This window comes from Microcaecilia unicolor, chromosome 3, assembly GCF_901765095.1.
Source record: "Microcaecilia unicolor chromosome 3, aMicUni1.1, whole genome shotgun sequence".
In the NCBI taxonomy this organism is placed as follows: Eukaryota; Metazoa; Chordata; class Amphibia; order Gymnophiona; family Siphonopidae; genus Microcaecilia; species Microcaecilia unicolor.
The window spans coordinates 374795379-375948811 of NC_044033.1; the positions used below are offsets into that span (position 1 = coordinate 374795379).

At 43.2% G+C, this 1153433-nt stretch overlaps 5 protein-coding genes and 1 long non-coding RNA gene across 19 annotated transcripts in view; 1 reads left to right on the top strand and 5 right to left on the bottom strand.

Moving 5' to 3' along the window:
• CAD (carbamoyl-phosphate synthetase 2, aspartate transcarbamylase, and dihydroorotase) overlaps nt 1-6614 on the bottom strand; it is a 448399-nt gene extending 441785 nt beyond the window's left edge. Inside the window, exon 1 of the mRNA XM_030198598.1 lies at nt 6198-6614. Coding sequence (XP_030054458.1) covers nt 6198-6279 — 82 coding nt within the window. The 5' untranslated portion in view covers nt 6280-6614. The remainder of the gene's footprint in view (nt 1-6197) is intronic.
• Nucleotides 6615-37617: 31003 nt separating this feature from the next.
• LOC115464768 (exostosin-1-like) lies at nt 37618-658086 on the bottom strand. The gene is made up of 11 exons (XM_030195122.1): nt 657089-658086; nt 127127-127220; nt 123998-124105; nt 107949-108068; nt 99269-99401; nt 97631-97749; nt 82331-82426; nt 66682-66771; nt 56397-56557; nt 52317-52488; nt 37618-38977 (listed from the first exon to the last, which is right to left on the bottom strand). Exons 1-11 carry the CDS (start codon nt 658084-658086, stop codon nt 38792-38794), a joined length of 2277 nt encoding a protein of 758 aa, XP_030050982.1. The 3' UTR covers nt 37618-38791.
• Nucleotides 200379-208479, bottom strand: LOC115466988. Its single transcript, XR_003941627.1, has 3 exons — nt 208467-208479; nt 205976-205983; nt 200379-200455 (listed from the first exon to the last, which is right to left on the bottom strand). It is a non-coding gene; the product is annotated as an uncharacterized LOC115466988 (long non-coding RNA).
• A 276761-nt stretch (nt 658087-934847) lies between the features above and the next one.
• LOC115466989 lies at nt 934848-992930 on the bottom strand. Of its 13 annotated transcripts, none has more exons than XR_003941629.1 (7): nt 992435-992930; nt 992070-992263; nt 990801-990891; nt 976744-976894; nt 960917-961057; nt 942962-943013; nt 934848-935792 (listed from the first exon to the last, which is right to left on the bottom strand). XR_003941629.1 is itself a non-coding variant. In XM_030198610.1 (7 exons), exons 4-7 carry the CDS (start codon nt 990816-990818, stop codon nt 935167-935169), a joined length of 936 nt encoding a protein of 311 aa, XP_030054470.1. In that variant the 5' UTR covers nt 990819-990891; nt 992070-992142; nt 992223-992263; nt 992635-992926; the 3' UTR covers nt 934848-935166. The 13 variants fall into 13 exon arrangements, 12 of the variants coding, with proteins under 12 accessions (XP_030054470.1, XP_030054464.1, XP_030054469.1 ...); XM_030198610.1 differs by lacking the exon at nt 942962-943013 and having other exon boundaries at nt 992070-992142; nt 992223-992263; nt 992635-992926; XM_030198604.1 differs by lacking the exon at nt 942962-943013 and having other exon boundaries at nt 992070-992142; nt 992223-992263; nt 992435-992926.
• A 19447-nt stretch (nt 992931-1012377) lies between these two features.
• On the top strand, nt 1012378-1045056 carry PREB (prolactin regulatory element binding). Of its 2 annotated transcripts, none has more exons than XM_030198613.1 (9): nt 1012378-1012875; nt 1022962-1023163; nt 1024206-1024426; nt 1028398-1028478; nt 1037116-1037240; nt 1039442-1039615; nt 1041777-1041849; nt 1042180-1042339; nt 1043245-1045056. In XM_030198613.1, the coding sequence occupies exons 1-9, from the start codon at nt 1012741-1012743 to the stop codon at nt 1043337-1043339; spliced, it is 1266 nt and encodes a 421-aa protein (XP_030054473.1). In that variant the 5' UTR covers nt 1012378-1012740; the 3' UTR covers nt 1043340-1045056. The 2 variants fall into 2 exon arrangements, with proteins under 2 accessions (XP_030054473.1, XP_030054474.1); XM_030198614.1 differs by having other exon boundaries at nt 1012832-1012894.
• A 10849-nt stretch (nt 1045057-1055905) lies between these two features.
• On the bottom strand, nt 1055906-1132539 carry ABHD1 (abhydrolase domain containing 1). Its single transcript, XM_030198615.1, has 9 exons — nt 1132167-1132539; nt 1125443-1125603; nt 1121880-1122062; nt 1106341-1106386; nt 1101427-1101539; nt 1086693-1086866; nt 1077220-1077268; nt 1076915-1077080; nt 1055906-1056918 (listed from the first exon to the last, which is right to left on the bottom strand). The coding sequence occupies exons 1-9, from the start codon at nt 1132284-1132286 to the stop codon at nt 1056701-1056703; spliced, it is 1230 nt and encodes a 409-aa protein (XP_030054475.1). The 5' UTR covers nt 1132287-1132539; the 3' UTR covers nt 1055906-1056700.
• Between the last annotated feature and the right edge of the window lie 20894 nt (nt 1132540-1153433).

Genomic DNA, 1153433 nt, shown 5'->3' on the forward strand with positions numbered 1-1153433 from the left:
AGCAAAAAGCAAGCTAGAGTAAGAGAGATATATGGTACCGCAACAGGAAAGAAACTGAGAAAATTAAAACAAGCCTTATAGTCTACCATGTGTTTTTCTGTTTATATGCAAAATTATCAAGGGACCCTTTTACCAAGCTGCATTATGCTCATAGCCCATGTGTTAATGTTAGCAAACTAACATCTAACCCACACTAGTTGTTTAATGTGGGAATGGTTGGTGTGTGGCTGTGATAAAAGCAGTGCGGGAAGAGTGGCCAGCTCTGACAGGTAGCACATGGGTCACTGCTGTAGGCTAGCTGTCACAGCCCTGCCCCATGCCCCATTGTCTGATCCCCCTCTCGACACCCTCCAACAGCTTAACACCCCATTGGTATAAGAGCCCAGCCCCACCACCCAGGTGCAAGCCCCCTCCCTCAATCCTCAAGGACCTACTGGGGGGCTTCAATGGTGTTTTAGTGGTGCCTGGGAGGAGTAGTGCCCTTCATTCCAATTAGAGAGCTACACAGGAATAGGGTTAGTGGGGATCCCCTCCAGGTCCACGGGTCTCCTGTGGGATCCCACAGGGATGGACTCGGGTCCTGCAGGGTTCCCGCGAAAGTGTGGTGCCAGGCCAGACTACCAATCATTTCCTTGTCTTTCTAAGCTAACTTAGCAATTATAAAGCACTAAAAAAAAAAAATAATAATGGATATGGTTGATAGCATTGAAATCTCCATAAGAACTGAGAGGGGGAAGATTACTTGCGGGGTACAGGCAGGGGTGGAAGTGATTCCAGTGGGGACGGGCAGGGATGGGTTAGATTCCAGTAGGAACGGGCAGGCACAGGTGAAATATCTGTCCCCATGCAATTCTGTGATTTAAGGTAAAAATTCTTAAATTATACACTATATATTTAACTCAGCTTAGTCTCCGATTTTGTCTTTGCTCTCTTTCTTGTCTATATGCTCTTTTCCTGTACATATACTGCCACACAACCTACCCTATCAATTAGTACAAACTTACTTTAGATTAATTATCTAGAGAATTAATCTGTCTCTATATTCCTCTCAAAATTCTTTCATTCAAATTCCAACATTTAACACAGATAATGATATCATCCCATTAATTCAATCAAATCGGCTGAGGCCAAGATGGCATCCTCCCAGAGAAAACGTTTTTACTTCCCATTCCAGAACTCTATGTGGAAATGCCCAATTATAATTGTGGGATACAAATGTCAAATAAATAAATAAATAATTTCACCAAAAATCAGCTTAAATGATATCAAATACACTAAACATAAAAATGAACCATCAAGTAATTCAAATAAAACCTCACTCAATCCATGATCAATCATACATACCTATTCCCATAGGTTATGTCCACACTAGATCTGTCATAAATAAAACAAATATTGTCCGTGATTGGATAGAAGATGAACAATTGGGCCTTGCACTAATTACAGAAACTTGGCTAAATTCTAAAGAAACCCCAACCCTGTGCAACATTTGTCCTCCAGGATACAAAATTCATCATCTGACTAGAAATAAAAAAAAGATGGGAGGGGAAAGGAATAGCAATCATTTATAAATTATTTTTCAAAATTAAACTGATCTCACAGAACGTAACCCCCCTGGCATGTAACATTACTGATGAAACTTTATCCAATTATGTCTTATCAACCTCCAGGAAACTGGAATGATGGATACAAAATCTGAAAATTCTTCTACAATAACATCTGCACCAACTTTGACAATGTATTGTTAATAGGTGATATTCATCTTCATTTAGAAAAAAAAAAAAAAAAAAAAGACGATATCAAAACAAAAAAACTGTCAAAATTTCTTGAACCATGGAGCTTCATAACTCCTAAAGGTACTATACTATAAATCACACTAATATCTATATATCCGAGATAGAATGGGAGCCAATTTTATGGTCAGACCACAGTAAACTAAAGTTTAAAATAAACTAGAAAGTTAACCACAAGACAGATCATTACAAACTTAGGGCCCTGTTTACTAAGCCGTGCTGTTAACTGCACTAACATTTTAGCATGCGCTAATGCTAGAGACACCCATATATTCCTATGGGTAACTCTAGCGTTGGCGCATGCTAATTTTTAGCAAATGCTAAGAAGTTAGAGTGCCTAAAGCGCGGCTTAGTAAACAGGGCCCTTAGTTTATATAATACAGTACATGAGGCAAAAATCAATACAGAACAATTTTGGTCTAAAGTAGATGAAAATCAACCAATTTCTATGCCTATTTCTAACAACTTTTTGGTAACTTGGGATGAACCCAGTAAAAACATATTAGATGATATAGATCTTATTAAAAACAAATAAAAAGCTAACTGGTTCAATCAAGACATCTCAAACATGAAGAGACTCTGCAGAAAATTAGAGAGATTAAAAAAGCCAAAATTAGATACTTTGAAAATTTGATGAGGTGAACGCATAAACACCAAAAAACTATATGCCTTGGTTAAAAACCTTATGAACACTCAGGATACAACATCTTCAAACGAAAATACTCCTCCTGCATCACAACTGGCACAACATATTTTGAGCAAAAAATATGAAAGCTTAGACAAAATGTAATCATCCATCTACCACGTGAGCTAGACAATTATTTAGAAGAACCCAATATGCTATCCATTGCTGCAGATCAAATATGGTCTGACTTCTTACCTCCAAATTTTATATAACCAAAACACTTCTACATAAATATTCTACCTCTCATTGCATCTTAGACTCTTATCCAAGCTATCTCCTGATATCAACTCCTTACTCCTTCATTGAATGCCTATTTATTCAAACATGGCATCTTTCCTGAATCAAAAGGTAACTTCACATTAACTCCCATCCCTAAAAATCCATCAGGAGATAAAAATGATGTGACCAATTACAGACCAGTAGCATCAATTCCACCGATTACTAAATTAATGGAAGGTATGATGGCACAACAACTTATGTAATTTCTAAACTCCTTTTCATTATTACATAAGTCACAATCCGGTTTCAGACCCTGTTGCAGAAAAGAGACAGTCTTAACTTTAACATCTAATTTTAGGAGAGAAATTAGAAGCAGAAAAATTCTTATCCTACAATTCGATATGTCCAGTGCCTTTGACATGGTAGGACCATGATATATATTAGTGAGAATACTTGACAACATGGGAATGTGGCAAAGTCCTTCAATGGTTCAAAGGTTTCCTCGAGTTAAGAGCATATCAAGTGAAAGTCACAGGTCTCATCTCCCCATCACTCCTGTATGTTGTGTGCCACAAGGTTCTCCATTATCTCATATCCTCTAACAACATCATAGCCCCACTTGGGAGGAAATTAGAAAAAAATAGCTTCAACACCTTTATTTATGCAGATGACATGACTATTTACATACCTTTCAACCACGATTTAAGCGAAATTTTGAATATTCTTAAAGAAGAACTAGACCTGATGGAATCGTGGACATCTACCTTCAAATAATAGGGGGGGGGGGGGGGGGAATTCCTAGTCCTTACTGATCGATTCCATTCATACCTTGCAAAAGAATTTGTATGCAAGTTCCCACTAGAACAGAACATGAAAACTCTAGGTATTACAATCAATCAACATCTTTCTTTTGATCTGCAAGCATCTCTAGTGATAAAGTCTTTTAAAACTTTATGGAGGTTGAAAATAAGTAGACCCCCCCCCCCCCCCCCCCCCCCCCCTCTTCTCAAAAGAAATTTTCACAAACTTAGCCCAAACCCTAATACTACCCAATTTGATTATTGTAATTCAGTGTATGCAGGATGCAAGGACTGGGTCATAAAGAACTACAAGCTGCCCAAAACAGTGCCACAAGACTTGTAAGTAACGTCTTATGATTTAACAAGCATCACCATTCCTTTTCTCATTACACTGTGCCTTTGCATTCCAAATTAGCTATGGTATGGCCCCTGACTATATGGTCCCTTTGATTGACCTCCCTACATGTAAATCCATCCCTGGATCCACAGAACTCCTAATTCTCCATCATCCTAACTGTAAAAAGACAGTTTACAAAACAGTCCTCTCTGCTGACTTCTCCTATCAATGTGCTAATTGGTGAAATCTTCTTCCAAGGGCTATTAGATCTGTACATGATTACAATTGCTTTCGGAAATTATTAAAATCTTTTCTTTTCAAAAAGTTCCTGCAACAAGATAATGGAAGACAGAAATAACCACTTTAATGTGAAATGCTGTTTCAAACTTTATCCTGTATAACTGCTTATAATTTGATGTTTGTTACACAATACAACCTTGTAAAATAATTCATAAACTAATTTCTGTAAAGTTTCATATGGCCATATAAAGAAGATTTACTCAACATTTTTCCTTTATCAGAATATGTATGTACTAAATTGTCTGGATTGTAAGCCACATTGAACCTGCACTCTGTTTGGGATAACACAGGATACAAATGTAATTATAAATAAATTCTCTAACTCCAACCCAGGTTCAAAAATGGCCATCATAATCCCTAGAAGCAGTCTCACAGTACTACCACTAGGGGACATCACTCCATATAAGCAGAAAATATCTTTATCTGGAAGGATGCCCCCCCCCCCAAGTGGTAGTACAAGATCATCACTAGGAGATCATTGGCTCCATTTTGAAAACCAGAGCCAGTGGGACAGGAGCAGAGGAGGTCCACTCCCCCCTCATGCTACTCGAGAATAAAGAATTCTCTGAGGGGGGGTAAATTCTAGGGGTGATTGGATGGTCCTAGGGTCCAAGGGTGGGTTTGGATTGGGGATAATGTGAGAAGGGCTTTGCACCAGGTAGGTGCTTGAAGAGGGATCAGATGGGGAGTGTTTGGGGCAAGGAACAGTTGTGTTGCAGTGGTAACTATAGTCACAAGATTGTGTGTGGCCTGCATTACATGTATGGGCAGACAGCACAGATGCTCCCATGCTATATGCCCAGATATGTAATGCAGTACCTCTGTTGTAAATGTCTGCCTTGTGTGGTAACTGCAATACAGATGTTGGGCATGCCCCCTGCACTTGTTGTATAAGCCTACTTACTGCACTTTAATAAAATGGCTCCCAAGATTTTTTTTTTTTGTTAACATTTGTACCCCGCGCTTTCCCACTCATGGCTGGCTCAATGCGGCTTACATGGGGCAATGGAGGGTTAAGTGACTTTGCCTGTGGCAACATATATATATCACAAGGATGAAACAAACAGCAATGGTGATGACAGCAACCTGGCGCCAAGTGTGTAACTCACAACTCCAGAACTGAATTAAAAACAGTCAGTAAATGACATGGAACAGGGCAAAAGGAAAAAAAATGTAACTTCATGGGAATATACTATATTAGACTTCTTTTCACAAACTTCCAGAAAGTGAAGGGCCTTTTATGCCATGAACCAGGGCAGTGAAATGTTACTTTAATGTTAAAAAAAATAGTTACACAGCTGGTACTTAGCTCCTGTCCCTTTCTCACAATGCTAGCAAAGTACCTGCCCTCGTGTACTATTTACACTCCCTCAAACTTTTGTAATACACACTGAGACGGCAAAGGAATGCATCAGTCACTTAAGACAGCACCTTTAACAACGATCACTGCTAAGTTACATTCTTGAAATAATGAATTGGGGAGGCCTTCAACCCGTTGCCAAACATTTCAGGCATAAGATGACCCTGTGTTTAAAGGGCTTGCAGTCAAGGGGCATGTTGGTTCATCAATTATTTCCCATCACCTCCAATCTCTGTTAAAGTACCTGCAATAGAAATTGTAAACCGCATCGTCGCCTTTAGGGATCATTTGCGGTATATCAAGTACTGAAAATAAATTAATTAAAAACTTGAGAACCGGCACATTGTACAGCACGACAAAACACAGCGCTGGACCACTAGGGAACTCACAGATTTGATTGCCTGCTCTCATTAATGCATCAACTCTATAACCCTTTACTTTTCCGGGACTCTGTAGGAAGACCTAGGCTCAGGCCACTTTCTGAAGTATGTCCTATATACGAACACCGCAGCCTCTACTGACGCAAATGAATTTTTAAGAGCCAAAATTTATTTGGTTTGGGCGAACGGAGATGTGAAATTTCCGCTGACAAGCGGGTCTGAAATGAAGGCAGTTCAAGTACCGAGACCCGCGGCAGCACAACCTTTCCCAAGCTCACTCCCCTTTAATTACTATCCCCACCGGGGCCAGCGTCGTTACTCACCCACTTCCCCGGACACCGAGGCGATGGCGCCGAAGAGGCGGCCTCTATACACCGACCCATCCTCCAGCAGCAACGAGGCCATTGCCCCTTCTCCAACCGAGGTGCCGGGCCGGCTCCGCCACCTGGGGGGCTCTAACTGCCTCACAGCACGTGAAGGTGTTATGTGTGCCCGCGTGCGATCCCCCCCACCTGACGCACGCTTCGCGCCGGCTCGAGGCTCCTCAGCACAACGTGGGCCCGGGACTAAGTTGTGCGCGCGTGCCACGTGCAGGGTTGCCCGACCAAGGAGGAAGGCACGCGGGCGGAGCTCTCCAAGTTCCCCGAGAGCCGCGTTGAGACAAACGGGAATCAGTAGCGGCAGAACGCGCTAGGAGTAGGACTATATAGGGATGCTTCAAAAATATCAGCTGCCTCTATCCCGGCCTGCCCCGTATGGTATGCGTGTGTAAGAGATAGGAGGATGCCAGGAGGATGCGTAGACCAGGGGAGGAGCCATCCGGGCCGGCGAACTGACGGGAGAAGAGAAGGCGGGCTAAAGCCAACCTGAGCGACTGCAAGAAAGAAGCTGTGTACCTACAGTATGATTGGTTCTGGGAACAGCATATCATTTAGTTATGCCAGCCCCCTCCCCATGCCCCTTCCCCTCAGGTTTGGGAAAGTACAATTCGTTCAGGTCTTCTTCTTCTCATCTCTCTTCTTAACAAAGCTTTTCACTGTTATGGAGCACATCGTTCTGTAAATGGGCTGCGATGTACTGGAGAGACTTTGCAGGCGTTCCTTAACAGTGAAAACAGATGAGAAGACCAGTACAGCGCTCCCAGACCGAATTCTACTTTCCCAAACCTGAGATAGGGGTAAGTTAACTAAGGTACAAAAAAACTTTCATTGTGAGCCCAGAAGGGATAGGGAAGCTGCAGGTTTTTATGTATAGGTGCTTTCTGAAAGCACCTATACATAAAAACCTTTGGTTGTCCACTGAAAGGCCATATTTCAAATGCAATTACCCCCTGCCCCTACCTACCCTAATTGGCTTCCCCATCCCACTCTTCCTACCACCACTAAAAAATGACTTGCAATCTCAACCCTAGCTGCTATGGGAGCCAATTTTTCAAAACGATAGATGTCCCAAATTCAACACAAACTACTCTTTAACAAACCCAGTAAAGAAAGTTTGTTAATCACCAGTACACCCACAGAACAGACACCTATACTTGCTGTTTTGTTTTATTTATTGTTTTTTTTTTAATTTCTGAGTACTTTGGGGAAGAGGCAGTGGCGTAGCCAGAAGGCAAATTTTGGGTGGCCCAGTGGGTAGGTTGGGTGGGCATGCATGTCCTCTTCCCTTACCACCCCCTCCCCAACTTTAAAAATTAAATACCTTAGCTAGCAAAGATATCCAGCCCTGCCAGCTGAAGACATTCACAACCCACCAAGCCATGTTTAGAAAAGTGCAGCAGTTAAAGGCAGTGCTCTGAGTCACTGAAACCAGCACCCCAGGCATGCTTAGTTCTCACACATAAATTGAACAGACATGAGAATTGAGTATGCTTGTGGTGACTGTAAACTAATAGAAATATATAGATAAAAATTCAGCTGAATCCCCAAGAAACCAGACTCTAGTGTGTAGTACAATATGAAAAAATATATATGTATATTTCCCCTTGTACTGTAAAAAAATATATAAAGATAGCAAGATGTCAGGGGCCAGCACTTGGGGGGGAGGGGGGAGTAGTTACAATCAGGGCAACTGATCTGGGCCCCAAGCCTGCCTGAAGCTAAAGAAGGAACATCCAGGTAACAAGCTTTGGGGCCCCTTCCCAAATTTCTACCTTGGGCCCCAGTGATGTCTGACATATTCTAATCACTAAATAGAAAATAAAATAATTCTTTCTACCTTTGTTGTCTGGTCATTTTATTTTTCTGATTATCCTTCTCCATGTCCAAATCTCCCCCATTCCTTCCCTCATGCCCTGGATCCCCTATGGCCTGTCTCCCTGTGTCTGGAATCTCCACCCATTCCTTTTCTCATCCAGAATCTTTCACCATTCCTTCTATTGTGTCCAGCAAACCCTCTCTGTGTCCTCTCCCTCCCTGTGTCCAGAATCTCCTCCATTCCTTCCCTCAGGCTCAGCACCCTCTCTCTGTATCCTCCCTCTCCCCCCCCCCCCCCCCCCCCAATCTATCATCTCCTTTTTATTTCCTTATCCTCCTAAACTGCTTACATCTTTCCTCTAGGTTGTATTTCCTGGCTGGACAACCACCCCTCCCATCTCATTACATTACTTCCCCTCCCCTCTCTCCATCAGCTCTCCTCCAGATCTTTTTGTCCCCTACAACAGCTCCCTTCCCTGCAACACCGCCAGCCCTTCAGCAGCAGCTGCCACTGGATCACCCAAAGATCTGCAGGCAGCCGCGATGTCAACCTCAAAAGCAGCACAACACCACCTCCCAGACACATACGCGCTAACAGCTCTGCAGGATCCCGACCTTATGGAAACAGTAAGTTTGTGTTCTAAGGGGTGGGATGCTGCAGATTCGTCAGCATGCATGTAGCTAGGAGGTCCCGTGCTACATTCAGATGATGAAATCGCTACTGCCTGCAGGTCTTCACATGATCTGGTGCAAACAGCGACGCCAGCAGAGGAGGGAGTGAAACTGGCAGTCGGCAGAAAACCAGCTTGATTTGCTGGCTTCTCAAAAACCGTCGAGATCTGGAGGTCCCGTTCTCAAGGCTCAAGCAGACTGTACGCTCCACTGCAGGCAAGAAAAATTAGACAGATTGGAGGACAGAGGGCTGCTGTTACCAACTGATGCTGATTGAAGGGTCAGAAAGAATGGGTGGACCTGAGCTGTGATTGGATGGACCTGGGCCCACCCAGGCCCACCTGTAGCTATGCCCCTGGGAAGAGGGCAGCAAATCCAGTAGCAGAACCTGGAGAACAGAGATGTCAAGGGTGGCTCACCCCAAAGCTGGAGATTTATCACCGCTGTGCTGCAGATTGAAGGCCAATGAGTGAGGTTTTTCTTGTGGGGCCCTAGCTATGTCTAAACCAGCTCTGGCAGATGTACATTCCAAAAACTAACATTCTAATCTCTGCCTTTGTCGTCCAGTTATTTTATTTTCCTAATCGTATTGGTCACAATCTCTGGTTTCTGGTTTCTTCTTTCTTCTCTTAATTCTCTTGCCTGGGTCTCTTTACCCATTTATCATCTCTTCTCTCTCCATGATGTGCACCATCCACCTTCCTTCTGTTTTGCTATCATCCTGTCCAGTATTTGCCCTGTGTTCCTGCTCCTATCCTTCCACTATGTTAAGTATCCCTTTTCTCTTTGTCTGTATTCTTGCCCTATACAGTGTCATCCTTCTGTGTACTCATCCACCTTAAGGTGTCTATCATCATCCCTCTGTGTCCTTATCCCTCCATCATCACCACCATCTGTCTAGCATCACCCATCTCTGTGTATCCCTCCCCAAATCTAGCATCTCTCCCTCTCACCCCCCTTCCTCCTGCCATCTTCCCCAGAATTTCAGCAAAAGTGTGTCTCTCTCTCCTACCCCCACCTCTACTACATGCAGGTCCAGTATCTCTCCTTTTTTCTTCTTCTCCCTCAGGTCCCGGTATCATTTCATTTCCTTCTTCTCCCCCCCCCCCCCCCCCCATTTTGTATCTCTCCCTATTCACTTGCAAGTCCCACGTCATTTAGCTCTCCTCCTCCCTTGTGGTATGGCATCTCTCATTGCCTTCCCTCATACCCTCCCCCTCAGTTCGACATCTGTGACTCCCTCCTCTCCCTCCAGTTTGGCATCTTTCTCCCACTTCCCTCCTGGTTCGGCATCTGTCACTTGCTCCACCCCCCATCCTGGGGTCCTTTGAACTTGCCCTTCATCCTGGCTTGCACCAGCAATCTCAGCGCTGAAAACAGGCTGCCTATGGGTAGTCTGCAGGGCCTTTCTTCTGCTAGATCCGTCTCCTCTGAGTCTACCTCCTATTTCTAGAGGAGGCAGTACTGGCAGAGGGAAGGTCCTATTTTCAGTGCTGTGGCTGCCAGTACTGGCCAGGATATAGGGCAAGTTTAAAGGACCCTGGGGTGGGTGAAGGAGTGAGTGACAGATGCCGAACCAGGAGGGAAGCAGGAGAGAAATGCAGATCTGGAGGAGAGGGTGAGAGAAGCCAATTCTGGAGGAAAGGTGCTTTGGTATGTGAGCTGGAGAAGGGGGAGGGGGAATGCGTGTGTCACATGCCTAATGCATGTGGCGTGGCATGTCTAGGAGAATTTGGAGGTGCCTTCCCCTCTCCCCTAAGTAAGCTTGTACTGGCATCTTTGATTTTGTCTACCTTCAACTGCAGTTTATAGCTGTGGGTGCCCTGTACCTCCTGTAGCCATGCAATTGAAACTACAGAGGTGTTAGGGGGTGAATGGGCTGTAAGGACCATGTGACTGTTTTCTGATGCACAGCAATTACAGGCATGTGATTGGGATGAGGTTTATAGATTACATAAAACATTGATTAGGGCAGAGCTGCACTCAGCCGCACTAATTGAATACTGTCACGTTCAGCGCGTGCCAAGGGGGCTACGCATAAATAAGGAGCCTAGATTTTTAGGAAATGACCAATATGTGGCTAAATGGAATTCTGTGGTAACCCAATGTTCGTTATACCTTATGTTGCTAACGATAGAAGTTTTATAAGATGAAATTAAAACACATAGCAAACAAGATAGTATTAAACAGATACAGGACAAAGTATTGTTTGAAAAACAGCTGCATGAGCATAATTCTAAAACTGAACAATATCGTACAGAACAAAGGGCATTAAAAATAGCCAAGTACAGACGCGACAAGTATGATTATACAAAGGGATACGTATATAGTTGGGTGGATAAATGTAATTGAGGTCGTAAAATGCGTCCTGGGGGCAGGAGAGTTAATTTTAAACTGTCCTCCAGTGACTCTTCTGGGGAGGACGATAGTAGGAAGAATAAATCACAGAGGGAAATAGTGCTGCCACATAGTAAATCTCAGAAAGCTGACACCATATTGTCTAACTCTTTTTTACGGCCCAAAATGGAGGCGGTCAAATTACCAGGCAAAATGAGGAAAATGACCAAGAAAGCAGTAATATAATTAATATATCTAGTATGAACCTGTCTCTGGAGGAGGAGATTTTTTAGAAAAGGCCTCTCATTTGTTCCCTCCAGCAGGTATGATGCTTTTGCAACCCGTCAGGTTCTATTTCGATTTTTTCGGGAGTTACGTCTGCGTCTGTTCTTTGGCAAGTCACAATCAGATATAGGTACAGATGAATTCTTACCCCACACAGGATACAAATCGAAATGGGTCCCACCAGGCCCCGTTGATCATTCAATTATGGCTTTTCAAAAATGAGTGCTGACAGAATTATCTAATATAGAACATTTTGATGGAAAATCTGGTAGCAACTTGTCCAATCAGCAACGTCGCTGTATCCGTGAGCTAGCCAATAATAAACATTTGACCATTCTGAGGGCAGGTAAGGGTGGGTTCACGGTCATTATGGACACTCAAAAGTATATTTCTGAGGGACTATGACAGCTTCAACAAAATCAATTCTATGGCCTTTTGGACCATGACCCTACAAATGACTTGGAAAAAAGCATTAATGAATTTGTAAATAAGGCAGTTTTGGATGGCATTTTGACTGTTAAAGAACAAAGGTTCTTATGCTATCCGTACCCTAGGATTCCCTACATTTACTTCATCCCCAAAGTACACAAATCCTTGTGCGACCCTCCGGGGTGCCCTATAGTGTCCACACGGGACTCAGTGCTTGAGCCCTTGTCTAAATTTTTAGATAGGCTTTTAAAACCTTTTGTAAGCCAGGCAGAACCTTACGTACGTGACTTGATTCATTTTATTCAGTTATTGGAGCAAATAGAACTGCATGCAATAGATGATGAAGATTTGTACATGATTGGATTAGATGTAACAGCCTTGTACACAAATTTGCCACAGGATAAAGTGATCGAGTTAGCATGCTAGTACCTTGCTCGGGTTACAGTTTCAGAATCTAAACTTGCCATATTACGTCAATTATTATCTTGGGTTATTTGTCAAATTTACTTTCAATTTCAGAATGATTTTTAAATACAGAAATGTGGGGTAGCAATGGGTGCGACTGTAGCCCTGTCCTTAGCCTGCCTTTATATGACTCAATTTGAGGAGAGACACGTCTATACCTCTTCTTGGTATGGCAATGTCGTGCTATGGAAGAGATATATAGACGATGTTGTAATGTTGGCGGGGGTCAAAAGGAGAATTGTTAAAATTTATTGACACTCTTAATGCAGCTGACCCCCACATAAAATTCACGTTTCGCATTGCTAAACATGACATAGAATTTTTGGATATTAAAGTAATTAAAGCAGAACAGAATGTTTTCCATACCACAATTCATAGAAAGCAGACTGACCGCAACACCCTACTTCACTATACCAGTTTTCATCATGGGGCTCTTAAAAGGGGTGTTCCAGTCAGTCAGTTTTTAAGATTGAGACACTTAAGTTCCACAATTGGAGAATTTAAGGCTCAGGCAAAGAATATGACACAGCGGTTTCTCCAAAGCGGTTATCCGATGAGGGTTATTAGGAAGGCATATAAGAGAGCATTATATACCCACAGACCTTGGTTATTTTTACCTAAACAAAAGTCTGCATATAATACTGTAGCATGCGTGCTCCTGTTCTCCCAATGTGCTCCCAAAATAGGACAGTTGATACACAAATTTTGGCACGTCCTTGCTGTGCACCCAAAATTCACCGAGCATCCCAAGGTCGCTTATTCCCGCACAGCAAATTTGGGGGAGCTTTTAAAAATACCCACTTTTGACAGGGGGGATGGGCAGCATTCCCCGTGCGGGAAATGCGTGTACTGCAAATACTCTCTCTCTACCAAGTGGGTGGGGATACCTGGGACCACCAAGAGGTTTTATTTGTGAAATAATACAACATGTAATAGTGAGAGAGTTGTTTATTGTATAATGTGCCCATGTTCTCTATATTACATCGGACATACTAAACGGCAGTTAAAAAATAGGCTGGCCGAACACATTAGTAATCTTAGAATCTGTAAAAAAGATGCACCACTGGTAACGCACTGGACTATGTATAAACATACCATTGAAGATTTGAGATGCTTAGTATTGGCACAAATCGCCCCCTCTAGTTGTGGAGGTGACGTCAGCACGCAACTGTTCGCTATGGAACAGTGCTTCATCTTTACGTGGGATACGGTGGCTCCCAGGGGCCTCAACCTTGAGGTTGAATGGATATAATTTTGGGCAATTCTCAGTAGGTGTACAGAGTTGCTTGATGTATAAAAAACCCGCTTAACGGAAGTTCCAACATTGAAGTTTGGAGGTGGAGATTGGAGGTCCCACTTGGACATCTATTCCCAAAGGTAGGCAGCCACAAATTAGATTTATATAGTATGATTAATTATGGTAAGGGTCGAGAAAGTAATAGAATTTGGTTTAGTTTTGAATTATTGCATTGTTATAGGTTTTGGCAGTTGTTCCTCCTAATGAAGGACAATACGAAATGCGGTCTCGCATCAAGGAGCTAAAGTGAAGTCATTCTGTTTCTTTTATTGGCTCCTTATGGAAGCTCTCTGCAAGCCACGCAGTGCCGGAGAGGGAGCCTACTATGACATTTAGCATGGGAAAGACTATCTACACTTGCAATTGGAGGCTTCAAGTTTGTGTAAAATAGCGGAAGTTTACCACTCTATGAAGAACAATTTTGAATAAGTTGCCCGCCCGTTGGCGACACATTGGGCTGTGGACTATTAATCTGATACAAAGAACATTTAATAAATTATTGAAAATGTGCCGTGCTCCATGAACTTGAACTGTTTGTATTAACATCATAATATCTTATTGACATGCTGAAGTATATGCACAACATGCTATGAATGTAGGTACCAAGGTGGATGGCGGTGTGAAAGGCCTGTATGAGTGAGTTCCTAAGGTACCATATTAGTTTGTGATCTATGTATGTGTATGTAGTTTATTTATTAAAGACTGGTGTTAAGCAATACTAGGATACCTCTGTGTTGAAGTTAAAATTTAATGCCAAGAAGTGAGAGTGATGCATTTGAGGTACAGAAACCCAAAAGAGATATACCGAATAGGAGGAGAGAGGTTAGTAAGCTCGACTCAGAAGAGAGACCTTGGGGTGTTGGTGTCCAAGGATCTGAAGGTGAAGAAACAATGTGACAAGGCAACGGCCATGGCCAAAAGGAAGTTAGGCTGCATAGAGAGGGGTATAACCAGCAGAAGAAAGGAGGTGTTGATGCCCCTGTACAAGTCATTGGTGAGGTCCCACTTGGAGTATTGTGTTCAGTTTTGCTAAAGATGTAAAAACACTGGAAGTGGTGCAAAGAAAAGCTGCAAAAATGGTATGAGACTTGCGTTGCAAACCATACGAGGAGAGACTTGCTGACCTGAACATGTATACCTTGGAGGAAAGGAGAAACAGGGGTGACATGATACAGATGTTCACATATTTGAAAGGTATTAATCCGCAAATGAACCTTTTCCGGAGTCGAGAAGGTGGTAGAACTAGATGACATGAATTGAGGTTGAAGGGGGGCAGACTCAGGAGTAATGTCAGGAAGTATTTTTTCATGGAAAGGTTGGTAGATACGTGGAATGTCCTCCTGCGGGAGGTGGTGGAGATGAAAACGGTAATGGAATTCAAACATGCGTGGGATAAACACAAAGGAATCCTGTTTAGAAGGAATGGATCTACAGAATCTTAGCAGAGATTGGGTGGCAATGTCGGTAATTGGAGAGTAAAACCAATGCTGGGCGTACTTCTACAGTCTGCGCCCTGATCATGGCTGAATAGATATGGATGAGCTGGAGTGTAAATTTTAAGGGGCTTTGACGTTAGCTTCAGAACTTTTAGTACAGGAACAGTGCTGGGCAGACTTTTACGGTCTGTGCCCTGAGAAAGGCAGTGACAAATCAAACTTGGGTATACATATAAAGTATCACACACCATGTAAAATGAGTTTATCTTGTTGGGCAGATTGAATGGACAGTTCAGGTCTTTATCTGCTGTCATTTACTATGTTACTATGTTATGATATTTAAAACATGACAACCAATAGAATATCGGTAGCAGCATTTCTGTTTTGCTTCAATATGATAACTTTAGTGTCAAGAAAAATAAATAATGGGAAAAAAACCCTACCTGACTCTCTTGTGTGAATGTAACTTTTGAGTGCCACACTTTAATATCTGTTAAAAGGTTCAATTCAATTATTGCATAGGCCCTGTTGCATTCTTTTTCTACTTCTTGTTTGTTTTTATTATTCCTGTCAGGGCCGGTTCTAGGGTTTCTGGCGTCCCCCTGCAGCCTATTGGTCGGCATCCCCTACCCATCCAGCATCTCCTCTCTCTCCTTTCTTCTCCCAACCCCTCCCCTCCCCCTATCTAGCACCTTCTCTCTCCCCTCCCCTCAGTGAGAGGAACACAAACTCCCCCACTGCCAGACACCTGCCCCCAGTGCTTTTTTTTTGTAGGAAAAAAGGTACTGGTACTCATTATGGGTAACCTACAGTAACCACACCCCTTTTACAAGCCATGGTGCATATAAACAGGCATCATTGAAAGTATTACACCAGTATAGGAAATTATAAATTATAAATAATTTCTGTAAGCTCCAGTATACCCAAAATGACACAAACCAAATTAGCACACAGACTAGAAATTAGGAAAACAGTCTTGCCAAATCTGAAACACAACACTATTTATGTTATCAAAATCTCAGAACCTAGCAAACTTGGCCTATTCAGACACTTGACCTTGCAGTCACACATGCAGAACAGAGATAGCCTCTCTTCAAATTCTTCAAAAATTAACCTGAAATCCTAAGAAGCTAGACTATACATGCAGCACAATACCAGAAAAATAGAAAGAAATATGTTTCCTCCTATACAGTGCAGAATAAGACAGCAGATGTAAATTCTCAAATTGGACATATTCCAAACACTAAAATTAAAACAAAATGATTTTTTTCTACCTTTGCTGTCTGGTAACTTTGTTTTTCTGATCATGTTGGTCCCAGTCTCTGATTCTGCTGCTCTCTGTTCCTTTAACTCTGTTTCCAGGGCTTCCTTTCCATTTATTTCTTTCCTTTCCTCTTTTTTTTCTTAATTTCTTGCCCTACATCCATAAGTAAAATCTGGTTCCTCTGCGAACCTGACTGGAGGAAGTAGAGTGCATCCAGCTTTTGCCTATTTTCTCCATTCATGTGCATTTTTCTCCTCTCTTCCCTTTCCTTGATCTCCATCCATATGCATCTCCTTCCTCTCTCTTCTCTCCCGTCCATCCACTTCCAGCATTTGTCCTCTCCCCTCCCTCCATTCATGTTCACCATTTCTCCTCCCCTGCATCCAAGTTCATCTCACTTCCTCTCTCTTCCTTCCCTTCTATCCAGTAATTCTTCTCACCCCTCCCCTCTGTCTATGTGCATTTCTTTCCTCTCTCTTCCCTTCCCTCCATCCATGTTCAACATTTCTCCCTTCCCCTCCATCCATGTGCATCTCCTTCCTCTGTCTTTCCTCCCCTCCATCCATGTCCAGTGATTCTTCTCTTACCCCTGCCATCCCCTCTATTCATGTCCAGTGATTCTCCTCTCCCCTCTGCCCTCCTCTCCATCCATCCATGTCTGGTTCTTCTTCTTCTTGCTTATACAATCTGCTATGAATGCATGTTTTTTAACTGCAGCTTTTGGCCACTCTGGAAATGTCGGTCAAACTGACACTGTAAACAGCTTCATAATTTGTCCTCAGAATTTACTTCATCTCTGAATGGGGAACTCTGTGGTGGGGGTGCTTGGTTTAGATGAGCTAGCTATTGAATTATGGATGGGGCTGTTTGCATAGTGCACTATTATGATTTTACCAGCCTGTACCCTTTTGTAAATAAAACTAAAGAATATCCAATCAGTCACCCCCAAAATTATCTATGAAAATTTCGGTCCCCTCTCTGATTATTTCAGGCTTGTGAAAGTCAAGGTGTTCCCTCTGCATGTACTCTTTCTCCATACAGTCCCTGTTAGGCTGTACGGTAAACGTATATTTCCATTGTGTCACAGGTGTGCCGTAATGGGATCAGTGGAGAGAAATGCGCCCTCAGTGACTGCAAGAGCTAGCTATTGAAATATTGTTGGGGCTGTTTGTGTGGCCCGTGCGGTCTGTTTCTTCTTCTTCTTGTTTATACAAACCGCTGTGAATGCATCTTTTTACTGTAGCTTTTGGTCACCCTGAAAATGCCAGTCGAGCTGATGCTGTAATTTGTCCTCAGAATTTACTTCCACCCTAAATGGGTAACTCAGTGGCTGGGTGATTGGGATAGATAAGCTAGCTATTGAATTATGGATGGAGCTGTTTGCATGGCTCTGTCGTATTAAAATAAGTTTGCTGTAGAATAAAACCCTGTGCTTCAGTTGATATTTTCAAAGAAGCTGAGCCGCTTGTGTGTGAGCTCCATATGCCCCAAAATCAACAGGGGTGAAACAGAGAATAAGTATGCCAATGTTTAACCATGAGGAACCTGTGCAGAGTGTCAGATTCCACTCTGGCCACCTTGGATTTGAATCACCTGGGAGGGGAAAACGCAATCTTTGAAAGTAGCGGTTGTGGAAAGGCTACCCTTCCCTCTGATATTAGGTTGGGACTGGGTGAGAATGCAGGAGGTGCTAACCTCAAAAGAGGTTTGGGTGTCTACTCGGGCGAAGGACTACACCCTTGAGGATGTAAGCATTCTGTAATTTTCCATAGAAAGCTGTCTGTAATTTTCCTTAGCTCTGGACATGATGAGTTCAAAGCCTATAAAAAGGGAGGGCTTGTCACAGTAAGGTGGGGTTTATCTGTGAGTAACGTACGGACTGCGCAGAAGGTTTGTTCCTGGTCCAAAAAGCTCCTGGCTCTCGCTGTGTGAACCGGGCTCCCCCAGCTGTTGAGAAGAGCCTGGATGATGGAGACCAGTGATGTTGTATGTATGTATATTATTGCTTCTTTTCCTGGTCTAAGAGATGTAGAAACCAGTGATGTAATGATTGTTTTTATACAGCCAATCATTGTATATGTGCTAACCATTATATATATGTATATATCTTAATCATTGTAGAATTTAGCTTCCCTAATAAAGGTTTCATTTTCTTATTACGAATCCAAGAGAATCCACAGTAATTATTGAGCAGTCTGTGTTAGTGAGACAGGCTGTAAATCCATAGCAGATCAGGGGGAACAAAAGCAAGTCATGATCCTGGATTTTTTAGAAAACCCCTATTAATGCTAGCACACTCTCCTTTATTAGCTGGGCACCTGGCAGAAACAGGAACCATATATAGGCTTGTTGCCTGATTCTTCTGTCCAGGCATATATCAAGATGTAGGGGAATATTGCTGCTCTTGCCTAAAGTGTTAAAGGTACCACAGAGGGTACCTGAGAAATCTCCCTTGATCTATTATGGAACAGCCTCTAGTTAGGGTAGCTGTAGATAGTTTGGGGCTTTTGGACCACAGCCCCCGGATACATTAGTACATTCTAGTCATTATGGATTACACCACTAGATATCCATGGGCAGTTCCTATGAAGAAAACTACAGCCCAAGACATAGCTCGGGAATTGCTGGGAATGTTTTGCCAAGTAGGATTCCCTCAAGAGGTCTTGACAGATAGGGGAACCAATTTCCAATCTAGGATACTAGATGGGATGTTTAAACTGTTTGGGATAAAGCATGTAAAGACTGTAGCATACTACCCCCCAAACAGATGGTCTTGTGGAATGGTTCAACCAGAGTTTTTAAATTAATTAATTAATTCATACTTGTATCCCACAATTATCCAAAAATGAATTTCGGTTCAATGTGGCTTACATTTAACAGTTGTTATAGATTACATTGATTCAATTACATTTACAAGGTTGTTTAATGCTGTGTTTTACAGTGGTTAGCAAGATAACTATTAGTGTGGTATGGAATAGCCATTGGATTTCATGAGAAGATATGTCTTAGTTAATTTCTTAAATGAAAAGTTGTGTTACAGTTAGAGGTCGTGTTATGTATTGTTGTTCCAGAATGATTAGTGCATATTTTACTCATAGAATTTCCTGAAGAGGTAGGTCTTTAGGTCTTTTCTGAACTGGAGGTAGTTTGTGATGCTTCTTAAGACTATGGGAATTGAGTTCCACCATTTTGAGCCCAGGTAGCTAAATCCCGCAGTGTTGGTGAACTTGTATAGTATGTTTTTCCAGTTGGGCAGGTGAAGTATTTTCATTTCTTGGTAATAGTTTGATCATGTCTAGCATATAGTCTGGTGACATGCACAACAGTATTTTGAAGATGATTGTGCTAGTTTTGAAAAATAGCCTGACCTTGATTGGGAGCTAATGTAGCATCTCCTAATCTACTATCTACTAATAACGACACATTGTAAGCCACATTGAGCCTGCAAAGAGGTGGGAAAATGTGGGATACAAATGCAATAAATAAATTATGAGTAGTGGGGTTGCTCTATCATATTTCGACTTTTTGAATATCAATCTTGCTGCTGTGTTTTGACGGTCTGCAATGATCGTAGTAGGCTTTCTTTGCAGCCTTACTGCATTACAGTAGTCTAGTTGGGACAATATCAGTGTGTGTACTATAAGACGGAATGACAGAGGAAATATTCTCTGATTCTTCTCAATTATCTGTATGATAAAAAAAAATGTGGAGAGGAGGTCGTTAATGACTGGGATATGATCATTCCCTATATTCTATTCACTTATCGGGAGGTGTCCTGAGCATCCTTAGGATTCTCTCCTTTTGAGCTCACTTTTGGGCAACAACCCATAAACTTATTAGAAAGTAGTGAAGGAAGCCTAGGTAGTGTAAGACAGAGAGGTTATCTTAGTGCCTGAATATGTCCAGAAGATGCGAGAGAAGTTAGTAAAGATGGGAAAAGCCACCAAAGAGAATCAAGCACGAGCTCAGAAACACCAAATGATATATTATAATCAGAAAGCTAGTGAGAGAGGATTTGATCCTCAGGACAAAGTATTTATTTCCACATCAGCAAATAAACTGCTAGCAAAGTGGAAGGGCCCCTTTGTAGTGATCCAACAGCTAGGCCCGTTGACTTATGAAATTGATCAGGGAAAGGGGAAACCCCAAGAGTATCATGTGAACCTTTTAAAACCCTGGGTATAGAGAGAAGGGCTGGTTGGACAGATAGTAGGGGAGGAGGATGGGAATTTAGGACCCTATCTAGGGGAAATATTAAAATCATTAAAATCAGGGAATCTCTGCACCCCCAGAAGAAACTGCAAATCCAGCCGTTAATACATTGGTTTGGGAATGTATTCTCCCCTATGCTGGGCCATACCCACATAGCAACTCATCGAATAGTGACCATGCCCAGAAAAGGCAGAAACCTTACTGACTTCCCGAGGCTAAAAAGAAAGAGGTAGAATTGGACATGGCTGAATGTTGAAGCTAGGAATTATTGAAGAATCAACCAGTGAATGGGCTAGTCCCATTGTTCTAGTGCCCAAGCCCAATGGAACTACCCGCTTTTGTGTAGATTTCAGCCGGGTCAATAGCACATCCCACTTTGATGCCTACCCCATGCCTATGGTAGACAATTTGGTAGACCAGTTAGGGGGAGCTCAATTTTTGTCTACAATTGATCTCACTAAGGGGTAAAGGCAAATTCACTTAGAAAAGGATTAAAAAAAAAAAAAAAAAGACTGTCTTCATTATTCACCAGGGCCTGTACCACTTTAAAGTACCTTCACTCAGGCTCCATGGAGCTCTGACTACTTTCCAAAGAATTATTAACCAAATCCTGAGGTTGCATCAAGCTTATGCCTGGGCCTATCTGGATTTTATGGTTATTTTTTCCAGTAACTGGGAGTAGTTAGGAGCTGTCTGTGAGGCTCTTAGGCAGGCAGAGCTTATTACCAACCTGAAAAAATGTGTCCTGGGACAGAAAGAAGTATAATACTTAGGCCATTGTGTGTGTGTGTGTGGGGGGGGGGGGGGGGGGGGGGGGGGGGGGCTGAGTAAAAGTGGATCACACTTTTGTCCAATATCCCGTGCTGAAAAATGTAGATTTTAATTTGGAATTCATTTTGCAAACTGATGCCTCAGGGGTGGGTTTAGGCACAGTACTAAGTCAGGGGGTAGGAGAAGAGGAACACCCTATCCTATATCTCGGTAGAAAGCTGACTGAGATCAAGCAATGATATTCTACCACCAAAAAGGAGTGCTTGGCAGCATAGGAGCCAACTTTTCAAAACGATTGGAGGTGCTGAAATTTTTTTTTTACAGGTGGTGCATTCCCTCCTCCCTCTCGTCCCCCTCCCCATCCCCCTCCCTCGTCCCCCCTCCACCTCCCTCCGAGTTCCAGGCCCCCTCCCTCCCTTCGAGTTCCAGGCCTCCCTCCCTCCCCCCTCTCTCTCCTTTCCATCCCCTCCCTCCATTCCAGGGTCCCCCTCCCCTCCCTCCCTCCCTCCGAGTTCCAGGGTCCCCTCCCTCTGAGTTCCAGGGTCCCCTCTCTCCGAGTTCCAGAGTTCCAGGGTCCCTCACTCCCTCCGGGTTCCAGGGTCCCCCCTCCATGTTCCAGGGTCCCCTCCCTCCGAGTTCCAGGGTCCCCTCCCTTCCTCTGAGTTCCAGAGTTCCAGGGTCCCCCTCCCTCCGAGTTCTAGAGTCCCCTCCCCCCTCCCCTACTACTACTACTACTATATATCTTTTCTATCCCTCCAAGTTCCAGGGTCCCCTCCCTCCCTCCCAGTTCAGGGTCTCCTCCCTCCCTCCCTCCCTCCCTCCCAGTTCCAGGGTCCGGTCCTCTCCCTCCCACCCTCCCAGTTCCACAGGGTCCCCTCTCTCTCCCTCCCTCCCTCCCAGTTCCACAGGGTCCCCTCTCCCTCCATCCCTTACCCCCTCCAAATTCCAGGGTCCCCCCTCCCAGTTCCAGGGTCGTCGTCCTTCCCTTCCTTACTCCCTCCCTCCCTTCCTTTGAGTTCCAGGCCCCCTCCCTCCCTCCGTCCGAATTTTAAAAGTAATCTCTTGAGTTGTCTTACCTCTGGTCCCGCCTTCAATTCCTGTTTCCGCAAGGGCAGGACCAGAGCTGAAAGACAGAGAGGGAGAAGGGCCGAGCCTGCACGCATTTCATCATCGCTGCTGCCGGCCACCGTAACCCGTCCCCGAAGATGTAAGACAAGACAAAGAGACTTTTTAAAATTCGTTATGGAAGGAGGGAGGGAGGGCCAGAGGGGGCCTTGAACTCGAAGGAAGGGAGGGAGGAAGGGAGGGACGACGACCCTGGAACTCGGAGGGAGGGAACGAATCTACTTCCGGTGGGTGGAATATTGGGGGTGCTCGAGCACCTACAGCACCCACGGAGTCGGTGCCTATGCTTGGCAGTAAAAGTGAGCTGTGGAGACCATGAGATATTACCTCTTGGAAGGCATTTACCCTCATAACAGATCATGCTCCACTAAAATGACTGAGCTAATGAAAAATCATACTGCCAGGCTGATAAGGTGGTATTCAGCCCCCAAGCCTATGAATTTGCAGTGGAACATCAGGTGGGAAAGAACCATATCAATGAGGACTACCTGTCCCAGGAGGGTGGAACAGTTAACACCGAGAATGAAGGACTGGAGAAGGGACATGAAGTCCTTTAAAAAAAAAGGGGGGGGGGGGGTTCATATAGAAGAAACAACTTGGGTATAGTCCCATGGCCCACCCTTACAGTTAGGGTGTGGTTGTAGCTTAACAAAGAAGGCTACGTGGGAGGTGGCAGGGGGGGCCTAACCCTTCTGGAGTCTAGCAACACAAATCCCTGCATGTTGGGAATAAGAATCTGAATGGAACTTGTCACGAAATACCTAGCCACCCACCTGGGGTTACCCCATGGCCAATTAGAGGGTCTATCCCCAGCACAGCTCAGGTCCGCCTGCATCTGCCGCTTGTACTCTACACTTCTCCCACCTACTGGGTCACAACTGCCTCTGAGCGAGTCTCCTGCTCTCAAATTATCCCAGTGATTTCTAAGTTACGGAGGCCACACTCCCAGTGGTCCAACAGTTCCCAGAAGCACTCACAGACCCAATACACAAACCACAGGATTCTATATCAGTCCATGACAAGCAGCTGCGAACAAACAATTTGTTTATTCTCATAAAAATTGAACACGAACAAAAAATATAGCAATTAGCAAACAATAACAGGTAACCGAATATGTTATAACATTAACTAAACATTTGCATACTCCTAGAAAAGTACCTGGGAAGATCAGGATATATATAGGCTGTTTCAACAGTTATCAAATATAACTGTTTTTACAGTGCTTCAGGAAAGCTCTCTCTCTCTCTCTCTCTCTCTTCTTCCGGGTGGAAACTGAAGCAACAGCCAGCAACAACTGCTGAGTATTTCAAGCTCCAGCCAATCAGCGCCCACCCAACAAGATTCAAATACATGCTACTTCTTGCACTTGTTTGTGTCAAACTAATAAAAAAACACTCAGTTTTCTGTACACAGCTTTACAGCAAAGAAACACCACCTGCTGGCCAAACAGAGGAAATATACTTCAGAACATAATTAATGCAGGAAAATATCCAATACATTTTACAGGCTTAAAACACTGTTTCTTCACAGAACTAATAGCATATAATTTGCATAGGCAGATGGGCTGAGAACTTTGGCTTGCCCACGAGACCAGAGAAGAGGAGACATGATCCTATTAGATCCAAGAGGGGCAGGGTAGGAATATTGGTGTCCCCCAGGACTGCAGTGAGCCCAGAGATGGACTCACCCTAATTAAAGAGGGGAACTAGATCAGCACCTGACAGCAGGGTGGCCAGAGGATTGGAGATGGATGTTTTTCTTTGTGCAGGTGAGAGAGTGTCTCTGCTGGATTATTGTGGAGCAGCCTTTTTGTTGGATTGTTGTATGGATGGATCTTTGGCTGTATTGCTGAGAAGTACCCCTGGACTAATATTTTGTTGGATTATTGAGGATTGCTGTAACCTGACCCTTGGTTGAAGAAGCTGATCTATTGTGGATGGTGGTATATATTCAGCCTACACATTTGGGCAGGTGGAGGATGGCCTGCAGTGGATACTCAACCTACACCTTGCATAGGTGGCAGCCGCCACAAGTCTCTTATAGACTTTCCTGTCTTCTCGCTTAGCAGAATACCCTGGTCAGTCATACAAGGCATTAAGGCACCACTTCATGGAAGATTTCATGGTTCAATTGGTAGGTCACTTGCCTACTGACCCACAGATGAGTTCAAATCTGCTTTGGGATTTCTATCAGGTAGTTGACCTGTGGTCAACTCAGCCTGAGCCATCCATACACCTTCAGTCAGTAATGATCACCCAGCCTTAGCCAGAGGTAAAGAAGACTGGGGAAGGCAATGTCAAACCACCTTGCTAATAATCTGCCAAGAATCTCACACAAATATCAGCCCCCATAATGTGATTTAGTACTTGCATAGAGGAGCTATCCTCACCTTTTATCTTTGCTTACGCTAGATCTTTCCGTCGCTTCTGAATCTAGTCAATCACTCTGCTCTACTTCATCATCTGAAGAAGCTGATCTATTGTGGATGGTGGTATATATTCAGCCTACACATTTGGGCAGGTGGAGGATGGCCTGCAGTGGATACTCAACCTACACCTTTGCATAGGTGGCAGCGCCACAAGTCTCTTATAGACTTTCCTGTCTTCTCGCTTAGCAGAATACCCTGGTCAGTCATACAAGGCATTAAGGCACCCCTTCATGGAAGATTTCATGGTTCAATTGGTAGGTCACTTGCCTACTGTACCACAGATGAGTTCCAAATCTGCTTTGGGATTTCTATCAGGTAGTGACCTGTGGTCAACTCAGCCTGAGCCATCCATACACCTTCAGTCAGTAAATGATCACCAGCCTTAGCCAGAGGTAAAGAAGACTGGGGAAGGGCAATGTCAAACCACCTTGCTAATAATCTGCCAAGAATCTCACACAAATATCAGCCCCCATAATGTGATTTAGTACTTGCATAGAAGGAGCTATCCTCACCTTTTATCTTTTGCTTACGCTAGATCTTTCCGTCGCTTCTGATCTAGTCAATCACTCTGCTCTACTTCATCATCTGAACTCCATCAGTCTTTCAGGTACCACTTTGGAATGGTTTAGCTCCTATCTCTCAAATCGGAAATATATTGTAGCTTTTCAAATCTCATCTTCTGCTCCACTTAGTCATGGGTTAGGAGTTCCACTGGGATCAATTCTGTCACCTACTCTCTTCAATATCTTTCTGGCCCTTCTGCTGACTTTGGCTCAGACCCTTGAGTTCACTATGTAGATCTACGTAGATGACATACAAGCCCTCTGCACTCTAGATTCTTGCACTGCTGTAGAAGTCGCCAAGATAAACAAGAAACTAATTCAGATAACAAACTGGCTTCATGAACACAATCTTGTTCTAAATCTCACCAAATCAAAGTGTATTCTTTTCTCCAGTAAAGGTAACATAACACTACCTACATCTATTCTTTCTAACATACCAGTTTCCCAGGTTGACACAGTATGCATCCTTAACATCCTCCTAGATTCCACTTTCTTTCAACCCCAGGTTCCACAAGTAGTCTGAAGGTCTTTCCACAAACTCTGACTAATTCGCTCTGTCCATTCCCTGATTCATCCTCCAGCACTAAATATCCTAGTTCACTCCTTAGTTATCACCCAGTTGGATTATTGCATCTCACTCTATAAAGGACTCAGGTTAAAAGAACTACATTTACTTCGCATTATACAGAATACAGTAATTAGGCTCATTCTTAATATTAGAAAATTTGATCATCCCACTTCACATCTTAAAGTAGCTCATTGGTTGCCGCTTGCCTATCGTGTTACCTTCTACTGGGTTTCAAAGTAATGATCTCAGGGAAGCCTCTGTATCTTTCATGACATCTCATTCCATACAGCCCTGTCAGAACTCTCAGATATGCCCAATAGAACCAACTGGTGATTCCCAGTTATTGTGATATAATTCATTAACTTATTAGACACTGAATTTTCTCTGTTCAAGGCCCCTAGTTGTGGAATGCCCTCCCAACATCCATTCGCTTGCAAACTTCCCTAGCTCAATTTAAAATAGATCTCAAAACTTTTTTTTTATTTCAAGATGCTTTCTGTTAATTTCACTTTACCACTGGCACAGCTGACTTGGGTCGAATCCTGATTTCTCCGAAGCCCTCCTTTTTTTCCTCACCTGTTGTCCTATCAGTTTTTTGGAGTTCCCACCCTTTACCCTCGAAACTGGTGTCTTGTTTGTTTTTTTTTTAACTTTCTTCTTGCCTTTGTTTACCCTTCTTTTTAGATAGTAAGCCACCCTGAAGCTTCCTCCATAGGGCGGGATAGTACATTTTAAATAAACTTGGTAAATTTGGTAAAGTTTAAATCAAATCTACCTTACTGTTCCAGTAGTTCCATCTTTCCTTATATAATGCCTGCTGGATGCCCTTCATTGCTGAATAAAGTTTAAAATAAGAAAGGTCTTTTGACCACAAATAGCTAGGCAAACATTAAGTTGAATATTTCAAAAATTATCAAGTAGCTCCTTTTCAGCCTACCATTGATAAGAGGGCTTGTGGTTTAGCATTGGAATATATGCAAGGAGAATTTTTGGAAAGTGCCCCAGGGGAGGTAGACTTGACAGAATGTATTGTATTTAGAGAAATGCATTTTAAAACTTTACATTGCCTTTATATGTATCCCAAGAAGGGTGAATACAATTTGGAAAGCTTACCCAGCAAATTGTCCCAAATGTGGGGATGTAGATGGGACTTACTTTCATTACTGGTGGACTTACCCTAAAATTACTCATTTTTGGGTGACCATTTGGAATCAAATAGAACAACTCTTGAGACAGACCATTCTTTGAAATGCAAAACCATGTCTGTTGGATATGGATGATGACTTGGAACTGGAGAGAGATGAACATGTTTTCTTTATCTAAAGTCTTGCTTGATGGTGAATTGCTGTATCTTGCTCCAATGGGCACAACCTGACCCTCCTCCAGTAATGTTAAGGAGAAATCAGGTGCACCATCTCCTTCATATGTAGAGATATCTATTGTAGGACTTGGAAACAAAAGATTACTCATTTTATACAGTTTTGGGCTCCCTTCTTGGACTCGTGTGTCTCCAGACTGAGAAGCCTGTGTTGAATGTTGTACAGTGCTAATGGGGTTAAAGTTTTCCAGCTCTCTGAGTTGTTGTTCTGTGGCTTTTTGAGATATTGTTATAAACACTTTTTACAGGCTCATTGCATGGAGTGGGGTGAGGGATTCTGGGTGAGTAGGGGGTACATTGGGAGGTTTTTGGAGACATTGGATTTTGTTGAGCGGTTGATGATGTATTGCTAAGTTCTTGTTATATTTCAAAATCTAATTTAAATGACTTTTCATAAAACCAGAGAGGTCCTGTAACAACATGGGAGGCTGAGGGTGATGCAATACCACCTTCTGCATTAGTGTTTTCCATTATATCCTCCTCTCTAAAAGCCAGATGTCTATCCACTTTTTTGTTTTAATTTCACATCTATACCATACTTGTATACCTTTTACAAGATGGCCCTGAAATTGTGATTGGTCAGTTATAAATCACACTGAGTTACTAGTAGATGCTGGTTGATTTTTAACACAAAATATAAAAAAAATTGCCTTAAGAATTGACTAAATAGGATCAGCTCATCTATTCCACATGGTGACTATAGATGATGTTCACGTGTTTTTTCACCTTAAAAAACAAACTACTATATTATGCAATATTCATATGATTTTGACCTGTACATAGTTATTCTACAATGTCCTGGTTGAAACATTACCACATCAAATACAGTGCATGGCTGGGTGACCAAGAATAGAATATCTCACTAAAACTAAAACTGATTAGATAGACCAATTCTACTGTTATCAAATATGTTCCTATGATAGGGTAGGAGCCAGGGATTAGGTTGTCCATTAAAAAGAAAGACAAATACTCAGAGGGACTTATCAATCTATCTCCAGCCTTTGTTTAGTTTAAAAGGAATCTACATCCTCCCTGAGTATAATTGTTTTATTACATGAGCCTACCCAGACATTTGCTGTGTTAGCAGTAGAGACTTGCACGGGAACGGAGTTCGCGGGAATCCCGCGGAACCCACGGAATTCCCGCGGGGACGGAAGCGGTTCTGCGGGGATCCCGTGGGGACAGAAGCAGTTCCTGTGGGGTTCCTGTGGGGTTCCCGTGGGGACGGAAGCAGTTCCTGTGGGGTTCCCGTGGAAGTGTATGCTGCACTTGTGCCACCTACCAAGTTCTTTGAGTGTTGTCTCCTCCTCCTCCTCCTTGCTTTAACAGCACAGATGTGGAAAGCCTTCATTAAGGAGGTGGTAGAGATACAAATGATGACGAAATTCAAAAAGGCATGGGATGAACACAGAGGATCTCTATTTAGAAAATGGACGTTATAAAAAACCTAAACTTATATGGCTGCATGTGTGTGGATGTGTCGTGTGAAGCTTACATGGTGACTCTGGCTGTGATGAACTAGGGCCGATACCGGGAGACCTGTACGGTCTGTGTCTCATATATGGCAATCTGGTTTTGGATGGGCTGGAAAGGGTTTAGACAGCAACTTTAGTGTCTGGAACATGAGGACAGTGCTGGACAGACTTTTACGGCCTGTGTCCCGCAAATGAGAAGATGAATAGGCTGGAGTGCACTTTGAGGGCAACTCAAGCAGTTGGAACATAAGGATAGAGCCAGGCGAACGTCTATGGTCTATGTCCCAGAAATGCCACAGAAAGACCATAATCAAGTATATAATATCACATTCATTGTTGATGTAATCATGAATTGATAATGATTGTGACTATTGGGCAGACTGGATGGACCGATCTGGTTTTTATCTGCTGTCATTTACTATTACTATTAATCCTCTCTGCTTCCAGGCTGATGTGCAGACCTCAGCTCTGACATAAGCATGAGCATCAGATGTCACCTGACCTACTGGCGCGTGCATGTAGTGTTCTCTTAGCACACAGTGCCAGTGAATCAGAGAAGTCTTATATGTGCGCACCAGAGTGTTCCAACTTCCGTTCCTTCCTTGCCTGCAGTGCTGCGGCTCAAACCCAGTGACTGAGAGAACTGACAGGAATTTTTTTTAATGTATCATTAAATTCTTGTGGGTGAGGACAGGTTAAATTCTTGCGGGGACGGGTAAGATTCCCCGTGGGGACGGGCGGGGACGGGTTAGATTCCCTACGGGGATGGGCAGGGATGGGTTAGATTCCCTACGGGGACGAATGGGGACGGGTTGGATTCCAGTGGGGACAGGTGGGGACGGGTTGGATTTCTGTCTCCGTGCAACTCTCTAGTTAGCAGTTGCACATTACTCCCACCAGTGACCTTACTTTTCTTAGAGAATGCATTAGGGCAGGGATTCTCAACTCAGTCCTCGGGACATACCAAGCCAGTCTGGTTTTCAAGATATTTACAATTAATATGCATGACATAAATTCGCATGCACTGCCTCTATTATATGCATATCTATCTCATGCTTATTCATTGTGGGTATTCTGAAAACCTGACTGGCTTGGTGTGTCCCAAGGACTAGGTTGAGAACCCCTGCATTAGGGAACTGAGAACTACAAGTCCCTGCATCCAGTGGGGTAAAAACCAGGGTCGGAAAAGCCTATCTTGAACATCTGGAGCCAGTTGTCAACCCTACTGTACATATATGCTGTGATCTCTTGTACAAATTTCACTCTTCTGTCCAGAAATACAGTAGCAGTATAATATAATATAATATAACAATATTAGCAAATCGTGTGGAATTAAAATCAGATGGTAGTCTTCACTTACATTGAATGCCACTAGATGGTAGCACATTCTCATTTGTGGCTCATGCGCCTTGTGCCAGCTATGCAGCATTTGAGACAATTAATAAATTTCTTGAGGCTGTTCATGGTTCATTCAACATTTATTTTACTGAAGCATAGTGCTAAAATCTCTTGGCCCTGAAGCAAGAGCTGCATTAATATTAACAGAAGAGTTACTGTTCCATTGATAGACTCCTGTTTCCTTAGGCATTTGACTGTAGGAGAACTACTAAATCTCCCTCTGCCCATTGATCACTCAGGAACTTAAATGAGGGACCCCTAACTCAACTTCTGTTTAACTGGTGTCTCCAGCGTATTTGACTCACAAGAATTCAGCTTACATAACCTTCCCCCACCACCCACACAAAATCTTTCTTAAAGGAGGACTATCATTAACTTTATAAGAATATTACTGTAAATGAACACTTATCATCTTCCATATCATCTTCCATCTTAAGGGAATCTCTTTTTTTGGGTGGGGGATCTTAGGGGGAGGGGAAGCATTGTTCAGCTTTGTGCAGGTCCAGTACCTTTAAGAAGGCTCCCCAGGAGCATCAGGCTGTGTGTTAGTGGCCTCATGCTCCTGGAGAGCTGAATAACGCATCTTGCATGGCTGATGGCAAGTTGAGTTATGATCAAGTTGAGTCATGATCAAAAGCAAATGCCGGTGCTAGAGGCTGTTAGCGCCATACTAGCGCCGGCGTTTGCTAGCCTCGCATGATCAGAGCCCTCGAGCGCGTGAAACAACGCACTTGAGGGCTCGTAGCGCAAGTAGCATGCAAATGCATGCTAAACAGGGCATTAGGTATTCCTCCCCAATGATCAGTGGCCAGCGCGCCAAAATTTGGGTTGCTGGCTCCAGCTCAGAGCTGGCAGGGTTTGCCGATCATTGGGGAGGAATGGTGAGCCCTGTCCAGCATGCAGTTGCATGCTGGCAGGCCCCCATTCCCCCCCAAGGCAAATGCCAACAGGGGGCTGGAGGTCCGGTGGACCTCCGGTCACCCTGACGATCCCACCCCCCCCAGGTTCAGGGAGGGCTGGAGATCCGGTTGGTCTCCAGCCCCCCAAACCCCCAGAAAATGACAATTGGCCACTGGCCAAACCCTCTCCCACCCAGCGAGCGACGGGGGGGGGGGGGGGCGGCCCACCCCAACTCCCCCCCCCTCCAGCGTTGGCTACCGAATTCCCTGGTGGTCCAGCAGTAGTAGTAAAAGAGACCCCCCCTCCCGGCCCCCCTACCTTGGTTGGAGGAGGGAGGTAGCCTGCCTCCCTCCTCTTCCATGGGTGACCGCGCCACAAAATGGCAGCGCTATTACTGCGGGAGTCACTAACTTGCGAAATAGAGTTACCAGAAGTTAGTGACTCTCGCTGTGGTAAAATGCCTTTTTAAATCTAGTTTTGTAATTTCCCTATAAATAAAAATGGACAGTAAAGTTTGAAAAAGGAGCTAAAAGAAAACAAACAAGGAAAATGAATCAAAGTTATCAGAAAAATAAAATAAATGTTGAAAACATCATTTTGTTTTCACTTAGTGACTGGAATATGGTCAGTACAGAGCAAATGCATTTCTATTTCATATTTCCTAAGAAAGGCAAACTTGTATTTTTAGCTCTCCTTTTCAAGGAATGCTTAAGGCAGCATAGAGCATTGTTAGAGTAAACTCTTCCCCTGCCTCATTGAGTCATTACCCTTAAAGATCATTTCAGGTGTGGGTATTTCCTCAAATGCTGCTCAGTATAGACCAAAGCAAAAAAAATTCATTAAGTGTTTCTGCTATTGCCCTATCCTCCCTAGGCACCCCTTTTGCCATCTAGTCTTCTAGAGGTCCAACTGACTCCATTGCTCCTTGCTTTTGATGTATTTGAAAATAATTTTATTATTAGTTTTTGCCATTTATTGGGTTTTCTGATAATGTACAAGTCCATAGTCTACTATTGAGACAGACATGGGGTCACTTGGGGGGGGGGGGGGGGGGGGGTGAAACACACACAAGGAGTTCCTAGAGGAAAAGTCTGTAGTCTGCTATTGAGACAGATATGGGGTCACTTGGGGAGGGGGGGGGGGGCACAAGGAGATCATTCAAGGAAAAGGGGAACAGAAAATAGGCATGACCTAGCGTAAGACGTCTTCCCACCTAACTTCAATAGTCAGTCCTCTAAACTAACTTTTTCAGGTCCAAAAAAGCCCTAAGTTGTTCAGGAGTGAAAAAGACATACTTACTTCCAGCATATTTAACAATACAATTGCATGGGTAGCTCAATAAGTAGGTAACTCCAAGATCTTCATTCTCCTGTCTCATGAACAAATAAAAGCTTCCTACGTTCCTGTGTAGATTTAGTAACAACAGGATAAACCCAAATTTTCTGACCAAGAAACAACGAGCGATGAAAATAGGCTCTTAACACCACATTCAAGTCCTGCTCAAAAAACAGAAGAAACAAGTAGAGTAGAACACCCTACAGTCTGTAGTAGATTGTTCTAATAAATTAGAAAGATTATTTAAATACAGTCTTTCTTCACAACCTTGTACTCTTGGTTGAACACCTGTTTCTTTTTTGTTGTTGTTGAAGAAATATAGTAGATTCTATTTACAGAAGGAATAGTTTTGGGGGTAAATTTCAAAACTTCTAGGGGATATTTTTTAAACATGTCACCAGGGGTCTTCTGAACTGATTTTACATCTGTGCAATTTTTGTTTGAGTCATCCCTTTATCTTTCATCAAGGTAGCAGATAATGCTTGGAGAGATTTAACTTCATCTTGTACTTGATTAATTTAAGAACAATCAGTCTTTACAAGTTCTATATTAGCGGCAAGCAAATCAACTTTATTCAAGAATGTTGATACATCTCCCATCGATTTCACAACCATAGCTTCCGAACGCCTCAAGACCTTCCAAATACTCTCCAAAGTTATTTTCGCAGGGGAGCCGTTCTCAGCCTCTCCCTGGATCTTTATCACAGCAGCAGCCTTACTAGCAGTCATACCCTCTTCATAGGGCTTCTAACTTTGGGAACAGGGCTCTGCTTACAAACTGCTGCAGCAGCTGTGGGACACGGAACAGGACAGACTGCTGGAGGAGAAAGAGTAGTATCAAGTCCTACAGCACAGGAGGCTCCTTCCTCCGACTCAACAGCAGGACAAACATCTCCAGACTTCTGTGTGGGGGCCCTGACGGTGAATTGCTCCATCGTCTGCTGGATGGGTGAAGAAATCCGAGCCAGTGAAGGAGCCAGGTGAACTATGCCCTCACGCTTAGTATGCGGCATAGATCTCAAAGGTAAAATTCACCAGCAGAAAACAAACAGAGCTCTTCCTGCCGACAGCCTCACATCGACATCTTGTCCCTGGCATATGACCTCTAAACACCATATTGTACAGCATGCAGTGAAGATTTCACAGATCTCTGCTGGCATGTACAAAAGCTCGCCCCCAGAGTGATCTAGACACTGGTATCTGGCCTAAAGAAGGCCAAATGTCCTGTCAATTACTGCCTAGGTAGCATTTTGGATCCTGTTGTATTTGACCTTCTTTGGCTTCTGGGGGTTCACAATAAGGGTCATCAGCCAGCTCCTGAGGGGATAGCCACGGTCACTTGTATTGAGGAGAGGAGAAAAGATGTACACACACCTTTTGATGTGTGTTGGTAGTTTCTATAAGTGTGTTCTGTGTCATCCTCCACAACACTGGGCCCACACTGGCCGCACACTTGTGCAGCAAAGAGACAGATGTAGTCAATGATTAGAAGGGTATATGGGTTGTAGAATGCTCCTCAACTTGTAGCCACCTCCTCTGATTTCTCCACTCTGAAAGGCATTGTTGATGGCAGAGCATGAAAGAGCATAGGCATCATAGCAGGATCTGGGAAAGTTGGCATCTCCAGCACTGCGTTACAGACAACTTGCTTGTTGAGGGAGTGATAGGACCTTCGATTACTGTATTCTGCCTCACTGGCTGCAGGTGTACAATCTCTGGTACCCAGCACAGAGAAGAATTGGGCAATCTCATAAAATGCAGTCATGGTTTCTTGCTGTTCTGCCTCATGCATGGGGAAGTGGATATAAAGGGTGTCCCTTTTCAATAAGACCTTAAGAAAGTGGGTGAGGCAACTGGCTGGCTGATGCGTGAGGCAGCTGGCTGGCTGATTCCTGCTGCAGCTCGTAGAGGTGTTTGGAATGTACCAGTTCCCAGAAATTCCAGGGCTGTGGTCACTCTCACATGGACTGGCAGAGCATGCCCCTCTAAGCAGTAGGCTCCAGGTCCTCTTGCAGCTGTTCACACAGCTGCACTATGGTCTCTTTATTAAACTAGTTCCTAGCTATACTTTGGTCATCCGTCAGGTCCAGGAACCTGTTCCTGGGCCTGTACACCCTCTACACCTGCCCTTGCCCTCTCTCCTCCTCCTCACACTCACATACACAAACAATGGGACAGCAACATCAAACCAAAGAAAGACACAAGTGGCTGCAGCACTCCCCCCCCCACCCCATACACACACACACTAGCACACTAATACTGAGATACCCGACACCCACACACAGACAAACACATCAACTTGCATACAGGGATGGTATACAGGGTAGGTGGGGGGAACAAGGAAGGGGGATAGGGACAATAGGTAGTGGAAAGGGAGGAATGGAGAGAATTGGAACAGGTATAGGTGAGAAGGGAGTAAGCAGGAGCAGCAGGGACAGAATTTAAATGAAATGGGTATGGGATTGGTCAGAGCACACACCAAGATTGCAAAATATCACCAGAAGTACAGTAGAACACATGAATACACTCACGAGTCATAAAGAAAAGTGGACTACACTTGAGAACTAATTACAGCACCTGTGGAGAACAGCACTGACAGACATCATCACATTCCACGACATTTGCAGAACCCAAATTCCATGCCGATAAAATATGTCAGAGCCTTAGTACTGCAGTCGTTCCTAATGTCATGTTAGCTGTGACTCCACTATGAGGTATCACTAATGGGATTTGAACCCACCATTCCTAAATGATTTCAATTGTTCTAACCACTAGACTACCTCAACTACTATATAACATACTCCCTTAGTTATCTACATAGATCTATTAGGAGGGCAGCATGTTCAGGTTAGAGGGTGAGATTGCCATTTCCATATATGTAATGTCCTGGAAATAAGATACTGTGGAATGTGTAGGGGGAGACAGGAGGAGTGATGTAATACACTGTGAAAAACAAGGTAGTATCATGAGACATATGTTACGTGCCTACAACACAACTACTTCCCTCTCCCTCTCCCTCTCTCTCTCACCCCTTGTCTCCATACAGACAGAAGACTTCAGTATGGCAAAATTCTCTACAGACAGTTCTCTTGCAAGCCTCTCACAAAGCATCAATGTATGCTCAGTATACATTTGTCCACCACACCCAGGAGACACATTAAACAGTCTGGGTTTCTCATAACACACATTTCTCCATGGGATGGGTCTATGCTACAAAGAAAACTCATTCTATCCCTTTTGGCCTCACCATCTCACTCTAGCCAGCTAACTTGGGTGAGATGTTTATGTTGACCAGCTCCTACAGCAGGACTTGATATCATCAAAGGTCGCTGTACTAACCATTAGACTATAATACCAGGCTACTCTCCAGCCTTTTAATTGAAGAGACACCTTCCAGCACAGTTGAGAATGTCAGTACAGCTATGACCAGGAAGCTTCCCCAAATAGATCAACCCAGCAAAATGTTGGTATTTGATTGTTGTGACCAGGTGAAAGGCATGGCTTGCACAAGAGGAAATATATCGGAACCCTAAGTTACAACAACAGGCAACTCCACAGGAATGGTATCCTATAATTAAGTCATAGGCGTCATATATAGAACAGTGCCTAGTGCCAGGATCTGCGTGCTCATGTTAGGCCTGATGATATACACCAGTTTCAACAGGTGTAATTTGTCACACCTAATTTAGGCATGGGTCTACCAAATTCTATAATACTGTGCACATCTTTTGGCAATGCCCATGACCCACTCATTTTCCTGCCATGGGCACGTCTTTCCTTCTAGAATTTAGGTGCACATATGTATAGAATATGCATCAATAGATGTGCGCCTAAATTCTAATTAGTGCCAATTAATGCTAGTTGTTTGCTATTGCCTAATTATCAGCGCTGATTAACTCACTATTCAATTAAGTTGCGCAAGCAATTTGGCCGATCAGCCAAATGTGCGCACACAATATAAAGCGCCATATAAAGAATTTGGGGGATATTGGATATCTGGTGATCTCTGAAAATTCATTTGAGGGCAGTTCTATAAGGAGGGCACTAGGAATGCGTGTAAATGAGCAGAACACCGCACATACAAAAAGAACCCTTAAAGACAAAAATCACCACACAACCCACCCAAACAGCTAAATACACCTCCTACACCACCCTATTTAACACCCCTTCTCTATCTTCAAATATCTTCATCTTACCACCGAATGTATCTAGGATCCTCTCATGACTATGTCACAATAACACTCTGTAAGCCACATTGAGCCTGCAAATAGGTGGGAAAATATGGGGTACAAATGTAATAAATAATAATAATAATAATAATATATATTAATGTGTAATGTGTAAATGCCAATATTTCAGCTATGTGCTCTCCTATGGGGTCTGATATTCAAAACTATTTAATTGGCCAGGAATGGCTCATGGCCGGTTAGATAGCATTTTAGTACCTAACCACAGATATTAGGTGGGAGATAACCGGTTATCTCCCACTGAATATCTGCAGTTAGCAACTAGCTGCTAATCGGCTATATTGAGTGACACAGCTGGTTAGGCACAGATATTCAACACCAAATGGGCTATGTTTAGTGGTTAAAATAGGCCACATAAATAGCAGGCCTATCGTTAACTGCTAAGCACTTAACTGGTTAGCCCTGAATACTGGCTGAACCGGTTAGGTTGCCACGGTCAAAAATGAAACCGGATATTCAATGCCAGTCACTAGAAATGGCCTGGCATTGAATATTCGGGTTTAACGCCAGCAATGGACAGCAAAAGTGTTGCTGAATATTGGGGAGATGTCGTGAGTATGACGGTGTATAATTTGACGGTGATCATACACATAGGTAGAGCCTGGGCAGGGTGAACATTTATGTATGCACATGATAAAATACCAGAAGACAGTATGTATTCTCCTTACAAATCTAGGCACGAGCATTTACACCAGCTCTGTGACTGGTATATGTGCTTGTGCCTAAAATATCAGTGCATATCTGTTCTGTTATGCTTGTACTCTATAATGGAGTAGGCACCCATTTTCCTTTATAGAATAGGCTCCAAATAGGTGCCTTGAAATATGTACCCCTTTAAAGGATTACCCAATTTGTGTGTACAACATTATACATATAATTTATGATGTAAACATACAACTGTATACCTTTGACAATTTAGTCCATGTCCAAAGCAAGCATTTTATTTTTACATTTGGAATTTGTCAAAAATTATGCCCATTATTATTAGACAATATTGTTGCTCAGGCTATTGTTTTTAGGAAACCTTGATTTAGATTTCCCATCTTTTGGGGGTCGATCAGGTCTTGGCACACTACTGAAGTGATGTGTTCAGGACTGAAGAGGGAACAAATGGCTGATATTATAATAGCACCAGCTGATTAAAAAACTGCTATTGTAGGTATGCCTTATGTAAGGTTTTCCTTCAGCTCATGGGACAATGAGGATTCTCCATACTCATTTTGGTATGAAAGGGTATTATAAGAGGAGGAATTCAAGAAAGCAGCCAAAGGTGCATCTGAGATCAGGCAGACTCAAATTAGCTTTTGCTCTCAGGTTAGAACTTCTTATAGCTTTCCAATTAGGTGTGACACTTCTCATCCTTCCAGTGTACTCTAAAGCTAGATACACATTCTGGCCTGAGCTTAAAATTTAATGAGTAAACAAAGTAAAACAGTTTATACATATATAAAGCTGATGCTATTCTTGCTCTTTTGGTAGAGTCTGCGAGTTCATAATTTTTCTTAAATCTTCCCAGATTGTCCTTACAGCACTCCACTATTATTACTGAATATGACTAATTTATATACTCATTAGTCTTGTTGGAAGCTCTTTTTTTACTTTCATGAAACTCTTATGTAACGTTTGTTATCTGCAGGGACAACATGTTCATCTGAGAAAAACAGATTTTCAATTTCTGTACTTTCTTCTCCCACCTAGGTCTCTGACCGCTCTTTCAAACAGTTTGTTCCATTCAGGTTTTTTCCTTTTTATTTTAGGGACTCTTCAAAATCTCTGTGGTGTGTCCTGTGCTGAGTGTTCGTCTAGTTAGGGATCTCTTGAGTCTCTTAAAGTCTTGATACATCTGGTAGAAGGCAGAGCATTCCATAACATTTTATGATGTCCTTTCAAATTGAGATTCTAAATGTCCTCTACTTCTTGCAGAAAGTAGACTCCAGTCTATAGAGTTTCCTGATACCTTATCAAACAGATTGATCACAAAATCTTGATAATTTTTATGATAGAGGCCTCAGCTTAATTCTTCTGTCGCCTTATTTTCCACACAGGAGGCACCCTACATTATTACATTATCTTGATATTCCTTCTTAAAGATGATATATGTCATCCTAGATATTCTCAATGTCATCCTGTTTGTAGTGCTAGAGCCTTTCAATATCCCGATACTTCTTACGGAGAATGGAAACCTGGTCTTTGAAGAGAACAGGGTCTAGTCTTGTCTGTGAATGGATCAAGGGCATGAAACCAAACCAGTTAGTGAATGAGTTCATACAGGCCTGACGCTGGGCGAAGTGTTCTGGGTCAGCCCACCGAGAAGTCTTGGAACCCTAGAGATGGAGAATAGGGAATGGGATATAGATCAGGAGACATAAGGAACAAGAAATTACTTTTTAGTTCCACACAAATATTCTTTTCTGTAATGGTGTAACCCGAACTCTACTACCATTCACACCCTTTCCAACAAATGACTGTCCTTCTCTAAATCCATCTTCAATGAAAATCAAAGTATTGTTTAGAATTTCTGCTTTTTCCCCCTTGTCCCCCTACATGTCTATCCTTATTTCCTTTCAGCCTTACCATCTCATCTTTGCTGTTCCTTTTTACACTGACATGCTGGAAAATGTTTTGTCACCTCATTTAAGCTCTTTAGCTAACCTGTCTTCAATTCATCTCTTTGATTTCTTGAGTATTTTTGCCACTTCTTTTAGCTTGACTCTATATTCTTTTCCAGGCTCCTCTTCAAGAACCTTTGTATGTTTTGAATGCTGATTGTTTTGCCCTTCCTTTCCCAGTCACCGATTTTTGGAAATCTCTTTATTCTCTTACGTGTATTTGCTTTCCTAATATAGAAATTTGTTGTTTTTCAGATAGCACTTTCTAGCTTATCCTATTGTTCTTACATTTCTCTTACATCCTTCCACCCTGTCAGTGCCTTCTTTAGAGTCCTTCCTACTTTTGAAACCCAGGACTTTGACTTTTATGTGACACCTTATCAGGGGCAGACTGAGAGTACTCTAGGCCCCCAGGCACCAAGAGTACTCTGTGCCCCCACACTGCTGCTGCCCCCCCTGCCCCCCATGGCCACCCCCCACATGCTACCGCTGTCCCCGCAGCCCTTACCTTCCTCCATGCCCAGCAGCATGTCCTATGATCTCCCCTTTCCCACCTTCTTCCATCCCTGCTGCTGCTGCTGCCTGCGGCGGCTCCACAGTTTAAAATGGCATCTGCGACCTCTCACGGTAGTCTTGCGAGAGTTCACGGCCACCATTTTAAACCGCGGAGCTGGCACAGGATACAGGCAGCGACAGCAGTGGGCAAGGGCAACAGGGCAGAGCCTCTGGGCCCCCAGGCACTACCCAGTTGCCCGAATGGTCAGTCCGCCCATGCACCTTATCATACGGAGTGCTATATAAAGTACTTCATTGGATGATCACTGGTGCTGAGGTGAGCACTACCACTTTCTCCATTTGTAAGAGTCAGGTCCAAAGTTGCCCTTTGTTCATGGATTTCATTACCATTTGCCTGAGGAGAGACCCTTGTAAGGAATCTAGGATCTCTCTCCTTCTGACTCTGCAGACAAGATACTCAAATTCACATCAGACAGGTTAAAGTCTCCCAAAAATACCACGTTCCCTGTCTTTCCCACCTTTTGGATCAACCAGACCATTGATCAGTTCTTTCAAACATTTTGGAGGTACATAGACCACACCAGTAAAGATGGAAGTATCATTACCCCTTTCTATTATAGTCCACAGTACCCCCATTTCTTCTTTCCTCATCATCACCTTTCTAACCTTTCTGCGTCTCTTGTGTATATAACTAATTCATAAACTGAAGGTTCTCTTTTACTTCATCGAACTGTATGGAACAGACATCTGCAAGCATCAAGATGCAACTCCTTTCCTCACGATTTTTCATTTAAAATAACTGCAACCACTTGGAATACTAGTTACTATCATTGTAAACAAAGCTAGCGCCAAGCATAGCATCACTTAGCATTCTGGCACACAGTGTGATCTCTCTTCCTACTAGTACTACATATCATTTCTATAGAACTACTGGACATATGAAATACTATAAGATATAGAAAAACATAAGATTTAGCACATTCGGTCAGACCAAAGGTCCATCAAGGCCACAATGACTTGGCAGGAACCTAATGTAGGTAGATTCAATGCTGGTTTTTCCAGGGATACAATAAGTAGTGGATTTCTCCAAACCACCTTAATGTTTTTTTTTTTTTACTTTTTCTCCCGGAACTTGTCCAAAACCTTTTTGAACCTACACTGACTGTTTTTATCACATCCCACAAGCAATAAAGTCCAGAGTTTAATTATGCCTTGAGTGAAAAAAGTTTGTCTAATTTATTTTAAATACACACTACTTAGTAACTTCATTGTGTGCCTCCTAGTTTCTATGTTTTTCAAAAGAGTAAACAGCTAATTAGTGTTTACTTGTTTCATTCTACTCATTATTTATAGACCTCTATTATATCTCCCCCCACCCCAGCTGTCTCTTTTTCACCTGAAGCCTCTTTAGCCTTTTCTCATTGGGGAATTTTTCCATCAATGCTTTGTGTAAGTGAAAGGACTGCTGCTTGTTGCTCTAATCCTCTGAGCCGCTGGCTACTTATGTACTGTCAAATAGTTTGCTGTTAAAGTACATGAGTGCTTTGAATTGTAGCCTTACATTAATTTTAAAACTGAGACCCTAAGACAGTTGTTTTGAAAATTATTATAAGTATGCAAACTATAAGTGCCGATCTACTCTGAACATACTATTTCGTGTGGGTGACCAAGAAGGTTAAAATAGTATACCTGATTTAAAAGTCACATATATGTGGTTTTCTCCCCAGCCTAATTATGCCTCCAAGAATGCCTCCTGTCAACCCAGCTAAGACCAAGCATGTTATGGAAATCGACAAGTACGTTTAACCAGGCTGAGGAGGACTTAAGTAAGAGCAGTCTAGGTGAATCAATCATTTTAGTAGAGCTCAATTTCAGCTGAAACCAAAACTGGCAGCTAGGGCAGGGCCTGGCCTGGCCCCTGAAAAGGAACAGTCATCCCTCCCACCCATATCATACTGCTGATGGTTGAGTGGCTAGTCAGGGCAGGCGAGATCTCCAGTTGCTCCTACCCATGATGGCTCCACTATCAAAATGGCTGCTGGGACCTCTAGCGATAGTCTGACAAAAATGCCGCTGGAGTTCTCAGCAGCCATTTTGAGACTGGAGCTGGCATTGGCAGAAGTGACTGTGAATTGCTTCTGCCCCAACTAGCTAGTTGTGCAGTAGGTTTGGGAGATGGACTCCTTCTGTTCGGGGTGGGGGGGGGGGGGGGGGGGGGAGGGGAAGGAATTGGGTCTGCTCCAAAGTTTCACTTTCAACTGAAAATGCACTGGCAGTCTCAGCCCATACCAAAACAACACTGAATATGAATTTTGACCTGGTTTCAGCGTTGAAACTGAAACCAAACACGCTGAGGACACTGGGAAATAGATAACTTACACATCCAGTAATAACAGCCATTTTGCAAAGGCATGTATTCAAAAAAGGAGCGGCATCACTCAGTGTTTTGAATTCATAGGTTGTAAAATTGAGCACTTATTTATTTATTTTATTTATTAGGATTTATTTACCACCTTTTTGAAAGAATTCACTCAAAGCAGTGTACAGTAAGAATAAATCAAACATGAGCAAGGAGTGATGCTGCACCTTCTTTGAACACATGCCTTTAAACACATGCATTTAAGTGCTAGCACAGCACTTTTCAAACCAGGTGTGCTGCAGTGAGATGCTGCACGAGAACGGGGTTCCCATGGGAGTGTACGAGCCTTTCAGTGACCAGCTACCTACCCAGAGACCTCCAAGGCTTCCAAGTACCACATCCTCCTCCCTTTAATAATTCAGCACAGCTGCTCTCTGTCCAGGCTAAAGTTTGCAAGGCTCACATCACTGACACATATGAGCCAGCAGCATCAGAAGTCACCTGATCTACTGGCACGTGCATGTGGTGACCTTCACGTGCAGCCACCAGTAAATCAGGTGATGATCTCTAATGCAGCTGGCCCATGCGTGTGTCAGTGTGATCCTTGCTAATCTCAGCAATCTCAGTGGTTGCACTGAATTATTCAAGCGAGGGCTCAGAGGACTTGCTGAACAGTGCCAGTTAACCGTGGTAACTCTTCTTCTTTTTTTAAAAATTTGTGCTGGTTCTACAAATAATTTATAGAGAAAAGAGCTTTTCTACCCAAATCAAAGTAACATAGTAAATGATGGCAGATAAAGACCTGTACGGTCCATCCAGTCTGCCCAACAAGATAAACTCATTTTACATGGTATGTGATACTTTATACCCAAGTTTGATTTGTCCTTGCCATTCTCAGTGCACAGACTGTAGAAGTCTGCCCAGCACCATTCTGGTACTAAGTTCTGAAGCTAACGTTGAAACCATAGATGCCCCATATAAGAGGCTTGGGGAGGCTAAGCCTCCCCAGCCCAACCATGACCTTCCCCTGGCTGCCTCCTCCTCGAAAAACAAAATTGTATCTTCCTCTCCGCGCCGGTGTTCACCCCCCACTCGTGGCGCTGGCTCCTCACTTTGTCAACCTATAATCATGGCTCTCTTTTCCTTCCTGCCCCCCCCCCGCGTGTTTAACCCTTTTATTTTCAGTGGCTGCGACAGCAGTGAAGAAGACAGCACTGCGGGCTCGCCTCCAGCTTCTCCCTTCCCTCATACAATGTCCCGCCTTCTGCGATGATGTATTTCCTGTTTCCAAAAGGGCGGAACACTGTGTGAGGGAAGGGAGAAGCTGGAGGCGAGTCCGCAGTGCTTTCTTCTTCACTGCCATCGCTGCCACTGAAAATAAAAGGGTTAAACGCACGGGGGGGGGGGGGGGGGGGGAAGAAGGAACGGAGAGGAGGGCTGTCAGGGATCTGAGGGAGGGCAGGGAGAATTGCTGGACATGGATGGGAGGGGAGGGCAGGGGGAGAGAAGAGATTGCTGGACATGGAGAGGAGAGGAGGAGAGGGCAGAGGGAGAGAAGAGATCACTGGACATGGAGATGAGGGGAGGGCAAGGGAGAAAGGAGAATTGCTGGACATGGATGGATGAATGGGGGCAGAGAAGAGATTAAATTTGCTGGATATGGGTGGATGGATGAGAGGTTAGGGGAGAATGGAGAGTTGCTGGGCATGGATGGATAGAGGGGATGGCAGGGGAGAAACAAGAATTGCTGGACATGGATGGATGGAGGGGAGGGCAGGGGAGAGAGGAGAATTGCTGGACATGGATGGATGGATGGGGCAGGGGAGAGAGGAAATTTGCTGGATATGGATGGATGGAGGAGAGGGCAGGGGAGAATAGAGAATTGTTGGACATGGATGGATGGAGGGGAGGGCAGGGGAGAGAGGAGAATTGTTGGACATGGATGAATGAATGGGGGCAGGGAAGAGAGGATATTTGCTGGATATTGTCATGCTCAGCCGCCAGATCCGCACCACTCTTTCTCAGTCTCTTCCTTTCTTTACCAAGCACGCCCTTCACTCACGAGTCGACAGTCTGCAATCAGGGTCTCCGGACAACAGGCAAATCACCAGAAGTGCTTTATTATCTCCAGAGTACATTTACTCTGCTTTAAGGCTTCACAGGCCTTTCCCTCTCCTCAGTGTAGCTCCACTTTTAAACACAGTTCATTTGAGCCCTGCTTGCAATATAGTTCAGCTTGGGCCTGCTTTCCACACAGTTCACTTTGGCCCTGCTTTCAATATGGTTTTCCCCAGCACTGCTTCTAATCCAGTACTTAGTAGCACTGCTCTTTCCCACAGTTAATGAGCACTGCTCACAATTCAGTTCAGTTAGCAATGTTTTCCTCCTCAATTCAGTTTTAGCACTGCTTTCAAACACAGTTTAGTTTAGCATTGCCTTCAAACACAGTTCATCTTAGAAATGAAATTAAACAGTTCCATTCAATGGCAATATGGTCTAAGTCACTTTCTCACTCTTAGACCTAATGACCCACCTCCCTCATTTGTCAGCACAAAACCACCTGACATCCACCCACCGGGTCAATTCACCAAGGCTTCATTCACTCCCCCAGTTCAGTTCATAACTCACTTTTAAGAGCTCTCCACCAGCACTTCCATTTCCTCCTCATTCTCCCCTCCTTTCTCCTCCTCCAGTTCCATTCTCTCCTCCCCTTCCTCCCGGTCTAGGGGCTCCTCCCTTCCCCCATCTGATTCCATCTCCCAATCACACCCCGGCTCCTCCCCCCCTTGCATAGATTCTTCTCCCTTCCCCTGATCTGTCTGCTGGTGCTGCACTGCCTTCTGGGGCTTGTAGTTTCTTAGCTCCTGGCTTCTCTGACGTTGCCCTGCCTTCTGGGCTTTGTAGTTCCTTGGTTCTGAATCTCTCTGGTGCTGCACTGCCTTCTGGGGCTTGTAGTTTCTTTGCTCTTCACAATATGGATGGATGGAGAGGAGGGCAGGGAAGAGTGGAGAGTTGTTGGGCATAGATGGATGAATGGAGGCAGGGGAGAGAGGAAATTTGCTGGATATGGATGGATGGATGAGAGGTCAGGGGAGAATGGAGAGTTGCTGGACATGGATGGATGGAGGGGAGGGCAGGGGAGAGAGGAGAATTGTTGGACATGGATGGATGAATGGGGGCAGGGGAGAGAGGAAATTTGCTGGATATGGATGGATGGAGGAGAGGACGGGGAGAATGGAGAGTTGTTGGACGTGGATGGATGGAGGGGAGGGCAGGGGAGAGAGGAGAATTGTTGATGGATGAATGGATGCAGGGGAGAGGAAATTTGCTGGATATGGATGGATGGAGGAGAGGGCAGGGGAGAATGGAGAGTTGTTGGACATGGATGGATGGAGGGGAGGGCAGGGGAGAGAGGAGAATTGTTGGACATGGATGGATGAATCAGGAGAGAGGAAATTTGCTGGATATGGGTGGATGGAGAAGGCAGGGGAGAATGGAGAGTTGCTGGACATGGATGGATGGAGGGGACGGAAGTCAGGAAGGAGATGCACATGGATGGAGGGGAGGGAAGAGAGGAGAAACGCTGGACATGGATGGAGTGGAGGGCAGGAAAGAGAGGAGAAATGTTGGACAAGGATGGAGGGAAGGAAAGACAAAGGAAGGAGATGCACATGGATGGATGGAGGGGAGGGGAGATAGGAGAAATGCATATGAATGGGGGGGAAACTGCTGAATTTAAGGGCTGGATGGGAACACTTTGAGGGCAGATGCTGAAACTGGAGAAAGGATTAGGGACAGGGCTACAGATGGTACACAGGACACTGCATAAAACAGAAGACACTGGGACCAAAGCGAATAGAAAAACTAAATGATCAGACAACAAAGGTAGAAAAAGTATTTTATTCAGAATTTATTAACTGGAATATGTCAGCTTTTGGAAATGTGCATCTGTGATATTTTGCATGTAAGTTTCAATTTTTCTAGTATTGCTGCATGCTGAGTCTGACTTCTTGAGGTAACTTTCCAGTTCAGTATTTTGCCTTCATATATGTTGTGTCATGTGTTTTTCATGTGTGATCAAGGTGCACATGTTTAGTATTTGCAGCCCTTTTTGTTTTGTTTTTTCACTAGGTTGTGTACTGGTGTTTTAGAACCCGGTGTGCTGCCTTTCCACGCATAAGGTTGTAGCTCGTCCTGTCCTTGGAATTAGTGCTGTTATGGTTTGGTAAGGTTCTGAGTGTGTTTTTGCACAAATTTGTGCATAGTGTTTTGCAGTTGAGCGATTGTGGTTAGTATATGCTTTGAGCAACCACTTTATTCTTTGACATATGATACATATCTAATATCTAATTTTAATAAAAGGTATTAATTGTGACTATTTTATTTTTACTTATTTTTTTTTCTGTGTGTTGTCAGACAATTATGAATGTAAGCTCCATCCCTGGCCACACCCCTAACCCCGCCCCTTCAGCCCCCCCAAACAGTTGGGCCACCGACCGTCTATGGTTGAAACCCCTTAAAATTTACACTCCAGTCCATCCATATCTATTCAGTCACGATGAGGGCGTAGACCATAGAAGTCTGCCCAGCACCGGTTTTGCTTCCCATTTACCAGCATCACCACCTAATCTCCACTAAGATTTTGTGGATCCATTCCTTCTAAACAGGATTCCTTTGTGTTTATCCCACGCACATTTGAATTCCATTAACGTTTTCATCTCCACCACCTCCCACGGGAGGGCATTCCACATATCCACCACCCTCTCTATGAAAAAATACTTCCTGACATTACTCCTGAGTCTGCCCCCTTCAACCTCAGTTCATGTCCTCTAGTTCTACCGCCTTCCCATCCCCGAAAAAGGTTTGTTTGCGGATTAATACCTTTCAAATATTTGAACGTCTGTATCATGTTACCCCTGTTTCTCCTTTCCTTCAAGGTATACATGTTCAGGTTAGCAAGTCTCTCCTCATACGGTTTGTAACGCAAATCCCATACCATTTTTGTAGCTTTTCTTTGCACCGCTTCAAGTCTTTTTACATCTTTAGCAAGATACAGCCTCCAAAACTGAACACAGTACTCCAAGTGGGTCCTCATCAATGACTTGTAGAGGGGCATCACCTCCTTTCTTCTGCTGGTTATACTCCTCTCTATGCAGCCTAGCATCCTTCTGACCACGGCCGTCGCCTTGCCACATTGTTTCTTCACCTTTAGATTCTCAGACCCCCCCCCCAGGTCTCTCTCCTGAGTACAGCTTACTAATCTCTCTCCTCCTATCCGGTGTCTCTCTTTTAGCTTTGTCCACCTTCAGATTCTCAAGCTGTTTATAAACTCTTTCTTCCATAAACGGCGCAGTATCCACTCCATTCCCAGATGTTCCCTTGGCAGCCAACCGTGGTCCTTCTCCAGGATTTTCCTCTGTGAACACCGAAGAGAAATGTTTAGCATGTTCGCTTTATCTTCATCACTCTCCACATAGCCATTCTCATTATCTTTCAGTCTCGCAATTCCATTCCTATCTTTTCTCCTTTCTCCAATATATCTGAAAAAGGTCTTGTCACCTCTCTTTACATCTTTAGCCATGTCTTCTTCCACTTTTGCTTTTGCTAGCCATATTTCCCTCTTCGCTTCTTTGAGTTTAATCTGATAATCTTTTCCGTGATCCTCTCGTTGCGTTCTTTGGTATTTCTTGAACAAAGCCTCTTTGCTCTTATTTTTTCAGCTACTTGTTTGGAGAACCAAATAGGCTTCCTGCTTCTCTTGTTTTTGTTTACTTTCCTCGCATAAAGATCAGTCGCCATATTTATAGCAGCCTTTAGCTTGGACCACTGTTTTTCCACATCTCCTATGCCTTCCCACGCCAACAGCTCCTTCTTCAGGTACTCCCCCATTTTATCAAAATCAGTATGTGTTAAATCCAGTACTTTGAGTTTTGTGTGTCCGCACTCCGCCTTTATATCAAACCATATGGTGTGATGATCACTATTACATAGGTGGGCACCCACCTGGATATTGGAAACACTTCCTCCATTCATGAGCACTAGATCCAGCATCGACCCTCCCCTCGTGGGTTCCGTCACCATTTGTCTGAGCAAGACACTTTGACAGGCATCTACAATCTCCCTACTTCTTTCCGATTCTGCAGACAGGACATTTCAATCTACGTCAGACAAATTGAAATCTCCCAACAGTAGCACCTCCCTTTTCATACCAATCTTTTGAATATCTTCTATCAGATCCTTGTCTAACTTCTCCGTTTGTGCAGAAGGTCTGTAGATAACCCCAGTGTGGATACAGGTTCCATCTTCTCTTTCCAGGACAATCCACAAAGTTTCTTCCTTTCCCCAGGTTCCCCGCATTTCAGCCGCTCTGATATTGTCTCTCACATACAGCGCCACTCCTCCACCTCTTCGGCCCTCTCTATCCTTCCTAAAAAGAACAGTGTCAGGTTTTTGAAATGATGGACTCAGATGTACAGGTAGGAAAGGAGCAGGACCTTGTGCCCTAGGCCTTACACAGAAAAGAGGCCTCTGCTTAGAATAATATGTTTATTTGTTTATACACAATGAATTTGGCTACTAAATATTTCATTAATTCTAAACAAGCACTATAAGCAGTTGTACTAGGCGATGACTTAATTTTTATTTCACTTTACTCTTTTGGAAATTTTTTCCTTTTATATATGATCTGCCTTGCCTGCATGAAGATTTCTGTATTGATGTAGTAAAAAATGCAGTCAATTAGAGTGAACACAGATTAAATATGTGGTTCAAAGTAAAGCAACATTATTGAGAACCCCTATGCTGTACTGAAATAATAGTATTATTGACCATCCTATTCCTCATTATACAAAATGCTGTCTGAAAGCTGCGGTATTTCATTCTGTTTTGTGCTGACATTATTATCTTCAGGGGCTTGAAATTTTCTTGTGTTCTAGCTTCTGTTCCTCATGGCAGAATGGTATTTCTGTGATGCCTGGAAGTTGGATGGGAGCCTGGACCCCTGTTCTGCTCTGTAGTTTTGACCATTCCTAGTTGTGATTTCTTAGGTCTACCAGTTCAATTTTTATTTTCATATTTCTATATTTAATTTGCGACCCGCATATGGTGAGGGTCTGAATTTAGTTCCTAATTATGAGCTCTGTTTACTAAGTTCCGATGTAAACATGCAAACTTTGTAGCATGCGCTAATGATAGAGACACCCATAATATTCCTATGGGTGTCTATAGCGTAGCGCATGCTAATTTTAGCACACGCTAAAAAGTTTGCACATCTACAGCGTGGCTTAGTAAACAGGGCCCTATATATATTTTTTTTCAGGGTTTCTTAGACATGGATAGATTTTTTAATTAAAAAAAGCTAAGTTAGATGATGACAATGAATTAGGTGTGGCTGGAACTAGTTCAGATAGTAATGCACAAAGTACCATCATTGTTAGTTGAGGGTATGCTTGTCAACCATCCACCCTCGGACAAGGGGACATCATGAAACATCACATAAGTACATAAGTATTGCCATACCGGGAAAGACCAAAGGTCCTTCAAGTCCAGCATCCTGTTTCCAACAGTGGCCAATCCAGATCACAAATACCTGGCAAGATCACCAAGCTCAGATTTTCCACTGATTTATTATTTTTTTTAAAGAGGGCAGTAGGTGCTGGTTGTGAGGGGTTATTCACTTTAAAATTGTTGGTTTTGAATGCATGTTATTTGTGGCTATACAGATAATACAATGATTAAAATTTTAATTATTGAAATTTAAACACAATGGGCCAGATATTCAGACCACGGGACTTAGCCCAGTTAACTCCCAAAGTTGGCGCTCAGCCTGGATATTAAATGCTGGACCATTTCCGGTGACCTGCATTGAATATATGGTTTAATTTTAGCTGGTTAAAACTTAACTGGCCAAGCCAATATTTAGCGCTGGCCAGTTAAGTTTCAACCAGCCAAAGATAGGTCTGGTATTCATGCGGCCAAATATGGCTGTCAAACTTGTGCTGATAATCGGCAGATAGCTGGCAATATCGTGTGATATAACCCAGGGGCGTATCTGGACTTCGCCGTTAGGGGGGTCCAGAGCTGAGGTGAGGGGGCACATTTTAGCCCCCCCCCGCCGCCATTGCTGCTGCCGCCGACCCTCCCCCCCCCCCCGCTGCCAGAACCACCTCCAACAACTGTGGCCCGCTCGCTGACGACCCCCCCGCCCGCCCTCGCCTACCTTTGCTGGCGGGGGACCCCAACCCCCGCCAGCCAAAGTCTTCTTGCTTCGTTTGGTTTCTGAGTCTGTCTGACGTCCTGCATGTACAACGTGCAGGACGTCAGACTCATAGAAACAGAACGAAGCCCTGCAGATCGCAAGGCTTCATTCTGTTTCTGTGAGTCTGACGTCCTGCACATTGTGTACATGCAGGACGTCAGACAGACTCAGAAACCAAACGAAGCAAGAAGACTTTGGCTGGCGGGGGTTGGGGTCCCCCGCCAGCAAAGGTAGCAGATGACGACGGCAGGTTGACGGCGGGTTGGTGGCAGGAGGTGGGGGGTTGAGAGGGTCATTGGCAGGGGGTCCAGGGCCAAATCTACGGGGGCCCTGGCCCCCATGGCCCCATAGCAGCTACGCCCCTGATATAACCAGCTATTCGCTAGCCTCAAATTTTCATGGTTGGTCCCACTGAAAATTCGCGGATAGACAGTTATGGAGCACTTAACTAGCCAGGTGCTGATCTTGGCCTGTTAAATGCTTTTGAATATCAGAGGAAACCTTAATAGTCATTTGTTAAATGATAAAATCTATCATTAAAAAGCTGGTGTGCCTTGACAATTTTTGCACCTTATAAATGTGCCATGAGATGAAAAAGGTTGAAAATCACTGTGGTAGCAGTTACACACATAACAGTTGTATTTTACAAACCTGGACATCCAGGATGAAGCAGATCAGGAGCTAAGTGATAAAATTCTATTTTTGGAGTTTTGAGGTGGTGTTAAAATGCCAGCCAGGTAAGCACAATTGTCCACTCAGTGGGCCACTGGGCTACGACCCTTTTAATTTTTTGTCCCACACAGAATCAGTAACCAGGGAGACAGGGGAGAGGGAGAGGGAGGGACAGTTTGGTTTACTTGGCCCTTCCTCTCCCAAGCATAAAGTTTTTCTGCTGGCCGTGCCTCAGTCACTCATGCAAACTCCACCCAGGTCTAAATGAGCTGTTAGCTGAGCCTGACACACATGCTTTAGAGCAGGTATAAATGCCAACATCAAGGGTATTTTTAAAGTATTCATTTCTGTTGTAAAATCAGAAATGTATGCATACTTTTCAGTCAAACTATGCATGATACAGACATTCAAATATTTGAAAAGTATTAATCCGCAAATGAACCTTTTCCGGAGATGCGAAGGAGGTAGAACGAGAGGACATGAAATGAGATTGAAGGGGGGCAGACTCAAGAAAAATGTCAGGAAGTATTTTTTCACGGAGAGAGTAGTGGATGCTTGGAATGCCCTCCCGTGGGAGGTGGTAGAAATCAAAACAGTAACAGAATCCAAGCACGCGTGGGATAAACATAAAGGAATCCTGTTCAGAAGGAATGGATCCTAAGGAGCTTAGCCGAGATTGGGTGGCAGAGCCGGTGGCGGGAGGCGGGGATAGTGCTGGGCAGACTTATACGGTCTGTGCCAGAACCGGTGGTGGGAAGCGGGGCTGGTGATTGGGAGGCGGGGATAGTGCTGGGCAGATTTACACGGTCTGTGCCCTGAAAAGGACAGGTACAAATCAAGGTAAGGTATACACAAAAAGTAGCACATATGAGTTTATCTTGTTGGGCAGACTGGATGGACCATGCAGGTCTTTTTCTGCCGTCATCTACTATGTTACTATGTTACTATGTAATATACCCCCTTTAAAATGGTGTGTGCTGCAGTGGCTAAAACCATTATATACATGTACGATAGTTAAACATGTAAATGCTGCTACTTATACCTGTGCAAAAAAAAAAAAGCACGCAAGGGCCTTCTGGGCTACTTATACCTGTAACAGCTGTAGAAGTCTTCCAAAGTGATTTCCTTAGCTGCAAAACTGTATCTAATTCCAAGGGAAATTCACATTTCACAGGAAGGCAGTTCTTTACAGCAAATTGAGATCTGTTTGTCATCCATCTTGCTCACAGAATAGAATTACTCATACACACCTGCTGCATCATGGTCTCCTTGTATTGCTTTTTCTGGGTGACCTTAATTGGAGGAAGCTTGGTGGTGGCTGAAACTAGGAAATTCATCAAAATATCCTCACAGTTAGTCATCTGATCCACCATACTGTGTAAGCTGCTGGGTAAGTAGAAGGTATAAAGGTAGTGATAATACCTGGAATTCAAAGACAAGGAGACGTATTACAAACTATCCTGGGGCTAAATATATTCTAAATTCGTACCTGAATCTTTAGTGTATCAGGTCCCATGCTCTGGAATGCACTTCCAACTATGTTTCGTTTGGAACAGTCTTTTTCAAGATTTAAAATTGCTCTAAAAACTTTTCTATTTAACGATGCCTATAATCCTTGATTTACTATGGCCTCAGTGTTTCTAGACTTTGCGCTCTGTTGGTTGGCTCAGGTTTTTGGCTTCTGGGCATGTGTGGGGCATGTGTGGGGCATTCCCCCCCCCCCCCCCCCCCCCCCCGCTTATCTCTCCTATATTATGATGTAATTCTATTCCTCCTATGTTTTTAAATTATAAATCACTCTGTGCTCTAAGGGTGGTATATCAAATATATTAAACTTGAACTTGAAACCACAAATGCCATTTCAACGATGGCTTCATGGCACACCTAAGCTGCTACACAATACTAGCACAAAGCTGAGTTGGCATGCCAAAATGAATGCACACCTGCTTACATCAGTTCAATGGCTGGAGTACATTGGTGTGCCTAAGTGCGCTGTACAATGCTCACTATACATAGGGGCCCTTTTACTAAGCTGCTTAAGCATCTACACGCGCCCAATGTGTGCCAAAATGGAGTTACCACATGGCTACTGCGTGTCTCTTGTGGTATTTTCATTTTTGGCACATGTCCAATATGTGCGTCTGAAAAATTTATTTTTGGACATGCGCCAAGTGGCATTTGACACATGAAGGTCATTACCGCCCAGTTACTGTGTGAGTCTTTACTGCTAGGTCAATGGCTGGTGATAAGGTCTCAGACCCAAAATGGACGTGCGGAAATTTTGATTTTGCCGCACATCCATTTTTGGCAAAAATTTAAAAAAGGCCATTTTTTACAGGTGCACTGAGAAATGGATCTGCTTGCACCCAAAACCCATGCCTACACTACCACAAGCCATTTTTCAGCACACCTTAGTAAAAGGACCCCATAAGTTGAATGCATCGCTCGTTGACTCGTCCATGGCCAGCCCATGATCTGCCCACATGTATACTCTCCTCGCAGTTATGTGATAAGCAACAATGGCGCATATGTTATAGAACAGTGCCTAGTGCTTAGGCACATAACTGCCAATCATTGGTGCCTCTGATGCACATAAGCGCTATTATTCTATAACAGTGTTGCCCGAGTCGGTCCTGGAGTACCCCTTGCCGGTCAAGCTTTCAAGATAGCCACAATGAATATGCATGAGATTGATTTGCATAGAATAACTCCATTGTATGTAAATCTCTTTCTTGCATATTCATTGTGGATAGCCTGAATACCTGACTGGCAAGGGGTACTCCAGGACCGACTTGGGAAACACTGTTTTATAACACGTGTGCACTTCGCGCCCAAGATTAGGACCAAGATATAGAATAAGAGGGAAAAAGTCGTTACTTAAGATGTTGAGTAAAGAATTTGCATTACAGTTTTTGCAAGCTCACACAAAAAATATTTTTGTGTGAGTTCTATTTCATGGGTTCTTGTCCTTTTGAAAAGTCTAGTGATTAGAGTACTGGGTTAAGCACTAGGGAAGCCAGGGTTCAAATCTCACTTCTCTCAGTGATATTCCTTGTTACCCTGGAAATAACACATGGTAACTGTTAGTAAATGAACCCCTTAGACCACATCCTCTGGGAAGTGTAAATACTCACTGTGCCTGAATGTTACCCATTCTGAGCTTGAATTTAATAAAGTGAGTTACTAAATCCAAAATATGTGGATCTATAATGATCTCCAGAAACAAAGTCCAGTGATTTCTGCATTAATATTACTTGAGTTTCCCTTTGTTAGATTATTGCATAGGGCAGCTCTATTCAGGATGTCTAGTCCTCAAGACTAGAGTGACAATTGTCTAGAAGTAAATATGGAAAATGCTCCTAGTGAAACAAATTGAAGAAAAGTATAAGGGGCCTCAAGAACTGGTATGAGGAAGAATCTTTATTCACAGACCTGACATGGGCCGTGTTTCAGCAAGGAGCTTGTGTCAGGGGTGGGCTTGATTATTGTTCCTGCTCATATAAAACAATAGTACTCTGTCAGGTACGGTGGTCTGAAGTATACATTAACCTCTGTTGCTCCAAGGAGCGCGTGTTAATAAATGAAGCATAACAGCTGAAAGAGTAACAATTGCTACAGATGAGCACTCCTTTCTGCAGGAGTCTGTTGGGCTCATTCACAGTCTGAAATGCTCCCAGTGATAGTAGTTTTGAATGCTGGGAAATTTGCATAGAAATCATACTTTCATTATTCTTCTTTGAGCTTGGGAAGAAGTGGTAGAATTAAACTGAAATTCATTTATAAAGAAGAAAAATTAAAAATTTATGAGATTTTTGTTCCTATCAGGCTTGGTTTGGGAGACAAAGAGGGCAACACAAGGCAACTGCTTGGGGCTCCAGCATTGGATAGGGCATCCTTGGTGAAGCAGAATGACATCATTGATATGAACAGCAGGGCACCTGGAACTGGCTGGGTCTACTATATGAATGCGTATCCTGAAGACCACTCTGAAGGGGCAGAGGCAATGCAATGTGTACTTATGGGGAGTAGCTGGGGACACTATAGATATAGCATCCATATTCCCTATGTACCCTTCTCCACCACCGCCAACTCCAGGCTCCGCTCATTCTGCCTCGCCTCACCCTATGCTTGGAACAACCTTCCTGAACCCTTACGCCAAGCCCCCTCCCTGCCCATCTTCAAGTCTTTGCTTAAAGCCCACCTCTTCAATGCTGCGTTCGGCACCTAACCCTTACCGTTCAGTGAATCCAGACTGCCCCAATTTGACTGCCCCGATCGGACCGACCGTTCACTTGTCTATTAGATTGTAAGCTCTTTGAGCAGGGACTGTCTCTCTTTGTTAAATTGTACAGCGCTGCGTAACCCTAGTAGCGCTCTAGAAATGTTAAGTAGTAGTAGTAGTAGTATGTGGGAAGGAATTCTAAGCATTGCTCAAGAGTGAAATCTTATGAATGGCTCAAGAATCACATGTGCTGGGTTTGAGGGAGCTATAATCCATTTCTCTCATTCAGAGAACTCCTACTATAATGGCTGGGCTACCTGGGAAGGAGAACAACAATAAAAGTGGGGAATATCCTTAGGTAGCTGTACGTAATTCTTTTTTTTTTTGCCTTAGCTGCTTCATGGGACACAAGTTCAAATGCCCATATTGATGTGGAGAAGCCATGAGAAGAGCAACGCATCTTAAAATCCCTGGAGTTGTTAAGAGAAACAGGGAATCCCTGTTGGGACATTATGAGGAAATAATCTTTATGCATTACGATTCATCAGTAGAAAGCTTGAGACACTGTTATTAAGATAAGCGCACTTTTGAGCTCTATTTACTTATATGAATGAAGACTGGATTATTTATTGGTTGTTTGGAACATGGGAAGCCTCTAGTAACATGTTTCTATTTTTGGAAATTTGCTTTGGGCTTTTTTCTGACCAATGATTAAATGCTTCAAATCTCTTCTTGAATGAGGTTGTGAAATATTTAACTGAGGTCTTTTTCTCCATTAATTTTTGTTTACAATAATTATTTTTATGGGATTATTTAAGAGCAACTTTCTAGTTATTTTCTAAGCTGCTATATCCAACATGAACTGTTTTTTTAAGCTGGAAACAGAAATGAGTAATTGGTGAAAGATCCTGGTAGTGACATGGCAGTCCTGTTAATAGGTGTCATGGAAGGATTCATGGAAAACAAAACTAAGAGTGGAGGTGACCATAAAAAAAAAGGTCTTTTCCAGGAACGTGTCATCAGGAACCTTTATTAACAAATGCACAGTTCTCACAATCCAATGCACTACTTGTGTGGATGGATCCAAATTCACAGCTTTCATGCTCACCTATGGTAGAATGCAGCACCAGTTAGCACCATGGAGTACTCGTTGGTCCACTTGGAGGTGTACCCCCACCATCCTTTGCTGTTGTCCCAGAAATGGCTGCGGGCTGGGTAACCCACAATGCGCTCTGGGAACGTGCACCATACAATGAAAGCAAAATCAACCTGTGGAACCAAAGTGACAAGACAGCTGTAAGGAGGCAGTGAAAATAAAATGGGAACAGAAGCCTCCTCATAGTGAAATCTGCAGTAGTTCTTGTTTGTAAGGAATTCCCTACAGTCTGTGCCTAGATTTTTGTATTAGACATATCTCTTCAATTTTATATACTGCTCTGTGGGCTTTTAGTAAGCATTCCTTCTGCCTTTATACATTATCAGTGCTAACATATTGAGAGCCACTAATCTATCACTGGAGCCTTTATTGTCCAGGGAATCAAGATAGTGGCAAGATGGACAATGCTGTTTGGTGACTTTTGTTACTGTTGTTGTAGTGTGCTGCTTTTCCCCCTTATGGTAGTTTAAAAACTTCATTTATTCTTCCAAGGATTTGGTTCACGTTGCAGCAGCAGTTTCTATTCCTATGAATCAATTTATTTCTTTTATGGCAGGTTCTGGGCTGGGCGGCAAAGACAACTCTCAGTCTAGAAGGATAAACTTTTCTACCATTGCGTGCTGAAGAATTGCAGCATCCCTTTTGTCAAGGGCCTCTTGATATCTTTGTTGCTAAACCCCACAACAATGAAAAATGCTATTGCTGGGAGAGCTTTGGGGGCTTCATTAGATTTCACCAGGTCGAGGTTTGATGACAATATTATTTGGATTTGTGACAGAGGACAAGATAACCTTATCTACCTCAGGTACCCCAGAGTACCTTCATATGATTATTCTTGAGTCAATTTGGAAGGCCATTTTATAACTTGAACTGGCTGTTCTCAGAATTCAAAGCATTTTTATTTCTTTTTAAACATGAGTCCAAAATTTCTGCCCAGACTCAAGCCTCTGAGGATTATTTGAAAAAGATCTCAGGACTTGGGGGGGAGGGGGCAGGAATTTGACCTGAATATTTTGAATAATACTATCATTAAAAATAATCTTATCACCCACTGTAAGGTTGCAAACCTGGAAAATGCTGTAAAAGTGAAAAATCTTAACTTTATAAACTTTCCTAAGGTCTGTAGAGCTATAAGGCTAAATTTTCAGACATGGAGCTCTGTACTTTAAAACACATTCTAAAAAAGGAAATGTGCTAAAAAATGTAATCTGTCCATTAAAATACCATGTGGCAATGTGCCTGCAAAGAGGTGGGATAAGGTGGGATACAAATGCAATAAATAATAAATAATAATAGCGGCTGACTCAGTACCTCACCCAAATGTGGCACACTCACATACAGACTGCAGGTAAAAGTCAAAACGCTTAAATCTATGTACACAAAGAGACAGTAATCAGCTCTGTTACTTCACAGGATTAGTCCTTTTAATTAGTCTGTCTCTCTCTCTCAATATAGTCACAGAAAATATGCTTAACAGAGCTCGTTCCTAGCCAGGCCCCCACACAGTGGCTTCTAATGCATCTTGGGCCCCTTCTGGGCATACACCAAAATCAGGTGCTGTCTGGATATACTTCAAGGTTATTTCCTACCATGGCAGTCTTCTTTACTAGTATGGTTAGCTCCTGGAGGCTGAGCTGAACAAACAGTTTCCCACCCCAGGGAAACACCTAGGCTCAAGCTACTCCTCTTCTAGGGCACTTCTCTCAGGTACTATAGCCTTCTCTCTTACTCAGGGGTTGCTCCCTTGGAGGCTTCTTGACTTCTTAGGCCCAGATCCTGATTAAAGTATTAGGCAAACTAGGCACATGCCTTGGGTCCTGTCAGCAGTGCCGTAGCGAGGGCAGCTGACACCCGGGGCGGGTCGCCACTGCGCACCCCCCCTGGGTGCAGCACGGCGCATCCTCCCCCCTCCAGAGCGCACCCCCCCAGAGTGCGTACTTACGAGGGAAAGCGGCGAGGGATGGGCGGGAGGGCCGAACCACCCCAAGTGCATGTCGCTGGGAGCTGCGGCGGCTCCGCTGGTTCCCAGCTCTCTCTGCCCCGGAACAGGAAGTAACCTATTCCGGGGCAGAGGGAGCAGGGAACCAGCGGAGCCAACACCCCCCCAGCGGCGTGCACTCAGGGCAGACCGCCCCACCCTTCCTACGCCACTGCCTGTCAGATGTGCTCAGGACTCAAGAGGCTAGGATTGCCAACTGTCTGGATTTTTTCAGGAAACATTTGTATACTGTCTGTTTCAAAGCCAGAAGGACAGCTGAGTGTGTGGATATTATTCAGAGGTTAGTTAGTCCACTACAGCTCTCTAATATCCCCCCTTTCCAGTTCAGAAGCTGTGGTAGAATCCAGCCAATGGGAAGGCTTCAAGTCACAGGAAGGAGGGGCTGAACTGCAAAGGCTGTGGGAAGCTGAGCTCTGTATAGGGTGTTGAGAGAACCAAGGAGGTTAGATTGAGAACAGGAGACAGCATGAGCCTATCTAGCCGATATGAGCTGAAGCCAGTAGGCAGAGCTTGCTGGGAGTAGGTAGAGATTGCCGCCATTTTCGCTCACCCAAAACAATATCAAACACTATTGAAAACAATAGCAAAAGATTATTAGAAATAATAGACTGCCTATGCGTGGTCCATCTGTAAAATTCTAATGCTATTCCAATTGGATAGGCAGTGCTTTAAAAGGTAGAGGACAATTGTAGCTGGTAGAAACAGCAGTAATAAACTTTTGTGCTCATTTATCTACACTGTTCTGTACAATAATATATGGCCAAATTTCAGTGAGGATATCCTGTTACCTGATGGGTTCATCTTAACTGTTGATGTAATCTGCTTTGAGAAGCCTGGTGTTATAAAGATGGAATATATTTAAATTAAATTGAAGTAAAATTACACTCTGGGGCACACAGAATCACATCTTCAATTCATCTGTTTTGTAGAAGTTTACATTTTAGATACAAAAATGGACTACTCTGTTTTGAGCATGTTTTAGGGACAAGTGGTTTAATAAGTCAAAATAAAAATAAATATTTTTTTCATGCAGATCTCTCATTTGTTAAAACATAGCTACATGGGCTATAAGACCCTAATACAGTCCATTGATTTTCTAATATTTAGTTTTTGTGCTGACATATACTCAGTGGCGTTCCTAGGCTGCCTGATACCCGGGGCGGATCGCTGATGCCCCCCCCAGGTGCAGCACAGCCCCCCACCAGCGAAATTACACCCCCCTACCGGTGAAATTACACCCTCCCCCGGGTGCATTTTTACCTGCTTGGGGGGGGGGGGGTGCCGCGCGCCTGTTGGCTGAGTTTGCTCGTTCCCTCCCTGCTGCTCCCTCTGCCCTGGAACAGGAAGTAACCTGTTCCACACAGAGGGAGCAGCAGGGAGGGAACGAGCGAACTCAGCCAACAGGTGTGCGGCACCCCCCCAGCGGCGTGCACCTGGGGCGGACCGCCCCCACTGCCCCCCCTTGGTACGCCACTGCATATACTGTACCAAAACTGAAAACTTTTATCTCTTCTATCTGGTCAATAATAAAAGGAGCTAATTGTGAACACTATCCACCCTAAAAGGTTGTTTTGTGGTTGTATATGAAGGATTGTGATATTGAATAAATAAGTATATGTTTGTGTTCCTAGTCATGCATCGAAAGGTTATATAATCCTTTCAAGAAAGCCAGTTAACCATTTAACTTATTAGTGAACATAACCACAAAAGCATGGTATGGTCGCGTTTTGAATATGGTAATACTAGAGCCCAGCTAAGGAACAGGTTATTTTGAGTTAGTTAGTCTTCACTGGACCAAACTTGCTTTCCTTGTGCTGTCAACATCCTTAAAAGGTGAAGGATAAAGGATTTTTTTTTTACATTTATATCTCATATTATCCCAAGCAAACTTGGGTTCAATGTGGCTTATGTTTGAAAATACAGTGAGACGGAATGATAGAATTCAGTAAAATCATGGGAGCAAGTAGATAGATAGGTGTGAAACATTTAACAAAGTTGATATTAGCATATATACCCAACTGGGCATTTCAAAGTCTGTCCTTTAATGATGTTGCATGTTCAGAAATCATAGCCATATTTATAGACAGTTATTCAAATATTATCACATCTAGACACAGAACAGGCATGCATTGCAAAAGCAAACAACAACTTCTACAGAGTACATCCAAAACTTAATTTTTATTTTTTTTCATTTCCATCTTCCAAAATTCTAGACAGTAGATATACAGATCAGTCCAAAACAAGTTAAGTCAGAAACAACACAGTTTATACCTAATTGTTCAGTCACCCTTAGGTTTCACATTTTGGGTTTAAAAAGCAATGTAAGCTCTGGATAAATGAATTAAAACAATCAAAGTTTAAAGCAAATGCCCATAATATATAATACTTGGTAGCAATAATGAAATAGTGATGGAATATTCATATAGCAAGCAGCCTGAGCCAACAGATTTATTTTCCACTGAACATAATTAACTTTCTATGAACTTGACAGCTAATAGTGCGCTGAACTACTACTACTACTATTTAGCAACTGGACAATGATGGCACATTTAGACTGCCTCTGGACAGAACTTCTGCATGAAGGAAGCCCTTCCATCATTATTCAGTACCTATGTATGAAATAGTAATAATTTTTAAAAAGCAAGTGCATTTTTATAATATACCACTGCATTCCACAAAACAAAAGGAGCATCTTGCTGCCATCTTGCCATCAAGATGCAGCTTCCTTGCTGCTATCTTGACATGCCCCAAGTTTCTGTATTGAGGCATGACAAGACGGCAGCAAGAAAGCTGGTGCTGTGAGTTTGTGCTCTGACTGAGCCGCAGTTCAGAAGTAATTACCTGGTTTCCTGCTAACCCGATGGCCCATACCAAGAGGAAAGGACAGGTTCGGGCACTTTCATCTTCAGCCTGGACCTCTTCGTCAATTCAGCAGTGCATGGAACAGTACACCATTGGTACCCCTGCGATAATGTTGGAAAATGTGGGAGAGTCTTCTGTTCTGGGGTTGGAGGTTTCTCTTTCTCCTCCTGATGCCAACCCTCCCCCATGTCCAGTGACAACTCCTGCTGAGCTAGCGGGGGCTCAGGAAATGGAAGGTGCTTCTTCAGGTTCCAGTAAAGAGGAAGTTGGCTTGGAGAGTATGCTGGCTGTGAGGTCCATAGAAGGGTTTAGTATTTTTTCGTTATCCCCCCCACGGGGGTTACTCTGGAGCACATCTGGGGAGGACTTCAGTTAATTAACAACACTGTGGCTGAATCTACCAGATTTGACTTCTGCTTTAGATACTATGAAATTGGATAGTGCAAATCAATTTCAACAAATAAAAGAGGATATAAAAGATTTGCAAGAAAGACTGTAACAGTGAAGGCCAAACTATTTCTCCATAGAAAAATCGAACAACTAGAAAATCATAACAGGAGGTTAAATCTATGTCTTCTAAATTTTATTAAGCCAGCTGGTATCCTCCCTGGGGATTTATTTAGGCAATTGAAGTTCTTCATTTTACCCCTGAAACTATTCCTCCTTAGAATAAAATCTACTTCTTACCGAGTTCTTCCAAAGAACCAGGGAACGGTGGTTCAGAAGTGGCTAAAGTTAAAGAAGACTCTATAGCCTTAAATCATTTGTCAGCTTTGTTTGAGGAATTGATATCAGAAGTTGTAGAGAGATTTAATGACCCAACTTAACTTTTTAAACCCACCCACATGATTCCTGCCCCGACGATTATTATACCTTTGAGCATGTCTCACAATTTCCTTATGCTCATTCTTCAATCTATTCCTCTCCATCCTTCCTACTCCTTACCCCTCCCAATCTCTTTTCCTTTTGCTCATCCTATCTTTGTTTACCTCTCCATGCTCAAATTACATATCCTCAAAACCCCACTACTACTATGTTTGCTATAACTTTTAACATTCCTTCAAGACTTTGTAATTCTATTTACTATGTAAGCCGCATTGAACCTACTATGTGTGGGAAAGCGCGGGGTATAAATGTAATTAATAATAATAATAATAATAATAATAATCTACATTGATTATATCTTTTATGTTTGAACAAGATCTTATTTGAACAAGAGATTTTATTTCTGGAATGTTAAGACTCTGTTTCATGGCCAAAAAGTTTGGATGTATCCTGATGTCACCAAATCCACTCAAAATAGGAGGAAAGCTTTTCTGGTCATGAAACAGGAGATTAAAGACACAGGAGTATCTTTTTTATGTTATCTTATACATGCAAGTGTCTAATTAAAAATGGTTGGATTCATTATGGTTTCTTTTGCCCAGAATAGCTGCGGTCCTTTTAGGATGGGAAGTGTTCACCAGGTTTGAAGATCTAGGTTTAAGTTGGATAATGAAGAAGATGAGGGTTTTTTTTTAAAATCCTTGCTAAGCCTTTTCTTTTTCTTTCTTTCTTTTTTTGACTCCCATTGGTTTGCTTTGTAATGCTCTCCCTTATATAGGGGGTCTTTTACTAAGGCATGCTAGTGTTTTTAGTGCACACTAAAAATAGGCAAATGCTAAACGCTAGAGACGCCCATAGGAATACATAGGCATCCCTAGTGTTTAGCGTGCTCCTATTTTTAGTGCATGCTAAAAACACTAGCATGCCTTAGTAAAAGACCCCCATAATGGGCTAAGAAGGCTAAAAAATGTTCTTTTTCTTCCTGTTATTATTGAAGATCTTATTGCATAATTTTGTTTTCCTTGTATTATTTTTTCCTGTTTGTTACTCTTAGAGAATCTTTAAGTTAATTGTTTATTAATGTAAAGTCGTTTTTCTGAACAGGATGCTTGTTTTTTGTAGATTAAAATTATAACTAAATAACTAAATAAATAAATAAATAAAAAGCAGCAGCTTAGCCGGGTGCCACACTCCCGCTTGTATTCCATGTGCTACCAATGCTTGTTTGTGAGGCCACAGTTGCTTCCGATGCCTCATGGTCTCAGCACTCAAATCAGGAAATACGTGCACCCCTCAATTCTCATACTTGCAAGATTTCTGTTTCCTCACTGACCGCAAAATACAGTCCACCTCTGTATATCTCAAAAGTTTTGTTATGAATGCCTGCAGTGGTGAGTTCAAGTCGGGCTTAGGGCGCAACTCCCTGTGAGCACCTTCCACCTGAAATGCTGGTTATCCTGATGAGTCTGGAAAACACTGGCTAAGCAATTTCCCTCAGATTCTATATAGTGTGACTTAAGTTGTGTGCACAAATCCGGTCATATTCTGGATTTGTGTGTGCAGCTCAATTAGTTAACAAGTCAATCAGTGCTGATAATTGCCAATTAACAAGCAATTACTGACACTAATTGGCATTAATTAGAATTTACGTGCACAACTGTCTAATCATATTCTATAACATGATGTGTGAAATCCTAAGTTGCACAGTTGAAAAGGGCGTATGGCCACAGGGCCGTGCCAAGGGTCTGTGGCGCCCCCCTGCAGATGATCAGTTGGCGCCCGCCCACCCGCCCCCCCTGCAGACGAACAGTTGCGTGCGCCCCCCCCCCCCGTGAAGGTGATCGCTGCCCTCCCGCTCTCTGAGCCATGTCCCAACTGCCTGCCCTCTTCTCCCCCCCCACAAGATCCCTTTTAAATTTACCTTGGGCAGCGAACGAAGGCACAGCGTCAGTGAAGGAGGCGGCGCTCCCGACGTCTCTAGTCTTCCCTTTGCTCAATGTCCCACCTTCTTCTGACATCATTTCCTTGACGTCAGAAGAAGGCGGAACACTGAGCGAAGGAAAGACTAGTAGAGACATCGGGAGCGCCGCCTCCTTCACTGACGCTGCGCCTTCGTTCGCTGCCGGAGGTAAATTTAAAAGGGATCTTGTTGGGGGGGGAGAAGAGGGCAGGCAGTTGGGACATGGGAGAGGGCGAGGTAAGCTTGGCACAGCGGGGCGCCCCCCCAGAGGACGGCATCCTCCTGCCGTGCTTACCTCGCTTACCGTGTTGGCACAGCCCTGTATGGCCAGGGGCATGGAATGGACGGGTCATGGGCATTTCTAAAATCTATGCACATTGTTATAGAATACACTTGGTCCATGCCTAATTTAGGCATTGGCATTTACACAATGTTTTACTTGGTGTAAATACCTGCAACTAAATGTATTTGTGCAGATGGACACTCGGTATATTCTATAAACTGCACAGAAATATAGGTGTATTCTATAAAGCACGCTTACATTTAGGTGTACTTTATAGAATACACCCAGGTGTATTTTGTTTCAGCGCCAATTTTTTAGGTGTGATATATAGAATCTAGTCCTTTATGTGCCCTCAGGAATGCCATACATCCAGAAATTTGACCTCCTGTGCTGACCTTATGAGACTGAGAGATTGGGAATACAAATGGCAGATGATATTGAATGTGAGCAAGTGCAAAGTGATGCATGTAGGAAAGAAGAACCCATACTATAGATATGTGATGCAAGATTCCATATTAGTAGTCACCGCCCAGGAAAAGGATCTAGGTGTCATTGTTGATAGGTTGAAACCCTCTGCTCAGTGTGCAGTGATAGTTAAGAAAGCAAATACAGTTAGGAATTATTAGGAAAGGTATGGAAAACAAAAATGAGAATATTATAATGCCTTTGTATTGCTCCATGGTATGTCCGCACCTCGAATACTGTGTACAATTCTAGTCACCATAGAATTAGAAAAGGTACAGAGAATGGGATGACTTCTCTATGAAGAAAAGCTAAAGAGACTAGGGCTCTTCAGCTTTGAGAAGAGAAGAGATGGCTGAGGGGAGATATGATAAAGATCTATAAAAGATTGAGTGGAGTGGAGTGGAATGGGTAGATGTGAATAGCTTGTTTACTCTTTCTGAAAATACTAGGACTAGAGAGGACACAATGAAGTTACTAAGTAGTAAATTTAAAACAAATCTGAGAAAATATTTCTTCACTCAACATGTAATTAAACTCTGGAATTTGTTGTCAGAGAATGCGGAACATGGCCAAACCTGCAAGACCCGCAAAGTTGTACGTGGCAAACTGCACAACAAAGCATTACAATAACCAAAAGAAGGTGACACATAACTCTGCAGCATAGTACAAAAATTCTCCACAGAAAAAAAATGTCCAAAGTCTAGATATCATCCGCAGTTTAAAGAAAATAACCTAAACTATAGCAGCCACCTGTGGTCTAAAAGACAGCTTCGTGCCCAAAATCACCCCTAGACTACGAAGCAAGAAAACCACTGGCACAAAAACAGAATCTAACTCAAATCCAGGAACAGGACATGGCTCTCTTAAATGGGACAACCACAAAATTTAAATCTTCACTACGTTCAACTCTATCCGCTGCTGGCTGAATATTGGCCAGGTATTTTTTAACATATGTGCCTATCTTCTAACTTTATCCCTGCTCCACCCAGCTTCCCCCACCTTTGAGAATGCCTATGCATGCTACATATAAAAGCACATATGAGGTGGAAGCATGTTCTTTTATGCATATTATAGCCCCAGACAATTTTAAAGCACCTGTTTCTGGTAGCCAAATGCTGTTTAGCTGTAAAAAAAAAAAAAGCTTTATAAAATTACTCCCCAAAACATGTAATCTGCCTAACCCCCATGTTTACAAAGCCGTGCTAGCGGCTGCCGGAGCGCTAATGCCAATACAACCCATTTACTTTGAATGGGCTGTGTCGGTATTGCTACGTGGCTTTGTAAACAGGGTGTAAGTTTATTTGGAAGTCCCCGGACTAGATATGTTTTTTTCTTTTCTCCTTTTTCTTGTTATTATTGAGAATGATTCCTTTCCCCTATCCATGGCTCAATATTTTCTGTGGATTTTTAAGACCACAGAAGAAAATAGGCTTTTCTCTTTTTTTTTTCAAAACGATAGTTATTTAATTCTAATTCAACTGTTAAACCTTTAAACTTATGTTTTAGAATATACAGTATACATGCAGAATTGAATAAGAAAAAAATGTATCATGGACACGAATGTATGAATGTTGATGTTTGATCAGCAGCATGATAGGAAGGGATTGGGGACAGAGAAGGAAGGGAGCAGGGAGAAAATGTGAATTAAAGAGACAAACGAACGCTGTACAGGCCTATGGCATTTACAAGATAACTGCTATCCCTGCCACTCCCAGTATTTCCGATTGACATAGGCTTCTAAGCCCAGCGTAAGTGACATCTGTGAGGGTTTAGGATAGATTAAAAAACAAAAAAGTGAATTAAGTATTTTACAGCCATGATTTTTCTTTGCAGTTCAACCTACCTCATTAGTTGAGAGGACAGAGTCTTCATCCAGACTTAACACTGCATCCGTCTGAATCATGTCATATGGGAAAAAACGACTGCTCATCATCTAGAGGGAAACAATGCATGTCAGACAGCAATGCCTCATTACATGGTTCTTGATTAGAGAGTTGTTACACAGGTAAGTGAGGTCTTTAGCTGTTAGGTTAATTAAATGGTGTAGTGCTCTGTTACATGTGCATCTATACATGCATATTCATTTTGGATATCCTGGATAGGCAGTACTCCATGATATCCATAATAAATAAGCTCCTGCCTATGCTGGCTCCAATCTCAAAATGGCTGCCATGATCTTCAACAGAAGTCTTGTGAGACTGCTGCTGAAAGTCTCAGCAGCCATTTTGGTGACGGAGACAGCAGGGGCAGGAGTGACTGTGAATCACATTGGACCATCAAGGCACCTAAGATAGGCCCAGGGAAGGCCTAGTGGTGGTGGTGGTAGGGAATTTGTGGTTTTGGTTGGGGGGAGGGGGAAGACAGACATTGGGCAGTAATTTTGGTCCGGGAGGGGGTGGGGTGGGGTCCAAAACAATGCCAAATTAGAATTTGGGGTTGGTTTTGTTGGATTATTTGTAGTAAATAATTAGCAGATTTTTAGTACACACAGCTTCAGCTTTAGAAATGTTAATTTCTTTCTTCATCTCTCTCTCATTCACCCCTGAATAAGTCACTGCTGAGTCACTTTAAAGTTGAAGTAACAAAACATCTGTTTACTCACAGTTTGCAGTTAGATTATAATCAGACAGGCTTATATATACATATTACTATACATTTGTATTATCAGCTCCTTCCATGTGCTTAGATGGTAATGGATGCTCACACCACCATAGATCCTCTCAGGTTAGGAGAGATCATGAGCTCCATGTGCTCCATGTGCTGCATCTGCTGCATCTAACCCCCACAGGAAGTTGCATAGCTATGTGACCTCTCTAAGTAATTCACATCAGAGGTCACAGAGTAATCACAGAGAAATAATAGGTGACAGGCAATGCATGTAAAATACAATTACATTCCAACAAACCCCTTCTCATGCATAACTGTCATGCAATTATTTATTCATACAAAAGTCCAAGCTTTATACGCAGATTCACAAAATGTTCTCTGGGTAACGGTTTGGTCATGATGTCAGCTGTCATCTCACTGGTGTGACAATAGTGTAGACTGATGACCCCTTCTTTCGCCAACTCTCGCACGTTGTGGTATTTCGTTGCGATGTGCTTGGTGCGTGACTGAACCTTGTCATTCTGTGACAGTCGGATGCAGCTCTGATTATCTTCCATTATCTGGATTGGTCTCTTTTCAGCTATTCCAAAATCCAGCAAAAGTTTTTCAATCCACATCAGTTCTCTGCACGCTTCCGATACAGCCACGTATTCAGCTTCTGTAGAAGACAAACTCACAATACTTTGTTTATGACTGGCCCATGAAATTTGTACATTTCCATACATAAACACATATCCACTTGTGGATTTATAATCAGAATGATCCCCTGCCCAATCTGAATCACAGTAACATATTAGTTTTGGATTACTATTGGCTGAAATCTTTAATTTACAATCAATGGTACCCTTTAAATACCTTACCATCCTTTTAACTGCAGTCCAATCTGATTTGGTAGGTGAGCTGACCCTTCTGCTCAAAATTCCTACTGCATTTGCTATATCAGCCCTGTATGTGGTAGCTAGATATAAAAGCTTACCTATGGCTGATCTATATTGGATGTTATCTGGTAAAGGTTCTCTTACTGTTTCATCCTTCAGAAAATCAGTGATCATGGGAGTGCTTACAACTTGGGCATCTTGCATACCTAAACTTTCAATAAGCTCATTTATTTTCTGCTTCTGGCTTAGAAGATAAGAACCATCATTTTGTTTCTCAATTTCTATACCAAGATAGTATGACACATTACCAAGTTCTTTTATCTCAACATTGAGGTTTAAACATTTTACAATGTCCTTGTACTCTTGCTCACTTTTGCTTGCAATGAGCAGATCATCAACAAAAGCTAAAATGTATGCATATTGTCCATTTGTGCACCTAGTGTACAAACATTTATCTGCTTCACCTTGCTTAAATCCTAAATTTGTCAATATTTCATGCAATTTTTCATTCCAACATTTTGCACTTTGCTTTAATCCATAAAGACCTTTGTTTAATTTACACACTAGCTGTCTTTGTTTTGTATTTATGAAACCTGTTGGTTGTTCCATGTACAAGTCTTCAGTTATTTCTCCATGAAGAAACGCTGTTTTCACATCAATGTGGTTGACTTGCATGCCTTTTGAGACTGCAATGCTCAGAAGTGTTCTTATTGTCGTGTGTTTCACTACAGGTGCAAACACTTCATCAAAATCTTCTCCATATTTTTGAAGATATCCCTTTGCCACTAATCTGGCTTTATACCTTTCCACTTTTCCTTGTGCATTCCTTTTTAACTTGAATACCCATTTGCATCCTATAGCTTTCTTGCCAGGAGGTAATTTTGTAAGAATCCAAGTATTATTTTTATCCAATGCATCAATTTCTTCTTGTGCAGCTTTATGCCATTCAGCAGCTTCTTCTGCTGGCATTTTCTCAATCTCATCCCATGTTAAGGGCTCTTGAGCTTCTGCTGACTTTGTTAGGTAAGACAGTCTTGGGGGTGGAACACCTTTGTTTTCCCTGGATGAGCGTCTGACAACAGGTTGGTCTGACCTTTCCGCATCCTCTAAATCTGAGAGTTCTTCTCCAATTGATTCCCCTTCTCCAACTGTACTGTCTTCTTCAATGATCCTTTCTGTGTCTGCTTCCTCTGCCTGTTCCTCGTTAGATACAGGTGAGTTGCTTTCAGACATCTGCCTTGGTATGGCATTTATATACACTGGCATGTCTATTATGGTTCTAGTTTCATATTCTGGATGATAAGGCTCATCTGGGATAATCCAGCCTTTATCAACCCTTTTGTTTTCATCAAAATATGTAACATGTCTTATGCCAACAATGCCAGTTTTCAGATTCAAAATTCTATATCCTTTGTGTCCTGGAGCATAGCCAACTAAAATGCCCCTTTCTGTTGTGGAATCCAGCTTATGCCTTCTTTGCTTTGGTATATGAGCATATGCTGTACTTCCAAATGTTCTTATGTGTGACAGGTTTGGCTTCCTACCATGCCATGTCTCATGTGGTGTGCGCTCAGCGCCTTTAGTTGGCATTCTGTTTTGTAGGTACACTGCTGTGAGAATGGCTTCCCCCCATAGTCTTTTAGGGAGATTGCTATCTGACAGCATACATCTGGTCATTTCCACAAGTGACCTAAATTTTCTCTCTGCAACAGAATTTTGCTCTGGTGTATAAGCTACTGTTGTGATATGCTGAATGCCTTCTTGTTCTAGAAATGTGCGCATGCTTTGTGAAGTGAACTCACCACCATTGTCGGTCTGAAGAACCTTTGGTTTTCTTTCAAATTTATTGCTCACCATGGCTACGTATTTCTTCAGCATGTCTGTGACTTGACTTTTCTCTTTCAGCAAATAGGCCACACAATATCTAGAGAAATCATCCAAGAATATTAGCACAAATCTGTTATTTCCCAATGATGGGATATTAAACGGTCCACATAAGTCACTGTGTATTAAGTCCAGCACTTTATTACTCCTATTTCCTGTGTATGCAGGAAATGAGGGTCTCACACCCTTTTGAGTAACACAGTCTATGCATTTCTCCATTTTACCAGCATCTGCACTTATCTGAATGCCGGTGGCCAGTTGCTTACTGTAAAGATCCTGGATCACCTTAGAATCACGATGTCCCAGGCGGCGGTGCCAGATTTCCGGACTATATTTACCATCATTCTTCCTTACTTGCGCCATATGTGAGGCTTCACCTGAAATGTTCAGCTTATAAACATCATTATGCATAAAAGCTTCAGCATACACTTCATCATTTTTAGAGATTGTGCACTTACTGTTTTCAAAATGAATCGCAAATCCCTTCTTATCTAATGTAGATACACTAAGCATATTGCAAACTGCTTGGGGAATATACAAGACATCACTTACAGGAATTTCTTTAACTTCATTAGACACTTTGCATTTTAAGAATCCAATACCTTTTGCTTGGATCTTAGCAGTCCCTGTGTTTGCAGTTTTAAGAATACCTTCCTCTGGACACATTTCCTGAAAGAAATCCTTACAATTGGTTAAATGGCATGTGCTCCCCGAATCCAAAATCCAAGTACTTTCATTTGAATTATTATTTACCATAGTCAAAGATTTTTCTGCCATTAGAAAACCCTTGTGTTTATCTTTGTCCTTCATACATTTCCTGGTTTGAAAATTCTTTAGTTCCATTGGCTTAGGTGAGCTAGAGGGAGTGTTTTGTGTTTCCTTACACAATTTAGATACATGTCCCTCCTTTCCACATGAGTAGCAAATCAGCTTGCCCTTGGGTGGAGTTTTCCCATAGCTCCGCCTTCCTCTGTTCTTTGCCAAGAAATTTGTTTCATTTCTCTCTGACTTGCTTTGAGAACACATCTCCTCAGAATCATTTACTATGCATTCCTGCCTTAGTTTTGATGTTGCCTGTTCAAAAGATTGCCCTTCAATGGCCTCATTTACAGACCTAAAAACATCAAACTTCTTTGATAGTGAGGTAAAAAGAAATGCTCTTTTCAATGCATCACACATGGGAATTCCAGAAAGTTCTAGCTTTTGAAATGAAGACATAAGATGCATAATGTGATCATTACATTTACTTTTATCCCTTAATTTGGTTTCATTCAACTCTGCTAACCAAATTTGTTGCTGCTTTGCATATGTAGTTGCATACATAGTTCTCAGTTTACATAAAATGTCCTTTGGTGTATCTTTTCCCTCCACTAATATGGCTTGTTTCTCTGAGAGAGCTTCCAAAAGCATGCACTTCACATAATAGTTTGCATTGTCCCATTCAGCCATATTTTCAGCTGTTCTGTCTTGGTCTAAGCATATATTTAATCTTTTTGCTCGAAGGAGACATATGAATCTTAATTCCCACTGCCGATAATTAAACTCAGTTAATTTAGGCACCTTGAGAGAATAGAACAATGGTGAATTTCTTCCCTCAGCCATTTTCTTAGCCTTCTGTCTGCTGTGTGGGGGGAGAGAGAGACAGACTGAATCTTTCCTTTAAAACTTAAGAGAAAAATGTGGCCTTTTTTCTGCCTGGTAATATTTCTCTTCTTTTTCAATTCCTGGCCCTGGGCCCGTAACCCTTTTGTTGGATTATTTGTAGTAAATAATTAGCAGATTTTTAGTACACACAGCTTCAGCTTTAGAAATGTTAATTTCTTTCTTCATCTCTCTCTCATTCACCCCTGAATAAGTCACTGCTGAGTCACTTTAAAGTTGAAGTAACAAAACATCTGTTTACTCACAGTTTGCAGTTAGATTATAATCAGACAGGCTTATATATACATATTACTATACATTTGTATTATCAGCTCCTTCCATGTGCTTAGATGGTAATGGATGCTCACACCACCATAGATCCTCTCAGGTTAGGAGAGATCATGAGCTCCATGTGCTCCATGTGCTGCATCTGCTGCATCTAACCCCCACAGGAAGTTGCATAGCTATGTGACCTCTCTAAGTAATTCACATCAGAGGTCACAGAGTAATCACAGAGAAATAATAGGTGACAGGCAATGCATGTAAAATACAATTACATTCCAACAGGTTTCAGTGCCAAAGCCAAAACTGAAATTTGGTCAGCACCTAATAAAGATATTTATCTCCAAAATATAAATACATGGGAATTAGGTCTTTTAAAATGGAATGGAGGCTCTGGAACAAGGGGTCATGGATGAGCGTGAAAGGGGAGAATCCAGATCCAGATGTACCCTTGAGTTAGAGTTGACTTCTGCTGACCAAACGATGAGGGACCACCCTCTAGTGCCTTTGACTTAGTGGACAACAATATTCTTTTGCAAATTTTGGACAGATTTGGTATTTTGGATCATCTACGTAGTTGGTTCCAGGGTTTCTTAAAACGATGATCCTATAGGGTCAAAATAAATAACTGCCTCTCGGATGGATGTGGTGTTCTTCAGAGCTCTCCTCTGTCTCCACTGTTGTTCAATGTATATTTACATTCACTTGGTTTTGAGTTAGAGAAACAAAGCATTCATTCTTACAGTTAAGCTGACAACGTAACAGTTCTAATCCCAATTCACTCTTCGGTTCTTTTAGAAAACAATATTATTCACAAAGCTATCAGTATTTTAGAAAAATGGATGTCTACACATAAACTACAATTAAATACTGAGAAAACAAAATTTTTGCTTATTAGTAATTCCTCAGGTATTAATGAGACAAGCATCGCATTAAATCAAACACTGTATCAACTTTCATCACCTGTAAGAATTTTAGGTATACACCTTGGGCCTGATATTCAGACCGCGGGAAGTAGTTGGGGCCATTTTTGGTAATCAGCATTGAATATCTGGTTTATTTTTGGCCACTAAGAACATAGCCGTCCAAGCCGATATTCAGCACTGGCTGGCTAAGTTCATAATGGCCAAAGATAGACCTGCTATTGACGCAGCCAGATTTGGCACCAAACTTATATAACCAGCTATCCGCTAAGTGCTAACTGGGAGTATTCATAGGGAGACAGTCGGCTAGCTATCTCCCACTGACTATCAGCAGATAGCTGGCTAAGTACCATTTAACCAGCTAGGTGCCATTCCTGGATGGTTAGATGTTTTGAATATTAGCCAGTTAGCCTCTAAGGGGCCCTTTTACTAAGGCGCATAGGCGCTTATGCGCATCCAACGCACATCAATTTGGAACCACCGCCCTGCTACTGCGAGCTTGGGGCGGTAATTCCATTTTTTACATGAATCCAAAAACATTTTTTATTTTCTACAGTGTGGCGCTAACCGGGCAGTAATTGGCAGTGTACGTATGTTGGCGATTACCGCTCGGTTAACACACGAGATCTTACTGCGAAGTCAATGGATGGCAGTAAGGTCTCAGGCCCAAAATGGATATGCAACTATTTTTATTTTGATGCATGTCCATTTTTGGCCAAAAAAAACCCGGGCCTTTTTTGCAGACGCATTCAAAAATGGATCTGCACACATCCAATACATGCGCCTACAACAGCGCAAGCCATTTTTCAGTGCACCTTAGTAAAAGGACCCCTAAGTTTTCTTTACAGCCACAAGTTAATACGTTGATTCAAAGAATGTTTGTACTTATGTGTAATCTTAGCCGCACTCGTAAATACTTTGAGCAAGAGCTTTTCCATTTAATTGTGCAGTCATTACTATGGAATCTTTTAGATTATTGTAATATCATATAACATACCATAAAATAACATTTGGTCTTATATCCTGCTTACACCCTGCAGTTCAAAGCGGATAACGGTAACATCAATAGCCAGAACAATCCTCTGGGAGGCAGTGGCGTTCCTAGGGTGGCTTACACCCGGGGTGGATCGCCGATGAGCCCCCCCGGGTGCAGCGCCCCCCCCCCCCATGAAAGGACACCTCCCCCGGGCAAAAGGACACCTCCCCCGCGTGCATTTTTACCTGCTGGGGGGGGGGGGGGGTTCAGCGCGCCTGTCGGCTTCGCTCGTTCCATGCTCCCTCTGCCCCGGAACAGGAAGTAACCTGTTCCGGGGCAGAGGGAGCACGGAACGAGCAGAGCCAACAGGAGCGTGGCACTCCCCCCCCAACGGCGTGCACCCGGGGTGGACCGCACCCACCCCCCCCCCCCCCAGGAACGCCACTGCTGGGAGGACAGTTAAGAAAAGGCAACAATTAAAAATCTTTTTGTAGTACAAATTTCTGAAAGAGCAGAGTCTCAATATTCTTCCTAAATGACAGATAAAAATCAGACAACTGATATGTCCTGGTAAACTCTTTCCAGTGACTGGCAGCTTGAAATGCCAGTGTCATTTCAAACATTTTTAGTCTTTTCTTTCCTCTTTGTGAGGGAAAGGAAAATACAGTTGGACATTTTAGCCTTGTCTCTTAGGCTGCTCATCTCAACTAATGAAAAAACTATAACAATCCAGAACACAGCTTTAAGTTTGGCCTATTCATTGAAAAAAACTGATAGAATTACATCAGCATAAGTAAAAGCTCACTGGCTCCCTATCCTGCTTATAATTGAAAGAGAAAAACGCCTATATTGCGACCCAAATTGGGAGATGGGCGTCTTTCTCCCGTGGGCGCCCAAATCGGTATAATCGAACGCCGATTTTGGGCGTTTCCAACTGCAATCCGTTGCGGAAACAGGTAAAGTTGAAGTGGGCATGTCAGAGGCGTGGTGAAGGCGGAACTGGGGCGTGGTTATCAGCTGAGGAGAGATGGGCGTCTTTACTGATAATTGAAAAAAAAAAAGGCGTTTTTACTGCTATTTTGGGTCACTTTTTTTGGACCCTTTTTTTTTCACGAACATGTCCCCAAAAAGTGCCCCAACTGACCAGATGACCACTGGAGGGAATCAGGGATGACCTCCCCGGACGCCCCCAGTGGTCACTAACCCCTCCCACCAAAAAAACCTCACTTTAAAAACTTTTTTTCCAGCCTGTATGCCAGCCTCGAATGCCGTACCCACCTCCATGACAGCAGAATGTGTTCTATCCTGTGACAGCCTTTCCCTGGTTCTGATGTGGCTCTCGGGTGAGTGTGACACCCTTTCTGTTATGCGCACTGCAGAGTCACATCAGCAATGCATTGTGGTGGGTGTAGGGTATTGGGCTCCGTGATTCCATTAGCTTGTGGCAAATGCTCACGATGTTGGTAGTTGGTAGGCTCTACTCCCATGGTTCTTTTCCGTCTGCTTACTGGGTCAGAGTGTGCCCTGTTTTGTTTCCGGTAGTCCATGAGGTAGTGGCCATTTTTGTAAGCCAGTTTTAGATCCCTTTCACGTGTTAGCCACGTTACAGAACTTAGTTCTTACCTTGAATGTGGCTGAAAGAGGGCATTGTACACCATTCTGCCAGCTCTGACCTACTGCTAATCTCAGTACCATGGAGACTCTTTGCCAGGTGGGCACAACCTCTGATCTGCAGTTAACTGTGAGTAAGCGTGCTTATTCCAATAAACAACGTTTTCGGAGAGATTAGTCTTCAGGTGTCAACTGGTGTGCCAATGTTATATAGCAGCAACAAGTCCTAGAGGCCTGCATGTATGCAGGTCCCTGGAGCACTTTTAGTGGGTACCGCAGTGCACTTCAGCCAGGTGGACCCAGGCCCATCCCCCCTACCTGTAACACTTGTGCTAGTAAATGGGAGACCTCCAAAACCCACTGTACCCACATGTAGGTGCCCCCTTCATCCCTAAGAGCTATGGTAGTGTTGTACATTTGTGGGTAGTGGGTTTTGGGGGAGGGGGCTTGGGTGCTTAGCACCCATGGTAAGGGAGCTATGCATGTGGGAGCATTGTCTGAAGTCCACCGCACTGACCTCTAGGGTGCCCAGTTGGTGTCCTGGCATGTCAGGGGGGCGAGTGTACTACGAATCGTGGCCCCTCCCACGACCAAATGTCTCGGATTAGGACATTTTTGAGCTGGGCGTTTTTAGTTTCCATTATCGCTAAAAAAAAACAAACGCCAAGCTGAAAAATGTCCATTTTTTCAAAAATACGGTCTGTCCCGCCGCTTCATGTACCCGTTTTTGGACATAGACGCCCATGGAAATAGGCGTTCGCGTTCGATTATGCCCCTCTATATCGGCTAGAATTTTGTTCAGATTTTCTTTTTATTGTATAAAGCATTATACACTCTAGCAATTCTGGTCTCTAAAAGATCTTTTAGGAATACAAATTTGTTTGTTTTTCTATCTATAAGGTGGTAAGCAAAAGCTTAAACTATTGGAGAATCTGTTTTCTATTCAGGCTGCTAAACTTGAAATAAAGACATTACAAGTCTATTAACTGCCGCGGACTACAGGAATTTCAGAAGTTGGACTAAAACTTATTTCAGAAATTTTTAATAGAAAAAGGTAGTTTTATGTTATTTTGGATTATTAATAATTATATGTTCTGCATATTGATTGCAGCTTTGTGTGGAGGTGTAGCCTCATGGTTAGAGCACCAGCCTTAACAACCAGAGGTGTCTGGGTCAAAACCCCCACTGCTGCTCCTTGTGATCCTGAGCAAGTTAGTTAACCCTCCATTGCCTCAGATACAATCCCTCCCTTGAGCTACTACTGAAAAAAAATGGTATTACTTTTGTGGTTTTGTACTTCCTGGTAATCACTAGACCTTTTTGATTGCAATCCACGTAGAACTATAAGGTTACCTGCAGAATACAAGACAAATTGTTATGTTTTCTTGGTATGATACAGGAGCGGTTTGCTATTGCCTTCTCCTGAGGCATGGAGGGTTAAATGACTTGCTCAAGGCCACAAGGAGCTGCCAGGGGATTTGAAACCGCACCTTCCAATTTCCAGCCCACTGCTCTAACCATTAGACTGCTCCTCTGCTTCAAAAGAGAGCATACTAAGGAGTAATCTAAGGAGATATTTCTTTACAGAAAGGAGAGTGGATGCTTAGAACACTGTGCTAGATGAGGTGGTAGAGTGATTTACATGGGAACAAATTAGTTTACGCCTGTAGATCAGCTGTCAAAAAATTGCCCATTCTCATTGCAGTTAAAAACATACACATAGTTCAACAGCATGCAGACTTTTAGCCTCATCAAGAGTTTCCAGTGGGCTGTTTAAGTCAGAGGAGGAAAATAATGTGTGCAAACTGCATTTTAACAGTGATGTGAGCTATTTTCTATGTAAAAAAACATATTTGCACAAGGATCAAGTGTATTCTTTAGACCTGAAGTAAGATTGGTATATTTGTCCTTTAAGAAGTGATGCAAAGCCTGCAGGTAAAATGGACTGAAATACTTTGCCCTAGTGTGGGCAGTTTGACGACTGACCTCACACTGCATGGTTATTGCAACTTTAGACAATCACATGGGGTCTTATTTCAGAGCTTCAAAGATTTTTCAGGCATACCACTAATAACCAAAGGACTACATACATAAAATGATACAGTTGCAATTTATGGTTCATATGGAGGGGCATTTTAGAAAGAAATATCCAAGTTGTGATTTGGATGTCTTTGCAAAACGTCGAAATCCGGGGGCGGGGGAAAACAGTATTTTCAAAAAAAGATGGACATTCATCTTTTGTTTCAAAAATACCGTCAGAGACGTCCCTAGATTTGGACGTCCCTAGACATGGACGTCTTTGACTTTCGGCAATTTTCGAAACCAAAGACGTCCATGTCAAAAACGTCCAAATGCAAGCCATTTGGAAGTGGGAGGCCCCAGCATTTGTAGTGCACTGGTCCCCCTGACATGCCAGGACACCAACCGGGCACCCTAGGAGGCACTGCAGTGGACTTCATAAAATGCTCCCAGGAACACAGCTCCCTTACCTTGTGTGCTGAGCCCCCCAAAACCCACTACCCACAACTGTACACCACTACCATAGCCCTTACAGGTGAAGGGGGCACCTATATATGGGTACAGTGGGTTTGTGGTGGGTTTTGGAGAGCTCGCTTTTCCTCCACAAACATAACAGGTAGGAGGGAGTATGGGCCTGGGTCCACCTGTCTGAAGTGCACTGCAGTACCCACTAAAACTGCTCCAGGGACCTGCATGTGCTGTCATGGACCTGAGTATGACATCTGAGGCTGGCATAGAGGCTGGTATGACATATTTTTAAAGATGTTTTTTAAGGTTGGGAGGGGGTTAGTGACCACTGGGGGAGTAACGGGAGATCATCTCCGATTCCCTCCGGTGGTCATCTGGTCATTTTGGGCACCTTTTTGTGCATTATTCGTAAAAAACCACATCCGGGTGAAAACGTCCAAGTCAGGGACATCCTTGCTTTTTTCGATTATGGGTCAAAGACGTCCAAGTGTTAGGCGCGCCCAAGTCCTGCCTTCGCTATGCCTCCAACACGCCCCCTTGAAATTGGGACATCCTTGCGACAGACTGCAGTTGGAGACGTCCAAAATCGGGTTTCAATTATATCAATTTGGACGTCTCTGGGAGAAGGACGTCCATCTTCCGATTTTTGTTGAAAGATGGATGTCCTTTTCTTTCACAAATGAGCCCGATGGTAAATGTCAATACAGAAACCCTGCAGAAGGCTCTACATGTGGATTGTTATTGTTGATTAGTATATTATATATTTTTATTATGATGATGCTATTCCTCATCTTGAATATAATTGAAAAAGGTGGTGTGATGGAGTATGTGGAATAAACCCACTCCCCCCTAAGTACCCTCCTTCTAGCTAGTGGCCTAATGTTTGGTGCAGCAGCCTGAGAACCAGCAGAGCTGGGTTTGATGCCCACTGCAGCGCCTTGTGATTAACTCTCCAGTTCCTCAGGCACAAAAATGAGTATTTGTATATAATATGTAAACTGCTTTGGTTATAACCAACAAAAGGCAGTATATCAAATCCTCCCCCCCCCCCCATTTTTCTCTAAACCTCCATGAGGAACCAGAAGCATGGCCAAGGTAGGAAAGTTCTCAGTTGAACATTATGAACTACCAACCTTCCTTGAGGCATATTTTCAAAGCACTTTGGGAGGCTAAGTTCCATAGGTTTCTATGGAACTTTGGGAGGCTAAGTGCTTTGAAAATATGCCTCCTTGTCTGTTAAATTCTGACCTTTAAGTCGATATGCCTGTGTGCATGCAGACTAGTTGTAGCCTGGTATGAATAGGGTTACTATATTTGTGGAGACAAAAAAAGGACACAAAATAAAATGCCGCCATGTCCATGCCCTGCCCTGTTGCGCCATGGCACTTTGACCCCCCCAAGAAAGCCAGATTCTATAAGCAGTGAAAATACTGGTAAAATTAACAGAAATGCATTTTCTTCCATACACTGCTAAATACAAAAATTAGAAAAGATGCACATTTCCAAAAAAGTAAATACCCATGAGCTGCATATCCCCCTCTTTCCTTTCCCTTCCATCCATAAGCAGCATATCCCCCTCTCCTCTCCTCTTCACTCCATCCCCTTCTATCCATGTGCTGTATTTCCCCCTTTTCCCTTCCCCCCATGCACATGCCCCTCACCAATTTTTTCCAGCTCCTCTCCCTTTCTGCACCGACACACCATCCACTTTTTTTTACAGCCCCCTCCCTCCAAAAACAACTCCATCCATCCATCCACCTCCCCTCCCACCCTGAATCAGGATGCCCTCCCCAAATGTGGTCTAGTGGTGGCCTCTTTGGGGCAAGAACCCCACTGTTTCCTGCCTGAAGCTGCCACTTCAAAATGGCTGCAGAGTCTCAAGGGGTGGCCTTGCAAAACAGTCCCCTGAAAAGGAGGACATGTCCGGGGAAATCTGAAGGAATGATAACTCTAGGTACGAACCACTCTCTTTGCACTGGAACAGAATTACAAGAGTATTATGTTTGTTCCTGAGTTCCCAGGCCAGGGTATATAATTGATGTCCAACCCAATAAACAGTTTTGTTCTCCTTTACACTGTGGCTTGGCTGTGGAGAGTCCTTACCTCATGCCCATTCACGCTAATACAGGTGGGCAATATGTTCTCAAATACATAAATAAGTGCTATGTTGTATTCAATAAATCCTAGTTAATATTAACTACCTTCATACAGGAATTAGCAATAAGCAGTTTCTTCAAGATGAAAAACACTATTTAGCATTGATTCTTCACCCTGTTTTTGTTTCCTGCAGAAGAACCAGTCCAATGTATAAAGGGATAACCATTGATAGGCTTGTGAATTAAGGAATGAACCAACTAGCATTCTCTTTCCTATTTTTGAGTAATATACTACTTTCCTCCACCAAAATGGAACAGAAAGTGTATCCATCTAACAAAAAATAAGGTCAACATAGTACATCTGTAAACATAATAGAACAATAAAATACATCAAAATAGCATAATAAGATTTTTTACAGTCCTTAATATAGTCACCCACTGGCACACAAGAGAGGGTTCTGGATGAATCAATGGTCAGTCAATTATAGGAGTCAGCTAGCAGGTGCTCTAAAGTACAATCAGGCATGCACAATGTGGGGTCAGCCTGCCAAATAAGGGTAATTTTCTCTTACTTGGTAGGCTGGTGGAGAATACCAAATAAGGGAAAAATTCCCTTATCTGTTATACTGACCCCATGCTGTCAGGAGGGATTCGGGGGTACTCTCAGTGGTCTTGGGGAGGGGGTCATGGGTACCACTAGACACCAGGGCTGTTTTCAGGGAGATCAGTGGTCAGGGGTCCACCAGGGCTTTTATTCTTATTTGTTTTGTGAGTGTGTGTGTGTGGGGAGGGGAGGGGAGGTCAGGAAGGGATCAGAGGGTCAGTGAGTGGGCCGGGCCACAAGATCATAGGAGTCATCGTGAGTTGGGGTGGGGGATTGGGAGATATCTTTGTGGTGGCAGTAGGTTTTTAAGAATTGTTTCTCTTCCTGTCAGTTACTCAGGCACTGACAGGAAGGGGGACATTTTAGCAATGAGCTGCAGCTTATTGCTGTGATTTTAATGCAGCAGTAATTTGCATGCTTATTGATTACTGCATCACCACACTATATTTTTTCATTAATTTTGCAGTATAATCCACATGCTCAACCATGAGCTTATAGCTGTACATGTGGCTTTCTGCATCAGTCCCTTGTATGTTCACATGGATGGAGTCTATTTGACACCAAAAGGAGAGAAAAAATCCCCAACAAAAAATACAAACAAAAAAAGAAATAGGGGAGAACCAATATGCAATAAGTTAAAAAAATAACTAAACTCTCTGAGGAGAGTTAGCAAAGAAAGCATTCGTATAGATATTTTCCTTCTTGAGGATTATTTAACCCCCAACAACAGATACTTGTGGTTAGAACTATTCAGATTGGTGTGGATCCTGATGCAGGCGGTTGTGTCGAAACATGGCACCATGTCGAGTGCTTCTTCTGAATTTCCACTGTTTTTGGGAATTGTATTTACATAGCTCTTTTGGTCTAGTTTTTATTATAATAAATTTTGTGTTTGTCATTCTTGGATTCCTGGGCTCCTTTTTATTTATTTATTTTTAAAATGTATTCTTTATTGGTCCTCTGCTATGCCTTTTTTCTTTGGAGTCTGGATGAAGCATGGACAGGGCACACAGTTAAACATGTAATTTATAGAATATTATAGCTTATATGTATATCTCCTGAATATAGGTGAAAACATTTACACCAGCTCTATGGATGGCATACATGCTTGAGCCTAAACACATATTTGCATTTACCCGGTTATATTTTATAATGGACAGTAGGCATTGCATGAGAATAGGGTGAAAGGTCATGGCTGCCATATTGGATTAGGCAGCAGCCATGGGCAGAAGTGAATGGGCAAAAGTGTGTGTGTGAGTGTGTTGGGGGTTAAAGCAAGAAAGGAAGGAGAATGAGAAGTGGAAACACAGAGTGATAGGAAATGAAAGAGGGAGTATGAAGTGTAGAGTGTATGGGAAGGAATCAAAGTGAGTTTTATGTTTAATCATTATTGTCTGTTGAAGTTGCTTTAGAGCTCACTATTCTTGACAACTGCAGACCTAAGCTTCATCTTCCATTGTACTCACTCCTCAGCATCTCTGCTTCTTGCTGATCTGTTCCTACCTTGTTTTCTCCTTCAATGACATTTAGAGGCACTGGTGTAGAGGGCCACTTGTTTTTAGGAGGTAAAGGCTTCTCACAGTTCCACAGCACAACGATCTGTATCAGAGACAATCAAACAAACACAAACAGAAGGCATCAGTTACTGTGTAGAAAAGAAAGTCACAAAGAAAGTACCTCTTATAGGTGCCCTTTTACAAAGGCGCATAGGTGCCTATGTACATCCAATGCATGTCAAATTAGCACTGCCACCCGGCTACCACGTGCCCAAAATATTTTCTGTTTTCTACCGCGGGGCACTTACCTGGCGGTAATCAACAGTTGGTGCACACTGGATGCTTACTGCCTGGTTAGCGCGTGAGACCTTACCGCTAAGTCAATGGGTGGTGTTAAGGTCTAGGTCGAAAATGGGCATGCGCTGGTTTTCATTTTGCCGCAAATCTATTTTCTGGCACATTAAAAAATTCCTTTTCCAGGTGCGCTTGGGAAATAGAAGGCGAGGTGCAGCCACAGAAGGTGGAGAAACCCTCAATCCCTACGTTACGACAATGCAGCAAAAAAAAAAAAAGGAGTAGAACGATTTGGCACCTTCAATAACCCAGGGAGACGTATAGTCGTTTGAGTCGATTGATGCTCTTTAATAAAGACTTTGTTATGCTATACGTCTACCTGGGTTATTGAAGGCCCTCAGGAAACAGACCAGCACATGTCCAAAACATGCACCTACACCAGCGGAGGCCACTTTTGGGCGCACCTTAGTAAAAGGGCCCTGAGTGACTTAAAAATTCATAGACTACCTAAAACCACCAATTCTGAAGAATAATTCACTGAAGGAGATATTTCCCAATCCCTTGGAACAGGCTTTCAAATAATCTCTCAGTCTAAAGCAGAATTCAGTAAAAAGCAAACTGCAGCAGAAACTCAGAAGAAGAGAATGGCAGAAGTCCTTGCAAAACACTGTGCTAGAACACATCACAAGACCCCATTTTTAAGCAGCGCCATTTTCAAGCAGAACGCTAGAACACTCTGTTGGTTTCCAGACTGGACCTACTGAAATAACCGTATACGTAGATCTTTCACTTGACAAAGCTATCAATGCGAAAAAGGCCCCTGTTGGGATTCATTGTATACTTGGGAACAACTTCAGATAAGTGGCACAACTAAAGTTCTGTTTTTTTGCATGATAATATGTGAAGAGACTTTGATAATGTCCTGCATACCATGAAAGCTTTAAGTAGAAGTGCTGCATTTTAAACACAGTTAGTGAACTGGTAGTGTAGTGCACATAGAGTAGTATAAGACAAAAAAATGAAAAAAGACTTAAAATAATATCAAGAACAGCATAGAAAATTTATTGAGTTGTGCACACAAGGAGGTCGGGGGCAGTCGATGATTATAAAGTGGCATGTATTACAGGCTCACCCCCCTAAGCACCCAAAAGAGAGGGGCCCCCTTAAAACTTTGATGAGGAAGGAGGGTGAAAAGGTCCCCTCATTCTAAACACTAGTTAGGCAGTTGTCCCAGGAAAAAAAGAATGCAATTTATATTTCTAAACTATACAAAACAATAACAACAACAAAAACTGCCAACACTGGTTATACTCAACAAAAATTATTTGAATTAAATTGTGCTGCCTGGAACTGTAATATAAAAGTACTGACCCCTGACTCTGCATTGTCACAGTGTTAAATGAAAGCATATATTCTGCATCCACAGGAGCCTTCCTCATGCAACAATGTGTGCAGAGCTGAACTAGTGTATTTCCCTATAGAATTCATCATATAAAATAAGATCTGATTCTGGTTTCTTCTCAGTATCACCAACATAATCCCTCTCCAGTAACAGACATATTGGGCCCGATATTCAGCCGGTGGCAGTCAGTGTTTTGCTGACCACTACTGGTTTTATTCCTGGATATTCAGTGCAGGGCCATGTCCAAGCACCAGTATTGAATAGCCAGACATATGTGACCAGATAATACATAGCTTGTGTGATATTCAGAACTTAATCAGCTAAGATGAACCATATTAAGACAGTACTGTGTTTTATATGGTCCTATTTATGAGGTTATTTTAGCTGATAAACCCTCCTGTTTACAGAGCAGCGTGGCAATGCCAACACAGCCCATTCAAAGCATTTATTTTTATTTATTTGTTACATTTGTACCCCACATTTTCCCACCTATTTGCAGTACCATAAAGGCGTTCGCAAGTCGGTTGATAACAAATACAGGTTATATTGTGGTCGAAGTGAGGTAGGTGTGTATGAGGCACCGTGATGATGGAAGGGATGAAGATTGTATATTGTTCAGTACGATCATTGGTTTTGTTGTGTTGCTGGGTGTGGGGATTTACGTTGGATCAGTGAGGTAAGCCTTTTTGAAGAGGGTGGGTTTTAGTGATTTCCAGAAGTTTAGACGGTCATGGACTGTTTTCACAGCTTTTGGGAGTCCATTCCATAGTTGTGCGCTTAGGTAGGAGAAGCTGGATGCACAAGTTGTTTTGTATTTCAGTCCTTTGCAATTTGGATAATGTAGGTTTAGGTTTGATTGTGATGATCCGATTCTGTTTCTGGTTGGTAGATCTATGAGGTCTGTCATGTATCCTGGGACTACGTCGTAGATAATTTTGTGGACCAAGGTGCAGATTTTGAAGATGATTCGTTCTTTGATTGGGAGCCAGTGTAGCTTTTCTTGGAGGAGTTTGGTGCTTTCGAAGCGTGTTTTACCAAATATCAGCCTGGCAGCTGTGTTTTGGGCGGTCTTGAGTTTTTTTTGCGAGTTGTTCTTTACATCCCGCATAGATTCTGTTGCAGTAGTCTGTATGGCTTAGGCCCATTGATTGTATTAGGTTTCGAAATATTTCCCTTGAGAAGAAGGTTTTATTCGTTTGAGTTTCCACATTGAGTAAAACATTTTCTTTATTACGGAGTTTACTTAGTTCTCAAGGGTAAGGTTGCAGTCGATTATGACGCCGAGTATTTTTAGGCTGAGTTTGGTGAATGTATATCTAGAACAAAAGTGTAAATAATCTTGGTTAACATGGAGGGGCATAATTGAACGAAAACGTCTATCTCCATGGGCGTTTATCTCCGAGAACGGGTCCGTGAAGGGGCGGACCGAACCGTATTTTCGGAAAAAATAGACGTCCATGTTTTATTCGACAATTTGTGAGCTGGGCGTTTTTGTTTTTCAGCGATAACGGAAAATGAAAGCGCCCAGCTCAAAAACGAATAAATCCAAGGCATTTGTTCGTGGGAGGGGCCAGGATTCGTAGTGCACTGGTCCCCCTCACATGCCAGGACATCAACCGGGCACCCTAGGGGGCACTTTTACAAAACCAAAAAAACAGGTAAAAGAGCTCCCAGGTGCATAGCACCCTTCCCTTGTGTGTTGAGCCCCCCAAATCCCCCTCAAAACCCACTGCCCACAAGTCTACACCATTACTATAGCCCTAAGGGGTGAAGGGGGGCACCTACAAATGGGTACAGTGGGTTTGGGGGGGGGGGTTGGACGACTAATAAGCATTAAGCAGCACAATTGTAACAGGTAGGGGGGATGGGCCTGGGTCCACCTGCCTGAAGTCCACTGCACCCCCTAACAACTCCTCCAGTGAGCTGCATACTGCTGCCAGGGAGCTGGGTATGACATTTGAGGGTGAAAATAAAAAGTTGTGAAACATCATTTTTTTGTGGTGGGAGGGGGTTAGTGACCACTGGGGGAGTCAGGGGGGTCATCCCCGATTCCCTCCAGTGGTCATCTGGTCATTTAGGGCACTTTTTGGGGCCTTATTCGTGAAAAAACAGGGTCCAGGAAAAGTGTCCTAAATTCTAGCTACAAACGCATACTTTTTTCCCATTATCGGTGAAATGCGCCCATCTTTGTTCGGCAGATAACCACGCCCCAGTTCCGCCTTCGCCACACCTCTGACACGCCCCCATCAACTTTGTCCGCATCCGCGACGGAGTGCAGTTGAAAACGTCCAAAAATCGGCTTTCGATTATACCGCTTTATTCGTTTTTGTGAGATAAACGTCCATCTCCCGATTTGGGTCGCAATATAGGCGTTTTTCTTTTTCAATTATAAGCAGGATAGTGCTGACCTCTGTGAGTTATTTGCTAGATAGATAATTATCTAAAGTTTTCCATTTTAACAACTTATGAAATATCTGGAGGGTGCAACAATATAAATTATTTTCATAGTTCTTATATAATATAACTCACTTCCACCAGACATGAAAAGAAAGAAGTGAGTTATCCTTCCAGTGATTAACAATAAGTTTAAGGGCAACAGAAATTAGAAAATCAAATAGAAATTTGTCTGATTCTTCAGTTAGTTCAAGTAAGATGCGTGATTTTCAGATAATGAGTTTCAAAGAAATAGTAGTTGCCGGATCAGAAAATTTGGAGATTGCTACAGTCAAATAGCATATGGGAGAGTGTACCAGTTGCTTTGCAGCATGACAAGCATTGATCCAACAGAGATTGACCACTAGCCATTGCTTTCCTGGGAGTCCAGAATGAGCAATGATATATGAAGTATAAGGATTGGGTGATTGAAACGGACATCGAGACTGTAGGGCCATGGCTCCAAAATAAGTGCCATGATTCTTCTGGTATGTAAGTGTTCAAGTCCTTTTCCCATACTTGTTGAGTGCCCAGGCTGTAGTTTCTTTTACGTAATTTAAATCTTTTGTAGAAGAACGAAGCGCAATGAAAGCAGTGAACAGCCTTTAAGGTAAAAACTTCCAGTGTGCGTTCATTAAAAAATGACTTGTGATAGTTGAGGAGATGTTTTATAAAGTGTTCAATTTGTAGGAAATGGAGGAATTCTGAATCTGGAAGGTTGTATTCAGCTTTAACTTTAGCAAATGATTTGCATTTATTATTTAGCAGTAATTGATCTATAAACCAGATGTTATATATAGAATTGCCAGGTCAGCCAATGAATGGGCGAGTTGGCAATTAATATATTTGAGTTATTCCACAAGAATCCCTTCTAGTAACTGAAATGAAGCAAGAGTAGCCTTTAAAACCAAAGGTACATTCAAGTGGGTAGGTGACATGTATGCTAGCATATTCAATGGAATATTCAGAGATAGAGCAGCATCCAATTTCAACCAAGTAGGTGTAGAAAATGATCGGGATGTATGAAACCATTGACTTCTTTGATTTAGAATGAAGGCTGAGTGCTATTGAACAAAATCTGGAAAGTTTACTCCTCCAAGGTGTTTTGGGAATTTTAGCATTCTAGCAGCTATGCGGGGAGGTTTGTGATTCCAGAGAAAGTCTGTTAGCAGTTTATCTATTTGTTTAAAGAAAGATGGCGGAAATGAGAGTGGGAGCATACTTAAGAGGGTATTTACTCCGAAAGCAGGTGTCATCTTGTCTCAAGTCTACCCCACCAACTAAAGGAGACCAGCGTGATATAGTTGTTTTTAATGACTGAAGTAAGATTTCTATGCTTTTGACAATAGTTTTGCATGTTGAACGACAAAATAATATGCCTGGATATTAATTTTGAAGGGGAATTGAGATAATTCTTGAATGCTGATGCTGTCATGAATGGGTAGACATTCTATCTTATCCCAGTTAATTCTGTATCCAGAGATATGAGAGAATGAATCTATTGTTCATAATACATGTGAAAAAGAGGGTATGGTGGTATATAGCATGAGATTATCAGCATAAAGAGATAATTTAATTCCAATGTCTTTTAATCTAAAGCCTGCTATGTTGGGATTGGATCTAAGGGCTATGGCTAATGGTTCAATTGCAAAATTGAAAAGAAGAGGGGAGAGAGGACAACCCTGTCTTGTACCTCTGGACATGGAGAAAGGGGCAGAGAGTTGGTCATTAACATAAATCATAGTGGAAGAGTTTAACTATAAGACTCTAATCATATTAGTGAAAAGCGGACTGAAGCCAAACCATCGGAGGGTTTCAAATAGATATGACCACTCCACTTTGTCAAAGGCTTTCTCCGCATCCAGAGCCAAAGCCACTAGTCGATTAGGGCATCTGTCCTAAAGAGATAAAATATTACAGAACAAACGAGCATTGTCAGTTGTAGCTCTCTTTGGCATGAAGCCATTTTAGTCTGGATGTATTATATAATGAAGTACCTTGACCATTCTCAAAGCCAGGAATTTTGTGAAAATGTTGTTGTCTAAATTAATCAATGAGATTGGTCTGTAATTGGCAACAGAAGTAGGATTTCTTCCTGGTTTAGGAAGGATAATAGTGGGGAGAATACTTTAGAGAAACATTTATAATACTTAGCACTAAAGCCATCTGGCAGAGGTGATTTGTTGATTGATAGCGCCATGATTGCAGATTGAATTTCTGATATTGTTATTGGGGATTCTAATTGTTTGGCTTGAGCTTCATTGATTGTCAGATGTGGAAAAGATGTTAAAAATGTATTAATGTTTTGAGTAGAATCAGTGGATTCTGAAGAGTATAAAAATTTATAGAATTATTGAAATTGATTTCAAATGTCTACATCTTTCACTATGGGAGTGTTACAGGAGGGATCTTTAATAGAAGTTACTTTGGATTTAGGCCTCTTTCCTTTGAGATAGTTTGCTAGGAAGTATCCGGCTTAATTTTGTTGCAAATAATATGTGGCACCTATGTTGACTATTTGATGTTGCACCAATCTACTATGAATAGAGTTGTATTCATTGCAGAGTTTGTTAAGTTCTAGGAATAGTTTAGAATTAGGTGATTTGTCAAATAATAATTCTAGGGATCTGATTTCAGATTCAAGTGTATTAAGTTTGACTTTTTGTTGTTTATGCCAGAAAGCAGTATAGCCAAAAACTGACCCCCTGAGGAATGCTTTAAGAGCATCCCACCAGGAGGCTAACAAAGTATCTTCAATTTTGTTGAATTGACAGTAATCATGTATAGCTTTTTTGACCAGACTTTTTCTGGCTTACCTGGATCATGTTTGCTCAGTGACAAAGGTTAAAGGTTAGCATATTGACTCCCTGTCTCTGTCATGAGGAGGCATCTGAGTTCTGATGTTGTTTGGAAGATGACATTTTGCTAATGCGAGATGATAAATATTTTATTATATTAGTCCATATGATGAAGAAATTAAGTGGAGATCCTATGGAGCGAAAGCTTTATGTGTCCATACTTGTTCAGGCTCGCAAGCTCCCCCTGGCCATTTTTAGTTCTTTTTCACAGCAGCTGCAGTGGGAAGGAGCTGCGGGATTAGGGCAGGTTTGAAGAGAAGAAACGTATGCATGGTAGGGGGGGGGGGGGGGAGATACTGGAACAAATTGGGCAGGGGATGAAGAGTGAGGCATTCAGTTCAACAGTGTTTGGGGGGGCATTGTCCCTCTCACCCCCCCCCCCCCAAATGGATCAAGGGGTTCATCTTCAGAGGTTAAAATAAAAATCACTGAAGCAGTATCTGAAAACAGGTTTATGGGATAGGGATAGGGACAGGGACCAGCAGTAGTTGGGAGGCCTTGGCATAAGCAGTGATTATTTACTCATTTGCACTCCAGTTGAAAACAGCTAACAATCCAGGTAATTTGTTCCAAACCAGAAAATTTTACTGTCAAAAACCAAACAGTAGCATTGTAGGAAAAAAAGGATGAGAATAGCACAGAAAAAATCCACATGCTGTGATGTCCATTGCTTGGATGTTCACATAGTCCAAGCTCAAGCTTCTTGGGCACTCAGTGAAATGAGACTTAGGCCTTGCACTGTTCCCTCTGAAGTTTTTTCTTTCCTCCTTTGGGTAACTGTTAAAAGTCCCTGAATCCTTCTTCAAATACAGAAATCACTTTAATACATTTTTGGTGAAAAAGTCCCATGATCGGGCTCCTATCTTTCTAGCACAGGAACCCTCACCATCTGGAGGATGCTCTACTGAGTTTTCTCTTGTCTTATTCTATACATCCTTTCTCCAGATGGAAAGAAAGAGGCTCCTCTCTTGCCCTCTAGTGGTGCACCTGAGAGCACAGCCTCCTTGGTTGCCTTTTACTGCTCCCTGAGTTCCTCAACCCTCATTATTGTCCATAACCCTTCCTCTGATCAAAGCATCCAGGACCGACTCCCCTCTTTTATATTCCTGCCCTACTTTAGAGAGTGGACAATGCCTCCCTCAAATACAGCAGTAACCTAATGGTTATAGAAGTGGGCTGTGAACCAGGGAAGTGAAGATTCAAATCTCACCTTCATGGGCTCATCTTGGGAAAGTCACTTCACACTCCAATGCCTCAGATACAACTTATACTGTAAGTCCATATTAAAGGGGAACATTTTATAAAACTCACCCTGAGTAATAAATTTAACAGTTAATCAAATCTATATCACAACCTTAGAACCTTCCTATGCCAGGAAAGCTCCTGTTTCAAAATATATAGTCACAAAAAATACACTGAAGGATCTAATTGTCATCTTTTACTATTTTGATCTGAGAAAAGGAATGTTACCTTTTGAAAGCTAGTTATGAAGTATATTTAGGGCTTCTTTTACCAAGGCGTGCTAACAATTCCCATGCGGCAAATGAAAGGAAGCCCATAGGAATTGAATGGAGGAGTGGCCTAGTGGTTAGGGTGGTTGGCTTTGGTCCTGAGGAACTGAGTTCAATTCCCACTTCAGGCACAGGCAGCTCCTTGTGACTCTGGGCAAGTCACTTAACCCTCCATTGCCCCATGTAAGCCACATTGAGCCTGCCATGAGTAGGAAAGCACAGGGTATTTATTTATTTTTTTTTTTGCTTTTGTATCCCACATTTTCCCACCTTTTTGCAGGCTCAGTGTGGTACAGAAAAAAAAGGAAGCCCATAGGAATTGAATGGGCTTCCTTTCATTTGCCACACTGGGAATCGATACTGCTGCTTTGTAAAAGAGGCCCTTAGTTGGTCCAATAAAAGATATCACCTTATTTATATATTTTTGTTTTGTTGTATTTGCTAACATTTATTTCTTTGCACAGAACAGAAAATGACATGAGAAATAGCAATTATTCTCCTCAGGACTACAAACAAAGTGACAGAGGTTTGGAGCTCTCATCTATCCAATTATCCCTGATTTATAATGCATCCCATCTATCTACATGTTCACTTATATATCTAATCTGTGCATCAGCTATCCTATATCTATTAACCATTCCATTATCTGTGTTCATCCTTCCATCCATCCATTGCCCTTTTCTGTCTGTCTACATATTCAATCAACACACATCATCCATCTCACTTACTCTTGTTCCATGCCTGATTCCATCAACCTATTTACCCATTTATACATCTGTATTATTCATCCACCTGTCTCACCAAACTACTATGCAGACTCTAAAAGTCACACATTTGTGTAGAATCCTCAAGCAGTGGTGTATGACAATGGATTATAATTTATTAATGATTGTCAGTATTATTTTTCATCTATCTAACTAATATATCCATTTATTCATCCATCCCAGAAAGCTAGTGTTCACATGTCCTATCCACCCACTTAACCCACTAACCTACTCATCATCTATCACCACTCATGTACCCTTTCATGTACCCATCACAGCCCCCATCCATTTATTATACGTTGGCACCTTCTCTACTAGCCTAATCCACAACACTAACCTATTTTTAAGTTTCCATGACTGCCATCCCATAAACTAAAGTATCCATTCACCCATCTTCCATGCCATTTTATCCATCTAACTCGGTTATCTAAAATTCCATTCAGCCATCCATACAGGCATATGTACATCTATTGTCATCCATTCGTTTATTCATTATCCACATACTCAGAGATGAATAAATGTATCCAGCTCTACACACTGCCCTAACTTTAACACCTGAATTGTTCACTGCTATCTACCCAGCATTTATGAGGTCTAGTGTTCATTCTGTGATGCGTACTGTTTTCTGCCCAGATCATCTTCTGACATAGGTGTCAGTAATATACTGTGCTGGTCAGGGGCTTGTCAAGAGAGTTAGCCTGAGAAAGGCCTCTGGGAGATATTACATGAGCTCTGATCCTGGTCTCATCCTTGGTGATGCCAGTGTACGTGGAGGGGCATAATCGAAAGGGCTGTCCAAGTTTTGTTGAGGATGTCCTCGCAAAAGGTTCCGATGGAGGGGCGGGGAAACCCGTATTATCGAAACAAGATGGATGCCCATCTTTCATTTCGATAATACGGTCAGGGATGTCCAAATCTTGAAATTTTGGTCGTCCTTGGAGATGGTCGTCCCTAGACTTGGTCATTTCTGATTTTTGGCGATAATGGAAACCAAGGACGTCTATCTCAGAAACGACCAAATGCAAGCCCTTTGGTCATGGGAGGAGCCAGCATTTCTAGTGCCCCGGTCCCCCTGACATGCCAGGACACCAACTGGGCACCCTAGGGGGCACTGCAGTGGACTTCATAAAATGCTCCCAGGAACATAGCTCCCTTACCTTGTGTGCTGAGCCCCACAACCCCCCCCCAAAACCCATTACCCACAACTGTACACCACTACCATAGCCCTTATAGGTGAAGGGGGGCACCTAGATGTGGGTACAGTGGGTTTGTGGTGGGTTTTGGAGGGCTCGCTGTTTCCTCCACAAATCTAACAGGTGGGGGGGATGGGCCTGGGTCTGCCTGCCTGAAGTGCACTGCACCCACTAAAACTGCTCCAGGGACCTGCATACTGCTGTGATGGAGCTGAGTATGACATCTGAGGTGGCAAAAAATATTTTTAAAGATAATTTTTGAGGCTGGGAGGTCATCCCTGATTCCCTCCGGTGGTCATCTGGTCATTTCGGGCACCTTTTTGTGCCTTGGTCGTGAGAAAAACATGACCAGGTAAAGTCATCCAAGTGCTCGTCAGGGACGTCCCTTTTTTTCCCAATATGGGTCGAGGACGTCCTAGTATTAGGCACGCCCAAGTCCCGCCTTCGCTATGCCTCCGATACGCCCCCTTGAACTTTGGCTATCCCTGTGATGGAAAGCAGTTGGGGACATCCAAACTCGGCTTTCAATTATACTGATTTTGACGACCCTGTGAGAAGGATGCCCATCTTCCAATTTGTGTCAAAAGATGGGCGTCCTTCTCTTTTGAAAATGAGCCCGATAGTCAGGATGTCTGCAAACCTTTTGCATGATAAAGGACCAGAAATAACAAAAGATACCAGACAGACATTCTACATAGAACTGAACCTTTAAAAGAATTCATACCTGCTTGGAAATAGGGAGATATGAGATCATACAGACCAAATTGTGGAACAGGAAGGTATTCAGGTATATAAACACAGAGACAAACAAAGATTCATATCTATACACATAACACACACCTTGACTTAAACACACACAGAAGGATGGATACACATTCACTAATATACACTCACACACACACACACACACACACACACACTATCTCTCTCTCTCAGAGGGACAAGCACAGACCTATACACAGGACAGACACACAGGCACATACTGCTGCATCCTAATCATCTGTTCCAAGTGTTGTACATTTATAACAAGCTTATTTCAGGGGTCATGTGACACAATGGTAAGGAGCGGTTGCTGATCAGTTCAGCTCCTTTGTGTACCTCTCTTATCTGCTACCCTCTCAGGATTTACTTTACTTGGCTAGCATAGCCCTCGTTTGATGACTTTGAGCCTGCTTTGGAGGTAGCTTTGGTGGGGTTTGGATTGAGCGATGGCTTCCAAATCGCTGAAGAACGATTGGGACAAGCAACGTGCGAAAGACAGCAAGATGGCAGCCCACCGCTTCCCACCAAACCCGACTATTAATTTGGCCTGGACTTTGGAGATCAGTGCTGAGGTGACCGCTGTGGTTGAACTCGCTTTAGATAAAAAACTATAGCAGTTGTATGACCGAACTGAAGAGGCACACAAGAGACTAGATAGCCTGGGTTTGGCATTTGATCCCACCTGCAGAGAACAGGCTTACTTGAAGATCAAACCCAGACACTGACACATACCCAAGGGCAGCTTCTGACGTGGTTGCTGGAGCACTCTAAGTGGAAGACTTAGAGAACCACTCACACCGCGGCCGCAATAATTTGTGGCTTTTGGGATTACCAAAATCTTTGTTGGAGAAAGATCTGAGAGGTTTTCCAGAGACCTGGCTGCTGAAATCATTGCAGGGCTTTTGAGTGGAGAGGGCGCACAGATTGGGAACCTATAGAATGAATGAAGTACACCTACATGCAGTGATTCTCCGTGTTCTCAATTTTGAACATAAGCAACTTATACTGCAAGTTATCAGGATTACTCTGCATATGTGCAGGCCCAGCGCAAAGCTTTCACACCTATTTGTTCTGTGCTTCATTCACGGCAAACACATTAAGTTTGCAGGTCCACTACAACATGCAAAATCTTTTCTTTCTCAGATATCTGGTGACTTGGCAGCTCCATGAACCTGTATGGATATCTCTGGGTTTAGAATCCACTAAACAACTAACTTTGTGGTGTGGATGCACAACAATATTCAAAAAGAGACGAAAAATCCACGCAATACAAAATGACTCACAGGGAAAAAGCCTCAAAGAGCTCAGAGACCAAAACTTGATCTCACGGAGCTGAACGGACACACTGGTCCTTTCTTCATCATAGGCAAAAAAACCCTGATGCCACAGTTCTAAACAAAATCTGTTTGCTGTGGTCAAAAATACTTTTTAATGTGTATATTTTTACTTTTAAAGTGATAACCAATAATAACTGGTTTTCTGTGCATAGATCGCTACAAGAGCATAACAAGCTATCCAATACACTTATCTTAGTTAAGTCTTATTCATCAGATGCTGCTCCCTGCTGTGCGGTCCTTCACATGCTGCCCTGAGCCGACGATGGCCAGCATTTCGCTGCTTCTTCAGGGTCTCAGGCTGCAAATGGGACACCCACACAGCTCCCTACGACACGAACTGCCACTAATGAAGCCAAGCTGCCTTGGGTCCTGCATTCCATTCAGTTCCAGTAATCTCACAATCCTCAGCTTTAGTAGCGTTTCCATTAGCTCGCTCACCACTGAGGTCAGACTGACAGGTCTGTAATTCCCAGCCTCCCAACTAATTCCCATATTGCCAAATTAACAGTTATGTTGCTGGTGTTTACTATATAAGTGTTATTTTTTTTCTCAAAATTTCATTAATGTCATTTTTGGAAGCGCATAAGTGTTTTTTGTTAAGGGCTTCACATAAACTTCACATACATTGCCATTGGGACTGATAAGTGAAAAAGTAAGCCGCAGACAGTATTATCATGACTGCAGCTGCAGCTAATAGTGACGTTTTTTCTCATGGTCCCATTCACGTTAAACTATCCGCCTCATTATCACAAAGATACCAAGTCATATGCATTAGGCTGCTCTCACACGATAGGCACCCCTCCTCACAAGCATTTGGGTACCAGAGGACCAGTCTCCCCCTCTCCTTCCTATCCACGATCTGGCACCTCTCCCTCAAACACCCACCCCACACTCTGCACCACACCTTCAATTGCGTACCAGAGGCTGCCTACTTGCATTTGTGTGCAAACTAAATGTGCACCATATTTACAGAATAGCACCTAACACTTATGCACGTGTTTGCCAATTAAGGGCAATTATAAGTGGTAATTTGGGGATTTTAAAAAAAAATTATTGTGTTTAGTTGCAGTGTGTGATGAATGACATTGGTATTGTGCATATAGGTTAACAGCTCCTGAGGACGCCATAGTGGCGAAACACAAATTTGTGTTGGGCTGAAAAGCAGTTTGAAAGAGTGAAGAAAATAGACTGGATATGACTGTGAGAGGATTATAATCGTTCATCATTTTGGAATAATAGAATGGAGTACAGGGTTGGCCGTATACCTGAATGTTGAACAACTATCGGATATATTCAGGAATTATCATCAAGAAGATTTTTTAGGAGCATCTTACTATGGACTATAGGAAAGTTGGTATAAATTTGAGGGGGTATAAGGCACTTTTTAAAAATGTTTGTAGTGTAATAAAATTTTTCTAGTGTTTGAAATAAATGTGCATTTTGTTTATTATATGTTATTATTTTGTATTGAAATTAGTAACTTATTTAAACTTTCTACTTTTTTATTGATTGCCAATTAAGGGCGCCAATCCTGTGTATGAGTGCCAGTATACTGTAAACATTGGCATGCAATGGCACCTTAATTTAGGCACTTCTTATAGAACTGCCCTTTAAAAGCATTAGGCACTTTATATCAACTCATCAGTCTACAATTAGCAATGTAAACATACAGTACAATCTAACATAATAATAAAACATCTCTAAAAGAAATTGAAATACTAGGGACCATAAGTCTCCTACCACACATTTTCTGAGAAACTCTTAAACATAAACCTCTCTCTAGATTCCATAATATTGAGTAAACAATCAAGCTTAAATTTCTTTCTAAACTGCGGGCAATTACTCATTTTCCTCTTTATCCCTACTAATACTATCAGTGCTACAGACCTTCACAGTGCTTTACAAAAAAGGGGTAACTGTGTTAGTCTGGTGTAACAAAAAATGACAGGGGCAGCTGGCACCTTATAAACGAACCCATTTATCGGAGCATGAGCTTTTGAGGACCAGAGTCTACTTTATCAGATGCTCAAACCTCATTAAATGGGTGAGTCTATAGGGTGCCTCCTGCCTCAGTCATTACAGTGTTGTACAAGTACATATATAAAAGGCAGTCCTTATTATGTAATTGGTAACTCTGCCCAGGCTCCAGCCCTGGACTGCCAAGCACTATCTGGATAATGCTGGGATGGTCTATATAGATTTGTAGCAGCATTATCTTGATATTGTTACTGAATATTCAGGTGTGGACCTGGTGAGCAGGACATATAAATCAATTGGAGGTTACCACTGCTTTAGGTGAAGGACCCACATAATTATTAATACCATTCTTAACACACCACTTGCATGGAAACTGAAGGATAAAGATCATTCCCAGGGCCAAAACCTGTGAACACAGGGTGGAAAAGGTCTTATGCCTCATCTATGTGAACCTAGCAAAAACATAAATACAGAAATTCATTGGCCCCCCCAAAAAAGGCATCTTTATCATGGAAGTACAGTCTCAATGCCCAATTCCTCTCCGGTTCTAAGGCAAAAGTTCTTATTGAAATAGCCTGGGAGAGAGGAAACATGAGAGACTTCCAAAAAAACTGGTCACATCGAACGCTATTATTGGATTATTAGGCGGGACTTTAAAATCCAAGGGCCAATATGATAATAAATAATCACTACATATTGTGAATCTCAGGAATTCTCATGATTTACTGGGACAGACTATTCAGTCCCTACCAGGAATCACACTTTGTAGTACGTACCTGTTTGCAGTACCTGGACTTTGCTACATTGAGGATGAGTTTGAGGATTGTCTGAGACTGTGTCAGCAGGGGAGACACCGCTTGAATAACAGCTGTAAACTCCTTGGCTGTGGTTTGACCTGTAATGTTATCAAAGATCTTGGTGTTATTTCCATGAAAGTTTTATAATCTAACCTTCCTACCAGGAGCCACACAAAAAAAAAAATCCCACCTTTTTACCTGTGGTTGAATGAGAAGTGGTCCTTATTTAGGTAAAATGAAAAATAAGAAGCAACATTCTTGTTCAATACACATATAACATAAATGACTGACATTTTAGATTAAACTATATTCAGGTGTGATTTTTTTGGAAGTTATGACTACAATTTGTACTCTGAGCCTGGCAATGTAGTCAAAGTATTAGAGCATGAATGCATAAATATTTGAGACATGGGTTTCAATCTCATTCATTTTATGAGCTACTCCAAGTATCTCTCTCTCTCTCTCTCTCTCTTTCTCCTTTTATTTCTTCCTCTCCATCTCAGAGGAAATATGAGATTATGAAAAAATAATTGCTGCCTTAGTTTCAACCCTGCGATAGTTATTCATTTACTTATTATATGTGTCAGTAAAGTATGCTGAGATTCATCAGATGTGAAAGGTTATACATAAATCCAGATGATCTAATTTTTGCCTGTGACAATAGAACCTCACTAAGCTGTAATAATTTTGTTCTAATGAAATAAAGAATAAAAGTTCTCTAAATATTGTATGTAGTAGGGTGGCACTTACTTAACTATTAATTATTTTTTGAAGTGCTACTAGATGTATGTAGTTCGTCTTATGCACTTATAAGACAGACTATGCTCCATAAAACTTCCAATCTATTCAAGACAAACATGATAAACTGAGGGATTAGGGAGTTTCATTTATTATGAAAAACTAGCCGTTGTGCCCGTTAAAATGGGCGAGATTTCCAGCTACCCTCCTCGCAAGGTCATCGTCGCCGCCCCTCCCCCCGATGTCGCCGCTACCGTTCCCCTCCCCGGAGTCGCTGCCGCCGCCTCCCCTCCACCCGGGCTGGGCGCTCTGTTCACTACTGAATTTACAGCACCGAAAATGCAGCAGGCCAGCAGATCAGCTGAGCTCCCGTCGGCCTTCCTTCTCTGCCTGTGTCCCGCCCTTGTGTGACGTAAGGTCAGCGAGGGCGGGACACAGGCAGGGAAGGAAGGCCGACGGGATCTCAGCTGATCTGCCGGCCTGCTGTGTTTTTGGCGCTGTAAGTTCAATTGCGAAGAGAGGGCCCGGGCCAGGTGGAGGGGAGGCGGCGGCGGCGACTCCGGGTGGGGGGAGTGGTAGCGACCTTGGCGGTTCCCTCCCTCCCCTTCACGCAGTTTCCCTCTCTGTCCCGCCCCCATCATCACGTATTGACGCGGGGGCGGGACAGAGAGGGAAAGTCTCTACTGCGCATTTGCGAGTGAGTACGGTCACTCGCAATTTATATGTTTGATGGTTACACACAACATGGGGAGGAACAGGATAAGATTTAAAAGCAGCATCAGAAAGGTGGGTTTTTAGGCTGGATTTGAATACAGACAGACAAGGAACATTTCTGATTACAGCACTCTTTAACAGGTATCCAGCATTCTTTATACTCACCAAGTACAGAATAATAGAATGGGAAATCCTCAAGGTGTGTGGAGTATTGGGGGAGAACAAAAAGTCCTCCAGGGAGAGCGTTCCACATCACTGCATTCCGGTTTATGTGGGAAAAGATTCGATCCTGAATAATCTGCCAGGGAGAAAAATCAACACATTTCTTCCTGTTTTATGACTTGTAAGAGATTGGGAACATTTATGTTGATTTTAATCAATTTACACACAAAAAAAGTGTCAGGAGAGCCTTTCCTTCCAAGAATAGAGAAGTGCTGCATACATGTTGCATGATTGAATTATGGGGTTTGGTGACGTGGAGGGGAATAATTGAACGGTGCCGGTGAAATAGATTGCTGGCGATCTATTTTGGCGGCGCCGCAAACAGCTGGCCGGAACCATATCGAAAAAGATGGGCGGCCATCTTTTGTTTCGATAATACGGGTTGGATCGGCCAAATGCCAAATGGCCGCTTTTGTTTTTCAGCGATAATGGAAACTAAAAGCAGCCATCTCAACCCCGGCTAAATCCAAGGCATTTGGTCATGGGAGGAGCCAGCATTTGTAGTGCACTGGTCTCCCTGACATGCTAGGACACCAACTGGGCATCCTAGGGGGCACTTCTAAAAAAATATACAAATAGCTCTCAGGTGCATAGCTCCCTTACCTTGGGTGCTGAACCCCCAAATCTCACTCCCCACAACTCTACACCATTACCATAGCCCTTATGGGTGAAGGGGGGCACCTACATGTGGGTACAGTGGGTTTTGGGGGGGTTTGGAGGGCTCAACACTTACCACCACAAGTGTAACAGGTAGTGGGGGGTGGGCCTGGGTCCGTCTGCCTGAAGTCCACTGCAACCAACAAAAACTGTTCCAGGGACCTGATAACTGCTGTCAGGGAGCTGGGTATGACATTTGAGGCTGGCATACAGGCTGGCAAAAAAGGTTTTTATTTTTATTTTTTTAGTGTGGGAGGGGGTTGGTGACCTCTGTGGGAGTACGGGGAGGTCATCCCCCATTCCCTCTGGTGGTCATCTGGTGAGTTGGGGCACCTTTTTGAGGCTTGGTCGTGAAAATAAAAGGACCAAGTAAACCCGGCGAAATACTCATTAACGGCGCTTTTGTTTTTTCCATTATGCGCTGAAGCTGGCCATCTGTTAGCTACACCCATGCCCGCCCATGTCTCCCCTTCGCTACGCTGCCGGCATGCCCCATTGAACTTTCGCCTGCTCCACGATGGGAAAGCGGCGATGGTGTCAAAAAAGCGGCTTTCGATTATACCGATTTGGCCGCTTTTGAGAGATTGCTGGCCATCTCCCGATTTATGTCGGAAGATGGCCGGCGATCGCTTTCAAAAATGAGTTGGATAATACCCTAATTCTATATATGGTGCTCAAAACTGTGCATGCAAATATGGGTGCATACCCAATTTGCACACGCAATTTAATTGATTAATGAGTCGATTGGTGCTGATAATTGGGTGCTAACAATCAATTATTTCAATCCAATAAATATAGTATCACTTCTTCAATAGAGGGGGTTCCAAATATATATCTCATATAATACCCAGCTCTCACAACTATTCAACACATTTTCACCAATGGTAAAGGGTATTCATATATTGTATAGGATCCCTCAGATGTCTCTGTCACCACCACACAGGCTTAGTAACGTGAGCCAGGCACTTTTATGGTGGGCAGATATTCCTCATTTGATCCATTTTACTATCAAAACAATCACTTTTTTTTCTTTCTCTATTTTTTAAAATATATACAACTGTATTCAAAACAGAAGCACTTAGCTTTCAAAACGTAGTCTCAATCTATACTCCTTCATCTTCATTTCAAAACTGGTATTATATGAGATATAACAATCAATTATTGGCACAAATTGGCATTAATTACAATTTGTATGCATGTCTTTAGGCGCTGGGATCTGCACGTAAATTTTACACACAGATCCGAAAAGGGGGCACGGCCAAGGGAGGGACATGAGAAGATTAGAGGCATGCAGTTTTATAGAAAAAGGGAGATCCGAGTCTAATTTAGGCATGAAAATTCACACCAGCTTTTAGTTGGTATAAATCCTCACTCCCAAATTTGGGCACCATTTATAGAATTGAATAGAAATTGTTTAAATAGGAGATGTATAGGGGAATCTGCTCATGAAGGTATCAAAGCAGTGTCGGCCCTACCATTAAGCCGACTGAGGTGGGGGCCTTGGGTGGCACTCTCCCCTTCCCGCCTCAACCCTCTTCCCCAAGTTTACCTTATTTGTTTCATTTCTGAAAGGTGGCGGTGGCAGCTGCAGTGATTCCCATAGGCTGCCCTGCTGCAGGCACCGACCTCTTCTCTCTACTGCAGCCCGCCTCTTGACGTAACTTCCTGTTTCCTCAGAGGCAGGACACAGTAGAATGAAGAGGCAGGTGCAAGTGGCATCATGGCAGGGCAGCCTATGGGAATCGCTGCCGCTGCTGCTTTTTTGGAAAAGAAATAAATAAGGTAAACATGGGGAAGAGGGTTGAGGAGGAAAAGGGGAGATGTCAGATTGGGCACGATTGGCATTTCTTCTTTGCCTTGGGCAGCAGATTGCCTTGGGCCGCCCCTGTATCAAAGCACTTCATCTGGGCCACCATGCATCACTTTTACTTACAAAGCTATGACAATAAAATTTGGTCAGCCTTTGAAATTATAAAGATTTATATTCATTCACGAGAAGTACTGCGTGTTGAGAATTATTACACTATTGAACATACAGCCTATTGAAACATGTCTAGCCCAAATTATGTGATGTAAGTCTGAGAGGAGGATGCGAACAATCATCTCTCCCTCCCTCCCTCCCTCTCTCTAAGTCCTTAAGCAAGCAAAGGGCAGAAGTCTTTTGACAGATCAAAATGGAACCTAAACGTATATCAATTTAAAGGACCCTCAGAGCCAACAGCCAATTAACATTAATATCTTCACTATATCACTGCTGTATTAAAGGCTCCTACTTATAATCATCAGTCTCATAAATATAGTCACTCAATTTTTATCAAGTTTTATATTGCAAGAAAAAAATCAATTCAGTACAATTACTCATAGGACCAATCATACATCAACCAAGAAGAGTCCAAAATCAATTACTGTAGTTGCTTCAGGATGCATCATGGATTGAGGACACAAATGCTATAATAAGCAATATAAATATTAACTCCAAGTAAAAATATAAGCTCAAGGATAATTTTAAGAACATAAGAACATAAGCGTTATCATACTGGGACAGACCAAAGGTCCATCAAGCCCAGCATCCTGTTTCCAACAGTGGCCAATTCAGGTCACAAGTACCTGGCTGGATCCCAAAGAGTAAAACAGATTTTATGCTGCTTAACCTAGAAATAATGGCTTATGGACTTTTCTTTTAGGAAATTATCCAAACCTCTTTTAAACCCTGCTAAGCTTGCTGCTTTTACCACGTTCTCTGGCAACAAATTCCAGAGTTTAATTACATGTTAAATGAAGAAATATTTTCTCCCCTAATTCTAATATTTTTGGAAAGAGTAAAAAAGTGATTTACCTCTACCCATTCCAGTGGCGTAGCCACAGGTAGGCCTGGGTGGGCCGGGGCTCATCCACTTAGGGCTCAGGCCCACCCAACAGCAGCACATATTTACTGCTAGTTAGTGGGGATTCCAAGCTTCACCAGCTGAAGACCAGGGCCGTGCCTAGAGTCTCTGGCGCCTCCCTGCAGACTATCAGTTGGTGCCCCCCCCCCTGCAGACTATCAGTTGGCGGCGGCGGGCCCCCCCCCCCCCGTGAAAATGATTGCGCACCACTTGCCACACTGACAGGAATTGTCAGCAATATTTTTAGAAACAAATTGCTATACATTGCAAAATAAGATAGCAGATGTAAATTCTCAAAGTGGACATATTCCAAACACTAAAATGAAAATAAAATGATTTTTTTCTACCTTTGTTGTCTGGTGACTTTCTTTTTCTGATCATGCTGGCCCAGTATCTGATTCTGCTGCTATCTGTCCTCTTAACTCCGTTTCCAGGGCTTCCTTTCCATTTATTTCTTTCCTTTCCTCCTTTCTTCTTCATTTCTGGTCCTCAGCTTCTGCCTATTTTCTTCATCCATGTGCAGTTTTTCTCCTCTCTTTCTTTTCCCTCATTTCATCTCCTTCATCTTTCTTCCCTCCCCTCTATGTCCAGCAATTTCTCCTCTCTCCCTGAGGTCTGGCCTCCCATCCATGCTCCTCTGTCCCCTGCCCCCTCCATTCATCCTTTTCCAGCAATTCCTCTCTCTCCCTGAGCCCTGCCCTCCCAATCCATGCCCATCCATGCTCCTCTGTCCCCTGCCCCCTCCATTCATCCTTTTCCAGCAATTCCCCTCTCTCCCTGAGCCCTGCCCTCCCAATCCATGCCCATCCATGCTCCTCTGTCCCCTGCCCCCTCCATTCATCCTTTTCCAGCAATTCCCCTCTCTCCCTTCCATGACCCCCCCCTCGCATCCATGCTCTCGTCTCTCCCCTGCCCTCCCGCTCCCATTGTTCAACTGCCCGGCCTCTTCTCTCCCCCCCAACATCCCTTTTCTTTTTTTTTTTCTTTTTAAATGTACCTCCGTGGTGGTTCCGGCAGCGCAGCATCAGTGAAGGAGGCGGCGCTCCCGACGTCGTTAGCCTTCCCTTCGCTGTGTTCCGCCTTCTTCTGATGACATCAGAAGAAGGCGGAACACAGCGAAGGGAAGGCTAGCGACGTCGGGAGCGCCGCCTCCTTCACTGACGCTGCGCTGCCGGAACCGCCATGGAGGTACATTTAAAAAGGAAAAAAAAAGAAAAGGGATGTTGGGGGGAGGGCGAGCGAGGTGAGCATGGTGCGGCGGCGCCCCCAGAGGGAAGCGCCCCCCTGCCATGCTTACCTCGCTTACCGTGTTGGCACGGCCCTGCTGAAGACCTCCCCCTGATGGTGCTGAAAATTCTGCTTTCCACTTCAGCAGTCTAAGCTTCCTAAGCTGCTAATACTGGCCTCATCGCATTGGGGGGGGGGGGGGGGGGCGGAGGAGAACACTTGGTGCCCACCCACTTCTTGACAAGGCCCACCCAAAATCTGCTGTCTGGCTATGCCCCTGACCCATTCCACTTCACTTTGTATTTTATAGACCTCTTTCATATCAAACCAAATGTAAGGTATCCCAAAATGTGCTACAACTGTCTGTTTTATGGGGTGCAGCAAAGCACAAGCTGCTGCTTGTTGTTTCCCATACCTCCCTACATACCCTGTTAATTCCTTCTTCACATATGCATAGAACTCAGAACTTCCTCTCAAAGTTTTTTTTCATCTGAAGATGTAGCCTCTTTGGCTGTGGGACCAGAAGCAGTCACCCCACTTACCACCCATTAAGGCTGTCAAAGAAGTTGATGGATTTTAGTTGCCTTTCATAAAGTAGCTCGTTAAACAATACCATGTTTATTCTGTTATAAAGGTAAGTCACAGGCATTTACAAGTAGGGCTGCATTTTGATAAAAACTTTAATCGCGATTAATTGCACGATTAAAGGTATGCTGTTTATTTAGTTTTTCCCCACTGCAGCTCCTTGTAACTCTGGGCAAGTCACTTAACCCTCCATTGCCCAGAGTCACAAGGAGCTGCAGTGGGGGAAAAACATACCTTTAATCATGCGATTAATCGGGATTACAAATTTTAATTGAAATGCAGCCCTAAAAAATTGAGGGACCCTTTTACTAAGCTGCATCAGGGCCTACATGCATACAGCGCGTGCCAAATCGTCACTCCTGCCTGGTTAGCGCGTGAGCAGTAATTTCGAATTTGCCATGTGCCAAATCCTATGGTAGAAAATACATTTCTATTTTCTACTGTGGGCCGCTTACCTGGTGGTAAACGGCAGTTGGTGCTCGCTGCATGCTTACTGCACAGGTAGCGTGTGAGACCTTACCATTAGGTTAATGGGTGGCGATAAGGTGTCAGGCCAAAAATGGATGTGCGATGGTTTCAATTTTAGTGCACATCCATTTTCTGCCCCCTTAAAAAAGGCCCTTTTTCCTAGACGAGGTAAAAAATGTCCCAGCCAGCGCCTAAAAGATGTGCTCGCACTACTGCAGGCCACGTTTTACTGCGGAGAAGTAAAAGGGCCTCTGAAAGAATAAAAAGTAATGAAACGATAAAAAATACAAAATGACAAATTAAAGAATCTAAAACTGCATGCAGAATAGCTATAAACAGCCTTATCTGTATCTATATTCTGAAATCCTTATTCTATTAATGTGAATGTCGTTGTAACATTTTGTAAGCCACATTGAGCCTGCAAATGGGTGGGAAAATGTGGGATACAAGTGCAGCAAATAAATAAACAAACAGTTAACTGCTGGTTTATGCACATCTCAGTCACGAATAAAATGAGGGCCTTGGTGTTCCGCAAGAGGGTTGACATCCCAGAACACTGGGATAGTGGTGTTGAAATAACATCTCTATCATGGACAGAACTCTATTTAATCAAATTTTCTCTAAGTGAATACCTGAAATGGATGCGCCTCCCAGAGTTTGAAAGAAGATCATAGACAAGAAAAATCTTGAACAATGCTCATGTGGATGAAAAGACAACTACAGTGTCAGAGCAGGTTGATATTACGACAGTTAGCTAAAGCCCTAGTGAAAACTGCACCACTCTAAAAACGTCATGCCCCATTCACAAATGGTCATCTTGGTTCTCTCAAGAACTTCAGATCGTTAGGCATGAAGGACAGAAACTGGAAAAGAGATGACATAAATCTCGCCTGGATGAGGACAAGCTAAAGTGTAGGAAACACATCACAGTGTTCCATCAAGCATTAAAAACAGCCAAAAAACCCAACATTTCACTCAATGCATTGAACGGGCTCCCAAATCAACCAAGCACCTATCCAGCATAGTAAATGGTCTACTGTAACCCTCACAAAAGAACTAACCTGCCCAGTTGAAACTATACTGCAATGACTTTGTTGCATACTTTATCAATGAAATTAAAAGTTTTTGCCAGGACCTACAGGTAATCTTACCCAGTCCCCTGCCAGTTAACCAGCAGCACACAATCTTGCCTTCTCCTTACACAGACATATGGGACTCTTAACCTGATAACAGAGGAGGGCATTGACAAAATCTTGAAAGGACCTGACAAACCACTTGCTCCTTTGACTCCTGCCTATCAAAGATTGTGCAGCAGGTAAGCAGGTGCCTCATAGAAGAGGCCACTAAAATTGTGAACTCCCCTCTTTCTAATAAGCAGCTGCCAACAGCATTAAAAAGGACAGTGGTGCATCAATTTACCAGCCAGTTTCTAACATCTCATTTCTAGGAAAATTTATAGAACAGTCTGTGTACAGCTCATTGATTGGCGAGATCAATGCCAATCTGGATTCAGAGCTGGTTATGGAATGGAGTTGGTCCACATATCTATACTAGATGATTGTCACAGAAACCGAGACATCTTAGCATTATTGCTGCTGTCTCCAGCCGGCCTGCGGGGCTTTTCCTCTGCTGCAAACTATTTCCTGGAAACAGGAAGTTGCATCAGCGTCAAAAGGGTGGGCTTTTAGCCTAGATTTGAAGACGGCCAGAGATGGAGCTTGACGTACTGACTCAGGCAGTCTATTCCAGGTGTTTGGTCCAGCAAGATAAAAGGAACAAAGTTTGGAGTTGGCAGTGGAGGAGAAGGGTACAGATAAGAGAGATTTACCTGATGTTTTACCTTTGACTGACCCCTAATGCAGGCAATAGCCAAAACATGGGCCATGTTGGATTGTGAATAAAACATTGCTTCCTCTGACTTCTGAATCCACCTGGTTGTTCCATCTGTGGTCTTATACACTTTGGTTAGTTATCTGGGCATGGCACTGAATATCTGCAGCAGATGGACAACTTCCCAGGACCACCCTGGCACAAACTAGATAGCGGCATGGCAATCAGAGAGATATATTCATTGGCACTATCTGGTTACGTGACACTGAATATCTTATTTAGGGTCAGCCAGCATGATTTAACCAGGTGGAAGCCTATACTTATTGTACCTGAATGCAACTCACCTTGAGCTATTACTGAGAAAAGCTGGGAGCTAAATTCAAATTAAGTGGGGATTAGGAATACCCCGGTTACAATTTGATGTTGAAACTGGTGTGGTAAGCCTTTTGTTGGAGGGGCACTTGCCACCTCTTCCAACCTCCCCCCCCCCCCCAATGATGTCTCCCATGGAAATAGTATTCTCTCATGGAGGTCTTATGTGCCATTTGAGGCAAGAAAATTGAGGGCCTCTTTTATCATGCTCCGCTAGTTGTTCCCGCGCGGCAGTGCTGACGGTGCTCATTCAAAGTGAATGGGCTTTGTTGGCATTACCGTATGGGAACTGCTAGCGCAGCTTGATAAAAGAAGCCCTGAATGAATAAATGAATGAAATAATTTATTCATATAACAGAGTTTAGGACTGTTGCACTGATTACTGCAGTTAACTATTTTGATGATAGCAACTGAATCGTATTTTTTTCTTTTGAATATTATGTTTTAGTTTATTTGGTGGTGTTGATTTCATATTTTGTTTTATCATGTATTGTTGATTTTAATTGCATATGCATATTCTGGTACCCACCTAGAACTGTAGATAGAGTAGGCTACAAATTTTAGAATAAATAAATAAATAATAGAAGGTAGGTACATACCTCTAATGTAGTTAATACTATTTTTTCTAGTGAAGAGAAATAGGTGTCCCAAAGAAACTGTGTTTGCTGTCGGAGCACCAGGACCTTGTCAGGATCTATAGATCTGATTATGGATGGAACCTGATAGAAAGCAGGAAAGAGAGAGAGAGAGAGAGAGAGAGAGAGAGAGAGAGAGAGAGAGAGAGAGAGAGAGAGAGAGAGAGAGAGAGAGAGAGAGAGAGAGAGAATGTAAATAGATGTATTATGAGTACATAAAAATCATACATAGAAACACAAATGTTCATGTTAACAGCCTTCAGTTTAACAAAGCATATATCTAATTTTCAGGTATTCTTTTTCTTTAGAGAGAAGGAGCAGAGAGAGCTGTGAGTGGGAGTCAGATGAATTCCCATGACTCATGGTATTTAACTCAACTGCTGTGTAATTTTAGACCACTAACTTAATCTTACAGTTCCTCAGCTGATTTATTTGTAAATATTATGGGGACAAAAATCAAAAGATTTGATGTGGACAAACTCTTGTTTACCTATATACAAATGGGATTTGATTATTGCCCCCCCCTCAAAAAACGCCAACAAGTAAACACACACTGTAGAGGTAAAAACGCCAACATGTTTGCATTTTTACCTCTACAGTGTGCATGTGGTGAGATGGTTTTCTCTGGACTTTCTAATATTGCTAGAAAGTCCAGAGAAAACCGTCTCACCACATGCACACTGCTACTGATAATACTATATAGGAAGCACTGCGCTATCGTGACGTGCAGCTTTGACCCCTGATGCAGGCAGTTGCCAAAACACGGGCAGTGTCCAGTCACTCAATAAAATCTGCGACCTCTAACATTTGGCTCTGCCTTGATGTTCCATCTGAGACCAACTTCACTGTTCTCCAAGTCAAAAACAAGCAGTCTGAGAGTCGATATCCGAAGCAATTTAACTGACCAGAAATGGCTCCTGGCTGGTTAAACTGCTTGTTCAGAGCTAACCGGTCATATGCAGCAGAACTTAACCAGTTAGTGCTGCTGAAAATGTCCAGTTAGCGTCTGACTCAAATCCAGCTATTTTGGGGGTGTTCTGGGGGCAGAGTCAGCAGCACTTAACCGACCAAGTTAACCGCATAAAAGTCAGTCTTATCTTTATATGGCGCCCCATAGCCAGTTAAGTGCTGAATATCACCAATTAACTGGCTATGTCTTTACTGGAAATAGAGTCAGACTCTTCTTTTTCCTTTTCTTTTCTTTCCTGGTGACATGCTAATTACGTACGAGTTAGTTTCTTGTAGTTTATGATCTTTACCCTTCCTACTTTCTCCCTTTGTTCTTGGACTTCAAGGGCTTCTTTCCTTTATGATTTAGTTAGTAGAAGTCAGAGGGGCCAATTTTTCAATTTTATTTGGGGTGCTAAACCCAATGGAAATTACCTCCTCTTGGTCACAGTCAATGAATCTGTTCAATATTGGGGGTGCTCACGCACCCATAGTGCTGGCTCCTATTCATAAAACAGCATAATTCTGATTGTTCCAGAATGCAGGATGCTTATTCTCTGGATATCTGAATTTAATAAGCATTTTAATACAAGAAAAAGAAAAGGTTACCATCCACAGCTATAGTCTTACTTTCTTGTTTGCCTCAGTGAAGTTGGAAGAGAAACCAGGACTGCATCAGCCTGTCTACACTACCCCAAAAAGGACTCACAGACACACACTGCTAAAATCAAATCTAATGCATTGTTGGATACATCTAGTAGCACTATGGAGAACAATTTAAAAAATAAGCTCTGCATCTAAAGCAATACTTTATATTTGGAAATAGGCATTTATAAAATTGCGCATCTGACATGTCCTGCACCTGTAATTAGACACTTAGTATTGGAGTAAGGCTTGCCTTTCTTGTAGTCTTTGTGGCAACTTCTCTTGTCAAGCTTGCATCAGACAGCTGTGGCCTTCCAATAGTTGAGCTTAGATGTGAGCTTGTGGTAAAAGGAGCAATAGTCTTTGGGTTTCAGATCCAGGAAGTCACAGAGCTCTTGGAAACTTTTTAGTTTCCCCTTACGGGTTGTGGCCTGGACAAATTTGTCAAAGAGAAAGTGTTCCTGATTTACCTTCTCATTCACTTTTTCCTCCATGCTCCAAATGAAGTGGAAGGCCACAGAGTCTTGGAGAGCTGACAGACAGCTGAGATCTTACGATGTGCTGTGAATAACCAAGACTAGCCCTGTCATTGATTCCAGTCCACACCAATCGGTTATGTCCAGCAGACGGAGTAAAAAGGATATCCAAAATTATCCAAATCCTAAACTCTCTTCCAACATGTGTAGTCCTTAAGCTTCAACAGCTTCCAATATTCTAAATATCCAAATGAAGATGGTCTTCTATTTCTTTCAACACCAGGAGTAAGGCCAAAGAAATGGAAGACTTTCTAAAGTTCTGCATGTACAGCCTGTATTCATGTGCAATACCCCATAATATGGGTATTACTAAGATACAGTGTTAGAGTTTTCCAGAGGCCCTTGGCTGGAGAGTTGGGATGTCCCTGGGTGGGAGAAAGCCCAGCCCAAGGGAGTGGTGTTGAAATAAGTTGCAGAGATAAAGTGTTTCCCTGTAGAGAGTGACAGCAGGGATGGAGTTCGAGTTTAATAAAAGGGATTTCAAGGAGGTACACAAGGTCTTTGGTTGCCTGTACCCCCACCAGGACCCTTGGGAGTATTGGGGGATCCTGGAGTGCAAGAAATACAGGCTGACTGTAAGAGATGTTGCTTTCCCGTAAGTGGCAATGAAGAAGGAGATTGAGCTTCAGGGGGACAAGGGGAGTCCAGCCTGGAATTGGGACTAAGTCAGGGGAAGCCTGTCCCACGTAGCCCTGAGAGGTGCACTGCTAGAAGGAGGACAGCCTAAAGGTTCTGTGCCTGCAAGAATTGGACTAGAAATCAGGAATAGTGAAAACAGCCTTGGATTTTTTCCTGTCACAACAGGATGGGTAAAGGACAGGAGTCTATGTAAATATGTACAGCTGTGAACTACCTTGAGAGGAAAGAAGAGGGGTCAAGATTACCACAAATGATCTTAAACAGAACTGTATGTATAAAGAGTCTGAAGTGTTTGCATCCTAAAAGAACTCCCAGAGTGGTAAGAGAGTGAGAATGTTTGCTTCTGGACTAGGAGAAGTATAATTACAAAGGTCTTTTAAAACTCCCAGCACCTTTGATCGCTATTCTGGACCATTGACCCACTCCCAAGCTCACTGTTGGATGGTAGAGATTGTAAGAATGATGAGCTGAGTGGGACCAGAGTAGAGTATGAGAGAGAGAAATAAGTTTTCCTTATGACCCAGGTCCAGGTTGTTGCGGATCTGAGCTAATAAAGGGGCGAAACCCGGGTTACACAAAACTGGTGCCCAAAATGGGGTGTTTGGAGTAAAAGGAGAAGAGAACTGCTGTTTGTGGATTACAAAATTGTTGGTCCTCTGACTGGAAAAAAAATTGACCAAGGGGCATAAAGACGAGCCCTGATAGAATGTGGATACAGATCCAGGATTTACAAATACTGTTTAAACCCTGAGAAAGACTGTTGGAGCAGACCCAGGAAAAGTTTTAATTCTCCCGCACAAATGGACATGAGAGATAACATCAGAGCTGTGAGTACCTGGGAAAGGGCGGGAAGAAAGTGTCAAGTCATCATAGTGGCTTTTCCCACACTGGTGAAGTGAGGGAAGAGTAAAGCACTGCAAATGATAGCATGTTGTGTGGAATACTGGGAGCAAATTTCTATTGGACATTCAGGATCACTGTTGTCATGCACCATGTTGGAGGGTGGAGGTCATGCATGGGGTTCCAGGCATTGGCAGCCCATGGAAAGCATAGAGGAGTTGGAGATTGTTATGCTGAGTGGGTTACAGACAATGAAGGAGATGGCCCACCATCTCTGTGTGTCAGTGGAGATGGCAGTGAAAGATGAAGTGGCAGTGAGGCGAGTGGTCAGAAAGCGTCAACTGACGGTAGACAAGTCACTGCGTAGCTGAGGAGGCACCACAGGTGGCCCAGAAAGAGGTGTGGGAACAGGAATGATGGGACTGTAGGCAGAGGCTGCGGAGCTGGAGACTGGAATATTGGCACTGGAACAGCAGAGCTGAGGTCTAGAACAAGCAAGCAAGGCAGGGTGAACTTGGCAGGAGCAGGAGATAAGCAGGCAAGGCTTCACAGGAGATGGAGCAAGGCATGGCTCTAGAGACCTGTTGTGAAGTCAAGGCAGATGGGAGGTCCGAGAGCTGAAATACCCTCCCCACCCCAGGGAATGTCACAGGAGAGCTCCGTCCTCTGCTTCAGCTGCCTGCCCCTTTAAAAGGAGAGCTTTGGCATGTGCGCGCCTAGGGTCGCTTATGTTGCGGCATAAGAAACAGAGGCGAGAGTGCATCGAGGACACTGGGGAATGCTGCCCGAATGACTCAAGACAGGGCAGAGACAGAAGCCCCCAAAATGCCCCGAGGTGAGTCAAGGGGTCAGGGCACAGCTGTGGCCATCACAGTACCCCCTCCCCAAAGACCCCCTCCTTCCACGACCCAATTTGGGTTTGTGAGGAAACATACGATGGAATCTCTGGAGGAGGATTGGAGCGTGCACTTGACTTGCTGGTTCCCAAGAATTTTCTTCTGGATTGTAACTGTTCTAGATAATGAGGTTGTGAAGCTTCCTCTGTATTTTCCAGGGAGTCAAGGATGCTCTGGACTTCAAATTCTGTATCAGAAGCAACGTCAATAGGGCAGGTGCCGGAGGACCTTGACTCTTTCTTCTTAGTACAAGAAGGTTGCAAGAGAGACATGGGAAATGTGTCATGAATTCACAGAATAGCAGGTAATTTCAGTTGATATACTACTAGTCCCACCTGCCGAACAACGAGATATAGCCCAATAAACCTGGGAGCAAACTTGATAGATGGAGTTTTAAGGTGCAGATTCTGGGTAGAGAGCCAAACCATGTCTTCTGAGTGGAATTGAGGAGCAGGGTGCCTCTTTTTTTCCTGAACTAGGAACTCCTGTTTGGTTTCCAGAGATGAGGGAGCAATGTAACAGTAACCTCAGTGGCCAGCATAGAAGGGGATAGAGGCACGAGCAGGGTTATCCCCAAATATTATCTTGAATGGCGAGGATCCAGAAGACTTGCTTACATGATTATTTTAACAAAATTCCGCCCAAGGCAGGAACTGGGACCAATCGTTATGTTGAGATGAAACGTACCTGAGTAGGAATGATGTCAAAATCTGGTTGACCCTCTAGGTTTGGCCGTCTGCAGATGATATCCAGATGAGAATTTGAGCTTGATCTGTAATGACCCACAGAGACTCTGACAAAACATGGAGGTGGCTTGAACTCCTTGATCTTAGATAATAGATTCTGGTAGACCATGTAGGTAAAAGATTTCCTTGAAGAAATGCTTGGCTAGAGTAGAAGCAGAAGGTTGCCCAGTCAAGGGAATAAAATAGGCTATTTTAGAGAACCGTATGGTGGAGAAGCCGTCTAAGTCTGGAAGATCAGTGATGAAATCCATAGCCTCCATGGTCTCTTGAGTATTGGGAGTGGTTGGAGAAGGCCCAGTGGTGTGCTGGAGCCGGCTCACAAGAGCTGTTTGTTTGATTTTTAAAAGTTTTGGGAGCCAGTTGTTAAAATAGGTACTTTAACAACTGGCTCCCAAAATTTGGGCTCGGATACCCTCCTGATGTCAGCATCCTCCTCCCCTGTGTGGTTTAGGCTGTAGGGATTTTCTGTCCACACTCCCCCCCCCCCCAGCACTTCTTTGTGCTCAGTTTATGTCCTCCCTAGAGCTCACTTTAGCTCTGTGTAGGCTCTGCAGAGAATATAGCAGCATATTAGGTTTTGTAGTGAGGTATATTTTTTGACTTGCTCCAGTTTGGCTGAGTTTATATACATTACTTACATGGTTCCTACTACAGAGATATACTGTATAGTATATAACGGGACTACTTAAATTTTGAACCAGATAGGCTATGCCCTTTAGTTGCCTAGCAACACATTCAATACCATTCATGTGTGATTATTATATATGGAGCATTGTTAGGTTGGGCAAGGCTAAGCAAGAAGGATAAAGTACTAAAGTATAGGTGATGTGGATAAAGAACAGAAATAAAAATGGATATAGAGTTTATTAACCTGAAGGATTTGCACTCAGTCTCCTGTTACTGTTGGTGAGATTTAGGGCCTTGTATGGTATAATGGGGTGGGCCATAGCCCCACCAATATTTTGTCCCATATAATATCAAAGGGATGAGGCTGATGATTGACATGTTTGGCCCCTGCAATCAAACCGAAAAGGTATTCGACTGCTCGCATGGCATGGCTGAAGGAAAACCATTGATAGTCTTAATGTTAAGCAAAATAACATTTGGGATGTTAGCAGTTGTATTTCACATTTGGGTTAACATTGCGATTACCATAACAATAATGAACCTCATTTCTGAGCTAAGGTATTTGGAGTATGATCTGAGTAGTGCTGTAAGAAGCTTCTGCTCTCATACTGAGCTCAAGTTTAACAGTGCCAGTTAAGAATATTATAAAATTCTTAAATATTTTCATGTTTACCTTTTACCCTATAATGTACATGCACAATCTACAATACAGATATTATACTTGTTTGTTGTTGGCTAATTTTGGGATGTGCAAGGATAAAATTCAAAAGACAAAGTGGGTTTGTAAGTCTATGTGCTTTGAAATGAGTCTCATTATATCTACTACCTCCCTGAGAAATACTTTCTCTGTCTTAAATACAAAACCTGAACTTTTCTGACACAACAAACCACATTCAGCTCGCCTCTTCTACTTGCAAAATGTCCTTGGACCATGTTTCAAAGATTTGCTCAATTTTTCCTGTGCTCTGTACTGCTCCATTTAGCATGTGTCTTATGCCTGTTACCACTGGCGTTGTCCTGTCAGCCTTTCAACATTCTGTCCCTTCTGACATTGACACTGCTTTTTATTCCCCGCAGCAGGAGCAGAAGATGGAGCAGTGCTTTAATTATCTCCTCCCTGTCTGACACTGGGCCAGACAACCCCATGCTGTTATTAATTTCTGTAATTACCAACCATAAATAACGCACAGTAATTAATGAAGCCATTAAGTCTGGAGTGTGCCATGAAGAAGCACCGTCACATCTGTGGGAGAAAACTAACAGAGGGGAGGGGAGAAAAGAGGATGTTAACTGGAAAGGACTGCAATAATATTTGCACAATAATACAGGGCAGAGTGCGGGGAGTTATTGTATTATTACACATAATTAGGCAATTATGGAGTGAAATTGTGAAACTAGCGGATCAGGTTCCAGTCCTGCCTCTGTCACTCACTCTGTGACCTTGAAGAAGTAGCTCAAGATTCTTGGGTCTGATATTCAAAAGGGTTTAATCGAGTAGGAGAGGCTCCTTGATCAAACCCCACTGAGCGACCCGGCACTTGATATTCGATGGCACATAACTGGTTAGTACCAGTGAATATTACCACTAACTGGTCATCTGCTAACCAGTTAGATTAGGGGTGGCCATGGGCAGAGTGCCTACTTAGCTGGTTAGCAGCAATTCTCAGTACACTAATTGGCTAAGTAACTGCATAAAGTTAGGACAGAGTTTATGTGCTAAAGTTAATGGGCACTGGCCTGAATATCGGCTGGTGCCGGACTAACTTCCGGATGACCGCGGATACCTGGATATTCAATACTGGGAGTCATGCATGCCCCGGCATTGACTATCCAGGGCCAGGTCAGTCTGCAGCTATGAGTGGCTGCATACCGCTGCAGGGTGAATATTGGATGGCTTGTGCTTTAGTTCACATTTCAAGCACACTGTGGCAGGAAGATATGATCATATTTCTCCCTCACTCAAGCTTCTTCACTTGTCACCTGCATCCATGAGGATACAAGTCAAACTTCTCCTGGCCTTCCTTTTTGTTCCGTATAGGTCAAGTTGTCCCTTGAGTTCCCCATATATAAATTAGTTGTCCATTCCTTTGTTGTTTCAAATTCATCTTGATATTATTAGATACATTGCCTTCAGGGGTGTTGCTCCTTCCTATTGGAATGCCCTTTCACCCATCTCAACATCTTAGGCTAGCTGTACCAAATGTAAACAGGATCTTAAAATATTTCTGTTTGGTCAAATTTCTGGAGAGAGCTGAGAGGCTTCCTGGGCTCCGAGTGGGAGGTGAACTTTGGCTTATTTACATTTTTACGGAAATATGTTATAAATTGCTTTCCTGACCTTGAGCTTGAAAAGTGGTATATGAAACCTAATAAACTAAACTAAACTAAACTAAGAAACCTGCTTTCCGTTCAATCTAACCAACCAACTTTGGGCCCATGGAACCAAATTGTGCTCAATTTTATTTTGTAAAAATGTTGAGGGCGATTCTATAATGGTATGCCTGATTTTAGGTGCAAAAAATGTGCATACATAATATTGACCCAATATGGATAAATGTTACATCAGGGAGTGCTAGGGAGGTCAAATTTCTGACAAAGGGGGAGTCATTTTAGATCTCATCCTTAGTGGAATGCAGTATTGGATCTACTGGGAAACAGTGATCATAACATGATCACTTTTGAGCTAACATCTGGAGTGAGGCCACAAAGGAAATCTACTGTAGCAGCACTTAATTTTTGAAAGGGCGACTATGATAAAATGAGGAAAATGGTTAAAAAGAAGCTAAAAGGATCGGCTACAAAGATTAGAACTTTAAGTAAGGCATGGACATTGTTTAAAAATACCATCTTGGAAGCCTAGACCAGATACATTCCATGTATTTACAAAAGTGGAAAAAGGAGCAAATGACAGTCAGCATGGGTAAAAGGTGAAGTGAAAGAGGCTATCAGAGCCAATAGAAAAAATTCCTCAAAGAATGGAAAAATGACCTGAAGAAAATAAAAAGCAAGACAAACTGATAAGTTAGATGCAAAGCATTGATAAAGAAGGCTACAAGATACTAAGAAGAGAAACTTGCCGCAGAGGCTAAAACTCACAGTAACAACTTTTTCAGGTATATCAGAAGCCTGTGATGGTATCCATGGGACCATTAGATCATGAAGGAGCAAAAGGGGTGCTCAGAGAGGACAAGGCCATAGTGGGGAGACTGAATTAATTTATTTCTTCGGTCTTTACGGAAGAAGATGTAAGAGATCTACCTGTATCAGAAATGGTTTTCAAGGGTAATGATATGGAGAAGCTGAAAGATATCTCGGTGATCCTTGAACATGTACTGAGCCAAATCGACAAATTAAAGAGTAGTAAATCACCTGGACTGGATGGCCTGCACCTGAGAGTACTGAAAGAACTCAAACATGAACTTGCTGATCTGCTGTTAGTGATCTGTAAACTGTTGTTAAAATCATCCATAGTACCTAGAGATTGTATTATAAAGAATAAAATTACAGAACACATAGATAAACATGGCTTAAGGGACAGAGTCAGCATGGATTCAGCCAAAGGAAGTCTTGCCTTACCAATTGGCTTCACTTCATTGAAAGCATGAATAAACTGATAAAGGTGAGCCGGTTGACGTAGTGTATCAAGATTTTCAACGTACCTCATGAGAGACTCCTGAGAAAATTAAAGAGTCATGGGATAGCAGGTAATGTTCTGTAGTGGATTAGGAATTAGTTATTGGACAGAAAACAGAGGGTAGGATTAAATGGCCATTTTTCTCAGTGGAGAAGGGTGAATAGGGTGAATAGCAGAGTGGCATAGAGGGGCATAATCGAACGCAAACGCCCATCTCCATGGACGTCTATGTCCGAGAACGGGTACGTGAAGGGGCGGGACAGACCGTATTTTTGAAAAAAATGGGCGCCCATCTTTTTTTTTCGATAATATGGTTTGTGCTGGGCAAATGCATCGGATATGTGCGGATTTGAGCTGGGCGGTTTCGTTTTTCTGCGATAATGGAAACTGAAGGCGCCCAGCTCAAAAATGAACAAATCCAAGGCATTGGGTCGTGGGAGGGGCCAGGATTCGTAGTGCACTGGTCCCCCTCACATGCCAGGACACCAACCGGGCACCCTAGGGGCACTTGTAACAAGTAAAAAAAAAAAAAAAAGTTAAGTACCTCCCAAGTCCATAGCTCCCTTCCCTTGGGTGCTGAGCCCCCCAAATCCCCCCCCCAAAACCCAATGCCCACAACTCTACTGCATTACCATAGCACTTATGGCTGAAGGGGGGAACCTAGATGTGGGTACAGTGGGTTTTGGGGGTTTTTGGAGGGCTCAACGTTAATCACCACAAGTGTAACAGGTGGGGGGGGGGGGGTGGGCCTGGGTCCACCTGCCTGAAGTCCACTGCACCCACTAACAACTGCTCCAGGGACCTGCATACTGCTGTGATGGAGCTGGGTATGGCATTTGAGGCTGGCATACAGGCTGGAAAAAAAAAGTTGTTAAAGTAGTTTTTTTTTTGGTGGGAGGGAGTTAGTGACCACTGGGAGAGTCAGGGGTGGTCATCCCTGATTCCCTCCGGTGGTCATCTCGTCATTTAGGGCACTTTTTGGGACTTGTTCGTGGAAAAAAAGGGTTAAAAAAAGTGACCTAAATTCTTGCTAAAAACGGCCATTTTTTTTATTATTGGCCGAAGGCGCCCATCTCTCCTTGGCCGATAAACACGCCCCAGTCCCACCTTCACCACGCCTCCGACACGCCCCTGTGAACTTTATTCATTCCCGTGACGGAGTGCAGTTGCAGGCGCCTAAAAATGGCTTTCGATTATACCGATTTGGGCGCCTTTGCGAGATGGGCGCCCATCTCCCGATTTGGGTCGAAATATGGGCGCCCATCACTTTCGAAAATAAGGCTGATAGGGATCTGTACTGGGACCAGTACTATTTAACATATTTATAAATGATCTGGAAATCAGAATGACAAGTGAGGTGATTAACCCCCCTGTTTACTAAGCTGTGCTAGAGGCTGTCGTGTGCTAATGCTGACACAGTAGGGAAGGCTACCAAAAGGTCTCTTGACTCCTGCCTGAAGTGCTGAAAGCTCACAGATAAGACTTGTTTTGGCATTTTCTGGTTATTCCTACCTTAGAGCTATGGTTTTGGGCATTTCTGGTGCATTTCTTAACCTTGTCTCCCCCTAATCCTAACCAGTTGTGTTGATAAGTGGCTTAATGCAGTTTTAGAGATAGGTTTTACAGCAAACACATTCCCCAGCAGTGCCGTAGCGAGGGTGCCTGACACCCGGGGCGGGTCGCCGCTGCGCACTCCCCCCGGGTGCAGGGCACGGCGCCCCCCCCCCTCCGGAGCACTCCCCCGAAACGCACCCTACCTTTCAGCGGGGGGCAGGCGTCACTGGGAGCTGCGTCGGCTCTGCTGCTTCCCTGCTTTCTCTGCCCTGGAACAGGAAGTAACCTGTTCCGGGGCAGAAAGAGCAGGGAACCAGCGAGCCGACCCCCCCCCAGCGCATGCACCCGTGGCGGACCGCCCCACTGTCCCCCCTTCCTACGCCACTGTTCCACAGGTTTTCAGATTAAGCCCACCCACCCCAAGATTGGCACTTCCTAAATAGCTTTCCTAAATACACCACTTATCATAAATTAACTCCATCCAAATTACAGCTGTTTATGAAAAGTAAACCATTCGTTATCCCAGTATATCCCCTGCCTTTTGCTGGGCATCAGAGGCCTTCCTGCTCTACATAAAAAGGACCTCTGTTAACATATCCATTAGTTGTTATTCTCATAATATATCACAAAGGATATCAATTTACCTTCTCTTCCTTAAACTCGTTCATCAAGCTTCTGTCACTGTTAGCAGTACTGCATTGGCAGGATAATCAAGAAGTCATTGTTAATCAACTATACCCATAGATCAGGACCAGATTTATTCGGGGTCTTTACTTTGCAAGATTAATCCATTGAATTAGGTCCACAACCAACCAGTACATCAGGGAAAGGAGCAGGGGCATAGCCAGACACCCAATTTTGGGTGGGCCTGGGCCAAAGATGGGTGGGCAGAAGAACCTCGCCCCGTCCCACATGTGATTTGGTCTCTCCTTCTCTTGCCTGCACGCCACATGGTCTCTCAAACATCCCCCCTCTCCGGTATACCTTTTTAAATAGCAGATTTTCACCAGCAGCGAGCAGCAACTAACACACACTGCTCATGTTGGCCCCACACCCTTCCCTCTGATGCAACTTCCTGTTTCCGCCTAGGCAGAAATACATCAGAGGGAAGGCTGTGGGGCCGGTGTGAGCAGTATGTATGTCACTGCTCACTGTAGGCGAAGATCTGCTACTTACAAGGTATGCAAGAAGGACCCTTGTTGGGAGTTTTCGGCTGGTGGGGCTTGGGGATCCCTGCCAGCCACATCATAGGTATGCTGCTACTGGGTGGGCCTGAACCCAAAGTGGGTGGGCATGGGCCCACCCAAGCCCACCCTTGGCTACGCCACTGGAAAGGAGGAGGGGAGGAAAAAATATACCCTGAAGGAAAAAGCTAAATCACTGAATTTCAAATAGCCAGTGACATACATTGAATTCCACCCACTGAGTAAATCTTAACAGATTCTCAGTTCTTACCCTAAATATACATTAACTAGCCCCTATATCTATATCTATATTAACTGCCCCCTATATTCCACAGAACAGGAGCAGGAGAAAAAGAAGGATTGGTAGTTCTTTGACAGACTACACATTTAATTATCATAAGTACAACAGCCCCTACATTTGGAACTATGGTAAAGAAACAAAGAGCCCCTAAAGCTACTGCTTTAATTACAGCTTCTACCACTGTCAAGACCAAACCCTTGGACCAAGACAAGATTCTGGTTTCATGTGATAAATGTACATACATTGTTATTGTGATACAGACTGCATTGGCTTGACCGTACTGATGCTGCTCATGCCTCTCCTGCCTGGCATCATCTGGAACATGTGGTGACTAAGGCATTCCTTTGGAACTCTTTTGGATGTCGGCCATCAGGGCTACCTTATGTCAACATTTTGTTTTGGCCAACATGTGCCAGGCTTGCGCTTTGCTGATAAATTGCAATCTAGTGTAAATGCTCTTCTGCATCCATTTGGCGGCACTCACTTATTAAGATCAAGAACACTTCAATATATGGGAATGACTAGATTCATTGTGGCTCATGGTTTGTTTACCAGCTGTTATCTAATGGTAAACTCTGTAATTCTGTATCACTTCAGTCTTTGTATTCTTTGCCTAGTTCTAAGTGTTTCCAATAGTTTCAACTTAGGCACAGTCAGAGTGGTTTGTAGCAAGATCTTGCACAGATGACACAGACTGCTGGCCTTGCCAAATTGTCTCATTTTAGCAGGCTCTTTGGTCACACTGACTCTTTCTGTTTTAAAACTCTTAGGGATCTTGTACTATCTGGACTGAGGAGGTGAATGTGGACCCTGCTGATGTAGATTGGCCTCATTTCTGGGGCAGTGTCACCTGCCCTACACAGTCGGCTAAATTTATCTTATGCATTGAAAAGCAAAGAGACTGCATAACTTGGACTCCCAGTAAATTGTATAGGTCAGGTCAGGCTTGCTTTCTACGCCACAATGCTGGCACTGTGCGTAGGCTCTCGGCTCCTTTAGTCATATGATCTTTTACTGTCCATGACTCTATCCTTTTTGGTTGGACATTTGGAAGATTGTAAGTGCTTTACTTCCATTGCCATCCTCCCCTACTTCAGTGATTTATTATTTTTTGTTCTTCCTTAAAAACCTTGCAATTATCTCTCCCTCAGGGCCAGTTGCTGGATATTTTAATTTCTCTTGCTATATAACAAATTCTTAGTACACTGGAAGACCTCTAAAAGTAACAATGCCATATTTTGGAGGCACACAGTTCTACAAGTGTCATAAGTTTGAAGAAATTGTTGCCCAAAATCACCTGCAAATTCAGCCTTTTCATAACATATGGTAAACATTTGAACAATTTTTAAAGGAGTCTTAATTCTCTTGTTTTCTTATAATTACTGATTCTCCTTCTGCTTACATTTTCCTTGCCTATGTATCACCGCTAAGCTCATTATATTGTTTTTTTGTTTGTTTGTTTGTTTGTTTGTTGGTATACCACATTATCTTGCTTAATCAATGTCTTTTTTGATGGTCCAAATTTTGTTTCTTTGCTGTGGTGGTGGGTTTGATGTTTTATTTTCTGTTTTGTGCTTTTCTGAAAATTCAATAAATAAACTGAACTAAAAAAAAAAAAAAGAGAAAAGAAAAAGAAAATCTTCAAGAGAAAATAAAAAGAAATTTTTTTGAAAGAGAAACAAGTGAAAAAAACCTCAGAGGGCCAGGCCTAAATCAGGACTGCTGACAGAAATCATTTAAAAACAAACAAAACTTTAAAACTGACAAAAATACTCTTACTAGAGAAGTGGAAGGAAATTAAAAACAAATAATCTAAGGCGAACTAGTCAAAACTGCTGAAAACACTTAAAAGTTAAATTTGGTCAGGAACAGCTGCTGAAGTTGAAAAAATGCATCCATTTAACTGAGTTGGAAACGATAAATAGAAGCATGTTGTGGAACTTCAGGAGTGTGGATTCTGCACATGTCTTTAGCTGTTTCCAGAAATTTCTGGAAAGCTCTAGAAGTGTCCCACCAGGAGGAGCAATGACACATCCCATATGTGTGAAGGGTGATTTGCATGTTATCAGGGAATTATGGGGGTCATAACCGCCACCTGAAACTGAACATGTCCAAGACTGAGCTTATCGTCTTTCCACCAAAACCCACTTCTCCTCTTCCTCCACTTTCTATCTCAGTTGAAAACACCCTCATCCTCCCCGTCTCTTCTGCCCGCAACCTCGGAGTCATCTTTGACTCCTCTCTCTCCTTCTCTGTGCATATCCAGCAGATAGCCAAGACCTGTCTCTTCTTTCTCTTTAACATCAGCAAAATTCGCCCTTTCCTCTTTGAACACACCACCCGAACTCTCGTCCACGCTCTCATTACCTCTCGCCTGAACTACTGCAACTTACTCCTCACCAGCCTCCCACTTAGCCATCTATCCCCCCTTCAATCTGTTCAGAACTCCGCTGCACGTCTCATATTCCTCCAGAACCGATATACTCATATCACCCCTCTCCTCAGGTCACTTCACTGGCTTCCGATCAGATACTGCATTCAATTCAAGCTTCTCCTTCTTACCTACAAATGCACTCAGTCTGCTGCCCCTCACTATCTTTCTACCCTCATCTCCCCTTACGTTCCCGCCCGTAACCTTCGTTCACAGGATAAATTCCTCCTCTCAGTACCCTTCTCCACCACCGCCAACTCCAGGCTCCGCTCATTCTGCCTCGCCTCACCCTATGCTTGGAACAACCTTCCTGAGCCCTTACGCCAAGCCCCCTCCCTGCCCGTCTTCAAGTCTTTGCTTAAAGCCCACCTCTTCAATGCTGCGTTCGGCACCTAACCCTTACCGTTCAGTGAATCCAGACTGCCCCAATTTGACTGCCCCTATCGGACCGACCATTCACTTGTCTATTAGATTGTAAGCTCTTTGAGCAGGGACTGTCTCTCTTTGTTAAATTGTATAGCACTGCGTAACCCTAGTAGCGCTCTAGAAATGTTAAGTAGTAGTAGTAGTCTTTTACAAAGGCACGTTAGTGGTTTTACTGCATGATTAGCATGTGCTAAATGCTAGAGACGCCCATAGAAATATATGCTTATATGCTTATTTTTAGTGCATGCTAAAAACTCTAGTATGGCTTTGTAAAAGGTCCCATATATAATTAAATACAGTAAGTAAAGCTGAAAGGCTTTGAAAAATATGATCCTTCCTGTTACCTGTAGTAAAATGCCTCATCCTATAATGTCCTGAGTCGTCTTTCTTCTTCCCTTCCCTCCAGTTATGCACTCTTTATGTAATGTAACATGAAAGGATCCTTATGTCTCTACTCATCTTATCTACAATATGTGTTCCTCATCCCCATCCAGATTTCTCCAGGATTTCCTGCAGTAAACGTCTCTCATCCATCCAGAGCTCTATGGCTTCCTGTTTTCTTCAGTAAGAATCCCTCATTTTCACCAGGCCCCATGCCCTCCTTACCTGCAGTAAAAGTCTTTCATCTCCAATGATGGCTGCTTTATTCCAATCAATGACTTCTGAAAATGGCAGCTCCCAGCCATTGCTCAGCAGCACAGGGATGCAAGCTGCCTGGAAGCAAAGAAGAGAGGTCACTGTGGTGAAGAAAAAACAGAGTAGCTCCAAAGATGACCCATATGAAACACAGATGATCCAAAAGCCCACCTCTTTGCTTAAAGCCCACCTCTTCAATGCTGCGTTCGGCACCTAACCCTTACTGTTCAGTGAATCCAGACTGCCCCAATTTGACTGCCCCTATCGGACCGACCGTTCACTTGTCTATTAGATTGTAAGCTCTTTGAGCAGGGACTGTCTCTCTTTGTTAAATTGTACAGTGCTGCGTAACCCTAGTAGCGCTCTAGAAATGTTAAGTAGTAGTAAGTTAGAAATGGGGTTGATGACAGTTAAAGTTTTAAAAACATGTGCTGCCTGAGAGGAAACACATATTACTAGATATTGTTAGCTTCACAATATCAGCTACTGCAAAATAACATCCTCATTCTCAGAACTCTTATGTACTATAAGCTATTGTGCTTATTCATTCTCAAAAGTCCCAGTTACTGCAAGCAAACAACTGCAGTCCCATGTTTTTCATTCACACAAGCTAGTGTAAATTCACATCTTCTTTCACAGCACCAGTTGCTGAGTCTTCCTCCTACCATGCAGGAAGGAATGAATGTTTCTTACAAGTTTTGGAGAGAGCTATGCTCCCATTCTAACATGTATGGAAACATGAACAGTTCTTCAGTAATATATAGGTATTAGTTGAAGTAAAAATTGTGTGTGAATTTTTACTATTTATTTATTGCATTTGTATCCCACATTTTCCCACCTCTTTGCAGGCTCAATGTGGCTAACAATACATCATGAATGTTGGAAATGTATAAGAGAATATACATTTAGTATTACATAAGGATCTTGCTTAACATGATAATGATGAAATAAGATAGTAGAGTGACAAGCAAATGCTGTAAGACAATTCTGGGTATATTTGTAGGAGTTCACATTTGTTGATCTTTGTGGTATGCCTTGTTAAAGAGATGGGTTTTCAGTAGTTTGCGGAAGTTAGTTAGTTCATAGATCATTTTCAGGCTGTGCGGCAGCGCATTCCAGAATTGTGTGCTCAAGTAGGAAAAGGTAGAGGCATGCGTTAGTTTGTATTTTAGACCTTTACAGTTGGGGAAGTGAAGATTGGGGAATGTGCGGGATGATTTTTTAGCATTCCTGGGTGGTAAGTCTATCAGGTCTGACTTGTAAGCTGGGGCATCTCCGTGAATGATTTTGTGAGCTAGGGTACATATTTTGAACGTAATGCGTTCTTTAAGTGGGAGCCAGTGTAGCTTTTCTCGTAGGGGTGACTATTGTATTCTAGGCCTGTGACTTGCAGTAAGGAAATCCAGAAGAGGAGAACAAAAGTTCTGCAGAAAAGCAGTACAGTCTACAAAAGCAGGATACACATCTTCTAATAGTTAAAAAAAGCTTTTATTCTTGCCACTTTAAAACACAACCCTTTTTATTACACTCACTACTTCAAGAATTATGAGGGTTCTCCCTACTAGTAAGTTAACGGTAGTAGGAGTCCTTGTATTGGATGGATCCAAGGGGCAAGAGATGACCTCAGAGAATGAGAATTAAGGGTGCCATTGATTCTAGAAGTGAAAAGGAGGATTCAGAAGCCACCTCATGGAGCTGAGGCAACAGCTGGATCCAGGAGGGTCATGGTTCAATATGGAGTGGCTATAGCTTGTGACTGTGACCTACTTGGAAGGAAGGAAGGAAGGAAGGAAGAAAGATGAAAAACATACTGGACTCCTCAGATTAGAAGGGGAATACTAGTACCTGGAGAAGGATAAGGAATAAAGGTGGCTCATACGTTTTACCATACACTGCATCTTGATTGAATAATTTGTCTATTTAAAGATTTTCAGTAAACTTTATTGGTTCTGAACAAATGTTGTACTGGAGTTTGTGCTTGTGGAAGCAAGAATCAGTGTGAGTGAATCCCGGGTGCCTCCCAGCCATAGCTGGTCCTAACCCAGGGGGCATTATTTAGCCAGATACCACTGCCTCCCTTGATGTGCCTCTGGTTTACCTGCAGAAAGGTCATGCCTGGGTGGGTGAGAGCTGTGGGGATAAGTGTGAATCAAACACAGATATTTTAAAAACTATGCTCCTTTCTAACTTTTAAACGCATCAGCTCCCTTCTAGTTTTAAATACCAAAAGATTTTAAAAACTAATCTCCCTTCTAGCTTTTGAAACACACAGAATTTATCAAATTAGTTCCCAATTCCTTTTCTCCCTATGTTTTCAAAACTATTTTTCTTTTTAAGCATTTTCAGCCATAACAGCTTTACTCCATTACAACTCTATCTGATGAAATAGAACATTGCAAAAGCATACATTTACAAAAACAAAAGCAAAAGCAAAAAAGCAAAAAAAAAAACCCAAAACAAAATGAGGGATTCTTTTACAAAGGTGCGCTAGCATTTTTAGCTCATACTAAACGCTAGAGGCGCTCATAGAAATATATGGGCATCTCTAGCGTACACTTATTTTTAATGTTCGCTAAAAACTCTAGTGCGTCTTTGTAAAAGGCCCACTCAGGGCCATGCCTAGGGTCTCTGGTGCCCCCCTGCAGACCATCAGTTGGCGCCCCCCTGCAGACCATCAGTTGGCGCGCACACACATGTGCGCACCCCCCCACCCCCCGCACTTTAAATTTACCTCTCTCCGCCTCCAGCTCCAACGTTTGCGCAGCGTCAGTGAAAGCGCTGCCTGACTGACGTCTTTCCACCAGCCTTCCCTTCTCTTGTTCGTTCCTTCTGTGTCCTGCCTTCTTCTGACATCATTTCCTTGAGGGCGGGACACAGAAGGAACAAACGAGCGAAGAGAAGGCAGACGTCAGAGGCGGAGCGAGGTAAATTTAAAGCACCGGAGAATCGGGGATGGAGCGGAGGAGTAAGGTTTTTTTTTAAAATACAACTTGACGGTGCAGCACCCTTGAAGGCAGGCGCCCTCCTGCGGCGCTTACTGCGCTTACTGTGTTGGCACGGCCCTGGGCCCACTGAATGAGACAAGAATTTCTTGTTTACCTGGAGAGCTTCCAGAAAGCGAAATGATCCCAGCCGCCTGCCCCGAGGAACCAGACAGAAACTGGAATTGTGGAGCAGCTCCTGGTAATCATACCTAGAAAGAGAACAAAAGGAAAGCAATCAGAGACAAGCAATGTGTGCTATGGAGGGAAGGAAATGGAAGAAAAAGTGTTGTACATGTAGAGGTTACAGGGAAAACAATGGATGGTAGTAGATATTCTAATACTTTTCACCATGTGAAGTATATCCTGGGACATCCTTTTGTTACTGCAAAAATATTTTGTTTTTTTTAAATCTATACAATCTATTGAATGTTTGTTTCCGTAAAAATCTTACAAAAAGAAAATTAATGACTGCTCATGTCTTAATACTGTCGGTGCAAAACAATACAATTCCATAGGAGCTAACAAGTTCAGTTAACATTTAAAACAAGTAGAAACTTTGTTATTATTATTATATCTTTAAATTACAATATCACATTCAATGAAAGTAAAAATTAAATAAACGACAAGTTGCTAGAATATTTGCCAAATAAAGAATGTAAAGACCCTATCATATTATGTCATAAATGATTAAAAGAGATAACCATAATCATGCAAGAAATGAGTGCTGTCTTAACATATCTCTGTAATTTGCTATCATACAAATTAAGAAATATTCTAACATTGAAGAATCTTGTCATATTGTCATGGACAGCCACACATATATCTTATTTTTCAAACTTTTCTCCAACTCACCCATTCCATTCAGTCGTTTGGAGCTTAAGGTAATACTCAGGTACTCTACTATCAAAAGAGTCATCATAGAAAGGCAAAAAATATTTAGCTCAAAATTCAAAGTAATTGAACCAGGCAGGAGAGCTTCCTGCCCAGTTATATAAGAGTAGCCATACTGGGTCAGACCAATGGTCCATCTAGCCCAGTATCCTGTTTTCCAAACAGTGGCCAAGCCAGGTCACAAGTTCCTGGTAGAAACCCAAATCATAGCAACAGTCCACATTGCAAATCCCAGGGCAAGCAGTTGCTTCCCATGTCTATCTCAATAGCAGACTATGGACTTTTCCTCTAGGAATTTGTCCAAACCTTTTTAGAACTCAGATACGCTAACCGCTGTTACCACCTCTGGCAAAGAGTTCCAGAGCTTAACTATTCATTGAGTGAAAAAATATTTCTTCCTATTTGTTTTAAAAGTGTTTCCATGTAACTTCCTCGAGTGTCCCCTAGTCTTTGTTCTTTTGGAACGAGTAAAAAATCGATTTACTTCTACTCGTTCTACACCGCTCAGGATTTTGTAAACCTCAAGCATATCTCCCCTCATTCATCTCTTTTCCAAGCTGAAGAGCCCTAACCTCTTTAGCCTTTCCTCATACGAGAAGAGTTCCATCTCCTTTATCATTTTAGTCACTCTTCTTTGAACCTTTTCTAATTCTGCTATATGCAGCACTGAAGGTGTCGCTGCCGCACACTGAGCAGATTTCAGTGTATTATCTACAATGACACCCAGATGTTTTTCTTGAGCCCTGACCCCTAAGGTGGACATTAGCATCAGGTAACTGTGATTTGGATTATTCTTTCCAATATGCATCACCTTTCATTTGTCCACATTAAATTTCATCTGCTATTTGGACACCCAAAGAAGTTTAATTGCTGTATTTTGCAATGTTTGGAGATGCTTTAGAGAATAACAAGGGGATCCTAAGTATATTATTTATTTATTTACTCCATTTATATCCCACCAAGGCTGGTAACAATATTCACATACATAGTCTTGAACATGTAACAATCGTTAAGAATGTTAAGCTAAAACATGATCACTAGACTAGTCCTAACCAAGAAAAAAATAAAATAAAATAAAAATAGAATGAAGGGTCAATCAGCTAAGTCTTCATGTAGCCAAAAAGGTTTTCACAAACAGGTGTGTTCTCAGCAGCCGCTTGAATTATTGAATGTCTTCACATGATCTCAAGTATCAGGGTAGATCATTCCACGCGGATGGGGCAGTGATAGATAAGGCTGGGGCAGCAATAGAGAAGTAACTATACAATTTAGCGGAAGGTAAACAAAGCTGATGGGATGTCTCGGATCATTTTGGTTTATATGATTACAGGGTACTTCAAAAATAAGCTGGAACATTCCCAAATATATGTTAATGAGTCAATACAAGAATCTTGAATTGGACTCTGTATCTTACCGGGAGCCAGTGTAATTTTTTTTAATGTTGGAGTAAAGTGTTCAGACCTTAAGATTCCAGTGATCAGTCATGCAGCTGCATTTTGGATGAGCTGAATAGCTTAGATACGGGATGATGATATTCCCAGAAATAGAGAGTTACAATAATCAATCTTTGTCAGTTCAAAGCTCTGTACAATTGTCAGAAAATCAGATGGTGTTACCATATCTTTCAGCTTGCTCAACACACAAAGTTGAAAAAAAGATGCCGAAATCTCATGGTCTATATGTTTTTGCATTGTCAGATTGGGTTCTAGGAAAACTCCCAAACTAAAGATGCCTTTTCACCCTGATATTCGAACATTGGTGGTAGAGATGATTCCAGAATCCCACCTACATACATTATTTCTATCTTTGCAACATTTAAAGACATCTTAGCCTGTCTCATCCAATCAACAATTTTGTCAAACACATTCTTCAGTTGTGAAGTTAGATCCTGATCATGTTTGTACATCGTCTGCATATATTCTATATGATATGTGTAGATCTTGGAAAACAGCTCCTAGAGATGCCATAAATAAGTTAAATAGTACTGCCGAGAGGACTGAACCTTGCGGTACACCATGCGTCATTGGGAAGCTAGTGGAAACTGTGTCTTGTACTTTGACGTGAAATCTTCTTCTCTGCTGTTATGATTCTGCTGGATAGGCAGGGGAAGGTTTGGGACTCACTCCTGATTGGCTTGTCAGGGGCTGAGCCAGCAGACGTCTGGAAGCTTGATCCATTTAAGCCTGCCTTTCCCTTGCAACCATTGCTTGATTGCCTTGCTGAAGCCAGCCTGTGTTTGGGCACTTGTGTTACTTGGTAGTTTAGCCTTTCTCCTCCTGCTTGCTGTTTCTGTCTGTGTGTGTGTGTGTGTGTGTGTACTGGGTATTCCCAGCATGTGCCTGATTGCCTCACTTCTCCCACCCCGGGTTTGCTTCTCTTGCTCTAACGTTGTGCTGTCTGGGGTAAGCTGTTGCCTTGAATCATCAACAGCACTACTTTTTAAAGCTTCCTAAAACCAGTTTTAATCTATATTGAATATCATGAAAAGGTAACATCAAGGTCACTCTAATTCTTAATCACTTTAACCTTCTCCAAGAGAAACATGGAGACAGAGGCTCCAGGGAAACTGCAAGTTCCTAATCACTTCAACCTTCTTTTACTCTCTCCCTGCTGAAATAAGCGTACACCCTGAAATTGCCAATCTTTCAACCAGTCATGCTTGTTATCGAGCCTGGCAGATGGCCAGCCTGCATTGTATGTGTTTCCATATAAAGGGTTTTCTGAAGCCAAAGAACACCACACAGTATGAATTAAAAAGATGAATAAATCACTGTAAATAATGGATAAGTGAAAAGGTGGCTCTCAGCTATCCTTGGGCTGTTCCACCCTGTTTCAATGGGAGCATTAATTTGAACCATAGAGAAATGACGTTGCTCTTATTCTGCTCCGTTGATACATCCTTGACCACCATTATAAATTTAATTGATAACCATAAAGTGTGTGATGCTAAGGCAAAAGAATCAAAAATCCAAGTGACCGTTCCCAAACTTCAAAATATAATCCCATAAATACTTCAAAATCACATGTCCATTATACCAAAAACAAATGTCCAATTATCAATTAAATTTATATTGGTTGGCCAAGATGGCGGCACTGTAAGTCACACAGGCTGGATGCTTTTGGTTTACCAAGGCCGTTTTCTGTGCCTGGACGTCCTCTAATCTCTAGATATATTGGTGATATGGGGAGAAAGAGGAAGGGGTGTGAGCAACGGGTTCCCTCTGCTCCTGCTCCCCCTTCCAGGCTGTGGCAGAAGACCATCAAGAGCTTTGGCGCTACAGCGGCTTTCACTCCAAGTCCACCTTTGGCTCCGCTTCCGGATTTGTTCAGTGGCAGCATTGGAGACGATGCTTCTTTGAGCCCCATCATACAGACAATGCCTCCGCAGCTGGCGACTGCATATGCTGTGGGTGGACAGAGCCTGGGATCAGCTGGAAGTGGGCCTGTTCCTGACTCCTTAGTGGGATCCTGTGTGGCTGTTTCTACATCGCAAGTTGTGTCATCAAGAGAGGAGGAAGTGCAGCGGATACAACATACTGTGAAGGTACAGCCCCTAGTTGGGGAGTTGTTATAGTTATGCCTCTGAAGTTGTTGGAGTTGGTAAGACCTAATGTTGTCACTGTGAGTTCCATTTGGGAGGCCTTACAGATTCTCAACAATTATTTTCTTAAAGTAACTGAAACTTTTTCTGCTCAGATGAATCAGGTTTCTGGTGCTATCGCTGCTCATGATAAGACTCTGGAGCAGCATACCAACCAGATTGGATCTTTGGAGGCTAAGTTTGATGACCTTCATGTTACCAATAATATGGTTCTGTTAAAAGACAAGTTGTACTCTTTTGAGAAGATAGAATATCTGAAGAATCAAATCAGAAGGAAAAATCTCAGATTTGTGAATTTTCCCACATCTCCTCTGACTTCACCATTTGATATGGTACGGAAGTATTTTATTGAGATTTTGAAAATTCCTCCAGAGATGGTGCCACTGTATGTTCAGGCCCAATATTTAATGTCTAATAATGTGAAGAGTTCAGGGAATCATCAGAAAGCTCAAATGAACTTAACAAAATTCTTGAGTCATGTCTTGAAGTTGTTACTGTACTCACAGAACAACCCTGTTGGTGACTTTTGCTTTAGAACCAGATAGGAATAATGTTTATATTTTTGTTTTATGAATGAGATGTTTTTGGGATCTAAAGTACGTGATTTTCTGGATTTCACTAGAGATAGGCAAAAGAGATGCCAGGAATTTCTGCATTACGTCCCAGAGTCTTGGCTCTGGGTGTGAATATTGTGTTAAAATTTCCTTGTCAATGTGTTTTGTTATTTGAGGATAAAAGTTATTTCTTTATAGATCCTAAATTACTCTTGGATTTTATTCTGGCAAAAGAAGAGTTGAGGGCTAAGGTTTAATATCCACTGTTGAGAGCCGACTGGTGAGTTTCAGTGGAGGATGTGTTCTTACTTAATTAAAAATTTTTTTTTATCCTGTGTAGTTTAAATTTTCTATTTCTTGGTTCTTTTAGTTCCTTTATGGTGGACTAATGGTAAAATTGAATTATTGTAGTAATCCTGTGTTTTTATTTTGCTTTTGTCTTGTTTTCTTAGAAATGTGAAAAATTTGCAGGGTTTGTTTCTTGTGATTGTTAATTGAAAATTCAAATAAAAAAAAATTAGATTGGTGGCTTAAGAATGTATCAATGGATCAGAATGAGAACAACGTCATAGCTCTATCGTTTAAATTAATGCTCCCATTGAAGCAGGGTGGGACACCCTGGTGATAACTGAGAGTCACCATTTCACTTATTCATAATTTAGACTGATTTATTCATCTTTTTAATTCATATTCATATTCTTTGGCTTCAATCAGAAAACCCTTTATATAGATGTAAGTAGTTGTTTTCTGCAGCTGGTTTTTGCCATTTTTGTATATGTTTCCAGCAGACTGGCCCATCCCTGCTTGAAATGAGATGCCCACTATCATGACAACTCCAGCTGTCCTGTCCCACGTCCTCCCAGTAAAGTCACCCAGGATTAGCTATGAATCTGTGTTTACTGAGATGCCCCCTACCTCTGTGTAGACAATGATAAAGAGAAGGCAGAATTGTTTACATAAAGTAAAACAACAAGATCAATGTTAAATTCTGCAGCTCCTGGATTGCTTCCCAGCTTAAGGGACCCTTTTACAAAAGCGCGTTAAAAAGTGGCCTGTGCTACTTTTAGCAGGTGATTTTCTCATGTGCTCAGGCTACCTCTTTGTGCGTCTGCCAAAAACCTGAATTTCTATTTTCGGCAATAATGGCTAGGCACTAAGTCCAAAATTAGCGCCTGGCCATCTACCGCATGAGCCCTTACCGCCTCCTATTTACTTGACAGGGCTCACACGCTAACCTCGCGGTAATTGGGCAGTGCACGGCAATATGGCCACCCTGCTGATTACTGCTGAGAGTGCCCCCCACAGTAGAAAATACAAAATTATTTTCTAATGCCAGAAAGTGCACATGCCAAGCTCCTACGCTACCCTGGTGGTAGGGCCGATTTGGCATGCGCTACCGTACCTTTATAAAACAGCCCCTAAGTGAATTAGAGCCAATGGGTACAAAGGTAGAGATGCTGAACTGTTACTATGGAGGCCCCATTTTTTAACTCAGTCACTTAATTACATTGGTTAAGCTATTTTATTTAAAATATTAGAGGTGTGCAGAGGCAAAAAATTCAGGGGTCTTTATACTAAGGTGCGCTGAAAAATGGCCTGCGGTAGTGTAGGCGCAGGTTTTGGGCGTACACAGATCCATTTTTCAACACGCCTGCAAAAAATGCCTTTTTAAAATTTTTGCCGAAAATAGACATGCAGCAAAATAAAAATTGTCGCATGTCCATTTTGGGTCTGAGACCTTACCACCAGCCATTGACTTAGCGGTAAGGTCTCTCACGTTAATTGTGCGGTAATCGCCTACGCGCGTCAAGTTGGAGTTACCACCTGATTTTTGCTGCGCCAGAAAATAAAATATATTTTCTGGTGCGTGTAGCGGACACACGTAAAAATTGAAATTACCACACTGGCCACACGGTAGCTGGGCAGAAACTCTGAATTGGCGCACGTTGGGCATGAATAGGCGCCTACGTGGCTCAGTAAAAGTGCCCCTCAGTTTTTGTTTGAAATAAAGTTTTTGCCATTTTTGTGCGTTTGTGTGTGTGTGTGGGGGGCGTTGTGTGTTTTCCCAAAAAATAAGTGTTATTTAGATCAGGGAAGGAAAATTTGTGCAAATTGCATTTTCAGATCTATACAACAAGTATGATTTTCTAAAAGACAGAGGCAAATATCCAATTACTCGTGGCAAATTTCAAAGCAAAAGTATTTGCATTGGTACGCTTTGAAAATTTGCGCAAAGTCTGCAGGTAAACATATACTCATGAGCTTTGTGCTAGATAAAGACAATCTGAGAACTGCCCCATTTCTAAGAACATCAGATTTCGTTTTAAATATCTCAAAACTAAAAACTAGTATGTAAAAATTATTCACCTGTTATTCAGTGGGAACTATGTATTGATAACAGAGCAGCCAGCACATACCTAAAATTCCGGAAATCACTAAAAACCAACCTGTTTAAAAATTCATACCCTACCGATCCATTAATCTCTGCAACACAACCAAACTAAAGCACGTAATCAGTGGTGTGCTCTCTCCCCCCCCCACCTCTGCGCCCCTCCCCACCTCTGCGCCCCCCCCCCCCCCCACAAAATATAAGAAAACCAATATGGGCTGCATTAGGGGCTTATATAGCCCATCTACTATAATAAAACTCACCCTCAACATTCTGAAGACAACGTTCTGAAGTCACTCAGTCACTCACTGAAGGGTTCATGGATTCATGGTGGTGAAGCCACAACACTGACCATGTCTCTCTGCCCCGCCCTCGCATGACGGACCAATCAGAAAAAACACCCTCAACATTCTGAAACACAAAGGACCATCACAACACCGTTCCCAGGCAACACTAGGCAACGTAAGACGGACCAATCAGAGGAAACTACGTGACAATAAGGGAGGAGCATTCCCCAGCAGAATGGCTCATTATCTGTGCAGCACGGAGAGCACAGAAATACCGCTGGAACGAGAGAAGAATATTCCTGCTGTGGATATGTGCAAAAATAGACCGGGGGGGGGGGGGGGGGAGAAATTTTTAAATGCCTACTGCAAGTACTGAAGAGTGCCAGAGGGCCTATAGCACAGTCTATATTTGGGATCGCTTGACAAGGAGTCAGAGGAGCCGGAAAACAACGTGCCTGTCACCATCTGGGACGTGGGCAAACAGGACAAGCTGCGGCCCAGCTGGAAGGATTACCCGCGACCCAGCCAGCAGCAAACAGCAACCAAGGAAGGGGGAGGAGTACTCCTTCCCTGCCTAGGAATCGCTGGAGACTTGCTGCCAAACTAACGAAACAACCGCACACCGACGCATCACCTCCATCATTCGAAAGGCATCCACTCTTTCTTCACCAGAAATGCAAACTAATAATACAAAACAAACAAAGAATACATGGTTTCTCAGGTGGCTGCAGGTAACTCCCCACCCCCTTCCTCTTCCCCTTTTGCCGAAGCGGCCAAGGGCGTGCCCAACCATCCCCAGCCTCAGGCAAGCTGTCTCCCACCTCGGGGATTCCCCGAGCACCCGGAAAAAGACGGTGCTGATTCCTGCAGCTCATAAATGTTCCAGCATTCCCCTGCAGCCGGCCTGAAATGGACCAAACATACCGGATCACCCCCCGACGGCCCGAGACCGTGCTCTTCTCCCTTCCGCCAACTTAAAACAACCATCCCCGTCCTCAGGCAAGCCGTCACCCACCTCCAGGATGCCCAGAACCCCAGCCCAATGGAAAAAGATGGCGCTGCTTCCAACAGCACATTTCTCTTCCAGCATTCCCCTACAGCAGCCCTGAAACGGCCAAAAAATACCGACAGACAAAGAACGTGCTCCTCTACCTTCCGCCCATCTAAAACAACACTGCTGCCTCAGCACAACACAAAAAAAAACCATGGAAAAAAAAACAACACTCAACAAAGGCTGACCCCCCTACAACCACATTTACATTTCACCAACAGAAAGACTCCCCTCCACAAACCTCCTTGACAGACAAAACCACACACACACAATACAACAGAAACACACCCTCAAAGCCACACACCAATCCAACCCACTTTGCCAGCACAGCACATCCCCCAACCCCCCAAGCAAAAAACAAAACAAAACAAAAAAAAGACACACATCGACAACCTGCACACACACTGCACCCTCACACACTCACACACACACAAACACACAAACACACACACACACACACACACACAAAATAACTCTGTGACATATACACACACACAAAAAAAACCCCACATGCTAGCGCCCGTTTCATTGGTTTCGGAAATGGGCCTTTTTTTACTAGTTTATGTATAAACAAAAGAAATCTGCATGAAACAAAATATTTATTTTGACTAATAAAACCACTTCCCCCTGAAACATGTTCAAAACAGAATAATCCATTTGTGTAAAAAGGTAAACTTTTACAAAACAGATGAAGATCTGATTCCATGTGTGCCCCAATGAAAGGAGAGTTTAATAATAATTCTACTTCCATTTAATTTCAATATTCCATCAACTTTATAACACCAGGCTTCCTCATGGTAGATTACAACAACAACAACAGTTAAGACGAACCCAGGTATCAGGATGGATTGAAATTTAGCCATTCATGCCCAATGCCATTGCCCTTTCTCTCCCAATCCCTCCAGAGCTGCTACTGTTCTATCTTGCCCCCCCCCCCCGTCCTTCCTTTTCACATTTATGATCCCCCCCTGGCTGAAACTAGCAGATTTGCTTAATTTATTTCTGTCTATTAGATTGTAAGCTCTTTGAGCAGGGACTGTCTTTCTTCTATGTTTGTGCAGCGCTGCGTACGCCTTGTAGTGCTATAGAAATGCTAAATAGTAGTAGTAGTAGTAGCAGCTGCAGAAAATTCCCTGAAAATGTTTTTTTTTTTTGTTAATTAATAAATAAATAAATATTAGATCGCGCCGCTGGATTACCTGGCTGGATGGAAGAGGACAACGATAGACTAGTGGTCCGGCAGGGCAGGGTGTCCTGCACTAGCAGTGCAGGAAGTAGAAGAGAAGGTGCTACTTACTAGCGCGTGGCTGGCTGCAAGGATGAAGAGTGTGGTGGTGGTCGGCTGCGAGAGGAATCACGACAAACACATGTGCATGTCTGCAGGAGCCGAAGCAGAAAGGGTGCACTCACTGGCGTGCACGGTGCTGCAGGGGGAGGAAGCAGGCGTCGTGACGTTGATGGGCGGGACTCGGCTAGAGAGGCGGAGAGAGAGCGAGAGGACAGAGCCTGCTGGGAGGAGACAGCCACTGGGAGGAGACAACAAGTGAGTCAGAGAGGTAAGGCACATGCTGGTGCAGCAGGGACGGAAGCCGGAGCAGGACACACACACATTGGTTTGCACCCGGCCCCCAGCCCCCCCGGCGCTCTCAGCACGTCACTGGAACCAGCCTGCAGTTGGTGTGTGCGGGCATGTGCGTGCCTCCAGCCAGGGAAAAAAAAAACTTTGTCCCGACTCCTGTCCTTGCTAACAACCAGCTAGCAAAATTCTCAAAAAATTAACAACCAGCTCTGCAGAGCCGTTGCGAGCCGGCTCCAGCACACCACTGCATGTAATGGACATAACACAACTCTTCCGTTCTCCGATTCCCTAATGTGGCTGTGCTACATGAACTTGATCTTACCACAACATCACCCTGTATTTGTTCACACCGAAGCCTGCAAAGGACTCTCCAGTACTATGTAAGCCACATTGAGCCTACAAATAGGTGGGAAAATGTGGGATACAAATGTAACAAATAATTAAAAAAAAAAACCTTCCCTAGCATGTTTTAAAAAATTATATGGATGATATCAGGACATTGAAGTCACTAAATAGCCAGATATTATCTGTAAAATTATGGGCTGGATTAGGTGCAAGGTAAAGGCTCCTAAAAATAATCCATTCATCCGCTATGGGCTAGATTCTATATATGGCACCTAAAAAAGCCTGCCTAAATGCTAATCTATAATCCGTGCCTAAAGTTCAGCACAGTTTATTGAATAAACACTTAAGCAGAGATGTCACACATAAACTTAGGTACCCACCATTTGCTCCAATGAAAACATGGTGCAAATCCCCACACCTAAATTTACATGCAGAGCACCGCTATTCTATAATTACACACCCCGAAACACCCATGGCCCTCCCATTTCCATGCTCCCTTTTTCAGGCCACAAATAAATTTTAGGTGCAGATCCCCAATTAAATCTAATTAGTGCCGATATTTGCTTGTTAAAAAGCCAATTTTGGGGTCCCTTTTACTAAGCTGTGTAGGCGCCTATGTGCACCCAACGCATGCCAATTCGGAACTACCGCCTGGCTACTGCATGGCCCAGGCAGTAATTTCATTTTTTACGTACACCCACTATGCGCACCGGAAAATTTCCAGCGCTAACAGGACAGTAATCAACATTGTACGCGCAATTACCACCTGGTTAACACGGGATACCTTACCGCTAAGTCAATGGGTGGCAATAAGGTCTCAGGCCCAAAATGGACGTGCACCAATTTTCATTTTGCCGCACATCCATTTTCAGCCAAAAGAAAAAGGCCTTTTTTGCCGGTGCGCTGAAAAATGAACCTGCGCGTATCCAATACATGTGTCTACACCAGCGTAGGCCACTTTTTGGTGCACCTTAGTTAAAGGACCCCTTTGCTTGTTATTCTTTTAAATTCTGAGTGCAAGTTTTGGTAACCTTTATAGAATGAGGGGGCAAATAGATAAGTTATCTGTTTACTTTAGGCCTGTTGAATAGGCCTAAACTAAATGAATTATGCAAACACACCACTGAACCTACAGGTATATTCAGTGCCAGCATCTATATGGAAAGCAGAACTTAATATATGAATCTAAATGTCAGCTTAATGCTGTAACTGCACGGGCTAAATACTGTCTGGCATGATATCACATCAGCTATGGAAGAGTTTGCTCTGTCATTTATACATTACGGTCTGGTGGTGCAGTTTTATTCACCCTACATGTAGGGGCTTTTGGAACCTTTGCTAAGGTCTGTGGTTCTCCCGGCACAGAACGTATGGAAAGCAATGAGAATGTAGCCCAGGGATTGGTCAACGGATTTGCACAAGATTCTGGGTGAAAAGGGCTCGGGAATGGGTCTGTCCTCTAGGCTGGAAGGGAGCTTGAACCGAGCTAGAGAGTGTGGAAGCCTGCTTCCTGTCTATACTATAGCATTCTGTGGTGGGTGAGAGGACCAAGCAAAAGAGTCCCTTTGTGGGTGCTTCTGGTGTCCAGTGAAGTGGTGGCTCCTGGATCTATGGAGACTGAAAAGGAGAAAGCTGTCTAACAGATGTTTAATACAGGTATCCATGAGGTAGAAAGTAGAAAAGGAGAGCAAAGGAAAGATTCAATCATTGGAAGTAACAGGTAATGAGAACGGAATGGATTTAGTTCATACCTTTTTCAGTTGTAGCTCAAGATTAGTTACATTCAGGCACAGTAGGCACTTTTCTGTCCTTAGAGGGCTCATAATCTAAGTTTATACCTGTAGCAATAGTGGTTTAAGTGAGGTACTGTGGGATATGAACCCTGGCTTCCCACCTGCTACTTTAGCCATTAGGCTACTTCTTGTTTTTGGGGAGTTGGTTAGCAAAGGTCCAGAGGGAATCCAAAGCTGATTGGTAAGGAAGGAGGGGGTCCGAGAAGTGTATGGAAGAAAGAATGGAAACCTCTTTTCTGCCACTGAACCTGATACTATATGCACTCCTTGCTTTGAAGAAACTTTTATTAGAAAAGGTTTTTATTTTGGAACCTTATCTGAAGTGTCTCCAAGAACTTTCAATAATATTCCCTGTAGGTCGTGAAGTGGAGAATCTCTTGTTCTTGTTTAATCCACATCACAAGTTTGGAGGTGGTCCATGGGACTTAGCTTTGGAACTGAGTGAGCCCCTGGCCTATAAAGTGTAATCTGAGAATATGATTTAACAGTAACATGAGGACAGAAGTAATTAGTTAGCAAAAACAGTATAATGGATGAACTTTCGAGCACGGTTTTGATTTAGTTCACTTCTACTCTAGAGAATGACACGGGGACAAAGTTTGTCCCCGTCCTGTCCCCGTGGGTTCTGTCTCTGTCCCCGCCCCGTCCCTGTGGATTCTGTCTCCATCCCTGCCCCGTCCCCGCAGGCCCTGTCTCCATCCCCGCAGATTCTATCCCCGTCCCCGTGGGCTCTGTCCTCATCTGCAGAAGCCTTGAACACATGATTTTATATTTAAATATTTTTATTAAAGTATAAAAAGGAACAATATGCTGTGCAACTGTTGTGTATAAATTACAAATAGAGAACAATAATAACAATGAGCAGCTATAATAACCCTCCTTCCCACCACCATCCAACCCCAACAATAGGTGATTTCTACTACACCAAGGAATCCTAATTCACACTGTTAAAATGTCCAGGGGTATAAAATACAACCCGTTCTATATGCCCTAGAGGGGAAAAATATGCCCTATGAAGTACTGTTATGGTTTTTAAATCTGTGGATAAATAAGAAGTCATCAACACGGGAGAGGTACAATCCAGAAGCAGCAGAATGGACACACTTAGACCGGATATTGGGGCAAGACCTGAATGGGGAGGGGGGGAGGGGTAATGAGCGGAACAAGACTGGGATAAGAGGAAGAGGGGGCTTAGGGGGGAGGAGGAGGGAATGGGTAGGGGAAGAGGGCGGGGGTCAGGAGGGGAAAAAGGGGAGAAAAAGGGAGTGGAAACGGGTTTTGATACCATTTCATGATTACATATTTGTATCCCAAGGTTACGATTTGGTCAGGTTAGATGTTAAAGTAGAGAGGGATGTGGAATTGTAATGTTTTTCTCTCTGTGGAATGATTTAATAAACTTTACAAATTAAAAAAAAAAAGAAGTCATCAACAATCTCAGGATTCAATCTAGCTCTCCTGTCTTCCACAGTCCTTCCTGGAATAGAAGTTGTCTTCTTAGAAGATGTGCTGGTAGCAGGATGTACAGGATCCCCCATGCACATTTTGCTAGTTGTGACCAGTATGTTTGCTTGTTTTTCCAAAAAATCAAAATATCTTTGTAGGCATCACTTAAACATAAAAACAGTCCAGTTCATTAACAGGCTTCAAAGTAGAAAATGACATGGGGACAAAGTTTGTCCCCGTCCCTGTGGGCTCTGTCCCCATTCCCGCCCTGTCCCCGTGAGATCTGTCCCCATCCCCATTCCTATGGTTACTGCGGTTCCCCATCCCTGTGTCATTCTCTATTCTACTCCATACTTGGAGAGGAAGGGGGGAGGGAAATATGCCAACCAAAAAACCTAGGTGCAAGAAATTGGATCAAGAGTTATGTCAGCTCTGCAGTGATAGGCATTCTATGAATGTCATCTTATTATGCCTCATCAATGTAACGTTGCACCGTGGTGAAGCTCTTGTGAAACAAGAATTATATATGCTCCAGGATGCTTTCAGGCTCATACCCCTATATACTGTTTCTTTGTTGATCAAACATTCTAGGAGAATACCACGGATGTTTTATGAGATCATGAAATGCAGAAAGTAGAAGGGCATTGGTGGCAATGAGGGATCAAGAGACATCTGCTAACCCAGATACTGTCATTGTGATCTCAGGCGGAAGCAACATTTCTAGCAAGCTGCAGCTGTTATGGAGTGTTTTTGGCAATTAAAAAAAAGACTCATTTTACTAACACCAGAACAGCAGTTGGCTAATAGGAAATAAAACCAATCGGGGGTATTTTAGTAAGATGCAATGTCTTTCAGCGTAACCAGTGTCAATTAAGAATAGTTTTTTTTCTTCAGAAACATGTACTTCAGCTCAGTGGCAGAAATAGCTGGTTAGTAAATGAGCCTGTATTAGACAAGGAATAGGGGAGCAGGATCCAGGCTAAGACAAGCAGGTTTGAAAGAGTTACTATTCAAACTGGAGCAAAACAGCCAATTATAGCTAGGTACAGGAAGCAAGAAAGAAAATGCCCTGCTCAAGGACAGAGGGTTCCAGACAGAGCACATAGGATTAAGGCAGAGATCTCCAGGATGAGGACAAAAATTGTCATAGCCAAGAGGCAGAATTTCTTCTCTTGTTCATTAACAATCATATAAGTAGGATGTAACCTAAAAGCAAAAATCAAGAACTTGTGTCCCTCTTTCGAAATATTAAAAATTTAGATATCAAGAGACTGTCACAAATGTTGAAACACCACGAATATATAGGACAGTGGTTCCATTTCCTAAGACATGTGGACATGTTTAGAAATTGCTCAGTATTAATGCTAATAATTTGGAGTGTATGTAGTACTTTTATTCATGCAAAATTGCAGTACACTTCACAATATTTATTAATTGTAAAATCTATGTAGCCATCCTAGGGTAGAAGACTAGCCAGCACACTTCTAATATGTGAACTTCAAAAGAAGAAGCAATATTATTATTAATACTCAAATTCAGGAAGCACAGGATAGTGCAGATAGTAATAGGTGGGCTTTTCCTGACATTATTTAAATGCTATAACTACTAGACTACACTTCCTCTCTATGTATAGATATCCTTTGAAAATCGTACATAGTTTTATCTATTACTTTATTTATTTGGGCACATGTATTTATTATTGGGAAGTGAATCCTAGTCCTATTTTTAGTTGCTGTAAAGTGGTAAGTGTGACACTTTCTAGAAAGGAGTACTAAGGGACCCTTTTAAGGTCAAGGGTCATTGATTTGATATACCTCCTTTCTGTGGGTACAACCAAAGCGGTTTACATATATTATATGCAGGTACTTTTTCTGTCCCTAGTGGGTTCACAATCTAAGTTTGTACCTGGGGCAATGGAGGTGCTCAGAGTCACAAGGAGGTGCAGTGGGAATTGAACCCAGTTCCCCAAGTTCTCAGCCCACTGCACTAATCATTAGGCTACTCTTCCTACTTTTTCTTATGGAATAGGCTTCAATAGGTGTCCATTTATAGAATCGTCCTCGCAGGGGGCAATTCTATAAAAGGGGTGCTAACATTAACATGCATGTTAGGTGCATAAATGTTTAGAATACTAACATATACGCACATATGCACATACAAGCCAATTCCTGCCTAAGCATGTATTTGTAAATATGCATATATTTCACATAGCACATATTTGCAAGGGGTGTACTCATGGGCAGAGCATAGGGGAGACTCACACTTCATATTTCAGGTGTTATGTGTGGCTGCTTGGTGGTAGGACTTATGACCTCCATAGAGGATCCACAGTTGAGGGTCAGTTAGTATTGTGGAATAATGGAGGATTGGGGGAGAGAAATGGGGAGTGAGAAGGGTGGGCTCGGGAAGAGAGTGGGGGTGGTATCTTTGTTGGTGATGGGGGATAGGGGATGGGCAAAGGGAGGAGGGTAGGATTAAGAATACAGGTGCAATTGGAACCTTTAAATGCAAACTTGTTACTTGTAATGTGAAAGGCCTCAACTTGCCTAGAAAAAGGGGCTTACTTTTTAAGGAACTCCATAGGCTTTCTTATGACATTACATTGATCCAGGAAATTCACATTATGAGGAAAGCTGAAGGGCTATGTTGAGATAAAAATTATCTCCAAATTTTCTTCACATCTAATAGACAGGAGAGGAAAAAAGTTTGAGTAGCTATTCTAATCAAGAAAGACTTTCCTCTTATGGTGATAGACATGGTGTGAGATTTGGCGGGGCGCTTTTTACTCCTCAGGGGTGAGATTAAAGGGGAGAAAATTACCATACTTAATGTTTATGCACTCAGTGAGTCTCAAACTGATTTTGGAAGAATTGGGTTAGATCCTTTAAAAAGGGGGAACAGTTGCTTAATATTATGGGTGATTGTAACCTGGCCTTAGACACTACCCCAAAATTCTACAAATGGCACTTACAATTGCATGGACAAATTTGGATGCATGCCCAATTTGCATGCACAAATTAGCACTGATTATTGGGTCCTATCAATTACCAGTGTAATTGGCATCTAAATTAAAATTTGTGCATGCATTTTTAGGTGCCGGGATCTGCGCATAGAAAGGGGCACAGCCATGGGTGGGACATGGGTGGATCAGTGGTGCTCCTCCAATTCATGTATGATGTTATAGAATAAGAGGGATCCACACCTAATTTAGGCACAAGGATTTACAGCAGGGTTTAGTTGGTGTAAATTCTTACATCTAAAGTTAGGCGCGGATCCCGGCGATAAGCTCTATATTATAAACGTGACTTAACTTTGAGCACTGTTTATAGAATAGTGCTTAGTGTGTTTATAGAATTTGGTCCTAAATGGAATAGGCAACCCATATGTGATGATGGAGCGAGCCACCCTTGGAAATGGCTAAAGAAATGAATGATAAACAGCTGGTAGACCAGTGGAGGAGTCTGCACCCCAAATCGAAGAATTACATTTTTTTCTCAACCCCCATAACATCTTCTCAAGGCTAGACTTTATACTAAGAGACAAATACTGGTGTCAAAAGCTAATAGATGTTCATGTTGATATCCAGATGTGATGAGACCATGCACCTGTCTGGGCAGAAATTGTGTCAGGGAAGGAGGATAGGGGCAGAGGGGTGTGGCACTTGAATGAATGCTAATTGAGAGATGAGAAAATAGTTTGCAATATAAGAGAGAGTATACAGACCTACTGGGTGAGGTTTGGGATGAGATGGGAGGGGCTTAAGGCCACTCAGTGATAAGGAGGGTTTTAATTAAATGGGGAACCATTAAGAAAAAACAGAGGGTAGCTAAGGAGCAGGACTTAGTGAACCAAATCCAGAAATCAGAGGGAGAACATAAATGGTTTGGAGTGAAGGATATTCATCATAAATTTGATCATTTTAGAATGAAGCTTAATCAATTATACATTGATGATATTGATATAAGCTGCAAGTGATCCAGCAACAGCATTATGAATCTGGCAATAAGTCAGTGAAAATATTGGCACAGAAATTAAGATGAGAAATAGAAAGCTGTGACTAATCCTCAAAATTAAGGGAGACAAGGTTGCTTTTTTTTTATATAAAAAGAAAATTCAGCAGCAATGTGTTAAATTTTTCTGGGCTCTATATAGTAAGGATGCAGATATATCAAGGGAGTCCATACAGCAATACCTAAAAAACATGCCACCAGGCCAGATCCCAGCAGTCCCATGAAAGTGATGGTGCTAACTTTTAAAAAGGAGATGGAGGGAGGGAGGGAGCTGAGAGTCGCCCAGGAGTGCATGGTTCAATGTGGAGTATCCTCGAAGGATACTATTAAAACAGGACATTTAGGGAATTCCAATATAGAGGTTTCAATAATGATGAAAGAAAGCCAGGAGTGTTTAATGGGAGAACAGTAAAGATGTAAATTGTCCCCATCAACTTCAAAGCAGCTTGTAGATGCAAGGAGAAAACACAACTTGAAGTGTCTATATACAAATGCTAAAAGCCTAAATAATAAGATGGGAGAGTTGAAGTGTATAGTACTAAATGAAGAGGTAGATATAATAGGCGTCTCAGAGACCTAGTGGAAGGAGGACAATCAATGGGGCACTGTGTTATCAGGGTACAAATTATATCAGAATTAAACAGTGGATTAAAACTGGGGGGGGGGGGGGGTGTGCAATATGTTAAAAAGGGAATTGAGTCAAACTAAATAAATATGTTACATGAAACAGATAGCAGCGTGGAATCCTTGTGAATAGAAATTCCATATGTGAAGAGAAAGAGTATACTGGTAGGGCTGTACTACCATCTGCCAGGACAGAACCAACAAACAGATGAACAAATGTTTACAGAAATTAGGAAAGCTGGCAAATTGGGCAACATATTAATGTATTGACTGGATAAATGCTACATCAGGGAGTGCTAGGGAGGTAATATTCTTAGATGTAATAAATGACTGCTTCTTGGTGCATCTGGTCAAAGAACTGACAAGAAGGGGAGCTATTTTACATCTAGTCCTTAGTGGAATGTAGAGTATGGTACAAGAGGTAATGGTGTTGGATCCACTGGGAAACAGTGATCACAACATGATCAAATTTGAGATGATATCTGGAATGAAGTCACTAAAGAAATTTACTTTAGTAGCATTCAATTTTCGAAAGGGTGACTATGACAAAATGAGGAAAATGGTTAAAAAGAAGCTGAAAGGCTCGGCCACAAAGGTTATGACTTTAAATCAGGCATGGACATTATTTAAAAATACCATCGTGCAAGCCCAGACCAGTTGTATTTCCCGTATTAACAAATTTGGAAAGAAGAGCAAATGACAGCCAGTGTGGTTAAAAGGTGAAGTGAAAGAGGCTATTAGAGCCATAAGAATATCCTTCAAAGAATAGAAAAAGGACCCAAATGAAGAAAATAAGAAGCAACATAAGCAGTGTCAAGCCAAATGCAAAGAACTGATAAAGAAGGCTAAAAGAGAATATGAAGAAAAATTTGCTGTTGAGACAAAAACTCAGTAACACCTTTTTCAGGTACATCAGAAGCAGAAAGTATGTGAGGGAATCTGCGGGACCTTTATATCATGAAGGAGCAAAAGGGGCACTCAGGGAGGACAAGGATTATAGTGGAGAGATTGAATGAATGCTTTGGTCTTTAAGGAAGAAGATGTAAGAGATATAACTGTATCAGAAATGGTTTTCAAGAATGATGATATGGAGAAACTGAAAGAAATCTTGGTGAACCTGGAAAATGTACTGAGTCAAATTGAGAAGTTAAAGAGTGATAAATCACCTGGACCGGGTAGCATGTACCACAGGGTACTGGAAGAACTCAAGCATGAAATTGCTGATCTGTTTGTGATTTATAACTGTCATTAAAATCGTCCATAGTACCTGAAGATTGGAGGGTGGATAATGTAATGCCAATTTTTAAAAAGGGTTCCAGCAGTGGCGTAGCAGGGGGGCTGCCACCCGGGGTGGGGCGGTTCACCATTGCACCCCCCCCTGGGTGCAGCACGATGACACCCCCCTCCCCCCGATCAGCTCCCGCACCCTACCTTTAAAATGAATATCGGGAGGCGAGGCGCAGCGCCTTGCGCCCGCCCTGCACATAAAAGAAATGTGGACTATCTGGCCTTCTCTCGCTCTGTCTGTCCCGCCCTTGCAGAAATAGGAAGTTGCGAGGGAAGAGCCGATGGTCCACATTTCTTTTACGTGCAGGGCAGGTGCGAGGTGCTGCACCTCGCCTCCCGATATTCTTTTTAAAGGTAGGGTGCGGGAGCTGGTCGGGGGGGGGGGGGTGTTGTCGATTCGCCGAGGGGGGGGCTGGCAGGAAGCACCCCCCCTGAGCTGACACCCGGGGTGAATCGCCTCTCCCGCCCCCCCTTGCTACGCCACAGGGTTCCAGTGGTGATCTGATTTCAATGCCTGGGAAAATAGTCGAAACCATTATAAAGAATAAAATTATGGAACACATAAACAAACATGGTTTAATGGTACACAATCAACATGGGTTCAGCCAAGGGAAGTCTTGCCTCACCAATTTGCTTCATATCTTTGAAGGTGTAAATGAACATGTGGCCAAAGGTGAGCCGGTTGATGTAATCTATCTGGATTTTCAGAAAGCTTTTGACAAAGTTTCTCAGGAGAGACTCCTAAGCAGGTGCGTAGCCACGGGTGGGCCTGGGTGGGCCCAGGCCCACCTACTTTCCCTCCAGGCCCGCCCATCGACATCTCCACCTTCGTTCTGGTCTCCCGCTGAACTCCACTGCTGCAGCTGCCACCGCCGCTTCTCTCCTGAGCAGCAGCAGGAACAAAAACAGGCGCTTTGCCGAGCCACCACTTCAGTTCAGCCAGCATAAGAAGATAAACAAGCACGGGGCCACCCACAGCAGCCTTCAGTCATGCGCTGTCGGCTCTGCCTGTCCTCTGCTCCCGGAACGGGAAATTGACGTCAGCGGGGGCAGAGGATGGGAGAGCCGAAAGCGCATGACTGAAGGCTGCTGCGGGCAGCCCCGCGCTTGTTTTTCTTCTTGTGTTGACGACGACGCTGCTGCTGCTCCTGCTTCAGAGGGCCAGAGTGAGAGAGGAAACGTGGCTGGTAGGGGAAGGGTGTCTGAGAGAGCAGAGGGGAGAGAAAAAGAGAAGAGGATGCTGGAGAGTACAGAGAGAGAGCGAGAGATTGGGAGAGAGGGGACATGGAAAAGAGCAGGGGAGAGAAAGAGGGGAGAGCCATGTGGGAGATGGGGAGAGAAGGGACATGGAAAAGAGCAGGGGAGAGCCAGAGAGAGATGGGGAGAGAAAGAGGGGACATGGAAAAGAGCAGGGGAGAGACAGGCTGCTGGGGAGAAGGAAGGGGAACAAGGGGGATACCCTGACTGGTCAGATGGAGAGACAAAGAGGAGAAATGCTGGATGAAAGGAGGGTGAAAGAGAAAAAAATGCTAGAAGGAGAGGCAGAAAGAGGGAGATGCTAGATGGAAGAGGGGTACAGAGAGTGATGAGTAGAAAGATGGGGGAGAGAAGGAGGGGACATGGAAAATGGCAGGAGAAAGAGAGAGAAGCTGCTGGAGAGAAACTGTTTTTGACATGGACGTCTTTGGTTTTGAAAATCGCCGAAAGTCAGAAACGTCCATGTCTAGGGACATCCAAATTTAAGGATTTGGACGTCTCTGACGGTATTTTCAAAACGAAAGATGGACATCCATCTTGTTTCATAAATACGGGTTTCCCCGCCCCTGGATTTTGCTGTTTTGCAAGGACTCCATATCGCAACTTGGACGTCCCTTTCGAAAATGCCCCTCCACGTCTTTCTGTAGATTAGGAATTGGTTATTGGACAGAAGACAGAGGGTAGGGATAAATGACCATTTTTCTCAATGGAGGAGGGTGAATAGTGGAGTGCTGCAGGGATCTGTACTGGGACCAGTGCTATTTAACATATTTATAAATGATCTGGAAAATGGAGCAACAAGTGAGGTAATTAAATTTGCAGATGACACAAAACTATTCAAAGTTGTCTACATATACTTTATTATAATCAGTATTTTCTTTTGAGGTTTTTTTTTGTTAATATCAGGCCCTAAACATTTTTCTGGGTGATTAAAAATCAGATAAATTGCAAACTTCACAGTGAGCAGAAAAAGGACAAAACTATTTAGAAACTTAGGACTTTTTATTCTTTTATTTTTCTTCTCTGATGACTCTCTCCTTACTGAGTCTTATCCAAGACTCTCCCTGCTTCAGTTGAGGAATCCTCTCCTTTACTCCTATCTCTCAGTCAGGAACTCGCTTCTCTGACCTTTTTTTTCTTTCATCTCACACACAGGTATTCTCTCATCTGGACTGTCAGATATCTCACAGCATTTCCATACTCCAAAACGCTTTTCTTCCTTCTCCAATTTAACTCTCAAGATTTCTTGACCTCAAGAGGAGCAACTGAATAAGCATTCTTCCCAACTTTACTAGTCACATTTCTCAGGCTCCTAGACTGCTCAGGGTAATAATATTGATCCATTTGGGTCTTTCTAATGTTGCTTCTTCAGTCTTACAGGTCAATTGACTTACAGGTCCTATCCTAGTAGTTCAGGCACTCTGCCCTTGTGTGCCGACTCTTCTTAGGCAGTTTTTTAGATCTAGGACTCTGTCCTCCTAAATCCTGGACATCTTCCCTCTGGGTCTCCTTGCCTTGAATAATTAATTAATTAATTAATTATATTTGTATCTCACACTTTCCCACTAAAAGCAGGCTCAATGCGGCTTACATAGTAATAGGTAACACAGAATTTTGTTATGTAAAGAAGGAAATTAAGTATAACATAATAATAGGATGGATGGGTAGGAAGAGACAGGTGATAGAGAGAGGAAGGTAAGGTGGGAGATAGAGTCTGGGCCAATGTCGTTTTCTCTTCAGTATATGTAAGGTAGATGGGTTCTAGAGATTAATCTGGGTCTTTTGGGTAGGCTTGTTTGAATAGAAGGGTTTTTAGTGCTTTTCTAAATGGTAGGTGGTCATGGATTGCTCGGATAGGTCTAGGGAGAGCGTTCCATAGACAGCTGCCCAGGAAGGAGAAATTGTATCCATAATAAGTTTTGTACTTGAGACCTTTACAACTGGTTTTGTACTTGAGACCTTTACAACTGGGGTAGTGCAGGTTAAGGTACTTTCGTGAGGCTACATACATGTTTCTTGCTGGAAGGTCAACCAGATTTATCATATAGTTCGGAGATTCTCCATGTATTATCTTGTGGGTTAAAGTCTGGGCTTTGAAATGCTTATCTCTTTTTCCTTGACCCTAACCAGTTTGGTAATCAGGGCCCAATCATTCCAGGCCTGGATCTCAGAGTTCATTGAACTCACTATCTGTCTTAGGATGGTAGAAAAAAACCCAAAACAAAATGTAAAAGACAATTTCTTTTCCGAATTAGGGCATTTGTACACTTAACTCACATCATCACATTTCCATATCTTCTCCCCTGCTCATTCCCTGAGGGGAAGCCCTCTACATGAACACTCTCACAGTATTTCATTTAATAGTTTCCAGAGCTAGTGTTTCCCTCAACCACCATCAGTTCCATTAATCATTGAGGCACACTACCTCAAAGTACTAGAACATTTTAGTGATCTTGTCATATATTATTTGGTTAATAAATAGATTTAAAAATTGTTAAAAAATGTAAAAGGCCAAATAAGTGAAGAGGTAGGAAAAATTAGAGAAAAGAAAAGAGGTTAAGCAGACTAGCTAGCCAATTCAGTTCCGTGGCTCAGAAGGACTTGAATATTTTTCCAAATATTTTTATGAGTGGAAAATTAATTTTCTTATTTTACTTTATTATGTATAAAATTACTTAAATATTTTTGGTTTGTAGTCTGGGTGAGGTTGAGGCTTTTGCATAAATGACTCTAGTACGGCATAAATATTGCAATTATAATTTGGTAATTAATTCCTGGAGGGCAAGCAGAAGGCAAAGCTGAGTGGGTTATTGGGATTTTGATGGTGATGATTCCAACTAATGAGCACAAATTTCTCTTTAAAGTTGCATCAAATATTTATTGCTGGTACAAAAACATGGCTGCTATTTTAGCACCAGCAATACACTTCTTTAAAATGTTTATGTATCTCGATCCCAAAATATAGGACTCCTTGCAATTTCAGTTTTAGAAATACTTGCCAATAAACCATATTCCTAACCTGCAGCACTGTGCGACGGATTTCTTGGTGGTAAAGTAGTAAGTGCTTTACTTTTTCAGCTGAGATGTGGGATTGTCCTCAATATTCTTCTGAAAGTAGTCAATCAGTATATTCTTGACAAAACAAGTGAGTATGCAGAAGTGAGGAAACTGTTTACATGGGTCTTTATTCAATCTAACCACTCCATTAATGAGTCGTAATGATGCAGTGTGTCATAAACGGTACCTTTTTAACCCAAAAGCTCCCAAGCAATCAGAATCAGGCCTGGGTTCTGGTTCCTGGTTCCGTGACCCTTTATTCATAAGTACAAGATTATTTACCACTATTTTATATCCCTCCCCCCAACATGTCTAATCCAGTTATTGTAGCAATGGCCCTGGCTCTTTCCAGAACCCTACAATCATGGGCCCTCAACCAGCCACTAGGTGTCCCCCTTAATAAATGACCACAACTCCCTCCAAGCCGACCAATTAAGCAAAAGAACTGGCTCTAGCATTGAACTGGGAACCTTCTCCATAGCAATGCACAACACGTCACTGAGGCATAAGGCTAGCCCACATTAACTTTTTTTTAACCTGATTGAGAAACAGACACAGATACATTAACCAACATCACAAAACAGTGCCTGTGCAATGTAGAAAGACTGGTTCCAGCCCTCAGACTTGTTCAGAAAGTCTGAAATTAGATTGCATTTAATCTGTGAAGGTCAGTGATGATAAAAATTCAGAAAGTGCCTGATGGTTTAAATATCCCCATTTAAATGCAGGTTTGTAGAGAGCTTACTCTTTCCCTATCAGCCTATATTTCTCGTCTGCTGTAGAATATTCAGATTTTTATCCCACCTTTCCAATTTGTCCTTCATAAGAGAGACTAGGATCAGCACTTTTCAATTCAGTACAAGTGCTAGCAAACCCACTGTTGCAGAACATCTTCTATTTATCTTCTTGTTGCCTGATCTCTAGAATTTAAGTGTCTGTAACTTGCTAAAAGTCACTTTGGAAAATAGAGACCATCCATCTACCTCCTTTAAATATGAGTGACCGCTGGTTTATGACTTCCTGTTCTAAGCTTCTAAGTTCATTGGGAGTTCTGTCAAACTGGTAATAGTTAATCTGGTAGCTGTCCTTTATTGCTTTCCTAGATGCTGTACTGAAATGACCAAAGTTCTGCTCTGTTGTTTTTATTTGTAGTACAAACAATGACTAAAGGTTCTCCAAGGATGTTATAAGCAGGAGGCTCAGAGCTTGATTGATATGGAACATTTTAGAATACCACATGATATATTTTGAGTATGCAGTATTTCATAAGCCTTTGCAAACAGTACTGAGGATTCATAGGGAAAAATGAGTATTGCCCATGAATATTGATCCAACAGCACCTAATATAATTTTATCTGAGTCAGTATTTGATTTTGCTTGCTCTTTCCTGAGATGTAATCAGGTTGATATGTCCTATGATATGGATATATGATTCGTATTTTTCCTTAATTTTTTTCTTGTTTGTATTTGTTTCCACTTTCCTTTACATTATGTATATATAATCAATGAGGGAATAAATAAAAACAGAAAACAATTATTAATATTTAAGTCACATAAAAGTGCTCTGAGTTCATGTTTTAGTCCAGCATTGAAAAAGATGTCTTAGATAATTCTTTGCATAGCATTGGATCCCAATCAGGGTCCAGTCTCCAATCTTGATTTGCTTGCCTACCTATAGGGATGAACACTGGATAAATGTGAACTTTGCACAGAAAAGTAAAATGCAATTTAATACTTGAAAAATGCCTATGGGTTGGTTTCTATGACTATGGAACTTATTTTCGAAGCATATAGATATCTCAAACTGCCCCAGTGGATGCCCATCTGCTTAAAATGTCCAAATCCTTCAAAGACAGAAAAGAGACATCCAACACTGCAGTACATCCAAATAGCAAGGGGGTGGTATTGTGGGCATGTTTTGGGCGGGACTAGGGAGGCCCCAAAATCAGAATGTCCAATAGCAATCACTCAAGTCTATAAAAAAGGATGTCCTAAGTTAGACCTGTTTCAGTTATGTTCAGGGTGCAAAAAGGTGCTCTGATGGGCAGATGATCGAAAGCGCCACACGGTTCCCAACAGCACTCTAAAAATAGCGCTGGAACAATGCAGGACTTTACTGCCCCTATGATCAGAGAGAATAGCATGCAAATTTAAATATGCTATTCTCTCTGATCATAGGGTAGAAGTGTGGCAGGATTGTGCCTGAGCGCATCCTCTCGCACTTGTTTGACAGGTCTGGGGTGTCAAAAGCCAAGACATCAAACACAGGGGCTGGAGGTCCATGGGAACACAAGACTCCAAGTATCCCCACCCCAAGCCAAGAGAAATGTGGGCTGGAGGTCCAGCGGACCTTTCTCCATCCAAAATAAATGGGAGAAGTTCAAAGTAAGATTGACAACTGGTGCCTGAAGACAGACTGATCAGCAGTCTCCGGAGTAACCCCCACACTCTGGAATGCACTGCCTGAAAGGCTGCGCTTAACACAAGACTATATGTACTTCAGGAAGCAGGTGAAAGCTTGGCTCTTTAACCAGGCCTTTAATGGAAGAAGTAACTAACTCATTAGTCTCTCTCTCTCTCTCTCTTTCTCTCTCTCACACACACACACACACACACACACACACACACGGAGTGACTCAGGCTGCATATACTGCAGCAGGACATGTTTATCCATTCCTAACCTAGCTGAGATAATATTTAACCATTTCTCTGACCTCAAGTGCAACTTTCTTTAAATCAATCACCTTACTTTCTAACTCTTCCTACTTTCTTACCTATCTATAAGTTACATCTTTGCTTTACCCTTTGCTATTAATTATAATGCTCTATTATGTATTGTATTGACATTGTAAATAGTATACCATGCCATACTTTGTATTGTTTTTGAATATTTTTATTGCTGTAATTGTCTATTGCTGATGTTTGATCTATTCTTACTGTACACCGCCTTGAGTGAATTCCTTCAAAAAGGCGGTAAATAAATTCTAATAAATAAATAAATAACTGAAGAACAATAGCTAAAGCGTTCCAAAGACATGGACCAGCCACAGAAAAGGCTCATAGCAGTTTTACGCATATTTTAATTTTTTCAACTTTAACCAAAGCAAAACTTTACTTTTGCTTCAATTGATGAAGTAAAAACACAACCTCCATTTAATATACAGATGGTTAACTTATTTATATCAGTCTCTCGGCTTCTTCTCTCCAGTACATAAAATTCAGTTAGTGATGTTCTGTACTGTTCCCATACAACAAATTAAAGTTTCCATTTTCAGTACCTTTATGGCATAGTAGCAACCAGCTTGACCAGGGGCGTAGCCAGACACCCAATTTTGGGTGGGCCTGGGCCCAAGATGGGTGGGCAGAAGAACCCCACCCCATCCCATAGGGGATTTGGTCTCTCCTCTCGCCTGCATGCCATATGGTCTCTCAAATACCCCTCCTCTCCTGCACACCTTTTAAATTTCAGATTTTCACCGGCAGTGAGGAGCAACTAATACACACTACTCATGTAGGCCCCGCATCCTTCCCACTGATGCAGCTTCCTGTTTCTGCATAGGCGGGAATACGTCAGAGGGAAGGCTGTGGGGCCGGTGCTAGCAGTATGTATCAGTCGCTGCTTCCTGCAGGCAAAGATCTGCTATTTATAAGGTATGCAGGATGGACAGCTTGGGAATCTCTGCCAGCCACATCATAGGTGTGCTGCTACTGCTGGGCCTGAGCTCAAAGTGGGTGGGCCTTGGCCCACCCAAGCCCACCCTTGGCTACGCCACTGTTGATGACAGTTCGCTGCAGTCAGGTCTCAATACTCTGCAACCTGCTTGTGATTTGCTGGGAAATATAAATGACAATCCCCCTCTGCCTGAGATATTACCAGTCCCTTTCAGCTGGTACAGGGTTTTAGCATTGATGGTATACATGGTTCCAAATTTCTCTCTCTCTCTCTCTCTCTCTCCCTCTCCTTCACCTGGATTTTACTGGGGTGCAGTGATTCCCCATACCACCACATAATGCCAGGCAGCAACTTTTCCAGTTCTGGTTCTAGTCCCAGAAGTCCTAAATCCTTGTTCAAGATAAGTGCCTGTGATGTCTTCCCATGGGGGTATAGGCAGGTTGATCCCTTGCAATTCAGTATACCGGTACAGGCATGGCAAGAAAAATAGGGACTCTCTCTATGAGATGAATGGTAAGAGATGGGAGACGACCAAAGACAAATTTGGCGGTTAAATAAGAGCTGAAATTACTTTGAGGGGATTTCAATTTTTCTTTTTTTTTTTTCATTCCCTTATGTTTCATTTTTAGCACGTCGACTGAAAATAACTTAAACAAAAAGAAAAATAAAACAAATTGATCCCTCCCCCCCCACCCCCACATATTTTCAACCTGTTTTGGTTTTTGTTTTGTTTCAAAATGAACATGCATCCCTGTGCTGTACCATAGTTACCCATTGGTAATAATCATTTCATACATTCTAAACTTTCAGAGGCCTAATAACCTGGCATCCACATCTAATTAAGAAATGACTTTAGAAAGATGTGACTTGGGCAGAGAATGCTGCCTCTTGTTTTCCATTCCAGATGACTCCAACTAATTAAGACTTTGTTTTGAGGCAAATGATGCTGCCTGTAGCCAGCTGGCAGCCAGGCACTAAGTATTTGTGAGTGCTAAGCGGGAAAAAAAGACTGAATTATATAGTAGGGGGAGCACAAAAAAAAAAAAAAGAAACATATAAAAACAGTGTAACTAGGAAGAAACAAACCAGAAAATAAAACTTGAGAAATATATAGAAGATTAAGAGAAAGGAAAAGAGAGCTCTTGCTCATGATTGCACTGGAAAGAGAACACAAGTTGCATGGCTACATAGAACAATTTATTGGGTGTTTTCCTGTGCGTAATGAACATTCTCCAGTTAACATTCTAAAAATCTGTCTATGACTTTCTATACTCTGATTCAAACTGCTTCCATGTCCAAACATGCTTGAATCTTGTGCTTCAACTGCTGAAATAAAAGGTAAAGAGGAGCTTGAGAAGAAGAGTGGCCAAACACCTGAAATAGTGTTTGTCTTTGTAATTTACAATATATTATTATTATTATTTATTGCACTTGTATCCCACATTTCCCACCTATTTGCAGGCTCAATGTGGCTTACAAAGACCTGTTATGGCATCGCCATACCAGGGTAAAGAATACAATTGGTGTTACAAAGAAGTCAAGGAAGGGAAGAGGATCTGGTCAAGCAGTTAATGAAAGATATATACTGAATAAAGGTGGATAAGTGTTGTGCTATAGTTAGTTATGGGTTCTCGTGGTAGGCCTTGTTAAAGAGATAGGTTTTCAGAGATTTGCAGAAGTTAGTTAATTCATATAGTTATGTTTCTCTGGAATAGACTACTGCAATTTCTTAAACATAGGGTTAACAAACATTATTATTTAAACTGTGCTTAGTGCAAAATTCTGTGGCATGGCTATTAACAAATACCTCTTAATTTCAACTTATTAACCCGGTGATAAAGGGCTTGTTTACTAAGCTGTGTCAAGGAGCTAGTGCAGGTACTACCACAAATGAGAGAGTTCCAGGCCATTTTGGGTGCCCCGCTGGTGTACCCTGAGCATCAATTCTGTAACGAGACATTGGTGCTAAAATTCTGTTATAGAACACTAGCGCAAGTCAACATTGATATGCCAAAAATGTGAACCACAGAGAAATAGAGGATGACACAATGACAACTACGAGGGAGATGCATCTTTAAAGTTCTTTATCAAAAGCACCAGAAATAAAGACCCGACATGGGCCATGTTTTGATGGATGCAGCCGCCTGCCTCAGGGGTCACAATAAAACTACAAAACAAACAGAATACTTTTTAAGGACATGGTAATACGTGCTGAATTGAGCACCCCCAATCATTCTAAAAAGTTGGCTCCTATGGAATTGAGACTTTGTGTTGAGAAAGCAGTACATTATATATTGATTTAGGTACCTCTGTGTGGGCAGCTCCTGCACTACCACTGCATGCAAAGCAGTGCCCTTGTGGTAAGTGACTGCCCTGTGTGGCAAATGAAGGGCAGATGCTGGGCATGATCTCTGCATTTACTCCCACATGCTGTTCACTTAATGTATGCTAGTTTTGGCTCCTAATGTGGATATGCCACTAAGAGACCCTTTTACTAAATTAAACTCTGGAATTCGTTGTTGGAGAACATAGTGAAGACGGTTGGCTTGGCAGAGTTTAAAAAGGGACTGGATGTTTTCCTAAAGGATAAGTCCATAGACCGCTACTAAATGGACTTGGGAAATATCCACAATTTCGGGAATAACATGTATAAAATGTTTGTATGTTTGGGTAGCTTGCCAGGTGCTCTTTACCTGGATTGGCCGCTGTAGGGGACAGGATGCTGGGCTTAACATTCTTTAGTAAAAGGGCCCCTAACGCCTACTTCAGCTTCCTATCAAGTATGTTTATGTTGCTGCTTTTGACTCCCATGCCTTAGAGGCAGGCAAAGAAACCACAATTCAAAGGTGGGAGAGACAGGGATATATGGCATGAAAAAGAACAATGTCAGACTGGTAGGGGCTGAGACATGGGAAATGGACAGCTATAGAAAGGAGAGAGAAAAAATAAGGGAAAGGATAAGGTGAAAGCAGCATATGAAAAAACATGACAGGCAAAATAAAACAATGTACCTATCTGCTTATGTGACTTGGAAAAGTTTTACACGATTGTCTATGCATTGGTTTTCAAATAGTTTTTAAAATTCTAGGTGTAGGAACTAACATATGGCAGTATTTTACAGCTGTTATTTTATGGCCTTGCAGTTTGTTTAACAAATGCTGGTATTTTTATTACATCTGCTATAAAGCCGTAAATGATTTTTTTTATTGATACATGCTAACATCACTTTTTATAGGGAAGAAATATGAATAAACCCCCTATTTCTCACTTACTGGGGTAGGGGAATGGCAGTTTTCAAATAAGCTTCCTACTTGTAAAGTTTGCAGCTGCTTTTTGAATGCTTACTTTATATTAATTTTCAAAGAGAAAGCATGTGGGCACTTTCTCTTAGAATATGAAAATAAAGTCTGTGCATTAAGGGGTGATTTCTATATATGGCGCTGAAAAAAGCGCTATTCTATAAGCTGCGCTTAAAGTTAAGCGCGGTTTATAGGATAGCGCTTACGCCCAATAATTGCACCTAACTTTAGGCGTGGCCATTTGCACCATCTGAAACATGGTGCAAATGTAGGCACCTACATTAGGCAGGTATCTCTGTCATTCTAAAACAATGCACGTTCATTTTAGGAATGCACCTGTTCCACCCATCAACCTACTATTTCTGTGTCCCCATTTTCAGATTGAGCGTAACATTTAGGTGCGGATCCTTGCCTAAATTTACACGCATAAATGCCAATTAAATCTAATTAGTGACGATAATTGCTTGTTAAAAAGCAAATGATTGGCACAAATGAGCTTGTTAGACGATTAAATTGCATGCAGAAATTGGGCGTGTGCCCCAAATATGTGTGCACAATTTTTGGCAACTTTTATAAACTTAGGGGATAAAAGTGGCTGCATATTTTGTATATGCCCTTTTGTGGAGGAGGCTGTGAAGACTAGAATAACATACTTGTACATATGTCATGTATGCAGGCAATTTACCTCTTTTGACCTAACAGGGCTTCTTGTAGTTCAACTAAAAGCGTATATTGTGGAAGATCCCAGAGTGAGAAGGTAAATTATCAGCTAAATAATTTCACCTGGATGACTAAATCTGAACATAGTTCTCCCCCAGTGAGACAGAAACTGTACATGTTCTATAGGTATGACAATGGATTCACAAATCTATTCTGAATATGAGGGTCTAGAACATTCAGTCAATCTACCATTCCAATTGGACGAATATTCAAGATATATATTATACAATAAAAGGTACAGTACAGGTCCGGTGGCATAAGGCCATTAGTTCACAGTAGTGCATTACACCACTAACCTGAAACAAATGTGTGGCCTAGCGCACTAAAATGAGAGTGTCTAGTCATGACAGTCAGCTTCAAAAAGAGATAGCTGAGAGGGGATATGATTGAGGTCTATGGAATCCTGAGTGGTGTACAATGGATAAAAGTGAATTGATTTTTCACTCTTTCAAAAAGTACAAAGACCAGAGAACACTCAATGAAATTACATGGAAATACTTTTTACACAAATACGAGGAAATATTTTTTTATTCAAAAAAAGCTCTGGAATTCACGTATTGGGGTTTAAAAAAGGTTTGTTCCTGGAGCAAAAGTTCATAGTCTTTTATGAAGATAGACATGGGGGAAGCTACTGCTTGCCCTGGGATTGGTAGCATGGAATGTTGTTACTATTTGGGTTTCTGCCAGGTACTTGTGACCTGGATTTGCCATTGTTGGAAACAGGATACTGGGCTAGATGGACCATTGGTCTGACCCAGTATAGCTATTCTTATGTTCTTATGTACTAATGCTTCAAACTAGCTCCAAGTTTATTAAGTGTAAAGTAAACAGCTCTACCAGTTACTGACGCCACCTCCATAACTTTTGTTTAAATGAAGGCATTTGTAATGAACGTAAAACAAAAAACTGAAAATTGCTCTCTTATTAGATGTATTTACTTTTCTACTTAGTTACCATCATTTGCCACACATTTCTGCCAACGATGGACAAGTTTTTGAAAGCCATGGCAAAAGAACTGTATATATCTTGTCTCTTCAACCAGTTGCTCTTAGTCTTTTCCACCTCTTCATTTGATTTGAACATATGCCCCTAAAGGTATTCCTCCAACTTTGGAAAAAGATTAAAAGTGCATGGTGCATAGCTGTATGCAATTGCCTCTGTGGTGTTTTGGGCAGTGTGAGGCCTAGTGTTGTTATATTGCAAAAAAAAAAAAAAATTCCTTCTTGTGCTGCATAGTCTTCAGGGTTGCAATATAACCCTTTGAATGACCTGCTGATTATTCTTTACGAGTTGTGTTATTTACAGTGCACCAACAACCTAAGGGGTGGCGGATATTGTTTGTTAGATTAAAACTATCTTGTAGGGAGGGGCTGTGTAAGGACTATGATATTTCAAACTGTTATTGTTTGTTTGAGCTCTCCATAATAACATATTAACATAATAAATGACGGCAGATAAAGACCTGAACAGTCCATCCGGTCTGCACAACAAGATAAACTCATTTTACGTGGTATGTGATACTTTATATTTATACCCGAGTTTGATATGTCCTTGCCATTCTCAGGGCACAGACCAAAAAGTCTGCCCAGCACTGTTCTTGTACTACAAGTTCTGAAGCTAATGTCGAAGCCCCTTAAACACTCCAGCCCATCCATATCTATTCCGTTGCGATCAGGTCATAGACCATAGAAGTCTGCCCAGCACTGGTTTCGCTTCCCAATTACCGGCTTTGCCACCCAATTTCTGCTAAGATTCCATGGATCCATTCCTTCTAAACAGGATTCCTTTGTTTTTATCCCACACATGTTTGAATTCCATTACCGTTTTCATCTCCATCACCTCCCGCAAGAGGGCATTCCATGTATCCACCACCCTCTCTGTGAAAAATACTCCTGAATCTGCCCCCTTCAACCTTGATTTATGTCCTCTAGTTCTACCACCTTCCCGTCTCCAGAAAAGGTTTTTTTGTGGATTAATACCTTTCAAATATTTGAATGTCTATATCATGTATCCAGCATTAAGCATTGGGAAAAAGAATGAAGTCAAGAATGGAGAAATAAGACTTTCTAGTGGAGGATTTCGCAGTTTAATAGGGAACATTATCTGACCTGCAGACATGATGGTATTATTGCTTTGAAATAATGTTTGCATGTATTTCTAAAGATAATAGATATTTGGAGTAACAGTTTTGGAGTGGAGAGGAACAGACACTCTCAGCAGTTGGAATTAATTTGCATATGATTCAGGATATAGGAACCAACATTTCAAAATGATTTGGGGTGCTAAATTCAGCACAAATTACTAAGTCCATATAAAAGAAATTAAAGCATGGGGGTTGTGAACACAACTGGCCAGGCTGTCTTTAAATGAAGAGCACAGCAAGTGATGCACACACAGGGAGGTCTTGTGGGTAAAAGAAATGGCTAGGGTTAGCATTGCAAGTTCCACCAATCTCTCTTCCTCCAAACCCCAACTCATCACCACAGTTTACCATCCTACTTCCAAGTCAATCTACACCACAATACTACTACTACTACTACTATTTAGCATTTCTATAGCGCTACAAGGCATACGCATTGCTGCACAAACATAGAAGAAAGACAGTCCCTGCTCAAAGAGCTTACAATCTAATAGACAAAAAATAAATAAAGTAAGCAAATCAAATCAATTAATGTGAACGGGAAGGAAGAGAGGAGGGTAGGTGGAGGCGAGTGGTTACAAGTGGTTACGAGTCAAAAGCAATGTTAAAGAGGTGGGCTTTCAGTCTAGATTTAAAGGTGGCCAAGGATGGGGCAAGACGTAGGGGCTCAGGAAGTTTATTCCAGGCGTAGGGTGCAGCGAGACAGAAGGCGCGAAGTCTGGAGTTGGCAGTAGTGGAGAAGGGAACAGATAAGAAGGATTTATCCATGGAGCGGAGTGCACGGGAAGGGGTGTAGGGAAGGACGAGTGTGGAGAGATACTGGGGAGCAGCAGAGTGAGTACATTTATAGGTTAGTAGAAGAAGTTTGAACAGGATGCGAAAACGGATAGGGAGCCAGTGAAGGGTCTTGAGGAGAGGGGTATGAGTAAAGCGTGAGTATGAGTAAAGCGACCCTGGCGGAAGATGAGACGGGCAGCAGAGTTTTGAACCGACTGGAGAGGGGAGAGGTGACTAAGTGGGAGGCCAGCAAAAAGCAGATTGCAGTAGTCTAAACGAGAGGTGACAAGGGTGTGGATGAGGGTTTTGGTAGAGTGCTCGGAAAGAAAGGGGCGGATTTTACGGATGTTGTAAAGAAAGAAACGACAGGTCTTGGCAATCTGCTGGATATGAGCAGAGAAGGAGAGAGAAGAGTCAAAGATGACCCCAAGAGGGCAACCAAACCAAGAAACACATATAGGTGAAGGGCAGTGAACTCCTTACCCCCTTCCAAACTTCACCCATCTCTACGGTAACGCCTTCCTGCTGTTGTCATGCTATTTCTTTGAAACTAGTAAAAAAGGCCCGTTTCTGTAGGCAAGGAAACGGGTCTTAGGCAGGCAATTCCCCCCCCCCCCACCCGTGCTACGGCCCCCTCAAACCCCCCTTCCGCGAACCTGTCGTTCCCCCCCCCCCGTGCGAGCGAAAACTGCCGCCACCGCCGCTGTGTTGTTCTTCCCTTCCCGTAGGTTCTTCAATCATCTTGTCTGGAAGTTCCTCTGCGTGCGTCTGACGTCAGACGCACGGAGTTAAACTTTCTGAGAAGATGATTGAGGAACCCACCCGAAGGTAGTGCACAACAGTGACGGGAGGGGGGGGTGCAGTTTTCGGCGTTCCGGGGGGGGGGGGGATCGACAGGTTTGCGGGATGGTTTCGAGGGGGGCGTAGCGCGGGGGGGGGTGACAGCTGATTCCGAGGCAGTAGGAGGAGTAGGGAAACACGCGCAGCGTGTTTCCCTACTCCTCCCCTTGCCTTGGAATCAGCTGTGTTGACGTCAGTGACGTCCGTGCGTGTCTGCCTCGCAGACCACTTGCAGCCAGGGAGCCACGGTCCCAAGCATAGAACGTTGGAGGTGAGAATTATTATATAGGATGATACAGCACGATGATTCCACTTAGTCCTCTCCCATAAGATGTAACAAGAAAATGGCTGTTTTATTTTGGGGTTTGTGTGGGTTTGTTATTATATCATAGGGCCTAGGGAAAGATGCTTTGGTAGATCAAGGTCTTGGTGGCCTTGTTGCTGTGTTAGGCAGATGGTAGTTGCAGAAATGGCTGGTACACTGATCTACCCTTTTTCACTGTTCTCCTACCCCAGGGTTGTTATTTTTTTCCAACTATGTATTCATAAGAAAGGTAATTCACAAGTGAAAAGGGATATGAGCATAGGAACTCATTCTCCTCATTTAAATAACTTACATGCATTTAATTGTCTTTGAGCCAGATGGGAGCAGGAATTTTCTGTTCCACCACTAACATAAGAATTTGCCCTAGGCCCATGCTCGTATCTGCTAACTAGTGAAAGCGAACAGCGACACCAAACCTAGACTTATAGGTTCAACTTCCCATTACTTAAACTTTCTTTCAAGCTTCCCATACATGGGTTTCCTTTATTTATCAGTCTTGCATCCCACTGTGGTGCGCTGCTGAGGCATAAATAGTTTCAGACTAATTTCCATTCCAGATCTATCTGAGCTTTCTGTCTTAGTTTGAGATATGGTTTACAACAGTTGCTCTATAAACCCAAATTGCTTTCCTTTGTGTAGGTAGAACAACTGCCTTTGGCAAAGGAATCTAAAGGATATATCTCTGTCTGAACAGCCTGCATAAATGCTTAAGGCAATCGCCATGGGGCAAATAGAGACAAGGCAGATGTGACTGCAGGATGTTACGGATGCATATATTCTCTTCCTCAATTTTGTTTACATTATCACAGTATTATTATTTTTTTAAAATCTTACATCAGCAGAAATGTCTGTCTGTGTTTAGATGAAACAGCATTTGTCTCTGTAATTTACAGTATGTCTATGTTTTTCTAGAATACACTATTGTACAGAGGGAAGGGAAGGGACTTTGGCTCACGCTTTTTTTCAGTTGTAGCTCAAGGTGAGTTACAGTCAGGTACAGTGGGTATCTTCCTGGCCCCAGAGGGTTTACAACAAAGTTTGACCTGAGGAGTCATAGTGGGATTTGAACCTGGCTTCCCTGGATCTCAGCCTACCCTGCTCTAATCACTAGGCTACTATTTATTTTCTTTATTGGGATTTTTTTTTACTGTGTTTTTGAAGGAATTCACTCAAGGCAGTGTACATTACATGTCAACACAATACGCAATAAAACATTTTAATAGACAGCATAAGGTGTAAGCAAAGATGAAACATATATAAACATAATTTAGGGCTACATTTACTAAAAGACGTGTTACTGAATACTAACCAGCTCATTTTCGAAAGTGATCGCCGGCCATCTTCTGACACAAATCGGGATCTCCTGAACCCGGCCAAATCGGTATAATCGAAAGCCGATTTTGGCCGGGTTCAACTGCTTTCCGTTGCGGAGCCGGCAAAACATCAAGGGGGTGTGTCGGTAGGGTAGTGAAGGCGGGATGGGAGCGTGCTCATGAGATGGCCGGCTTCGCCTGATAATGGAAAAAAAAAAGCCAGGCTTGACAAGCATTTCGCTGGCTTTACTTGGTCCCTTTTTTTCATGACCAAGCTTCAAAAAGGAGCCCCAACTTACCAGTTGACCACCGAAGGGAATCGGGGATGACCTCCCCTTATTCCCCCAGTGGTCACCAATCCCCTCCCACCCAAACCCCCCTCCCAAAAAAAACCTTTTTTGCCAGCCTCTATACCAGCCTCAAATGTCATACCCAGCTCACTGATAGCAGTATGCAAGTCCCTGGAGCAGTTTTCAGTGGGTGCAGTGCACTTCAGACAGGTGGACCCAGGCCCATCCCCCCCTACCTGTTACACTTGTGGTGGTAAATGGGAACCATCCAAAACCCACCCAGAACCCACTGTACCCATATCTAGGTGTCCCCCCACTTCACCCCTTAGGGCTATGGTAATAGTGTAGAGAACCGCAGTAGGATCATCCAGATTCAGTGGCAAAGCAGCTCCTTCCTCTGGCTCTTCAGACCACGAAGGCCTGCCAGATCCCTCAGAGTCCCCACAGCCCAACCACGGGGGGGGGGGGGGGGGGGGGGGGAGAAGGGGGGAGCGCCACTCTCCGACGGAGAATTTACCCGTCTATGCTTAACGTGCATCCAACACTCAGGGGCATCCACGTCTGGTATCAGCCCCGGGCCATCATCAGTCGGAGGGAAACCAGATAGCAATGCAGTGTCAGACATCTGCAGCAGAGCTCTTTTCAGCATGAAGTCTTTATGTAAAGTAAGCACAAACTTGGGGGAGAAAAACTCACCCTGACCTCCCGTCTCCGAATTAGGAGCCACGGGGAACGGAGCTCCTCTGGTAGCTTCGGCCCAAGGCGCCCCTCTGCTCTCAGACTCCTCCGCAACCGCGGGGGTAGAGCCATGCGGCGCTTCCAAGATGGCGCCCACTGCCAGCTCCATCGAGCGGGAAGAATCATCGCTCGCCAAGGAAACAGGTCTTAGGCAGGCAATTCCCCCCCCCCCACCCGTGCTACGGCCCCCTCGAACCCCCCCTTCCGCGAACCTGTCGTTCCCCCCCCCGTGCGAGCGAAAACTGCCGCCGCCGCCGCTGTGTTGTTCTTCCCTTCCCGTAGGTTCTTCAATCATCTTGTCTGGAAGTTCCTCTGCGTGTGTCTGACGTCAGACGCACGGAGTTAAACTTTCTGAGAAGATGATTGAGGAACCCACCCGAAGGTAGTGCACAACAGTGATGGGAGGGGGGGGTGCAGTTTTCGGCGTTCCGGGGGGGGGATCGACAGGTTTGCGGGATGGTTTCGAGGGGGGCGTAGCACGGGGGGGGGGGGTGACAGCTGATTCCGAGGCAGTAGGAGTAGGGAAACACGCACACAAGTGTAACAGGTAGGGGGGGATGGCTCTACCGTCTAAACAGCACGTTTTACAGAGCCCTGCTGCTGATCTGCGCTTGCCACAACAGGAACAGCACTTAACTTCCTCAGCAGCCACCACCAAAAAACAGCGGAATAAAATTCAAAATGGTGGCTTCGCGCCAAAATCACCCCAATCGGAACGCCATCTGCGGGCCCTCCCCGGAGGAGCTGAGTACTGCTCTTACCTCAAAGGACTGAGTCTACAAGCTCCGGTCACGCTGCACAGTCAGGAAAAGCCTCAGAAATAGCAGCGCTGAAAAGCGCGTTTTTTTAAAACGCTGTGAGGAAAGTTGGAGGTAAACAGCTACAGAGGTACTCCGGAGGCAGAAGAGGGTGGGAAAGGCAGGGAAAGGGCGAACCTATATGCCTGCATCCACACAGAGGGAATGGTAAGGCAGGGAAAGGGCAAACCTATGTGCCTTTAAAGTGGGCTCCACTTAGCCACAACACCCCTGCTACAACTGGCAAAAGCACAGGAGCCACCCCAGGCAGAATCTTCAAGGAGCTGAACAAGCTGCTTCCAACCCTGCTGGGAGATAGAGAAATACTGAGAGGCAGATGGAGCTAGCCGTCCTAGAGGCACTATGATTTTCAGTGTTCTCTATCTCCCCCTGCTAGTAGGTGGACACAACCCATTTGTAATGGATTCATCTGCTGCTGATGACAAGGAACAATAAGTTTTAAGCAGTTTGCTGGATATATGCAAAGAGTGAGAGAGATGAGTCAAAGATGACCCCAAGGTTATGAGCTGAGACAGGGAGGATGAGAGTGTTAACTACAGAAATAGAGAATGGAGGAAGAGGAGAGATGGGTTTAGGAGGAAAGTTAAGAAGCTCAGTCTTGGCCGTGATCAGTTTCAGATGCCAATGAGACATCCAGACATCAATATCAGACTAGCAGACTGAGACTTGGGCCTGGATTTCTGCTGACTATTCTGGTATGAGAAGTAGATCTGGGAGTCATCAGCATAAAGATGATATTGAAAACCATGGAAAGAGATAAGAGCACAAAGGGAATAAGTATAGCTAGAGAAAAGAAGAAGCCCCAAGACAGAGCCTTCAAGTACAGGGCCAGTCAAACCCGGTAAGCAGGGTAAGCACTGCAGGAGGGCGCCTGCCTTCAAAGGCGCCACTGTGCAAGCAATCAAGCTCTGCTGAGACTTTTGTTTTTATCTAATCTCTGCTGCTCATCTCAGTCTGGCTCCAAAGCTGTCAGCTCTCTGTCCCGTCCCCTACCCCCTCCCAAGCAGAGAAATATCCTCCTTGTGTTTGTCAGAGGACGTCACTGCTCCAACTGAATCTGGCTCTGAAATAACTTGTGGGAGCTCAGCTAACCTCTGCCCAGAGAGGGCTCAGACAGAGACAGCACAGCAGAGCCTGGACCCTTGTTTTGTCAGAGACTGCTGTTTAGTGCTGCACCTGACCCACCCTTTTCCACCCCACCCCCCCACCTCCAACACAGCAACTCACAGGACAGGAGGGCTAGATGACTGCTTTCAATTCCTAACCATCACCTATCTCTCATTCCCACTTCAGTAACTCCTGTTAGTCTGTCCAACTCAGATTGTAGAATATTTTAGTTTATGCTGATTAAGTCTGTCCTAGCTAGATCCTAAGCTGTGCTCGATGGGAAGGCTATTGTGCTGCATGCAGAGTCTAACTTCTTAGGATTTCAGGTTAATTTTTGAAGAATTTGAAGAGGGGCTATCTCTGTTCTACATGTGTGACTGCAAGGCCAAGTGTCTGAATAGGGATCTGTTTGATAGATTCTGAAATTTTGATAACACATTGTTTTTCAGAGTTGGCAAGACTGTCTGTTCTCCTAATTCCTGGTCTGTGTGCTAAGTTATTTTTCTTCTATACTGGTGTAATATTTTCAATGATGCCATGGCTGGTAAAAGGGGTGCTTCTACTGTGGGGGCGGAGCCATAGTGATCCCGCCTCTGGATGGGTAGGGGCGCCAACTAATAGACTGCAGGAGGGTGCTAGAAACCCTAGGGCCGGCCCTGTTCAAGTATACCAACTGAAAGTGAGATAGCAGTGGAGGAGGATGAGTACACAATAAATGTGTGCTTGGAGAGAAAAGAACAGAACACAGCCCAGCAATCCAAATGAGTATCAAGGAGTAGGTGGTGATCAACAGTGTCAAAGGCAGCAGACAGATCAAGAAGGGATGAGGAAAGAATAGAGGCCTTTGGATCTGGCCAGGAACAGGTCACTGGAGACTTTAGCAAGAACTTATAAATTCTCAACCCATTGTATATGGCAGTATTCCACAAGGGAAGACAAATGCAACTCTGATCTAATAAGAGCTTTATTTAACCTACGTACTTCATCCCAATCTACTAACATACCAGGGCATACATTGTCAAATAACCTGTGCTGGATAAAATAGCTGAAATGTGTTCCTCTGTTAACCCATACTTGGAGTCCTAACCCAGAGTGGCCATTTTTCCCAAATCTTTGATAACCAGGTCCGCTATAGGCTTCATCACTCTTAAATTGCAAATGGATGCAGTGGCTACCAAATCAAAAGTTATTTTTTAGTAAACAAGAAGCAGCTATAGAATTTGAGAAATTCAGACAAAAAAAGAAGAGGGAAAGAAAGCTGATGCTAATGCTGCTGTAACTGGCAATGCTGATCTTGCCACTGCTAATGATGCTGCTGCTGCTGCCACTGTCAAGGCTAATGCTGCTGCTGTTTCAGTGGAAGCCACTGAAGCTGCCATCACTGCCACCTCTAAATGCAAGAAGGGAGAATTAGAAATCGCATTGAAACTGTTCTAGCAAGAGAAAGAAGCAGCTGTCCTCAAAGCCCAAATAAAAGCACTTGAAGTCACTGGGCAGGATGGTAGGAAGAGTCAGCTCAGTCACATCATCACTGAAGATTCTGCCCTGCAAACAGCAGAATATGTGAAGGTTCATACCCTGGCTCACAAAAGCACACAGTCACAGTCTGACTCAGAAGAGTCAAGGCTGCTGAGAGCTTGAGCTGAGTCCCGGGAAAGGCCCCTCCAGCCCCCCCAAGGATCGCCACTGCTCCATCCCTGCCCCACCTCTGCCTCCCCCCAATCACTACTGCTGTTGCCTCCCTCTCCTGCTCCCAGGCCACTGGTGCCACAGTCCCCAGTCTCCCACCTACCTACCCTCCCTTCTGTCTGCCATCTGACCACCTTCATTTAAAAAAACAAAAAAAAATCTCGAAATCGGCAGCGCAGCACCTTCTGTGTAAAAGCGGCAGATCGCCTCAGGCGGGCCTTCCCTCACTGTGTCCCGCCCTTGCGGAAATAGGAAGTTACATCAGAGGAGAGCGGGACACAGTGAGGGAAGGCCCAACCAAGGTGATCTGCCGCTTTCACACAGAAGGCACTGCGCTGCCAATTTTGAGATTTTGTTTTTGTTTTTTTAAATGAAGGTGGTCGGATGGCAGACAGAAGGAAGCTGAGGGTAGGTAGGTGGAGACTGGGGACTAAGGCACCGGCGGCCTGGGAGCAGGAGAGGGCGAGAGACCCTGGCACCTGCCCCTCCTTGGAGTCCCGGGCCCGGGGAATTTTGCCCCCCCTCTCAGTGGCCATAAGAAGGGTCATCAGATTCTGAGCAAGAACGTTCCTCTGCACCAGAGTCTAATTCACTTAAAGAAGCAAGCTTAAGGCAAAGCATGCGATGGAGGTGAGCTGCCACCACAGTGATCCATACACTCACATGGGCTCTCACTCCAGGAAAGCACACCAAGGGAAATGCTTCATTTCAACCACAGACTCAGGAATTGGGCTAAGACAAAAGTTGAGCAGTTACATCCAGCAAAATACCCTGTGATTAAACAAGAGCTGCCTGACTCAGTGGCGTTCCTAGGGCGGCTGACACCCGGGGCGGATCGTCGATGCGCCCCCCGGGTGCAGTGCCCCCCCCCCCCAGCGAAACGACACCTGCTCGGGTGCATTTTTACCTGCTGGGGGAGGGGGGTGCCGCGCGCCTCTCGGCTTCGCTCGTTCCATGCTCCCTCTGCCCCGGAACAGGAAGAAAGAAGGGAAAAGGAAGAGATGATATAAGCATTCCAGTATCTAGCAACCTTCAATAGGGTATCAGAATATGCCATTTTTCATAGAACAAAACACTTAAAGACAAGGGATCATTATGTGAAGCCACAGGATAGGAGACCTAAAAGGAATGAGAGGAATAACTTTTTTAAAAAGAAGAATGAGTTACTCAGTGAGGGTCTATCAGAGGCATCTAAAAGTACTAGGAGAAAAGGAAAAAAAGGGTTTTTTTGAGTGACTTACTCCCTCATTCTATAACACGTTGCCTAAATTTATATGCTGATTGCACGCATTAGTTTATAAAATACTTGCACTTATGTGAGTAAGTACATCACGTGTTAGCTGAGTGCTAACTGTAAATAGGGAAGAAGCTGAGTGCTTTCTATAAATAGGGAAGAAGCATGAATGGGGCCTGGGTGGGACCAACATTTTTCCATGTAACTTACAGAATACTCTAAATGTGCTAAATTTTCACATAAGTGTGCACTATCTACATTTGCTAGTGGCATAGCGTAAGTGGGTGTGCCTAAATGTAGGCATGTTACTGCCGATTTATGCTAGTATTCTATAATGGAATTTTGGCACCCAGATTCAGTTATAGAATTGGCACTCAGAGTGCGACATCTAGAGGGGCATAATCGAAAGGGACGCCCAAGTTTTGTTGAGGATGTCCTGATAATACGGTCGGGGACGCCCAAATCTTGAAATTTTGGTCGTCCTTAGAGATGATCGTCCCTAGACTTGGTCGTTTCTGATTTTCGGCGATAATGGAAACCAAGGATGCCCATCTCAGAAAATACCAAATGCAAGCCCTTTGGTCGTGGGAGGAGCCAGCATTTCTAGTGCACTGGTCCTCCTGACATGCCAGGACACCAACCGGGCACCCTAGGGGGCACTGCAGTGAACTTCATAAATTGCTCCCAGGAACATAGCTCCCTTACCTTGTGTGCTGAGCCTCCCAAACCCACTACCCACAACTGTATACCACTACCATAGCCCTTACAGGTGAAGGAGGGCACCTAGATGTGGGTATAGTGGGTTTGTGGTGGGTTTTGGAGGGTCCACTGTTTCCTCCACAAACGTAACAGGTAGGGGGGATGGGCCTGGGTCTGCCTGCCTGAAGTGCACTGCATCCACTTAAACTGCTCCAGGGAGCTGCATACTGCTGTCACGGACCTGAGTATGACATCTGAGGCTGGAAAAAAATATTTTTTTAAATATTTTTTGAGGGTGGGATGGGGGTTAGTGACCACTGGGGGAGTAAGAGGAGGTGATCCCCGATTCTCTCCGGTTGTCATCTGGTCAGTTCGGGCACCTTTTTGTGGCTTGGTCATAAGAAAAACAGGACCAGGTAAAGTCGTCCAAGTGCTCGTCAGGGACACCCCTTTTTTTCCATTATGGGTCGAGGACGTCCATGTGTTAGGCACGCCCAAGTCCCGCCTTTGCTATGCCTCTGATATGCCCCTTTGAACTTTGGCTGTCCCTGCGACGGAAAGCAGTTGGGGACGTCCAAACTCGGCTTTCGATTATACCGATTTGGACAACCCTGTGAGGAGGACGCCCATCTTCCAATTTGTGTCAAACGATGGGCATCCTTCTCTTTCGAAAATGAGCCTGCTAGGAACCTAAAGGGTGGTACCTGGTTTAGAATTTAGAGGCCAACTGAAACTGCTTTTTTCAGTTTTGGCCAAAACTGTCCAAATACTTTCAGCCAAAACTGAAAGTGCAGCTGAAACTTATCACCTGGTTTTGGCCAAAGCTGAAACCGAAAACTAAAGATTAGTTGTGTGAATGTGAACCAATGAGGCCCACTGGGGATTGTCAGAGCTTGTAGTCCTCAGCCCTCTGTTAAATCCACAGAAGATTATTTCCCTCCAGTTCCAAGAACTGCAAGCACAGGCGGACAACTGGGAGAACCATTTTAACAAGGACTTCTCTACACGTCTGGCATGTTTAGGTTTCCAAATCAATGCAGATGTAGTTAAATATCCTTTGAGGCAGGAACTTTGTGAGAAAACGTAAAAAAAAAAAAAAACATGATTACCAGGTTTATATGCTTACACAAATTGTGCACACGTAACAAGAGAAAGTAGCACTGAGATGTTTCCTTTTTTGTATTTAGTTAAAAGACAAGGATGATATAGATTCTTACTAAAATAGGGTAAAGGAGTCCAGACAGTGGTCTACACTGCAGACATCCTGATGCACAACGCAAAATAAAAAAAGCACAATGATATCATTGAATGTGAGGACTGTGTGCTCTGAAAAATTAGAACCAAGTGCAATACATTTATCAAATTATTTTCTGATATATAAACTTCATTTCATTGTAATATTTTACTATTAACACTATAAGCTGACCTATACTTGTGTTTGAAAACAATCATTGCAGGTTCCTTTCTCATAGAATTTAGCTTCTGCATACCACAAGTTTGATTAAAACACTGCATCTTCATCATACCCAAAAGAGCCTGGAAACTCTTTAGAATCACCCAAATAATTTCCAAGCCTTCCAATGAAAGGCCATATTTTACCTCCAAGCAAAACAGCTTCTGCACACAAGGACCTCATCTAATGAAAACTGAAAGCCACAGTGCTTTTAAATTGGCTGACTTTGCACCACATTTGAAGTGACAGCTGATGTCATATCTCCATGGAAAGGCTATCTCCTAAGGAGCTTATTATCCCAAATTTAGGGCTACTTTTATGAAGCCGCAGTAGTGATTCCTGGCACAGCAAATGCTATGAAGCCCGTTCAATTCCTATGGGCTTTGTCTCATTTGCCACATGGGATTCATAACTGCATTACTTGCAATCTCATTACACATATACAGAAAAAGAATGCAGAGTAGCCCTGCTCTCCCCACTCCCCTCCAACTATCTTACAATCCCTAGTGGTCTAGTCAGGGCAGGAGTAATCACCAGTCGTTCTTGCCCACGTCAGCTCTACTTTCAAAATGGCTGCTGTGACCTCTTGTGGCAGTCTTGTGAGATTGTCACTAGAGGTCATGGAAGCCATTTTTAGAGCAGACCCAGCATAGGCATGAGCGACTGGGGATCACTCCTGCCATGACTATACCCCCAGACAGCCAAGGATTGTAGGATAGGCCCGAGGGGAGCATCTATATGTATGGGGAGGGGGAGGCCACTCCTGTTCGAAGGGGAAGGAGAGAGACAAACAGGTCAATGCACAAATTTTTGGCTGCCACCAAATGCACATGGTCAGTTTTGTCCAAAAACAAAATCTTGGCCTTAGCCTTTTGGCTGAAACTGGGCAGAAAAAGGATTTGGGGCCAGTTTTGGCACCATAACTGAAACCAAAACTGAAATTCAGTCGGCATCTATTAGAATTGCCTACTAACCCCTGATTCTATATGTTGCATGCACAAATCTGCATGAATTGCCGATTTGTATGCACAACTTGATTAATGAGCCAATCAGCACCAATAATTGGCTGCTAACAACCAATTATTGGTGTTAATTGGCCTTAATTGGGAGTTACATACACATCGTATTCTATAACACTGTGTACGGAACTACTATAGCTTGTAATTTCAAGGGGGCGTGGACAGGGGTGATTTGGGTGGTGTTCTAGGGGCATTCCCAGAATTTATATGCATTGTTATAGAATAGACTCAATTGGTGCCTGCTGGCATTTATACCTGTTTCACCAGGCATAATTGCCAGTGCCTAAAGTTAGGCATCATTTACGCATTTAGCGTTATTCTATAAAAGATGCGGATCCTTTATAGAATAGCACTCAGTATTTAAGTTTTTCAGTGTCGATTTTTCGGTGCCATTTATAAAGTGCTTAAGATTTGTACCATATTCTTTCTTAAATATCTATAAAGATGTGTCTTGAATTTTCCAGGGAATCAATGTATATTTGTAGAACCAGATCATTTAATATCTTTTCTTAAGGGAACATTTTTGAAACAGATTCCTGAGACCTCTCTGACATCTCTTGGTTTCTTTAATCTAGTAATTGCTCACTAATGCATTTATGGTGGACCTTTGTTTTTATTATACTTTTACATTTTTTTCTTTTTGATTTTTTTTCTTGGGTTCCCTTTATTTTCTGAAGTCATATTTTCATACCCTTCCTTGTGTTGACTTAAGTTGCATTGACTATTGTAAATCTCTCTACAATGGCTTGAAATGCTCTTTTCTAAATAGACTAATTACTCAGAACATAGCTGTTATTTTTTAAAATACTTTTATTTATAATTTTCAATACAACATTTCAAGATAAAATTGAATATGAAAATAATATTGCAAACACAATCAAATCTAAAAAAAAAAGAGAAAATAAATGTACAGGAAAACTTTTACAACATTATATTATAAAGGAAATATGAGAGGGAGGGGAAGAAAAAGAGCTCTTTGTCGGAGATCACAAAGGGCCTTACAAAAGGAAAACAAAATTTAATATGAAAACTTATTAATCAGGAGTATCACATAATACAGGAGGTGGAAGATCCATTAGAGGAGTAATAGTGACCAAATTGGCCAAAACAACTTTTCTCTATCCTATCTCGTTTTTCTTTGCTGTTCCCTCAACTGTCTCTACTGTCACATCTTACAGCCTCTGTCTCTGGAAACATTTTGTCCACCCCACTTGATTCTCTCCGGGGTACATTTCCTTCACTTACTATTCCTATACATCCTGTTTCTCCTTCCACAATTTCTTCCATTCTTCTCAGGGGAGATCTTAAGCCCCATCTTTCTACCTCCTCTGGCAGGGTTAGTTCTTCTTGGAGTAATTTTAACTCACTGCTTTCAGGAAATTGGTTTCTGCTCTACACAAAACTATGACCTCCCTGGATCCTGCCCCCTCTTCTTGGCTTGCAATCCCTCATTACAGTCTCTGGATATGATCTGTAATAGCCTCTGCTCAGGCATTGTGCTGAATGAATGAATGTAAACAAGCCCTTCCTTGTCTGACCCATTTTTAAGTGTCCTCCCCTGGCCAATCTCTAATCTTTGTTTTGTCCCCAACTTGGCAGAAAGCATTGTTCTGAGTCAACTTTATCAGCATGAAGAGGCCTCTAACATCTTACATCCATGTCAATCAGGCTTCAGACCTGGTCATTCAATGGAAACTATACTTACTGCCCTTCTGAATGACCTTCACGCTGGTTTTGACTGTGGTAATGAAGCTTTAGTGGTTTCCATAGACTTAACTGCAATTCCATCCTATCTCTCTTCCTTGATTCCCCTTATACACCTCCCTGAGCTTTACATTGTTATTAGAGTATTATCTTTTAATTCCCCCAGTCTTCTATTCCCGACTGGAGGCCACAAGGCACTCTGCATTTTTCTGCATAGCTTCTTTTTCATGGAACTCTCTGTCTATAGATTAGAACCTTCTTCGTAGAGATTTAGAGCTCTGTTAAAGGCTCACCTTTTTCTCCCAGGTCTTCTTGAGTGTCTCGGTACGCTGTTAGCCTAGTGGACAGTATCGCCTCTGCTTCTCTTTCCTCCTTCCTACTGCCCAGCCCCTTCCTTTGGTTTTCCCAATGCACCTTCTCTAGCACTTTATCACCTACTATGTTAGGCTTTCCTGTAACTAATGGCGTTCTTTTGTTTCCTATTTTATTGTATACTGTTTTGATTTGCTGTGAAAGGTAGTATATAAACATGCATATAATTCCAAAGCCTGCCGTAACCTCATCTCCAAGAATGCGCTCTATGAGGGTAATTTTTTAAAATGTTAATGTTCATGTAAATGGGCTCGTGTTTAGTAGGCATGCTCGGGGATGGAGTTTGAGCAGGGCCATGACTTACTACATAACTACAGCCATACTGGGTCAGACCAATGGTCCATCTAGCCCAGTATCCTGCTTCCAACAGTGGCCAATCCAGGCCACAAGTACCCGGCAGAAACTCAATTAGTAGCAACATTCCATGCTACCAAGCAGTGGCTTCCCCCATGTCCATCTCAACAACAGACTATGGACTTTTCCTCCAGGAACTTGTCCAAACCTTTTTTAAACCCACAAATGCTAACCACAGTTACCACATTCTCCGGCAGCGAGCTCCAGAATTTAACTATTCTTTGAGTGAAAAAATATTTCCTCCTATTTGTTTTAAAAGTAGGGCTGTACATCGCTTGAAACTTTTAATCGCGTGATTAATGACATAAAACGCCCCCTCACAACCTCTGGATATTTAGTTTATTGCTAGGCCTGTTTCCCTTCCCTACTCTTCTCTGTTTTTCACTCTTATAGAATAGCACTTAGGATGCTAACACATGCAGGTACTACATTGTTGTGCATATATGTGTGAAAGGGGCACATCGCTGCAGGCACCTAGTTACAGAATTGCCCCTTCATACATGTAGTTATTAGTTTATGTATAAAGCACATGTACATTATAACTTCTACCCCAGCTCAGCTGAAATTACACTTCTAGGAATGCCTAGGCACAGATAGTCCGGGGGGGGGGGGGGGGGGGGGGTATGCTCTTGCCACCTCATATACTTGCACATATCATGTATTTGCATGTATACCTATGCACAATTTTTAAAGTGCTTGTTTCCACATGCAAAACATGCTTAACTAATGGAAGAAGTTTAATACAATTAACCCCTTATAGGGCAGGCAGTTTTAGAATAACCCTATTTCCATACTGGATTTTTATTTTTTAATGGAAATTGGTTTTAAAATTGCCTTCCTTATCTACATGATGCACTGAGGCAAAATAAACCCTATTGGTGAACAACTGTTGTCAATCTATCACAGCATTTTTTTTTTCCCCAGTCAACTGTTGAAATATAGCTGCTCGAGAACAATACTTTTCTAATATTCTGCAATTATTTTAAGCTTTTTAAATTCTTGAAGGCAAATCTTCCAATTAGAAATCCAACTGGTAGTCTAGTTTCTATACAATCAACCATTGTAGAATCCTTATACAAATTATCCATTCCTCACAAATAGAGAAAAATTGAAATTATCACCATGAATAAGCTAGCTGCCTTGGTCAGGGAACACACTTGGTTGTTACAGGCTCCACAGGCTGATTTCCAAGAGTCATATTAGCTGAGTATTTAGGGTGGATTAGTTAAATAACTCTTTAATTTTGGTTTTACTTGGTGTTAATTAGCTAAGGTGCAATGCATTCATTCTGCTGACAGGAGCATACAGTAGGGAGAACGGATGGAATGCTTTAATGGGAAATGTTGTACAGTTAATTTATTGACTAAGTCCTGCTGTTAAATATGTAACCTTGGGTTAGTGTGATGGATGTAGACTGAGGATATACCAAGAGAACTGCTGCAAAGCCCCAACCTTTGAATGAGTCCTGTCCTGCCATGGACTTTTCAAAGAGTGCGGATTGGATTGGTTGTCTTCTATCATGTCCCCTGAATATTTATGATTTACTGCATCATTGCCTAGATTATGTGAGGCATAACCTATGTCTATTCAGGAGCTAATGTCTGCTCTTATTATGCAGAATAGAGCACAGAGACTGAAAACAAACAGAGCAGACACAGACCCATACAGAGGCTAAAGCAGTAACAAGTGATGGCTGAAACTGAAAGAAAACCATGCCACTGGATGTAGGCAGATAGGTTGATAAACAATAACATGAATAAGAAAAACTAAGGCGCAAGGAAAAAAAACCTAAATTGCTGTAAGGAAAAATGTCCCATCTGGGACTTGAACAATGTAACTTCTCATCTAAAGCCAGCAGCCCAATTTATCAGTGCAAATACATACTCTGCATGAGTGAGATATAGGCACATTCTTGCTTTTCTGCAACTTCGATTTTTTTTTTTCTGCTAGAGGGGGTTCATTACTTATTTCTCCTCTTTAATAACTGCTTGAGTACATAATTTTAGATACTTTCAACTTTTATGTTTCTTTAATTAATCTTTATTTCCAGCACATGTTAACAAAAATAGCATCTGGAGGGTCCACATAAATTTGGCTGTGAGACATTTTATTGGACCAATTTAAGAATTATCCAAAGAGGTTGCATATTCACTTTCTAGACCATATAAATTTCTTTTTAAGTTTATATGTATTTTACATTGAGTCAAGTACGCATGCCTGAAAGAATTTGCTTTCACTTGGACCAATAAGGTCAGTATTTAAAAGGATTTGTTATTTAATTTCAAAGTTAACTACAAATCTTTTTGTTTGTTTTTTGTTTAAATTTGAGGCTGGTAAAATGTCCAGCTAATGTTTTTATCTATGTAAAATGTATGAAAGGGAGGTAGTTATCAGGCTGCACTACAGCTGTAACGCACATTCTTTTCCTTTTAATGTGTGTTAAAGGGCCCCAATGTAAGTTATATTATCATAACACAGAACACCGTAAGCCGCATTTTACAGCTGAAAAAATACTGCCAGCAAAAAGCTGGGGTTATTTTTCTTTCCTGGAAGCATCGGGCTGCAAAGTAATGGCCTGATGCTCTTGAGTACATCTTAAAGGAGCCACTCAAAGTCACAGCTGCCGCCCACCAATAAAAAGCCCATCACTCAGAATTCCCCCCCCCCAAAGGCCTTTGCCCCAAAGGGCAAAAGGTGCTTATAGGAAAACTTGACCCTTCACGGTAGTACTGTGAGACTAACTACTAGAGTTTGCAGATGCCATTTTGGACCCAGTTTCAACAAGGGCAGGAGCGACTAGGAATTGCTTTTTCCTGAACTCTCTAGAGACTAGGGTGCCAAAAGAAGTTGGAGATCTTTGTTGCTTGGGGTCCTTCCCAGATATGAGGTTGTGACTTGGGGGGGGGGGGGGGCTTCCAGGTTGGGGCTTTCTTTTAGTGGGGGGAGGGGCAAGTATAGGGGCAGAACTGTGACTTTGGGCAGCTCCTTTGGATCATATCCAGGAGCACCAGGCTGTAACTTTGCAGCCAAAGTCTTCAAAGATGGCACAATAACACTGCTTCTAAGGTTGCTGAAAAGCTGATCTGTAGGTATTCATTCCCAGTGCTTGAGGGCTGCCAAGGGGCTAGATAAAAGCCTTTGAAAAATGACTAGGCTAACTGACTAAACTTCACTAGTTAGAAATTTTCACACTCATATTCTGGGTGGACATGGAGGGTAGGGTTGTGTTAGGGGATGGTGAGAAATTTCAGTTCACATTATTATTATTATTATTTATTTATTGCATTTGTACCCCACATTATCCCACCTTTTTGCAGGCTCAATGTGGCTTACAGAGTGTTGTTATGATGCAGTCATTACATGATCTTAAATACAGACGATAATAAGCTGAAGGTAAATGAAATTCATACAGGTCAAATAGAAACACAGAAATACAACCAAACTTTCTTCAAATCAATCACCTTACTTTCTAATTCTTCCTACTTTCTTACTCATCTATATGTTACAACTTTGCCTTACCCTTCACTACCAATTATAATGTTCTAGTACATATTGTGTTGTCATTCTACTACTACTACTACTTAACATTTCTAGAGCGCTACTAGGGTTACGCAGCGCTGTACAAATTAACGAATAAGGACGGTCCCTGCTCAGAAGAGCTTACAATCTAAAGGACGAAATGTCAAGTTGGGGTAGATGAGATTTCCTGAGAAGAGATGTAGTGATTAGGTGCCGAAGGCGACATTGAAGAGGTGGGCTTTGAGCAATGATTTGAAGATGGGTAGGGAGGGGGCCCGGCGTATGGGCTCAGGGAGTTTGTTCCAAGCATGGAGAGAGGCGAGGCAGAAGGGGCGAAGCTTAGAGTTGGCGGTGGTGGAGAAAGGTACTGAAAGGAGGGATTTGTCTTGAGAGCGGAGGTTACGGGTAGGGACGTAAGGGGAGATGAGGGTAGAGAGGTAAGGAGGGGCTGCAGATCGAGTGCATTTGTAGGTGAGTAGGAGAAGCTTGAACTGTATTCGGTATCTGATCGGAAGCCAGTGAAGTGACTTGAGGAGAGGGGTGATATGAGTATATCAGTTAAGGCGGAAGATAAGACGTGCGGCAGAGTTCTGAATGGACTGAAGGGGGGATAGATGGCTAAGTGGGAGGCCGGTGAGGAGTAGGTTGCAGTAGTCAAGGCGAGAGGTAATGAGAGAGTGGATGAGAGTTCGGGTGGTGTGCTCGGAGAGGAAGGGGCGAATTTTGCTAATGTTATAGAGGAAGAAGCGACAGGTCTTGGCTATCTGCTGGATATGCGCAGAGAAGGAGAGGGAGGAGTCGAAGATGACACCGAGGTTGCGGGCAGATGAGACGGGGACGATGAGGGTGTTATCAACTCATGCCATACTTTGTATTGTTGTTTGAATATTTTTACTGCTCTAATTGCCTCCTGCTTATGTTTGATCTATTCTTACTGTACACCGCCTTGAGTGAATTCCTTCAAAAAGGCGGTAAAGAAATCCTAATAAATAAAATAAATACATAAAACTAAAGAACTAAGCCATAGGAGATAAAATTTGTATAGGAAAAACTGTATCACTATATTTAGGCCTGGATAAGGCATGTTGCCACAATTATAGATCCTGCAGCTTGTTGACAAGAGGGTTTCTAGAACAGAGGGCACATTTTTCTTTTGCAAGATTTTTTATCCATATTCTTCCTTGAATTGCATTATTTCTAGAAAGTTTTATTTTTAAATTTCCATAAGTTTGCTTCAAGTTTCCTTTTGGCTTATCTGCTTCTTACATGTTTACATTACACAGTTGTGCTAGCGATTTAGGCGCAGCAAATTCGACAAAGCCCATTCAATTCCTATGGACTTCATCACATTTTCTGTGCGGGATTCGCTAGTGCGGCATTGTAAAAGGAGCCCTTAGAGGGATTATAGGTAAAAAGGATGAGGGACACATGAACCACACACCAATAGAAAATTCTTATACTAAAAAAATGATTTAATAATTTTACCTGGTAAATAGGTATTGTGATTCAGAAATGATTTAAAAAGTATTTGATTCCCTTGGCTATAGAAGTAACAAACAGTTTGACAGTAAACAGGTCAAAAGTAATCCAGGAGTTGTAGAGGATTTCTGAACTGAACTATTTAGCAGGAAGGTTGCTAATTCAACAAAGTCTTACTTTAACTTCAACTCTCTCTCTCATGCAAGTTTAGGGAGTAATTTACTAATAGTTAGTGGCATAATAGTTGAGTATATATTGAGCAGCCTGAAGGTAGGTCTCAAGGTGGGGGACTACCTTAAAATTTGGTTGACTGCCAGAGCAGAGGGGATGGCATTAGCTTACACTAATCTTAATAAATGGCCCCCTTAATCTTTCGTTCCTGTACTTTGCAGATAGAAAGTGAATGCTGATATTAACGTTGTTTGAATGATATTTACTAGAAGAGAGATCTGTAACTTTGTATATCTACATTATCTCTCTATTTTGCTAGTACCGTATTGTCAAATATAAAGAACTGCAAATGAATGTTGAAGATGATAAATACTGCAGTTGTTCAGTGTATACCACATTAGTTTTGTTCTGATCACTTGCAGAAAGAAAAGTTTTTCATAATATATAAGCCCTGAATTTTGCTGTTGAACACATATTTTAAGGGGCTGTCGCACCTTCTCCTTTCCAACCTGAGTATGTCTTACATTTTAAGTAGTGCAGTAGAGCACATAATAGCTAATCGTTATGGAGAATCAAATGTGCTTTCCTTTCCGTTCTCTGGTCATATCCATAGAAAGAAGGAGATGGTCATTAATAAAGATGATTATGGGAAATGCTCTTGTACTGAAGAGCGCTGAATAAAACATCACATAATCAGATTAATCCTGCAGAACTCCTGAGAATAAGGCTTCATATCTGATGCTTACCAGAGGGCAGAAGCAGCTGTGCAAGCATCTGGGGAGTCTATACCATACAATACAGAACAGATTGTAAGAAGGGTTGCTTCAGAATAAATTCCACTCTGAAAAGAATTGTTTTATTTGTCATCAATCCGATGACCTGGTTTGCCTTTCTAAGATGCCTCATTCCAAAGTTGCATCTTGTGTCCCATACTCTTGGTGTAATTTTAATGAGTCAAGATCACATAATTCTCCTTGATCTCAAGGATGTACCTTGCTGACAAGTTTAAATTATGATTTAAGGAAAGAATGGAGAAATACAATTTCAAAGGCTTAGTTAGGATCTATGCAAATTAAAAACCAAAGTTGCTTATCTGTAACAGATGTCCTTCAAGGACAGGATGATCAGGCACAAATGAGGTTGATGTCATCCAGTGGTGCTGTGTGGCATCTTCCAGAATGTTCTAACCCCCTCACTCTAATCTATTAGCATGCACAGAAATCCAACAGAACAGGAGGAGGATGTGTGTGATTGATCATGATTGATCCCAAGGGCAGGTCATTGTTCACCTTTGTTTCCCCTCTGCTCTGTCTGTCAGTCAACCAAGTTTTAAGGTAGTCCCCCCACCTTGGGACCTACCTTCAGGCTGCTCAATATATTCTCAAGCCACTTGTTTGAATTTAGCTCATGCCTTTTCAGTAGCAACTCAAGATGGGTTACAGGCAGGTTTTACTGAAATAAAAGTAAACTATATCCAGTGTGTGCCCTCAATCTAACTTGTAAAGATCAATCAACTGACATGATTTGACTCTGTTAAAGACATGCTGCCTCATATCTTGCACCCCAATGATAGCTCACTGTTCTATGTTTCAGCAGTTCTTCATTACTTTTTCCACCAGTGAGGTAATACTTACCAGTCCGTAGTTTTCAGGTTCCTCTGTTACTCCTTTTTATAGAGAGGAACTATAATTGGTTATACAAGACTAGAGAAGAGCAATCTCTAGCGATCCCACTCTGACCATCAAAATAAGAAGATTTATAGATCTCTCACACCCCCCCCCCCCCCCACCAATCCTTCACTCTTGTGTTTTAAAATTCACACCATGCAACTATTTATTGGGCAACACTCCAACATATAGGAATCTTAAAACGCTCTGATTTCATCCCAATCTTACATAACTAGGAGAGTTATTTGAATATTTGTATGAATATTGTGTATGTTGGATTGGAAATCACAATAAACAACCTGTTTTCTGTATGTGTGGAATACAAATGTATTTTACAAAGGACATCCAGAAAGACTATGGATGTCCATGCTAGTCATGTCACATATGGAGGTCCATTTCTCATGTATTTTAGAATAGGGTCTGCCGACATACAGCTGCCTTCAGCTCCACCTCCCTTATCAATCAACTCATAAACCCACTTTCTGTCTGTAACTTATTTCAACACTGCTCCTTTTGGGCTGGATCTTCTTCCCACCCTGGAACATCCCCTGCTCTCCCCCCAGTGACTCTAGGGGAAAGCTGTAACCACTCAGTAATCCTCATATAACGGAGGATTACACTAGGTACTTGTGACCTGGATTGGCCACTGTTGGAAATAGGATACTTGGCTTGACGGACCTTCGGTCTGTTCCAGTATGGCAATACCTATGGTCTTATGTTCTTAAGTTGGTATAGCTTTTGTAAATGAACACTGAACACAGGCAGTCAGTTGATCCTGCTAGGGAAGCCAAGTGGAAGTCTGTTTGCTCTGCTCTGTGCAATACTTAAAGTTATCAGTTTGTAATTAATGCATGGTGAGGACTTCAAGACAGCCCAGTGGAAGAAAAGTTGGCTAGTCTGCAGTGGAAGCTGGGATCTGCAGCCACAGCCTGAACCAATCACATCATGGATCTTACCAGCAGTACAGTTCTGTTTAGTGCAAAGAGAGTATACTAATAGTTGTGCCCCCAGTATGCAATGACAGCCAAAAAAGGAAACAGAATGCTAATGCCTCTATCACTCTATGGTGCAACCTCAACTTGATTGCACTCAGTTCTGGTCACCGTATCTCAAAGATATAGCAGAATTAGAAAAGATTTGAAGAAGAATGACCAAAATGATAAAGGGGATGGAACTCTTCCCATATGAGGAAAGGCTAAAGAGGTTAGGGCTCTTCAGCTTTGAAAACAGACTGCTGAAGGGGGATATGATTGAGGTTTATAAAATCCTGAGTGGAGTAGAATGAGTAGAAATGAATGAGTACAAAGATGAGGGGACACTCAATGAAATTACATGGAAATACTTTTAAAGCAAATAGGTGGAAATATTTTTTCACTCAAAGAATAGTTAAGCTCTGGAACTTGTTGCCAGAGGATGTGGTAACACTGTTTAGTGTATCTGGGTTTAAAAAAGGTTTGGACAAGTTCCTGGAGGAAAAGTCCATAGTTTGCTATTAAGACAGACCTGGGGAAGCCACTGCTAGCCCTGGGATTTGTAGCATGAAATGTTGCAGCTATTTGGGTTTCTGGTTTGGCCACTGTTGGAAATAGGATACTGAGCTAAATGGACCAGTGGTCTGACCCAATATGGCTATTCTTATGTTCTTTTTAAAAATCACTATCTTATGTGTGTAAATTTCCATATGTAAATATGCTTTCTTCACATGCAAATGAAGCATGAATCCTCTAACATTTCTTCCATAGTGTTCAATTATGCTTTCCCACCAGGCTCATCCTAGGAGGCATGATGTTGAGGTGATCCCAATTTTTTCCTTTCAAAATTTTGAGGGCACCTAGAGGCCTGAAAGTTACTTGAGAGGGCACAATGCTTGCTGAATGTTCAATTAGGGCACCTAATACCTTTGTACTAGTCCTGGTTTTATGCATCATGTGACACACAGGTTTGGGTTTCTGTCTGTAACTGCATGCTGACAAATCATGCTTCAAAAATGAATGGGGATAAACAGATATGCCAAGCAGAATCTGTAGAATAACTTCATTAGTGTTGTAGGACAAATGACAGAGGTAGAAGAAATATGGGGATCGTTTTAGACTTTTTGTTTAGTCTACAGTGGAGTTAGACTATAGAATTATTTTACTGTTTTTCTGTCCCATTCATCAAATTTACACCCTCCATAAAGGAGCTGAGACTTAGATAAAATTTACAGCAGCTCTCGTGTAGAGCTTCCAGCAATGTTTCACTGTTAGTAAAACTGGTTTATTAAACCTTGTATTACAGCTCAAATCTTGCCCCTTCTCATCTTACAGAACAGGTTCTGTAACTTGTAAAAATCTATAAATAAAGAGTTGACACAAAGATCCTCAAGACAACAGTAGAGGGATAAAGCAACACCAGGGTTGGAATGAAGACCCCAGGGCACTGGGAGAGATGCAAAGCAGCACCAGCATAGTTAAAAGACCTGAAGGCACTGGGACAGTGACAGTGGCACCAACATTGGCAGGAATATTCCAAGGCATCATGGGAGTAGCAAAGCAGTACCATAACTGGCAAGAGACCTCACTGGCATTAGAGTCCCAAAGCATCAGAAGAGGGGCGACACAGCTCTATAACTGGCATGAGAACTCGCTGGCTTTCAAGTCTCAAAGCATCAAGAGGGGGGCAACGCAGCACCATAAGTGGTATGAGAAATCACTGGCCTTTGAGTTCCAAGGAATCAGGAGAGGGGCAAAGTAGCACCAGTACTGGGATGAGAACATACTGGCTTTTAGGATCTCATTGGCTTTATCCTCAGATGTTAGGTAAAAACAGTAAAATCTTTCATAATTATATCAGTGGTTCACATTTCTTTTCATGTCTTGTGATTAATATTTACTTAGAGCATCTTATTCTGATTAAAATGGTCTAATTTGCAATTTCCCTTTGCAATATTCACATTAGCTATTTGTGTATGTGTATGAGACCATGTTGGCAGAAGCCTATTATCATATATTGTAATACTCAAATTATTGATAGCATTATCAGACCTGGACAAAACTATCCCAGTGGATAAGGAGCCATCTGGTGACCTCGGAGATAATAAGGACTCATTAAGAAGAAATTTATAACGGTACCCACTTTGTTTCCCTTCTGAGTGTAACACAACCTGTTTTCATCTTTTGCCATCCAACATAGGCTTTGTGCTATAACCACGAGGCCTATTAATAATCTTTGATTAAAAAAATAAAATCACCAAAACAAACAGCTCCTCTTTTTTCCCCCATGGTTTCTCAAACATGTCCTAGGGACTCTACTGTTGGTTGCATTTTCAGTATATCCATAATGAATATGCATGACATTTATATATACTGGATATCCAAAGTACGCACATTTATTTCATACATGCTCTATCTATCTATCTATCTATCTATCTATCTATCTATCTATCTATCTATCTATCTATCTATCTATCTATCTATCTATCTATCTATCTATCTATCTATCTATCTATCTATCTATCTATCTATATACACACACACATACACACATACCAGGGGACTTCTGGTTAAATACATAAAGAAAATCGGTTGCATTAAAACACAGGGGTATCAGTACAGGGGGAAAAAAACCTTAAGGAGTAGCCTAGTGGTTAGTTCAGCAACTTTGATCCTGGGGAAATGGGTTCGATTTCCACTGAAGCTCCTTGTGACTCTGAGCAAGTCACTTAACCCTCCATTGCCCCAGGTACAAATAAGTACCTGTACATACTATATAACCCACTTTGAATGTAGTTGCAAAAACCACAGAAAGGCGGTATATCAAGTCCCGTTCCTTTTCCTTTTTATAAAGCCACACTAGCAATTCTGGTGCAGATGGGCTTTGTTTTGTTTCATTTGCAGAGCTGGAATTGCTAGCACGCTTTTTTAAAAGGAGCCCTAAATCAGTTATTGGCATCTATATCAGTTGTAATATAACTGATATAATCTGCTTATTTTTGTTCACCTCTCCTTTAAGTGAATAACTGCCATGCAGGCTGTGTGAATACAAATAAAAACATCTTTTAAAATGCCAGTATGGGAATGTCAGATATCTAACACAAGATTGGAAAGACAGAATGTGTGATGTTAATTGAAAATATAACTACAACAGGTATCTCAAAAAGGTGATGGACGGAGGATAGGACACTGTGACACCAGGGTATAAGGTGCTATATGTTAAGGATCACATACAAATCAAACAGAATAAAGTTCTGCTTGAGACAAAATGTCATGTGGAATCTGGTTTTGCTGGCAGGGTCAACCCCTGCCAGTTGAAGTCTTCTCTAGCGCCGGTCTCCGGCACTGCCGCGTTCCCTGCCCTGCACTCTCTCCTGACATCCTGCATGCTCCTTTGCATCCCTGATGTCCTAATATTATTTTAACTCGGTTAATTTAGTCATCTCAAAGCATCCAGATTGATTTGTTTTATCGTAAATGTATACTAATGTCTCCTTTTAACAATGAGCATTTAAATATTCATTTTCTCTATGATTATTGCTATTACTATTTAGTCTCTAGTTTCTTATTGTTTTTATCTTTTACTAGCTGTTATGCCCGTTAAAACGGGCGAGATTTCCAGCTACCCTCCTTGCCAGGTCGCCGCTGCACCTCCCCCCCGAGGTCACCGCTACCGTTCCCCTCCCCGGAGTCGCCGGCCCGGGCCCTCTCTTCGCGATTCAACTTAAAGCGCCGAAACCGCAGCAGGCAGATCAGCTGAGCTGCCGTTGGCCTTCCTTCTCTGTCTGTGTCCCGCCCTCTTGTGACGTAACGTCGGCGAGGGTGGGACAGAGGCAGGGAAGGAAGGCCGACAGCAGCTCAGCTGATCTGCCTGCTGCGTTTTCGGTGCTGTAAGTTGAATAGCGAAGAGAGGGCCCAGGCCGGGTGGAGGGGGGGCGGCGGCGACGACTCCGGTTGGGGGGAGCGGTAGCGACCTCGGCGGTTCCCTCCCTCCCTCCCTCCCCTTCGCGCAGTTTCCCTCTCTGTCCCGCCCCCATCATCACGTATTGACACGGGGGCGGGACAGAGAGGGAAAGTCTCTAATGCGCATTTGCGGTGAGTACGGTCTCGCAATTTATATGTTTGATTATCATTATTATTATTTATCTATCATTTATTATTATGGTTTTATGTTTGCAAATGTTTTTTTAGTTGTCACATACGTGACTACTGGCTGATTTTATCATTTTTCTAGACTGTATGACTCCTGACGCAAGCACCACCACTGACACAGCTGTGTCGAGTCTGGTTCTTTGTGCCACTTTAACCTGTAGTTGAGCAAGCTTTGCTTGGTATTGCTTCCTGTTGGATTAAAATAAGGAACTTTTTAGAGTACAAGTTTCTTTGACCTATGTCTTAGTACATTTCCTCACTATTCTGTTTCTCACTTCGCCACCACAGACATTTCATCATGCGACACTTGCGTGGAAAACTGTGGCAAAGGAGGGGGGAGGGAGTAGTGTGCCGGTATTTGCAGTCTCTTTGTGCACAGTTTCAGAGGAGACCAGCTAGCCAGCACACATCAGTGCCTGTTCTTTTGTGTCTAAATATTAGACTCTCTAAAATTTCTTAAATGTAAAAATATTTGTGAGGTTCATACTTAGGTGCAGAACTGCATTCTTGCCACCTAAATCTAGGCACCGCTTTAATTACCCTCTAACTCCCAGATTCTATATAGCGCACCTAGAGATCCGTGCCGAAATCCAAGCGTATTCTATAACAATGCGCAGAACTTAATTGGCTTAACAAGCTAATCAGCAATAACAGCTCTTAACAAGCAATAATGAGCTGTAATTGGCAATAATTAGAATTTACTGCACAACTCACTAAGCACATACTATAATGCAGTGTGCCTAACTTCTAACACGTGCAGGCAAAACCAGGTGTGGTTATGAGTGGGGAAATTGGCTTTTTGTGGACATTCTGAAATTTACACGCATAGTTATATAATATGGTCCAATGCAGTGGACTTCGATCCTGGGGAACTGAGTTCGATTCCCACTGCAGCTCCTTGTGGCTCTGGGCAAGTCACTTAACCCTCCATTGCCCCTGGTACAAAATAAGTACCTGAATATATGTAAACCGCTTTGAATGTACTTGCAAAAACCTCAGAAAGGCGGTATATCAAGTCCCATTTCCCTTCCCTTTCCCTAAACCTATGTGCTGAGATTTACGCCACATTTTCGTTGGTGTAAATGGAGGTGTATAGCTAAGATATCAACTAAACATATTCTATATACTGTGCCTAAATCTAACCACCGCTTATAGAATACACTTAGTCGGCACTGATTTCCATGCTGATTTTTTTTTAGGTGCCATATATATAGAATCTCCCCCTAAAGGGGTAATTTTATAAAGGATTTAGCACACTTAAACCCTGTTTTATGCACATAAAAGGCCTCAAAAATTACCCTAAGGGTTACATGAATAAATCTGAGAATTGTGTCAAGAAGGGATGTATTTTTACATGACCCACTTGTAGTCATATTCAGGGGCATAGTTTCATGTGCAAGAAATTTTAGCGAGGCTAATATTTAGGCATAAAGGAAAGGGCATCAATGTGTGCTGGCATGCCTCCCCCATTTACTGCAAGTTTTCTGTGCATTTCAATATATTTAACTTGAATAGGTGATATGAAAGTGTCATGTGATGAACTGGCTTGGTGATGTGTCACATGACGAAATGTAATCAAACTGGTGAGAAGACAAGACTGGAAGAGTAGACAAACCATGTAGGGAAGGAATACGGACATAAGCTTTACCAGGGATATTCTCTGAGAAGATCCAGTGGAATTCCACCAGAGGCGGAAGTATGCCAAAATCCCATGAGAAAAAGATGGTGGGAAGTGGGCCTATTACTCGAGTACCAGGACAACAGTCTGGGGTCTAAAATAATTTTATTATTAGAAACTTGACACAGATCTGTGTTTTGGCCACAGGCCTGCCTCAGGAGTCTTAAACATCAATAAATGTTTATTAATTGAAAATATCTAATATAATAAAACGCACCCTCAACGTTCTGAGGACAACGTTCTGTGAAGCCATGAAGCCATCTGACGTCACTCCCAGGCTGAAGGGTTCGTGGATTCGTGGTGTGAAGCCTTCAAGCCAGCCAGCCAGCCGTCTCTGCCCCGCCCTCGCGTCAAACGTCATGACGTCGAGGGCGGAAAAAAAAAAAAATCCGGCAGCGAAGCGTCAGGGAAGGAGGCGGCGCTCCTGACGTCTAGCCTTCCCTTCGCTGTGTTCCGCCTTCTTCTGACGTCAAGGATGCATGGATGCGAAGGGGGGGGGCATGGATGTGAAGGGGGAGGGGGGAGAAGAGGGCAGGCCAGGCTGGGACATGGGAGAGAGAGGAGCATGGATGCGAGGGGGGGTCATGGAAGGGAGAGAGGGGACTTGCTGGAAAAGGATGAATGGAGGCGGCAGGGGACAGAGGAGCATGGATGGGCATGGATTGGGAGGGCAGGGCTCAGGGAGAGAGGGGAATTGCTGGAAAGGGATGAATGGAGGGGGCAGGGGACAGAGGAGCATGGATGGGCATGGATTGGGAGGGCAGGGCTCAGGGAGAGAGGGGAATTGCTGGAAAGGGATGAATGGAGGGGACAGATGGGCATGGATGGATATGGATTGCAGGGCAGGCCTCAGGGAGAGAGGGGAATTGCTGGATAGGGATGATTGGAGGGGCCAGGTGACAGAGGAGCATGGATGGGCATGGATTGGAAGGGCAGGACTCAGGGAGAGGGGAACTGCTGGATAGGGATGAATGGAGGGGACAGATGGGCATGGATGGATATGGATTGCAGGGCAGGCCTCAGGGAGAGAGGGGAATTGCTGGATAGGGATGAATGGAGGGGCCAGGTGACAGAGGAGCATGGATGGGCATGGATTGGAAGGGCAGGGCTCAGGGAGAGAGGGGAATTGCTGGATAGGGATGAATGGAGGGGCCAGGTGACAGAGGAGCATGGATGGGCATGGATTGGAAGGGCAGGACTCAGGGAGAGGGGAACTGCTGGATAGGGATGAATGGAGGGGACAGATGGGCATGGATGGATATGGATTGCAGGGCAGGCCTCAGGGAGAGAGGGGAATTGCTGGATAGGGATGAATGGAGGGGCCAGGTGACAGAGGAGCATGGATGGGCATGGATTGGAAGGGCAGGGCTCAGGGAGAGAGGGGAATTGCTGGATAGGGATGAATGGAGGGGCCAGGTGACAGAGGAGCATGGATGGGCATTGATTGGGAGGGCGGGGCTCAGGGAGAGAGGGGAATTGCTGGAAAAGGATGAATGGAGGGGGCAGGGGACAGATGGCCATGGATTGGGAGGGCAGGGCTCACACTCTCTCTCTCATATACAATGTCTTTCTGACTCTCACTCTCACACACTCGCTTGGTCTCATACACTCACTCTCACAGAGAATCTGTGTCTCACACACACTCTCTCTCTCGCCCACACACACACACTCTCTCTCACACTGTGTCTCACATACACACTTGCACACACTCTCATTCTTACACACACACTCTCTCACAAACACACTCACACCCAGACTCACTCTCTCTCTCACACACTCACACTTTCACTCTGACTCTCAAACAGTCACTCTCACATACACTCTCCCAAACATACACACTCCGAGGAAAATCTTGCTAGCGCCCGTTTCATTTGTGTCAGAAACGGGCCTTTTTTACTAGTAAGATATAAAACATACAATATCAAAGATAAGAGCATATAAAAATAATTAAATGTAAATTGTAGGAACACATATATGCAAGACTTACAATGCATATGTGGCTGAAATGCAGATCTATGTTGAGTCTTTAATAATAAAATTATTTTACACCCCAGACTGTTGTCCTGGTATCTTGAGTCATTGGCCCACTTCCCGATGTCTTTTTCTTGATATTCTCTGAGAAGAACAGGAAAGAATAAGGTATACAGGAAAAGAAGGTCAGGAAGGAATAGGTTATACAGGAAAATAGAAAGGAACAAATGAAACATAGAAAAATGAAGATAAAGATGGCCTATCCAATCTATCCATCCATGTCATCTACTATCACTTCCTCTCTCTCAGAGATCCTATGTATTTCTCAGACTTGTGATAGAGCGCTGCTGAGCCCGGTACTTGGACCAGGTTCTGCTTGGTGGCTGGACAACCCCGGGTTTCACCTGCGCTGACTGCCATTCCCCAGAGGTTGAGCCCCTAGGTGTGAGCGGCCTGCAGGACTTACGAGACGGAGCTGGAAGCGGGGTGGTGAACATATTGGCCAGGCAGGCAGCAGGCAAGAGAGTGATCCAGGCACAGGCAAAATCAATAGGAAGGCAGCAGGCAGGGGAGTAATCCAGGAACAGGCAATGTCAACAGGCAAGCAGCAGGCAGGGGTTAATCCAGGTACAGGCAATGTCAATAGGCAAACAGGCAAGAGAGTAATCCAGGCACAGGTAAAGTCAGTAGGCATGCAGCAGGTCAAGAGGGTAATCCAGGTACAGGCAAAGTCAGTAGGCAGGCAGCAGGTCAAGAGAGTAATCCAGGTACAGGCAAAGTCAGTAGGCAGGCAGCAGGCAACAGAGTGATCCAGGCACAGGCAAAAATCAGCAACGAGGGACAAGTAGATAAGAAACAAACTACTGAGCAAGTAACACCTACCAAAGTAGAAGCCGAAGCATGGAGTGCAGGTAGAGCTCAGCTGATAAAGTGCTGGCATCTGACTGACATCAGCAGGAACCAGCAGGGAGAAGGAGCACAGCCATAGGACAAGAGCAGGGGAAGGAGGATCCGGAAGACCAACAGGAGAGAAGCAAGGGAAGCCAGGCAGAGGGAAAGCAGACACAGGTGGGTGGAAGCAAAACAATCAAGGAGCCTGGAAGCCAGGCAGAGAGAGAGCAGACACAGGTGCATGGAAGCAAAGCAATTAAGGAGCCTGTAACCACCGCTCTCTGAACAAACCCAGAGAAGAACTACACACACATGGCTCAGGGCAATGCCAGTCAAGTGTGCGTGTCGACGGGACCCCATGCAGCCTGAGGACACCGCTTGCGTTGAGGTAGGGGACATGACAGTACTTGTCTCAAGCTGTCCTGAATTCGGATATAGTCTTCATCTCCATCACCTCCACCAGGAGGCTGTTCCATGAATTCACCACCTTTTCCTTGAAGAAGTTTTTTTCCTTAGGTTACGCCTCAGTCTGTCCCCTTTCACCTTAATCCTATACCCCCTCATTCCAGAGCTTCCTTTCAACTGAAGGACTCTCCTCTAGTGCAACAGCAAACATTTTAAATAAAAATTTGGCAGCAACTTGTCTGCATAGATTTGTTCCTGTGTAAATTGCCACATTTTGCGAGATATGAATCACGCAAAACATCCAAAAAACTCGCCTTCCAGGGGCTTAAGAGAAGGATTAAAAAAAAAGTTAAAAATAAAAACCTCTGCAAAGCTAAAGAGTTTTGACCTGTCTTTTAAGTTTGTTTTCCTCGGCAACTATAACAACATCTGGAGACACAGTAGCTCTTGCAGTTTGATTTTATTCTTTTAACAAGCAAACAAACGAGTTCTGTTTTGAACTGTTCCATTAAACACGTTTCTGCCAGGAGTCATTAACTGAGCAGCAATCCATTAAGCCATTAAAAAAGGAATAGGAAATTTAAAAATTTATTAGCTTTTCACTGTGACTAGGTCAGGCACAGCTGCTCTGGAATTTGAGCACATGTTACAAGGTGGAGGGCTGTGTGCTCAGCATATGTGTGAGTTTTCTCTTTTGTTCAATCTAAGATTCCTGAGAACAAGATAATCCATTTAAAAAGTATGTTTGGGTAGTACATTTCTTCTTTATTTGATATACTGCAAAGCAAAAAAAGATATCTAAGCAGTTTACAATAGTAATAAAAGCAGCAAGGAGATTAGACAAGACATAGAACTATAATAGGAGGCCTAGTTTACAAGTATATCTACTAACATAATAATATGAGACAAAAAGAAGGAAAGGAAACATAAGTAAGTTCACAGACAGATCACAGAATGCCCAGGGCAGGCTAAAAGCCACAGAGGGACAGAGCCTGTAGAGAAAGACCACCTAAAATAGTAAGGTTTTAAGAGCCATTCTAACTTTCAGGAAGGAGGTCTTGGACCATATATCTAATGGAAGACCATTCCAGAGGGAGAGGGCTAACACATGAAACATGATCATCAAGTGTAGTCCAAATGGATATGAATGAATAACAAGGAAGCCATGCTCTGCTGTGTGAAATGACTGTGAAGGAATATATGGTATAAGCTTGTTGAAGAGAAAGGGAGGTAGGCCTAGGTAAAAGACTTGAAGGATGATGATGACGATTTTAAATGGTAACTGGAAATTGGAAGCCAGTGTTCTTCCTTCAAAAAGGAGGTAAGTCGATATATTTCTTGAAGTCTTTGGATTTTGAAGCATTTCAATCATTGGCATAGAGAGTTACAATAGTTAAGCAGGAAACTACTAAGAAATGGATAAGAAGACGTAAAGCCCTCTTATGCAATAGAAAGTGAGCTGCATGGATCTATCTCGGAATGAAAAACTCTTTTTCATTAAATTAGAAATATAAGGGTCAAAAACTTGGCCAAGTTTTGTAGCAGAACTGGGTCTCCATTTTTTGAGAGTTGATATGGAGAGGGAGGAGTATTATGCCAGGAAAAAATATAGCATCAGTCTTAGAGTGGTTTAATTTAAGGTCATTTTCTGCAATTCAGTTCACAATTTTCCCCAATATGGATGAAGCTTCCAAGAAGAAATTGGGGGGAAATAGAATCAATGTCCAATAATAATTGTATATTAGCCTATATTAAAAGGTGAATTCCAGGGATTGTATCAATAGTTGTGAAGGATAGGGCCCAAAATAGAATGCTGGGAGACATAGGAGCCAGCTCTGTGGGTGCTGTGGGTGCTTAAGCACCCCCAGTATTGAGAAAATTCCTTGTATATGTCCAGGGAAGGGTTATTTCCATTGGGCTTGGCACCCCCAATAATTTTGAAAAGTTGTCTCCTAAGGGAGATACCACAGGACAAATCATAAAAACAGGGTAGGTCTTGAAAGCAAAAAGTATGAATGCGTACCAAAATCCATTTCCTTGTATCTTTGAAGCAATTGTCTTTTTCTCTTCATTTGGATTTCATAAAATAACATTGGACTTGGCAAAGAAGTTAAGAGATTTGAGTGATAACAGCAGACACATGAATTACATTGATTTGATTGGCAGATTGTCATAATAATACACACACCTGCGTCCTTGTTCTTGTCATTCAGACCCTTCAAAGTTGTGTGTTTGAGCTCCGTGCACACCTGCACTGTAGTTTATAAAACACGTTTACTCATATAAAAAGAAGTGGAGCCAAAAGACTACCACTATCTTTCATAAAGGTCCAGCATGTTGCTAAGTTTCTGGCCCTCACTCACAACTCTAAAATACAACCGAGTGCTCATTTTCAATAAAATTCTTTCAAAATTACTATATTTCTTGTTCTCTCCACTTTTGCCTCTTCTTGTTCTTTTTCCCTTGTTTCTTTCTCTGGCTTCTTTTTAACTGCATTTCAACTGATTTTATTTTCCTTTCACTATTTTAGATCATCCCTTCGATTTCCTTTCTATCTTCATTTCAGTTGTCGATTTTTGCAATAGATGATGGGAACTGTTGTTGGGTGGTCATCTGCTTGTCTGTCCCAGGGGCGTAGCCACACCCAGTTTTGTTTCAGGCCCACCCAGCAGTGGAGGCAGCGGAGGGAGCAGGCTGAGCTCCGATCCCGCATCTGCCTCCCCAGCCCGCCACTGCCCCGCCGCCGCCGCCCGCCGTACCTTTAAATATTACAGTTTTGCTGGAGTCGCGGGCAGCCGGCATTGAAGACATCGGCAGGCTTTCGCCGGTTCCAGCAGCCTTCCCTTCCCTCGTTGCAAGTCAGATGATGGCTCCGCCCTCGTAGAAACAGGAAATACGTCAGAAGAGGGCGGAGCCATCATCCGACTTGCAACGAGGGAAGGGAAGGCTGCTGGAACCGGCGAAAGCCTGCCGATGTCTTCAATGCCGGCTGCCCGCGACTCCAGCAAAACTATAATATTTAAAGGTACGGCGGGGCCGGGGCCGGAAGGAAACAGGGCAGACAGGAGAGGAGGGTTGCTGGATGGAGGGAAGGGGAGAGGAGGGTTGCTGGACATGGTGGAAGAAGGGGAGAGGAGGGTTGCTGCACATGGTGGAAGAAGGGGAGAGGAGGGTTGCTGGATGGAGGGAAGGGGAGAGGAGGGTTGCTGGACATGGTGGAAGAAGGGGAGAGGAGGTTTGCTGGATGGAGGGAAGGGGAGAGGAGGGTTGCTGGACATGGTGGAAGAAGGGGAGAGGAGAGGGCAGGGGAGAGGAGGGTTACTGGATGAAGGGAAGGGGAGAGGAGGGTTGCTGGATGGAGGGAAGGGGAGAGGAGGGTTGCTGGACATGGTGGAAGAAGGGGAGAGGAGGGTTGCTGGATGGAGGGAAGGGGAGAGGAGGGTTGCTGGACATGGTGGAAGAAGGGGAGAGGAGGGTTGCTGGATGGAGGGAAGGGGAGAGGAGGGTTGCTGGACATGGTGGAAGAAGGGGAGAGGAGAGGGGAAGGGGAGAGGAGGGTTGCTGATGAAGGGAAGGGGAGAGGAGGGTTGCTGGATGGAGGGAAGGGGAGAGGAGGGTTGCTGGACATGGTGGAAGAAGGGGAGAGGAGGGTTGCTGCACATGGTGGAAGAAGGGGAGAGGGCAGGGGAGAGGAGGGTTGCTGGATGAAGGGAAGGGGAGAGGAGGGTTGCTGGATATGGTGGAAGAAGGGGAGAGGAGGGTTGCTGGATGGAGGGAAGGGGAGAGGAGGGTTGCTGGACATGGTGGAAGAAGGGGAGAGGAGGGTTGCTGGATGGAGGGAAGGGGAGAGGAGGGTTGCTGGACATGGTGGAAGAAGGGGAGAGGAGAGGGCAGGGGAGAGGAGGGTTGCTGGATGAAGGGAAGGGGAGAGGAGGGTTGCTGGACATGGATGGATGAGAGGGAAGGGAGAGAGAAGAAATGCTGGACATGGATGGAGGGGATGGAAGAATGAGGAAGGAGATGAGATGAGGGAAAAGGAAGAGAGGAGAAAAACTGCACATGGATGAAGAAAATAGGCAGAAGCTGGATCCACTAGACAGTCAAGTCTGCAGAGGACCCAGCTTTTACTTATGGATATAGAGCAAGAAATGAAGAAGAAAGGAGGAAAGTAAAGAAATAAATGGAAAGGAAGCCCTGGAAACAAAGTTAAGAGGACAGATAGCAGCAGAATCGGATACTGGGCCAGCATGATCAGAAAAACAGTCACCAGACAACAAAGGTAGAAAAAAATCATTTTATTTTCATTATAGTGTTTGGAATATGTCCACTTTGAGAATCAGGTGCTCAACATTAAAAGTTTATATTTATTTACTTATTTATGCCATTTTATCCCACATTAAACATGAATTAAATTGGAACCTGGGATCATTTAATTTTTTTTTCCTGGAGACAGTAATGCATTGCCCCCCCCCCCCTCCAGGCTCTCTCCCCGGCCATAGCCAGCTCTGCAATTTTGAGGGGAGGTAGGGGGGGGGGGCGCAGAGGTGGACCGGGGGAGAGAGCCTGTTGTTAAACATTTACCAGCACACCACTGTCTAGTGCCCACCCATCCAACCTGTTGGCCCACCCAAAAATTGACTTCTGGCTACGCCACTGGTCTGTCCATATGCACACATTTGTGGCAGGAATGAATAAAAGAACTGGGAGCCTCTAGGGTGCTGAAGATCCTAGACCCTGATCCCTGAAAAAGGATTGAAGTACCATCAGCTACCCACAAGAATATCCCTTACCCCACTTCCCACTTTTCTGCAAGCAGAAACCTACCAAAATTGGGACTGGTTTACCACTCAGTGGTGGCAGTATGTTTAGATGAACAGGGTCATCTATTGCACAGAAGGTGAGGCTTAGAAGTAACAAAAAAAGGGGCAAAGATCCACAACAGACAAGCAAAAAAACCAGAGGATCCACAAACCAAAGGTAATGCTTAAGACCTTTATGGAATCAAACTAAACTTAAGACTAGGCTCTGTAATGCTGCAAGTTTTTTCTGTTTAATTCGTGCCTTTACTCACCTATATGGATTAAAAAGTGCAAGGGCGATTTCAAGAGCCTTTCACATAGGCAATTACCGACTCGATGGACAGTTTTGTTCATTTAGCCGAAGTGGCAGCTTCACACACTCTGGGTGGCTTGCATGGGGTGGTGTCAACGTGAGGAAGCTTGGCGTCCCCTCGGAGCTGGAAGTTTCTTTCTCCCTGGAGGTACTGTCTGCCCCATCGATGCTGCATGGTGGTCAACTCCTGAAGCAGGATGGAAGAAGTTCCAAGGACGCGACACCTGATGCTTGCAGTCTTCTGATGCTCTGCCAGGGAGCTCAAAATTGAAGAGGTCATGGGAGTCTCATTGCCCTTCAGATTTCAATTTCTGCAGCAAAAACAAGTAACACTTGCTTCGACACTGGTGAGACCTAATGTTTTTTCTTTGGAAGCTTTACGGGATGGTATTTTACTTTTGGAATAGTCTCTATCAGGTTTGGAAACTTTTCTACAGAAAGTGGAGGTTGCAATGCAACAGCAATGGTCAGTACAAGCTGACAGTAGATTTTTAAAAATGAGCTTCAGAAGTAAAGAAATTTGGCGATTTTTCTTTGAGAAATGTCCGTGGCTAAGGCCATGACTTGCACAAAGAAAATTGGAAGGTTTGGATAATGCTAACAGATGAAGGAATTTAAGATTTATTAATTTTCTACCTATACCAACAATGTCAGCTTTTGATGTGTATAAGAAATTTGTTGTAACCCTTTTGAAGGTCTCTGCTGAATCTGCTCCACTGGTATCTAGAGTTTACTACCTCTCTCAGGTGAACAAAAAAAGAAGGCTCCCCTTTTGGAAATGGATAGTTTTGGACATAACAGATTTCTTGCAAAGATCTGACTCTGACCCTGTGACATCCACATTGTAGATGACTTATGTATTAGAACCTGACAAAGGCTGGTTGCTTAAAATGTTTTTTTTTTTTTTATGTGCTACAGATTCTTCTTTTTTGAATTGTAAAGTGCAAATATTTCCTTATGTATCTAAGGAAACACAAAAAGAAGACATCCATTATTGCTTGTTAAGTGCTGTTTAGGGTTACCATATTTTGTCCCCCCAAAAGGAGGACACATGCCCCACCCCTTTCACACCCCACCCCACCGCCCCACCCCTGTCACAACCCACCCCCTTTCACACCCACCCCGCCCCTTTCACGCCCTCGCTCCGCCCCTGTCACCCACCCTGTCACTCCCCCTCCCCGTCACCTCCCTCCCCTTACCTTACTACTGCCCTGGTGGTCTAGTGACCTCTTCGAGGCAGGAAAGAGCCCCCTCTTTCCTGCTCGGAGCACTACTCTGCATGCATCCTTCCTGTTCGAGATCTCGGTGCTGATTCAAAATGGCCACCGAGAGTTGAAGTTTTGCGAGGTCACTTCAACTCTCGGTGGCCATTTTGAATCAGCGCCGAGATCACGAATAGGAAGGATGCATGCAGGGCAGAGTAACTGCCCCTCACAAGTGTACTGACCGGGATCCCTCTCAATCATTGGTCCAAAAACTCCTAAAAGAAGTGCACAATTATTTTACAATATCCATGTATTTAATCTAAATATAAGTGAAAAATTCAACATTTCAAAAATAACTTCTCTTCAAATAATAAAAATTCCAAATTAAGTTATATGTTCTTCAGAAACTAATCCTTTCCTCTCTGGTCCAAAGGAGGCCTTTTTTCTAGGTGAATTACTGCTGCATCAGGGGCTGATGGATTAAATACCATTAAACAGCACAGAAGGAGCTTTGATTACATCCCTGCATATAACATGCTATTACCAGCCTCCTGCTAACATGAAAAATGTATCGTCCACTTTGGACCACATATTAAAAACTGATTGCAAAAACTATATGAGCCACCAGGTGACCAGAAGAAATTTGTATGAGGAAAATGGGGGCATTTTCTTTTACCTTATTTATAATTTTGCTTGTATTCAATATTATAATGACATTCAAATCGTATAAAGTCTTTTCAGATAGTCACATGGTGTTTCATAGAAGTCATACCAGATAAATATTAAACAGTACTTGAATAAAGAAAAAAAATAGTTCAGGTTGTGATGGGGAAATTTAGAATTAGATTAGTAAATAAAATTGATCATAAGTTTCCCCAAAGGTTTGCAATATATCATGTGCAAGGAAGAAAGTGATTATTATACCCCCTCTTCAGCCTTGGTGCGTTGTAAATAGCTTCCATATTTACAATCATTAAAATATACGACCAGCCTTACTATATGGTTAACAGTCAAGAAACGATAAAACATCCATAAATTTCTACAAACATATATTACATACCAGATAAAAATGAATAATAAGGCATGCTTTAATGTTATCCACTTATCTCTCTATATAAAATGCACCGCCAACGTTCTATGAGGCAAAGTTACCCAGCATTCCAAGTTAAGTTGTCATGGTCCAGATCAGTTTTCCACCATGAGTGCTTGCCCCGCCCTCGTATCACAACGTGATGACGTACAGGGCGGGGCTATGACACTCAACGAATCCCCAGTTCTACCGCCCTCCGATGCTCCACCCCCCCGCCCAACGCACACCGACAAACAGTGACCTAGGCAGACCCTCCTCCCCCACCACGGAGTGCCGTCCGAACAGCTGATCGGCCACAATAACCATGGAGGGTAAGTCCACCAAAAACGGGAGGGGGATGGTAAGGAAAGCGCCTTGCTAGCGCCCGTTTCATTGGCCTCAGAAACGGGCCTTTCTTACTAGTATCATAATGATTGAATACACTAAAAGAAAGGTGTCCATCAGACTTATTTTCGAAAGAGAAGGGCGCCCATCTTTCGACACAAATTGCAAGATGGGCGTCCTTCTCACAGGGTCGCCCAAATCGGCATAATCGAAAGCCGATTTTGGGCATCCTCAACTGCTTTTCATCACAGGGAAGACCGAAGTTCACGGGGGCATGTCGGAAGCGTAGCGAAGGTGGGACTAGGGCTTGCCTAACACATGGGTGTCCTCAATCGATAATGGAAAAAAGAAGGGCGTCTCTGACAAACACTTGGACGACTTTACCTGGTCCTTTTTTTCTTACGACCAAGCCACAAAAATGTGCCCTAAATCACCAGATGACCTCCGGAGGGAATCAAGGGTGACCTCCCCTTACTCCCCCAGGTCCCTGCAGCAGTTTTAGTGGGTGCAGTGCACTTCAGGCAGGCGGACCCAGGCCCATCCCCCCCACCTGTTACACTTGTGGTGGTAAATGTGAGCCCTTCAAAACCCACCACAAACCCACTGTACCCACATCTAGGTGCCCCCCTTCACCCATAAGGGCTATGGTAGTGGTGTACAGTTGTGGGGAGTGGGTTTTGGGGGGGGGGGTTGGGGGGCTCAGCGCACAAGGTAAGGGAGCTATGCACCTGGGAGCAATTTCTGAAGTCCACTGCAGTGCCCCCTAGGGTGCCCGGTTGGTGTCCTGGCATATCAGGGGGACCAGTGCACTACGAATGCTGGCTCCTCCCATGACCAAAGGGCTTCCATTTGGTCATTTCTGAGATGGGCATCCTCGGTTTCCATTATGGCCAAAAATCGGGGACGACCATCTCTAAGGACAACCATCTCTAAGGTCAACCTAAATTTCACGATTTGGGCTTCTCCGACCGTATTATCGAAACAAAAGATGGATGCCCATCTTGTTTCGATAATACAGGTTTCCCCACCCCTTCGCCGGGGCGTCCTGTGAGGACGTCCTCAGGAAAACTTGGGCACCCCTTTCGATTATGCCCCTCCACGTCACCCAAAATTTAAAGCATTTGTCACACAAGGGCCCTTTTACAAAGCATCAGTAAGCCCAAAGCGGACTTACTCCATGCTAACCCGGAACTACCGCTGGCCCAATGTGGCCACCAGTGGTAGTTCTGCCTCAAGCATGCGCCATTTTTGGTGTTCCATAAGAAGTTTTATTTTATAGCATGACACTAACCCGGCAGTAATTGGTTAGCACCATGGGGGGGGGGGGGGGGGGAATTTTACCTGCTGTGGTAAAAAGGGCCCTGGCAAGTGGGAAAAATGCCCCCCCCCCTGCCACTACCGTAGGGTCCTTTTTCTCACTGCTTACTAAAAGGACCCCACACTTCATAAGTTAACTACTCCATAATGAAAATGTCCCAAGCTTTTTGTATCCATTCTATTAAAGTAGATAAAACTGATGGTACGAAGTGACAATCATTATCTAAACTATGGTGGCTGACAGATCAGATGAGTGACCCAATAGTAAAATAATTTCCATAGGCATTTTCACTTTGATGTTAATAACTGTTTCTGATCAAATTCCAGAAGGCATTCAAAAGACGACAGTGCCACCACCCACCACATATGAAAGAAATCGTCAGTGTGTTCAAAACCTTGCCAGCATACAAGAGGCAATTCTGTCCTATCAGTTGAGGCGATATATTTAATAGCATAAGAAGTTTGGTTTGCATAGAGACTCATCTGCATAGATATTGAGCAGGAAAACCATTGAACACCTACCCTTCCGGAAACTACTGAAGACTTACCTCTTCAAACAAGCTATCCAAATGAACCATCCTAACTCTTGTACCCAACTCCACATCACTAGTATTACCCAAACACCAATCCTTTCCCCACATCTCTTACTATTGTCCTACTCTATATAACAATGTCATCTCTGATACTTGTATTAACTCTGTGATACTTTGTACCACACCCTATGTACTATATCTCTGATACTTTGTTCCATACTTTGTATAAACTCTGTGTTATTCTGTACCATACCATGTAAGCCGCACTGAACCTGCTATCGAGTGGGAAAGAGCGGGGTATAAATGCTACAAATAAATAAATAAATAAATAAAATATTGAGCATTTTGCAATGTATAACCAAATCTCTGACCAAAATGCTCTTTCCTGAGTGCCTCTTAGGTTTTCCCAATTTTATACATATTTCTGACTCCTCTCCTGTAATACATCTCCCAAAGCTCTGCACAAATGTGATATCAGATGTCTCAGGGAAGAGGCCAAAAACACAATTTATTCAAAAAGTAATGGGGTCATTGCTACTGCATAACGTATATCCAATTTGTTATCGTATGTTCAGATTTGAAGATATGGGAACCAGGAGAGTCTTATGCTTAACTTCACTTCAATTCGGGATTTAGATACAAAAGAATCTTTTTCAAACAGGCTTGAAATTGATAAATCATTGGACTTAGTTACAGTGGCGTACCTAGGGTAGTTGACACCCGGGGCCGGTCATTTTTTAACACCCCTCCCCCCAAATCCAGTACTAGGCATGCCGAGAATACAAAACACTCAGGACCTATAGAGCAATTCTACCATACCATAAGCAGTCATTTCTACGAGTCACACAAGGAAAAGGAAAGCATCTTAAACACTACAGTGAGCACTAGAACATCAATTCACCTATTGTAAAACGAAACCAGACAGAATAGTACAGATCGTAGATCCTGCACAGTCAATGCCAACTGAAAGCCATGTCTTTTCACAAACACAGATACACCCTAATCCACTATAGAATAAGTAATCATAAACTTTCTATTTAGACAAAAATTAAACTGAACCCCCAATGCCAGACTCTGCTTACAATGCAACACCACAGAAACAGAAACTGTCCCCTAGTACTGTGCAAAATATAAAGACAGCAGATGTAAATTTGAAAAAAACTAACAAGTACCAATCACCACTTTACAAATTAACAAATAGAAATAAAACAAATATAGAAAGTAAAATAATACCATTTTATTGGACTAATACATTTAGCTTTCAGAGGCCAAAACCTCCGTCCTCGGGTCAGTACAGTATAGTGCTGTACAGTATCCTATCCTGACCTGAGGAAGGGGGTTTTGTTCTCCGAAAGTTAGTCAAAATGTAATAAAATTAGTCCAATAAAAGATTACCTTATTTACATGTTCTATTATAAACATTTAACACATCTACAATACTTTATCCTAAAGCAAAAAAAATAAAAAAATATATTTTATTTACAGTTTGTTGTCTCTGGTTTCTGCTTTCCTCATCTTCTTTTCACCGTCTTCCTTCCATCCAGCATCTGTCTTCACTCTCTCTCTCTCTCTCTGCCATCCAGTGTCTGCCCTCTCTGCCGTCCCTTCCATCCACTGCCTGCCCTTTCTCTCTGCCCCTTCAATCCACCATTTGCCCTCCCTCTCCCATCCATCCAGGGTCTGCCCTCCCTCTCGCTCCCCCTTCCATCTAGGATCTGTCCCCTCTCTCTGCCCTTTTTTCAGCCCCCAGTTCCAGCCCCCTTCTCCCCTCTCAACACCCCCACCCCAGTCCCCTTCTCCCCTCCTCCTGTCTGAGACCCCCACCACAGTCCCCTTCTCCCCTCCCCTGTCTGAGACCCCCACCCCAGTCCCCTTTTCTCCTCTGAACACCCCCACCCCAGTCCCCTTCTCCCCTCCCCTTCTCCCCTCTGAGATCCCCAGTCCCCTTCTCCCCTCTGAGATCCCCACCCCAGTCCCCTTCTCCCCTCTGAACACCCCCACCCCAGTCCCCTTCTCCCTCCCCCCGTCTGAGACCCCCACCCCAGTCCCCTTCTCCCCACCCCAGTCCCCTTCTCCCCTCTGAACACCCCCAGTTCCAGCCCCCTTCTCCCCTCTGAGATCCCCACCCCAGTCCCCTTCTCCCCTCCCCTGTCTGAGACCCCCACTCCAGTCCCCTTCTCCCCTCTGAACACCCCCACCCGAGTCCCTTTCGCCCCTCTCCTTCCCCACCTCAGTCCCGTTAAAACCGGTGAAGCAGCATCGCATGCAGTGCCTCGTGCCCTGCTTGTAAAAAAAAATCAAATCTCCTTCCTTCTCCTCGTCTTGACGTCGACTCGGGCCTTCCAATCAAATTGATTGGAAGGCTAGAGTCGACGTCAAGACGAGGAGAAGGAAGGAGATTTGATTTTTTTTTTTACAAGCAGGGCGCGAGGCGCTGCCTGCGACGCTGCTTCGCCGTATTTTTTAATGTGCGGCGCCGTGGGAACGGCCATGGGAGGCGGCAGGAGCGGAGCACCCCCCACCCACTGGCACCTGGGGCGGACCGCCCCCACCGCCCCCCCCTTGGTATGCCACTGCTTAGTTAGGGTTACCATATGGCTCCAGAAAAAGGAGGACGGATTGAGCCAGCCGGGTTTTACTTCCATTGCTTTCAATGGAAAGCAATTGCTTTCAATGGAAAGCAATTGCTTTCAATGGAAAGCAATGGAAGTAAAACCCGGCTGGCTCAATCCGTCCTCCTTTTTCTGGAGCCATATGTTAACCCTAGACTTAGTAAACCCTAGTATTGACAAAGGCAGTGGTTCCCAATCCTGGTCCTGGAGGCACCCCAGCCAGTCAGGTTTTCAGGATATCCACAACGTCTATTCATGAGAGAGATTTGCATGCAGTGGAGTGCCTCCAGGACCCGGTTTTGGCAAACAAGATGATATACATTTTGAGACCCTTTACCCAAATTTCGTTAGGCGCTAACACATGCTAAATGCAGAAAATATAGCTTAACGTAGGACACAAAGCATTTTGCTTTAGTTGTACCATGTGCATACACTAATTACGCAGTATTTATTTTTATTCAGGTGTCCTTTTACAAAGGCAAGCATGCGCTAAATGCTAGAGATGCCCATATATTCCTATGGACGTGTCTAGCGTTTAGCACAAGCTAATCATTAGTACGTACTAAAAACGCTAGCTCACCTTTGTAAAAGACCCCTTAGTTATTTAGAGCTTCTTTTACAAAGCCGCACTATTGATTCCCTTACCACAAATGAGAGCAAGCCTATAGGAATTGAACAGACTTCCTCTCATCAATAGCGCAACTTTATAAAAGAGGCCCTTATTTATTGAGGGGGCTTGTCGGAGGTGGAGAATGGGCATAGAAGTGCTATTCAGCTAGAGTGCTGACATTAGTGCATGCTAACTGAATAACACTGACAAACTTATTTAGGAGGAGCTAAGGGCTTAATTATTTTCATTGACCACATGCTAATTCTAATATTAGTGCATGGCCAGAAAAAACATATAATTGAAAAAGGTCGAATTTACAGCTGCACTAAAAATGGGCTTTGCACGTGGGAAAAATCCCTCATTAGGATGTTCAAAGCCCGTTAGCTAGTACAGATTAGTAAAAGGTCCCTTAATCACATATTTTCTGCCAACCAATATAGAGGGGGGTTATAAATGAATGGGATTTATTTGTCTGGGATACTTTATTTTAGAAATAAAGTTGTTAAGAAGAAAAAGATTCACCTAATTTTCTTCCATGATGGACTTCATCCCTGTATAGACTATCGAGGCCTTAATACCATCGCTGTCAGAACAGGTATCCCCTTCCTCTTATTCCCGAATTCTTTGATAGATTATAAGGGGCCACCATCTTCACTAAATTGGATTTGCGGGAAGCCTAAAATCTAATACGGATTAGGGAAGGGGAGGAATGGAAAACCGCATTTAATACCCGCAACAGATATATCTCGTAATACCATTTGGCCTCTGCAATGCTCCTGCAGTGTTCTGACATTTTGTTAACAACATCTTTTGAGACCTACTGTTTTCCACCTGTGATTGTGCACTTAGACAATATCTTAATATTCTCTAAATCCCCTAGAGAACATCCCGAACATGATCATGAAGTACTTCGGCGACTCCAGGAGAACCATCTCTATGCCAAGTTAGAGAAATGCTTGTTCCATCAGGAGAAAATAAATTTTTTAGGGTATATTATATCAGCAGCTGGCTTCCAAATGGAGCCTTGCAATCCAGCAATGGCATCAACCCACAGGCCATCAACCCACAGCCTTACAACAGTTTCTAGGCTTTGCCAATTCTTACAGGCAGTTTATAGATCATTATTCTATTCTGGCAGCACCTCTGACCGCTCTTAGTAAAAAAAGAAGCAGGTACTGGTCACCAGATGCATGTCAGGCCTTCTAGGATTTAAAAAAGGCTTTTCTTACCACATCGTGCTCCAACATCCAGATCCTATGCAACCATTCATTCTGGAAGTAGATGCTTCCTTGGTAGGAGAGGGAGCAGTTGTCTCTCAAGCCCATTTAGGAGGACACCCACGACCATAATCCTAATTTTCCCAGAGGTTTACCCCCGCCAAGAGAAACTACACGATAGGAGACCAGGAACTTCTAGCTCTTAAAATGGCTTTAGAAGAATGGAGGCATCTCTTTCAGGGAGCAGTTCATACTTTCACTGTCAACACTGACCACAAAAACTTACTGTACCTCCACGAGACGAAGCATCTGAATCCTTGTCAGGCTAGATGGGCACTTTTCTTTACCTGATTCGACTTTCGATTGATTTTCCGACCAGCAGAGAAGAATACCCAGGAGATGCCCTCTCAAGGTTCTTTGGTCAAGAAGAGTCACCCGAACAGGTGCACTTTATAATAGACCTGCTAAAATCCTGGAACTCTAAAACTCTCTATTCCTTTGGGGAAAACTCCTGTTCCTCTTCAGGACAGGAAAAAGGTGATGCACTGGGCTCACTCTACTCGACTGGCAGACCACCCTGGCCTGAATAAAACTCTGCACCAAATATCCCGTTATTATTGGTGGCTTCACATGGCTAAGGATTTTCGACACACTGTTCTATCAAGCCCTTACTGTGCTCAACATGAAAACCCTCGTGCCCGGCCTTGGGGTCATCTTCAACCGTTACCGGTACCAGAAGAGCCGTGGGCTGAAATCTCCATGGACTTCATTACGGACCTACCCTCATCCAACGGTAACACGGTCTTGTGGGTTGTAGTGGACTGGTTTACTAAAATGGCTCACTTCGTGCCCAAGCAAAAGCTTCCCTCAGCCAAGGAACTGGTACAAGCCTTTTTCCAGCACATCTTACTTAGCATACTTAGCGATTGAGGAGTCCAATTCACTTCTCACTGTTTGTGACAACTGTGTACATATCTGGGAGTGAAACTGGCCTTTTCCTCTGCATACCATCCACAAACCAATGGACAGACCGAGCGACTCAACCAAATCTTGACAACCTTCCTGCGTTTATATGTTAACAAATGTCAAGATGACTGGTTGTCTTTGCTCCTGTGGGCTAAATTCGCTTATAATAATCATCTTCATGAATCATCTCACATGTCTCCTTTCTTCGCCCTCTTTGGTTGACATTCACGACAGCCTATACCCATTCCAGTCTCATCCGATGCTCCAGCGGCTCACCAGACCACCCCTGACATGCATAATGTCTGTAACCAAGTGCAGTATCATCTGCATTGGGTGACCATGACCTACAAATGCCAAGCAGATCGATTACAAAGAACCACTCCCATTTTTCAACCAGGAGAAAAAGTATGGCTCAGTTCGAAGCACCTTCAACTCAGAATACCAACCCTGAAACTCACTTCTCAATTCATCGGACCTTTCCCCATTCAAGAATGCATAGGGGCTGTAATCTATCACCTCAGACTACCTATTACCATGAGGATCGCTAATGCTTTCCATGCATCCCTCCTTAAACCTCATGTTACGTCCCAAGCAGTTTATCGCTTAGCAACAGCAAGAAAGCACGTTCCAACCTGCAGCCTATTCATTTAATGGATGGAGGTATTACTCCCCTTCCCCTTAGTGCCTCTGTGAACCGAATTGTTTAAAATTACACAATAACCTTGACAATGGCGGGTAGACATGGGCGTAGTTTGACTGTTTCATTTGGGGGGGAGCAAAGGATAGGGTGGGGCATATTAGCATATTCATTTGCATAAATATATATATACTAGTATAAAAGGCCCGTTTCTGACACAAATGAAACGGGCGCTAGCAATTTTTCCTTGGAGTGTGTATGTTTGAGAGAGTGTGTATGAGAGTGACTGTGTGTGAGAGAGAGAGAGTGTGAATGTGTGGACAGAGAGAAAGTGAGTGTGGGTGCGAGTGTGTCTGTGAGAGAGACAGTGTGTGTGTGAGAGAGAGATTGTGTGTGAGACAGATAGAGTGTGAGAGTATGTGTGCGATACACAGCCTGTCTTTGAGACCGAGAGAGTGTATGAGATTGAGAGAGTGTTTGAGATTGACTTTGTGACAGAGAGTGAATGTGATATAATGTGAGACATTGAGTGTGTGAGAGACAGTGTGTGAGACTGAGAGAGAGGAAGACACTGACTGTGAGAGAGAGAGAGAGAGAGAGAGAGAGAGAGAGAGAGAGTATGTGTGAGAGAGAGTGTGTGTGTGACAGAGATACCTCCCCCCCTCTCTTGTCTGAGGACCCCCTCCCCCTCCCTCTCCTCCCCTCTCCCCCCTCTCAGGTCTCTGGACCCCCTTCACTCTGGTCTCATGACCCCCTCACCCCCTCCCCCTCTCAGGACCCCTTCCTCTTCTCTGGTCTCAGCATCCCCTTCCAATGTGTCCCCTCTTTCTTTCTGCAGCCTCTCACTGCAGGCAGCCATCAGGCATTGGCCGTCGGGTCTGCAGCCGCTCCTCACGCCTCTCACGTCGCTGCGCTCCTCCGGGGTCTGCTCTAGGGGCAGTGACGTGAGAGGCGAGAGGAGCGGCTGCAGAGCCGACGGCCAATGCCTAATGGCTGCCTGCGGTGCCGCGTTTGCTTTTTTAAAGCATTTTTGTTGTTTTAATTAGTTCTTGGGCCTGGGCGGTGACCTCGGGGGGGGCATAGGCGTAGACTGGGGGGGCGAGGGGGGGCAATGCCCCCCCAAACGATGATGAGGCGCCGCCGCGCCATTAGTTAAAAACAAAAAAACAAATAAAAACACATGCACGCACGCGCTCCTCTCCATCCGCTTGGCTTCCCTGCTCTCTCTGTCTGTGTCCCGCCTTCCTCTGACGTCAGAGGAAGGCGGGACGCAGACAGAGAGGGCAGGGAAGCCAAGCGGAGTAACGGACGGAGAGGAGCGTGTCCGTCTACCCCTCTCTCTTCCTCCCTCCCTCCCTCCGCCGCAGGCAGCAGTCTTTTCCAGCGTTCCTGGCAGCGGTAGCGATATACACGCTGCCTTTGGCTCTGCCCCGAAGCCTTCTCTTCAAGTTCCTGTTCCCGCATAGGTGGGAACAGGAACTTGAAGAGAAGGCTTCCGGGGCAGACCGAAGGCAGCGTGTACATCGCTACTGCTGCCAGGAACGCTGAAAAAGCTGAAGACTGTTGCCTGCACCGGAGGGAGGGAGGGAGGAAGAGAGGGGGTAAACGGAGTCACCATCTTGGACCTCGCGGGGGGGGGGGGGGGGAGCAGAGGGAAGATGGATGGGACTGGGAGGGGTGGGAAGCAGAGGGAAGGAGCAGGAGATGAATGGGACTGGGAGGGGTGGGAACCAGAGGGAAGGAGCAAGAGATGGATGGGACTGCGAGGGCTGGGGAGCAGAGGGAAGGAGCAAGAGATGGATGGGACTGCGAGGGGTGGGGAGCAGAGGAAAGGAGCAAGAGATGGATGGGACTGGGAGGGGTGGGGAGCAGAGGGAAGGAGCAAGAGATGGATGGGACTGGGTGGGGTGGGAAGCAGAGGGAAGGAGCAACAGATGGATGGGACTGGGTGGGGTGGGAAGCAGAGGGAAGGAGCAAGAGATGGATGGGACTGCGAGGGGTGGGGAGCAGAGGGAAGGAGCAAGAGATGGATGGGACTGGGAGGGGTGGGAAGCAGAGGGAAGGAGCAGGAGATGAATGGGACTGGGAGGGGTGGGAAGCAGAGGGAAGGAGCAGGAGATGAATGGGACTGGGAGGGGTGGGAACCAGAGGGAAGGAGCAAGAGATGGATGGGACTGCGAGGGGTGGGGAGCAGAGGGAAGGAGCAAGAGATGGATGGGACTGCGAGGGGTGGGGAGCAGAGGGAAGGAGCAAGAGATGGATGGGACTGCGAGGGGTGGGGAGCAGAGGGAAGGAGCAAGAGATGGATGGGGTGGGAAGCAGAGGGAAGGAGCAACAGATGGATGGGACTGGGTGGGGTGGGAAGCAGAGGGAAGGAGCAAGAGATGGATGGGACTGCGAGGGGTGGGGAGCAGAAGGAAGGAGCAAGAGATGGATGGGACTGCGAGGGGTGGGGAGCAGAGGGAAGGAGCAAGAGATGGATGGGACTGGGAGGGGTGGGAAGCAGAGGGAAGGAGCAGGAGATGAATGGGACTGGGAGGGGTGGGAAGCAGAGGGAAGGAGCAGGAGATGAATGGGACTGGGAGGGGTGGGAACCAGAGGGAAGGAGCAAGAGATGGATGGGACTGCGAGGGGTGGGGAGCAGAGGGAAGGAGCAAGAGATGGATGGGACTGCAAGGGGTGGGGAGCAGAGGGAAGGAGCAAGAGATGGATGGGACTGCGAGGGGTGGGGAGCAGAGGGAAGCCTACTGGAAAGAAGACACTGAATAAAACAGAAGACACTGGGACCAAAGCGAATAGAAAAACTAAATGATCAGACAACAAAGGTAGATAAAAGTATTTTATTCATAATTTATTAATTGAAATGTGTCAGCTTTTTGAAATGTGCATCTGTGATATTTTGCCTGTAAATTCAATTCCTTCCTCCACATTAGCATATTCATTTGCATATGTATATATGCAAATGATATGCTAATATGCTCCGCCCATTCTTTGCCCCCCCAAATGAAACAGTCAAACTACGCCTATGGGGGGGGGGTTAAGGGGGGAATGGTGGTGACCCTGGGGGGGTGGAGGGGCGACCTCAGGGGGATGGAGGGGGGAGGGGTGGTGACCTCGGGGGGGTGGAGGGTTGAGCGGCGGCGGCTGCGACCTGGGGGGGCATGGCGTTGCGGCGAGGGTGGCAGGGGCGGGGCCTCATGCTGCTGTCATGCAGTTGGTCAGTGCTCTGGCTGATGTACCCGGAACTACGTGACGTCAATTCAGGAGATGGAGCCTTACAGAGCGCATGAACGCTTCAAGTCTTCAAGGCTTCACTTTCTCGGCTTCAGAACATTGGAGGTGCGTTTTATTATATATATATATATATATATATATATATATATATATGCAAATGAACATGCTAATATGGAGGAAAGAAGGAAAGGGAGAAAGAGCTGGCTTTTTTGGGGGAATTACAGCCAAAGGTTTTTAGGCACAGTGAAGGGCTGTAATTCACTTAGCCCCCTGAGGAAGCTCAAGAGTAGAGTGAAACGGAAAGCCCCATTGGGCGGAGATTTAAAGCTAAGTGTTATAAAACATATATCTTATGATGTGCCTCAGAATGTTATAATCATTAGAAAATATCAAAAAATGTATGGAATGAAAATTTATGAAATGAATAAAAACCTGGAGTTTTCTGACCAATGATAACAGAGTCTAAGCTGGCACTTAGAAAAACATTTTTTTTGATCTGCTGCCAAGCATAGACTATTGAGGTCTTTTTCTCCACAATATAAATTAGAATTATATCATATGGTAACAGCTCATGGTGATTAGTTATTATTTTTTAAAATTTCAGCTTGCTAAGTGTATTTTTACATTTGATTTCACTGAAAATTTGTCTGATTAATTTTTGGGGGAATAACCATAATGAAAATGTATGAGATATCAAGCCAGCTGTTTCTCCCTTCCTTCCTTCTTCCCTCCTTACCCATCACTCCCTCTTCCTCTCCAGTAGTATTTCCCCACCCCCTTTCCCATACCATGCCAGTGTTGACCTTTGAAATGTATAGGCTCTATATGTAGATCCTTCAAGAGGTAGTGTGTCATGATTTAGGTTCTAAAACCCTTTCTGATGTTTTGGTGCCACCTCAGTAAGGCCAACACACAATCTCTTCACTGCAAAACGCTATACACAAACTTGTGCAAAAACACACTCATAACCGTACCAAACCATGGCAGCACTAATTCCAAGGCCAGGACGAGCTACAACCTTATGCGTGGAAAGGCAGAACTGTAATTACACCAGGCTCTAAAACACCAATACACTACCTCATGAAAAAAAACAAAACAAAAAGGGCTGCAAATACTATACGCTAGCAGTAGCCAGTGAATGTGTTACTTCACTCCTTGCCTGTTTTCAAAACTTATATGGATATTATCTATCTATCTATCTATCTATCTATCTATCTATCTATCTATCTATCTATCTATCTATCTATCTATCTATCTATCTATCTATCTATCTATCTATCTATCTATCTATCTATCTATCCATGTCCGAACTCCTCTGGCCCCTGAAGAGCTACGGCCACCAAACCCGGCATGCAGACTCTACCCGAATGGGCGTAGTTTTGGGGGGCGAGGGGGGCAGTGCCCCCCCCATACGAGCTGCTCCTAACTAAGCCTCCTTGGACTAACCCACCACTGTCCAAGACAACTCATGGCATGAAAAAGATACTTTCTATATTCACAAATTAAGTTATAAACACTGCATAAAAATAATGTGTTTTGCATTTTCATAAATTTTGTTCATGTTTAATAGCGCAGGCAACAATCACAGTTTAGTTCAAAATTAAAAATCAATTGAATGAAAAGGGGAATGAGAGCTGATTAAGGAGGGTGTGTGTGTGTATCTCTCTCTCTCTCTCTCTCCCTCTCTCTTTCTAATTTTAGAGTAGGAAAGGATTTTATACTCGATTGCACAACTGTCTGCACATGATCTTTCAGTTTTTCTAAGAAGTCAGAATTCACTTTCAGAGCACAGCTGTTAAGTTGTGCCATTTTGGGTAGTGACATAAAAATAGGCATTTGAAGTGCCCAGCTTTGTTCTAAATTCCAGTTCAGCAATACTCTACCAAAATAGAAAATCTAACAAGTAAGAAAGGAGTGAAACAAAAGTGCTTAGGTTTTCTTTCTAAGAATACAATTTTGGTATTTAACACTCTCCTGACTATATGGTTGACCAGAATTGTATTGAACCGGTGTTGATCCAAGGAGGAGTAGCACTTATGTAAAGTGGGCAATCTGTTCATAAAGGTGGTTAATAAATCCCAATAAATAAATACATTTACTGCAGGTCAGATTCTCTACTTAAACTCCTTTTCATGCAGTTTACATAGGCATAGCCATACTGGGACAGACCGAAGGTCCAATAAGCCCAGTATCCTTTTTCCAACAGTGGACAATCCAGGCCCCAAGTACCTGGCAGAATTCCAAAAGAGTAAAATGGATTTCATGCAGCTTATCCCAGGAATAAGCGCTGGATTTTCCCCTAATCCATTTTAATAAGTTTATGGACTTTTATTCCAGAAACTTGTCTAAAACCTTTTTTTCAACCCTGCTATGCTAATAGCTTTTGCCACATTCTCTGGCAATGAATTCCAGAGTTTAATTACACATTGAGTGAAGACATATTTTCTCCAATTTGTTTCAAATTTACTACTTAATAGCTTCATTGCATGCCCCCTAACCTTTGTATTTTTGGAAAGAGTAAACAAGTGATTTATATCTGCCGGTTCCACTCCACTTATGATAAAGTCTGTAAAATCCTATCTTCCCTTGTCCATATCTTCTCTAAGCTGATGAGCCTTAACCTCTTTAGCCTTTCCTCACAGGGGAGTCGCTGCATCCCCTTCATCATATTGATTGCCATTCTCTATACTTTTTCTAATTTAGCCATATCTTTTTTGAGATTGCAGTAACCAGAATTGTACATAATATTGGAGGTGCAGTTGTACCATGGACCGATATAGAGGCATTATGTTTTATTCTCCATTCCTTTTCTAATAATTCCTAACATTCTAGTTGATTCCAGGTCTTTGTTATGATATGGCCTTCCTAATTGAAAATGTACAAGCATAGTCTGTTTCTGACAACTTAATTGCTCTCAAAATGTAGAAGCTTAAGTTGTAAATAATAGAATGATGCAGATTTGCTCTACATATGCCCATCACAACCAGAGGCTGTGGAAAGGAATGAATACAGAGGATGGCTGAGATAACCAACCATAATTCTTTTTCTTTGAATCTATTTGTTGCTACTTACCTTCTACAAGTTGATTGTAAAGTTGTGGCTGACTTTTAAAAGTGTAGGGATTGATATTCACCAGAGCTTATCCATGTAGGAATAGTTCATATCTGGGGCAGAATGGGGGGGGGGGGGGGGGGGGGGGGGGGGAAGGAGAAGCTAAGACAAAAGTAGATATTCAGTATGCTAACCTGGTAATTATCTGGATAAAGTTAGGACAGCAAAAAGGCTAGCTTTGTGTGGGTAGTTATCTAGGTACTGATCTGTAAGTAACAGTAACTGCTGTATACCCTCAGCACCAATTAGCCATGCTTAAGCAGCAAATCTAGTAGTTGGGAACTAAGGCTAGTGCTGGGCAGACATCTATGTTCTGTGACCTAAAAATGGCAAGGATAGCTCAAGATCACAAGATCAAGTATGCATATGTTGTTTTTTTTTATTTTACATTTTTAAGTTTTTATTGAAAATTATTTGCACAAATACAATACAAGAAATAGGTTAACCAAGGGAACAAATGCTCTTCCGCACCCAAAACTCCATCAAACTCTAAATAATGAGAAGTGCACTGGGTAATGATATAACTACAAATGCAAAATCGCAGAAACACAAAAGTTTGTTGCACCCAGTCTCCCTTCCAGATCCCCTTATGTTATAAACCATCTTCAAAGTGAAAAGCAAAACCAAAGGTTTACATCATCCCCCTTCCCACCCCCCTTCCCCAATCATCTAGAGAAGTATACTAAGCCGATAGGCTTTGCCCGCCAAAACAGGCCTTCTGACAAATGCTGAAGGGAACACAGCCCATATATAGTGACATACTTGCATGGGGTGGATACATAAGAGTCAAATAAGGCATCCTTAGGGTCAGGGGCACAGTCGAACATGAGTGTCACCCTTCCCATTCAACTTGCTGGTAATCTTATCAAATCTTCTAAGTTCTGCTATTGCTGTCTGCCATTTTTCCCTCATAGGTCCCACACTATCACCCCAAGATCCAGCAATGATCATCTTGGCTATCAAGGAGAGAAGGTAAGCATGGAACATTTCGATGAGTCTTTCCCAGTTTAGGTAAGACCACAACATTGGCCTTATACATGGACCCTGGCAAAGCACAGTCCTCTGCCACTTCACTGTACAATCTGGCTAAGACAGAGGATACATTGTGGGTAAGGACTTACTAATATTCCGAGGAGAATACATCCTCCCCTGAGGACTTTCCCTTGGGCAAGTTATCACAGCACTAACCTCAGCCGCTGTTATCTCTGCAGTCAAGTTTGCCATATCTTTTTTTTTTTTTTAAATTAATTAATTAATTTATTTATTTATTATCTAATTTGTACCCCACAGTTTCCCAACAGTGTCAGGCTCAATGTGGCTTACAGCGTACCACAGAGGCAAACGCCAATGCAGTAAAATGAAGCTAATATAGCAGGAAAATCTACAAGAGATAATGGGGAACAGTAGGAATTGACGGAAGGAGTAGGGAAACCAGGAGGGAAGAGGGAAGGGGAATGTGTCCAAAATGTCTCTAGATTGATGCGCATCCAACAGTGGAGACATATGCAGAGGCCGTGGGATATGTATTTCCGAATAACATGGTCTTTATCTTTATTAAGTCAGAAGCAAAACACTGACAATCATAAAAGGTAAACCATAATAACACATTGTAGCCAAAGATAGGTGCCGAAATGATGCACACCAAATTAGTGTTCTGTAAAAGGTGCTCTGCATGGAACGACCTTTACAAAATATTAGCTTAGTACACATTTCGTGTCTAACTGTGGACACAAGCATTTACGTCTGCCGAAGGCCAATGTAAATGTTTGCACACAACTGATGGCACTTAGGTAAGCAAATGCAGGTATTCTATAATATCGTCCTTAATTTCTGGGAACATCTCCTTCTATTGCCCTGCCCCCTTTGGAGTTACACACCATGGAATCCAGGCACGCATATTATAGATCCATGTGTAACTCCTAATTACTGCCAATTAAGTGCTCAACACTAGTAATTATCACCTAATTAGCTAATAAGTTTGCCATTAGTGTACAGCCATTCTAAAAAATTACCACTTGAGTGCTTATTTTATAGATTATAAGGGCTCAAGCATTAACCATATGCTAACCAGTTAGTGTGCGGTAATGTAGATGTGCTAACTGGTTAGCACAGGAACGCCACTCTTTACTCCTGACGCCTCCTAAAAAAAAAAAAGAATATTTAGTGCACGGTTTCCACATGTAAATGGAAAATAATGCAGAAAGTTTTAGCGTGTCCCACCTTAGGCCATTATTTCTGTCTTAGATGCACGTTAGTACCTAATACAGCTTAGTAAAAAAGCCCCAAAGGAAGTTATATTGTACTGTTTTCCATTTTGATTTTTTAAGGGTTTTGATTTTTATTATGTAGTTTTTTTAAATATGATTGTAGATGATCTGTGGCAGTAGTGATATTCTCAGAGGGATTTAGCATTTTTATTAGGTTATAATAATTTGGTTGGAGGCGTTGGTGTAGGGGATTGGATGGGATTTTATTGTTTTTATTTATTGTATTATAAGCATATATTTTATTTTAATGATGATTATAATACACCTTGAATGATTATAGGGAGGAGTGAATCAAATCAAGTGATGTTAAATAAAGAAATAAAAATAAATGAAGCTATGCTGAAACTTGGCAACAGCAGCTTGGGAAGACAGGAGGTAGCCATAATATATAGAACTGTATAAGTGACTCACAATATAAGGGGTTAATTTTATAAAGCATTTTAGGCTTTTAAAATATGTTTTATATGTAGTGTACATGCATAAGCACCTTTTCTACCCCTGCTCTGGTTTACAAATATATCACATAAAAGTAGGGTCTATGTGTCTATGCACTGATTGTGTTCACACATATATACTCCCAGGGCAATTTTATGAGACCCTGTTTGAGCTCATAAAATGCAGTTCTTCTACTGCACCTGGTTGCAAAGTGATAATGATTTTGAATTGATGAAGAAATAAAAATCAGTCATACTGTAATCCGATCAATAGTTTTTCTTTGCTTTGATGGGAAGTGTAATATGTGTAATGTTTAAGTCACGTAAGTCTTTCACCTATGCTCTTTACATAGCCCTCAGATTTGTGTCATTTACTGTAGTACATCTCTTAAATATATTGCAATAGCTAGTACTTGGCTCTTTGACACGTTATGCACTGAAAAAAATAAAACAGAATTAGCCAACATACATCTGTTTTGCCATATATAAAACTTCCAGTTTTCCATCTAGAATGTAGTTTCAATTCAGATCCAATATCTGAGGCCCCATTTTACACTGTTATCCCTCTTTCCATTCCCTTTATCTTTACTTTCTTCATCCTTTTCTCTCCTTGTTACTCTTTTCTTTTCCATCGACTCTTCCCCCTTTCCCTATGTCCCTCCCTCCATCTTTTCTTCATTGTTTCCAGACTGTTAATGTGGCAATTGATATGACAGGACAGTTTCCACAATAAACTCTCCAGGTTTGGAAAAGGATGTGATAATGGTATCCGTAATTATAATACACAGATAAATTCTGAGGAAAACATCTTGTTTGAGGACTGATGTAGTATAAGGCCTGGCCTTCATGATTTTCTGTCAGGAGCATTTTACATACCTTTTTTTGGCTTGCAAATGCAAGATGTTTCTACCCATCAATCAAACAGGAAATGCAGCAGGCATTTCTGACAGCACAATTAGTAGAAAAACTGACAGCTAAAACACAAACCCTACAGCATATTTTCTTTCTTTCTTTTTTTTTCTTTTTCAAAGTGCAGCAGGATCTAACCCAAGATTTTCCTTTTCCTTTCTGTTGGACTACCTTGTCTTGACTTGGGAGCTGTCAGCAGTCATCTGGTAGCAGAGCTTAGACAAGATATTTTACCCAGTTGTACATCAATGTGAAATTACAACAGTGTGTACTTTAAAAGAGTAAATTAAGGTGGTGACCTTTTGAAGTCATCCAGACATGTTGTGAACCTTGTTTTACGTATGATGATGTAATCCTGGGTTCAAGTGTCCTGCATTGGCAGCTACCTAATGCTTGTCCCATTAAGTGGGAACTGGGTACACAAATTTATTGATTTAGAAGGACCAAGGCTAGGGCTGGCGTACGCCATAAGGCCAAATTAGCCGTTCAGGTTTTTGTAACTCCACACTCAATAACTGAGTTGATTCTAAAGATGGTGTTCTAAACCAGGATTTACTTAATGTCGTTTAAAGTCATTTATAATTATAAAAGTGGAAAGGCAACCAACATGTGGCAAACAGAACAGTAACTGAAGTAAAAGTATATACAAAGAGGGGCATTTTTGAAAGAACGTCCAAGTCAGAATTTGTTACATCCTGCTCATAATGTTAAAAAAGAAGTCCATCTCGCAGCCATTTTTGAACAGGAAAGATGTCCAGATTTCCTGTTTGAAAACACGTGATAAGGACATCCTTATGCCGGAGACCTCCAATCCTGAACAACAATTTACAAACTGGAATGTTTAAATTATAAACAGGGGAAAACAAGACACAGAGACATTTGTCTGGCAGCATTCTTATGAAAGTGGCCACATAGATAAATTTAGACTTTTGGTCCAGTCAGAGTTGGACAATTGTAATTTTATCTATTTGGGAAGCTTGAAGTTAAAAAGGCTCCAGACGGCAGGGGGTGTTACCAAGATGGCGGATGTGTGAGCGTGTTCTGTGAGATCGCTCCCTGCTACTCGAAAATGAAGCATTTTTTCTTCTTTGCCGATGCCGCATACAAAACGAAAAGGAGCCGTGAGGCTTCCACCGTCGCCTGCAGCTTCCTCCTCTCCACTCCAGGGTAGCATGGAGCGCTTCCTGACCCGCCCGTCGCAGAATGTAGAGATGGGGTTGCCTGCTGCAGGGGCATCCGGTGGAGCGGAGCCCCTGATGGGCTTGGAGACATCTTTATCCCCGCCCCCCGATTCTAGATGCCCTCCATGCCCAGCTACAGAAGCGGTGAGGGGAGCAGGTATCCGAGAACCCGTTAAGGGGAATAAGGAGCCAGCAGACGGAGGACCCATGCCACAGAAAAGTAGCCAGGAGAGAGAGGTGCTTGGGTTTAAAGGACCCGAAACAATTACGGAGGTTAATCTAGAGAGGATCTGGCTGAAGTTGAGTAAGATGGATTCCACGCTTCAAAATGCTTCAGACAAGGTAAATACTTTATCTCTGAGAATTGAGGACATGGCAAAAAAATTTAGGAACGTTTAAAGAAGACCTGACTACACAACTAAAAGATTTTTAAAAAAAGATATGGATCAATTGCAAGAATTTAAAGTGACGGTGATAAAAGATAATTTGACAATGCATAGAAAAATTGAACAGATTGAGAATTTGAATAAAAGATTGAACCTTCGAGTATTGAATTTTCCTAAAATTCCTGACAAGACACCTATTGAGTTATTTAAAAAATACCTGCAAGAAAATTTGAAAATGCCTCAAGAACTTATTCCTCCTATAAATAAGATTTATTATCTTCCAACAAGATTAAGTGGAAAAGAAGAAAAGAAAGAAGGTTTGGATGTTATAGACTTTAACAATCTGTCTGAAATTCTAGAACAATCCATTGAAATAGTTCCGCAAAGAGCCACTCTTTTGGTTTCATTGGTATTCGAACAAGATCTCAATGCAATATTGAAATTATACTTTAAATTCTCAAAGGTTCCTTTTTATAGAACAAAAGTATGGATATTTCCAGATGTTACTAAAGTAACGCAAGAACGTAGAAAATTATTTTTGGCATTGAAACAGGATGTTCTTAAATTGGGTGGTTCTTTTTTGTTAGTTTACCCTTGCAAATGCTTGGTCAGGTTTAGTGGGATAAAGTATGTATTCTATGACTCAGAACAGCTAAAATCCTTTCTGGACATGAAACAGCTTAATCTAGAATTAGTTAAATGACATGTGACGAATTACACACATAAACCGCATTTTCTACTTATTTATGTTATTATGCCTGTATAAAACTCCACTAAACTGTAACACCCCCCTCAATTTGAGGTCTAAGGAAGCATTTATAATTTTTGTTATTACTTATTTCTTTAACGTTTGTATTATGCTGTTTTTCTGTAACAAGTGATATGCTTGTAAGAAATTGGTAAATCTTATAAATAAAAATTAAAAAAAAAAAAAAAGGCTCCAGACATTACAAAACACTGTGGTACGTTTGATCTGATAGAAAAAGTCTGATAGGATCTCTGGGTATTTTGTAAAATTACATTGGCTCCCATTAGAAGATAGGATTTTATTCAAATTTGCTTGTTTTCCATTTAAGATCCTAGATAAGGGCTGTCCTTAGTACTTGCTAGATAATTCTCAGATTGCCTCATTTTCTAGGAACAAGATAATTATTAACAATTTCCCTTTCCTTCTGTTAAAGGCTGCAAAAGATTGAAGATTCACGGAATGTTGTTAGCTTACCAAGCTCCTAAACTTTGGCAAGAAATCTCAGTATCTTACTCCTAGCCCTTCTTTAGGAATCTTAAAACTTGGCTTTTTCAGAAATATATTATAGGTTGAATTTTACAGGGGTAATTATTTTATGTTTATGTTTGTGTATTTCTTCATTTGCTATACCACCTTTACATAGGTGAGATCAAAGCGGTTTACAAAAGAAAACAAAGGAAAGAAAAGAACTCCCATACAATGACATGAAAGGAACAAACATACCAAAATATCAAGGGTTAAAAAATGCAAGCATACAAATTTAAAAACAGTATCATCACAAAGCCACCGCTGGCAAAGTTAGTCCAGTACAGAATCAAATGCTAACCGGAAGACATGGGTTTTAAAGAAAGAGTATTTGGGGAGAAAGAGATTTCGGACCTGAGAGGAAGGGGAAGATCATTTCAGAGTTTAGGGACAAAGAAAAGAAGGCACAGGATAGAGGAAAGATACTAGGGACTACCAGAGTGAAGCACTGGTAATTCCCGGGAGTATGTCCCGGTTTTTTTCTTTGATATGTGAACTGCTTAGAACCTTTTGGTTATAGCAGTATATAAATACTATTGTTATGTTATGTTAAAACAAATGGTTTTAGCCTTGCCCACAAGTGACCTCCCTATGCCCCACATTTAGAATTGTGCTGAAGGAAATTTTAACTCTGCTGCTTCATGTAGGTGGAAAGGATTAATATGCAAGCCATGATGACTCTCCTGACACGAGCGGTAAATTGTATGAAATTATACAAGGCAGCATTTCAAATTACCACACTGCGATTATTTTCTGGTAAGTATATGTAATGTTCTATATTACAGCTCAGTTAGCAGTGACAAGATGGTGTGGGGCTCATCAGGGGAGAATAATGCTTCACTATTCAAGATTAATCAGCCGTGAAAAAGGAAAGGTGCTTGGGAATAGGAAATAAAGAGTTTTATAAAGCTGCTTTTACAGTACCTCTCAGACTGAGTTACTTTCTCTCATGTATGGCATTGCTTCAAAGGCTCTCTAGCCCCTCTTTAATGCTCTGTACCCTAACTTCTACAATCTACCATTAAACAAACAGCCCCATCTAGTGGGCATTTTATTGCCAGGAAGTTGTATGAAATGGACACGGGTAAACAGTCTATTCCTTTTTGTGCATACCGTGAACTAAACTGGCCTTATACAAAAATATGCATTCAGTCCTGCTAAATAGTTGTTTTTACCTTGTACTGACTGCTGTAGGTTGTCTCCAATCTGTTTTTGTTATTACAGCTTAACTATTCAAATGCAGAGTCTCCTGTGATGCCCCTACTTTTTTTTTTCTTGAAAGACTTTTAGAAGGATGTTTCTGGAGTCTCTGCTCTTAAGTGTGCACCTAATGTGCATGGCCTAAGAGATCCATCATTATCAGTGGGTGTATATCCATATATCTTTGGAACAGAACTAGAAAAGACCCTGTTTAACATGGGGTTGGGAAACTGAGTTGCATAGTGGGAGTCACTTGCTGCTGTAGGATTGGGGCTGCCGAGAGCCAAGGGGCTCAGAGCTGTTGAACAAACAGCAAGGGGAGCTATCTCTCAGAATGGCCAACTAGTCCTTGAGAAAAGAGAATAGGTCCTTTTGGCCAGCTTTGCCTAACAAATGAGAAATGAGATGAGTACATCCCAAAGGATAGTCTCTACTGGTCTTGTGCATTGAAAAGTGGCTGGACAGATGTGCTATTCTTAAGGTTACCATATGGCTCCAGAAAAAGGAGGACAGATTGAGCCAGTCTGGGTTTTACTTCCATTGCTTTCAATGGAAGTAAAATCCGGACTTGCTCAATCTGTCCTCTCTTTTCTGGTGTTGACTGTGTTGATTGGTATGAGAAGGTAGAAAGGGTGAGGTAGGGGTTTGATTGGGAGCTGTGTAGGGGTGAGTATTTTACTTAGTTGGATGGGAGGTATGAGCATCAGATAGGATTTTGGTAAGGGTGAGTAGGTTATAAATCCTTGTGTTGAGTAGATGTAGGAGTCTGTGAGGAGGGAGCAGTGGTATGGGTTGGGGATATAGCAGAGTTGGAAGTGGAGTTTTAGATGAGGCAAGGGCAGACTGACCATTTGGACTATAGGGTAGCACCTGAGGGTTCACAGCAGTAGGGGGCCCACTCTTCCCTAGCTTCCATCTAGTTTAATCATTTTAATAGGTGGTTAGAGGCCCATGACCCTTAGTGCCAAGGGGCCCAGATCATAGTCTGCCTATGAGTCCAGATCCTGGTTCTTAGCTCAGTGGAAGATAGATTTGTAATGGGTAAGGACTGTTATGGGAGGGGTAGAGTAATGGTTAAAGGGAGGAGGCTGTATATAGTTTTGATGACAATTTATTACCAGGTGGAAGAAATGATATCGAAGAGAGTTTAATGTAAAATTTTTGTTCTGTGAGAAATAAAATGGAGTTATTGGCTGAGGAAGTAAAAGCACATATTTGGGGGCCTGTATACATAACAGATATGGTTGAGTGAAGGAGATGTGGAACTTTGTCTGGAGCGTTATGGTTTGTGAGAAGTGCATAGTGTGGGTAAATGTGGGGGAGGGTGTGAATGCTTTTTAATGAATCATTGGGATTTTTGCAGATATTGCTTTGGGAATTACTGGGCGTGGATTTTTAGTGAAGTTAGAAGGGCCAGGGAGGATTAATGTTCTATTAATGTATAGAACTCCCAAAGCAAGTTTAGTAGACGGAAGGTTTGCTGCAGTTGATACAGACTGTTTCGAAAGGTTTTCAAGCTGCTGCAAAACTGCTGTGGGGCACGTATACCCATTACAAGACTACTTCTGAGACTGTTTTGGGCACTTTTACATTGTTACAAGACTGTTGTCAGGTGTTTTTACAGTCTCCAAGACTACCTTAGAAAATTATAATTATTATAAGGTTACTTCAGCGCTGTTCTTATCTATTACAATAGTTTGTGGTTCTCATATTACCAGACTGCTGCAGAGAAGCCCTTATCTAATGTAAGACAGCTCCAAGGTGCGCCTACATATTATAAAACCATTCTTATCTGTCATAAAACTGCTCTGAGTTGCTGTTACCTATTATAGATGACTCTACCTATTAAAAGACTGCTGCAGTGATGTATTATAACATCTTATCTCCTAAATACTCTCTCCTTGATGTTATGACAGGCCTTCTCTCCCAGTTGCAGAGATTAACTTGCTCAGGAAATGTTTTCCTTTTGTCTGCTTTTCAGTCTCAATGGAGCTGTTATAACAGTTGACTCTTTTTCACCTCCTTTGATAATTTACTATCCCACTGCCATTCCCTCATACCACTGTATTCTAAATTTATTTCAATCACCAACTTAAACTGTAAGATCTCTGTGATAGGAAACTCTCTTCAGTGGGATGGACTGATTTTATCTGAAGCAGTAATTTTCTGCACCCTTGTTTTCCTCAGTTTTGTGTCTTTGGGTCTCCAGGCACCTTCCAGAGCATCCAAACAATGCTAGATGAATTTTTATACCGCCTGAGATAGATGCAGGTCTCCAAGCACAATTACAAAAGAAAACCCCATGTAAGCATTCCTTTTAAAAATGCTGCCAAGAGGGAGACAGCAGGTTCAAACTATGGGCCTCTTTTACTAAACTGCGCTAGCAATTCCCGCATGGCAAATGCGACAAAGCCCATTCCAACTGAATGGGCTGCATCGCATTTGCTGTGCTTGGAATCACTAGCATGGTGTAATGTAAATGTACCCACAGAAAGTTCACATGGGGCTTTCAAAATAAAGTCCCTGCACAGATTTCTTCTACCGACTCTTTTCACCCCTTTCCCAACTGTTTTTGGATCGGGGTAAAAGTACACACAAGGCATCCACCACTTAACAGTGCTCATACTGTATTGCATTGTAGAGGAACAAAAACTGTAAATATTACTGGGTCCTGATCTCTATACATCCATATTTGCTCCTAAAATAGGTAACACTGAAACAGAGAAAATGACAGCAGATAAAGACTATATGGCCTATCCAGTCTGCCTATCCACACCATCTGCTAATCTCTACTATCCCTTCCTCTCCCACAGAGATATTCTGAACTTGTACCCATGCTTTCTTGAATTTAGCCCTTCCTTTCCTACTCCTCATCTCTTCAACCTTTTCAAGCCTTCTGCTTCTCTTTTTTTCAACCACCCTTTAGTCCTCCATTTCCACCCTCTTTATCTATCCCAGGGGTGGGCAACCTCGGTTTTTGAGGGCTAAAACCCAGTCAGGTTTTCTGAATTCCCTCAATGAATATACAAGAGATCTATTTGCATACAATGGAGGCAGTGCATGCAAATAGATCTCTTCCTTGTCATCTATACCAGACCAGTCCAGACTAATGGGTTGTATCCATCCACCAGTCCAAGGAGACAGAGAAAGTAGTTCCAAGTAATTCGCCCCTTAAAGGCAGTCTGGAATGTTCAGTATTTTTCACTGTCTCCTAGCAGATGGTGGACGGATCGTGCTGCTTCTCTGGTTGGCTGGCAGTTAGCTCCTGTCCCAGCTTCTTCTGGGTGACAGTAGAGCCATGGGTGTGCTGGTAGCCGTGTTTGGCTGTTTCAGATGATACTCAGTGGTCCTGGGTCTCTCATCTACCAGCTAGGGTGACATCCAGCATCTCTGGTTCTCTCCCCTCCCTTACCTCCCCTGGCAGTCTTTCTAGCAGGATGATGACTGAATGTGGCATGGAGCACTGTTATTTGCCCTGTGGGGCTCCTTTTCTTCAGTTGGAGGCAAGTATGTCTGGGTTTCATCTGCCTCTGAGGTAAGTTGTTATTTTCTTACTGTCCCTTGAAGAAAGGCTGCTCAATACAGAGTAAAAAAAAAAACCAAACAAGAATAAGATAAAGGTCATTTTACTTTTCTTTCTCCTCTTGGTTATTTGTTAGTCATACTATGTTCGGTTCCCTACAGAGCAGTGGTTTTTCTGTGTCTTGTGCAAGGCTTCCATTCTCTCTGTGGTGCATCACTCTGTCTCTCCATGTTTTGTGTGGGTACATCTCTGTCCAGAGGACACGGCTGTCTCTCTGGGCATGGCTCCATGTCTTATATGGTGCACAGCTCCCTTTCGGCCAGGAGAGAGCAGCACCACCTCTGTCTCATCTCTGAATTTTGCACGCAGCTCCCCTTCAGCTCCATTTTTGCATGTTGAGCACAACTCTTTCTTGGCAAGGGAAGTGCAGCCTCATCGCTGCATGTTGGAAGCAGCTCTGTCTCTGCCTGAGGGCAGCTTCACTCTGCATGTTGGGCGCAGTTCCATTTCTGATTGTTGAGCGCGACTCTATTTCTGTAGGTTGAGCGCAGCTCCAGCTCTGCAGGTTGAGCGCATTTCAAAATGTAATGTACATTTGTAATAAATGGTGTGCTTTGATCTTTAAGCATGTGCTTTGTTATGCCACTTGAACCAGTATGTTCATTTCAAGTATCAGGATTATACTTTCTGTAATCTTGGGATTCTTTTGCAAAGCTGCTCTAGTTATTTCCCTTGTGGCAAATGAAAGGAAGCCCATAGGAATTGAATGGGCTTCTTCTCATTTGTCTAGCCAGGAATCAATAGTGCAGTTTAGTAAAAGAGGCCCTTTGTGAGCAAATGCCTCAGGCCACTTAAACCCTGTTTATTTTTCACATGTGCATACAAACATACACAGTCACATACATGTGCTTACCATAAAAATTTAGCCACGCCTAAATTTACATGCGGAGCACCATTATTCTGCAAATATACACATAACTCAAAACCACACCCCCGATCCACGCCAAACCACCCATAACCCTCTCATTTCTGCACCCTCTTTTTTGGACCATACGTAAATTTTAGGTCTGGATCCCGTGCCTAACTTTACTCATGTTAGTCTCAATTAAATCTAATTAGTGCCAATAATTGCTTGTTAAAAAGCCTATTGGCACTACTTGGCTTACTATTCTATTAAACTGCGTGTGGTATTTTTCATTGCCAGTTTTTTAGGTGCCATATATAGAATCTAGTTTTATATGTTTATCTATTCATAATTACTTGTCTAGTGACAAAACCTAAGACCTTAGCTGGAAGCACTAAGTAATTGCAGAGAATTAAAGTATTGCAATGTATAAGCATGGAAAATGAGTTCTTTTATTTGCAACTAGGGATGGGTAAATAAATGATATTTTGAACCAAATTACAGGAATATTAATAAGTTCATTTTGCATTAGTTAGTAGATATTGGTAGAATTTGTTTCCAAAAATTATTCCACTGAAGTTCAAGAATTCCTAGAATTATTTGTCTCAATAACTGAGTAGAGACTTGACAATATTAATTCGCTGCCCATTGAAATGTTTGTGAAATGTGATAAATTTGAATGAACTTCAATCCCATTGAAAGCTTTATCTACATTTTCATAGCACCTTATTTTCATAAAATGAATTCAAATGTTAGTATTTGCAACTTATCTGTAGAAATATTCCTCTCTCTACTAGCACAGCACAGGCACACAAATTTTAGCAATAGAAGGAACAGCTGGCATTCATTGCGCCCCTTCCTCTAAATGCAGTGCTGTACCTGGTATTATAGTTAATGATTTTAGTTATTAATCACATGTAGCTAGGCTCTGCATAGGATATTTAAAATATTGCAATCAAAATGCAAATTGAACAATTATCAAATCTGAATAACTGAAAGCAGTGAGTATGAAAAAAAAATACATTTAGGAGATATCAGAAAATGCCACATAAAAGAGTCCAATTTTATCATGCTGTTAAAGGCAGACAGAGGATAATATTGTATAGATTGTGTAGGTGTGAAAATGAGTGTCTAAGTCCGTGTGTTTAACACTAGACCAATAGTTTATAAAAGGTCAGTGAGCAATTAGCCTTTTATAAGATACATATAGCACTGCCAAAGATATAAATATATATGGCACTACAAGACCATTTTATAAATGCAAAAGCACAAAATAAGAGCAGCTTCATGTGGAGACATACATGCATGTAGCAATATTTCATAATGCACTCCCTGAAAGGCTCTGCTTAACATAAGACTACCTCTATTTCAGGGAGCAAGTGAAAGCTTGACTCTTCACAAGCGGCGTACCAAGGGCAGGGCGGTGGGGGCAGTCTGCCCCGGGTGCATGCTGCTGGAGGGGTGCAGAGAGCAGCCGCGCACCTGTCGGCTCTGCTGGTTCCCTGCTCCCTCTGCCCCAGAACAGGTTACTTCCTGTTCCGGGGCAGAGGGAGCCAGTGGAGCCGAGAACCACGCGGCTGCTCCCAGCAGCCAAGAATGCACCTGAGGGGGGGGCTGATGCGCTGGGGGGGGGGGTCATTGCACCAGGGGGGGTGTCATGCTGCACCCGGGGGGGGGGGGGGGTACGCATTGGCGATCCGCCCTGGGTGGCAGCTGGCCTAGGATCGTCACTTCTCTTCACCCAGGCCTTTAATGGAAGAAGTAACTAACTCGTTAGTCCCACACACACATAAGGAGTGACACGGGCTGCACATACTGCAGCAGGATATGTTTATCCACTTTTACCCTAACTGAGATAATATTTAATCACCTCTCTGACTTCATGTGCAACTTTCTTTAAACTAGTCCCTTATTTTCTAAATCCTTTTACTCTGTCTTGTCTCTATTTTCCATCTTTGCTTACACCCTATACTGCCTATTAAAATGTTTTATTACAGTGTTGACTTTGTAATGTAGTATGCTATACCATACTTTGTATTGTTATTTGAATAGTTTTACTGCTATAATTGTCTATCGCTTATGTTTGACTTATTCTTGCTGTACACCACCTTGAGTGAATTCCTTCAAAAAGGTGATAAATAAATCCTAATAAATAAAATAAAAAAATAATCAGTGACAACATATAACAGTCTGCGGCATCACTTATATGGTGGATTTTACAAACATAAAGCATACAAAAGCCATAAAAAAGAGTCTTCCTAAGAAAGTCAAACTTTATCTCAGGCCTTGCAACCCTTGCCAACAGCAGTACAAAGTCATGTGAATATTAAAGGAGTATGTGTAAATGGTATTTCTGATGTTATTTTTTATTTTTCAATCAGTGACCAACCTCAATCAAATATCTGGTCCAGCTACTAGGTGACTTTAGTAAAATGCCTGTTTAACGTCAGTCATGATGCCCTGTGGCTTGTCACACACTACAATAGTGAATACTGACCCAAAGCCCATACATTGGATGCAATAGTTGAGCAAATCTAACACTAATATCTACAGAACATCCCACAGATTTTCAGTGGAAAGATACTCTCAGATGCTGCAAAAGCCTCAACTTTAAAAAAGCAGCTGAAAGCAAAGCATGAATTTGTGGCTTGAAAAACAATAGAACCACCACATTTCACACAGTCCACAACAGAGAAAAGACTCTGTACCTTAACACTATCGGTGAGCCAGAAGGTATAAGTGTCTACTTATTGAAAAGCTAACGGCTTATCAGAAGGGACCTTGGACTCCACTATAAACATTATCCATAAGAGCTCCATCTTACACATATTAAGCACTAAGGGACAGATGCACTTATGTCCCCGCAAAGAACGGCCCACTATTTCCACCCCGATAAAAGTTACCGAGGTGGAAATAGCGGGTGATTCACTAAAAAAACGCATGCAAATGAGCAGCACAGACTTTTACCATGCTGCTTGGTAGGTGATAGTGCTAGGGCATGTGCATAACAGTCAATTGGTAAGAGTGACTGCTTTACACATGCCCTGAATGTGCCTCCTCAGTGTTTCACACACACATGGAGAAGGGGAGTGAAGCTCCTGCTCTGGTCGTCTCTCAGCAGATGCTCTCGTAAAGAATGGATGTGTTAATAATGATACAGAACACACCGGGGAGGAAAGAAAATATATAGTCAGTGGTTTAAGAAACATCTGATCTGCAATAAGCACTCATGAGTGACTGTGTTTATCTGCCTCACAATAGACAAACTTTTTGGGTGAGAGGCACTGTTCTCTGATCAAGCACTGACCGGGGGGGGGGGGGGGGGGGGGAAGAAGAGTGTTATTTAACTTGCAGTCCCTTCTTGGGAGTGTTGGCAGCCCCTACTTGCAGTGCATAAAGCGAAATCAACTCCCCAGTGTTTTTTGTGGTGGGAGAGACATTTGGCAGGAGAGGATGAGGAACTTCCGTCAGGGAATGTGTGTAAACCAGGCAAGGTGCACAAAAAGAGAAGCTAGAAGATCCCGAGAAGTTAGCTATGGCTGCTCCAAGCCTCCCGTACAATTTTTCTTGGTGAATGTGGATGGGCCTTTCTGTGTATCGCTTGTAAGCGGCTGGGCATCCCTCGGAAATCACATTTGAATACTGATAAGCTCATTATAATATATTAGCATATGATTCCCATTGGCTGCTACCGCAGACAGAAAACAGCCCCAAAACGTCCCTTTTGTGCATTCATCATTGGATTCCCTGCTCGCTAAACTGGCCTGGTAAGTTTAGTGCATTGGGCCCTAAGTCATTTGAGGCCATTCACATGGAGATCGAGCCCAACATTGATTAAGTTTCAACTGGACACTTTCCATATCTTCACTTACAAAAAGGAGTAAGATATCATCACGTACATCTGAAATATCACTCCATATCATCATACAATCGCAACTAGAGGTCATAAAGGTGGAACAAGGGGGCTGAAAGCAAAGAACGCTGGAACACCTCACTGATCACAGGACACCAAGAGAAAAGAAAACCTTTTGACATCACTCTCAGTGTTTTATTAGAAAAGAGTGAAACTCCTGTAATATCATTCTCACAAAATCACATGCCTCAACTTACGAGATGAAAACGGCATAGTCAAAAGCACTGTTCCCTCTAAGCTGAGCGGGAGTCCTCCAAGTGCACTCCTGCCAGTGTGGGGAGCTACTTCAATATTGTATTTTCAATTACTAGGGACAGGCAGTTTCCCTGGAGTCCTGCAGAGCTTATCTGTCCCTCATTATTGAAAATGTGATAGGGAAACAGCATCCCCCACTGGCAGAATCATAGGTAGATGACTCCTGCTCAGTTTAGAAAGAACAGTGGTCAACAGTATCATTCAGAGATACTCAAAGCACAGAGTGACCCCTATCTATTTCATGATAAAAAGTATCCACTACTGAGATCAGCAAGGGTTTGGTTCTGTGCCTATTTCAAAATCCACATTGTTAGGGATCCAATTGAATGTTGTCTATTATAAATTCATTCGTTTGCATAAAAACACACTTTTCAACAATTTTCATAGCATTGATAGGTTGGAGATTGGTTGATAACTATTCAACATTGCTTGTGAATGGTGCCTAAAGTTTCAAAAATTACCTCCATTATAGCAAGGGAAATAGACAAGAAGAAGACAGTTCTCTAATAAAATAGTAAAGAAAAAAACATAGGGTTGATATTTAAAGCCATTTAACTGGGCAGGGGATCCTTTCTTCTTTACACTAAAGAGCCCTAACCGAGCCCTAAGCTATTTAGCCTTTCTTCATAGGGAAGCCATTCCACTGCCTTTATCATTTTGGTTACTCTATTCTGTGCCTTTGTAGTTCCACTATATCTTTTTTTTTTTTTTGAATTGGCTTTTTTATCCTCCTGCCCATTTTTACTTTCCTAATCAATATTACGGTCTAACTTATGAAAGTTTTCCTTCTGCCCTCTGCCTATGAAAAACAATACGTCTTGATAAATTAGACTTTATTGAAGTACTATTGAACTCACGACACTCAGCGGTTTTCAAGCTGCTGACAGCCATGGATTGAATTGAGCCTAGATATTCAATGCCAGGCCGTGTTCAGACTCCGGCACTGAATATTCAGTTAGAGCGGCCAGCTGGAAATTAACCACATACTGGCTGATATTCAGACTGGGGAGTGGTTAAGTCAATGAATAAAATTAGGGATCCTTTTTCTTGCCTAACTTTGGGGCCCTGTGATGGGGTCTATGTCCCGTCCCACAAGAAACCTCCGGCCTGGGAGGAAGGTGGGACCAAAACCAAAGAGCTGGCTTCAGTCCTGCATTGGAAAATAGAGCTCCCCAGCAGTGTGAACCACAAGATCAATTCCCAGAGAAACTACACGATAGGAGACCAGGAACTTCTAGCTCTTAAAAATGGCTTTAGAAGAATGGAGGCATCTCTTTCAGGGAGCAGTACATACTTTCACTGTCAACACTGACCAAAAAAACTTACTGTACCTCCACGAGACGAAGCATCTGAATCCTTGTCAGGCTAGATGGGCACTTTTCTTTACCCGATTTGACTTTCGATTGATTTTCCGACCAGCAGAGAAGAATACCCGGGAGATGCCCTCTCAAGTTCCTTTGGTCAAGAAGAGTCACCCGAACAGGTGCACTTTATAATAGACCTGCTAAAATCCTGGAACTCTAAAACTCTCTATTCCTTTGGGGAAAACTCCTGTTCCTCTTCAGGACAGGAAAAAGGGAGATCACATGACAATCCGAGGGTGGTCCTCTAGTCCTTCCAATAGAATCCGTGGATCAGCAGGGCCTTCAGCCAGGCTGAGGGGTGCATAAGGGAGGAATTTACTGCCCTCCTATAAAAGGGAAGTGCGAGAAGAGCTCAGTCTTCCTGTGAGGAGGCCAAGATGAATGAAAAAAATGAAGCCTGCAATGCTGATAGAAGGTATGGAACTCTTGTTTGTTTTACCTGTGTGGGAGGTGGGGTTGTGGTTAATTTCTGTTGGATTTTTTTTTTGTTCTCCACAAGGTGCCTTGTTTTGAGAGTGTTTTGGAAAAACAAATTTTTTTTTTCTAGGGGGCAGGCCAAAGCCAGGCATAGCCCTAACCTGAGAGCTTTTTGTGTTGGCTATTTGTTTAAGCTAACGATACAATTACTATGAACAGTTTTCTTTTTGTTGTTGATATTCAAACCTCTAACTGTTTGGACTTATGCTGATAGGTGAGAAGGTTTGATTTGGACTGCTTTGGGATCTGCAAGGACCTGAATGGAGTGTACCTCAAGATGTGGAGAAAGACCCTTGGACATTTGGCCCATGTTTACAGGTGGATGGTGTGCACAACTGGAGACTCAGCCCATGCAGTTGGCCGGATGGGAGTGAAATGAAACTGCCTACTCCCATGGGTAGGCAGCGTGACTGGCCCCTTTACTAAACTGCACTAAAAAGTGGCTGGTGCTGTTAGCGTGTGGGATTACCATGCACTGTGACCACTTTTAGCGTATCTTTTTTTGTAATGGCCACATGCTAATTTCCCAATTAGCATGTGGCCATTACCGCGGGAGCCCTTACGACACCTATTTTGTAGGTACTAAGGGTTCCCATACTAATTGGGCAGCATGCGGCAATGTGCTCACACTATCCGATTACTGCAGAGCACGCCTACTCTCCACTCATTGACATGCCTCCTGTATTTTTTTAAACTATTTTTTAGTGTGGAATTAGCATGTACTGAACGGCACACTACTACTGTGGGACGTCTTGGCACATCCTGTGGCAGTGCTTTTTGGCATGCGGTACACAATATTGCCACTAACTGGTTAAGTACTGGCTCTGCCCAAGCTCCACCCCTGGAGCACCCTGGTACTAACTGGACAATGCAGGGGCGGTTAGTGCTGATATTCAGGGACACAATATTCAAAGAATTTATACTTCTAACTTTGAGAGTTATGCTCATGAATTGGTCTCTTTAAAAATGTACTAGGGCTGAGTGCATAACTTTATACCCAAAATTTCAGTAATCTACATTTAGGAGCATGCAACAGGGTAGGAAAAAAAGGTAGGAACTTAGCACTGATTTCAGTACTAGGCTCATAAATTAGGTTCATAAACCTAGGCAAATGAATGACAGCCCTAAATTTATAAGCATATAGTTTAAGCTCCTAAGTTTGAATGAAAATAAAGCACAAAAATGTAGGAACTCGGCTTTTATTGAATATTGGGACCTTAGTGAGTAAGAATTGAAGAGTAATCTTAACTGGGAGAAAGGGAAACAAGGGAGATTTCCCTTGCTGACAGACCCTTGCTCTCAGTGGTGTGTCCAGACAAAATTGTTTGGGGTGGCAATTGGGGTGCAAGCTAGGTATGGAAGGGGGCAAGCCAAAGGGGCATTTCTGCACATCATGCTCTCCACATCACAGCCCCGTCCTCTTGCCTTTAAATGAGCTATAAAAGACAATATAAAAAGTCCAAGGCCTTCTATGCATAAAGAAACCCTCCCTGCCAATTTCAGCCACATAGGAGTGAATTCTACATATGGCACCCAAAAAATAAACCTCACCTAAAGCTAGGCACAGTTTATATAATATGCATAGCGTCTGTTCTCATGATTAAAATTTAGGTGTGACCATTTATGCCAACTAAAACCTGGCGCGCCTAACCCAGGCAGATCGGGCATATTCTATAACACTGCATGTAATTTTTACGAACACCCATGACCCACCCATGCCCCTCCCGTGGTCACCCCCCCTTTTCAGATCCGCGCATTAGAATTTACGATCACCACTTTATAGAATATGCTTAGAAAGTTGCATGCATAAATTCTAATTAGTGTCAATAATTGCTTGTTAGTGGCCAAGTGTTGGTGCCGATGAGCTTGTTAACCAAGTAAGTTGCACGCAATTTAGCTGCACTGTCAAATTTGCACATGCAACTTTAGGCACCATATATAGAATCTGGGGGCTAACAAAGAACTATCATTATAATTATTTAATGACAACATTCAAACAAATTCTGCTGCATGACTAATATTCCGCCAATGTCGCTATGCTCATATTAGCCCTCTCCTCAAGTCACTTCACTGGCTTCCTATCCGTTTCCGCATACAGTTCAAACTCCTCTTATTGACCTATAAGTGAATTCACTCTGCAGCTCCTCAGTACCTCTCCACTCCCATCTCTCCCTACATTCCTCCCCGGGAACTCCGTTCACTGGGTAAATCTCTCTTATCTGCACCCTTCTCCTCCACTGCTAACTCCAGACTCCATTCCTTTTATCTTGCTGCACCATATGCCTGGAATAGACTTCCTGAGCCAGTATGTCAAGCTCCATCTCTGGCCATCTTCAAATCTAAGCTAAAAGCCCACCTTTTTGATGCTGCTTTTAACTCCTAACCCTTATTCACTTGTTCAGAACCCTTATTTTATCATCCTTACTTTAATATTCTCTTGTTTGTCCTGTTTGTCTATCCTAATTAGATTGTAAGCTCTGTCGAGCAGGGACTGTCTCTTCATGTTCAAGTGTACAGCGCTGTGTACGTCTAGTAGCGCTATAGAAATGATAAGTAGTAGTAGAAGTAATAAATTCATCCTGGAAGTCTGAATTCTATACAGTTTGGGATTAGAATCTCAGCACCAATCCTGAACCTCCAATTCTGTAACACAAGAGTAAAGACATTTCCACGTACAACTCATTGCATATCTATTCTTTATCTATTTATTTTAAGTAGTTCGTCTCGCTTCTTCCATTGCTGAAGCACTTGGGGGCATGAGTTCCAGTAAGCTTATTATGAGTATTGTAAGTTCTGTCTACAGGAAGTGAGGGCCAAGAGTTTTCAACTTGTTTGCAGCAGACAGCTGCGTGGATTTAGTCTCTGGCTTCTCCTCCTTGGGTCAGGTTTATGCCACAGGAGGTACATGCATATACAGGCTGCGCTAGAAACATCATGCGGATGCACATGTGCACACACCTGAGAGGGAATAGGTCTACAGTGTCAGCGGGGAATCAGGAGTCCATGTGGGTAAAAACAAAGAGGACTGGCGTACACAGGATCAGATCGGGCAGGGGTTGGGTTATTCCAGGCTTGATTCAATATTTTGAACTGAGGTTGCAAAGAAGTGGCAAGGCATTTTTGAGGGTGGCTGCTGCTACTTTGTGCCACCCTATAGCGATGCTTATGCGTGCACTTTGGTCCAATTAGCGTGGGGTTTTTGAAATGCATTGCATGCGTGTTATTGATAATCTTTTTCAGCTGGCATGCATGCTAACAGTGTGTGATCATTCCAAGTCTATTTTTTATTAGCATGAGCTCTCAGAAGAAATCTTGTTAGAAAGTGCTGGGACACAATCCCTAATACAGCAGAGAGAGGGAGCAAAGTACAAACAAAAGTCCAAATAGCAAAAGAAAAAGTACCAGGAGCCTTCAAAATAGGGACAAAGATCCTTTAATCATACGTATTTGTGGAACAATTCTCAGAAAGACCCGACACGGGCCATGTTTCGGCGCTCAGCGCCTGTGTCAGGGGTCATAAAGAGTAGAAGGAAACTTGCGGCAATGTTGTTTAACTCAACGAGATTCTTGGAAGCAATATGCTGCAACGGTGTGTTTTCCCTCTTCGCACACACTTAAGTAAAAAGACGCTCTAGTAGAAAGACGTTCTCCTTCAATAATGGAGTCCGTGAACAAACGGAAGATTAAAGGATCTGTGTCCCTATTTTGAAGGCTCCTGGTACTTTTTCTTTTGCTGTTGGGACACAATCCCTGACATTTCGGCAGCATTAGACTTCTGGACAACTGGAGACTCAGCCCAGTAGTAGCTAGGAGTTAAAAATATCTGGGATTGAAAGAATGGGGGAAGAGAAGGGAAGGGATTCTGGATTTAGCTCATGCATTTTTTTTTTTTAGTTGCAGTTCAAGGCTAGTTACATTCAGGTACACAGGGCACAGAATCTAAGTTTGCACCTGAGGCAATAATAGATTAGGTGTTGAGTCATCTTTTAATTTTGGGCTTAACTATTCAGTAAACTGATAAAATTATGGTGACTTTTCCTGCCCTTCATTGTAAAGTGAACAGCAGAAGATCCTTAGGTTAGTGGTAATGATAAAAACATATTATTTCATGCCTCATTAGACATCTCAGACTGTGCAGTTTCTTCCAGTAACTGTGAAATAATCTGAGGCCAGAGCCCTTCCTGTGGCTGCCATGGCACAGGTGGCTTCAGCAGTGCATTCTGCAGAACAGATATATAGCAAGGAGATCTTGGCCAGGGATGCAAGGTCCCCACACAGCAATAACTCTATTACCCAATGAGGCTCATCAGTTAAGAACAAACAGATTCTGGAATGCTTCACTGAGACTGTATCAAAAGGACTCTGGTTCCAAGGTAACATTCTGGTGGGTTTTTAAAAATAATATTATTATTATTTGTATAGCGCTACCAGACGCGCGCAGCACTGAACATCTGACACAAAGAGACAGTCCCTGCTCAAAAGAGCTTACAATCTAAATAATACAGACAGACAAGACAGATATGGGGGATGAAAATAATGGGTAATGAAGTAATAGGTGATGAAGAGTATTGGGTGAGAAGGAAGGAAGGGACAAGGGGAGGGCAACTGAGTAGTAGCTAGGAGTTAAAAATATATTTTCATTGCAGCTCAGGAGCTGTTAAAATTATTGGTAATGATACATGCCAGTAACCATATTACAGGGCTGCTGATGGGGGAAGGGGGTACGCAAGCTTCTTCCTGCCTGCTTCTGGGATGGGTCTGTCTTCTCTCAAGGAGGTTGGTCTCTCTCCTGCGTTAATGCAATCATCCGGGTCCTGGGCAGCATGCAGCCGCAGCAGGAGAGGGCAGCAGTTGGTAAGGGGGCGGGCGGCGCAAGTTGGCACAACGGCAGTCTGTGTGGGAGGCGGCACAAGTGAAGGGGCGGGGTGATGGGTGCGGCAGCAGCCCGAGTTGGGGGGGCAGTGGTCCAGTCCTGCCCCAGGCCTGGCTGGGTCTCTCAGTGGCCCTGCCATATTATTCCTAGAGAAAACTGGCTTCTTGGCAGGTTGTAGGCTGGTTTTAGTTTTATTGTTTGATAGAAATGTTAAAATATAATCGGTGTGACTTTGGTATTACATAATATTCTACTTAATGCTGAGGTCTACTTTTGCAGCTGCATTACCATATACAGTACATATGTGTAAGCCAAGAACTTTCATAGCAGTTAACATTCACCTAGGCAGTTGCCTATTATAAGCCCAGCATCAGAGCTTTCTCCTTGGTACATAATAAATTTATTGATTTGGGGCACGGGACTGGGTCATTCCAGGAGGCTAGAGGCAATACCAGACACTCAGAAAGTCTTTCACTCTCTTACTCAATGATGTAGACCACAACAGTTGTTACACTCTGAACCAACTTAATCTTTAATGAGGATGAACAATTTATTTAATGGGACAGTCTTTCAGTAGAGGCAGGCTTAAGGCAGCATTCAACTATTCACAATATTTACACCAATATCCATTCACATCTCCTCTATACTCCATTGTGAGAACGGTGGTGTTCTCTATCTTTTTTTTTTTTTTGCCCATGAAAATTGTATTACATTTTCAATAAAAGGATAATACAATAATAAAATAACAATTACAACAATATAGAAGGTAAAAAATGGATGCATGAACAAGAGAATTACAATTCAAATACACAGAAAGACTATACGTGCACTGTTGATTTATACAAAAGTATAGAAAGAGATGCTAATTAAGAAGTATGAAGTTCACATGACTCATAAAAAAGGGATAGCAGTATTGCCTCTAACCATATTTATTGATATTATTGAGTATCAAGAAATGTATCCAAGAAAGACCATACTTTAATAGAACGATTTGTTCTACCCAGTTTGTCTGCAATAGAGAGTTCAAATCTGTGAATCTGTAGAATGGAATGCCACCAAACCTCAGCGAAAAAGAACTCCATCAGGAGAAAAAAAACGTTGAAGCCAAAAAAAAAACAGGGGAAAAAAAATAAACTGTAGGAAATTCTCTGGGATTAATATTAGAAACCCATAAACTACTGAAATAATGTCCAGAACATGCCACAAAAGCAGAGTAAAAAGTCTGCTTAGCTTTCTCCCCTCAGGTGCTCCTGCGGCACTTTCTGGACAGTTGTTCAGAGAATTGATTGAAACCCATGATAAGTGCCTTTTTAAGGGTAGACCATCTTTGTAGGCTCCCTGGGCTATTGAGGTTTCTTTTCTTTAATACATTAAGGGTCTATAATCTCTGGGGTTACTGTTAGAATCTGGAGCAAAATATTTTTGGTGATTTTATAGTATACTAATTACGTCAACCCAATACATTAGAACATTTTAATTGACAGTGTAGGGTATAAGCAAAGATGGAACATATAGATAGGTAAGAGAGTAAGAGGAGTTAGAAAATAAGGTGACTAATTTAAAGAAAGGTGCACATGAGGTGAGAGATAGTTACATATTATCTCAGCTACAGTAGGAGTGGATAAATATGTCCTGCTGCAATATGTACTGCCCATGTTACTCCTTGTGTGTGTGAGTGAGTCTAACAAGTTAGTTACTTGTTCCATTAAAGGCCTGGTTGAAGAGCCAAGCTTTCACCTTCTTCCTGAAGTAGTGATAGTCTTGTGTTAAGCATAGCCTTTCAGGCAGTGCATTCCAGAGTGTGGGGGTGTCATGAAATGCCTAGTCACCCACCTGGGGCTACTCCGTGGCCACTTAGAGGTTCTATCCCCAGCATAGCTCAGGTCTGCCTGCACCTGCTACTTCTGCTCTGCACTAGCACCCTCCTCCCACCGACTGGGTCCCAACCGCCTTTGGGTGAGTCTCCCATTCTCAAATTATCCCAGGTGATTTCTAGGTTACTGGGGGGCCACACTCCCAGTGGTCCCACAGTTCCTAGAAAGCACCCACAGACCCAACACACAAACCACCAGGATTCTTAGTCAGTCCAGACAAGCAGAGGCAATAAACCAAAAATGTTTGGTCATTAAAAAATTTTAAAAATGAACAGAAAAGGTGCAATCAGCAAACAGTAACAAGTAACTGAATATGGATCAATTATAAAACTATCTAAACATTTGTTTACTATCTAAATAGTACCTGGGGAAATCAGGACATATAGCTGCACACAGGTTATCAAATATAAATGTTCACAGGGTCTCAGCAAAGAGATCTTTCTCTCTTTTCTCCCTGGTTAAGACTGGGGCAAAAGCCAGTCCTAGATGTATTTGAGCTCCTGGGCCAATCAGAGCTCAGAATAACAAGTTTTGAAATTAGCTGGCCACATCACTGCAGGTTACCTCTTATCTGTGTTAACTAAAGAGGGAACAGTCATTTCTCTGTAACAGCTTTAAATATAAACATGCATCACCAGCTGGCCAAACTAGAGAAAAACACTTCAAGAAATAACAGTTTTACAGGCCTATAAACCCACTGTTTTGTCACAGGGGCTACTCTGGAGAAGGCTTGCGGGTATCACATCGTGTAATTTCTTTTGGACAGGGTGTGGTTAGTGATAGTCCTTGAGAGGACAGTGTCCTGGGAGGTGTGCAGAGGATCATCCTATTCTTCAGGTACTCAGGGCCATTTCCTTTAAGGGCCTTGAAGATCAGACATAGAGTTTTAAATGTAGTCCTGTATTGTACTGTTAGCCATTGAAGTTTTTGCAAAAATGGGGTGATGTGGTCACATTGCTTGTAACATTCTATTAGTCTTGTTGCAGTATTCTGAATCAATTGGAGCTGGTGTAGGCCCTTTGTAGTTAGACCATTGTAGAATACATTGAAGTAATCCAGTCTTGATGTTATCAATGACATGCATAACTGGGATAAGATTTACCTTCTTGATGTAAGGAGAGAGGCAGCATAGCTGTCGCAAGTAGTAGAAGCAGTTCTTGAAGGTTGTGTGGATTTGGGGAATCAGAGTAAGTGTTGAATCTAACTGCATTCCAAGGTTCCTGACTTGTGATTTAAGGGGGAGTTCATACTTCCCAAAAGAGATTTTGATGTCAGGTATGTATCCACTTGTGTTAGGGACCCAGAGAAGCTCGGTTTTTACTTGGGTTCAGACAAAGTTTGTTCTGTTTAGCCCATTCTTGAATTGATGTTAGACAGGTAATCAGTTTATTCAGGGCTGTAGGTAAGTCAGGTTCAATGGGTACAAGAGCTGCACATCATCCGCATAGAGGTAGAACTGAGTGTCCATTGACCGAATCACCTCAGCTAGTGGCTTGAGGTAGATATCGAACAGAATAGGTTACAATATCGATCCTTGTGGTACCCCACAGATCAGTGTCCATGGTGGCGATCAGTTGCTGCAAAACATTATGGATTGTTGCCTGTCTGATAGATAAGATCTGAACCAAGCAAGTACTTCCATTGATACCTGTTTCTGTCAGTCATGCTAGCATGATATCGTGATCCACAGTATTAAAAACTGCAGAGAAATCTAGCAGTACTAACACCGAAGTGAATCCCCTGTCTCAGTTTCTTTGAAGATCATCTAGTAGGGATACAAGGACTATTTCTGTTCCATAACCAGGTCTGAATCCAGATTGACATGGATCTAGCGAGTTTTTCTCTTCTAGCCAATCACTGAGTTGAACACAGAATGTTTTTCTATAAGTTTCCCTAGAAATGGGATGTTGGATATTGGTGAGTAACTTTCAAGTTTGTCCTGGTCAAGGTTGTTTTTCTTTAGAAAAGGGTGAACCACTGCCCTTTTTAATGCTGTTGGTAGTTGCCTATTAGAAAGAGAGGTGTTCACAATTTTTGTGGCGCCTTCTATAAGGTCCATACTTAGCTGCTACACTATCTTTAATGGGCAGGGGTCGAGGGAGCAGGTAGTTGGTCAAAGGTCTCTTAGGAGTTTCTCAAGGTTCTCCTCTGTCATTGGGTTAAGTGTCCCATCTGTCTCTGTCAGGAGGCGGCGAGTTTGTGCACTTCTGGTTAAGTGATTGAAGACTGGGTGGGATTGCCTGTAAATCCTGGCAGATAAGAGCCGAATGGCCCATCCAGTCTGCCCATCCCCAGCTACCACTATCTTCTCCTTTTCCTAAAGGGTCCCATGTGCCTGTCCCACACTTTCTTAAATTCAGACACAGTCCTCGTCTTCACCACCTCCTCCAGGAGGCTATTCCTACATGTCCACTATCCTTTCCATGAAAGAGTATTTTCTTAGATTACTCCTGAGCCTATAACCTCTTAACTTCATCGTATGCCCTCTTATTCCAGTGTTTTCCTTCATTTGAAAGAGGCTCATCTCCTGTACATTAACACCACTGAGGTATTTAAACATTTCTATCATAACCCCTCTCTCCTACCTTTCTTCCAAAATATATATATATTGAGAGTCGTAAGTCTGTCCCCATAGGCTTCATGAAAGAGACCACTGACCAATTTTGTAGCCACCCTCTGGACTGAATCTATTCTGTTTATATCTTTCCATAGGTGCAGTCTCCAGAATTGCACACAGCATTCTTGGGGCCCCACCAAAGACTTAAATAAGGTTGTAGATACTAGGTGCACAACGAACGGCAGTTGGGTGCATAAATGACCTTATTCTATAACATTGCCCTAATTTCTGGGAATGCCCCTGACCCACCTATGCTCCTTCCATGGCCACGCCCCCTATTGAGTTGCACACTATAAAATTTAGATTCACATTTTATAGAATAGGGTGCAGGGCAGATCGGCATGCAAACCCAAAATGAGTGCCAATTATTAACACCAATTTTTGCTTGTTTACAGCTTGTTAACTAATTATTGCTTGTTAATGGCTCATTAACTAATGTTGACATGCGGATCTGGAATCTGTGCCCAAATTTGGGTGCCCAGCGCTTCCGCATTAACCTGAAGCAGGTACCATGCTTTAATTTGAATGTTGATGCACAAACTGCAGTAAATATAATGGGAATGCCCTTTCTTGATGCAGAATTAGTTTGGGGCTTGCTGAGCATTAAAATTCTGCGTTGTAGTGTGTTAAACCCAAAACTTAATGCACTTTAGTAAAAGGACCCCTTACCTAACAATATAGTTGGCAAGCATTTTTTTTCTTCTACATACCAAATTTCTGCAAAGGAAACCCCTCCTTTCTCTCCCAAACCCCTTCCCATCCTCTTCCCTTTTTAACAAAGTTTTTTTTTAACCTGTGGTAAGAGAGGTAGAGAATGACATGGGGGCAACGTATGTCCCCGTCCTGACCCCATGGGTTCTGTCTCCATCCCCACAGGTTCTGTCCCAATCCCCACCCCATTCCCGTAGGCTCTGTCCTCATCTGCAGAAGCCTCGAACACTTATGATTTTATATTTAAATCTTTGTATTAAAGTTTAAAAAGGAACAATCTGTTACTTATAAATCACAAATAGAAAACAATAATAAAAACGAGCAACTTGTCTTCTTAGAAGATGTGCTGGTAGCAGGCATGAACTGGATCCCCCATGCAAATTTTGCTAGTTGTGGCAAGCCTGTTTGCTTGTTTTTCCAAAAAAATCTAAATATCAAATACAGTCCAGTTCATTAAGAGGCTTCAAAGTATAAAATGACACAGGGACAATGTGTGTCCCCAATCCCACGGGCTCTGTCCCTGTCCCCACAGTTACCATGGGTACCGGTCCAGGGCCGCCGAGAGACTGTGCCGGGCCCAGGGCAAGGCCGCACCCGGGGCCCCGCACCCGGGGCCCCCCGAGGTCATTGCTGCCGCCGCTCCCCCTCCACCCCCAAGGTCACTGCCACTCCCCCTGCCCCCCTCCGTCTACCACCGGGGTGGGCCCCCTGCATTGAAATCACAGCGCCTCTCACCTCCGTGTGAAAGCGCTGTAGGCAGCAGGGCAGCAGATCACCTCCTTTTGGCCCTCCTTCCCTCCTTGTGTCCCGCCCTCACAGAAGTTATGGGGAGAGACTGGGGAGAGGGTTCTCGGATGGGAGAAGGGGACAGGTGGGGAGAGGACTGGGGTTCTTGAATGGGAGAAGGGGACTGAGGTGGGGAGGGGGGTTCAAGGATGGGAGAAGGGGATGGGGAGGGGGTTCAACATGATATCATTAATTCAAAAGCAAACTTTTAGCTGTATTATTGAAACATTTTTCATCTTCTGAATGTGATCCCTCACCCCCCCCCCCCCCCCCCCCGTGGTCCCTATCCTCTCCAATTACATAAATTGCATAACTTCTTTTCTCCACTGCGTCAAACTGGGCAGGTCTCCATTTTGCCAATTAAGATGGATGGTTTGTAAATAAAAAATGCCTGTTGCCTCTGAGTCTGTTATCACTTCAGGGCCAACAGGCACCATGCTGTCTTTTCTTTTCCAAATTGCTGCTTCTGCTTTTAGACCAGTGCCAGCCTGGAGGAGAAATGGTAGACCCAGATGGGGCCTTGCAGTGGTAGCAACACTGTAAGGCTTATCAAACTTTCAAGCCAGAATCAGGTATTTACACTGCCTGTGCCTAAATCTGGGTCTAAGAACATTATCACTCATACTTTCACTTGCATTTGGGGGATATTCTCTGGGGTGGGATTAAGAAAACACATGTACTTTTCAAAAATATAATCAGTTTTTTTAGTTTAAAAAAGAATCTGTACAAAAAGGAGGTGTAAGTGTTTGGAGTTACGTGTTTTCCTGAGTAACTATCAATGTAAAACTACAGGTACAGAAGTTCCTAGGTAAAAAGTACACTCATCATTTGCAGCTATGCAGGTAATTTGAAAACTGCCTCCTAAAATACACTTAAATGCTATTGTTAGAAAATTGGGGGTTATTTTGTAAAGCATTTTCTATGTGCAAAGTATGGCCGATTATGCCCATCAGTGCATGCAACAAAAGGATCATGCATACTTATGCACACACTAACCTAGGCATTCCTGAAAGTGTATTTTGGACAGATTGGGGACACAGTTGTGATGTATGTACATATTTTATAAAATAATAATGCAACAACAATCTGGTTCCCACATCAATATATTTTACAGTTTTAAAAGACCTCTCCATTTTATTCATTTTGAGTGAAATGCCCACACAGATTTCTCTGCAGATTAGAGGGGCAACCAAGTGGTTAGTGCAGTGGAATGAAACTTACTGTACCTAACTGTACATGTCTGCAATAGCCTTTGAGCCTGCAGGTGTCTCCTATATGTAGGTACAGTAGGTAGTTTGTTGTATTTGAAGAACTCACAATTTCCACCACAAATGTACTAGGCAGAGTGGGATTTGGACCTGAATCCCTTTGTCACAGTCTACTGCACTGACCACTAGCCTACTCCTGGGAGCTGCTTGCTGCTTTGTTGGGTATGCCCATAATACCTGGTGCTGTTATAATGCCTGGTATCCCCTTTTAGTTTCTTAAGAGGGTATGAGGGGGACAGCATCAACTTGGGGGATTATGGAGGGGTCAAGCCTTAATCTCTCCAGTGGTCAGATGGTCAATCAGAGCACCTTTTTATTACTTGGATGTGATTGAAACAGGTCTAAGTACAAAGGTCCTTCTTTTTTGACTTGGCCGTGTCTTCCTGTTCCATTATCACTGAAAGACATCCTAATTTCAGGCCTGCTCTAGTCCCGCCCTAGTTCACCCAAAATATGCTACAGGTGCCTGGAAAGCTGGAATAGCCAGTGGTTGGTGATGGGTGGAAGGGGAAAGCAGGAAGGACTACATATAAAAAGACAGAAACAGCAGGATCCAAACTGGTAACCAAAGGATTTCCTATCATCTCTCCCTGCCCACCCCCCACCCCCACAATATCCCAGCAGTGGCGTACCTAGGTTAGCTGCCACCCAGGGCAGGTCACCACTGCGCCCCCCTGGCACATCACCTCCCCCCTCTCGGTACATCACTCACCTCCCACTCCTCCAAAGTGCATCATCCTCACCACATGGGGGTGTACGGAGCAGTCGCATGGCTGTCAGATCCGGCGGTCCCATGCCTTGGAACAGGAAGTAACATCAGAGGGGGCAGGGAACCGGTGGAGCCAACAGCCACGCGACTGCCCGGTGCACCCCCTTGCTGCCTGCACCCAGGGCAGACTACCCCCATTGCCCCGCCCATATTACGCTAGAGTGTCCCAGCTTGAGGGAGAGAGGATTAGAGAGAGCTGCCGGCACATCTTTATTTCAAAAGCTCTTCCTAGCTCCACAGCCTGTGCCGAAGTGTCCTGGCTTCAAAGGCCATGGATGGAGGTCCTGAGAAGGATTCTGTAGGCCGCTTGCTCCATAGGAGTGAGGTTCTGAATGTCAGCCTCCTAAGGGTTGGCTTCAGTCTTGGCCTTCACATCTCTCTTCAGCTGCCTCCATTTTTACTTAGTCTTCCACATCTCTGTTCTCGTGGTAGACTGCATTTAGCTTGTGGCATATAGCCACCCGCTGTCGCTTCTTTGTGTATGTCCGAACCCTCTGCCCTTTAGGGGCAAAGAGAGTGGCATGTTGTGCCACTACCTCTTTCACTAGGAGTTCCCTTTCCTAGTAGGGGGATTCTTTTGGGCTGCCATGGCAAGTATGGGATGTAGAGGTTAGAAAATTCTGAGATGGGTGTTTTTATAAGGAATTCTAGACATGTCAGCTGCAGACAGATGTTTTGGATGGAGATGTGTGGAATTAGATAATGACTCACATATTTGGATATTTTGTGGAGAGTGACATTTAAATAGAGAGATTTAGATGCAATTTTTGACCATCATTGTTGCCCTAATGTTTCCAAGGAGGAGGTGGCTTTCATGATGGGACATTATACACCCGTGAAACTAATTCATTTCCCTCCTATCCTGTCCCCCCAGCACCAGGCAGCTGAAGACAGGAGGCCAGAAACCAGCAGAACTGCACATGTGCTAGTGTGTCCAGGTGTGCAGTGAGAGTAGAGCTCACCCTTACCTTTCCTGTAGGGAATTCACCAGACACCTTGTATGATTGATTTCTTTTTGTAATCCTAGATTTTTTGCATTTTTCAGGAGCTGATAGTTGGATTGAATAGGGTGCAGGCACTGGTCAGCATGCAATCCAGGGACATAAGTGGACTTTAGTACATAAGTACATAAGTAGTGCTATACTGGGAAAGACCAAAGGTCCATCTAGCCCAGCATCCTGTCACCGACAGTGGCCAATCCAGGTCAAGGGCACCTGGCACGCTCCCCAAACGTAAAAACATTCCAGACAAGTTATACCTAAAAATGCGGAATTTTTCCAAGTCCATTTAATAGCGGTCTATGGACTTGTCCTTTAGGAATCTATCTAACCCCTTTTTAAACTCCGTCAAGCTAACCGCCCGTACCACGTTCTCCGGCAACGAATTCCAGAGTCTAATTACACGTTGGGTGAAGAAAAATTTTCTCCGATTCGTTTTAAATTTACCACACTGTAGCTTCAACTCATGCCCTCTAGTCCTAGTATTTTTGGATAGCGTGAACAGTCGCTTCACATCCACCCGATCCATTCCACTCATTATTTTATACACTTCTATCATATCTCCCCTCAGCCGTCTCTTCTCCAAGCTGAAAAGCCCTAGCCTTCTCAGCCTCTCTTCGTAGGAAAGTCGTCCCATCCCCACTATCATTTTCGTCGCCCTTCGCTGTACCTTTTCCAATTCTACTATATCTTTTTTGAGATACGGAGACCAGTACTGAACACAATACTCCAGGTGCGGTCGCACCATGGAGCGATACAACGGCATTATAACATCCGCACACCTGGACTCCATACCCTTCCTAATAACACCCAACATTCTATTCACTTTCCTAGCCGCAGCAGCACACTGAGCAGAAGGTTTCAGCGTATCATCGACGATGACACCCAGATCCCTTTCTTGATCCGTAACTCCTAACGCGGAACCTTGCAAGACGTAGCTATAATTCGGGTTCCTCTTACCCACATGCATCACTTTGCACTTGTCAACATTGAACTTCATCTGCCACTTGCACGCCCATTCTCCCAGTCTTATTTATTGTTTTAATGCTGTGTCAATGTAGCTGCGGGGATATGTACATATTCTGCTAGAAAGGAGACAGCTGTTTGTTGGACAAATCCCTCATGCCTGAGCAGCTGCAGGGGGTGGAGTCCCTGGGAGTGGTTCCATGCCCCATTTGTTCCCCAAGGGTGATGGTGATGAACCTCCTGTGTGTAAATGACTGCCCTGGCCCTCATATTATGCAGACACTGCTGCATGGGCCCCAGCTGTGGCTGCCGTTGGGCGATTGCAGTGTATTGTATTGTATTTTCTATTTCGCCTTTAACATGAGTTACAAAGTGGATTACAGTAATAAAATTTCTACATTAAGAAGGAATTTACATACAATTCACATTGTCTATACAGATAAAATTCACATTGTCTATACAGTAAAATCTATTTAAAAAACACATAATTTCAGACCTGACAAATAATTACAAGCTCTATAGATTTTCAAGTACTTCCTAAATAAAAGCTAAGAATTAATCTGATGCAATTTAACTGAAATACTGTTCAAAAATCTAATTCTTTGGAAGTCAATAGAACATTCTATAATGAGTTTACAATGAACTTTCTTTATAGATGGAAAATCTAACATTAGTCGTTTCCTGTTTCTTGAATTAGATCTAATGGCCTTCCCAGCTCTGTCCTCAATCTGCTCCCTGTGGTGGCATGGTCCTCCATGGGAAACCTCTGCACCACTAGTTCCCTGCCTTATAGCCTGCAAACACGGCACAAACAGTCTGTGCGCTGCCACCGCACAATGGCAGCTTCATACCTGACTGGTTGTGACAGTGGCATAGCCAGACCTGACATTTTGGGTGGGCCCAGAGCTAACATGGGTGGGCACTATGTATACAGGTATGAGTAGTGCATCATGGGATGGCCTTAAAGTGCACTTGATGGTCCTAAGAAACAAGATGGCAAGCGATCCGCAAAATCCAGCGTGGAGACAAACAAAGCAGGGTGCTTTCCTCAATCAAGATGAGGACATCAGCTCAATGCACAGGGTAAGTCTCTGGTTGCATCTCTCAGCTGCTGAGAGATGCAACCAGAGACTTACCCTGTGCATTGAGCTGATGTGCATCTTGATTGAGGAAAGCACCCTGCTGGTTTTTTACGTTTCAATCTCATGTCCTGCTTGGACTATTAGCCCCTGACGCAGCCCTTGTGGGCGAAACACAGTCTGTGTCGGGCGAATCTCTGAAAATAAAGTTTTGAACCATATCACTGATTGATCTGCTTTGTTTGTCTCCACTTAAAGTGCACTTGGGCAGATTATTTACTTAGAAATCTGTCATCAACAGATGTCCTGCATCAACATAAACCACACACTTTATGGAACACTGACATTTTTTTATTTATTTCAAAAATTTCTATCCTGTATTATCCCGTAATTCTAGGCGGGTTACAACTGTTACATACATAAAATTTTACATGTCAATTACTAGACAAACAACACTTAAACCTGACCAGATATAAGTCTACTATAATGGCAAACATCTCAACACACATCACAGTATCCAACAAAATAATTACAGCAATGGCACATATCCTTCAAACTTTATAACAAACATAAATGCCTGACTAAGCTGTTTTAAAACCACATTTTCTAAAACTTTAGATAAAAATGACAACTTGGACACTGGCCTAAAATTACTTGGCAGGTCTGTCATAGTTCACAGTTAAGATGTTTCCTCTTACAGTTTTTCATAGAAAATTCTGGTAGCAGCTTTGTAATAGCAACACAAAAATCCCTTCAATGCCAGATTCTTTGTTAGATTAACACTAAGTCTTATGAAGAAGCTTCTCAGAGCCTATGTAGCAAACCTTAACACCACCAATTCTGAACACACAAATACCAATAACAATACCTTTAAAAAGGCAGCAGTGAATATACACAACAGCAATACGTGTCCTATTGGAAAAGTCAGATAAGTCAGACTGATTATAGATCCCCACACAAACCACATGCCAGCAGAATTCCTCAGCTCAGTCACATGCAGAAAACAGACCAGCCCTCACTAATTACAGAATAATGGATCAAAATTTACAAATTGTCCTATAGCCGGGCATCAGCCCTGGCCTTCCCTACCTCTCATAGCCTAGCATCAGCCCTGCTCTTCCCTCCAGGGTTGCCAGGTTTAAAACATTTTCCCCGCCCAAAACCAGCCCCAAACTGCACAAAGTCAAACCCCGCCCCTGACATCACTAACCCCGCCCACTACATCACTAACCCCACCCACTACGTCGCCTCGCTCCGACGTCATCATTAGCGGCGGGAGGGGCCGGGGCACAGCATCGCCATCTTTCCAATCCATGTCTACTTCAGGTAGACAGATGATCGTCTTGGTTTCTTTTGAGCTGGAAAACGTGTGATTAGCAGCGAGACAGGCACAGTGCTGCCAGCCATGAGAACAGAAGCCATTTCTTCCCTCTCTGTGCAAATCCCTGGAGCAATCCTCAGCCTAATCTCAAAGCCACACCCTTGGACACATCCTGTAGCCCCTATCTCCATGCTCTAGATCTGCAGTCTCTTTCCCCAGGAATACAATACAATAAGCTCTTATATCCCACACTAGCCCAGTATGAGTTCTGCACAGTGTACAATACTAAGAAGCTAGGAACGGGGGGGGGGGGGGGGGGGGGGGGGGGGGGGTGTCAAGATGGCGTCGAGAGCGGACACTTTGTAAGTTAGCTCCAGCAAGTCCTGCCAAAAAATTTGTTTTCCTCCTTTAAAATGCCTCATTCAAAACGAGTTCCCCCACCTACCGTGACGTCCACGCTGGCACGACCAGGACTGTAGTGACAATAGTTGGTACTGAAAATTGAGATCAAATTCTGTATGAATTTACTCCTGCTTTATCTATTATGTTGTGCTTAAACATAAGTGGACTGGTACCCTGAGATGATAACGAAATCCTAATTAAATCCACCTTACTCTTGAAATACTCAGCTAATTTTATCTGCATGTAGTGGCATTTCACCAGTATCCAGAGATTCAGATGTAGTAGCAAATCTATTCATCACTTGAAATAGGCTTTTTATATTCAAAGTATCTTTCCCTATCAATGATTAATAATAGTTCATCTTTGTTCACTTGATCTTTGCTTTATATTCACTCAAAGCCTCCCTCACTTTGGGCCTTATACCATTTTCTCTCAGGAACTCCGTACTCCCTTTTGGCAGCTCCTTTTCTTAGGTTTCCTGCCTTGCTTCAAATGTGCTATTTCTTATAATATTTTCCAACTAATTTAATTCTAGCTGTCCATCATCCAATCTATATACTGTTGTTGATGTCCTAGGACTAAATCTACTTTTGACCAGAAATCAAAATTTCAATTTTCCCTCTCTTTAAATAGTTCTGTTCCTCTATCTAGTCTCTCTCTTCCTAATTGTTTTCCCTCCAATAAACAGTAAAATTCATTTTGTAATGGTCAGACCACGTTATTGGTTGCCACTCGTGGCCAGCCACATACAGATCTTCAATTTTACCCTTTTATATGCAAACAGATCTAGTTGATGATTTTTTATATGAGCGATATGATTGTCAGTTATTGTTTAACCGACTGAGCTCAAGAAATGAAACACTATTCTAACATTTGGGTCAGTCTGCTTTTCCAAGTGTAGGTTCAAATCCCCCAACAGATAATATTTAAATTATTTACACTAACATTTGAAGTAGTCCATAAAATCATCCTGTGCTGATTTCTACTTGCCAGGTGGAACGTAAAGCAATACAGCACAAGGTGTATATATAGTTTTGTCATAAATTGATGTGCAATTACTGTTTTATACAAAACTGTTTTTATCATTGCATGTCATGTAATGAAAGCACCTTTGAACTTGTATTTATATCAAAATATTTAAACTATGAAACAATAAACATGTTCATAACAACCATGATTGGTCCATTTCACTGATCCTTGGGGGGGCTGCTGGCGCTGCTGCTGCTCCTGGCAGAGGAGTCGTACATCCTCCAGCAGGAGCAGGCTAAAGAGCTAGGCCTCTACAAGCAAATGGCTCATAATAAGAGCTGGGCTTCTCTTAAAAATCCAAAGTCATCTCTGATACAAAATACATTTTTCTGCAGCACAAGCTGAACTGAGTTCTCAGGGAGCTGGCACGGGAGAGGGTCCTTTGCTCTTATAAACATGCCTGCGACTGGCATCAGTGAAGAGTCATGAAAGATGTTTTGGGCTAATGAAAGTAGATAAAGGGGTAGATGTACGTAGTTAGAAAGTACTCAGAGGGAGGGGGGAGCTGAGAATAGCTGAGAAGGGCAGAGTGACCGATGAAGTCATCTCGCCAGCTGTGCTTTGCACCCCTTTTGTGTATAGTTAGAACCTGGGACCCAATGAAGTCACCCTTATCGGTTCCTTATCAGCTGATAAGGGATAGCAAGTTCTGCTGACAAAGCTGGATCCCATTGAAATCCATTGGGTTAAGACAGTATAAAGGAAGCACCCCGAGAGGTGTAAGACACAGAGGCAGACGCAGATGCAGATGCAGATGCTGATGGAGGAGAGAGACAGAGCACCACTGAGAGCTGGTGTGTCGTGTGATTCTGTTCCACTGTATGATTGACTGAATTGCTGGTATCCTCATTATTGGGTAATGTATCAATGCTAATTAATACTAATAAACTATATCTCTTTAACTAATTAAAACTGGGTTCCTCTTTAATTACAGACTTAGCTACGGCTGGGTCTGTACCGAACTGCCATGAGCAGATTCAAGGTTGGGAAAGCTAGATATTTGGAGGGCATATGTAACTTTGCCCAGAGAGATGAGACAGGCCACTGCTTCCGCTGCCTGATTAGCAAAGGCAGATTCTGAGAAAATAAACAATAGGCACAGGGGAGAGGGCCTGATGATCTTCCCCCCAGCAGTCACTGTATCTAACCCTGCCTAAATATGGTGTTTGCACATGCCTGAAGCAGAGCTCCTTGGGGCACTGCTTCACGCTCATTTTTCCAGGGACCTCCTTATACTTCTCCATGTCCTCATGGAGACACTATGGAGGGGCAGGTGGTGATGGCATTTAAAAATCTCCACAGGAGGACAACATGCTCAGAGTCCTCTGCAGTGGCGTACCAAGGGGGGGGGGGGCGATGGGGGCGGTCCGCCCCTGGTGCATGCCGCTGGGGGGGTGCCACGCGCCTGTTGGCAGAGTCCGCTCGTTCCCTCCCTGCTGCTCCCTCTGCGCAGAACAGGTTACTTCCTGCTGTTCCATACATATTCCCAATAAGCACGAGAATTTTTGCAATATAAAAGTACTTTCTGCAGAGCAAGACCAACATTTATTCAGATTATCCTTTCTCAAGACTCTCAGCAATTTGGCAGTGGTCCTGTATGCATTATGCACGATAAAAATGAAGACTAAGTAATAGCAGCTGACAGTAGGTTGAAGAGTTTTATTCCAAAATAATTTCCAGTCAAACCCTGTTAAAGCAATTTTAAACTGACCGTCCCAAAAAGACTATCTTCTGATTCCAGTGACAAGCAGACTCATATAATTTTTTTTGTATAATATTGATGCCTTTCTGTTACCGGATAAGAGTATCTAACAAAAATTTTTAAATTCTGATACAAGAGCAGACTTTATAATACCCTTGGCTCCAATATAAATAGAATTGCAGTAATCGATATGAACCAATATAATTGACTGAACAATCAGCCTAAAAGACGTATGGTTAAAATGAGCTCTAATCCTTCTAATTTCCACAGCAGTCTGAATACTTTGCAGTCATGGACTGTATTTGATCTTCAAATGTTAAATGGTTGTTAAATATGATCCCTAAGATTTTGTGATTTGAGTTTAAAATTCATGCCAACAGATTATTTCAGCTAAAAGGTTTATAGGAACTACTCAATACTAAAAACTTTTGTTTTCTCGCATAGCCCTGTGTTCCAGAATAGACAAGTCATTAATTACTTGAATAATTATGTCAAAAATAACGTTCCTAAAAGGAATGTATATTGTCTGCATATATAAATATATGATACCCTTGCACCGAAAGTCTTGTTCCTAACTGTGGCATTAAGATATTGAACAGAATGGGAGACATAGGTGATCCTGGGGGACTCTGCATTTAGGGACCCATTCGGTGGATTTATTCATCTTGACTTGAATAAGTCAAAAAACCTCTAAACTAGTTCAGCACCATTCTTGTCACTCTATAATAATCCAATAAATCCAGCAGCAATTCATGATCTACCACATCGAATGCACGGGACATATCAAACTGCATAACTAAAACTCTACAACCCATACTAATCTCTCTTCCAATTTCTGACAACAGTGTAATCAATGCCATTTCTGTGCTGAAACCTTTCCTGAATCTAGATTGGGAAGGGTGGAAGATGAGTTATCCAGATAATCCATTAATTGTTGTGCCACATGCAAAAGGGGACTGATAAAGATGTTGAATGGCAATGGGGACAATATAGAGCCCCGTGGAAACCCACAGGGCAGGGATAAGAGGAAGAAGAGGATGAAGGACTGTCCATAGAAAAGGATCTATCACAAAGTAAAGAGGAGAACCAGTCAAACCTCCTTCCCCTTATGTGAATGGTGGAAAATCAACGAAGAAGGAGCACATGGTCAACCGAGTCAAAGGCTGATGATAAATCTAGTGAGACCAGGAGCACAACCTGTTTTTGATCAATGAAGAAATGAAAGTGCTGTTACTAGTGTGTCAGTGCTATGGTGATGCTTAAACCCTGTTTAGTGGGGATGGAGGACAGACAGGCTCTCTACGTGGGACAACAAATATGCAAAGACCACTTTTTCTGTGACTTAAGAGAAAACATAAATTTGAAATTGGACAGTAGCTAGAGGGTGATAGCAGGTCGAGAGGCCCTTTTCAAAATAGGACAAACTATATATACCTTGTTTCCTGACACAAGAGACAGCTCCTGCTGACAAGCTCTGAGAGATGAGAATTAAAGCAAGAGAAATAAGGTCGTGTATTGGTAATTTGAGCCATGCTGATAGCAGAGGTTCAGACAAGCAAGTTGTAGCATGCATGGAAGACAGCAAAAGAGTAAAGGGAATCAAAGATGACAAGGAAAAAGCATCCCATTTAGTGGGGATAGCAAACTCTGAGATGCCTACATTTGGCTGCACAATACTAAGACAATGAAGAGACCAAAAGTTTTCTAAGGCTATCATTTCCAACATGTTCAAGCTCTAAGATAATTTTGCTTACTCTTTTTTTTTTTCTTATCAGGCAGCCATCTGTAATTCATTTGACTCAATATGTTTTTTTTTGTAAGTCCGCTAAGACTATTTTATTTAAGAAATATGTACTTTTAGACTAATGGTCTCATTTTCGAAAGAGAAGGATGCCCATCTTTCGACATAAATTGGAAGATGGACGTCCTTCTCACAGAAACGTCCAAATCGGTGTAATCAAAAGCCGATTTTGGACGTCTCCAACTGCACTCCATCACAGGGACGGCCAAAGTTCAAGGGGGCATGTCGGAGGCATAGCGAAGGTGGGACTTGGGCGTGCCTAACACTTGGATGTCCTTGACCCATAATCGAAAAAAAGAAGGACGTCCCTGACAAGCACTTAGACGTTTTCACCTGGACCTGTTTTTTCTTAAGACTAAGGCACAAAAAGGTGCCCAAAATGACCAGATGACCACCGGAGAGAATTGGGGATGACCTCCCATTACTCCCCCAGTGGTCACTAACTCCCTTCCACCCTCAAAAACATGTCATACTCAGGTCCATGACAGCAGTATGCAGGTCCCTGGAGCAGTTTTAGTAGGTGAATGCACTTCAGACGGGCGGACCCAGTACCAACCCCCCCATTACGTTTGTGGGTGCCCTCCAAAACCCACGACAAACCCACTGTACCCACATCTAGGTGCCCCCTTCACCCGTAAGGGCTATGGTAGTGGTGTACAGTTGGGGATAGTGGGGTTTGGGGGGCTCAGCACACAAGCTAAGGGAGCTATGTTTCTAGGAACATTTTATGAAGTCCACTGCAGTGCCCCCTAGGGTGCCTGGTTGGTGTCCTGGCATGTCAGGGGGACCAGTGCACTACAAATGCTGGCTCCTCCCACAACCAAATGGCTTGCATTTGGTCATTTCTGAGATGGACGTCCTTGGTTTTGAAAATTGCCGAAAATCAGAAACGTCCATGTCTAGGGATGTCCAAATCTAGGGACAGCGAAATTTAAGGATTTGGACGTCCCTGACAGTATTTTCGAAACAAAAGATGGACGTCCATCTTGTTTCGAAAATACGGGTTTCCCCGCCCCTGGACTGGGACATTTTGCAAGGATGTCCAAATTGAAACTTGGACGTCCTTTTCGAAAATGCCCCTCCATATCTCCTATATGAACTTCAACAATTCAGTCTTAAGTCTATTGTTCATGACTGGTTTAATACAAATATTATTGGTTGTACTTCCCAGATTTTATTGCTCGTTCTCTTATAATTTGTAATCCACTTTGAACTAGAAATAGAGTAGGTAGAATATAAGCACTAAGAGGCATATTTTCAAAGCACTTTGGGAGGCTAAGTGGTTTGAAAATATGCCTCTAAGTAATGTAATGAAGATAAAGGAACATGGAAAACAAATGAACAACCAGTAACATGGGATTTAGCTGGCATGTTAGGGAGCAAGGAAAGCGGAGGCGATGAAGTGTGAAGCGAGGTAACCTTGTCCAGGAAAAATCTCACCAAGTCATTGGCCGAGGGCAGAAGAGCCGACCTCATGGCTGATGGATGGGAAGTGAAATGGGAGACTATACTAAATAGTCTTCTAACTGGATTGGAGGATGTATCAATCAGCCAGGAATAGTAAACATGCTTAACAGTTTTAAGGTGAAAATTGTATATATGGTTACAAGGTCTACAGAAGGCCATGGAGGCTGGTGCCTTGTGCCTGCACCACATTCGCTCCACCTGTCTAACTTGCTGTTTAAGTAGTTGCAAACCACTATGATACCAAGGTTGCTTTCGGGATCATGAAGGAAAGGATGGCATTAGATATGCAAAGGCATCAAAGTTGGTGTGAAGAGTTTCATTCCAGCACACAGCCTGCATTGCAGAATCTGAAGCAAAATGTGAAAAAAGTGTGTGTTTGGGGGGTTGGGTGGGGTGGACAGGAAGAAGGGTCAAGGCTATGCAAATGCCTCATCAAAAAGTTCCGAGATGACATAAATGGTTATTGTCCAGGACATAAAACAATTCCAAAGATGAGATGGCTTTTTCATGCTATGCAGCATTACTTGATAAAGCAATGAGGACATTTGTCCTAGCCATAAACAGACCTTTGTGATCTGAAAGAAGGAACTCTACTAAAGTGATCCCAGACTCAAGTCATAAGAAATGGGTTAGTCGCATCTGTTTTTTGTACTTCTATTTTAACATGTTAGTATATGCATAAATTCTCAGTGTGTGCTGAAAAAAAGGTTAGGATAAATTCATCCATATTTATAAACTGGAACCAACTGAACTAATTTACTGCCTAACTAAAAGAAAGCCTTGACAAATGGACTCTTCTCCTCAATAGCTCATGCCTTAATAAAGTGGTCATTTCAGCCACTCCAGACTAGCACAGCTACCCTCTGGAAGTTTCTCTGAAAGTCCATTTACTGATTAGACAGAACAAACACAACACTGCTTGGCTGCAGCTCTTTATCCTCACTGAAAGAATGAGTTCATTACATATGCACATAACACAAGTGATTCAATATACTATCATTTATTTTTTAATGGAGAATTTTTCTAATGAATGTACTGCTTATAAAAAGGTGCCAGTTTGACATCCCTGGAAATCAAACTTCTCCGTTTACCTAGAGAACAGCTCCAGTGCTACAGCCGGTAATTGGAGAGTAAAAACAATGCTGGGCAGACTTCTACGGTCTGCGCTGTGATCATGGCTGAATACATATGGATGGGCTGGAGTGTAAATTTTAAGGGGCTTCAACGTTAGCTTCAGAACTTTTAGTTCAGGAACAGTGCTGGGCAGACTTTTATAGTCTGTGCCATGAGAAAGGCAGGGACAAATCAGACTTGGGTATACATTTAAAGTAGCACATACCATGTAAAATGAGTTTATCTTGTTGGGCAGACTGGATGGACAGTTCAGGTCTTTATCTGTCGTCATTTACTATGTTACTATGTTACAGTCGGTGGCAGCAAAAGTTTTGATAAACAACCCAACCAATGTGTTTCAAGACTTTTCTAGAGGAAAGAGCTCTGTGATCTTTGGCTTCTCTGTTCAACTGTTCAAACTTTGTTCAAAACAGTATTTCTGAAAAAAAAAGATAGACATTTTTCTTTTTTGAAAATGACCTTCTTTTCTATTCAGATTTTGGACGTTTTGAGCAAAACGTCCAAAGTCGGACTTAGACGTCATATCAAAAATGCCCCTACATCATTCATTTGTGGCATAGCTATGTGGGGCCTGAGGGGGCCTGGGCCCCTGTAGATTTCCTCCTGGACCCCCTCCCAATGACCCTCTCGACCCCCCCACAAACCTTCCCCCGCCGTCGCCTACCTTCGGTTTTGCTGGTGGGGGACCGCAATCCCCGCCAGCCGACGTCCTCTTCGTCCTGCAGTCAAAAAAGTCTTTGTTCTGTTGCATGCAACAGAACAAAGACTTTTTTGACTGCAGGACGAAGAGGACGTTGGCTGGTGGGGATTGCGGTCCCCCGCCAGCAAAACCGAAGGTAGGCGACGGCAAGGAAGGGTTCGTCGGGGGGGGGTTCGAGAGGGCAGGAGGTTGTGAAAAGTGTCGGCGGGTTGGCAATGGGGGGGTTGGCAATGGCGGGGGAGGGGTCGGCGGCACCAGGGGGGCTAAAATGTGCCCCCTCACCTCAGGCTCTGGAACCCCCTCCCACCGAAGTCTGGCTACGCCTCTGCCCTCCATAAGATCTACCCAGACTGCTCATGCAAACTAATAGTCAAGGCTCTCTTCTCCATTAAAGATCCTCTCTATTGTCCTGTGCTTTGCTGAGTTCTGATACCATCCTCTTCACCATCATCTCCACTGGGAGGCTGTTCCATGCATTTACCAGCCTTTCCATAAGGAAATTTGACCTTAGATTACTCCTGCTTGCCCCTTTTCACCCATATCCTATGACCCCTTAATTCCAGAGCCTCCTTTCCACTAAAATAGGTCTGACTCCTAAGTATTCATAACTTATTTAAATTTCTTCACCATGTTTCCTTTTTAGGCCAATGTCCTCCATGGTATTTGTGTTTAGATCATGTTCATTTGCTGTTTAGGCAGTATGATGCTTGTTTCTGCACCGAGCATGCATGTAGCATTTGTGCAATGGCCAGAAGTGCCACAGATGCTGTTAATGTTCAATGGTTATTTTTGTCGTTGTTCTACTTTTCAGTTCTCTAATGATATATCTGCAGTCTCGTGTGGTACAGTACATGTTTTTAGAATACTTCATATTAGAACCCCTGATGAAGGCAATTTTTTGCCAAAACACTGCACTGTAGAGTTTTCTTAATCTTGAAATACCTTTTGTACACCGCTTATATCGTTTACTGATATTGGATATTGTTCCTAGAAGACTGTTTTTGTTTTTATTTTTAGTCAATAAATGGAGTCATTTTACATCATCCTGACTTGTGGGTTTGGCTCCTTCCATTCCCCTTTTTCTTCTGTTTGTTTTTTTCGGGAGGATGTTTGTTTGTATGGCTGTCTGTAGGCCAGAAGAGAGGAATGTGGAGGAAGGGCTTAAAGAGCATGGATGAAGAGAGGTCGACTACGGAGAAGTGAATGTGAACCAGGGCATGCATGGGACAGCCTACAATGGAGATGAATATATTTTTGCTGAAAAAAAAAGACATTTCTAGGTTTCAATAATGTAAAAGCTAGTGAGAGGTGAAGAAAATGAGGAGAGGGAAGCCAGCAGAAAATAGCACATTGTGGAAGAAATGTGAGTTTTCTAGCATGACTGATGGAGTGACATGACCCCTCCCCTCAGTAAATTAATATATAAGATAAGATGTTTATTATAAGCAAAGTGATATGAGAAAAGAAAGAGAAAGAATGAGATTAAGAATGAAGGAAGAAAAGAATGAACGAGAGACGGAGGAAGAAAATGAAATTATATTTCTATACGAATAGGGAAAAGATAAGAGGGGAAGATTCAAACATGGACAGAGGGAGGGGTGGCAGGCAGCTATTCTTGTACACCTTTTCTAGTTCTGGCCGCAGCACACAGTATCTCTGGTGGAACCATTCTGAATTTGCATGAGACTCCTAGCAGAAAACCTTTTGCTAGGCAGTGTCTGGAGGCTGCCTATAGGAACCAGGTGGAAAGATGGAGCCCAGCCAATTCAGGAACTCTGTGACACAGAATGGCAAGTAATTAAGAAGGATTGCAGTATTGACTATTTTTATTTTGTTTGGGTAACTAAGAACAGGCTGTAATAATTTTGGGGCAACAAAAAAAAAAGAAAAAGAAATAAAATTGTAATTTATAGCTATGTTTGTTCTCAACATCCAGAAAGACATGAAAAAAAAAAAAAGAAAAAATGTATGAGCAAAGCACTGAGGAGCTGTGAAAAGCCAGATTGGATTTTTTCCTTAACTCATTTTTTTTAACTGCAGTGTTATTTTATCATTCTTTATGGCCATGCAGGAGTGCAACTTAAATGAAATCTGAAGTGCAGGGAGAATACCATCAAGCGAAATCATTCTTGGTGATCTAAATGCTCTTTCCCACACCTACCACAGAGGATAAGGGTTTTCTAACAATTCAACTGTAAGAGGCAATTCTATAACTGGGTGCCTTTAAAGAGGAATATATATGCTGTTATTCTAATGATACTGGCGCGCTAAATTCCATGTAGCCCCAGTGCTTTTTTTGTGCCGGTACGTGACGGTACGGCGTACCGGCACCTTTTTTCTGGGGCTCACCTGCTCGCTCCCTGCTGTTTGTACCCCGCCAATCCCTGCCTCTAAAACTTTTATTTTTTTCGCGAACTGGCAGACAAGAAAGAAAACAAACAGCAGACAGGCTTGCCTCCTTCCATCGCGTTGGCCGCTTCGTTTCCCTGCATTCTCAGCGTGTCCCGCCCTCCTCTGATGTCATTTCCTTTCCTCGAAGGCGGGACACGCTAGAATGCAGGGAAACGAAGCTGCCGACGCGATGGAAGGAGGCAAGCCTGTCTGCTGTTTGTTTTCTTTCTTGTCTGATGGTTCGCGAAAAAATAAAAGTTTTAGAGGCAGGGATCGGCGGGGTACAAACAGCAGGGAGCGAGCAGGGGAGGGTGAGCAAGTGGGGCTGGGGGGATGTGTGGGCAAGTGGGGCTGGGGGTGTGTGTGTGGGCAAGTGGGGCTAGGGGGGGTGTGTGGGCAAGTGGGTGTGTGTGTGTGTGTGGGCAAGTGGGGATGTGTGGGCAAGTGGGGCTGGGGGGATGTGTGGGCAAGTGGGGCTGGGGGTGTATGTGTGTGTGTGGGCAAGTGGGGCTGGGGGTGTGTGTGTGTGGGCAAGTAGGGCTGGGGGTATGTGTGTATGGGCAAGTGGGGCTGGGGGGTGTGTGGGCAAGTGGGGCTGGGGGTGTGTGTGTGTGTGGGCAAGGGGGGCTGAGGGTATGTGTGTATGGGCAAGGGGGGCTGGGCAAATGGGGCTGGGGTTTGAATGATCTCGAGGCAGGTGGAGGCTGGGGCGAGTCACTGGACATTGAAGGGAGGGGGAGGATAGGGGGCAAAAGAGAATCACTGGACATGGAGGGGATGGGATAGTAGGGCGGGGGAGAGAGGAGAATGGAGAATTGCTGGACATGGATGGAAGGGAAAGGCAGGGAAGAGAGAATTGCTGGACTTGGATAGGAGAGGAGGGCAGGGGAGAGAGGAGAATCACTGGACATGGGAGGGGAGGGCAGGCCAGGGCAGGGGAGAGAGGAGACATGCTGGACATGGATGGAGGGGAGGGAAGATAGGAAGGAGATCCACATGGATGGGATGGCAGGGGAGGAAGGAGAAATGCTGGAAATGGATGGAGAGGAGAGCAGAGCAGGAGATAGAGGAGAATTGCTGGACATGGATGGATGGAGGGGTTGGCGGGGAGAGAGGAGAAATGCTGGACATGGAAGAAGAAAGGAGGAAAGTAAAGAAATAAATGGAAAGGAAGCCCTGTAAATGGAGTTAAGAGAACAGATAGAGAGCAGCAGAATCAGACACTTGGACCAGTATGGATAGAAAACAGTCACCAGACAACAAAGGTAGAAAAAAATTATTTTATTTTCATTTGTGTTTGGAATTTGTCCAATTTGAGAATTTATTTCTGTTGTCTTATTTTGCACTGGGTATACTGGAGCTGTAACATCTTACAGAAATGATTTATAATGAAAAAAATCACAAGTTATTGTTTTTCTCCTATACTAGTATATTTTCAATGATGTCTGTTTATATGCGCCATGGCTGATATAAGGGGTGTGGCTAATGTGGGTGTGGCTATCATAGGGGTGGAGCCATATGTGGTGGCCCCGCCCATAATGAGTACTGGAACCTTTTTTTCTACAAAAAATGCACTGTGTAGCCCATAGGAATATAATGGGCTGCATGTAATTTAGGGGGAGATTCTATATATGGCGCCTAAAATTTGGCATGGAAATCAGTGCCGACTAAGCGTATTCTATATGCAGCACCTAGATTTAGAAGCGGTATACAGAATATGCTTAGTTGATATCTCAGCACCTAAAACTATGCACCTACATTTACACCAACGAAAACAAGGCATAAATCCCAGCAGGGGCGTAGCCAGACCTTGGCGGGAGGGGGGCCAGAGCCCGAGGTGGGGGGGCACTGTTTAGCTGCCTCCCCCACCACAGACCACCCCTGCCGTAACCGCTAAAACCCCCCACCGCCCGCCCGCCCCGCCGCATCAGGTACCTTGTTTGCTGGCGGGGGTCCCCAATCCCCGCCAGCCGAAGAGTCTTCTATAGCGCCAGTTGACTCCGGTGCCTTCGTTGTGTGATCTTATGTTTCTGACACCTTACATCCTGCACGGGGCTACAAACAAGGTACCTGATGCGGCGGCAGCACGGGTGGCAGTGGGGCGGGGGGGTCAAATGTAGAGGGGGCCAGGGCGTAATCTGTGGGGGCCCATGCCCCCGTGGCCCCACGTAGCTACACCCCTGAATCCCAGCATGTAGATTTACGCGCACTGGTCCATATAACTTTTGGAACGCTCATGAAATGCCCATTTCCACGCCTATAAGCACTCTCCTTTTGCCTGTACACGTTAGAAGTTCAGTGCACTTCCGTTACAGAATACACTTAGTGAGTTGTGTGCGTAAGTTCTAATTATTGCCAATTAGTGCTCATTATTGCTTGCTAAGTGCTGCTATCAGTGCTCATTAGCTTATTAAGCTTGTTAAGTTACGTGCGTTGTTGTAGAATCCGCTTGGATTTTGGCGTAGATCTCTAGGTGTGCTATATAGAATTAATCGTTAGTGCACCTTAGTAAAAGGACCCCTATGTTTGAAATTGAACATCTTGTTACAGTTTCCTTCTCGTCACACGGTTAACGGTGATTCGCTCTAACCATTGCTACTTCACTTAGGAACTTGGGAAGTTATTTTGGAGCTGATTTGTCTATTTAAAATATATACAGTATATAGTAAAAACTGCATTTTAAAAATGACAGATGTTATGCTGTTTGAAACCATTTTTGAGTTATGAAAACTTGCGCACAGTCTTTCAATTGATGGCTATTTCTTATTTAGAGTTCTGTAACGGTCTTTTGTAAAGGCTTCCTGAAACTATTTGTGCAAAATGCTGCAGTCTGAATGTAAATAAAATACGGACTTCACCAACAATCTCGGTGAGAAATCCTTTTTGTTGGTGAAGACCGTGAAAGTATTTTATTTACATCATTCGTGATCTGACATCCAATAACCTGATTACATAAGAAAGCTTTGCTTTCATTTTTATACAACCTTGGAACCTCCTAAGACTCCTGAGGCAGGTGCTTAAGCGCCGAAACACAGCTGCTGCGTCGAGTCACTTGATGTTCCCTAATAAAGACTAAACTTTTATACGTCTCCCTGGGTTATTGCAAAGGCCAGACCATCCTACTCCTTTTTTCTGTACTATTTGGGTTTCTGCCAGGTACTTGTGAACTAGATTGGCCACTGCTGGAAACAGGATACTGGGCTAGATGGATCATTGGTCTGACCCAGTGTGGCTATTCTTATGTTCTTATGTTCTTTGTCTTTCCATTCCTATGTATAACAAATTGCAAGGACAAACAATGATGTACACCACATATGTAGAGTTGCAATTTGTGGAGTGATTGAGATTTATATTTTTCTTACCAACAGGATGTGTAAACGAGACAACATAAGTGAATGTCGACAAACTGAGCAAGAACTGCACTTGGAGTGCCCGGTGTGCCTAATCACATCTGTCCTCCTTTCAGGCAGTGCAAATGGGGCTAATTATTCTTCAAGGTTCTTGTTCCTGGTATAGGCCACAATGGGATTCTTATCCTTAAAACAACTATGAGTCTGAAGGATATGCCAGTGTTTTCTAATGATCCGTTATATACTGTGAGTGTGATGGGAGAATCTCAAAGAACAGATGACATCAGGTTTAGCCTTGGCTGATTTTTACTGATTGACTCTTGGCCCTATTCAAACCCTGATTTGTACATTTGGTAGGGTAACCGCTTTGTTGAAACCATTGAGACATCAAAACAGATTTGTCTACGCTGCTGTGTTATAGGTACCTTATTTACATAGTCATGTACGCTGTGATTTGCATACCCCATGTTTAGTTCCCATATGGTATAAGTTTCTTGTGAGCATGTGCGGTGTTTTAGCAACTGGTTTCTGTGGTGGGAGAAACTATGGTAGGCTCTCTTTTAATTTAATTATATCTGTGATTTCCAGTTCTGGTTAAGAGTTGATAATTAGCACGCACTAATGCAAGAGACACCTATATATTTCAATGGGTGTCTCTAGCATTAGTGCATGCTAATTTTTAGCATGACCTAAAAACGCTAGTACACCTTAGTAAACAGGGCCCTTAGTTTCTTGTGCTTTTTCATTTGACCTTATTTTACCGTTTTGTGGTTTGTATAACTGCATTACTTAATAAATGGCCAATTCGATTAATAATAGGACTGGTCTCAAAATATACAGTATAGTACTCGATTAGACCAATCCCCTGTCTACAATTATTTCTGATTTTCTTTAGGCGTTATTCAATCTTTATTTACAGTCCATATCATTCTACTATAGTATTCAATTTTCGAATGCCTCAGTGATGTGTGTCGTCCACCACCCCCTCGGGCTTTATGTGGCGACCCCTATAAACATCAATTTCTTCATCAGCCCTATTTTAGGCTACTTCGACAATGCTTTATATTTTATAAACTTTTAAACACTTATCTTATCTGTCGGACTCGGGGGTATCTGTCGTGGGACAGTGATACCCCCGAGTCCGACAGATAAGATAAGTGTTTAAAAGTTTATAAAATATAAAGCATTGTCGAAGTAGCCTAAAATAGGGCTGATGAAGAAATTGATGTTTATAGGGGTCGCCACATAAAGCCCGAGGGGGTGGTGGACGACACACATCACTGAGGCATTCGAAAATTGAATACTATAGTAGAATGATATGGACTGTAAATAAAGATTGAATAACGCCTAAAGAAAATCAGAAATAATTGTAGACAGGGGATTGGTCTAATCGAGTACTATATTGTATAACTGCATGGCATCTTTTCCATATGTGTTATCCTTTCTTATACATGTATATTTTACAGTTTTGTATTTGTTTTTATAACCATAGATATATTACAGCCTTTTGTATTTATGTATGCATTTAATTGTACTATTTCTATCAGTTGTTTTTAGACACCCAATGCAGGCTGCCAAGCTGAAACATGGTGCTCATGTCGGGTTCTTTCAATAAAGGCTGATTTTAACCACACTCCCCTCCAGTATGTTTTGACTCCACTCCTTGTTTTCTCTTTACAACCCTACCTCCCTCAAGATAACCACACACATATGACCCATACTCCACAAGGCCCATATAGAAATATACACCAATACCTATGAATGCTGATCCCCCCATAGGTGACAGTGGCTACCCCCAGTGAACCTGGCTAATAACTTCCATTGTCCTCACCAAAATGAAGCAGAGGAAGAATATAACAAGAGCCACAAGAACACCTGCACCATTATTGAGTGCACCATTGGGGCAGCTAAAAAACAGATTCAGATGTCTGGACTGTTCCAGAAGTTTGCTTCTCTACAGCCCAGAAAAGTCACCAAGATAACCTTCTACATACTGCACAAGATAGACAGCTTCTGCCAGAGGACACACAGCAGCAGGCAGAACAAAAGGATCAAGACCACCCACCCACCCACGGAGCTGACCAGAGACCACACCAGCTGGGGGGTCCACGCCAGAAAAAGGCTCATACAGACCAATTGCCAGTAGAGGTCAGTGCAGTATTTATTTGTGTTCGCCATATCTTATTCTATCCACCAACACTACCACCTTCTCCCCTAGCACAAATACTCCCACATGTCCTCCACCCAGCAAACACACCCTCCCCCGCACATACCACAACAGCATGGTATTTGCCTCATAGCCCTATCTCATCCTCCCCCTCCCCTTCACAATCCCCTCTGGGGGCCCCTTCTTCTAGCTGCTTGGGATGGTCCAGGCCTTGCAGGAGCAAACACACTGTCCCAAGTCCTCCAAAGTAGCTACATCTATAGAGGTGTCAGTGTCAGCTTTTGCTGCCCCATGGAAATTCAGCCACCTGGTTGGCCCTGTGGCTGAGTTGCTGCTGGGTACAGCACCCAGCAAAGCAGTGTGTGCTGCACCAGGGGGACCTGGCTGCAAGGGACCCTGTGAGTCCCATCTGTGCCCGTTTGGATGCTGGTTGCTTGGCTGGAGCTGAGGAGGTTGCTGTGAAGCTGGGCTGGGTGATGTGGGCACTGGAGCCATTTGCGGCTGGTGTGGAGGATGGTGCTGCTGGAATGCCGGCCTCACTGGTTCCTCTGGGAGGGTCAGGTGCCTGCTGAGTGGGCACTGTGTTAGACAAAGTCTCTGTGTAATCATCCAGATCTTGCCGAACCCCCCAAATCTGCAGCCATAGTCTTGTGAATTATTGTTGGATCTTACGGTCTAGAAACCAATGACTTACTTTGTTTCTGAAGGTACTTGCGGGATCAGAAAGTGAAGGACTGTGATTTTGTGCCTGATACTACTGTTCAATCAACAAGGCAACTTTCCATAACTGTTCTATAGTTTCTTATAAGGAAGACAGCTCAATCAGTCAGCAAGCAGGATAGGATTTGAATTGACTGTGCTTGGTGCTCAAAAAGTAATTTTTAGCATATTTTGAGAAATAAAAACATACTTATGATTTGCCATTTATCTATTTGTCCATCCTGTCTGTGATACTGATGTCACAGGCAGGAGGATAAAAGCCAAAACATAAGATGGAACTGTGGTAGAGAAGATGAAGTGGCTGTGCTGGAGGAATTGAATACTGAGGCTGGCTGACTATGCCATCAGGTGGAGATAGAATTTAACACCAGGGTTGGCAGGGAGCCGTAGAGGGGCATAATTGAAAGGGGCGCCCAAGTTTTCCTGAGGGTGTCCTCGCAGGATGTCCCGACGAAGGGGCGGGGAAACCCGTATTATCGAAACAAGATGGGTGTCCATCTTTCGTTTCGATAATACGGTTGGGAGCACCCAAATTGTGAAATTTTGGTCGACCTTAGGGATGGTTGTCCTTAGAGATGGTTGTCCCCGATTTTTGGCGATAATGGAAACCGAGGATGCCCATCTAAGAAACAACCAAATGCAAGCCATTTGGTCATGGGAGGAGCCAGCATTCGTAGTGCTCTGGTCCCCCTGACATGGCAAGACACCAACCGGGCACCCTAGGGGGCACTGCAGTGGACTTCATAAATTGCTCCCAGGTGCATAGGTCCCTTACTTTGGATGTTGAGCCCCCCAACCCCCCCAAAACCCACTACCCACAACTGCACAACACTACCATAGCCCTAAGGGATGAAGGGGGGGGCACCTACATGTGGGTACAGTGGGTTTCTGGTGGGCTTTGAAGGGCTCACATTTACCACCACAAGTGTAACAGGTATTTTTAAAGTTTTTTTTAGGGTGGGAGGGGGTTAGTGACCACTGGGGGAGTAAGGGGAGGTCATCCCCGATTCTCTCCGGTGGTCATTCTGGTCAGTTTGGGCACCTTTTTGAGGCTTGGCCGTAAGAAAAAATGGACCAAGTAAAGTTGCCCAAGTGCTCGTCAGGGATGCCCTTCTTTTTTCCATTATGGGGCGAGGATACCCATGTGTTAGGCACGCCCCAGTCACACCTTCGCTATGCTTCCCCGACACGCCCCCGTGAACTTTGGTAGTTCCCCTTGTCAAAAAGCAGTTGAGGACGCCCAAAATCGGCTTTCGATTATGCTGATTTGGGTGACCCTGGGAGAAGGACGCCCATCTCCCGATTTATGTCGAAAGATGGGCGCCCTTCTCTTTCGAAAATAAGCCTGCAAGTGTCACTAAGCAAGGCTGTGGAAGTGAAACTGAGGATGTCTATTGGCAGGAAGCTCTAACCCTGTCAGACAAAAAAGGAAGAAGAGCTGATAGTGCTTGAGGTGGGACTGAGGAGAAAGGAAGGAGAGAGAAAGGTATGGAAGGAGGAAGGTAGAAACCTCCCCACCTTCCAACCAAAAGTGGACCCTAATCCACCTACCCCCTCCCTGACCAAAGTCCTAATCCACCTCCCTCTGAACAAAATTGGTCCCCCCATTCGTAGGTCCCTGCCGGGCCTACCACAAACCCTCGTGCCACACATACCTCCCTATATAAACCCATTCACACTCACAAGCCCTCCTTGTCACACATCCCATGCATCTTCCTCATGCATCCCTCTGGCATTGGCAGTTCCATGCACTCTCCTAACAGTCTATAGGGATGTACATTTATTTGAAACCTGTGCAAACCATTGTGCTTGTGCAAATAGTGTGTATATGTGCTCACTATTGGGAAAGAGTGTGCACTCTTTCAAAAGAGTCTGCGCTCTTGATGACATACCTCTCATAATGCAACAATGCTTAGAAAACTCTGAACAAAACAAACATTCTCATAAATGACATGAGAAACAACACAAAACAAAAATTTTCCAGCCGCACACCCCTATAATAGTCTATGCATAAAAATGTTAGTTCTTAATGTGAACAAAACCACAGCTTTAGTTAATTTATTAGATCATGCTATCAAGGACAGAAATATTTTTTCAGTTTCCTTACTGGTGTGCAATCTGAGGATTATCCTTGATTTTGCCCTTTTAGTCTACCTGCAAGTGAAATAGGTAATAAAACAAAATTGCTTTTTGTAAGTTAAATATGTTACAATGTCATAAACCATTTCTTAACCCAGATGATTTTCATTCTGTTTTCCAGAAAGCAGTTTTGCTAGGTTTAGACTATGTAATTCTGTTTACTTTGGCTTTCCTGCCCGCTATTTAAAACCTTCACAAATTATGCAGAATGCAACTGTCCAGATTCTTACTGAAATGTGATTTGACCATATCTCACCTGTGTTACATGCATTACATTAGCTTCAATTTTTTGCTGGGTCAAGTTCAAGATTCTTATTTTGATCTATAAAGCTTGGAGTGGTGAAGCACTGATAGCTTGTATTTAAGCCATATTAAAATTTATCATCCTTCTTGCCAGCTTAGATGTGAAGGACACAACCTACTTGATATTCCTTCAATACCATAACTGTGTTTATCTGAGACTTAGGCAAATCCTTTGCTGTTAGGCCCTTCCTTGTGGAATGTGCTTCCACCATAGTTGAGAGCAGAAGCTCAAAATGAAGTGTTTAGAAAAAAAATCTAAACGCCTCGCCATTAGCCTTTGAAAATCTGAACTTAAACTAGGCTCCAGTAGATTAGTGCAGTTAAGGGCTGTTTGTATGCCTTCAAGATTGTCTACCGTTATGAGATAACTTAGGTCAGTCAGATCTTCTCATCACTTGACTTAGTGCTTGGTGGAAGTCCCTTTTGCAGCAAAAACAGCCATGAATCTAGGATAAATGTTTATGATAATACTTATCATTTTTGCAGTTAGTGGATATGTGTAGTATTGTACAAAGGTGCTAAGCATTCAGATATCACATGACCCTATTAAAAGCACTATTTTATAAAGAAAAGTAAATGCTTATAGTACATTTTATCATACACAAGTGCAAGTGGCTGAAAACACATCTTATACCAACCCTAGAGCTGATGTAAATGCTCATGTCTAGATGTTAACAAGGATGTGCAAAAAAATGTGTGTTATTTTATAGTTTCTCTATGCTCTGCCTATACCCCACCCAAACTCTGCCCAGCCTCATGCTACTATCAAAGTACACACTATATAGCAATGTATGCACTTATATGCTGGTCAAAACTTTATAAGAGGTCATTTATGTGTGTATATGCAAATGACTACAATAAACCCCAGCTAGGTGTATACTTTGAGCCTAAAAATGCATACCCCCTTATAAACTTACCCGCATAGGACTAGATTTTTTATATTGCACCTAAAAAATCAGCACCAAAATGAAATTCGCCTAAAGCGCTGCCCTGCATGACTAAATTTAGTCGCAGGCAGTTATGCCACTACTACTACTACTACTACTTATCATTTCTATACCACTACTAGACGTACGCAGCGCTGTACACTGGACATGAAGAGACACTTCCTGTTCGACAGAGCTTACAATTTAATTAGGACAGACAAAGAGGACAAATAAGAGATAAGGGAATTACTAAGGTGGGTACTGAACAAGTGAGTAAGGGTTAAGAGCAGCATCAAAAAGATGGGCTTTTAGTCTAGATTTGAAAATGGCCAGAGATGGCTCAGGAAGTATATTCCAGGAATATGGTGCAGCAAGATAAAAGGAATGGAGTCTGGAGTTAGCAGTAGAGGAGAAGGGTGCAGATAAGAGAGATTTACCTAGTGAATGGAGTTCCCGGAGAGGAGTGTAGGGAGAGATATGAGTGGAGAGGTACTGAGGACCTGCAGAGTGAATGCACTTGTAAGTCAATAAGAGGAGTTTAAATTGTATGCAGAAACAGAGAGGAAGCCAATGAAGTGACTTGAGGAGAGGGCTAATTTGAGCATAGTGACACTGGTGGAATATAAGTCGTGCAGCAGAATTTTGAACAGATGGAAGGGGAGAAAGATGGCTTAGTGGAAGACCTGTGAGAAACAAGTTGCAATAGTCTAAGCAAGAGGTGATTAGAGCGTGGATAAGGGTTCTGGTAGTGTGCTCAGAAAGGAAAGGATGAATTTTGGTGATATAGAGAAAGAAATGACAGGTTTTAGCAGTCTGTTGAATATGTGCAGAGAAGGAGAGAGAGGAGTCAAAGATGACCCCAAATCCTGGCACCTAAATTATGTGCGGACTGGGTGTATTCTATAACAAAGTACATAGATTTTAGAAACGTCCATGACCTGCCCATTCCATGCACATGACCATGCCCCCTTTTCAACTCTGTAACTTAGTTCTGTGCGTAAATTCTAATTAATGCCAATTAGAATTGGTTAACATCCAATTATCAATGCTGATTAGCTTGTTAACCAATTAGCTTATGTGCATTGTTATGACATACGCTTCGATTTCCGCATGGAAATCTCAGCACGATATATAGAATCCCGGGGTAAGTATGATGGTGGCAGCATTATGTTGTGGGAACCTTTGTAGCAGCAGGGGAAAGGAGGCTTGTGAGGACCTAAGGAAAGATGGATGCTGCAAAAGTACAGGCAAATTCTGAAGGTATCTGAGGTAATGCTACACTTAAAAATAGTGAATGTAATCTTTCCTATTACAAATGTAATTCCTTTCTATTAAATGTTATTAGTCTGTAACCCACCTAGCCCTGCTTGGTCAGTTAAGGTAGTATAGTATTTCTCAATAAAAATAAATAAAGTGATTTGCCCAAGGTCACAAGGAGTGACAATGGAGTGGCAGGATTTGAAACCTGGGTTATCTCGTTCTCTGCCCTCTGGTCTGACCACTAGACTACTTCCTTCCCAGTTTTGCAAGATGAAATGGTGCAGCTCATGCCCATTCTTCATAATATGCTATTTTTTTCAAAATGGATAAGGATTATCTGTGGAGTGAAATCTTGAGTCTTCTTACTACAGATTTCTTATTGGATTCAGGTCTGGGCTTTGACTGGGTCTCTTGATGAAATCCATTTTCTTGTTGCTGAGTCACTCCATTGTTGCTTTACTTTAAGCTTAAGATCATTGTCCGGTGGAAAGCTGAATCTTCTTCTCAGTCCCAGGTCTATGTCAGACTAGAACAGGTTTTCCTTCAGAATTTGCCTATACTTTTGCAGCATCCATCTTTCCTTAGGTCCTCACAAGCTTCCTTTTCCCTGCTGCTACAAAGATCCCCACAACATAATGCTGCTACCATCATGCTTTACTAAAAGGATGGTGTTGGCACACCACACATTACATAGCACTGAGAGTCAAAAGTTTCACACTGGTCTCATCTGTCCACAAAGCCTTCTCCTCATACATATGTCCAGTGTCCTGTAAATGTTTTTTGCAAGTGCCATGAGACACATCATATGTCTTTCCTTTAGCTTTGGCTTCCTTCTTGCCACCATCCAATACAGTAATGTTTACAGAATAATCTGTAGTTCTTTTAACACATGAGTAGGCAACCTTCTGCCCGCAGAAAAATGCAGCCCATTATTGAGTTTTATGCAGCATGCTAGACCATGGGAAGTGTAAAGAGACAACATCGTTAACCAGAGTTTTGGAAATTTTAAATACTGTATTTCTTCAAATATATTCAGAATACATTCTAGCAGGTTTTTTTTCTATGATTTCTAGTTACATTTTTATTTATGTATTTATCAGTGGAGCTCTGTGCATTGCTTCTGACATTATGTAAATTAGCAGCTCACCAGGGATAGTACTGACACTCATGTGGTCCTTTGTGTGTAAAGGTTGCCAGCCTCTGTTTTATCAAAATCTTAGACCTCTTTTCGCCCTTCCTCAATGGTTTCCTTAACCTCTAGCCAGGGCCGCCGAGAAACAAAATTGGGCCTAGGGCAAACACCCCCCCACCCCCCAGGCCTGCTTACTTGCTTAATACTTGTCGCCTGCTCCTGTGTGTCAGGACCAAATTAACTCTGCTCTGCTGCACAGGTCCTTCTTCCTGTTGTGTCCCCTCCCGTGTTTGCAGAAACAGGAAGCACTTCACACAGGAGGCGGGATGAGGCAGGAAGAAGGACCTGTGGCCAGCACAGCAAAATTAACATAATAACCTGGCACTGTGGCAGATAGGAACAGGAGACCAGTCAGCCATGCTGGTGCCAGGTGAGCCCCCTTTGGAGGCCAGACCCTGGGGATTCTTGCCACCCCCCCTCTCGGCGGCCCTGACTCTGGCTACTGACTTTGGAGGGATGGCCTGATTGAGGCAGTGTCTTGGTGGCATCAAATGAATTTAACTTTACAAAGATGGACCAGACAATGCCCCAAGAGATAGAAAAACACTGAAATTTTCTTATAGTCTTCCCTCACTCTGTACCTTGGAAATACTTTATTCTGGAGTTTTCAGCAGCGCCATGTTCAGCATGTTTAGACCTTTGCTTCAAGTTCATTTCATACAATACAAATAGCATGATTACTAATGTAGGGCTATTTTAATTAGTTCAGCTACCATGATTCAACACAGCTGAGCTGTGTTTGACATATTATATAGGCCTTATAAATGCAATTTTTGGAAACAGAGCTAATTTGGATTCAGTGGACAAAGGGTATGAAGAGTCACCACCCAGGAAACTGATCTAGGTGTCATCTTTGATGATATGTTGAAACCCTCTACTCAGTATGCAGCGGCAGCTAAGAAAGTAAATAGAATGTTAGGAATTATTAGGAAAGGAATGGAAAACAAAAATGAAAATGTTATAATGCCTTTGTATTGCTCCATAGTGTGACTGTACCTCGAATATTGTGTGCAATTCTGGTCAATGCATCTCGTAAGAACATAAGAGTAGCCATACTGGGTCAGACCAATGGTCCATCTAGCCCAGTATCCTGTTTCCAACAGTGGCCAAGCCAGGTCACAAGTACCTGGTAGAAACCCAAATCATGGCAACAATCCATAATATAAATCCCAGGGCAAGCAGTTGCTTCCCATGTCTGTCTCAATAGCAGACTATGGACGTTTCCTCCAGGAACTTGTCCAAACCTTTTTTAAACCCAGATACGCTAACCGCTGTTACTACCTCCTCTGGCAAAGAGTTCCAGAGCTTAACTATTCGTTGAGTGAAAAAATATTTCCCCCTATTTGTTTTAAAAGTATTTCCATGTAACTTCCTCAAGTGTCCCTTTGGAATGAGTAAAAAATTGATTTACTTCAACTTGTTGTACATCACTCAGGATTTTGTAGACCTCAATCTTATCTCCCCTCATTTGTCTGTTTTCCAAGCTGACGAACCCTAACCTCTTTAGCCTTTCCTCATATGAGAGCCATTCCATCCCCTTTATCATTTTGGTTGCTCTTCTTTGAACCTTTTCTAATTCCGCTATATCTTTTCTGAGATACGACAACCAGAACTGTATGCAATACTCAAGGTGAGGCTGCACCATGGAGCGATAATCCCTAGCATCCTGTTTGCTTTATTGGCTGCCACCGCACATTGAGCAGAGGATTTCAGCGTATTATCTACAATGACACCTAGAGCTTTTTCTTGCGTGCTGACCCCCAAGGAGGACCCTAGCATCAGGTAACTATAATTCGGATTATTCTTGCCAATGTGCATCTCCTTGCATTTGTCTACATTAAATTTCATCTGCCATTTGGATGCCCAGTCTTCCAATTTCCTAAGGTCTTCCTGCAATATTTCACAGTTCGCACGTGTTTTAACAACCTTTCATAGTTTTGTGTCATCTGCAAATTTAATCACCTCACTCGTTGTTCTGATTCCCATATCATTTATAAATATGTTAAATAGCACCGGTCCCAGTACTGATCCCTGCAGCACTCCACTGTTCACCATCCTCCATTTAGAGAAATGACCATTTAACCCTACCCTCTGTTTTCTGTCCAATAACCAATTCCTAAACCACACCAGAACCTTGCCTCCTATCCCATGACTCTCTAATTTTCTCAGGACTCTCTCTTGAGGAACTTTATCAAAAGCTTTCTGAAAACCTAGATACACTACACCAACTGGCTTACCTTTATTGACATGTTTATTCACAATTTCAAAGGAATGAAGCAAATTGGTGAAGCAAGACTTCCCTTGGCTGAACCCATGCTGACTCTGTCCCATTAAACCATGTTTGTCCACGTGCTCCATAATTTTATTTTTTATAACAGTTTCTACTATTTTGCCTGGCACTGACATCAGGCTTACCAGTCTGTAATTTGCCTGATCACCCATGGAACCCTTTTTAAAAATCAGTGTCACGTACTACGGACATTTTTAATGACAGGTTACATATTACTAACAGCAGATCAGAAATTTCATGCTTGAGTTCATTGAGTACCCTTGGATGTATGCCATCCAGTCCAGGTGATTTACTACTCTTTTAATGTGTCAATTTGGCTCAGTACATCTTCTAGGTTCACCGAGATTTCTTTCAGTTTCTCCACATCATCACCCTTGAAAACCATTTCCAGTACAGGCAGATCTTACATCTTCTTCCATAAAGACTGAAGCAAAGAATTCATTCAGTTTCTCTGCTTTGGCCTTGTCCTCCCTGAGCGCACCTTTTGTTCCTTCATGATCTAATGGTCCCATGGATTCCCTCACAGGCTTTCTGCTTTTGGTGTACTTGAAAAAGTTGCTACTGTGAGTTTTAGCCTGTGTGACAAGTTTCTCTTCATTTTCTCTTTTAGCCTTCTTTATTAATGCTTTGCATCTGACTTGCCAGTGCTTATTTTGCTTCTTATTTTCTTCATTTGGATCCTATTTCCATTCTTTGAATGACATTCATTTGGCTGTAATAGCCTCTTTCACTTCACCTCTTAACCATGCTGACTGTCGTTTTTCTCTTCTTTCCACCTTTGCAAATATGTGGAATGCATCTAGTCTGGGCTTCCAAGATGGTATTTTCGAATGATGTCCATGCCTGATTTATGGGCTCATTTTCAAAAGAGAAGGACATCCATCTTTCGACATAAATTAGAAGATGGATGTCCTTTTTCGAGGGACATCCAAATCGGTATAATCGAAAGCCAGTTTTGGATGTCCCCAACTGCACTTCATCGCAGAGACGGCCAAAGTTCAAGGGGGTGTGTCGGAGGCATAGTGAAGGCAGGACTTGGGCGTGCATAACACTTGGACGTCCTTGACCCATAATGGAAAAAAAGAAGGAAGTCCCTGACGAACATTTGGACACTTTCACCCGGCCCTGATTTTATTACGACTAAGGCACAAAAAGGTGCCCGAACTGACCAGACGACCACTGGAGAGAATTGGGGATGACCTCCCGTTACTCTCCCAGTGGTCACTAACCTCCTCCCACCCTCAAAAAACATCTTTAAAAATATGCCGTGTCAGCCTCTATGCCAGCCTCAGATGTAATACTCAGGTCCTTGACAGCAGTATGCAGGTCCCTGGAGCAATTTTAGTGGGTGAGTCTACTTCAGGCAGGTGGACCCAGCACCATCACCCCCCCCCCCCACCTGTTACGTTTGTGGAGGAAACAGCGAGCCCTACAAAACCCACCAGAAACCCACTGTACCCACATCTAGGTGCTCCCCTTCACCCATAAGGGCTATGGTAGTGGTGTACAGTTGTGGGTAGTGGGTTTGGGGGGGGGGGTTTAAGGGGCTCAGCATACAAGGTAATGGAGCTATGTACCTGGGAGCAATTTATGAAGTCCAATGCAGTGCCCCTAGGGTGCCCGGTTGGTGTCCTGGCATGTCAGGGGGACCAGTGCACTACAAATGCTGGCTCCTCCCACGACCAAATGGCTTGCATTTGGTCGTTTCTGACATGGACGTCTTTGGTTTCGAAAATTGCTGAAAATCAGAAACGTCCATGTCTAGGGATGTCCATCTCTAAGGACGACCAAATTTAAGGATTTGGACGTCCCTGACGGTATTTTCAAAATGAAAGATGGACGTGCATCTTGTTTTGAAAATACGAAATTCCCCACCCCTAGATCGGGACATTTTGCAAGGACATCCAAATCAAAATGTGGATGTCCCTTTCGAAAATGCACCTCCACGTGTCCTAACCTTTGCAAATGATTCTTTTAGCTTCTTTTTAACCATTTTCCTCATTTTATTATAGTCGCCCTTTTGAAAATTAAATGCAGCTACAGTAGATTTCCTTTGTGGGTTCATCCCAGATCGTAGTTCAAATTTGATCATGTTATGATCACTGTTTCCCAGGGGACCCAACACTTCCACCTCTTGCAACACTTCCAACACTTCCACCTCATGCATGCCACCAAGGACCAGATCCAAAATGGTTCCCCCTCTTTTCGGTTCCTGGACCAGTTGCCCCAAGAAGCAGTCGTTCATTAGATCTAGAAATTATATCTCCCTAGCATTCCCTAATGTAACATTTATCCAGTCAATATTGGGGTAATTGAAATCATCCCTTATTATAGTGTTGCCCAATTTGCCAGCTTTCCTAATTTCTGTAAACATTTCTTCATCTGTCTGTTCGTTCTGTCATGGAGGATAGTAGTACAGCCCTACAAGAATACTCCTTTCCTTCACGCATGGAATTTCTATCCATAATGATTCCACGCTGCTATCTGATTCATGTGGAATGTTTCTTTTATTTGACTCAATTCCTTCTTTAACATACAGTTCAACTCCTCTAATTGGATCCTTTCTATCATTGTGATACAATTTGTACCCTGTTAACATCCCATTAATTGTCCTCTTTCCACCAAGTCTCTGAGATGTCTATTATATCTATTTCATCATTTAGTGCTATATACTTTAACTCACCCACCTTATTTTTTAGGCTTCTAGCATTTGTATACAGGCACTTCAAATTGTGTTTTTTCCTTGGATCTACAAGCTGCTTAGAAGTTGATGGAGATAATGTGCTTCCTTTATCCTGCTCATTCATTAAGCACACCTGGCTTACTTTCAGCATTGTTGAAACCTCTCTACTGGGATTCCCTAAATGTCCTGTTTCAATAGTATCTTTCAAGGATACTCCACACCAAACCATACACTTCTCGGTGACTGTTGGCTCCCCCCCCCCCCCCCATTCTAATTTAAAAGCTTCTCTATCTCCTTTTTAAAAGTGAGTGCCAGCAGCCTGGTTAAGGTAGAGCCCGTCCTTTCAGAACAGTTTCCCCCTTTCACATAATGTTGCCCATTTCCTAACAAATCTAAATCCCTCATCCATGCACCATTGTCTCTAACATGCATTGAGACTTCTGAGCTCTGCCTGCCTTTTGGGTCCTGCACGTGGAATGGGGAGCATTTCTGAAAATGCTACCCTGAAGGATCTGGATTTCAGCTTTCTACCTAAGAGCCTAAACTTGGCTTCCAGAACCTCCCTCCCACATTTTCCTATGTCACTGGTACCCACATGTACCAAGATAACCGACTCCTCCCCAGAACTAATTAAGATCCTGTGTAGGTGACGTGTGAGGTCCGCCACCTTCGCACCAGGCAGGCAAGTGACCAAGTGATCCTCATGTCCACCAGCCACCCAGATATCTACATGCCTAATGATCAAATCACCAACTACAACAGCTCCTTGAACCTTCCCGCCTGGGCAGACGTTCTTGGAGACATATCCTCGGTGTGAGAGGATAGTGCATCCCCTGGTGAGCAGGTCCTGCCTACAGGAGTAATTCCTATTTCACCAGGGTGCTCCTCTCCTTCCACATATGTAGATAAAGGTTCAAGAAGTCTCACGAAGAAAGAATTCCGATATTTGAACAATCAATTTCCAATCATCCCTGTTCTATACACCCTGCCTAAAGTTCACAAAGATCTTTTGAATCCTCCGGGCAGACCGATCATGTCTTCACGAGGTTCACTTCTTGAACCTTTATCTACATATGTGGATTCGTTTCTACAAGAGTATGTTAAGATCACGCCAGCATACATTAAAGACACAACACATTTTCTCAATATTTTACAGGAATTGCCATTACCCGATACTCCTATCTTAATGGGTACCCTCGATATTAAATCGTTATATACCATGATACCACAAGAAGAACTATTAGACATCATTTTGGAAGTTTTGAATGCTCGCCCGAACCCACACTCGGTCCCTACTAGTTTCATATATGATCTGGCTAAGTTGGCTTTGTGCAATAATTTTTTCAGCTTCCAGGATGAGCTATACATGCAAAAATCGGGAGTGGCGATGGGAGCCACATTTGCGCCCACCTTAGCAAATCTATACATGGCGTCATTTGAAAAGAAGTGGTTGCATATTTCACCTTACATAAAAATGATTGGTACCTGGAGACGATACATAGATGACATCTTTATAATATGGTATGGCAGTGTAGAAGAACTACAAGAATTCCATCAGTGGCTCAATCAACGTCACACCAGGATCCAATTTACCGTAACATGGTCTAATGATAGAATTCACTTTTTAGATGTAGAAATTCTGTTCTCCAACAAACAATTCATCACCAAAGTTTTTACCAAGAGCACAGATCGCAATACATTTTTGGAATTTGGCAGTTGCCATCCCAAAGCATTGAGGCAAAGTCTCCCTTTCTCTCAGTTTTTGAGGTTTAAGCGTATCTGCACTATGGAGGACGATTACAAAGCACATTCTGAGGAATTTGGCACTAATCTGTTACAAAGAAATTACCCACGTAAAGTCATCAAGCGTGCATATACCAGGGCAAAATTTAACAACAGAGATCTACTACTACGGGGACCACAACGACACCAGCAAGAAGATCGTGTCATGACATTTGTTACCAGATATACCCCTGGCGGGGAATCAACAGCAGGGATAATTAGAAAGCATTGGGACATTATTAGATCTCATCCAGTGTTTGCAGACTACAATATTAGAACTGCATTCTCACGCTCCAAAAATCTCAAAGAGATCCTGAGTCCAGCTGTTTTGCCAATTTTATCAAAGGACAAAGAGCAGTCGCTACCCACAGGACATTATAAATGTATGAAACCACGATGCAAAACATGTCCGGCCACTATTGAAGGTACCTATTTTACCTTCAAAGATAGAACAATTACATTGAAAAGTTATACCTCTTGCCGTTCAATAGGCATCATTTATTATATAGTTTGTCCGTGTGGTAAATATTATATCGGCAAATCAACTAGATCTTTACATGAAAGATTGATAGAACACCGCTCACGCATTAACGCTCAAAATTTTGGAGCGCCTCTTGTTCAACATTGGGTGTCTCTTAAACACACTTTAGAAGACTTAAAATGCATGGTAATCGAGCAGATACTTCCCTCCAAAAGAGGAGGTGATCTCAACAGAAGAATTCTTCAGCGTGAGACTTATTGGATTTTCACATTAGATACAATAGAACCAGCAGGATTAAACACGTACATCCAATGGGGCAGTTTTTTCTAAATCTAAAAAAACTTTCTCACATTATCTGAATTGTTATTCAGCTTCAATATGTTTTATTGTTCTATTTAGTTTGTCTTTAAGCACTTTTTTTGTTTTGTTTTTCTAAAAATTCTTTAACTACATTTTTCAAACATTGTATAAAACATTTTCATGTTTTCTTACACAAGCTGCAGACACAGGATTTAAATCCTTTGCCTGATTCGTCAGACCTTTAAGAGCCTCTGACGATCCTCACGCATTGACGTTTGACGTAACGTTACCAGCTGTTCAGTTGAGATTAGATAAAAGGCTATCGCCATTTTGTCCATTTCAAAGGATACAAATCAGCACACATTGAAGCCTGGGGCATGAATCGGGTAAGCCTCGAATCGCTTTTAAGAAAGACCTTGCGATTATGTAGATGAGTTTAACAGTATGTTAAGATATAAATATAAGAAAAATATAAGAGACTTGACGTCTGTTTTCTCTGGTTTTTTCCTTCTCTTCGACAGAATTATAGCCACTCCCCCTTGACAAAGTCTATACGAAACGGGAACCTGTCGGGGTTTTAAGAGGGCACCAATTTGCCTAAGATAAGTGCAGTGTGTTGCTTTTCAATAAATACATATTTACTGAGATTCAATATAAAGAGAACAGAGCAAGTTGCTTTTTGTCATTATAAAAGGGATGGTGGAGGTGGAGTCAATGATTATGACATGAATATATGTAATATATTCACCTATTGAGTGAAAATAATATTACTATCAACAGACAAATCCTTTATGAGACTCCCCTTCACTTTAGTCCAAACAGTATTTAAGACTATCGCATTGGCATATATACACTCTGTGTATTTTGTTTGTTATTTCTAGGATAAGCAGCATAAAATCTGTTTTACTGTTTTGGAATCTCTGCCAGGTACTTGTGACCTGGATTGGCCACTGTTGGAAATAGGATACTGGGCTTGATGGACCTTTGATCTGTTCCAGTATGGCAATGTTTATGTTCTTATGGGTCCTTTTACTAAGGTTCATTCACGAATTTAGAACATGTTAACCATTAGCACGTGCTAAATGCTGTGCAGGTCATTGTATTCCTAAGGGCTACATGGCACTTAGCATGTGCTAAATCCGTTAGTGTACCTTAGTAAAAGGACCCTTTTATTTCTTATTCCCCATTAGTTTTTGAATTGTTCTTTCATATTGAAAGTCTAGAGTATGTTATGTAGATCAGTGAAACAAACTCCTACTTTAATGTCCTTTGATCATAATTTTAAGGTAGCAGAATATGAAAAATGTACAATGTTGTGAACGCTTTTGCAAGATTAGATAAACCAGTTGATCTTTCTCTTCTAAAACCTACTGTTGGAGCCTAGTCCTCCTGGAGGGTATAGAAAACAAACATTGAATTACCTAGAACTTTAACCCAAATGTAGTTTGAATTAAATAGACAGCCCTGCCACCATATCTACATACTTTCCAGCTACTGTATGTGCAGGGAAAGTAGGAAGCAAGATGAAATGCATACATTTTGAAAATTCAGTTACACAAGTATACTTTTTGCCCCAATCCTAAATGCCACCAGGAAAGCCTTTTTTTAAAATACAGCTAAAAGCAAGTGCGTTGTGATCTATGCATATATTTTGTGAGTTATATGGAGGAAGTTTATAAAGGTTTTTAATTTGTAAAGCCTGTTTTCTGGGCACAAACAGGCTTTTGTGGAGGAGTAGCCTAGTGGTTAGTGCAGTGGACTTTGATCCTCAGGAACTGAGTTTGATTCCCACTGCAGCTCCTTGTGACTCTGGGCAAGTCACTTAACCCTCCATTGCCCCTAGTACAAAATAAGTACCTGAATATATGTAAACCGCTTTGAATGTAGTTGCAAAAACCTCAGAAAGGCAGTACATCAAGTCCCATTTCCCTTTCCCTCCCTTTTATAAAATTGTGCTACTGCATACACATGTAAAAATTAAATGCATAGAAATTATGTGCTTTCTTCTATGTGATTTCTGCATAGACATTTCCAGGGGAGAGGAAGATTCCCTAGTCCCTTGAGAAGACATGAATCACATATGCAGCCCAAGTGTTTCTGGTTTGATCCAGCAATATCTGTGATATGGCTTGAAATAGTCTAATTTATTTATTTATTTGCTGCATTTATATCCCACATTTTCCCACCTTTTTGCAGGCTCAATGTGGCTTACAATATAATACAACAATCACATTGATAGAATAAAGAAATCAGAATATAGATAACAGATAAGGTGCATAAGAATGTCATGGCAATCACAGATGCATGCTGGTCTTGCAACAAGATGCAAGTTTTTTTTAACAGACACTTAAACTAAGCATCAGCTCACTGACCTCAGGGCTTAATGGTTGAGTATTAATCTTTCATGTTAGAAATCAGGCACTGAGATTAACACTGGACCCTCTGTACCTCAGGCTTGCTTGAGCAGGGAACATCACAAAGTACTCATAAATCACCTCTTGTTGACCTATTGATGGTGACACATTCTCACAGGAGGATTTTAACCCTCTAGAGATACTGGAAAGGCAGAAGGAAGTAGAGTCTGCAGTACTGTAGTAGATAGAGACACTGGGAAAATTAAAAATGGACCTTCCAGTTTTTATCTGGTCACCTGGACAGCATCAGAGATGCCAAGGGTGGACCATCTCATTACCAGCCCAATAAGTGAGATTGAAGGACAAAATTTTCAGATAGTGTGTTTTGAGTATAGATCAGTGGCGTAGCTACCCCCTCAAATTTCCTCAGGGCCTCTGGTTTTGCTGGCGGGGGATCCCAACCCTCGCCAGCTGAAGCCTTGTCCAGCGCTGATCTCCGGTGCCGCCACATTGCCTGCCCTGCTCTCTCTTCACCCTCGCATCCTACATACTCCTTTTAGTGAAATTTCAGTTTCACTTAAAGGAGCGTGCAGGATATGAGGAGGAAGAGAGAGCAGGGCAGGCAACGCAGCGGCGCTGGAGACCGGCGCTGGAGAAGGCTTCAGCTGGCGGTGGTTGGGGACCCCTGCCAGCCAAGGTACTTTGCTGCAGCAGTGGGTGGGGAGCGGTGAGGCGGCAAGGGGGGCAAGGCGGCAAGGGGGGCGGTGGCAGACTAAAATTTGCCCCCCACCTCAGGCTCTGGCCCCCTCCCACTGCAAGGTCTGGCTACACCCCTGGTATAGATTTAGACACGTGTGTTATATTTCTTTACAAATAGGAAAAGAAAGCGGCATACAAATATGCAGTTACCGTTAAATTCTTTGGGTTGAAAATCACTTTCCAGTCAATGGCTAACAGTGTAACATGCACATGGGTTTCACTGCACGTGTATTTCATATGTACAGGGAAGAAGGATGTGGTGGGGGGGGGGGCAGAGTATGCACAAATTATGCTTATGCTTAGATTCGTTCCTACTGGTAGGACCATTTGGCTTTTCTTCTTTTAGGTTTGCCTCTCATGAAAGCAGTGATCAGAATCGGTGCACTGGCACAGAGGCTCTGGTGAGCGAGAGAAGGGGTTCAAAGAATGTGAATGTGAGATAACCTTCAAATAAATGTGGCACACTCCTAGTGAGTGGAACATGGCATCTCTGCCACACTGCAGATTTCCATGATATTCTCTTTCCTTCCATGTGTTTGGGAAGGGTCTCCACAAAAGAGATTGCTCAAACAGTGGCATGTAGGGAAAGAGAGTCAAATGCAGGGGAATTCTATATATAGTATCGTTCATAATTTAACGTTTATTAAATTTGATATACCTCTTTGTTGTGAACAAATTAAAGTGGTTTACACTAAAACAGTAAATATCATGAAATATAAACAGAAAGGAATGCCAATTTATAACAGGAAAGAACTACTAATCACTCACACAAGAGAAATGAAAGCATACATACAAACTAAAATACTTAAATTATTGTCAAATAAATAAACATTCATACTCTTCTTATCCACCATTCCTGGTCTACTTCCATGCCAAAAAAAGTGTTCTAACGGATGCAAGGCACTGAAACAGGGCAGAAATGGCAGATCTGCCCGAATTACACTTAGGCGCCTATTTATAGAATAGCGTGTGCTTTGTAGAGATCTGCAAAAGGAGTGTGGCCATGGGAAGGGTATGGGCAGATCAGGGGCATTCCCTTAAAATGCATTTAGTGTTATAGAATAGTGTGAATAGTGACGAAAATGATAAAGGGGATGGGATGACTTCCCTATGAGGAAAGGCTGTAATGTTTTGGGCTCTTCAGCTTGGAGAAAAGATGGCTGAGGAGAGATATGATAGAGGTATATAAAATACTGAGTGGAGTGGAATGGGTAGATATGAATTGCTTGTTTACTCTTTCCAAAAATACTAGAACTAGGGGGCACGCAATGAGGCTACAAAGTAGTAAATTTAAAATGAATTGGAGAAAATATTTCTTCACTCAACGTGTAATTAAACTCTGGAAGTCATTGCCAGAGAATGTAGTAAAAGCAGTTAGCTTAGCGGGGTTTAAAAAAATGTTTGGATAGCTTCCTAAAAGAAAAGTCCATAAGCCATTATTAAAATGGACTTGGGGAAAATGCACTGCTGGAAACAGGACACTGGACTTGATGGACCTTTGGTCTGTCCCAGTATGGTAACACTTATGTACATGTGCAATTTGCCCACCAAGATTTACACCTGGTTTCAGTTGGTGTAACTCCTCATATTCCTACCGATTCACATTTGATTGGTGAGTCTTGCCGGCTGTTTTAATTTATTAATTTATTCTTTTATCTATGATATTATTTATATAATGTTTATGTTCAATGCTCCATGCTTTTAAACATTTTAGTTGGGTACTAGTATACAGTTCTAGTATACTTTTTACCCTTCTCCATTGATCCAATAGTTATTCTCTTCAGTTGCTGTGATGACTTTTTGATGTCTAAACATATGGTTTGATTCTACTCCATGTGATTTTTTTTTTAAATTTAGACATAACAACAACAAAGACATACCAGATGTTGACAACCTTGCAAAATACTTCAAGGAGAAAATTATACAACTACGAACTAAAATACCCGCCAGCCCTATTGACTACACCACACTTCTAGACTGTCTAGACCCAGAAGACGGAACATACCCAGCAGACAGAACTTGGACCGAATTTGAACTACTATCAGAAAACCTCATCTCCGGAACACTTAAAAGATTTGCCAAATCCCACTGCAAATTAGACACATGCCCAAATAACCTCATGAAATCAGCTCCTCAACAATTCATAATAGACCTAACGAACCACGTTAACTTCATGCTACAAAACGGACTTTTCCCAAAAGAAAAAGGAAAAATTTTACTCACCCCAATACCCAAAGATACAAAGAAAAACGCAAGCGAAATAACCAATTACAGACCGGTAGCATCCATACCACTAATAACTAAAATAACCGAAGGAATGGTAACTAAACAACTCACAAACTATTTAAACAAACACTCAATACTACATGATGCCCAATCAGGATTCCGGTTGAACCACAGCACAGAAACAGTATTAATTACCCTTATGACTAAGTTTGAACAAATGATTGCAACCGGCAACAATATACTCCTCCTACAATTTGACATGTCAAGTGCCTTCGACATGGTTGACCACGAAATCCTATTACACATACTTGAATATTTTGGCATCGGAGGAAATGTCCTAAACTGGTTCAAGGGATTCCTAACCCAGCGGTCATACCAAGTCACATCAAATTAAACCACGTCTGCTGCATGGACACCTGAATGTGGAGTACCACAAGGATCACCCCTCTCACCAACCATCTTTAACCTAATGATGATCCCCTTGGCAAAACTCCTATCAAATCATAACCTCAACCCATATATATACGTCGATGATGTAACAATATACATCCCTTTTAAAGAAGACATTAAAGAGATCCTCAATGAAATTAACCAAAGTCTACACATCATGAACACCTGGACAGATGCATTTCGCTTGAAACTAAATACAGAAAAAACTCAATGCCTGATACTCACTTCCCAGTACAACACGAATGAATTCACCACTATAAACACACCAAAACTAAACTTTCCAATCTCAGAAATGTTAAAAATCCTTGGAGTCACTATCGACCGCTACATAACACTTGAAACTCATGCAAACAACACAACCAAAAAGATGTTCTACTGCATGTGGAAATTGAAAAGAATAAGACCATTCTTCCCAAGATCTGTCTTTCACAGCCTAGTGCAATCCCTCGTACTCAGCCATCTGGATTACTGCAACTCACTATACGCAGGCTGCAAAGAGCAAATACTGAGGAAACTCCAAACAGCCCAGAACACAGCAGCCAGACTCATCTTCGGAAAACCAAAATATGAAAGTGCAAAACCCTTACGAGAGAAGCTACACTGGCTCCCACTTAAGGAACGCATTACTTTTAAAGCATGCACATTAGTCCACAAAATCATTCACGGTGAAGCCCCAGCCTACATGTCTGATCTAATAGATCTACCACCCACAAATGCTAAAAGATCATCCCGAACTTTCCTCAACCTCCACTTCCCTAATTGCAAAGGCTTGAAATACAAGGCACTGCACGCGTCAACCTTTTCTTACATGAGCACGCAATTCTGGAATTCACTGCCGCGCAACCTGAAAACGACCTACGAGCAAGCCACCTTCCGCAAACTATTGAAGACCCATCTTTTTGAGAATACTTACGGAAAGAACCAAAACACATAAAGCCCACACCCACGGTTCAATAATGCTTCAATACAGCCACTCTGAATTCTCATCCCCTGTAATCTCACCACACTCATACTTCTTCTCACAGAAAATGTATACCATATGCTTTCTTGTTGTTATGTACTGCCCTTTTAGTTTCCCATTGTTCCCCCAATGTTTCACTGCTCTTTTCCATTGTTATATTCCTTACTGATACTCTGAGTTTGTCTCGCTTAACTCCTCACAATGTAATCCATAACCGAGTAGTAACAAATTGTATTTCTATCACTCACAACTATTGTAAGCCACACTGAGCCTGCAAAAAGGTGGGAAAATGTGGGATATAAATGCAATAAAATAAATAAAATAAATATAGATCCTTTTACATTTTAGATTTATGTGTTTCGAGTTTTGTGAATACATATTCCGCATGTGGTGATTATGTGAAGTACATATTTCGCTTGTGTTTTGATATTGTTGTAAGACTTTATTTCTTTTATATGTTTTTAGAATATCATTGTGACCCCTGAGGTAGACGTTTCATTACGCCAAAACACAGACCGTGTCGGGTCCTACTGTACAAATATTGAATAAAGTATCTCTCAAGAACCAGTTCCTGTGGTAGAGTGTTCATTACCCATCCTCTACTCCCTTTTGATTGGACTGTCGATGTGGAGGTTGTTTTCTGCTTGTTTGTGGCTCTCGTAACTTCTCATGTCCAATGTTGGGCGCTGATCCTATAAAGCACATGGATGCTGGAAAGCCCGTTATAGAATACCATTCAGCACTGTTTTTTTTTCAGCACTGAATTTTAAGTAGCATTTATTGAATCCAGCCCATGGTGTGTATGTAACCCACTTTTAGCAAAGGTAATGAAAGTATGCAATAGGAATACACGTTAAGCTTCATCAAGTCAATTTTTAAAAGCTCTTATGTAGTTGGTAGCAGTGCTGATTGTGTCAGTGAAGTTAAAAAAAATCCATGGCACTTATACAGATAATTTTGGCCATGCTAATTGAAATTAACTAATTTCAATGCTAATTGAAAAACTGCTTAAGTTATCCATTTTAAAATAGGGTAGTTTTGACCAGGCCTGGGATAGTGTTGAATTCAGCCATTGAATGGACGCATTATGCATTTATCTCCAAATGCTTGAATGTGAGAAGTAACTTTAAATGGATGAGCTATCCATTTTGAAAGTTATATGTGACTTTTCAACTTCTGCATTTCAGCACACTGACACTCAGCATAACTTCAAATGGATATTTTATCTGTTAAAATTATGCAATCTGTGAACCACTGGAAATTGATCTCTGTTTAAACCAGTGGTATTCACTTTCAGTCCACAAACGCCATCAACAGGTCAGAGTTTCAGCACATCCCTGATGAAAATGTATGTTTTGTAACTCATATGTATATTATTAAAATTGTGCAGTGAATGTGCTCAAAATCCAATGTGACTTAAGTGAAATTCACAAATATAGTCACCGTTTCTTATAATTGCACTTCCTCATTCATTTAAGGCTACAGTTGTAAAGAAGAAAACAAGATTCAAAAATGATGGAAATATTGTAGTTCAAAGCAACATATCCCTGCTTATAATCGAACGAGAATAACGCCCAAGTTCCGACCTAAATCGGGAGATGGGCGTTCTTCTCACAAAACCGAGTAAATCCATATAATCGAAAGCAATGTTTCAGTGCGTCCGTGTCGCTCGTACGTGGACGTAAAAACGCCCAAATAAGAGGCGTGTCGGGGGCGTGTTAGGGGCGGTGATACGACGTGGACGGGTACAACGTATAACGAATAGCGAAATGGCTCTGGTTGAGCGGGAAGATGGGCGTAATCTGATGGACCTGAAATAAAAGCGACCAGAGCAAGGGGGAAAGCGTCTTTAGACTCATTAGCGATTGTGTGTAGTTGGAGAGTGGCGATATTGTTGGTGGAAGAGCTGAAGTGGTGGTTGCAGAGAGAAAGCCGAGCGTGTTGAGTACCTGTGACGGTCGTCTGTGTGCCCTGCCTCTTTTTGTGTCTTACCCTTTCACCGTTCCTTACTCCTACTCCTTTGCTCCATCGCCCCCTTCCCCCTCCCCCTATCCTTCCCCATTCACTCTTCCCACGTGTGTACTCTATTCCCTGACCTCCGTTTGTCTCTGTGTGCCTGTACTGTTTGGCGAGTGAGTGGCCAGAGGGCGTGGTGGCTGGAAGTGACAGATCTGTGTGTGTTGCTGTTTGACTACTAATCCTAATACTTGCACTGGTGGTGGGGATATGGATGCACTTAATGCACTTGTGGCATTCATGCTACACGAAGAGGCCACCCACCGCAGGAGGTATTCACGGCCCCGAGTGTTTAGGCCCCGCACCACCTTCCTACAACTCACTGACCAGCAGTGTCTAACAAGGTTCAGGTTTGATAGGGCCACCATTCGTCAGCTGTGTGAGCAGCTGAAACCCCTCCTTCAGCCCCAGACACGTAGGAATAACCCATCCCTGCCCACCTCAAAATCACTTCCGCTCTCTCTGTCCTGGCCACTGGCAGTTTTCAATCCGTATTAGCTGCTAACACAGGCCTCACCCAGGCTTCTATTTCACACTGTCTCACCCAGTTCCTGGATGCCTTCATAACTCACACCTCACACTACATCACTTTCCCCACCACCCCCCAGGCTCTGCACAACAACATGGCCGCCTTCTATGCTGTTGCTAGATTCCCCTCGGTCATCGGTGTGATAGACTGCACACACGTAGCCCTCAGACCCCCCCGGGCACACGAAGCCACCTACAGAAATAGGAAGGCATTTCATTCTATGAACATGCAAGTTGTATGTGATGCCCAGGGGGAGATATTAGACGTGTGTGCCAGGTACCCCGGCTCCAGCCACGATGCCTACATCCTACAGCACTCGGGCATCTTCCGCAGGTTCGAGCAAGGGGAGTTCACTGGTGGATGGCTACTAGGTAAGTGCAACATGCATGTACCACCCATACTAGACCTCCTCCACTGGGCAACCCTCCGCCCTGGCTTCCTCCACCACAACCCACTATCCAAATCCCCCCGCCCCCCCTGTACCTGCTCCAAGCGATACACACTCATCTATCTCATTCTGCTTTTCTGCAAAGGTGACCGAGGCTACCCGCAGAGGACATGGCTTATGACCCCCCTGATCCACCCACAACCAGGGCCAGAAGAAACCTACAACAGGAAACATCGCAGCACCCGGGGGATCATTGAGCGCACCTTTGGTTTATTGAAAAACCGCTTCCGCTGTCTGGACCGGTCTGGAGGAGAGCTGCTCTACAGTCCAGAAAAGGTGGCCAAGATCTTTGTGGCGTGCTGTATGTTACACAATTTGGCCCAGCGCAGAGGACAGCCTCTCCCAGAGGAGCCACAGCCACCACCAGAAGAGGCCCCAGATGAGCTGGAAGAGGAGCCCCCTCCACCCCCAGCCCACAGAGCAGAGCTCAATGCCTACCAGCTTGGTGTAAGAGCAAGACAAAGACTCATTGAAACAAGTTTTAGGTGAATGTAAGTGAGCATTTATTATTTACATACAGTGCATATGTGTTTGGTCAACCCCACCACCACCACCACCACCCCCCTCCCTCCCACACCCACCCCCCTCCCACCAACCCTCACCCTACAGCATGTCCCATCATTTTCCCCTTCCCTTCCCCCGTCCCCTCCTACCCCTCCCACGCCCTTCCTTTGCAGCTGGTGCTGCACGGGAAGTCTCTTCCCCCTCTTCGGAGCTGCTGCTCCCAGTGTCCTCCTCCCTATCCCCACGGCAGCCTGCGGCTTCGGCTGCACCGTGGAAATCGGGCCACCTTCTTGGTTGTAGTGGTCTGGCCACAGGACCCAGAATGGGAGCAGCAGGAGTGGGTGCAGAGGCTGAGGAGCGCAATGCCCACCTCTTAGCTGGTGGTGGTTGCTGGTGGTCAGTGGAGGAGGAGGTTGATGGCAGGGGCTGCTCCAGCAGCACGGGGGCTGGAGTAGGCGCGGTGCCCTGAGGGTGCAGGTGTTGGATGCTCTGCTCCAGCCGTCTCAGTTGCTGGAGCACCTCCTGGTGGCCTTCACGTTGCGCCTGGAGGAGTTCTTGGTGTGCTCGCTGCTGTGCCTCCAGTGCTTGGCGCTGCAGCTCCAGTTTCTGCTGCCGGTACTCCTCCAAGCGCACGTTGTGGCGGAGTAGTTCCGTGGCCAGCCGCAGGAGTTGCCTCCTTTGGGCGGATGGCCTCTGGCGGGGAGCTGGGCCCTCCTCCTCCTCACCAAAGTCCTCCGGTGCTGGAGGTGCGGCCTCTGCTGGTGCAGGTGGTGGTGGTGGTGGCAGAGCCTGGACAGCTGGTGCAGGTGGTGGTGGTGGTGGTGGTGGCAGAGGCTGGACAGCCGGTGCAGGTGGTGGTGGTGGTGCTGGCAGAGGCTGGACAGCTGGTGGTGGTAGAGGCTGGACAGCTGGTGCAGGTGGTGGTGGACGCGGAGGATGCACAGCTGGTGCAGGTGGTGGCGGCTGGACTGCTGGTGCTGCAGGCTGTGGAGGTTGAGGCTGGACAGATGGTGTAGGGCGTTGGCCTTGCAGGCCACTAGGGCCAGCCTCCTCTGAGTCTTCACCTGTATAGCACAAGAGTGAGGAATAGTGTTGGTGCAAATAACCCACTTTTGTCTTTCAGCATTCATATACATTGGTATGTCCCCCAACCTGATGACCCAGCAAAGAGATGGTGAGGAGAAATGGAATTGACACGGGTACGAAAGAGAGAGGCCCGCAGGCAGCTGGGTAGAGGTGGTGGATGAGCAGCCAAGAGAAGGACACCACTCACAACGTTGTGCACAAGCTGTTAGTTGTATAATTGTTAAATTGAACAACATTGCAGCATGTGTTGTGTTACTACTGACTTGCTAAACTGCATAGAACTGCTTTATGACCCCCATTACAGGCTCCTTCAGTTGAATGCATGTGGCCCACACTCAGTAGAGCACAGAGGTCACAGGAGGAACTAGGCACAGTTTGGTAATGGGAAAATAGGAGGGAGTAGTAGGGAAGGACGGCCCCCAGAGTTCTGCCACAGTAGTAACCTACACACACCCATAGGAGCCAACTGGAAAGTAGTATTGGGGGTGCTAAGCCCAGTGACCAACACTCCTCCCTGCACAGCTACATGATCTTTCCTCAATATTGGGGGTGCTCTCACACACACACAGCACCCACCCTGTCTGCTTGCTCCTATAACACACATGACCACTACCACTACTCAAATAGAGCTTACAATTAATTCTATAAATATGGGCACACAGGACAAGTAAGAGGAAACCCAATGACAACGGTAGGGATAGGGAGTAAGGGTAGAGAGCTAGTGAGTAGGGGTTACCAGGTCACAACAGCATCATAAAGGTGGCCTGTTAATATACAGAAAGACAGCCAGAGATACTCCCCCCCCACCCCCACCCACACCCACACCCACCTCCCTCCTCCTGCCCCCCACTCCTCACCTCCCTCCCCCTGACCCCAACTTCTATAACACAAGTGTACTGCAGCACAACAGATACCCCAACTGCATAATGAAACACCTACCTGAGTCCTCAGCCTGGCCCGAGGTGTCCATGGAGCCAATCCCGTGGATGCCCTCCTGGGGTAGGAGGGAGTACACCATCAGCTCCATTGGTGTAAGGTTGGCAGTGTCATTGCCTGGGGGATTGGCCCCTGCCTTCCTCCGAACATCCCTCCTCAGCTTCCGCCACTTCCTCTTGCAGTCCTCCACGTCTCTCCCAGCATGGAAGACAGCATTCAGGCTGTCCCGTACTGCCTCCCATTCCCGCTGCTTTACTGTTGCTGCCAGCCTCTGCCCTGTGGGAGCAAACAGACTCCGGTGCCGCTGTACAATTTCTTGTACCAGGAGCTCCACCTCTGCCTCGAGAAAATTACCCTTCCGGGTCGGCGGCATGCGTGGTGGCATTGTACCAATGGTGTTTTCGAAAATACGGAGTGGGCGTTTATATAGGCGCCAAGAACGCCCATTGAGACGGGGGAATAGGCGTTTCTGATTTGGGCGCTACTTTTTCAATTATACACATAATTCCTAAGCGTGCCCAGCTCAGATAGCGATTAGGAACACATGGTTTTGATTATGAGTAGATAAGTATGGGCGTCTCCACCTGCCTTCCCTTTCTTCATTGCCATTTTACCTGCCATTTCCTGCACTGAGACCTTGCCGGTTGTTCGTAATAATCATTTACAGGGTTTTACCCTCACTTAGCATGCTTGGGTACACCTGTGTATTTAGGGGGTGGGGGGGAAATAATTGTTGGCCCTCAGCCACCACGCCTTCCGTTTCCTGTCTTCCACATCGCCTGATGCTCCCTTCCTTTCTCCCATTCTCTCTGCCTGGTTGTAGCAGGCAGTGTGTGGGGGCCACGAATTTGCTACACTCACCCCAAATCAAGCACCCCTCGGTAAGGGTCATTTCAATCAGGGAGATGTGCAGCTAATGTTCCAGAAGATAAAAGGCGCACTACACAGTCTTGAAACAGACGTTCATGGTAAGCTCTCGTTTGTCTGCCACCTCTTCTCTTTGTGCTCATAGTCAAGGAGTGTGCATTCACTGTATGTATGTAGTCTGGAGTCAGATGTTAGGTAGCTCTGTTTTCACCAGGTTCCTGTGCACTGTACTGTGGGGTTGGCAGGTCCTCAGTGGTGTGGGCCAGCTGTTGGAGGTGCTGTATTGGTTCCCGGTAGCTTCCATCTTCCTTGTTTATGTGGTGTACCCCAGTCCCCATTTATGAAGTGGCCACCCATTCTCAAGGTCCATAGGCGGGGGAGGGGAGAATGATTAATGCAATGGATGTGTATAGCACTTTATGCAACACCTTCCTAAATTGCTCCATAGGTAGTAGGGTAGGGAACATGCACATTACATTGTTTTTAATCGGTAGCCTGGACAAAATGATCGAGGTGGCTACAGGTAGTGCCACTGAGGCCTATGACGTGGTGGTGAGGGAAAGGGGTGTGTGTACAGGTACCAACCCAAAGTAACTGGTGGTGGATAAAGCCTGGTGGCTGCTGTGGCCTAGTGGTTAGAGCACCAGCCTTATAATCATAAGGTTGCTGGTTCAAATCCCACCTAAGGCAAGTCACTTCAGAGACAAAGTTGGACACAAACCCAGAATACTTGAATGTAACACACCTTGGTTCACTACTGGAGAAAGTGTGATCACACCTGCAAATAATGAGCACCATTGTTATTTGTGCCCTTCCCTAACACAAGTATTACATTGCAACTGTGATGAAGTAACCATCCATCTATTGGGTTTCCCATTGTTTCCCTTTTGCTCCTCAGCATTATATACCATAGCTGATGTATTCAATGTGAAAATATGAGCCAGCTGTTTGTAGGTCCTTCTTGGGCCCCCCCCCCCACCCCACCAATGTGGCTTGTGGGTAAAGATATGTGTCCATCAGACAGCAAACACTGTGTACAGTGGGGGAAATAAGTATTTGATCCCTTGCTGATTTTGTAAGTTTGCCCACTGACAAAGACATGAGCAGCCCATAATTGAAGGGTAGGTTATTGGTAACAGTGAGAGATAGCACATCACAAATTAAATCCGGAAAATCACATTGTGGAAAGTATATGAATTTATTTGCATTCTGCAGAGGGAAATAAGTATTTAATCCCTCTGGCAAACAAGACCTAATACTTGGTGGCAAAACCCTTGTTGGCAAGCGCAGCGGTCAGACGTCTTCTGTAGTTGATGATGAGGTTTGCACACATGTCAGGAGGAATTTTGGTCCACTCCTCTTTGCAGATCATCTCTAAATCATTAAGAGTTCTGGGCTGTCGCTTGGCAACTCGCAGCTTCAGCTCCCTCCATAAGTTTTCAATGGGATTAAGGTCTGGTGACTGGCTAGGCCACTCCATGACCCTAATGTGCTTCTTCCTGAGCCACTCCTTTGTTGCCTTGGCTGTATGTTTTGGGTCATTGTCGTGCTGGAAGACCCAGCCACGACCCATTTTTAAGGCCCTGGCGGAGGGAAGGAGGTTGTCACTCAGAATTGTACGGTACATGGCCCCATCCATTCTCCCATTGATGCGGTGAAGTAGTCCTGTGCCCTTAGCAGAGAAACACCCCCAAAACATAACATTTCCACCTCCATGCTTGACAGTGGGGACGGTGTTCTTTGGGTCATAGGCAGCATTTCTCTTCCTCCAAACACGGCGAGTTGAGTTCATGCCAAAGAGCTCAATTTTTGTCTCATCTGACCACAGCACCTTCTCCCAATCACTCTCGGCATCATCCAGGTGTTCACTGGCAAACTTCAGACGGGCCGTCACATGTGCCTTCCGGAGCAGGGGGACCTTGCGGGCACTGCAGGATTGCAATCCGTTATGTCGTAATGTGTTACCAATGGTTTTCGTGGTGACAGTGGTCCCAGCTGCCTTGAGATCATTGACAAGTTCCCCCCTTGTAGTTGTAGGCTGATTTCTAACCTTCCTCATGATCAAGGATACCCCACGAGGTGAGATTTTGCGTGGAGCCCCAGATCTTTGTCGATTGACAGTCATTTTGTACTTCTTCCATTTTCTTACTATGGCACCAACAGTTGTCTCCTTCTCGCCCAGCGTCTTACTGATGGTTTTGTAGCCCATTCCAGCCTTGTGCAGGTGTATGATCTTGTCCCTGACATCCTTAGACAGCTCCTTGCTCTTGGCCATTTTGTAGAGGTTAGAGTCTGACTGATTCACTGAGTCTGTGGACAGGTGTCTTTCATACAGGTGACCATTGCCGACAGCTGTCTGTCATGCAGGTAACGAGTTGATTTGGAGCATCTACCTGGTCTGTAGGGGCCAGATCTCTTACTGGTTGGTGGGGGATCAAATACTTATTTCCCTCTGCAGAATGCAAATAAATTCATATACTTTCCACAATGTGATTTTCCGGATTTAATTTGTGATGTGCTATCTCTCACTGTTACCAATAACCTACCCTTCAATTATGGGCTGCTCATGTCTTTGTCAGTGGGCAAACTTACAAAATCAGCAAGGGATCAAATACTTATTTCCCCCACTGTATGTGGTACCTGGAGTTATGTGGAAGGGTGTACCTGGCAGATCACACGTGGTACAATATTCATCTCTTATTGATGGCACTCTGTATTGTGGGTCAGTATGGTGGAGGGGAGGGAGGAAGGGAGAGAGAGATGCTGGCTGGCCATTTTTATTCATGAACACAAATATCCAGCCAGCCTCCCCGGCCCAACCCCCCTGCACATATATAGCCATGCAGGTTGGAATGAACAGGTGGCGTTCTGTCTGGCCAACATTCTCAGACATACATCACCTTCTCATTCACACAGCACATTTAATGCTATGCATATTGCTGCCTCCTTCCTCTCAACTCAACAGCACCATTTGGTGATATGTAATGCACAAGGGAGACAAACACACACACACACACCCTGATAGTTATATTATAACAAACATTTATTTGCCCCCCACCCCCACCCCCACCCCTACAAAATAACCCCAACAATGCCCTCCTCCCCCCCACAACTCCCCACACACCCCAACAATTCCCTCCCCCACCCCCCACAGAACCCCCAACATTTCCCTCCCCCCACACACACAACCCCAACATTTCCCTCCCCCCACACACAACCCCAACATTTCCCTCCCCCCACACACACAACCCCAACAATTCCCTCCCTCCCCCCACACACACAACCTCAACATTTCCCTCCCCCCACACACAACCCCAACATTTCCCTCCCTCCCCCCACACACACATCACCAACAGGCCCCCCTATTTAAATTAAGGGTGGCCACGCCCTCTTAGTAAGGCCCTCTGTAGCAGGGCAATGAGCAGCCCCAGCAGTACCCTTAGTGGGCCCTGGAGCTGCTCATTGCCCTGCCGTAGGGCTCTCACCTCCTGCAGCAGCTGGTGCTGGCCAACTATAATCTGCTGCTGGCCATCTACCAGCTGCTGCAGGAGGCGCACTACAGTCACCGGCCCAAAGGCTGGAGGTGGCCCAGGGGACACGGACGATGGCCCAGGGGATGGAGGTGGGCCAGGGGACATTGAAGATGATGGCCCAGGAGATGGAGGTGGGCCAGGCGATGGCGCTGGCTGAGGCGATGGAGGTGCCTCAGGGGATGGAGATGGCTGAGGGGAGGGAGATGCCTCATATGGAGGTGCAGGTGGGGAGGGGTCCTGATGTATGTCCTCATCCTCATCAATGATGAGGACCCCCTCCTCCGAGTCCTCCTCCTCCTCCTCCTCCTGGTGGCCCGCCTCCTGGCCTGGCTGCTCCTCCTCCTCCTCATCCAGGTGCCCCTCCTCTTGCTGTTCCTCCTCCTCCTGCTCCTGCTCCTCCTCCTCCTCCTCCTCCTGGAGGTGGTGGCCCTCCTCATCTTGGCGCTCGGCTTCCTGCTGGTGGAGCCCTGTGTATGTAAAAGCAGTGTGATTGAGATCAGTGCATACAACATGGCTTGCATAGTGCAGTAGCTGGGTGGCGTGAGGCAGGGGATGGGGCAGGGTGTGGTAAGGCGTAGCCTATGCCCATGGGGAATGAGCTGCATCAGATGACATGACACAGAACCCTGGACCCTCCTCTGATACACACCACGCAGGACATGTTGCCATACCAAATTCATTGCTGACCAGCATGTTTGCATTGTGAGATGCAACGAGGGGTTGATGGGCAGTTGTTGTAGGAGTTATTGGGGGGGGGGGGGGCAGTGGGAAGGGTGTTGAGCACAATTCTTTTATGTGAGTTAGGCCATAACATGCAGTAAAAGTAGGGCCTCAGGCAACTGTACCAGGACACACTAATCAGCCACCACAGTAAGGGGAATAGTAAAGTGTGGCATATCATCTCATTCATCTCGGGGGGATGGTGGGACGTTGCAAGCACGCTCATGGGAGAACCCCTGCAACCTGCATCCTTGATCTGGGACAGATATGGTATTACTAGGTGGCTATTAGGCACATGGGAAGTGATATTGTACAACACATTTGCTTTATTCATGAAATGTATGTAGTAATCTGTACAGGTGTCCTGTTTTTGAATACTTACGGCGAGCCCTGAGGTGCCTTCGCACCGCCCGGATGAGGTCGGGCCTCTCCCGCCTCACCCTGCGGAACCGCCTCCGCAGGGACTCCAGGTCCCGGTGGACTCCAAAGCGTCTGTAAGATATAAGTTTGGAGAGCAGGGGTCAGGGGTGTTGGTCCTTTTTGTCCTCTGCACACATTCATTTGCTATTCACATACCAGAGAGAGAGGGTCTACAGTGTTGGGGGGGGGGGGGGGCACCTCCATTGGTAGTGAATCATAGGAGCCACCTTTTTTCCATTTTGGGGGGTGGAACCCCCAGTGGAGATGACCCCTCCCTCCATACATATTTGATATTGGGGGTGGGGTGGTGAAGCACCCACAGCAGCCACCGAGTTGGTTCCTATGCAGATGATGCCAGAGAGGTGGCCATGAGGCCAGACAGTACCGTTTGTATACATTATAATGTATGCTTGTTAAACTACTTTATATGTGTTATCATGACCATGTTATAAAGTATGGTATAGGTTTCATTGGTCTCATGCTTCCACTATTCGGAGGCTCCAAAGAGGGGTTGGAAAATGTGGCCTTCACATACAGTGGGGGAAATAAGTATTTGATCCCTTGCTGATTTTGTAAGTTTGCCCACTGACAAAGACATGAGCAGCCCATAATTGAAGGGTAGGTTATTGGTAACAGTGAGAGATAGCACATCACAAATTAAATCCGGAAAATCACATTGTGGAAAGTATATGAATTTATTTGCATTCTGCAGAGGGAAATAAGTATTTAATCCCTCTGGCAAACAAGACCTAATACTTGGTGGCAAAACCCTTGTTGGCAAGCACAGCGGTCAGACGTCTTCTGTAGTTGATGATGAGGTTTGCACACATGTCAGGAGGAATTTTGGTCCACTCCTCTTTGCAGATCATCTCTAAATCATTAAGAGTTCTGGGCTGTCGCTTGGCAACTCGCAGCTTCAGCTCCCTCCATAAGTTTTCAATGGGATTAAGGTCTGGTGACTGGCTAGGCCACTCCATGACCCTAATGTGCTTCTTCCTGAGCCACTCCTTTGTTGCCTTGGCTGTATGTTTTGGGTCATTGTCGTGCTGGAAGACCCAGCCACGACCCATTTTTAAGGCCCTGGCGGAGGGAAGGAGGTTGTCACTCAGAATTGTACGGTACATGGCCCCATCCATTCTCCCATTGATGCGGTGAAGTAGTCCTGTGCCCTTAGCAGAGAAACACCCCCAAAACATAACATTTCCACCTCCATGCTTGACAGTGGGGACGGTGTTCTTTGGGTCATAGGCAGCATTTCTCTTCCTCCAAACACGGCGAGTTGAGTTCATGCCAAAGAGCTCAATTTTTGTCTCATCTGACCACAGCACCTTCTCCCAATCACTCTCGGCATCATCCAGGTGTTCACTGGCAAACTTCAGACGGGCCGTCACATGTGCCTTCCGGAGCAGGGGGACCTTGCGGGCACTGCAGGATTGCAATCCGTTATGTCGTAATGTGTTACCAATGGTTTTCGTGGTGACAGTGGTCCCAGCTGCCTTGAGATCATTGACAAGTTCCCCTCTTGTAGTTGTAGGATGATTTCTAACCTTCCTCATGATCAAGGATACCCCACGAGGTGAGATTTTGCGTGGAGCCCCAGATCTTTGTCGATTGACAGTCATTTTGTACTTCTTCCATTTTCTTACTATGGCACCAACAGTTGTCTCCTTCTCGCCCAGCGTCTTACTGATGGTTTTGTAGCCCATTCCAGCCTTGTGCAGGTGTATGATCTTGTCCCTGACATCCTTAGACAGCTCCTTGCTCTTGGCCATTTTGTAGAGGTTAGAGTCTGACTGATTCACTGAGTCTGTGGACAGGTGTCTTTCACACAGGTGACCATTGCCGACAGCTGTCTGTCATGCAGGTAACGAGTTGATTTGGAGCATCTACCTGGTCTGTAGGGGCCAGATCTCTTACTGGTTGGTGGGGGATCAAATACTTATTTCCCTCTGCAGAATGCAAATAAATTCATATACTTTCCACAATGTGATTTTCCGGATTTAATTTGTGATGTGCTATCTCTCACTGTTACCAATAACCTACCCTTCAATTATGGGCTGCTCATGTCTTTGTCAGTGGGCAAACTTACAAAATCAGCAAGGGATCAAATACTTATTTCCCCCACTGTAACTAACGAAATTGTCACATAACACTAATATAATAGTCACATACCTAACCTAACGAAATACATTCTTGTAGGGATGTGGGAATGGTGGTCGTTTCAATAACATACAAATTATTGGTGATTGTGCATGTTCCTATATTACTCATGATCCTTGCATGGACACTCCAGTTACTGCTGGTAACATTGATGACGGAGCTGTTATATGTGTAGGTACAGGAGGGGAGGGGGGTTGGGCCATAACCTTACCTCTCTAACCGTTCCCGGATGCGGGACCAGGCTCGCATGGCCTGCAGCCTGGGGGGCAGATGGTGGTGCTGGATAAATAGGCGATGTCGGTGCCTTAGGCACAGCCGGACGAGCATCAAGCTCTCCTCCTGGCCAAAATTGGGCTCTCGCCGTTGTGCCATTTTTCCACGTGTTGGAAAAGAAGTGCCTTATATAGACGACCTTGCGTGAGGGACGTCGTTTCATGCACAGCTCCATATATGGATGACCATTCCATATATGGCCCCTATCAGCACGTGGACGCCCTCGTAAGCATAGACGTCTTTGACGTGCACATGCCTGCAGGAGTGTGAAACGTGCCTTCTATAGATGTGTATGACGCACCCCACCCGACCCTTTTCACATATACACAATATACATTTACTGCATGTTCAGTAGGTGTACAGTGCATGCAGATCCGCACATTCAGATGGGCACATATGATGAATGTATGGGTGGAGCAGCATGATATGTCTGTAGTTGACACATATATGCGTTCGTCATATATTTCCGTACCTGGATGGCCTGAACAACATGTACTGTACTTGCGATACACCTATGTACATTATTTTACACACCACGTGATTTGGTCGTTTGCACCTGCAATAGTCGACCGTGTTAGGGCGCCCAATTTAGTCACGCTTATGCACTCGTCATTTGATTGTTTTCTTACAGGGATAATCGATTGTCGAAAAACGCCCACACTATTTTTCCATTATACAGGTCTATTTTTGGACGTTATCGTAAGAACGCCCTAATTCGTACTTGGACGATCTTTCCATTTTGCCCCTCATCTTCTTATATGTCAATCCACTGTGTCGCCTAGAAGAACAGATCTGCTTTGATAAATCCGATGTCCAAAACTCTATTCAAATCTTCCAATTTTTACCCCAGCTTGGATCCAGGTTTCGCTTTACATAGAAAACTTCATCATGGGGTACAAGCTAACAATCTGACCAGGCTTCTAAAGCAGTAGAGTCAACAGACCCAAGATGGGATAACTGGCTGAGGTTGACAGAGAGATACAAGCAAGCAGACTAAGTTTAATGAGAGTCAGTCAGCTGTGACCCCTGTACAAGAATGCACTCTTTTGTATGCCACTTCTCTAACTGAGACAATGGAGGATGAAGTGAACAGCTTCAAGTGATAGGCCCCAGTGATGGGACTTGAACCCACCATGCCTAAATGATAAGTCAACTGTTCTAACGACTAGGATACATCATGTTCTATATAACGCTCTCTCTCGGTTATCTGTACTGCATCTATTGGAGGACTGCCTGTTCATGTATGAGTGTGAAATATCTATTGCCAGATATGTCCTTACCTAGGAATGAGATCACTAAACCACCCCAAAAGTCTTGTCCCCCATGATGACACTCCCTTATGTAAAGCTCCACTGCAAATAGCAATGTAACATTCTGAAATATCAGTAGCATACCTCACTAGCATTCGTTAAACCTTGATTATCTTTGATTTTGACAGATGACCATGCCTACTTTTGCTTGTGTCAGCCAATCACAATCGAGGATCTGCCCAGACCCTGTGAAGGCAGAGTCTTATGGCACTCACGACTGCTGTAAAGTTACAAGAAGCCAGAAAACTACATGCTGAGCTAGGATGGTCAGAAAACACAAAAATAATGCTGAGCGACGTAGTAGTTTTTGAACAACATCTGGGTGTAAACATTCAAATCCTTTATCATATAGACAGAAACAGCTGGTGTCTTTTTAAAACAAGTGACTGTCAGCCAATCCTCAAGACCATATATCTATTACTCCATCAAGATCATTTTTAAGGCATCTTAGATATCAAACAGTTCTACGGTAAGAAAATTTTCTGTAACTGTGAAAAGCCTTATAGCTGTAACCACACAAGCAAATTATACTGTCATCTATGTTAATCCGACACAGGCGTATGGTAGAGAAAGGTGCCCTAACTGAACTGTACTTCCGTTCTAAGGTATGTTTAAAACAGCATGCAACCCTGGAATCCAAAAAAGAGATAGAATGCTTGTCTAAAATATTTTGCGACAAGTGTGACTCTTACACACACAAAAAAGCACAAATGCAAAGTCATAAAATGTCTGCAATGCAATCCTTACTGAAAGGCAAAAAACATTTATGCTACATGACACAGCTGGCTAGGCCTAAAATCTGCATGGTATATCATTTATGATTATGCAGTGCTTTTCTTGTAGGATAAAAGGTACCGGGGGTGCTAAGAGAAAGATAAGGGACCTGGGGCGGGCTAGGTGACCCCTCTCTCGGAGGGCTCATGGTAGTGGCGGGCGCCCAAGAGGCGGGAGGGGGCTGCAGGAGAAGAGGGTCAGGTAGGGCCCGCTGCAGTGGGAACCCCTCGGGCCTGGTAAATGGGAAGGGCCCGGGGCCATGGGATGTGCTAAAGGAGGGAGGGCTGGACGAGCCTAGGTGGGCGGGGTTGGTGAGACCCAGGGATAGAAAAGGGATGAGCCTGGAAAAGTGTATGCCCTCATGGAAGAATTGCTGCTCCTCAGTGGAAAAGGCTTACAGAGTTGCTGAGGTTGAGCAGCAATTATCTTAAGGGTGGGGGTATGTGATAAGGAGGAGGCTGTCCTACCCTGGTTAGGCCCCTAGAGGGCGCTGTACCCCTAAAATGTCCTGGGAAAAGGGCTGGGTCCTGTTGGGCTAGTGACTACTTAGTACCCCGCCTGAGGGAGAGGGGGAAAAGGAAGAGAGCTGGCAGCTGAAGAAAAGAGCTAGTAGCTGGAGCTGGAGATCCCCATGTGAAGTACTGGCTGAGCCCGGTTGGCTGGTGATGAACTGTGTGCAAAGCAAGGAAGCTGGCTGGGGTAAGAAGGCCCTAGATAACCAGGTAGTAGAACTGTGTGTTCTGAAGAGGTACTGTGTGTCCAGGAACTGAGTAAAAGACTGTCAGTCTAGAACAGTGAAGAGGAACTATATGTCCGGGGACTGTGTGTCCGGGGACTGAGTTAGTACTGAGCCCAAAGGCCTGTGTGAGAGGGCTCAGGGGGAAGAAATCTATGAATGTTGAACTGTGCAAGAAGAAATGTTAAAGGAAGATTGCACTGAGTAGGAACAATGAAATGGTTAAGCTGGAAGAACTGTTTAAGCTTGTGAAAGTGTTTTAAGCTGAAAGAAGTGTGCCCCAGAGGCTGGAATAAAGATGTATAGGAAAATAGCCTGATTGGTGAGATCTGACTATGTTTGCTTTTTGAGAAGCAGGTCACCCTGAGCAGAAAAGGGTGGTAGATTAATTTGCATAAATCTGCATATTGAGAACCAGCTCACCCTGAGTGAAAGAGGGATCTGGGAGCCTGAGGTGGGAGCTCCATCATCACAGTAGCCTCATCATTTTTCACAAAGTGCATCTACTTCCTGTCTTCCCTCCCCTCCATCCATGTCCAGTATTTCTCCTTTATCCCTTCCCCTCCAACCATGTTAATCTCCTTCCTCTATCTTTCTTTCCCTCCAACCTTTCTTCTTTCTTCCCTGCTCTTCCCTCCATCCATATCCAGCATTTCTCCTCTCTGTCCTCCATCCATGTGCATCTCCTTCCTGTCTTCCTCCATCCATGTCCAGCATTTCTCCTGTCCTTCTCTCCATTCATCCATGTCCAGCAACTCTGCTCTCTTCCCTGCCCTCCCTTCCCCTCCATGTCCAGCGATTCTCCTTTGCCCCCTATCCTCCCCTCCATGTCCAGTAACTTGCCGCGGCCTCCATCTGCCCACCTTTTAAGCCCCTATCGAGTTCCAGTACCCCAGCCCCACCTGCCCACCCTTAGCTCCCTGACAGCCCTGTTTTCTGTTCCTGCCGCCCCGAGACGCGTTTAAATTGTTTATTTTTATTTTACCTGAAGTCACAACGCCGACGTTAGTGAAAGGACCAGGCTCACCTCCTCTAGCCTTCCCTTCATTCCCTCTCAGTGTCCCACTCTTGCTGAAACAGGAAACTACGTCAGAGGAAGGCGGGACACTGAGAGGGAATGAAAGGAAGGTTGGAGGAGGCGAGCCTGGTCCTTTCACTAATGCCGGCGCTGCAGGTAAAAAAATAAAAATAAAAGATTTAAACGTGTCATGGGCGGCAGGAACGAAAAGCAGGGCTGGGGAGCTAAGGGCGGGCAGGTGAGCTGGCCCTAGGAAAAAAGGTGCTGGCACGCCATACCGGTGTGTACCAGCACAAAAAAAGCATTCTGATTATTAATGTAAATACACATCTCCAATTACATCTTTGGAATGCATCTTTACTGTGAGCATGAGTAGGAATTCAAGGGGCTGAGCTGCCACTTCAAGTTCATAGGGTCTTTTACTGACAAACGGTTTAAGGACTATACTTTCATAGCTCAGAATTCAAAAGGGTACAACGGCTATTTCATTGTCAGTCAGCTGATGCATGAAAAGGTAGATGTGGGTTTGTTAGCACAGGACAGTAAGCTTTTGCAAATCAGGGTTGACGTGCTGGGCATACGCTTTATCGATTCTCTAAATTTTCTGCCAATGAAACTTAGCAAACTCCCACAAGCTTTGGGGTTTGAAGGCAGCAAAGGGTACTTTCATCGCCTTTTTTAACACCATGGAAAATCAAAGCTATGTTGGGGAAATGCCAGAGGTAAAAATACTACAGTGTTGAGAGCATGATGCCTTATGAGAAAGGGGCTTTCACGTGATGGTACAGAGAGAACAAGCATAAGACGTTTGATTTACAAAAAGAACTTGCCTTCTACTGCAAGCAGGATGTGTTCATTTTGCAACAGGCCTGTGTCCTGTACAGAGGGGAAATTATAAAAATGACAGAGAGTGTTGTGGAAGTAGAGGTTCAAGGTGAGCCAACGACCCTATAGAATTGTATAGACCCATTTTAATACATCACACTCCCTTCTATGTGTATGGCCATGTTCAGGTTTATGTGTTTAAAACCAAAAACATAACTCTGCTGTCGACCGATGATTATCATCGGCAGATCAAGAGATATTCAGCTGCCAGTATCTGTTGGTTAACGTACATCAAGGGCAAAGAACATATACATATCAGGCACTCTCTTAAGGGCAGTGAAATGCAGGTGGGTGACTACTTTCTTGACGATTATGCAGCCGTTAATGGCAAACGCACAGCCTTTGAATTTAAGGTCGTAAGTATTTGGGAACATGAATGCAAAGTTGGGGGGAAGGGGAGTAGATCAGCTGTAGCTCAGGTGGGATTTGAACCCTGATTGCAAGCTGCACCCTAGACCCTCCAGTACACCTAAGTTCCTGAAGTGAACACAGTTAAAACTGATGAAAACACGCTTGAAAGTTTGGAGAAAACAATGCTGAAAACCGCATTGTACAGAATCGCGCTTAACACTGAACAATGTATGTGCCAGCAGTTAGATCTGCTCAGAGCAGGCCTACATATAGGCAGCAAGATTGTACACATTTAGGCTTGATTCTAGAATAGCGCATATAAATTCTGGACTCAACCCCTCATCATGCGCCTTTTTCTGTTGTGCAACTTACAACATTAGCGCATATCATTCTAGAATACGCATAGAGAGATGTGTATATAACTTCCAATTATTGCCAATTAGTTAATTGGTTGATAAATGCCAATAATCAGTGCTGGCTTGCTTGTTACTCAATTAAGTTGTGCGTGCTAATTGGCTGTGTGGCCAAATTAGCTTGCACAACTTTAGATGCCACTTGCAGAATTTGGGGGAAAGTAAATATGTACTTTAACTTTGAAAATAAGTGCAAAATCTAAGGGGTAGGGGTATTTCTTAAGGTGTGTTATGGCAATAATATGCATTATGTTACAGTAACACATGTGTAGTAATCCCCTGTTAAATTGGAGATTACTAGCAGAGTAAGTCCCTGTAATTAAACTCTGGAATTCGTTGCCAGAGAATGTGGTAAAGGCGGTTAGCTTAGTGGGGTTTAAAAAGGGTCTGGCTGGCTTCCCAAAGGAAAAGTCCATAGACCATTATTAAATTGACTTGGGAAAATCCACTGCTTATTTCTGGGATAAGCATCATAAAATGTACTGAGTTTCTCTGGGATCTTGCCAGGTATTTGTGACCTGGATTGGCCACTATTGGAAACAGGATACTGGGCTTGATGGACCTTTGGTCTGTCCCAGTGTGGCAATACTTACGTACTTATGAGAGTCACTGGGAGGTCCCCGGGTGGGAGGAAGGGCTTTCTGCCTGCTCTCCACCCCTGCTCTCCAGCATTATTGACTGCAGTAATAGTGGTAAAAAAATACCTTGCACTTTAGTGAGCATTGATAACAAAACTTGTGAAACACTTCAGCAGGTCCCACCTTAGGCCACTTTTGCTGTGTTAGACACGCATTAGTGCTTGATGCAGTAGTAGGGCTCCTAAATAAGGCCCTGCCCTTTATAGGAAGCCCATGTGATTTGTTTAGGGGCCCTTTTACTAAAGGGTTGCTGCACGGCAATCTGGAACTACTGCTGGACTGCCAGTGGCCAAGGAGAGATGGGCGTCCTCGGCCGATAACCGAAAAAAGAAAGGCGTTTTTAGCGCGAATTTGGGTCACTTTTTTTGGACCCTTTTTTTTCATGAACAAGTCCCAATAAAGGGCCCAAAATGACCAGATGACCACCGGAGGGAATCAGGGATGACCACCCCTGACTCCCCCAGTGGTCACTAACCCCCTCCCACCCAAAAAAAACAACTTTAAAAACTTTTTTTCCAGCCTGTATGCCAGCCTCAAATGTCATACCCAGCTCCATGACAGCAGTATGCAGGTCCCTGGAGCAGTTGTTAGTGGGTGCAGTGGACTTCAGCCAGGTGGACCCAGGCCCATCCCCTTACCTGTTACACTTGTGGTGGTAAATGGGAGCCCTCCAAACCGCTCCCAAAACCCACTGTACCCACATCTAGGTGCCCCCCTTCAGTCATAAGTGCTATGTTAATGGTGTAGAGTTGTGGGGAGTGGGTTTGGGGGGGGGGATTTGGGGGGGATTTGGGGGGCTCAGCACCCAAGGGAAGGGAGCTATGGACTTCAGAGGTAGTTAACTGTTTATTTTAAATTGTTACAAGTGCCCCCTAGGGTGCCCGGTTGGTGTCCTGGCATGTGAGGGGGACCAGTGCACTAAGAATCCTGGCCCCTCCCACGACCCAATGCCTTGGATTTGTTCATTTTTGAGCTGAGTGCCTTCGGTTTCCATTATCGCTGAAAAACGATACCGCCCAGCTCAAATCCGCACAAATCCGGTGCATTTGGCTGCCAGAAACCGTATTATCGGAAAAAAGATGGACACCCATTTTTTTCCAAAATACGGTTTGTCCCGCCCCTTCACGTACCCGTTCTCGGAGATAGACGCCCATGGAGATGGGCGTTCGCGTTCGATTATGCCCCTCTATGTAAGCCGCATTGAACCTGCTAATAAGTAGGAAAGCGCAGGGTATAAGCGTTACAAAATAAATAAAGAAAATAAGTTGGACTACCACAGTGCATCCAGACTTAACCCCTATGAAGTCCAGTGTTTGAGTGAGGGACTGAGCCCTAACGTATCCTTAGCACTCACAGCACGAGTGTTTTGAGAAAAAAAAAGCATATTATGAAATGTTTGGTCATTTTTTTGTGTTTTGGAGAGTAATTTTCCCTATTTTGGTAAATTCTCAAAGGAGCTAATTTTGAGAAGCATTTTGGGATTTTTCTTATTGCGAGTCGATAGCACTGTCACTCAGAATACTTGTCTGAAGTGCTGTGGAAGGGATTTTGATTTTTGGAAAATGTTTTCTCACAAGACTGCCTTGCAGGAGAACATGAAGAGTCTGAGGTACCCAGCCTGGGATCCATGAAGAAAAAGGAGGAGGCATCCATCCATGATCCCAGAGAGGATTAAAAAGTGGGAATGTGAGATGAAACTGGCTCAGGGCAAAAGATTCTGAGAAAGAAAATTATTTTGGCCTTTCTTTGATTTACGCCTTATAATTTTGCCTTTTCCATTTTTCTACACTGTATATACTTGATTTCAGGGTATTCCAAATAACAAAGGCATTTTTATTAAAATATTGCCCTGATATGCAACTATGATTTCTTGTGGATATGGTAGGGCTCAGTCCCTCACTCAAACACTGGACTTCATAGGGGTTAAGTCTGGATGCACTGTGGTAGTCCAACTTATTTTCTTTATTTATTTTGTAACGCTTATACCCTGCGCTTTCCTACTTATTAGCAGGTTCAATGCGGCTTACATAGAGGGGCATAATCGAACGCGAACGCCCATCTCCATGGGCGTCTATCTCCGAGAACGGGTACGTGAAGGGGCGGGACAAACCGTATTTTGGAAAAAAATGGGTGTCCATCTTTTTTCCGATAATACGGTTTCTGGCAGCCAAATGCACCGGAGCAGTTGGGGGGAAGAGGGGGTGGTGGTTGGGAGGCGAGGATAGGGGAGGGCAGACTTATACGGTCTGTAACAGAGCCGGTGATGGGAGGCGGGACTGGTGGTTGGGAGGCGGGAAATACTGCTGGGCAGACTTATATGGTCTGTGCCCTGAAAAGGACAGGTACAAATTCAAGGTAAGGTATACACATATGAGTTTGTCATGGGCAGACTGGATGGACCATGCAGGTCTTTTTCTGCCGTCATCTACTATGTTACTATGTTACTATGTGGAGTTTTTTTTAAAGAGTGCTGGAATTTTCTTGTAGTCACCCAGTCATGGCTTCAAAGCATCTGCCATCTCTCATTCACTGAATCCAGTTACATGTGTTTTTCAACTATTATTTCTGTGCCTTTGGGACAAACCTTCACCCCATTGGAAAAGGTCAGCTATATTTACATGGATTTTGTGAACAAATTTAACAACTTGCTTTATTTCTAGTAAATTTGAATAATTTCATATGCTATCTAGTCCACACCAAACAATATACAATGCAAATTGCAACTTACCCACTGGTTCATCCAACCAGCCTCCATCACCACTGTCACTGAGAGGAAATGGTCCCTCTAAGCGGAGAGCATGAGTGATTGCTCATACATTTTAGGAGTGTCGCTCACAGATTTTACATGATTGCTATATACAGAAATGCATTGCTAATACTGGTGCTAAACAATTGTTGGATTTTAAAACTTCTTGCTCACACACACACAAAAAGAAATTTGTACACACCAGGCAACTCCTTAGAGGAAACATCAGCTGGGACCCTTCCCTATTTGTGTCCTGTGTGGCCTCACTGCTTGCAGAGCCCTTGGTGCAGCCTTTCTCAGGGGCGGGCAACCTTGCAGTGCCCGAGGACCCAGAGGCTCTGCCCAGATGCCTGGATGCCCGATGCACCTCTGGTGATCTAGTGGCCTCAGTGTGTGTGAGTGTGGGGGGTATGTTCTTTCCTGCCCAGCCCGCTGGTCTACCACTATTCCCCCTTGCCTGGCACTACCGTATTTTAAAAATGGCAGCCGAGACTCCCTGTGGAAGTCTCACGAGAACGTCGAGACCCGCGAGACTACCGCAGGAAGTCTTGGTCACCATTTTGAAATCACAGTGGCACTGGCAGGTGGGGAAATAGCAGCAGCACAGCAGGCACGAAAGAACATGCCCCCTGCAGAGGCCACCAGACTACCAGGACCCCTCAGGTAGGACAGGGGCAGTGGAGGCGGCGGCGGCGGCAGGGGGTGTTGGGCAGTGGCTGGGCAGGGGGCCCAAACCATCCTCAGTGCCTTGGGGCCCAGACCACTCTCAGTCCGTCTCTGGCCTTAGTACTGGTTTGAAAGGGCCTGAGGTTTGGAACATTGCATATTCTAGACCCTTGCAGTATATTCAGAATACATGCAACAACATAGTATGATATCTCTGTTACATATAATTTAAGGTTATACATGTGCAAAAAGAAAGAATAGCCCAATAAACTAAAGAGAGAGGTTTTCATCAGTTTCTATAATGCTCCATTTCTCTGATTTATATACAGCCTAATACAACTTTATTGGAAGAATTCACATGCATGCTTGGTGCCTGTAGTATTTAAAAGAACACTACGGTCTGGTGAAAATGAGATTCTTTTCTACCTCACATATACATAATGTATCATCTGGGGAACGACCAGGCTGCTTGCCAGAGACAGGTCAAGCAAACTACTGAAGCAACCTGCCCTAAATTCTTTTTCCTACAGTGTGTCTGTATATCTATCAAAATTCTTTCTTTAACAAAGCAATAAAAGTGTCTGTAGTCTCACTTAATAGCTTTGTTAGTCAGATAGATCTACCTTCTGATTAACAGCTTTGAACCACAGCCAAGCCAAAAACACGGAAAGATTCATTCAGTACAGTCATAAGAAAGGATGACAGCATGATTCTTGTAAAATGATCACAGATAAAAAAAATGTGCTAATTTCATCCCAAGATGCCTTCTGATATTTTATTTACCTTTAACATTCATAAATAAAGACACAGGGGTAGGCCACTGACCCTCAAATTCTATAAATGGTGCTTTACTATTCTGTTAAACTAACAATGTAAGCCACTTTGAACCAAGTCACTATTGGAAAAATGTGGGGTACAAATATTGAAATAAGTAAATAAATAACCAGTGCCTAACTCTGAGTGCCTCATTGAATAGCCCTTAGCACTTTTTTTTTATTCCGTGCTGATTTTTTGGCACTATTTATGGAATTCTGTCTTAAAGGACACAAAAAAAAATTAACACATATACTAAGGGCTAGGTTTACTAAGCGGCACTATGGGCGCGTTAGCGTTTTTAACGCATGTAATTGGTTTACATTCATTAAATGCTAGTGCGCCCATAGAAATGTGTAGGCGTGCTAGCATTTAACATGCCTTAAATTTACAGGTGCGCTAAAACGCTAACGCACCTTAGTAAACATACCCCTAAGATTGCTGTTTAACAGCTAAGTCGCTCAGATAATGAGATGCAGCGCTTATAGATGCAAAAGCGCCATGCTAAAGGGAGCATAGTCTTTTAGGGGCCCTTTTACGAAGCTGCAGCAAAAGGGGCTGAACTGGTGTCGGCGCGTGTTTTTGAGACACACCTAGGCCCCCTTTTACTGCAGTGGGTAAAAGGCAGGTTTCCCTTTTCTTAAAGAAATGGCCGTGCAGCAAGTGAACCACTTGCCGCGTGGCCATTTTTTTTGGGGGGGGGGATCACTTACTGCCACCCATTGTGGTGGTGGTAAGGGCTTCCATGCTAACCGGGCAGCACACGGCACTACTGATTACCACTGGGTACACACTGGAGCTACTTCCCTTTTAGCGAGCGGTAAGCCTGCATTGTGTCAGGCACGCCAAGTGGAGATGAGAGCCCTTGTGCCCGATGGAGGAAGAATTCCCACCGAGCTGTCGGCCAACCCCGAGTTCCCCCTGTGTCTCCCTCTGTTCCCCAGGGGTTGAGCCCCCAGGTGCGGGAAGCCAACAGCAGGAAGAACTGAGTCCAGAACAAAGTCCATGGGGCACAGCCAGGCAGCGGGAAAGAAGGTCCAGGAACAAACAGTGGTCAATACCAGGCAGCAAACAATAGCGAATCCAGGATCAGGCAGAGGTCAAGACCAGGCAGCAGGCAAAAGAAGAGTCAGGAACAGGCAGAGGTCAGTACCAGGCAGCAAACAATAGCGAATCCAGGATCAGGCATAGGTCAAGACCAAGAAGCAGATGTGAAGGTATCCAGAAGCACTGCAACTACCCAAGGAACAGAGTAGAAGCCGAAGCATGGAAGGACTGGTAGTCGGGCTTTAAATAGAACAGGAATTAGGCTCAAACATGTGCAGCTGTCAACAAGATGGCTGCCCCCACCGGAGATGCCCTTACGCCCAAATATGGCCTTCCTTCCTGAAACTGCCCAACTCCAAGATGACTGCCACAACTTAAGTCGCCCACCTCTAAGATGGCCGCCCTATCCTGGAGATACCCAAATCCAAGATGGCCGCCCCATCCTCAGATGCCCATATCCTGAACGGTCAGGGAACATGACACATTGGGCTTACCGCCGCTTCGTAAAAGGGCCCGTTAATGAGTTGACACTCGGAGCAAAAGGCATCAACTGTCTTGATGATCTTCTTTGCCCAACAATGAAGAATGTGATTAACTAGTGTCGTATAGCATTTGGGTAAATCATCCTGATAAAATGATCTGATTATAATTATAATTATTATTAGTTTAGAACATTAGAAATGACTTAAGTAATTCATTACAAGGTAGAGGTAGAAAAGGAGTGGGGAAGGTAGACTCTTTCCAATCAGTGAGAAAGACGTTTTGCACTGGACTTTTTTGTGGGGATCAAGTGCACCTTCACACTTTGTGTGGTTTTTCTCCTGCTTAAGCAATTCATTAGACATTGTCCCTCACAGCTTATTGAAAAGACTAGGAACACAGCAGTATGTCAGAAAATATGCAAGTGGATTCAAAATTGGTTAGATGGATGTCAATTACGACTGTATCAAGCTGGGTAGGTGTTAAAAGTGTCATAGTACAGAGGCTAGTACTGAGTCTATTATTATTTATAACACAACTAATCATATTATACCTACATGAGATTTAAAAAAATATGTGGTCAATTTAATAGTGACATGGATGTAAAGCAGTCGGAGGCTGACTTGGACTGATAAGGGAAATAGATGGCAAATGTGTTTAATATTCTGATGTTTTTCTCTGTTTGTTGTACCTCACCCTAACCCTGTGGTGATGGGGCAAGTCATAAATTTTGTTAAATAAATAAATGTACATGAATCATGCTGCATGTGGATTGGCAGGGAAGGGAAGATTAAATTAGCTGATCTAATATAGTAAGGGATTTTAGTGATATTTTTGATGACCACACATAAAGGTTCACATTACACTGTGCATAAGGAGTAACTAGGAAGCTAACCTCTGTTCCCTCTACAATGGTAGTATTGTACAGCTAATATTCATCATCCAGGTACAAAGAATGATGTTTCATGTGGTGCATAACCCCTACAGCAGACATACTGGTGATCTTCCCAAGGTGTACAATGGGGCTGCAATGTATCATGGTAGCAGCAATAATTTATGACACTAGGACAAGAGAAGATACAGCTATATAGTGAGTCTACTTGACACAGCCCATGTAAAGCCTGACCATTTCACTACTGTCATCCTAGCACTTACTACAGCCATTGCTATCCCAATTTGCCCATGTACAAGCCATATGAATCGGGTACTAACCACCACTGAACTCACTCCCCTCCCCAACTAGCCCCAATCTATGGACATAATGACCACACTGCTGTTGCAGAAAGAGAAATAATTACATGGCTGTGTACAAAAATACAAATAATGTAATCCTTTGCTATTGAGAACATGCATAACAGTAATCATATGGAAGATGGAACTGGCTAAAGATGCATGGATATGAGCTCTAGAGTTACTCTTGTGTGTTGCCCACAGAGGGTCATTTCTTTCCCTATTATTATGGAGGAAAGAAGAGGGAAAACCAAAACTTACCCCTCTGAGTTTGGTTTGACCCCTGGGCTCAAGCAGGCCACTCTTGATGACCTCAGAAACCCCCATGATCCAGGTTAGGCTCCTGCCTTGGCTGGTCTGCCAGGAAGTGAAGCAGATGACACCATTGGTGGGGTTTCTCTGAACCCTGAACAGAGAATGGCTCCCCTGTGACCTGTAAGCAGCCGCATTGTTGAAGAAGCTGGATTATTGCCAGAGGATAGATCTTCAATCTGGCTCTATTGGTTTCAAAGGGATTGGTTAAACCTACTGTTGTAACGCTTGAGATGATATGGGAGACTATCCAGGATGGGAATGCCTCATTAGTGAATGCTGAATGATAAAATGGTAGACACTGTAAATTCTAATGTCCAAAAGATTGCAGAGCATTCTCAGGCACGCAGTCTGCAGGAAGTTCACAGTAAAGTTTCAAAAGTGGAAGATGTGTGTGCTAATATGATTGAAGTACATGGAAAACCAATTAAGGAGAAACAACCTTAGATTTTTGAATTTCCCCAAGTCTCCACTGGTAACCTCACTGGATATGGTTAGAAGATATCTGAAAGAGATTCTGGGTATTCCAGAAGAATCTCTACCACCTATAGTGAGAGTAAACTGGATTGGCCACTGTTGGAAACAGGATGCTGGGCTTGATGGACCTTCGGTCTGTACCAGTATGGCAACATTTATGTGGTAAAATATCTCTTCCTACCAAGGAAACTTGGGGTGATCAGGTAGTAGAAAATCAAAATCCTCTTCACTTATTAGTCAAAATCTTCTTGACTAACTTTTGTGACTCATCACTGGAAATAGTTACCCAGAGACTGATTTTAGTGGTCACATTTGCTTTGGAAATGGATCGCAATATGGTCCTAAGTTTATATTTTAGACATAAGCAGGAATAATTTATGAGATCTATTCATATATTTCCTGACTTTTGAAAAGCTGCACAAAAGAGGAGACAAGAATTTTTGGCCCGTAAGTCAAGAGTCTTGGCCCTTGGTGCAGCCTTTTTGTTAAAATGTCCCTGCAATTGTACGATTATTTTTGAAGATACTTTTCTATTTTTTATCCCAAACCACTGTTTTTGAGGTTGTATGATGTGCACAACTCTCTTAGTGTACCTTCCTGAAATAGTAATGTTGCTTAAAGTCAGCTGCAGGATTTATGCTGGTAAGTTTTAGCCACATAACTCTATTTTTTCCTTACTTGCCTCCTTTACGTTTGTGGATGAATATGAATACGTGTTTTGAGGTATATTTCTCTTTTTTTCTATTGCTATTTCTGTTTCTTTAATCACTATTATGAGATGTGATGTAAGTTTGAAAATTCTGATAAATTAAAAACAAAAACAGTGAGCATATGATAGTCCCCCACAAATCATCCCCCACATCCATTGAAATGAAATAGGCAAACAATCTGTGTCTCACAAATGAATTAGACACTTTGCTGTTGCTATATTGTTGGGAGTGCGCAAGGATACCACCAGCAATATTCCAAGTATGTGGGAGTTAGATTTGTTATATGTGTACCACGTACCAGTTAAAGATGAATGACATGGCCCTCAACTACCCTAGATAAAGATGCTCCAATGCCTAGCTCTCCAATGGTCAATAGCCCTCTGTCACAGTGGCACAGCCCACATATCTGAGTGCCTGCAGGTCATTGGAAGGTGCATTGAGCCACACCTTGAGATTTATTTGTACCCCAATGGATGATGAACATCAACCCCAAAGAACATGATATTTAACAGTGCAGCTGTGAAATTAAGCTCTGGAAATCATTGCCAGAGAATGTGGTAAATAGCACATGCAAATTGGACGCAAGCCCAAATTTGCACATGCAATTTTTGTCAACTTTTATAGAGTTAGGGGGATAGTGTGGAATCAGTTACTTATCTTCTTGAGGCTAATGGCAGATACCACTGTATTTAAAAATGGCTGAAGGCTTTATTTTTTACAGAGGTCTTTAATCTTTGAAAGGATCCAGTCAGCTTGCTTAGATTTAGTTGATGGCCATTAGTTTATTATAGATTTTTAAGATGGCAGAACCTGAAATAGCATATGCAGTAGCAGACACATCTAAAAAGACAGCCACGTTAGCTAATTTTTAATACTTGGTTATTTTGTCAGTGCCTATGTTGTCTATGTTGATTTATTTTTAATGATTTATATGTAATTGATGTATTTATTTATGTTGTATTGTTAACTGCTTCGTTTTAATAGGCAGCATATAAATGATAAGCAAAGTGAGGTAAAAAGTAAAAGTAAAAAAAAGTTAATTGAATTTCTGGAGATCATATTAATAATCAATGCAAGCTTATTCTCTCTATTTGTTTTTTCACTTTAGAAGCACTTAAACTTTGTAGCTCTCACAGCAAAATAAAGCAGTTGCCTGCACAAAGGTATGTCCCAGAGTATTCTATTAACAAATAAAAAATTACAATGTTAATAATCTGTCAGTTTGGTGCACCAGAATTGTTTCCTTTCCCATATTTTTCTGCCTGCAATGCGAATATAAGTGCTGGAAGTCATTTTTATGCTCATGGTACCTGCCCTGACATAATTCAGGGACTGATACCCCTCCCCCAGTGAGAGACTACTATCAAGCACACAGAATATTAAAAGAGTGAAGAAATGGCTTGTCCCTTCCCACCGTTCTTTGATTTCACAGTTTGTTCATGGCACAGCCAACATACTGTTTGCTACAAAATAAGAGGGCTCTCCTGGGACATGGATTCTGTCTGTCACAATGCAGCACTAAAGCCGTAGTGATTTATGTTATTCATTTCCCAGCTTGAGACGCCAGCAATGCTATAAATCTGTGCCCTGTTTGTTGGCCGGCTAAGCGTGGTGTAAGGTCCAGTACAGAGCAAGGTCTCCTATGACCTGAGAAGCTGATCAACTGCAGTGTAGAAAGGACAAAGTTCCTGGTAGACCAGGAAGCATCCCAAGAAAGGAGGATGAGGCAGTATAACCAATATAATCATTAATAAGAATAAAAAGGATAATGATAATGGAAAGAATGCACATGATAACAAAACAAAATAAGGAATGTTGTGGTGTATAAAGTTCTTTTTGAAGGGTTTGTTAGCCCTTGGTCTTTTTGGGTTCCAGGGATAAGGGTCTTTGGACATTTGGGTTTTGCTGAGCAATTGACATACAGAGATCAATTCCAGAGCCATTGGAGTGCACTAAAATGTTCAGTATAGTTCAAAAAAGAAATCTGGGGCTTGTAGAAATCAAAACCACCATAAATGCTCCACTAAAATCTCTGTTGGCCCATAAGAGGTTATTTACCCACATGCTTAAGATGTTTTCATTGACTACCAGAAAATCTCAAATAAATTTACTTCTGCTCAAGGCAGAACTATTTATGAGAGGTCTTTGATTGCAGCTGCAAATGAATTGCCTCAGATAGTAAAGTGCTTGCTCAGCATGCAAGAAGTAGTGGAATCAATGCCCTCATCCTCTGATAATTTATTCACTATTAATCCCTAGGATCGATAGTATGGAATCTTGCTTCTATTTGGGTTTCTGCCAGATATTTGTGACCTGGATTGGCCACTGTTGAAAGCAGGATGCTGGGCTGGATGAACCATTGGTCCAATCCAGTATGGCCAATTGTATGTTCCATTATAGACGGTGAATTTAGAAGAATTACTCACAAGTAACCACTTGCTACAGAAACATTAAGAAGATGGGATTTTATCCATAATATTAGGAAAAGCAATATAACCAAGAGGAAACTAAAACAAAATATTTCCTCCTGCTCCATGATAGACTACAATACAAATTAAGGAGAGAAACAAGGTGCGGCAAAAGGTGGCCTTAGCATGCCCTTAGATGGGGTTTTCCCACACGTTAAGGCCATTTTTACTGCAACCATAAAATGGCCTATTTTCTATTTTTTGTATTAATGGCCATGTTAAAAGAAAACGAAGGAGTAGAGAATGTGACACAAGCTTCAACACAGGGAAGTGCTATCCCAAGTGGAGGAGTAGCCTAGAGGTTAGTGCAGTGGACTTTGATCCTGGGGAACTGAGTTTGATTCCCACTGCACCTCCTTGTGACTCTGGGCAAGTCATTTAACCCTCCATTGCCCCTGATACAAAATAAGTACCTGAATATATGTAAACCACTTTGAATGTAGTTGCAAAAACCTCAGAAAGGTGGTATATCAAGTCCCATTTCCCTTTCCCTTCCCTTTATTGCACCAAACAAAGACCTGACATCAAACCTGCAGAAATTACATCTACACTGAAGTGGTGGACATTTATGCCTGCTCAGAAGCAGGTGTAAATTTCATATGTAAGGTATGTATTTATGCGTGTATTTTATAAACAATATGGGTTAGATTATATAAATGGTTTCCAAAGTTAGGCGCCGGGATGATCAGCACTAAGCTAGAATTCTGTAAAGGGTGCTCTGCATAGAACATCCTTTACAGAATACTAGCTTAGCTTGCATTCTACACCTATCTTTAGGAGCGAGCATTTATGCCTGCTAAAGCCTGGTGTAAATGCTTGCACTTAACTGATACCAAATCAATGGCTAGTTTTCATCCACTTCCAATTTAACCACCGCTCCCAAAATGTAACAGCTAGAAAATTTAGTTCAATGGGATCATGTAGATATTCAATAAGTAGATTTTTTTATTTTTATTCAAACAATAAACACTTAATATTAGTACTTTCAGGTTTACCCAACTATGGTGACCTCAGCGGAGCTCATTGCTCAAGATATATACATGGCAATGTGATTAGCACCAACTTCTTCATCAGCACACCCGATTAATCGATTTTTAATATATATATTTCTCTCTCCTCTACTTATTATACTTATTTTTACTTATCTTTTTATGTCAGACCAAGGGGTTCAGCTGTCTGACATGCATGTTTTGCTCGAATGCAAGCTGTATCAAGGACATTCCCCTCAAGTAGGGTTACCATATGGCTCCAGAAAAAGGAGGACGGATTGAGCTAGCCGGGTTTTACTTCCATTGCTTTCAATGGAAGTAATTGAGCCAGCCGGGTTTTACTTCCCTTGCTTGAAAGCAAAGGAAGTAAAACCCGGCTGGCTCAATCCGTCCTCCTTTTTCTGGAGCCATATGGTAACCCTACCCTCAAGTCTCCCTTTGCGCCAGCTCTGCTATTGTTTATCAGGATCACCCACATATATCTTTCTTTCGTTTTATCTTTATTTGATATACCACACTTATTCACCAAAGGTCAGGAGGTGAAGAATAAAATAAGTTAATTGAAAAGAACTCCAAATTAAGATAGTAAAGACACATGCAACCAGAAATCACTCATCCATAAATATCTATCTATTAAAACAATTATAATCAGGCAATCTTAGCATCTCTTAATACTCTAATACAAGTGCACCATCTATCCCAAGCCCACACTCCAAAACCACATGTGTGTGTAAATGGCTCGAATACCATTCTTTATATGTATACATACTGCCAAACATTAGGCAGCTCCTTATAGAATTAATCTCCAAAATTTCCAACCTGGGTGTTACGCTCAACTCCCAAGTATCTTCTTCTGCCCAGATCTTAACTGTTGTGAAACCAGTTGCTTGTCAATTACCTCTTCTTTGGCAACTTTGCCAATATCTGTATTTCTCAGATTTGGCCTCTATTTTATATTCTCTGTTGATGTTAAAATTAGATTACTGTAATTTACTCAATTGGGATTTGCTAATTAAAAATATGAAAAGACTGCAGTTATTACAAAACACAGCTGGTAACTGTTAATTAGTAAAAAGAAATATGATCATACTTTCATTGATACTTCAGGAGTTTCATTGAATTTTTATAGAAGTTTTAGGAACTTTCAAGGCTTTATGCCTTATATTTAAAGCTCATTCTAAGGACATGCATGATAACTTCAAAACACCTAGATTGGTATGAGCCAAGTAGATCTCTTAGGATAGCCCAGAAAGCTGTGCTGTTAATTTCTTTCCTTGCAAAGAAACACTTCTCTCTCATCTGTAAAATAATGTCAGTTCTTTGGGCCCAATTATAAAAATTGGTGCCTTTGGTTGGCCAGGGTGAGTTAGATAATTTATCTTTCAGAAATAAACACAGAGCATTGCTTTTTTTTTTCCCTCAGTGTATTTATACAGCCATTACTTCTCATAAAATGGAGGTTTAAAGGCCCATTTTACATAGAACACTGAGATGGGAATTGAGATGGTCTTTTCTTGCACACATATTTATGAGTCACAAAATGAGTGTTTCCATATTTGTCACATATATTAATATAATAGTGTATTACAGCATTAGGTGTTTTCTTGACTTTTGGACAATTAGCTACTAGATGATAATGTATAGAATTCTGTTGAAACTGGAAATGAGATGGTGTCATTCTTGAGCAAAACATGCTGGGAAGTATACTTTCAAGGCAATCTGGTCTGAGAAAGCAGGTGGTAGTGATGTGCATTTATTAGCATGTGTTCACTTTATTAATATCCCTTACAAAAATTAATGCCCACAAAATCAAATTAACCTACAAAATTAGGGTCATGGATTTGATATACTGCCTGTCTGTGGTACAGTCAAAGTGGTTTGCATTTATTATGTACATGTTCTTTTGCTGTCCCTAGTGGGCTCACAATCTAAGCTTTCACACCTGGGACAATGTAGGGTTAAGTGGCTTGTCCAGGAACCACATTGGGAACTGAACTCAGTTCTTCAGGTTCTCAGCCTACTGTACTAACCATTAGGCTATTCCTCTAAATTAATGTGTGTACTGTAGAATCAATTTGCTCACTTGAAAAATTCTAATGCATGATAAACAATTTTTATTAAATTCAGTGTGTGAAACGATTTGAAAAAAACAGAAAACTTGGAAAAAGTCCAAAATATCTGAAAAGAAACCAATATTTTTTTTAAACATGTGCATATCCCTACCAGGTGGAAGTAATTAGGTAAACTGAGGAATGAAGAAAAATAAAGAGCTGGTGGAAAAAACAGTCAAACAAAGAAATAAGCAGTTGCTTGTTTGTCATCTGCAAGGTTCTGGTCAGGAAAGACTGAGAGCCAGTATGCTGAGGGGTAGAGATGGGGATTCTTTGAGAAGTCTGTGGCAGGGGAGTAGCCACAGGCCCCTCCAGTACACCTTTGCCAAGAGAGAAACAGTGGTAGCACTTATCTGAAAGTTCCTGCTTCCCTATCCTTCAGTTCAATGGACTTCATATGTGCAGGTCAGGCAGGTCCCACAAAACAATGGGGCTTGCACAGGGTCAAATTTCATGATCCAGCCAAGCAAGAAGCAGGTGGTCACAAAGTGTCCATGGTTGGAGAGGAAAAAATGAATGGATCTGGGAAAGGAAGGTTGGAAAAGAGAATGGAGAGTGGGGGCTTGTAATGGGGGCGCAAAAGTAAGGCAGTGAGCCAAAAAAGGTGAGGGCACCATGAAGGCTGAAACAGGTCCAAAGAGGCATGAAGGCAAAAAAAAACAAAAAAAAAACAACTACTCTGGTTCAGACTTCTATGCCTCATGCCTTCCCCATGTTCATTTTGCCTCCTCCTGCCAAAAAAATAAAAAATCAAATCTGGCTATTCTACTGGTCTGTGGTAACAACTGCTAGAAGATATAGCAGGTTGTTACTTTTAAAGGGATGAGTTTATGGTATTTCCTCCCCTCTACCTAGGGATTGCAACTTGTGAAATTTTTCGGGGTCCCAGGTGCTAACCAAGACCTAAGTTTAAAAGAAAGGATGGTGCTACTGGGTTTTTGTTTTACAAAAAAAGCTAAGAGATTTGCATAATATAGGACTAGATTCTATATATGGTGCCTGTAAAAATCAACACCAAAAAAATTTCCACCTAGGCGTATTCTATAAACTGCACCTAGAATTTAGGCTTAGTTTATAGAATACACCTAGCGGCCATGCCTGTGCCTAACTCTACAGACAGTTGCACCGAGTGGCTTAAATGTCGAGTTGGATTGGGCATCTTTGATCTAACCTTTTTGGAAACTAGGGGGCGGGGTTGATTACATCACTGAACAGATGATATTTAAATGATATTTAGAGACGCCGCTGCCATCTTTGCCTACAAGTAATTATGCAGAGCTGGCGCTAAAAAGATTTCAGGGTAAGTCTTTGGGTAATAGTATTTATAAGGTTTACTTTGCTCAAGCACCAGTTAAATGCTGGTGTCTGGGAGAAGACTATAATATACTAATACATTGTTTTTGTGTTACAGGGGAGTGTCCTTGAGACAGTTCGCTTTCGAGCAAAACATGCATGTCGGACAATAAAACCCCTGGGTCCGACCGAATAAGAGTCTAAAAAGATAAGTTAAATAATTTAATAAGCGTGTTTTCTATAAAAGTGAGTAATACTTCAAAGTGAACCTATGAAGATGTATCGCCATAAAAAACCCATTTGGGTTGTTGGCGGTGAACATCACTGAGGTCACTAAAAAGCTTAAGAAAACTATCATATAAAGTCAATGAAAAGTTAATGAAGTAGATTCTGATTGATTTTTATATGAATAATGGCTATTGAATGTTGAATTGTGACTGGATACCAAGAAGTTTCAGATTGTGCCTAACTCTAGGCACGTCCACTTATGCCAAGTAAAACTTGGTGTAAATAATAGCGGCTAAGTTAGGTGCAGAGCAGGTGTATTCTATAACCCTGCATGCAACCTTTTGGAATGCTCACGACACGCCCATTCCATGCCCATGGCCGTGCCCCCCTTTTGACAGCGCATATTAAAATATACATGCACCACTTTAGAGAATATGTTTAGCAAGTTGTGCATGTCAATTCTACACAACGCCAATTAGTGTCAATAATTGCTTGTTAAGTGACAATTATTGACACTGATTGGCTTGTTAAGGAATTAAATTGCATTCACAAATCCAGGGTATGATTGGATTTGCACACACAATTTCAGTTTTGCTATACAGAATCCGGTAATTTTTAAAGTTTAGGTGTAAAAAAAAAACAGCACAAACCATGTAATAGCATAGAGAAACTGCCTCCTCGCATCCTAATAGTGACTGGAACACACATTTCTCAGGATTTGTTTATAGTAAGGATCAATAAATAGCCCGTGACGCAGCCCTACTGGGCGAAACATGGCCTGTGTCGGGCAGTATATGGACAGTATACTTTAGATATTATCTTATTAATAAAACTTGTTTATATTTACTACTGATCTGCTTCTTTGGTTTCCATCTATAGGTGGAGGACTCCTGCTCAGCTTACAGGTAACAGTGATTGGGACTATCCTAACTTAGGGGCCCTTTTACTAAGCTGTGGTAGGAAATGGCCTGTGGTAGCGTGGCCACGTGGAATGAATTGCCGTGCACTGAGGTCACTTACTACGGAGGCAGTAAAAAAACTATTTTTAATATGGAGATCATAAATGGCTATGTGCTAAAAAAAAAAATTGGCATGCGGACATTTACTACCTGAGCCCTTACCACCTCCTATTTAGGAGTGTAAGATTTATACGCTAACTCAGTGGTAATCAGGCCGTATGCGGTGCTGCCCGATTACCACCCGGAACGTCTACTCTCCTACTAGTAGTAGTACTACTAGTAGTAGTAGTGTTTCGGATTCCAGAATCTTGCTACTCTTTGGAATTCTGCACGGAATCCTGCTACTCTTTGGGATTCCGGAATCTTGCTACTCTTTGTCCTTATCCCTTATTTGTCCTGTTTGTCTGTCCTAATTAGATTGTAAGCTCTGTCCAGCAGGGACTGTCTCTTCATGTTCAGTGCACAGCGCTGCGTACGTCTAGTAGCGCTATAAAAATGATAAGTAGTAGTAGTAGTCTGTAGGATTCCGGAATCTTTGCTACTATTTGGGATTCTGCATGGAATCTTGCTGTTCTTTGGGATTCTAGAATCTTGCTACTCTTTGTCCTTATCTCTTATTTGTCCTGTTTGTCTGTCCTAATTAGATTGTAAGCTCTGTCCAGCAGGGACTGTCTCTTCATGTTCAAGTGTACAGCGCCGCGTACGTCTAGTAGCGCTATAGAAATGATAAGTAGTAGTAGTAGTGTTTCGGATTCCAGAATCTTGCTACTCTCTGGAATTCTGCACGGAATCCTGATACTCTTTGGGATTCCGGAATCTTGCTACTCTTTGTCCTTATCCCTTATTTGTCCTGTTTGTCTGTCCTAACTAGATTGTAAGCTCTGTCCAGCAGGGACTGTCTCTTCATGTTCAAGTGTACAGCGCTGCGTATGTCTAGTAGCGCTATAGAAATGATAAGCAGTAGTAGTAGTAGTAGTAAAATACAAAATTATTTTCTGGTGCCGGAAATGGCGTGTGGCAAAATCAAAACTACCACCGGGCGTCTGGGTGCACCTGGTGTTACTGCTATTTTGATGTGCACTACCTGTGCGGTAGCCCCACCGCTGCTTAGTAAAAGGGCCCCTTAAATGTCCAAATTCCTACCTAGAAGTCTTTTGCAAAATGGGGCTTATGATGGCATGTCAGTTAGATGAATGAACTTTTTTAAGTCACAGTAGCACAATATATATTTTTCTTTGCATTTATATTAAATTGATTGTTTACTGAGCCCTACTAAAAGGAATTCTCCCTCATTATTTCATTAAAAATAAAATAAAATAAACCATTAGTCCTGAGACACAGACTCGAGAATTGCTTGGATCTACTGAGTATTTACAACTTTCATAAACTAGTTTTCTTCTAAAGTCCTGGTGGAAAATATTTTCAGCAATATTAAGATCTGACATGACACAGCTAAAGCACAGTTTACGGGTCAAATAAAGCATCTAAAACCAATGGGGAAGCAAAGCACTACAACAAGCAACATTTAATTTTGTTAAATCGCATGGTATCTCATAGAGGAGAGAAAAGGAGAGGAGCTGAAGCATGCAAAAAATGTATTTTCAAAATTTAATTCTGTTTGTTCACAAATCTCCCAAGGTAGATTCACAGCCATCGAGAAGACAGATCCAATAATCTCTTTCATCACTCTTTAATACAGCTGAAGGAATTTAATAAGAACATCTTAATGAAAGATCCCATGCTTTTTATAAAGATTTCTGGCCAGTGCTCCCAGAACTAAGGGGACAAAAACAGCGTTCTTTAATTAGATGCATCTTCAAGACAATCTCACCGTCCGTTTCTATTAGATTCAGGTGTCAGGGAGGGTAATGTTAATAAAAACTGAACAGGCAAAAAAAAAAAATAAAAAATCTAACCTGGAATAATAAATGAAGTACTGAACACTGGAGTTGTTTTAAGAGGATAAGAAATGTGGCCTATTATTTTCAACTTGTATCTGATGTCTTACTTTTAGTTTTCCTTCTCTTGCATATCATGTCCTTCTTCTACCCCTCAGAGCCTATCTTGCCTTTTTACATAACTTGGTTATTCAATGGTCTCACAGTGGAGAATATTTGCAGACAGATTTTTTGAATGTTGTCTCATAGTGATTAGCATAGAGAGGGCAATAATGAAAACCCATCCCAGGGCTTATGTGCTGTTTTACCCACTGAAATAGCATCTTTGATTATTTTCCACTCTGTACACAAGTGAAAGTATGCACCCGGTTGTACAACGTGTGTCCTTTTACCTGCAGGGTTGAGGAGGCATTCCCAGGGCAGGGGTAGGTTGAGGGGAGGGAAACACCTGCATGCTTTTAAAATAATCAAAACTATATAGAAAGGGGAAAGGGAATTGATATACTGCCTTTCTGTTGTTACAATCAAAGCAGTTTACATATTATGGGGTCCTTTCACTAAGGTGCGCCGAAAAATGGCCTGCGCTGTTGTAGACGCATATATTGGATGTGTGCAGGCCCATTTTTCAGCGCATCTACAAAAAAAGCCCTTTTTTGTCCAAAAATGGACATGCAGCAAAATGAAAATTGGCGCACGTCCATTTTGGGCCTGAGACCTTACTGCCATCCATTCACTTAGTGGTAAGGTCTCATATGTTAACCGGGTGGTAATTGTCAGTACACATACAATGCCAATTACTGCCCGGTTAGTGCCGTGTGCCAGAAAATAAAATATATTTTCCAGCGCGCTTAGTAGATGCGCATACAAAATGAAATTACCGCCCAGGCCATGCGGTAGCTGAGCAGTAGTTCTGGACTGGTGCATGTTGGGCGCATAAAGGTGCCTTAGTAAAAGGGCCCCTTTATGTGGAGGGACATTTTCGATATAATGACTAAGTCCAACTTTGGATGTTTTGCTAAAAATATCCACAATTCAAGTGGGGAATATAGGAATTTTCAAAACAGAAAAACATCTATCTTTTTTTTTTTTCCCCCGAAAATAGCTACAGTGGTGGAAATAAGTATTTGATCCCTTGCTGATTTTGTAAGTTTGCCCACTGACAAAGACATGAGCAGCCCATAATTGAAGGGTAGGTTATTGGTAACAGTGAGAGATAGCACATCACAAATTAAATCCGGAAAATCACATTGTGGAAAGTATATGAATTTATTTGCATTCTGCAGAGGGAAATAAGTATTTAATCCCTCTGGCAAACAAGACCTAATACTTGGTGGCAAAACCCTTGTTGGCAAGCACAGCGGTCAGACGTCTTCTGTAGTTGATGATGAGGTTTGCACACATGTCAGGAGGAATTTTGGTCCACTCCTCTTTGCAGATCATCTCTAAATCATTAAGAGTTCTGGGCTGTCGCTTGGCAACTCGCAGCTTCAGCTCCCTCCATAAGTTTTCAATGGGATTAAGGTCTGGTGACTGGCTAGGCCACTCCATGACCCTAATGTGCTTCTTCCTGAGCCACTCCTTTGTTGCCTTGGCTGTATGTTTTGGGTCATTGTCGTGCTGGAAGACCCAGCCACGACCCATTTTTAAGGCCCTGGTGGAGGGAAGGAGGTTGTCACTCAGAATTGTACGGTACATGGCCCCATCCATTCTCCCATTGATGCGGTGAAGTAGTCCTGTGCCCTTAGCAGAGAAACACCCCCAAAACATAACATTTCCACCTCCATGCTTGACAGTGGGGACGGTGTTCTTTGGGTCATAGGCAGCATTTCTCTTCCTCCAAACACGGCGAGTTGAGTTCATGCCAAAGAGCTCAATTTTTGTCTCATCTGACCACAGCACCTTCTCCCAATCACTCTCGGCATCATCCAGGTGTTCACTGGCAAACTTCAGACGGGCCGTCACATGTGCCTTCCGGAGCAGGGGGACCTTGCGGGCACTGCAGGATTGCAATCCGTTATGTCGTAATGTGTTACCAATGGTTTTCGTGGTGACAGTGGTCCCAGCTGCCTTGAGATCATTGACAAGTTCCCCCCTTGTAGTTGTAGGCTGATTTCTAACCTTCCTCATGATCAAGGATACCCCACGAGGTGAGATTTTGCGTGGAGCCCCAGATCTTTGTCGATTGACAGTCATTTTGTACTTCTTCCATTTTCTTACTATGGCACCAACAGTTGTCTCCTTCTCGCCCAGCGTCTTACTGATGGTTTTGTAGCCCATTCCAGCCTTGTGCAGGTGTATGATCTTGTCCCTGACATCCTTAGACAGCTCCTTGCTCTTGGCCATTTTGTAGAGGTTAGAGTCTGACTGATTCACTGAGTCTGTGGACAGGTGTCTTTCATACAGGTGACCATTGCCGACAGCTGTCTGTCATGCAGGTAACGAGTTGATTTGGAGCATCTACCTGGTCTGTAGGGGCCAGATCTCTTACTGGTTGGTGGGGGATCAAATACTTATTTCCCTCTGCAGAATGCAAATAAATTCATATACTTTCCACAATGTGATTTTCCGGATTTAATTTGTGATGTGCTATCTCTCACTGTTACCAATAACCTACCCTTCAATTATGGGCTGCTCATGTCTTTGTCAGTGGGCAAACTTACAAAATCAGCAAGGGATCAAATACTTATTTCCACCACTGTATTTACTAGATGTTTTTGTGCTCTGTGCATTTATCTTTTTGGTCTATTTTTGAAAAAAAAAGTCCGAGTGAAAAACACGCAAAATCAAGCCATTGGGATGTAGGAGCGACCAGCACACTTAGGGCCCTGTTTTCTAAGCAGCGTTATAGGCATGTTAATGTTTTTAACATGCCTTAACCATGTACGTGTGTTAACTATGTACGTGTCTACAATATCCCTATAGGCGCCTACATGGTTAATGCATGCGCTAAGTGAACGCACCTTAGTAAACAGGGTCCTTATTAGACTGGCCACACAGACATCTCAGCAGAGCAGTGGTGCACCCTAGGGGGCACTACAGTGGACTTCAAATAAATGTTCCCAAGTTCACATTTCACCACTGCTCCCTTATCTTGTCTGCTGAGCCCCCCAAAACCCACTACTTCCAACTACCCCCAACTGTATACCACTACAATAGCCCTTATGGGTGAATGGGGTACATGTATGTGGGTACTAGTGGGTTTTTGGTGAGTTTGGGAGGGCACATAACTTCCACCACAAGTGTAACAGGTAGGGGGAGGCATGGGCCTGGGTTCACCTGTCTGCAGTGCACTGCACCCACTGCTAGACTACTGCAAGGACCTGCATGCTGCTCTAATGGATCTGAGTATAACATCTGAGGCTGGCATAGAGGCTGGTAAGTAATGTTTTTAATCACATTTTTTGGGGAGTGGGAGGGGATTAGTGACCACTGGGGGAGAAAGGGGAGATCATCTCTGATTCTTCGAGTGGACATCTGGTCATTTAGGGTAACGTTTTATGCCTTATTTGTTATAAAAACAGGTGTAGCTCAAAACGTCTTGGTTGTAGTCCTGGACAGTTTTGTTTTGTTCCATTATGGAAAAACGTCCAAGTGTTAGGAATGCCCAGATCCCGCCCTTAACACACTCCTAACACGCTCCCTTGTGATTTGAATGCACTTCTGACGGACTTCATAGAAAAATGAAACGTCTAAAAATTGTTTTTGAAAATACCAATTTGGATGTTTTTGTGAGAAAAAACATCCAAATGCAGATTTATGCCACTTTTTGGATGTTTTTCTCTTTTGAAAATGAGCCCCAGAGGCACTAAATTTGTACCTAGGACAGTGGAGAGTCAAGTGACTTGCCCAGAGTCACAGGAAGCTACAGTAGGAATCAAACGTTGTTCCCCTGGTTCTCAGGCTACTGCACTAACCACTAGGATCCTTTTGCCTTTAAGAGGTTCCTGTACAATATGCAAATCCTCATTGATCCTTACTCATCATTTCTATAGTGCTACTAGATGTACACAGCGCTGTACACTGGACATAAAGAGACAGCCCCTGCTCGACAGAGCTTACATCTAATTAGGACAGACAAACAGGACAAATACGAGATGAGGGAATTACTAAGGTGGGAATGATAAAACATGGATACTGAACAAGTGATTAAGGGTTAGGAGTTAAAAGCAGCATTAAAAAAGATGAGCTTTTAGCCTGAATTTGAAGACGGACAGAGATGGAGCTTGGCGTACCGGCTCAGGAAGTCTATTCTCAAAAGCCATTTTCACAGAAACATTAGATAGTAACATAGGAAATAATAGCAGAGAAACAAACTAAAAGGATTATTTTAGAAGCATCATGAAATGTAAACAGCATTATTTATGTGTATAGGCTGCAAAGCGGTGTATATGGAAATTTCAGAAAGCTGCTATTTACTTATGGAGTTCCACATAATGCGGAGAAATTAAGGGGGTGTAGTTTTGGAATCTCTTAGGAAGAACAAAAATCTACGAGTCTATTCCATATTTTGTTAAGGGAATACACATACATAGGAAACATTTTTCCATTGGGTTTTACATCAACTCAAGACATGCAAAGAGTTTTAAAAAGTACTTGTTTCAGCCACAGCTTTACATGAGGAAGTAATTCTCCTTAAATTTTCCATGGTTTATTTTCACCTCCAAAATGAAAAAAAAAATGTTTGGTGGCACTTACATGTACAGGATTGTAAATCAGGGCAGCTACACTTTCACATGGAACTTGCAAAATCACGGGAAAGCTGTTGGGTTCATGCTGCACATTTTTCTCACATATATATTTGTAAAATGGCTGCTCCTATTATGTAGATACATGTGCACTCCTGTTATATCATTATAGATATTTTACAAAAGACCGCATGTTCAGCAGAACCTGTTGTAAAATATCACTGGAACTGACAACATCCCAACATGGATGTCTCAGTTCTGATCTCAAAGATCTGTTTAAAATGGACCTTTAAATGTTAGATGCCTTGGCATTGGGGCTATTTTCTTTTTGAAATTTTCCTTCAAGTGTTTAATTACTTTATTGGTTGTTAAATATGTACTCTTTGAACCAGAGCAGCTAGAAAGACTGATATTGGATAGGGAAGCTAAGCAAAGTTATCATGAGTGGTAAGAATTAACATTTGTAGTTGTTTAACCAGGTTGAAATGGACAATTAGTCTTGATTTCTAGATCTATTGTTTCCTTTTTTTATTGTCCTTTTTTTTCTCTCGTGACGTGGACTAGAATGTTTTCTTTTGGAAGTGCTTATTTGTACTTTTATGTGAATACTACAATAAAAAAATGTTAGATGTTTTATCCATTTTAAATGCAAACACAAAATCCTTTATGCAAGTCAACATCATTTTCTTCTTTGCCCTAGTCTTTTAGGAGTGGAGTGGAAGACTAGTGGGTTAGTGCTGCAGACTTTGATCCTGGGGAACTGGGTTCAATTTCCACTGCAGCTCCTTGTGACTCTGGGCAAGTCACTTAGGGGCCTTTTACTAAAGCACGTACCTATATGCACCAAATTGAAGCCCTGGGCAGTAATTCCATTTTTGACACGTACCTAAAACACATGGCAGAAAATATTTTCTATTTTCTACCGCTTGGTGCTTACCTAGCAGTAATCAGCAGTTTATACACACTGGCCGCTTACTGCCTGGTTAGTGCGTGAGACATTACCGCCAAGTCAAGGTCTCAACCCGAAAATGGACGTGCGTTGGTTTTAATTTTGCCGCATGTCCATTTTTAGCCACAATGAAAAATTGACCTGCATGCACAGTCCACTTTTAGACATGACTTAGTAAAGGGCCCCTTAATCCTCTATTGCCCCAGGCACAAAATAAATACCTGTATATAGTATGTAAACCACTTTGATTGTAACCACAGAAAGGTGGTATATCAAGTTCCCTTCACTTACATGCCCTTTCAATTCTTTTCCTTTTCCTTCCACCGTCTGTTCAAGGTTGTGACTTTATGTCAGTAAAGGTTATAACTTACCATTATGCGTTTAGCACTATGCACTTAGGTCCTCCCAAGGACTTTCACTAACCACACCCTCTCCAAAAGACATTACACGATGTCATACCCGCAAGCGAGCCTTCTCTGGAGTAGCCCCCACACTCTGGAATGCATTGCCTGAAAGACTCCGCTTAACACAAGACTATCTGTATTTCAGGAAGCAGGTGAAAGCTTGGCTCTTCAACCAGGCATTTACTGGAAGAAATAACTAACTTGTTAGTCTCACTCACACACACAAGGAATGACACAGGCTGCACATACTGCAGCAGAACATGTTTATCCATCTCCTTAATCTCATGTGCACCTTTCATTAAATTTGTCACCTTATTTTCTAACTCCTCTTACTCTCTTACCTATCTATATGTTAACCATCTCTCTGATCTCATGTGCAACTTTCTTTAAATTAGTCACCTTGCTTTCTAACTCCTCTTACTCTTGTATCTATCTATATGGTTCATCTTTGCTTATACCCTTTACTGTCAATTAAAATGTGCTATTACGTATTGTGTTGACATTGTAAGTAATATACCACCCTCATAAAAGGAGTTTGATAGTTATGTATTAAGTTAGTTTGGAGGTGTCCCTTTAAATTGGTGAAAACAATTTTTTCACCCCATACACAGTATATATCTAACAAATGGAACCTCAAACCTCCTAACAAGAAACCATGCCAAAATATCGCCAATCTCTTGTATATATAGGAGTAGGTTAATATCATAGGTTCCTATTTAAGAGAGAAAAAAAGAGAAAAAAACCCCAACGCAAAAACTCATACTATATGAGAAAACCATATGGGATAAAAAACTCTCTCTCCCTCTTAAAAAATATAAATTAAACGGACACCAAAAACCCCAAACTACCCAAAACTGGCCCCAGCCAGAAACAGACTACCTAAAAAAGCCCCATAGGGAGAAAACTTGCAGTTCAATAAACTATAACAAAAAACGATAGCAAGAAACCTATCCAAATGTTTCTAACCTTATAAATAGTAAAGCCAAGTTTACTTAACTTATTGCTGGCATAACTGCTTCAAGGAAATGTAGCTCAAAAAATCCCCCCTAATAGGGCTCCGGAGCCCTACTTTGTATTGTTACAGTGCTGTTAATAGGGCATAGAACCATTTCTTTCCATTGCTAATTTATGACTTTGTAATTCATTGCCCATTTCATTGCTCATTTCTGTCAGAACCACATATGATTTTTTCTGTTCTCAGGAGATCACTTAAGGCAGTTGAGGTTTTTAAAATTGCTCATTGCCTAATAATTATATTTTGATATTGTGGTGGTGTCTGTTTCTTGACATTTTAGTTTTATTATTGAATTTTTTGTTTATTCTTCTTTAAATTGTAATCCAAATAGAACTGTATGGTACAGGATTAGCAGAATAATAATTCAGAAGAGCATTCTCTTTGTCAAGTAATAAACCCTTTGCCTTTTAATTGCACATTCTGATCCATTGCACAAGGGTGGTATGCAGAACGAGGAAAGAAGGGAATGGAGGTGTTAAAAAATTATTATAGTATATCACACTATATTATAGTATATCACACCAGTGTCACTTACTTAAGTACATAAATGTGGAATGCACTACCAAAGAGTATGAAAGTGATTCACGACCATCAAAACTTCAGGCGATCATTAAAGACCTATCTGTTTTGCAAGGCCTACCCTACCGGCCCTACTTAAATGCCTCAACTCTGCAATGCATCATTACCTTACATCACATTGGACATTATATATTCCTTTATTTCCTTGTTCCTTTTTTTACTTGTTTACTCTAACCTTACCTAACCCTATTTTAAATTGTATTTGTTTAACATCTACCGGAATTGGCGATCGCCTTTACGGTATTATGTAAGCCACATTGAGCCTGCTAATGGGTGGGAAAATGTGGGATATAAATGTTACAAATAAATATACCCTCTTTAAGGACCTGCTCACCACACAAACACAGTTTACCTTTTCTCTGTGTTTGTGTTCTTTGTGGTGCTGATTCTATGCACTTTGGTACAGCTCTGGCATCAGCCTGGCAGTGTATCAGACTCTATCTAAGGGCATCTTTCAGCAGCTGTACTTGTCTCTCTCCCCCCCCCCCCCCCCCCCCCCCCCACCAACACACACTTTGAAACAATGAAGGAAGAAAGCAGCTTGCAGAATATTCACTCTTAGGAAGTCATTCTTTACACAAATGTTGATCAAGTGAGTTTACTGCTTTGAAGAGATGCATCAGATTCTGGCTGTACATGAAGTGCAAGCTGGCCCAGGTTCCCTTGGGCATACTGCGTGACTAGAATTGTTGCTGAGAGACAACAGAAGGATCTATTATGATTTACAGTATATGTCACCTCTAGTAGGCCTCTTTAATCTGTTTCATACAATAGCTATGGTGAGTATTTCTATTATCTGAGATCATAAAACTGTCTGAAGCCCACCATGTGCACGACTCTTTTAAAGAAATGTGTTCATTGGTAGTTTCTTGTCTTGCTTTATTTGTGTTCACAAAATTCCTCCAAGCAGGAAAACAGGTTAGCTCTACAGTTTGACCCTTTTATTAGATTACTCGAGTGCAATTAATAGGTGACTAATCGCTAGTGTTGAAAAGGGTCAGTAAATCAAACAGTTAATCAATTATCATTTGGATTACTAATTAGGTTATGAAGGTGGGTCATAACAATTTAGGCCCCCTTTGTGGGTGCGGTAATGCCGATACGGCCCATTCACTTTAAATGGGCCGTGTTGACATTGCCATGTGGTAGCTGCTAGCGCAGCTTTGTAAAAGGGGGCTTTAGTGTGTAAGTTCTTGTCTAAATGTGTTAGGTCTTTCCTGAAATTTTTATGGAGTTCCTTTAATCTGTTCTTATAGACTTATAGTGTTATTTTAATTGAAAACTGCTGTAAAAACTTCCATGTTCTCAAAAAGCTTAGCGGTATATCAAATGTTAGTAAACATAAACCATAATCAAAGATGAAAGCTGAGCTTCTTTCAAATCCTTAAAGTACCTTATTAAAACTGTTATTAGAAAATTAATTGAATACATAAAATCATCAGGATCCCCTTTTACTATGTTTCAACTGTTATTTTGCCCCTAAAGAGAAATGAAAGCTTTTGAAAATGTCTCTTATGGAGTCATTCCTGTGCTGAGTCATTTCAGAACACTAACTGAATATATCACTTTGGGATTGATATTCAGAATATTTATATGTCTAACTGCATTAATTTAACAGGTTGAAAATTCTAGCTCTTCCTCCGCACTTGAATAGCTAAAATCTGTCTGCACAAAATTATTGTGCAAATATGTAAAGGAGCTTTCAAACCCCTTTATTAAGGTCTGTGCTCCTCTCAGCAGAGAGCACATTTTGAGTTTTGAGAGTACAGCGGATTGAACTATTTTGCTAGGGTACTCCCCTTGAGGAGTGACCATGATGGTACAGCCCAAGACTAAGTCATGGATTCATAAGCAACCAAATCCAAGCAACCTTCAAGAGCTGCTTCTACTATTTGCGACAGCTACGTTGCCTCTCTCCTTACATCGAGAAGATAAATCTTGTCCCAGTTGTGCATGCCATGGTAACATCAAGACTGGATTACTGCAATGCACTATACAATGGTCTGACTACAAAGGGCCTGCACCACCTCCAGTTGATTCAGAATGCAGCAGCAAGACTCATAGAAGGTTGCAAGCGACGTGACCACATCACACCATTTTTGCAAAAACTTCATTGGCTACCAGTACAATACAGGGCTAAATTTAAAACTCTATGTCTGATCTTCAAGGCCCTGAAAGGAAATGGCCCAGAGTATCTGAAGAATAGGATGATCCTCCACACACCACCAAGGACACTAAAGTCCTCCCAAGGTCTTTCACTAACTACACGCTCTCCAAAAGACATTACACGATGTGATACCTGCAAACGAGCCTTCTCCGGAGTAGCCCCCACACTCTGGAATGCATTGCCTGAAAGGCTCCGCTTAACACAAGACTACCTGTACTTCAGGAAGCAGGTGAAAGCTTGGCTCTTCAACCAAACCTTTAATGGAAGAAGCAACTAACTTATTAGTCTCACTCACACACACAAGGATTGACTCGGGCTGCACATACTGCAGCGGGACATGTTTATCCACTCCTACCCTAGCTGAGATAATATTTAACCATCTCTTTGACCTCACGTGCAACTTTCTTCAAATCAATCACCTTACTTTCTAATTCTTCCTACTTTCTTACTCATCTATATGTTACAACTTTGCCTTACCCCTCACTACCAATTATAATGTTCTAGTACATATTGTGTTGTCATTGCAAGTAGTATACCATGCCATACTTTGTATTGTTGTTAGAATATTTTTACTGCTCTAATTGCCTACTGCTTATGTTTGATCTATTCTTACTGTACACCGCCTTGAGTGAATTCCGTCAAAAAGGCGGTAAATAAATCCAAATAAATAAATAAGAGATTCTAGTCAGAGTGTGTGTGAGCGAGAAAGTGAGCCTCTTGTTCCTATCAAGTAAACATTGGGAAGGAGAAGGTCACTCTCCTGTTCCTGAGTGTCTTTGTAAATGGAGAGGGAGAAAGTGTGCCTCCAGTGGTAAATGAAGAGTACTACATAGTAAAGCCTTTCAAGAGAACAAAGATCGATGCAGCAGTAGTTAGAAGTGGATGGCAGGTTCCTGTCCAACAGTGTGAAAAGTAGAAAGGACAAAAGAGAGAATTTCAAAACTGATGTTTTACCCAAGTCCAGTTAAGGAAAGGGAAAAAAGGCATTAAGGGGCCCTTTTACTAAGCTGCGTGTCTATGCGCACCTAGCTCGCGCCAAAATGGAGTTACCACCCGGCTACCACATGGCTCTTGCAGTAATTTCATTTATGGCATGCGTCCTATACACGTGTCCGAAAAATAATTTTTATTTTTGGACGTGCATATTGGGCGCACACCAAGTGGCGTTTGACGCGCATAGGTCATTACCGCGTGAGACTTTACTGCTAGGTCAATGGCTGGTGGTAAGGTCACAGACCCAAAATGGGCGTGCAGCAATTTTCATTTTGCTGCACATCCATTTTTGGCAAAAAGTTTTAAAAAGGCATTTTTTACAGGTGCGCTGAAAAATGATTCTGTGTGTGCCCAAAACACATGTCTACACTACCGCAGGCCATTTTTCAGGCACCTTTGTAAAAAAGCCCCTAGGAGAGACCCAGAACAGTCCCCAGGAGCCAGGGATCTAAAAAAAATTTTTTCGGAGGGTGCCCAAAGTCCAAAGAGAGGGAAACAGAGTGTTCCAAAAGTGTGTAGAAGATAAGACTAAAATCCCTATATCATTAGAAATAGAATTAGAAATTTAGTACTTATATCTCTTACCCCACCGCTTAGTATGTTCGGTCTTGAGAGTATATAAACTTTTCAAATGGCCCCTGAAATTTAAAAGGATGACTAGGATTGTTAGCCAGTGTGATAAAGGAATCCCTAATTGATCAAAAAAAAACAAAAGCTGAAAGATCTAAATGTATACTCAAGATCGATCTCCAAACTGTTAGATCTTCAAGATTTTAAATACAAAAATCATATGATGAAAAAAGGCTTTCCACTCACTTTAAACCATTCGGTTGAAGTGTTTTTAATCTGTTTATCCAATATTGTTATTTTTGTATAACTTTTTCCCCCATCCCCTCCTCTTATGGATTCCTAAATTTGATCAATGACACCACATTTAAGATCCTCAAATTAATGCCCTTTTTGAATGCAATGTACCATAAAAGGGGCTTCACAACTATGATGTAATATATTAAATCTGTGCTCATTCAATCTTGTGCGCAAGGGTCGAATCCCTACATATACCATCATACAAGGGCAAATCAAGATATACACTACAAAAGTGCTAGCACAGTCCATTTTAAATTTAAGATGATATTGATATGAGTCCCCTGGATCAACAAAAGTTGAAAGCTGTAACATCACCGGACAGGATTTACATTGTCCACATGCAGAGTATCCCACATTCTTTGAGTCGATATTAATATAATTCCCTTGTAATAGTTCCTTTAAATTCTGCTCTCTGGAATAAGCAAGCCGTAATGATTGTTGCGCTAATACAGGATATGTTTGAAAATTTCTCCAATGTTGTCTCATAATTTTAGCTGCTTTAGCTGAATTTTGAAAGCACCGCAGAACATGTGTTTGTATCTCATTTTCTGTTTCCATTATCTCTGGGTCTTGTAATAAGAGCTCTCTATGATTGTATTTTGCACGATGATAAGCTTATCTCAATCACTGTGTTGTGTCCATAAAGAGCTTCATTTTGGACCACACCACTAACAAGGGGAACAGATGATGAGAGCAAACTGTACTGCAAAATTGTATTATAGGGCAAGAAAATAGACGGTTTGTGAGGTGGGAAATGGGTGTGAACTGCACATTTCAGTTTGCATAAGGTTACTTGCTGCATGCTGTCACTTTTGTAGTTAGAGCAGATGAACTTACCACTTTCCTAAATGGGATTAAGTGCATCCACTAACTATTGATACCACACAAAAATGAATTTTCTATGTGTGTATAGGAATATGCTGAGAATGCCCCAAACAGTCAGCGTACAGACTTTGAACATACTGTTTGGTAATTTGGGCACTTACCACATGGTAAGTTCAAAACTTTCTATAGTAAACTTGGGTTCAGAATAATTTATCTTTTTTTATATAAATATATATGCACTTTAAAAAAATGCTAAAGTGTTTTAAATTTTTTTTAATGTGCTCAGACCATACCGTTTACACCCATTATATCCCCAAGAGGAATATGTGGTGGTGTCACAATGGAACCATCATTGCACATATGATGTTCCACCTCCTAATATTTGTGTATGTACATACAGCTGCGCCCAAGTAGATCTTACTCACCGATGTATGCGTATATCTATAATACATATGTATAAGTCATGGACTATTCACATTAAATATTGTTAGACTTGAGCTCAAACCTCCGCCCATAAATTATGGTACATTCCATATTACCTTCTGATACATGGATAATAAAACATACAGTTCAACGTTTGTTTAAACCTAAAGGAGGAATATGTTAATACATGACACCCTGATCTCTCTTCCCCCACATATCTTACACAAACCAACTCACAATGCGATATACACACATATTCACATAATTATTTCACTTCCCTTGGGGTATATTGTGCTCGTGCTTGTGCTTCATTAAAATCACATATCATTCATCCATTCCAATCTTGCCATCAAAATAACTGCTCCCTTTAACTCTGGCCGAGTTTCAAAAGTCTTCATCAGAAAGGGAAACTAAAAATAGAAACACACTCTTTTACAAACAAACCACACTTACAGGGTGAAGTATACACTCACAATGCTTCAGACAAACTCAATATATTAAAACAAAATAACTCACAATACTAATCTTTTAAACCAATTTGCAGGCATCATAAATCCCCCGGGTGGGATCGCCTCTGGAATCCTTCCTCACTCCTCGGAGAGCATCTGACGTCACGCTCCCATGCTCCTTAAGTACCTGAATTAATGAAGCTCTGGCCTTAACATTTACCAGCTGGAAACAGCTTCCCTTAAAGTAACAGCAACTTTCTTAATCCCTGTTGAGGGATCATTGGAGGCAGTCTTAAAAAAGACTCCGATAGCCCTGCCTGAACCTGGCCCTGACCCTCCGGTGGATTCATCGGGTGCTTAGCCCAGAGTACCTTTTATGGAATAGCATTTAACTGAATCTGGTCCATACTGCTACATGAAAATAAAATTGTCTAAGAAAAGCCATCTGCACATACTTGCACCTCTGTTTCCTGGGTGTGTCCCGAGGACTGGGTTGAGAACCCCTGGTTTAGAGCAATGGGCTGAGGAGCAGAGAGGCCTGGGTTCAAATCCTAATTCTACCATTAGAGCAAGGTGCTTTATCCTTTATCAGGCACCTACTTATTTATTTATTGAAACATTTCTATTCTGCTTACGACTAAGTGGTTCACAATAAAACACACACAATAAAATCGTACACAAATATAACATTGGGTTAAAAATTGGTTGAAAGGAAGGAGATAGAGGGTAGTGGTAAATAGAGCTTGATCTGAAGAAAAGGATGTTGTCAGTGGAGTACCGAAGGGATCGGTCCTAGGGCTGGCTCTTTTTAACGTCTTTGTGAGCAATATTTTGGAAGGGCTGTCTGGTAAGGTTTGTCTCTTTGCAGATGATGCCAAACTCTGCAACAGGGTGGACAACCTAGAGGGCATGAATGACATAAGGAAGGACCTAGCGAAGCTGGATGAATGGACCAATATTTAGCAACTAAGGTTTAATCCCAAAAAATGCAGGGTCGTGCACTTGGGTCGCAAGAATCCGAGGGAATGGTACAGTATAGGGGGTGAAGTGCTTCAGTGTTTGAAGGAAGAGCGGGACTTGGGGATGATTGTGTCTGATGACCTTAAAGCTTCCAAACAGGTAGAAAAAGCGACGGTCAAAGCCAGAAGGATGCTTGGGTGCATGAAGAGAGACATGACCAGCAGGAAAAAGGAGGTGAGGCCCCATTTGGAGTACTGCGTGCAGTTCTGGAGACTGCACCAACGGAAAGATATAAACAGGATGGAGTTGGTACAGAGGGTGGCTACAAAATTAGTAAGCGGTCTTGAACGCAAAAATTATAGGGACAGGCTTATGAACCTCAACATGTATACGCTGGAAGAGAGGAGGGAGAGAGGAGACATGATAGAGATGTTTAAATATCTCAAGGGCATTTATGTACAGGAAGAGGGCCTTTTTCAACTGAAGGAGAGCTCTGGAATGAGGGGACAAATGACGTAGGAGTAATCTAAGGAAGTACTATTTCACAGAAAGGGTGGTGGAGGCATGGAATGGCATGTGGGATCACTTAGAAGAGTTAGGGGTTACAGAGGATGGGCAGACTGGATGGGTCATATGGCCTTTATCTGTCATCATGTTTCTATGTTTCTTGCATCAAAAACAAAGATATCAGTCCCATACTTTAACAAAAAGACGTGTCTTCAACAGTTCATGAAACTGTGCCACAATCTTAAAATTCCAGGTAAAGCGTTCCAAACCTGTGTATCAGCAATGGAAACAGCTGCATTCTGAGTACAAGCATTGTAAGCATTAACATTTTGTACCTGAATCGTTAACACCATTGTGACAGTACCGCATATGCCTACTAGCACTATAAAAATGGTATTATAATTATTCATCTTCTGCTCTCTCATACACACATTATGCCTTCTTTCTCTATCTCTCTCTCTACATACTTATACTACTTTATCACTTTACCTCCACTTCTTAAATACAATTTTACTTAATTGCTATAATTAAAGAACAAGTCTTGCCAAACTTATTACACCATGCAAAAAATTAGCAGTGTATGGCCAAATGTCTAATTAACATGTAATACTACTTTTAGCTGCACGAGACCATTAAATGTATATTTTATTTTGACTATATAATACATTTCAGAACATTGGATTACATTATGTTCATTGACTACACCAGTAGCTAATAATTGTTCTAGATTTGCCTGCTAGAATTTTTAGCTCAGAGTACTTCATTAAGATGTGTATAATTCCTGCTGAAAGATGGAGCAATAGGAAAAAGTTTTAAATCCCGGGCAACTGAATGGGCATCTCTACAGCAACTAAACATTCACTTACCCTCATTCCTTTTTACTCATTCTTACAAAACAAATTTAATCTAATCTAATCTTAAACATTTATAATCTGGGTTAATCCCAAAGTAGGTCCAAAGCGGTTTACAATAGATGTAATAAGATCATACAGTGAGATACACAAAATTACAGCAATGATACATATGCTACAATGAATGAGTATTGAGAGACTTTTGGGTTCATTTGAGTATTTTCCAATTTTAACTCTCTGCTGATGGTTTTCTTTCAGTTATTGATGGTTGCTGGATAATTCCAATGAGCATAACTTTGATGATTTATATTTTATAAAGGAAACAGGCCATTGCAAAATAGGCTCCTAGAATAATCTGCTGTAGTGCACACATCATCCTGCACAAAAATACACCTGTCTTGAGGGTTTGTAGACTACCTTTGCGTACAAGAGCACACAGATATGGAACGCACTACCCATGGCCCTAAAAACCATGGACAACTTAACCAGCTTTCGCAAATCTTTGAAGACACATCTCTTCAACAAGGCCTACAAAAGACATCCTTAACGAAACAAATCACTCCTTATACCACCCAAGTGCTTCAAAAACACTTCTCACTGGACCTTACCTAACACCTTTCCATCTAAATCCTCATCTACCTTCAGCTTATTATCGACTGTATTTAAGATCATGTAATGACTATATCATTATAACACTCTGTAAGCCATATTGAGCCTGCAAAACGGTGGGATAATGTGTGGTACAAATGCAATAAATAATAATAATAATAAATTTAAACTTTGCAACTCTGCCAAAACACTGCAGCCAGAAATCCCTACATATCATCCCTTAAAAGTATGTTAGCTGTTATCAGCACAGGTACTTGTATATGCATATACACATGCCATTCCCATGCAGATACAATTATTTACTTATTTATCGTGACTTTTTATACCACCTGTAAATGGCAATGCCTGTCCAGGCGGTGTTCAATTACAAATATCAACATGAACTTTTAGAAAAGGAACTCAAAAAATCAGATAGGAAAGAGGACACTGGTTGAACATCAAAGGACATTGACTCAACAAAAAAAATCCCAGCAAAAAAAAGGGCCAATTAGCGAGACACAAGGCAGGGAAAATACTCAAAGTAAATTAGCCCACTAAATTAAAAGCAAGTGTGCAAAAATGCATCTTTAAGAGATTTTTGAATTTTTGCAGGGACATTTCACTACAAATATGTGGCGGGAGGTCATTCCATAGTTTCGACAAAAGGAAGACGAAAGTCAAATGCCTAATAGATTCATAACGGGCAATCCTGGGTCTATTTGTGTTAAAAAGAGTAACAATTAAAATTAAAGTTATGGTTAAAAATCTTTTTGTAGTACAAATTTCTGAAAGAGTAGAGTCTTAATATTCTTCCTAAATGACAGATAAGAATGAAATAACCAAAATATCCTGGCAAACGCTTTCTAATGACTGACAGCTTGAAATGTCAGTATCATTTCAAACATTTGTAGTCTTTTCCTTCCTCTTGGCAAAGGAAAGGAAAACACAGTTGGAGAATTTAGCCTCCTATCTCTTAAGGAGATAGCAAATTGGAAATAAGAGTACAAATATTTTGACAAGTCAATTTAAAAATAACTCTAGCCTCAATGGGCAATCAATGAAGTTTAACATAAAATAAAGAAATTATGTCGTATTTAGTTACACCAAAAAATCAGGCATACTGCTGTGTTCTCTTGGTCTGTAGTTATTTTAGTCCAAGTAACAAAGATTACAGTAATCCAATGTAGCATAAACCCACAGTGGTGCACCTAAATTTAGACCTGACCATTTATACTAGGTCAATGGCAAGCGTAAATAGATGTGCCTACATGCACATGTAACTTATGCTATTCATTGTGCACTTAAGGCCCGATTCTATATATGTCACCTAAAATTAACGTGCGTTAGGCAATCATGCCTAAACGTGTTCTAAAAACTGCTCATAAATCTACACGTGGTATTTAGAATACGCTTCGGTGTAGTTCATACTTGTAAATCTACATGCATCCATTTACGTCAACAAAAAGCTGCTGTAAATCCCTGTGTGCACATTTATGAGCACTGGTCTATATTTTATAACAATGTGCATAGATTTTGGAATGCCCATGAAACACCCATTTCTACCCCTAACCATGCCCCTTTTTGCCTGCGCACATTAGAATTTAGGTGATGTTGATCCAATCGAGCTGGTTGTTTTCCTGCCCGCCTTGTGCCGAAAGATGGGAGTTCCATATTGCATTATCAAGGGTAAGGCCAGGCTCGGTCGCTTGGTCCACAGGAAGACCTGCACCTGTGTCGCATTCACACAAGTTAATCCTGAAGACAAAGGAGCCCTGGCCAAACTGGTGGAGGCTGTACGGACCAACTACAATGACAGATATGATGAGATCCGGCGTCACTGGGGCGGTGGTATTTTGGGTCCTAAATCTGTGGCTCGCATTGCTAAACTTGAGAAAGCCAAGGCTAAAGAACTGGCCACCAAACTTGGTTGAATGTACCACACTTTGTTTTCTGTATATACAAAATAAAATTCCAGAAACCAAAAAAAAAAAAAAAAAAAAAAGAATTTAGGTGCAGTACATTACAGAATACGCTTACAAATGTACATGTGTAAATTCTAAGTTTTTGCCAATTAGTGCTTGTTATTTCTTGTTAAGAGCTGTTAACAACGCTTAATAGCTTGTTAAAACAATTAATCTACACATGTAGTTATAGCAGAAGCGTAGCCTGGTTTTGATCTCAGGGGGAGCAGACTTTTATAAAATAGGCGCTGGTTGGTGTCAGCTAGACAGCAGTGTCTGTGTTGTTGCTCAGGGGCTGTGGCGGGCAACGATTAATACAGGCTGTCTGGTTACATCCTGCTTACAAGGAAACAGTAAGTTACATCAGGAGGCAGGACACAGAAGAGGTCGCTGGACTGGCCAGAGCAGGCAACCTGTCTTCTTAACTTCAAATAAAAATATTCAAATTGTGACCATCACCTCAGGAATAGCACACCCAGTCCTTCCACTGCTAGACACCTTGTTTAAATCAAGATGGACTTTTGTTTGTGTGGTGACTCTACAGGATGTGAAGAACACTAGTCTTGAGCATTTTTATTTTGGGTGCCCCAGAGCCTACTTTCAAATAGGGCTAGACACTTTGTGAAATAACATAAACCCCTGCAAAAAGACACCCAAAACCTATACTGAAAACTTTCCACACCATAACAACCCTAACCCATCTATGAAAAGACAGTGCCATGAGAGGTTGCTTGAAAGGGCAGGGACGTCCTAATAAGGGTGATTATTCCACGTTTCTGGCCTTTTGCTGGACAAATGAAACACTGGTCAAACCATTTGCCTAAAAGCTTGGACCCCTCGTGGGCGTCCAGATGAGTTTCCTGCAGAAAGCAGATGTCTGCATTTTTCCTTTTCAGGTAGAGGAGAAGTTTCTTTCGTTTGATGGGATGAACTATCCCTTTGATATTAAGGGATAGAACTCAGATTCAGCATTGTGAATGCAAGACTCTGTAGTTAGCAAAATGAGCCAGATGCAATGTGCATGGAGAGAAGTCTGCAAAGAAGTGCAAAGAATAGTGAGTGCAGAATAAATAAATAAAAAGGTAAAAAAATGTAATCCTATGCTAAGAAAAAACAGGAAGAGAGAGCAGGAAAGAAACTGTTATCACAGTAGAAAGAAAATCGCATAATGGGATACATGTGGTCAGAGTGAACTGAAAGAGGATCTGAACCAGCCAAAAAGCAAGCAGTTTGCACTGCAGCTCTGTATAACAGCCAAAACTAGGCAGCAGAAACCCTCAGTGAATCTGTGTAAATGATGTAGTGAAAGGTGGGTAAATGGGAGTGATAACAAGTAACAGCAAACAAGCCTTTGAACTGCAAATCCTAAATCAGAAAAAAAAATAACCAAAGGAAATGCAGAGAGAATGCAGACCAGCAACAGCATCTAAAGCAAGCAGCGTCAGTTCATGCTGTGCTCATCCAAAAACTTTTGTAATTCGGCTGGATCCTTGTAGTGCTTGGTGCTGTTATGGAGGGTCACTTTTATAACAGCTGGCTATAGAAGACCGTACTGCATACCAATAGCTTTAAGCCTGGGGCGCATGTCCAGGAATTGCTTTCGCTATTGGGCTGTGGGCTTGGAGAACACAAGTCAGGTGCCAGAAAGATCCTATTCCCAGCAAACATCAAGGGGGATTTAGCCCTGAGAAGCCCTCATTAACAACATCAGCTGATCAGTGACCAGCAGGCAGAAGAAGAGATAGCAAAAGATTAAAGACTGGGGAGGGAGCAGAAAAAAATATTTATTGGGTTGAGGCACATAGGCGCCATTTTTTAAACAGCTGTTTAGGGGAGCAACCGCACCCCCTGCGCCCCACCTGGCTACGCTTCTGAGTTATAGAATACACCTAGTTTTATATGCAGAACCGCGCATAACTCTAGGTGCACTATATAGAATGCGGGGGTTGGGGCCCTTTTACAAAGGCATGGCAAGCCCACCGTGGGCTTACCACATGCCAATTCAGAACTACTGACAGGCTACCACAGAGACCCGGCAGTAGTGTCTGTCCCCACCGTGCACCATTGCCAGCGCTGAAAAAATATTTTTATTTTTTAGTGCCGGGGGGCTTAAGGTAATCAGGCAGTCCCTCATGCTGCCCAGTTACTGCTGAGTTAGTGTGGAAGCCTTTACCGCTTCCTAAATAGGTGTTGGTTAAGGGCTCACCTGGGAAATGGCCTTGCAGGAAGAGATTAATTTATCGCACGGCCATTTCCTTTTTTAAAATAAAAAACCCTTTTACCCGCTGCGGTAAAAGGGGGCCTCAGCAGGCAGCAAATCCACATGCCAACTGTACCATAGGGCCCCTTTTACTGCAGCTTGTTAAAAGAGACCCCTAGGTTGAAAACAGACCATGCCCCGCCCATGCTCTGCCCACATATACACTCCCTTGCAGTAACACGCTATATAGCACTTACATGCTCCCTTATAGAATAGCATGTAGTGCACTTAAATATTTCAGTAACGCTTCTCTGTGCACTAAGTCATGTAAGTCTTGCATAACTGTACGTGACTAGTTATAGAACTGCCTCTCACTTCTGTAAGTAAAGCACTGTTTTACTGTAGAAAAGGCTTTGAAATTTGCTTTCTGGATTCCTCAAATATAGCATAGTCAATAGTGTGTTAAACCACTCCCTGTACACTGTTTTCTGGGTGTTTGCTAATGAACACAAATGTAACACCTGTTTTGGATCGGGTATCACTAAGCGTGCTAGTGAAAGGGCTCAGCTACTTGTAGGCCTCAAAAGTTAAGATGAAATGGCAGATGAAATTTAGGGCCCCGTTTACTAAGCCGCGCTAGAGGCACGTTAGTGCTATTTGCGCGCTCTAACTGTGTAGGTGCTCACAATATTCCTATTGGTGCCTACACAGTTAGTGCGCGCTAATTTTGTGCACGCGCTAAAAATGCTAGTGCACCTTAGTAAAAAGAGCCCTTAATGAGGACAGATGCAAGGTGATGCACATTGGAAAGAATATTCCGAATCACAGTTACCTGATGCTAGGGTCCACCTTGGGGGTCAGCGCTCAAGAAAAAGATCTGGGTGTCGTAGATAATACACTGAAATCTTCTGCTCAGTGTGCGGTGGCGGCCAAAAAAGAATGCTAGGAATTATTAGGAAAGGGATGGTAAATAAGACCGAAATACTATAATGCCTTGTATTGCTCCATGTTGCGTCCACATCTTGAGTATTGCGTTCAGTTCTGGTCACCGTATCTCAAAAAAGGTATAGTGGAATTAGAAAAGGCTCAAAGAAGAGCAACTAAAATGATGAAGGGGATGGAACTCCTCTCGTATGAGGAAAGGCTAAAGAGGATAGGCAGTGGTGATCATTGGTCGGCTGCCACCCGGGGCAGATCACCGCTGCACCCCCCCCCCCCCGGGTGCAACATCATCCGTCCTTCTCGAGTGCAGCACGACAGCCCCCTGGGTGCAGCGTCCCCCCCTGGCTCATCATCATGCCCCCCCCCCCACGGCGCATCACCTACAATCCCCCCGGTGCATTCTTCTTATCTGCTGGGGTGCTGGGAGCAACTGCATGGCTGTTGGCTCCACTGGTTCCCTACTCCCTCTGCCCAGAACAGGAAGTAACAGCAGAGGGAGCAGGGAACCAGCGGAGTTGACAGCCGCTCAATTGCTCCCTGCACCACTCCTGCAGCATGCACCCGGGACGGACCGCCCCACCACCCTGCCCTCATTACGCCACTGAGGTTAGGGCTCTTCAGCTTGGAGAAGAGATGGATGTGGGGAGATATGATTGAGGTCTACAAAATCCTGAGTGGTGTAGAACGAGCAGAAGTAAATCGATTTTTTACTCGTTCCAAAAGTACAAAGACTAGGGAACACTCGAGGAAGTTACACGAAAATACTTTTAAAACAAATAGGAGGAAATATTTTTTCACTCAATGAATAGTTAAGCTCTGGAACTCTTTGCCAGAGGAGGTGGTAACAGCAGTTAGTGTATCTGGGTTTAAAAAAGGTTTGGACAAATTCCTGGAGGAAAAGTCCATAGTCTGCTATTGAGGCAGACATGGGAAGCAACTGCTTGCCCTGGGAATTGTAGTATGGAGTGTTCCAACGATTTGGGTTTCTATCAGGTACTTGTGACCTGGCTTGGCCACTGTTTGGATAACAGAATACTGGGTTAGATGGACCATTGGTTTGACCCAGTATGGCTACTCATGTTCTTATGTAAGACAATATATGAGATATGACATTATAAAACTTTAAGAATGGTTACTATTTAAATATATTTGGGGGAAAAGGTTGTTTCAAGTTTATACTTCAGATCACCAAATCAAAATATGGCATCATTGGATCTGCTGCTTTTTCTGTGGCTGGGATACAGCTGTGGAACACTTTAAAAGGCCAATTGAGATTGTGTTCTGGAATTTTGCAGTTTAAGCGGTTAATGCTTCATTGTGGAAGCATTTATGAAAAGATGGCTGCTATAGTGGCGCATTTCTGATGCTTTCCATGTATGTATTTTGCTTTGCATGTTTTTTTTGTAAACTGCTTTGATTTAAGCAGTCTGTAAATGAGTAAAATAAATACAATAAAATAAATAAACAGGTCACTTAGTTTTATGGTCTCATTAGATTTGGTACCTGCAAGCATAAGGTTTATCAAAATACATTTTTGAAAGTGTGAGCTGTCCTATCTTGGGGTGATTGTTTTAGAAGCATCCCCATGTGAGCAGGGAAGAGAAGCAGACTAGGTGATAGGGGAAGGGACTGTGAGTGGAGCTGTGTGAGAAGAGTAAAAACAGACTGTAAGGGTGAGAGGAACTCAGAGAACATAGGCTAAGATGAGGGAAGAGAGTTGGAAGAAGGAGAGGGGAAGAAAAGCACAGAGGGGAAACACATGCTACAAAGGGAAAAAAAGCAGCGACAGGAAACAAGCTACAGAGGGAAGAGACACGAAGAGAATGGAGAGTATCTATATGGGTTGGGAAAGAGGGGCTGAGAAAAAGGTGAGAGGGAAAGGGACTTGATATACTGCCTTTCTGTGGTTTTTGCAACTATATTTAAAGCGGTTTACAAGTACATACAGGTGCTTATTTGTACCTGGGGCAATGGAGGGTTAAGGACTTGCACAGAGTCACAAGAAGCTACAGTGGGACTTAAACCCAGTTCCCCAGGATCAAAGTCCACTGTACTAACCACTAGGCTATTCCTCCAAACCAACTTATGCATTTAAATCGTTCACAAGGAAAGTCTATCAAAAAGTGTATGTGAAAGAAGGAGGATATATCTGAAGATATTCTAATCAATGAATATAGTTGGTGCGCAATGTTCTCAGAAAACAAATCCAGCAAGGCCTACAGTTACGTATTCATATTATTAAACACATATAATACCAACTGACCCCCATCCTTAAAATCAAGTATAAATAAGGTATGTAAAATGTATGTACAAAATATAGGAAGGGAAAGAGAGAAAGGAAAGGGAGAGAGGGGGGAAATAGAGGAAGGGAAAGAGGGGGAAAAAAGAAAAGAAAGGGGAAAGGAAGGAAGAGGGGGAGGAAAGAAAAGACGGAGAAGGGAAAGGGGAAAAGAGGGGAGGGAGAAAGAAGGAAAAGGGAAAGGGAGGAAAGAGGAGAAGAAGCCAGAAAGTACATTGAGAATGGAGAAAAGAGGAAGAGGTGGGAAAGGGGGAGGGAGGGGGAGCGGAAAGGGAGGAAAAACAAGGGGAGAGAAGGAAAGGAGGAGGGGTAAGGAGGGGAAGGGGAAGGGGGAAATGGAGTCAACCCAGTATGGGCGTGAGTCTAGGAGATGCAATCTGCTAGCCAATTGGAGAAAGTGTGTTTACCATTTGAGTCAAAAGAAAAAAAATCTAGGTGGACTGTCTATGGGCTTTAGTTCACTCCAGATAGAAGGCCAAGGCTCACTTGCAGTCCAAGGTGTGCAGTGCACGTTTAACAGCATGGGAATGAAGTTTTGAGAAGAATGTTGGCAGGATAATTGACTGGTTTAGATGGAATTTTAGCACTACCTTAGGAAGGAATTTAGGATGTATACGAAAAACTACTCTGTTATGATGAAATTTCACGTATGGTGGATCAACTACTAGGGCCTGAAGCTCACTGACACTGCGAGCTGAAGTGACTGCCACCAAAAACAGTACCTTCCATGTCAAGTACTTTAGGTAGCAAATGTCAATCAGCTTCAAAGGAGCTTTCATCAGCTGGGTGAGAGCAACACTGAGATTTTATGACACTGTCAAAGGTTTAATTGGGGGGATTTTGTTAATAGCAAACATCTCATAAAGTTAACAACTAGAAGCTGTGCAGAGATGAGTTTACCTTTCACACGGTGATGGTAAGTGCCAGTTGCACTGAGGTGAACTTTTATGGAGTTGGTTTATATACCAGACTCAGAAAAGTGTAGAAGGTATTCAAATAGCTCTTGTGTAAGGCAAGAAAAAGGGTCTAGGGTCTTGCCCTCACACCAGATGACAAATCTTTTCCATTTAAAATTGTATGACCTGTTAATGGAATCTTTCCTGGATGCAAGCTGGAGCTGAGAAACACCCTTATACAGTTAAAGGGATGCAAGTTCTAAGCTTTTAACATCCAAGCTATGAGGGCTATGGATTGGAAGTTGGCATATAGAAGAGACCCCTAGTTCTGAGTGATGATGGTAGAAAACAGTCTATCTCCACAGATCTTCAGATGTTAAATCCAGAAGTATAGAGAAATATATCTGCCTTGGCCAGTAAAGTGTGATGAGGATCATGGTTCCCTGGTCCTGCTTGAGTTTCAGCAAAGTCTTCCCCATCAGAGTTATGGGAGGATATGCATATAGAATATTGTTCCCCCACTCTAGGAGAAAGGCATTTGATGTTAGTCTGCCTGTGATCTCAGTCTGGAGCAGAACTGAGGGACTTTGTTATTGAGATAAGTGACAAAGAGATCCACTGAGGGAGTGCTCTACTCTCGGAAGATCTCACATACAATGCCCATATTAAGAGACCACTTGTACAGTTGCATCACCCTGTTCAGTCTGTCCACCAAACTGTTGTCTCTTCCGCCTAGTATGTGGCCTTAAGCACCATGCCATGGTTGTATGTCCACTGTCACATTCTGACCACTTCCTGACACAACAGATACAATCCTGTGTCTCCTTGCTTGTTGATATAATACATTGCAACCTGATTGTTCATTTGAATAAGGATGATTTGGTGCAACAACTGATCTCTGAAAGCCTTTAGATTGTTCCAAATGGCTCAGCTCCAGGAGGTTGATGTATAGCTGATTCTCCTGGGCAGACCAATGACCTTGAATTTGAAGCCCATCCACGTGAGCTCCCCAATCCAGGTTGGATGCATCTGTCAGCAGCGTCCTATCATCAAATTGTGCTGAACTATCTGCCACAAAAGCGACTCCACAAGCTACGGAGTGACAGTGATGACATCTACTAGGTTCCCTATGGCCTGACACTACTGGGAAGCTACAGTCCATTGGGTGTGCCATGAATGTGACATGTACAGTAGAGGCCATGTGACATAACAACCTCAACATCTGCCGAGCTGTGACCTGCTGGTTCTGCTGAACCTGATGAGCAATGCTGACCATGGCATCTGCTCTGGAGTCAGGTTCGAGCCTGAGCCATGTCTAGCAGGGCTCCAATGAAATCCAATTGCTGAACTAGGAGAGGGTAGGACTTTGGGTAGTTTATAGCAAATCCTAGGAAAGGGAGTCATGGATTTGATATACTACCTTTCTGTGGTAAAACCAAAGCAGTTTTACATAAATTAAATGCTGGTACTTTCTCAGTCCCTAGTGGACTCACAATCTGTTTTTGTACCTGGGGTAATGGAGAGTTAAGTGACTTGCCCAAAGTCACAAGGAGTTGCAGTGGGAATTGAATCCAGATCCACAGGTTCTCAGCTTACTACACTAACCATTAGGCTACTCCTCTAAAAGTAACTCCACCACCTGAATAGTTCTCCACTGAGCACTTTCCTCTGATGTGCTCTTTACTAGCCAATTGTCTAGGTAGGAAAACACATGCACTCTCATCTGCATAGTGACTCTGCAACTACTGCAAGGCACTTTGTAAAGACTCAGAGAGAAGATGCGAGGACAAAAGGCAGGACTTGATACGAGTAATACTGTTTCCCTACTTGAAATCTGAGATACATTCTGTGACTGAGATGTATCTTTATGTGGGTATAAGCATCCTTTAAGTCCAGGTTTATTCAAGTTTCATGTTTATTCAGAACTTGATATACCACAGATCAGAAATATCTAAGTGTTACAATACTAAAAAGAAAGAAAGAAGAAGAAGAAGAAGAGAGCGCATTAGTAGCACAGCAAGGGGAAGAGGAGATGAGGTAGAGTGAAGTAAAGAGGGGGAGGACATGATATAAGAAACTACAGTATGCAATAGGAAAGAGGCAAAGAGACAGCAAATCAGAGGGGAGGGGGACAGTAATTGTGTCCAGCAGGTCCTGCCGAGGGAGGAAACAACACATATCTAGGTAAAGGCATCAGAGAAGACATACGTTTTAAGCCTAGATTTAAAGGTTTATGTAGAGAGTCTAGATGATGAAGGTAGGAGGGAAGCACATTCCAGAGGGTTGGCCCAAAAACTGAAAAAACAGAGTGACGTATATTTCCATGAGTAAGTTGTCTAAAAGAGGGAACAACCAAGAGGTTTTCCTGAGAGAAGCGGAGGACTGGAGAGGGGGAATAAGGGGTCAGGAAGGAGGCAAGGAAGGCAAGGGGGTCAGGAAAACCAGTAGTCCTGATTTTAAAGACCAGGAGGTGAATTTTATAGGAGATTCAGTGAGTCCATGGGAGCCAAAGTGCCTCCTGCAGAAGGAAGGTGACATGATCACATTTTCGTGAACTCATGATTAGCTTAATAGACATATTTTGAATCATCTGTATATGATGAAGATCCCGCTGCTGAATACCCTTATATAGTGCGACGGAATGCAGGTGGAGACGTCCTAAATCGGGTTTCGATTATACCAATTTGGACGTCCCTGGGAGAAGGATTTATGTCGAAAGATGGATGTCCTTCTCTTTCGAAAATGAGCCCAATAGCCTGCAGGTAGGTTTTGAAGCCCCCCCCCCCCCCCAGTTTCTACCCTAAGCCCCTATGTCTCTAGCACGAACCTTGCTTCCAGGGAACAGAAAAACTGAGCTGGGAATCAAATCCAGGTCTCTCCATATGGCAGTATGCAGTACCAGAGGGCTGGTCCTCAAAATACATTATATAAATTATTTTTATTTGGTGTTGTTTTCTCAAGTACTATAGCTTGCCATTGATAGATATAGTTTTAGTTAGGCTTAAATGTTACTTTCATTTGTCAACAAAGAGATCTTTTAGTACCTTCTTCAATCTATTTTTCTGTATCTTTGTTTCTTTCACAATCCTTTGTCATCCTTATAGTACAGCTTGCTATATCTCTAATCATATCTATATATCTGTTATCTATTTTCTCTCTTTTCCCTCTTGCTTTTGCTTCTGTTTCATTTTCTAGAGCTTTATTGATATGACAGTCATTGCTAAATGGAAGACATACAACTGATGCATTAATGCGGAACAAAAAATGAAACCAGTCAGTCATGGTTTTCTTTTATCTCTATCACATTTCTTTCCATAGACATAAAATATATCACGTCTAGGATATACTGGAGAGATCTCAGCCTACTTTATGCTCTACTAAATGTTTCCTCATTGCAATGAATTAAAGCAGAACCCTGTATAATTCACCAGCTATCTAATTTTATTTTAAATACTGTCTTCCAAAGCAATCTGTGCGGCTGTTAACGTTCAGACTTAATGTAAGAATGATTTATTTGCTACTGATGTTCTCAAACTTTTTTGAGTGTTCATTCTATTGTATTCCAGTACCCCCATAGGATCTTTACAGAGTAATTATACAAAGACATTTTCACGCGTATATGGCTATATTAGCACGTAAATGGCCTCTTGTAAAATACCAAGAAGCATAAAAGTACGCACAATGACATAATGACAACTACTTTTCTGGTAGGCATGTAGGGGGGAGGGGAATTTGGGTGGAGCATGAGTGGAGTTTGCAAGTACACACATAGATTATAAAATACATTAAAACCTCCTTGCACGTTTGAATAATCTAGGTGTGAACATTTATATCTGCTTAAGAGCAGGTGTAAATGTCTATATCTGCAAGGTAGGCACAAATCCTGCTGCTTATGCTAATATTTAATAAAAACACATATGCGTCTTTATAAAATAGTACCTAATGAGGCGCCCTCTTAAACCAGGTGCCCTGTTATAAAATGATCCTAAAGGAGGTAATGCTATAAACTGGTCTTCATTTAGGAACCAAGAACATGTGTAAATGACCAAAAATACAGGCGTTTACATGCCTATCTGTGTACACATGTGCATAAAAGCCACTATTCCACCTACATGCTGTTCTGTAACATAGCGCCTAAATACGATGGTGTGTAGGTTGAAGGTGGGCATGTACATGGGTGGGAAGAGCATGGGTATAGTACACACATATGCATATAAATTATAGCATACTATCATTTACATGCTTTTTCAGCAGCATCTACACCAGCTCTATGGCTGACATAAGTGCTTTCTCCTAAAAACAAACACACAGTGGTATGTGAGGATTTGCAGAAGAATCTTATGAGACTAGGAGGCTGAGAATATTAATGTAAGATGAAAGATGGAGAAATGCAAAATTATGCATATAAGGAAAAATAGTCCCAATCACAGCTTAAAAAATAATAAATAAATACTAGGTTCTGAGTTAAGATTTACCACACAAGAAAAAGGTCTTGGAATCATTATGGCTGCTAAAATAGGAAAACAGAATGTTAGGAATTGTTCAAAAAGGGAAGAACAAAATTAAGAATATCATTATGCCTTTGAATAAGTCTGTGGTGTGACTGCACCTCAAAAATTATAGAGCAGAACTAGGAAATATTCAGGGGCTAATGAAAAAACCTACCACAAACCTAACTGCACACTGGGTTTTAACTTGAGCAGAAGAAATGGCCGCACACTCTATTAAAATGGATGGTAATGAGGCCATAAGCATTCCACTGCAATGCATGGAAGGTGAGTTTTCTACGAGGTCCAGGGCAGTATAGGAGGGTTGGTTGAGATGAGTCAGTATCTAGCGGCACCCTCTCCCTCCTCTAAATTCAGATCTGCCTGCTCCTGATAGCTTTCTCCATTGGTCCCTGGTGTCTACTGGCCTTTCTCCTTAATCTGAACCCCTGCCCAAGTTGACCTGCTTCCCCCTTCCGCAACTTAAAAAAAGAATTCTCTAACATATAGTCTCTGCTCAGACTACCAAATAAGACAAAATTACTTTATTTGGAAGACTGACTTTGCCTGGTGCATCCCAGGATACACCGTGGGAGGTCAGATACTGTCATTTTTCAAGATGGCAGCACCAAAAGCAGGAATGAGTGGACATCTTTCATGCCTCTGTTAAGGTACAACTTAGGGAGGCTCGGAGGCCTGGGTGGGAGGGTAACCTACACATCAGGGACTTTTTTAAGTTGGGGGAAGGGGGTAGGGTAAGGTCAGGTTAGGTAGGAGATTGGAGGCCACTAGACTACCATGAATTTTCATTTATAATTTTTTTCGGGGGGAGGGCAGAGGGTCAAGTTGGGTAAGGTTGGATTAGGTCAGGTCATGAGAGAGATCACTAGACTACCAGGGCTTTTGGGGGGCTTATGTGTGTTTGGGGGGGGGGGCAGTGCAGAAAGCCACCAGGGAGGTTGGTCAGGAGCCACTACACTACCAGGAATTGAAAATGAATCATATAAATATTTGTTTGTTTTTTGGTTTTGTTTTACACAGCACATAATTAAGCTTTGAAATAAGTTTCCAGAGGATATGATCAAGGCAACAAATGTAGTGAGTTTCAAGAGAGGTTTTAGTAAGTTCCGTATAAAATTAGCCTGACAGACTTCGGAGAGCCATTGCTCATCCAAGCAAATGAGCTATGAGAAAAAGATCTATATTTTAGGATGTGCTGTCTACTTTTGAGCTGAATTGGCCCTGTCAGAGACAGGATGCTGGGCTCAATGGACCTGAGTCTAACTCAACATAGCTTTTCTTAGGTTTTTATGTGGTTAAATTTTAACCAGATAAAAAACAAATAGCACTATCCAGTTAAAGCTGTTTTGTTGAATTAGGCCACATACATAGCTATCCTTAAGGTTTTTAATTAATATTTATACATTTATGACCCCCCCCCCCCCAAAAGGAGGGGTTTTAGAATATAAAAGAAGTGTCTGATTAAAGCAGTGGAGGAGCCATGAATTTTCAACAGAGGGTGCGTCTCTAGCCGGGTCAAGGTTATTGCACAGATCCTAATCATTAAGCTCTCACACTCACACATAACACTATTATTGTTCTCGTGTAAGCAGTACAAAACAAACTGCCAGTACTAAACTTGTGCCTTTGTTAAATACTTGTGTCAATACATAGCTTACTTGAGTTACTTAGCATAGCTGCAATTGCCGATATTTGAAACAGGCCAGACACTTTGCAAAATAACAAAAAACCCTGCAAAAGGACATTTAAAACCTATATAGGAAACTTACCAAACCATAGCCCTAGCCCACCTATGAAAAGAACATATGAACATGAAAAAAAGCTATACTGAGTCAGACCAATGCTATAAAGATTACACATGGCCCTAGAGCACCAGTATACCTGCTTCTGGGAACTGGAACAAGGTGGACTGTTATAGATTCCTACACAGACACTACATGCTAGCAGAATCCTTCACCTCAGTTGCAGATGCAGAACATGACTCTCACCTGATACAAAACAAGGAACTGCAAAAAACATGAAGATAAAAACTGAAAGCAGAGATACCAGACTCTGCATGTCATGGAACACCAGAGAATTAGAGGGAAATGCATGTCCTTCTGTACAATGCCAAAATAAAGTTGACAGATGTAAATTCTCAACACTGATATAATTCAGTCGCTAAATTGAAAATAAAATTGTTTTTCCTATTTTATTGTCTTATTTTTCTAATCATCTTGTTCTTAGTCTCTGGTTCTGCTTCCCTCTTAAGTGTGTTTCCAGGGCCTCCTGTTCATTTGCCATTTCTTTTCTCACTTCCTTTCTTCTTCACTTCCTGCCCTAGGTCTGTGTTTGGCACTGAACTTTCATGTTCAGCTTTCTTCCATTTTTCTGCCTCAAAGCTATTTAGTTGTCCATCTCCATTCCCTTCCCTTCATGTGCAATATGGCTCTCATCTTCCCTTCATGTGCTACATGTCTCCTTCTACCTTTCCCTTCCCTTTATGTGCAACATGTCTCCCTCTACCTTTCCCTTCCCTTCATGTGCAACATATACCTTCTTCCATTCCCTTCCCTGTGCAGTGTCATTTCCTCTCCTTCCCATCCCCATTCCTTCCCATGGGCCAATCTATTTCCCTACCTTCTTCCTCCTTCCTGAACCGGTCTCTCTCCCCTACACTGTGAGTTAACAAACTTGTTGTGGTCACTGGCAGCCATTAGATCAGGCTTTCTCTCTGTCGCATCCTGTCCGTGTAGCAAAAGGAAGTTGTAGTAGAGCAAAGGACTGCAGGGCTGGCCAGAGGAAAGCCTGATTTAATCGTTGTCAGCATCTGCAACAAGTTTGTAAACTTGAGGTGGTAGAGAAAGAAACTGGACCCAAGGGATGAGGGAGATAGAGAAAGGTAGGGAGGCGATGCTGGAGTATGCCCACTATGGTTGGGGTGACAGAAGAATGGCAAGACAGTTTTTTGGGGTGACACTTCCCCTGTGACACCCACTACAGGGCCCCAATGTGTTTTAAGGAGTGATTTAAATTTCTTAAACGCTGGCTCAGCATGAATTGATGGCGGAAGAGCAATTCATAATTTTGGTGCGAGGAAAAAGAAAGCTGCATTTCTGGTGGACTCATAGTGTGCTTTCCACATTAGCATACAGCAAACCATGTTTAGGTGATTTTTAAGAATTTTTCTGGGAGGGGGCATGGCAGGAGCATGGACAAGTTATCCAATTAGTACGTTATACTTAACATATGCTAACTGGATAATGCAGACTTAACGCAGAAGCACTTAGTGTTCCCATGTTAACTCCTAGAAGGTATCTTATTAATGACAAAATTAGGGCCTCTTTTACTAAACTGCGCAAGCGATTCCTGGTGTGGCAAATGAGAGGAAGCCCATATGGGAACCACTAGTGCAGCTTTGTAAAAGAAGGCCTTAGCTTGCGACCTGAATAAAACAAAAATACAAAATGGCCTAAAAAGTGCCGTGTTAGATTTGTTCATATGGAAAATCCCACATTAAGCTATGTTAACTCCAAATCTTAATGCATTTTAGTACAAGGACTTCTATATTTGTTGTGTACTCCCCCTTTCTGAGTTTAGTTTCAAAGCCAAATATTTGTTCTCATTTTTTTAATGAAAATTTTCCAAGATAATACTTCAGACACACTCAAATTTTTACCAGTAGGCTATTATTTTATAAAATGCAGACTGCCTTAGTCTATTTTATTTATTGCTTTGGATAGATTTTAATGCTGTGTTCATATCATAACCCATAGGGGACATATGCTTAATAATTTGCTCTTGTTATCTAAAAATAATAATTCATTATGTTGGTGCCCAGTTGTATCCGTTTTGTTTCTGATTTATTATGTTGTCTGATGATTTGTCATATTATTTTACTGGTTCTTAAATGTCTGTTTTAAGTGTGTATTGTAAAATTGCTTTATGATCTATAACCTGAATCAGATCTTTATGGGAAAGGCAATATATCAAATTTTCAAATAAATAAGGCTTGAGAGGCTTATGTTTCATAGGCAGTGAAAAATGCTGATATTGGAGATTAACGGTCACTTTGCACACAGTGGTAATGAAAATATTAAATTGACAACATGCTTGGTCTTCCTCTGCCGACATTTACTATGTTATTTTGTTACTATGCCTCTGAAAAGATGTCAGGATGTGCAGTAGTACTGCTCCTTTAAAAGTGCCATAAGTCATCAGTGACTGTTGGAGAGCTGAAGGTTTTTTTCACATTCGATTTGCCCACTGTCACATTAGATACACATATGGATATTTCTCTGTCCCATACTTAAAAAATCTCTTCTCTCTGTCATTCACTTTTCTCAGCTTCTTTGTTATCTTATCTTCATTTATCACTGCTTTTTCCCCAGATGGTCATGGTAAACCCTTGTTCTTCTTTCTATGTGGAATAACAATGCCATCCTGCTCTGTCTGCCATGGGAAATAAGATCTTAAGTTAACATCTGATCAGAGCTTTTGTACCATATGGAGTCCCATAGCCTAGGAATAGATATACATTGATCTGAATTGCTTATTCAAGCAAGTTAAAGATTAATGTAGCATTTCATAAGATGGAGCTTTTAACATTTTATGAATGTCAAAGGAATAAACACTTACAGAGTCCCAAATGTGTATGGAAAGATTCTGTTAAGACAAAGAAAGAAAACAAATGGGGTAGAAAAGTTTGGATTATAAAGCTGCTGTGACTCCCAGTGATGCTGATAACTTAGTTTTTTTTAGTTCATTAAAATATTACCAGTAGAGAAGACCATTTTTAAAGCCATTTACTTGAATGGTGATTTACTTAACTGGCTGTCTGAAAATTGCACTGTTAACTAGGTGGGAGGGATGGTTTAAGGGGTGAGCCAGTGAGTCACTCATTTGGGATGCCCAGGCTTAGGGGGGGTCAAAATCCTGTTGTCTGGCTCACCTGTTCACAACAATGGGTGGGACCATGCTTCCTCATTCCTACCACTGTGCACTGCTTCTGCTGAGTGTCCAAGCCCCACAGCATTTTTCATAAAGAAAAACAAGCATTTCCTGTCTCTCTGCTGTTTCCCCTTTTTAAAAATACTGTGGGGCTGGTAACACTCAGCAGAAGTAGTGCACAGCAGTGGGCTTGAAGGTATACGCTGCCCTGCCAGTGCCACCCTGTGTAAAAGATTACTCTGGGATGAGGAGGTGGCTAACTGGCTGGAGCTAATGTTGGGGGAGGAGATTTAGACTGAAAGGAGGCTGCTGCTGCTGCTGCTGGAAGGGGGTTGGGGGACTGAGATTGGAAATGGGCTGTTGCTGGGAGGCCTGGGACAGGAAGGAGGCTGATGCTTGGACTGAATGAGCTGGAACTAGAAAAGGGCTTCTGCTGGGGGCCGGGAGGTTGCAACTAGAAAGGGACTGATTCTGAAGCTGAGGGCTGACACTCACTGGGGGTTAATGTGGGGTCTGGGGATCAAGGAGACCAATGTGGAAGTGCGGCTGGGACTGATGTTGTCCTCTTGCACCCTCTCCCTTCTCTTCTTTCCTGTATTTATTTGTGCATTTGATATACTGCAAATACATCTTTGACAGGCAACTAAGTGGTTTACAACAATAATTAATATAAAAAATTCTAACACTGCTGGTGAGGGGGAAGAAAAAGGGAGGGAAGATTTGAATTATTGTAAACCACCTTGATGGGCTTCCTAAAGGAAGTATATCAAGTCTTATAAAGTTGGAAACTTGGATTGGATTGGAAGGCTGCAACTGGAAGAGGGCTGGAACTAGGGGACTGATGATGGTGGGGAATGGGGTCAAAGTGAGAGAAAGTGGTAGGTATTTGGGGAGACGCAAGTTTGAAAAGGAGGTGCTTCGGAATGGATAAGGAGGAGGAAAGGCAGGATTAATGAATACTGCAGAACAAAATGGATGGGTGGATGTGGGGGAAAGGGATAAGGAAGCAGGAGGGTAGGTACTGGGGACATGGAGGAAGCAATAGAGCAGGAACTCAGATTTAGCTGGAGACTCTTAAGACTGGGTGGACATCCAGCAAAAGACAGACACTATGACTGGCTAGGAATTGGGATTGTAGGTAGGAACTTAGGACTTGAGTGGGATATTGAGTGAGGACTCAGGGACTGGATAGGGTAGGAGATTTGAGGACTGGTTGAGGGCTAGTGGGATTTAATTAACCAGAGATTAGGAAGACAACAGGAATTAGGTTATTGGGTGAGGGGTTTGAGTAAAGCTGTGAGAAAAAAATGCAGAAAAATTCAGGACTTGGAAGAGTTAGGGAAGGGTTAAGAGGCAACTGAAAAGCATAGAGGGCTATGGAGCAGGTGAGAGATATAGGAAAGGGACAGGTCTTTGAATTTAAAAGACTTTCTATAGGTCCTCTCAATTATAGAGCTGCCAAAGCCAACAAGCTCTGAGGTCAGTCAGTTCAAATTTGGGCCTTGTTTGCAGCGTGTTGACTTCTATTTCTTTCTTTCCCTTTAAGTCTTTCATTGAGAATTCAAACATTACTAAAGTGTGGTGAGACCATGCAATTTCTTGGACGACCGGTGATACAATCATGGACTGAAATAATGCTGGTGATACATATACTAGGTCCAAGGTATGTCCTGCTGTATGTAGGGTCTTTTACAGTTTGTCTAAATTGAAATTGTTCTAATATTAGGTTCCATGCCCTTTGTTGTGGCAACAACTCATCTGCAAATAATTCACCTGGTAAATTAAAGTTGCCCGAAATGCATACTTTCTGGTGATCAACTGGTAATGTAGATAGAAATTCTAAGAATGGTGAACAGTCGGTGGATATTTTTCCTGGTGGACAATAGAACAAGCAAAAGGCTATAAGTGTGCATTCTATGACTAGGAATTCTGCAAATTTGGATGATTCTGCACACAGCATTTTGAGTGACAGCGTTAAAAAAAATACTACTACTTCCCCTCCTCGTTTATACGATCTGCATGACCATTCCCATGTATATTCCTTAGGGCAACATTGTCTGACAACTACTAAGTCTGACTTTAAAAGCCATGATTCTGAAACACAGTTTATGTTTCCTCTCCCTCGCTCCTTCTTCCAACTCTTTTCCCTTATCATAGCCTACATTCTCTGAATTCCTCTCACCCTCACAGTCTGTTTCTCCTCTTCTCACACAGCTCCACTCACAGTCCTTGCCCCTATCAACCAGACTGCTTACCTTCCCTTTAGAGTTGACTTTCTGCCCATTCCAGTCCTTTACAGCAGAAAACTTTCTCTGATTTGATAACCCCTTTCAATTCCCCTTCACCCCTTCTCAGCTCCTTTTAGTCCTTTGCAAAGCTACAGCTGTCCCCATCACCCAACCTCTGTCTGCCTCTTCCAGCCCTTCACAGTAACATTCTCAGAGCTGCCAAGGGGTCCCGAGTTTTGAGATGGAGATTTTAGTACATGCCCCCAGCCCTGCCCCACTCTGCCTTGGCTCCACCCACTACACCTCATGGCTCTGCCTTATGGCACATCTCAATCTCAAGGGCATTCCGGAAAATATTTTATTTACACCAGTGACAGCAGGGATGGGTAACAGGGAGTGTTTCAGTTTACTCTATTACACTCCCTATTCAGCATCTATTCCCCCCAGGGACATAGCTGTGAGGGGGCCTCGCCCCCCCCCCCCACTTTGAGCTTAAACCCACTCCAAAATTGTGGCACTGGTTTCATCGCTGGAGGAGCTGCCCAAGCCCTGCTAGTTGAAGAGGTCCACTGCATGAGCCTCCTACTGTGCTGTTTGAGCAGTGCAGCAGTTGGCAACATGCTTCAGCTGCCGATGCTGACCTTCCCGCATATGCTTAGGTCAGGCATTGAAAATGTAAAATAAGATGATAATTTTTTTATGGTACTAGGTACCCCCCTTCACCCATAAGGACTATGGTATTGGTGTACACTTCTGGGGAGTGGATTTTTTTTTTTGGGGGGGGGGGTTGGGGGGCTCAGCACCCAAGGTAAGGGAGCTATGTACCTGGGAGCAATTTGTGAAGTCCACTGCAGTGCCCCCTAGGGTGCTTGGTTGGTGTACTGGCATGTCAGGGGGACCAGTGCACTATGAATGCTGGCTCCTCCCACGACCAAATGGCTTGGATTTGGTCGTTTCTGAGATGGGCGTCCTCTGTTTCCATTATTGCCGAAAATCAGAAACGACCAAGTCTAAGGACGACCATCTATAAGGACGACCTAAATGCCAAGATTTGGTTGTCCCCGACTGTATTATCAAAACAAAAGATAGAAGCCCATCTTGTTTCGATAATACAGGTTTCCCTGCCCCTGTCTGGGGACGTCCTGCGAGGACATCCTCAGGAAAACTTGGGGGCCCCTTTCGATTATGCCCCTCCACATCTACCCGATTTCTTCTTCAAACACCTTAACTGCCCGGGTAAATCAAAGATCACTTCCTACTCCCTTCCCTCATCACCACAATACTCTTCTCAGGGGTAAGGTTATCATATGCACCTTGCATAAATGAGTTCCAATACTCAACCAGCTGCTATGCTCTCACACTTTCCCTCTCAGCAACATTCCAGATCAATGCATCCAAAACTACTACTACTACTACTAAAAAAACTACTACTCTCCATCTAAATCCTGCACCCCACTCAGTAAACAAAAAATAAAAGAATGGTCTGACCAAGGGACCAAGATCACTGACACATCAAACATTACTTTACATTATGGGTATAATTTTGTAACTCAGTGCACATCATTCGTGAATATATTCACCACATGGATACCAGCACATTTTCAGAACGCAAGTATACACATACTTGTGTTTTGAAAACTACTCAGTGAGCATTTATGCTTTGTTTTTACCTATTTTTGATCACACATATATTTCCTTGGTTAATTTATGTGCATATTTTATAAAGTACACACATAAATGTAAATCCCTCCATTACCTTACTCCTAGGAATGCAATTTCAGGCTGTAAGCATGTAATATTATGTGCATACTGGATGCACAATTTTATAAATGCCTTTTTCTGTGCACGTAGCACTGCTTTGGCATGCAGAAATAGCTTTTACAATTGTCCTTTTGATGTGCAGCAGAAAATAGATTTACTTAGAACAGTTTCCTCTTAGCTTATATTTATTTTATACCTTTGATATTCCATTTTGGTCTTGCTAATGCTAAGTAATGACTATCACATTACAGGAATCATCTGGGACCTAGATTGCTCTATTGGCTTTTTGTACACTGGCAAAACTTTTACAGTACTTTATCTACTAACATTTTTATCTGGAAAAAAAGTCAGTTAAAAGGAGGTGAAAAAAGACGGTAGTTTGAAAGAACCCTTCTAACATTTTAAGGCCAACTTTCAAAGCAATTTCTGTGGGTAAGAAATAATTAATCCATGGGAAATGGCTGTTTGAAAATTCTCCATCCTTGTGTTCTACAATGTATATTGAAAGGGAGCATTCCAGGGGGCATATTTAGGATTGGGGTGGGAAAGTACATGGATAAATTGAAATTTAAGGAAAACTCAAATTGCACAAAAAGCAGGTGAATTTTACCATGCATACTTTGTCCCTGCAGAAATTTTCAAAGAAAGAGTGCATAGATACTTAATGTATGCTTTAAGAAATGATGTAAAGTGTACACTTACAAAGAACATAAGCACAACCATACTGAGTCAGATCAACGGTCCATCTAGCCCAGTATCCTGTTTTCCAACAGTGGACAATCCAGGTCACAAGTACCTGGAAGAAAACCAAATTCCATGCTATTAATCCTGGGGCAAGCAGTGGCTTCCTTATATCTGTCTTAATAGCAGACTATGGACTTTTCCACCAGGAACTTGTCCAAACCTTTTTGAAACCCAGATATGCTAACTGCTGTTACTACATCCTCAATTTCCTCCTATTTGTTTTAAAAGTATTTCCATGTAACCTCCTTGAATGTCCCCTAGTCTCTGTACTTTTGGAACGAGTAAAAGATCAATTCACTTCTACTCGTTCTATACCATTCAGGAATTTATAGACCTCAATCATATCTCCCCTCATCCATCTCTTTTCCAAGCTGAAGAGACCCAACTTTCTTAGTCTTTCCTCATATAAGAGGAGTTCCATCCCCTTTATTATTATTGTTGCTCTTCTTTGAACCTTTTCTAATTCTGTTATATCTTTTTTGAGATGCAGCGACCAGAACTGAACGCAGTACTCAAGGTGAGGTCACACTATGGAGCGATACAGAGGCATTATAGTATTTTGGTCTTATTTACCATTCCTTTCCTTTGTACTAATACAGTCAATTTGAAAAGTTCCCACTTTATAATATTGCAAGAAATTAAAGATATAAGAATCCAGAAAAAGGGGTCAAGTAATATAAGTATAGTAGGACCTCAATATTGAAGAATGACATTTATGCACTGAAATTTAGACATTTAGAGATATTGTCTACTGTACAGCTGTATTGTTCTATGTAAATAGCTCTTGGGAGAATATGATTTTCATATTAAAGTTTAATGAATAGTAAGAGAATGTAAAGGGCTAATAAATACAAGTGCCTGCTTTCGTGCAAATTCCACAGGCACTTTTACCCTACGGTTTGCAGGTATAATCAAAGTACTTAGATAATTTCCTATTGAAATATTCCTTACAGAGATTTGCACCTGCTTCCTTTGCAGTATTCTAGGTGAGTTCCCACCTAGGACAATTCCCACTGAACCAATTCCCACCATACCAGAGAGGACAATTCCCACTCATAACCCCCAAAATACAACACACACTAGGAGAAGTAATCTCCCTCCCTTTTCTCTTCCAGATCATTTGGGGGGGCCAGTACCCCATTACACCCCCCAACATTATCTTTTATACCATCCTTGTCCCTTTCCAGACATGCAGTTTGTATATGGGGAAGCAATGCCCCCAACACCCCCCAAACTAGGCTTCAACCTAATTCATGTTTAATCCAGGATCTAAATGTCACAAATAAGTAAATAAACAAATAGATAAATACAAACTACAGGGGGGCAATCCCCCCACACCCCCTAAACTAGGTTTTAACCTAATTCAGCCCCTCAAAATGACATACTGATTGCCACCGCAAGGCTCAGTTTCCACTCACACTATCAATACTGTAGGGAGTCAATATTTAAAGCGATTTAATTGGGCAAAAGAGGCCCCTGATTGGTTAAATTGCTTGTATGGGGCGATCTGCTGATATTCAACGGCTCTTAACCAGATAATGCCACTGAATCTCAGTTCTAACTGCTAAACATGAAACCGGGTATTTTATGGGCAGTCTGGGGGCAGAGTTAAGTGCCAATATTCAGTACTTAACCACCTAAGGACTCCTTTTACTAAGCGGCGGTAAGCCCAACGTGGGCTTATCTCTTCCTATAACGGAAGTACCACCACACTATCGCAGCAGCCCGGCAGTACTTCCCACCTCTACCGCGCCGTCATTTCCAGTGCTATAAAAATATATTTATTTTTGTAGTGCCGGACTGAACCCAGTGGAATTCGGGCCATGCCGTGCACTGGCTAATTACCGCCGGGTTAGCATGGGAGATCTTACTATCACCTGAATTGGTGGCGATAAGGCCCCCCCCCCTGAAATGGCCGCGCAGCAGGTGCTTTACTTGCTGCCTGGCCATTTCCTGCAGGAAAGCGAGACCTTCCCTTTTACCAGAAGTGGTAAAAGGGGGCCTTGGCGCGCGTGTAAAACACGCACCGATGCCAGCGCCAACACCCTTTTGCCACAGCTTGGTAAAAGGGGCCCTAAGTAAACTGGACAAATCAGGCCACATAGAACACAGTCTGATCTTAGTTCAGTTTCACTTAGAGGCAGTTAAAAGTGGAATATTACAACACTGACAAACGTTCATGCTTTTTAATTTTCTCATATTAACTTTCTTCACTCATATATATGTTTATAAAATTAACTTCTTTCATAACATTTCTCTGCTAATCTTTAGTTTTTGTATCTTGCTGTAGTTTTTTCTTACAAAATTACACTGATTTTTGCATCAATATACTATATTCTCTTTTGTTAAGACCAATTGACCCATTAGCCATTGTGTATTTTAGACCAATTGTCCATTAGGGGGCCCTTTTACTAAAGGGTGATAGGGCTACCACGGGTAGCGTGCGGCAAACCAGCACCATCATGGGGAGCACTGAGGTGTCCTGCAGTACTTGGGCAGCGTACAGGCATCACCATAGGCTGCCCGATTACCGCAGGATTAGTGTGTGAACCCTTACCACAAACTAAAGGGGTGGCGGTAAGGGCTCAGGTGGGAATGGCCATGCACCAATTGTGAAATTAGTGCAGGGCCATTACTGGCACAACTAACAATTCCGACATTTTCCCACCACGCAAGAAAGTGGCCGGAGCGTGCAGCAAACCCATGCACTAATCACAGCACTGGCCCCTTTCTAGTGCAGCTTGGTAAAAGGACCCCTAGATGAACTGTTATTACACCAACTGTCATGGACCCCAAACAAATTCCAATGGACTGTCTGATCATATTGGCTCTCACTTTGAGAGTTCTACTCTAGGCAGTAGTGAGTTGAACATGTGGACTGAAGCTCACATTGCATCTTCTTTGGAGGATGACCTCAAGTTGGCTACTAACGCAGCCATGGCTCTGATACTGTGATCCATGACACGACCCTCTAAAACAATGCTATCCAAACTATGGGAAGGGACCCGAAATGGGGTCACAAAATCTGCCTTTGGGATCTTGACATAGGCGAGCTTTCCATAGATGCATCGTTATTCTGCTGTCTTCAGGGGGGGTCACACAATTTTATTTGGTCACGATTATGGGGTCACAGCCACAAGAAAGATTGGGAACCCCAAGCCTCAGGGAGGAAGTTATCAAAATGGACTACTGTTAAGACAGGTTATTAGTAGCTTAGTTTCCTCTTTTGTGTAGAACAATTGCCATTAGACCAATTGGGACCTGTGTTAAAGATTACCCATGCTATAACAGGTACAGACTGGTGATCTGATCACAGACTAATTGTGTGACCAGAATGTTGTTCAGAGGGAGCCAACATGAGCAAGAGGTGTAAGTTGCTGCTCACTGCTGGTGAAGACCTAAAGGATTTCAAGGTACCAGGGGGTCGAGGGAGTGGATTTAAGTGAACCCGATTACCTGGGTGGGAGGGAGAACTGCCGGGGGGGGGGGGGGGGGGTGAGGTGTAGCAGGGGGCAGGGTTGTCATGCCCACTCATTTTGAGCTTGACAACCTCAACCTGGACATACCATTATCTTTGTCTGAGGTCAGTAAAACTATCAGCCAGGTTTCACCAGGGAAATCCCCAAGATGAGATGGAATCCTGTCTGAGATTTTTAGATATGTAGTTGATTATATGCTCCTAAAATATACTCAACTCTTCCAGTGTATTGGAAATATGGGTATGTGCCTCAGAATTTCAAAGATCGATTAGCTGTCCATCTGTATAACAGAAGGGTGACAGAACCAGTTGCGATAACCAATGTGGAATTGGAGAAGCAGAAAGAAGAAGAGAGGTAAAAGAGTAGAAAGAGAGAAGGGGAATGAAAAATGCACTTGCAAAAAAGAGAGAGACAATGAAAAAGGAAGAGACAAATCTAAACAGAAAAGTATAAGGAAGGTGGGCACCAAAGAGAGAAAAATGAAAAAGAAATAGGGACATGACCAGAGAATGAAATAAAAAAAAGGAATACATGCTGAGTCGGAAAGTCAAGCTTGAGATAGCAAAGACTGGCAGTTATTTTATTGCCTAAAAGAAAGTATAAATTAACTAATCAATATAAAACATCCTGAGACCTGCTTCAAAGTATAATAACCTGGATGTATCTCCCACAGAGATAATTTACAAGTAGGAAACTGCTGAATGTATTTGATTGATTTGGCTTTATCTTACACACAATTAATTTCCTTCTCTGAAAAACATATCTTCCATCTGGCTCTGAAAGTTTGCCTTTGGTCCTTATATTTTATGGAATGTGTTTGTAGTTATCAGGAAGTCATCTGTTTGGAGAAAAAATAACTAAATAAAATACTTTCTCTGTTTTCTTTATAGACTGGTCACTGTAACCACTTTAAATTATTAAGGGCCACTTTTACAAAGCGGCGGTAAGCCCAAGGCGGGCTTACCGCTCACTAAAAAGGAAGTTCCGCTGGGCTACAGCTGCAGCCTGGCAGTACTTCTCACCCCTAGCACACCGTCATATCTGGTGCAAAAATATGTTTATTTTTGTAGCACTGTGCCGTCAGGTTAGCGTGGGAGCTCTTACCGCCACCTCAATGGGTGGCGGTAAGGGCTCGCCCCTGAAATGGCTGCGCTGCATGGCCATTTCCTACAGAAAAGAAAGACCTTTTACCCACTGCGGTAAAAGGGGGCCTTAGTGCACATCAAAAACACGCACCGACGCCAGCGCAGGCCCCCTTTTGCTTGGTAAAAGGGGCCCTTAATTATATAATTTATTGTATGTAAATTACTTGGGGGGGAGGTGCATTTTAGGATTAGGGTGAATTGCTGTTGTGGAGCTAGCCTGGAGAGATGTTCACTCCTCACCTTGCTTTCTGGACCTGCATCTCTCTACACAGCACGATATGAAGTACCCCACTGATGATAACATATGTGATGGTAAGGGTTCCTGTTGCAATGACCATGCGGTAATTGGGAAATTAGTGCATGGCCATTAAAGAAAATATACAAATGCGCCCATTTTACCGCCACACTAAGAGTGGTTGCAGTGCGTGGGAAACGAACGCACTAACAGTGCTGGCCACCTTTTAGTGAGGCTTAGTAAAAGGGTCTCTAAGTTTGTTCCTGAATCAGTGGAGGGTTAAGGGGTCCTTTGACTAAGGTGCGGTAAAAGGGGGCCTGCGCTAGTATCAGCGTGTGTTTTTTACATGCGCCGAGGCCCCCTTTTTCTGCAGCAGGTAAAAGGTTGTCTTTTTGTCTCACAAAGAAATGGCCATGCAGTAAGTGAACCACTTGCCGCGCTGCCATTTCAGAGGGGGAGCACTTTCTGCCATCCGTGGAGGTGGCAGTAAGGGCTCCCATGCTAACCTGGTGGTAAAGCTGGAAATAGCGCGTGCTGGGGGTGGGAACTGCTGCCAGGCTTCTGCAGTAGCCCGGCGGTAGTTCCAGATTGGCGCACGGCAACCCTGTTGCTGCACACCAACCCTTTAGTAAAGGGCACCTAAGCGAATTGCCTAAGGCCACATGGCGTGTCAGTTGAATTTCAATTCAATTTAGGTCTTATATACCGCTAATATCCCCTGTTTAAGGTTCAGTTTACATCATTAGTGGAGCAACTGTTACAGTATTAAAGATAAAACACTGAATGAATACAGTCTTATTGGTTGGATATTCTGTTATATGGCGTTATACGGTATGAGTATAGTCAGTGTTATATTTGATTGTTCTGTAGTCCGTTCGGGATCAGTGATCGGTGATTGTTATGTAGCCGTTTTTGGGAAGAAGAGAGTTTTTAGTTTCTTCCGGAAGCTGAGGTAGTTCTTCTCTGATCTAATAGCCAGAGGGAGTGAGTTCCATAATGTGATCCCTGATACCGAGAAAAGCGAATTAAAGTTTTTCTGATATCGGATTCCCTTGTCTAACAGTGGGGCTAAGATCAATAGTTCTTTCAGTCTGTTGGAGTAAACAGTGTAAACAGATGAGATGTTAATCAGCAGTTCAGATGTAGCTCCTTGGAGAATCTGAAAGATTAGACAGGTGGGTTTAAAATGAGTTCTTTCAGCTATTGGTAGCCAGTGTAGTTTTGTGAGATAAGGTGACACGCTACTGCAGTGGCGTAGGAAGGGGGGGGGGGCGATGGGGCGGTCCGCCCTGGGTGCACGCACTGGGGGGGGTGTCGGCTCACTGGTTCCCTGCTCTTTCTGCCCCAAAACAGGTTACTTCCTGTTCGGGGGCAGAGAAAGCAGGGAAGCAGCAGAGCCGACGCAGCTCCCAGTGACGTGCACTGGTGGCGGATCGGCCCCCCGCCTGCTGCCGCTGAAAGGTAGGGTGCGTTTTGGGGGGGGGGGTTGCGCTCCAGAGGGGGGGGGGCGCCATGCCCTGCACCCGGGGGGGGGGGGGTGCGCAGCGGCGACCCACCCCGGGTGTCAGGCACCCTCGCTACGGCACTGCGCTACTGTATCTATTCAGTTTGAAGATTCATCTTGTCGCTGTGTTCTGTCTGATCTGTAATTTCTTTTGATATGTCCTCTTAATGCCAAAAACCAGGATATTACAGTAGTCCAGCTGCGGTAGGATAAGCGTTTTGTACCAGTAGCGCAAAGGATAACCTGATTAGACAAAGTTGTCTCATGTATAGTTTTCTTCCATGGTTGGTTGATATGGGATGTGAATGATAGGGAGGAGTCAAGCTGGTCTTTCTGGCTCACAGTCTGTTGCTCTCTTGTACTGGGAAAAGACTGGCCGCTAAATTTTAAAAAGCTGAATGATGGCCTACAGAATATAGTAGCATGGCTAAGCTTTGTCTGAACAGTTCTAATTCTGAATTGCCATAGTTGTGTTGTCCTCTTTTAGCATCTGCTTCTGAAGTGAATTTGCAGAACACAGGTTTAGTCCCGAGAGAATATTTAAGGATTCTGGGGGTTTTGATCAAAAAGTATCTGCTCTGTGCTTTTTTTTGAAACCTTGACTAAGATAGTTTTGAGAGGCATTGCAACAGTTTGTGTACTATTAGCAGAACTGTTTATCTTTATAATTTATGTATATTATGTTTGTTTTTTGTACACTGCCTTACAAGAACACTGTTATTTCTATATCTCTGGCATTTAGGCGTGCTCTTATACCAGAACCATGGCTGGTATGTTTGCGCCTAACAGCATATGTGCATATATACTCGGTCACAGTAGGATTCTATAAAGGAAAGTAGACACCTACGTTCCTTTATAGAATAGGCACCAAATTGCTGCCCTCTGAAAATAAATATTAGCTTCCTTTCTCCTCAATTCTAAACCCAGTCCCAGTTTAACCTAAATTTTGACTGCTTCAGTTTAGATGGCTAGTGAAATGTAGGTGGCTACATTTAGCCAGTTGGCATGGTCAAAGGCTTTGATCTAACCAGCCAATTCCTTACTTAGCTAGATCCCTCATAGAATATTACTGACCAAATATGGACAATATTCGCAAGAATTGTGGACACTCACCTTAATCCTGTCTTTAAATCTTAGTATCCTTATGTAAGGAATCTGCCTGCTAAAGAACCTCCTATTTTTAATATTTAGGTAGTTCTTACAATCAAGAGCATTAAGATGCATAGTTGACTTTTACTGATGAGTTTTCAGTGTTATTGGATGAATGTTCAACAGGGCAAGTTTGTGAATGTATATATATATGTAGTTAATCAAATAGATGTACCCGTTACAGCTGCCACGTACAGGCCTGTACATATTTCTTTTGAGGGTCAATGATATGACAGAACGTCACTTTGTCAGTTATAATTGCATTGTCTTTGGATCTAGAGTGACTAAGTAAGTAACCTCCTTTCTCAAAGTAGTTATTTTCTCTTTGTTTGCACAGAAACAATCTGTTTATTTTGGTCCATGGAGGAATCTTCTTGGTGTGATAGATAAAGCATTCAGAAATAATTGCCATGCTGAAGTGCTATATGCTACTGGGGATGCAGTGACTATCCTTAGTACAAATAACTCCCACCTGAAAACAGAGAAATCGAAAGCTGTCACTGCAGTTGCTGCCTCCCCACTATGTCACATAACACCACCTTCACGGAAGCCATTACCTAATGTAGTTTGAAATTTAATGGGAAGGTATACACTACCACCGAAATCTACTTGTTACAGTAACTATTTCCTTAAAATCCCATTATTACACATACAGTTTGGGAAAACAATCCAAATAAGTTATTAGAACACTGTTTTAAGGCAGCAATATAGATTATATATGCATTAATGTATGTTGGCCAGGACGACACCATTATACACAGACTTTAGGGTTGATTTACACATACCCCCTCATTCTGTAAGTGGCCACCTAAATGTAAGTTCCATTTGCACGCTTAAATTTAGAGACTACTTATTCTTTTGATTATGTACCTATAATAATGAAATTTTTTAAAATTAGACAATACTGCCATCCACTTGTAAATCAAATGATGTAAAGCAATCCCAAAACCTCCAGTAAAACTCTAATATAACTTCACATAAAACCAGAGAACAAAGAGTCACCTAATATATATAACAAAACTGTGTGTGAAAGAAGGAGAGGCCCTCAGAGGAATAACTCACCCATGCAACGGCCTAACTTTGCATTGACTGAGTCACTTAACCTTCCATTGCCCCGGTACAAAATAAGTACCTGAATATATATAAACTGCTTTGAATGTAGTTGCAAAAACCTCAGAAAGGTGGTATATCAAGTCCCATTTCCCTTTCCCTTATTCAGGTGGATAATTTTATCATTCACTGGCATTCACCTAACTAGTGACCCCTTTCCATTCCCTTCACCCCTTCCTTGCCCCCTTTGTTCCTCTCCTAGTACCTCTCTGTCTTTTTTACCTTTATCCTTTCCTACCCCTCTTTATTCCCTCTCCCAGTACTTCTCTGTCTTTTTTTTAATCTTAACTGCTATAGGCATTACTTTGGCAACAAAAGTAAAATTGCCATGCTAATAAAATTATCCGAAGCTGTCTGTTCCTTTTGTTAGTGACTTTCTGCTACACTTGCCTTCCCTATTGGCTGCTGGTAGGCTACAGCAACTCCTTCCTCCCCTGCTGCAGTCTATTCAAGGAGGTTAATATACAGGTGATGAAGTGCCATCAGAACACTGAAACCAATTAGGCCAGACTAGGTTTCCCCCTACCAGTGCAGCCGTCATCCCTGTTTACTCGAAACAAAGCAAACAAACCTATGCGCTGCTGTATCCACCTTGTTGTTCTTTATTGTTGTAACATTTTTATTTAATCTCACTTATATTTTCAAACATGCCAGCTTGTGCAGCACACGGATGTACACAGAGGAAGTATAATAACAAAATAACTTGTCAAAGGTAGAGTAGTAATTTGTTATAAATCGTAATCAGTGGTCAGTTGGAGGGGCTGGTTACAGGGACACCCTGTTATATTTGTGCAGAGATTTTTTTTCTCCTGGTAATGGGCCACTAAAACAGACATCATGTTATGAGAATCAGATGCTCAACATTCAGTTTCTATTTATTTATGACATTCATATTCCACATTTAACATGTATTAGGTTGAAACCAGGGAGCATTTGAAAGCTTTTTGTTCCTAGTGCCTAGATCAAAAGAGAAAGATGGTTTGAAGATGTGATTCCATGTGCCCCAATAGTTTAATTCTACTTCCGTTTAATTTCAATATATTCTATCATTTTTATAACACCAGGCTTCCCAAGGCAGATTACAACATTTAAGATGAACCCATCAGGAAACAGGATATCCTCACTGAAATGGATGGTCTAGAAAACTAAAATGCCTGCACGTGTGTTGATGTATCGAGTGGTGCTTAGATGGCGACTCCAGCTGTGCTGAGCAGACTCGTATGGTCTGTTTCCCATATATGGCAATCTGGTTTAAGATGGGCCGAAGAGGACTTTGACAGCAACTCTATTAGCTGGAACATGAGGACAGTGCCAGACAGACTTTTATGATCTTTGTCCCACTAATGACAAGATGGATTTAAATAGACTGGAGTGGGCTTTGATGGCAACTCCAGTAGTTGGAATGTAAGGACAGTGCTGGGTGGACTTCTGTGGTCTTATGTCCCAGAAATGCCAAAGAAAGACCATGATCAAGTGTTTTACATCACATTCAATGCTGGGCAGACTGGATGGACTGTTAAGGTCTTCTGCCTTCATTTTACTGTGATACTGTTACTAATATCCCGGTCACAACGATCATCCAAAAGCTAGCTACATATTAGCCGGTATTCAAACCAGTACACAGCTTAGCAGATAAAGGTAGAACAGCCTTTTTGCTGTCTTACCTTTATCCACTTATTTAGCCTCATCTGTGGCTTTGATCTCTCATGGTTTGTCAGTTTGTTTGTTTGTTTATTTATTTATTTATTTATTTATTTTTGTATTTTCAAGATTTAATATACCAGTCTTCAAGTAAATATCAAAGTGGTTTACAATACTAGGATGTGAGCAGAGCGATGTAACAAAAAAAATTAGCATAAAGAATAAAAACCCACAAAAGGAAGGGAATGTATTATACAGTTCCATCAAGAACTGCCGTATAACTGAGGTACAAAAGGATACAGTAAGTTATCTTGAAGAAAAAAAAAACCCAAAACCTAACTACATAGGTCTAAACCAAGTTAAAAGGCTAAGTGGCTAAGTAAACATCGATTGGTGCTTAATCAGGATGACAGCCTGTTGAGTTTCAGGACTTCTCATGTTTCCATCAGCTGCTCCTGTTTTATGGGATTTGCCTGTTAATATAGTAAGCTCTTTCAAATATTTGGGAATTATTACTGACTTTATGTTTCATTTTTAAGGACCATATTTCTGCAGTTATAAAATCAGGTTTTTTGGTGGCTACATTCATTGTGTAGTTATTTGATTTTGCCACATTCCATATGCTTGTTCTTGCTCTACTTATGGCTCAATTGGATTATTGTAATGAAATGCCAGGTTAAGCATCTACAATTATCAAAGAACACAGTAACTTGACTATAACAGGAAGTTACATCAGACGAGGGCGGACACAGGGAGGGAAGGCCCGAAGGGAGGTGATCTGCCGCTGCGCATTCATGTGGAGGTGAGGCGCTGCCAATTTGAATGCAGGAGGCCCAGTGGCGGACAGAGGGGGGCTGTCGACGGAGCTGAGGGTGGGCGGGTGAGACCAGGGACTACGGTGCTGGGCCCGGGGAATTTTGTCCCCCCTGCCCCCCCCCTCTCAGTTTTCCAGGGTCAGGCTATCGAGAACCAAAAATCAGTTGCTGATCTACAAAAGCATCAAGAAAAGACCATACCCCTTTAAGGGGCATATTTACAAAAGGGTGTTAGGATTTGGTGTTAACACAGATTTTAGCATGTGTTAATTGCAAATCTATTGCTTTTCTTTTGGTATTTTTAATGCAGATCCTGCACTAATGTAGTCACTAGCGTGTGGTATCTTCTAGGATTTAATGCGTGAGCACTTAGTGACTCCTTAGCGACTCAGCTGTTATCCAGTTAGCGTGCATTACCTAGAACAGGCTAGCAAGATAACATTGTCATGCCCCCATGCCACACCTTTTCCCAGAAATATTCTCTAACACGTGCGCTAACAGGTATATTACTGCAGAACATCTTAACACTGTCACACGGTACCTCTGTTAGTGCCCGCTAAAGGCTTAATGCCCTTTAGTAAACATACTCCTAAATTCATGCAGAAGTCCCCAATGTTCAGCTAGAACCCTCTCATACCTATAGATTTGACAATCATAGTTCCACCACAATTATACAGATTATATAGCAGAATTTTTCCACTTATTAACAATCAGTTTCAAAGCTAAAGTTAACAGAATATTTGGCCATTTAGTTTGGCCTCTATGACACACACAAGGTACTCTAGAAGATTGGAAAATCACAATATCATACGTTAATTGAAGGTTCACTGAAAGAGTTTGAATATGCTGCCATATCCCAGCCCTGTACAATGTCAAATTAGCACAGTAAAACAGCATATGGAAAAATGCATCTTTCTCACAGTTACAAGACCAACAGTTTGGACTAACCTCTCTAAATCCTTTAACTGCAGTCTAGAAAACCCTATGAGCTAAAAAAATTAAAAAATAACACATAGATTGAATAACTGATGCTGAATGTATACTACATATCATAGTGACCCAAAAATCATTCCGTTGCTCAGGAGACAGTTGGACTCTAATTTCTTCTACCAATTTTTCCACTCCCACAATCTATTTATCATTTTCAAATAACCTGATGACTGCTAAGCATCAGCCTACTACAACAACTCTCTATGGCAGTGCTTCCCAATCTTTTTGATGCTGTGACCCCATGATTGCAACCAAATAAAATTGTGTGACCTCCTGGAGGTGCAGAAAAATGATGCACCTATGGAAAGCCCACCTAGGTCATGACCCCAAAGGCAGATTTTGTGACCCCATTCGGAGTCTCGACCTACAGTTTGGGAAGCTGTACCATGCAGCCTTACATTTCTGCGTATTAAGAATTACCCTGTGATTTTCAATTCAGTTTTTGAACTTATTCAGTATTATGCTTGAAAGTTGTCATATTTATCATACACAAAAAACAATTGGATGTCATCAGCATAAAAAATGCACACTGATCCCCAAGTCTTGAATCAAGGTAGCCATAGGGGCAAAGAAAATATTAAACAAGGCGACGGCCAGTATGGATCCCTGCGGAAAACTGTAAGTTAATGGGAAAGCTGCAGCAACTGAATTATTTATAGACACTTGATAGGCCCTGTTTTTGGAGAAACAGGACTGAAACCAATTCAGTGCTACTCCTGTAATACCAATCTGCTCTAGCTGTGACAGTAATAGGGACTGATCTACCTCATCAAAAGCAGCACTCAGATCTAGAACATCTCTAAAGCTGTCTTGATAGGTTACAATCTCATTTAATAGACTTCACAATGCTGTTTTAATACTATGTCCTTTATGAAAACCACACTTTGCCATAAAAGGAATATTACAAATTGGATGATAGTTGCTTGGAGAATGTTTATCTAAACGTTTTCTGGTTCTTTTCTTTTTTAAAGAAGTGGACAAGCCCTTGTTTCTGTTTATATGAAACTGTCCCTAAAATGCTGGTCAAACTATTCCTTTCTGCTGAACTTCACAGGGCTCACCACTCCACTATCAGATCCTCTTCCACACAGACTCTCTCCCATGGGAATCTTCACAATTCCTTTACCTGTAGCAGGTGTTCGCCGAGGACAACAGGACAAGTATTCTCACAGATAGGTGACATCATCTAACATAGCCCCAGCACAGACACTACCTAGCGTTCCAACCAAAACTTTGAGAAGGCTTTAATAGGCCCACATCATGCATGAGTGAGTGCATTCCTGCCTGCCCAAGTCACATAGGACCCGCAGTTGGATAAAAAAGCATAAGGTATGCAACTCCAAGGGGAGGTGGGAAGGTATGTGAGAATATTTGTCCTGCTATCCTTGGAGAACAATTGCTACAGGTAGATAACTTCATTTTCTCTGAGGACAAGAAGGACAGAGTATTCTCACAGATGGGAATCCCTAGCTACCAGGCTCATTGAAAACAACAAAGAATAGGGACTTAAATGGCAAGACCAGGAAGAACCAATAACACTAACAACACAACAGGCCTGTTATGAATGTGCAATCTGGAACAGAAAAGAATGGGCCTAGGAGGGTGGAGTTGGATTCTAGACTCCAAACTAATTCTGCAGAGCTGTCTGACTAAACCAGTTGTCATGTTGGGTATTCTGCACTAGGCAGCAGTGAGATGTGAACATGTGGATTGAAGACCATGTTACAGCTTTGCAAATCTCTTCAATGGAGGTTGACCTTAAGTGGGCTACTGATGCAGCCATGACAATGTTGTAATAATAAATTATTGCACTGGTAATGTAGAACTAAAAAAGAAGGAAATTGAAACTGTTGGGACAGTAATTTATGGCAAAGTGGCCGAGTTTGACGGCATCAATGACTGGAATGTGGAATGTTTGAGGCATTGCTTTAAGTAGAACGGATGGAATTGAAAAGAAATAAAAATAAACTGAAAATGAAACAGAACCCTAGTCCTGTATCACCAGACAAATGAAAGCCTCCCTGTCCTATTTCTAGTTTCTCCTGTTCCTTTGATGGACAGAATATAAATTCCATCATATGCACATCTGTACAGATGCTTTGAAGCAGATGTAAATTTATGGAAGAACATTATTATTGGGGATAATTCTGGGAGCCTGTTTATAAGGCATATAATTGCCTATGAAGTCCTTTTACTAAGTTGCAGTAAGCAGCTAACTCGGGTTTTATGTGCAGTAACACATAAAACATATAGGGGTCCTTTTACTAAGGTGCGCTAACAGATTTAGTGTGTGCTAAATGATAAGACACACATATTTATTTATTTATTTATTTATTTATTTATTTATTGCATTTGTATCCCACATTTTCCCACCTATTTGCGGGCTCAGCATAGGCGGTCGGTGGCCCAACTGTTTGGGGAGGCTAAAGGGGGCGGGGTTAGGGGTGGGGCCAGGGGTGGAGCTTAAATCCATAATTGTCTGATCACACACAGAAAAAAAAAATAAATAAATGTCACAATTAATACCTTTTATTAAATTTAGATATTAGCTATGTATCATATGTCAAAGAATAAAGTGGTTGCTCAAAGCATATACTAACCACAATCGCTCAACTGCAAAACACTATGCACAACTTTGTGCAAAAACACACTCTGAACCTTACTGTACCATAAATATTACACTGGGCAGAACCTAATACACCAATATACCACCCAAACGGAAAATGTAGACCGTCAACAATATTGAAACAAGGGATCATAATATCACAATTCTCATGTAGAGCCACAAAACATCCTAATTCATGTTTAATGTGGGATAAAATGTCATAAATAAGTAAATAAACTTTTAATGTTGAACACCTAATTCTCAAAGTGGACATATTCCAAACACTATAATGAAAATAAAATGATCTTTTCTACCTTTGTTGTCTGGTGACTTTGTTTTTCTGATTGTGCTGGCCCAGTATCCGATTCTGCTGCTATCTGTCCTCTTAACTCCGTTTCCAGGGCTTCCTTTCCATTTATTTGTTTACTTTCCGCCTTTCTTCTTCATTTCTTGTCCTACATCCGTAAGTAAAAGCTGGGTCCTCCGCAAACTTGACTGTCCAGTGGATCCAGCTTTTGCCTATTTTCTTCATCCATGTGCAGTTTTTCTACTCTCTTCCTTTTCTGTTATCTCATCTCCTTCCTCACTCCTCCCTCCCCCTCCATGTCCAGCAACCCTCCTCCCCCCTACCCTCCCCTCCATCTACCCATATCCAGCAACTCTCCTCTCCCCTGCCCTCTCCTCTCCCCTTCTTCCACCATGTCCAGCAACCCTCCTCTCCCCTTCCCTCCATCCAGCAACCCTCCTCTCCCCTGCCCTCTCCTCTCCCTTCTTCCACCATGTCCAGCAACCCTCCTCTCCCCTTCCCTCCATCCAGCAACCCTCCTCTCCCCTTCTTCCACCATGTCCAGCAACCCTCCTCTCCCCTTCCCTCCATCCAGCAACCTTCCTCTCCCCTTCTTCCACCATGTCCAGCAACCCTCCTCTCCCCTTCCCTCCATCCAGCAACCCTCCTCTCCCCTTCTTCCACCATGTCCAGCAACCCTCCTCTCCCCTTCCCTCCATCCAGCAACCCTCCTCTCCCCTTCTTCCACCGTGTCCAGCAACCCTCCTCTCCCCTTCCCTCCATCCAGCAACCCTCCTCTCCCCTGCCCTCTCCTCTCCCCTTCTTCCACCATGTCCAGCAACCCTCCTCTCCCCTTCCCTCCATCCAGCAACCCTCCTCTCCCCTTCTTCCACCATGTGTAGCAACCCTCCTCTCCTCTCCTGTCTGCCCTGTTACCTTCCTGTCCCCTCCCCCCCCGCCGTACCTTTAAATATTATAGTTTTGCTGGAGTCGCGGGCAGCCGGCATTGAAGACATCGGCAGGCTTACGCCGGTTCCAGCAGCCTTCCCTTCCCTCGTTGCAAGTCGGATGATGGCTCTGCCCTCGTAGAAACAGGAAATACGTCAGAAGAGGGCGGAGCCATCATCCGACTTGCAACGAGGGAAGGGAAGGCTGCTGGAACCGGCGTAAGCCTGCCGATGTCTTCAATGCCGGCTGCCCGCGACTCCAGCAAAACTATAATATTTAAAGGTACGGCGGCGGCGGGGGACGGGGCAGTGGCGGGCTGGGGAGGCTTAGCCTCCCCAAGCCTCTTATACGGGGCGCCTATGGGGCTCAGTGTGGCTTACAATACATTGTGAATGATGGAAATACAATTTGTTACAGTGCTCATATAGGAGAAGGTTGATGCATGCAGTACTTTGTATTTTATGCCTTTGCACTTAGGGAAGTGGAGATTGAGGAAAGTTCAGGATGATCTTTTGGCGTTTCTGGTTAGGAATATAATGAGCATCTTACCATTTAGCGCACACTAAATCCATTAGCGCAATTTAGTAAAAGGACCCCATAGTGTGGGTCTGTGCTAATGTCTCCTTCACTAAAAAGACAGCTGTTGTCATAAAAATCTTGCTGTTAGCTGCTTAACTAGGGAGTGGATTGGAGATGGACATGACATGGGCACTGTCACAGCAGATGCAGCGGCACTTCCCCAGTCTTTCCCAAGCACAATACTGACTCCCTGATCAGACTGTGATCTCCCCCATGGGTATAATCCTCCCAACCACCCCCCTCCCCATTAGACCCTGATTCTCCCCAAGTACAATTCTGATCTTCCACCTCTCAGAGTACAATCCCAACACCTTCCTTGATCAGGCTTCTGGCCAAAGGTAGAATACTTGTTAGCTGAGGTTATCTCATCCATGCTGTCCCAGTTCTCTAGACTCATCCTCTAGGTGATTTAAACTTACACCTAGAGGATGATGCTGACATCAACATTTGTAATTTCAAATCATTCTTACAAATGAGTGAGCTCAAGCTGTTTACCAAGGGCACAACCTATGTACAAGGCCATACTCTGGATATTCTCACCTTCTATCCCCCCAAGCACGATCAGTTCTTTCCAATGGCATGCTATACCTTGGTCAGATCATTACCAATTAGATTTTACCATTGACATGTGCTTATCACCCCCATCCAAACAATCCTCGCAAACTGATATATACAAGAGGGAGAATAAATGAACTCAGCTTCTGGGCTGCCTTTGGAAATTCTGTCACTCTTTGGTGCCCAACTCAAGAATCTGTTAAATCTTTCAGGAATAACTTTGATGCTGGACAAGTTTGTAACCATCCAGTGGTGTGCTGGAAAATTTTTAACAACAGGCTCTCTCTCTGGGCATAGCAAGCCATACAATGTGAGAGGGGGGAGGGCGAGGTGGATTGGGGGGGCAACACACTTCTTACTCTCCCCTCCGCCCCCCATGCGGGCATGCTAGGCATACCTTTGCTGGCAGGGATGCAGACTATCTTTCTCTTTTGATCTAGGTACAGGAAAAAAAAAAGATTTCAAATGCTCCCTGGTTTCAACCTAATTCATATTTAATGTGAGATATAAATGTCATAAATAACTTAAAATAAGTAAATAAATAGATAGAAACACTAGATGTTGAGCACCTGATTCTCATAACATGATGCCTGTTTTAGTGGCTCTTTACCAGGAGAAAAAAATCTCTGCATGAATACAACACGTGCTAGAGTGTCCCTATAACCAGTCTCTCCTCCAAATGACACACTAATTACGATTTATAACAAATTACTACTCTACCTATGAAAAGCTGGCATGTTTGAACATATAAGTGAGATTAAATAAAAAATGCTACCAACATTAAAGAACGACAACATGGATGCAGCAGCTCAAAGGACTGTTGTTTAGGATGAGGGCTGTGCGGGTTAGGGGAAAGAGACAAACCTCCGGGGAATCTTGATTTAATGCGTCTTCTGTTCTCAATCTAACCTCTTTGAGCTACAGCCCTGCATGCACTGTTGCCGGCTTCCTTTCTCCTCCCAGGCTGGTACTTCGACGGCCTGAAGCAAGAACCCTGAGCTGTGATCCTCATGCTTGCGGTGGACAAAACAAAAAGCAGCATGAAACCAGGCGCAGGGTCGTAGCCCCATGCACGCCACTGCTGGTTTCCTTCTTCCTCCCTCTCCTCAGGATGTAACTTCCTGTTTTGGAGAGGGAGGAGGAAGGGAGCCGGCAGCGGAGTATGGAGGGCTATGGGCCCGCGCACGCTTTCATGCTGTTTTTTGTTTTGCCGCAAGGGTCGGACTCGGAGTGAGACGTCTAGCCACAGGGCAGCTGGAGCTGACGCTGCAAGGAAGGGACCTGAGCCATCACAGCCCAAATTTTAGGAGCCGGTTATTAAAGTTTAACAACCGGCTCCCAAAATTATTTAAAAAATAACAAACGGCTCTGGCAAGCTGGAGTGAGCCGGCTCCAGCACACCACTGCTACCATCACTACCAAATTGGTCAGGACAATCAGACAGTCCCTGTGGTTCTCCTGCGATTTATCTAAATTAAAACTAGAATGTCACCAATTAGAAAACCAATAGAGAAAGATCCATTCGATCATCAACAAAGCATTCCACCTATACAAATTGAAGGTAGCCAACGCCAAGTGAAAGTACTATAGCACCCTAGTAGGCCAAGATTTTCTAAGCAACAAAAATCTCTTCACTCTAGTAAGAAAGTTAACAGCCACCACGTCTACTGGCAGGACACAAACCAGCCACTCCACCTGCTCAAGACTTAGCTGATTAGTTTGCCAACAAGATCATTCAAATCTGGTCCGATGTTTGGAGGCCGTATCTTGCGAAGGATGTTAAAAAAATGGAAGCGGTGCAAAGAAAAGCTACGAGGATGGTATGGGATTTATGTTCCAAGACGTATGAAGAGAGGCTTGCTGACCTGAACATGTACACCCTGGAGGAAAGGAGGAACAGGGGTGATATGATACAGACGTTCAAATATTTGAAAGGTATTAATCCGCAAACGAATCTTTTCCGGAGATGGGAAGGCGGTAGAACGAGAGGACATGAAATGAGATTGAAGGGGGCAGACTCAGGAAAGATATCAGGAAGTATTTTTTCACGGAGAGGGTGGTGGACGCTTGGAATGCCCTCCCGCGGGAGGTGGTGGAGATGAAAACGGTAACGGAGTTCAAACATGCATGGGATATGCATAGAGGAATCCTGTGCAGAAGGAATGGATCCTCAGAAGCTTAGCTGAAATTGGGTGGCGGAGCAGTTGGGGGGAAGAGGGGGTGGTGGTTGGGATGCGAGGATAGGGGAGGGCAGACTTATACGGTCTGTACCAGAGCCGGTGATGAGAGGTGGGACTGGTGGTTGGGAGGCGGGAAATACTGCTGGGCAGACTTATATGGTCTGTGCCCTGAAAAGGACAGGTACAAATTCAAGGTAAGGTATACACATATGAGTTTGTCTTGGGCAGACTGGATGGACCATGCAGGTCTTTTTCTGCCGTCATCTACTATGTTACTATGTATCCAAGGCCCGGGACATCAATCTCAGAGCTATGGTCACAATCTGCCATATGCCCTACTCAGGAGGCTAAGTCTGACCAAAACTGGGCTACATTCTAACCACTTCCACAGGAAGAAGTAAAGTCGCTACTGTTGAAACACGCCTGTTCTCACTGCATCCTTGACTGCTGTCCCGTATCCTTACTTTCGTCAATCCCAACCGAAGTAGTTCAATAGCTGACTGACAGACTCAACGACCTCTTGAAACAGGCTTGCTTCCCCAGACATGAACAAAATCATCCTTACACCTGTGCTGAAGGCCTCAGTCCTTGATCCGACCTCAGCTGCCAACTATCGCCCAGTTGCCAGCATTCCTCTCTTCACGAAGATCTTGGAAACATATGACTGTAGACAATTTTCCACATATTTGGAAAGATTCTCAATTCCACACCAATCACAATTCGACTTCAGACCAGCACACAGCACAGAATCCCTGCTACTCCTTACCACATTCATCAAACAACACCTGTGCAAGGGTAATCAGGTGATTCTCCTACAGTTTGACATTTCAGCAGCTTTCGATGCAGTCGATCATACAATACTGCTCGAGCAATTGGATCTAATTGGAATCTCGGGATCCATTCTCAACTGGTTCAGAGAATTCTTGTCAAACAGAAGTTATGCCGTCTAACAAAATCAACTTCTCTCCCAGTACTGGCTCCCAGAGTGCAGGATCCCATAGGGATCCCCACTTTCCCCAGTCATATTTAACTTCGTCATGTCATCTCTGGGCTCTTTACACTTAGGCCTAGGTGAATTTCTACTATCATATGTGGATGATAAACTTCTACTTCTACCAATATTCCAACATACCCATGATATAACAGCCGCCGGGGTGAATTTCATCCAGAATTGGGCCCTGACAAACAAACTAAAACTGAATCCACACAAGACCAAGATCTTGTGGTTCCAGAATTCAGGAATTCATGTTCCAGCCTCAATAACAGTAGGATCTGATAAGACACTTGCAGTGGAATCCAAGGTCAAAGTGCTCTGGGTACTTCTTCATTCTTCCTTAACCTTCTCTTCCCACATGAATCAGCTATGGAAGACAACACTGTCCAAAATGAAACAGAGCTAACTGATACATTCTTTTTTCGACAAGAAAGCATTCACACTGCTGATCCAAATGTTCATCTTGCCTCAACTTGACTACTGCAATGTCTTGTTCCTTGGCAATAAATCTTGTCTTCTAAAGAAGCTGCAAATAATACAGAACACCATAGCAAGGCTGATTTTCAGGTTAAATAAATATAGCAGTGTCTCATTATACCTGGTCAAACTATATTGGCTCCCTATGAATGAATGAATTAGGTTCAATTCTGTCTGTGTAGTCTTTCAAATCCTATACAGCTTCATCTCAGGCCTATTGATTGATACGTCGTTGCTAAGCCTGGTCCACTCAATGTGACTGAGGGATCAGCTGTTCCTCTCAGATTTATAAGGGAATTAAAGTCCAGAAAATCTTCAGGTCTTTCTTCCCTGTAATCAGAACCTCTCTCTATGGAACTCTCTACCCTTTGGAATTAGAAAGTGAACAATTACCTCAGCTTCAGAAAGAAGCTAAAAACTCATGTGTTCCCTAAACCTGCCACTTAAACCATTAAGATAATTAGGGCAGTCTTCCATTAGAAAACCACTGTCATTGTAAGCTAATCCATAAAAACCGCACTGAACCCTGCCTAGGGGATATTAGCGGTATATAAGACCTTGATCAACTGAGTACAAACCCAACCTGCGCAAACAGACCCCCAACCCCCTGGTGACAAATCCAACCTCCCTGATAACAAACCGCCCAGCCTGGTTTTCTGTCAGAAGCAGGGTTTCTTGAATGGGGTGGGGTTTTGGATTAGGCTAGTTTGATTTTCCCTTGGTTGGGTTTGTGCCTTGATCTTGGGGGTTCAGTGATTGATCAGAGGAGGCTGGGCCATTGAGAATGTTGAGGGTCTGATTGGGGGGATGGGATTGTACTCGGGGAGTCAGGGGTCTGATGGAGAGGATTGGGTTTGCCATCTGAGGGTTTTGGAGTCTGATGGGGGGGGGGGGGTCGGGATTGTACTCAAGGAGTGGGGTCAAGGTCTGAAGGATGGACTGGGAATAGGCAGTGCTGCTGAAGGTAGTTGTCATATTGTTTGGTAATGCACAGCCACCGTGTTACATGACCATGCTAATAGTGCGTAGGGCCTATGCTATTTTCTAAGGCACATAACATGGTAGACGTGCATTAATGCCCTATGCACTAAATGCAGGGCAGATTCGGTGCATGACTCCTGCATTTACTGCACATTAAGTTTGCATTTTAATAAAAGGATCCAATGTTGCCTTTATCAATAAAGTAAGAGTAAAATAGGTGGGTTTTATAAAATTCCTTTCCATGAGAGCAATAATGAAGCTACTTCCATAAGTAAAATCTATTGTCTACCTGATTAAAAGCATACATATATGTCAACAATAGCTGTCAGGCATAAGCCAGCCTTGAACCTATGACCTCCCACAGCTCAGAACTAAGTGTAAAGTTCTGAGCAATGTGTGACACTTCTGGAGAGAAGGTCCAATCTCATGGATATGCAACAGCAACAGGAAAAAAGAGTGAGGTAACAAAAAAAATGAGGATTTCAAGCATACAAGAGTTTGATACTGTATGCTTATCAATAGAAATCAAACAAAATAAAAACAAAATAAAAATTTCTGAATACACACCAGACCAAACCTCTAAAATACTACCGGTACATCGATGACATTTTTATGATTTGGACGGAGGGTGAAGAAACTCTGAAACAATTTTATTCTGCCTTCAATACATACCATCCTACAATCAGATTCAAAATTGACTACTCCCCAGAAAAAGTCAATTTTTTGGACACCACGGTCTCAATCAGTGATGGCTGTATACAAACATCTATATACAAGAAACCCACAGACAGATGCAGCTACCTCCACAACTCCAGCTTCCATCCTTCACATACAAAAAGATCCATCATTTACAGCCAAGCCACAAGATACCACCGTATCTGCTCTGACCCAGGGGACAGAGACAGACACCTTAAAAGCCTGACTGCATCCTTCAAACAGAAAGGCTACAACCCCAAAATAATCTCCAAGAATATTGCCTCCTCCCTCAAAACATCCAGGGAGAATCTGCTACAGTACAAGGAGAAAAAATTCACAGACAGAATCCCCCTTGTAGTGACATACAATCCAGAGCTGGAAAAACTGAGGAAAATCATAAGAGATCTACAACCTATACTCCAGGAGGATGAATTACTGAAAGAGATATTCCCATCCCCACCAGTACTGGCCTTCCGACAGCCACCCAACTTAAAACACAAGCTAATCAGAAGTAAACTTCCATCACAGACTGAAAAGGAACAGAAGGGCACACTTCCCTGTAATTTATCCAGTTGCAAACTATGCCAAAATATTTCACAGGACCCCAAAGTCATCCACAAAGGAAAGATATTCAACATAAAGGGATCTTTCACTTGCTCATCTTCCAATGTGGTATATATCATTCAGTGTAAAAAATGTAATGAAGGATGCTGTATTGGAGAAACAGGCCAGATGCTTAAGACAAGATTCAATTTACATAGACATCACATGAACAATGCTGGTGCCAGTAGGGTTCCCACACCTGTTGGTCAACATTTTACAGGACCAGGACACTGTACCACTGACTTCACAGTGAGAATCCTGAAAGGTAACTTTAAAACCATACAAGAACGTAAGACCTTTGAAGTCAGAATGATTGAATATTTTAACACCCAACAGAAAGGACTTAACAAGGATCTGGGGTTCTTAGCCCATTATAAACCATAAAGCTGTATGTCTCTGTTGATCACCCCACCCCTCACCTATCCACACCCATCCTGTTAGAATATCAATGATATGCTTTGATGTCCCTATGCATACCTCCTACCCACCCCCATCCTCCCACCCTGTAAGACTGTCATAGTAATGCTTGAATGTTTTCACTTATATACACTGTCAGCTAGCACATTTGCTTATTTCCGATCTGACGAAGAAGGGCAACCTTCGAAAGCTAATCAAGAAATGTATTAAGTTATGTCCAATAAAAAGGTATCATTTTATTTTGTTTGATTTCTATTGATAACCTTAAGAGTGGACTAACACGGCTACCACACTCCTATACTGTATGCTTGAAATCCTCATTTTTTTGTCACCTCACTCCTTTTTTTTTTGTTGTTACATTTGTACCCCACGCTTTCCCACTCATGGCAGGCTCAATGTGGCTTACATGGGGCAATGGAAGGTTAAGTGACTTGCCCAGAGTCACAAGGAGCTGTCTGTGCCTGAAGTGGGAATTGAACTCAGTTCTTCAGGACCAAAGTCCACCACCTTAACCACTAGGCCATTTCTCCACTCTAGATGTCAATATGATGCTTTCTTTTACCTGGATTACTTAGTAGACATTCCTGGGGTGGTATTAGGTCAAAGGGCACACATATACTCATTGTATTTGCTTTAAGAAAGTGCTTTACAGAAAGCAGGTCCACATTTTTGTTAGTTTCCTTTTCTTTGGTAATAGCAAAACCAAAATTACCATGTAGCTCTGCCCTGATTATCCCAGCAAACCCTGTGGTTAAAAACTGCCCCATGGGTTGACTGTGGGTAGTTTGATTATTACAGTCTTCATTTTAGTGGTATAATATATGCCATCAAACAGATCCAGGAGAGTGGTTTATCTCTGCATGGCAAGACAGAGAATAGAGAAGAAATCACCCAGTCTCAGAAACAAATTTCCCTTGCTGCCAAAATGCAACCCAGAACAACTCATGTCTTACTAGGGCATACATAATTTCTATTTTTTTTAACTTTTTTTTTTATTCAAGTTTCATTTCAAAAATAGGCATTGCACACATAGATGAAAGCAGCTTATCTTTTCTGGACACAGTCAGAAATGAAAATGTTTGCTGCCATTTAGCAAACAAGAAACCTATTCTTCACTGCTGGCCACTGCCTCGTTTACCAAAAGACATTTCATTTTTTTAATCATTCTTTCTCTAATTGATCTAGTCATTAGCTCCCCTCCTACAGGCCACGTTATCCAGATGCTGCACCAACATTAGAATAGAACAATGCTGAAAAATTTACTATACATTTCGGATCATTATGTGTGGAAATTGACACAGTTCTAGGGGGTGATGCTAAAGTATGTGAGTGCATAGTTTCACTAAGGACAATTTATCTGCATTTTAAAATGTGAAAGAGTGCAGATATACTGCATAAACATTTCATTTGGTTTTCCCTATTTTTTTTCTAGTTGCTTTTTGTAAATCTTTGTTTCTTTTACTCATACCAAGGACACTCAGTTTATTTGCTGAAATATAAATGCACTTATAAAAATAGATGTTGGATATGTAAGATTTGTAACTAAACAAATGATGACTTTCACCAGATAAAATGTATAAATTTCCAAGTTTATTTATACTTGATATACTACTACCTTAGGGAATTCCATCGAGGCAGTTTACAAACACAATAAGGAGGGCAGAAAGGAACTACAATTTGAAGAGAAAGTTAGAGGGAGAGTAAAGCAGAAGGCTAGGGAAGGAGGAGGGTATTAATCTGGGGAGTAGCAAAGAGAGGCACTTTAAGGAAAAGACCTTTGTGATATATGTAATACAGTTCAATTATATGCTTCCCATTGTAATCATCTGTCTCAAAACATCTCTCTCAATTTTAATGTTTTCATCAATATTTAATCTTTGTAATAAATAATTGTAATTATTGTATTCCCAAACATTTTAAAAATTAAAAGGAAATATTTAATTATTTGTAAAGCAGGTACAAAGTTGGAGTCTGTTGATGATGCTGGGTATTCTTTAATGAATTTACAAAAATTCAGATGTTTTTCAAGCTGTAAATTCTGGAACTGTTTTCAATATAATAATGCTTTTTGTCATGTCATTGGTATTTATAAACCATGTGGATATTAAACCTGAAAGCTCAGTAAACATTTTTTTACCAGGTTTATGATTAATTACACATAAAAATACGAGGGTTGAATAAAAAGTAATGCCTTCACTCTATAACTTTTATTAAAGATATATGAATAAAAACTGAAAATAAATGCTTAAAACTTGATCTCCATTACATGTATTTGCTTTTCTACATAATTGCTATCATTCACCACACATTTCTAACAAGTTTTTGAAAGCCGTTGTGAAAGAACTGCACGACTTGTCTCTTTAACCAGTTGCTCACAGTCCTTTCCACCTCTTCATTCGAGTCGAACAGATGCACCCAAAAGTATTCCTTCAATTTTTGAAAAAGATGGAAATTGCATGGCGCTAAGTCTGGGTTGTATGGGGAATGGAGTATGACTGACAGACCCATCTTCGTAACTGCCTCTGTGGCGTTTCATGCTTTGTTAGGCATAGCATTGTCGTGTTGCTACAAAATTTCCTTTATGTGCTTCGGAACTCTTAATTGTTCTTTCAAGTTTGCAGGGTTGCAATGTAATTCTCTGCGTTGATGGCTGTACCAGGTTAAAAGAAATCCATGTCCCAAAAGTCTGCAACTATGATTTTCTTTCCTGCAGAAGGCTGTGTTTTGAATTGTTTGTTTGCAAATGAACCTTTGTGATGATACTCCATGGATTGCCACTTTGTTTCTGGCTCATAATGATGAGCCTATGTTTCATCAGCTGTCACAATCTTGTGAAGAAATTCCTCACCTTCATTCTTGTATCTGGACAACAATTGCTGACAGATTTCAAGCAGTGGTGTAGCCAGAAGGCAATTTTTGGATGAGCCATCAGGTTGGATAGGTGGACACAAGGGTTGCCAACTTTTTGAAAGAGAAAAACCCACCACTTGATGCACTCATGCCCTGCCTCACCCCTACCCCACTCCTAATGATTTCAATGAGGGTAGCAGTGGGCCAATTAGGTACTGTCATTCCCATGATTAAATGAGTCCAGAATAATTGCTTTTATGTGTGATTATCTGTTATAAAAGTACCTTACACCACACTGAGGCTAGGGGAAGTCCCAGAGGCTGCATTCTTCAGTTCCCATTGAGCCATGATCCTCCAACTCACATATGCCTCCCCTATATTAGTGCTAATTAATTCTTTTGTGGTCACAACCCCATAATAGTGGCCAAATAAAATTGTGTGACCCCTCCAGAGGTCCAGAATAATGATGCACCTATGGAGAGCCTACTCAAGTTGCTACCCCAAATGTGGGCTTTGTGACCCCATTTGGTGTCCCAACCCACAATTTGGTAAGCTCTGCCTTATCTGGTATTGAAGCAAAATATCTTCTGCATCCACAGAATCTTCAACAGTCAGAAATTCTATCATGGCACGTTGCTTAAATTGCACTGATGAGTGCTCACTGCATGCTTTCATTTCACAAGCAACAGTAAAACAGCCTCTTCACACAAACACTTCTCGTCAACTGAGGTGAAAAAAGAGATTTCAAAGAACAAGTGAACACGTGTAGCATGTCAGTGCTGCTATCTGTTGAATTATGGAGGTAGAGGCATTACTTTTCATTCAACCCTCGCATTTTACATTATTACCATCTCCCATGCAGGTTATGCTGCTGAATAGTTATTTTAGTAGACAACCTATGATTTTCCTACTTCTTAATGACACTGCAGCATTGATATCCCAATCAACATTCAGCATTACCTAGTAGTTGCAGTTCCCTTTTTATAGCAATTTTGTGAATGTTTTCAGTTAAATCTCTATCGATGTATTCTGCCTTCAAAAGAAGTCTGTCTATCATAGTAGTATAAATAAATGTTCTTCCAGATTAACCCTCAGTACCTACCTCCTCCTTACCTTTTAAGCTCTGCAGTTATGTTTCTTTATTATTATTTTTAATATGTCCACTTGTCTCTTTCTTCCTACCCTGTCCTTCCTGAATAGATTATAGCCCAATATAACTATATCCTAGTCATGTTTTTTATATATCACATCTCTGTGATCACCACTAAATCCAAGACATCCTCTTTGATAACAACCTCTAGATCAGGGACTTTATTTCCCATGTTACAGGTATTAATATACAGATCTTTATAAATGTTCTCATTTTTCCTCATTGCTATACAAATCTATTGGATGTATTCTATTGATGAAATATCTTGTTTACCATGTTTAAATCCAGGGAATTACTATTTTATTTATTTTATTTTTGTTACATTTGTACCCCACACTTTCCCACTCATGGCAGGCTCAATGCGGCAGGCAATGGAGGATTAAGTGACTTGCCCAGAGTCACAAGGAGCTGCCTGTGCTGGGAATTGAACTCAGTTCCTCAGGACCAAAGTCCACCACCCTAACCACTAGACCACTCCTCCACTCCCTAGGACCTAGGGGCTACACTTGCAGCCATTTTCTATCTTCTGGAACAAAGGTGAAGAAAATGCCATATATACTCATGTATTAGTCAAGAAATTTTGACATTAAAATGCCTTCATAAAAACAAGATTGTCTTATCCATGAGTCATAACCATAGCATAGCAGCTAATAAAATTAATCCCCCCTCCCTCACCGCCTCTGTTGGTGGCACACTCCAGCATCTCTCTCTACACTTCCCACCCTCCACCTGCCTGTGATTCGGTAACCCTCTCCCATCTACCTTAAACTTGTCTTTTGGAGAGCAGCAGTGCAATGATACATCTAGGCTGCCTGTGGCCTGCTTCAGAGCATTCCCTTGGGCCTGTCTTACCCATGTGAAAACAGAAAGTTATATCAAAGAGGGTGAGACAGGTCTGAGGGAACACTCCAGAGTAGGCTGGAGGCAGGCTAGGTATATTGCTGAGCTGCTGCCATTCTCTAGAAGACGTTTAAGGTAGGGGGGGGGGAATGAGAGAGTGGAGAAATGCTGTACTGTGGGTAGGGATGGAGGGGAGGGAGAGATGCTGATCTATGTACCAGCGGGAGGGGGGAGAGAAAGAGAGATGCTGGGTAATGGGAGGGAAGGATGAAGGTGAAAATATAACTGGCCCAGAGGTGAAGGGGAGGGAAAGTGAGGAAGCAGTGTTGGCCCAGGAGGCGGCGAAGAGAGGAAAACGTGTTGGATCTAGAGGTGGAGGGGAGGGAGAAATAGGGAGCAATGTTGGATCCAGAGGTGAAGGGGAAGGAGAGAAAGGGAGCAATGTTGGACCTAGAGGTAGAGAGAAGATAGGAAGGGGTGCTAGACCAGGTGAGGGAGGGAGGGCTGGAGGGGAGCCTTGACTATACTTGGGTTACAGCATTTTTGGCCATTTATAGTCCCACACTTGCCCTCAACTTATACATGAGGTAAACTTATACATCAGTATATATGGTGGTTGATGAGAAATCAAAAGACAAAATTTTAATCAATGAAAAGGCTTTGGTACCAGAGGAGAGGCTACACTGAAGAGGTTTGGGGGCCCCAGAAGTACAAAGAAAAAGAAGTGAGGGTATTTTGTGAGGGAGCAACTGTGAAAAAGTCTCTTTTAAAGTCCTGCTGCAGGAGAAATGACATCTAATTACTAGTGCAAACAAAAATGATCTAAGGGGTCTTTCTCAGGTGGTATTGCACCTGGGAAATTCCATATATGTCCAGAAAAGCATGGCAGAGCTTTTCCAGAACTTCCTATGAGACTGCCCCAGTCAGCACTATTGGAGAACATCACTCATTTGTGTAGTTGATATATCCTGCTTGTCCTCAGGGACTTACTGTTTCACAAAATGACATGTACTGTAAATCAAAGTTAAATTGATGCTGCCTCTGCAACTTGTGAAAGGAGATATTCCTCCAATAAATTCTAACTTGCGAGTGCTCAGGAAAGGAAAAGATTAGCATGTCTGCAAGCTCTGTTTCTCCAACTCCAGCAATCAAATCAGTATTCAAAATGACTGTTAATTATACCAGGCACAAAGCATCCTGCTATCACCATGCAGAAGACAAATCCTCATGTACTTAATGGGATCATTTTATTAGGCTATGTGTGCAAAACCCAGCATTTTAGATGCAGAAAGATGCACATATAATTGTTTGAGGGTACTGTATATGTACATTGCATACTATGGATGTACAGCTACTATGGATGTACAGCAAGCTGTACATCCATAGTATGCAATGTACATATACAGTACTTTTATTTGGTATCCCCTAAATTCTATAAGTGGTGCCCAAAGTTAAGTGTGCAGTTGGTCATGCAGATATAGAACAGGGCCAGTTACACATATAGCATAATTAATTGCCACTAAATTGGCTAATAATTGGTCATAAATACAAATAATTGGTGTTAAGCACTAATTGGAGCTAATTTGCAGTTGCATACGTAGCATACATATGCCGCCATTGTATAAACAGTGTGCTTACTTCTCTCATGCGCAAATGCAAAGGTGGCATTAACATGGGAGGGGTATGGGCTTGTCAGGGGTGTTCCGACTATTGTTGCACGCATTTTATAGAATAACTGTACTATTCGCCCACCTGCCTCATTTAGGCACCACCAATTGCACCAGTCATAGACATGGCATAAGTGGTTGCGCCTAAAGTTTGACACTTAATTGCGGACTTACGCTAGTAATTCTATAACAGATTTGGTGCACAACTCTGCCGTTATAGAATGCTAATTTGGCAACCAGTTTTTTGGCACCTTACTTGTGGAGGTGTATTTTTAAAGCACTTAGATTTACAAAGTTCCATAGGTTTGAAAAATGAGCCCCTAAAGTGATCTACATAGAATTTACCCCTATATACATAAGCATTCTGGACAGTGAAGTTTGGGTGAAGATGAGGCAGAGTTGCAAGATACGTGTTTATGGTATAAAATACGTGCATATCTGTGCAAGCTTAGGCCAGTTATTTGCACTTATCTTAGAGCAAATGTAAAATGTCTGCACTTACTTTCCAGTGGGTAATTTTTTAAAGGCACAATAATTTAATAAAAGCATATAGACACATATGTTGTCCTTATAAAATAGGTGTAGCATATGCACCTACTGTATGTGCCTTCACAGCCTGTCACGATTAGGGGAGGTGAGCCCTTGGACCATGACAAGGTTGGCTCTACCTGTGCGATGTAAGTGCCACACAGGACCACCTGGCAGAGTTCAGGAGCTGGAGAAGGCAGGAGCTGATTCAGACAGGCAGAAACGTAGGACTAGGCAGTGCCTAGCAGACTGGTTGGATCGCAACTGGGTTTGTCTAAAGGTTGGCTCTTAAGAGAGCCCTTGGGATTGGCTTTTAAGAGAGCTCATGGGGGAGCTGGAACAGCAAGGCTTGAGACAGGAACAGGCAGGGCTGTTAGGCTGGAAGACTGGAACAGGCAGGACTGGAAGACTGGAACAGCCAGGCTAGGACAAGCAGGGCTGGAAGCAGGAACTGGCCAGGCAATGAACACTGGAGAAGCACAACTCTGGAAGCCTGTTGCGGAAGCACTGGAGGAGTATAGAGCACTTCCTTATATATCACTAGCCAGGAAGTGAGGTCATCGGTCAACACCCCATCTAGGTCTATAAAAGGGAAGTGCAGCAACCTGGAAGTAAATACTCACAAGCCTCTTAAGTATGGCATGCTGCAGGACTCTAGCAGCTTCCTGAACCAGCTGAGGGCCTAGTCATCTTGTTATAAAATTACCTTCAATTTGCCTGTTTATAAATCAATTGAATTGACAGAAATTAAGAATAACATTAGCTTCATGCAGATCAGAATGGCATTAGCATCATGAAGATCAATGTAACTGCAAGCTTATATTCACCTTCCCATTGATTCATTTTTACATTTGAATTAAAACACTATATATATATTTTTTTCTAAGGCTGAAATACCTTTCTGGAAGCACAAGATTTAACCCTTGTCTCTTTCAGCTCTCTGCAGATTTAGTCATGAAATGATTTCTTTAGGAGAAGACATTTTCTTTCAATTAACTTTAAAATGGGGTAAAGTTTGTTAATTTTAGGTTCAAAAGTACTTTTTTTTAATCAGATGTGAGGGGGGGAGGGGGGGCTGTAGTTGTCTTCAAATAGCCTCATACCTGCAGTTATACTCTGATGTTTTCAGGAATATTTGTATCAGCTGCTTTTTAATACAGTATATGTTAGTTGCTCCCTGATAAACATAATTTTTGAAGCTTATTCTGGTTCTTTGTAGCTTTATCTTTGATCTAGAATTTCTCATTTCCTCAAGTAGCTTCACTTCAAGTGCAATATTTTACTCCATCAAAAGAGTAGAACACATATTCAAGTTTCTAGTATCCTAGGACTGGTTAGTCTAATTTTCTAATTCTTGGCTTCCACCTGATGACTGACCCCAGGTCACCTGTATGATACTAGGTGTGTCTAATTTTATAACTCATAGTAAAATGAAATGGCATGAGATGAAGATGAAAATGATTCATCTCCTCCAATCAGTAGAAATGCATTCACTTTGAGTAGATGCACATTTTGTATATGATTTGTTCCCCACTTAGACTTTTAAAGATATCAGTTTTATTATTATTATATGCAACACAATACCATCCTCCCATGTCTTTTATCTGTCTTCTCAACCCTTTCCCCTCTTCTGACCTCCATGCTGGTTCTAGCCATGCTAGAAATCTGGCACAATGGTGGCTTCCACTACTCCTGAGTGAAGCCATTTTAGGTCTTACCATCTTCGCTTCTGCTTCTGAGAAACAGAACCACAGAAAATGACTACAGATAGGGGGAATTCTATAAATGGTGCTCAAAATTTGTCACCAGGAAAAATATATAGAATAGCGCTTAGAGCAGATTCCCATGTTCACCTCTGGATGCTGGACGTTGTTAGCTGAAACCTGGCATAAATCCTGGGGCACAAGTTGGGTGCAGATCTTCCATATTCTGCACCCAACTTTTCAAAACACCCCTACTTTCCCATGCCCCTCCCATGATAATGCCCCCTTTGCACTTGCATCTGGCTACACACTATTCTATAATGCTATGGGATTTGGGCATCCAATGCAAGTGCAAATCTTCATTGATGCCAAGTAACATCAATATTTGGTTGTAAGCCTCCAATTATTGCTTGTTAATGGCTCATTATCCAATTAAGTTATGAGTGTATGTTGGATTGGTACCCAAATGTGAGCATCATATATTGAATCCGGGGGATAAAAACAATAAGGCCTATACAGACCCATCTACACCATAAGAACATAAGAGTAGCCATACTGGGTCAGACCAATGGTCCATCTAGCCCAATATCCTGTTTTCCAAACAGTGGCCAAGCCAGGTCACAAGTATCTGGGAGAAACCTAAATTGTGGCAACATTCCATATTACAAATCCCAGGGCAAGCAGTTGCTTCCCCATGTCTGTCTCAATAGCATTCTATGGACTTTTCCTCCAGGAATTTGTCTAAACTTTTTTTACACCCAGATAAGCTAACCGCTGTTACCACATCCTCTGGCAAAGAGTTCCAGAGCTTAACTATTTGTTGAGTGAAAAAACTACTAAGCTCTACAATCCCTTTCTTCCCTTCTGAGATCCTTTGTGCTTATCCCATGCTTTCATGAATTCACACAGTTTTTATCTCTACTCAGTGGTGTACCAAGAGTGGAGCGGTCCACCCAGGGTGCAAATCAAAAGGGGGTGCTCCGCTCCCACTGCTCCAGTCCCTCTATCTGGTCCACCGCTGTTGCCTCCCCTCTGGAGGGTCCCTTGCCATTCTCTAGCCTCCACCCCTGCTGGGCCACCACTGCTGCCTTTCCTCTGGCTGGTTTTGCGTCTTCTTCCAGCTGCCACTGCTACTTCTCCTCCTGCAGACTAGCAGTGGTGGTGACAAACAAAACTCAGGATTCAAAAAGATTGCTGGGTCTGCACTACCTGTGGTGCTGTGGTGCCGATCCCTCCCCTTTGATGTCACTTCCAGTTCTGTTCCAGAGCAGAGCTAGCAGCCACAAGTAGGTAAGGCCCCATGATCGTGACATTTTTTAAGCCTTAACTTTTGGGGTTTTTTTTGCTGCTGCTAGTTTGGAGTGGGAGCAGGAGCAGCAGCATGGGGGAGTTGGATCAGGTAAAAAGGAGAGGGGACACTGGATGAAAGGGAGAGAAAGAGGACAGACATGGAAGGGAGAGAGGGAAGACAGTGGATGGAAGAAGGGGCAGAGAGAGAGAGAGAGAGAGAGAGAGAGAGAGAGAGGGCAGACAATGAATGGAAGGTGCCCTAAATGACCAGATCACCACTGGAATGAATCAGGAATGACCTCCCCTTACTCCCCAAGTGGTCACTAACCCCCTCCCACCCCCAAAAGTGTGATTAAAAACATTACTTACCAGCCTCTTTGCCAACCTCAGATGTAATACTCAGGTTCATTACAGCAGCATGCAGATCCCTGGAGTAATATAATGGTGGGTGCAATGCACTTCAGACAGATGGACCCAGGCCTATACTTCCCCCTACCTATTACACATGTGGTGGGAACTGTGAGCCCTTCAAAACTCACCAGAAACCCATTATACCCACATATAGGTGCCCTCTTCACCCATAAGGGCTATTGTAGAGGTGTACCATTGGGGGTAGTAGGTTTTGGGGGGCTCAACAGAGAAGATAAAGAAGCAGCGGTGCCCCCTAGGGTGCCCTATTGCTCTCCTGGAATGTCTGTGTGGCCAGTCTGCTAAGAATGCTGGCTCCTCCTACATTCCAATGGCTTGATTTTGTGTGTTTTTCACTTAGACATTTTTTTCAAAAATGGACCAAAAAGATAAACGCACAAAGCGCAAAATAACTATCAAATAGACATTTTCAAAAGATAAAGATAGATATTTTTCTTTTTGAAAAAGCTATATTCCCCACTTAATTTTGGATGTTTTTAGTGAAATACCCAAAGTTGCACTTAGATGTCATATCAAAAATGCCCCTCTAATTCTCAGGTACCCGAATAATAACCCAAAACAGAGTGAATCTGCTTTGTGCCTACAGATTTGGAGGTTCCACTAAGATAACTATCTAGCTAAGTAGATAAGTTATTAATTAATTTGCACCTCGATATTAAATTCTAGGGTCCGAGGGTTGCATCTTACTTGTTTGCTGTCATTTAGCAGCATTAGCCAAGCTATTAGAGGCTTTGAACTGCTTCTCAGTAGCTTATTATCTTTGTTTATAATTAGATAGGAACATGTTTACATAATAATCTTACTTCTGGCATGCTTCCCAGACTTAAGTCCTTGAATACAGTTTCACTTCTGTTAAGTGATAGAACAGTCTAATAAGCTGCTCAAAGCATGACAGCTGTGTTTTAAATTCAGAGACAGCCTGTTTTATGTGTTCATAGGCATGGGTGTCTTTTCACTACATATGAACGGTGAACCACATTGCTCGTGTTAGGCGGGTGTTTCCTAGAAAAGTAATTGGTTATATTAACTAAATTAACACTAATTGACAGTAGTGTGAACTAGAAACTACTGAATAATAGCATCAACAAAGAATCATCTCTATAAATACAGGAAAAGCACCTTAATTCCTTCTTCGTTCTTTTTTATTTATTTATTTAAATTTTCCAATATATCACCACATAAAGTGAATATGCAATCGGCATTATTTAACATTAGGAAACAAAAATGATAAGTATATATCTTTACAGCCCATTTGTCCACAAGTTAAAGAAATTTGATTCCAAGATTAAGGAAATTAAAAAAGAAAAAAAAAGTACAAAAATTAATAATCAATAGATGCTTCCTCTGGTTCAGACCCCAGCCTGCTAAATTAGGGAAGGTTTACTACATTCACATCAACTCTTGCATCAATAAACTCTTTCAACTGTTTTGGATCTACAAACTGAAAATGTTTACCCTCAAGCATCACATTACAAAAACAAGGAAATCGCAAAACAAAATTTGCTCCCAATGCCACCACCCTGGGGCGAAGTTCCAAAAAGGCCCTTCATCTCATCTGTGTAGGCCGTGAGAGATCTGGAAAGATACGGACCTTTGAGCCCAAAAACAGATTTTCTAAGTGTCTCAACGAAAGCCGTAGTACGGCATTCCTATCAGGCTCCAACGCGAAAGTGGCAAGCAGAGTTAACCTCTGAGTAACTATTTCTAATGAGCTTTCTAGGAATGAGGTAAGATTCATTCCCTCCCCTATTAAGGGGGGGTTTCCCACCACCACTCCAGTACTCCCAATGTAATAAGCCCGTGTAATGGGAGGGAGTGAGTCCTTGTCCATTCCCAGGATGTCCACCAAATATTTTTTAACCATCTCCAAAGGAGAAATTATCGGCGATTTGGGAAAATCAAGAAACCTAAGGTTAAGCCTTTTAGTCTGATTTTCAAGGTATTCAAGTCGTTTATGTAGGAAATTATTGTCTTTAACCAAAGCTGTTTCTATAGATCCCATTTCTTGAATTTTGATATCCACACGTTCCAATTTCTGGGTTTGCTGTGCAGTCACTTGTGCTTGAAGCAGGGCAGCCTCAGAAAGAACTTCAATATCAGAAGAATTCTGCTTTAAAGTAGTTTGCATAGAGGTTTGGATATTGTAAACCATATCCCATAGTGACTCCAGCGTCACAATTGCTGGTCTAATCACTCTACTAGCCACAGGAGGAGATTGAGGTAGACTATCAGCCTGAGCTAACTTGGAAACAATAGCTTGAGGCAATATCTTTGAAGCCTGTTGTAGTAATGTTTCCCGAAGTTGAGAATCTATCTCCATTGCTGCAGTCACACCCTCAGACAGGACCAGCTGAGCCACTTCGGCATCTGTCTCTGTTTGAACAGCCAGCAACTCTCTTCCAGGCTGGGGAGGTGCAATTCGCTCCACAGGGCTCAAGGAAGCCCCGTTTCCACTCTCAATCGACTCCGAAGGGCCGAGAGCTGCAGTGGGGGTCGAAGTTCCCTGAGGACCCGGTTGCTGCCTGGGAAATTGCAGGGTTGTTTGTTTCATCGTCGAGGAGGTCACAGGAACCAAGGGAAATTCCTTTACCTTCCCCCTCCGCTTCCCCATGGTTAACGAGGCTACAGAGGCACCGAGAGAAACTCACAAACACAGCAGCCTCCAGGAGCAAACACAGGTGCATCTATTCACAGCGCCATCTTGGAAAACCTGAAAACATGTCTCCTCCTTCTTCGTTATTGAAGCAGTGCTTTCACGTTACCATATTGAGTTACCTTCTGCCAGTATATTGTCAATTCTGAGTAGCAGTGTCCCTGCAGAAAAGTAGAGAAAAGCGCACAGCTACTACTACTACTACTACTTAACATTTCTAGAGCGCTACTAGGGTTATGCAGCGCTGTACAGATTAACATAAATTGACATAAAGGACAGTCCCTGCTCCAAGGAGCTTACAATCTAAAGGGCGAAATGTCAAGTAGGGGCAGTCCAGGTTTCCTGAATAGAAGTATGATGGTTAGGTGCCTAAGGCGACATTGAAGAGGTGGGCTTTGAGCAAGGCTTTGAAGATGGGCAGGGAGGGGGCCTGGCATATGGGCTCAGGGAGTTTATTCCAGGCATGGGGTGAGGCGAGGCAGAAAGGGCGGAGCCTGGAGTTGGCGGTGGTGGAGAAGGGTACTGACAGGAGGGATTTGTCTTGAGAACGGAGGTTACGGGTAGGAATGTAAGGGGAGATGAGGGTAGAGAGGTAGGGAGGGGCTGTAGATCGAGTGCGGGGCTGTAGATCGAGTGCATTTGTAGGTTAGAAGGAGAAGCTTAAACTGTATGCGGTACCTGATTGGAAGCCAGTGAAGTGACTTGAGGAGAGGGGTGATATGAGTGTACCAGTTCAGGCGGAAGATAAGACGTGCAGCTAAGAGGCGATAATCCAGATGGACAGCAATAGATCTGCTCAGCAGGAAAGAACTGCGTCCCTTACAGAAAAAGGAAGGAGTGCCAAATGTGCCAGGAGAGAGGCGCCTGAAACTAGAAAAGGCAAAATCCGCCTTTGCCAGGCTAAAACTCCCACCTGAAAGCAAGGGAAGCAAGGAAGAGCTGTGGCAAACTAGTCCTAAAAAGGCACATTCCCGTAAAGAGACACTGAACTGAGTCCAAGCAAAAGACTGGCAATAATGGCGCTCCCGAGGGTACTCAGAAGAGGAATTTGAGCTAGCAGTTGCAAATCAAGGGCAACTTGGACCCCCACCAGAAGGAAAGTACCCTGCAGACAAACCAGAGCAGACAGGAGGGATCCACAAGGCAGAGTGAACCAGAACCTCCCTACGGAAGGGAGAAAAAACTGCTGCCAAAACAAGAATCAAATAGCAGGGGTGTCTCAAGCAAGATGTCAGAAGCAGCAGAGACCAGACGGTCTGGAAAAGAACTGACCAACAGCCACATAAGGCTGACAGGAATGAAAAAATAGCCCTGGACTAAAAAGACTGAGCCTGCAGCCAAACATAGCCAGCGAGAGACTTCCCCCACTTTGGAAATGGCAGACTAAGACCTCCAAAATGCAAAGGTACAAGTTCCAGCAACGGGGCCGCCCTCTGAACCAGCCGCTATCTAGGACAATGAAGAGGAAAAAAAATGACTGAGTTTTGTGATCCAAACACTTGCCGTATCCCACAAAAAAAATCAAAGCAACTGGTACCAGCTCAGAAGGGTCCAAGATCAGAATCAGATGCCGGCCAGCAAAATTCAAAGAAACTTCACAAGTGGCCCCCTAGAATACTTTGCCAAAGGCGGGAAAATAAATCAGGTAACAGGCAAGAGAAAGAAGGAAAAACAAAGTTTCTTCTTCTTTTTTTTTTTTTTTAAACAACCTTCCTCACTAGTGACAGGAATTAAAAAAGGTTTACCTCAGAGGCAAAAAAGGAGGGAAAAACAGTTTCCTTTTTTTTTTTTTATAAACAACCTTCTTCACTAGTAACAGGAATTAAAAAGGTTTACCTCAAAGGCAGAAAAGGAGGGAAAAACAGTTTCCTATTTTTTTTTTTATAAACAACCTTCTTCACTAGTGACAGAAATTAATAAAGGTTTACCTCAGAGGCAGAAAAGGAGGGAAAAAACAAAGTTTCCTTTTTTTTAATTTTTTTTTTTATAGACATCCTTCTTCACTAGTGACAGGAATAAATAAAGGCTTACCTCAAAAGCAGTAGAGAATCCACAAACATGGAGAACTCAACAAAGTCCCACGGATAGTCACAATACAACAAAGCAGTGGGTAAAAAACCAGGAGTCCCAGAGTGAAGATGAACCAAACTTTATTAATCAGTATATTGGCTCGACACAACGTTGTGTTTCGGCCAAAGGGCCTACATCAGGAGTCTAAACAATGGAGTTAAGATAGTGGTGATCCAGACTTAGCAATGTTGTAAAATGCAGTCTGTATTGTAGTGGTCTTAAAAAAGACCTTTGTACTGAAGCGTGATCTGGATCGCTAGCATGAGCGTCTGGGCTGTGCAGCCAGCAATTTAGAGCAGCTGCACGATCCGTCCACCATCCGCTAGGAGACAGAGAAAATACTGAACATTCCAGGCTGCACGATACCCTTAAGGGGCGGTTTACTTGGAACTATTTTCTCTGTCTCCTTCCGCTGGTAGATGGACACAACCCATTAGTCTGGACTGGTCTGGTATAGATGACAAGGAAATCTAAATTAGTGGACCTACTACCAGATGTAACAAGGTGTATGTCTTCTATTGGTGCTTGGATGGGGAAGAACTGTTTACAGCTCAAAAAGTAAAATAACAAATTTCTGCTGATTGGTAAAGATGTTGAAGTCAATGATAAATCTGCGCTTATAGTAGATAATATAACATATATGTTGGAGAGATCAGTTAAAAACTTATTGCTGATTGCAAGTTGACCATGCTGAAACAGATAAATCATCTGACAAAGAGCTGTTTTTGAGCAATGCAGAAATTGAGCAGAATCAAGAGCAGTTTAGATTGGTAGTCCAATCTTTAATATTGAGTAAATTGGATTACGGTAATATAGTATACTTAGGGATGACTAAGAGTCTTCTAAAATGTTTGCAAACTGTACAAAACACTGCCATCTGTTTGATTTTCACCTTGAATGTTTCTTCACACATTACTGCATTTTATGTAATAATTCATTGGCTCCCAGTGGAGGCCAAAATTATTTTCAAATTAAGTAGCCTAATAGTTAGGATACTGTATGGAGCTGTTCTGGCCTATATGCTGACACTAATATATAGGCCGGCATATGGGAGACCACACCTTGTACAGCATTTTAATCTGTTAACTTTACCTAGCCCTAAGGATGTGTGCTATTGGAAAATATTTCAGACAGTTTTCATGTACCAAGCAGCAACCTTTTGGTCACAGTTTCCAAATGGTATTAAAGCTTTGTCTAGTTTTGATTGTTTTAAGAAGATGCTCAAAGCCTACCTTTTTAGGAAATATGTTTTGAATACAGTAAACTAACTAAAATATTTGTTAGGGAGTCTTGCGAGGCTACTGTTTGAAGTCTCTGCAGTCATTTTAAAGAAACAGCAGAAGAGAGAGAGGTTCAGCGGCAGCGGGCATGAGAGACTGGGGATCTTTCCTGCCCGTAAGAGGCCACTAGACCACCAGGATATACAGAGGTACGGTGGGAAGGGCACCCAGGGCTGGAGGGGAGGGGAGGAGAAGGGATTGTGGATGGATGGGGTTATGCATGGGAGGGCATGGGTAGGAGGGAGTGAGGGGGCTGTAAAAAGGGAGGGAGGGAGCTGGAAAAAATTTTGGTAAGAGGACGTACAAGGGGGAAGGGGAAAGGGGAAATAGACATTTCTTTCGAAAATGCCCCTCCATATCATCTTTGGTGATGACAGGAATCTTCCTCTGGACCCCATGTTGAACCATAAATCTCATGTCCGTGCCAAACCTATTAAGGCTCAAGGATCTCTAACCCACCTACTTGCAACTTGGAACCTCATTGATTCTTGGAGAATTACACATCTTAGTGAATTAGACTACACTTTTCATTCCTTACCACATGACTCTTATTCACGATTAGACTATTTGTTTACCTCTAAAAAGTTGGTCTCTGGTATAATGAAATCTACAACTGAACCCATACATATTTCTTACCATGCCTGTATAACTGTATCTTTGCCTGTGGATTTTCCATCTACCACCTCTAAAGGGTGGAGATTTAATTCTTCCATACTACAAGATGAAGAATTTTGTCTATCTATTTTATGCTGGACATTGGAATACTTTAAAGTTAATGCTTCTGAAGGAATTGCTTATCATACCATCTGGAATGCATATAAAGCTTACTTAAGAGAAGAAATTATCTAGTATAGCTCCCACAAAAACAAAAGAAAAAAGAAAAAAGAAGAGCTTCACAAGATGGAACTTGAAATTAAACAATTAGGATCCGTTTATCTGTTTGAAGGATGCAGTTCTTCCACCCTTCACATACAAAAAAATCCATTATTCACAGCCAAGACACAAGATACCATCGTATCTGCTCTGACCCAGGGGACAGAGATAGGCACCTCAAAATCCTGACTGCATCCTTCATCAGAAAGGCTATAGTCCCAAAATAATCTCCAAGAATATTGCCTCCTCCCTCAAAACACCCAGGGAAAATCTGCTACAGTACAAGGAAAAGAAAACCACGGACAGAACCCCTCTTGTAGAGACATGCAACCCAGAACTGGAAAAATTGAGGAAAATCATAAGAGATCTGCAGCCACTACTCCAGGAGGATGAATTACTGAAAAAGATATTCCCATCCCCACCAGTGCTGGCCTTCCAACAGCCACCCAATTTAAAACACAAGCTAGTGAGAAGCAAGCTCTCAACAGAGACCCATAAAGAAGTGAATGGCACCCATCCTTGCAATATATCCAGCTGCAAGCTATGGCAAGACCTCACAATCATTCACAAAGGAAAAATATTCAACATAAAGAATCCTTCACATGCTCATCTTCCAATGTAAAAAAATGTGACGAAGGGTGCTATATTGGAGAAACAAGTCAGATGCTGAAGAAGAGATTTAATTTACATAGACATCATATGAAAAATGCCAGTGCCAACCAGGATGTTACCTCTGTGGGACAGCACTTTACAAAGCCAGAACACTGTACCAATGATTTTATGGTGAGAATACTGAAAGGAAACTTTAAAACAATACAGGAATGCAAGACCTTTGAAGTAAAAATATTTAAATATTTTGACACCCACCAGACAGGACTTAACAAAGATCTGGGTTTTCTAGCCCATTATAAATCATGAAATTTCACTGCTTTGTCACCCTCTGATCACCATGCATATCTCCCTGTCCCTCATTCTCTCAGCCCTCTCTATTTCTCACCTAGCCCACCCCTTCCTCATACCTTCTGACTGTCACTGAAATAGTTTGATGTTTCACTTATATATGCTGTTACTTATCAAAATGTGCTTATTTCTGATCTTATGAAGAAGGGCTACCTTCGAAAGCTAATCTAAAAATGTATTAAGTTAATCCAATAAAAAAGGTATCATCTTATTTTCTTTTCTATGTTTTATTTTATTCTATTTCTATTGATTACCTAAATATTCATAGATCCTTTTACTAAGGTGCGCTGAAAAATGGCCTGTGGTACTGTATGTGCGTGTTTCGGACGTTCGCAGATCATTTTTCAGCGCACCTGTAAAAATGTCTTTTTTAAATTTTGACCGAAAATGGACATGTGGCAAAATGAAAATTGAAGTGCATCCATTTTGGGACTGAGACTTTACCACCAATCATTGACTTAGCGGTAAGGTCTCACGCGTTAACTGGGCGGTAATGGTCTAAGCCCTTCATATGCCTTTTACTGCCCAGTAGTAAAATAAAAATTATTTTCTGTCACGTGTAGGGGACACGCATAAAAAATGAAATTACCGCCTGGGCCACGCGGTAGCCGGACGGTAACTTGTAATTGGCGCACGTTGGGGGTATGTAGGTGCTTATGCGGCTTAGTAAAAGGGCCCCTCAATGTTGGGCCATGTCCGGATACGTGCACTGAATATCTAGTTTTATTTTGGCCACTAAAGCTTACCCGGTAGGGGGTATAAGCACCTACAATCGCCCAATGTGCGCCAATTTTATTTATTTATTTATTGCATTTGTATCCCACATTTTCCCACCTCTTTGCACGCTCAATGTGACCCTTGCAGCAATTTCATTTTTGGCACGCGTCCTCTACGCGTGTCTGAAAAATACGCATGTCAAGTGGCATCTGACGTGTTTAGGTCATTACTGCCCAGTTACTGCATGAGACATTACCGCTAAGTCAATGGCTTGCTGTAAGTTCTCAGACCCAAAATGGACATGCGTTCCCATTTTCGGCAAAAATTTTTAAAAGGCATTTTTTACAGGTGCGCTGAAAAATGATTCTGCGCGCGCCCAAAACATGTGCCTACACTACCGCATCCTTAGTAAAAGCACCCCTAAGTGCAGTATTCAGTGCTTAACCGCATAAGCTAAACCGATTAAAGCTAGGACTGCTACTTATGCAGCCCAATTTAACCGGTTATCTTATGCGGTCAAGCACTGAATATCAGCACTTAACCAACTCCGCCCATGGAATGCCCCTGTTAGCTGGTTTCAGCGTAGGCGCTAACTGTGAATATTCAGTGGCGGTAACTGGTTAAATGCTCCTGAATATCTGTGGTTAGCCAGGGCATAAGATTTAACCATTCAGTAGCCGTTTCTGGCTGGTTAAATCACTTTGAATATTGACCAGAGAGCATTTATATTTAAAACCATTATATTCCAAATCCTGATCATATGAACAAGCATATCAGTATTAAAACCAACTTTCTAGTCCTCCCTTCCTTCAGTCAGGGAAATATTGGGAAAACAATCATGCCTTCAATGATTTGCCCAACAAAAAATGATCCATCAACCTCATTGTGGGGTCCTTTATCAAGCTGCAGGAAAAAAGACCCTTTGCTAGAGGCGGGGGCCGTTTTTCCCCACACGCCTGGCCCTTTTTACCACAGCGGGTAAAAAGCCCCCAGACAAACATGGCCTTGAGGTAAGAGAACTCTTACTGCATGGCCATGCGGCGGAGAACCCTTACCACCACCCACTGAGATGGCAATAAGGGCTTCCACGGTAAGCCGGCGGTAACTGGGCATCAGTTACTGCCAGGTTACTGCCACGTAAGCCATTTCCGGGGGTTTTCTTTTTCCCCCAGAAATGGTGCAGGCTCAGGGTGGAACTACCATCGGTGGCTGTCTTGGGCTGGTGATAGTCCCAATTTAGCATTCGTTAAGCCCTGGGCTTACCAGCACTTTGCAAAAGACCCCCTGTATGAAGTAACACATTCCACAACACAGAATTACAATTGCGAATTCTTTGCAGATGCACAGTATTTGTAGCCAACTGCACCAGACGTCTGTCTGTTTCTTTTCTCCTTTTAATTGCCCCATAATGTTACAGCGCACATTCTTTGTAATGTATCATTGTCCAACTATAAGTAAACAACCCAAGTTTCCTTTATATCTAATTTTCCTTTGGATTACAAAAGGGGAATACAATTAGAGGTATGGGAATGCTTTAAGGCATCTTACTAGTTAATGGAATTATCACAGTTTCTAATAAGGAGTATTAATCATATGTCATGTTGCTTTAGAAGGTTCTGAAATCTGTCATAGGGTTGTGCAAGTCAGTTCATTCCTTTTATGGGGCTGTGGAATTTCAAAATGATTTTCTGTATTGATTCCATCATTCTATAACTCCCAGAGCTGATCTTATTACAGATCTCATACAAAATCAAATTAATAGAGTTGTAAATATGAATCCCCAAGGTTCAACAAGAGAAATATGAAGTAGAACGGTCTCCAAGTTTCAAAACAAAGCAAGCAGTATGAATTTCAATGAAGCCTCCCCTGAGATGTTATTTCATGAAAGATGATTGTCGCACTACACAATTTGGATTGGTGCTGCATAATTTTCTAGAACACATTTAAATCTTACATTCCAATAAACATTTTTATAAACATAGTACCTCAGCTTCACAAAAATCGTGAATAAATAATATAGTTTTAGTAACCATATATGATATTCTCTGTCTATAAATACTAGCTACAGTACTTACATATTCAGAGACTAACTGCACTTAAAAGTATGGTCATATATTATTTTTCATTTATTAAAACACATTCTACTTAGCATTTTAGCACTGAGAAGCATTTCAGATTGTTTTTTTTTTTTTGGGGGGGGGGGTTACCTTTTAGAATGGAGGAGTAGCCTAATGGTTAGTGCAGTGGTTGAGGAACTGGGTTCGATTCCCACTGCAGCTCCTGGTGACTCTGATCAAGTCACTTAACTCTACATTAGCCTAGGAACAAAATAGGTACCTGTATAAAAGGTGTAAACCACTTTGATTGTAACCACAGAAAGGTGGTATATCAAATCCCATTCCCTTTCTTCTTTTCCCTTTTATGGAAGCATTCCATAAGTGGCAGTAAAAGTTAGTCATTGAGGTGCCCTTTTATTAAGGCACGTAGGTGCCTATGCATGTCCAACGCGCGTCAAATTGGAATTACGCCCGACTACCGCATGCCCCGGGCGGTAATTCCATTTTTGATGCACATCCAAAACACACGGTAGAAAATATTTTCTATTTTCTACTGCGTGGTGCTTACCCGGTGGTAATCAGCAATGTATGCGCACTGACGATTATCACACGGTTAACACGTAAGACCTTACCGCTAAGTCAATGGGTGGCAGTAAGGTTTCAGGCCAAAAATCGATGCATGCTGGTTTAAATTTTGCTGCATGTCCATTTTCTGCCATAAAAAGGCCCTTTTTCCAGGCGCGCTGAAAAATGGATGCGCCTATACCAGCACAGGCCATTTTTTAGCTCACCTTAGTAAAAGGGCCCCTCAGGGGGTAATTCCATAAGAAGCCATCAAGATTTAGGCAGCAAAAAGGTATAAGTGAAAAAGTATGTGCCATGCTCTGATGATCTGTACTTTACCAGTGGGAGTGCACATGGGTTGAGTTTGGACCGAGCACACATATTCGTTTGTAAATGATAAACTACTATCATTTATGTGCTTTCATACATACATCTAAGTGTGGGCATCTAAACAGCTTGTGGAAGTGTTGAGATTTGGGCGTCCACGACCATATTATCGAAACACAAGAAGGCCACCCATCTTGTTTCAATAATACAGGTTTCCCCGCCCCTTCGCGGGGCCGTCCTGCGAGGATGCCCTCATGAAAATTTGGGCGCCCCATTCGATTATGCCTCTCCACGTATACTTACTTCAAAACTAATATCAAATCCAATTGTATTATGATCACTGTTATCAAGCGGCCCCAGCACCATTACCTCCCGCACCAGATAATGCGCTCCACTAAGGACTAGGTCTAGAATTTTTCCTTCTCTCGTCGGCTTCTGTACCAGCTGCTCCATAAAGCAGTCCTTGATTTCGCCAAGGAATTTTACCTCCCTAGTGTGCCCTGATGTTACATTTACCCAGTCAATATTGGGGTAATTGAAATCACACATTATTATTGTGTTGCCCAGTTTGTTTGCATCCATAATTTCCGTTAACATTTCTGCATCCATCTGTTCATCCTGGCCAGTCAGACGATAGTACACTCCTATCACTATCCTTTTCCCCTTTACACATGGAATTTCAATCCATAGTGATTCCAAGAAATGTTTTGTTTCCTGCAGAATTTTCAATCTATTTGATTCAAGGCTCTCCTTAATATACAATGCTACCCCTCCATTCGATTCGATTCACCCTATCACTACGATATAATTTGTACCCCGGTATGACAGTGTCCCACTGGTTATCCTCTTTCCACCAGGTCTCAGTGATGCCTATTATATCTAATTTTTCATTTAGTGCAATATATTCTAACTCTCCCATCTTATTTCTTAGGCTCCTGGCATTCACATATAGACATTTCAAACTATGTTTGTTGTTCCTATTTACATCATGCTCAGTACTTGACAGTATTAGTTTGCAATCTTTTGTCCGAGTTTTATTTTTATTTAAGGACACCTAATCTACTAAAGTCTCTTTTGCAACCTCACTATCAGGATACCCTATTTTCCCTGCTTTGTTGATATCTTTGAAAGATACCTTATCCCGAACCATGTGCTTTTGAGCGACTGTCGGCCTCCCCCCGTTTCTAGTTTAAAAGCTGCTCTATCTCCTTTTTAAATGCCGATACCAGCAGCCTGGCCCCACCCTGGTTAAGGTGGAACCCATCCTTTCGGAATAGGCTTCCCCTTCCCCAGAATGTTGTCCAATTCCTAACAAATCTAAAACCCTCCTCCCTGCACCATTGTCTCATCCATGCATTGAGACTCCGGAGCTCTGCCTGTCTCTTGGGCCCTGCTCGTGGAATGGAGGTTCTGGATTTGAGCTTTCTACCTAAGAGCCTAAATTTGGCTTCCAGAACCTCTCTCCCACATTTTCCTATGTCATTGGTACTCATATGTACCAAGATAGCCGGCTCCTCCCAAGCACTATCTAAAATCCTATCTAGATGGCGCGTGAGGTCTGCCACTTTTGCACCAGGCAGGCAAGTCACAAGGCGATCCTCATGTCCATCAGCCACCCAGCTATCTATATGCCTAATGATCGAATAATCAACTACAACAGCTGTCCTAACCCTTCCCTCCTGGGCAGCACTTGGAGACATATCCTCGGTGCGAGAGGATAGTACATCCCCTGGTGGGCAGGTCCTGGCTACAGGAGTACTTCCTACTTCACCAGGGTGATGTTCGCCTTCTAGGAGAACTCTCTCCTCCAAGGTAGCACAGGGGCTACCAGACTGGAGGTGGGACTTCTCTACAACATCCCTGTATGTCTCCTCTATGTACCTCTCTGTCTCCCTCAGCTCCACCAAGTCTGCTACTCTAACCTCAAGAGAACAGACCAGTTCCCTGAGAGCTAGAAGCTCTTTGCATCGGGCACACACATATAACCGCTCACCAACTGGGAGATAATCACACATGTGACACTCAATGCAAAAGATTGGTTTGCACCCCTCTCGCTGCTGGACTGCTGACTCCATCTTAGTATTTTTGAGGTTTTTAATAATTTAAAACTTGCTAAAGTATTAAGGATATTAGCCTAATATAAAAATGTCTTTTAGTTTATATGGAGGGGCATAATGGAATAGAAACGCCTATCTCCATGGGCGTTAATCTCCGAGAACGGGTCCGTGAAGGGGCGGACCGAACCGTATTATCGATAAAAAATATACGCCCATGTTTTATTCGCCAATGTGTGAGCTGGGCGTTTTTGCTTTTCAGCGATAATGGAAAGGGAAAGTGCCCAGCTCAAAAACGAATAAATCCAAGGCATTTGTTCGTGGGAGGGGCCAGGATTCGTAGTGCACTGGTCCCCCTCACATGCCAGGACACCAACCGGGCACCCTAGGGGGCACTTTTACAAAAACAAATAAACAGGTAAAAGAGCTCCCAGGTGCATAGCATCCTTCCATTGTGTGTTGAGCCCCCCAAATCCCCCTCAAAACCCACTGCCCACAAGTCTACACCATTACTATAGCCCTAAGGGGTGAAGAGGGGCACCTACATGTGGGTACAGTGGGTTTGGGGGGGTTGGACGACTAATAAGCATTAAGCAGCACAATTGTAACAGGTAGGGGGGATGGGCCTGGGTCCACCTGCCTGACGTCCACTGCACCCCCTAACAACTGCTCCAGGGACCTGCATACTGCTGCCTGGGAGGAGGGTATGACATTTGAGGGTGAAAATAAAAAGTTGTGAAACATCATTTTTTTGTGGTGGGAGGGGGTTAGTGACCACTGGGGGAGTCAGGGGAGGTCATCCCCGATTCCCTCTGGGGGTAATCTGGTCATTTAGGGCACTTTTTGGGGCCTTATTCGTGAAAAAACAGGGTCCAGGAAAGTGCCCTAAATTCTAGCTACAAACGCATCCATTATCGGCGAAGGGCGCCCATCTCTGTTCGGGTGATAACCACGCCCCAGTTCCGCCTTCGACACGCCTTCGACACGCCCCCGTCCACTTTGTCCGCATCCGCGACGGAGTGCAGTTGAAAGCGTCCCAAATTCGGCTTTTGATTATACCGAGTTATTCGTTTTTGTGAGATAAACGCCCATCTCCCGATTTAGGTCGGAACTTGGGCGTTTTTCTCGTTCGATTATAAGCTGGATGGTATATTGTGTGATTTATTTAGTGTTTCCTTCTTAGATGGTAAAATCTGTAAGAGCACTCCTTCCTTGTTATCCTAATTACAATAACTGACTGTAAATGAAGCGTTGTCCTAGTGGTGGGCGGGTGTTGGGGAGGGTGGGTGGGAAGAGTAAACTAGATCCCGCAGTGCCTGCTAGAGGCTATCTGTTAATGCTGTGGTACAAAGTTCAAGTTTTAAAACTAAGGGGAAAAGACTATGGAGATTAGTTGATAAAATTTGCTGTTTCTATTTTTATTCTGCCTATCATTAACCTACAATTCCTCCTTTAAACCCCAATCTTTAAGTTCCCAAAGCACAAAGCAAAACAGTGTTCACTTACCAGAGAAATGTCCTCGTCTCTCAGAATTTCTCAGAAAGAAAGTTCAGTGGGACCTTTCCTCTTTATATAGTTTTGAATCTAAGGGGCCTTTTTTAAACAGGCTCTTTGAAGCTAACTCAGCAACCTATGCAAATATTGTACTTCCCCACACCTTAGTTAATACCTAATTGAGGTCACTGGATATGCTTCCTCTCCAGCAGCCAAAGAACAGAAAATAACTGCCTTTTAGAACAAGAGTTTTTGGCTGTTAAGTTTCTACCTCTAGAAAAGGTGTCAGTTTAAAACTATGGGAAAAATTTTCTAGTGAAAATTTCAGTTTCAAACTATGGGAAAAGGGTTATACACTATGGCAACTAGTTAATAATGCTTGCTTTTCCCTCTCTCTCTCTCTCTTTTTATTCCCCTTTAATACCAAACTAGATCCCGCAGTGCCTGCTAGAGGCTATCTGTTAATGCTGTGGTACAAAGTTCAAGTTTTAAAACTAAGGGGACAAGACTATGGAGATTAGTTGATAACATTTGCTTTTTTCTATTTTTATTTTGCCTACCACTAACCACCAATTCCTCCTTTAAACCCCAATCTTTAAGTTCCCAAAGCACAAACAAAACAGTGTTCACTTACCAGAGAAATGTCCTCTTCTCTCAGAACTTCTCAGAAATACTCATCTTTTATAAATCCTCATGACAGACTTTAAATGCTCATCTTTACTTAAGAGACAAGTTGGTGTAACTGACAAACTTTTTCATCTTAACTTTAAAAACAGCACTTAGCTTAAAATCTTGCTCCCAACGGGCCTCTCCGTTTCACTCTCCCTGCGAGCTTCTTCAGGGAACTAAGTGCTAAGAATATTTGTGTGCCGCTTTTCTAAGATGGCATTTCTTCGGCCGTATGAGGGAAGGTTGGCGTCTTATGGCTGAAGAAACGCCATCTTAGAAGAGTGGTTGCGAGAGGAGTACAGAAGGTTTTTGACCAATGATATGACTACAGTCCAAGATGCGCTGGCATTAAGTTCTTATACTTGCCGCCTAGCAAGGAAATTTGAGGTCTTTTCCTCCTTCCCAGAAATAGGATACTGTTCGAATATCAAGGGCAGAGGCACGTTCATCAATTCAGCTTATTATAGAGTGCAGCAAAAAGTGGCCACTTTTTGCCACAACTTAGAAAAAGGTCTCCGTAAGTTGAAAGATGAAACTGAAATACAGAAATTGTTTTGCACAAAATCAGTGGAAAAGAGGAGCAAGAAATTAGGAAAATAAAACAAAGAATAAAGAAAGAAAATGAACTGTAGCAGAGACACTGAACACCATTCATTAATTCCAGTCAGCCACTAATAGTGATCTCCTAAACATTATACAGAATTATTGTTTTTTTTCCCTTGGCCATAATGAATCTAACAGTTGTTTTGGGTCACATGTGCAAGGGGATCACAGGAAAAATGTAGCTCCAAGGGCTAGAGTCCTGGGTCGCAAGGCCAGAAACTCTTGATGCCTTTTTTGAGTCAAAAGTCAATATTAAAGTTGTTGTTTGGGTTAAAATCTCTAATGACGATTCCAAACAATCTGTGAGGTTCATCATTGGAGGAATATCATCTTGTTGGCCCTCTGGCCCATGGCTTTTCACCAAAGATAGATATTGGGCTCTTGTTATAGGTGGCAATGTCTCTGGTGTCATTGTCAATATTTCCATCATATATTTCCTTACCATGTCTATTGGAGATATTATGGGTCACAGGGAAATTGAAAAAATTCAATGTATTCCTCCTAAGTTGATTTTCCATATATTCCAATCTTTTATTTACATACATTTTATCTTTCACTAAAACTCCAGTCACTGACTGCAAGTCTGTTATTTCAGATTCCAAAGAGTTCAGAAGCCTGGTGTGCTGTTCCAGCACTTGATTCTGTACCTCTGCATTATGCATAATAAAAGAAAAAACTCCCACAAACTTAGATAATAGTTTAATCAAGGAGGAAATCATGCCTGTATAGCATCCCAGAGGGAGTCTAAAGTGACTTTTAAGAGTTTTTGTAGCTCTACCACTTCCCTGGAGCACTTCCTTGATTCCATTCTGCAGAGTTTGGAGTATTCTATTGCAAGGTTTGAACCTTGGCAGGGGGAAGGTGTTCCACAGAGTGAAAGGATACCACTAGAAGGAATCTCTTGAACAGCAAAGGTGATAGTAGAGCTACCTCTGTCCCCACTGCATGCTCCTTTGAGTGACACGCAGTTCCTGGTTGAGGTGGAGTCACCCACTATGCAGGGCTTAGAGAAGCCCCATCCACTGCTGCTGAGATAAGAATCTTGCAGCTTGGCTAACGGGGTTAACGATCCTGGTCTTGCTAAAACCCCAAACTGCTCCAATGTGGGCTGTCTCGACAACAGAGTATCAGCCAACAGCGAGGGATCTTGCCCAGTGTTCCCCTCTCTCTTCTTCCCCATCTGGAAAGCTGAGTCGGAGCCAAGAAGAGACAAATCTAACAAGGGAAGGTAAGGAGCATCGCATGTATTGTATTTTTATTCACAATCTGCTCAACCATTGATGGAGAAATCTGGAATCATTGTAGGGTAATTTGGACTCTGTAAGTAACATTTTATGTTTATCAGTTTGGATAATCTAAAACGTTGGCAAGTGTTTCAACAGTTTCTGTTAAGGTGGTTTTAGTGTAAAGAATATTCTGGTTAGAAGAGCTATCAATATGAGTCAGTGAATGAGTGAAGGAAACTTCAGTGGAATTTTGTTCTGTGCCATGTCAATCCAGTAGGGAACTAAGGGGTCCTTTTACTAAGCCGCGTAAGCGTCTACACGCACCCAATGCGTGTCAAAATGGAGTACCCGCCCAGCTAGTGTGGCTCTTGGGATAATTTCATTTTTGGCGCACATCCGATACACACGCCCGAATAATTTTATTTTTTGGACGTGCATAATAGGCGCGCACCAAGTGGCATTTGATGCATATAGGTCATTACCGCCCAGTTACCACGTGAGACTTTACCATTAGGTCAATGGCTGGTGGTAAGGTTTCAGAACCAAAATGTATGAGCGGCAATTTTCATTTTGCCACACGTTCATATTCAGCAAAAATTTTAAAAAGGCATTTTTTGCAGGTGCGCTGAAAAATAATTCTGCGTGCGCCCAAAACATGCGTCTATACTACACAGGCAATTTTTCAGCACACCTTAGTAAAAGGACCCCTAAGATGTATGTTTACTAAAGGGTATTAAGCCCGTAACATGCACTAACAGGGTTACTGCATGACCACATTAAGGCGTTCTGTGGTAATAAACCTGTTAGTGTGCATGTTAGGGAATTTTTCAGGGAGAAGGCGTGATGTGGGTGTGGAATGTGCTGGTGTGGAAGTGTTATCCTGTGTTTCCTAGGGAATGCACTAATGGGATAACAGCTGAGTTAATGCTAGATTACTTAGCGTCTCCTACATAGGAGTTGCTAAGCTCTCCTACATTAAATCCTAGCAATGACTCCTTTAGCACAGGACCTGCGTAAAATCTTCCCTCAAAAAGAATAGTGTTAGGTTTGCAGTTAACACGTGCTAATATCCACATTAATTCAAATCCTAATGCCTTTCAGTAAACATATTCCTAAAGTAGAACAGGCCATTTGAAAGGAACTATTCTTGTTCCTGTTTTTCAGAGACATATATACAGGTTCAAAAGACCTGACAATGTTGTATATGTCTTGTAGTACTATAGAGATGATAAGTAATAGTGGTAGTGATGTTAAAGATTTCTACTTAGAACAAACTGGGAAAGGGGTAGTATTATATCAAAATATTATTTCCCTGTGGCAGAAAGTCTATACAGCACATCTTATGTTTACAGTGAAGAAACTGAGAGCTGTGCTGTATGATCTGATTGGAAATATAGCATGGAAGACCTAGTTTACATGATCAGAAAATAAACAAGTTACCTTCAGTCGCAAAGCCCATTAATTTTTGATTTATCACTTTTTCTAACTTACTAAAATTGAATAAAGCTAAAATACTCAATAATAAATATGCCACAGAGGACTTTAGCCAATAAAGGAAGAAGCTAAACAGATAAGCAATATTAGTTGATTAAGACAAGATGGGAATTTAAATAACTTTCACTGACTGAGACAGTAACTAAAATAAAAATCAATGATTAAATTAATAGGGCCTGACAAGAGTAGTGATCTGTGAAGTATGATAATAAGACAGAAACGGAAGGCAGAAGAAGCTACCAACAGTGAGGACAAAGCACTTGCAAACTGATGTGGTTTGAATTCATTACATAGAAAGAGCAAGACAACAGTAGTATAAGTAACTAATGTATAGGGGTCTTTTTACTAAGTGGCAGTAAGCATTGATTAAAATGCCATATCATGGGGCATGCTCGGGCATCCCTCGGTAATTTTGGCATCTGCGCGCACTTCCCATGTGCTAAAAAACAGACTCTATTTTTTTAGCATTGGGGCAGGTCACGGGTGGAGAGTAGGCATGTACTGTGTTAATCGGTTAGTATAGCTACATTGCCCTGCGCTAACCGATTAGCACGTGGTTAGCGTATGAGCCCTTCCCACCTACAAACTAGGTGGTGGTAGGGGCTCATGCGCTAATGGCCACATGCTAACGGGAAAATTAATGTATGGCCATTACTTCAAAAAAATTGAAAACTCGGCCATTTTACCCATGCGGGAAAAATGGCCTTAGCAAGCAGGAATGATCCAAGTAAGCATACGCTAGGCCACTTTTTACTGCAGTCGGTGAAAGGGCCCTATAGTTTGTTACTGATGTGGACGGGCATTTTTGATATGATGTCGAAATCTGATTTTGGATGTTTTGGGAAAATCTTCCAAAAATGCAGCAGCAAACATGGCCATTTTTAACCAGAAAAATGTCCAACTTTTTGTTTTGAAAATGGCTATTTGCTAGATGTTTTCCATGCATCTATCTTTTTGGAACATTTTTTGCCACTTTGTGCCATTTTGGCCACTTTGGGCTAGATTCCATATATTGCACCTGAAAAATATGTGAGGAATAAATTTCCATCTAAGCATATTCTATAAGCAGCACCTAGATTTATGCGTGGAATATAGAATACACTTAGTTGATATCCCAGTGCCTAGAACTACATGCATCCATTTACACCAAGGATAACATGGCGTAAATAACGGTGCATAGATTTAGGTGCATTCGGCCATATTCTATAACAGTGTGTGTAAATTTTGGAATGTCCATGAAAGGCCCATTTCCTGACACATAACCATGCCTCCTTTGGCTCCATACATTATAATTTAGGTTCCGTGCATTACAGAATACGTATCACGATTGCGGTCATGACCCCTATCAGACTCACCTTATTTTTGGCAGTCAGCTTCTGAGCTGGCTTCTGTCTGTTCTTCCTGAGTTAGCTCTGTCTCTGTCTCTGTGTGCTGGCTGCTTCCAGCATGGCTCTAATTACTCCACTATACTGCACCTGTGTGTATTAAGCCTCTCTGTGCTTCAGTATGCTTTCTGCCTGTGTCCTGGAGTTGCGACATCATCAGTCAGGGCCTTGATAAGGAACTGGTGTGCTTCTATTCAGTGCCTTTGCATCGTCTAAGGTCTGCAGTTCAGTTTGTATGCAGTTTGCATTTCTGCCTTACCTTGCTTTGTTTCCAGTTGGTGTGCCAGTGGCACTTCTGTTTGTTCTCATCTAAAGTTTAGTTGTGTGTTTTATGTGACCTTATGGCTGTCTGCTAGTCTTCTAGCATCCTGCCTTGTTCTGTTGTTTGTATTCCTTGAGTTCTGCCTCCATTTTGCCCTTTACCTTTTGCTTTGGTTCTTGTCCTGTCTGAGAACCCTGAATCCTTTGTGCTTAGTGCTTCAGCCTTGTTCTTGTCTGGGTGCCTGTGGGCACCTTTGTATTGATTCCAACCCTGTCTGCTTTTGGCTTCCTTTCCCTCCTGTCTGAGAACCCTAATCCTGAACCCTGTTTTAGTCAAGCTTGTTTAGAGTCCTGTGTCTGCTGGGAGAATCCTGTTGGTCCAGTCTGTCTTCAGGCTCAGTCCAGTAAGTCGTGCCAGCCGCCTGCACCTGGGGGCTCATCCCCTGGGGAATGGTGGTCAAGCGCAGGTGAAGACCAGCTTCTTTGTCCTGCTTATTCCCTGCTTGTCTACTGCTGTAGATCCAGTTCGGGTGTTCCAGCTTTGCCAGTCTACTTCTTCTCCTGCCTTGCTTGTTACCCAGTTCCTGGTTGGGGTCTTGCCTACTGCTGCCGCTTGTCGGCAGTGGTCCAAGGGCTCACGTGGGTCCAGTGTCCGAGAGCCTGAGACCGTGACAATACGCTTAGTGAAATATGTGCGTAAATTGTAATTATTGCCAATTAGTGCTCATTATTGCTTGTTAAGTGCTGTTAAAAACTTCGATTGGCTTGTTAAGCCAATTAAGTTACGCACATTGTTATAGAATAGGCTTGGATTTTGGCAAGGAACAGTAGATGAGATATATATAATCCTGGGGTTTATGTCTTTTTGAGTTGTTTTTCTCTTGAAAAAATAGTATCTCTTTTTAGTATGCAGAGAGAGGCTTAGTCTAGTTCACATGTTGGATGTACTGTTTGCTTACAGTATTTTGAGGGAGATTCATGCTATCAACAAATTTTGCCTTGAATACTATGAAGGTGAAAAGGCCAAGAAGTTGAGTATGAGTGTGGAGGGTAATTCTAATAGGGGCCCTTTCAGTAAGCCGTGGTAAAAAGTGACCTGTGCTAGTTTTGGTATGTGAAATTGGTGCGTGCTGGGCACGCTATTTACTGCCTATACCCTTACCGCCACCTATTTAGTAGGTGGTTAGGGCTCACAAGCTACTTGTATGGTAATCGAGCAGCGCGCAGCAATGTGGCCATACTGCTGATTACCACCGTGAACGCTCCCCATGGGAGAAAATAGAAAATTAATTTCTACTGTGGGAAACTGCATGTGCCAACTTCAGAACTACTGCCAGGCTCCTGCATTACCCCAGCGGTAAGGCCAATTTGGTGCGTGCCACATGCACAGTAGCCCTTCCACGCCTTTGTAAATGTCTATTTTTCACCACCAAGAACGTGCCTATTTGGAACCTACTCTGTAGAGAAAAGTAGGCATCTACTATTCATTAGAGAATATTAATGTAATAGGTCAAAAACATGCCTGTATTTTAGGTGTGATCCCTTAAACCAGCCATAGAGCTGGAGTAAATTCTCATGCCTAGATTATTAAAGAACATGGGTAGATTATAGAGCTTTATAATCTATGTATAAATGTCTGTCTTGCCCATACTGCACCCAAATTCCAAACACCTATCTGAAAAGTACATGCCATTGAATATTGGTGTGAACTTACAGAATATCGCACATATATGCACATATGTCTGTATACACACATAAACAAATAAAATACCAGTATTTATATGTGTTCTTGTCACCTAAATCTAGGCCTCTCCTTAGGTCCCGTGGAGGGGCATAATCGACCAGAAACGCCTATCTCCATGGGCGTTAATCTCCGAGAACGGGTCCGTGAAGGGGCGGAGTGAACCGTATTTTTAAAAAAAAAATAGACGCCCATGCTTTATTCGCCAAGGTGTGAGCTGGGCGTTTTTGCTTTTCACCGATAATGGAAAATGAAATCGCCCAGCTCAAAAACGAATAAATGCAAGGCATTTGTTCGTGGGAGGGGCCAGGATTCATAGTGCACTGGTCCCCCTCACATGCCAGGACACCAACCGGGCACCCTAGGGGGCACTTTTACAAAAACAAAAAAAAAGGTAAAAGAGCTCCCAGGTGCATAGCACCCTTCCCTTGGGTGTTGAGCCCCCCAAATCCCCCTCAAAACCCACTGCCCACAAGTCTACACCAGTACTATAGCCCTAAGCGGTGAAGGGGGGCACCTACATGTGGGTACAGGGGGTTTGGGGGGGTTGGACGACTAGTAGCATTAAGCAGCACAATTGTAACAGGTAGGGGGGGGGATGGGCCTGGGTCCACCTGCCTGACGTCCACTGCACCCCCTAACAACTGTTCCAGGGACCTGCATACTGCTGCTTGGGAGGAGGGTATGACATTTGAGGGTGAAAGTAAAAAGTTGTGAAACATCATTTGTTGTGGTGGGAGGGGGTTAGTGACCACTGGGGGAGTCAGGGGAGGTCATCCCCGACTCCCTCTGGGGGTCATCTGGTCATTTAGGGCACTTTTTGGGGCCTTATTCGTCAAAAAACAGGGTCCAGGAAAAGTGCCCTAAATTCTAGCTACAAACGCATCCATTATCGGCGAAGGGCGCCCATCTCTGTTCGGGTGATAACCACGCCCCAGTTCCGCCTTCACCACGCCTCCGACACTCCCCCGTCAACTTTGTCCGCATCCGCGACGGAGTGCAGTTGAAAGCGTCCAAAGTTCGGCTTTCGATTATGCCGCTTTATTTGTTTTTGTGAGAAGAACGCCCATCTCCCGATTTAGGTCGGAACTTGGGCGTTATTCTCGTTCGATTATAAGCTGGATAGTGACTGAGACAGGCAATCATATTTGCACCCCACCCAGTGCTCAATTTCCAATCTTTTTCTCTGCTCCCTTTCTCTCTTTCCTGGTGGTTGTCCACCCCTGCCTCTTCCTGATATCATCCCTTGGCCTCACCCTTTATCATTCAAGCTAGCCCCCAATCCCTGGAGGTACTAAAGCCCCTCTGTCTCCCATTAGTATACATCCTGGCCAGGATGAACAGACAGATGTAGAAATATTATCAGAAATTAGGAAGTCTAACAAACTGGAGAACACAATAATAATGGGTGATTTCAATTACCCTGATATTGACTGGGTAAATGTAACATCAGGGCATACTAGGGAGGTAAAATTCCTTGACGAAATCAAGGATTGCTTTATGGAGCAGCTGTACAGGAGTCCACAAGAGGAGGAAAACTTCTAGACCTAGTCCTTAGTGGAGTGTGTGATCTGGTGCAGGAGGCAATGGTGCTGGGGCCGCTTGATAACAATGATCAGATTTGATATCGGCTTTGGAGTAAGCACACATAGGAAACCCATTTAACTTTCAAAAAGAAGACTATGATAAAATGAGAAAAACTGTGAAAAAAAACTTAGAGGAGTAGCTGCGAAGGTCAAAAATTTACATCAGGCGTGGATGCTGTCAAAAATACCATCCCAGAAGCCCAGGCCAAACATATTCCATGTATTAAAAAAGGAGAAAGGAAGATCAAATGACAGCCGGCATGGTAAAAAAGTGAGGTGAAGAAAGCTATTAGAACTAAAAGAAAATCCTTCAGAAAATGAAAGAAGGATCCGACTGAAAATAATAAGAAACAGCAGAAGGAATATCAAGTCAAATGCAAAGTGCTGATAAGGAAAGCAAAGAAGGACTTTGAAAAAAAGATTGCGTTGGAGGCAAAAACACATGGAGGGGCATAATCGAAAAGGGCGCCCAAGTTTTCCTGAGGACATCCTCGCAGGACATCCCGTCAAAGGGGTGGGGAAACCCGTATTATCGAAACAAGATGGGCGTCTATCTTTAGTTTGAATAATATGGTCAGGACACCCAAATCTTGACATTTAGGTCGTCCCTAGAGATGGTCGTCCTTAGACTTGGTCGTTTCTGATTTTCGGCAATAATGGAAACTAAGGACGCCCATCTCAGAAACAACCAAATGCAAGCCCTTTGGTCATGGGAGGAGCCAGCATTCATAGTGCACTGGTCCCCCTGACATGCCAGGACACCAACCAGGCCCCCAAGGGGGCACTGCAGTGGACTTCAGAAAAAGCTCCCAGGTACATAGTTCCCTTACCTTGTGTGCTGAGCCTCCCAAAAACCCCCAAAACCCACATTTACCACCACAACTGTAAGAGGTAGGTGGGGGATGGGCCTGGGTCCGCCTGCCTGAAGTGCACTGCACCCATTAAAACTGCTCCAGGGACCTGCATACTGCTGTCATGAAGCTGGGCATGACATTTGAGGCTGGCATAGAGGCTGGCACAAATATTTTTAAAGTTCTTTTTTGAGGGTGGGAGGGGGTTAGTGACCACTGGGGGAGTAAGGGGAGGTCATCCCCGATTCCCTCCGGTGGTCATATGTTCAATTCGGGCACCATTTTGTGCCTAGGTCATAAGAAAAACTGGACCAGGTAAAAACATCCAAATGCTCGTCAGGGACGCCCTTTTTTTCCATTATGGGTCGAGGACACATATATGTTAGGCACGCCCAAATCCCGCCTTCGCTACGCCTCCGACACGCCACCGGGAACTTTGGTCATCCCCGTGATGGAAAGCAGTTGGGGATGCCCAAAATTGGCTTTCAATTATGCCGATTTGAGCGACCCTGTGAGAAGGATGCCTATCTTCCGATTTGTGTCGAAAGATGGGCGTCCCTCTCTTTCGAAAATAAGCCTGATAGTAAAACCTTTTTTAGGTATAATAAAAGCAAGAACTGGCAAAAGAAACAGTTGAACCACTAGATTACCAAGGAGTAAAAGGGACACTCAGGGAAGACAAAGTCATAGAGGAGAGATTAAATTAATTCTTTGCTTTGGTCTTCAGCAAGGAAGATTTGGGAGAGATACCGGTGCCAGAAATGGTATTCAAAACTGTTGGAATGTAATTGTATTTTACATGCATTGCCTGTCACCTATTATTTCTCTGTGATTACTCTGTGACCTCTGATGTGAATTACTTAGAGAGGTCACACAGCTATGCAACTTCCTGTGGGGATTAGACACAGCACATGCAGCACATGGAGCACATGGAGCTCATGATCTCTCCTAACCTGAGAGGATCTATGGTGGTGTGAGCATCCATTACCATCTAAGCACATGGAAGGAGCTGATAATACAAATGTATAGTAATATGTATATATAAGCCTGTCTGATTATAATCTAACTGCAAACTGTGAGTAAACAGATGTTTTGTTACTTCAACTTTAAAGTGACTCAGCAGTGAATTATTCAGGGGTGAATGAGAGAGAGATGAAGAAAGAAATTAACATTTCTAAAGCTGAAGCTGTGTGTACTAAAATCTGCTAATTATTTACTACAAATAATCCAACAAAAGGGTTATGGGCCCAGGGGCCCAGAATTGAAAAAGAAGAGAAATATTACCAGGCAGAAAAAAAAGCCACATTTTTTCTCTTAAGTTTTAAAGGAAAGATTCAGTCTGTCTCTCTCTCCCCCCACACAGCAGACAGAAGGCTAAGAAAATGGCTGAGGGAAGAAATTCACCATTGTTCTATTCTCTCAAGGTGCCTAAATTAAATGAGTTTAATTATCAGAAGTGGGAATTAAGATTCATATGTCTCCTTCGAGCAAAAAGATTAGATATATGCTTAGACCAAGACAGAACAGCTGAAAATATGGCTGAATGGGACAATGCAAACTATTATGTGAAGTGCATGCTTTTGGAAGCTCTCTCAGAGAAACAAGCCATATTAGTGGAGGGAAAAGATACACCAAAGGACATTTTATATAAACTGAGAACTATGTATGCAACTACATATGCAAAGCAGCAACCAATTTGGCTGGCAGAGTTGAATGAAACCAAATTAAGGGATAAAAGTAAATGTAATGATCACATTATGTATCTTATGTCTTCATTTCAAAAGTTAGAACTTTCAGGAATTCCCATGTGTGATGCATTGAAAAGAGCATTTCTTTTTACCTCACTATCAAAGAAGTTTGATGTTTTTAGGTCTGTAAATGAGGCCATTGAAGGGCAATCTTTTGAACAGGCAACATCAAAACTAAGGCAGGAATGCATAATAAATGATTCTGAGGAGATGTGTTCTCAAAGCAAGTCAGAGAGAAATGAAACAAATTTCTTGGCAAAGAACAGAGGAAGGCGGAGCTATGGGAAAACTCCACCCAAGGGCAAGCTGATTTGCTACTCATGTGGAAAGGAGGGACATGTATCTAAATGGTGTAAGGAAACACAAAACACTCCCTCTAGCTCACCTAAGCCAATGGAACTAAAGAATTTTCAAACCAGGAAATGTATGAAGGACAAAGATAAACACAAGGGCTTTCTAATGGCAGAAAAATCTTTGACTATGGTAAATAATAATTCAAATGAAAGTACTTGGATTTTGGATTCAGGGAGCACATGCCATTTAACCAATTGTAAGAATTTCTTTCAGGAAATGTGTCCAGAGGAAGGTATTCTTAAAACTGCAAACGCAGGGACTGCTAAGATCCAAGCAAAAGGTATTGGATTCTTAAAATGCAAAGTGTCTAATGAAGTTAAAGAAATTCCTGTAAGTGATGTCTTGTATATTCCCCAAGCAGTTTGCAATATGCTTAGTGTATCTACATTAGATAAGAAGGGATTTGTGATTCATTTTGAAAACAGTAAGTGCACAATCTCTAAAAATGATGAAGTGTATGCTGAAGCTTTTATGCAAAATGATGTTTATAAACTGAGCATTTCAGGTGAAGCCTCACATATGGCGCAAGTAAGGAAGAATGATGGAAAATGTAGTCTGGAAATCTGGCACCGCCGCCTGGGACATCGTGATTCTAAGGTGATCCAGGATCTTCACAGTGGGCAACTAGCCACCGGCATTCAGATAAGTGCAGATGCTGGTAAAATGGAGAAATGCATAGACTGTGTTACTCAAAAAGGTGTGAGACCCTCATTTCCTGCATACACAGGAAATAGGAGTAATAAAGTGCTGGACTTAATACACAGTGACTTATGTGGACCGTTTAATATCCCATCATTGGGAAATAACAGATTTGTGCTAATATTCTTGGATGATTTCTCTAGATATTGTGTGGCCTATTTGCTGAAAGAAAAAAGTCAAGTCACAGACATGCTGAAGAAATACGTAGCCATGGTGAGCAATAAATTTGAAAGAAAACCAAAGGTTCTTCAGACCGACAATGGTGGTGAGTTCACTTCACAAAGCATGCGCACATTTCTAGAACAAGAAGGCATTCAACATATCACAACAGTAGCTTATACACCAGAGCAAAATTCTGTTGCAGAGAGAAAATTTAGGTCACTTGTGGAAATGACCAGATGTATGCTGTCAGATAGCAATCTCCCTAAAAGACTATGGGGGGAAGCCATTCTCACAGCAGTGTACCTACAAAACAGAATGCCAACTAAGGGCGCTGAGCGCACACCACATGAGACATGGCATGGTAGGAAGCCAAACCTGTCACACATAAGAACATTTGGAAGTACAGCATATGCTCATGAACCAAAGCAAAGAAGGCATAAGCTGGATTCCACAACAGAAAGGGGCATTTTAGTTGGCTATGCTCCAGGACACAAAGGGTATAGAATTTTGAATCTGAAAACTGGCATTGTTGGCATAAGACATGTTACATATTTTGATGAAAACAAAAGGGTTGATAAAGGCTGGATTATCCCAGATGAGCCTTATCATCCAGAATATGAAACTAGAACCATAATAGACATGCCAGTGTATATAAATGCCATACCAAGGCAGATGTCTGAAAGCAACTCATCTGTATCTAACGAGGAACAGGCAGAGGAAGCAGACACAGAAAGGATCATTGAAGAAGACAGTACAGTTGGAGAAGGGGAATCAATTGGAGAAGTACTCTCAGATATAGAGGATGCAGAAAGGTCAGACCAACCTGTTGTCAGACGCTCATCCAGGGAAAACAAAGGTGTTCCACCCCCAAGACTGTCTTACCTAACAAAGTCAGCAGAAGCTCAAGAGCCCTTAACATGGGATGAGATTGAGAAAATGTCAGCAGAAGAAGCTGCTGAATGGCATAAAGCTGCACAAGAAGAAATTGATGCATTGGATAAAAATAATACTTGGATTCTTACAAAATTACCTCCTGGCAAGAAAGCTATAGGATGCAAATGGGTATTCAAGTTAAAAAGGAATGCACAAGGAAAAGTGGAAAGGTATAAAGCAAGATTAGTCGCAAAGGGATATCTTCAAAAATATGGAGAAGATTTTGATGAAGTGTTTGCACCTGTAGTGAAACACACGACAATCAGAACACTTCTGAGCATTGCAGTCTCAAAAGGCATGCAAGTCAAACACATTGATGTGAAAACAGCGTTTCTTCATGGAGAAATAACTGAAGACTTGTACATGGAACAGCCAACAGGTTTCATAAATACAAAACAAAGACAGCTAGTGTGTAAATTAAACAAAGGTCTTTGTGGATTAAAGCAAAGTGCAAAATGTTGGAATGATAAATTGCATGAAATATTGACAAATTTAGGATTTAAGCAAGGTGAAGCAGATAAATGTTTGTACACTAGGTGCACAAATGGACAATATGCATACATTTTAGCTTTTGTTGATGATCTGCTCATTGCAAGCAAAAGTGAGCAAGAGTACAAGGACATTGTAAAGTGTTTAAACCTCAATGTTGAGATAAAAGAACTTGGTAATGTGTCATACTATCTTGGTATAGAAATTGAGAAACAAAATGATGGTTCTTATCTTCTAAGCCAGAAGCAGAAAATAAATGAGCTTATTGAAAGTTTAGGTATGCAAGATGCCCAAGTTGTAAGCACTCCCATGATCACTGATTTTCTGAAGGATGAAACAGTAAGAGAACCTTTACCAGATAACATCCAATATAGATCAGCCATAGGTAAGCTTTTATATCTAGCTACCACATACAGGGCTGATATAGCAAATGCAGTAGGAATTTTGAGCAGAAGGGTCAGCTCACCTACCAAATCAGATTGGACTGCAGTTAAAAGGATGGTAAGGTATTTAAAGGGTACCATTGATTGTAAATTAAAGATTTCAGCCAATAGTAATCCAAAACTAATATGTTACTGTGATTCAGATTGGGCAGGGATCATTCTGATTATAAATCCACAAGTGGATATGTGTTTATGTATGGAAATGTACAAATTTCATGGGCCAGTCATAAACAAAGTATTGTGAGTTTGTCTTCTACAGAAGCTGAATACGTGGCCGTATCGGAAGCGTGCAGAGAACTGATGTGGATTGAAAAACTTTTGCTGGATTTTGGAATAGCTGAAAAGAGACCAATCCAGATAATGGAAGATAATCAGAGCTGCATCCGACTGTCACAGAATGACAAGGTTCAGTCACGCACCAAGCACATCGCAACGAAATACCACAACGTGCGAGAGTTGGCGAAAGAAGGGGTCATCAGTCTACACTATTGTCACACCAGTGAGATGACAGCTGACATCATGACCAAACCGTTACCCAGAGAACATTTTGTGAATCTGCGTATAAAGCTTGGACTTTGTATGAATAAATAATTGCATGACAGTTATGCATGAGAAGGGGTTTGTTGGAATGTAATTGTATTTTACATGCATTGCCTGTCACCTATTATTTCTCTGTGATTACTCTGTGACCTCTGATGTGAATTACTTAGAGAGGTCACACAGCTATGCAACTTCCTGTGGGGATTAGACACAGCACATGCAGCACATGGAGCACATGGAGCTCATGATCTCTCCTAACCTGAGAGGATCTATGGTGGTGTGAGCATCCATTACCATCTAAGCACATGGAAGGAGCTGATAATACAAATGTATAGTAATATGTATATATAAGCCTGTCTGATTATAATCTAACTGCAAACTGTGAGTAAACAGATGTTTTGTTACTTCAACTTTAAAGTGACTCAGCAGTGAATTATTCAGGGGTGAATGAGAGAGAGATGAAGAAAGAAATTAACATTTCTAAAGCTGAAGCTGTGTGTACTAAAATCTGCTAATTATTTACTACAAATAATCCAACAAAAACTGACAAGTCAGAGAAAATGAATGAAATCTCTATAAACCTGGAAGATGTAATGGCGCAATTTGGCAAATTGAAGAGTAGCACATCACCTGAACTAGATGGTATTCATCCCAGAGTACTGACAGAATTGAAAAATGAACTTGCAGAACTAATGTTAGTAATATGTAATTTATCTTTAAAATTAAACATGGTACCGGAAGATTGCAGGGTGGCCAATGTAACACCGATTTTTAAAAAAGGTTCCAGAGGTGATCCGGGAAATTATAGTCCTGTGAGCCTGACTTCGGTGCCAGACAAAATGGTAGACACTATTATAAAGAAGAAAATTACAGAGCATATTCAAAAGCATGGATTAATGAGACAAAGCCAACATGGATTTAGTGAAGGGAAATCTTGCCTCACCAATCTATTACATTTCTTTGAAGGGGTGAACAAATATGTGGTTAAAGGTGAGCCAGTCGATATTGTGTATCTGGATTTTCAAAAGACGTTTGACAAAGTACCTCGTGAAAGACTCCAGAGGAAGTTGGAGAGTCATGGGATAGGAGGTAATGTTCTATTGTGGATTTAAAACTGGTTAAAAGATAGAAAACAAGAGTAGGGTTAAACGGTCAGTATTCTCAATGGAGAAGGATAGATAATGGGGTTCTCCAGGGGTCTGTGCTGGGACCATTGCTTTTTAACATATTTATAAATGATCTAGAGTTGGGAGTAACTAGTGAGGTTATTATTTGCTGACGACACAAAGTTATTGTGAAAAATTACAAGAGGACCTTACGAGGCTGGGAGACTGGGCATCCAAATGGGAGATGATGTTTAATGTGAGCAAGTGCAAAGTGATGAATATGGGAAAGAGGAACCTGAACTATAGCTACATAATTCAAGATTCCACATTAGGAATCACCAACCAGGGAAAAGATCTAGATGTTATCGTTGATGATATGTTGTAACCCTCTGCTCATTATGCAGTGTTGGCTAAGAAAACAAATAAAATGTTAGGAATTATTAGAAAATGAAAATGGAAAACAAAAATGAGGATGTTATAATGCCTTTCTATCGCTCCATGGTGTGACCGCTCCTTGAATACTGTGTGCAATTCTGGTTACCGTATCTCAAAAAAGATATAGTGGAATTAGAAAAGGTACAGAGAAGGGTGGCAAAAATGATAAAGGGGATGAAATGACTTCTCTATGAGGAAAGGCTAAAGTGGCTAGTGCTCTTCAGCTTAGAGAAAAGACGGATGAGGGGAGATATGATAGAGGTCTATAAAATAATGAGTGGAGTGGAATGAGTACACGTGAATCACTTGTTGACTCTTTCCAAACTAGGGGGTATGCAATGAATCTACAAAGTAGTAAATTTAATACGAATTGGAGAAAATATTTCTTCACTCAGGGTCCTGTTTACTAAGCTGCACTGTAGATGCATAACTTTTTAGCTTGCACTAACGATAGAGACACCCATAGGAATATCCTGCTAGCCTCCCCCGTTCCATCCCCCTCAGTTGTTCTTATGTATCCCTACTCCCCCACTATTTTGCTCAACCTCCAGGTACCCCCCTTTCCATCTAATTCCCCTTCTGTCTTCCCTGGTGGTCTTCCATCCCCAACTCCCTCATGTTATCTTCCCAGTGGCCCTTTATTCTTATCCCACTCCATAACAGTCTTGGAAGCTGCCCCATCAGTGTTCATCCTATAGGTCCTCCTTTCTCTACTCCCTCTTTTTTTTCCTCTATGTGATCCTCCATCTTTCTCCATCTCCCTCCTATATGAACCACCCTCCATTCTTTCAGTCTCACCCCAATTCTTTCAGATATCTTTGTGCCTCCCCCAGCATATTTCAATTTTCTTTACTCCTTTGTCTCTTTCCTGCTGCAGTTTCTACATTCTTAAATCCTACATATACCTCCAGTGTTCACTGAACTCTCTCCCCCAAGCAAAAAAAAAATCCTGTCATCCCCAATTCTCTCTTCCCACAACTGATGAAGCAGTCACCCTTAGTGATCCTCTCTAGAGTTCTCAGATCTCTCTTCTTCTTATTCCTCTTCTCTCTTTCTATTCCTCTCCTTGTCCAGTAGTAGCTCAGCTATTATAATTATTAATACTATTTATGTCTTGCATATCTTAAATTTGTATTTATTTATTTGCTTAAAACTTTTAACTGGCACTATCCCACATTCCAAGGCAGTTTAAGATAAAAACATACATATTAAATTACATAACGTGTCATTAAAATTGACAATATGATCCTCATTACAAACATACATAAACCTGGTATTCATAAATCAGCAAAAAAACAATTTATCTTGTTCTAATTAATAAGTCTTACAAAACAGATAGGCTTTCAAATATTTCCTAAACTGCAAAAAGGAAGTCACACTGCATAATTCAAAAGGCAGAGCATTCCATAACCATCTAATCTGATTTGATGAAAAGAAGGGACTTGTAATAAAGGTTTTTCAGCATATCTGAACAAATGTGAAGGCTAGTAAGCATGTAAGGAGAAGACTAAAGATGACAGAAGATCTTTACTCAAGGCTTTGTGAACCAATGTTAAAATTTTGAATAGAATTGACCAGTAAACAGGTAACCAATGTAATCTCTTCAAATTTGGAGAAATATGATCAAATCTGGTCAAACCCAAAAGCACTTGGGCTGTTGCATTTTGAGCTACCTGCAATGCTCTCATGAAACAAGCTGGTAATCCTACTAAAGAGTATTACAGTAGTGAAAGTCCAGTATGATTGCAGCCTGCAGTACCTTTCTAAAGTTTTCTGAACGAAGTAAATCTCAACATTTCCTAATAATTTTCAACATTTATAAAATAGTCCTAATAGTTTTTTTTTTAATTATTTTATTTATAAGTTTTAACAAATTATTACAAGAACACTTGTAAATTAAAAAATGGAAGAAAATATACATCATTTTCATAGGAAAATCAAAATATAAGGTAATTACTTTATCTCATCCATTTCAAGTCCACAATATGAGAGAAAAAACAAGGTACAATTCCAGGAAAATTTTTTCTCATTAATACATAAGATCAAGAAAGAAAGGGAAGAGAACATAATACTACTACTACTACTACTACTACTTAACATTTCTAGAGCGCTACTAGGGTTACGCAGCGCTGTACAATTTAACAAAGAGAGACAGTCCCTGCTCAAAGAGCTTACAATCTAATAGACAAGTGAACGGTCGGTCCGATCGGGGCAGTCAAATTGGGGCAGTCTGGATTCACTGAACGGTAAGGGTTAGGTGCCGAACGCAGCATTGAAGAGGTGGGCTTTAAGCAAAGACTTGAAGATGGGCAGGGAGGGGGCTTGGCGTAAGGGTTCAGGAAGGTTGTTCCAAGCATAGGGTGAGGCGAGGCAGAATGAGCGGAGCCTGGAGTTGGCGGTGGTGGAGAAGGGTACTGAGAGGAGGGATTTATCCTGTGAACGGAGGTTACGGGCGGGAACGTAAGGGGAGATGAGGGTAGAGAGGTAGTGAGGGGCAGCAGACTGAGTGCATTTGTAGGTAAGAAGGAGAAGCTTGAATTGAATGCGGTATCTGATCGGAAGCCAGTGAAGTGACCTGAGGAGAGGGGTGATATGAGTATATCGGTTCTGGCGGAATATGAGACGTGCAGCAGAGTTCTGAACAGACTGAAGGGGGGATAGATGGCCTGTTATAATCCTTTTTAAGGAGTAGATGTAGACAGAGCCTGCAATTGCTGACTAGAATTAACTGCAAACTTAGAATCAAGAAAATTATTCAATTGACTTGCATCATAGAAAATATATTTGACTGAGCTAACTTTAATCACGCATTTACATGGAAAATTTAACCAGAATAGTCCTCCCAACTGTAGGACCCTTGGGCGGAGCTTCAAAAACGCTTGACGTCTCCTTTGTGTTACTCTGGCAATATCCGGAAATATTCTAATTTTGTTATTCATAAAGAGTTCATCTCTATGACGGAAAAATTGTTTGAGAACCCAATCACGGTCGGGTTCTAACACAAAGGAGACAATCAATGTTGCTGGAATCGTTGTCATTTCTTCTTTTTGAAGTTCTTGCGTTAAGTTCAACATGTCAAATGAAGCATCAGGTCTTTGTTCTTGTTGGTCCACTACACCTTTTTGTTTCTCAATTTTATATGGAGGCAAATAATAAATTTTTGAAATTGGAGGGTATGCTTGTTCAGGAATCTTTAGAATTTCTGATAAATATTTTTTAAACATTATTAGTGGAGCCATTAGTGTAGTTTTGGGGAAATTAATCAACCTAAGAGTTTTAGCTCTTAGTTGATTTTCCAAATTTTCAGTCTTTTGATGCAGAATAATGTTCTCTTTTATCAAATTTGATTGTATTTGTTGAGAAGTTTTTAGTGCTTCATTACATGAAATTAAAGATTTTTCAGTGTTACTCATTCTAGTTTCTAAAGCATCAATTTTTTCCAACGGCAACTGAGTTACTTGTAGCACCTGAGATATCTTCTGTGTAAAAGAGTTCTCAAGTCCTACCAAGGCTTCCCAAATCGAGTCAAGAGTTATATTCCCAGGTTTAGAAGGCAAAAATGACTTACTGGGTATAGTAAGCTCAGTGAAGTCTCTCTTCATTGTCTGCTCCTGATTCCCAGCCAGCAATTCACTGAATCTTTTTCCTCCGACTTCCACAGCCGGTAGTTGTTGGTCTGCTACAGTTCCCTCTGCTGAATGCACTTCCAGGTCAGAGATGCCGAGTGCTTCCTGCCCCTGCTGCAGACCCCTTGCCGGCATCATCGGAGGACTCCGCTGTTCGGGGCTAAGAGTGATATCGGCCTCAAGCTGAGGGAGCAAGGAACCTCCCATTGCTCCCTCCTGCAGCGAGGAATCCTGCCCCGTTGCACCCACAGGCTGCGCAAAACGGTCCATCGGTCCCGAAACCACGGCAGCTGTGGAGGGAGTCACCCGCTGCCTGCCCCTCCGTTTCGGCATCACAAGGTAAAAAATTTACAAAGGATTTGAGGGGAAATGGGTAACGAGCCGTCTGGCTAGCGTTCCCTTCCGGACGCCATCTTGCTAATAGTTTTTTTTTTTTTAATACCCTTGAAATGACAGTGAAGAATCTAACAAGACCCCAAGATAATGCACTTTCCTAACTATTTCCTACCATCAAACCTCCAAAGGAAATGCACGGGAAGTACACCCAGAAAAAAAACTAAATTTGTGTCTTATCCTTATTCTTGAGTCTACTTGATATCATCCAAACCTTTATAGTATGCAACACCTGTGATATTGTACCAATAAAAAGGGTAAAAATTATAATTGTAAGCATATAATCTATATTACAAGCCCAGACTTTTAAAAGCTTACCAATTGGTGTCAAATAAACAGGGCTTTTTTTGAGGGGGTACTTGGGGGTACTGAGTACCAGCACCTTTTCCATTGTCTGCTAAAATTGACCCATGGTTCCCAAGTTTTAATGAAAGAGCTCAGGCCCTACACAACAATTCTGCCTTGTCATAGATTCTGTGACTGGTTGCAGGGGTCCTGGCTATTGTGGGGTGGGTCCCTCAGTGATCACCCCACCCCTGAAGGGTGGCATGGCATTTGAGTACCGGCACCTTTTTTGCTAGAAAACACACACTGAATATAAATATTGACTAATGCTCTGCTCTGTCTGATAGGCTCTCTCTACTCATGAGATTAGCATGCAGTTAACCAGAGTACAGAAGATCATTGTGAAGACTCAGAACTCTTGAACCAAAATCTTTAATGCAAATTCAGACAAAAGGAATTAACTTCCAGTTCTGAAGTGTTGAACAAGAGTCTCTGCCCTGCAGATTTGAGCATGTTCTCAACCAGTCCCCGTCCCAGCTCTATGTTAGTAGTACAGATGTTGTAAATTCTTTTAAAATGGTTAAAAAAACTTGGTTATTTTACAGTAGCTTACAGTGGGAAGCATGCAACAAGGTATATAGCAAGTCAGTTTACAGTTCTGAGAAAGCATACATGCAGACAGTTCTCTCAACCAAGGAGGATGGATGAAAACAGGAGACGGAGTGAGTCTATCTAGTACATGATATGGACTGAAGCCAGTAGGCAGAGCTTCCTGCCCAAAACAATAGCAAACACTATTGAAAACAACAGTAAAAGATTATTAGAAATAATGGACTGCCTATGTGAGGTCCATCTGTAAAAAGTCTGAAGCTGTTCCAGTTGGATAGGCAGTGTCTTAAAAGGTGGAGGGCAAAAGATATATATATTTTTTTACTTATTCAACAGTTTTTTAAATTTATTTGAAAGCTTAGATATAAATATTATGAAATAAAAATTGAATATAACTTAAACAGCTTAAAAGTATTGTAGCTGGTAGAAACAGCAGTTATAAACTCTGTATTTGTGCTCATTTTTGTACACTGTTCTATACAATACAGATGACCAAATTTCAGTGAGGATTTCCTGTTTCCTGATGGGTTCTTCTTAACTGTTGTTGTAACCTGCCTTGGGAAGCCACATAACTTTGGGCCTCTTTTACGAAGCCGCACTTCCAATTCTCGGTGTGGCAAATGAGAAGAAGCCCATTCAATTTCTATGGGAATCACTAGTGCAGCTTTGTAAAAGAAGCCCTTTGTAAGTCTAAGAGCCTTGTTTACTAAGGTGCGCTAGCGTTTTTAGCCATAGGAATATATGGGTGTCTCTAGCATTAGTGTACACTAATTTTTAGCGCATGCTAAAAATGCTGGTGTATCTACAGACTGTGCTCAGAAGAGGAGTTTAAAGTTCCCTTGGAGTTTTCAAGCCCTGCCAAAGGACAGAGCCTTGACAAACTGGCTGCCCAGTAGCTTTACTGGGAGGGGATAGGAAGAGTGAATTATGCCCTCCTTTTGATTTAAACAATAGGAAAACAAACATTACAGAGTGCTAAAGAGACTGGGAGCTATATTGTTTTCTTTTTGAGAAGCAAGACTGAAATCCCAGATTGGAGTTTAAGACTGGCATTGCAGTAGTTTTTTTTTTTTTTGTGGTTTGATTTGTGTTTTGAGGCTTGCTTTGCAGCAGCCTCATATTCAAAGACAAGACAAGACTCCAGCCAGACTTCTACCAGCATTACAGCCAAGAGACGTGTTACACTGTATATATGGAGTTATGGAGTTTGAATCAACTGCTTTTTGCAGAAATTATAGTCCTTGGTATGGCGAGTATTCCTTGAAAGTGAGAGTGAAGAGCTTACTCCCGGACTGATCCAGGGTACGGTAAAGCCCAGCTTAATATCCTATGGCCTTTTGGAGTTTTATCTGGCCCTAGCCTGTGCCGAAGCTCAAACAAGAAAGACTGAATGGTGTGTGTAAGCAGTGTGGAAAGTGTTTATTTGTAGCCTGGGTCTAGAAGGCTATTCTTAATGGACCGGGAAATGGGCGTGCACAAAAATTAAAACTAGCACATGCCCATTTATAGCCTGAGCCCTTACCACCAACCATTAACCTATTGGTAAGGGCTCATGCACTACCCACACGGTAACCATGCAGTGTACGCCAACGTGGCCACACTGCCGATTACCACTTGGAATGCTCCTTGTTATAGAAAATAGAAAAATATTTTCTACCGCAGGATTGGACATGCACCAAACTCTGAATTACTGCCTGGCACACGTGCTACCCCAGCGGTAGTGCCTATTTGGCGCGCACTACCCAAGGCTTTGAAAAAGGGCCCCTGAATGAGGAGATAGATATAATTAGCATCTCAGATACTAGGTAGAAGGAGAATAACCAAAGTAACAGTATGATACCAGGGTAGAAATTATATAGCATTGATGGGATAGATCAAATTGATGGCAGGGTGGCACTATGGGGGTAATTTTATAACAGTATACCTATATGGGGGACATTCTGTAAAGGAAAGTAGGTACTGACTTTCTTCAGTCCAATTTGGCAAAGCAAAAGCTGCTTCATGGGCAATTTTCCAACTACATCTTTCAGCAGACCTTCTATTTGTTCACTTCTTATCAAAGTGGAACCACTGATATATAAACATCTGATTTAAATCATCCATTCAACAAATGCTTGACCCATCAATCAAGCATGACTAAAAGAAACCTTCCAACTAATATAATTATTTAATTCATATGGGTTTTGAGTTTTCAGCATAACAAAAATCCAATTTGTGTTTGAGCTGCAACAAAGCCTTCCCTCAATCCCCTCCATGTTTCATTCTGATATTTTGATATACAGCTATATACTACAATAAAAGAAAAACATGTACCTTCTCAATGCAGTGAGACACTAATGAAACTTAGAAGTTTTCTTATTCTAGATATTTGTGTTCTGACATCTTAAATTCTCAAGTTGCTTTCCTTACATATAGTTTATTACAAGAGAAAAATTAGCATTGCTCCCCCTCAAGTGGCCCAAACTATACCTATGATTTCAAAAGAAGTTTGAAACAGAGGCAGAAATGTTTTAAAGGTACGTTTTAAGCAAGAAACTTGTAAGGGAATCAGTTTGACTATTAGATGATTGTGAGGTATAAGGACACTAAGAGAAAACAAGCCAAAGTGGAGAAAAATAAATGAATTCTTTTCAGTCTTTACTGAGGAAAAACCAAATCCAAATAAACAAAATGTAAGGGAGATGCTAATGTTGGGAATGTGAATTGAAACAAATGTCAGTGAACCTGGAAGATGTTATACAGCAAACTGACAAAATAAACAGTAGCAAATTTCCTTGACAGGATGGTATACATCAAAGTACTGACAGAAGTCAAAAATGAAATTGTAGTCCAATTATTAATAACTAGTAAAAAAAGGCCCATTTCTGAGAAATGAAACGGGCGCTAGCAAGGTTTTCCTCGGAGTGTGTATGTTTGAGAGAGTGTGTGTGAGATTGACTGTGTGAGGGAGAGGGAATGTGCGAGAGTGTGTGTGTGTGTGTGTGACAGAGAGAGTGTGACTGGGTGCGAGTGTGTCTGTGACAGTGATAGTGTATATATGAGAATCAGAGTGTGTGCCAGGGGCCCATCACTCCCTCCTCCCTCCCAGTTCCAGGGTCTCCCTCCCCCCTCCCTGTGCACCCCAGCTGACCTTGTTAATCACCCAGGGCAAGACTCTGGGAGGAGTTAATTGCTTTACTCCAGCTGACCTTGTTAATCACCCAGGGCAACCACTCCAGGTGCCTGAGAAAACAACTGTGGCAGGAGTTAATTGCTTTACTTGCAACTCTCTTTTCCTTTGTGTACTTGCTAAACCGGATATATCTGCCACCTCAAGTTTCCGGCTGGAGGCTTCAATTAGAACGTTGAAGGTGCCTTTTATATATAGAGATTTGTAATCTAACATTAAAATCATCTTTGGTGCCTTAAGATTGGAGGGTAGCCAATGTGATGCCATTTTTTAACAGAGTTCCAGGAGTAATCCAGGAAATAGACCAGTGAGCCTGATGTCAGTACAGAGCAAAATTGTAGAAACCATTATAAAAATACGCAAAACTGTTACACATTTGGTCATGGTTTAACGGGTCAGAGCCAACATGGTTTTAAGTCATGGGAAGTCTTGCTTCACCCATCTACTACATTTTTCAGAAGGTGTGAATAATCCTGACTCATGAGGATATTAAAAATTTATGGGATAGGAGTCAATATCCTATTTTGGATTGGGAACTAGTTAAAAGAAAACAAACAGTAGAAATAAAACGTCAATTTTCTCAGGGATTTAGATTGGGACTGATGCTTTAAAAATATTTATAAATGATCTGAAAATGGGAACAACGAGTGCATTGATCAAATTTATAGATAACACAAAATTATTCTAAGTTTTAAATCACAAACAAATTGTGATAAATTCCACAATGACCTTGTGAGAATGGGAGACTGGGCATTAATGGTAGGTGTAATTTAATATGGAGAAATGAAAAGTGATACTGAAAAGGTAGAATAATCCAAACTGTGATTTACAACTGTATATACAAATCACAAAACAAAATTTTTACAAACATTTCTAATTCAACCAGTTCCACAGACTCTTATGTACCCTGGGTCTTAAAAGGTTTGTAAAAGAAAATGGCAGACTACTATAGTGATTATCAATCCATGATTAGTAGAAAAGGATCTGCCATCTTGTTGAAAGCAAGCCTCAATTCCGTTGTGTTTTAGAAGCTGCGGGTGAACAAGAAAATCCGAATGATTATTGTCCAATATGAAGCATACCTTTTTGTCTAAAATAACAGAACAAGCAGCAGATTGGCAATTAGAACATTACATTGAAAAATAAACATTATTACCTGAATACTTATTAGTTTTCAGAATGGTTTGCAGAACAGACTTTTGGTCTCAACAATTGATAATTGATTGATAGCTCTTGAGATAAACGTGGCAATAAGTAGCTGCATTTTTGGATATTCCAGCACTTTCATGACATTACTTTTCATAGACTTGACACAGTTGGAATTAAAAAGGGTATACTGAAATAGAAGAAGAACTGCTGTGAGAAGACTTCTAGAGAGGAACAGATCTTCATTGGTAAGAATTTGCTGGGAAATTGTTTTTAAACTTGGGGGGAAAGTAGAGAGAATTAAATAGGTAACCTCAGGGACTTTATTTTGAGTTATTCTGCTCACTTAGCAAAGGAGTTTATGGATTACCTTTTCTTAGCATATAAAGTTTCTGTTACAGTTCCATAGGCTAGCATTTAAGATGGTTATTTTCAGTATAAAGCATAGCTAATAGGCACAGGAAGCCTCAGTTTAGACTTTAATTCCTACCCACCCCTGGCCTGATCTCTGATTTATAGACCATTGAAACAATTCGGAAGCTACAAATTCAAATTAATTAGGGCATCTCTATCAGCCAGTAATTAACTCTTACAAATACAGTCCTTAAATCTATAGAGGGGAACCTATTAATACCATTAAAATAATAATAATGACTAAATATTAGCATATCCTAGCATATAACTAGCAATCTTAGAGGACTTTAGTTTACGTATTCCCACTCCAATAGCAACTTAATTAATACATCACCAATAATAAGATACCGGCAGCGGTCTAGCAGCGAGATGGGGGCTATCCAGGCTTTTGCACTGAGTGTCACATGTTTATCTCCCAGTTGGTGAGAAGTTGTATGTGTGTACTCGGTACAATGAGCTCCTAGCACTCAGGGAACGGGTCCGATCTCTGGAGGCTAGAATAGCAGACTTGGAGGAGCTGAGGCAGACAGAGAGGTTTATAGAAGTTGCCTGCCTACAGGGTCATCGTAGAGAAGTCCTACCTCCAGTCTAGCAAACTCTGGGCTGCCATGGATGAGAAAGGTCTCCTGAAGGGAGAGCATCACTATGGAGAGGCAGGAAATGATCCTGTACCTAGAAACTGCCCTTCATGGGATGCCATGTCCTCTCACACCGAGAATGTGTCTCCAGGGGCTTCTGCCCAAGAGGGAAGGTTTAGGATAGCCATTGTAGTTGGAGATTTGATCATTAAGCATGTAGATAGCTGGGTGGCTGGTGGATATGAGGATTGCTTGGTCACTTGCCTGCCTGGTGTGAAGGTGGCAGACCTCATGCAGCACCTAGATAAGCTTTTAGACAGTGCTGGGGAGGATCCTGCTGTCTTGATACATGTGGGTACCAGCGACATAGGGAAATGTGGGAGGGAGGTTCTGAAAGCCAAGCGAGGGAGAGACCAAATCACTTGTGTTACAGGGTGGAGTTCTTCTGCCCACCCATCTTGAGCCCAGGCCCACCCAAAATTGGGTGTCTGGCTACATCCCTGCTTTGAAGGCATGAATAAACCTGTGGATAAAGGTGAGCCAGTTGACGTAGTGTATCTAGATTTTCAGAAAGCTTTTGATAAAGATTCTCATGAGAGACTCCAGAGAAAATTAAAGAGTCATGAGATAGGAGGCACAAGGTTCTGTTGTGGATTAGGAATTGGTTATTGAACAGAAGACAGAGGGTAGGGTTAAATGGTCATTTCTCTCAAAGGAGGAGGATGAACAGTGGAGTACCGCAGGGATCTGTATTGGGACCAGTACTATTTAACATATTTATAAATGATATGGAAATCAGAATGACAAGTGAGGTGATCAACTTTGCAGACAATACAAAACTATTCAAAGGTAGTTAAAACACGTGCGGACTGTGAAATATTGCAGGAAGACCTTAGGAAATTGGAAGACTGGGCATCGAAATGGCAGATGAAATTTAATGTGGACAAATGCAAGGTCTGAATCATAGTTACCTGATGCTAGGGTCCACCTTGGGGGTCAGTGCCCAAGAAAAAGATCTAGGTGTCAATGTAGATAATATGCTGAAATTTTCTGCTAAGTGTGCCATGGCAGCCAAAAAAGCAAATAGGATGCTAGGAATTATTAGGAAAGGGATGGTGAATAAGACCAAAAATACTATTCTTTTCATAAATGTTGTACGCCACATACAGCCTGCCATGGTGGTAATCTGTGGGATATAAATGTTCTAAATAAATAAATAAATAATGCCTCTGTATTGCTCCATGGTGCGTCCGCACCTTCAGTATTGCATTTAGGTCTTGTCGCTGTATCTCAAAAAAGATATAGCAGAATTAGAAAAGGTTCAAAGAAGAGAGACTAAAATGATAAAGGGGATGGAACTCCTCTCGTATGAGGAAAGGCTAAAGAGGGCTCTTCAGCTTGGAAAAGAGATGGAGAAGGGGAGATATGATTGAGGTCTACAAAATCCTGAGTGGTGTAGAACGAATAGAAATAAATTGATGTTTTACTCATTCCAAAAGTAAAATGACTAGGGGACACTCGATGAAGTTACATGGAAATACTTTTAAAACAAATAGGAGGAAATATTTTTTCACTCAACGAATAGTTATGCTCTGGAACTCTTTGCCGGAGGATGTGGTGACAGCGTTTATCGTATCTTGGTTTAAAAAAGGTTTGGACAAATTCCTGGAGGAAAAGTCTATAGTCTGCTACTGAGGCAGACATGGGAAGCAACTGCTTGCCCTGGGATTTGTAGCATGGAATGTTGCCACGATTTGGGTTCTACCAGGTACTTGTGACCTGGCTTGGCCACTGTTTGGAAAACAGGATATTGGGCTAGATGGACCATTGGTCTGACCCAGTATGGCTACTCTTATGTTCTTATGTAGGCTACTGGAAATGTGCTTATGATAAAGGACGTTATTGCATATTGAAGAGTGTAGCCAAGCCAGGGACAGGCTACTGGAACTGGGGCTGTATTTGAGAGACTTTAATTGAAAGTACTAATCCTGTGAGGAAACGGGGCTGATTATTCTCCTTGGTTATACATAAACAAAAAAATATTATGGCTTCCTACTGCAACCTATGTGTGTATGTGCCCTTGGCAGGTGACATTGTTAACAGGCGCCCGAAAGTGTTGATGCAGTAGATAGCGTACTCTAATAATGTCCATGGAGCAAAATGGAGGCAAGTAAAGCTGTCCACTAGCATTCATGGACATGAAAGATGGAAAGCAGAATATAGGTTTAAAGTTTATCATACCTCTCACAGTCAAGACATAAACAAGCAATCTGCAATGAGCACCTCAGGAGTCCTTGAGATGAAGCCTGATTTAGTCCGAAGAAGGCCGGGATGATACTGGCACTAAACTCATGGCCCCACAACCCTGCACAAGAAACTCAGCTACAGCATTGTTTCACAGGCCATCCATTCAGGGAGCTGAGGTACTGCAGCCCAAGGGCACATTGCAAATGCTAGAGATGTTGGACTAGGCAGAACCATCCACTTCCAACACCTCAGGTGCCATGCTAAAACAATGACAAGAAGACATTATCATTATCACATGCCCAACCTAGGCAAACCTGTATGAGTCCAACTAGCAGGACTGATAGACTGTTATAAGATGTGACTCTGTGATTGCAGAAATAGAGTGTCAGCATGCAGCTGGCTACCTAAAATTGCCTCTGAAAACCCTGTCTCTCTTTTTTGTCCTCCTATACCTTTCAAGAGCTACTGCAGCAAAGTCCAGCTGTGGGATTGGCTGGGCATTGGCCAGCTTGCCCAGCAGCAGCAGCTCCTGCTCACTTTCCACCTCTCCTTACTCTCCTTTATTTTCTGCTCCCTCTCTTCTTCCTTCCTGCCTTTCTGTCTAGCTACTGAGCTAACTAACTTTAGCCATACCCTCTTCCTCATAACCCACCTCCTTCTTGCCCGCTGCCAAGCCTCCACCAGTTTGTAGATAGAGGCTGAAAGAGAGAAGCATCTTTCTTCCTTCACTAGAATTTTTTGGAGGGCTGCTATGCATAAGTACATAAGTACATAAGTAGTGCCATACTGGGAAAGACCAAAGGTCCATCTAGCCCAGCATCCTGTCACCGACAGTGGCCAATCCAGGTCAAGGGCACCTGGCACGCTCCCCAAACGTAAAAACATTCCAGACAAGTTATACCTAAAAATGAGGAATTTTTCCAGTCCATTTAATAGCGGTCTATGGACTTGTCCTTTAGGAATCTATCTAACCCCTTTTTAAACTCCGTCAAGCTAACCGCCCGTACCACGTTCTCCGGCAATGAATTCCAGAGTCTAATTACACGTTGGGTGAAGAAAAATTTTCTCCGATTCGTTTTAAATTTACCACACTGTAGCTTCAACTCATGCCCTCTAGTCCTAGTATTTTTGGATAGCGTGAACAGTCGCTTCACATCCACCCGATCCATTCCACTCATTATTTTATACACTTCTATCATATCTCCCCTCAGCCGTCTCTTCTCCAAGCTGAAAAGCCATAGCCTTCTCAGCCTCTCTTCATAGGAAAGTCGTCCCATCCCCACTATCATTTTCGTCGCCCTTCGCTGTACCTTTTCCAATTCTACTATATCTTTTTTGAGATACGGAGACCAGTACTGAACACAATACTCCAGGTGCGGTCGCACCATGGAGCGATACAACGGCATTATAACATCCGCACACCTGGACTCCATACCCTTCTTAATAACACCCAACATTCTATTCGCTTTCCTAGCCGCAGCAGCACACTGAGCAGAAGGTTTCAGCGTATCATCGACGACGACACCCAGATCCCTTTCTTGATCCGTAACTCCTAACGCGGAACCTTGCAAGACGTAGCTATAATTCGGGTTCCTCTTACCCACATGCATCACTTTGCAGTTGTCAACATTGAACTTCATCTGCCACTTGCACGCCCATTCTCCCAGTCTCGCAAGGTCCTCCTGTAATCGTTCACATTCCTCCTGCGACTTGACGACCCTGAATAATTTTGTGTCATCGGCGAATTTAATTACCTCACTAGTTATTCCCATCTCTAGGTCATTTATAAATACATTAAAAAGCAACGGACCCAGCACAGACCCCTGCGGGACCCCACTAACTACCCTCCTCCACTGAGAATACTGGCCACGCAATCCTACTCTCTGCGTCCTATCTTTCAACCAGTTCTTAATCCATAATAATACCCTACCTCCGATTCCATGACTCTGCAATTTCTTCAGGAGTCTTTCGTGCGGCACTTTGTCAAACGCCTTCTGAAAATCCAGATATACAATATCAACCGGCTCCCCATTGTCCACATGTTTGCTTACCCCCTCAAAAAAATGCATTAGATTGGTGAGGCAAGACTTCCCTTCACTAAATCCGTGCTGACTTTGTCTCATCAGTCCATGTTTTTGTATATGCTCTGCAATTTTATTCTTAATAATAGCCTCCACCATCTTGCCCGGCACCGACGTCAGACTCACCGGTCTATAATTTCCCGGATCTCCTCTGGAACCTTTCTTAAAAATCGGAGTAACATTGGCTACCCTCCAGTCTTCCGGTATTACACTCGATTTTAGGGACAGATTGCATATTTCTAACAGTAGCTCCGCAAGTTCATTTTTTAGTTCTATTAATACTCTGGGATGAATACCATCAGGTCCCGGTGATTTACTACTCTTCAGCTTGCTGAACTGACCCATTACATCCTCCAAGGTTACAGAGAATTTGTTTAGTTTCTCCGACTCCCCCGCTTCAAATATTCTTTCCGGCACCGGTGTCCCCCCCAAATCCTCCTCGGTGAAGACCGAAGCAAAGAATTCATTTAATTTCTCCGCTACGGCTTTGTCCTCCTTGATCGCCCCTTTAACACCATTTTCGTCCAGCGGCCCAACCGACAGTTAGGGGCCCTTTTACAAAGTGGTGATAAACCCAATGCAGGCTTACTGCATGCTAATCTGGAGCTACTGCTGGCTCAACATGGGCACAGGCAATAGTTCCAGCCCCGATGTGCGCCATTTCCCATGCTATGGAAAATCGGCCTGTGTTTTTTAGTGTGGTGCTAACCCAGCGGTAATTGGACAGCACCTCACGCTACCAAGTTGCTTCCGGGTTAGCGTGAGAGCCCTTACCGCCACCCAGGGGCGTAGACAGACAGCAGATTTTGGGTGGGCCTAGGCAAGAAGTGGATGGGCACCAAGTGTTCTCCACCCCACCAAAAACATATCTCAGCTGGTGGAAAAATGCTTCTCTCCACCTTGGCAGTCTGCAGCAGGCAGGTGCTGAAAACTGAGAATGTGCAGGTGCCGGTATCATGGTGAGTAGCATTTTCGTTACCATCAGGGGGAAGTCTTCAGCTGGCAGAGATTGGGATCCCCACCAGCTACTGCTAAATGTGTATTAGTGTTGGGTGGGCCTGAGCCCTATGTGGGTGGGCCCTGGCCCACCCCAGCCCACCTGTGGCTACGTCACTGCCGCCACCTCAATGGGTGGTGGTAAGTGCTCCCCCTCACATGGCAACGTGGCATGAGCAATCTTACAGCATGTCTATGGCTATTTTAAGCCTTTTTTACCCGCTATGGTAAAAATGGCCTCAGTGAGCATCAAAAACAGCCCCTGTCACTAGAGCTTTTTACTACAACTTGGTAAAAGGAACCCTTAATGCAAAAAAATAAAAAAGTCGCTACTGTGAATTAACAGCCTGTCCGATATCAAGTGAAGCAGTTAGCTATAGCTTTTTGAAGTGGCATTAATAGCACTGCCATGATAATGACTTCTGCATTAACTGTGCATTTCCCACCTCAAAAATGGTATTTTCCATGTTAGCTGTTTAATGCAGTAGTTAGCATGCACTAACAATTAATGAGCTGTGCTTTTAGTGCATGCTAAATGTCATGCTAAACAGCTAACACAGCTTTGTAAATAGGCCTCGATGTATTAAAATGATCATTGTATGGGTCCTGTTAATTGTTTGCAACTCTTCTACATGTTGATCTCCATCTTGAGATCATTTTTATTCTTCGTTTTCTTTGGAGCGCTTCCTTTTCTCATATTAGTTTTATTCTTCTTTTCTTAAATTTTTCTATATTATTTTAATTCTTTTTTTAGTTCAAATATGTTATTGAATTTTTCAATAATATATACACAAAACCAGATTCAAATATAACAAATATAGCAACAAGACAGTTCTATACACTGTAATATCTCGTTTAGAATAATGGGGTGTTCTCATTTTTTTTTCACTAGGGCTTCTCAACATGCCTGAAAAGTATATATTGATTAGTCCGTGGTTCTCTCTATCCATCTTAAGTAGAGAGGTGTGGTAGCCGTGTTAGTCCACTCTTAAAGGTTATCAATAGAAATCAAACAAAATAAAACATGGAAAAGAAAATAAGATGATACCTTTTTTATTGGACATAACTTAATACATTTCTTGATTAGCTTTCGAAGGTTGCCCTTCTTCGTCAGATCGGAAATAAGCAAATGTGGTGGCTGATAGTATATATAAGTTTCTATCCATCTGAAAGCATAACTTTTGATCAGTTTCAAATGTTGTGTGAAGGCCAATCACGGTCCTGGAGTTTATCCTATTGAAATTTAACTGAATCTGAGCAGTGGTTATGGAAAATCATAGAAAACTTGTCCAAATGAATTTTAATGAATTCTTTGCTATCCTGTGTTGTATTAATGAGAAAAGTGAAAAGTTGAAAAGCATTACAAAGTATTTACATATGTATGAATTTCAGTACCTTGTTAAAAATTCAATCTGTTCTTTTCTGCTTCCATGATCTTGTGTTATCAACCAAGCACAGTCATTATGCTTTTTTCTCTATCTACTTTCATTTCATCTTCAACATCTTTTTTGTTAATCTGTAACCATCCTTTCATATTCTATTCTCTGAACAAGTGTATTTTACTAATTTTGTTTAATCCATAAATTTTCTCCACAGCAGATATTTGAGGCCTGGGATTTGGTTATGTGAGTTATGTGGTTTTTTTTTTTTGTCTGTTTTCACAATCATCTCTTTTAAGAGTTGTGACAAACAATATATATATATATATATATATATATATATATATATATGATTAATGTCTCCCACTTTAGCCTTTTCTGGCATGTGAGATGGGGAGCGTGTAGCATAATTATCTATTTTCAGACATGTCTGTAATCATTGTAATTATCTGGAATACCTTTGAGAAGAATATCGTAAATCTGTTTATTTGGACACTTTATTGAAGAATATAAAAACTAATTATGCAGAAGCCTTTTCACTTTGTGGTGAGGGTCACTTCTGTCTTTCAATAGCTTTGAAAAGTATATGGGACCCTTTAAAAAGCAGCAGTAAACACTAATGCTTGCTTACTGTACTACCGTGGGATGCGCTCAGGCATTCCGCAATAGTTCTGGGATCGGCACATGACAATCACATGATAAAAAATATTAAAGTTTTTTAGTATGGGGGCATGTTTGGAGGCAGAGAGTAGGCATACCCTGTGTTAAGTGGGTTGCATGGTAAATTGCTGCATGCTGCCTTATTAGTGCAGGGTTAGCTTGGGAGCCTTTACCGCCTAGTAAATAGGTGGTGGAAAAGGTTCACACGCTAATGGCCACATGCTAATTGGGAAATTAGCAAGTGGCCAGTAAGGGAAACTCATGTTACTTCATCCACAACACTCGCCTTTTAATCCTCGACAGGCGTCAAATCACTCACTGCTATTAATCAGATCTCCACCACTTACTTGCTGTCACTGCCTTATACTTACTGTCAAAACCATTCAACATCTCTATTCAAGCCGCGAGGCTGGATAGTGTCCCAAGTGAAAATAAAGCGCTGCTCTTTCCGGATCAGTATATCACCCAAAGATCGACCTCTGTCCAAAACCACCTGCAGCAATACTGTATATTGTAATTCAGTTAGTGCACGATGACACTCTTGCCAATGGGTGACAAAGGGGCTTCAGCTTTCATGGTCTTAATGTTACTGATATGCTCTCCAGTACGAGTTTTAATTTTCTGGGTCGTCTGACCAATATAGAGCAGCTTGCATGGGCACCAAACGCAGTACACCACTCCCATAGCATTACAGTCAGTTCTTCTCTGCATATAAAAATGTCATGAGCTGTGGGGTATTTGGATCCGATCCCCCTCAGCTACGCATTGGCAATATGAACACTTACCACATCTGAAGTGCCCAGGGTGCTCCTCCTGTCTATACCAGGGGTTAGATAATAGCTCCCCCAGATTTCAACCCCTCCTATATGCAAACCGCGGGACCTCACACAATGGGGCATGAACCCGCAATATTTGCCAATATTTACAAATGAGAGAGCGTATTGTATGCTACTCGACATTGATGAAAATGGAAGTACACATACCAGAGGCGTGTCTGTTTCCTAGGATTTAGATTTCAATAGCCACTGTCTATCCGCATTTGATGCTCTTTTAAAGGCATTCCGTACCACTTTGGGTTTTCAAAATATTGAAGAAATGTTCTTTAACAAAATGTCTTTATATAATAGTGGGATTTGAGTGTGAATGAAGACACAGTTAGTGCATTATCTTGCCATAGGAGGCAACAGTGTATGTACATACCTGGTTATGGGATTGGAATGCCTAATGTGCAATGTTGGTTCTATCTATGACTCTACCACATGTTCCTTTGGGGATGTAATGGTAGGAATGGGTATGAACTGAGCACATTAATATCACTATTATTTAGAACTATATTTATGTATTGACATTACATTTAATACTGAGGATTATTTGGAAGCCATTACATTTTAACTGCCAGACCCTTGCCCATTCTTCTAACGTTTGGAGATCCCTTCTTATTGTTTCTACTCCCTCCAGGGTATCCAATCTATTGGCTATTTTCATGTCATCCGCAAAAAGGCAAACCTTTCCTTCCAACCCACAAATATATTAAACAGAATAGGCCCCAGTACCGACCCCTGAGGAACTCCACTGCTCACCTTCCTTTCCTCCGCTTGGATTCCACTTACCATCAACCTCTGCCACCTGTCGGTCAACCAGTTTCCTATCCAATTCACTACTTTTGGTCCTAAATTCAACCCTTTCAGCTTATTCATGAGTCTTCTGTGGGGGATCGTATCAAAGGCTTTGCTGAAATCCAAGTACATTAGGGAACACCCAACCTGATAGCACCAGTCCTACTAGCAGGGACGCCCATAACCCTCACTACCTCTAAGAAAATCATGGGTGTCCTTACTGATGACACTATCCCCCCCCCCCCCCCCCCCCCCGATATTCAGAATGAAATGACTGCCTAAACAGCATATAGCCAGCTATCCGGTGATATTCAGTGGCCCAATACCGGCTTTCCCCTACGTAATTTCCTAGTCAATTTGAATAAATCAATTCTTGTTTTGAAGGCATTATATTGTGGAGTCGGTACAAAGGACATACCCTTGTTTAAAACTGAACACTCATATTTGTTCAATTCTCTTTTTGATAAATTGACTATATTTCTATATTGACTGCATGTTTCTTTAATGTGTGTTATTTCCAATAATCCTCTATGTGTTTTGTCTGTTGGTTCATGGTTTGTTTGTTGAAAGATTGTCTGTTGATTGAATTTCCTCTTCCGTTCCTTCCATCCCTCCCTCATCCCCTTCCTGTATAATATGGTAACCGCCCTGTTCTCTTGGTGGTTGCAGTGGATCTGTTGTACAGCCTTTTTTCCATATTCTCCCTAATTGAAAAACCTGTTTCGATAGGTTATGTCTTGGGGGTGAAGTGTATAGTGGAGCTGATGGGTCAAAAACCTCCTCATTGCCACTCCTTACCCTCTTGGACTTTCGTTCCACAATTGGGCTCTTTTGCCCGTAATCTATTTTGTGCTCAAATCTATTAACATGGGTTGTATCCCTATTTCTAAATTGTCTTGGTCTGTTATTTTTCTGGTGCCAAGAGTACACATTCTCATATTTATAATCTAATTCATCTCTCTTGCATTTATCATATTTTATACTTTCAACATCTTTTTTGAATCTTTCTAATTGTAAGTTAAAATCCTCAAATAAATCTTTGAAACATAAATCATTATCCTTAAGAAAAACTAATTCTTTATCCAGATCCTCTTTCAACTTTTTAGTTTTTTTATTAGCTGTTTGAATTATCAGGATCATCAAGTCCAATGAGCACTTGTTGAGGATAGTTTTGCATTTCATCAAAAAGTCTGCATCTTCATTATACATTTTGGGTTCTTTGTTCACTCTTAGTCCTCTAGGTATCACTTTATTGCGACAGTATTCCAACAATGTGAGAGAATGTAGTTCAGTGCGTACTAATCGTTTGTTCAGTTTAATTGAATGGTCCATATGGCTAGCTTCATGACAACTCTTTTCAAAAAAACTTTCTTTAGGTAATAGATCTTGCAGGTGTGCATCTGCAAAACTGAGAATATTGTGCCAAGGCGAGTATGACATCTTGCCTCACAAATGTGTGACAAAAACAAGAGGCGCTAATCTGCCCACTGAGAAATCAACAGGATAAAAGCAGATCACATAAAAACCACAGAAACGAGTGAATAAAAAAGAAGTGGTTTAATAAAACAGTTACCTGACATGGCCACGTTTCACCCTCAGGCTACGTCAGGGGTAAAAAAAACTACAAAATAAAAACATACAAATTGAGTGTACAACATCATTACAAATCAAAATTTCCACACAATAGCTTAATAAATATTAAATAATTAAAATCATATTAAAACTGTAAAATAGTGAAACAATAAAACCACAGAACTTTAATTTTAAAAAATGAATAAAACATTGAATATAACATAGTAAACATAGTAAACAATGAAAGTTTAAAAAGAATATATAATAACAAACAGGCAGAGGATGTCTTCAAATCACCCAGATCTCAGCTGTTATTTTAGCCAGTTCTGATGTTTGGCCTTTTAACCTCCTTTACTCAGTTTACACTTCTTCTACTTGCCTATAGGGCTTGGGATTCTTATGTATATTTGTAAACCCTTATTTTCCCTTTCATCCCCACATGTTCCCACAGGTTTCAGTCAGAGAACTTGTTGGTCATGTCCTTTATGAAGCACCAACAATTTGGTGTGTCAAGAGCCTGTCATATGGACAGGGCCGCCGAGAGACTGGGCCGGGCCCGGGACAAGGCCGCCCCTGGGCCCCCCCCCCCCCCCCCCACTGCCGGGCCCTTGCACTATATGTAGATCCTTCAAGAGGTAGTGTGTCATGATTTAGGCTCTACACCTTTTCTGATGTTTTGGTGCCACCTCAGTAAAGCCAAAACACAATCTCTCCACTGCAAAACACTATACACAAACTTATGCTGTTATGGTTTGGTAAGGTTATGAGTGGGTTTTTGCACAACAGCACTAATTCCAAGGACAGTACGAACTACAACCTTATGCGTAGAAAGGCTGCACTATAATTACACCGGGCTCTAAAACACCAGTACACAACCTAATGAAAAAAAAAACAAAAAGGGCTGCAAATACTACACACTAGCAGAATACTGTACCTTGATCACACATGAAAAACACATGGCAACAGATATGACACAAGGAACTAGAAATAAAAAAATATGAAGGCAAAATACTGAACTAGAAAGTTACCTCAAGAAGTCAGACTCAGCATGCAGCAATACTAGAAAAATTGAAACTTGCATGAAAAATATCACAGATACACATTTCCAAAAGCTGACATATTCCAATTAATAAATTCTGAATAAAATACTTTTTTCTACCTTTGATGTCTGATCATAGTTTTTCTATTTGCTTTGGTCCCATCTTCTGTTTTATGCAGTGTCTTCTTTCCATTTGATATTTTTTCTCTCACCATCCTCCTGTGTCCTTATGCGTCCTGTCTACCATCTGTAACCCTGTCCCTATCCTTCCTCAAGTTTCGGCATCTGTCCTGAAAGTGTTCCGATCCAGCCCTTAAATTGAGCATTTCTCCTCACTCTCCTCCCCTCCATCCATGTACATGTATTTCCTGTCTTCCCTCCCCTCCATCCATATCCAGCATTTCTCTTCTCTTCCTTTTCCCTCCATCTGTGTGCATCTCCTTCCTTTGTCTTTCCTTCCCTTCATCCTTGTCCATAATTTCTTCTCTCTTCCCTGCCCTCCACTCCAGCCATCCATGTTCAGCATTTCTCCTCTCTTCCCTTCCCTCCATCCATGTGCATCTCCTTCCTGACTTCCCTCCCCTCCATCTATCCATGTCCAGCAACTCCTCATTCTCTCCTGGCCTCTCCTCCATCCAACCATATCCAGTAAATTTCCTCTCTCCCCTGCCCCCTCCAATCATCCATCCATGTTCAGCAGTTCTTCTCTCCCCTCTGCCCTGCCCAGCAATCTCTTCTCTCTCCCCCCCTGCCCTCTTGTCCAGCGATCTCTTCTTCTCTCCCCCTGCCCTCTTGTCCAGCGATCTCTTCTCTCTCCCCCTGCCCTCTTGTCCAGCAATCTCTTCTCTCTCCCCCCTGCCCAGCAATCTCTTCTCTCTCCCCCCTGCCCTGCCCTCTTGTCCAGCAATCTCTTCTTTCTCCCCCCCTCTGAGATCCAAGGCCTACCCCCTCCCTCCAAGATCCAAGGCCCTTCTACTACTGCTTATCATTTCTATAGCGCTACTAAACTCCCTCCCTCCCAGATCCAAGGCCCCCCTCTTCTTCGTCCATCCGACTGAATTCCAAGGCCCCCCTCCGTCCCTCCCTCCGAATTGCAAAAGCGATCTTGTTCTTACTTCGTTGGGGGTTGGCGAGAGCAGCATGCAGAAGAGAACGCAGTGAAAAGCGTGCAGGCTCCCGCTTCAGCCTTCCCTCGTTGTCTGTCTCTCAGCTCTGGTCCCGCCCTCAAAGGCGGTACCAGAGCTGAGAGACAGACAACGAGGGAAGGCTGAAGCGGGAGCCTGCACGCTTTTCACTGCGTCTGCGTGCTGCTCTCGCCGTAACCCCCGCCGAAGAAGTAAGAAGAAGATCGCTTTTGCAATTCAGAGGGAGGGAGGGACCTAGGAGTCGCACGGAGGGGCGAGCACCCACGGACTCGGCGCCGGGCCCCCCTGGAGGCCCAGGCCCGGGGACTTTTGTCCCCCCTGTCCCCCCCTCTCGGCGACCCTGCATATGGATTCTCAAGGATCTAGGTTACCTGCTTCCCATCTTTCCACCCAGTCCTAATGAACCACTGGGCTGCACTGGTGCCCCAATGCTCAGAACCAAACACAAACACTAGTCTGTTATCACCGGTCTAGCATCCGCATTAGTGAACACAGAGTGCTCAGAAGTTCTAGTATGGGAGACAATGAGTGCACCAAAGATTAACACAAATATCATGCTAATGCAGTCAAATGGATGTTAATGAGGTAATTTCCTATTCCCTCCTTTATTTTGTGCTCAGAGAACAGCACACAAAACAAAGCCATCTTACAGCTGAAAAGAATAACACCAGCTCTGAGCAGGCATTAGGATGTTTAAAGAAAGGATTTCTCATGATTCTTTCTTTAATAGAATTTGGAAGCATAAGGAAGCCCGTGCAAGTCCCTAAGCGCTGGTAGTCAGAAACGAATGTGTGTGAGTCAAAGCAAACCCAAAAGTGAAAGCACATATTTTCACCTGCTCCCTGCATTTGAATAAGCATTCCAAGTTTTAAAAATTGAAATGCTTATATTTAAAGACGCAGGAAACAGACATCCATGTGTGCTTCACGTTCAGATTTGCCAGGTGTATGCGCGCAGGAAAAGAGCTTACCAAGAAACTCTTCTGCATATGTGCCAAGTACATCCCCCCTCCTTGCTTTTGCTTTTACAGTGTATATATAATTTGAATATCATTTCCCTTGAGCATTGGTGAGCTAGGTGTCAGCGCTATTCCGGTGGTATGGTTTCTGCACTGTTGGCTTACCATGGCAGCTCTAAGCATCGACCTGTGAGTTCTGCCTGACCTCAGTAGTCAGTATTCTTTTTCCAAATACAGATCTGAGAAGAGAGGTAACTAATTTAACAGAGAGTATTATGCACCATGCTGAGTTTTTAAAAACACTAATTAAATGATTTAATTCATTCTGGACTGTGACTTTCCAGATCCTTAACAGCAGTAGATAGCAATTAACCTGTACCAAAACTGCTTCTACAAACCGAGTAATAGCTGACCGGTCCATATCCAAAATCAACACCTCTTCAACTTATCAATAATTACTCTTCCATCATATTATTCTTCTCCTTCATGACAATTTAAAGTAGAATGCTGAGCTGATGTTAATGAGAATGGGAGCTATTCTCCACAAAACACTGAGGAAGACCGTGTCTCCTTGTCTTGATTTGGTCCAGTACCATCACTCTTTTCTGCCATGAGATTCAGAGATTTTCAACCTTTTACATCTCATGGCACAGTTATACAGCACTAAAATTGTCAAGGCACATCCCCAAACATAGTCCAGCATTTTACCTTATCCCCCCTCCCCCCACAGACAGTCCAGCATTTACCTTCTCTTCCTCCCCCCACCCTCACAAATAGTCCAGCATCTCTTTCTCTTGTTCCTTCTCCAGCCAGTGACCGCCTATGTGGAAGCAGGAAGTTATGCCAGAGAGAAGGCTCCAGGGTTGGCATGAGCAGGCTGTATGAATCGCTGCTCAATGCTGCCGCCCGCTAGAGACAAGAAAACTTTTAAAAGATACATTCTGTTCCAGCACAAATTAAGCTGGCCCTACTAATAAATGACCTTCAACTCCCATGGCACACCTGCGGACCAGCCGCAGCACACCATTTGAAAAACACTGAGTTAGAACAATTCTTTTTCAGCTCCAGAGATGCTTCTCCAGACACCCAACAGAGGCAAACATTGGCTGCCAGCCAAAATTAGGACAACTAGAAAAAAACTGCTTCCATGTTCTACTAAAGATGCCACCCCAGAAGTGCTGGAAATCTCTCAAGAGAGTTTGGAGAGCAGCAGTATATCTTGGCTGGGAATCTAGTTTTCCTATAATGCCAAGGTAATTGTATTCTCCCCTAGAGGGATGGACTGAGAGCTCTAACAAGTATCAGAGTTATTTTTAAATTGTATCAAGCTGAAATATGCAAAGAGAAAAACCCTCAGGTCCATATTCAATCACTGCAGTCAGTATTATTTTTGAACATTAGCTGTGACAGTTAAATCAAGCACGGATATTCAGCATCCCTACCTAGATAGCTAGTGGCATTGTATATCCAAGTACAGCAACTAGCACCAGAGCTATATGGACAGCGGCGATATTCAAACCACTCTCCAACTAAAATCAGGACAGTCATTTTTCTGTCCTAACTTTACTCAGGTAGTTACTGGATAGGAATTTAAATATCGCTGCTAACCAGATAACTTCCCACACTGATGTGGGAGCCGACTCAGGAATAATGTGCGGAAGGATTTTTTCACTGAGAGGGTGGTAGATACCCAGAATGTCCTCCCGAGGGAGATGGTAGACATGAAAATGGTAATGGAATTCAAAAATGCATGGGACAAACACAAAGGAATCCTGTTTAGAAGGATCGGATCCAAAAAAGCTTAGGGGAGATTAGGTAGGAAAGCCGGGGCTTGGCAGACATCTATGGTCTGTGCCCTGATCGAGGCTGAATAGACTTGGGTGGGCTAGAGTGGAGCTTTTCAGGGGATATGACAACAACAGAAATTTTAGAACAATGCAAATGCTGGGCAGACTTCTACAGTCTATGCCATAAAAAAAGGGAAGGATAAATTAAGATCAGGTATACATATTGTGTATCACTTCATATGATATGTAATGAGTTTATCTTGTTGGACAGATTGGATGGACCATACTGGTCTTTATCTGCCGCCATCTACTATGTTACTATATGCACTGCCCCAGCAATATCCAGTTGGTTCCAAGGTGGTCTGCAAGGATATGATGTGGCACTATTTGGATAATGCTGCTGTTATCCTTGGAGAGCAGCAGCTAAGGTAAATATGGTGGAAGCTATTTAACCAGGTATCCAACATTAACTATCTGCAGGCTATCTTGGAACTCTAGATTAGAAATGAAACTTAATTTTCTGTTGCAGAACATCAGAGATGTGGAAAAGGTAGAGAAAGAAACATCACACAGCATTGATCAAAATCAGGTACAGACTTTATGTGCTGAAGTTCTATCATTTATACTTTTGCAGTATGCTTGAATTGCTATTGATTACTTTATAGTTAATGAATGTGAAACTTTTCTTTACTTTTGAACATATTGCTACCTAAGAGATGTTGGATCTAAGGCTTACAATCAGAAGTAATATATTTGATAAATGTACTGAATAAAATAGAATTATGACCAGTTGACCAGTGGTGTATTAAAAACAACATAATTCAAGTTCATGCTGCAGAGACACATCATTTCACTCGGTTATAAAATTCACTGCCATTTGGGAGATCTGGTCTGATTCATAAGCCCTCAGCAGTTATGTATACTCTGGAGGCAAATTTCACAGCAACCAGTAGGGAGAGGCCACACTGGTTAAATCCAAAATCCAGTTTTGTTTATAAACCACGGATCCCCTTAAGCCCACAGCAATGTATAACACAGTGAATAATATAGAAAAGGCAATAAAACATTAACAATCCACATTAACATCTAATTAAAATACAACAAATTAGGGAACTATAAATAAAATAATAAATTCCCAATATCAATCTACAGTTTACCATTGTTGATCACCTATAACAAGTGTTTTCTATAGACAGTGGAATTGATCAGTCACACAAGTGGGGGAAGTCACTGCAACGTCCCTGAGATGGAACAGCTCTCACAGAGATCAGAATGCAGTGTAAAGTTCTGAGTATGCATAGCCTTTACTATGAACAGTGGTTTCCTTAGCTCTTCTGTTTGTTCCATAGCTCAAAAATTAATGCAAGCCTTTGGGAAGGTGGAAAATATTGAGTGCCCAATCAATCTGGTTGTCAAGCTAAAACAGCTATTGCAGGTGAAGAACAATGCTTTTTTTTTTTTTGTTAACAAGCAGGGTTGAGTTAAGCACACAAGTGAGTGACTCCTAAGTCTAGAGTTGCGTCTCTTTTCATTTATTGACTTTTGCCAGTCCAAACATCAAGAATAAAAGTGCAAGAGATGCAGTATTACGGACTGGCCAGCACAGCTTGGCCAAATGTACTATTTACTGGGGACTGGCAGTAATGTGATATAAATGTATGAGGTAAGAACCAGTAGCTGTTTTCAAACAGTATCCGGTGATGCAGATTTTAGAGAAGCTACGGTAGCTACAGTTGTTCTGATTTACCGATTTTCCACGCTGCATGAAAAATATCACTTTGCCAGTGCATGCAAAGCCAGCTTAATGTACACTTCCTGGCTGATGACTGTCCCCCACCCCCTCAATATTCAGCCAGCAGTGTGTCCGCTGCCTGTGTTCAACCCGGATATTCAATGTCAGGCCGTTTCTAGTGACCAGCATTGAATATCTGGGGTTTTCAACGCCATCTAGTGGAGGAACGGTTAAGTCGATGTTCAAACTTAACTGGCCATGGCCTAGCGGGCAAAGATAGGCCTGCTTTTTATACGGCCTTACTTGACCATTAAGCCTGGCTGGTTGTTCCAAATATCAGGACTTTTCCAATTAGCTTCTGGAGAAACAGTCTGATTGAAACTACCAATATTACCCCTCAACCCTGCTTGTGTGTGTGTTTATTTTGCTTTCTCTTAGCTTTACCTTTCTTTAAAATTAACTATCTTGCTTTCCTTTATGTTGATGAAGTTCCTTTCCTGTTTTCTAAGTTAGACTGTACACTGCTCTGTTCTGCTTGTCAGCTACAGCGGTATAGAAAGTTTTGCAAATAAATAAAATAAATAAGTAAACTTCCCCAACATTGCTGGTTTTATTTTTGGTGCTAACCAGGTATTTGTAGTGGCAATAACCGGTTAAATGGTGCTGAAAATGACCGGCTATCTGCCGAGACACGAGTTAACCAGTTGGTAGTGTTCCTTGCTGAATATTGGGCTCAATGATGACAGAGAAAGCCTATTAGGCTTAGGAAGAGGTAGAAACAAAACGCTGAGAAAGTTAGACACATACTTGCAGGTTGGAAACAAGCTGGTGAGGTTCCAATTGGATACAGGGGTCACAATAAATCTCTTGCCAGAAGAAATGGCCAGAGAAGCTCTTGGATAGGGATATGGTCCTTGGTCTCCTGAAGCTAATCTCTCTATATAATAATTGGTCAATCTGCATCCATGGATGGCTGGGTTTGTAACCGTATGCTAATGAGCTTACGTCAGCTTGCCTCCAGCGTTCCTTTCCCTCTCAGTGTCCTGCCCTTGCGGAAAGATGAAATGATGTCAGAGGAGGGCGGGACACTGAGATGGAAGGCAAGGGAAGGCTGGAGGCGACGCGAGCCGAGCCTGCCACCGCTGCAACCTCAGGTATGGAGTGGAGGGGAGAATCGCTGGACATGGATGTGATGGGATGGGAGGGCAGAGGAGGGGAGGACAGAATCGCTGGACATGGAGGGGAGGGGAAGGGAAGGAAGAATCACTGGACAGGGAATGGAGGGGAGGAGAGAATCGCTGGACATGGAGGGGAGGGGAGGGCAGGGCAGGGGAGAATCGCTGGACATGAAGGGGAGGGCAGGGGAGAACGACGAGAAAACGCTTAGATGACAGCCTTCCTAGGGTCCGTTTCATTTGTTCCGAAACGGGCATTTTTGCTTGTATCTACATATTTGACTACACAGAGCTACAAACAATGGCAATGATTTTAACCAATGTGATGAAGGCCAGGGACAATCAGTTATAAAATTGATTTCTACATCATGAAACAACACAGACTGCCCTTGTTGCCTTTGCCTGGGCTCGCTACATGTCTACCAGTCCCGCACCCAGCCAGAAGTGACCTAGCAGTAACTGCGCTCATAACCAATACCACTAGCAGCGCACATCATGTAAGCACATGTCATTTAGGAGTGCACACGCCAAAGAAGTGCACACAAGGGGCAGGTCCAAACCACCCGACCTCTCCCTCCCCTTGTCCATTCCCCTATTTCCTCAACCCCTCCGTCCTTTTCCTCCTTTCCTGAGGTCACTGATGAAGAAACATCACTTCTTCTCTCCTCCTCAAAACGAACTACCTGCTCCTCTGATCCCATTCCTACTCACCTTCTTAACACCATTTCTCCTACTCTCACCCCTTTTATCTGTCATATCCTCAATCTCTCTCTTTCCACTGCGACCGTTCCTGATACCTTCAAACATGCTGTGGTCACACCGCTCCTGAAGAAGCCTTCACTTGACCCTACCTGTCCTTCCAACTATCGACCCATCTCCCTCTTCCTTTCCAAGTTACTTGAACGCGCCGTTCACCGCCGCTGTCTTGACTTTCTCTCATCTCATGCTGTTCTTGACCCACTCCAATCTGGCTTTCGACCTCTTCATTCAACTGAAACTGGACTTACTAAAGTTTCCAGCGACCTGTTCCTGGTCAAATCCAAAGGTCTCTATTCTATCCTCATCCTTCTTGATCTATCCGCTGCTTTTGACACTGTTGATCACAGCCTACTCCTTGACACGCTATCTTCATTTGGATTCCAGGGCTCTGTTCTTTCCTGGTTCTCCTCCTACCTCTCGCTTCGCACCTTATTGTACACTCTGGTGGATCCTCTTCCACTTCTAACCCTCTACCAATCGGTGTACCTCAGGGTTCTGTTCTCGGTCCTCTCCTGTTCTCTATCTATACTTCTTCCCTTGGCTCTCTGATATCTTCCCATAGCTTTCAATACCATCTCTATGCTGATGACTCCCAAATCTACCTCTCTACCCCCGAAATCTCAACCAGCATCCAGACCAATGTCTCAGCCTGCCTATCTGACATCGCTGCCTGGATGTCTCAACGACATCTTAAACTTAACATGGCCATCCTCATCTTTGACCTATAAGTGCATTCACTCTGCTGCTCCCCAGTACCTTTCCACTCGTCTCCACCTACGTTCCCCCTTGAGTACTCCGTTCTGTCGATAAATCTCTCTTATTCATCCCTTTCTCCTCTACTGCTAATTCAAGACTCCGTTCCTTTTATCTCACTGCACCTCACGCCTGGAATAGACTTCCCGAGCCTGTACGTCTAGCCCCGTCTTTAGCCGTTTTCAAGTCCAAACTCAAAACCCACTTCTTTATTACTGCTTTTGACTCCTAACTCACTTACCCTGTCCTTTATCCTCACTTCTTTATTCCCTTACCCTTAATTGTTCTGTCTGTTTACCTGTCTTATCTAGATTGTAAGCTCTTTGAGCAGGGACTGTCTTCTGTGTATGGTGTACAGCGCTGCGTATGCCTTGTAGCACTATAGAAATGATAAGTACATAGAAGTAGATAGTATGCACCCTGAGTATGTACCCACTATTTAACATGTCTCCTTGCTCCTCGATTGAGTTTTCAATGCAGCTTCTGCTGATTTTAGTCCCTTTGGCCATGTGTCATGCCAAACCACTTCCTATATTCTGAGGTCATCAGCCTCAGACTAAACCTCTTTGTTTGATACTTCCCAGGTAAGACATCTTTGTTCTGTTCCCCTGGCATTCACTTCTTCTTCTGTAGCTCCACCTAATCTCTCTCCTCAGCTAAAGTTGGGGTTCCTTAATGTACGCTCACTCCATGGCAAACAATTTCTTATTAGAGATCTCTTGTTAAAAATAAATTTGATATCTTCTGTTTAGTTGAAACTTGGCTTACCAATGAGAAAATTGCCTACCTTGCCCAATATGTTCCCCATGGGTACTCTTACTACTTTCAGAATAATATTGACCCTACAGGTGGAGGGCTTGCTATCCTCTATCCCACTCATCTTGCTGTCAAGATATTACCCACCTTTGAAGAAACTCTACTTCTGTGTTCAGTTCTCTTCCCCCCCCACTAGACTTTCTTTCTCCTCTATCATCCTCCTCCCCCATCCACTCACTCAGCACAACTTCTACAACACCTGTCTATGGATCATTGCTTGCATTGTCCTAAACTCATTATTATTGGAGATCTCAACATCCACTTAGATGATGCACCATTCTCCAATGACCTACTTACACTTATTTGTAATTTGGATTTAAAGCAACCAATCAGTGACCTGACCCACACAGCTGGACATATGATAGACACTATTATTTATTCATGTCAGTCGCACATTAATTTCACTTGTCTTCCGCTTCAGTTCTACCCTTGGATTAATCATAGTTTACTTTCCATTTCTCTATCCAATCCCAGAGCCCCTACTCGTCCATACCACCAGACTTCCTTCCATTGAGATCTCACAAATGTTACCGCTGAATCTCTTCAATCACTCTAGATCTTCATCTTGATGAATTTCTCAAACTTCCTATAGATGAGAAAACTACTTGATGAAATGTTTCTCTTACTAAGGTCTTTGACAAGGTTGTCCCTTTACTTCCCAGTTTCCACTCTATCAAAGTAAATGAGCCATGGTTCATACCATCTTTAAAACTCTTGAGATCTCAACTTCAATAGGCAGAATGACACTGGAGACATCACCGTACACCTGCTTTTCTCACTATCTACAATGAATGGGCGCATGTCTACAAATTCTCTATTATTAAGGCACAAAAGAATACTAATTTGAGCATATCAACAGGGCTTTCAACACTGATGCCCTCTATTGTAATCTTGTCCCTTACTACCAGCCCTGTACCACCTGCTATCTTGGCCTTCCATCTATCTGCTCAGACATTAGCCACCTACTTCTCTACTAAGGTTTCTACCCTTCAACATCCTCTAGTTCCCATTGGTCCTCCAGCTTTGCCCATTTCATCCATTCCAACACATAACCCCCCCTACTGACCACAATCTATTCTCCAGTTCTCTCTAGAATGGTCTCTACTCTGAAGAGCATGAAGATGACTACATACCCCTTGAACCCTATTCCCACTACTGTGTATTTAAAAGACTTATAGACCACCTAGAACTAGGTGGTTCCAAGAAATGTTCACAATAAAACAAACATCACAAAATACATACAATACTTATGCAAGTATATATAACAATTTTCTTCTTAAAATCACGAGGCTACCACAGTCAGTCAAAAAAATGAAACGTGTGGGATAAACACAAAGGAATCCTGTTTAGAAGGAATGGTTCCATGGAATCTTAGCGGAGACTGGGTGGCGACGCCGGAAATTGGGAAACAAAACAGGAGCTGGCCAGACTTCTACAGTCTATGCCCTGATCATGACTAAATAGATGGGGATGGGCTGGAGTGTAAATTTTAAGGGGCTTCGACGTTAGCTTCAGAACTTAGTACAAGAACAGTGCTGGACAGACTTCTACAGTCTGTGCCCTGAGAAAGGCAAGGACAAATCAAACTCGAGTATACATATAAAGTATCACATACCTTGTAAAATGAGTTTATCTTGTTGGGCAGAATGGATGGACCGTACAGGTCTTTATCTGCCATCATTTACTATCCAGCTTATAATCGAACGAGAATAACGCCCAAGTTCCGACCTAAATCGGGAGATGGGCGTTCTTCTCACAAAAACAAATAAAGCGGCATAATCGAAAGCCGAACTTTGGACGCTTTCAACTGCACTCCGTCGCGGATGCGGACAAAGTTGACGGGGGAGTGTCGGAGGCGTGGTGAAGGCGGAACTGGGGCGTGGTTATCACCCGAACAGAGATGGGCGCCCTTCGCCGATAATGGATGCGTTTGTAGCTAGAATTTAGGGCACTTTTCCTGGACCCTGTTTTTTGACGAATAAGGCCCCAAAAAGTGCCCTAAATGACCAGATGACCCCCAGAGGGAGTCGGGGATGACCTCCCCTGACTCCCCCAGTGGTCACTAACCCCCTCCCACCACAACAAATGATGTTTCACAACTTTTTACTTTCACCCTCAAATGTCATACCCTCCTCCCAAGCAGCAGTATGCAGGTCCCTGGAACAGTTGTTAGGGGGTGCAGTGGACGTCAGGCAGGTGGACCCAGGCCCATCCCCCCCTACCTGTTACAATTGTGCTGCTTAATGCTACTAGTCGTCCAACCCCCCCAAACCCCCTGTACCCACATGTAGGTGCCCCCCTTCACCGCTTAGGGCTATAGTACTGGTGTAGACTTGTGGGCAGTGGGTTTTGAGGGGGATTTGGGGGGCTCAACACCCAAGGGAAGGGTGCTATGCACCTGGGAGCTCTTTTACCTTTTTTTTTGTTTTTGTAAAAGTGCCCCCTAGGGTGCCCGGTTGGTGTCCTGGCATGTGAGGGGGACCAGTGCACTATGAATCCTGGCCCCTCCCACGAACAAATGCCTTGCATTTATTCGTTTTTGAGCTGGGCGATTTCATTTTCCATTATCGGTGAAAAGCAAAAACGCCCAGCTCACACCTTGGCGAATAAAGCATGGGCGTCTATTTTTTTTTTAAAATACGGTTCACTCCGCCCCTTCACGGACCCGTTCTCGGAGATTAACGCCCATGGAGATAGGCGTTTCTGGTCGATTATGCCCCTCTATATATGTTAGCCACAAATAATCGAGTCTTTAATAATTAACTGTGCAAAACTACCACAGTGGCGGAGCTGATCAGAAAGTGCATTCCATAATGAAATCACTGCCGGAACAAAGGCTGAAGCCTGCATATCAGCATAATGTAGCCACACTACATTATCAGTAGAAAGCTGCATAGCAGCTTCTGACCTCAATACCTGTCTCAACTGATGGACAGGCAGAACGTGCTGTCTGTATATAAAGTCTGATGTGCAATCATCAACACCTTAAATTGTATTCTCTGTAGCAGGTAACAGTGCAGTTGTTTAAGCACTGAAAATAAATAGGAAAATTTTGACATTCCTACTAGGACTCGAAGAGCTGCATTCTGGACTACTTGCAATGCCCTCATACTCGAAGATGAGATTCAAATGTATAGGGCATTGCAGTAGTCCAGCCATATCAAAACCATACTTTGCAGTACACATTGGAAATCATATGCAGGTAGCATTGGTTTCAATCTAACTATCATATGACGAAATTTGAATGCTGTTTGAACCACACTGACAACCTGAGATTTCATTGTAAGTTTATCACCCAAAACCACCCCTAATAGTTTCAATTCTTTCCTCACACTCTTCTTTGCCAGCAATCATTACTTCTGTTTTGGCCACATTCAACACAAGACCATTCTTTCTTATCTATTACTATATCTTCATCATGTAGTTACTCAATTGAGAATCTAAATTGGCACCCCAAGACAAAATCAGGAAAAAAAACCTGAACATAATCTGCAGTGATAGGACACTCCTAAAGACCGCAACAATGTACCCAATGGTGCTAAATAAATGTTAAACAGTAGCGCCAATAATGCCGACCCCCTGAGGAACCCCACAATCAAACTCAACCGATACTAACAGTTGTGCTCCACTGTGAATAACCATAGATCTCCCTTTCAAATAAGAGATGAACCAGCACAAAACTTGTTCACCAATACCTAGATTTGTCAACTTACAAGCAATAATTCCAGATCCAAAAGAACAAGCCCCCACTCCCCCTTCGCCCATTTCCCCACATTTTGGTACCATTGTTGGTCTAGAAGGGGTCCGGTGGGGTCTTTTATTTTTAAGTTGATATTTTATTGAAGAAAAATATATAAAGCAAATAGCCATACAAAACAAAACATAGCATACACACAATAAAATACCCACAATATCAGCTTGTATAATAGTTTTCACCCTACAGAAATCCCCCTTACACCCCTGCTCCCTCCTGCCCCTCCCCCTCAAAGTGCCAACCCAGTAAAAGCTAAGTTAGGCATAAAGGTAATGCTGAATAATCGCCCAAAATGATACACCACTATCTGCCTTAGTTTTCCTAAGTGCTGTTAGTTTCTCCATCAACGCAACATGCTGCAGTCTCTGATGCCATCAAGTGACAGAAAATGGTGAATGAGTTTTCCATTCAGTGGCTAAACAAAACAAGCTGCATAAATGCAACATTTTACTACTAGACGAGTAGTGGAATCAAAATCCTCAAGAATTAAGCTCAATAGACACATGTTCACAGAAAAATCAAACGACGTCCCCAGCAAAACCGAGAGAGCAGAATACACATATATCTAAAAAGTTCTTGTACTTGGACAGTCTCACCACAGATGCAGTAGAGTACCAGTTTCTGCATATTGTTTCCAACATAAGGAATCAGCTTTTAATCCTCTCTTGAATAACATCAGTGGGGTTGCATACCAACGTGCAAGAATTTTCAGTCAATTCTCCTTTAGACAAGTTGAAATAAAAATGCATTAGTACATCTGATCATGATTTGCCATTCAGACTCTGTAAATGTCAAACCTAAATAATTTTCCTGGGCAATCATATAAGGAATTTTAACAAACCTATATTGCTTAATAATTCTGTAGAGTCTAGAGATTATTCCACTCAAGGAATCAGAATGCCTCAAGAGCTCCTCAAGAGGAGACCGTGGCTTCAACATGGCCTCACAATATGAGGCTGTGGACAAGCAATGCTGTATGCACAGATAATAAAAAAAATCTGAACAGCAAAGATCATATTCTGCTTGCAAAGCTGAAAATGTGTCCTTAATGTGACTGTTCCACATGAACCTTATCTTACCACATCATCACTTTGTGTTTGTTCACACCGGAATCTGCGAACGCCTCTCCGGTATTATGTAAGCCACATTAAGCCTGCAACTAGGTGGGAAAATGTGGGATACAAATGTAACAAATAAAAAAAATAACAAATAATTAAAAAATGAGCACAAGTCACCATCATTATATAGTTGGTACAAGCATCGGAGCCCCTTGTCAGCCCATGATAACAAATGAGAATCACATATATGAGCAGACCCCCCCCCCCCCCCCCAAAAAAAAAATGTTTCACCAGAGGCTCAAACCAAGAGCACCAACACTTACTATATAATACAGAAAGCACAGTACACTACTTTTGTAGTATATGGTGAAGGATAGGATTTTCATAGCATGCTAACCAAGAAGGAGCCTAGGATCCCCACATAATACTGTACAAAGGAGTGTGTTTGAAATATGCCTGTTCAATTTGTATATATGGTTCGAGCATTTGTACTAGGTTTCCAGTCTCACAGATGTCATAATTGGGCTGCCAAATATTAAGTCTTGAAGTCAGGCACCCCCAAACCACCCATCTCATTATGTTTGGTTATAATTGCAAGAGCCACTGGAGGTCTTTTACCCCTCCATATAAACTGAGCCTCTGCCACAGCTCCAGAACTTTAGTACTGATATGCACCAGAAGTGCCTGAAAAAGGTATAAGAACAGAGGGAGAATATTCATTTTTAAAATAAGCAATCCTGCCCATTCAGGAGTATAAACCTTTATTCCATTCTCCGAGATCATATTGGATTTGGCGCAGTAGGTGAACATAATTGGCTGCATACAATGCAAGGCATCACCTTAACTCCTAGATATTTAAGATGTTGAGACACCCACTTAAAGGGAAAATTCACCTTAAGCCTATCGAGCTCTCCTGATGGTATGGTAAGCTTAAAGGCCTTGGTTTTGTCAATATTAGTTTTATAACTGGATACTGAACCACATCTCTTCATTTCTTGTATTAAAATCAGAAAAGATAAAGAGGGCAGAGTTAGTGATACATTGTCAGTACATAATGATATCAAATGATTAACATCCCCCAGAATCACTCCTTTAATATCCAAATTTTCTCAAATGTGTTGGGCAAAATGTCCCATAACTAAAGCAAACAAAGAGGAGAGAGAGGGCAACCCTGCCTTGAACCCCCTACCCAGCTCAAACACAAGAGTATAAGCCCCATTAATTTTAATACGAGCTTTGGGGTCTACATATAAAGCTTCCAACCAGGAAGAAAAGACCTTGTCTACTCCAAATTTCTTCAAGACTGCAAACATAAATTGCCAGTACACTCAGTCGAACACTCAGTCGAAGACCTCCATAGCATTGACTTCTAAAAACATAAATGGAAGTTGCTTCGCGTACACTGCCCAAATTAAATAAATTATACATTTAATATTATCCATAGTCTGCCAACCCAGAACAAACCCTGCCTGATCTGGGTGGATAACAGTAGGAAGTCATGATGACTTTTTTGTAGCCAAAAACTTAGCCAATATTTTTAGATCTGCATTGATAAGCGAGATTAGCCTATATGAACCACACAATGTGTTAATCCTGCCCAGGTTTGCAAACTATAGTAATACCTGCAATACTGGAGTGATGTAGTATCACCACTCCATTATGTAAAGAATTAAAGTAACTGGTCATAATGGAGGATACCTATAGGGCAAAGAATTTATAAAATGTATTTGAGTACCCATCTAGCCCTGGTGCCTTTCCACTGGGTAAGCTCTTAATAACCCTACTACTACTACTACTATCACTACTACTACTAACAATAATAATAATTATAATTTCTATAGTGCTATTAGACATACGCAGTGCTGTACACTAGACATGAAGAGACAGTCCCTGCTTGACAGAGCTTACAATCTAATTGGGACAGACAAACAGGACAAATAAGGGATAAGTGAATTAGTAAGGTGGGAATGGTAAAACAGGGTACTGAACAAGCGAGTAAGGGTTAGGAGTTAAAAGCAGCATCAAACAGGTGGGCTTTTAGTCTAGATTTAAAGACGGCCAGAGATGGAGCATGACGTACTGGCTCAGGAAGTCAATTCCAGGTATATGGTGCAGCAAGCTAAAAGGAAGGGAGTCTGGAGTTAGCAGTGGAGGAGAAAGGTGCAGATAAGAGAGATTTGCCCAGTGAACGGAGTTCCCAGAGAGGAGCATAGGGAGAGATAAGAGTGGAGAGGTACTAAGGAGCTGCAGAGTGAATGCACTTGTAAGTCAATATGAGGAGTTTGAACTGTATGCGGAAACAGATAGGGAGCCAATGAAGTGACTTGAGGAGGGCTAATATGAGCATAGCGACACTGGTGGAATATAAGTTGTGCAGCAAATTTTTGAACAGATTGAAGGGTAGAGAGATGGCTTAGTGGGAGACCTGTGAGAAGCAAATTGCAGTAGTCTAAGCAAGAGGTGATAAGAGTGTGGATAAGAGTTCTGATACTGTGGTCAGAAAGGAATGGACGAATTTTGGTGATATTAAAAAGAAACAACATGATTTAGCAGTCTGTTGAATATGTGCAGAGAAGGAGAGAAAGGATTCAAAGATGACCTCAAAGTTATGAGCTGATGAGACAGGGAGGATGGGAGTGTTATCCACAGAGATAGTGAATGGGGAAAGAAGAGAGGTTGGTTTAGGAGAAAAGATAAGAGCTAGTTATTTCCGAGTCTATATGCTGTTGGGCTTCCTCATTAAAAGTGGATAACATAAGACCAAACAAATATTCATCAATACCCTTTGCTTTAATCCCCTCATCCCTAGCATACAATTGCTTACAGAAATTAAAGAATCAACCACGAATTTACACCTCCTTAATCAATAACTCCCCCTCCCCCCTCATCTTTTTAGAATTTGGGATTGAGATTTGTGGTTTTTAAGTTGCCAAGCTAGCAACCATCCTGATTTGTTGCTGAATTCATAACACTGCTGCTGCAGCTTTCGTAGTTGAAACTCTATGTCCACCAACCTGAGGGAGTGAAGCTCGCTTCTCAGCCTGGTCAGCAATTTTCTATCACACCACCTACCAAATCTCAAGTAAGAGTCCCAATCTCTCTTATCTGTTGGAGGATAACAATTTCTTTCTCCACCCTTTCCCTCTTTTTCCTGCCCCCCCCCCCCCCCCCCCCCATTGTATCAGAACCTCTCTTATAACCGATTTTAATCCCTCTAACAGAACTGGCTCAGAAATATCTGGTGTATCATTCAAAGCCTAATACTGATATATCTCTGTCATAACAGCAACTTGTACACTCTCATCCTGCAAAAAGCTTTCATTAAGCCTACAAAATGATCTACCTTTAGAAATAACAATGAATTGAAATTTGCCCCACACAGGACTTGGTCCGACCAAGTGGATGTATCAATGCAGCAATCTCTCAGATTCCAAAGCCAGAAAATGTCCCTAAAAGAACATCCAATCTAGCATAGCTATTATGCACCACAGAATAAAAAGAATATTGTTTTCCCAAAGGATGTTGTGCTCACCAGAGATCAGTAATATGGTCCTTGCTAATTTTTGATGTGAGCTTGGTGCTTCCACCAAATTGTTTCACTGACTAGGCATCCGGTCTATCAGTGAATTAGCAACAAAATTAAAATCTCCCCAAACTAACAGATAACCCTGAACTTTATTGTCAAGGAGTTTATGAACCCCTTTCCAATATAAATGTTGTTGTTCACTGGGGGCATAAATATTAAGTATAGAGATAAAGTCACCATATAGGTCACCAGTTAAAAGAAGAGTTCTCTTTTCTTCATCCTTCACCTCTTCATGAACAGTAAATGGAAGCCTATTATGAATCACTAGTAAAAAAGGCCCGTTTCGAAACGCAATGAAACGGGCGCTAGCAAGGGAAATTCCCACCCATCCTCCCTCCCTGCCGAATTCCATACCCCCTCCCTCCCAACCCCCCTCTGTCCCTCCGTTTCTCCCTCCCTCCCGAGTTGCAGACCCCCTCCCTCCCAGTTCAAGGCCCCCTTCACGCCCCTCCCACCGAGTTGACCCCCCCCCCCTTGGCATTACTGCCTGGCCCCCCCCATGGCGCGACCCTCTGGACACCACCCTGTCGTCCGGAAAACCTCCCCTGAAGCCTGTGCGTACCTCTGCTGACAGAGGCGAACTTCTCTTCTTGGCTGCGGGGCGTTCCTTGTTGAATGAGCATCTGTTGAAGTTTCTGTTTGTGCGTCTGATGTCAGATGCACGCACAGAGACTTGGACGGATACTCCTTCATAAAGCCAGGCCCCGCAGGTGAGAAGAGAAATTCGTCTCCGTCAGCAGAGGTAGGCGAAGGCTTCGGGGGAGAGTTTTCGGAGGAAAGGGTGGTGTCCAGAGGGTCGCAGCAGGGGGGTCCAGGGGGCAGTAACGCGGGGGGGGGGGGGGGTGTTGCAATCGGAGGGAGGGGGAGTGTGTAACTCGTTGGTAGGGGAGTGTGTTTCCCTACTCCTGCCTTTCTGTTGCGTTCCTTTCGTTCACCGAAATTGTTCCACCCTCGACGTCATCAGGTTCGACACGAGGGTGTGACAGAGAGACGATGGTCAGTGGAAAGGCTTCACCACCATGAAGTTATGAACCCTTCACGGAAGTGGGTGGAGCTTGGGGGCTTCATTAGAACGTTGGGGTTGCGAATTATGTCTGGATGGGGCGTGGCTGAGGGCGGGTGTATGAGTGAGAGTGAGAGTGAGTGGTGCTGACAGGCTACAACAGTACAGGGCTTCAGTGTTTCCCTGCCACACAGTGAGCTTCAGAATTGGAGGTGAGAATTATTTATATAGATTATAGAAACTTCACATCTCTTCTTCCCAGTACTCCTGGAGCAAGAATAAACCTGTAAATAATATTTATGTCATAACAATTTCTTGCCTCATTTTGTCTCCTGTACAAGAAACACATCAAGGTTAAGGCAGAGTATTTCCCTGTACAACGGATTCCTCTTTTGTGGAGAATTAAGGCCTTTAACATTAAAAGTGCCTATCCTTACTGAACTACTATCTATGTCCCCTAGAAATCAACAGCTCAGGCCTGAAAGTGGTACAAAACCTCCTGTGAGAAGGTATATAGAATATTGCCCCTCACCCTTAAGAATGATCCCTCAGGTACTGCAAGACACCTTATAACACTTAGTCCCACCCAGAGAGGAAGTATGAAGGGAAGAATGGAGCTGAAAATACAGGAACCAGGAACTATAAAAGGCAGAGCCAGAGTGGGGTTAAGGAGGCCCAGGAATGAAAGAAAGTGATCTCCAGCATACATCTTCACTACATATGTCTATCTACTATGACTTGGCTGAGGTAAGACAACCTTTTCATTGAACACTTGTGAACCTGGTTCTGAGGCCTGGCTGTCCCAGAGAGAGTGAGAAAGAACTTTAGAGACTGTGTTTGAGGGGTAGTACTCACAGGCCGTGGACTGTGTTTGGTCCTTATCAGCCACAAGCCCTTATCAAGGCCTTTTCCCTTTGAATTAAAGATACTTTACCTTTTTGTTCCTGATGCTGTGAAACAACAGGCCTGAGGCTTAATGAATAAAGCAACCTTGGCTAGCTGTGTTATTTGGAGGCCTACCCTTAACCCTTGCTCACAGTATAACGCACCCTATCCCCTCCCAACTCCTACCTCCGACCTCATCCTCTTCCCCCCACCTTGAGATCCCCTCTGCCACCACCTTCTGAAATGATGTATTCATGAGGGCAGAGGGCATTATTGCATATATTTAATAAGAATATTATTTGTATAAACAGCACTTTTTACTGGGGTGCCCCTCCCCCCTATTTACAGTTGCAGTGTCCTATGATTGGCTCTTTGTTAGCTGTTTTCTATTGGTTGTTAGCTCTGAATTAAGGCCAGCCCTCTTTCTTTGCCCGGCAGGCTGGGTGTGAGAAGCTCAGTCTGTGCCTTGCATGCCATGTGCTACCTGCTTTTCTGAGAGCTTCCTTGGTTCCACTGTGGTTCCATCAAGGTTTTTTACCTTCTCTCTCTCCCTTAGATTGCTGTAAAATGCATTTTCCCTTTGTTATCTCTGTTTGAGTTTACAGCTTTGCCTCTCAGCAGTGCTGAGATTTGGCCTCTCCTTGCCTCTGAGGTGGCTGGGTACAAATTCTATGTCGCAATAGGTACAGTTCTTACAGGTAGCTGAATTGTAGATTGAATTCTCTATGTGCATTGGGAGAATTGCAATAAAGAAGATTTGCTTAAGAATTGAGAGTCTAGTGGTAAAGTTTTCTATTCGGGGAGGAAGAGGAGGTTTAACTGACTGTGAGGTCATACTGGTCAGTAACACTGGACAGTAGCACTGGGCACTGACCTGGATAGTAACATCCCCATGAGGTGGTGCCCATCAGCATCCCAGCTATTTCCCAACAGGTATCATCAAATCATGATAATAAACATGTACAAAAAAGTGTTGATAAGAAAGCTCATCCATCCCACCCCTCTTGAACCACAAACTGAACATCACTCAAAAAGGATCCCTCTTAATATCAACCTACTTTATCAATAGAAAACTAACATACATTGAGAGACTAAACAGAGCCCTTTTTATTTATTTATTTGTAAAACACAATGTACAGCATACAATCAAGAACTGCTAATAATAAATGTATCATATATCAAACCAGAAAGAGCACTATCTATCAGGGTTAATGAGCAGGCTTTGCAGATTTTTTGGTCTGAGCTTTAGCACTTGGATCCGACAATCTGTACAGTCTGCTCCCTTTGTCCAGGCGGTTCCACTTAGATGATATCGACACTGGTTTGGACCCACTCTGGGTAGATCGAATTTCCTGAGAAATATTAGCTAGCTGAAGATTCATGTGCTGCTTCCAAGCTGCAGCTGTGTCCTGAACCTTATGAGTCACCTGCACTGTGAACATTAGCCCACACGGACAGATCCATTTATACTGGATTTGCTCTGAATGAAGGAAGCCTGTAACTCTCTTATATTCGCACCTTTTCAGGAGCATCACTGGGGAGAGATCAGGATACAGTTCAACTCCCAAACCCTTCCACTTGATATTGCCTTTGGAGCAGGCTATAGATAAAATTCACTCTTTCAGAGCAAAGTCATGCATGCAGGCCAAAATATCCATCCCTGCCCTGATTTTCTCTCCTTGGGCCTCATACCCAATGGGCACAATCAGGCCTTCCATCAAGGCTCAGTATGCATTTTGCAATATCCAGGACAACTGCAATGCAGTTAAATGCAGATTCTTCATGGATGCTCTTCACCTGCACGTTATTGTGGTGGGGCCGATTCTCCAAGTCCTCCATCTTGTCCCACAAATCCTGCAGATCTTTCTAGAAAGAGTCATGAGAATCACACATTGTATCTATATGGTCCTTGCAGCTCAACACTCTCTGCTCCAGCTCCTCCTGTCTCTCATGGAGAGCACTGAGATCTTGCTTTATTTCGTCTATGGCAACTTTAATATCCTGTCTCACCAGCATAAATTCTGTTTTGAGCTCCAACATCCATCAGGTAATCTTTCAGGAGTGACTAGATAGACCTGTGTGTTCTACATTGGTGCTGTAATCACCTTCAGATTCTTCAGAAAACACCAGCGCCGTCATGACACCATGCGGCAGGTAGGGACTTGAAATCCAATGACAGCAATTAGCCAAAAATGCACCCACACTAAATTATGTTACAGGCCCTTAGTAGTCCTTATATGGCCTCTCTCTAATCACACTAATATAGCTCTGTAAAGACAATGGGTAACCCGATGAGCCTTGATTTGATAGATTGCTGGGACACAGCCTAAGATTCAGGCTGCTTTTTGGAATACTGACATCACTTCCTCCCTGGCGGGGTCTTCTGGTTGTCCAGGGGTAGGGGTCTTCCTGAGATCCATGGGGTCTTTGAGCAGGAGAGATGCCCAGTCGCTCCTGCCCAGTCCTGCATTGGCACCCCTAGCAGTAGTCTTGCACGACTACCGTTAGGGGTCATATTTCTATATGCCAGTATGCCACCCAAGTGCTATTCTGCAAATACCCACTTAACTTACATTGTGTGTATTTGCAAGGGAGGCATGTACAGGGGCACAGCATGGGCAGGACATAGGTGGGGTACGCAACTTACAGTAATTGTAAGTTACATGAATTCCTGGCACATTTAGGCACCCACATTTAAATCAGCTCTATGGCTGCTGTAAGTGCAGGTGCATAAATCTTAGGTGTGCCATTACCGGGTTATCCTAGTATTCTATAATTTCATCTAGGCACCATTGGGGTGTATAAATGGAGGCATCCAGTTATAGAATTGACCTTATAGCTGGAACAACAAATCCTTGCATACAATGGGATTAAAACCAGGACAGAATCAGCATGTCATCTTGGGAAGCATATGGTGATAATGTAGAACAAGAACCGACAGAGTTAAGATAAAATTCCTGTTTATTCCTTTGATACTTCCTTCCTGACTTCTTCAAGTGTACACTTGATTGGAATCTTCCTTTTTTGGGGGGAGGGGTGTTATAGGGAGTAATATATTGTATGGTTTGATTGAGCTAGTCTTGGAAAGCGTTAATTCATGGGCTTGATATGATTGCTTTTTTTTTCTTTATATTTTTTTTCTTGGAAACAGACTGTTCCTTGATATTGTATGTATTAGTATCCTTTTCTATTTATTTGTGATAATAAGGGATTCAATAAAACAAGCATGCTTTTGTATCTTTTTCTGTCTACATTTACATGGAAATTGGATACATAGTTGCAGAAAAGATGTCAGGAGAATTAAAATTAATTTTAAATGGGTATTTAACTGGTTGCTATGTTTAATTCATAGCTAATTCACCAGAGGTTTATCTTTATGCTTTCAATGTCTCTTCCTCTTTACTGCTAATAAGCATCAATTGTGAGTAATAAAGTGTAAATTAGTAGTGACAGGAAAAAAGGTTACATATCAAGTCTAACTTGCCCTCCTACTGATTTGTACAAATTTTTTATGCAAAAATCAAGTAACCAGATGTTAAGAATCTAAAATAGCATTTCGTGATAATGTAATTAAGGTTTTATTAGATTTTTCTGAGGATAGAATAATATTATCAGTTCTTTATTTTTCATTTTAGTTTTATATAATGTTTGCATCATTTCCAAGCAAGCAAATATTGTGGGACATCATGAAGTACATTAAAAACTCAATTCAAGAAGTTCCAATAGTTACAAAGAAAAAAAAAAGATAATTATCATTAATACACAAAAAGGGAAACATCCAGAAAGCATCAAAATTCACAACAGAAAACCAGCCAACAATAGATATCTACTCATAAAACATCAAATAATTAAAGTAACATCTCTACAAAGGAACTAATCTAACAGAGATGGGTGACTTTTTTCCCATATGAAAAGTGCATAGATTGAGGAATATTGTAACATAAATCTAGTGCTCAGGTTTATTTATTTATTTATATTCTCATTTATTTATTGGGATTTCTATGTCATATGCTCTTTTAGAAAAATGAAAGTGATTTAAAATTCAAAGTGTAGTATAAAAATACAATACATTTTATTTATTTATTTAATTACAACATTTCTATCCCACATTTTCCAACTAGTGTTGTTTCAATGTGACTCACATTGAACTAAGAAATATAATAAGATAGGGGATCTGAATTACATAGAATCAAAGTGGCTTAAAAGAGGGATGGGGAAAAGTGAGGCAGGAGGAAATATAAAGGACAGAGGGAAGGATGGCAGGTGGGGAGGTGGATCAGTGAAACATAAAGCATAATAAAACCTGTTGCTAATGAAACAATAAGAATTGCTATGTTGCGGTAAAAGGGGCCCTGCGGTGTCCTCGGCACATGGACTTGCCACATGCCAAGGCCCCTTTTACCGCAGCAGAGTTTTTGGGGGAAAAAAGAAAATGGTAAGTACATACTTTCCGCATGGCCATTTCCTGAAGGAGCCCTTACCGCCTCCTATTTTGGAGGCATTAGGGGCTCCCTCTTTAATGCCTTCCATACTCCATGTCTCATAATCATTCAAGATCATTTGTGCACACTGTTCTGCTAAGCAGATGATATTCAGATTTTATGTCATGTCACTGATCCCACCACTGGCTCTACTATATTTAAGCTGATGCCAGCTAATTTTATATAATGCAGCACAAGTTAGGTGTCAATTAGGTGTTCAAGTGGCAGTTAGGCACCTAACTGCACTTAGGCTCTATTCTATAAGTTAGCACCTAAATGCTTGAGTATGTAACTGCAAAGGTGGTGTGCATGTGGATGGGATATGGGTAGGAATTGGGTGGGTCAGACGCTTAGAGGTGTATTTTCAAGCACGTAGACTTACAAAGTTACGTGGAGGGGCATTTTCGAATGGGGATGCTCATCTCTAAGGGCGGCCATCTCTGAGGACGTCCCCGCGAAGGGACGGGGCATCCCGTATTATCAAAACAAGATGGGCGTCCATCTTTCGTTTCGATAATACGGTCGGGGACGTCCAAATCTCAACATTTAGGTTGACCTAAGAGATGGTCGACCTAAATGTTGAGATGGTCGACCTTAGAGATGGACAACCTCGGTTTTCGCCGATAACGGAAACCGAGGACGCCCATCTCATAAACGACCAAATGCAAGCCCTTTGGTCGTGGGAGGAGACAGCCTTCGTAGTGCACTGGTCCCCCTCACATGCTAGGACACCAACCGGGCACCCTAGGGGGCACTGCAGTGGACTTCACAAATTGCTCCCAGGTGCATAGCTCCCTTACCTTTGGTGCTGATCCCCCCAAACCCACTCCCCACAACTGTACACCACTACCATAGCCCTAAGGGGTGAAGGGGGGCACCTACATGTGGGTACAGTGGGTTTTGGGTGGGTTTTGGAGGGCTCACATTTACCAACACATGTGTATCAGGTGGGGGGGGCCTGGGTCCGCCTGCCTGAAGTGCACTACACCCACTAAAAACTGCTCCAGGGACCTCATACTGCTGTGATGGAGCTGGGTATGACATTTGAGGCTGGCATAGAGGCTGGAAAAAATGTTTTTTAATTTTTTTGGGGGGTGGGAGGGGGTTGGTGACCACTGGGAGAGTAAGGGGAGGTCATCCCCCATTCCCTCCGGTGGTCATCTGGTCAGTTCAGGCACCTTTTTGAGGCTCGGTTGTGAAAAAAATTGGACCAAGTAAAGTTGGCCAAATGCTTGTTAGGGACGCCCTTCTTTTTTCCATTATCAGCTGAGGACGCCCATCTCTTAACCATGCCCCCGTCCCACCTTCGGTACACTGCCATGAACTGTGGTCATCCCCGCGAGAGAAAGCAGTTGAGCATGCCCAAAATCGGCTTTCGATTATGCCGATTTGGGCGATTCTGAGAGAAGGACGCCCATCTCCCAATTTGTGTCAGAAGATGGGCATCCTTCTCTTTCGATTATGCCACCGATTTATTTATTTATTTGTTGCATTTGTATCCCACATTTTCCCACTTATTTGCAGGCTCAATGTGGCTTACATAGCACCATGCTAGCGATCGCCAGGTCCGGTATGACAAATACACAGTGATATCATGGTAGAGATCATGTGTGACAGACACATTATGGAATCGGAAAGGAGGAAGAGTTATGTTATGTCCATTTCGAGTATTAGATTTGTTGTGTTGCAGGGTTCAGACATTTAAGTTGGATCATTCGGATATGCCTTTTTGAACAGGTAAGTTTTTAGTGACTTTCGGAAGTTTGATAGGTCTTGCATTGTTTTCATGGCATTTGGTAGTGCATTCCATAGTTGCGTGCTTATATAGGAGAAGCTGGATGCATAGGTTGATTTGTATTTGAGTCATTTGCAACTTGGGTGGTGGAGATTTAGGTATGTGCGTGTTGATCTTGTTGTGTTTCTGGTTGGTAGGTCAATGAGGTCTGTCATGTATCCTGGGGCATTGCTGTAGATAATTTTATGAACCAAAGTGCAGATTTTGAACACAATACATTCTTTGATTGGGAGCCAGTGCAGTTCTCATAGGGGTTTGGCGCTTTCGAATCTCGTTTTTCCGAATATAAGCCTAGCTGCAGTGTTTTGAGCTGTTTGGAGTTTTTTTAAGATTAGTTCTTTGCATCCCGTGTAGATTCCATTACAGTAGTCTAGGTGGCTTAATACCATTGACTGTACCAAGTTGCAGAATATTTCCCTCTGGAAGAAAGGTTTTATTCTTTTGAGTTTCCACATTGAGTGGAACATTTTCTTTAATGTAGATTTCGCTTGGCTTTCTAGCGTGAGGTTTCGTTCGATTGTAACTCCGAGAATTTTCAGGCTGTCTGACACAGGAAGGGTGTAGTCTGGAATGTTTATGTAGGTGGGTTTGTTCTTGTTGTATTGGGATGAGAGGATGAGACAGTGTGTTTTATCTGTGTTAAGTTTTAGTTGGAATGCATCCGCCCATGAGTTCATGATTTTTAGGCTGAGTTTGATTTCATTGGTGATTTCTGTTAGATCATGTTTGTAAGGGATGTGTATCATGACATCGTCTCCATAGATGTAGGGGTTAAGGCCTTGGTTGGCTACGGATTTGGCTAGTGGGGTCATCATTAGGTTGAAAAGGATCGGTGATATGGTGATCCTTGGGGTACTCCAAACTCTATTTTCCATGGTGATGATATGTTCGAATGCGATTTCACTTGATATGTTCTAGTGGTTAAGAAACCCTTAATTCAGCTAAGCACACTTCCACCAATCCCGAAGTATTCTAGGATGTATAGTAGTATTTTATGGTTTACTATGTCGAATGCACTTGACATGTCTAATTGTAGGAGAAGTATGCTTTTGCCTTTTGCAATTTCTTGTTTGAATTTGGTTAGGAGAGTTACTGGTACTGTTTCGGTGCTGTGGTTGGAGCGAAATTCTGGTTGTGATTCGGGTAGTATAGAGAATTTGTTTAAGTAATCGGTGAGTTGTTTGGTTACCATGCTTTCCGTAATCCATGGAACTTTGTAAGTCTAAATGATTTGAAAATGAGTCCCTCTGGCAACAAACTTATAAAATACAGTACACTGTGCATCTAAGTGCCACATTTTAGGCACCACACTTATACCTGCCTTTTACATGGTGTAAGTGTGGGCTATTAAAGTTAGGTGCCTAAATGTGGGTTTTCCAAATATCAAGTTAGGCTCTATTCTATAATAGAATCTGAGTGCCCAGAAGCCGTTATAGAATACTATCTCAGAACACAGATTTTGGGCACCTCCCCCCCCCCCCCCCCCCCCCCCCCCCAATATTCAGTGCTATTTAACCGGCCAGAAATGACTCCTGGCTGGTTAAATTGCGCTTAACTGGCTATCTGCAAATATTCAGCACATTGCTGTTTATGTTTGGTGGCCAAATCAGGCTGCCAAAATAGCAAGCCTATCTTTGGCTGGTTTAAACTTAACCAGTCCGGGCTGAATATTTGCTTGGTTGGTTAAGTTTAAACAGGAAAACAATAAATTGGATATTCAATGCTGGTCACCAGAAACAGCCCAGCATTGAATATCTGGTCTCATCACTGACAGCGGGAGATAGCCGGGCTGCCTCCCATAGTCTGTACATTGGCCCCTTAATTTTTATCGCCTTTTATAGAATTGCCCCCATGATGGGCAAATTGTGGTATCATCACTTGATGAAACTTACCAGTTTATTGCTTATTTGTTTCCAGTGCATTTCTATATGAATGACAAATCATCTGCTTAAATGAAATTCAGAGAAAACAATCATTCTTTGGGTGGGAAATAAAAGTAATCCTTGTCCATTGATCAGCCCTAGTTTAGATGGTAAATCTATCTCCTTTCAAGGTGTGGTTCGAAGTCTAGGAATCTGGATCAATTCTGAGTTGAATGGAGAAAATCAAGTCCATCAGTTGGTGCCTGTTGAATTTTAAAATTACATTTTCCATGTTACATGCAGGACCTTGTTCTCTTTAGACGATTTGCTGAATTTGATGCATGCATTTATTTTCTCACAGTTAAATTACTGTAACTCCTTTTATTTAGATCATCTCTAAAACTTACTATCTAAGCTCAACTATTGCAGAATATGACAGTTACAATTATCTTTGTCAATATTCAAAGCAGTTTAAGGCCAAAAATGGTTCCTGGCTCGTTAAATCGCCTGTTCAGGGCTAACCACTAGTTTTCAGCAGCACTTAACTGGTTAGTGCTGCTGAAAATAACCAATTAGTGCTGATCTAGAAACTGGATATTTCGGGGCATTCCAGGGTCAGAATCACCACCAGCCAGGGTAACTGTATAAATAACATCACATAAAAGTCAGTCCTATCTTTATGTGGTGGCCCATAGCCGGTTAAGGAGGTCTTTTACAAAGGCGTGCTAGTGTTTTTAGCACATGCTAAATGCTAGAGATGCCCATTGGAATATATGAGCATCTCTAACATTTAGCATACACTAAAAGTTCTAGTGCACCTTGTAAAAGGGGTCTTTTTTATTACATTTGTACCCCGCACTTTCCCACTCATGGCAGACTCAATGCAGCTTACATATTGTATACAGGTACTTATTTGTACCTGGGGCAATGGAGGGTTAAGTGACTTGCCCAGAGTCACAAGGAGCTGCCTGTGCCTGAAGTGGGAATTGAACTCAGTTCCTCAGGACCAAAGTCCACCACCCTAACTACTAGGCCACTCCGCCACTTAACTGGCTTAGCTGACTCTGCAAACCCAGAAATTGAATGCCGGTGTCTGGACATGGTCAGGCATTGAATTTCTGAGTTTGACACCGGCGGCAATCAGCAACACACTGATCACTACCAGCTGAAAATAGGGCCCCATCATGAATAAATCCAAGTTTCATCGAGTTACTCTACTCTTGAAAGGTTTACACTGGCTTGCAGTGGCCACCCATATTGAACTTAAAACTCTCTGTCTTGCCTTCAGGATATTGCATGGGAACTGCCCACCATATATCGTGCCATTACTGAGCATCAGACCAATACCTAGCCTCTCAAGACTTGGAACATTTAAATATGTTTGAACTCCAAGTTGCCTCTAACACCCGCCTTGCTTCATCTTGTAAGAAATTGTTTAAAACTGCTGTGCCTAGTTTATGGAACTCTCTACCTTTTGAAGTTGGAGATGAACAGAACTACCTTAAATTTAGGAAACTATTGAAGACATGCTTATTTTCTAGATAGACTTAGATGCTTATTTTCAAAAAAGATGGATGTCTCAAAGTGGCCAACAAAACGTCCATCTGCCAAAAATGTCCAAATCACAATTTTGGACAGGCAGAATTTAGATGTCCTAAACTCCAGTTTGTACAACTAGCAAGGGGTGCATGTTGTGTGTGTGTTTAGGGTGGGACTAGGGAGGTCCCAAATTTAGGATGTCCAACAGCAATAATCGAATGGGAAGAAACGTCCAAGTTAAAAAAGAAGGGTATCCTAATTTAGACCTGTTTCAATCATGTCCAGGGTATAAAAAGGTGCCTTGATTGAGTAGCTGACCAGTGGAGGGATTAAAACATGACTCTTCCTTAATCCACCAGTGGTTACTATCCCCTCCCTTATCTCTTATCCCTGAAAGTGACATCGGAAAGGGAAACTAGGCTCCCTGACAACATCAGGTTTTGTGGACATTCTCAAGAATAGTCTCGTAGTCAGTGTAGTGGACTGTAAACCAGAGGATCCAGGTTCAAATCTTACATCAACTCTTTTTTTTTAATGTTTAAATTGTGAGTCCTAAATATTAAAGACACCTGCAAGCCTGAGGGCTATTGCGGTGGTGAAAAACAGATACAGAGGTATTTCCCTGTTTTTGGAAGGCTCATCATTTAAAATAACAGAGTTGCAGTGGAATATGAACCTGGGTGCCCTGGATTAAAGTCCACTGCATTGACCACTAGGCTACCTCCCTGCTCTATGGGGTTGTCTGTGTGGCCATTTTTGTTTAAATGGGGCACTTCATCAGACCATGGCCAAATTAATCAGCTTCAATTTTAAGATAAGTGCTCCATAAGAAATGCTTGAAATGTTTGGAACTTTGATGATATGTATAATTCCAGATGCAGTTGGATACAACTTTGGGCACTAAGAAACAATGCAATATAGGTTTGGGCACATTTAATATTTAGACACTTTTAAGTTGGATACAACAGCACTCATATATATTGGGAAACCTATTATGTTGTGATCAAATTATGTGATAAACTAACTGGCTTTTTGCCAGAAATATGTCAATTAATTAAAATGTCCCTACAAAGCTTGTGTGGATTCAGCAAAGTGTGTGTTTGACACACAGAGTTCTCCCACTACACATAGAGGGGCAATTGCGATATAGTAACATAGTAGATGACGGCAGAAAAAGACCTGCACGGTCCAACCAGTCTGCCCAACAAGACAAACTCATATGTGCTAGTTTTTGTGTATATCTTACCTTGATTTGTAACTGTCATTTTCAGGGCACAGACCGTACAAGTCTGCCCAGCACTATCCCCGCCTCCAAACCACCAGCCCCACCTCCCACCACCAGCTCTGCCACCCAATCTCGGCTAAGCTCCTGAGGATCCATTTCTTCTGAACAGGATTCATTTATGTTTATCCCATGCATGTTTGAATTCCGTTACCGTTTTCCTCTCCACCACCTCCCGCGGGAGGGCATTCCAAGCATCCACCACTCTCTCTGTGAAAAAATACTTCCTGACATTTTTTTTGAGTCTGCCCCCCTTCAATCTCATTTCATGCCCTCTAGTTCTGCCACCTTCCCCTCTCCGGAAAAGGTTTGTTTGCGGATTAATACCTTTCAAATATTTGAACGTCTGTATCATATCACCCCTGACATGTGACGTCTAAGTCCAACTTTCGTCCAAAATCTGAATAGCAAAGAAGGTCATTTTCAAAAAAGAAAAATGTCTATCTTTTGTTTTTTGCAAAATAGGTTTTGTGATTTGGACATTTTATTTTTTGGATCATTTTCGAAAAAAAAAAAAAAAAACGTCCAAGTGCAAAACGCACCACATCAAGCCATTGGTGGAAAGTAGGAGGAGCCAACATTTTTAGTACACTGGTCCCCCTGAAATCCCAGGAAAGCAATAGGGCACCCTAGGGGGTACTGAAGTGGACTTCATAAAATGCTCCCAGGTACACATCTGACCATTGCTCCCTTACCTTGTCTGCTGAGCCCCCCCAAAACCCACCCAAAACTCACTACCCCCAACTGTACACCACTACCATAGCTCTTACAGGTGAAGGGGGCACAGTGGGTTTCTGGTGAGTTTTGGAGGGCTCACAGTTTCCTCCACAAGTGTAACAGGTAGGGGGAGGTAGAAGCCTGGGTCCACCTGTCTGCAGTGCACTGTGCCTACCACTAGACTACTCTAGGGACCTGCATACTGTTCTAATGGACCTGAGTATAACATCTAAGCCTGGCACAGAGGCTGGCAAGTAATGTTTTTCATCACATTTTTGGGGGGTGGGAGGAGGTTAGTGACCACTGGGGAATAAGGAGAGGTCATCCCTGATTCCCTCCAGTAGTCATCTGGTTATTTAGGGCACCTTTTTGTGCCTTATTCATTATAAAAATAGGTCTAGCTCAAAACGTCTTAGTTTTAGTCCTGGATATTTTTGTTTTCTTCCATTATAGCTGAAAAACATCTAAGTCTCAGGAACGCCCAAGTTCCGCCCTGAACATGCCCCCGATACGCCCCTGTGAGATTTAGACGGACTTCAAAGAAAAATATCTAAAAATTGGTTTAAAAAATACTGATTTTTACGTTTGTATGAGAAAAACGTCTAAATGCTGCTTTATACCACTTTTTAGAGGTTTTTCTATTTTGAAAATGAGCCCGATAATTTTATTTCATTCATTTGCATACAGTTAAACAGAGGGCTATAGGTGGTGCTGGAGTGGAGTTTAACATTTATTTAAAAAGAGTTTTCTTTGTTTCCACTCTCTGCCTATGACTCGCCCTCTCTAGAAAAATATTTTTTTTTAATAGTTAATGTGCAACTAGCATGTGAGAAGTGGCAAAATACTACAAAACACTTTAACATATTTTGCGGTAGCCTATTTTCCTGCACTAACGTCACATTAAAGGCTTAATGCCCCTGAAAGATTAAAATGATCTTATTCAACAGGTTTAGCAAACACATTGAGCTTCAATTTAATCTAATAATCAAAGTTATTTAAGCAACACAATACAGATCATCTCTGGTTTTGTAGTAAGCAGATTCTTAGCAAGTCAGGCATATTTACTTGCAGACAAAGCAACAACAAGCCCTTGCTAAAAACTAGCTTATGTCAAATGAGGATGTTTTTTTTTACTGCAATCCATTGTTAGTTGGGGTGCTTAAAACCACAGTTGTTTATCTAACCTTTCCTAAATCCCTGAGCACATATACCATAATAAAAATGTGAAATGCGAAAACACAAAAGTTTACATTTGTAATGAACAGCAGTATAAATTATTCATAATTACTGTAGAAGCAATTATCTTTTATCTGTGGTCTATTTGGGGTAAAAGGACACAAGTACTGTAGCAATTTTCTGTAGCATCTCCTCTAGAAATGTTCTTCAGCTTCTCCCTTAGATTAGCACTGTCAATAACTCAGTGACCACATAAGAAACTAATGAGATATGTTGTTTCAGAATATCAGAATAGTTAAAGGCATTTCAGTGAAAAGCTATGTAACACTTACAGGAAAAGAAATCCTCTATGATGTGTGAAATAAATTTCCAGTGGTAAGAATAGGATGAACATTAAGTAAAAAATGCACAACATGGGTTTTGCCCATTTTAGGGTTGTGAAGGTAGAAGTGCAGTTCCTCCTCTTACATCCCTTACAGTGCCAATGCTTCTCCTTCCCTACTTATTTATTTAACACATTTATACCCCACATTTTCCCACCAATAGTAGGCTCAACGTGGCTTACAAAATCGTAGGTCAAACTACATTTCAATTAAATAACATAACAATGTGATATAGTTCAGTAAAATAACATAATAATGTAATTTAAAAAAGTAAACGTATAGGTATCGTAAAGCACAACAGAGATAATAAGAGTGAATAATAAAGGTAAGGGTCCATGGAATTTGCTGTAACAGGAAAAGGTAAATTAAGTTGAGTCATGAAGGTAAGCCTTCTTAAACAGGGTGGTCTTCAGTAATTTCCTGAAATTTAGGTGGTTCTGAGTTAATTTTAAGATTTTAGGTAGTGCATTCCATAACTGTGTTCCTATGAAGGAGAAACTGGATGCGTAGGTAGACTTGTATTTTGAGGCCGTTGCAGTCTGGATAGTGTAAATTTAGGTAGGATCGGGAAGAACTGGAACTGTTTCTGGGTGGAAGGTCAATTAGATTAAGCATGTATCCAGTAACTTCTCCATAAATAATCCTGTGAATCAAGGTGCAAACCTTGAAGGCAATGCGTAGAACATTTTCTTTGTGGTACAATTTACTTGGGTTTCCAGGGTCAGGTTCCGATCAATTGTGACGCCAAGTAGTTTTAAGCTATCCGAAATGGGGAGGGAGTAGTTGGGGATATTTAAAGTTGTAGGTTTATACTTGTTATGCTGAGAGGATAGAATGAGGCAACGATGTTTGCTATAAACCCTCCTCTTTCCCAGGCTCCAGGTGACATGTTTTCTCCCTTGATCCCCTTGAGCACTCAGAGGAGCAGAGATGAAAGAGGTAATGCTCAGCAGGAATAGCCTAATAGTTAGGGCAGTGGGCTGAGAACCTCAAGAACTAGGTTGTTATTATTATTATTATTATTTGTTGCATTTGTATCCCACATTTTCCCACCTATTTGCAGGCTCAATGTGGCTTACATTGTTCGGAATGAGAAATATAAAGTGGTATTGCATTAGAGTTACATGTGACAGAATAAGTTAGGCAGTCAAGTATAGAGAATTCATTTCCGGAATGAGAATAAAGTGTTATTGGGTTAAAGTTCATTGAGTGACATGCTCAACCCTCCATTACCCCAGAAATAAACCTTAGGCTTTGAGCCCACTAGGGACAGAAAAAATGCCTGCATACAATATATGTAAACTGCTTTGGTTGTATCCACGGGAAAGTTGGAATATCAAATCTATGACCCTTTATGTTTCAACAATTTTTATTGATGAGGGTCACATGGTATACAATTCCATCTCAGTCAATATAAATCGTATAACAGCGAAGTCTAGTACATATTACTAAACCTAAAATGTCCATCATCAATGTTTTCCAAACTTTTCTCCCCTATCCCTTCCTTCTTGTCTTCTCCTATATCTATAATGTGTACATGTATAATTAAATATTAACAATAAACTTTTATATGAAACTCCAATATTTATAACTCGTGTTTTACTCAGTGTATTATCCCAACAATATTTACTGGTGGGTCCTCTTAATGTGCTCCTTCAAAGGATTGTTCTCCTATCTAACAAATCTATGACCCTTTATCAGTGTGAGAGAGTAGATAGGGGAAAGGGAAGCTACCTGCATTAAGAAAAGGAAGACGAGGAAGGGTGTCTGGAAATGAAAGAAAAGCATTATGGAAAGGCAATAGGGTAAAACTGTGGGTTGAAACGTCACTGGGGGAAGCAGGGTGGGTCAGTGAGAGGGGACTCAGCGAAGCATGTCTCTAGTTTTTACAGCAGGGAAGGAAGAGGCTTAGCTTTTAGCTGCAGCAATAAGTAAGAAGGAGAATACAGGGCTTATTGAATAGGGTTCTTGGCAAAAGCAGATGCAGGAAGGATGAAGGATTTTGGAAGTAGCAGGCAGTGATGGATGTGGAAGAAATGCCATGATTTTAATGGTGGTGCCAATAGGGATTATTAGGGAAAGAAAAGGGTTCTTGGCAATTGTAGGGGTCATAGAAGGGATATGACAAGGCTGAAGAGCTAAAAGTATTGCTTTCATATTTCAAGAGAGACTGAGATTATCATACTATGGCATGATATTGCTGTATGCCAGAATAAGCTGGTATGTAATGAACAAGAAGGTGGTGACCACAGCTAGATGGATAATGAGATGTCTTTTCATGAATAACACAGGTTGCAAGGTTAAACACTAGCTGCTTTATTCAATTTACATAATAAATCAGCTGTCTTGCATCTCATTATTACTTAATGTGTATCATGCAAAAAACAAATGCATTAAGGCCAAGCAATGGATGATCGTACCACTTAGGGGCATAGTTATAAAACTGGGCAACTATTAGGATGAGTTATTTTACCACTAATTTGGGTTGTTTTAGCACAGGCCCCATTTTATGCAATGAGACCTAGTTCCCAATAACTGGGGTTAACATTAAAATAACTCATCTAAACAGTAGCCCACATTGATAACTTCCCCCCTTAGCTGCAATAATCACTCCTAAAGCACACATTTTGTCTTTGAATTTATTATATGAGTATTTGTTGTGTGTATTCTTTCTGCCTTTTCTTTTTTCATTCATAACTGTTTTATGATTTGATAAGAGAGATTCTTTGAAGATAAGCACATGCAATAAAATCACACTAGTAAGTCATGTGACTCTCCATGATAATAAACATGTTGTCTTTGGACTGTAAAATATTCAAATAAACTGCACATATTGAATTCTCAGGGAACTTATAACAGTGATTATAATATAACACAAAAATACTCTAATGTAATGTATTCTATTTGTTTGGTTTAACACACCATACACAAATATTTGGATTTCCTTTTTTCTAGTATGTTTCAGAAGCATATTTTTATGCTAAAGAAGGGACTTGGATGTTTCTTACATTATTTATGCTCATTTTTAATATTTTATTAGGCCAAAGGTTGGTTAATAAGCAAGCTTCTTTTAGGTTTTATTTATAACTATTGTGTGCACCATCACAAGGGTAAATTGTTGTGTTTTTTTTTTTGTTTACTAACACTTGAGATACAGTAACAGGAGTCTAATTCATTTTTGCAAAAGGATGTCACAATAATTGACCGTAATAGTCTATTGAAACATTAGCAAGAGAGAGAGATTATTAATTTAGTATGCTAGAAGATAAAAAAAATTAAGTGCTCCTAAATATAACTCATTATTTTAACTCTTTATTAAGAACTACAAATTCTGTTGATGACAATAAGCTCAGATTTAGTAGGCCTCTTGTTATTTAAAACAGTAATATAGTAGATGACGGCAGACAAGAGCCAAAATGACTATTCTCTCTGCCCAGTATGATGGTTAGATTTGTAACTACCCCTCAGTACAGTTTACCCCTTCATTGCCTTCTTAATAAGTTCAGTGCTGTTTTGAGCTGAGATGTTCATTGCTTGACTCCATCCGTTTGCCTTTCAGTGATCCTCTGTAAACATTAGAGATGTGCATTTGTTAGTGCACCTTAAAAAAATGCCACAACCAATTATTGACTATAGTTGGTGTTAATTGGCAGTTATATGCACAACTGCCCTTAATTGGTATTCTATAAGTTGCACTCTCAAATTCCAGAGTGTGCAAATCCAAGGAGGGCCTGGACCTGGGAAGGGCATCAATAGGTTGGGGGAGAAGGGTGTCAAACAGTTACATGTATGGGTTATAGAATACTAGCATTTATGCATGTAACTGCCTACAGTTAGATGAGAGCATTTATACCAGCCATTGAGAGTACTCACGCCTAAAGTTACTATTTTATAACAGCAGTTCTGCTTACAACTACCATTATAGAATTTGCACTTAGTACACATCATCCCAATGCATAAATTTATATGACCTATAGAAAATTACCCCCCAAGCCACTTACACACACCCTTACAGAATAGTGCTTGGGTGTGTTGTTTGCACATGGCACCTAAAAATTCTACGTGAATTTAAGCGTATTCTATAAGGTTTAGGTACAGTTTATAGAATACACTTAGTTGATACCATAGCACCTAAATCTACATGTGCCCATTTACGCCAATAAAAACCTGGTGTAAATCCATGCGCGTTTATTTAGGTCTGTGGAAATTTTGCTACACTCACGAAATGCCCATAAACATACCCCTTTTAAACTACACACATTTATTTTGAACTGGGCGCTGTTCAATTTAGGCACAGTTCTTTATAGCGTACGCTTAGTGATTTCCGTGCATAAATTCTGATAATTGCCAATTAGTCCTTAAGTGCTGTTATGAACGCTCATTAGCTTGTTAAGCCAACTAAGTTACTTGCAGTGTTATAGAATATGCACCAATTTCAGCACCTAAATCTAAGTGCACTGTATAGAATCCGGGAGTATGCACACAAATGCTAACATTCTTTACCTTTATGCATTCAAGGGGAGTGCAAATGCTGTTGCCCAGATATCGAATTGCCCTTAATATGTTCTGAGTATATTTGAGTTTTCAAAGCTTGGAGCTTAGATGTTCAATGAACTAAAAAATGTCACAGCTTCAAAACTGCATGCAGAGTTGGACATGTGGCATTTCCAAAGATACAGCAATAACTGTCCTTTCCAAACAGATATTTTGACATTCAAATGTGACATTTTGGGGAAGTTTCTAAAATAAAATTTTATTGAGGAGCATCAGAGTAAGTGCTATACAGACGTTTATGTTCTACATTGTATAAGTAACTGCTGGAAGATATTATAATGGAAATTTTTAGAATGGCATAATTGTTGCGATTCTACAATCAAATTTTTATTGAAAAACCTGTTTTCCTCAGTTTATGTATCAAAATAATACTGTTTCACATTGACTTGTACCTGCTAAGGCAAAGTAAAAAGTCTACCTTGTATTCATCTACAGACAAATTCATGTTTTTTCTAATGTTCCACTACAATTACACATTGATTTGAATGGTAAACCATTTTTGCTTTTACATTATACCAATGAAAAATAAGAAACTTACCAAAAATATATACTGTTTGAATTGTTGCGTTTTTAAAAAGTATTCCATCATATTAACCAGCTTTGAAAAGCTACATATCTCACTTTTTTGTTACAAGTAGAAAGAATGCCTCCAAATTATTCTTTTAACCACAAGGCCATTCCATCTTTTTTTTGAGGGGGGGATGTGAAGTGATACACTCATTCTCTTACATATCCTCCTATATAATAATTCTCACCACCAATGTTCTAAAGTAGCTGCCTGTGTACGTGGCTCCTTCAGCGTTGCTGAGCTAGGCTCCATAGCCAGGCTGACGTCACTCACAGCTGATCCCCCCCCCTGACACACACACTGCCATGCGCAAATCTGGCATCAAACAACACAGCAAAAAAAAAAAAAAACAGGCTTGCGCCCATCAGCTGTCGCGCACCCTGTCACAGGTGCACGTGCTACAAAATGGAGAACCGGGGAGCGGAACGAGCATTTTGGCAGCCCTTCCCCGCTGAGCTAGAAGAAAGGCTTCAGCGCACTGTCTCACCCACCCCCGAGACACTGCCCGCCCCTGCTGAAAACCCTCTCAGTCTCACAAACAATGTCTGTCACACACGCATACACACTTCCCTTGCGATGTCTCCACCCATGGCACTAACCTCCCCCCCTCCGAGTCTGGCCCCGCCGATCCCCCTCCATGCATGTCGACCCACCCCCCTCCAAAACTACCACTACCGCCCCTACCCCTCTGTCTCACACACACACACACAATGTCTGGAAAACCCAACGCCATGAGGATCCAGTGGGGAAACTGGGTGAAACAGAAGGGAATCAAAAAAAAAATGTGCAGCACAGGAAAACTAATCTACAAAACAAACAAGTCCTCCGAGGTGGTGGAGATGAACGGAATTCAAACATGCGTGGGATAAACATAAAGGAATCCTGTTCAGAAGAAATGGATCCTCAGGAGCTTAGCCGAGATTGGATAACAGAGCCGGTAGTGGGAGGCGGGGCTGGTGGTTGGGAGGCGGGGATAGTGCTGGGCAGACTTATACGGTCTGTGCCAGAGCCGATGGTGGGAGGCGGGGATAGTGTTGGGCAGACTTGTAAGGTCTGTGCCCTGAAAAAGACAGGTACAAATCAAGGTAAGGTATACACAAAAAAGTGGCACATTTCTTGGGCAGACTGGATGGACCATGCAGGTCTTTTTCTGCCGTCATCTACTATGTTACTATGATATGTTACAGTTCAAAAGAAGACAGGAGAAAGATCTTGCAAAGCGAATGCTAGAGGAAAGGAACCGAGAAAAGGCAGAAGAAAAGGCAGCCCGGGAGCATATTAGGCAGCAGATTGCATTGGATCGTGATGACTGAGCTGCTCGGTTTGCAAGGTCACAGGAAGAAGCTGAAGCTTTGAAAATAGCAGCTTTGCAGGCACAACAGATTGAAATAGAAGCTAGAAAAGAAGCTGCTCTGAAGGAAAGAAGTGCAATAGCCAGAATTCAGTTCCACCCAGACGGATCATCTTTACTAACCAGTTTCCGTCTGAGTGCTATTGAAAGAAGCTACACAGTTTGCTGCAAAGACAGTTGACAACACTTATGGCAACTTTACACTGGCCACAATGTTCCCCAGAAGAGAATTTACTGAGGATGACTACAGGAAGACATTACAAACCTTACAGCTTGCACCAAGTGCATCAGTAGTACTATTGCCAGCAGGAACACCTTCTATGACTGTAGTACAGTCCTCAGATGGAGGACTTTTGGCACTGCTGGCCACAATATTCTATCCCTTCTTAGCAGTTTGGAGGTTCCTTAGCAACTTTTTATTTGCCAGTCCTTATCCTACAAAAACCAAAACAAGGGCAACATATCGGCAAGAAAATCCTCAAACATCGGCATCCACTGCCTCAGAACCAAAGAGGGAAACAGTCAGGAAGCAAGTGTCAGAGAAACGTGGAAATGAGTTCAAAAAAGAAGGCAAAAATTTATACATTGAGGACTCAGGATGATGACGATGAAAACAACACTTGGAACGGGAACTCTACTCAGCAAATGTAGTTTCTTCCAAGTAATGGATGTGCAATAACTTTTTTCTTCTTTGATTTAATTCAACTAAATTTCTGCAGGATGGGGTATGGGGAGCAAGTTTTGCATTTTGTGCCCTGATCTATCAGTGTAATTTAATTCTGTTGTGGTATGAGATTCCAGCCCAAAGAAGGTCAAAACATCTGTTGTATCTAATTATTATGGCATGATATGGTACCAGTAACAGTACTATGAATGCTTAGGATTAAAAAGCTGTTTCACCTCCAAAAAAATTTTTTTTTTATTTTTAAACTGCTGCACACCAGATACAGGATACTTAGAAATGTATTTGGCTGAACAATGTGTATACTTTTTATTTGAAAACTAAGGCATATTTTTAATCAAACAAATACACTCAACAGGGAGGCGGAAAAAGAATAGGACATGAAATGTTTAATATTTTCCTGAATTTTTTAATGGGTTGGGGGGAATCGATTTTACTCCCCGCTTCTTAATGAAGGTAAAGAAGTCGGATCACACACACACACACACTCTCTCTCTCTCTCTCTCACACACACACATTGCTATGGTGTTTAACACACGCACTCCATCTCTCACACTCCCCCCCTCCGAGTATGGCCCCGCCAATCCCCCTCCATGCATGTCGACCCACCCCCCCCTCCAAAATCACCACGCCCACCCCTACCCCTCTGTCGCACACACACGTCTGTCACATATGCACACAAACTTCCTTGCAATGCCTACACCCATGCTGCTACCCTCCCCACCCCTGACTGGCCCCGCCTATCCCCCTCTGTGCATGTTGCCCCCCCTCCTCGAACATTGCCTACCCCGCACCCCACCTCCTCTCTGCTCACAGACACTTTCTTTGACACACACACACTCTGTCGGTATCTCACACACACAGCGAATCACTCTCTCTCTCACACAGCCTCGCTGCATCTCTCTCTGTGTGACACACACAATCGACATTCTGTCTTTCTCTCTCTCACACACACACACACTCACTCTGTCACAGTCTATCTCTCTCTCTCACTCACACACACACACACACACACACAGTCTCACACACACACATACACTCTGTCACACACACACACACTCGCACATTCACTCTCTCTCTCTCACACACAGTCACTGTCAAACACAATGTCAAACATGCACTCTCAAAGAAAAACCTTGCTAGCGCCCGTTTTATTTCTTACAGAAATGGGCCTTTTTTACTAGTATATTATATAGTTCAGATACTGGGGCAGGCCTCTTTCCTGGATTGCAATGCTTGAATATGTTACTCAGGATCTGCAGGTATTGTATTCATTCCTTCTGAAACCAATCCAGGATAATCTAAGTCAAACTATGCACATGAGGAAAAAGAGAGCAGAGCAAAATCAAGGTCAGAATATTATTTTAAAAATGAAAACATTGGGACCAAGGCACATTTATACTTCTTTATCCATCCACTTCTTTGACTAAATGAGGTCTTTTGTTAGAAACTGTACTAAAAATAAATCTAAGCCTACTGCAAGCATTGTAACATTAATGCAAAATTACAGCAGGGTGTTCAGATTGTTGCAGTTTTAATTGATAAGTGCCTGTTATGGGATTTAGTTTAATTGCTGTTTTTACCTGCGGTGCATGATCAACTAAATCAAAAATTACTATGCCCTGCATAATTAGATGAAAGTTGAGCATGATGAACTATAGTCTTATTCTGAACAATGCAATTATGACTTCCTTGCAATTTATTTTGAAAAATGTATTTTATATGTTCACAGATCTCATTTTCAACCAATAAACAAATTATTTTATTCAAAAAAGTTTATTTATAGAAGATTATTGCATGTGCATCAATAGAGCTTCCAAAAAGGTGCATAAATTAACTCACAAATGTTTATTAGATTTCAAATGTAATTAAGTTAAAACATTTAAAGAGTCATTTATTTCAATTTTATTTTGTAATCCATCATTTCTGTTGGTGCTGAAGAATTTATGATCTGAAAGTTCAGTGAAATTTATATTAAAAAAAAACAGGTGTTATAGGGCACTATTATTCATTTTTAACAGCTTTTTTCTAGTTGTTAATTACATGCTATAGTCTAGATTTTGCAGCCTGTGTATGCTAAGATCATTTACCATGTAGGCATAATAGCACATTATATATAAAGGGAGTAATTGGATAACAGAGGGCCCTTTTATGAAGCGGCAGTAAGCCCAACGTAGGCTTACCTCTTGCTAAAAGGGAAGTACTGCCGGGTTACTGCAGCAGCCCAGTGGTAGTTCCCTCCCCCAGCGTGTGCCATTTCCGGCGCTGCAAAAATATTTCAATTTTTGTAGTGTCAGTGTGTACCCGGTGGTAATTGGGCAGTGCCACAAACTGCCCGGTTACTGCTGAGTTAGCAAGGGAGAACTTACCGCCACCTCAATGGGTAGTGGTAAGAGCTCTCCCCCCAAAATGGTAGTGTGGCAAGTGCTTCACTGGCTACACGGCCATTTCTTGCAAAACACAAAGACCTGCCTTTTATCCGCTGCTGTAAAAGGGGGCATTGGAACGCGCCAAAAACACTCACTGATGCCAGCACAGGCCCCCTTTTGCTGCAGCTTTATAAAAAGACCCCAGAGTGCCTAACCGGTGAAGTAGGTAATAAAAGTTAAACTAATTTTCTAAAGGACAGTATGAATATTTACTAGGAACTTGAATTTTGGTTTCTAACCTGAAACAACAGGAATTAACCCTGAAATTGTTTTCTTTCCAGTGGTTTTTTCCTCACTATTAACAGATGTCAAGCACCAGCCAGCTTTGAACCTGTGATCTTCAGCTTAGAAGGCAGCTCCCTACTAGGCAAAGATATTCTGCCTCTTGAAAGTGCTATACTCAGTCCGTACATAGCTGTGGGGTCCTTTTATTAAGCCAAGATAAAAAGTGGCCTGCAGTAGTGCGAGCATATCTTATGTGGGCACGGGCTGGGCCATTTTTTACCACGTCTAGGAAAAAGGGCCTTTTTTAAGGGGCCGGAAAATTAAAAACCAGCATGTGTCCACTTTTCGGCCTGAGGCCTTACCGCTATCCACTGACCTAGCGGTAAGATCTCATGTTGTTACCTGTGCAGTACGCATGCAGCGTGCGCCAAAGTGCTGTTTACTGCCCGGAAAGCAGACCTTGGTAGAAATAGAAATAATTTTCTACTGCGGGATTCAGCGCACACCAAATTTGGAATTACGCCCGGCCTTCACGCACTTAGCTGGCAGTAGTGCCCATATTTGGCATGTGCTGTGTGCCCGTAGGGGCCCTTACACAGTTTAGTAAAAGGGCCCCTATGTTTTTTATTTCTGGTAATCGTAGTCCCCTATTTTCTGATTGGCCCTTTGCATTCAGTCGTCCTTGTTTGCTCTTTTGAGCTGGATACATTGCTTGGAGGTACAATGACATTAAGATTAGTCTGAACAATCCTACTTCTTACCTTTTTCTAGTCGGTATTCATGCCGCCAGAGTCTTTGCTAGAATAAACTAGCCAAAGTAAAGATTAACTAACCTAAATTCAGTCTAACTCAAAAGGAGAAGAAAAACCTAAATATCAGATTTCTATCCAGTGTCATTAATTTAAGTTTTTATTTTTCTAGTGTTAATAGCTATCACAAACAAACACAAACCTGTGACCCCATTTATTAAAAGGCAGCTGCATTCCAGGAGGAGCAATACTGCCTCTTGAGAGTCTGTTATAGCCAGCCCATTTTTAGCTGTGTTTTGTATTTCTAAACAGAATGAACCAGCCAAGTACAGTTACTGAAAGGTTGACTCAGGCATCAAATATAAAAAGCTGATAGCAGAGCTCAGCTTAAATTTGAGCTTAAACCCAAAATGATAGGAAAAAAACTAAAATCATAAGAGTTTTTTTCAGGTATCCTTTCAGCATTTTCCCATGCTAATTACTGTCATGCAGATCCCAACCTTAAACCTTGAAAACAGCCATCTCCCAAGAGGTCTGCCTCTTGAGGGTCTGCTATAGTCAGCCTATACCTAGCTGTGTCCTGTATTTCTGGTAATCTGAGTTCCTGTTTCCTGACTGGCTCTGCAGGAACCAGCTCACAGCAGGCTTGAGTATTTTTTGCCCCCCACCTCTGGGCTTCTTTCCTGTTGATTCAATATTGTTCTTGTCAGTTGTACCCTAACAAAAATGTATTTAAAAAAATGAAAGGCCTGCAAATGACAGGAAACTAAACAAAATATTTTTTTTGCCTTCACAATTATAATATTATGTTTCTATATATATAGAATGCTTACCTCTCCAGAGTAATTTTATGTGAAGATTTTTATAAAATACACATTTATGTCTGAACCTCAATCATTCTGCAGTATTAAATTGCTAGATACTTATCCTAAATAATGCATGGCAGTTATTGCTGCAAAAGGAGCTTCACCAAGTATTGAATCAAGGGAAGTGAAGACATACAATCAAGAGTTTTTGAATAGTCACTAAGATAGGTCTTGTCAGATTATTCAGTTTCTTTGATTTGGGGATCAGTAATTTGGTTCAGGGGACAGCATTAGGTGTGTATATTCAGGTATGCTGCCAGTGTATGGCACAAGCTCAAGTTTCCCCAGCAATTTCCAATATGTTTCTATAACACTGCAATTGATGAATATGACCTTTTAAGAGAGATTGAAATATAATTCTTCTTATCCTTGTGATGGATCTAATCATATGTATACATTTTTATTTGTTTGTTATTTTATTGGGATTTATTAACCATCTTTATGAAGAGATTCACCCAAGGTGGTGTACAACAGGCCAAGGCAGTGTGAAATAGTTATAACTCGACTTAAACAAATTACATTATGTTAACAGTGTAACAATTTAAAATGATCAAATGTAAGCAGAAAATACAATCAATGAGGTAAACTTGGACATAGGCAAATTAAATCCTAGTAACAGAATGAAATGAAACAGTATCAGAAATATACATATTAAATTAGTGTGGTAGAACATTCATATAACAGAAATATGTATTGTAAATGTCAGCAGAATACACATGATACACCATAATAGGCAGCATGGAAAACATTCATATAGCATATATATAACACTCACAATGTCAATACAGTACAATGAACATCTTAATGGTAGCTGAGATACATGGAGGGCATTGTGAAAAGTCCAAGTGCCAAAAAAGATCAGCAAAATGTATAGGGTATATAGGTTTTACAGAGGTGTCCAAGTAGGGATGTTCAAAATTTGCTATGTATTTTACAGTACACTTGCTGAACAAAGAATCTTTTTAAATTAAGTATGAGACCATGGGAAAAATGCATGTATGTAGTGGCAAGCACACTGCAACAGCCATTTTACTACAAAAAAAAAAAAGAACAGTATCACTCAGGACTTTAAGCACATAAATAGTGGCAATTGCGTGTGTAATCAGAGATTTTGCTATTTACATTTATAAGTAGTTAATTTTGCAAGACTGCATATCCAAGGGGAGCCAATTAAGTAGCCTAGAATAGTGTGGACAGAGCTGAGTTGATATGTATATGCATATTTTATTTTTAAAATATGCAGTACACATGTGGAGAGTAATAAGGGGCACAATATTTTAGGCATTTCAAATAAGAAAGTGCCTATTATAAAGAACAGTTGATACCTACTTTTCTTAATAGAATATTAGCAAAATGTGCCTATATTTATGGCACAAACACTTATACCAGTAATAGAGCTGATGTAAATGCTCATGCCTAGATTGCAAAAGACCATGCATAGATTATAATGCTTTTTGATTTATATGTATAATTATGTGCTTTGACCATGTTCCACTCAAACTCCGCCCCTGTGAATACCCACGTGCAAAATAGGCTGCATTGCATCTAAGCATGCACTTATAGAACACCGCTTAGCTGGAAACTGCACATTTATGTGTATAAATGTTCACATACTGTATGCATGTAAATGACTAGAATATTGGCATTTATGCACATTCTTAAAACTAAGCAGCTCCTTATCGAATTACCCCTTAGAGTACATGAAAACATTTATACCATCTTCGGAGCAGGTCAAAATGTGTGCATTGACATCTGCGCACTATTGATGCTGGTGCTGGGTTACCTATATTATAGAGCAGGAGTTCTCAACCCAATCCTCAGGATACAGCAAGTCAATCTGGTTTTCAAGATATCCACAATGAATAGGCATAAGGTAAATTTGCATGTACTGCTTCCATTGTGTGCAAATCTATCACATAAGTGCCATTGTTGCATTTGTAAATGCATCAATCAATAATCACAACGGAGGCTTTTTATATATTTAAAGAATGGAATGAAAGATACGCATAATACCCTGATGTACAGCATTTATTGAAATGAGATCGTGTCGGTGACCTAGCTCCTCTTGAGGATTTTTAAATAAAAGTTTAAGTAAAAAATTTTTTTTCTGAGATTGCCATTGATTGACACCAATAATTTTTTTTATAGTGTATAAGATTCTTTTGTTTCACCTGTCTTTGGACCTATGATAACAACGTCTGGCACTTTCAGAGATTAGAATTATCTAAATATTCCTATTTAGTCATTGGTATGATGGTTCTTTAAAAAATGTATTTACAACACATTTATGTTGAAAATATTATAATACTCCATCAATACTGGGGTGTGTATTTGGTTTTAGTGTTTTTGGCATAACATTTCATGGAATGGAATAAATACCCTGTTATAAAATCATCCCTAAAGTGAGAGTGGTTCCAAAAATAGCCTGTAGGTAAAAGAATTTGCTGATGGTTCTTTGAGTTATCATGGTTATCAAGATTTCTTGTTTTGCTTTGACTGCAATGAACTTTTTGCCTACTCCTCCCCCCCCCCCCCCCCCCCAGATGCTGACACCATAGGCAAGTACCTAGTTTGCCTAATGATTAAGCTGGCTCTGTTTTTAACCCCAGAGAGTTAAGCACAATTCCCTCCTCATGCTCTTTTCCAAAGTTGGCTGACAATTATGTATTACTTGGAGAAGATGTATAAATGCAGGTGTTGACATTTTTGCCATTCTAAAATATGGAATATATATTTACTTTCAAGGGCTGCCTGCTATGCCTGCATGCTCATATAAGTAGCAGCTCTTCTAAAGTCACTACTTATCTGTATATGTCAATTCACACATGTAAATGGATGTTGTTATATGTGTAACCCTTCTAAAATTGTCACCTTTATGCACTCCCCTTGACCACCAGACAAACAAAAGAAGGTTGGATTTGGTGAACCTCTGGTTTTTACTTTCAAACCTACTTTCTAAGATCTGAAATGCTTAAAATCTCCTTTTCCATTTTGACACATTCCAGAAAGTATTCCTAGAGCAGCTTGGACAAAACACTTTTTAATTTCAAATATTACATCTGTGTCCATATAAATTCAATTAACATTTTGTGTGTGTGTCATTACCAAGCATTGAAAAATAATGTTTCTTACCTGATCATTTTCTTTCTTTTAGTTCCAAAGATCAATCCAGAAACAAATGGGTTATGTCCCCCTACCAGCTGGTGGAGGACAGAGAGAACGCCAGAGCTCTGCCATAAGGGATACTGTGCAGCAGCCTCACTTTCAGTATGATCAATACCAAAGAAGTATGAAGGTCATAATTCCATGAGCAAACTCCTGCTTCTACCATAGAAAAGAAAGAACAAGCAGCACTGTGGTCAAGTAACCGCGGTCTTTCTGCCTGCATCATCTGTCCAGTGAAGGTGTTGCCTACAATAACACAATTCAACTCCTGCAGCTATCCTCAAAACAAGACCTCCAAAGGACGCCACCCCCCCCCCCCCACGTTGCAAAAGGAAACCAAGGGCGGGCCTCTGGGTTGATCTGTTGGGACTAAAGGAAAGAAAATTATCAGGTAAGAAACATAATTTTTTCCTTCCATTACATCCCCACAGATCAAGCCAGAGATGAATGGGATGTCAAGACTTCAACATGCAGCGCTGGAGTCAGGCCCAAGCTCCAGGGCCAAAGCAATAACCACAACCCTGAGAAAGCTCGGCATTCTGAGACGGGGGACTGTACACCATCCTGAGATGGATAAAGCAGTGCCATCCAGCGCCGCAAGGTCGCCATACCAAGGAGGCGTAATCCCGACAACCAGACAGGGAGCAAGCCTCAACCACCTCAAGTAGCATGACTCCACAACCAGAAAAAGTGCAACACTCAGGAACAAATGAAGGAGGAAGACTGGCGTCTGGAGATGCCGTAAAGCATGACCTCCAAACATGTATGAAGATCCAGAGAGGGAAGACAGGTCGGCCTCCAGTGAAGGAGCAGGCTGCAGTAAGCTACAACACCCTGCAGGATTGAGAACCCGCCACGGAGCAAACCCAATAGTCAGAGGTGTTGCTTGCCTCGCTATTCAATGATACTCAAGGCACGTCATCCAGATCCAGAACCAGGCCCGATCCCCAGCAATGAAGGATGACATCATCTCTACAGTTGCCTTGGGCTCGACACCTGGAAACGAGGAAAATCTCGCTCGCCAGAGACGGAGCAAGGCTCCACCATTAGAGCCAGATCCTGGCTTGACAGCTAAAGCAAGGCTCGATAGCCCGAGACAGAACAAGGTCAGAGCTGGGGCAAGCCCGACTGCCAGAGCCGGAGCAAGGCCCGATAGCCAGAGATGGTGCAAGGTCCTGCCTCCAAGGAGGGCGCAAAGCCTGACCTCAAGCAACGAAGCAAGGCCCAGACATCTAGAGACAGCACAGGGCAAGGGAAGACCTCCAAGTCTTGATGTCCTGAGACTGGGCAAGGCTCCACATACAGAATCGGATCAGGGTCTGCCACCCAGCGACAAAGCTAAGCTTGACATCCAGCGATGGAGCCTGGTTTGACGTCCAGAGACAGAGCAAGGCTCAATCCCCAGAGACAGAGCAAGGCCCAACCCCTGGAGATGGAGCAAGGCTCAACCCGCGGAGACTGAGCAAGACTCAACACCCAGAAACGAATCACAGATCAACATCCAGCGAAGGAGGAAGGCTTTATATCCAGGGATGGAGCAAGGCTCGAAGTCCAGAGATGGAGCATGGCCCAATGTGAGGAGATGGAGCAAGGCCTGATGTCTGGAGATGGAGCAAGGCTTGACATCCGGAGACAAAGCAAGGCTCACCGTCTGGAGATGGAGTAAAGCTCAACCTCCTGAAACAGCACAAGACTCGACATCCAGCGCTGCAGAACCCTAGTAGCAGTGCTGCATAACCCTAGTAGCGCTTTAGAAATGTTAAGTAGTAGTAGTAGTAGTAGATGCAGGAAGACCCGACATCCAGAGACAGAGCCAAGTTCAACCTCCAGCAAGGCTCAACTTCCAGAGTCGAAGCAAGACTCAATCTCCTGAGATGAAGCAAGTCTTGACCTCCAGAGATGGAGCAAGGCTCAACATCAAGAGAGAAAGCAAGGCTTGACAGCCCACAAGGGAACAAGCCTGATCAAGGCGCAAGAACCAGTAGTAGCCTCAACCCGCAGTGGAGGAACATTAGCTCACCTTCAACAAGGGAGCGGGCAGGGGTGCCAGCATGTGACAATGTGGTTCTCCCTTGGTCCCCGATGGAGCAAGTCCCCACAACCGACCCTGCTCCACCACCATCTCTAAAGAAATGCTTGCCTGACGTTAGGACCAGAAACGTACCAAAGGAGGATCCAGGAAACAGGGTGCCAGCCATGGTAAAAACCAGAGGTCCGGCCGCCAAGGAACGGCTGCCAGTTCCGGAAGAAGGAAGGAAGACAGTGCAAAGAGAAGACAGGGAGATAATTCCCAAGGATGTATGAACCTGAGTCCCATGGACCATCAGCCACCCTAATATTCACTAGGCCAATCTTCAGACCCGGTATGAGTATAGCAAGAAAGAGGACAATCCGGAATAGAAACAGTACGTGAGTACTGCCAGACAAGACACAATCATGGAAAGAGACAACAGGACAAGCCAGAAGACCTAAGGGCTGCTCTATGAAAGGACCAGTTGGCAGGAGTGCCCAAGAACAGAGTGGCCCCTGAGAGGAAAGCCGACCAAGCACAACAGCCTGTGAGCCCTCAGGTATACAAACCAGACCAGAGAAAAGACCACTGCCCCGTAGACAGCCAGGATGCAGCAGCTGCCACGCAAAGGGACCAGATGGTAAGCATGGGAGCCAACAGAATGCCAGCATCCAGGTTTTGCCAAACCCACACACTAAAAACAAGGGAAGCGGCCTCTGAAGGGGTGGCCGAAGCCCCAGGGCCTGTCCGATAAGGCCAAAGGCAACAGGGGAACCGACAATGGAATTGCTACCAATCTGGAAGAAGAAGCAGAGCATGAATGAACCTCTTGCCTTCTCGTAAACCGTCCCAAAGGGAAACCATCATAGGTAAGGAGAAAAAGAGGGACACTCTGGGAAGTTACCTGGAAATACCTTAAACCAAAGAGGTTCCTGCCAGATACTTGTGACCTGGCTGGGTCAATGTTGGAAATAGGATACTGGGCTAGATGAACCACTAGTCTGACCCAGTATGGACACTGACAGTCTTATGTTCCTAAGAAAGGCATACCCTTACAGCGAAGGAACCCACACATTCAAATTGCCAAGGGTGACCAAGAAAGCCAATGTCAAGGGAGACCAGGAAAACCATATTTCCAGGTCAGAGAGCAAAAACCACCCCCACCCCAACACTAGCAGGGGCAGACCAAGAAACTTGCATCCAAGCCAGCGCCCTGAAAACAGGAGAGACGCTGAATAACAGAGGCTATGGCCATCGATAAGAGACTGTCCACCTGGAATAAAGAAAGAAAGAGCCCCAGAGAAGAAACGACAAAATAAAGGGAAGAAGTGTCCTCCATGGTGCAGAAGGCTGCTGAAGGCCCTGTACAGCTTCCCAGACTCAACTGCCACTGACACCTGTGGGATCTTCCCCCTCTTCCAGCATCACCTGCTGAGGGAAAGGCCCAGGGCTTATGCCCCCGAAGTCCCGAGGCACAGAGCCCAGGAGGACACTGCTGAGAGGGGAGAGGGGAAACGGGAGGGGACCCCAAAGAACTGGCATGAAAAGTTTTAAGGGCCTAGACATGCAGGGCCAAAAACCAGAGGGCCAGCCTGCAGCCCCAAAGAACCACCATGCACTGGACCGCAAGAGAAGCGGTACTCCCAGCAGACACCATAGCAGCTAGAACCAGCTGTATGAGATTCCATGGCGTCCCGCTGTTCTTTTTTTCATTTTTAAACCATAGCCAAGACCGACGGGCCGCCAAGGCGGAGAGAGAAATTCTGCCAAAGTGCTGGCGAGTCAGAAGGAGAGGGGGAGGAAAGGCCAACTGGCCGCCTCCCCAGGATATCTCCACTACCAAAAATGCTGCCCACAGCTGCGATCGCATACAGTTGCCAAAGCAAACGGGTCACTACCGAATCGGAGCCTGACAGGCTACGTAGAAGCTTTTTTTTTTAAAGATGCCACTCAAAAAATGGTGCCAATGCAAATTGCCCGCCAACTGAATGGCGAGAGTCCCAACAAGGAACAGCCGTATTTCATGTACCCACCATCGATCCTGGTGGAGAATCGGTGGCCTTCAAGCCGAGAAACCGGATGGAGGGAAGGAAAGTGCAGGGCCATGCCCTGAAACTGCTCACTAGGAATGTCAACCGCAGCAATTTCTGACCACATTACCAGCTAAACTGGAAGGCAGCAGAGGCACTTACAGTTTTGGAGAGACGAGGAAACTGAGGCAGAGCAATAAATCAGATAGAGTCAAGGCACTTGTTGTCTTCTATTTCTTTTTTTTTTTTTTTTGAAGAGGGCAGGAGAACAGCCATCCAGAGTAAATGTACCAGGGTAGCCAGATTGGAATCAGAGAGGAAGGTCCACGGTGTAGAAGTGGGGGAGGGACCTGGCTTCACCAGGTGTACTCCCAACAGGCAGGCAGAGAAGGCCAAGACCCCCAGCTCAAGTAGACCTGAGGGAACAGGCCAGGAGCAAGCACCATCTTCACAGCTGCACAGAGTATGTTCATCCACCTACTGAGACAGAGAGTATACTGAAAGTGAGGCTGCTGCAGAGTATTCCTTGTGACAGAGCTCTGGCATTCTCTCTATCTCCACCTGCTGACAGGGGGACATAATCCATTCGTCTCTGGGTTAATCTGTGGGACATGACGGAAAAAATTATTGTAATTATAAATAAACAGTTCTGTGAAGATAATAGAGCACTGCTGAGTTCAGTATTGTATGTATTGCTCTGCATGTGACATACCCACATCAAACAACTTCCCATAGACAGAGTAGTTTAAGCAGAAGCGGGAGCATATGGAGTAAGCCACCTTTTCTCTCTCCTACTCTCTTCTTGTCCTCCAGTTTTTTTCTCATCACCTTTCTCCATCTCCTTCATCTCTTCTTTCCCTATGCTGCTTCTTCTCATGCCATTCCTCCTCAGCAGCTGTCCTTCCACTATGGTATCTCCTTGTGCAGGAACTGGATCTTCAGAGCCAATTTTAGACCTGTGCAACCCATCAAGGCATCTCTCCAGTCATGGGGACTAGTATGATCGGCAAATTCACATCACCCTAAAGCTGAAACAAGAACAATATTCAGCTGCTAGCAAAATTGTTCACATTTTCCAGAGAATGATTTACAGTTTTTCAGCATTTAAGTCCCTATACTACAGTTCTAGAATTACTACAATATGTAACTCTTTTGAGTATGGATACCAAATTCTAGTCTTGGTCCTTTGATGAACACATAAATTGTCATACTTTATGTTTCTATAGTTACTAAAAAATAAAAGAAAGCCAAAGAGTAATTCGTTTTATTGCTTTGGCCCAGGAAGTAAAATGGGTGGGACTAAATGGGCCTTGTAATTCTTATCTGCAGTAATGTTCTAAGTTATTCTTCAATTATCCCTCAAAAACAGTGTGCTGGACTAAGATTTAAGCCAACCTATTACAAAAGGAGGTACTTGCCGAACACTCTGTTGTACATATATAATTTTAAAAGGCCTCTACCCCTGCATCTTCCCAGCCTAAAGCCATCTGAAGCAAGCAGGCCAAGAGATCTGGGTCCATGTAATAGAACAGCATAGCACAAGCAGAAATCAACTGGCTGGAACCTACCAGCAGGAAACAGCCAAGTATAGAGCACTTGAGAAGCAGCCCTTGAAGAATTGATAATCTCACAATCACATAAGCAGGTATATAAAGGGCACCAGGAGTAACATCTACTAATCACATATGCTCTGAAAAGGTGAAGCATTGGTGGGGAAACCAATAATCAAATTTATTTACTTATTTATTTAAAAGATTTGTAGCCTGCATTATCCAATGTACTAGGTGAGTAACAGTAAAACATAAAAGTGCCAAAAACAAAACATAATAGAACATAACATTCAAACAAATAATTACAAACATTTCACATTAATAATCAATTATAATCTTCGTATACATATAGGACTAGACTCAATAAATGGTGCAAAAAAATGAGTGCTTAGTGCTCTTCTATAAACAGCGCTCTGAGGTGGGTGTCATTTGAAGAATAGCAAGTAGCGCCAGGATCCACATTCAACTTTGGGTGAGAGGACTTGAACCAACTAAAACCTGATGTAAATCCTTGCATGCAAATTAAGCACAGATCCCCCAAATTTTATAATAGATAGTGAATGTACCCGCCCTGCCCATGCCCCTCCCATAGTTATGTCCCCTTTCCAGTTGCGTGTGCATCTTTATTGAATAGCGCCTAGCAAGATGCGCATGTAAATCCAAATTGGCAACTTTAAGCATCATATATAGAATCCGGTGGATAATGGCCTGTCTCCCCAGGATTGGCTACAGTAGAGCAGTGAGCTCCATAAGTGAGGGGCTAGACACTTACACCCTCCTAATGCCTTCCCATGGTAAAACTACTAATCTGGAAAAACAGGATTTTTTTAGAGGTGTGTAAGAGTATTTTTCCTTAGGCAATGAACAGCTTATATACTTTACCCCTTCAGAGTTATCCCCACTCCTAACATTTCCAATGGCAGGCTGAGGCACTTGAGGTATACTAGTCGCATTCACTTTTTCTGGAAAAGTTAAGAAGGTAATTTCCTTCTCTAGGCAATGATCTTCTCTTTCCTGCTGCATGTTTGTAAATTGTGCTCACCATTTGTAATGGGTCTTTGAAACCTGTCTCTTAGAAAGCATATTTATTTATTTATTTTTGTTACATTTGTACCCCGCGCTTTTCCCACTCATGGCAGGCTCAATGCGGCAGGCAATGGAGGGTTAAGTGACTTGCCCAGAGTCACAAGGAGCTGCAAGGGCCGGGAATCAAACTCAGTTCCTCAGTTCCCCAGGACTAAGTCCACCACCCTAAACCTTGCTTCCAGTTCCTAGGCTTGGATCAGTGAATGCATATTAAGGCTATGGGCTACAATGTTCTGCTTAATACTTTGTCATATGATTCAATCTTTGCAGAATTGCCTGAAAGCAGCTCAGTTTGAGGGCAATATTATGCCACACTCTGAACTAAATCTATTGGCAGTAAATCTTTGTACTAGGAAGTAAAATGGGCAAGCTATAAGGATTTTGTATTCAATATTTGCTATCTTGTTTTATGTTTTTATGTTATACTTCAACAATTTGAAAACCTATTTTTAATAACATTGTGAGACCCTGAGCGAGGGTTGGGGAGTGGGATGGTAAATAACACAACAGGACAAAGGAGTGAAACCAAAGTATTTATTCAAAGGGATTCTTGGGCCTGTTCCTTTCATTGGGCCAAAGATATAGGGTAGAGAAATTTCTGCAGTTTAATATATTCAGTCCTAATGGCCTCTGGTGGTAGGCCAAGCCCAGTCTGCGACTGATGGGGTTGCCATGACCAAACCGCAGCCGATAAGTCCGAGGTTCTCCACTGAGGGTCAAGTCTGTCTCCAGCCAGACCACACAGCAAACTTACAAAGTTCAATCTGGTAAATCAAATGGCTTACCTCAGCCAGGTCACGATTATGAAACAGTACCTTCCATGTCACATGCTGGGGATTCAAACCTTCTCCCCATGGGCATCCTTATCCTCAACCTGCCTCTGTCTCTTATACTCCCAGACCTCCGCCCCTCCCGGTTCACTTCCTCCTGTAGTGGGTCTCGTGATCTCAAGGTGGTCCAGGCTATTGGCGGGACTGTTCTTAAGGTGGCCAAGGCTATCATTGGGACTTTCCTTAAGGGAGGAGGCAGTGTTCTGTAGACCTCACAAGGTAAAATTATGTATCATACCTGATAATTTTCTTTCCATTAATCATAGCTGATCAATCCATAGACTGGTAGGTTGTGTCCAGCAGGTGGAGATAGAGAGCAATCCTTTTGCCTCCCTATATGTGGTCATGTGCTGCCGGAAACTCCTCAGTATGTCGATATCAAAGCTCCACCCGCAGGACTCAGCACTTAGAGAATTACACCCACAAAGGGACACTCTACCCAGCTCACCACCGCCGAAACTGGGGAGGGGAATTAACCCAGCTCATCCCCACACAAGTGGGGGAGGGGAATCCGTCCAGCTCAACCCCGCGGAGCGGGGGAGCGACACCACCCCGCCGATGCGGGGGGATCTGGCTTATCCTGCAACCGCAACCGCGGGAGGAGCTGACTGACCCTAACACCGCCGAAGCGGGAGGGGTACAAAGCTGCCCTACAGCCGCACGAAGCGGGAGGGAGCGCCGGCAGAATTTAGGTCTCAATCCAACCCCGTAAAACGGAGGGGAGAGGAATGCAGCAGCTCACTGTAACACAAAATCGTCTCAACTCCTGAAGAATCCAATTGAAAAAACTTGAACACAAAGTCCTCCTGAACAGGAACTAAAGACTAAACTTGAACCTGAAATGCAACCAGAATAAAACAGTACAGATATCTGGGAGGGGCTATGGATTGATCAGCTATGATTAATGGAAAGAAAATTATCAGGTATGATACATAATTTTACCTTCCATATCATCAACCTGATCAATCCATAGACTGGTGGGATGTACCGAAGCAGTACTCACCCAGGGCGGGACATAGAAATCCCTGACCGCAACACTGAAGCTCCAAACCGGGCCTCCGCCCGAGCAGCCACAGTCAAGCGGTAATGCCTGGAGAAGGTATGAGCCGATGCCCAAGTTGCCGCCTTGCAAATCTCTTCCAAGGAGATGGACCCGGCCTCCGCCATCAAGGCCGCCTGAGCTCTAGTGGAGTGAGCCTTCAGCCGGATAGGCGGCACCTTCCCCGCGGCCACATAAGCCGCTGCAATGGCTTCCTTGACCCATCTTGCCACTGTAGGCTTAGCAGCCTGCAGACCCTTACGAGGACCTGCAAACAGGACAAACAGATGATCCGACTTCCGGAAATCATTGGTCACTTCCAAGTATCTGATGATGACTCATCTCACATCTAGATATTTGAGAGCAGAGTACTCCTCTGGGTAGTCCTCCCTACGAAAGGATGGGAGACAGAGCTGCTGATTCACATGGAAGCGAGAAACAATCTTGGGCAGGAAGGAAGGCACTGTGCGAATAGACACTCCTGCCTCAGTGAACTGCAGAAAGGGCTCTCGACATGATAGCGCCTGGAGCTCGGAAACTCTTCTGGCTGAAGTGATAACCACCAAAAAGACTGCTTTCAACGTCAGGTCTTTCAGAGATGCCCTCGACAAGGGTTCAAAAGGCGGCTTCTGCAAGGCTCTTAGCACTAGATTGAGATTCCACGCAGGTACCACTGAGTGCAGAGGAGGGCGCAGGTGATTAACTCCCTTGAGAAAGCGCACCACATCTGGCTGCGAAGCCAGGGAAGCACCCTTCAGGCGGCCCCTGAAGCAAGCCAGAGCCGCTACCTGGACTTTAAGGGAACTGAGCGACAGGCCTTTCTGCAGACCTTCTTGCAGGAACGCCAACACTGAAGAAATTGGAGCAGTGAAGGGAGAAAGGGAGCCTGCCTCACACCACGATGCAAAGGTACGCCAAACCCTTGCATAAGCAGTAGAAGTAGAGCGCTTCCTCGCTCTCAGCATGGTGGCGATGACCTTGTCTGAAAAGCCTTTCTTCCTCAGATGCTGCCGCTCAATAGCCAGGCCGTAAGACCAAAGGGAGAGGGATCCTCCATCACCACGGGACCCTGATGCAACAGGCCCTGCTCCGCTGGCAGTCGCAGAGGTCCGTCCACTGAGAGCCTGATCAAGTCCTCATACCAGGGACGTCTGGGCCAGTCCGGACCCACCAGGATTACCCGGCCCGGATGCTTTGCCACCCAGTCTAGTACCCTGCCCAACACGGGCCAGGGCGGGAACACATAGAGAAGCTCCTGTGTCGGCCACTGTTGGAGAAGAGCATCTACTCCCAGAGATCGAGGGTCCCGTCCTCTGCTGAAAAAGCGCGGCACTTGGCAATTGGCCGATGACGCCATCAGGTCTAGGCTTGGCTGACCCCAGCGCTTTGTGATGTCCAAGAACGCCTGAGCCGATAGCTGCCACTCTCCGGGATCCAAGGTATGGCGACTGAGAAAGTCCGCCTTGACATTCATGACTCCAGCAATGTGGGCCGCCGACAGCTGTTTTAGGTTCGCTTCCGCCCACTGGCATAGATTCATGGCCTCCTTGGCTAGAGGGGCGCTCTTGGTACCTCCCTGGCGATTGACATAGGCCACAGCCATGGCATTGTCCGACAGGACCCGTACTGGCTTCAACGCCAGTACCGGGAGAAACTCCAAAAGCGCCAACCGAATGGCTCTGAGTTCCAGGAGGTTGATAGACCACTTTGCCTCTGCAGGAGACCAGAGCCCCTGCGCTGTCCTTCCCAAGCAATGGGCTCCCCAGCCCGTCAATGAGGCGTCCGTCGTGACGACAACCCACTCCGGGGTCAAAAGAGGCATCCCTGCGGACAACTTGTCTGTCCTCAGCTACCAGCTCAGCGCCTTGCGCACCGCTAGGTCCAAGAGAAGGCGCACAGCGTAATCCGCCGACACTGGAATCCAGCGCTGCAGCAGAGAGAGTTGTAGTGGTCTCATATGAGCCCTGGCCCAGAGCACTACTTCCATCGTGGCCGTCATAGAGCCCAACAGCTGCACATAGTCCCAAGCCTGAAGAAGAGAGGCTACTAGGAACTGGTCCACCTGAGCCTGAAGCTTGACAATTCGATTGTCCGGCAGGAACACTCTGCCCACTTGGGTGTTGAAACGAACTCCCAGATATTCCAGGGACTGAGTCGGGCGCAGCTGGCTTTTCTCCCAGTTGATGATCCACCCCAGGGAGCTCAGAAGAGCAATCACCTGGTCTACAGCTCTGCCGCACTCTGCATAAGAGGGGGCTCGGATCAACCAGTCGTCCAGATAAGGATGGACTTGTACTCCTTCCTTTCGTAGGAAGGCCGCGATGACCACCATTACTTTGGAGAAGGTCCGCGGAGCAGTAGCCAACCCGAACGGAAGGGCTCTGAACTGGAAGTGTCGGCCCAGGACTGCAAAACGCAGAAAGCGTTGATGAGGAGGCCAGATGGGAATATGCAGGTAAGCTTCCTTGATGTCCAAGGATGCCAGGAACTCCCCTGCCTTCACTGCCGCTATAACAGAGTGGAGAGTCTCCATTCGGAAGTGCCGAACTTTCAAGGCCCGATCGACCCCTTTGAAGTCAAGGATAGGCCGTACAGAACCTCCTTTCTTTGGTACCACAAAGTAAATGGAGTAACGTCCCTTGCCAAGCTGATCTTCTGGCACCGGAATGACCGCACCCAGGCGGATCAGATTGTCCAAAGTCTGCTGCATTGCCACAGCTTTGACCGGAGACTTGCAGGGAGAGTGTACAAACCCGTCTCTTAAGGGTCGGCAGAACTCTAGCTTGTAGCCGTCTCTGATGACTTCCAGCACCCAAGCGTCTGAAGTTACCCTGGTCCACTCGCCCAGAAACGAGGACAGGCGTCCTCTAATCTGCACTGGGCCATGGACCAGGGCCCCGTCATTGGGTACGAGACCCTGGGGGAGGACCGGAGGAAGCACCTCCGGGACGGCAGTCTCTGCGAAAGGAATGCTGCTTGGGGGAGAAATTCCTCTTGAAGGAAGAGGGGGCAGAGGAGCCCGACTTGCCCGGGCGATACCGACGAGCTTCCTGAAACCGTCCTTTGGAGTTACCGGGGCGAGCACTGGCCCGAGCCCTGACCTCTGGTAACCTCTTGCCCTTAGACGTGCCGAGATCGGTCACAATTTTGTCCAGCTCGACCCCAAAAAGCAGCTTGCCTTTAAAAGGCAACTTAGCCAGGCGAGACTTAGAGGCGTGGTCTGCAGACCAATGCTTCAGCCAAAGCCACCACCGCGCAGAGACTGTCTGAGCCATACCTTTAGCTGAGGCTCTCAAGACATCATACAGCAAGTCTGACAAATAAGCCAAGCCTGATTCCAGGGCCGCAATCAGCCCTCAAGGAAGGATCCGAGGGGGAAGCCCGCTGCACAATCGTCAGGCACGCCCTGGACACATAGGAGCCGCAAACTGAGGCCTGCAAACTTAAAGCAGCCGCCTCGAAGGACGACCTTAAGGCTGCCTCCAATCTTCTGTCTTGGGCGTCCTTTAGGGCCGTGCCACCTTCCACCGGCAACGCCGTTTTCTTAGTCACCGCAGTGATTAAAGAATCCACGGTAGGCCAAAGAAAGGCCTCCCGTTCACATTCAGGCAGAGGATAGAGGCGGGACATAGCCCTAGCCACTTTGAGGCTCGCTTCTGGGACATCCAATTGAGCCGAAATCAAGGTGCGCATGGCCTCATGCACGTGGAAGGTTCTAGGCGGGCGCTTCGTCCCCAGCATAATGGCGGAGCCAACAGAGGCTGAGGGAGAGACGTCCTCCGGAGAGGAAATCTTCAAAATGCTCATGGCCTGCACTAACAGGTTGGGCAAATCCTCTGAGCAAAAGATCCGCGCTGCAGAGGGGTCATCCGCTCCATCTGAGCGGGAATCCGTCTCCTCCAAGGAATCCCCAAAGGACCGTTGGGAGAACTCAGATACGCTGCCCTCATCTACATCAGAGGAGACAGAGTCCTCTAGGGCCTGGAAATCCACCCGAGGGCGTTTGCTTCCGGAGGCCTCAACCCCTTTATCAGACAGGGGGGCAGGGGCAGCGTTTTGCATAAGAAAAGCCTGATGCAGCAGCAAAATGAACTCAGGGGAGAATCCCCCCGAACAGTGCACTTCTGCAGCTTGGGCCACAGCCCTTGCCGCACCCTCAACCGGTGCTCGCAAGAGCGGGGGAGAAACGTGCTGCGCATCCAAAATGGCGTCCGGCGCAAAACTCCGAGAAGGAGCCGCGCGGGACAAACGGCGCTTAACTTTTGCCGCTTTCTTACCGTCGCCCGAATCAAGGGCGACCATAGTATTAACGTCTCCCAGCTCGAGGGCGGCCCAAGAAGAAGCTGTCCGAGCAGAGTGGCCGGCCAACATGGAATGGGTGAGCAGCGGGGGATGGGCGCTTATGGCGGGAAAAACCGCCGCACCGGAGGAAGAACTGGGACACTGACCGGCCTCCAAACTGATGCTTAACAAAGGCGATTCAGGTTTTGAAATCCCCGCTAGACGCACCCACGCGGTCCGGGGAGCGAATCCTTGCGCCCTCGCCCTCCGACGCCATAAGCCACGTGGAAACCGAACGGGGAACCCCCTGCCCGCTATAAAAAGGTAAAATTACCTGCTTCTCGCTCCGAGCTGTAACGAACTGGTGTCCCAGTGAGTAGCTGCAATAAACGTTGAAATAAACGTTGAAATAAACGCCCTTAAAGACGTCCAAAATTTTTTTTTTTTTTTTAACGGAGCCAGCGGGAGGGGGGAGAAAACGAGGGACCTGGCACCACCAGGTTTGCACTTGCTCAAGAAGAGCCCTCAACCCCAGGTACTCAACAAAACCTAAAAATTAGGCTTGGAGACCTAGCCAGAGCTGCTGCTGTGTGTGACCACCACCTGCTGAGATAGAGAACATACTGAGGAGTTTTCGGCAGCACATGACCACATATAGGGAGGCAAAAGGATTGCTCTCTATCTCCACCTGCTGGGAGATGGACACAACCCACCAGTCTATGGATTGATCAGCATGATGATATGGAAACATTTTACTATGATTTACCACATAGAAAAAAAAAGAAAGAAAAAAAACTGAGAACAGATATGAACCACTATTTGCATCAACAAGTAACAGGAAAGTATCATAACAATGAAATCCATATATCATCCTCACCTACCCTCTTTCTGCCTTCTTTCAAGTGCTCCAAATATTCAACATTGAACCAACTTAGTGGAGGAGTGGCCTAGTGGTTAGAGCACTGCTCTTGACATCCAGAGGTGCCCAGTTCAAATCCCACTGCTGCTCCTTGTGATCTTGGGCAAATCACTTAACCCTCTATCACCTCAAGTATCAATGTAGGGGCCCTTTTACTAAGGTGCAGGTAGCACATGCCAAATCTGAATTTAGTACACACCAAATCCAGTGGTAGAAAATAATTTTCTATTTTCTACTGCGGGGGTGTTTCCAGCAGTAATCATCAGTTGGCGAGTGCTACATGGTTACTGTGCGGGTAGCGTGTGAGCCCTTACTGCTAGGTCAATGGGTGGCGGTAAGGGCTCAGGGCTGTAACGTGCACTAGTTTTAATTTCAGCACATGCCTATTTCCCGGCCCATTAAAAAAAGCCCTTTCTCCCAGTCATGGTAAAAAGTGGCCCAGTGCGCGCCTAAAAGACATGCCCACGCTACCACAGGCCACTTTTTACCATGGCTTAGTAAAAGGACCCCTTAGATTGTGAGCCCTCCAGGGACAGGGTGTACCTGAATGAAGCGGCGTACCAAAGGCGGGGCGGTCCCCCCCCCCCCCCCCCCCGGTGCACACCGGTAGAGGGGTGCAGAGAGCAGCGGCGCGCCTGTCGGCTCCGCTGGTTCCCTGCTCCCTCTGCCCCGGAACAGGTTACTTCCTGTTCCGGGGCAGAGGGAGCAGGGAGCCAGAGGAGACGAGAGCCGCACAGCTGCTCCCAACAGCCAAGAATGCACCCGGGGGGAGGGGGGGTGTCATTGCACCCCGGGGAGGGGGTTGCGCATCTGGGATCCGCCCCGGGTGGCAGCCCGATCCTAGGATCGGCACTGCCTGAATGTAACTCACCTTGAATATTACTGAAAAAGGTGTGATCAAAATCCAATAAATAAATAAATTTAATATAAAGGAAACATAATAACCAAGGAAAAGGGAAAATAAAAAGTTACTTGCAAACAAGTTAGGACCCAATGTATCAAAAAAGAGTGACCAAACCTTCCAAAACATAAGCAAATATAACGCATTTCATCATATAGTTCAGACAGTATACCTAGTAATGGAGTTTGAATTTAGCTCATGCCTTTCAGTTGTAGGTCAATGTGAGTTACATTCAGGTACAATAGGTATTTTACTGTCTCTGGAGGGCTTACAGTCTGTTTGAACCGGAGGCCATGGAAGGTTAAGTGACTTGTCCAAGATCTCAAGGAGTGGCAGTGGAAATTTGAACCTTACTTCCCTGGTTATCAGACTGCTGCTTAGCATTAGATACAGCTAATACAGATAAAACATATTCCAAACGTGTTCCTTAACTCAAGAATACACTAAAGGCTAGCAGAATCTGAAACCTGTGGCCATTTGGCAACCTATCAAAAAAACTGAAGAAGGCAAATCATTTTATGGTTGCTATTAAATCACAAGATTTCTGCTTCAGTGTTGATGAATGTCTTTGTTCAGATGGACAACAGGAAGATGCTGGACTAGGGGGCTAGGTTTGTCAGAATACTGCAAATATTGTTCTATTTGCATCCATGTAGAGATTACCGCGCCTTTGTAAAAGGGCCCCTGAAATGTTTGAATAATAAATGGGGGAAAACAAGGCACATGGACATCTGTCTGGCAGAAATCTTTAAAAAGGAACACACAGATATCCTTGCTGAATAGAGAAGTAGCCTAGTGGTTAGTGCAGCAGACTATAAACCAAGAACACAAGTTCAAATCCCACTGTAACTTTTTTTTTTTAAATATGATTCTGCCATGAACAGAAAAATACCTACTGTACCTGAATGTACACCACTTCTATAAGCCTTGCAGGTGTACTATATGTTTAAGTACAGTAAGTAAGGCCTCATATGCACTCTGGCCCAAGGAACCACATCTATGCATGCTACCATGGATCCCAAGACCTGTAGATATTCCCTTACACATGGAGCTCCTTTTGAAGAAGTTGGCAAATCTGGCCCTGAATCTTGAGAATCCGGGACTGAGGGAGAAACACACCGCCCTTGAAGAGTATCGAAAAACACCCACCAGATAGTCGAGAGTCTGTGATGGTTGTAAACGGCACTTGAGAGGATTTATAACCCAATCAAGGGATTCCAGAAAATGGACTGCTCAAGCCATGACTTGAGAACTCTGCTGATATGTCTTTGCCCTGATCAACCAGATATGGATGCACTAAGATCCCTTCCTTGTGGAGAGCCACAGCTACAACTACCATAACTTTGGTAAAAGTAAGAAGAACCACGGCTAGTCCAAAAGGCAGCACATGAAACTGATCATTCTTGCCCAAAACTGCGAAGTGAAGGAATCTCTGGTGAATTGGACGGTTTAGGAATATGTAGATATGACTCCATCAAGTTTTCAATGGTTAAAAATTCTCCTGACTGAACTACTACAATAACTGAATGAAGAGTTTTCCATTTGAAAACTGGGCACTTGGAGAGCTCGATTCACTCCTTTGAGATCTAAGATTGGACAGAAGGAACCTTCTCTCTTTGGTATGACTAAATAGATTAAATAGTGACCTGTTCCTATCTGCGAGGGAGGCACCAGACAGATCACTCATAGACTGAGAAGCATGTTCAAGGTCTCCCTGACTGCCCTTGCATTGACCTGAGAATGACAAAGAAATTCTAGGAAGGCATCTGGCAGATTTTGTGTGAATTCTAAGGCATACCTGCCGCAAATTACTTAGAGTACCCACCTGTCTGAGGTAATCTGGGCCCACCTCCAATAAAATTCTTTTAACTGATCTGCTACAGGAATCAGAGGATGGGCCCTGACACCTTCATTGTGAAGGACAACCTTGGGACTGAGAGACCACAGTCCCTCCCTTCACATCTGGCACCATGAAAGGACTGAGACTGCTGGAAGAAACATAACTTCTCTAAGTAAGCACATCTTCCTGCTTTAAATCAATGAAAGTAGTGGCCACTGCCTCTACCAGAAACAATTCCTTGACAGCAGAACTAAGATGATCCTCCAAATCTTCTTTGTGGAAAACTCTTACCACAGAAGAATCCTCTCCAGGAGGAAGCTCATCCTGAGTTGAACAACCTCCTACAGCACCATCTATAGTATTTCATCTCCAGATCCTCAAACCGTCATCCAAAAAGGCTTTTCATCCAGGAATTGAATAGAACAGTCTTCTTCTTCCAATAATAGGAGACCCTAGGCCTCTTTGCAGAAGAAGCAGCTTTCTCAGAGGAACATAGAGAAGTTCCTGAAGAAAGCTTAGATTGTTCTAAAAGATATGCCTGATACATAGTCAATACAAATTCTGGAGGAAAAGTTCACCCAGGAAATGCTCCCTGTCTATTGTCTTGCAAAGCAGAAATTTCTGACTATGGAAGCTTGGACCATGAACACTGCTCACTCCTGGTCTAAAATGGCAGTGGTTCCCACCGAAACAGAAACTGCCATTCTGAGAGGAACCGCGTCTGAAAACCGATGTTGCTGGTACAGACCCAGACGGTGTTTGAGACTCCACTATCTCTGAAAACACTTGGCTCCCCCACTTCGGTACAAATTTTACATATTCATGCCGTCCTTAACCCTCTTTGTTGACACAGCATTGCAACTTTAAAGTACACTAATGAGCTTAATGTGGCTACCGTTGGGGTTGAGGCTAAAACTGGCACCATGCACTGAATGAATTAAAGAGAAAGTGCAAATGCGCAACAGAGGAGAGTGGGAGGGACTCTGCTGCCCGAGTGTAGCATCCCCGAGGCAAACAGAGCACCCCGCGGGGCTCAGCCTCTGGTAGTAAGAACGAGGATGTGGTTGCACACAATTGTAGAAAGAAAAAAAGATAAGATAACCTCTCCTTTTTTTTCTTTTCTAAATGCCACCAGAAATTTAAAAAAATTGAAAGAAAGAGTTTGAGACTGAAGGGCTCACCACCTACCTGCTGGAGACTGAGAATACTGGTTTAGCTCATGCTGAGCAGGGGTCTTATTGATTCTCATGAGAATCAGATTGTCAGTTACCACCTGCTGGTAAGCGTGCACAACCCATCAGTCATTTTCTGGGCTGGGCCGGAGGGATGCAAAGGAAATGGCCTTAGTGTATAGTAATGATCCACATAAGGACGCACTAAGGCCACTTTTACCACAGTTTGGTAAAAGGGCCCCAAAATGAGCAAATATTTGCTTCACCTCAAAGAAAAATTGATTGGGAACTTGTATGGGGAACTGCCAAAATAAAAAGAGAATTTAGGGTAACTCAACCTAACCAGAAAGTGCCATATCTTTCCACTCCTTCGTTCAGATAAAGACAAGTCACTGGAAATCATGATTCCCAAATAGTTAAACTTTTGTTACCATTTGAAAATCTAAGTTCAGATTGGTCTGCTCAACTCCTTTCAACATACTTTCACAAAGTAGTAATGCAGATTTCTGGAAATTAGTGTAACCAGAGACAAAACTGAAATCACTAATAAGAGATTGTACACATGGGAGACACCTAAGCACAAATTTAGGTATCATCTTCATACAGTGACATTTTATGTGTGTTCATGCCAATTCAATACTTTCCATATTATTTGAATTTTATATTGATATTGCAATAGGTTCTATTGCCAGGCAAATAAAAGAGGTGAGATAGGGTTTCCCTGTGTCTTGCAATGTCCTAAATGAAAGGATAGAAAAATGTCTGTTAACCTGCACTGAGGCAACAGAAACACCAAATAAGGCATGAAATTATCCACAAAATTTAGATCATATGGTAATTGTAAAGCACCCAAAAGAAACTGGCCCACTTGATTTTATCAAAGGCTTTTTTTGGCATCCAAGAACAGTATCAAATATGTATGGTCATAGACATTGACTGTATAAAGTATATTAATAAAGCATCTGACATTATTTATGCCATATCTACTTTTGATAAAGCCTGTTTGGTTTTGGTGTATAACATGGGAAATATGTTTGACTCTGAAGTGTAAAATTTAAGCAAAAATCATGTATGTCAAAATTTTAACTGTGAGATAGGGTATTGCTACATAATATAGAATACTTCTTTTCTTTATGGTTAACTGAAATCAGAGCATTATAAATTAAGTAGGTTTGCTCCTCGGTTACTTTATTAAATACATGTAGGATTAGTGGACTTAGTGGAATCTTCAAATGTTTATACTTTTCAGCTTGTAGGGAATCAGGCCAGATGCATTATTACTTTTAAAGTGGATTGTTTGCTCATTTGTTTTCCTGATATAAAGGACTGGTCTATAGAATCACTAAATGAGGGGTCTAGCTCAGGCAAACCTCTCCAAGTCCTCCGAAGAGGCTTTCACTTCAGTTATATACAAATCTTAAAAGAAGTTAGCAAAACAAACGGACATCTGATCAGATTTATAGACCTCTGCATTCCTCAATCTACAGTTTCTTGTATTCACTTTATAATTCTTATGCTCTGTTTACCAGAGCAATAGTTCATCAAATTTATTCAATTGTTCATATAAGTGTCACTAGTGAGTTGCATATGATGACTTATACAGGCCATGCTAAGGATATTTAACTCACCATGAACATTAATCAATTTCTTCAGTATTTCTCATCTATCCCAGACTTATGCATTTTATCTAGATAAGAAAATTCAGAATACAAGGAATAAAGAGGCCCTTTTACTAAACCGCATTAAGTGCTAACGCACACTTAACATGGGAAAAATAAACTAATGCAGCATGCATTAAAGCATTTTACATTACTTTTGCCATCTGCAAGTGCTAACCACACTGTATTTATTCAGTTATTTTTTTTTGGAAGAGGGGGGGAAGAGGCATTAGCACGAGCTATCTGAATAATGCACAATTAACATAGGAGCCCTTAGCACCTCCTAAATAGGAGGCAGTGCTTCCACTTTAACTTTTCATGGTCGCACATAACAAGGCATTCAAATAATAGATAAAGGCCCAATTTACAGGCTCGAGAGAAATGGGCTCATCGTGCAGGCAATATTCTGGGAAAGAGGTAGTCTTTTCCAAAAGGATGGACTCCACCTTAACTGGGATGACACCAGTCTTCTGGCACTAACACTTAAAAAGGAAACACAGCAGCTTTTAAACTAAAATGGGGGGGGGGGGGGGGGGGGGGGGGGGGGGGTGGGGGGCCTATAATCTCCCAGGGGCTCACGGTTTGATGTGGAGTATCCTTGAAGGATACTATTGAAACAGGACATTTAGGGAATCCTAATAGAGAGGTTTCAACAATGGTGAAAGAAAACTAGGAGTGCTTAAGGGGAGAGCAGAGTAAAGGATACACATTATCCCCATCAACTTTTAAGCAGTTTGTAGATGCATGGAAAAAAACCCCCACACTTTTAAGTGTCTGTATACAAATGCTAAAAGTCTAAAAAATAAGATTAACACAAATAGGAAATATTTTTTCACTGAACGAATAGTTAAGCTCTGGAACTTGTTGCTGGAGGATGTGGTAACAGCAGTTAGCGTATCTGGATTTAAAAAAGGTTTGGACAGGTTCCTGGAAGAAAAGTCCATAGTCTGCTATTAAGAAAGAAATGGGGAAGCACTGCTTGCCCCGGGATTAGTAGCATGGAATTTTGCTTCTATTTGAGTTTCTGTGAGGTACAAGTGACCTAGATTGGCACACTAGTAAATGGGCTTAGTGCATCCTAACATGGGAACATAAGAACATAAGAATAGCCATACTGGGTCAGACCAGTGGTCCTCTCTATCTCCACCTGATGGTAGAGGGACACAACCCACAAGTCTCTGGATTGATCTATGGGATGCTATGGAAGAACCTTCTGTTCATGGACCAATGGTAATCTACCCTGGTCCCCTCAGCTCCTGTATTTTTAAGGATAATGGGGCGTAATCTGATATTATAAAATATTCTACGTCACAGGTCTGTAAGTCACAATCAAGACAAGAGTATCAATTATGAACTGCAGAATAATAGGTGTGGTGGGGCAGTTTCGATTTGATGTCTACATTCAATCTTGGACCTTTTTTTCAAAAAAAACAGTCAAAAATCCAGTAGTGAACATGGGCATTTTCACACCAGAAAAATGTCCAAATTTTTGTTTTGAAAATGGCCATTTGGAAGATGATTGTGTTTAGTGCATCTATCTTTTAGGATCATTTTCAAAAAAATAAGTCCAAGGGAGAAATGCACAAAAACAAGCCATTGGGATGTATATGGTGGAGGGAGGGGGTCAGCATTTTTAGTAGATTAGCCACACAGACATCCCAGCAGAAAAGTGAGGCACCCTAGGGGGCAGTGCAATGGACATCAAATAAGAAGTCCCAGGTACACATCTCATCATTATTCCCTTATATTGTATGGTGAGCCCTCCAAAACCCATCAAAAACCAACTGTACCCAGCTGTATACCATTACAATAGTCCTTATGCCAGCAGCTGTCACCTATATGTAGGTATGGTAGGTATTTAGTGTCTTTGAGAGGGCTCGCACACGCCACCACAAGTGTACCAGTTAAAGTGAGATATGGGCCTGGGTTCCCTTCTCTACAGTACACTGCACTGACCACTAGGCTTCTCCAGGGATCTGCTTGCTGCTCTAATAGGACTGGCCATAACATCTGGAGCTGTCATACAGCCTGATATGTAATGTCACTATCTCATTTTAGGGGGCTGGGAGGGAGTCAGTGAAAACTGGGGGAGTAAGGGGGTTATGCAGAATAAAAGTTTGTAAATACATAAATAAGCCAAGCTAGCGGCTCCCAGTAATGCTGACAAAGCCCATTAATATTATTACAATCAGTACTAATTAATTAAAACCTTCATTTGGTTTTCTTAATAACCTTCTGTCTTGGTAGAGGTTTTGGGAAATAATATTCTTGGCGGCTCCTCTCTCTCTGTGCTCTTTCTCTAGAAAAGAACTGCCCTATAATCCCCCCTTTCCTTTGTATTAAGGCTCCTTGAGCCTGAAGGTACAAAGTCCTTATAGATTACCCTTTTCCCCAATGGTGCAAAGCTTCCATTGTTCTCTGCCCTGTTGGTACTCCTCCTGGACCTTCCTCTGGTCCCTGCTTGTTACTACAGGCTTGATCTTGTTACTCTTTCTCCCCTTGTTCCTGTCCAGGCAGGGATGTAGAGCTGATTCCTCAATCTAGATTCCATTTGTGTAATTGCAGCAGCTTGGTGGCCTATGTTAAGTGCACTTTCCTCTTACTCTCTACAGGGTAAGTGGTTTGGGTAATCAACCCTTTTCCTATTGGCTAGATGTATATGATTTAGAGGGGACAGGGTCGCCTTTCCCTTGGCCAGAGGATCTGGAGCCAAAGACAAGGATACTCCCACACAGCTTAGTATTTATACTAGCACAGCTTCCCTCCAAAGGGTTTTCTTCTTCTACTATCAGTCAAGCAGGAAAAAAGATTCCTTATTCTACAAGCTGTGAGAACCTTCCAAGTCAAAACTTTACATTCCTAGTAATGATAGATGCACTAGAGATCTCTGCTGAGCTGTTTCTAGCAGGCACAATCTATGTGCCCTCTACATATGGTACAATTAAAATACCTTGGACATGAATTAAGCTTTTTAGGTGGCATTTGAATATAGTAAAAAATAAACCTTCTAGAACTATTACGCAGGATATGTCAATAGTCCAGGGTTGAGAAGGATAGATGCTTCTTCCCACTGCTGATCTTCTGCCATTTAGGAGTATAGACTTTCACTTTGATGCTCAAGGAGTGTTCTGATGTTTAGAAGCTGATCTACCGCTGAAGTCTTCTACCAACCTGAAGCACTCTTCTAACTCAGAGACATTAAGTACAGCCTTCATAATCAAAGTACAAAAGGAATGGTGTCAAACTTCTTTGCACCAAAATAATTTCATTAGCAGGTGAAAGCTTCTTCTATTTTCCAAAGTATACTGAGAAAGGTCAGTTAATTTCTGGATATCATGACCTTGAAGCTGTAATAACACTTATGTTATGCATAAACATTTGTCCACAAAGTAATGAAGGCAAGTAATGCTAAGTCTAGGATTGTTACAATTCTGTTGTTGGTTATCCAGACCCCTATGTGCTCGATCATATTGGACCATTAGTACAGCACCTGGAACAGAGAGTGTAGAGTATCATTTTCAGTGGTATTCTTAGGTTGTAGGAGTCCAAAGATTCTAATATTGCTTCACCTTTGTCAGTTCTCTAAATCATCTAACCACTTATTTTAATAATATTTTGAGTATTTTAAATTTTATTTGCAATATGGCAGTTGGGTCTATTTCTTCCCTTATATTAATTTCATTTTATGTAATGCAGTCATCTAGAAACTTCAGTTCTGCTTTGAGTTCCCCCTCCACCTTTCGGAAGTCTAATCTTAGCACTTGACTTCTTTATGCAGTTCAACAATATCATATTTGGTTATATGGGAGAGGGGGGGTCATTATGTTCTATAGGGTCATAGAGGCTGTTCCTTCTAGAATTTTAAATAGTGAGTCCCTTCTGTATTTGATCCTTTGGGGCCTAGTTGAATTTAGCTAACACTGAGGAGTAACTAAGTTTAACATTCACAAGATTATCAATCTTAGATTTAAGAAAAGAATGTGTTTTGCCATAAAAATTCAAAGTAATTGCAGTAGGAACGATAAATACTCTGGAGTTCTCCATCTATTATACACACATGCACAGGATGTGAATAATAATCAACCGGTGATCTTACTCCAAATGCCAGAAAAACTGAGAAATCCATCTTATCTCTTCAGTGCATTTGTCTTCATTCACTACTTCCATCAATTGAATCACTGTTGTTAGTTCTCATTCCCTTTTATAATAGGACCCATACTGAAAGAGAAAAGAAAAAAGAGAGATAATAGAAAAAGAAGGAGATTTTTGAACAGTTCATATTGTGAGAAGATATTACACGTAGATAGAAGATGTTCAGATTACTCATCTGTGATTCATAATTGGCAAGGTTGAACTAATGCAAAAAGCTCTGTTCTCCTTTTAATGAAGCCTTGCCACCCAAGTGCTCATTCCCACTAATCTTGGACGCCAGTGACCTCCTGGGCCCAGATTCACTCATAACTTATGAGTGAATAAGTCTTTCCCGACTCACCAAAAAATGGGCTGGTAGTCTGCCAAGTCCCTCTTAATCTTGTCTTGTTCTGCAGCTTAACAGACCTGTTAGGGAAACAAGCCCTCAGCACAGTGTCTGTAGTGCACTGCCAATTAGTTCCCAGGCCTGCACTACTACTTGCGTAGACATTAAGGGCTAAACTCTATATATGGCACCAAAACAATTGGCGCCAAAATATCAGTGTTCTATAAACCGCATTTAGAGTTATGTACACCCGGAAATCATGCCTAACTTTAGGTGCAGCCATTTTCACCAACTTAAACGTGGTGCAAATGCCTGCACATACATTTAGGCATGGATGCCCTTGTCCTATAACTATGTGTGAAACTAAAGGAATGCCCCTGATCTGCCCATGGCCTCTTCATGACCTCCCTAAAATTTAGGCGCAGATCCCATGCCTAAATTTATGCACATACATTTTAATTAATTCTAATTAGTGCCAATAATTGCTTGTTAAAAAGCCAATTATTAGTGATAATTATCTTGTTATTCAATTATGCGTGCAAACTGGGCACATGCCCAAATTTGCACACGCAATGTTTAGTTCTTTTTGTAGAATTCGGGGATGACTGTCTCAATAATGCTCAAACAACTCAAGGAGAAAGAAATCGGGTAAATAGAAAACTGGCAGTCATAGCTATTTTCTTGGGATCACTGAAAACCTGTGTTTTAATGAATCTTTTAAATAATTTTACAGAAGGGTTGTATCTGTGTAGTTGTGTTTAAGGGGGGTATGAAGTTAAATTATGGTTTTTCTTCTGTTTTATATTTTGATGTTTTACTTTTTTCATTTTCAATTGTGTTTTTATTATTGATTATACATCACTGTGAGCTATTGGCTAAAAGGTCATAAAATTATGTCTTACCTGATAATTTTCTTTCCTTTAGGAGCAGCAGATGAATCCAGAGACTAGTGGGTTGTGACCATCTACCAGCAGGTGGAAATAGAGAACGCTGAACTGAAGTGCCCCATGGGATGGAATGCTCCCTGGCCAGTCAGTATTTCTCATAACAAAGCAGAAGGAAACAGCAATATCCCATTTCTCCTTCCCCACAGTAAACACGAATAATTGCCCTGATAACTTGATTGTAGAAAGACCACTAAAAAGAGAAACCTGCAACAATAACCAAGACCGACAGAGAGAACAACCGAGAACAAAGTGGTACAAACAGCTGCTGTGCCTAAAGGAAAGAAAATTATCAAGTAAGGCATAATTTTATGTTCCTTAGTGCCAGCAGCAGATAAATCCAGAGCATAGGCGCCGACTCCGTGGGTGCTGTGGGTGCTCGAGCACCCCCAATATTTTGACCCACCGGAAGTTCCCTTCCACCCAGCCTGACCTGCCCGGTGCCCGCCCTCTTCTCCCTCAACAGTCCTCCGCCCTCGCCTTCCTGCATGCCACCCAGAATTTAAAACTCAGGTCCCGGTGGCAGCAGTGAAAAGCGAGCAGGCTCAGCGCTTCAGCCTTCCCTTCTCTCTCAGCTCTGGTCCTGCCCTTGCAGAAACAGGAAATGAGGGCGGGACCAGAGCTGAGAGAAAAGGGAAGGCTGAAGCTCCGAGCCTGCTCGCCTTTCACTGCTGCCGTCGGGACCCCGAGGTAAGATGAGTTTTAAATTCTGGGCAGCACTCAGGAAGGCGAGGGCGGAGGACTGTTGTGGGAGAAGCGGTCAGGCTGGGGTTGGGACGGGCACTCGAGTTGGAGGAGAGGGGGGACCTGGAACTCGGAGGGAGGAAGGGGGGTCTGGAACTCAGAGGGAGGGAGGGGGGCCTGGAACTCGGAGGAGAGGGGGGCTGAAAAGGGGCAGATGGTGTTTGGGGTGAGTTACTGGACATGGAGGGGAGGGAGGAGAAATTGTTGGACTTGGATGGAGGGAGGTGAAGGCAGGGGAGAGAGGAGAATTCGCTGGACATGGATGAGAGGGGAGTGTAGGGGAGAGAGGAGAATTGCTGGATATGAATGGAGGGGGGAGAGGATGGGGAAGGGAGGGGAGAGGGAGATGGGGAGAGGAGGGGGAGGGGAGGGGGAGAGGAGGGGGGAGAGGAGGGGGAGGGGGAATGCACCAGCTGTAAAAAAAAATGTGAGCACCCCCAATCATTTTGAAAAGTTGGCTCCTATGATCCGGAGACAAGTGGGATGTAACAAAGCAGTCCTAACTAGGGTGAGAAACCGACACTCCCACTGAAAGAACCAACATCCTGAAAGCAGTGTCTGCCTGAGAAGCAACATCCAGATGATAATGTCTGGAGAAGGTATGGAGGGACCACCATGTTGCTGCCATGCAAAGTTCATCCAAAGAAAATAAACGCATCTCTGCCCATGAAGTGACAACCACCTGAGTCGAATGCACCTGCAGACATGCTGGAAAGGGCTTCCCTGCAATCACATAAGCTGAAATAATAGATTCCTGCACCCAGCAAGCAATAGTCACTGTTGATGCCACCTCCCATTTGCGAGGACCGGCGTGAAGTACAAACAAATGATCAGACTGACGAAACATACTAGTAGCCTCCAAGTAATAAATATGGAAACATTCAGAAGTGCAGTGAGTCAAATTCCTGAGGGTACATGTCTGCCCAAAAAGCGGGAAGAAACAATGGCTGATTAAAGTGAAAAACAGACACTACCTTAAGAAGAAAAGAGGCCAAGGAGGAAACACACAGAGTAGAAGACTTCTCGGCCACGGCTGAAGAAGAGCATCAAGACCTTCTGAACCATGCTTGATTCCTGCTGAAAAACCAGGACACTTTGGCATTGTAGTGAGTTGCCATGAGGTCCATGACTAGTGCCCCCTAATTGGCCATGATCAGCTGAAATGCTGACTCCGTGAGTTCCCATTTTCCTGGGCTAAGACATATTTGCTTAGGTAATCCACATATACATTCTGAACCCCAGCAATTTGGAGGAGTGGCCTAGTGGTTAGAGCAATGTTCTTGACATTCAGAGGTGGCCGGTTCAAATCCCACTGCTGCTCCTTGTGATCTTGGGCAAGTCACTTAACCGTACAAATTTAGATTGTGAGCCCTCCAGGGACAGGGAAATATCCAGTGTACCTGAATTTAACTCATCTTGAGCTACTAATGAAAAAAGTGTGAGCAAAATCTAAATAAATGTGTGCTGCTGAGAGCTATTGTAAATGAGTTTCTGCCCAACTGACAAGCATATGAAAATTGAGAGCCAGGGCTGTACTGTGTGTGCCCCCTTGCCGGTTGATGTAAGCCATCGATGTCATGTTGTTGGAGAGGACACGCACAGGGCATGGAACTCTAATAGAGCAAAGGGCACTGCCTGAAGCTGCCCTGGAATTCTAACAGAGCAAAGCGCACTGCTCGAAGCTCCAACTGATTGATCGGCCACTGGGCTGGGCTTCCTCTGGAGGCCACTAACCTTGAGTGACCTGTCAGAGACAATGAGCACCCCACCGTGACAAGCTCGTGTCAGTGATCACCGCCATCCACACTGGAGTCACCAGAGAGAGTCCCTTGCGCAAACTGGAGTCAAACAGCCACCAAAGCATGCTACAATGTACTGACTTCATCCAGCGGTGCATCCACGTGTAATCCTGCGACACCGGGGATCAGCGATGTGAGCCCGTGCCCAGGGCAACACATCAAATGTCACTGCCATTGACTCGAGAACTTGAACACAGTCCCAGAGATTGGAGTAGAAGGTGAACCTGCCTCTGCAGCTGGGTACACTGTTGCATTGGCAAAAAGACCTTGCCCTGTGCTGTGCTATGTCAAAACGAACACCCAGATACTTCAGTGTCTGCGTGGGAACGAGCTGACTCTTGGGAAAATTGATGACCCAACCCAAGGACTATAAGAGAGATATGAATCGAATCGTGGCCTGATGGAAGATGCTCTGATCAGCCGATTGTCCAGATAAGGATGGACATGAACACCTTGGCACTGCAGATTGGCTGTCACCACTACCATGACCTGGGAGAATGTTCACAGTGCCATGGCTAGACCGAATGGCATTGCCTGAAATTGGAATTGTTGGCCAAGCACAGAGAAGTGAAAATATTTCTGATGAGGAGGCCAAATAGGGATGTGTAAATATGCCTCCTTGAGATCCAAGGCTGTAAGGAACTCGCCTGGCTGTAGCACTGTCAGTACTGAATGCAAAATTCCCATGTGGCAATGTTGAACTGTCAGAGAAAGGTTGACCCATTTGAGGTCAAAGACTGGATGGAATGCGTCCCCCTTTTTCTTGGGAACCACAAAATAAATTGAATAACGACCAGTCCGCCTTTTGCCAGGGGGAACTGGAATAACGGCTCCCAATGTTAGCAAAGAGCTGAGCGTCAAATGAATCGCAGCCCACTTGCATGAGTTCCCACACAGGGACTCCAAGAAAAAATCTGCGACAAAGGGCAGCTTCACCAAACACTGCTTAGAAGCAGTGTCCACCGTCCAGTGGTGCAACCACAAGAAATGGCATGCCATGACTGACAAACACATCTGCTTCATGGACCCACAAACCAAGTCATATAAGGAATCCGGCAAATAGGCCAACCTGGTCTCCACATCTGGCAATTCTAATAGAATCCTCGCATCGGCTTCCTGGAAAGAATCTGCAAATTGCTGCACCCAACTAATGCAGGCTCAAGCGGCATAAGAACTACAGGTAGCCGCCTGCATTGACAGCACTGCCACCTTGAAAGAAAGCTTTAGAGAGGTCTCAAGCTTCCTAGCCTGTATATCTATTAAGGCAATGCCACCTTCCACAGATAAGGTGGTCTTTTTGGTGACCGCCACCGCCAAGGTATCTACTCAAGGCAGATGGAGCTTGTCTAGCTCCGACTATGCCAGTGGGTACGGCTTGGACATAGCTTTGACTACACACAGCAGCGCATCTGGCATAGTCCACTGCACCAAAATCATTTTGTGCATGGCCTCATGACCCAAAAGGAGCAAGGGGGCTGAAAGGTGCTAGCGGCACAGCACCCAGACACTGCTCTCCGCTTACCACAGCAGGTGCAGTGCTTAACAAGCTCCACGTCCATCCAGAATGCAGAAAGCAGAAAAAAGAGCACCGACGAAAGTGAAAGTTTTAGAGACACACTCACCACCTACGTAGTGTTGTCAGGAGCCCTACATGATATCCTCAGAGCTGCTGCAATTGTGACCCAAACTCTCCAGAGCCCAGTTCCAAGAAAAGAATGCCTCCACCATCCACCGGGTCACAGTGAGAGAACACTGCCTGCTTCAAACCGATGTGTTTTTTTTTTTAATGTGAGAAAGGAGAAAAAGGCAGGACAGGAGAGTGGTACCGGGTGGGAGAGGGACCTGGGGTGACCAGGTCTACCCCCAAAGGCGGGCGTCATTTAGCCGCACACCCCAAAGCTACACTGAAGCCAAGGCCAGGAGCTAGCAGCAGATAAAGCCAGGAGCATGGAGAGAAACCATGTATCTGCCTGTTGGAGATAGAGAATACTGACTGGCCAGGGAGCATTTTGTTCCATGAGGCACTTCAGTTCAGCGTTCTCTACCTCCACCTGCTGGTAGATGGTCACAACGGACTAGTCTCTGGATTCATCTGCTGCTGGCGCTAAGGAATGATTTTTTTTTAACTTTAAATATTTATTGACATTTTCCAATAAACTATAAAATTATACCTTAATAAGATTCACCCTTCCATTATGCATAAACAAATTTGAATTAATAAATGAATGAAAATATAAATCAAAATAAAAAAATCCCTCAAATTGATATCTTTATTTTATTTGCTAAACTTTATGTGGCAAAGCCAAGGTATTTAAGACAGGTCAGAAGTGAAGGACTATTGCTGTACATTACACTATCAAACCATTTCAGAAAAGGTCTACTGGTACAAAAATGGTACAAAGCCTACACAAAAAGCTATATGAAATTAAACTGAAGGACCCAAATATTTACTCCCTAGAAGAGGAAAATTGTGATAATTGAAACATTTAAATGCCTCAAAGTATTTTCAGTATGACTAACCAATTCATCCCAAACTCACACGGATTTGTTTAAACTGATGATTTAGCAATAGCAGTGCAAATAAGCAACTACCTCAATCAAGCACGCTGATAGTTGAAGCATTCAGGCTGATTGTCTACTATCTAAATAAAGTACAGGTCAGTTTTTTGACCTGTGTAATTGTGAAGCAAATAAATAACAAAACTTCAAATGCACCAGGGGCGTAGCTAGACAGCAGATTTTGGATGGGCCTAGACAAGAAGTGGGTGGGCACCAAGTGTTCTACCCCCTCCCCCAGCAACTTAAAAATATATCTCAGCTGGCGGAAAAACACTGCTCTCCAGCTTGGCAACCTGCAGCAGGCATGCGCCGAAAACTGAGCATGCGCAGGTGCCAGCTTAGGAAGCTTAGACTGCTGAAGTGGAGAGCAATGTTTTCAACACCATCAGGGGGAGGTCTTCAACTGGCAGAGCTTGGGATCCCCACCAGCTACCACTAAATGAGTGCTGCTGTTAGGTGGGCCGACCTGTGGCTACGCCACTGAAATGCACTATTTAAAATCACTAATAATTTGGAGTACCGTGGATTACACATTTTCTTCAAGATCAATAGTAAAAAGAAATGATATTTGTGGGCTTAGAACTTCAAAATGGGGGAGCACAATCACTACAGCAAGAATTACTGGGGCCCTTTTACTGAGCTGCAGTAAGCACTAATGCGTGCTTACTGCATGCTTACTGCAGGTTAAAAAGCACTCAGGCATCCCACAGTAGTTTTCGGATCAGTGCATGCTACCTGGTGTACAACGTGCAGGACGTCAGACTCAGAATTTGAAACTGAGTCTGACATCCTGTGCGTTGTACGTACAGGACGTCAGACTCAGAAGAACAGGAAGCTTTGCAACTTGCAGCCTGCTGCAACGGAAGAGAGGACCTCGGCTGGCGGGGGGTTGGGGTCCCCCGCCAGCAAAGGTAAACAACGGCAGCGGGGGAGGGTTGACAGCGGGAGGGGGGGTGGAGAGAGTCGTTGGTGGCGGGGGGGGGGGGGTTCTGCAATGGCGCCGGGGGGGGGGGGGGGGGCTAAAATGTGCCCCCTCCCTCTGGCTCTGGCCCCCTTACCACCGGAGTCCAGATACGCCTCTCAGCTTCCAATAATACAATAGCCCAATAATCAAAAATAGAAACCACCAACCCAAAAAAAAGGATTCAAATTATTTTTCTAAAAGATGTTTAGAAAAATATAAACAACTCTTATTAATTCACCAATCTATCTATATAAAGCAGAAGCATGTGATTGTTTGTTTGTACTTGTCCGAATTCTGGCCCACGAAGAGCTACGGCCACCAAACCCGGTATGCAGACACTATCTACCATTGCCAAGGTTATTATGCAGTCTGAAGCGATTTGGTCCACGGGGGGGGGGGGCACTTAGGGGAGGGGGAGCAATACCTCCATCTATTAAATGAATAGGCTGCAGGTCAGAAAGTTCTTTCTTGCTGTTGCTAAGGGACAAACTGCTTTCTTACTTTTGCTAAGCGACAAACTGCTTGGAACAGGGCAGTGTTGCCAGGTGGGCGGTTTTACCGCCCAATTGGGCGGTTTTCTGCGACCCGCCGCGGGAAATTTTTGCCCGCGGCGGGTTGCGGTTTTTTGGGCTTGTTTTGGGTCTTTTGGGTGGTTTTTTAAGCGTTTTTTTTGGCCGCGGGGGGCGGGGATAGTGACGTTTTGGGTGGGGTTAGTGACATTCTGGGCGGGGCCGATGACAGGGGAGGCGGGGCCAGTGACGGCAGGGGCGGGTTGATGACGGCAGGGGCGGGGTTGATGACGGCGGGGGCGGGGGTGATGACGCGGGTGTGGGGGGTGTCAGGGGCGGGGTTTGACTTTGGGTGGGTTTTGGGCTGGATTTGGGCTCGTTTGGGTGGAAAAAAAAATTTCCACCTGGCAACCCTGGAACAGGGTGAGGACTGGGACACTGGTAGGGAGAAACATGGACAGCAGCTGTGCAATTGTCCCTCTCTCATCCCCTAATACCCTCTTCCTTAGTAATTTCAGTACAAAGGAGGTTTAGAGACTGCTGGGAACAGGGTAGGGAGAAAGTATTAGGGTCAGGCTGGAAAGTGTGTGCGTGTGAATGAATCCACTACCCTGCCAAGGGAATGCTCCTCAAAAAGGGCGGGAAACTGAATTTGCCATTGAAAAGAAGGCTGTGTTTTGACAGGAAAACGGTGAAAGACAAATGGCAGGCACTTGCTAGATTGAAAGAAACAACTAATCAAGAAACTGAACCTAAACAAATTGATTGGAAAAGGAAAGTTAGTGTTAGGTAGGGATCCAGTCTTAAGGAAGTATTAAACTCAGTGTCAGTGCCACCCTTTCTCACATACCCCTAAGCAAAACACCCCAGTCACACTCAGCCATTCTCACCCCCCCCCACTCACACTCACACATTCTAATATAGCACTCAGCAAAACACCCCACACACCCTTTCTCACACACCCCTCAGCCAAACAACCCCAATCACACACCCAGAATAGCACCCCCCACTTACACTCACCCCTCAGTACTACACCCCCACTGACATTCACCCATTCTCACAAATCCCAGAGCAGCACACCTTCATGCAAACTCACCCCTCAGCAGTACACCCCCACTCACATGCCACAGAATAGCACACCTGCACTCACACTCACCTGTTCTCACACACCCCTCAGCAAAACACCCCCACTCAAACCCTCTTTACTAGTACACTCTCATTCACACTCATTCATTCTTACACTCACCTCTCAGCAATACACCCCCACTCACCTCTCAGCAGTACACCCTCACTCACCCATTCGCACATCCCCTTAGTAGCACACCCCCATTCACACTTATCCATTCTCACACACCTCCTCAGTAGTTCACCCTCACTCACACGTTCTCACTCCCTTCAGTACCACACCCCCATTCACACTTATCCATTCTCACACCTCCCCTCAACAGTACAACTCCTCAGTAGCACACCCTCACCTTCACTCAAACTCACCCATTCTAGCATACCCATTCACAATCACTCTCAGCAGCACACCCCCCAATCAGTCATTTTCATACACCCCTCAGCACTGTCAATGTTTAAGGCACGCTTAAAGTAGAATATATTTAAAGCAAACCATAGTTTTTTGGGCCAGTCATGGATCCAGATACTAAGTAGTTTGTTTTCTATCCAGGGTGGTTGAAACTACAATGGAAAATGAAATACGGCTTGCAGATCAGCGAAAAAGGTAGGCTAAACTAAGAGTTGATGAAACACCAGTTGAAAATCAAAGGCAACTTGAGCACCAAAAGGAAAGGCAAGCTCAAATAAGGACTATTGAAAATCAACAAGAAAATGAAATTCGTCTTCAGTACCAAAGACAAACAAAGAGCCCATACAGTGAAATGCTCAACATTTAGAAAGTAATCATAAAACAGAAGCCACTAGAAGACTATTAACAAAGTCAAATTTACAAGGGGCAGTTTTTTCTTACAACACAATGAACGAATATGAAGAATCTCCGCGTGTTGTCTGCAAATCATGTTGTGCACTAAAATTTAAGGCAGAAACCCTGGTATGTATTGCTCAGAAGGTAAAGATAATAATTACATTGTAAATTATCCAGTTGAATTTCTAAATTCACTGTATCCAAAAGGAATGCCACATCAACTACATTTAAGAATGGGTTCACCAATCATACTTTATACCTAAAATTCCTCTTATTCCATCTGTCAGATACAGTTCAAAAGACTGCAGTTTCCAGTTCAACTAGCCTTTGCAATGTTGATAAATAAGGCTCAAGGTCAAACGTTAAAAGTCACAGGTGTCAACTTACAAAACCCATGTTTTTCACATGGCCAATTATATGTCACCTGTTCACGAGTTGGTTCAAGTAAGTCTTTATACATATATGATCCAAATACAAAAACAAAATAAGCTTGAATGAGAACTTATTACAAATTATATTAAACATTTTTAAAATTTATCTACCCCTGTTTGTTCTATTTCTGTTTGTACAAATAAAAATATATCTATATACATATATCTATACCTATTCTTTATGTTTCATTTCTCGCATTAAAAAAGCGAAGATACTTACCTGTAGCAGGTATTCTCCGAGGACAGAACGCTTCTTATTCTCACAGATGGGTAGATGCCATTTCCGTTTCGCCTGGCCCAGCAAAATTGCCACAATAAAAGACAGAGCTTTGAGAAGCACGAGCTGCGCCTCAGCATGCACCAATGCCTTCCTGCCCATCGCGTGAGCATGCACCTTCAAATTAATACAAAAGCTAAAAGTTTAAATGATAATATGAAAAAGACAACTCCAAGGGGAGGTGGGCGAGATTGTTAGAATAAGAAGCCTGCTGTCCTCGGAGAATACCTGCTACAGGTAAGTATCTTTGCTTTCTCTGAGGACAAGCAATGTTTTACATTTTTACTCACATTAGCATCCAGTCTTAGAATTGCTTGCCTGATTTTGAGCTGCACTCCCTCACTGCTGTACAACTGCATATTTGGTCAACACTGACCGGGTCTTCAGAGGGGTAACCAGGAAATTCACCTTAACTTTCCCCCTACACTTCACCTTCTCAGGACCCTCAATGAAAATAAACACAAAGAAAATTTGTAGGTAGGCAGGATCAGCAAGCCAAACATCAAGCCACAGCAGCCATCTTAGAAGTTCTCCTTCATCAGAGATTCTTATGCAATAATATTCCTGTAGAAACATATCTGCTTTTCAATAAAGATTTTTTGGATCAGGCAGAACAGTTGAAAATGTGTTTTATGGAAAAAGTATACAATTGATCAGTTATTACTACAGCTTATAAGACAGCAATATATGCAGATCAAGAGTGGTTATTATCTACTAGTCTTGGGAGGATATCTCCTAAATAGATCTGTGTTGTAAACATTGGGAAGTGATACAATTTCATCAGGTTTTTCAGCAATTGCTTAAATTTGCTTTTCAATGGAGAAGAATTTGAAAGATTATTTGGTAATACTAGACTCCCTAGCAGGAAAATATCCTCTCAGTTAATTGAAGGGCATAAGTATGGTAAATGTGTAGTTTGTTGTTCACATGTGTTGGAAGTATCTGAATTTCAACACCTCAGATTGTCAGTTAGATAAAAGTTGCATACACTTATGGACTGTGAATCTGAAGGTGTTGTTTATGTAATTCAATGTCCTTGCCCCATTGTATATATTCAGACAACTTTGAGAAAAGTGAAGACTTGCATTATTAAACATTGTTCTGCAAGCCAATGTCATGAGGAGTCAGCCTCTTTCACCCAATACTGGGAGCAGAATGGTCATAGGTTACACAACTTAAAATTCTCTGTTTTAGATCCACTTCCTTGCAGGAAAGGGGTTTAGCCAAATGTTTGTTGCAGTGAGAACAACTTTTTATTTATACGTAGGAAACTTTGATTCTTTTGGGGTTTAATTCAGAGTCTGAGCGGTGCTCTGACAACACAACAGCGTGAATTTTTGGCACATCTTGCAGTTGATAGGCATGCATGCATTGTACTTTTTTTGATTTTGTTATATTATTTGATGCACGTGCATCAGTGCCAATTGTTGACGTGCTTTTGCGGGTAATAAGCACTTACCGTCACCGGTACCTTTTTGACTTTTTGTTATATAATTTGGCGCGTATGTGCCAGCATGGATTTTTTGGTGTGCTTTTGTGGGTTATAAGAATTGAGCACGCATGTGCTGGCAACTTTTGGATTTATTCCATATTGCCCAGTATGTGGGATGAGTGGTGCTGCCTTCTGGCATCGTAAGTTTTTATATATTTGTAATGGAAACATAGTGATTGGATTGATGGTTGATGTTGTTACTTATATTTGTCTATGTCTTGTTTTAGTATGAGATTCCCCGAAGAAGCCTGGGGAGCGTGAAACCAATTACAGAAGTGCTGCTATGGCAATTTTAATGTTGTGGAATATTTACTTTTAAATTTTTTTGTGAGACCAGAGATCTGGATCATGGGCATGCGCTAGATGTAGTCCATTTGGACTTCAGCTTGTGAAAAAATTGAATAGGCTGGTTAGGACCCAAAGTGGTGAATTGGATTAGGAGCTGGTTGACTGACAGACAGATGTCAGAGGGTGATAGTGAATGGAATTAATTCAGAGGAAAGTAAGGTGAGTAGCAGAGTGCCTCACAATTTGGTAGTGAGATTGATTCTGTTCAACATATTTGTGAGTGAGATTGCCAAAGGTTTGAAGGGAAAGTTTGCCTTTTTTGCAGATGACATAAAGGTTTGCAACAGAGTGGTCACCCTGGATGGAGTGGTCAACATGAGAAGTGATCTAAAAACATTAGAAAAATGGTCTGACTGGCAGTTAAAAATTAATGCAAAGAAGTGCACAGTGATGTACCTGGGCTGTACAAACCCAAAAGAGTTGCATTTGCTAGGGGGTTAGAGGCTGATCACAGATTGGAGAGGGACCTTGGGGTAATAGTGTCAATGGAATTTAAGGCAGCACAACAATGTACAAGGTGGTGGGCATAGCCAGAAAGATGCTAGGCTACATGAGAGAGGTATATCTAATATAAGAATGGAGGTATTAATGTCTTTGTAGAAATCATTAGTGAGGCCCCGTTTGGAATATTGTGTTCAAGTTTGCAGGCCTATCTCACTAAGGACATTAAAAGAGGAGGTTCAGAGAAAGGCAACAAAAATGATATGGGTCTTGTGCCAAAAATGTATGAGAAGAGACTTGAAGACCTCAATTTGTATATCCTAGAGGAAAAGAGGGATGGAGGGATATGATACAGTGGTTTAAATACTTAAAAGGTATTAATATGCAAAATAATCTTTTTTAGAGATGGGAAAGCGGTAGAATAGGAGGTCATGAGTTGAGGTTGCGGGGAGGGAGACTTACACGCAATATCAAGAAATATTTTTTCACAGAAAGGGTGGTGGATGCCTGGAATGCCCTCCTACAGGGGGCTGTGAAAACATTAATGGTTATGGAATTCAAGAATGCATGGGATAAATACAGATGCCATATAGAAAAAGGATGGAATCCAATTAAACTTCAATAACCTCATAACTGGAGTGAGCTTTGACAGCAGTTTCAGAGGTTGGGAGGTAGGACCAATGCCAAGCAGACTTCTACAGTCTGGGTTCCATAAATAGCAAAAACAATCAGGATCACGGCTGGAGTTGGCTTTGACGGCAACTCTAGTAACTGGGAAGTAGGACCGGTGCTGGGCACTCTGCTATAGTCTGTGCCCCAAAATTGGCAGGGAGAGACAGAGATTAAGTAAATCAGTGTTTAATCATGAAGAAGTGCAACCAGTGTAGAGTGCTAGATTCAATTGTGCCACCTTGTTGGGCAGACTGGATGGACTGTGCAGGTCTTTATCTGCTTACATTTACTATGTTACTATCTAATACACAGTGGAAAGGGTTCTGGGTGAAAGTAAACAGACCTCTTTTATCTGCATCAGTTCTACTGTCTATTTTCTGAATACATAAAGTGGACAAGATTCAGTACATGAGAGTCAAATTTAGGTGCTGTAAGAATCTGTGCTAAGCGCTATTCTATAAAGAGTGTTAAGGCCTGCTGAAACCTGGTGTAAATTCTGGTGGTCAACTTCAGTGCATAATCCTGGTATTCAATAACACTGCTCCTACAATTTGGGAATGCCTCTGATCTGCCCATGCCCCTACCATGGCCATGCCTGATTTTGGGTTGCATGGGAGACAATTTAGGTACACAGTGTTATACAAGTGCGTATAAGCAGATCCACATGTGAATCCAAATTAATGCCAATTAACATCGATACATGATTGTTGGCGCTTTGTTAACTCACAAATTTGCATGCGCATCTGCCCTGCATGCTCAAATTTGGGTGCCCGACTTTGGGTGACCTTTATAGTATCTGGGGGAATAAAGCGAAGATACATACCTGTAGCAGGTATTCTCCGAGGACAGCAGGCTGATTGTTCTCACATGTGGGTCGACATCTGCGTCAGCCCAGGAACCAGCATTTTACAAGCAAAATATTAAAAAATCTTGCCAGAGTCTTCTGGCGTGCATGCAGTGCGCACCACGCATGCGCAGACCGATTTCCCACCCGTCGTGTGAGCGTTCCCGCTCAGTTTAACCAAAAAGCAAATAATAAACAAACAACAACTCCAAAGGGGAGGTGGGCGGATTTGTGAGAACAATCAGCCTGCTGTCCTCGGAGAATACCTGCTACAGGTATGTATCTTCGCTTTCTCTGAGGACAAGCAGGCTGCTTGTTCTCACATGTGGGGTATCCCTAGCAACCAGGCTCACTCAAAACAATGAACATTGGTCAATTGGGCCTCGCAACAGTGAGAACATAACAAAGATTGACCTGAAACCATAAACAACTAACTGAGAGTGCAGCCTGGAACAGAAAAAAAAATGGGTCTAGGGGGTGGAGTTGGATTCTAAACCCCGAACAGATTCTGCAGCACTGACTGCCCAAACTGACTGTCGGGTTGGGTATCCTGCTGGAGGCAGTAGTAAGATGTGAATGTATGGACTGATGACCACATTGCAGCCTTGCAAATCTCGTCATTGGAGGCTGACATTAAGTGAGCTACTGACGCAGCCATGGCTCTAACATTGTGAGCCGTGACATGGCCCTTCAGAGTCAGCCCAGCTTGGGCGTAAGTGAAGGATATGCAATCTGCTAGCCAATTGGAGATTGTGCGTTTTTCGATCGCGACTCCCCTCCTGTTGGGATCAAAAGAAACAAACAACTGGGTGGACTGTCTAAAGGGCTTTGTCCGCTCCACGTTAAAGGCCAGTACTTTCTTGCAATCCAAGGTGTGCAAACTGCTTTTGCCAGGGCGGGTATGAGGACGGGGAAAGAATGTTGGCAAGACAATTGACTGGTTCAGATGGAACTCCGACACCATCTTTGGCAGGAACTTAGGGTGCGTGCGGAGGGCTACTCTGTTGTGATGGAACTTGATATAAGGTGCATGCCCTACCAAGGCCTGAAGCTCACTGACTCTACGAGCTGAAGTAACAGCCACCAAGAAAACGACCTTCCAGGTCAAGTACTTCAGATGGCAGGAATTCAGTGGCTGAAAAGGAACTTTCATCAGCTGGGTGAGAACAGCGTTGAGATCCCATGACACTGGTGGAGGTTTGACAGGGGGCTTTGACAAAAGCAAACCTCTCATGAAGCGAACAACTAAAGGCTGTCAAGAGATAGGCTTACCCTCTAATCGCACTAAGGTGAACTCTTACGGAGTTGGTCTTGAGACCAGACTCTGACAAATGTAGAAGGTATTCAAGCAGGGTCTGTGTAGGACAAGAAAGAGGATCTAGGGCCTTGCTGTCACACCAGACGGCAAACCTCCTCCATTTGAAAAAGTAACACTTCTTCTTTGAATCTTTTCTGGAAGCAAGCAAGACTCGGGAGACACCCTCTGAAAGACCTAAGGAGGCGAATTCTAAGCTCTCAACATCCAGGCTGTGAGAACCAGAGACTGAAGGTTGGGATGTAGAAGCGACCCCTCGTTCTGAGTGATGAGGGTCGGAAAACAGTCCAATCTCCACGGTTCTTCGGAGGACAACTCCAGAAGAAGAGGGAACCAGATCTGACACGGCCAGAAGGGTGCAGTCAGGATCACTGTTCCACGGTCTTGCTTGAGTTTCAGTAAAGTCTTCCCTACTAGAGGTATGGGAGGATACACATACAGAAGGCCTGTCCACCAATGTAGGAGAAAGGCATCTGATGCTAGTCTGTCGTGGGCCTGAAGCCTGGAACAGAACTGAGGGACCTTGTGATTGATCTGCGTGGCAAAAAGATCCACCGAGGAGGTCCCACACTCGGAAGATCTTGCAGACTACGCCCATGTTCAGTGACCACTCATGAGGTTGCATAATCCTGCTCAACCTGTCGGCCAGACTGTTGTTTACGCCTGCCAGATAAGTGGATGGAGAAACATGCCATGACTGCATGCCCAAAGCCACATCTGGACAGCTTCCTGACACAGAGGGCGAGATCTGGTGCCCCCCTGCTTGTTGGTGTAGTACATGGCAACCTGATTGTCTGTCTGAATTAAGATTACTTGGTTGGACAGCCGATCTCTGAAAGCCTTTAGAGCTCTCCAGATCTCTCATAATTCCAGGAGGTTGATCTTCAGACCTTTTTCCTGAAAGGACCAGGCTACCTGAGTGTGGAGCCCATCTACATGAGCTCCCCACCCCAGGAGAGATGCATCCGTCGTCAGCACTTTCTCTGGCTGAGGAACTTGGAATGGTTGCCCCATGGTCAAATCGGATTGAATCGTCCACCACTGAAGAGAATTCCGAAAGCTGTTGGACAGTTGGACTACCTCCTCTAGATCCCCCGCAGCTTGAAACCACTGGGAAGTTAGGGTCCATTGAGCTGATCTCATATGTAGGTGTGCCACGGGCGTTACATGAACTGTGGAGGCCATGTGCCCCAGAAGTCTCAACATCTGCCGAGCCGTGACCTGCTAAGACGCTCGAACCATGGACACCAGGGACAAAAGGTTGTCTGCCCTTGCCTCGGGAAGATAAGCTCGAGCTGTCTGAGTGTTCAACAGGGCTCCAATGAATTCCAATTTTTGAACTGGGGTGAGATGGGACTTGGGATAATTTATGACGAACCCCAGTAGCTCTAGCACCCAAATAGTCATTCGCATGGACTCCAGAGCACCCTCCTGCTCTTCACCAGCCAATCGTCAAGATAAGGAAATACATGCACTCCCAGTCTGCGTAGCGATGCTGTGACTACAGCTAGGCATTTGGTAAACACTCTGGGCGCAGACGCCAGGCCAAAAGGCAGTACACGGTACTGAAAGTGCTGTGTTCCCAGCCAAAATCGAAGATACTTCCTGTGAGCTGGAAGTATGAAGATGTGTGTGTAAGCATCCTTTAAGTTCAGAGAAAGCATAGCTAATCATTTTCCTGAATCATGGGAAGAAGAGTGTCTAGGGAAACCATCCTGAACTTTTGTCGGATAAGAAATTGTTCAGGGCCCTTAGGTCTAAGATGGGACGCATCCCCCCTGTTTTCTTTTGCACAAGGAAGTACCTGGAATAGAATCCCAGCCCTTCTTCCCCTGGTGGAACGGGTTCGACCGCTTGGGCCTTCAGAAGGGCGGAGAGATCCTCTGAAAATACCTGTTTGTGTTGGTAACTGTAAGAATGAGCTCCTGGTGGACAATTTGGAGATTTGGATTCCAGATTGAGGGTGTATCCTGACCGGACTATTTGAAGAACCCACCGGTCAGAGGTTATGAGAGGCTACCTTTGGTGAAAAAATATCAACCTCCCCCCGACCGGCAAGTCGTCCGGCAAGGACACGTTTTCTGAGGCTATGAACTGGAGCCAGTCAAAAACCCATCCCTTGCTTTTGCTGGGGAGCCGTAGAGGCTTTAAGCGCACGCTGTTGACGAGAACAAGCAAGCTGGGACTGAGCCTGGACAGGCTGCCAAGAAGCAGGAGTGTACCTACGCCTAGCATAGGAATAGGGAGCACTCCTCTTCCCTCCAAAAAACCTCCTAGATGAGGAGGTAGTAGCAGAAGATTCCCGGCGTGAGAGAGAATCCATAGCATCATTGTGCTTCTTGAGCTGGTCAACCAGATCCTCTACTTTCTCACCAAAAAGGTTATCCCCCCGGCAAGGAACATCTGCCATCCGAATGATCCAGGTCAGAGACACGCAGCCATGAGAGTCTGTGCATCACTATACCTTGGGCAGCAATCCTGGATGTTACATCGAAAGTGTCGAACGTACCCCTGGCCAGGAATTTTCAACACGCCTTCTGCTGCCTGACCACCTGGTGAAAAGGCTTGGCCTGCTCCGGAGAGAGTGCATCAACCAAGCTAGACAGTTGCTTCACCGAGTTCCACAAGTGGATGCTCGTGAAGAGCTGGTATGTGTGGATTTTGGCAGCAAGCATAGCTACCTGATACGCCTTCCTCCCAAAAGAGTCCAAGGTTCTAGATTCTCTGCCTGGGGGCACCAAGGCATAGTCCCTAGTACTCTTGGCTCTTTTGAGAGCAGAGTCCACCACCATGGAATTGTGAGGTAGCTGAGACTTCATCAATCCAGGCTTCCCGTGGATCCGATATTGGGATTCAGTCCTTTTTGGGATCACGGGATTAGACAGAGGGAACAACCAGTTTCGCATAAGGACTTCCTTAAGTACATTACGCAAAGGAGCCATTGCAGCCTCTCTAGGCGGAGAAGGATAATCCAGGACCTCGAGCATCTCAGCCCTGAGCTCAACTTCCATAGGGAAGGGAATAGCCGCAGCCATTTCCCTGATAAAGGAGGTAAAGGATAGACTCTCCAGTGGAGAGAGTCTCCTTTCTGGTGGAGGGGAAGGTTCAGAAGGAATCCCATAGGACTCATTAGAAGAAAAGTACCTGGGATCCTCCTCTTCCTCCCACAAACGCTCATCTTCAGTATTGGACAAGACATCTCTCAGAGCAGTCCGAAACTGAGCCTGCCTCAATGCCAAGGAACGACGTCCTCGATGGCGGTGTCGAGAAGTCGACGCCCTCCTGGACTCCGTTGAAGCTTCCTCCACTGATGTCGAAGGGGAGTCAACCTGGGTGGCAGGCGGCATCGAGGTCAGGGACCTCCCTACAGGCGAAGGGCCAGATACCGCTGCAGCAGATGGTACGGAAGGCGCAAGCACCCCCGACACTGAAGCAGACTGGCGCATTAACTCTTCCAGAAGCCCTGATGCGCTCGTCAAGAGCCGCCGTCGGACAAGGCTGCGGGGTCGGTAAAGGAGCAGGTGGCAGAATATGTCAAGGCTCGGGAGCAGGTACCGGGCTGCTAGACCAACGTATCAGCACTTCCTGAATAGAGGGAGAGTGATCCTCTTGGTGCCGGCGCTTCTCAGGTGCCGAATCCCTCGACACCCCGGAGCTCCCGGCACAGTGTGTCGAAGGAGAACGATGACGGTGCTTCTTCGCCTTCACTTGATGCCCATCATCGAGACTCCTCTATACCAATGAGGAAGACGTGGAATCCTCTCCTCGGGGCCGGGTCTGACGAAGGTTGGTCCCAGGGGGCCTGCACAACAGGAGGCCTCGAGGCAGGTGGAGACCCATTTGACGCCATGCTGCTCCCAGCGCGAGTTGGTCTTTCAGCAGCCATTACCTCTCCTCCCGACATCGATGCTTCCCTCGATGTCGACGCCGCCGACCTCGGTACCAACGTTGACGTCGAAGGACCGGACCGAGCCCCAAAAAGCTTCTCTCATTTGGCCTCTCGAGACACTTGAGTCCATTTCTTCATGCGAAGACACAGACTACAAGCCGCTGGACTATGGTCGGGTCTAAGGCACTGGATACACCAGACGTGGGTATTGGTACCCGAGATGGTCCGGTTGCACCAGGTACAATGTTTGAAGCCACTGGGTGTCTCCGATGATATGGAAGGAAAAACGGCTTCGGCGAAATCAAAAGAAGCGATCGTGCCTGTTAAAAGAAAAAAGGGCACGAAAAGAAGGGAACAACATGATCGCGCGGCCTAAACCAGCCGTGTCGAAAAACAAAGGAAACTTTAAAAGGGGAAATTTATTTATTTATTTGTTGCATTTGTATTCCACATTTTCCAACCTATTTGCAGGCTCAATGTGGCTTACAGTGTGTAAGAATAATATATATTTTATTCTCCACCAATTACCTATAAGGTAATATGATAAGCATAAGAATATGTAAGAAAAAGGGGAATTAAATATATTTGTTAAATTACATTAACCTGCACTGCAAGGTTTAAAGACATGTGCTCAGAACATAAAGACCATATATTTAACTTTAAAAAGGTTTATTTACAATACAGGTAATGTAATAATGTTACAAGAGATTGGCAGTTTTTAAGAGTCTTTCACAAGTGGAAATGTGCTTTTCAAGATATCAAGTCTGAATTATAAATTATGCTGGATATGGTAACTCACTTTGATAGAGGCTTCTGGTAGATGGTTGAAGTGATACAGGAGATCCTTGCTGAAATAGAAGTCTTTTCTTGCAGAGGTGTAGTTGTTGCCTGGAGAATTCTTATCAGGATGTGGGTGAAGTCCAGCAGAGAGGCAGAGCGAAGAGAGCCAGATCCCAAGAGAGAGAGTTGGGCATTTTCCAGGCTTTTTATGTTTTCTTGCTGGACCCTAGGCTGAAGTCAGGTGGGGTGTCTGAGAACTGGCTTCATCTGGTTTTGAGATGGGGCATGGTAACTGGTCCCATGTTTAATGACATCATAAGACTTTCTGTCTGGACTTCTGCTGTGATATACACATCCATAAGGCATCTGACAGGATTACCAGAGTCTGTCTGAGGGGCTTCTTTTGTCAGATTAGATAGCTAGATGGGTTTTTCAGTCTGAGTAACAGGTGAAGTTTCACTGTCTTTTGTTAGGTGTAGTCTCTGTGATTGATTCTTTGGAGATGTGTTGATGGACTTAGGTATACACCCAGCTAGTTTTTGTTATCAGTAGTCCAGGTGGAAGGGGAATGTGACCAGTGTATCTGATTCTGTCCCAATAAGTATTTAAAGCTGTATTTTTATATTGGTATCTGATCCAGCAAAATCAATAACTCATATCATGCTACAATAGTACCGTGATGGCGATCGACAATTCCGGTAAGAGAAATACAGAGTGGTCAAGTGTTAATGATCATAGATGAGAGAGTATGTTAAGTATTCAAGGAGAGAAAATTAAGTTTTGTCCAGTTCTGGTAGGAGTTTCGATTGTGATGCAGGTTTCAGGTACTTAGGTTGGATCATTCTGGTATGCCTTTGTGAACAGGTTGGTTTTTAATGATTTCCTGAAGTTTGTTAGGTCATGCATTGTTTTCATGTTGTTTGGAAGTGCATTCCATATTTGCGTGCTTATATAGGAGAAGCTGGATGTGTATGTTGTTTTATATTTTAGTCCTTTGCAGCTGGGGTAATGAAGATTTAGATATGTGCGTGCTGACCTTTTTGTGTTCCTGATTGGTAGATCTATAAGGTCTGCCATGTAGACTGGGGCCTTGCCGTGAATAATTTTATGAACCAGGGTGCAGATTTTGAATGCAATTCGCTCTTTGATTGGGAGCCAATGTAGTTTTTCTCGTAAGGGTTTTGCACTTTCGTATTTCGTTTTTCCAAATATGAGTCTGGCTGCGGTGTTTTGGGCAGTTTGGAGTTTCTTCATGATTTGCTCTTGGCATCCAGGATAAATTGCATTGCAGTAGTCTAGGTGGCTTAGAACCATTGATTGTACCAGGCTGTGGAATATTTCCCTTGGGAAGAAAGGTTTTACTCGTTTAAGTTTCCACATTGCGTGAAACATTTTCTTTGTTGTATTTTCCGCTTGGCTCTCTAGCGTGAGATTTCGGTCAATTGTAACTCCAAGAATTATCAGGCTGTCTGAAACAGGAAGGGTGTAGTCTGGGGTGTTTATGTGTGTGGGTTTGTTCGTGTTGTGTGGTGATGAGAGGATGAGACAGTGTGTTTTTTCTGCATTTTTAGTTGAAATGTATCCGCCCATGAGTTCATGATTTGGAGGCTAAGTTGGATTTCGTTTGTGATTTCTGTTAGATCATATTTGAACGGGATGTATATTGTGACATTGTCTGCGTAGATGTAGACAAAAGCCTCAAAACGAAAGAACTCTTTCCCAGGCCTGAGAGGAGTGGGGAAAAAACTCGACCGCACCTCAACTCAGAGAAAAAAATACCTGAGCGGGAATGCTCACGTGACGGGCGGGAAATTGGCCCTCACATGTGCAGTGCGCACTGCACGCACGCCAGAAGACTCTGGCAAGATTTTTTTATATTTTGCTTGCAAAATGCCGGTTCCCAGGCCAATGCAGACATTGACCCACATGTGAGAACAAGCAGCCTGCTTGTCCTCGGAGAAGTATATATATTCTCTTTTCTGGTAGTATTCAGTGTCTATCATAGCTAAATAAGTGTGCTACCTTTGAATCATTACACATGCACACTATCAAGAAAGAATGTGTCTTCTTTGTAAATAGTGCACACTTTGTATAGATAAGAATATAAGAATAGCCATACAGGGTCAGACCAATGGTCCCTCTAGCCCAGTATTCTGTTTCCAACAGTGGCTAATTCAGGTCACAAGTACTTGACAGAATCCCAAATAGTAGCAAGATTCATTCTACTGATCCCAGGACAATGAATGGCTTTCTTCATGTCTATCTTAATAGCAGACTATAGACCTTTCTTCCAGGAACTTGTCCAAACATTTTTTAAACCCAGATACACTAACCGCTGATACCACATCCTCTGGCAACGAGTTCCAGAGCATTTCTATTTGCTGAGTGAAAAAAATATTTCCTCCTGTTTGTTTTAAATGTAGTACCATGTAACTTCCTTGAGTGTCCCCTCGTCTTGGTACTTTTTGAAACTGTAAAAAAATCAATTAATGTTTACCCATTCTATGTCACTTAGTATTTTGCAGACCTCTATCATATCCCCAGTCTCTTTTCCAAGCTGGACAGTCCTAACCTCATATAAGAGGAGTTCCATCCCCTTAACCCTTTTGGTAGTTCTTCTTTGAGCCTTTTCTAATTTTGCTATATCTTTTTTAAGATTCAGCAACCAGAATTGCACACAATACTCAAGGTGTGGTCGCACCATGGAACAATACAAAGGCATTATAACATCCTTGTTTTATTTTCTATCTCTTTCCTAATAACAATATAAGCAAATGGAAAAATGTGCTTTTTTTTCTTTTCATTTTCATTTGTTAACAGCATGCAATGACATGGGATATGTCTTTGATATTGTTTGATGAATCTCACCAAGATCCTTTTCTGGACTGGGCTGAGATTCAAAAACTGCATAAAGCTTTATTGTGGTCCAAAATATACTCAGTGGCTTTGATTGAATACTGTCACATTCAGAGGGTCCCCAGAGGCTTACATCTTTGCAAAGAACCTTGGTACCTGGATAGTGATGAATATGTACATAAATAGAATGAAGTTATCACCCAATGTTCCTTGGATTTGATGTTACTGACAATTGATGTGCTTCAGGATATAATTTCAAAGATCTGAATTACAAGTGAAATTAGACCACATGAAGCAGACACAGGGTGTTTCTCAATATAAACAGAGTTTATTAGAACATTAGCAAATGATTGACAGCTATAAGTAGGAACAGTGGTCTCAGAAGGTTATCAGATTTCATCGGGATGAATTGGATTATACTAAGGGATATGTGTATCCTTGGATAGATAAGTCTCACCGTGTTCAGAAGTCTCAGATAGGCAATAAGAAAGTATCTTTTCAAATTTCCTTGAGCGACTCATCGAGTGATGATTTTGTATCTGTGGCTAAATCTAATAGCTCTGTGGGCAATACAGGATAGATTCATGAACTGATGGATTCTTTTTTAATCCTCCCTCAGGCATCAGTTATCACTCCAGCAACTGTGATGCCAGTTCAGGAACCGATCAAGCACATAAATCAATATTTTCAATATTTCCTCCTGAGTGTTATCAGCATTGGAACTTTCTGTTTTACAGTGTAGTATGTCATTTGTTCCATCTTTTAAATATAACCCCTTTGTTACACATCAATATTTATATAGATTATTTAGACTGTTGAGATTGAAAGTATTTTTTCAAGATCATCAATCTCTTTCCTCTGATGATGAATTCCCAATGAGGGGTAAAATTCAGTCTTCCTGGGTACCTCCGGGAGTTTCTGATCCATCTGTTTTGGTTTTTGAGAAATTGGTGTTGAGGGATTTGGACATATTGGAACAACAACCTATAAAAGCTGGTCATAATTTAACTCAGGATCAGAGAGAAGTATTGGAGAATTTGATTAATGACACCTCTCTTGTCATTAAGAGGGCTGACAAGGGAGATGCCATCGTAGTTATGGATAAACATTTGTACATCTCTGAGGCCCAGCATCAATTGCTGGACACCTGATTTTACCAGTTATTGGATGAAGATCCCACTCTAAGATTACAACAGCACGTAGGTGCTTTTTTTGGCTCCAGCTAATATTGATGGAATTATTTCAGGTAAGAGTATAAATTTTTGTACTGTCAATACTCTAATGTTCCATACATTTAGTTCATCCTAAAGATTCGTCATCTTTAACTCACCACCTGGGTTATCCTATTGATTTGGGGTATAGCTCTCTGTTGGAACCATTATCACAATATGTAGACCATTATTTGAAATCTTTTGTGTCGTGAACCTTCCTATGTACCTGATTCTCTACATTTTATGAAAAGCAAAAAAAGTACTAGGAGTCTTCACAAGTGGGACAAATCCTTTAATTGCACAACAAGTGTCTTGGACATCAATCTTGTACTACTGACCTGACACAGGCCATGTTTCGGCATGAAGCGCCTGCGTCAGTGGTCATTCAATTGTTATTATTTAGAATGAAGAAACCAGCTAAAAGCTGGATACACATCAAATGTGACTGAAGTCTGCGCAGAATGTATGCAAAACATTCCTGCTTGCTCCACACAGGAGCACAGCGTCCCTCTTTCTCCAATCTAACAAAAAAAGATTGGTGTGTGGGATTGCTGCGTGCCGAGACCACCATTTACTGCAGTGGGTAAAAGGGTTTTTTTTTTTAAAGGAGGCAGTAAATGGACATTTAGTACTTAAAAAATACCACATGGCCATTTACTGCTGGAGCCCTTACCACCTCTTATTTAGGAGGCAGTGAGCACTCCAGCAGTAACCTGGTGGTGTGTGCTGTCCAATTACTGCCAGGCTACCACTGGTGCTAGAAAATACAAACATATTTTCTAACACCGGAAATGGCAAATGGAAGACCCGGAACTACTGCCAGACTCCTTGGTGAGTTGGCAGTAGGGCCAATTCACCACACACAAACCCAGCAGTAGCCCTATCACCTCATCATAAAAGGGCCCATAAGACCAACAAAGTTGTGTTTCAGGATGCAAAATAGGATCTGAGTCCAAGTTTCCAGAAGTGAAAGGGCAAAAACTATTTTGATGTGTAGATACATTTAAAATCTTTCCAAGAAATGCATGCACTTTTCTCTACCTATACTATTTTTTTTTAGAAAATGTAGACTGTTTCCCAGTAGATGGAGGCAGGGAATTTAAGAAAGCAAGGGATAAGCACAGAGGATCCCTAGCTACAAAGAAGTGAAAGGAAAGTCAGAATCAACTGAGGTCTGTGGCATTATACCAAGAAGTCAACTGGGCAGGCTAGATAAGAATTAAACGCCTTATCCAACATCAGCTTTTATGTTTCTAGATGAGCATAGATTTGTAGGTGGAAGACTTACTGGATATCACTGAAAGAATTTAAAAATAGTATTTTCACATTGGAAAATGGTATAAATGGCACTTAGCCTTGATGATATGGACTGTAATAATGTGGTCTTCGGACAAGCATTTCAAATCAAATAGCAACCTTTACTATATAAATATGACTATAGCTGTTAATAGTCAGCTTAAATGACTACAAATCATTACTGTATGATAAAGAAATCAATTTTTTAACATTATCAATTTCCTACTGGAAAGAAATGATGTAATTTGCTAGTAAACTACTTGACCCACCAGTTACAAATGCAGCTGAGTCTGGGCGTAGACTCAATACACAAGTCAATTTAAATGCCCTAATGTACTGTAGAATTTTTTTTTAATTTACAATTTATTCAAAATATTATCATTACAATCATACATGCAACAATTAAGACTACAAAAGTCATCTTGAAACAAGCAATGGAGCATTCAATAGCCAAATACATTAACCAACGATACCCCCAAAATAAGAAACACAGAAAGAGTGGAAGCTATTCCAGGCAATATAAAAAAAAGGTAAAAGAAAATATAGGGGTAGATATTCAACTGGCAGCGGTAGGCATTTTTATAGCCACCACTGGTGTTATTCTTATATATTCAATGCCAGGCCATATCTGGACACTGGAACTGAATATTCAGGTTTATGCGGCCAGCACTCTTATACAGTTAAGTTTGATGTTAAGCACTTAACCACCTAAGTGACATTGCATAAAGATAGGAATGTGTTCTATGCAGTTCAACATGGACACTTAAATTAGGCAGTTAAGTGCTGAATTTCGGCACTTAACTGCATAAGTGCCAACTCTACCCCTGGACCACTCACAAAATAGCCAGCTTTCAGTTTACCAGCACTAGTCAGTTATGTGCCACTGAATATCAACAGATAGTCACACACACATGTGATTTAACTGGCAAGGAGTCATTTCTGGCTGATTAAATCACTTTGAATATTGACCCCATTGATTCTTCATATACCTTAAATCACAGTGTAATGCCTCATAACCTACTCTTTCTTCCTCCAGCCCTTCACTAAGAGGAGGGAGTAGATTCAAGAACTAACTCTTCTTGACTTGAAATAACTGTACATAATTACACTATATCAAAAACAGTCCCATCCAGCATGCTTAACTATGCATTTCCTAAGGAATTTTAAGAAAAAAAAACAATAGCTCAAGGTTTAATTGAAGGAATTCTTTCCTAAGACCTTGCATTCTAGGAGATAAGTCTGGATAACAAAGACTTTATGTCCACAGAAAAGCACTGCATGCTCCTTAAAAAAAACATCAAAAATGGGGATTCATTCATAACAACCAATAGTTACACATTAACACAAAACTTGAATGAATGATGTGCATCAAAAAAGCTCACACCCCACTTTTACAATGCCATGCTAGCAACTGATGTGCGGCAATGCCGACACAGCCCATTCAACAAGCCCGTTGGGATTGTAAAGATAAGTACTTTTTGAACATATTTTTAGAAGTGATTTCTTTGCACAATGATATAGTTGTAAATATTTATGCACTAATATGTAAAAGTACAAAAAATTAAAGGAGGGTTTTGGCCAATGATTACAAGAGAGTCTGTTGAGACTAAAACAAACTGAGGCACATATAACTCCACATACATTTTCTGAGGTCTTTCCTCCTTTCTTAACTAATAGAGTTTTTTGATGCACATCATTCCTTAAAAAATAAAGAAAAACTGGCTGATTCTCAAAAATATTTAATCAGCCAGGAATGACACCTGGCCAGTTAAATACCCTCAAGCCAGCTATCCACCAATATTCAGTGGGAGATAACTGGCTATCTCCCACTGAATATCCCGTCATGACCAGCCCGGTCAGCAGCTATGTCATGTTAAGTTTAGTGGCCAGATAGACCTGCATAAATAGCATGTCTATCTTTGGCCGCTATAACTTAGCCATTCAGCCAATGAATATCAACTTAACCAGCTTTGTTTGCAACATCCAAAAAAAGTAGAAATTCAATGCTGGTGGCCATATACAGCCCAAGCACTGAATTTCTGGGTTCACTGGAGACTGCGGTAGTTAGCCGGTGTATTTCCCGTGGTCTCAATATCGGCCTCAAAGCTTCTGGAAAGTAGCCACCACTGTACCCCTAGTCAGGGCCAGCATTGGGGTGGGCAAACAGGGCAGCTGCCCTGGGCCCCACAACTCCAGGGGGCCCCGTGGGTCTGGGAATCTCTTACCCTTCTCCTCACCACGGTCCATGTCCTCCTTCTTTCCCCTCACCTTCCTGGTGTTCTTTAAAAATCATTTTCTCTCTTGAGGCTAATAAATTTTCCTAGTTCGCCTCTTATTACCCCTGTACAAATGATTAAAAAATACCTTGTGGAAATATTGGGCATGTCAGAAAATTCACTACCACCAATACCTAAAGCGTTTTATTTGCCAACTGATTCTAGAGTGGAGTCAGAAAACCTTCCTCAAGATGGTGCAGTGATGAATCTGACTACCTTTTTGGAGTCATCTTTAGAAGTTGTAACGAAAAGAGCAACATTATTAGTCTCATTTGCTTTAGAAATGGATCGGGATGCAGTACTGAGACTTTCTTTAAGACATTTGGATTCAGTTTTTTTGAGGTCAAAAATAAGAATATATCCAGACTTATCAAGAGAGACTCAGAAGAGGCGTAAAGCCTTTTTGGCTTTGCGCACAAGAACTGTGGCAATAGGAGCTACCTTCCTATTGAAATTTCCTTGTGTATGTAGAATTATGTTTCAATCTAAACAGTTTCAATTTTTTGACCCCAAACAGCTAGAGGAATTTCTACTTAGTAGGGAAGAGGTTAATGTAGTGGTTTAATCCCATATGTACACTGTTTAACAGCCTTGGAGTGAATCACTCGGGACGTGACGCTTCATTAATATAATTTACAATGTATGATTATTTCCTTTAGATTATATGATTAATCTTACATCTTGGAATGATTTCTTATTCTTGTGGTCGATAATTATATGAAACTTAAATAGTATTTGCTTGTTTATATAATTTTTCATTTCCAAATTGTGCATTATCATTCATAAATGTGAAATTATGTTTGTTAAAAAGCTTAATAAAAATAAAGTTTAAAAAATCATTTTCTCTTCTCAGAGAGGCCCCAGAACGGCACCCATTCTCACAAGCTGCTTGCAGCTAACGGGAATCTGTTCCTGTGCTGTGATCTACCCCCGCCCCCCCCCCCCCCCCCCCCCCAATGCAACTAACTTCCTGTTTCTGCTTGGGCAGATCGTGGCAGAGGGAAAAGTTTGCAGCAGCCACAGGCAGAACAGGAAGATGTTGTAGGAACAAGGACAGGGAGATGTCAGCCCACGAGAGGGAGAAGAGATGCTGGGCTACAAGAATGAAGGAGGTCTACTGTAAATTGTGGAATTGTGTAGGAGAAGCTGGGGGGGAGGTGCAAGGAGATGAATGAGAGGAGGATAGTAACTACAGAGATAGAAATGTGGTAATGATGAGTAGAGAGGAGGATAGTGAGTACATAGGTAGAAATGTGGTAATGAGAAGTAGATGAAAGACAGAAGGGAATAGGAGGCTGGGGAAAGAGTGAGACGGGAAATGGGAGAGATAGAGCATTAGAAAGGGAGATGGAAAGTTGGTAGGTAGCTGAAAAGTGACAAATGGACAGCAACCATTGAAAAGGGAATTATCAGAAGACACAGGAAAGCAGAAGAGACAAAATGGGACCAACATGATAGAAAAATAACATGTCCAGACAACAAAGGTATTTTGAATTTATTACCTGGAATATGCTAGCTTTGGGATATATGCATCACAAATCTTTGTACTGTGTTCAGTGGCTTAGCCAAACAGCTGATGGGGGAGCAGTGGTCCTAAGCCGAAAGTTGGTGAGCACCAAATTTTCTCTTCACCCTCCCCCAAGCCTCCTGCCCAAATGCAAAATATAAATACTTATGCTGGTGGGGATTCCCAAGCCCCACCAGCTGAAGACCTCTTCCTCCAGTCTGGTGGCCAGAACTCTCCAACTTCTGTAGCTGGTGTCAGCTTGGGGAGACTGCCGCTAGCTGAAGAGCTTGGAGATTTCTAGCTGCCAGACCCGAGGAGGTGGTCATCAGCTGGCAGGGCTTCAGGATCTCCACCAGCCACAGCAAGGGAGGTGGCTAACTTTGGGAAAGGAAGGCTAGTACTGGGACCCCAGTGTGTTCAGTACTAAAAGAAGTGCATAACTGTATTTATTTTGCCAGTTTTATAGTACTTAATCAAAAAGTATTAAAACATAACCCTTGACTGAAAGGTAAGAGTTGCACCCAGAAGATAGGTCTCTTCCATCTCAGCATTGAGTCTTTTCATAGGTCTTGCTCACAGTTCTGAGATTGTTTCTCCTCCTTCCTTCCGGACAGCTGGCATTTTGGTCCCTCTGCCCCTGGCTCCTCTGGAACTGAATATACAGTAGGAGTGTGTAGCCCAAAATGTGTCATTTTCTACCATTCCCTGTGTAGTTTATGTGAATTTTTGTTTGTGTGTTTGTTTTCTGTCATGGAAGCAACATCATTATGTGTGCACTCTTATTGCCATGGCTTGTGATTATATACAAGGTCGCAATAAGAATTATCATTGGTTGACATTTTATTACTACTAGGAGAGAGTTTTAATTGTATTTTCTATAGTCTGAATAATTTGTTTTAACATAATCACAAGCACCTTATGACAGTTTGATTTTTGTCAATGTGCCATGTTCAAAAATCGAGCCACTCCTCTGTTGATAATGCTTTTAGCTTTCAATCTTATGGCAATAATCACTGGTAATAATAATAATAATGCAAGTAACAGTAGTAACCAGAGGTTTGAATTAAATCTAATGGAGTATACATTGTTTCATATAAGGTAGCATGCTATATCACTTTGAGTTGCTGACTTTAGATATTTTTCTTTAATAGGTGTGCATTTCCTGTGTCCTTATGGCTTGAATACTAAGGTGACACTATAATGTGATTTTCAGCTCCCATGCCTCATATATATGAACATGTATTTGTTTTATTTGATTTACTTAAATAAGGCATATTGATTTATAGCAAGAACAATGTTGTCTTTATTTGATAAATTGGATAGCTGATATTTATTTTTGTTACATTTGTACCCCGCGCTTTCTCACTCATGGCAGGCTCAATGTGGCTTACATGGGGCAATGGAGGGTTAAGTGACTTGCCCAGAGTCACAAGGAGCTGCCTGTGCCTGAAGTGGGAATCGAACTCAGTTCCTCAGTTCCCCAGGACCAAAGTCCACCACCCTAACCAAAACATATGTAAGGTATGGAAGCTATTTTATTATTTTCTATCAAATTCCCCAGTGTTGTATTTATTTTTCAATTTCTCCTCCTAGTCATTCATAGTTTCTAAGTCAAATGGATTTATGATTTAACAATAAACATGCTAGTTTCTGTTTATTTTTTAGTCCCTGTAGCAGGCATGTGATGAAACAAGGTCATGTTGGGTTTTTCTAGGAATTTTATCTGATTTATTTTTATGTATGTATGTAATTAATATTTATGTTGGTGTGAAATAAATTTTATTTGGTGTATGATTTTACTTCTTTTGGATGTGTCTCTTTTGTAATAACTGGCCTCTTCTTTTGGCCTAATTTTATGAGAGCCATTTTACACATTAAAATAGTTTATAAAATTATCCTCTAAAGTACTAAGAATAGATTAAAATGGATTGACAGATTTGAAGGAAAAGCATTTTGGCCTTAATTTTTTTTAAAAGACTAAACTTCTCAGTATGGGTTTAATGATTTAGGGGCTCTTTTACTAAGCTTAGTGGGCGCTATCAGAATTAGCACATGTTAAATGCTAAGAAGCCCATGGGTATAAAATGGTTTCTTAGCATTTGCTCTATCACCACTATTCGAGGCACATTACGCCATCAACACACATAATAATCTTATAATCTTATGTAGTAAGCAGTGGCGTAGCCAGACAGCCAATTTTGGGTGGGCCTCAGCCCAAAGTGGGTGGGCACAACATTTTCTCTCTGCCCAGCCTCTTCCTCCTATTCTCCACCTCTCCCCCAGCACCTCCCAACTCAAAATAGAAACAGAAACACTTTAGCTCATGAGGAAAGTGACATCCACTATGCACATTTCTCAAGCTATCATATTTCAGTTAAGATTCAAAATAAAATAAAATGCCTTTTCTACCTTTGTTGTCTGGTCATTTTCTTTTTCCATCATGTTGATCCAGTTTCTCTTTTGAACTTTCCAATCTTTCTGCTATTTCTTCTTCAAGCAGCTTCTGTCCATTTGTCTTTTTCTCCTCTCTTGTTCCATTCCCTCACTTCACTTGCTTCTGACATATTGACCTTTCCATTTTAGCTCTTTCCTATCTTTTTTTTTCTTTTCTTTTCTCTGTCCACCCAAATTTTATCCTAACCCCTTTTCCTTTGTTTTACTTTTCAGATACCTGTCAGATTTCCATGTCCTTTCCACACACTAGTTCTCCTATTCCCCATCTCTCTACTTCCCCAGCCATCCATTCCCTTCCATATTCAATCTATTCCTCATTACCATATTTCTTTCCCCTGTAATCACCATCTTCCTCGCGTTTATTTCCTTGCCACCCCCTTGGCCTCTCCCACATGGTTCCACCTTTCCCAGTGTCTCTCTCCCTCCACCCTTCTAGCCCAGTATCTGCTCCCTTTCTTCTCCCCACCCTTCACCCCCTCTCAGCATCTTCCTGTCACTTCTTTCTTTCATCTTGCCCCCCTCTCCTATGATCCAGTGTGGCCAGGATTTCCCCCACTCCTTCCCTAATGTCCACACACACGTCCAGAACCTCTCCCTTCCCTTCAGCCGGCTCCCCTTTGTCTTCCTCACCTCCCCCCCCCCACATGTCCAGAACCTCTCCCTTCCCCCACACACGTCCAGAACCTCTCCCTTCCCCCACACACGTCCAGAACCTCTCCCTTCCCTTCAGCCTCTCCCCTTTGTCTTCATCACCCCCCCACAAACGTCCAGAACCTCTCCCTTCCCCCCACACACGTCCAGAACCTCTCCCTTCCCCCACACACGTCCAGAACCTCTCCCTTCCCTTCAGCCCGCTCCCCTTTGTCTTCATCACCCCCCACAAACGTCCAGAACCTCTCTCTTCCCTTCAGCCGGCTCCCCTTTGTCTTCCTCACCTCCCCCCCACACGTCCAGAACCTCTCCCTTCCCCCTCACATGCCCAGAACCTCTCCCTTCCCTTCAGCCCGCTCCCCTGTGTCCCCCCCCCCCCCCCCCCGTGGCAGTGCTTACAATTTGCTACCGGCACTACCTGACACCACAGACGCGGAGCCGACGACCTGCTCCAGGACCTTCCCTCTGCTGCGTGCGTTCTTCTGCCCTGCGTAAACAAGAAGTTGAATCAGCGCGGCAGAGGGAAGGCCCCGCCCCATAGCAGGACGTTGCGCCGCATCAGTCAGCTGTCAGGCAGTGCCGGTAGCAAATCGCAAGCTGCCATGAGAGTGGGAGACGGACTCGGAGACTGTGAGGTAGAGGAGGCAGCGCCGATAGCGTTGAAGACAAGCGCTACGGCGGGGGTGGGAGAGGGTGAGGAGACACGGTGGCATCTGGGTGGGCCTGAGTAAAAACTGGATGGGCCTGGGCCCATCCAGGCCCACCCGTAGCTACGCCCCTGGTAGTAAGCACTTAGGGATCCTTTTACTAAGCTGCGGTAAAAAAGGCCCTGTGTCATAAAGTTCCATCTACCACAGCAGAGGGTTCACTTCCTTCAAATACCTCATAATTATGTCACTTCCAGTAAAGCGCCAGACTTCAAAACTTTTTTTAAAAACTTTTCCATTCAGTGCACAAGTCCAAACCATACTGTTCTTCATTTCTTAAAGTATAAATACAAAATAATTCTCTTTGGGAAATATAAATTTATCACAGTTCATTCTATCTCCTGTCACATGATCTATCACGCAAATTGCAATGTATTATTATTTTTTTATTTATTGCATTTGTATCCCACATTTTACCACCTTTTTGCGGGCTCAATGTAGAAAAAGAATGACCCATTTTCATACAATGTTCAACAATTGGGTCTTCAATGCACTGGCGTTTCAAACAGCTTTTGTGCTCAATCTAATTCTCAAGGGACGTGTGGTTTCCCCAACACAGATCTTCAAACAGGGGCAAATAATTAAAGAGACAACAAAATATGAATTGCAAGTGGTGACATGTTAGTAACCTGCATTTGTGAGCAGCCTGTGCCAAGCTGCAGCTGCTTGGGAACACAGCTCACTGCTTGTGAGCCTAATTCTTTGCGCTACACTGCACTAACCAGTCAGGGAAAACATTAGACTGTTCCTACTGGTTTCATGTTAAGTCCCTGACACAGCTCCATATTGGGCAGTTAGAGAGAAGTCATATGCTGCTTTTATGTATCTGCATTGAATAAATTTTGTTTTATTTTACCATGTGGGTCTGCTTTTCTGCCATAGCTAAAGATGTCAACCTCACAACAAATCCTAGAGAGATCTTATGTACATCTTGTTCCAAAAATTGTTGTAAAACATCCAGTGCTTCTGACTGTGGCATCAATGTATAAAGTGAGTTCATATCCATAGTGACAAGACAGTCTATCCTCTACCTCTAGCAGTTTTTTTTTTTTTAAATCAGTAGAATCTCGAATGCAGGAAAATCCTTTCCTAACTAGGGGTCTCAAAAAAACGTGTCACCATACATTGACAATGGTTCTAATAAAGAACCTTGAGTGGACTCAATAGGACGCCCTGGAGAATTAGTCAATCTTTCACAAATTTTAGGCAGGATGTAAAATATTTGTGTTCTAGGATCTTCCTTGTTCAAAAATTCTACAACCAAGAAATGTGGATATATGTTAAAACTGGCAAGTAATGTTTTTATTTATTTATTTGTTTGTTGCATTTGTATCCCACATTTTCCCACCTATTTGCAGGCTCAATGTGGCTTACAATGTTCTGTCATGGCTTTCGCCGTTCCAGAGTAGAAGATACAATTGGTGTTACATAAAGAACATGGATGATATAATTGGTTTAAGCAAACAGATATAGTAAGAAAACATTCAGAAATAAGGTAGAGTGGTAATGTGTCACGCTTTCAGTTACTGATCATTGTGGTATGCCTTGTCGAAGAGATAGGTCTTCAGAGATTTACGAAAGTTAATTCATTCGTTAATAGATTTTAAGTTAAGTGGCAATGCATTCCATAATTGCGTGCTCATGTAGGAAAAGCTGGATGCGTATGTTAGTCTCTATTTTAGTCCTCTGCAGTTGGGGAAGTGAAGATTAAGGAATGTGCGGGCTGATTTTTTGGCATTCCTGGGTGGTAAGTCAACAAGGTCTGACATGTAGGCCAGGGCGTCTCCGTGAATGATTTTATGAATTAGAGTGCAGACCTTGAACGTGATACGTTCTATGATAGGAAGCCAGTGTAGTTTTTCTCTTAGGGGTTTTGCACTTTCGTATTTTGTTTTTCCAAATATGAGTCTGGCTGCAGTGTTCTGGGCTGTTTGAAGTTTCTTGATGATTTGCTGTTTACAGCCAGCATAGAGTGCATTGCAGTAATCTAGATGATCAAAACCATTGATTGTACCAGGTTGCGGAAGATGCTCCTTGGGAAGAAAGGTTTTACTCTTTTTAGTTTCCACATTGAATGGAACATCTTTTTAGTTGTATTCTTCACATGACTTTCAAGGGTAAGATTTCGATCGATGGTAACGCCAAGAATTTTCAGGGTGTCTGAGACGGGAAGGGAAAAATTAGGTGTGGTTATAGTGGTAAATTTAAGTGTTATATTGTGAAGTGAGTATAAGACATTGTGTTTTTTTCTGCGTTAAGTTTCAATTGAAATGCATCTGCCCACGAGTGCATGATTTGGAAGCTTTGGTTGATGTCATTGGTGATTTCATTTAAATCATGTTTGAACTGGATGTAAATCGTGACGTCATCTGCATATATGTATGGATTGAGGTCCTGGTTGGATAGTATCTTGGCTAAGGGCATCATCATTAAGTTGAAGAGGGTTGGTGAGAGGGGAGATCCTTGAGGGACTCCAAATTCAGGTGTCCATGGAGCTGACGTATTCGAGTTGGATATCACTTGGTAAGATCTTGTGGTCAGGAATCCTCTAAACCAACTAAGAACGTTACCTCCGACTCCAAAGTATTCTAGGATGTGTAGTAATATTCCATGGTTGACCATGTCGAAGGCACTGGACATGTCAAATTGTAAGAGAAGTATGTTGTTGCCATTTGCAATTGCTTGTTTAAATTTAGTCAGGAGAGTAACTAGTACTGTTTTGGTGCTGTGGTTAGATCTGAATCCTGATTGAGAGCTGTGGAGGATTGAGAATTTATTTAAATAGTCGGTGAGTTGTTTGGTCACCATGCCTTCCATTAGTTTGGTTATCAGAGGGATTGATGCTACTGGGCGATGGTTAAGTCACTTGCACATTTCTTTGGGTCTTTAGGTATAGGGGTAAGTAAGATATTTCCTTTATCCTTTGGGAAGAGACCAATTTGTAGCATATAATTCAAATGCATCGTGAGGTCTGATATGAGTTGTTGAGGGGTGAATTTTATGAGGTTATTAGGGCATATGTCAAGTTTGCATTGGGACTTGGCGAATCTTTTGAGCGCCTGGGAGATGGTATCATCCGAGAGTGCGTCAAAGTTGGTCCATGTTCTGTCAGCTGGATATTCACCAGGGATTGGGTCTAGACAATCAAGGAGATTTACATAGTCGATGGTATTGATAAGTAGCGTAAGTCGTAACTTTACAATTTTCTCTTTGAAGTATTTTGCAAGATTGTCTGCGGATGGGGTATATATGCTGTTAGAAGTAACCGGTGTAGTATTTGGTAATATAGTCACAAGTTGGAAAAGTTTATGTGTATCCTCGTAGTTTGGTCCAATTTTAGTTTTGTAATAAAATCTTTTAGTTTGTCTAGTGGTGTACTTGTATTTTCTTTGTAGTTGTTTCCAAGCGTTTAAGTGTGGAGTGTCTTTCTTTTTATTCCATGCTCGTTCTAACCTTCTAACTTGTGTTTTTAGTTTTTTCAGTTCTTCAGTGAACCATGGTATTGAGTTCTTTCTGCGTGAGGTTCTAGATTGAAGTGGTGCTATGTTGTCTAATATGCTTTTGCATCTATTGTCCCATTCTTGAAGAAACTGGTTTGATTCTGTTAGTGCAGTCCATTCATTATTATAGAATTGTTGCCAGAATGTTGTTGGGTCTATTTTGCCTCTCGTGGTGTATATTACTCGTTCCTGTTTGTGGTGCAAATCTTTTATTCGCCATCGAAGGGAAAGGTTTGCTTACTGCTAATTAGTATCTGTTAATGCACGATTTAGGTCTGAGGAGAATTTGTATGCAATGATGTCTAGTGTGTGTCCTTTAGTATGGGTAGGCTGCGTAGCTGGGCAATGAAGACCCCATAGTTGGAAGAAATCCTTGCATTCACGCACATTTATTGAGTTAGGATGTTCAAGGTGAAGATTGATGTCCCCTGCTATAAGAAGGTTAGAGGTAGAAACACATGAGTTTGATATAAAGTCCATAAGGTGTGTTTGGCAGTCCTGCCAGTTACCTGGTGGTGTATACAGCAGGACTACGTTTAGGTGGTCATATAGGTTTGGGTGATTGATTCTAACTGAGGCACTTTCAAGTTGGGGAAGTATGGATTCGGCTATAGTTGTAACGTTGAAATGAGATCTATAGATTATGGCTATACCTCCTCCTCTTTTTCCCTTCCTTGTCTAGTGGGTAATTTTGTAGCCTGGGGGCATAAATCTAAAATTATTGGGTCTTTAAGGTCATGAATCCAGGTTTCACTGATGAATAGAAGATCAAGATTGTCTGTTGTGATCCAGTCAGTGATTGTCGTTGTTTTGTTAACTACTGATCTGGCATTTATATAACCCAGTTGGATTGATTAGTAGGGTTCGGTTGAGGACGAAGATGAGCTAATTTTTATTAGTTGTCTATCCTCTTGGTGTCTGGGTTTATTGTGTCCTTTCTTTCCTTTCTGTTGGTTGTAACTGTGTGTGGTAGATTTTCCTGTTAATTGGTTGTTATTCTTTTGGGTGGGTGGATTGTATTTAGGTTGTCTATCGGGTTCGTGTACTGTGGGTAGTTTATTGTCTATGAGTGGGGTTGTTAGTGCATGGTAAATTAGGGGAAGGAAGTAGATTATTAAGAGCAATTTGTTAATATTCATATTCAGCTTTCTAAGTTTGCTTCATTTGATGGATTGTGTAGCACTGATTTTTATTTGTATGTTCACTACAGTGGGGTGTGAGCACTTTTTATATGTTTTTTAGATAATCTTTTGATCACATCTTCATACAGCATTTTCAGCAAAACGCTGGCCACAGTCGATGTGATTGATATTTGGCAGTGGACAAACACCTTTTACCAAAGCTAAGTTTTTGTTTTTGTGGTTTTTCTCTTGAAGTCACATATTTTGTTCCATTCAAAGCTGAAGACAAGTGGAATTTTAACAATCTTTTTTTGGAAGGGATTTTTATACTGTGAAGACTTTGAACCTTGTTTAAATCCTGCCACCGTTAAAGTAAATATATAGGATAGAGGGAGGGCACTGATGTTTTTTCCCTTCCAATTGTTTGATTGTACTCCATCTTGTGGTGTGATTTGATTAAGTACTATTTAGTCTGAATTAGAAGAATGTTTATTTTGAACAAGTAACATATTTTGTCTCTTTCTATCCTCTTTTGTATTGGATACATTGAATACATCAATATAGAATAATCTCACAAATACAATAATGAAAGTTCTCAGTGTAGACCCTACCATGACCCTGCTCTCATTAGGGAAGTGATAAACCACATCACCTAACTAGACAATATTGTCTATATCTACAGCAGTTCCCCTTCTTGTCTATTCAGGAACCAGCTGCTCCATGAAGCATTCATTTATGGAATCCAAAAACATTACCTCCATCGCATGCCCCGATGAGACATTTACCCAATCAATGATAGGGTAATTGAAATCTCACATTATTATTGTATTGTCAATTTTAATAGTCTCACTGATCCTTATTAGCATCTCATAGTCAGTTTTACATTTTTGGTCAGGGGCTGGTATCCCTTCCCCATCACACATGCAATTTCTACACATACAGATTCCAGATTATAGTTTGTTTCATGCAGAAACATTATTCTACTTCACTGTATTCCAACCTTAACATACAGCATCACCCCACTATCTATTCAATCTACCAATATAGGGCTAGGTTTACTAAATGATGCTAAGGCCGCGTTAGCGTTTTTAACGCATGTAAATTTATTTATTTATTTATAGTACATTTCTACCCCACATTTTCTCACACACGCAGGCACAATGTGGCTTACATAGGAGAATTAAAAATGACAATGCAATAAGAGAAAATGGTAAGAGACAAGAATAGGCAAGGAAGGGGAAGGGGGCATAACAGATGCAGGGGTAAGAAAGTGGGACTATTGATCGGTAAGAGAGTGGGGGGAGTAGACCAGTCCAAATAGGTGGGTTTTCAGCAGCCTCTTGAACAGCTGGTGATCATTTTGCAGCTTTAAACATTTCGGCAAACCATTCCAATTCTTGGCACAGGAGTATTGGAAGGATGAAGTGAAGATCTTCTTGTATCTAACGCCCTTGCAATTTGGAAAGTGCAGGTTGAGATACAACCTCGAGGTGGCAACTGCATTCCTGGGAGGCAGGTCGATAAGGCGAAGCATATATTCCGGAGCCAACCCATATATGATTTTGTGAGTTAGGGAGCAGATTTTGAAAGAGATACGTTCCCTCATAGGCAACCAGTGGAAAAGGAAACGCAGAGGTTGAGCATGCTCGGAACGCGATTTACCCAGGATTAGTCTTGACGCAGTGTTTTGTGCAGTCTGGAGTTTCTGCAAAAGGTATGTAAGGCAACCTGCATAAATCCCGCTGCAGTAATCCAGGTGAGATAGCACCAACCAATGAACAAGGGTGCGAAACAGTTCTCTAGTTAGGCAGTATCTGACCTGCCGAAGCCTCCACATTGCATTGAACATTCTCTTAGTGACAGCTCGTACCTGGTCATCCAGAAGCAAATGCTTATCCAAGGTCACCCCAAGGAGCTTGAGACTGCTGGATAGAGGGAGAACATAGTCATTTATAGTGAGGGTATCAGTAGGGACTGAATAGTAAGGGGAGTGGAGAATTAGGCACTGCATTTTATCCTTATTCAACTTGAACTGGAACACCCTCGGCCAATGATCCATTGTAGATATGCTTGTAGCAATCAGGTCCGAGATTTTGGCAACCGTGTCACGGAAAGGGATGGAAATGGTGACATCATCAGCATAAATGTAAGGATTTAGGCCCAGGTTGCTGAGGGCGGTAGCAAGTGGGATCAGCATGATGTTAAACAGTGTAGGTGAGAGGGGCGAGCCCTGAGGCACCCCACAGGAGGCTCTCCAGGGAGCAGAAATGGTAGAGTTCACTTTGACCTGGTAGGATCTGGACGACAGGAACCCCTTGATCCAGTGCAAAACAATGCCACTCACGCCGAACGAGTCAAGGAGGTGTAGAAGGAGTTCATGATCCACCATATCGAAGGCACTGGACAGGTCAAACTGCAGTAAAAGAACTTTTTTCCCAACCGACATCTCAAGTTTAAAATAAGACAGGAGAGTAACCAGTACTGTTTCGGTACTGTATTCGGCACGAAATCCGGACTGCGAGTGGTGAAGGATGTCATACTTCGTCAGATATTCATTTAGTTGAGTGTTGACTATACTCTCCACGACCTTGACCAAGAGAGGTATTGAAGCTACAGGGCGGTAATTAGAGATTACATCAGGTTTGACCTTAGTGTTTTTCCTTATGGGCGTGAGAAGTATGCACCCATGATCCGGTGGGAACAAGCCCTTTGATAGTAAATAATTGAGGTGGGTCGTCAAGTCAGCTACAAAGCAGCGTGGAGCACTTGTCAGCAAGTGATTGGGACAAGCATCCAGGCCACAGTGCTTGCTTGAGAAGTTACGCAGGACTTTGGACACCGTGGCAGCCGGGACAAAACGAAAGGTGCTCCAAATGCGGTCGGCCGGGCACTGGTCAGTAGAAGGAACTAAAGAGCTGAGGAAGTCATCCACTGCAGATAGACAACTTGCTGAGGTAGACCATAGAGTTATAATTTTATCATTGAAGTAAGTTGCTAACTGGTCAGCTTGGGGGTGATCTCCACTGGAAGATTCCTGCTTTCTAGTGTCTAGGAAGGAAGCAAGAAGTTGGTTCAATTTTCTGGGGTCTTTTCTCACAGACTCCAATTTTTTTAGAGAAGTATGCACGTTTAGCTTGCTTGATTGCATACTTGTATGTACGGTGACAAGATTTCCAGGCGTCGTGCGCCGGAACTGTTTTCCTTTTATGCCATGTTCTCTCCAGCCTCCTCGTCCTAGTTTTTAAGGTTTTTAGTTCTGTAGAGAACCATGGAGTGGAGCTGCGGTTGTAGGAAGCTTTAAGCTGCATAGGCGCAATGTGGTCAAGTATCTCCGTGCATTTGGCATCCCAGGTCTTGAGAAAGAGGGGAGAGTCAGTATGTTTGGGCCAGTTTGTGTTATATATACAGTGGTGGAAATAAGTATTTGATCCCTTGCTGATTTTGTAAGTTTGCCCACTGACAAAGACATGAGCAGCCCATAATTGAAGGGTAGGTTATTGGTAACAGTGAGAGATAGCACATCACAAATTAAATCCGGAAAATCACATTGTGGAAAGTATATGAATTTATTTGCATTCTGCAGAGGGAAATAAGTATTTGATCCCCCACCAACCAGTAAGAGATCTGGCCCCTACAGACCAGGTAGATGCTCCAAATCAACTCGTTACCTGCATGACAGACAGCTGTCGGCAATGGTCACCTGTATGAAAGACACCTGTCCACAGACTCAGTGAATCAGTCAGACTCTAACCTCTACAAAATGGCCAAGAGCAAGGAGCTGTCTAAGGATGTCAGGGACAAGATCATACACCTGCACAAGGCTGGAATGGGCTACAAAACCATCAGTAAGACGCTGGGCGAGAAGGAGACAACTGTTGGTGCCTGTCGCGTGCCCGCCCATGCGGGACGCGCTCTCGAGGTCCTTTGCATACCTTCAGGCTTCTTCCCCGGGAGCGCGGGGTTTGTGAGTCCTTTAAGGCAAAATCACCCTCCAGGTAGAGAGGAGACAAAACTGGACCGGAACTCCGGACTGGAGTTCTACACCGGAACACTCGGAACTGGAACGCACCGGACAGGTGCGCACTGGAGTGGGGCCCGCTGGACTGGACACACTGGAGTGGCCCCACTGGACAGGAACATACAGGAGTGAAACCCGCTGGACTGGAACACACTGGAACGGAACTGGAACATCCTGGACCTAGACTTCACCTACACTTGACTGCCTCCCCCTCGGGTTGAGCCCTCAGGTTCTGGCAGCCGGTAGGACTTACAGGAACAACAGGAAGGAAGGTCCAGGGGTGCCCCCTGGCACCTAGGCGAAGGCAAGGCAGAGAAAGTCCGTGTTCCGGCAGCAGGCAGAACAAGCAATGGTCAGGACAAGGAACAAGACTACGGCTGGAGCCTCAGTATCAAGGAGAACTGGCAACAGGTAGAACAAGGGCAGAAGCTCCAGAAGCAAAAGAAACACACACGGAAACCCAGCAGGCTAAACACAAGAAGACATAGTCAACTGTACAAGCTAGTAGGAAAGCTATACCCAGGCAACCAGACATACACAGGAACATACACAGAGCAAAAACTCAGGAGACTTAGAAAAGCTATACACCAGCTAACAATAAAGCTGTGCCCAAGCTAACAAGTCAAACACTGGAAACAGACACAGAGCAAACTCAGAAGACTTCGTAAAGCTACACACCAGCTAACAACAAAGCTGTGCCCAAGCTAACAAGTCATGCCCTGGAAACATACACAGAACAAACTCAGGAGACTTAGTAAAGCTATACACCAGCTAACAACAAAGCTGTGCCCAAGCTAACAAGTCATACACTGGAGACATACACAGAGCAAACTCAGAAGACTTAGTAAAGCTATACACCAGCTAACAACAAAGCTGTGCCCAAGCTAACAAGTCATACACAGGAAACAAACACAGAGAACTAGCAGAGCTAGACACAGAAGGGTAGGAAACCCAAAGAGCAATAAACACAGAAGGGCAGAAACCCTGCAGAGCTATAAACACAGAAGGGCTGAACCCTACAGAGCTATAAACACAGAAGGGCTGGAAACCCACAAGCGATAAAACACAGAAGGGCTGGAAACCCACAAGCGATAAACACAGAAGGGCTGAAAACCCACAGAAGGGTAGGAGACCCACAGAACAAATAAATACAGAAGGGCTGAAAACCCACAGAAGGGTAGGAGACCCATAGAACAAATACATACAGAAGGGCTGAAAACCCACAGAAGGGTAGGAGACCCATAGAACAAATAACAAGGAAAGCAAAACGGTGCTAACAGCACACTAACCTCGGGACCTAAGGCACTGCGGAGGGAATGGCAATGCAAAGGCCAGGACTGTAGTCTTCAGGTGACTAATAAAGCCCATCAACACCAGAGCCACAGGTGCAGCAATCACCTTGCAACCAAACAGAGGCTTGACACTCAGAGCAGGCATCCCATAGAAAGTAACAGCGGGAGCCATCTTGGATACTGGCAGAGACGAAGAGGCGGCAGCCATCTTGGAAGAGGCATAGCCCACACAGGTGAGGTTCAGTAGGGCAATCAGCACACAGAGCCAGAGAGAAACTAAGACAGAGACAGAGACAAGCAGAAGCCAGCACAGCCACTGACTCCCTGAAACAGGGTAAGTATGAGGGTAGTCACGGCCATAGTCGTGACAGTACCTCCCCCTCAAGACCCCCCTCCCGGTCCCCACAGGGGATTCAGGTGTCCAAGGGTAAGTGTGGTGAAACCTCCTGATGGGCTTCAACACACCAACATGAATCACTGGACTGGCAGTAGCAAGCACAACTGGAACTTGAAAAGAGGAGTGGCCCTTGAAACCAGGAAGTCTTTTTGGGCAACTACTATGCCGGCTTAGAGTCTGTGATGCAGCATCTTGGCTGGAACTGGAACTCGGAGCAGGCTCCGCATCTTAGCTGGAACTGGAACTTGGAGCAGGCTCAGCATCTTGGCTGGAACTGGAACTTGGAGCAGGTGTAGCATCTTGGCTGGAACTGGAACTCGGAGCAGGCTCAGCATCTTGGCTGGAACTGGAACTCGGAGCAGGCTCAGCATCTTGGCTGGAACTGGAACTCGGAGCAGGCTCAGTATCTTGGCTGGAACTGGAACTCGGAGCAGGCTCAGCATCTTGGCTGGAACTGGAACTTGGAGCAGGTGCAGCATCTTGGCTGGAACTGGAACTCGGAGCAGGCTCAGCATCTTGGCTGGAACCGGAACTTGGAGCAGGTGCAGCATCTTGGCTGGAACTGGAACTCGGAGCAGGCTCAGCACCTTGGCTGGAACTGGAACTCGGAGGAGATTCAGCTGCAAGGCTGGGCGCCCCCCTCTGGCCGGACTGGGGCGTCTCTCTAACATTAGCTTCAGGCAGCGTCTGCCGAGCAGGGTTCAAGAGGAGACGGCCCTGGGATCCCCAGAGCATGCTAGCAGGCTGAAATGCAGAAAATGGGTTTCTCCGGGCCCCAAGCCGTTGAACACATCTTCTCTCAGCTATTGCTTCGGACTGAACAGGAGCTGAACCGGGACTGGGACCCGGACTTGAATCAGAGTCTTGACTGGAGCGGGAACTCTGGACAGGAGCTGAACCGGGACCGGGACCCGGACTGGTATCAGAGGCTTGACTGGCACAGGAACTCGAGGTGCCCTCTGCCTCCTGGCAGGGATGGAACTTTAACTGAGGCTTGGCAGAAAACACCCTTTGGACAGGGATCGGAGGCTCGATCTGAAGCGCCACTCGAACTGGCCTTCGGAGCGTGATTGGAGGTGCCCTCTGGACTGGAAGCGGAGGTGCCACCTGAACCACCCTGTGGACTGGCACCGGAGGCTTGATTAGAAGCCCCCCTCGCACTGGACTCAGTGGCTGGACTGGACGGGTCACTTGGACAAGAACTGGAGACTTGACCCGGAGTGCCACTTGCATAGGCCTTGGAGACTCCATCGAAGGCTTCCCTCGGACTGGACTCGGAGACTTCAAAGGGCGTGCCACTTGAACGAGGACGGGAGGCTCGACCTGGAGCGCCACTTGCATAGGAATCTGAGGCTCCGTCAGAAGCATCCCTCGGACTGGACTCAGGGGTTTCAAAGGGCTTGCCACTTGAAGGAGGACAGGAGGCTCGGTCAGCTGTGCCACTCGAACAGGAATCGGAGGTTCAATTTGCAGCGTCCCTCGGACTGGACTCAGAGGCTTGACTGGGAGCGCTACCTGAACTGGAATCGGAGGCTCAGTATGAAGCACCCCCTGGACTGGATTCAGGGACCTAGGTGTCGGCCCTTCTTGGACTGGAATCAGAGGCTTGGTACGCCGTCTCACTTGGCCGGACCTCATGGACCTGCATAGAACCGTCCCTCGGGCTGAACTCAGAAACTTAGCTGGCGGCTTCACTCGAACAGGGTTCGAAGGCTCTGCTTGAAACCCTCCTCGGACTGGACTCAGCGCTGGAGGACTGTAATCCTGAATAGGAACTAACCCGCTATGGTACCGCAGGCTGCTCTGCTGAGGAGGCCTGAGCGGAGGAATTCCCCGGCGTCTTCTTTCGGCCTCAGCTTCCGGAGTATCCCGCAGAGCTGGCTCCTCCAGAAGTCTGAGGCGGTAATCCCAGAGCGAGATAGCAGGATTCATGTCAGAAACTGGGCTATGGCGGACCAGACGCCACCAGAGACGCTTTCTTTCAGCTGCTGCTTCAGGAGTATCCTTCAGGGCAGGATCAGACAAAAGTATTTCCCGGTAATCATGGAGCGTCAAAACAGGGTTCAGAGAAAAAATTGGGTTGTAGAAATCCACACCATAATCAGGAACTGCACTGGTGCTGGACCCTGGATTGTCCATAGGAAACGAAGCTGTGGACAGGTAGCCAACCTGGACGGCTGATCTTGCCGGACTCATGGCCTTTGCATTCTGTCGCGTGCCCGCCCATGCGGGACGCGCTCTCGAGGTCCTTTGCATACCTTCAGGCTTCTTCCCCGGGAGCGCGGGGTTTGTGAGTCCTTTAAGGCAAAATCACCCTCCAGGTAGAGAGGAGACAAAACTGGACCGGAACTCCGGACTGGAGTTCTACACCGGAACACTCGGAACTGGAACGCACCGGACAGGTGCGCACTGGAGTGGGGCCCGCTGGACTGGACACACTGGAGTGGCCCCACTGGACAGGAACATACAGGAGTGAAACCCGCTGGACTGGAACACACTGGAACGGAACTGGAACATCCTGGACCTAGACTTCACCTACACTTGACTGCCTCCCCCTCGGGTTGAGCCCTCAGGTTCTGGCAGCCGGTAGGACTTACAGGAACAACAGGAAGGAAGGTCCAGGGGTGCCCCCTGGCACCTAGGCGAAGGCAAGGCAGAGAAAGTCCGTGTTCCGGCAGCAGGCAGAACAAGCAATGGTCAGGACAAGGAACAAGACTACGGCTGGAGCCTCAGTATCAAGGAGAACTGGCAACAGGTAGAACAAGGGCAGAAGCTCCAGAAGCAAAAGAAACACACACGGAAACCCAGCAGGCTAAACACAAGAAGACATAGTCAACTGTACAAGCTAGTAGGAAAGCTATACCCAGGCAACCAGACATACACAGGAACATACACAGAGCAAAAACTCAGGAGACTTAGAAAAGCTATACACCAGCTAACAATAAAGCTGTGCCCAAGCTAACAAGTCAAACACTGGAAACAGACACAGAGCAAACTCAGAAGACTTCGTAAAGCTACACACCAGCTAACAACAAAGCTGTGCCCAAGCTAACAAGTCATGCCCTGGAAACATACACAGAACAAACTCAGGAGACTTAGTAAAGCTATACACCAGCTAACAACAAAGCTGTGCCCAAGCTAACAAGTCATACACTGGAGACATACACAGAGCAAACTCAGAAGACTTAGTAAAGCTATACACCAGCTAACAACAAAGCTGTGCCCAAGCTAACAAGTCATACACAGGAAACAAACACAGAGAACTAGCAGAGCTAGACACAGAAGGGTAGGAAACCCAAAGAGCAATAAACACAGAAGGGCAGAAACCCTGCAGAGCTATAAACACAGAAGGGCTGAAACCCTACAGAGCTATAAACACAGAAGGGCTGGAAACCCACAAGCGATAAACACAGAAGGGCTGGAAACCCACAAGCGATAAACACAGAAGGGCTGAAAACCCACAGAAGGGTAGGAGACCCACAGAACAAATAAATACAGAAGGGCTGAAAACCCACAGAAGGGTAGGAGACCCATAGAACAAATACATACAGAAGGGCTGAAAACCCACAGAAGGGTAGGAGACCCATAGAACAAATAACAAGGAAAGCAAAACGGTGCTAACAGCACACTAACCTCGGGACCTAAGGCACTGCGGAGGGAATGGCAATGCAAAGGCCAGGACTGTAGTCTTCAGGTGACTAATAAAGCCCATCAACACCAGAGCCACAGGTGCAGCAATCACCTTGCAACCAAACAGAGGCTTGACACTCAGAGCAGGCATCCCATAGAAAGTAACAGCGGGAGCCATCTTGGATACTGGCAGAGACGAAGAGGCGGCAGCCATCTTGGAAGAGGCATAGCCCACACAGGTGAGGTTCAGTAGGGCAATCAGCACACAGAGCCAGAGAGAAACTAAGACAGAGACAGAGACAAGCAGAAGCCAGCACAGCCACTGACTCCCTGAAACAGGGTAAGTATGAGGGTAGTCACGGCCATAGTCGTGACAGTGCCATAGTAAGAAAATGGAAGAAGTACAAAATGACTGTCAATCGACAAAGATCTGGGGCTCCACGCAAAATCTCACCTCGTGGGGTATCCTTGATCATGAGGAAGGTTAGAAATCAGCCTACAACTACAAGGGGGGAACTTGTCAATGATCTCAAGGCAGCTGGGACCACTGTCACCACGAAAACCATTGGTAACACATTACGACATAACGGATTGCAATCCTGCAGTGCCCGCAAGGTCCCCCTGCTCCGGAAGGCACATGTGACGGCCCGTCTGAAGTTTGCCAGTGAACACCTGGATGATGCCGAGAGTGATTGGGAGAAGGTGCTGTGGTCAGATGAGACAAAAATTGAGCTCTTTGGCATGAACTCAACTCGCCGTGTTTGGAGGAAGAGAAATGCTGCCTATGACCCAAAGAACACCGTCCCCACTGTCAAGCATGGAGGTGGAAATGTTATGTTTTGGGGGTGTTTCTCTGCTAAGGGCACAGGACTACTTCACCGCATCAATGGGAGAATGGATGGGGCCATGTACCGTACAATTCTGAGTGACAACCTCCTTCCCTCCGCCAGGGCCTTAAAAATGGGTCGTGGCTGGGTCTTCCAGCACGACAATGACCCAAAACATACAGCCAAGGCAACAAAGGAGTGGCTCAGGAAGAAGCACATTAGGGTCATGGAGTGGCCTAGCCAGTCACCAGACCTTAATCCCATTGAAAACTTATGGAGGGAGCTGAAGCTGCGAGTTGCCAAGCGACAGCCCAGAACTCTTAATGATTTAGAGATGATCTGCAAAGAGGAGTGGACCAAAATTCCTCCTGACATGTGTGCAAACCTCATCATCAACTACAGAAGACGTCTGACCGCTGTGCTTGCCAACAAGGGTTTTGCCACCAAGTATTAGGTCTTGTTTGCCAGAGGGATTAAATACTTATTTCCCTCTGCAGAATGCAAATAAATTCATATACTTTCCACAATGTGATTTTCCGGATTTAATTTGTGATGTGCTATCTCTCACTGTTACCAATAACCTACCCTTCAATTATGGGCTGCTCATGTCTTTGTCAGTGGGCAAACTTACAAAATCAGCAAGGGATCAAATACTTATTTCCACCACTGTACATGTCCAGAATTGCGCCGGGTCGATTGTTCCTCTTGAGGAATACGTGGTGATTTTACTAGGCTGGTGAGGTCTTGCGATCGACCAGTTTAGGGTGAATTGAAGTTTGAAATGGTCAGACCAGGGAGTTTCAAGCCACCAGATGTTAGATAAGTGAAAAGTGGAGTCAGCTTGGAATCTGAAGGAGAGGAGGTCTAATGTGTGACCTTTAGTGTGAGTACGGCCAACGGAAGTGCAGATTAGTCCCCATTGACAGAGGAAATCAAGGAATTGGGTTGTATCCGGTGAGTGTAAATTGTCTAGGCGGAGATTAAGGTCACCCAGTATGAGGATGTTCGAGCTGGACATACAGGTGTTGGAGATAAAGTCCAATAGGTCTACCTGGCTAGTGATCCAGTTAGATGGAGGCCTATAGAACAAAACACAGTTCAGATTCATCCGAGGAGATGTGTGATAAACGCTGACTGAAGCAATCTCAAGGGACGCAGATATAAGTTCTGAACAAGGAATGACCTGAAGAAATGTGCGATGAATAATGGCTAGGCCACCACCTCTTTTATGGGTCCTTTCCCAATGAACAATTTTGAAATTATCTGGGCAGAGGTCAACAAAAATAGGATTGTTGAACACTCTGATCCAGGTTTCAGTGATGAATAGCAAGTCGAGTTTCTCAGAAATAATCCAGGCGTGTATAATTTCCGGTTTGTTCATAACAGATCTTGCATTGATGTATCCAATTCAGATGTGATGGGACTGGGCAACTTGGTCCTGGACAAGCGGGATTAGGAAACGGTGTCTAGACTTAGTAGGACAGGACTCAGAAGAGTGTTGGCGTGGTACAGAAGCAAGGTGGGAGAGGGGGCGTATGAGGCGACCAACAGAAATTTGTGCGTAAATTTGGTTTACGCACGTTAGAAATGTATAGGTACATTAGCGTTTAACGTGCCTTAAATTTACAGGCGTGTTAAAAACGCTAATGCACCTTAGTAAACATACCCCATAGTCTGAACCCTGGTATCAGTGTTCCATTGGCTATCTTCTTTCCAACAGGTCTCTGAAATGTATATCGTCTATATCTTGTTCAAAGCCCTATTTACTAAAGTGTAGTAAGATTTTTTAGCTACCAGATGCTAATTGCCAAAATTAACATACAATTAGCTGCAAAGCCTTTGCACTAACTGTTGAAGGTGTCCTCAGCAGAGTCTACTTCAGTTAATGCTCAGCAGAGTCTACTTCAGTTAATGCAGAGGAAATGTCATTACTGTGCATTAACTGCATTGCAGATAATTGTGATTCATCTATAGGCTGATGCTCAGAACTCCGGCACTGTAGGAAAAAGCGCCAGGAAACATCATGGGAAAAGCACAGAAAAAAAGTTTCTGAATGCTCAACACTAATAGCATGCAAATTATATGTGCGTTGTGTGATAAGTATGAGACTGTCCTATACGGGGTAGGCCACTAGAGGGCACTAGTAGGAGAATAGGTGGAGGTCGCTAGGACCAGGGAGAGCCCAGGGATGTCCACAGGTGTGGGAGGTTATGGGCTGGGTCCTGTGTAGCTAATTAACTACTTCATACCCCACCTGAGTTGTGAAAGGAAGAGATGTGAGCTAGCAGCAGAAGAAGAGAGAACCCCTGGAATATACTGGCTAACCCTATGGACTTGTGGTGGACTGTGTGTCCAAAGGAGATCAGCAGGCTGAAAATCCTGGGGTAAGAAGTCCCTAAAGCATTAGCGTTTGACTGTGTATCCTCAGTACTTATAGGAACTGTGTGTTCAGTGAAAGGACTGTGTGTCCAAAGAAGAAAGGACTGTGTGTCCAGAACTGTGTGTTCAAAGAGGAGACTGTGTGTCCAGGACTGTGTGTCCAAAGAAGAAAGGACTGTGTGTCCAGAACTGTGTGTTCAAAGGAAGGACTTTGTGTCCATGACTGTGTGTCCAAAGTACTGAGATAAGCAGGCTGCAAAGCCTGGGGTTAAAAGTCCCCAAAGTATTGAAGGTAGTACTGAGCCCATGTATCTGTGTGGGGAGGCTCAGTGTGAAGATCTATGAAAGCATAAAGTATTAAGCTAGAAGAAGTGTGCCCAGGGGCTGGAATAAAGAGTTGCCTGAGAAATATGCAGTGGTGAGACCTGTTTAATTTGCTTAGTGGGAACCAGGTCACCCTGAGCGAGAAGGGGTGGCACACTAATCTGCATATAATCTGCATATTGAGAACCAGGACACCCTGAGTGAGAAGGGGGATATCACAGTTGTTAGCATTGAGCATTGAGAAGTTATTTTTCTGACCCCATCCCCCCTCTACGCCTCTCTGGTGCCAATTGGTGGGGCGAAAGGAGGCACCTTCCGGAACAGATCAGGGTGAGAATCTATCCCCTGTCAAAAAAGTTCCAGTCATAGCCCATTGGCTTCTTTCTACACTCATGAGCTGGCTTGCAGGCTGCCAGCTATGGCTGGTTCTCGTGCTATGTGCAGTTCTTCTACTCAAGATAATGTGGGGCCACCACCTCTGGAGTCGGTGACCAGCTACTACCTCCAGAGCTGGTGACCAGGACAACCATGTCAGGGTCTGCAGAAATGTAGCACCTTGGAGTCTGACGAGAAATCTCTCTTCAGACAACCTAACACCAGTTCAGAGCTAGTGTTAGGTTTTCAGGGGTAAGGGCAGGGTTCAGTTTGTGCGCTGTTTCTGAGCATCGGGCGGGGATAGCCAAGGACCTCATTTATACAGCATTGACTATATTTCAATGCTACTTGCGGCCATCTTTGGCACGCACATTATCCCTAGCATTAGTATCCTCTGAACATTCTGTGCACCCTAACACCGGCGCTATTCCGGCGTTAATTGTCTCTAGGGTCAGTGTTAGGTTCTGAGCATCAGCTAGTTAGCTACACCTATACAGATGATGTTCACTGCTCTATATTATCCGCTGTGTTAAGTGTGAAACATAGTCACCACTCATCCCATGCTCCCTTCCACATTAACATTTAAGAGCAACAGCTAGTACACCATGTTAACTGACAAGTTAATATCTAATAAAGCTTAGTAAAACGGTCCCTTAGTGTCATATATTCTAATATTCTGCTTCTTCTGCAGGTTTTTGGTATTTGCATATAGACAACTAAATGTATTCCATTTAGTCCTGTTCACAATCTGCTTATTATTTGCTGTTTCGGGTAATTTGGCATCAGTCATATATTCTATTATCACAGAACAAAGGAATTAAAACATACAAAAACTACATTCTTTTAGTAAATGTAGAACTGTGGTATTAGGGCTGCAGGCATGATTAATGCACTTCATGTAATTCAGATTGTTCTTATGACTTATTTTGACAAGCTAAATGGTGCACATTGATAATTGACCCAATTACTGAAAATGTTGATGAATAGACTAAGCAAAAAAAAGACAAAAGCTAAAAGCTTGTTCAGTCTCCATGCAACTCATATTCCTGCAAAGTTTTCAAATAAGTCACTTAAGAGATCTTTTACTAAAGTGAGATAAGGTTTAGCACTACTTGCAAAACTAGTGCATAAAGCGAAGATACTTACATGTAGCAGGTATTCTCCGAGGACAACAGGCTGATTGTTCTCACTGATGGGTCGGCGTCCACGGCGGCCCAGGAGGATTTTTACAGCAAAAATCAAAAAAGCTTTAAGACAGCTTCAGGAGCACGAGGGACTCACACCACGCATGCGCGGCCATCTTCCCACCTGCGCGCGTCCGTTCCCGCCTCAGTTATATCGAAAAACAAATAAAGAACAACAACAACTCCAAAGGGGAGGTGGGCAGGTTGGTGAGAACAATCAGCCTGCTGTCCTCGGAGAATACCTGCTACAGGTAAGTATCTTTGCTTTCTCCGAGGACAAGCAGGCTGCTTGCTCTCACTGATGGGGTATTCCTAGCCCCTAGGCTCACTCAAAACAACAAAAGAAGGTCAATTGGGCCTCGCAATGGCGAGGACATAACAAAGATTGACCTACGAAGAAATATTTAACTGAGAGTGCAGCCTGAACCAGAATAAAATTGGGCCTAGGGAGATGGAGTTGGATTCTAAACCCCAAACAGATTCTGCAGCACCGACTGCCAAACCGACTGTCGCATCGGCTATCCTGCTGGAGGCAGTAAAGAGATGTGAATGTGTGGACTGATGACAATGTCGCAGCTTTGCAAATCTCTTCAATAGTGGCTAACTTCAAATGGGCCACTGACGCTGCCATGGCTCTAACACTATGAGCCGTGACATGACCCTCAAGAGTCAGCCCAGCTTGGGCGTAAGTGAAGGAAATGCAATCTGCTAGACTATTGGAAATGGTGCGTTTCCCGACAGCCACTCCCCTTCTGTTGGGGTCGAAAGAAACAAACATTTGGGCAGACTGTCTGAAGGGGCTTGTCCGCTCCACATAGAAGGCCAGTGCTCTCTTGCAGTCCAATGTGTGCAACTGACGTTCAGTAGGGCGGGTATGAGGATGGGGAAAGAATGTTGGCAAGACAATTGACTGGTTCAGATGGAACTCCGACACCACCTTCAGCAAGAACTTAGGGTGAGTGCGGAGGACTACTCTGTTGTGATGAAATTTAGTATAGGGAGCATGGGCTACCAAGGCTTGAAGCTCACTGACTCTACGAGCTGAAGTAACAGCCACCAAGAAAATGACCTTCCAGGTCAAATACTTCAAATGGCAGGAATCCAGTGGCTCAAAAGGAGCTTTCATCAGCTGGGTGAGGACGACGTTGAGATCCCATGACACCGTAGGAGGTTTGACAGGGGGCTTTGACAAAAGCAAACTTCTCATGACGCGAACAACTAAAGGCTGTCCAGAGATAGGCTTACCTTCCACACAATAATGATAAGCACTAATAGCACTAAGATGAACTCTTACGGAGTTGGTCTTAAGACCAGATTCTGACAAGTGCAGAAGGTATTCAAGCAGGGTCTGTGTAGGACAAGAGCGAGGATCTAAGGCCTTGCTATCACACCAGATGGCAAACCTCCTCCATTTAAAAGAGTAACACCTCTTCGTGGAATCTTTCCTGGAAGCAAGCAAGACTCGGAAGACACCCTCAGAAAGACCCAAGGAGGCGAAATCTACGCCCTCAGCATCCCGGCCATGAGAGCCAGAGACTGGAGGTTGGGATGCAGAAGCACCCCCTCTTTCTGAGTGATGAGGGTTGGAAAACACTCCAATCTCCACGGTTCTTCGGAGGACAACTCCAGAAGAAGAGGGAACCAAATCTGACATGGCCAAAAGGGCGCAATCAGAATCAAGGTTCCGTGGTCTTGCTGAAGTTTCAGCAAAGTCTTCCCCACCAGAGGTATGGGAGGATACGCATACAGAAGGCCTGACCCCTCAATGTAGGAGCAAGGCATCTGAGGCTAACCTGTCGTAGGCCTGAAGTCTGGAACAGAACTGAGGGACCTTGTGATTGATCTGAGTGGCAAAAAGATCCACCGAGGGGGTGCCCCATGCTCGGAAGATCTTGCGGACAACTACCCTATTGAGAGACCACTCTTGAGGTTGCATTATCCTGCTCAACCTGTCGGCCAGACTGTTGTTTACGCCTGCCAGATACATGGCCTGGAGAAAAATGCCGTGACGGCGGGCCCAAAGCCACATCTGGATGGCTTCCTGACACATGGGGTGAGATCCGGTGCTCCCCTGCTTGTTGACATAGTACATGGCAACCTGGTTGTCTGTCTGAATTTTGATAATTTGATTGGACAGCCGATCTCTGAAAGTCTTTAGAGCGTTTCAGATCACTCACAACTCCAGGAGATTGATCTGAAGACCGGATTCCTGACGGGACCAAGCTCCCTGAGTGTGGAGCCCATCTTCATGAGCTCCCCACCCTAGGAGAGATGCATTCGTAGTCAGCACTTTTTGAGGCTGAGGAATTTGAAAGGGATGTCCCAAGGTCAAATTGGATCGAATTGTCCACCATATCAGGGAGTTGTGAAAAGCGGCGGAAAACAGGATTGCATCTTCTAGATCCCCTGCAGCTTGATACCACTGGGAAGCTAGGGCCCACTGAGCAGATCTCATGTGAAGGCGTGCCATGGAAGTCACATGAACTGTGGAGGCCATATGGCCCAGAAGTCTCAACATCTGCCGGGCTGTGATCTGCTGAGACGCTCTGGCCAAGGAAGTCAGGGAAGATAGGCCCGAGCTGTCTGAGAGTCCAGCAGAGCTCCGATGAATTCTAGTTGTTGAATTGGAAGGAGATGGGGCTTTGGGTAATTTATAACAAACCTGAGTAGCTCCAGGAGTTTGAGAGTCATCTGCATGGACTGCAGAGCTCCTGCCTCCGAGGTGTTCTTCACCAGCCAATTGTCGAGATAAGGAAACACATGCACTCCCAGCTTGCGTAGCATTTGGTGAACACCCAGGGTGCAGAGGCAAGCCCAAAGGGCAGCACACAATACTGAAAGTGCTGTGTTTCCAGACGGAATCAAAGATATTGCCTGTGAGCTGGCAGTATCGGGATGTGAGTATAAGCATCCTTCAAGTCCAGGGAGCATAGCCAGTCGTTTTTCTGAATCATGGGAAGAAGGGTGCCCAGGGAAACCATCCTGAACTTTTCTCGAATCAGATATTTGTTCAGGGCCCTTAGGTCTAGGATGGGACGCATCCCCCCCCTGTTTTCTGTTGCACAAGGAAGTACCTGGAATAGAATCCCAGCCCTTCTTGCCCTGGTGGCACGGACTCAACCGCATTGGCGCTGAGAAGAGCGGAGAGTTCCTCTGCAAGTACCTGCCTGTGCTGGAAGCTGAAGGACTGAGCTCCCGGTGGGCAATTTGGAGGTTTGGAGATCAAATTGAGGGAGTATCCCCGCCGGACTATTTGAAGAACCCACCGATCGGAGGTTACAAGAGGCCACCTTTGGTGAAAAATTTTTAACCCCCCCCCCCCCCCCCCCGATCGGTAGATCGTCCAGCACGGACACTTTTATTGCGGTTATGCTCGCCTGGAGCCAGTCAAAAGCCCATCCCTTGCTTTTGCTGGGGAGCTGCAGGGGCCTGTCTAGGCGCACGCTGTTGACGTGAACGAGCACGTGGGGTTGAGCCTGAGCAGGCTGGCAGGAAGGTGGATTGTACCTACGCTTATTGTAAACATAGTGAGCATTCCTCCTTCCCCTGTAAAACCGTCTACCTGATGAGGTAGATGCTGAAGGCGCCCGGTGGGAGAGTTTGTCGAATACGGTTTCCCGCTGGTGGAGCTGCTCTACCACCTGCTCGACTTTCTCGCCAAAAATATTATTCCCCCGGCAAGGAACATCCACAAGCCGCTGCTGGGTTCAACTATCCAGGTCAGAGGCACGCAGCCATGAGAGCCTGCGCATCACTATACCCTGAGCAGTGGCTCTGGACGCCACATCAAAAGAATCGTAAGTACCCCTGGACAGGAATTTTTGACATGCCTTCAGCTGCCTGACCACCTCCTGAAAAGGCCTGGCCTGCTCCGAAGGGAGCTGATCGACCAGGTCCGCCAGTTGCTTCACATTATTCCACAAGTGAATGCTCGCGTAGAGCTGGTAGGACTGGATTTTGGAGATGAGCATAGCTGACTGGTAGGCCTTCCTCCCAAAAGAGTCCAAACGAGCCTCCCGTCCCGGGGGCGCCGAGGCAAAATCTCTCGTACTTTTGGCTCTCTTGAGAGCAGAACACACAACCCATGAGTCATGAGGCAACTGGGCCTTCATCAACTCCGGGTCCCCATGAATCCTATGCTGGGACTCAACCTTCTTAGAAATGGTGGGGTTAGACAGTTTCTCAACAGTGTCTAAGGACATTATGTAGAGGAACAGTGGATGACTCCTTAGGTGGCGAAGGATAGTCCAGGACCTCGAACATCTCAGCCCTGGGCTCATCCTCAGTTACCACCGGGAAGGGAATGGCCGTAGACATTTCCCGGACAAAGGACGAGAAAGACAAACTCTCTGGGGGAGAAAGCTTTCTCTCTGGCAAAGGAGTAGGGTCAGAGGGAAGGCCACAAGGCTCCTCAGAAGAGAAATATCTTGGGTCTTCCTCTGCCTCCCACGAGGCCTCACCTTCGGTATCGGACAGGAGTTCTCTGACTGCAGTCCGAAGCTGAGCCAGTCTCGACGCCGAGGAGCTATGTCCTCGATGGCGATGCCGAGAAGTTGACTCCCGTGCTGGGGGCAATGAAGCTCCCTCCATCGACGGAGAGTCAACTCGGGGAGCAGCCGAGGCCGATGCCGCAAGCAGCACCGACGTCGAGAGCCTCACCACAGGCGGGGAGCCAGCCGCCACATCTATCGACAGTACCGTAGGCGCAAGCACCCCCGGTATCGGAACAGACGGTCGCAGCAGCCCTTTCAGGATCCCTGGAAGAATGGCGTGAAGGCGCTCGTCAAAAGGGTCTGTCAAGAAAAGCTGTGGAGTTGGTACAGGAGTCGAGGCCAGAATCTGCCGAGGAGGAGGAGGCGGTACCAGGCTGTCCGGAGACCGGCACATTGACACCTCTTGTATGGAGGGTGAGTGGTCCTCCTGGCGTCGACGCTTCACGGGTACCGATTCCCTAGATGCCCCAGAGCTCTCGGTACCGTGATGAGAAGGGGACCGATGACAGTGCTTCTTTGCCTTCGCTCGAGGCACGTCACCGGTACCCCTCGGTACCAACGAGGACGTGGAATCCACACGCCTCCTCAGGGTTGAGTCCGAAAGGGGTCGGTCCCGATGGGCCTGTACCACAGGAGCCCTCGAGGCAGGTGGAGACCCACTCGATGGCTCACTGCTGCCAGCACGTGATGGTCTCTGGACAGCTATTACCTGCACTTTCGAGGTCGACGCCGAAGTACCGGGCAAAGATCCAAACAGGCGTTCCCATTGAGCTTGTCTTGACGCTTGTGTCCGCTTTTTAAGGCTAAGACACAACTTACATGCATCTGGGCGATGGTCGGGCCCAAGGCACTGGATACACCACGCGTAAAGGTCGGTGCCTGAGATTGCCCGGTTGCACCGAGTGCACTTCTTGAAGCCGCTGGCGAGTCTCGATGTCATCGATGGAAAAATAGCGGCGGCAAAATCAAAATTCACGATAGTGCCAAAGGAAAGGCACAAAAAAGGGAGAAAACCCGTAAGGGTGGCCAAAATGGCCGCACACGACGATGAAAGGAAACTTGAGGGCAAAAACTAAAGAAACTAAGGGAAAACTTTTTTTTTAAAGAAAAAACGAAACAGCTCGTTCACGAGCACAAACGGAGAAGCAAAAACTGGTGAAAACCGGCTAAAAACGAAGGCTCTTCTTTTGTGGGGCACAGAACTGCCGTAAACAGCTGCTCTTGACTGCTGAAAAAAGAAGACTGAAGTGGGACTCTCGCTCGATGGGCGGGAAGATGGCTGTGCATGCACGGTGCGCGCACCTGTGCGCTCGAAGGCTTTAGCAACTTTTGTTGCTAGGAAGATTTTCCGGACCTGGGGCTGCCGTGGATGTCACCCATATGTGAGAACAAGCAGCCTGCTTATCCTCGGAGAATAGCAATGACATACAATTACCAATATAGAATTTGTGCTTAGCGTGCATCATCCGGTGCCTAACTTTAGGTAATCTATAAAGAATCAACAGTGGCTATTTCCTCTCTTTGTGACAGGTACCAGGAAAGAAATAATTGTCAGAAAGGCGACTAGGTGCCCGGGATTTTTCTGCCTCACTGTAAAAGGTTACCTCACATATCTCACCCTTGCAAAATATTGCTGTGACACTTCTACATAGTTTTGAAAAGTGACATGTCACAGGAAAATGTCAAGTTCATGAATTACATGCTATTCTTGACATCATTTCAAAAGAACTCTGGATGTATTTTTTTCTTAACCTTCAAATAAATAGATTTCAAAGATAATCTATATTTTACTTCTGTAGGAAAAGGAAAAAAAGCTACTGTTACCGTCATCCCTAAATGCATAATTCAAAAACACAAGACAGTAGCATTATATCATTATATATAGCAACAGTTATGTTTTCATCAGACCCTTACTTTTGCCCGGTTTACCCATCTGTACTGTTGGCTTTACAGAGCTGGGAGATTAATGAAGAGTTGTTGCATAAATCATATTATTTCAGATTTGTATTTAATGTTTCAGAAAATTTTCTAGGTTCACCATCCTAGCAGCTAATCTACTCTTTGATGTTTTTATTTATGCTAGTTCAAAATTGACTAGTATCTAACTAGTTAATATTCAGCAGCATTTATACCTGGATATTCAGCAGCACTATCCAGATACTAACGCTGAATATCATTACACACTGCCTTGGCACTATTTGGATAGTTATAACACAAAAATATTCCACAAATATTACTATGAAACTCCAATATTTGTGGATTGCTTTTGTGTTATAGCTTTAGCATTGGTGATTCCACACCCCTTTTTGTTTCTTTAGTTGACACTATTTGGATAGCGCCAGGAAGGTCCAGGGGCAGACTTTCGGTAGAGCCAGAGGCTATTCAGTAAGCGGTGACATTCAAAGGGTGGGGGTGGGGGGGGGGGAGATATCCAGCTGCTTTAGGGTCTTAAGTAGCATTATTTGCCTCTTAATGCAACTTAAAAGGCTCTAACACAGCTTGTCTTGCCCTACTGCAGTGATATTTAGGTCACTATCCACCTTATAATTGAAAAAGAAAAACGCCTAGATTTCGACCCAAATCGAGAGATAGACGTTTATCTCACAAAAACGAATAAATCGGTATAATGGAAAGCCGATTATGGACGTTTTCAACTGCACTCCATCGTCGGAGGCGTGGCGATGGTGGAACTGGGGCGTGGTTATCGGCCGAGGAGAGATGGGCGCCTTTCGCTGATAATGGAAAAAAAGTATGTGTTTGTAGCTAGAATTTAGGGCACTTTTCCTGGACCCTGTTTTTTCACGAATAAGGCCCCAAAAAGTGCCCTAAATGACCAGATTACCCCCAGAGGGAATCGGGGATGACCTTCCCTGACTCCCCCAGTGGTCACTAACCCCCTCCCACCACAAAAAATGATGTTTCACAACTTTTTATTTTCACCCTCAAATGTCATACCCACCTCCCTGGCAGCAGTATGCAGGTCCCTGGAGCAGTTGTTAGGGGGTGCAGTGGACTTCAGGCAGGTGGACCCAGGCCCATCCCCCCCCTACCTGTTACAATTGTGCTGCTTAATGCTTAGTCGTTCAACCCCCCCCAAACCCACTGTACCCACATGTAGGTGCCCCCCTTCACCCCTTAGGGCTATAGTAATGGTGTAGACTTGTGGGCAGTGGGTTTTGAGGTGGATTTGGGGGGCTCAACACACAAGGGAAGGATGCTATGCACCTGGGAGCTCTTTTACCTTTTTTTTTGTTTTTGTAAAAGTGCCCCCTAGGGTGCCCGGTTGGTGTCCTGGCATGTGAGGGGGACCAGTGCACTACGAATCCTGGCCCCTCCCACGAACAAATGCCTTGGATTTATTCGTTTTTGAGCTGGGCGCCTTCATTTTCCATTATCACTGAAAAACAAAAACGCCCAGCTCACAAATCTAATATAATAAAACGCACCCTCAACGTTCTGAAGCCACGTTCTGTGAAGCCGGAAACTTGAAGCCGGAAGCCTGAGTTCTGTGAAGCCGGAAGCCTGAAGCCTTGAAGCCTGCCATCTGACGTCACTCCCAGGCTGAGGCTGAAGGGTTCAGCCTGCCGTCTCTGCCCCGCCCTCGCGACAAAACAAACAAATCCGGAAGCGAAACGTCAGGGAAGGAGGCGGCGCTCCCAACGTCTAGCCTTCCCTTCGCTGTGTTCCGCCAACAAGGCGGAACACAGCGAAGGGAAAGCTAGACGTCGGGAGCGCCGCCTCCTTCCCTGACGCTTCGCTGCACGAACCGCCACGGAGGTAAAGTTAAAAAGAATAAAAAAAAAGGATGCATGGATGCGAAGGGGGGGGGGGGAGAAGAGGGCGGGCCAGGCTGGGACATGGGAGAGAGCGTAGCATGGATGCGAGGGGGGGGGGGGGACATGGAAGGGCGAGAGGGGACTTGCTGGAAAAGGATGAATGGAGGCGGCAGGGGACAGAGGAGCATGGATGGCCATGGATTGGGAGGGCAGGACTCAGGGAGAGAGGGAAATTGCTGGATAGGGAAAAATGGAGGGGCCAGGTGACAGATGAGCATGGATGGGCATGGATTGCAAGGGCAGGACTCAGGGAGAGGGGAATTGCTGGATAGGGATGAATGGAGGGGACAGATGGGCATGGATGGATATGGATTGCAGAGCAGGCCTCAGGCAGAGAGGGGAAATGCTGGATAGGGAAAAATGGAGGGGCCAGGTGACAGATGAGCATGGATGGGCATGGATTGGAAGGGCAGGACTCAGGGAGAGGGGAATTGCTGGATAGGGATGAATGGAGGGGACAGATGGGCATGGATGGATATGGATTGCAGAGCAGGCCTCAGGCAGAGAGGGAAAATGCTGGATAGGGAAAAATGGAGGGGCCAGGTGACAGAGGAGCATGGATGGGCATGGATTGGAAGGGCAGGACTCAGGGAGAGGGGAATTGCTGGATAGGGATGAATGGAGGGGACAGATGGGCATGGATGGATATGGATTGCAGAGCAGGCCTCAGGCAGAGAGGGGAAATGCTGGATAGGGAAAAATGGAGGGGCCAGGTGACAGATGAGCATGGATGGGCATGGATTGGAAGGGCAGGACTCAGGGAGAGGGGAATTGCTGGATAGGGATGAATGGAGGGGACAGATGGGCATGGATGGATATGGATTGCAGAGCAGGCCTCAGGCAGAGAGGGGAAATGCAGGATAGGGATGAATGGAGGGGGCAGGTGACAGACAAACATGGATGGCCATGGATTGGGAGGGCAGGGCTCAGGGACAGAGGGGAATTGCTGGAAAAGGATGAATGGAGGGGGCAGGGGACAGATGGCCATGGATTGGGAGGGCACGGCTCACACTCTCTCTCTCATATACAATGTCTTTCTGACTCTCACTCTCACACACTCTGTCTCACACTGTATCACATTCACTCTCTATGTGCCACACAGTCACTCACACACTCGCTTGGTCTCATACACTCACTCAAACAGAGAATCTGTGTCTCACACACACTCTCTCTCTCGCCCACACACACACACTCTCACTCACACTGTGTCTCACATATACACTTGCACACACTCTCATTCTCACACACACACTCTCTCACAAACACACTCACACCCAGACTCACGCTCTCTCTCACACAATCACACTTTCACTCTGACTCTCAAACAGACACTCTCACATACACTCTCCCAAACATACACACTCCGAGGAAAACCTTGCTAGCGCCCGTTTCATTTGTGTCAGAAACGGGCCTTTTTTACTAGTTGTCAAATAAAACATGGACGTCTATTTTTTTCGAAAATACGGTTCGGTCCGCCCCTTCACGGACCCGTTCTCGGAGATAAACGCCCATGGAGATAGACGTTTTCGTTCAATTATGCCCCTCCACGGGTTACTTAGTAAAACAGCTCAATGCTATGCCAAAACCAGAATGCATCTTGTGGTGTGCACTGGGAGCACACTGCAAGTCACTAACCCTGGACTCTATAAAGTTGAGAACCCAAGTTTCCAACTAACTTGCCGATTTTGGCATGCCAGTTACAGAATAGTGCCAGTTACACACCTAAATTAATTGTTAAATTTGGCACCAATTGGCCTTAAGTACCAATAGCCCTTGAGTGTTGTTAATTGGTACTAATTGGCACTAATTTGTAGTTACACGCATAACTACACATAGGTGCCAGTCTATAAACTTACCCCGACATTGAAAACCATTTAACCGGCTAGGAACAGTGCCAGGCCAGTTAAATGCCACTTAACCACTTATGCGGTGATATTCAGTGGGGGATAGCCAGCTATACCCTGCTGAATATAGCCAGTTAGTGGCTAAAAGATAACCGGCTATATCACACGATATAGCCGGCTATCTCCGAATATTCACCATATAGTTGGCTACTATAAGTGGCCACATTATTTACAGCCAAACCACAAGATACCACCATATCTGCTCTGACCCAGGGGACAGAGACAGACACCTCAAAATCCTGACTGCATCCTTCGAACAGAAAGGCTACAACCCCAAAATAATCTCCAAGAATATTGCCTCCTCCCTCAAAACACCCTGGGAAAATCTGCTACAGTACAAGGAAAAGAATGCCAGAGACAGAATCCCCCTTATAGTGACATACAACCCAGAGCTGGAAAAATTAAGAAAAATCATAAAAGATCTACAGCCTCTACGCCAGGAGGATGAATTACTGAAAGAGATATTCCCATCCCCACCAGTGCTGGCCTTCCGACAGCCACCCAACTTAAAACACAAGCTAATTAGAAGAAAGCTCCCAATACAGACTCAAAAAGAAGAGAATGGCACACATCCTTGCAATATATCCAGCTGCAAACTATGCCAAAACATTTCACAGGATCCCACGGTCACTCACAAAGGAAAAATATTCAACATTAAGGAATCTTTCATGTGCTCATCTTCCAATGTGGTATATATCATTCAGTGTACAAAATGCAATGAAGGGTGCTACATTGGAGAAACAAGTCAGATGCTAAAGAAGAGATTTAATTTACATAGACACCATATGAAAAATGCTAATACCAACCAGGATGTCACCTCTAAGGGGCAGCACTTTACAAAACCAGAACACTGTACCAGTGACTTTATGGTAAGAATACTGAAAGGGAACTTTAAAACAATACAGGAATGTAAGACCTTTGAAATCAGAATGATTAAATATTTTGACACCCACCAGACAGGACTTAACAAAGATCTGGGTTTTCTAGCCCATTATAAACCATAAAATTGTACTGTTTTTTTCACCCTCTTACCTCCATGCATAGTCTCCCTGTCTCAGGGCCGCTGAGAGACTGGGCCGGGCCTGTGGCAAGGCCGCCCCTGGGGCCCCACCCCTGCTGCTACCGCCCCCCCTCCCCGAGGTCGTCACCACTGCCGCCCCCCTCCATCCACCACCGGGCCGGGCCCCCTGAATTCAAATCACAGCGCCTCACCTCGCTGCGTGTGAAAGCACAGCAGCGGCAGTCTACAGATCGCCTCCCTTCGGGTCTTCCCTCCCTGTGTCCCGCCCTCGCAGAAGTTACGTCAGACGAGGGCGGGACACAGGGAGGGAAGGCCCGAAGAGAGGTGATCTGCAGACTGCTGCTGCTACACTTTCACAAGGAGCGAGGTGAGGCGCTGTGATTTGAATTTAGGGGGCCCGGCCCGGTGGCAGATGGTCGACGGAGCCGAGGGCGGGCAGGTGGTACTGCAGCGCCGGGCCGCCCTTGGAGGCCCGGGCCCAGGGAATTTTGTCCCCCCTGCCCCCCCCTCTCGGCGGCCCTGCCCTGTCTCTCACCTAACCCAACCTCATCCTGTTAGACTGTCACTGAAATGCTTTGATGTTTCACTTATATATACTGTCATCTACAAACATTTGCTTATTTCCGATCTGACAAAGAAGGGCTACCTTCAAAAGCTAATCAAAAAATGTATTAAGTTATGTCCAATAAAAAAGGTATCATTTTATTTTATTTTCCAGGTTTTATTTTGTTTTATTTCTATTGATTACCTGAGAAAATTAAATGTCCTTCTCTGGATTAAGAATTGGCTACTGGACAAAAAACAGAGGGTAGGTTTAAATGGCCATTTTTCTCTTTAAATGCATATATCTGAGTCATACCTGTTAAATTGTATCTGTCATCTTGTAATGTAAGCCACTTTGAACCAATATATTATTGGATAAGGTAGGGTACAAATGTTGGAATAAATAAATAAAATGGAGGAGAGTGAATAGCAGAGTGCTGCAGGGATCGGTACTGGGACTGGTGCTATTTAACATATTTGTAAATGACCTGGAAATCGGAATGACAGGTGAGGTGATTACATTTGCAGATGATATGACAAAACTATTCAAAGTTGTTAAAAGACGTGCAGATTGTGAAAAATTGCAGGAAGACTTTAGGAAACTGGAAGACTGGGTATCCAAATGGCAGATGAAATTTAATGTGGACAAATGCAAAGTGATGCACATTAGGAAGAATAATTCAAATCATAGTTACCTGATTTTAGGGAATGTTTTTATTGGAGAAACTTGCAACCAATTACAACAAACCTACTTTTATACAAAAGTTCAAAAAGAAAACTAAAACCACTAAAATAACAAAAACTTACCTACAGGGGCGTAGCTATGGGTGGGCCTGGGTGGGCCCAGGCCCACCCAATCTTGGCTCAGGCCCGCCCAGGCGACGACGACTGGAACGGCGACTTTTACCCGAAGTCGCAACGACGAACGGGCAGGCAGCGCTGCGGTAGTAAAAGCAACAAGGAGACTGGTTCGACTCTCCGTCCTTCCCTCCCTCTGCGTCCCGCCCGAAAGGAAATGACGTCAGAGGAAGGCGGGACGCAGAGGGAGGGAAGTGAAGGACGGAGAGACGAACCAGTCTCCTTGCTGCTTTTACTACCGCAGCGCTGCCTGCCCGTTCGTCGCTGCGACTTCGGGAGTAGACTGGAGCGGAAGTTGGCTTGCCTTGGAGATGCTGTGAAGGGGGAGGGGGGACACGCTGGATAGAAGGGGGAAGGGGATGGACAGAAACAGGATGGGCAGGGGAGAGAGGAGAATTGCTGGACAACAGGGATGGATGGAGGGAAAAGGGGAGAGGAAATTTGCTGGAGATGCATGGCTGGAGGAGAGGGCAGGGGAGAATGGAGAGTTGCTGGACATGGAGCGGAGGGCAAGGGAAAGAAGAAAATTGCTGGAAATGAATGGATGGAGCGGAAAGGGGAGAGTGGAAATTTGCTGGAGATGCATGGCTGGAGGAGAGGGCAGGGGAGAATGGAGAGTTGCTGGACATGGAACGGAGGGCATGGGAAAGAAGAAAATTGCTGGACATGAATGGATGGAGCGGAAAGGGGAGAGTGGAAATTTGCTGGAGATGCATGGCTGGAGGAGAGGGCAGGAGAGAATGGAGAGTTGCTGGACATGGAGCGGAGGGCAGGGGAAAGAAGAAAATTGCTGGATATGAATGGATGGAGCGGAAAGGGGAGAGAGGAAATTTGCTGGAGATGGATGGCTGGAGGAGAAGGCAGGGGAGAATGGAGAGTTGCTGGACGAATGGATGGAGGGAGGGGAGAGAAGTCAGGAAGGAGGTGCACATGGATAGAGGGGATGGAAGAGAGGAGAAATGCTGGACATGGATGGAGTGGAGGGCAGTGAAGAGAGGAGAAATGTTGGACAAGGATGGAGGTAAGGAAAGACAAAGGAAGGAGATGCACATGGAAGGGAAGGGAGAGAGGAGAAATGCTGGACATGGATGGAGGGAAGGGAAGACAGTGGAAGTAGATGCACATGGATGGAGGGGAGTGAGGAGAAATGCTGGATATGGATGGAGGGAAAACTGCTGAGTTTAAGGGCTGGTTTGGAACACGTTGAGGGCAGATACTGAAACTCAAGGAAGGATAGGGACAGGGCTACAGATGGTAGACAGGACGCATAAGGACACAGGAGGATGGTGGACATGGTGAGTGAAAAAATATCAAATAGAAAGAAGACACTGCGTAAAACAGAAGACACTGGGACCAAAGCGAATAGATCAGACAACAAAGGTAGAAAAAAGTATTTTATTCAGAATTTATTAATTTGAATATGTCATCTTTTGGAAATGTGCATCTGTGATATTTTGCATGTAAGTTTAAATTTTTCTGGTATTGCTGCATGCTGAGTCTGACTTCTTGAGTTAACTTTCCAGTTCAGTATTTTGCCTTCATATTTTTTGATTTCTAGTTCCTTGTGTCATGTCTGTTGTGTCATGTGTTTTTCAAGTGTGATCAAGGTGCAGTATTCTGCTAGCATGTAGTATTCGCAGCCCTTTTTGTTTTTCTTTTTTTCACGAGGTAGTGTACTGGTGTTTTAGAGCCTAGTGTAATTACAGTTCTGCCTTTTCAAGCATAAGGTTGTAGCTCATCCTGTCCTTGGAATTAGTGCTGTTATGGTTTTAAAGATATGAGTGTGTTTTTGCACAAGTTTGTGTATAGCATTTTGCAGGGGAGAGATTGTGGGATAATGTAATTATATTTAAAAATATCAATTTTTCCATTAAGTATGTATGTGGTTATACTGATGCCGGGCAGCTGTTGGGCAGACTACTTAGAAATCCATCATCAAGTGAATTCTTAGGCATTATTTTGTAGGATCCCAAGAGACACTACTCATACTTATATAGACAGTGCGTGCCCACCCATATTAGCTCTGGGCCCACCCAAAATCTCAGGTCTGGCTACGCCACTGCTTACCTATCTAATCAAGTTTCAACCATACATGCTTCCAATACCCTTCCCACCTCCCCCTCCCAAACCTCTCCTGCTCCAAATGTGCCAGAAAAAAAACCTCCCGTAGCACATCCCCCACCAGTGTCCACTGACAGTAAACTTTTCAGTAATGTCAATTGGCATCTGGCCATCCACAGGAAGTATTTCAAAATAGCAGTGATCACAAATAATGTCCCAGTATACTGGTACAATCCTGGTCGATAACAACCGTACACCCATTCTGCATAAGAAAAAGATTGAAAACTAGGAATTCCCAAGACCCAAGACACTTTTTTCCCCACCTCCTGGTTGAAGGGGCGTTCCCTCAAAAAGTGATCCATTGTTTCTGTCTTCTACCCACACTCCGCTCTGGGACAATTTCTTTCCTCTAGCTTCCTGCATTTCAAATTTCCCCTCACAAACAGATTTCCTTGAAAGGCCAGCCAGATGAGATCAAAAAAACTTATGTGGCAACCTGAGTTCCAAACCCTTCTTCATTACTGCTCCTGGGCAATCCCTGAGGCTAACTTCTGGACAAAAATACTGATGTAGAACTCTTTCCCCCACAGCCTTCCTATCCCCCTCTGCCACCTCTACTGCTGTGATCTCCCACCTATTCACTACCCTAACCAATCCCTTCTGATAATCCGCTATCCTCCTTTTCCCTGCACTCGACCCCTTCACTGACCCTCCCCTTTACCACCATGTCCAGACCATCTCCCACCCCTTTTCCATATCTTCCGCCCACCCTGGAGGGTTCTGCCTTAACACTGCCCCCAAATTAAATTGGACAAATAATATTCAGGAAGAGCATAGGATTGACCATCCCCAGGCCGCCTTTTACGCTGGGAAGGTACATCACGTCCCTTTTCACCATGTTCAAACAATTCCCCCACAGCATTTGGAAGAAGATACTAAGTACTGCTGTGTACAGTTTCTCTGGCAACAACCAAATGTAGCTAACGTGCAGGAAAATAGGCAGGAGGAAGGTCTTCATGAGGCAAATCCTCTCTTGAAAACTCATTCTCCAGACCTTCCATCTTTCCACCCTCTCCTGGGCCTCTTTTAGCTTCAATTCCCATTGTGCATATCATCTCCTGCCTTCTGAAATTCGATCCCTAATACCCTTACCCTTTCTTCTGTGTCAGGACCCCCCCCCCCCCCCCCCCCTCCAGTTGCAACTTGTGCTCCTCAGAGCCAAGCCACAGCCAGTGGCACTTTTCCTCTGTTCACTTTAGATCCTGATGCATTTGAGTATTCTGTCATTTTGGAGCTCAGACTCCCCACCTCTTCCTTCTTTGCCACCCATATAGTGATATCATCTGCACATACCATGGTCCTCAAGACCTTATCCTTGCCTAGTGTGATTCCTGTCAAGGACCCGCCCTCTCCTCCCGCTTCCAATCTCACGAATGGGTTGATCATGAAGACATAGAGGAGGGGGCTAAGTGGGCATCCCTGTCATACTCCCGCTGATATTGGAAATTCTTTCCCCAGCCAACCATTGATCAGCATGGAGCATGTAGCCCCCTGGTACAAAGTCTTCACCCAATAAATAAACCGCAATTGTATTCCATATTGCTTCAACACTTCCCATAAGTATTCATGCTGCACCCTAACAAATGCCTTTTCCTGGTCAAGAGTTAACAGAACTCGCCCCTCTTCTTCCAGCTTGCTCCTTTCCACTCCTTCCCTCACTGTCGTAGCTGCCTCCAAGACTCCCCTCCCCGACACCCCACACATTTGCGAGAGAGACAACAGAAAAGGGGATACTCCCCTCAATCTCTCTGCCAAAACTTTAGCCATAATTTTCCTGTCTAGATTTAGCAATGCTATTGGTCTCCAATTGGCCAGCTGCACTTGATCCTTCCCTTTGGAGAGAAGGATCAATGCAGCTCCCTTCAAAGACTGGGGGAGTTCCCCTTTCTCTGCTACCTCCTCAAGTACTTTGACTAACAAAGGTGCTACTCTGTTTCCTTGAAAATAAGACAGTATGTTATATTAATTTTTGCTCCCAAAGATGCGCTAGGTCATATTTTCAGGGGATGTCTTATTTTTCCATGAAGAAGAATTCACATTTATTGTTGAACAAAAAAAAATGAACATTTATTATATACTGTACAGTAGTTGTCATCACAAACCAGCATATCCAGACAAACTGAATCCTATCAAGAATTTCTTGTTACTACCATTATTTCCATGTACAACAATCTAAACCCTGAATTTCCTGGTGAATTTCTTGTGACTCCATTTCTTTCAGAATCATTGGCCCAAATCTCTCATGTCTAGCAATAGCACTGTCCTTAAATGAGTACTTCTTGTCAAGGTAGCCTGCTCGTAGTGCATTTGCAATGCAACTGTTAGTGATTTTCTCCCATGAATTCTTCACCCAAGTCACAACCTCTTGCAGTTTAGGCTTCACAAAGTTCCCATGCTGATTTCTCTCCATTCTATTTTCAATGTAGTCATTAATTTCCATGCGCAAATTGTCCTTGAATGGCTTGTTTATTGCAATATCAAGAGTCTGGAGATAGGCCGTCATTCCTGCGGGAATCATTATTTGATCTATTTTTCTTTCGTGAAGAAATTTCTTCATGTCTTTAGTGCGGTGTGTGCTGGCTGAATCCCAGACTAGCAGACCTCTTTGGCTCCCTCGCATAACAAGCGGCAGCATTAAATCGACCCACTTCCTTATAACTGCTTGTGTGGCCCAGGCTTTTTCAGTTTCAAGAATAAAAATGCCTGAAACACGTTCAATCTTATCCTTCTTGCCCTTAGAAATTATTAAAGGTGGGACTTTAGTGCCAACCAGACGAATTGCCAAAATACAGGTAACACGTGCACTTTCGTAAGCAGTGGAGGGAATGTACACTGAGGAGGCACCCCGCTGTTCAATTGTTGTTTGAGATGCTTGGCCCATAAACACTGCAGTTTCATCCATAGCAATTATGTTGGAAAGATTGTATTTAGAGAAGTCAGCGTCATCAATAAAGGACTTGAATGCAAATGCACGTTTAATAATTTCAGCATCTTCCAGCCTAAACAGTGTTGTGGATCTTCTTAAAACAGTTCACTTCGCTGAAGGAAACTATCCAGCCAGTGTTGTGATGCTTTGAATTCTTCGGGGGCTATTTCAAACTGTGGTGCCATTGCAAGGGCAAATTCTTGAATCTGAGCCCTATTCATAAGCAAAGCCTTTGCTCTCCTGTCAACAATCCATTCACAGATCAGGTCTTCCAGCTCGGAAAATAATGGTTGCCGACTTGATCCACACTTGCGTTTTTTAGCATTTCCGTTGTCCACTTGTTGACTGAGGTTACCTTACTCTGCTCACCATTTTCGGACCAATCGGATACTCAACATCTTCTCTTTGCAGAAAGCAGTAAGATTTTTACCCCGAGAGTCTTCCACGATTCCTTTCTTGTACTCGACGGAATAGCTCTTTCTTTTTGAGCTCATGTCTAGGTAAGGGTAAAAATATACCAGCACTTTATATTTCTTGTACTTTAGACCCTTCAACAGAAAAGCAGACACCCCCTAAAGAATCAAAGTGACACACTGGTTGCCTGACTCACACACAGGGCCACAAAAAACAAGGGCTGTAAAATACCTGGCTCCCACACACTGTCTGGAGACTGTAACGTTCTTCCACAACAGTTCCTGGACCACTTGTACAGCAGGGACGGTACTGCAGCTTCCGGCCACCAGGGGGAGCTCATCACAGCTGACTCGTACAGCAGGGACAGCGTACGGTATGGCGGCAGGCGATGGGATAACGGCAGACTGTGTGCAATTCTACATCTGGGGACAACGGGGATGGCGGCAGGTGACGGGCCTCTTGGTGCCTTGCCTGCACATTTACAAGTGACGGCTGCGGAAGGGAACATCGGGGTTGGCGGCAGGTGATGGTCTTCATGTCCTGCATGCAGCTGCTCTGCAACGGATGGTGAAGTTAGGGGACAAAGGCGGCGGGCTAAAAAGAATCACAGCTGCATGCTCTGGTGTTCTGTTTGGCGGGCATGCTTCCAAACACAAACTTTGCTAGGTCTTACTTTCGGGGGAGGCCTTATATTTAGCAATTCAGCAAAACCTCTACTAGGTCTTATTTTCAGGGGATGTCTTATTTTCGGGGAAACACGGTAGCTGTCTTTTAAAAGTCTGAGGGCAAGATGCACTAAAGACTCGTTAAAGCCCTTTCCTTACCGATTCCCTTTGCGAATCGGTAAGGAATGGGCATGCATCAAGGAATAGGAATGCAAATGAGCTGCTCGTTGTAGCTCACTTGCATTCTCTATTCTGTCGTTAAACAGTCGGCCGGTTGAGCATGCGCAGAGTAGCCAAGCATTATGCTGGCTGCTCTGCGCATGCCAAATACGCCTCCCTGTGCCGCCCAAAGACGCTGCGCTGCTCACTCCCTCCAATGCAGCTGGACAGAGGACAGTGCAGTTGAGGACGCCCATCCAAAATCACCGTCCATTTTGGCCGTCATTCCCCCCTGCAATAATAAAAACGTCTTTTTTGGCAGTGCTTCACTCAGCTGAGAGACCTGGAAGTCTCTGAGCCAATCACAGCGCGTTTAGCTCAGCTAAATGCGTTGTGATTGGCTCAGGGACTTCCAGGTCTCAGCTGAGTGAAGCACTGCCAAAATAGTTGTTTTTACAATTAAGGGGGCCAAAATGGACGTTTTTTTTTTTTTTTTGGATGGGCACCTATTCTGGCCGCCTTCCCCCCTTGCAATAATAAAAACTTTTTTGGCAGTGCTTCACTCAGCTGAGTGACTTAGAAGTCTCTGAGCCAATCACAGCGCGTTCTCCTCCTGCCCAGCAAGCAGAGAAACCCCACTGTTCAACAAAACTTCATCTTGCTGGGAAACACCGCTCTCCTCCACCATTTTTCTCCAGCTACATTCAAAACACTTGACAGACACTGTGCTTGCTTCATCTTTCCCTCTGTCAAATTAGTCGATTCAGTACCTTTTTCTTGCCTGGATTCCTCCTTCCAAGCCTCCTCCAGACCTTTTAGACCGTCCAATAAAGATTCTCCACTGCTCAACCATTCCACAGTTTCCACTGCCTGCTTGTGGGGCACCTCTACTTCCATTGCCCTCTGATTCTCCTCTTTTTCTTGCAAAACAATTTCTGTTTTTTTCTGGGTACAAGTCTCTTAAAGCTATTTTCCTTCTTTTGTTTTACAGCCAATCAGCTGGGAATCTGACTGGTCTGTTTCTCCACAGACTGCCCCTGTGTCTTCCATGGTAGATGGAAACAGACTGCTCCCTTCTTTTGCTCCTTTTGAAAACTGTTGTTCTTTAGTGCATTGCTGTTCTACAACCTCTGTCAGCTTTCCCACAGATGCTGCACTTTTTGTCTTGCCTTTGCATTTCTGTTCCTTTCCCCTCTCTACTTCCTGCTGGAACTTCTGGCTTGCCTAAAAACCACTGTTCTTTTTTGCATGGCTGCCATTCTGGCTCTATTAATGTACACTTCCCTCAATGGGTTGCCTGGAGCCTCAGCCATTTCTTTAAACTTTTTGTGTTTCCAGCAGCTTTTTCTGCACAGCTCTTTCCTCTTCTTTATACTTTCTCTGGAACTCATTTGGAACCAATTTTGTCATAGACTCTGCTTTCTTAAGTCTCTTTTTCAAACTTTCCATTGCTTTCTCTAAACTCGTCTTCTGACTCCTTCTACAACAGCTTTGGACATATTCTCTCCTTCTTCGGTCCACATATGGCCTACCTCCTCGCCTTCCTCCTCCAGGTCTTCAGATTCAGTATCAGAATTCCCACTAGTCTCCTCCATTATTCTTACTTCTCTAGTGGGATCCTCTTCTTCCCCACCTCCTCCAAACAGGATCCTTCTGCCTTTCTCCACAAAGCTCCCCCGTTCTTCCAGCTGCCGTGACAGCACTTGTGTCATGGTTTGCTGTTGCAGATTTACTTGCAAGTCCCACTGCTCCAACTCCAGGGCCTTCTGGAACTGTGCTTGGGTCCTCTGAGGTTTTTCTTGGACCTGTTCCTGAATCTTCTGGGACTTACTTTGGGCTTTTGGATCCTGTTCTTCCTTCCCTAGGCCTCTCTCTTTCAAGCCAGAGGTGCCTGGGCCCTCCAGACTCCCTTCCTGGGGTTCTTTTCTAGTCCTACCAGGCCTTGGAGCCTGGAACTTGCCAGTCCTTTTCCCCCCAGGACCCATCCTGCCCCCCAGCTGGGAGACAGGCTGAGCTTCCCTCTCCTCCACCTCCACTATCAGAGCCTACAAACAGAACTCCTCCCTCCTCAACTGCTTGGCTCAGACTGACTGCAAGAGCCTCAGCATGAGGCGCCCCCTAGGGTCCAACTTAGGAGTAGTTTGGGGATTGACTGGACACACCGAGCATTTACCACAGGGGTAATGACCAAGGGGAGTGGTTTTATCATATGTGTTCTGTTTGCTAAAATCTGATGACACTAAAAATATTTCAAATTCCTACTTCTCCTGTATGAAACTAAAATATCATTATTTAAAAAGGCTTTGTTTGTTTGTACTAAGTGCCAGTGTTTTTTCATAATTCGTATAATCTCATTATTCACCCTGTCAATAAGAAACCATATATTTTGAAACATTTCTCGAATTGCCAGTCTAGTTGCGTTATATATGCTTGCATTTGTCCCTGCAATCTTATGTACATAGGTAAAACTAAAAGAACACTCAATAAAAGAATAATAGAACACAGAAGTGCCATCAAGAGAAGTATTATAGAGAAACCTCTGGTGGAACATTCCCTAGCACACAGTCACAAATTTGAAGAATACAAGTTCTTTGTTATCTGTAAATTCCAACCTTCAAGGCGAGCTGGGAATGTGGACAAAATCTTTGTTGAAATAGAACAAAAGTTTATTTTTTGATTTTAACACCATACAACCTTATGGTTTGAACAGGACTTGGATCTTATAGCTTGTATATGATTTTTTCTCACATGCATATTTTTGAGTTTGTGACGATCTTATCTGTGTATTTTTATTTATGTATTTTTATGCTTTTATTCTTTGAAAGTTTATAGTATCTATTGGCATTTTTTTTACATATATGTTTTTACATATAAGTTGGCACCATTGTTTTATGTATTTCTTATAGATTTTTTGTATATTTATATATCCTTTGATTACCTATATCACACATGCAACCTTTTACATACATGAGTTAGGTAGTCTGATGCTTTTTAGATCAGTTTTTCAGATTATAGCAATGTTTTTTTTTTTTTTTACTTCAGATGGCTTTGTATTCCATTTATATGTATGTTTTCAAGCATCCTAGCCATAGGGACACCCGATGACATCACTAGAACGCTTCCAAGATGGCCGCTGGAACACATACATTTTTAGCATTTTTTGGTGTTTTTAAGCAGTGTTTTTCAGTAAGCATTTCATTTTTATGGAGGGCATTACTTAAGGAATCAGATTCTGTACTTTGTTATTTTATTTTTTTCACCAAAAACTCCATTTTTAAACACTTTTATTGTATCATTTATTATTTTTTACACACTGTTTTATGTTTTCATTCTGATTCCTCAAAACATTGTACACAGATGTCATTTTATTTTTAAATATTGTCGAATTTTAAAGTTTTAATTCTGAGAATAGGATATCTCAGCATTATAAATAGTAGGCTGTTCCAAGATGGCAACCTCCATACAGAGGTTTGAAGCTGCTGCTCCACTTCTGTGAAGGAATCACTGCTGAAGTAAGTCTAATTTCTTTTTATCATTAGAATCTTTTTATATACAATTAGTCTTTTATAGAGTGGGTTTCTTTCACACCCCTAGGTGTTTTAATGTTTTTACTTTTATTTTCTGCCTTTCCTTTACTCCAGCATTACTGTGTGAATGTCCCGATACTTCTTTTTAAAAGGTTTTATTTTTTTTTGCTTTGACACAGATAAGATTAAAAGCAACTTCCTAGTGCCTAAGTTAAACGCCTTCCACTTTTACTAGTATGTTTTTACATTATTCCTCTAGATCAGTGATGGCGAACCTATGGCACGCGTGCCAGAGAGGGCACGCGGAGCCCTCTCTGCTGGCACGCGCGCCGCCGGTCGCCTCACCCGAGACTTTCAGCCCTCCCATCCACCCGGCGTCAATCATTCCTTCCTCCCTCCCTCCCACCCGGCGTCAAGCATTCCTCCCTCCCTCCCACCCAGCACCAGCCCGCCCGGCCTCCATCCCTCCCTCCGAACCGGAAGAAATTTAAAAGTCTTCCCTTGTCTGAGTAGGCGGCGTCAGCATCAGCAGTAGCAGCAAAAAGCGTGCTGCTGGTTTGGCACGTCTTCAGCCTTCCGTCTCTCAAGCTCTCTGGTCCCGCCCTCATTTCCTGTTAGGGCGGGACCAGAGAGACGGAAGGCTGAAAACGCGCCAAACAGCAGCACGCTTTTCGCTGCTACTGCTGATGCTGACGCCGCCTATTCGGACAAGGGAAGACTTTTAAATTTCTTCAGGTTCGGAGGGAGGGAGGGAGGGAGGGCTGGTGCCGGGTGGGAGGGAGGGAGGGAGGAATGCTTGACGCCGGGTGGGAGGGAGGGAGGGTGCCCTGGTGCACGCCAGATGGGAGGGAGGGAGTGCAGCCTGGTGCTTGGGTGGGAGGGAGGCCTGCCTGGTGCTTGGGTGGGAGGGAGGGAGGGAGGGCGGAGGGCTGCCTGGTGCTTGAGTGGGTGTCCTGCCTGGTGCTTGGGTGGGTGTCCTGGTGCTTGGGTGGGAGTGCTGGGTGGGTGGATGGCCTGGTGCTGGGTGGGAGGGAGGGAGGCTTGGGTGCTTGGGTGAGAGGCCTGGTGCTTGGGTGGGAGTGCTGGGTGGGTGCATGGCCTGGTGCTTGGGTGGGAGGGAGGGAGGCCTGGTGCTGGGTGGCAGGTCTGGTGCTGGGTGGGTGGCTTGGTGCTGGGTGGGAGGGAGAGAGGCCTGGGTGCTTGGGTGGGAGGCCTGGTGCTTGGGTGGGAGTGCTGGGTGGGTGCATGGCCTGGTGCTTGGGTGGGAGGGAGGGAGGGAGGGAGGCCTGGTGCTGGGTGGCAGGCCTGGTGCTGGGTGGGTGGCCTGGTGGTGGGTGGCCTGTGCTGGGAGGGAGAGAGGGAGACTTGGTGCTGGGTGGGAGGGAGGCCTGCCGCTGGGAGGGCAGGGGGGGAGAGGAGGGTGGCTGGAGGGGAGGGCAGGAGAGAGAGGAGGGTGGCTGGACATGGGTGGCTGGAGGGGAGAGGAGGGTTGCTGGACATGGATGGAGGGCAAGAAATGAAGAAGAAAGGAGGAAAGTAAAGAAATAAATGGAAAGGAAGCCCTGGAAACGGAGTTAAGAGAACAGATAGAGAGCAGCAGAATCAGCGACTAGGACCAATATGGATAGAAAAACAAAATCACCAGACAACAAAGGTAGAAAAAATCATTTTATTTTCATTTTAGTGTTTGGAATATGTCCAATTTGAGAATTTACAACTGCTGTCTTATTTTGCACTGGGTATACTGGAGCTGTAATAACTTACAGAAATGATTTATAATGAAAGAAAATCATGTTATTTTTTTCTCCTATACTAGTATAATATTTTCAATGATGTCTGTTTATATGCGCCATGGCTGGTGTAAGGGGGTGTGGCTATCATAGGGGTGGAGTCATATGTGGTGACCCCGCCCATAATGAGTACCGGCACTTCGCGATGAGTAATTAGATTTTGGGTTGCTGTTTGGGCACTCGGTCTCTGAAAGGTTCGCCATCACTGCTCTAGATCATCTTGGATGATCAGTTGTGCTATCCGGGCTAAGTCTTTTTTTGTCCCTGGCTAGGTATGTTTGTTTTGACTTTTATTGTTAGCTCAATGAGCCTAACATTTTAGATTTTTATGTTTTGCATTATATGTATTATTTAAAATTTTAGTTATTAAAGATCTTTATTGATGTGTATTTTATATGTTTTTGGAATATCTTATAATTGGCTTTTTTATGAAAATGTAATTTTTATGGTTTTGATATTTGGTTTTATATCCTTTATTTATTTCTTTATTAGCTGTGTTATATTAATACCCCTGATGCAACCTTAATTGGCAAAACGTGGCCACATTGGGTCTGTAAAAATAAAGGAACTGTTACTTTAGAAGAAAGGCAGGAGAGAAGAAATATGGAAAAATTAGGGCTTACCTGATAATTTTCTTTCCTTTAGTCACAGCAGATGAATCCAGGAACTGGTGGGTTGTATCCGTCTACCAGCAGGTGGAGATAAAGAACACTAAAAGAAGGCAGTGACCCAGAGATCCCAGGTCCTTCCCTCTTTAGTATATCACACATTCCAAAGCAGAGAAAAGCTCAGAGCAACCAAACATTACTCACAACAAAAAACATTCACTGAAACGCAGAGGAACAAAGTCCAACCCATGAACCAAGGAACACTTCTCTTCTTAACTCTTGAACTATATATTGTGATAAACACAGGACTGCCCTACCCTGAGGAGGCCGCTAGATGGCGCTCTCCTACCAACAATAGGAAAATGGACATCAGGGTAATGCCCTGAAGAAGTCAGCAGGGGGAGCTCCAGCTAAGGCCTGAAGGCTCTGGACTCTTCCAGAACAAGGAGGGGGAGCCCAGAAAGGGTGTGGTGGGCTAGTAGTAGCCCTATATAAACAGTACCTCCTGAGGAGCTAGGGAGAGAAGATTGGGGGGGGGGGGGGACCTGCAACACCTCGAGCCCGAGGATTACAAGCTGGGAGGAAGTGAAGGAAGAAACCTGCTGAAGGAGAGCTCCTGAAAGGGTTAAGAGAAGGTTCCCTCAAAACCTAAGAGGTACTTACCTGGCTGGGGACAGGATTTATGACATTATGTATTGTGTGAAGTGAAAATGAACTAACAGCCGTGGGGTGGAGGATAGGACGATAAAGTTGTGGAGAGTGAAGAGTGTCCTATCCAGGGGTGGAGGCTGTTAGACACTGAGACCCAGGGTCTCCCCAAAGGAAATGGGCTCAGTGAGTGGATTTACAAAGTGAATAACTTGTTCCCCCACAAGACTGAATCCAAGTTCTAACAATAAAGTGAATTTGCATATGTTGACTGTCTGAATTTGCATATTTCTGAAGGCTGGAGAAACAGAGTTATAATCCCAGGGAAAGTGCAGTGGGTCACTGTCCGTGAGCAAGAGGAGTGACCGGGGCACGTTGGACATAACTGGAAGGAGTTCCAGGGGGAAGGAAGGCAGGTCTGAGCAGTCACCCTGAGTGAAGCAGGAACCCAGGATATTGAGGTGGGTGACTGCAAGCCACTAGGAAAAGATTAGCTGGAGTCTTGTTCAAGAGCCAGGGGCCAGTGAGGCCAGGTGGAGAGCAAGAAGTGCATGTGTGTTTCAAGCTGTTCAGAAGCTGAGTGCAGGTGAACCTGGACGGGAGCCACTAGAGAGCTTTAGCACACACAGAGCACTACTGGGGGTTTATAATATACACAGCATGAAACCAGGGAGAGATCCTGGATTCATCTGCTGTGACTAAAGCAAAGAAAATTATCAGGTAAACCCTAATTTTTCCTTCCTTAACTTCAGCAGCAGATGAATCCAGAAACTGGTGGGATGTACCCAAGCACTCCCTAAACCGGGTGGGAAGCCGCAGATCCTGGAGAGAGAACCGCCACTCCAAAACTAGCATCGTTACGGGCTGCCACATCAATCCTATAATGCTTCACAAACGAGAGCTGAGAAGCCCAAATAGCGGCCCAGCAGATTTCTACCACAGAAAACATGGAAGTTTCTGCAAAGGAAGAGGCCTGCGCCCGCGTAGAATGCGCCTTCAAGACCTCTGGAGGAGACTTCCCGGCCAGAACATATGCAGATATAATTGCTTCCTTAAGCCAACAAGCAATGGTGGCCTTCGACACCAGAAAACCTCTCCGCGGACCCGCCAAAAGAACAAAAAGGTGACCTGAACAGCAAAATTCGTTCGACATCTGCAAGTACTGCAACAATGCGCACTTAACATCCAAACAACGCAGTTGTCGGAAGGATTCCAGGCAATCTTCCCTCCGGAAGGTCGGAAGGAATAAAGGCTGGTTGAGGTGAAACGCGGACACCACCTTAGGCAGGAACGAAGAAACCATCCAGAGGGTAACCCCAGACTTGGAGAACTGCAAAAATGGATCCCGACACGAGAGAGCTTGCAACTTGAACACCCTGCACGCAGACGTCATGGCTACCAAAAACACCGTCTTCAGCGTAAGATCTTTTTGAAAGGCTTGCCTGAAGGGCTCAAACGGTACCCTCTGCAAAGCCCGCAACACAAGTCCCAAATTCCAGGAAGGACACTGACAACGCAACGGAGGACGAAGGTGCAAAGCCCCCCGCAAAAAACGTCCTACATCCGGATGAGCCGCTAAAGAAGAACCAGCCACCTGGCCCCGCAAACAAGCTAGCGCTGCCACTTGAACCCACAGGGAATTATAAGCAAGACCCTTCTTCAACCCTTCCGGCAAAAAGGCTAGCATTTGGGACATGGACGCCCGAAAAGCTGACCAAGCATGGTCCTCGCACTATGCTTCAAAAGTCCGCCAAACCCGGGCATAGGCCGTAGTCGTAGATCGTTTACGCGCATGCAGCAAAGTTGCAAGGACTTCATCAGAATATCCCTTCCTCCTCAATTGTGCCCTTTCAACAGCCGTAAGACCAAAGCGGCAGGGATCTTCCATAAGTACCGGTCCTTGATGGAGAAGGTTCAGGAGCCACGGAAGATGGAAGGGAAGCTCTACGAGCATTTGAATCAGATCTGCATACCACGGCTGGCGAGGCCAATCCGGCGCAATCAAAATCACCCGGATGGAGTTGAATTCAATGAAGAACCCACACTATCAAGGGCCCGCCCTATCAAGAGCCACAGGGGAAACACATATAGAAGCGGGGACACCGCGCACCCTTCCAGAATTGCGTGAAAGCCTAAAAAGGCCTGCCGAATGGCTCTCAACTCCAAACGGTTGATGAACCAGCCTGACTCCAGCCCTGACCACCGGCCCTGAGTATAGAGATGTAGGCAGTGAGCCCCCCATCCTGAAAGACTGGCATCAGTGGCCACCAGAAGCCATTGTGGCGTGGCAAGCAGCATCCCCCGACGTAGATTTGCTACGGAGAGCTACCAAGCCATGCTGCTCCTGGCCTGCGGCATCCAAGGAAGACGTCGCTGATATTCCTGAGACATCGGAGACCACCGACTGAGCAGAGCCTGCTGCAGAGGCCTCATGTGACATCTTGCCCATGGTACCACTTCCAGCGTTGCCGCCATCAAACCGAGCACCAGAACATAATACCAAGCGTGGGGACAAGGAATTCCGAGCAAACACCGAATGTGAGACTGCAACTTGTACCGCCTGTCATCGGGAAGAAAAACGCAGCCTAGCGTTGTGTTGAAAGACACTCCCAAATAGTCGAGTGACTGAGAGGGGATTAGCCGACTCTTGGAGAAACTGACGACCCAACCTAGGGCCTGCAGCACCTCGATAACTCGAGCTGTGGTCAGCCTACTCTCCTGCTCGGAATCCACTTGGATTAGCCTATCGTCCAAGTACAGATGCACTCTGATTCCTTGTTTCCGCAGAAACGCCGCCACTACTACCATTACTTTCGAAAAGGTTTTGGGTCTTCTTGAAAAAACAATTGCGGCTAAATTAAACTCCTCAATCTTGAACCGTGAAAAAGGGGAAAGTGTTCAAACTGAGGTCAGGGCTGTGGTCTAACCACGTGGCCACTCACAAAAAAATATTAAAATGCCATAAATGAACAGAAATATAACAGGAAGGGGGAAAACCATGAAATAAAGAGAAAAAAATGAAAAAAAAAATACCCACACGGGAAGGCACTTGCTCAAATATACGTGGAGGGGCATTTTCAAAAGGACATCCAAGTCTGAATTTGGACATCCTCACAAAGATGTCCAAAATCAGGTAGGTATAATCAAGGTATAATCAAAATGACCCTAGACATTCGAAAATCGCAATGCAAAACATGCAAATCAGAGACGCCCAAAGTAAAAAGGACGTCTTTCTCACAGAACCACCGAAAGACGTCCATCTTACAGAAACACTGAAGGACATCCATAAGGCAAATGTTTCCAACTACAAACATTCACTGTACTTGCGGGCAGGGGCGTATCTGGACTCTGGCGGTATGGGGGGCCAGAGCCATAGGGAGGGGGCACATTTTAGCCCCCCCCCCGGCGCCACCGATCCCCCCCGCCATTTCCGGACCCCGCCACTGCCAGACCCCCCCCCCCTCGCCACCAATGACACTCTCCACCCCCTCCCGCCGCCGCCAACCCTCCCCCGCTGCTGTCACTTACCTTTGCTGGCGGGGGACCCCAACCCCCCGCCAGCCGAGGTCCTCTCTTCCATGCAGGCTGCAAGTTGCAATGCTTCCTGTTCTTCTGAGTCTGACGTCCTGCACGTACAACACGCAGGACGTCAGACTGAGTTCCAAATTCTGAGTCTGACGTCCTGCACATTGTACGTGCAGGACGTCAGACTCAGAAGAACAGGAAGCGTTGCAACTTGCATCCTGCACAGAAGAGAGGACTTCGACTGGCGGGGGCTTGGGGTCCCCCGCCAGCAAAGATTGGCGACGGGTTGGTGGCGGGCGGGCGGGCGGGGGAGGTGGAGAGGGTCGATGGTAGTGGGGTCCAGGGTGAAATCTGCGGGGGCCCAGGCCCCTGTGGCCCCACGCAGATACGCCCCTGCTTGCGGGACATCCAGGTATTGCAAATTTAAGGAACATTCATATTTTACATTGTATATATGAAGACGTTAGCATATTTGATAATCATCCATATAAGGCTCCGCACGTATGAACACGTAATCATCTATATAAGGCCCCGCACGTGTGAAGACGGTCCATGCACGTGATGGACGTCCATGCGTGATGGTCGTCCACATGCTGACCGGCCAAATATGGGCTAGTACGTCCATGCACATCCATGTGCTGACTGTCTATATATGAAGCTGAGCATGTAACAACGTCCATACGTGTTGGATGTCCATATAAGGCAATGCACGTTTTACAACGTTTATTCACTGAGAAACATGGCACTGAGACGGGAGCCTAACTATAGCCTAGCAGAAAGCCTGTGCCTAGTCCAGCTGTGCCTGAGGCATAGACGGTGCCTCTTCATGCACCATTTTCAGGGCACAGACCGTAGAAGCCCAGCAATTATGTAGCACAGCGTGAGGAAGAGAACACAGAACACATCCTCTAAGCTCCGTGATAAAACGAAGACTGGAGCACCCGCGCTCCCACATCAGGTGGGATGGCACCAGTGCCTGTGCGGTGGAACACTGCTAAAAGGTTCTACAATGTAAGCTAATCAGTCTCCACAACGGATCCATCAGGATGACGTCACCCTCATGTGAGAATAGGAAGGCCTGCTTGTCCTCAGAGAAATTTGATAATGCATTTATCTTTTTGCAGTCAAGTTGTTGAATTTATGGGTCACCATGAATGATGTTTTCCTGATTTCTGTCTGGAAACACAGAAGAGAAAAAGTCTTTCTACAGTTGCGTCATGATATTCAAGGAAATGGGGGTGAATTTTTTTAAGAATCCTGCAAAATATTTAGTTAATGGCTTATCAGAGGCTGGAAGTTATATGTAGTGAGATGGGTAATTAGATCACGATCCAGTCAATATTCAGCCGACAACAGTCAGCGATTTTTTAAGTGCTGAACATCACTGGCTAAATTAGTCCCAGATATTCAATGCTGAGCCATGACCAGGCATCAGAACTGAATAGCTGGGTCTCACCAGACTTCTCTTGGCTGCCAGCTCATACATGGGTCACAACCAGTATTGTGCCAGAACCATATAAGATACTTAAGCAGGATCCCAGCTGAATAATGGTTGGCACCCACGTAAGAGGAGTACATGATTCCTCCCTCCTGCCCACCCCCCACCTTGAACAGAGTCTGATCTCCCATGCCCCCTCTCTCCCACTCCCCAAAGTCTGATCCGCTCCCCAGCTCTCCCCTCAAGTCGCAGCAAACCCCCTAGGTTACCTACCTACCTTAACAGGCCTGATGGTTCAGTGGTTGTCAGGGCAGGAACAAACTCTATTTGCTCCTGCCTCTTGTGGCTCCTGATTGACAATGGCAACTGCGACCTCTAGCGCAAGAGGCTGATCAAACACTATTTGGGGGGGCAGGAGGGAGGAGGATCAGAGATCTGACTCGAAGAGAAGAGACATCAGATTCTGTATGGGGGCAGGAGGGAGGGGGATCAGAAATCAGAGGAGGCAGGGAGGAATAAAAGATCAGATTCTGTTCAGGGGAGGTGAGGGGGAGGAACTGTGGACACCTCTTGTGCAGATGCTGGCAGATATTCGGTGCTGACACCCACACAACCAGGCAAAGTTAGGACTGTTATTTATGGGGTCCTACATGCAGGCACCAGCACTGAATACTGCTGGCTTCAGCATAACTCCCAGCTCCTCCCCCAACTTTGCTCCCAGAATGCCTGCTCCTGCCCACTTTCAAAATAGCTGGTTAGTGCTGCTATTCAGCAGCACAGGCCAGGTAATATTGGTGGCTGGCCCACTGAGTATGATTTTAGCACAGGAGCCTCTCCTGCACACTTAAATCACTTTCAGGCTCATTTTCGAAAAAGCTGGACATCCATCTTTCGACATAAATCAGAACATGGATGTCCATCTCCCTGAGACATCCAAATCGGTATAATCGAAACTCGATTTTGGACATCTCCAACTGCAGTCCGTCGCAAGGATGTCCAAATTTCAAGGGGGCGTGTCGGAGGCATGGTGAAGGTGGGACTTGGGCGTGCCTAACACTTGGACATCTTTGAGCCATAATCGAAAAAAGCAGGGACGTCCTAAAGTAAAACTTGGACATTTTCACCCGGACGTGTTTTTTTTTTTACGAATAAGGCACAAAAGGTGCCTGAAATGACCAGATGACCACTGGAGGGAATCGTGGATGACCTCTCGCTACTCCCCCAGCGGTCACTAATCCCCTCCCACCCTCATAAAACATCTTTAAAAATATTTCGTGCCAACCTCAGCTGTCATACTCAGGTTCATGACAGCGCATAAAGGTCCCTGGAGCAGTTTTAGTGGGTGCAGTGCACTTCAGACAGGCGGACCCAGGCCCATACCCGCCCTACCTATTATGTTTGTGGAGGAAACAGCAAGCCCTCCAAAACCCATCACAAACCCACTGTACCCACATCTAGGTGCCCCCTTCACCCGTAAGGACTATGGTAGTGGTGTACAGTTGGGGGTAGTGGGTTTGGGGGGGGCTTGGGGGCTCAACACACATGGTAATGGAGCTATTTACCTGGGAGCAATTTATGAAGTCCACTGCAGTGCCCGGTTGGTGTCCTGGCATGTCAGGGGGACCAGTGCACTACAAATGCTGGCTCCTCCCATGTCCAAATGGCTTGCATTTGGACGTTTTTGACACGGACGTCTTTGGTTTCGAAAATCACCAAAAGTCAAAGACATCCATGTCTAAGGACGTCCAAATCCAAGGACGTCCTTGGTATTTTCGAAACAAAAGATTGACGTCCATCTTTTTTTTTTAAATACGGTTTTCCCTGCCCCCGGATTTGGACGTTTTACAAATATGTCCAAATCCCAACTTGGACGTTTCTTTTGAAAATGCCCCTCTTTGAAATTTGCCCATTATCAATCCTAATTTCAGCTACGTAATACTTCTCTATATTTTTTTCTGTTGGATTTTACCCCTAATTTGAGGGTCTAAAGAGGGTGTTTTTATAGAATTAAGTTTTATCTAATTTAATAGTATAATTTTTTATGCTACTATTTCAATGCTACCAAAAAATAAATTACCTAAACCGAGTATACAAATTCAAGTGAGAATAATAAATGACTGCATATAAAGAAAAGTAACAGTGCTTCAAGGTGCAGTCCTACATATGTGAAGAAACCTCAGCTAAATCAGAGTAAATAAGTATCAGCTCAAGTTTAGTACCATCATTGGTCTCAACTGTGTTCCCAGCACTACTTTGTGTAAAATACTGAAAAGTCACTTTAAAATCATTCATGCATTTATTTTAATATTCATATAGCACATATATGTTCACAATCTTCAAAACTTTCTCAAAAATGCCATTTATCTAAATAAACTCTGAAATAAAATTCATTGACGTGATCATGCCACTCACACTGTAGGAGCACTTTAATTCCTATGGGCCTTTCTGCAGATAACTCAAGCTAAGCTTTAGTAAAAGACCCCCAAAATGAATTATGCAAATTAGGCTTGACAAAGGCTACTAAACCTTACTACTAGGGGGAAGATGTCAGGGGAGGGTGTGCCACAGTGGTATTATAGTATTTATTATTTTTAAGTGGGTCAGTACCATGTTACATGCTATGGCAGATTGCATGGGTGCTACTGAACCATGAGCCACTGCATGTACAATAGTGCCTGTGTAGTAAGTGCCTGTGCAGTAAATACAGGGCAAATGCTGGGCACGCTCCCTACATTTATGACATCAGGCTTTGCACTTACCGCATACTTTTGTTCCTAACTTACCACACTTTATTAAATATGCCCCTTGGTTACTACTGTCAGTGGATTTTAAAAAAATATTCTGCAGAACACAATAGAATTTCGGTGCAGGAAACTGAAAGATCATAGAAGCATGAATTTAGGGCAACTTTAAATGAGGATCATTAGAGATGGTATTCACTTTCAGCATTCTTAAACTGATACATGTATTTTAATACTCGCAGGACAAAATGGACACCTGTTACATTATGTAAAGTTGATACATTTATTTCTCATATCTGCTGGTTTTGTTTGGAGAAGGTAGGGCTATCTGACAATATGCTGAATTATTATTCAATCATTAATCCATTTCAGAAAAAAATGTAAGATAAAATTAAAGTAATCTTGGAAATCTGGGAGGAAATATCCTATAAAATAAACATTTTGAAGCCATTATTGTTTATAGAACCCCTTTCATTAAAACAATGAAAAACCACTGTAAACTTTTGATTTATATGAACTATTTTTATCATCTTGAAGGAACATGTGATTATCAATGAGCATTTATAGCCATATATGGTTTGAATTATTTATAAATTTGAGGTTGCTAATGCAAAAAAGGTCAATAAGAGCCATATCTGTAAAGCTATCTCAGAAAGTATATAGATATCTAAGTGGCCCTGTTCAGCCTACACAGGAACTGCAAATAACTGGGGCACAAGCAGACTTGCTGGTTGCAATAATGGTGATCTGCACCAAACACTTAGCTCAGCCCCCTCCATGCAAGAGTAGAGGATCAGAAGAAACATAGAGGCCTGCTGGATCTTGCAGATGCTATGGTAGGGTTGACAAGGTATGCAAGCAATCATATTGGTCCAAGGGGTGGCTGGGAAGCTTAAAGGGGTCACAGGCATTGTCCTAGGCCTCTTTTTCTGCTTCCTCAACTCTCGATAGGCACATTCTGGCCAGCCATTGTTCTTAAAAAAAATAATTTTTAAGAAGAATTAAGAAGTTTGTTTTTCAATGGACATCAGCTATATTAGATGAGATCATAAAAAAGTAAAATTTGATCTGCTAATAGCTTCTGGGTGCGGAAATGCTCTTCTTCCTACATTCTTCCAGCTTGCAAGCAACAAGCATAAAGTTACTGGTTTCATCTGACTTCGAGAAGACCAAGTCCAATCAAGTCCAATATGATCCATAGGTCTGGACCTCATACAAAAAATGAACCGTTAAATCCAAAACAGTAAACTAACCTCCTAATTCTATAAACTTGTATGAACAATCTGATGCTTAGCGTGCAAAATTGCACTCACAAGTTAAGAATACTGTCATTTACGCGCATACCTTAATATGATAATTAGCTACTAATTGGCACTAATCTGTCATGTGCATCATCCTTCTGCTTAACTTTAGGCAATCTATACAGAATTACTCCCTAAATGATGACTATCTGGCTCATTTTCAAAGCACTTAGCCTCCCAAAGTTCCATAGAAACCTATGGAACTTAGCCTCCCAAAGTGCTTTGAAAATATGCCTCACATGTATTACAACTCTTAGAGGAAATATATGTTAACCAGAAGCTGAAAATCATATAAGAGTATCACAGCATGTACAAGTCAGATGACAATTATAAAGTGATATTAATGTGTATAGAGGGACCATCAGCTTCCTACCTAGAAACTAAAAGCTAGCAGAATACACAAAGAATACTCAAAGAATATACAGTACATACTAACAGAATACTGCACCTTGGTCATATGCACAAAACACGACCTTCAACAAATCTACAAGGGACCACATATCATAACAGAGATATAAAAGCAAAAAACTGAACTTGAAACCTCAAGAAGTCAGACTTTGCATTACAGCAATAGTAGAGAAATAGAAACTGAAATGCATGATATCAGAGAAGAACACTGCAAAAGCTGATGCAATCCAATTACTAAATTGTGGTCTGTGTTCTGCCCCCATATTCATGGAGAAAGGGTGTATTGTTGTGTACATTTAATATGAGTATTATTTATATTTAATTGCATTGTTTGTGTAATAGATAGCACTGTGTATTAGGATTGCTTTCCTATAGTTTGCAGTTCTTGTGATTGACTGCTTGTGAGCTTTACCTAGGCTGTTAGCGCTGAGCTAGGGCCTCCCTCTCTTCCCCAGTCTTCCTAGCATGCCTTTGTGATCAGCAGCTGTTCTAGGGGCTGATCCCTTTTTAATCTACTGTAATTCCTTCAAGATTTTTCACCATTCCTCAGGACATTCCCCAAGGCTTTCCCCAAGTCATCTCCCAAAGACATACCCAAGTCATTCCCTATTTATTTTCTCTGAGTTCTTCTCCTTATTTTCCTTGAGTATTATAGCTTTTCCTCTCAGCTGGGCTGAGGTGCTGGCCATCTCCTTGCCTCTGAGGTGGCTAGATACAGATTCTATGGGCAGAAGGCCACAATTCTTTTACAAGCAACTTAACTGTAAGTTTGATTTTCTTTGTTTATTCTGAGTATTACAATAAAGAAGATTTGCTTAAGAATTGAGAGTGTACTAGTGAAGCTTCTGCTTGGGGATGGTTTATGCTAGCAGCTTAAGCTACACTATACTTTGCCTAGAATAGTATACTTCAGTACAGACTGAGCATTTTCTTTCTCCATTTGCTTTAGTCCCAGTGTCTCTTTTCTGTTTTTCTCTATTTTTCCCCTAATTCTCTTACAGGGTCTTCTGTCCATTTGACATGTCTTCTCACTCCATGTCCACCACCCATCTTCCCTCAACGTCCCTTATCCATCCTATCCTCTATGTCCTCTCTCTATCCTCCTCCCGTGTTCCTCAGCATTTCACCTGTGTCCATGTTCCTAAGCTCCCTCCATGCCTAGCATCTTTTCTCTGTGTCCCTGTCCCATCCCCTCTCTCCTCCCCTCCTAAAGCACCCCAACCCTGTGGCCATCATCTCTCCGTCTCTCTCCCTTGCCCACCCTTGCATTGCAGGATCTTTCTCTCTCTCTCTTTCTTTCCCTCCCTCCCCCCTGTACAGTCTTTCTTTCTTTTTTTCCCGTCAACACCAACAGAAAGTAAACACTCCACTGAAGATCAAACACCAAGCAAAATAATGGAGCCAAAAGACCTCTCTCAGATGGCGTCCACAGCAAAGTCTTTATTCAAAACGATAAAATCAGTGATTTTATCGTTTTGAATAAAGACTTTGCTGTGGACGCCATCTGACAGAGGTCTTTTGGCTCCATTCTTTTGCTTGGCATTTCTTTTTTTCCCTCCACTCCCCACTTCCCTCTCTATAGGTTGGTCTCTCACTCTCTTCCCTCCATTCCCCCCCCCCAGTCCAGTATCTCTCCCCCTTTCTACCCTCTCCCACCTTACCTCCTGATCTGGTATCTCTACCCCCCAAGAGGAGGGTCTGGCCTTTCTCCCTCCCCCCATCCCATGGGTCTGGCCTCTCCCTATTCCTCCTCCCATGTCTGGCATCTCCCCTCCCCCAAGTGTCTGGCATTTCTCCTTCCATTCCATGTGTAGGTCGGGTCTCACCTCCCCACCCCACCAACATCCCCTGGGCCTGGCAGCTCTCCCTCTTCTCCACCATGTATCTGGCGGCATCTGGCTCTCCTTCCTCCCTCCCACAGGTTCAGCAGCCCTCCCTCCCCACATTCCCTTCCACATCTGGCTACAGTGGCACTCCTGCCTCTCTCCTGGTCCTGCAAAACCATCAAGTCACAGGCAGCACTATAGACGCGCTGCTTCCGGCTGCCCTGGTGCTTCTCTCTGTTTGGTCCCGCCCACAGGAAGTTGCATCAAGAAAGGCGGGACCAAACAGAGAGAAGGGCAGGAAGGGCAAGAAGGAAGATAACTCTGCCACTAGGTTGACAACCTTTGCTCAGCACACTAGCACTCAGACACACCACATCCAAAAATACACTATGGACATGGACCTGCGAGCCTTCAGAAGGGTAGCTATGAGAGGTGCAAGTAGTCCTTATGTTACCTGAATCCTCAGTGCTTCCACTACAATCCACAAATAGAATAAAACCCTCTGGTTTTAGGCTAGGGTTACCATATTTTGTCCTCTCAAAAAGAGGACACATGTCCCACCCCCTGCCCCGCCCATGCCCCATCCCTTTCGCATCCTCGCCCCGCCCCCTGTCACATATTCCCCTCCCCTGCACCCGTCACCTCCCCTCCCCCGGGTCACCTCCCCTCCCCTCCCCATCTACTGCCCTGGTGGCCTAGTGACCTCTTCGGGGCAGGAAAGAGCCCCCTCTTTCCTGCCCGGAGCTCTCTCCTTGCCCTGCATCCTGTTGCTGTGAACGTCTCGGGATTCAAAATGGCCGCTGAGAGTTGAAGTCTCAAGAGGCCGCATCAACTCTCGGTGGCCATTTTGAATCCTGAGACTGTCACAGCAACAGGATGCAGGGCAAGGGCAGCGCTCCGGGCAGGAAAGAGGGGGCTCTTTCCTGCCCCGAAGAGGTCACTAGACCACCAGGGCAGTAGATAGTAAGGGAAGAGGAGGCTAGGACTGGCAAAACCCATCCAGACATGTCCTCAAAAAGAGGACATGTCCAGGAAAATCCAGACATATGGTAACCCTAAAGCAGGCAAACTGGTGTCCTTTATATGAACTTTCTCCTGACATTCCAGAAAAGTATAGAACATGCAGGAAGACTGAAGAACAAAAGCAGTGACCAGTATAATGAGTTAGAAGCTCTGGTGGCAGCAGAATCCTCCTATGGCTATAAAGGAAAAATTAGTTATTACCTGATAATTTTCTTTCCATTATTCCCGACAGATCAATCCAGAGACTGGAGGGTTATGTCCCTCTGCCAGCAGGCGGAGATAGAGAGAATTTCTGAGGCTCTATATGTGGACATGTGTCACCAGCTCAACCTCAGTATTATCCATATCAAAGCCATATAAACGTCCAACTCCCAATAGAAAGCTATTCTCCTGTTTTTTGAGAATTCAAGGACACCCTACAACCGCAAACGCGGGAGGAACTCATGCAGGTCACGGCAAGTAAAGAAGTTGCTCCAATGCAGTTGCAATAAACAACGATCGCTTGACAAACTGTAACTCTTAAATCTGAAAAATAACTGAACAAAACAGAAACTTCCAGGGAGGGCCCTCTGGATTGATCTGTCGGGACTAATGGAAAGAAAATTATCAGGTAACTAGTAAAAAAGGCCCGTTTCTGACACAAATGAAACGGGTGCTAGCAAGGTTTTCCTCGGCTCCCCTGCAGCCACCCATGTCCAGCAACCCTCCTCTCCCCCTGCAGCCATCCATGTCCAGCGACCCTCCTCTCCCAGCTACCCTCCTCTCCCCCTGCAGCCACCCATGTCCAGCGACCCTCCTCTCTCCCCTACCCCCCCTTTAGCCACACATGTCCAGCGACCCTCCTCTCTCCCCTGCCCCCCCTCCAGCCATCCATGTCCAGCGACCTTCCTCTCTCCCCTGCCCCCCCTCCAGCCACCCATGTCCAGCGACCCTCCTCTCCCCCGGCAGCCACCCATGTCCAGTGACCCTCCTCTCCCCCTGCAGCCACCCATGTCCAGTGACCCTCCTCTCCCCCTGCGTCCACTGCAGCCTCCTCTCCCCCCTGCATCCACTGCAGCCACCCATGTCCAGCGAACCTCCTCTCTCCCCTGCCCCCATGTGCAGCGACCCTCCTCTCTCCCCTGCCCCCCCTCCAGCCACCCATGTCCAGCGACCCCCTGCCCCCCCCTGCAGCCACCCATGTCCAGCAACCCTCCTCTGGACATGGATCAGCTGTGAGGCATGTTTTCTTTTTTTCCCCCAGGTTCTGAAGTTGACATCATAATGGCTATGGTGATGTCAGCCTGATCTACGGAGCCTAGCAGACCAACTCGGAATGAGCCACGGTCCCAGGCATCAAGTCAGAACGTTGGAGGTGAGAATTATTATATAGGATAACTAATTTTTCCTTCCATAGCGTCCCACAGATCAGTCCAGAGACTGGTGGGATGTACCCAAGCAGTTCTTAAATAGGGTGGGACCCCGAAGCCCCGAACGCCGCCTCAGCCCTGGCTGCTACATCCAAGCTATAGTGCTTTGAAAAAGTATGCATCGAGGACCAGGTAGCCGACCTACAAATCTCTTTCAAAGAAATCGACCTAGACTCTGCCACAGAAGTCGCCTGAGCCCTAGTGGAATGAGCTCGGAGCTGGGCCGGCGAATCCCTACCGAATGCAATGTACGCTGAGGCAATAGCTGCCTTCAACCAACGCGCCACTGTTGCCTTAGAAGCTTGCTGCCCCTTCCTTGGATCTGCAAACAAAACACACAGATGATCCGAACACTGGAAGTCATTGGTCATTTCCAAATACCTGATAATCGACCGCTTAACATCCAGACTCCGAAGAGCCAGAAACTCCGTCGGATGATCCTCCCTACGAAAAGAGGGAAGACAGAGCTGCTGATTCAAATGAAAGCGCAAAACATCTTTGGGCAAAAAGGATGGAACAGATTCACCCCTGCCTCTGTAAAACGAAGAAACAGATCTCTACAAGAAAAAGCCTGTATCTCCGACACTCTCCTTGCAGAAGAAATAGCAACCAAAAACACTGTCTTCAACGTCAAGTCCTTAACCGACAAATGAGACAGCTGTTCAAATGGAGGTCGCTGCAAAGCTTTCAGCACCAAATTCAAATTCCAGGAAGGAAACACCGAGGTTCGCGGCAGGCGCAAATGATTGACCCCCCCCCCCCCCCCCCCGCAAAAACAGCACAAAATACGGATGAGCAGCTAAGGAAGTCCCATGTAATCGGTGTCTAAAACATGCCAAGGCTGCCACTTGCACCTTCAAGGAGTTCAATGACAGACATTTGTCCAGCCCATCCTGCAAAAAAAACAAGATCGAAGCGACCGGAGCGGAAAAAGCCGACAAACCGGCCACCAAACACCAAGCCTCAAAGGTCCTCCAAACTCTAATGTACGCTGAAGAGGTGGAACGCTTCCTAGCTCATAACATAGTGGCAATCACCTTCTCCGGATATCCTTTCCTCAAGGCTGCCTTTTCAATAGCCAGGCCATAAGACCAAATGGGGAGGGATCCTCCATAAGGATGGGACCTTGATGCAACGGTCCCCGACGAGCAGGTAGCTGTAACAGCCTGTTGACCCACAGGCGTACCAGATCTCCGTACCACGGACGTCTGGGCCAATCCGGCCCCACAAAGATCACCCAACCTGGATGGTTCACCACCCGTCCCAAGATCCTGCCTATCATGGGCCATGGTGGAAAAACATACAGAAGAACTGTCAGAGGCCAAGGCTGAAGAAGCGCATCGATCCCCTGAGACTGGGGGTCCCTGCCACGGCTAAAAAATTGTGGCACTTTGGTATTGGTCGCTCATGCCATCAGATCCAGAGATGGAACTCCCCACCGACTCGTGATCAACGAAAACGCCTGATCAGAGAGTTCCCACTCTCTCGGATCCAACATATGGCAGCTCGGAAAATCCGCCTCTGTGTTGAATGTCCCCACTATGTGCACTGCCGAGAGTTGAGTCAAGTGCCACTCTGCCCATTGATGTAGACACATCGCCTCCTTGGCCAGAAGACCACTCCTGGTGCCCCCCTGACGATTGACATAGGCTACCGCAGTCGCGTTGTCAGAAAGAACCCAAACCAGTCTCCCCGCTAACTCCGTGTGAAAGGCTTGCAACGCGAGCTGCACCGCCCTCAGTTCCAACTGATTGATGGACCAAGAAGCCTCCGTCTGAGACCATGTCCCCTGTGCCATGGACCCCAACAATGGGTTCCCCAACCCGAAAGGCTGGCATCTGTCATTACCACTACCCACTCGGGCACCGACAGGGGCATCCCCAGGCTCAACTTGTTGGTTCGAAGCCACCAACGTATTTCCATCCTGACCATAGGTTCCCATGATAATTGAACTGAATAATCCTCTGACACCGGAGACCAGCGGCTCAACAGGGATCACTGAAGACACCTCATGTGACTCCTGGCCCACGGAACCACCTCCAATGTGGCTGCCAGGGACCCCAACACCTGAACATAGTCCCAAGCCTTGGGTGCCAGAATGCTCAGCAGACCCTGTACTTGCATCTGCAACGTCAATCTCCGGCTTTCTGGCAAGAAGACTCTGCCCACACGGGTGTCAAAAAGAACTCCCAGGTATTCCAAGGACTGAGATGGAATCAAATGACTCTTTTCCAAGTTTACGATCCATCCCAATGACCGTAGGAGAGCGATGACTTTGTCTGTTGCCTGAACTCTGTCCCGAAATGACGGAGCTCGTATCAACCAGTCATCGAGATACGGATGCACTTGCACCCCATCCTGTCGCAGAAACGCTGCAACCACTACCATAACCTTGGAAAATGTCTGAGGAGCCATAGCCAGGTCGAAGGGAAGTGCCTGGAACTGAAAGTGTTGACCCAGCACAGCAAACCGAAGAAAACGATGATGAGGCTGCCAAATGAGAATGTGCAAGTAAGCCTCTTTAAGATCAAGGGAAGTAAGAAACTCCCCAGGCTGAACTGCTGCTATCACGGCACGCAGAGTTTCCATGCGAAAGTGCCGCACTCACAGCGCCTTGTTTACTCCCTTGAGATCGAGTACCGGACGAAAGGAGCCTCCTTTCTTTGGTACCACGAAATAAATGGAATAACAACCTAGGCCGCGCTGCGCCACTGGGACGGGAACCACCGCCCCCAAACGAAACAGATTGTCCAACGTCTCCCTGACCACCGCTCTCTTTCTTGGAGATTTGCAAGGAAATTCCACGAAAACATATGACAGGTACGTTACCCTGGCCTACTCTTTCAGAAAGAGGGACAGCCATCCCCCTATTGACCCCGGAAGATGGACCAAGGCCCCATCATTGGGTACGAGCACCAGTGGGGGGGCTACAGGCCACGCCACCAGAGCAGCACTCCCCTTGAAACGGCTGTTGCTTCTGAGAAAAATGGGGCTTAGAGAAGGCCACCAACCTGCCTGGGCGATAACGCCTTGCTTCCCGAAACCGGACCCTAGAATGCCCCGCGTGAGATGAAGACCTAGGCCTGTCCTCTGGTAAACGACGACCCTTAGAATCACCTAGATCCTTAACAATCTGGTCCAACTCTCTGCCAAACAGCAGCTTGCCCCTAAAGAGCAAACGAGCAACACGCGACTTGGAAGCCGTATCCGCTGACCAGTGACAAAGCCACAACCAACGGCGAGCAACCACTGACAGGGCTACCTCCTTGGCCAATGCCCGAAGAATATCATACAAGTCCGCCAAATACGTGAGACCAGACTCGAGCAAAGGCAAATTCGCCACCAACTCCTCAGAGAAGGACGCCTTCTGCACCCACGACAGACATGCTCGGACCCGCAGATTGACGCCTGCATACACAATGCTGCCACTTCAAAGGAAGCCTTTAAGGAAGATTCTAACTTCCTATCCTGCCGATCCTTAAGTGCCATCCCGCCTTCCACCGGCAACGTAGTTCTCTTCGTCACCGCTGTGATCAAAGAATCCACCGCGGATAAACACAACTCTTCTCGTTCTCCTTCTGGAAGCGGATATAAACGCGTCATGGCTCTTGCCACGTGCAACCCTACCTCCGGCTTGTCCCATTGCACCGCAATGAGTACCTTCATAGCATCATGAATGTGAAAAGTATGGGACGGCCGCTTAGTCCCCGACATAATAGAAGGGGCCGCTGAGGAGGGGCCACTGCTGTCCAGAGCTGAGATATTCAGAATCTTCAAGGCGCCGACAATTAGGTTCGCCAATTCGTCCTGACAAAACAACCGAGCCGCTGTGGGATCATCACCCCCTTCATACTGCGACTCTCCCTCCTCCAGCAAAACAGACCGGGTCAATTGGGAAACATCCGACAACTGACCTTCATCTAAGTCAGTGCCTACCAACATAGTCTCCGACTCCTGCAAGTCCAAGCAATGTTTTTTAGCCAAAAAAGGTGACATTGAGGGATCTTCCTGAGGGGTCCCTAAGCCACTTCCACTGACCAGGACCCCCCCCCCCCCCCCCCCCCCGGACCTCTTTAGTAAAAAAAACCCTGTGTAATAGGAGAACAAACTCGGGAGAAAAGGGCATTCCCGATTCCCCAGTATCTCCACTCTGATCCCCTGCCCAAGGCAGGGATACCGGATGCTGACCCTCAGCCACAGGAGGCCCTGCATTAGGCTCTGCCCCTGATTCCAAGATAGCGCCCGCTCCACCTCCACATGGAGAATCTGCGCGGGAATACAATCGAGCCGGCACAGACATCGCCTCCTTTCCCCCGGAGTCCGTACTCAGCGGCCTGGCTCCAGCTGAGCGAGAATCAGCTGATTTCCGCCCCCGCTGAGCCCATGCTGAATCCGCAGCCTCCTGCCCTTTCAAAGGCACGATGGCGCCAAAATCATCTGCTGCCGGGCCGGAGGAAGGACACCCTGAGGAGGACAATGTGGCTGACTGACCTGCGACCCGATCTGGCCGCTCCCGCCCCAATGTCGATGCTCCCTGCCCCGGAGAGACCCGAGGGCAGACCTTACACGAGCCCGACGCTGCTCTCCGGTTCCCACACCGGGAGCAGCGTTTAACAGATTCGGACGGGGCTGCCATGTGCCCAGAAGAAAACCCCCGCACCAAAAAACACCCCAGCCCAGATGAAACAACGGCTTCCTCCCGGACTACTTCAAACAGACTTCTGCTTCCTGCGAGTGCTGCGTTTAAAGATATATATATATTTTTTTTTTTTTTAAACAGGAGAATACCACTCACATATCCCAGGCAAGGAACCAGCGGGCGGGGGGAGAAAGGGAGGGATCTGGCACCACCAGGTATCCCTGCTCAGCAGAAGAGAGCACCTCAACCCCGTGGGCACCTCAACTCATCCCGAGGGAACGGGCGAGGAGTCCCAAATCCAGAGAGCTGCAGAGTTATGACCATCCACCTGCTAGATAGAGAGAATACTGAGGTTGAGCTGGTGGCACATGTCCATATATAGAGCTTTAGAAGTTCTCTCTATCTCCGCCTGCTGGCAGAGGGACATAACCCACCAGTCTCTGGATTGATCTGTGGGACGCTATGGAAACTGAGACTCCTTCTTGTAATAGTGTCTCAAGTTCATACCTCTCGCCTCTGACCTTTCAGCTGCTAGGAACAACCTTCAAGCCAAACTTTATTCAATGTAGGACTCAGAACTTTACTGAACCTTTACCAGTCACCCAGACTAGTAACTTATAGGGCTAAAGGAGTGAAACAGAAGATTAAAGGTGCCAGATCCAGTGCCCTGCAAGGATTGCTAGAGGTTTGGAGGCTTCTCCATATCACATCTGATCACAAGAATGGAGAAAGGGAATCTCAGCTACTTTGTGAATTCCATCAAGGCAACCTGGTCACTTTGGGGCTGATGCTCAGAACCTAATGTCAGCATTACAGCTGATTAGCACATGACTAGCGTCGGTGTGCCAGAGATGGCCACAAATTGTATTTAAATGTAGTTAAACCATTGTTAATTAGGTCATTTGCTATGCCCTCCTGGATATTTATCCAGCTCCTGTCTTGGTCACATAAATCAATAAATGTGGTTATTTACCCAGTTCCCACTCCACTGGGCAAGCATTAGGCAGCCACCTAAGCAGGTCACTTGAACCTAGGGTTACAATTGTATACAAACCTAAAGGGCCCTAGAGGAAGTCTGCTTTCCAGTTTTATTTTCTGTTTCCTGCAGTCAATCTGCCCAACCCTTTGGATCTGTTCCTGCTTCACTATCTTTCATGTAAGTCTAGCTCTGGTCCTGGATCCCATAAAACAATTACTGCTCATTCAGGTCACACATACCACACTCAAGCCTTCAATAAAACTCCAGGTAAGTTGAGAGTGGGTCAATGGCCCGGAATAGCAATCTGGGGGTTTTGAGAGACACTTTTACCAGACAGGGTTCCACTCCAGTCTTCAGTCTAGGAACCACGCTGTACTTCAGAAGATTTTATAAACAAACTTAACTTTTATTGAACTTGTCTACAACAGGCAGTTAGCAACTTGAACTTTCCTTCAATACAATCCAAACGTTTCAACTCTCAAACGGTTTCAGTGCCAAGACTATTAATGTATGTAGGAACCCCTATTTTGGTTCCTTTCTCCTTAGGGTGTTTTTCAGGGAATCTCTCAAATCGGGGCTGTTTACATATAGAAACATCCACCTGTCCATGCCTATCCTGGCAGCCAGGTGTCAATTTACAAGGGCTAAATTCCTCCTGCTCTCAATCTCTCCTGTTCCATCAGGCACAGACCTCTTTTTGGGCTGTCCTCCTTCCGCGAGTGTACCTCGCTGAGTCACACCTCGGCCTTGAGTAGACACTTTTCTGCTCTAAATCCCGCTCCTGGTTAGGACTCCCCAATCCTATCAGGGCTCTTACTACTTTTCTCCAGTTATTGTGAGAACGGCAATGACTGCTCCTTAATTACTGCCCAATTGTAAATTACGTTCCAGGATCCTCCTTCTCCTTTCTGGTCACTTGGCAGGGACTTGCAGACAATCAGAGTTAGGGTTACCATTCGTCCGGATTTCCCCAGACATGTCCTCTTTTTGAGCGCATGTCCAGGGCGTCCGGCGGGTTTTGCCCGCACGCATGTTTGTCCAGATTCCTGGAGAAACGTGCAGGCGGGCGTACATGTGGGTGGCGCCGTGGGTCTCCCCTCCCCTTCCCTTCCTTTTCTTACTATCTGCCCTGGTGGTCTAGTGACCTCTTCGGGGCAGGAAAGAGCCCCCTCTTTCCTGCCCGGAGCGCTGCCTTGCCCTTCATCCTTCTGGGTCTCAGCTGGGGATTCAAAAGGGCCGCCGAGAGTTGAAGTATCGCGAGGCCGCTTCAACTCTCAGCGGCCATTTTGAATCCCCAGCCGAGACCGAGAAGGATGCAGGGCAAGGACAGGCAGTGCTCCGGGCAGGAAAGAGGGGGCTCTTTCCTGCCCCGAAGAGGTCACTAGACCATCAGGGCAGATAGTAAGGAAGGGAAGGGGAGGGGAGGGGACTATGTGACAAGGGGGAGGGGAGGTGACGGGAGGGGAGGGGAGGTGATGGGGGGCAGGGGAGCGGAATATTTGACCTGGGGGGCAGGGGAGGGGAATATGTGATGGGGCGGGATGAGGATCCGAAAGGGGTGTGGTGTGGGCGGGGCAGGGGCTCGGTGTGTGGTGAGGGCAGGGTGTGGGTGGGCAGGGGCGGGGCAGGGGGGCGTGACATGTGTTCTCTTTTTTTCAGAGGATAAAATACGGTAACCCTAATCAGAGTTCACTAGACACCTGCAGTCAGAGGCAAAACTAAGGACCTCTTCCCGCTCAAAATCTCCTCTTTTATTATCCCTTAACTTCACCTCCCCTGTAACTCTTCTGTACCAAGGCACTTTCCTCTCCATTGTGTTTCATAAACACTCCCATGGGCTGGGCCTCCTTCTTCCCAGGACCCCCCAGTCACTCCCCTCAGGGACTCTACAAAGGGATTCTATATTTTAGTAATCCTAATTTAACAGTCACTCCCCTCAGTTACCAATCCCTTGCCCTCAAGGGATTTCCTTAGATCCTGTTCTCCCTTCTCTTGGACCAACAGCAACCCCACAAAACATTAATTAAACTTTATTCAACACAACATCTACTACTACTACTACTACTACTACTTAGCATTTCTATAGCGCAGCCAGGGTTACGCAGCGCTGTACAAGTTTAAACATGGGGAAGGACAGTCCCTGCTCAAGAGAGCTTACAATCTAAAGGTTACAAACTATGTAGTCAGTGTAGGTGAAATTGTACTTCATTTTCTCCTTTCCCCATGGTTATCTTCCATACATAACCCTTGTTATGCAAGCACATTATTCTCATTACTTTGTCACATGTAACTTCATATATCATAAGTAAATTTTACCATTTAATCCACACTCCATTTCCATCAATCATTGGACATGTTATCAATGATCTTCTTCAGTCAGGATCTCTTCCCACAGAAAGAGCCTTTTACCATCTCCCACAATCTCTTCTCCTTCAGGAAGATTTCTCTTTCTCATGGGTCAGCTCTCTTCCAACCTCTTTATCACTTAAACAGGACACCCAAGCTTTATAGGGTAGCAAACTGTTTAAGCTGCACTCTGTTTATCATTTTACTCCTTTCCCAGTTTAAGTAAGGCCACCCAGATACCACAACAGTGGCAGCTTTGAATATTTATATCACCTCTCATAACATATTAAAATACTCCAACACTTTTCCATACCCCTAACATTTTCCCCCAACAGTTGAAAACACTTTTCATTGAACCATTGTTTAAATTTTTTTTTCTCCAACTTTTATTCAACAATGTATTTGGTCAGGCAACATATGTTATCCATATGCTCCCCCTTCCATTCATAGGGAAAATCCACCCCACCCCCCACCCCCAAGATCAGGGTCCATCTCAACATTCACTTTTCACCCAAACATTCTTTCCAAACATTATCTGTTTGACAACCATTCATTTCTCTTCCATCAGCTATGGTCACTTCCAATTTAGCTCCCCCGAAAAGCATGCCCAGTCACAGGTTTGTAGTCATCTCGTCTGTTCAGCCAATGTGCTTTTCCTTCGCCCTCTCTGGACCATGCAAATGGCGTCACACCAGTTCACTGTCCAATAGCAGCTCGATCCTGGAGTCCCTGCTATGAGATAATGCTGAAACATTCTCTCTTCCTCGGTTGCCACAAGACTCACTGCCATGATGCCTAAGCAATATCCTCCCACCCTGTTCCAGGTACTCACAGTTCTGGGGGGACCTCACTCTGTCCATTAGTGTGAGCTTTTACTGGGCAGGAAGTTTGAAATTTTACCACGCTGTCTCTGCAGTCTTTCCAGTAGCAAATTTGTAATCCCAGGTCTACGTGACAGGCCCCAAAATTTGTAATCTCCAAGGCAATCAAATAGTTTTATAATTCATTGGTAAATGCAAATTTTGTAATCCACATTCTAAGGGTCAGTTTTGCAATCCATCCGCATAACATCCTCTGCTCTTCATTTTGACCTCCCAAAGGCCAAATTTAGGGTCCCTGCAGTAACAGGTTCTCTCCTTTAGACTTCCAAACACCAAGTTTAGGATTGTGCAACAGGTTTTCCTGTTCTTCAGCCTCCCAAAAGCCCCACGTTGGGCACCATTTTTATGTAGCCCAGGTTTCACCTGGATCTAGCTCTGATCCCTGGGCCCCATAAAACAATCACTGCTCATTCAAGCCACGCTTATTTTATTTATTTATTTTCTGCATTTGTACCCTGCATTTTCCAACCTAATGGTAAGTTCAACGTGGCTTACAATTAACTTAGGTAGACAAGTATCAAGTTGTGACGATCATCGGTAACCTGGTTTGATTATACCTGTGATCATATGATGGAGTGTAGTGGCTGGGATCTCCTTAGCTATGTGATTTTGTTGGTTAGGAATTTCCTGAAGAGATGAGCTTTCAGTTGTTTTCAGATTGCAAGGTACTTATTCATTCCTTTTAGGTCCCTTTTAGCTTACCACACTCGAGCCTTCAGACAAACTCCAGGCAAGCTGGGAGTAGGTCAATGGTCGGGAACAGCGATCCAGGGGTTTGAGAGACACTTTACCAGACATGATTCCATTCCGCTTTTCAGTCCAGGCACTACGCTGCACTTCGACAGATTTTATATGCAAACTTAAATTTTATTGAACTGGTCTGCAAAAGGCAGTTAGCAACTTAAACTTTCCTTCAATACAATTCAAACATTTAGTACATATAAGTACATAAGTAGTGCCATACTGGGAAAGACCAAAGGTCCATCTAGCCCAGCATCCTGTCACCGACAGTGGCCAATCCAGGTCAAGGGCACCTGGCACGCTCCCCAAACGTAAAAACATTCCAGACAAGTTATACCTAAAAATGCGGAATTTTTCCAAGTCCATTTAATAGCGGTCTATGGACTTGTCCTTTAGGAATCTATCTAACCCCTTTTTAAACTCCGTCAAGCTAACCGCCCGTACCACGTTCTCCGGCAACGAATTCCAGAGTCTAATTACACGTTGGGTGAAGAAAAATTTTCTCCGATTCGTTTTAAATTTACCACACTGTAGCTTCAACTCATGCCCTCTAGTCCTAGTATTTTTGGATAGCGTGAACAGTCGCTTCACATCCACCCGATCCATTCCACTCATTATTTTATACACTTCTATCATATCTCCCCTCAGCCGTCTCTTCTCCAAGCTGAAAAGCCCTAGCCTTCTCAGCCTCTCTTCATAGGAAAGTCGTCCCATCCCCACTATCATTTTCGTCGCCCTTCGCTGTACCTTTTCCAATTCTACTATATCTTTTTTGAGATACGGAGACCAGTACTGAACACAATACTCCAGGTGCGGTCGCACCATGGAGCGATACAACGGCATTATAACATCCGCACACCTGGACTCCATACCCTTCCTAATAACACCCAACATTCTATTCGCTTTCCTAGCCGCAGCAGCACACTGAGCAGAAGGTTTCAGCGTATCATCGACGACGACACCCAGATCCCTTTCTTGATCCGTAACTCCTAACGCGGAACCTTGCAAGACGTAGCTATAATTCGGGTTCCTCTTACCCACATGCATCACTTTGCACTTGTCAACATTGAACTTCATCTGCCACTTGCACGCCCATTCTCCCAGTCTCGCAAGGTCCTCCTGTAATCGTTCACATTCCTCCTGCGACTTGACGACCCTGAATAATTTTGTGTCATCGGCGAATTTAATTACCTCACTAGTTATTCCCATCTCTAGGTCATTTATAAATACATTAAAAAGCAACGGACCCAGCACAGACCCCTGCGGGACCCCACTAACTACCCTCCTCCACTGAGAATACTGGCCACGCAATCCTACTCTCTGCTTCCTATCTTTCAACCAGTTCTTAATCCATAATAATACCCTACCTCCGATTCCATGACTCTGCAATTTCTTCAGGAGTCTTTCGTGCGGCACTTTGTCAAACGCCTTCTGAAAATCCAGATATACAATATCAACCGGCTCCCCATTGTCCACATGTTTGCTTACCCCCTCAAAAAAATGCATTAGATTGGTGAGGCAAGACTTCCCTTCACTAAATCCGTGCTGACTTTGTCTCATCAGTCCATGTTTTTGTATATGCTCTGCAATTTTATTCTTAATAATAGCCTCCACCATCTTGCCCGGCACCGACGTCAGACTCACCGGTCTATAATTTCCCGGATCTCCTCTGGAACCCTTCTTAAAAATCGGAGTAACATTGGCTACCCTCCAGTCTTCCGGTACTACACTCGATTTTAGGGACAGATTGCATATTTCTAACAGTAGCTCCGCAAGTTCATTTTTTAGTTCTATTAATACTCTGGGATGAATACCATCAGGTCCCGGTGATTTACTACTCTTCAGCTTGCTGAACTGACCCATTACATCCTCCAAGGTTACAGAGAATTTGTTTAGTTTCTCTGACTCCCCCGCTTCAAATATTCTTTCTGGCACCGGTGTCCCTCCCAAATCCTCCTCGGTGAAGACCGAAGCAAAGAATTCATTTAATTTCTCCGCTACGGCTTTGTCCTCCTTGATCGCCCCTTTAACACCATTTTCGTCCAGCGGCCCAACCGACTCTTTGGCCGGTTTCCTGCTTTTAATGTATCTAAAAAAATTTTTACTATGTATTTTTGCTTCCAACGCTAATTTCTTCTCAAAGTCCTTTTTTGCCCTCCTTATCTCCGCTTTGCATTTGGCTTGGCATTCCTTATGATCTATCCTGTTACTTTCAGTTGGTTCTCTTCTCCACTTTCTGAAGGATTGTTTTTTGGCTCTAATGATTTCCTTTATCTTACTGTTTAGCCACGCCGGCTGACGTTTAGTCTTTTTTCCCTTTTTTCTAATACGTGGAATATATTTGTCCTGAACCTCCAAGATGGTGTTTTTAAACAGCATCCACGCCTGATGCAAGTTTTTTACTCTGCGAGCTGCTCCTTTCAGTCTTTTTTTCACCATTTTTCTCATTTTGTCGTAATCACCTTTTCTATAGTTAAACGCTAGCGTACTTGATTTCCTAGTTTCACTTCCTTCAATGCCAATATCAAAACCGATCATATTATGATCACTGTTATCAAGCGGCCCTCGTATCGTTACCCCCTGCACTAGATCATGAGCACCACTAAGGACTAAATCTAGTATTTTTCCTTCTCTTGTCGGCTCCTGAACTAGCTGTTCCATGAAGCTGTCCTTGATTTCATCAAGAAATCTTATGTCCCTTGCGTGTACAGATGTTACATTAACCCAGTCTATATGCGGGTAATTGAAATCCCCCATTATTATTGTGTTGCCCAGTTTGTTTGCGTCCCTGATTTCCTTTAACATTTCCGCATCTGTCTGTTCGTCCTGGCCAGGCGGACGGTAGTACACTCCTATCACTATCCTTTTCCCCTTTGCACATGGAATTTCAATCCACAGTGATTCCAAGGAGTGTTTTGTTTCCTGCAGAATTTTCAATCTATTTGATTCAAGGCTCTCGTTAATATACAATGCTACCCCTCCACCAATCCGATTCACCCTATCACTACGATATAATTTGTACCCCGGTATGACAGTGTCCCACTGGTTATCCTCCTTCCACCAGGTCTGAGAGATGCCTATTATATCTAATTTTTCATTTAGTGCAATATATTCCAACTCCCCCATCTTATTTCTTAGGCTCCTGGCATTCGCATATAGACATTTCAAACTATGTTTGTTGTTCCTAAGTACATCATGCTTGGTACTTGACAGTATTAATTGGCAATCTTTTGTCTGATTTTTATTGTTATTTAAAGATACCCGATCTACTACAATCTCTTTTGCAACCTCACTATCAGGATACTCTATCTTCCCTGTTATGGTGATATCTTTGAAAGATACCTTATCCCGAACCATGCTCTTTTGAGCGACTGTCGGCCTTCCCCCCATTTCTAGTTTAAAAGCTGCTCTATCTCCTTCTTAAACACCGATGCCAGCAGCCTGGTCCCACTCTGGTTAAGATGGAGCCCATCCTTTCGGAATAGGCTCCCCCTTCCCCAGAATGTTGCCCAGTTCCTAACAAATCTAAAGCCCTCCTCCCTGCACCATCGTCTCATCCACGCATTGAGACTCTGGAGCTCTGCCTGTCTCTTGGGCCCTGCGCGTGGCACAGGTAGCATTTCAGAAAATGCTACCCTGGAGGATCTGGATTTCAGCTTTCTACCTAAGAGCCTAAATTTTGCTTCCAGAACCTCTCTCCCACATTTTCCTATGTCATTAGTACCCACATGTACCAAGACAGCCGTCTCCTCCCCAGCACTATATAAAATCCTATCTAGGTGACGCGTGAGGTCCGCCACCTTCGCACCAGGCAGGCAAGTCACCAGGCGATCCTCACGTCCACCAGCCACCCAGCTATCTATATGCCTAATGATCGAATCACCAAGTACAACAGCTGTCCTAACCTTTCCCTCCCGGGCAACATTTGGAGATATATCCTCGGTGCGAAAGGATGATACATCCCCTGGTGGGCAGGTCCTGGCTACAGGAGTACTTCCTACTTCACCAGGGTGATGCTCTCCTTCTAGGAGACCTCCCTCCTCCAAGGTAGCACAGGGGCTACCTGACTGGAGGTGGGACTTCTCTACAACATCCCTGTAGGTCTCCTCTATGTACCTCTCTGTCTCCCTCAGCTTCATCAAGTCTGCTACTCTAGCCTCAAGAGAACGGACACGTTTTCTGAGAGCTAGGAGCTCTTTGCATCGGGCACACACATATGACACCTCACCAATTGGGAGATAATCATACATGTGACACTCAATGCAAAAGACTGGATAGCACCCCTCTCGCTGCTGGACTGCTGACTCCATCTTAGTGTTTTTTGAGTTTTTCCGTAATTTAAAACTTGCTAAAGTATTAAGGATATCAGCCTATCACTAACTTACAGTTCCTCCTTTAAACCCCAATCTTCAAGTTCCGAAAGCACAAGCAAAATTTGTTCACTTACCAGAGAAATATCCTCTTCTCCCAGAACTTATTAGAAGGAAAGCTTTCGCGCGCCTAACGGCGCGCGGCACCTTGAGCAGAGGCCGCGAGTGGATCGGAACGGACCTGGGAGTCACTCCGGCGAAGGCTCCGAGGATATGCAGATGAGCTGCAAGTCCTCCACGGCACCTGAGAAGGCAACCGGTGGGAGAGCTGGGCACCTCTCAACCAAGAAAAGGCTTACCAGGGGTTAGGCCAAGATTCAGTGCCAAGATTATTAATATAATCTGTAATTCCTGGGTATCCAGTCAAACTCAAAGAAACCAATTCTTCAATAAAGATTTCAAAATCACTTTCATTAGGATACTATCTTTTTAAATATATTTTTATATATTTTTGTAGTGACCTCAGCAATGTCCATCGCCAGCAAAATGAGTTTTTTATGGCAATGTAAACAACATCTGCTTCTTCATTGGTTCACTCTAATATCTTTCTCTGTTTTTATGAAAAACTTTTAATATATAAATTAACTTATCTTTTTAGATCCTTTTGTAGTCGGACCCAGGGGTTCTACTGTCCGACATGCATGTTTCATTCAAAAGCGAGCTGTCTCAAGGACATTCCCCTGTAACGCAAAGAAATATATTAATATATTGTTTTCTTCACCCAAGACCGCAGTATTACCTGGTGCATAAGCAAAGATAAGCTAAGAATTATATTTCTATCACAAAACTCACCCTGAAATCTTTTTAGCGCCAGCTCTGCTCTATTTCTTCTCTGCAAAGATGGCGGCGGCATCTCTGACTTTCATTTAAATACCATCTGTATAGTGATGTAATAGACCCTCCCCCAATACTCCATTGGATATAGAATTATATCAACGATGCCCACTCTAGCTCAGCATTCAAGCCATCAGGGGCAACTGTTTGTAATGAATAAATATACCATTGCTCTCTAAAGTTAAGAATCTTCCCAACTGAGCCACCCTCCTTTCTTATTCCCATGCATTCAGCTATCCTCCATCTCATGTCCTCGACACTATGCTGTTTCTGCAGCCAATACTCCACTAAAGAAGCCTGCATATTTTGCGTATTTATTCGAGATTTGTGTTCTGTAAGGCGTACCTTAATCGGTCGTGTGCTTCTCCCAATGTATATAAGATCTCAGGAGCATATTATAGCATAAACCACATTGCAACTATCGCAATTAGCCATAGCTGTACTTTTCAAAATGTCTCTCCCTGGTACTGACCAAGAGTTCCCTATGATCACTAATGAACACCATTGACAATACCCACATGTCGTTTGACTTCCCTGTCTTCTATCCATAACTGATGAGTCAAAAAAATGTTTTATTCCAAGGCACTCACCCAGTAATTTGCCCTTCGTATATGATATTAATGGAAAATCAGAAAAGCAGGGGTACAGTTGAAGTATATGCCAATGATTTTTTATAATCTGCACTGTTTTCTGACTTATTGCAGTAAATGGAAGCACACGTCAAGCAGTCTGATTCCTCTCTTGTACCTTCCTTCAACAGCAAAGGTCGCTGAGCATATCATGCCCATCCATGTATATGCTTTCTTAATGGCTGATCGAGGATAGCCCCTGGCCATAAATCTTGATTTTAATTCTTCTGATTGTCGTTTAAATTCACTTAGAGAAGAACAGACCCTTCTAACTCTCAGAAATTGGCTAACCAGAAGGTTGTATTTGAGATGGTAACGATGGAAACTACCAAATTGTAAGAGAGTATTTCTACTCACAGGTTTTAGATATAAAGATGTAGATAGTCTGTCTCCATCTTTGTATATCCACAAATCTAGAAATTCAATAGCTGTTCACTATACAGATGGTATTTAAATGAAAGTCAGAGATGCCGCCGCCATCTTTGCAGAGAAGAAATAGAGCAGAGCTGGCGCTAAAAAGATTTCAGGGTGAGTTTTGTGATAGAAATATAATTCTTATCTTTGCTTATGCACCAGGTAATACTGTGGTCTTGGGTAAAGAAAACAATATATTAATATATTTCTTTGCGTTACAGGGGAATGTCCTTGAGACAGCTCGCTTTCGAGCGAAACATGCATGTCGGACATGCATGTAGAACCCCTAGGTCCGACTACAAAAGGATCTAAAAAGATAAGTTAATTTATATATTAAAAGTTTTTCATAAAAACAGAGAAAGATGTTAGAGTGAACCAATGAAGAAGCAGATGTTGTTTACATTGCCATAAAAAACTCATTTTGCTGGCGATGAACATCGCTGAGGTCACTACAAAAATATATAAAAATATATTTTAAAAGATAGTATCCTAATGAAAGTGATTTTGAAATCTTTATTAAATAATTGGTTTCTTTGAGTTTGACTGGATACCAGGAATTACAGATTATATACATTGATGGTACCAGACAGAATATTTTGAAATAAGCCATTGTCTGAGAATTACAAAGAATATTAATATATGCAGAAACCCATATTCAGGTTCCTTCCTCCTTAGGATGTATTTACAGGGAATCTCTCAAATCGGGGCTGTTTACATATAGACAAATCTTCCAGTCCATGCCTATCCTGGCAGCCAGGTGTCAGTTTACAAGGGCTAAATTCCTCCTGCTCTCAATCTCTCCTTTTCCATTGGGCAAAGACCACTTTTTGGGCTGTCCGTGAGTGTACTTTGCTGAGTCACACCCCAGCCTTGAGTAGATGCTTTTCTGCTCTAAGTCCCGCTCCTGGATAGGAGTCCCCAATCTTACCAGGGCTCTTACTCCTTCTCCAGTTCTTGTGAGAAGGGCAATAACTGCTCCTTAATTACTGATTAGTTGTAAATGGTGTTCCAGGATCCCCTGTCTCCTTCCTGGTCACTTGAAGGGGCTTGCAGACAATCAGAGTTCACTAGGCACCCTTAGTCAGAGGCAAAACCAAGGACCTCTTGCTGCTCAAATTCTCCTCTTTTATTATCCCTTAACTCCACCTCCCCTGTCATTCTTCTGTACCAGGGCACTTTTCTTCTGCATTCTGTTTCATAAACACTCCCATGGGCTGGCCTCCTTCCTCCCTGAGACCCCACCACAGTCACTCCCGTCAGGGACTCTACACAGGAATTATATCTTTTAGTAATCTCAATTTAAAAGGGGATTACATAAGCATTTAATATTTTAATTTGAATATATTTTATTATTATTTTGTATTTGTTGCTGTGATGTTTTCATTTTATTATGGATGTACTGTTGTAATCCACTCAAATTTGGAGATGTAGCAGGATATAAATGTTTTTAGACAAAAAAATAAAATAAAAATGGCTGGCAGCCAGCATTTCCACTGTGGACTGCGACTCTAAAATGGCAAAGTTTCCCACCGAAACTGGGCCCCTTCTGCTGGCAGCACCCGATTACAAAACCACAGCTGAGACCATGGTAACAGCTGCACCCTGAGCAATTGAGTCAGCTGACTCCGTCGATCCCGACAACTCCAAAGCCATATATATTTTGCACACACCTGCAGCAGTAATACCCTGCCTCTAGCATATGGAGCACCAACTCAACTTTTCTGCCATTGCAGACAACCGAGCAGACAAACTGCAGGTGTAGGTTTTGCAGCACTCCTCCGTTTCATTGGTCTCTTTGGGGCACCAACAATGGCAGGGGTCCAGGAGTCCAATGGACCCACAGGATTGTGCCAGCCCAGGCTGCCTGACTCTGATGGGAGGGGGTGTGAGGGCAGGAATAAAGCCTTAACCCTAATGCCAGCTGCAGGACTTCGCTGAACGCAATGTGCACATGTGACGACTTAAACACATAAGTACCGCTTCCTCCTCCTTGCTTCAATCAGCACAGCCGCACTAGGAGGAGGAGGTGGGGCCACCTCGGAGGAGAGGCTGATGGTACAGTTCCTTGGGGGGGGGGGGGGGCTGAAGTAGGGTTTCCAAGTGATGTCAGACTCTGCTTGCATCTGATTGGACCCAGACCTCCGGTCCCAGCACAGCTATTTATGGGACCAGAAGTTCGGGCCCAATCAGCTGCAAGCTGGGTCTGACATTGCCTATAGAAGGGAAGAAGCAGAGGTATGAAAAATACTTTCTTTAAAAAAAATACTTTTTAAACTTGTACTTCTTAACTAAGTACAGAAGTACAATTTACTTGTAATGAGTTACAAGTAAAAATATGGCAAAAAAAATGTAACTCGTTACAAGTAAAAGTACTGCCAATTGTAGTTAAGTACTGTAACAAAATACAAGTACTACCCATCTCTGTCCATGAGGAACAGCAGCAGCCACAATAAAGGCAATGGACCAAAACATTTGTCAATAGTTTCAGGTTTTATATTTGTTACTCCAGTAGCTAGAAAAGAGGTATGTCTTATGGCCTGCCACAGCCAGGAAAAGCAGCTGAACTTAGGTTGCTCTCTCCAGCACCTGACACATGTGTAAGGTATATGGAAGGTGCTAACAGGTTCCACAGTGGGGAGTGGGGAGGAGCACAAATGACACCTTTCCAGTTTCTTCTCCCAGTTCATGGCCGTAGAGCATCTGTGAGTGGGGCCTTTCAGGTGGTGAGGAGATTCCCAAGGAATCTGTCTGCAAGAGATGTGCAAGCAGTATTGCCAGTGCTGCTGCTATGTGTCCTCTGGCAGGGCTGTCTTCTTTGCTGTGCCAAGTTGTGCAGCATGCAGCAAGCCTTGAAGATCTTGGTGACCTTCTCTGGACTGTAGAGAAGCTCCCCTCTGGAATGGTCGAGACATCTAAATCTATTTTTGAGCTAGCCAAAGGTTCATTCAATGATAGAGCGAGTGTTCTTATACGTCTTGTTGTACTCTTCCTCTGCCTCATTTTGGAGGTAGACAATGGGAGTCATGAACCAGGTTTGCAGGGGGTAGTCTGTGGAGGGGGGGAAGGAATCACAGACATGGGTGTGTATTGACCGGTATGATGACCTTTGGTTGTGGGGTATCTAGAGGGAGGGAGTGTGTTGAAGGTTAGGAGGGGGGATGGAGGTATAGAGTTTGGGAATCTCTGTACTGCATACTTAGGAGCCAGCCACCAGTGATGTCCCCTCAGTCAAACCTGCAGTAGATTCCTGAATGCTAGAGTATATAGGCATCATGAGTGGGCCCCAGGTAGAGAGTACACACATCCACAATCTCCCCCTGGACATCACACATAACCTGTAGGTTCATGGAGTGATATGATTTTCTATTCCTATATGTGTCCTCATGTGACTTGGGGAGTCTGAATGTGACATATGTGCAGTCGATGACGCCTGTGACTGATGGGAAGTGGTCTATGGCATAGAACTCAGCAATGATGTTCTGGAGGGAATGGGCGATAATGGAGAAGGTAATATACTGTGAGATGTGGGTAAGGAAGGCATCAAAGAAATGGACAAGGCAGTTGGAGATGGCGGGCTACGTGAGGCCTGCCTTGACTGCTAGCATTGACTGAAAAGTGCCGGTGGCAAGAAAGGCGAGGGAGGCTGTGACCTTAAGGTGGACTGGCACTGGATTATTCCTGCGTGTCCTGGCCTGGAGGAGGGGTTGTAGCTGGTCAGCCCTAACAAAGCAGTACCTAGTAAGGCATTCCTGGTCAGTGAGATCCAGGAAGTGGTTCCTGGGTCTACAAACTCTCAAATAGAGGTATCTCTTCCTGGGCCTCCCCTCCAAACCCTCATCCACATCCAGCAAAGCATCAGCCACAATAGTATTCAGCACATCCATGACTGATGTGCAGGTGTCCCACCATCATAGGTGCAACCCACTAACCCTAGTAATGCCACTGTGCACACCTCCACCTACTGCACCTAGTGAGACCCAGCACCAGCACACAGCACAAAGCACTCACTCTCCCAGCAACAGCAAACAGTCCTCACACACACAGCAGCAGCACAAAACACTCACTCTCCCAGCAACAACACAGAACCCTCACAAAAATAACAGCAGTACACACCAGTGACATAGGGACTGGACAAACAGAGGAACAATGTTAGACAGAAGACAAGCAGGTAAGGATGTAGAATGGGAGGTGTGGTGGTTTGGGGACAGTGAGGGTTTGGTGACAGATATGGCCTTGAACTAGATGCTTTTAAAGCAGGTCTAAATCATAATATTTTTCTTTCCGGCCCCAGGAAGTCATTTTGCTATCCATTATTGCAAAAAAAAAAAAAAGTCTATCATGTAATGCCACCCATATCATAACCACAAAATAAACTTTTCATTGTATGTTTGATTATATGGTTTAACTGTTTTTGTATGAGAAACATGTCCAGCTGCCACTTAGACCATTTTTGGACCTTTTTTTCCTTTGGATTATAAACCCCATACTGTTGTACATTTAAACTATAATCTGTTTAGAAATGCTTGCTCAATATAAGAGCATATCAACAAACAAATGGCAAATTGCAAACCATTTAATAAAACAATCCGGTTATATTTCATGATGACTGACAAATAATTTTGACTAAACATAAAAAAATGCATGAACACCTTAATGCTTTAGTAAAAACCCATTTGGAAAGGATGTCTTTTTATTTATTTATTTAAAAATTTATTTTACACTCAATCACTAGTATTCTAGGCAGATTACACCATCAACGTACATAATAATCTTATGTAATGTACTCTTGAATCTCTCTTAATTCTAAGGGTAACTTGTTCCAAAGTTGTGGTCCAGTAATGTAAAAAATAGCATTTTGGAACACCTTCAGCCTGACATTTTGTCATGTTGGTACTGCCAATAAAACTTTATTTATAGATTGTATTGACCTTCTTGCCTGATAAACATACAGCTTAGTTGTCAAAATAGCTGATGTTCGATTTGTCAATACCTTAAAAATCAGATAGAAAATGTTAAATTTTATTCTGTAATCTATTGGCAACCAATGTAGCTGCTTTAGTACAGTTGTAATAAGCTCATACCAGTTACATCCTCCTAACACTCTCTCTACTGCATTGTGGGCCACTTGAAATGCTCTGAGTTGGATTCTTCTAATACCTAATAACAGCCCATTGCAGTAATCAAAGCATGGCGAGAGATCACACTTTTACAATGAAAGCAATATTCAGAGAAATACATTTTGCTTCTAGTCAGCTTATCTTACAGATGTGTTTTAAACACTTTCAAAGCATTTAAGAATACAGCATGTAAGTTTATCAACAAAGATCGCCCAATGAACTAGAAAATCAATACTACAAATCAGTAAATTAAAAAGGGTCTTCATTGAGTAAGTGTTTAATGGATAACAATTTAATCTAATACAGTCAATTGTCAATTTTAGCATTACACATTCAAACTTGCTTTGCAGTGGAAATAAAAATTCAGTACAATTTTATACATAAATATGCAATTCATTTTCAATGCTTTATTTCATCTGGTCAATGTTTTGTGTGCATGTTAGTGAGATTTTATGTATATTTGTATTCTGCCCTGGATAAGGGCGGATTAGAAGTAATAAGTTCTAATTCTAATGCTTTGGCAATTACATTTTACATTTTCATCATTTGTGTTCTGTTACTGGCAACTGAGTTACTAGAATCCCCAAAATGCCAGGTATTGCACAAGATTAACTGCAAAACTGTATTTTAGTGGTAATATAAATGCAACAAAACTAATTGATCAGAAGTACAACCAGGAGTGTAACTAACTTGAGACTCCTATTCCTGTAATAGAGACCTGGTCAGTATGGAGAAGAGAAAGAAAAACAATCTTGTTTGGCTCAGAAGTAGATTGAGGACAATACAGATTAGTACAGAAACCTCACAATGAGACCAACAGAACACTTTAAAACTCCTATGTAATATTTTGTGGTTGTTTTTTCAACTTGTTATCCTCTGTACACTTTCCATTTATCAGGACTTCTGCAGAGGACATCAATCACAATTTACAGTTACTTGTTAATATATATTTTGTGAATGGATCAGAATGGCAATAAGTGGCCTACAGGACCACGGAGGGTAGACATCACAAGTGTTTGGGCTGAAGACTAAACTTTCTTATCATCTCATAGTCTGGAAATCTTAGCTCTTACCACACTACCCAAGGCAGATGTCCCCCATTCATTTTTATGTTGATATGTAGCCCTCAGATTGCTCATAAACAACTAGAAGAATGCAGTGGCATCAGATATGAACAAATGGTGGAATATGTTATATCTCTGTAAAAAAATACAAAGAGGCAGCCATATAAAAATGAAGGGGTTTGACATGAACAGATGCAATATCAGAAAAATTAGACTAATATGTGTTACAGTGATTGAATTGAACTTGTGATTAGCTGCCCGATATTTAGCGCTATTTAACTGGTCAGAATGGATAATAGCAGGTTAAATAGTGCTTAACTAGCTATCCGCTGATATTCAGCTAGGGATAACCAGCTATCCTCAGCTAAATATCAGCTGTTAGCGGTTGGCAGATAACCAGTTACATTACACAATATAACCGTCTATCCACCGATGTTTAAACTTGGTTTGGCAGTCATATTTGACCGCATCAAACCCTGGTATATCTATGGCCAGTTTAAAGAAAACTGGCTATGTATGAATATCGGCATAGCCAGTTATCTTCAAACCAACCAAAAAAAAACCTGGATATTCAATGCTTGTCACCAGAAATGGCCCGGCATTGAATATCCAGGTTCTGCGCGGACTGCAGGAGACAGCCCAGCTATCTCCCTCAGTCTGAATATTGGGGCCTTAATGTAAACAGCTGTGTATTTGCAAGGTTCTGTTATGTTGTTTCAAAACTCCAATGAAAATATTGGAAGAAAAGAAATTGAACAGATACTGACCGAAAGGTAAGACAGTGCATACAGCCCTGAAGAAATTGAAATTGTAGAGAAAGGAAAGAGAGATAAATGTTCCAAGTTTTAAGGAATATCAGGTACCTTTTATAATGCAAAAATGCATATTCTAGCTTATATTATATCCACATCTTGCAAGTAAAATGTCTCTCTATGTTTTCTTCCAAACTACAAGGGAAAGACTTCAGATACTCGGTACACACTGCTCTGCTCGGCTGCTTACTTTAGAGATTTGGTTTTTCCTCTTGTAGAACAGCCGGCGAGCATCCTCATGAGTCAAAACCCCGTTATTTATTTTTCTAATTTTTTTCTAATTTTTATTTAACGTGTTTCATCTTATATAATGAAAACTAAACTGGCACTTAGCTGCTGTTGCTCTGGAATTAATGGGTACACCTGACAGCGAGCTCCTGTTTTGCTGGTGCTTCCTAAGGAGCTGTACCCTTAGTTTTCTACAATGCCCTGCAAACAAATGAACAGTTTTAGTTTGAAAACTTTTCTTGAGAGGTTAGAGAGTTCATGGAAAAGTATTTCTTTAACTCTTTATCCGTACCTGCTATGCATGTCAGCATCTATCTTAAACACCATTTTTTTCTTACGATGGCGGCCGCATTTTAAATGGACGCCGACGGTACAGATCAATCGGATTCATCTGAGACTTTAAAGGGGACTTCCCTTTATAATCAAGTGTTCCTGGACTTCAAAATTACCTTACTCGTATTTCTTACAATTTAAAACAACTTTACAAAAAAGCTTTCCATTCTACTCTGTGATTTAAACCTGCTGGAGCTAACAGCATATGTGGTCTATATATTGATGTGTACATGTTTTAGGCTATACAGTGGTGGAAATAAGTATTTGATCCCTTGCTGATTTTGTAAGTTTGCCCACTGACAAAGACATGAGCAGCCCATAATTGAAGGGTAGGTTATTGGTAACAGTGAGAGATAGCACATCACAAATTAAATCCGGAAAATCACATTGTGGAAAGTATATGAATTTATTTGCATTCTGCAGAGGGAAATAAGTATTTAATCCCTCTGGCAAACAAGACCTAATACTTGGTGGCAAAACCCTTGTTGGCAAGCACAGCGGTCAGACGTCTTCTGTAGTTGATGATGAGGTTTGCACACATGTCAGGAGGAATTTTGGTCCACTCCTCTTTGCAGATCATCTCTAAATCATTAAGAGTTCTGGGCTGTCGCTTGGCAACTCGCAGCTTCAGCTCCCTCCATAAGTTTTCAATGGGATTAAGGTCTGGTGACTGGCTAGGCCACTCCATGACCCTAATGTGCTTCTTCCTGAGCCACTCCTTTGTTGCCTTGGCTGTATGTTTTGGGTCATTGTCGTGCTGGAAGACCCAGCCACGACCCATTTTTAAGGCCCTGGCGGAGGGAAGGAGGTTGTCACTCAGAATTGTACGGTACATGGCCCCATCCATTCTCCCATTGATGCGGTGAAGTAGTCCTGTGCCCTTAGCAGAGAAACACCCCCAAAACATAACATTTCCACCTCCATGCTTGACAGTGGGGACGGTGTTCTTTGGGTCATAGGCAGCATTTCTCTTCCTCCAAACACGGCGAGTTGAGTTCATGCCAAAGAGCTCAATTTTTGTCTCATCTGACCACAGCACCTTCTCCCAATCACTCTCGGCATCATCCAGGTGTTCACTGGCAAACTTCAGACGGGCCGTCACATGTGCCTTCCGGAGCAGGGGGACCTTGCGGGCACTGCAGGATTGCAATCCGTTATGTCGTAATGTGTTACCAATGGTTTTCGTGGTGACAGTGGTCCCAGCTGCCTTGAGATCATTGACAAGTTCCCCCCTTGTAGTTGTAGGCTGATTTCTAACCTTCCTCATGATCAAGGATACCCCACGAGGTGAGATTTTGCGTGGAGCCCCAGATCTTTGTCGATTGACAGTCATTTTGTACTTCTTCCATTTTCTTACTATGGCACCAACAGTTGTCTCCTTCTCGCCCAGCGTCTTACTGATGGTTTTGTAGCCCATTCCAGCCTTGTGCAGGTGTATGATCTTGTCCCTGACATCCTTAGACAGCTCCTTGCTCTTGGCCATTTTGTAGAGGTTAGAGTCTGACTGATTCACTGAGTCTGTGGACAGGTGTCTTTCATACAGGTGACCATTGCCGACAGCTGTCTGTCATGCAGGTAACGAGTTGATTTGGAGCATCTACCTGGTCTGTAGGGGCCAGATCTCTTACTGGTTGGTGGGGGATCAAATACTTATTTCCCTCTGCAGAATGCAAATAAATTCATATACTTTCCACAATGTGATTTTCCGGATTTAATTTGTGATGTGCTATCTCTCACTGTTACCAATAACCTACCCTTCAATTATGGGCTGCTCATGTCTTTGTCAGTGGGCAAACTTACAAAATCAGCAAGGGATCAAATACTTATTTCCACCACTGTATGTAGGAAAAACGACACGGCCTCTGAAACAGACTTAGCGATCACAAGCATAACTTAAAACACTTACGGTTAGAAGCCCAGCTAGTCGAACACAGTATAGAGAAAGCACATAAATTTGAAGACTTTAAATGTATAGTGATAGACCACATTGCGAATCTTTGAGAGGGGGAGATAGAGATCGTCTTTTAATTCAGAGGGAGCAACGGTGGATCTATAGATTGGGATCATTAACTCCAGAAGTTTAAATCACAGAGTAGAATGGAAAGGTTTTTTGTACTTTTCCACTAACTCTCTAATATCTCAAGAAACGTTTTCACACTAAAACTGTTAATTTGTTTGCAGGGCATTGTAGAAAACTAAGGGTGCAGCTCCTTAGGAAGCACCAGCGAAACAGGAGCTCGCTGTCGGGTGTACCCATTAATTCCAGAGCAACAGCAAGCAGCTAAGTGCTAGTTTAGTTTATTATTTATTTATTTATTAGGATTTATTTACCACCTTTTTGAAAGAATTCACTCAAGGTGGTGTACAGTAAGAATAAATCAAACATAAGCAATAGACAATTACACCAGTAATTCTGTTTTCATTATATAAAATGAAACATGTTAAATAAAAAGTAGAAAATAATTAGAAAAATAAGTAACATGGTTTTGACTCATGAGGATGCTCGCCGGCTATTCTATAAGAGGAAAAGCCAAATCTCTAAAGTAAGCAGCCGAGCAAAGCGGTCCACTGTATAAGATACATCGGTGTGTACCGAGTATCTGAAGTCTTTCCCTCATAGTTGGAAGAAAACATAGAGAACTTGCAAGGTGTGGATATAATAGTAGTTTGGAGAGCAAGTACCAGGTAGAAAGTGAATATACTAGCTTATGCAAGATAAATTTTGAAAAACTCCAAAGTTGACTGTAATTAGAGAGAATGCAATGTGATTCCTTTCCATTACATTTTGTACCATGTATTTTCTCTTCCCTAAATGGCTCTTGATCACAGCCGAGTTTACAATCTTCAGTGATCACAGCCAAAACCTTAGAAAACTTGTTTGGCGATTCATGGACTCAATCAGAGAGTTTTTGACTTTGAAATAACCAAACTTTAAATTCAGAACACTTGGTTAATTGTAAATCATGGCAGGAGAAAAACATCTGATCCCTTGGGCAGGTTTTATTAAACTGAAAGCCCAAATCCTTTTTGGAATTCCAAACCACATTTGATTTACAAAACTACTAATATTTTTGAGAGATGCAACTAAAATATTGCATCCTTGCTACTAAGATACAGTTTGTGAAGCTAGTAGTTGAACCTGTATATAACTGCATGCAAAAAGCTATGTGGGGTCCAAAAGTAGTGATTTATTTATATTGGATATTGCAAGCAGAACACAAAACTAAAAACAAAGAGACAGAAACAATATGGGATCATAACTAGGATATGGAAATGTCAGAGAAAGATTGGGACTGGTTCTAGCATATGTGCCATGGAGGGGCATTTTTGATATGACGTCTAAATCCGAATTGAGACATTTTGCTGAAAATGTCTAAAAAAAAAAAAAGGCTCGCTCAGAGCCATAATCAAACCAGAAAAACATCTAAATTTCTGGTTTGATTATGGCTTTGAGCTAGTCATTTTCATGTTTAACACATCCATCTGAAAACATCCCAGGGAAAAATAGAGAAAAACAAGCCATAGGGACATTTGTCTAGCAGCTTTCCTAATAAACTGGCCACACAGAGATCCCAGCAATGCAGAGGGGTAGCCTAGTTGTCAGTGCAGAGGATTTCACATAACAGGACCCAGGTACAAAACCCACCTAAACCTCAGTGGAGAAAGATAGCTATAGTAGGGTTCCCCAGGGGTCTGTGCTGGGACCGCTGCATTTTAACATATTTATAAATGATCTAGAGATGGCAATATCTAGTGAGGTAATTTAGGGGTCATTTTACAAAGGTGTGCTAATGGATTTAGCGTGTGCTAATGATTAGCATTCGCTAAATGATAATATGCAATTATATTCTTTTCTTGTGAAGTGCCTCAGGGATCAGTTCTCAGTCTTACTCTTTCTATCATTTTTCTGGCAACTCCCTCTTAATACAGTCACTTGGAATCACGTTTTACATCTGTACTGATGACATTCAATTCCTGCTCACTTTACAATCATAGTGGCCCTTTTACTAAGCTGTAGTAAGCACTAACATGTGCTTACCACGGGTTAAAATCCACTACCATGGGATGCACTCACCCATGGAAGCTCTGTGTTTGGCATGTGTTACCCAAGCACTAAAAAATAGAAATATTTTTTTAGCGCTGGGGGCATTTTTGGGAGTGGAGAGTAGGTGTCCCCAGTGTTAATCAGTCAGCACAGCTACATCGCTGTGCACTAATTGATTAGTGCATGGTTAGCATGGGAGCCCTTACTGCCTAGTAAATAGGTGTCCCTAGTAAACAGGTGTCAGTAAGGGCTCCCGTGCTAATGGCCACACGCTAATTGGGAAAATAGCACGTGGGGGACATAGGAAATGTGGCCATTTTACAACTACACTAAAAGTGGCATCAGCATGTGGAAAAGCCCTGCAGTACTGATACTGCAGGCCACTTTTTCGTGCAGCTTAGTGAAGGGGCCCCATCGTCTGTACATGCCATCCCTGAAATCTCTGCCAAAATGAATACAATTGCTGATTGGCTTACTACCAAAGATTTTAAATTAAATACTTCTAAAACAGTTGCTCTTCTCTTTCCCTACTGTGGTGTACCCACATTACCATGCTTACTATTACCATGCTTACCTAATATTCACAAGGCTCAGATTCCCCTGAAAGACTTTAGTAAAAATCCTTGGCATAACATTAGATAATTATCTCATTTTTACTACCCATATTTCAATTTTAGAGAGAAAGTCGCTCTTTATCTTAAAGCAAATTCAAGCAGCATACCAATTTTCCCTTCATTTATTAATTCACTCCTTGATAATATCCCATCTGGATTTCTGTAATTCCCTTCTTTAAGGTCTCCCAATACCAGATTAGGAGATTACAGATTATAGACAATGCAGCAGTGAAGTTAATTTATGGTGCTAAGAAGTACAACAGGGTCACCCCACTGCTTGTAGGTGAACATTGGCTCCCTATATATTTGTATAAAATGCAATTCTATAAGCTGGCACCTCTTGAACTCTGTTCAGAACTTTCTTCTGAAAAGTTTAAGGCCATTCTTAAAATCACTATTTCACAAGTTTTTCCCACTTCTAATGATTTGATGTGGACCTCTATAGTGCTGCTTATTGGCACAGCAATCCAGCCTACTATCCTGTATTTTTTTTTCTCATAAGAATAGACATACTGGTCAGACCATCTAGCCCAGTATCCTGCTTCCAACAGTGACCAATTCAGGCCACAAGTACCTGACAGAAGATAATTATCACATACCATTAATCGTACCTTATAAGCAATCGTTAAAACCTAATGCTTTAAAGACAAGAAATGTAAGCCATCAATCTAATAGCAATGACTACCTTTATACACACTTTACTTATCTCACTCATGCATACCAATCCTCTCAAACAGACTTAAAGATCCACATCCTAAATGTCATCTAATTAAAATACAATGTCGCAGTCTGCAACAAGTCCACTCATTCATTCCAATACCTATAGGTTATGCACATTCTAGATCCATTGTGAACAAATCTGAGCTCATAAGGGGATGGATTGAGGATAAACAATTTGGTCCAGTCATGATTACCGAAACTTGGATATGTTCAGATAATGATCCTATCATTAAAGACATAAGTCCACCAGGTTATAAGATCCTCAATCTCTGTAGACCCAATAAAAGAGGTGGTGGCTTATCAATAATACACAAATCCTTCTTCAACATAGAGTTACTCTCTAGTAACACCTCCTCAAACCTTGAAATACTTGCTTTCAATGTTACTGTCACTAAATTATCAGAACAACTTCGTATTTGCCTATTTTATCGTCCACCTGGAAATTGGCATCTGGCAGATTATGACCTCTTTGATTTTATTTCAAATATTTGTGTCAACCATCCTAAAATCCATTTATTAGGAGATTTTAACCTGCACTTAGATAACCTAGGAAACCCCAACACAAAGGTATTTTTGAATTTCTTATCCTCCATGGAATTTCTTACACCCACACACCCCTGTCTCCCATTTGAAAGGTCACCTTCTTGATCTTTTTTGCTTATAGATTTACCAACTCATTAGCCTTATCCATATCTGATACTTCATGGGAACCAATCCTATGGTCAGATCATTACAAATTAGTATTCACCTTAAAATGGCTAGAATCATTGAAAGACACTCACCCCCAAGTCCACCCTTCCTCTTTTCAGTCTAGAGGAAGAATTGAAATTGATAACTTCTGGTTGAACATACAAGATACTGAACTCATGTCCATGTCTAATTCATTGACATAGTAAAAGATTGGGATGTATTAAGTAAATCAACACTAGACACTGTGGTACCAGTAAAAATGAAATCTAAACCAAAAAAGAGCCAATCCATCTTATTTCAGTAAAGACATCCTATATATCAAATGAAAATATAGGCAGCTTGAAAGAAAATGGCAAAAATCAAAAACTGAAGAAAATAGATTACATTGGAAATCAGCTCTAAGACTCTATAAATATGCAATAAAAAAGACTAAAATAAACTACTATTGAAATCTAATATCAACTGATCCTTTCGATGCCAAACATATTTTTAATATAATCAACACCCGCTTAGATACCCAGGCTATTACTATCTCCAACAAATCTGCTCTATCTGCTACCCAATTAGCTATATATTTTGAGCAGAAAATCATAAAAATTTGAGATAATATTATAATGTTTAACAGAGACCCTATGATATTCATGGCTGAACTGACACACCTCACTGGTATCAAAACTGATGGATATTGGTCATCATTCTCTCCCCCTTCATTCTCCATGGTGAAATCCTTTCTATTAAAACATTCATCTTCTAACTGTGTACTGGATTCCTGCCTTAGTTTTCTATTAAAAGCTGTACCTGACCTTTTATAGAATCCCTAAGATCACATACAGTATCTCTCTTTTGCTATCCTTTGGTCATTTCCCTGCAGAAAAGGGGGTCCATAATGTTAACCCCTATCCCTAAAAATCCCCTGACAAAAATAAACGCTGTAACAAATTATAGGCCAGTGGCCTCTATCCTTTTACTAGTAAAGGTGATTGAGGGCATAGTCGCTCTCTAATTTATAGATTGTTTGTCCTCCTTTTCCCTTCTTACCACACACAATCCGGCCTGTTTCTGTCAGAAATGAAACGGGCGCTAGCAAGGTTTTCCTCGGAGTGTATGTTTGAGAGAGAGTGTGTGTTAGAGATGGAGTGTGTGTGTCAGAGAGAGAATGAGAGAGACAGAGTGTGTGTGTGTTTGTGTGAGAGAGAGAGTGTGTGAGAGACAGAGAGATAAGAGTGTGATAGACAGAGAGTGTGTCTGTGAGAGACAGAGAGTGAGTGAGTGTGTGCCCCCCACCCCCCTCTCTCAGGACCCCCCTCCCCCCTTTATGGTCTGAGGACCCCTTCCGCCCCCACCTCTCTGGTCTCAGGACCCCCTCACCCCCTCTCTCTCCTGCCCCCCCTCCAGCCACCCATGTACAGCGACCCTCCTCTCCCCCTGCACCCCCCTGCAGCCACCCATGCCCAGCGACCCCCTGCCCCCCCTCCAGACACCCATGTCCAGCGACCCTCCTCTCCCCCTATCCCCCTGCAGCCACCCATGTCCAATGACCCTGCTCTCTCACCTGCCTCCCCTCCAGCCACCCAGGTTGTGTAGCGAATTCTTTGGGGCAGGCAGGAAAGATCCCCGGTCCTGCCTGCCCGCTGCTGGCACTGGCGCTGACCCTCCCCCACTGCCGGATCGCTGTTCAAAATGGCCGCCGAGACTTCCAATGGCGGACTTGCGAGACTTCAGCTGTAGTCTTGGAGGCCGCCCTTGGGTGGCTGCAGGGGGGGCAGGGGGAGAGGAGGGTCACTGGACATGGGTGGCTGCAGGGGGGCAGGGGAGAGGAGGGTCGCTGGACATGGGTGGCTGCAGGGGGGCAGGGGAGAGAGGAGGATCGCTGGACATGGATCAGCTGTGAGGCATGGAATGTTTTTTTTTCCTTTTTACGCGGGTTCTGAAGTTCACAGCATAACTGCAATGGTGATGTCAGCCTGACTACGGAGCCTAGCTCAGCAACTCCGAAGGAGCCACGGACACAGGCAGCAAGATTAGAACGTTGGAGGTGAGAATTATTATATAAGATTATGATGTCCCCCCTGAGGAAAGGTGCTCGATGCCTATAGTTATAATAATTTTATTTTTGCAGATGACGTAACTATCTACATCCCTTTCAAAGATTCTATTAAAGAAGTGTTATCTATCATCATATGTGGTCTAGACCTGATGGAGAATTGGGCCTCCACCTTTATACTACAACTGAATAGAGAGAAAACAAAACTTTTGTTATTATCTAACCCTCACCATGTCATAAACTGTCACAACTTCACAATTGATAATGTGTACATTTGTTTTCAAAACTCTATATGGCTTAACCCTTGATAATATGCAACCTTTAATTGATCCACCCCTTCGCAACTCTCTCCCTGGATCAAGAGATTATCTAACCCTCTACTATCTCAGTTGCAAAAATGTGATCTACAAGTCAATCTACATGTCAGGATTCTCCTACCTCTGTACCAAATGGTGGAATTCACTCCCAAAATTCATCACATGAGCACCTAATTATACAATATTCCAAAAATACCTTAAAGCCTCTGTGTTTAAGCAATTTCACTTGGATGTTCATAATTAATTTAAAACCCTAGTTGTATAATTATTCAATTTCTCTGTTCCATTCTAAAGCAAAGATACTTACCTGTAGCAGGTATTCTCCGAGGACAGCAGACTGAATATTCTCACAAGTGGGTCGACATCCACATCAGCACAGGAAACGGCTACAGTCTTCTGGTGTGCTTGCAGCGCGCATGCGCAGACTGACTTCCCACCTGCCGCATGAGCGCATACCTCAGTTAATTCTAAAGCTTAAGCAAAGGAAAAATTAATTCTTACCTGATAATTTTCTTTCCATTAGTCCCAACAGATCAATGCAGAGACTTGTGGGTTGTGTCCCTCTACCAGCAGGTGGAGATTGAGAGAACATCCGAGGTTTGCTATATGTGGACCTGTGCAGCCAAGTAAACCTCAGTATGAACAATACCAAAGCAGTGGAATGGAAACAATAGAAAACTCTCCTTACATTGTCAGACCAAATGCCCAACATACTTCCACCACGTCCAAATTTATTTGTTTTTATTATTTAATCAAATGAAGAAACATTCAGAACAACGAAACCCGAAAAAACTAACCAACCGAAACGAAACCGCAGACAGTAAATCCAGGGGGGGCTCTGGATTGATCTGTTGGGACTAATGGAAAGAAAATTATCAGGTAAGAATTAATTTTTCTTTCCGTAGCGTCCCACAGATCAATCCAGAGACTTGTGGGACGCACCCAAGCAGTCCTCAAGTAGGGCGGGACACCCCCAACCCGGCAAAAATCACCGACAAGCCAAACACCGCATCCTGCCAAGCTGCCACATCCACTCGATAATGACGAGTGAATGTATGGACTGAAGCCCATGTAGCGGCTCTGCAGATATCTTTCAGAGAAACCACAGGACTCTGCATAGGAGGAAGCCTGAGCTCACATAGAATGAGCACGGATTTGCGTAGGGGCTTGCTTGCCCAATGCCACGTAGGCCGAAGTGATGGCCTCCCGCACCAAATGGGCTATGGTGGCCTTGGAAGCCATATGACCCTTCTTACTGCCTCCAAAAAGGACGAAGAGATGGTCAAAAAGACGAAATTCATTTGTCACCTCCAAATACCTGAGAAAAGCCCGTCTCACGTCGAGGCAGCGAAGAGCCCGGAATTGCTCGGGGTAATCTTCCCGGCGAAAAGTCGGCAAATGCAAAGACTGCCCCGAATGGAAATGAGAAACCACCTTGGCCAAAATGAAGGAACTGTCCTAATCGATACCCCCGATTCCGTAAAATGCAGGAAGGGGGTCTCTGCAAAAAAGAGCCTGCAACTCTGAAATTCTCCAAGCCGAAGTAATGGCTACTAGGAAAATCACCTTCAAGGTAAGATCCTTAACCATAATCCCCAATAAGGGTTTGAAAGGAGGACGCTGAAGCACTTTGAGAACTAGATTCAGGTTCCAGGATGGCAGAACTGGCACGTGCGGAGGACGCAACCGATTTATGCTCCTCAAAAAACGAACCACATCCGGGTGGGAGGCGATCAATGCCCCCTGAAGCCAGGCTGCCGAGTCTGGAGGTTGATCTGAAGACCTGTTTTCTAGAAGGACCAGGCTCCCTGAGTGTGAAGCCCATCTACATGAGCTCCCCACCCCAGGAGGAATGCATCCATCGTCAGCACTTTTTGTGGCTGAGGAATTTGGAATGATCGTCCCATGGTCAAATTGGATCGGATTGTTCACCACTGAAGAGAATTCCGAAAGTCGGTGGACAGTTGGATCACATCTTGATACCACTGGTAAGCTAGGGTCCATTGAGCAGATCTCATATGTAGACGTGTTACATGAACTATGGAGGCCATGTGCCCCAAAAGTCTCAACATCTGCCGAGCTATGATCTGCTGAGCTGCTCGAACTGCGGACACCAAGGACAATAGGTTGTCTGCCAGTGTCTCAGGAAGATAAGCTCGAGCTGCCTTCATGTCAAGTAGTGCCCCAATGAACTCCAATTTCTGAACAGGAGTGAGATGGAGTAATTTATTATGAACCCCAGTAGCTCTAGAACTTGAATAGTCACCCGCATGGACTCCCAAGCACTGTCCTCTGAGGTGCTCTTTACCAGCCAATCGTCGAGGTAAGGAAACACATGCACTCCCAGTCTGCGTAGCGACGCTGCAACTACTGCTAGACACTTTGTAAAAACTCTGGGCACAGACGCCAGGTCAAAGGGCAGTACACGGTACTGAAAGTGCTGTGTTCCCAGCCAAAATCGAAGGTACTTCCTGTGAGCTAGAAGTATCGAGATGTGTGTGTGTAAGCATCCTTTAAGTCCAGAGAGTATAGCCAATCATTTTCCTGAATCATGGGAAGAAGGGTGCCCAGGGAAACCATCCTGAACTTTTCTAGGACTAGGAATTTGTTCGGGGCCCTTACGTCTATGATAGGATGCATCCCCATGTATTCTTTTGCACAGGGAAGTACCTGGAATAGAATCCCAGCCCTTCTTCCCCTGCTGGAACAGGTTCGACCGCATGGGCCTTTAGATGGGTGGACAGTTCCTCTGCAAGTACCTGCTTGTGCTGGGAGCTGTAAGAATAAGCTCCCAGTGGGCAATTTGGAGGTTTGGATTCCAGATTGAGGGTGTATCCTAACCGGACTATTTGAAGAACCCACCAATCGGAGGTTACGAGAAGCCACCTTTGGTGAAAAAACATCAATCTCCCTCCAACTGGCAAGTCATCCGGTACGGCGAGTTTTACTGAGGCTATGCTTAACTGGAGCCAGTCAAAAGCCCATCCCTTGCTTTTGCTGGGGAGCAGCAGGGGCCTTAGGCGCACAGTGTTGACGAGAATGAGCGTTCTGGGGCTGAGCCTGACTAGGCTGTCGTGACACCAGAATGTACCTATGTCTAGCATAGGAATAGGGAGCACTCCGCACCCCCCCCCCCCCCAAAAAAAAAAACCTCCTAGTTGAGGAGGCTGTAGCAGAAGGCGCCTGGTGGGAGAGAGAAGCCATAGCATCATTGTGCTTCTTGATCTGGTCAACAAGATCTTCTATCTTCTCTCCAAAAAGTCTATCCCCCCAACAAGGTACATCCACCATCTGCTGCTGGACTGAATGATCCAGGTCAGAGACATGCAGCCATGAGAGTCTGTGCATCACTATTCCCTGAGCAGTGATTCTGGAAGCCACATCAAAAGAATCGTAAGCGACCCTGGCGAGGAATTTACAACAAACCCTCTGCTGCCTGACCACCTGGCGAAAAGGCTCGGCTTGCTCTGGAGGGAGGGCATCGACCAAGGCAGACAGCTGCCTCACCAAGTTCTGCAAGTGAACGCTCGTGAACAGCTGGTAAGGCTGGATACGGGCAGTGAGCATAGCAGCCTGATACATCGTCCAAGGTCCTAGCTTCTCTGCCTGGGGGCGCTGAACAGGAATGCATGCCAATACTCATGCAAATAGCCTTGCCATATACACACAAAATTAATATATCTGGAAGCCAACTAATGACTGTTTTCAGAAGCAATAGTAGAAGGCCACTCCTACCCAAAGACTTCAGAATCCAAACATGCTCATTCTTACCTGCCCTTGGGAAAGGGGAAAGAAATGATCAGCCCAATACTCTAAGCTACTTATCCAGGTAGCAGGTGCTGCAATACAGATGAGGAGCACTGACTGGAGCCATATCCAGATTTTCAGCAGCATTATCCAGATAATGCTGCTGAAAAAGCTCTATAGTGTGTCCTGGTGCTACCCAGATAGCACTGGAATACAGCCTAGGAGGAGCCAGGGGTAACCTGAAGTCCAGTGATATTCAGCACCATTCTCTGGATAACTATCCAGGTAGCTATCCAATAACAGTGCTGTATATTGTTGCCATTACTCAGATTCTCATGACTCTGCCCATTATATCCAGATATTCAGCACTGCAATAGCTGGATATCAGTGCTGAATATACAGATATATCTTTTAATCATTGTGACCAGCATTTAAAACACATGCTGACCACCACAGCTGAATATTGGGTCATCTATTTTTTATATAAATTAGGGGGCTTTTTACTAACGTGTGTTAAGTGTTGCTGACTTTTCAACTTATCTTAACTTCATGCTCCAGCACGGTCGCTTCCCCTTTGAACAGGGCCATATACTCCTGACACCAATCCCAAAGGACCCGAAATGTGGACCTAGTATTATTAGCAACTATTGCCCTGTTGCTACAATCCCATTGCTTGTTAAGGCTATGGAAAGCTTGGTGAATTTGCAGCTATCTGAGCATTTGGACAAATTCTCGATTCTTCATGCCTCCCAATCTGGATTCCAGCCCCACCATAGCACCGAGACAGTACTGGTTACTCTCCTGTCCAACTTTAGAACAGAACTGTCTTTCGGAAAGAACATCTTACGTCTTCAATTTGACATGTCAAGCGCGTTCGACATGGTTGACCAGAGTCTCCTCCTTATGTTACTAGCTGAAAATGGTGTTGGAGGTCCTGTCTTGGATTGGTTTAGGGAATTTCTGTCATGCCGATCCTATTGGGTCAAAGTCCAGTCCTCTATCTCGCCATCTTGGAAGTCTCGCTGTGGGGTTCCTCAAGGCTCTCCCCTTTCACCTACCTTGTTCAACATCATGATGTCTCCTCTCGCCGCAGCCCTTCACAACAACAGCCTGAATCCATACATCTATGCTGACGATGTGACCATCTACATCCCCTTTCACTCATCCTTAGCCGAAATCTCAGCTGAAATTCAAAACAGCCTCGCCATCATGACCAATTGGGTTAACACATTTAAGTTTAAACTCAATCAGGAAAAAACGCAGTGCCTCATCCTCTCTTCCCAGTTTAAAAAGTCTATACCGGGCACGGTTACTGCGCAGAACATCACCATTCCTGTTGCTGCCAGCTTGAGACTCCTTGGGGTCATTCTGGACCCCCATTTGACTCTTGAGCTCCAAATTTTGTCTGTAACGAAGCGTATGTTCCTTTCCATGCGATCCCTCAAGCGAATCAAGCAGTTCCTACCATTTGGCCTGTTCAGGACACTAATCCATTCCCTCGTCTTGAGCCACTTCGACTACTGCAATGGAATTTATACTGGTTGCAAAGAACACGCCCTTAAGAAACTTCAGACTGCGCAGAACACGGCGGCGCGATTGCTATTTGGCAAATCGCAGTTTGAGGCAGCAAGACCTCTTTGTGAGAAGCTCCACTGGCTCCTGATCAAAGAGCTTATTGAATTCAAAGTCTGTGCTCTCGCTCACAAGATTGTCTATGGGGACACTCCAGCCTATATGGTTAGTCTAATCGACCTCCCATCCAGGAATTCCGAGAAGTCGTCCCGCACCTATCTCAATCTCCACTTTCCTAACTGCAGGAACTTAAGATAGTAACATAGTAACATAGTAAATGACGGCAGAAAAAGACCTGCACAGTCCATCCAGTCTGCCCAACAAGATAACTCATATTTGCTGCTTTTTGTGTATACCCTACTTTGATTTGTACCTGTGCTCTTCAGGGCACAGACCGTATAAGTCTGCCCAGCACTATCCTCACCTCCCAACCACCAGCCCTGCCTCCCAACCACCGGCTCTGGCACAGACCGTACAAGTCTGTCCAGCACTATCCCCGCCTCCCAACCACCAGTCCCGCTGCCCACCACCGGCTCTGACACAGACCGTATAAGTCTGCCCAGCACTATCCCTGCCTCCCAACCATCAGCCCGCCTCCCGATCTTGACTAAGCTCCTGAGGATCCATTCCTTCGGCACAGGATTCCTTTATGCTTATCCCACGCATGTTTGAATTCCATTACCGTTTTAATTTCCACCACCTCCTGCGGGAGGGCATTCCAAGCATCCACTACTCTCTCTGTGAAAAAATACTTCCTGACATTTTTCTTGAGTCTGCCCCCCTTCAATCTCATTTCATGTCCTCTCATTCTACCACCTTCCCATCTCCGGAAAAGGTTTGTTTGCGGATTAATACCTTTCAAATATTTGAACATCTGTATCATATCACCCCTGTTTCTTCTTTCCTCCAGAGTATACATGTTTAGTTCAGCAAGCCTCTCCTCATACATCTTGTAACGCAAATCCCATACCATTCTCGTAGCTTTTCTTTGCACCGCTTCAATTCTTTTTACATCCTTAACAAGATACGGCCTCCAAAACTGAACACAATACTCCAGGTGGGGCCTCACCAACGACTTATACAGGGGCATCAACACCCCCTTTCTTCTGCTGGTCACACCTCTCTCTATACAGCCTAACAACCTTCTATATACGGCCACCGCCTTGTCACACTGTTTCGTCGCCTTCAAATCCTCAGATACTATCACCCCAAGATCCCTCTCCCCGTCCGTACCTATCAGACTCTCCCCGCCTAACACATACGTCTCTCGTGGATTTTTATTCCCTAAGTGCATCACTTTGCATTTCTTCGCATTGAATTTTAATTGCCAAACCTTAGACCATTCTTCTAGCTTCCTCAGATCCTTTTTCATGTTTTCCACTCCCTCCCGGGTGTCCACTCTGTTACAGATCTTAGTATCATCCGCAAATAGGCAACTTTACCTTCTAACCCTTCGGCAATGTCACTCACAAATATATTGAACAGAATCGGCCCCAGCACCGATCCCTGAGGCACTCCACTACTCACCTTTCCTTCCTCCGAGCGAATTCCATTCACCACCACCCTCTGGCATCTGTCCGTCAACCAGTTCCTAATCCAGTTCACCACTTCAGGTCCTATCTTCAGCCTCTCCAGTTTATTTAAGAGCCTCCTGTGGGGAACCGTGTCAAAAGCTTTGCTGAAATCTAAGTAGATTACGTCCATAGCTCGTCCCTGATTCAATTCTCCTGTCACCCAATCAAAGAACTCAATGAGATTTGTTTGGCATGATTACCCTTTGGTAAAACCATGTTGTCTCGGATCTTGCAACTTATTGGCTTCTAGAAAATTCACTATCCTTTCCTTCAGCATCGCTTCCATTACTTTTCCAATAACCGAAGTGAGGCTTACCGGCCTGTAGTTTCCAGCTTCTTCCCTATCACTACTTTTGTGAAGAGGGACCACCTCTGCCGTTCTCCAATCCCTCGGAACCTTTCCCGTCTGCAATGATATATTAAACAAATCTTTAAGAGGATCCGCCAAAACCTCTCTGAGCTCCCTCAATATCCTGGGGTGGATCCTGTCCGGTCCCATGGCTTTGTCCACCTTTAGCTTTTCAAGTTGTTGATACACACTTTCTTCCGTGAACGGTGCTCTATCCACTTCATTCTCAATTGTATTATTTCCAGTCCATCGCGGTCCTTCTCCAGGATTTTCCTCTGTGAAAACAGAACAAAAGTATCTATTTAGCAAATTTGCTTTTTCTTCATCATTTTCCACATAGCGGTTCGCAGTATCTTTTAGTTTCACAATTCCCTTTTTAGTCATTCTCCTTTCACTAATATACCTGAAGAAATTTTTGTCACCCCTCCTTACATTTCTAGCCATTTGTTCTTCTGCTTGCACTTTTGCCAGTCATATCTCTCTCTTGGCTTCTTTCATTTTCATCCGGTAATCCTCCATGTGTTCCTTTTCTTGAGTTTTTCTGTATTTCTGGAACGCCAACTCTTTAGCCTTTATTTTCTCAACCATTTGCTTGGAGAACCATATCGGTTTCCTTTTTCTCTTGCTTTTATTTACTTTCCTTACATAAAGGTTCGTGGCCCTATTTATAGCTTCTTTCAGCCTGGACCACTGTCCTTCCACTTCTCGCATTTCCTCCCAGCCCATCATCTCCTTCCTCAAGTATTCCCCCATTTTACTAAAGTCAGCCCGCTTGAAATCCAGGACTTTGAGTTTTGAGTGGCCGCTCTCCACTTTAGCTGTTATATCAAACCAAACCGTTTGATGGTCACTGCTGCACAGGTGGGCACCCACTCGGATATTTGACACGCTATCCCCATTTGTGAGCACCGGATCCAGTGTCGCTCCCTCCCTCGTGGGTTCCGTCACCATTTGTCTGAGCAAAACACTTTGGAAAGCATCCACGACTCTACTTCTTTCCGATTCCGCAGATGGGACCTTCCAATCTACATCCGGCAGATTGAAATCTCCCAGCAACAGCACCTCTCTCTTGCTTCCCAACTTTTGAATATCTGCGATCAGGTCTTTATCTAATTCCTCCAATTGTGTCGGAGGTCTGTAAACAACACCCACGTGGACAGAGGTTCTATCATCTCTTTTTAAGGTGATCCATATCGCTTCTTCCTTTCCCCAGGTCCCTGTCATTTCGGTCGCAGTGATATCATTCCTCACATACAGAGCTACTCCGCCACCTTTACGACCCTCTATATCCTTCCTAAATAGATTATAGCCTGGTATGTTTGCATCCCATTCATGGGAACCATTTAGCCATGTCTCTGTGATTGCAACAACATCCAAGTCTGCCTCCAACATCAGGGCCTGAAGGTCATGAACTTTATTGCTTAGACTGCGAGCATTTGTGGTCATCGCTTTCCATCTACATTTCCTGGTATGCGTTTCAACAATAGTGATTTGGGGGTTTATTTTCTCTTTGGGTACCTTCATATCTTTTTGTTCCACTTTTATTATTTTTTCTTTGGCTTCCGTTCTGTTTTCAAGAACATCACTGTGCTGTAATGGAGTAAAATAATAATGTAATGGTGCTGTAATGGAGTAAAAGATATAAGCTGTTCTTTGCCTCTTTGTTCAGCTTCACATGCCCCCGTTTCTGGAACGCTCTACCATCAATGTTAAAAGAGACAGCCAATCACAGTCTGATCAAGAAATCTCTAAAGACCTACCTGTGTGGTCGATCTTACTCTGCTCCTGCCTGATCTTCTGCATTCCCCCATTCCTCTCCCCTGTTGACCCCCTCTCCTCCCCTCCTCTTCTCTCTACTCTGTTTGCACCATAATTATTATATTGTACTTTTCCTAAACATTGTAAGCCACATAGAGCCTGCCATGGTGGGATTATGTGGGATATAAATGTTCACAATAAATAAATAAATAAACATGCAAATTACAGTGCATTAACCACTACTACAGAAGCACAATAACAGTTACCCCAGAAGCATGATGGTTTGTATGCACTAATTCAAGTGCTAACTGCATATTGTGTTAGAGGGCAGGAACTAAGCAAGTCACAGACAGGATCTTAGATGTTTACATTCCTATTAGATCAGATTAGAACGGGTGTGGACTGCATAATGCTGTGAGTACAGCTGATATTTATTGGGCCCACATAACGTTTTTTTTTTTATTTCAGCACCATGATACAGCTCCCAGCCTCCCTCCTTCTCTCGCACCCTCCTCCAGCCTGTGTCATGTAAAAGACCAAGTCACACCCCCACCCCCCAGAATGTCGTCCCCCACTACCACCCTGGCAGTCTACATAGCCCCACCACCCCAGGCTTACCTCTGTTCCTTGGTGGTCCAGTGGGGCATTGAGGGCAGGAGTGAAGCTCCCTCGCTCCTGCCCCTTGTGGCAGGCTGGAGAAAATGGCTGCTGTGACCTCTCACGGCAGCTTGCAATACTTGAGTAGTACGGTATCGCTGCCATGAGAGGTTGTGGCAGCCATTTTCTCCAGCCTGCCACAAGAGGCAGGAGTAAGGAGTCTTCGCTTCTGTCCTCAACACCCCACTGGACCACCAAAGAACAGGGGTAGGCTCAGGGGACCTACCTAGACTGCTGGGGTGGGAGAAAATGTTCCAGACTAGGGGAGGGGAGATAGAAGGAGGGGCCATGAGGGGGATGACAGCAATGAAATAAAAATATAAAAGTTATGCAGGTGCTGGCCAATATTCAGTGCCGGCCCCACATAGCTAAGCCACTCTCTGTACCACCCTTGACCTGCCCACTTTTTCTGGGGATGGTGGGGAGGGGATATTCAGTGGCACTGCCCGCTTCAGTGCAACTGAATATCAGGAGTATAAGTGGTGGTAAGTGATTTAAGTGGGCAGGAGTCTTTCCCGCCCACTTAAGTCGATCTGAGTATCTGCCAGAATGCACTTCAGTAAAAGAGTCCCTTAAAGTTTTATGCAAGAGCCAATGTACTAAAGTGTGCTGTTTTCACAAGTTTTAACATGTGTGAAAAACACTTAGCACAATAAGCTAGTTTGCATGTGTTAATAGTGCTTTTTAACATGCATAAACCAGTTTGAAAGTTTTAACACAAAAATATGCTAATAAGGGTAATGAGCTGTTTTGCATCTCATTATCTATTACCACAGTGAAAAAGTAGGCACACATTATTTCAAATGTATTAATACTAATTCACTACATCTCAGAAAGTGTGGTTCAGTATTTGTGATATCATAATACAGTACATATGTGAATACTGTACAATAGGCAGCAACATGTGCTTCATTTGCATCTTATTATCATCAACCATTAATATCTGTAAGCATTCTTTATGCTTTTCTTAGATTTGTGATATGTTCATGTATGCATGCACATGGATGAGGAGTGCATGTATACAAAAGTCAGAGAAAGAGGTATATGGGGATATGTATGCATAATCTGTTGAAATTTTTGTGCAATAAGTAGACTATCAACTCCAGTATTCAACAGATGAGGACTTACTTACACAAAAGAATAGAAATAGTACAGGGTTGGCCAGTTTTCAACTTTTCCCTTAGACTTTTTCCAATACAGTTACAATGAAATGGCAGAAGAAAACACTAACAAAGTGTGGCATGGGTCAGCTCCCATGATCTGAAAAACATACATTTCCTTCCATGTGAAATAATAAAATACATAGGTAAAACTGGATGATAGCTGATATAAATATATTTAGGGAACAGGTATGGGGGAAGGGGTGGAAAATTCAAGCCACGTATCTAGTTAGGGAATCTGAGGACAGAATGGGAAGCAGGCAGAAGCCTGAAGATGGAGAGTGCAGGCAGGATCTAGCTCCAAAAATTGATATTTCAGCCCTAATAAATACTTTCTTTCCTTCATCTTTCCTCATACCAATCTTCTGGCACTTTGTATTCAAGTATGCTCTTAAAGAGTATTGAGAAAATTTGATCATAAAAAACTTATTTAGTTTGAAAACACATTGAACAGTAGTTTAACATTCCATTTTACAACAACAGATGCTCAGTAAAATCCAATTATCCACTGCAATTTGCTTTTTTTTAAGCCAAAGCTACAATACCAAATAGCCAACAGAACAATGGCTTCTAAACTCACTTTTGCACACACACACAGGAGAATTATCACCTTCACCAGAATCGACCCCTTACTGTTAATGACAACGTAAGAAGAATCCTTTCTCCATGAATAGCTGGATACCACAAGGATAGCAAAAGACACTCAAAGCTTGCTACCCGTGTTCTCCAGATAACTAGCCGACAAATAATATTCATTTTTTTTTTTTTTTTAAAAGGGAACTAAAAGGTTATTTCTCACAACACTAGAAATCAAAGGTTTTCATTTCACCCGGGCCCCGACGTTATGCATCAGGAAGCCACAAGCCACTCAAGTCAGGAGGGAACCAACTCCCCGAGACCAAAATAAACTATTTCCAACACTCCGCCGCCTCTTCAAAGTCTTAAAACCGAAACAGACACAGCTCTCTTTGACACACACGACATGTAAGCACCAAGGACAGCTCTCTGACGGACCGACAGGAAAAAGAAAATAAAATAAAAAAGAAACCAACTAATTTCCCTGACGTCACTATTTAACGGCAACATCATCCAAAACCAAGCGGGAAAATAACATTCAGCATCGGTCCTGCAGCCTTAACGAGAAGAAACCGGGGGCTCTTACCTGGCATAGGCGGCGTTGTCCCGCTCGCAGCGGCCGTCCCGGTGCCTCTCCCAGTCCTTGCCGTGCTTGCAGGTGGTGAGCAGCAGCAGGTCGTCGCCGTTGTGGATGTGGTAGAGCGCGTTGCGGGTCTCCGAGCCGATGCCGGTCAGGTAGCGCTTCCCCTTGAACACCAGCAGGTGCCTGCGGGCCGGGGGCAGGAGGCGGTGGTCGGCGGCCAGCGCCCCCCTCCGGCCGCCCTTCTGCGGGTGGTCTTTGGAGAAGAGGGGCAGCGAGACGTCGAAGCGCGGCCGGAAGGTGTCCGCGGCCGAGCTGGCCTTGGCCAACAGCGCCAGGGCCGGATCGAAGCCCAGCTCGTGGTCGGTGTAGTCCGGCCAGGTGCCCGAGTACAGGTTGAAGAGCAGGTGGTTCCGGCCGTCCCGCCACAGCGGCAGGCTCTGCAGGCGAGCCCGGACGTTGGCCACGTACTCCGGCGACAGCTGGTCCCGGTCCAGGGTGTCGACGGCCGGCACGAACAGGCACGCCCGGTCCGGGTCCGCCGTGTAGAAGCGGGAGTTCTCCAGCGCGCCCAGCACCTTGCGGTAGGTGTCCGACACCTGGTCGCCCTTCTGCCGCGGATACACGTACACCCTGAAACCGTGCCTCTGGCACGGGCTAAAGTCGAAGCAGGTCTCCATGCGGCACCCCCTGCTGCCCCTGTAGGCGCCGGCTCGGCTCTTCTCCTCCCGCTGCCAGGGCTCGGCACCCTCTGCCTCCTCGTCTTCCTCGGGCTTCAGGTAGCCGCCGAGCGGGCTGCTCCAGCGGGGCCAGCGGCGCCTGGCAGGCTGCGCTCGGTGTCCAGGGAGCGGGAGGCTCCGGCTGCTGTCCGGGGACAGGGCGGAAGCCCAGGGAGCAAAGGGGGTGGGAGATGGGAGTCCGAGGCGCGGCCCCCCGAAATAGATACCCAGCAGCAGGCAGCAGGCTCCTAGTGACAGCAGCAGGTACCTTTTGTTGGCCTGCATGTGGGCTGCGGCGGGCTTAACGGAGACCGGTAGATGGGAGCCGCGGGGCGCAGAGCATGGGAAAAAAAGTTGGGGTGGGGGGACGGAAGAGTCCAGATCACTGTCACAATATTGCTCTGTTCCCGGAGAAGCTATTTTAAGTTTGCTCGGCCACTGAGGTGGGGGTTAACCCCCCCGTCCTTCTCTGCTCGCTGTCCCGGGACTGCCTTCTTACCCTGAAAGGGAACGAGCTCGGCCGCTGACCCCGGAGCAGCAGCAGTCCTATACTGCTCCGAAGTGACAACAGCTGCAGTAAACAGTAGTAAAGAGAGTCCGCGTGTCACCGGGGAGGGTCAGTCAAGCGCACACTTCCCTCCTCCCCCGAGAACCCTTACCACACACGAGTCACGACATCCGAATTAGACGGCGGCAAGATGTCCAGGCACAGGCAGTCCACACTTCAGGACCGCTCGCCCTGTGCGCTCGTTCTTCTGGTGAACCGTGTACTACTTCTTTTCCTCAAATTGTGTTTTCAGTTTTGGTGAAGGAGGCATGAGCCTGTACCGGCTCCCTCTGTGCCTCGGGATCCAGAGGCTGCTGGTGGTGGTGCTGCTGCCTCTTCCTCCTTCCTTATTCACGGCTGTGGTTTGATGCACTCTTAACATACAGCACCCCACTCCGCCCATTAAACTCTTCTCATCGCCTCAGTCCTTAGCTCGATCATTGCCGCCGGCGCCTCCCCAGCACCCCCCTCCTCCCTTTTCATCTTCAAGCATCTCCCGCTTGCATCCATTCGCCCCCGTTTATTTCTCTTCAATTCTGTTACTCTCCTCTAACCGCTCGCGGCTCTGCATCCCGGGCTCATCTTCCTGTTATCTGGGTATGAAGAAGGCGCACTTTATCCGACTGGGGGTTTTCCTCTCGTCGCTCTTTGACCCCTACCACCCCCTCCCCTTAGGCAGGAACGCACATTCTGTCATAAACCGCCTCACTTTCCAGTTTTGGCTGTCATCCCGGGCCCAGGAGTAGCGCTGGGATAATTCTGTCAGCCGTTGCGCCGTCTGCCGGCCGTTCCTCTCCTCCTGATGTCGAGACCTCCACTTCTCCCGCCGTTTTCGTGCAGCAGCTGAGCTCGTGCTGATGTCACCCGAAAGCTCTGCATTAAGTTTTCAGATTACCACCTGCTGCTAGCAGTGAGAAGGACAGCAGGCAAGAGGAGGTGCTTGGGAGTGTCTGCATTTGGCCTCTGCCAAAGAAATAAATAATAATTATGAAGTCTTTTTACTAAGCTGTGGTAAAAGGGGCCCAGAGTTAGCATCAGCACCTGTTTTTGAGGCACTGTCTTTTGTTCTCAAAAAGAAATGGCTGTGCTTTAAGTGAATCACCCCTCCCTATTTCAGGAGGCAGCAAATACCGCCACCTATTGAGGTGGTGGTAAGGGCTCCTGCGCTAACCCAGTGGTAACCGGGCAGCATGATTACCACCGAGTAAGCACCAGCACCACAAAAATAGAAAATATTTTTGTAGCTCCAAAAATGATTTGCGCTGGGGGTGAGAATTACCACTGGGTGTAGTTCCAGATTGGCACGCAGCAAACTTGTTGGCGGGCACCAACCCTTTAGTAAAAGGGCTCCTATATATAAAACCTGCCAGAGCTGCTGCAGGTGTCAACACAAGTGAGAGCCAACTCAGAGCTGCCAAGAAACACAGTTCTAGGAGGGAGACTTTTGGCCTGTCCTGCTTTTGAACTTACATCCCAGAGTCAAAGATGTGAATGGTCCCCCATTCAAAGAGTGAAACTCCCTGTCCCTGCCCTCCCCCATTTCTTTATTTGCTTGCTTATTTATTTATTTATTTATTTATTTATTTATTTATAAATTGGATTCCATACAATCTCACAGTTCTAGGTGGATTATAAAACACTAACATGCATAATTAAAACAGTCAAACACAAGCATCAAAACATAATAACATTGAGAGCCTTTTCAGCATGCTAGAGTTTAAAACATTCTTTAAATGTCAAAATAGCACATACTACCAAAAAAGTCACTAGTGTTATGAAAAAGCTTTTTTTAACAGGTACATTTTTAATTGTTTCCTAAAAACCATAAATGATTCAACTTTGTGCAATTCCAAAGGTAACACATTCCACAATTTAGGGCCAATCACCTGAAAGGCTGAAGAACACATCCAAAAATTTCTAATAATAATAAATCTCATATGCGATAATCAAAATTTAAAAAATTAATTTTGATGATGTTTTAAATGATTTCGTAAAGACAGTGCCAAATCTAGCAGAATTCCTAGGCAACAGATTTCCTTAAGGATTGGGCTTATGCAACCATCTACACAAAAAATTTGAAGGACAGCTTACAAAGCTAGTTCAAGCTAGAAACAAAACTTGTGTTTTTGCTACATTCAGTTGAAGTTTGTTGGCAGGCATCCAATTTTGGATAAGTTTAATAGAATACACCAAACATTTCAATGCTAAATCAATAGTAGTTTCGACCAGGAAAATAAATTGCAAGTCGTCAACATACAGTTTATAATTCAAACCTAAATGGGTTTGTAATTTGCAAACTGGGATCATGTATAGGCTAAAAAGTAAAGCTAAAGGTGTTGACCATGGCAAACCTGATTTGACATGGATTCAAGAATAGATATTAAGATTGTGTTTTACTTGAAAAGTACACTTATCCAAAAAGGATGGAACATTTTGTGTCAGCCCAAAACTCTCAAATATGTTCATTAGAATTCTATGGTTAATAGTGTCAAAGAAATATCAAGAGTAACTATAAAATATTGTAATCCCTGATCAAAGCCTAATCTGATTATAACCAGGACTGAAATAAGTAGTGTCTCTGTATTGTATTTAGACCTAAAGCCAAACTGATGTTTATCCAATCAATTGTTTTGGTCTATAAAGCCGTGAAGCTGATCATGGACTTTTTGGCCCCAGTCAATCAATCTCCATCCTCCAGCAGCCCGTCTTGGTATCAGGGAACAGCATAACCCCTCCCCCTTCAATAAACCTCCATTGATCTCTAATGACTCATCCTTCCCAGCATCCTACCCTCTGCACTCAATCACCAGCCCCCTCCCTCAGAGATGCCAAGTGTCCCCCATCTCAAAGAGTGAGATTCAACTCCCCACCCCCTCCTTGAGTGAGATTAAGAAGGCCGGCGAGAGGTCACACATAATATGGCGGCTGCCACATGGGAACTCCTGGCCTGCGCTGTGCTCCTCTTCCAGCTTCCCCGCTACAAAGAGTGACATCACAAGAATCCCAGCGGGAATTGGTGGAGAAGCCAAGGAGGAGGTGGGTCTTGAGCCAGCAGCGGGAAGAAGGGAAATAAAGAGCTGCCGAGGAGGTGAAGGGGCCTCTTCGGCAGTAGACAGCGGGATCGCTTTGTGGTTAATGTCTTCCTTTCTGGGTTTTTGTTCACCTTCGGTTTCAAACTGTAACAGACACCAAGAGCAAGGTGTGGCTAAGGAGTCAGGCTTTCAGGAACAAGGTTCAAAAACAAAACACACAGAAACAATGCTTTCAAACACAAGACTCATAGAAACACAGTTAAATAAGAACAAGAGTAAAGCTTCAAGAACAAGGTTTACAAAAGCAAGACTTTCAGGAACTTGGTTCAGAAACAAGACATTCAGAAACAAGGCTTTCAGAAAGAAGACTCAGAAACACAAGAACAAGCCATCAGGGACAAGACTCACAGGAACAAAGCCAGGCTGGAATCAAAGCATGCAGGAACAGAGTCAAGCAGGGACTGGATCTAAAAGGGAACACAAAGACAAGGTTAAAAGACCTGTTGCAAAGGCAAAGGCTTGAGAGTTCCGAGGTGGTTTATAAAGGACTTTGCTGATGATGTCACAACTTGGAATGAGGCTTGAATAGCAGGAACACCAGAGCGAAGTCTGGATTGCAGGAACACCATACAGCAGATGCATCAATGCAGGAACAAAGCAGTCTGGAGAAGCCACAGAGCCAGACCACTGGAAAAAGGTGAGTCTGGATGCAGGGGCACTGCCACAGTCGTGACACAGTCCCACTAAGACCATCAGCTGGTTAGGGAACTAGCCTTGCCTTTCTGGGTAGCTGGTTCAAATCCCATCGGTGAAGCTCGGTTCCCTCCCCCTCCCCCACATGCCACAGGTGTTTCCCCATCCCGCCTGGTACCCCGTCACACATCACATGAAAGTGTGTGCTGCAGACTACAGGGCAGGACTGTTCAGAGCTGCATTTCCATTGCCCTTTCTTGCAGCTTTACACAATGGTGAGCTATTGGTGCCATCTAAATGGATTGACGGGGGTAGGCTGCAGCTGGACATCTCCATCTCACAAGAGCAGGTCTGCATTCGCATCACCAGGTCAAAGACAGACCAGGGCAGAAAGGGTCACACCGTTACTTACATGGTGTTCAGAAACTGCTTACCTGCCCACTGGCCAACCTCTGGTCGTACTTCAAGGTGGGAGTACCAGGAGACCAGCTCCTCCTGTTGCACCAAGATGCCAGCCCACTTACTAGGTTTTCAGTTTACTGCAGTTTTCGTATGGCTCTCCATAGTGCTCTGGAACTCACTCCTTCTGAATTGGTGTGGGTACTGCCACCTCCCTGCGTGGGCTCTGTTCCCAGTAATTCAGTAGCTGGGCTGTTGGAGGCCTTAAGGAGCAACAACAAATGGTGTGGATCAGTGGACACTCTTATATCTTGAATACTAGCAAGCACTCGGTGGCCTGGACCCTGAGTATCCATCTGAGACTGGACATCAGAAATATATCCATCACCTGGCTGGAAGTTCTGGGTGTAAAATGGCACCAGCTCCTCACTTATGTCTGCACATTTCCGGATTCCGTGCTCATTCACTTAGGGGGAAGTGACATTTTTCAGACACCCTGCAGACATCTCATCACGACTGCAAGGCACGATCTCTTTGAGTTGTCCTTTCTACTGGACAGAACTGTGCTTCTCTGATCTGACATAATTCAATTCCAGGTTGTGGTCTCCAGGCATAAATGGACATATAAAAATTCTTCACAGAGGTAAAACAAATTGCAATATTTTTTCTTGACATATTTTTGGAGGCAGACTAGCTGAATAGTTTTATGATATGAGGATATTCAGAGTAAAAAAAATTCTAAGGTTAATAAGGTTTAGATATCAAACTTCTGAGTCAGAAATACTTATAAAGGTTGATTTTTGGATCTAGGTAAAGGTACAATAAGACCATTAAAAGAAGGTCTTTCTCAATTTCCTGTAGTATAACGTCTTCCAATATCAAAATCTTTTCATTAAACACCAGAAGTCTCAAACACAATAACATCTCTTTTAATTTACATCTTAACTGTAATCTTATGTTTACCTCTTTGATGCACAACCCTGACTTCCTCATTAATCCTATTTACCCAGAGATACCCACGCCAGAAAAAAGTTTGTTGATGGTGATGACTCAGAGGAACTGAAGCACATTACACAGATTCCAAAAGATGTAATGAAGTAAATTGGCAAGCTACAGAATATCAAATAACCAGAACTGGATGCTATATACCCAAGAGTTCTGAAAGAACTCAAAAATAAAATTGAGGACCTATTATTAGGTGATCTGTTATTTATCATTAAAATGAGCTACCTGAGGATTGGACGTAGCCACTGTAGCAGAAATTATTTAAAAGGGTGATCCAAAACTCTACAAACCAGTCAGCCTGACACTGATGCTGAATATAATGGTAGAAGCTATTTTGAAAATACAAAATGAATGGATATATGGATAAACAGGGATTAATAGGGCAGAGCCAACATGGTTTTAGCAAACAAAAGTGTTGCCTTAATCTGTTGGATTTAAGTCACTTGATATATTATATCTGAATTTTCAAAACACATTTGACAAAGTGCCTTATGAGAGGAAATTGAAAAGTCATGCCCTATTGAGGACTGAAAGTAGCTAATAGGAGACAGAATATGGGAATAAATACAGTGCAATCCGCTTAAGTGCAAGAGCCTGGGACCAAAGAAATACATACAGTTAACTGGAGCGTGCACTTAACTATTGTGACACAAAGAAGCTTCACATCTGATAAACATATGTACAGTACTGTTTAATATACGTACCGTATACAGTCTCCATTAACTGACGTTATATAGTCTCCTTTAACTGACATTAGGCTTACTTGAAGTAATCATTCTTAGTCCTCTGTACACTCTTGTGTCTGTGAGTTCCATAGACTACGTCTGCCAGACTGTAAAAACTGTCATAGCACTGACATCCAGTGGGCTCCAGATAGGCCCGCATGGTGTTGAGACTCTACAGTGCTCTTGCAAAAGTGACAGGAGGTTGTTGAATTTCGTCAGCACATGCCTCGCTGCTCATTTCATCATCTGTTCCATCATTAGCCATTGCCTGCGTGTAGGCGCATATCTGGACATCAGTGCTGTTGTCAGCTGTTTGTAGATCGTAATCAACAACTACGAAGTGATGAAACTCCTCTTCAGTAACACTGGCTAGGATGTCAATAGCCTGTTCATCTGACGCGTTTGCAACAGCTGCATCTATTTCATCCTTCTCCACATCCTTAACAAAGCTTGCCCGCTTGTAGCAGTTCACAGTGGTTGCCTGTGTAACATGATTCCAGGCTTCTTTCTGCATATGTAGGGAATCCAACAGTGATAGATTATGAGCCAGTTCAACAGCACGTTTATCCTTGCCAGTCTGGTCATCCATAACGCTCATCAGACGACATAGCACAAGAGCCCGATAATGTTGTTTGAAATTGGCTATTTATTTATTTATTGCATTTGTATCCCACATTTTCCCACCTCTTTGCAGGCTCAATGTGGCTTACAATACATCATGAATGGTGGAGATGTATAAGAAATAAACAATTAGTATTACATAGGATTTTGGGTAACATGATAATGATACAGCATGATATTAGTATAACAAGCAAATATTCAAGGCAGTACTGGATATATGTGAAGAAGTTCACATTTGTTGATCTTTGTGGTATGCCTTGTTAAAGAGATGGGTCTTCAATAGTTTGCGGAAGTCAGTTAGTTCATAGATCGATTTTAAGTTGCACGGCAGCGCATTCCAGAATTGTGTGCTCAAGTAGGAAAAGGTTGACGTGTGCATTAGTTTATATTTTAGACCTTTGCAGTTGGGGAAATGAAGATTGAGGAATGTGCGGGATGATTTTTTAGCATTCCTGGATGGTAATTCTATCAGGTCTAGCATGTAGGCTGGGGCATCTCCGTGAATGATTTTCCTGCTTATAATCGAATGAGAAAAATGCCCAAGTTCCGACCTAAATCGGGAGATGGACGTTTATCTCACAAACCCGAATAAAGCGGTATAATCGAAAGGCGATTTTTGGACGTTTTCAACTGCAATCCGTCGCGGATGCGGACAAAGTTGAAGGGGGCGTGTCAGAGGTGTGGCGAAGGCGGAACTGGGGCGTGGTTATCTGCCGAACAGAGATGGGCGCATTTCACCGATAATGGGAAAAAAGTATGCGTTTTTAGCTAGAATTTAGGACACTTTTCCTGGACCCTGTTTTTTCATGAATAAGGCCCCAAAAAGTGCCCTAAATGACCAGATGACCACTGGAGGGAATCGGGGATGACCTCCCCTGACTCCCCCAGTGGTCACTAACAAAAAATGAAGTTTCTCAACTTTTTATTTTCACCCTCATATGTCATACCCAGCTCCCTGGCAGCAGTATGCAGGTCACTGGAGGAGTTGTTAGGGGGTGCAGTGGACTTCAGGCAGGTGGACCCAGGCCCATCCCCCCTACCTGTTACAATTGTGCTGCTTAATGCTTATTAGTCGTCCAACCCCCCCAAACCCACTGTACTCACATGTAGGTGCCCCCCTTCACCCCTTAGGGCTATAGTAATGGTGTAGACTTGTGGGCAGTGGGTTTTGAGGGGGATTTGGGGGGCTCAACACCCAAGGGAAGGGTGCTATGCACCTGGGAGCTCTTTTACCTTTTTGTTTGGTTTTGTAAAAGTGCCCCCTAGGGTGCCCGGTTGATGTCCTGGCATGTGAGGGGGACCAGTGCACTACGAATCCTGGCCCCTCCCACGAACAAATGCCTTGGATTTATTCGTTTTTGAGCTGGGCGCTTTTATTTTCCATTATCACTGAAAAACAAAAACGCCCAGCTCACACATTGTTGAATAAAACATGGGCGTCTATTTTTTCCCAAAATACGGTTCGGTCCGCCCCTTCACGGACCCGTTCTTGGAGATAAACGCCCATGGAGATAGGCGTTTTCGTTCAATTATGCCCCTCTTTGTGGACTAGGGTACAGATTTTGAACATGATGCATTCTTTGAGAGGGAGCCAGTGCAACTTTTCTCGTAGTGGTTTAGCACTCTCATATTTTGTTTTGCCGAATTTGAGTCTAGCTGCCGTGTTCTGGGCTGTCTGAAGTTTCTTGATTATTTGTTCTTTGCAGCCGGCATAAAGTGCGTTGCAGTAATCTAGGTGGCTGAGTACCATTATTATGCCCTGATCCATAGGTTGGATCTGAGAGGTAGTGTTTGGTGGCAGGAAGACCACCTTGACTTTAGACAGCCTGACATCATCACTGTGTGCAGCACAATTATCACAAAGCAACAAAATCTGACATTTTTGTGCCGGTATTCTAGTGTCTAAGTTCTTTAGCCACTGCTTCCAAATTTCCACAGTCATCCATGAATTTGCATTATCCTCGTATGACATAGGAAGTTGCTTAACATTCTTGAAGCAACGGGGCTGTTTGCTCTTTCCAATGACGAGTGGTTCCAACTTTTTACTCCCATCCACATTGCAGCAAAGGAGGATCGTTAGTCGGTCCTTCAACATTTTACTTCCTGTAGTTTTGGCTTGCTTGAATGCAAGTGTTCCATCAGGAATCACTCGCCAGTAGAGACAGTTTTCGCCAGCACTGAAAATGTCACGAGGTGCAAACTCGTTCAAGATGGTAGGAAGAACTGAAACAACCCAATTTTCAGCACCAAAGTCATCAGCGTCTTGTTTTTCACCATGCTGTTTCTTGAATTTTATGTTGTTCCTCTCCTTCCATCTTTCCAACCATCCAACAGTGGCTTTGAATTCAGTTAGTCCAAGACTTTCAGCTAGCTGATTAGCTTTCTCCTTATGCAGTGGACCACTGACAGGAAACTGTCTGCTCCTGACTTGAGAAAACCACTGAAGAAGAGCATCTTCTACATCCTTAGCTTTTCCTGCCCGTTTTCGTTTCCTGTGTGGATTTGTATTGTTTTGCCAGTCTTCCAGAAGCCGATCTTTCTGCTTCAAGATACGTGAAATTTGACTGGGATTGACACCATATTCTTTAGCAATAGATGCTTGACTTTGTTTGTTTTCTAATTTTTTAAGAACTTCTATTTGTTCAGCCAGTGTTAAAGTCTTACAGTTGCGCGACAACGACGACTCCAGTGTATACTCTAACATTCTTTCGCTTATTCTGCCTGTGGCAGTTAACCAACGAGATTTAAAATTTACCGCCCCTTTGTCACGTACCAATCGGCTTCCATATTCCATGCGTGCGCTTATGCAGAGTCTTTCCTGCAGAGGAGCAGTCTTAAACCATGCATATAAGCAAATCTTGCACTTATCAGTGGTGCGCTAAACCGAAGTTTGTCCCCATAGAAATTGATGGCACCAAAAACGGGACCGAAGTACGGCATGCAGTTAGAGCATGCGCTTATCCGACGTGCACTTAAATGGAGTGCACTGTATTTTCTAAGTGGAGAAAGTCAATAGTTCTATGACCCATTGGATCAGTGCTCTTTAACATATCTGTAAACAATCTCTAAATGGGAATGATATGTGAGATGATTACGTTTGCAGATGACAAAGTTAATTTAAACATGGATTGAGAGGAAAACATGATGAAACTGAAGGAGTAAGCATATACATGGCAGATAAAATTTAATGTGGCTAACAGCAAAGACATGCACATAGAGAAAAATAATCCTAACTATAGTTACATGATGCTCGGTTCCATATTAGATGCTGCTACCCAGGAAAAAGATTTTAGAGCCCTTGAAGATAATACTTTGAAATCCTCTACTCAGTGTATGATGGCAATCAAAAAGCAAGTAGAGCTGTGGGAAAAGGATGGAGAATATTATGTCTTTGTATAGGTCTATGGTGTAAATGCATCTTCAATACTATGTGCAGTTCTGGGTGCACCATCTCAAAACGATACAGTGGAAGGGTGACCAAATGATAAGAATATGTAATAGCGTCTCTAGGGAGAAAGACTAAACAGGTTAAGGTTCTTCAGCTCAGGAAACTGTCTGCTCCTGACTTGAGAAAACCACTGAAGAAGAGCATCTTCTACATCCTCAGCTTTTCCCGCCCGTTTTCGTTTCCTGTGTGGATTTGTATTGTTTTGCCAGTCTTCCAGAAGCCGATCTTTCTGCTTCAAGATACGTGAAATTTGACTGGGATTGACACCATATTCTTTAGCAATAGATGCTTGACTTTTACTTGGAAGTGACCAATGATTTCCGGAAATCGGATCATCTGTTTGTCCTGTTTACAGGTCCTCGTAAGGGTCTGCAGGATTCTAAGCCTACAGTGGCAAGATGGGCAAGGAAGCCATTGCAGCGGCTTAGGTGGCCGCGGGGAAGGCCCATACCTTTGCCAGGCATTACCGCTTGACTGTGGCTGCTCGGGCGGAGGCCCGGTTTGGAGCTTCAGTGTTGCGGTCAGGGATTTCTATGTCCCGCCCTGGGTGAGTACTGCTTCGGTACATCCCACCAGTCTATGGATTGATCAGCTTGATGATATGGAAGGTAAAATTATGTATCATACCTGATAATTTTCTTTCCATTAATCATAGCTGATCAATCCATAGCCCCTCCCAGATATCTGTACTGTTTATATTCTGGTTGAATTTTAGGTTCAAGTTTAGCCTTCAGTTACTTCAGGAGGACTTCGTGTTCAAGTTCTTCTTTCACTTGGATTCTTCAAGAGTTGAGACGAGTTTGTGTTACAGTGAGCTGCTGCATTCCTCTCCCCTCCGTTTTACGGGGCTGGATTGAGATTTAAATTCTGCCGGCACTCCCTCCCGCTTCGTGCGGCTGTAGGGCAGCTTGTTTGTTTTCTAATTTTTTAAGAACTTCTATTTGTTCAGTCAGTGTTAAAGTCTTACAGTTGCGCGACAACGACGACTCCAGTGTATACTCTAACATTCTTTCGCTTATTCTGCCTGTGGCTGAAAGGAGATATGGTTGAAATCTATAAAGGCATGAATGGGGTGAAATAGGTAAATACAGAAAGGCTAATTACCATTTCAAATAATACTTAGACAAGGGGACACTCCATGAAACTAATAGGCAGCACTTCTAAAAGAAATCAGAAATAGTAGAGGTGATATTCAGCCTTTGTTGGTAAGTGGTTTATAATTTGTTTCTATCCATGCCTATGTCAGTAAGTGGCTTATAAGCTACTTCTATCCATGGGCTGAAATAACCCCAGATGCTGAGATAAGTGAAGCTTCCAGCACTGAATATCTGGGTATGTGCACTGACCCAGAAGTTAACCAGGCATCAGACCAATATTCAGACTGGTGCCTGTTTAACTGGGCACAGCCTTTTTGCTGTCCCAACCTTGTATGCACTTGCTTTGCCGGTTAGGTGACTGAATATTGTCACTACCCGGCTAATTGCTGGCTCTACCAAAGCTGTACCCCCGGACCACCCTTAACCTAATTGGTTAGGGAATGGCTGATTAGTTGAGACATTCAGCAGCCCTAACTGGTTAAGTGCCACTGAATATTGGCAGCCAGTCAGCTCAGTAAGGTTTAACTAGTCAGGAGCCTCTCTAAACCCTTTTCAATATCAGCCCCATAATATTTTCACTTTATGCAAATTAAGCTATGGAATTTGTTACTAGAACATGTGGTCAAAACAATTAGCATAACTGATAGGATAGGCCATCATTTGCAGCAACATTAGAAATGTCAATTACATATTAATGTTCTTGCATGTCATTAGCAAACAAAAATAAGCAGAAGGATTGTTTTGAATAACATATTAAAGTATATTATGTTTTATTTTAATGGTTGTATAGTTATTGTATTTGTTGAAATTATTTTGTAATTTATAATTTTATGTTTGTACTTTTGTAACCTGCTTAGATTATACAGATAACACGGGATATAAATGTGATACAATAAATAAATACACACTATTTGGAAAGAAGGTATATTCTGAAAAGGGTATGCACTTTCCTGATAGTATACATTATCAGGAAAGAATGTGCCCTCTTTGCAAACAGTGCACACTCTTAATGACACTGCTTCCAAAGGGGTCATTTTACTAAGTTGTGGTAAGCACCTAGCACATGCTTACTGCAGCTGCAAAATGCTTACCTTGGTACTCACTGATGCATCCCATGGTAATTTGGCAATTTGCTTGTGCTACCTACATGCTAAACAATAAATTTTATTTTTTGGCCAAGGGGGCATGTTAGGGGGTGGAGAGTGGGCGTTTCTGTGCTAATCAGTTAGCGCAGCTAAATTACCATGCACTAATTTATCTAGTGCAGGATTAGCATGTGAGCCCATACCATCTACAAAATAGGTGTCTGTAAAGGCGCACATGCTAATTTTTAATAATGGCTGCATGCTAATGACAACATTAGTGTGTGGCCGTTAATTCAGAAATGGAAAATTGGCCATTTTCCGTCTGCAGTAGAAAAGGTCTTAGCATGCCCTTATGCGGCTCTATCCTTTGGACAAAGGTAATTTCTACCACAGTTTTGTAAAAGGACCCCAAAATGATATAATAGCCATTAGTTTGGAAAATTGCCTATTTTCTGGCTGAAGTATGAATAGAAATCAAACAAAATTAAACATGGAAAAGAAAATAAGATGATACCTTTTTTTATTGGACATAACTTAATACATTTCTTGATTAGCTTTCGAAGGTTGCCCTTCTTCGTCAGATTTATCCAGTTGCAAACTATGCCAAAATATTTCACAGGACCCCAAAGTCATCCACAAAGGAAAGATATTCAACATAAAGGGATCTTTCACTTGCTCATCTTCCAATGTGGTATATATCATTCAGTGTAAAAAATGTAACGAAGGATGCTATATTGGAGAAACAGGCCAGATGCTTAAGACAAGATTCAATTTACATAGACTGTAATTTATCCAGTTGCAAACTATGCCAAAATATTTCACAGCACCCCAAAGTCATCCACAAAGGAAAGATATTCAACATAAAGGGATCTTTCACTTGCTCATCTTCCAATGTGGTATATATCATTCAGTGTAAAAAATGTAACGAAGGATGCTATATTGGAGAAACAGGCCAGATGCTTAAGACAAGATTCAGTTTACATAGACATCACATGAACAATGCTGGTGCCAATAGGGCTCCCACACCTGTTGGTCAACATTTTACAGGACCAGGACACTGTACCAGTGACTTCACAGTGAGAATCCTGAAAGGTAACTTTAAAACCATACAAGAACGTAAGACCTTTGAAGTCAGAATGATTGAATATTTTAACACCCAACAGAAAGGACTTAACAAGGATCTGGGGTTCCTAGCCCATTATAAACCATAAAGCTGTATGTCTCTGTTGATCACCCCACCCCTCACCTATCCACACCCATCCTGTTAGAATATCAATGATATGCTTTGATGTGTCCATGCATACCTCCTACCCACCCCCATCCTCCCACCCTGTCAGACTGTCATAGTAATGCTTGAATGTTTTCACTTATATACACTGTCAGCTAGCACATTTGCTTATTTCCGATCTGAGGAAGAAGGGCAACCTTCAAAAGCTAATCAAGAAATGTATTAAGTTATGTCCAATAAAAAAGGTATCATCTTATTTTCTTTTCCATGTTTTATTTTGTTTGATTTCTATTGATAACCTTAAGAGTGGACTAACACGGCTACCACACTCCTCTACTGGCTGAAGTAGAAATGACCATAGTGTGTCCTTATGAGGGTCTATCCCACGCACTAAGTTCATTTCTACTGCAGCTTTGTAAAAGGACCCCAAAATGACTGGCTATGAAAACCCAAATAAAGCAAACGTTCCTAGAAATGACATGGGAACAACATTAAATAAAATTCTTTACATCTAATTGATTCTATGTGCTTAACTTTGGCCACATATCCTTCACTTTCTTTAAGAGCAAAATTATCCATATCTTTGTTTTATTCTGCTTTGAGTAGTGCAACAAACTCCTGTTTGTGTTTTCTGAATGTTGACTATCCAGGCTCTAATATGTTCACACTGGTACCAGACTGTATCAAAAAGAAACCCAAAACAAATCAATTCTTCACACTTTTGACAAAATTATGTTAAAATGACATGTCTTACAGAGGGGCATAATTGAACGAAAACGCCTATCTCCATGGGCGTTTATCTCCAAGAACGGGTCCGTGAAGGGGCGGACCGAACCGTATTTTGGGAAAAAATAGACACCCATGTTTTATTCAACAATGTGTGAGCTGGGCGTTTTTGTTTTTCAGCGATAATGGAAAATGAAAGCGCCCAGCTCAAAAACGAATAAATCCAAGGCATTTGTTCATGGGAGGGGCCAGGATTCGTAGTGCACTGGTCCCCCTCACATGCCAGGACATCAACCGGGCACCCTAGGGGGCACTTTTACAAAACCAAACAAAAAGGTAAAAGAGCTCCCAGGTGCATAGCACCCTTCCCTTGTGTGTTGAGCCCCCCAAATCCCCCTCAAAACCCACTGCCCACAAGTCTACACCATTACTATAGCCCTAAGGAGTGAAGGGGGGCACCTACATGTGGGTACAGTGGGTTTGGGGGGGTTGGACGACTAATAAGCATTAAGCAGCACAATTGTAACAGGTAGGGGGGATGGGCCTGGGTCCACCTGCCTGAAGTCCACTGCACCCCCTAACAACTCCTCCAGTGACCTGCATACTGCTGTCAGGGAGCTGGGTATGACATTTGAGGGTGAAAATAAAAAGTTGAGAAACTTCATTTTTTTGTGGTGGGAGGGGGTTAGTGACCACTGGGGGAGTCAGGGGAGGTCATCCCCGATTCCCTCCAGTGGTCATCTGGTCATTTAGGGCACTTTTTGGGGCCTTATTCGTGAAAAAACAGGGTCCAGGAAAAGTGTCCTAAATTCTAGCTAAAAACGCATACTTTTTTCCCATTATCGGTGAAATGCGCCCATCTCTGTTCGGCAGATAACCACGCCTCAGTTCCGCCTTCGCCACACCTCTGACACGCCCCCTTCAACTTTGTCCGCATCCGCGACGGATTGCAGTTGAAAACGTCCAAAAATCGGCTTTCGATTATACCGCTTTATTCGTTTTTGTGAGATAAACGTCCATCTCCCGATTTAGGTCGGAACTTGGGCGTTTTTCTCGTTCGATTATAAGCAGGATAGTCTGCCAAACACCTGTTCAGTTCAAGGCGGATTACAAATAACAAAGAGACCAGACTCCCCCCCCCAAAAAAAACCAAACAAACATATATTCCAGATTTTAAAAAACCCTAAAACTCCCTCTGTGAAAATAACAAAGTTTTCATATTTTTCCTAAATGATGCATAATGTTGACAGCAACACAAAAGCCAAGACAATAAATTCCATATCAAAGCCATTTGGTAACAAAGTGATAAGGAAAAGTGTTTAACTGATTTTAGGATAGTAACAGTTGGAAATTGCAGGAAAAATTGGTTACATGTATTGGATCTATGTAACAAGGCCACTAAATCCATCATATGAGAAGGCGCATTGCCAGATAAAATTTTGTGTACCATTATACACCTTAAGATAGATGCACTTCTTAAAAGGCAGCCAATGCCATAATGATCCCTAAATGAATCATACCTTGATAGACCAAAAAGCAATCTAACTGCCATATTCTGCATGACTTGTAACCGATCAATTAATTTTGTAGAATGACCAATTAAGACCAAATTGCAATAGTCAAATCTGGCTAATACAAGTGACTGAACAAGCACTCTAAAAGTTTCAGCAGAATTTTTTTTTGATGGCTCTGAGCTTCTAAGACAATATAGATTTTCTTCAAAATCGTCGATACATGTTGTTGCATTGTTAATAGGCTGTCCAAGTCAACCCCTAGAATTTTCGACTGTAGATCTAATGAAACCTATTTCCATCAATTGAAAAATATCTCCTTTCTTCACTGGAACCTATCCAAAGAAACTTTGTTTTCTCTTTATTTAGTTCCAGAGGATGGGTAGAAATCCAAATGTCTATTAATGACATACACAACTGTATACAAGTTAGAGTTTCTAACCAAGATGGAAAGCATGGTAGGAAGATGGTAATATCATCTGCATAAATGAAGTGCATAAATTTAGAATTATCTAGTGATGCACCCAATGATCTCATTAGTAAGTTATTACTGGCAAAAGTGGCGATCCCCGAGGGACTCCGCGTAATGTCTTCTATTTATCAATAAAAAAAACACTGTCTTTCCTAACCATATAACATCTATTCATTCGAAAACCCTGCAGCCAAGATAAGACTTTATCTTGGATTCCATATTGATGACATATGTTGGTCAAAATCTGCCAGTTCACCAGATCGAATGCATTAAAGAGGTCAAGTTGTAGGACAATAGCACACTGTCTCTTACTTAGTACACTCCTCCTTAGAGCTACCAGAGTGCCAATCACTGTCTTCTACTATAATTTACTCTGAAGCCAGATTGAGTAGAATAAAGGAGCTCATGTTGATCTAAATAATTAACTAGTTGTTTAGGGGCCCTTTTACAGAGCAGCAGTAATCCCAATATGCGGTAAGAGTTTTCTTACTGCATGGCCATTTTGTTTTTGGGCTTTTTAGCCACTGCGATAAAAAGGGCCCTGGTGCACAGGGTAAACATCCCCCACTGCTATCACAGGGCCCTTTTTCCTGCAACTTGGTAAAAGTGCCCCTCAGTGACATATTCTTCTATCATTTTAACAAGTTGATTAAGGCATCCAGTTCCTCATTTAAATTTCAAATCAATTACTGTTTATATTTATTAGAGTCTTGATATACCACCTTTCTGTACTACAACCAAAGTGGTTTACATATTACATAACATTTATCCAAGTGTGATGTAGTGTATAGGAAGTTACCAGTTCCTCTTGACAATACTCCCTCACAGAGGCACCTTGAATCCTGCAGTACAGAACAGACAGGGTGTGGTTCAGTCAAGGCATAGCAGGGAGGGCGTAGTTTAGGCAGCCAGATAAAAATCCCTGAGACAGATAGACCAGAGAGGTCCAGGAATGAAAAGAGCAGTCTTCCATCATTTGCCTTCACCACAGATGTGCAAACAGCAGAAGCTTAATGCTTGTAGGCCAAGTTTACCTTGGAACCTAGTGAAATCTTAATCCTGGAGGCCAGGCCAGAACCAAGCCTGGTTTTACTTAATCTTGAAGGCAAAGAATTGGGCACGCTGAGACTGTGGCTCCTTTCAGGAACAGGGCTGCAGGAAGATTTTAATTGAATTCCAAGAGACCCCCCCCCCCCCCCCAACCCCTGTTTACTAAGCCACACAGCAATGCCAACACAGAGAATAGACTGTGTCAGCATTAGCACATGGCAGCCACTAGCGTGGCTCAGTAAATGGGGGGGGGGGGGGGGGGGGGTTATTTCTTAAGTTTATCAAGCCTGTGAAGAAAACAGGCTTTAACATTCTTTTGATACAAATACAGTATTTTGTTTACTTTCACCTCTCTGTTGAGGCTCCATGCCACACCCTTTTCTTGCTGTTTCACCAAGTATACAGTTCATGTGCAATTTTATTCCATTCATCTGACATTCGAATTCCTAGGATAGTGGCATGACAGCTGTCTACAAATATTTTCAAAACTCTACAGCTTGTAATGATTAAAACTTTTGGAAATGTGAAAACAAGCTTCTAGAATTTACATTTGAGGAGTTAGAGTTGTTTTAATAATAAAGTCTATACAGTACATACTATTAGAAATCTATAAACCCCTGTAGGCATTTTGAGGATAAGTCTATAAAGAGGCACCTATTTTTATGTGCCAAGAACATGCCCATTAAGAGTTTATTCTATAAAGAAAAGAAGGTGCCTATTTTCCTTTATAGAACTCTAGTGAAACAGGTTAAAAACACACATATATTTTAGGTGCAATCATTTACACCAGCGACAGAGCTGGTATAAATGCTCACACCTAGATCGTTAAAAAATGCACAAACTTTATAGTATTTTTTAAATCTACATACATAAATGTGTACCTCACCCATGCTCTGTCCAAACTCTGTAATTCAGTTAGATAGATAGATAGATAGATAGATAGATAGATAGATAGATAGATAGATAGATGCATTTTTTAATTCAGTGTTATTCATGCCTGGGTATTTTATATATAAAGTTTTTCTACCATTTTTGTAGACACGTGTTTTATTAAGTGGCCTCTGGCAGTTACACCATTACTGTCTTTATTCTTATTTTTGTTTCTTTGTTTGTATGTATGTTCTTTAGATATACTGACTCCTGAAGCAGTTGCCAAAATACAGTTTCGAGTATGTATGTGCTTTGATACCTGCTCAATAAATTTGTTGCAACCCATCTCTGGATCACATCATTTATTTGGTTGGCCTATGTCCCCTCCCTACTCTTTTGTTTTTTTTTTTTTGTGGTTTTTCTGTCCAAACTCTGCCCACATGAGTACCCGCCTGCAAAATACACACCATCAAACGTTGTCACATACTTGAAGAATAGTGCATAGCTGAAAATGGTCATTTGCATGCATATGTGTCAACATTTACATGTACGTGACTTGAATACTGGCATGAATGCACATTCTTGCCACCTAAATCTAAATGGTTTCCTATTACTGTTGTTTATTATTGTTTATTAAGAATTTTCTGCACTGCCCAATCTGGCACACAGATCTGGGCAGTGTACAGGCTAAAAATAAATGTGAGAAAAGAATGCCACAATTAGATAGGAAAGACAATCATACAAGAATAATTACACAGTCAAGTTCATATTTATAAATCAAGTGTTAGATGCTACGCAGGCTGGTATATCCTGCAACATTTTCCCTTTTGTGGATGCTTGTGAGTAACTCCATTGATTTTGATTTACATGGAGCCACTAGCAGATTGCTCAGATTCCCACATGAATCTGCAGCTTTTTAGTGGTCCACATTTTGTGTATTTATTAAATTAAAGTGCATGCTCTAACTAGATTCTTTAAAATATCAGCTTCATCTTTGCATATCATTAGTGTCCATTCTTCTTTTAGCCAAACACAATGCATTTCATGTGTTTTTCTGTTTTTTTTTTATATATCCCCTGTTTTTTAAAAAGATTTGCTTCTCTCAGCCCCTTCTCCAATTCTTCATGCTATATTTATGTTTGACATGTCTTAATGTGATGTCTGCATGGATGTCAGATAAGGATGAGAACAGCAGCATCTCAGTTTACTTATATCCCTAGTTCCTACTGATTCTCATATCTAAGTGGGAATTTTCAAAACCTTTAAACACAAATATCTCCCAAATTATGAAATAGAAATCAAAACAAAAAAGGTATTTAAATGACAGGTATTAATAGATTGATTTAAAACAAATTTAATGCTGCTGCTTTTAAGTAAAGTGGAATGGCAGGCTGAAATTTGCAACATTGTTCTTTAGTATTAAAAGAAAAACACAAACATCCAAGATCCTTTTTCACACATTATTCATAAATAAGGTACTGAACTGGTTGCATTTTTATGTATGAAATATGGACCAAAATATTGAGGGTCTTGTTAAAATGTATTGTTTGGCCATAGTAAATTGGGAACTCAGCTATCCCTATATTTACACTGTATTTTATGGTTCAATTATACTTATCTGATAATTGCATTTCCTTGAGTCCTGCCAGACCATTCCAAATGAATGGTTTATGTCCCTCCTGCCAGCAGATGAAGACAGCGTGTTAAGGTATTTGGCTTCTGTATATAGCCTGGGGCAGCCAGAAAGTCAATCAGTATTCTTATGTCAAAGCTGAGGACTGTGTGCCCTATTCTCTCAGGCAAAACCTTCCACGAGGCATAGATCCTTTTTAAGCAATACCCTCATAGGATGAAAGTAACTTTTCTACTTTATTTAATGCAGTCACAGTAATCTAGGCTACCTACTGTCCAGCACTTTCTGGGCACTATGGCCTTCAGTGATAGGAATCTGAACTTAACCGGCAGCACTCAGGGAAAAGCAAATATCAGGTGAGCATAAATGAACTTTCTTCTTTGTCCTTGTCAGACCAGTGCAGATTCATAGGACGTATCAGAGATATTGCCTAGACCAGGTGAGAAATGGCTATAACTGCCCATAGATGCAGTCTCCTCCATGGCTTTTGAGCCCAGACAGCAACTTTGATTCCTCATGTACTGCAACAGAGCTCCCATAGTTTTTGTTCTCTGTGACAGAGAGGATTAAAGTACTGCAGGATAAAACACAGGCTTCAGAAGATTGGTTACTTTGGGAAAGGAGATCACCTGACTGTTGTCTTTTCATCATCTCTCAGCCTTGGATCTTGGCTTTCAGTATAGAAGTAAACCCACCAAAGCCTCTGCCACAGGCATCATTCTCGACTGCTGCACCAGTCTATATGTCTTTCCATCTGCTGGAAACAGAAATGACTGATTAATTTACTGGCTGCACCAGGCTACATGTAGAAACCTAATAGGTTAGTTTTGTCTTCATGGGCTGGCAGGAAACACATAATTCATTCATCTGAACTAGTCTGGAAAGAATAAAAAGGAAGATCTCCTTAGCTTTTAGGTTTGTTTTTTTCATACTTTAATACATTTGTGCCCATCTTTTGAGAGCATGTTTTTACTAATTTTTCAAATAGAGTTCTACTGATCAAAATTTGGAGGTGCTTATAACTTTTTTAATTGGAGTAAATCTATTGAGGAGCCCAGATATGTGTCATTTATATGGCCATTTACATATATTGCTCTAGAAACGTCAGAACTGAGGCTATCTTCTGGGCCCCCAGTTTATTGCAATTCCATGACTCAAATAATTCACAGCAAACTCTTTGATGCCTGCCTATTGGTTGCCAACCACTAGGCACTGTTGTCACATATGCTTCCAATTCAGACATCTGATCAGATGCCATCTTGGTTCCTGTCTGACTTTTTCAATGCTTCTCTAGAGTCAAGAGGGGTCCTGGAGGACTGGAGAAAAGCAGATCTGGCCCTCTCCACAACAGAGGAGGTTGGAACTACAGGCCAGTTAGTCTGACCTCTGTAGTAAGTAATTAATGAAAAAATTCTAAAACAGGGAATAGTAAGGTTTCTGGAATCCAATGGCTTGCAGGACCTGAGACAGCATGGTTTCACTAGAGGCAGGTCTTCTCAGACAAATTTGTTTAATTTCTTTGACTGGGTAACCAGAAAGTTAGATCAAGGGAGAGCACTAGGCATATTACTTAGACTTACACAATTACATGGTGTACTTAGATTTTAGCAAAGCCTTTGAAACAGTTCTGCATATTTGACTTATAAATAAAATAAGTGCCCTCAGCATTGGAGCTGACTCTGTGGGTGCTTGAGCACCCCCAATATTGAGAAAATTCCTTGTATGTGTCCAGGGAGGGGTTATTTTTATTGGGCTTAGTACCCCAATAATTTTGAAAGGTTGGCCCCTATGGCCCTCAGTGTGGGACCTAAAGTGATGGACTGGGTTAGGAACTGGTTAAGTGGAAGGCAACAGAGGAAAAGGATGTTACCAGTGGTATTCTACAAGGTTCAGTTCTTGAATCAGTTCTTTTAAACATTTTTGTAAGTTATATTGTCAAAAGGCTGTCTGATAAGGTTTGCCTCTTTGTGGATGATAACAAAACCTGCAGTTGGGTAAGGCAGATACCCCTAATAGTGTGGATAACATGAGGAGGGACCTAGCGAAGCTTGAAGAATGGTCCAGAATTTGTGAACTAAGATTTAATGCTAAAAATGCAGGATCATGCATTTAAGCTGCAAAAACTCAAGGAAGAGGTACCACTTAGGGGGTGATATACTTTTGTGCATGAAAGAGGAATAGAACTTGGGTGTGAAAGTCTGTGATGATCTTAAGGTGGCCAAACAGGTAGAAAAGGTGATGGAAGGATGCGTAAGTGCATAAGGAGTGGGATCACCAGCAAGAAAAAGGAGGTGATAATTCCTCTGTATATATCTCTGGTGAGACTTCATGTAGGGGCCCTTTTACTAAAGTACTGCCGTATGGCAACCAGGAACTACTGCCGACCCAATGCAGCTGCCAGATGTAGTTCCACCTCCAGAGCGCGCCATTTCCGGTGCTGCTGGATTTTTAAAAAATATATACCGCAGGGGGTTTCCACTGGGGTAGCATGGGAGCCCTTACCTTCAACTCAATGGGTGGCATTAAGTGCTCCCCCCACATGGCCAAGCGGTAAGTGCAAGCGTACAGCATGGCCAAGTAGTTTAGGGTTTTTTTTTTTTGCCTTTTACCCGCTGTGGTAAAAATGGTCCTGGTACGCGGCAAAAATGACTGCCGCCGTTACTGCAGGGCCCTTTTTACCACAGCTTGGTAAAAGGGCCCCTTACAGTACTATGTACAATTCTGGAGATATAAGAACATAAATGTTGCCATACTGGGACAGGCTGAAAGTCTGTCATACCCAGTATCCTGTTTCCAAAAGTGGCCAATCCAGGTCACAAGTACCTGGCAAGATCCCAGAACAGTAACACAGATTTTATGCTGCTTATCCCAGAAATATGCATTAGATTTTCCAAAATCTACCTTAATAATAGCTTATGGACTTTGTTTTAGAAATTATCCAAACCTTTATAAAACCCTGCTAAGTTAACTGCTTTTACCACATTTTCTGAAAACGAATTCCAAAGTAATTACATGTTGAAGAAGAAATATTTTACATAAGTAGATAAGTACATAAGTATTGCCATACTGGGAAAGACCAAAGGTCCATCAAGCCCAGCATCCTCTTTCCAACAGTGGCCAATCCAGGTCACAAATACCTGGCAAGAATCCAAAAAAGTACAAAACATTTATACTGCTTATCCCAGAAATAGTGGATTTTCCCCAAGTCCATTTAATAATGGTCTATGGACTTTTCTTTTATGAAGCCATCCAAACCTTTGTAAAACTCCACTAAGCTAACCGCCTTTACCACATTCTCTGGCAACGAATTCCAGAGTTTAATTACACGTTGAGTGAAGAAAGTTCGTTTCTTTCTGCTCTTGAATACTCTGGTGCTTTTTGTAGAGTGTATGGACGTATTTTTTGAATAGTGTTTTTCAGTCAACGGATTTGGGTATTGGTGCATATGGAGGGAGTCCTATTGAATTTTTCACTTTCCTGGTTGAATAAAAGATACAATGTAAAACATGTCTTTGATATAAAAAAAAAAGAAATAAATTAAGGGTTACAAAAATAAGGGGTATTAATGGTGTATAGAGTTTCAAGTGAGCCATTTTCGACTTAAACTCACTGAAATTAAAGCTTGGCTGCGGGAACAGCCTATACTGAATTCTCCTTTGTTCTCTTTTTCAACAAGTGTCTTAATAAGTGTTACAGGATTGTGCAATTCTCTAGGCATCTGATATACTGTCTATGTATTGGGATTGACTATTTTTTTTATTTTTGCATTAATTAAATTTGTAGCCTCCTAATTGGTTCAAGGGCTGATAAATCAGAAATTAGGCCAGGGGTAGGCAGGAATTAAAGTCTAAACTGAGGCTTTCTGTTAGCTGTGCTTTATACTGATACTGTGGAGGGGCATTTTTGATATGACGTCTAAGTGCGACTTTGGACGTTTTGCACAAGATATCCAAAATCCGAATAGGGAAGAAGGTCATCTGGTCATTTAGGGCACCTTTTTGTGCCTTATTTGTTCTGAAAACAGGTCTAGATCAAAACATCTTAATTTTAGTCCTGGACATTTTTGTTTTATTCCATTATAGCTGTAAAATATCCAAGTGTTAGGCACGCCCTAATTCTGCCTTTGAAATGCCCCTGACACATCCCCTTGTGATCTGGATGCACTGCAGATGAATTGCATAGCTAGATGTTTAATCACCACCTGGTACTTGCTAAAGAATACAATTCCACTATCTACGTATAGCAAGTGAAACTCTCTTGAATACGTTTTTAATTGGGAGGAAAAGACTTCAGATGCTCGGCATTCACATATAACACTCTCAATATGAATGCCTTGCTGCACAGAGTTCACCGTTTGAAAATCAATTTTTCGGATGTGAACTTCTGGCGAGCTTCTTCATAAGTCAAAAAACCTCTCCATACATCAATCTTTTTTACTGAATTTTTGAATAAGGATTTTATATAATATGTTTGAAATATCCTTATCAAATTCTCTATTAGAGATGCAAAAGGCACTTGTCTCATCTGTGGCTTGAGAAGAAAAACATCCAAATAGTGCTTTATGACATTTTTTTGACATTTTTCTCTTTCGAAAATGAGCCACGTGGAGGGGCATAATCGAACATCGCCAGCCAAATAGATCGCCGGCGATCTATGTTGGCGGCGGCGCTAAAGCTGGCCGGAACCGTATTATCGAAAAAGATGGCCGGCCATCTTTTTTTTTTTTGATAATACGGTTTAGCCCGGCCAAATGCCTTGGAGTTCGCCGGGTTTGAGATGGCCTGGTTTGTTTTTCAGCGATAATGGGAAAAAATGCCAGCCATCTCCAACCCGGCGACATCCAAGGCATTTGGTCGTGGGAGGAGCTAGCATTTGTAGCGTACTGGTTCCCCTGACATGCCAGGGCACCCTAGGGGTCAGTGCAGTGGACTTCCACTGCATAGCTCCCTTACTTTGGGTGCTGAGCCCCCCAACCCCCCCAAAACCCACTACCCACAAATGTACAACACTACCAAAGCTCTTAGGGGTGAAGGGGGCAACTACATGTGGGTACAGTGGGTTTTGGAGGGCTTCCATTAACAGCACAAGTGTTATAGTTATGGGGGGGTGGGCTTGGGTCCGCCTGCCTTAAGTGCATTGCGGTACCACTAAACGTGCTCCAGGGACCTGCATACATGCAGGCCTCTAGGACTTGTTGCTGCTGTATAACCTTGGCACACCAGTTGACACCTGAAGACTAATCTCTTTGAAAAAGTCCTTTATTTGAATAAGCACGTTTACTCACAGTTAACTGCAGATCAGAGGTTGTGCCCCACTGGCAAAGAGTCTCCCTGGTACTGAGATTAGCAGTAGGTCAGAGCTGGCAGAATGGTGTACAATGCCCTCATTCAGCAACATTCAAGGTAATAATGTTCTCTAACGTGGGTAACACATGAAAGGGATCTAAAACTGGCTTACAAAAATGGCCACTACCTCATGGACTACCGGAAACAAAACAGGGCACACTCTGACCCAGTTAGCAGGGGGGAAAGCACCATGGGAGTAGTGCCCAGTACCCTACACCCACCACAATGCATTGCTAATGTGATTCTGCAGGGCACCTAACATAAAAATGTGTCACACTCACCCGAGAGCCACATCGCAACCAGGGAAAGGCTGTCGGAGGATACAACACATTCTGCTGTCATGGAGGTGGGTACAGCATTTGAGGCTGGCATACAGGCTGGCAAAAAAGGTTTTTAGTTTTATATTTTTAGTATGGGAGGGGGTTGGTGACCACTTGGGGAGTATGGGGAGGTCATCCCCATTCCCTTCAGTGGTCATCTGGTCATTTGGTGCACCTTTTTGAGGCTTGGTCGTGAAAATAAAAGGACCAAGTAAACCCAGCGATATACTGCTTATCGTCGGTTTTTTTTCCATTATCGCCGAAAGCCGGTCATCTGGTAGCCACGCCCATGCCCGCCCATGTCCCGCCTTCGCTTCACCGCCGACACACCCCTTTGAACTTTGGCCGGCGACGTGATGGGAAAGTGGCGATGTTGCCAAAAAAGCGGCTTTCGATTATACCGATTTGGTCGCTTTTCCGAGATCGCCGGCCATCTCCCGATAGATGTCAGAAAATGACCGGCTATCACTTTCGAAAATGAGCTGGACAGTAACTGTAAAATAGCCCCCTTAAATGCTAGCCCATGGAACTGTAACAGAGACTTTATATAATAAGAAAAACTATACCTTAAACTCCTTTGCTAAGTGAGAACAGTAACTTAAAATAAAGTCTCTGAGGTTACCTATTTAATTCTAAGTCTACCTTTCCCAAAGTTTAAAACCAATTTCCCAGCAAATTCTTACTAATGAAGATCTCTCCCTCTCTGGAAGTCTTCTCACAGCACTTTCAAAAAGGTATCAACAGAATTGAATTGGTCCAGAGGGCAGCTACTAAAATGGTCAGTGGTCTTCGTCATAAAGCGTATGGAGACCCATTTAAAGATCTCAATATGTATACTTTGGAAGAAAGGTGGGAGAAGAGAGATATAATAGAGATGTTCAAATACCTCTGGTGCGTAAATGTACAGGAGAAAAGTCTCTTTCATTTGAAAGGAAACGCTGGAATGAGGGGGCATAGGATGAAGTTGAAAGGGATCAGACTCAGGAGTAATCCGAAGAAATTCTTCTTCATGGAAAGGTGAATTCGTGGAATGGCCTCCCAGTAGAGGTGGTGGAGATGAAGACTGTATCTGAATTCAAGAAAGCTTGGGACAAGTACATAGGATCTCTAAGGGAGAGGAAGGGATAGTAGATGGCATGAATGGGCAGACTGGATAAGCCATGTGGTCTTTTTAAAGAAACAAAGAGAAAGGGAATGAATAGAAACAAAGAAACACAGAAAAATGAAGACAGATAAAGACCACATGACTCAATACCACTCTACAGGGCAAGCCTCCCTTCTACAAACTTGCCCCCTTATTTACTAAGCCGCGTGGAAGAATTCACATACTTCTCCTTACAAAATTGGTGTAACATAAGTGCATACCTGCCACCCAAGTTAGGATGCCTATTATCAAATTACCCTCTTAACTTAAAGGCAATGCAAAGGGCTTTGAAATGAGACCAGCATACGCTTGAAACTAGTGTATCACAGATTTTGGGTGGGCCTAGGCAAGAAGTGGGTGGGCACCAAATATTCTCCTCCACCACCACCAAAAGACATCTCAGCTGGCAGGAAAATGCTTCTTTCCACCTTGGCAGTCTGCAGCAGGCATGCGCTGAAAACTGAACATGCGCAGGTGCCAGTATTGTAGAGAGTAGCGTTTCATTACCATCAGGGGGAAGTCTTCAGTTGGTAGAGCTTGGGATCTCCACCAGCTACCGCTAAACATGTGCTGCTGTTGGGTGGGCCTGAGCCCTAAGTGGGTGGGCTCTGGCCCACCCAGGCCCACTTGTGGCTACGCCACTGGTGTAGATTCAGGAAGAAAGGGTTAATGTGATCTCAGTAATCCATTGACTTCAAAGTAACTTGTGAGACTTGATCTAATATTGCCACTCCCAGAGGTTTATAGAAGGTTAATCGCAGGACATCTTCTGAAGGAATGGAAATAGTAATACCTTTGCCGTAAAATGTAGTACTATATTGCATTTGACTATATTGTCTTTGGAATGATGTGATTGTGCAGCATTTTGGGATATGTTTGTATGGAATACACACTATCAAAGTATGCAGAGTAACTAGTAAAGTTTTCATACTCTGCATACTTTGATATTCCGTACAAATATATCCCAAAATGCTAGACATACTTGCATATATTGTGAGACTTCTGTATACTTGCTAGTTTACTTGTGATGCAGTCCTCTGTCAGAGTGACTTTGATTAGAATTTTTACTTGTTATTCATCAATACTTTATGTGATTCTTTGGAGGAATTATCTGACATATCATTTGAAGTGAATGCTCTGAACTGTATATGAAAACAAAAAAAATGGTGTTTGTTTAGTTGGAAGACACATCTGTGATGATGGCAATATTATTGTCTGCATATTGAATGTGCTGGATATGAAAGCAATAAATGCAATTAAGTATCAATTTATCTTCAAGCCTGGGACCCCATGGCTTAAAGGTTCTAAATTAAAAAATCAAAAAAAGCATGTACATCTTATCTAGCTGCAAATTGAAAATATGTACTTGCTGGTGATGAAGCTAAATCGTAGTTTTTAAGATTCTAAAATGTGTTTTCAATTTCCAGAGCACATGGTAGACACTCAGTGTAATTTGTCATTCTTGGATTTTTAGTTAGGGCAAGGAATATGCTTAATATTTTCAATATTCCTGACTAGTTGCAACTTAAATTGTGTTGTCATGTACTTCCTTGTGTAGTACAGAATTATTACATAAGCATCAATGAAGTTCCTTCGTGTTCAAGGAATGCATCTTTTTCATATACACAGAACAGAGAGGTCATATAATGTTTGATTTGATAAATACAATTTCTGCTATTGCTATATTTAATTATTATTACTGTTGTAAAGGATAATTTTCAAAAGCCATTTTGCAAAGATATATCAATTGCTAAAAGTCCTGTCTAGAATTATTCGTCCTTAACCAGGCTGAACGTACCATGCAGGTCAACAATGCACATGCATTTGTAAAAGTAGTTACTAGTGTGCTATAAGGGAAAAATACACAATTGTTGCCATTTCGTGCATATTAAATAGCAAAATCTTGTGTTATTTTATCATAATGTACATTAGTTTAAGGTACTACAGCCTACATAATAATGAGATGCACAGCTTGTTAATGCATGCAAAATACCTCATTATTATGTAAATCGAATAATACAGCTAGCACTGAATTTCACAAACGACATTATTCCAGGAAAGATAATGACAGCACAAAACTAGTATTATTTTTCCTGTCTGGGGCCATCTTAAAAGGACCAGAGCAGCAGAAATAAAAGAGTGCTTCAAGGATTCCCTTCCCCTGAGCATAGGCCTCCTCCCAGGATGCATCTAACCTCCTTCAGGTTCTCCATTCCCCTGAAGATACATAGGTGGTCAAGTGATTAAGCCCCACCCCTACTCCCTCTTGACCCTCTGGACTCCATCAAGATTACTTATCTTCCTATAGGCCCCCCTGGGCTTTCTTTCAGTAACCATTGGTAACCAGTAACCATTATACACAACAGTTGCACAGCAAATTGTTCTTTTTATACTTTAATAAAAAGATTTAAATATAAAATCATAAGTGTTCGAAGCTTCTGCAGATGAGAACAGAGCCCACAGGGAAGGGGCGGAGACAGGAACAACCTGCGGGGACAAGGCGGGGACAGAAACAGGTCCTGCAGGGATGGGACGGGGATGGAGACAGGGCTTGCAGGGACAGGGGTGGGGACGGAGACAGAACCCACGGGGACGGGATGGGGATAAATTTTGTCCCCTTGTCATTCTCTAACACTGACCTCTTTACAGTTTTACTCATTGTGTGTGTTGTGCTTATTTGGGATTTGTATTTCAAGTGTTTTATGAAAGTAAAAAAGGGCCTTACTTGCCTTTATAAAATAGGGTCCTATGATAACTCCTAGTACCTCTCACACAAATTTATGCCTGCTCCAAAGAAGGTATAAATGTGTACATGCAACCTGTGCATATATGCTCATATTTTATAAAATATAAACTTATATTTTATTTAGTATTTAGATCATTCCATTATTTCCCTGTCTCCAGAGGGTTTACAATCTAAGGGGTCCTTTTACTAAGCTGTGGCAAAAAGTGGCCTTAGCATACCCTTATGCATTCCCTTGCATCAAGGCCATTTTTACCACAAACAAAAACGGTTGATTTTCTATTTTTTGTATTAATGGCCATTAGCATGTGGCCACTTAAAAAAATTACCACAGGAGCACTTATCACGTCATATTTTGTAGATGATAAGGACTTTTTTGTTCTATGTGCCCTAACCAGTTAACACATGGTAATGTAGGTGCACTAACTGGTTAATGCAAAAATGCCCATTCTTCACCCCTGACATGTCCCATCAAAAAATAGGAATTTTTTTAATTTTTTTAAACCCTACTAAGCTAACTGCTTTTACCACATTCTCTAGTAACAAATTCCAGTGTTTAATTACACATTGAGTGAAATTTTCTCATGTTTATTCTAAATGTACTACCTAGTAGTTTCATTGCATGCCCCTTAGCATTAGTATATTTGGAAAGAGTAAACAAGCATTCACTTCTACCCATTACACTCCACTTATCCCACATTACTTTGTGGATAAACACAAAAGAATCCTGTTTAGAAGGAATGGTTCCACGGAATCTTAGCGGAGATTGGGTGGCGACGCCGGAAATTGGGCAACAAAATGGGAGCTGGCCAGACTTCTACGGTCTATGCCCTAATCATGACTGAATAGATAGGAATGGGCTGGAGTGTAAATTTTGAGGGGCTTCGACATTAGCTCCAGAACTTAGTACAAGAACAGTGCTGGCAGACTTCTACAGTCTGTGTTCTGAGAAAGGCAAGGACAAATCAAACTCGGGTATACATATAAAGTATCACATACCATGTAAAATGAGTTTATCTTGTTGAGCAGACTGGATGGACCGTACAGGTCTTTATCTGTTGTCATTTACTATGTTACACTCCACTTAGTATTTTATAAACCTCTGTCAAATTTCCCCTTTATTCTCCAAGCCCTAAAGAGCCTTTTCCTCTTAGAGAATTCGTCCCATCTTCTTTATCATTTTCATCACCCTTCTCTGTACCTTTCTAATTCTGCTATATCTTTTTTGAGTTGTGGTGACCAGAATTGCACACAGTATTCAAGGTGCGGTCGCACCATGGAGCGATACAAAGGCATTATAACATCCTCACTTTTGTTTTCCTTTCCTTTCCTAATAATTCCTAGCATTTTATTTGCTTTCTTAGCCCCCACTGCACACTGAACAGTGGGGTTCAATAGATTATCAACAATCACACCTATATCCTTTTCCTGGACAGTGACTCCATATTTGGAACCTTACATCATGTAGTTATAGTTTGGGTTCCTCTTTTCCACATGCATCATTTTGCACTTGCTCACATTAAACGTCATCTGACATTTGGATGCCCAATCTTGTAAGGTCTTCTTGCAATGTTTCACAATTCTCTTGTGATTTAACAACTTTGAATAACTTTGTGTCATCAGAAATGTATTTACCTCACTTGTTATTCCCATCTATAGATCATTTATAAGTATGTTAAGAAGCAGCGGTCCCAGCACAGACCACTGGGGAACCCCACTATCTACCCTTGCCCATTGAGAATACTGATCATTTAACCCTATGCTCTGTTTTCTATCTTTTAATCAGTTTTTAATCCATAATAGGACATTACCTCCTATCCCATGACTTTCTAATTTCATCAGTAATCTTTCATGAGGTAGTTTCTCAAATGCCTTTTGAAATTCTAGATACACCACATCAACCAGCTCAACTTTATCCACATGTTTATTCATCCCTTCAAAGAAATGTAGTAGATTGATGAGGTAAGATTTCCCTTGAATAAATCCATGTTGGCATGTCTCATTAATCCATGCTTTTGAGTATGCTCTATAATTTTGTTCTTTATAATAGTCTCTACCATTTTATCTGACACCGACATCAGGCTCACCAGTCTATAATTTCTCGGATCACCTCTGGAACACTTTTTAAAAATTGACATTACATTGACCACCCTCAAATCTTCTGGTACCATGCTTGATTTATGTATTTATTGATTTATTTTTATTTATAAGAAGTCTTTATTGACAGTATAAGCATGGATAAAGAGCTTACATAATACATCAATAACTTCAATGCTCTAACATTATCTGAAAGTTAGTTCATCAAGCAACATTCTATCCAACCCACACTTGCTAGGTAAAGCAAAGAAAACTTCAACTTTTTGATAGACAGTTTATAATACCCCAAAACATCCATCCCCCTCCCCTCCACAGCCACCCCTTCACTCTCCCTCCCCAACCTACCCCAATCATAAATGTAAGAACAACCTGATAACTTCCCCCACCCACCCACAGAGAGCTTCATATCATCAAAACTAATTACACTGAACAATGTGAAATAAAGGGTTCCCACACTGATTCCCACTTACAGCGCTGATGTCTACGCTCTGCCACGAGGCGTTCCATCTCACAAATATACCACAATTTGATCAGCCATTTCGCTATGGGCGGGGAGGTCCTCTGTTTCCAGTGGGCTGCTACTACCATTCTGGCTGCACACATGGCATATTTTACCAAGATGGTCTGTGATAACTTCAGACCCGGTACTTTCTTGGGAAAAAGGAAGAATGTTGGTGCCCACAGTATTTGACAGCCCACCCACTTCTGCAATTTGTAAGATATGGCTTTCCAAAAGATCTGAATTTTGACGCAGGACCACCAAATATGCCCCATCGTACCAGGCACCCCACAACCCCGCCAACACATGTCCGACACTGATGGGAACATATGTCGAAGTCTGACAGGAGTCAAGTACCATCTAAATAGCACTTTGACTGCATTTTCCTTAAAAGGCACATAGAGAGACACCTTCGAAGTAGCCTCCTCAAGAACCTCCCACTCCTCATCCCAATTCTATCCCAAGTTCACGCTGCCAGTTTCATCTATGTAGAGTATATATAGGTACTCGCAAGCCCAAATACTTGTACAGGCTTGTGATCAAGCCCCTCATAGATTCTGAGTCTTCACAAAGATTCTCCAAAAAAAGAACATTCTTGTGTGATTGCATAGAAGCCTTACTAAGAAGGTGGGAAATCTGAATATAGGCATATCTATCTGAGGCTACAAAAGGAAACTCATCCACAAGTGAAGAGAAACTTAATAAGGAAGCATCATCAAATAACTGTCCCCATGTCCGAAGGCCTGCATCATACCACCTAGTGAAAACTCCCTTCACAGTACCCGGTGGAAATAGAAGATTAAACGCTATGGGGGTAAGGTGGGAAAGAACCCAATCCTGGTCGGGGAAAAGCCCATCCCAGTAGTAGAGCATGGTGTGTATTGCAGGACACAGTCCTATCCCCAAGGACCCTGTTTACGTGGAAGCCACATAAGGGCTACCAACGGACATGAGCCTAAGGAATATTATTCCAGATGAACCCATAACGTGTGGTTTTCCTTGGTACCATTCCAGTGCCGCGCGGGCCTGCACTGCTTGATAATACCAAAAAATGTTTGGGACCCCCAAACCTCCCTTCCTCTTATCCTGATAAAGAAAAGATCTTGGCAACCTTGGGTGCTTGCCTGCCCAAATAAATCTAGTAATTCGGTCTTGAAGATTAGAAAGGTACCCCCTAGGCATCTTCAACAAGAGCACCTGGAATAGGTAAAGCAAACGTGGCAAAATATTCATTTTAACAGTTGCTATTCTCCCAAACCATGATATTGACAAGTCTTGCCACCTCTCCAAATCCACCAAAATTGCTCTCAATAAGACAGAGTAGTTGACAGAAAACAAATCAGAGAAGTGCGCAGTTAGATAAACCCCTAAGTATCATATCACCTTTTTAGGCCAGCGAAAAGAGAAGGATGATTTTAATGACTCCACCACATGTTGGCAAGGTAATATTTAGGGCCTCTGACTTGTTCAAATTGACTTTGAATCCAGAAACTACTAAGTATGCACAAATAGCCTGCAAGAGATTTGGAAAAGACATTAGTGGCCGAGTTAAGAATAACAGTATGTCATCAGCAAAAAGAGCCAATTTGTGATCTCGGCCATCAAAATGAAGGCCAGTAATATCCAAATTCATTCGCACTGTTGCAGCAAAAGGCTCCACCACCATAGCAAAAAGCCTCCATTTACCCGGACACATGCCTGGGGAGAGTGGTAGAAAGCCTGAATCCAGCCTAGAAACTCTGGGCCTATCCCAAAGTGCTGCATAGCCTGGTATATAAAAGGCCAATGGACTCTGTCAAACGCCTTCTCAGCATCTAGGCTGGGAAGGCACATAGGGATCTTCTCTCTTTTAGAAAGATGCAACGTCCAGTGTCCTAAGAATATTATTCATTGCCTCTCCGAGCCACAAATCCCACCTAATCTGGATGAATTATGGACGGCAACACAAAAGCCAGACGGTTCGCCAAAACGTTATCTAATATCTTAACATCTGCATTAAGAACAGATATAGGACGGTAGGATGCACATTCCATATGATCTTTGTCCGGCTTAGGTATCACCGCTATCCAGGCTTCCATCATAGAAAGTGGCAATGGCGTCCCCGACCGCTGTTGATTCAGAAGATCTGCTAATAGTGGGGCCAACTCTACCCCAAATGTTTTGTAGAAGTCGTTCGGAAAGCCATCCAATAATCAAAGAGCCTTGAATGAAAGTAGAAAGGGAATCCCTCACATGGGTAAAGAAACTCCCCTGGTGATCATTGGGGGCATAGATAGTCACCAAAGTTACATCCACCTCATTGATTTGAACATGTAAGAACAAAAATCGCCCATCAGGGTCACGTTTAGTCTTAATTACCTGAACTGGCAACGATGCGTGAACCAATATAGCTACTCCCCTCCTCTTGGACGAATCAACAGAAGAAGCAAAGTAAGCTGTAGGGTAGCTTCTATAAGAGAGAAGTTTTTTGTGAGTCCAATGAAGGTGTGTCTCCTGCAGAAAAACTACCTGTGGCCTATGATGCGCCAATTCCTTAAAATACCTTTGACGTTTTTGGGGCATAGTAAGTCCTTTGAGATTATAAGATAGAACCTTTAAATCGTCTGTCATGAGAGATGGAATATATGCACATGTATAATCGCTGTGGCAGGACATAAACATTGATACTCTGATATCGTGTGAACCCTTAAATATTCATAAACACTGTATCCCGTTCCCTCGTTCCCCCCCATACCTCCACACCCTCCCCCTCTACCGTCCTGTCCTTCCCCCCACATCAATCACACCAAACAGAGAGGTAAAAAGACTAAACCTCTCCCCTGAATGGGAAATTGAGGAACTGAGCCACCACACCCTTAGCAACCCCACCCAGACCTCCCCCCCACACACAACCTCACATTCAAACTCCTATATTATCTCCCCTAATTCAAGTTGTCAACGCAAAAGGGGTTACAAGTCCACCCCAGCCCTACTCACCCCAAAATTCCTTTCCATTACATCTCCACCCCCTACCCCCCCTTTCCTAATACTATCCAAAAACGATCTCATTTGTCTCAACTTACATTCACTAAGACACCAACACACTACACCATTACTCAGAACCCATTCAAACACCACCATCCCCTCTTACATAAATCCCTAGGACCTCTATCAAGGAAGGTAGGAACAAAAGATCCTTCCCTCCCTCAAAGACCTCTAAGATTGGCACCAATCCAGCAAATAACATCATTTTACTAGCGCTTATTGGAGACGTCTGAGACTCTCTGCCATTTCTGGAGTTTGACCTTAGTTGCTGGAGCCAGCCCTGGCTGGGGAGTCGATGAGGTAGTCAATCCCGCTGCTTGCAGTACTTTCCAGGCTCCAGTCAGGGAGTGAACTCGGTGATTCTTTCCTTGCCAGGTGAAATTTAAGGAAAATGGGAACCCCCGTCTTCTGTAGCGAATCTGCTCTTTATTTAGAATCTCCAGTGCCGGTCTCATTCCCCTCCGCTGTTGTAAAGTGAATTGAGAGATGTCTTGATACACCGCCACTCGGACGCCATTGTACTCCAAGTCCTGTGCCTGGCGCGTATGTGTTAGGACAAGGTCTTTATCCATATACTTAAAGAATCATGCTATAATATCTCGTGGTCTCCCATCCGTATGCTTGGTTAGCGAGCGGTGAGCATGCTCCAATTGAAGCAGCACTCGATTTGGGTCCCATCAGAGTGGCACATAAAGCTTTAACAATGGCCGGAACATCCTCTGTTGCCCCGCCTTCAGGTACTCCGCGAAAACGGAGGTTATTTCAGCGACCTCTATTTTCCAGGTCATCTAGTTTGTAGGAAAGTTCTTCATATTGTTTCCCTAAATCTTGGATTTTAGCCGCATGTGTTGAGATTGAATCTGAATGCTCATCTATTTTCAACTCGATATCCTCAACTCTCCCGCCCAGTTCACGGAGGTCAGTGCTAAGTGTTTCAATGCGGTCAAGAATTTCCACTTTGGAAGCTTTTATGTCCGTTTGTATAGAGGAGAGTATTTTCTTTAGCTCCATGGAAACACCTTTCTTCTGAGAAGGAGGCAACCTTGATTCCGCCATAGACAAAGTCGAATCAGAATCCGAGTGGGATACTTGCGACAATGGCGGCGACACATGGCGTGCTCGAGCCTTACTTGCAGATCAGCCCGACAGCTGTCCTATATATTTTTTTCCCTGTCGCAGTCGGCTTGCTCATTATTACAGCTTTGCTACACTTCCTCTGCACTATAACCGTGTGGATGGTAGCTGATGTCCAGAGATATCGCTTTTATTTGTGTGCTCGGGTGAGGAACGAAAGAACTAGGCTGCCATCTCATATGATGTCACTTCCTCCTCCCCATGCTTGATTTTAAAGATAGATTACCTTCCTCTAATCTTATGAAGAAAATACATAAAATTGGGTTTCATTCTTACTTTTCTTTGCTTATTGAAACAAGAACATTAACCCATCCGGTCCTTTAACTTACCTTGATTTAGATCACCATTTATTGTTATTTTCTTCTATCTAGCCTCTCCTCCCTTCCTCTAGAAAGCATCTTCACATGATGGAATTACCCATTACTTGAAACAAGATCTTCTTGCCGCTGTGGGGTATTTTATTATACAATTATATATTATAAACTGCTCTGATGTAGTGCATGAAGGGTGGTATACCAAATGTACTTAAATAAAATAAAAATATACAATAGCATGAATACCATGGTATAATATTATTCTAGGAAACTGTAAGGTAAAAGTAACTTTCAGGTCCAAATATAATGATAAATCTTCATTAAATGGATCTTTATCATTTTCATTTGTGATTTATGAGCAAATTAATGACCCTTTAGTTATTCAGGCTTTGTACTAAGCTCCAATACAGAAGGTCAACACCATGGATCAACTTAAATTGACTAATAATAGTTCTTCATTATACTTAATATTCTGATCAGTTAGGATGCCAGAGATAAATGTTTACTTTTTAAAATCCATATCTTTTTCCAAGTTCCTGATTACACATTCAATAAAATATAACATTGAAAATCAACAACACAAAACGTAGATTTACTCGACTATCTTTCCAATTAAAATCTAGCTATTCTATAAATTAATAAAAGATCTGTTATATATCAAGTCACTATGAGAAACCTGGGTATAGCTTGCCATTATCTCCACACCTTTACTTTGGAAACAGATCTTACTATTTCTTCTGATCAACCACAATTCATTTTTCAGGATCAGCCTTGAGCTATATGTTAAGGTTACAAGAAAGCCTTTACAAAGCTGTTTGCTTTTGTAATATGGAACAGAACAGTTTAGAGAACACTGAGACCAAGGAAGCATGTCTGAGTGATAGCGTATTAAATCTAATACTCTCCCTGCTGCTGAAAAAAACAAGCAAAATGCTAGCTGTGTTATGACTGCTGTTCTTGAATACAGCCCAACTGTTTTAAATTAATTTTATTTAGAAAATAAATCTTGGAAAGGGGGATTACCTGCTGCGTATGTCTTACTATGAGAGACTTGTTCTACATGTCATTTTTCTTAATTTTGTGAATACATATTTATATTACAGAGTACTCTATTCCATAGATTTTGCAGATTATCTTTGATTAGAAAATCATAAAAATATTAGCCATTCTTATTCTTGGCTATTGATGTCACACCTCAATTAAATTGACTAACTATTCTACTACTACTACTACTACTTGACATTTCTATAGCGCTACTAGGGTTACGCAGCGCTGTACAATTTAATAAAAGAGGGTAGTCCCTGCTCAAAGGAGCTTACAATCTAAAGGACGAAATGACAAGTTGGGGTAGTCTAGGTTTCTTGAATAGTGGTTAGGTGCCAAAGGCGACACTGAAGAGATGGGCTTTGAGCAAGGATTTGAAGATGGGCAGGGAAGGGGCCTGGCGTATGGGCTCAGGGAATTTATTCCAAGCATGGGGTGAGGCGAGGCAGAAAGGGCGGAGCCTGGAATTGGCGGTGGTGGAGAAGGGTACTGAAAGGAGGGATTTGTCTTGAGAGCGGAGGTTATGGGTAGGAACGTACAGGGAGATGAAGGTAGAGAGGTAGGGAGGGGCTGCAGAACGAGTGCATTTGTAGGTTAGGAGGAGAAGCTTGAACTGTATGCAATACATTTAAACTGGATCTTCACACACCATAGATCACAAATTCTTAAAGTCCAGTATAGGATATGCACAGCTTCTTATCTCATATATCCAAATATCTTAAGGCCAGAGATCTTTTTAATCTTTGTATCTTTCAATCATCTCATAGGAGCTTTCCCAGAACCTCAGTGATGTTAATCGCTACCAATTTCAATTTGTAGTGATATCTACAACATCAAACTCTTCACTGGTTCTTTTATACATAACTACCTCTTATAAAATTATTTTAAACTTTAGACTTATCTTATTTTATCTTGCTTTATTGTCGGACCCAGGGGGATAGCTGCCCGACATGCACATTTCGCCCCAGCATGGGCTGTTTCAAGGACCTCCCCTGCAATACATAAACTCATATTTTAGATTCCCCAGACTTCGGTATTAAACCTACATCCAGACAATACCCAACTTTAAAGCTTTAAATTCATATTACTCACCCCATATTAAAGCCACATGCTAGTGATTGTGAAGAAGATTGATATTTCAATTTTGACTTGATTGTACGATTTATCCAAAAATTATACTCTTACTATCCCTTTAAAAATTGTATTATAACTATCTGTAATATTCATACAGAAAAAAGAATTGCTTTTAAAAATGTGTGTCTAGAAGCACATGGGTCAATTTTCAAAGTGGTCTGGCTGGCTAAGAAAGGATTTAGCAGGCTAGCTCCAAGCTTTTGAAAAATTGCCAGGACAGGGTGGATATATTTAGCAAGGCTGACCATCTAAATTTAGCCCATGAAATACAAGCAGACCTAGAGGTTTAAATTCAAAGTTTAATGAGCATGTCATTAGGATAGTAGTGAGGCAGTGGGACTGATCCTCATTGAGCTTCCATATGCTTTTGATTAGTCAGTTATGAGAATTTATTAATTAGATGTGCAGAAATGGGAGATAACAGCATTTAAATGCCAATTGAAGGTACATTTATTGTGCTTGGCTTATTATGTCTCTACTGAGCACATATAACTTTATGGGGCCCTTTTACTAAATGTCCCCTAAATGCTACCCTAGAGGATCTGGATTTGAGTTTGCTACCTAAGAGCCTAAATTTGGCTTCCAGAACCTCTCTCCCACATTTTCCTTTGTCATTGGTACCCACATGTACCAAGACAGCCGGCTCCTCCCCAGCACTATCTAAAATCCTATCTAGGTGGCGCGTGAGGCAGGCAGGCAAGTCACCAGGCGATCCTCACGTCCACCAGCCACGCAGCTACTACTACTACTACTACTATTTAGCATTTCTATAGCGCTACAAGGCGTACGCAGCGCTGCACAAACATAGAAGAAAGACAGTCCCTGCTCAAAGAGCTTACAATCTAATAGACAAAAAATAAAGTAAGCAAATCAAATCAATTAATGTGTACAGGAAGGAGGAGAGGAGGGTAGGTGGAGGCGAGTGGTTACAAGTGGTTACGAGTCAAAAGAAATGTTAAAGAGGTGGGCTTTCAGTCTAGATTTAAAGGTGGCCAAGGATGGGGCAAGACGTAGGGGCTCAGGAAGTTTATTCCAGGCGTAGAGTGCAGCGAGACAGAAGGTGCGAAGTCTGGAGTTGGCAGTAGTGGAGAAGGGAACAGATAAGAAGGATTTATCCATGGAGCGGAGTGCACGGGAAGGGGTGTAGGGAAGGACGAGAGTGGAGAGATACTGGGGAGCAGCAGAGTGAATACATTTATAGGTTAGTAGAAGAAGTTTGAACAGGATACGAAAACGGATAGGGAGCCAGTGAAGCGACTTGAGGAGAGGGGTAGTATGAGTAAAGCGACCCTGGCGGAAGACGAGATGGGCAGCAGAGTTTTGAACCGATTGGAGAGGGGAGAGGTGACTAAGTGGGAGGCCAGCAAGAAGCAGATTGCAGTAGTCTAAATGAGAGGTGACAAGGGTGTGGATGAGGGTTTTGGTAGAGTGCTCGGAAAGAAAGGGGTGGATTTTACGGATGTTGTAAAGAAAGAAATGACAGGCGATCTGCCGGATATGAGCAGAGAAGGAGAGAGAAGAGTCAAAGATGACCCCAAGGTTTCGAGCTGAGGAGACAGGGAGAATGAGAGAGCCATCAACAGAAATAGAAAACGGGGGGAGTGGGGAGGTGGGTTTGGGGGGAAAAATGAGAAGCTCGGTTTTGGTCATGTTTAATTTCAGGTGGCGTTGAGACATCCAGACACCAATGTCAGACAAGCACGCTGAAACTTTGGTTTGGATGCAAGGTGAGATATCAGGGGTAGAAAGGTAGATTTGGGAGTCATCAGCATAGAGATGGTAGGAAAAGCCATGGGATGAGATTAATGAACCAAGGGAAGAAGTATAGATAGAAAAGAGGAGGGGACCAAGAACAGAACCCTGAGGTACGCCGACAGGCAGAGGGATAGAAGTAGAAGAGGATCCACCAGAGTGAACAATGAAGGTGCGGAGGGAGAGGTAGGAAGAGAACCAGGAAAGGACAGAGCCCTAGAATCCAAGTGAGGACAGGGTATCGAGGAGTATGCTGTGATCGACAGTGTCAAAAGCAGCGGAAAGATCAAAAAGAATGAGGATGGAATAGAGACCTCTGGATTTAGCCAGTAATAGGTCATTGGAGACTTTAGTAAGCGCAGTTTCGGTTGAATGGACAGGGCGAAAACCAGATTGTAGTGGGATCAGAGGAACAGGTGGTACATTTTGAGGAAGAAAGGAGAAGTGTAGTTTCCTCAATAGTAACTTTAGGAAAGGAGGAAAGGGAATGAGGGGGAGGAGAGAGAGGGGAATGGACTAGTGGAGGGAGAGGTGGCGAGGTAGAGAATGCAAGGTTTATCTTTTGAACCTTGTCGTGAAAAAATTCAGCAAGGGTCTGAGGAGATAATGAAGGGGAAGTTGGGGGAGGGGGCACCTTGTGGAGAGAGTTCAATATGGTGAAGAGAAGTCGAGGGTTAGAGCCAAGAGAGTTGGTCATTTGGATATAATAATCCTGTTTGGCGCGTAAAAGAGCAGATTGGAAGGAGGTCAGCATGAACTTAAAGTGTAAGAAATCAGCAAGGGCCCGAGATTTCCGCCAGAGGCGTTCGGCGGAGCGGGTACAGGAACGTAGGTAGCGGATATTAGAAGTTAGCCAAGGTTGGGGTTTTGTACGCCTTATAGGGCGGGTCATCAAAGGTGCAAGAGTGTCTAAGGCAGAGGATAGAGTATTGTTGTAAGAAGAAACAGCCTCGTTGACAGACGTGGATGGTGCCACAGTAGAGAGGAGGTTTGAAACATGGGAGGATAGAGATGAAGGGTCAATATCGTGAAGATTCCTAGATAAATTAGATAAGATAGGACGGGACTGGGAGGGAGGAGATTTAAGTGTGAAAGTTATAAGATGGTGATCAGAGAGGGGAAGATCAGAGGCAAGGAAACTAGAGGGTGAACAGTTGGAGGAGAAGATGAGATCAAGACAGTGACCATTTTGATGAGTGGGGGAGGTGCAGCATAGTTGGAGATTAAAGGAGGATGTTAAAGTGAGTAACTCGGAAATATAAGAGTTGGAAGGATCATTAGCAGGAATATTAAAGTGGAGGAGTGGCCTAGTGGTTAGGGTGGTGGACTTTGGTCCTGAGGAACTGAGTTCGATTCCCGGCACAGGCAGCTCCTTGTGACTCTGGGCAAGTCACTTAACCCTCCATTGCCTGCCGCATTGAGCCTGCCATGAGTGGGAAAAAGTGTGGGGTACAAATGTAACAAAATAAAAAATAATAAAAAAAAGTCACCAAGGATGAGAGAGGGGGAGGAAGGATCATGGAAGAAGACAAGCCAGGCATCAAAATCACTGAGAAAGGATGAAAGGAACTTATCAGGGGGACGATAAATGACCGCTATTCGAAGAGGCAGAGGAGAGAAAAGGCAGATAGAGTGGACTTCAAAGGAAGAAAAACAGTGAGATTGAGGTGGAAGAAGGGGTTGACATCTGGAGGAGGGAGAGAGAAGTAGTCCAACACCATCCCCGCGACCAGCAGGGCGCGGAGTATGTGAAAAAAGATAACCGCCATGGCAGAGGGCTGCGACTGAAGCAGAGTCATCAGGGCAGAGCCAGGTTTCTGTTATGGCGAGCAGATGGAGGTGACGCGAGATAAAGAGGTCCTGGATATAGGGGAGTTTGTTACAGATAGAGCGGGCATTCCATAGGGCGCAAGAGAAGGGCAGAGAAGAGGAGGGGAGTAGAGGAATAGAGGTGAGGTTAGAGAGGTCACGGTGAGTTCTGTAGAGTTGGGATTATAGTTGGTGAGGAGGGCCAGGATTGGGATTAATGTCACCGGCTGAGAGTAAGAGAAGGAGCAAAAGAGAGTGGAGGAGAGTAGGAGAGGTGTGGCCACAAAGGCGTCGAAGGCGAGAGGTATTTAGGTGAAATGGGGAAGGCAAAATGGAGGGAAGAAAGAGACGGAGATTAAAAGCCAAGAGGGAGGAAGAGGGTAGGAGAGAAGGTGAGGTGATGAAGTCAATGGATGGGCAGTGAGTTCCTGTAGTGGAGAGAGGTAGGGGGTGAGGGAAAAGATTAGGAAGGGACAGGGCTAGGAAGAGAATGTGAATAGGGGCCATAAACGATTGAGGTACTTTAGCAACTGGGAAGAAGATTAGATATAAATAGAAAAATGCCCCGGCGCGCGCGGCACCTAGAGCGGAGGCCCTGAGTGGATCGGAGTGGACCTGGGTGTCACCCCGGAGAAGGCTGTAAGGATATGCAGATGAGTTGCAAGTCCTCCACAGCACATGAAAGGCAGCCGGTGGTAGAGCTGGGCACCTCTCAGCTGAGGAAAGGCTTACTAGGTGTTAGGCCGAAGCCAGCATTCCTCCCCCTGAGGGCCGCCTGATCCTAGCCAAAAAGCACCTGGAAACTCTGTGCACTTGGAGCGAGGGCCCTGGGAAGATCGGGGTAGACCTGGAGTCACCCCGGATACAGCTGTGAGGAAATGCAGAAGGGCTGCATCGTAGTTGGTGATCGAATCACCAACTACAACAGCTGTCCTAACCTTTCCCTCCCAGGCAGCACTTGGAGACATATCCTTGGTGCCAGAGGATAGTACATCCCCTGGTGGGCAGGTCCTGGCTACAGGAGTACTTCCTACTTCACCAGGGTGATGCTCTCCTTCTAGGAGACCTCCCTCTTCCAAGGTAGCACAGGGGCTACCAGACTGGAGGTGGGACTTCTCTACAACATGCCTGTAGGTCTCCTCTATGTACCTCTCTGCCTCCCTCAGCTCCAAGTCTGCTACTCTAGCCTCAAGGGAATGGACACGTTCTCTGAGAGCTAGGAGCTCTTTGCATCGGGCACACACATATGACATCTCAGCAACTGGGAGATAATCATACATGTGACACTCAATGCAAAAGACTGGATAGCATCCCTCTTGCTGCTGGACTGCTGACTCCATCTTAGTGTTTTTGAGTTTTTCAATAATTTAAAACTTGCTACAGTATTAAAGATATTAGCCTAATATAAAAGTGTCTTTTAGTTTATATAGTATATTGTATGATTTATTTAGTGTTTCCTTCTTAGATGGTAATGTATTTAAAACTCTGTAAGAGCACTCCTTGCTTGTTACCCTAATTACAATAACTATAAATGAAGAGTTGTCCTAGGGGTGAGAAGAGTAAACTAGATCCTGCAGTGCCTGCTAGATTCTTTCTGTTAATGTTGTGGTACAAAGTTTTTAAAACTAAGTGAAAAGACTATGGAGATTAGTTGATAAAATTTGCTTTTTATATTTTTATTTTGCCTATCACTAACCTACAATTCCTCCTTTAAACCCCAATCTTCAAGTTCCCAAAGCACAAAGCAAAATAGCATTCACTTACCAGAGAAATGTCCTCTTCTCTCGGAACTTCTCAGAAAGACCTTTCCTATTTATATAGTTTTGAATCTAAGGGGCCTTTTTTAAACAGGCGCTTTGAAGCTGACTCAGCAACCTATGCAAGTATTCTACTTCCCCACACCTTAATTAACACTTGAGGTCGCTGGATGTGCTACCTCTCCAATAGTCAAGGAACAGAAAATAACTGCCTTTTAGAACAAGAGTTTTCGGCTGTTTACTTTCTACCTCTAGAAAAGGTTTCAGTTTAAAACTATTTGAAAAATGCCTATTTCTAGAGAAAATTTAAGTTTCAACTATGGGAAAAGGGTTTGTACACTATCAGGGACATTTTCGAAAGAGAAGTGCGCCCATCTTCCGACACAAATCGGGAGATGGGCGTCCTTCTCTCAGGGTCGCCCAAATCGGCATAATCAAAAGCCGATTTTGGGCATCCTCAACTGCAGTCCATTGCGGGATGACCAAAGTTCACAGGGGCGTGTTGGAGGCATAGCAAAGCCAGGACTGGGGCATGCGTAAGAGATGGGCTTCCTGGACCGATAATGGAAAAAAGAGGGGCGTCCCTGACGAGTATTTGGTCGATTTTACTTGGTCCATTTTTTTTCACAACCAAGCCTCAAAAAGGTGCCCAAACTGACCAGATGACCACCGGAGGGAATCAAGGATGACCTCCCCTTTCTCCCTCAGTGGACAGCAACCCCCTCCCACCCTAAAAAAAATTAAAAACATTTTCCCAGCCTCTATGCCAGCCTCAAATGTCACACTCAGCTCCATGACAGCAGTATGCAGGTCCCTGGAGCAGTTTTAGTGGGTGCAGTGCACTTCAGGCAGGTAGACCCAGGCCCATCCCCCCCTACCTGTTACACTTGTGCTGGTAAATGTGAGCCCTTCAAAACACAACCGAAACCCACTGTACCCACATGTAGGTGCCCCCCCTTCACCCCTTAGGGCTATGGTAGTGGTGTATAGTTGTGGGGAGTGGGTTTGGGGGGGGGTTGGGGGGCTCAGCATCGAAGGTAAGGGAGCTATGCACCTAGGAGCAATTTGTGAAGTCCACTGCAGTGCCCCCTAGGGTGCCCGGTTGGTGTCCTGGCATGTGAGGGGGACCAGAATGCTGGCTCCTCCCACGACCAAATAAATTGGATTTGGTTGTTTTTGAGATGGGCGTCCTCGGTTTCCATTATTGCCGAAAACCGGGGACGACCATCTCTAAGGTCGACCTAAATGTTGAGATTTGGGCATCCCCGACCGTATTATCGAAACAAAAGATGGACGCCCATCTTGTTTCAATAATAGTGGTTTCCCCGCCCCTTCGCCAGGACGTCCTTAGAGATGGGCGCCCTTAGAGATGGTCATCCCCGTTTGATTATGCCCCTCTATGGCAACTAGTTAATAATGCTTTTCTCTCTCTCTCTCTCTCTCTCTCTCTCTCTCTCTCTTTTTATTCCCCCTTAATACTAAACTAGATCCTGCAGTGCCTGCTAGATTCTATCTGTTAATGCTGTGGTACAAAGTTTTTAAAAGACTATGGAGATTAGTTGATAAAATTTGCTTTTTATTTTTTTATTTTGCCCATCACTAACCTAAAATTCCTCCTTTAAACCCCAGTCTTTAAGTTCCCAAAGCACAAAGCAAAATAGTGTTCACTTACCAGAGAAATTTCCTCTTCTTTCGGAACTTCTCAGAAAGAAAGTTCAGTGGGACATTTCCTCTTTATATAATTTTGAGTCTAAGGGGCCTTTTTTAAACAGGCTCTTTGGAGCTGACTCAGCAACCTGTTTATATAGTTACCTTGGGTGGGTTTGGGGGGGGCTCAGCACAGAAGGTAAGGGAGCAGTGGTGAGATGTGTACCTACGAGCATTTTATGAAGTCCATTGCAGTGCCCCCTAGGGTGCCCTATTTCTTTCCTGGGATGTCCTGGGGATGAGTCTATTAAAATGCTGGCTCCTCCTGCATCCCAATGGCTTGATTTTGTGCACTTTGCACTTGGACGTTTTTTGTTTGAAAATGGACCACAAAACAAAATGTCCAAATCACAAAATCTTGTTCAAAACAGTATTTAAAAAAAAAAAAAAAAAAGATAGATGTTTTTCTTTTTTGAAAATGACCTTCTTTCCTATTCAGACTTTGGACGTTTTGCAAAAGTCGGACTTAGACATCATATTGAAATTGCCCCTCTTTATGTACATAGTTTGCATAAGAAATAGATTGAAACATTTTCTGCCGCTCTGTGCACAAGCTCTTTTCTGTAGTTGCTTCTGTCACAACATGTTATAGCATTAATTTTGAAATATGTTCTTTTCCTAGGTGAAATAATTGAAGATGTCACATCACCTTGAAACATCTAATTAAAAAAAGTCCTTTTCTCTTGAGACAGGCAGGTTTTCCTGCCAAAATGCCAATATCAAGGTTGGATCACACTGATGTAAGAAAGTTTGGATCATGCCATTGTGGAATCAGTTCCTTTTAGTTTGTTTGTATACTGTGCTGGTCAATGTACTTGTTCCTCTTTTATAAAAGAAAGTGAAGCTTTTATGAATCTGATCCAAGCCATTTAGCTAAAAATGTGATAAGCAGTGTTGTATAGTAACTAAGGGCCCTGTTTACTAAGGTGTGCTAGCATTTTTAGCGCAAATGCTAGAGAGACCCATATATTCCTATGGGTATCTCTAGCTTTATCGCGTGCTAATTTTTTGTGTGGGCTAAAAACTCTAGTGCGCCTACAGCATGGCTTAGTAAACATGGCCCTTAGTAAATATAACTAGTTACCATACTAAAGTAAAAGTTTTGAAGTACAGGATAATATTTGTTACTTTTACTTTTACTGAAGTAATAATTTTGCCAATTTTTACTACTTTTACTCAGTTACATCTGATGCTTGCAGTTAAAAGTAAAAAGTAAAAGGAGAAGGGAGATGTAAATGATGATTCCTCAGTAAACCAAATGAAACAGCTGAGCCCCCCAAAAACCCCACCCAAAACCCACTACCCCCAACTATACAGCACTACAATAGCCCTTATGAGTGAAGGTGGCACCTATATGTGGGTACAAGTGAATTTGTGGTGATTTTGGAGGGCTCACAGTCAGTGGTGTAGCAAGGGGGGGCGGAGGGGGCAGTCCGCCCCGGGTGTCAGCACAAGGGGGGTGCTCCGCCGCTCCCGCTGCTTCCGGGCACCCCCGCACCCAAAATCCGCCCCCCTCCATGGGCGCCTTGTAGAACCCTCCTCATCCTTCCTTCCCGCCCTCGGCAGCTCTCATCCTCCTCTCTGCCCCCCCTCCGTATCATAACCTTTTACTTCCCGTAGTGGCAGCGACGTCAGTTACTTACGAAGAAGGCTGCAGGCTCCCCTCCGGCTTCAGCTTCTCCCTTCGCTCTTCACACAGTGAGTGTCCCGCCTTCGCGGAAACAGGAAATGCGTCATCGCGAAGGCGGTACACTCACTATGTGAAGAGCGAAGGGAGAAGCTGAAGCCAGAGGGGAACCTGCAGTGCCTTCTTTGTAACGGAACTGATGCCGCTGCCACCACGGGAAGTAAAAGGTTGTGATACAGGGGGGGGGGGCAGAGAGGAGGAGGAGGAGGAGGAGGGCTGCCATGGGCGGGAAGGAAGGAACGGAGAGGGCAGGGGAGACAGGAGAATGCTGGACATGGATGGGAGGGGAGAGCAGGGGGAGAGAATAGATTGCTGGACATTGGTGAGAGAAGGGGAGGGCATGGGGGAGAGAAGGGGAGTGCATGGGGGAGAGAAGAGGTTGCTGGAGGGAAGGGCAGGGGAGGAGAATTGCTGGACGTGGGTGGGTGAATGGATGGAGGGGAGGGCAGGAAGGAATGGAGAGGAGGGCTGTGGGGGAGCTGAGGGAGGGCAGGGAGAGTCGCTGGACATGGATGGGAGAGAAGAGATCACTGGAGAGGAGGGGAGGGCAGGGGAGAGAGGAGAATTGCTGGTGGATGGATGGAGGAGGGGTAGAGGAGAGGAGAATTGCTGGATATGGATGGATGAATGGGGGGGCAGGGGAGAGAGGAAATTTGAAGGATATGGGTGGATGGAGGAGACGGCAGGAGAGAATGGAGAGTTGTTGGACATGGATGGATGGATGGAGGGGAGGAAAGTCAGGAAGAAAATGCACATGGATGGAAAAGAGAAGAGAGGTGAAATGTTGGACAAGGATGGAGGGAAGGAAAGACAAAGGAAGGAGATGCACATGGAGAGAGGGCAGATCCTAGATGGAAGGGGCAGGGAGAGAGGGCAGACTTTGGATGGAGGGGACAGGAGAGAGAGGGCAGACACTGGATGGCAGGGCAAGAGAGAGAAGGCAGATGCTGGATGGAAGGAAGACAGTGAAAAGAAGATGAGGAAAGCAGAAACCAGAGACAACAAACTGCAAGTAAAATATATATTTTTATTTTTTTGCTTTAGGATAAAGTAGTATTGTAGCTGTGTTAATAAATAGAACATGGAAATAAGGTAATCTTTATTGGACTAATTTTAATATATTTTGACTAACTTTCGGAGAACAAAACCCCCTTCCTCAGGCCAGGATAGGATATTGTAAAATCACTATACTGTACTGATCTGATCTGAGGAAGGAGGTTTTGGTCTCTGAAAGCTAAATGTATTAGTCCAATAAAATGGTGGTATTTTATTTTCTGTTTCTGTGGTGTTGCATTGTATGCTCAGTCTGGCCTCTTGGGGGTTCAGTTTAATTTTTGTCTAAATAGAAAGTTTGATTACTTATTCTATAGTGGTTTAGGGTTTATCTGTGTTTGTGAAAAAGACACGGCTTTCAGTTGGCATTGACTGTGCAGGATCGATGATCTGTACTATTCTGTCTGGTTACGTTTTACAATAGGCGAATTGATGTTCTAGTGCTCACTGTAGTGTTTAAGATGCTTTCCTTTTCCTTATATGACTCGTAGAAATTACTGCTTATGGTATGGTAAAATTGTTCTAGAGATCCTGAGTGTTTTGTATTCTCGGTATGCCTAGTACTGGATTTTGGAGGGGGGTGTTAAAAAATGACCGGCCCCGGGTGTCAACTACCCTAGCTACGCCACTGCTCACAGTTTCCACAAGTGGCCTGGGTCTTGTCTACAGTGAACTGCACCCACCACTAGACTATTCCAGGTATACGCATGCTGCTCTAATGGACCTGAGTATAACATCTGAGGCTGGCATAGAAGCTGGTAAGTAATGTTTTAAACACATTTTTATGGGTGGGAGGGGGTTAGTGGCCACTGGGTGAGTAAGGGGAGGTCATCTCTGATTCCCTTCAGTGGTCATGTGGTCATTTAGTGCACTTTTTTGTGGCTTATTCATTAATAAAACAAGTCTAGCTCTGTATGGTTTTGTTTTGTTCCATTATGGCAGAAAAATGTCCAAGTGTTAAGAACACCCAAATTCCACCCTTAACACATCCCTGACATGCTCCCTTGTGATTTGAATGCACTTCTGATGGACTTCATAGAAGAACATCTAAAAATTGGTTTTGAAAATACCAATTTGGATGTTCTTGTGAGAAAAACGTCCAAATGCAGATTGATGCCACTTTATGGACATTTTTCTCTTTTGAAAATGAACCCCTTGGTCTCTTCCATTGTATTCTGTCTCTCAATAGTTGACAAGCATTCACCAATATGTCTACCCCTCCACAAAACCACAATAGACAATTCAGGGGCACTGTTTAGTAGGCTCAACACTGGCCAGTGAGGGCTTACAATCATGCCACAGCCGATGATAAATTTGAATAAGGAAGCACAAATGTAAATTTCTCTTCCTGCACAGACTGAAAAGAATATAACAACAAATCTTTTCCCACAAATCTTGCCCCTAAATATGCCTTCCTTACTACCAATGCTGGATATACACAGTCAAGAAAGTTTTGTGTCAAATGTTGAGCTTCTATCTTGAAATCCAATAATGTAGTGCAAATGCAGTGAATCCACAGGAATTGACTAATTGGAAATTAATTAATTAACAATTGGCTAATTGGCCAGGATTGCCTTCAAACTATGTGTCTTTGCATTCCAAATTATCTATGGTATGGCCCCTGACTATATGCTCCCTTTGATTGACCTCCCTACCTCACCACTTTGGGTGAATCTCTTCATAAAGGAGGTTAATAAATCCCAATAAAATAAATAAATAAATTCCATCCCTGGATCTAGAGAATTGCTAATTCTCCATCATCCTAATTGTAAAAAGGTTATTTACAAAACAGTCCTTTCTGCTGACTTGTCCTATCAATGTACCAATTGGTGGAATCTTCTTTCAAGGGCTGCTAGATCTGTACATGATTACAATTGCTATTGGATACTATTAAAAACTGTTTGTTATACCATACAACCTTATAAAATAATTCATAAGCTAATTTTTGTTTCATATGGCCATATATAGAAGATTTACTCAACATTTTTCCTTTATCAGAAGATTTATAACTATAATATGTATATACTAAATTGTCTGGATTGTAAGCCACATTGAATCTGAACTCTGTTTGGGATAATGCGGGATACAAATGTCATTATAAATAAATAAATAAAAACTGTGAAAGCGCAGTAAATTATTTTGTGCAGTAGCTTTCTGAAAAAATGTAGTTTGTATCTGTCCTTGAAATTTAAAGACTTGGACATCGAAAAAATCAATTGCTCTCTGATGACAAGTCATGGCAAAAATTAAATAGAATTTAAAGTATTCAGCCATTGAACAAATGAGAGTAAATTACTTCAGTATCCCAAATAGAAAAGATGCCAACAAGAATTGATTTAAATTGAGGTGCTGGATATAAAAACATTTCCTTAAACTGCCCCATATACATAGGCGCCGACTCCGTGGGTGCTGTGGGTGCTAGAGCACCCCTAATATTTTGACCCACCGGAAGTTTCCAGCCAGCCCGACCTGCCCGCCCTCTTCTCCCTCAACAGTCCTCCGCCCTTGCCTTCCTGCGTGCCACCCAGAATTTAAAACTCATCTTACCTCGGGGTCCCGGTGGCAGCAGTGAAAGGCGAGCAGGCTCTGTGCTTCAGCCTTCCCTTCTCTCTCAGCTCTGATCCCGCCCTTGCGGAAACAGGAAATGAGGGTGGGACCAGAGCTGAGAGAGAAGGGAAGGCTGAAGCACCGAGCCTGCTCGCCTTTCACTGCTGCTGCCGGGACTCCAAGGTAAGATGAGTTTTAAATTCTGGGTGGCACACAGGAAGGTGAGGGTGGAGGACTGTTGTGGGAGAAGAGGTCGGGCTGGGGTTGGGACTGGCACTCTGAGGAGAGGGAAGGGGCCTGGAACTCAGAGGGAGGGAGAGGGACATGGAACTCAGAGGAGAGGGAGGGGGAGAGGAGGGAGAGGGGGGATGGGGAGAGGAGAGGGAGGGAGGAATGCACAACCTGTAAAAAAAAAATGTTCAGCACCCCCAATCATTTTGAAACGTTGGCTCCTATGCCCATGTATAATGTTGCAAGAGAGGGAGTGAATGATGCTTCCATAGAAATGCCATAGATTTATTTATATCTTCAAACCAAAAATAGCTTCTCAGAAAGCCAGTTCCAAAAGAAAAGTGGTGGAAATTCTGTTATTCGACTCTCTGTTAAATTACAGATAGGGCTCCATCTTGGGGAATTTGAGAATATAGGGGGTCTTTTACTAAGCCATGATAAGGTTTTTAGCTCACGGTAGAAATCAGCTGGCGGTAAACTTTGAGACGCCCATTATATTTCTATGGGCATCTCGGCATTTATCACCAGCTGATTTCTACAGTGAGCTAATAACGCTACTGCAGCTTAGTAAAATATCCCTATAATGAGGTAACATCCAATGTAATCAACCACGATGAAGCTGAGATATTTCCTACAGTATCCAGTTCATACAAAAAAATGAGATGTATCATGGAGGTATGATTTAACCTCCTGAGCTTGAGGTTTCAAAAACATATCCAAAAATTTTGCTAGAGGCTCTAGAATTTAATTCACATTAGAAACAATTGGATAGCCCAGGGGAGACAAAACTGACTTATGAATCTTCAGTAGAAAGTAAATCCAAGGAGTGCAAAGAGCTGTTTCAAGTAAAAATGTTGCCTCTCAAGATGTTAACATCTAACAATCCTTAACACATGAAATTAAATAACCTATCTCAGCCTTATGAGTATGGAGTGTATCAGCTTGAAGAAGCCAGTAAGAAGTAACATCTTTTAAGTTGTCCTTAGGGTTCATCCAAATATTGAGATCTGGATTGGACAATGACTCTGCCTCTCTTATCTGCATGGGAGACCACCAAATCCTGTCTAGTACTGAGCTATTGCAAAGCAATTCTTTGTAATGTCTCCATATTCACATACACACCTCTGGTCTACAAACATTGTTCAAGTTAAGGCAGAGATGGCCCGAGCCGAAGGTGAGGGGGGCCAAGCCTCCTGAGTTCCCCTCCCCCGGGCTACGCCACTGCTGCAAGCCTCTTGGAATCATATGGTTCTTAACATATTGTAGCAATGTACTCCCAAGCAGCTTTGCTCTTAGCAAATGTTTTTTTCAGATCCTATAATTCTGACCAAGAGTGTCCATTGGGTATGCCACCTTCATCGTCCAACAGTGCTGTCCAGTGCATTTTTTTCTAGCAAAAAGGGTGCCAGCACTCAAATGCTAGGCTATCCTTCAGGGGTGGGGTGATCACTGAAGGACCCACTCTACAATAGCCAGGCCCCTTGCAACACCACAGAATCTATAAAAAGGCAGCATTAGTGTGCAGAGCCTGGGCTCTTTCATTGGTACTTGGGGACCATGGGTCAATTTTGGCAGGTTATACTCAGTACCCCCTGAAAAAAATAGATTATTTACCACCAAATCTATTGACCACATTTGATAGAGGTATTTTATAAAGGCAAAGTGGAGGGGCATAATTGAACGGCGCCATCTATTTGGCCGGCGCTGCAAAGAGCAGTCCTAAACCGTATTATCGAAAAAGATGGGTGGCCATCTTTCGTTTTGATAATACGGTTCAGGCCGGCCAAATGTCAGAGATGGACGGGTTTGAGATGGCCGGCATCGGTTTTCGCCGATAATAGAAACTGATGCCGGCCATCTCAAACCCGGCCAAATCCAAGGCATTTGGTCATGGGAGGGGCCAGCATTTGTAGTGCACTGGTCCCCCTGACATGCCAGGACACCAACCGGGCACCCTAGGAGGCACTGCAGTGGACTTCAAAAATTGCTCCCAGGTGCATACCTCCCTTACCTTAAGTACATAAGTACATAAGTAATGCCATACTGGGAAAAGACCAAAGGTCCATCGAGCCCAGCATTCTGTCCCCGACAGCGGCCAATCCAGGTCAAGGGCACCTGGCAAGCTACCCAAACGTACAAACATTTTATACAAGTTATTCCCGAAATTGTGGATTTTTCCCAAGTCCATTTAGTAGCGGTCTATGGACTTATCCTTTAGGAAATCGTCCAACCCCTTTTTAAACTCTGCCAAGCTAACCGCCTTCATTACGTTCTCCGGCAACAAATTCCAGAGTGTGCTGAGCCCCCCAAAACCACCCCAAAACCCACTATCCACAACTCTACACCACTACCATAGCCCTTATGGGTGAAGGGGGGCACCTACATGTGGGTACAGTGGGTTTTGGGGAGGGTTGGAGGGCTCCCATTTACCACCACAAGTGTAACGGGTAGGGGGGATGGGCCTGGGTCCACCTGCCTGAAGTGCACTGCACCCACAAAAAACTGCTCCATGGACCTGCATACTGCTGTCAGGTAGCTGGGTATGACATTTCTTACTGGCATAGAGGCTAACAAAAAAATATTTTTCTTTTGGGGTGGGAGGGGGTTGGTGACCACCGGGGGAGTAAGGGGAGGCCATCCCTGATTCCCTCTGGTGGTCATTTGGTCAGTTGGAGCACCTTTTTGAAGCTTGGTCCTGAAAAAAAAGGGACCAAGTGAAGCCGGCGAAATGCTTGTCAAGGCAGGCTTTCTTTTTTCCATTATCGGGCAAAGCTGGCCATCTCGTACCATGCCCTGTCCTGCCCCCTTGAAGTTTGGCCGGCTCTGCGACGGAAAGCAGCTGGCACCAGCCAAAATCGGCTTTCAATTATACTGATTTGGCCGGGTTCAGGAGATTGCTGGCCATCTCCCGATTTGTGTCGGAAGATGGCCAGCGATCTCCTTCGAAAAAAAGCTGGACAGTTACCTATGGGGATCTTTTACAATGGTACGCTAATGTTTTAAGCACACGCTAATCATTAACCTGTGCTAAACACTAGAGACACTAGTCTCTAATGTTTAGCGCATGCTTATTTTTAGCACGTGCTGAAAACGCTAGTGCGCCTTTGTAAAAGGACCCCTATGTGCCTTTATAAAATGGTTCCGAAAGCCAATCTTCAATACTGCACAAATGCGACATATAAATTTACACCTGCTCAGAGGCAAATGTAAATGTGTGCATATACTTTATGGGCCCAATATTCAGCTAACAGTGATCAGCATTTTGCTGACTGCTGCCAATGTTATCCCTAGAAATGCAATGCGGGGCCAAATCCAAGCTCTGGCATTGAATTTCCAGGTATATGGATAGCCCTTGCTTGTCTCTTAGCCAAATACAATTTCTGTACTGACACAGAGGGCGGTGTAAAAGGCAGACAGAGTAACCTACATTTAACTTGGCTGGTTAAATGTTGAATATCAGCACTTAACCAGCCAAATTCTGACTCTCTCCCTGGAATGCCCCAAAATAGCCAGTTTCACATTGGGCGCTAACCAGACATTTTTAGCAGCACTGTCTGGTTAAGAGCTTCTGAATATGGCTGATTAGCCCTGAACAAGCCATTCAACTGGCCAGAAACTATTTAAGAACATAAGCATTGCCATACTGGAACAGATCGAAGGTCCACCAAGCCTAGAATCTTGTTTCCAACAGTGGCCAATCCAGGTTACAAGTACCTTGTAAGATCCCAACACAGTACAATACATTTTATGCCGCTTATCCTAGAAATATGCAATGGATTTTCCCCAAGTCCATCTTAATAATGGCTTATGGACTTTTCTTTTAGGAAACGAACCAAACCGTTTTTAAACCCCGCTAAGCTAACTGCTTTTACCACATTCTCCGGCTGGTTAAATCGCTTTGAATATTGACTCCAATGCATGCATGTACATATTTTATATAGTAGGAACATACATTGCAAGTCCAAACACCTATGCTCAGATTGAGTAAAACTAGGTTCTGCCTACTTTTTACATATGTAGATCCCTGGGCATTTTAGTAATTGCTATATTCAATATGTAAAACATGCTTTATATGCAAAAATTGCTTTATAAAATTGCCAGCTTTATGTAGTAGAACTAGTATTTTGTTTTCATGCTTCCTCGGTGAATGAGATCAATGCAGAAATCTTCCTGCATTGTTCTGTAGTCTTTCCATTTCTTTATCGCAGCATCCTAATTTGACTACATGTTTGTTCAGCTGGAAGGAAGGAAGGAAGGTATGAAATTGCTATTTATTATTATTTATTAATTGAACAACACTTTAAACAAAAGGCTCTGTAATACTGGCTTCTGGAGTGGTAGCATAAGAATAAATCCAAATGCACTTTTAATGTTGATGCATAAGGAATCTCAGACCCTCTGGGGTGCCTACTGATTACAGCTAGAAAGGAAAGCCAATGTTTGTTCCAATATTTCACAGCAAACACAAATTAAATTTCTTTGCAGGAGCTGTATCTTTTTTATGGATAGCCCTTGCTTGTCTCTTAGCCAAATACAATTTCTGTACTGACACGGAGGGCGGTGTAAAAGGCAGACAGAGTAACCTATATAGCTAGTATTTGATCAAAAATCCCAGGCAACATTTGTTAGGGCTGATTATGTCCTTAATAATTAAAGGAGTAATTTATGGAGGTTCTTCATGTGTGAAAGCTATTTACATGAGGAACAGGTCTTTTATAAAATTACTCTGTTATAGGTACATCTATGTACATGCAGTAAAACAGTAAAAAGACAGCATGTACTTATACATGGCATCATATGAAGGCACACACATATACAGTGCAATCCACTTAAGTGCAAGGGTCTGGGACCAAAGAAATACATGCAGGTAACCGGAGCGTGCACTTAACCGTTGTGACACAAAGAAGCTTCACATCTCATAAACATATGTACAGTACTGCTTATTACACGTACAGTATACAGTCTCCGTTAATTGACATTAGGCTTACTTGAAGTAATCAGTCATAGTCCTCTGTACACTCTTGTGTCTGTAAGTTCCATAGACTACGTCTGCCAGACGGTAAAAACTGTCATAGCATTGACATCCAGTGGCCTCCAGATAGGCCCACACGGTGTTGAGACTCTCCAGCGCTCTTGCAAAAGTGACAGGAGGTTGTTGAATTTCGTCAGCATGTGCCTCGCTGCTCATTTCATCATCTGTTTCATCATCAGCCGTTGCCTGCATGCAGGCGCATATCTCGACATCAGTGCTGTCATCAGCTGTTTGTAGATCGTAATCAACAGCTACTTAGTGATGAAACTCCTCTTCAGTAGCACAGGCTGGGATGTCAATAGCCTGTTCATCTGATGCATTTGCAACAGCTGCATCTGTTTTGTCCCTCTCCACATCCTTAACAAAGCTTGCCCGCTTGTAGCAGTTCACAATGGTTGCCTGTATAACATGATTCCAGGCTTCTTTCTGCATATGTAGGGAATCCAACAGTGATAGATTACGAGCCAGTTCAACAGCACGTTTCTCCTTGCCAGTCTGGTCATCCATAACGCTGATCAGACAACGTAGCACAAGAGCCCGATAATGTTGTTTGAAATTGGCTATTATGCCCTGATCCATAGGTTGGATCTGAGAGGTAGTGTTTAGTGGCAGGAAGACCACCTTGACGTTAGACAGCCTGACATCATCACTGTGTGCAGCACAATTATCACAAAGCAACAAAATCTGACACTTTTGTGCCTGCATTCTAGTGTCTAACTTCTTTAGCCACTGCTTCCAAATTTCCCCAGTCATCCATGAATTTGCGTTAGCCTCGTATGACGCAGGAAGTTGCTTAACATTCTTGAAGCAACAGGGCTGTTTGCTCTTTCCAATGACGAATGGTTCCAACTTCTCACTCCCATCCATATTGCAGTAAAGGAGCATCGTCAGTCGGTCCTTCGACGTTTTACATCCTGTAGTTTCGGCTTGTTTGAATGCAAGTGTTCCATCAGGAATCGCTCGCCAGTAGAGACTGTTTTCGTCAGCATTGAAAATGTCACGAGGTGCAAACTTATTCAAGCTGGTAGGAAGAACTGAAACAATCCAATTTTCAGCACTAAAGTCATCAGCGTCTTGTTTTTCACCTTGCTGTTTCTTGAATTTTATGTTGTTCCTCTCCTTCCATCTTTCTAACCATCCAACAGTGGCTTTGAATTCAGTTAGTCCAAGACTTTCAGTTAGCTGATTAGCTTTCTCCATTGGTGAACCACTGACAGGAAACTGTCTGCTCCTGACTTGAGAAAACCACCGAAGAAGAGCAATTTCTACATCCTCAGCTTTTCCCGCCCGTTTTCGTTTCCTGTGTGGATTTGTATTGTTTTGCCAGTCTTCCAGAAGCTGATCTTTCTGCTTCAAGATAAGTGAAATTTGACTGGGATTGACACCATACTCTTTAGCAATAGATGCTTGACTTTGTTTGTTTTCTAATTTTTTAAGAACTTCTATTCGTTCAGCCAGTGTTAAAGTCTTGCAGTTGCGTGACGACGACGACGACGACTCCAGTGTACACTCTAACAACATTCTTTCGCTTATTCTGTCTGTGGCAGTTAACCAACGAGATTTCAAATTTACTGCCCCTTTGTCACGTGCCAATCGGTTTCCATATTCTGTGCATGCGCTTATGCGTTGTCTTTCCTGCAGAGAAGTGGTCTTAAACCATGCATATAAGTGAATCTTGCACTTATCAGTGATGTGCTAAACCAGTTTGTGTGCACTGAAGTCACTGCCACCAAAAGCAAGACTTTCCAGGTCAGGTACTTCAGATCATAGGTATTCAGTGGCTCTTTCTTGAGCTGTGTAAATGCCACATTAAGGTCCCATGACACAGAGGGAGGATTGATGTGAGACTTTAGTAGAAGCAACTTGTGCATGAATCAAATAACTAAAGGCTGTACAGAGATGGGCTTACATTCTGCATAATAGTAATATTAATCAATTGCACAAAGTTGTACCCTAATGGAATTGGGTTTTTTAAAATTTGAGTCAGTTAAATGCAGAAGTAATTCAAGCACTTCTTGTGTTGAATATGAAAAGGGGTCTAAAGCCTTTCCATCACAGCCAACCTCCTCTACTTAAAACTGTAAGACCTTCTCTCCTGGAAGCCAGAATTACCTGTGAAACATTATTAGCCAGGCCCAGAGAAGCCAAGGTTACCCTCTCAACATCCAAGATGGGCAAGGAACTCAACGTTGGAGTGCAACAGAGTTCCCAAAGCCTGCATGATCAGTGTTGGGAATTCCCCAGTTTTATAGGTCTTATTATGGAAAGATCCGGAAAAAGAGGAAATTGCACCTGCCTGAGCCAAACTGGGTCTATGAGATTCATGGTTCCATGGTCCCTTCTGAGTTTCAGGAGAGTTTTCACTATTAGGAGTATCAGAGGATTTGTGTACAGAAGATCGTTCCTCCAATCTAGGAGAAAAGTGTCAGAGGCCACTTTGCCATGTATCCCTATCCTGGAATAGAACTGCTGTACTTTCCTGTTCCGAGGAGTGGTGAACAGATCTATTAAGGGTGCCCCTCTCTCAAAATAATGTTCTGAACCATTTCCATGTCCTCTCATGTGGTAGAAGTACCTGATTTAGCATGTCTGCCAGGGCATTGTATTTCCCTGCCAAGTATGAAGCCCTGGGGGTCAACCGATGGGAGGCAGCCCAGTTCCTCATTCTCATACTGTCTGCTTGTTGATGTAGTGCATTGCAACTTGATTGCCTGCTTAAATTAATATCTTCTTTTTTTTTTTTGGTCTACCAGTCTCTGAACGTCCTTAAAGCGTTAGAGATTGCTCTTGATTTCAGGAAATGTATCTGATTAAGTTTTTCCTGGGCACACTATAAATCCTGGGTGTAAAGTCCATTTAATAGTGCTCTTTAGCCAAATTTTGATTTAGTATTTGGTATAAAGGAGGGGTTCTCAGCCCAGTTCTTGGGTCACACCTAGCCAGTGAGGTTTTCAGGATATCCACTATGAATATGCATCACTACTAACATGGGTAAAATATCTTAATTATCGGTCAAATTAATCTTCTATCCTTTTTCAATGACCTAATCTTCTATTATCCAAATTAACATAGAAAATATTTTTCAAATACAATATTTTATTAAATTTAACACACACTACAAAATCTACTTATAAAATCTACTTATAATCTATATTAACGCCTATGATACTCTATGTGCTGTTTCTCACAAACGTATAGCATCAATAAAGTCAAATAACTTATCTGTCTTCATTGCAAACAACGAAATGTTCCATATAGTTCATGAAAGAGTATCCTTGATTAGTCCGTTGGTAAACAAAATCCAAGGCAAAGTGAAGTATATAATATAATCCACAGAGTGGGTCAATACTCTCTGCAGTGAGTGACTCCACTCTAACCGAATTCTTCTATCGGATTTTTCTTCACAATGATGTTTAATTTCATATATAGACAAATACATCCACAGATCGCAGAGATCTGTGGATGTATTTGTCTATATATGAAATTAAACATCATTGTGAAGAAAAATCCGATAGAAGAATTCGGTTAGAGTGGAGTCACTCACTGCAGAGAGTATTGACCCACTCTGTGGATTATATTATATACTTCACTTTGCCTTGGATTTTGTTTACCAACGGACTAATCAAGGATACTCTTTCATGAACTATATGGAACATTTCGTTGTTTGCAATGAAGACAGATAAGTTATTTGACTTTATTGATGCTATACGTTTGTGAGAAACAGCACATAGAGTATCATAGGCGTTAATATAGATTATAAGTAGATTTTATAAGTAGATTTTGTAGTGTGTGTTAAATTTAATAAAATATGGCTATGAATATGCATGAGATAGGTGCAAATAGGTGGGAAAATGTAGGATACAAATGCAACAAATAAATAAATAGATCTGTATGCATGGCCTCCTTATTATTTAAATCTATCTCATGCATATACACTCTAGATATCCTGAAAATCTGACTGGCTGGTGTATCCCAAGGAATGGGTTGAGAACTCCTAGTATGGAGGAATTTGAAGAGTATGCCTCTTGTCATAGTGAATTGAATATCCACTGGGATAGAGACTACTGGGGTGGCATCATGGTAGAGATGATGTCTCAGACCTTGTAAGTGCTCGAGTCCACAGCTTGCTCAAGGTCCATTGATCTTGTCTCATTTTGAGATATGCCAAGAGAGTTATATACATCATTTATGACATGAGGCTCAACATCCTCAACACATTCCTCACTGATATCTAAATTGCTTCCACTATGGAAACTAGAGTGGGGATACTTTGCTATGAAAGAAAGTCCTTTGCCTGAGTTGTGTCCAGCAGAACTCTTGTGAATCCAATTGAGTCGACAGGTTTAGCTGAGATGTGGGAAGATTTAAGATGAACCCTAGATAGTGGTGCACACAGACCCTGAAGCTCCTTCTTGAGATGTGTCCTTTACCAGCCAATTGTTCAGATAGGAAAACACTTGTATGCCCAATCTGTATAAATATAATGCTACTACTGTGAGGCAATATTGAGTGGAAGAGTAGCTTAGTGTTTACAGCAGCAGGCTATGAACCAGAAAGATTAGGATTCAAATCCTACTGACACTTTTTGTGACCTTGGGCAAGTCGCTTAACCTTCCATTTCAAAACTAAAATATTAATGTGGATTGTAAGCCCTCTGGGGACAGGGAAATACCTAGTATACTTGAATGTAACTCTCCTTGAACTTCCATAAGAACAAAAAAACATAAGAATAGCCATATTGGGTCAGACCAATGGTCCATCTAGCCCAGTATCAAGCTTTCAACAGTGGCCAATCTAGGTCACAAGTACCTGGCAGAAACCCAATTAGTAGCAATATGATTGAGGTCTACAAAATCCTGAGTAGTGTAGAACGAGTAGAAGTAAATCGATTTTTTTTACTCGTTCTAAAAGTACAGAAACTAGGGGACACTCGAGGAAGTTACATGGAAATACTTTTAAAACGAATATGAGGAAATATTTTTTCACTCAACGAATAGTTAAGCTCTGGATGTGGTAACAGCGGTTAATGTATCTGGGTTTAAAAAAGGTTTGGACAAATTCCTGGAGGAAAAGTCCATAGTCTGCTATTGAGACAGACATGGGAAGCAAATGCTTACCCTGCGATTTGTAGTATGGAGTGTTGCCACGATTTGGATTTCTGCCAGGTACTTATGACCTGGCTTGGTCACTGTTCGGAAAACAGGGTTCTGGGCTAGATGGACCATTGGTCTGACCCAGTATGGCTACTCTTATGTTCGTGCTACCAGTCCTGGGGCAAGCAGTGGTTTCTCCCATGTCCATCTCAATAACAAACTATGGACTTTTCCTCCAGGAACTTGTCCAAACCTTTTTGATACCAAGATACACTAACCGCTGTTACCAAATCCTCTGGCAATGACCTAAGAGCTTAACTATTCTTTGAGTGAAAAAATATTTCCTCCTATCTGTTTTAAAAGTATTTCCATGTAATTTCATTGAGTGTCTCCTAGTCTGTACTTTTTGAAAGAGTGAAAAATCAATTCACTGCTACCCGTTCTATACACCAAAAATTCCTCTCCAGGTCCACTTCTGACCTAGGCTCCTCATCATCTAGAAGGTACAGTATCAGAATGGAGATGTAAGAAGATCCTAATACTCTCAAAAGCATAGGTATCAACCTCCCTCTCACTCATTCCAAATCAGAGTTCTCATTCTCATTCAAGACAGCAGAGGGCCCAGAAGTCCCACTCTGCTTCATAGCAGGACGACTCACACAGAAGAAACAGAATCCTAGGCTTCCACATCAGCTGTAGCAACGCGCCGACCCGGAGACCGGCTGAAGAGGACTTCGTCTGGCGGGGGTTGGGGACCCCTGCCAGCACAGGTACCCGATGGCGGCAGCAGGGGAGGGTTAGCGGCAGCGGGATGGGGGGTCAAAAGGGGAGGGGCACCGGGGGGGGGGTCAAAGGTGGCGGGGGGTCTGTGGTGCGGGGGAGGCTAAAATGTGCCCCCTCACCTCGGGCTCTGGCCCCCCTCCCGCCGAAGTCTGGTTACGCCCCTGGGTGGGAGGGAGGGGAGGACAATGAACACTGTGTTGGCTGGGCCCAGAAGTTATGCAGGTCCTAGCCAATTTTCAGTGACAGCATCCACAAAGCTAACTGGACAAAATTAGAACTACATTTTATGTAGTCTTACATGCCCGTTAGCTTTGCAGGTGCTGGTACTGAATATTGCCTGCACCTGTATAACTCCCATATCCTCTCCGGCTCAGTTTCCGCACCACCCCTGAGTTGTCCACTTGGAATATAGCCAGTGAATGCTCATATTCAGCTGCACTGTCCGGTTAGGTGCTGTCAAATATTGGTGGCTGGGCAGGCAAAAGCAATTTAAACAGGCAGGAAGCTCTCCTGCCCATTTAAATCACTTTAAATATTGATCCCTTAATTTAAAAAATGGATTTTGTGAAAAGTTGATATGAGGCCAAAAGGCAGAATGAGATATTGTTAGTGGTGTTTTCCTACTATGAATCTGACTTACTTTATGTGACTTGGATGCATCTCTATGTTGGGTGTAAGCATCCTTTAATTTCAGAGAACATAACCAGACTCCTTTTTGGTGACAGCAAACGAAGACGCCTAGGGAACCCATCCTGACTTTTCTTGAATTAAATGTCTGTTCAGGATCTTTGATCTAGGATGGAACAGAATTCCCCAACTTCAATGTGATTAGGAAATACTTGGACTAAAATCCCTTCTCTCTTTTTCCTGGTGGAACTAGTACAGGAGAGTTTGACTAAGACAATCTTAGTGGGCAATTTAATTGAACAAATGAAGATATCCTAGCCAGATGATTTTTAGAAAGCAATGGTCAGAGATTATAAGGGGCTAATGGCTTGCAAAAAAAAACCTCAGCCTCCCTCCTACTGGAAGGTCATCTGGCATGGTTACTGGAATTCTGTCAATATTGTCAAGTAGGCATTCAAAATCTCAATCCAAGTTTTGGCTATGAAGCAGAGTGGGACTTCTGGGCCTTCTGTTGTTTTGAATGAGAATGAGAACTCTGATTTGGAATGAGTGAGAGGGACGTTGATACCTATGCTTTTGAGAGTATTAGGATCTTCTTACCTCTCCACTCTGATACCTTCTAGATGATGAGGAGCCTAGGTCAGAAGTGGGCCTGGAGAGGAATTTTGGTGTTGATGAGCTGCTTGGTAAAGTAAGCAGCTTCTCAAATCTTATTTCTGAAGAGATTCTTTCCATGGCATGGCATGTTATGTTAGCAAGCTAATCTTCTGGCACCAATACTCATAGGGGAAGCTCTAGATGTTGTTTTGCTCAGACCATGTATTTTCCACACTCCTTCCCTTTAATCGCTAATAAACAGAGTTGCTTGGCCTTCTCTTGAGGGAGAGTGCTAATTGGCTCATTTTTCAGTTAAATTGCAAGCACAATTTTTGGCAACATTTATAGAATCATGGGGATAGTGTTTATTATTTGCAAAGAGGGCACACTTGCAGGGCCGCTGATAGGTTGGGCAGGGAGGCAAAATTCCCCAGGCTTGGGCCTCCAAGGTGGCCCGGCGCCGGCGTCTCTCTCTTTCCTGTCCTGACGGAACCCGAGTGATCGCGTCCCAACAGGAGCAGGAGAGAGAAAACTCCAGCACCGCAGCCGGGCCCCCCTTGGAGGCTGGGGAGGACCCAGAGCAGCACCTCCAGCGCTGCTCTTCTGCCCTTCGGCCCAGTTGAGTGACTGCTTTTCCTCTCAAGCGCGCATGTTCGGTTTTGAAACCGAGCATGCCCTGAGAGAAAAAGCAGCTGCAGGGACAGGCAATCCGCAGAAGAGCAGTGCTGGAGGAAGACGTCTTCTGCTGGTGGGGCCTCAAGATCCCCGCCAGCCAACAAGGTATTTCAATTGCGGCAGCGATCTGGGGGGTAGCAGCAGCAATGGTGGGGGGGGCAGCGGCCCTGCCCCGCACCCTGCGGCAGCGACAGTCCTGCCCCGGGCCCGGTTCAGTCTCTCGGCGGCCCTGCACACTCGTAACTACATTGCTCCCATAATGACAAAATGCCCAAGAAAATCTGAATAAAATGACATGGGAAACGACACATGATAAAATTTTTCTGGCTGCTCATCCCTAATATTCTGCACTGCTTTAATCAATGACTGTATACTACTGTGATGTACTGATGAATGACAGTATATTAAAAATTGTAATAAACATAAGCCTTTGCTGTTCATCTCACTCACCCTTCAACTCCCAACTTTAAGACAGTTCTTTTTTTTTTGGGGGGGGGGGGAGGGGTTCTATCTTTCTCTCCCTCCCCCTCCCATTGGGTATGGTTGCTATGGAAGCACCAACTGGGTATTTCCTTCTTTTGACTTGTGCCTCTAAGGAACAGGATTGGAGTGCAGCACAGCTATGAATTAATTTAAAGTGAAAGTAGCTAATTACCCTATTCACACATTCCACAGCATTCACACTCTCACCACACTCATAACATTCACAAAAATATCCTCAGGGGTTTTCCCTTCTTCCACACACTGAAAGGACTTCTACTATTGTTACTCTCCTCCAGAAGAAACAGCACTGTTAAACTCAATAAATATTACAGAAGTTTTTCTTCAGGGATCTTTTTCAGTTTTCATGATTCGCTCCTTATTGATAAGTGTGGGTTTATGTATTTTCATTCATATTTTGAAATGACTTCTTTTTAGTTTGTTAGCCACATTGAACTCGAAATTGTACAGGAAAATGTGGGATAGAAATGGCATAAAATAAAAAAACTGTACTACACAGTATCCCTTTGCCCAGATATCAATTTCCACAGACCTTCTGCTCACCCGGGGACCAGTAGCAGCACACATCTCAACCCACTGCACAAGGAGGTATGCTTTTTTGTATTTATTCATTTTTTTTCAGGCACCCTGCAGTTGTCTGAGCAAACTTCTCAAATAGAGCTACAAGCTTTGCCCCTAATAATGCAGCAATCAGCATTGCTCTCAGCCGCGCCCTGCTTCGGCTATTACTGTTGCGCCATGCCTCACCTGGGGGTCTTCAGTGCTTCTCCCACTGCTTGGATCTGGAACTTTAAAACCACAGCTTTTGGTGTCTTGCTTGCTCCTCTGGCCTTGTTCCTGCTTTTCCTTCCATGCCAGAGCCTCCATGCTGTAGTATGACTCTAACCATCCTGACCCTGAAACCCCTGACAGAGCCCCACCCTCTGGAAGCACAGCTCCCAGCACCTCCATTGCTGTACTGTGGGCCTTGCTCATAGCAGGCTCCTCGCCACTGTAGTGTTCACTGTGCTGACCCCGGACCTGTCAAATCTCCTGCATTCTTTTTCAGGTCATGTACAGTACTACTACTACTACTTGACATTTCTAAAGCACTACTAGGGTTACGCAGCGCTGTACAATTTAACATAAAAGGACAAGGAGCTTACAATCTAAAGGACAAATGTACAGTCAATCAAATAGGGGCAGTCTAGATTTCCTGAAAGGTATAAAGGTTAGGTGCCGAAAGCAACATTGAAGAGGTGGGCTTTGAGCAAAGATTTGAAGATGGGTAGGGAGAGGGCTTGGCGTAAGGGCTCAGGAAGTTTATTCCAAGCATAGGGTGAGGCGAGGCAGAATGAGCGGAGCCTGGAGTTGGCGGTGGTGCAGAAGGTACAGCACACCCACCAGGCATCTGCTGCTGCTGCGGGAGCAGTCTTGGGATAAAACCTGCAAACTCTTACAGCTCTTATTATGAGACTGGTCTAGCAGCAGCAGGAGATGACATTTTATTAAGGTGTTTCCTGCTGCCTGAGGGGGAAGGTGGCTTGTGGTGCCACGGCCATAGTCTGTCAAGGAGTGGCCAGGAGATGGTAGGTGGATCTGGAGGTATGGCTAGGTGAAGTAGGGTGTGACTTAAACATCTCTCTCTTAAAGATCAGGCTCACCATGGCAGCTCTGTGACCCAGGCCCAGTGTCAGTATATATAGCATCCCACTTGAGCACTACTCCATGGATTAGGAGAATGATCTATACAAACTTTTCATTTATTTACAATAGAGAGGTGTGGTAGCCGTGTTAGTCCACTTTTAAAGGTAATCAATAGAAATAAAATAAAACATGGAAAAAAAATAAGATGATACCTTTTTTATTGGACATAACTTAATACATTTCTTGATTAGCTTTCGAAGATTGCCCTTCTTTATTTACAATAATCCATTTAAAATTACCACCTTTAGTCAAATGCCTGTAATGTCAGAAATCTTTCTGTCTAACATATTTTTATTTGCTGTTGCACAACTGCATTTGAAATAAACATTTTAACACCACATTATTAACAGGACCAAAATAAAAGTAGACAATAAACTAAAAAGTCTTATAAAACTAACTTACATGTTTTACTAATATTGAAAATTTATAGTAAGTCTGTTCCAGAGAGTAGCATGATCAAAAACATGGCACAAGAATTTCATATGTGCTATCTAAATGTTCCATATAACATGGCATTACTAGCCAGGTCCGTTTTTTTTTCCTGAAAATTTGCAGATACAGAGCCAGTTCCAGTGCCAATTGGTATTAGGATGAGAAAATCTAGAATTCTAGTGCCCAATATTTAAAAGCATTTATCTATAGAGTGGCAGCCACAGCATGCAGGGCAATTCTTTAACAGAATACCTAAAATTAGGCATCTAGAGGATACCTGATAAGAGACTATTCTATTACTTTCCTTTATAGAATACTAATCTAAGAGTGCATATCTGTGCGTGTATATCTTCGGTGTGCACCAAGGAAGATGTGGAAGAGATATCAGTGCCAGAAATGATATTCAATGCTGATGAAAGAAGACAAAACAACCCTGTGGTATCTGCATGTTCATCCGTAGGGTTGCTTTGTCTTCTTTTTTTCTGTGATGGATCCAATGCTGATGAGTCAGAGAAACTGAAACAAAAAGATGTAATGTGGCAATCTGACAAATTGAAGAGTAGCAAGCCACCAGAGTACTGATGGCATTGAAAAATGAACTTGCAGAGCTATTGTTAGGAATATGTAATTTATATTTAAAATCAAGCCTGGTACCAGAAGATTGGAGGGTGGCCAATGCAACACCAATTTTTAAAAAAGATCCCAGAGGTGAACTTGACATCAGTGCCAGGCAAAATGGTAGTGACTATTGTAAAGAACAAAATTACAGAGCATATACATAAGCATGGATTAATGAGACAAAGCCAACATGGATTTAGTCAAGGGAAATCTTGCCTCACCAATCTACTACATTTCTTTGAAGGGGTGAATAAACATGTGGATAAAAGTGAGCCAACTGATACTGTGTATCTAGATTTTCAAAAGGCATCCGACAAAGTATCTAATGAAACACTCCTGAGGAAATTAGGAGAAAGGAGGTAATGTCCTATTATGGATTAAAATTAGTTAAAAGATAGAAAACAGTTTAATGGTCAGTATTCTTAATAGAGAAGGATAGTGGAGTTTTCCAGGGTGTCATGTCCCCTACCAAAATGCAAGCGGCGTCCTTGGACTGCGCGTGGTCCCGTCGACACGCACACTTGACTGGCATAGCCCTGAGCCATGTCTGTGTAGTTCTTCTCTGGCTGCAGGCTCCTTGATTGCTTTGCTTCCACACACCTGAGTCTGCTCTTTCTCTCTGCCTGGCTTCCCTTCCTTCTCTCCTATTGGTCTTCTGGTTTCTCCTTCCCCTACTCTTGTCCTATGGCTGTGCTCCTTCTCCCTGCTGGTCCCTGCTGATGTCAGATGTCAGCACTTTATCAACTGAGCTCTTCCTGGGCTCCATGCTTCGGCTGCTACTTTGGTAGGTGTTACTTGCTCAGTAGTGTGCTTCTTCTCTACTTTGTCCCTCATTGCTGACTGCCTGTGCCTGGATTACTCTCTTTTCTGCTGCCTGCCTACTGACTTTGCCTGTACCTGGATTACTCACTTGACCTGCTGCCTGCCTATTGACTTTACCTGTGCCTTACTCTCTTGCCTGTTGTTTGCTTATTGACATTGCCTATAACTGGATCACCCCCTGCCTGCTGCCTGCCTGTCAGTGGCGTAGGAAGGGAGGGGCAGTGGGGGTGGTCCGCCCTGGGTGCACGCTGCTGGAGGGTGCAGAGAGCAGCCGCGCGCCTGTCAGCTCCGCTGGTTCCCTGCTCCCTCTGCCCCGGAACAGGTTACTTCCTATTCCAGGGCAGAGGGAGCAGGGAGCCAATGGAGCCAACAGGCTACTCTCTGCACCCTCCAGCAGCCAAGAATGCACCCAGGGGGGCTTGATGCGCCAGGGAGGGGGGTGTCATTGCACCAGGGAGGCTTGATGCGCCTGGGAGAGGGGTGTCATTGCGCCGGGGGGGGGGGTCATGCTGCACCCTGTGGGGACGGACGCCACTGCACCTGGGGGGGGGGGGTGTGCAGTGGCGATCTGCCCTGGGTGGCAGCCGACCTAGGATCGCCACTGCTGCCTGTTGACATTGCCTGTTCCTGGATTACTCCCTTGCCTGCTGCCTGCCTATTGACTTTGCCTGTACCTGGATCACTCTCTTGCCTGCTGCCTGTCTGGCCGTTATGTTCACCATCCTGCTCCCTGCTTCGTCTCGTAAGTCCTGCAGGCTGTCCACACCTAGGGGCTCAACCTCTGGGGAACGGCAGCCAGCGCAGGTGAAACCTGGGGATATGCGGCCGCCAAGTGGAACCTGGTCCAAGTACCGGGCTCAGCAGCGGTCTACTTGGTACAAGAACTCAGAAGTCTGACACAGGGGTCTGTGCTGAGACCACTTCTTTTTAACATATTTAAAAATGATCTAGAGATGGGAATAACTAGTGAGGTAATTAAGGGGCCCTTTTACTAAGCTGCATAAGCATCTATGCACGCCCAACACTTGCCAAAATGAAGTTACTGCCTGGGTACTGCATGGCTCTTGCGGTAATTTCATTTTTGGCACGCATCTGAAAAATAATTTTAGGATGCGTGTATCGGACGCATGTGAAGTGGCATTTGATGCACGTAGGTCATTACCGCCCAGTTACAGCGTGAAACTTTACCACTAGGTCAATGGCTGGCAGCAAGGTCTCAGACCCAAAATGGATGTGTGGCAATTTTCATTGCCGCATGTCCATTTTCAGCAAAAATTTAAAAAGGCATTTTTTACAGGTGCGCTGAGAAATGATTCTGCACGTGCCCAAAACATGCGTCTATACTACTGCAGGCCATTTTTCAGCGCACCTTTGTAAAAGGGCCCTTAAATTTGTTGATGACACAAAGTTATTCAAAGTTATTAAATCACAAGAAGACTGTGAAAAATTGCAAGAAGACCTTACAAGATTGGGAGACTGGGCATCCATATGGCAAATGACATTTAATGTGAGCAAGTACAAAGTGATGCATGTGGGAAAGACAAACTCAAACTATAGCTATGTGATGCAAGGTTTTACATTAGGAGTCACTGCCCAGGAAAAGGATCTAGGTGTCATCGTTGATGATTCATTGCAACCCTCTGCTCAGTGTGCAGCAGCGGCTAAGAAAGCAAAAAGAATGTTTGGAACTATTAGGAAAAGAATGGAAAACAAAAATGAGAATGTTATAATGCCTTTGCATCGCTCCATGGTGCAACCACATTTTGATTACTGTATACAATTCTGGTCACCGCATCTCTAAAAAGATATAGCAGAATTAGAAAAAAGTGCAGAGGAGGGTGATGAAAATGATAAAGGGGATGGGACGACTTCCCTATGAGGAAAGGCTAAAGGAGCTAGGGCTCTTCAACTTGGAGAAGAGATGGCTAAGGGGAGATATGATAGAGGTCTATAAAATACTGAGTGGAGTGGAGTGGAATGGGTAGACATGAATCGCTTGTTTACTCTTTCCAAAAATAACAGGACTAAGGAGTATGCAATGATACAATTAAGCAGTAAATTTAAAACAAACTGGAGAAAATATTTCTTCACTCAATGTGTAATTAAACTCTGAAATTTGTAGTGGTAAAAGCAGTTAGCTTAGCAGCGTTTAAAAAAGTTTGAATAATTTCCTAAGAGCCCTGTTTACTAAGGTGCGCTATCATTTTTAGTGCGTGCTAAATGCTAAAGACACATATATATATTCCTATGGGCATCTATAGTGTTAGCGCACGCTAAAAACATTATTGCGCCTATAGCATGGCTTAGTAAACAAAACAAGTCCATAAGTCATTATTAAGATGGACTTGGAAAAATCCACTTCTTATTTCTAGGATGAGCAGCATAAAATCTGTTTTACTGTTCTGGGATCTTGCTAGGTACTTGTGACCTGGATCGGCCACTGTTGGAAACAGGATATTGGGTGTGATGGACCTTGGTTGTGTCCCAGTACGACAACACTTAGGGGTTTTTTTACTAAAGCTTAGCTCGAGTTATCTGCAGCAGGGCCCATTTTATTCCTATGGGCCCTGCTGCAGACAAGTCAAGCTAAGCTTTAGTAAAAGACCCCCTTATGTTCTTATGCTTATCATTTAGGCAACAGAACTTACAACAGCTATAGAGTTAGTGTGTTAATGCTTAAATGCCAGAGATGCACGTGTAAATTACACTGATGTACATAATTATAGAATACTAGTAAAAAAGGCCCGTTTCTGACACAAATAAAACGGGCGCTAGCAAGCTTTTCCTCGGAGTGTGTATGTTTGAGAGAGTGTGTGTGAGAGTGACTCTGTGAGAGAGAGAGAGAGAGAGAGAGTGAATGTGCAAGTGTGTGCGTGTGACAGAGAGAGAGTGAGACTGGGTGCGAGTGTGTCTGTGAGAGAGAGAGTGTATGTGTGAGAATGAGAGTGTGTGCCATGGGCTCCCCTCCCCCCCAGTTCCAGGGTCCCCCCTCCCCCGTCCCACTTCCAGGGTCCTCCCCCTTCCAGTTCCAGGGTCCTTCTGCCCCCCTCCCTCCCTCCTTCCCTCCGAGTTTCAGGGTCCCCCCTCCCCTCCCTCCCAGTTCCAGGGTCCCCCTCCCTTCCTCCCCTCGTACATGCTCCCGTTGCGTGCTGCTGGGTCGTGTGCTCTGGTTAGCGGGAAAGGCCGGCTTGCGGAATCTCAACCTGCCCAGACGGGAATGGAAAGAAAAGAGCTCAGCAGTCGGTAAAGCCCGGACCCTAGCCACCTTCGGTTGTTTGTTAAGAAACTAAAAATGGCCATGGCGGGGCGCCGCTGCGGCTGCTGAGCCCGTGCACGTGCTGTGTTCCAGCGCCATGGAGTGGCCACATCTCTGCTCCAGCATCTCCATCGCGCCGGACTCTGCCACGTTCCCCAGCGGCTTGCCTTCCTCGTGGTGCTGCAGTGGTGAGTGCGCCCCTTTCTCACCGGCTCCTGGCAGGCTGCGTGAGGCTCAGGTAAGTCACCAGCCTGCGGAGGGCCTTGCTGGGTCTCCCGACAGCTGCTTCCTTCTCTCACAAAAAGTTTACACTGTCAGCCCCCCCCCGTTCCGTCCGAGGTGCAGGCCCCCCTCCCTCCCGTCCGAGGTACAGGCCGCCCTGTGTTTGCAGTTCCAGGCCCACGTGCGTTTCCCTTGGAGTGTGTCCTTTCTTGCACTAACATCCGCAGTCCACGCCCTCTGTAGGACCACAGGGGCGGGCAGTGCCTCGGGGGTGGGTGAAGGAAGTTGTGGAAAGACAGGGAACAGGCATTTAACCTAGCGTGCGTGTGAGGCATGGTTGTTTGTTTTTCACCCGGGTTCTCGTCATAATGGGTCCAGTGACGTCAGCCAGGGCTTCGGAGCCTAGCAGACCAACTGTGAAGAAAGTCGCGGACACAGGCAGGCAGACGCATAGAACGTTGGAGGTGAGAATTTTTATATAGGACTATAAGCCGTGCCCATGCATTAAGGTGTGCTAGTGTTTGTAACTGATACTAAAACTCAGCTGGTGCTAAACTTTGAGACGCCCAAGGGAATATAATGAGTGTCTCAGCATTTAGCAGCAGCTGATTTTTAGCATGAGTTAAAAATGCTAGTGCACCTTAGTAAAAGACCCCCCTTAGATTGTAAGCCCTCCAGGAACAGGGATGTACCTTGTGTACCTGACTGTAACTCACCTTGAGCTACTACTAGAAAAGGTGTGAGCAAAATCCAAATAAATGTGTGTATATGCACACAAAAGTTGTTGCTCTATACATTTAGGTGTGTATTAAGGGCACATAAATGATAGCACCTATGTTACAGACTTGTTTCCTTAGTGGATACAAGAGAGTCAATGAAAATTTTCATGGACTGCCCTGGCACTATCCAGATAATGCAGGGGCAAAGCAGGAGCAGAGAGTGGGCATTCTGCCTAAGTCTACAGGTAGCTAGTGGTTTTTTTTTTTTTTTGTTACATTTGTACCCTGCACTTTCCCACTCATGGCAGGCTCAATGCGGCTTACAGGGGACAATGGAGGGTTAAGTGACTTGCCCAGAGTCGCAAGGAGCTGCCTGTGCCAGGAATCCAACTCAGTTCCTCAGGACCAAAGTCCACCACCCTAACCACTAGGCCACTCTCTCCATATAGTTGTACACATACATGTAGACTAGTAAAAGGTTATCCTAAATTTATCTATAGAGCCATAAGGAGAACAGTTGAATATCACTGGCTATCTGTAGAGTGGCAGTGCTTGCAACTATATATATGTATTCAGCATCACTGATTCTATGAATAGCAGCACAGAATATGCATAAAATATTTAAACACTCTGCCCAACATTAAAAACAAAACTCTGACCAATGCATTCGAATACTGAACCATTAGTTCATTAGTTTTTGATCTACAAGCATAATTATCCCCATTAGAACATGTCCCAGCTAGTTCTAAATCATCTATTAATTGGGAAAGCGGTTTTCAAAAAGCCCAGTTCTGTAGAAATGGGGTACAACTTTGCTTTATCTGTAGAAATTGGCTCATTAAGACTAATATTCCAATGATGTGTCCAGGTTTAGCTCCTTGGGTATCCAGACAAACATTTTATAAAATCTTTTCCCCCTGCCACTGACTGTGTGAATAAATTGGTTGGACAAAATTTAACTACCAGCAGTGCTGATATTCATAGCTATCTGGCTATATAGATACCTGGACAAATCAGGCCATGTTGCCATCTGTTCTAAAGTTAGTTGGATATCTTTATCAGGTTATCTTTATACAGTTATATTCTATCATAACAGTAACTTTTTGTGGTATATTACTCCTCTGTATGTTTAAACTGTTTGTGTTATGCTGCCACCTGCAGACCTTTACTGGACACTGCACCAAAATCTTAAGAGTCTTTATTAGGGAAAATGGCTAAGAGTATCCTGGGAATTTTTTCCTGTGAAGTGGGCAAAACTTTGAAGATTTGACAATTTGAACTTACCCGCATGCCTTCAGGAGGCATTGCATTTTGCCCAGCTTTTCAACAGACATATTCTGAGGATTCATAACAGCTCCTGGCAACTGAAAGAATCTAAGGAGTCGTTTTACAATTCTGTGGTAAATGTGGCCTGCGGTAGTGTGGGTGCATCTTTTTGGCATGCGCTGGGCCACTTTTATTGTGGCTGGGAAAAGGCCATTTTTTAATGGGCCAGGAAATGGGCATGCGCCTAACTTAAAACTAGCACATGTCTATTTACAGCCTGAGCCCTTATCACCAAACATTGACCTAGCAGTAAGGGCTCACACACTACCCATGTGGTAACCACAGCACATGCCAATGTATGTGACCACACTGACGATTACCACTGGGAACACCCCCCCCCCCCCCCACAGTAGAAAGTAGAAAAATATTTTCTACCGTGGGATTCAGCACACAGCAAACACGGAATTACCACCGGATGCATGTGCTACCCCAGCAGTGCCAATTTGGTACACAATACCTGAGTATTAGCCCTCCCACAGCTTTGTAAAAGTGCCTCTATCATTGTTATTCTTGATTCCATTTCATTCTTCAGTAAATTGTGTATGTTCCAGTTCCTATTCCTTGGTCAATAAAGTTGTGGGGTGTGGTATTCAAAAAAAGTTGAGCTCCAAAATGTATGCCCTATTTTCAGCTGATAATTCTTCTTAATTTAAGAGCTTAAAAGTTATGCTTAGAAATTTAGGCCTTCCATCCATTTGCCTAGATTTATGAGCCTAATTTATAAGCCTAGTTCTGGAAATTAGTGCTAAACTCCTAACTCCGCCCCCCCCCCCCCCCCCGCTGCCATGTCAGACTTGTGAGTTCTTGTACCAAGTAGAGCACTGCTGAGCCCAGTACTCAGACCAGGTTCTGCTTGGCAGCTGGTCAACCCCGGGTTTCACCTGCGCTGACCGCCGTTCGCCAGAGGTTAAGCCCCTAGGTGTAGACAGCCTGCAGGACTTACGAGACGAAGCTGGAAGTGGGGTGGTGAACATATCAGCAAGGCAGGCAGCAGGTCAAGAGAGTAATCCAGGTACAGGCAAAGTCAGTAGGCAGGCAGCAGAAAATAGAGTAATCCAGGCACAGATAAAGTCAATAGGCAGGCAGCAGGCAAGAGAGAATAATCCAGGTACAGGTAAAGTCAGCAATGAGGGACAAAGTGGAGCAGAAGCAAGCTATTGAGCAAGTAACATCTACCAAAGTAGAAGTCGAAGCATGGAGTCCAGAAAGAGCTCAGCTGATAAAGTGCTGGCGTCTGACATCAGCAGGGACCGGCAGGGAGAAGGAGCATAGCCAGAGGAAAAGAGCAGGGGAAGGAGGAACCGGAAAACCAATAGGAGAGAAGCAAGGGAAGCCAGGCAGAGAGAGAGCAGACCCAGGTGCATGGAAGCAAAGCAATCAAGGAGCCTGGAAGCCAGGCAGAGAGAGAGAGAGCAGACCCAGGTGCATGGAAGCAAAGCAATCAAGGAGCCTGCAGCCAGAGAAGAACTACACAGACATGGCTCAGGGCTGTGCCAGTCATGTGTGCGTGTCGACGGAACCCCATGCAGCCCGAGGACGCCGCTTGCCTTGAGGTAGGGGACATGCCATGCCACCCACCTTTTAAGCTCCTAAATTTAGGAGTGTGAAGTCTAATTCTTTAAAGAGTGTTCACTTTAATGTGGGGGGGGGGGGGGGTATTTGTGCCTAAATGGCAGCTTCAAAATGTATGCAAGCATTCTATAAAGGGTGAAACAGAACAAAACCCAAGCAGACACTGTGAAGTCCAAAACTAGTCTTTATTCAAACAATTCCCAACATGGCCATGTTTCGCCAATAAGGCTGTATCAGGGGTAAACATAAACAACTATTTATTTTGGGTTTACATGGCAGTCCTGTTTTTCTCTTCTGGCTCCTTTCCTTTGCAATTCTTTGACTCTATTCCTGTGTATATCCCTCCTAGTGACTCTTTTGTGTTTGCTTTGTTTTCCATAAAGGGTGCACAGGCAGTTATATCATTTACAGACCAAATGCATATACTATAATAAATATAAGTGTTTATATGAGGTGGGGCATCCAGTGATTGGCACATGTAATTGCATGTGCATGAATGCAAGTATATGGCATGCATATTGGGACTGCCGCTATGAGGGTACCCAACTTTAGATGCCGCTATGAGGGTACCCAACTTTACACACCATTCTCCTGATCAAGCTATTAAAAGGAAGGAAACACAGATTTTTCTCTGTGCCTGAGGAGGGATCAGATAAGTATGAGGAGATCCTGGGAGTGACTGGAAAAGCAGTTTAACAGGAATACTGTTATTTTATGTTATGTAATATTTTGTTACACAATTCTTGTATTCCACAATTACCATTGCTAGTTGTATGCAGATCACATGGTAAGACAACAGGATCATTTCCCCCAGAATTAACAACAATGTGTAATTACATGGTTAGAATTATGATTGAATTTCACAAATAAATAAGTCTTGAATGCCTTGCAAAATGTCAAATAATTTGATATATGGTGAATCAATAAAGGCAATGAGTTCCAAACATATGTAACTTGATAGTATATGGAGGAATTAAAGATTTTAAAACTCTTTTGCCTGCTTAAATGATGGAAAACAGAATAACAGTTCATTGCGAGTTTTACTGCCGTTTCTGGTAGAGAGAAGAGATACCCAATCAACTAAATATAATGGAACGTCACCGTATAGGATCCAAAATGCTAGAGTGCACAGTTTAAATTGAATTCTTGCATAAATAGGCAACCAACGTAATTTCTTGAGCAATGGAGAAACGGAATCTGAATGTTGGGCATAGTATATCAATCTAGTGGCTGCATTCTGCACTACTTGTAAGCGACCAATTAATGTTTTAGAACAGCTTATGTAAAATACCCCAGCTTTACCTTAATTAAAGGCATTTGGTAATATACAACCCCTGAGGCAGGCATCTAGCACCAAAACACAGCTCGTGTCCAGTCCATATCTGACTGATCTACACTGTGCCATTAAAGGTCTTTGTCACATTTATTGAATGCTCATAGGGCCTTTTGTTGTGCATTGGACTATGTTCTGTGCTTTGGACCCTTTCTATGCTGTTGTTTGGTATGATAGTGAGTCAGTCTCTCTTTCCTCCCCTCTTCTCCTTTTCCATACAGATTGAGGACCCGAAGAAGGCTAGTTACTTGCACCACAAGACCAGATTAATTCCAGAGGGTCCGTGCCTAGATGCAAGAGGAAGCAGGTAAGTACTAAGTACTCATATGTCAGTACATTAAGGGAATCCATACATGACAGCTGTCATCACAGCAGACCTAACTTTTATGCCACCTGCTATGGCTACATTGACCAGGGACCTGCAAATTGGAATTGGTTGATAGATAGAAAACAGAGGGTAGGGTTAAATGGCCAATCTTCTTAGTGGAGGAGGCTGAATAGTGGAGTAGCCCAAGGATCAGTACTGGGTACTATTTAACACATTTATTAATGATCTGGAAATGGGAACAAAAAGTGCGATGATTACATTTTCAAACAACACAAAACTATTCAAAGTTGCTAAAATGCATGCAGATTGTGAAAGATTGCAGGAATACCTTAGGAAGTTGGAAGACTGGGCATCCAAATGGCAGATGAGATTTAATGTGGAGAAGTGCAAAGTGATGCACATTGGGAAGAATAATCCAAATCATAGTTATTTGATGATAGGTTCCACCTTACGAGTCAACACCCAAGAAAAAGATCTAGCAGCCATCATGGATAATACATTGAAATCTTCTGCCCAATGTGTGGCAGCGGCCACAAAAGCAAACAGAACGCTAGGAATTATTAGGCAACTAGGAATTATTAGGAAACAGAGAGAAAATAAGTCAGAGAATATATATATTTTTAATTGAATAATTTTATTACATACAACACAAAAATAGTGCACATGAAAATGCAAGAAATTAAGTACAAGAAAACAATATAATACTATCATAATCTGCAACATGCTGACATCATAAGGAAGCGCAAACTACATCTAGCGAACTGAAAAAGAACATAGAAAAAGGAAAAAAAATATATATATATATAATCCATTTGCCTACATTTATATATTTAAAATAAATAAACAACTATAAATAACTATCCTCACCCGAAAAAATTAAGCAAAATCATACTTTCTCTTTATCTTTAAGAAACAATTCTAAATAGATAGGATCTTTAAAAATATATCTATTATTCTTATATGTGACTAGGCATTTATATGGAAATTGCAGGTAAAATGCAGCACCTACAGCCAAAACCTTAGGCTTTAATTGCAGAAATGCTCTCTTACATAGCTGAGTAACCCTAGCCACATCAGGAAACAATCGTACTGTCTTAATAAAATAAGCCTTAAAAACTGCCTGTTTTTTTAGTTCTTCTGTCTGGAATACAACCAATAAAGTACTCCTTTTAGATATTAAACCATGAGAGGATTCTAGAAATGTTGACAAATCTAAACTATCAGGAGAAGAAATAATGTCTTGGGCACCCTCTTCATTAATTACTTTCCTACCCCTAGGAAGGTAGAAAGCATTCACAGCACCCAGATACTCTGGTTGAGTGAATTGAAGAATCTCTTTAAAGTAGATTTTTAACAATTCAAAAAAAGAAGCAAGGAAACGAGTTACAGGAAATTTTAAAATACGTAAATATTTTGCCCTTGACTTATTCTCCAAAAATTCTAGTCTAGCATACACTATTAAACTGTCTTTCATTGAGGAATTAGCCACAGATTGAATTTGAGCTATCTGGGAATCAGTTTACATCAATTTCTGTTCATGTTCTGCAAATTTCACAGATGATACCTCCGTATATTTACAGAGTTGTGATAAAGTACCTTGTAAAGTAATTTCAATTCTATTCAAAGACGTCAGATCATCCTCCAGAGTTCAAGCTGAGCTTGATTTAGATGAGACAGTTCCAGAAATAAATGAAGAAATAACAGGCTGTTGTTCTGGGACAGGTAAAGAAGTGGATGGACCCAGTACAGGATAGGAAGGACTCTGCCAAAGAACTCACCATCCCAGCAGATAATCCTCCTACATTAGTAGGACTTAGTTGATCCTTCATTGACACAGGCTAAGAGGGTGGGGTTTGTTTGCCTGATGAAATAGAAGCCGCAGTCAGTAAACTGGCAGAATCCAGGCCAACTGGCATCACAGAATACACATGTTGGTCCATCGGTCCTTGTACCGAGGCCACACCCTTCATAGGGCCCTTGATCTTCCTTTTGCCCATGGGTAACAAACAGCCAGAATAACCAGCCCCCGCCTCCTCAGTTGGTTCCAAAGGGATGTGGCCTTTTCCTTTGGACATGCCCCTTCAGGCACGCACCTTCAGCTATGTATTGCAGTAGGGGGTCCTCCTAAATAGGGTCCAGTCCTCCTGACAGCATGATGGAAAAGCTGTCCATGTTAGTGCCTGCTCTACTCCCAGAATGCGCCCCGATGGAAAGGAGTCTCCCAGAGTGTGTGGTAGGGCATCCTCCTAAATAAAGTCCAGTCCTGACAATGTGATTGAAATGCTGTCTGCGCTAATGCCTGCTCCACTCCCAGCACTCACCCCGATGGAAAGAAGCCTCCCGGAGTGCGCGGTAGGGAGTCTTCCTAAATAGGGTCCAGTCCTACTGACAGCATGATATCCGTGCTAGTGCCTGCTCCACTCCGAGAACTCACTCCCGATGGAAAGGAGCCTCCCCAGACAAAGAATATGATAATGCTTCTGTATTACTCCTTGATGCAACCACACCTTGGGTACTGCGTGCAATTCTGGTCACCATATCTTTAAAACGATATAGCAGAATTAGAAAAGATTCAAAGAAGGTGACTAAAATGATTAAGGGGATGGAACTCCTCTCATATGAGGAAAGGCTTAAGAGGTTAGGACTCTTCAGCTTGGAAAAGAGACAGCTGAGGGGGATATGATAGAGTTCTACAAAATATTGAGTGGTGCAGAACAGGTAAACATAAATTGATTTTTTACGCTTTCAAGAAGTACAAAGACTAGGGGACGCTCAAGGAAGTTGCATGGCACTAGTTTTAAAACAGGATGAAATATTTTCACTCAATGAATAGTTAAGCTATGGAACTTCTTGTAGTAGTAATAGCAGTTAGCGTATCTGGGTTTAAAAAAGGTTTGGACAAGTTCCTGGAGGAAAAGTCCACAGTTGATATTGAGATGGACATGGGGGAAGCCACTGCTTGCCTCAGGACTGGTAGCATGGAATGTTGCTACTAATTGGTTTATTGTCAGGTACTTGTGACTTAGATTGGCCACTGTTGGAAGCAGGATACTGAGCTAGATAAACTATCAGTCTGACCCACATGTTCCCTTGCTATTTGGATGCACTGCAGTTTAAGATATCCAACTTCTGCCTTTCAAAAATCGCAATTAGGACGTTTTGAGCAGATGGACTGTTTTTTGGGCAGTTTGAGACATTTATCTGCTTTGAAAATGAGTGCCATTGTCTGTTGTTATTCTAACATTTTTTTTGAATAATATCAAACTCATATGAATGTCTTTGAGAACTAATAAAGGAATGTAAAATGTGTGTGAACCCTTCTTAAGGTCAGAAAAGGAGACTTCCTTTATAAAGACTCTATCAATCCAGCTGGCAGTCACTCCTGTGCAAACTTTTCCATGGGATGACCAGCAGTATGTTGGTTCACTAACAATTGCAACCAGCTTCAACGTTCTCCACTTCGAAGTGACCCAATTGATCACTGTTCTGTTTGGAGTCCAGTAACCAGTTCAACTAACACAGGCAAATCTATTGTTCTCGTAGGCTGTATTCTCTGAACAGCAAAATTGAAGATGAGATGATCCATTGTTGTTTGCATGATGAAGTTTTCATTAGCAAAATCCTGTTCCAGTTTTTACTGCTTCACTTGGTTTACCAAGGAATCGCCATTTACATCTCACTTCTGCTTTTACTTTTAACAGCAAGCATCCGATGTAACTAAGTAAAAGTATTAAAAATTGGTGAAATTTCCCATAATTTTAAACTGAAACTTTCTGCTAGAGGTAGAAACTCAACCTTAACAGGATAATAGCAGAGCAGGGCACAAACTTTCTGTCTTAAAAGAAAAAGTTATTTTCTGTTTTTTGGGTTTTTTTTGGCAGGAGTAGAGATAGCAGTGCTGCTAACCTGAATTAGGTGTTAAGTACTGGGAGGAAGGTAGAATAGCTGCAAAGGTCACTAGGCTATCTGATTACTGTGTTCACTTTCAAAATGTTTGTTTGAAGCAGTCTCCTTAGAATCAAAACTATATACAGAGGAAAGGTCCCAAGTAACCTTCTTTCTGAGAAGTTCTGAGAGAAGAGGACATTTCTCTGGGTAAGTGAAATTCTTTTTTTTTTTTTTTTTTTAATTTTAGGTAAATTGTTTAAGATTTATTATTTTGATTTGCAGGTTTTGTTTATTTTTTGTTTGAATTCTGTGTTACAGTTGATGTTATAACTTGATGTTATTGCTTGATAAATTGTTTATCTTTTTCTAAAACCAATAAAATTCTTGGACATAAAAAAATATTTTTTTTTTTGCTCTGTGCTTTGGTGATTTAAATATTGGGGTTAAAATAAAAATTGTAGATTAATTGATAAAGACCGTTTGAATTTAGAAAAGCAAACTTTATTAACTAATTTCTATAGTGTAAAACTCTTTCCCCATAGTTTTAAACTTGAAATTTCTGCCAGAGGTAGAAACTTAACTGTCATAGCCTACAGCATTAACAGATAGCCTCTAGAAAGCACAGCAGGGCATAGTTCAATCTTTATACCCACCAACATCCCAACCCCACCCACCTCTAGCACATCTCTTCATTTATAATCTTAATTTATAGTCAATTATTCTAATCAGGAAAACAAGAAGGGAGTTCTCATTTTTAGAGTTTTAATTACATTTCATTACTTTCTAAGAAGCAAATACTAAATAAATCACACACAATATACTGTATAATCTTAAGGCTCTTTATATTAGTATAATATCCCTAGTACCTTAACAAGTTTTAATTAATTAAACAACTCAATAATACTAAGATGCAGATAGCAATCCAGCAGTGAGAGGGGTGCTACCCAGTCTTTTGCACTGTGTCACATGTATGATGATCTCCCAGATGGCGAGAGGTTATATGTGTGTGCTCAATGCAAAGAGCTCCTGGCTTTCAGAGAGTGAATCCGTTCTCTTGAGGCTAAAGTAGCAGACTTGGAAGAGCTGAGGGAGATAGAGGAGACCTATAGGGATGTTGTAGAAAAGTCCCACTTCCGGTCTGGCACCCCTGTGCTGCCTTGGAGGACAGAGGTCTCCTAAAAGGACAGCATCACTTTGGTGAAGTAGGAAGTATTCCTGTAGCCAGGACCTGACCACAAGGGGATGCAATATCTTCTCATGCTGAGGATGTGTCTCTAGGAGCTACTGCCCAGGAGGGAAGGGGGGTTAGGACAGCCATTGTAGTTGATGATTCAATCTTTAGGCATGCAGACAACTGAGTGACTGCTGGACATGAGGATCACCTGGTCACTTGACTGTCTGTTGTGAAGGTGGCAGATCTCACTCATCACCTAAATAGGATTTTAGATAGTGCTGGAGAGGAGCCAGATGTCTTGGTACATGTGGATACCAAAGACATAGGAATGTGGGAGGGAAGTTCTGGAAGCCAAATTTAGGCTCTTAGGTAGGAAGCTGAAATCCAGATCCTCCAGGGTAGAATTTTTGGAAATGCTCCAATTCCACACACAGGACCCAAGAGGCAGGCAGAGTTCTGAAGTCTCAATGTGTGGTTGAGACAATGGTGTAGCAATGAGTGATTTAGATTTGTTAGGAACTGGGCAATATTCTGGGAAATGGAGAGCCTATTCTCAAAGGATGGACTCCACCTTATCCAGGATAGAACTAGGCTGCTGGCAATAACATTTAAAAAGAAGATAGAGAAGCTTTTAAACTAAAATGGGGGTGAAAGCCAACAGTCACAAAGAAGTGCATGGTTCACTGTGGAGTATCCTTGAAGGGTACTATTGAAACAGGTCATTTAGGAAATCCCAATAGAGAGGCTTCAACAAAGGTGAAAGAAAGCCAAGAGTGTTTAAGGGGACTGCAGAGTAAAATGTGCAAATTATCCCCATCAACTTCTAAGCAGCTTTTATTGAACTGTACTGTAACTTTTTTTCATGGGTTTTAAGCCAGTTTTTGGATAATCCTGTATATTGTTAATACATTTTGAGGGGAGATTTTTTTTTTAAAACCTGTGATGGTATGCTGTGCGCCCTTAAGTTAAATGTAGTTGTATTATTTTTTAGGTTAATTTAACAAGTTCAGCACTTAGTCCCCTGAAGAAGCTTATATAAAAGTGAAATGGAGAGCCCTGTTGGGTACAAGAATTGAGAGTTAAGTGCTTTAAATACATCTGTTTAATGTTTGAACATATTGGAAAAACCACAGTAAGGATTTGAATTATTTGAAGATGTTTGAGTGCACACTATATAAATAAAATTGAAATAAAAAATGTTGAAAAGAGGTTTTTTAGTCCAATGAGAAGAATGGAGTCCGATGAATGTTGGCACTAAGATTTCTTTGCTTGATGCCACACCGGACATTTGAGGTCTTTTTCCTCCTTTTAAAGATTTTTAAGTAGGGTCTTTAATATAAGATTCACAAACATACATGTGTCTTCAGCTTTAATGATTGCTTATGCATATGGTATTTTGATGAAGTTTTACCAGGTTATTGTTTTGAATCTTTTTTTTTTTCTCCACCATTTTTCCACTGCCTCATCAGGCTATTTAGGGGTGTTATCCATGAATGGCTATCCTGTGAACCGTACAAGAGTGACCTTTGCAGCTATTCTACCTATTGACTGGATAAATGTTATATCAGGGAGAACTAGGCAAATAAAATTCCTAGACATAATAAATGGCTGCTTCTTGAAGCAACTGGTCCAGGAACTGACAAGAGGGGGAACTATTTTAGATCTTGTTCTTAGTGGAATGCAGGGCATAGTACCAGAAGTAATGGTGTTAGGTCCGTTGGAAGACAGTGATCATAACATGATCAAATTTGAACTAATATCCAGAGTGAAGTCACAAAGGAAAACTACTGTAGTAGTATTTAATTTTCCAAAGGATGAGCATGTGTCAGGGCCATGACTGTGCCCTGTACCCTGATTCACCTCAGGAGGGGGCATCGGGGTTGGTCTTTGGCTGCCCTGGGGGTCTCGTGCTTCCTCGTTGGTGCTGCAGGATGCCCACTGTGCTGCCCAGTGTGCTGGGATCCTCACACCACTCCTGTCTTAGGGGTTGGCATTTCCGTTGTTAGGCATGCATGCGTGCCAAAGAAAACACTTTTAAAGGGCCAGCAGCGGCAGTGCAGGGACACCAGGAGAGAACATCATTTCCAGCCCAGCAGTATTTTAGGAGGACACTGCTTCCCTACCAGTGCCTTAGCAACAGGTCTCCTAGTCTTGTCTTGGAGAGTTGCTTCAGCCTTGTTCCAGTATCTGCAACCTTGTTCTTGATCCTTCAGCATTGTTCCCACATATCCAGTCCTGTTCCAGTATCCACAGCCTTGTTCCTGAGCCTTCAGCATTATTCCCGCATATCCAGCGTTGTTCCAGTATCTTAGCCTTGTTGCAAAGTCTATAGCATTGTTCTAGTATCTTTGGCTTTGTTTCAGAGTCTTCAGCATTGTTCCAGTGCCCTCAGCCTTGTTCCAGAGTCTTCAGCATTGTTCCAATAACCTCAGCCTTGTTCCAGAGTCTTTCGTGTTATTCTAGTACCTACATCCTTGTTCCAGAGTCTTCAGCATTGTTCCAGTATCTTCAACCTGGTTCCAGAGTCGTCAGCTTTGTTCCAGTCATATTCTGCATGTCTAGTTGACTCCTGTCGGGTCCCTGCTGGTCTACTCCTGTCTTCCAACTAAGGCCAGCCCCAGGGCCCTTCTTGAACCATGCTCTGGCCTTGCCTTTGCCAGGTGACTCACCTACTGCCAGTTGGGACCTGCCTAGCCTTTGGGCCTGGTGGGTAGTGCAAACTCAACTGCAAGCTACAAAAAAGGTATGGGATTTGTGTTACAAGACGTATGAGGAGAGACTTGCTGACCTGAACATGTATACCCTGGAGGAAAGGAGAAACAGGGGTGATATGATACAGACGTTCAAATATTTGAAAGGTATTAATCCGCAAACTAACCTTTTCTGGAGATGGGAAGGAGATAGAACTAGAGGACATGAAATGAGATTGAAGGGGGGCAGACTCAAGAAAAATGTCAGGAAGTATTTTTTCACGGAGAGAGTGGTGGATGCTTGGAATGCCCTCCCGCGGGAGGTGGTGGAGATGAAAATGGTAACGGAATTCAAAAATGCATGGGATAAACATAAAAGAATCCTGTTCAGAAGGAATGGATCCTCAGAAGCTTAGCGGAGATTGGGTGGCAGAGCCGGTGGGGGGAGGTGGGGCTAGTGGTTGGGAGGCAGGGCTAGTGCTGGGCAGACTTCTACGGTCTGTGCCCTGAAAATGGCAAATACAAATCAAAGTCAGATATACACATAAAGTAGCACATATGAGTTTATCTTGTTGGGCAGACTGGATGGACCGTACAGGTCTTTCTCTGCCATCATCTACTATGTTACTATAACCTATGACCTCATTTACCTTGAGTGTGATACTATGATAAAATAAGGAAAATGGTTACAAAGAAGTTAAAAGTATCAGCTATAAAGGTTATGACTTTACATCAGGCATGGATGTTGTTTAAAAATACTGTCTTGGAAACCCAGACCAGATGTAGTCCATATATTTACAAAGGTGGAAAGAAGAGCCAGCATGGTTAAAAGGTGATGTGAAAGAGGCTATTAGAGCCAAAAGAACATCATTCAAAGAATGGAAAAAGGACCTGAAGGAAGAAAATAAGCAACATAAGCACTGGCAAGTTAGATGCAAAGCACTTGTAAAGAAGGCTAAAAAAGAATATGAAGAGAAACTCACCAGAGAGACAAAAACTCACAGTAACAACTTTTTCAGGTACATCAGAAGCAGAAAACCTGTGAGGAAATCCTTGGGACTGTTAGATCATGAAGAAGCAAAAGGGGCACTCAGGGAGGACAAGGCCATAGTAGATAGACTGAATGAATTCTTTGCTTTTGGTCTTTATGGAAGAAGATGTAAGAGATTTACCTGTACCAGCAATGGTTTTCAAGGGTAACAATGTGGAGGAACTGAAAGAAATCTCAGTGAACCTAGAAGACGTACTGAGCCAAATTGACAAATTAGAGTAATAAATCACCTGAACCAGATGGCATGCACCCTAGGGTACTGAAAGAACTCAAACATGAAATTGCTGATCTGAGGTTAGTGATCTGTAACCTGTCATTAAAATCTTCCATAGTACCTGAAGATTGGAGGGTGGCCATGCAATTCAAATTTTTAAAAAGGGTTCCAGGCTAGTAAGCCTGACTTCAGTGCCAGGCAAAATAGTGGAAACTATTATAAAGATTAAAATTATGGAACACATAAACAAACATAGTTTAATGGAACAGAATCAGCATGGATTCAGCCAAGGGAAGTCTTGCCTTACCAATTTGCTTCATTTTTTTGAAGATGTGAATAAACATGTCAATAAAGGTAAGCTAGTTGATTAATTCAATTGGCTTATTTTCAAAGCACTAAGCCTTCCAAAGTTCCATAGAAACCTATGGAACTTTGGAAGGCTAAGTGCTTTGAAAATATGTGAATCTAGATTTTTCAAAAAGCTTTTGACAAAGTTCATCAGAGACTCATGATGAGAGGCAATGTTCTGTTGTGGATTAGGAATTGGCTATTGGACTGAAAACAGAGAATAGGGTTAAATGGCCATTTTTCTTAGTGGAGGAGGGTGAATAATGGAGTTCCTCAGGAATTTGAACTGGGGCAGGTGCTATTTAACATATTTATAAATGATCTGGAAATCGGAACAACTGAAGCAATTAAATTTGCAGATGACACAAAACTATTCAAAGTTGTTAAAACACATACGAACTGTGAAAATTTGCAGGATGACCTTAGGAAATTGGAAAACTGGGCATCCAAATGGCAGATGAAATGCATATCCTCTCCCTCCCCATGCCTTGTATTTAGGGTTGTGAGTGCCAATCCATGCTTGCTATCCCCATGTCTCCCGTCTAAGGTTATAGCTACCAATCCGTTTATGTTATCCACATGCCTTCCATTTAGGGTTATATATGTCTTCTGTATAGGGTTTTAGGTGCTGCTCCATGCATGTTACCCCCACATCTTCTGTTTAGGGTTCCAGGTGACAATCTGCACATGTTACCCCATACCTCCTGTTTAGGTTTGTAACTGTATCTCCATACAGGTTACCCCCATGCCTTCTGGAAGTACAAGGCAGTTATTTTACTGCTGTTTTGGTATGTGTGGTGAGGGTGTGCAGAGTTTGTGTGTTGTTTTAATTAATTCTCAGCTGTGCATAATAACATTCAAATTATATATAATTTGCTGATTGATTTTCAGCTTGATGTTTTATGTGTGACTGAGAGTTGGTTGTTGGATTTTGACTCAGCAGTCCTCTCCCAGTTAACTCCATCTTCGTATGTTGCTATCTCTTGTCCATGAGAGGGCAAGGGTGGAGTGTGTTGGTGATATTTAGAGTCTGTGTGATTGCGAGTGTGTGAGAGTTTTGTTATGGGTTCTTCTGTTGAATTTTTGTTTTAAAAATCTGCTTCTGTAAATTTTCTTTTGCTGTATTGTCCTCCTGGTGTGTTATATCAGGATTTTTATTTATTTTATTGAAGCTATTGGTACTTCAGGATTTGTGACATAAAATACTGTGATTATAGGTGATTTTAATTTGCATGCTAATATGGTAGTTGCTGATTTGGTTGTTCAAGATTTTATTTTTTTGATGTTGTGTTTAGGTTGGCAGCAGATGATATCAGTGCCTACTCATGTTGGTGGCCATGTGTTGGATTTGGTGTTTGTTCATGGAGAGAGTAAGATTCAGTTGGATGGTGACAGTAGCGGTTTCCATGGTGCTATGGTCCAATCATGTTGCTTTCTTTTACATTGTTGTTGGGGGACACAGAAGTGTCTAGTTTAACTATGGCTGTGGTACATAAGCAGTCACCATTTTAGTTGCAGGATCTGCATATGGTTTGGCTTCCTGCAATGTGGAAATTTGATATGTAGGAAGGATTGTCTGTTGATGAGGTGGTGAATGCATGGCATGGAGCGCTGGAGTGTGCCTTGGATCAAGTTGTGCCTCTTCGTGTTTATGATGTTAAGTGTAGGAAATGTCATTGTTGTTATATGCTAGAATTGCAGGAACAGAAATGTGTGTTGAGAATTGCAGGAACAGAAATGTGTGTTGCGGAGGAAAGCGCATAATTGGAGGAAATTGTCCTGATGTTTTTATGCAAGCAGAATATCTGGATTCATTGGAATTGAATAAGCAGACTGTTGTGTCTGCGAAATGTCTTTATTTTGATAATTGGATTGCTCAGGCCCCTTCTCAAGCGAAAGAACATTTTTCAGTGGTGAAATCTTTGGTGGTTCCTCATCCTAATGAGGAGTCTTTTCCTTCCAGCCAGGCGTTAGCTGATTTTTTCAGATGAAAATGTGCACGGCAGTTGTGCCTATCATGGTGAATGGTGGTTGTGCATTGGAGAGAGCCAAATTGTGGACTGAGTTTCAGCTTGTTGAGTTGCAGCAAATGGTGAGGGTGATTCAGGCACTCAGTAATTCCAATTGTGTTCTAAATTCATGTTCTATTGCAGTGTTCAAGGCCTTGAGATCAGATATCTCATATTCTATGTTTTTTCTTATTAATTGGATGTTGGCTGAAGTTGTTGTTCCTGAGGTAGTTGCATGTCCTCTGTTGAAAAAAAACCTTCATTGTGTGAGGAACAGGTTGATAGCTTTTGTCCTATTTCTAACTTAGTTTTATTTTGCAAAAGTACTCGAGAAGTTAGTGTTGTTTCAGTTTAGTGATTTTGTGGAGCAACAGTCTGTTGGATTCTTGTCAATTTGGTTTCCATTCTAGGCATAACATGGAGACACTTTTTTTTTAGGATGCTTGTTGAGATTTGCCTTGGTTTTGGACAGGATAAGCGACATTTGTTGATTTCATTGGCTGTTGTGGCTACTTTTGATGTTGTTAGTCATGTTATCTTGTTGGAGCTTCGCTCTTTTGGCATCGCAGGTAATGTTTTGGCTTGGTTTCAGTCTTTCTTGACGGGCAGTTCTTTTCAGGTGGTTCAGCATGCTTCTGTCTCCCAGTGGGCGCCTATGGCATCTGGTGTGCCACAGGGTTCTTGTTTGACGTCCCTGCTGTTCAGTCTATTTATGCATCCTGTGTGTCAGGTGTTGGCTTACTTGGGAGTCAGCTACCGTCTTTACTCAGGCGATTTACAATTCTATTTCGTTGTTCCCCCTAAGGTGAAAGATATTGTTGAAAGATATGTGTGAGAATGGATTATCTCTGAATGTGGCGAAGACGCAAATTTTATGGCTGGCCAATTTACTTTGGATTCTGTTTTTGTACCAGTGGTTACCTCACTTTGCAGCTTGGGAGTACTTTGGGATATGAGGTTATCTTTTAAACAACAGGTGGCTTTGAGCATCAAGGTTGTTTTTTTCAAATTGAAGATGGTATCTCAGGTTTGGAATTTTTTCTTCAGAAAATTTTTGTACTGTGTTGCGGAGTTATGTGCTATCTCATTTTGACTATTATAATGCTCTCTTGTGCAGACTTCCCCGCTCCATGTTACGGGCATTGCAGGTTGCACAGAATTCTGCTCTACAGCTTCTTTTGGGTTTGAGTCGAGAGGTGCATATTACTGCTCAACTGAAGATGTTGCATTGGTTACCTGTGGTGCAGTGTATTGAGTTTAAACTCCTGCTGTTGGTATTTCAGGCGCGTCAGGGTGTTGCTCCATTTACTTTGGTGCAATGTTTGCAGATTTATTGTCCTCTTGGGGTGTTTTGGTATCAAGATCTCAATTTGTTTGTTGTTCCTTTGTTTCATCAAGTGTGTTTGGAGGAAATTCAAAACCTGTTTTTTGTTGTTACTGGCCCCTGTCTGTGGAATTGTCTTTCTTTGGCCATGCGCCAGTTTTCTTCTGCGTCCCAGTTTAAGAAGCAGTTGAAAACCTGGTTGTTTTGTAAGGTGTTTGCCTGAGGGGAGGGCTTTTAGGATTTTCTGGGTTTTAGATGTTTGTATATTTTTTATAATGTTTCTGAATTTTTTTATAAGTGTTATTTTGTACCTTGCCTAGATGGTTGGAGAGGCAGACTAAATGTATTAAATAAATAAATAAACCCGTACCCCCTTGAAGGTTACCTCATAGATTACTGTAGTTCTTAATTTGCAGCCTCTTGCTACTAGGAGGCCTTTATGTTTTCACCACACATTTTTTGTGACCATTTTTATCTCCACAACCTCTTCCTGTATTGTAAGCATCCACCACCTCTTCTGTGAAAAAATATATCCTGAGGTTATTTCAGAGTGTATCCCTTTGAAGGTTTGATAACACTACTGAAAATAACGTATCTTCCAGGTATTTCAATGTTGTGTCCAGTGGCATAGTTAGGGGGGGGGGGCAGGGGAGCGGCTGCTCCTGTAAACAGATTTCTGATGGCGCCAGCGCCTATTTTTGATGCGATCTGTCACATTTAAAAGATGCGCCTTCGCCGTCAGAAGTCCACTCTCTGCTCCCCTGGCGCTTTCAACCTGGCTATGCTTCTGGTTGTGTCATATCCTTTCTCCTGAAAGACATGCAGATTTAGGACCTCAAGTCTCATCTTGCATGTTTTGGAAGAGTTTAGATCTTCCATTTATTATATTATAGATCCATTGAATTTTGTACATTATAAGATATAACACAATTCAAGAAGGAATTGAAAACTTAACATAGGAACATAAGAATAGCCATACTGGTCAGACCAATGGAACGATGAAGATAACAGTTGTATTTTTATTATGTGAAGTTCTGTTTATACTGAAGCTGTGAGTCATGGTGTTGTGATTTTACAGAATTTTGTTTGTAACATTATTATTTTCTGTGGTGTTATTTTTATTATGCATGTAATTTGTTCCTCACTTAGAATAATTATGATAATGCGGGTTATAAATACAAATAAATTATTATTATTAATAATATTAATATCAACAGTATTAATTTCAAAGGAACTTTAGTGGCAGGACAGGGGGGTCGCGATCTGAGATTGAATAGGGTCTACAGCTGTAGCCTAATGGTTAATGCAGTGCTCTGAGAATGTTGGGAACTGGGTTCAATTCTACCTGCTGCTCCTTGTGACTCTGACTAAATCATTTAACCCTCCATCGCCCCAGGTACAAAATAAGTACCTGTGTATAATATGTAAACTGCTTTGGTTGCAACCCCAGAAAGGCAGTATATCAAACCCCTTTGCGTAATGTGCAGAATCAGCGGATAAAGTAACCAATATTGTCTATTTTTCTTTGTTTTAATGTAAATGTACAACATTTAGAGACATTATTGCTCAATGCAATAGATAGATTTTTGCACACAGCTACTAGGTGAGGATTCTAGTAGTTTGTGAGCCCGAGTTGCCTGAAGAAGAGATATAAGGTAATGAGGTGCTCATTGAAGTTCCTTGCAGAGAGACTATTGATTGGATCATTAATTATATAACTTACCCCAGGAAAACTAAGACACAATTACAAATAGTTTTCCGGGGTTGTTTTGCTGTTGGTTATTGTCTGGATAATTACTTGGCTTTTTTTCATGATCACTTTGGTAGGAGAAACAGTGCTTCAAGTTCAGATGTCTTTAAACTGCCTAGCCTTACTGTTAGAGCCCAGCGCTATGTTTAAGTGTGGAATAACACTGCTTTTGTTAGCAGTGTTAGTACAAGAAGCAAAACTAAGTTAGGGGCCATATCGGACTGCAAAAAAGTCAGTCCTTTCTTTATGGGGTGATGCTTAGGCAGTTAAGTGCTGAATAGCACACTTAACCATATAAGAGATAACCAGCTGCATAAACCCAGATATGGTTTGCTTTACTGATTTTACGACTAGTGTAGTTCAAGTGAGAGTGTCTCTCTGCATGTTTTTATGCGAAGGGATTTTACGACTAGTTTGTTCAAGAGAGAGAGTCTCTCTGCATGTTTTTATGCGAAGGGACAGCACGGCGGCGCAGCATATTGCTTCCATCAAATGTACTGAATTTTGTAATAAAGACGTATGCACTTTGCTACACTTTTGCGACCCTACTACTACTACTATTTAGCATTTCTATAGCGCTACAAGGCATACGCAGCGCTGCACAAACATAGAAGAAAGACAGTCCCTGCTCAAAGAGCTTACAATCTAATAGACAAAAAATAAATAAAGTAAGCAAATCAAATCAATTAATGTGAACGGGAAGGAAGAGAGGAGGGTAGGTGGAGGCGAGTGGTTACAAGTGGTTACGAGTCAAAAGCAATGTTAAAGAGGTGGGCTTTCAGTCTAGATTTAAAGGTGGCCAAGGATGGGGCAAGATGTAGGGGCTCAGGAAGTTTATTCCAGGCGTAGGGTGCAGCGAGACAGAAGGCGCGAAGTCTGGAGTTGGCAGTAGTGGAGAAGGGAACAGATAAGAAGGATTTATCCATGGAGCGGAGTGCACGGGAAGGGGTGTAGGGAAGGACGAGTGTGGAGAGATACTGGGGAGCAGCAGAGTGAGTACATTTATAGGTTAGTAGAAGAAGTTTGAACAGGATGCAAAAACGGATAGGGAGCCAGTGAAGGGTCTTGAGTAGAGGGGTAGTATGAGTAAAGCGACCCTGGCGGAAGATGAGACGGGCAGCAGAGTTTTGAACCGATTGGAGAGGGGAGAGGTGATTAAGTGGGAGGCCAGCAAGAAGCAGATTGCAGTAGTCTAGACGAGAGGTGACAAGGGTGTGGATGAGGGTTTTGGTAGAGTGCTCGGAAAGAAAGGGGCGGATTTTACGGATGTTGTAAAGAAAGAAACGACAGGTCTTGGCGGTCTGCTGGATATGAGCAGAAAAGGAGAGAGAAGAGTCAAAGATGACCCCAAGGTTTCGAGCTGAGGAGACAGGGAGAATGAGAGAGCCATCAACAGAAACAGAAAACGGGGGGAGCGGGTCCACTCAAAGATTTGTTCTCCAAAACACGTGATTAAAGGTTTTATTCCCTTTTTTTTTTGAAGGCTCCTCGTACTTTTTGTTTTGTTCACTCCTAAATTTGTAAAATGGTAACAACTGTTCTATTTCTCTACCACATGCAAGTACCAGGAGTCCAGAAAAGCATGTGAGATAGTAAAGTTTGTCCTACCGTGGACCTGCTGTCTTTTCTGGAAAAAAACCTTTGAAAGCTGTTTACCGTAAGAGCCAATTGTCCAGGTAAATTGATCTACCTGAAAATTGCCCTCCTCAGACTGGATAAAATTAACACACGGTTCACAATGCATATAGTCCTGGATCCTATATATGGCACCCAGATTTGCATCCCCAAATTTGGGCAGGCTTCTGAATTTTACATGCAAATGAATTGAATAATGATCTCTGAGCAATCAGTAAATTGGGTTCTAACAACCAATTATTGAAGTTAATTGGCACTCATTTGAATTCTCATGCACATCCAGCTGCGTAGTATTCTATAAGGGAGTGTGCCTAACTCCCATACCCCTGGATTCTATATAGCGTGCCCAGAGATCGGCGCCAAAATCAGCGCAGATTCTATAAAAATGTACGTAATCTAACAAGTTTAACAAGCTAACGAGCGCTGATAACAGCACTTAACAAGCAATAATGATCACTAATTGGCACTGATTAGAATTCAGGCACACAACTTGCTAAGCGTATTCTGTAATGATGTGTGCAGGCAAAAAGGGGCGTGATTATAGGTAGAGAAATGAGCATTTCATGGGCATTCTGAAATTTTCACACCTAGTTATAGAATATGGCCCAGTGTGCTTAAATCTATGCACTGGGATTTAATTCACATTTTCATTGGTGTAAATGGATACGCGTAGACTTAGACTCTAAAATATCAACTAAGGGGCCCTTTTACTAAGCCGTATGGGCACCTACGCATGCCCAACGTGTGCCAAGTCAGAACTACTGTCCAGCTACTGCTTGGTCTGGGCAATAATTTCATTTTTTATGTGCGTGCAGTACACACGCTGGAAAATTTCCAGTGCTTGGCGCTAACCAGGCGGTAATCAGCAGTGCACATGCACTGCTGATTACTGCCTGGTTAACGCATGAGACCATACCACTATGTCCAGGTCTCATGCCCAAAATGAACCCGCACCAATTTTTATTTGCTGCATGTCCATTTTTGGCCCAAAAAAAGGCCTTTTTTGCAGGTGCGCTGGAAAATGGACCTGCGCGTGTCCAATACACTCATCTACACCAGCGCAGGCCATTTTTCAATGCACCTTAGTAAAAGGACCCCTAAGTGTATTCTATAATCGGTGCCTAAATCTAGGCACCGATTATAGAATACACTTAATCGGCACTGATTTCAGTGCCCATTTTTTAGGTGCCCTATATAGACTCTCCCCCGTAGCGTGTAACTCAAAAGGGGGCATGGCTAAGGGAGGGGCATGGGTGTGTCAGGAGCATTCCAAAAAGCTGTGCACATAATTATAGAATACTGGGTCAACGTACCCACTTTGGGCGTCAGCATTTACATCAGGTTTCAGCAGGTGTAAGTCTGGCGGTTAAAATGTAGGCATGAGAATTGGCATTCAGCATAATTCTATAAAGGAACACACCCTTTATAGAATCGCAATTAACACCGCTCTTTTCCAGAACCTATTGTTCTTTATATGGCACCTTAATTTCCAAGTAGAAATTGAAGCATATTCTACACAACAATGCGCTAACTTAATTGGTTAACTAGCTAGTCAGTGCTGTCAATTGGATTTTAACAAGCAATTAGCATTAATTGGCATTAAGATTTACATATACAACTCAGTGTATTCTATAATGTGGTGCATGTAAATCCAAGTTGCATAGTTGAAAAGGGGGTGCAGAATGGGTGGGTCATGGGTGTTTCTAAAATCTATGCGCATTATTATAGAATACACCTGCTCTGTGCTTAATTTATGCATTGGGATTTACGCCAAGTAAAACATGGTCTAAATGGATGCGACCAAATTCGGTCACATGGACAGGTGCTCGACATATTCTATATACCGCATGGAAATTTAAGCCGATTCTATAAAATTTAGGCGTACTTTAGAGAATATGGCGAGGCGTATTTTTTTGTCTGTCCAGATTTTTCAGGTGCCATATATAGAATCTAGCCCTAAATCCATTAGCACACCTTAGTAAAAGGACCTCTTTGTGTTTAGATTACAGAATTTTCACAAATAAATTAATTAGGGGCCCTTTTATCACCCAGAGGTAGGGCTACTGCTGGGCTTGCATGCAGCATATCAGCCCTACTGCTGGGCTTGCCTTCCGCGTGCCTTTTCCAGCATTAGAAAATATTTTTTATTTTCTGGTATTGGTGGGTGGGGAGTGGGCATGCCCAGTGGTAATCAGGCAGTGCCATGCACTGTCCGATTACCGCTGGAGCCCTCACTACCTCCTAAATAGGAGGCAGTATGGCTTGGCCATGCAGCAATTTTTTTTATTACCACACAGCCATTTACTGTACTTTAAAAAAGAAAAACAAAAGAATGAGGTGTAAAATTTACAGACACTATGTCGCTGGGCACCTGCCTACGAAAATTTTCTAAAGAAACAACACACATAGGGGCCCTTTTACTAAGGTGCATGGAGGGGCATAATCGAACGGCGCCGGCCATCTACATGGGCGGCCATCTATATGGCCGGTGACACAAACAGCGGTCCCAAACCGTATTATCAAAAAAGATAGCCGGCCATCTTTCATTTCGATAATATGGTTGGGGCGGGCCAAATGTCAGAGATGGCCGGTATCGGTTTTTGCCGATAATGGAAACCGAGGCAGGCCATCTCAAACCCAGCCAAATCCAAGGCATTTGGTCATGGGAGGGGCCAGCATTTGTAGTGCACTGGTCCCCCTCACATGCCAAGACACCAACCGGGCACCCTAGGGGGCACTGCAGTGGACTTCAAAAATTGCTCCCAGGTACATAACTCCCTTACCTTGGGTGCTGAGCCCCCCCAAAACCCACTCCCCACAACTGTACACCACTACCATAGCCCTTAGGGATGAACGGGGGCATCTAGATGTGGGTACAGTGGGTTTTGGGGGTGGGGTTGGAGGCCTCCCATTTACCACCACAAGTGTAACAGGTAAGGGGGGATGGTGAAGTGCACTGCACTCACTAAAAACTGCTCCAGGGACCTGCATACTGCTGTCATGGAGCTGGGTATGACATTTTTTTGGGTGGGAGGGGGTTGATGACCATTGGGGGAGTAAGGGGAGGTCATCCCCGATTCCCTCCGGTGGTCATCTGCTCAGTTGGGGCACTTTTTTGGGACTTGGTCCTGAAAATAAATGGACCAAGTAAAGTCGGCCAAATGCTCGTCAGGGCCAGCTTTCTTTTTTCCATTATCGGCTGAGGGCGGCCATGTTTTAACAACGCCCCCGTCCTGCCTTCGATACGCTTCCGACACGCCCCCTTGAAGTTTGGCCGGCTCCGCGACGGACTGCAGTTGAGGCCGGCCAAAATTGGCTTTCGATTATGCCGATTTTGACGGACTTGAGAGATGGCCAGCCATCTTCCGATTTGTGTTGAAAGATGGCCAGCCTTCTCTTTCGAAAATAAGCTGGATAGGCACCTATACGCATCCATTGTGCATCAATTTGGAACTGCCACCCAGCTACCATGATCCCCGGGCAGTAATTCCATTTTTTATGCATGTCTGATACGCGCGGCAGAAAATATTTTTTACTTCCTACTGCGTGGCGCTAACCGGGCAGTAATCAGCAGTGTACATGGCTGACAATTAGTTGACGCATGAGACCTTACCACTGTCAGTGGGTGGTGGTAAGGTAAATATTCAAGTGAACAGTATAAGCTTATATTTGTGTCTTTGTACTTTGGAACCATCTCTTTTGTCATTCACCACCTCCACTGGCCACAACTACATCCTCATGTAGGTTAGAGTAACCATATTCCTTTTTTACATATTTGTAGAAGGGCACAATCTAGAGATGAAAGCTTCAGTTGAGAGATTCGGTTCTATTATTCAGTGAGGCAAAGCCTTTGATAGCTCTGCCCAGTGGCAGCCCTGCCATTAGGCTAACTGAGGCAGGGGCCTCAGACAGCACACTTCATGGAGCAGCATCTCGCTCCTTTCCGCCCCCACACCGGCCGTAGTCTGGCTTCTTCCCCCTTTCTTTCTCAACCCCCTTCCCCGAGTGTACCTTCTTTTTTTGGTTCTCCAAAAGTCATCATCGGCAGCAAATTGCATATGCTGCCCTGCCGCCACTGACAGCTTCTTCCCTGTACTGCTATCTGCCTCTGAGGAAACAGGAAGTTACGTTAGAGAGGCAGGCTACAGTACAGAGAAGAAACCAATGCTGGTGGCAGGGCAGCATATGGGAATCGCTGCTGCCACCGCAGCCTTTTGGAAAACCAAAAAGAAAAAAGGTACACTCTGGGAAGGGGGTTGAGGAAGAAAAGGGGGAGATGTCAGACCATGGCTGGGGGGGGGGGGGGTAGAGAGGGAGTTGGGAGAGAGAGAGTGTGAAGGGAGAGCCTGAAGTCACCCACAGAGCATCCTCTTTAGGGCACTGATGCCTTGCCTCCCTGCTCAGGCAACTGTTGGCCTACGTCTCTTCTCTGGACTTGTTACACCGCATATCCAGCACAGCCGAAGCCCCCTTGGGATAGGCTGCTCTTTGCCTTTTGGCACCTTGCATCCTGCACAGCCAAAGCCCCCTTGGGATAGGCTGCTCCGTACCTTGTGACACCTTGAACCCTGCACAGCCAAAGCCCCTTGGGATAGTCTGCTCCATATCTAGCAACACCTTGAACTCTGCATAGCTAAAGCCCCCTTGGGATAGGCTGCTCCATACTTGCAACACCTTGAACCCTGCGCAGCCAAAGCCCCCTTGGGATAGGCTGCTCCATGCCTTTTGGTACTTTGTATCCTGCACAGCCAAAGACTCTTGGGATAGGCTGCTCCATGCCTTTTGGCACTTTGTAGCCTGCACAGCCAATGCTTCCTTGGGATAGGCTGCTCTGTACTTGTGCCACCCTGTATCCTGCACAGCTGAAGCAACCCTTGGGATAGGCTGTCCTGGGCTTTCCAACACCTGGTCCCTCACTTTCTCTTCTTCTGTTTTCCCCAGTGACTCGTCCGCACCTGGTCAGCTGTATATGGTTGTTGCAGCTTGCCATCCGCCTAAGAGCTCACTCTCCTAGGACATTACAGACTGCCTGAGCCATGAGCTCAACTGAGTCATCTGCTATTCAGTTGTTGCACCAAATAGCGATTCAACTCCAGCAACTCTCTGGTGCAAGAATTATCACAACATATGGACCATCTGCAGAAATTGGAAGAAATGGTGGCTGCCTCACCTTCATCTGACACAGCCTCGAGGCCGGCGGCTCCTTTTTGCAATTCCTGCCTACCGGAGGCCCCACCTCCTTGCTTCAATGGGAACCCTAGGAGCTATCGCGGCTTTTTAAACCAATGTCAGATAGTCTTCGAGCTCCAGGCTAAAATCTTTATCTCAGACAGAAGCAAAGTAGTCTTTATTATCTCTCTCCTCACTAGAGTATAGAACATCACTAAGAAGAAGACTCAGAACTCTTAAATAAAAATCTTCTTTAATGCAGTAATCAAACAAGGAAAAATAATTTACAATTCAGGTGTGATGGACAAGAGTTTTTGCCTTGCAAACCGAGAGTCTGTTCTCCAACAACTCTCTCTCTCTATATAGAAAGGAAGCTGGGAGAAGTTCAACAACATGCTGGAAGTAATGCTGTTTATATTTTTACATTGGTGAAATCTTGATAGAGTTACAGTAGCTTGAAAAGATCATACAACACAATACAGCTTAGGCAGTTTCAATTCACAGAGGAGATATGCTGCAGACTAACTCTTACAGACCCAATGGAGAGAGAAGGGGGGGGGGGGTGACAACTATCCCAGCATGCAAAGAGAACAAGGTAAGCCAGCAGAAAGAATCCCATAAGACACAGAGAAGTGGACATGTCTTATTATATATCCTATTATCTGCCTTCATGTAAATAGTGGGAAGAATATTGAGCCAGTCTTGGTGTTGTTCCTTTGGAGAATAGCAGAAGGAACAGTGGAGATGACCAGAAAACTAGTGTACAGCCAAGTAATTTCTTCAACAAAATTCTTTATTCACAAACATCTCACATATAATACATGCTCATAACTGATTTTAAAGGACCCGACATGGGCCTTGTTTTGCCGACACTGCCTGCATCAGGACTCACAAAAGATAAATCCCAATGTGCATATATAGGATGTAAATAGTTATAAATAAGTCACAATATTTATTTATTTATTTATTTATTGCATTTGTATCCCACATTATCCCACCTCTTTGCAGGCTCAATGTGGCTTACAATACATCATGGGTACTGGAAATAGAAGTGAATATACATTAGGTTTACAGAGGGTTTGTGTTACATGGTAGTGAATTACATGATGGTGTTAAAGCAAAAGACATTATAAGACAGTTCTAGAAGTTCAAAGATTATACAGTTACACATGTTGATCTTTGTGATATATCTTTTCGAAGAGAGAGGTTTTTAATAGTTTGCGGAAATTGGTCCATTCATAGGCCGTTTTCAAGTTACATGGCAGCGCATTCCAGAGCTGCGTGCTTGTATAGGAAAAGGTAGATGCATGCATTGATTTGTATTTCAAACCCTTACACTTGGGAGGATGAAGAATGAGGGGTGTGCGGGAAGATTTGTTTGTGTTCCTGGGTGGTAGTTCTATTAGATCTGACATGTAGGCTGGGGCGTTACCATGGATGATTTTATGGACTAAAGTGCAAAGTTTAAACGTGATGTGTTCTTTTAGTGGGAGCCAGTGTAGTTTTTCTCGTAGGGGTTTCGCACTTTCGTATTTTGGTGTGCTGAATATTAGACTGGCTGCCGTATTCTAAGCTGTCTGGAGTTTTTTGAGTATTTGCTATTTACAGCCAGCGTAGAGTGAGTTTCAATAGTCCAGATGACTGAGTACCAGTGATTGTACTAGATTGCGGAAGACAATCCTTGGAAAAAATGGTCTAACAATATGCAGTGTAGAACCTATAGGGGAGTGAAAACATACCTTCCCCTAGTAACAAAATCAATCAACAACAGTTCCAGCATTCGTTGATTAAAATGGCAGCACTTCTTCACGCTTAAGGAAGCAGTTATGTGTATGTATATATGTGAGCTGTTTGTGAATAAAGAATTTTGTTCAAGAAATTATTGTCTGCACACTGGTCTTCTGGTCATCTCCACTGCACTGTGAGTTGTGGAGTTTTGTCCCTCTTCTTTGTGTTCTCTGGTTCCTTTGGAGCGTAACAATTTCTGTTTTCTCTTAAAAAAAAACCCCACAAGGTAACACTCCCATGACATCACAGCTTCTCATAGATTCTAGAAAGCTCTCTGGAAATTCTACTTCAGTATCTTTAATATTTCCAGCAACATTTTGTTTATTTATTAGGATTTATTTATATCCTTTTGAATAAATTCACCTAAGGCAGTGTACAGCACGTATAACACAGATATAGACAATAATTTAGATTGTAAGCTCTGTTGAGCAGGGACTGTCTTTTTCATGTTAATTTGTACAGCGCTGCGTAAGTCTAGTAGCACTATAGAAATGTTTAATTGTAGTAGTAGTAGTAGTAACCATTGTTTCTTATATTAGTGCTTTGAAAGCCTATCGCAGCTCACTGTCTAATCTCTGCATTGAAAAGTGTGCAGTCCTCTGACATATGACACACCAATCAAGAAAGAAAAAAAAAACCCAATAAGAAACCAGTCACTGGATCACTGTTCCGTCTGTCTGAAAATCATGATGCAGCATATTCACAGGGAATGTACAATGACCTCTGTGGTGCTGTTGTTATATAAATAACAGGAAGAAGACTAGACAAGATTACTTTGGAAAAGATGAGAAATAGCAGTGTGGCTAAATGAAGAGAAAAGGAGGAGGAAGGTTTAGGAAAGGATAAGGATCATCAGTGCTTTGTGCATGGAGGGGCTATTTACAGTGGAGTAGTAGCCTAATGGTTAATGCAGTGGGCCTTGATCCTGGCAACATGGGCTCAATTCCCACTGCAGGACCCCAAGCCAGTCACCCAACCCCTCCATTGCCCCAGATACAAAAACTTAGATTGTGAGCCCTCTTGGAGGCTGGGCCTGGGGAATTCCCCCCTCACCCCAACTCCCCCCCCCCCCCCAGCAGCCCTGCTTGTGTGCGTATACTTCCTCCCCTAATCTAAACATGCCCTCAGGGATACCCCTTTTCACTGAAGCTAAATGTCTGTGATTTATAGAACAACAGCATTGAAGGAGAGTGTTTTTGTCCAACAGCTGATTATTTGGGGTAAAATGCTTTGTACCTGCATAAATTACTTTGAGAAATTGTCCTTTAGATATCAACATCGGAAAAATAATATTTTTACTGAACTTTCCAAGTGGGATAAGACTGCAGCTTTATTAGCTGTTCCATACTCTGCCTTGGTATTAAACTAGGTTTGCCACTTAGGACCATAGCACAATAACCACTGGGCTATAGGATCAGACCCAGAAGGTCGGAATTCTACCTTCTACGACAGTAAACACCAGACTCAATAGTGAATCAAATCTCATCTCAAGTGTGATGAGGATCAGGGATTAGAGCTGGCTGTGACTCACTGAATCAAAGCTGGAATGTGAACAAAGCCATATTTGACTCGTTAATTCATAGTCTCGACAGGGCTACAGCACATTTGCAATAGAACATTTGATTTAGTATCACTCTCATTATGCTAATCCCAGAACATTGAATGCAAAATACAGGAATGACCTCTGCCTTCCAGTTCCTGCAGTAATGAATTATGTCCAGTGTAGTTAAACTGGCCTGGGGCACATCTTACTGGCATGAGCTTAAATAAAGCATAAAATATATTCATACCAGCTCACTTAGTTTTGTTTTAATTGACAGCTCTCCCTCTATTAAGAGTCAGTGAAGGTTCCAGTAGTGCACCCTAATAGCCCCCAGCTGTATCTGACTGGCAATGTTCTTCACTCATTCAGTGGCCTTTGTCTCCCTTTCCTAGCTCAGCATATTCTGAGATTTTCTTGAAAAAGCACAAGAACCAAACCTTTCTTGTATGTTGGTCCTATTATATGCCAATGCATGAAAGTTGGGAAGAAGGACATCTGTAGGAGAAATAACGAACCTCTACACCTATTTCAAATGCACTGGCACAGAGGAAATTTAAGAAATAGGAAGAATAAAAATAGTTGACATTTGTTGGCATATTGAAGAAAAAATGAAGCTACTGGCTTATTTAATACATGGTTATGTAATCTCGACAGTAAAATCTAAATTATTAGGATATTTTAAATAGGGATGATGAGCCTTCGGGAGCTCTGATGCCATAAGGTGTCAAACACCTGGAAGTGCCAAAATGAAGGATGCCATGTGACAGCAGAAATGCCAGTTCACATATGTACTTCCTAAGGACCGACTGAATTGTCTATGAATATCAGTTTAAGTATTTTTTCCATTGGCTTGATTTCATGAAAACAAACCAACCATTCATATTTATTAAACTGTTTCTATATGATAGGCTTGGAAAGAGCCCCCGGCTAAAATGACCACATCTGTCTGAGCTCCATGTCAGCTCCCCACAATACGGGCCCCCGGACAGCCTAATGGGCCTTTTCTTTCCACTTTGGCTCCGTGAAATCAGACTAAAGGAGGCTGCAGCTTAATCTAATGCCTGAAGGGAAACAGGACTTGAGCGCCGGTGGTGGCCCAACTCTATACTGCCACGCGTGGAGCGGATGAGGCAGCACGATAGATCAGGGCTGCTTTTACCAATGGGCAAAAGGGGCAGCTGCCCCAGGCCCCTGCAAAATGGGAACCCAGGCACACAATTGCCCATTGGTACGTTAAAGCTCTGACTCTCTTTCTCTTTTCCCTGGCGAGTGCTACATCTATTCCTCTCCCTTCCTCCTGCCCCCCTTCCCACGGCCCTCAGTACTTTTTCTAGAATCTTCAGCAACTTGACCGCGGCAGAGATTAAGACAGGCTGCCAGTGTCAGCACCTTCCCTCTGTGAGTCCTGCCTATGCGGATACAGGAAGTTGAAACAAGGTAGGCGGGTTTCGCAGAAGGAAGGCCCTGACGGCAGCATCCTGTCTTAATTGCTATATTTCTGGTGGTATCCAACCAAATGTGAACCAGAGAGCATACCTGCTGCCATCCTCTTCCCCCCACCCCGAATTTCCATGATTAAAATTTGGGTGCTGGTGGAGTCAAGTACAGGGGAGAGACACTTCACGGGGTTGTGGGGGAGGTGAATTGAGGACAACTATCTGCTCTGCTATTACGGGAAGGGACTGAAGCTTGGCTCATCTTTGATTGCAAATTATGTACTGTGGATATAACGACCTACAAGTTGAATTTGATGCAGCAAGTTTACAATTAGAAGCCGCAGTGAGTTTTTATAACTTGGAGAGGCACTGAAGTGCTGGGCCCATAGGAACAAGCCTGCGGGGCCTGGTGCTCATTTATTTTTGGATCTGGGCATCTGTTCTATCAATGTGTGGTAAACATTGGGTCTAAGAAGCAAAGCACTTTGTGTGACAAAGCTGTTATTTGAGATACTTAAAATGCCAAAACAACTGAAGCCGAAGACTCAAACATCTTCAATCAGAGATCACTATGCAGTTCACACTGCAAAGCAATCTAAAAGCGGGGCTTTGCAAGGAGGTGAGTCCCCCTCCCCCTCTGCTGCTGCTTCATCTCAATCTGAAGCTGGGCCCTCAACTCCCACTCCAGAACCAGTTTGGGACATGTCGCCTGATATTTAGTGCTATTTAACCGGTCAGAATGGATGCTGACCGGTTAAATAGCACTTAACCAGCTATTCGCCAATGTTCAGCAGAGAATAACCGAATATCCTCTGCTGAATATCCACAGGTAGCGGCTGGCAGATTACCAGTTATATCACACGATATACCGGCTATCTGCTGATTTTTAAACTGGGTTTGGTGGTCATATTTGGCTGCATCAAACCCTAGTATATCTTCTGCCGGTTTAAAGCTAACCGGCTATGTTTGAATATTGGCATAGCTGGTTATCTTCAAACCAGCCCAAAAAAATGGAAACAGCCCGGCATTGAATATCCAGGTACAGCACGGACCACTGGAGACAGCCCGACTATCTTCTGTGGCCTGAATAAGCTCTTAAAGAAATCTGAGCAGCTAAATCTGAGATTGTGGAACTGGTAGTGGCCAGATTGGAGGACAGCTTTGACTTCATAATGGGCCGTATAGAAGCTCTAGAGGAGAAAATGCTCCAGGTGGAGGAGGAATGTGAGGAGGACAGCAGTGAATGTACCTGATTCCAGTTAATTCTAGAGGCCCTCCAAGACAAATTGAAAGATCAAGAAAATCGCAGCAGGAGGGCAAACCTGCAGATACTCGGGATACCAGAGGGGAGAGAGGGCACTGATCCTCTTGGATTCATGCTTCCCAGAAACATCATCTAATCCTCCTTATGAAATAGATAGAACACACAGAGAGCTATGCCCTAGGCCAGGTATAAATTTGCCACTGAGGGTGCTAGTGGTTAAATTGTTAAGGTATCAAGAAACTGAGTTATTACTCAGGAAAATGCAGCAGTTCAGGTCCTGTCATTTTGATGGTTTGGATGTAAAGATCATTCCAGATATTAGTGTGGAGATTCTTAGGAACCACAAAGAACGTATGCCATTTAAAAAAGAACTCTAAGGGTACAGAGTTGGCATTTGGTTCCCAGCCAAATTGGTGATTACAGTAAATGTCAGGCATAAGTTCTTATCTACTCCCAAAGAGGCTAGAACCTTCCTCAAAGAACTTTCTACACTACTTTCTCAGAAGCCTTTGAAACAAGGAGGTCTCCCCCCCGTAAAGAACTCCATCTATTCCCTATTGAACTGTCAGAGGAGTATAGGACGGACGAAAAGCGAGGCTCACCTGTGCAAAGAGCTGAGAGTACTGCCAGTTCCAAGCTTGGAATCCAGGTGACCAGAGATTTGACATTAGCCCGAAGTTTGGTCGAGCCAGCCTCATCGGAGGCAGAGGAAAAGGCAAGTGAAGAGTCGACCCTGAGGACAGAGAAGCTGGTGGAGGAATCATCCGCCTCAATGGGGGTTCCAGCCTCTGGGGCACCTCAGGAGGCTATATGTCACATAGAGAAGCCTTTAGTACCTCTTGAAGAAGAGATTGGAAGGATCTCAGACAAACTGTCTACCCAGCGCCTGCCTGGCTTTGTCTCTTTGGTGAAAAGACAATGATGGACCTTGATTTTAAATTAAGCTGCATGGAAACTGTGTGTACGTAATGACTGCTGTCTGCATGCTTGTAGTTTATTCTCCAAATTAAATCTTGAAAGAATAACCCAACACTTCACACAAGAACTCACAGTGGCGACAATGCAAAGTGACTGTAGGAAAAAAAAGGTAAAAACACATGAATAGGGCTGAAATAATATCAAAATACTGGAAAATAAAATATACTAACTATTTCCCTTGGAGACTGGCTATGGAAGTGATATCATGACAAGAGAGCAAAAAATGATACACCAAACTGATATTCATGACGTTATCAAGCGACAGTGTGCAAAAAAATATATACAGGAATGCAGTCCAACATCACTGAACAAATGTGACTAAAATCAAAAAAAATAAAACCAAAGAAAACAACTAAAGTTGGGTCATACTGCAGAGACCTTGATCAAAAAAAGGAGGGACAGTATGCAGAAGGCTTCTCTAAACTGGCTCATTGCTCATCATATTCTTAGAATGAAAAGTTAAACCATAACGCTAACTATCCCACTTCAAGAGCCAAAGTTAAAAACTAACATCACATTAAGAAAGCAGGACTGTGGAATGCCAATCTGAATAACAAGTAGCCATATTCTACAGTGGCAACTCAGTTAAAAAGCAAAAAGTGCATCAAAAGACAGCAACATTAGTTGTTTTCTTCATTTTTTTTTTTTCGCCACTGAGTTTTTGTGTGAAGCTTTTATGTTCCCTTTGTTTAATATTGATTATGCAGTGAACAAAGAGCTCTTTTTCTGACTTGCAGCTACAATGCATGATGTTTGCTGTTTTGTTTGTTTATTACACTGAGGGGTTGACAGACCTCACTCATGAAGGGTATAGCAACTCTTGCATCTGCTCCTTATTATCACTTTTTTAAAAATACACGTTTTATCTATTTTATAGAACAGTACTGTTGTGACAACATGAATATGAGAACATACTGTTTTGAGAGATACATACCACTTTATATCAGGTTACTCTCTTTGTAAGTGTGTGTGCTTTATATTTTATTATATATTTTTACGTTATATCTGGTATTTACTTCATTTGTACTTATTTATTCACTTTATTTATTTATTTTTATCTATTTTTATTAAGATACCCCTGACGAAGACTGTGTATGTCAAAACACGGCTCGTGTTGGGTTATTCTTTCAACATTTGGGGCCCTGTTTAGTAAGCCGCGCTGTAAGCGCGCTAACATTTTAGTGCACGTAAAAAATTGGCATGTGCTAATGCTAGAGACACCCATATATTCCTATGGGTGTCTTTAGCGTTAGCTTGCACGCTACAAAGTTAGCATGCCTATGGTGTGGTTTAGTAAACAAGGTGTATTTGAAGAATACACTTTGGTCATCCTGAATATTTTGGTTGGCTACCTCCACTTCTTTGGTTTGAGTCCTGCAGAGCTTGCCTGTCTCTCATGTGATAGTGATACAGCATCCCTCACTGGCAGTACTGTAGGTGGAGGACTTCTTCTCAGTTTAGAAGGAACACTACGCTGGAGGCAGATGCTAAAGGAGGGAGAAGAGGTACAGAATAGACGCTGAGGGAAGGAAGGAGGCAAACATTGGGAGAAGAGATGAGGCAAATATGGGGAAAAGGTTGGAGAGGCAGAAGGGATGGATGTTAGGAAAGTTGGTTGAGGAATGGGTTGGTTGGATGCTGGGAAAAGGAAAGAATGAGAAAAGGTGGAGCAGGTGCTGGGGACAGGGAGAAGGAATCAGAAGATCAGATGCTATGGAAAAAGAGGTGAACGTTCTGCCAAAGCCAATATACTACCATAAAAGGAAGGAGTGCTGTACCAGAGCTGCTGCCAGTGGAGGTTCTGTGACCAGTAAGGAAGTGCAGGAGATGAGGTGCAAGGCTGAAGATTAACCCAGGGAACTGGCCATGCACTTCACTTCCACAAATTATTACAATTTAGAGAGGGTCAGTGGGTAACCGTTAGACAGTATACACAGCAGCAATGGGAGATATGCAAAAATGAAAAGCCCTTTCTAAGTTTGGGATTGTCGATAAGCAGTAACTGAGGTGGGGGGGGGGGGGGAGGGAGAGGGAGATGTACAATATTCACTGTTGCATTTCCCCTTCTTAGATGTTTATGATAAATTCTCCTGCCACAGGATAAAAATGTATGTAAGCCTGGAAAATAATAACCTCCTTTCAACTGCTTTAATTGACCCTCTGGGGACAAACCTGCTATCCGCCTCTTCTGAAATCACTGCTTACCTAGCTAGTGAGCTTAAATGATGCCTGATCAAGAAGCATGTCTACACAGAGAATATGTGAAATGCTTCAGCAGTAATGTCAATCTGATACCTTTCTTTCTTACAATGCTTTTCATTGCACAGCTGAGGAACCACTGCAGAAGCAACCACGAGGCAAGCACAGAGGTCAGTTCCAGTTTATTTTCAGATTCTCAATTGAATCCTTGACTCCACTGTTCCCATATCACACTAGTAGACAGCAAAGATGTATTACCAGGGTTACATGGTTTCTGTTCTTTTTCTTTTTTTTTGGAAGATAAAACAACAAGGCTGAACTTGTAAAAAAACACAGTTTTTATTAATAGATTGTAAGTTCCCAGAAACGTAACATGTGGAGAGGCATAATTGAATGGGGCGCTCAAGTTTTCCTGGGGCCGTCCTCGCAGGACGGCTCTGTAAAGGGGCAGGGAAACCCACATTATCGAAACAAGATGGGCGTCCATCTTTCATTTCGATAGTATGGTCAGGGACTCCCAAATCTCAACATTTAGCTTGACCTCAGAGATTGTCTACATAAATGTTGAGATGGTCGTCCCCGGTTTTCGGCGATAATGGAAACCGAGGACGCCCATCTCAAAAACGACCAAATCCAGCTCATTTGGTCGTGGGAGGAGCCAGCATTTGTAGTGCCCTGGTCCCCCTGACATGCCAGGACACCAACCGGGCACCCTAGGAGGCACTGCAGTGGACTAACTGATGCACTAACTGAATGGAAAAAGCCCTTCCCTTACTGATTTGGAAAGGAACAGGCATGCATGAAGGACATCGCATGCAAATGAGCTGCTCGCTCATTTGCACACGAAAGTGCTCGTCAGAGATGTCTTTTTTATTTTTTGAGTATGGGTGAAGGACGTCCAAGTGTTAGGCACCTTCGCTATGCCTCTGTCTCTGTGACGGGCAGTTGAGGATGGGTGTTAGGCACCTTCACTATGCCTCCGTCCCTGTGACGGACGGGCAGTTGAAGATGTCCAAAATATGGATGTTTTTGTGAGAAGGACATCCATGCCTTTGCTATGTCTCCAACAACCCCTTTATTTGTTTATTTGGATTTTGGATCACAAGTAGCAGCAGTGGGATTTGAACCAGCCACCTCTGGATTGCAAGACCAGTGCTCTGACCACTAGACCACTCCTTCACTTCCTTGAAATTTGGCTGTCCCTGTGGGAGGGGGCAGTTCAGGACGTCCAAAATGTTTGAAAGAAGGACGTCCACGCTTTCGCTATGCCTCCGCTGACACACATACACCTACCCCCCCCCCCCCCCCCCCCCCCCCAGGGACTTGCATACTGCTGCGATGGACCTGAGTATGATTTTTGAGGCTGGCAAAAAAATAATTTTTAAGCTGTTTTTTTCAGGGTGGGAGGGGGTTAGTCACCACTGGGGGAGTCAGGGGAGGTCATCCCCGATTCCCTACGGTGGTCATCTGGTCAGTTCAGGCACCTTTTTGAGGCTGGGTCCTAAAAAAAAATCTAAGTTGCCAAATTCCAGAGCATTCCTCTAGCATCTCTAAGTCCTTCTTCATATTATCAACACCATCAGAGGTTTGTACCCTATTTATTTATGTATTTATTTGTGACATTTATATCCCACATTATCCCCAAACAAGTTTGAATTCAATGTGGCTTACAATGAACAGTATAGGATACATAACAAAGAATAATGCATAAGAAAGCAATTTACTGCAGATTTTTGTATCATCCACAAAGAGACAAACCTTACCAGACAGCCCTTCAGCAAATTCACTTACAAAAATGTTAAAAAGAAGCAGACCAAGAACCAAACCTTGCGGAACACCACTGGTAACATCCTTTTCCTCAGAATGCACTCCATTTACCACTACCCTCTGTCACCTTCCACTCAATCAGCTCCAAACCCAGTCAATCACTTTAGGGCCCATATTGAAGGCACTCAGTTTATTTATTAGTTGTCTATGCAGAACCACATCAAAGGTTTTGCTAAAATCTAAATATACCACATCTAACACTCTCCCTCGATCCAACTCTCTGGTCACCCAGTCAAAGAAATTAATCAGAGTTGTCTGATAAGACCTACCTCTAGTGAAACCATGTTGCCTCGGGTCCTGTAATCCATTGGATTCCAAAAGCTTTACTATTCTCTGTTTTAAAAGTGTTTCCATTAATTTACTTACCACAGAAGTCAGACTTACCGGCCTATAGTTCCCATTCTCTTCCTTACTTCTGATTTGGTGGAGAGGGACTGCATCTGCTCTTCTCCAGTGCTCCAGGACCACTCCTGACTAGAGAAGCATTAAAAAGGTCAGCCAGCAGAGTTTCTAGAACTTCCCTAAGTTTCTTCAGTACCCTTGGATGTATGCCATCCAGCCCCATTGCTTTGTCCACCTTTAGTTTAGTAAGCTCCTCATTAACACAGTCCACTGAAAATTGTATTTATGTTTGTCATCTGTGGTCCTGCTCCCGGCCATTCAGCTGTGAACACAGAACAGAAATATTTCTTAAGCAATTCCGCCTCATCTTTATCAGCTTCTTCATTTTCTTCCCCTTCACCTTTGAGTCTCACAATGCCACTTTTACGCTTACTCCTATCACTAACGTATCTAAGAAATGTCTTCTCCCCCGATTTTATCATATTGGCTATTTTGGATTCTATATGCATCTTTGCTTTCCTGACTATTCTACCAGATTCTCTTAGCTTTTCCCAGATATTGTCGCATGTCTTCCTCTTTTTGCGATCTCTTGTAGTTTATAAAGGTTATACTTTTTTCCCTTACCTTTTCAACTATCTCTTTTAAGAACTAAAGCCGTCTCCTTTTCCTTTTATTTACTTTCCTTACAAAAAGGTTTGTTGCCTTTACCATAGCTCCTTTCAGTTTTGCCCACTGCTTTCCAACTTTTTCCAGATGTTTCCATCCAGACAGCAATCCATTGAGGTAATCCCCCATCTGAATAAAGTTAGTTTTTTTGAAGTCTAGAACCTTCACTTTTGAATGAATCCTCTCTGCACCTATCAATATTAAACCACGCCATCTGGTGATCATTGGAGGCTAAATGATCACCCACTATAACATCAAAAACACTCTCCCCATTAGTAAGCACTAAGTCCAATATGGCCCCATGCCATATGGGTTCCATTACCAACTGCTGGAATAGTTCCCCCTGTAGAGAATCCAGGATCTCCATGCTTCTAAAAGACCCCGCAATAGGGATACCCCAATCAACATGTGACATATTAAAATCACCTATTAGTAGTACTTCCCCTTTCACAGCTCTACCTTGAATGTCTTCAATTAAATCTCTATTTCTTCTGTTTGTGAAGGAGGCCTGTATATCAATGTAAATACATTTGCTATTCCAGATTGACCCACAGTGCCTGTTACTTACCCTGTAGGTCTTGCAATTGAGTGGCTTTAATAGTATCTTTAACATTTAATGCCATCCCTACTCCCCTTATTCCTACCATGTCTTTCCTGAACAGATTATCGCCTGGTATAACTATATCCCAGCCATGGTTCTCTGTAAACCATGTCTCTGTGATCACCACTAAATCAAAATCAGCCTCTTCCATCAGAGCCTCAAGATCTAAAACCTTATTTCCCATACTTCAGACATTAGTATATATGCATTCTGCCTCCAGAACCTATCTACAGTGCATCTTGCAGCTTATAGAAGACATCAAGTTAAATTTTGAGCAGCTTTGGAGATTAGGTAAAAGCTAATACAGCATGAATGAATATTAAAGTATGTTAATATGTTTTTCATGTGCAGGAAGTGACACCTATAAAACTATGAATGAACTGGCTTGGAGGAGTGGCCTAGTGGTTAGGGTGGTGGACTTTGGTCCTGGGGAACTGAGGAACTGAGTTCGATTCCCACTTCAGGCACAGGCAGCTTCTTGTGACTCTGGGCAAGTTACTAAACCCTCTATTGCCCCATGTAAGCAGCATTGAGCCTGCCACGAGTGGGAAAGTGTGGGGTACAAATGTAACAAAAAAAACTGTACTGTGTTAGCCAGATCAGATATATACCATGTCCCACAATTACCAGATCAGATATATACTCTTCTACAATTACTTCTCCCAAACCAAACCAGTCAGACAGAATCAAGCCCCCAGGCCACTCAATACCTCCCATTCCATTCCTTTTACCAGGCCAGGGATCCCATACCCACCCCACTGGGCGTAGTAGAAGTAGATGGAGCAAAAGAGCACTCATGCCCCATCAGTCTACTGGTGACAAAGAGTCATAAGGATGGTCAATGCTATTAAGAAGGTAGGAAGAAAAACACAAGCAGACCTAAGAGAGTCAGGAGACCTAATGGAGGAGGTTAAGGGACAGATGAAGAGAGGTGGGAAGGGGTAAGTATTTAGGAGGGAAAACAGGAGAGGGAGAGGGAAAAATATCACATTACAATCCATCTCATAAAACACCTGGTAATCCAAAAGGTTAAAACCAGGAAATGCTAGCAGAGGCACACATCCAACGTCTTATTCCTTCAAATAGATTTTTTTTTTATATTAATAAGGAGAAAAGTTGCTGGAATCAAAAAACAAACAAATGCTAAATCTGCTTTTTAGGGAGAGTGAAAATGCTTTCTTCCTTTGCTGGTGCACCTTTGCTGGTTTTCACAGGCTGAATGCTATTGATTTGCTGTTAGTTAGTTCTGAGTCACAATCGCACTGCATAACTCCAAAATGTCAAAGATGTCACATCAAGAGATGCTGTATTTCTTCAAGAGAAGGTTACAGCCTTTTCTATTTATTAAAAATTCAGTGCATAAAGCAGATCAGAGATTCCCCTACATCTTCAATGGTTGCAGCAACAACAACATAAACAACATCAACAGTTTTGCATCCTTTCCAGTTACAATCTCTACAGGCAGTTGTGTTTTCCTTGGTACAAAATATGCTAATTGGTTTTACTATATACTAGTGTTTATCTTTCTTTCTTTTTTATACCTTCCTCACTAAGGGCCCCTTTTACCAAGCTGTGGTGCGTGTTTTACATGTGTGATGAGGCCCCCTTTTACTGCAGATGGTAAAAGGGAAGTCTCGACTTCCTGCAGGAAATGGCCGTGCAGCATGTCCGTATGGCCATTTCGGGGGGGGGGGGGGAAGCCCCTATTGCCACTCATTGAGGTGGCGGTAAGGACTCCCACATTAACCCGGCGGTACCTGGGCAGCACGCGGCACTGCCTGATTACCGCCAGGTACACTCTGGCACTACAAAAATACATTTTTGTAGCGACAGAAATGATGGTGCACTAGGGGTGGGAAGTACCACTGGGCTGCTCCGGAAGCCTGGTGGTACTTCCTGTGTAGCGAGCAGCAAGCTCGCATTGGGCTTACCGCTGCTTAGTAAAAGGAGCCCCTTAGTTTCATTTTATCCGAAAGCTACCACATGCCACCTGATGGATAAACACTTTATTCCGGGTGATGGATCCTATCAATTCTAGGTGACTTCCTTAATCCTAGAAATTATCCTTATTTAATATGTTAGGAGAAGAGTGATTCCTTCCTTCATAAAGACTGCAGATCATAAGGGTGCACATAGGAGCATAAGAATAGCCATATTGGATCAGATCAATGGTCCATCTAGCCTGCTTCCAACAGAGACCAATCCAGGCCACAAGTACCCGGCAGAAATCCAAATAGAAGCAACATTCCATGCTATCAATCCCAGGACAAGCAGTGGCTTCCCCATGTCTATCTTAATAGCAGACTATGGACTTTTCCTCCAGGAACTTGTCCAAACCTTTTTTAAACCCAGATGCGCTAACTGCTGTTATCATATCCAGAACTGAACTATTCTTTGAGTATTTCCATGTAATTTCCCCTGGTATTTCACTTTTACCCGTAGACCTCAATCATATCTTCCCTCAGCTATGTCTTTTCCAAAAGGCCTAAACTGTACTTCTATACTGCATTAACCAAAGCAGTTCTATGCAGTTTACACAAGAACATTACTTTTTTTGCATGTATACTTATGAATTAACAATCTTACAACTGATTTGCATAAACAAAAAATGTTCTTACGAGTATACAATACACACAGAACCCACAGAAACCCATATAAAACTTTTATTTAAATAAAAACAAGCTAGCTTAAGTCTCTTAAACCTCCTTTGTTTATTATGTATGATATGTTATAGAACCAGCATTGCTGTGATAGTCTGTAGCTGATACCATATGATGCTTCTTCCTTTGAGCTGTTTCTTTGTCAGTAATGAGGTGTCAGTGTAAGGGCAGAACTGGTCTCTCTCTCTCTCTCATCGGGAGATGGGCGTCCTTCTCTCAGGGTCACCCAAATCGGCATAATTGAAAGACGATTTTGGGCGTCCCCAACTGCTTCCCGTCACGGGGATGACCAAAGTTCCCGGGGGTGTGTCGGAGGTGTATCGAAGGCAGGACTGGGGTGTGCCTAACACACAGGCGTCCTCGGCTGACAATGGAAAAAAGAAGGACGTCCCTGACGAGCACTTGGCCGACTTTACTTGGTCCATTTTTTTCTTGCGACCAAGCTTCAAAAAGGTGCCCAAACTGACCAGATGAACACCGGAGGGAATCGGAGATGACCTCCCCTTACTCTCCCACTAACCCCCTCCCACCCTAAAAAAAAACTTTAAAAATATTTTTTGCCAGCCTCTATGCCAGCCTCAAATGTCATACCCAGCTCCCTGACAGCAGTATGCAGATCCCTGGAGCAGTTTTAGTGGGTGCAGTGCACTTCAGGCAGGCAGACCCAGGCCCATACCCCCCCTACCTGTTACACTTGTGGTGGTAAATGTGAGCCCTTCAAAACCCACTGTACCCACATCTAGGTGCTCCCCTTCACCCCTTAGGGCTATGGTAGTGTTGAACAGTTGTGGGGAGTGGGTTGGGGGGCTCAGCACCCAAGGTAAGGAGCTATGCACCTGGCAGCAATTTCTGAAGTCCAATGCAGTGCTCCCTAGGGTGTCTGGTTTGTGTCCTGGCATGTCAGGAGGACCAGTGCACTTCGAATGCTGGCTCCTCCCACAACCAAAGGGCTTGGATTTGGTCGTTTCTGAGATGGGCGTCCTCGGTTTCCATTATCGCCGGAAACCAGGGATGACCATCTCTAAGGATGACTATCTCTAAGGTCGACCTAAATGTTGAGATATACAGAAATGAAACTAGTTTGATTAAACAAAAGAATGATAGTAAAGCATATACATAAGTACAGATGATCAAAACACGTGCACAAGGATATACAAATGTACCATACGTGTCTCAAAGGCTCATATAAAATGTTGGTACGATTAGTAGTAACTAATAAACCTATATGATGAAGAGTGCTAATTCAATGCAATAAAAGAAAAAAAGGAACTTAAAAATGTCCGCTATACAGAACATGCTTGCGGAAAAAAAGATATGTGGGTAGCAGCAGATATCACATTACTATAAAAAACACAAGTATATGTGAGGAAATACCTGAATAGGGGGTCCTTTTACTAAGGTGCACTGAAAATGGCTTGCGGTAGTGTAGGCGTGGGTTTTGCGCGCACACTGATCCATTTTTCAACGCACCTGTAAAAAAGGCCTTTTAAAATTTATTTCCAAAAATGGATGTGCGTCAAAATGAAAAAGCCGCACGTCTGTTTTGGGTCTGAGATCTTATCGCCAGCCATTGACCTAGCAGTAAAGTCTCACACAGTAATTACCTACACGTGTCAAATACCATTTGGCACTCATCCAATATGTGCGTCCATAAAAATTATTTTTTGGCTGCGCGTATCGGCCACGCATCAAAAATGAACTTACCGCAAAAGCCACGCAGTAAGCGGCCGGTAACTCCATTTTTGTGCACGTTGTGTGCATGTAGACGCTCACATGACTTAGTAAAAGGGTCCCTAGATGAGGTATAGGACGCTGTGGAGTGCTGTGTATAGACACAACAGGGAACAATCTCTATGGAATTTTCCAGAGATTTCCTGAGAAATCTAATTTTCAAAGGAATTATTGTGGTAAAAAAATTTTTACCTGTGTAAATCACCTGCCTGAAAACTGTCCACTTTGTATGCAAGGAAGCATGTGTGCTTAGAGCAGCTTTATAGAAAGGATGTATAAATCAGAATTGAGACATCTGGGTTGGAACATCTCAGGTCTGCCAGTATTTTAAAACAGGATCTGCTGACATAGTGCCTGTTCTAAAATACATGGAAAAATTGACATTTATGCCCTGGTTACATGTAGCAGGAGCATCCATTTTAGAAAGATAAACATCTAACATATCAGTGGGCCAAAATGAGACATGAACATTTAAGTTATTGTGGATGCTCCCTAGTGGTAGAGTGTGAAATTACATTGGTTTGAGATGTTAAGGGGCCCTTTTACTAAGCTGTGTGTCTACACACACCCAACACATACCAACATGGAGTCACTGCACGGCTACCATGTAGGCCCTTGTGGTAATTTCATTTTTGGCGCAGGTCTGCTATGCACCCCCGAAAAATATTTTTTATTTTCTGGCGCGCATCAGCTACACGTGCCAAGTGGCATTTGGCACGCATAGGTCATTACCGCCCAGTTATCACGTGAGACTTTACCGCTAGGTCAATGGCTGGCTGTAAGTTCTCAGACCCAAAATGGACGCACAGCAATTTTCATTTTGCATCACGTCCATTTTCGGCGAAATTTTTAAAAAGGCATTTTTTGCAGTTGCGCTGATAAATGATTCTGTGGTGCCCAAAACACACGTCTACACTACTGCAGGCCATTTTTCAGTGCACCTTAGTAAAAGGACTCCTCAATGCCAATTGGGGGGGGGGGGGGGGGGGGGGGTTACACAAAAAATATTTGCTTTGTTACTGACTTGGAAATTAAGTGGGTAATATCAACAGATTTTATGAGAGTTTAGACAGTTTAACAAACATGATATTCACTTTTAAATAGTGCAAGGCAAATTATTACAATTTTCCTGGTCTCCAGCCTGTATAGACAAACGCAACAATATAACAGTCAACAGTAGTTTCAGATTTTCCCAAAGAACTAATAAGTACGTAAGCATCGCTATGCTGGGACAGACCAAGGGTCCATCGAGCACAGCACCCTGTCACCGACAGCGGCCAAAAGAACAAGCAATTTGTCCCGCCCATCCTAGAAATACTGTATTATTCCCTTGTCCATTCAATAACATTCTATGGCTTTTTCCTCCAGGAAGCCGTCCAACCCTTTTTTGAAGTCTGCTAAGTTAACCGTCTTAACCACCTTTTCCGGCAGTGAATTCCAGAGTTTGACTACGCGTTGAGTGAAGAAAAACTACCTCCGATTCGTTTTAAATGTACCACATTGCAGCTTCATCGCATGCCCCCTTGTCCTAATACTTTTGGAAAGTGTAAACAGACGCTCCACATCGACCCGTTCCATTCCACTCATCATCCTATGTCATTTACTATGACAACCATAAACCCAGAAACTACAGGACTCCTTTCAAATAAGTACTTTTATACTTAATGAAAACAGTTTACATAACTAAATTCAGTTAAGAACTAAATACCCTTATATTCTTTCTCATTCTTTATGGTTTATCAGGTTCTTAAACAGGAAAGGATCAATGTACGTTGAGTTTTTGTTTTCCTCTATATCTTTCATTATTTTTTTTTCTCTTGTCTATATAGGCCTCAGTGCCTGTCCTTAAATCAGACGTAGTTTCAGTGTGCACACTCAGAAGCAGCCACTTTGCTAGCACTTGATGTTTGGGTGCGAAGGCTGGCAGTAGATTCTGACCTTCTCACTCCAGGTGATGCAGTGTCCTCTTGGTCTGGTCTTCTTTGTTGGTCCTACTATACTATCTTATAAAAATTAGAAAGCGGTATTAGCTCCTTTTTTCTTTGTGTGTGCATCTCTGTCTCTGGTGCAGTGATTTTCAACCTTTTTCATCTCGTGGCATACTTACAAGGCACAAATATTGTCAAGGCACACCACTGGAATCTAACCCATACCCGCCCGTCCCCACTAAGATCCATTCCATCCCCACCCATCCCCACAAATAATCTCCTCCATCCCCACTATATCTGTAACCTTCATAAGTTTATTTCATTTAATTATGTTACTGAAATACATTAGGCTCTGGCAGAGACCCATTTACAAAGTATGCATTCTTTGCAATTAATATTTCCAAATTAATAAAGTGCCATTGCTGTCATTTATCATTTGTAGTACTTTGGAAATGGGTCTCTGCCAGAGCCTTTAATGTTATTTTGTACATGAAAGGGTTCAATTTAATTCTCACTGAAAAATAATGTTGCTTTATTTTGAACCACATATTTCATTTGTGGTTAATTGATTGCACTTTTGACTACATCAAAATATAAAAATATTAATGCAAGCAAGGCAGATAATACCTGTAAGTACCTGTAATAAACCGAGATAGAAATTGTAAACCATATAGTTATCTCGGGGATCACTTACAGTATATATGAAGTGCTGAAAGAAAGAAAGAAAATTCAAAAGAGAAAAAGTGGAAGAAAAATTGTCATTGTCATAAATAAAAACAAACAAAAAGAGTAAAGTAATACCCCCTCTGCAAGTGGCCTCCAGTCTGCCCTCAATTCCGCCTCCATTCTATACATACTTTTTATGCATAAAATTATTTGTAGAAGTGGCACAAATTTTAAAAAGACTTATGCGATCAGCCAGTGCATTATTTATAGCTTATCCCCTCCCCCCTAGAGCCTCCCTACATACCCAATAAGAAACTTTACTAAGTGTGTGATTGGGTCCTGGGCTTGGGAATATGTCACCCTGTACCTTGACCCCCAACTACATAGGCCTCTCCATCTTCACCTTGGTTTTCTGCTACCTGCCCCTGAAGATCACCAACCTGAGGGACAGGAGATGAGAGACGTTGCTTAGAAACATCACAGTGCTGGTCCTTTCTCTTACCAGGCCAAGAAGGACCTAGGAGGCAGGTAGGAGAAACATTAAGTTTTGGTTAGGAGGAAGGGCAACATGATTATGGGGACTAGACTCAGGGATTTAAAAGGCAAGAATATTGGGATTTGGAGACTAGGTAGAGAGAACAAAAGTGGAGACAAAAGCATTAGGACTAGAAAGAGGCAGTGGAAACTCAGGAATTGGGTGGGATGGAGAACATAACACTTGCCGCTTTGGTGGCAAACCCCAGTTAACTAGCACTATGCAGCCCTCTGAGTTCTCCCTTCAATAATTCAGTGCAGCCACACTTGCTCTCTGCCTCAGCTGACACAGCAAGGCTCACACTGAGACATGCATGGGCCAGCTACATGTGAAGGTCACCACACTCGTGTGCCAGTAGATCAGGTGACCTCTGACGGTGCTGGCCCATGCATGTGTCAGTGTGAACCTTGCTGCTTCAGCCCGGGCAGAGAGTAAGTGCGGTTGCAATGAATTATTGAAGATAGGAGGGGCGGTATTTGGATGTCTTGGAGGATTCTGGGTAGCTAGTTGGTAGTTGGCCTCTACAGTCTCATGGGAACCCTGTGGACCTGCAGGGCATTGTCCCGTAATCACAGCACAGTCCTGCAAACCCTGTTCCCATGCAGCAGCTCACTGTGGCACACCTGGGGGTGGGGGCAGCACACCAGTGTATGGCAGCACACTGGCCTAAATTAAACCGCTTATCTCTGCTGGGTCCCAGCACTGAATACTGCTGGCAGCCGCATAGTCCCCAGCTCCTCTCTAATGGCTCCTCCTGTTCTGCCCCTGACATGCCCACTTTTTCTGGGGATGGTCAGAGGCGATATTCAGTGGTACTGCCCGCTTTACTGCTGCTGAATATTGTGGGGCTTAGGTTGTGGTAAGCAAATAAAGTGAGCAGGAAAGCTCCTGCCGGTTTAAATTGTTTTGAATACTGGCCGGATAAAGTTTATATGCTGAAACATAAATGTTTGTGTCAGCATAAAAAAAATGTTTATTTTTCCCCAAACTGTTAGGAGCCCAGTATCCCTTGCCAGTTTTGCTTCTGAGCATTTTTCTGATACCTAAATGACTCAGATAGCACTTGTAAATTCTGACATTGATCTTTTTTGACATAGTCATGCACTCTGCTTTTTGAAATGGGGAATACATGTTTACATAAGAACATAAGAATACAGAGTCAGACCAATGGTCCATCTAGCCCAGGATCCTGCTTCAAACAGTGGCCAATTCAGGTCACAAGTACCTGACAGAGGAGAATTGCAGGACATGAATGGATGGAGGAGAGCAGGGGTAGAGGAGAATTGCTGGACAGGGATGGAGGGGAGGGCAAGGTAGAGAGGAGAACTGTTGAACATAGATGGAGAAGAGAACAGGGGAGGGAGGAGAATTGCTGGACATGGATGGATGGAGGGGAGGACAGGGAAGAAAGGAGAATCGCTAGACATGGATGGAGGGGAGGGAAGAGAGAGGAAGGGGATGCATATGGATGGAGGGGAGGGGAAAACGCTGGACATGGATGGAAGGGATGGGAGAGAGGAGAAATACTGGACATAGATGGAAAGAAGAAGATGCACATGGATGGAGATGAGGGAAAGGGACATGAGGAGAAAAACTGCACATGGATGGAGAAAATAAGCAAAAGCTTGATCCACTCTAACTCTTCCAGTCAAGTCTGCGGAGGACCCAGTTTTTACTTATGGATGTAGGGCAAGAAATGAAGAAGAAAGGAGGAAATTAAAGAAATAAATGGACAGGAAGCCCTGGAAATGAAGTTAAGAGAACAGAGAGAGAGCAGCAGAATCAGAGACTGGGACCAACATGAACAGAAAAACAAAGTCATCAGACAACAAAGGTAGAGAAATAATTTTATTTTCATTTTAGTGTTTGGAATATGTCCAATTTGAGAATTTACATCTGTCTTAATTTTATACTGTATAGGAGTTAACATGTATCTTTTTGGTAGTGTGCTGCATGCAGAATCTAGTTTCTTAGGATTTCAGGTTAAATTTGAAGAGGGGCTATCTCTGTTCTGCATGTGTAACTGCAAGGCCAGGTGTCTGAATAGGGATCTGTTTGTTAGGTTCTGAGATTTTGATAATTTGGCAAGACTGTTCTCCTAATTCTTGGTCTGTGTGCTAATTTGGTTTGTGTCATTTTGGGTATACTGGAGTTGTACCAGCTTATAGAAATTATTTATAATGGAAAAAAATGACAAGTTATATTTCTTCTCCTATACTGGCGTAATGTTTTCAGTGATCTCTTTTACTAGCCATGGTGCATATAACCAGGCAGTGACCCCGCCCCTAAGGTTATCCATAATGAGTACCAGTACCTTTTTCCCTACAAAAAAAGCACTGAATAGAAGACTATGGACTTTTCTTCCAGGAACTTGTCCATACCTTTTTTTAAACTCAGATACACTAACCACTGAAATAACACAACACACTGCTATGCAGAAACTATGTAGCAAACAGAACATATAGGGCCTCTTTTACAAAGTCACAGTAAGCCCAATGCTTAAAAGCCCGCTCGCTAAAAAGGAAGTCCCGCTGGGCTAGCGCAGGAGCCCTTATTTCAATGGGTGGCAGTAAGGGCTCCCCTCCCCAAATGGGCATTTCCTCAAAAAAAGAAAGACCTACCTTTTACTTGCTGCAGTAAAAGGGGGCCTCGGCGAGCATCAAAAACACACGTTCATGCCAGAACAGGCCCCTTTTTTGCTGCAGCTTGGTAAAAGGGGCCCATAGAAAGCAGAGCTTCATTTCCTTTAGGGACAGGTCACAGCAATTATCACTGGAGATAATGGTTAAAAAACAGGGAACAGTTGTCAAGATTTCAAGTACTTGACTCCCTGGATATATTGTCTCTTCAGCTTGTAGGCACAGCTGTTTTTTAAGGAAGGCACAGGCTTTCTGTGTATGTCAAATTTTGGTGACCCACCTCCCACCTCATGACACACCAATGTGTCCTGATACACTGATTGAGAACCACTGTGCTAGACTAATATATTCCACTCCAGTTTGAAGCTAGATTTATTGAAAATGGATGGAAAACTTCACTGAAACAATACAAAATTGCTTACCCGTTGACTTGGAAATGAATGAAAGAATCATTCAGTATGCAATAATGAACCAAGTGGGTAATTGATCCAAAAACAAACCGAATTGAAACTTTTTCACATGCACATCCCTACAGGACATAAAGGTGATGTGAAGGTCTCTGGAATCTGCAGCAGAATCATGCTGTACACAAAATGCTTGGGGAACTTGGATTTCCGAAACTCCTGTTCCATTTTATTCTTAATAAGCTATTCTTATAAAAAATAAATCCAATCTTTCTCTCCGGCACACACGTGCCCTTTTGCTCTGTTGTCAGATTCACCATTTTTTATTTTGCTTGTTGCTGTCAATGGTCTTTGAACAATAATAGATTAAATATTTCATATTGCTTTTCTTAAAAAACACATTTTGCTCTCAGCAGTTCCTTGTCAGAGTGATGGGAATTTTTTTTGCCTCTGTCCTGATGGCACTCATTAATCATGGGAGGTGAAGCACGGAAGGAAGGCTCGCTCGCCTTGCTTGGGGTGGTGGGGGGGGGGGGGGGGAGACAGAATGAGCCTTTGGCAATTCAGACAGGGATGTCACACAATGAGAAAGATCCATGTTATAAAAAATTTGATTATATTATGCTCCTTGCATGATTTCTTCTGAGCTGTTCCTACCCGTTATCTTGGATTCAGAAGAATAAAAAAGGCAACCAAGAACTAGACATTGATATATATGTGCCTTCTCTGCATTGACCATATCATACTTTCAGGCAGGCCTGTTATACAGACCAGATAATGAGATGGAGGAGGACACAGTACTTAATGAACGACATGATCTTTAGGCTTGGCCTTTGAAAGGTATTAATCCGCAAACAAACCTTTTCCAGAGATGGGAAAGCGGTAGAACTAGAGGACCTGAAATAAGATTGAAGGGGGGCAGACTCAAGAAAAATGTCAGGAAGTATTTTTTCACAGAGAGAGTGGTGGATGCTTGGAATGCCCTCCCGCGGGAGGTGGTGGAGATGAAAACGGTAACGGAATTCAAACATGCGTGGGATAAACATAAAGGAATCCTGTTCGGAAGGAAGGGATCCTCAGGAGCTTAGCGGAGATTGGATGGCAGAGGCGGGGCTGGTGGTTGGGAGGCGGGGCTAGTGCTGGGCAGACTTATACGGTCTGTGCCCTGAAAAAGACAGATACAAATCAAGGGGCTGGTGGTTGGGAGGCGGGGCTAGTGCTGGGCAGACTTATACGGTCTGTGCCCTGAAAATGACAGATACAAATCAAGGGGCTGGTGGTTGGGAGGCGGGGCTAGTGCTGGGCAGACTTATACGGTCTGTGCCCTGAAAAAGACAGATACAAATCAAGGTAAGGTATACACAAAAAGTAGCACATATGAGTTATCTTGTTGGGCAGACTGGATGGACCGTGCAGGTCTTTTTCTGCCGTCATCTACAATGTTACTATGTTACTATGATACTCATTATTACTTATGCTCTTCCTTCATCCATGTACTTATTCAAGTTATCTGTGCTTAGCAATACACCCATTTTAATTCCTTATTCCTTTCTTCATCCATTCAAAGGCATGCTACCTTACTTTATGTAAAACACTTCCCTAGATATTAAGATGATGTGACGAAAGAGAAGTTACAAATCTACCTACAGATCATCTGAAATGGAATGTGACAACTCCTAACCTGCTACTACACTGAGCAAGTAGAATGAATACCTAAGAGTTAAAAATGTTTAAGGCACAGAAAGGTTACGTGGTTACAAATCACCAGTGGGCCCTGCACAGTAGGTTGGAGAGCAGGAGACTTAGGCATTGTCTGATGATGTTGTCGGTTACTGGAGCAAGATTCACACTACCTGGTGAGGCCCAGTAGACACTACGGGAGTAGTGGCCTTACAGATTTCTGCCAGCATTTGTGCTGTATCAAGAGGACAAGAAACAACCCCAATGTCCAATGGACAGCATATGGCAGGCAATAGGCTAACTCTTTTTTATGGATAAGCCACTTCTAATCACCCTAGGCAATTTCTGGGAGGTGATAATTAAGCTGGATCAGTCTCTTTCCCAAAAATGTGTTTCTATATAATTTCAATCAGCATCAGATTTGAAACAGAAACAATTCCAGACTGATAACCATCTTCTTTCTAAAGGCAAAGGCTGCCATCATGAAGGAAAATGTGTGTATTCATCATAAGACTGAGAATATGAAGTATATTGTAAGGTGTAGAATCTTGCGTTTTATAAATTTCCCCAAGGTTTCAAAGAAGGCACTGCATTTCATTTTTCATCGATATTTGTTAGAGGTGTTGAAAATACCAGAGCAAGCCTGTCTGCTCATTCCAAATTTTGTTACAAGAGAATTGGCCAAGCCTTAACTGAGGGTGCTGATGTTTCCAGAGATTTATTGAATTTGACACAAGGATGATGGGCAAAGGGTGAAACCAGCTACTTTGATAGTCAGTTTGTTCTGGACCTGAGAGAGACTGGGCTTTTAGGTTGTTCTTCCACACTTGTGAAATTCCCTTCCTCTATTGTAAAATCTGGACTTTCCCTGTTGTGTCTAGATCTACTCAAAGAAAGCAGTACTTGTTGACTTGAACACCTACAGTTTCGTAGCTGGAGAATCATTCCTGGCCTACTTTTCTTTGCAAGCATGTGGTTAAAATGTGGTCTTTTAGATATATTTTTATAAGCCAGCCCATTTTACTGCTTTTCTCACTCTTTAAATTTAGGACAACATCTCTGATCATAGTGGACAATATCTCTAGTGCATCATTTATGTTTCATTGAATTCTGGGCTGAGTATCAGATGGATGTGAGAATATTTTCCTTATTTCTTGTTTTGTTTTATACGATTATATAGTCCTCCATCTGTTTTTGTTACAAGGGAGTCGATATTCAAAGCAATTTAACTGGCCAGAAATGGCTCCTGACCAGTTAAATTGTTTCTTTGGGGCTATCCACTGATATTAGGCAGCATTTAGCTGGTTAAGGCTGCTGAATATCATCATGGACTGCTAAACTCAGAGTTGGCTATTTTGTCGGTGGTCTGGGCAGAGTCGATACTTATGTGGTTAAGTGGTAATATTCAGCACTTAGGGCTAGATTCTATTTATGGTGCCTGAAAAATCTGCACAGTAAAGAAATACACCTAGGCATATTCTCTAAAGTATGCCTAAATTTTATAGAATAGGCTTAAATTTCCGCACGGTATACAGAATGCCAAATTTGGTTGCATCCATTAAGCCATGTTTTACTTGGCATAAATCCCGATGCCTAAATTAGGTGCAGAGTGGGTAAATTCTATAATAATGCACATAGATTTTAGAAATGTCCATGACCTGCCCATTCTACGCCCAAAACCATGGCCCCTTTTCAACTATGTGACTTGGAATTTACACGCACTAGATTACAGAATACACTTAGCATGTTGTGTGTGTAAATGTTAATTAATGCTAATTAGTGCTGATAATTGCTTGATAACATCCAATTAACAGCACTGATTAGCTAGTTGTAGCATTGTTGTAGAATATGCTTCAATTTCCAAGTAGAGGCTTGATATATAGAATTTGGGGGTTAATGTCTAAGTTTAGTGGTCAAATCAGACTGCATAAAAGTCAGTCCTATCTTTATGTGGTGTCGCTTATGTGGTTAAGTGCTGAACATTGCACTGAACCGAGTAAGAGAGAGCCAGCACTGACTGGATATTCGATGTTAGTGTCCGGACATGACCCGGCTTTGAATATCCAGGAATAATACTGATGGAGGCTAAAAAAATGCTCAGTGCCGTTGGCTGAGTATCAACCTCAACATTTGTTTCCTGAATTTCTATATATAACTCTAAAATTAAAAAAAAAAAACAAAAAAAGAAAAAGATGAAAACTTAATTGGTACCAATCTGAAATTGGTAAAGATGAGACTCAGAGCTAGGAACCTGAGTTTTCTTGCCTTGAATTTTTGTTTCTTGTATATTTTAGAAATAAGGATCAACAAACAAGTTGTAGGTGATAATCTTGATAATCTTTTAATGGATTAAATTACCACATTCTGGACCAAATTCTATAAACAGAACCGAAAAAAAATAACGCTCTAAGTGCTATTCTAAAAATGGCGCTGAAAATTGGGCGCCATTTATAGAATACACAGCACCAGGATTGGCGCCTAACTTTAGATGTGATGATTTACACCAAGTAAACCCTGCTGTAGATCTTCACATCTAATTAGGCACGGATCCCTCTTATTCTATAACGGAGTGCACAAATTGTAGGAACGCCCCTGATCTGCCAATAACGCTTTCATGGCCGCATTCCCTTTTCGGAGCCACGTGGATCTCCGTGACTAAAAATGCACAAGTAAATTTCAATTACTGCCAATTAATGCCAATAACTGATTATTAGAACCTAATTATTGGTGCTAATTGGCTTGTTATTTGATTAAGTTGTGTGCACAAAATGGGAGCACGCCAATATTTGCACACGCAATTTTAAGCACTATTTATAGAATTTCAGGGTGTATGTATAGTATTAGTGTGGACTAATACAGCAACAAATTAACTTGCTTAGAAGGAGATGCAATAACCTCTACTGCAAAATACTGCACAAAAATGCCATGGAATGCTATAATCAATGAGAATGTAAATTATTGAATTTTCTCTTATATTGCAGAGATGCCCCCCCCCCCCCCCCACAGTGCATCCGCAGCACCATGCAGGACTAGGTGCCACTGTTTGTCATGATGATGGTGCCAGAGACAGGAGCAAGTGGGCATTGCTCCTGCCTCTCCTGTGAGGTGGGCTTGGGTGGGCTGGGGCGGGATTGGGGATGGGAGAATACCACTAGACACCAGGGTATTTCATTTTTTTATTGGAGAAAAAGGGTTTGGGTCCAAGGGAGGTGGCCACTAGCTTACCAGAGAAATGTAAGTGGGTGTGTGGAAGGCCACTAAACTAGCAGGGAAGTCTAATGATCTGTGGGGGGCGGAGTCAGGGGGGTCAGTTCACTGAGGAAGGGGGACTGCTAGACCAGCAGGAGGGCCAATGCAGGCATCTGGGTCAGGGTGGGCGAGTTAGAGAGGTGCCAATAGATAAGTGGAGCTGTGGCCAAGTGGTTAGAGCACCAGTCTTGAAATCCAGAGGTGGCTGGTTCAAATCCCACTGGTACCCAATCATCTCTACCAGCCCTTCTATGCTGCCTTAGACCCTGGAATTATTTTTCCTTGCAGTAGACACTTGGCCAAAGTTTTAAAAAAAATTTGCATGCCACAGAATAGTAAATGCACTGCATTTGTATGCATTTAAATGCAATTGTGGTAAGGGTTTCTGCACAAGTTAACACTAGTGCTGAAACCCTCTCTACACTACTATCTCATGGTAAAACTGAGTTAAACCCACCGTAGCCACACAGGAAGCATTCTGCAATGGTTTCTCAGGCTGGAAGATACTTACATTCTTTGAGAAACCTTGGAGAAGTCTGGGGGCTGCTAGAATGATTTTTACGAAGGTGCCAATCTCAAACAATATAGTGGATCATTTTTATAATCTTTCTCTAGAATATTGCCAGAACTTCAGCACTGGTTTGTTGTGAGTCAGATATACTGTATAGGGCACAGCAAGAATGTAGCATACATTTTATTTATTTGGGTATAGTTCACACCTTTTCATTAGTACTCTAAGGCAAGTTATACTGCACCTATTTCCCTGTCCCTAGAAGGCTTAGGGGCCCTTTTACTAAGCTGCTTAAGTGCCTACGTGCACCCAACGTGCGCCAATTCCGACTTACCACCCGGTTACCGTGTGGCCCGGGCGATAATTTCATTTTTGACGAGCATCCAATATGCAAGTCAGAAAATATTTTCATTTTCTGGTGCACGGGTGGTAATCAGCATTTGGACGGGTGTTGACCATTTACCGCCTGGTTAACACGTGAGACCTTACCACTAAGTCAATGGCTGATGGTAAGGTCTCAGACCCCAAATGGATGTGCACCAATTTTCATTTCGCCGCACTTCCATTCTCGGCCCAAAAAACAAAAATGCATTTTTTACAGGTGCGCTGAAAAATGATTCAGCCAAAACATATGCCTACACTACCGCAGGTCATTTTTCAGCGCACCTTAGTAAAAGCACCCCTTATAGTCTAAGCGGTTCTTTTACTAAGCTGCAACAAGCACTAATGTGTGCTTCATGCAAGTTAAAAACCACGACCGCTAGGCGCACTCAGGCATCCCGAAGTAGTTTTGGTACAATAATAATTCACCCTAATTGTCAATTAACAATTGTACCTATGCAAATGTATTCATTAAGCCTTAATTATTTTTTGCTAAAGTATCTTGATTTGTAGTTTTTAATATTCCAATTGTTCAAGTTAATTCTTTCACGAACAAAGTTAATCTAATACCTTTCAATTCTTATTATAAGACAAACTTTCCTTCCTGTAACCAAATTTACTCTGTATCCTTTACCTTAACTATGTATTTCTCTTCTCCGGTACTGGTTATTCACCACTTATGGATCTATGTAAGCCACATTGAGCCTGCAAATAGGTGGGAAAATGTGAGATACAAATGTTTTATGCATGCTTCCCAAACATTACAAAATACTTTTTATTTTTTAGCGCTAGGGGTATGTGTTTGGGGGCAGAGAGTAGGCATGCCCAGCGTTAATCGTTTAGCGCAGTTACATCATCGTGTGCTAACCAATTAGCGCATGCCTACAAAATAGGAGTAATTAAGGGCTCACGCACAAATGACCACACACTAATGGAAAAACTAATGAGTGACCATTATTGCAAAAAGGGAAAATATGGCCACTTTATAGTCGCGCTTAAAATGGCATCAGCGCACAGGAAACCTAAGCACTAGACACAGCGTGGGCCACTTTTTAGCACAGCTTAGTAAAAGAGCACCTCAGTTTGTACCTGAAACAACAGAGGGTGAAGTGAACATAAGAGTAGCCATACTGGGTCAGACTAATGGTCTATCTATCCCAGTATCCTGTTTCCAACAGTGGCCAAACCAGGTCACAAGTACCTTGCAGAAACCCAAATTGTGGCAACATCCATACTACAAATCCCAGGGCAAGCAGTTGCTTCCCATGTCTGTATCACTAGCAGACTATAGACTTTTCCTCCAGGAATTTGTCCAAACCTTTTTTAAACCCAAATACGCTAACCGCTGTTACCACATCCTCTGGCAAAGAGTTCCAGAGTTTAACTATTCATTGAGGGGTCCATTTACTAAGGTGCGCTGAAAAATGGCTTACAGTAGTGTAGGCGTGGGTTTGGGGCGCGTGCCTGTAAAAAAAGCCCTTTTTAAAAATTTTTGCTGAAAATGGACATGTGGCAAAATGAAAATTGCTGCATGTCCATTTTGGGTCTGAGACCTTACTGCCAGCCATTGACTTAGTGACTAGTCACACGGTAAATGGGCAGTAATGACCTACGTGTGCCAAATGCCACTTGGCACGCGTAGCTGACGTGCGCCAGGAAATAAGAAATATTTTTCGGTCATGTGTAGCGGACGCGCACCAAAAATGAAATTACCACAAGGGCCATGTGGTAGCCATGCAGTAACTCCATTTTGGCATGCGTTGGATGCGCATAGACGCTTACGTGGCTTAGTAAAAGTGCCCCCTCAGTGGAAAAATATTTCCTCCTATTTATTTTAAAAGTATTTCCATGTAACTTCCTCTAGTGTCCCCTAGTCTTTGTAACAAGGAGCATCAATGGGAGAAGCAGGAGTTGAACTTTGGCTTCCCTGGTTATTCATCACTTGTTCACAGACTACTGTATTTCTTCCCAGCAGTTCTTAAGAAAATGTAGTGCACCTCAGAAACTGTGCAGCATTTGCAGATTGGTTCTGGTATTTGTGCTATGGAAACCTTTGCATCCGTGATTAACATTTCAGTGAATATTGAGCAGATTAAGTGGCTCTGTATTGGGAGTGCAGGTTTATTGTTTTGTTTTTGTTGGGGTGGGGGGGAGAGAAGTGTTTTTTCTTTGTTCATTTTCCTATCTGCCAATATTAATAGCATTATTCATCCACTACTTGGATGCAAAGTGGGTTTTCTATGCACTTTAATTTAATTTATTTTAACACAAACATTTATATTCTGCTTTACCTTTCAGCTCAAAGTGGATTACAGTGGTAGCATAAAAATTACATTACGTTTCATTTACACAGCATAAAATCTCTTATATAGCCAACTAATCACAAAGTTAACAGATATTTTTTTTTAAAAAGCAAGGTTTTCAATTGTTGTCTAAACATTTGAAAAGACGAAATCAACAAGCCGCACTACCTATTCCCAGTGCAGCCAATGAGAGGAAGTCCATTCAATTCCTTTGGGCTTCCTCTCATTTACCATACGGGAATCGCTAGCACGACTTTGTAAAAGAAGCCCCATGTGACATAAATATCTTGGAGCCATTCCATAAAAAATAAAAAAAAGAAATAGGTGAGCTTTAAATTTGACTCTGGCTTTTACAGGCAGCCAATAGGTTTTGATGAGATACGAAGTAACATGATCCATATAACTCCCCCCCCCCCCCCTCAATCAATGTCACCACCCCATTTTGTAAAATGTACAATAAGGACCTTTAACGGAAGATGAAGATGCAGACATGATGAAAGAAGATTAAAAGCCTTTATTGTAGAAAGTTTAATAAAAGGCACCCAACATGGAGATTGGACTTGGCGGTACAGTTTTGAAGTGGTTTGCCTCTTTTTTAAAGGATCGTACATTTAGGGTGAGTAGCCATGATGAGCAATCAAATGTTCACCCACTAACTTGTGGCATTCTACAGGGATCTATACTTTCCCCGGCTCTTTTTAATATCTATTTGAGCCCTGTGGCTCATTTAATTCAATCGCTGGGTCTGAGTTTGTACTTTTTCATGGACGATATTTTATTAATTCACTATTGGGCTCATTTTCAAAACAGAAAAACATCTAAAAAGTGGCATAAAGCAGCATTTGGATGTTTTTCTCACAAAAACGTCCAAATCAGTATTTTCGAAACCTATTTCTAGATGTTTTTCTATGAAGTCCGTCAGAAGTGCAACCAAATCTCAAGGGGGGTGTGTCAGGGGTGTGTTCAGGCTGGGACTTGGGCGTTCCTAAGACGTTTTTCAGCCATAATGGAACAAAGCAAAACCGTCCAGTACTAAAACTAAGACGTTCTGAGCTGGACCTGTTTTTATTAGGAATAAGGCACAAAAAGGTGCTCTAAATAACCAGATGACCACTGGTTACTTTCCTGGTTTTTTTTTTTGTGTGTTCCTTTATTTTTCATATGTTTTTAACTATTTCATATGTTTTTAACTATTTTATAAATTGCCTTGATTTAATTGTTAAAAAAGCGATTTAAACATAAACAACATAACCCACATAAAGCTGCACTGTGCTTTGCTGTATTTGCCAGAAAATACACATACACCTTAGTGATCTTAGTGTTATTAAAGTTTCATTCTCCAGAAATCGTGCATTCTCATAAGCTGGTCCTTTTCTCTGGAACTCTTTGTCTGACGAACTTCATAATGCTTCTTCGTATACTGTGTTTCGTAAGCTTTAAAGACCTGGATGTTTCATCAATATTTTACTTGATTTGCTGTAGATACTATTTGTTTGGTATTGTTAATCTGTAAAATTTGTATTGTAATTGTAACTGTTATTTTATATAATTTGTAATTTGTAAACCACTTTGGCACTGCGATATAAAGCTGTAAATAAAATGAATAAATCCAGTTCAAAACTAGGAAATTGTGAACATTCCAGCTTGGCGGTACTAATAGGTGTAAGGGTTTTACAGCCCTGTTTTAGTTCATGGGGAATATAGTAATCTTTGGAACTTTAAAAAAATCATTTTCATTATTATATATATTTTTATAATTTATTTGTTGTCTGTTTTATAGAAGAATACGATTATGGCAATTCCAATACAACAACACATTGTTTGCTGATTTGAAATGTATAGGCTGTATTATATATCTCAGAAAAACATTCCATATTTTCTTGTGTGTATGTTTTAGAAATTTTATTTTAAGTATGTTGGATTATTACTTTATTTGTATTTATTTATTCTGCTTTATTTATTTATTTATTTATTTATGTTTATTTGTTTTTATTAAGATACCCCTGACGAAGACTGTGTTTGTCGAAACACAGCCCATGTTGGGTTATTAACATAGTTTAACATAGTAGATGACATCAGATAAAGACCTGTATGGTCCATCCAGTCTGCCCAACTAGATAAACTCATTACACATGGTATGTGATACTTCATTCTATCAGCATTTATTTTGAAGAATAAACTTTGGTCATCCTGAACATTTTGGTTGGCTTTCTCCACTTCTTTGATTTGAACATTCCAGCTTCAACATTCCTTTTTTGACTGAAATGTCCTATGCAAAGTGGGGCTTATGTCCTTTCAAATTAACACCGTTCCCTGCCACTCATACAGATGCAGGTTATGCCCAATGCTTCGTAGATCCGATGGTTCAGGGTTTGTAACTGCTTCTCTGTGCAGGTTACCCTCTTGCTTCTGAACCCCTCTCTTCTTCATAGTAAAGTTCCGCTCCGTGGTAGGTTTATTTTTGTTCTAGCATGGTTCTAGTTTTAGCATGGTGGTTAATTTAAGAGAGATTCTCAACAGATTAGAGTAATCATTTTGAATTTGTTTTGTTGTTATTTTAATATATTCATTGCTTTGCTTATGATTTGCTGACACATTTATTGTTATGGTTCTGTTGTTATATTTCATAGGCTTATTAATGTCATTATTTTAATCATGAGTTAACCTCTTTGTATTTCCTTTAGATCTGCTCACCAGCTTTTGACATTGTGGACCACAATATCATGCTTGCACAGCTGGCATAAACAACTATTGGTAACACAGTATTTATGCAATTCATATCCCTTCTATCAGACAGATAACAGTCATTTCTCTTCCACATTATCACATTATTATCTTTTGCACTGATGACCTGTGGGGCACCACAGAGATCCATACTGTCACCTATTTCATTTAGTGGGTCTTTTACAAATGCATTCTAGCATTTTTAGCGTGCACTAAATGCTAGAGAGACCCATAAGAATATATGGGTGTCTCTAGCATTTAGCGCATGCTCATTTTTAGTGTGCACTAAAAATGCAAACATGCTCTTGTAAAGGGGGCCCTTAATATCACCCTGAAGCTTCCAACTAAGTTGTTTTGATTAATGGGTACAAAATTCTACATCTCCATTGGTGATGTACAGCTACCATACTTGTATCCGTTGGATGAATAGCCTAATGGTTAAGGCACCCAATTATGGAATGCTCTACCCAAACAAGTAAAATGGCCTGAGACCCTGGGGCAATGGGTTTGATTCCCACTGCAGCGTTTTGTGACTTTGGGCAAGTCATTTAGAGGCATATTTTCAAATTACTTAGACTTACAAAGTTCCATAGTAATCTATGGAACTTTGTACGCCTAAAGGGTCCTTTTACTAAGATGTGCCAAAAAATGGCCTGTGCTGGTGTAGACGTGTATATTGGACACGCGCAGGTCCATTTTTCAGCGCACCTGCAAAAAAGGCCTTTTGTTTGGCTGAAAATGGATGTGCAGCAAAATAAAAATTGGCGCGTGTCCATTTTGGGTCTGAGACCTTACCGCCACTCACTGACCTAGTGGTAAAGTCTCACGCGTTAACCAGGCAGTAATGGTCTACGTGCGTACAATGCTGATTACTACCTGGTTAGCACCACGCACTGGAAAATTTCCAGCGTGCCTAGTGGACGCACTTAAAAAATGAAATTACCGCCCGGGCCATGCAGTAGCCGGGCAGTAGTTTAAAATTGATGCGCATAGGACACGCGTATGTGCCTACACAACTTGATACAATCTGATACAATCTATGGTCCTAAGTCAGATGGACTACTGCAACGCTATATATGCAGGATGCAAGGAATAACTACTAAAGAAATTACAAACAGCTCAAAATACTGCAGCTAGACTGATCCTTGGAAAACCCAAATTTGAATCTGCAAAACCACTACGAGAAATTCTGCACTGGCTCCCCGTTAGAGAACGAGTAGCCTTTAAAATATGCTCACTAATTCACAGGATAATCTTCGGTGAAGTCCCAGAATATATGCTCGAATTAATTGACTTACCACTCAGAAACAGATTCAGTACCTCAAGATCATATCTGAACTTACACTACCCAGACTGTAATAGCCTTAAGTACAAATCAATTTACGCCACCAACTTTACGTATATAGGCACCCAATTATGGAATGCTCTACCCAAACAAGTAAAATCTACCCAGAACTACCTAAATTTCCGAAAATTATTGAAATCAGTATTGTTTAAGAAGGCATATTCCCCAGTTTTAACCTAACTTGAATTAACTATTACTATAAATTCAGATCCAAGAACAATAATTACCTGTTTATTATCACTTGCCTGTTTGATGTTTGTTAGACCACCAGGGATGTAGATAGGCCCTAAGGAGCAGGTTTTGGGGGAAGGGGGCTGATCTCAGGAAAGGTCTGGTCTCTTGGAAGGGTCTGAATCAATGGGGGTGTTTGGGGAGGTCTGATTCAGTGTGGAGGGTTTGGAGTTCGTTTGTAAGCCTTACAAGTACAGGTACTGTGGCACTGAATATAAGCAGAGAGATCACAGACTGATACAGCCATTTATTTATTTATTTGGATTTTGATCACAGTTTTTTCAGTAGTAAGGTGAGTTACATTCAGTTATTTCCCTGAATACTAGTTATTTCCCTGTCACCATTTTCTGGGGACATCCTACTCTACTTAAAGTTGTATTGCCTTGAGATACTATTGAAAAGGTCTGAGCAAAATCCAAATCCCCTCTCCATTTAATGGGAGCCTAAGAGTAGCAGGTGAGTTAAAAAAAAAAGCTGAATGGAAGAAAAACTAGAAGGATTCATAAGATTGCAGATGCATGGGAAATCCTGTGCATGCTCAGGGAAATGTATGTTTTTCTCAGCTTTGAAAGAACTTTTTGTGTGTGAATGCAATCCATTGGGCATCACCCTCTTGTGTGACTTATCCATCTTGCTTTTCAATAGAAAAGGTTTGAAAATGTATTTTACTAGAATTATTAATGTTTTCTTATACTATTACAACATCAAAAAGTTGATAAGGGAAGGTTAGCAACGAGGCAGGCTATGGGGAGAGATGTTTTCATGCTCAGATTCTGCTGTGTCTTTTGACTGAATTTATTTGCAGTAATGACCAAAGTGTAATTCTGTCCCATATAAATATATGGAAATTGTAGCCCCATGTGATTTACTTTTATACAGTCGTATTAATATGTCATATTACTTTATAAATTTTACATTTTTAATTTAAGGAAGTGAATTTGTAGATGTCTATTTTTTTTAAACTTTGTCTTTATTTAACTTTTCTCTTTGTAGCAACTCTATACATTCATCTGGAGAATATTTTAAAATATTTGCTTTCCAAAATTCAGAATACTATCAGGGGCATTTTCGAAAGAGAAGGGCGCCCATCTTCCGACACAAATCGGGAGATGGGTGTCCTTCTCTCAGGGTCACCCAAATCGGCATAATCGAAAGCTGATTTTGGGTGCCCTCAACTGCAGTCCGTCACGGGGACGACCAAAGTTAATGGGGGCGTGTCGGAGGCGTAGCAAAGGCGGGACTGGGGCATGCTTAAGAGATGGGCGTCTTCAGCCAATAATGGAAAAAAGAAGGGTGTCCCTGACGACCATTTGGTCGACTTTACTTGGTCCATTTTTCTTCACGACCAAGCCTCAAAAAGGTGCCCAAACTGACCAGATGACCACCGGAGGGAATTGGGGATAACCTCCCCTTACTCCCCCAGTGGTCACCAACCCCCTCCCACCCTAAAAAATATATTTTTTAAATTTTTTGCCAGCCTCTATGCCAGCCTCAAATGTCATACCCAGCTCCATGACAGCAGTATGCAGGTCCCTGGAGCAGTTTTATAAATCTTAGAGCAAACAAAACCATACAATTTTCCAATTACGAACATAATTGCCTGCCAGGTTCACTATGGTAATGATAATCAATGTGTTTGGGGTGTTGAGTAGCTTCACACTTATCCATATTAATAAAGTTAATTCCAAGAGAGTAAATTCTATTATCATTTTCATTATAGTAGCCTGGAGGATATTTTGGAACGCTGATCATATTTAGTAATTAAGAGAAAGGAAGTTTTTATTTTTATGAATCAGTAAAGCAGTACCATAGCAATGTGTACACCTGAGCGATATCTCAGGACCCTAGGTTGTTGCTAATGTGATAACAAGATTCAGGGATATTGGATCCCAGCTCCCACTCAGTAAGATCTGGAAGCTGTGTATTCCAGGCAGCATCCTGTTCTGGCCCTGAAACAACTCCATGCTGAAACTCTGATGCAGTTATGTGACAATGGCTCCTGTTCAACTGCTGACATGCTCTTCAGGCATTGCCTCCTAGCTAGCACCCTAAAAAAAAATGTGTCTGATTTGATTGATGTCTTTCTAGATAACATTTCACAACATGTTGTTGTTGCTGTACTGCACAAGATTCTTTTTCTCTTTCCCTCCTGTTATGATAATGTACAGTTTAATAAATCTCATCATTCCGACTGTGAGGCATCTAACAGGGAGCTGAAAGTATATTTTCAGTGTCTGCTGCAGCAGAATTACCCCATCCGAGTTAGATTAAAGGCCCTCTGGGGGCGTTTTTACAGTAATTACTTTCTGCTCTATGGACATTTAATGGCAGAAAATGTCCATTTTCTTTTACTGGAACTAAAAGCCATCAAACATTGAACTCTAAACAATTACTGTTATCCATTTCCCAGCAGCCACTATGAGCTAATGAAGAGTCCTGCTGTGCACCCTGATTGTGACTTTCATGGAGAGAATCAATGGCTTTGTGATATCCAGTCACTGCAATCCCGGCTAAGACTTACTGAGTGGGGTGAAGGCTTTCTGTTGGATGGAGATACTATATTAACCACTATGTCCAGAGTAACCTATGTATTGTGAACAGAAAAGGAAAGTTATATAAAACACATATATCATAGACAGTGCAAATTTTCTAGCAAAAAAGGTGCCGGTACTCAAATCCTAAGCCATCCTTCAGGGGTGGGGTGATCACTAAGGGACCCACCCCACAATAGCCAGGCCCCCTGCAACCAGTCACAGAATCTATGACAAGGCAGAATTGGTGAGCCTGAGCTCTTTCATTAAAACTTGTGGTCCATGGGTCAATTTTAGCAGACACTGGAAAAGGTGCCAGTACTCAGTACCCCCAAGTACCCCCTCAAAAAAAGCCCTGATCATAGATAGGGGAGTGGATGTGGCGGAGCATTTTTGATAGGACGTCTAAACCTGATTTTGCATTGGCTCTATATGTTCTTATATTTTTGTTACATCAAAAAAACCTCAATAAAGATGATTTTCAAAAATCAAGAGGGGAACATATGGATTTTCTAATCAGAAAAATGACTTTCTTTTTATTTTGAAAATGGCCATTTCATAGACATTTGTAGACATTTTGTGCTCAGTGTGTTTTTCTTTTGTGATCATTTTTTGAAAAAAAAAAAAACCAAACAAACATGTCCAAGGGAAAAATGAACAAAAACAAACCATTGGGATATGGGGAGGTCAGCATTCTTGGTAAACTGGCCACACAGACATCCCAGCAAAGCAGTGGGGCACCCTAGGGGTTACTGTAGTGGACTTCACATAAAATGTCCCAGGTACACATCTCACTGTCATCCCCTTATATTGTACGGAGAGCCCTCCAAAACCAACCAAAAACTACTACAATAGCCCTTATGGCTGCAGGTGTCACCTATATGTGGGTACAGTAGGTTTTTGGTGGGTTTTGGAGGGCTCACACTTTTTACCACAAGTGTACCAGTTAGAGTGGGTTACAGGCTTGGGTCCTTTTCTCTACCGTGCATTACACTGACCACTAGGCTACTCCAGGGACCTGCTTGCTGCTCTAATAGGACTGGCCACAATATCTAAAGCTGTCATAGAGGCTGGTACAGTTGCGTAGCCAAGGGTGGGCCCGGGTGGGCCCAAGCCCACCCACTTAGGTTTCAGGCCCACCCAGTAGTAGCACACCTATGATGTGACTGGCAGGGATTCCCAAGCCCCACCAACTGAAAACTCCCAACAATTCTCTCTCCTACATACATCTTGTAAATAGCAGATCTTCACCGCAGCAAGTAGTGACTGATACATACTGCTTGCTTCGGCCCCACAGCCGTCCCTCTGATGTATTCCCACCTATGCGGAAACAGGAAGTTGCATCAGTGGGAAGGTTGTGGGGGGCAACATGAGTAGTGTGTATTAGTTGCTGCTCGCTGACAGTGAAAATCTGCTATTTAAAAGGTATGCGGGGGGGGGGGGGGGGGATGTTTGAGAGACCATATGGCATGCAGGTGAGAGAAGGAAAGACCAAATCACCTGTGGGATGGGGCAGGATTCTTCTGTCCACCCATTTTGGTCCCAGGCCCACCCAAAATTGAGTGTCTGGCTACGCCCCTGGGCTGGTATTTATTGTTTCTTTCATATCTTTGGGGGGTTGGAGGGGGTCAGTGACTACTAGGGCAGAAGTCTCTCCTGGAAGCCAGAATCACCTGTGATACACTGTCAGGCAGATCCAGGGAAGCTAAAGTTACCCCTTTAACGTCCAAGCTGTGAGGTTAAAGGGACTCAATGCTTGGATGTAACAGTGTCCCCTGAGCCTGCATGACCAGTGTTGGAGAATTTCCCAGTTTTATGGGTGTTTTTATAGAAAATTCCAGAAAGATAGGAAACACATTTGTCTCAGCCAAATGGCAGTTATGAAAATCATGGTTCTCTGTCCCATCTGAGTTTCAGCAGAATCTTCACTATTAGGGGCATTGGAGATATGCATAGAGATCCTCCACCCTCCCCCAATCCAGGAGGAAGATATCAGAAAAGTTTGCCATGTAGTCCTACCCTGGAACAAAACTGAGGAACATTGTTCTGAGTAGTGGTAAACAGATCTATGAAGGATGTGCTCCACTCCTGAGCCATTCCTTGGTCCAGGGACCACTCATGTGGCTGAAGTACCTGACTCAGTTGTCCAGGGTGTTGTCTTGTCTTTCAGAAATATGGCTCTGAAAGGTCATCCCATAATTTATGGCCCAGTTCCATATCATATTCCTCCCTGCTTGTTAATCCATCACAATTTGATTGTTGGTCTGTACTAACATAATTTTGTTAGCCAGCTGATCTCTGAAATCCTTCAGAGCATTCCAAAGAACTCTCTGGTCCAGAAAATGTATCTGATAAAGTTTCACCTGAGAAGACCATAATACCTGGGTGTAGAGACAATCCACATGGGTATGGGTGTATCTGTCATAAAGATCATTTGGAATGGTGGAATTTGGAAGATGATTCCTTTTGCCAAGCTGGAATGCACTGCCCACCAGGTCAGAGAGTCCTGAAGTCATGTGGCAACAGAGATGACATTTCAGAGCCTTTGAGTGGCCTGAGTCCACTGTACTCTCAAGGTCCATTGAGTTTGATATTTTGAGATGTGCAAAGGGAGTTACATATACTGCCAAGACTATGTGGTCCAGCACCCTCAACATACTTCATGCTAATGTCTGTTGACTCTTTTGAATTTTCTCCACTATGGATACCAGAGTGGTGATTCTTTGCTCTGGAAGAAAGGCTTTTGTCTTAGTCATGTAGATTCTAATTGAATTGATGGGCTTAATTAAGACTAAGGATAGTTTATAATAAATCCTAGAAGATCCAATACTTGGATGATATGCGCATAGATCTTTGAGCTCCCAATCTGTGAAGATATGCTGCTATTATAGCAAAGAACTATGGCGGCAATTCTATAAATTGGCACCTCATTTAGGAACCACAAAGCAACGCGCATAGTGCCAGTTCTATAAAACCTTCAGGATGTGCTTAAGCTGTTACAGAATATTAGTGCAAAGTTTCATTGGTGTGCTTACAACAGATCAATGACAGGTGTAAGTGAGCATGCCTATGTGCACCATGCAATGCACACAACTAATGGTATTCTTGGATGCTTTTAACTGTTCTGATAACCCCTAGGGATTCTACTTTTATGGACTCTCAGCAAGCATGGGCTGATGACTCTGCTTAGACAGTATGTGACATCTTTCCTCCTCCCCTTCTATAGCCTCTTTTCTTTATAATTTAATGGAGTTCCTCCCCCCTCCCATCCTCTCTCTCTCTCTTGTCTTTAATCTTCTCTATTTTATTATAATTTATATTTAATTTGTAAACCACCCTGAAGGTCTCACCATAAGGCGGTATATCAAACTGATTCTATCAGTTGTATATGTGCTTGACAATACATCCATCAAAACAAAGCAGATCAGAGCGAAACAACAACACAAACCAGATATAGTGCAATAATAGTGTAGCTGGAACAATGAGATGGAGCTAAGGATCGGAGGAAACAGATTTTATTGGACGTGACACAGCCCATGTTTCAGCAGATGCCTACATCAGAGGTCTATATACATAAAGGACCAAATTCTATATATGATGCCGAAAAAATCATCACCAAAAAATACATACTTAGTGCTATTCTATAAACCTCACCTAAAGTTAGGCACGGTTTATAGAATATGCATAGCACTTGTCCCCATGAATAAAATTTAGGCACGATCATTTACACTAATAAAAACCTGGTGTTAATGCCCAGCCTAAGGTGTATTCTATAACAGTGCACATAAATTTAGCAACATCCATGACCAGGGGCGTAGCCAGATCTCACGGTTGGAGGGGGCCATAGCCCAAGGTTGGGGGTACATTTTGAGTGCTGCCCCGCCGCCCCTCCCACCGCCACACCTTGCCTCCCCCCCCCCCCCCCCCACCAACTCACCCCCCCCCCACCTCGTCGCCTCCTTGCCACTTCCACTCACAAACAAATACCTTTGCTGGTGGGGGTCCCCAAACCCCACCAGCCGAAGCCTTCAGCACTGGTCTCTGGCGCAGCCATGTTCGCTGCCTGCCCCCCTGCTATTCTTCCTTCTTGCTCCTCCTGTGAGTGTCAACATGCACAGGAGGAGCAAGAAGAAAGAAGAGCAGGGGGCAGGTAGCGAACGCGGCTGCGCTGGAGACCGGTGCTGAAGAAGGCTTTGGCTGGTGGGGGTTGGGGACCCCCGCCAGCCAAACCAGGGTCACAGATGAAATTTGAGGGGGCCCAGGCCCCCGTGGTCCCCCTGTAGTTATGCCCCTGCCCATGACCCTCCCATGCCTCTCCCATGTTCACACCCCTTTTTGAGATCTGTGCGGTAGAATTTATGTGCACCACTTTATAGAATATGGCAGACCGTATAAGTCTGCCCAGCACTAACCCCGACTCCCAACCACCAGCCCCGCCTCTGCCATCCAATCTCCGCTAAGCTCCTGAGGATCCCTGTTCGGAAGGAAGGGATCCTCAGGAGCTTAGCGGAGATTGGATGGCAGAGGCGGGGCTGGTGGTTGGGAGGCGGGGTTAGTGCTGGGCAGGCTTATACGGTCTGTGCCCTGAAAAAGACAGATACAAATCAAGGGGCTGGTGGTTGGGAGGCGGGGCTAGTGCTGGGCAGACTTATACAGTCTGTGCCCTGAAAAAGACAGATACAAATCAAGGTAAGGTATACACAAAAAGTAGCACATATGAGTTATCTTGTTGGGCAGACTGGATAGACCATGCAGGTCTTTTTCTGCCGTCATCTACTATGTTACTATGCTTAATAAGTTGTGTGCATCAATTCTAATTAGTGCCAATTAGTGCTGATAACTGTTTGTTAGTGGCTAATTATAGGCACTGATTGATCAATTAAATTACACATGCAATTTGCCCAAATGGCCCCAAAATTGCACACATAACTTTAGTTACCATATATAGAATCCAGGGGAAAATACATAAATACATTAAAATTGCATGTCAAACAAAATAAAATAAAAAATGACAATAATATAAAATCTACAGCAAATAATAGCACAAAATTTTTTTAAAAGTATATAAATACCAGAATGTCGCTGCACCAAAACAAAGCTTCCTGTTTCAGTTCCACAAAGACAGTGTTATAATATCAAATGAACTATATAAAAATAATAACAACCAATCATCCAATTGTGTAATATAATACAAATCTTGCATTAAAGAATATAAAAAATGATCATAGAGTACATACATCCTATTGTATTTTGTTATGAATAAAAGACAAATCAATGCATTCAAAGTCAACATAAAAGGCCTTAAAATACATATAAAACCCTAGACTAAATCAATTGCTCAACAATAATTAACAAATAATAAATTTAGCTATTGCAAACAGCCTAAAAAGTCAATAAAAATTGCATTACTATTCTGTTCCTCTTAAAATTAGTATTCTAGCATGCATTTTAAGTACAACCCTTTTCTGTATTTGAACCCTTATTGAAAAGCATATTTTTAAAATTAGAATCTGAATGCATTATTGGTTTGCTTGGTCACAGATGAAAATATGAACAGTCTAGACTTTCAATATTTATTTATTTAAAGCATTTATATCCCACATTTTCCCACTGGTTGTAGGCTCAATGTGGCTTACAAAAGCATATCAGGACTACAGTACTAACAGTACATTTAAACAATACAAACAGTAAATTAAAGATTGGCATTATATTAAACAACAGAATAGAAAGGAAATAGGTTTAAGTGTCACTGGATTATTTGAAACCAAAGAAATTGATCAGATTAAGTTGCATCTGGAGAGTAGACCTTTTTGAATAGGATGGACTTTAATAATTTTCTAAACTTTAGATAGTTCTGGGTTGATTTAACTAATTTGGATAAGGCATTCCACAGTCGAGTACCCAAAAAAGGAAAGTTGGAGGAGGCATATGTAGATTTGTATTTGAGGCCAAAGAAATATGATTTAAAACATAAAAAATAAGTATCAGAACAATTAGATATAAAAATGGGTGTAAAAATAATTTCTTGTACAATCATTACCAACAAAATTTATGGTATTAGAGTAAACATAATAGAGGACTCAAATGTCCCTGTTCTGACAGCATGAATCACATTTTGGCACAAAACACACTTGTCAATCGGCTTAGGTCATAAAGAATGGCGCAGGAAATCAAAAGACAAAGTAAATATTTACCCCCAAATTCTATATATGGTGCCTAGAGTTATGCGCATTGAATTGGGCAAACACCCAATTTACATGCATAACTTAATTGTAGAACGAGCCAATCAGTGCTGATAATTGGGTGATAATAACCAATTATCAGCACTAATTGGCTCTAATTAGGATTTACATGCATATCAGGATGCATAATGATCTGCGTGTAAATCTTAATGTGTGTAACAATTTTGGGGTGCGGCTAGGAGTGTTTGAGGGATGTTCCAGGGTATTCCTAAATTTTATACGAGTACATGTAGAATTGCGCCTAACTGTAGACGCCTACAGTTAGGCGCAGTTAGGCACTAAGTGTGATTCTATAAAGAAAGCATACCCCTTATAGAGTCACGCTATGCTCATTAAATGTTTGGTGACAATTTTTAGGCACTACTTACAGAACTCGACCCAAAGAAAATACTGCTATGATATATAAAATTTACGCTGGTAAAATAAATTTCACTCTTTACTCAACCAATGTTTGTACATCACTATTCAACAAAATAAAACTGAACAGGTTGTTAATGCTGCTTAAATAAAACTAAGCCGTATGCTATGGTGGATATCAACACTGTGAATACTATCTTATTTAAATAACCCAAATCTTTAAAAAAAAGTCTTACCAGATTTGTGCGATCTGTTCCTCAACAGCGTAGCAGCAAATAGGGTAAAATAAATAGTGTATGTCATCAAACATATTAAAATGAGGTAGTGCATTTGCCATGCAGGAATCACTACTGCAGCTTTGTAAAAGGAGCCTTTTGGAAATACTAATATTTTAAAATAAATTTGCATTATCCTGTAATTTAAACTTTGCCATTACAGTAATCTGAGTATGGTCAACATCTCAACAAGCATCACAAAATAATTATCACAATGGTATATATCCTTCAACTTTGCTTTATAACAAATATGAACACCTTAATAAGCTATATTAATAAAACAGGTAAGAAGTAAGTTTAAATATGTAGCCTAAAATCTCACATAAAAAAAATACTGATCCCTAACACTGCACACTGGACTATCAAGCTGTTAATTTAAGTATATATTTGGCATCTACAGAAACCCCCATAGCTCCTCCTCTAAGAATGGATGCAAAGCAGAAAAAAGGGCATATCCCTAGGAACTTACCATACAAAAAAAAAAAGAAAAAGTTGGTGTAATCTCAGTAAAAACATAGATCCTTTCCAATCCAAAGCATACTATGAAGTACCTGTAATACAAAGCCTACAAAAATCATTCAGGACCTATAGAATTAATCTACTTTACCATATCACTAACTTACAGAAGTAATACAACAAGGACCCCACCTAGAAATATTGCAGTTGAGCATAGAACATCAATAAACCTATTGGAAAACTGAATAAACTGAATTATTGCGCAGCGTACGTCTAGTAGAACTATAGAAATGATAAGTAGTAGAAGGCTTAAACAGAAACTCCATGCAAACAGACTACCTGGCCTCAATCACAAACATAAAACACAAATAGACCCTTGCCAGGTACAAAATAAGTGACCACAACCTTAAATATGGATACGTAGACAAAAGCCCAAGAAGCCACACTAGAGAATTAGAAATAGCGTCTTGCACTCTTCGAACTATAAAGAAAGCAGTGTACATTTACTGTAAAACTGACATTTTCCATTTACTGAATTAAGAATAAAATTCTTCTTTCTACCTTTGTTGTCTGGTTATTTTGGTTTTTTTCCAGTCATGTTTGTCCCAGTCTCTAGTTTCTGCTTTCCTTAACTTTCTTTACAAGGTCTCCAGTCCATCTCCTACTTCTTCTCTCCCTTCCTGTCTTCTTCACTTCTTCTCCTATATCCATCTCTGACTTTGATCTTTTCCCCTCAGCTTTCATTCATTTAGTTTTCTGTATCTCAATCTGCTCAGACTTCATTCTCAGTATTCAATCTCCTTTTTTAAACCACTTCTACCTACAGCTTTTCATGTCCCTCACCCCAACCATCCCATTCTTCATCCTGTTGTTCCTGTTTTTTTACTCCCCACTTCCAGCATCTTCTCTATTTACTCCCTTCTGTACTCATCCTCTCAATTTTCACTCCTCTGATCAGTGTCTTCTCTCTCTTTCTCTTACACCCTTCTGTCCAGCATATCCTCCCTTACCTAATATCCAGCATCTCTCCATGCCCCCTTCCCTTCCATGTCCGCTTCTCCCCATATCCCTATCCCCTCTATGTCCCCATCTCCATCCAATGTCTAGCACCCCCATCATTTTCTTACTCCCCCCATTTCCAGCATGTCCCCTGTCTTCCTATTCACCCTATGTCCAGCATCCTTCAAATATCCCCTTTTCTTCCAAACATTGTCCCTGTGTGTCCCTATCCCCTCTCTGTCCAGCATTGTCCCTTTGTGTCACTGTCCCTCAATGCCCAGAATCTCTCTTCTCTGTCTCTCTGATGCTCCCATTTCTCATCCCTTCCTTCTGCATCCCCTACTGGGGCCAGTATGTCTCCCTCTCAATTCCCACCATCCCTTCATGATCCAGTATCTCTCCCCCTTTCCCCAAGTCCAGTCTCCCTCTTTTCCTCCCACCAGCTAATCTACATCTCCCTCCCCCCCCCCCAATCCAGCACCTCTTCCTCTCTATCACCCCCCCAAATGTCCAGCAGAGCAGGACCTGCACCCCCTCCCACCCTGGCCCTCTCTCCCTCCCTTTACCCCCACTTGTGTGATTCCAGCACCTTTTCCTCTCTGTCCATCCCTTCCCTGACCCCCGCAAAGGTCCATTAGAACAGGACTTCCTTCTGTCTCCTTCCTTCCCTCCCTCCCCCCGCATGGTTCCAGTGTCTCTTCCTTTCCCTCCCTCCCCATGGTCTGATTATCCTTCGCATTTGTGTTGATCGTTTCCGGTAGTGGCACTGTAGCGATTACAGCAGTCTGCCTTGGAGCCTTGGCCTTCCCTGCTACATGTCCTACCTCCTCTGATACAACTTCCTGTTCTGCATAGGTGGGACGTGTGGCAGAGAAGACCGAGGCTCTGAGGCAGGCTGTTGTAATTAAGGGAATGGGAGAGATGAGAGATGCGAGATGTCAGCGGGGAGGGGGAAGGGGAAACCACTCCAAAGAAGCAGCCACAGGTCTCAGCGCCAGCCTGCTACCAAGAGTTTAACGCCACAAAGACTCTCAGCTGCGGCTGTCTGAACGAGATAAGGCACAGAGTGCTGATGTCAAACCACAGTGTGTGCCAAGGCGCTCGAGATGTGCAGGCACTGCCAGGGAGATGGGCAGTGCACAGCCCAGGCAGGGATGCAGTCCAGAGGCAGGCAGGACACTTGACTGGGGGGCCTGTGTCAAGATGGGGGGGGGGGGGACTGGGTCCCCGAGGCCCCCTGTAGCTACACCCCTGCTGTGAAGTAAAGCCTGCTGATACTTGCTGCTTGAGAGTTTTGAAGTCAGTTCTGTTGCAGGATAGCAGCATGTTTGTGCACTGCATGTGACTGATGGGCTCGATTCCTTGATGAAGCTTTTACGAAACACATGCCTGTCGGGATTCAGCAGTTTAAGATAAGTGTCACTACAGTAGTATATGTCAGCTGCCATTATGATGTTATGATGATGATTTGATGTTTGAAAGTGACTATCAGAAAACATAGTACCCCTGCACTTTTTGAAATGAAACTTTAAAATTGCTTAAAAGTTTGATTTTAAAAGGTATATTTTGAAACTTAAGGGAGTGTCGGAGATTTTTGACTAATGATTGAAATTGTCACTGAATGAATATTATCCTGACCCAACACCAACCAGGCAGGTAAAGATACATAGAGGGGCATAATCGAACGGCGCCGGCCATCTATATGGCCGGTGCCGCAAAGGGCGGTCCCGAACCGTATTATCGAAAAAGATGGCCGGCCATCTTTCGTTTCGATAATATGGTTGGGGACGGACAAATGTCAGAGATGGCCGGGTTTGAGATGGCCGGCATTGGTTTTCGCCGATAATGGAAACCATTGCCGGCCATCTCAAACCCGGCCAAATCCAAGGCATTTGGTCATGGGAGGGGCCAGCATTTGTAGTGCACTGGTCCCCCTCACATGCTAGGACACCAACCGGGCACCCTAGGGGGCACTGCAGTGGACTTCAAAAATTGGTCCCAGGTGTATAGCTCCCTTACCTTGGGTGCTGAGCCCCCCAAACCCCCCCCCCAAAATCCACTCCCCACAACTGTACACCACTACCATAGCCCTTAGAGATGAAGGGGGGTACCTACATGTGGGTACAGTGGGTTTTGGGGGGGTTTGGAGGGTTCAACATTTACCACCACAAGTGTAACAGGTAGGGCGGGATTGGCCTGGGTCCACCTGGCTGAAGTGCACTGCACCCACCAAAAACTGCTCCAGGGACCTGCATACTGCTGTCATGGAGCTGGGTATGACATTTCAGGCTGGCAAAAAAATGTTTTTTAATTTTTTTTGGGGGGGGGGGTGGGAGGGTGTTGGTGACCACTGGGGGAGTAAGGGGAGGTGATCCCCTATTCCCTCCGGTGGTCATCTGGTCAATTGGGGCACTTTTTTGAGGCTTGGTCCTAAAAATAAATGGACCAAGTGAAGCCGGTGAAATGCTTGTCAGAGCCAGTCATCTTTTTTCCATTATCGCCCGAAGCCGGCCATCTGATAACCACGCCCCCATCCCGCCTCCCATACCTTTCTGAAACGCCCCCTTTAACTTTGGCCGGCTATGCGACGGAAAGCAGTTGGAGCCGGCCAAATCGACTTTCTATTATACCGATTTGGCCGGGTTCGGGAGATGGCTGGCCATCTTCCGATTTGTGTCAAAAGATGGCCGGCGATCTCTCTCGAAAATAAGCAGGTTAGTGACATCTGAGGTATTTTCCACCTACTATTAGGTTGAATGAATCTATTCTGTCCACTTGTGGTTGATATTCTACCTAACAGACAGCAAGCTCTCTCTCATCTGACTTCACTGCAAAAGACTCTAAGAAGGAAACCAAAGACAAAACAGCACTTCATAACTTTCATGCAGAACATTCTGGATAACGGCCATGCAGAGCCAGCTCCATCATTAAAAGACAAAGAAGAATGTTGCTACTTACCTACCTTTTGGATGTATCACCCACAAAAAATAGGCCAGATCAGGATTGTGTTCAATTCTAGTGCTCAATTCCAAGGAATCTCACTCAACAATGTGCTACTTTCTGTGCCTGACATAATCAACAGCCTAGTAGGACTCTTGATTCGCATCAGAAAGGAACACATTGCCATAACAGCAGATATCCAGCAAATGTTCTACTGCTTTGTCATGCACCCAGACTACAGACACTGCTTGAGACTCCTGTGGTGTGATGACAACAACATCAACCAGGAAATTGTGGCATACAGAATGAGAGTTTACATCTTTGGTAACAGTCCATCACCTGCAATAGCAACCTAAGGGCTTAGAAGGACAGCCCACGAAGGTGAAAGATACTGAGGGGCATAATCGAAAGGGGCGCCCAAGTTTTCCTGAGGGCGTCCTCGCATACTAACCCCTGGTAAGCCTTTCCTCAGCTGAGAGGTGCCCAGCTCTACCACCAGCTGCCTTTCAGGTGCTGTGGAGGACTCTTCAGGCTATTGACCCTTCTACTCTGTCCTCCAATGTTTCAAATCTCTTCTCTACCACTATGTTATCCAAGTCTGTCAATGAGACTGTCTCTTCCTATAATACTATTGTCTCCTCTGCTCTGGATACTCTCGCTCCTCCCATTCACCGTTCTGTAAAATGTACCAAACCCCAGCCTTGGCTGACCTCTAGAATCCGCTACCTATGTTCCTGTGCCCGCTTTGCTGAACCCCTTTGGCTGAAATCCCATGCCCATGCTGACCTCATACATTTCAAATTCTTGCTGACCTCCTTCCAGTCTGCTCTTTTACTTCCAAACAGGACTATTACATCCAGTTGACAAATTCTCTTGGCTCAAACCCTCGACGTCTCTTTGCCACACTGAACTCTCTCCTCAAAGTGCCTTTACCTCCAACCCCCTCTTCACTTTCCCCCCAGACTCTGGCTGAGTTCTTTCATGATAAGGTTCACAAGATTAAGCTTGAATTCTCAACCAGGTCACCTCCACCTCTCCTTCCCTTAGTCCATTCTCTCAACCCTCCAACCCCTGCCTCCTTTTCTTCCTTTTCTGAAATCACTGAAGAGGAAACTACACATCTTATTTCCTCCTCGAAACTTGTTCCTCTGATCCTATTCCCACCCATCTACTTAACACTATCTCTCATACTGTCATCCCTTTTATCTGTCATACCCTCAATCTTTCACTATCCACTGCGACTGTTCCTGATGCCTTCAACCATGCTGTAGTCACACCACTCCTTAAAAAACCTTCATTGGACCCTACCTGTCCTTCCAACTATCGCCCCATCTCCCCCCTCCCTTTCCTATCCAAGATACTTGAAATGTTGTTCACCGCCATTGCCTTGACTTTCTTTCATCTCAAGCTATTCTTGATCCACTTCAATCTGGCTTTTGCCCCCTTCATTCAACTGAAACAGCGCTTGCTAAAGTCTCCAATGATCTGTTCCTGGCCAGATCCAAAGGTCTCTATTCTATCCTCATCCTTCTCGATTTACCTGCTGCTTTTGACACTGTTGATCACAGCCTACTCCTTGATATGCTGCCCCCACTTGGATTTCAGGGCTCTGTTCTTTCCTGGTTTTCTTCTTATTTCTCCCAGCATACCTTTAGTGTATACTCTAGTGGATCCTCCTCTACTTCTATCCCACTGTCAGTTGGTGTACCTCAGGGATCTGTCCTAGGACCTCTTCTTTTCTCCATCTATACTTCTTCCCTTGGTACTCTGATCTCATCCCATGGTTTTCAGTATCATCTTTACGCTGATGAATCCCAGATCTACCTCTCCACACCAGAAATCTCAGCCGAACTCCAGGCCAAAGTATCAGCCTGCCTGACATTGCTGCCTGGATGTCTCAGTGCCATCTGAAACTAAACATGACCAAGACTGAGCTTCTTATCTTCCCCCTAAACCAACCTCTCCTCCTCCCCCAATCTCTATTTCTGTGGATAACACTCTCATCCTTCCTGTCTCATCAGCTCGTAACCTTGGGGTCATCTTCGACTCCTCCCTCTCCTCTGCACATATTCAGCAGACTGCTAAAACCTGTCATTTCTTTCTCTATAATATCACCAAAATTCACCCTTTCCTTTCTGAGCACACTACCAGAACCCTCATCCACACTCTTATCACCTCTCGCTTAGACTATTGCAACTTGCTTCTCACAGTCTCCCACTTAGCCATCTGTCTCCTCTTCAATCTGTTCAAAATTCTGCTGCACGACTAATATTCCGCCAGTGTCGTTATGCTCATATTAACCCTCTCCTCAAGTCACTTCACTGGCTTCCTATCCGTTTCCGCATACAGTTCAAACTCCTCTTATTGACCTATAAGTGCATTCACTCTGCAGCTCCTCAGTACCTCTCCACTCTCATCTCTCCCTACATTCCTCCCCGGGAACTTCGTTCACTGGGTAAATCTCTCTTATCTGCACCCTTCTCCTCCACTGCTAACTCCAGACTTCGTTCCTTTTATCTTGCTGCACCATATGCCTGGAATAGATTTCCTGAGCCGGTACATCAAGCTCCATCTCTGGCCGTTTTCAAATCTAAGCTAAAAGCCCACCTCTTTGATGCTGCTTTTAACTCCTAACCCTTATTCACTTGTTCAGAACCCTTATTTTATCATCCTCACTTTAATATTCTCTTATCTCTTGTTTGTCCTGTTTGTCTGTTCTAATTAGATTGTAAGCTCTGTTGAGCAGGGACTGTCTCTTCATGTTCAAGTGTACAGCACTGCGTACGTCTAGTAGTGCTTTAGAAATGATAAGTAGTAGTAGTTATTGTTGGTGCCATTTTTTTGATCCCACTTATCTTTTCAAATATGCTGGCTTGTGCAGCATGTGGATGTACACAGAGAAAGTATATTAATAACTTTTCATAGAGAAGTAATTTGCTATAGATTGTAATCAGTGTGTCATTTGGAGGGGCTGGTTATAGGGATACCCTAGCATGTGTTGTATTCATGCAAAGATTGTTTTTTCTCATGGTAAAGGGCAACTAAAACAGACATCATGTAATGAGAATCATGTGCTCAACATTCAGATTTTTGATCTATCTATTTATATTTTTTACTTATTTTATGATATTTATATCCCACATTAAATATAAATTAGGTTGAAATCTGGGAGCATTTAAAATATTTTTTCCTGTGCCTAGAACAAAAGAGAAAGATGGTTTGTGGGAACTTGTTCCTTTTGTTTTGTGGAATGTAGTGGTATATTATAAAAATGTACTTAATATTGTTTATAACTACTATTTATAAGAGAGGTATTGAATAATGAGGGCAGAGCTACTATCATGCAGAAGTCCAGAGTCAGTCTAAATGTGCCAACATTTTCCAGTTCTGTGATATATATTTATTTCTTCCTCAAGTCTGTTTGGTTGTAAAAGGCATGTGGGGGGTTTTTGAGGGAGGGGCTTAACCTTTGTCTCCCGGCTCTGTGCTTGTATTTAGATGAGTCCCTGGAATAATGATGGCTAAGGGAAAGCAGCAGCAGAACAGTTGGAACTGAATGACATTTATGTTCATGCAAAGTTAATTATTTTCAGTGGAAATTAAATCTGTTGGCTGCCTACTATGTGAATATTCCATCACTATTTCATTATTGCTACCGAGTATTACATATGTAGGGCATATGCCTTCAACATTGATTGTTTAATGTCACAACTGTGGTCGTGATCCCACTTTCAGTCTCACCTTGTCTCCTGGCGGTCAGCTTCAGAGGTGGATCCAGTCTGTATTTTCCTTGCATTGCTGCCCCTGCTATCACTCCGTGTTTCAAGCCTCACTCTGGTATTTTGTGTTTCAAGCCTCACTGTGGTGTTCTGTGGGCTTCAAGCCTCACTGGTAATTCTGTGTGTTTCAAGTCTATTTCCTGTAGTCGTGACATCAACAGTGAAGGCCCTCATAAGGAAGGTGAGGACATTCATTCAGGGCCTTTGGAAAGCCAAAGGTCTCCAGGTTTGTCGGTGTGCCTGTGTAGCACTTCTGCCCTGTCTCCTAGTCGGTGTGCTTGTGTAGCACTTCTGTCTTGTTTCCTAGCTAGTGTGCCTGGGTGGCACTTCTGCCTTGGTTCCTTTTCTGTTTGTCTGTGCACTAGGGTTAGCACTTATTGTCTGTTCTGTTCTTTGATTCTGAGTGGCTGTGTAGCACAGCCTTGCTCTTCTGTGTGGCTTCTCCCTACCCTTGTGGCCGTGTGGCCCAGCCTTGTGCTCTGCCTAATCTGTCTTGCCTAGAGTTCTGCCTAGTCTGCCTTGCCTAGTGCTCTGCCTAATCTGTCTTGCCTAGAGTTCTGCCTAGTCTGCCTTGCCTAGTGCTCTGCCTGATCTGTCTTGCCTAGAGTTCTGCCTAGTCTGCCTTGCCTAGTGCTCTACCTAGTCTGCCTTGCCTAGTGTTCTGCCTGATCTGTCTTGCCTAGAGTTCTGCCTAGTCTGCCTTGCCTAGTGCTCTGCCTAGTCTGCCTTGCCTAGAGTTCTGCCTAGTCTGCTTCTGCCTGTGTGTACATTCCTTCCCTTTTTCTTTCTGCTGTTATGTATGGGTTCCAGTTCGGCCTTGCGGCCCATATGAGATGGCTCTTGTGTGCATGGGTTCCAGTTCAGCCTTGTGGCCTGTTTGAGTGCCCTTCCTCTAGCTTTACTTGGCTCTGCTCTAGTGTACCCCATTCCTGCCTGTGTGCTTCTTGCACTTCTAGTCTGTTCCAGTCCAGCCTAGTCAAGCTCAGTTTCTGAGTACCCCATTCCTTTCTGTGTGTTTGGCAGCAGCCCAAGAGCTCACATTTATCCCTAAATCCGTGACAGTTTGCAAAGACCCTGAGATGACACTTAAATTCATTTATCTAGACATACATGCAAATGGTATTGCTTGTTAAACCCAAAGGCAAAACCTAAAGGTGGTTACAGAGTTTGGTATAAATTGTATTGTTTATGACTTTACTTATTTTGCACTGCTTTGTGTCCTAATGGATATTCAATGCCAGTCACCGGATATAGCCTGGCATTGAATATCCAGGGTCAGTACCGATTGCAGCACTAATGCGGGCTACCTTCTGTGGTCTGAATATCGGGCCCACTGTGTCCCATAAGTTTATATCATTTCATGGGTATCCAAATAATCTCTTTGTGGGTTTTATATTGGGGTAGAAAGTGATCTTGCATTTTGCTTCCTACAGTAGATAATGCATTTTTATCTTTATTTCTCCTGTGCTGTACTGCTTGTAAAGAATGTGATTTCTTAGTGTTTCCATTTCTAATTTTTGGTCCTTTATTTTGTAATTCGTCTGTGCTCTGTGAGTGACTGAAGTAAGTGATTTTAAAAATGTCAGTGTTTCCAAAGTTTCCATAAGTATGAATGTGGTTTATGTTGACGCAGAACAGACTGTTTACTTAGAAATCCATCATAAAGTTCACTTAAGGCATCATTTGGTATACTCCTAAACACTATTCACCCCCCCTCCCCCCATATTAACTCTGGACCCCCAAAAATGTCAAGTCTGGCTATGCCTTTGAAATGTCCGCCAACCAGTTAACTTGTTTGTCAGTGCCTAACTGATCATTTTCAGTTGTTCTTAGCCAGTTATCACCACTGAAAATGACATAAGCTGGCTACATTGGGGGAATTCTGGGGACATTTTGGGGGCATGACCACTTAAGTTCTGATATTCAGAACGCATAAAAAGCAGTCCTATCTTTATTGGTTAACCCATGGCTGGTTAAGTCTGAATATCAACTTAACCAGGCATGCACTAACCAGTTTGAACCCCCCCCCCCCCCCCCCAGAACTTCCATGCCCTCACAAGGCGCAGCATTGAATTTCTGGTTTCAGCGCCAGTGGCAGACAAAAAGCACTGTCTGCCATGGGCTAAATATCGGGGGGTTGGTTTTTGGTTGAACATTTAATTGGATGAACTTCTCTAATATAGCTTGAGTGTAGACTCTCTGATGCCAGTACTCAGCAGGGGCTGAAAATATAATTTGAAATACCTAACCTATATATTTTCAATTTACACCTATACTCAGTGGCTTTGTTTAGGTGATTAAGTTATGCATATTCATTCAGCATTAACTGTTTATCTATGCAGCAGACTTGACCAATAAAAGCTCTTTTTCTACACTCATGCCCTTTGTTCTTTTAGAACCTCTGTGTTCCTCCACAACAGATTTTTTTTGTGTGATCACTTTTTATTGTAATGCCCTGGTAAATCAGGATTTGACAGAGTGTATAGCTTTCCCTAGGGGCTTACTAAAGGTGACATGCTAGAACTTTCCAGATTCACGGGGGGGGGGGGGGGGGAGGAATGAGTTAGAAGGGGAGTGGATGTAGGAAAGTTGCTGTGGGAAATGTTTGTGGGGTTAGATGGATAGTAGATTTCATAGTTGGGGTGGAGTTTGAAGGTTATAAAAGTGATGGGATGTGAGAGCACATGGTCTTCGATTGCCTTCACCCACCCCCATCCCCCACCCCCAGGACCTGAGAGAGAGGGGACATTCTTAGGGTTACCATATGGCTCGAGAAAAAGGAGGACAGATTGAGCCAGTCTGGATTTTACTTCCATTACTTTCAATGGAAGCAAAACCTGGACTGGATCAATGTGTCCTCCTTTTTCTGGAGCCTTATGGTAATCCTAGGCATCCTGGTCATGCCCAATAACCTAAGGCTGAATAAAATGGGAGTTTTTGCCAACAAGAGCATTAACTGAGAGCAAGGCTCTGGGTGGGTAGAAGGTGTTTGGAGCAGAGCAGGGAAAGGCCTGTTCGGAGACAGAGGGAGCAGCTTAAAGAAGTGCACCTCTGTGTGGAGAAGGACAGACATGGAGGAGGTCCAGCGGCTGGGTATAAGCCTGACGGGACAGCTTGCCCGCGGAAGGAGTGGGAAATCACAGCCTTGGATTGTTCTGCCAGAAAGGAAGGTATTGGAGGACTGGAGGAAATTGTACATATATATATATATATATATATATATATATATATATATATATATATATATATATATATATATACCCTAGGATTTATAACAGATTATCAATTCAGTTAATAAAGTTTCTAGCAATAGTCTAGACTGGCACAAAAACCTCTGCTGTTAAAGTGAACTATTTGTTACAAAAGAAGTATGAAGTTTGGATATCTGCCTATTGCTGCATTCCAGTAACAGTTATTTTGCATTTATTTATTTGGATTTTGCTCACACCTTTTTCAGTAGTAGCTCAAGGTGAGTTACATTCAGCTACTCTGGTTATTTCCCTGTTGGGCTCACAATCTATGTTTGTACCTGAGGCAATAGAGGGTTAAGTGACTTGCCCAAGATCACAAGTAGCAACAGTGGGATTTGAGCCAGGCACCTCTGGATGTCAAGACTGGTGCTCCAACGACTAGTCTACTTACTCCTCCAGGCCTGAACTGGAGAGTTTTATTGGTGTCCATGTGAAGTCTATTTGCTCAGACTTAAAGGAAAAAATAATTAAAAAGTGGCTCAAAACCCTACGGCCTCCTGGGTTCCTGGCCCCAGCCTACACCCAGCTCATTTGAACAGAACCTTTTGTTTGTGGCCCTGGTTCGGGTACCTGACCCAAAGAGGTAGTCAATAATGCCCAGGACTTATGCAGGAGACCAGGGTTACATTATGAGACTAGCATCCATTGTAAGTATATAAATAATCAGGAAGTGATTAGTGATTGTGACAGCTCTTCATATTTGGTTTGAACATTTTTTTATTGACTTTCACTTAAATCTGCATAGATCAGAAACATTTTATGAAGGCAGGAAGGAAAAATTCTAACTAGAAGTAAAAAAGATTTCATTGAACTCATGAATCCCATAGAATCTGGATATGCTGGGTCATTATAAGAAACTGCAGAATTAATGGTTAAGTAATGGGATACAGTAATTAAAAGTGAACTGGATAAGATAGCTCCTTTAAAGTTATTAAGGCATTCAAGATAAAAAGCATTGCCATGGTATTTGAATGCTTTAATGAAAAAAAAAAAAAGAGATGCAGAAAACTGAAAATCAATGAACGAACCAAGGCATGAATAAAGAGTTCAGCGCAAAGCTTATTAAAAAAAAGCTTTCAGAGAGAGGAAAAATATACGCACAGCATCAAGAGAGTTAAAATTCTTTTTATTTATTGACTTCCCCTTGTTTATCTATTTACTGCACCCCTAAGCAAGTAAACCTTTCCTATATAATCTAAGTTCTAAATGGAGGGGAAAGACTTCAGATGCTCAACATTCTCTGCCAATATACATGGGAGCAGTGAATGATTGAATGCTTTTTATCCACTATAGTAGAATCAGCTTCTTGATGTGGATAGTGCATGAGTCAAAAAAACTTCCTTAACAAGTGAATTTGAATGCTTGCTAGCCCTTTATCATGTTAAAAGGGTATTCTATTACATGAACCTCTACCGGCACTTTATCGGCAGTACTTATCGGAGCTGTAGTGATGACTGCGGCTGGGAGCGCTCTACAGAAAGCTTCTGTTTCGCTTGAGCTTCTTAAGGAGCGAAATCCTCGGCCTAAGTAAGAACTCTGGAAAATACACAAAGCTCTAGATCAAAGAGGGAAAATAAGGAACACAGCGATGGAAACTAACTGTTGAACACTTACCAATTTATGTCCTGCCTATCTTCTATGCAGGTTTTGCCTAAATGATGGCTGCCTGTTTTTAAACAGACACCTTCCATGCTCCACCAATCAAAGGGGAGACTAAATCCTTAAAAGGACAGTTTCTCATTACCCAATCTAAAGTGGCCCATTGCAGTGCATAGGAAATAATCACAGTGCATAGGAAAAAACCCATTAGATGAAGGCTTGCCACCCAATTTGATTATTGAGTCCTAAAGGAACCAGAGATTTAAGCCTATATATCCAGTGTTGTTCTACCTGGTGGAGTTTACGGTCCTGATCCCCTCCTCTTACTGATTTTAGCACATGATCAATTACTATACATTTGAAATCTTCAAAGACATGTGACGCTGTAAATACAACCATAAAAACACTCTGTTACAAACCAAAACTAAAGATCAAGACCCTACCCTATAAACTTGTGTTCTCAGATATACTCATGGCACTAACATAGCGACCCATATTCTTAAAAAGCATTGGAGAATTATGCAAACTCATCTAGGTTGCGTTAGTCAGCAAGTTCCTTTGATATTTTGATTTATCTATTTAACACAAATGTAACCCAAGTTTGGTAGAGAGGCGCTCCAACCAGCTGTATGGATAGAAAGGGTAACCACAGCTTGAAAAATCTGCTCACCCTAGAGTACAGAAAGGAATAAAAAGATTACAAAGAAAGAGCAATGAACCAGAACATTACAATTAAGCTCCTACAAATCTCATCAAATAGACTTGGATAGTACAGAATTCTCATCTATAAAAAAACAACTCTTCAGAATCCCAGAAGAGAATAAAGGTGGTCCTTATTTAACTCTGTACCTAGCAAGATTTAGCTCAAACTTTTTCAGTTGTAGCTCAAGGTGAGTTACTTTCTGTTACAATAGGCATGTCCCTTCCCCATAGGACCTACAATCTAATGTACATATTTACTAAGGTGCAGTAAGCAGTTAGTGCAAGTTTTAGCACACACTAACGCATATAGGGGCCCTTTTATGAAAACATGTTGGATGTATGCCGCTGGCTTGCCATGAGGCAATCTGGCTCTACTGCCAGGCTCCAATGTAGTTCTGGCCCCCATTGTGCACCATTTCCAGTGCTAGAATATTGTTTTGTATTTTCCAGTGCCAGGGGGCATGGCCGGTGTTAATTTACTGCCGGAGACTTTACTGCCTCCTAAAGAGGAGGCGGTAAGGGCTCCCCCAGGAAATGGCCACATGCCAATGCCTTTGCTTAGCACACGGCCTTTTCCTTCCCCTTCATGAAAAAGGCCATTTATCCCTGGCAATAAAAGGCGACTTCAGCACATGGCAAACACAATCGCTGATGCTACCGCAGGGCCCCTTTTACCGCTGCTTGGTAAAAGGAGCCCAGAATGCATTAAAACAGTCTGTGCAGCAACATTCCGGCACTTACTGCTTAGCGTGGGATGGGGCAGGAAATATACATTTCAGTCAGTTCACCTTAGGCAGTGTGTGCTGTCAAATGTGCAGTTAACATGGGTTCTCCTAATGCCACATCAATAAATGGAATTAGGGGCATCTGTGCTCATAGCACCTGAAAGTAAAACATATTAGGGAACATATCTGTGAATAAACTGCAGGGCCTTTGCACTTAAGGTGCATTGCTTTTGGCTGTTAACCCACGTTATGTATAGGAACATAAAGCTCTTTCATAATCATGCCCCTGTTTGTACTTGAGATAAAGGAGGGTTAAAGACTTGCCCAAGATCCTATGGAACAGCAGTGGGATTTGAAGCAGGCTCCCCTGGCTGTCAATCTAGTTCTTTAATCACTATGCTACACCTCCACTATGACATCCAGGTATAGCATAATCTTATTCCCAAAGCTTCTGCACTGATAACCTTAGTACCGAATCTGTGTTCAGTTCCTAAATCAAGAAAAGTATATTTTTCAATTGTTGACCTAAACAATGTGTGTTTATCCAACAGCTGACCTTGGGTTCATTCTCGGACATTGTGAACCTACAAGAATCATCTTTTATCCAATCCACTGGACATTGACTACTTCACAGAGATTATGAAGCAATATTTATACTTTATTCCCCATATTCTATAAAAGTCATTCAAATTTGGGTGCAGAGCCCAGATGTGCACAGAAACTAATTTGTCAATTAGGTGCCAACAATCAATTATTGGAGTTAATTGGCACTAATTATGAGTTACATGCGCATCTGCCCTAAGGCACCTAAATTTCAAGATGCATCCAGACAACTACAGTATCTAGTTATTCGCTAGAGGCATAACCCAGAAGACATCAGTTGGAAGCAAGTCTTGAACATTCATGCAAAGACCCAGTTCAGGCAATTTCACAAGGATTATTTGAGACTCTTAGAAGAGGCCAGCAGGAGATGGAGCTATTTCTCAGGGTCTGTGGGATGTGAACCAGCGACTCTAGAGAATACAGGATGGGAACCTGTCTTGGAACCACCAAAGATCCAGATCTAAGGAAAGACCAGCTCTGGAAGGTCTCACTGGCTTATCACAGGTGTGCCTTGGTTGCAAGCAGTATAAAAGAACAGCAGTGGAGACACACCAATGTTGGTACAACAGATTTCTGGGATAAGTCACTCTGTTTGCTGGCCTCCTTCTTGCTCCATTAGTTCCTGCTCTAAGCCCAACTTTCCAGTCTGATTCCTTATTTCCTGCTTTACACTTGGCCTGGCACTCTTGTGTCAGCATTTCTCTTTCATACCAGTCTTGGGGCCCTGTTTACTAGGCAGTGTTATAAGCGTGTTAACCATGTACATGCCTACAATATCCCTATAGGCACCTACATGGTTAGCGCGTGTGCTAATTGTAGGCATGCTAAAAACACTAACGCACCTTAGTAAACAGGGCTCTTGGTCTTCCCAATCATCTAAGCCTCTGCAAATACACTTTTCCTGTGAGTACCATTTAGTTTTAATAGGACATTATCTCACATTTTACTGAAAGCATCATCAATACATTGGAGAATACAGAGGTAAGTGGCTGCCTGGCTAAAACCTGTTGTGTTTCTCATAGTGGTCTGGAAGCTAGCTGTGGTGACTTTTAAATCCACAGGGAATGCATGGCTTCTGTATGTAGATTTTCTAAATCCCTGTTGAACTCATGGTAGAGATAAATTGTTTCATAAATATTTACTTGTTCATCAGATAACCATAAAAACCCGATTCTAGGACTGTAAATCCTTTCTGTTGAGTTTCTGATCTTCCTCTTTGCTTCAGCCTCTCCTGCCATATATGGCTCAAAATCCTTACATGTGCAAAACTCTACCAACCACCAATCCATTCACTAAGTCATAAAAAAACAAACTGTTTCCCTTAGTTGCTTGAACAGTTGGCACACAGATCCACACACAGTGGTGGTGAAGTCCATGCACATAATGTTCTGAAAATACAGTTTATTCACACATCATGTCTGCATGCATCTGCATGGATCTGGCCTGGCCAGCATATTGTAGTCCTTTTTGAAAATCCACATTGGTCAGACCAAGAATAAGTACATGGGATAGCCCTAACCCCAATATATTTCATTTCATTTATATTTTGTCTGAAAACAAGGCAGATTGCAATTTTTAACACACAGACAGCCCCATTTTAGACAGGTTATAGAAGTAGGAACTGAGACACGCCAGTGGCGTTCCTAGGCTGGCTGACACCCGGGGCGGATCACCGATGCGCCCCCCCCCCCAGTGAAATTATACCCCCTCAGGTTGTAGCGCGACCCCCCCCCCTCGGGTGCATTTTTAACTGCTGGGGGGGGGGGTGCCGTGCGCCTGTTGGCCGAGTCCACTCGTTCCCTCCCTGCTGCTCCCTCTGCCCCAGAACAGGAAGTAACTTGTTCCGCGCAGAGGGAGCAGCAGGGAGGGAATGAGCGGACTCGGCCAACAGGCACGTGGCACCCCCCCAGCGGCGTGCACCCGGGGCGGACCGCCCCCACCGCCCTCCCCTTGGTACGCCACTGAGACACGCAAGCCAGTGCATCTCAAGTACCACCAGTGTTTTAGAGCAGAATCTGTGGATGTAGAACCTGCTCTAAAATATAGGAGAAATGGATGTTTATGACTAGATCAGCGGTTCCCAAACCTGGTCCTGGAGGCAGCCCAGCCAGTCAGGTTTTCAGGATATCTGCAATGAATATTCATGAGAGAGATTTGCATGCACTAAGGAGTGCCACCAAATTTGTCTCTATGCTGCCTCCCCGCCAGAACGCAGTCTGTCTAGGGTGCAAAATAGAATGCAATTCCACAAAATCCACCAGCTGAGACACCACAACTTTCTCCAATAATTTCATCAAAGTACATAAACTAGAAATAAGACGATAATGCTCCACTTTTTAAGGATCCAAAGATTTTTTTTTTTAAATTGGAGGACAATCACATGCTTCCACACTTGCAGAATTTTACCCTCCACCAAACATTGATTTAACATAGATCTCACAATGGTAACAAGCTGTGCTAAGGAAACCTTAACCACTGCAATGGCACTGAATCTAATAGAGGAGTAGTTTTTTTGAATCTGCTGCACTAATTTCTCCAACCCTTTCACTGATACCAACTCAAAATCATACCACAAAACCTGCCAACACATCCACCGCAGGCCAAGGCAATTGCGCCTCTGCACCACCTTCTATAAGTTCAGCCACCACAGAATATAACTTACAAGCTGGACTCTTAGCATCCCCAATTAATATCCTGTTAAAGTAATCTTGTTTGGCCTTTCTAACTGCCATATTATAAAACCTCTGCTGTAACTTACAATGATCCCATAACTCTACCGTCCTGTATTTACACCATAAACGCTCAAAATGTCTAACCTGTCTTTTTAACATCTGCAGGCCAGCATGATACCAACGGACCCGGTTAAAGCCAGGAACCAACACTCGACTCATAGAGCCTACTTCATCTTACACATCAAGCAGAATAACTGACCAACCAAGACCCTTATCGTCCAATGACAACTCTTCAAAACTAGATGGAAACTTCTGGCATAACAGGGATAACTGCTCCGGTTCAATTCCATTTACAAATCGTGAATAAACCTCACCTGTCACCCACCATTTCTCAGCATCCTTATCATCCTTAATCTCAACAAGAGATAGTTGAGCAACAACTGCCAAGACAATCATCATCTTCCTATTCAAGGCTCCCCCTACAAGTGAGTCAATATGCCAAGCTGACATTTCAAAAAGCAGTCAATTGTGTTAGAAATGCAAAGTATAAAGCTGAAATTTGACAGGGGAATTACACATGTGACTGTTAGAACTCTGCAGTCTAGTTTTTGAGTAAAAACTTTTGTGTGTAATAAAATTTTGTAAGAACTTATATCAGATTCCAGCAGAAGAGACAGCCACCCACACTGAGAACATAGTTCTTGTAGAACTAATTAGTTGGGCAACAATGGCAATGTGACAGCATCACACACAAGTGACAGATTAAAAGTGAGATGACTGAATGTGTCTGCACAGCTTAAAAACTATTCTTGGCTCCGGGCTTATTTAGGAGAAACAAAATTAATACATAGATCAGTAGCAAGTTTATAATAGCAATAAAACACATTTTGGTGTTCTGTGGTGAGAATTTCATGCACTGTGCAAAAGTTAATTATAAAACAGAGTCAGTGACTAGAATACACTAACAATTGGTAGACTGAAATTGCCAGGGAGAGGTTGCTACTCTCAACAGCCAGTGGCACATAGAGCAAACCACTATTAGCAAAATGTATTGTGGGAGGAATTCTATATATGAAAAAATCGGCGCTGAAAAAAACGCTATTCTATAAGCCATGCTTAAAGTTAGGTGCGGTTTATAGAATAGCGCTTACATGCATGAGTCACACAAAAATTGAGATGCCACTATTTGCACCAATGAAAACTTAATGCAAATGCCCATACATAAATTTATGCACTTTGTCCCAATTATACATGTAGTTGAAAACCACGCCCTCGATCCACCCCAAAACACCCATGATCCTCCCATTTCTACGCTTCCTTTTTTTCGGCAGCTCCTAAAATTAACCCCAGATACCGCACCTAAATTTACACACATAGATGGCAATTAAATTTATTAGTGCAATAACTGTTTGTTCGGTCATTATTCAATTAAATTGTTTATGAAAATTGGGTGCACACCCAAAATTTGCACACACAATTTTTTGTGACTTTTATAGGATTAGGAGGAATGTGTTTTATTTTCTTGGCCCATTTTTCTGTATCAATAAAGTTTGTGAAAGACAATTTCAATTGTCAGAGACCAGGAGAAAAAATCGGTGTCTTGGTTTTAATTTTTCCTGTTTAAAGCTACCTAGGAATTACCTATGTGAAATTGCCCTCGCTCTCATACAACATTGGTGAAAACAGTGGTATGTGGCATGGGACTCAGTAAGCTAAACCGCTATAGCCACAGTCTGAGTGACACAACATGCATTACATGTACCCACTGTTGATAAGTTTGGCCTGAGCAACATGAGCCTGTGCTTTACTTTATACAATAAATCTTTATTTTAGAAAATATTTTGGAGTATAATACCTGGTTTAAATTGATATTGTGATACTTTAGCAGCAGAGTTTATACTGAGCTGCTATTGGGCTGCCTGCCCAAGGATGTTGGCTAAAAACAGGAGATGGACTGCTGTATCCATGTTGTCATTCTTTATTGCTGGTAGCATTTTTATTTAATCTCACTTATATTTTTAAACTTGTTGGCTTGTGCAGCATACAGATGTACACAGAGGAAGTATAATAACGGAATAACTTTTCATAGGTACAGTAGTGATTTGTTATATAAATCGTAATCAGTGTGTCATTTGGAGGGACTGGTTATAGGGACGTGAATTAGGTTGAAACCTGGGAGCATATAAATCTTTTTTTTCTGTGCCTAGATCAAAATAGAAAGATGGTTTGTGGGAACTTGCTCCTTTTGTTTTGTGAAATGCAGTGGTATATTATAAAAATGCACTTAATATTGTTTATTACTACTATTTACTACTGGTTGATATACATAGGGCTTTTTTTGTGCTGGTACGCACCAGTACGGCGTACCGGCACCTTTTTTCCCCCAGCAAGTCCTGCAACCTTCCTCTCACTCCCCTACTTACTGTTTTTTTACAGACTCAGCAGCGCGAACAGTGCAGCGATTAAGAGAGGCTGGCAGCGTCGGAGCTTCCCTCTAAGAGTCCCGACTACTTTGTTTCAACTTTCTGTTTCCACATAGGCGGGACTTGCAGAGGGAAGCTCCGACGCTGCCAGCCTCTCTCAATCGCTGCACCATTCGCGCTGCCAAGTCTGACGCTAGCAGCCTTTATCGCTTCACTGGCTGGCAGGCAGTCAGGCTGGAAGTGGAGAAGGAGGATGGGCTGAGGGAAGAAGGATGAGCTGGGGGAAAAAGAATCACTGGACATGGATTAGAGGGGAGGGCAGGGGAGAGAGGAGAATCGCTGGACATCGATGGGAGGGCAGAGGAGAGAGGAGACATACTGGACATGGATGGGAGGGGAAGTCAGGGAACAAATTCGTTGGACATGGATGGAAGGGGGCAGGGGAGAGAGGAGAATCGTTGGACATGGATGAGAGGGGAGGGAAGGGGAGAGAGGAGAATCGCTGGACATGGATGGCAGGGGACAGAAGAGAATCGCTGGATGAAGGAGGGGAGGGCAAGGGAGAGAGGAGACATGTTGGACATGGATGGAGGGGAGGGAAGAGGAAGGAGATGCACATGGATGGGAGGGGAGGGCAGGGAAGAGAGGAGAAATGCTGGAAATGGATGGAGAGGAGAGCAAGAGATAGAGGAGAATTGCTGGACATGGATGGAGGGAGGGGTTGGTGGGGAGAAATGCTGGACTTGGATGGAGGAGAGGGGAGAGAGAATTATTGCTTTATATGGATTCAGGGGAGGGAAGAGAGAGGAGAAATGCTGGACATGGATGGAGGAGAGGAGAGAGGAGAAGAGAAGTGCTGGACATGGATGAAGGGGAGGAAAGAAAAAAGAAGATGCACATGGATGGAGATGAGGGAAAGGGAAAAGAGTAGAAAAACTGCACATGGATGGAGAAAATAGGCAAAAGTTGATCCACATTATACCTCCTCCAGTCAAATCCATGGAGGAGGACCCAGCTTTTACTTATGGATGTAGGGCAAGAAATGAAGAAGAAAGGAGGAAAGTAAAGAAATATATGGAAAGGAAGGCCTGGAAACGGAGTTGAGAGAACAGATAGAGAGCAGCAGAATCAGACTGGGACCAATATGGATAGAAAACAAAGTCACCAGACAACAAAGGTAGAAAAAAATCATTTTATTTTCATTTTAGTGTTTGGAATATGTTCAGTTTGAGCATTTACATCTGCTGTCTTATTTTGCACGGTGTATATTGGCGCTGTAACAGCTTACAGAAATTATTTATAATGAAAAAAAATCACGTTATTTTTTTCTCCTATAGTAGTATAATATTTTCAATGATGTCTGTTTATATGCGCCATGGCTGGTATAAGGGGTGTAGCTAATGTGGATGTGGCTATCAGAGGGGTGGAGCTATATGTGGTGATCCCGCCCATAATGAGTACCGGCACCTTTTTTTCTACAAAAAAAGCACTGAATATACAGCAGAAGTTAACCAAGTCGACTTCATGCTTTCTAATATAATTTTTTTAACAGCATTTTCTCAGTTATTACCCAAATGTGAACACAATTATAATGTTAATAAGTTTTAGATGTTACTGTATTCTATTATTCTATATCTACTACTACTACTACTACTACTACTACTTAGCATTTCTATAGCGCTGCTAGGGTTACGCAGTGCTGTACAATTTTAAACAAGGTGAAGGAAGGAAACTGCATTTCCAGTTTTGGCACAGTATACATCATCAGAAGGACAAAATATAAGAAAACCAGTGGACTGCATTAGGGGCTTATAGCCCATTTAGTTATGTTTAAACAAATGCGAGATCTGCATGAAAGAAAATATTTATTTTTATTATTTTGACTTATGAATACCACTTGTCCCTGAAACATGCAAAACTGAAAAATCCATTTGTACAAAAGAGATGAGGTGAAGATATGATTCCATGTGCCCCAATGAAAGGAGAGTTTAATTTTACTTCCAATCTTTATAACACCAAGCTTCCTAAAGCAGATTACAACAACAGTGAAGATGAACCCATCAGGAAATAGGATATCCTCACTGAAATCTGGCCATATATTACTGTTTGAAGCTGTTTTAGTGATATTCAGTTTTATTTCATGATATTTATATCTACATATGGGAAGCTTTGAAATAAATTTAAAAACTTTCTAATAAGAAAAAAAAACCAACAACAACAACTTTGTCTTCCACCATTTAAGGCACTGCCTATCCAGCTGGAACAGCTTTTGACCTTTTACAGATGGACCACGCAGATAGCTCGGGATGGACATTTTTAGCTGTTGGGTTATTTTCAGCGCTCACTCGAAAAACATTTTGCACGCAGCAGGTTGCTCCTTAGAGGGAACACTGCTTGAGACTATCAACGGAATGCTGTCATGTTTCCTTCCATATTCTGATATTGTCAACTTTTGTTCATATTGTCCTGTCCTGAGGAAGAAGGTTCTGGCCTTTGAAAGCTAGTCAGGTTAATCCAATAAGAAAAAGGTATCATCTTATTTTCCGGAATGTAATAGATCATCTTAACTGAGTGCATAACTATATAAATTACCTACTATACTATAAATTAAACTTATTGACTGATGAGATAAGGATGATGCCAGTCAACCATACTTCACTGTGCTGGTCATGCACTTTCTTTATGGTCAGAGATTTATAGGCAGAAATGTTTCCGTCAATATTGTCTTTGAAAGCTTTAGATACAAGGGTACAAGTGTAAAGCTTATTAACAGGTAGGCTATGTAGAACACCATCATGAATGGATAGACTATATAGGCCTTCATGTCCCTATTTAGCTACAATTTTATTAAAATTAATAGTCATAAACACAGAAGCAATGACTTTGAACCACTGACCTGTCAAACATTCTATACGCTTTAAATTTAGTTGTCACAGTGGGTATGGAATGGTCATGCGATAGAATACAGGTGGTCAGACTATCCAGTGATTAGACATAAGTCCCCAATGTCCTGGTTTGAATTGCCTGCAAAGCTGCTGAGAGATGTGGCCCAGTTTTATATTAAATATCTCCTACTTAAGGTCCAGACTCTCAAATAAAGGATTGATTATTGCTCTCGTGCAGTAGCACCAAAATTGCCTATAAAAACTTTTAAATTTGCTGACTCCACATCCAAATTATAGTAGCCTGCTCTGAAACTCTCCAGTGAATCATTCCAAAGCCCATTAAAAAAAAAGGCATTAAACAAAGAGGAAAAAAAAACACAGGCACACAATGGAAGCAAAACAGAAAATTAGCAACGTGATTTAACTGATAAAAAGAATGCAACTGTATTTTATTTTTATTTTTGTATTTTATTTATCAAATTTTCAAATACAATCAAGCATAAAACTTGTACAGAATGTGATTTAACTGGTAAAAAGAATTCAACTGTATTTTATATTTACTCACATTTTGCCCCTCTCTACATGGCCCTCATGTTATCTATAACTCCTCAGCATTTATCAACAAAGCAGATTAAGTAGCAGCAAAGTGATTTAGCCTCTACTAAGAGCCATCTATTCCTGAGGCTTTTGCTGGGCTCTGCTGGTTTGTTTTTCATAAGACCTTTCTCCTCCTCTAACAATCACATTCTAAAAACAGGGCATGTAATTGATCTCATGCACTCCTTTTTTGGGCACAAAGTCAAGTCTCTTTGATAGAATGGTCAAGAGAATTATTTTCTTCCTCTTAAGTTCCACTGTTTCTGAATGATAAGAAATGATACTGACAGTCACAAGAGAGAGAGAGAGAGAGAGAGAGAGAGAGAGGAGCATGTGTTTATGCTCTTCCCAGGCCCACTCAACACCTTTTCATATTTTTAATGAGATCACTGCATCAGCTTTTGATATATTTGATATATTTCACCTCTTGTACTGCATTCCTGTACTGCACCCTTGTCAAGAAGGGACACAATTCTGTATTTGACCCTTACCCACAGGAGAACAAATACCATATCCTGTTAACAAGGAACAACTTCCTGTTTCATGTCTCTTGTCAACAAGGAATAAAGTTTTGAATAAAATGTGGAAATGTCTGATAGGATAAATCATACCATAACTTACCCACTGGAACTGTTGAAGTAGTGGGGTGACAGCACATGAGCAATACAAAACTTACAGTGAGGCTAGAGTGGCTCTGAACTCATACCTTTCTTGATAACTCCCTTATCTACTTGCTTTAGAAAGGTACAAGGAGTTCTGTGATTTCACCTCTCAAGGTCTAATTCAAGGGCCAGTGGCATAACTAGATCTGAATGGGCGGAAAAAATATGATGGACCCCTATAACATTATCTCTCCCAAAGTGGTGGGGAATGGGGAGGGAGGGGGGGGGTGGTAAGACACCCTTTCAGAGTTCCAGTAAACATACCCTGCAAAAAGCAAATGCATTCCAGACCTATATAGAAAACCTGTCACAGTAATAGAAATTGAAATAAAAGGTATCAGAGATGCACATTTCCCAAAGCTGACATATTACAATTAATAAGTTCAGACACAAAAAATACTTTTTTTTCTACCTTTACTTTGGTACCAATGACTCCTGCCTTTCTCTGTTTTTTCTTAACTTTCTCCAGGGTCTCCTGCCCTTTTGACATTTCTTCTCTCTCTATGTCCATTATCCATCTTTCCTCTGCATCCCTATCTGTCCTATTCAGTGTCTTCCTGTCCTGACCTCCCCCATGTTCAATATCTCTTCTCTGGTTCCCTATCTTACTCTGTCCAGCATCCGCATCCCCCTCTATGTCGCTATCTCTTCCCTTGTAACCAGAATCACCCCTCTGTGTCCGTCTCTATGCTCTCTCCATACCCAACATCTCTTCTCTGTTTCCATGCTGTCTACTTTCTCTCCTCTCTCTTCCCTTCCTCCTACATCCTCACCCCTGACCCCCTCCCTCCATGGTCTGGCATCTCTTCTATCTCCCCCTCCCTCCTTGGTCCAGGGTACCTCTCTCTCTCTCTCATCTTGCTCCAGGATCTCTTTCTCTCTCCCTCCGTCCTTAGTTTTGGGTATCCCTCTCTTGCCCCTCCTTCCTTGGTCCAGGGTGTCTCTCTTTCTCTCTCTCCCCCACCCCCTAAGCATTGTGAGGGAATAGCTAGTGACCTCGTTTACATCCATTTGCCTACATTTAAATGCAATTTGAGCTAGTCTTTGGCATGCAAGTTGTTTCCCGCGCTAGTCCAGCGTTAATCACCTCTAGTGCTGGCATTAGGTTTTGAAAATTAGCCCACAGATGCCTTACAGTTTTGTCAGCCCTTCGGGGGTCAGAGATAGATGGTATAAAACTGCAGGAAGCCAAGCCAGGCAAAGCTAATATCTGTTTCCTTGTCTTTATAATTATTTCTATGAATGTCCTTGTCTGTCACAGTGCAGAGACAGGTGGGTGCAAAGAAGCCACTAACAACAGAAGTTTGATTATAGAATGAGCCACTGTACATCACTGTCATCCTGTGTCTTCTACTCTGCGTCTCAGCTGTAGCCCCTCCTTTGTGAATTCCCTATTGAGTGAACACAGAATTCCCTCTCTGGACCCTACCTTTCACATTTGCCACCATTGTACCACTGCTCCCCTCAGATTTACATAGCTAGAGGCAGGCAGCAGCATATAACTACTACTACTACTTATCACTTCTATAGCGCTACAAGGCATTTGCAGCGCTGTACATCATACATGAAAAGACAGTCCCTGCTCAAAGAGCTTACAATCTAAATAGGACAGGCAAACAGACAGAACAACTAAGAGGTAAGGGAATTAAAGAGGTGGGGATAAAAGGGTACAGGCAAGTGAGTAGTGGTTAGGAGTCAAAAGCAGCATTAAAGAGGTGGGCTTTTAGCAGGACTTCTGATTTTTTAACCAATAAAACACCCCAATGCAAATAAAAAACAAACAAAAAAAAAGGAAAATAGGTGTTATTGGATAAACCCCAGAAAAACACCACTTCCCAAAGTACAGTCTCACATTTCCCCTTGTCTGCATTGGATCCTCCGCCCTGTTTTATTTATCCTTTCTATGCTGGTAACTTCCCAACTGCACAAATATATATCTTTGAATCAATAATAACCACACCACAAAAATACAGATAAACACTGACCTTTATTAGCTAGAAAATAAAGACCTATTTTTACATTTTAAACATCTAAGGGTATAAGTCTTACATATTAAGCAGTACAGATGTGGTAGTTAGTTTTGACTCAGCAAATTATATATTGCATATAAACAATTCTACAGGCCGAAGACAAAAACATACGTTAACTTCTGTGAACATCTGTCCTGTCCTCTATTTTGTTCATTATCTTCCTAATAACCTCCATACCAGGTGATTAGGCAAAAGAATCTATGAGTCAATATGTATGCAGATGATAGTCACACCTCTTGTAGTTTGGGAAAGGTGCTAGGAATCTAGTAAGTCTCCAACACAATTTAATTGCTGTGAATATGTATTTAGGAATGAATTAGCTGAAAGAAAAGATTTTGTCAGTTAGAAACCCAATATAGCAATTTTCTTTCCCTGTTTTGCAGTTAGAGGGTATCACCTTGTAGTTGAAATCAAAGGCCATGATACTTGGATAGCTTATCAGGTCTAAATTCTGTTGCCTTAGTTTAAATATAGTTAGAGCTTTAGAGTAATAAAAGTAGATATTAGCTTATCAGCTCTAATTTTGCCCCTAGTTTAAATTTAATTGTTAGAGTCCAGGGTAGTAAAAATAGGTATTAGATACATAAGTACATAAGTATTGCCATACTGGGAAAGACCAAAGGTCCATCAAGCCCAGCATCCTGTTTCCAACAGTGGCCAATCCAGATCACAAATACCTGGCCAGATCCCAAAAAAGTACAAAACATTTTATACTGCTTATCTCAGAAATAGTGGATTTTCCCCAAGTCCATTTAATAATGGTCTATGGACTTTTCCTTTAGGAAGCTGGCCAAACCTTTTTTAAACTCTGCTAAGCTAACTGCCTTTACCACATTCTCTGGCAACGAATTCCAGAGTTTAATTACATGTTGAGTGAAGAAAAATTTTCCTAAGATGGAGAAGCATTAAAGATAATGTATAGCCTCCTAGTTGAGAAGGAGTTCCTTGTATTTGTTCCTGAGTTATAATTCTCTCTAAATTTGTAATTTTGGATCTCCAGTTATGGACTTGAGTGTCTTATATTTTTGAAAGTGTAAAGATTTATTTGCTCTTTCTCTTTTTTTTTTCCTGTTTAAAAATTATCAGTTATTTGACTCTTTCTTAAGCAAGATGGTTTCTTGTAAAAATTGTTTAAATGAATAAATAATAAATAAAAAAAAAGAAAAATTTTCTACGATTCGTTTTAAATTTACTACATTGTAGCTTCATCGCATGCATCGCATGCATCGCATGCATTGTAGCTTCATCGTAAACAGACGCTTCACATCTACCCATTCAACTCCACTCATTATTTTATAGACCTCTATCATATCTCCCCTTAGCCGCCTTTTTTTCCAAGCTGAAGAGCCCTAGCCACTTTAGCATTTCCTCATAGGAAAGTCGTCCCATCCCCTTTATCATTTTCATCGCCCTTCTCTGCACCTTTTCTAATTCCACTATATCTTTTTTGAGATGCGGCGACCAGAATTGAACACAATATTCGAGGTGCGGTCGCACCATGGATCGATAAAAAGGCATTATAACATCCTCATTTTTTATTTCTATTCCTTTCCTAATAATACCTAACATTCTATTTGCTTTCTTAGCCGCAGCAGATAGCAGCATGAAAATAGCTTTATGAAGTCTAAATTCTTTTGTCTTAGTTTAAACTGAATAGTGAGAGTCCTAGAGCAGTAAAAAGTAGGTATTATATAGCTTATCAGTTCTACATTTCTTTTGCCTTAGCAGTTTTATAGTTCCTAACAAGGGCAGGTCCTGCCACCAGAGAGACTAGGCATCCAAATAGGGCAGAAACATTTGGGGGGTGTCATGGCTCTAGCATCTGTGAGATCCTTTCTTCTGACCTTTACTGCTGCTGCTGCTGTCGCCCCACCAAAGCTTACAGAATGAGCCTCTGTAACTACAGACCTGTGCTCAAATGCTGCCTTGTCCTACCCCTGATCTAATCTAATCAGATTTTTCTATACCGCTGAATTTCCACAAGGATCCAGAGCAGTTTACAATAAGATAGAATATACAATAATATCAAAATTACAATAAAATAGAACACATCTGATTATAGTAGTTAATTAACCATTAGCCAGTTCTTAATTGATCCACTTTAGCAGATAAATATTCAACAAACAGAAAGGTCTTAAGACTTTTATAAAAAGCCATATTAGAATTTTCAAGTCTTATATCAATCGGAAGAGATCTCCAGTAATTAGCAGCCTGATATAAATAAGATCTTTCATGACTTCTTTTAGATACCAGGTGATGAACTTGAGGGAAAATGAGGGTATTATTAGTCTTCAATTTTAAGGTTAATTGAGCAGAGGAGCGATAGAGTAGATCATGCAGAATAACTGAAGTCAGGCTATGCAAAGAATTAAAAATCAAGCAAGATATTTTAAAAATAATCAGAATTCATTCTAACAAAAGCAGAGTAGCCTATCGTATTTACTGCGATGAAAAATCATTTTATTCAGTCCACTCCTATCATAGCTGAGATAATATTTAACCATCTCTCTGACCTCATGTGCAACTTTCTTCAAATCAATCACCTTACTTTCTAACTCTTCCTACTTTCTTACCTATCTATATGTTACATCTTTGCCAATTATAATGTTCTATTACGTATTGTGTTGTCATTGCAAGTAGTATACCATGCCATACTTTGTATTGTTATTTGAATATTTTTACTGCTGTAATTGCCTATTGCTCATGTTTGATCTATTCTTGCTGTACACCACCTTGAGTGAATTCCTTCAAAAAGGCGGTAAATAAATCCGAATAAATAAATACATTTTGACAGCAGTGTTCTTTAACAGTTGCAGTCTATCTAATTGTTTTCTAGAAAGACCAACATGCACTGAATTACAGTAATCCAGCTGTGCCAATATGTAAGGTTGTACCAATAAGGCAAAGTGGTTGGTATGAAAATGGGACCGAATATTCCTCAACTGTCTTAATTTGAAAAACCACGTAAGTGTCAAAACAAAAAAATCAGATTCACCAATTCATATAGTTGTTAGATAAAAAACTAACGTGAATCATCCAAATACATTAATTGACCGCATCTGAGGTTTGTAGGCAAAAGTGGAGGAAAAGCTTCATACTACTGTTGCTCTGCACTGTATAGTAACCGGAATTCTTAAGAAAGAAGAGCAGTACAGTTAAAAAAGTAATCCTCAGCTATTCATTAGCAAGAGATAATTTTTCTGTTTTTGGCTATTTCAGGGATAGTAGTGAGGACTCTTGAAGAAGCCTACGCAAAACGGGTCCGTCGGGACCTCATCCCCGTAAGAGAGCAGCACTACAATAGCCGGTGCAACCCACACAGCACAGATAAGTAATTTTTTTGACATTGTCCTGTGTTTGTGTTAACTTTTGTTAGGAGGTTTTTCAGCTGATGATTACTTTTTTAACCGTACTGCTCTTCTTTCTTAAGAATTCCGGTTACTGTACCGTGCAGAGCAACGGTAGTATGAAGCTTTTCCTCCACTTTTGCCTACAAACCTCAGATGTGGTCAATTAATGTATTTGGATGATTCACGTTACTTTTTAATTTGAAAAACACCTTGTGGTTCAAATGATAGAATAGAATCAAATAGGATCCCCAAAACCTGAAATACCTGAGATACTGGTAACAAATGAGATGAATCTAAAGGAATCTCAAAAGGAATTGTATGTATGGTATTACTAAACCAAACAATCTTAGTCTTTTCAGCATTGAGCTTTAACATGTGCCCAATAGCCCCAAATTTTAGATTATTAATACATGATGATACAGCAGAGTAAATTAGATCAATACTATCAAGCACAGGAAGACAAATAAAGATGTCATCAGCATAGGAATGCAGTCAAGCTCCAAATGGTAAATAAATAGTACTTGAAGTACTCATGACTATAATAATAATAATAATACAGGCGAGAGCAGTGAACCTTGAGGTCTCGCTTTCCTGCAGGAAATGGCTGGGTGGCAAGTAAAGCACTTACAATGCGGCCATTTCGGGAGGGATACGTTACCACCACCCATTGAGGTGGCGGTAAGGGCTCTCACACTAACCTGGGGGTAACCGGGCAACGCTTAGTAAAAGGAGCCTTGGTGACTTAAAGCTTTGGACAGAAAAGATGTTGTGCCCCCTTATTCATGGAGGCAGGGTGCTTGTTGTTTATATGTGTCCTGTGCTCTTTGATGGGACTACAAAGTGATGTAATTCTAGTTTACTTGTGATAGGGTCTTCCTGAGCACTTGTCCCTTTTCCCTGTGCCTTGTGGGACTTTTCCTATTGGCTGGCCCTTGTCCCTGTGTATGTGGGCTGTAGCTAACCCCATCTTTTTCCATTTTGGGTTTGAGAGTGTGTCTGCACCATGCGTTTGTAAGAACTGTAAGCTAACTTTGCTGTACCTGTTGCATACTCCCCTTTTCAAGCTACTGTAAATAGCCAAGTTTTTACCAGTTAGTTTAAAAGTATTCACAGCATTTATTCCTGGCTCCCCTGGTAAACATGGTGAGCTGGAACAGACTCCCAGTTCTGCAAGGCAGAGACTCTTGTCCAGCACATCTAACTGTAAGTTATTTCCAGTTGTTTGACTTTGCATTAAAGAAGATTTTGGTTCAAGAGTTCTGAGTCTTTACAGTGATGTTCTATACTCTGGTTACCTGCATGCTAATCTTCTGAGGAGAGAGAGCCTATCAGGAGAGAGAGCAGAACAAATGAATGTGTGTGTTTATTGATAAAATCTGTTTAACTTTCATTAAAAAAGCAAACATTATTTATTAGCTAAAATTATTTTGCCATAGTTTTTTATTGTTCAAGTCCAAGAGAATTAAAATGTATGTATTAGATAGTTTATCAGCTCTAACTTCTATTTGCTTTAATTTTCTTTCCCATCTACCCTCCCCAACTCCTACCTACCCCCAGGCATATCTCTTAATTTATAGCCAATTATTCTAATTAAGAGGACAAGAAGGAAGTTTGTCACCACAGGGTATTTTCATCAGCAAGTGATTCATTCTAAACAACAATGTGCAATTCAGCCAGAAATAAACATCTACAAGGATTTTAAAAAATCAGCAGCAGGCCTATCTGGGGAAGCTCTCACCTGAAAGGACTTTGGAGAAATGCTGTGAGCCTCACAGTATAGAGCTGCAGCAACACTACAAAGCACTGCCAGAAAAATATAGCACCATGCTACAATCAATGAACATGCAAATTACCGCTGCGTTAAAATCGAAGCAGTAATGTGCAGCTCATTGATTAAAGTCACCAGGAAGGGTGACAGTAATAAATAAATAAATAAATAAATAAGTAAAACATAAAGACAAGCATGCTGGGGCATTTTTCTGGCCCAGTCCGAACAGCATCCCTTCCTGGTGTCTAGTGGCGTCCCGCCTGCCCATTCACCCAGAATTTTAAAGACATGTCCCTGATGTCTAGTGTCGAGTATCTAATGTCCCCCCTCCCCCAGACCCAGTAGCTCTTAATGGCAAAAGCTATGCTCACCGGCTCCTGCTTTCGGTGCAGACATTCTGAAAATGGTGGCTCCTGTCTCACCAGTGTATTCTGAGATGCACTGGGTGGGGCTGGTCTGCCATATAAGGGAATTTATTCCTTATATGGCAGACTGGTCTTACTCAGTGCATCCCAGAATGCACCGGGCAGGACAGGAGCCACCATTTTCAGAATGACTGCGCAGGAGGCATGAGCCAGTAGGCATGGCTCCAGCCATTAAGAGGTACAGGGCCTGGATGAGGCTCAGGTGGTGCCACTAGACACCAGGAACTTTTTTTTTTAGATTCTGGTTGGGCAGAGGCAGGGAGGGAGAAGGGTTGACCAGGCCTGGTTGGGCCACTAGACTTCAAGAAAACAGTCTCTTCCTGAGGGAAGGGGTATGCCACAAATGTTTTTTGTATTTATTATATATTGCATGGGTGGGAAAGAACAGGGTCAGATGATTTTTGGAGGATGGGGCAGTGCCAGAGTGGGGCAGAGGAAGGAGATGGGGCCAATGCCAACCTCAGGAGCTCAATGCTAGCCTCAGACCTGGCAGTAGGTTTCTGGCCTTGAGTTCCCACGGTAGACATCAGTGCACAGCTCTGCATGCTGCAGGGTAGCTTAATCAACTATTAAGCATGCATTTTAATATGCAGTGCGCTGATGTCTACTGCAGTAGCACACAGCAGCCATTAATGAGCAAGTAAACTGCTTGTTAAGGGTGTGCTGTAGCTCGCAGTAGCATTCTGCATCGACCCCCTTGTATTTCAAGGCTTAGGAAGCCCTACAAAAATAAAAAGGACTTACAGAAAAGCTGTCCATCTGGGGAGAGGGGCCCACAGATAGGTAAAGCAGAAAAGGGACTTTTTCTGGAACCTCCATCCCAGACAGAGTCCCTAAGGAAACTGATTAAGACTGTGAGTACCTTTCCTGCTTTGCTATTGCCTGTATATAGTTGCTATGGAATATAGTCCCGAGTTTTGCCTCAGGAATCCAAGTTCTAGTAAAAGTTTTGGTTCAGAACTTAAAAGCTGGCCTAGACTGATTTTTGTTTTAGATGCAAGGACAAGTGGTGTGTGAGTGGATTACTAGGCCAATTGTTTTGGCCCTGACCCATCTACAAATAATAACAATTACTTAATCCTGAATCTCACTTGGCAAAAGAAGGGTTACAGAAAGCACACTAATCAACTTGGTGTGCCTTAATTCCTCAGTTAAATCAATTTAGAACACACTAAAATTCCCTATTAAAATGAATATGGAAAAACACCCAAAAATTGGGAAACTTTTGTGATAATACCCCAAAAATAATATATCCAACAACATACTGTATACTACTAGAGGCATCAAATTTTTCTTCACTATTCTTCTGTGGGTTGCCTGGAAGATAAATATGAACAGAAAGCTGTCTTTATCATAAAACTTCCTGTAAAGGATTAGGGTCTTTTTGGAACACCTTAGCTATTTTTAAGACTCCTATATTTGTTATCCCAAATTACAAAATGTGCAGAGTGCAGCCTTGTGAGCACTTCAGCAGTAAACACATCATTAAGATGAATGTCAACATCCTTGTGCCTGGCTTCTTGATTAACCTCACAAAGACCGGCCCATTGTTGAAATGATTCAATGCAGTCACTGCTAAATAGAGCTTGGAAAGGTATGCCTTGGGGCTTTGAAGAAGTATTGCCCAATGCCTTGACCTTACAGATGAGGCAAAAATTGTTCTTTCTTTATCAATGCATAAGTTAACAAAAGTGTAATGGTGAAAGCTATTTAATCTCTTCTGTGACAGCATCCTGAGTGGCTAACTTCATCAGTATTATTTAGTGGAGGAGCGGGTCATGTAGCCAGAACAATCAGAACAACAAAATCATCCTAATAAAACACTGGAACCTCACTATTTAAAACCGAAGTGGAGAAAAAGGTCTCACCAAAATTGGAATCCCTACTGAAATGAAACTGGATTCGCATAAATAGCCATAATAGGTCATAGTTACATAGTTACATAGTAGATGACGGCAGAAAAAGACCTGCACGGTCCATCCAGTCTGCCCAACAAGATAAACTCACATGTGCTACTTTTTGTGTATACCTTACCTTGATTTGTACCTGTCCTTTTCCGGGCACAGATCGTATAAGTCTGCCCAGCACTATCCCCGCCTCCCAACCACCAGTCCCGCCTCCCACCACCGGTTCTGGCACAGACCGTATAAGTCTGCCCAGCACCATCTCCGCCTCCCGCCACCGGCTCTGCCACCCAATCTCGGCTAAGCTCCTTAGGGTCCTGATAAAACTCCACTCAGTTTAAGAAGCGCCAGTTAGTGGCTTTCAATGCTTATTTTTTAAAATCTTTTTTTATCTTCACCTTTAAAGCAGCATCACTTAGCATGATTCAAATTTACAAAAAAAAAAGCAAACGACAAAGTAAGCACTTATCTACAAATTGGTGATGTAGCATTCTTAGGGGCCCTTTTACTAAGCTGCATAAGCGTCTACGTGCACCCAGCGCAGGCCAAAATGGAGTTGCCGCCCGGCTACCGCGTGGCTCTTGTGCTAATTTCATTTTTGCTGCATGTCCGATACGCGCATCTGAAAAATAATTTTCAGGCGCTCGTCAAGTGGCACTTGATACACATAGGTCATTACTGCCCAGTTACCACATGAGACTTTACCGCTAGGTCAATGGCTGGTGGTAAGGTCTTAGACCCCAAATGGACGCGCGATGATTTTTTTTTTTGCCGCACGTCCATTTTCGGCAAAAATTTTAAAAGAGCATTTTTTTTGTAGGAGCACTAAAAAATGGATCTGCGCACACTCAAAACGCGCCTGTACTACCACAGGCCTTTTTTCAGTGCACCTTAGTAAAAGGACCCCTTAGCGGGGATTCAGTAGTGCTCACAATCAAAGCTGGTATTCATGGAACTCAAAGCCTTTCAAGAAACTGCCACCAAACCTGAGGTCCCGACAAGGAAGCCTTGTTTTGCCCAACCAGGGCTGCTTCAGGTCTGTCAATATTTGAGAAACAATGCCTTTTTATCACCTCCAGTCCATGACAGAATTATAAACAATTCAACAGGAGCTGATTGTTTGGGTTAGAAAGTTTCTTTACTGTTGATTAGTTTTACAGATGTCATTCAGGAGTCAGTTCTTTTCCTGGCTTTTTTATGAGGGGGGGGGGGGGGGGGAGGATCCTTTAGGTATAATCTGGAATTATTTGCATTTTGCAGGACGATAACTGATATTGAAGTGATGTTCATTAGATATTGAGCTCAGTCATAAGGAAATTCAACACAGCTCCAGAAAGATATTGCAGGCAGTTTGCATGGGCCATTATACACCATTAATGCTCTCTGCAGACCAAGAATTATTCCATTACATGCATATGTACTTGTTACTGTCCTCTTGGAACCCTTGAATCTGAATGTATTTACTATTGCCTGGTGTTAGAATACATCTAGAAAGTTCAGTGACAGTTCTGTACAGTTCCTAGTGTAATCAATTGGAAAACAATAAAGATTCTTTACCTGAATGGAGAGGGTTGATACCCCACAGAGGCTCAAAGCCTGTTTTGCCCCATGGCGAAATTGCAAGAGAGAGATCCTCCTCCTTTAAGCTCTTAACATAATGGCATACCTGAAAAAATAAAAAAAAAGTCTCGCACAGATAACTTAAATAAGGTTCACAATATCTCAAAGGGAAGCAATTTTCCTTGAGCATTGAGAAACTGGCCCACCCATCTTAAACCCCAAACCCACCAGAGTGAAAAGACCCCATTGTCCATACCAGGCCTGAAAGTGACATTCCCTCCAAGGGGAGCAGGAGTGCAGCAAGTGGGTTACAATGCAAGGCATGGCATAATTTTTTCCAACTACCTCACATATAGGCCCAGATCACATGACTGGCAATGCCTTCCCCCAGTTGCAAGGCCTCCATTACAATATAAAGTGAAATGTAAAAATAAGAGAGATGTAAAAAAAAGGGGGAAAGGGGGGATATATTTGGGGAATTACATTAACCTGCACTGTAATGTTGAAGGACATGTGCTCAGAACATAAAGACCAGATATTTAACTTTAAAATGTTTATTTACAATACAGGTAATGCAATAATGTTAAAAGGCAGTTTTTAGGGATCCTACACAAGGTAAATGTGCCACAAGATAAATATTGTTAGAGAGTCTGAATTACAAATTAGGCTGCCTTTATAGTATCTCACTTTGATGGAGGCTACTGGTTGGAGTGAGGAAGGAGGTCCTTGCTGGAAAAGAAGTCATTTTGTTGCTGGAGCCACAGCAAGGCCCAGGGATTCAGTGAAGGTGCAGAGAGTGAACTGAGAATGTTCCAGGGTTTATATAATTTCTTGTTGGACCATAGGCTGAAGTCAGGTGGGATGTATTTGATCCAATGAAAACTCAGGGGTAGGTTCTCTTCTGGTTTTTGAAAATGGAGCAGGGTAGCTGGTCACATGTTTAATAATATCATAAGAGTTCCTGTCTGGCTATCTGCTGTGTTATACATCCAGAAAGTATTCGACAGGATTAAAAGAGTCATTGTCTGGGATAGATGAGCATTCTTTTGTTAGATTAGGTAGGTAGATGGGCTTTTCAGTCTCTGAATGATTGTCTGTGAGTTTCATCCCATCTTTTTGATTGCTATCAATATGCAGACTTTTGTTCTTTGGAGATGTGGTGATTGACGATTTAAGCATCCACCCAGCTAGTTTTTGTTACACTGGTATCAGTAGTCTCCAGGGGGAAGGTGAAAGTCAGACCAGTTTATCTGATACTACTCCAATATGTCTTTGCATCTATATATTTTATATATATAAATATATATATACATTTGTATCTGATTTCAGCAAAATCAATAACTCTGACAATTAAACCCATATCATGCTACAAAAGTAGTATCTCATAGAAGATAACTACAATTGGAAGGAAAAAGTCTCAGATTTTAACATGGCACCAACAGTCCTCACTCTCATTCAATCATTGGCATTTAAAAAAAAACAAAAACCTTCCACTCAATTTAATTCACTCGTTTGTGCTTACAACAGCTTAGTGAAAGGATCTTTAAGTAATGGTGGCCATTTTTGCTGCACCAGGGTCCCTTTTACCACAACGGTTAAAAAGCCCAAAAAAAGAAATGGCCATTTCGGAAACAGCACTTACTGTCACCCATTGAGGTGGCAGTAAGAGCTCTCATGCTAACCTGGTACTAACCAAGCAGTGTGTGGCACGTGGTACTAACCGGGCGGTAACCGGCAGTGTACGCATGCCGATGATTACCACCCGGTTAACATGTGAGACCTTACCGCTAAGTCAATGGGTGGCGGTAAGGTCTCAGGCCCAAAATGGATGCATGCTGATTTTTATTTTGCCACATGTCCAATTTCAGCAAAAAAAGGGCCTTTTTTGTGGGCGTGCTGAAAAATGGACCTATGCGCGTCCATACATGCGCCTACACCAGCACAGGCCATTTTCGGTGCGCCTTAATAAAAGGGCCTCTCAATCATACTTAAAATAACTTACTCAGGGGTTCTTTTACTAAAGCTTAGCTCGAGTTATCTGCAGCAGGGCTCATAGGAATAAAATGGGCTACATTTTAGTAAAAGATCCCCTCAAACTGATAAAACAAAGAACTTGTTTGGAAAAAGATTTTTAGCTTCCTGCCAAATATTATATAATTGGTCTGAGATCTAGTCTCTACCAGATGAACATTCCAGATCAAAGTCGCTTGATACATAAGTTTGAGAACATTTTTTTATTTCTAATTCCCTTTACATCAGGAAAGTGCAGCAGGTTTATTTTGTTTACCTAGTCACAGTTGCTTTACATATGAAGGAAAAGATACAAGTTTTCTAAAGGGCAGAGGAGCCTGTGCTTGCATTATTTTAAATACTAAGCAGCTCAATTTAAATGCAACCCTCTGCTCTGTAGGCAGCCAATGCAATCTGATTATTTTATTTAGAAATTTCTAGACTGCACTATTCTAGATACTAGGTGATTTACAACTAAACGTACATAAAAAGAAAACAATAAACAAAAATACCATTGAAAGACAAAAAGAATAAGTGTAATTAAATTATTACCAGAATTCATTCAAATGCCTGTGTAACCAAAACAGCCTTAAGGTGTTTTGTAAATTGCAGATAAAATGAAGTTACTCACCCATACTACTACTACTACTATTTAGCATTTCTGTAGCGCTACAAGGCGTACGCAGCGCTGCACAAACACAGAAGAAAGACAGTCCCTGCTCAAAGAGCTTACAATCTAATAGCAGGTGTTCTCTGAGGACAGTAGGACAAGTATTCTCACATGTAGGTGACATCCCCCAACAGAGCCCCCCCCCCCTCCGGTGCGGATGCTGCCCAGTGTCTTCCCAAGTTGTACGGGACCTGTGATTGGATAAAAAAGCATAAAGAATGCAACTCCTAGGGGAGGTAGGAGGGTATGTGAGAATACTTGTCCTGATGTCCTCAGAGAACACCTGCTACAAGTAAGTAGCTTCATTTAATAAAGGGATAGCTTTTTCAGGATAAGTGGGGGCTCACTTAGGCAGTATTTCATAAAGACATATAGAAGCCCTTTTACTAAGCTGTGTTGAGCAGCTAGCGTGGATTTTACTGCACAGTAAGCATTGACATGGATTCGAGCTATCATCTTCAACATATTAAAGCAGCCAGAGCAGTAAAAAAAAACCTGTGTTAGCTGCCTAATGCAAGAGTGGATAGGTGCTGTGCATGACATGGGTGAGTCAGAGGAGAGGCCAGTTTTGATGGTGCACAGGTTGGTACCACATACCACTGCAGATAAAGTGGCTGTACTTACTGCGCTCTCAAGGAACACAGAAACAAAGAAAATGACAGCAGATAAAGACCATATGGCCTATCCACACCGCCCATCTATCCAAGGCCCTTCTAAATCTCCTAATGTGAAGCACAGACTCCCCAAATAAAATGAAAATTCTCTTAAACGACATGAGAAACAAGAGAAAATGAAAAGGTTTCAGCTGCCCATCCCTAATTAGAATACAGAGCCCGCAGGGACCGGCGAGGACAGATCCCACGGGGATGGGGTGAGGACGGGAGCAGATCCTATGGGGATGGGACGGGGATAGGGACAGAGCCCGTGAGGATGGGGACAAACTTTGGACCAAAAAACAAAACGTCCAAATCACAAAACCTTGTTCACAACAGTATTTTCAAAAACAAAAGATAGACGTTTTTCTTTTTTGAAAATGGCCTTCTTTCCTATTCGGATTTAGGACGTTTTTCACAAAACGTCCAAAAAGTCAGACTTAGATGCCATATTGAAAATGCCCCTCTACATCAAATACTTGTGCTATGTAATGTCTGACCACCACATGATATTGTTGTACATTCATATTAGTATATAATTTGCTCTAAAAGCCCAAAGTATCATAATGTTCATAAAGCCCCATTTTAGATAGGTTGTTGGTATCAGAATTAGACATCCGTAAGAACATAAGAATACAAGAATAGCAACACTGGGTCAGAACCAATGGTCCATCTAGCCCAATATCCTGCTTCCCAAATGTGGCCAATCCAGGTCACAAGTACCTGGCAGAATCCCAAATAATATATAAAAAGTATCAAGGGGAAAAAAAGCACTCCACAAAAAATAATAGCAAAGAATACAGGAGTGAACAACAAGGACAACAATATAGCAATAAACACTTTGTGGGTTCCTATGGGCCCTGCTGCAAATAACTCAAGCTAAACTTTTAATAAAAGACCCCCTCTGTGCATTTAATCACAAAGAAACTTACAATCACACAAAAAACTGATTTATATATAATTTTGAAGACACAGAGGCATTATGGGGTCCTTTTACAAGGTGGCAGTAAGCCCAATGCAGGCTTCCTACTTGCTAAAAGGGAAGTGCACAGGCTCATTTTCAAAAGAGAAAAAAAAACATCCAAAATGTGGCATAAGTCTGCATTTGGACGTTTTTCCCACAAAAACATCCCAATCAGTATTTTCAAAACCTATTTTTAGACATTTTTCTCTGAAGTCCGCCAGAAGTGCATACAAATCTCAAAGGGGAGTGCCAGGGGCATGTTCAGGGTGGAACTTGGGTGTTCCTAAGACTTAAACATTTTTCAGCCGTAATGGAACAAAACAAAAACGTCCAGGACTAAAACTTAGATGTTTTGAACTAGCCCTTTTTTCATTATGAATAAGGCACAAAAGGTGCCCTAAATAACCAGATGACCACTGGAGGGAATCAGGAATGACCTCTCCTTATTCCCCCAGTGGTCACTATCCCCCTCCCACCCCCCCCAAAAATGTGATGAAATTCATTACTTACCAAGCTCTATGCCAGCCTCAGATGTAATGCTCAGGTCCATTAGAACAGCATGCAGGTCCCTGGAGTAGTCTAGTGTTGGGTGCAGTGCAATGTAGACAGGTGGACCCAGGCTCCTACCTCCCCCTACCTGTTACATTTGTGGAGGAAACCGTGAGCCCTCCAAAACTCACCAGAAATCCACTATACCTACATATAGGTGCCCCCTTCACCTGTAAGGGCTATGGTAGTGGTGTACAGTTGGGGTAGTGGGTTTGGGGTGGGTTTGGGGATGCTCAACACCCAAGGTAAGGGAGCAATGGTGAGATGTGTACCTGGGAGCAGTTTATGAAGTCCACTGCAGTGCCCCCTAGGGTGCCCTGTTGCTGTCCTGGAATGTAAGGGGAACCAGTCTACTAAAAATGCTGGCTCCTCCTACATCCCAATGGCTTGATTTTGTGTGTTTTGCAGTTGTACGTTTTTTCTTCGAAAATGGACCAACCCCCCCCCCCCCCCCCCCAAATGTCCAAATCACAAAACATCCAAAAAACAAAACATCCACAGTATTTAAAAAAGATAAATGTTTTTCTTTTTTCAAAAATTACTTTCTTCCCTATTTAGATTTTGGCCATTTTTTGCAAAACATCCAAAGTCGGACTTTGACATCATATCGAAAATGCCCCTCATAGTAACATAGTAAAAAATTGTTTACTTCTACTCATTCTATTTTCTGCATTAATGGCCATACACTAATGTTGCCAGTAATGTGACTTGTGGCTGGCTGTAGTGCCTCATAGACACAGGCAGACAAAAGGACAAGAATAAACAGAAGAATTCTTTATTACTGAATTCTACTATACAAAAACCTGTTGCATCACAGCTCAGTGCAGTTTTATCAGTGTCCTTGTAACCCTAAGGAAGCAGTCTCAATAGTGCTGACTTCTGGCCATGCTCCAAACACAATGTTGCTGTTCCATTACAACCACAGTTCAACACAGCCTTGCCTTCAGCTTGGTCACACAACATATGAGTCTTCAAAGTAAGTGCAGAAACTTCCTACCTTGAAAGTCTTTCCCACTTAGACTCTGGAGATATAAGTTGGAGGGCCACTCTGTTTCCCTGAGCCTCCCCCAGGTACTATAACCTGGCCACCTCCTGGGAAGGATTCCTTCCGTCCTGACCTTGTTTGCTGTGTTCACCATACGCAGACGTTCCAACACTTTAAGAAATAGTATTGTTTAAAGTCCAAATAAAAATATATTTAAAAAAAAAAGCCGAATGCTGCCAATATTCATCACCAATACTCAGATAATTTCTGCCTTGGCTCCAGCCCCAGACCGCAGGCCCAGAACAGTTTGTAAAGATTTTCAACAGCATTATCCAGATAAAGTTGCTGAAACCCAGTGGCTAGCCCTTGTGAGCGGGGCTTATCTGGGTACGAGCTGCTCCTTCTTCAATAAGTTCCACTGATAACGGACTCAAAGTTTTTTCTGCCTGTAAGGCTAATACAGATTACCTCGCCACCAGCAGAGGTCGGGCAATTAGGGAACATAAACTCTTGGTATAAAGTAGCACTCTGGAAAACAATTATACATTCCTTTATCTATAGATCTAAATCCAAACCCCAAATGTGCTGATAGAAATGACACAGAGCCCAAGTGTGTTTATTTATATAGCAGCAGGAACAATAACCTAAATGCAAGAATGATGACAAAGATATTCTTATCAGAAATTAGCTTAGAGCAAATGCACATTAAACCCTAAGGTAGGCTTTATATCTTAACCACTTAGCAATGACATAGCAGTTATCCAACCTAATGTAGATGGGACACCAAATGATCAGTAGTATGTACAAGTTCTTCAGATGAATCAGCAGAACAGTGCAGAGTAGGTGATTGGAGTAGAACCTGAATGATGGCATTTCAGGTTAGATGGAAAAACCAGCTCCTTGTTTTGGTTTCCAGCATCTCTTTATACAGTTTCTGGTACAAAGTTGAGGTCCTCAAAGCTGGCAGCTATCTATCACTACAATCTTGTTTGTTTCAGATGTTATGATTTCAAGAATCACAATATTGTCCCATACGAGTCATGCTGGAGGGTCACCTTGATCATGAGTCCTTGCTCCAATAAACAATATGCAGATGTTATTGTCATTGCCCACCAACCGCATCAGCCAAGCTGGCAGAGGCATTCCTTCAGACCTTAGCAACAGCTTGCCAAGTCACACTGATCTAGCTCATTGCTTGTATTCTTTAGTGCAATCTTGCAAAGAATTATTCATGAGCCAGGCTCTGAGGTGTAGTGCAATATATAGTGCTGTGGTGGAGAAGTGGCCTGGTGGTTAGAGCACCAGTCTTGCAATCTAGAGGTGGCCAGTTCAAATCCCACTGTTGCTCCTTGTACCTGAATATAACTCACCTTAAGCTACTACTGAAAAAGGTGTGAGCAAAATCTAAATAAATATGTAGGGACATTGTATGTATATGCTTATTAAACTTTTCTGAATTTTTTTTCCAAGTGTGTTCCTGTGTGGTATTCCATCTTGGGCAACTGACTCCCATTTCCCTACTCATTCTCTGAACTTACAAGATGTGCTTCTAATACTTGCTCAAACTGAAGCAAGTACAATAATGCTGGACTAGGTAAGCGTGAAGAGTCCAGTAATTAGAACTCATTTATCATGAGAGTTTGCTTAGATCTGGACTAAAAGGCTTACTTCTCACTTTCATAAAGAAACAGTATCTTCTTTTCCCTTTTGATCTTGCTTCAAGAGTAGTGATTTAGAAGTTTGGCTGATTAGATATTATCCATTGCCAATGCCAAGCAGTAAATCTTCAACTTTACAGCACATCTCTATCCATTAACACAAAAGGACAAGGCAAATGCCATCAATTCTAAAATGAAGGTCAAATCCTACCTCATCATAAACTTTTGGATAATTGGTGTCGTCAAAAATCAGAACTTTGAAATTCATACAACAAAAAGTAGCTAGAAAAAAAGTGTTGAAAAAATTATTTTTTTAATTTATGTTTTATTTATAGATAGTAATTATATTTGCAATGCAATATTATCATAGCATGTTGTCTCCATATTGTTCCTGTGAGAATGCAAGAACTTCCAAACAAGCTTAGACCAACGGTATATCTGGCCCTTCATCCTATCTCCAGCACAGGCAAGAATACACATGCTTTGGAAAGATTTTTTTTTTTTTCAAACAGCATGCTTACATTGATTTATATGTTGTCATATAATTCTAGTTTCCACCCTGGTGCTTCAGAGATGCATTGAATTTCCGATGACATCCTTGACTGTTATGTTTTATAGCCTATGATGATGATTAATCTATCTTCCATAAATTTGTTTAATTCCTTTTTAAAAACTTGATAATGGTATTTGAGAATAACATTATGCTGTATGTATGTCAGACTATAAATATTAGTCTTCCAAATATATCAACAGCAGGATTTCCAGCTTAGTTAACCTAGAGAGATTTAAAAAAAATAATAATTTCAATATTCATAATGAGGCTCATAAAGCAAAAAACATTTTCAAAAAATGGCATAAATGGCAAATATATAAAAATATCTAAAGCGTATAATCAAACAAACAAAAATAATCTGTCCAAGTCAGTCACCAAAAGAAGATGTTCCCAAAGGGGGCATTTTGTGGGCATGACATAGGCAGTCCCATTTGTGATTTTGCTGAGGTGGAAGTGGTTGTTTGTGAGAAAGAATGGAGAATTACAGAGTGCTTTGTAACCTTTTGTGTTTGCCCCAGCCTTTATGTTTTGACCGTTACATTTCCTGCCTTGCCTACTCTGTGTCTCATCTTCTCAACTCTTTGCCCACACTAGGGTTACCATATTTGGTCCCTCCAAAAAGAGGACACCCTGCCCCTCGCCATCCCCCACCCCACCCCCTTTCACACCCCCACCCCGCCCCGTCACATATCGCCCCATCCCCTTCACCCCCCCCCCCCGCCCTGTCACACCCCCCTAAGGGTGTCCTAGCCTCCCCTTTCCTTACCCTACTGTCCTGTTGGTCTAGTGACCTCTTCGGGGCAATAAAGAGCCCCCTCTTTCCTGCCCGGAGCACTTCCCTGCATTCTGTTCCCCTTGCAATGCTGAGTGCTGATGGTCCCAGCGCCGATTCAAAATGGCTGCTTCTGCAGAAGTCTCGCAAGGCCGCTTCAACTCTCAGCGGCCATTTTGAATCAGTGCAGGGACCATCAGCACTCAGCATTGCATGGGGAACAGAATGCAGGGCAGTGCTCCAGGCAGGAAAGAGGGGGCTCAAATTCCCACTCCACCTCTCCTATCAGTAATTTTCTGCCGTGTTCCTCTTCCTCTCCCCTCCATTCATACTGCCTAGCCCTATCCTCTTACACTCTGTCCCCTTCCCCTCTACCCATACCCCCTAGCCCCATCCAACTACTGCTCCTTCCCTCGCCCATCTCATGCTCCTTCCTTCTCCCCATACCCACTAACCTCATCCATTTCTTGCTCCTTCACCCATACCTCCTAGCCCCATCTTCTACTGTTCCCTTCCCCCACCCACAGCCCCTAGCCCCATCCACCTCCTGCTTTTTCCCCCTCCCCCCATGGTCTGGCATCTCTCTCATTCCCTTCCCCTCCACCTCACAGTCTGGCATCTCTCTCCATCCCTTCACCCCTTTCCGTGGTCTGACATCTATCTCCTTCTCTTCTCTTATCCTCCTCACCCCCCCACCCCAGTCTGGCATCAATGTCCTTCTGGCATCTATCTCCTTCTCTTCCCCTGCCCCACCCCATAGTCTGGCATCAATGTCCTTCCCTTCCCCTTCTTTCCTCCCCCAGTCTGGCATCTGATTCCATCCTCCCCTCCCCCATGATCTCTCATCTTTCTCCTTCCCATCCCTTCCCTCCCACCTCCCTCATGGTCTGGCATCCCTATCCTTCCCTCCCTCCCACTCCTGGCAATGTGGTTGTTTTCTCCCCCCCCCCCCCCCCCCCCAATCAGCAGATGCAGCGTTCCTTGCTTCCTCCACCCCTCACCATGCGGGATCTGGTACTATTCTCTCCCTTCCCACTTCCCGCTCCTTGCATCGCTGCCCTTGTTTAATCTTCCATGCCGCTGCCAACCAGCAGCGTCAGTGAAGTAAGCAGACTACAGACTGCCTTCTGCGGCCCCAGATGCTTTCCCTCTGCTACAACATCCTGTCCCACATAGGCGGGACACATTGTAGCAGAAGGAAAGCTTCTGGGGCCCAATGATGTATATGTTCTAAGTATTTTTATATGTCCCTGTTTTACATATATTTTTTGGTTTATATATTTTTCTTAAATTTATTTATATGTATTTTTTTTTTTTAATTTTTAGAAGTCTTTATTGAACATTATTAATTCTGAACATAGCGTAACTAACACATTCGCAATACAATTTTGCACATAATGTAGCTATGTGCCAGATACATAACAAAGAATACACATTTAAGTTTGCCATGCATAATCAAATACAAAATATACTTCAACTTTTTAATTGTGTTTTATAAGTGACCTCCCATTTCCTACCTATCGACCTCCCCTCCTCCCCCCTCCAGTTCCAACCCCCTCCCCCTTCCCCCAGTGCTATTTCTGGTCCTTCGCACTCGTAAACTACATTCTCTCTTTTTTTTTTTTTCCCCCTAGTTAACTGCATTTACAAAGAACTGCTATTTATATGTATTTTAATTATGTTTAGTTTTATGGTTATTTGATGTTTTTTTTAATCATTTGGGAATTATAGGTATGATATAATGAATATAATTATTGTATTTATTTAGATTTTGCTTACACCTTCTTCAATAGTAGCTTGAGGTGAGTTACATTCAGGTACTCTGGATATTTCTCTGTCCCAGGAGGGCTCACAATCTAAGCTTGTACAGGAGGCAATGGAGAGTTAAGCAACTTGCCAAAGATCACAAGGAGCAGCAATGGGATTTGAACCAGCCACCTCTGGATTGTAAAACCAGTGCGCTAACCACTAGGCCACTCCTCCATCGTGTATGTTAAGAATGCATCTACATGTACTTTATATATTTAGAATACATTTGTATGTATTATACATGCTTAGACTGCATCTATATTATTTTATTTCTTTGTAGTTGCTAGAACCCTGATGAAAGCAAATTATCACAGAAGCACAGCCCATGTCGGATCTTTCTAATAAAGAACTCTTGATTGTCCTGCTCCTGAAGGTCCTATTGTGCTTTATGCTCTGCTTTTTTTGGATTGGTTTACTTTGGACCCTCTCTATTCTTTTTGAGAAACCCAAATAGTAGCAACATTCTATGCTACCAATCCCAGGGCAAGCAATGGCTTCCTCGTGCCTATCTCAAAAGCAGATTATGGACTTTTCCTCCAGGAACTTGTTCAACCCTTTTTTAAACCCATATATGCTAATCGCTGTTACTACATCCTCCAGCAATGAGTTCCACAATTTAACTATTCTTTGAGTGTTATTTCATTGAGCGTCCCCTAGTCTTTGTATTTTTTGTAAGGGTAAAAAATCAATTAACTTCTACTCATTCTATACCACTCAGAATTTTGTAGAACTCAATCATATGCACCCTCAGCCATCTCTTTTCCAAGCTGAAGAGCTCTAACCTCTTTAGCCTTTCCTCATATGGGAGGAGTTCCATCCCCTTTATCATTTTGGTTGCTCTTCTTTGAACCTTTTCTAATTCCACTATATCTTTTTTACAGTGCTCTTCTTGTAAGAAAAAAAGGACCAGTACTCATACAGAGCAACCTTAGGGCAGGATCACTATATATGTCTCATCCCCTACAGTAGCCACACCCCTTTTACCAACCAAAAAGCATATAAAAGGCATCTTTGAAAATATTTTCTTCAATTTGTTTTAAATTTACTACTTAGCTTTGTTGAGTGCCTTCTAGTCCTAGTATTTTTGGAAAAAGTAAACAAGTGATTCATTTCTATTTGTTCCACTCCACTCAACATTTTATAGCTCTCTCCCCATACCTAGCATTTGCACTCTCCCCTCCCTCCCTTCTACCCCATGATCTGACATTTCTCCCTTTCTTTCTCTCATTCCCTCCCTTCCTTCCCCCATGATCCATCATTTCTCCCTCTCTCTCACTTCCACCCCATAATTTGTTGACTTTTCTCCCTCTCTCTCCCTCCTTCCCACCCCATAACAACTTTTCTCCCTCTCTCTCTATCTTCCTCCCTTCCACCCCATGATTTGACATTTCTCCCTCTCTGTCCCTCTTTCCTTCTCCTCCACCTCTGGATCTGGATCCAGCATTTCTCCCTCTCTTTCCTCTCCTCTCCCTCCACTCCATGATCCAATATCTCTCCCTCTCCCCTACTCCTCCACATTTGGGTCCAAATCCAACATTTCTCCCTCCCTCCCTCCCACCCCTCCCCTCCATCTTGGAGCCTCCATCCCTCCATCTCTCCTTCTTCGCTCACATTGTCCAGCATATCCCAATCCCTCCCTCTCCTCCACCTCTGGTCCTATGTCTAACATCTTTCCCTAGATCCTTTCCCTCTCCCTTCCATTGTCCAGCATGTCTCTCTCCCTCCCTTCTGTGCCAAGCTCAGGTTTCTCCCTCCTTTTTATCTTCCATCTCTTAACCGCCTGTGCCCAGTTCATATATCTTCCCCTTTTCTTTCTTTTTTTAACCCCACCCACCCACGTTGCAGATCCCTCCCTATAAGAACATAAGAATAGCTATTTTGGGTCAGACCAATGATCCATCTAGACTAGTATCCTGTTTCCAACAGTGGACAATCCAGGTCACAAGTACCTGGCAGAAACCCAAAAAGTAGCAACATTCCATGCTAAGGAAAGCGGAAAAGATGCAAAGAATGCATTCTTATCTATTGTATATATCAAGGAAAGCCATATTAACAAAATCTTATAGATGTGTTTACTATATCAGATACTCATGTGCACCTTTACCTAAGGAGTAGGCCTTTATCCTCCTGTCACAGAGATAGTCTGACAGTTAATTTCTTTCTTCTCATTTTATTTTACTGGGCTCTACCATCTCAAAAAGTGCCTATAGTAATTCATATCTCTGTGAATTCAGTATATTGCAACGTCATTCCCTCTGAAGAATAAATCCATGCCTTTTAACAATCTGAGGTGGCAAAATGAGGCCTACTCTTCCCGATTAAGAAGTGCCCTGGGCTGCCTCCTCACATGGCATGTCCTGGGTTGTCAGGCTCTCACTCAACAACTGACACAGTAGAAATAAAAAACAAACAAACATGAAACCCAACAATTGTGTCAACAAAAATAACCAATGGTTTGATAAATAAAGATAATTCTACTTAACATTGACTGTAATTCAAATAAAAGGAGGAAGAAGACCTCAGAAGTCACAGGCCTTACTCCATATGGCTCTGATCTTTCAGGGCAATATCATGGGTTCAGTCATGACATCAACTTCAAGATAAATCTCTAATATTTTTTGTGTTTAGCTTAATTTGGGATTGGTGTTTCATATACTCACAATGAAAAATAATAAAAGAGGAGGCTTTCGATCAGTGAATGATAAATAAGTCCCTTTGTGCAATTCATGATACTGCCATGCAAGATCAATGTCATTTGGAGTAATGCCTGTGAGTGAGGCTCTCACTCACCCTGATGCCCTCCTTCACCACCCTGATATTATCATTCTTGTCCACTTCAAAGGAGACCCGCAGGGTACTGGCGCTCCCTCCCATGCCCATGTCTCATAAACAGAACATCCAAATTTCTTTTAAATCCCTCTCCAGCTGTGGAAACAAAGGCAAGAACTTCTCAAACAAACTTTCTATCTACCTCATACGCACTCTCCTCACAGCCAGCCAGGCCTCTCAAACTCTCTCAAACCTTCCCCCTCCCACTGATCTGGCCGATCCCCCCAGTTTACCTTTCAGCTTGTTTCTGTTGCACAGCAGCAGCAATACAGAGAAACTTGGCTGTGTCAGCCCCCGAGTCTCCTCTCTACCTCACTCCTGTGAAAACAGGAAGCTATATCATGGGGGCGCGGGGGGGGGGGGGGGGGCAGCAGAGAGCAGACTCCGGGACTGGCATGGGCAACTTTCTCTGAAACTTAGATTTTTTTCTTGAGTGCTGACTCCCAAGGTGGACCCTAGCATCAGGTAACTGATTCAGATTATTCTTCCCAATGTGCATCACTTTGCATTTGTCCACATTAAATTTCATCTGCTATTTGGATGCCCAGTCTTCCAACTTCCTAAAGTCTCCCTGCAATTTTTCACAGTCTGCATGTGTTACATAAGTACATAAGTATTGCCATACTGGGACAGACCAAAGGTCCATCAAGCCCAGCATCCTGTTTCCAACAGTGGCCAATCCGGGTCACAAATATCTGGCAAGATCCCAAAAAAGTACAAAACGTTTTAAACTGCTTATCCCAGAAATAGTGGATTTTCCCCAAGTCTATTTGATAATGGTCTATGGACTTTTCCTTTAGGAAGTCGTCCAAACCTTTTTTAAACTCCGCTAAGCTAACCGCCTTTATCACATTCTCTGGCAACGGATTCCAACCTTGAATAGTTTTGTGTCGTCTACAAATGTAATCACCTCATTTGTCATTCTGATTTCCAGATCATTTATAAATATGTTAAATAACACCAATCCCAATATAAATCCCATTATTCACCCTCCTCAATTGAGAAAAATGGCCATTTAACTTTTCAAATGTTTTCTAGATACACTACATCAACCGGCTCACCTTTATAAACATGCTTACTCAAGTCTTCAAAGAAATTAAGGAAATTGGTGAGGCAAGACTTCCCTTGGCTGAATCCATGTTGACTTTGTCCCATTAAATCATGTTTATCTATGTGTTCTGTAATTTTATTCTTTATAATAGTTTCCACTATTTTTCTTGGCACTGAAGTCAGGCTTACCGATCTGTAATTTCCAGGATCACCCTGGAACCCTTTTTAAAAATCGGCGTTACATTCTGTACCCTCTAATCTTCAGGTACTATGAACAATTTTAACCACAGGTTACAGATCACTAACAGCAGATCAGCAATTTCATGTTTGAGTTATTTCAGTACCCTATGGTGCATGCCATTCAGTCCAGGTGATTTACTACTCTTTGGCTCAGTACATCTTTCAGGTTCACCAAGATTTCTTTCAGTTCCTCTGCATCGTCACCCTTGAAAAACGTTTCTGGTAGAGGTAGATCTTACATCTTCTTCCGTAGAGACTGAAGCAAAGAATTCATTCAGTCTCTCCACTATGGTCTTGTCCTCCCCGAGTGTCCCTTTTGCTCCTTCATGATCTAACAGTCTCACATGTTCCCCCTGCTTATGATGTACCTGATAAAGTTGATACTGTGAGTTTTTGTCTCCGTGGCAAGTTTCACTTCATATTCTCTTTTAGCCTTCTTTATCGATGCTTTGCATCTAACTTGCTAGTGCTTATGTTGCATCCTATTTTCCTCATTTAGGTCCTTTTTCCATTCTTTGAAGAATGTTCTTTTGTCTCTAGTAGCCTCTTTCACTTCACCTTTTAACCTGTCCCGTCCCGGGCTCTTACCTGGCGGCCCGCAGTAGGGGGCGAGGACCAACGGAGGCCGCGGGATCCGGGGCGGCGGGGACGAGCCGCCGACGGGGCCGGCGCTGCCGTGGGCCGCTCCGAGGCCGGCGATCCGCTGGGGCAAGCGCCGGCCTCGGAGAAGGAGATTCGCCGGCCAAGATGGCGGCGCCGGCGTCGTCGTCCTCCTCGCTGGAGCGGACCCACGAGCCAGCCCCGCCTACTCGCGCCGGATTGGCGCATCAATAAGGAGACCCCGCCCGCCGAGCAGGCTGGCCAATCCAGGCCTCCTGTGCCTGCCTGGGCCAGGGGGATTGGCTCCAGCTGCTGGCAGGGGAAGGAAGGGCGGGGGATTTAAACCACGAAACGGAAGGAGTTCAGTGCTTCCGTTTCATTCGTCAGAAGCCCACACAGTGGATCGGAGACTGTGTCCTCTTCAGCTAGCCGTCCTTGCTAGCCACCTTCAGAGGCTGTGTCTTCTTCAGCTAGCCGTCCTTGCTAGCCACCTTCAGAGGCTGTGTCTTCTTCAGCTAGCCGTCCTTGCTAGCCACCTTCAAGACTGTGTCTTCTTCAGCTAGCCATCCTTGCTAGCCACCTTCAGAGACTGTGTCCTCTTCAGCTAGCCGTCCTTGCTAGCCACCTTCAAGACTGTGTCTTCTTCAGCTAGCCGTCCTTGCTAGCCACCTTCAGAGACTGTGTCCTCTTCAGCTAGCCGTCCTTGCTAGCCACCTTCAAGACTGTGTCTTCTTCAGCTAGCCGTCCTTGCTAGCCACCTTCAGAGGCTGTGTCTTCTTCAGCTAGCCGTCCTTGCTAGCCATCTTCAAGACTGTGTCTTCTTCAGCTAGCCGTCCTTGCTAGCCACCTTCAGAGACTGTGTCCTCTTCAGCTAGCCGTCCTTGCTAGCCACCTTCACAGACTGTGTCTTCTTCAGCTAGCCGTCCTTGCTAGCCACCTTTAGAGACCGTGTCTTCTTCAGCTAGCCGTCCTTGCTAGCCACCTTCAACGACTGTGTCCTCTTCAGCTAGCCGTCCTTGCTAGCCACCTTCAGAGACTGTGTCCTCTTCAGCTAGCCGTCCTTGCTAGCCACCTTCAGAAACTGTGTCTTCTTCAGCTAGCCGCCCTTGCTAGCCGCCCTCTAGAGACTGAGTTGCTGACTACCAGCCAGGCCGACCGTCACCCCGCGGTTCCAGCAGTCCTGCTGACCGCCTGCAGCTGAGGGCTCAACCCTCGGTGAACGGCGGTCGCCGCGGGTGAAGATTCGGGGTGCGCGGCGGTCCTCGGAGGTCTTACCAGGCCTCCGGGAACCCAAGGGCTCACCAACAACCACCACAGGACAGGAAACGGAAGCCATGAGCTCGCCTACGCAGCCCGATCTACAGGACCTGGCTAAGGTACTTCAGCAGCAGCAGGAGCAGCTGAACGCCCTGTCGGGGGCGCTCCAAAACGTATGCTCTCAACTTTCTACGCTTCAGGTACAGAACCAGGCCGCTGCGGTCCAGGGAGCCGCAGCGGCTCCCCGTTCGGGAGGGTTCCGCATGGGACTTCGGTTCCCTGAGCCGGCACGATATAATGGGGCCCCCGGAGGTTGCCGGGGGTTCCTCAATCAGTGCAACTTGGCTTTCCGGATGCAACCGGAGACCTTTGCTTCGGATCAAAGTAAAGTGGGATATATCATGGGCCTTTGTGAAGGGAAGGCCCTGGCCTGGGTGGCCTCACTTAACGAGCAACAGGACCCCATCTTGGATGACTATAGTGAATTTCAGCGCCAGTTCCGTATGGTGTTCGACCTTCCTGGGAGACCATCTTCCGTGGCATCGGAACTGCTGCGAATTCATCAGGGTGAGGGAACGGTGGCCGATTATGCCATTCGTTTCCGGACTTTAGCCACGGAGCTCCGTTGGAACCCGGAGTCCTTAATGGCTATCTTTACGGAAGGCTTACAAGAACGAATCAAGGACGAGTTGGCCGGGCGAGAGGTCCCAGGCCAACTGGATGCTCTGATTTCGCTCTGTATCCGCGTAGATACCCGGTTCCAGGAGCGAGCAAGAGCCCGGGCGGAATGGCAGAAGTGGGCACGGGGAACGTCCCGGACTACTAAGGGGCCGTCTCCTCGCCGTGGGAACCGGGACTCCAAGGAGAATGGGGAGGAGCCGATGGTGATGGGCCGTCAACGACTGGCCTCGTCCAACAGGAAAGAACGCTTGTGGGACGGACTGTGCCTCTATTGTGATGAGGCCGGACATTTTATTCGAGCCTGCCCCTCCCGGGCGGGAAACGTCTCCCCCAAGGCACCTTGAGGGGCGGGGTCTTGGGGCATGCCGCTCCCCTACCAGATTCCTTGATCACACTGCCAGTAATTCTACGGTGGCACGAGACCGCTATCCAGACCCGGGCCCTGGTGGACTCTGGATCGGGGGACAACTTCATCGGGTATGAACTGCTACAACAGATGGGCTGGCCCACGCTCCCGCGGCGTCCAGCGTTGCAAATCACCTCCATCCAGGGAACTACATTACCGCAGCCGGTCACGGAGATCACCTCCTTTTTAACCTTGCAGGTGGGGGAGGATCACCGGGAGGAAATCCAATTCCTCGTACTATCCCGGACCATTCATCCAGTAGTTCTGGGATTGCCCTGGCTACGGAGTCATAGCCCTGTTATTGACTGGACCAAAGGAGGTATCCAAGCTTGGGGTAGTTCCTGCCGAGAGAACTGTTGTAAGGGCCGGACCGACAGCTGCCCCGCATTTACTAGTATGCCCGGGGGGGGCGCGGATGGAGTTGGGCTCCCTGCCCATGGACTATAGGGACTTTGCAGATGTGTTTTGTCCAGTGGAGGCGGAAGTTCTACCGCCTCATCGGTCGTTTGACTGCGCCATTAACTTGATGGCAGATACCATGCCACCGCGGGGCCGACTGTATACTCTGTCCCAAGGGGAGTCCAAGGCTATGCAGGAGTATATCCGGGAGAATCTGCGAAGAGGCTTCATCCGGCCCTCTACGTCCCCGGCCGGGGCCGGGTTCTTTTTTGTTACTAAAAAGGATGGCTCCTTGAGGCCCTGTATCGACTATCGGGGGTTAAATGCCATCACGGTAAAGGATCGCTTTCCTCTACCGCTCATTCCCGAACTCTTTGACAGGCTGCAAGGAGCCCAGATGTTTACCAAGTTGGACTTACGGGGGGCCTACAACTTAGTGCGGATCCGGCGAGGGGACGAATGGAAGACGGCCTTTAACACCCACGAGGGACATTTCGAGTATCGGGTGATGCCATTTGGCCTATGTAATGCCCCTGCGGTGTTTCAGCGACTTATTAATTATGTGCTCGAGGATTTACTGAACTCCACGGTAATTGTGTATCTGGACGACATCTTGGTGTTTTCCCAAAACCCCGCGGAACATGTGGGTCATGTTCGCGCAGTGCTGCAGCGGCTACGACAATACCGCCTGTTTGCTAAACTCAGCAAGTGCGCTTTTCATCAGAAGTCGTTACCATTTTTGGGACACATTCTGTTACCCGGGGGGCTACAGATGGAACCGGACAAACTCCGGGCAATTCGAGAATGGCCACAACCGCTGGGATTGAAAGCACTGCAACGTTTTTTAGGATTCGCGAACTACTATCGTCAGTTTATTCCCCAGTATTCTCAACTGACGGCGCCGTTGACAGCGCTCACTAGAAAGAACGCGAGGGTCCGGGACTGGCCGCCCGAGGCGCAGGTGGCCTTTCGCCAGGTAAAGGAGGCATTCAACTCAGCGTCCATTTTACTAGCCCCGGATCCAGACAAACCCTTTATTATGGAAGTGGATGCGTCTGCGTTGGGAGCCGGGGCGGTCCTCTCGCAGGTGAATTCTAAGGGCCGGCGCCAGCCGTGCTCTTTCTTCTCTCGTAGATTCTCCCTGGCGGAATGTAATTACACAGTAGGGGACAGGGAGCTCTTAGCTTTAAAATTAGCCTTGCAGGAATGGAGACATCTGCTGGAGGGAGCGGAACATCGATTCACGGTAATCACGGACCACAAGAATCTACTGTATCTACAAGAGGCTCAACGGCTCAATCCCCGACAAGCCCGGTGGTCATTGTTTTTTGCCAGATTTCATTTTCAATTAGTTTTCCGGGCGGCTGCTCAAAATACCCCTGTGGACTCCCTCTCCAGAGCATTTGAGGTTCCAGAGGAGACTAAGGAGACCCATGCCATGTTGGATCCGGCATGCCTCAGCGCGGCCGTGGGGGAGGTGGCTCCTACTAGAGAACTAGTGCCGGCCGCTGAACGAGCGAAGGTAATGCAATGGGGGCATTCGTCCAGATGGGCGGGACATTTTGGGTATCAGAAGACTCTGAGGCTCATTGCCAGGCAGTATCAATGGCCTCAGATGAGGCGGGACATTCTTCAATTTGTCACCACCTGCCCTGTGTGCGCCCGGATCAAACCGGTGATCGGGACCCCCATGGGGAAGCTACAACCACTGCCCGTACCGACGGGGCCCTGGACGGAGCTTTCCATGGATTTTATCACCGACCTCCCCAGTTCTCGGGGACATACGGTGATTTGGGTGGTAATTGACCGTTTTTCCCGAATGGCCCATTTCGTTCCCTTGCCAGGACTTCCTTCGGCGGTCGCATTAGCTCAACTCTTCATTCAACACATTTTTCGACTTCACGGGCTGCCTCTGCGGATTATTAGTGACCGAGGCCCCCAATTCACCTCGCGTTTCTGGAGGGCCTTGTGTACTGCATTGGGGGTGAAGACCCATTTCTCATCAGCATACCATCCCCAAACCAATGGCATGGTCGAGAGGACGAACCAAACGTTAAAAGGGTTCTTACGAGCATTCGTCAACAAACGCCAAGATAACTGGGTCGCCCTACTCCCTTGGGCCGAGTTTGCATATAATCACAGTGTCCACTCGGCCCCGGGAGACTCTCCATTCTTCTTGGTGTATGGACGACATCCTCGACTTCCAGCACCTTTCCCGTCTGGATCTCCGACTCCCAGGGTTAATGAAACTCTGGCAGATCTGCAAAGAGTCTGGGAAACGGCCCGAGAACAACTGCAGAAGGCAGCCACCAAATACAAGACCTTTGCAGATCGGCATCGGAAAACCGCTCCCGTCTTGCAACCAGGGCAGAAGGTATGGTTAAGCGCGAAATACCTCCGGCTTCGGGTGCCCTCCCGTAGATTGGGACCTCGGTACATTGGACCCTTTGCAATCCAATCCCAAATTGGAGCGGTGACATATCGATTGCGGCTACCGAGTACTCTGCGGGTGCATAACGCTTTCCATATTTCCTTATTGAAGAGTTTTCGAGGGTCTCGATGGCATCCTCAACGGCAGGAAACCGAAGATCTAGACGCAGATCCCGATCCAGAGTTTGAAGTGGATGAGGTCCTGGATGCAAAAAGACAGCGAGGAAAGCTATATTACTTATTGTCCTGGAAAAATTTTGGCCCTGAAGACAACTCCTGGGAACCCGCTGCGAATGTGCATGCTCCAGAATTGGTCAAAGCCTTCCACGCCCGGTATCCTTCCAAACCCGGGCCAAGGGAGAAGGGGGCATCCGGGGAGGATACTGTCCCGTCCCGGGCTCTTACCTGGCGGCCCGCAGTAGGGGGCGAGGACCAACGGAGGCCGCGGGATCCGGGGCGGCGGGGACGAGCCGCCGACGGGGCCGGCGCTGCCGCGGGCCGCTCCAAGGCCGGCGATCCGCTGGGGCAAGCGCCGGCCTCGGAGAAGGAGATTCGCCGGCCAAGATGGCGGCGCCGGCGTCGTCGTCCTCCTCGCTGGAGCGGACCCGCGAGCCAGCCCCGCCTACTCGCGCTGGATTGGCGCATCAATAAGGAGACCCCGCCCGCCGAGCAGGCTGGCCAATCCAGGCCTCCTGTGCCTGCCTGGGCCAGGGGGATTGGCTCCAGCTGCTGGCAGGGGAAGGACGGGCGGGGGATTTAAACCACGAAACGGAAGGAGTTCAGTGCTTCCGTTTCGTTTGTCAGAAGCCCACACAGTGGATCGGAGACTGTGTCCTCTTCAGCTAGCCGTCCTTGCTAGTCACCTTCAGAGGCTGTGTCTTCTTCAGCTAGCCGTCCTTGCTAGCCACCTTCAGAGGCTGTGTCTTCTTCAGCTAGCCGTCCTTGCTAGCCACCTTCAGAGGCTGTGTCTTCTTCAGCTAGCCGTCCTTGCTAGCCACCTTCAAGACTGTGTCTTCTTCAGCTAGCCGTCCTTGCTAGCCACCTTCAGAGACTGTGTCCTCTTCAGCTAGCCGTCCTTGCTACCCACCTTCAAGACTGTGTCTTCTTCAGCTAGCCGTCCTTGCTAGCCACCTTCAGAGACTGTGTCCTCTTCAGCTAGCCGTCCTTGCTAGCCACCTTCAAGACTGTGTCTTCTTCAGCTAGCCGTCCTTGCTAGCCACCTTCAGAGACTGTGTCCTCTTCAGCTAGCCGTCCTTGCTAGCCACCTTCACAGACTGTGTCTTCTTCAGCTAGCCGTCCTTGCTAGCCACCTTTAGAGACCGTGTCTTCTTCAGCTAGCCGTCCTTGCTAGCCACCTTCAACGACTGTGTCCTCTTCAGCTAGCCGTCCTTGCTAGCCACCTTCAGAGACTGTGTCCTCTTCAGCTAGCCGTCCTTGCTAGCCACCTTCAGAAACTGTGTCTTCTTCAGCTAGCTGCCCTTGCTAGCCGCCCTGTAGAGACTGAGTTGCTGACTACCAGCCAGGCCGACCGTCACCCCGCGGTTCCAGCAGTCCTGCTGACCGCCTGCAGCTGAGGGCTCAACCCTCGGTGAACGGCGGTCACTGCGGGTGAAGATTCGGGGTGCGCGGCGGTCCTTGGAGGTCTTACCAGGCCTCCGGGAACCCAAGGGCTCACCAACAACCACCACAGAACATAACCATGCTGGCTATTGTTTGCTCTTCTTTCCATGTTTGTAAATATGTGGAATGCATCTTGTCTGGGATTCCAAAGCCCTCAACCATGTTGGTTTTGAGCAAGGAAACATGTAGAACAGAGAGTAAAGTATAGTCTCACCACTGCCTATGCACACCTGATGGTTGTTACCAGATGGGTAGCTAGTGCGAGACAACACACCTTTACTCTGAGGAACCAATGAAGCCTGCCAAATGGGTGTGGGACTGAAGGGTGAAGGGGGTTTATGGGACTGGTCTCCTGCTGCAAGCTGTCAGAAACAGATAGGGAAATGCTTAGAGTAGGCGAATTGTGGCCAACATCAGTATATGTGGCCACCTACCTGGAGCCAGCAGTGCAAATGTCTACAAGGATCTTTGGTAAGGGACACCTGTGATGGGAACTTGGTTCCAGCCAGCAGCATTTATTTATTTTTAAAAACTTCTAACCCACTTACAACCAAAGCAGCTATCATAAAAACATATATATTAAAACCATGGAGCTGAACTGGAGAACCAGCATACCAGGTTTCCACCAATGTTTATGTCATGGATCATGCAGCCCCATCAACCCCAGCTTTCCCTCAGACCAGATATATGGTGGCAGATTTGGTATAGGATAATGGCCATATTGTGAAACCCCAAAGGACAGATGGCTACAGAGTGCAATGGTGATGTAGGTAGGCAGTCTGCCCCATACTGTGACCCACAAAGCTATTTCTATTATCTGCTTTGTATTCTCATGTCCAGGTAACTGTAGCTATATTAGGGGATAATCACATTTTCATTCCACCTTCAAACCCTTCCCCTAATCCCCGGAGGGACCTGGCTGAGCTCATGGCTGTGGGGTATCTGAAAGTGGGGCCCTTCCCAAGCTGAGTCAAGAGGCCACAGTTTGCCCTACCAGGTCCTGGGGCAGGTTGATCCCTCAATTGATGAAGAGCTGACCCAGGAATCTGTCTGAGAGACGTGTATGCACCCTCAACATTCCCTGCATGTCTGGCCTCATGACTCAACTCAGGAATGTCCCCACTTCCAGGTGTCCTATAGCCATGCACTGTGAGAAGGGAGTGGAAAGGGAAACTGCAGTCCTGTGTGGTCCCCCCCATCGAGGATCTATGTAACAGCTTCCGTAGATCCTACACCCGTGTCAAGTGCTGTGGTGGGCAACAGTTCCACTGTTATCGCTGGAAGGTTGTTGGGCTGTATAGAGAGAGGTGTGACCAGCAGAAGAAAGGGAGTGTTGATGCCCCTGTATAAGTCGTTGGTGAGGCCCCATCTAGAGTATTGTGTTCAGTTTTGGAGGCCGTATCTTGCTAAGGATGTAAAAATAATCAAAGAGGGGCAAAGAAAAGCTACGAGAATGGTATGGGATTTGCGTAACAAGAATTATGAGGAGAGACTTGCTGACCTGAACATGTATACCCTGGAGGAAAGAAAAAACAGGGGTGATATGATACAGACGTTCAAATATTTGAAAGGTATTAATCCGCAAACGAACCTTTTCCGGAGATACGAAGGCGGTAGAATGAGAGGACATGAAATGAGATTGAAGGGGGGCAGACTCAAGAAAAATGTCAGGAAGTATTTCTTCACGGAGAGAGTGGTGGATGCTTGGAGAATTCCTTTATTAAATAAAAGGGAAAAAAACAATATTCAAGACATTACATCATGCCATTGTAAAACCAGCCCCACTACACTTTTATACAAAAAATACAAACCCGATAAAACCCGTCCCCCCCAAATCCCCCCCACACCATACATTCAAATCAACTTCAAGCGGACATGCTTCCACCAAACCCCAAAATTATGTACCCCCCCCCCCCCCCCCCCTCCACCTTTTCCCAGCGTGCCAATTCCTGGACGGCTCAGACAACGTCCCAGGAAACCTGCTCAGCCGACCTGCACTCCTGGCGCATAGACACCCCGCATCGGGCCACCCACAGGCAGTACCTGATAATAACTGATATGAGGAAGGCGGTACCTGGCTCCAGCCGCCCCGTCCCCTGCTGCCTCCCGTACACCCAGTCTGCATAGGTGTAGGACGTGAAGCTGGGGATGGCCAACAAGGCAGCCACTCTTCCACAAACTGCTCTGGAGAATGGACACTCCATAAGGAAGTGGTCCATCGTCTCCAGCTGACCAGCACACTCCCCCCTCGGGCAGTTTCGGTCCTGCATGCTTCGGTGCATATTTGCCCTAACATATAATTTACCGTGAAGGGACAGCCAGGCAATGTCCCTGTACTTGTTCGGGAGTCGTCTAGATGAAATAAAGCCCAGGCCCTGCCTCAGCACGGGCCCTGGAGCATCCCTAAGAGTCAGGGGAGATGAGAAATGCTGGGAGCGAACCCGCTCCACCCAGCTCTCCCTCTGCCCCGCCCTTATTTCCTCCCATGTAATGTCCCACAACCGGACCAGCTTTACTAAGGATTTGTAGTAGCCTACCCCCTCCGGGAAACCCTTCCGCAACCTCCCCACCTTCCCCCCTCCCCACCAAGGGCCCCAAAATCCCTCCCACCACTGCACAATACTTTGTGCCCACCCTGGGGCCTCCGGCCCTCCCCCCCGCCCAAGGTTAAACTGGATGAACAGGGAGGAGAATAGCAAGACAGGGTTTACCATCCCCACCCCCCCTTCCTCCCGTGACCGGTAAGTAATATTGCGTTTTACCGGGTTCATCCTGTTGCCCCACAAAAGTTGAAAAAACACGCTGTACAATGAAGTGAAACAGCAGTCCGGCAAAAGGCAGATGTAACTCAAGAAGAGAAACATGGGGACTATCTGGGTCTTCAACAACCGGACCCTGTCTGCCATGGACATCCGCCACCCCTTCCAACGATCCACCTTTTCCCTTGCCTCCGATATCTTTTGCTCCCAACTCTCCCGCCCGTAATCCCCCCCCCCCAAAATACACTCCCAACACCCGCATTCTTTCAATCCCTGCAGGAAACCCGCCCCCTAGGTTAAATCGCCGTTCCTCTGGACCCACCCACAAGCTAGTACACTTACCCAGGTTTACCCGTGACCCCGATGCCTTGGAATATTCTTCAAGGGTCTCCCGCAGCATCCTCCCCTCCCTCTGGTCTGCCACCCAAACGGTGACATCGTCTGCATAAGCGATGACTCTCAATACGTTCCCTTTGCCAACCTCTACCCCTCTGAGCCCTCCCTCCCCCCCCCCTCCCAGCCTCCGCACCAGGGGATCTATAGCAAAAGCGTACAGCAGGGGGCTCAATGGGCACCCCTGCCGTACCCCTGCCGTGACCCCCACCTCCGCCCCCCTCAATCCATTCACCAGGGGAAAAAATCGCGCCCCAGCATACAACAGTTGCAGTTGTGCGATCCACTCCCCAGGGAAGCCATAGTGATCCAGGACCTTCCACAAGAACTCCCACTGCACTCGGTCGAAAGCCTTGTCCTGGTCCAAGGCCACGACCAACCTACCATCTCCCACCCGGCTATGTTCCAAGCCCTCCCTCACCCAGGCTACTGCCTCCAGCACCCCCCTTCCTGGGACCCCACACCTCTGCGGGACTGCTAGCACTTCACCGGAGACCTTCCTCATGCGAGCATGAAGCATGTGGGCGAAGATCTTCCGGTCGCTGTTCAATAGTGCTATTGGTCGCCAGTTCACCACGTCTTGAGGATCTTTGCCTTTGCTAAGGAGGACCAATGCTGATCCTCCCATAGACTCCGGCAAGGATCCTCCTGTTCGCGCCTCCTCCCAGAGTTCCAGCAAGAGCGGCGCCAGCTGGTCCCTGAACCGTTGGTAAAACTCCGCCGGAAGTCCATCCGGCCTCGGCGCTGTTCTGCGCCGCAAGGCCCCAATGGCCTCCTCCACCTCACCCAGCGTCCACGGCTGCGTTAAGACCTGAAGATGGGGCCCCCAGTTACCCACCCCCGGGGTCCCCTCAATATATCTTCCCATGGCCTCTGTCCCCAACTGTAGGTCCGAGAAAACCCGCCCAAAATGCGTCCCCACCACCCGCAAAATACCTTCCCTGGATTCTTGGAGCACCCCCCCCCTCATCCCTAAACCCCACCACCACCCTCCTCTCCCTTCGTTCCTTGCAGCAGTCATACGGGTCCGGACCCAGCAGCTTCCCGAAGTCCCGCTCGTAGACGAGGGAAGAGTAGCGGTTGTACTGTACTCTTTCAACCTCCTGCTGCAGTACCTCAATATCCTCCCTCCTCCCCCCCCCCCCCCCGGGAAATTAGATTATCCCGCCGCTTTCTCAGGGCGATCCCCAACCGGGTGGCCTCCCTTCCCTCCCGCCGTGCCTGACGGAGAAAAAACCCTCTGGTGCGGTGTTTCAGTACTTCCCACCAGTCCCTGAGGGAAGGGAAGACACCCTGAATGGACACCTGGTCTGCTAGGAATTCCAGGTACTCCTGGTGCAACACCCCCTCTTTCAACCATTTGAGATTCAATCTCCACAACCCTTTCCCTAGCTTGCTCGCCCCCCCTCCCCCCAACTCTATCATCACCATCCTGTGGTCAGAGAAATCTACTTCCACCACCCTAGGTGCCTGCCTACATGCCCCTTCCCGAACTATAAACCGGTCAATTCTGCTCCTACAGGTGCCCCGTGAAAAGGTGAAACCCTGATTCCCACCACGAAGTGCAATATGTACATCCACCAGCCCTGCTCCTTTCATAATCCCCGCTAGTCGAACCCCATCATAACGTACTTGTGGTGCCCGCCCCCCACTATCCTCTTTTCGTAAGATAGTGTTGAAGTCTCCTCCCCACACCAACTGCCTTGAAGTGTATAGGTAAGGCTTAATTTTGTTGAACAATGCAGACCTTCCCTGTTTGCTTTGCGGTCCATACACATTAATCACCCGCAAGGCCACCCCCCGCAATATTACGTCCAACACCAAACACCTACCAATACCCAGCTCCACCACCCTCTGAATCTCTACTTTATTGGTTTTAAAGAGGATGCCTATCCCCCCATACCTCTCCCCGGCCAGACCCCAGATAGAGGGTCCCCATCTCCAGGCCCTCTTTGCCCGCCGGATGTCCTCCAGCGTCTGCAACCGGGTCTCCTGGAGGAGGAAACAGTCCGCCTCCACAGCAGAGAGGCCATCAAATGCCAAGCTTCTTGCCCTCTGGGAGGCGACACTAGCCACATTAAGTGTGGCGAACACCAATAGCAGTCCCGCCATCAGTCCTCGCTACCACACCCCCCGCCTTCCTGGCTGCCTTCCCTTCTCTCCACACCATCATCCGTGGTCCCTTCCCCTCCACCCTCTTCTTCCTCCTCCGCCCAATCCCGGACCCCTAGCTTAAACATCCCTTCCCCCACCCTTGCTTTCTTCCTCCCTATCTTCTTTTTGTCTTCACCCACCTCCCTCCCTCCCTGGGGATCATCACCCGACCTGCCCCCCTCCTCTCCTCCCTCTTCCACCCCTACTACCTCCTCTTCTTCCACCCTTCCCATCAATCCCGCCTCCGACCCTTCCTCCCTCCCCTCACGGGCCTGCATTACTACATCCTTTCTTACCTTCCTTTCCTCTCCCGCCCTCCCTGCATCAGCCGTCACCTCCCCCGATCCACCCACCTCCCCCCCTACCCTTCCCCCCTCTTTGTCCCTCAAAACCCTCCCCCCCCGTTTCTCTTTCCTCTTACCCGCTGTTCCCCTCACTCCTTCTCCCCTACCTCCCAACCCGTCCTGCCGGCTACCCCCATCCTCTACCTCCTCACCAGCCAGTTCCTCAACCCCTCCCTCCTCTTCCAAACCCCTGAATCTATTCCCTACTTCTATCCCCATTCCCACCCCCCTTCCCCCCTTTCCTCTCCGCTGTTTCTTGGACACCCGCGTCCAGCCCTCATCCTCCCCTTCCTGCCGCTTCCTACCCTCCCCCAAGCCCCCCCCCTCTACCTGTCCCTGTCCTTCCCTGGACCCTTTCCCCCCCGCCCCGGGAACCTGATCATGGTCTGCTTCCCCTCCCCCCTCCCCCTGACCTGAACCATCCCTATCTATCTCCTCCTCACCCCCATTATGGGAGGCCCAAGGGCAGGCTCGAAATGCATGCCCCAGACCCCCACACAAGTTGCACCGAATAGACATACAGGACTCCGTGGGATGCTCCTTAGACCCGCACTTTCCACACTGCACAACCGGGCATGACATACTAAAATGTCTAAACGACCCGCACTTGTGACACTGCCGTGGCTGCCCCTTATAAAAGCAGAGAATCCGATCCCTGCCGATGAACGCCGAGGAGGGAATGTGCTGGGTGACATGCCCTGCCTGCCTCAGCCTAACCTGCGCACCCCAACCTCCAGCCCACAGCCTACTGGGGTCCGGGAGTTTGGACAAGGGGGTACGCAATTCTGCGTACCGTTGTAGCCAGAAAGCCAGGTCCGCCCCTGATAGAGACTCATTTCGAACCAGAAGGGTTACCTGCACCAGGTCGGGTCTGCTGATCGGTATGGCCCGGTAGTTCTTCCAGTCCCCTCTCCCCCGTACCCCTTCGTATCTCTCCCAGAAGACCTCCATGCCTCGCTGGGTTAGAAAGCTGATATCGTATTCTGGTATATTCACCGGATGAATACAGGCATAGAGGTCCTCTGGGAGGAATCCTAGACCAAGGACCAATCTCAGGACCGCATCCCTGCTTGGCATCCCCCCCTCCCCCACCCATCTCAATTGTACCACATTCCTCCTTTTGGGAACCTGGCCTCCCCCCCACCCCCCTCCCCATCCTTCCCCGCTGCCCCCTACCCCCCTAGTTCCCCTGCACCCGCCTCCTCCACCCACCACCGCCGCAAAGGACGGACCGCCCCCCCACCGTCCCCCCCCCTTCTCCAGCGCGGGGACCCCCCCGCTCCTGATGCACCATATCCTCCTTCTCTTGCCTTCCCCGTTTCTCAGCCTCCCTCCCTATCCCCTCCCCCCAACATGCCTTGTACCCCTTCAACCAGCAAACCTTGGTCCCCTGCACCCCTCACCCCCCGAGCACTCGTATCCCCTGCAGTCACAGTGTCCATCAGTTCAATGCCTCCTGCAACAGAAACCCTGCCTGTCTCCCCATCGATTTGGTCCGTAGGAACTTTGAGAGCAGGTTCCCCTATATAACTGATCCCCTCCCAGTGCCCCTGCCCCCCTCCCCCTCCCGTCGAATCAACCCCTCCCCCCAGAGCCAACCACCCCGCTGCCTGGCCGGAATCAGAATCCCTAGTACCACCAGTTAAGTTTACTTCTGGTGCGCATGGCAAGGCAAGCACCCCTCCCTCCCGCCCAAAACCTGCTCTCTGGACCGGGTCCCTTTTTCCTCCAACGTTCTGCTCCGTCGGATCCTCCAGCCCCGCTGTTTCGCCAAGCGGATGAGGCTTCCCACACTCCAGAAGTGCCTGCCCTCTCACACATGGGGAATCTTCTGGCACTGCAGCTATTTCCTCTGTCAGCCTTTGTAACTGTTCTGCAGTCTTTCCTGCTCCCACAGCCCGATTGGCTAGAGCCTCTGCTGCCAGGCCGGTTTGTTGCAAACACTCCTGATCCTCCTGTGCCTTCTTCATCGAGAACCCCTCCTTTTCACCTGCTGTTTGTCCAGCTGCAGCACTCTCTGTCACCAGGCTTTCCTCTGCTAAAACCTCACCATTCTCAGTCTTTGGCAGTGCTGCAGCCTGCCTGGCCGTGACCTCCAGCCCCTCAGTGCTGTGTGGGTGGGGCCTCCCCAGCTGCAATGGAGTCAGTGTTTGTTTGCTGCCAGTGTTGCCAGGTGGGCGGTTTTACCGCCCAATTGGGCGGTTTTCCGCGACCCGCCGCGGGAAATTTTTGCCCGCGGCGGGTTGCGGTTTTTTGGGCTGGTTTTTGTGCTTCGGGCGGTTTTTTCGGCCGCGGGGGGGCGGGGTTAGTGACGTTTTTGGGTGGGGTTAATGACGTTTTGGGCGGGGTTAGTGACGTGGGAGGCGGGGCCGATGACGTGGGAGGCGGGGCCGATGACGTAAGAGGCGGGGCCGATGACGGGGAGGCGGGGCCGGTGACGTGGGAGGCGGGGCCGGTGACGGCGGGGGCGGGGTTTATGACGGCGGGGGCGGGGGTGATGACGCGGGGGGGGGGGTGTCAGAGGCGGGGTTTGTGTTTGGGCGGTTTTTGGGCTGTTTTTTGGGCTCCAGTGGGCTGGAAAAAAATTTTCCACCTGGCAACCCTGTTTGCTGCTCTCAACTCCTGCTGCAGGCAATGGGCACAAAACCTGTGGCTGCAACTGCCTCTGCTGACCTCTTGCTTCTTGCTCAAGTAAGTTTTTCAGTTCTGCTTCCACCATCACTGGTGTAGAAAAGAGTCTCTCTCCTGAACTTCCAGCCCCTGTTTCTACAAGATGAAAAGTCTGGGTTTTAAAACGTTTTTCCTGTTCAGTTTTTCCAACCTCAGGTTCCCTTAACGAGGATGCCTCTCCAGCCCTGCTTGCTCCAGAAGCTGCCAGAAGGGACCCAGACTGACTAGCAAGGTACTGCATATACTGTAATGTCTTTTGGGTACTGGGCCCAGGAAGCTCCTCTGGCCCCTGGGTGTTCTGGGGTCCAAGGTCTGAGCTCCTACTCTCCTTCTCTGTTTGCTGTTGTGACTGTTTGAAGGTTGTCAGGGCCTTTCCCCCCAAGGCCATTCTTTCTCTGTTGATGTAAACTTCTCTCAGAGGGTTCCCAGGGCCCTTTTTCAATGCCCCCAGCAAATGTTCTTTCTTTTGAAGAAGCTTGAGTAAACGGGTTACCTCCTTTGTATAAGTCTTGCGGTGCTCCACTGGGGCTAGTTTGCACAGGGCTTTTGCCATTTTAACCCGTTTCCCCAACTCTACCACCTCTTTTTCTGTGCTTTTTATTTTTCTCACCATTTGAATCAGGCCACTGGTCGGGTCCTCTGGATCCTGACTATAGTCTGTGAAATCTTCCTCCTCTGAGGAGTCACTGTCCTCCTCCTCTGACACCGGTAGGGCCTCCCGGCAGATCTCCATTACCTCTGCTCTCTCCTCTCTCTCCTCCGATCTGCTGTTCTCTGGGGCCTCCCCCAGCTCTCTCCCCACCTCACCTGCTAGATGGCGTGCCACTGTGAGGGGGGTACCAGTCTGGGTTCCTCCCGTGGAAGCCTGCACTCTTCGATCCACAGGGCTCCTTTCCCTCCTCTCTGGAGCCCTGCCAGAGAGGGAACTACTTCTCCTGGCCTTCTGGTCCCTGGCCCCAGGAGACCCCCTGGCCTGGGGCTTTCCTGAGGACCGCTCCCCCGGGACCTTCCTCATTTCTGGGGAAGGAGCTAGGCCTCACTCCCTTCCCCCTGGAAGCCTGCAGAGCCTCTGGCAGCACTTCCTCCTCCTTCCAAGTCTCAACAGCAACTAACTTGGAATGCCCTCCCGCGGGAGGTGGTGGAGAGGAAAACGATAATGGAATTCAAACATGCGTGGGATAAACATAAAGGAATCCTGTTCAGAAGGAAAGGATCCTCAGGAGCTTAACCGAGATTGGATAGCAGAGCCGGTAGTGGGAGGCGGGGCTGGAGGTTGGGAGGCGGGGATAGTGCGGGGCAGACTTATACGGTCTGTGCCAGAGCCAGTGGTGGGAGGCGGGACTGGAGGTTGGGAGGCAGGGATAGCGCTGGGCAGACTTATACGGTCTGTGCCAGAGCCGGTGGTGGGAGGCAGGGATAGTGCTGGGCAGACTTATAGGGTCTGTGCCAGAGCCGGTGGTTGGGAGGCGGGGCTAGTGCTGGGCAGACTTATACGGTCTGTGCCCTGAAGAGCACAGGTACAAATCAAAGTAGGGTATACACAAAAGTAGCACACATGAGTTGTCTTGTTGGGCAGACTGGATGGACCGTGCAGATCTTTTTCTGCCGTCATCTACTATGTTACTATGGCTGTTGCAGGCCCTATCACATGTGCCAACACCTAATTTTTGCCTACTAGAGCACATGATGGTTTGGGGTACAGCTTGGGATCCTGGGGGGGGGGGTCAGGTTGGAGTCTCATGGGGCCTTCTTCTGCTGCAGGGCCTATTAGATCCCTGTCCATTAGCGCAGCCCTCTGGTAGAGCACTTGACATTCAAGGAGAGCTGCTCTGATTGTGGACACTGAGGGCTCTTTGGACATTTCTTCCCCCATCTGTCACCCTTGCCCTCCCTAGTTGTGCAGTCTCCCTTTCCCAGGGCTTGGTTAGTAGTTTTTAAACCACAGCATCTTTCAGCCTTGGTTTTCTGGAAATGTACACATTTTTTTTACAAAGTGGAGACATAGACCTTTTTATGTCAAAAAACATAAACATTTTATTTGCAAAAATAAAGAATTATCAACAATATGCACTGGTGCTGGCCTATTGGCCTCATTGAGACTGCCACTGCTGCTCACAGAGCATCCTGAACTCTGCCAAAACCTAGCCCTGTATGGGTCTTTGGGCCACCAGCTCCTGCTGGAAGTATCTGTGCATGGCAAAGACTTGCAGCAGGAGCTAAACTAGGGTGTCTCTTTGTGGGGGGGCTCCCCAGCAGGAGTGGCAGTCATTTCAGGAAAGCCCTCAGATGCTGTACCGTCCAGCACAGCTGCCGAGGGGGTTGTTCCAGAGCCCCTTCTTCCCCCTCCAGTGGGGCCATGTCCATCCAAGTGTCCTCCCCCTCCTTGGCCTTCAGATGTTGTGGGGTGAGTGGTACCTTCTAATGCTCTCTCAGGGGCAGATTGGTCCTGGGTGAGCTGGTCCTGAGCAGGCAGATCCTGGGCAGCCTGATCCTAGGTGGGAATCTCCTGGGTGGGCAGGTTGGACCTGAGTGGCCTAGTCGGCAGCTGGAGTGTGTCCTGTGTGTTTAAAAGGCTTACAATTGAGATTAACACATCCTTTATGGCTTGTATAGTGGAACAGCTGGCTATCGAGAGGCAGGGACAGGGACAACTAGGAGAAGTTGTTGTTACCTGGGGGACATGTCATAGGTGTGGCCCCAATAAGATGACATAGCAAGGAACCCTGGAGGCAATATCAGAGCTGTTTGTCCCCTGAGAGGGTTGTCTGGCTATGGACACGCAGGATGGGTTCTGGCCCTGCTGAAGGACCCTGGGTGAGCAGGCAATGGCTTGGAGGCAATATAGCACTGCGCTGTTGCAAAGATGAGGCCATTGTTACCATTTTTGTCAGGGATGTGGGTGGGTGTGCGTCCCCATGCCTATTTGTCCTACAGCTGGGTGGGAGATGACAGGGGACCCTGTTGGATCTGTCCATCTTTCTGGCCACCTCTGTTGGGACTGCAAGAAGAAAGGCAGTTTACAGATGTCAAGGTGGGAAAACTAGGTTTGTGAGCATCTATCTGTGGGGTACTTATGCTAGCTTGTTTAGGGACCTCGTTGATGGTAAGGGCTGTACATCACCCTATGACTCGTGCCCGTATTTTGAGGGTGCCTGGATGGGGAGGGGAAGTGTACACATAGGTAGGAGTTCCCATAAGGGGGGTTGGGGGGCCCACTATAAAGTGGAGATTTCAGGACCCCAGCTTGGGCCTTGAGTGATATTTCACAGGGCAGCATACCGAACTTTAGAGTTGACAGTGGTATATCCAATGAGTGTGGGTGGGAGCAAGACAGACCATCCATTTGGGGGGGGGGGGGGGGGGCAACTGGTGTGATGGCCCTCTGTGGTCAGTGTATTGTCCTCCTTGAACATTCTTTTGTCAGATATATGTTTGACTTAGGAGTTAGGGTTCTGTGCACTAAATGCAGGGACTGTGGGTTTGATTCCCACTGTGGGTGTTTGGGGTTACTGTTTTAGTTCCCCTGCTATAGTGGCTGCAATATGCTAGGCAGATGTGTGTGACATGCTGGGCACTTTTGTATTGGATGCTGGAAGGTGCTATCCAAAGATCTTCCCCTGTAGCTTTCCATGTCATCTCATAGGTTGGGGGGTTGGCTGCAACACATTCTAGTAGATATGAAAGTTGTGGGCACACTGTAATGAGGGTAGCTGCATACTCAGGCCTTGATTGGGGACAGAGCTGTTATAGGGGTACTATGTCTGTGGTACTTATGTCAGGCCTTGAGGCGCACCCTCACGCGCCAAATTAGGGAATTAGGGCAGGGTCTTCTTGGCGAATGCGCCTGTACCGGTGCTGGAGTAACTCAAGGTCCCGATAGATGCTGAGCGTCTGTAAACACAAGTTGGTGGAGACAGGGTTCAGGTGATGGGCTTTCTTGGCATCACATACATTATTATTTTTTATGACATGTGCAATGCTGATCACATGGCCTGTAACAGATGGCTAGAGCCAGATTTGGGGGGGGGGGGGAGGAGGGCTGAGGGGGTGGGTATGCAGAGGTGACTATGGGAAATTAAATAAAAGTGGGAGGACGACCAAGGATTCCAGACTGAAAGGATATATAATAATAAAGATGTTTATTGAGGTATAAAGACTCGACACAACGTCGTGTTTCGGCCGTTAGGCCTGCATCAGGAGTCTATAATCAAATTTTGAATACATAAATTATAAAAACAATATAAAAGTAGACAACATATATATACGTTTAAATATTTAAAATTAATTTTATAATTTTAAATATTATATAAAAAAGTATGTATAATAACAAATTAGATGCATTTAAGAATGAATATGAATTTAAACGGATGATTAAATTTTTAAGAAAATAAAACATTTAAATTCATCAAAAAATAAAATAAAACCTTCCATATTTAAAAATATGTAAAGACAAAAAATGGTGTGCTTGTATAAAAATGATGTACATATAAATAAATAACAATATGTAAATGAATTCTCATGTCTACACAAAGTAAGAAAGCAGTGTGGATTTGATACATTAAACATGGATAACCAAATGCACTCAAAGGTGAATTTATACACATTAAAAATTAAATGAATCCTCTCATATATTAAAAAAAGTGGGGTCAAACAATTTGCACATGAATAAATACAAATATGTCAAAGAATTCACATGTCTAAACACATAAATGATTATAGCACATATATGCATGTGTTTGAAAAAATAAAAATTAAACGAGAGTGATCAATTAATGGCAGATTCAGAAAATTGACGAAAGAAATTAATAAATGGCAGACTCAAAAAATTGATAATGAGTGTGGTAACACTGACCTTAATGCCGAATGCTTTTGAGAACTATTTGATGAAGGCAAATCCTCAACAAAGGGAGGTCTGGTTAAGAGGTGAAACAATAATAAAAAAAAGTGAGTGAAGCAGCAAGATGAGTGAACATGAATTCTAGCTATATGTTGATTGTTAGAAAAATGATAAAAAAATGACCATATAGCCAGTGAATGTAATGCACATATATATCTCTCTCATCATCAAAGGGCTGGAAATAGTGATAAACTGGAGCCCTGGTTGGGAAAATATGTTGAAAAACATATTGCAAAGTGCCCAAATGAAATATTAAAACATGCACAAAATATGCACTTATATAAAATAAACAATTGGATAAAGGGCTGAGCACAAGAGCAATCTGTGCAGAACAGATCCACAAACTCTATATTTTAAACTGGCACGGTACAAAGTTAAGGGTGAAAATGTAAGCTGAAAACAAGAAGAAACTTATGAAAAAAACTGGAGCGATTTTTACAATGCTTAGCAGCCCTCATGAACACTATTGGCTTATTGCAGCATTCTATACAAGCGTTGTGTCAGAGGAGACAACGAAGCACGCTCACCTTCACAACGGTCTTTCTAAAGGTAAATGTTTTAAGCTTTTTCTGTATCATTTTATGTGGCCACATATTCACATCAGTTTTTACCTATTTAAGCCCATTTTCTGTAAAAATCGCTCCAGTTTTTTTCATAAGTTTCTTCTTGTTTTCAGCTTACATTTTCACCCTTAACTTTGTACCGTGCCAGTTTAAAATATAGAGTTTGTGGATCTGTTCTGCACAGATTGCTCTTGTGCTCAGCCCTTTATCCAATTGTTTATTTTATATAAGTGCATATTTTGTGCATGTTTTAATATTTCATTTGGGCACTTTGCAATATGTTTTTCAACATATTTTCCCAACCAGGGCTCCAGTTTATCACTATTTCCAGCCCTTTGATGATGAGAGAGATATATATGTGCATTACATTCACTGGCTATATGGTCATTTTTTTATCATTTTTCTAACAATCAACATATAGCTAGAATTCATGTTCACTCATCTTGCTGCTTCACTCACTTTTTTTTATTATTGTTTCACCTCTTAACCAGACCTCCCTTTGTTGAGGATTTGCCTTCATCAAATAGTTCTCAAAAGCATTCGGCATTAAGGTCAGTGTTACCACACTCATTATCAATTTTTTGAGTCTGCCATTTATTAATTTCTTTCGTCAATTTTCTGAATCTGCCATTAATTGATCACTCTCGTTTAATTTTTATTTTTTCAAACACATGCATATATGTGCTATAATCATTTATGTGTTTAGACATGTGAATTCTTTGACATATTTGTATTTATTCATGTGCAAATTGTTTGACCCCCCTTTTTTTAATATATGAGAGGATTCATTTAATTTTTAATGTGTATAAATTCACCTTTGAGTGCATTTGGTTATCCATGTTTAATGTATCAAATCCACACTGCTTTCTTACTTTGTGTAGACATGAGAATTCATTTACATATTGTTATTTATTTATATGTACATCATTTTTATACAAGCACACCATTTTTTGTCTTTACATATTTTTAAATATGGAAGGTTTTATTTTATTTTTGATGAATTTAAATGTTTTATTTTCTTAAAAATTTAATCATCCGTTTAAATTCATATTCATTCTTAAATGCATCTAATTTGTTATTATACATACTTTTTTATATAATATTTAAAATTATAAAATTAATTTTAAATATTTAAACGTATATATATGTTGTCTACTTTTATATTGTTTTTATAATTTATGTATTCAAAATTTGATTATAGACTCCTGATGCAGGCCTAACGGCCGAAACACGACGTTGTGTCGAGTCTTTATACCTCAATAAACATCTTTATTATTATATATCCTTTCAGTCTTTGGAATCCTTGGTCGTCCTCCCACTTTTATTTCATTTCTTGTTGTTGCCTGTGGGGCGTCTAGAGTTCTCCGCCTTCTGGCGGATATTTTTTCTCTGAGGTGACTATGGGGACAGAGGATGATATGATGGCATTTCTGTGGAGCATGTGCACTGTTGCTGGGAGATGGGGATGGGCAGTAGGGTAAAGCAGGTGTGCTTTTGGGTGGCTCAATGTACTTTAGTGAGCTGCTGCCAAAGTTCCCATTAGTATGTAGGCCTGGGGCAGGATGCTGGGGGGAGGGGGTCAAGATGTGCAGCCCCTCATTTTAGCATTGAATGGTTAGTGGAGAGGGATCCATAATTACTTGTTATTGGATCTTCTGTACATTCTGATTTCAGCAATGTTTTGCTATTCTTTCTTATGAAAGATCAATAACATGTATTGCAACAACAAAGGTACCTCACTGTATGTGACCCTATGTACTGTGCTTGCACGAGTGTTGCTGTCATCCTGGGGGACACTGCTTCATAGTCACCTTGCCAGAGTGCCTCTAATGGATCTCTAAGCCCCACGTTGTGTCTGTGGGAGGGGGGGAAGGGAAGCAGGGGGTGGCGGTGCTTAAAAATTTCTCAGGCACGGGAGGACCAGGAGCACTGTCTCTGACACACTGAAATTAGGCTCCCTCTGAAGATAAATGACTGTCCACACTGAGGAATGTTATGTGCAAGAGGTATATATGCTTGTTTTGTAAATGGAGGGAACATGCTGCTGTTGCTACAAATGTTATCTCGATGGCGGACCAGTACCACCATTGCACATTTTGCATAGTGTATTTTCAATTGTCAGAAATACTTATCTCCGAAAGTCTATGGCATTTGCAGTGCATCCTCCTTCTAAACATTTTTTTGTGTATTTTTGAATTTCGGAAAATGTTTAGTTCTTACTTCCATCTGATAAATGTTTATTTCACCATTTGAACACCATATTGAAAATGCCCCTCATTATGTCATAGTCAAAGTATTTAGTCACATAAGCTCATCTTCTACTCATAGACATGACAGGTTCAATTAGGATGATGAAATAACATGCTCTGTGAAAGCACAGAGGACATTTCCAACGAACAGTTACAATGCCTGGCTTCTGGTTGTGTTGTATAGTTATATAAGTCCATGCAGATTAAAGTAATGTGCCACTAGGGGTCAGGCGATGCCATTTTTCAAGATGGTGTAATAGTAAGTGGAGATTGCTCCTGCTCATTACTGGAGGCAATATTTGGGGGTAAACATGGGGGGGGGGGGGGTACTAAGGGGGGAAGATCTGTAATAGGGCTATGTACAGCTTCTCCTAGGGGAACTGGGCTTAATGGGAAGGTCTATATATTTTACTTGCCTGCTGCACTATTTTTGATGGGCAGGGATCGAGGGAGCAGGTAGTTGGTCGAAGGTCTCTTAAGATTTTGTCAAGGCTCTCCTCTGTGATTGGGTTAAAAGTGTTCCATCCGTCTCTATCAGGAGGGGGCGAGTTTGTGCACCCCTGGTTGACTGGTTGGGGACTGGGTGAGATTGCCAGTGAATCCTGGCAGAGACTTTTAATTTTGTTAGCAAAGTATACAGCAAAATCATTGCAATTCGGTTTAGACTGGGCAGGCTGGTTCTGTTGTGGGGGCTGCAGTAGGCTGTTTACTGGACAACTGCTTGATTGAATTGGCAGCCTGTGCAATGCATCGTGAGAAATACTGTTTTTTGGTTGCTGTTAATGCTTGGAGATACTTTGTCATGCGCTTCCTACAGTTTAGTCTGTCTTCATCCAGGCGAGATTTGCGCCATCTCCTTTCCAGTTTTCATCCTTCGCGTTTAAGGATCCGAAGTTCTGGAGAAAACCAAGGTGAGCGTTTGTGAGTGGGGCATAAGGCCTTTTTTAGTGGTGCTGTTTTCTCTAAGGTCTTGGCTAAGTGTGTATTCCAGATGTCAACTTGTTCTGACACTGTTGTTGTCTTTTCATCCACATGTGGATAGTCCAAGGCCTCTAGGAAATTCTCAGCGGTCAGCATTTTTTTGTCTCTGATCTCCTTCCAAACTCTGGGAGGTGCCATTTGTTTTAGTTGGCCACTTATGGAGAATTTAATTAGAAAATGGTCTGACCATGATAGGGGTGTTATTTTAATACTGTTATCTCAGAATTCTGGGATATCCACCCCTTTTTAGAATACCAAGTCTAGTATGTGACCCTTTTCGTGGGTTGGAGAATTGATCACCTGTGTATATCCTAGTACTGTCATCGTGTCCAAGAAGGCAGCTGTGGTGGCATCTGGGGTTTTGATGTGTAGATTGAAGTCTCCCATGATCACCAGCCTAGGGTAATTCAGGGTCACTTGAGTAATCAGGTCTAGGAGTTCTTGCACAGATAATGTGTTGTTACGAGGTGCTCTGTAAACCATGAGCAGCCAGATTGGTTTCTCTTCTTCAAGTTGTATTGAAAGAGTTTCAGATTCGATCATGTAGCTGGGGGATGGATATTCTGCACAGTTTTTGTTATAGTAAAGCTCAATGCTTCAGTATTCGTATTCAGCTGAAAAATATTTTTCATTATTTGTATTCAGATGAATAGTAAAATATGCTATTCAGTACAGCTGTACTTTAAAGATAATGCAGAAGGAAAAATCCAAAGATATGCAAGTTGGGTTGCTTGGAAATTTTTGAAATAGCATTTTTTTCCACAAAGAATTGATTTTCTGTAACTTATGGAACAAACAAAAGTCACAAAAAATTGTGCAAACATTCCCCAAATTTAGCCCTTCAATGAGTAAACAGACTTGGTTCCTTTGTCCTACAATTATCATTCTATACTTTGGGATTGAGTCACTAGAACAATTTTTTTCCACAGAGACAGAGAATGAAAGAAGAGCTTCAGAGAATTGGGCTCTTTGAACATCCAAAAGGTTCATATCTTCCAATGCAGGTCAGTGAATAGTACGGCATTACCATTCTGTTCAACCAAAATACCATCTTATGAGCTTCCAAACACTGGACTGCATGCTGAAGCTCTGATGCTTTGCAATGTGACAACCTCTATATCCTTGCAAATTACCAATTCAGAGTCTGAGGGTCAGAAGCGTGATTTGTCCTCTGCCACCTTTAATAAAGGGTTTGGGTTTTTTTTTTTTTTTACTTTTTTGATGGTACTGAAAATGACAGGCCAATGCTCAAAGTTTGTCTTTCATTGCACCTTCATAAGTATAATCCCTTCTATTGAAAGTAAAGGTGAATGCACAATACAATGTCTCCTCTTATACTGCTGCCCTCAGCCTCTGCCAGCTCCTGGGCCATGTTGGTATTAGGCTGTTTCTTCTGATCTGTTTAATTGAAGATTGCTTGATTCAAGCTATGACTAAAAGAGAACACAAAGAGTTTAATAAACTGTGTAAGCTTAAAATCAGTGTATGAGGATTCATTTTCATGCGCTACCACTGAACAGAGAACAGAGTGCTAGGAATAAAGAGACTCTAATGATGCGTCTGCCTCTTTGAAGTTGCAAGGTTTATATCCGAGGCCGAAATAACAAAGAGCAAAGCTTTTGTGTGTCCATTAGTGTTCTTCAGACCATAGTTTTAAGTTTTATAACCTTTAATGGGGCATTAATAAGCATTTTGAAATTAATTCATTATGTCAGCAGATTTTGTCTGAAACTTGAATGGAGGGGAATTACTTTTACTCCCCTGTTTACTAAGCCGCATAGCAATGCCGACACAGCTGCTAGCATGGGGGGGGGGGGGGGGGAGTTATTGAACATAATTTATATTTTGGGGTTTTTTAAATCTTATAATCCACCACTACCAGACAATGATTCAAAAAGAAAAGAAAATAAATGAGTCTGCTTCCTCTCAGGATTGGAACAGTGCACTGTACAGAGGACACAAAATTTCCCAAGGTATTCTTTATAGTGTGTGTGTGTGTGTGTGTGTGCGTGCGTGCGTGCGTGCGTGCGTGTGTGTGATTCCTCAGGTTCAAAATTTTGCTCTCCCAATTCCCCCTAGCTCAGTCCTGAGTTCTCTGTCCCCTGATCAACTGTTCCCTCAGAGGCCCTCCCCATCCTAAGCCTTCCCCCCAGCCCCAACTTCCACCACAGCAGCTCAGTCCCTTATCTCAGCAGACTAGGTCAATATTTATTTATTGATTGGGATTTATGAACCGCCTTTATAAAGAGATTCACCTAAGGAGGTGTACAACAGATACAGTTTAACATAAAACTTACAATATTGTTATGGCCAAATATAAACATGAATAGAATAAATGAGGTAAACTTGAGAACAGAAATTGAAACCTAATAATAGGACTACCATGAAACAGAATCAAAAATATACACATTTAACAGCACTGAAATTCAAATAACAGATATAATATGATGTCAGCGCCAAACCGACTATGCTCAGCAGTCATAATAGGCCGCTTAAATAGCAGGCTTATCTTTGACCGCTGGTTAATTTTTTAATGTCCAAAACAAACCCTGATATTCAATTTGTTAAATCCATGGAGTCCCCCACCAAAAAATTAAACCCACCTTTCTACCACATTCTCCGAGTAGGACTTTGTACATAAGAAACTGCAATATGACTATCTTCAATCTTGGAGATTTAAAAATTTTCTATACAATAATTAGCTAGCAAAATTTCAGTTGACAATAATCCAGTTTGAGGGAAATTCAAAAATCTGAGATTTCAAGTTTGCAGGGAATTCTCTAGCTATTTCACTGTATCCTTGATCACAGAGGAACCAAAGGATTGCAGTGTTGAGACCTGAGGCTCAAGAACCTGAAGACTCTTCTCAAATTAAATACAGTTTTTTATGCACGTCTTCTAACTTAGTAGCTATTTCCTGGAAAAACTGATATAACTGAGCCATTGTCCCCTTAATCAAGGTCTCAGTTCTTGTGACCACTGCCTAACCTGATGTGAGGTGAGCTCCATGTGGTTAGCCATCCCAGCTTACCTCCAGGTCAGAAAATAATAGTGGCTTTAACAGTGAATCCACAGGAATCCACAGTCCCTTCTCCAGATAAAGGTCCATCAACTTTAGTCATCCCAGTCTCTGCATGCACAGATACTCCCATTTACTGCAGTTTATATTATAAAGAAGAAAATTACAGAGCATATCCAAAAGCATGGATTAATGAGACAAAGCCAACATGGATTTAGTGAAGGGAAATCTTGCCTCACCAATCTATTACATTTCTTTGAAGGGGTGAACAAACATGTGGATAAAGGTGAGCTGGTTGATATTGAGGGGCATAATCGAATGAAAATGTCTATCTCCATGGGCGTTTATCTCCGAGAACGGGTCCGTGAAGGGGCGGACCGAACCGTATTTTCGCAAAAAATAGACGTCCATGTTTTATTCGACAATTTGTGAGCTGTGCGTTTTTTCTTTGTCAGCGATAATGGAAAATGAAAGCGCCTAGCTAAAAACCGAATAAATCCAAGGCATTTGTTCATGGGAGGGGTCAGGATTCGTAGTGCACTGGTCCCCCTCACATGCCAGGACACCAACCTGGCACCCTAGGGGGCACTTTTACAAATAAAAAAAAAAGTTAAAGAGCTCCCAGGTGCATAGCACCCTTCCCTTGTGTGTTGAGCCCCCCAAACCCCCCTCAAAACCCACTGCCCACAAGTCTACACCATTACTATAGTCCTAAGGGGTGAAGGGGGGCACCTACTTGTGGGTACAGTGGGTTTGGGGGGGTTGGACGACTAAGCATTAAGCAGCACAATTGTAACAGGTAGGGGGGATGGGCCTGGGTCCACCTGCCTGAAGTCCACTGCACCCCCTAACAACTGCTCCAGGGACCTGCATCCTACTGCCAGGGAGGTGGGTATGACATTTGAGGGTGAAAATAAAAAGTTGTGAAACATCATTTTTTGTGGTGGGAGGGGGTTAGTGACCACTGGGGGAGTCAGGGGAGGTCATCCCCGATTCCCTCCGGTGGTAATCTGGTCATTTAGGGCACTTTTTGGGGCCTTATTCGTGAAAAAACAGGGTCCAGGAAAAGTGCCCTAAATTCTAGCTACAAACGCATACTTTTATCCATTATTGGCGAAAGGCACCCATCTCTGTTCGGGTGATAACCATGCCCCAGTCCCACCTTCACCACGCCTCTGACATGCCCCCGTCAACTTTGTACGCTTCCGTGATGGAGTGCAGTTGAAAACGTCCAAGTTTGGCTTTCGATTATACCGCGTTATTCGTTTTTGTGAGATAAACGTCCATCTCCCGATTTAGGTCAGAACTTGGGCGTTTTTCTCGTTCGATTATAAGCAGGATTGTGTATCTGGATTTTCAAAAGGCATTTGACATAGTACCTCCATTCAATGTGGAAACCTAAAAGAGTAAAACCTTTCTTCCCAAGGAAAATATTCCGCAGCCTGGTACAATCAATGGTGCTAAGCCACCTAGATTACTATGCCGGCTGCAAAGAACAAATCATTAAGAAACTCCAAACTGCCCAAAACACAGAAGCCAGACTCATATTTGGAAAAGAGAAATACAAAAGCGCCAAACCCCTAAGAGAAAAACTACACTGACTCCCACTAAAAGAACGAATTGCGTTCAAAATCTGTACCCTGGTCCATAAAATCATTCACGGTGAGGCCCTGGTATATATATCAGACCTCATAGACTTGTACAACAGAAAAAGTGGGAGGGTGACCAAGGATACCAAAAACTGGAAGATGTATGTTGGTGAAAGGAGTTTATTGAAGTACGAAGACTTCATAGACTTACCAACCAGGAACACTAAAAGGTCAGCATGCACATTCTTAAATCTCCACTACCCCAGTTGCAAAGGACTTAAATATAAATCAACATATGCATCCAGCTTCTCCTACATTAGCACGCAACTATGGAATGCACTACCAAATGTCATAAAAACAATGCATGACCTAACAATCTTTCGAAAATTTTAAAAAACAACCTGTTCAAAAAGACATACCACAATGATCCATCCTAAATACCGGACAATGAAACTCTTCCAGAACCAGACAAAACCGAACTCTCTATACCTGACTGCTTCAGTCACTCTGTCACTAATGAACGTTAACGCACTACCACCTTATTTCTCATGCCAGAAATGAACTGATTATCTAACTTACTCTATAATGTACTCTATCATTTATGAACTCTAATGCAATACCACTTTGTATTTCTCATTCCGGAAATTGCGATCGCCATTATGGCATAATGTAAGCCACATTGAGCCTGCAAAAAGGTGGGGAAATGTGGGATACAAATGCAACAAATAAATAAAATAAATAAATAAAGACTCCAGAGGAAATTTGAGAGTGATGGGATAGGAAGTAGTGTTCGACTGTGGATTAAAAACTGGTTAAAAGACAGAAAACAGAGAGTAGGGTTAACTAGTCAGTATTCTCAATGGAGAAGGTTAGATAGTGGGGTTCCCCAGTGGTCTGTGCTGGGACTGCTGCTTTTTAACATTTATAAATGATCTAGAGATGGGAGTAACTAGTGAGGCAATTAAATTTGTTGACAGAACAAAGGGCCCTGTTTATTATGCCATGCTGTAGGCGCTTTAGCATTTTTAGCATGCACTAATGCTAGAGACACCCATATATTCCTATAGGTGTCTCTAGCATTAATGCATGCTAAAAACACCAACTCACCTCAGTAAACAGGGCCCAAAGTCATTCAAAGTTGTTAAATCGCAAGAGGAATGTAAAAACTTACAAGACTGGGAGACTGAACATTCAAATGACAGATGACATTTAATGTGAGCAAGTGCAAAGTGATGCATGTGGGAAAGAGGAACCCGAACATTAGTTACATGTTGCATACTGTGAGGAATTTTGGTCTCTTCGTTTCAGAAAGATATAGCGAAATTAGAAAAGGTACGGAGAAGAGTGATGAAATTGATGAAGGAGATGGGATGACTTCCCTATGAGGAAAGGATAAAGCAGCTAGGGCTTTTCAGCTTGGAGAAAAGACGGCTGAGGGGAGACATGATAGAGGTTTAGGAAATAATGAGTGGATTGGAATGGGTAGACGTGAATCGCTTGTTTACTCTTTCCAAAAATACTAGGACTAGGGGGCACACAATGAAGCTACAAAGTAGTTCATTTAAAAGAAATTTGAGAAAATATTTCTTCACTCAATGTGTAATTAAACTCTGGAATTTGTTGCCAGAAAATGTAGTAGAAGCAGTTAGTTTAGTGGAGTTTAAAAAAAAGGTTTGGATAACTTCCTAAAAGAAAACTCCATAAGCCATTATTAAAATAGACTTGGGGAAAATCCGCTGCTTATTTCTAGGATACCTTAAAACAATTGTAACATGACCTGAGTCTATTCACTACTGGATAGACAACTAGATGATAGAGTATAGACTAACTAGTTCACATGTAACTAACTCTCAATTTGATAAGAGGGGGAGAAAAAGCCTCATCATTTCACAAAAGAAAGTGTGTGACAATCGTAGTCAACGCTCAATATCTGAGTAACTACCCTTTTGTGACTCATATAATCATGGGCAAAAAAAAACCTCCTTCAAAATGTTTTCTATAGAGCTTAATTATGCTCAATCGTTTATGTTCAATGCCAATTGTATTTTTTCAAATCGTTTATGTTCAATAGCAGTTGTATTTTTTTCAATAGTACTTTTTCAATTTTATGCCTTTTCAATTTTAAAGGCGGTGAATAATCAACCACAAAGTATGATCACTTAGCTTTGTGTTCAGTCGGTGTCAGACTCGTGAGTCCTTATACTGAATAGCATCTGGAGAAATCCTGGTCCTGATTCGGAGGTTGGGCAACCCTGAAATTTCACCTGCGATGAACGCCGTTCCCCCAGAGGTTGAGCCCCTAGGTGTGGGCGGCCGACAGGACTTCAGAAAGCAGGGGCCGAGAGGCAGAGAAGGACTGGGTTTTGGATCCGACTGGCACCCAGAGGGCAAGCAGCAAGCAGCAGGCACAGAGAGTAGTCAGGAACATGCTGGGTCAAAAGTCAGGCAGCAGGCACAGAGAGTAGTCAGGAACACGCTGGGTCAAAAGGCAGGCAAATGGGTCAAGAACACGCAATGGAGTAAGCACCCAAGAAAAAGATCTAGGTGTCATTGTAGACAATATGCTTAAATCTTCTGCCCAGTGCGCTGCAGTGGCCAAAAAAGCAAACAGGATTAGGAAGATGTTCCACTCACAGTGGAAATTAAAAGAGTAAGACCTTTCTTCCCAAGAAACGTTTTCCGTGGCCTGGTACAATCAATGGTGCTCAGTCATCTAGATTACTGCAATGCACTCTACGCTGGCTGCAAAGCGCAAATAATCAAGAAACTTCAGACAGCCCAGAATACTGCAGCTAGACTCTTATTCGGCAAAACAAAATATAAAAGTGCTAAGCCCCTACGAGAAAAAACTACACTGGCTCCCACTCAAAGAATGCATCACGTTCAAAATATCCTCCCTAGTTCAAAAAATCATTCATGGAGATGCACCAGCCTACATGTCAGACCTGATGGACTTACCACCCAGGAATGCCAGAAGATCATCCTGCACATTCCTTGATCTACACTTCCCTAACTGCAAAGGTCTAAAATACAAACTAATGCATGCATCAAACTTTAACTACCTGAGCACACAGCTATGGAACGCACTGTCGCGCAACTTAAAAGCGATCCACGAACTAACGAACTTCCGCAAACTACTGAAGACCCATCTCTTTAACAAGGCATACCTCAAAGACCAACCAATGTGAATATACACAACTCCTACACATATTAGAACTGTCTTACAATATCTGATTGTTATATTATTTTCATGTTTTATCATTATCATGTTGCCCAATATCCTTCTGTAACACTAAATGTCTATTTTTTAGCATATTCCCACTACACATGATGTATTGTAAGCCACATTGAGCCTGCAAAGAGGTGGGAAAATGTGGGATACAAATGCAATAAATAAATAAATAAAGGGATGGTAAATAAGACCAAGAATATTATAATACCTTTGTATTGCTCCATGGTGCAACCTCTCCTTGAGTATTGTGTTGAATTCTGGTCGTTGTATCTCAAAAAAGATATAGTGGAATTAGAAAAGGTTCAAAGAAGAGTGACCAAAATGATAAAGGGGCTGGAACTCTTTTCATATGAGGAAAGGCTAAAGAAGTTAGAGCTCATCAGCTTGGAAAAGAGATGGCTGAGGGGGATATGATTGAGGTTTAGAAAATCCTAACTGGTGTAGAACAGGTAAAAGTGAATCGATTTTTCACTCTTTCAAAATGTACAAAGACTATGGTACACTCATAGAAATAACATGGAAATACTTTTAAGGCAAATAGGAGGAAACATTTTTTCACTCAAAGAATAGTTAAACTGTGGAATTCACTGCCCGAGGATGTGGTAACAGCAGTTAGAGTATCTGGATTTAAAAAAAGGTTTGGACAAGTTCCTGGAGGAAAAGTCCATAGTCTGCTATTGAGAAATACATGGGGAAGCCACTGCCTGCCCTGGGATTGGTAGCATGGAATGTTAGTACTATTTGGGTTTCTGCCAGGTACTTGCGACCTGGCTTAGCCACTGTTGGAAGCAGGTTACTGGGCTAGATGGACAATTGGTCTGCCCCATACGGCTATTCTAATATACTAGTAAAAAAAGGCCCGTTTCTGGCAGAAATGAAACGGGTGCTAGCAAGGCTTTCCTGGGAGTGTGTATGTTTGAGAGAGTGACTGTGTGTGAGAGAGTGAATGTGCGAGTGTGTGTGTGTTTGAGAGAATGAGTGTGGGTGCGAGTTTGGGTGTGACAGAGAGAGTGTGTGGATGAGAATGAAGTGTGTATGTGATCCTGGTTTCTGTAGTTGAGGGGGTTTTGCCGGGAGGCTGGCTGTGCCAGGCTATTTGCCATCTGTGCCGTGAGGTCCCTGAGCTATCGTGATGGGGGCTGTCACACTTTCTATACCTCTGTATGTTGTACATAGCTTCCTGCTGTTTCCCTCTGTGTGAGACAGATGTACCTGGGTTCTGTGTAGAAATGATTCTTCAGTGTTTGTGTGAGGCTGTGTGGTAATGGGCTGTCGCTTCCTGCGTGTCTCTGTAGGTTGCCTGCCTTCACAGTTCCTCCATGCTGTCTGGCAAGCTGCGTTCCCTGTGGGCACTGTTGATGAGCGGCATGACGATTGTTTGGGAGGTATGTGCTTGGGGGGGAGGTGGTGGGTGATACGCCGAGGAGGGGGGCAGGGCCTACTCATCGCCGTGCGCGCATCGCGGTTTTGTTTGTTCCTCTCCACATCGTCGCCCATCCAGAAGGCTCGTCCAATGACGGTATTTCACCGCGCCTTCTAGGGGAGGTTCGCCCATTGACGACCTGCCTAACGCGCGGCTCAGCCAATGGCTGGAGAGGACGTGCCGTCGACGTAATCGCAAGAGGCGGAGGAATGCGAGGGCAGAGCTACAGGCAACAGGCCAAACCGGATATCTCTGGCGCCTCAAGATCCGGCTTGAGGCTTCAATGGAACGTTGGAGGTACCTTTTATATGTAGAGAGATTCTTACCTTCTCTCAATACAAATAATGTACTTCCTTACTTCTCATTTAGGAATCCTCCCCACATTTGATCTGTCTACTCTTCCTGCTGCTGTCCTGCTACGTCTCCTCAGAATCCTGGTTTCATGAAGGTCTACATCTTCTGAAACATCACACCAGACACCCTGAACTCATTTGGAGAATGCTTAGAGCTCCTGATTCTTTTCAATTTTACAAAGACTGTTAAAAAATCATTTTAATTGGAAAGTCAAACAAGCAAAAAAAAAAAGGCAATTTACTAATGGACATGAGCATAACATCTGAGGCTGGCATACAGGCTGGTAAATAATATTTAAGGATAGTGCTGGGCAAACTTCTATGGTCTGTGCTCTGAATATGGCAAGGAAAATGAAAATCAGGTATACATATGAAATATCACATACCATATGCAATGAGTTTATCTTGTTGGGCAGACTGGATGGGCCATACAGGTCTTTATCTGCCATCATCTACAATGTTACTGTGTTACTCTTATTTGATTATTACATCTGTTAATAGACCAAAAAAAAAAAAACGTTTGTCAGTCATTTTAGAATTAACCTCATCTGGTCAGAGGGATCATCCCTCTCTCAGCAAAAGAATCTGCCCAGTTGGTTTTTTTTTAAACCAAAGTGATATTGCTCAACAGAATGTTTCTTCTGCTCCTTCTGTAACCCACATGCCTGTTCCCACTCTGGTAGTTTCTCTAAGGTTTACACACTCTAACACGGACAAAAACCTTTTTGACACATTTTCAATGAATACTTCTATTTCAGGTATTTTTTACTGTATTTTCCTTCTTCTTGCTCTTCCTTTGTTCACCGCTTTCAAAACTGATTTGAACGCAGTATAGACTATTGGGATGACAGGTCCAGATCTGTAAGGAGCAAGTTGGAGTTTGGTTTTTTTTTGTCTTTATGGATGGCATCTGGTTGATCAGACTTTCTAAGTTTCTTCTTTCCTACCTTATATGGTGTTTCTTTCTCTTACCATTTTAATTATTTGCCTAGCTATGTGTCCTGGAAAGGTGGTATATTAAATCCAATACACCATAAACCATATTTCTAAGGACACAGAGTTGCACTTAAGAAGGTATCCTGTGACAGTACTTTACCAGTTTACATTTGCTCAGATTACTCGCTAAAAGCAGAAACTCTCATATCCTGCTCAGAGAAAATAGATTATGAAGTCCAGAATGTGTTCTGTTCTGACTTGGAATTATCATCCAATTTACTGATATATCTCACAACATTTAGTGTACCATCTGACAAAATCAATTCAGCTCCTGCTTCTCACCGTACTCACTGAAATAACAAGAGGTGCAGTTGAAGCTTATGAGACCTGAAACAAGTTCTATAATACAGATCCAGTTAAGCATGAAGAGCTAAGTAATTGCAGTTCATTCATTATGGAGGATGGCTTGCTTCAGTGAAAGGTACGCTCCTCCTTTTGCTGGAAGGAAAGAGTTTCTCCCTTTTCCTCTTGACATTGCTTAGGCACTGACTTTCTGGAAGAGAGATTTTCTCATTAGTTATCATTTATCAAGAAGCAGTAGGTCTGTTACTTTGCAGCCTGACCCTCTCCCCCAGTACTCTGTGATTTCTAAAAGAATGTCACATAAAGGAGCTTGCTCCATCCATTTAGCAGCTCTTTGCAGGGGAAATGAAAGACAATCCCATAAAAGTTTGAGATGTCAAAAGTTCTAAGTTCCTAAATCATGCATGCTGAACATTGTAAATGTTTTTAGTGTGCATGCTAAACAACAGGATGGTCACTAATTATTCAGAGCAGGTAAAAACCAATGCTTAATTTATCAAGTGTATTACATGCTGCATAGAAAACAAGTGGAGAAAGTGTGCAGAGCATGGGTCTTAGAATTCTTTCCAACCACTAACTGGGGGGAGGGGAGATAATATAGGAAACTATTATATGTTACTGTCAACAGATTAAGTATGGATTGTATTGTTTAACCACAGGGTGCCACTGTCCCATGACAACAGATATTGCTAGTCTTCAGTACAACTAGGAGGCAATGTTCCTTCTAAGCTCAGCAGGAGTCCACCTATAGCCCCATCAGTGATGGAGGCTGTTTCAGCATCACATCCAATAGGAGAAACAGGCAAGCTCTACAGGAGTCCAGGGAACCTGCCTGTCCATCATTATTGAAGCACTACCACCTGCTGGCAGGACTGTAGATGGAGGATTCCAACTCAGCTTAGATGGAACTTTGAAGGTAGTATACATAGAAACCATTAAGAAAGCTATACAGTTCAGCCATTAGGTTTCACAGCAAACCAGGGGCATAGCCAGAACTCACGGTGGGAGGGGGCCAGAGCCCGAGGTTGGGGGAACATTTTGAGTCCCACCCCGCTGCCCCCCCACTGCCACGCCTCGCCTCGCCCCCCCGCCTCGCCTCCCCCACCGCTTCGCCTCCTTGCTGCTTCCCCTCACAAACAAATACCTTTGCTGGCGGGGGTCCCCAACCCCCACCAGCCGAAGCCTTCTTCAGCACCGGTCTCTGGCGCAGCTGCATTCGCTGCCTGCCCCTTGCTCTTCTTTCTTTTTGCTCCTCCTGTGCACGGAGCAAGAAGAAAGAAGAGCAGGGGGCAGGCAGCGAATGCGGCTACGCCAGAGACTGGCGCTGAAGAAGGCCGGCTGGCGGGGGTTGGGGACCCCTGCCAGCCAAACCAGGGGCCCAGATGAAATTTGAGGGGGCCCAGGCCCGCATGGTCTCCTGTAGCTTTGCCCCTGCAGCAAACACAATGAAATACACATCTGAATCACTAAGACAGCCTAGCAGAGATAGGGGTGTGGCAGCAAGGTGCATGGTGAAAAAAGCATGCAGAGTACTCTTTTATGAAATCAATTTCCTTTGACTCTGATGTATGTGTACATGTGTCTGTCTGTGTTGCGAGCCTTGTCTAAGAATCCCTACAAAGGAATGGCTCTCTCTTCCTTGTTTCAGTGGGATGGTCTGCCACAGTCTATAGCAGGGCTAACCTACAGACATTTGTTATTTATTTTTTTATTTTTGTTACATTTGTACCTCGTGCTTTCCCACTCATGGCAGGCTCAATGCGGCTTACATGGGGCAATGGAGGGTTAAGTGACTTGCAGGGCCGGGCTTAGCAAGTCTGGGGCCCTAGGCAGACCAATTTGATGGGGCCCCACCCTAGCCCCGCCCCACCTAACTCCGCTCCACCCTAGCTCCGCCCCCACCTAACTCCACCCCACCCTAGCTCCACCCCCACCCTAGCTCCAGAGCCGGCCACCCCTCCCTCCGAGCTCCAAGGCCCCCAGCTCCAGGGCTTGTCGATCCTGCACAGTCAATGCCAACTGAAAACCATGTCTTTTTCACAAACACAGATACACCCTAATCCACTATAGAATAAGTAGTAATATTTAAACTTTCTATTTAGACAAAAATTAAACTGAACCCCCAAGATGCCAGACTCTGCATACAATACAACACCACAGAAACAGAAAATGTCCCCTAGTACTGTGCAAAATATAAAGACAACAGATGTAAATTTGACAAAAAACTAACAAATACCAATCACCACTTTACAAATTAACAAATAGAAATAAAACAAATATAGAAAATAAAATAATACTATTTTATTGGACTAATACATTTAGCTTTTAGAGGCCAAAACCTCCGTCCTCAGGTCAATACAGTATAGAGCTGTTACAGTATCCTATCCTGACCTGAGGAAGGGGGCTTTGTTCTCCGAAAGTTTGTCAAAATGTATTAAAATTAGTCCAATAAAAAGATTACCTTATTTACATGTTCTATTATAAACATTTATTAACACAGCTACAATACTAATATCCTAAAGCAAAAAAAATAAAAATATATATTTTATTTACAGTTTGTCGTCTCTGGTTTCTGCTTTCCTCATCTTCTTTTCACTGTCTTCCTTCCATCCAGCATCTGTCTTCACTCTCTCTCTGCCATCCAGTGTCTGCCCTCTCTGCTGTCCCCTCCATCCAATGTCTGCCCTCTCTCCCTGCCCCTTCCGTGCACATCTGCCCTCTATCTCTGCCCCTTCCATTCACTGTCTGCCCTTTCTATCCCTTCCATCCACTGTCTTCCCCTTCTCTCTGCCCCTTCAATCCACCATTTGCCCTCCCTCTCCCATCCATCCGGGTCTGCCCTCCCTCTCGCTCCCCCTTCCATCCAGGATCTGCCCCTCTCTCTGCCCCTTTTTTCAGCCCCCAGTTCCAGCCCCACTATCCCACCAGTCCCCCGTTTCAGCCCCAGCCCTTTTCTCCCACCAGTCCCGAGCTTCAGTCCCCAGCCACTCCTCCCTGTCCCCTTTTCAGCCCCCAGTTTCAACCCCAGTCCCCAGCCCTTTTCTCTCACCAGTCCCAAGCTTCAGCCCCAGCCACTTCTCCCTATCTCCTTTTCAGCCCCCAGTACCCACAGTTTCAGCCCCTGCCTCTTTTCAGCCTCCAGTCCCAGTACTAGCCCCCTTATCCCACCTACCCTCCTTTTCAGCCCCCAGTTCCAGCCCCCTTCATCCACATGCCTTGTATTAGAGCCCCCCTTTTCAGCCCCAGAACCATTCTCCCACCTGACCCACACATGCCCCATTTTCCCACCAGCCCCATGCATGGCCCCCATTTCCCATATGGCCCCTTCTCAAACCCCAGTTCCAGCCCCCTTCTCCCATCTGAGAACCCCCATCCCACCACCCTTCTCCCATCTGAGTCCCCCTTACCCCCTTCCCCCAACTGAGAACCCCCATCCCACATCCTTCTCCCATCTGAGTCCCCCTTACCCCCTCCCCCCCAACTGAGAACCCCCATCCCACACCCTTCTCCCATCTGAGTCCCCCTTACCCCCTCCCCCCCAACTGAGAACCCCCATCCCACACCCTTCTCCCATCTGAGTCCCTGACCCGACCCGACCCACCTAAGAACTCTGTTCTCCTGCTGCACCCACTAACTTAAAAAAAAATTGAGCAGCGCCGAGTAGCAGGCAGCGCCTCGCGTCTGCCCTGCTAGTAAAAATCTCCTGCACGTCGTTGGGCCGGCCTTCCCGCATTAAGTCCCGCCCTCCTCTGAGGTAATAGGCTCTTCCCGCATTAAGTCCCGCCCTCCTCTGAGGTACTAGGCTATTACCTCAGAGGAGGCGGGACTTAATGCGGGAAGAGCCTATTACCTCAGAGGAGGGCGGGACTTAATGCGGAAAGGCCGGCCCGACGATGTGCAGGAGATTTTTACTAGCAGGGCAGACACAAGGCGCTGCTCAATTTTTTTTACAGAAGAGCGATCGATCGTCGGGGGGGGGGGGGGAGCGGCGGGCAGGGCGACCCCAGGCGCGCCACGTGGGGCCCCCTTGAGCGTAGGGCCCTATGCGGCCGCCTCGCCCTAAGACTGGCCCTGGTGACTTGCCCAGAGTCACAAGGAGCTGCCTGTGCCTGAAGTGGGAATCGAACTCAGTTCCTCAGGACCAAAGTCCACCACCCTAACCACTAGGCCACTCCTTATTCATTTACTCACTTCACTTTCAAAGGAAACTCATTAAAAGATGATGTTACTGTACATTTTTTGTTTCACTTGTTCTGAAAGCTTATTTTTCTACAAGAAATTTCTCTTCTAGGCATAGCTCAAGGATGTAAAAAAAAATAGGCTTCCACTCCAAATTATATATATCCAAGATATGTATCACTCATATGCGTTTTAAAAAACAAATCTGTAATTTACAAATCAACATTCTTCGGTATTCTGAAGGAAAGCCCTGTTATGATGTAGTGCTCATTAACCATTTTGATTGCAAATTTCAAAATATATTACAAGAAACAAATGATATAAAGTAGAAAGTGCAATAACTAGGTCATTCAAGTCTGTCAGTGAGTCCATGAGAAGTTACTGGGCATCTCAGTTTTCTTTATAACAAACCTTGACACCAGTGAGCCAAACACTGTAACAAATCCTGATGCTGATGGACCAAGTGTGTTGAATTTTGCATGCATTTTAATAAACAGCATGTTCTATTTTACCACTGGGACTTCTATGCAAATAAGCATAGGAGCAAAATAGCACACTTAGGGCTCTATTTATTAAGGGGGTACATTTTGGCAGAAATAACAACTTCGAAAGTTTTACTATAGCCAGCTAACAGTCTGTTCTTATTTGTAGATTTTTTCCCACTGTTCCTTGCACAGCTCTTCTAGACTGAAATAATCTTTGGTCTTCTTTCTTGCACTGCAAGTTTGAGATGTCCCCACAGACTTTCAATAATATTAAAGTCTGGAGACTGTGAAGGCCATTCCAAAACTTTCATCTTTCTTTCCCGTAAGTACTTCATGATTGATTTTGAGCTTTATTTAGGATTGTTGTCTTGCTGAAATACTAAACCTCTTTTCAGCTTCAATTTCTTCACTGACTGTAGGACATCAGCTTATAGGATCCATTGATATTTAGAAGAATTCATTCTTTTCACCTGCATAATACTTTATGTTATTGGCTGCCACCCAACTCCAAAACATGACAGATGTGCCCCTGTACTTAATAGTTCACACGGTGTTCTTTTCTTCAAATGCTTAACCTTTTTTTTCCCCACACATGTATAATTTAAAGTATGCAAATTTTGGACTGATAAAATGGAAACTGAACTTTTTGGCCACAGCCAAATCCACAATACATTATATATAGGGTAGAAGTGGGGTGATAAGGAAAAAAAATGGAGTATGTATGGGGGAAGGGGTGAGAGTGAAAGAGAAGAGAACAGAATATATGTGAGTTGGGGTGGGGTAAAAATGAGAACAGGGATATGCATGACCACTGAGTGAGGTAGGGGTAGGGTTGAGGGAGAGAGAAAAGAAAATGAGGAGATGCTGGACCATAGGGAGAAAGGGAAGTGAAAAGGGAGATGCTGGAGTGGAGTGAGAGGGATGTGAAATGGGAGATGCTGGCCCACAGGGAAAGGGGAGAGAAGAGAAAGAGGAAATGCTGGACTACTAATAGGGGGTGGGGAACAGGAAAGAGAAGAGAGAGTTGCAGGACTATGGGGGTGGGAAATAGGAAGATGAGGGCAGATGCTGGACACAGAGGGGAGAAAGAAAGAAGGGGCTGAAGGCTTGAAGATGGGTGTGAAGCTCGGGTTAGGTGCTGGGGATGGAAGAGGGGAGCTGAAGTAGGCAGATGCTAGGGATGGAATTGGGAGAAGGGGACTGATGCCAGCACATGCTGAGGATTGGGATGGGTGAAGGAGAAAGGAGCTAGGGAGGTGAGCTAGGAGGTAAGTAAAAGAAATATATAGAAAGCTGGTAGGTGTGTGAAAGGTTAAAGAGGAAGATTGAGAACTGGAGGATGAGAAGAAGGAACAAAATTTGAATTCATACAGAGACAGCAAAAAACAATACGAAGGAAATAGCTGAAACTGAATGATCATGGGAAAGAACGGAAGAGAAATGAAAAATGGACAGGGAGCTCTGGAAAGAGTTACGAGAAGACAAACAGATGGAAATAGAAAAAAGAAACTGAGACAAATACAAATTGAAAAATAAAGGGGGAAATTCTATAAGGAGACGCCTGTTGTAGGTTGTAAGTAGGAGTGTAATTGGCAGTGTTTTACTTATTTATAGTGTAAGTAGTCACTAAGCTGCATAAATGACATCTTGTAGAATACCAACTAGTGGAAACGTACGCACCACGATTTGATGGTGCACACTTTGCCAGTAGACATGTGCCTACATTCCTTTATAGTATAGTCTTTATAGGTGCCATAACAAACATCTTTGATAGGTACCCTATTATAGTACACCCAAAAAATTTCAGACAACAAGGGTAGAAAAACGCATTCTATTTTGAATTTAGTATATCGGAGTACATCAGATTTGGGAAATGTGCGTCTCTGATGACTTTGTATTGTGGAATATCAATCCATCAAAAAAGAAAAAGGCTGTAAACCACTCCCATAATTATAAACAATCAGACCATATGAAGACATTTTTAAAGTGTCATACTGAAAAGTTAATTTTAAATGATATATTATTATTATTACATTTGTACCCCACGCTTTCTCACATAATGCAGGCTCAATGCGGCTTACATAGTAATTTGAAATACAAAGTTAATAGAATTTTAATAAAACAGTAGAAAACAATGTAAAGTTGGGTTTAGTGTATGATAAGTTGACCTAGATAATATATGACTAGGATAAAAAAGGGTGGATAGGATAGTGTCACTTGGGAGAAAGGGTAAGGAGGGATAAAATTAAGGAGAGATGGAAAGAGAAGGATGGGAGGTTGGTATTTAAGTCAGAACAGAATTGGGGGTGGAAGTTGGCGAGATTAGGTTGGGGCATTTGGGTAGGCTTGCTTAAAGAGATGAGCTTTCAGCATTTTTCTAAAGGGCATGAAGTCGTTTATTAATCGGATTGGTCTGGGTATAGCGTTCCAAAGCTGGCTGCCCACAAAGGAGAAACTGGACGCGTAGTAAGCCTTGTATTTAATTCCTCTACAATTGGGAAGGTGTAGGTTAAGATAAGTTCGTGAAGAAATAGATCTGTTTCTAGCAGGGAGGTCGATCAATTCATTCATGTAGCCAGGGGATTCGCCGTGGATGATCTTGTGGGTCATTGTGTTGATCTTAAAATTTATTCTTTCTTTGATGGGGAGCCAGTGAAGCTTTGCTCGAAGAGGTGATGCACTTTCGAATTTTGATTTGCCAAAAATAAATCTGGCAGCCATGTTTTGGGCAGTTTGGAGTCTCTTCAGTATTTGGGTTTTGCATCCTAAAAAGACGCAGTGGCAGTTGTAGATAGAATGTATTTGGATACAGGCAGCAGATGATGTTTTGTATATTCCTGAGAATCTAGCATGTGATGTTTTTGTTCTTTCCTGAGAAAGTAGCAGAATAGCAGGTGATGTTTGTACATTCCTGAGCAGGTTCACGAGCTGTTCATGTAGAGTTGTTCTTGTAAGCAATGCATGATCATGGTTGTGTAAGCAAAATGTAACCAATAGTAATGATAATACATGTAATATCCATGAATATTCATAGAGTATATAAGAAGGGGATTGACTCCCAATAAAGAGTTTTTTGCCCAGACACACGAGAGGAGAGTTATTTTGCAACATCTGGTGATCCCCGACGTGATCGGTGAAAACGTGACGTACTTACTACGACTGGAACAGTCAGCGCGCCATTCCTTCTACGGAACACTGTAAGTATGGGGGGAAATTTAACATCATCACATAAACAACATGCACAGGAGCTATATACTATAACGCAAAGATATGGTTCCTCCCGAAATCCAATAACTCTTAAAGATATAGAGCGTTTAATTGAGGAAATAGTTTGTCAATGTCCCTGGTATCCAGAGAAGGGATCATTCGATCCTCAAACATGGGAAAAGATAGGGCAGCAGTTTCGTTTAGAGCCTAGAGTTTCGACTCCTATATTATTGACTTGGAGAGAGATATATTCTACTATAGTAATTCTCTCTTCTGGATTGACAGGCATTACTAACGAAAATATATCCAACAAATTGCCAGGCAAGACCTGGTCTCTTTTACCTCCCGCGACTCTTGGACCTACACCTTCTCCTCCTTCTTGTCGGCTGGCCACCGATATGGGAAGGGAAGAGCAAAACAAAACTCCTGACTTTACTACTACTACCCCTAATAACCAATTGAAAATATCCAAAACACAACGCTAATGATAGCGTTATTATTACCAAAACACCAAAGAGCGTAGAACGACCTAGTTTAATTCAATTAGGTATACAGCAAGCACGAAAAAATGGTGAATTCATTTGGAACGATGATCTATGGGATAATTCGGAACCTAATCCTAATTTATACCCAGTTACTAGAACTACAACAATAGAGGCAGGGAACGAAACACATCATGCAGAATGGACTGCTCTACCTTATCAAGTTTTGAGAGAATTACGTAGAGCTATCGTAGAATCAGGTTTAAAAAGTTCATTTGTTCAAGGCATGATAGAAGGGATTAGTAACGGTTACTTAATGACTCCAAAAGATTGGAAAGACCTTTTCCGTATGCTGTTAACTCCTGCGCAATATGTAGTGTGGGATAATGAATATAAGCAAGCAGCACAACTTATCACTGGGACTAATTTGGTGCCTGATCAAATTTATGGATCGGGACCATTTTCAACCCTTGATATGCAAATTCAACAAAACGATACCTGTTTTCAAGCCATAGGCACTTGTATCTTGCGAGCATTTAAAAGAACACCAGAAGGGAATAAACCAACAAAATCTTTTGCATCAATTAAACAGGGTGCAACCGAATCTTACCTTCAATTTGTTAATCGATTGCAGGAAGCTGTAACTAGGCAAATTGATAATCTTGATGCGCAAACAGAGTTATTGATTAAATTAGCCCAAGAAAATGCAAATTCAGATTGCAAAAAGGCATTGCAGACTGTAGCTCATCGCCCAGGAATTACTTTAGCAGATTTATTGAGCGCATGTGCAGATGTGGGGACTCATGGTTATTCTATGAATTTGTTAGCAGGAGCTATACAAAAAGGTAATAAGCCACAGGGGACGTGTTTTAATTGTAAGAAACCAGGACATTTTCGAGCTCAGTGTAGAGCCCCAGGAGGGGGTGCCAACTTTGCAAAAGGACCTTCTCGACCTTCTCGAAAATGTCCTCGATGTCAAAAAGGATATCATGGGCCAATCAATGTCGCTCTAATCCAATTAATTCCACACCGCCACCCCCAAAAACTTTGCTCCGGGTTAACTCCTAACCTCGGTCCAAAGGGAGTGCAAGGGTCTTTTGCTCATAGTACTACTGCTACACAAGGTAGTGCAGGAATTGACCTTATTGCAGCGGAATGTAAAACTGCCATCTTACCTCATGAAGTTTTGGTATATAATACTACCTTTAAAGGACCCATTCCAGCGGCTACTGTAGGTTTAGTATTACCTCGCTCCTCTGCATCGAAGGCAGGTATTCATGTTATCCCTGGAGTTATTGATGCTGATTACACAGGCATTGTTAAAATTCAAGTATGGTCCTCATCACCTTTAACAATTTCTCCCGGGGACTCGTGGGCACAATTAATTATTTTACCATATTTTACAGCACCTATTCCTTCTACTGTCTCTCGTACAGGGGGCTTGGATCTACGCGACAGGTAAGTGCAGTTTTAAAACCGGTTTCTAATGCACGACCCACTGCTCAATTTTTATTGCAACAAAAGCCCTTTGTTGGTATATTAGATACCGGGGCGGATGTTTCTGTCATAGCTTATAAACAATGGCCTGTGGAATGGCCCATTGAAGATACTTCACATGTGACAGGAATAGGGGGAACTCAGTCAGCCTCCCAAAGTTCTCAATGGTTATCTATTACATATCCTAACGATACCAAGGTTCTAGGACATATTAAGCCCTGTATTTTACAAGTACCCTTTAATTTATGGGGTCGGGACCTTTTGGAACAATTAGATGCATCATTGATCCTACCTGATTAACAGTTCATAAATATGTCTTTTTCTCTTCCTTTGGAATGGAAAACTGACAAACCTGTTTGGGTAGAGCAGTGGCCGATTACCAGAGAAAAACTGTTGATTTTACATCAATTGGTGGAAGAACAATTACAATTAAATCACATTGAGCCTACCAATTCTCCATATAATACTCCGGTATTTGTGATCAAGAAAAAATCCGGAAAATGGAGATTTTTACATGACCTACGAGCTATTAATGCGATTTTAGAACCAATGGGCCCGTTACAATGTGGTATTCCAAATCCTAATTTGATTCCTTATGATTATCAATTAGCTATTATAGATCTGAAGGATTGTTTTTTTTTCAATTCCTCTCCAGGAAAAAGATTATAAATACTTTGCTTTTACTGTACCTGTTTACAATAATGCACACCCTACTACTAGGTATTGTTGGAAAGTTTTGCCCCAGGGAATGTTAAATTCACCCACTATTTGTCAATACTATGTTCATCAAGCCTTGCAACCATTTCGTGCCTATTTCCCTCAACTTTTGGTATATCATTATATGGATGATATACTAATTGCAGGGATAACTCTTCCCCCTTCTTGGAAATCTACTTTAATTTCTATCTTGGCCTCCTCAGGATTAACAATTGCCTCAGAGAAGGTTCAAGAAAAGGAACCCTATTTATATCTAGGTTTCCGTATGACTAAAGCTGCAGCCCAACCTGTCGCTCCTCATCTCAATTTACAGTCTCCCACGACATTACATCAATTACAAGAGATTTTAGGAAATCTCAATTGGTTACGTCCCTACTTGAAACTTCCTACAGAATTTTTACAACCCTGTTTCTCGCATTAAAAGGTCATAAAACACCTGCTGAATTAATTACACTCACTGCATCGCAACAAACAATTCTGTCACAATTGGATCAAATCTTACAAACAAAATGGACAGATAGACGAGATGCATTTGCCCTTTTTTGTTTTTGCGTTTCTCAAAGACCCCACCCACCGACAACCGTTTGGTGTCTTATATCAAGATACAACTCCTCCGAAATTGATAGAATGGGTCTATTTACAGAATACTCTCCATTCTACTATTACACAATGGCCCCAGCAACTAGCCTTGCTGATTACTAAAGCTCGAGAGCGAGCAACATTCATGACTGGTTTCGACATTCTTAAACTCATCATTCCTCATTCTTTGTGGCAGTGGGAAAAAATGATTCAGTTCTCCGACGACTTGCAATTTATTTTAGCCACTTATGTTGGTATTATAGATTGCCACTATCCTAAAGACCCTCGCATACAGGGCACATCCATTTTGCCAATCACTCTTCATGATCCCATTTCTTTACGTCCACTCCCTACTGCTCTCACCGTCTTTACAGATGGTAGTCCCACTCGTGGGGTGGTTACTTGGTACAATCTGAACAAATGGCACGTCAAATTTACCTCTCCACAAACCTCTGCTCAACGTTCAGAGCTTGCTGCCATCATCCTGGCTCTTTCTTTATTTTCAGATCAACCACTGAATCTTATTGTTGACAGTCAATATTGTGCTAATCTTGTCCGTCGCATGCCCGACAGTTATGTATCATTCAAAATGGATGCCTCTTTTATGCTTTACTTTTAACCCTCCAAGGTTACTTGGAGAATCGCCTTTCTTCTCTCTTTATAGGTCATATCCGCAGTCATCAACCTTTTCCTGGTGGTCTGTCTGAAGGGAATGCTCGAGCGGATCGCCATCTTCATTTTTCTCCACAGCACACTGCAGTCATGAACTTCATCATCAAAATGCACCTAGCCTAGCTCGCCAGTTTCAAATTTCTTAGAAGAAGCTAGAGCTATTATCAAAAATTGTCCACAATGTTCCTTTTCAGCTCCTACTACCTTTTTTCCTGGAGTTAATCCTCGTGGTCTGGAAGTTAATAGCCTCTGGCAAATGGACGTTACTCACTTTCCCCCCTTTTGGTCAATGGTCTAAGCTTCATGTGGTTGTTGATACTCATTCTGGATTTTTGTGGGTCACTGCACAAAAAGGGGAAACTACATCTCATGTCCGCTCTCATCTTCTCCAAGCTTTTGCGGTCATGGGTGTTCCTAAAACTCTCAAGACAGACAATGCCCCTGCTTATACTTCCACCTCCTTACAGGAGTTCCTGACCCTCTGGCATATTGAGCACCTTTTTGGTATCCCCTATAACTCCACTGGTCAAGCTATTGTTGAACGTGCTAATCGCACACTGAAAACTGCTTTAAGTAATCTGACTACAAAAAAGACGGTATTCTCCGTCATAGAGTAAGCATTGATGAATGCTTAGCACAAATCCTTTACACACTGAATCATCTCAATCTCATCAATAATCCTGCTACAAAAACTTTTTCTTCCAGATTTGAACAACATTTTCGTACTCCTGCCCCACCTTTATCTCGTCCTTTGGTCATATACCGACAACTACCTTCTGATCAGTGGAGTTCCCCTGTGCCTCTCCTTACCTGGGGTCGTGGTTACGCTGCTGTTCAAACAGATTCTGGCCCGGTGTGGATTCCAGCAAAGTGGGTGAAACCTCATGTCGTGGCATCAAGGTCTTCACAACCCAATTCCCAATTTCACACTCACCCTTCAAGGACCGCAGATGCAAACACGCAAACGGTCAGTGACTCGTCAACCTAATGCTCCTGTTACTTGGGGACAAATTAAGCCTTGAGTCAACAAGCTACAGAGACTTTAGAAAAAGCTCATATTGAAAAGACTGATGATAACTTCGTAGTGGCTATTATTGCAGCGCTTAATGCTAATTCCATTACATTGCTTCTACTGTGTTGTTGTTTGTACATACCTTGTGGACAGTCACAATTACTTCCCACAAAAATATTTGGGAAGCGTTTGCAATTTCACTGAACCAAACTGATTTCTGTCTTTCTCATCAAAAGGCAGTTGGAGAAGTTTTGGCAACTTGCCTGATTCCAGTATGTCATGATCCTAAAGATATGCAAAATGATACTTGGTTTTATTCACAGCTTCCTGTTAATTCATCCTATCGAAATGCTTCTTATGAATACCATAATTGGGGAACACAAACCCTGTTGCCGCCTACTTTGGCAATGCATGTGAGAACCAATCTAATAGCTAGTATCAATATGACATGTGCTCGTATGGTTAATTGTACCCGATCAAATTGTGTTAATTTTGGACCAACTTTGTTAATTGTAGCTCCTACGAAAATGTTTCATATATTTATAAATTTACTCATTTACCCCCTGGCTGGTTTTGGTCATGTGGAATGTATACCTTTAATTATATTCCAGCTAATATATCTGATGGTACTACATGCTGTCTAAGTCGACTCACTATGGTACTTCCCAGTAAACATATTTTATTTTCTAACTCCTCACATATGCGATCCAAGCGTATGACCCTTGCTGCCAATTGCAATGATAATGTTAAATTTCTGAGTCAAACTGAATATCTGGCACTTGCATTTTCATTAATAGGTGTCCCTGCATTGGCAGCGGCAAATGCAAAAAATATTCGTGAATTAGCCTGTTGGGCAATTAAATCAATCAATGCAACCTCCACTGCTATTAGTTTACTTAATGCTGAGCAACAGCAATTACGTCATGGAGTTTTACAAAATCGAGCAGCCATTGATTATCTTTTATTACTTAACCATCATGGTTGCGAAGAGTTTCAGGACATGTGCTGTTTTAATTTATCTGACAATTCTAAGGCCATTGACAAACAATTAGCTTTCCTACGGAATTTAACTACTCATATTACTATTCATAATAACCTACTCTCTGATGTATGGGATCAATTGTGGCAATGGATCCCTTGGACCTGGCTCCGCCCTATTATCCAGTATTTAGTCATTGGTATTTTTGTTTTCACTATTTTTTGCTGTTGTATACAATGCATTCCTAACCTTTTTTCTTTATGTTTTCCTCGTCCATTCGCTCCAACACGTCACTCTGCTCAATATGTTTATAAGCTATTACAAACATCTCCACCTCCATCTCCAGCTGGCACACCACGGAGATTTCATTAAAAAAAAAAAAAAAAAAAAAAAGGTGGAGATGTAGATAGAATGTATTTGGATACAGGCAGCAGATGATGTTTTGTATATTCCTGAGAATCTAGCATGTGATGTTTTTGTTCTTTCCTGAGAAAGTAGCAGAATAGCAGGTGATGTTTGTACATTCCTGAGCAGGTTCACGAGCTGTTCATGTAGAGTTGTTCTTGTAAGCAATGCATGATCATGGTTGTGTAAGCAAAATGTAACCAATAGTAATGATAATACATGTAATATCCATGAATATTCATAGAGTATATAAGAAGGGGATTGACTCCCAAATAAAGAGTTTTTTGCCCAGACACACGAGAGGAGAGTTATTTTGCAACAGGCAGTAGTCGGCGTGTGTGGCATTTTGCATAAAATTATTTGTAGAAATGGTGTGACTGTCTTTGCATTTTGCTCAGTGCAGGAGGAAATGCCAGTCTGTGTCTGCATGCTGAGCAACACTGGGAGCTATAGAGTCTGACTTTTGGGGGTTTCCAGTTCAATTTTTGTCTGCACATTTCTATAGTTGTTTGTGGTCTCTTGTTCTCTATTTATTGAGGGTCTTCCTGCATTTTGCATGTGCATCCAAGGTGAGGAATTTGGTAGCAGGCAGTTTCTGTGTAGAAAACAGTGGCAGTCCTGCTTGTTTTGCTTCCCCCAGTAAGACATGTATTAATGGGGAGCTAAGATAATGGCAGGGAGCACAGAGGCAGTGTGTTGAACTCCACATGTGCTACTATAGCTACATGAGGAGACCTTAGCTACGGCAATATGGGAAAACACAAAATAAAATTTTGTCTCTACCTGTCTGGAAGACCTGAGCACGCGCATGGAAGAAGCTGAGCAAACACCAGATGCTGATGTGACTCAGTTGATTGCTCTATCTACCAAAATGGAAGACAATTCTGCTCAGTTTTTAGCTATGACAGATAAACTCAGTGACTTGGAGTATGTGTAGATGGGGAGGATGGGGAAAGGAAGCTTTCTGGGCAGGCCTACCACACAGACATACATTTCTAGTTTGACATAGGGAATCCGAGGAAACCCAGACGTTGGTATTTACACATGCCTCAAGATACGTCTAAGTACCTGCTGTAGGACAGATGTAACCAACAATGTATAGGGTCTGGACAATGTGACTCCCCCTGATCAAGCTCCAACCCTAATGCTGCCACCTCCCCCTTTAGAGACTCCTTCCCAAGCTACCCACCCCCATGGCACTCAGACCCCCAAATCAGGCCCACCTTGTGAAACTGGGGGAGAGGGGAGTAGATGAGTCTTGGGTGGGTGTGAACTGTGCAAAGAAGCAGGATCAGGACTGTGTCAACTGTCACTCTCCAAAATATCCATACATATGGGCTCTCTCTCATCTTCATGGACCACTGATGGATGAAGAATGACTAGGGGATAAGCGCAAAAGAACCAGCTCTATGGGTTCTGTGGATGCTGAATATATGTTTGTTTTGATTTTTTTTTTAACACTGCGACTGGTATTTAACAAAGTCGCTTGTTGCCAGGTCTGAATGTTGATCTGATAGTGCTTAAATAAAGGCTGGATAAATGATAGCCTAGGGTCATGCATTTGATACACTGCATTTCTATGGTACAACCAAAGCAGTTTACAAATTATATCCAGGTACTTTCTCTTTCCCTAATGGGTTCATGATCTAAGTTTTTGTACCTGAGGCAATGGAGGATTAAATGACTTGCCCAGGGTCACAAGAAGCCACAGTGGGAATCAAACCCAAAACACTGACAAAGGTGGAACATGAAGGGAAGGGGAAGGCACAAACTTTTTTTCTTTTGTTGGTGGTGGTCTTGGGGGGGGGGGGGGGGGCGGCGATCTTGCACTTCTCACTGTCACTTCCATCTTTCCCTTTGCTGGACTTTGCAATAAGCAGGAGGAATTCTGATACAAATTACAGCAGGCAAAGACTAAGAAACAATGACCATGGTGCTGTTTCACCTTTTCATTTATACTGTGAGCATTAATGCAGCCCAGATGATAAGTTCAGTATTTACTGCTTCTGTTGCTTGTCATAGACTTGAATGATGCAGGAGCCACTTCATGGGTCTGCTTCTGAGACAGGCTGTTTTTCTCTGAGCTACACCGTAGTGATGGATAACAACTCCTATGATACAAAGGACAGCCTGCTCTCATCAGTGTAACGGTAGCTGTTTCAGAATAAAAAGCTGATTGGCCTTAAATGTAAATATACTTGCAAGGGAGTTTAATAATAAAATAGCTAACAGGGACACTTTCCCATTGTGACTTGATGGGAAAGGCCACTACATTTTTCAGTTCAAAAAATAATGTCCACCACAAGCCTGTTTGCTGATGAAATGATCTGTCATTCACCAGTTTCCTAAGACTCTCATTTTTAGTTAAACAGAAATGTACCCTCCCCCTCCCCTCAAATCTAATATCCTAAGAGCCATTGTGAATAGAATTACGTGTCAGATGAAGAGGAGGTGCTGTGACTATATTTATGAAGGTATAAAAGACTGATTTTCGTGGCTAGTATAAACAGGGTCATTCTATAAAGAAGGTGCTTATAGATAGGCACCAGCTACATGTGTAAAACAATGCTGTCATATATGTACATATGTGTACACATATGCAAGTCCCAGAAGGCATTGCAGGCAAGGAGCCAGAGGGTGAGATGAAGAACCCGGACTGGACTCCTAGCTGCAATCAGGGAAGACATGGGTGTAAGCTGGCAGGTTGTATGGAGTGGCTGCCACTAGGCAGAAAGAGAGTTCGGAAACCCTGTGTGCAGGAGCTCATCATTGGTCTCATTAGTCTAATGCTTAACTCAGCTGGTTTGGGTGTGAGGAAGCTAAGGGAAGGAGAATGATTGGTGGTGGTAGCTGAAACCAGGGATTGATTAGGCAGGTGGGAAGGAGTCCCAGCAGTGGAGTTGAGTTGAGTTCAGTTCAGTTCAGGAGAGAGAAGCAGAAGGAGAGAAGCAGTTGCAGGCTGAAAACCCTTGGGCAGGGAGGTCCCTAAAGTACTGAAGCAGGCTGAGATTCCTTGGGTGAGAGGAAGTCCCAAAAGTATTGAATTCGCTGTGAAGCTGATGCAGGGGAAAACCCTTGGGTAGAAGGAGTCCCTAAAATATTGAACTCTCCTGAAGGTAAAGAGGATAGAAGGTAGAAAATGCTGCTTGGTGACTGAACTGTGATGATGAACTGAAAGAACTGTTTGTCTTGGGAACTGAATTACTGTTTTTTTATGCACTGGATAAAGAGCCCAGACTGGAGCCTGTAAGCCTGTATTGAATCCTGGTATGTGCTATGCTGCTGTAGGAACTGTGTACTAGAAACCTGCATGGAATAAAAGTCCTTAAGATTGAAGTTACTGGTGGACATCTATTTCTTCATTGTGCCGGGAGCCGGTGGCTGGAGGAGATTGTTCTATCCTTGGCTGCACAAGACAGGTACCTGGTTACAAAGTATATGCTGAATTTCCATCTAAGCACTGTTCTATAAATACAATGTACATGGCATGTAGTTTGAGGAAGGGCATAGACTCGATGGAGTCTGGGTAAAGTGTGGACAGGGTGCAAAGTTATGTATATAACTTATAGAATACTGTAATTTATGTGCATACTAGCTGTTAGGTCCGTTAAAACGGGCGAGTATTGGTAAGGGGGTTTTCCAAGGCCCCCTCCCCCCACCTCGCTGCTGCAAGGCCCCCTGCCAGCTCCAAGGGCCCCCCTCCATCCCTCCCTCCAAGCTCCAAGGCCCCCCTCCTTCTGATACCTCCCATGTCCAGCATTTCTCCTGCCACCCCCCAGGGTTGCCGCCGCCACCCCTCCACCCGGGCCGGGCCCTCTGTTCGCCACTAAACTTACTGCACCGAAACTGCAGCAGGCAGATCAGCTGAGCTCCCGTTGGTCTTCCTTCTCGGCCTGTGTCCCGCCCTCTTGTGACATAACGTCGCCGAGGGCGGGACACAGGCAGGGAAGGAAGGCCGACGGGAGCTCAGCTGATCTGCCTGCTGCGTTTTCGGCGCTGTAAGGTCAATAGCGAAGAGAGGGCCCGGGCCAGGTGGAGGGGGGGTGGCGGCGACTCCGGGTGGGGGGGCGGAAGCAGCGATCTCGGGGGAGGGGGAGCGGTAGCGACCTCAGTGGTTCCCTCCCTCCCCTTCGCGCAGTTTCCCTCTCTGTCCTGCCCCGTCATCTACTGCGCATTTGCAGGTGAGTACGGTCACTCGCAATTTATATGTTTGATCTTTGGAACTTAGCTACAAACATGTCAGCCCTACAGCTAGTGTAACTGCTTGTGCCTAAGCTATACATGCATATCTTATGTATTAAGAAGATAAGAACAGCCATTCTTCCTGCTTGTTCCAGCCACCTGCTCCAGCTGTTCCAACCCGCCTAATCCACCTTTCTTCAGTCCGCCTGATCCAGCTTCTCCCTGCTCGATCCAGCTTCTCCCTGCTCGTTCCAGCTTCTCCAACTGTTTCAGTCCGCCTAATCCAGCTCCCCCTGCTCGTCCCAGTCCATCTGCTCCAGCCTCCGTCAGATCCAGCTCTTCCTGCTCATCCCGGTCCATCTGCTTCAGCCTCCGTCGAATCCAGCTCTTCCTGCTTGTTCCAGCCCACCTAATCCAGCTTGCTCCAGTCAGCCTGATCCAGCTCTCCAGCCAGGGCCGTGCCTAGGGTCTCTGGCGCCCCCCTGCAGACTATCAGTTGGCGGCCCCCCCCCCCCCCCCCCCCCGGTGAAAATGATCGCTCACCACTTGCTACACTGACAGGAATTGTCAGCTATATTCTTAGAAACAAATTGCTATACATTGCAAAATAAGATAGCAGATGTAAATTCTCAAAGTGGACATATTCCAAACACTAAAATGAAAATAAAATGATTTTTTTTCTACCTTTGTTGTCTGGTGACTTTCTTTTTCAGATCATGCTGGCCCAGTATCTGAGTCTGCTGCTATCTGTCCTCGTAACTCCATTTCCAGGGCTTCCTTTCCATTTATTTCTTTACTTTCCTCCTTTCTTCTTCATTTCTTGCTCTATATCCATTTCCAGCAATTTCTTCTCTCTCCCTGGGTCCTGTCCTCCCATCCACGTCCATCCTTGTCCCTCTCTGCCCTTCTCTCCTCCATCCATAGCCAGCAATCCTCCTCTCTCCCCTCCCCTCCATTTCCAGCAAATTGTCCTCTCCCTGACGTCTTCTGACGTCAGAAGAAGGCGGGACACTGAGGGAACCAATGAGTCCCAGTCCATCTGCACCAGCTTGCTCCAGCCCGCCTGATCCAGCTTCCAGTCCATCTGCACCAGCTTGCTCCACCCCACCTGATCCAGCTTCTCCTGCTCGTTCCAGTCCATCTACACCAGCTTGTTCCAGCCCGCCTGATCAGCTTCTCCCTGCCTGCTGCCTGCCCCAGCTGTTCCAGCCCATTTGATCGAACTTATCCCAGCCCGCCTGATCCAGCTTGTTCCAGCTTGTCCAACTTGTCTGCTCATTCACTCCCTACCTCTCTCTCACTACCTATGGCCCCCATTCACATTCTATTCCTCGCCCTATCCCTCCCCAATCTCTTCCCCCTCCCTCCACTGTATACCACACGAACTCACTACCCATCCCCCCCCCCGTCCTGCTCACTACTGCAATACCCTACCTACCCCTATCCCCCACCACCTCACCATCCCTACTGTCCTCCTCCTCCTTCCTAGCTCTCAACCTCCTCCTTCCTGCCATGAACCCTTCCCCATTCCTCCTCAGCGCATCCCGCCTTCGGCGCCTTCGTCACCCTACCTCCCCTACCCTTCTCCGCTCTCTCTTGCTCCTTCTCTTGCTATCCGCGGGAGACATCAATCCCAACCACCACACATGTCCTCGTCCTCGTCTCATCTATGCAAACGTTCCCGCGATATCTCCAATCTCATCTCCATTCCCCTCCTCCCCCCTTCCTCCCTCCCCTTCTCGTGTGCCCTGTGGAATGCCCACTCAATCTGCAACAAACTTACCTTCACCCATGATCTCTTAATCTCCCATTCCCTCCATCTGCTCGCCCTAACCGAAACCTGGCTCACCCCCGACGACTCTGCCTCAGTCGCAGCCCTCTGCCACAGAGGCTACATTTCTCCCATTCGCCCCGCACAGCTAGCCGCGGTGGCGGCGTTGGCCTACTACTTTCGCCCTCCTGCAGTTTTCAACCCCTCCTCCTACCACAGTCTCACTGCTTCTCATCCTTTGAAGTCCATTTCATCCGTCTATTCTACCCGCTGCCACTCCGAGTTGCAGTCATCTACCGCCCCCCTGATAAGTCCCTCCCTTCCTTCTTTACTGACTTTGATGCCTGGCTCTCCGTTTTTCTTGAGCCCTCATCCCCATCCCTCATACTTGGTGACTTCATCATACACACTGATAACCCATCCGACTCATACGCTTCTCAATTCCTCACCCTAACCTCCTCCTTCAACCTCCAACTGAGCTCCACCACCCCTACTTACAAATCTGGTCACTGTCTTGATCTCGTCCTCTCTTCTACCTGCTCACCCTCTAATCTCTGCATCTCTGCTCTTCCCATTTCTGACTATCACCTGATCACATTCACACTTCATCACCCTCCCCCTCAGTCCCGCCCAACACTAACCACTACCTCCAGGAATCTCCAGGCTGTTGACTCCCCCCACCTTATCCGCTACTATCTCTGATCTCCTCCCGTCCATCACGTCCTCCGAGTCTGTTGACAAGGCTGTTTCCAATTACAATGCCACTCTCTCCTCCGCCCTAGACACCCTTGCACCATCTGTTTCCCGTCCCACAAGGCGCACTAATCCCCAGCCCTGGCTTAACCCTTGCACCCGTTACCTTCGCTCCTGCTCCCGATCGGCTGAACGCCTATGGAGGAAATCTCGCACCCATACTGACTTCATTCACTACAAATTCATGCTATCCTCCTTCCATTCCTCCCTATTCCTCGCCAAACAGGACTACTACACTCATTTGACTAATTCCCTCAGCTCTAACCCTCGTCGTCTCTTCGCCACCCTCAACTCCCTCCTCAAAGTGCCCTCCGCTCCCACCCCCCCTCACCCTCTCCTCAATCACTGGCTGACTACTTCCGCGACAAGGTCCAGAAGATCAACCTCGAATTCACCACTAAACCTTCTCCTCCTCTTCATCCTATCACCCACTCCCTCAACCAATCAACCCAGGCCTCCTTCTCCTCTTTTCCTGATATCACCGAAGAGGAAACCGCCCATCTTCTCTCCTCCTCGAAATGCACCACCTGTTCCTCAGACCCCATCCCCACCAACTTATCACCATGTCTCCTACTATCACCCCCCCCCCCCCATCTGTCATATCCTCAACCTCTCTCTCTCCACCGCAACTGTCCCTGACACCTTCAAGCATGCTGTCACACCTCTCCTCAAAAAACCTTCACTTGACCCTACCTGTCCCTCCAACTACTGCCCCATCTCCCTCCTACCCTTCCTCTCCAAAATACTTGAACGCGCCGTTCACAGCCGTTGCATTGATTTTCTCGCCTCTCATACCATCCTCGATCCGCTTCAATCTGGCTTTCGCCCACTTCACTCGACAGAAACGGCACTATCCAAAGTCTGTAATGACCTGTTCCTCGCCAAATCCAAAGATCATTACTCCATCCTCATTCTCCTCGACCTATCCGCCGCTTTTGACACTGTCAATCACAACTTACTTCTTGACACACTGTCCTCTTTTGGGTTCCAGGGCTCTGTCCTCTCCTGGTTCTCATCTTATGTCTCCCATTGTACCTTCACAGTACACTCTCATGGTTCTTCCTCCACCCCTATTCCACTCTCTGTTGGAGTCCCTCAGGGTTCTGTCCTTGGACCCCTTCTTTTCTCTATCTACACCTCTTCCCTGGGCTCCCTGATCTCGTCTCATGGCTTCCAGTATCATCTTTATGCTGACGACACCAACTTTATCTCTCCACACCTGACATCACTGTGGAAACCCAGGCCAAAGTATCGGCCTGCTTATCCGACATTGCTGCCTGGATGTCCAACCGCCACCTGAAACTGAACATGGCCAAGACCGAACTTCTTGTTTTCCCAAACCCACTTCTCCTCTACCTCCATTCTCTATTTCGGTTGATAACACCCTCATCGTCCCCATCTCATCTGCCCACAACCTCGGTGTCATCTTCGACTCCTCCCTCTCCTTCTCTGCGCATATCCAGCATATTGCCAAGACCTGTCGCTTCTTCCTCTATAACATTAGCAAAATCCGCCCTTTTCTCTCTGAGCACACCACCCGAACTCTCATCCACTCTCTCGTTACCTCTCGCCTTGACTACTGCAACCTACTCCTCACTGGTCTCCCACTTAGCCACCTATCCCCCCCTTCAGTCCATTCAGAACTCTGCTGCACGTCTTATCTTCCACCTGAACCGATACACTCATATCACCCCTCTCCTCAAGTCACTTCATTGGCTTCCGATCAGGTACCGCATTCAATTCAAGCTTCTGCTACTAACCTACAAATGTACTCGATCTGCAGCCCCTCCTTACTTCTCAACCCTCATCTCCCCTTACGTTCCTACCCGTAACCTCCGCTCTCAAGACAAATCCCTCCTTTCAGTACCCTTCTCCACCACCGCCAACTCCAGGCTCCGCCCTTTCTGCCTCGCCTGACCCCACGCGTGGAACAAACTCCCTGAGCCCTTACGCCAGGCCCCCTTTCCTGCCAATCTTCAAATCTCTGCTTAAAGCCCACCTCTTCAATGTCGCCTTCGACACCTAACCTCTACACCTCTACCCAGGAAATCTAGACTGCCCCAACTTGACATTTCGTTCTTTAGATTGTAAGCTCCTTTGAGCAGGGACCGTCCTTCCTTGTTTATTTTGTACAGCGCTGCGTAACCCTAGTAGCGCTCTAGAAATGTTAAGTAGTAGTAGTAATACTGGGTCAGATCAATGGTCATCTAGCCCACTATGTTGTTGCCAACAGTGGCCAATCCAGGTCACAAGTACTTGGCAGAAACCCAATTAGTAGCAATGTTCCATGCTACCAGTCCAGGGGCAAGCAGTGGCTTCCCACAACAGACTATGGACTTTCTCTCCAGGAACTTGTCCAAACCATTTTTAAACCCAGATATACTAGTCACTGTTACCACATTGTCCGGCAGCGAGTTCCAGAGCTTAACTATACTTTGAGTGAAAAAAATATTTCCTCCTATTTGTTTTAAAAGTATTTCCGTGTAATTTCTCAAGTGTCCTTTGTTCTTTTTGAAAGAGTAAAAAATTGATTCACTTTTACCCATTCTACACCGCTCAGGATGTTATAGACCTCAATCATATCCCCTCCTCAGCCATCTCTTTTCAAACTGAAGAGCCCTAACCTCTTCAGCCTTTCCTCATATGAGAGGAATTCCATCCCCTTTATCATTTTGGTCACGCTTCTTTGAACCTTTTCTAATTCTGCTATATCATTTAGAGATACGACAACCAAAACTGAACGTAATACTCAAGGTGAGGTTGCATCATGGAGCAATACAGAGGCATTATAATATTCTTGGTCTTATTTTGCATCCCGTCCCTAAAAATTCCTAGCATCCTGTTTGCTTTTTTGGCCACCGCTGCACACTGGGCAGAAGATTTCAGCATATTGTCTACAATGACACCTAGATCTTTTTCTTGAGTGCTGAATCCTAAAGGTGGACCCTAGCATCAGGTAACTATGATTCAACGTATTCTTCCCAATGTGCATCGTTTTGCATTTGTCCACATTAAATTTCATCTGCCATTTGGATGCCCAGTCTTTCAATTTCCTACGGTCTTCCTGCAATTTTTCATAATCCATATGTTTTTCAACAACTTTGAATAGTTTTGTGTCATCTGCAAATGTAATCACCTCCTCCACTGAGAAAAATGGCCATTTAACCCTACCCTCTGTTTTCTGTCCAATAACCAATTCCTAATCCATAGAAGGACATTACCTCCTATCCCATGAATTTTTAATTTTCTCAAGAGTCTCTCATGAAGAACTTTGTCAAAAGCTTTCTGAAAATCTAGATACACTACATCAACTGGCTCACCATTATCCACATGTTTATTCATGCCTTCAAAGAAATAAAGCAGATTGGTGAGGCAAGACTTCCCTTGGCTGAGCCCATGCTCTGTCCCATTAAATCATGTTTGTCTATGTGTTCCATAACTTTATTCTTTAGAGGAAACTGAGTGAGCATTAATCTGGAAAAAGTTTTTGATGTAGACATTTATCTTTTCCACAAAAGCTGGGTCAACAAATAGAGAAGTGTTTAATCTCCAACTTGAACCTTTAGTCATTTTTGTGTCCAAGAAGATTAGAACATGATTTGATAACACAATTGGATGAATATAAGTGTCTGCCATCACATTCAGTAAGGATTTGGAGATTAGAAACTTATCAATCCTCAAATATGATTTATGGAGTGGAGAGAAAAATGTAAATTGCTTGTCATTAGGATGGCAGCTCCTTCACAGGTTGCATAAATCAAAGTCATGTAGAATTTCATGAAAGTCATGCCATAATTTTGTTGGTCTATAACTACATGAAGACTGTCTATCCAAAGTAGTGTCCAAGGGTAAATTAAAGTCCCCACCTATAATAATTGGGTTAGAACTATGTTCAAGGAGAACTTCTCTAATAGTGTCGATAAAAGAAGATGAATCTATATTTGGAGCATACAAGTAAAGATACAATATTGGGACCATATTGAAGAATAACTATTACCCATCTGCTCTCTGAATCATAAGCTTGTATAACATTAATATTACTTTTTTTCATGATAAAGATAGAAGCTCCTCTCTTTTTTGAGCATGCTGGGGAATATACATGATTACTAGACCAAGAAATAATTAAACTTGGCGCAGTCATCCACATTTAAATGTGTCTCCTGCAGTAGTATTTAAAGATATTATTTAGACCGTTAACATTCCAGGATGCAAATTTCAAAGTGGCCATTCAAATATAATGAAAAAGAATTCCACCTGATCTGCTCTAGAAAGAAATATTGTTTCTGAGTGTTATCATAATAAACATTAGTGTAACCACAGATTAAGCAAATATAGAACAGAGAGAGAAATGTTAAACATTCATAACTGGTAGGAAACTCCTTGAGGACATATGTAATGTTTTCCAGTGATTCACACTTGCAACAGCCTGCAGAGAAAAAGCAACCGCCATTTATAACAGATATATGGAGTTAGCTTATCTTCCAAGATCAAAATATTTAGTAAATGTAAAAAAATAATGTACTATATCACAGTATATAACCTAGAACATATATAATATCAAATCCTTATTTGATATTAAACCACATAAAAGATATGTGAATTAGATAAGAAGTGATGAGGATCAAACCAATATGAAATCCATCATTAAGTACTGATTACAATAAAGGAGACAGATCAGCTCATTTTAATATTTTGAATCCATGAGCGAAAAGAGACACTGGATTGTTGTAAGAAATGGTGTTATTGTGGTAGGTTACTTTCATTTTGGCCAGGATAGAAGAGGCCATATTTGGCACCAAAATCTTTTAAGTCTTGCCTTATTGAGAGAAAATATTTGCACTTCGCTACTGTTGTGGCTGCTAAATCTTGGACGATCATGATTTGGCAGCCTTGATGAAGGAGCAATGATTTACTTTTAGCCACCATGAGGATTTGTAGTGCCTGAGGATAACATAAAAGCTTAGCCACAATGAGATGAGGATTTTTGCACCAGGCTGCATTCTTGATGGAATATGATAATCTCTTTCTGTTTCCAGTACTGGAGAAAATTCTAAATCCAGAAATTTAGGAAGCCAGTTGGATTTAAAAAAAAAAGTGGTGGTATCAGAGCCCTCAGTCCCTTCTGGAACACCAAGGATTCTTATATTTTATTTATTTATTTATTTATTACATTTGTATCCCACATTTTCCCACCGTATGGCAGGTTCAATGTGGCTTACATATTGCTAAAAAGGCGGTTACAAAATTTAGATGTGTAGAAGTCTAGTACATAATACAGAAGTATAATAAACACTTAGGTTGATATATTAGCATATATTACTTTTCCTACTGCAATTCACTAAGGGGTCTTTTATAAAGGCATGCTGAATAATGGCTTGTGGTAGTGTGGACGTGGGTTTTGGGTGCGAGCTGATCCATTTTTTTAGCGTGACTGTAAAAAAAGGCCTTTTTTTCTTTTTTTTTTTGCTGAAAATGGATGTACGGCAAAATCAAAATTGCCGCACATCCATTTTGGGTCCGAGACCTTCCTGCCAACCATTGACCTAGCGGTAAAGAATCCGGGTAGTAATGACCTACGCACATCAAATGCCACTTGGCGCGCATCCATTACACGAACCAGAAAATAAAAAATATTTTTCAGATGCGCGTAGTGGACGTGCGCCAAAATTGAAATTACCGCAAGGGCCATGCGGTAACTGGGCAGTAACTACAATTTGCCGTATGTAGGCGCCTATGCAGCTTAGTAAAATGGCCCCTAAATCTTCGACCTCATCACGTAGTTTAGTAATGATAGCAGAGTTCGACTGAACGTGTGTCAGTGACAAGTCCAGACACTATGCACAAGAACTAAAATCTTGTATGTGTTGTTGAGACGATTCCAGCTGTGAGTGGATAGATTCCAGCTCCTGTCTCATATTCTTAAATATGGCCATATGGTTCTCCATGCGTTCTTTAATAGTACATAGCACCTGCATTATAGGATCCTCTGTATTAAGATCGAGGCCCTGTGCTTCAGCTTTGTTGGGAGAGGGCGGATTCAACTTTAGTCAGTTAGACAGGTTAAAAGAGGCATCAGATTTAGTTTCCCTCATCTCGATTAGTAGAAGAAAATAGGTATAATGAACTTGATTTGTGCAAAAGTTATTTTTGGTGAAGATAAGCGAATATGCTATAAAAAGTTGGTTGGAGCAGTTTACTCACACTGCCATCTCAGTAGAGCCGGAACCAAAAGCTAAGACGCCTGTTATATCTACCTCTTCATTTAGTGCCATATTCTCCAACTCTCCCATCTTATTTTTTAGGCTTTTAGCATTTGTATGTAGACACTTCAAATTGTGATTTTTCCGTGCATCCAGAAACTGTTTTATTTATTTATTACATTTGTACCCTGCGCTTTCCCGCTCATCGCAGGCTCAATGCAGCTTACATAGTAACAAGAGAATACAATCTGTAGTATCAGAATCAACAAAGGAGGTATGTGATAGGACAAATAAACAAGGAGTAAATGGGATAAAAGCGGTGTGAGAGAATGGATAGGGCTAGGTAAGGAGGTGGGGCGATAAAGGAGAAGTTGGGACAAGCATGGAGGGTAAGAAGGTTGGTAGGAGTTATTTTCTGAGACACTGTTGTTAATGATTAGTTGAACCGGTAAATAGATGTATTGCTTATGTTTGCTTATGGTATGTCAAGTTATTCGGGTAAACCTGTTTGAATAGATGGGTTTTCAATAGTTTCTTAAAGGGAAGATATTCACTAATTGAATGAATGTATCTAGGTTTTGAATTTGGCGGAGATAATTTGCATCCTTTACTCTGTTCTCCCATTAAACACTCCTGGCTTTCTTGTACCATTATTGAAACCTCTCTATTAGGATTCCCTAAAGATCCTGTTTCAATAGTATCCTTGAAGGATACTCGACACTGAATTATGCGCTCCTAGGCAACTGTCAGCTCCCCCCCCCCCCCCCTCCATTTTAGTTTTAAAACTTGCTCATATCTTCTTTTTAAATGTTAGCACCAGCAGCCTGATTCCATCCCGTAAGGTGGAGTCCATCCTTTTGGAACAGACCCCCCCTTTCCCAGAATGTTGCCCAGTTCCTAACAAATCTAAATCCCTCATCCCTGCACCCAGGGCCGTGCCTAGGGTCTCTGGCGCCCCCCTGCAGACTATCAGTTGGCGCCCCCCCCCCCCCCCCCCCCCCCGGTGAAAATGATCGCTCACCACTTGCTACACTGACAGGAATTGTCAGCAATATTCTTAGAAACAAATTGCTATACATTGCAAAATAAGATAGCAGATGTAAATTCTCAAAGTAGACATATTCCAAACGCTAAAATGAAAATAAAATGATTTTTTTCTACCTTTGTTGTCTGGTGACTTTCTTTTTCCGATCATGCTGGCCCAGTATCTGAGTCTGCTGCTATCTGTCCTCTTAACTCCATTTCCAGGGCTTCCTTTCCATTTATTTCTTTACTTTCCTCCTTTCTTCTTCATTTCTTGCTCTAGATCCATTTCCAGCAATTTCTTCTCTCTCCCTGGGTCCTGTCCTCCCATCCATGTCCATCCTTGTCCCTCTCTGCCCTTCCCTCCTCCATCCATAGCCAGCAATCCTCCTCTCTCCTCTCCCCTCCATTTCCAGCAAATTGTCCTCTCCCTGGGCCCCCATGTCCATCCTTGTCCCCCTCTGCCCTTCCCTCCTCCATCCATAGCCAGCAATCCTCCTCTCTCCCCTCCCCTCCATTTCCAGCAAATTGTCCTCTCCCTGGGCCCCCATGTCCATCCTTGTCCCTCTCTGCCCTTCCCTCCTCCATCCATAGCCAGCAATCCTCCTCCCCTCCCCTCCATTTCCAGCAATTTGTCCTCTCCCTGGGCCCCCATGTCCATCCTTGTCCCCCTCTGCCCTTCCCTCCTCCATCCATAGCCAGCAATCCTCCTCTCTCCCCTCCCCTCCATTTCCAGCAAATTGTCCTCTCCGTGGGCCCCCATGTCCATCCTTGTCCCTCTCTGCCCTTCCCTCCTCCATCCATAGCCAGCAATCCTCCTCTCTCCCCTCCCCTCCATTTCCAGCAAATTGTCCTCTCCGTGGGCCCCCATGTCCATCCTTGTCCCCCTCTGCCCTTCCCTCCTCCATCCATAGCCAGCAATCCTCCTCTCTCCCCTCCCCTCCATTTCCAGCAAATTGTCCTCTCCGTGGGCCCCCATGTCCATCCTTGTCCCCCTCTGCCCTTCCCTCCTCCATCCATAGCCAGCAATCCTCCTCTCTCCCCTCCCCTCCATTTCCAGCAAATTGTCCTCTCCGTGGGCCCCCATGTCCATCCTTGTCCCTCTCTGCCCTTCCCTCCTCCATCCATAACCAGCAATCCTCCTCTCTCTCCCTTCCCCTCCATTTCCAGCAAATTGTCCTCTCCCTTCACGCGATTCGCGAACCGCTTAGCACTGCTTAAAAAAAAATTACACATCAGCAGGAACAGGCTGCTTCAGCCAATCCCAGGGGCCTTCCTTCAGCGTGTTCCGCCCAAGGGCTGAAGGAAGGCTCCTGGAATTGGCTGAAGCAGCCTGTTCCTGCTGACGTGTAAATTTTTTTTTTAAGCAGTGCTAAGCGGCAGCGCGGTTCGCAAATCGCGTGAAGGGGGGGGTGGGGGGGTGGGACGACGCGACGGCAACGAAGAGGAGAAACAAGAGAAGTGCTGCGGGTGCCGGTAAGCTGCTCAAAGGCACAGGGGACGCCGTCAACACTGCCAGGTGGGGACCGGAGCCGGTTTTAAAGGTCATGGTTGGGAAGCCTCTTATACGGGGCGCCTATGCCTCTGCTCTTTCCTCCGCACCCTGGGGCCTTTAAATCTTTTACTTCCGGTCGCAGCAGCGTCAGTGAAAGCGGAGCGCTGCCGACATCTCCCTTCGCGCTCTTGGTTCCCTCAGTGTCCGCCTTCTTCTAGAAGGCGGGACACTGAGGGAACCAATGAGTGCAAGGGAAGGGAGACGTCGGCAGCGCTTTCACTGACGCTGCTGCGACCAGGTAAAAGATTTAAAGGCCTCGGCGGCGCGGGGCGAGAGTAAGCACCGCGGCGGCGCCCTCCAGAGGTGGGCGCCCCCCTGCGGCGCTTACCCCGCTTACCGCATCGGCACGGCCCTGCCTGCACCATCATCTCAACCACGAATTGAGACTGTGGAGCTCTGCCTGCTTCTTGGGTCTTGCACGTGGAACTGGAAGCATTTCTGAAAATGCTACCCTGGAGGAACTGGATTTCAGTTTTCTACCTAGGGGGGTCTTTTACTAAGGCACACTCATATTTTTAGCGTGTGCTAAAATTGGGCATGTGCTAAACGTTAGAGATGCCCATAGGAATGCATTGGCGTCTCTAACATTTAGCATGCACCCAATTTTAGCGCACGCTAAAAACATGAGCGTGCCTTAGTAAAAGGGGGTCTTACACTCTAAATGTGGCTTCCAGAACCTCCCTCCTACATTTTCCTATGTCATTGGTACCCACATGTACTAAGACAGTAGACTTTGCCCCAGCACTATCTAAAATCCTATCCATGCTAGTATTCTGTAAATAAAAGTATTCCTTTATAGATAAGGCTCCTATCAGGCATCCAGTTATAGAATTACCTCCAGTATGTCTCAGGCCTATTGCATGATGGGACGTCAAAGACTGAGACAATGCAAAGTCCAGCTAAAGCTCAATTTATTCTAGACTCAATGAGCAGAGTTAATTTTCTTGATTGGGATTAGAAGGATTTGTGATTTTATGACATTTCTTCCACTGGCCACTACAGCATGATTCTAAGAATAAGTAAGCTTCCTCGATTAGTAAAATAGAATACAGAAGGAAAACATCAGAACCTAATGAATTCCAGAAATGGAAGTCGTTATGCCCATATCAGCCCTCTCCTGAAGTCACTTCACTGGCTCCCTATCCGTTTCCATATAAAATTCAATCTCCTCTTATTGACTTATAAGTGCATTCACTCTGCAGCCCCTCACTACCTCTCCACTCTCATCTCTCCCTACACTCCTTCCCAGGAACTCCGTTCACTAGGCAAATCTCTCCTAATTGCACCCTTCTCCTCCATCGCTAACTCCAGACGCTGATCCTTTTTATCTCGCCGCACCTTATGCTTGAATAGGCTTCCTGAGCCGTTACGTCTAGCTCCGTCCCTGGCTGCCTTCAAATCCGGGCTAAAGGCCTACCTGTTTGATGCTGCTTTTGACTCCTAACTTGTCACTTGCTTGTAACCTTTATCTTGTCTTCCTCTCTTCAATAGTCCCTTTCCCTATGTGTCCTTCTGTCTGTCCTACCCTTATCCTTATTGGTCCTGTCTGTCTGTCCTGATTTAGATTGTAAGCTCTTTTGAGCAGGGACTGTCTTTTCTTCATGTTCAATTGTGAAGCACTGCGTACGACTGGTAGCGCTATAGAAATGATTTATAGTAGTAGTAGTAATTTGTGAAACCTATAGTGAAGGAGTATCAAAATTGCCCAGGAAATGCAGTGGAAAGGGAGGGAGCCTAATCCCTGATTTTAAATTGGCTGGGCTTACTGTATATATTCTGTTTTAGAGAAAATCTTAAAGCACATGCAGTTAAGACACTACAGTTCCGATGGAATAATAATTTTGAGATCTATGAAGACATATCTCATAGTGGAGTAGCCACCTAGTGGATACAATGGATCCTGCCAGATCCATGTGTCCTGGATTGGCCACTGTTGAAAAAGGCTACTGGACCTGATGGGCTTTTGGTATGACCCAGTATGGCAACAGTTATGTACAACAGCAGACTGAGAATTAGGAAAGCCAGAGTTGAAATCCTGCTTTTCCTATTGATGCCCTTTGTGACTTTGGAAAAGTCACATCACCCTTCATTGCCTTAGGTACAAAATTATAGTCAGATTTACTAACCTGCAATAATATGTCAATGCTCATTATTTAACACAAACCCCATTATTATCACTGGGGCCTATTTAGTAATAACTCACATTAACTGCAATAGGGCATGTTAATGTATTAACACAAGTTAGTACCTAAGTGAAAGCAGTAGGGATAGAGAAATATCTACTGTATCTAAACATAATTAACCTTGAGCTACCAATGAAGACGTGAACTGAATTCAAATAATTAATCTACATTTACATTACAAAAAATGCAGGGAGACAAAAGTAGTAACAGACCTGCTCAGGAAGGAAAGGATTACAAACTATTGGGTTTCCCCCTCACATCTATTTTTCTTTATAAAAGATGCAAGCACTCAGAAAAATTACAAGAGGCAAAAGCAGTGCTAACTAACCAGAGTGGAATATACAGAAGCACTTCACAAGATAGTAATGCCGCTGCTAAACATTCACCGAGCCAAAGCAAATTGGCAAAGAGTGGCAGCTACTGGCTGCAAACGGTAACAGGGTGCAAACGGGGACCAGCAATTTAGCTGAGCGAACATGAAGGGGATAAAGTCTAACGGTGTGACGCTAAGTAAGAACGAGAGAGCTATATATGGAAACATTAAAGAGGGACAATTGTCTCTAGAGGGGTTTGGGGGGGGGGGGGGGTTAGTGGGAAAGAGATTCCTTTTTTTTTTTTTGTGGCCCTGAAAATTGTGATGTGCTTGGCCAACTTCCAGAGACAAGAATGTATGTGGAGAATGAGACTGGATGAATATAGAGAAACATTTATGGTTGCGGCCCACAACTTGTGGAATTCCTTACCATTGTATCTATGGTCTACGACAAGTCCAGTCAGTACCTTCCTTTAGGAAACAACTAAAACCTCTTTTTCTTTTCATCAAGCCTTTGTACTGTCACATGTATGTTTTGTTTTGTTTTTTAATTTATTATGTCATTGTTTCAATTTTGTTAATTTTTTTATGGATGTTATTAAGTAAGCCGCCTAGAATGTTAGATAGCGCAGGTTACAAATGTTTTAAATAAATAAAAGTGCCAGTATTCTAGTCCTACATGGGTTAAGTTTACATATACATGTGTAAATGTCTATTTTTTGGCTACACACTATTCTATCAATATGCATTAGTATTCAATGGTGTGTATTTTGCAGGTGAGTGTTTATAGATTACTATAACCTACACACATTGGCTGGTGTAAGTGATGGAGTCTAAAATATAGGTTCAAATGTAACCTGTTATACTAGTAGTCTGGAAAAAAAACTAGGTGCTTACTTTACTTTATAGAATAGGCTCCAAATTGGCATATTCTTGGTACCTAAAAATATACATTCCTTTATTGAACTACCCTCATTGTCTTTGCAGAGGGCAGCAGAATGACAGAGACATGCCAGCAGTGATGGGGGTAGACCACATTTACTGAAATGAGTGCAGCTCTCAATCTTTAGAACTGAAAGATGGGATGTGCCAATGTCTCCATCCAGCCTCCCAATGGAAATTTAGGGGCCCTTTTACTAAGCCACGTAAGCGCTTACGCGTGCCCAATGAGTCCAATTCGAACTCCTGCCTAGCTACCGCATGGCCTGGGCGGTAATTTCATTTTTTTATGTGCATCCAGTATGCGCGTCGGAAAATAAAGGCACACGGCACTAACCGAGCAGTAATTGGCACTGTACGCACACTGACGATTACCACCCAGTTAATGCATGAGACCTTACTGTTAAGTGAATGGGTGGCAGTAAGGTCACTGGCCCAAAATGGACGGCGCCAATTTTCATTTTGCCACACGTCCAGCTTTGGCCAAGAAAAGGTCTTTTTTGCAGACGCGTTGAAAAATGAACCTGCACACGCCCAATACACATGTCTACAACAGCACTGGCCATTTATTGGCACACCTTAGTAAAAGGACACCTTAATCTTGTGTTTTTACAAAACTCAATTTCATACGTTTGTACCAGTACATATGAGAGCTGAAATTTGTCTATAGCTCATATGTATTGCTGAAGTAATGCAACACCCAAAATATGGACATGCTGGGTGATTTTTCAATGTCATATCTTGGTTGAATTACATTATATGTTCATGTGAAATATAAAATGTTTATAATTTATTGATCACAATTTTGTAAGCGTGTACAATTACATCTTTCTGCTTTGATTTTCTAACTACATATAACTACAGAAAAGGCTTTTGAGCAGGAAGATGGAATGGATGATTTCTATGTAATTTTTGAGCATTTTTCCCCAATAACTCCAGAATCTGCTCAGAGGTACTTTCTTCCTACTTAAAAAAAATATGCCCTATAAAAGGGGGGGGGGGGGGGGGAGAGATAAACAAATGAAGACTTTCATAGTCTTTCCATCATTTTCCCTATGTCAAAAGGTAGGATACACATGATGGATTCAAATGCTTTGGGCACAAACTAGGCTACTTAGGATAATTCATGTCACTGAAGCTTTATATGTGTTTATAACAGGGGTGTAGCTATGTGGGACCACGGGGGCAGGGGCCCCCTGGATTTGTCCCTGGCCTCCCCACCGCCGCTGTTGGGTACCTTTGCTGGCGGAGGTCCCCAACCCCCGCCAGACGAAGTCCTCTTCTCCGGCGTGGCCGCATTTATGATCTGCAAGCAAGGCTTCTGTTTCTGTGAGTCTGATGGTGACGTCAGACTCAAAGAAACAAAAGCCTTGGTTGCAGATCAGCAACGCGGCCGCACCGGAGAAGAGGACTTTGTCTGGCGGGAGTTAGGGACCCCCGCCAGCAAAGGTACCCAACGGCGGCAGTGGCAGTGGGGAAGGGTTGGTGGCGGTAGGAAAGGGGGGGTTGAAAGGGTTGGCGCCAGGGGGGGCTAAAATGTGCTCCCTCACCTCGGGCTCTGGACCCCCCTCCCGCCGAAGTCTGCCTACGCCCCTGGTTTATAATTCTAAGAATTTCAGATGAAAGATGGAAAGCAATTTTGAAGAGGGATGCTCCTAGACTCATCAAGAACATGATATATGACATCCATTTAACTTTTCAGTGGATTGAGAAGTATAATGTTGACAAGTACTTTGATAAATAAAGGCCTGAATTCTCCTAACAAAAGACATCTGTTATGGAATGAGATGTGACATCTGAAAAATAGATATGTTGATGATTCAGGAGACACATCTCAGCATGAAAGATGAAAAGTTTCTGGAAAATTAAAAAAAAAAAAAGGAATGCAAACAATTTTAGTTTCACATAAATCTGGCAAAATAAAGGCAGCAGTGAAAATACTGATTGTCAGTCACATAAATTTTGAAATAAAGCAAATAAAAATTATATAAAAGACAAATACTTGGGTACGAATGATGTACCAATGCAGGGGCCTAGTTCAGGACCAAATTAAGACCAACTGATACCCTAAGCACAGCCCAACAATCATAAGAACATGAGTAGCCATATTGGGTCAAACCAATGCTCCATCTAGCCCAGTATCACGTTTCCAACAGTGGCCAAGCCAGGTCACAAGTACATGACAGAAACCCAAATAGTGGCAACATTCTATGCTACCAATCCCAGGGCAAGCAGTGGCTTCCACAAGTCTGTCTCAATAGCAGACTATGAACTCTTCCTTTTGTAATCTTGACCAAACCTTTCTTAAACCCAGATATGCTAACCATTTTTACCACATCCTCCAGAAAACAGTTGCACAGCTTGACTATTCGTTGAGTGAAAAAAATATTTCCTCCTATTTGTTTTTAAAGTATTTCTATGTAACTTCCTTGAGTGTCCCCTAGCCTTTGTACTTTTGGAATGAGTAAAAAATCGATTTACTTCTACTTGTTCTACACCACTCAGGATTTTGTAGATCTCAATTATATCTCCCCTCATCTGTCTCTTTTCCAAGCTGAGGATCCCTAACCTCTTTAGCCTTTCCTCATAAGAGAGGTGTTCCATCCCCTTTATCATTTTGGTTGCTCTTCTTTGAACCTTTTCTAATTCCACTATATCTTTTTTTGAGATATGGCGATCAGAACTGAACGCAATACTCAAGGTACGGTCGCACCATGGAGTGATACAGAGGCATTATAGTATTTTCGGTCCTTCTATTGCTTAACTAACAAGACATTAAGGCCCCTGTTTGCAAAGCTGCGCTAGCAGTTGTAGCACGGCACTGCCGACTCAGCCCATTCAAAGTGAGTGGGCTGTGTTGAAAGTACCGCATCAACAGCCGCTAGCACAGCTTTGTAAACAGGGGCCTAAGACTCAATAAGTGCTGAGAAATATCATTGTATGAAACAAAACATCATATATATTTATATTAATTAGAAAAACACTGAAATTCATGTTGAATAATGGGTGTGGCAGGTGGCAGTGAAAGAGTTAAGAGCATGATAGCTAGGGGATAAAACTCTGTGGTTTCCCCCCCCCCCCCCCCTTCCCTTGGGGATAAAACTCTGTGGTTCCCCTCTTCCCTTGGTGCCCTAGGCATGTGCTTATTTTGCTTAATGATTAGTCTAGGGCTGGCCTAGTTACTAAGCTGTATTAAGCATGGAATACGATAATTAGTGCAGAGGTTTGATAGCTCAATCTAATTCCCGCATTAAGGGGTCTTTTACTAACCTGTGGTAGTGTTTTTAGCTTGCAGTAGAAATAAGAAGGTGGTAAACACTGAGATGCCCATTATATTCCTATGGGTGTCTTGGTGTTTACTGCCAGCTGATTTCTACTGCGAGCTAAAAACGCTACCGCAGCTTAGTGAAAGACCCCCTAACTTCCTATCAGGCAATGGGTGGAGGATAAGAAGGGCTGTGCCTCATAGTTAGCACAATGGTATGTTAATGACAATTGACTGTATCGTGTTATCTCCAATGCAGTTAACACATGATAAAGACATTTTCTCTGCTTTACCTATAATGGGAAGATGCTGGGAGTGCCTCCAATAATGAATAGAGGTTTTGCAGTTAACATCCATTAATGTTAGCAACTAGCACAAAAGCACGTGGTAACTACAAAATCTTGCCACACTTTAGTAAATAGGTCCCATGATGTTTTTCCTGGAGTTCCTCCAAGCCAATCTGGTTTTTCGATATCCACAATGAATATGCATGAAATAGATTTGCATGTAGTAATAGGTCTCATGGTGTTTTTCAAGCTAGTCCTGGAGTTCCTCCTAGTCAGTCAAGTTTTCAGATATCCATTCCAAAAAAAAAAAAAACAGGGTCTAAAGTGCAGTTAAAAAATTTGACAGCTGTCAGGAATCAGCTATAGGAACTTCTGTCAGGTGATATAAGGTTCAAGCTGAGAAGAAGTAAACAAACATTCTACATAAAAAGGAAACTAGGCAGCTGAAAAAGCAAAAGGCTCTGGAACAAGATACAGCTGAAAGACCCAGCTACATTCTCTATAATAAAGGAGTAGATTCCTCAAGATCCAAAATTTATCCTTTTTTTTTCCCCAATCTATCAAGAGTTAGAGGAGAAGAAAAGTTCTTGCTATGAGGCAGGAACTCCTGTGGTGCCGTTTTTCATTTATGGTTTCCATATAGATGCCGTATATAGCCATCCTGAAAAATACAACCTCTGCTATACCTATCAATTAAGGGTATTTTCTTGACTCTATTATCCTTGGTAGGGTTGTTGAGATAGCTTTGGTAGCCATCTTAAGTTACACACCCTTCATGTGGATTATCGTTTATTAACACTGCCTTGTACTTTTAATTATTGTACTTCCTGTTCCTTTTTTTTTTTTCTTAGAATAGTATGGTATTTTAGATGTCTTCCTCCTGTTTCCTGACTATACTGTGGTCTTACTAGAGGTTTTTCATGAGAATTGCTTTTCTTTCTAAACTTGTTTTTCTTTTTGCTCAAAAATTAACCTGTTTCTTGGGAGGGTGGAGCTAGAACCGCATGCTAGATGGCTGCATGGTGCACCAGCTCCTGGAACTCGACAACATTATTACAGCATTTTCATTCAGCAATAATTTCAGAACGATCAATATCCGAATACCTCAGTACTATGCCTGGCAACAAAGCAAGCCAAGTCAGAACCCTCTCTGGGCTCTAACGGCAGCAATTAGAGACTGAAGGCAGACTCTGTTTCCCCCATCAAGATGGTGACGATGCTTGAGACACGTGATCTTTAAATCTCATCATTATAGAACTAAGCTCTATACATCAATAGTACAAGATAATGCACATATCATCAGCTGTATGCAAATTGAGATGATGAACATGTCGCTCCAGTTAAAAAAAAAAAACTGCACTGAGTGCCTGTAACACCCTGAAGCCCAAATTTCTAAAATTGAAGATGAGGCCTTTATATGGAGAAATGACTGAGAAAAGCTTACTTCAATACTATGCCAAATTTCAATATAATGATACATTGAGTAAAAATGCACAGAATGAAATCCTTATCCAGCAATCAGGAAGAAGCCAGTAATTGGCCCAGAAGAAATAATTTTCGCATTCTGGATCTGTATGAAAACATCAGAGGAGCTAATTTTATCACTTTCTTTGAAGACCCAAATTTCTAAAATTGAAGACGAGGCCTTTATGTGGAAAAATGACTGAGAAAAGTTTACTTCAATACTATGCAATCAGGAAGACGCCGGTAATGGGCCCAGAAGAAACAATTTTCACATTCTGGGTCTGCATGAAAACATCAAAGGAGCTAATGTGATCACTTTCTTTGAAGATTTCATTCCTAAGCTCCTAAACTTGTTATTTTTGCATACATTTGAATTAGAAAGTGCGCGCCCACCATACTCCATCACATAGGCCTGAAAATATTTATTTGTTACATTTGTATCCCACATTTTCCCACCTATTTGCAGGCTCAATGTGGCTTACATAGTACCGTAAAGGCGTTCGCCAAGTCCGGTAGAGAAACAAATACATAGTGATGTTGTGGTCGATTAAAGTTCAGGCACAATGGGGATTGAAGAGAGGCGAGGTTTTATAGTGTCCATTACAAGCTTTGGTTTTGCTGTGTTGCAGAGTGTAGGCATTTATGTTGGGTCGGTAGGGTATGCCTTTTTGAACAGGTTGGTCTTTAGTGATTTCCTGAAGTTTAGATGGTCGTAGGTTGTTTTCACAGCTTTTGGCAGCGAGTTCCATAGTTGTGTGCTTATATAGGAGAAGCTGGATGCGTAGGTTGCTTTGTATTTGTATATGCGTGGACCACATCCAATTGTGCTTAAAGCATTGCACAACCCTCAAGTTTATGAAATACTCACAAACACAAAGTATTAAAGACCTTCACTGGAATGGCAGTATAATTCATATTGTACCGGATTTTGACGGGCAAACCACTGCAACTCGCAAGCAGTTTTTGGCTATATGCCCTGCTCTCAAACAACTAAATGCGAAATTCGGGCTCTTTTATCCTGCCATTTTAAAAGTTATTCACCTAAATAATACTCAATCCTTTATTAAACCTGAAGAACACATGAGATACATAGACTCATTTCAAGGATCTATGAGATGACTTTACAACTATTCCTTCTGATGATTACAGATATATCTTGTCCAGATACATATGCTATTTTCTAATGTCTACTAAGTAAGTAATAGCTCAATATATATGCACCTTCCTCTCTGAGTGGCCAATTTTTTCAAACTTTACATACAGTGATATTGCATAAAATTGGCACTAATTTGATAATTGCTGGAGATTTCAACTGTGTTGTTGACCCACTGATGGAGAGGAAGCCAATTCAACAAATAGAGAATATAATAAAGATCTACTTATACTAATGGAAGATTTTGGCCTTGTTGACATATGGGGAATACTCCATCCTAGAGATGCAGACTTTACTTTCTGCTCTCAAGTGCATGAATCCTTTTTAAGGATTGATTTTTGTTATCCAAAACTGAAGTTCCGTCAACTATTAGGGCTGATATTGGTAATATGTCTGTTAGTGATCATGCAGGTATATCTCTAGTATTTGATGCCAATCTTGAACCCTCCCATCTTTCTATACGGAAATTTAATAATAAACTGTTAGAGTTTGAGGATTTTAAAAAGTATATTTATTTATTTATTTATTTGTTGCTTATATCCCACATTTTCCCACTCGTGCAGGCTCAATGTGGCTTACAGTAAGTTAAATAAAAGTACAAACTTAAAGGTTATGCAAGCATCTAACAGAGTGAACTAGATAGGGAAGGGGACAAAGGATACATTAATCAACATTGTACGTTGAGGAGTAAGTCTTAGCAAAGAGGAATGTCTTTAACAACTTCTTAAAAAGGCCATGGTCTTCTTGAGTTTTAAGGTGATGAGGTAACAAATTCCAGTGTTTGGGACTCCAGTAACGGAAGGACGAGGCAAAGATTTCTTGTACTTTACTCCCTTACAGGTCGGAAAATGGAGGTAGAGATAGGACCGAGCAGCAGGGTTGGCATTTCTAGGCGGAAGGTCAATCAAGGGGAGCATGTATTCCGGTGCAGTCCCATAGATGATTTTATGCGTCAGGGAACAGATCTTAAAAGCAATTCGCTCGTGTACAGGCAGCCAATGAAGTTTAAAGCGCAGGGGTTCGGCATGTTCAAAACGCCTTACTCTAAGGATGAGCCTCGCCGCAGTGTTCTGAGCCGTTTGGAGCATTTTCAATAAGGAGGCCTGACAACCCACGTAAATACCACTACAATAGTCCAGATGGGATAGGACAAGCCAGTGGACAAGGGTTCGAAACAAGTCTCTTGGAAGGAGGTATCTGATGCGCCGAAGCCTCCACATTGCCTGGAACAGTCTATAAAAAAATATTTTGAATTTAACACTAAATCAGTCAGGTCTGCCATTACCTTATGGGATGTATTCAAAGCTACCATAAGGGGTAATATTATGAGTTTCTGTGCAAAAAATAAATAAATAAACAAGATAAATCAATAACTTTTAATCTAGAACAGGAAATCAAAAAACTAGAATCCCAACTAAAGCAAAAATGGTCTCCAGCTACTGCCAATCTGCTTCTTAAAGCCAAATTTCAATACAATGATACATCGAGTAAAAATGCCCAAAATGAAATCCTTATTCAGCAATCTACATACACATTATCCCCCAGATTCTATATAGTGCGCTTAGATTTAGGCACCGATATCGGCACAGATTCTATAACACCACGCATAACTTAATTGGCTTAACAAGCAAATAAGCGTTGATGTCAGCACTTAACAAGCAATAATGAGAACTAATTGTCACTGATTAGAATTTAGGTGCACAACTCGCTAAGTATATTCTGTAAAGATGTGCACCAAACTTCTAACGTGCACAGGCAAAAAGGGGCATGGTTATAGGCAGGTAAATGGGCATTTTGTGGGCGTTCCAAAATTTAAGCGCCTAGTTATTGAATATGGCCCAGTGCGACTAAATCTGTGTGCTATGATTTACGCCATGTTTTAGTTGGTGTAAATGGGTGCTTGCACATTTAGGTGCTGAAATATCAACTAAACGTATTCTATAATTGCGCCTAAATCTAGGTGCTGATTACAGAATACGCTTAATCGGCATAGATGTGAGCACCGATTTTTTAGGCTCCATATTTAGAATCTCCTCCTATGAGTCTAATAACAAAATGGGTAGGCATTTAACTACTTTTCTCAAAGGTAAAAAAAACAAGGAATGCATAGCTTCCATTAATGACAAGGATGGAACAATACTCACAAATCAAAATGACATCATACAGGCCATTTCAAATTTTTATGAAGTATTGTATGCTAGTGAAAATGTATGTCCTGTTTCTCAATGTGACCAATTAATGTGACTACAACTCAGTATTCTGCTCTAGAAAAAGAATTCACGCTCAAAGTGCAAAAGGCGCTTAGAGGCATGCAAAAAAAAGAAAACATCTGGTATGGATGGTCTAACTGTTGAGTTTTTTTACGGCCTTCCAACGCTCCATTCTGCCGTATTTAATGGATACATTCAGTTGCTGTCTCAGGTTCTATTGTGGAAGCTTCTATTATTGTTCTACCCAAACCTGAACAAGATCCAAAGGAAGTATCGAATTATAGACCATTGTCTCTAATTAACGTTGATGCAAAAATCTTAGCAAAACATTATTGCAAATACATTAATTAGCTGCTTACCTAACCTAATTCACATTGATCAGTCTGGTTTCATGGAAAAAAAGATTCTCTTCTAGTAACACAAGACTATGCTTTCAATTAATGCAAATTTCTAACAACATGCAACATCCAGCTGTCTGTGTGTCCCTTGATGCAGAGAAGGCTTTTGATAGAGTTGAGTGGCCATATATGTTTAAAGTACTAGAACATTATGGCTTTGGACCTTACTTCTATAACTTGATTTGATTCTTATATCATCACCCTACTGCCAGAGTATTTATTAATAATAGTCTAGCACCATCATTTTCTTTACACAGGGGTACAAGGCAGGATGGTCCCCTCTCACCTCTACTATTTAATTTAGCCTTAGAGTCATTGTTACTTGTAATTCGACAAAATGCCAACATACGTGGAGGGGCATAATTGAAAGGGACGCCCAAGTTTTGCTGAGGACGTCCTCGTAAAACGTCCCAGTGGAGGGGAAACCCGTATTATCAAAACAAGATGGACGTCTGCCTTTCATTTCAATAATACGGTCGGGGACGCCCAAATCTTGGCATTTAGGTCGTCCTTAGAGATGGTCGTCCCTACACTTGGTCGTTTCTGATTTTCGGTGATAGTGGAAACCAAGGACGCCCATTTCAGAAACAATCAAATGCAAGCCCTTTGGTCATGGGAGGAGCCAGCATTCGTAGTGCACTGGTCCCCCTGACATGCCAGGACACCAACCGGGCACCCTAGGGGGCACTGCAGTGAACTTCAGAAATTGCTCCCAGGCACATAGCTCCCTTACTTTGTGTGCTGAGCTCCCCAAAACCCATTACCCACCACCATACACCACTACCATAGCCCTTACAGGTGAAGGGGGGCACCTACATGTGGGTACAGTGGGTTTGTGGTGGGAGGGCTCACATTTACCACCACAAGTGTAACAGGTGGGGGGGATGGGCCTGGGTCCACCTGCCTGAAATGCACTGCACCCACTAAAACTGCTCCAGGGACCTGCATACTGCTGTGATGGACCGGAGTATGACATTTGAGGCTTGCACAAAATATTTTTAAAGATGTTTTTTTGAGGGTGGGAGGGGGTTAGTGACCACTGGGGGAGTAAGGGGAGGTCATCCCCAATTGTCTCTGGTGGTCACCTGGTCAGTTCAGGCACCTTTTTGTGGCTTGGTTGTAAGAAAAACAGGACTAGGTAAAGTTGTCCAAGTGCTCGTCAGGGACGCCCTTTTTTTTCTATTATGGGTCGAGGACGCCCATGTGTTAGGCACACGCCCAAGTCCCGCCTTCGCTACGCCTCCGACATGCCCCCGTGAACTTTGGTCGTCCCCGCAACAGAAAGCAGTTGGGGATGCCCAAAATCTGCTTTCGATTATGCCGATTTGGGTGACCCTGTGAGAAGGACGCCCATCTTCTGATTTGTGTCGAAAGATGGGCGTCCTCCTCTTTCGAAAATAAGCCTGATGGTATACAATGGCTAAATAATGAGTATAAACTCTCTGCTTATGTAGATGATGTGCTTTTATATGTAACTAAACCAGAGACTACCTTTTTTACTCTTCTACAAACTATTAACAGATATGGGTCATTTTCAGGATATCAAATAAATTGGTCAAAGTCCGAGGTTTTGCCATTAAACATTTATGTAACATTTATGTAAGCTGCAGCAAAAGGTGGCTGGCACTGGCGTCTGCGCGTGTTTTACACGTGCGCTGAGGCCCACTTTTACTGCAGCTGGTAAAAGGCAAGTCTCACTTTCCTATAGGAAATGGCCAGGTGGCAAATAAAGCACTTGCCACACAGCCAATTCAGGGGGGAGCCCTAGTAAGGGCTCCTGTGTTAACCTGGCAGTAACCGGGCAGCACGTGGCACTGCCTGATTACCACCGGGTACACTCCAGTGCTACAAAAATAAATAAAATTTTGTAGTGCTGGAAATGACGGCACGCTAGGGGTGGGAAGTACCGCTGGGCTGCTGCGGTACTTCCTGTATAGTGAGCAGTAAACCCGCATTGGGCTTACTGCTGCTTAGTAACAGGAGCCCTAAGGGTCTTATTTTGGATCTTCCTTTTAAAATGGAAAAAGGATGGTATTAAATATTTAGGTCTTCAAATTCTTCCTAATCATCAGGCTACAATCAATACCAATCAGAAACTTGTGGTAGAAAAGGTAAAATCTCTGTCAAAAATGGAAGCCAGAGTGTTTATCCTGGTGGGGTACAGCTGAAACTGTGTAAATGTCTATAGTACCTGTTGTTCTATATATACTCAGCATGATTCCTGTCTTCTTTAATTACATTTTTTTATAAAACAATTAACAGATCGTTTTTTTAATTTATATGGAACGATAAAACTCCAAGAATTGCAATATCCAAACTGTGCCTGTCAAAAGAACATGGTGGAATTAATTTTCCTCATATTTACACTTACCATTGGGTTTACATTATGCAACAAGGAATGCAATGGTTTGATACGATTCAAGATCAATACACCCCCCAGCTGGAAAAAATTGGAAACGTCTACGGCTGAACCCTTGTATCTTCACAATGCAATTGGACTAGTTCTTCCCAAACATCTTAAAACTTGATTGTAGCATCCACACAACATGTTAGCCATTTTGTTTAAAGCATGGAATCTACTAAATGGAAAGGGTGGTTTAACACTAATTTGAAACTGGAGGTCAAACCCACTCTTTGGCCCGAGTGGACAAAATGAAGAATCTTTACAATTACAGATGTCTGTCAAAATGATAAATTCTTTTCCTGAACTGAGAAAAACATTTGGACTACCCTTTACTCAGGGGCCTTTTTACAATGGCGAATAGGTGCCTACGTGCATCCAACGCATGTCAAATTGGCACAAGCGCCCGGCTATCATCTGCCCCAGGCAGTAATTCCATTTTTGGTGGGGCGCTTACCATTGGCGTGTGCTGGGCGCTTACTGCCCGGTTAGTGTGTGAGACCTTACTGCTAAGTCATGGGTGGTGGTAAGGTCTCAGGCCAAAAATGGATGCGTGCTGGTTTTCATTTTTTCTGCATGTCCATTTTCCGGCACATTACTTGGAAAATACTATGGGGCCCTTTTACTTTGATGTGCAGGTGCCTACGCATGTACAACACGCATCAAATTAGAACTACCGCCGGATATTGTGTGCCCTGGGTAGTAATTCTAATTTCTATCTGCGTCCAAAACGTGCGGCAGAAAATAATTTTTAGTTTCTACCGCATAGCGCTAACCGATCATTAATCGGCAGTGCAAAAACACTGATGATTACCACCCGGTTAAAGTGTGAGGCCTTACCAATAAGTAAATGGGTGGCAGTAAGGTCTCAGGCCCAAAATGGACGCGTGCTGATTTTTATTTTGCCGCACGCCCATTTTCGGCAAAAAAAGCACCTGTTTTTTGCAGGCGCATTGAAAAATGGACCTGCGCACGTCCAATACACGTGTCTACACCAGCTCAGGCCATTTTTCAGTGTACCTTAGTAGAAGTGCCCCTATGACAGTGCAGAGTGAATAACTGTTACAAGGCATACTTCAGTACATAATAATATTTTGTATGCTTTATTGTAGTGGAATGCTTGCTTATGAGATAGGAATGGTTATACCTATAAGTCCAATTTCAGAAATTTGTGTAATATTTGTTTATATATTGATTGTTTGGTTGCTTTATTTCTATATTCAAAAAAACACTGTTGAAATTTAAAATAAAGAACTCTATTTGTTGTCAAGTGTAATCTTGATATTTAGTGGAAATTCCATATATAGCAAGTTGAAGTGAACGGTTTAACAATGGTGCAAAAGTGTGTTACATGGAGGGACTGCATGGTTGGGATGTGTATGTGTGGGTGTATATTCAAGCATATCAGTGAGTATGGGGGGTGATGAGTGACAACTAGGCTGAGCGATAGGGGTTACAATTAGCAAGGGCACTTAGTTATTGAGGGGCCCTTTTACTAAGCTACACCCAACACACGCCAAAATGGAGTTACCGCCTACCACATTTCATTTTTGGTGCGCATCCGATACGCACATCTGAAAAATATTTTTATAATTTTCATTTTGCCACACGTCCATTTTCGGCAAAAATTTTAAAAAGGCCTAAAATGGATCGGCGCACACCCAAAACCCATGCCTACACTACTGCAAGCCATTTTTCAGCACGCCATTGTAAAAGGATCCCTGAGTGCATGGGTGTATTGTGAATATCAAAAGGGCTGAGTAAGAGCATGCATGGATGTGGGGGCCAAGTAAGTTCATATATGGATAATAACTTGCAAGGACACTTATAAAAAATAAAATGAGTGGAGGAAAGACTGAATTGCAGGGATTGAGCGAGTGAGTAAATGGGGGATTATCTTTGGCAAGCAGGGGAGCACTGGGCGAGTAGATGGGGGGGAACTGTCTGGTCGTAGCTACTGGATGTATCTGGAGAAGTATATACAAAACTGCCAAACTGGGTTGGAAGACATGAATCACTTGTTTACTCTTTCCAAAAATAACTAGGACTGGGGGCATGCAATGAAGTTACAAAGTAGCAAATTTAAAACAAGTAGGAGAAAATATTTATTCACTCAATCTGTAATTAAACTCTGGAATTCGTTGCCAGAGAATGTGGTAAGAGCAGTTAGCTTAGCGGGATTTTAAAAAGGTTTGGATAGCTTCCTTAAAGAAAAGTCCATAAGCCATTATTAAGATGGACTTGGGGGAAATCCACTGTTTATTTCTAGGTTAAGCAGCTTAAAATTTATTGTACTGTTTTGGGATCTTGCCAGGTACTTGTAACCTGGATTGGCCACTGTTGGAAACAGGATTCTGGGCTTGATGGACCTTCGGTCTATCCCAGTATGGCAACACTTATGTACTTAACAGAGGTGTAGTGTGTGTGTGTATCCTTGACAATAGGCAATATTGCCTTTTTTGAAATGCTTAAAAGTTTTAAAAGCAAAGACCCAAAGATACACGTTGACAAGATTAAGGGACAGGGAGGTCAATTATAATACAATTCTGTAGCAGTTGAGGAAAATGGAGAAAAATGTAGGCAGATAAAGACCATATCACCTATCCAGTCTGCCCATTCATGCCATCTACTCTCCCTTTCACACCCTTACAGAAACATTTGTGGATTTCTACCAGACTGCATATTCAGAGAGTAATATGAGTCCTAAAAGTGAAATCAAGGACTGTTCAGTGTCGGTTAAAATGCCTTTGTAAGGGTTAAGAGGAAATACAACTTTAGATGAAGAAACAGCCCATAAATGCCAACATTTCAAAATGATTGAGGGTGCCAATCACAATATAGATTGCCCCTCCCTGGACACAATGAAAAAGTTTGCTCTATATCAGGGGTGCTCAGCATCCTCTGCACTCATAGAGCTATTTCCTATGTCACAGGTGAACATTTTATATTACATAAAACTTTAAAACCCAACAATTTCATTGGATGAAATGGCATAAATTCAAAATGTGATAATATGTTTGCTTAAAATTTGGTGGCCCCTATTTAAATTGACTGGAGACAGAAAATTTACTTCCACCGATGCTTGCATTTCAAAGACATTAGAGGGGAAACCCCATCAGTTATGGGCCTGTCGTCCAATGTTGCTTTTAAATATACATTTTAAGATACCAGCAGGGTACCTCATCTCTCTTAGATTATGACAAGTTTGACTCAAAATGACCAAGTGGGATTTGCAATGTAACATCAAACGTTAAATTACAAAAATGTTGGATTTTATTTAATTAGCCAAGGGAAATAAAATACCAACTTTATTAAACTAAGAGGCTAAAAAGCCTTTGATTTAGTGAGACAGAACTATTTTTAGTTTTGGAACAAGCAGGCTTTGCCCATTATATCCTTAATTACGCTAAACAATTTCCAAAAGTCTGTATTAAAGTCAATGTTGAACTCTCCAATCTCCTGTACTGCTTCTCTCTATTTTACTGAGAAAAGCAGCACAGGAAACACGCTGCATGACAACTAAAGGTTAGAAGTGACTACAAACAAGTAGTTGAAAAAAAAGTGAGATAACAATGAGCCCTTAGATGGCATCAGCATAAATTAATATCTGTAACAGCTGCCCTCTCTCTCCTCTGCTTTTTAGAGGAGCTGCTTATGGAGAGAGAGAAAGAATATTGATACTGACACAATTAAGGGGAAAACGGTACAAACGGCCCACAAGAGTTACACCATATAACATTTCTGAGATAAAATATACTCATAACTACTGGATGTAGTTGGAGGTCAATTATAATACAACTCTGTAGCAGTTGAGGAAAATGGAGAAAAATGTAGGCACATAAAGACCATATGGCCTATCCAGTCTGCCAGTCTATGCCATCTACTCTCCCTTTCACACCCTTAGAGAAACATTTGCGGATTCAGGAAGGAAGATGGACAACAAACACACTGTTTAACAACTTGTTTACTAGTAATAAGTAAAGGAACAATTCTTATGTTATCTTTATGAAACACATTACATAAATTTCCTCAGGACATACACAATTATCTTAACATATTTAGGGCCTCTTACCAGACCATGCTAGCGATTCCTGCCTGGCAATGCTGACGAGGCCCATTCAAAGTGAATGGGCTTTGTCGCCATTGCTGCACTGGGAATCATTAGCGCAGCTTGGTAAAAGAGGCCCTTACAGACTTTAATAAAATTCTATTTCAATAATTCAGAACAGCATCATAAACCATTAGGATACTTACTGCACACAGCCGTTCTACTAATTTTGCTTGCTTTTTGCTCGCTTTAACCCTCGCCGTTGTCGTCTTTGTGGAAAACGTGCATTGAATGCAATCTCTGGCAATGATTCTGGTGTTTGTGGATTACCAGTCGGTGACGAACCAGTTGATTCCTGTATGATTCTATCAGTTCTCATAGTTCTGCAACCAGTCAGTTCTCCAAGTGCATCAAGCACCCCAGACAGCCTTTGCATAGTCTCACCTATAGCCTGATTTGTACACACTAGTTCAGCATTAAGTGTTACATTGCTCTTTGCTAGCTTGTTAATACTCTTTGCAAGTACATACATGGCCTTAGTCATGTTACTGATGTCTTTATGCATACCAGCCAAAGATCCACGTACAGCTCTTAAGTTACTGTTAATCGATAAGTAGCTATCATCAGTTATAGCTACCTGATGTTGCTGGGCCTGAAAGCGAGGTCGTTCCAAAAAGGATGGCGACTGTGTTGGACTCGTTTGGACATATGCATGGCATTTTTCCTCCTTTGGTGTTCTTTCAGCAACAGTTATTTCCTTATTGATATGCTCCAAATTAGGACTGAAGACTGAGTTGGCATCAGTATCATAGACTTGCTCAAATTCTGTTGCCGTCATGGTAGTGCCATCTTTGAACAGAAAAATTTTAGATATCAGATCTTTGAATGTAAATTCAGTCCTAGTTTTAAGTAAGGCGGCTGCATGCCGATAAACATTTTAATCGCGATTAATCACATGATTGAAGATATGTTATTTATTTTTTATCCCCCATTGCCCAGAGTCACAAGGAGCTGAAGTGGGATAAAAAAATAAATTTTAATCAAAATGCAGCCCTAAAAAAAATTAAAGAATAAAAAGCAATGAAAGATAAGAGATACAAAATGCAAATTGAAAAATTACAAATTAAAGAATCTAAAACAACATGAAGAATAGCTATAAACAGCTTCACAATTTTCACAGCCTACTTCAGAAATGCAGCCCTAGTTTTAACCAGTGCAGCTTGAGCCTAGTGAAACAGGATAGAAGATGAAAGAAAAAGGACCATCTAGTCTACTCAGAATGCTCATCTGTGCTGGCCTACTATGCTGTAACAAGTCTTAATCTGTGATCTTCACGCTCTCTCTCAAGTCCCTTCATAATACACATCTCAAAAGGAGGCATGGCCATGAGGGGGCATGGGTAGGTCACGGGCATTCCCAGAAACTAGAAACAATGTCATCAGTTAGGTGGCGCAAGGATTTACACCAGTTTTTGGCGGACATGAAGTCCTCACACTCAAAGTTAGGTGTGGGACAAGCCCTTTACACAATACTAGCTAGTACAAATCTTAAAGCACCTAACTTTGGGCATCATTTACTGAATCTGGTCCCTGGTGACTACCATCCCCTCAGTGAAAGTGTTTTCTCACATTCCTTTTGTTTTCCTCCATTCAGCTTTATGTACCAACCCCTTTGCCTTAAACTTTTCACACTTTGGAAAAGGCTACCTTCTGGTACTTTATTAAAGACTGCTAGTTGCTTCATATCTCAACTTTTTTTTCTTCTAGAAAGTACCTCTTTAGTCACTCTATAAGCCAAATACAATTTTAGAGGACTTCCTTTAAATTGCTCTTTCCTCGTCAATGACCTCTCGTAGATGTGGTCTTCATAAGTCATAGTACTCAACATGGGTTAGCATAAGCTGAAGTGCAAACATTACCTGATTTGAACACAGCACATTGCAATAGCATTGAGCGAAACTCTGGCCACAGTCGGTAGAGTCTACAGCGAGATGAGAAGCATTTTTACAAAAACTAAGTCTTTTATTTTTGAGTAGTCACTTTGAAAGGGGTTGACCAGCAAACCAACACAACAGCGAGATTCAATGATTGTGAATGATGGGGATTTTTATGCCTACAACTGGAACTACCCTGTTAATCCTATCACTAAATAAAAAAGGCTTTTTCCCCCCTTCATAGTAATCATACTCAGCTGCTGTGAATAGCTCTAATTTAATCATAAGTACAACAGTTCACCAATTGTATGAGGCGTTTATTGTGAACACATGTATGGTCATGCCTGTTTCTCCTACCTGAAATAATGGGCAACAAGCAGGGCACAGAGATGGATACCATGAAAAGTTGGTGTATTATAATAATTGTTTTTTCTATGTAGGTATATCTTGGGCTTGAATGGTTTGGGAAACACGGTCCTGTGACAAACTGTGTAAAAGTCTCTACAGAAACTCAGATGGATACAAGGAATGTAGCTTCCCTGGTCACTTAAAAAGTCTGTGAAGTCTGGAAACATTTCCCTCTTGTGAAACCAAGTTGCCTATTATCCAGTAATTCATTGGCTTCAAGGTAATGTACTATTCTGTCTTTCAGTAGTTTTTCCATTACCTTGCCCACCACTGATGTAAAACTAACAGGTTTAAGGTTTACTGGTTCATCCCTGTTCCAATCCTTGTGGGGTATTATAGTACCACTTTGCCACATACCTCTTGGATGAACTGAAAGGGGCACAGTCACTACCTCCATCAGTATTGTAGGATGAAAACCATTCATCATTTACAGAGGTTGTAGCACTCAACATGGCGGCAAAAGTAAAGATGATCTCTCCAAAGCCACACACATTGCATTGAGATTATACTTTTGAACAGAATAATAAAATCAAGTCTCGGACAACATAGCAGTAGATTTGTGAGGTTGGTATTTATCTAAAGCAGTGATCTCCAACCTTTTTCGTGTAAAGGGCCACAAAATGGACATGAGAAAGCTCCGAGGGCCACCAAACAATTTCAAGCTTACACATTTAACTTTCAATATTCATATTGATTCTACAACACTTCAGACAATACAGGAACTCTGCAGAGGCACTAACCCTCCTCTCTGATGTGAATTCTGTAAAGATGCTCACAGTGTTTTTCGTTTCCTTGATTTCCACACATCTCTGAATGACAGCGTTTCCCCGGGTCTCTCTTTCAGAAAATACAGGCACTCTGCAAAGGAAACTAACCTCCTCTATGAGGTTTATTCTGCAAAGAAGCTCAGATTGTTTTTCATTTCTTTGGAACTCTCATTTCACCAAGTCTCTCAAGCTTCATCATACCTCTGCGCTGTAGTACACATGCTAGTACACAACCTTTGACCTGTGCTACGGCTGTACCCAGGTACATATGGTGCAGATGTAGTAGGTCCTACACCTGCCCAACACAGGCATACATACAGGCCTGGCCTATGGCAATCCATTTTTTAAGACAATTAATGAAGTAACTGAGTGGGCAAGATTGAAATATGCATTTTGAGGACATGTAGACTACTTCTCCTGACCGTTTGAGGGCCACAACAGAGGACTTCGGGAGCTGCATGCGGCCACGGACCACGTGTTGGAGACCACTGATCTGAAGAATCGATTTTATTTAGATGTGTAATATTCAATGGCTAATGTAAAAATGCTGATGATGCGATTATGATTTGCATTTAATGTCCTTTCCATTCTATGGCTTGTGCAGACATATAAGGTGCATTCCATCCGCCTTTCCATATTGGTAAATTCCAGTGAGGTACTTCGTCTTCAGTCAGCCTGCAAATTTTTTTCTTTACTTCTTTACAGCCAACTTTTATTTTATTACAATGTTATATTGTGGTGTCATGACCTGATCTCAAGGTTATAAAAGGGTAATTTTATAATAGGGAGCTTTGGGTATGAATGTACAGAGGTTTATGTTTTGCACCTATGTTATAAAAGCAACATAATCACCTATGAGGTCTTTACAAAACAGCTTCCCCAAAAGTTACTACATAAAGTCAGATCTGATCTGTGAGCATGTGAACTGGTAGAAAACCAGGTCAAATTAATCCAATTGATTTCTGTGACTGGGTGAACAGAGAATTGGATCAAGAACGTGCGCTATATGTAATCTACTTGGATTTCAGCAAAGCCTTTGATACAATTCCTCATAGAAGACTGATGAATAAACTGAATAGGCTGAAGTTAGGACCTAAAGTGGAGAGCTGGATTATAAACTGGAAGACCGGCAGATGTCAGAGGATGGTGTTTAATGGAATTCACCTGAACGAAAGAAAGGTGATTAGTGGAGTTATTCTAGGATCGGTACTGGGACCGATTCCATTTAATATAATGAAATTTGTGGGCGACATTGCTTTTTTGTAGATGACACAAAGATCTGTAACAGAAGACTTCAGAAGGCACAGACAACATGAGAAGTGACCTACAAAAATTAGAAACAAAAAATGGCTAGTATAGAGTCATAAATTTATATAAAGAATACGGAAATCAATTACAATAGATACACAGTTTCAAGTTCCCATAAACCCCATTTACACTAATTTCTCAAGGTAAGGTATGGTTCCTCAGTGATGCAGATCCAAGAATATTTCAAAGGGACTCAATCAGCATCAACTTCTTCATTGGTACCATAATTTCTCTGTCATCATTTATTTTGCATAACTCTATGTTCGTATTCATATATTTTTCATCAATCTTCTTTTTTAAATTTTCAAATATTATTCAAAAATAAGACAACTTCACCTATCTGAATAGTAAAGTTTCAAAAGGGGAATCAGTGCAAAAATGTGAAGACTGGTATAATGTTTAGCTGTTAAAAAGTAATGCAGGAGTAGGGTTCCAAGATGGCGATTTAGACGGACGCACCTGTGTTTGCTCCTGAGGAGGCTTGGGTTTTCTGTTCCGTTGGTGCTTCTGCCGCCTCGTTTTTTCGGATGGGGAAGCGGAGGGGAAAGGTCAGGGAACTTCCCTCGGTTCCCGAGACCATCCCAGCGTTGAAACAGTCGACCCTGCCATTTTCGAGGCAACCATCGGGGCCTCGGGGAACATCGACCCCTACTGCAACTCTCGACGTGCAGCAGCTGATCGAGAGTCCTAACGGGGCTTCCTTGAGCCCTGTAGATCGTATTGCTCCGCCCCAGCCGGGAAGAGAGCTGTTTGCAGTCAGTACAGCGACGGAAACCGAAGTGGCTCAACCGAACCTGTTGGAGGGCAAGTCTGCAGCTACAGAGAGAGGACCTCATGAACGAGAACAGTTACTCAAATCAGCTTTACAGGTATTTCCTCAAGATATGGTATCAAAATTATCTCGAGCTGAGGCCCAACCTCAATCTCTCCCAGCTTTGAGTGGCGTGGTTAGACCAGCAGTAGTGACACTTGAGTCACTATGGGACATGGTGTACAACATTCAGGCCTCTATGCAGCATACATTGAAAGAAAATACTGGTGATATTAAACTTTTGTCTGAAGCTGCGTTGCTCCAAGCGCAAGTGTCAGCACAACAATCCTTGAAAATAGATAAAGTGAATAATGAACTTCAAGAAATGGGGAACTTGGAAACCGTATTGGTTAAAGATAATACTTACATGCATAAACGTATGGAATACCTGGAGAACCAGGTTAGGAAATCTAACCTTAGGTTTCTAAATTTCCCCAAATCTCCTTTAATTTCTCCTATTGAGATGGTTAAAAAATATATGACTGACTTACTTGGAATGGACAAGGACTCACTACCTCCCATTACTCGAGCCTATTATATCTGGAATTCAAAGGGGACTGTTGGAAACCCCCCAGTAGTAGGGGATGGAATGAATCTTACTTCCTTCCTGGAAAGTTCATTGGATATAATTACACAGAGGTCAACTATGCTGGTCACTTTTGCATTGGAACCTGACCGCAATGCTGTTTTAAGACTTTCCTTGAGACATTTAGAAAAATTGTTTTTGGGCTCAAAGGTGCGAGTTTTTCCAGATCTCTCACGGCCTACACAAATAAGGCGCAAGGCTTTTTTGGAGCAGCGCCCTAGAGCGTTGGCACTGGGAGTAAATTTTGTGTTACGTTTTCCTTGTATTTGTAATGTATTGCTGGAGGGTAAACAGTTTCAGTTTGTAGACCCAAAACAGTTTAAAGAATTTCTAGATGCTAGAGCCGAAGTGAATGTAGTATGCCCACCCTAACAAGCAGGCTAGGGTCGATAACCCGAGGTGGCAACCGCTAAGATTTTTTTTTTTTTTTTTTTTTTTTTTTTAATTTCCTTTTGGTACTTTTGAAATCCTGGAATCTAATTTCTTTGTTTTGTGGACAAATAGGCGGATGAATATTTTCTGTCAATTATTTAATTGTATTTTGAATTTCATTGTAAAATAATGCCGATTGCATATTTACACTTTGTTGTGAAAAATTGAATTTATTAATAAAGATTATTAAAAAAAAAAGTAATGCAAAGAAGCACAGAGTGATGGGCTTGAGGAGCAGAAATCCAAAGGAGCAGTATGTGCTAGCGGGCGAAAGGCTGGCATGCACAGACTGGGAGAGGGACTTTGGAGTGACAGTGTCTGACAATCTCAAGATGATGAAACAACGTAACAAGGTGGTGGCTGTAGTCAGAAGGATGAGAGGAATAACTGGCAGAAAAAAAAGAGGCATTAATGCCCCAGTACAAAGTCATTGATGAGGCTCCACTTGGAGTATTGTGTTCAGTCAGTCTTGAAGGCCGTATCTTACATATAAAGACAAAGCATTTCAGAGAAAGGCAACAAAAATAGTGTGGGGACCTCACTCACATTTATGCTTACACAGCAGAATTCTAAAAAAAATACAGCAACACAAAAAAATGAATTCATAATGAACTACAATTCACAATTAATCATCAAGCCTGTCCATGTAGATGTATTTTCACAATTTGTCAGCTGGGCTGCTGAAAAGATATTATTAAAATTAATGAACAAAAGGCTATTTAAAAAAATAAAAGTTGACCCATGGAGTCATGAAAGCCAGCTGGATCACTAGAAGCGAGCTAGACTTCAACTGCCAACAAGATGTTGCAAGAATTTAAGAATGTGTACCTACACCAGCCCCTAGATATGAGTGAAATTTTGAGGCCCCTTTTTTCAACATTCTAGACTATATTATAGATATATAGTCAGGCCTAGCCCTAAATCTCTCGTTTTAAATAGATAGATATAAATAGGAGCATTTTTAATAGTTTTAACCATCTATATGAAAATAGTGCAACCCTTTCATCAGACAATGCATCATCAATAACAGACATGCCATCCAGACTGAAATAAAATGAACCCCGACCTAAACAACATAATCTGCCCAGTTCATCTGGGTGAAATTTGCAGTAAAATCACCATTTATAGTACACGAGGAGAAAGGTGAGTTTTGTTGTGCCCTGTCAAATTCCTTCAAGTGCTCAGTAACAAATGCCTGCTAAAACACTGCCTTGCTGGTGGCTATGAAACTACAAGCATACCTCCCCAGGTTGGTTCTGCAAGTACAAAGTACTATTTGGATTTAGCTCACCCTTTTTCAGTGTACATTAGGTACACTATTTTTTCTGTCCCCAGAAGGCTTTCAATCTAAGGGCCCTGTTTAATAAGGCGCGTTAGTGTTTTTAATATGCCTACAATTAGCGCACGTGCTGTGTAGGTGCGTATACTGTTAATGCACGCACATGGTTAACGAACATTAAAAATGCTAATGTGCCTATAAAGCAGCTTAGTAAACAGGGCCCTAAGTTTGTACCTGAATCAATGGAGGCTTAAAAGACGTGCCCAAGATCACAAGCAGCCACAGTGGGATTTGACCTGGGTTTCCCTAGTTCTTAGCCTGCTGCTCTAACCATTAGGCTACTCATCCAATAGACAATATGTGTGATGACTGGTTGCCCTATTTCTCATCTGATTTTTGGGCTGGAAAAGCAGACACTGATATCACAATAATGAATTTGGAGCCACTTTTCTGCTTTTGAAATGCAGGGATAGATAAGGGTCACAAATACCCACCTTTGGGAGTTTAGGGACCAGAGAGTTCCAAATTGTAGAGTCTATCCTAGGCCTGCGGACAATAGAAGATCACTGTGAGTTAGAATCCATATTGGCTTCAACAAACATTTTTTTTTTGAGATGAGCAAACGTAGCCAAACAGATTGGGTTTTTCTTTTAAAGTACATTTGTGGTTTTCAAACATCTGGCCACTTTCTAAGAAAATCTCAAACTCTCTGACATGTTCTGCAGATGTCTGGCTACTGACCTGCTCCTGTGAAGGTGGGCTAGTGGGCATCAAAAATGATATGCAGAGTAACAGGATCCTGCAGAGGTCATACTGATCCGAGAATTCTCCCTCCATGGTCCTAGAAGAGTATATTAGAGTAGAACTCTCTCCCATAAATGTATCACTCAAGGCAGAGCCTGAGATCTGATTAGATCAGTGTCTTCAGTGAATACAGACCGGTGTCATGGAAGTAGAAGCAGCTGCAAATAAAGAGGCCTTTTTACTAAGGCACGCCCAAAAGTGGCCTGCACTGATGTAGGTGCATGTTTTGGGCACGCGCTGGTCCATTTCCTCAACGTGCCTGGAAAAAAGGGGATTTTTTTTAATGTGCCGGAAAATGGACGTGCGGCAAAATGAAAACCAGCACACATCCATTTTCAGCCTGAGACCTTAGCGCCACCCATTGACTTAGCGCTAAGGTCTCATGTGCTAACTGAGCGGTAAGCGTGCAGCACACGACAATTGCCAGTTACCGCCAGGTAAGGGCCCCGTGGTAGAAATAGAAAATATTTTCTACTGCGTGTTTTGAGCGACCTAAAAATGGAATTACTGCCCAGGGCACGCGGTACTGGGCAGTAGTACCAATTTGGCGCAAGTAGGCACCCACACGCCTTTGTAAAATGGCCCCAAAGAGAACAGCATAGTATCCTATAATGGGTGTTTAAATATTTCACTGTTTTGTTTCTTGCCTACTGTATGTTCAGGTTATACTTAATATATATCAACTTGAGTGAACTGTTTTCCAAACCCTGTCACTCCTACTTTATCTGTCTCTGAGATTTTACTTTGCTTGTTTTCTCCTTTTGTATGAGTGTTTTATCTTTCCTATCCTGTATTATAGTTCTTTTCTTTTCACAATTTATTGATTGTAAACTGCTTTGTACTGTGCACCAGTTAAGGTGGTATATCAAATGCAAATAAAGCAAACTAAATTAAATGCATCCTAATAAACAAAACAAACAAACAAACCCAGCACTAGGAAGGTGATGGTGAAGAGCCTGCATTTTTGGACCATTTTTGGGTGAGAGAAATCCATAACCATATTTGGGTCAGTTAGCAATTCAGTTTGTCGGAGTATAGACATTTATTTTTATTTATTTTTTTGTTACATTTGTACCCCGCGCTTTCCCACTCATGGCAGGCTCAATGCGGACATGTTTGACTTATCACATAAATACACCCACACATATTTACCTATATTTGTATATATATGCATTTCTGTGGTCTCTCTCTATCACTAAAGATTATGAATTATTACAGTGGAAAAGGTAATAGATTTATAATTTGGCTTAGAGAATAAATTACTGTAGCAGAGGAGCACCTAGTGGGTTGTGTGTCGTGGAAGGGTGGTTCCTGTTGCTTGTATCCTTATTTCCTGGGCTCTTCCAGAACACAAAGACAGAAATGCAGACCTTGGCTCTGCATAACAATCTTTCTTTTTAACCCTCAACTATCTTCTGGATGACAAGTGGACAAATGAAGTGTTTTTGCCATGGACACTTATGACACTAGGAGGGGCATAATTGAACGAAAACGCCTATCTCCATGGGCGTTTATCTCCGAGAACGGGTCCGTGAAGGGGCGGACCCAACCGTATTTTTGAAAAAAATAGACGCCCATATGTTATTCGCTAATTTGTGAGCTGGGCGTTTTTGTTATTCAGTGATAATGGAAAATGAAAGCGCCCAGCTCAAAAACGAATACATCCAAGGCATTTGTTCGTGGGAGGGGCCATGATTCGTAGTGCACTAGTCCCCCTCACATGCCAGAACACCAACCGGGCACCCTAGGGGGCACTTTTACAAAACAAAAAAAAAAGGTAAAAGAGCTCCCAGGTGCATAGCACCCTTCCCTTGTGTGTTGAGCCTCCCAAATCCCCCTCAAAACCCACTGCCCACAAGTCTACACCATTACTATAGCCCTAAGGGGTGAAGGGGGGCACCTACATGTGGGTACAGTGGGTTTGGGGGGGTTGGACGACTAACGCATTAAGCAGCACAATTGTAACAGGTAGGGGGGGATGGGCCTGGGTCCACCTGCCTGAAGTCCACTGCACCCCCTAATAAGTGCTCCAGTAACCTGCATACTGCTGCCAGGGAGGTGGGTATGACATTTGAGGGTGAAAATAAAAAGTTGTGAAACGTCATATTTTGTGCTGGGAGGGGGTTTGTGCCCCCTGGGGAAGTCAGGGGAGGTCATCCCCGATTCCCTCCAGTGGTCATCTGGTCATTTAGGGCACTTTTTGGGGCCTTATTCGTGGAAAAACAGGGTCCAGGAAAAGTGCCCTAAATTCTCGCTGAAATCGCATATTTTTCTTCCATTATCGGCGAAAGGGCGCCCATCTCTGTTCGCCCGATAACCACGCCCCAGTTCCGCCTTCGACACGCCTTCGACACGCCCCCGTCAACTTTGTCCGCATCCGCGACGGAGTGCAGTTGAAAGCGTCCAAATTCGGCTTTTGATATTCGTTTTTGTGAGATAAACGCCCATCTCCCGATTTAGGTCGGAACTTGGGCGTTTTTCTCGTTCGATTATAAGCAGGTAGGGTTGCCAATTAGATCCAGATTTGCACAACAGAGTTGATCCAGTCATGGGACTGCCCCAATGCATGCAGGGACATGTAGCCTTGTTTTTCTTAGGGAATCCAATGGGGAAATCAGAACCACAAGTCCTTGCATGCAATGGGGTAAGGCCAGGACTGAATCAACCCTGTCGGGCGAATCTGGATCTAGTTGACAACCCTGTACGACACATAGCCTTATGGAGGAATATTAAGTATCATATATGTATATCTACAACACATAGCCATGTGTATATGTGTAAATATATATACTTGTAGCAGACATCTCAGATCAGTGGGGCTAAGGGGTACCCCAGAGGCCGGCACACAAACAATTTAAGTTGAGTCTGTGGCCAAGACTGTATAACTCTTCTTAAAAAATTCCTCTCCCAGTGTGCACAGACTAACAAAGGGCCCCCTAATGGCCGGCTTTATTTCTAGATAAATTCCATAAAGCAGCAAACTGATTCGTAAAAAGAAAACTAATCTACTACCACCAAACAACTCCTCTGTGTTTAACCAATAACCAGTACTACAACATACATATATAAAATGTTTAATAATGAAAAGGGAGGCTTTCAGTATACTGCGCTGTACCCACAGCGTGAATGACATGACAAACCTGTCCAGTTTGAAAGACGGTCCACTTGTCAGCAACATCATCGGTCTCTCCCTTAAATTTAAAAAGTGTGTAAACCAAACTTTGTGTTATTATTTCCTGAGTTATTGCTATTCTATGACCCCTTAATATTGTGGACTAAATAATGTTCATTCAATTTCTTGAGGGGAAATATCCCAGGATTTGTTTTTTTTCTTCTTAGTTTTCTGGATCTGTTATCAAGTGAGTTTTTCATTGATTTATTATGTCAAACTCTTAATTTAGAAAAAAATAAAATAAAATAATGACTCCTAAAGTTTTCCTCACAAATATTTCCTCAATTATTACTTTAAAAGGAGTGAAGCCTGTGAAAACTGGGATTACTTTAATCAGTGGGATTTGAATTAAGTATATGTATTGTTAAATAACTTCTGGTTTTTAAAAGAGAAATAATGTAATCAGATGTATTATTTCTAACTAATATTGGATAATAAGTATGTTTTCAATGAAATGATTTGACTATACACTGTATTGGCTTTGAAGAAGCCAACCAGATGATCAACGTGGAATAATGAATTAGACGAGTAATATCTGGGGATAATCAGGTTAATACCACGTTTTTTCTGTTTACTGTTTAATTGATCTCCTTGTCTTGTTTCACTCTCCCTATTTAGTGGTCTAAGGAAGAGAATAGAATTACCTGACTGAAATAATTCCTATATATTACTTTCTCTGTATTTCCGGCAAGTTGTTTTATCGCTTGTAAAAATTTAAATGGTTATAAATAAAAAAATGTAAAATAAATAAAATAAAAAAGTGTCCATTGTGTGATAACTAAACGTGCCCCAAAATTCCTTTAAATTAGTGTCCAAAACTTTCTTCAAACAAAAGTCCACCAAATCTATCATGCATAGGAGACTCATTTTCAAAGCACTTAGGGCCCTGTTTACTAAGTAGCGTTAGTGTTTTTAGCGCACCTACACTTAGCACTCGCTAAACATGTAGGCGCCTATATGGATACTGTAGACACATACATGGCTAACATGCGTTAAAAATGTTAAAGCGCCTATAAAGCTGCTTAGTAAACAAGGCCCTTACTTACAAAGTTCCATAGATTACTATGGGGCTCATTCTTGAAAGAGAAAAACGTCTAAGAAGTGTCATATAGAAGCATTTGGATGAATTTCTTCTCAAAACATCCAAATCGGTATTTTCGAAACCTATTTTGCAGACACTTATCTATGCAATTTGTTTGCAGTGTGTCTAAATCACAAGGGGGCATGTCAGAGGCAGGCTTAGAGTGTTCCTGATACTTAGACATTTTACAGCCACAATGGAACAAAACTAAAAAATCTAGGGCTGAAACATCAATGTTTTGGTCTAGACCTGTTTTTAGAATGAATAAGACACAAAAACGTGCCCTAAATGACCAGGTGACCACTGGAGTGAATCAGGGATGACTCCCCCCCTTACTCCCCCAGTGGTCACTGACCCCCTCCCACCACGTCATTAGAAATATTACTTATCAGCCTGTATGACAGCTTCAGATATTATAGCTAGGTCTATTAGAGCAAGCAGGCCCCTGGAGTAGTGTAGTGGTCAGTGGAGTGCACTATAGAGAGGAAGACCCAGGCTCATATCCCACTCTACCTGCTACACTCATGGTGGCAAGTATGAGCCCTCCCAGAATCCCCCAAAACCTACTGTACCCACATAGAGGTGACCCCTTCATCCTAAGGGCTATTGTAGTGGTGTACAGTAGGTTTTTGGTGGGTTTTGGAGGTCTTAGCATACAGTATAAGGGGGTAATGGTGAGATGTGTACCTGGGAGCTTTTATATGGCATCTACTGCTGTGCCCCCTAGGGTGCCCCATTGCTCTCCTGGGATGTCTATGTGGCCAGTCTACTAAGAATGCTGCTCCTCCTACATCCCAATGGCTTGATTTTCTACGTTTTTCACTTGGACTTTTTGGGGTTTTTTTCAAAAATGGCCCAAAAAGATAAACCCATAGAGTACATCTTGATGGCCATTTTCAAAAAAAACTTTTTTTGAAAATGGCCATCAAGATGTACAATAGGACCATATTTCCTATTTGGATTTGGGACGTTTAGCGCAAGACATCCAAAGTCCGACTTAGACATCATATCAAAAATGACCCTCCATGTAACTTTGTAAGTCTAAGTGCTTTGAAAATACATCTCATAGTGAACTGCAAATTACTGTCCAAAAAATTCAACCAATTAATAAACTGCAGAAGATTTGACACAGTTGATGACCAGATGGGGAAAAATCATCATCTATGAAACAAAGCCATCATTTTACATGGCTGTATCATTTAGACGTGTACAAAAAAGTTTCTTCAAATTGAGTGACATATAAATCAGCAACATTAGGGCTCATAGCAGTGCTATGAATTTGAAGGTAAAACTGATCGTTGAACATGAAATAGTTCCTGTATAACACTAAGGGCCTCTTTTACAAAGCCATGCTAGTGATTTCCATGCAGCAAATGAGAGGAAGTGGGAACTGAACCAGGCTCTTCAAAAAACAGACCGGAAACGGTCAAAGTTCAAAATACAATTTATTAATTGAAGACTCTACAAGGTACCCCGTTTCGGCACTACAGGTACCTTCCTCAGGAGTCCGATTGCTTTGTTTCAAAAAGATGTGACAAAGCGTACCAGAAACAGTCACTGAGAGTTGACGCTTTGGTCTTGAAAAAGACCTTTAGGATTGTCAAGAGTAGTATAAAAGACGATACCGCTTACTCTGGGACACCATTATTCTTTGTCCACTTCAGTGGTCTTCTTGCAAATGAGAGGAAGCCCATAGGAATTGAATGGGCTTCCTCTTGTTTGACATGCAAGAATTGCTAGCGCGGCTTTGTAAAAGAGGCCCTAAATTGGCCAATGATACCAAAAAATTGGCCGGTATCTGTATTGGTTCTGCACAGTGACTCAAAACGGCCTGTACGTTTGAACCACAGTCCTTTGAGGTATGCTCATATACAAGGCATGCAAGTCCAACATTACCAATTTATCAGTTGGCAAAAGATTAGGGACCAATTACAATTTAAGCAAAAATTGTGTTGTATTCTTGACAAATGACTCTGCCTGGCTCACAAAGGGTTTTAGAAAAAAAAGTCCACAAATTTTGATAGAGGCTCCAAAACAGTACATATATCAGAAGAGCTCTAGGTCTTTCACCTTTACATGCTAGGTGCTGGGAACAGATTAAGCCCCGTGCTTCACTCCTCTCTCACTCCCTTTTGGTAGGCAAGCAGATCATCTGTGCTCCACAAACGTCTCTCCACACTGTCTCTCTTTGTGGCTCTGTGTTCCCCAGTGCTCATTTTCTCTTTAGATCAGAGCAGGTCAGGAACATACAAGATTGGGCCCTCTCTCCTCTCTCTTAGGGTCACTGCATACATCAACTCACTACTCCCCAATCCTTTCCCCAATAAGGACTGTAAGCCAGCAGCAGCTTCTCTCTGACTTTCTCTTTTGAGGATCAGGGTCAGATTTCCATAATAATCTATCCCTCCTCTTCTCTCTGGCACTCTATGGATCAGACCAGCCGCTCCTGTGCTCTCTCTTTTCCACTTAGCGCCTAGATCAGGCTCAGATGGGGTCCAGAGTGGGATAATTTCCTATTGTAGTTCTACACGTTCTTTTCTGGACCACTTCCAGGAAAGAAGGGACAAGGCTACTCCCTTGACTCTGGGAGTTTAAAGTTCCCTCCACAAGCTAAGACTTAATTCTATTGGGCTACTTTCCTAGATTAGGCCATCTCCTGTTCAGATTTGATTGGCAAATTTCTGAAGCAGGGCCTCAGAATGATCTTTCTTCATCTCCATAAGGTGGCACATTCTGACAGCCAACTACGTATTATACATATTTAAATCAGTAATTTATAATGCAACATTAAAATTGTTTAAGGCACCTGAAAATTTGAGTGTGACCAATGTGAAACTAATTTTTTAAAAAGGTCTCCCGAGGTGAACTGGGAAACTACAAACCAATAAGCCTGACATCAGTGCTGGACAAAATGGTAGAAACTACTACAAAGAACAAAATAACTCAACATACAGAAGATGGTCATGGTTTAATGGGACAGAACCAACATGGATTTAGCTAAGGGAAGTCTTGCCATAATCTGCTACATTTTTTGAAGGCAAAAATAAACATGTGGACAAATGTATATTTAGACTTTCAGAAGAATTTGATAAAGTTTCTCCTGAGAGGCTTCTAAGGAAATTTTAAGAAGTCACGAGGTGGGTAAGTGGCCAGTAATATCAATATAGTGAAGATCAAGGGACAGCTACCACATATTAAGAGTCACCAACCAGGACATGAATCCAGCTTCAATATGGATAATACATTAAATTCTTCTAGTCTATGGCAGCCAAAAGGCACAGATTAGGAATTATTAGGAAAGAAATGGAAAATAAAAATGAAGGATATCATAATGCCTCTGAATAGCTCCATTGTGTGACTGAACTGTAAGTATTGCGTGCAGTTCAGGTCACCACAGAACTAGAAAAGGTACAAAGAAGGTAGACTAAAATGATAAAGGGCATGGAAAGACTCACCTATGAGGAAAAGCTAAAGAGGTTAAAGTTCTTCTCCTTGAAGAGACAGCTAAGAGAAGATACGATAGAAGTCTATAAAACCATGACTGGAGTGGAACAGATAAAGGCAAATTGGTTGTTTACACTTTCAGAAAGTGGTAAGATTAGGGAACACACCATGGAATTAAGTAGCACATAAAACCCCCACAAATCTTAGAAAATGGTTATGTCCTGGAAATCAATGCCAGAGGATGTGGTAAAAGCAATTAGCTAGCTGGTTTTACGAAGAGACTGGACAGGTTCCTGGAAGAAAAGTCCATTACCATTACTAAGAAACAGGTACTTAGCCATGGGTGAGCCTGAGCTGGCCTGGGCCCATCCACTTTTCTGTAGCTGGTGGGGATTCCCAAGCCCTGCCAATTGAAGAAATTCAGCGCCCGCCCCAACCATCTAAAGTGTAGTTGACAGAGGCTCAAAATGCCGCCACTGATGCTGGCACTGTGAGCACGCTCAGTTCATGTACGAGAACTGAACATGCTTGTGGTGTCAGCAACAGTGGTGCATTCTGAGCCACTGACAGTCGTGCCTTAGGTAATCCAGGCAGGCTCCAGCTTCAGATTCCTTCATCTAGCAGGACTTGGGGATATTTTTAATTTTAATTGGGGGGGGGGGGGGGGGTGGTTGGGGAGACAAGGAAAAGGAAGGGAAGGCAGAAAAATGCAGTAACTCACTGCTCTGAAGTGCAGGAACTTAAAATGTATTCTTCTTAGCTGAAAGATACAATTCTACCTCTTGTTCCAATATAAACATTTCAAGAGAGTACTAACGATTTGCTTTTGCACGGCTGAGTTATGTGTTAATTTAAGTTTACTTTAACATATATAGAGAGTATTGATTCTTGAATCAGCTGTTTACAGGAGAAAAAATTAAAGGAAATTGTATTATTTATTCAGTAGTTTTTCGCTCCCTCCACAAATGAGGTCCTGTTCTTAGTGATTTGCTTACTGCACAATATTGCCTTGTCCTGATAGGGTGCGTCAGGAGAAAGATGTTAATGGTATTTTGATTTAAATCTATATAGACACTTGGGTAAATGAACATAGGATGCACTAACTAGAAAACACCTTAAGATGGTGCCAAATGAATACACAAATTTCAGAGTACTTAACTCAGAGAGGTAAAGTGTTCCAAAACTATATCAACCTTGGCTATTATGTGTATGTTATTTGTTTCACTTTTTAACTCAGATTTAATTCAGGCAGTGCTTTTTTTGTGCCAGTACGCAACGGTACGGCGTACCTGCACCTTTTTCTCCTCCTGTCCTCCCCTCCCATTATTTCCAGCGATTCTCCGCCTCTCCCCTGCCCTCCCATCAACGTGCAGCGATTTTCCGTCCCTCCCCTGCCCTCACCTCTCCCATATCCAGCGATTCTTCGTCCCCCAGCGTCCTCCTTCACTGCCTGCCAGCCAGCGTCGGACTCAGAGGCGAACGGTGCAGGCAGCGATTGGCTGGCAGCATCGTAGCTTCCCTCTGCAAGTCCCGCCTACAACTTCCTGCTTACGCATAGGCGGGACTTGCAGAGGGAAGCTTACACGCTGCCAGCCAATCGCTGCCTGCACCGTTCGCTTCTGAGTCCGACTGGCTAGCAGGCAGTGAAGGAGGACGCTGGGGGACAAAGAATCGCTGGATATGGGAGAGGTGAGGGCAGGGGAGGAACGGAGAATCGCTGCACGTCGATGGGAGGTCAGGGGAGAGGCGGAGAAATGCTGGAAATAATGGGAGGGAAGGGCAGGGGAGAGAGAATTGCTGGACATGGGATGGGATGGGAGGGAAGGGCAAGGGAGAGAGAATTGCTGGACATGGGAAGGGCAGGGGAGAAAGAATTGCTAGACATGGGATGGGATGGGAGGGAATTGCAGGGGAGAGAGAATTGCTGGACATGGGATGGGAGAGAAGGGCAGGGGAGAGAGAATTGCTGGACATTGATGGGAGGGCAGGGATGAGATAATTGCTGGACATGGAGGGGAGGGCAGGGAAAGAATTGCTGGACATGGAGGGGAGAGAGGAGAATCGCTGGACGGGGAGGGGAGGACAGGGAAGAGAGAATTGCTGGACATGGAGGGGAGGGCAGGGAAGAGAGAATTGCTGGACATGGAGGGGAGAGAGGAGAATCGCTGGATGGGGAGGGGAGGACAGGGAAGAGAGAATTGCTGGACATGGATGAGAGGGGAGAGAGGAGAAATGCTAGAAATGGATGGAGAGGAGAGCAAGAGATAGAGGAGAATTGCTGGACATGGATGGATGGAGGAGATGGCTAGGAGAGAGGAGAAATGCTGACTTGGATGGAGGAGAGGGGAGAGAGAATTATTGCTTTATATGGATACAGAGGCGGAAAGAGAGATGAGAAATGCTGGACATGGATGGAGGGGAGGAGAGAGGAGAAGTGCTGGACATGAATGGAGGGGAGGAAAGAAAAAAGAAGATGCACATGGATGGAGATGAGGGAAAGGGAAGAGGAGAAAAACTGCACATGGATGGAGAAAATAGGCAAAAGCTGGATCCATGTTATACCTCCTCCAGTCAATTCCATGGAGGAGGACCCAGCTTTTACTTATGGATGCAGGGCAACAAAAGAAGAAGAAAGGAGGAAAGTAAAGAAATAAATGGAAAGGAAGCCCTGGAAACGGAGTTAAGAGAACAGATAGAGAGCAGCAGAATCAGAGACTGGGACCAATATGAATAGAAAAACAAAGTCACCAAACAACAAAGGTAGAAAAAATCATTTTATTTTCATTTTAGTGTTTGGAATTTGTCTTATTTTGCACTGGGTATACTGGAGCTGTAACAGCTTACAGAAATTATTTATAATGAAAAAAAAATCACATTATTTTTTCTCCTATACTAGTATAATATTTTCAATGATGTCTGTTTATATGCGCCATGGCTGGTATAAGGGGTGTGGCTAATGTGGGTGTGGCTATAATAGGGGTGGTGCCATGTGTGGTGACCCCACCCACAATGAGTACCAGCACCTTTTTTTCTCCAAAAAAAGCACTGAATTCAGGTGATTAGGGAAGGGAAAGGGAAATGAGACTTGATATACCGCCTTTCTGAGGTTTTTGAAACTACATTCAAAGTAGTTTACATATATTCAGGTACTTATTTTTGTACCAGGGGCAATGGAGGGTTAAGTGACTTGCCCAGAGTCACAAGGAGCTGCAGTGGGAACTGAACTCAGTTCCCCAGGATCAAAATCCACTGGACTAACCACTAGGCTACTCCTCCACTCCACTAGAAGATCTTAACACTTTATTACTTCCATATAATCTTTTTGATAGCTGCAAATTATACATTGCATTTAGTATAATTCTACTAACCAAATGCAGCTCAAGCTAACTACTCTTCACAGAGATGGAAGCTACTAAATTTGCTGATTATATGACTACAGAGTGAATACCAACAATTCCTGTGACAACTGCTAGCTTGTATAGGCTCATAAAATACAAAACAAAACAATTTTATTTATTTATATTTTTATTTATTTAATCTCTTCTATACCGCACAATCCAACAGTTCTTGGCGGTTTACAATTTCACATACATAATATACAACTTACAAATATAAAACCATACCAAAAACTTTTAAATCATTGAAAGAAGTTACCAATATGATCTTGATCCTCTCTCAACTCCATACGCTTGTTCAAAGAGATGAGTTTTCAACTCTCGCTTAAATTGTGTAACTCCTTGCAATTCTTTCAGCCTTAGTGGTAGATTATTCCACAAAGTGGGACCTGCTATATAAAATATAGTTGCTCTGCACTCGTTTAACCTTATAAGTCGATGTGAAGGTACATTCAGATTTAATTGTTGTGCAAATCTCAGAGACCTTGAGAGCTGATAAACACTCAATTTTGCTGATAGTGCTTCCGATACCTGGCCATTCAGAATCTTAAATACCAATAGAAGAATTTTAAATTTAATACAAAACTCAATTGGTTTCCAGTGAAAAGATTTCATTGTAGACTTAATATGCTCAAATCTACCAACATTCATTAAGACTCTAGCCATTGAATTCTGAGCAACTTGTAAACCTTTCAGCTGCAATTCCTGGCACAGGCAGCTCCTTGTGACTCTGGGCAAGTCACTTAACCCTCCATTGCCTGCCACATAGAGCCTGCCATGAGTGGGAAAGCGTGGGGTACAAATGTAACAATCTAGGTAAGCCAAGCAACAAACCATTACTATATTCGAGACATGGCATTACATAACTCTGTATCACAGATCTAACATTTGATGTAGTTAATAACTTTTTTAATGTCTTAACAATCGCAATTTAAAGAACACACCCCTCACAATCTTATTTATATGTAATTTCATACTCAATCTTGAGTCAACAATCACACCCAGATCTTTCATATTCCCTTCTATCGCTATGACTATACTCTCAAATTGAAAAGAATCTGGAATATCAACAGAAGAATGTCAACAGTAATATCTTGGTTTTGTTCACATTCAGTGTCAAACAATTTGCCTTCATCTAACTCATTACAACAGTCAGTATCATTGTTAATTTACTAAACATTTGCTGAATTGAAACAAAAATTGAATATCATCTGCATAAATTCTAAAATTCAGGTCCAGGCAGTTCCACAATCAACACAACAGCAGTAAAATTATGTTAAAAAGTACCGCTGACCGACAAGATCCCTGTGGCACTCCAGTGTGAATATATGTTTCAGCTCAGACATATCTTCACCTTGCACCACAGAAAAATGTCTATTCTCTAAAAATGAAGCTAACCATTTCAGCAACTTACTACAGATCCCTATGGAGCTCATTCTATTTATCAAAACTGTATGATTAATTGTATCAAATGCCACAGAGATGTCCAACATCACTAACAAGAAATGCCTACCTTCACTAAATCTAGCCCGAATCACATCATTGACAATAACAAAGGTTCTGTATCATGATTTTATCTAAAACCAAATTGATTAACATCCAAAATATTATTTGTTGTCAAAAAATCCATTCAAGTCAGAGTACACAATTCTATTACTTTTGCCAAAAATGGTAAATTAGATATTGGACTAAAATTATCTACTTGTTCCTTGCTTCCCTTTTAATCTTTCAATAGTGGTCTAACCACTGCTTTTTTCAATTTATCTAGCAAACTTCCTGAATCTAAACTTTTATTCACAATTTCTGGGGCTACCAAGTCCTTCATTGCCTTTAGGACAACTGGTTGACAAACATCCAGCTTACAATAGCTATTTTTAACTTGACTAAAATTCTTCTCGATCACTTCTGCTGTTACCAAAGTAAACTCTGACCATTTATCTTCCTCATTCAAAACACATTCAAGTTCAAGTAGTAACTGTGAATAATCGAACTGTTCTTTTATTCTTTCCACTTTTGACTGAAAAGCAACTGCAAAAACTCATCACATGAGATGGATGATGGAGAATTGTCTCTACCCCCCCCCCCCCCCCCACACACACACACACACACACCTCATTAGTTAATCTAGATACTATTGCAAACAACTCATTAGCATTAGAAGATGCTTTCTTGATGGACTCGTTTTTTAAAAAACACACATTTAACTTCATTCGCTTTCTCTCTATAATCCACTAATTTCTTCAGATATTCAACTTGTGTATCTCTAGAAGGAAACATTCGCCACTGCTTTTCATCTCTACGTAATTCACGTTTCATTCCATGCAATTCCTCATTAAACTATGGTGCTTTGTGAGTTCTTACTACTTTTTGATATTTAAGAGGGGCCACTTCATCAATTGCCTCAATCAGAATGTTATTCCAACCATTAACACAATCCTCAACAGAATCTTCTTCACTAACTTCAAATATTTCTAAACCTTTATTCAATTTTACTTGCAAATCTTGCAGCTGAAATGACGTTCTCCTCCTTACCCAATTCTGAGACTTACCTGAGCATACCTTCTCCTTTGACACAACTTTAACAGCTATAACTGCATAATCAGACCATGAAAAAAAGTGTATATCATCAACGTTATATATAATTCCCTCTCATATTATGTGGAGGAGTAGCCTAGTGGTTAGTGAAGCGGACTTTGATCCTGGGAACTGGGTTTGATTCCCACTGCAGCTCCTTGTGACTCTGAGCAAGTCACTTAACCCTCCGTTGCCCCAGGTACAAATAAGTACCTGTATATACTATCAGGCTTAATTTTGAAAGAGAAGGGCGCCCATCTTTCGACACAAATCAGGAGATGGGCGTCCTTCTCCCAGGGTCACCCAAATTGGCATAATCAAAAGCCGATTTTGGGCGCCCCCAACTGCTTTCTGTCGCGGGGATGACCAAAGTTCCCGGGGGCGTATCGGAAGCATAGTGAAGGCGGGACTGGGGCGAGCTTAACACATGGGCGTCCTCGGCTGATAATGGAAAAATAAGGGCGTTCCTGACGAGCACTTGGCCGACTTTACTTGGTCCATTTTTTCTTGCAACCAAGCCTCAAAAAGGTGCCCGAACTGACCAGATGACCACTGGACGACCCCCTCCCATCCTAAAAAAAAAAAAAAAAAAAAACTTTCAAAATATTTTTTGCCAGCCTCAAATGTCATACCCAGCTCCCTGACAGCAGTATGCAGGTCCCTGGAACAGTTTTAGTGGGTGCAGTGCACTTCAGGCAGGCGGACCCAGGCCCATCCCCCCTACCTGTTACACTTGTGGTGGTAAATGTGAGCCCTTCAAAATCCAGCAGAAAACCACTGTACCCACATCTAAGTGCCCCCCTTCACCCCTTAGGGCTATGGTAGTGTTGTACAGTTGTGGGGAGTGGGTTTGGGGGGGGGTTGGGGGGCTCAGCACCAAGGTAAAGGAGCTTTGCACCTGGGAGCAATTTATGAAGTCCACTGCAGTGCCCCCTAGGCTGCCCGCTTAGTGTCCTGGTATATCAGGGGGACCAGTGCACTATGAATGCTGGCTCCTCCCATGACCAAAGGGCTTGCATTTAGTCATTTCTGAGATGGGCGTCCTCGGTTTCCATTATCACAGAAAACCGGGGACGACCATCTCTAACGTCGACCTAAGTGTCGAGATTTGGGTGTCCCTGACCGTGTTATCGAAATGAAAGATGGACGCCCATCTTGTTTCGATAATACGGGTTTCTCCGCCCCTTCGCCAGGACGTCCTGCGAGGACGTCCTCAGGAAAACTTGGGCACCCTGTTCGATTATGCCCCTCTATGTAAACCACTTTGAATGTAGTTGCAAAAACCACAGAAAGGCGATATATCAAGTCCCATTCCCTTTGCTCACGAAAACTAAACCTAAAATATGACCAGCTATATGAGACCTCATTTACAATACTGTGAACAGTTCCGGAGACTTCATCTTCAAAAAGATATAAATAGGATGGAGTCGGTCCAGAGGGCGGCTACTAAAATGGTCAGTGGTCTTTGTCGTAAAGCTTACGGGGACAGACTTAAAGATCTCAATATGTACACTTTGAAAGAAAGGAGAGACAGGGAAGATATGATAGAAATATTTAATAAATGCACAGGAAACGAGTCTCTTTCAATTGAAAGGAAGCTCTGGAACGAGGGGGCATAGGATGAAGATGAACGGGGACAGATTCAGAAGTAACCTGAGGAAATACTTCTTCTCGGAAAGGGTGGTGAATTCATGGAATGGACTCCCGGTAGAAGTGGTGGAGCCAAAACAATATCAGAATTCAAGAGAGTTTGGCATAAGTATATAGGATCTCTAAGGGAGTGGTAGGGAAAATAGATGGCATGGATGGGCAGACTGAATAGGCCATATGGTCTTTATCTGCCTACATTTTTCTGTGTTTCTATATAGATACACACACACACACACACACACGGTGAGAGAAAAAAAAGTAACCCCTAGAGTTTTTTTTGCCATTTTCTCAGCAACCGCTTTGAATTTCAATGAGAAATTTTACATACTTATTTAGTCATCATAATTATGTTTTACTATTAAACAACATTTAATTATCTTAAGCTATGTTGATGTTACTGACATTCTAGCGTTACTACCTAGCGATGTGTGTGTGTTAAAAATGTTTCAACTAAAACACAGTAAAACAATATCATTCAAATGATACAATTAACAATTTGTCAGAATTTCAAAATCATTGTGAATGCTCAGTGTCCACCTCCCTCCCCCCACCCCTTTAACACAGGCCTTGTCGATCGGTCCTTGTGGCAGACTGTCCCAGATCACCTACAACAAAGAACAAATTATTAAGAAACTCCAAACTGCCCAAAACACCGCAGCCAGACTCATATTCGGAAAAATGAGATACGAAAGTGCCAAACCCCTACGTGAAAAACTACATTGGCTCCCAATCAAAGAACGAATTGCGTTCAAAATCTTCACCCTGGTTCAAAAAATTATTCACGGCGAGGCCCCGATCTACATGGCAGACCTTATAGACTTACCAACCATAAACACAAAAAAGTAAGCACGCACATACCTAAATCTCCATTACCCAAGCTGGAAAAGACTAAAATATAAATCAACATATGCATCCAGCTTCTCCTACATAAGCATGCAACTATGGAATGCACTACCAAACGTCATGAAGACAATGCACGACCTAACAATCTTTCGGAAATCATTAAAAAACAATTTGTTCAAAAAGGCATACCATAACGATCCAACCTAAACACCTGAACCCTGCAACACAATGAAACTTAAAGCAGAACTGGACAAATCTTAACTCTTCATCCTTGACTACCTAATTCACTCTGTTACTCATAGGGGCTCATTTTCAAAGCATTTAGACTTGCAAAGTTCCACAGGTTACTATGGAACTTTGTAAGTCTAAGTGCTTTGAAATACACCTCATAGTAACATAGTAGATGACGGCAGAAAAAGACCTGCACGGTCCATCCAGTCTGCCCAACAAGATAAACTCATATGTGCTACTTTTTGTGTGTACCCTACCTTGATTTGTACCTGTACTCTTCAGGGCACAGACTGTACAAGTCTGCCCAGCACTATCCCTGCCTCCCAACCACTAGCCCCGCCTCCCACCACCAGCTCTGGCACAGACCCTATAAGTCTGCCAGCATTTTCCCCGCCTCCCAACCACCAGCCCCGGCACAGACCGTATAAGTCTGCCCAGCACTATCCCCGCCTCCCACTACTGGCTCTGCCACCCAATCTCGGCTAAGCTCCTGAGGATCCATTCCTTCTGAGCAGGATTCCTTTATGTTTATCCCACGCATGTTTGAATTCCGTTACCGTTTTCATTTCCACGACCTCTCACGGGAGGGCATTCCAAGCATCCACCACTCTCTCCGTGAAGAAATACTCATGAACTTTAACGCAATCAACACTCTGTATTTCTTATACCGGAATTTGCGATCGCCATCACGATACTATGTAAGCCACATTGAGCCTGCAAATAGGTGGGAAAATGTGGGATACAAATGCAACAACTAAATAAATAAATTTGTCTGCACCTTTGGGTGGAGCTTGTGACAGGCTTCCAACATTGCTCCCCAGACATGGCAGTCCAAGGGGTTTAGGTCCAGCAAATTTGGAGGCCATTGGTCCTCTGTACGAAAGTCTACATCATTGTGACATCAATAGCAGTAAACTGGACCCCCCCCCCCCTTTTTTTAAATAATGGTAGTTTTACAACGTAAACATTTTTTTAATACGGAAAAATCATGGGTCGTCACATTAAAAAGTCTGCAACTTCGCTATGTTTAAAAATATACTCACTCCACTTGGCATATAAACGTAAATAGTAAAAACAAATAAAGCTGTAAAATGTAATGTTGAAATTCCTGGCAGTTCCTGAGAAAACAGCAAAAAAATCTATGGGGTTACTTATTTTGCCTCACGTGAACATTAGTGGCTCACATTTTTTGCTGTCTTATGATGTATAAGGTATTACTGAAATATCCAGTGTGTCTCTTGCAACTCACACTTACCACCAGAGATGTCAATCAGGTCCTCCAGCTCTTTCTGTAACCGCAGCTCCTGCACTGCCTGCAGCACTTCATGCCTTTGACTTTGCTGACAGAGTCCCATCCTCATCAGAGACATGTCTGTGAGCCTCAGCAAAACGCGCCCTGTAGGAAAGCAAGCTCATGTAAATGAATTGCTATGTGTTCTTGATCTTTGCTACCATAAACTCCAAGCAGCATATTCTGGCAAAAACAGCACTAGTGCTTCTCTGATCTGGGAGTTGGAGTGGGGGGGGGGGGGGGGGGGGGGCTCGGCTCTGGGGGAGGCATGGTGAACTAAGGGCAGAACTCAGTAAATAGCATCCAAGGTTAGGTACTAGGAGGTTTCACGCTTAAGTAGTATTCTGAAAAAGGGAACTCTGTGCAGAATACTAGCTTAGCACAGATCTCACACCAAACTTTGGGCAGGAGTACTTATGCCTGCTGAAACCTGGTGAAAATGTTGACATGCAAGTAATGACAGCTGGACACATCAATTAAAACTATTCTATAACACTGCTCCTAGTTTCTGGGAACACTCCTGACCTGTCCATGCCCCTCCCATGGCCACACCCCCTTGAGTTGCACATCATAAAATTTAGACATGCATGTTATAGAATAGGGCGCAGGGCAGATCCTGTAAAACTCTAAATAAGTGCCAATTAACACCAAATATTAACAGTTCATTAACTAAATTAGTTTGCACACATCTGGAATCCACTTTGGGCGACAGACTCTGGGGGTAAGTGAATTGCCCAAGATCACAAGGAACTGCTCTAACCATTAGGCTGCTTGAGATAACATTTAATCATCTGACCTTATGTGTAACTTTCTAACTCCTCTTACTCGCTTACCTATCTATATGTTGCACCTTTGCTTATACCCTACACTGTCTATTAAAATGTTCTATTACATATTGTGAATACCATACTTCGTATTGTTATTTGAATATTTGTACTGCTGTAATGGTATATTGCTTATGCTTAAATTAATCTTACTGTACATCACCTTGAGTGAATTCTTTCAAAAAGGCGGTAAATAAATCCTAATAATTAAATAAATGGTGGTGTTAATAATATATAAAAATGAGTACATAACTTGAGGCCAACAGCTGTCTAATTCCACCTACTCAGCCACCTGCCTAATAAAACAGAGTTACACCATCCCTGCCTGACCACCATTTGGAAACATAGGCCCCGTGAATGCCACAGGTGAGTCAATTAAAAAAAAAAAAAGTTACTATGATTCTTGATATGTGAATACCACCTGAACATCTTGAAAAAAAAAAAAAAAACAGATCCAGCTGGACAAAACCCAGGCAGTCCCATTGACTAAACTCTGCCCAATCTGTTTCACCATCCAGCATCAGCCAATCCAGGGAAGAGGGGCACAAACATAGTCACCTTGATCTATCAGATAAAACTGTGCAAAGTCACCATCCCCCCAGCTCTCTGAATCAGAATGTCTTTTAATCTAGCTAGGAGATGAGGAACTAATTTTCTAGCTGTTCATGCTCTACCAAGCACCTCACACCACACATCTGTGCAAGAATTCCTGGACCTATTTACAGAAGTAACTCAGTTTCTTTAGGTTAGTGATTAAGTATTGATCATACTTGAAACCCTTATTCATCTGTACATACCATTAATCCATTAATCTAGCCATCCACTTATTTATCCCAATGCCATTGACTTAACCCTCTTACATAGATTTTTGCTGCAATGTCCCTTCTGCTGCCTATTGAGAAGGCTCTTTTGTGGTGTGGTGATATTGTAAGTACATTTCTGTTACAAGAATGTCCTAATTTGCTACTGTAATGTGTACAGTTCTAATACTGTACCATATTGCTATTACTACACTTTAATTTGCCTATTCTCCGGTATTCGTCACTACTCTACTTGTGTATTCCACTGATATTTGGTCACTTATAAAGTTAGGCAGCTCTCATCGCAGTCCAAATAAAACTCCTTTGTCAGTTGTCATCACCATGGCTAGATAAATATCTGGCCCAAAGAATAGTGCAAGTCATACGCAAGAATTTCAGACCTGCTTTTCCTATCTCTTATTCAGACCAGCTGGACAGAATGACTCTTTCAGTACCCCATTCACAATTTATGCAAAAACAAACAAATAACTAGTCAAAAGAGTATTGTCACCTTTTTTTTATTATTATTTTTATTTTTCAAGAACCTTTTAAATGAACACAGGAAACACAGTACTTTATTGTGGGTTGGTGGACAACATGCTGAGTTATAACAAACAACTACTGATTTAGCTGGAGTGACTATCTCTATATCCCCAGAAATAAAAATATTTGGAGGGACAATTAATGCTAAACTGTCTATGGAATCTCATGTTAATATGATTGTGAGAAAAGCGTTTTATAATTTACAGTTAATTAGAACAGATCCGCAAATTTTTGAGAGAGTAAATATTTCAAATTGATTTATCCAGGCATTAATTTTATTACATCTGGATTACGTGAATGTTATGTTGGGGATAAAGATAATGATAGGAATCTACTACTGTCCACCTGGCCAGGATAAACAGACAGATGCAGAAATGTTATCAGAAATTAGGGAGGCTAATAGGAGGAAGGAATGTCACCCGACTGAATGGCTGCATAATCCTTGAGCTCCCTTACACCCTGTGAAATTTTGCTATAATAAGCATAACCAACAGCGCTGAATCAGAGATGAATAACCTTAATAACCTGCTGAGTTGCAGTAACTCTCAATGACTTGACAAAAGTACCTCATGAAAGATTCCTGAGGAAATCAGAAAGTCATAGGATAAGATACAATGTCCTATTGTGGAAGAGGAACTGGTTAAAAGACAGAACACAGAGAGTAGGGTTAAAAGGTCAGTATTCTCAAAGGGGAAGTGTAGATGATAGGGTTCCCCAGGGGTCTGTTGGGACTGCTGCTTTTTATCTTATTTATAAATGATCTAGAGATGGGAATAACTAGTGAGGTAATTAAATTTCCTGATAACACAAAGTTATTCAAAGTTCTTAAAATCGCAAGATGATTGTGCATCCCATTGGCAGATGACGTTTAATGTGTGCAAGTAGGAACCCAAATTATAGCTACATGATGCAAAGTTCCACATTAGGAGTCACTGCTCAGGCAAAGGATCTAGTTGCCATTGCCGATGATACATTGAAACCCTTTGTTCAGTGTGCAGCAGCAGTTAAGAAAGCAAACAGTTTGTTAGGAATTATTAGGAAAGGAATGGAAAACAAAAATGCGAATGTTATGCCTTTGTACCGCTTCATGGTGCAACTGCACCTCGAATACTGTGTGGAATTTTGGTCACTTCATCTCAGAAAGGTATAGTGGAATCAGAAAAGGTACAGAGAATGGTGACAAAAATGCTAAAGGGGACGGGACGACTTCCCTATGAGGAAAAGCTAAAGTAGCTAGGGGTCTTTAGCTTGAAGAAGAGATAGCTGAGGAGAGATATGATATAGGTCTATAAAATAATGAGTGAAATGGGTGGACATGAATCACTTGTTTACCCTTTCCAAAAATACTAGGACTAGGGGGCATAAAATGAAGCTTAGTAGTAAATTTAAAACCAACCTGAGAAAATATTTCTTCACTCAAAGTATAATTAAATTCTGGAATTTGTAGCCAGAGAATGTGGTAAAAGCAGTTAGTTTAGCAGGGTTTAAAAAAAGGTTTGGATGCCTGTCCATAAGCCAATATTAAGATGGACTTGGGAAAATCCACTGCTTATTTCAAGGAAAAACAGCATAAAATCTGTTTGGATCTTGCCAGGTACTTGTGCCCTGGATTGGCCACTGTTGGAAACAGGATAGTGGATTTGATGGACCTTTAGTCTGTCCCAGTTTGCAACATTTATGTTATGTTCTTACATTGCTGGGTCTAACAGATAGGCAAATACAGACTACAACTTCTGCAAAATGAGGCAGTGAAATTAATTTGGGGAGGAAGTTATTCTGAGTATGTTGATCCATATCTAGTTAAAACTCATTGGTTACCTTTAAAACCGAGGATAGAGTTTAAAGTTTTATTATTTGTTTTTAAGATATTATATGGAATGGCACCAGGTTATATGTGCCATTTTGTAAATGTTTATGTCTCGGTGTGGAGTTTAAGATCACAGTCTGAAATTCAGTTAGCTTTGCCAAGTCGTTTCACAATTCATTTACAAACTACAAAATGTAAAACTATCATAGGTTATGGGCCTGTCTTGTGGAATTCTCTACCGAATCGGCTTAGAATGATCTCTTCCTATCTATTGTTCAGAGAGCAATTGAAAACTTGGCTTTGTCGAAATACCTGTTAGTTTCTGTAAAGTGGAATATAAATGCTCATGTTAAAGTTACACTGAGTTAAATTAAATCTTCCGCAAAGAAGACTGAAGCAAACAATTAATTTAGTTTCACCACTATGGCCTTGTCCTCCCTCAGTGCCCCTTTTACACCTCAATCATCTAGTGGTCCAACTGATTTTTACCGGCTTCTTGCTTCAAATGTTCCTATAAAGATTGTTGTGTGTTTTTGTCTCCAAGGCAAGCTTCTTTTCAAAGTCTCTTTGCCTTCCTTATCAACATTTTATATTTGATTTGCCATTGTTTATGCTGTTTAATTTCCTTCAGTCAGATCTTTCTTCCATTTTCTGAAGGATGTTCTTTTAGCTGTAATAACCTTCCTTCCACTTTTTAATATATGGAATATATATGGTCTGGGCTTTCAGGATGGATATAAAACAGAGGGAAGGGCTAAATGGCCAATTCTCTCAAGGCCAGATGCACTAAGGTCCCCGTAAAGAATTACTCTGTATTTCCACCTCAGTAAAATTTACCAATTTGGAAATACAGATGGATTCCCAAAGCGAAATCACATGCAAATGAGCTGCTCGCAAAAGTGGCAAGCAACTTGATGGGAAGAAGCCTGTCAGTCAGTTGAGCATGCGCAGAACAGCCAAACACTAAGCATGGCTGTTCTGCGCATGCTAAGAGAGGCGCTTGTATACCTCTTTCATGCATGCAAAGAAGCTGCGTGTATGAAAGCCGGCATAGCTATTTTTTTCTCTCAAAACTGCTGTAGGGTATGCTCGGGGGTGTGCTTCCAGGGCTAGAGAAGCAGCTGACAGGCAGACTGTCATGTTGGGGCTCCAGCGTCTTCCCTGCCTCTCTCAAAATGACCTGCTAAATGCACAACTTTTGCCAAGAAGCATCAGTAGATGGAAGGAGTGAAGTACAAACTTTAAAAAAAGGGTAAAGCTCACTTGCGACAATGAATAACTGTCAGGACGGACAGCTCCAGATCTCCCGTTAAATTTTCCACGGTAAAGGTAGGGGCCGTTTCTGTGCATAACTCAGAAAACGGCTGTACATCGCTTTGCATGCACATTTGTATAGTAATTAACTCATTATAATAGCTTTGCATACGATTTTCGGTAGCTGCTACCGTGACAGGAAAAGAGCTTACAGAACTGTTTTGTGCATTTCTGGATGAACTCCATGCTCATTAAACCGGCTAGAACCAGTATAAAACCCACATTGCTTGCTCATTAGGTTTTGTACATCTGGGCCCTAGTGGAAGAGGGTGAATAATGGGGTGCCCCAGAGATCTGTATAGGACTGGAGCTATTTAACATATTTATTATGATATGGAAATGGGATCAAGTGAGGTGATTAAATTTGCTGATGACACAAAACTATTCAAAGTTGTTAAAACGCATGCAGATTGTGAAACATTGCAGGAAGACCTTAGGAAGCTGGAAGACTGGACATCCAAAGGACAGATGAGATTTAATGTGGACAAGTGCAAAGAGATGCACATTGGGAAGAATAATCCAAATCATAGCTATCTGATGCTAAGCTCCACCCTAGGAATCGGCACCCAAGAAAAATATCTAGGTATCATCATGGACAACATGCTGAAATCTTCTGTCCAGTGTGTGGCGGCCATAAAAGCGCACAGGATGCTAGGAATTATTAGGAAAGGGATAGAAAATAAAACAGAGAATATCATAATGCCTCTGTATCACTCCATGGTGCGACCACACCTTGAGTATTGTGTGCAGTTCTGGTTGCCCGTATCTTAAAAAATAGTAGAATTAGAAATGGTTCAAAGAAAGGTGACCAAAATGATAAAGGGGTTGGACCTCCTCTCATATGAGAAAAGGCTAAAGAGGTTAGGACTCTTCAGCTTGGAAAAGACACGTCTGATAGAGGTCTACAAAATACTGAGTGATGTAGAATGGGTAAACATAGATCGATTTTTTACTCTTTCAAAAAGTACAAAGACGAGGTGTGGATCCCAAGATGGCGCTGTGACCAGACGCACCTGAGTCTGCTGCCGAGGTGACCCCGGTGTTTTCTGTTGGTTTCGCTGCCTTTGTGGTTTCCTTGATGGGGAAACGAAGGGGGAAAGTCAAGGAGCATTCCTCGGCTCCTGGGGCGTCCTTGGCGTTGCGACAGATGACCCTGCAGTTTTCCAGACAGCAGCCAGGACCTCGGGGAACTTCGACCCCTTCTGCCGCTCTCGACGCGTCGGCGTCGATTGAAAGCGCTAACGGGGCTTCCCTGAGCCCCGTAGAGCGCATTGCTCCACCTCAACCCGGAAGGGAATTACTGGCAGCCCAAGCAGGAACGGCGAACGGAGACGCTCAGCCTAACCTTCTCGAGGAAAGGTCTGCGGTGATAGAACACGAACCCCAACCTAGAGAAGCACTTTTCCAATCAGCTCTACAGGTACTTCCACTGGATATTGTTTCAAAACTATCTCAGGTTGGTGATCAGGTTCAAGTCCTTCCTGGAATTTCTGGTGTGGTAAGACCTGCAATTGTGACTTTAGAGTCACTATGGGACATGGTACATAATATCCAAATCTCCATGCAACCTACTTTGAAAGAGAATACTGAAAATATAAGAACTCTTTCCGAAGCTGCGCTACTCCAAGCACAGGTATCTGCACAACAGGCCACTAAAATGGAAAATTTGAATATTAAATTGCAAGAGATGGGAACTTTAGAGAATGTTTTGGTTAAAGACAATATTTTTCTTCATAAACGGACGGAATACCTTGAGAACCAGATTCGTAGACTTAATCTTAGGTTCCTAAACTTCCCTAAGTCTCCTTTAATTTCACCTCTTGAAATGGTCAAGAAATATATGGTGGACATTCTTGGAATGGACAAGGATTCATTGCCCCCCATAATAAGGGCCTATTACATCTGGAACCCACAGGGAGACGATCGAAATCTCCCAAGGGTGGGGGATGGAATGAATTTAACTTCATTCCTTGAAAGCTCACTGGAGATAATTACACAGAGGTCTACTATGCTTGTTACCTTTGTATTGGAGCCTGACCGCAATGCAATACTGAGACTTTCTTTAAGACACTTAGAAAACTTGTTTATGGGCTCAAAGGTTCGTGTTTTTCCTGATCTCTCAAGGCCTACTCAAGCTAGACGCAGGGCTTTCTTAGATCTGCGTCCTAGAGCGTTGGCATTGGGGATCAACTTTGTATTACGTTTTCCTTGTATATGTAATTTGATGCTAGAGGGCAGTCAGTTTCAATTTGTAGACCCTAAACAGTTAAAGGAATTTCTTGATGCTAGAGTAGATACGAATGTTATGTGCCCTCCATAATAGCAGGCTGGGATCAGTAACCCCGAGGTATGCAAAGGGAGGTTTTTCTTTTTATTGCCTTTGTAAATATAAATTTTTGATTCTTGGGATCAATTTCTTAATTTGTGGACGAACAGGCCTTAAACTATATTCTTTGTTTTGTTATTTCCTTGTCAATGCCTATTGCATATTCATAATTTGTTGTGAAATAATGATTAATATTGATAAATAAAATAATAATAAAAAAAAAAAAAAAAGTACAAAGACTAAGGGACACTCAAGGAAGTTTCATGGTAGTACTTTTAAAATTAACTGGAGGAAATACTCTCACAACAAATAGTTAAGTTCTGGAACTCGTTACCATAGTATGTGGTATCTGGGTTTAAAAAAAGGTTTGAACAAGATCCTGAACAAAAACTCCATAGTCTCTTATTACGATACGAGTGGGGAAAGCCACTACTTGTCCTTGGGATCAGAAGCATAAATCTTGCTATTATTTGGGATTTTGTCAGATACTTGTGACCAAAATTGTCCACTGTTGGAAGCAGGATACTGTGCAAGATGGACCACTGGTCTGGCCCAATATGGCTATTCTTATATTTAAATAACATCCACGCCTGATGTAAATGTTTGCTCTTGGCAGATGCTGCTTTAAATTTTTGTTTTTTACCATTTTCCTCATTTTTGACATATTTGACTCATTTTAACATATTGGATTTCCTGTGTATATTTCTTCTAGTTATTAAATCAAATGTGATCATGTTATGATCACCGCTGTCAAATGGCCCCAGCACCATTACCTCTTGCAGCAATCATGCATCCAACATGGACTAGATCTGTAACTGCCCCCCCCCCCCCCCCCGGCTCTTGTTGGTCCCTGAACCAGCTGCTCCATAAAGCAGTCCCTTGATTTCCCTAGCATGCCGTGATGTTACTTTATCCAGTCAATAGTGGGGTAATTGAAATCATCCATTATTATCGTCACCTTGGGCCCTGTTTACTAAGGCACGTTACCATTTTTAACATGCCTACAATTACAGCATACGCTAACCATGTAGGTGCCTATAGAGATATTGTAGGCGTATTCACGGTTAATGCGCATACATGACTAATGCGCATAAAAGATGCCAACGCGCTTATAACACGGTTTATTAAACAGGGCCCCTAATTTGTTAGCTTCCCTGATTTCTGCTAACAGTTCAACATCTGGTTATGGCTACTCTGTTATTTATTTATTTTTAATCCTGCTGGTTTTCAGGTTTAATAAAATCTGAAATCATACTCTTTGTTGAAACAACAGATTTGGTCCTTCATAGTATGTATATTAGGCTATTACTATAGGTTCGACACACTTAGCAGAAAACCATGAAGTCTATTAGATGAGCAAATGCATTATGAACTCTCTCTTCCTAAACTACATATTTAATTTGAATAGCAACAAAATGTATATACATACACTTAACAGCAGATTTTGACTACAGGGATCCAGATATAATGGGCTTGCTTGCACTTTCTTTGTGTTACACTGTCCTCTAGTGGTGATATACATATATAAGATTAGGCTTTAAAAAAAACACTGAACTAACTGTCCCAAAAGCCAGGGGTCCCACACTAAAATATGCTGCTAATCCATCACAGTTTCTCTTGGCTGTGCACATAAGTTTGTATAACCCAAGCAGAAAGCATGGGGTTGGGTTGGGGTTTGGATTAATGCACACACTTTACAAAATATGTGTGTGTGTATGAACGTAAAAAAAGAACCGGGGAAATTGTGCATATCAAAGAGCAAGAATAAAATCTATACAAGTATTTTTGGTGGGCAAAGAGTAAGTATAAAATCTATACAAGTATCTTAAAGGGACTGTATAGGTAAATTATCTTCTAAGAATAAAGAGGAATTTAAAAAAATAAGGCTGAAAAATTGCACAAAATCTTTCCCCTCAGGTGGGAGAGAAAGTGCATAAAAATGAAAGAGCTGTTTCTTGCAAAGAAAAGAAACGTAACAGGACCACTGCTCCCTCTAAGATGTGCAGCTACATGGCCACGCAACTCTTTTCAAAATCCCAGGCAGCAATTCTGGACTGTCACGCAGCAAAAGCAGCGCTTCCCCATCTTCCACCATCACCCTTGGCTGCTGCTGTTGCTTCTCCAAACAAGCAGAAGCAGCAAAACAGCATAACTCAATCTTGCAGGACCACAGTCTCTGTATGAGCAGCTGCTGGTCACGCCTCTCCGACGTCCTCTTCTTGTTCGAGGACAGTGCCAGCAGACATGCGGCAGAGGCTGCAGCCCCACTGGAGTGAAGTATGCGGTTTTCTGCTGCTGCTGCTTATTTGGAGAAGGAGAAGCAGCAGCAAGTGGGGGTGTCAGGGAGGAGACAGGAGGGAGATCGTGATGAAAGGAAGAGAGAGAGAAATGAAAACGCTGGATGAAACAGAGAGGGGGCCGACACTGTATGGAAGGGAAAACATGTTGGAAGAGGCGAGAGATGGGGCAGACGCTGGATGGAAGAGGGGAGAGAAAGAGGGCAGATGGTGTGGCGGAGAGAGAGAGGAGGGAGAGAAGGGAAAGGAAAGAATGAATGGAAAGGTGAGGGGGGAGAGAAGGGCAAACACAGGATGAAAGGGGCGAGAGAAAAAGGTTGATGTTCTATGGAAGTGGGGAGAGACAGAGAAACTGATGGAAGGGGAGGGGCAGACACTGCATAGAAATGGGGAGGAGACATGACAGATTCTGTATGGAAGAGGGCAGAAAAAGAGGACAGACGTTGAGTGGAAAAGAGAGAGGAGAGAAGTGATGGAAGGGGGAAGTGAAAGAGGAGACACTGTATGGAAAGATGAGGGGGAGAGATACAGAGAGGAGGGGAATGCTGATGGAAGGGGAGAGAGGAAAGACACTGGATGAAAAGGGGAGATAGGAGGCAGAAGCTGTGTAAAAGGGCGGAACAGAGGGCAGATAATAGATGGAAGACAGGAAGGAAATGATGGATGGGGGGAAGTGAAAGGGGAGGTATAAGATAGAAAGGGGGGATGGGGCAGTTGCTGTACGGAAGTGGAGGGGAGACAAGGAGAGATGCTGGATGCAAAGAAGGAGAGAGGGGGCAGACACTATAGAAGGGGGAGAAAAGAGGAAAGAAGATAATGATGGAAATGGAAAAGAAAGGTGAGAGATGGGGGCAAATGCTGTATAGAAGGGGAAGAGAAAAAGGGCAGAGTTAGGGAAAGACTGGGAATAAAGGTAAGTAAAATAGGAGAGCAAGGGTGGGGGAAAGAGATGGAAAGCTGCAAGTAGATGCAGTAAATTGAATACTAGAACTAAAAATGAATTACATCTGGACAAAAAGGCAGAAAAATAAATTGAAGAAAGCAAAAAGGAAAATAAGAAGAGAGAACACGGTCAAATGGACAGGAAATCCTCGTAAGAGACTTAAGAGAATATGGAGGAAAGCAGAGAAGTAAATGGCCAGAAAATAAAGATAGAAAAAAAGAATTTTATTTTTAATTTAGGATAAAGTAGTGTGTTACCCATGATTATAAAGGTTAATAAATATAAATAGAAAACAGAATTAATATTATATCTTTTCATTGAACTTATTTTAATACATTTATGATTAACTGTTGGAGACCAAAACCTCCTTTCTTATGTCAGGATAGGATACTATAATAGCAGTTTACTTTCTGAAAGCTAACTGAGGGGATTATGTAAAAGACCCCCTGAAAAATGTTTTGTTAGTCCAATAAAATATCATCTTATTTTTCATTTTTTATTTGTATTTGTTAATTTATAATGTAATAATTGGAATATATCCATTTTTGAAGTTTACGTCTGCGGTCTTTATATTTTTTTACAGTACAGTGGGACATGCATCATTACATAAGTACATAAATGTTGCGATACTAGGACAGATCGAAGGTCCATCAAGCCCAAAATCCTGTTTCCAACAGTGGCCAATCCAGGTTACAAGTACCTGGCAAGATCCCAAAACAGTACAATACATTTTATGCTGCTTATCCTAGAAACAAGCAGTGGATTTTTCCTCAAGTCCATCTTAATAATGGCTTGTAGACTGTCCTTTTAGGAACCTATCCAAACCTTTATTAAACTCCACTAAACTAACTGCTTTTACCACATTCTCTGAGAATGAATTCCAGAGTTTAATTACACGTTGAGTGAAGAAACCTTTTTTCCAATTCATTTTAAATTTACTACATTGTAGCTTCATTGCATGCCCCCTAATCCTAGTATTTTTGGAAAGCGTAAACAGATGCTTCACATCTATCCGTTCCACTCCACTCGTTATTTTATAGACCTCTAACATAATCTCCCCTCAGCTGTCTTTTCTCCAAGCTGAAGAGCCCAAGCCGCTTTAGCCTTTCCTCATAGGAAAGTCGTCCCATCCCCTTTATCATTTTCATCGCCCTTCTCTGCACCTTTTTAAAATTCCACTATATCTTTTTTGAGATGCAGCGACCAGAAATTAACACAATATCTGAGGTGCAGTCGCACCATGGAGCAATACAAAGGCATTATAACGTCCTCACTTTGGTCTTCCATTCCTTTCCTAATAATACCTAACATTCTATTTGCTTTCTTAGCCGCAGCAGCGCACTGAGCAGAAGGTTTCAACGTATCATCAACAACGACACCTAGATCCCTTTCTTGGTCGGTGACTCCTAATGTGGAACCTTGCATGACGTAGCTATAATTCGGGTTCCTCTTTCCCACATGCATCACTTTGCACTTGCTCACATTAAACGTCATCTGCCATGTAGACACCCAGTCTCCCAGTCTCGTAAGGTCCTCTTGTAATTTTTCACAATCCTCCCGCGATTTAACAACTTTGAATAACTTTGTCTCATCACCAAATTTAATTACCTCCCATCTCTAGGTCATTTATAAATATGTTAAAAAGCAGTGGTCCCAGCACAGACCCCTGTGGAACCCCACTAACTACCCTTCGCCATTGAGAATACTGACCATTTAACCCTGCTCTCTGTTTTCTTTTAACCAGTTTTTAGTCTACAATAGGACAGTACTTCCTATCCCATGACTCTCCAATTTCCTCTGGAGTCTTTCATGAGGTACTTTGTCAAATGCCTTCTGAAAATCCAGATACACAATATCAACCGGCTCACCTTTATCCATGTTTGTTTACCCCTTCAAAGAAATGTAATAGATTGGTGAGGCAAGATTTCCCTTCACTAAATCCATGTTGGCTTTGTCTCATTAATCCATGCTTTTGAATATGCTCTGTAATTTTGTTCTTTGTAATAGTCTCTACCATTTTGCCCGGCACCGATGTAAGATTCATCGGTCTATAATTTCCCGGATCTCCTCTGGAACCTTTTTTAAAAATCGGTGTTAAATTGGACACCCTCCAATCTTCCAGTACCATTCTTGATTTTAAAGATAAATTACATATTACTAACAATAGTTCTGCAATTTAATTTTCCAATTCTATCAGTACTCTGGGATGAATACCATCTGGTCCAGGTGAATTGCTACTCTTCAATTTGTTAAATTGCGCCATTACATCTTCCAGGTTTATAGAGATTTAATTCAGTTTCTCTGACTTGTCGGCTTTGAATACCATTTCTTGCACTGGTATCTTTCCCAAATCTTCCTCGGTGAAGACCGAAGCAGAGAATTCATTTAATCTCTCCTCTATGGCTTTGTCTTCTCTGATATCCTTTCGCAGCCACTGCTGGTTTAAAATGGCCACCGAGGTAGAGTAGTAATTTGTTTATAAATTGTAATCAGTGTGTCATTTGAAGGAGCTGTTTAAAGGGAAACCCTAACACTGTTACATTCGTGCAGAGAAAATCAGGTGCAACATTCAGACTTTCCATCTATTTATTTACTTATTTATTACATTTATATCCTACATTAAAAGAAAAAGATAACATTTGGGAATTTGCTCCTTTTGTTTTGTGGATTGCAGTGGTATATTATAAAAATGCACTTACATTTTTTATTACTACTATTTCACAGAGAGGTATTGAATAATGAGGGAAGGGTTTCCTTCATGCAGAAGTTCTGTCCAGCGTAGGTCTAAATGTGCCAGCATTGTCCACTTCAGCAGAGTATTAGCCGCCAAGTTTATACAAAATTAATTATGTTCAGTGGAAAATAAAAAAGTTTACTCAGGCTGCTTGCTATGTGAATATTCTATCACTGTCATTATTGCTACCAGGTATTACATATTAAGAGCATTTGCTTTAAACGTTGCTTTAATTCGTTTATCCAGTCCTTACATGCACATGGTTTTGCTTTTTAAACCCAAAGGTGATTGAATCCTAAGGTCAGTTGAACAATTAAGTATAAACTGTGTTGTTTCTGACTTTACTTGTTTTGGACTCCTTTGGGTCCTGCTAATCTGTACATCTGCAGTCTTAGCAGAGTACAGAACAAAATGATCTATGTTACTTTTACTAGAATTTTTACCGCTTGTAGAATCTGGCCTTCATGGGGGGGGGGGGGGGGGGTCAAGGTGACTGCGAGCCGGGAGCTGGGATGCAGGAGATTACCTGTGGCGGGGACTGGTTAAATTCCCATGCGAATGGGTTAGATTTCTGTCCCCCGTGTAACTCTCTAGTGTGGACTGGGGTCAGCTGTCAGCAACATGTGAATTGTTGTTTACTGGCACTGTCTGTCTGCCTACACTGGCAACCTTAGAACACGAAGGGGAGACAGGTGAGCAGGGGACTGACAGGGGAGATGCTGGATTGGGGGAGTAGAAAAAGAGGGACTGGGGAGTTTCTGGACCTGGTAGAAAAAGAGATGTTGGACCATGTGGGGAGGGAGGAGGACAGCAAGGAAGGAAGGGAGAGAGAGAGAGGGAGAGATGCTGGAGGAACATGAAGGAGAGAGGAGAGACAGGGTTTCTGGACATGAAGTGGGTCAGAGTGGGGAGATACTAACTGGGGAAGGAGGGGAAAGTAAGAGGGAGATGCTGGGCTAAAAGATTGGGATGGAGAGGGAGACATGATGGAAACCATGTGGGTGGCTGTCAAAAAGATGAATGAGAGGAGAATGGCAAGTACAGAAGAAAGAAATGTGGTAATGAGAAGAAAGGAATAGGAGACTGGGGAAGAAGTGAGACAGTGGAACTTGGAGAGAAGGAGAGGGAAAGGGAGGTAAAAAAGAAGATGAAAACTGAAGGGCGAGGAAGAGGGTGAAATCTGAGTGGGCAGAAAGGCAGTAAATTAAAAGAAAAAAAAGGAGGAAAGAGCCAAAATGGAAAGATCAATATGTCAGAGATAGATTTGATGAATTGGAATGTAACGCAAAGGATTAAAGTTACTTTTTACCTTCAGGGATGCCGCTGGATGGATTCAGCACTGGGCTGCCAGTTAGAGAGGGAGGTTGTATAAGGAAAGAGCTGTACAGCATAGAGAGTGCTGTGGCTCATAGTCAGCGAGAGGAGACAGTGGAAGAGCAGAGAAAAGAAAATTAAAAACCTGTTTAGAGACCCTGGCAAGGCATGAGACAGCTGAAAAAGATGGATTTATTTTAAAAGTGGTAAGGTTTAGCAAAGCCAGCACAGAGGCTGAAGGCATATAGAGAGGAATACAGGGAGGCATATACTTTGTGCTTGTTTAGATACAGGGGAAACATTCTAATGCTGCTGATGCTGTCACTTCTGAAGAGGCAGTTGGGTGGGTAATACTGTGTGAGTAGGATGTTTGGTGATGTACTATGTGCGAGTGACCAGATTTAGATTAGTTTTAAGAAAGTTCTGTCTTTGGTGAGTGAAGCCTGACAGAGTTAAATTTAGGAGCCAGTAGGTATTTTTGGCTCAGAGAATGCTGTTTGAAAAGGCTACTACGGTTTTAAGGGTCTGAGCGGCTGATATTACTGGTAGGGAAAGTTTCCCTGAATTTGTTAATTCCTTAGATGGGAATTAAGGGGCGTGTGATTGTATAACTGTAAAGACATTTGGGAAATGCTGTGGGCTGGGATAATAAGCGACACACAATTATTTAAAATGATAGCTAGAAAGCACAAATAAAAGTTTTTGTAGTATCGGATATGATGGCATGCTGGGGGTATGAAGTACCACCAGGCTGCTGCGGTAGCCTGGTGGTACTTCCTTTTTAGCGAGCGTAAGCCCACATTGGGCTTACTGCCACTTTGTAAAAGGGGCCCTAAGATAGGGTATTATTTTAATGGAAATCTTTACATTATATAATAATCTATGGTACCTGAAATGGCATGATAAGTGACTGCTTCCAATAAGAAGGACCTCTCTTCCAAGCAGCCATGCCTCAGCCACTCACACACATCTTCCACTGTCCACTGGGAAACAGATTTGTCCAAGATTCCGAATGACTTAACTTCACTGCCTCTGCAACCCTTCAAAACAAGAAAGCTTTCATGAGAACCGATTCTTTCGCAAAGTGTGAATGTGATACAGATAAATTTAAGTAAGGTTTGCTGGCTAGTTATGAGATGATTATATTCATATTTTGTTAGCTGCCTGGAATTGTGGAAGGTATTGAATATTAAAAACAAAAAAAAGAAAAGAAATCCTACATTTTTTTTCTTTCCCCCACTCAGCTGCCCTGCTCTTCCAATTTTAAGTTGGCATGAAGCATTTTCAAAATTAGCAGGTCAGCTGTGTAAATCTTCTGTATTCCAAGAATAGCACAGCTGGCCTACAAGTTTTGAAAATGTGCAGTGCCAGCTAGTTTCTGCCAGTGAAATGAGCTTCAGCAGCTACCTAGTCCAAGTCCAATTTATTTGATATACCTCAAATATAGCAAAAATGTAAGCGGTTTACAATGTAATTAAAATATGAGGGGAGGGGAACTGACAAAACATAAGAACTATAGCAATAAAATTAAGATTAAAAAAAAAAAGACATTCATGAGAGAGGAGAAGGGGAGGGGAAGATACAATTCAGTATTAGGAAAGGTGGGGAGAGAAAACACAAAGGGACAGGATCACATGTAACCAGAAACACTGGTCCAAAAATACGAAAAAGGGACTGAGAAATCATTCCCAGGGTGCATTTGGGAAAGCCTGAGATAAGTAATATGCTTTCAGCTATGCTTTGAATTTAGCAAAGGAAGATTCAAGCCCAAGGTAAAGAGGAAGCATATTCCACTGCTATGCTGAAACACAAGGTTCTGTTGTTGGGGATGTATAATATAGTATGCCCTATCAGATTGACTCTACACTTGTCTTTTAGATTGTACACTTGTCTCTAGATTGTTCACCTGTCTTTTAGATTGTACACTTGCCTTTAGGTTGTACACCTGTCTTTTAGATTGTAAGCTCCTTGAGCAGGGACTGTTCTTCCATGTTAAATTGTACAGCGCTGCGTAACCCTAGTAGCGCTTTAGAAATGTTAAGTAGTAGTAGTAGTATGTAAAGCATTGGTTTGATCCAAAAAATGTCAGACAACTGAACAGTGACAAGTTTTTCTACTATCTTAGATACAAAAGGTACAAGTAAAATAGGTCTGTAATTAGTAACCAGAGAAGGCTCATCCTTACAATTCTTAATGAGGGGCCATACAACAGTTAGTGTCTCCCCTCTAATCCTGCCTCAGGGAAATTATCTTGGGAAGGCTTTGTTTCCTGTTATGCAAGCTGCTTATGCATAGGTGTCCAGTGATTCACCTGTTTAGAGAGGCTAAATCACAGCAGGGATAGGGTGGTGCAGAGCTACTTCAGTTAAAATACTTTGGACAGTGGCTTAGCCGGAACTGATTTTTTGGAGGGGCCCCCAAGGTTAACATTGTTGGTTGGCGGTGGGGGGGGCACTAGGCATACAAGTCTGAATATGCTAGCTATATTCTTACTGACAAATAGGGAACAATTCTAGAAGGGGCACTAAAAGATTCCATTACAGAACAGACTATAAGTTGGCATTTAGGCACCAACATTTAGGCTTACCAGCACAGAAGTGAGCAACCTACTCATGCTAAACCACATATATTTCCATATAATCAATTCAAATTATATCTAAAGGTGTCTCAAGAGCAGTGTCCCATAAGGTGAAATTTACTCTTACCTGATAATTTCCTTTCCTTGAATCCTGCTATACCAGGGACTCCTTACCAGCAGATGGAGGCAGAGACAAAAAACTTGAAGATTTTAATGACATCACAGATATAAAAGGTGGTGAAGCTACATAACTACATAAGTATTGCCATACTGTGATGGTGTATCTGGATTTTCAAAAGGCATTTGACAAAGTACCTCATGGAAGACTCCAGAGGAAATTAGAGAGTCATGGGATAGGAGGTAGTGTTCTACTGTGGATAATAAACTGGCTAAAAGAAAACAGAAAGTAGGGTTCAATGGTCAGTATTCTCAATTGAGAAGGGTAGATAGTGGGGTTCCCCAGGGGTCTGTGGTGGGACCTCTGCTTTTTAACATATTAATAAATGACCTAGAGATGGGAGTAACTAGTGAGGTAATTAAATTTGCTGATGACACAAAGTTATTAAATCGCAAGAGGATTGTGAAAAATTACAAGAGGACCTTACGAGACTGGAAGACTGTGCATCCAAATGGCAGATGACGTTTAATTTGAGCAAGTGCAAAGTGATGCATGTGAGAAAGAGGAACCCGAACTATAAATACATGATGCAAGGCTCCACATTAGGAGTCACCGACCAAGAAAGGGATCTAGGTGTCATTGTTGATGATATGTTGAAACCCTCTACTCAGTGTGCGGCGGCAGCTAAGAAAACAAATAGAATGTTAGGTATTATTAGGAAAGAAATGGAAATCAAAAATAAGGATGTTATAATGCCTTGTATCGCTCCATAGTGCAACTGTATCTCAAATACTGTGTGCAATTTAGGTCACTGCATCTCCAAAAAGATATGGTAGAATTAGAAAAGGTAAAGAGAAGGGTGACGAAAACGATAGGGAATGGGACGACTTCCCTGTGATGAAAGGCTAAAATGGCCAGGGCTCTTCTGCTTGGAGAAATGATAGACGTTTATAAAATGAGTGGAGTGGAATGGATAGATGTGAATCACTTGTTTACGCTTTCCAAAAATATTAGGACTAGGGGGCACACAATTAAGCTACAAAGTAGTAAATTTAAAACAAATTGGAGAAAATATTTCTTCATTCAACATATAATTAAACTTTGGTATTTGTTGCCAGAGAATGTGATAAAAGCAGTTAGCTTAGCAGGGTTTAAAAAAAGGTTTGGATAACTTCCTAAAAGAAAAGTCCATAAGCCATTATTAAGATGGACTTGGGGGAAAATCCACTGCTTATTTCTAGGATAAGCAGCATAAAATGTATTGTACTGTTTTGGGATCTTGCCAGGCACTTGTAACCTGGATTGGCCACTGTTGGAAACAGGATTCTGGGCTTGATGTACCTTCAGTCAGTTCCAGTATGGTAATGCTTATGTTCTTATGGAGGGATAGAGGTGCTGCATCGGGGGGAGGGGCAAGGGGAGAGAGAGGTACTGCATCGGAGGGGGGCAAGGAGGGAGAGAGGTACTGAATCAGTGGGGGGGGAGAGGTCAGTTGGAAAACAGAGATATCTAATGAGGTGGGTGAGAAACAGAGGGAGCACAGAGATGGAAAGAGGTGCCAGGACCTATGGGGAAACGAGGAAGAGGAGAGAATACCACAGAGGAACAATGAGTGAAATGCTATACATAAAAGGGAAGGGAAAAGAGGAGACATGCTATACATAAATGAAAGGGAAGGGACAAGACAGACTGAGAAGAGAAGAAGGAATAGAGGCCAGGCTGCACATGAAGCGAAAAGAGGGAAAACAAGACAGATTTGAGAAGGAAGCAGAGACATTTTAAAAAGCTGAATGTGAAAGAACAGTGTCAAACACACATTGAGCAGGAGGTGAGAAAAAAATAGCAAATGGAAAGGAGACCCTGGAAACAGAGTTTAAGAGAACATACAGAGGAAAGCAGAACCAAAGATTGGGCACAGGATAATTGGAAGAATAAAATCACCAGACTACAACAGTAGGAAAATGATTTTATTTTCAGTTTAGTGACTGAATTATGTTGGTGTTGAGAATTTACATCTGTCAGTTTTATTTTGCACCGTACAGAACATGCATTTCTTTCTATTTCTCTGGTGTTGCACAAAATGAAGAGTCCAGTATCTCTGCTTTCAGTTTTTGTCTGCTTTCTGCAACTGCAACTAAGGTGAAGGACTCTACTGAGGTGAAGGATTTTGCTAGCATGTACTGTCTATGCAGGAATCTGTAACAGTACATCTTGTTCCAGTTTCCCAGAAGCAGGTATACTGGTGCTCTAATGTATTTCCATAGTATCATTAAATGAACTAACTACTTTTGAAGGTTACAGGTACGGGTGAAAACGGAGGAGATTACTTGTGGGGATGGGTGAGAATGGAAGGAATATTAGCGGGGATAGGCAGATATGTCTTGGAAGCCCAGACCAGATTTATTCCACGTATTTGCAAAGGCGGAAAGAGGAGACATGACAGTAAAAGAGGCTATTACAGCCAAAAGACTGTCATTCAAAGAATGGAAAAAGGACCCAAATTACAAAAATAAGAAACAACATAAGTACTGGCAAGTCAGATGCAAAGCATTAATAAAGAAGGCTAAAAGAGAATATGAAGAGAAACATGCCGAAGAGGCTAAAACTCACAGTAACAACTTTTTCAGGTACATCAGAAGCAGAAAGCCTGCAAGGGAATCCCTGGGACTGTTAGATCACGAAGGGGCAGAAGGGGCACTCAGGAGAACAAGGCCATAGCGGAGAAACTGAATGAATTCTTTGCTTCTGTCTTTACGGAAGAAGATGTAAGAGATCTGTCTGTACCAAAAATGGTTTTCGGGTGATGATGCGGAGGAACTGAAAGAAAAATCTGTGAACCTGGAAGATGTACTGAGCTAAATTGACAAATTAAAGAATAGTAAATCACCTGGACTAGATGGCATACAACCAAGGGTACTCAAGCATGAAATTGCTGATCTGCTGTTAATAATATGTAACCTATCTTTAAAATCGTCAGTAGTACCTGAAGATTGCAGGGTGGCCAATGCAACATCTATTTTTTAAAAGGGTTCCAGGCTGAACTGGGAAATTACAGACCAGTAAGCCTGACATCGGTGCCAGGCAAAATAGTTAAAACTATTATAAAGAATAAAATTACAGAACACATAGACAAACATTATTTAATGGGACATAGTCAGCATGGGTTCAGCCAAGTGAATTCTTACATTACCAATTTGCTTCATTTCTTTGATGGTGTGAATAAACATATGGATAAAGGTGAGCTGGTTGATGTAGTGTATCTAGATCTTCAGAAATCTTTTAATAAAGTTCCTCATGAGAGACTCCTGAGAAAATTAAAGAGTAATGGGATAGGAGGCAAGGTTCTGGTGGGATTAGGAATTGTTGTTAAAACACATTTGGACTGTGAAATATTGCAGGAAGACCAGGCATTCAAATGCAATTTAATGTGGACAAATGCAAAGTGATGCACATTGCAAAGAATAAGCCAAATCATAATTATCTAATGCTAGGGTCCACCTTGGGGGTCAGCACTCTAGATCTAGATGTGGTTGTAGATAATACACTGAAATCCTTTGCTCAGTGTGCGGCGGCAGCCAAAAAAGCAAACAGGATGCTAGGAATTATTAGGAAAGGGATGGCAAATAAGACCGAAACTACTATAATGCATCTGTACCACTCCATGGTGCAACCAAATCTTGTCTGCTTTCAGTTCTGGTCGCCATATCTCAAAAAAGATATAGCGGAATTAGAAAAGGTTCAAAGAACAGCAACCAAAATGATAAAGGGAATGGAATTCCATATGAGGAAACGCTAAAGAGGTTAAGGCTCTTCAGCTTGGAAAAGAGACGGATGAGGGGGATATATGGTTGAAGTCTACAAAATCCTGAGTGGTGTGGAAAGAGTAGAAGTAAATCGATTTTTTACTTGTTCCAAAAGTAGAAAGACTAGGGGACACTCAAAGAAGTTACATGGAAATACTTTTAAAACAAATGTTTTCACTCAACGAATATTTAAGCTCTGGAACTCTTTGCTGGAGGATGTGGTAACAGCAGTTAGCACATCTGGGTTAAAAAAAAGTTTTGGACAAGTTCTTGGGGGAAAAGTTCATAGTCTGCTGAGACAGACAGATAGGAAAAGCGACTGCTTGCCCTGAGATTTGTAGCATGGAATGTTGCCATGATTTGGGTTTCTGCCAGGTACCTGTAACCTGGCTTGGCCACTGTTGGAAGCAGAATACTGGGCTTGATGGACCAATGGTCTGACCCAGTATGGCTTCTCTTATGTTCTTACCTGTGAACTTCCCTAATGGCAATGTGAATATTTTTCAGGTAAGTTAACAGAAGTGAGGAACTCCCCTAGTTTGGCAAAAGATATCACCAAATGCAAGGTCTCCCATTTGGGAAACCCAAAGAGTGGCACCAACTTCCTTCAAATACAAAATAGACCAAGAGGTTTCTTCTTTCCTTCAGACTACAAAAATTGATGAACACCATCCCTGACCCTGCCCTTGAACGAGAACAGACTCAATGGTGCCCAAATCAAGGAGATGATGCAAGGTATCCTACACCACGCTTCACTTGAGATTTGACCTACAGGGAGACACCATAAAGGAATCAGAGACAGAACAAGTAAACTCGAGAGCATAGCTATTCTGAATCACTTCCAAGATCCAATGATCTGCGGAGATAAGGATCCACTCTAAAAGAAAGAGGTGAAGTCTACCCCCATCTGTGGCATATCAAGTTAATAAATCAAATCAAATCAATCAAACCTACAGACAGGACCTGCTGAACTTCACTGCAGACCCTTTGGGGCAACAGATAGACAGGAGATGGAGGAACTGTTCCCTGATCTCGTAACCTGTGAAAGAGATGCCCACAGGGAAACAATGTTTAGAGATCCAGAACATCCCCAATCTTTGGCATGAGATCTACTGGCCAGTACCTTAAGAGTTACAGGACCTGTTTTCCAGAAGGTGTTGGAGTTTAGACTCACCCAAATCTTTAATCAACTTTTGAGATCCTCTCCAAAAAGCAGAGCCCCTGAAGATGGATAACCAGAGGCTTTCAGCTTGTCCTCCAGCAACTGCTGTGGTTTAGTTTCCCCTAGTTCTTTCACCAAGTTACTGAGATCTTCTCCAAATAGTCACTTGCCCTGAAAGGGCAGTTTAACTAGACATAACTTTGGCACAGTATCTGCTGCCCAATGCTGCAACCAGATTTGCCGACATGCTTTAACAGCCAGAGACTTGCCGCGGGCTGTAACCCATGTCATAAATAGCATCTGACAAGTAAGCCAACCCCACTTCCAGCTGGGTACTATGGTGCTGGTCTTTTGTTGCCAACTGCTGATGCCACTTCAGGCATGCTCTTGCCACCAACGAGCTGCACACTGTCGCTTGAAGGTCCAAAGAGGTCACTTCAAAGGCTTGTTTTAATAAGCCTTCTAGCTTCCTAGCCTGTAGATCTTTTAGGGAAATGCCCCCTTCCACCAGCAAGGAGGTCTTCTTAGTCACCGCCATAACCAGGGGACCACCCTGGGAAGCTGCAATTTATCCTTCTCCTCCTTTCTCCTAATGAGTAGAGGTGAACCATGGCTTGTCCCACTCTCAGCATCACATCCATGAGACTCACAGTCTGCTGTAAAGAGGTCCTGAATGTCTGGATGCATCGGGAAGGCCTTAGGAGGACCTCAAAGCCCTCTCATGATTGACGAAGATGGAACTCCTAATGCTGAAGCAGAAGGGTCCTCAATGGAAAGCACTGCCAGTACCTTAGAAATACGAGTACCGGCTCCTCTTTATGAGCAACCTCAATACTTTTGGCTCATCCCCCTCCTCTAACGGCTCTTTCAACAATGTCTCCTCTGAATAGACTAAGGCCACATTAGATAAGGAGGGAGAAGCAGAGATAGCTTCAGCCTCATCTGTCCAATCCTGGAGGTATAAAACAAAATCTCTTAGGAACTGGAGGGCCAGCAGGGTGAGAAACTGAAGCACCTTACAGCAACTCTGACTGTCTCTGCTTCTATAAATTGGCCTGGTATAAGAGCAATACAAACTCTGGAGAAAACAAAGATCCCAATGTAGCTGAATGCTCCGTTAGGACCAGAGGCTGAAAAATGGCAGCTGTGCTCCGTGTGTGATCAGACATTGCCAGTCAGCCCTGACAAAATGGTACCTGTTTCCACACTCTCCTGCATCAAACTGCGCATTGGTCCTGCTGGAGAGCCCGAAGACACCAGCACATTAGGATGCTACACCAAATTCGAAGATGTGCTGCCACCGTGTCCTCTGTGTCTTGTAGGATTCCTGGCTTGTACGTGCTGCAATGCCCCGACGCCAGCCGGCAGGTCCCACAGTGGGAAAACTGTTTAATTGCCTCTGCGGTAGTCGCCATTTACCCCAACTACAAGCAGTGAGTCAGGATCCCTCCCCTGTACCAAGTAGAACTTGCAGCCCTTCAAGTGGTTCTGAGTCAAGCTTTAGTCGGACTTACCACGCCCAGCTACTCTCCCCAAGCTCAGTCTCCACAATCTTACCACAGATGAGAAAGGCTCAGGACTGATACTCTGTCCCAGGATCTCCAGAAAACCTCTTTCCTTCTCCTTCTGCACACAGAAAAGGAGAGCTCCACAGGAAACAGGGAAGAGGTAAAGGGATGGAAGAAGTACATTCACAGGGCACCAAAGACAGGGATCAGAAGGTCTCCAGATATGACTCAAAGCCACCCACAAAACTCAACTGGGGACCAGTTGACCAACTAGACCATGAGCCAAGCACTCAGAACCAGAGGCTGAAGTGTGTATCAATCCACCTGCTAGAGATAGAAAAATACGAGGAGCTGGACAGGATGCCAACAGAAATATGCCTCAACTCAGTTTTTTCAATTCTCTATCTCCACCTGCTGGTTGATGGACACAACTATCCCACAGGTTCTGGAATAATTGGAAGATACATAATGGAAACTGATTATCTCTCTCTGCCCTAGTGGGCTCACAATCTAAGTTTTTGTACTTAAGGCAATGGAAGGCTAAGGGGGCCTTTTACTACAGTGTGCTAGCGTTTTTAGCTCATGCTAAAAATCAGCTGGCACTAAACGCTAGTGCACCTTAGTAATTGTTTACTACAGTGCAATAGTGTTTTTAGCATGCTAACAATGTAGGCGCCAATAGGGATATTGTAGGCACGTACATGGTTAACGCGAGTTAAAAATGTTAACGCGCCTATAACGCTGCATAGTAAACAGGGCCCTAAGTGACTTGCCCAGGGTCACAAGGACCTGCAGTGGGAATTGAACTCAATTCACACCAAACATGGGAACTGTGAAACAATATCAAATCCACACACAAAAAAATAGGTTATCAAAAGAAATAAATCATATAGGTTTTTGAAATTAAGGGCCCAAGTTGCACTAGCATTTTCAGCATGCGCTAATGCTAGAGACACCCATATATTCCTATGGGCGTCTCTAGCATTAGCACTCGCTAAAAACATTAGCGCACCTTAGTAAACAGGGCCCTAAGGGGTTTTATTTCTTTTATTTTTTGTTTATATTAAGAGGGAAAAAGCCTCAGAACCCCATCAGTCTCCAGACTGGGAAGGGTAAGTCACCTCATTGGAAGAAAAAAAAAGTCTTATAATTAAACTTCTTCAAAGAGCAAAAATTATGCAGTTCCAATAAATCAATAATTGAATAAATCTTAAACTTAGCTTAATCAGGGAGTGCTGTTGGGAGTAAGCAAACTAGATGCTGCTGAATCTACTAAGCGAAATGTGTAGGCTACCGTCGGTTACATAAGTATTGCCATACTGGGACAGACCAAAGGTCCATCAAGCCCAGCATCCTGTTTCCCACAGTGGCCAATCCAAGTCACAAATACCTGGCAAGATCCCCCAAAATTACAAAACATTTTATACTGCTTATCCCCAGAAATAGTGGCTTTTCCCCAAGTCCAATTTAATAATGGTCTATGGACTTTTCCTTTAGGAAGCCATCCAAACCTTTTTTAAACTCTGCTAAGCTAACTGCCTTTACCATATTCTATGGCAACGAATTCCAGAGTTTAATTACACATCGAGTGAAGAAAATTTTTCTACGATTCGTTTTAAATTTACTACTTTGTAGCTTCATCGCATGTCCCCTAGTCCTAGTATTTTTGGAAAGCGTAAAGACGCTTCACATCTACCCGTTCCACTCCACTCACTATTTTATAGACCTCTATCATATCTCCCCTCAGCCGTCTTTTCTCCAAGCTGAAGTGCCCTAGCCGCTTTAGCCTTTCCTCATAGGGAAGTCATCTCATCCCCTTTATCATTTTCGTCGCCCTTCTCTGCACCTTTTCTAATTCCACTATATCTTTTTTGAAATGTGGCGACATAGGCGCCCAGTATAAGAGACTTGGGGAGGCTAAGCCTCCCCGGCCGCAGCAGGAAAGGGTTAGGCATCCGTGGGGTTTTGGGCAGGCGAACGGCGCCATGAGTGCTCCCTTCCCTCCCATCTGCCCCACGCCATCTTTAATTTACCTCCGTCCCAGTGTTGACCGCGTCATTTCAAAGCCCGCCCTGCTACCTGTCTCTATTCTTCCCTCCCTTTGCGACGTGAGTGCGTACTGCAGAGTCCAGCCCTCGAGGAAATGATGTCAGAAGGCGGTACTCTGCGGTACGAACTCACGTCGCGAAGGGAGGGAAGAATAGAGATGGGCAGCAGGGTGGGCTTTGAAATGACGCGGCCGTCACTGGGACGGAGGTAAATTAAAGATGGCGCGGGGCAGATAGTAAGCAAGGGGAGGGAGAGGGGAGACCCACGGCGCCGCTCGCCCAGATGGATGGAGGCAGGGGAGAGGAGAATCGCGCTGGGTATGGATGGAGGAGGGCAGGGGACAGAAGGGAATTGCTGGATATGCATGGAGGGCAGGGGAGAGGAGGGTTGCTGACATGGATGGAGGGAAGGTCAGGGGAGAGGAGATTTGCTGGACATAGATGGATGGAGGGGAGAGTAGAGTTGCTGGACATGGGTGGGTGGCTAGAGGGGAGAGAGAGGAGGGTTGCTGGACATGGATGGATGGAGGGCAGGGGAGAGAGGAGGGTTGCTGGACATGGATGGAGGGAAGGGAAGACAGGAAGGAGATGCACATGAATGAAGGGGAGAAATTCTGGACATGCATGGAGGGGAGGGAAGACAGAGGAAGGAAATGCACATGGATGGAGGGGAAGGGAGAGAGAAGAAATGATGGATGGAGGGGAGGAAGGAGATGGGATGAGGGAAAAGGGAGAAAACCTGCACATCGATGGAGAAAATAGGCAGAAGCTGGATCCACTGGACAGTCAAGTCTGCAGAGGACCCAGCTTTTACTTACGGATGTAAGGCAAGAAATGAAGCACAGAGGCGGAAAGTAAGGAAATAAATGGAAAGGAAGCCCTGGAAACGGAGTTAAGAGGACAGATAGCAGCAGAATTGGATACTTGGCCAGCATGATCAGAAAAACAAAGTCACCAGACAACAAAGGTAGAAAAGATCATTTTATTTTCATTATAGTGTTTGGAATATGTCCACTTTGAGAATCAGGTGCTCAACATTAAAAGTTTATATTTATTTACTTATTTATGGCATTTTATCCCACATTAAACATGAATTAGGGTGTTTTGTGGCTCTACATGAGAATTGTGATATTATGATCCCTTGTTTCATATTGTTGACGATCTGCATTTTCCGTATGGGTGGTATATTAGGTTCTGCCCAGTGTTATATTTATGGTTCTGAGTGTGTTTTTGCACAAAGTTGTGCATAGTGTTTTGCAGTTGAGCGATTGTGGTTAGTATATGCTTTGAGCAATCACTTTATTCTTTGACATATGATACATAGCTAATATCTAAATTTAATAAAAGGTATTAATTGTGACTTATTTTTATTTATTTTTTCTGTGTGTTATCAGACAATTATGGATTTAAGCTCCACCCCTGGCCCCACCCCTAACCCCCTCCCCCTTTAGCCTCCCCAAACAGTTGGGCCACCGACCGCCTATGTGTGACGACCAGAATTGAACACAATATTCGAGGTGCGGTCGCACCATGGAGCGATATAAAGGCATTATAAGGTCCTCATTTTTGTTTTTCATTTCTTTCCTAATAATACCTAACATTCTATTTGCTTTCTTAGCCGCAGCAGCACACTGAGCAGAGGGTTTCAACGTATCATCAACGACGACACCTAGATCCCTTTCTTGGTCAGTGACTCCTAATATGGAACCTTGCATGACGTAGCTATAATTCGGGTTCTTCTTTCCCACATGTACCACTTTGCACTTGCTCACATTAATCATTTGATTAAGCTAAGTTTAAATCTTATTCAATTATTGATTTAGGGAAACTGTATAATTTTTGTTTTTTGAAGATTAATCATAAGAGGATTTTTTTTTCTGCCAATGAAGTGACTTACTCTTTGATTTTTTTTTTTGATAACCTACTTCTCTGTGATTGTTGTGAAAAAATTTGTATGTATGGCCCAATTTCCCAGGTTTTCAGCTCACTGTACTAACCATCATGCTACTCCCTCCACTCCACTAGTAATAAAGAGATGAAGGCAAAAGCTGAACTGGGGACATCAAAAAGCCTGAGTTTGCATGTAAAGCAACACTGGAGAAATACAAAAAAATATGCATTTCCACTTGTATTGGGCAAAACACGGCAACATCAGAGATATGCATTTCCCAAAGCTGACAGATTCCAATTAATAAATTCAACATAAAATACTTTCCCTACCTTTGTTTTCTGGACATTTTATTTTTCCATTCACTTTGGTCCTCATCTGCTTTCCTGTTTTGTTTTTTATCTAACTCGGTCCAGAGTCTGTAATCCATTTGCCATCACTCCTCATGTCTTCTTTCATTCCCCAGCCCCCTGTCTCCGATACTGACCTCTCACTTTAATTTCTCACTTTTCTTCTTCTATATCCACTCAAAATTCATTCTGTCTCCCTCCTTTTACTTGCTTAACTTTCCATCTCCCCACTCACCCTCTCCCTAGCCCTCTCATTTCCCCTGCTTTACTCCGTCCTCAGTCTATTCCCTTCTTTCACCCACTCCCCATTACCACATTTCACTCTCATGTCTCTCATCCTCATACTAGCACCTTCCATTTTGGTCACCCCCTGCAATGCCTTTCTCCTCTTATCTCCTCCCCCACACACACACACACTCTCTATTTAGGCCCTTTCACCATCTCCCAGCTCTAGTCCCATCCTTGTCTCATTCATCTCCTTGGTCTTGCCCTCATGGTTCCACCATGCCTCGTATCTCCCCAGCTCCTCTCCTTCCTTCTCCTCTGTAATCTAACATCTTCCTGTTTCCTATCCATTCCCCTCAGCATCTCTCCTCCCTCATAGTCCATCATCCCCCTGCATAGGCCAATACCTTCCCACCCCTCTCCCACCATGGTCCAGCATTTCCTCTGTCTCCCCCTTCTCCAGTGCATTAACCAGTCTCTCTCTTCCCCCAGTACCCTGCTCAATGGCTCAGCATATCCTCTCTCCTATTCTCCTTCCCCCCTGCATAGTTCAGCATTTTTCTGTCCTTCTCCCATGCAACATCTCCCTAAAGGTAAGAGCAGTGGACCAAGAATCAGCAAAACCAGGTTCAATTTCCACTGCAGCTCCTTGTGACTCTGGGCAAGTCACTTAACACTCCATTGCCCCAGATATAAAACTAAGGATTGTGAACCCACTATGGACAGAGAAAGTTCCTGCAGATATGTAAACCATTTTGATTTTACCACAGAAAAACAATATATCAAATGCATTACCCTTACCCATACTATAGTCCAGCATCCCTGTCCTCCCTCCCCTCCCCCTCAGGCATCTCATCTCTTTCTTTCTCTTGTTCCCCTGTATTGTGGCAGCCAACATCTTTTCCTTCTCTACTTGTTGCTGGAGTGGAAGGACAGCTGCAGCTGAGCCCTGAGCTCATCTGCGGTACGGGCAGGTAAGACAAAAGGCCGGTCTGTTGTATCTCGGCCTACTCCATAACAGGAACTTTGCCTCAAAATCAGTGGGAACACTGCATCTTAGCACACCCCTCCCCCTTAATTTAAAAAACTGTGTAGATATATCATTTCCAAAGTAGAATGAGTTAAATAAATTATATTCTTTTCAGTGCAATAGATTATAGGACCCTTGAATTTGCATTGCCTCAGGTTTCCCAGTTATGGAGAAAGGGGATGGGTAAGCAGGACACAGCCAGTGACTGGCTACATTTAGATCCCTCCAACACTCACCTGCAGAAGATGCTCCATTTGAGCTATTTATAAAGATGTGCGAGAGTTCTGCCTTGATCCACCATCAATCTTCCTTATGAGCGTCGATACTCTGCAATAGTGATGATGGTGAGTCAGTAGTAGAGAAGGAAGGAAAAGGAATATAAGAAGGTGGTGATGATGTACTTAAGGGAAGGTAGATGAGTAGAGATTCTTCAGAATATACATGTAATATCCACTTTCATCACCTTCAACTCCAGGAATACTCCTAAAACAAATCTGATTGAATACGTAATTTCCAAGAGCCAACAAGTTCAGCCTCCCTCATGCAATTGTTGGGGGAGGTAGAACAAGCTGAATTCAAACAAAAAAATGGTAAGCCTCCCTTTTATCAAGATGTAGAATACTGTGCTTTCTCTGTACGTGAGCGAACGCAGTTAAAGAGGCAGACAGAACTATTACTTTATCCCTTCTCTCACCTAGCCTTTTCCTCACATACACCCTGTCACTCCTTTTCTTACATGTGCAGTCAGATCCTTCCAAACATGCTTGGAATTGCTGGAATTCCAATCTTCTGAACTGCAGAGCAACAGCAAATAAGAAGACGATTTAACAATTAAAACCTTGAAGCACAAGTCAAGTCTCCCTGCTCCCTTCACCAATTACTATTTTGCTTTAGAACACTATATATCAAGCAGGTCCATTGAAGCCTACTACTGTTTAATAAATTTTTATTTATTTAGATTTTGCTCACACCTTTTTCAGTAGTAGCTCAAGGTGAGTTAAATTCAGGTACACTGGATATTTCTCTGTCCCAGGAGGGCTCACAATCTAAGTTTGTACCTGAGGCAATGGAGGGTTAAGTGACTTGCCCAAGATAATAAGAGCAAAGCTGCTGCAGAATAATCCAAAGCAACTTATACTGTACACAACAATAAAACACTAAATACAGGGAGAACAAAAGCTGCTCAGCAGGGTCTAAATATATGTAGGAGTCCAACAGAGGTCCACTCCCAATTTAATGAGCCCCTCAGCTCTGGGCAGACCACTGCATAAGTGACCCCACACGGATAAAGAAGGAATACTCTTCATGGCCCTACAGTTTAGCTGACCTTTCAGTATCACAACAGTACAATTCAAAAGAAACAAAAACTATTCCAGTAGCACAGTTAAAATATATATATAATTTAAATTCATCTAATTCTCTATTACTACACACACACACACTGGCAGACAGATAGTAAACAGAAACTAGAACATACAAAAATAGTAGCTGGTTTCTTAACTTACAAAAGTCTTCTTTATTCTCCTCTCCTCAATTTCTCTTTATTTCCTTCAGACATCCCTCTTCTCCTCTCAGGATCTGTGATCAATATTCCACTCGTTACTTATTGAGTCCCTAAACCCAGAGGAATGTCCGAAGTAAACAGAAACTTATGTTACCTGCTAGAAGAAAAAAGGTTGTGTTGCCTCACAATTTTTTCCTTTATGCAGGGAGGGACGATGAAACAAGAAACGTAAAGCAATTAGAACATTTCCAGTTTCTCCAGGTAGGTTACAATACAGTCAGGCATAGCATTGCGAAAACGATCTAAAGTTACAAATGAAATCACTTAAAGAATCCACATTGTAAAAAGGTGGGTAACAGCACTCACATTCCTTCTGTACCCAGGTGATGGGCTTCCTTACCAGAAGTTTATTTTATGTGGTTAATTTAATGAGTGATCATATTCTCATTCCTTCTCCTTTTCCCTTTCCACTCGAACTCCGTAGTACTTTGGGCAACCACTCAGGTGTACTACACACAACCTTCCGACCGCCTCGAGCACACTTAGGACAATGACGTCAGCATTACCTGCGCTTTTCCTTTTCCTCCTGCTCCCCAGCTTGAAGTCAACCAAGGAAATTTTCATTCAACCTTCTTGAAGTCAACCAAGCTTTCCACCTTATTACCAAAGGAGGCGTTCCCAATTGTGCTAGAAGTTGAAAGTCTGCTCTGCAGGTCAACTGAGGAGGTTTATTAAACCTCCTTCAGGTCAACAGTACGCATCCTTGATTAAAACGGCAGGGAGTGAGACTACGGATTCCCGGGATTTTTAAGTTCCACCTTAAAAACGAAGTCCTCTTGTTTTTTTGTTTTTTTTTTGACTTGACGCTACTGCTTTGATACGCGGGGAGTGCCCACAGGAAAGGAATGGCGCGTCATGGGGGCGGGACCCAGCAGAGAAGGATATCCCTTGCCCAGCCCCAGTTCTTTCCTTTGCTGCGGTTCCCAGTTCTGCTTTGGTGGAGCTTACCTTCATCATGAGTGTTGGATTTATTTTTTCTTTTCAAGTAAGCTTCTGCCCTGGATTCTCTGCTACATTGCCCTGTTCTGCCCCCGTTTGTCTTTTATTCCCCTTATCATTAAAGTAGGATCCAGCTTCGGATCCAACTTTAATGCTGAGACAGACAAAAAATTCTGACACTGTCGGGCAGGCAGTGACTGACTTGCTGACCCCCGGATCCTGCTATTATTTAAAAAAAAAAACAACAACCCACATAAGCTTAAAAAGAGTATCTTGACAAACCAAGAACAAAAGTTCTAAGCACCCACCTTATATGTACAAATCATTTTTGTTACATTCTATTAATTGTCGATGCATAGCAGGAAACATACAATCATCTGCCTCTCTTCTGATAACAAATGTTCTGTTTTCCCTTCAGTCAGCAAGTTAATAAATTAATAGTTTCTCAGTGTGCCTCATGACTTATCATCTAGATTAACACGAAATCTGTTAAAATTTAGTAACACAGAGAACTCCAAGTACTAACACTACGAAAAAAATGAATGTGAGGCATCCCCCATACTAGAAAATATGTAGCTAATGTATAAATCCACAGAGGCTACTGAACCATAAAAATTTCACATTTGTTTTCTTTAACAAAGAATTAGTGTCTCCTAACAGAATCATAATTTAAAAAAATGTAGTAATGGGAACATGTGCTCATAACAACCTTCTTAGCAACAGCCTAGTTTATCAGTAAGCAGCTTTGCAGAAAGATTCATGGGAGAAGCATGAGAATAATGAGAAATCCTCTCTTCCAACAGCCTAAACCTGTTCCAACCTGGCATTATTTTTTTTGCAGCAGTGAGGCAGTTTTCTTTCTGGCGCTCTTTTCTGAGCATTAGGGAGGAATACAAAGTGATCTCATTAACTTGAGCCTGACTACATTAGCATGGTACTTGCGTTGTTCATCTGCACGCTCGTTCCCATGCTCCGGGCCTCTGAACATTCTGTTCAAGTAAATACGGGCACTAGTATGGTGCTAATGGCCTTTAGCGCCCGCGTTTACTTTTGAGCATCTCGGCCTTAGGCCCTCATAATCAAAAGCAAACTCTGGCGCTAGAGGCTGTTAACGCCATACTAGCGCCAGAGTTTGCAGCCGACCCATGATCAGAGCCCTCGAGCGCCTGAAACAGCACACTCGAGATCTCTCAGCGCAAGTAGCATGCAAATGCATGCTAAACAGGGCTTCTAGCGCAATTAGCTTGCAAATGCATGCTAATTGGCGCTTAACACATTCATCCCCAATGATCAGCGACCAGCATGCCAAAGATTGGGTCGCTGGCCGCAGCAAAATCAACGCCATCCTGGGATGCACTGGGCGGGGCTACAGACCATGTAAGGGAATCGCTCCCTTACATGGTCTGTAGCCCCGTCCAGCGCATCCCAGGATGCAATGGGCGGGGCTGGGCGCCGCCATTTTGGGCGTCGACTGACTGGAAGAGGAGGGAGGCAGGCAGGCTGCGTCCCTCCTCCAACAAAAGGTAGGGGGGCCGGGAGGGGGGGTGTCACGACACCACAGCACACCACGGACCACCAGGGAATCTAAGGACAACGCTGGGGGGAGGATTTGGGGTGGGCTGGAGGTCCACCGGACCTCCAGCTCCCACCCCCCCCACCCCCGGTCGATGGATCACAGTGGGAGATCCTTTGGCCAGAGGTGGCCAATCAACGATTTCTGGGGGTTTCAGGGGCTGGAGACCCACCGATCCTCCAGCCCCCCCCCCCCCCCGTTGGTAGGACAGCGTTTTCGGGAGGCGGCCACTTAAAGATTGGGTTTGGGGGGTGGGGATGCTGGAGACCCACCGGACCTCCAGCCCCCCCCCCCCCCCGTCGCTGGGCGGGAGGGTGGGAGACAGTTTGCGCCGCGGCGGCAGCCTCGTTCAGCATGCTGTTCGACAGGTTTGGGCGTTTGACAGCCCAGACCTGTCAAACAAGTGTGGGAGGATTGTGCTGAGCGCATGCTCGGCACAATTCTCCCGCACTTTAAACATGATAATCAAAGATAATAGCGCTGCTTAGATTTGCATGCATTATCTTTGATCATCAATGCAGAAAAGCCCTGCGCTGTCCCGGCGCTATTTTTAGGGCGCTGTTTGGAACAGCGCAGGGCTTTTGATCATCTAGGCCTTAGTGCAGGAAACAGCGTGGATGTAAGAGATGGCCACAAATTGTATTAAAATATAGTCAAACGGATGTAAATGAGGTCCTCCCTGCTCTTACTGCTGGGAAAATAACATATTGGGGGCGGTTTAAAGAGGAAATTTCTTGTGATTTTCTCTCTAAAACTTGCTGGGTTTCAATTTTTGGGGGGGGGGGGGGGGGGAAGCAGAAGGAAGTCTGTGAATTTGTGGAAGTCTGAAAAACAAATGCATACGAGTCTGAGCAAACCCGAAAGTGAAAGCACACAGTGCTTTTTTTTTAGTGCTTAAATTTAAACCTTTCAAGTTAAAAAAAATATTATTTTGAGAACCTTCTATTTAAGACACAGAACAGTGGTGACAATGGGTGCTTCGCTTTCGGGTTTGCCTGGTTCATACGCACAACAACAGCTGTATTTACTGCAAAACTTGTCTGTGTATGCACCAAGCACGTTCCTCCCCCTTGCTTTTGCCTTTACAGAGTGCATCTAAATTGAATGCCATTTGCTTTGAGCAATGGAGGGGTATGTTTCTGCGCTGTTTGCTTCAGTGACGGAGCTTTGAGCATTGGAGTCACTGTGTGATAAATGCAGCTTTAGGAAAGTAATGTACCTCACTAGCATTCATCTATTTAATTGATTTTGACAAGAGACATGCCTACTTCTGGGTTTTTAGCCAATCAGAAATGAGGGCACACCCAAGCTACGCCCACACCTTTCCCCTTTGATGATTTTGCCCCCTTGGATGATGTCACTGGATATGATGTCTTGACCCTGCCCAAGCCCTGCCCCGTTTGCATAGCTGAGCCCCTTGCCCCACCTTATTTTTATAGACCTGCCTCTTTTGGTGATGTCACAAGGTGGCGACCACTACTGTATGCATTGCATCACTTCTTGTTTCCACTACTAGCCGCCATCTTGGATGGGGTCATGTGATGGGAAGTGATGTCTAAAAATCCATGACACTGCCCCCTACTGCTTCGGCAGAATTTAGTCATGCATGCACACCCTAACCTTTTTTTCTCACAGGAAAGAAAATAGGCATTTGTTTTTCAAAAAAGGACACCTTTTTTATATTTCAACTTTTTTTATTGATGACAATTTGAAAGAAACATATCCAACAATATGAATGTACAGAACTTCAAATATCAAATGTACACAATAAAAACAGCATATTAAGGCAGTCATCAAACTTTTAACAATTCCCCCCCCCCCCCTCCTCCCTCTCTTTTTTAAAAATTCAACAATATTTTATTAATGACAACATCAATGACATAGATGCACCATAAGTCATCAACAATTCTCCGGTACTTTTGATTCTCTATAATAGGACCCCTCAGGCACATTCTATCTTTAAGTTTTTTCATTTTGTTTCTCCTCCCTATTCCATTAATTGTACCTTTTCAATAGTTTTATTATACAAATTTGGCATCTTCACTATTAAATATACAAAAGATCAAGCTTAAACTGTATCCAAGAAATTAGCATGCATCATTATTAGGAAGAGCCCCAGTCCTTTACCTCACTGTTATGTATCTTTCTTTTAATATGGAGCAATCCCAAACAAACGAGTCATCACATCCTTGCGCCCCACATTAATCAAATCCCCACCATTTCCTTGGACAAGTATTTTAATGCTGTCATTTGCCATTGAATATACTTAACCCCCCACCCTCCTGTTTCCCCTCCCCACCCCTCCATCCCATCCTACTTTACCTATCATAAGAATCAGATGTATGGTCTTATGTGTGTGTGATTGTAAGCAGCAGGCTATTCTTTCTTAGGGTGTGTGGCATCCCAGCAGCTTCACAACGTATTAAGAATGTGGCTTCTACCTTTCTGTGTTAGAGTCCCCAAGAGTGGGCCCCAAATACTAAGGAAGCACTTTTTACGTTTGCACGATCCTCTTGCCTCACGCGCTTCCCAGGCCATCAATTGATGTGCTTGGTTACGCCAATGCCAGTATTCTGGAGGGCTCTCCGACACCCAAGCCTGCAGTATGCATTTCCTGGCTACTAAACTCAGCTTACGGCACAAAAGTGTCTTAACCGCTGATAAACCCCCAAATGATCCTAAACAATCTAAGATTAACTGACAGGGGGTGCCTGTTATCCGTGTTGATAATATATAAGACAAAAATTCCACTACTCTTTGCCAAAATCTCTGTATCTTTACACATTCCCAAAAGGCGTGGTAAAATGTGTTTTCGTGCTGTCCACATTTCAAGCACACTGGTGACTGAATCCCTCTTGCCCGGAACAGTTGTGTTTGTGTAAAATATGCCCTATGAAGTGTCCTAAAAGCACATTCCCTATACCGGGCGCCCGTAATTAGTTTAGGGATCCCTTTAATTTGTCTGTCAATATCCCAACTGGTTAAATCTAATCCTAAATCTGCTTCCCATCTCTGCCGAAGCTGAGTCCGCCCTTCTCTCGGAATCAAGGTCCATAATTTTCTGTGAATGCCCGAAATAGATGGATTCTCTGGCGCAATCTCATCATAAAAAGCCTGTACCTTTTCCCCCAGATTGAACTCTAATTTCTCCATACCCAAGGATTTAACATAATGACGTATCTGATTATATGCAAATACATCCCCCCATCTCTGCTCAGCACGTGATATTAATTGGTCTAAAGACTTAATTTTCCCTGATGTGTCTAATATATTATTTAGCTGACAATATCCTCTGGTTTCCCATTGCTGAAATACCAGATTTTCAAGTCCCGGTACGAATTCTGGGTTCCCTTTAATCGTTATTAATTCCGATATCCTTGGGTCTCCCCCTAAGCTTCTCCCTAGGAATTGCCATGCGTCCCTGAAGGGCATTAATAATATGCTATGTCTAAAGGCTTTTGGTATCATCTGTCTTCTGGTATGTAACAAAGCGATTAAATTAAAGGGCCGAAAAAGGGCCTCTTCCAACTCACGCGGCACATGTATATTAGACCCAAAGATCCAATCTCTCAACGCCCTCAAAAGACAGGCCATATTATAATACCGTAGATGGGGTAAGCCGAAACCTCCCTGACTCCAATTTCCCATCAAAAACTGCAACTTAAGTTTTGCCTTCTTTTTTGCCCAGCAAAATCTCATCACAACCTTATAAAATTGCCTAATGTCCTTTTTAAGAAGCCGCAACGGTAATATTTGCAATACATACAGCCACCTAGGCAGTATCACCATCCGGATAAGACTAATGCGGCCTCCCAAAGGCATCATCAACACATTCCAGGCATCCAATTGCCTTTCTGTCTGCTCTAACAGCCTGTGGACATTTAGTTTATATATCTCTGCAGGGTTAGCTGTCAGACGGATCCCCAAGTAACGAAATGTGCCTTCCGCCCATTTTAAGGGGAATCCCTCAGCCCACAAATCACGAGTGTCCGCTGTTACTGTTAAGGCTTCCGATTTATCCAGGTTCAATTTAAAGCCTGAGTAATCTCCAAATTCGTGAACAAGATCTAGTAAGTCTTCCAATGATGGTCGCGGGTTTGTGATTATGACCAATAAATCATCGGCGAATGCCGCAATTTTGAACTCCTGTCGACCTATCCTCACTCCCCTAATGGCTGGACAGTCCTGGATGTCTCTGATCATGGGGTCTAAATAAAGAGCAAACAGCAACGGGGATAAAGGGCAGCCTTGCCTGGTCCCCCTGTTAATCTCAAAGTCCTCAGATCTCCCCCCATTCACTATTATTCTGGCCTGAGGTGAAGAATATAGCGCCTTAATCGCTTGCACAAACCAACCATTGAAACCATAATTATCCAAAACGGAGAACAAAAAGGCCCACTCCACCCGGTCAAAGGCCTTTTCAGCATCAAAGCTGATCAAAATCGCCGGTTCCGGGTCTTGCCGCAATTTTTCTAAAGCCGCTATGATACTCCGTAGGTTCTTAGTGACAGACCGGTCTTGGATGAAACCTACCTGCGCTTCATGGACTAGCCTGGGCAACAATTTGTTCAACCGATTAGCCAATATCTTTGCAAATAGCTTCACTTCATTATTTATCAACGAGATAGGCCTATAGGAAGATGCTAACAACGGATCTCTGTTGGGTTTGGGCAACATTATGATTTGAGCCAGGTTTAACCGATCAGGCAGGCGCCCCTCCTCCACCCATTCATTAAATGCCTCAGTTAATGCAGGAGTTATATGATCCCCCAATAGCTTATAGAATTCGGCCTTAAATCCGTCAGGGCCAGGGGCCTTTCCCAACTTGCTTTGTCCAATGGCCCATTGAACTTCATCACTGCTAATAGGAGTGTTCAATTTTATACATTCTCTTTGTGTCAGCATAGGAGTCCTCACATTTTGTAAATATATATCTCCCTGTAGGCCTTGAGAATCTCCCACTTTATAAAGGTTCTGAAAGAAGCTGCGGAAGACTTCTTGTATTTTTTTATCAGTGCGCACTATTCTGCCCTCCCTATCCTTGATACCTAGAATGTGCTTGGATGTATACTGCGGCGCCACTAGTCTTGCCAATAGTTTGCCCCCCTTATCCCCATGCTTGTATAATTGATATTTGTAATATACTTGAGACTTTACTGCTCGATCATGGAGTAATGAGTTCAGTGCTATTTGGTCCGTCTCCATCTCTTTCCTCACTGTAACACCTGGGGCTTTCCCATATTGCTTCCGCAACTTAGCCAAGCGCTTCTCTAGTCGTAGTATCTCCCCATCTTGGGCCTTTTTATAATGGCTAGCAAAACTAATTATTTCCCCTCTTATCACCGCTTTGGCTGCTTCCCAGTAAGTCGAGGCCCTCTGTACTGTTCCCTCATTAAATTGCTTATACTCCTCCCATTTTTTACATAAAAATTCTTGAAATTTTTCATTGCCATAAAGATAGCTTGGAAATGACCACCCCCATGTTTCCTGATCTGGGTTTTCTATCTGCCAGGTCATCCATACCGCAGCATGGTCGGAGATGATACAGGGGCCTATGACAGCTTCATTAATATGGGTAAAGAATGTTCGTGAAACCAACATGTAGTCAATCCTAGAGTGGGTATTGTGTGCCCTTGATTGATGGGTGTATTCCCTCTCCCCAGGATGCAATGTGCGCCATACGTCTATGAGGTCTAGAGCATCACACATGTCCGGTAGTCCCCTTGTTTTCTTGGGTCCCCCTGCTGCTGGTGGGTGAGACCTATCAATCTGTGGATCCCAGGCTACGTTAAAATCTCCGCCCAAGAGAACAGGAAGTGAGCTATTCTCACTGAGGATCATAGTCAGTTTCTTGTAGAATGTCATGTCTAATGTGTTTGGAGCATAGATGTTACCTAACATGAATTGTTTCTTTGCAATGGTGACTCTACAAAAAGCAAATCTTCCTTCCAAGTCTTTGTGCAACTGATGAATCTGTGAGGCAATCCCTTTTCTAAATAGGATAGCAACTCCCCCTTTGCGCCCCACCGCTGCAGACGTTATACAGTCTCCTACCCACCATTTGACCAATTTTGCATGTTCTAGGTCCGATAGGTGGGTTTCTTGTAAAAGGGCCACATCTGCCTTAATTCTTTGAAGATATTGTAAAATTTTTGACCTTTTAATAGGCGAATGGATGCCTCCTACATTCCAAGTCACTACTTTAATCCCCCCCATCACCTAGATCATTGATTAATCTCTGATGGTTATTTGTAGTTATCGAGTGGAGCCATCCCAGCCTACAGCTCCCCTCTGTCCTATAATTCTTTTGTTGTTCTTGTTCTAATCCTTCAGCCCATTCATCCCGCCACATCACACACCAAACATTTTCTGCTCTCTCAACCACACATATAACTCCTCCAAAGAGTTGTCTATTACCATTCCATCCCTCTTTCTCTTTGAAATCCCCCCTTCTGTTTCCCTCCCCCCCTCCCCGCCCTCCCATCCCGTTCCCAAATTCCCCATCCCTCAATGCTTCCCTATAGAAAGCCGTCACGCTTAACGTTTACCCCACTACTCTATGGAATTCCTAGTCCCAAACTCCATATTCCCCCTCCTTCCTCTTTTAACCCCTTTAGCAGATAATACCTCCCCTCCCCATTTTCAATCCAGTATAGTTCTCACATTTATATAAATCCACTTTCCCCAATCGTACCATAATAGATTCACCCCATTCCTTACACCTCCTTCTTATTATAATGCAGTAATCAAAATCTTTGTACATATTAAAATGGCCATCCTAACTTTCTCGGTATTCTTTAGTTATTTTCCACACAAACACCAGTTCAACAGAGAGCCCCTCCCCCGTCTGCACCAAGGTGATGGCCTCTTAAATCAGTGATAATTTTTTTTTTCTTTTTTTTTAAACAGTATATCTACTTCATACCTCCAGCGTTGAGTTCAATAATAGTAAAATGTTCACCTCTCTTCCATTGAGAGCTCAAAGCTTAAAGGACGTATACTGGGCTTGTTATCCAAATGCAGGGCTCTGGCGCAGTCACAGACGTTAAGATCTCCGATTGAAAATCCTTCCCATCAAAAGGTCTCTCACCTTGCCTTAAGTTCCATAAAGATAACCTCTGCGCGTTCCTTCTGTGTCTTTATTAAGGAGGATTGTACGAGTTCCAAATGCTGCAGCTTGAGAAACCTTAATACTATAACATCCAACGATTAACTCTCAACCTTACTATGAATATAAAACCAATTGTTAAATGTTGTGCCACTTTTCAATATGGCTTCCCGCTTTAAACTCGTTGCCATTCCCTTGCGTTATGTGCCACTGCACTTTGTAATCCCTTCTAGGTGCGCTTTTGAACCCTTCAGGTTTGCCCGCCATCTTCCGTTGCCAGTCGATTTGAGTTCGCCAATTGATCCACATATTTTTTGGCTTCTTTGTCAGATACAAATGATCTTGTAGCGCCTTTATATATGATTTTCAAAGTGGCAGGGTATTGAAGAGTGAATCGGATCTTCATGCTGAATAGCTGGGAGCACACCGCTGAAAAAGCGCGCCGTTTTGTCACTATGGCGGCCGAGTAATCTTGGAAGCACAGGATCCGTGATTCCTCAAAGGTCAGAGCCTTATCGGAGCGCGCTGCTTGGAGTATCAGTTGCTTATGCGCGAAGTTTAATACTCTGCATATCACCACTCTTGGTTTATTTCTTTCCTCTTGCCGAACTCCTAGTCTGTGGGCTCTCTCTATGCGTAGGGGCCCCAAGTCAGCGGGGAAAATCAATTGCCTTTGTAAGCCATTGCTCCAGCACTCGCTCCAGCGATCGGCCACCGAGAGCCTCCGGTAATCCTACCAGGCGGATATTATTCCGCCTTGAACGGTTTTCCAAATCTTCTATTTTAGCTTCCATTACCTTACATTGGCTTATTAGATCTATTTGGCGTCCTTCCATTACAGTCATTTTTTCCTCAACTTCGCTGGTCCTAGTCTGATACGATCCGCATTCTCTAGTCAGCTCTTCCAGCTTCGAACTTAATAGTTCAAGTTTATTGTCTAATTTTTTGTCAAGCGGAGCGAGGCGGCGATCTAGCAAGTCCTCCATCACCACCGTCATCTCCGATGTGATCTCGCTTATCCAGGCTGACGACACCGAAGGTCCTGCCTCGGGAGGAGAGGCCGCCATTTTATATTCAGGTATCTTCCCTCGGAGTTTGTCTTTTTGTGCGGATTTCGCTGCCATCCTGCTGTATTAAAGTTTCTTTCTTATTTTATCTCACTCACTGCCACTTTTTGTCTCGGGGAACCTTCCGTTCTGGACTCCGATTCTATTATTGAGTCTAATAAGAGCAGTCAGGCCACGGAGAAAAGCTCACACACGACTTCTCTCCACCATAACGTCACGTGACCTCAAAGGACACCTTTTTAAGCTGGATTCTCTTGCTTTTTTTTTTTGCCCAGCAAAGCAAACTATTCTCTGTATGAGATCAGGGTCTATAGCCTGGTGTTTGCTTTTCACAATGTCTGTGTGAGGTCAATAGTGTCAGTTGCTACCACATGTGACCTCCTCCCCTTCCACCTAGCTAGCAACAAAACTTACAGCGGAATCTCAGCTCTGCCCAGTGGTGTGCTAGAGCCGGCTCGCTCTGGCTCGCAAGATCCGGTTGTTAAATTTTGCTCAGACTTGCGAGCTGGTTGTTGGAAAGGGCGAGCCGGCTCTCCCTCCCTCCTCCCTCCGGATTCGGTCCCTCACTGACCCTACCTTGGCCATCAAATTCTTCAGGGCAGGCAGTGTTGCCTGCCCGCTGCCATCGCTGACTCTCCCCCGCTGCCTGTTCGTGCTTTAAAAATGGCCGCCGAGACTTCCAGAGGCAGCCTCGCGAGACTTCTGTAAGTCTCGACGGCCATTTTGAAGCGCAATCGGGCGGCAGAGGAGAGTCAGCGATGGCAGCGGGCAGGCAACACTGCCTGCCCCGAAGAATTAGATGGCCAAGGCAGGGTCGGTGAGGGACTGGATCCGGAGGGAGGGAGGGAGAGAGGGAGGGAAGAAGCAGGAGAATTTGCTGAACAAGTCAGGAGGGGGTGGCAGGGGAGAGAAGGGAGCTGCTGGGCATGGGTGGATGGAGGGGAGAGAAGGGTCGCTGGTGCATACAGGGCAGGAGAGAGGAGGGTCACTGCTGGACATGGGTGGATCATGGAGGGCAGGAGAGGGTCACTGCTGGACATGGGTGGATGGAGGGCAGGGGAGAGGAGGGTCTCTGGGTATGGGTGCATGCAGGGCAGGGGAGAGGAGGGTCACTCGGAATGGGTGCATGGAGGGCAGGGCAGGGGAGAGGAGGGTCACTGCTGGACATGGGTGGATCATGGAGAGCAGGAGAGGGTCACTGCTGGACATGGGTGGATGGAGATGTTTTTATTTACCCCTCTCTCTAGACCCCCGCAGGACCCTTCCCCACGGAGGTGTACAGAGGGTTTGCTCTTCTAAGAGCTTGTTAATCACCCCCTCCCTGAATTCCAGTGACACCCCATTCCATGGTGTTATGTCACGGGGTTCTAAGGAGCGCCTCCGGTCATGGAGGCGCAGGGGGGGGGGGGGTGACAGAAGGTGCAGTTCAAATCTAATTCCCATGACCACAGCTTTCTGTCTATCTGGATCTAAGTGAATATTTGGCCATTTATGTTCCCACATGAAATCTATGTGAGTGAGAAATCTTACTTGTGTGTGTAGTATTCTGTGAAACAGGTGGAGGAGAGAGAATAGATTGAAACAAAGGCAGAAACAGTTTAGTGAAAGAAATAGTCTTTTATTCTCACCCAAATCAGGACTTCAGTTTGGTACATTCATCGGACAGATTCTGGATTCAACCGGCCAGAGCTTCGCCCTTTGGAGATTTGTTGGGGAAAAATGTTCCAATGATAGCGCTGATGCCCACTTCTTATATAGCATTTTCAGTACATACAAGTCAATTGGAGAGGGACTTTTTTCTCTAATCTTGCTTCATCTCTGAATCACACTTAACCGCAGATCAGGTGCCCACCTGCCCCTCCTCTCAAAGATTTCTTCATAGTGCCAATTTCAACACTTTTAAAACCTCTTTCCTAATACTGAGAGAGATCTGTGTCTTTATATCTTGTGATACTGGAAGCCATTTTATAAAGACAAACTCCATTTTAAGAACCAAGCTTTTTACCATTTTTGTCATTAATTTCTACATCTTAAGTGTTACACTCAATTTGAAAGTTGTACCAGGTTTCAATAAGACTCACCAAGCAGTCCTGCTCTTGCAGGCTCTCTGCTATAAGGCCATCAGCTGGTTATCAGGCCTAGTTAGTGCTTTTCAGCTGTTTTAAGCCATGTAGCTTGGCCCACCACTATTCCAGTGGATAGGTCTCAAGCTAGAACACATATTAACAGAGGGCAGGGGAGAGGAGGGTCTCTGGGTATAGGTGCATGCAGGGCAGGGGAGAGGAGGGTCACTGGGTATGGGTGCATGGAGGGCAGGGCAGGGGAGAGGAGGGTCACTGCTGGACATGGATGGATCATGGAGGGCAGGAGAGGGTCACTGCTGGACATGGGTGCATGCAGGGCAGGGGAGAGGAGGGTCACTGCTGGACATGGGTGGATGGCAGGGGAGAGAAGGGTCGCTGGACATGGGTGCATGCAGGGCAGGGGAGAGGAGGGGAGAGAGAAGAAATGCTGGACATGGATGGAGGGAAGAGTGAGGAAGGAGATGAGATGAGGGAAAAGGAAGAGAGGAGAAAAACTGCACATGGATGAAGAAATAGGCAGAAGCTGAGGACCAGAAATGAAGAAGAAAGGAGGAAAGGAAAGAAATAAATGGAAAGGAAGCCCTGGAAATGGAGTTAAGAGTTCAGATAGCAGCAGAATCGGATATTGGGCCAGTATGATCAGAAAAACAGTCACCCAAAGGTAGAAAAAATCATTTTATTTTCATTATAGTGTTTGGAATACGTTCACTTTGAGAATCAGGTGCTCAACATTAAAAGTTTATATTTATTTACTTATTTATGGCATTTTATCCCACATTAAACATGAATTAGATTGGAACCTGGGATCATTTAATTTTTTTTTCCTGGCGAGAGTAATGCATTGCCCCCCCCCCCCCCCCCCCGGCTATAGCCAGCTCTGCAATTTTGGGGGGTGCAGAGGTGGATGGGGGGGGGGGGCGCAGAGGTGGACAGGGGGGGCGCAGAGGTGGACAGGGAGGGCGCAGTGGTGGACGGGGGGGGGGGCACCAAGGTGGACCGGGGAGAGAGCCTGTTGTTAAAATTTTACCAGCACACCACTGGCTCTGCCCCAAGCTGTAGGGAATCCCAGCTCTATTTCAAAAGGACAGGATAGCGTTTGGAGAAGATGACTTCACAGTATGATTATGGATGGCTCTAACCCAAGTCCCTGAGGAAAGACTTACTGAAACCTGCGGTGTTGGGCGTTTCTAGGGGAAGCCAACCGGGGTCGAAATTTGTGACCTGAGAAGCAGTGAAGCTCATTGGTTGATATTACTTTCTAAAGATAAGTTCACATTTTGATTTATTAGAGTATTAGTAGCACTTATCACATAGGATATAGCACTTTTTTGTAAAAACAACACAAGAGAGGCCCGATGAAAGAAGTGCTATACCACTTGGCATAACAATATATTGCCTGAAAAAAGTGGATATTTGTCTGAGGGCATTCTTTAATATTATAAAGTTATCACTGAATATAAGAAGATAATTGAAGATATTTGAAGTACTGGGCTATACAACATCTATATAATAAAAGGCACCTCCAACATTCCAATGAAGCCTCAAGCCAGAAACTTGAGGCGGCAGAGATATCCGGTTTATCTGAAGAGGGACGTGTGCTGCAGCCTCTCCCCTTCATTAATGCTGGCTGTTGTTAAAAACAGTGAAGGGGAACATGCAGGGACGCAGCTTCAGGCTGCCTTGCAAACAGGAAATGAGGGCGGGAACAGCTGAAACAAAATGCAAAAACAAAGCTTAAAGAACCCTGAAATTGCATCCATCCGTACTCCCCTTCACTGTTTTTTACAACAGCCAGCACTAATGAAGGGGAGAGGCTGCAGCACACGTCCCCCTTCACATAGGAGCACAAAAGACTGAACTTTTGTTTCTCCCAGTCTTTGCAGTCTGCAGCAGCTCACAGGTTCTAAATCTACCCACTTACGAGTCAACTGGGAAATATTACAGCTCAGCCTCTGCACGTACACAGCAGCAGCTTCAGTGCAACACTGAACTGGAGCACGGGCTGCAGCACACGTTCTGCTTGCACTGCGGGGCCATAGACACTGACAGTGGGTGCATGGCACCAGAGAGAGAGGGGGGGAAGGGGGTCCAGGGATGAGAGGGGGGCAGGGGCTCTAGGGACGACAGATGAGGGGAGGGGGTCCTGAGAACTGAGAGGGGGGTCCTCACACCAGTGAGGTGGGGTCCTGAGACCATAAAGGGGGGGAAGGGCATACAGGACGAGGGGGAGCGGCAGCGACCTCGGGGGGGTGGAGGGGGGAGCAGTGCCTACGCCGACCTCGGGGGGGAGGTTGAGGGGAGGAGCGCTGGCACCCTGGGGGGGGGGGGGTGGAGGGGTCAGCAGCGCCGCTTTGACGACAACCTTGCTAGCACTCGTTTCATTTGTGCCAGAAACGGGCCTTCTTTACTAGTTTATACGAAATACCTATAACTTACAGTGTGGGGACAGTGCTTTTGTGATTTAAGCCTATGTTTCAGCATTTTGTCCTGGTTCATGCTTTTGTAGTTAACTGTTTGTTACCAGAGACTGAGGGATTTGATCTATTTACGCAAAGCAGCGACCAAGTACACACATCAACAGAAATTCAAAGAAGCACCAAGGGCCATTCAAGCGTGGATAGTCAAGAGTCTTTTATTAGTAGACTCGACACGGGCCATATTTTGGCATCAAGCACTTGCATCAGGGGTCAATGAGGTAAATCTATATTTTCAAGACTACAAACTTGAAGCTCATATGGTCAACAGACTGAGGCTAAAAAAATGTATCTTCAGAGCAAGCAAAAGTGCATCATTGTTAATGACATCCTAAAATTGGTGCCAACTCTATTTGCACAAATTCAATAGTGGTGCCTTTAGCCTCTTTGTGCTGCTATTCTAAGCCCCAAGTTGTGTGCGCAAGACATCTTGTGCTTTTTTATTTACTTTATTCCTATAGGCCCCTAATGCTATTATCTTACCCCACGTTACCGCCTTTAATCCCTCCCAAAATATTAACGGGGTAACTTCTGCACTTTTATCAGGGCCGGTCAAACCCGGTAAGCAAGGTAAGCACTGCAGGAGGGCGCCTGCCTTCAAAGGCGCCACTTTGCAAGCAATCAAGCTCTGAGGCTTTTGTTTTTATCTAATCTCTGCTGCTCATCTTAGTCTGGCTCCAAAGCTGTCAGCTCTCTGTTCTGTCCTGTCCCCTCCCCCCTCCCAAGCAGAGAAATATCCTCCTTGTGTTTGTCAGAGGACTGCTCCAACTGAATCTGGCTCTGAAATAACTTGTGGGAGCTCAGCTAACCTCTGCCCAGAGAGGGCTCAGACAGAGACAGCACAGCAGAGCCTGGACCCTTGTTTTGTCAGAGACTGCTGTTTAGTGCTGCACCTGACCCACCCTTTTCTACCCCCACCCCCCCACCCCCAACACAGCAACTCACAGGACAGGAGGGCTAGATGCCTGCTTTCAATTCCTAACCATCACCTATCTCTCATTCCCACTTCAGTAACTCCTGTTAGTCTGTCCATCTCAGATTGTAGAATATGTTAGTTTATGCTGATTAAGTCTGTCCTAGCTAGATCCTAAGCTGTGCTCGATGGGAAGGCTATTGTGCTGCATGCAGAGTTTAACTTCTTAGGATTTCAGGTTAATTTTTGAAGAATTTGAAGAGGGTCTATCTCTGTTCTACATGTGTGACTGCAAGGCCAAGTGTCTGAATAGAGATCTGTTTGTTAGATTCTGAAATTTTGATAACACATTGTTTTTCAGAGTTGGCAAGACTGTCTGTTCTCCTAATTCCTGGTCTGTGTGATAAGTTATTTTTCTTCTATACTGGTGTAATATTTTCAATGATGCCATGGCTGGTAAAAGGGGTGTGTCTACTGTGGGGGCGGAGCCATAGTGATCCCGCCTCTGGATGGGTAGGGGCGCTGACTAATAGACTGAAGGAGGGCGCTAGAAACCCTAGGGCCGGCCCTGACTTTTATTAAAACAAATATACTTCTGTAATCCTCTTCCCAATTGCTCTACATTCCTCTGGCATTGTTTTAATCTGCAGTATCTTTGGCCCGAATTTATACCCAGTTGTACAAGGTCATATGAATCGGAGCATGATTGGACCAGATAAAGGAATCAGTAGTGATATCCTTCACCAATGGTAGCACATCCTTACCCACCAGCCAGAGATCCATTCTAGAGTAGGTGTTATGTACCCTCAAATAAAAAGTATACACTCTGGCTGTAGGGCAGCAATGCCTCCAAACACTTTTTACATTTTTATTGTTAGTATAATTGTAATCTTAATTGTATGTATTGTCATTTTTATTAATTATATATATATGTTTTCTTGTAATCCACCCAGAACTGTGAATGGAGCTGGATATAAATCTGTCAAATAAATAACCATCCATCAGATCCCAGGCTGCTAATAAATGCTTCATCTACTGCCGATCCTTTTTCTTATAACCCACTTCAGGAGCAGAATTATCTATTGTCACATCTAGAGTCAAATTAAAGTTCCTTCCTACAATGAGATAGCCCTCCGCCTTTTCCCAAATCAACTGCTTAATCTCCTCATAGAACCTTCCCTGACCCTCATTAGGAGCATAGACATTAATAAACGTATATAACTGTCTCCCCAATTGATCCTTAAGTAAAATATAACACCCAGTTTTATCCCTAATTATTTTCTGAACTTCAGGGGACGGGGTTTGTGCAAACAATATGCCCACCCCATTTGTCTTAGCTCATAATTTATTAGAGGCTAACAGGCTCATTTTCAAAAGAGAAAATCATCCAAAAAGTGGCAAACGTCCAAATCAGCATTTTCGAAACCTATTTTTAGATGTTTTTCTATGAAGTCCGTCAGAAGTATGTCCAAATCTCAAGGGGGCGTGCTAGGGGGCATGTTCAGGGCGGGACTTGGGCGTTCCTAAGACTCGGACGTTTTTCAGCCATAATGGAACAAAACAAAAACATCCATGACTAAAACTAAGATGTTTTGAGCTAGACCTGTTTTTATAACGAATAAGGCACATAAAGGTGTCCTAACCAGATGACAACTGGAGGGAATCAGGGGTGACCTCCCCTTATTCTCTCAGTGGTCACTAACCCCTCTGACCCCCCCAAAATGTGATGAAAAACATTACTAGACAGCCTCTATTCCAACCTCAGATGTTATACTCAGGTCCAGTAGACAAGCATGCAGGTCCCTGGAGTACTCTAGTAGTGATACAGTGCACTGCAGACAGGTGGACATAGGCTCCTACCTCTCCCTACCTGTTACACTTGTGGAGGAAACTGTGAGCTCTCCAAAACTCACCAGAAACCCACTGTAACCACATATAGGTACCCCCTTCACCCGTAAGGGCTATGGCAGTGGTGTACAGTTGGGGGTAGTTGGTTTTTGGGGGGGCTCAGCAGGCAAGGTAAGAGAGCAATGGTCAGATGTGTACCTGGGAGCTTTTTATGAAGTCCATTGCAGTGCCACCTAGGGTGCCCTATTGCTGCCTTGGGATGTCAGGGGGACTAGTCTACTAAAAATGCTGGCTTCTCCTACATGCCAATGGCTTGATTTTGTGCGTTTTGCACTTGGACATTTTCTTTTTCGAAAATGGACCAAAAAACCCCCCGTCCAAATCAAGAAGCAGTATTTTTGAAAAAAAACAAGATAGACGTTTTTCTTTTTCCTATTTATTTTTAAGTCGGACTTAGACGTCATATCGAAAATGCCCCTTACTGGTCATCAAAAGCCTCTCATGGACCTGTAGCAGGTGAGTTTCTTGTGTAGACTCTTGAGCACAGGTCAGTACCCCAGCACATGTCAAAAAGGGCAGAGGCTAACAAGCTGGTGCGACTCTGGAATCTATCAGAGATTGAGAAGCCTGTAATTTATTAAAGAACATGAGGCTGTGTAAACTCAGGAATTTATGATCTATTATGATACCCTTACGGGCAAGCAGGCTTGGGAAAGAAACTAACATAAACAACAATGTGATTTAACAACTTAAGGGGAAATAGATGATGAGAACAGAGAACAGAAAGTCAGCCACATGCAGGAATTTCTGGCTGGTCACAACCTCTGATGGTGCTTTCTGTTGCTAGGGCAACTCAGCTACCTGGTATAACTTGTTACAAATGTAATTTACTGAGAAGAGGTATGGAAAGGACACCAATTGCAAGCCTCCAGCACATATGAAAGACCCAATTACAAGTCTCCAGCACATATGCTGCACCTATGATTGGTCCAGGGTAGAGGAGCGGTGGATGCTCACCACAGCCTATAACACCGCTGCAGACAAAGAAACTCTGAAAAAACTAGGCATGCTTGGAAAAAGAGGTCCATCCAATGGCCTATTTTTTTCCCAAAGAGCGTGCTCCCCCTCCCCCTTTGTAGAAACTAATTCCTATGGCTAAGAATCTTTCTTTCATTCATTCTTTCTTTCTGTTCTGTGACCTTTGTGAGGAATAGACTTTCCTTCCTCCTTTTTCTCTTCTTTATATAATTAGCCTGATTACTTATAATTAACAGAGGTACTGTTGTTAGATTTTTTAAGTTTGTTATAACTTGCCATTGATATCTGATGCTGTGCTGGTGGGTGAGTAATAAAAGACTTTCTTTTCTCTGAATCCTGTTAAATTTTTCTATAATATTTTGTAAGATGTTTAGAGAATAGCAAACAACTGGACAATGTTAGCACATTTAGACTAATTCTGGACTTCTGCATAAAGGTAGCTCTGCCCTCATTCTTCAATATCTGTCTTTTAAATAGTTGTAATAACAATTATCAAGCACATGATAATATATCACTGCACTCCACAAAACAAAAGGAGCAAGTTCCCACCTGCCATCTTTTTCTTTTGATCTAGGCACAGGAAAAAAAAGATTTTAAATGCTCCCAGGTTTCAACCTAATTCATGTTTGTTGTGGGATTAGTAAATAAATAGATACATAGAAACTCTAATGTTGAGCATCTGATTCTCATTACACGATGTCTGTTTTAGTGGCCCTTGACTAGGAGAAAAAAAAATCAATATACAGTGCTAGGATGTCCCTATTACCAGCCCCTCCAAATGACACACTGATTACTATGTGTAACAAATTACTACTCTAGCTATGACAAGTCATTCCGTTATTATTCTTCCTCTGTGTACATCCGTATGCTGCAGAAGCTGGCATGTTTGAAAATATAAGTGAGCTTAAATAAAAATGCTACCAATAATAAAGAACGGTAACATGAAAGCTGCAGTTCATAGGTTTGTTTGCTTTGTTTGATTGTACTACTGGGATGACGGCTGCGAGGGAAAGGGGAAACGGAGGCTCATCTAATTGGCTTCAATTTTTTTTTTTAATTTGACGTCATCCCGTCTCCTGTTTTTTTCCACCCAACCTCCTTGGTCTGAGGAATAGCCGCTTTTGTGGGAGCTGACGTGTTCTTTTTTTCTTGCTTCTGCGCCTGCGCAGATTGCTAGCTTGTTTGCCGACGTCACTGGCTGGGGCCGGGCGGACCGGCCGGTACTTGGCACTGAGCCGGAAGCAGAGGGGTAGTGGCGGTGGTGGTGCTGCTGCTGAACCGGTGGTGGCGTGGCAGTGTCTGCTTGGTGGTCACTGTGCGTTCCGATTTGCGGGGGTGGAGGACGGGCATGCTTGTTACACGGAACCTTCCGGGACGAGGTGCTCCGAATGTTATAGGGTCGCGAGAGCTTTAACCCTGCGAGTTGTTGATTATCTTCTCGCAGGACTCTGCACCCCCCTTGCCTTAGGAGTGTGCGCTCCCCCCTTCTTCCTGTTTGTATGAAAGGAAAGTTTTCACTCTGGGTTTTGGTACTGGCCTCGGTTCTGTGAGCAGCAGGGGAAGGAGGGATGGGTCGTCGCAGGCACCCCGAACTGTACCGGGCCCCCTTCCCTCTTTATACCCTGCAGATACATCCTGAGAACGGGCTCGTTATTACTGCAGGCGGAGGAGGAGCTGCTCAGACGGGCATCAAGAATGGCGTGGTGAGAGCGCTTGACTGGGGTCAGGGTCATGGGAGGGAGATAAGCAGAAGAACCAGACGTCAATACCCCCGTTCCTATATAGATATAAACACACACATATATATCTGCTTTATTTAAGCACCTGAGCAGTGAATTGTACATGTTTGTAGATATACATAGGGCCAGAATTTTCATGAGTTGCTCCCACAGGGACAGAACGAGAATGGAAACCCTTTTATAAGTCCTGGCTCCTGTGCTGTATAGTTCAAAGTCCTCATTTAACCTGGACACCTAAGTGTGTCTACTCGCTGAGAACATTGACTTAACGGGAGGGGGGTGGACAGCTTGCTAAATTAGGCCCATTGTTTTCTGCGACAGGTTTCCTTGACTAGGGTGAAAGTGGAGAAAGTTCGTAGTCATTCTTGGCAGCCGCACGGCTCTTGTGCACTGTTGGTTAGTTACACATCGAGCGTGCAGAGATCCAGCTGGGGAAAAAAAAAAACCCCTGTGTGTATATGAGCTGTTCAGAGCACAGGAAGACTTTTTGTGAGTTGGCATCTTGGGGCTCGGAGTTCAGAAATGAATGTATCCTGATTTTTGAGTGATAAAAAGCCAGAGTTTTATGACTGTCATTCATTTATAATTTTATGGTTGCAACAAAGTATTCTGATTTAGAGAATTGGCCTGTTCTCTTCTGTTTAAAACGCTGTCATTCCATGTGTGGCATTGCTTCATGTTCCCAGTGTAAACTGAACCCCTGAGGAGATACTTTAACATCAATGGGTAGAGTTCTATTCTTTAAAGGTCTGCCCTAGTGCTGCACTGATCCTGAATATTGATCTTTGATCTGCTGCGCTCTGTCTTTTATACATTTGTGTGGGCTTTTTAAGATTCTCTTTTTTTTTTGCCTAGCAAATTCTTCCTGTATTACTCTTTTAGGTTGTGTTGCTATGAATTTTCACTTGTAACTTTCTAGGGTTGTTTCTTAGACTAGTCATGGCAATGGGGCCATTCAGTGGAGCTCCATCTAGAGCCCTGCAGTCATGCACCTTAAGACTGGCTGCATAATTACTACCTTCCACTCCCAGGGTCTGTGAGTACTCCCCCCTCCCCCCCCAGCATAGAAACACTGGCAACATCTTTCAACATAAGGATAATGAATTCTGATTTGGCAGTGCTGCTTGGCACTAGAAAAATTAGTACTTATCTGCCCACCTACTTTACCTAAATTGTCACCTTGAGCTGCAACTGAAATCCCTGTTTCTCTGTTTTATTGTTTTGTACTGTGTAAAGGGTCCTTTTACTAAGCTGCAGTAAAAATTGCCCGCAGCGCGCCCTTATGCAGATGTAAAACCCCTGATTTTGTATTTATTTCATTAATGGTCTGTGCTTCCATGATATCTGTGCACGCCGTTACTTTCACGTACACCATGCACACGTTATATGTTTTTACAAACCCATATGACTTCCCTCCCCATGTGCTATACGCATAAGCACGCTATATGCTATGCTGAAGTTGTCGTGTTTTTTTCCCCCATTGCCAGCCAAATCTTCCTTTCCTTTCTTCCTCCTCCCCCTGAGTCTGCCATGCTCCACAAGCATATCCCCTCCAGTTTTATATATTGTGGTCTCATTCCCTTCTCATAAGTGTATCAGAGGAGGAAAGGCTCCTGATGATGTGCAAGGCTGCCTGTTTGAATTACTCCTGGAGTGGATTCATAAACCAAGTGAGGAGGACTGTGGGGAGGGGGAAGAAGAGAGCAGACAGTAGGGAACCCAAAGGCAGAAGCTCGATTCCCACTTCAGGCACAGGCAGCTCCTTGTGACTCTGGGCAAGTCACTTAACCCTCCATTGCCCCAGGTACAGATAAGTACCTGTATACAATATGTAAGCCGCATTGAGCCTGCCATGAGTGAGAGAGCGCAGGGTACAAATGTAACAAAAAAAACCAAACAAACCTAAATGGTACAGGAGGCCTGGGAGTGAATTTATGAAAGTCGATGGGAGGAGGAGATACTGGCGGCACATTGTAGAAGACTTCAAGAAGGGAGATGAGAGAAGAGCAGACAGCAGGGAGCCCAAGGCCATATTTTATGAGTCTAACAAACACACACTATATGCATGGGCATGTTATGGGTGCAGATGTAAAAAAAAAAAAAAAAAAAATTTTTGTGCACTATACTCATGGGCATGTTACATATGTAAAAATATAGTACATTCGGTTACATATGTAAAAATATAGTACATGCGCTAAGTGGTTAGCACAGGAATACCCACTGTCCACCCTGACATGCACCTTCAAAAAAATTATTTAACACATGCAAATGCAAAAAATAACACGACACATCAGCTTGTCCCATGTTGGTCCACTTTTTTTGTTGCACTAAGGGAAAGGGAAATGGGACTTGATATACCGCCTTTCTGAGGTTTTTGCAACTACATTCAAAGCGGTTTACATATATTCAGGTACTTATTTTGTACCAGGAGCAATGGAGGTTAAGTGACTTGCCCAGAGTCACAAGGAGCTGCAGTGGGAATCGAACTCAGTTCCCCAGGATCAAAGTCCTCTGCACTAACAACACGTTGGGACTTAACACAGCTTAGTAAAAGGACCCCTAAATTTCTTGTTTAATTCTGGTAATTGTATATCTGCCTTGGCTTCAGGCAGAATATAAATAAACCATTATGATCTATTATGTACATTTTTCCTGTTTTTCTTAACATCTATTAAAATACATTCTCTAACAGAAACCTTGAAGTTACAAGGCTGTTACAGTGTAAACTTCTAGAAGATACAGGTTTCCTTTTTTATTCATGGTCACACATTACAGATACCTTGGGTTAGGCAGGCTTTATCAGGGATTTTAGTTCATTCTACAATAAATATCCTGGTTGAAGGAGAGAACCTTCCATCTCTAGCAGCTGCCTATATTGACTGAGATAGTCTTGTCCAGCTTTTTATACCAAATATTATGTTTTTATCTAGGAGAATTATGTGCAGAATTGATTGTATTTCTTCTGCCTCATTCTGAAAGGACTCGATCTGCTTTGACCCCTGCCCCTTTCTTCAAGTCTTCATAAGTCACATTGGCTTCTCCTGCCCTCATGCTCTTCCTCCTGATAATTAGCCAAGTTGAGCAGGTGAAAAAGCCTGGCAATGAATGGATGGGAAACCCTGCAGTACAGGACAGATGAACCTGTCCCATGTTGGTCCTGGAGTATATCCTTGCCAGGCAGGTTTCAAGGATATCCTCAGTGAATATGCATGAGACTGATTTGCATACACTGCTTCCATTGTATGGAAATTTTGACTTTCATCTCAAGCTATTCTTGATGCACTTAAGTCTGGCTTTTGCCCTCTACATTCAACTGAAACAGCTCTTCCTAAAGTCTCCAATGACCTCTTCCTGGCCAGATTCAACGATATTTATTTATTTATTTTATTGCATTTGTATCCCACATTTTCCCACCTTTTTGCGGGCTCAGTATGGCTTACAATACATTATGAATGATGGAAATACATTTTGTTACAATTTGGTTATGGATTACATTGTGAAGAGTTATACGAGACAAAATCAAAGTATCGTTAAGGAATATATCAATGGAAAAGAACGTTGAAACATTGGAAGGAACCAACGAGAAGCTAAAGGGCAATATATCATAACAAAAAACATATGGTATACATTTTTTTTTTCTGTGAGTAGAGGTACGAGTGTGGTGAGATTTCAGGATTGAGAATTCATAAGTGGATGTGTTGATGTATTACTGAAACAGTGAGTGTGGATTTTGTGTTTTGGTTCTTTCTGTAAATTTTCTCAAAAAGATGTGTGTTCAATAATTTGCGGAAGTTGGTTTGTTCGCAGATCGTTTTCAGGCCGCGCGGCAGTGCGTTCCAGAACTGCGTGCTCATGTAAGAAAAGGTTGACGTGTGCAGCGCCTTGTATTTCAGGCCCTTGCAGTTAGGGAAGTGGAGGTTGAGGAACGTTCGGGATGATTTTTTAGCGTTTCTGGGTGGTAAGTCGATTAATTCAGACATGTAGGCTGGGGCTTCTCTGTGAATGATTTTGTGGACTAATGTGCATACTTTAAAAGTAATGCGTTCCTTGAGTGGGAGCCAGTGTAGTTTCTCTCGTAAGGGTTTTGCACTTTCATATTTTGATTTTCCGAATATGAGTCTGGCTGCTGTATTCTGGGCTGTTTGAAGTTTCCTCAGTATTTGCTCTTTGCAGCCTGCGTACAGTGAGTTGCAGTAGTCCAGATGGCTGAGTACGAGGGATTGCACTAGGCTGCGAAAGACTGATCTTGGGCAGCCTAGTGCAATCTATTCTATCCTCGTCCTTCTTGATCTGTCTGCTGCTTTTGACACTGTTGATCACCACTTACTCCTTGATATGCTGTCCTTACTTGGATTTCGGGGCTCTGTTCCTTCATGGTTTTCTTCTTAACTCTCCTATCGTGCTTCTAGTGTATGCTCTGGTGGATCCTCCTCCACTTCTATCACACTATCAGTTGGTGTACCTCAGGGCTTTTGGGATCTTTTTCTGCCATTTATACTTCTTCCCTTGTTGCTCTGATCTCCTCCCATGGTTTCCAGTATCACCTTTATTCTGATGACTCCCAGATCTACCTCTCCACACCAGAAATTTCAGCAGGAATCCAGGCCCAAATCTCAGCCTGCCTGTCTGACATTGCTGCCTGGATGTCTCACTGCCATCTGAAACTAAACATGGCCAAGACTGAGCTTATGTTTCCCTCTAAACCCACCTCTCCTCTTCCCCATTCTCTTTGTGTGGTGAACACTCTCATCCTTCATTTCTTCAGCTTGTAACCTTGGGGTCATCTTTTGATTCCTCTCTCTCTCTGTACATATCCAACAGACTTCTAAAACCTGTTATTTCTTTCTCTATAGTATCACCAAAACTTGTCCCTTCCTTTCTGAACACACTACCCAAATCCTTAACCACAGTCTTATCACCTCACACTTAAGTCTACTGCAACCTGCTTCTCACAGGTCTCCCACTAAGCCATCTCTCTCCCTTTCAATCCATTCAAAGTTCTGCTGCATGACTTATATTCTGCCAGTGTTGCTATGCTCATATTAGCCCTCTCCTCAAGTCATTTCTCCCTATATGTTGCCACACAAAGTTCAAACTCCTCTTATGAACTTAAAATGGATTCACTCTGCAGCTCCTCAGTACCTCTCCACTCTTATGTCGCCCTACACTCCTTCCTAGAAACTTCACTCATTGGGTAAATCTCTCTTATGTGTACCCTTCCCCTCCACTTCCAACTCCAGACTCCATTCCTTTTATCTTGCTGCACCATATGCCTGGAATAAATTTCCTGAGTCAGTGTGTGAAGCTCCATTTCTGGCCATATTGAAATCCAAGGCTAAAAGCCCATCTTTTTGAGGCTGCTTTTAACTCTATTCACCTGTAAGTAATTCCCTTATCTCATTTATCCTGTTTGTCTTGATTAGATTGTAAGCTCTGTTGAGCAGGGACTGTGTATTACATATTTAGTGTACAGTGCTGCATACATCTAGTAGCGCTATAGAAATAAATTAGTAGTAAATCTCTTTCATGCATAGTGGATGTCCTGAAAACCTGACTGGCAAGGAGGCACTCCAGGACCAACTTGAAAAACACTGCTGTTGGGCCACGCATAATCTTGAGAGGTCTGTTGCCCTATACTGTACTCAGCAGTCCTGGATCTGAGCAATGCTCTGCTTCCTTGCTGATGGGAACAGCAAATGAATTGTATAGACAAAGCATGGGCTTACTCTTGAGCTCTACATGTGCCATTGAAACATTCTTCCTCCTCCAGCCCCAGCACCCTGTGTTCTAATGCTACCCATCCTTGGGCTCTGCACATGCCACTCTGCTGTTTATCCTCCTCTGGCCCCAGCACATACACACAGTTCTTGCAGCCTTGTCTCTGAATGCTTCTTCTGAAGGCAAGAGAAACTCGTAACTGCAAAATCCTGGTTAGAAGTGTATCATTTTGGATTTTTAGATTTAATTACATGCCTTTCCAAATGTGAGCTCCAGGTGCATATCGGATAATCTTGTCTTCCTTTCCAATTTCAGCTCTCACAACCCTCTCCTAGTCAGCTGCTTTTATCCTGACCATTGGGCTTAAGATCTAAGGCCAACGTTTGCTAAGTTACATAATGGTGAAATAACATATGTACCATTTAAAAGGGATGCAATTTACCATGAGATTGCTAACACACACGGTACCTCGGTGTAATGGATTAATGAATTCTGTAGCACTTTGGTTTTCTGTTGTTGTAGTCAGGAAAACACAAAAGACCAGCCTACTCGCCTCTGATCTTGTAAAAATAATTTTGGTGGCACCTCCTGTGGCCCATTATTTCCCCTGGACATTTTTAGAAAAGGATTGCTGGTCCTGGATGCCATCCCCCACCACATACCTGATCTCACTATGGATTCTAGTGGGGGCAAGAGCAATACATCATTGCTCTTTCCTGGTAGTTGCATCTTCCAAAATTGTGATGCCTGAGTGCTTATCAGTAGTGTTTCAATACTACTGCTAGGGGTCAGGCTGCTGGTTCACAGCTCCTGCTCAAAATCCAGGTTTCTTGGTATCAGTGAGTGGTGCATTGTACCACGTGCCTTCACTTGCTGACTTAAGAAGTCAATGGGAAATTGGGCAAAATGTGATTATATACGCAAACTTACGTACATGTATTTGCTGTTTTGCCAGTACAGTAGTAGTAACCTGGCTCTTCCCATTGACTTTCATGCCTTTCCTCCTATAGCTAAGGATTACCTTTTCTCCAATTCTGAGTTCACCTTTGCTCTGCTGATCTGGTCCCCTTCTGATGTGCTCTTGATTCCTACAGGTCTCCTCTATAGCTTTTAATGAAGCACTACTATTACCTGCATCCCATAATCCAGTGTGTGTGCGCTTTGGGACAGAGCTTCAGTACAAGTGGTAGAGTGGGCTTGCTGGAGTTGGACATAGCCAGTGAAAGGTATCAGGATTTAACAGAAGGAAATCTGTCATTTTAGCAGGAAGGAGGCAGAAGGCACTGTGTATTTGGTTTGACAGCTTGTATGATAGTTTGCAAACTTTTTTTTTTCTGTGTACATTAATTGATCCCACTTTGTTTGTCTGGCCCACAAATTTCAACACCCACCAATCTCCCCCCTAGTCAGTTGTCTTCATCCTACCCCCCAGTCTCTCCAACTAACTCCTCTTCTCTCCCCCCCCAAGTTATTAATGCCCTCTTCCTTAACATCCTCACCAGGGCAATCCAGAACCTATGGGTTATGTCTGTCGACCAACTGATGGAGACAGGAAAAAGTCCTATGTATTTTGCCCAATAAGGTCACAGTGCAGCCTTAGATCCTCTGTATTTCTCTGTCTCCAGTGGATGGTGACAGGCAGACTGCAATTTTTCCACTGCTTACTGAGGAAACTCTTGCTTTAGTTGGAGAACTGGGCTTCAGTTCAGCAGTCAGGGTTGGCTTTAGGGAGTGGCAAGCAGGGTGCCTGCCCTGGGCCCCCATGCAACGGAAGGGCTCCATGATTGCCTCAAACTGAAGGAGACATAGCCCCAGTTTCTGCCCTGGGCTCATGTGTTTTAACACCAACCCTGTAAAGGGGAGTCCTGCATGAGGTGTTTGATCAATACTGAGGTGATAGTTTCTGTCAGTGTAGCTTTAGTTGGGCTGCACAGCAGAATAATTTTCACTGGGGTGGGGGCTTGCAGGATGCATCTTAGCAATATTGAGATAATTTCAACTCTGGACAAACTAGTGCCTTTGACCAAACAGAGCTGCGTTCTGCACAGGGACAGTGGCCATTTGGTAATTTTATTTTTCCTAGGCCCTCTGATGCTACAACTTCAGTCACTCACTAATCACTTCTCTAAGTGTCTCTCTCCCCCCCCCCCCCCTCAAGTGGAGCCTTGGCAACAAGTTTGGGCATAGAAGAACCCCTGAGAACAAGGAGTATTTTCATGAAGTGGCTTTAAGGAGAGCAGGAGGTCCCTGGTTCTTTCTGACTCCAAGACCTGAAGTTCTGACCAGCTACATCAAGACAGCTGGGATACTGAGTCAGTGTTTGGGGGAGGTACTTTCAGGCAGTCTTTTTTTTTTTTTTTTAAATCTAAGGCTGCGCCTTGGATCTCTGAGCAAGCTGAGCTCTCTGTAGGGGAAGGAGATGATTCCATTGTGGGGCGGCTCTTTCACAGAGAAGAATTATCACCAGTTGTAATGAGCACTTTAGTGGCTTAGAATATTTGGGACACTCTAGCTCAAGAGGTTCCTTTGGTGTGGGAGGTCCTTTAAGGCAGCCTCAGTTTCATGCCACTTGAGCTCCATTCTCATCAGAAGAAGTGAGAGGGGTGCATGGTCGGTATAGCCATAGATAAGTATCGCCCCTTGCTCCCAGAAAAGGAAGGTTGAGGCTCCATGAAGGGCATGCTTTGGTCATGGTGGCCACCAAACAGACCTCTTTTCCCGTGAAGAGTTGCTCTGCACTAAAAGATACCTTGAATTGCTTGTACAAACCATTGTTAAATCAGGTGTTGGAGATTATCAGTTCTCAGACCCCAAGTGATGATATTTATTGGCAAGTCTTCACATCTTGTTTACTGTTTGTCTAATAGGGCCCAGACTTGGCAGGAGTATAGGCATTGGTCTGAGCAAACAGTTTCCAAAACCCGTTTCGTTAGTCTTTGTGTTTTTAGATCATGGGAGAACACAAGTCTCAGAGGTTTCCAATAGATAAGCCTAAACTTTTGTTCAAGCAGAATTAGGTTTTGCCAGATAGAAAGATACAGGTAAAACCGAGGTTTCTTCAGTGCACTTGCTTTTTAAGTAGGCCTGATGTCCTTTCAAAACAAAATGAGAAACATCCAAAAACCTAAGAAATCGAATACCTCTTACATATCTTTGAGACTTTGCGTGTGTGTTCCTCACAGAAGCAGGTATGCTCACTCTTGACTGATGGGTCTGTCATGTGATCAGGTATAGCTACAATTTTAGTTGTTCTGTCCTCTTACAGTTCTTTTCTGGTTCTCCATCTCTGCCCCACCCAAGTGGCTGTCATACATGCTACATTGCAAAGCCACCTAGGCCTAGAAGCAGTCATTCCAGTCCCAGAAGCTCATTGCAGGCTTTGTGAAATTCTGGGGAGGCCTTAAAAGGTTCCTATTACTTTCCAACATGGCATCCCACACCAAGGAAACCTCTTGAGCTGGAATGTCCCAAGTACTCTAAGCCACTAAAGTGCTTATAACTGGTGATAATTCTTTTGAGTAGTGTGGAGATTTGTAAGTGGTGCGGCTTGTGACTGTGGGCAAGTCACGTAATCCTCCATTGCCCCAGGTACAAAATAAGTACCTGTATATATGTAAACCACTTTGAATGTAGTTGCAAAATACCACAGAAACGCGGTATATCAAGTCCCATTTCCATTTCGTTTTCCCTCACACTTCCAGAGAACCATGCAATGAAGGGTTAACTGACTTGCCCAGAGTTGCAAGGAGCTGTAGTGGAAATTGAACCCGGTTCCTTGGGTTCTCGGACTACTGTACTAACCTCCACTCCCCAAGAGGCTGATGGAATGAGGAATGGGCCCTGGGTATCCATGTTTCAAAGGTCTCTGCTTCCAAGTAGTACCCTATTGAAGTCACAACACAAGCAATAGAGCTTACTAGTATGTAAGCATTTGTATAGATAATGTTTATCTAAAATGCTACAGTTGAGATGTTAGAAATGGAGCCAGAAGTTTTCTGAACTTATGTAGGATCTTTATTTTGGGGGTTGGACTACACTGTACACTTTAAAAAAAATGAAACCTTGATGTTTTACCTGGTAGTCTGGCAGATGCTATAGACTGGCCATGCAACTGATCTCATTCAGTGTTAAAAAGTTGGGACAGGGTACAGGGCTGTAGTACAGTAGTGTGAGGGAAAACTTACTGTAGCTCTTTTATTTTTTAATATAGTATCTATGAATACACGAAGGCTTTCAGTTTCTAGTTCTGTCATTCTGGCAACTTGCACGTTAGTAGTGTTCATGACTTCTGCCTGCTCTTTATCTGTGGCATTATGGCATTTTTCTTCACAGCACTTTTTACGCTTGGAATTGATTGGCAGACAGCTCACCGCTTCTCTCATTCACTCACATGACACAGAGACTCGTGCCCCCATGAACATGGCACTGGCTGGCGATGTGGTTGCAACAGGACAAGATGAATATTGTCACATTCTCAAATTCCGGTTAAAGAAACAGGAGGCAAAGAAAGCTAACAGCAGCCAGGGAAAGCCAGGTATGAGGTTTTGTTTGTGCTAAGCTGTGAATTTTAACAGTACTGTTAAGGTTTTGTTTTAAATGTAATAGTCTTTGTTATATATTTCCTAGGTTTGTGTGTCTTTCACTTTGTCAGTCATGGTTAAGTACATTTGCCTTACCTTTTCAGGACATTTTAATGACTTTTTTTTAGGGGGGGATGTGCTTTCAGTATCCCACCCAAAATTGTCCCTTACTCAAATTGCAATTAAAGAGGAAATTAAAATTCATGTTACCTTTTAACACATTTTCTGTGTCGCACATTGTTTGCAATCATTGCGGGTAAACATTTGGGCAATGTGCAGCTATGCGTGTACTTTTAACCCCTGTGATAAATATATGTGTTGTCTGTCCATGGCAGAGAGAAGGCATATTCTAATCTGTAGATTTATGTTCCGCCAGCTCTCTTATAAAGGTCCAAAGTGGATTACAAAATCAAGTCTTAGGACTGATCAGACGAATCGTCATGTAATACAATTTAAAAAAAAAAGACAAAGCAGGAGCAGGGGGTGGTCAGTGGAGTGGGTTATATATGTCTTTTTTTTTTTTTTTTTTTTTTTTTGACAGGCCCTTACACAAGTTTTTTTTTTTTTTTTTAACTTGTCAGCTGTACCAAAAGAGTGGTGGAGTAGTATAGTTTGTAGCAGAATGATGTAGGAAAGCCAGGAAGGATGGGATGGATGATGAAATCCAGGCATGTTAAAATTACTTGATCTGGAGGTGCACACAATATAATGCCATTAGAAATGTGATATCAGAGCAGGAATTTTTGCTATAGTGGATCTGGGAGCTAGATGGTGCTAGAAGCACAAGTTGCAAGTGGAGCAGGGGTTTGGATATTAAAATTATACCTGCAAAACTGCTCTCAATTGACATCATGGCAATAAAGTGATATAGCTGGCTATGAAGTCTCTATTAGAATACCCGCCCCAGTTACTGAAGAGAATAGCATAGGTACCATGGTGGTAAGGATGTTCTGAGGCTTCTTAAGTGAATCAAAGCTGTTCTTTTCTGTTTTGTAGGACCAAATGAAAAAGGAATTAGGAAGAGGAAGTCATCTAATAGTACTGCGAAAAATGGAGGTGGTGATACCAAAAATGAGACAGCTGAAGTCTCTGTAGAGAAACTGCAAGTGGTGCAGACGGATTTCAGCCAGGAATTGTTGCAAAAGTCAGTCTGTTTCAACAAGGATCATTCCATACTCGTCACAGGTGGAGCAGATGGCTTTGTGAGGGTTTGGGAGGTAGGAAGGTTATTTCTTGATATAAAGTGCTAATTGGAAGCCTATGCCTGCTGAATGGTTATTGTGGATGAAAGAATAGTTATTATGATCCAAGCATACCACTCTGTACTTGTGTAAATGGCCTTTGTTTAGGCACTTCTCAGAGCTAGATGGGCGTGGGCTCTTTGTATAAACAAGAGACAACCTTTGCTGGTAGAAAAATGTTCACAGGGGTTCAGTAGGTGGAAAGCTAACTTCCCTTTCATACCTGAATTAGCAAAGAAACTGAAGATTGTAAAATAATTTAATGATGAATAGATAGGTTAGGGTGCAATTACAATAACTGCATAGGTTGGGCATGAAGCAAGTAGATATCTGGATGATTTTATTTGTTCAAACAAAGTTATGAAATTTGTAGAATTGAAGATGTCCTGAACAAAGTATGTTCAAATGAGTAACATGTTTCATGAAGAAATTTTTCATTCTCCAATTATGTGCAGGCTAACCTACAAAGCCATTGTTTGTAAATAACCCAGATGAGGAGGGATCTAGTGAAGCTCAAAGAATAGTTCAGAATTTGGCAGCTAAGATTTAATACTAAAAACAAAATGCAGGGTTATGCATTTGGGCTACAAAAACCTGATACAGTTTAGGGGTTGTGCAAGGGGGGGGGGGGGGTGATTATTAAAGTGGCCAAATAGGTTTAAAAAGCGACAGCAAAAGCCGGAAGGATGCTTATGTGCATAGTGGGTGGAATAACCAGCATGAAATAGAGGTGATATTACCTCTGTGTAAGTCTCTGGTGAGACCTCATTTAGATACTGTGTACAGTTCTGGAGACCACATCTTTTAAAAAGATTATAAACAGGATGGAGTCAGTCCAGAGGGCGGCTACTAAAATGGTCAGCGCTCTTCATTATAAAGCGTATGGAGACAGACTTTAAGATCTCAATATGTATACAGTACTTTGGAAGAAAGGTGGGTGAGGGGAGATTCGATAGAGATGTTAAAATAACTCAGTGGCATAAATGCACAGGAGGTGACTTTCATTTGAGAGGAAGCTCTGGAATGAAGGGGCATAGGATGAAGATGAAAGGGGACAGACTCGGGAGTAACCTAAGGAAATAATACTTAATGGAAAGGGTGATGGATGTGTGGAACAGCTTCCCAGTCGAGGTGTGGAGATACATTGTGTCTGAATTCAAGAAATCTTGGGAGAAATACATAGAATCTCTAAGGGAGAGGAAGGGATAGAATGGTATGGGATGGGCAGACTGGGTAGGCCATGTAGCCTTTATGTGCCTTTATTTTTCTATGGTTCTGTATAAATGTAAACAGCTTCTGGGTGGAAAACCAATTGTGTTTGTGAATACACTGGAAGTTATTGGGCTGATTGATGTCCTGCAGTATGGCCAAGGTTCATCTTGCTAGGGACAGGGAAGATGAAGGTAAGTACTTGAAAAGCATTAGGACATAAGAAATGAACCCCTTCCAAAGGAAAGGAAACTGTAGAGCTATGGGATATAATGCAAAAACAGAAAATATGGTTTGTGTGAATACCTAGAATACTCTCCAAGAGAGATGCCGAGACAAAAAAAGATAATGGGATGTACACAGAAGATCCCAAAGTAGCAAAAGGATAGAAAGCAAGCATTGAGAGCTTCAGCACAAAACAGAGAAATTCACCTCTTTAAAAGTATGAGTGAGTAGCCTGAATGGCGTGGCAGTTACAACTCTGACTGCTTTATGTAGTAAACTAAATGGACCACTTTGTAGTAAATGACAGCAGTTAAAGACCAGTGTTAACCAGTGTGCTCTGGGGATCTTCTTGATGTGCTGCAGACAGTAACCATTCTGTGCTGCCTCCCTCAGTGCCTATGCCTCTGCCCCATTCTCCTCATTTTCTGAGCAGTATGGTGCTGTAGGTCAGCCAGAGCTACCCAGGTGTAGAAGTGCCTGTTAAAAGGTAGAAGAGGCAATTGCAATGCTCAAAAAAAACAGCTGTTCAAGGAAGCTCGCTCTCTGTCACTGTTCAGAAAGGAGCCAGAGGAGCCTCCTTCCACTGAGGAAGGAGAGATCTGTTCTGGAGAAACAACTGCTGACCAAGAGGGAGCCAGAAGTCCCTCCTGTGACGAGGCTGTTGCTATTTCTGTCATGACTGCACCATTGAATACCTTTTTCTGACCAAGCGCTACTGTTGGTAGGAAGAGGGCAAATGCAATGTACTAGAACAGGAGATTTCAACCCAGTCCTCGGGGCACATTGAATTTAATGGGGATATTTTGAAAACCCCAAATAGCTGGGTGTGCCCCGAGGACTGTTCTTGAAGTAAGGAGCCAAGAGAGGAAGGAATGCTGAGGAGAGTACTAATGCTTCTACCAATTCATGCACAGGGAAGACTAGCTGTATGTGAGAAGAGATGAGGAAGAGAAAGTGCTGGTTGTGTGTGTTTGGGAAGGGGGTTGGTTGGTGAAGAGTCAAGCATGCCTCTCGTGACCCTCTTGGGCAGTGTTTTTGCAGTGACAGAGAACCGTTGTTTATAGGGAGTGTGGAACAGAAAAGTAGATACTGAGTAGGGGAAAAAAAGGAGGAGGATGCTGATGTTAGTCTTGAGTAGAACAGGGAAAGGGAGATACAGGGTAGGGGTAAGAGAGGAGGGGACTGCAGTCAGGTGGTGGATGAGAGAATGAGAGAGAGATTCTGGGTGTTGAGGGAGAGGGAGCAGGGTCAAGGCCAACCATTGGGTTATATGGGCTGCAGATCCTTAAGGAAAGAAGAGAAAAGGAAGGTGGGGGGGGGGGGGGGGGACACTATATATCACAAGAATGAACTGGCTGCAGATGGAGCCCTCTGACCAAGTGCTGTTTCATTTACTGCTTCTGTTTGATTACTATTTTTTTTCCATTCACATGGGTAAAAAAGACATTTTATTCTCTTCCTTTCATTGACAAGTCATTGGACATCTAAAGGGTGAATTGGCAGCATGCATTACTACAGAATATGATATATCCATGTACTCATTTTATATGCATTTCTCAACTTGTGTATGTGTTGGACTTGCTCTAATATCCAAATTTGTTAAAAAGTACATTTTCTGGCATTCTCACTGTGAAGTAACCAGCTGTAGCTTATGAAAACACAATGAGATTGTAAAATTTGGTTTGGCGTGCCTTGAAAAAAAATGTTGAAGCGCTGTTCTTCTGTGTTGCTGTATTTAAAATAAGGCTATGAATGAATAAGCTATAGGGGAAAAGTCAAACAAATGAATTGGGTAGTCAATGTTGCTATTTAAAAAGCTAATGAATGTTCAAAGATGCAGTCTTCCAGCATTACAAAGATCTTTCCCTTAGAACTTGGTGATATGGCCTTAAAAGTTATCTTTAAACATTAATTAAACTTATAAAGGTATTCTACCCCCGGTACTTAGGTGTTTGTTTTTTAAACTTGGTTTATATCTAATTGGTGTACATAGCTTTAGGTGATAGGTCTTGTTGGTCTTTCAATTGGCCTAGTATAGACACATGCAGAAATTATTGGCTTGATTCCTAGTGTAAACCCTGATCTGTTAGAACTGGAATAGTTGGGGAGTTATAGCCCCTGTGGGTTGTGGTTGCTCAGTAGTAGTGTATATATGAGCCAGCTTAAGGTGCACTTGTATCAGTTGCTGGAAAGGGTTGTGGCTTTGACACCTGAAAGATCTGGATGACAGTGTCAGAAAAAGGAAAATGTGTTCAAGCCACAAATGCAAGTCTTTTAATACCTTGGCCTCCCATGACCCCAGCAGTGTTGAGTGGTACTGATGCTAGTTCTGATAGGAAATTATGGCTGGGATTTTAAAGATGTTAACTGGTGCATAATGGTTGAAAATGAATACAGTACGTAGTTATGTATTTATACAGTGCTGTTTTAATTAAAAGGAAATTTCATTTGTAAAAAGAATGCTATTTTGCAGCCTCTGCCTGAATTCTCTGACCTGGTAAACTTGGTTTCAGTTTCCCAGTATGAAGAAGACGCTGGATTTTAAAGCCCATAATGGAGAAATTGAAGATATCGCTGTAGACCCAGATAACAAGGTACATCATTGTTAACATTATGTGAGGGCTGATTTATTAAGCTTTTTTCCCCTATGGTCACAGAATGGGAACTAACTTTAGTGAATCGGGCTCATGATGCTAAGAGTAACACCAATCAGTTGTTTAGAACCTTGCACGTTCACCACTTTTGTCCTTTGTACTTAAAAGGACATATTTACAGAACTTGAATCATCTTGCCTTTGACTATCAACTTTGCATATCCTTCTCTGTTCCCTTAACCTTGTTTTTTGTATTCCTTAATACAGAAGGGCATGCCCCGACTCTAGCTAGGAGAGATCATTCCCACACTGTAGTAGAAGTGGAGGTCTTAAGTCATGCAGATCTCATAACTCTCAGTAGGGAAGTGAATGCATTACTCTGTTATAACTTTTTCAACCATTAGTTACAGGGATATGATTTGTGAAAGTATCAAAATGGAATATGTTGGTAGTCCATTCCAGAATTTATAAACATTCCAACCAATTGATAGACTTTCTACTTTGGACATGTTTTAAAGGAAACCTGTTGTTTTGACCTGGTGATATCCCTATTTGCACTACTAAGGGGATATCCTCTACCCTCAATGAATCCCATTGAAAAACATGGAGTCTAGTTTAATTAGGAGTTTCTGCTCATTTGTTATGCTTAAAGGAACACTCTGAATTGGAACAATTTTTGCATCTAGCAACAGGTTTTTACAACTTTGCACACCGTGGTCTTGTGAATGCATTGTTAACTTTAGTATAACATAAAAATAAGGAAGGAGGTGAAGTGTAAAACAGAACAACAAAATATCTCGCATCATAAATTTGTAAAAAAAAACTAAATGATAAACTCTAGGAGAAAAAGCCTCAGCGGTCCCAGACCAGCTTGAAACACTAGGAGGAAAAAGCCTCGGTGGTCCTAGACCAACTTGAAACAACGGTCTAAATTTCAATCATTGGCATAAAAAACTTCCTGTGTTTTTATTAGCAAAAGTATAAGAAAAAAACTCAATTCAATCATCTTAATAAAGCATAAATACTTAGCTTCAGCCCTTCAACCACTGCATCTGTCTGATGGTTGCCAGCGTTTTGATAACTGCTTCAAGGACTTGTGGTGTCCAATAATCCAGCCTGAATGGTAGGGGGCAGGAAATCCAGATTGTGATTTGACTTTCCACCAGAATTGGGTGAACTCTCACCAGAAGAAAGGGATGACGCCCTGGTTGTCCACTTACTTTGTCAGGAGGAGATGCCATCTGTAATTATCAAGTTGTTTCCTTCCTTTTTTCTCCATGTCTCTGCTGGAGCAGGCCTTTGGTGGTGATCTATTCTGGAGGGCTAAATGCCTGCTAAAGTGTTTCCGCTCCACAGAGCCTTGTTGCAGATGGTCTGTGCAGAGTGGGGAGCTCTGGGTTTAGTCCTGAGAGCCTCCAAATTGATGAATAGGTGTACAACCTTTCCCAGACACACTTAGCTTATCTTTTAGCGCTCCTAAACTGGATGCCTAGTGACAGCAATGATGATTAAAATCACAATCCTAGTGGAAGATTTTGCCCTTAAAGACTTGTGACAGGAAGGTGGGGCTACTCCCTAAGCAAGCCTTCAGTTCTGTAGTCCTTGGTGTCCAGGCAGCTGTCTGTGGGGGCTATGTAGTTTGGGCTGTGAGTTGCTGGGTTCAGCAACTCCCAGACTTACTGGAGGTGACTGTCCTGCAGTCTGGTGCTTTGCTTTTGATGGATGTAATCTGATTTGATTCACATTTGTTCCAGATTGGTTGCCTTGGTGGTAGAAGCTCAGCGCAGGCTTTGGTTGCAAAATTGGTTGGTAGATTCAGCTTCAAAAAATCTTGTTTGAGCAAGCTTCCTTTTCGGAGTTGTCTTCCCTTTGGAGAGCATCTCATAAAACTTGTAAAAAGATTTAGGTGATGCTAGGCTTCTATTTGAATCCTTTCCCGTGCCCATCGTCATGATCATGGCACACCCCTTCTAGATGATGTCCATCTATCAAAGGGTTGAGTGGAAGACCACAGAGGGTAGTGGTAAATGGAGCTCATTCTGAGGAAAATGATGTTGCCAGTGGTCTCATTCTGAGGAAAATGATGTTGCCAGTGGTGGTGCGGAAGGGTTGGTTCTTGGGACAGTTCTTTTTAACATTTTTGTAAGGGATATTGCTGAAGGGCTGTCTGGTAAGGTTTGGCTCTTTGCGGAGATACTCATATTTTCAATAGGGTAGACACCCCTGATGGTGTAGATAACATGTGGAAGGACTTAACGAAGCTAGAGGAACGGTCTGAAATTTGGCAGCTAAAATCTAATGCTTAAATGCGAGGCTGCAAAAACCTGAGGGAACGGCACAGTTCTCAGGGGTGAAGAAATTTTGTGCATGGAAGAGGAACGGGCCTTGGGTGTGATCATAAGTGGTGATCTTAAAGTGGCCTAATGGGTATAAAGGTCAAGGCGAAAGCTAGAAGGATGCTTGGGTGCATAGGGAGAGGAATGGCCTGTAGGAAAAAGGAGGAAATGATGCCGCTGTGTAAGACTGCTGAGACCTCATGTAGAATATTGTGTACAGGTCTGGAGACTGCACCTTCAAAGAGATATAAACAGGATGCAGTTGGTCCAGAGGATGGCTACTCATTCAAAATGGTCAGTGGTCTTTGTCATAAAGCATCTGGGGACAGACTTAAAAATCTCAAAATGTATACTTTGAAAGAAAGAGGGGAAATATGATGAGACATTTAATAACTACGCAGCATAATTGCAGAGGAGGCGAATCTCTCTCAATTGAAAGGAAGCTGTGGAATGAGTGGGCATAGGATAAAGGTGAAAGGAGATAGACTCGGAAGTATCCTGAGGAAATACTTCTTCACGGAAAAGGTGTGAAGTAGTGGAGATGAAATTCAGTCTCGCTTTTAAAACCTACCTATTCTCCCTTGTGCTCCTCATAGGATCATGAGACAGTCAGGGTTGCCTTGGCTCAGAGATGCTCTTGTCTCTTGATATTTTCTTTTTTCTTCCTGCATTTTTTTCCTCTCTTCTCCTGTTACTCATCAGTATTGTAGTTCCTTTTATTTTAAATTGTTTAAATTTGTGAACCGCTTTGTTTGCCTGGTGGAAAGGTGGTATATCAAGCATTTTTTAACATTGTCAGAAGGCAGGGCCCATTCAACTAAGGCGCTGAGTGGTACATCTCAGCCCAAGGATTCAGGCGACTCCCGGATGTCCAATAAAGGTTCTTGATCTCTACAAGCTTACAAAATGGTTGCTGCTTTTGTAGTGCCAGTAGATCAGAGGTGGAGTCCCTTTCTCTCCATCTTCCACTTCAAAGTTCCCTAGTGAGGATCAGTGGGTCCTCTCTGCTGAGATGCAGATGAAGTGCAGACTTTACCTGTAGGAGTGGACCCTTATCGCCTCAGATCAGTGCGTCTTTGTGATTTCAGAACTGTTATGCTCTCGTTTGCACCTTTCTCAAACACTTCATAAACACTTTTATGATGTACCCCTGTGGTTCAGCTCACAGAATTCCTGACCTCCCTCGACTTGCCCAAAAATCATTTTCTTATACCCATCAGGGACCATCACAGGTGATTGTCTAAGATTTTGTGTGCTGGGCAGCACCATTAGTTGAAGGCTGTTCCATTTATTTTGGCATTCTTGTGCAAAGAAGGGATTCGGTTTCACTTTTACTTGGACAATTGGCTCATCTGAGCCAACTCCAAGTTGGATTCTTTGGAGGCCATGACCAGATTAATATTTCTTGCAACTCTTCTTTTTGGTTGTGAACTTCACTAGAGGAGTTTTTGGATCCCCTACAAGTCCTTGAGTACCTTGGGTTCTGCTTCAACACTTAAATTGGTGCTGTTTTTCTTGCACAAGAGAGTAAGCAAGATTCTGGATCAGTTAAGAGCCATTTGTGCAGTGCAGGCACCAGTAGCTTGGGATCATCTTCAGATTTTCAGCTCCATGGCAGTGCTGGTGAAAATGGAGTAGCTTTGTGTGAGCCCTTGACCATGGCACTAACTCATATTGCTCATGAGGTGGTCCCCTCTTAGCAGTTTGAGGCTTGTCTTCGCTTTTGGCATCATAAGAACATAAGAGTTGCTTTACTGGGTCAGACCAAGTGTCCATCTAGCCCCATATCCTGTTTCCAGCAGTGGCCAGTCCAGGTTTACAAGTTTCTGGCAGAGTCCCCATCTCTCAAGAGGTAGCTAGCTTGATGGTCTCTCCCACGTCTGATGGGCGTTCCTCTGGGCTGAACAGTAGTGATGACTGATTCCTGTCTCCAAGATTGGGGGTGCCCTTTGCCTTGGGAAGGATGTTGGTCAAGATAGGAAGCATTATGGGATATCCGTCATTTAGAGATGAGAGCAGTTTGGTTGGTCTTACTATGCATTCTGTTCTGTCTAGCGGGAAAAGCAGTGTGAATGTTTGACAAAGCCACAGCAGTGTAGGGCATATGAACAAATAGGGAAGGGAAAATGAGCAATGCAATAATGTCTTTGGAGATTGAGCTTGGTGGTAGGGCAGTTGATCATCTCTTGGTGATAATGGCTGTGCATATTGCCTCAGGAGACATCTGTTGGACCCAGGAGAACGGGAGCCTTGACCAGCAGGCTTTCACCTGTTTTCAACCGTGTGGGGTTTATCGTTTTGAGTTAGCTATACCGCCTCTCATGAACCCAAACAGAAACAGTTTACATTAACATAAAAACAAAACTAAAAATTGAAAAGGCATGCCAAAAATAAATAGGAAAGCCCAATCACTCAAGCCCAGTCAAACAAATTTACAAACAGAATTACTCATTCAAAATTGAACTCAGATTAAATAAACCACAGCCTACAAGGATTAGTCCATTAAAAGCTGAGATTGTCATAAACTGAGTTTCCTCCCCTCATTAAACTCTCCTCATTGCAATGGACATTAGAGTCCAAAGGCTACTGTAAAGACATAGTGATGCTTGAAATGAAGAATAAGAGTCATCAAGTCACAAGTGTTGCGGAAGCGAGTTCCAGAGGGTGGGTGCAAGAAAGAAAAAAATATGACGACTGAATGGACTTCTATCAAGCCTTTGAGGGGTGAAGTAAAATGAGCCTATTACCAATGAGTGAACAAAGGGTACGGGAGGGTGTGTAAGGAATGATCAAAGTGGCCAAATTGGAAGGAGTGTTAGTATAGAGTATTTTGTTGGCTACAGTCCTCACCCCACGAGGTTGCAGTGGAATGCATCCCCCACCCCACGAGGTTGCAGTAGCAGAAAGGAACTGGGGGGGGGGGGGGTGTTGACTGGATGCTCTTGTGCAGCCCTGACTGAAACATCTGTATGTCTTTCCGCCAAATGCCACTTATAGCTTGAATGGTTCATGAGATAGTGGGATATCCATTCCTAGTGATTCTACTAGCTCTGGATTGGCCTCCTCATCTTTGGTATGCAGATCTGGTGTATCTTCTAGTAGTCTTCTGGTGCTTTGGCCGAGAAGACCAGCTGACTTTATCAGAGCCCAGTGTTAATTGAAGATCCAGATCCCTTTTGGCATATGGTTGACCCTTAAAAGGTTGCACAAGAAAACACAGAAGAACTGTCCTCCACAGGGCAAAGAGCACCAGACACAGCAAAGATGACAGTGACCAAAATTTGAAGGTGTGATTGATAACTGTTAACACGAGTCGTGTTTCGGCCACAGGACCGTCCTCAGGAGTCTATAAATAGGACAAATTAATATATGAGAACATTAAGAACATTAAAAACACAAAAAATATATGCATAAAAATATATTAAACTGTAAAAAAATATATAACATCAAAAAGAAACATCTAAATACATGGTAATATATAAAATTAAAAAAAGGATAAAAGTACAGAGAGCCCAAAGATTAAACAATTTGAAAATGTATACTAAAACAAAGAGAAGAGGACTAAAACGAGAGATCTCAATTTACATTAAATAGGATATATTGACAGAACCTATGGAAAAAACTAATAGGTACATGGAAAATATACTAAAATTGATAAAAATGATAAAACCAATGTGTTCTGTCAATGTATCCTATTTAATGTAAATTGAGCTATATCTCTGGAGTGCATGATTTTGGTTTCATCGTATGTCCTTTTATCCTTGCTTTAATATACATTTTCAAATTGTTTACTCTTTGGGTTCTCTGTATTTTTTTTTTTTTTTAATCCTTTTTTAGCAATGTTATTTATTACCATATATTTATTTAGAAGTTTCCTTTTGATGTTATGTTTGTTTTTTTATATATTCTTTTATGCATATATTTGTTTAGTGTTCTTAATATTCTTAAAATTTTCATATATTTGTCTATTTTTAGACTCCTGAGGAAGGCCTTGTGGTGAAATCCCGCTCGTGTTGTCTTGATTCTGTCAATCAAAGTTAACAATCTTATCTTCATATTTTGGTCATTGGCATCTGTCACCTTCGCTGTGTCTAGTGACCCTCAAAAACTGTCACCTGAAATAGGTTTTTCAGCGTCCGTCATTGCTACTAGTTTGTGAGTTTTGAAAAGTGAGCACTGGGTGTGACTCCATCAAGGCAATTAAAGAAAGCCCAGGCCTCCTGGAGGAATCATGGGTTGATGTGGTGTGGCTGTATCTCCAGGGCTCAAGGAGGAACTCTGCTCAGACAAAGATGACTCAAAACACCTAGACCCATTAGTGCCCACAGGCCCAGCCTGTACATGTTTATCCATAGGACCAATTAACTTTAGGAGAGATCATCATGAAGTTCTTAAATTTGACCTTCCTGTTTCCCATAATACCTCACCTGCAAGCCAGTTTAACTGAGAAACAGTTGCAAATCATGTTTCTGGGAAACTACTACTACTACTTAACATTTCTAAAGCGCTACTAGGGTTACACAGCGCTGTACAGTTTAACATAGAAGGACAGTCCCTGCTCGAGGAGCTTACAATCTAAAGGACAAATGTAGAGTCAGTCAAATAGGGGCAGTCTAGATTTCATGAATAGATATAAAGGTTAGGTGGCGAAGGCAACATTGAAGTGGTGGGCTTTGAGCAAGGATTTGAAGATGGGTAGGGAGGGGGCTTGGCACAAGGATTGAGGAAGTTTATTCCAAGCATAGGGTGAGGCGAGGCAGAAAGGACAGAGCCTGGAGTTGGTGGTGGTGGAGAAGGGTACTGAGAGGAGGGATTTGTCCTGTGAGCAGAGGTTTTGGGTGGGGAATGTAAGGGGAGATGAGGGTAGAGAATCCATTGAAGGATCTTGTGCAGATCTTTTTTTTTTTTTTTTTTTTAAATAAACCCTTTTCCTGGTTCCATAGGGCTTCTGGTGGTGTGCCCCTTCAGGCGCACACCTACAGCCATATGACACAGTAGTCCTCAAATCCTATCTCTGCCTGCCAGTGCTTATTGATGTCAGTCTGGTTGTCACGGGAGTTCATTCCATTCCCAATACTGCAGTTTAATGTTCCAACCATGTAGTAGATGCACACTGCTCTCTCCTCCCAAGTCACATACTGTTTGAAATATGCATAGCTGACCTGTGTAAAAACTGAGAACCTGATGGGAGGAAAGAACAGACTCAACTGAATGGACTTGCTCTATGTTGAGGAATTTTATATTTCAGAAGGCAGTCTAGGAGGAGAACAAGGGGGAGGCTGGTGGAAGTTGTATACAAGTTATAGTTCTGGGGGAATTTCTGTACAAAAGCTTTTTTTAAAATTTGTGTACAAATTAATCACCCTGTTAAAAGTAATTTTAATATGCAATATAGAAAAGTCTACTTGTGCAAAGATACAGAATTATTTTCAGAATTCCCCCAGAAATGTTGTAAAAATACATCATGAGTCTCAGCCATCCCTGATAATTTAACCCTTCTCTTTCCTTTACTATTCCTCCCAGGCTCATAAACCATCTTTTCCCAACTCTATTTTTTTCTCTTCCTTCTACCCCTGCCCAAGTTCCAGGCTGTTAAAAATAAATACACAACACAAACCTTCAAGCAGGCCTGGGTGGGGGGGGAGGAGACAGCCAGCCAGCCACCAGCATCGGGGCCTATAGTTAAAAGTCAGACTGCCATGGAAGGGTCAGTCGGAGGTGCACTGTAATGGGGGGGGGGGGGGGGGGGGGGGGGGGGAGGGTGCAGGGTAAAGGTGATGTGTTAGTAGTGAATAGGCTGCTGCTGGCCTGTTTAACTCTGCTGCCAGGGTGTGAGGAGGTGGCATCTGCCCTGCTGAGGAGAAGTAACTGGCATAAGAATAAAAATCATATCTGAATGCTGAATGAAGGCATCTCTTTCCTCTTCCAGTCCTTGTAGGCCAGTGCAGTCACTTGCCCTCTCCCCCCTCTCTTCAGGCTCATGTTGTTGAATATAGGACCACTGCCTGCTCATTTTCTTTCATCCAGGAGTAAGGTCAGCAGAAATAAAATATAAAAATATGGGAGGAGGGGTTTTGCCCTATATTTAGGAAGAATCATTAGTGGATATATACATATTTCTAAAACTAGGCAATTTTTTAAATTTTCCTTGGTTAAAAGAATAAATGCGTTTTTATCATCTGTAGCTGAAAGATAAATGGTGAGGAAAGCTTGGTCTGTTATCTGTAGTCACTTGCCCTTTATGGTCAAACAGATTCCAAGAAACCTTTCTCTTACCTTTTATTGGCCCTCTCTCTTGCCAGATAGTGACGGTGGGACATGATTTTCAGTGCTGTGTATGGAAGAAAGATCAGTTGGTGACTGGCTTGCGATGGAATGAAAACCTTCCAGCAGTCGCAGACAGAGTATACAGATACCAAGCTTGCAGGTAAGTTTGTCTCAGCAATGTCTTCTCTATACAGATCACTTGCTGTTAGGTCTTATTGATTCCAGCATCTGTTCTGCAGTGTTCAAAAACACTACCCTCAACTCGTGGGCCTTTTTGGATCAAGAGACAGAAGAAGCGGTCCTTGATACCTGGTGCTGAGGGGTCAGTAAACAAATGGTGCTATCTTAGGGATAGTAGATAAGAGAATCTATACTTCAGTTATGAGAAGCTGTATAGATGCTGTGAGCCAAGATAGTGATGATCAACCTATGATATGGGCAAAATATAACAATGCTGTACACCACCTTGGGTGAATTTCTTCATAAAGGCGGTTAATAAATCCCAATAAATAAACAACCCTACAGGACTTCAGAGAGACAGCTGTCAATGAATGTTTAAAAAAAACCCAAAAACTAAAAGTGGAGAAACTGGATCTGCTACGTGGATAAACAAGGAACAGCAAAAAAGTAGCGAGTTCAACATGACACTCCCAAGACACCGTGGGTACGAGTAATGAAAATGTTTTATTAAATGAGACTCGACACAGAGCCGTGTTTTGGCGAAAAAACGCCTGCTTCAGGAGTCTGTTGTGTAGACCAATAAATGGAACACCGTAGGTGAGGTAGCAAAATCAAGCCTTTAACTGGAACTGAAAAACAACCGCAGTGTCGCTAAAACTAGTTGCGTGGAGGCAACTAGTTTTAGCGACACTGCGGTTGTTTTTCAGTTCCAGTTAAAGGCTTGATTTTGCTACCTCACCTACGGTGTTCCATTTATTGGTCTACACAACAGACTCCTGAAGCAGGCGTTTTTTAGCCAAAACACAGCTCCGTGTCGAGTCTTTTTTTTTTTTTTTTTTTTACTTTCATTTAATAAAACATTTTAATTACTCGTACCCACGGTGTCTTGGGAGTGTCGTGTTGATCTCGCTACTTTTTTGCTGTTCAATGAATGTTTTCAATCATGGCATTAGGCAGAAGTTCTCTTGTGGAACAGAAATTGAAATGTCAAACTACTGGCATCTGTTCGCTAAGGATAGAAAAATGTAGGCAGATAAAAGACCATATGGCCTATCCAGTCTACCTATCCATGCCATCTACTCCCCCCTAGAGAAATCCTATGTACTTGTCCCAAACTCTTTGAAATTCAGTTACTGTTCTCATCTCTACCACTTCCACTGGGAAGTTCCATGAATTCATCACCCTTTCTATGAAGTATTTCCTCAGGCTACTTCTGAGTCTATCCCGTTTCACCTTCATCCTATACCCCCTCATTCCAGAACTTCCTTTCAATTGAAAGAGACTCGCCTCCTGTGTTTTATGCTGCATAGTATTTAAATGTCTGTCATATCTCCCCTCTTCCGCCTTTCTTCCAAAGTATACACATTGAGATCTTTAAGTCCGTTCCCATACGCTTTATGAGGAAGACCACTGACCATTTTAGTAGCCGCCCTCTGGACCGACTCTATCCTGTTTATATCTTTTTGAAGATGCGGTCTACAGAATTGTACACAATATTCTAAATGAGGTCTCACCAGAATCTTATACAGGGGCATCATCACCTTTTTCCTACTGGCCATTCCTCTCCCTATGCACCCAAGCATCCTTCTAGCATTGGCCATTGCCTTTTCTGCCTGTTTGACCACCTTAAGATCATCACATGCAATCACACCCTAGTCCTGCTCCTTTTTCGTGCACAAAAGTTCTTCACCCCCTAAACTGTACCATTCCCTCGGGTTTTTGCTCACTACAGTTTTTCACTAGGCAGCGCACTGGAGCACTCAGTTGCTGTGGTCACACATTTCTTCTTCCTGTGGGTTTCCTGATTTTAAACGAAGCATGTGTCAGGTGGAGTGCTACTGCCATTGGGTTATTGAGAACATGTAAGTTCCTAGTCCAGCATTTAGTGAAGTGTTACATCTGGTTCATTTCCTGGGAAGAGTGCCCTGCACATCAGGATATAAATCAGTTAAAGGGGAACAGGGGACAGACATGATTGGAGGAAATGGTATTCTTCAAGGTTGTTGTGAATAGTCATGCTTCTTTTTCATTTTAATTTTAGTAGGTAGGTGAAGCACTCCTAAAACATCATATTCTTTATTACATGTTCCCTGTGCCCACAGTCTATATCCTTTCTTTCTATAGATCTCTTAATATTATAGCAAGAAAAGATGACTGATTTTGCTTTTTATTTTCCTCTAGGTTTGGTAAGGTGGAGGATAACAAGGACGCCCTTCGGCTATATACTGTCCAAATTCCCTACAAAAGGGAGCGCAAACCTCTTTCCTGCTACATCACTAAATGGGATGGCAAGAATTATTTGGCGTTACTTACACAGCCATGTGGCAATGAAGTCATTTCTCGTCTGTCAGTCAGGTTTGTCAAACTAGACTAAAAACCCATTTGATTAAGGCTTTTTTTTTCCCCATTCTGTATCTTTGGGAAATAAGGAGTAATTAGTGATTTGTGTTTGTCCAACCCATGTACTTGACAGGTGATGAAACATGGAGGGAGCATTAATAGCTTGCTTTATCTTGGCCAACAAATGTTCAGTGGTTTTACACTAAATGTAAGCTGTGTAAAAATAATTTTAGGCTTATTGCAAGCCAAAAAGAGAGATGAGAAAAAGCTCAGATGAGAGAAGCAAAAATACAATACATTACGTTCATTTTGGACTAGCTCTTGACGTGAACATAGTAACATAGTAGATGATAGAAAAAGACCTGCACGGTCCATCCAGTCTGCCCAACAAGATAAACTCACATGTGCCATTTTTTGTGTATACCTTACCTTGATTTGTACCTGTCTTTTTCAGGGCACAGACCATATAAGTCTGCCCCGCCTCCCACCACCAGCTCTGGCATTTATATAGCGCTACCAGACGCACGCAGCGCTGCTGTGGTTGGAATATTTTGTTTCAGCTGGATTATTAGCTCCTTAAAATACGATCTGGCAACTAAAATTAGTAGTAGTATTGATCTCTGCCAGAAGATTCTTTTCTTATAATTGACTTTTAATGAAGTTTAATGACTTAGCTGTGCTACAGCTTTTTATACCCTGTGATAGAGTGCTACTAGTTCTGGGTTTCGAACTGAAGAAATTTCAGTTTGGGAGAAAAAAAGTCCTTCATGCTGGTGATTTCACTTGCTGACCATGGCAGGAACAATTGTGGAATTTGTGTGGCCCTACGTCCACTTGGTGCAGAAGGACCCACAAGGTCAACACACTAATAGGATTTGTTGCAAAGAAAAGGAACCTCCTTGATTGGTGCGAAAATTGCTTATCATAAAATCACCTTTGCTTCCTTTTTATTACTCTATAGGGAATTTTCTTTTTTGGAGTTGGAGATTGCTAAAAGGGGTGTGATTTTGTTTAATATCTTTTGCACTGTCCTAAACGCAATGTATGGTGTAAAGACTTGATAGTTTTTCCTGATGAAGTAACGTGTGTATGAAATTGGGGCCTAGTGAGAGAGATCACAACTAAAGGAGTGCATCCTTAATAAGGATAAATGTTAAGATAAAAAAAGAGATTACTGTCTGTGCAATATGGTAACATGATGACGGGGGAGGGGGGATCTAAGAGATTACAAGATCACGTTAATAGAGTAAATAACTGTTTCTCAGAGGACAAATAGGCCAGTTAATTCTCACATGTGGGGGACGTCGTGCACGGTGCCCGGTGTGGAAAACTGCCCAGTGTAATACAGCTTTAAGAGCTCATGGTAGTGCTGCCATTGCACATGTGCATAGCATCATTGTTTTTGAAGTGCCTTCCATTGCTGTTTTTTTTTTTTTCTTTTTCTTCTTCTCTGGGACACTTTTTCAATGACTTACCTTACATTTTTTTAGATTTATTTGCCCTTCTTGAAGTTTCCTTTATTTCTCTCGGGCTCACAAGGCCCTCTTAGGTTTAAGCATCAGTCGGGTAAATCCCCTTCCATTTTTTGGTGATCTGTCCCTTTTTATATCACCGTAGTCTCATTTGATATAGCCACGGCTGTTTTCCCTTCCATGTCATCAAAGTTCCAGTGGCTTTAAGCACTGTGCTCGGTTCAATAGGACCATCTCTGGGGCCGACACACTTAGCTAACACAGTACAAGTATATAGAGACATATACAATGGTAGAGAGAGAGCCTAAGGCCCATGTGGTCTATCCAGTTTACTTTCACTTAGAATCACATAACCCCAGTTGTCCTGAGACAGACAATTATTTAGAAAACTAATGTGAGAGGTTGACACAATCCTGGAAGGAAAAAAACAACAACTCCAGACCGCAGTATCTCGGCATTCCTTGAGAGCCTTCACCCCTCCCCCCCCCCCCCCCCCCCCCCAAATTAAGTTGGGTTGTCAGTATTTTTAGTATGTTAATGGGTAGCAGGTTTCTGAAATATTTTAAATACTGTCATTCTGGTCTTATCAGCCTGTTACTCCTAATCTGGTGTTCTAACAGCTGCATCAGTTCTGGAGGAAACTGGATCAGAAGGTGAGTAGGATGGCTATCGCTGCTATTTAATCATGTCTTCATTCTTTTTAGTGACTCTGGAACGTTTCTTGGTTTGGGCACAGTGACGGGATCAGTCGCCATCTACATCGCTTTCTCCCTCCAGGTACACTTATCTTCTAAATCTGCTTTCTGCCAAGAGTTTCATAGCTCTTGTGGTGTAGCTTCATTGAATTTAATTCAGTGCAGTCAATAACACTAGCCTTAATTTTATGTTGAGACGTATCAGTGCCCGTGATATGTCCATTTTTTAAAATCTGATGCGAGTGGATTCTGTCCTTTTTCCATTGGACGCATTCAGAGGGTGGCATTGCATTTTGACAACCCCCGCTCAGCAACTATTCCCAGGAGGCTCTTTTGTTTCCAGTAGCCATTTGAGTCATTAAAGCAGTATGATTTTAGCTGAAGTACTGCTTTCTCTTCTTGTGTCCCTCAGAAGGTATACTATGTAAAGGAAGCCCATGGCATCGTGGTGACAGATGTTACTTTTCTACCGGAAACACGTCGTGGAAGAGAGCTCATGGGAGATAATGAAGCTGCCTTGCTGAGTGTGGCTGTGGACAGTTGCTGCAAACTGCATCTTATTCCCAGCCGGTGTATGTTCATCTGAAATATTCCATGCTCCGTCCGAAATTATACTTAGGATATCAGCATTATGTTACATATTGCTTTAGAATACATGTGTTCTTACAGTATTCAAATTCTTTGCGAGATCTGGGGTGTTTGCCCCAGTTGGTATGTAATAAAACACACGTGCACTTCAGCATTACTGGTATATCCTCCTGAGAGGATTAGGTACCAGTATGTGTGTGTGTATATATATATATATATATACATATAATTTTTTGTTTTTAAGGTTATGGTGAAATTGGCAATCAGGAGGCAGTCCTGATGTTCAGTGGCAGCAGTGCTTGTTGTCGTATGGGAGATCTGGATTTAATTTCCAAACCAACTTCTGCTCCTTGGGCATGTTGACTGTTCACAGCCCAAGGGTATAAGGAAATCCCAGTATACAACAGCTAGTAGCCAGATTCAAGATGCACTCATTGGGAATACTGGTGAGAGCCATTTTGGTTTTGCCCTTTATTAAGGTCTGTCACTGTGGTGGCTAGGAAAGAGGATAAAATTGGGAAAATGGGGGGTTAGTTTAGAGAAAAGGTTCTTTGCACTACAGCCCCACAAACACAAGTACTTGATAGTGCTTGAAACCTTAAGAAGCAAGATGAACCTTCAGGACCAAAAAATTATGCTCTCACTTCTTCCTAGAAACTGGGCAACATAACAGTATTTTTAGGAGAAACCCCCCACTGAGAAATGTGTTCACTTCTGGAGGTAATATATACAAAAGCATGTTGACAAGGTAGAAGGGATCAGCCAAAATGTAACTTTATTGGACAGTTTCAGGAGATTTTGAATATAAATATTGCTTACATAGCTTTTATGGTACAAAGATAGACCGTCTATCACAAAACCAATGGAAATCTTTCTTGTTTGTTCACAGATATGTTCCCAGTTTGGCTGCTGTTAGTGTTGTGTGCCATGATGATCATTGCTGCTGTTCTGCTGCTGCAGCACATCTTCCCAGGATTTTTATAGGACACTCAGGAAGCGGTGTGATGATCTGAACAATCTTCTGATTCTTTCTTGCAGCATCACGTCTGACTTTTGATATCCAAATGGGGAAACCCCCCCAGAGGAATAGGGCAGGATAAGTATAACTGGTAAATTAGGGGGCCATGATCAGATCTACAGGTTAGTTCAGTCTCTGTCTCACCCCTTGTTTTCTCTACTTCACATTTCTATGTGGTTTCATGAGGAAATCTTGGCATCCTGCATCACTTCTACTACAACTTGAAAATGAGAAGAGGATTTCAACAGAGACTGAATTTGCGACATGTGGGATGATTTTTACTTTTTCAGTTATGTCTGAAATTTTAACCCAGCTGTGCTGGAGGACAGGGGAACAATGAAGTCTAATTAGTGATTTAAAGAAAAAGTAGTTAAGTTCTTTTCCTTTGTTCAAGAGCTACCCTGCTATCAGTCCAAGGCTCCAGATAGCATATTGAATCTTTCCCTCTTGGGTTAAAAAGGTGTCCCTCTCTATCGGAAAAGTTTCTTTCAGTCCATGTGTGTTCTGTAGATAGAGAATATAAAAAGCTTCCTTTGCTCATTCATTTGATTTTGGGACACTAGATGACAGAATCATAACAATGAACTATATCCATTGTCTTTTTATGAAACTCTGGCAGAAGTTGCCAAAAAAACATTTCTTGGTATTCTGTTAGCTTTCAGTTATTTTAATACTGCATACACCATCTACTGCCATTCTTATTGTTCAGCTCTAGCTATTGCCTTGCCTTTTCTTGGAAAAACCAGAGTTTGCTCTTTCATGGTTCCCTCTCTATTAATTGACTTATCTTTTGGGACTGAGATTTTGTCACCTACTGCCTCTGAGGAGACACGTGCTGCTCTTAGTTGGGTCACTGAATGCATGGGAGAAGCACATGTTTCGGCATAACCAGCATTGTCAGTTTTGTTAAAATTGCTTGCTTTAAGAAATTGGCTAAAATTGAAGGATAAACTACAAAGTAACTTAAAATAAACCTAAGCCTTGCTAAGGGATGTTGATGGTAGTGTTTTGCCATTTATAATACCTCTTTTCCTCACTCTTCATTTCTAAATTCTTGTTTTCTTTATCTTGCATAAAATATTTAACCCTTTCTTCCTACCTTGCAGGTGTTCAGTTCTCTGTCTTCTCATGACTAGTGGCTTGTTTTCACTGATTTTCCGCATTGGAGTATAGTAAGCACATACTGTGAACATGGCAAGGAAAAAAAATGCATCAGGAAAGTAAACACATTTTGGAAAGTTCACAATTTTAGACAAGCAGAATTTAAAAAATATATATATTTTAATGTTCCCTGAGCTTCCCAGCCTTTTCCTCCCTCAGATAGTATCTGGGATTCCTGACCTTTGGAGATTGGGGTTCTGCTGCCAGTTCCTCATTCTTAAAGATCTGATTCTTTTCTAGACATTTCAGTAAAGAATGAAAATAGGAAATTTTTATGGAATAACAGCTTTTAGCCTTGTCCCTTTTATCTATGAAGTAGAGAATCTCGGAAATAAATGCTATAGTCTTAAACTAATATATTGCTTCCTTATTTTACCCTATTGTTCTTCAACTGTGGTTTCTTGGAAACTTGCACAAGTGAAGATGTGATCCAGTTGTATATTTTATGTCTTTCCCCAGTGGAAGATTATTGCAGCAAGTTCTGTTGTGCAACATTTGTAATAAAGAAATCAGAAAAGATAACCGACAGTGTTTCTTGTTATCATTGCTGATGTGAGTCTGGTGAAGGGATGCTATGGATTTTTTTTCTTTATTTAAAAATGACATTTTTACCTTGAATGATTAGCATACAGACTAACCATGAAAATGATTACTGAATGTTTGAAAGGAAAACACAGGTAACACTGACTGACTTTCCCTGGTTTCTCTTTTGTGCATATGTGATTGCTTAGTTGTGATATTTTTTTTTTCCTTGGTTCCTTTACTGAACTAGAACCGACGTGTGTTAGACTTTAAAAGGCTCGTGACCACCTGTTGAAGCAGTTGGATATGGGCTTGAGGCATCTGGGATCAAGACAAGGCCAGTTTGTGGTAGAAATTGAAATCTGAGGTGGTACCCATTTTTTTTTTACAGTGTTGGGAAGAATCACCTCAGATTTCTGGGTTCTTATCACTGAAGAAAGAATTAAACCTAGCTCCCTACACATAGGCCAGGATACATATTTTGGAGTGAGTCTGTGCCTGTGGAGGATAGGCAAAAGGTAGATGGTTGCTTTAGTTGAGCGGGTGTAGAATGCTTTTTGTCTCCTTTCTCACTGGACTACCTGGGGGCTCACTTCGACATGTCTCTGGGACGTGCCTTCCTGCCAGAGGAGCGGATGGTCAAGCTCCGTTCTCAGATTTCCAATCTTCTGTGGTTGTCGAATCCCCGGGCCTGGGACTACATTTAGTTCTTGGGCTCCATGGCAGCGACCCTGGATGTAGTACCGTGGGCCAGGGCTCACATGTAGCCTCTTGTCTCGCTTCTGAGCAGATGGTTGCCAGTCTCTCAGGATTATCGTCAACAGCTGCCGTGGCTTCCCCAAGTATGGCGCAGTATGACCTGATGACTTCATGAGCCCCACTTGCTGAAAGGCATGTCTCCAGCAGCCCCACAGTGGGTAGTCGTGGTCCAGTTGGGGACCTTATTGTCTTTGCCACTATGCGCAGGGAACTTGTTGATGGAAGCAGCTTGGCCGATCAATCACTTGGAGCTCCAGGTGGTCATGAACCCCTTGCAGGTGTTTCAGACCTTGTTGACTGGTAAGGAGGTTTATGTATTTTCGAACAACATGACTGTGGTAGCTTATATCAGTCATCAGGGTGGCACTTAGAGCCCAGCTGTAGCGGCCGAGGCAGATCGTCTCCGGTGGGCGGAAGCTCACCTGCTGTGTTGGCAGCACACATTGCAGGATAGAGCAATGTGCAGGCGGCTTTTCTTAGCCGTTGTACCCTGGAACCAGCAGAATGGGAACTGTCTGCAGAGGCGTTTTGGTTGATTTGCCAGAAATGGGGCACGCCATCTATGGACCTCCTGGCAACCCAGGCGAATGCCAAAGTGCTCATCTTCAGCAGAAAAATGGAGACCAGGTCTGCTGAACTAGAGGCCCTTCAGCCCTGGCTAGCAGACACATGTATATATTTTTCCCCCCTTGGCCCTTGATTGGGTGGGTTATCATTCTGGTGGCTCCGGTGCCCTTGGTATGCAGACTTGTTGCAATTTCTCATGGAAACGCCCCTTCGGCTCCCGGTTCTTCCCGGACTTCTTCATCAGAGGCTGGCTCAGATAGAGGATCCCTGCTGCTTTGGACTTACAGCCTGGCTCTTGAGTGGGCACGTTTGAGGAAAAAGGGCTATTAGGAGGTAGTGCTAACTACCTTGTTGCAGGGTCACAAACGGTCTACCTTGATGGCGTATGCCCATGTTTAGCGCACCTTTGTTGTGTGGTGTGAGACGTGCTTGGTCACCTTTTCAGGCATCATAATCTACATAATGGTTTAGAATTATTTCAAACAACCACAGTGAAGGTGACAACCACCAAATAGTCAATGATGGTGCTATTGAAATTTTAAACAAAACAAGGTATGATTCAACACGAGCCTGTGTTTCAGGCTCCTGGGGCCACTGATGTTTCAGAAAAAGCTAAAGAGAAACTCTCTGGTCCCAAGTTTGGACCAGAGAGTTTGTCTTTAGCTCGATGAGTGAATGTGGCGATAAAAGTGAGGGTGTTTAGCCTGCCAACATTTAGTGACCAATGACATTTATGGTGCATAAGAACCCAAGTTTTGAACCATCAATGGCATCGGACTCCTGATGCAGGCCGGGAGGCAGAAACACAGGCCCGTGTTAAGTCATGCCTTGTTTTGATTAAAGTTTCAATAGCACCATCGTTAACTATTTGGTGTTTCATTATCATCTTCGCAGTGGTTGTTTGCCATTTGTGCGGTGTGCGAGTACTGTTTCTAATGTTTTGTTGTCCATTTTAGAATTATTTAAACAAGTGTATCCTGATGGCACTATTTCTTAATGGCACTTAAATACATCAATGATACGTATTGGCAAGGGATTTTATATCACCATTCAGTACAGGCTAACATAGGAATTTCAGTGCAAAGTGCATTAGGGACCCTTTTACTAAGCTGCATTAAGGGTAAATTAGGCCTTACCTGCTAATTTGCTTTCCTTTAGTCCTTCTGGACTGGCCCAGAATGTGACTGATGGTTTGTGCACGCCTTCCAGCAGGTGGAGACTGAGAAAAAAAACCTGTGATTCTAGCGAGGCAATAAGAGCCTTTGCCAGCTAGAGAAAGATCCAGTAATAAAGTACCAAAGCAGAAGTAATGCCACAGAAGAAATAAATGATCTGTGCATCCAAAAACCTGAGCAGCCACTGGCACATTGCCAACATAGGGTGAGTGCCTACAAACATATTATGCCCCTGCATGACAGGACATAACCAGAAAAATACCTTTTTTTTTTTTTTTTTTTTGAATACAGAAATAAACTACAAAACTAGCAACACAGCTCCAAATAAAGAAATATCTCAACTCCTGAAAACACAGATACCTAATTTACCCTTCCTTAGCGTCCCTCCGGCCTGGCCCAAAATGTGACTCTGGGAAACGCCGCCATTTTGGATGCCTCACTGAGTGCTGCGCCTCTGCCTACTGCTCAAACTCCCGTTTTGTCAGCGGGTGAAGGAGGATTTCTTCCTGAATTTGTGGTACCGATGTACCAAGCCTTTCTGCTGCACAAAGCTGCTTCTGTGGACCCTCCAGGAAAAAGATCTCTAGAGGACTCCTCTTTGGCTGTAAAACGGGTCAGACATTCTGTGGAGGCAGAGCAGGATTTTTCTTTTGCCCCTGATCAGGAAATGCCATCCTTAGAAGAGGAAGCATGGTTACCTGAGGAGCAATTTTCTGAGGACCTTGAACAGCCACAAGATGGAGCAGAATCTCTTCCTGCGGGGGAGGATCCTTCGGTGGTAAGGATTCTTCATAAAGATGACCTTCAGGAGCTTATTTCTCAGGTTTCTTCTACTTTGCGTTTTGATGATCAGGATGTCCAAGTGGCCGAGCCTAGAAAGGTGGATTTCCTGGTTAAGGGTATTCGCAGAGCAGGTATTTCTTTTCCTATGCATCAAGATATTAGAGATATTATTGAGGCTCAGTGAGAGGTTCCTGATTCTGGTTTTCGACTTGTTAGATCTATGGTCAGGCTTTATCCAGTTCCTGACTCGGATAAAGACCTTTTGTGCCCTCCAGTAGTAGATGCGGTAGTTTCCGTGGTTACCAAGTGAAGCACTGTTCCCATGGACGGTGGAACAGCTCTGCGAGATACCCAGGATCGCCGTATTGAATCCTTGCTGAAGAATTCCTTTGTTTCTGCTCTGGCAGTGCAGGCTGCAATTTGTGGGTCCTTGGAAGTGAGAGCTTGTTTCTGCTGGTCAGAAAGAGTTTTGGGCCGTTCTTCAGATGATCTTTCAGCTGTTGATGCTGAAGTGGCAAAGTTGGAAATGGGTTTGGCCTTTTTTGGCAGATGCTCTTTATGATTTGCTTCGGGCTGCTTCTAAGTCTATGGCTCTCTCCGTCGCGCTCCGTCACACGCTTTGGCTGTGTGGCTGGTCGGCGGATGCGGCTTCTAAATCCAAGCTTAGTAAATTTCCCTTTAAGGGTTTTCTGTTTTGGTGAAGAATTAGACAAGCTGGTGCATAGCCTGGGTGAGGAGGCTAAGGTTCCAAGGTTGCCTGAGGATTGTCCCAGAGGTTCTGGCCATGGCAATTTTGCCGATCGTGGTAGAGGCCGTGATTTTCGTCGTTATTGGCCGGACAGAGTTTTTCCGGTTCAACACTCCAGTCCTTTTGGAGAGGTCGTAGAGGAGGTCGGGAGGCAGGGAATTCCCTTTCCTCCTCCTCCCGTCCTCAACAATGAAGGTTTGCGGGCCCAGCCTCTAGTCCAAGTAGGTGCTCGATTGGCACAATTTCAGGGGAGGTGGGCCCAGATTACTTAGTACCAGTGGGTACTAGAGGCTATTCGAGACAGGTACGCCTTAGTTTGCTCTTCCTTTGTCAGACGCTTTCCTACAATCTCCTTGCCGTTCTCACATGAAGGCCGGAGCCGTCAGAGAATACTCTTTGCAGACTTCTGGACCTCAGAGCCATTTGTCCAGTTCCTTTGGCGGAACAACGTCAAGGCCGTTAGTCCATTTACTTTCTGGTACCCAAGAAAGAGGGTTCCTTCTGGCCGATTTTAGATCTCAAGGCGGTCAATCGAGCTCTCAAGGTGCCCTAGTTTCATATGGAGACTTTGCGGTCTGTCATTGTTGCGGTCCGGTCCGGGGAGTTTCTGACTTCTCTCGATCTTACAGAAGCTTATTTCCCTATTCGTCCTGCACATCATTTCCTCCATTTTGCAGTGCCAAGTCAGCACTTTCAGTTTCAGGCTCTTCCCTTTGGACTTGCGACCACTCCTGTACGTCCACCAAGGTAGTGGTAGCTACGGCTCTCAGAACAGAAGGCATTTTAGTCCATCCTTAGACGATTGCTTGATCCGGGCAAAGTCTTACCATGAGAGTGTTCAGGTGACAGTTCGTGTGGTAGAATTCTTACAGTCCCTAGGTTGGGTAATCAACATGCAGAAGAGCCATCTTCAGCCTTCTCAGTCATTAGAGTATCTGGGAGTCCTGTACGACACGAGGCAGGGCCGCGTGTTTCTTCTGCTGGCCTGTGTCCTCAAGCTGCAGTCTGATTCGTCAGTTCTTACAGAATTCGAGACCGTCGGCAAGGGACTATCTACAGGTTCTGGGTTCCATGGCGGCAATGATTGAGGCGGTGCCCTGGGCCAGGGCTCACATGAGGACTCTCCAGAGGTCTCATCTGTCGAGATGGTCATCGCAGACGGATTCTCTTCTTCAGAGATTACCACTTTCGCTCCAGGTGAAGACCAATCTTCGATAGTTGATTCGAGAGGCCAATCTGACCAAAGGTATGCCTCTAGATCAGCCCAGCTGGATAGTTGTGATGACAGATGCCAGTCTCCAAGGCTGGGGAGCTCACTGTCAGGGACAGTATGCTCAGGGTCTCTGGTCTCGTCAGGAGAAATCTTTCTCAATCAACCTGTTAGAGACCAGAGCAATTCGTCTGGCGCTCCAGGGTTTTCTTCATCTTCTGAGAGGCGAAGCAGTCCGGGTGATTTCAGACAATGCCACCGCAGTAGCGTATATCAATCGGCAAGGAGGGAAGAGGAGCCTACCATTGGAGCGAGAGGCGTTGCTGCTGTTTCAGTGGGCGGAGGCCCATCTGGTAGCACTATCAGCAGCTCATGTGGCAGGGGTCCTAAATGTTCAAGCAGATTTTCTCAGTTGTCACTTGCTTGATCCCGGAGAGTGGTCTCTAAGCGAAGTGTGTTTCCGAATCGGACCCCCCCCCCCCCCCCCCTGACGATCTCACGGTCCCTGCACCCTGCTCCACTAAAACCTCCGCAGCGGTGCAGAATTTACATACCCCGCTTGTGCCAAGTACCCGTCGCTGACAGACGGAACACTGGCAAAGTTTTTCTGACATCGCTGTCAGCTGTTCAACACCCGACAAAGAAGCAAAGGCGCCAAGAAACAAAGGAAAAACAAAGGAAAAACAACGTAGGAGCTGCCCTGCTTGCTTAAATGAAACCCAAACGCGGCTCTGTTTGCATTCAGTAGACCGGTTGGCCTTTTTTTCTTTTAAATAGCTGCCTCTCTCTGCCTCCAAAGCTCTTCCCCTGAAGAGCTTGAGGGAACTTTTAAAAAATTTTTAAATTAAAGAATGTGAGCTTTCCAATTAACTAAAGAAGCCCAGCACCCAAAAAAATATCAGGTGGGATATGGGGGGGAGGAACTCGGACCCCCCCCCCCCCCCCGAGTGCAACACCCCCAAGGTGCCTCTGTCTCTGTGAAACAGGTTGTTTTTTTTTTTTTTAATTTGCACAGAACTAATTCAGCTATAGAAAGAACCCTTTAAAACAATGAGAAATAAAGTACAGAATAGAAAAAGACAGACTGAAGGGCTCACCACCTTCCACCTGCTGGAGACTGAGATTACTGGATCTTTCTCTAGCTGGCAAGGGCTCTTATTGGCTCGCTAGAGTCACAGCTTTTTCTCAGTCTCCACCTGCTGGAAGGCGTGCACAACCCATCAGTCACATTCTGGGCCGGTCCGGAGGGACGCTAAGGAATGTGCACCTAATGCAGCCTAAAAAAGTGTACCACAGGATGCGCTCAGGCATCCTGCGGTAAATGTCAAATGTGCACCCACTAAAAATATATTTTCGTTTTTTTTTGAGGGAGCATGTCTAGGGGCTGAGAGTGGGTGTTCGTGTGCTAATCAGTTAGTGCTTGGTAATGTAGCTGCACTATCTCGTTAGTGCAGGAATGGCGCGAGAACTCTTACCGCCTACAACATGGGTGGGAGTAAGTGCGCACACATTTTTTTAATGTCCAAGTGCTAATGGCAACATTAGTGCATGAGCATTAATACAAAAATAGCTGCAGTAAAAAATGGTCTTAGCGCACAGGAAAATCCTGCGCAAGGGCACACTGCCACTTTTTACCGCAGCTTAGTGAAAGTATCCCTTAGTTAATTAAGAACTGAAACAAAATTGCAAACATAGCAAGATAGACACGTGGACGGGTATAATCGAAAGGGACACCTGAGTTTTGCTGAGGATGTCCTCGCAAAACGTCCCGTCGAAGGGGTGGGGAAACCCGTATTATCAAAACAAGATAGACGTCCATCTTTCGTTTCAATAATATGGTCGGGGACACCCAAATCTTGAAATTTAGGTCATCCTTAGAGATGGTTGTCCCTAGACTTGGTCTTTTCAGATTTTTGGCAATAATGGAAACCAAGGATGCCCATCTCAGAAACGACCAAATGCAAGCCCTTTGGTCATGGGAGGAGCCAGCATTCGTAGTGCACTGGCCCCCCTCACGTGCCAGGACACCTTAGGGGGCACTGCAGTGGACTTCAGAAATTGCTCCCAGGTACATAGCTCCCTTACCTTGTGTGCTGAGACCCCCAAACCCCACTATCCACAACTGTACACCACTACCATAGCCCTTATGGGTGAAGGGGGCAACTAGATGTGGGTACAGTGGGTTTTGAGGGCTCACATTTACCACCACAAGTGTAACAGGTGGGGGGGGATGGGCCTGGGTCCGCCTGCCTGAAGTGCCTGATCCACTTCAATATGGCTTTCATCCCCTTCATTCAAATGAAACAGCGCTTGCTAAAGTCTCCAATGATCTGTTCCTGGCCAGATCCAAAGGTCTCTATTCTATCATCATCCTTCTCAATCTATCTATCTATCTGCTGCTTTTGACACTGTTGATCACCGCCTACTCCTTGATACGCTGTCCTCACTTGGATTTCAGGGCTCTGTTCTTTCCTGGTTTTCTTCTTCTCTCTCCCAGTGTACTGTTAGTGTGTACTCTAGTGGATCTTCCTCTACTTCTATCCCACGGTCAGTTGGTGTACCTCAGGGATCTGTCCTGGGACCTCTTCTTTTCTCCATCTATACTTCTTCCGTTGGTACTCTGATCTCATCTCATGGTTTTCAGTATCATCTTTACGCTGATGACTCCCAGATCTATCTCTCCACACCAGAAATCTCAGCCGAAATCCAGGCCAAAGTATCAGCCTGCTTGTCTGACATTGCTGCCTGGATGTCTCAGCGCCATCTGAAACTAAACGTGACCAAGACTGAGCTTCTTATCTTCCCCCTAAACCAACCTCTCCTCCTCCTCCCCCAATCTCTATTTCTGTGGATAACACTTTCATCCTTCCTGTCTCATCAGCTTATAACCTTGGGGTCATCTTCGACTCCTCCCTCTCCTCTGCACATATTCAGCAGACTGCTAAAACCTGTCGTTTTTCTCTATAATATCACCAAAATTCCCCCTTTCTTTCTGAGCCCACTACCAGAACCCTCATCCACACTCTTATCACCTCTCGCTTAGACTATTGCAACTTGCTTCTCACAGGTCTCCCACTTAGCCATCTCTCTCCTATTCAATCTGCTCAAAATTCTGCTGCACGACTAATATTCCGCCAGTGTCATTATGCTCATATTAGCCCTCGCCTCAAGTCATTTCACTGGCTTCCTATCCGTTTCCACATACAGTTCAAACTCCTCTTATTGACCTATAAGTGCATTCACTCTGCAGCTCCTTAGTACCTCTCCACTCTCATCTCTCCCTACATTGCTCCCCGGGAACTCCGTTCACTGGGTAAATCTCTCTTACCTGCACCCTTCTCCACTGCTAACTACAGACTCCGTTCCTTTTATCTTGCTGCACCATATGCCTGGAATAGACTTCCTGAGCCGGTACGTCAAGCTCCATCTCTGACCGTCTTCAAATCTAAGCTAAAAGTCCACCTTTTTGATGCTGCTTTTAACTCCTAACCCTTATTCAGAACCCTTATTTTATCATCCTCACTTTAATATTCCCTTATCTCTGGTTTGTCTGGCCTAATTAGATTGTAAGCTCTGTCGAGCATGGACTGTCTCTTCACGTTCAAATGTACAGCGCTGTGTATGTCTAGTAGCGCTTTAGAAATAAGTAGTAGTAAGTGTACTGCATCCACTAAAACTGCTCCAGGTACCTGCATACTGCTGCGATGGACCCAAGTATGACATTTGAGGCTGGCATGACATATTTTTAAAGATGTTTTTTGAGGGTGGGAGGGGTTAGTGACCACTGGGGGAGTAAGGGGAGGTGATCCATGATTCGCTCTGGTGGTCATCTGGTCAGTTTGGGCACCTTTTTGTGCTTTGGTTGTAAGAAAAACAGGCCCAGGTAAAGTCGACAAATGCTCGTCAGGGACGGGGGGATGCCCATGTGTTAGGCACGCCCAAGTCCCGCCTTCACTACGCCTCCAACACGCCCCCTTGAACTTTGGTCATCCCCTCGACGGAAAGCAGTCGGGGATGCCCAAAATCTGCTTTCGGTTATGCCGATTTGGGCGACCCTGTGAGGATCAGGCACAGGCAGCTCCTTGTGACTCTAGGCAAGTCACTTTTAACCCTCCATTGCCCCAGGTACAAATAAGTACCTGTATACAATATGTAAGCTGCAATGAGCCTGCCATGAGTGGGAAAGTGCGGGGTACAAATGTAACAAAAAAATAAATAAATACCCATCTTCCCATCTGTGTTGAAAGATGGGCGTCCTTACATAAGAACATAAGCACCGCCATACTGCGAAAAGACCAAGGGTCCATCAAGCCCAGCATCCTGTCTCTGACAGTGGCCAATCCAGGCCTCAAGAACCCGGCAAAAACCCAAAAACAAAAATTTAAATTAATAATGTTCAATGGACTTTTCCTTCAGGAATCTGTCCAAACCCCCTTTAAACTTCTCTTTTGAAAATGAGCCTGTTAATGTGAACACTAAGGAAAATCTCTGCAGTCCCAGATGTTCTTAAAATCTACAATTATAATATGCTAATATTCCATGTTAAAACCTTATTGGATGATTTTTAGATTGCAAACCTCCATGTTTGATTGCTTATCTTTACTGTTGCTATTACTGTGGTCTGTACACTGCTCTGCTTTGCCTTGGCAGCTAGAGTGGGTTAGCAAATCTTAATAAACTATAACTAAAAACTAGTATAGTGAAGTTATTTTTTTGTTACATTTGTACCCCGCGCTTTCCCACTCATGGCAGGCTCAATGAGGCTTACATGGGGCAATGGAGGGTTAAGTGACTTGCCCAGAGTCACAAGGAGCTGCCTGTGCCAGGAATCGAACTCAGGACCAAAGTCCACCACCCTAACCACTAGGCCACTCCGGCAAAGTGTTCCAGAGCTTAACTATTTGTTGAGTGAAAATATAGTTCCTCTTATTTGTTTTAAAAGTATTTCCATGTAACTGCCTTGAGTGTCCCCTAGTCTTTGTACTTTTGGAACGAGTAAAAAAATGAATTTACTTCTACTCGTTCTACACCACTCATGACTCCATGGGCATCACATTTAAACACACAAAATAAAGGCATAGAGATACCTGGCTTAAGAGAGCTTCCTGCTGAGCTCCATGAAGACTCTTCAGTGCTGCCTTCAAACTAAGACGTTTTGCTGTGCATCTTTGCTTGTTGGAATACTATTTAAGCAATCACTACAACGAAGAAATCTCATGAAAGCATGTGCTTTAATGTTTTCAACCAAGCATGTTGTGAGCTCATTTACCTTGTAAAGCAAGGAGACACTCAAGTTCTCCACTTCCCTCACTGGGGTAAGCTAAGTGGGTAGTTCCACTCTGTGCCTGCACTATAAAAAGGTTACTCCTAGCAGCAGAACTTACAACTGACAGTCCAACCTGGCAGGAAGTTCTGAGCAACTGAAAAATAAATCAATTTACATTTTGAATGTTAGATTTCCCCTTTAAAAGCTGGCTTTATAATCAGGCTTAGTTGGAGACTGTCCCTGGGGCTATATATTTCCACAAAATATAGAAAGTCCTTATGAAAATGGGTGTTCCTGACCATCTTATTACTGTAATGAAGAAATGACTCTGGACGAGAAGCAACAGTCAGAACATGGCGAAACAGATTGGTTTTTATTGATAAAGGAGTAAGACAAGATTTGTTTTCTTTCACCATTTTTGTTTAACTTGTATGCCGAATATCTAAAGAAGACAAAAGTTATGACAACAGGTACAAGTTTCAGAGTTGATAACAAGGATATAGAAGTCATGGACAGTTTGTCTCTTGAGAAGGGCTCTAGCAGTCAAGAAATATGACAGTGACTGGCACTAGAGCTGCAGTAAAGGGCTTAGAGAAAATTTATAACAGCAAAGATGTACTTTTACAAACATGGATCTGAATTGTAAGTACCATGTTTTTTTTTCTATTATAGTCTATGGATGCAAGAACTGAACCATCAAGACACAGGAAAGAAAAAGTATTGATGTGTTTTGAGATATGCTGTTGGTGGCGAGTCTTGTGAACATCATGGACAGCTAAAAACAAAACACAGCTGCGTCCTGGACCAGATCAAACCTAAAAACTTTCACTTGAGGCCAAATAACCTAATCGAAACTATCTTATTTTTAGTATAATTATGTGACAGCCAGATTCTTTAGAGAAGATATTATGCTTCACAAGGTGTAAGGCAAGAGGCATTGGAAGACCAGTAGCAAGATGGATTGATTCAATCACATCGATTAGAAATATGCCATTAAGTAACCTTCAGAGACAAAGAGAAGGTAGAGCACACTGGAGAAATTCAAATTTATATGGTTGCCAGGAGTCTTCTTTGACTTGATGGCACTTAATCATCAGGCCTGGACTTCAAAGAGAGGGGCAGAAAATCCATTTTCCTTATCTTTCTTTCCCTCTGCTAGTCAAGTCTTCATCATTGGTAATTAGACTCAGCTCCTCCCGGTGATCAAATACTGCACAGACAAACTGCTGAAATAGACGGTCCATATAATTTTCATGCCGGGGGTAGAGGCCTTCCAAGAAGCCAATGTGCCCTCCATGCATGGTCACCAGCAGAGCCACATTAGACATCTTCTGAGCTAGTTCTAGTGGAATTGCTGCAAAAAAGAAAGGCAGAAGCAGATTAGAAGACTGCAGCCTTTTTTAAATTAAATATATTTTAATAATATACTTTGCCACAGTCACAGATGGTCTCCACCACTCTACTCCAAATACTACTGTGACCTTCTCTTGCCATGACAAAAAGATGCAACTGTAAAGAGGCTTTGCCTAATGGCATTCCACAATTCTGGGTAGATGGTTAGCTTACTAGATGTTCTTGATTTGGGGGGACTGTCCCAAGTTTCAGACCAGAGTCCCTACTTTAGACTACATTCAGAAACCATCCGATTCCAACAGGGACAGAGATGTAGGACACTTTCTCCCTTTCTGCTTAGTGAGTTGGCAAGGCCAATCCTATTCTTTTGCCTGTTCTATTTTCCCAATACCGCCCCCATGCTGGCATCAGGAACAGCGCTTAATAGCCTGTTAACTTCCTGTGCTGAGCACGGCCAGTCTCACAATAAACAGTGCCACACAGGAGGCTGATATCCTATTAAGCTCTGCTAATACTGACAGCATCGTGGAGGAGGTGGAGGACTGAGACTGATGCACTGTCCAGACACATTGCTGTTTCCAGACCTATAGTTGCAAGGAAAGGTAAGCAGCATTGTTCACCCCTCATTGACCAACAGAACAGTCCAACAATGCACTTGCTTCTCCCTACAGCGACTTCTCTCCCGCTTACCCATGTAGGAGGAAAACAATGAGAACACAAGAGAAGTGGGTGGTATAACAATTTTTAAAAATGTTGGATCAACTTGCATTGAACCATCATCCCAGTCTTGTATAGTGTAGGCTTTGGGGAGAGGGGGAGTCTTGAAAGCAGACAAGATGGGCAGCAGCCTTCAAACCAGGGTACAATGGAAGGGAGAAGGGGGATTCTAGGACTATGGAAAGCATACGGAAATCATTGTATATAAAGCTGGGGCTCTGGGATTGGGGGATAGGTATGGGGGGAGCATTGTGTGCATGACTGAGGGGTTCCGAGACTGGAAGAAGCATATCAGGGAGAGCATATGTAGGACTGGGGCTCCTGCACTGAGGAATATATACAGGAGGGCTTGCCTTCAAGGTTCTGTTTGTTTAACCGCTCAAAGCGAAGCCATCAGAGGTGCGTACATTTACAATAAAATTGACAAACTATCTATACTACATCCTCACTAAACAGGTTTCAGATCTAAACATAGCACTGAAATCACAATTACATCATTTACAAGTGAACTAAATTCAATTCTTGAAAAAGGGAACATTACATTTCTTGTCTCACTCTCTTTCTGTGGCTTTTGATCTTGTTGATCTCTCTTCTACAGGATATTGGTTTAACTGGGTGCACTTTGGCCTGGTTTATATAATTTCTCTGGTATTTCGTTTTCAGTTGTTTCCTCAAACTTTACTGACTTCTCACTTCAATGTGGTGTTCCCCAAGGCTCAATTCTATACCATTTATTGTTTAACTAGCCGTTAAGCCCGTAAAAACGGGCGGGTATTGGAATGTTTTTTTTCCCCAAGGCCCCCCTCCCGTTGCAGCTGCAAAGCCCCTGCCATCCTCCTTCCCTGCCAGCTCCAAGGCCCCCTCTGTCCCTCCCTCCCAGCTCCAAGGCTCCAGTCCTCCCCCCTTCCCAGCTGCAAGGCCCCCTGCCCTCCCTCCCTCCCAGTTCCAAGGCCCTCCCCCCAGCTCCCAAGGCCCCCTTCCCTCCCTCCCAGTTCCAAGGCCCCCTGCTCTCCCTCACAACTGTAAGGGGCCCCATTCCCTCACAACTGTAAGGGCCCCCCTGCCCTCCCTCCCAGCTCCAAGGCTCCAGTCCTCCCCCCTTCCCAGCTGCAAGGCCCCCTGCCTGCCCGCCCTCCCTCCCAGTTCCAAGGCCCCCTGCCCTCCCTCCCTCCCAGTTCCAAGGCCCCAGGCCCTCCCCCCCAGCTCCCAAGGCCCCCTGCCCTCCCGCCCTCCCAGTTCCAAGGCCCCCTGCTCTCCCTCACAACTGTAACAGCCCCCCTGCCCTCCAGCTCCAAGGCTCCAGTCCTCCCCCCTTCTCAGCTGCAAGGCCCCTCGCCCTCCCTCCCTCCCAGTTCCAAGGCCCCAGGCCCCCCCAGCTCCCTCCCTCCCAGTTCCAAGGCCCCCTGCTCTCCCTCACAACTGTAAGGGCCCCCCTGCCCTCCCTCCCAGCTCCAAGGCTCCAGTCCTCCCCCCTTCCCAGCTGCAAGTCCCCCCGCCCTCCCTCCCACCCAGTTCCAAGGCCCCAGGCCCCCCCAGCTCCCAAGGCCCCCCCAGCTCCCAAGGCCCCCTTCCCTCCCTCCCAGCTCCAACGCCCCAGGCCCCCCCAGCTCCCCAGGCCCCCTTCCTTCCCTCCCTCCCTCCCAGCTCCAAGGCCCCCCTCCTTCTGAGATGTCCCATGTCCCCTCCCCCCCCCAAGGTAGCCGCTACCGCCCCCCCCCCCACGCCGGAGTCGCCACCACCCCCCCCTTCACCCGGCCCGGGCCCTCTCTTCGTTATTCAACTTACAGCAGCGCCGAAACAGCAGCAAGCAGTAGCTCCCGTTGGCCTTCCTTCACTGCCTGTGCCTCGCCCTCGTGTGACGTCACGTCGGCGAGGGCGGGGCACAGGCAGGGAAGGAAGGCCGACGGGAGCTGAAGCTGAGCTGCTTGCTGCTGTTTCGGCGCTGCTGTAAGTTCAATAACGAAGAGAGGGCCCGGGCCGCGTGAAGGGGGGGTGGTGGCGACTCCGGGGGTGGGGGGGCGGTAGCGGCTACCTTGGGGGGGGGGAGCGGTAGCGACGTCAGCGGTTCCCTCCCTCCCCTTCAGCGCAGTTTCCCTCTCTGTCCCGCCCCCCTTCCCCGTCATCACGTCTTGACGCGGGGGCGGGACAGAGAGGGAAGTCTCTACTGCGCATTTGCAGGTGAGTCGGTCACTTGCCATTTATAGGTTTGATATTCACATAAGTCCTTTAGCAACACTACTACAGGACCACAATATCCATTTTTTCTTCTATGCCAATGACATCCTTATTTTCTTTCCAACTTCTCTTTTTTTTCTCCAGATCTAGCCCCTTTACAGGTTGCTCTTTTAGCACTAAAAGATTGGTTATTTACATATGAACTGGTTTTAAACACTTCAAAAATCACAGTATACTGGATCACATAGAGAACCAGCCTTAACTTTTAACCTGTTTAACCTTCTAATGCTACCAGTTTGTTCATTTCAGTAGCTGGGTGTGAGGCTTGATTCCTACTTTCATTCAAACAGCAAATTTCTCAGGTAGTAAAGAAGGGTTATTTTTGGCTTCACTGTTTCTGCTCCATCCATAAACATCTTAAGTTTTCATCCATTCATACTTTTATCCATACATTCATCATTTCTAGAACAGACTACTGTAACACTATCTACGTCTTCAAACACTTCAAAACTCAGTGATTGGCCTGCTATTTCAAGACAAAAAGTATGATCATGTTACGCTATTATTTCTAGATTTGCACTGGTTGACCGTGAAATTTCACATTTGGTTCAAGGTTTTAGTTATTATTCATAAGGTACTACATACAGGTTCACCACTTGTGTTCAGTAATTATTCCATACACCCCAACTCATTCCTTACTCTCTTTGTATGCACATTGTTTAGCACTTCCATATCATCATGCTGATCAATCCATAGACTGGTGGGTTGTGTCCATCTACCAGCAGGTGGAGATAGAGAGCAATCCTTTTGCCTCCCTATATGTGGTCATGTGCTGCCGGAAACTCCTCAGTATGTTCTCTATCTCAGCAGGTGGTGGTCACACACAGCAGCAGCTCTGGCTAGGTCTCCAAGCCTAATTTTTAGGTTTTGTTGAGTACCTGGGGTTGAGGGCTCTTCTTGAGCAAGTGCAAACCTGGTGGCGCCAGGTCCCTCCTTTTCTCCCCCCTCCCGCTGGCTCCGTTAAAAAAAAAAATAATAATTTTTTTTGGACGTCCTTAAGGGCGTTTATTTCGACGTTTATTTAAAACGTTTATTGCAGCTACTCACTGGGACACCAGTTCGTTACAGCTCGGAGCGAGAAGCAGGTAATTTTTACCTTTTTATAGCGGGCAGGGGGTTCCCCGATCGATCTCCACGTGGCCTATGGTGTTGGAGGGCGAGGGCGCGAAGAATCGCTCCCCGGACCGCGTGTGCGCCTCTAGCGGGGATGCGGGGGTCTTAAAGTCTGATTCGCCCTTGGTGGGTGTCAGTTCGGAGGCCGGTCAGTGTCCCGGGTCTTCCTCCGGTGCGGCGGTTTTTCCCGCCATAAACGCCCATCCCCCGCTGCTCGCCTCCGCCATCTTGGCCGGCCACTCTGCTCAGACGGCTTCTTCTTGGGCCGCCCTTGAGCTGGGAGACGTTCAAGCCATGGCCGCCCTTGATTTGGGCGACGGCAAAAAAGCGGCTAAAGTTAAGCGCCGTTCTTCCCGCGCGGCTCCTTCGCGGAGTGTCGCGCCGGACGCCATCTTGGATGCGCAGCATGTTTCTCCCCCGCTCTTGCGAGCGCCGGTTGAGGGTGCGTCTAGGGCTGTGGCCCAGGCTGCTGAAGTGCACAGTCTGGGGGGTTTCTCCCCCGAGTTTATTTTGCTGCTGCATCAGGCCTTCCTTATGCAAAACGCTGCCCCTTCTCCCTTGTCCGACAAAGGGGTTGAGGCCCCCGGAAGTAAACGCCCTCGGGTGGATTCCCAGGGCTTAGAGGACTCTGTCTCCTCTGATGTAGATGAGGGCAGCGTATCTGAGTTCTCCCAACGGTCCTTTGGGGATTCCTTGGAGGAGACGGATTCCCGCTCGGATGGAGCGGATGACCCCTCTGCAGCGCGGATCTTTCGCTCAGAGGATTTGCCCAACCTGTTAGTGCAGGCCATGAGCATTTTGAAGATTTCCTCTCCAGAGGACGTCTCTCCCTCAGCCCCTGTTGGCTCTGCCATTATGCTGGGGACGAAGCGCCCGCCTAGAACCTTCCACGTGCATGATGCCATGCACGCCTTAATTTCAGCTCAATGGGATGTCCCGGAAGCGAGCCTGAAAGTGGCTAGGGCTATGTCCCGCCTCTATCCTTTGCCTGAAAGTGAACGGGAGGCCTTTCTTTGGCCTACCGTGGATTCTTTAATCACTGCGGTGACTAAGAAAACGGCGTTGCCGGTGGAAGGTGGCAAGGCCCTAAAGGACGCCCAAGACAGAAGATTGGAGGCGGCCTTAAGGTCGTCCTTTGAGGCGGCTGCCTTAAGTTTGCAGGCCTCAGTTTGCGGCTCCTACGTGGCCAGGGCGTGCCTGACGATAGTGCAGCGGGCTTCCCCCTCGGATCCTTCCTTGAGGGCTGATTGGCCGGCCCTGGAATCGGGCTTGGCTTATTTGGCAGACTTACTGTATGATGTCTTGAGAGCCTTGGCTAAAGGTATGGCTCAGACAGTCTCTGCGCGGCGGTGGCTTTGGCTGAAACATTGGTCGGCTGACCACGCCTCCAAGTCCCGCCTGGCTAAGTTGCCTTTTAAAGGCAAGCTGCTCTTTGGGGTCGAGCTGGACAAAATTGTGACCGATCTCGGCACGTCTAAGGGCAAGAGGTTACCAGAGGTCAGGGCTCGGGCCAGTGCTCGCCCCGGTATCTCCAGAGGACGGTTTCAGGAAGCCCGTCGGTACCGCCCGGGCAAGTCGGGCTCCTCTGCCCCCTCTTCCTTTAAGAGGAACTTCTCCCCCAAGCAGCATTCCTTTCGCAGAGACCGCCGTCCCGGAGGTACGCCCTCCGGTCCTCCCCCAGGGTCTCGTACCCAATGACGGGGTCCTGGTCCATGGCCCAGTGCAGATTGGAGGACGCCTGTCCTCGTTTCTGGGCGAGTGGACCAGGGTAACTTCAGACGCTTGGGTGCTGGAAGTCATCAGAGATGGCTACAAGCTAGAGTTCTGCCGACCCTTAAGAGACGGGTCTGTACTCTCTCCCTGCAAGTCTCCAGTCAAAGCTGTGGCAGTGCAGCAGACCTTGGACAATCTGATCCGCCTGGGTGCGGTCGTTCCGGTGCCAGAAAATCAGCTTGGCAAGGGACGTTACTCCATTTACTTTGTGGTACCAAAGAAAGGAGGTTCTGTCCGGCCTATCCTCGACCTGAAAGGGGTCAATCGGGCCTTGAAAGTTCGGCACTTTCGCATGGAGACTCTCCGCTCTGTTATAGCGGCAGTGAAGGCAGGGGAGTTCCTGGCATCCTTGGACATCAAGGAAGCGTACTTGCATATTCCCATCTGGCCTCCTCATCAACGCTTTCTGCGTTTTGCAGTCCTGGGCCGACACTTCCAGTTCAGAGCCCTCCCGTTCGGGTTGGCTACTGCTCCGCGGACCTTCTCCAAAGGTAATGGTGGTCATCGCGGCCTTCCTGCGAAAGGAAGGAGTACAAGTCCATCCTTATCTGGACGACTGGTTGATCCGAGCCCCCTCTTATGCAGAGTGCGGCAAAGCTGTGGACCGGGTGATTGCTCTTTTGAGCTCCCTGGGGTGGATCATCAACTGGGAGAAAAGCCAGCTGCGCCCGACTCAGTCCCTGGAGTATCTGGGAGTTCGTTTCGACACCCAAGTGGGCAGAGTGTTCCTGCCGGACAATCGGATTGTCAAACTTCAGGCTCAGGTGGACCAGTTCCTAGTAGCCTCTCCGCTTCGGGCTTGGGACTATGTGCAGCTGTTGGGCTCTATGACGGCCACGATGGAAGTAGTGCCCTGGGCCAGGGCTCATATGAGACCACTACAACACTCTCTGCTGCAGCGCTGGACTCCGGTGTCGGAGGATTATGCTGTGCACCTTCCCTTGGACCCAGCAGTGCGCAAGGCGCTGAGCTGGTGGCTGAAGACAGACAAGTTGTCTGCAGGGATGCCTCTTGTGACCCCGGAGTGGATTGTCGTCACGACGGACGCCTCTTTGACGGGCTGGGGAGCCCACTGCTTGGGAAGGACAGCGCAGGGGCTCTGGTCTCCTGCAGAGGCAAAGTGGTCTATCAACCTCCTGGAACTCAGAGCCATTCGGTTGGCGCTTTTGGAGTTCCTCCCGGTACTGGCGTTGAAGCCAGTACGGGTCCTGTCGGACAACGCCACGGCTGTGGCCTATGTCAACCGCCAGGGAGGTACCAAGAGCGCCCCTCTAGCCAAGGAAGCCATGAATCTATGCCAGTGGGCGGAAGCGAACCTGGAACAGCTGTCAGCGGCCCACATTGCCGGAGTCATGAATGTCAAGGCGGACTTTCTCAGTCGCCATACCTTGGATCCCGGAGAGTGGCAGTTATCGGCTCAGGCGTTCTTGGACATCACGAAGCGCTGGGGGCAGCCGAGCCTAGATCTGATGGCGTCATCGGCCAATTGCCAAGTGCCGCGCTTTTTCAGCAGAGGACGGGACCCTCGATCTCTGGGAGTAGATGCTCTTCTCCAACTGTGGCCGACACAGGAGCTTCTCTATGTGTTCCAGCCCTGGCCCATGTTGGGCAGGGTACTAGACCGGGTGGCAAAGCATCCTGGCCGAATAATCCTGGTGGGTCCAGACTGGCCCAGACGTCCCTGGTATGAGGATTTGATCAGGCTCTCAGTCGACGACCCTCTGCGGCTGCCAGTGGAGCAGGGCCTGTTGCATCAGGGTCCCGTGGTGATGGAGGATCCCTCCCTCTTTGGTCTTACGGCCTGGCTATTGAGCGGCAGCGTCTGAGGAAGAAGGGCTTCTCAGACAAAGTCATCGCCACTATGCTGAGAGCGAGGAAGCGCTCTACTTCTACTGCTTACGCCAGGGTTTGGCGTATCTTTGCAGCGTGGTGTGAAGCAGGCTCACTTTCTCCCTTCACTTCTCCAATTTCTTCAGTGCTGGCGTTCCTGCAAGGTCTGGAGAAAGGCCTGTCGCTCAGTTCCCTTAAAGTCCAGGTAGCGGCTCTGGCTTGCTTCAGGGGCCGCCTGAAGGGTGCTTCCCTGGCTTCGCAGCCAGATGTGGTACGTTTTCTCAAGGGAGTTAATCACCTGCGCCCTCCTCTGCACTCAGTGGTGCCTGCGTGGAATCTCAACCTGGTGCTAAGAGCCTTGCAGAAGCCGCCTTTTGAACCCTTGTCGAGGGCATCTCTGAAAGACCTGACGTTGAAAACAGTCTTTTTGGTGGCTATCACTTCAGCCAGAAGAGTTTCCGAGCTCCAGGCGCTCTCATGTCGAGAGCCTTTTCTGCAGTTCACTGAGGCAGGAGTGACTATTCGCACAGTGCCTTCCTTCCTGCCCAAGATTGTTTCTCGCTTCCATGTGAATCAGCAGCTCTGTCTCCCTTCCTTTCGTAGGGAGGACTACCCAGAGGAATACTCTGTTCTCAAATTTCTGGATGTGAGACGAGTCATCTTCAGACACTTGGAAGTGACCAATGATTTCCGGAAATCGGATCATCTGTTTGTCCTGTTTGCAGGTCCTCGTAAGGGTCTGCAGGCTGCTAAGCCTACAGTGGCAAGATGGGTCAAGGAAGCCATTGCAGCGGCTTATGTGGCCGTGGGGAAGGTGCTGCCTATTCAGCTGAAGGCTCACTCCACTAGAGCTCAGGCGGCCTCGATGGCAGAGGCCGGGTCCGTCTCCTTGGAGGAGATATGCAAGGCGGCAACTTGGGCATCGGCCCATACCTTCTCCAGGCATTACCGCTTGACTGTGGCTGCTCGGGCGGAGGCCCGGTTTGGAGCTTCAGTGTTGCGGTCAGGGATTTCAATGTCCCGCCCTGGGTGAGTACTGCTTCGGTACATCCCACCAGGCTATGGATTGATCAGCATGATGATATGGAAGGTAAAATTATGTATCATACCTGATAATTTTCTTTCCATTAATCATAGCTGATCAATCCATAGCCCCTCCCAGATACCTGTACTGTTTATATTCTGGTTGCATTTCAGGTTCAAGTTTAGTCTTCAGTTCCTGTTCAGGAGGACTTCGTGTTCAAGTTTTTTCAATTGGATTCTTCAAGAGTTGAGACGAGTTTGTGTTACAGTGAGCTGCTGCATTCCTCTCCCCTCCGTTTTACGGGGCTGGATTGAGACATAAATTCTGCCGGCGCTCCCTCCCGCTTCGTGCGGCTGTAGGGCAGCTTTGTACCCCTCCCGCTTCGGCGGTGTTAGGGTCAGTCAGCTCCTCCCGCGGTTGCAGGATAAGCCAGATCCCCCCCGCATCGGCGGGGTGGTGTCTCTCCCCCGCTCCGCGGGGATGAGCTGGACGGATTCCCCTCCCCCACTTGTGTGGGGATGAGCTGGGCTAATTCCCCTCCCCCGTTTCGGCGGTGGTGAGCTGGGCAGAGTGTCCCTTTGTGGGTGTAATTCTCTAAGTGCTGAGTCCTGCGGATGGAGCTTGGATATCGACATACTGAGGAGTTTCCGGCAGCACATGACCACATATAGGGAGGCAAAAGGATTGCTCTCTATCTCCACCTGCTGGTAGATGGACACAACCCACCAGTCTATGGATTGATCAGCTATGATTAATGGAAAGAAAATTATCAGGTATGATACATAATTTTACCTTCCACCGGTGAAATCAGCACACTATATGATTCCACCAGAGCTTCAGCATTTTTTTTTATTTGGCATCCAAATTATGGAATGATCTTCTACCCACCATTAGAGCTGAACTTTCCTTACCAAAAATTTAAGTCCCTTACTAAAAACTCATGAATTTTAACTTGCATTTATTTTGTTACATTTGTAGCCCACATTTTCCCACCTATTTGCAGGCTCAATGTGGCTTACATAGTACCATAATGGCGATCGCCATGTCGGTTGATAACAAATACAAGGTTATATTGTGGTCTGATGAGGTAGGTGTGTGTCAGGCACCATGAGGGTTGAAGGGAATGTAAATTGTTTATTGCCTTACCCACTTGCTGTTATGATGCGCAGCCTACACAGTTTGTTAGGGAAGCAGCCTGCTTTTATTAGTTGCTTTTTTTTCTTTTATTGTTCCTGTTAACTATCCTATTTTAATTTGAGTTCTTTTCCTTTTCTACTTGTTAATATATTATTGTAAAACACTTTGACCTTTTACTAGCTCCAGCAGTATAGCAAATTTTAAAATAAACAAACATTAGGCAGGAGTGGAGGAGTGACCTAGTGATTACAGTACTGGTCTTGACATCCAGAGGTGGCCGGTTCAAATCCCACTGCTGCTCCTTGTGAACTTAGGCAAGTCACTCCTTCCCAGTGTTTTTTAATGATGCGTATGATGTCTTGAGTGAGATGGTCATTACACATTGTACACACTATTTTGTCTTGTTCATTTTTCGGTTGTATTTGTAAGAGGGAATCCCTTTCCTCTTGTGCAGCCCTATTGAAACCTTCTTCAATATATTTTCTCGGGTAACCTCTATCAAGGAATCTTAAGGCCCTGCACTTTGCTTGTTTAATCATGTCCTGTTTGTCAAAGCATATTCTTTTTACCCTCAAGAACTGACTGTAGGTATTACCAGGCAGCCCAGCTCTGCAATACTTATTTCTGGCTATGGGGGTCATGAACACCAGCACTGGAAACAGATGGAGGAAAGTGTGATGGGCATGCACCCTATACACTCCCTCTTACTCCAGAGGGGAGAGCATCTGCCTCATAAGTGGAAGGAGCATAAACAAGTGGGACCCACTTTAGTTGTTTGGTTTACTATAGCCTACTTGATGGGTATCACCCCGGCTACCTCTCCCATCAGGGATATACTGGGTGATCCGGAGTTTCAGCGCAGATGGATGGATTCTAAAAGGTTTCAGTGGATGGTTGAGCTGAGTATGAGGCGAGTATATGATTTTGTTAGACAAGGGAAATTTCATCCATGAGAGGAGATAGGGCAGGGTATGGTAGAGAAGCCACGGGTCTTTTCTGTTCTGCAGGTCTATCATTATCTACAGGTACATCAACAGGATTTCTTTAGATCCCTAACCCCATTGGAAGACTTATTATCAAGGGCTTAAGGGCAGAGGCCTGGTGGCAGCCTTGTATAAGATTCTTATGGGGAAACCATTTAGGAGAGTCATTCTGCACAAATTACAGTGGGAACAAGCTGACCTCAGGGGGCGGGAAGAAATTTGGGAGGAGTTATGGACTGCCCTTCCTCAAATGTCTGTGTCTGACACATCTACACGCAATATAAAATTTTGTTTAGGATGTACCTCACCCCAGTAAAATTGTATAAGATACAGGGGGAGAACCCTGATACTTGCTGGCAGGGATGTATGGAGCGAGAGGACTTTGACCATATGTGGTGGGGATGCCCAAAGTTACAGATATTTTGGTCTTAGGTTATACTTGAGGTCTCTCGAGTGACAGGAGAGCTTCTTCCTCTGGAGAAATACATGATGCTGTTGGGCTTCTCTACGTCATCTGGTCTAAGAATTCTATCAAAAAATGATAATCTCTTCTCACCTACTCCTCGCTGCCCGGTTGGTTGTTGCAGCTGGGTGGAAGAAGGTACAACACTGGTGGGTGAAAGTTTGGTAGATTGTAGATTTGGAGAGAGCATCTAAAATTTTCCAGAATAGGCACCAGGCCTTTAATCTTAAATGGCAGCCTCTCCTGTCACTTAGAAAGCCGACTTTATCGTAGTTGGATGTCAAGAAACTGTTAGATACGTTAGGCAAGGGGGGAACAGGGTATGTTTTCTGCTAATTATCCTCGCCTGATGCACGGGGTTTATTCATTTATGTTTCTTTCCATTACTATTCTTCATGGGATTGTAGCCCATTATTAAGAACCTTGATATCCCACTCTTGTGGGTTTACAGTTGTTTTACTTCAGCTAGAATGGTTTATGTATTAGGTAGCTTGTACGTAAAGAGAAGCTCAAATTGTTTTTTGTTTGGCTATTGCTGTATTACTTCTCTAACAATCTCAATAAAAATACAGATACAAAAAAAAAATCGACTGTAGGGCAAGTTTCTTTTTTAGAGACCAATTATGGCAACTTCCATAATGCAGTAATTTATTCACATCTGTTTACAAAATATGGTAGTACCGAATTTGCCCTCACTGTATTGAATATTAATATCCAAACAGATTATCCTTTTGATCATAATTCAATTGAAACCTTAAGTTCTCATCTCTGGTATTTAACCAGTTATAAAAAAATAAAAGCGTATCTTTAAACCGGCCAAAGATATCCCAAATATGGCCTCTACAACGGCTTTAAAAATGGGTGGACAACCGGTTATATTGGTCAAGACAACCAGCTATCTGCCAGCTGCTAACCGGGGATATTCAGGGAGGCATAGCCAGTTATCCCCCGCTGAAAATTGATGGATAGCTAGTTAACTGCTGTCTAACTGGTCAGCAGCCATCCTGGCCAGCTAAATAGCACTGAATATTGTGGGGACTGTCTTATTATCTAGTGGTAAAGCTTCTGCTTAGTTTATTCTTATACTTTGGATAAGGAAGAGATGTATCTCCTCCTGTACTGTGCAAAATATAAAGATATCAGATGTAAATTCTCAAAATTAACATATTTCAATGACTAAATTGAAAATAGAATTATTTTTCTACCTTTATCTGGTGATTTTTATTTTTGTTACCATATTGGTCCCAATCTCTGGTTCTGCTTTTCTGTCTATCCTTTAAAAATGGGTGGATAGCCGCTAACAGGGGATATTCAGCAAGGCATAGCCAGTTATCCCCCGCAGGAACGGTAAAAAGCTTTGCTCCCATGGTTAAAAAAAAAAAGTTGCATTTACCACTCCCGCAGGTTTGGCATCTCCGTGTCTGCCTGCCTCCCTCCCTCCCTCCCACAGTAGCTGTACCTTATGCAGCAGCCAGCTGAGCTGACACAGATCCCCACAGGCTTGCTCCAGGAACCTTCTCTCTGCCAGGTCCTGCCTTCTGATGCAACTTCCTGTTTAGTGAAAGCAGGAAGCTGCATCAGAAGGCAGGTTCCAGCAGAGAGAAGGCCCTGGAGCAGGGCTGTGGAGATCTCCATCAGCTCAGCTGGCTGCTGCATAAGAGAGCTACTGTGGTGGGAAGGAGGAGGAAGGCAAAAGTGCCAGACCCATGGGGGGGGGGGGGGGGGGGGGGGGGGGGGGGGGCTGCTGGACCCATGGAGGGCAAAATGAAAAAAAGAAACAGAGAGTAATATAATGTAGATAGTAAACAGTGAGAGGATTGACCCAAAAATGTTCTACAATGAATTATTTTTTAGAAAAAGATCTTATTTATTTGTTGCATTTGTACCCCACATTTTCCCACCTCTTTGCAGGCTCAATGTGACTTACATAGTACTGTCAAAGGCGTTTGCCCAGTCGGTGGATAACAAATACAAAAGTTGTACAGTGATCGTATGAGGTATAAGTGGAGGGTCGGAATGAATGAAGGTTGCGTGTTGTCCTGTTCGATCATAATCATGCTGTGTTGGTAGGTGAAGAGTGTTACGTGGGGTCGTTGGGGTAGGCCTTTTTGAAGAGGTTGGGTTTTAGTGATTTCCTGAAGTTCAAGTGGTCGTGGATTGTTTTCACAGCTTTTGGGAGCCCATTCCATAGTTGTGCGCTTATGTAGGAGAAGCCGGATGCGTAAGTTGTTTTGTATTTCAGTCCTTTGCAATTTGGGTAGTGTAGGTTTAGGTAGGATCTTGATGATCTGACTTTGTTTCTTATTGGTAAGTCTATGAGGTCTGTCATGTATTCTGGGACTATATGTTTTGTACAGTGGTGGAAATAAGTATTTGATCCCTTGCTGATTTTGTAAGTTTGCCCACTGACAAAGACATGAGCAGCCCATAATTGAAGGGTAGGTTATTGGTAACAGTGAGAGATAGCACATCACAAATTAAATCCGGAAAATCACATTGTGGAAAGTATATGAATTTATTTGCATTCTGCAGAGGGAAATAAGTATTTAATCCCTCTGGCAAACAAGACCTAATACTTGGTGGCAAAACCCTTGTTGGCAAGCACAGCGGTCAGACGTCTTCTGTAGTTGATGATGAGGTTTGCACACATGTCAGGAGGAATTTTGGTCCACTCCTCTTTGCAGATCATCTCTAAATCATTAAGAGTTCTGGGCTGTCGCTTGGCAACTCGCAGCTTCAGCTCCCTCCATAAGTTTTCAATGGGATTAAGGTCTGGTGACTGGCTAGGCCACTCCATGACCCTAATGTGCTTCTTCCTGAGCCACTCCTTTGTTGCCTTGGCTGTATGTTTTGGGTCATTGTCGTGCTGGAAGACCCAGCCACGACCCATTTTTAAGGCCCTGGCGGAGGGAAGGAGGTTGTCACTCAGAATTGTACGGTACATGGCCCCATCCATTCTCCCATTGATGCGGTGAAGTAGTCCTGTGCCCTTAGCAGAGAAACACCCCCAAAACATAACATTTCCACCTCCATGCTTGACAGTGGGGACGGTGTTCTTTGGGTCATAGGCAGCATTTCTCTTCCTCCAAACACGGCGAGTTGAGTTCATGCCAAAGAGCTCAATTTTTGTCTCATCTGACCACAGCACCTTCTCCCAATCACTCTCGGCATCATCCAGGTGTTCACTGGCAAACTTCAGACGGGCCGTCACATGTGCCTTCCGGAGCAGGGGGACCTTGCGGGCACTGCAGGATTGCAATCCGTTATGTCGTAATGTGTTACCAATGGTTTTCGTGGTGACAGTGGTCCCAGCTGCCTTGAGATCATTGACAAGTTCCCCCCTTGTAGTTGTAGGCTGATTTCTAACCTTCCTCATGATCAAGGATACCCCACGAGGTGAGATTTTGCGTGGAGCCCCAGATCTTTGTCGATTGACAGTCATTTTGTACTTCTTCCATTTTCTTACTATGGCACCAACAGTTGTCTCCTTCTCGCCCAGCGTCTTACTGATGGTTTTGTAGCCCATTCCAGCCTTGTGCAGGTGTATGATCTTGTCCCTGACATCCTTAGACAGCTCCTTGCTCTTGGCCATTTTGTAGAGGTTAGAGTCTGACTGATTCACTGAGTCTGTGGACAGGTGTCTTTCATACAGGTGACCATTGCCGACAGCTGTCTGTCATGCAGGTAACGAGTTGATTTGGAGCATCTACCTGGTCTGTAGGGGCCAGATCTCTTACTGGTTGGTGGGGGATCAAATACTTATTTCCCTCTGCAGAATGCAAATAAATTCATATACTTTCCACAATGTGATTTTCCGGATTTAATTTGTGATGTGCTATCTCTCACTGTTACCAATAACCTACCCTTCAATTATGGGCTGCTCATGTCTTTGTCAGTGGGCAAACTTACAAAATCAGCAAGGGATCAAATACTTATTTCCACCACTGTATATATGAGTGCGCTATGATCAAAAAAACTGTTTAGTATGCCGTTTCTATAAAGAGTAGCTATAATAAACAAATAATAAAAATCTTTAAGGCACTTAGCGTTATGTAGTTAGAAATGCCCCATCCTCGCTGGATGAGATTTTGGTCCATATGATGTTACCAACGCCATCACACAATCTATCCAATGGCCCTTTTGTTGGTCCTGGCTCGCTAAAAAGCAAATCCAAATGGAGCTGTAGCAAAAAATCCAGCGCTGTTTAGGTGTGACTATTTTCAAAATAAAATGATAGTAAATCCAAAATCCACCAGCGTATATACAGTGGGGGAAATAAATATTTGATCCCTTGCTGATTTTGTAAGTTTGCCCACTGACAAAGACATGAGCAGCCCATAATTGAAGGGTAGGTTATTGGTAACAGTGAGAGATAGCACATCACAAATTAAATCCGGAAAATCACATTGTGGAAAGTATATGAATTTATTTACATTCTGCAGAGGGAAATAAGTATTTGATCCCCCACCAACCAGTAAGAGATCTGGCCCCTACAGACCAGGTAGATGCTCCAAATCAACTCGTTACCTGCATGACAGACAGCTGTCGGCAATGGTCACCTGTCTGAAAGACACCTGTCCACAGACTCAGTGAATCAGTCAGACTCTAACCTCTACAAAATGGCCAAGAGCAAGGAGCTGTCTAAGGATGTCAGGGACAAGATCATACACCTGCACAAGGCTGGAATGGGCTACAAAACCATCAGTAAGACGCTGGGCGAGAAGGAGACAACTGTTGGTGCCATAGTAAGAAAATGGAAGAAGTACAAAATGACTGTCAATCGACAAAGATCTGGGGCTCCACGCAAAATCTCACCTCGTGGGGTATCCTTGATCATGAGGAAGGTTAGAAATCAGCCTACAACTACAAGGGGGGAACTTGTCAATGATCTCAAGGCAGCTGGGACCACTGTCACCACGAAAACCATTGGTAACACATTACGACATAACGGATTGCAATCCTGCAGTGCCCGCAAGGTCCCCCTGCTCCGGAAGGCACATGTGACGGCCCGTCTGAAGTTTGCCAGTGAACACCTGGATGATGCCGAGAGTGATTGGGAGAAGGTGCTGTGGTCAGATGAGACAAAAATTGAGCTCTTTGGCATGAACTCAACTCGCCGTGTTTGGAGGAAGAGAAATGCTGCCTATGACCCAAAGAACACCGTCCCCACTGTCAAGCATGGAGGTGGAAATGTTATGTTTTGGGGGTGTTTCTCTGCTAAGGGCACAGGACTACTTCACCGCATCAATGGGAGAATGGATGGGGCCATGTACCGTACAATTCTGAGTGACAACCTCCTTCCCTCCGCCAGGGCCTTAAAAATGGGTCGTGGCTGGGTCTTCCAGCACGACAATGACCCAAAACATACAGCCAAGGCAACAAAGGAGTGGCTCAGGAAGAAGCACATTAGGGTCATGGAGTGGCCTAGCCAGTCACCAGACCTTAATCCCATTGAAAACTTATGGAGGGAGCTGAAGCTGCGAGTTGCCAAGCGACAGCCCAGAACTCTTAATGATTTAGAGATGATCTGCAAAGAGGAGTGGACCAAAATTCCTCCTGACATGTGTGCAAACCTCATCATCAACTACAGAAGACGTCTGACCACTGTGCTTGCCAACAAGGGTTTTGCCACCAAGTATTAGGTCTTGTTTGCCAGAGGGATTAAATACTTATTTCCCTCTGCAGAATGCAAATAAATTCATATACTTTCCACAATGTGATTTTCCGGATTTAATTTGTGATGTGCTATCTCTCACTGTTACCAATAACCTACCCTTCAATTATGGGCTGCTCATGTCTTTGTCAGTGGGCAAACTTACAAAATCAGCAAGGGATCAAATACTTATTTCCCCCACTGTATAAGATCTTCTAGTTGTAACTAAACTTTTAAAGTGAAATCATAATGAGTCAGACACTGCAGGGTTTCGAAAAACTTCAGTGTGTTAGAGGTTCATTGGAGCCAGTGATAGGATTGACTCATTTGTTCTTTATATTTAAGCAATAAGAGAATTTTCACGACTAATTTTATTATTTGGGAATCACTCATAGCACGTGGGTGCATTTGATTAAAAAATTAAGAAAAGCTCTATGATCGAGAAACGTGTCCACCCTTAGAGACATCATTCACTTCGGTGTAGCCTCGTTTGGATGAGTTTATACTTTGAGAACTTCTCTATGATTCTCACATATTTATTATTTTGTATTTATACATATAAGATCTTTTTCAAAAAATAATTCATTGTAGAACATTTTTGGGTCAATCCTCTCACTGTTTACCATCACCATTATATTACTGTCTGGTTCTTTTTTCATTTTGTCATTGTTATTTCACCAGAGATTATTTGGGAATCTATTTTTTGATAATCTGGACCCGTGGAGGGGGCACTGGAAATGAGGGAGGAGGCTGCTGGAGAGAAGGGAGAAAGGTGCTGGACCATTGGTGTGGGGAGGGAGAGCTGGTCGGAGAGAAGGGAGAGAGAGACACTGGACTCATGGGGGAAGTTTGGAGAGAAGGGAGAGACGCTGGACCCATGGGGGAAGTTTGGAGAGAAGGGAGAGAGAGGCGCTGGGCCTATTGATGTGGGGGCTGGAGGCAGGGAGAGAGGCACTGGACCCGTGGGAGGGGGGCTGCTGGAGAGAAGGGATACAGGTGCTGGGCCTGAAGGGGGAGGGGGTCTATGGATACAGAGCAAAGATGCTAGACATGGGAGAGAATAGGAACGCAGAATGGAGGATGCTGATCTTGTGGGGAGGGGACACAGAGGAGTGGTGCTGGACATAGGTAGAGGGGCTAGGGACATAGAGTGGTGGTGATGAATGCAGGGAGATGGACACAGAGAAGATGTTGGATAGGGAAGTATATGGGGCACAGAGAAGATAGATGCAGAACATGGGGAAAGACAGGTACACAGAGAGAGAAGATGGATGGTGAGCATGGAGAAAGAAGAAATGTCAAATGGGCTGGAGATCCTGGAAAATGAGTTAAGAAGACAGACAGAAACAGAAACCAGAGCCAGGGACCAACATGATCTGAAAAATAAAATGAACAGACAAGAAAAGGTAGAAAAAATTATTTTCTATTCTGTGATTAGAATGTCCGATTTGAAATGTGTATCCTATCAGAGCTGGTGTTAGATGTGGCTAGGGCCCAAGGCAGAAATTTGGGAGGGGACACCAAAGCCCATGCTGCCTTCAGCTTCTAGCAGGCTTTGGGCTCTCTCTGGTCAGGGGGCAGTTGTCTTAGTTGCACCCCCCTAACACCATCTCTGGCATATGTGATCTTTATATTTTGCATAGTATAAGAGGAAATGCATATCTTTCTATTTCTGTGGTGTGGTTTTAGGTTAATATGTTTATCATTTTTGCTCAGCTATTATGTATTTGGAATGTATGTTGTGTGTGTGTGTGACCAAGGTATTTTGTTAGAATGAATTTTCTATGTAACATTCTGTAGTAATTTAGCTTGTTCAGTCTTCCCGATGGAGGAGATGTTTGTTGATCCTTGTTCTGTATTGTTTGTGATTTATAAAATGACAGTTGTACAGAATAGTGTTTCTTATTATACGTTAATAAAATGATATATAAAATCAGAACTGTTCGAGGATTGTGTGGATGGGATCTGACAGAGGACAAAGTTTACAGGGATTGGAACAGAGCTTGGGGGACGGGGCGAGGACAAACTTTGTCCCCATGTCATTCTCTAGATCTCTGCTCGGAAAACTCATACAAAAAATTCAAGGTTGGGGTAAAGACTAGGCTTTTTGCCTAAGCTATGGCATGAGTATTATAGGATTGGAGATAGGTAGGATATAATTTTTTTAAATAAATAATATATTTTATCTGTGTATTTTAATTTATTTTGATCGCCTTGTTGTTAACCTTTTGAGTATCATTTGATGGGAATTTAACTTTTATCTTTTGTCTCATGGGAAATTTTGTTATGCTACACATTCCCTTTCATGTTGAGGGCTGACTGAAGTTCTACTATATCTTTGTTTTATTGGGCTTTTATTTATCCTGTAAGACATTGATTGTCTCCTTAGATTCTCCAGTTTTGTAAATCACTATAATATTGTGCTTGAATAGCAGTCTATCAAATCCTATTAAATAAAATAAAGCTCCTTCATGCATATTAATTGAGGATATCCTGATAACCTGGCCAGTTCATGATCGGCAATGAAGGCCCAGGAGTTAAACAAATGGAGCAAGAATGCAACAAGAGTAAGTTTTGGCATTAATACTGTACCTGGAGCCTACTCATAAATTAATAATATAAGAATAGCCATACAGGTCAGACCAATAGTCCATGTAGCCCAGTATCCTGCTTCCAACAGTGACCAACATAGGAGCCAACTCTGTGGGTGCTTGAGCACCCCCAATATTGAGAAAATTCCATGTATATGTCCAGCGAGGGGTTATTTCCACTGGGCTTAGCACCCCCAATAATTTTGAAAACTTGGCTCCTATGGTGGCCAATGCAGGTCACAAGTACCTGGCAAAAACCCAAATAGTAGCAACATTCCATGCTACCAATCCCAGGGCAAGCAGTGGCTTTCTCCATGTCTGTCTCAATAACACTATGGACGTTTCCTCCAGGAACTTGTCCAAACCTTTTTTTAAACCCAGATACACTAACCACTGTTACCACATCTTCTGGCAAAGAGTTCCGGAGCTTAACTATGGGATATTGCTTTGTCTGATGTTCCTTCTGCTGGATACTCACAATGGCAGGGCGAGAAGGGGTCATCATAAGCATTCAGGCACAACAGTGGAATAGAGATGTCTTGCAACTTGTAGCAAGGGCTTGCCTGGCGATAATAGGCATCACAGTTTTCATATCCAAATACCACAGAGGTGTACCTCTCATCAAACTCACGGATTGACCGAGCCTGGTAAATTAGAAAAGAAAGGGCGTGACTTGATTTGACTTGCAAAGTTAATATCACCATGGCAAAAGCAGAGTGCCCAAAACAAAAAAGGAAAACAGAAGAGGCAGGGGCCATGTAAGACAGACACCTGGCAGCCTACCTTCAAAATATAGTCCACGTCTACCTTGTCTTCCATCACCTTCCTGTGTCTGAAAGGATACACATTATTTTATTAACATGCTTCAAACCATGTTGTGATACAGTAAATTACAAACATGTAGCCTAGAGTAACTGTAAAACAATTATACAATTGAGAAAGTCAAGGGAGATTGAAGACAAGCCACAAATAATCAACAAAGATGCATTTCTGAACAAATGAGTTTTAGTGAGAACAGGGCAAATGAAAGATGAATGAAGGCTAATTACTGTAAGGATTGGCCACTGTTGGAAACAGGATGCTGGGGTTGATGGACCTTCAGTTTGTCCCAGTATGGCAATACTTATGTACTGATATAAGGCAATTCTAGTGGTTAAGAGCCAGTAAAGAAAAGGCATGCTGGGGAAAGGAAGCTTTGGATGCAAATGAGACCATCGTAGCAAGAAAATCTAAATTGGGAAGACAACTAAAAGTTAGACTGGTAGAGCATAAACACTACATCACTAAGAAAAAAATCTGAAGAATCTATGGTCTTGCACTGTGTTGAGATGTGCCACAATTATTTTGACCTTAAACACACTGTGATTGACAGGGTGAGGAAGAGTCAACATGAAGGTGATTTGGAAAAAGCTCTTTTGCTTTCAGAATGATGCTGGATCTACTACTACTAAACATTTCTAAAGTGCTACTAGGGTTACGCAGCGCTGTACAATTTAATATGGTGGCACCTCAGGGTCATAGGAGATAACTTTTCAGAATGATTGGAGATGCTAAGCTCAATAAAAATTACCTCTCCCTGGACACAGACAAAGAGTTTGCTCAATATTTTGGGGGGGGGGGGGGGATGACAAAGCACCCAGAGAGTTGGCTCCTATGCTCAGGGTTTGAATAATAGTATAGATTGGAAGATCTTTAGATCATTCATATACTACTATCAACTCATAGCCAATGGTGCTTGGAACGCAAATCAGAGAAGTTTTCAAAATGTAAAATATCTTGATAATTTCAGAGGCAATTACTGATGGTCCCAGTTATGATCTCAAATAATCTTTACCTCTGATTCAGGTCGGTGTTTCAAATCTGATTTGGGGGGAAAAAAAAAAACTTTTTCCAAACATCCAATTCTATGTTCCAACTTTCAAACATAGAACCGGATGCTTGAGATAAATCCAGTAATTTTTTGATGTTACAGTATATTTGAACACACATGCTTTATACCTAGAGATCTCTGAAGTATCACTGCATGGCTATGCAAGTGCACACATCTGTGAAGTGTGCACACACATATGGGGGCTGATGCAGGAAACTTTCTGCATGGAATATTTCCCTTACATGGCATACTGACTCCATCCATTGCATTCCCAGAATGCACTGAGCAGGGCAGGGTGTTGCATCAGAGATAGGAGCCGGGAGTATCACTTTTGCCTCCCGTTTAAAGATATGGCAGGTGGACCACCAAGAATGTGGTTCTTATAGACCTATATCGGTCCTAAACGCAGATGTAAAAATCCTGGCTAAGGTGTTGGCAAGTAGGCTGGCACCTATTATCCCAGTGCTCATCCATCCTGACCAGGTGGGTTTTGTCCCTTACCGAAAAGCGATGGACAACATTAGGAGAGTGGTGGACATTATGTATCTGGCAAAGAGAAACAAGAGACCGCTCTGTCTTCTAAGTCTTGACGCGGAAAAAGCCTTTGACCGGGTTCACTGGCCCTTTATGTACAAGGTCTTGGAAACCATGAGGTTTGGGGTACAGTTCCGGAGGTGGATTCAGGCTTTCTATGAGTCCCCAAGGGCCTGTGTCCGGGTCAATGGTGGTAATTCCGAGATGTTCACGTTGTACAGAGGCACCAGACAGGGGTGCCCACTGTCACCCTTGTTGTTCGCTATGGTGATGGAGCCCTTTGCGGCTCATGTGCGGCTGGATCCTAATATCTCAGGAGTCAGAATAGCAGATAGAATCCACAAAATGGCCCTTTTCGCGGATGACGTCCTGCTGATGATATCTCGACCTCTCGACACCTTTCCACACTTAGAGAGCGTCATAGAGGAATATTCGGCAGTGTCGGGATTCAAAGTTAACATGGCAAAATCTGAAGCTTTGAATGTGACACTCCTAGATGCAGTGGTGGAATCCTTAAAGATCTCTTCCTCTTTCCGATGGGCACCTAAGCAAATTAGATACTTAGGGGTTAACCTGACTAGGGAGTTCTCTGAACTTTTTAATGCTAACTACAAAGGAATAGGCAAAACTATCGGGGAAGACATAGAGCGCTGGGGAGATTTGGGAGTCTCATGGTTTGGAAGAATAGCTATCCTCAAAATGAACATACTACCCCGCTTGCTGTATCTCTTTCAGGTGCTGCCTGTGATGATGCCCAGGCGATTTATAGCTTCATTGCAAAACAAGTTAGTGCGGTTCGTCTGGGCAGGAAAGCATCCAAGGCTAGCAAGGGCACTGCTATATAAAGAACGGAAGAGAGGAGGGCTGGGGGTACCCAATCTCACCTGGTATTACAGAGCAGCACAAGGGAAGGCCGCTCTTGAATGGCAACAAGACTACCCGGACCGTCAGTGGGTGCACATAGAACAACATTCCTTAGGGGACACACCGTTGAACGCACTCATGTGGCTACCGAAGCCTTTTAGAACCTTGGAGGAACGAGCATGCCCATCAATAGCGGTGACACTTTACTACTGGGACAGTTTATTCCCTAAGAGAAAATGCGTTCTCACCCGCAGCACCCCTATAGCTTTTAATCCTTTATTTTTACCAGGTACTACAAAAGGGACTTTTACTGTTTGGTACAAGGAAGGGGTGAGAACCTGGGGCCAAATGTTTGAAGGGGACTCACTGCTGTCTTTAAATGCACTGAAGGACAGGTTCCCGGGGATAGAAGGGGGTGAATTTGCATACTGTCAACTAGCACACTTCCTTCAGACTAAAGCGGTGAGGGAGGTGATGCAACGTCAAACATCAGAGTTAGAAAAGATGTGTGAGAAGTTTTCTTCTTCTCGTGGTCTGATCAGCCACCTGTACCTCCTCATCAGTAAACAATCACCTTGCAGTGGTGAGCACAGGCAAAGATGGGAAAGGGAACTGGGTGTGAAGTTGGGAGAACCTGAATGGGAGAGAATAGAAAGAGGTGTAGTAGGGGTATCGACACATGTCCCCATACAGGAGAACGCAGTGAAAGTACTATATAGGTGGTATCTTACACCTGCCCGCTTACAGAGGATGTTTCCATTGGCCCCAGGTATGTGTTGGAGGAAGTGCGGGCATAAAGGCACAATGGGGCACATATGGTGGGATTGTGTCAAAATTCGGGCATTCTGGAGGGCGGTCCACTTTAGGTTGCAGAAATGGCTGGGGAGCGCAATACCGTGGAATCCTGAAGTGTTTCTGTTCTCAGCTCAGATTGCAGGCCTAGCAACATGTAAACAGATACTGGTGAAGCATGTAGTAGGAACTGCAAGGGTGGTTGTGGCCTCTCACTGGCGGCGCGAAGGGGTCCCTCCGATAGCAAGATGGCTAAACAAACTGTGGTATGTGCGTGAAATGGAGAGATTGAAGGCTGAGCGCAAACACCAATTGGGTAAATGGAACCTAATATGGAAAAATGTTACTTCTGAAGCTCTGTCAGTTTAGAATGTATGATGAGAGAGTGAGCGGATAGTAGGTGGCCAGCCGAGTCCTTAGGGAGGGAGGGTGGGAAGAGGGGGGGAGGATGGGAGGGGGGGGGAACGTTTGAATCCACAACATTACAAAAAAAAAAAAAAAAAAATTTTGAAGTTCTGTTATGATGATTATTGAAGATTGAAACTGTTAAACATTGCAGTATTGAAAACATTTGCAGACTAGTTGTATTAGCAATGGAATAGTACTTTTATTTTTATAGCTGTGTTGCATGTGCAATGTATTTTAAGTCCTGTTTTGTTGGATAATAAAGACTTCTTACAAATAAAAAAAAAAAAAGATATGGCAGGTGGGCTCGAGTGGGTCTGGGGGAAGGGGTGGGAGGGTTCCACTACACACAAGGGATTTTCTTTTTTTTAAATTTAGTCAGGGAAAGAGGGGTTGTGTCAGGGGGAATAATACCAGGAAAAGGTTTTTGAAGTGGGGGTATGAGGAGGCCAATTCATTTCAGATCAGGCCGGAGCGGGTTGGGAGGAAGAGGGAAATCAGGCTGATGCAGACTGCAAGCAAGCTTGTTTTGTTTTTTTATTTTATTTTTAAACATTTTTTCAAAAATGTCACTTCAGTTGGTGCCTCAGCTAAATCACCGCTCAGGCACTGTCAGGAAAGGCTGACATTTCGCATGAGCTGCCGATTACTGCTGCGATTTTAACACAGAAGTAATTTGCATGCTCAATGCTTAGAGCATGCTGTGGTGATTTTGGAGCTCTAATTTCATAGTAAAGCCATGGTCTGAGCTGGCTCTACTGCAAGGCTTTCTGCATCGGCCCCACAGAAAGGGGAGCACAGAACCAGCTGATATTTGCTAAAGAGTCATTCCGTGTCAAGTGGACCAATTTTAAAGGTCGTCCCCACCTCACCATCTCAGATTTTGATGAAATTTGGTACATAGTTTCTTTATGATAAAAAACTAAGCTGTGCAAAACTTTAGTTCAAAAGACTAAAAATTGGAGGTTCTAGGGGACCTCAAGTAAAGGGTTGCAAAATGTCGCCTGAGCAAAAATGACATTTTGGGCCAACTTCCAGAAGCTGTAAAACTGGAAGTTTTAGTAGTACAAGGGGGATATTTGGAGAACCTGCTCTACTTTTAGGGCTTAATGAACTGGCAAAACCCCATGTTCCTAGTCCTCTTACTGTTTGAATGGTTTAGGCTCAAACTTTGCCAAAAAAACGGCAAAAATCAGTTTACAGTGATGTTGAGGCTGCTGTAGTTTCTAAACTAGTTGGCCTTTCAGGTTGAATTTTGGTAGGTGTACTAAATGCACGGCTGTAATGAGGCATTCCAATTTGCAGCACTTTCCTTCAAGTGGTTGAAAAATTATAAGCGTTCAAAGTTGGTATAAAAAGCATTTTTGCCCATTTTGGGCTATCTTTGATGCCCTTGATCTCCAGTGGGACAGCTTCAATATTCTTTCTTTTAGCACCATTAGAAAGAGCAGATTTCCTTCTATCAGAATATGTAGTTTTCAATTTGGAGTCTCTCCATATAAGGATTGCAAAAAAAGTGTTTGTTGAATGATAGATGAAACGGATATAGGGCCCATCAATGTTTCTAATTGCTGTATAAGTCACTCAGTTGCTTTAAGCATGCGTTGGTCCATGGTGGCTATGCCACTACCAATTCAATAGGAAGTGGCAACCTCATCGCCAAGAGGTCACGCCCAATAGCAAGGCAAGTCCAGCCACTTGGCACAGGTTCCCAAGCCTGAAGGTGGGCATCTTACTTGAGGTTCCCAAGCCTCATTTGGTTGTCTTTGCCTAGTTTCTCAAGCCTAATGGGGGTGTCTTAATGGTTCCCAAGTAAAACCTCAGTGCTGAAGTGACAAGAATTTTTCACTGATAAGTTTCACTGCTGTTTCTGGAAATGTATACTGTCGTCCAAGTGTGTAGTTGCTGGTACTGGAAGAACTGCTAGAATATGCTGTTCAGAAATCCAACAAGAATCTCTTCTGCTAGGCCAATGAAATGATCGTGCAGGCCCGCATGGATGCATAAAGTTGACCAAGGCATCATGTTCTTCAAATGATGTGTCACAGACATTGCCAATCCACCATTTGTTGTCATAAACACAGGCAACATACTGCCCAGGCTGAAGTTGAGACACATTTATGCCAGGTACACTCACTGGGTCATCCGACTGACAAAGTTTGACAACAAATGAGGAGGAATCATTTGACATTCTACTGACTGAAATTTGGTTCAAGTCAATGGGAATAAACTGGTGATTTAGTTCCAGCAACTGTGGAAGCTTTACTGAATCTTTCCTCTTGTGCAGATCTTGAAGATTCAATTTCATCCTTGGAAACAAAAAAGAACTTGATTTTATTTATTTTTTGATCACAAAATTCAAACAAGCCTTGTGCTGTGAGAATTTGGCTATTTTTAGGTCGTTGCAAACTAGCCTGAGCAGCTAGTCGCTTTGTTGTACCACCTATGGCATCACATGGTGACTTGCCATGGCTTGTGCCAAAGAAATTCCACTGTGCACTTATTCCAAATTCTGTTTGATGATAGCACAAGTTGGCAAAGTTTTTGAAGTTCTTGTATTGTGCAGCTGAGCCATCACTAAAGTATGTTACATATTTTATTTCTCCAATTTTGCTTTTCAAGAACGCGATTAATTTTTCCAAGAATGCATGTACAGCAACTGCATCATGCCGCAAGCTGTCACTTATTATGCAAACACTTATGCACTGAATTTCACTTGAAGCATCACGGAAGTACCCAACAAATGGATGCAGTGTAGCTTGACTGTTTTCCCAGTGGAAACCTTGAACAGCATCTTGGACAATAAAGGAGTAGTTTTCAGCAAAGTCCAAGAGAACAACAATTTCACAAGGATTTAGGTTTTCTTTAAGTATTGTGTCTGATGTTTGGAAATGTAATGGTGAATTGACAGGTTTGAAACTTTCAATGCAAGCTCAGATACAAAATCATCAACATACATTTGTTTGGTCTCCAGTGTGGTGCGATCTGTATGAACCCACTGCTTAAACTCGATTGTTTCACCTGGGTCAGCATCAATGAACACTTCTGTCAGGTAATTTTCAAGCACATCTTTACCTGGACATATTTCACACCTGTGAAGCATGCATTCTTTGCATTCCAAATTACACACAGTTTTAGCCATCAGTGCTTTGTAATCTTCGTTCAGCAGATGGCTTCCAGCAAGCATAAGCTTCACATTTTGATGAATGACACAAACACACACTGAATGCATACCAGATGAGCCAACAGTGACACACCATTTTGGCCTTAGCTCACAAAATTTGGAAAAACCCACTTCTGGCCCATTTCGAGTACGATATGCAACATACATTTCTTTTAGATTGCTAAGCAGCAAGTGCTTTTGCATTTGAATTTTTTCAGTGCCAGTTCTGACAGAGACAAAATCTTTTTTCCCTAGGCACAGTCTACTGAATTCATCATCTTCAAAAAAGCCAAGAATTTTTTTTTCTGTTTCTTCTGGTAAAACTTTACCTTTCTTCTTGTCTGGTTTTGCCAGAATTCCACAAACTGATTTCAGATTTCTTGCTTTTTTAACCATTCTAGTTGAAACCATGAATTCTGAGGCAGTTCTTTGAATAGACCAGCTGTTTGGTGCTAAAGTTAGTATTTGCAGTTTTTCTGCATGATTTGCTGAAACTTGGACTTTGTTTTTCAACTCGTTTAGCAGGTCATCATAATCGGAACATTTGTCACATTTTTGACTGGTAGAATGTCTAAGCCACCAGCAACTGCAAGATGATGACTCTCAAAGTATTTTGCACTCGCCTGATTTTGCGCTTGGTGTAGCCTCGTACATCACGCTTGCTGACTTTTTTGAACTTTAATGGAGAAAAACCAAGAGATGTCAAACTTGTGTTCAACTTGCCAGAAATGTCACTGTGTTCATCATCTGCTGCTGTTGATGATGATAAAGAATCAGCAGCTCTGTTACTGACGTCTTTTCGACAAGATGGACATAGTTTCTGACCCGGCACAAATATTTTGCTTGTTAAGGCCTTTAGCTGGGCTGCTAGTGTGTCATCCAGCACTCTTAAGCCCCTTTTTGCATTATGACCACCTTTGGAAAATGGGTTACAGCAGGTTCTTTGCAAAAATTCAAACTTTTTCAACAGTAAGGATTCATGATGAAGGCAAATAGTTGATCCAGCATAGAAAAGTTGACCAGAATACTCTTGTAACAACTTCTGTTGATCAGGCAGAAGCTCTTCAATTAATTTCAAACCTTTATTTTTATTGTATGTCAGTAAATGACACTCTGATGTACTTGAACAGCCAACTGAGCAAAGTGGAAATTCATCTGATCTTTCTGGATCCATTGATGACCATTAGCATCAGTTCAACAAACGCGTTTATTCTTGCAATCAGGTTTTCAATGGGTAAAATTTTACTTCAGTCTAAAGTGATTAATATCTTCATTTGTGGCATTTAATTCAATATAAATGAGCCTGTCGGTGCAGGTGCGAGTTTCTTCAACAAGAAGTATGTATACAATGGTTTCCACCCTATTTTTTAGTTTACTTGAACACAGTTTTATAACATAATATTTAAAGAAAACTTCTTTAGCCAGTTAGACTTGGCCAATTATGATTGGTGAACCCTGTTGCAAGGCAGAATTGTTTGTTTCATTGCCCAATTGTATGCTTCTGGTACCTCCTGGCTCCTGAGTGTCTGTTGCTAGGCTTACTTTGATGCCTACAGTTCACTAAGAGGTCAAACTGTAGCAAGGGTGAAGAAACACCAGCAACAGACACTCAGACGCCTTGCAACAGGGTCCACCAATCATAATTGACCAAGTCGGTCATCCTAACTGACTGCAGTTTTCTTTAAACCTGTCATGAAACCTGGCCTCATCCTTCCACATCCTAAAAAACATTCCTGTTTTTTAGTTTTCTTGAATACAGTTTTATAACATAATGTGTTCTTTATTTTAAAAAATTGGTGCTTTTTGAAAGAAGAATCACTTTTACTACACTTGTATCAAGGGTGTAGTGAAGAAATCACAGGCTGCTGCCCGCAAACATTTGAGGGCATTTTTGCAATCCTTATATGATGAGACTCCAAAATGAAAACTACATATTCTGATAGAAGGAAATCTGCTCTTTCTAATGATGCTAAAAGAAAGAATATTGAAGCTGTCCCACTGGAGATCAAGGGCATCAAAGATAGCCCAAAATGGGCAAAAATGCTTTTTATACCAACTTTGAACGCTTATAATTTTTCAACCACTTGAAGGAAAGTGCTGCAAATTGGAATGCCTCATTACAGCCGTGCATTTAGTACACCTACCAAAAATCAACCTGAAAGGCCAACTAGTTTAGAAACTACAGCAGCCTCAACATCGCTGTAAATTGATTTTTGCCGTTTTTTTGGCAACGTTTGAGCCTAAACCATTCAAACAGTAAGAGGACTAGGAACATGGGGTTTTGCCAGTTCATTAAGCCCTAAAAGTAGAGCAGGTTCTCCAAATATCCCCCTTGTACTACTAAAACTTCCAGTTTTACAGCTTCTGGAAGTTGGCCCAAAATGTCATTTTTGCTCAGGCGACATTTTGCAACCCTTTACTTGTTGTCCCCTAGAACCTCCAATTTTTAGTCTTTTGAACTAAAGTTTTGCACAGCTTAGTTTTTTATCATAAAGAAACTATGTACCAAATTTCATCAAAATCTGAGATGGTGAGGTGGGGACCCCTGGTCCACTTGACACGGAATGACTCTAAAACCAAGAAGGCCAGATAAACCAAAGGAGGTAAATAGAGAAAAAAATGCTGTACCTGTCAATGGTTTTACACAGGCCGGATGCTAGACGCTGGTTGAATAACATGAAGTTGAGAGGCTCTTCCAATGAGGAGCTGGATTCAAAAGTATTCCAGATGACTGAAAAGGTAAGTCCCGCGATGAGGCCTGAATCCTTTCTTTTTTGAGCTGTGTAATTCAACAACATCATTCTAGAGTTCAGGGAGAGAGAGAGGGGAAATGGGATGAAGCATATTCTACTATTGCTGCCAAGGATGATACATAGCAATATTAAAGTACAATAACTATGCAGTGCCACATGAGTGGAAAAGATTACCATAATAAAACCACATGGGGAAAGCAAGCAGAGCATGGCTCATGAAATTCTTTCCAACACTTCTGCTCGTGTGTGTTATTTGTGGGCTGTTTGTGTAGCAGTGCATGGCTGTATGTGTTGGTTCCAAGCGTGTCTGATCAGAGAGGAGCTGAGAGAAGAGGCCTGTTTGAAAGATGCAATTCCACTGTTGCTAGTCTACTGTGAATCTGTAATTATACTGCAATCATTGGAACTTCTTTTTCCATTTTGGGGTAGGGGGATTCATTTCTGTTCGATCTCCCACCATATACAGAAACTACATTAATACAACACCGAGCTCACCACTAAAGCTGCCTTTCAGTGCTCTGTCCCCACAGCCTTCCCATTGACTAGATCCTACCTACAGTGTCACTATTATTCACCCTGAAAACAGGGAGCGCAGGCTCACTTGCAAGAAGCAGGATTTGAGATCTGCAGATAAGAGTTTTTAAACACTGCAAAAATGCGTAGGCAAGTTAGCCATCCTTCTAGCATCTAGACGTGAATGTAAAACTCAGTAAAATCCAGAAAAAAATCCACAGTTGCCAAACCCACAGAGTTAGCTCCTATGCTCAGGGTTTGAATAATAATATAGATTGGAAGATCTTTAGATTATTCATATAATACTATCAACTTATATGCAATGGTGCTTGGAACGCAAATCAAATTTTTTTTAATGTACTTATCTTGATCATAATTTCAGTGGCAATATCCTGAGTTCTGAGCACATCCAGCCATGCACTGCTACCCAAACATACTCAGGGTTCTGTTCACTGCCCTCTCTTGTTCTCAATCTACACTTCTTCCCTTGGCTCTCTGATATCATCCCATGGCTTTCAATACCATCTCTATGCTGATGACTCCCAAATCTACCTCTCTACCCCCGAAATCTCAACCAGTTTGCAGACCAATGTTTCAGCCTGCCTATCCGATATCACTGCCTGGATGTCTCAACGTCATCTGAAACTTAACATGGCCAAAACCGAGCTTCTCATCTTTCCCCCTAAACCTACCTCTCCTCTTTCTCTATTTCTGTAGATAGCACTATCATTCTCCCTGCCTCATCAGCTCGTAACCTTGGGGTCATCTTTGATTCCTCTCTCTCCTTCAGCAGATTGCTAAAACCTGTCATTTTTCTCTCTATAACATCAGCAAAATCTGTCCCTTCATCTCTGAGCATTCTACTAGAACCCTTATCCACACACTCCTATCACCTCTCGTCTTGATTATTGTAACCTGCTTCTCACCGGCCTCCCTCTTAGCCATCTGTCTCCTCTTCAATCAGTCCAAAACTCTGCTGCGTGACTCATTTTCCGCCAAAGACGCTATGCTCACATTAGCCCTCTCCTTAAGTCACTTCACTGGCTCCCTATCCGTTTCCGCATTCAATTCAAACTTCTCTTATTGACCTATAAGTGCATTCACTCTGCCGTTCCCCAATACCTCTCCACTCTTGTCTCTTCCTACGCCCCCCCCCCCACTCGGGTACTCCGTTCTGTAGATAAATCTCTCTTATCTGACCCCTTCTCCTCTACTGCTAATTCCAGACTCCGTTCCTTTTATCTTGCTGCACCTCACACCTGGAATAGACTACCCGAGCCTGTACGTCTAACCCCATCTTTGGCCGTTTTCAAGTCCAAACTTAAAGCCCACCTCTTTACCACTGCTTTTGACTCCTAACCACTTACTCATGTGCCCTGTCCTTTTATCCTCACCTCTTTATTCCCTTACCTTATTGTTCTGTCTGTTTACCTGTCTTATCTAGATTGTAAACTCTTTGAGCAGGGACTGTCTTTTTTTGTGTATGGTGTACAGTGCTGTGTGTGCCTTGCAGCGCTATAGAAATAAGTAGTAGTAGTAAATTGGGGATCCTGTGTCCATGGGTTGCCAGCTTGGAAAGCCCAAGTCTGTGGGTGGCTCCATCCCCTCTCCCCAATTTCCATGCGAGTAACTGGAAGTTAAAATCCACTTCTAAGGTTGTAGTTAGAAATAAGCACTAAAGGTAAGTAAAAACAAAGTATTTCTAGCACATTTGCAATGGAAATAATTTAATATGGAAGCCTTTTCAATTCATTTGCATGTAAAGTACCCTTGTCCCTTACATTAAAGTGCTTTTTGACACACTTTTTTTGTGAACTATAATTCTTTTGCACTGTACATAATTTTTGTGCACAAAAAAGTGCCCCAAAACCTTAGCAATTAATTGTGCTAAAGCTTGTTACATGGCTATAATGTAATAAGTACATGCGTTACTAAAAGCTATGCCAGGTATTAGACTTTGAGGATATGCAACATTTTGGAAGACTGTGAAAAATTCTGTTCCTTTGTCGAGCGTGTTCTAAAACATTTTCTCAAGTGGAATAGAATTAGACTTGCAGTTGTCAAGGCAACAGGCACAGAAGAAGAAAAATCCCAGAGTCTGGAAGATGAACTGAACTGCTTCAAGTAGTAGCAAGTAAAAGAGGGAATTAGTGAGCTGGCATGCTAAGGAGACTAATCCCTAAGGAAGGAAATCTGAGAAACTGAGATGGGACTAACCTGGCCTTCGGATAAAACTGAACAGAGGAAACAATGGTTAGCAGAAGTAATCAGAGAAGGACCTTAGAATCTTGTTTTCTGTGCACTCTGTGTAGAAACATTACAGAGATGCAATAAATATTGCTCTGAAATCTGTGCTCGGGTCTCTTCTGGAGCCAAACAACCAGCAGAAATATATGCTGACACAATGATCAACTTAAGTCAACACGCCACAGTAGCTTTAGATACCATCTTGCCCTTCTGGATCCTCCAGTCACAATCTCTGTAGAGCAGTGATTTTCAACCTTTTTCATCTCGTGGCACACTGACGAGGAGCAAAAACTGTCAAGGCACACCATCAGTTTTTTTAAGAATGTAGAATTATAATATACTAGTAAAAAAGGCCCGTTTCTGCCTCTGATGAAACGGGCGCTAGCGGGCATGGGACTCCCTTCCCCTCCCCTTATGCTAGTCTCCCTAGTGGTCTAGAGGTACCTGTTTGGTCGGGGCAGGAAAGAAAGAGCCCCCCTTTTTCCTGCCCGTAGCGGTGCTGCTAGCTGCCCTGCTGCATCGTGTGGGAGTCCGGCTCTCGACGTTTCAAAATGGCCGCCGAGAGTTGAAGTCTCGCGAGGCAGCTTGAACTCTCGGCGGCCATTTTGAAACTCCGACAGCCGGACTCACACACGATGCAGCCAGGCAGCTAGCAGCAGCACTCTGGGCAGGAAAGCGGGGGCTCTTTCGTTCCTGCCCGAGCGAACAGGTACCGCTAGACCACCAGGGATAGTGGCGTAAGGGGAGGGGAGGTGATGAGGGGCAGAGGGGGCGACGGGGAGCGGGGTGGTACCTTTAAAGGGGCAGGGTGATGGGCACGTCCTCGGCAGCTGCGATTTGTTGGAAGGGGAGGAGTAGGACTGCTCCCCGTGCGTTCATTTGCCTTGTTGTGTATGTGTTCTGCCCTCTACGTCATCACGTGTGACGCGAGGGCGGGGCATGAAGACATGGTGAGTGTTGTGGCTTCACCACCATGAACTTACGAACCGGTGTGTGAGTGCCTGCAGTGACGTCAGTGTCCTCAGAACGTTGAGGGTGCGTTTTATTATAGTAGATATATCAATAATAAGCAGTTTTTCTACACACCTATGCCAGTTAGTCATACAAATTCATTGTGGATATCCCAAAAACCTCCCTCTATCGTATGTAAATACTGCATCTCACCACGTGACATCAAAGCACTTAGGGGGGTCTTTTACAAAGGCGCATTAGTGTTTTTAGTGCGCGCTGATTAGCACGCCTATAGGAATATATGAGCGTCTCTACAATTTAGCGCATGATTATTTTTAGCGCATGCTAAAAACGCTAGCGTGCCTTTGTAAAAGGACCTCTTAAAAGGAGGTGCCAGAGAGGAAGTGACGTCACGCTACAGAATGGAGCAGTGAAAACGAAGCTCCCGTTGATCAGCATTAAAAAAAGCATTTAAGTAGCGATCCTTACCCCGCAAATTGGCTGAAAAGCATAGCAACAGACTGGTGAAAAAGAACGAAATCAAATGATGTCGCAAGCGAAGGCAAAATTGCCGGACCTAGCAGCGTTCTCATATCAACAACAGAAAGGGAGAACGGAACAAAATGGCGCTCATAGCACGAGAGGGGAGCATGAAAATGCAGAACGAGCACGCGATGAGCCCCCAAATGAAAGAATGGAGGTAGAACCAGAGATTTGGGCGAAGCTCTGCTCATGGTTTCAAGAGATTAAAACGGACCTCAAAGAAGTGCGAAGGGACTTTGCCCAGTTGAGCGCGGAGCTACGAGGTGAAATAACTGAGCTAGGAAATCGAGTCCTGGAGATAGAAAATGATCAAGAGGAGCAGGGAGAGGCGATGAAAGCTATGGAGCAACAACTGGAGGAGAGGAAAAGTGAAGCCAGGTACCTCCTAGACAAAGTTGAGGACTTAGAGAATAGGAGCAGACGCTCCAATATAAGAATTCGGGGGGTACCTGAGGCGCCCGAATTTAACAATTGTGAAGAGGTGGTGAGATCCATTGCAGCGCAATTATTATCTAAAGAGTCTGAATGCTATGATAAAACAACAATCAGCATTGAACGTGCCCATAGGGCACTGGGTATGCGGAAACAGAATCAGCCGAAGGATATAGTGGCGTGTTTTACAAAATTCACAGTGAAAGAAGCAGTGATGAAGAAGGCAAGAGGGGCGGCCCCTATAACTTGGGAGAGCTACCCGATTGAATTATACCAGGACTTATCAGCTTTGACCCTTAAACGACGGGGAGAACTCCGTCCGTTGACGGCGCAGTTGAGAGAGGAAGGAGTGTCATATAAATGGCAATATCCATTTGCCCTAACCTTTTTTCAAGAAGGAAAGCAAAGGAGAGTGGCGTCAATAGAAGAAGCGCAGGAATATCTGAAGCGAAGGGAGACTACAGAAGATCCTCCACAAGATGAGCAAGGAACGGTAGTCTGCCCCCCAAAACCCAAATGGCAAAGGGTATCGCAAGGCCGTGGACGCCTCCGACGACAAATATCGGGCAAGCAAGCACATTCACGAACGGGAAAATGATATGGACAATAGACAGATTGGAGAGGAGTCATATGATTGAACACTGGAACAGGATGGCAAAGAACTATATCAATAGGAGGGGAAGGAGAAGTCACTAGAGCAAGCTGAGAGATGGGAGATGACATTGCTCCTCTCAGCTAGAGGCATGTATCCAGAGGTGATTGGGACATGTCTTTTGTGTGAAAGGGGGGGAAGGGGGGGAGGGAAGGGAGGGGGGCAAGATGGGAGTATCTGGTGGTTGCTGACTAGGCTAGATCATAGGGGAAAGCAATATATAATATGTTTCACTGTGTGACTTGGAATGTTAAGGGCCTCAACTCACCAATTAAGCATAAGCGTATGTTTACCGAACTGTTAAAAATGAAAGGTGATGTAATTATGTTACAAGAAACGCATTTAAAAAAATGTCATGAGAAAATGATAGCCCACAAAAGATACCCAGTAATGCTCCACGCTGCGAACAGGCAGCATCATAAAAAGGGAGGAGTATTGGTAGCCTTTTCAGACAAACTGCCATGGCGCATTATTAAAACAATAGAAGATAAGGGAGGCAGATATCTTATGGTGATAGCCTCACTTTATAATACTCAATATACATTTATGACAGTGTATGCACCCAATGAAGGGCAAGGTAAATTTATAGAAGAAATTGAAAAAGTGTTGCAAGAAAACATGCAAGGCCAATTATTAATGGGTGGGGATTTTAACCTGACACTGAACCCGGTGATGGATAATTCAAAAGGGCAGGCGGGATATGCTAGAAAAGACAGAGAAATGATTTCCAGTTTTATGCAGAGGTGGGGCCTAATAGATTTATGGAGGGTATCGCACATGCAGGAAAAAGATTATACATATTATTCAGCATCGCATAATTCATACTCGAGAATTGATCTCTGGCTTGGGGATGGGATGATGGCTAGAGCTGTACAAAAAATAACAATAGGCATTCGCACTTGGTCTGACCATGCTCCAGTCCGGCTGACTCTTGGGAATGGAAATGCAGAGGGAGGCAGAAGGTACTGGAGGCTGGATGAAGCTCTCTTACATGACCCCGAAAATGTGGGAAAGGTAGAACAATACATAAAAGATTACATTGAGTTTAATGACGTGGAAGATGTCCACCCAGAGAGCCTGTGGGAGGGGTTAAAGGTGGTATTGAGAGGGCAGCTAATCTCCCTCAGGGCCCACTTAAATAAAAACAAAGCAGCCAAGGAGAGAGAACTTAGAGAGGGGATAGCGCAAATAGAACAGCAACATAAGGCGAACCCTGAGGATATAAATCTCCAGAATGAGCTTCATAAATATAAAATGCAGCTTAATGAGTTGCAAATGGCAGAAGTGGCGAGTCAATTACAACAAGTTCAACAGGAGCAATATGAGCTGGGGGATAAAGCAAGTAGACTGTTAGCGAACAAGCTGAAAAAGCAGATGACACGAAACCATATCCATAGTATCAAAACACAACAAGGCCAGGCAGTCACGGAAACAGGGGATATACAAGAAACACTTCATGATTTTTACACAAGCCTTTATAAATCAGAGGTGGACGCTACAGTCGGGGAGATAAATACCTACCTACAGGGGGTAGAGCTACCGCAATTAACGCAGGGAGAAAGAGAGAGACTATCGGAGCCCATAGGAATAGATGAGATAAAGGAAGCAATTAAGAATTTGCCACATGCCAAAGCTCCAGGGCCAGATGGGTATCCCGCCAGATTTTATAAGCTATTTGCCTCACTGTTGGCGCCACTTTTGTTGAGGCTTTTTCTTGCGTATGATCAGGCGCAAGAGTTGCCCTATACGTGGCGGCTGGCGGCGATCACCCTGTTACTTAAGCCTGGGAAGGACCCTCAAGAATGTGGGTCATATAGACCTATCTCCCTACTAAACGTGGACTATAAAATATTCACAAAAATACTAGCTAGTAGACTACAGGTGATGATGCCCAGATTGGTACATGAGGATCAGGTGGGCTTTATTGCAGGGCGTCAGGCATTTGATAACACTAGGTGCTTACAACATCTCATTCAGCAGGTCAGGGATGAACAGGTGCCAGCAGTTGTTCTCTCGGTCGACGCGGAAAAGGCATTCGACCGAGTAGAATGGCCTTTCCTCTTTGCGACCCTGGATAAGATCGGTGTGGGGGGGAGATATCTGAAATGGCTACAGCTCCTATATCAGGCTCCCCTGGCGATCCTGAAAGTCAATGGCTCTTACTCTGAACCAATACATCTGAAGAGAGGTACTAGACAAGGCTGTGCAGTATCACCATTACTGTTCGCACTGACAATGGAGCCACTGGCATGTAATATCAGAAGGGAGGAAGGAGTTAAGGGGATAGTGCGTGGGAAAAGGGAACATAAACTGATGTTATTTGCAGATGACATCCTTTTGACGCTAACAAGCCCAGAATCTTCCATAAAGCAGGCCATAGAGATAATGAAACAATATGGGGCACAATCGGGCTTTAAGGTAAATATTAATAAAACAGAGATATTAAATCTCACAGTTCCTAAGCAGGAGGTAGTACGGCTCAAAACTGAACTCCCTTTTATATGGGCCACTAAATCTATAAGATATCTCGGGATTCAGGTAACTCCTAAGTTGGAGGAGCTATATGAGGCCAATTATCCTCAAAAAGTGAGAGAACTATTTGGTGAACTGGATAGATGGGAAGGCCTAAATATATCCTGGACGGGGCGTATTAATGCGATAAAAATGATCATATTGCCAAAGATCCTATACCTTTTTATGGCACTGCCCATCCCTATCCCTCGAAGCTTCTTTATACATTTAAACAGGAAAATGTTTGCCTTCATTTGGCGAAAGAGACCACCAAGGGTGAAACGCAATATTATGTACCAACCACAAGAGAGAGGAGGGATGGGAGTGCCATATTTTCTCTTATACTATCAGGCAGCCCAATTACGAATTCTAGCCGATTGGCACCCGGCTGTTAACAAAAAATGGCTGCACTGGGAAAGAGCTTGGTTGGGAATGAGAGAAATAGGGGATATTATGTGGTCATTGGACAAGGATCTTAGGAATATAGGTAGAAGGGCTCCCATAGGAATTAGGCACATTTTGACCACTTGGCATCAAATTAGGAGGAACTGGTTTCCTGAAAGAACATACTTTCACAAGACAGGAATAGGTAGGGCCCCGGGGTTTCCGCTTGGAGGGACAGAAATTAGCTACAAACATTGGGCACGCGCAGGGCTCTACACTTTGGGTCAATTATGGGATGAGGACAAAATGGTAGACTTTCCAATACTGCAGGAGGAATATGGGCTGCAAGCCAGAGATCAAGTATTTTACTGTTGTATCCGTAACTATATCCTTAGCAAGGCACGTGAGGAATTGGAATTGGGGGAGACATCTCTGGAAATTGCATTAGGGAAGGGTGGGGGTAGAGGAAGTATATCACGTCTTTATCTAGCTTTGTTAAGTCATACTGACCCCCAAGAAATGTATGTGAATAGATGGGAAACAGCATTACAAATCACAATAACTAAAGACTGCTGGAAGAGGGGATATCGTTATCTCTTTAAACCATCTCTGGCTCAGAGTGCAATTGAGAATGGATATAAGATATACTACTGGTGGTATTATACGCCAGAGAGACTGCATCGCATATATCCAGAGGTATCGGCAGACTGCTGGCGAAACTGTGGAGAGAAGGGATCATTCATGCAGATCTGGTGGGAGTGCCCCAAAATAATAGAATACTGGAAGGCAATTACCTCAATGATTACTAAAGTGATTCAACAACCCTTCCCATGCAAGCCCGAAAACTGTTTACTTCATATCAAGCCGATATCAACGACGGGGCTGCAGCATAGGCTGGCGACGCAATACCTGGTCGCGGCTAAAATTGCTATAGCAAGAAACTGGAAAAAACAGCAATCGCCGGATATGCAAAAAGTATGGCAGAGAGTGGACATTCTGTATCAAATGGCCAAATTGACAGCTATCAGAAGAGGGCGAGTGGGTCCCTTTGGTAAATTATGGCAGTCTTATGAACAATTTAAGGAACAGCAAGAAGCACCACCATGATACGGGGGGGGAGGGTCGAGGGGGAGGTCGGAATGGGAAGGTATAGGGATAATATCAGATGTTAGATAAGTAGACCAGACATTTTGTGTAATGTTGTTTTATTGTTTCTCTTCTTGTAATGTAAGATAAATCTATACCATTAAAAAAGAATTGGAAAAAAAAAATTAAAAGGAGGTGCCCACTTCTAAATGTTTCTCCATTGTATCCATATTGTGTGCACAGTTGTACAACAGTGCATGCATGATCACTTTATTCGCATAGTGCTACTTTGGACAGTGTGTACTATTGAATAATATTATGCACTATTAACAAAATTGCCTCCCAAAATAAAAAATCAGAATAAAAACAAAAATCTCACAAACATTGGAATCTACTCAAAACAAAAAAAAATTTGGCCTGCACATCCCTACTTGCAATTTCGTCTATCCAAATGTGCGAGTACTGGCACTTACACCATATATAGTTGTAGTTATCAACATGGGCTAAAGTTAAGATGTATTATTTTACAACTGCTATTTTAGCACAGGTTCCATTTTATGCAATGAGATCTAGTTACTGATAACCTGTATTAATGGTAAAATAACATGTCTTAACGATAGTCCATACTGACATCTTACCCCTTAAGTGTCATATTCTACAAAATTCCACATATAAGAGCAGTCAGTTAAGAAGCCAAGCTTCTAAAAGCCATCACTTTTTAAGGCCATTTAAATATCAGAGAATTAGGCACAAAATTGCTCCTCTAAATTGTTCGTTAAAACAAGAAACACTGGTGAAGGACTTCTATACAGCACTAGGGAAACCCTCCTCTCCCTCTCTTTCCTAGAACATGTCTTTCTTCTGATGTTAATAGAATACCTGGTCTCTTTCACGTATGCAGAACACAGGTAGACCCTCACTAATATAGCATAACTAACTAAAAACTGTACAGAAAAATGAAACTAAATCCCCAAGAAGCTAGAAAAACAAAAGACGCCTGGGACTGCAGCTCTGCATGTCGCTACTTCCCCTGGTGGCCCCGGCCACTTGGATATCAACTTCCTCTCTCTCAGAGGGGGCGGGACTGCCAGTGGAACAAAGAAGGTTGCGGCTGCTGCAGGGCGCTTATGGACAGGAGTGACACCAAACTCCTGCGGCACACCTGGAGAACAGCTGAGGCACACTGGTTGAAAAACGCTGCTGTAGAGGCTCTAGCAAAATAGAAATGTAAGTGTACCTTGGTTGTGCATTTTCCCTTCACTCTTGTATCTTTGAGTCACACAGTGCGCAGTGGCTCCCAGTTCCATAGAACTTATCACTCAAGAAAAAGTCTTTACAAAACTGCTCACTGTTGTTAACTCAGTTGTTAGTCACATGCTTTTAGAAATTAAATGTAACTAATTTAAGGACCCTTTTACTAAAGTGCAATAATATTTGCAATTACCGTGGCCTGATGTGGGATTTTACCATGTGGTTGCTGCAAATATAATGTGGCAGCTAGTGGTAGCTTAACTTACATTTTTTTATACAGACCCCATGTTAAATTGCCCATTACAGTGTGGTACCTGGACGCAGTTAACGCAGGAGCCCTTAATTCCTCCTATTTAGGAGATGGTAAGTGGTTCTGTGTTAACTGTGCGTTACTGTGTGGTAAATGTAGCACACTACCTGGATAACGTTGCCACATCCACTAACACAAAAAGCACGCTACCGTACAGTACCCTGCTAGAATATCACAAAACCCCTTAACACGCTTGTGTGCTAGCTGTTACCATGCAGTAAACCATGTGCTAACCCCCGGACACTACAAATAGCACCCAAATTTGGGTCCCTAAATCTGCGCGAGCTCCTGAGATTCGCGCACACATAAATTAGTGAACGAGCCATTAATAGTCAATAACTGGGTGCTAGCAATCATTTATTTACGCTGGCACCAATTTGGATTTGCAGGCAATTCTAAAACAATCCGTGCCCCAATCCTCTCACGCTCAACCCAAAAGGGGACATAGGTTGTCAGAGACGTTCCAATAAATTACGCGCAATGTTATAGAATTTGGGGTATGGGCGTCCAAGTTGTACACTAGGATGTACACCAGGTTTGCGCTGGTGCAAAGTCTTCGTGCATGAGAATCCCTAGTAGGTGCTATTCTATAACGAGCATTCATCCCGAAGCACTCTTTATAGAATAGCGCTGAGAACTGATTTTTCCCCGATGCCTATTTTTTCAGTAACATTTACTGAATCCGGCCCTAAGTGCTGAACTCACTTTAGTAAAAGGGTCCCTTAAATTATTGTAAGTCTATCTGTGATGTTGTTAACAAATTAAAGTCTTTTTATTGTCTTGCCATTCCTAATACTGTACAGACTAGTATCGTCATATAGGTGGCCTACTACGGATTTTTATTTATTTATTTATTTTTTATTTATTTGTAGCATTTGTATCCCACATTTTCCCACCTATTTGCAGGCTCAATGTGGCTTACATTTGCCGAAGTGGCGATTGCCATTTCCGGTCTACAGAGTTGCACATGGTTTTACATTCAGTGCGTACATACATGGTATAAGAATACATTGTGATCTTGCGTAGGTGTCAACATTATATTGTTGCTCTGTTATCGACATTAGGGTAGAAAGTGATAGTGTTTGGCAGTGAGGTTAGTCAGCATTGTGTGGTTACATAGTAATCGATTTTAGATTAGAAGTGGGATTGTTTGTTTATTAAAAGCATTGAGGTTATTCGATCGAGTGATTAAGGTCGATCCAGTCTTATTCTTCAGTCTTATTGTTTAGTAATTAGGACGGTTGTTTGTGGTATGCCTTCTTGAATAAGTCAGTTTTCAATAGTCTTCGGAAGATAGTTAAATCTTGCGTTGTTTTTATGTTCTTCGGAAGTGTGTTCCATAGTTGCGTGCAAATGTAAGAAAATCTGGTTGCGTATGTACTACTACTACTGTGTGGACTTGTATTTTAATCCTTTGCAGTTGGGGTAATGGAGGTTGAGGAATGTGCGTGCTGATCTTTTTGCGTTCCTAGCAGGTAGGTCTATAAGGTCTGTCATGTAGGCCGGAGCTTCCCCTTGTATAATTTTGTGGACCATGGTGCAAACTTTGAACGCAATTCATTCTTTTTTTTTTTTTTTTTTTCCCAATTTAAAGTTTTATTTCACACATCCGAAAGTATGCAATACATATAATCATGTAGCCTCAAGGCTACAAATTCTCATATATAACAAAATCCACAACTTCAGCAACTAAACAACAGTATAATATTTTTTTCACCCCTACCACCCCACCCTCCTCCCTCCTCCCATCCCCTCCTTCCCCCTTCCTCATATCATGGCAAATGCAATTCGTTCTTTTAATGGAAGCCGATGTAGTTTTTCTCTTCAGGGATGCACATTCATTAGCATATATCCAGTTTGTTAGCGCATGCATAGTAACATAGTAACATAGTAGATGACGGCAGAAAAAGACCTGCATGGTCCATCCAGTCTGCCCAAGACAAACTCGTATGTGTATACCTTACCTTGAATTTGTACCTGTCCTTTTCAGGGCACAGACCATATAAGTCTGCCCAGCAGTATTTCCCGCCTCCCAACCACCAGTCACGTCTCCCATCACCGGCTCTGGTACAGACCGTACAAGTCTGCCCTCCCCTATCCTCTCCACCCAATCACCACCCCCTCTTCCCCCCACCTGCTCCGCCACCCAATTTCAGCTAAGCTTCTGAGGATCCATTCCTTCTGCACAGGATTCCTCTATGCATATCCCACGCATGTTTGAACTCCGTTACCGTTTTCATCTCCACCACCTCCCGCGGGAGGGCATTCCAAGCGTCCACCACCCTCTCCGTGAAAAAACACTTCCTGACATCTTTCCTGAGTCTGCCCCCCTTCAATCTCATTTCATGTCCTCTCGTTCTACCGCCTTCCCATCTCTGGAAAAGATTTGTTTGTGGATTAATACCTTTCAAATATTTGAACGTCTGTATCATATCACCCCTGTTCCTCCTTTCCTCCAGGGTGTACATGTTCAGGTCAGCAAGCCTCTCTTCATACGTCTTGGAACGTAAATCCCATACCATCCTCGTAGCTTTTCTTTGCACCGCTTCCATTTTTTTAACATCCTTCGCAAGGTTCGGCCTCCAAAACTGAACACAATACTCCAGGTGGGGCCTCACCAACGTCTTATACAGGTAAATTAAAACCTCCTTTCTTCTGCTGGTCACTCCTCTCTCTATACAGCCTAGCAATCTTCTAGCTACGGCCACCGCCTTGTCGCACTGTTTCGTCGCCTTCAGGTCCTCGGATACTATCACCCCAAGATCCTTCTCCCCGTCCGTGCCTATCAGACTCTCCCCGCCTAACACATACGTCTCCCTTGGATTTCTACTCCCTAAGTGCATCACTTTGCATTTCTTCGCATTGAATTTTAATTGCCAAACGTTAGACCATTCTTCTAGCTTCTTCAGATCTTTTTTCATGTTTTCCACTCCCTCCGGGGTGTCCACTCTGTTGGAAGTAAAGCTGATTTATGCACATTAAAAAGTTCTAATGTGCATGAAACATATACAAATATGCGAAACAGAAAAAAATCAGGGGGAAAGGCCAAATGAACCAAAAACAAACCAGAAATGTTTCCCGTGTGCGCATCCCTTGTGTCTCATTACTATGATGCTCCAATAGTCAGAAATACTACATGTGTGGAAAACATATTTTCAAAGGGGTCAATATTCAGCATTGTTTAAGCAGGCAAAAAGAGGGTCCTGCCCACTTAAACCAAGCTGGGTGGGCTGGCTGCTGATATTAGTTTTGACCACTACAGCACTGCCCAGTTAGTGCTGGGCCAGTCCAGGAGTTCAGCCTGGGTGCAGCCGGCACTGATCCGGTTAATGGCAAGAAAGGTGCAAGTCAAAGGGAAGTGGGGGGTATTATAATCAGCCATCAACCAGTCCAAACCCTCTCGCAGACCTAATGGTACTAGAAGGAGGAGTGGCTGTCAGATCAACTCCTGCACAAGACCCACTGAGGCCATCTGACTTGTCACACACTGTACAAGAATTTTTATTCTACCATCTACTGGCTGTCTCAGGGCTGCACAGGACCCTATACAGAACAATATCATAAAATTCCACAAGAACCTATGGTCCCTGCCCTTCATGAATTTTCACAATGAAACCCTGTGGAGTGTTGCCTTTTGAAAAGTAGTCTATCGCTCCACCCACTGATCTACAAACTCCCTACAATGTATTAAAATTACTCTTATCTTTTAGTATAGGTATAAGTTCTTACCCTCCCAAAGACACTCCAACAGCAAGAAGTGGAGCTTGTGGATATTTCTTTTTGAAGTGGGAGACGACTGCCTCAAGGTCCTCTGTATTGGCTGCACAGAATGTCCTGTGGGTCTGAGAGAGACATAATACATTTTGGAATTAGGATACATTCTACACTCATAACACACATAGCAACATTACAGTACAACAGTGGTACTTAACCACGTATTCTGAATGCACCCAGTTAGTCAGATTTTCAATATATTCACAATGAATAGGCATGAGAGATTTACATGCACTACCTCTACTGCATGCAGAGCTCTCTCATGCACGAGGCTTAGTTTCTGTAGAATGTCAAGGAACTCGATGCCATCAGTTCTTTTCAGACTCTAGAGCAGCAGGGGTTTTTTGCTTCAGCCCCTCCCTTCGAAACAGCCTGAAGGGAGGAGAGAAGGTGACCCTGGAGCAGAGTAGAGAACTCTCAAATCCAGTGCCTCTTCTCCTGTGAATTCTGCACCTGGCCGGCTAACCTCCTCTCTCCCTGCTCCAGTTTCACTTCTTTTCTACAAATTAAGACCTGCTCATGCATTTTCATCATAGATATCCTGAAAATCAGAAATGGCTAGGTGTGTCCCAAGGACAGGGCTGCAAACTGCTTTAATTAAAATGAAATCACCAAAAAATGATCCATGCAACACAATCAAACTTCTGGTTGATGAGCTAATTCTGGAGTTGGATGTATTGTAGATGCATCTTTTCCTGGGCAGGAAGGGCTCTTGGCATTTGTTTAAGAGTGACATCTGTTAGAGAACTTGAGGGATCCTTTGACCAAGCTGTGGAGGAAAAGGGCCCTGCGCTGGTGGCAGGGGTTGGTTTTCCCGCAGCAGGTAAAAAGACCCCAGAGCACACATGGCCATGTGGTAAGAGAACTCTTACCCTCTTACAGCATGGCCATGCAACGGGGAGCCCTTACCACCACCCATTGAGGTGGCGATAAGGGCTCCCATGCTAACCCAACAGTAACCAGAGTTTTCCTTCTCAAAAGAGCAAGTGGAAAACCTGCGTTGGGCTTACCGCCGCTGTGTAAAAGGGCCCCTGAGAACGGCACTGGGTATGCTCTTTAGAAAATAGCAGCATACTTTTTGGCTGAGGTTTGAATTTAGAAAGCTACACGAACAGATTTCATTGAATACATGCAAAAAGAAGATTATGACTATTCAGTCATAGATGGTTAAACTGACACTTAGGGACAAAGCAATATCCTCGCAGTCACACACCTCACAGAATTAGGATTACAGCATGTTTAAAGCACACTCATACTGGCCAAAACTGCTTTGAAAAAAAATAAAGATTTAAAAACATCTCACGTCTCATACGACAAGTCACATGGGACAAGACCACCAGCTAGAAATTTTTATTGACTTTTAAAAAATTATTTGTACATTCAGACTCAGTTGCTGTTCAGAACTAACCCCCAAATTCTATATATCGCACCTTGATTTCCGTTCGGAAATCAAAGCATATTCTATAACAATGCACGTAACTTGGTTAACTAGCTAATCAATGCTGTCGATATGATGTTAAACAATTATCAGCATTAACTGGCTTTAAGATTTACGCACACAGCTCGCTAAGCTTATTCTGTAATGTGGTGCATGTAAATTTTAAGTGGCATAGTTGAAAAGGGGGCACGGCTATGGGCATTTCTAAAATCTATGCGCATTATTATAGAATACACCTGCTCTGCGCCTAATTTAGGCATCGGGATTTACGCCAACATGGCCTCAATAGCTGCAACCAAATTTGGTCACGTGGAGCAGTGCTCGGCATATTCTATATACCACGCAGAAATTTAAGCCCATTCTGCAAATTCAGGTGTACTTTAGAGATATACCTAGGCATATTTTCTTTCCACGTGGATTTTTCAGGCATCATATATAGAATCTAGGCCTAACTGTACTATTAAGCTCCGACATTATATTTAAAATAAACACACCCTCTGTGTTCAAATCCTCTATGACAAAAAAAAAAAAACTTTGAAAATGATCTGTTGATAAATCTGTCTTCTGTTAAATTAGTAGGGGCTAGTTAGACTGTTTGCAGATTCCCTTTCTGATGACGCCACGTGAAACTCGGCCAGAGTTAAAGGGAACCTTTGTTGAAATTGTGAGACTGAACAGGGTGAATGGGCTATGTATGAGTGGAGTATGTGAAGTAGAAGCACGAGCACGTCTTATCCTCAAGGGAAGTGATTTTTCATATGCAATTGTCTTGAATTTGTTCAATCTTTAAAAGCATACGATTAGGTGCTGATTCATTTAGTATTTTCTGGCACAAGCTATACCTCCTTAGTTTTAGTGTTGTGGACATCTGCATCATACATATTTTGTATAAATGTGTATATGTGATATCAAGTATACTGTACAATAGTGTGCTGGTACATAGATTAACAGACATGAATCCGAATTTATCTCAAATTGCAGTATATATGTGCACATATAGTTGAATGTATTGATGTGTTACAGATCTATAGTAAAGTAGCCATAGAGGGTACTTGTATGTACATACACATTACAAGGAAGCGGAACATCTAATGTGCTATGATGGTTCCATCTGTGACACTACCACATATTCATTTTGGGGATCTAATGGTTGGAATGGGTACGGACTGAGCACATTAAAACACATATCACATTGTGAGAGATAGCTTTAGTAGTGAGTTATTACTTTTTGATTAATATGTCCTTCTGAGCTTTAGTAGTGAGTAATTGATTGACTTAGAAAGTTTTCTAATTTCTTCCATTTATATATATTTTTGATTAGTTAAAATTTAATGCCAAGAAGTGTAGAGTGATGCACTTGGGGTGCGGAAACCCAAAAGAGAGATACCGGATAGGAGGGGAGAGATTAGTAAAGTCGACTCAGGAGAGAGACCTTGGGGTGTTGGTGTCGGAGGGTCTGAAGGTGAAGAAACAATGCGACAAGGCGACGGCCATGGCCAGAAGGATGCTAGGCTGCGTAGAGAGGGTTGTAACCAGCAGAAGAAAAGAGGTATTGATGCCCCTCTACAAGTCGTTGGTGAGGCCCCACTTGGAGTATTGTGTTCACTTTTGGAGGCCGTATCTTGCTAAAGATGTAAAAAGACTGGAAGCGGTGCAAAGAAAAGGTACAAAAATGGTGTGGGATTTGCGTTGCTGACCCTGGAGGAAAGGAGAAATAGGGGTAATATGATACAGACGTTCAAATATTTGAACGGTATAAATCCGCAAATGAACCTTTTCTGGAGACGGGAAGGCGGTAGAACTAGAGGACATGAATTGAGGTTGAAGGGGGGTCAGACTCAGGACTAATGTCAGGAAGTATGTTTTTCACAGAGAGGGTGGTGGATATGTGGAATGCCCTCCCGTGGAAGGTGGTGGAGAGGAAAACGGCAATGGAATTCAAACATACATGGGATAAACACAAAGGAATCCTGTTTAGAAGGAATGGTTCTGTGGAATCTTAGCGGAGATTGGGTGGCGATGCCGGTAATTGGGAAACAAAACGGGAGCTGGGCAGACTTCTACGGTCTACGCCCTGATCGTGACTGAATAGATAAGGATGGGCTGAATTGTAAATTTTAAGGGGCTTCGACGTTGGCTTCAGAACTTAGTACAAGAACAGTATTGGGCAGACTTCTACGGTCTGTGCCCTGAGACAGGCAAGGACAAATCAAACTCGGGTATACTAATAAAGTATCACAGGTCTTTATCTGCTATCATTTACTATGTTACTATCCAGCTTATTTTCAAAGGAGATCGCCGGCCATCTTCAGACACAAATCGGTAAGGTAAGGGAGCTATTTTTGAAGTCCACTGCAGTGCTCCCTAGGGTGCCCGGTTGGTGTCCTGGCTTGTCAGGGGGACCAGTGCACTACAAATGCTGGCTCCTCCCACGACCAAATGCCTTGGATTTGGCCGGGTTTGAGATGGTCTGCATTAGTTTCCATTATTGGCGAAAACCGATGCCAGCCATCTCAAACCCAGCCATCTCTGACATTTGGCCGGCCCCAACCGTATTATCGAAATGAAAGATGGCCGGCCATCTTTTTCGATAATACGGTTCGGGATTGCTCTTTGCCCCTCTATGTTACTATATGGTCATATTTATGAAGACCAATATGGAGATGAAGTGCAGAGTTTTGCACCAACTGGAGATGGTGAAGCTCTGATGCTCTAGATCCTATCAAGAGAGAGTTACAATAGTCCAAGTGCCATGTTACCAGGGAGTGCACAAGAATTTGAAGAGCAGAAAGGTTAGGATACGGTGGACCGGATAAATCAAAAGCAGTTTATGGAAGCAAGATTTCACAACTGTCCTAACATGGAAAATAATCAAATGTCACACCTAACACTGTTGCAAAATGTACAAGAGGAACAGTGATGCCAGATATTGACAGAGGAAAGGAGAAAGAGGAGTGTGCACAGCGGCTAAGCATTAGGTGCCCTGGATTTCTCTGGATTAAGCTTAAGGCGATAAGAGTGAGTTAGTCGGCTATAATTGATAGCTTGGAGTTAAGTGAATGTAATTCTGATGAAGTATCAGGCAAAATTACTATATCTGTTTTTAGATGGCACAACCAGATTTGCACACAATACTCAAGGTGTGGTCTCATCAAAGAGTCATTATGATACTCTTTGTTTTAATTTTCCTTCCTAATAATTCCTAACATTATTTGTTTTTTTGGCCACCACAGCACACTAAGCGGATTTCATTTCGATATAGTGTCCACAATGACACCTAAATCCTTTTCTAGCTCTGCGCTTATCCAATTATCCTCTTCCATTTAGCAGTTCCTTGTCTGATTTTGTCTGGGTGCTCAATTCATTGTGACTGAACTCCCAGGTACAAGTGGAATGGTATTGTACCAATGAGCATAGAATTGAATACTCACCAATAATTGTTCTCCTCCAAACCCTCTGTTATTAAACACTATGGACCTAAAACAAAAAATGGACATGCATACGTTAAAGGTAATTTATAATTGCATGAACATCTAAAAGGTACACATACGGTTTTCTCTGTGTGGACTTGGCTCAACTTCCAAGCCAAGCTATACAGTTTAGTGAAAAGAATGCTAAGGAAACTGACTACACGTTTATACCTGCTCTTTGGCAAACATACATCTGCAGGCTTAATTTATGCACAAATACATACATGTTTTTAAAAATGTGAGCAAGTGCAAACCCATCCCTACCCCAAGCCTAGGAACATCTCTGCTCAGTCTGAGTAAACTAACATATCTACAGACTTTAAGTGAACATCAGGCCTTCATACATGTGGAGGGTAATTCTATAGCAAAAACAAACAGGAGGTCCAAATGCTGCAGCCCAAATCATACCAAATCAAAGAGCAGCAAGTATTGAGCCAGTAGCTATTCTTGAAAATTATTTAATAATTAAAATTATTATATCCAAGACATTTTACATAACAGTCCATATGCCCAACGTGTTTCAGCACTTAGTGTCTGCTTCAGGTGCAAATTTGAAGGTGTACCTTGTCAAACAGTATATTTAGGCGGTCGCCTAAAGAGCTTATAGGAATGCACACATAGGGGTATCCAGCTCCTTATGTAAACTTAAAACAAGTTCCCCCGAGGGTAAGAAGCCCACTCGCACCTGCCTCTGTCCTGCCATCTTGACAAATGGCTGTGCTCGATCCCGCATTAAATGCGCCGTGCGAAAGGCACCACCATTTTCCAAGATGGTGGCATAGAGGCAGAGAGAATGGGCATTGCTCCTGCCTCCTAAAGATATGCTAGGGGAGTGGGGTACAATGGACTACCAAGTTATTGTGGAGTGGAGGAGTAGGCTAATGACTAGCGCAGCAGCCCATGAACCAGGTTCGATTCCCACTGAAGCTCCTTGTGACTCTGGGCGAGTTGCTTAACCCTCCGTTGCCCCAGGTGCAAAATAAGTAACTGCATATAATATGTAAACTGCTTTGATTGTAACCACAGAAAAGCGAGATCTCAAATCCCAATGGTGAGGGCAAGAGAGAAGGGAATCAGGGGGGCTAATAGCTTCTCTGTCCCAATGCAGAGGGTGAGCAAGCCCTTCTATCGCCATGTCTGAGGAAGAAAAGATTTCTTGCAAAGTGCTCACCTTAAAAATCTGCTGTACAATTCTCTGCAACGGGGTGGAGTAGCTAATTGCCTATTTGCCATCTATTTTAATAATCTTGCATGGTAGACACTGGAACACAGCAATCTCCTGCACTGAACTTGTTTCTGAATCATTTACCTGCTATCCTGCAGACATTCCTCTTATTAACCACGCACTGCAAACCATGGTAGCTTTCTGCATCGACCCATTTGTCAACCTATTGAGAGAGACCTTCATCTGTAGTGTCTCAACAGATTGTTAACAAGACTCCACCCATTGCTCAAATTTGACACTACATCATTTTGAATATCCAGTTTTACAATAACAAGAGCTTCCAACCTAGCAAGTACTGTTAATAAGGTTTTCAACATTGAATCCTAAGTGTCAAAATAGCTCTCTCATTAATAGCAGCTTTACCCAAAGAACAGGTAACTGATGGCACAGTTGGCATTGTAACTGTACCAGCGATCTCCACCTCAGATAATATGTGCAGTCTTAAATCTGTCATGGAGCAGTAGATCTTAAATCAGAGAAGGGCGACGAAGATGATAAAGGGGATGGGACAACTTCCCTATGAGGAAAGGCTAACACTGCTAGGGCTCTTCAGCTTGGAGAAAAGGCGGCTGAGGGAAGATATGATTGAGGTCTATAAAATAATGAGTGGAGTTGGAACGGGTAGATGTGAAGCGTCTGTTCACGCTTTCCAAAAATACTAGGACTAGGGGGAATGCGATAAAGTTACAATGTAGTAAATTTAAAATGAATCGGAGAAAATTTTTCTTCACTCAACATGTAATTAAACTCTGGAATTCGTTGCCAGAGAAGGTGGTAAAGCTTAGCGGAGTTTAAAAAAAGGTTTGGACGGCTTCCTAAAGGAAAAGTCCATAGACCGATATTAAATGGACTTGGGGAAAATCCACTATTTCTGGGATAAGCAGAATAAAATGTTTTGTACATTTTTGGGATCTTACCGGGTATTTGTGACCTGGATTGGCCACTGTTGGAAACAGGATGATGGGCTCGATGGACCTTTGGTCTTTCCCAGTATGGCAATACTTATATCCCTTTCAACAAGCTCGTTCTAGAAGTGGAAACCGAAACTGCTGATGATTTCTCTGCTCCGCTACAAACTGAAAGTCCCAGCAGTTTCCCGTAACTTCTTCCGATGCAGCCAAAGCTGACCATCAACACCAGAAACAATGCAGGGGACCACCTCAATTCTATGAGCGACCTCAACCACCAAAACCAACTCTTCTGATGCCATCATAACCAACAAAAGGCCCAGAGAAACTGTCAAAGAGGAGGCATACGTCTAGTAGCACTATAGAAATGATAAGAAGTAGTAATAATTCTCGACTCGAGTCATTGGAGCAGTAGGGAAATGTCTTCCAAAACTACTACTACTAATTATTTCTCTCTTTTTTTAAAAATTTGAATTCACAATGTTACCACAAGTATAAAACTTGAAAACAGAAAATACATTCCATCAGTAGAAATATATACATAGAAGAAGGGAAAAAAACCACAAATTGAAATGCAATGGTTAAGAAAATTTACATACGACAGAATGTATTATAAACTAACCCTATTAATTAAGAAAAAAAGAGGGGGGAAGGGCAAGAAAGAGACTTTTCACTTCAATTAGCAGGTGTATTATCCATTACAAGAGATGAGATGGCGATGGAGGCCAGTTGAGACCTGGTTTCAACAACATTTTTCAACTCAATTGGATCCCAAACACACAAGTTTAACCTCCAGACCCAACAATACATTTACAAGAACATTGTGGGAAAAAGGTCCCTCCTAGGGCTGCCAACTAAAGTCTAAGTACCAACAAGGCCTTCCATCTAAGTTGTGTGTCCCTAGAGAAGTCAAGAAATACAGAACCTTCGTGATCCAAAAACATTATGGTGCTCACTTTCAAAGCACATAGACTTACAAAGCTGCATAGTAACCTACTTAACTTTGTAAGTCTATATGCTTTGAAAATGAGCCTCTATATCTTTATAGTGGACATGTAAATGTAGAACCAAAAACATGGTCAGGATCTTCAGCCTGGGAATTCTTACAAAAAAAATGTAGAACACAAACAGCCTGGGAATTCTCTAAAAAGTATGTCAAATTTAGTCAAACAACTTCCCTTCCCCCATCTTCATTAGGGCCACAACTCTTTCACCAACATAGTAAGCTCACATAATGGGTGGCATAGCATCCATAAAGAATTCTAAAATTTTTATTAAGATATTTCTTCAGCACTTCCATTGGTGATAGTACTAATGATTTATGGATGTTTAAGAAACAGAAAAGTTTAAACATCTCTCAAAGTTCTCCAACTTTTCCAACTTCCTTGGAGTTACCATATTTCATTCTGCATCATTTGCAAATCAGAAACTATTTTTTACATCCTTCAATCCAGTGTCTTGCCTTGATAGAACTTCACTATAAGAGAGTGCCTGGGCTTAAAGAGATTGCAGACCTTTTATCAAGTCTTTCCAACACAGTCTACTTAGAATATAAAAGTGCCCAAGCGTCGCCATACTGGGACAGACTGAAGGTCCATCAAGCTCAGTATCCTGTTTCCAACAATCGCCAATTCAGGTTACAAGTACCTGGCAAGATCCTAGAAGAGTAAAATAGATTTTATGCTGCTTATTCTAGAAATAAGCAGTGGATTTCCCCCAAGTTCATCTTAATAATGGCTTATGGACTTTTCTTTTAGGAAATTATCCAAACCTTTTTTAAACCCTGCTAAGCTAACTGCATTTACCACATTCTCTAGCAACGAATTCCAGAGTTTAATTACACACTGAGTGAAGAAATATTTTCTCCAGTTTGTTTTAAATTTACTACTTAGTACTTCAGTGTGTGCCTCCCCTAGTTTTAGAGTAAACAATCACAACTACCTGCTGCACTCCACTCAGTATTTTATATACCTCTATCATAGCTCCCCCTCAGCTTTCTCTTCTCCAAGCTGAAGAGCCCTAGATACTTTAGCCTTTCCTCATAGGGAAGGTGTCCCATATCATTGTCATCATAATTCTCTGTACCTTATTCTACTATATCTTTCTTGAGACATGGTGACCAGCATTGCACACAGTATTTGAGGTGCAGTTGCACCATGGAGCAATAAAAAGGCATTGCTACATTCTCATTTTGTTTTCCATTCCTTTCCTAATAATTCCTAACACTGGTTGCCCTTTGAGGCTGGAAATCTTTTTAAATTGGCCTGTCTCTTGTTCAAGATATTGCATGATTTAGCTCCTAATTACTTTAATCCCCATTTTCAGTTTGCTGTTGCTATAAGGGTTAGATGATCTAATTATGCTTAATTGTTTTCCTTCCCCTCACCTAAAGAAAAGAAGAGATTAAGAATGCTAGAATTAACTTTGGCATTTCTAGCCGCTAGACACTGGAAGGAATTTGTTGAGATATTTTGTTCCTCCCACTCCTATATGGCATTTAGGACAAAGGTTAGGACCTTGTTATTCCAGAAATTCATTTCATGAAATAATGCTAAACTAAGTTCCTTTTTCTGTGTCTTCTCAGAAGATTGTTCTGGTTCCTCTGCTTTGTTATCTGCTTAGATAACCTTAGAGAAGGTATTAGCGGGATATAAGCCTTTATGTTATATTATGTTTATGTTATTCTATTTGCTTTCTTAGCTGCTGCTGTACACTGAGCCAAGGATTTCAACATATCATCAACGATAACACCTAGATCCTTTTCCTGGGCGGTGATTCCTATGGAACCTGCATCACGTAGCTATAGTTTGGGTTCCTCTTTCCCACGTGTATCACTTTGCACTTGCTCACGTTCAATGTCTCGTAAGGTCCTCTTGCAATTTTTCACAATCCTCTTGAGATTTAATGACTTTGAATAACTTTGGGCTAGATTCTATTTATGGTGCCTGAAAAATCCATGCATCAAAAAAAAAAAAAAAAAAAAAAAAAAAAAACCATGCCTAGGCGTATTCTCTAAAATATGCCTAAATTTTATAGAATAGGCTTAAATTTCTGCAAGGTGTACAGAATACGCCGAGCGCCTCTCTGCGCAACCAAATTTGGTCATGTCCATTTAGGCCATGTTTTACTTGGTGTAAATCCCGATGCCTAAATTAGGTCAACAGGTGTATTCTATAATAATGCGCATAGAAATGCCCACGTCTTGCCTATTACATGCCCATAACCACACCCCCTTTTCAACTATATGGCTTAGAATTTACATGTATACAAAATATCAACCGGCTCACCTTTATCCACCCCTTCAAAGAAATGCAGTAGATTGGTGAGGCAAGATTTCCCTTGACTAAATCCATGTTGGCTATTAGGCTCATTTTAAAAGAGAAAAATGTCCCAAAAGTGGCATAAATCTGCATGTGGACTTTTTTCTCACAAAAATGTCCAAATTGGTATTTTCAAAACCAGTTTTGTAGACGTTTTTCTATGAAGTCCGTCAGAAGTGCGTTCAAATCACAAGGGGGTGTGTCAAGTCCATTAGAACAGCATGCAGGTCCCTGGAATAGTCTAGTGGTGGGTGTAGTGCACTGCAGACAGATGGACCCAGGCCGATACCTCTCCCTACCTGTTACACTTGTGGAGGAAACTGTGAGCCCTCTATAACTCACCATAAACCCACTGTACCCACATATAGGTGCCCCCTTCACCCATAAGGGCTATGGTAGTGGTGTACAGTTGGGGGTAGTGGGTTTTGGGGGGGCTCAGTAGACAAAATAAGGGAGCAATGGTGAGACGTGTACCTGGGTGCATTTTATGAAGTCCACTGCAGTGCCCCCTAGGGTGCCCTACTGCTTTCCTGGGATATCTGAGGGACCACTCTACTAACAATGCTGGCTCCTCCTACATCCCAATGGCTTGATTTTGTGCGTTTTAAACGTGGACGTTTTTCAAAAATGGACCAAAAAACAAAATGTCCAAAGTACAAAACCTCGTGCAAAACACTATTTTTGAAAACAAAAGATATTTTTTTAAATGACCTTCTTTCCTATTCAGATTTTGGACGTTTTCTGCAAAAACACATCATATTGAAAATGCCCTTCCACGTCTCATTAATCCATGCTTTTAATATATATATATATATATACACTTTGTAATTTTGTTCTTTATATTAGTTTCTACCATTTTGCCTGGCACCAACGGCTATAATTTCCCAGATCACCTCTGGAACGCTTTTTAAATACTGGCGTTAACATTGGCCACCCTCCAATCTTCCTTGCCATGTTTCATATTAAAGATAAATTACATATTACTAACAATGGCTCTGCAAGTTCATTTTTCAATTCTATCAGTACTCTGGGATGTATACCAACTGGTCCAGGAGATTTTCTACTCTTCAATTTGTCAAATTGCTCCATTACATCTTTCAGTTTTACAGAGATTTGTTTGTTTATCTGACTCATCAGCACTGAATATCATTTCTGGGGCTGGTATTTCTCCCACATCTTCCTCGGTGAAAACCGAAGCAAAGAATTCATTTACCCCTTCACTATGGCCTTGTCTTCCCTGAGTGCCCCTTTTACCCCTTGGTCAGCTAGCGGTTCAACTGATTCTTTTACTAGCTTCTTGCTTCTAATATACCTAAAAAAAAGTGTTTTTGCCTCCAACACAATCTTCTTTTCAAAGTTTCCTTTTGCCTTCCCTATCAGTGTTTTGCATTTGACTTGCCATTCCTTATGCCGTTTCCTATTATTTTCAGCTGGACCCTTCTTCCATTTTCTGAAGGATTTTCTTTTGGCTTTAATAACTTCCTTCACCTCACTTTCTAACCCTGCCGGCTGTTGTTTGGCCTTCCTTCCTCCTTTTTTTAATATATGGAAAATATCTGGTCTGGACTTCCACGATGGTATTTTTGAACAGCATCCACACCTGATGTAAATTTTTGACCTTTGCAGCTGCTCCTATAAGTTTTTTTTCTCATTTTATCATAGTCTCCTTTTTAAAAGTTAAGTGCTAACATATTAGATTTCCTGTGTGTATTTGCCCCCCCCCCCCCAGTTCTATTTATGGCGCCTTAAGTTGTACGCACTAATTTGGCCATGTGGCCAAATTGTGTGCACAATTTAATTGACAAGCCAATCAGCGCCGATAATTGGTACTGAACCAATTAATGGCACAAATTGGCTGTAATTAGAATTTATGTGCACAACTTTATAGGTGTATCCTATAATGCGGTGAGTGTAAATTCTAATGCGCACAGCTGAAAAGGGGGTGTGGCCATAGGCGTGGAATGGGTGGGTTGTGGACGTTCCAAAAAAATGATACGCACTGTTATGGAATACACCTGACCTGTACCTAAGTTAGATACAAGTATTTAAGCCTGGTTTTAAGCAGCTTACATGGGTGTCTAAATTTTAGGCACAAGAAGGGCAGATGCGCATATTCTATAAAGTATGCCTAACTTTAGGTGTATTTTATAGAATAGTGCTAAGCGTGTGGTTTTTCAGCATCATTATATAGAATGTGACCCTTACTGCAGAGATTATATCAAATCTGATCATGTTATGATCACTGCTATCAAGTGGTTCCAGCACCATTACCTCCTGTACCAGGTCATGTGCTCCACTAAGGAGTAGATCTAGAATTATTCCCCCTCTAAAGGGCTCCAAATGCCAACCATATCTCCTTCAGAGTAATATCACCTGCTGACATTGCCCCTCCAGGAGTTGTATGTCTCCAGCTCCACTCACATCAGAAATAGCCTCAGCCTGAACTGCAGCTGGTTCATCCGAACCCTTCATTGAAGGGAAATCTAATCTTGCAGGGAGCAAAACACCAGGCTGAGTGGCACTGCCTTAAAAAAAAAACCTCGCTGCAAATTCTTTGGTATCCACTACAGTTCTCCACCACTGTAGGCCGCCCTCACTTCTGGGTCTAGGGAGATTCTCTCATGGGCTAGGGCTCAGTGAGATTTCCAACACTGCTAGAAAGAATCCTTCCTCGCCCAGTTCCGGACCTCTGGCTCCTTCCTTGCTTACCAGCGCAACAAAGTTATTCCAGGTGCTGGACTGTTTGAAGGTAATGCTTCCGCAGGCAGACAAAAGCATATATTCCCTTTGCATTTCACCATGATATTCCCGCAGACTTTAACCTAGCAAAACACCGCAGAGCTCCCTGCCACACATCTGCTCAGTCAGTCATTTTGCCCTGGTGGGACATTCTTCATCTGGTTTCTCCACAGAGGACTTCCGATACGGGTTGCCCTACAGCATAGCCCTCTGAATTATCACAACACACAAGCCCCTCCACCACAAAAAGATGGTGTCCCTTTAGAGGGGACTACTATGTATTTCTCTAGTTCTAATACATGTCTGCAGCACTGTACACAAACATAAAAGAGATAATCCCTGCTCGGCAAAGCTTACAATCTATTAAAAAAAAAAAAACAACAACAACTATACAGGTCTGATCAGACACCTTAGATGGAGGCAGTGAGGCTCTGGATGAGAAGAAGCAACCTTTTCATTTACCACCTTTCTCTTAGTCAGAAAGGACAAAATTGACACCCATCATGCCTCAACAAGAGGAAACAACTCTTTCCTTTTAGCCATCATAAGGAAAATGGTCAGCAGATGCCACAGATCACCCTCATACAACTCTTCATGCCAGTTAAAACATTAACCCCTTAATTCTATAATAGTCACTAAAAATTGTGTGTGCAATTTAATTGAACAAAATAATTAGTGCCAATAACTGGTTTAACAAGCACTTATTGGCACTAATTAGATTTAATTGAAATGTGCATGCGTAAATTTTACATGTAAGTCAAAACAGGGGGTGTGGAAATGGGAGGGTCATGAGTGTTCCTTTAAGTTGCGCTGGTAGTTAGAGAATAAGGGCATCTGCACCTCAATTTGCAAGCAGGTATTTGCTCTACGTTTCAGTTGGTGCAAATGAACGTGCCTAAATTTAGGCATCATTCCCAAGCGTAAGCACTATTCTACAAACCACGCCTAACTTTTAAGCGCATTTTGTAGAATAGTGATTTTTTTTTTTTTGGTGCCACAGATAGGGCCCTAAGGGTGTAATTCTGAAAAGATTGCTGAAATTTAGGCCCAAGGATGCTGCGCTAAGCATGAATTCGACATCAGCAATTATGTACATAACTGGCATTATAGAATACTAGGCAAAGTCAGCATTCACTACTACTACTACTATTACTACTTGACATTTCTATAGCGCTACTAGGGTTACGCAGCGCTGTACAATTTGATAGAAAAGGGGCAGTCCCTGCTCAAAGGAGCTTACAATCTAAAGGACGAAATGACAAGTTGGGGTAGTTAGATTTCTTGAGTAGTGGTTAGGTGCCAAAGGCGACATTGAAGAGATGGGCTTTTAACAGGGATTTGAAGAGGGGCAGGGAAGGGGCCTGGCGTATGGGCTCAGGGAGATTATTCCACGCATGGGGTGAGGCGAGGCAGAAAGGGCGGAGCCTGGAGTTGGCGGTGGAGGAGAAGGGTACTGAAAGGAGGGATTTGTCTTGAGAGCAGAGGTTGCGGGTAGGAACGTAAGGGGAGATGAGGGTAGAGAGGTAGGGAGGGGCTGCAGATCGAGTGCATTTGTAGGTTAGGAGGAGAAGCTTGAACTGTATGCGGTACCTGATCGGAAGCCAGTGAAGTGATTTGAGGAGGGGGGAGATGTGAGTATATCAGTCCAGGCGGAAGATAAGACATGCAGCAGAGTTCTGAACGGACTGAAGGGGGGATAGGTGGCAAAGTGGGAGGCCAGTGAGGAGTAGGTTGCAGTAGTCGAGGCGAGAGGTAATGAGAGAGTGGATGAGAGTTCGGGTGGTATGCTCAGAGAGGAAAGGGCGAATTTTGCTAATGCTGTAAAGGAAGAAGCGACAGGTCTTGGCTATCTGCTGGATATGCGCAGAGATGGAGAGGGAGGAGTCGAAGATGACTCCAAGGTTGCGGGCAGATGAGACGGGGACGATTAGGGTGTTGTCAACTGAGATAGAGAGTGGAGGGAGAGGAGAAGAGGGTTTGGGTGGGAAGACAATAAGCTCGGTCTTGGCCATGTTCAGCTTCAGGTGGCGTTGGACATCCAGGCAGCAATGTCGGACAAGCAGGCCGATACTTTGGCCTGGGTTTCCGCAGTGATGTCAGGTGTGGAGAGGTAAAGCCGTGTGTCATCAGCATAAAGATGGTACTGGAAACCATGAGACGAGATCAGCGACCCAGGGAAGAGGTGTAGATTGAAAAAAGAAGGGGTCCAAGTACACATCCTTGAGGAACGCCAACAGAGAGCGGGATGGGGGTGGAGGAAGAGCCATGAGAGTGTACTCTGAAGGTGCGGTGGGAGAGATAAAAGGAGAACCAGGAGAGGACAGGAGGCCTGGAACCCAAAAGAGGACAGTGTGGCAAGAAGTAAATTGTGATTGACAGTGTCAAAAGTGGCAGATAGGTCGAGGAGGATGAGGATGGAGTAGTGACCTTTGGATTTGGCAAGGAACAGGTCATTGCAGACTTTAGATAGTGCCGTTTCTGTCGAGTGTAGGGGGCGAAAGCCGGATTGAAGCAGATCGAGGATGGCATGAGAGGAGAGAAAATCAAGGCAATGGCTGTGAACGGCGTTCACATGCCAGCAGATAGGCGCAACTGCTTACGCCACGTCAACGGCTGGTGTAATTGAGCATGACTAAGTGTTGCAGTTGCACAGCTGACAGTATTCTAGAATCTTAGCGCTTAAGTGCTAGGCACGCCCCTGAACTACCTATGCCCCTCTTGCAGTTACGCGCTACAGCATTTACATATAAAAAGGGCCAGATTCTATATAAGGCATTAAAAAAATCTGTGCGGTAAACATTTCCACCTAAGCATCCTATATAATAATTTGCACCTCTAACGTTCTACATCTGAATGCCTGGGTTCATTAACATTCATTCCCACTCATTGCCCCGCCCTCGTGTCAAAATATAATGACATCAGAAGGCAGAACAGTGAGAGGGAAGGGAATGCTGGAGGTGAGCTGACATCAGGAGGGATGTTACGAACGGAACAGAAGCCAGTGCCAGCCAGAGAACGTTCAGGTATAAATCGAGGGGAGGGAGGGCAGGGCAGAGGAGAATTGATGGACATGGATGGGAAGACAGTAGAGGAGAGAATTGCGGGACATGGAGGGGAGGGAAGGGGGGAGAGAGAGAAAAAAAAAAGCTTACAGGACAGCCTACCTAGGTCCCGTTTCATTGTTGAGGAAACTGGCATGGTTCCACTAGTATTCAATAAGCGGCACCTAGATTTAGACGCGGTTTATAGAATACGCTTAGTTGATATCCCAGCGCCTCAAACTATATGTCCATTTACAAAGTGGCATAAATCCCTGCGTGTAGATTTACGCAGACTGGGCCATATTCTCTAACTACACACGTAAAATTTTGGAACGTCCACGAAACACCCATTTCCCTGCCCATAGCTATGTCCCTTTTGAAATTCGCTCATTAGAATTTAGGCGCAGTTCATTACAGAATATGCTTTAAGCGCAATTCATTACAGAATATGCTTAGCAAGTTGTGTGCTTAAATTCTAATTATTAACAATTAGTGATCATTATTGCTTGCTAAGTGCTGTTAGACACTGATTAGCTCGTTATGCCATTAAATTACGTGCCTTGTTATGGAATACATTTAGATTTTGGCGCGGAACACTAGGCACACTATATACAATCCGGCAGAAAGTTTCTAGAATGGTGACTAAGTGCAGTTAGGCACGTAACTGCAAATTAGTGCCAACTATTGCCAAATTTTATTTAAACACTTCTAACCCATAAACTAGGCAGTTTCCACAAAAACATATATACCAATATAAAAGAAACATCTTCAAGTAACAAAAACATAAAATACTGCTATCGTAATTTTCAAAACAAAGTGCTGCTGTCATAATTTCCCAAAATGTACTACATATCAAAGAAAGGCATGAACAAAAAAAAACACCTCTGTTTTTAATTGTTTCTTAAATTGCTGGAAACTAGTGGTTAAGCGAAGTTGACCTGGTACGGCATTCCATAGCGTTCCCGCTATAGAGAAAGCTGAGACCAGAGTTTCACTGTTAGCACCACTTAGCGGGCTAATTAACCAATTAACTTAAGCAGTATTCTATACCTATGTGTTCAATTTTGAACGCTAAGCACAAGAATGCGCATGCAAGATTACAAAATTAGGGGGTAGGTGATAATCCAATTTGTGAACTACCTCCCGGCCAAGGTTTATGCTGAACCACATTAGGACAAAGTCAACTGTAGTTTGTAAAATCTACATCAAGATATACCCTCTTCAGTTCTCTGGTGGCTCATTAAATCTAAAGTAGCTTTCATTCAGTACCAAGGGAGGACTGGAGGAAACAACAGAGGGAGGATAAGACTGAAGAACTGAAATAATTGGGGACTGTGATGATGAACGAATAAAGATGAAAAACTGAATCTGAGACAAGGTGATGAAGAGAAAGACCAGAGCTATACAGAAAAGAAATATGAAAGGGTAGAGAAAGGAAGACAATTCACAGAAATGTGGCAAATTTGTGAGAGAGAGAGTTAAGGGGGAAATAAAGAGCTGTACAAAGGAAATCAAGAATCAGAAAAACAGGACAGAAAACAGCATAAAGAAGCAGTCTTGTATGGTACACAGAGCTGTGAGGTGGGAGCCTTTTTGCCTATGTGATAGTTTTAGCTTGTACTTCAGATTTATTTTTAATTTTGAAAATTCAAATCACAAGTGTACCACTTCTTAAAACACGAATAGCACACACAATAAGGAAAAGTGAACTATCACCATCAAGAATCAAATAATATTCTCTTTAGACCACAAAAAGGGTGGGGGAGGAATATGCTGAACCTCTTACTCTGTTAATAGTGATGTCTTTGTAACATTAAGCCACATTGAGCCTGCAAATAGGTGGGAAAATGTGGGGTACAAATGCAGCAAATAAATAAATAAATACAAATTAAGGAGATAATTAAGGAAAAGAGAAACCTTCAAATAAAACAGTAAAGCTTAACGTGAGACTCAGAACTCTATTATCCTGTAACACCAGCAGTCCCAACAGTAATCTTCTTAAGATCTATGAAAGACTTCAACTGTTCTGACAGAAAGAAACAAACATATTTCACTCCCAGGTAGCGGACCAAACACTTACAAGGATATACTAAGTAAAAGTAGTCCCAAGGTCTTTTGTATCTTTCCTCAGTGCCAAAAAAACTTTCCTCCTTTCCTGCGTAGTCTTATGCACGTCTGGGTAAACCCAAATACGTTGTCCACAAAACAAAACTTGAGAATTTTGAAAATATAGTCCAAGAATAGCATCAAACACAAAAGACACTAAGGTAGCTGTCTCTGATACTTCTGAAATGCAATCTACAAGTATAGCTGAGATATTATTAACATCAATCTTCTCATCTTGTGGTTTATCTGCTGGTGATACTCCAGAAATAATTTTTGAAGAAGGAAAAAAAATATGCCTTATTTAATGGAGGAATAGCTTTCAAGGAAAGCTTTAATATTTCAATAGCATATTTACAAAACAATTCCACTGGAATCATACCAAGCAGTTTAAGAAAGTTCAGGAACGTCAAATTCAGTCTCCTATTACAATTTTCAAGTTGTTCCAACTTCCTTTGAATTAAGACGTCATTTTTCACCAAAGAAGTGGAAACAGTTTTAAGGATACATCTCCTCACGAACTTCAGAGAGTTGACTCAGTTTAATGTCAGAAAGTCTTAGAGAGTCCATCCTACTCACAAGAGTTGAAACTTCAGCAGAGGATTTGGTTACCATGCCTTTGAGTTTACACTGTGCATTCCAGACCTCATCGACAGTCATTGCCCCAGGGGTCCTTTCGACTCCCAAGCTGAACTCAACCATGGCAGCCACTGCCCCAGACCAAAGCCCTTCGCTAGGCACTACCCCAGCTGCTACTTCAGAAACAGGGAGAACCTGCTCACGGATTGAGGGCTCTGCCAGACAGGGCAGTGCTACTGGATCCGGAGGAAATAAATATATTTCTGAACCCACGACTGCTACTGCTCCTACAGTCATGCGGTTAGCGGGAGACCACACTCTGGCATCATGAGCGTTCCTAGTAGTGTAGCACTCGATAGTTTACTGTGCCATTGAAGAGGTTCGAGTTGGCTGGGAAAACCACTCTCACCGCTCCCTTACGCTTCGTATGTGGCATAGCTCCAAGGTAAACCGCAGGCCAGCAAGCTCCAAGACAAACCCTTGCCGCAGCTCATGCCGCCATCTTGGCTCCGTCCCCACTTCTGTTAAATTTCCTCTTGATCCTAAGATATACCCACTGAATCTCTGGTCTCAGGAGCTGAACTCCAGCTAAATTTCTATAGTATGTTGATCTCTGCTACAAGAATTACCTCAGCTAAATCCTAGAAATGACCAAAATATCCAAGTAAACACAAATGGTTGAAATGTGGTCCAGATAGGGAGAGTGAATCTTGACACGGCATGGAAAGAAACAGGCCCATACTAAGAACCAGAGCAGACAATAAAGGATCACGCTGACAGAGGAACATTAAAGTTGAAAATTTTATTGAAGACCTGGATTTACTAAATTTTCTTTCATTCTGTCTATAGAAGGAAAAAAAAAAAAAAAGAGGCCTTTGGAAATCAGACCAGTAAAAAATTGACAATATAGCAAGAACATAGGGCAAGTATCAGTAAACTGCATCCAAAGTTAGGTACCATTAAGATCTGGCTGCCACGCGTCAATGTTGACACAGCCCATTCGCTTTCAATGGGCTGTGTCGGCATTGCTGCACAGCTTAGTAAACAGGGGGTTGGGGGGGGGGGGGGTTAGAGTGGATTCCTGCACCCAACTTTGGCCTGCTGAAACCTGGCATAAATCCTCACGCCCAACTGATAGCAGTTGGGCACGGAAATCCAAGCATTCTATAACATGGTGCCTAATTTCTGGGAATACCCCTGACCCGCCAATGCCTATGTCCACTTTTGAGTTACTCACTATGAAATTTAGATGCCTAAATTATAGAATAGGGCACAGGGCAAATGTGTGTGTAACTCATAATTTGTGCCAATTAATTCCAATAATTCATTATCGGCACCTAATTGATTAATTAGTTTCTGCACACTAATGGGATCTGTGCCCAACTTTGGGCGACCTTTATAGAATCCAGCGGACAGAGTTACAGCTGGCATACAATAACCAAATTCATATATGATTTTGCTACCAGATTCCTTTCACTAGATAGCCATGAGGACACTGCAAAAGAGATTTCTGCCAGCCAGATGAAAAGGCATGTAGAAAGCAGGTTTTGTGGACTAACTTTCTCTGCAGATCTAGCTCTCTCACCTGTAACCCTCATGGGATGCCTGCCGTACCATGTGCAGGATGTATGTCTGCTGGCTGTTCCCGGTCAGTCCTGGTAGTAACAGCACCGTGGGTCGAGAACCTGGGTCAGGATACTTTGTGCTTTGCACATTGTCCACCCAGTCCAGTGAAATCTGTCCCCCATCTGCAGTCTTAATTAGCTCACTGAAAACAAACAAACAAACAAAATCAAACTGCAGCCCTTGAACTAAAAGAAGAAGCCTCACTATAATATATATGTTTAAACAATTTTTATTGAAAGATACGGAAACAATTAACAACATATCTGTGTTTTTATGATACAGAAGATAAGTTCCCACACCTGAGCCAAACATTTTCTCCCCACCCCCAAGGCTCTGTACTTCAACAATACAGAAATTGGTAGAATTTGTGTAAAATACAAACATCAACTTAAATTCCAAGCCATGTGAGAATGGCAACCTATATAACAAACATGCTAAATCATCTAAACAGTCTGTAATTTCACCTTAACCCCTAAACTCCCTCCCCCACCCCCCCTCGACAGATCAATATTAGAAATGTTGCAAATATCACCTATAACATGTTAACAATAAGGCTGCGACCCAGAATTTGCAAATACGGGTTCCAAAGCTGCATAAAGCGTTGCCTACGCTTAGGAGATCCCCCTCGCCTCCTCAGCCTCCCAAGTGACCAAAAGATACACCCGATTCCTCCAGTGCCAAAATGCCGGTGGGTTTGATGATGTCCAGTATTGCAAAATAACTTTCCGAGCCACCAGGCTTAATATGCAGCACAAAAGGATAGCATTTCTAGTCAGGGGAGAATAAGCACCAGGTTTATCAAGTAGAAATTGTTCTAATGAGCCCTGAATCCTGTGGTTCAACAGCCTCGACAAAAATCTCCCAAAACAGCTGAATTCGTGGACAAGCCCAAAGAGCATGGAAAAAAAGTATGAAGATTGTGGCCACATTTAGAACACTTAAAAGTTTTCTACAATCGTCTTTTGGTGTATGAAAGTGTGGAACTGTGTTACAAAAGGAAACCTGGATTTGCATGCAACTGACATCAAATACGTGCAAACTGACCAAAGAAAAACAAATCTTTTTTTCTATCAGAGGACAGTTATGGTCAGACAATAGGAGGAATTGACATAAAGTGATACGTGACTTGCATGACATGAATGGACAATTTAGCTTAAATACTATCACATGTTGATGAAGTTTTATAGTGTAATGCGAGCAATCTGTTACAAGTATTACATAGTCACAAAACAGAGGGAAAGCAGCATACAAAAGCAACCAAACAAACAGAAAAAGTAAACACTGGGCCTTCAGGAATGAGAAAAATGCAATCCTTTATTAATGATGAATACCCGACACGGGCCGTGTTTCGGCGTACAAACGCCTGCATCAGGGGTCAAAAAACTCTTCTAGGTCAGCTAGTTAGCTAGTAGATAAAGATGATTAACAAACAGCTTATATTCCCTTTTTCTTCGTGCCCCAGAGCTCTAACACTGCCGGTGGGAATTTCTGTGAGCGGTGCACGGTGAAAGCCGGCTCCTCAGAGGAGAGTTAGAGCCCTTTTTCCCGCGCGCGCCTTCTTCTTCCTGGAAATTTGTACGCCGAAACACGGCCCGTGTCGGGTATTCATCATTAATAAAGGATTGCATTTTTCTCATTCCTGAAGGCCCAGTGTTTACAAGTATTACATAAGCAGGATTGAGCTTTGTTCAGACATAAAAGCGTGTGTAAGTATGTTGATGTGTGTTTTGTTACAACAAACAGAATTTGGATACATGTATTGTTGGTCTGGAGCACATTTAGTAAGTGATTTATATAGGACTGCTCTGCATTCTATTAGTATAGCCCCTGTATTTAAACACACATTTAGAACAGCCAGGATCTCTGGGCTCCTCCACATGAGCTAACTGCGCTTTTGACATTTAGGCCCGCAGTATTCAGTATAATATGTAAAGAAATTACCTAGGCACACTGTGGTATGTGTGTCTTGTAGGGTGCAACTGTATAGAACTTTATTTACCTCAACATCCTTTGGCCAGTCGTATCTCATTTTTATAACCCTACTTTTTGACTATGAATCGCTTTGATTATATATGTATGGAAATATGTTTATCTATAGATAGATACAGTACATATATTTTTATCTAAATACCTAGTATATAATGGAAACTAGTACTTACAAGATAATAAATCATAGTCGGTTATTTTACAAAAATAATCTGATATTATAATACATAGGGGCAATAGTATAAGTTTAAATTAAGGTCAATTTTAAAAGGGGACGTCCACCTCAAATGGATTACCTTCTTTTTTGAGCTCTTCTGCACCATAGGCTCTATCTGTCACTGCATGGGATGGTGGGGGGAGGAAGAGAAGACACAGAAGGCTAAGTGAAGGAGGAACTCATGATGCCAGGACTTGATTTCAGGTCACGGTCATAAGCTCACAGTACCCAACAAGTCTTTCTTGTGGCCTTCTAGGTGTCCCCACTTTTCCTGCTTGTGGGCCACTGCCTGCACACTCTCTTCCCTACGTGACAGTGCTCTAGGGAGATGTTCTACCAATCCAAGCATCTAGAATACCGCAGGGCAGAAGTGAGGGACTTTTCCAGTGTGAAGCTGCATTCAGAAATCAAGGCTTTGATGGCTTTCTTCAAAATAGACCTTTATTTTTAGTATGTTTCCGCTTGCTTTAATTTATAAACCGTAACCAGTGCTGAAATTGGGCTATCCTAGATCTTATAACACGGGATAATCTAATCTAAAGCTCATAAAGTGTTTATGAGCTTTAGATTAGATTATCCCATGTTCTGACTGGTGCACTACCAGACCCCATTCACCAGCATGTGTGTGAGTGATGTCAGCAGCTCCACCAGGCCATGATTCAAGCTTTCTCTCCCTGAGCTCCCTTCACTTCAAAACGGCATGGAATGGCCACGATCACGCCAAATTCATGATTCCTGCCATGGGACACCAACGCCACGCGGCCGACATGGGATTTAAACCTCAAAGGCTCGAGCGCCAAGGTAGTTAATATTAAAAAATAAAATTTATAGTATATAAAGGTCAAAGAGCACAATTCAGTGAGCAAGTAGCTATGTAGCTTCTTCTATAAGAGAGTCAACACTGAGGCAAATAGCTCAAGTCTTTGAAGTGTCGCATGCCAAGTATGATCATTTTTGCTCCAGTGGTGCTTAAAACTTATTTTTAAGATGGCTTTTAATATTCCAGATCAATGAACAGAGACTGTATTTGGGAGTTATAAATTATAAGGTTTTTTTTTTTTGGTTGTGAATGACTGGATCTTTTTTTCTAGCATGACTTTGACATTCCTTTCTTTTTTCCAAGGTTGTGTAATATTAACCTGATTGTAAAGTGCTGAGATATATTTTCTTAGCTAAGCAGTATAGCAAACGTTTAAAATAAATATAAACAAACACTCCAGTAGCAAATAAGACCTGCCGCTTGACATGCAATGCCCTCCTCAGCCTCTCATTATCCCATTCTTTCAGATCTTTCCAAGATTTAGGCTTATGGTACTTACTTTCTGTATGAAACCTGAGGCTTGGATTTCAGAATGACCCTGAAGACAGTCTGGAGCCGTCCCCCGAAACACCAAGGTGTGGGATAGAACTTCTCTGTTACGATGGGGCAATACTTCTCCAAGAAAGAATTGAAAGTTTGCCCTGTCACCAGTCGGGGCCTCTAGGAAATATAAATTCAAGAGATGTTGATAAAACTGCTAATCAGATAATCTTACCTTTCTATATGTTCCATCTTTGCTTATACCCTACACTGTCTATTAAAAGGTTCTATTACATATTGTGTCGACATTGTAAGTAGTGTACTATGACATCCTTTTTATTGTTATTTGAATATTTTTACTGCTGTAATTGTCTATTGCTTATGTTTGATTTACCGTACACAGCCTTGAGTGAATTCTTTCCAACAGGTGGTAAATAAATCCTAATTAATTAATTAACTAATAGGAATCTACTAGAGAGAATGGAAGACTCTGTAAAGGAGAACTTGGCCGTATAGGAAGGCAGGTATAAAGTTCTGCAGGGAGATGGGTTGATGTTTCATGCAGAAGTATGAATGCACAGCAGTTAAGGGATATAGTGCTGTGAATAAAGACTGCTGTGGACTCTCTCTATATAACCTGCAGGGGTACATGTTTTTTTACTGGTTTTCTATTGTTTTATGTTTTATTTTATTTATTTATTTAGATTTTGCTCACAGCCTTCCAAAGTTGCTTTATTTCAGTCATTGGAGCAACAGCCAAGAGATCTTTCCTGAATGTACCGGGGTTCTTTCCTGAATAATGAAATCAGAAACCCTAAACTTGTTACTAGGTGTCACCATCACATCAGCAAGAGGGGACATGGGGAAAAGCTGGGCGTCTGTGTCGATGCAGGCTGCTGAACCTGTGGGGTCGAAGCAGGTGTCTGATCCTACATGCCTGGAGACCCACACATCGGCCCTTCCTGCCAGGGAATCCCCCAGTGCCCTGTAGCTCCCGGGACTATGTGTCGAGGGCGTTTGATACTGATGCTTCTTCCGATGCTTGGCATCGACCCACATTTGGGTCGGGTCTGATGCCGATCAGTTCCGGGGGGGGGGGGGGGCCTGCATAGCGGCCAGCATCGAGGCAGGTGGAAACCCATTTGATGCGCCATCACTAAGGGTCTCGCTGCCATACGGATTGGCGCATCCAATGCTGATGCCGACAACAACATCGAGGTTTCAGACCTGGCTCCAAAAAGTTTCTCTCGTTGAGCATTTCTGTGCTGTGTCATTTTCTTCATACAAAGACACAGTAGACAGTTAGAAGGGGTATGTTCAGGCCCCAAACACTGGAGACACCAAGAATGGGTGTCTTTGCCAGAGATGGTCCTATTGCCAGGGCTGTGCCAACACGGTAAGTGGGGTAAGCACTGCAGGGGGGCGCCTGCCTTCAAGGGCGCTGCACCGCGGTGCTGCCGTCGAGTTATATTTAAAAATTTTTTAAAATAAACCTTACCGCGTTGGCGCGTCGGCGCCTATGCGCATGCGCTGCCTTCCCGCGGGATAGGAGGAGTGGCACTAGCTCCGATTAGTGCGATCTCAACTCTCAAGTCCCAGCTGCATCTGTTGTCTGCAGCCCCTGGTTGGAGCCCAGAGGTGAAAAGTGAAGGCCACTAGCAAGAGTGGGAAGATCAGAGAGTGGACAATGTAATGCCAATTTTAAAAAAGGTTCCAGAAATGACCCAGGAAACTATAGATGTTGCTACTGGGCAAAATGGTAGAGTATTATAAAAAACAAAATTACTGAGCATATACATTGAGCATATACATAAGCATGGATTAATGAGGCAAAGCCAGAATGGATTTAGTCAAGGGAATCTTGCCTCACCAATCTGCTGCATTTCTTTGAAGGAGTCAGTAAACATGTGGATAAAGGTGAGAAGGTTGATATTGTACATTTAGATATGAATGACTACTGAGGAAATTAGAAACTCAATGAATAGGATGCAGCATCCTATTGTGGATTAAAAACTGGTTAAAAGATAAAAAACAAAAAGTAAGGTTAAATGGTCAATATTCTCTCATGGAGAAAGGTAAATAGTGGGGTTTCCTCAGGGATCTGTGCTGGGACCCCTTGCTTTTTAACATATTTAAATGATCTGGAAACAGGTTGTTAAATCACAAGAGGATTGTGGAAAAAATTGCAAGAGGGCCTTAGAAAAAAAAAGAGAAAAATATAAACATATAAAGATCATATGGCTTATATTGTCTGCCCATCCACTCTCCTTATCACTCCCTTAGAGATCCTATTTACTTGTCCCAAGCTCTCTTATGAGACTGGGCATCCAAATGGCAGATGACAATTAATGTGAGCAAGTGCAACGTGACGCATACAGGAAAGAAGAACCCAAACTACAGTTATATGATTCAAGGTTCCAGATTAGGTGTTCCCCCCCCCCCCCCCCCCCCCAGGAAAAGGATTTAGGTGTCATTGTTGATGATACGTTGAAACATCCTGCTCAATGTGCAGCGGTGGCTAAGAAAGCAAATAGAATATTAGGAATTACTAAGAAATAATGGAGAATAAAACTGAGAATATTTTAATGCCTTTGTATCGTTCCATGGCGCAACTGTCTCTCTACTATTGTGTGCAATTTTATTCACTCCCATCTCAAAAAAGATATAGCGGCATTAGAAGAGTGACAAAAATGATAAGGGGGATGGGATGACTTCTCTATGAGTAAAGGCTAAAGCGGCTATGGCTTTTCAGCTTGGAAGAGACAGCTGAGTGGAGATACGACAGTGGTCTATAAAATACCGAGTACAGTGGAATGGATAGACGTGAATCACTTGTTTACAAGGACTAAGGAGCATATAATGAAGTACTAAGTAAATTTAAAACAAATCAGAGAAAATATTTCTTCACTCAGGGCCCTATTTACTAAGCCGTGCACACTTTTCAGCGTGCACTGACAGAGACACCCATTATATTCTCATGGGTGTCTCTAGCATTAGCGCATGCTAAAATGTAGAGCAAAGGTGGCAGACCTCAAGCGTCACCTAGACAGGATCTTAGATAGTGCTGGGGAGGAGCTGGCTGTCTTGGTACATGTGGGTACCAATGACATAGGAAAATGTGGGAGAGAGGTTCTGGAAGCCAAATTTAGGCTCTTAGGTAGAAAGCTGAAGTCCAGATCCTCCAGGGTTGCATTTTCAGAAATGCTCTCTGTCCCATGCGCAGGACCCAGCAGGCAGGCAGAGCTCCGAAGTCTCAATGCGTGGTTGAGACGATGGTGCAGGGATGAGGGATTTAGATTTGTTAGGATCTGGGCAACATTCTGGGAAAGGGGGAAGACTGTTCCAAAAGGATGGGCTCCACCTTAATAGGGATGGAACCAGGCTGCTGGCGCTAAATTTTAAAAAGGAAATAGAGCATCTTTAAATCTAGATTGAAAGCCCACCTCTTTAACATTGCTTTTGACTCGTAACCACTTGTATCCACTCGCCTCCACCTACCCTCCTCTCCTCTTTCCTCTACACATTAATTGATTTGTTTGCTTTATTTTTTGTCTACTAGATTGTAAGCTCTTTGAGCAGGGACTGTCTTTCTTCTATGTTTGTGCAGCGCTGCGTACGCTTTGTAGCGCTATAGAAATGCTAAATAGTAGTAGTAGTAAAGAACCCGCAAAAGAAACCTACTGTAGCTGCATTTAATTTTCGAAAGAGTGACTGTAATAAAATTAGGAAATTGGTTAAAAAGAAACTAAAAGGATCAGCTGCAAAGGTTAGGACACTAAATCAGGCATGGATGTTATTCAAAAATACCATCTTGGAAACCCAGTCCAGATGCATTCCACATATTTGCAAAGGTGGAAAGAAGAAAAAACGTCAGCCTGCATGGTTAAAAGGTGAAGTAAAAGAGGCCATTACAGCCAAAAGATTGCCCTTCAAAGAATGGAAAAAGGACCCAAATGAAGAAAATAGGAAGCAACATAAGCACTGGCAAGTCAGATGCAAAGCATTAATAAAGAAAGCTAAAAGAAAAAATGAAGAGAAACTTGCCGTACAGGCTAAAACTCACAGTAACAACTTTTTCAGGTACATCAGAAGCGGAAAGCATGCAAGGGAATCCGTGGGACTGTTAGATCACAAAGGAGCAAAAGGTGCGCACAGGGAGGACAAGGCCAAAGCAGAGAAACTGAATGAATTCTTTGCTTCTGTTTTTACAGAAGAAGTTGTAAGAGATCTGCCTGTACTGGAAATGGTTTTCAAGGTTGATGATATAGAGGAATTGAAAGAAATCTCGGTGAACCTGAAAGGTGTACTGAGCCAAATTGACAAATTAAAGAGTAGTAAATCACCTGGACTGGATGGCATACATCCAAGGGTACTCAAAGAACTCAAGTATGAAATTCTTGATCTGCTGTTAGTAATATGTAACTTATCATTAAAATCATCTGTAGTACCTGAAGACTGGAGGGTGGCTAATGTGACACCGATTTTTTAAAAGGATTCTAGGGGTGATCCGGGAAATTATAGATCAGTAAATCTGATGTCGGTGCCGAGCAAAATAGTGGAAACCATTATAAGGAATAAAATTACAGAACACGTAGACAAACGTGGTTTAATGGGACAGAGTCAGCATGTGTTCAGCCAAAGGAAGTCTTGCCTCACCAATTTGATTCATTTCTTTGAAGGAGTGAATAGACATGTGGATAAAGGTGAGTCGGTTGATGTAGTGTATCTAGATTTTCAGAAAGCTTTTAATAAAGTTCCTCATGAGAGACCAGAACCTTGCCTCCTATCCCATGACTCTCTAATTTTCTCAGAGTCATGGGATAGGAGGCAAGGTTCTGGTGTTGATTAGGAATTGGTTATTGGACAGAAAACAGAGGGTAAGGTTAAATGGTAAATTTTTCTCAGTGGAGGAGAGTGAACAGTGGAGTGCCACAGGGATCTGTACTGGGACTGGTGCTATTTAACATATTTATAAATGATATGGAAATCAGAACAACGAGTGACGTGATCAAATTTGCAGATGATACAAAACTATTCAAGGTTGTTAAAACATGTGCAGAAAGACCTTAGGAAACTGGAAGACTGGGTGTCCAAATGGCAGATGAAATTTAATGTGGACAAATGCAAGGTGATGCACATTAGAAAGAATAATCTGAATCGAAGTTACCAGATGCTAGGGTCCACCTTGGAGGTCAGAGCTCAAGAAAAAGAGCTGGGTGTCGATGTAGATAATATGCTAAAATCTTCTGCTCAGTGTGCGGCAGCGGCCAAAATAGCAAACAGGATGCTAGAAATTATTAGGAAAGGGATGCTGAATAAGACAAACTACTATAATGCCTTTGTATCGCTTCATGGTGTGTCCGAACCTTGAGTATTGCATTCAGTTCTGGTCGCCGTATCTCAAAAAAGATATAGCGAATTAGAAAAGGTTCAAAGAAGAGTGACTAAAATGATAAAGGGGATGGAGCTCCTCTCGTATGATGAAAGGCTAAAGAGGTTAGGGCACGTCAGCTTGGAAAAGAGATGGCTGAGGGGAGATATGATTGAGGTCTACAAAATCCTAAGTGGTGTAGAACGAGTAGAAGTAAATTGATGTATTACTTGTTCCAAAAGTACAAAGACTAGGGGACACTCGAGGAAGTTACATAGAAATACTTTTAAAACAAATAGGAGGAAATATATTTGCACTCAACGAATAGTTAAGCTCTGGAACTCTTTGCCAGAGGAGGTGGTAATAGCAGTTAGCATATCTGGGTGTAAAAAAGGTTTGGACAAATTCCTGGAGAAAGAGTCCATAGTCTGCTATTGTGATAGACATGGGACGCAACTGCTTGCCCTGGGATTTCTAGTATGGAGTGTTGCCACGATTTGGGATTCTACCAGGTACTTGTGACCTGGTTTGGCCACTGTTTGGAAAACAGAATACTAGGCTACATGGACCACTGGCCTGACCTAGTATGGCTACTCTTATGTTCTAGTGTGCCCTCCTACCGTGCAGCTTAGTAAACAGTGCCCTCAATTTTTAATCAAATGCTGGAATTTGTTGCCAGAGGATGTGATAAAAAGCAGTTAGCTTAACACGAGTTTAAAAAAGAAACACCCATAAGCTATTATTAAGATGGACTTGGGAAAATCCACTGCTTAGTCTTGGGATAAGAAGCATAAAATCTGTTTTTACTCTTGGGATCTTGCCAGGTACTTATGACCTGGATTGGCCACTGTTGAAAGGTTCATCAAGCCCAGTATCTTGTTTCAGATAAGCATTACGGTTACTGTGACCTATGTTGATTTTACACACATGATTTTGAAATCCTGCACTGCCCAGCTAGCTATAAGACTGATCTACTCTACTGTACTAATATGCCATACAGAATGAAGATCTTACATGTAAAAAAAAAAAAAAAAAAGTCATTCTAATAATATTTACAATACAGCAAACTGTAAATAAACTACATGAAATAAAACTATATGAACATCAACTTAGACGTCAGGGCAAACATGAATTAAAGGCTTTAAGGTCATGACAGTGAGTACTGGAGATGGCAACTGAAGGTGGGCTTTCAGGTTTCATAGCTCTGTGCCTCTACGTGAACACTGCCAGCTCACATCCAAATTTTCAGATTTCTGGTCAATGAAACTCATCATCACCATGAAAACACTGGGAGAAACTTCCGATAGAGAGAGACCCACAACTACAGCAAAAGGAAAACAAAACATGAGCAGAAAGAGAGCCAGACACTGACCTTCGGGACACAGGTCCAGTAGTAGAAGAGATAGGCAGTGCTAAAACCCAACAGCAAAGGCAACGACCTGCCCCAGCTGGGAAACAGCGCATCTCCCAAGAACTGGGAATATCCGAGCATTCTGCTGCTGTCACAAAGTGAAAACCGGGATCTCCACAACACATCCAGCAGCCGGCACCAAAGCCCTGCTCCTCGCCCTCTTTCTGGCCAAAGACACTGCTCTCCCAAAGGTAAAGTATCACTAGAGGACACTCCTCTACAACCCGGCAGCCAAAGTCAGCCTATCGTATGAACTCTTTGGCTGCTGGTTTGTTTTCAAAGCGCTGTAACCTTTCTGCAGGCATTTGACAAGTCAGCCCTTCACACAAGGACCCGCCCGCCCCCGCCATCTTTATGAGGGGCAGTGTAAGCAAGGAGGTTTAATAGACAGGAGATGAAGTGACATCAGAACGCTGAAACCAATTACGTCAGTCTACGTTTCCCCGTCCCAGCGCAGCCGTCATCCCCGTTCACTCAAAACAAAGCAAGCAAACCTATGAGCTGCTGCATCCACATTGTCATTCTTTACTATTGGTAGCATTTTTATTTAATCTCACTTATATTTTCAAACATGCCAGCTTGTGCAGCATACCGACGTACACAGAGGAAATATAATAAAGGAATAACTTTCATAGGTAGAGTAGTAATTTGTTAGTTGGAGGGGCTGGTTAAAGGGACACCCTTGCACGTGGGGCCATTAAAACAGACATCATGTTATGAGAATCTGGTGCTCAACATTCAGAGTTTCAATCTATTTATTTATGACATTCATATCCCACATTTAACATGTATTAGATTGAAACCAGGGAGCATTTTAAAGCTTTTTTTTTTCCTGTGCATAGATCAAAAGAGAAAGATGGTTTGTGGGAACTTGTTCCTTCTGTTTTGAAGAATGCAGTGATATATTATAAAATGCACTTAATATTGTTTATTACTATTATTTACTACTGGTTGATATACAGCAGAAGTTAACCAAGTCAACTTCATGCTTTGTAATATAATTTTTAATAGCATTTTCTCAGTTATTACCCAAATACAAATAAAATTATAATGTTAACTGTATGACCGTGTCTACCTCTTATGGTTATTAGGATAACCTGGTCCTGGAGTTACCCAAGGCAGTCAGGTTTGTCAGGATATTGACAATGAATATTCATGAGAGAGATTTGCATACAGTGGAGGCTGTGCTTGTTATGAAATGCTTTGAGTCCTCCTGATCTGTACATCTGTTGTGTTATTTTGTTGGGTGGAAACAGGTGGGCTTATAGGGAGGGAGGGGCAGGTCCTTTTCCTGCCAAAGATTGTCTTATGGTAGCTGCTTCTTTTTCTATGCTGTTTTCTGATAGACGATCAAGATCATGTCTGTCCGATGACTGGCTCCCTACTCCTTCCAGGCACTATATGTCTCAGGGGATAGCTGAGACATATAGTGCTGGTTTTCCTTAGCTTCTAGAGCAGAGAGCCAAGGCTCCCGTGGATCCCAGAATGGTGTATCCACTCAATACAGCTCTACATCTCCTCCCTACTAGTCCTTTCTAGAGAGGAAGACAAGGATCCTCTCTGAACTCAGTTTTACACTTCCCTCCAAAAGCTCAAACTCAAATCCTATTGGGCCACTTCCTTAGAACAGACCACCTCCTATTCAGATTTGATTGGCACCTTTTTGGAACAGGGTCCAGAATGTTCTTCCCGCAACTACAAAAGAAAGAACACATTTTGGCAGCCTGCTACACTACATCAGTAGTCTAAATTATCCTAGCATGTGGTTTTCCAAAGTACCGAGTTGCTCTACTAACATCTCTGATAAGGAGGCTATTTCTATAGTTTGGACTTTGTAAAGCCAGTGTTGTGGGAGGCAGTGGTTAACATGGAGGGGTGCACTAGGCACCCCTTTTCCTATGCCTTCCATGCCTTGCCTTTCCTTAGCTGACGGGGATCCCAAAACCCTGCCAGCTGAAGAAATCCAAAATTCACCCCGAGTCATCAGTACAGTGCAGCCAAAAGGCATGTCAATCAGCTGCAGCACTTTGAGCTGCTGATGCCTGTACCTTGGCCATGCTCAGTTCTCAAGGGAGCACTTCCTGGTGCTAGCCACGCAGCATCCCAATGGTTCCTGGTGTCTGATAGGGGCAAGAATGATGCCCAACTGCTCCTGCTCCTCCATGTCCTGGATTCAAAACAGCAACTCTGAGCCCCTAGTGTTGTCCCTTGAAGCCACAGTATTTGGGGAGAGAGAAGGAGGGAGGGAGACAAACGTGACAGAAGCACAAATTTTCGTTTTCCACCGAAAATGCAGTCAGTTTCAGCTGAAACCAAAACCATATTTGTAGCCTTTTGACCGATACTAACACTGGGCGGAAAATGGATTTTGGGCCAGTTTCAGCACCATAATCGAAACTGAAATTCGTTCAGCCTCGAAAAGGAAGGATGGGTTACTAGTCAATTGGACTCTTACTTAGATAAATTTCAGCTACTTCATGTCTCCCAGTCTGGGTTCCAAAAAGGGTTCAGTACAGAAACAGTGGTGGACTCGCTGATTGCTCTTGGCAATCAGATATTGAGTCAAGGGTGTTGTTCTTTAATAATACAATTTGATCTTACTAGTGCCTTTGACTTGGATGACCACCAATAATTGCTATATATCCCGCATGAATTGGAATTCAAGACAGGGTTCTCAGTTAGTTTCAGGATTTTTTAGAGACAAGATCTTACATGGTCAAAATAAGAGGAGAACTATCTAAGCCTTGGGGGGCTTGTTGTGTCCCCCAAGGCTCATCTCTCTCTTCCACCCTATTCAACATTTTGATGCAGTCTTTAGGGGTAGTTCTAGATATAATCCCATGTTAAATTGGGATTACTAAAGAGAGTAAGTCCCTGTGAAGAGTCACTGAGGGGAGTGACTGGGAGGTCCTGGGTGGGATGAAGCCCAGTCCATGGGAGTGTTTCTGAAATAAAATGCAGATGGAAACTGCCATGGTACAGAAGAGTGACAGGGGAGGTGGAATTAAGAGGTAATAAATGTGTGTGTATGCCCTTTGAAGGGAGAGTTAGGAAGAAAGCAGAGCTTGAAAGAGAAGCCTGAGGAGTGTGAAGAGGAGGGCGAGGGGGTGGATAAAATGGAAGTGGAAGTGGAAGAAATGAGGAGGGTCAAGAGAAAAGGGAGACAGAACAGAGCCTTGCCCTTGCTACTTCCCCAGAGAGAGAGAGAAAAGAAAAGGGTTTCTCTCCACGGGAAAATGGGGGGGGGGGGGGGGGGGGAGAAAGACTACACTACCTAGCAGTTCAGGGGGAAACCCTGGTACAGAAACTATTTCCCCCAGCAGCCTCCAGGGGAGAACCTAGACAAGGCTAGGGAGTTGTCTCCAGAGAGTAATCAAGAAAAGGAGGAACAGCTGAAAAGTGGGAGGGACGAGGAACCCATGGAGTGGCAAGAGACTGAGGAGAGAAAGAGAGAGGAGAGCCTGGAGGAACCAATGGATATAGCAGCATGGGCTCAATCAGTAGGGAAAAAGCTGAAACAACAGGTGACCTCTTGGTATGGCAGCTGGGCTGAACGGGGAAAGAAGGGTAATGCGGGAGAAGGGTCAGTGATATTGAAGGTGTGACCCAGAAAGGGGGGGACCCTTTGCATTTCCCCACAGAGAGTTCAGGCTGTTTTTTGAACTGTGGCTTACTAAACTGTTCAGAGTAAAAAGTGTGTTGTTTTGAGGAGGGATTATTGTTTCCCCCTGTGTGGACTGTTCACAGCGAAAGGAAGCTGTTTTTTTTTAAACTATTTGCCAGTACACCAGGAGAAGACCGGTAGCAGTGGTTCCTTTTGTGTTTTTTTTACTGCAATCTGCAGACACTCTCCCCCCACCAGAGGGGGGAGAGGAGCACTGAGCTGTAGGACTGTTTAAGGTGGAACAAACTGAGTTCTGGAAGCAGTGGGATTTAGTTGCTTTCACCCCTGCTGTGCTTATGCCCTGAGAAGGGAAAACAGTGGGGCTGTGGTTTTGATTCCTGTTTTGTTTGGAACTGCTGAACTGTGAACTCCAAGGAAATAAAAACTTGCTGATTGTCTTTTGGAGTTTTGATTACTGGAAGTCAGGCCCTGTGGATTACAATGGGGCTATGAGGCTGGACAGGAATACTGGTCCCTAGCGGGAGTCTTCAAGGCAGAGCGGCACGGCTCTTTCACAGGAGTCAGGGGACTGGGGGCTAAAGAAAGCCTGTCCCAGTGACCAGGGTGATTCCAAGAGAGTGGACAACACTGGGGAAGGATCGAACCAAGAGGGTTTGAGCTGGTAAGGAAGTGCTTCTGGGATTAAAAAGGAAGCAGTGATTGATATCAAAAGGACTTTTTTTGTGCCGGTATGTGCCAGTACAGTGTACCAGCATCTTTTTACCTGCTGATCCTGTTTCCTCTTGCTGCCTGCTTGAGAGTCTAGGCCCCCGAATCACTCAGTACAAGGCCCAGCACCAGCACACAGCCTTCAAGCCTATTCGCTCGTGGAGACCCTGTTGGTACTGCCCCTCTGACGCATATGTGTCAGAGAGGGCAGAACTAACAGGGCCTTCCTGAGTGCATGGCATTCGGTGCGAAGGCTCCTCAGCACTGGTGCGAAGGCTCCTCAGCACTGGTGCTGGGTCTTGTACTGGCTGATTACTGCCAGGGTCCCAGACTCTCAAGCAGGCAGGCAGCAGGAGAAGGAGGAAGGTTTGAGGAGAATCGCTGTATGTGGATGGGAGGGGAGGGCAAAGGAGAAAGTAGAATTGCTGGACATGGACACAGGGGAGGGCTGGGGAGAGAGGAGAATTGCTGGACATAGATGGAGGGGAGGGCAGGGGAGAATTGCTGGACATGAATGGATGGAGGGGAGGGCAGGGAAGAGAGGAAAACTGCTGGACATGGATGGAAGGGAGGGCAGGGGAGAGAAAAGAAAGGCCGGACATGGATGGAAGGGGAGAAAGGAGAAATGCTGGACATGGATAGTGGGGATAGAAGAAGCAGGAAGGAGATGCACATGGATGGAGGGGATGGGGAGAAAAGAAATGCTGTTCATGGATACAGAAAAGGGAAGAGACAGCAAGTGATATAGAATGGGAGGAGAAAGGAGAAATGCTGGACATGGATGGAGGCAAAGGAAGAGAGAAGAAGCAGATGCACACAGATGGAGAGAAAGAGGGAAATGCTAGACATGGATGCAAGGGATCAGAGAGAGGAGAAATGCTGGACATGGGTGGAGGGGAGGGAAGAGAAAAGAAGAAGATGCACATGGATGGAGATGAGAGAAAGGGGAGAAAAACTGCACATGGATGGAGAAAATTGGCAAAAACTGGATCCACTCTATACCTCCTCCAGTCAAGTCCACAGAGGACACAACTTTTACTTATGGATGTAGGGCAAGAAGTGAAGAAAAAAGGAGGAAAATAAAGAAATAAATAGAGAGGAAGCCGTGGAAATTGAGTTAAGAGAACAGATAGAGAGCAGAAGAATCAGAGACTGGGACCAACATGATCATAAAAACAAAGTCACCAGACAACAAAGGTAGAAAAAAATCATTTTATTTTAGTGTTTGGAATATGTCCAATTTGAGAATTTACATCTGCTGTCTTATTTTGCACTGTATAGGAGGAAACATGTTTCTTTCTGTTTTCTTTGTATTGTGCTGCATGCAGAGACCAGCTTCTTAGGATTTCAGGTTAATTTTTGCCTGTAGAAGGGCTATCTCTGTTCTGCATGTGTGACTACAAGGCCTAGTGTCTGAATAGGGATCTGTTTGTTAGGTTCTGAGATTTTAATAACATATTATGTTTCAGATTTGGCAAGACTGTTCTCCCAATTCTGGGTCTGTGTGCTAATTTGGTTTGTGTTCATTTTGGGTATTCTGGAGTTGAAACAGCTTACAGAAATTATTTATAATGAAAAAAAACATCTCAAATATTTTTTTCTTTTTCTATACTGGTGTAATATTTTCAATGATGCCTGTTTATATGCGCCATTCCACAATTGCTAAGTACAAAAGTCCTAGGTCCTCGATGAATCCCTCTCATTTCATCCCCAAATTGCTAATATAATTAAGAATTGCTTCTACAGACCTCACCAGATTCATTCGATTCACTGTTTTATTGACGCACCTGCATTAAATATTCTCATTTACTCCTTAGTCATTAGCAAACTCGATTATTGTAATTCATTATACCTTTGCCTTCGAAGAATTGACATCAGACACCTACAAATGCTTGTAAAGGGGGTGTGGCTACTGTGGGTATGACTATCATAGGGTTGGAGCCATAGATAATGACCCCGCCCCTAAGGTTACCTATAATGAGTGCTGGTACCTTTTTTCCTACAAAAAAAGCACTGCATATCAAAAACCTACTCAGTGCAACCTGCACAGGGGAACTGTATATAACTACACATATTTTTAACTGCCCATGTATCCCTGTAAATATACCTGGAGGGGAAAGAAAGGAGACGGGATTCCCTTGAGGAACCACAGAAGACAGAAAAAGAGGTTTGATGTGTTATCTGTTGGACTATTTTTCCTATTGAATTGACTGAAGCTGCTAGTTGCAGAATTAAAATAGAGTTCCAGTTATCCTATCTAATAAAACGCACCTCCAACGTTCTGAAGCTGACTGCGTGGCTGAGGCATTTGTGCGCTGCTCTGCTGTAAGGCTACTGAACGTCACGTAGTTCCAGGAACGTCAGCCGCAGCACTGACTAACCACATGAGGCCCCGCCCCTGCTGCCCTCGCCGCAATGCCACGCTCCCCCAGGTCGCCGCCACCAGGTGTGCAGGCTCAGCCGTTCTCTCTCTGTTAGCTCTGGTACCGCCCTCATGTCCTCTTTCCGCAATGAGGGTGGGACCAGAGCTAACACAGAGAGAAGGACCGAGGCTGCACGCCTTTTAACGCTGCTTTCCAAACTTGGAGCGAGTGCGGCTGGAACTGGGAGGGAGGGAGGAAGGGAGAGGCGATGACCCTAGAACTGGAAGGGAGGGAGGGGGACCCTGAAACTCGGGGGGGAGGAGGGCGCAAGGAGGGGGTGGGAGGGGTGGGGGGACCCTGGAACTCGGAGGGAGAGAGGGAGGGACGTGACCCTAGAACTCGGAGGGAGGGACGACCCTGGAACTCGGAGGGGGAGCGACCCTGGAACTCGGAGGGAGCAAGGGGAGGTGACCCTGGAACTCGGAGGGAGGAAGGGGGGCGACCCTGCAACTCGGAGGGAGGAAGGGGGGCGACCCTGCAACTCGGAGGAAGGGGGCAACCCTGGAACTCGGAGGGAGGGAGGGGGCGACCCTGGAACTTGGAGGGAGGGAGGGGGCCAACCTGGAACTCGGAGGGAGGGAGGGGGATGACCCTGGAACTCGGAGGGAGGGGACGACCCTGGAACTCGGAAGGAAGGGAGGGGGACGACCCTGGAACTTGGAGGGAGGGGGGATGATCCTGGAACTCGGAAGGAAGGGAGGGGGACGACCCTGGAACTCAGAGGGAGGGGGGACGATCCTGGAACTCGGAAGGAGGGAGGAGACGACCCTGGAACTCGGAGGGAGGGAGGGAGGGAGGGGGATGACCCTGGAACTCAGAGGGAGGGGGCCCATGGCACACACTCTCATTCTCACACACACACTCTCTCTCTCACAGACACACTCGCATCCAGTCTCACTCTCTCTGTCACACACACACACTCACACATTCACTCTCGCTCACACAGTCAGTCTCACACACACTCTCTCAAACATACACACTCTGAGGACAACCTTGCTAGCACCCGTTTCATTTGTGTCAGAAACGGGCCTGTTTTACTAGTTTTGTTATAAACTGCTGACTATGGAGTGGTCATTTTGGACTAAGCAGTGTGTGACTGCCCAGAGACAGCCGATATTTAACTGTCAGCTTTGCTTTCCACAGAGGAATTGAACCTGAGTTTCCTGGAGGAGAAGAGGGTCACCCCACCCGCTAACACTTCTTTCCCCAGGTAGAGGCGCCATGCGCCAAGTAAGTAAGTGAGGGTCCAACAGAGACTACCTTTGGGAGGCTCCAACCCACTCAGACCTTAGTCCCAAAAAAGCGCCCGGGCAAAGGGGCATTACATAGAGAAGAACAATATTCCTAAACATCATATGCTTATGCTGATGATATTACTGTTTTCCTTCTACTCCCTAAGACTGAACATGATACTCAATAGAAATTATTCCATTGTCTGGAATTAACAGAGAATTGTTTAGTTCTCATAAACTGAAACTGAACAAAATTAAGACAAAATTTCTTTGGATCGAGAAACCAGATTTGCGGGATATGTACCTGACTTTACAGCTATCAGATTTGAATTATAAAAGTTCTTCCCAAATCCTTGGAGTAGAAGTGGAGTTTGCAGCGCTGCGTAACCCTAGTAGCGCTCTAGAAATGTTAAGTAGTAGTAGTAGTATTAAGAGCTCATTTATACTTCTGAAAATATTGAGAGAAGTTACAAAGATTTTTGAACTACAAGTATTTAGATTTATTGTTCAATCTTTAGTCCTTTCACAGTTGGACTATTATAATGTCATTTTCTTAGGTTGTACCAAGTCTCAGAAATCTTAACTTCAGTAAGTTCAAAATTCAGCAGCCAGATTGGTTAGTTCTGCATCTAAATATAAATCAATAACTCCCATACTGAGAGATTACACTGGCTCCTGGTTGAAGCTAGGTTACATTGTAAAGCTGTGTTTTTGTTTATATGTTTTTATATGGAGAATTACCTACATATATAGCAGATCATTTCCAACTGTATCAGGTTTATCCTCAAGGAATTTGAGAGAGAAACTACTGCTGGGATTTTCATTGCCAAAATTCATAAAATCTCATAAATTGTTAGGCAATCCATTACCCTACCTGGCAGAACTAATCTGGAATGTCTTCCTTTATCTATTAGGGAAATTACAGATTATTTTTGCTTTAGAAAACTGTTGAAAACCTTTTTTTAGAAAATATGAATTAGACCTGTAATAATCTTGTGTATCTGATGTTTTATTCAGTGTCTTTTAATTGCCATTGATTGCATTGATTTTATAATAATTTTTATTTTGATGTAATTCCTAGTAACTGTCTAGTTGCCACTTTGAACCTGAATGGTAACTGTGGGTTGTAAGATCTTTTTAATGTAATATTGATAGTTCATGGGCTCTGTAGGATCAAGGTTGCCTCCTTAAAGAGTTGGTTGAATTGTGGCTACTTTCCATGGCTGTGGAACTATGCCGAATAATAAACTCTGAGTGATCATCATGAGGGCCAATGAAAATGTTGATTCTTTATTCTAAGAGGAAGGAATTGGATTAATAAGGTTCCAGTATAGCTGTACATATCCACAAGCAGGATCGCCTAGCCTTCCGATACTTTGACAACTGGATTCTAGTAGAGTCCTTGGAAAACCTTGTTCCAGCCCTGAGGAACTAGACAGTATACTTACTCCAGAGTCTGGGCTTTATCATTCACTCCCAGAAATCACCTTGCACCCTTTAAATAGCATTTCCCTCATAGACTGTATTCTGGACACCGTTCCGGCAAAAACTGTTCTGCCAATGGACAGACTATAGTCTCTGACTTCACATACAAATCTCTCAGCATAACTACAGCTGTCCATGTAGTTCCATTTTCATAACTAAAAACAAGAAGGCTACAGTAAAACCTCAAACTTCAATGGAACCAATGTAGTCAACCTACTTACATCATCCTTTTTCACTCATTTTGACTTTGAGCTAAACTGAAGTGGTGGACATTCACAACCAATCTCATTGCAAGTGCTGGATCAATGTGTCCTCCTTTTTCCGGAGCCATATGCAGGCTTATTTTCGAAAGAGAAGGGGGCCCATCTTTCGACACAAATTGGGAGATGGGCGTCCTTCTCCCAGGGTCGCCCAAATCGGCATAATTGAAAGCCAATTTTGGGCGTCCTCAACTGCTTTCTGTCACGGGGACGACCAAAGTTCACAGGGGCATGTTGGAAACATAGCGAAGGCAGGACTGGGGCGTGCCTAACACATGGGCATCCTCAACTAATAATGGAAAAAAGAAGGGCGTCCCTGACGAGTGCTTGGGCGACTTTACTTGGTCCATTTTTTCTTATGACCAAGCCTCAAAAAGGTGCCCGAACTGACCAGATGACCACTGGAGGGGATCGGGGATGACCTCCCCTTACTCCCCCAGTGGTCACTAACAACTTTTAAAATATTTTTTGCCAGCCTCTATGCCTCAAATGTGATACCCAGCTCCCTGACAGCAGTATGCAGGTCCCTGGAGCAGTTTTAGTGGGTGCAGTGCACTTCAGGCAGGCGGACCCAGGCCCATCCCCCCCTACCTGTTACACTTGTGGTGGTAAATGTGAGCCCTTCAAAATCCACCAGAAACCCACTGTACCCACACGTAGGTGCCCCCCTTCACCCCTTAGGGCTATGGTAGTATTGTACAGTTGTGGGGAGTGGGTTTGGGGGGGGGTTGGGGGCTCAGCATCCAAGGTCAGGGAGCTATGTACCTGGGAGCAATTTCTGAAGTCTACTGCAGTGCCCCCTAGGGTGCCTGGTTGGTGTCCTGGCATGTGAGGGGGACCAGTGCACTACGAATGCTGGCTCCTCCCATGAACAAATGGCTTGGATTTGGTCATTTCTGAGATGGGCGTCCTCGGTTTCCGTTATCGGCGAAAATCGGGGACGACCATCTCTAAGGTTGACCTATATTTCGCGATGTGGACGTCCCCGACTGTATTATCGAAATGAAAGATGGATGCCCATCTTGTTTCGATAATATGGGTTTCCCCGCCCCTTTGTCGGGACGTCCTGCGAGGATGTCCTCAGGAAAACTTGGGCACCCCTTTCGATTATGCCCCTCCACGTAACCCTACCCTTTGCTGTATTGGAATATCGGCTTAGCCTAACCAAAGGTGCTTTCAACATTTGGTGGGGAGCTCATATGAATTCTCACCACAGAGCTGCATAATGGAAAAAGGCTGAAAATCTTCTTAACAATTATTTGGAGATTCAAGTAATCTACAATGCCCTTTGAATCTTTATTAATCTGCTCCAGGGCATGTCAGTTTTAATTCAAACAAACCAAGTTCCATGTTTTATGTCAACAAACAAGGAGAAACAGCATCCGTCCATCATCTTGCGGAGCTACTGTTAGAAATATGCAATCTGTCCCTAAAATCGAGTGTAATACCGGAAGACTGGAGGGTAGCCAATGTTACTCCGATTTTTAAGAAAGGTTCCAGAGGAGATCCGGGAAATTATAGACCGGTGAGTCTGACGTCGGTGCCGGGCAAGATGGTGGAGGCTATTATTAAGAATAAAATTGCAGAGCATATACAAAAACATGGACTGATGAGACAAAGTCAGCACGGATTTAGTGAAGGGAAGTCTTGCCTCACCAATCTAATGCATTTTTTTGAGGGGGTAAGCAAACATGTGGACAATGGGGAGCCGGTTGATATTGTATATCTGGATTTTCAGAAGGCATTTGACAAAGTGCCGCACGAAAGACTCCTGAAGAAATTGCAGAGTCATGGAATCGGAGGTAGGGTATTATTATGGATTAAGAACTGGTTGAAAGATAGGAAGCAGAGAGTAGGATTGCGTGGCCAGTATTCTCAGTGGAGGAGGGTAGTTAGTGGGGTCCCGCAGGGGTCTGTGCTGGGTCCGTTGCTTTTTAATGTATTTATAAATGACCTAGAGATGGGAATAACTAGTGAGGTAATTAAATTCGCCGATGACACAAAATTATTCAGGGTCGTCAAGTCGCAGGAGGAATGTGAACGATTACAGGAGGACCTTGCGAGACTGGGAGAATGGGCGTGCAAGTGGCAGATGAAGTTCAATGTTGACAAGTGCAAAGTGATGCATGTGGGTAAGAGGAACCCGAATTATAGCTACGTCTTGCAAGGTTCCGCGTTAGGAGTTACGGATCAAGAAAGGGATCTGGGTGTCGTCGTCGATGATACGCTGAAACCTTCTGCTCAGTGTGCTGCTGCAGCTAGGAAAGCGAATAGAATGTTGGGTGTTATTAAGAAGGGTATGGAGTCCAGGTGTGCGGATGTTATAATGCCGTTGTATCGCTCCATGGTGCGACCGCACCTGGAGTATTGTGTTCAGTACTGGTCTCCGTATCTCAAAAAAGATATAGTAGAATTGGAAAAGGTACAGCGAAGGGCGACGAAAATGATAGTGGGGATGGGACGACTTTCCTATGAAGAGAGGCTGAGAAGGCTAGGGCTTTTCAGCTTGGAGAAGAGACGGCTGAGGGGAGATATGATAGAAGTGTATAAAATAATGAGTGGAATGGATCGGGTGGATGTGAAGCGACTGTTCACGCTATCCAAAAATACTAGGACTAGAGGGCATGAGTTGAAGCTACAGTGTGGTAAATTTAAAACGAATCGGAGAAAATTTTTCTTCACCCAACGTGTAATTAGACTCTGGAATTCATTGCCGGAGAACGCGGTTAGCTTGACGGAGTTTAAAAAGGGGTTAGATAGATTCCTAAAGGACAAGTCCATAGACCGCTATTAAATGGACTGGAAAAATTCCTCATTTTTAGGTATAACTTGTCTGGAATGTTTTTACGTTTGGGGAGCGTGCCAGGTGCCCTTGACCTGGATTGGCCACTGTCGGTGACAGGATGCTGGGCTAGATGGACCTTTGGTCTTTCCCAGTATGGCACTACTTATGTACTTATGTACTTATGTACTTATCTCTGCCAAGAAACAGCAAAGAGTCTGGACTTTGTAATACAAGCTGCTTATATTTCCAGAGTACAGAATCACATAGCAGACAAACTTAGTAGAGTTCTTCAGAGGCCAGAGTTGTTCTTGGATCCAGCAGACCTGCATAACATATTTCAAGATTAGTGAACCCATCAAGTTGATCTCTTTAACAGCAACAAGAATGCAAAGCTACCTCTCTATTGCCCAGTACTCCCATCCTGTAACTGCTTAGTCCCTGACACCCTACAAATTCCCTGACTTTGGCCTCTTCTTTATGTATATCCCCCCATTCTGTTCACATCAAAAACCTTGCACAAATTTCAATAGTGGTCAAGCACCATATTGGTCTTGACAGACCTGGTTTCATCTTCTATAAATATGACATGCTCAAAAACTTTCAAAATGCAAACAGCACCCTTATCTTATGTCCCGTTTCACTGTTGCTTTTTCAAGGGAATAAATGTGCATTCATCCTATAAAAAACAAAATTATGTCAGCAAAATTTTATATAATGACCAATCTCTTTTAAAAAAATGCTTAAAAACCAGTAGAAACATTGCTTGCTGTTGTCATTTGCTGCCTGCATAATACACATTTTCTGCTGCAGTTCCATTCTCTGTAATGGTGCTTGCTCTTTACTCCATTTCAAAAAACATTGTCACAGTAATAGCCAATCAGCGCTTCCTATAAACAAGCTACGGAGCACAACCGAAGCCAAACTTGATAGGAACTTGGCAAAACCAGGGGTGGATTTCATTAAAAAGCTGACCATTCAATCATGGTTTTCAAACCAATTGGTTCTAAAGTTATCAAACAATTAATCCATCTTTGTTCACGTTGTAACAGAAGTCATGCCCTATCACCCCACAAATCTCCCAGTTACAGCCCTAGCCCCCTTCTCTCACCTCTCCCCCAGCCCCCAGCTCTATCTCCTTTAATCTGCCCTGCATTTAAAAATAGTTTACCCTGAGTGGCTGGCAGCATCAGTGATGGAAGCAAGGCCTTCCTTCAGCCACATCCTACCCTCACACAAACAGGAAATTACATAAGAGGAGAAAGGATGTGGCTAAGGGAAGACCTGAGGCAGCCTGCTTGCTTCACAGATGCTGCAGTAGTCTACAGGGTAAATTTAGAGAACCACTGGAGGGGGGGGGGGGGGGGGGAGGGAAGGGAGAATGAGAAGCTGGACTGTGTGGGGAGGGATGTCAGTGGAAGAGAGAGAGAGATGCAGTGATGGACAACTTGGAAGCAGTGGGGTACAGAGATGTTGAATCCACAAGAGGTTGGGAAAGGAAGAAAGATGATAACACTGCAGGCAATGCTACAGGTAACATAGCTTGCAGTAACTTTTGGCACCATCTAAAGGTCAGCATCCCCTCCCACGTTTACTGCGCTTGCTGGGTTGTACTGGCCCTGCTTCATTCAATTTATTCTAAATAAATAGAAGGAAAATTTAAACTAAAAAGATTAGGACCACAGAGAATCAATAAGATTCACAAATCCCTTTTATTTTTACTCAAAATATAGGTTTTAGATAAGTGTAGATATTACAACAAATTGTAAAATAGAGTGATGTATAAGATGTTATTGCACTGGTGTAAATTAAAATATTGCCATTAAATAAATATGATTAAAAGCATAAATATAATATAAATAAAACTTTTTAAAAACAGAATTCAGCTGAACTCTGAACAGTATTTACTTACTTTCAATATGATTACAGTTAATGCAAAGACTTTTAATTTCGAACCAGCGACTCTGAGCTACAATTTCCCCCAAAAGATCTGATAGGTATAATATTTATATTTCCTTAAACAATTTACACATTTAGGGCCTCTTTTACCAAACTGTGCTAGCAATTCAAACATGGCAATGCCGACAAAGCCCATTCAAAGTGAATGGGCTTTGTCGGAATTGCCATACTGGTAATTGCTAGTGCGGTTTAGTAAAAGAGGCCCTTAAAGTTCAAACTGCACTTTTATCTTTTAAAGAACTGATTTTTTTCATAACACCTTTTGTTTTTCAGGTTCCAGAATTCCAAGAATTCAAGAATCAGCGGTCAGTATAACTTTTGTGTGTTTGTTTCTGTCTCTTTCCCCTTTTTCTATGTTTGTGTCAGCTTTCTTTTTTCTTGTCAAGGATGTTCCTCTTTCTTGATATTGGGGCCCAAGATTTTATTTTTTCTTTCAGGAACTTATCTCTAACACTGACACCTACTATCCTACCTGTACTAAAGTCAATAAGAGAGACTGTCTTCCCATCTGTTATGCACAATCCCTGTCTTTGCATAGCAAGTAATTAAATACTTTACAGTGAACTCTAGCTAAATAAATGAAAAGATAATTTAAAAATATCTAACTAGTACTTTATCCTGCCATAAATACTGGATTTCCTACTCTAGAAGGACAATTTTTGCAGCTTCATTCAACACTAGTGAATCTCAGCCCACAACACAACCTTCCACTCATAATGAGCCAATACACCTTAGCTGAACACAAACTGACTTTCTCAGTTCACTCACAAACATTTAACAGTGCTCTGATGTAGACCTGATGACAGAACTCTTTTTCCCTGTTTGGCTGAGCCACATTTTTTATATTTATTAGCCAGGACTTTCAACAGGCTTCCCAGCATATATTTCTGTAAGGCCAGTAGTTATGTAACAACTTTTCCAATCTTAAGCACATTATTTGCTTTAAGATTATTTGTATACAAAACAGAGGAAATTCATATTTTTCAAAATATTATTATCACTTGTACAGCCAAACTTAAATATCACTTTTCCCTGTTTTAAAATGAATAATATTATCTTCCAGGCCATAAAAAAACTCTCACTCAAGAAAGCCTCACTTTTCCAGTCATAAATTTTCATTAAAATATTAATTTCATTCATAAATAACTGATTCCATACATCCTCTTACAAAATCAGTCACTTTTATATGCAAAACTCACACCTTAATTAGAGCATTTTCAAATACGTCTTTCATGTGCAACTTCTTCTCCCAACTGAAGAAACATTTCTCTTACTGTAAATAGGAGCTGCCTGCATAGTGCTCTCCTGCCAGAGGGCTTTCAACCAATCAGAGACATGCTCTTTTACAAACATTCTTTTTCTTCATGCATGTACCTTGCTGTTTGAAAACATTCCAGTAATTCAAAATCATAAAAGATTCCAACCACATTCAAAAGCCATATCTTCACCTTTTTCACCTCAAAATAAATTATTGCATACTTTCAATCTTTCATAAAACATTTCCTTTTCCACAGTCACACACATCAGTATTAAACTTCAATATAAAGCTAAACAGTTATTTAAGAACTATTTCTCAGTTTAATTTTACCACCCCTTGCAATAATTGTGCCGCAAGTCAGTGTTAAATAAATCCCCGCTGTTTTTTTTTCTTCTTTACAACTCAGCAGGTGTCCTTGCAAGTATCCTTTATACATTACATTAATTTCATCTCACTCACTAGCGTTGTCCACAAAACAACTCAATTTCCATTCTTCTCAAAGCTCACTACCTACTACAACTCACCTATACTACCTTTAACTCATACAGTTTCTTCGACACTTTTCCTGACTTCCACAAAACTTAAATTGAATCCCATTCTCCCAAAACACTTTAAATAGCCCACTAATGTGCAGCAACTCGCCTAGTTGACTTCTCAACCGTGTCTCCTTTCTGGAGCACTCCCTCATTGCTCTGGTCTCACTTGGGTTCCCTCACAAATCCACCACCTAGCTGGCTTTGATTCATGCCTGCTGGACATGTTCTGCATATATGTGGAAAACCGTGCATTCTCTGAACACTCCTGGCACAGGCCTAGGATCAGCTTTGACCTTTCTTGCTCCCGGCCTCACCAACACTTCTCTGCTGCATGCTCTTGCACACACTCACTTCCCCCTTCTACATCTGGGCCCTTTCAAGTCCCAGCAGTGACCTATCCCTCATGGCCCACCTCTGCATGCACACAATACCTGGGCCAGCAGCCCCAACCCCTCTGGCTTCAGCCCAGACCATTTCTGGGCCCAATTCAGTGCCTTCCCCAGACTCAACAGCCAGCACTAACACCACCACCTGGCACTCCCAGGACTTCACCCAATCCTCGTCTACTGACCCCAAGAAGGAAAAACAAAACCAAAAGTACTTTAAATATATATTCTCAACTTTCAGGTTACATTGCAGTATGTATATCACCTATATCATCTATACCAGTGTTTCCCAAGTCCAATCCTGGAGTACCCCTTACCAGTCAGGTTTTCAGGATATCCACAATGAATATGCGTGAACTTGATTTGCATGCATTGCCTCCACTATTACACAAATCTCTTTCATGCATATTCATTGTGGATATCCTGAAAACCTGATTGGCAAGGGGTACTCCAGGACCAGACATGGGAAACACTGATCTATACCAGTACCAATAATGTACTTGTATACTGCTTTATCCCCTTTCGGGTTCAATGTGGTTCACAAAAGACTCACATCAGAGAGGTTATATAGTTTAAAAATAATGGTACATAATAGAAGTAGAAGGAGATGTTATCAAACAGAAAAGTTTTCAACTTCTTACGGAAGATCAGATATATAGGTTCTAAGTTTATGCAAAAAGGTAGAGCATTCCACAAAGAAATTATAGAAGAAGCGTATATAGCATTAAACATATATAAGAATTGTGCTGTAGAATTCCATAAGTCATCCATGAGAGTGTATATCTCTGTGCTGTTTCTAGCTGTCTAGCAGTGGCTGATAGTCTTCCAACCCTGCCTTCTCCTATGCATAAGGACACTTTATCTTGATGCTGGTGCACTGCTCTGCTGTCTCTTTCTATTTTCTCTCCTGTTAAAACAACAGGCAGCCACATAAATATGTCTTGTGCAGCGCCTCTAGGGGAATGTCACCATCTAATGAGAGGCCATGCATCATGTATAAAAAGCACCCTGACATAATAATACAGAAAATATAGCCTTGTAACAAAATAGCTCTTGACAAATCGGCTCTAGACAAAATAGTGTTGGAATGTAATTGTATTTTACATGCATTGCCTGTCACCTATTATTTCTCTGTGATTACTCTGTGACCTCTGATGTGAATTACTTAGAGAGGTCACACAGCTATGCAACTTCCTGTGGGGGTTAGATGCAGCACATGCAGCACATGGAGCACATGGAGCTCATGATCTCTCCTAACCTGAGAGGATCTATGGTGGTGTGAGCATCCATTACCATCTAAGCACATGGAAGGAGCTGATAATACAAATGTATAGTAATATGTATATATAAGCCTGTCTGATTATAATCTAACTACAAACTGTGAGTAAACAGATGTTTTGTTACTTCAACTTTAAAGTGACTCAGCAGTGAATTATTCAGGGGTGAATGAGAGAGAGATGAAGAAAGAAATTAACATTTCTAAAGCTGAAGCTGTGTATACTAAAATCTGCTAATTATTTACTACAAATAATCCAACAAAAGGGTTATGGGCCCAGGGCCAGGAATTGAAAAAGAAGAGAAATATTACCAGGCAGAAAAAAAGGGCCACATTTTTCTCTTAAGTTTTAAAGGAAAGATTCAGTCTGTCTCTCTCTCCCCCCACACAGCAGACAGAAGGCTAAGAAAATGGCTGAGGGAAGAAATTCACCATTGTTCTATTCTCTCAAGGTGCCTAAATTAACTGAGTTTAATTATCGGCAGTGGGAATTAAGATTCATATGTCTCCTTCGAGCAAAAGGATTAAATATATGCTTAGACCAAGACAGAACAGCTGAAAATATGGCTGAATGGGACAATGCAAACTATTATGTGAAGTGCATGCTTTGGAAGCTCTCTCAGAGAAACAAGCCATATTAGTGGAGGGAAAAGATACACCAAAGGACATTTTATGTAAGCTGAGAACTATGTATGCAACTACATATGCAAAGCAGCAACCAATTTGGCTGGCAGAGTTGAATGAAACCAAATTAAGGGATAAAAGTAAATGTAATGATCACATTATGCATCTTATGTCTTCATTTAAAAAGCTAGAACTTTCTGGAATTCCCATGTGTGATGCATTGAAAAGAGCATTTCTTTTTACCTCACTATCAAAGAAGTTTGATGTTTTTAGGTCTGTAAATGAGGCCATTGAAGGGCAATCTTTTGAACAGGCAACATCAAAACTAAGGCAGGAATGCATAATAAATGATTCTGAGGAGATGTGTTCTCAAAGTCAGTCAGAGAGAAATGAAACAAATTTCTTGGCAAAGAACAGAGGAAGGCGGAGCTATGGGAAAACTCCACCCAAGGGCAAGCTGATTTGCTACTCATGTGGAAAGGAGGGACATGTATCTAAATGGTGTAAGGAAACACAAAACACTCCCTCTAGCTCACCTAAGCCAATGGAACTAAAGAATTTTCAAACCAGGAAATGTATGAAGGACAAAGATAAACACAAGGGCTTTCTAATGACAGAAAAATCTTTGACTATGGTAAATAATAATTCAAATGAAAGTACTTGGATTTTGGATTCAGGGAGCACATGCCATTTAACCAATTGTAAGAATTTCTTTCAGGAAATGTGTCCAGAGGAAGGTATTCTTAAAACTGCAAACGCAGGGACTGCTAAGATCCAAGCAAAAGGTATTGGATTCTTAAAATGCAAAGTGTCTAATGAAGTTAAAGAAATTCCTGTAAGTGATGTCTTGTATATTCCCCAAGCAGTTTGCAATATGCTTAGTGTATCTACATTAGATAAGAAGGGATTTGTGATTCATTTTGAAAACAGTAAGTGCACAATCTCTAAAAATGATGAAGTGTATGCTGAAGCTTTTATGCATAATGATGTTTATAAACTGAGCATTTCAGGTGAAGCCTCACATCTGGCGCAAGTAAGGAAGAATGATAGTAAATGTAGTCTGGAAATCTGGCGCCGCCGCCTGGGACATCGTGATTCTAAGGTGATCCAGGATCTTTACAGTAAGCAACTGGCCACCGGCATTCAGATAAGTGCAGATGCTGGTAAAATTGAGAAATGCATAGACTGTGTTACTCAAAAGGTGTAAGACCCTCATTTCCTGCATACACAGGAAATAGGAGTAATAAAGTACTGGACTTAATACACAGTGACTTATGTGGACCGTTTAATATCCCATCATTGGGAAATAACAGATTTGTGCTAATATTCTTGGATGATTTCTCTAGATATTGTGTGGCCTATTTGCTGAAAGAGAAAAGTCAAGTCACAGACATGCTGAAGAATACGTAGCCATGGTGAGCAATAAATTTGAAAGAAAACCAAAGGTTCTTCAGACCGACAATGGTGGTGAGTTCACTTCACAAAGCATGCGCACATTTCTAGAACAAGAAGGCATTCAGCATATCACAACAGTAGCTTATACACCAGAGCAAAATTCTGTTGCAGAGAGAAAATTTAGGTCACTTGTGGAAATGACCAGATGTATGCTGTCAGATAGCAATCTCCCTAAAAGACTATGGGGGGAAGCCATTCTCACAGCAGTGTACCTACAAAACAGAATGCCAACTAAAGGCGCTGAGCGCACACCACATGAGACATGGCATGGTAGGAAGCCAAACCTGTCGCACATAAGAACATTTGGAAGTACAGCATATGCTCATGTACCAAAGCAAAGAAGGCATAAGCTGGATTCCACAACAGAAAGGGGCATTTTAGTTGGCTATACTCCAGGACACAAAGGATATAGAATTTTGAATCTGAAAACTGGCATTGTTGGCATAAGACATGTTACATATTTTGATGAAAACAAAAGGGTTGATAAAGGCTGGATTATCCCAGATGAGCCTTATCATCCAGAATATGAAACTAGAACCATAATAGACATGCCAGTGTATATAAATGCCATACCAAGGCAGATGTCTGAAAGCAACTCACCTGTATCTAACGAGGAACAGGCAGAGGAAGCAGACACAGAAAGGATCATTGAAGAAGACAGTACAGTTGGAGAAGGGGAATCAATTGGAGAAGAACTCTCAGATTTAGAGGATGCGGAAAGGTCAGACCAACCTGTTATCAGACGCTCATCCAGGGAAAACAAAGGTGTTCCACCCCCAAGACTGTCTTACCTAACAAAGTCAGCAGAAGCTCAAGAGCCCTTAACATGGGATGAGATTGAGAAAATGCCAGCAGAAGAAGCTGCTGAATGGCATAAAGCTGCACAAGAAGAAATTGATGCATTGGATAAAAATAATACTTGGATTCTTGCAAAATTACCTCCTGGCAAGAAAGCTATAGGATGCAAATGGGTATTCAAGTTAAAAAGGAATGCACAAGGAAAAGTGGAAAGGTATAAAGCCAGATTAGTGGCAAAGGGATATCTTCAAAAATATGGAGAAGATTTTGATGAAGTGTTTGCACCTGTAGTGAAACACACGACAATTAGAACACTTCTGAGCATTGCAGTCTCAAAAGGCATGCAAGTCAACCACATTGATGTGAAAACAGCATTTCTTCACGGAGATATAACTGAAGACTTGTACATGGAACAGCCAAC

What these genes read in the sequence shown, in the direction of transcription:
- LOC115464768 (XM_030195122.1), bottom strand. Translation starts at nt 658,086, where the DNA reads ATGCAGGCCAACAAAAGGTACCTGCTGCTGTCACTAGGAGCCTGCTGC. An exon ending in ATGAAAGACTTTTACTGCAG is followed by an intron (nt 108,069 to 123,997) that starts GTAAGGAGGGCA and finishes GCTTTCTATCAG; the next exon opens with GTTCCATCCATAATCAGATC. An exon ending in TCATTGAAGGAGAAAACAAG is followed by an intron (nt 66,772 to 82,330) that starts GTAGGAACAGAT and finishes GTTTCCCTCTAG; the next exon opens with ATGATGAGCAGTCGTTTTTT.
- LOC115466989 (XM_030198612.1), bottom strand. An exon ending in CACTTATCATGCCATTTCAG is followed by an intron (nt 961,058 to 976,743) that starts GTACCATAGATT and finishes GCTTTCCTACAG; the next exon opens with GGCGCGTTTTGCTGAGGCTC. An exon ending in CCTGATTGACATCTCTGGTG is followed by an intron (nt 935,793 to 960,916) that starts GTAAGTGTGAGT and finishes TTCTGTTCAAAG; the next exon opens with ATGGCACTACCATGACGGCA.
- PREB (XM_030198613.1), top strand. Translation starts at nt 1,012,741, where the DNA reads ATGGGTCGTCGCAGGCACCCCGAACTGTACCGGGCCCCCTTCCCTCTT. An exon ending in TACAGATACCAAGCTTGCAG is followed by an intron (nt 1,037,241 to 1,039,441) that starts GTAAGTTTGTCT and finishes ATTTTCCTCTAG; the next exon opens with GTTTGGTAAGGTGGAGGATA. An exon ending in ACATCGCTTTCTCCCTCCAG is followed by an intron (nt 1,041,850 to 1,042,179) that starts GTACACTTATCT and finishes TGTGTCCCTCAG; the next exon opens with AAGGTATACTATGTAAAGGA.
- ABHD1 (XM_030198615.1), bottom strand. Translation starts at nt 1,132,286, where the DNA reads ATGCTCGGATATTCCCAGTTCTTGGGAGATGCGCTGTTTCCCAGCTGG. An exon ending in GCATCCCATGAGGGTTACAG is followed by an intron (nt 1,106,387 to 1,121,879) that starts GTGAGAGAGCTA and finishes TTTTTGTTTTAG; the next exon opens with GTCCATAGTGTTTAATAACA. An exon ending in GTTGGAGTGTCTTTGGGAGG is followed by an intron (nt 1,086,867 to 1,101,426) that starts GTAAGAACTTAT and finishes CCTGAACTCTAG; the next exon opens with AATGATGTTGTTGAATTACA.